Source organism: Ictidomys tridecemlineatus, chromosome 13, assembly GCF_052094955.1.
Source record: "Ictidomys tridecemlineatus isolate mIctTri1 chromosome 13, mIctTri1.hap1, whole genome shotgun sequence".
NCBI classification, from domain to species: Eukaryota; Metazoa; Chordata; class Mammalia; order Rodentia; family Sciuridae; genus Ictidomys; species Ictidomys tridecemlineatus.
The window spans coordinates 55,068,627-56,135,795 of NC_135489.1; the positions used below are offsets into that span (position 1 = coordinate 55,068,627).

At 38.4% G+C, this 1,067,169-nt stretch overlaps 2 protein-coding genes, 2 long non-coding RNA genes and 4 pseudogenes across 12 annotated transcripts; 2 read left to right on the forward strand and 6 right to left on the reverse strand.

Moving 5' to 3' along the window:
• Positions 1 to 98,026: 98,026 nt before the first annotated feature.
• Positions 98,027 to 905,932, forward strand: Ptprm (protein tyrosine phosphatase receptor type M). Of its 9 annotated transcripts, XM_021734384.2 has the most exons (35): positions 98,027 to 98,160; positions 271,908 to 272,030; positions 383,555 to 383,826; positions 399,227 to 399,305; positions 426,547 to 426,662; positions 457,008 to 457,182; positions 462,376 to 462,669; positions 582,266 to 582,574; positions 586,741 to 586,850; positions 595,922 to 596,123; positions 598,862 to 598,964; positions 624,282 to 624,555; positions 625,545 to 625,581; positions 632,441 to 632,515; positions 659,608 to 659,740; positions 738,831 to 738,982; positions 742,604 to 742,678; positions 742,912 to 742,938; positions 746,702 to 746,713; positions 747,445 to 747,632; positions 792,414 to 792,501; positions 814,353 to 814,429; positions 819,227 to 819,263; positions 842,916 to 843,013; positions 863,708 to 863,824; positions 864,549 to 864,599; positions 867,914 to 868,068; positions 868,303 to 868,438; positions 870,697 to 870,846; positions 871,685 to 871,858; positions 872,797 to 872,928; positions 876,191 to 876,316; positions 878,523 to 878,686; positions 884,322 to 884,457; positions 905,203 to 905,932. In XM_021734384.2, the coding sequence occupies exons 1-35, from the start codon at positions 98,088 to 98,090 to the stop codon at positions 905,254 to 905,256; spliced, it is 4,524 nt and encodes a 1,507-aa protein (XP_021590059.1). In that variant the 5' UTR covers positions 98,027 to 98,087; the 3' UTR covers positions 905,257 to 905,932. The 9 variants fall into 9 exon arrangements, with proteins under 9 accessions (XP_021590059.1, XP_077886494.1, XP_077886495.1 ...); XM_078030368.1 differs by lacking the exons at positions 742,912 to 742,938; positions 746,702 to 746,713; XM_078030369.1 differs by lacking the exons at positions 742,912 to 742,938; positions 746,702 to 746,713; positions 864,549 to 864,599.
• Positions 128,834 to 134,468, reverse strand: LOC144370131 (uncharacterized). The gene is made up of 2 exons (XR_013430072.1): positions 134,271 to 134,468; positions 128,834 to 129,047 (listed from the first exon to the last, which is right to left on the reverse strand). It is a non-coding gene; the product is annotated as an uncharacterized LOC144370131 (long non-coding RNA).
• Positions 494,761 to 496,737, reverse strand: LOC110599288 (sperm motility kinase 2B). The gene has a single exon (XM_021734389.3). The coding sequence runs from the start codon at positions 496,527 to 496,529 to the stop codon at positions 495,030 to 495,032; it is 1,500 nt and encodes a 499-aa protein (XP_021590064.1). The 5' UTR covers positions 496,530 to 496,737; the 3' UTR covers positions 494,761 to 495,029.
• On the reverse strand, positions 603,052 to 603,752 carry LOC106145251 (large ribosomal subunit protein uL30 pseudogene; annotated as a pseudogene).
• On the reverse strand, positions 733,533 to 736,380 carry LOC110599287 (actin-related protein 2/3 complex subunit 1A pseudogene; annotated as a pseudogene).
• Positions 905,933 to 968,287: 62,355 nt separating the features above from the next.
• Positions 968,288 to 969,389, forward strand: LOC144369872 (uncharacterized). The gene is made up of 3 exons (XR_013429706.1): positions 968,288 to 968,467; positions 968,651 to 968,815; positions 969,014 to 969,389. It is a non-coding gene; the product is annotated as an uncharacterized LOC144369872 (long non-coding RNA).
• Positions 969,390 to 994,786: 25,397 nt separating this feature from the next.
• Positions 994,787 to 996,565, reverse strand: LOC144369870 (large ribosomal subunit protein eL8 pseudogene; annotated as a pseudogene).
• A 48,659-nt stretch (positions 996,566 to 1,045,224) lies between these two features.
• On the reverse strand, positions 1,045,225 to 1,046,432 carry LOC101964602 (cytochrome b-c1 complex subunit 2, mitochondrial pseudogene; annotated as a pseudogene).
• Positions 1,046,433 to 1,067,169: the final 20,737 nt, after the last annotated feature.

Here is a 1,067,169-nt window from a genome sequence, read left to right on the forward strand (position 1 = left end):
AAGCTCTCAATTTAGCTTACTCTAAGGTCAATTAAAATGCTGAATTATCTATGCATGGCTATGTAGACTCTGACCCAGAGAAGTTATCAGTATTTCACTGCATTTGTGCAATTGTCAACAAATCCTGCAGAATTTCCCTCTCTTATATTTATAAAAAGAAAGCACAACATATGATTTATCCATAGATTCACATTGATCAAAGACAATATTTAAAAACAACCAGAAGATCGTGGCAGCATATGTAAAATTGCACACTGATTTTAAAAATAATTTGACTTCCAAGATTTTCTACTTAGTCCCCTTTAATCATATTTAGCAACATACATAGCCTCCCTCTACCTGCGGTTTTGCTTTCCATAGTTTCAGTTAACCTGCAATCAACTTTAATTCAAAAACATTAACTGGAAATTTTTAGAAAGAGACATCTCATAAGTTTTAAACTGCATCATTTGGAGTGGTTTGACACACTCTTGTACTGTCCAGTTCTATCCTTCCCAGGACATGAATCATTGCTCTGTCCCTGGATCCACACTGTATAGTCTACCTGTGTTCGTTAGTCACTTAGTAGCTGTCTCTGTTGACAGATCCACCGACCTGGCATCTCAGTGCTTGTGCTCATCCTTGTGTTTGTTATATAATGGCCCCGAAGCACAGGAATCATGATGATGGAAATTCATATTTACTAAAGCAAAACCATAAAGTGCTTCCTTTCAAGTGAAAAGATGAAAGTACAATGAGATATTTTCGAGAGAGAGAGACCACATTCTCATAACTTTTAGGACAATTTATGGTTTGTTATGGTTATTCTGTTTTATTAGTAGTTCTTGTTAATCTCTACTGTATCTGTTTTACAAGCTTTGTCATAAATATGTATGAATAGGGGAAAAAACAGAGTAGATTTGGGTTTGGTACTGTTGGCAGTTTCAGGAATCCCCTGATGAGGTCTATTAGACTATATCCCCTGGTGGATAAGGAGGGATTACTGTAATTACTCTTCTTACATCCATCTCTATTTACTGTTTATCCCAACTCCCAGAAGACCTACCTTCTCATGCGCAGGATGGAGAGTTTGGACGCAGGCCTGTGGGACCCCAGAGCAGAACTGATCTCTATTGTTCCACTGGGCTTGCTTCAGCCATGGCATCCCTTCTAAGCCCCAGCTGCCACCTGCTGATTCCTACCTGCTGGTGAGGCCATCCTCATCTTCCAGGACAAGATAAAACTCCCCCAAAATATATATAAACCCATCTTAGGAGCTACACCTTGATTATGCTCCTGCCAGGATGCTGTGGTTCTAATACTGAGGTCCACCTTTCTCAGGCCCCAGGGCTCTTCGTGCCACCCACTCTTACCCTTAGGTATCATAATCCTACTAAGGTCTCTCAACACCTCCAATTTCTGGAGCTTTGTTTTGTTCTCCCCTCCTTTTCCAGGGTCTGGGTCTCTGGCTCTTTCTTGAGTTCCAGCTTGATGGTGGGGACTGCACCCTCGTCACAGATCTGCCCAATGACACTGATTTTCCTGGCAGGTCTTCCTGAGCACCACCCATCCTGTACCCCCACTGCTGCTGTTCTTCTCGGATCTCTTGAGACTTTTTGCCATACCCCCCATGTCATCCTAAATCCACACTCCTCTCAACGGGAGCTCCACCTGCCTTGATTGCCAACAATGTTGCCACTACTTCTTGGATGCACACTAGCCTGCCTACTGTTTTTTTTTTTTTTTTTGGTAGCACCTAAAACTAAGTCTACCCTTTCAGTACCTGTCCTTGGCTTTCTCACTTGGCTTTAAATAACTCACTTTGCATTGTCCACTCCAGAGGGGTGATCCTATTGCTAATGGTATTTCCTTCTCTTGGAATGACCTCTCATGCCTCTTATACTCTTCTATCCTTCAAATCTCAGTTTAAAATCTATCACGTCTGGGAGTGTTCCTTGCTGACTTTTTTTTTTATTGGTTGTTCAAACATTACAAAGCTCTTGACATATCATATTTCAAACATTAGTTTCCAGTGAGTTATGAACTCCCATTTTTACCCCAAATACAGATTGCAGAATCACATCGGTTACACATACACATTTTTACATAATGCCATACTAGTAACTGTTGTATTCTGCTACCTTTCCTATCCTCTACTATCCCCCCTCCCCCCCTTCTCTTTCTATCCCATCTACTGTAATTCGTTTCTCTCCTTGTTTTTTTTTTCCAATCCCCCTCACAATCTCTTATATGTAGTTTTTTATAGCAATGAGGGTCTCTTTCCATTTCCATGCAATTCCCCTTTTCTATCCCTTTCCCTCCCACCTCGTGTCTCTGTTTAATGTTAATATTTTCTTCCTGCTCTTCCTCCCTGCTCTATTCTTAGTTGCTCTCATTATATCAAAGAAGACATTTGGTATTTGTTTTTTAGGGATTGGCTAGCTTCACTAAGCATAATCTGTTCTAGTGCCATCCATTTCCCTGTGAATTCCATGATTTTGTCATTTTTTAGTGCTGCATAATACTCCATGGTGTATAAATGCCACATTTTTTTAATCCATTCATCCATTGAAGGGCATCTGGGTTGGTTCCACAGTCTAGCTATTGTGAATTGTGCTGCTGTGAACATTGATGTGGCAGTATCCCTGTAGTACGCTCTCTTAAGGTCTTCAGGGAATAGTCTGAGAAGGGCAATAGCTGGGTCAAATGGTGGTTTCATTCCCAGCTTTCCCAGGAATCTCCATACTGCTTTCCAAATTGGCTGAACCAATTTGCAGTCCCACCAGCAATGTACAAGAGTACTCTTTTCCCCACATCCTCTCCAGCATTTGTTGTTGTTTGACTTCATAATGGCTGCCAATCTTACTGGAGTGAGATGGTATCTTAAGGTGGTTTTGATTTGCATTTCTCTGACTGCTAGAGATGGTGAGCATTTTTTCATGTATTTGTTGATTGATTGTATGTCCTCCTCTGAGAAGTGTCTGTTCAGGTCCTTGGCCCATTTGTTGATTGGGTTATTTGTTGTCTTATTGTCTAATTTTTTGAGTTCTTTGTATACTCTGGATATTAGGGCTCTATCTGAAGTGTGAGGGGTAAAAATTTGTTCCCATGATGTAGGCTCCCTATTTACTTCTCTTATTGTTTCTCTTGCTGTGAAAAAACTTTTTAGTTTAAGTAAGTCCCATTTGTTGATTCTTGCTATTAACTCTTGTGCTATGGGTGTCCTGTTAAGGAATTTGGAGCCCGACCCCACAATATGTAGATCAGAACCAACTTTTTCTTCTATCATATGCAGAGTCTCTGATTTGATATCCAGGCTAGCATCATTCTGAATGGAGAAAAATTGAAGGCATTCCCTCTAAAATCTGGAACAAGACAGGGATGCCCTCTATCACCACTTCTATTCAATATAGTTCTTGAAACTCTGGCCAGAGCAATTAGACAAACAAAAGAAATTAAAGGCATAAAAATTGGAAAAGAAGAGCTTAAATTATCACTATTTGCAGATGACATGATTATATACCTAGAAGACCCAAAAGGGTCTACAAAAAAACTACTAGAACTAATAAATGAATTCAGCAAAGTGGCAGGATATAAAATCAACACACACAAATCTAAGGCATTTCTATATATCAGCGACAAAACTTCTGAAACTGAAATAAGGAAAAACACTCCATTCACAATATCCTCAAAAAAAATAAAATACTTGGGAATCAACCTAACAAAAGAGGTGAAAGATTTATACAATGAAAACTATAGAACTCTAAAAAGAGAAGTAGAAGAAGATCTTAGAAGATGGAAAAATATACCCTGTTCATGGATAGGCAGAACTAACATCATCAAAATGGCGATATTACCAAAAGTTCTCTATAGGTTTAATGCAATGCCAATCAAAATCCCAATGGCATTGCTTGTAGAAATAGATAAAGCAATCATGAAATTCATACGGAAAAATAAAAGACCCAGAATAGCAAAAGCAATTCTAAGCAGGAAGTGTGAATCAGGTGGTATAGCAATACCAGATTTCAAACTATATTACAGAGCAATAGTAACAAAAACAGCATGGTACAGGTACCAAAACAGGCGGGTGGACCAATGGTACAGAATAGAGGACACAGAGACTAATCCACAAAGTTACAACTATCTTATATTTGATAAAGGGGCTAAAAGCATGCAATGGAGGAAGGATAGCATCTTCAACAAATGGTGTTGGGAAAACTGGAAATCCATATGCAACAAAATGAAACTGAACCCCCTCCTCTCACCATGCACAAAAGTTAACTCAAAATGGATCAAGGACCTGGATATCAAATCCTTGCTGACTTTTATCTTCACAACTTTCGATAGGACCTCAACAAACATTTGTTGAATAGATAAAACTTCAATACCAGGCGAAGAATAGCCAGGTTACACTGAAGACAGAGGAGGAGGTTGAGGCAGGTACATGAGTGCTATCTAGGGTAGCTGATAGGAGAGCTGTGTAGGTAGATGGGCAGGGAAAGTGGATATGGAGTATTGTGGGCACCCCAGAACCTCAAGAAGAGGACTGAAGTAACACATATAAAACTAAGGGCTCCAAGACTGGAAAGAAGGGTACAAAGCAGTGTTTATTCAGAACTTTAGAAAGAAACCAGGCACAGAAACCAAGATACCAGTCCAGAAAAGGAGTAACACCTCAACTAAATTAACTCTGAACTTCATGAATTTTTGACCAAGTTCTTATATCATCGGTAAGAAGCAGTACTTGTCCAAAGAACTTAGAAAATGGCCATGTGCTTGGTTTCTGCCCATGCAGAACTCTAAACTCATGAGCAGAACCTTCCTAAGAGGACACAGGAGTCCAAAACTAATTAATTGCATTATTCAAAGACTTTCAGGAATAGTGCCTGTTCAACAATGCCCAGCATTTGAGAGGATTCCTGCCTGATTCTGTTATTATCTGGTGGTTAGAAGAGATGCCACCTAAGGGCCTGTCAAAAATGAGGTTCCTTGGAGTCTGAGATTGAATGGTTTCTAGAATCTGGAATCTGGTTCCCGTTCCCGTTCATATCCTAGGTGTTCTCCAATGTCATATATTAATTTGTACTAAAAAAAAAAAAAGATGTGAAACCTAAAAGGTTTTGTTACTTTGCTTGATTTCCTATTTTACATGATAAATAATCTGTTTGAGAGAGTATCTATTGGCACAACCACTCTAGAGAGAAATTCAATAGCATCTAGTGAAGCTGAAAATTCCCATAACCTGATTTTATGTACTGAATTCTCTCTCTCTCTCTCTCTCTCTCTCTCTCTCTCTCTCTCTCTCTCTCTCTCTCTCTCTCTCACACACACACACACACACACACACACACACACACACACATACACACACACACACACATACACACACACACACACACACACACACACACACACACACCCACAAATTCACATTTAAAGCACTAAACTCCAACCTGCCTACATTTGGAGATAGGATCCTTAGGAGGTAATTAAGGTTAAATGAAGTCGTAGGGCGGGGCCCTAATGAGGCAGGTACGTGAGTGCTATCTAGGGTAGCTGATAGGAGATCTATGTAGGTAAACGGGCAGGGAAAGTGGATCTGGAGTATCATGGACAAAGGTCAGTAGCTTTATAAGAAGAGGGAAAGAAAGAGATATTTTCTCTCTCAACCCTGTGAGAACAGTCAGAAGGCAGCTGTCTATATGCCAGAATGAGAGTCCTCACCAGAATCCAACTTTGCTGGCACCCGATTTCTGACTTGCAGTCTCTAGAACTGTGAGAAAATAAATTTTAGTTGTTTAAACTACCACATCTATGGTACTTTTTAACAGAATTCTAAGCAGATTAAGACAACTATAATATAGAAATTCAACATTTAGACAAGAGAAACTTGGAACATGAATCCACAGAGTCATGAACAACAAAACTTGAAATCCATCTAACTACTCAAGAAGAGGGGCATAAAGAAACATTTGTACCGGGTGTGGCGGCTTATGCCTGTAATCCCAGTGGCTCCGGAGGCTGAGGCAGGAGGATTGTGAGTTCAGAGGGAGCCTCAATAATATGGAGGTGATAAGCAACTCAGTGACACCCTGTCTCTAAATTATATATATATATGGCGAGTGCTCTACCGCTGAGCCACAACCCCAGCCCCTATAATAATTTATAATGTAAAAAAAAAAGAACAGCCACAACCACAAAATCTATACCTAAATATCCATAGGTCAGCTTAAGAAATAAAATATTACAAACATTAGTGGAATTCCTAAATAGTCCTCTCTAATTATGTCCCCTTTCTCCCCATCAAAGGTAAACATAAGAATTCTGTGTTTGTCATTCCCAGGTATCTCTCTCTATTTTTAAATTATTTTATTTAATTTTAGTTTTACGTGGTGCTAAGGTTCGAACCCAGTGCTTCATATATGCCAGGTAAGCACTGTATAACTTAGCCACAACCCCAAATATATATATATTTTATATTTATTCTTGATTTCCCAAATATCATATAATTTTAGTATGTTTTAAATTTTTCTTATGGGTATCATATTAAGTGTAGCTTTCTATACCTTTATTTCACTACACAGTATGTTTGTGAAATTAGAATCTCTTTGATACCTATGACTCCAATCATTTTAACTGATATGCGGTATTTCAAGAACACTAAATAATTTACCCATTTCCTGTTGATACTTAATTTGTTTCTTTTGTTGTGGTTGTTCCAAACAATGTTATCTACTGTGAGCATATTTGAGGTATTTCCTTGTATGCACAGGGAAGAATTTATGTAGATATATATTATGTTGTGAGAAATCTGTTTTGAACAGAATGGGCATCTCCCAATTTTCCTGATACTGCCAAACCATTCTTCAAGATATTGTTTATCAATCTGTCATCCATCAGGAATGTGAAGACCCTAACCCTCCCTGTCCTTTCCAACACTTTATATTGTCTATCAACTTTACCAGTTGGATCTTATGTCTTTTTAAATCTTTTTAAAATCAGTCACATTGAACATCTTTTTCATGCTTATTGACTTCTAGTTTTCCTATTATATCTTCAGCCTATTTTCCGATTACATTTTTTCCTTCCTATTGATTTTTAGGGGGAAAATTTATATATTCTGGGTACTAATCATTGCTTGGTTTTATGGTGGTTTGTCCTTTCACTCCTTAAATTCTGGTTTTGAGGAATAGAATTTTTATTCTCGTGTGGTGAGATTTATAAATCTCCCCTGTGCTTTGCTTTTTATGTCTTATTTAAGAAACCTTGCCCACTTTGGCCTTTCAGCAACGTAAATCAGACCAACATCCATGTCCTATTCAAAATTCCCCAATGACCTTTGTCCTAAAAATAAAATCCAATTTCCTTTCTTGCCTTCCTTGCCTTGCTCTTTAGACGTCCACCTTCTCTTCACTCCTCCAACTCACTGAGATCATTCCCATCTCTCAGGGACTGGGTGCTCCTGCTGTCTTGATTGATCTCTGCATGATCAGGCACATGGCTGGTCGTCTCGGTCTCAGACAGACTTCTACTGACCCAAACATCTAAAGTGCCTCCCCCATCAGTTTCTAGAACATTACCCCCATTCTATAGTCTTCACAATACTGTTGCTATACGAAGTCATCTTTGTACATGTTTGTCTACATGAACTCTCCATCTCCACTAGGCATGATGTCTATGAAGCACAGACCCTCACTCCCCTGCTCCTTCTTCAACTGTGGAGCAGTGAAGAACTCTCAAAAAGCACTGAATCACTATCTGTTGAAGGAATAACTAGAGAACCCATTGTGGGGAATCTTACTAACCAAAATGACGAGAAAACAGCAGCCTACAAGGTGAGGGAAAGTGACAGAGATACTAACCAGGTGACCCAAGGCATGGCTGATTCTTGTTGCTAAAGAAAATATCTGAATAAACTAAACAAAATCAATCAGAATTGCATTCATAAACAATAAGTCTCTGAAGGAAAATTTAAAAAATAACTGCATCTTCTCTCTTTCTCTGTCTGTCTCTCTCTCTTTTACTGAAGATTGAACCCAGGGACACTTTACCACTGAGCTACATCTTCAGTCCCTTTTAGAAATCTTTTTGTTTCTTCAATTTTAAGACAGAGCCTCTCTAATTTGTGGAAAATCTTGCTAATTTGCTGAGGCTGTCCCCGAACTTGTGATCCTCCTGCCCCAGCCTCCTAAGTCACTCACTCCAGTGAGTGATAACAGCTGTCAGAATGTTCTTTTTACAGCACAAATCAGATTGGGACCCTCCTCCACTCACAATACTGCAATGGTTCCTGGTCACTTAAAGAGTCCCCACAGTGGTTTTAGGGACCTGCTGGTCTATCTTCCAGCACTGTGACTTTATCTCTTACTCCTCACACCTTCTCCTTCTGCCACACTCACATGTTTCCTCTCCACTTCTCCTCGGCTCTGAGTGCCCCTCAGTTTGGACCTCCATCCTCCAGGATGTCCACATGATTCCACCTTTGTCTTTTTCTATTTTGGGTTCAAATGTCACCTTCTGAGAGAGCCCTACCCAAACCACCTTACTGAAAATTGCAACCCACCTCTATCCTGAAAGATACCTATCTTTTTCCAAAGTATTATGTAATTTACTCTTTATATTGTGTTTTCTGACTATTTCCCTCCATGAGAACATACATTGGCACTCCATTTCCACAGATTTCATGTCCATGATTCAACCAACTGTGGATTAGAAACATTTTTCAAAAATGCATGTGGCGGGGCATGGTGGCACATACCTGTAATCCCAGCAGTTTGGGAGGCTGAAGCAGAAGGATCAAAAGTTCAAAATCAGCCTCAGCATTTAGTGAGGGCATAAGAAACTTGGTAAGAAATCTCTCAAAATAAAAAAATAAAAATAAAAAGGGCTGGGAATGTTGCTCAGTGGTTAAGCATCCCTGGGCTCAATCCCCACTATCAAAAAGAAAAAAAAATTGCATGTATAGGGAACATGACAACTCTTTTCCTGTCGTTATTCCCTGAACAATATAATAAAATTTATTTACACTCTATTAGTCATAATGCTATCCTAGAGTTGATTTTATGAAGAGAGGAGAATGTATATAAATTATATAAAATATAACTTCCTTTTGTATAAGGAACTTGATCATCACAGATTTTGGTATCCCGGGAGGATCTTGAACCCAGTACCCTTTGGATGTTGAGGGATAATTGTAATCTCCATAAAGAAAAAAGTCTTGGGCTGGGGTCGTTGCTCAGTGGTAGAGCACTTGCCTAGCATGTGTGAGGCATTGGGTTTGATTCTCAGCACCGCATATAAATAAATCAATAAAATAAAGGTCCATCAAAGTCTAAAAAAAATTAAAAAAAAAAAAAACGAAAAAAGTCTTGTCAGTTTTGCTCAGTGACATTAGGCCCAGTATACAGGTAAGTATTTGATATATATTTGCTGGATGATTTAGTTCATTTAATAAATCTGTATCCAGAAGAAAAATGATACAGAATGGTCAACACCAAGGCACCTTTTGGTAAATTTACAGAACCTCAATTTCAAAGAAAGAATCCTCTGGGGCTCCAGGCAGAGGAAAACAATACTTATAGAAAAAGGGGTGCAGAGGAGGGAGAAACCTGGCTCGCATGGGCTTTTCTTTGTCCCCTCCTCCAGGACCACAATATAGTGCAGTCAACCCTGTGGCATCCTGAAGGAGAGAAAATGTGGCACAGCATTATACAAGAAGCCAAATTATCCTTCAAGTAGGAAGATAAACAGACACCCTCAACCATGCAAGTACTCAAGGAAACTGGGACTACCTATTACATTCTGAACTAGGCTGTTGAGAATTGTGTGGAGTAAGAAGAGACCGTATTGCTTTCTGTGTACTGAATCTGTTTCCCCTGAGCAATCCTAACATAGTTTCAGCCCTAGATCACAGGGCTGTCATTTATGGAGTGATTGATCACTATGAACCAGGGCTTTCCTCTCCTATCTATCAAAAACCTCACACCCTCATTTATGATATAGATAACCAGCCCCATTTTGTGTGTGTGTGGTTCTGGGGATTGAACCCAGGGTCTTGTGTATGTGAGAAGGCAAGCACTCTACCAACTGAGCTATATCCCCAGCCCCCAGGCCCAGCCCCCAGCCCCATTTTATATGTAAGAAACCCAAGGCACAACAAACTTAACTTCCCAGAGTACACAGTGGAAGAACCAGTGTTCAAACCCAGATCTGTCTAGCACTAAGGCTGTACTTATAAAAATCAACCTGATACTTACCAAACAATGGGTAAAACCATCCCTGCCAGCCTCCTCACAGAGCTGAGACCTCCCAGTGCCTAAAACGATTTTCCAAATCTCTATTTCTCCAGTGTTCCAACTCCTCAAGAAACTGTCAGAGAGCAGAATAGCCACTCAGAATTAACACAAAAAGGATTAGAACGTTCACCAGGAAAGAAAATATAAATAAATAATTTAATAAATATGATCTTCCATATTATATTGTAAATATAGTGGATGTACTTTAAAACTGGAGAAGAAATAAGAAATGAGAGGAAGGACCCTTAACACTCTCTGAAAATCCCACTACCCAGAAGGGTGAGAATGGCAATATGTGTGGATAGATTTCTACTGTTTGGACATTGTTAGGAGTCTCCCACCATCAGAACCTGTTTCTCATGTGACATTATGAGAAGGAAAACTTGGAATCAGAAAGAACTGCATTTGAAGTTCCTCCACTTATTGAACAAGTGATTTAAACACTTGGAGGCTCCATTTATAACTATAAAATATATATGACTCACTGGACTGTTCTGAACAGCAAGTTGTCTTATAAGTAGATTCTTCACTATACCACGTGGTCCACTAGAAGAATCGTTCCTTTACTATTACTACCAATAATTATCCTGAGCTTCCTAAAGAGCTGTGGTAGACTTGGTCTAACTCAGTTGTTGGCAAATGATAAGGCCAAATTCAGCCAGCAGAGCCACTTTCATAAATGAGGTTTTATTGTCACACAGCCATGCCCATCAAAAAGATAATAATAAGAGCCTCCTGAAGCCCGAGGGAGCTCAGTGCTGGTGACAGGATGCCAGACAACATTGCCATTTCTTTGCATTTGTTCCTGTTACTCTCCTGTCATCCATCTCCACTTCTTTTTGATCCTTGCCTCTATTTGTCAGAAAGGAGGCAAAAATGTTCCTATCAATGTCCACATTAGCTTCCACTGGGACCAGGACCTACGGGATGATCATTTAACCTTCACTTACCTATAATCTTCCTCACTTCTGAGGGCTAAAATATAAGCATTTTGCTTTTTACTTTTTTTCATATTTTTTATTGGTGGATTTTAGTTGAACATAATGGAGGGATTTGTTGTTTCATGTTCATACATACACACAATATTGCCATGTTACTTGGGCAATATCATTCCCCTGACTTTTATTTTTATTTATTTATTTTATTTATTTTGGGGTATTGAGGATTGAATTCAAAGGTGGTTGACCACTGAGCTCTAACCCCATCCATTTTTTTTTTTTTTTTTGAGGCAGGGTCTTGGTAAGTTGCTTAGGGCCTTGCTAAGTTGCTGAGGCTGACCTCGAACTTTCGATCCTCCTGCTTCAGCCTCCTGAGTTGCCGTGATTAAAGTTGTGTGACACTGTGCCCGGCTCCCTGCCTTTTGCTTTTAAAGGATGAAGATATCATATCAATATGGTACACACATATGGGCCAGATATTCACAAGTAATTAAGTATGCTTAGTAGTCAAGTGATATTTAGTAGCCCATCTTTAGACTTACTGCAGAAACTCACTATTATAAGGGGGCTATCATTTGTTTCCCTCTATTCTTATAAGATGGAACAAGATGGTGTCTAAGATCCTCTGGCAAACATCTCCCCACAGACACATCAGGTTGAATGGCTATTCTCACACCAGAGGACATTCACAGAGCTGAGAAAATCAGGCAAGAGACACTAGTGCCAGCTTTTAGTATAACAAAATAAAAAGACACATTGAAGAAGGCAGGAAAGAAAAGAGTTGCCCTTGTCATTCCTCTGCTACTCCCAGCAGCCCAGTGTGTTAAGAGACACCCCCCACTTAGGGGAGGGAGGGTTAGGTCCAGGCTTCACCCTTGAACCCCAGTACCAACCAGCTGTGCAAGACTCAGTGCTGGCCAAAACCCCGTGACTCTCCCCAGACTAATACCTACCATCTGAGCTGCTGGAACTGCCTTAGGCCAGGCGATTCTCTGCAACCACCCGCTTCTCCAATCTCAGTTGGCAGAATAGGGGAGCAGAACACAAAAACTAACATATAGCCTTGTTGCAGAGCCCATGCCAGCCCTGCCATGGTAAGACCCCTAGGAACTGATAGCCCAGTGCACAGCCTAGAGTTCAGAGACAGAGCCTCTGGACTGGCCCCAGCATCAAGCAGAGACCTGAGCCCCAATGAGACAGAATTGAGTTTTGGCAGTATCAGTGCCAGCCTAAGAGTGGGCCTGGAGCACATTTGCCCTCCTGAGATTGTGCAGGTCCTTGTGGCTGTGAGATTCAGGTGCAACCCAGATTAGCTTCAGCTTGGGTAGCCAAGGGACAAAATTCATCATCACTACCCAACCTTGGGCAGCAGATCATGGTTCACAACCCCATCACTGCGGATAGGACAAAGTAGTAACCACAAGACTTTGCCCTGGGACTTAGTGCTGGGCTGGTGAAACCTAACACTGGACAGATCCTAGCAGTCTTTATCTCTAGGCCTGTTTATGGAGACTCTGGAACAGTCTACAAAACTCCAGCCAGCATCATCTATGGCTGGTGGAAGGGGTCTTGAGCCATGAGTCCACCTGGGCAATAGGTAGCCCATTGCAATGTGGGTCCTCCTGTGCTATTTTTAGCAGATGGTGGGCTCAAGAAATGACACACCTTGATGGCTACATTTGTGGCCAGAGGTATGACATCAAGGCCTGGGGCTGTCCATTCATGATGTCTCTGCCCAGAGAAGGGCAGAGCCCTGTAGTTGTCTTGTAAGTGTGGACAAGGCTTCCAAGTCAACTCCAGCCCCACGCAGAGGCTTCTGGAGAAAACTACTACAGTACTTTCCTGTTTCCTTCTGCACTATTCTTATGACTGGCTTCATTTAATTTGTAAGGAATTATTTATTTACATTGCTTCTGTTGCTACTTAATAAAGAAATATTGCCTTTTTAAAGAAATAGCTTAGAAGCTCAGACAATAAAACAAGTAGAAAAATAGCAGAAATGAAATAGAAGTAATTAGACTTGAATCTGACATCACTTTGTATAGCTAATGCACTATATTAGTGTAAAAAAGAGAATAATGGTTTTTCATTTACCTTAGTATTTACGATCATTATGAAAAATCACATTTAAGGAAGCCCTAGTGTAAGCCAATGTATGAGAGTATTTTACTTGAGCTATACTACACTGGCCCATTTCTGAGCAAGCAATTTTTTTTTTCTGAATGAGAAAACTATTTTTGAAAAAAATAATAAAATGTTTTATGTATTATTCCTCTTCATTTTAAAACTGCATATTTTCAGATAATGAGTGCAGTTTCTATTACTATTTCAAAGCATTCTCTTATTTCTGTGCCAGGAAAGAAAGTTCCTTTGGGGATTAAATTTTCAAAAATTACTAGAACAGAGTGGAACAACTTGTCACAATGTTACCTTTTACACATATTTTTTTTTCTTAAGAAAGACACTATTGAATCTGGCTTAAATTGACTTTCTTTAACTGTTCCTATACTGTGAAGTGAGGTTTATTTCTTATGGCCTCTTACTTTTATATTATTATTTAAATTTATTTTCTGATTACAAATTCATGAATTGTGTTATGTACAGCATAACAAAATGAGCTCCTGACATTTTCACAGAGGAACACTGTGGTTCTTCAGTTGGGGACTCTCAACACCTAATACCAGAGAAAGGATCTAGATACATTACTGAGCCTGAAGTTGTCACCAGAGCCACCCATGTTAACCCCAGCCAGATGGCTCCATCACCTGTTCCCAAGTGTGGCAAATAAAATGAGTTCAGAGACCTCTGCTCTCGGTGACCCTCAGGAGGGCATGTCACCCACATGCCTGGTCACCCCTGACTGAGGCCACTCCCAATTCATGCCCAGATGAATGCAATATTCGGATCTTCCTCTCTCTTCTCAGTCTGATCAGTAGAAACATTCCAACCATGCAGAGAACCCAGAATCAGAGTAGGATATGTTGAATCTTGAGTCCCACCCTATGGCGTCTCCAAGCTGCATCATCTGATAAAGCAGCCAACAGCCACACATGACCTTTTAAATTCAAGTTCATTATATATAAGTCAAATTCAAAGTGTGGTTCCTTTGTCTCATTATTTCAAATGCCCAACAGTCACATGTAGCTAGTGGCTACCATTCTGAACAGCACAGAGTATAGATCTCGTCACTGAAGAATGTGCTTATAGATAACACAGCCTTAGGAAGGAACCATGCATCTTGTACCTGATGACGATTGGGCTAGGAGCTCCACTGGGTGAGTCTGAATGGAAGGAAGTCCTGTCTTGTTCTGGTTTTCTCATTCACCTGCTCTAGCCTGGCATCAGTCATGTCTCCTCTCCAGGGCCTCATTTCTTACCTGTCAGGGCTTCCTGGAATTAGACGTTGACCCATGATGAAAGGAAGGCAGGACTATCATGGCCCATGGGCCCTACATTACTTGTCTTTGCTTTGGCCTTTTGTAAATTTGCCTTTATTTAAGTATGGCTTTGCATCATTTCTTCTCCCTATATAAGGACAATCATGTAAAATTCAGTGTTACATTCATTTTAAGAATCTAAAACCATATCACATCATTTTCTCTTAATGAGACCCAGTGAGAGAAATGTATCTCAAATCTTGGGCCCAGGACCTAATGTGATTCTATAGGCAGCTAGTGGGTATTTAGGTTTAAAAACAATGTGAATACTGTAACTGATCTCATTTTCCTCTGTTTTCCCTGTAAGGAGGCTCAGAGAACTAACATTAGAAGCAGTTAAACTGAATCATATGGTATTCATTTTTTTATTGTATCTCTAATAAAAGCTCTTTTGGAAGCCACCAAAATATTTCTGGGCAGAAATTAGAATTTGAACAAAGTATTTTATTAATTGAATGAAATACATTTGCAGAAACCCCAACCTTCAAACATATCATAAAACTTTATAAACTAAAATGCATTCTAAGGACTCCCATTTGTTGGGGAAATATCCTTACAAAGGTGTGTTTTCAAGGCTTGACCCTATACTTGGAAGTTGGTATCCACATATTCTGGAGCATCACATAATTCTAAAAAAAAAATATATATATATATACACACCTGAAGTTATATACACAAATATTCAAAAGACAGGAAAGTGAAAACCTACCACTTTGTTTTGGGGTACAGAATTTCAGTTGTTTTTGGTGTTCAAAAAATAGAAAATTTTAGCTGAGCACAGTGGCACATGCCTGTAATCCCAGTACCTCAAGAGACTGAGGCAGAAGGATCCCAAATTCAAGGCCAGCCCAGGCAACTTAGCAAAACCCTGCCTCAAAATTAAAAGAACAAGAAGAACTGGAGGTGTAGCTGAGAGGTAGAGCTCCCCTGGTTTCAATCCCCAGTACTACAAAAGAAAAATAAGTTCTCAGCATTGAGTTCTCAGCATTTCCACAGTAAGCATGATATTTATACCATTCCATGAAATAGATTAGTAAAAGTAAAATCATCTTACCCCTTAAAAACACTTTCATCCTTTGAAGAATTTCTTTTAGCATTGTTAAATGCTAAATTTTTTTTTTTTTTGCTTTGTCAGAGGGTATTTTTTAGGAAATTTAAAAATTTCCGAGGTATGACAACTTTCCACTCAGAATTATATCACCATGTTCTCAGACCAAATAAAGAAACAAAAATATTTTGGAATCCAAATTTGAAGCTGCAGACTAGAGTGGACTCACATGTAGCACATAAAAGCTATCTGAAAAGTACTAGATTTATGCTTGATTGAAGTCACAGAACCAAAAAGGAGTCTCCTACACAGAAGCAACTATGGAGATCTGTCACAAACACATGCTCTAGTAGTTACCATCTGGCTCACACTGAGTTCGCAAAGAAAACACTAGTCATACCTGCACTGAGACTCATAGGACAGCACATTGAGCACTCTTTTTATTAAACATCTGAGACTCTTCCCTTATATTTTTAACACAAAGACATGATCATTCACATATCTATACCTTCTCAATCATTCTGCCAAGCGAAGGTAGGGAGGATTATTTAAATAATAACAAGCAACATCTATTGAGAATTTAGTATGTGCTAGGTATTCTGACCAATATTCTAGATGGGTCCTCTTATCAGAAATTTAACAAAGTATGAGGTGGGTATTGTTTTTATTTTTATTATATAAGAGACAAAACTTGGAAGCTAAATTTTCCAGGGTCACTATGGTTTGGACGTTTGTCCCTCCCTCCAAAGGTTTATGCATTATGAACTTGACCCCAAGGTGGTGCTATTAGGAGGTTGGTGTGAAACCTTTAGGAGGTGGTACCTGGTGGGAGGGTCATAGTTCAGCTTGGGGCATACCCTCAAAAGGCAATAAAGTATTTCTTGTGGAACCCAGGTTAGTTTTTGGTAGAGGATTATTATGAAAATCTCCCACCCAGTTTCTTTCTGGCTTCCTGTTTCAAGGTGTGATCCTTTCTCACACATGAATTACCACACTATTACCATCTACCATGATGTGTCACAGCCAAGAGGGCCTCACCAGAGCTGAGTCAATGCCAGTGCTATGCTCTTGAACCTCCAAAGCGATGAGCTAAATAAACCTCTTTTCTTTTTGAATTATTCTGCCTTTGGTATTTTCTTACAGTGAGTAAAATACTCTGATAATAATAGAAGGGTCGGCAGTCACTCAGTGATAGTTGGGACTGTAGTCCAAGACAGAGTGCTTAATAGTACTCTGAAATGTTCTAAAGAAGATACACGTCTTGACCACAAGTTAGTCGTGGAGTTAAGAAAAACATCTACATAGATAGGCCCAGATATGACCAACCCTACCCTGAAAGAGCCCTTCCTTCTCCACTGCTTGGGATAAATGGGAGTAAACTATGTCATTAGAACAAATAGGTACATACACAGACTCAGATAGATGGCTACCTAAATAAGTGGGGGGAAAAAATTCTGGCTTGGCTTCTTATTATCTAATGTCAAACTTTTCCCCTTTTTTCTCCCTGAAGAAAGAATGAATGCATTTTCATTTATGCACAATTAATTTGCCCATAGCATACTTAATAACAATCATTCTAATTATCCTAGTGTTCTGACACCAGATAAGTGACCCTCAGCTCTCCTATCTTTCTGCTTCAAATTCCATTAAACAAGGGTGGATAAAAGGCTTTCTTATCAAAGTACCTTAGCATGTGATATGAGTGCCACAAACAAATACTAAGCTGCCTTTGAGTGTGGCTTGAAAGGCCAGGCATTTTCTCAGTGAAGCCTCTTTCCACTATTTAAGTCTTAATCCAAAGAGTTTCCTTGTAAAATAATTAGGAAATCACATTGGGGCCAACATTTTTATCATTCAAAATATAAGTACTAACAACAGGCTGACCATCTGCTAAATTGGTGCTCAGCCAGTTGGTTTGGATCAATGGCACCCCAAAGATCCGTATGGTCCCTAGACCACGATGTTACTGGGAAGTGGTAGAACCTTTAAGGGGTGGCGGGGTAAGTGAGAGATCTCCCAGTTATTGGGGATGTGCCCCTGAAGTGAATATTAGGACCCCCATCTCTTCCTTTATCTCTATTCCCCACACAGCTAGGAGGAGAATGAGCTTGGGCTTCAACCATGATGTGCCATCACAGGCCCAAGGCAAAGGTTCCAAATGGCAGGGACTGAAAACTTCAAAATTATGAGCCAAAATAAACCCTTTCTCTCTTTCTCCCCTTACCTGTACTGGGTATTGAGCCCAGGGGTATAGGGGCACTCTACCACTGAGTTATATCCCATAACTTATTTTTTGAGACAGGGTCTCTCTCACTAAGTTGCCCAGACGGGCCTTGAACTTGTGATCCTCCTGGCTCAGTATAGGATGTGTTGACCCCAGGTTCCTTTTCAGGTTGAGAAGTGGTTGGGGTAGAGGGAGCAAGAGACCTTTCCCAATACTTCAGTCTTTGGGAATGAGTACATCTCCGCCTGAAGGTTGGTGACCATGTGGGCTTCCCAGCCTGCCCCTCTATCCTGGGAACATGGCTAAAAAATGGGGCTGCCTCCTTGAGAAGGCGGAGCTGCATGGGCCTTTCCTATCCCTGGGTGTTAGAAGCTGCTTCCTAAAATAGGAAACCTCTTGCCAGCCTTGCAGGACCGCTGGGTAAGTAACCCCGAAGGAGCCATCAAGCATTTTAATGGTATTTTTTAGCTCTCTTGGGATACTTCCCCACAATATTGAGCCTTTAGCATTTGTGATTCATTCCGTGTGAAAGTAAGGGACTGCCTGGATTTGGGTCTAAGAAGGAAGTGGTTGTTTGTAAATTTCACTGATTTAGCATTGTTTGTTTTAAAAAAATAGCTTATTTAGATTTAGTTACCTGATGAATATTTGTTGATTCTCTTTACATTCAATACTCTAGAATTCCGTCTTGGAGCTGAAGGAAAATTGTATTCCTTCATATCTCCCTCTTTCCTTTGTTCTGGTCCAAGGGGAAAATAACTTGGCTCCATTTGACCAGCTAATGGCCAGTTGGGATTGCTGATAGAATTTCCCATTGTCTCACCAGATACCCCCTCCCACCTTTGCCCTCACCCAAGTCCAAAGGCCTGAGAACTGGGGGGAGGGACTGTAAGTCTCAGTTCAACCCTTCTCCTCTCTAAGGGCTGTAGAAGAGGGGTACCCCTGCTCACGCAGAGAGTGAATTTGCATTTCCTCTGCTTTTTTATTCTATTTGGGCCCTTGTGGATTTGATGGTGCCCTCCCACCTTGGTGAGGGCAGCCTTCATTATTTCAGCCTACTGATTCAAATGCTAATCTCTTTTGGAAATAGCCTCAAAGACACACCCAGAAATAATATTTTACCAGCTATCTGGGCCTCCCTTAGCCCAGTCAAGTCGACATATAAAATTAACATCACAACTGGTGTGAGGCCCAAGAGGGCCTCCTAAGAGGGTTTGCTGTAGAAGGGCCCTCAGCTGACTGCGATGGCTCTTTTTACTAAGCAAATAAGCAGATCAAAAGCAAAAAAAAAAAAAAAAAAAAAGATCAAACAGAGTCTTAACAAAGACTGCACCCCAGTGTGGTGATATGGTGAAGTGTGAATTGTGGAAGCTCTGTTTATGTACCGACTCCTTAGGGAGTCAGGTACAAAGGCAAATTTTATTGCAGTAATGAGAAAATCCATTGATTTACACAATTCTGGAAATGCATCTAGCCAGATGAAAGAACACAAAGGAAACAAGAATTAACATGATACTCCTACTATCTCCTCCCTCCTTCTCCCCTCATGAATGTGGATGTTGGGAGGAAATAAGATTTGTGGAGAAGGCAGACAGCAGGGAAGGTTTGGGGGTGCTGCTTGGTTCTAACCTATGGAATTGTCCTGCTGGTCATCCACATGGGCAGAGTGGCAGGAGGAAGCCCTCAGCCAACTCTAGCTGTCCCCATCCTGGACCCAGTCTACATTTTAAACAATGACTTGGATAAAGACATAATAGTATAGAGAATATAAATTCCTCCTCGGCCGGGAGTCTAAATCCCATTCATGTGTTTGGAGAATTGGTTACATAATAAGCTTTGATGCAAAGCAGAACTGATCTCAAAATATAGATTCTGAAAGCACCAGATCCTTACATTCCCAGGCTTCCTTGCAGCTAGGGTATAGGTACCTGACCTGCAGGCAGTGACTTAGAGTCATGCACCACCCCCATACACACTCTGAACAGGAAGACTAGAATTTAAGTGTCTGTGACAGATCTATTCAGGTGGCAGAGATGGGCAGAGGCAGCAGCTCCAGGATCCCAGGGAATCACTAGAGGGTCTGTGTCCATGGTCCAGGGCCAGACACTGGGCAGGCAGTGCCATCCGGAAGCAGTGATATCCTACACAGTGGGATTCTCTAGAATGGTTGGTGATGTCATTTTCCCTGCTACTCAGGACATCTTTTCCTGCCTCAGCCCAAGCTTCTGTGGCCTTCCCAGTGAACTTCTGAGCCACCCAAAATCTTCACAATCTTACTTCTCTGCTTATGTCAGCCAGAATTACTTTTGTTACTTGCTACTAAAAACATTAAGTGGTGGCAGGCTTTTCAAATCTGCAAAGGGCATGAAGCTGGGAGGGTCGCAATCTATTGGATGGCAGAGTCAAGATAAAACAAAAAGATTGTCAAGGGCTAGAAACGAAAGATACAAAACAGAGATAGAATGTGTGTACCCAAAAGTTGGGCTCAAAAGTCAACTCCATGGGGTCAGATTTGAGCAATATTATCTCCAATCTCAGTTGGAAAATCCACAGACCCCCCTCCCGGGTTGACTTAAAATATTTTTTATCACATTGCTTCTCAAATATAAACATAACATTAGGTATAAACTCCTTATGATCGAGGCTCATTTACAGTTATAAAACCAAAACAAATTTGCAAATTAATTACAAACAGAACTACAAAAGCAATAACATTCAAATTAACATCATTAATTTAATGTGAGAGATGATGATGTTTTGCTGAAATTGGATCATTGCTCACCACATGGCTCTGGCACCGACTGCTAAGGCGTAGGGGGTTTCTAAGAGGAGGACGGCATGCCTGCACCCCCTAAGCTAAGAATCCACTGAGCTCTGGGCAGCTTCCCATCTATCAGTTTCAGCTTCCCCTTCATTTTCTGAGTCTTCTCTCTAGATAGCTAGGCTTTGTCTCATTGCTCTAACTTGTATGAAAATTCTTTCTTCTGTATCAATCCCTCCTAAACTGAGATTTAATACCCTGGGAATGAATTCACTAGTCCCTCATGAATCTGACATTGACCCCTGGTCAAATCACCTGAGTCTAGGAAGGAAAATCAAATATATATATATATATATATATATATATATATTTTTGGTCAAGCTAGCATCCAGGATTATACCACTAAGTTATCTCCCCAGCCCAGAAGACCAAATCTTGCTCATATGCTTCTTCCACAGTTTACATATGGTTGGGGAGGGACAGTTGTTCATACTACAGTAATTCTAAACAGAGAGTAATAGGATATGGCTTAGCCATATTACTATGGTCCTAATGCCATGGAAATTCTTAGGCATTCCCAGCAGGGGACACAGGTGAGTATGTTCATAGAAGCATTGTTTGTAATGGCAAGATGCACCATAGTTTCCATCACTGGGAAAGGACTTCATGAAGGTATGCAAATAAAAAGATGCATATCAAATTTAAATGTTTTAAGTGTTTTCCTGTAGTAGTGAAGATAGGCAGTGAATATACAATAAAAGTGACTAATATAAAAACAAACTCAAACCCAGTACTGTGGCACATACCTGTAATCCCTGAAATTCAGGAGGCTGAGGCAGGAGGATCACAATTTCAAGGTTATCCTCAGCAATTTAACAAGTCCCTAATAAATTTAGAGAGACCCTGTCTCAAAATAAAACATAAAAAGGCTAGGGGATGTGGCTCAGTATTTCAGTACCTGGGGTTCAATCCTTGGTATCAAAAAAATTAAATAGTAAAAACAAACACTTGAACTAACAAACAAGAGGCAAACTTTATGTGAGCTAATGGTAATAATCTCCATGCTTATAAATACTTAAGCCAACCCTCTGTACTCAGTCGGAAAGGGGTAAAAAGGCTGAGGAGAGAAGAGGAAGAGGAAGAGGTGGGTGGGAGTGAGGGGGATAATACAGGTCTCTCCAAGACATGAAAATTATAAAGATTCTTTTTAAAATCTTACTTCACAGGATGAAATAAAGTATTTCAAAAGTTGCAATTTGAAAATCCCAGCTTTAAAAGGCAATAGGAATATTGTTTGGCACATAGTAAAGAATAGCAACAGGACTTCAGCAGTACCTGCTAAAAACCTGCCTTATGACCCAGAAATCTACATCTCAAAAAGGAACCCAGCCATTACCCCTAAGTTTGACTTATCCCAGTGCAAGCCTACCAAGCATGGTTGGAACATAATGAACAGGAAGCTATTCTTTGCTGCATAATAAGTTTGCGCACAGCTTTATCTTTTCGAGCCAGAATAGGCTGTACTATTTCAGTTACATTTGAGTGAAATACCCTAGTCATGATTCATGAAAACATTTCATTAACTGATTATAGATCTTGTTGCTTCAGCAGGGGGACTGAGGAGTGCACTTCTGACCTAAAAATCCTTCTGCAGAAATTGAGTGACATACCAAGTGTTACAATTTCCCATTCAATTGCCAACAAGAGAGGCTAAGAAAGTGACATTTCTTTCCAACCAGTCATCAGCCCTACATTAAATAAGGAGATGGTATCCAAAGTCATTTCGGGATATTTGAAAATCTTCTAAGATTTTGCAAATAAGTTTTTTAAATAGTGGATTTGTGTACACAAGAACCAACACTAGTTGATTCCTAACTTCAAGACATAGCAATAAACCTGTTAGAGTTTGGCCATTGAATTGAGGGTTCACCTTAAATTAAATCACAGGAGGGAGATGCTTATTGCCAGCATGCAAATACATTATATGTTGCCTCTCAGCTACATGTAACAGTCAGATGCTACCCTAAAGCTGATCCACTTTCCAATCCATCCTAAGTTGTATGGACCAATTTGTGAAAATACCTGTTGCATTATTGGTGATATAAATATTTTGCAGTTGGCTCTGTGCTCTTCCACTTCATAGCCCCATTACAGTTAGGTGGAATCATGTGTTTCTCAGGTCAAAATGCTAAAGGTGGGAGTGATGAGGATCACATCTAATCTAAATTGTTTAAAAGTGCTGGCGAGGATGCAGGGGAAAAAGGTACACTCATACATTGCTGGTGGGACTGCAAATTGGTGCAGCCAATTTGGAAAGCAGTATGGAGATTCCTTAGAAAGCTGGGAATGGAACCACCATTTGACCCAGCTATTCCTCTTCTCAGACTATATCCAAAAGACCTAAAAACAGCATACTACAGGGACATAGCCACATCAATGTTTATAGCAGCACAATTGACAATAGCTAGAAGGTGGAGCCAACCTAGATGCCCTTCAATGGAAGAATGGATAAAAAAAAATGTGGCATATATACACAATGGAATATTACTCAGCACTAAAAACAAATAAAATCATGGCATTTGCAGGGAAATGGATGGCATTAGAGCAGATTATGCTAAGTGAAGTTAGCCAATCCCAAAAAAACAAATGCTGAATGTCTTCTCTGATAAAAGGGGGTGACTCAAAATGGGGAAGAGAGGAAGAGCATGGGAAGAAGATTACCTCTACATAAGGAAGAGGGGTGGGAGGGAAAGGGAGGAAGAAAGGGAATTGCATGGATGGTGGAAGGAGACCCTCATTGTTATACAAAATACATGTATGAAGATGTGAGAAAAAAAAAAAGAATAGGTAGAGAGAAGTGATGGGAGGGGAAGGGAGGGGTTGGGGAGATAGGAAGGATAGTCGAATGAAACAGACATTATTATTACTGTGTGTATATATGTGACTGCATGACCAGTGTGATTCTGCAACCTGTACACTCACAAAAAATGAGAAATTATATCCCATCTGATTCAAATGTATGATATGTCAAGGTCATTGTACTGTCATGTATAACTAATTAAGACAAATAAAAAAAAAGAAAAGAAAAAAAAATAAATTGTTTAAGACCTGGAATTGATTCTCTACCCTCTTAACACCCCTCTACTGCAGTGACCATGGATCTCCTAAGTGAGATGATGAAGCATGTGTAGGCCTGAATCTCTGAGGAACTATGAAAGGGCAAGCTCCCCCCGCATCTGCATTTAGGTAAGTAGTCACATGAGAAAGAAATCTCTGCTCTATTAAGCCACTTGAGATCTGGGGGTTACTTGATTACTGTGCATAACCTAGTCTGCCCTGATAAATAGTGGTATTAAATGACTTAATTGCCAATAACTCAATTTATTGCATCCTGGGAGGACCAAAACTAAAACAAATGAAAAGATAACTAGCATTGTAAAAGTGAAGTAATAATTTTTGAACACAGTAGAAAAAAATTTCTTGAGCCTGTACCATGTGATTAGGTGAAAAACAAATCATACAAAGAGAAGGGGTCCAAGTTCAAGCAGTTATCCCTGAGCCGGGCTAAGCTTTATTAAAAACCCAAATTTGGAGAGGCTGGGGCAAGAATATAGGATTGTAATTTAAAGTGGGCCTCAAATAGTCCAGAGACAGAGGGAGGAAAGTTTCATTTAGGAAAATAATTGGAAATAAAATTTGAAAATATTTTAATACATAATGTAAGATCCACTGAAAATCAAGGGAAGGAGTTTGTACTTACATGAAAGGCAACTGGGAGTAACTTGGGCTTTTCAGAGTGATCCTATACAGAGTGATCCAGAACATTTTCCTATTTCAACTATAGGTGAAAGTGACTTTCAGAATATTAATGAACATCTGTGTTCAGGGTGGATTTGAAAGGTGGACCGAGTAGAAACAAGAGGTGGGAGATGTGTCTGTAGGTGGAAGGTTCATTGGGGTCATGGTCATGAGAATGCAAGGAAAGAAGGGGAGACATGGAAAGCAGTGTGAAGGACACACTATGTGCATCTCCAATCCACAACCCCAAACTCCAAAACCTTTCAGACTCCAACATGAGGCCACAAGACGAAAACTCTACACCTGACCTCAGACGACAGGTCAGTGAAAATGCAGATGCACTAAAAATATGTACAAAATGGTCTTCGGGCTTTGTATATATGAAACAGAAATAAAGTTGGTGTCTAGACTTGAGTCCTTTCCCATTATATATATATATATATATGCAAGTATTTCAAAATCTGAAAAAGTCTGAAATCTAAAATATTTCCGGTCCCAAGCTCTTCAAATAAGGAATGCCCAACCTGTAGTGATTGAATAGATGCAGAAAAGAGAAGGGTGATTATCAAGTGACTCATTCATCCATGCATTTATTCATGCACTCAGCAAATACACATTATGTACTCTCAACACAGCAGACACTATTCTTGTCTCCGGGAATGCTCTCCGGGAGTCCCTGCTCTCATGGTACTTTAAATGCCAGTATGGTGAGACAGATAAGAAGTAAATTAGATACGATAGATTACATCAGGTGAAGGAAAGAGAACTGGATAAGGGGGAGAAAGAGGGTGGCGGGTGGGGGGGGACAGGCACTGTCATTTTAGAGTGGACACAAGGCCACACTGAAGTTACGGTCTTCCTCCTACCATCTGCAGGAGAGCATTGAGGAAAGAGAGTGGAAACTACCAACACAGGAAGTGGGATGTGTGAAACACCCTCTCTCCCAGCAAGGAAACTACTGTCACTGGAAGAGAATGAGCAAGGGCGCTGGAATCAGAGCGGTGGAAAGGGGCCAAATCATAACGAATCCGTAAGGAAAATATTTAAAACCGTGGTATGAAATCCACTGAAAATCAAGTGAAAGAGTTTGTGCTTGTCAGGCTTAAATCCAAGTGAGATGAGGAGTCTGTGCGAGTTTTCCAAGAAAAGTTTTATGCTCTAACTGCTGTTTTTAAATAGTCATTCTAGGTCTCCTGTGAGGCATTAGATTGTAGAGGACAAATGATGGTAGTTTAGAAAGCAGAGAATTTTTTTTTTTTTTTTTTTTTTGAGGAGACTGGGCAAGAAATGACCCAGTTCTAGCTAGGAGGATAATAGAGGAGGTAGTGGGAATGGTCATATTGGGAGTACACTCTGGAGACAAGCCAGCAAGATTTATTAATGGATTTCATTTGGGACATGTTTTAGTTAACTTTTTCATCACCAAGACTGAAAGACCTGACAAAAGAAACATAGATGAAAAGTTTATTTTGGCACACATGGTTTTCAGAGGTTCAGTCCGGCCAACTCCATAGCTCTGGGCCCATAGGGAGGCAGAAAATCAGGGCCAAAGGGTGTGGCCAAAGAAAGCAGCCAGGGACATGATAGCCAGGAAGCAGAAAGAGCACCACGTCTAGGAACAAAACATAAATCCCAAAGGTATACCCCCCAATGACCTACTTCCTCCATCCACACCCTCTCTGACTATAATTATCACCTAGTTAACCCATGTCAGTGGATTAATCCACTGATTAGGGTATACCTGTCATACTCTAATCATTTCACTTCTGAAAATTCTTGTATCTTCTCACCCATGAGATTTTGGGGGACACCTCATATCTAAACCATAACAAAGTCTGAGAAGAAGAGAGGAGTCAGGAATAACAACAAGTTTTCTGAGAAAGTTGAAGGAATGAGTTGTAGAATCCTATGGAAAAGACAGGTGTGGACATGTGAAGTTTTTCTCCTCCTGTTTCCAAAAGGACTTGTCTGGGGCTGGGACTGTAGCTCAGTGGTAGAGCGCTTGCCCCGCAGGCATGAGGCCCTGAGTTCGATCCTAAGCACCACATAAAAATAAATAAATAAAAATAAAGATATTGTGTCCATCTACAACTAAAGAATATATTTAAAAAAAAAAAGACTTGTCTGTCTCACTTTATAAACAACCTACAATTACTTACATAGTCTTACGATCTTTTCTCTTCCTTCCTTTCATTTTGTTATTGTTGTTGTTGTTCCTGCTGGGATTAAATCCAGGACCTCACCCTGGCTAGGCCAGTGCTCCGCCACTGAGTTACCTCCCCCACCCTCGGTATTTTATTTGGAGTCAGGATCTCTGTCAGTTGCCCAGTCTGGCCTTGAACTTGTTATCCTCCTGCTTTAGCCTCCCACGTGGCTGGGGTTATTGGGGTGTGCTGCTGTATCCAGCTTCTTCTTTTTAAGTATCTTTAAAATATCAATTGCTAAGGCCCGTTGCTGCTGAGGAGCAGGATAGCATATAGATAGGAGCACAAGCTTCAGACCTAACTGCCCGAGTCCCCCCACTCACTCTGTGACCCCAGGCAGGTACTTAGTGTCTCTCCTTCTCTGTAAAGTCCTCACACTACTCCATCACAGGACTCCCCAGGTCCACCTGTGTGAGGGAAGGCTCACAGTGGTACTCTTGTGTTTACTACGATAAGATTATCTTCCACTTTTTTAAAAAATTTGATCATACTAGAAAAATAGGTTCACTTATGGAAAACATTATAAATATCAACTAAGCAAAAAAGAAAAAAAAGAAAAATTATCTCAATCTCTTTACCTAAAGATTAACTTCGTCTTGGTGCAGTATCACTATTGACTTGTACTTTTATCTTAGCTGGTTTTTTATATCATTGTTCTAATTTTTTTTCTTCCTCATTATAATTTTGTTTAGGTAATTAACTTTTTTTGAATAGGTATTAAAGGACCATGGTAGAAAAGGCAAAAGGGTATACAATGGAAATTGTCCCTCTCCAGCCACCATCTAGTCCCCCTCCCTGGAAGCAAGCGATATAAAAAAATGGATAAATGGATAAATGGTGCTATGGTCTGGAAAAGTATTCCTCAAAGGTCCATGTATTAAAGACTTGTTCACTACCATGTGGTGCTATTGGGAGGGCATAGAACCTCTAAGAGGTGGAGCCTGGCAGAGGAAGTTAAGTCATTAAGGCATGCCATTGAAGGGGATATTGAGTTCCCAACTTTTTCCTCTTCTCTTTGTTTCCTGGCTGCCATAAAGTGAGTACTTTCCTCTACCACATGTTCCCACCATGATGTACATATAGCCTCATCACAGGCCCAAATGTAAAGGGGGTCAATGGATCATGGACTGAAACCTCCAAAACTCTGAGCTTAAATAAACCTTTCCTTCTTTTAAGTTGATTATCTCAGGTATTTTGTCACAGAAATGGAAAACTGACTGACCGAGAACTGGTACTGGAGGTGAGGTCATTATTGTGACAATGAGGAGAAGGCTTTGGAGTTTGTTGATAGGAGGGATTTGGAGAAGTTTTAAAAAGTGAGCTAGAGAAAATATAGAATACTATCTGTAGAGCTTAATGGATGATCATTCTGGTGAGGACTTAGAAGACCAGAATGTGGATGAAAATACAGACAATAAAGGTTATGCTCATTTGGTTTCAGATGGGAATGAAGATGCTACCATGACTTGGACTAGAAGTCATCCTTGTCACATCTTGACAAATAATCCAAATGAATTTTACTCATTCCCTGAGATCATGGGAGTCCAAGTTTAAAGGTGATGATAGACTAGGTTATCTGGCAGACAAAATTTCAAGGCCACACAGCACTCAGGCAGTGGCTGGAGTATTACTGGTGGTTTTTAGCTAGATTTGTATAGTCAGAATCAGGGGCAAAAAAAAAAAATGGAAAGATTTAAAAAATTTGAGTTTGTCCAGAAAAGGAGAGTGTTAAATGTGTCACCAAGGAAGATGGGAGAGAGGTTAAGAAGATTAGGGCCATTAACAAGAAGCCAAGAAGTCTCCACCAGGAAAATAGGAAAGTTGGCTTGAGGGTATCTCAGGAATCTGCATGACCCCACCCATTGCAAACTCAAAGGTATAAAATTATAAATTCCTTCCAAAGATTTTCCTTTGAGAAGAGTGTCCCAGGGTAACCTGCACACACAGAGTCACCAGGGAATTATTTTCCCTGAATTTATTTCTCTGTGTTCAGCCATCAAGGTATTCAGAGACTGCTATAAACTCTGGATCAAGCAGGCCCGAGTACAGGGCACGCCAACAGCAGACTTTGGTGTAGTCCACAGAACACTGGTTTTGCAGGCATTCAGAATGCAAGAATAATAGAGGTTTCTATGGAAATTTCAACGACAAGCATGGTAGACCAGGTAAAATGTGACAAGATCAGAGTCCCTGAAAGAAACCCCTGACAGGGCAATGGATGAAGCTGTGAATGTGAAGCCAAAATTACAGTGAAGACTCCAGGAAGCTAGAGATAGACAGGAAGATGGAACATCAACCAAGAGAAGCTGCAGACACCATGCAAAGTTAATCCAACAAGAAGGCCATGCCATTTGGAGTTCATGTCACACCATTGTATGCCTTGGATACCGAAAATGGAACTGTAAGATTTAGTGTTTTCCCTTGCTTGGATTTTCATCTTGCTTTGGGCCAGTTACTTTTTATTTTATTTCTGTCCCTCCCTTTCGGATGAGAATATTCACCCTGTGCCATTGTGTTTGTAAGTATACACCTTGTTTTTCTGTTGTTGTTGTTGTTGTTGTTGTTTTTGTAGTTTTTTTATAGGGGATCCCAACTGAGTTTGCCTTGAATCTCAGAGAAAACTCTGGAATTTTGAGTAATGCTGGAATAAGTAAGACTTTGGAAACTCTTGGAGAAAGACTAACTGTATTTTGCTTTATGAGGTAGGCATGAAAATTTGGGGCCAGGAGCAGAATGCTATGTTCTGGTTAAGTGATCCCCAAATACCCATGTGTTAAGGGCCTGGTCACCAGCCTACGGTGATATTAGGAGATGGTGAAATCTTTAGGAGGTGGATCCTAATAGAAGAAAGTTTGGCCATTGGGGTCCCAGTCTCTTCCTTCCTGACTTTTACTTCCCACCCATTGTAAGGTGGTTAACAATTTCCTTCACCATATCCTCCCGCCATTCTGTACTGCTTTATCACAGGCCAAAAAGCAATGGGGGCCAAGCAACCACAAACTAAAACCTCTAGATATGTGAGCCAAAATCTCAGGTATTTTACCATAGTCATGGAAAGCTAATTAACACAGAAGGATACTCACAATTTTTTGTTTAAAATATTTTAAGGGAATTATTAAAAATGTTTACTCTTTTCCTTATATAAAAAAAAGAAACAAGAGAAAGAGGTTGGGAAGGAGGAAAAAGAAGGCAGTGGAGGTGGGAACAATATCTGACTAGTTCTTTCCTTTTACTGGTTCATGGAGTCTAAAAAGTGGGGGGAGGGGGGCGTGATCTTTGGCTTTCCAAAATATACCCTAAAAAAAAGATGAGAACATTCTTATTGAAAGCCTTCCAAGCCTGTTTGGTTACCTTGTGACTCGAGGATGATGCCTAGAAAAAATTCTCCTCCATATCTCTTCTGAATTTCCCTAACCTGAAAACATACTGAAAGTTCTGAATCAGTCACTCGTTTTAGCCCTTAACACAGACTTTACTTTCTTCTTATAAAAGTAGTAAATGCTGATTACTATGTTTTAAAAACCAGAAAGTATGTGAAAGTATAAAAGATAAGTGGAATTTTTAAATATTTGTAATCCTACCTTTTATATGATTGTTTAATCCTTAAATTACTAATATGGCTACCGAGCTCATCATTTAAGCTAAAGCAAATTAAACAGGGACGTTAATACCACACCTAAAAATTATAATAAAAAAAAAGAGAGAGAGGTTGAAGAGTATCTCAAATGAATACAGGATAATTTTAAATAATTCCTAACATTTCTTATGAAGCAAGATGTCAATATATTCATATTAGCGTAAATTTTCTTTTCCTGGCTTCCTGCCTCCCACCCCCCCACCCCCATCCTCGACTGGGATATGTAAGCATTTGGGAGTGATAAATATACTCCTCGAGGGATGAATTTTAAAGAACATCACCTATGCCAAATAATTGATCGTGTGTGAACACTAGTCTCAATATGTAATTGCTGGCATCTTGGGCTGCTGCTCTCTTTGCGTAAATTGTGCACAGAGTTAGCTCTCGTTCTTTCTTTGTCTTCACTTCTTTTTAATGTGGCAATCAGAAGCTAAGATTGTCACTTCACAGGAACAATGAAGACAGTAAGTAAAACCCCTGCAGTATAGATTCCTCTACTGGAAAAATGTGATTTAAGTACAGATAGGGACTGACTTAGCCTTCTTTCCCTGCCTAGTACAAATGAATAGCTTATGCAAAATAAAATGCTTGAAATATTCATAATAACAAGTTTGCCTCACATGTTTTTGGAGTCAGATAACTTTTATTATTTGTTCATCTAAAAACAATCATTTTTAAATTCTAACTTGCATTATGCATAATGTGTACCTCAAAATTTTTAAATCATTTAAAATAAAATACTTTTTGTTCTGTACTAGTCCAAAACAGTCAGATTTCGCTTGTAGCTATTGCATCTTTATTTTTTAATCACAAAAAATGTGTGTCCATTGTAGAAAATTGGAAAATACAGTTAAGTTTTTAAACCTGTAAAAAAGATGTGGAGCTCTGAACTTGAACCACAGGTGAGTAATAAAGTAGAAACATTTAAAAGAAATATTCCGATTAAATTTGAATTCATTTTCAGGATGCAGGTAGCCAGAACACACAGATTTATTGCTCCAAATTTATTGTATTTTAAAATGATTACGGGTTGAGCGTGACTATCAGAGTTGCTATTGCTTTTCTTCTCTAAAACCACATAGAAAAGATGTTGACTAATTCAACCCCCAAGGTGAACTATAACTAATTAGTCAGAAACAAGTGCTTTTTAATTCCATTTGTAAAATATCCAAGGGAGAAGAGTCCCAGTTTGCCTGAATAATCTGTTACTAAATTTCCTTCCTGCTCTTAATAGCTCTACCATAAAGAAGCTCTTCATTACAGTTAATTCAAATCTCGGAAGCCATAACTTAACCCCACGTCTTCTCTTGGGGCTGGTTGTGTGTGAATCTATTATTGCCTGTGACTTTCACTTTCCTCAAGGCACAAGCCTGGAGTTTGGGGCCTTTTGAACTTTTTCCTGTCTGATAACAATAATCCCTTGTCCTTGTTTGTTTGGGAGGGACAATTACTTGAGTTACATACATGCCACACGCCTTCATAAATTCCACTTGCCGACTCCATTTCTGTAATGATTACAACTAGTTGGGCTACATTTCTGGCAAAAAAAAAAAAAAAATGTGAAACCAAGGCTTCTGAATTCTAACAGTGGTAGAGCACTTACTGAGTATACATAAGTTCAATTCCCAGCACTGCAAAAAAAAAAAAAAAAAAAAGAAAAAGAAGAAGAAAGAGGAGGGAAAAGGAGGAGAAGATTGCTAAACCTTGAAAAAAATCACACAAAAAATGTTCAATGCCTTCTTAAGATAAAAAGATTTAAAAATAGAGACATACCTAGAATAAAACACTGAGGCGTCCTCTCAGGTCTCTCCCTACTATTTCACACCCAGCCCTGTTACTAGTCTTACCTAGCCTTTCGGTCAGCCTATTTTGAAAAAAATTTCCCCATTATTTGATACAGCCTTATTTCCTGTTTGTGTACTGCCAGAAGAAATGCAGCTCCATAGAATCAAATATAGAGCTGGCTCTCAGTAGAAAAAAAAAAAAAAATCTTGCATCTTCGGATGAAGCCTGGATACTCTGACCTAATAGCTGCTATTTGATCTGAGCTTTGTGTTCTCCTTAAAAGTTACATAAAAGCATGCAAAACAACAGGTGAGTCGTATTGCTGATCCATCGTACTGAGTCCAGCCTCTGTAACTGAGCCAGGACTCACTCATACCAAAAAATCTTGATGGCATCCTCAGCAGAACTCCACCTTCCCCCACAAAGCCTGATTTAGCTTCAATTGCCCTGTGTACCCTTGCTCCATTTAAATGATCCTTCGTGGCATTAAGGGACCCACTAACTGGCTGAGTGACCTTGGGAACATTATGTAACCTCGGGGGCCTCATTTTCATCTTGCATAAATCAGGCACTCAGATTAGGCCTTTTCTAAATTTTTTCCCTGCTTCTAAATTCGTTTATTCTTTATTTTCCTCAAGTGAGAAGCTGAAAATAAGACAATGATATTAGAAAGAAGATTCAAAAAAAAAAAACATAGAAGTATTTTCCCCTGGGGAACTTTGGGCCTCATTTTCCTATCTAAAATATTAATTGAGAGACCTTAAGATCATTGGAAATTTGACACTTGAAAGCAACAACCTAGGGGCTGGGATTGTGGCATGCGTGAGGCACTGGGTTCGATCCTCAGCCCTAAAATAAAATAAAAATATTGTGTCCACCTATAACTACAAAGGAAGCAACAACCTAAAATTGATTCCTATTCTGGGGCCAGAGAGGACCAAGGAATCTGAATTAAACTGTACATCCCCAGTTAGGGAGGGTAAGGGCCAAAGGAGAGGCTGGATCTTAACTAAGGAGAGAAGCAAAAATTCAAAGCTGAGAAAAAAAAATCTTAAATATCATGACCTGCAGGTAGGGCCAGGGTCTTAAGGGGGAAAGAAAACCACCCTTCAAAAGAACACCGGAAGCAAACTTGGTGTTGGAATGATAGTCCCATCTAACACACACACTTACCCATGGTTTCAGTTACCCTCAGTCAACCTCAGCCTGACTATATTAAATGGAAAATTCCAGAAATAAACAATTCATAAGCCTCAAATAATTTTTATTACAATATATTGTTATAATTTTTCTATATTATTATTAGTTATTGTTTATCTCTCATTGTCACAAGTTGTATGTATAAGAAAAATCATAGTACACACAGGGTTCAGTACTCTCCGCTAAAGGTCTTGGAATGTATCCCCAGAGATAAGGGGAGACTAATGGTGGACAAATCAGGACTTTTTGAGTTGTGTATTGTGTGTCTGTTGGTACATAAAAATTTACTACAAAATTAGCTCCCTGAAACAGTAAACATCTTTTTTGTTGTTGTTGTTAAATACACTTTCCAGTGGTCAGGGATCTGGGAGCATTGTAGCAGAATGGTGTAGCCCAAAAGTTTCTCCTGAAGTTATAGACAAGCTGCGGCCAGTCTCTAGATTACTGACTAGAGCTGAAGCTCCTCTTCCAAGTTCACTTACATGGTGTGGACAGCGGTCTTCCTCTGCACATGGGCTTCTCCACAGGATTGCTTAAAACATAGCTTTCTCAAGCCAAGCACCAAAACAATAGATCGCAGCAGAGTCTTTACAACACATCTCAGAAGTGATGCATAATCCCTTTCACCAAATTCTTCTGGTCACAGACACCAATCCTAGTGCAAGGTGAGAAGGCACCAGACAAGGTGAGAACATCAGGATCCCTGGGGCCAGCTTAAGGTTTGGCTCCACAAGTCCCACATTGCAGCCCATCTGTTTGACTGGCTTTATTGGCTTTAAAGAAAGGGAACTCCATGAGGTCTCATTCTATCAACAGTAACTTCGCAGAATGTTGGGAGCTGAGCTCAGGCTTAAAGGTAACTAAATGCTAGGTGCTGGCAAACAAGGGCAGGTGGAAGGGGTTATCTGTGTGAGGGGAAATGAGCAAAATAGAGCAGGAGTTGTCAAACTTCTAGGGAAGGCCAGACTGTAAATATTTCAGGCTTTTCAGGCCATATGGTCTTTGTCACAATGACTCAACTCTGTGACAGCAGTGTGAAAGCAGCCATAGACGATGTGTAAACAGATGAATGAGGCTATGTTCCAATAAAACTCTATTTAAGAACACTGAAATATGAATTTTACACGATTTTCATGTATCACAAAATAGTGCTTGTTGAGTTTTTAAAAAAAAACATATAAAGATGCAAAAATTGCTCTTTCTTTATGTGCTATGCAAAAATAGACTGGCCATGGGCCTGTCTGTGGCTTCCTGGGACTGAATGAATGGGGACGGTCAAGGCTAAGATCTAATTGAAAGAGGGGTGATAGAGCAAGGTGTTGTTTTTTAATTTAAGTTTTAATCATAATAGTATGATCAATGTGTCATGTTCCTCATCAAGTAAACAAACTTCAAAATATGTAAATCTTCTAGAAATGTTTCTAAGACACTTTAAACTCCTAAAGTTTGAATTAGAAGTGCTGAAGAAAATGGAACCAGTCTGGAGACAAGAGGGATCAGGGTTTAATCAAAAACTCATGTCACCTTTTTTATTGGTGCATTATAATTATTCATAATAGTGGGATTGTTATGTCATATCTGTTTATACACTTAACATAATTTAATCAATCCCATTCCCCGGTACCTTCCCTTATATTGTCTTTTAAAATAAAAAAATATAGAGGTTTTTTTAAAAAAATTATTATAAATGTCTCATATGATTATACCTATTTGATAAAAGGGATTATAAATAATCCGACATATAATTAGAAGATGGATGCAGTTTAAGGCAAAACAAGGAGAGCTCCAGAAATTTGAGATTAAGAATTGACCTTGAAAAGACTGAACTTCTGAGAACAGAGTGGATCCCCACAATAGAGACTTTGATCACAGGCATCAATCTCAACAAAAGTGTAGGTAACAAAATGCAGGATGATACATGGAGGATCTTTAAGGGAGTTAAGATGGCTTGGGGAGAAGATGGCTCTTTTGAATTTTACTTCATTCTTTGAAAAGGTAAGAACTCATTATGCACACTATTTGCATTTTCCAAACTGGAAAATAATTGAATCAGTCTGTTTCCTTTAACAATCATTGAGATTTGATTTCTAGAACACACTGAATACAGGTCCATTTAATACCATCCCAAGACAATAAGTAATCAGCGGGGTAATATCTCTCTAATTGCCAAGGGCCTCTTAAAATACAAAATCCTCCAAGTCATTCTCAGGGTATCTCGACTTAAGAGAAATGTTCCTGAATGGGCCAAATCACCCCACACTGTCCCACCTCATTTCCCAGCATCTTCCATTCCTTCCTTCCTTATTCTTCTACCCATTCAAGCATCTACTATTGAGTTTCTGTTATATTCCAGCCCTGGGCTCAGAAGATGCAATTTCTTAAGAGCTTATGAGTTTAAACAAGGAAATGAGACATAAATGCACGAACTGTTAAATAACAACACAAAATGGAAAATGATAAAGTGCCGGTCTGGATGCCAGGGACAGCAATTATTCAGAGACGGGGAGACTGATGAATAAAGATACCTGGATGTGGTTTTGAAGGTTGATGAAACCTGCACCAGGCTCGAAAGGGTGAACCAGCCCTAAGGCAAGTTCTGTGACTGGACTTGCCAGGACAGAGAGGGGAGGAGGAGTGCGGCCATGCCTGAGCCCTCCCTTCTCTTGGCACTTTTTGGTGTGATAACTTCCATCCAAGGCAGATAGAAGCCAGTCTCAGCAAGGGTACAGAGCTCCTCATTTCCTGCCCACACACACACACACACACATACACACCAAATGTAGACACAGATTATTTATATACCAGATATATAAAAATATGTTTCATTACCATAAAGGAAAAGGCAGCAATCGTTTTCTTTTTATTACCCCAATCAGGGTATGACACAACATAAGGGGGGGAAAAAGCTGAATTCTCTCCATAAATCTGTGCTCTTAAGGGGACATAAGGACTGTCTGAATATGAAACCTGATTCTGGTGTCACCTCTCCCATTCAGCCATCCTGCTGCATCTCAAAGACAGGAGATGAAGAGCTGAACGTGAATGGAAGAAGACCCTGGTCACAAAGTTGTGCCATGACCATGTCAGGGATTGTTTCATTTGGAGAGGTGATTGGAATGCCTTGGGGAAGAGCTTCTGACTCTTTATTGATTGCATTTTGATCAGGAGATACACTACTCTATAAACCACAGTTTCATTCTTACTATGAAACACAATTTGTTTGGAAAAAAAATTTCTTTTTTGAAAGGAAGATCATGAGAAGGAGACCTGTTTTCCTGGAGCTGTGTAATGCCTGAGAGAGCTAACAAGAGTTGGGATCTTCTGCGACAACTGAGCTGGGATGAAGCATGGCAAGATCAGTACCTTGTAGGTCATCTGTGTATATGAATTTCTCAATATTCCCACTCAAGCCTGGAGTCCATGAACTGAATGCGCTCCTTCTCTTTCCTCTTTCTGCCACATTCTGGCCTCTGGGAAATTAGATCTGTTAATACTTTAGGATATTTGTCAAAATGATTGATCTGAGTTGATCTAGATAAGAAAGGATGTACATAATTTGGAAACAAAATGTCTTCTCCATGTGATATGTTTATTCATAGTCCTACCTGAATGAACAGGAGGACAAGCCCTCGCCCTGAAGTAAAGACACAATTTCACCACTGGCATAAAAATTACAGAGAGTGAGCAGCGAACTGCATATCAAAAAAAAGACTGACACAAACTCATTCTCTTGTCTTAGGAGATGCCCATTCTGAGTAGAAATCATGTAAATTAAACAGTAACTTCCTTCTAAAAGCAATAAACCAAAGTATGAATATGCAGAGCCTTATTTACATCAAATTCAAGTCCAAAATGATTTATTAAAGATAGATATTATGAATAACAGCCTATCTGGGGTAGGATGAGGACGTTGGAGGTACTATTTCAATTCTAGTCAGGAGGAAGTCTTAAACTCTTCGAAATCAGTATAGATTTTTACTGAACTGCACACCTAAAACAAGAAGCTGTCATTCGAAATGACTGTCCATGAAAAGAGAGCCTAGAAATGAGGTGACCAGAACTTACTGAGGATGGGAGCCCTGTACTCTGCTATCAATGGAAGCTCAGCATGCCCTGAAGGGACTCCTCTGACCTGTTTTGCTGCCCCAGGTCACAAGCTCTCCCCACTTAGTACAGACTCACACAGGCTCCTTACCAGTCTGCTTCGCTCAGCTGGGCAGCCCAGTGAGTGCTGTCACACTGCTGGCCTGGGGAAGATGAGAAGGTGTCTTAGGCTGGATTTAGGTGCAGTAGTTTATAGGAGAGGTGACCCCCAGCAGCAGAGGCCAGAACAGGAATGTGTGAGGGAGGAAAGAGTAAAAGCCAATCTACTAAACTGGATGCGGTGGTGGCACACACCTATCATCCCAGGGGCTCAGAAAGCTGAGACAGGAGGATCACGAGTTCAAAGCCAGTCTCAGCAAAAGTGAGGCACTAAGCAACTCAGTGAGACTCTGTCTCTAAATAAAATACAGAATACGGCCAGGGATGTGGCTCATTGGAGAGTGCCCCTGAGTTCAATCCCTGACTAACCCACTCCCCTCCCCCACAAAAATAAGCCAATTTAGTGTATGTTACTGGATTGGTTGCTGCTGTAGGTACCTGTGACTTAGTTTGCATTGGAAACCCCCTGAGGGGGTTGGATGTGACTCCTTCATATGATCCCAAACCAAAAGATGAGAGCCAGGACATTCTCTACCAGGTCACATCACCTATTGCTCCAGGGCTGCTCCTGAAAGCATTAAATCCTATAAACTTATAGCTATGTGTCCTCAACTCAGTGAGCTACTGCAAATTCAGGGAAAGTTCTAAGAAAGAAAGTGCCAGAGGCACTTGAGGCCAGACACCCAGCACACACAGGAACTGTCCACCACCCTGCAGCTGAAACCAGAGGCAGCGGTGGAGTGCGCGGCGGGTGCTGGTCAGTCTCTTGCAGTTTCAGACACATTCCCCCTGTTGCACTGTAGCTCTTCATGGCAATCAGAATTGATTTCCCCTGACAATATAGGGACTTCCTGCCTGCAAGCCTCCCATATTGAAGAGACCAAATTGACCAGATTGCAGGCTTTTGTTAGCTTCCATGAAAGTCTTAGAGTACCCAAGTCAAAGAAATCATCTATGGGATCTAAAACTTTTAACAACTCGGAGCTTAGAGTTACAGAATAAATGAGTCAGTTGGAGCCATGGTAAAATGGCCAGTCCTATTTTGACCACCTTATTCCTGAAGTCATGACATCCAGCCAGAAGGGACACAGCACTCTGTACCAGCAGTTCAATACTTATTCCCCCATCCTGCAGAAATGCCTCCCTACACTCATGTCTTTTGGGAACTTTCCAGTAAGTCACTGTAGCATTCTCTCTGCTTCCAGGAATTGAGACATGTAGAACACACTGTGTCCCATGGCCATGTGCTCACTGTCCTATGACCGTTACCAAAAAATGGGTTCTTCTGTATCATATGATGTTATTCACGATTGATTCTGTGCCTATAAATGAAGCGCTCTGTCAACGTTCAGTAATGCCTGTGGATATGTTGCAGGTGTGCAATGTAAACCCACATCTGGAATAAGAGGCTGCTCACAGTTTAGAGGTTTTAGTCCATGTTTGCTTGGCACCATTTCTTTTGGGCCTGTGGCCATGCTGTACATCATGGTAGGAGTGTATGCTGGAGGAAACTACTCACCTCGAGGAGGGTAGGAAGCAAAAGAGAGGAAGGAACAGATCGAAGGCCCAATACCCCACTGGAGGGCAAACCTCCAATGGTCAACTTCCTTCCACTAGGCTCCACCATACCCTAGTAGCACCACAGGCTGGTGATCAGGCTTTTGACACATGGGCATGTTGGGGAAATGTATCCAAACCTTAGCAGTGTTGTTTTGAACCTTCCTGTTTATGGTAATGTGTGCAGCAATGAATAACTACTACAGTCCTGTTGCCTCTCGGATCATATCACCTCCACTTTCCTCTTTGTCCACTCTGCTTGAGCCCCTCAGGCCTCTGTGCTGTGTTTCAGGGAAGCCAGGCAGGTGTCCATAAAGGCCTTTGCACAGCTGTATTCCCCAAACTTTGGATGTTCTTCCTTCAGATGTATACAGGATTTTTGTCCTCACTAATTTCTTAGTTTTATTCAAAACCTATCATCTCAGCAGGCCTTCCCAGCCATAGTATATAAAATTTTACATCCCTCTCTTACTTCATTACTTCCTTCTCTGATTTATTTTATGCTTTCTTTAACATTTCTCATCCTTTAATTTATTATATATAAGATTATATGTTTAATTTATTACGTTTCAATTACTGCTCAATGGGTGTTTTTTTTCTCATTGGAACAGGGCTTTTTGTCTGTTTTATTTGTCATAGTACATTTTGTGCTGCTATAGCAGAATGGAACAGAGTGACTAATTTGGAAAGAATAGGAATTTATTTCTCACACTTATGGAGAGGGGGAAGTCCACAGTTGAAGGGCTAGAATCTTGTTAGGGCCTTCATCCCATGGCAGAAGGTGAAAGGGCAAGAGAAGGTGAGAGGGAGAGGGAGAAATGTAGTTCACAGCTTCAAGTTCTTTAATAAATGAGCATTAGTCCATTCCCGAGGGTGGAAGCCACAAGATCTACACTCCTCCCATTAGGCCCTACCTCCCAACTCTAATTTATTGGGGCTAAAGTCTCCAACACGTGCTTTTAGGGGGCCACATTCAAACCAAAGCAGATGTACTTTGAGCATAGCAAATCCAATCAGTGTGGCTGTGTGATTCTTTTCTCTATACTGAAAGGCTATGCATCAGGTAGAGATATAGAGGATATTTGGGCTTAGCCAGGATTAAAATACAGTGATGAATTAGAGGAGCAAGAGGACTTAGCATGCTTTCTGGGGAATAGTTCCAGTGTCAACTATCAAGTCCAGGGGGGAAACCACAGCATGAAGGGATTTGTGCATGGAAGAGGAGTCTGGTCATTGAATTATAAGTCTCATTAAATTCAGGGAACTCATGGGTTGGGCTTACTAGGTGTGCTGGAGGACCGAAGGTGATAGTTGGAGCAGAGATGTTTGCATTTATGGTGTTGGGCATGTGACTGGTGATATCAAGGTCTAGGGTATGGCTTTGTGAGTGCACGGCTGAGGTGAAGAATGAGATTATTAGCTCTAAAAAAGGGATCAGGTTGTTGGATGGAGCATTTATCAAATTCTGAAGTCTTTAGAGACATTCTTAGGAATGATAGCAGGGGTAAGAGTGAAATAGTTCATCAAAGAATAAGGAGAAATAATAGATTGGTAATTGACAGCTCTGATCTAGGAAAAACAATTTTCACCTGAACTCCACAGGAAGCATGATCCTCAAGGGAGTAACCTGGTTTCCATTGGAGCAAGGATCAGGAAATTACCACCCCTGAGCCAAGTCTGGCCTTTCCCCAGATTTTGTGAATAAGATTTTATTGGAGAACAGCCACGCTCATCTGTTTACCTATTTTCTTTCTTTTTTTTTTTTATATTTTTAACAGACGCTTTACTTTCCCTTTTTTAAAATAACTTTATTATTTATTTATTTTTCATTTTTTATGTGGTGCTGAGGATCCAACCCAGGGCCTTGAACATGCTAGGCGAGTGCTCTACCACTGAGCCATAACCCCAGCCCCTGTTTATGTATTTTCTATGGCTGCTTTTGCACTAGGAAGGCAACATTATATAGTTGTCACTGAGACCAGATGTCCCACAAAACAAAACCTAGGTTTTATGATCTAGAAAGAGCAAGGAGAGGAACAGAATGTTCAGCATGAGGTTGAAGATACACGGAGATTTTGCTGATGGACTATGAATTTCAAAGGGAAATGACTTTGGAGAATGGAGGAGGTGGGAGAATGACATTAGATTAAAGGGTATCAGCACAATCTAGTGATGATGAGACTGGGTCTTGGACTTACCAGGGCGAGGCAGGTAGGCTGGGAATCTTAATTTATACTGCTGTAACAAAATACCTGAGATTGGGTAATTTTTAGAAGAACAGAAATTTATTTCTCATGGTTCTGGAGGCTGTGAAGCCCAAGATCAAGGTGCTGATGAGAATCTTCTTGCTGTGTCCTCACATGGCAGAAGAGCAGAAGACTAAGCCAGCCTGGTGCTATGTTTCACAAAGCCATGTGGAGAAACCCTCATCAGGGCCCCATCTCTTTAATACTATCACATTGGAAAACCCTGAATTTAGGAGGGTCCACATTCAAACCATAGCATTGGAAGGTGGAAGGCATGATGCACAGGACCCTAGGACCCTCCAGGTGAGAGAATGCCACATGGGCAGAGTTGTTGAGGCAGCTGCAGGTACCTGAGAGTGGAGACCACGAGGAGGCCAATTTGTACCAGGCTGGTACCCAGGAACATGCAGCCATGAACAGGTCTGGGGCTGGTCCTGCCAGCATTGAGCCAGGCAGCCACTCCCTAAGCATGGGCACTACCTAGTTCCTAGGTGGGTAGTTCCTACCTAGACCCCTAGGTGGGTCTCTAGAGGGAGGGAAGTGAGAAGAAGAGGGAGAGAGAGAAGCTGGCAGCAAACGAGCAAGTGGAGTGGGTGGATAAGATGACAACTAAGTGTTTGCAGGTATTCGTTCTAGAACTTCATAAACCAGATAAAATCCTAACATGCTTTTCATAGTAAGAAGCCTCTTTATGACTTTAGACAAAAGAAAGAAATCCTGTGATTATTGCTGAAGCCTCTTTGGGGCCCTAACATACCTGTGGTTTGGGGGTGGCAAGAGATACAGGTATCTTATTCTCTCCCAGTGTGTCTTCCTATTCATGTACCCACAGACCTAAACATCGATTCAAGTGTGCCTTTAAAATGCACTAGCTTGGAGGGTAAATGAGTAACACTTGGCCCCTGGCTGCCTGCTGGAACTGCTCTCTCCACTGTTAACAATCTCTACCTGTTTCCTCCCCAGGCAACTGTCCCCACCTTCCTTCAGAATCTGGCAGCGAAGGTTTTTCTCTTCCTGTCTCTGCACTCTGCACGGAGGATCTAAGCTTCACTGCGGCACATCCTCCTCTTGTCTTGCGTCCCAAGAGGATGTTCAATTCTGTTATACCCCCAGAGAAACTTAACCCAAATTCCCAGTAGGTAACCGCCAGTTCTGGAATACTCCACCAGTTAATGACTGCATTTTAATACATTTCCTTTTTTAAAAGAGAACAGCCCCCTCCCTTCTCTGGGAGCTGCCTGCTGAATTTACATACCGTTAAGTATTTCTCAACTCAGATGCCTTTAGCAAAGGCTTTTTTTCCTTTATAAACTGTCTTAGTCCAAGTGGTCACCCCTCCCAGGAAAAATAAAAACAACACTCTGCAAAGAAGATTTAATAGCAACGCGGAACAGAGTGGATCTGGTTTCATCACAGCATCCCTGACATTCCACAGGGAGGAAGCCTAATTTAAGGGTGGAGAGTGAAGTAACACTGATAGCCAAAAGTTCTGAGAGCCAAAAATGACATCTAAAAATAATATTTGTAAATGTACCCAGAGGCTATAGCATGATGGGCACCCAAGGGAGCAGGGCCCTAGGCATCTGCCTATGCCTCAGGCTGCTTATGTTGACTGGCCAAAAATAGCAACAGCATTCTCCCACCTAAGGCCCTACCATCATCCTCCCCCAGCTATAAATGTAACAGCCAAGCTAAGGATCAGACTGATTTCTTCTACAAAGGATCTCTTCCATCTCTCTTATGGGCAAGTCTGCGTTTTCCTGTAGTCCACAGTCCATCCTCTTTGGAGCCAATGAATTCTGTAATCAGTCTTCATCTCTTCTGTCTTCTATCTCTTCCAGCTAAATACTTTCTTTATCTACGTTATTATATTTACTTCCTCATGTCTGCGTGCTTTCTCTACCTTTCCTGCCTCCATTTCTTCTGATTTCTTTGGGCTTTGGAAGCCCAGAGGAAACACTATTAATTCACACATGGAGCTCTTAGGAAAACCTCACATACAGGAAAAGGGAATTGTGTGGTCAAAATCACAGAGAGACCAATGGACTTGGTATGTTCTGGGACCCGTGAGCAGTTCATTATGGCTAAAGCAAAGCTTGAGTCAGACTGTGAACCTTTATCCTCAGAGCAGTGATCAGCCATGGAAGATTCTATACTAGTGACCCAGCTAGATCTATGCTATAGAATAATTAATCTTTCTATTATGGAAGTCTTTAACAGTTATCTATTGGTGCATAACAAATGATCCCAAGATCTAGAAACTGAAAATAACAAAAAAGTAGTTTCTGGGGATTAGGAATCGAGCGTGGCTTAGATATCTCTTCAAAGTCTCTCCCGTGGCTGCCAGGTATTACCCAGGACAGCAGGGTGAGGCTCTAGTTTCAATATAACTCAAATGGTTGTTAGCAGGATTCTGTTCTTGAAAAGCCTCTGCTCCCTCACTGGATGCTGTTTGGAGACCTACCTCTGTTCCCCAAAACTGGACACAGCAGTTCACAATGTGTCTACTAGCTCCATCAGAGTGTGCGAATGAGAGATCAAGGTCTTTTTGTAACCTACTCCCAGGAAGGACATCCTATTGGTTTGGGTGGATTCTGCTCATTAGAACCAAGTCAGTAGGTCCAACCCACACGCCAGGGGGTAGGGGCGGGGATAACACAAAGACTTGAAGACCAAGAGGTAGAAATCTCTGGAATGAGAGGGAAATAATCAAGAAGGTGTCTAGGAACCAAAAAGAAAAAAAAAAAAAAAGACTTTCAAGAAATGGAAAGTGTATGTGACATAGAAGTGTCCATGATTCTGATACGAGTATCTTGACAAATCTTGCACACGGAGAGGACCAAGAGGATAAAACTGCAATTGATACAGGAGCAGTCAGTAGGTGTTTGGTGTTGTGTGAGTGGCACAGTGACCTTGTTTTTGTCTGTTCTTAGTCAAGAAGATAAAGTGGCCTTGCTTTGACTCACTTCATCACAGTCTCAGGGTAGGTAGCCTTGTCAGAGGTTGGTATCTTGTGAGATTATTTATGTCCAACAGGAAAATAACACATCCTATCAGTGAGTGGTAGGCCAGGCTTCTGAATGTCAGCAGTGGCTCTTTTTTTTCACCTTTTTCTGTGGTCAAGAAAGACCATTGATTCTGCAAAAAAAAGACAAGCAGCCGTTAAGAATAAACACTGGAGACAAACAGCCTGGATTCAAATTCTGACTTTACCTCTTGCTTATCTTCTTTGTACCTGAGTTTTCTTGTATTCAAGTAGAGATCAAAATAACATTGAATTCATTAACTTGTCCCAGGACTCAGGATTTAAAATGCATGTAAAGTATTCAGAACTGCTAAAAAAAAAATTTTTAGATAAATTAAAATTTAACAGAATTGAGTTGATCAAAGAACCATTTACAAATCAGGTAGTTCTCATATTACCAAGAAGGGAAGTTCTACTGCTTGATGCTCCACTAAAGCTCAGGAGACAGGTTGGTGAAATAAAACAGGTTTATTCAAAGCTGGCCTTGAATAGGATAGAAGAGACTTTTACTGCCTCAAATCTGCATCTTCTGGTGAGGGTCTCGGGGGTGTTAACAGCTTATATAAGAGGAGGGGGATACAGTGGGGTAAAAGGCAAGCAATAGACATATCTGTGCTAGCCACAGAATATGTCAAAATTCATGTTTTTTCACCCTGGCTGGCCTTACCTAGGCTTTGGAAGCAGTTTCTCCGATTCCATTGAAATGGAGAAAATAATAACCAGGAAGTTGGGGGAGAAGACAATTTAGGCTCTTCCCTCCACAGAGGCTCTGTTACACTTAAAACAAGAGATTCAGAGGCTCTACTCTGCAAATTGGGCAGAAAGCATTGATGCATGGAAAATGGAACTGAGGTGCTTGTCTGTGATTGACTACAGCTCAGTTCCTTTGATTGGTGATTACAAAAATTTTCTCCTAAATTAGGCTTTCAGGAAGTCTATGTACCAACTTAGGTTGTGGTTCCTTATGTAGGAACTCAAAGTACAGAGGCATCCCCAGGTCCAAATTTAGTTTACCAGAACATAGCTGATAAATACTACATAAATGCTGGTTATCATTATCTCTGATTATTAAAGGAGAAAATTTGTTCCAGTGGTAGAAGGGAGAGGCCAGATTGCATCGACCAAAGATAAATAGCATCTGATGAAGTAAAATGAATGTTTGCTGAATATCCCTTCCAGAGGGAACTGCACAGAAAAATCTGGAAACCGTGCAGAAGGGAAAGGGAATTGATTTATCCAAGGTTGGCATAGAGCAGCATTTCTTAAAGTGGGTTAGAAATGCAATACCTCCAGCCTCGCTTGTATCATCAGAAACTCTGTGTTACAACAAACCCTCCAGGTGGGCACTTTTTTGATAGCTTTGTTGAAGTTTAAGTGACATATAGTAAATAGTACCTGTCTCAAATATACAGATTGTGGGGCTGGGGGTAGAGTTCAGTGGTAGAGCATGTGCTTAGCACACATGCAAAACCCTGTATGCAAACCCCAGCACCAAACCCAGACAACAATAAAACATGCAATTTGTCAGTTTTGACACATACGCACACCATAAAACCATCACCACAGTCAAAATAATGAACACATCCATCACCCCTTGGAAGTCCCTCCCTCCTGTCTCCCCACACCCGACATCCCTAGGTAATTCTGATGCTAATGTGTAAAAACCAAAATTAACTGTCATTAAGAAGACTCAAAGTCATAGCTCAAAAGTAGTAATAAAGATAAAATCCTAACTATGAGGAAAAGAAGGAAATGGGAGATTAGCAGCAAGATCAGCATCTGGGATAAGCAGGGGCAGCTATGAACAGGTTAATGAGAACCATCAGAACCAAGGCTGTGGGCCGTGTGTGCTTCTTTCCTGACACCAGGAGCCCCTTTCAAGGAGCACTGTGAGCCACCATCGCATACATGTGTCAGGGAAGGGATTCACCTGGCATCTCTGACCATGGCACTTCCCACCCCTAAAACCTTGAAGAGATTCCCTTTTCTGTTAGGTATAGTAAAAACTAATAAATGAGCAGCAACAAAGCAATCTCCTGGGCTGGGGTTGTGGCTCAGTGGTAGAGCATTCTCCTCACACACATGAAGACTGGATTCGATCCTTAAATAGATAAAACTAAATAAATAAAATAAAGGTATTATGTCCATCTACAACTAAAAAATAATATTTAAAAAAATTTTTTTAAAGAAAAGCAACCTCCTTAGCCTGCTTTTCCTACATCCTCTGACCTTGGCCACATTTGCTCTTCCCACTTCAGTTTGCTCTGATCCCCTCCAGATATGGTGGTTGGGGGATGGGTGGCCTCTTGTTCTACATAAGTGGCTCCACCTCTTCCTCCTCCTTCCAGTGCCTGACCTCAGTCCTCTCCTTGGCCCATTTAAAACCAGTCCATTTCAACATTGCCATTTCTTGAAGCTCTCTCTGATGGCACCTCTGAGAATAATCTTGCTTTGCTCTGGATCTTTTTTTTTTTTTTTTTTTTTAATTATATATGGTGGTGTTCTTGTGGAAAGTGGCATATTCTTTTTTTTTTTTTTTGTACCAGGGGTTGAACTTAGAGTCCTCAACCACTGAGCCACATCCCCAGCCCTATTTTATATTTTATTTATATACAGAGTCTCACTGAGTTGCTAAGCACCTTGCCATTGCTGAGGCTGGCTTTGAACTCATGATCCTCCTGCCTCAGCTTCCTGTGCTGCTGGAATTACAGGTGTGCATCACTGTGCCTGGCTGACAGTGGCATATTCTTAAAGGCAAAGATTATATGTGTCTCCCCAGGTGTGATAGCTCATGCCTGTAATCCCAGCAACTCAGAAGTCTGAAGCAGAAGGATCGAAAGTTCGAGGACAGCCTCAGCAACTTTGTGAGACTCAAAATTTTAAAAAGGGTTGGGGATATATGTAGCACCATGGCAAAGCTCTCCTGAGTTCAATATCTTAGTACCATAAAAAAAAATACGTGGGTCTCATCTTTGCATCTCAGTACCTCATACTTTGAACTTAGGAGATACTCTCAATGATTGCTGATAAATGAGTGGATGAACAAGTGAATTTGTCTGGAACCATTAGTCTTTCGTTTATATGACTGTGGGGTATACCAGGATTTGTCAGCTTTGGCATATTTAACATTTAAATCTGGACATTTCTTCCTTGAAGGGGGTTGTTCCGTGCATTGCTGAATGTTTCGTTGCAGCCCTGGCTTCTACACACTAGGCTCCAGGAGCAGCCCTACTCAGTGCAATCACCAGAAATCTCTCCAGATATCACCAAACATCACCTGTGGATGTGTCTTGCAAGAGAGGAGAAGAAGTGACAAAATATGCTTGATTGAGGAATTTGAACAATATCTTTCCAAATTTTCCTATAAAACATTCACTAAGAAAAGGATAATGGTGAAGATGAATTCAGGTTAAAGAAAGAAGAAAAAATAATAATACTTGGAAAATTTTTAAAAATTAAGAAAATTCTTGACATTTTTCTAAGTGGATTCCTCTCATTTGCCCTCTTTCTTCCTCTTCCCTGCTTCAGATTACTTTATTCTAGCCTGTGGATCAATTCTCAATAACAGCAAAGGAAAATATGTCAAGAATGAGAGTAGTAAAGCCTTCAGAAGGGAATGACTTCAAGTTCATTGGTATGTTGGATAGCTTTGTTAATGTAGCAAATCACCTTAGTTTATCAGCTTAAAAAGAGAAAAGGTTTATTTTGGCTTACAGTTCAGCAGGTTTCAGTCCATAGTCAGTTGGCCCTGTTGCTGTGTGCCTCTGACAAGACAGAACATCATGGGAGGGAGTGTGTGGTGGAGCCAACCTGCTTACCTCATGACAGTCAAGAGGAGAAAGAAAAGAGTTCAAATATCCCCTTTAAGTTTTGCATCACTCAACTGGAAGACTCCCAATTAGGCTCAATCTCTGAAAGGTTCCACCACCTCCCAGTAGAGCCATGAGTTGGGGACCAAGCCTTCAACCTATGGGCCTTGAGACTCTTATCTAAACCATAGCAGTTAGCTTTTGGAATAAAGTGCCCCTCAAATTCCTCAGACTGAGCTATGCAGGTACCTCCTCCTACATGTCCTCACAGTGCCTGCTGTGTGTGATGCATGCCATCTGTTCTCTGCGATTGAAGATGGTAAGTCACTTCCCCACAGTTGCATGAGATAAAATGTTCACCATCTTGACTTCGTGTGGACATGTCCTGAAAATGACAACGCCAGGAGACACAGATCCACGTGCCCTCTCTCTGAGCAATCTAGCCCTCTACAATCTTAAGTATTTCCTCCTTTGACTCACAGATCCAATCTTAAGTTTAACACATTCATTTTCTTCCTTATTACAAAATGATCTATGGTGTTCATTTTGCAAGTCTAATTCAATGAACTGTTTGCTCAATGGACTATTAAAATAAAATAGCAGCCTGTTTCCTTGAGCCGGGGCTGGATTGCTCTGTGTCTGCAGCATTCCTCCTGCCAGTACCACCCTCTTACTTCATGACTTCACCACCCTCTCCTGTAGGCAAATTGCTCCTCTCTCCCTTCCAGACTCTTCCTCTGCCCACTTCTCCCCTTTCTTCTATATTCTCCATCTATTTCCCACTAACATTTTCTATTTTGATCCTTTGATGCTTCATAGATCCTTTGTCTCTGTTTTCATCCACAGCTTCTGTCTGTGTTATGTGCTTCAATTCTGAACCACTGGGAACACACGCTGTATATCACTGTTTCCCTCCTGAAGTCACAAAAGCAGAGGGGGAAAAAATTTAAAAAAGGAAATCATCTTTCCGCCTGAGTGAAACCTTACTCATGCAGTCGGCCAGTGGGTACAATACCAGCTGGAGTGAATGCTAGTCGTGGTCATCTTAATGAGAGAATTTCTGATGCAAATGAAAAGCATATGCTTTGGAGAAATAGCCTGGAAAAAAATATGGTGAGATGCCCATAGGGAGGAAAATCAAACTTAAGAATGGTCTTAGTGTTTTCCTTGTCATAACAATACTTAGCTTTTCAGAGAGTAGCACGAAGATGTATCCTTGAAAGAATGACTTTGGGTTTATGTATTAATTCCTAGTGTGTCTCAAACAAATGGAAAATATTTTTGATTCCAGTCATTAACAAGCCGTGAGAGATTCAGCTAACTGCAGTCAGTGCAGTTCTTCAGTGAGATTGCCTCTAGAAACTTGGCCCCTATGGTGAAGAGGGCTGACATTCTATGTGGGGTCACTTGTGCCTAAATCCATCTGTTTCTTTCGTTGTCATGAGGGGTATCTATTGCTGTATAAGGCAAAACTAGACAATAGAATAAATGGACAATATAACTAAAAATATGAATATCAGGGTATAAGAGCAGTTTAATAAATCTTACAAACCAATTTGGAGAACATCCCTAAAAAGAGCTGGTAGCTCTTTCCCAGTGGTCTTCCATTCTGTGAACTCTTATGGACTTGTCACCTCCCCTGCTTGATTACAAATGCAGCCTGCAGAATCTGGAAGGAAAGATAGTCTGAGCTCTTACTCCCAACTACCAGAAGTCTTTTTAAGAGACACACACACAACACACACACACACACACACACACACACACACACACACACACACACATTTATTTATCTCTTCTAACCCCAGGGAAGCTGCGAGCTTGACAGACAAGCAAGTTTAGAAAGGCAAATGTGCTTCGCGGAGGACCAAAAGGTGATGGAAACTTTTGCAGATTTGAAATGAATTGCAGACGAAAGCTGATCAGAAAACCAGAGGTAAAATAGGGAGATTCTTTTTTTTTTTTTTTAAAGTAGTGCTAGTTTTTTAAAAAATATTTTTTTAGTTGTTAATAAACTTTTATGTTATTTATTTATATGCATTGCTGAGAATCGAATTCAGTGCCTCACACATGCTAGGTAAGCACTCCACCACTGAGCCACAACCCCAGCCCCAGTGAGATGTTTATAAACACCTCCTGAGTGGATCTTCACTACAGAGCCTCAGTATTGCACTCCATATAAATAGTAAATATACCCAAATGCATATGACAGTCCAAATTTTATTTTCCAAAGCCAAATATAGGATTAATCTCGAATATTCATAACTATATTATCTTTCAATAAAAATATTCTTCCTTGTCCTTTTATTAATCAGGACATTTTTTTAAACTAGATTTTTTTAATTTACAGTCTCACACTGTAATATAAAAAGGGATGTCTATCTGTAAAAGACACTTCGATTTTATTATGACATTGACATTTCTCTTCATAAAAGAGAAGCTAGATAATGCCAATACTATTTTAGCCTTTCTCCCTTATGAACTCAATGAATTCATAAAGATAAATGTCATAAACAGAGATCAGCAATCATGAGGTCTATATTAGAGGGAATTTCATTTTGATCTGGCAGGAGATATTGCTTTGCAATATTTTTTTAAATTATTATAAAATTTTAGAAGTTTTTTTTTATTTAATTTTACCTCTTCAGCTGATGTAGCACTTTCTCTCTATTCTCTTTAGAACTTTTCCTCTCTCTCCTTTTTCCTTCTCTGACTCACATTTGTTCTGCAGGACTGTATCTCTATCAGGTGTATCTAAATCTCCTGTTTTCTATGTTTTTCCCCTATCTGTGCTCATAATGGATCCTTGAATTGTAAACCTTTGGGGAACAAGATTCACCAGTTCATAAACTCAGGTAATCTTTATACTATATTGAAGTTGAAAAAAAAATCTGGTGAATTGCCCGAACTAAAATTGAGGAAGATAATATTCACCTAGCCCCAGTTTGGGTTCTTGAAGACTGAAGTGCGTGGTAGGAACGCAACGCAGAAGAATGGCACTGAGATCATTTTACATGTGCCATACTGTCATTCAGAACTCTGGCCGTGCACATAATAAGAGGTTTTTGCAGTTATGTGGAAAGCAGATATGAATACAAGAGCATGACCAGGACTTAGAATTATTAAGCCACAGTGCGGGAGACTTGATTCAGCAGTTTCAATACACCTAAGTATAACTCTGCAGTGTTGCTGTAAGGTCAGCAGAACCCTGGGTGGCAGGAAGGAGGTGTGCTAACTGCACTATTGTAAACAGATCCAACAGTAGTAGAGTAAGCAAAAGGTGCTTAGGAAAATTCATTGGTACACCGGGATTCTTGAGAATTGGCTGCTATAAATAAATAACTGACCAGCGTTGCTCTTGAGAGGACGCAGGAGCAGCGCTGAGAAATTATTTATTTAGAAATATCCTGAGGAGCTGGGTCCAATAGAAAGACTTAGAAGACTGCGTAGGTTCTGGATCATGGGAAAGGGAGGTTGTTAAACTCTCCTTCCTCGCTGTCTCTTAAAGTGTTCTGTGACTGTGCCTACTGTCCAGGAAGAAGATTGTCAGACTCAAGAGATTGTCAGACCCTGAGTACATTGGAAGAAAATAGGGTCTGATCAAAGATGTCTTTCTAGGGCAATGAATGATTATAAAACTCTAAAATAAAAATCATTGGCTACAAGAGACTAGAGATCCTATCAGCCTTTTGTGGGGGAATAGAAACACAGGGAAGTTTAATGAATATTTATTAAATACTTACTACTAAAAGATAACCATTTTAAAAGCCTCTGAAACTATTCCCTTTCCTTCACTCTGTTGCACCCCAAAACAATGGTATCCCCCCTTTCTCTCGCTCCCTCCCTTTCTCCCTCCCTCCCTCCTTCTCTCTCATTACAGTTCTTGGAGAAGAAGGATCTCAGCATTTCTCATCCTGCTGCTCCCAGCCACCTGTTGCTGAGGCTATCTGCCCTCCCCAACTCCTGGGACAAAGCTCCACCTCAGACAGCATGTTAGAACATTGGAGTGTTAATACAAATTGCCTTACTTCATATGGCAGTGGTTTTGAGATAGAAGAAGGAGGCCAAGAAGACCTCAGGCTGCTTTACCTTCACCCCAAAGTCTACCAAGCAGTGAGCTCCTAGAGCAGAGTGAACAGAGGTTGCCATTATCTCCACTCTCAGCTCCACAACACTGGTTTGGAGATTTTTCCTGGAAGAAGAAGCATACAATAAAACAGATAGCTGTTAATCTCCTAAAGGAACTGACTTATTTGCAGCTGACCATGGAGATGTTATGCCTGAAGGCCTGCTCAAGAGCAGTAGAGATTGTAATGATGCAATTGAGAGGAGATTCCAGATAGAGGCTAAACCACTATGCCCCAGGGCATTGTTGAAAACAAAAGGGAAAGAAAAGAAAGAAATAGAGCCCCAAACCACTATCATCTCAGTGCTATTTTATAAGTTGAGAGTATTTGTTTAACCTGAGAACAATCAATTTTTTTAAAAGGTCCAAAAACATATTGACAAAATCATTAAAGAAATTAAAGTACTACAGTTGAAAATATTTATTTATTACAGAAGGAAACAGTAATGGAGGAATAGAGAGGAGCCCATTTGTTTGGATGTGGTGTGTAGCTCAAGGGTTGATGTGTTGGAAACTTGTGACAATATTAAGAGGTGATGGAACCTTTAACAGATGGGTCCTACTGCAAAATGAATTGGGTCATTGGGGGCATGCTTTTAGAAGAGATTGATGGGGGGACTCATGGGATCTCGGTCACACTGGGGCTTCCTGTCCCACCATGGGATATCTTCCCCTCTCTATCACATACACACACCACTGTAATGTCATCAGCCAGGAGGCCTTATCAGAGCCAAATAGATGTTAGCACCCAGCCCCAAGCCTCTAGAAATCTGTGCTTAAATATCCTCTTTTATTTATAAAGTACTCAGCCTCTAGTATTTCATTATAGTAACAGGAAGCAAACTAACACAAAGAGCCAAAAAGGCATGAGATATGTCTAAAACAAAGAAAAATGGCAGACACAAATCCAACTCTATCAATAATAACATCAATTGTAAAGAGATTAAATGATCTGATCAAAAAGAAGAGATTGTCAGACTCAAAAAATGGCAAGCTCAAACTATGCTGTTTATGGGGGAAATTCTTAAAATCAAAGGAATAAATAGATTAAAATGAATTATTAAAAAGATGTATCATGCAAACAGCAATCACAAGCTCTACAGATATTAGTTGAAATCAACTTTAAAACAAAAATGTTGCTAGAGGTAAAAAGGACATTTTATTTTTTATGTGTGTATGTATGTATAAGGATGATATAACAATTATATACATTTATGTATTCAAAACAGAGACACAAAACACATGAAGCAACAATGTCATAATTGAAGAAAATAATTGACAACTCAAAAATAATTGTTGGAGACTTTAGTATCCCACTTTCAATAATGAATAGAACAACTACGAAGGATATCAATAAGGAAGTAGAAGACTTGAACAGTGGTATAAACTAACTAGACCTACAGACATCTATGGAACATATTACCCAATAGCGATAGAGCATACATTTTTCCCAAGGGCCAATTAGACATTGTTCCATGGTTGAAGTACATGCTAGTTTATAAAACAACACTCAGTAAACTTAAAAGTCTATTTAAAAAATAAAATAAAAAGTCTCTTCTCTAACCATAATTAAATGAAATTAGAAATTAATAGAAAGAAAAATGAAAAACTCAAAATGTGAAAATTAAACAACACATTCTTGACTAATTAATGAGTCAAAGAAAAAAATCATAAGGATAGTAAGAAAACACTTTGAAACTAACAAAAATGAACACATAACGTGTTGGTATTTCTAATGTGATGAAGCTAAAGCTGAGTTTAACAGGAAATTTATAGGTTAGATGCAACTATAACTGTACATTTATTGATGTAGAAAGAAAAGGGGGCTGGAGTTGTGACTCAGAGGTGGAGTGCTCGCCTAGTACATGGGAGGCACTGGGTTTGATCCTCAGCACCACATAAAAGTAAAATAAAGATATTGTGTCCACCTACAACTAAAAAATAAATATTAAAAAAAGAAGAAAGAAAGAAAAAAAAGTCTCAAATGAAGAGCCTAACCTTCCAATTTAATGACACTAGAAAAAGAATAGAAAACGAAATCTAAAGAAAGCAGAAGGAAAAATAATAAAGATTAGGTCAGAAATTAATAAAATACAGAAAATCAAAGTGTTCTTTGATAAAACTGACATATCTTCAGGTAGATGAACCAAGATAAAAAGGAAGAGGGGCTAAAAACTGGAACAAGACAAGGATGTCCTCTTTCACCACATCTACTCAACATCATTCCTGAAACTCTAGCCAGAGCAATTAGACAAAAGAAAGAAATTGAAGGGATACAATATAAATAGGTAAAAAAGAACTCAAACTATCACTATTTGCTGACCATATGATTCTATACGTAGAAGACCCAAAAATTTCACCAGAAAACTTCTAGAACTAATAAATGAATTCAGCAAAATAGCAGGATATAAAATCAACACCCATAAATCAAATCCATTCCTATACATCAGCGAAAGGGAAATTAGGAAAACTACTCCATTCACAATAGCCTCAAAAAAATAAAATAAAATAAAATAAAATCCCAGAGCCTCAGTAGACTGAGACATGAGGATTGCAAGTTCAAAGCCAGCCTCAGCAACTAAGCAAGACCTTAAGCAACTTAGCAAAACTGTCTCAAAATAAAATATAAAAAGGGCTAGGGATGTGCCTCAGTGGTTAAGCACCCCGGGGGTTCAGTCCCTGGTACAGGGTAAAAAAACTTAGGCACTAGAAGAAGAAAAAAATAGACCCAAATCTTCACCACATTGGCCTAGGATCTGACTTCTTTAACAACACTCCTAAAGCACAAAAAGTGAAATCAAGAATCAATAACTGGGATAGATTCAAATGAAAAAGCTTCTTCTCAGCAAAAGAAACAATAACATAAGGAGAGAACCTACAGATTGGGAGAAAATTTTTACCACATGCACCTCCAATAAAGCATTAATCTCTAGGATATATAAATAACTCAAAAAAATTAATGGGCTAAGGACAGACACTTCACAGAAGAATAAATATAATTGATCAACAAATATATGAAAAAGTGTACAACATCTCTAGCAATTAGAGAAATGCAAGTCAAAACTACTCTATCTCACTCCTGTCAGAATGGCAATCATCAAAAATTCAGGTAACAATAAATTTTGGTGAGGATGTGGTGAAAAGGTACATTCATACATTTCTGGTTGGACTGCAAATTGGTGCAACCACTATGGCAAGCAGTATGGAGATTCCTTAGAAAATTGGGAATGGAACCATCATTTGACCCAGTTATCCAACTCCTTGGTTTATACCCGAAGAACTTAAAATCAGTGTACTATAGTGACGCAGCCACATCAATGTTCAATTCACAATAGCTAGACTATGGAACCAACCTAGATGTCCCTCAATAGATGAATGGATAAAGAAAATGTGGTATATATACTCAATGGAATATTACTCAGCTTTAAAGAAGAATAAACTTATGGTATTTGCCAGTAAATGGTTAGAGTTAGAGAATATCATGCTAAGCAAAATAAGCCAATCCCACAAAACTAAAGGCCAAATGTTTTCTCTAGTATGCAGATGCTAACTCACAAAAAGGCGGCAAGGGGGCACTAGGGAAGAATAGCATTACCTTAGATTAGGTAGAGGGAAGTGATGGAAGAGGAGTTGAAGGGATGTGGGGGGATAGGAAAGAGAGTAGAATGAAACAGACATTATTACTGTATGTATATATGTGCCTACATGACCAATATGATTCTGTAACATGTACACTCAGAAAAATGAGAAATTATATCCCATCATTATATGATATATCAAAGTGCATAAATGCATTCTACTTTCATGTATAACTAATTAAAACAATTTTTTTAAAAAAGGAAGAGGGTTCAATTTATTAGAATCAGAAATAAAAGACATTACTACAGACCTTACAGAAATAGAAAGGGTCATAAAGTCATACTACAAACAAGTAGGTAAACTAGATGAAATGGATATATTTCTAGAAAGACACACCATTCAGTGTTCAAATTGACACAATAAGAAATAGACACTGAATAAACCTATAACAAGTGAAAGGATTGAATTAGTAATCAGAATCTATTCACAAAGAAAAGTCCAGGCCCAGATAACCCTTTATATTGAATAATAAACTTTAAATTTATAGTAACTTCACAAACTCAAACTCTTCCAAAAAATTATAAAATGAGGGAATATTTCTCAATTCATTTTACAAGACCAGTGTTACCATACCAAAACCCAACAAAGATATCATGAGACAGGAAAACTGTATGCTAATATTTCTTATGAATATGAGAAATATCCTCAACAAATATCCTCAACAAAAATATGGTAAATTGAATACAGGGCACAAAAATAATTATAAAGCATGACCAAGTGGGATTTATCCCAAGAATGCAAGGTTGTTGGTTCAACATTTAAAAAGTCAGTTAATAGAATTTATCATATCAATGGAATTTTTTTAATTGTGTGATCATTTCATTATGTACAGAAAAAGCACCTGACAAAATCTAATTCCCTTTCATGATAAAAATACTCAACTAGAAAGAAAAGAAAACATTCTCAACATTATAAAGATCATACATAAAAAGCTCACCATGAACACCATACTTAATGTTGAAAGCCTGGATAGTTTTCTCCAAGATCTGGAACAAACCCAGGACATTTGTTCTCCCAACTTCTATTCAACATTGTACTTGAGGATCTAACCAGGGAAATTAGGCAAGAAAAAGAAATAAAAGGCATCCATATTAGAAAGGCAGATGTAAAATCATCTTTACTAATAGATGAAATCATCTTGTATATAGAAAATCCTAAATAATCCACTACAAAAAATATTAAAAAAACACAAACAAATTTTTCATAATTGTTGGATATAGTATCAATTATTGTATAAATGTCTACTGTATTTCTGTACACTTGAACAATATGGAAATGAAATTAGGAAAACAATTTCACTTACTATAATATTATAAAGAATAAAATATTTAGGAATAAGTTTTAAAAACACATGCAAAATTTATATTATGAAAACTATAAAACCTATCTAAAAAAATTAACAAAGATTGAAATAATTCAGAAAATCCTTCTTTTGGGATAAGAAGACTTAAAATTTTTAAGATGGGGATACTCCCCAAACTGACATACAGATGCAGTATAACCCCAATCAGAATTCTGACATCTTTATAGAAATTGACAAGCTGATTCTAAAATTCACATAGAACTGTAAGGGACTCAAAATAGCAAAAACAACCTTGAAAAAGAAGAACAAAGTAGGAGGACTCACGCGACCTGATTTCAAATCTTACTAAAGAGCAACGTTAATCAAGCGAGAGTGTTCTGACACAAAGATAAACACACAGATCCCTGGAATAGAAACAAGAACTCAGAAATAAACACACTCATCTATTATCAACTGATTTTCTTTTTTATCCATTTAAGATATGTTTCTTTATTGTTTTCAATTACTATTTTAACTGCTTAGCTTCTACATGGCCAATTTTCTTTCTTTTTTTATTTGTTTTAATTAGTTACACATGACAGTACAATGATCTTGACATATCATACATTTGAATCAAATGGGGTATCAACTGATTTTCAAGGGTGTCAAGACCATCCAATAGAGAAAGAAGAGTCTTTTGAACAGCGCTGGGAAAATCGAATATTCACATGGAAAAGAATGAATTTGGGTTGTCACTTTATGCCATCTACAAAAATTAATTCAAAATGGGTCAATGTGCTAAGGTAAGAGCTAAGATGGTAAAACTGTTGGAAGGAAAAGTAGGGACAAATGTTTACGACTTTAGATTTGGTGAAGCATTCTCAGATATGACACCAAAGGCATGAGCAACAATGAAAAGAAACATCAATGGGACATCATCAAAAATAAAACATTTTTGCCTCAAAGGACATTATCAAGAAAGTGAAATTACAACCAACCAATGGAGTCAAACATTTGCAAAGTATATATGTGCATCCAGAACATATAAGGAACTTTGACAATTCAATAATAAAAAGACGAATAACCCAATTTTAAAATGGGCAAAGAATCTGAATAGATATTTCTTCAAGGAAAAAAAAAATCATGGCCAAAAAGCACATGGAAAGATGTTTAGCATCACTGTTCACCAGGAAAAAGCAAATCAAGATTATGAGATACCTACTTTGTACCCTCTAAGATGACTAGAAACAAAATGTCAGATAACCAACAGTGACACAGGTGTGCAGAAAGTGAGACCCTTGTGCACTGCTGGTGAGAGTGTAAAACAGTACAGCCACTTGGAAAATCAGTCTGGAAGCTTTAAACTGCTCAACATTATTATTTTTATTGATATTTAAAAAAAATAAGTGATAGCGGAATGAAAATTTTAAAAAAAACAAACTGTTCAACATTATTCTGTACAATCTAGTAAAATCATTCCAAATACAAACTTTTATAAAATGTTTATCTCAGCATTATTCATCATAACCCCAAAATGGAAACAACCCAAGTGTCCATCAACATTTGGATGGAAGCCTAGAATGAATACACACATTATGGCAAATCCACATACACTGGAATATTACTGGCCAAAAACCTGACGGAAGTACTGACATGCTATGGCACTGTGAGTAATGAAAGGACACACAGACACACAAAAATAAACACGTTATATGATTCCATTCATATGAAATGTTCAGAACATGGAAATCTATAGAGATGGAGAAATAGATCAGGGTTGCCTAGGACTGGGAGTTGGATACAGGGGGATAGAGGGCAGATAGCTGAAGAATACAGATTGTCTTTTTGAGGTAATCACAGTGTTCTAAAATTGACCATGTTGATGATTATACACATCTGTGAATATTCTAAAAACCATCAATTTGTATACATGGAACAAAGGAATTATGTAGAATATGAATTACATCTCTGCAGAGCCATATTAAAAAAGAAATCTACCATGAGCTAGCTTAACACCGCACTAAAAACTTTACAAGTCAGTATCTCATTTGCATACCCTCCTTTTGCAGATGAGGAAACTGAGGTTTACCGTGTTTAAGAAGCTATCCCAGGATCACACTGTGAGGCTGCAGCAGAGCTGGCACTAGAGGAGGAAAATGAATTCCCAACAATATAATAAATTTATATTTATTAGATTCTAATATATATTGAGCTGATGGGTTTTCCATATATTATGCCATTAATTCTTGAATTACTTAACTGGCTGTGTTGTAAACATTAGTTTCTGCCCTTCAGAAATAAGGAAACCGATATTCACAGAAACTGTGTAAACTGGCAAAATATCAAATGATTCTGTTCAATGAAAGTCCTGTGCTTATTCACCTCCACTCCAGCTAAAGGTCACCTGCTGCACAAAGGTTAGCAGATGTAGCTGAGACCCAAGCTCACAGGCACTTTGTGTATAATACATTAAATGGAAACTTAGCTACATGCAAAAGAAGCCTTTAAGCCTTTAAGCTTGGACAAAAACATACCTGCAAGTGAAACTATCTTCTCTATTACTTTTGTTTTGGGGTTTTTGTTTTTTTTCCCTGTACCAGGGATTGAACCCTGGGGTCCTTAACCACTGAGTGACATCCCCAGTCCTTTTTATGTTTTATTTTGAGACAGTTTTGCTAAATTGCTTAAGGCCTTGCTTAGTTGCTGAAGCTGGCTTTGAACTTGCAATCCTCCTGCCTCAGTTCTCCTGAGGCTCTGGGATTATAGGCATGTGCTGCCGCAGCCGGCTACTTCATTTTTAAAAGTTTCTTGGTCTCAGATTAGTAAGACCACACTATTGCTAAGACTACCTTCCTAAAAGCCACAATTTTCGAAGCACTAATTTGATTCCTGTCCAGAGTAATGTGTTTTGAGCCAGCATTTCTTCACCATTTATTTACTTAGCTGAATTGCAGATCAGCTTAAAAAGTCCACTCATGGTGAAATAACCTCTTTCAGAAGGGCAATCGTATAAATTGTGTCAGTACTTTTATAGAAGAATAAAGTGCTTAACAAGAAGATTTGCCTTTGGAGAGTTCTGATATTCAGGCCTATGGAGGCAGCACACATCTGCCCGCAGGGTCTACCTGGTCAGCTCCCTGGAAGATTTCTGGAAGTTTTCTTAAGAAAGATTCAAAGGGCAGTCAGCTAGCCCTGAGGCTAGGAGAAAAAGGAAGGAGTACAGGAAATAGGACACTGTTTTTCCTGAGTGGAGGAACCGATTCCCAAAGGGGTCCTCCCTCAGAGCCTGCTCTCTCCTCCCTCCCCATACTCGCAGAGAGTCCTCAAAAAGGAGGATAACAGAACCCAGATCTGTGAGCAGAGAGGCCGCAACTTGTATTTGGTTCTTCCTAACGTCAGTCCTCCATGAGAACTCCTGTTTCCCAGGCTGGTGTTCAAGATACAGAGCACGTATTTCTGTGTAAAAACAAAATGTCATTATGTGTTGGTATCTTTAATGACTACCTGTCAGAAAAATCTTTTTGTGAAACCATGGGTAACCTACAAGAGTAGATTTCATGGGAGCAGTTTTTCCTTGTATGCAAAAAATACTTTCTTACCTCATTGCCTCAGCAACATACATACTCTTTTTAAGATTCTTGTAAGGGCAATCTTCTGGGAGGGGGGGAGCAAAACCTGGGGAGAGCTGACCATACACCTGTGAGAGTGTTGTCAAGGAAGTCAAGAGTCACTTGGCATTTTCCCAGGAAAGCTAGTCCTCTAAACTGCTGTTTTGTCAGATTTCTAACCTTAGATTTTCCATGAATTCCGATTTATGCAAATTAAAAAAAAAAACCTTTAAGAATCTGAAAAAAATATTCACAGCCAGTTAAAGTTTACCAAAACACAAATGCCCAGGGTTTCTGCTACTCTTGGTGTGTTGGTAACCAAGCAGAGATTTTTTTGGTTTTTTTTCTAGAACAGACAGGGTAAATGCCTTCTCATGGGGGTCTGCTTTGTAGACCCCACACCGAATACCTTTTCTTAGTATGTCCTTTGTTGCTTTTAGCTTCATCCGAAATGTTGAATGACTTTGAGAGGAAAGAAAGGCCAGGAAACATTTCAGGTATCCATGACTCTGAGACTAGACAAGAACCAGTCTTGCGAGGAAAGGAATGCCTATGAATTCTAATAGCAAAAGAAGAAAGCTCCTTGGCTTGCTCCATCTCCCTCCCGGCTCTGTCTCAGATTTCTGGAAATGTTTTAACATAGCTTATCTAGACAGCAGCTGACACAGCCCAATGATTCACTTTGGGTTGACAAAGTGATCTCTTGAGGATAATAATCTCTTTAGTCTGTGGTAGTAGAATTGTTACTCACTCTTTCTCTGTTAAAATGGAAAAAAAAAAAAGAACCAACTTAGAAACAAATATATATTTGCAACTTGTCAGTAATAAGCTTCCAAGGCAGCCGGTTTCTTTTCTTCATAATCTGAGGTGGATAAACACAACTTGATGAGACAGTGACATGACTTCCAGCTAACTGCCATCATCTTCTCGGCTTGTCAAAGCTCTGGCTTCCCTCTTTTTGGGTTCGACGGTGATTAGTGTGAAGGTGAGATGAACTTTCTAGACCCTCTTTCCACCCATCCTGACCTTGTATTCCCTATAAGGGATTTCCTCCAAAGCCCCGGCCTCTTCTACCTCCAATGCCATCCCATTGTTTCCAAAGGGAAGGCTGTCCCATTTTCCTGGAGAGTTTGAGAGAAGGTTGAGCCTGCTCCAATCAGATCCTTCCGGGCATTACCTCGGGGTCTGCGGGTCCAGAGATAGCCCCACTCCACCCAGGCTTCCTGGATAATCTGCCTCCATAAGAGAGGCAGAGTGGATGGGAAGAATCTGTGATTGTCAAGTACTGGGGTCATTTTATTTCTAAAGTAGTATTTAGGTTACGAAGCTTATCTGGGCATATGTCTAAGCTTTGACCTTTCATCCAACAATTTTTTGTGTGTGTGACAATGCTGATTTTAAGAATATCTCCTTTCGACGTAGTTAAATTCACAGACACTGAAGAATAGTGGCTGACACAAAGTTATGGGGAAGGAACAATGCAAGTTATTTTTTAATGGGTATAAAGTTTCAGATTTGCACTATGAAAAGAGCTCTGGAAATACATGGCGGTGCTAGTTGCACAACAAAATAAATATATTTAATGCTGAGCCTACAGTTAAAAATGGCTCTGTGTGCTTGATGATAAGGTTTTTGAAATGCAGAAGATGATTCCCATCCCTATGTTCCCCAGGGTTGGTCAGCTTCTGTTTGATCATAAGATGAACCATTAGTTTCAATGACTTCAAAGTACCAAAGCTGGGGACATTATAAAGGAGATTTCTGACCTGGTCTCTGGTTCCCCGAGGGGACTTCCCCTCAGAATCAAGTTCCTGGCCTCTCTCTACTTTCTTACTCCTTCCCTGGAGGGGCAAGGTGACCTGCCCTGGAGCCAAACTCACTAGCTTTCTCCACACCAGCTTCCTATAGCAGGCGGCCACAGAGGAAGACTTTCCCCCTCCATGGAAGACGTTTGGGTGGTCAGGATCTTCCCAGAAGAGGATGGATTGCTTTAATTCTGAGTAAAGCATTGGGAAATCAATTTGACTTTGCATTACGTTATTCCATCTAATTTTACTCATTCATTCATCCAACAAAGATTTATCAAGTACCTGTTATGTTCCAGGTACTATTTTCTCAGGACAGAATAATGAAACTACTCTTTTATCTCAATCTGTCCAGTTACTGAGTTTTACTTCTTCACCGGGGAAGGAAAAAAGAAAAAGGTATTGTGTATTGACTCCCTAAACCTCTGCAGTTAACAATTTTTATTTGAATTAGCTCAATATGCACTCTGTATCAGATTCTCGCTATATCCCAGAGTGAAGTAAGCACTAGCTCGTCACCTCTCCTTTTAAATTCTGGTAAATGCCAAAATATGGAATTTTAGAAAGGAAAGCTAAAGAATAACAACAACAAAAAAGTATAACCTAAAATTAGGACAGTCAGCTATACCATGCTTAGAGGTTGGAGCTAACAGAAATCAACATAAAATGGGGAAGATTAGCCATCTGCAGAAATCATCCTGGGAAATAAGCCACACAAGAGATGATTCACTAGCATATTGCTAGCAATTTCAGGGTGCTTTCTAAGTCTCACTAAGGGGTCTAGTATGCTTCTCTAAAAGGGAAGTCATCAATTTGCGATGTAACTAGTGGAAGATTAGCAGTAATTTAAGAAATTGCAAACTGTCCTAAGGAAATGACAGAGGTTTTAGATGACACATAAAGAATATAGAAAATGAATAGTAGAGGAGAATTTGTCAGCATGTTCTTACTCTTTAGGTAAAGAGACACTCTGATTCTAAAGACTGCCACCGGATAACTTAAAAATAGTCCCAGGACCAAGAACAAATTATCTTTTTGTGTAGTTGGACAGGCCATAATTTCAGCTGAATCCATCTGTTCTTACTCTATGTTCCCTTATCAATCTTCTGATCAAACTCATGTCCAAGCATCAGTCCCCATCTGAATGGCCCTGTAGTCATGCTCAATGACCACTACAGTCAACCTGTTGGGTAAAATCCTCAGGATAAATTAATGAAGGGGATACTCATTTCCAGACCATCATTACTGAGTTGGATCAAGTGATGGAGCCTCTAGAGCTTGCTCACATGTCACTGATAAAGTAATGCACATTCTGCTACTTGTCATATTCCATGTGCTGCTCTCATCTAAGTTAAAGTATTTCAAGCCATAGGACATATGCAACTAGTTTGTATCTCTTTCTTATTCTTTTTTTAATCCCCTCAATGTAATTCATTTCCCATTACTCAGGCACAAAAATCTTAAAAAAAAAAATTCTTTGAATGCTTTATCTACATTGTATACTAATCCTCTGCCGTGGTTTGGAAACTTACTGTTCATGTGGTGGAAACTTAATCCCAAAGCAACAGTGTTGAATAGTTGGCCCTTCAAGAAGTAATTAGGTCATTAGGGCTCTGCCCTCACCAATGGATTAATGCCACTATTGCGGGTGTGTTCAGTTATAAAGGAGTTCAGCTTTCCCTCTGATGCAAGTGTTCTCTCTTGCCCTTCCACCTTAGGCCATGAGATACTCATCAACAAGGCCTCCAACAGATACTGGCCAACATGGACTTCCCAGCCTCTAGAACTGTGAGAAATAAATTTATTTTCATTATGAGTCACCCAATCTCAGATTTTCTGTTATAGTAGCACACAGTGGACCAAAATATACTTTAATCAAGTCCAACAGATGTTTCTTTCTTATCTCTCTTCTTCCTAAACCTATGCCCTGAGGACACCAAATGTGTGTGGTGACAAAGTATTCCAAGGTACTAATTCATATGATTACCCATGTCCACTCCTATGCTCACTTAAATCATTTCCTAAGCCTCCTTCTTTCCAGAGAGTAAGACAGGAGACATTCATAGAGGAACTTTATAGAACCAGGAAACAACAAAATCCTACAAAAGCAAGAAATTAATTAAAATTCTCCTAATCTTGGGATTATAATGAAAGATTCAGATCTATGAGCAAGACTCCTCAACTAGACTAGAATAAAATAATCCCCAAGCTGGAAATAAGGGAAATTAGGAGAGTGGTTGTCAGAGAAAAAGAAACAGAATTTAAATATTGAATGTGAAGATCTGGTGCCCTGCCTTCTGCCCCCTCAGGATGAGCCCAGCAGGAAGATATAATAGATCCCTTTTGTTTAAAATAAAGAAAAATCTTCTGATGGAACGAGGCTGGAAGATATCTGACAGCAAAGCCTGGAGACACACATGTATTCTCACACACACTCACACACCAACCGGCAGCATTCAGAAGAAGCTGCAGGTGAAAACTGGTGGGTGGCTCACATTCAAGTGGCAGCTAGAGACAATTCACCTAGTGTCCTGTGGGCTGGAGAGGTGAGAGGTGTGGGGAGTATCTGAAGGCTTCCATGGTCCTCCACTGGGGGACCAGCATTGTCTAAGAGAAGGGCCTTCCAGGACAGTCACCACAGGGAACATCTCATACGAGGATTTCATGTGGACAGCCTTGGCTCCTGGTGACCACTATCCCACAGGTACGTAAATGACAACATGAGGAGTATTCCTGGGCACAGTCTCCACCATGTGCAGAGAAAGGTAAAGCCAATGTGGCTCCCTTCTACCTTCCTTCTCCTCCACCCCATCTGAACTGATGGAATTCAAGACCCCGAGAAAACACAGAATTGGACTTATTTTACCTAGAAGTGACTAGAGCACATTTTCTGCTGGAAACTTAGTACCAGAAATTTAAATCAGTTCTAGGACAGTTATGGGTTCTGTCTGTGTGGTGGTGGTACACTTGAGTAGGGCCTTTAAAATTTGTACCTGCTGCTCTCATCTGACCAAAATATCTTTTAAATAAGCTCCCTGTGTCCATCTTACATATTGCTGCCAAATTAATCTTACTAGACGCCCTCTTTAACAAAGCATTGGATGGCTCCCCATTGCTCTCAGAATGAAATCCAAACTCCTCATCCCCGAGGCATGGTGGAAGGTCCTGCACCATCTGTTCCCCAACTAGTTTTGAACATTTTACCTTCTGCCATCTTCAATATGAGTCATCTGTTTCCAGAAATTTCCAGTCTGTATGCCTTTGTTCGTCTTCTCTAGTCATCTTCATCATATCTGAAATGTTCTTCTGCTTCTTTCTTTTACATAAATCGGAATCACCTGTCACTCAACAATTGTTTCTTAAGTCCATCCTTGCTCTTTTCTAAACAAACCTGTCCATTTCTGACAGGCACAGAGGCACAGGCCTACAATCCCAGAGACACAGGAGGCTGAAGATCACAAACTCCAAGGCCAGCCTCAGCAACTTTGTGAGACCCTGTCTCAGAGTAAGAAATTTAAAAGTCTGGGGATGTGGCTCAATGGTATAGTGCCTCTGGATTCAATTCCTAGTACCGTTACCCTCCACCCCCAGCAGAAAAAAATAAATGGGATTCCAAGGGAGCTTCCTGAAAAGTACACACATGTGCTGGGCTCTAAAGGTGGACAAGATTTAGGCACACAAAGAAGGGAGAAGGGAGGAGAGAAGGAGTCTACAAGAATGAGATAAAATTATGAGCAAAGAAATCCTCCACGTGTTTGGGATTGCTGAATGGTTGAAGAAGGCACAAGCTAAGTCCCCATTTTCTTAAATCCTAAATATTTTAAATTTTTTTTTATTTTCTGTACTTCTAACTTTTGAATGTGATTGACACCGTATCTATACCATATCATCTCTCTGTATGGAACCACTTTACGTAAGTCATCTATCAGCCTATCTATTGAAATGGCTCACATATATGACTTAAGTCTCCATAGAGAAAAATCTGACGTGAATGAAGGTGGCCAATGTTAAAAATCACAGGCAACTCCTGACATAGCTACAACACCTTTATTAAATGATACATGCAAAGTTGGGTTCTAGAGATGGGCACTGACTTCTTTGTGAAGTTAAGTGCCATTTATTTCCCAATTAGAAATTAAATATCTAAGGTAACAGATGTACAGAGTCAGCAATGACAACTACAGAATCAGGATATAATAAAAGCAACAAGAGAGAAGGTAATAAACATGGAAGAGAGAACAAGATGATCCAACATAGAGACAACTGGTATTCCTGCTACAGAAAACTGAAACAAAACCAAGAGAGGGTTCAATCACTTACTATTAAACACAGGCCTCACACACCATAGGCAGGCGCTGTATCACTGAGCTATCATCCCAGCCCTAAGAATTTTGTTGTTGTTGTTTTTTGTTTTTGGTTTTGATTTTGGTTTTTTATTTTGGTACTGGGGATTGAATCCAGGGGCCCTTAACCTGAGCCACATGCCCAGCACCTACCCCTTTTCTATTTTTTAATATTTTATTTAGTGACAAGGTCTTGTTGAATTACTTAGAGCCTTACTAAAAATTGCTGAAGATGGCTTTGAACATGCAGTCTTCCTGCCCCAGCCTCCCAAGTGGCTAGGATTTCAGGCATGCGCCCCTGCACCTAGCAGCCCTAAAATACTTTAAATACAGTTGCTAAGAGCCATAGCCAAGTAGGAATGACACATGGCATTTTTGGTTGAAAGGTGATGCCAACAAGCCATTGAGATGATAATGATTATGTTAAGATGTGCATTCAATTGGAGATTAGACCCCTGCTGTCCACCTCTGCCTGCTACATTGGAGCTCTCTACTTTGGAGCTCTAGCAGGGACTCCCGGAGAGTTCCCATTGGTTGGGGAAATGCAGGAGGAGGGATTTCCTGTTGGTATGGTGTGTCCCGGGAGAAGGCCGTGTCCATGGCATTCGCGGGAGTTTTGGAAATAAAGTTTGTTCCTGCTTGAGTGGCTCGTGATTTTGTGCCCAGCCAGACAATGGCATAAAGTTATTAAATTAAGTGACATTCTTAATATCACTGCTTCTTGGTAGGACATTGAGTTTCTAAACTTACAAGTTAGAAAACTGAGTCTTTTTTTCACAGAGACAAAATAAATAACATTTAAATACAGTTAAATTCTTTCAGGATTAGTCCAGGTAAATTTTGAGTTACACGAGGCTTGTTGGGCTGGATTAGGTAAAGAGTCAAGGTTTTAATGTTGTTTCTATATGGAAATATGCTCTGAGTGATAAACCCTAACTTGGAAGTAAACTTCTAGAGCATACATCAGCTTTTAATTCAGGAACTATTTGTATTTCTTTTGTAATAGCTTCAGAGCTTAGCAGAAAACTATACTCAGAGCAGCAGTGTAATAAATGAAAGAAAAAAAAAATTAATGCATGAAGGTTTTTATTTTTGAATTTTCTGGGTAAGAGCAGTGATAGTTTGTGTGCTGGATGGGAAATGCTCATGTTCTTCAAGTGATAATCACAAGTCTGAAACAGTTACTGCCGACTAAAACTGATAATAAATATTATCACCAAAGGGCAGAGAGGATGATTACATCATATAACTGATGGAAGTCACTGATGGGACAAAACTGAAACAAAGTAAAACAAAATATTCGAAGGACAACACTTTCTGCTCTGAAATGGTATTTTATTTATTTATTTATTTATCGGTTTACTTAAATTTGAGGGATTGTTTATTTATTTATTTATTTAGCCAATGAATTAATTTCCTAACACTACAGTAACTGATACAACAAATTTAGCAGTTTAAACAATACAAATGCATTATCTCTTTATGTTGTTCTAGCAACAGGTAGACATCAACATGGCAGCTGCCTGGGCTCTCACCTGGAGGCTCTGGAAAGAATCCACTTGGAAGTCCATTCAAGCTTAGTGGAATATGACTGATGTCCTCATTTCCTTTCTGGCAGCCAGATGGGCATGCCCTGAGCTCCTAGGTCCCAGTCCTTGCATAAGGCTTTCTAAGTAGAGGGGCCAAAAAAAAGAGCATTAATTCTTTGTGCATTGGGACTCTTTCTGACTTCCTGCTACCCAGATAATTCTTAGGTTAGATAATGTCTTAACCTAATCTATAATTAAGGTACCTAAATTTAATTATATCTATAAAGTCTCTTTTGCCATTTGATGTAACATATTCACAGGATCCAATTACCAGTGCATGGATTTCATTGGGGAGCCCTTCTGCCTACCAGTTAGTAATAGTTATTGTTGTTACAGAACTTCTTCTTCTTCTTTTTTTTTTTTTTTGAGAGAGAGAATTTTTTTAATATTTATTTTTTAGTTTTCAACGGATACAACATCTTTGTTTTTTGTATGTGGTGCTAAGGATCGAACCCAGGTTGCACACATGCCAGGCGAGCGCACTACAACTTGAGTCACATCCCCAGCCCCACAGAACTTTTTTTAAAAAATCTGTACTCAATGCATAGTATGAAAAAAAGCTGATCATTGACCTTGTTGAATGATCACCTGACAAGAGATGAACTTAGTCATATTTTTCATGAATAATCCCATTTTTAAACTTAAAAAACATCATTACAACCTTTAACTATATTATTGGTTCTTCATCAGTTATTTACAAATGATCAAAGCATATTTTTATTATGGAATCATTAGTAGTATATGAAATACACAACAAGGATATCACGTCTGCAACTAATTTATTGCTAAATCTTCTAGGTGCAAGGAAATGAGAATTCTGATGCACTTCTGGTGAGAGGTAAATAGTTATATTATGATTTAGCAACATATAGAAAAGCCTTAAAATATGCATATTGTTTGACACATAAATTTCCCTTCTATGAATTTCCCTTAAAGAAATATAGATCAGCATGAAGTTTTCATTACAAAGACATTCAAGATAGTATGACATAAAATAGTAAAAGATTAATGTCTTTTAAATATACAAAAGAATAGTTAAATAAATTATGGTTCCTTCAGCTAACAAAATAGAGTTTGTGAGGTTTGACCTCAAAGGGGAATCCCTGGCCCCAAAACAGAACCAAGCCTGGAGGAGCTAGAAAGGTCTCAGATTGTCTCCATGCAGGAACAGGAAATAACAACAACAAAACATTTGCATGAAAAATGCAGCCACAATCCCATTGGCCCAGCCACCATGGGGGAGCAATGTTTGCCCTGACCCTGAGTACAGCAGTTGTAGTAAGAAGTTCTGACAACTTCAGAGCAACACAGGTAACCTGTCCAAGGCTCCTGAGAGAGCGAGCTAGACCCATGGAGATTGTGTGGTCAGCATTCCTCATGGTTCAGAAACTGAGAACCTGGCAGATAGGAAAGAAAATCCATTTAAGCTCCCTGGAACTTTTAGATGCCAGGCCAGAGTAGGGGAAAATCATGCATTGAGAGATTTGTTTTTGCTACCAAGAGAAATAAAAATTAAGTTGAGTGATGAAAAATAAAATACATTTCTTGCATATTTGAGATTTCTGCATATAACATACGAATAGAGGGAGACATAGATAATAGTGACTATCTCTCTAGATGTTACATTACAAATGATCATAACTTTGTTCTTTGAGATTTCCTATTATTCCCATTCGTTAAAATAATGGAGTAGGTATAAGTTTCCTATGTGAGTGAAATATTATAAATCTGTATTTTCTGCTTCTTACCTTTATAGAGACTCCAAGCATCTGCCCTGTCCAGCATGTATTTATTCCTTAATCAGTAAGATGTGTGTGTGTGTGTGTGTGTGTGTGTACAGAGGATAATTAACAGGATAGTTACTATTATCATAAATTAGCCGTCCACACTGGTTCCCATCTATTGTCACTCACTCCATGGTCCCTTTGGCATATAGTGCTTCATATTATTCCCTTGTGATCATTTTTATTTCTGCAAGTAAAGTAGCAATAAACTCCATTTTAGTCCTAATTCTGGTGATTTGAAACTTCTCTTTCTCTTTAGACAAAGTTTTGCCAATTTTCACAAAACCAATTTCTCATTTTGCTGTTTTCTCGATTTTTTTCAATTCTCTGTTTCATTCATTTCTGCTCTAATATTTGTTATTTTCTTCCTCAAATTGCTTTGGGTTTCTTTTTTCTTTTTCTAGTTTCTTAGGGTAAACACTTAGGTTATTGATTTAAGATCTTTCTTTTGCTTAAAATGTACTTGTTCATAGAATACTTTTATTTAAGTACTATCTTAGCTGCAAATTGTAAGTTTTGGATGTTGTGGTTTAATTTTCCTTCAAATAAACGACGTTCTAATCTCTCATGAGATTTCTTCCTTGACACATTGATTATTTAGGAATATATACTTTAATTTTCACATATTTATAAATTTCCCATATTTCCTTCTACTGTTGATTTTGAATATAATTTCATTGTAATGGATGAACATATTATGTATGATTTCAGTCCTTTTAAATATATTGAAACTTATTTTATGGCCTAGTATATCATCTATCCTGGAGAATGTTTTGTGTGTATATAAGAAAAATATAAACCCCAGGTCCTATCAATGTCTTGTAAGCCTAGTTGATTTATAATATTGCTCAAGTCTTGTATTTCCTTGCGATTATTCAGTCTAATTATTCTATTATTTAAGTGCAATACTAAAGCTTCCAACTGTTATAATTGTATCATCTGCTTCACTCCTCACTTATGCCAGTTTTGCTTAAGGTATTTTGGTCTCTGTTTTAGCTATATATATATTTATAATTGTTATTGTTCCTGATACAATCATACTCTTATCATTATAAAACAAACTGTTTTTATCTGAAAGTTGTTCTGTGTGCTATCAGTATAGACGAACACTTTAAGAATCCTTCATTCCTGTTTGCCTGGGTTTTTATTCTTTTGCATTCAGCTTACTAATGACTTTGAACTCTGGATTGGTTGGTTTGCATATATACTGACAGGCCTGTTGTTGCTCTCTATCTCCAAGAATTGGCTGGTCCTGGGAGTCAGAAAGAAATCAAAATATCAACAATGTCGAATAAAACAGACATGGTCAGTACACTTTCTGCAATTTCCAAGTCACTTCCGAGAAGCAGAAGTCTGTGGCCATCTCTCCCTAAATGTACCATGTGGCTTCTCTGGGATCCTATTGCTTCCCCCAAGGAATCTACAGGAAATGGGAAGTGGGTCCTCTTTGCCCTGGGACCCTTGGGCCTGTTTCCTCCCCTAGTTAGAGGCTGCTCAGCCCTTTCCCCAGAACACAGGCTTTCCCCAGCCCTTCCTGGTCAGCTTTTGCCACATATTTGGTGGCTCATTATATCCAGAGCATGAGTCATTACAGTCCCTGAAACCAGCTACCCTTTCCTCAAGAGGCAAGGATTTAATCTGTCATGAGATGAGGAGGAATTTTTCCATTTCATTTTTATAGTGTAGGAAAAAAAAAAAAAAGGAAGAAAGAAACACAACAGTTTAGTTTTTATATTTAAAAACTTGCCATTTGTATTCTGGTACATATGTACATACGTTGTTGCGTACGTGTTTAATGTTAACATTAGATTGACACAAAGATATGTAGTAATTTAAATATCCCCCATCCATTTTAAGACCTACCTCAATTGCCAACTTTTGGTTTTCTTATTAATTCTGTCTTACCTCCACTAACTTTAATTTCTCCTTCTTTTTGCCAGTTATGTTCATCATGCTTCCTTTACATCATATTTCTTTCTGAATTAATGGTTATTTGTAAAAGCATTATCCTTGTGTCTTGTGCTAGAATGTTTATCTATATTCAAAACTCAATTATTTACACTTACAGCAAGAACTAAAAAGGAAGGATCAGGGCTGGGGTCGTAACTCAGTGGTGGAGCACTTCCCTAGCATGTGTGAGTACTGGGTTCAATCCTCAGCACCACATAAAAATAAATAAGTAAATAATGGTATTGTGTCCACCTGCATCTAAAAATATGAAAAAAAGAGAAAGGATTAAATGGATGTTATCATCTCCAAAAAGTCAAAACATTCCATAATATGATAATAAGAAACCCTTCTGATTTTGTCTTTTGGTTTATCTGAGGGTTTTGAAGTTTTATTAAAAATAAAGTCTGTCCTTTGGAAGCAATCACATGATTAATAAAAGAGAATGTGGGGGCTAGGGCTGGGGCGCAGTGGTACAGCGCTTGTCTAGCACAGGTGAGGCACTTGGTTCGATCCTCAGCACCACATGAAAACAAACAAATGAATAAATAAATAAAAAGGAAAGAAAAGAGAATATAATCACTTAATCACTTAGTAGGAGACGATCAGAAACACTCCCGGAAATGAGGTCTAAATCTAGTTATACTTACTATGTAAAAGCTTATTCAGAGTTACATGAAAGAAGGGAGAAAAAAGAAGAAAGTAAAGAATTGTGAATATCAAACTTGAGAAAAATTACAGGCAGGAAGAAGCTGACATATGAAGTGGCAGACTTTTCCCTGTTACCCACTCCTGACACAGGCCTTGAAGATGTATGTCCCTGTCCTTAAGGAGATATCAACCAATAGCTGGAGGTACCTGTAAGAGTTCTCAAATCTGTTCTCAGTAAGAGAAAAAGACCCTCTGAAAGGCCAATCCTATAATCCTGAGCCTATTTCAGTAACAAAAAAAAATGACTTAAAACCACAAAAAGATAACTTAGCACAGAAGTGTATCTTTTATAGACATAGTAGCTACGGAAGCTCAGTTTAATCTCTTTTAATATTTAAACTGAATAGAAGCTTCTTTCGGAACTATGGCCACACTTGGGAATTTTTCTTCATATTGCAATGAACTTGTGTCACATACGAGGTCTCCTGGCTTGTAGCTCTGATGGAGTGATAAGGAATAGATTCTGAGTTAAGGGGTAAAGGCTGCAAGAACAATGTAAAGAACAGCCAGGATGGGTTAAAATTCCAGTGCCATTCTCTTCAAGCCTGGGCCTTTTAGTTTTGATTAAAAAGATCACAGAGAATGAATTACTTAGATCCCTTCCTAAGGGGCTTGCTGGCTTAGAGACTGTGCTGATAAAACAAGAAAGATTAACTACACTCTGTTTCTGATATGTGGCCCTGACTCACTCTGGGTGAATGATGAGGCCTGGCTTTGGTGACACAGATCACTGATTAGATTTTTCAGGTGGGGACAACTAGAGAAAGACAAGAATACACTATGTGATGTATCTGATTTTGATCTTTCTTTATGCATATTATTCTATGAAAAAACTGGCATAAATATTTATGCCTATCTTGGATTTCTCGATGTAAAATGGCATAATATATGGGAAACATTTTTAAAATACTTATTACTAAAGCAAAGTTTATAATCACTTAACTGTGACTTCCATCCACACATTTAATATAACTTTAGTTTTACATCAGGGTGAAGTAGGAAATAAACATTCTGATAAGTATGAGCCCCCATTATGCTTGGTAACTTTTTGGTTCTGCTGGCTCAGTGTGCATAGTGTTTGAAGACTTCAGGAGATAGGGTATAAACATTTGTCACTTGGGTCTATTCTTCTGGCTTTAATTACCATGGGTAGGTCCTTAGCTGTGCTCTTCAATTAGCAGATCTGGTCCCTCCAGTCACAGTCCTGGATTCCCAGGGCACAGATTTCTTTCCAGGATCCTGGCAATCCTCTCCCACTAAGAGGACAACAACCCAAGGAAATCCTTCCATGGATCAATCACACAAGTGCATCATCCAATCGAGAGACCTGGACTTGACCATGGAAGAAGTGCTGTGCTTAATCCTGAGGTCACATATTTTGCCATAATTTGCAACACTTCACACATTTTCTACCCTAAGGAAGTTTTTCATTTTTAAAAAATACATTATTTAGAACCATAATTTTGTTATCCAGACTCAAGAGATAAAATTCTTCTTAATAGTCTACCCTCTCATGTTCACATGAGGTTGTGAATTCCAAACACTTCCGGCTATATTTTGAATGTTCTGACCTTCACAATAGAATTCCACATCATTTAAGGGACACTTGTATCTCAAGGTGGTCATTAGCAATGTCAGACTCTGAGAAGAGCCAAATGAACATGTAAATGTTCTTTTAATGAATATCATTGTTACTTCTCATTACATCCCTCCTATCTCTGCACTAGAATGCAACAATTCTTGGTGAAGACTAGGAATTGATTTAATATAAAATATTGTTGGCCAAATAATGAAAAAAAAATAGGTAATTGGGAAAATTGGCATCAATTTTTAAAATATTGTTTCCATAACTCCCCCACAAAATGCAAATGCCTATTAAATAAGGGGAAGTTGCATTTTACTATATGGATCTGAAACTTTAATAAAACAAGTTTCTGTTATTAGACATATTTTCTGGTTTAACTTAGAAATAATACTATGATACATATTCACAATTGTTGCTTCTTAACAGGTATTTCTTTCTAAAACATTAATCAAAATATTTCATATTATGTATAGGATATTTGTTAAACATTGAGTTTCTAGGAGATTTGCTTAAGAAAAAAGGAGAAATGAAAGATTGTTCATAATGCATCACTTTTGAAATTTGAGATTTTGGCACACAGAGTGTTCACGTAGCATCAGTGAGAACTTGTGATATTCGATGTAGTGTGAATTACAGATAAAAGATGGATAAAATTCTTCATTAAATAATAAACTGCTTTTATTTAAATTTTAGTAAATATGTAAATTACAACTGTAAACGTCATTTCTCTGTATTTCATCTAAGTCCCTGAAGTCTAATTAAAATTTATTTTAGATAGGGTTTATAATGTTTGGAATGACAACTGCCCTGAATAGAAGCAAATATTCCTTAAATAATAAAGGCTGGGAACCAAATGTTCATGAAGGCCCTGCAACTGAGTTCTAGAATTTTCTGGACAAAATGGAGTAATATAAACTCCACAAACCTGTCTAACTTGGTCACGGATTTCTCAAACATCTCAGGGGGACCCAGAGTTGTTGTGGCTTTCCCAAGTGATCCAAGGATTGCTCAGTGACAGAGGCTGGCTCACAGGAACTGCAGGCTCTGCCCATCATGAGGGGCTATCTTCCCTATAGAACAAATGATGCTTGCTTTCCTCTTCCCTTCAGCAAAATGTTTATAAAGGAAAATTATGATTGACTTATCTATTATAATTTTTGAGAGTAAATAATGAAAATACTAAGGGAAAACTAATACATCCAATTAATTTGAGCCTTTAAAATAAAATCCCAGGCAGATTAGAGCACAATTTCATCATACTACTCAAAATGACATGCTTTTCCACAAAGAAAAATGAGACATTTCAGGTTGGGGAGTGGGCTACATTATTTGATCCTATTAAAGAAATCTCATTAGCATCAAAACCAGTTTTGGAATAAACGAGCAGGCCTAGCCCTGCATTACAGACACTGATCTTATTTTAAATCAGACAAAGATTCAAGTAGGGGGAGAAAATGCTAAAACATCCCATGTGCACTTGCCATCAGGCTCCTCAGCAAATTGGAAAATACATGTAGATCTTTTGAAGCAAAAACACATCATTGGAAGAGCTGCAGTGTGTAAAAGAATACAAATGAAAGAATAATGAGGTAAACTGTGCTTATTGGATTATGGGTCCATAATAGAACATAATCAGCATCTTTGTGCTGATGTGCACTACTGATAGTTGCTTTCGCACCTTTTTGTAGATAATCCTCACATGGTGTGAAACTATTTGTCCTCATTTTGCATATGAAGCAAATGACATTTGAAAGGTTTAAGTAACTTACTCAAGGTCAGAGAGCCCATAAAAGGCAGAGGCATCCTTGAAAATAATCTTCATAGGCTATCCGGTCAGAATTCAAGAACAGGTACCAAAAATACTACAAAATCACTCTGGCCTAGTTCTTACTGCAGCAAACATTGTTAATGCAACTTTTTTAGACATAATTAGAACTATTAGGAAGTATATACCAACTATTATCCTCTCCTAAAACCAGTGTACATTTATATTTGGGTTAATATCTGTGATTGCAATACATTGCTATTCGTTGTCACCCATCTGTGAGGGATACATTTGTGATAGCAAACCTAGCACAAACATCTTTTTCCTTCTTCACAATTTCAGGAGTAAGAGATGGATTTTTATCAAAGAGCTTAACAATCTCAGCATGTGATTTTTTTTCTTTTATTGTTATTATTTTTAATATTCTTAGTTTTAGATGGACATAATACCTGTGTTTTATTTTTTTATTTTTTTATGTGGTGCTGAGAATTGAACCCAATGCTTCATGTGTGCCAGGCAAGTGCTCTTCCACTGAGCCACAACCTCAGCCCTCTTTTATTATTAAGTAGAAAACTTTTGTCCTTTTACTTACAGCCTGCACTTTATACCTTCTTTCTGGCATATCCAAATTGCCAGCATCACTACTCTTCCACATCAGGTCCATTTTTTAAGTAAACAATGGTCACTTGAACTCAAGAACTGCAATACCATGACAGGCTATCTGAAAATCAATATGGCTACTAGGTGACTAATGGGAGGGTAGCATATATAGTGCGGATACCTTGGACAAAGAGATGATTCACTAAAAGCAAATCTGCTCTTACCAAATGGTCTCTGTTTATCCTGAAGAGAATCTAACCCCAGGCAGGTTAGAGCCAGGTGGCACAATTTCATCATACTACTCAAAATGACATGCATTTGAAAAACCTATGTCTTGTTTATTTCCAGTAGCATCCATTTAATATTTTTGGACCATGGTTGTCTGTGGGTAACTAAAATCATAGAAAATGAAATCTCTGATAAATTGTGGATGGGACCACTGTAGACAATTTTCTGCACTAAAAGCAAATCTGCTCTTACCAAATGGTCTCTGTGTATCCCCAGTGTATTCTGATAATATGCTGCTTAACAACATGATCACAGTTACACAAAAAGCTCAAGTGCACTAATATTCTAATATACTTGCATAAAACTATTAACTTTACACCTATCTTCTTTGTTCTTCTGAAGAGAAAATGAATGTATGTAGGTGTTTTGCCCCTTCATCCCACCAGTTACTATTTCCAATTATGCTTCCTTCTCCTCCTATTATAACCCAAGCCCAGCTTGTTAGTGTATAATGATTGGTTCAGAGTTAACTATGTGACTCAGGTTTTGTCAAATCAGTGATCCACATTACCTGCTGTATTCATTTCCTGTGACTTGTAAGGAATTACCACAAACCCGAAGGCATGAAATGACAAATGAAACTTATTCTCTTGCAGTTCTGGAGGACAGAAGTCTCACTGAGCCAAAATCAAGGTGTCAGCAGGTCCACACTCCCTCCAGAGGTTCTAGGGGAGAATGCATTCCTTGCCTCTTCCAGAATCTGGTGGCCCATGGCTTTCCTTGGCATTGTCACTTTTGTCTCTACCTCAGTGGTCACACTGCCTCCTCTGGTGAAGTCTTTCTCTGCATCTCTTTTATAAGGACACTTGTGATTGTATTTAGGGCAACCTGCAATATCCTGGGTAATCTCCCACATCAAGATTCTTAAAGTAATTACATCTGCAAAGACCCTTTTTCCTTAGAAAGGTAGTATTTCCAGAGATTAGGATGGTATCTTGTGGTGACCATTTTTCAATTTTCCACACCTGGGCAGAATTAATAAAAGGAAACCTTGTTTCATTTTTTTCTGGACTTGAGCTCTGAATATCTGCAGAAATGTTGCCATGAATAGAATAGCTGGCTGAGAATGGGATCCTCGGAAGGAGAAAGAGTATCAAAATGACAGAAACAGGGTTACAATGACATTCATTTTAGGATTCAGCCAGGCCCAAAGTTAGGTCACTCTCTGGACTATAAATTATTTGTTAATAAATTCCCTTTTTACTTAAGCCATTTTTTTCAACAGAAAGAGTAGTATAAATTACTCTTCCTTCACTAGAAAATAATTTCTAGAAAAGCCTCTCATACTGGGTCCACACATGTTAGGGACTTTGGAAACTTTTTACTTAAATTCAATGCTCTGGAATACTCCTATGTACATTCTGAGAATTTACTTTGAGTGGAAGGTAAAGTCAAGTTGTTCCTGGGAATTCTTGTTCAGATTGTTTCCTTTTTCTATTATCCAGAGATGTTTCTTCGCCTGGCCTTTCATGTTGTTTTTCTTTCAGTGTCACCTGACTCCCACTCTATTTCTTTTTCTTTCTCACCTCAAAGGTCTCCTAATTGAAATGTGCCAAAGCAATTGAAATGTGGTATCTCCGTGAATTACTGTCAGACACTTCTGCCTCCGGATCAGCAAAAATATTGTCATGAAGGCGATGGTGTATGTTGGTGGAAGTTTTGATAAAAGAATCATGAGAAATTTCACCTTGGTAAAGATGTTTCTTGAGAAAATTTGAAAAAAAAAAGTGTTGAGGAATCCATCTATTTACAACTAAAGTTTTGATATAAAAAATTTTAAATATGTAAAATACATGTTGCAGTTACAGAGATTTGGCATGATGTGTAACAATGTAGGCTTTGAGATTTAATTTCAATAAATCAGCTTTTAAAGTATTTCTGGGGTTTCTATTAATGATCTGGACAGACCTGGGTTGAGCAGTTGGACACATGTGTGACCAGAGAAAAACTAGATTGAAGGGGGTGATAACCAATGTACATTCAGAAGGAGGTCTGGAGGAGATCTGCCCAGGGCTCTCTTTCATGTAATATGTTTATTAATAACTTCAATAAGGCCAGAAGTAGCTTGCTTATCAAATGTGTATGACATGAGCTGGGGGAGACAGATTAATACATTGATTGATAAAATCCAAAATGAACTTGACATCTTGGATCTTGAACTGAATCTAACAAGACCGGCCTTAAACAGCTTCTGTGCTAGGTCAACATTCAATTTCACAACTAAGTTGGGAAAACTATGATTTATTAGTGCTTTTTTTGGTGGGGGGAGTTCATCAATATGAGCAAAAATGTGAAAAAGAGTTGTCAAAAGAGTTCCCTGGATCTTGGCTCTCTGACTCACCAGCAGAGGCCAGAACCCAGGGAAGGGGAGACCCCCTTCAGCTCCAGACACACCTCTGTGCTTTCAGCAATAACCAGGAAAATAGTATGCTCAGAGGACAAGGGCCAGCTGATGAGTGACCAGAAATCATGTCCTATCAGGACCTCCTGGAAGAACAAATTCATTTAGGATGAAAAATGACAATTCCCACATAAGATCAAAGATGTGTTTTCAAAATTTTAAACCATGCTGAGTCCCAGGCCTGATCTCAGAGGTTTAGACTCCATAATTAAGGAGAAGAATTTAATTAATCTACCCCTTTTCAGACCTTCCAAGGTGATTATGATGATGAGACAGATTATTTTTTAAAGCCTAGATTATATGACTTCCAGAATAGCTTAAATGTTTCACTTTTCAAAGTGTATTTTGTGTGTATGTGTGTGTGTGTGTGTGTGTGTGTGTGTGTGTGTACAGTCATGCTGTGCCTAATGATCTTTTGCTCGCCAATGGACCACATAAATGACAGTGATCCCATCTGATTATATCACCTCGTGACATCAAAGCCATCTTAGTTTGCATAAATAATTACAATGTCCACTGACAACAAAATTGCTAAGGATGGGTGTCTTAGATTATGGTCTGTCTTTAAGTGACAAATGATTTATATTTAGGCACAAACACACACAGGCTTTTAAAAAAATATACTCTTTAAATTGATCCATCCTCAAGTATGTAGTCAAACCCTGAGTTAGATATTTTAGTGACTGCTACTCCTTCCCAACTACAGCCCAGCACCAGCCTCCAATTACACAAGGAACTCTAGGCAACACAGGCTGCTCTCCCAGCTTCAGAGGCTCAGTACGCATAGGGTGGGGCCTGGGAATATGACATTTCTAAACTGCTTCCATGATAAAATGCTTCCCAAGGTTGACAACCACTCTGATATAAGGAACAGTCTAGGGAGAGAAGAGGGATTCGGTCCTATCCTGCCACCAAGAAAAGCTTTGCTCATCACTGAGTTTGAGATAACTGCATTTATAAATTGACAGGCTTCACTGCAGGGACTAAGAGGGAAGAAAAGCTGCAGGTGGAAACAAAGGCTGGAAAGGGGAATTAAAGTTAATTGGCTACTGAGATAAAATTCTCCCTCTCCAGGTGTGGTGGGTGTCAGCTGACCCTCCACACATCTGCATGTGACTTCGGAGACTCTGACCCATTATTTATGCCCTTTAATCAGTTCTTGGACTTCACGTGTACCACCTCCATTAGTGCTAATGGGAGTTTTGTGCAGTCAGCTGGGGAAGAGAACCCCGATAATTGTGGGGTTCTGTGTTTACATAGTGAAGTCACATTTAATGCTCCACACTTTGGGGTAGGCTTCCTGGAAGCCTTGTTAATTTGCTCCTATTTTGGTAATCACTGTTCTTTTGTCCAAGTGGTTATTTTAAAATGGGAAAGGAACCTAAATTAGCATTGTACATTTTAAGGCATACATTTGCATCCATCATAAACTTTAATTTATACTTTGGCCAAATAATTTTAACAGTTGCTATAAAACCAGTTATTTAATAATAGTTTTTACGGCCATACTGAATGCAGCAGGAGACAGACTTAATAGCCTCATGTCCACAACAAATTTGCAGCTATTATTCAAACATCCCACATGCCTTTGACAATTCCACAGACCAGTCAAATTCCTACTGATTGCATTATTTGAATCTTGCTAACGACTAGTTCACTGCATGCACACGGTAGCTTTTTATTGAATACATCTGTTTTTCCAACTGCAATTTCTTTTGCTTTCTCAGATTTACATCATTACAAAAACTACTGTTATTTTCAATAGAATAATTTCCATACTCATATATGTGCCCCTTCATAGGACATCTGCAATCCAATTCTAAAGCACAAAGAGGAAAATGTGCAAAAATGAATACTTTTAACATTTATATTTGTAGTAGTAAACATAAGATTTCATGGGGGAGGAGGAAAAAATTTAGACATATACCATGATAGCTAAATAAGAAAATTTAAATTGAGCAATCTGAGAGACAATGTCAAATAAAAACGTATAAAAGGATAACTTGCTCTCACTTTATGGCAGCCCACTTTTTAATACCATGTTCATTTTCTTAAAACTATGAACAGTTTCGAGTTATCAAAAATTGGATAATGTTGACTATCTGAATTTCAAAAATTCAAAAAGTACTAAATCAGATTATCTTACTTATTTTTATATCTTCTGTAACACCCAATGCAGCACTTTGCGCATGGAAATAGAGTACAATATGTGAACAAATAAAATGATTTTTTTTTCCAGTGCTGGAAATGGAACCCAGGGCTTAGTGCATGCTAGGCAAAGCACTTTACCACCAAGCTACATCCCCAGCCGTTAAGAAATTATTAAGTCTTCTTGAGCTTGGATTGTTGGTTTAGCAAGCATTATTTCTTAACAAATAAAGTGGCCTTCAATCTTTGAAAATTTGCTCTGCCTCCAAATAGTGTGTGGAAATAAATTAAGATCAACCAAAGGAGAACAAGTAAAGAATACTTATTCAGAGCTTGTTATAGCAAGGAGGTCAACTACCATCACTACTGTTTGGCAGAGAATCAAAGGCAGGCAGGGGAGTGGCAGTGCTTTGTAGTGGAAAACAGGGGGGCTTCAGGTCTGTTCTGATTGGTGGCTGTTGCCATGGAGAAGCTGTAGGCAGACTAACTAGAAGCAGGGCATCCTTTGTGATTGGTGAAGGGGTATATCTGGCTTTCTCTGATTGGTCCTAAGTTGAAAACTCAGACAAAAATTAAGGAAGCTATCATTTATTATTCAAGTTCTGGCTTTGGGGGGCCAAATGTTGCAGGGATTATTGTTTGATTTCCTGGACTGGTTGCGAAAAAGAGTTGTCTCTTTTCCAACAAGCTAGACTTACAGCAGGTTGGCTTCCTGGGTGATGATGGTTTGGCTTCTTTGAATGGTTGCCATCACAAATCATGGATCATACTTACTTTCTCTCTCTCTCTCTCTCTCTCTCTCTCTCTCTCTCTCTCTCTCTCTGTACTGGGGATTGAACTCAAGGGCACTCAACCACTGAGCCACATCCCCAGCCCTATTTTGTATTTTATTTAGAGACAGGGTCTCACTGAGTTGCTTAGCACCTCACTTTTGCTGAGGCTGGTTTTGAACTAGTGATCCCCCTCTCAGCCTCCTGAGCTTCTGGGATTACAGGCGTGTGCCACTGTGCCTGGCCCATACTTCTCTGTTTTACATTTGTTCTTGTCTCTTTATTTAGTATCTCAAGTACATAGATATGGTGCCAGTTGTATATTCTAATTAACAAGGAAAACAAAATCGAGGTGAGAAAATTTAATTTTGTCCCTTGTGCCCAAAATATAGTTTGGCAATTTAGTTGACCTTTTAAGAAACCTAGTTTACACTTGCATTCAAGTTACATATGTACAAAATCTATCATAGTGAATGCACTATCGACAACCTGAACACACATGCACACACACACACACACATACACACACACAATTTCCCATTTCTAATCAACTCTGTTGGCCATTTCTTCTGATATAGACATTTGCTTCCTATCATATTTACACTAATAATCTAACATTTGCCATTGACTTCCACTTTGGAAAATCAGGACTCAGCTCTTTTTCTTACCACCCTCTGGCACCTGCACCCCACTCCACACAGCACAAACCCCCACACTTCTGTTCCTGGCCTCTTAATATAGTTCTATCACACTTTGGGGCAGATAACTACTGTTGATGTTATTATGACAATCAAATGCTCTTCACAGCTGACACATGATGTAAACTCTGATCATAATCCCTTTCCTTTACATATTTTCAGAGTTAATAATAGACTTGTGTTCTGTTGGATTAATTTTCTAATCATTTCTTTATCAATTTCTTCTAAATTCTACTTCTAAATATCTAACTCTCCTTTTGTATGTTTGAGCATATTAATTATTCAATCAACTTTGTCTTCGTGGAGACATCTCTCGTGGATTCCGCTTTCTCCCGGTCTTCTGTGCACCTGGCATCCTGGAATCTCTCCCTACTACAATTCTAGTATTTCTCTTTGTCTCTATTGTGTTGAATCCTTTACATTCCAAATTCTATGCCTTTTTAATTTTTGGTTTACTTCCCCATTTGGGTGGAGAATGTCTGTCAGCAGTTTCCTTAGAAGGGGTTTATTTTCGTAAAATTGTGCATATTGGAACATGTTTTTATGTTACCCTCACACTTTATTGTAACATGGCTGAGAATAAAATTCCAGATAGAAAAGCATTTTCTTTCAGAATTTTGAAAGCTTTACTTTATTGTTTTCCAGACTCATGATGCTATTGAGACGTTTGAAATTACTGTGCTTCATGATCCATTTTATGAAACATTTTTTTTTCTTTCCAGAAATCTGCAGTATCTTCTCTTTGTCCCACTGTTTTGAATGTCAAAACATCATGAGCTATGGTCTGGGGCTATTCTCATGTGTTCTGGGGGGCACTGAAAGGATCCTTTCAGTCTGGAGACCCCTGTCTTTCATTTCAGGGATGTTTTCTTGGTTTATGTTCTTGACAATTCCTTTCCCACTGTTTTTTCTTTTCTTTTCTGTTGGAATGACATTTTCTGGATGATAAATAATCCTAGCCTAATCTTCTAAATATCTCATCTTTTCATTTCTATTTTTTATCTATTTTTTTATTCTTCTTTGAGTAAAATCTATCAGTTTTATTTTCTATATTTTCTATTAAATCATCAACTTCTGCTACTGTATTTAAAAATTTTAAGAACTCATGTTTTTTCCCTAAGACTATTTCTTTTCTATATCATCCTGTCCTTATTTAAAGATGCTCAATATCATTACTCAGAGGATGGTACTTGTGGATTTTTTTTTTAAGTTTAAAGTCTCTGTTCCATAGCTAATGCTTTTTTTTCTGCTTACTACCTGCTTCCTGTTAGAGATTTTCCTCAGTTTTTGATGGTTGCTGGTTTTTTTATTCCTATTAAACAGAGGGCATTATTTTGTAGTTGTAAATTATGCCTTAATAGAATTCTAAACAAATAAAAGAGGGAAAGTAGGGCGTTGTAAAATGGATGGGAAGTTTTGAGGCTGTAAGTGGGCTTGTCAACTGTAGTCAGCTCCTGGATGGTTTTATTGGGGCAGCAGAAACGTCAGAATTGAATCCTTTTCTCTTGGACTGGAGAGAGTCCTTTGATTAGAATCGTACCATCTCCTGTCTAGAGTGTAAAAAAACCTGGTTGCCAGTGTACTGGGAGCTGCGGGGAGAAGAGGGCTAATTGTTTGAACATTCATTGTTCACACATTATTTACACTGCCATTTCAGCTCATTATCAAGGAGATATGCCCAACCTTAATGGTTTCTGGGTCACCAAGAGTGGAGACACTATTTTTTATAACTTTGCCAGGAATTCTAATCTCCAGCCAGAAGGGGTGGGAGGTCGTGGTTCACCTTAGCAAAGTAGAGAGAAGATGGTTTGGAGAGGGCTCAGTTCATTGCATTTTTTGTTTGTTTGTTTGTTTGTTTTTGGTACTGGAGATTGAAACTAGGGGCACTTAAGCACTGAGCCACATCCCCAGCCCTTTTTACTTTTATTTTGAGATAGGGTCTTGCTGAGTTCCTCAGGTCCTTGCTAAGTTGCTGTGGCTGGCTTTGAACTTTATCCTCTTACTTCAGCCTCCAGAGCTACTGGGATTACAAGCATGCACCACTGTGCCCAGACAGTTCACTGCAGTTTATATACACTTTTAACCAATCTTCCTGTCTGCAGCCTACTTTGACCCCCAATTCCTGAGGCCTCAGGGACTTTTGTGGTGCAGATCTAGGTGCTTCTGAATCTCTCAAACACCAGTTAAGGATTCATTCCTCCATGTTCTGTTGAGCAGTTTGCCATGTTCCACCACCCCCGATCCCAACCTCCACCCCCGGTTTTCTTCTTTCAAATTTTTCCTGCTAACAGTACTGGAAAACTGGATATCCATATATAAAAGAATGAAACTAGATCCCTATCTCTAACCTTGCACAAAAGTTAAACAAACAAAAGCCTGGCATGGTGGTGCCTCCCTGCAATCCTAGCAATCTGGGAGGCTGATGTGGCCAAAAAGAAGAATGAAATTACGTCATTTGCAAGAAAATGTATGGAATTTGAGAGCATATTATAAACCAAACTCAGAAAGTCAAGGGTTATAGGTTTTCTTCACATGTGGAAGATAGAAGAAAGGGAAAAAGGGTGGAAATCTCATGAAAATGGAAGGAAAATTAGTAGAGTAGAGGAAGGGGACCAGTGGGAAAAGAAGAGAAGAGCAAAAAAGAGAAGAGCAATTTCACTGGAGAATGAAATTGACCAAATTACGTTATGTGCATGTATGAATATGTAACAATGAAGCCCACTATTATGTATAATTATAATGTGCCAATTAAAAAATTGAAAAAAATCACGATATCTTATTGCTGTTGATTCTTTCCCATTCTTTTTTTTTTTTTTTGTGTGTGTGTGTGTGGCTTAACTCCATCCCCTGTCCCTGTCCCCATTTCTTTATTGTCCTTGTTTCAGCTTTGAGGAAGACAAAAGGTATAAGTGTAGATTCAATCTTCCATCTTTAGCTTGAAGCCCTGATAAGTTATCTGACCATTCTGTTTTCAATATCTTTTCCTGAAAGAAGGGAATGAAATATAGACTCATGATACTATTTGTAAGATAGAGTCATTTTCATCTATGTATCACTTTGCTGTACAGATTGAGCATCCATAATCCAAAAATCTGAACTCCCACATGCTCTAAAATCTGAAACTTTTTGTGCACTGATGTGAAGTTGATAAAGGTTCAGATTTCATATTTTGGATTTTCACAATAAGGATGCTTAACTGCTAAGTCTATATAAATATTTCCTAATATTAAAAAAACTGAAATCTCAAACATTGCTGGTCCCAAGCATCTCCAATAACCTGCATATAAAGTGTTTTCCATATATCTCCTCTCCTCCTGATGCTTGTACAAGTCAGCTAGTACAGGATTTGATAGTCCCTTTAATTTGAGTAGAAACTGAGGTTCAGAGAGGTTCCTGTGTGTTCCAAAGTCACACTGCCAGAGAGGGTTAAAATTGGGAGTACCATGCTTCTGTGAGCCACGTGGCCTAACAAAACTATAGAAACATGCAGAAAATAAGCAGATTAGCAGGGTACTAGGTGTGATTCTGATTACTGAATAAATATTCGTGTATTTTGACAAAAATAACAGTAATAGGTAGGATAGAAGAACCAAGTTTCTACTAAGCAAACAGGTATTTAGAAATACAGATTAATCTATTGGTAGAAAAACAGAATGAATCCTAGATATCTAATCAAGATTCTAAGACATCAAATTAGATTCCCTGGTAAAGATACATATGACACAAGTCATGATCTAAACACAAAACCCTATTTCTTAAGGTGAAATGATCTTTCTTTCTTTCTTTCTTTCTTTCTTTCTTTCTTTCTTTCTTTCTTTCTTTCTTTTTTTCTTTCTTTCTTTCTTTCTTTACTGGAAATTGAACCCAGGTGTGCTCAAACTCTGAGCTACATCTCCAGCCCTAATTTTGAAACTAGGCCTTGATAAATATTCTTCCATGCTAAAGAATAGCACTGGAACATAAGAGTGACCAGAAGTGCCCCCATCATGTCCTGAAGTCTCTCTTATCAGCTGAGCCATAAAGTCTATTCTGAAGAAAAATGCAGGTTACCTTGGGTCTTATAATCCTTTCCTTCTTCCTAATTGTGTCATTTTTATCTTCATCCCCTTTTTAAATCAATTAACAAGTACCATGGAGTGTCTCAATAAGAGACACTGAGGAGGGAATTCAAAGGAGGAAAAGGAGAGTCTCTGCATGGGAGAAATCATCCACTGAGGGAAGCAAAATGTCAGGTGTTAGCCATGTTGTAGTGAGGTTATAGCAACAAAAAGCTAGCACATGATGATGTAAAATGATGAAGTTTCCAGGCAGACAGAACCATATATGAGTGTCAAAAGCAGCACAGGTGATGTTGTCCATTAGAGAAAACCATAGATGGGATTTGGGTCCATTGGGCAATACTAGAAGTAAGTTCACTCAACACCCAGTTATAACCACATTCTCCCCAGCTTTCCTCCACCAAAGAGCCTGGAAAATAAAGAAATGAAATTCCCAACATCCCCTGAAGTGAGGCCCTGGTCATATGGCATCATTTTGGCTGATAAGTTGTAAAAGAAATCATTTAGGAAGACTTTTCTTAAAATAAAAGCCAAAATCCTCCAGAAGTCATCATGTCCCTTGCTGTGTTTAGTCAACTTTCAGTTGCTGTGACAAAATCCCTGAAATAAATCAATTTCAAGGAAGAAAGATTAACTTTGGCTCACAGTTTCAGAGGTATCAGACCATAGTCACTTCACCGAATTGCCTTTAGGTCCGTAGTGAGGCAGAAACCACGGTGGAAGTGTGTGGTGGAGGAGAGCTGCTCACCTCAGGATGACCAGGAAACAAAGAGAAAAAGAGAAACAGAAAGGGGCCAGGGTCCCAATATCCCCTTCAAAGGCACATTCCCAATAATGTACTTCCTTCCACTGGGCCCCACCTCCTGATGTACCCACCACTTCCCAATAGCTCCACAGGCTGGCTACCAAGCCTTGAACACGTGAAACTGTAGGGGACACTCCAGTTCCAAGCTGTAACACTGGCCTTCCCTCTTTCTGTCTGGGATGCAGAAGGAGGCACATTCTGCAAACCCTGAGAATGAAGTCGACATTCAGAAAAACGGCAGAGTGGAAGGAGAAGGAACCTCGTTTCTCAGTGGCATCCTGATGGGGCTGTACCACCTGCATTTTTTTTTTTTAAACAGGAGAAACTAAAACCCATTTATTTACTTAAATAATGAGAGCAAATGGTTTAAATACTTTCTAAGCAGTCTACATGAATTCACAGTTAATTCATGTAAGAACTCGAAGAAGTGAGTACCATATGGTCCTGCTGTTGTTATCCTAGTATTTGAAAGGAAGTTGAGGCGTGAAGAGCTTGATTAGTTCACCCAAGTCACTCACTGGTAAGTGGAGAAGCTGAACTTTAAACACACGTAGGTACTAGCAGATCCTATGCCCTTAATCCTACATATGACACAAGTCATGATCTAAACACAAGACCAAGGTGAAGATGGAAAATACAGCAGAGGGGGTTAAGAAAGGGCGCTCAGGAGAAAGAATATTTGCCTACAAATCACAGCTCTACCAGTTATTGCTCGCTTAGTGACTGTGGCCTAATAACACTGCATTATCTATGTCAATCTTGGGTTAAACATGTTTTCTCAACTCTAAAATGGGCATAATAACCACACATGTCCTTTAGAGTTTCAATGCCCTAGAAAAATGTTCTGTTCATAACAACAATTCAGTAAATGATAGCTTAAAAAACATACTGGGATAAGTTTGAATATTTTCCCCTGTGCCTGTCTCATATTGAAAATAATGTCTGCCTAGAAATGGTCGATTCCAACTACAACATTGGGAAACTTTAAAATATCAAAGATGAAGAGAAAGTGAAGATGATCTTGTCTTTGATGTTAGTATTGAAACTTGTTTTTTCATATTCTACTGGAAATCCAGCCTTATTACAGATCACAGGACTTAGGACACATTGTTGCAATAATTTAATCTGAAATAAGAATGACATTGTTAGCATAACGTTTCTTAATAGTATTAGTCAAGCTGAGCTTTAAGGAACATACCTATCGACTTCAAAGGATTTGTTCTAAAGAAAGTGAAATAAAAAGGAAATAAGCATCCATGGGAGCATGATAGAGAACCACAATTTCCATCCTGAATTCTGGAAAATCTGACTAACCTCCAAACTGTGTTCTGAGAAAAACAGTTGTCTCATGCAAAAGCACAAGAACTAATATGAAACGTTAGTTCAAAGCCTCTGGGCAAAATGAGGGACACAAAGACAGACACTCTCTCCTTTAATGAACCCCCACCTGGAAAGTCGCTGCTGCGTGGTGAGCTGGTGCCTGTGCCTTTGAACTTCCTGTGATTCAAACAGCGAAGTGTCATTTCTCACTCTTGGAGTGCACCAGCAGCTCTTGAAAAACTTCCCAGCTCCAAAAAGTTTGCAGAAATCGTTTTCTTCTAGGACTTCTGGGTGGTTTTAACAAAAGATGTAGAGTGACCATACAGTGATTGCCTGAGGGCTCTAATCAAATCTTCATAAACCAGATTTTCTTTTTTCCAGATTTTCACTTTTTCATTCCATATATCATTAACCAGCCTGAAAACTACTGTCGCTATGATTGTGTGCAGGTGGGTACAGTGTTCATGTTGTTGCCTCTGCTGCTGGTTGGTCATGTAGATGTGACCTGCTTCTGGGCAGGAAACAGCCTGGCCTGGTCTCTCTTGCTCCAGGGGGACAGGCAGACAGGCTATTCTGGTCAGAAGTGTGCTTTTGTGCAGGCAGTTGTTTCCCCTAGTCCAGGATGCAGGAGCAACAGGAAGGAAAGGGTACAGTGTGACCTGTTTTCACATAAGGACATAAGGCCCCTGGGCATCAGGGCAGCCCAATGTTTTGCCTGCACACAGAGCAGGAAGTCACTGGGGGATCCCAGTCATTCTCTCAAGAGCACACAGACCAGCCTTCAGAGGGAGTCAGGTGGGGCCAGCAACTCTCCAGCAGGTTCCTCTGTAAAGTACTGTTCCTAGGAACACAGGCTTGGACAGAGCGGCAACCATCACATTCTCTGGTATATGGAGACTGCCCTGTAGGATCCTCCTGCTGCTGATTCTATGACTATGTAGGGAATTTTTAAAGAATATCAACCTACCCAACTGTTATACTTAAAAATACAAAGAGATGAAAGTTCCAATCAGAAAAAAAAGATTTTTATTAAAATATGACCCATTTGCAAATTGTGAATTTTCAGCATCATCTAGTAAAATTAAATAGAAGAGCTTGCTTAGTCTGGTCTGTTACAATAAAATATCTGAGATCAGGTACTTTAAAAAGATAATGGGTTCATTTAGTTTGCAATTTCAGAGGTCCAAGAGCATGGTACTGTCATTAGCTTCTGGTGAGGGCCTTGTAGAGCATATCACATGGAAGGTGTATGAGAGTGAGAGATCACATGGTAACAAGAGACTGGGGTGGGCCTGGTTTACTCTTTCATAGCAATACACTCTGGTGGAAACTAATCCACTCCTGGGAGACCAGCATGAATCCTTTCATGTGAGTAGACATAATCCAAGTACCTCCCACAAGGCCCCACCTCTTAAAGGTGTCACTACCTTTCCACACCATTGTATTGGGTACCAAGCTTCCAGCACATGTACCAAACCAAAGCTGACCTACATCATATATTATTCTGCCACAGAATGATCTATGATCAAATATATATATATATATATATATATATATATATATATATATATATATATATATATATATCACTAATGATGAGCCAGGAACTGTTCTAAGCATTTACATTATTACCCCCATTCAATCCTCACAATTCTGTGAAATGGAGAAAATTATTATCTTCATTTGACAAATAAGGAAACTGAAGCACAGAAAGGTTCAGAGAATTGCCCACAGTTACACAGTCTAACAATGGGGGGATTAACATTTTTAAAAAGGATAGCCAGGCACAGTGGCTATCACACTTGTGATTCCAACTACTGAGGGAGGAGTAGCGTTAAGTTTGAGGTCAGTCTGGATAAGACCCTGTCTCAAAATAAAAATAAAAATAGACTGGGATGTATCTCAGTGATAGAGTGCTTGAATGCAATGTCCTGAGTCCAATCCCCACTACTGCAAAAAAGGAAAAAACAAAACAAAACAAAACAAAAACAAAAACTATACAAATGCTGTGTTACCTTAGTACCAGCTTTGTAGGAAATTAATTTATATTTTGAGTGTAATGTGGGCAAAGCAAAAAACTAGCTAAAATCTGTTACCTCTCTCCTGTTAATCAGGTCACGAGAAGGAATTCCTGGAACATCTAAGACTGCAACCTGGTGATTTAAGCCTTTATACAACTGTGGCTTTGAACTGTGCTTGGATGAGCTTTGCCTTTGTCAGTGACAGGTTCTGACCTTAGGCAGGATACGCACAGTCACAAAAAAGGGCACCTGCCCCCATTCTTTCTTCTGTTCAGGTAAAGCCGGGGCTTCACGGGTGGAAGGTTAGGTGACCTGCTTTCTTCTGGCCCCTGTGACAAACCAGTCCTGTGCTTTCATCTTCACCCCACCCTCCCTGGTTCCATGTACACACATTTGCTGTGGTTTGAATATGATCTGTCTCTGACACTGGGTTGATCCCCAGTGTGATGTTAAGAGGGGAGGAACTTAATTGGACTTGGTGCTTATAGGTGGGGCCTTTGGCAAGGGATTGAGTTTAGGCAAGGTCATGAGGGTGGTGATTTACAAGGGGACACCAGAGGAGACACACATGTACACATACACTTTGTCTCTTGCCATATGATACCCTATTCTACCTCAGGGCTCTGCCAGCAAGACCATCACCAGATGCAGCCTTGTGAACTTGAATCCAGAAGCATGAGCCAAAATAAATTCCTTTTCAACTTGACCAGTCGTGGTAGAGTGGTGCCAGGAAGAGGACCAAGACAACATTCAAAGGAGAGTGAAGCTGAGAAATGAAGTCCTGGATGGAAAGTTCTGTTTGCTCCTCTTCTATCTGATGTTAGGTGTTGGGGGTGGAGCTGAGTGCTAAAGCTGAGCGTTCATGAGACCCTGGGTCCACCCAGCACCACAAAAATATATAAATACCCCCAAATGTGTAAGGTGTGTGTTTGAGTCTGGGGATATGCATGTCACCCAGAGAAGGATCCCTCTGCTGTCCCACAGCTCACACAGGTCTCTAAAATAAAGAAAATTAGAAGCAGAGCAGGTGGGAGTGAGGGGCACTGCTCACTTAAAGCTTCGCTTAATCAGAGATCAACATAATAAATAATCACGTTTGCTCAGTGCCTGAGTTTACACAGAGCTTTCGCATCTAATACCTCTTCTACAAACCAGGAAGTGGAAATAAACTCATTTTACCCACACAGTTGAGATTCATATTGAATTGGATTTTGAATTCAAGTCCATCCGTCCTCCCTTCCTCCCTCCCCCCAAACATATTTTTCTTGATCAATAGAAAAGAATGCCTCATTGTGGAAACCTATACGGGGTGCTTATTTCCATTTTCCATTTATTATCTTAGAAAACATTTTCATGATCCCAACACACATCTAAAAATGGGAAGTCGTAATCTCAGCAAGGCCTAGATAAGAACACATGAGTAATGAAAACAATGACGATCTTTTCCGTTTCCACTGGATCACCACAGTGCCCATTAAGTGGTCTTGGAGGTATTTAAATAATCCTTTCCCTGTGTGCTCTCTGGCAGGTGAGGTGATATTTTCCATGGCTTAAGGAACTTCTCTGCATGTGGTTAACCTCCAAATTCAACATAACATTTAGGATATGAGGGATGGGTTTTGGTCAGATCAGTTTTCATTTTTTAATTTACTTATTTTAATGGTTTGAGATCAAAATCAGAAACAGCTACTGTTGCCAAAGGCTTTATCACTACATAGGCACAGACAACAGCTCTGCAAAAACTGGGCAAAAGGACCTCCTGCCGTGGCCTGGGCCTTGGAGAATCCAAGTATCACAAACCTGTAAAAATATTTATTTAGGAACATGTGGTTGCCTCAGTCACTAGGGGTCTGGTGCTTCATACTGAGAAATCATAAAATGTGACCCAAATATTGGCTCTGTTCAGGCCCCAGAAAATACTTCACCCCAACTTTGCCCCATGTCCTTGAAACAAAAGGCAGATGCACCCAACATCTGGCTTATAGGACATGATGCTGGTGGCAGGGAAGATGGCCACTCCTTTGTGCATGCATGACTTAATAGTGGAGGACATTAACTTGAAGTCAAGTCCTTCCTTTTGGATAGCAAGAAGATTTTAGTTTTAGGTAATGGGTGTTATTTCCCAGTAATACCAAACTTGAAGTCAAGTCCTTCCTTTTGGATAGCAAGAAGATTTTAGTTTTAGGTAATGGGTGTTATTTCCCAGTAATACCAAACACCCATTTCCTTGTTTCTTTTAATGATCCAATTTGTGGGTCTGGAGAAAATCACACATTAGTATATATTTGTGTTTAGTTGAATGTGGTCATTGAGGAGTATTTTATAAAGTTAAATAATGAACTCCACTGTTAAAATGGTAGCTATGTAGTAATAACAGAGGAAACAGGATACTGATTCCTTACATTGGCAGCTGGGTGGACTCAGTGGGAGCATTGCTGACAGGTTTACATTTTATTTAAATTTGAATAAGGTATAATTAAATTTTCAAATATGGAACAGTTTAAGGTTTTAATTTTTTTTTTTATTTAAAGTGGGCATGGTGGTGCATGCCTGTAATCCCAGCAACTCCAAATGCAGGAGGACCACAAATTCAAGATCAGTCTCAGGCACTTAGCAAGGCCTTAAGCAACTTAGTGAGACCCTGCCTAAAAATTAAAAAAAAAAAAAAAAATTAAAAAGGGCTGCAGATGTGGCTAAGTAGTTAAGTGTCCCTGGGTTCAATCCAAGTACTATATATATATATATATATATATATATATATATATATATATATATATATATATTTTATTATATATATTTTATTTTATATATTTATTTATTTAAATGTTGAAATTTAGTCATAATTTGTATTTTGATTGTGAATTTTAATAGATTACTCCAAATCATTTGAAGAAAGATAAATTTCAAATATATGAGGTAATTATAATTTTCTAATTTTAAAAAATTGACTTTTTTGAAAATACATGTTCAGATTTTGTATAATTTGAATACACTAATTTCTTAGATCACAGTTATGGTAATGAAAATGTTTTCTGCTAGACAGCCATTGGCCCATATACTTTTCCTGAGCACTGGAAATGTAGCTGGTGCCACTAGGTGACAAAACTGAAAGTGGCTAGGCGCTGCCATGTATAGATGCATAGCTTTAGATCCTTGTCATTAATAGAATGAATTATGAGAAAATCTTAATTATAACAACCTAATTGGTGATTTCACTAAAATAAAATTGAAATATACCAATTTTCTGGAATATACATGCCATAATATATGAATTATGTATGCATCACTGGTCTATATATCCAGACTGTTTCTTAACAGTAAATCTAGATATGCATAATAATGTATTTTGTTGTCTTCGATGTTTTGTTGACTTTCTGTGACATAAAAACTATAGTAAGGTCTGGGGGTACAGCTTCATGCTAGTCAGTTCTGAGCATGGTCAAGGCCCTGGGTTCAATTCCTAGCAACTCTTCTCCCTCAAGAATACCCCCCCAAAAAGAAAACTGTTTTTAAAATATCTTAAATTTTAATTCTTGCCAAAATATAAGAAGATATATAGTAGTTTACTATCTTGATAAAATTTAGACATATGGTCTTCCTTCCCTAACTCTTCCCCAAGCCACCCCAATATTAGGGGCTTCCTTGACAGCATCTCTAACTCTGGCCATCCACAGTCTAAATGTCACTATTGTCCTTATATGCCCTGGTATGACATGAAGTTAGACTGAAATGAGAAATCTCCTTGCTGAAAATACAAAGCAAATACCCATTGTGAGCATCCTACAGTAATCCTTCCTTAGGATCCATTAGTTTTCAATAGAGGTCTCTGATTGGTCTCAAAGGCTGCTTTGACCAGTTTGTAAGAGCGAGTTAAAAAAAAAAAATAGTAGTAGTCTGGAATTGTAAGGGAAGTTGTGGCTGGGTAAACTCCCCTTACCCTTTGAAATGTGAATGTGTGAATGGCAGGCTCCTAAGGGCAGTCAGCCTACCCTTGTCATGAAGAGCAGAGAACAAGGACAATTGACATTCAGACACTCAGTTGAGCTTTAAGAAACAGTAGGAAGGGACAGGATTTTCCTGAGGTTACTAGGGAAGTCTGTGGTAGCAGCAATGGAATTCCCAAACCCTGAAAATTCCCAGGGGATCAAGCCCAGTAGCCCTCGGCAGTAACCTGCTCATTTACAACCCCCATGTTGATTTGTTTTATTTCCCAGTTAATAAAAATCACTCCATCAATTTAAAAAATCACCTGTACTTAAATTCTAACCTTAAGGTTGGCTTCTGTGGGAGCTCAAGCTAAGACAACCTCTGGCACTTAACACAGTGCCTGGCAAACAGTATTGCCTTAATAGTTATTTACTGAAAGAATTAACATACTTTGCAAATGAAATCCTACCCTAACATTAACCTCTTCGCCCAGCTTAAAGAAGTTACACGGAAGCAACGTGACTAGACTGACTTTTATTTCCTATCTGGATCCTCACTAGTATACCACTCCATTGGAAAATCCACTACCATCTTTAAAAAGCAAATTTTGTGTTCTGGTATAGGCCACAATTTCACCAAAATGGAAAGCCCAGGTTGCAGACTGGATCATCCTGGCTTGTTGATCCTTTTTTGAAATATGAAACTTCCCTTCTTGTCAGACTTCAAAATTTCATTTCTTTCAATTGAAAATAAGGCTGAACATATTTGGCTAAAATAGCATGATGATGTAAGGTATATTAAGATGAAAATTATTAATATGGAGACAGCTTTTAAACAGCAGGTCTGATAAAGGCCTAGTAAGTGGAATTCAGGAAGAAAGTGCTGGATGCCATAGCAAAGGCAAACGTCATGGGATTTTTAAATTTACCCTGGGAGGATGACACCTGCAATGTATCCTTGTCTGCTGGTTCTGGGGCCCTCTGTAGAGCTGGTCAAGCATGAAAGAGGGTCAATATATTTATTTGGTCTTCAAAGTACCATAAAGCAGAAGAGGGTTGATTAGAGGACGCTTCTTGGAGGAAGCAGGCCAGGAGAGCTCCAGGCACCCTGGAGTCCACAAGGACTTGACTTCTTGCCAAGTTTGAACATTCTGATATTCAAACAGTTACTTTGATTTCCAATTTAACCTTTTCCCAAGCCCTCTTTGGCTGCAGTGGGTAGGCCAGGAGCCTACAGCTCTGTTGAGTTGGTTCAATGTGCTTTTTCTGAGGGATATGTGGATCATTAAAAATAAATAAATAACAAACAAAATACTTAAAATTTACCCTTTATTGAAGCAGTAGAAGTTAAAAAAAAATTCTCAGAGTCATCTCAGACTCAAAATGGCAAGTTAAAATATTTCAAGGCATTTTTCATTCACTCCCCAGCTTTCTTTCTCCTCTGTTGGCCAGCACTTTGCACCAGCTACAAAAATCACGGTTTATATTCAAACCCAGGGATCGCCGCCTTCCATGACAGCCCGCGGCTCCAACACGGGACGCCGAGACACCATGCAGCATAGAAGCGCACCCTGCTTCGCCGGTGCGGGGGGCTCGGGGAGCCGCGTTTGTGCCCCACAGGGCCGCCCGGGCGCAGGCTGGAGCGCGGCGGCTCCAGCACCTTTCCCTGGCCTCCGCCAACTTCTCTCCGCCAGCGGCACGGAGCAGCCCGCAGCCCTCCGTAACCTCCACGATCATCTCGCTCGCCTTTCCCGCAGACACCGGGGAGCGCGGGCCTTGCGACTCCGGGTGAAGCTGGTCCTGCTCCCGGACACTGCCGTCCGGCGTCAGGGACAGAACCGCCTTGGCCGCGCCCTCAGAGCTGCAGGCCGCTGGTCCCGCCCCGCGGCTCTCAAACTACTCGCAGCTCGTGACCCGGGACAAACTTCTGGCGAGGCGCAGCCCCTTCCACAGCCACCCTCCCGAAGCCAACCACCGAAATAGAAGACGCGGTCGGGCGAGGAGGGGCAGAGGGTAGCAACCCTGCGGCCGCTCCTCCCCGCGCGGGTGACGCCCGCACCCGCGGCGGCGGCCAAGGGGCCACCCCCTGCCGAGCTCCCGGAGGCGCCTTGGCCATCGAGCGCCTGGGCACCGGCCGGCGGGGTGCGGGCGCTCACGCCCTCTAGCGGGCCGCGGCGGTGCCGGGCGGCCGTGACGTGGGCGCTCCCTTCAGCCGGCCTGCGGGGCATCGCCAGTCAGTCGGGGAGCAAGAGCCCCGCGCGCAGCCGGCGCGGGCTCGGCCATCGGCGCGCCGCCGCCGGGGGCTGGCTTGGGGCTGCCAGCAGAGAGGCGGCGGGCAGGACGCGCGCGGCCACGGCCACGGCCGGCGCCGGCGGCTCGGGTCCGGAGTAGCGGAAGGCGAGCGGCGGCGGGCGCAGCTGCCGGAACCCAGGGAGGATTTTGGCTCCGCGGGCGCGCCCTCCGCTCCCTCTCACAGCAGTGCCAGACGCCGAGCAGGGCCAGGAGCAGGGCAAGACGACCCAGGACGCCGTCCCCGCGCCCCGGTAGCTGCTGGAGTTCGGACTTCTGCAACTATTGGCACTTTGGAGGTTTGGTTCAAGGCTTTGCTATTTACGCGTCTCTCCTCGCTGTGTGGAAGCCCCAGCTCCCGTCCCCCCTCCGCCTTCGCGTGCCCACCCTCGGCCGCCACCGCCGCGGAGCGGCCGGGCGTGCACCCAGCACCATGAGGAGACTTGGGACTTGCCTGGCGACTTTGGCTGGACTTTTGCTAACTGCTACAGGGGAGACGTTTTCAGGTAGGTACAGCCGCTCTTGGGGCGGAGGGGTCAGAACGAGGTGTCCCAGACGCTGAAATCTCCCGGGTAGGAGAGTTGGAGGAGGGCGTCGGGGCCGGCCAGGGGGCGCGGCAGGTCAGGCACCGTGTCTGCGGGTCAGCGGGGCACAAGGCGAGGGGCCTGAAGGGAGGGTTGCGCCGAGCACCCGGGCCAGTGGAGCTGGCCCGCTTCTAGGACCAGTCCTGGACCCTGGTCCCCCAGACTGGCCCCTCTCTTGGCGCCCTGGGCTAGTGCCTCGGTTTGGATGCCCGCCACTTGGAGTCCCTGGCCAGCTCCTAAAGGAACAACAGAAAACTTTGCCTGAAGTTCTCAGCAGCCGCCGCCGGGCGTAGGCGCTGCGCTGTCCCCTCCGACCCGGAGAAGCAGCCGGGCGGGGGCCACCAGTGTCCAGCTGCCCCCGCGTTGATCACCCTCATCTAACTGCAGATCCTGGGGCGATTTCCCGGTTCCCTGACCTCCCTGCCTACCCCTGCCGCGGTGGCCGGCGACCTCAGTAGATCCCCGTGGTCGCGCGGAGTCTTGGGAGAGCCCAGATGAGCGTTCCTTGTCGGTTCCAGAGAGGTGTCCGCGAAGGTAGAGGAAGTGTCAGCCACCCATGCCCGGGCTTCCGAGGCCCTGCGCTGCACCGGACACCCCCTCCTCATCCTCGGCCCCCTTGTGGAGAGCCGCGTCCAGTGGCAACTTGTTAACCCATCCGGGCTGCCGCTGGTGTCCCAGATGGAAGGAGGGGACTGGCAGTGTGCACAAGAGCAAGCATGTTCTTGCGGGCGCGCTGGGGCTTTAGGAGCACAGAAGAGCCCCTTAGTGGAGACAGGATCTTCAACCCGAGGTGGGGGTCAGGGGCGAGGCCAAACCTAGCACGGTGTTCTAGGGTTTACCTCCAAGATCCCCTTTTTGTACCTGGAGGACCCACGTGGCTGGACAAATGCTGGCAACATCTTTACTCTTTCCCATGCTTATTAAATGAGCTTCATTAAAGTCCGTGCACAGCGGTGGGGGCGGACTTTCTTCTTTTTCTTTTAATAATATCCACGTCCTCCCGCTATTTGGCCTTGCACTTGGTTTGCAGAATAGGTTTCTATGTTTATTCGGGAGGAATAAGTAAGTTGGACACTTTTTTTTCTTTTGATGGAAACTTTCATTAAAAGCGAAAGGCACATTTTAAACATTAAAGGCATTTGGCACTCTGGCGTGTGAAAACATCAATTTTTACTTTCCTAGAGTCCAAGACCCTTTGCTGTTAGTCCTCTGTTGTGTCTTGCATGTTGCTGAGCTGCAGGACCCCTGACCCTGACTAGGGGACAGAGATGGAGTGGAGCTTGTAGATAGCTGATTGCCCTGAGCTTTGAAAGAAACCCAAACAATTAACTTGAAGAGAAATACCCTTCCCCGTGTTTAATTTTTCCTTAGCTGATAATTGCACGTGCTGCAAAGATTTTAATGTAACAATACATGGCTATCTGATTGGATGTAGATTTTGGCCTGCGCTTTTACTAGTGAATAATGGATAGCACTTGCCAGTTTGGAAGTCTAGTAACTTAGCATTAGAAGCCAGTTTTGAGGGCCTTAGTGGTGTTTTCATTGTATTAACATCTGTAACTCTTTCCCTGTATTTGTTTAAATTGAAGCTGTGTTATATATCATTGGAATGAATTTTTAAATTGTATGCAAGGAGGTGGAAAGAATTTTTTAAAAATATTTATGTTTTAGTTGTAGTTGTACACAATACCTATATTTATTTATTTATTTATTTATTTATTTTTATGTCCTGCTGAGGATGGAACCGGGGCCTCCTACGTGCTTGGTGAGCACTCTGTCGCTGAGCCACAACCCCAGCTCTGGAAAGGAATAAGGCTCATTTAGACTTTGTGGCACTCTCCTATGTCCTTGTTAAGGCTAATTTAAATGATCAGTCAAGCCCAAATAGACTTACAAAATTTAGCCTGAGTTTTCTTTTGAAGGAAATGTATATTTTTATTTGTTTGAATTATACCATTAAAAGGAGTGTTACTTCTTTTTTTTATTTTGAAAATCAGTGTTATCATGGTATGTTAGTGCATAAAAGGGAAATGAAGGGGTATATCCAAGTGATTGCTTAGCAAAGTTTTAAAATTTAATTTAAAATTTGAATTTGGCAGATTTCATGTGTGCAAAGATCAGAGATATTGCAGATAATGAATTACACTTTTTCCCCTTCACTTTGCATTTTAGTTCGTACAGGTTCAAGGCACTTCATGCTTTGCAAAAGTTTAGTTTTATTATTTTGTATCTTTGGGAAAGTTAATTCTGATGCTCTGGGTAACATTGACACATTTCTTTTTTAGGATTCTTCTGGAAAGGGCAATAGTTGGCTACTTTTCATCTGATGTAGGAATAGATTTTGGAAGCAGAGGAGCCAAATTGAAAGCTCCTTGAGAGCAAAATCGATTTTTTTTTCTTTCTTGGTTCCCCATATCACACTTAATACAGGGCCTTAGCGCTCACAGGCACTCACTATTTAATACATTACTAATGTGAATCTGGATCATTTGCAAACTTTCAGTATGTGTGTAAATTGACTGGTATAAAAGGAAGGAGAGGAGTGATTGTTAAAAGTTACATTTGGCTTACATTTTCCCCGTGGGGCTTCTCTGGAGATCACCTAATAGACTAAACCATGAAGTTTATGTACTTGGGAGTTTCTTGTTTAACTGAGATTTATTCGTAAGTCACCTTGCTCTGCCCCTTCAGCAGTACTGTCCTGGCCTCCTCTGGGGTGGGTTTGAAATGAAGATTGCTAGTGAATCATTTCAAGAGGTGGACTAGACAGCTTTTGGATACCAGACATCAGAAACAGAGTGCTAAACTCATTGAAAGAGAAAAGAATTAAGATTTTGACCCAGGAGGACTTTATCAACTATAAACATTTATCTTAAAAATCTTTACAGTATTTAACTTGTTATGTAGACTATCCCAAGTTCACTTCGTGTCCAAGGCTTTGAATATTAATTAAACATAACTTATACAAAGTACATAAGACCTGAGCAAGAAAGTTAAGTCATTTTATTTTTGCTTAAACTTCTCTCTCCATGGTAAGAATACAGAGAGTTGGCAAATTATTTCATTTTGACCCATTTCTTAAAAGTCAAGTTGTAATATATGTTATATGATGAAGTGTTTAGTTCTACCTTGTAATGTGATTGTTGTTTTAAACAAGTTCTGTTAAGCATTTAGTTCATAGAAATAGAAATACAGACTTGGCCCTTTGTGTCACCTACCATATTTGGAATAGATTAAACCTTAAACCTTAGCATAACCTTGTGAATTTGGGTCTCTACTGGAGAAATATATATATATATATATATATATATATATATATATATATATATATATAAATTTATTTTTCCCTTTAGTGCTGGGGATGGAACCCAGGACCTCTTGCATGCTAGGCAAGTGCTCTACTACTAAGCTACATCCCAGTCCTTGAATAAAGTCTGTAGCTCAGTTAATAGCTTTGTATCTGTGCTGATGTCTTAGTTCTGGTAACTCTGCTGTGCTAATGTAAGATGTTAACACAGGAGAAGCTATGAAAAGGGTGTATTTGAACTCTTTGTACTGTTTTTGCAATTCTTTTATAAGCCTAAAATTATTGCATAACACAGACTTTCTAAAGAGTCCATTAAAAGAGTGGAGATAGATTTGTTTAGCATTCTGATTTAATTTTTCTTTTTCAGATAACTACAGTCATGACATTTTACATTTTTGTGGTGCGTGCACTAGATAATTGATAGGAAGCAAATACTTCAAGTTTAAATCAGCAAGCCTGAAAGAAATATGCCAGGAAATTACTGTGACATTCTTAGTGTTATGTGTTTGTAAAGAATTGCTGGAGCACAATAAATTGTTCTGATCTCGAAAATTATATGTTTTAGTATGGGATTATTTTACAGTTTTTCACATAGGAAGTTCCTGCATGTAATGATATATAGATAAGTGTGTATACAACTTGAACAATTCTAAACGAACTTTCCTCAAAAAACAAGTACTTTGAATCATGTCCTCAGATTATGTAAACCTTGAACAAATGAAGCATATATCTGGGAAATGTTCGTTTGGGAATTTGGGCATTTCTGGAACAATTCTATATAAGTCAGTGACTTTAAATTTTTCATAGAGCTTAATGCATTCTTGGAACTGTTAGACTAAGTATCTAATTTGATGAAGGAACTATGTTTTGGAGTAAGTATGGTTTCCTTTCAGTTTTTGTTGGAGATTTTATTAAGTTTCCTAGAATGAACATGGATTATCTAAGTATTCTGGAGCATAGTTCCCAGTTAGGAGGTCAAGCATTTTAATGACATTTTAATGTTTCCAACATTTCTCTAAATGTAAAGTTCTTGTCTTTAAGGGTGATGTCTATCATTTACGCTACTTTATTCTAAGATTCCAGTCTTTTAAAACCAATTTTTCTACAAACTTACTTATAGTTTCACATCTCAGTGTGCTTATACTTTAATGAATATAGCATAGAACACATCCACAGGCTTATTTTATAAATCAGGGATAGTTTAATTATGAATGTCTAACTCACTAATGAATTATTTTCAAAAGATCCAAAATACTATAAGCCTTTCTTTAGAAGGGGATGCAGTTTCTCAGGTTCCTAAAATATTTTGGTGGTTTGTAGTTTAGTCATCAGAAAGCCTTAGTTTACGCTGTAGCTATGAAAAACCTAGCAGAGAAAAATAAACAGGGCTGTGTTGGGTGGGGAGGAGGAAAGATTTAGTCACCCAGCTTCCTAGTCCATAATTCATCCCCCTTCCCCATGGGAGGGGGTGAGAGGGGGCAGCTGGCAAGGCCAGGGCATAATTAAGGGAATGGGTGTGTGAAAGAAGAGAAAAAAAGAAAACTGTGAGTAGCAAAGAACCGTATACTTTAGTGAGACAAGCTTTGCAGTTACTAGCAGGCAAGGGACTCAGCTCTTAAGCCCTCCTTGGAGACAATTTTATAAGTAGATCATGTACCTTGGCAGTTTTTGGTGGCTCTTAGGAAGGCCTGGGGTACTGGGCCAGTGTTGATGGGAAACTAGGTTTGCCCCTGTGCACCTCGAAACAGTGGGCACAAGGATCACCTGGAGTCCTCCTTACAGATGTTGCTGCCCAGGGCCAGGGACAGTGATTCTGATGTCCTGTCACCTTAGAGCAGGGACCAGTAGCATCCCCTTGGTTTGTGTCCATGCTTTGAAGAGCTGTTGTTCTAAAAGTCCGTTTGGGGCCAGCAACAGCAATATCGGTCAGGAGGCTGTGAAACCTGCAGATTCTCTGGTCTTGAGTCCAAAACTGTAGGTACAAGTCTTTGCATTCTGTTAAAACAATCACCTCCAGGTGATTCTGAGGTGCCTCGAAGTTTGAGAAGTCAGGGATAATTTAAGAAGTCAGGGATAGTTTATACTGTTGTATGAACCCTTAATTATCAGACTCCCTTCATCGGAGCCAAAGGAGGACAAGGGTAAAAAGAGAATGTGTGTTCATTCATTCACCGATTGCCCTCTTGACAAGCACTGACAGAATTCTGGAAGTGGCCATGTGATTGTGCTGTGACTTAGATGAGACCACTAGTATAGTACTTCGAACAATAGTCTTCCCTGAGGAAGATATTGATTCAACCAGTTGTGAAAACTATAATACAAAAAGTTTCCTGTAGTGAGTATAAAATTCTAATTAAAATTTGATGTAATATTTATTGGAAATTTCTCCACATTGATACTTGGTATAGAATTTTTTTTCCTTTTTGGTATCAGGGATTAAACCCACGGGTGCTTAATCACTGAGCCACATCCCTAGTTTTTCTTATTTTTTTAATTTTAAGACAGGGTGTTGCTAAGTTGCTGAGGCTGTCTTTGAACTTGTGATCCTTCTGTCTTAGCTCCTAGAGCCTTTGGTATTCCAGATGTGCTCCACTGTGCCCAGCTAGAAGATATTTTTTGAGTTGTTGTAATAATGGTGTAACCCAATGTGCTTATTAAAATAATGCCTTTATGGCTGGGGTTGTGGCTTAGTGGTAGAGTGCTTGCCTAGCATGTGTGAGGCATTGGGTTCTAGTTTCAGAACCACATAAAAATAAATAAAGGTCCACTAAGAACTAATAAAATATTTTTTAAAAGTAAAATAAAATGAAATAATGCCTTTATATCAAGTTCATATTTCTTTCTCAATTACTGTTTATAAATCCCATTAATGGTGTAGAAATAGGCAAAGATAAGGAAGACGTAATTGACACACTTTGAAAAGTTTCCCATCTATTAAGAATTTCTAGATCTACTCAAACGTAAAGAAACAGTGACATTTTTTAGGAAAGAATGGAAAAATTAATTTGTATAAGAGTTGGAGTTTTAACATGGAAATATGAAACTTTAGAAATATACTCTTCCAGATAAAAAAAAAATAAAGGATTTTCATTTCACGTCCGAAGTACTAACAATGTACAGCCTGAATTAGAACCCTGTTTTTCTGTTAGCCACAAAAGAGTGTTACGACATCTGTGTCACTTAACACTCTGGGTAAATATAATTGATTGTGTTGTTCATTTAATGAATTTACCTGAAATGCATTCAGCAAGACTGAGACTTTGAGAGAGAAATTGTTTCAGAGTGCTTGACACAGGCCGGCTAGCCTCCTGCTGCCTGTTCCTTCTGTTGTCATCCAAAGCTGATCACTAGGTGTAGCTGCATCCCTAAACCCACCTGCCTGAGCCAGGAAAGGTCTGGCCTTTTCCATAGAAGGCATTCTGAACTTGATTCATTTACAGCTAAAGAACGGGATGCCAGTGGACCTCAACTGTTTGTATGTGTATCTCTAACTCCTAATTGTATAATTAAATTCTTTAGTGAAAGCCGTAGTTCTGTTAGTAATAACTATGGTATAGTTTGTTGTAATTCAGCACTCACCCAAATACAACTTTAGACTCCTCTGCAATAATCTTACTCATTTTTTTCTTTTCTTTTTTGGCTGTATGATATGTTGCTGCTAGTCTACAAGACACGGGTAGAATTAGAATAGGTATTCTTTATTTGCTGACCAAGTAGGAGTTCATGTTCACCTCTGGGTTCTTCTTGTGGTAGACCAGCAAAAGCAGTGGAGTGAATGGCTCTGTGTAGGTGAATATTTAGGAAGCAGCTTATATATACTGTGTTGACATCTGTAAGAGATTACTTCTCTGACACTGAGGATTTAAGTATATAATTCAAGAAATCATTAGAATTTGCATGGAAATCTGATTCAGTAATTTTTTTTTTTCCTTCTTTAAACTCAGCAGACTAATGAGGTATTGAACTTTTTTGTGGAGCACCAATTTTGGGCCCTGGCTTGGAAACAAGGTTAGGTGGAGAACCCCATGGAAGCAGGCTGTGGTTTACCAGGACTGGGGCTCTGGGGAGGGAAATGGCATCCAAGGCTAAAAGACTGAAGATTCAGGACACATAGGAGCAATTGAAGAGAGTGGAGAATCTAGAGACTTGTCACAACTGCTAAGGTTTTAGAATCTCCCGAGAAGGAACAGGCTACTGTTTAACAATGATTTATCTCAACGTGCAACTGCCTAAGCTGAAGCAAAGCATTTACTTTTTATGGGCTGCAAAGCATAAAAGCTTATAGAGCATCAGTTTGTTTTCAGATGAGTGAATATTCATTTTAATCTTTTGCTCCTATTCAATATGCAGAAAGCAGATTTATTGCATACAATGAAAAGAATATGTTTTAGTCTGGGTTCCCCTGGAAGTCAGAGGCCTCCTGCATCTCCCTGCTTCCTGCTGTGGGATCACAATGGGTTCACAGGGCCTGAGACTGAGGGAAAAGGAAATCTCTTGTGATCTGAAAACTACACCCTCTGGAAAATATGTTTTATTGGAGCCTCATATTTGAACTTTCTTCTTGGTTTTGAGTAACTTGAAGAACTTTACCTCATGTAATAACCAAATACTTGAAATTGAAACCTCATATTCTGCCTAGATATAGAATTAAGTATTCCTTTAAGAAAAGTACTGATGATGTACAAAGTCAAATTGCTGACTAGCACGTAGTACTCAATAATATTTGTTGAATGAATGAGTATTAGTGAATAAAGTTCCCTTGGAGAGGAAAAATACCAAATTACTTAAGCTTACTGATTTTTTTTTTGTTTTCTCCTTTCTATCCATTGTGACTTTTAAAAAGCATTTTCAAAAACCTTAGCAATAAGAACCAGGTGTGGGCTTATTGTCCTGTGCATTTTGCAGTTTGTGGGTGAACAGCGACTCAGTCACTAAATTTAAAGGGAAAACTGTTATTAAATATGTAAGCCTGTAATTTCATCTCATATAAGAATTATAAGTCAGTTGTTGCTATAAAATAGAATTTTGATATAATACTGATGACTAAAAAATGAGTTTTAGTGTGCAGTAGATTTATCATGATTCTATTCTAGGAGGATTTGATTTAGTCATCAGGATATTAAAGGAACTGTGATATCACCACAAGCGGGTTCCATCACAGAGAATAATATATACTGTCTCTGCTGCCTTTTATTTCAGATATAGAATGAAATTAATTACACCTACATGGAGCTCAGATGGCAGCTTGATAACATTGGGCTCATCTTTATTGTAGCAGGCATGCTCTCCTTGCTTTTCATTCAGTGGGTACCTCCCAGGTGATAAAACTTAATAAAAAAAGACAACTTTGACAACAATCTCATAAACTGTGTTTTCTACTTCCTTGACTTTTGAAGCTTGACTGCTGAGTATGGTGTGAAATTTCCGCAGTGAGTCAGGGCATGGGTATCAGTTGGCATTATGTCATGTGTAGACTCCAGGGGCGGAAAGGTGTGGCACAGACGTCATGGAAGATACTTCCATAACAAAAGACATGTTAAGAGGAGAAGAGCATCACACATTTATTGACTTAAAGTTTGAGGGGACAAGAGAGCCTTTGGCAATGAAGACCCAGAGAAAACTGCCTGTTTTTTTTGCTGAGGAATGGATGTCTTGTAGAATTGCAGGTGGATGGGTGGTCTGATCTCATAGTAATGGACGGTGATGGGAAATGCAGCAGGACCTGTTGTCTGTTCAGATTCTTTTTGGCCTGTGTGGCATTCATTCCTGCAGTTATGTGGTAGGACCCCTCCAAATGATGGTGGAGAAGGAAGAGAGTGATCTTTGGGGAGAGATTTGGGGATTTGAGGAGATTTGCGGAGAGAGGTTCCAGTTTCTGTGGCCCACCTTGGGGAAGAGGAATTCTGGTTTCTCTGACTTGCTTTGAGGGAGAAAGGCAGGAAACAGAAGTGCAGAGAGACCTCACTTCTGAAATCTAGGTCCTCTATTGTCCTTTAGTTACGGTACTTACCAGACCAAAGCGCCAGACTTTGAGGGTATCCTGTTCTGAGCACAGACATTATGTTATGGAAGTTTTTTCTCTAGTCTCACTGTTAGTTGCCATTTAAATCTTATGTGGGTTTTTAAAGAGCCTCTCTTTCTTTCAAGCAATGCTCAGAGGGCAGAGAGCTGACTGTTGGGGATTCTTTGTTGTTGACCCTTAGGGGGTTGTGGGTGTGGCCTCTCCAGGGAGAAAGAGACAGGAATCTGTGGAGTTCCAGGCAGTATTGGGGGGCCCTGGGGCACAGACAGAAAGGCAGAATATCCTGGTCTGATCACCTTCTTGGTTTAGAATTGTTTCTACTTCTGAGTAACTGTGTGGCCTTGGTGCATTATTTCATTTCACTGAGCTTTGGTTGTCTTTTCTGGAAAAACAGAAGGTATAATGCAAATACTGAAGGTATAATGTAAATACTGAAGTGCATGGCAGGAGGGGGGGCTTCTTGAAGTGACTGGCTGTGTGTATTGTAACAGCCATTCCATGCAGGTTGCAGGTTTAGCTGCATGAACTCATTTTCTGTAAATTAAAAAAGGGTTGAATATTGGCAATATTTCATGTGGTTCAAACTCCTGGATCCCCTTCTCTAGGTCCAAGACTTTAATGGTTGTGGTTCTGGGAGGTTGTATAATGGACATATATGCATGCACGTGTAGTTATGTATGTATATCAGTTACAAGCATATGGCCAGTATTATGTTTTATAAGAAAACACTTGTAAACAACTCCCTCCAAATTAGCAAAATAATCAGATTGGCACCATGGAAAGCCAGTACTGCCCAGTGCTGTGGAAGGCAGTGTTGGACACTGGCATTGGATCCTTTTGAAGTGTTTGTTAAGAATGAAGAGTCCTGGCCCTCAGAGATCTACCAAGTGGGGAACTCTGGAGTGACCACTGCTAGAGAAGCACTCCAGGTGATGTTGCTGCTCATTCAAATGGAAGAGCTACTAAGGTGGGAGAATAGTAGTGACTCATAGGGACCCTGCCCTTGTGCAGGATTAACTAGTCTTCTCTGACTGGTGTTAAGAAAGCATGAGGGTCACTCATGAATTTTTACATACTGTTTGATTGACCTGAGAGTTTGAAGCAGACACTTTCTGATGTCAGAAAGAGAAAATTAATTATGAAAGAAAGTGTTTTATGTTTTATCTTCCAACTTGGTGACCTTTAGTAAGTGTGATATCAGTCTGGAATTTGGGGGTGGGGATATAATGAAAGAATAAGGACAGTTCAGGGTAATCAGAACACTGATGATTTTAGATCTCTAAATTTGCAGGTCTGAGCTGCATTTTGAGATGACTCATTCAGGGAAGATCATGAGACAAGATAATCAGCAAAGTATTTTGGGGAAGATTATTTTCTAGAACTTATTCCTTTATTTCATGTTCAGTGAAACATATGGACACTGTAGAATCATTTGCCTTAGGGGCTCTGTAAGCATAGATGTTTTGAGTTCCTAAAAGTCTCATAGACCTCAAAATGAATGTACCAGTCTGTAAGCACTTGAAATTTCCATTTCCTTATCATTTTGGTCAAGGAAGAATGGTGCTTGTCAAAATGTAGTCTCTGGGAAAGGTGGCTCATTAAGTATTCTTCTATATGACATCTCTAACAGGATGTCACTTTGATACATTGACTTCTTTGGATTCAGATTTCTCACTTGTAAAATGAAGACATTTGATTCAAAGATCTATAAGGGTCTCTCCAGTCACTTAAAGAGCATGAAGATTGTCAGGTATTTGCATCTTAGTTCAAATTAATTTGTCAAAATCACTGTTTAAGAGAATGGTCCCTGGATCCATGGGCCTTTTTTGCTGGGTGAGGATGGGAAAACTGTGTAGAACATGGGGAACTATCTGAGAGTGCACCTGACAGAACACAATGTGGCTTGCTAAGAAGAAGTGGGTGCTGAAAGGCTGTTTGTAGGACTTTTGATGCTTGGCACATTGACCGTAGGTTGGTCCTGCAAAGATGCCTGCAAGAGAAGTTTACTCTGCCTGTGCTTAACAAGGTAGTCACCATTCACAGAGCCACCAAAGGTTTTGCAGTAGTAGCTCTGTGGTTCTCTGCGTAAATTTTGACAACATAAGTAAGCCATGTTTCAAGGGCTTATAATTGATGGTAATAATTTTTTTATCAGATATTGAACACTAATTATGTGCTAGGTCCCATCCTGTGAAGATACGATATTCTCAAATTTATTACTGCTCTGTAGTTAATAAAAACTTGGCTAGAGGATCTATAGAGGCTTTGGGAGGCCAGGTTGCCTGCACTCCTGACCAATCCAGGTCATCTGAGCAGAGGGTACATGTACTGTTGTCATTTCTCCCTCTCCAGAAAGTCTCCCGTATACACACAGACTTTCCTTTGCTTAACTTATGCATTGCTGTGATACCTTCTGCCTGTATTAAGTGTGCTTTAAGGAAAGGCATTAAAAATGTAGTGTTGTTATTTGTTTTGCTGAGTGATGTTGTATTGCATAGTTTAAAATCTGTACGATGACCTTCTGAGAAGGTTTCTTTCTGGACCTTAGTTCAAGGAAAAGAGGTGATTTTCTTGGACAGTTTCTTTTCAGGAACACAGTGAATGTTACAACCCACCAAGTCTTCCTCTTTCTGTGGGCTTGTAGAAAGACAGTTTGAAATGTATGTTGTCATAGTTAGAACTATTTTTTAAACACTTTTATTTTATTTATTTATTTTTATGTGGTACTGAGGATTGAACTCAGCACCTTGTACATGCTAGTTGAGTGCTGTACCACTGAGCCACAACCTCAGCCCCAGAACTTTTTTTAAAATATGTTTTTATTTGTTTTAATTAGTTATGCATCAAAGTACAGTGCACTTTTTTATAGCTTTATTTATTTATTTATTTATTTATATGTGATGCTGAGGATTGAACCTATGCTAGGCAAGTGCTGTTCCACTGAACTACAGCCCCAGCCCAATGTACAACGGACTTTTAAATTGAGCAGCAAACTCAGACAAAGCAGGCCTACATCTGACAGAGAATGTGTTGGCTATTGTAAGAGAGAAGGTCGTGGGCTAGCAGGGCTGGTCCCAAGGGTTCAACACTGTCATCAGATTGCATCATCAGATTCTAAGTCTTCTTCTCTACTCATCTCTCCTGTCTCTGTGATATTTCTGAGGAGTTCCAGGCCAACTCATCCAAATCCAAGCCCAGTGGGAAGAGAGATTCCCTTCCCCAGTGGAACACATTGCTCCTGTGAATGAGCTCCAAGAAAAACTGGCTGCTCCCCCTGCAAGAGGGTGGGTATAGGCAAAAGGGCAACGAACCATTCCAGGCAGTCATCGCTCTATAGATCCTGGTTTCTGGGTTTTTTTTCCCTGCTTGATTCTTAGCCTCCTCTTCATTTCTCTCACCTCATTCTAATATATCTGCTGTATTTTATGCATCATTGTAAATGCACTAAATCTTTTTGGAACAGGGTGGAGGTGGCAGAAAATAAATGAGTTCCAAATCTTGCCATTTGAGTCGGTGTTCCCAATAGGACTTTGGGGTGTGTGCTTTTCTTTTACTTCTTAATAACACCGTGGAACACATTCATTGCTTGCTAAAGATTAGAACACTGGAGTGGGTACAGAGATTCTTAGACCCTTCTTGAGTAGTTCCCCAATTTATTGCTTAAAGTGTTAAAATCTTTGGGTTATGCCAAATTTTATGTAGGTAGAAAAAACATAAAGATCATTTGGATAAGCAGCATTTTATGTGAAGAAAGAAAAGACTCTCCAAGTCTTTGTAACTTCATAATCAATATAACTATGAACATGTTATATTAGCTAACAGACCATCCCCAAATCTATAGACTTAGAGCAATTTACTGCTTCTCATGTTCCATGGTGGTTCTGCTGATGTAAGTTGGGCTTGGTGTATGTTGTGTAGCGTCCACTCAGCTGATGTTGGCTGGGCTGTCATGAAGTTTTGGGGTTGCTTGACTGGGATGGCCTTGGCTGAGCCACCTGGGTATCCTTCCATGTGCCATATGATTCTCCACCTGGCAGAATTTCCAAAGAGAACAGGAGAAGTGCACCAGGGTTTCCTGGCTCATGCTTGAGAAGGGTACCTTGTGTCTACCCCTCATTCTGGCCAGAGACAGTCCCAAGGCTAGCCTAGAATCAAGAGTGCAGACAGATCTCACTCCTTGGTGTGGGAGATTGGAAAGCCACATGGTAAAGGGTGTAGGTACAAGGACAGGTGGAGTCTTGGGCCTTATACAAGGATCTGTTGGATCTAGTGCATATTATATGAGATGCTTCTGCCTTATAGAATACAGTTAGGAAATTGCTGGCAGCATGAAAAACAAGAATTTGGGCTCCAAAGACTTGCATTGAGGTTTCAACCTTGCCACTTACTGTCATCTGAAGAGGGAAGTTGTTGACCCCCAGTGAACTTGGTTGCTTGTTTGTAAATAGGGTCATCCAATGCCATGTGATTCATGGGTTTGCTCCAGAGACTCTTACAAACCTTGTGTCTCTGGGGCTTGGTGAAGGTGTGATAATAGCCCGATTAAATCTAGTTGTCATTGTAGATGTGCACATTTCCAGTTGTGAGTCACAGGGCCCCATTAGACTGTAGGCACAGTTGTTTATCTGTGAAATGGGAGCAATGCTTTCCTGGCCATCCTGTGAAAAACACAGTGCCTGCTGTAGCTTAACTGCAGTTACCACTACCAGAGCCCTGTGACCACAGAATAAACTTGAGCCATTCCCTTTCTGTCTGCAAGCCCCAGAGGGTATGGTTTTCCCTGGTCACAATGTTTCTTCTATTTGTAATTCTGATTCATAAACTTGCTATTTTTCCTCATATACCTGGAGCAAGGGAAAAGAAAATATGACAGTTGCATGCCGCCTAGGTGCTAGGTTCTTTATATATCACTTACTTACTCTCCCAAAACTATCCTGTAAGGAGACAATAGCATTGCAGGGTTTTATTGGCATTCTAAGGGTTTAAGGAACTGAACCTCTAACACATTTCAGGATGTTTTTCAGACAGTGGGCACAGCTGATTTTGGATCCCAAAGTATACTTCTCTTTATGGGTTGAGTTCCTGTCTCCACCTGTTGAACCCAAAAGCAGACGTTATAATTTGGAACCCTGGCTTTATATTTAGTACAATTTCTCATGTCGATGTTAAAAAAAATTGTAAAGTTGTCATAGTCCAGTAGTGCAATGTACTTAATACTATTTTACATCTCTCTGAAGTAGTTTATTAGAAGGAATAGTACTTAGTTTCTTAGGAACTTGAATAAAATTAATTGAATTGAGATTTATTCATGTTTTTCCTGAGCAGAGGAGGGCAGAATGTTACCTTCTTTGGTTTCAAATCCTCTAGATAAAATTAGATTTTTGTGATTTCTTGTGTTTTGCATCTGAATATCTGATTAAGGTAAAGGGTGTAAAATCTTGCATTAGTGATTATGGAGGAACAGTGCTTCTAAGGTCAGTGATAATTTATTTTAAGACCTTTCAAGTGGGGGTGAGTAGGCCCTGGGAGTTAACATTACCTTCTCTAGGACACATGGTCTTTTGAGGTTTAACGAAAGTAAAGAAGCATGTAAATCCATATTTGAAGGATTTAAAATAATCCATTGTTTACTATCTAGATGTATTCACCAGGAAAAAGAACTATTTGGTACATATAATAGTCCACAGTTATTTACTTTATTTAGATCATTTTTTTTGGCAGTATCACTGGGGAGAATTATGTCAAAATAAATTGTGCGTTAACAAAAGTGCAGGGCTGAGCCTGTGGCTCAGTGGTGAGGTGCTTGCCTGCCACCTATGAAGGCCCGGGTTTAACCACCAACATCACAAAACCCAAAAAAAGTAGAATAAATGACTATGAAGAGCATATTGGCATTTTTTTTCAGGGTGAGTTTTTAAAAATTTATGGATTTAGACTCTTTAAAAGTATTTGATCATCTTCAACAAATGCAGATTTATATATAATTACTTAGATTTGTGTCAAGAGTCTTAATTGTGTTCTTTTTTCTTTTTCTCTTTTTCTGCAGGACTAGGGATGGAAACCAGGGCCTCATACATGCTCTCCCGCTGAGCTATGCCCCAGCTTAATTGTGATTTTTGTCTTAGAAGAGCAAAGTAGATGGATATTATGATTTTAAGCACATGAAAAGTTTATGCAGATCATATGAAATAATTTGAAAAGTTACTTTCTCAGCTTTTGAGCACCGGCAAGGTGTGACCCACAGAGGCCACTGCACACTGTCCTGGGTCTGGCTGCTTAGGGTTTCAGCTTTGAGCCAGCACACGTGCCCCTCATTCTGCCCTTGGCTCTTCCTAAGCCTGTGTTAGTTCAGATACATAAACCAGGAGCCACCAGGTGCTTGTTCTCCATTTCTTTATAAATGGGAAATTGCTAATGAGTTGACATTTTTTTTCTTTTATTGGTTCTATCCTAGGCCATGCCTCCTACCCTTGAGGTTGTTCTTCCATACCTCAGTTTAATAATCCAAAACTGAACACAGTGGGAAGAAATCTTCAGTGATGGGAAGAATATTCAATATTTGTGGGCTGGGGGTGTGGCTCAGTGGCAGAGTGCTTGCCTGGCATATGCAAGGTGCTGGGTTTGATTCTCAGCACCACATATAAATAAATGAAATGAAGGTCCATGGACAGCTAAAAAAAAAATAAAATAAAATAAAGAACGAAAGAAAAAAAAAAGATTTGTTTGCAAGATATATTCTCTTCCAGAAATAATACTTGTCTAATGCTAAGAGCGAAATGAGATAGGAACACATCCTCCCACCCTAAGACGTGCCTGTGCCTTTTGCAGGCAAAGACTGGTTGATGAATCCTTTGTTGAGTTCCATACTCTGGGCCTTTGCTGGGTATTGAGGATGTAAGGCTGTCCCAAGATGACCCTGTAAGGAGCTCACAGAAAAATACATGTTAGGTTTGGGGTTGTAGCTCAGTGGCAGAGCATTTGCTTAGCACATGAGATATGCTGGGTTCAATCCTTAGCACTACATAAAACTAAATAAATAAAATAAAGGTATTGTGCCCATTTACAACTAAAAATATTTAAAGGAAAAAATGCCTAATGACATTAAAAAAAAACAGGTCAGCTGACCCTTCTATTCTTAAATAAAAATGGTATGGAAATTAAAGAGGGAGGGAGTGGCATCTCCCTTTCCAGGGCTGGCTTGAATAGGGAGCTTGAAGTCCAGTCTGGAGGAAGGAAGCCTCTAGAAAACTGTAGGGAGGGCCCTCCAGGGGTTAGCTACTGAGCCCAGAGGTTTTTAGCATGTGCTTGGGCACTAGGTGTTGCCCACGAGGCATGCAGCATTCTTTGGGTACTATTCAGAGAGAAGAGGCAGACCAAATCTTTAGATGTTCCTCTTAAATGTTTCGTTCTTAAAATGAGATGCTTTTGAAGTGGGTGAGTTTTTGAGAGTAGTGATTATTTGCTTACATAGATGTAGAATAGGTGGGCCTAGGAAACTGGAGGGAAGAGAAAATTTAAATAGTTTTCACTTAGTTTTTAAACTAGAAGATGGCATTGTTGGTGCCTTGGCTCCCTTTCCTTCTGTCCCCAGGCAGACATATTTTCTGCTACATTAAAAGATGACAGTGCACAGGATTGGAATTTGGCCAGAAGTTGGAAAACTGTGCATGGTTTTCTGAGGAGTTCCTGAGTTAAAAACTTGACTGTTCTTTTATTTCCAAGCCTGATATGAAGCTCCTGGGCTTTCATTTTCTCCTTTCTTCTCCTTCCTCCTTCTCTGTGTTCTGTAATAGTTGAGCTTTAAACAGGTGTGTTCGTCCCACTGAACCATTGCTGCTCCTCTTGTGGTGGAATTATCAGAAGACAGGCTGCTTGTCATCACCTTTCTCCTCTGCAGGATGTGGATGGCACAGTGAGTGCAGGTCCAGATGGAGTGAGCTGGTAATGAGAGACCTGCTCAGGCTCTGCTTTGGTTTTAGTCAGCACAGCAGTCCTTAAACATAGCAGTGCAATGTGACAGAAGAGCAACCGATCTTCTGAACATTTATTTCAACATTTCATTGCACTTTCAGTCAAAGTGACCAACATCAGGTATATGGTAGAAGGCAAAGCTGAGTTTTGAACTTCATTAACATGATCCTGAAGCCACTAAATGATGCAGCTGGTTGAGCATCTCAAATGCCAAAACCTGAAATCTGAAATGTTTCCAGATCCAAAACTTTTTGAGTCCTGACATGATGCCACAGTGCAAGATTTTACACCTGACCTCATTTGGCGGGTTGCAGTCAAGATAGGCATGTGGAAAATAGTGTAAAAAATTATCTTTAGGCAGCATGTTCAAGATGCACATGAAACAGAAGTGAATTTTGTGTTTACACTTTATTCCCATTCCCAAGATCTCTCATTCCATGTATGCAGATATTCCAAATTCTAAAAAAACTCAAAATGAACGCATTTTCAGGTTTCAAGCATTTTGGGTACAGGATACTCACCCTGAACGTAGTGCTTTGTTTGTATCAGACAGAGTTAGTATTATGATGTATACCCAGGGAGCTTAACCTGATCCTGTTTTGAGATCCTAGACCTTTTTGCATGCTTCTATTTTGACTGGTTAGGCAAGAGTCCAGTAAGGGTGGATGGATGGCTCAGCTGCAAAGAATATTGTCACCTGAATAGCAGACTAAGAACTGCAGGACACCAGCTCTCGGGATACTTATAAAGTTGGTCTCTTCAATTTGGAGGATGATTTTTCAAACAGAGTCAATGGATAGGTTTGCTCATTCTGGAGACTGTAGTGCATCCTAACAACATCAACAAAAATAACTGTGATTGTCAGTAGCAAAATGGAATAGCTACTGCTGTATGGAACCTTGCTGTATGGCATCTTGCAGGGAGCTGATGGCCAAGGCTAAGATCTGAGGTCTTTGGGCAGTGGTACTGGGTAGGCTTCTGACTTTCATGCTTCTGTATTCTGTAAAAGAATTTTTAAAAACTAGGTACTTCCTTGCACTTTGATAAGTTCACATCTGAAATTTTTATCCTGTTTTTTATAGTTCAGAGGAGAGAACATAAACTCTATGGTAAACATTGCATCTTAAAAGAAAACTTTTACAAAGATCTTTTAAAGATGTCTATCAGACAGAGAAGCTGGGTACCCAAGGACTTGATACCATCCATTGTCCATTTAAAAATTCATGGACAAGCTTTTATTTTTTATTTTACCTCCTTAATATTTCTCCTTGAACAGGTATTTTCCTTTTATTTCTTCATAGAACTGTATCATATTGTAACATGTTCAGGTTTGAAATCTTCTACTTATTATTTACCAAACTTCTCTTCAGCAAAAGTATATATAAAATGGAAATTTTAACTTCTTTGGTGCATAAAGCTTTACGTGCTAAATTTTATCCAGTTGAATGATCACTCCAATTATTAGTGTACAATTGAATCATTGTTAAACTGTATTGGAAAAGTACTTCAGAAATCAATTGGGCTTTGGAGAAATTAGTTCATATAACTGTGAATTGGTGTTATTTATTGCTAGAATTATACTGAATGAAGTGCCAATTCTGTTTCCATTGTTTATTTTTATAAATATGTGCTGAGCAACTTTGTTTATATAAATAGATAGGATTATAAGGATTTTTGCTGTGGCAATGTTACTTCTTAGGGTAGTTTTCAAATTGCATGCCAAAATTCACACTTGATTTAGCATCAAAAATTATTTATAAGTTGACATTTGATTAGGTTCATTCTCAAAATTATTGAAAGCAAAAAGCTGGAAACTAACTCGTCTCTAAAGAATTCCTTGTCCAGTCATGCACCATCTTATTTGCTGGGAAGCTCGCCAAGAGCTTTGCCAAGATTCATCAATTACTGTTAATTACACCTGTTATTTTTTTAACTTAAAAGCACCTTGTTTAACACAGGAATCTCTAGAAATGGTTGTGAAAACAAAAATAATGTTAATTTCCTTGTATGTTAGTCAATGTGTACTTTAAATATATGTATAAAACATGTATATTTATAATGCTATTATTTATATTGTTATAATGTATCCTATATGTAAAGAAAAATTCAGGCTAATCAGTGAGTGAGAAATATCTACCATACCATCTGATTAGCAAAGCAGTCTTCATCAAAGCTGTCAGTCAAACCAGCCTCACTTTCTATCAGAAAAAGTTGTTTTAAATTTCAAATAAGTTTAAATTTGCATTTTGAGGAAAAATTTTTTAAATGCTAAAACGAAATGACAGATTACTTAAAGTGGTTGAGCCAATTTAAAAATAATGTATATTTAAAAGAATTTTATATTTGTAATAAGTTATAAAACCATTACAAATTATTCTGATTCTCATTAATTTATCTTAATACAATAAAATGAACACCTAAACTTATGAGTTACTGTAGAGTGAAGATTAAATTAGAAGGCATCCTAGCTGGGTGTGATGGTGCACACCTGTAATACAGTGGCTCTAGAGGCTGAGGCAGGAAGATCATGAGTTTCAAGCCAACTTCAGCAATTTAGCGAAGACCTTAGCTTCTTGGATGGAAACATGGAAGAGGTGAGACGTTTTGAGAAACAGCACGTGGGAATAGAGAAACACTGGTGTCCCTTGACCTATCATTGCTGTGTACTCCTAAATTTTCCTGCACCCACACAGTGTGGCCCCATAGGGACTTTAGCACTTACCCTGGACACGAAGAGCAGGCCCTGTGGCTATGGGGACTGTAGCCTTGATCATTCTCGATGGAGACCATAGTGTTGGAAAGTGTGACCTCCAAGAAACAGAAGTCAAGGGGAACTCTTCTTCAGTTCCGGTCTTGGTCTATGACTTTAGCAAATATTTTATGCCTCTCTGCTTCAATTACCCCTTCCGAAATCAAGACAGGTAATTACAACTTAAAAAATAATTTAGATGTTAGACTTTGCTTATAAGTTAGCATAGTCATTTCTCAGTATCTGTAAGATATTGGTTGCAGGACCCCAGAGGATAACCAAAATTGGCACATCCTGAAGTATCTTGTGTGAAAGAGCCTACCTAGTATTTGCATATAACCCTATGCACATCCTCCCATATATTTTAAATCATCTCTAGATGACTTATAATGCCTAATAAAATGTAGTATGGTATAAATGTGGTATTTATAAGAGAATAGTGACAGTAAAAAAGAAACTGAGCATATTTTCTTTCCTGAATATTTTCAAACTGAGGTTGATTGTATCCATGGGTGCAGAACCCATAGATACCAAGGACTGACTATAATTAGATGAACTCTCAACAATGAGGTAAACTCTTCATTGGACAGGAAAGACTTCTGCAACACACAGAGTTTCTCATTATGTACGAAATCTTCTGGACAGTTGACAGGTTCATGTTGAATTCTCATTCTGTTCCAGGAAGCAGCATTCTGAGAGAACAAGACATACACAGAGCTCTACAGATACTTACAATGTCCCCAATGTCCTTGTGCCACCTATTATTTGAGATTCAGCTCTTTGTTTTGTGTGGTCTTTCTGCTGTTTATCTCTGGGATCTGGTGGTGGTGGTGTCTCATTTCTTGGACCTTGAACACTGGTTAAGTGGTGTCTGCAGGCCCTGAGGAAAGCCAGAGCTCAGGTTGCTGAGAGTTCTGAAGAGCAGTGGCAGAGCTTCTGTGGCACTGAGGGAGATGGGGAAGCACTGGGAAGGGTGCTGACCCTTCCTGCTAGTGTCAAGTCCAGTTAGTCAAGTTCAGTTGTCTTTCAGGAAATATAAAGGTAGCATCTAGTGAATATTTTAGTAATTTTTGTATGTAAGGATACTTTGATGTATTTTATAAACTGGTAGCTCATGGAGGGCAATCCAGTGATCAGTGGCTGTTTCCTGAGCAATGGATCATATAAAATAGAAGTCCTGAGAGCACACACACACCTGGAGTATGGAAAGATGCTCCATTAAGATGCATAAAGAACATAGTGGAGCCGGGCATGGTGGCACAGGCCTGTAATCCCAGTGGCTCAGGGAGCTGAGGCAGGAGGACTGTGAGTTCAAAGCCAGTCTCAGAAACATAGCAAGGCCCTAAGAAGCTTAGTGGAATTTTATCTAAATATGATAAATTTATCGAAAGAAAATAAGAGTAAACAGTGTTTGAAGAGTAACATGGGTGCATCTTCCTGAGGGCATTGTTTGGAGAAGTAAAAATATTGGAAGCAACCTAAACACCCAGCAGCAGGAAGGCATGAAATCAGGGCATGTCCATGTAAGACTGCCAGATGGTCACTAAGGATGGTGACAAAGCAAATGTGTAGGCAATCACAGTACAGTGGCTCAGGGTAGAACTTGTGATGGAAGCCATGAGCATAGAGTGATGCCAATCTTATAAAATGTTTATTGATGGATCTGTGGCAGTGCCTACAAAACAAATCAAAATACTAACAGTGCTTACTTCTTCACAGTGCATTTGTTGGTGTTTTTGCTTTCTTTTGACTTTTCTGTATTTATTAGAGTTCTTCAATGTGTTCATATATCCACCTTATGATGAAAGTTATTTAAAACAGTTTAATAAGCATTGAATCTATGAGTATTTAAACTCAATAAAGAGCTGTGAATGATTTTGCAAAATAAGCTGGCAGAGTGACATCCAGTTCCTACTTTCTGAAGCCGAACAGTAGCAGAGGGAGATTTCCTGATGTCACAATTTACCTCCATTTCTCTTTGCTCTGAAAGGTATAAAACACACAAAGGTGGGCGTGAAAGTGCGTCCCAGCGTGTGATTCTAAGCAGATTGTTCCCTTTGCGGGTTGTCTTCTCATCCTCCTCTGGCTGGCTCTTCCTCTGGAATTGTTTCTTTGCTGGAGTGTTAATGGATTGGTTAATTTGCGAGCAACACTCCTAATTGTATTAAATCTCTACAACCTTATTAAGCCTTGGTGCAGAATTAGATCCCAGAGCTCCGGGAAGCAGCGTGCCAGGGCACAGAGGGAGGGAGGATCTCAAGGCCAACAAGTGAGCTAGGCACTAATTAAGACCCCTGCTCCCTGCCCCCCAAAATTAGATAGCATGGATTGAAAACCCCAAGACCAGAAGCTCAGAAGTATCCTAAAGCACACACAAAGGCTTCCTTGCTGTATGTCTGAGTGCTGTTTGAGAACATGCAAGCCAGCCTGTGCTTTTTATTTAGATCTGTTAGGATTTACTTTTATTTGGGGGAAAAGAAATAAGCAAGAATTAACAAAATCGCAAGAGTTCTAGTTTTTAAAAATTTTTTTAAAAAATTCTGGCTGCTTGTGATTATATTTAGGCATCAGGCTGGAGGTATTCTGTGCATAAAGAAAGAGAGAAACAATTTCAGAAAATTTAATTGGACCATGTCTATTTTGAAAACTACAGATAATGGCCCAAAATATACTGATTTTTAAAAACCGTGGCTGACAGCTGCTTTCTTCCACAAGTAAGGAAGATGAATTCAGCATCTGAAAATCTTCACTGTGCCTTTGAGCAGAGGAGGCAGGGAGAATGGGGGAGGAGACATGAACACCACCCTGTGGGTGCTGTGCCTCTGTGTCCCAGTGCTCCTGTGTACGTCCCTCTGCCTGCTACCCCCACCCCTGTTTTTAAATTTTATTCTTAGCAGCGTCACAACAGCAATGGAACCCCAAGCTGAATGCTTAGCACCCTGCTTCTTGATGTGAACTTATTCGTTGTATTATGTATGTGTGTGTTTTTGAAGAAACACTGACGTACTGTTAAGGATGAAAACCTATTTGTACCCAGAAGGAGTTGACGTTTTACCTTCCCACTAGACCTTACTGAGAACATTTTCCTTATCATTGTTGTCTTAAATTGGATGGTCCCAGGGGTTTTCAGAGTCACCTGGAAAATAGAAAGACAAAGACTATAATTAATATTTGAAGACTTACATAATTCATGTGGCTACCGGTGACATGGGCTTTGGATATGGTTTGGGTGTCCCCTGAAGGTTCGTATCCTGGAAGCTTGGTTCCTAGTGTAGCCATATTGAGAGGTGGGGCCAGTAGAAGGTGATCATGTCATCCGGAGCATCTTCCTTGGAAAGGGTTAATGTAGTTCTAAAGGGACTTTGTAGCTCCTGTGAGAGTGGGTTACAAAAAGAGCAACCTGGCTTTGCAGTCTTTCTGTCTTCTTGTCTCTCCATATGACTATTCTGCTTACTGCTGTTTCTCTTCTAAATTCTCTGCCATGGTGTGAGGAATACAGGGCCCCCTGATTTTGGACTTAGACACTTCCAAACGGTGACCAGATACATCTCTTTTCTTTACAAAGTATCCAGCCTCAGATATTTTGTTATAGCTATACAAAATGGACTAATACAGAGAGTTAAAACAGGGAAAATGGAACAAAAAGGAAAGAGAGGAGTAGATGATATTGCCTTTCCAGTTCTCTGGGAGCTCCAGCTCATCATATATCTACCAATAGGGTCAGCAGTTGCATAGGAATGCCCTCACAGCTAAGGGTGTTTCCTCTGTTCTACCACATGGAGCCTATCGTTTCTTCTCCAGAAACATCTGCCCATTATTGCCATGTTGGCCCAGAAGCTGGGTGCCACTTTTATCTGGACTTTTCCTGATCTTGATCTGTCAAACTATGGCCTGCCTGCAAGTCTATGGTACAGAGCTTCATGATCCTGCCTCAGAGACAGTGGAGGAAGAGACTCCGTAGGTCACTGTTCCTTTGGTTTTAGGTTATTACTAGATTGATGTGACTTTCACAGGGTTTTTGAATTGGGGAGATAAAGATTAGAATCTATGTTATAAATAAAGGGTGGATATTGACAAAGTGTTCAAGAAAGAGCAGTGTTGCTAAGGTTTAACTGTGTATGTTAACTTAGCTGACATTAGTCAGCTCTCTGTGTGTATATTAGTCAGCTTCCTGTTACTATAACAGAATACTTGAGATGAAAAGAGGAAAAGTGATTTATTTTGGCCCACAGTTGCAAAGGTGTCAGTCCATGGTCAATTGGTCCCGTGGAGAGGCAGCACACCATGGTGGAGTGCATGGCAAAACATCTTCACCTAAGGGCCTGGATGTAGAAGAGAGGTGGGAAGGGCCTGGATTCCCACAGTCCCCTTCAAGGGTAGACCCTCAGTGACCTAAGACCTCCTGCTGTGCTCCACCTCTTAAAGTCTTCCCCACCTCCCTGTAGTGCCATGGGCTGGGGAGCAGGCCTTCAACAAGTGGACCTTTGGGGACCACTACCCAAAAACGTAGCAGTGGGAGTCCAAATGAGAAGATAAAGTGCCCTTTCTTGGGAGTCTTCTATAATGGGTTGGAGAAAGCCTCTGACGGCCTTGTTCTGTTGGTGAGAGGTGAGAAAGGTATTCCTGTGGCTTCCACCATAACCTGGACTTGAGAATTGTCTGGACCTGGACGGCAGTTTCCTTCTGTTCCTTTGAGATTTTCGAGGTCCCTGGGATGCTGTAAACACATTTCACATTGTTTCCCAGTCAGTCCAACCTATAGGATGTGTCCTCAAATAAAATCTGTGGCCAGGCAAGCGTGCAGGCCGGCTGCTTGGTTAATAATTGCTGGTGTGGAGCACTCTCTGACTTTGCTTTTTTCTCTTAATTGGTTGAGTATTAATAAACTCATGGTTTGTTTCAAGGGCACAGCTAGTTTTTAATGGTCTTACAAAAATTTCAGGAAGAAAGCTGAAGAATTAGCATAATAAATAATTATTGCTTGCAGGGTTTTTTGTTGTTCAGATAATAAAATGTTAAGAAGCAGCCACTTGAGCAGAAAGTAATTGCCCTGACAAGCGCCACACAGGCAGCATTCACAGTACGGCAGCCCTTCCCTCCGCGTCAGTTAGATTTGCGGCCCACATAAACGCTTCCTCACATTATGGAAATGTATTTTTCCTATCAACAGAGTAGAATGAAACTCCAGGCTTCTAATTAATCTTGGCTGACGTTTGATTTCAAACCCGAGTTAAAGGCAAGAGGCGGTGGAGCGTCCCCCTCCCCATGTCCATGACCACAGGCAAATCTCTCCATTAATGTCACATTGCATCTGTGTGTCTCATGGTGGCTGCCACATGTCAGTCATTAATGCATTAGCAATCACTTACGTCCACTTTCTACCCGCTGTTTCCCTGCTTGAGAAAATGGCATTGCAGGAATTTTACTTTGCAAGCCTTTAACCTTGAACCTCTGGATTAATGACATAAAGAGCTTATTCAGATATAATGCTTTACAGATTTTTTAACTGGTCTCTCTCCACTCTGCCTATCTTGGATCTCAACAGCTTGGTGGGAAAGGCCACACACCCAGTTTACCAAGGTGGAGACTGAGATGCAGAAAACCTCCGTGGCTTTGCAGGGAGTAAGTGTGTAGCTGGGATTTGAATTCAGAATTTCTTAGAGATTTGAATCCAGAAAATTTCGTAAGTGGATTAGAGTCTCTGAGGATAGAATTAAGTAACTGTTTCTCTCTACTCTCCCCCATCTTCTTCCCCAGTCTAGTTCCTACAGATGTTAGGGAAGCTGTAGATGCAATTGATTGGCCAAAGGGAAAAAAAAAAAACCCAAATTTATACAAGAAATAGTGTTTTAAGTTCCATTTAGCTTATTTGAAGTGGGTGATGAGACTATAAGAACATTACTAAAATCAGGCAAAAAAGAAAGGTGTATGTACCAATAGATGTTTGTTTTTAGCTCCCTGGCAATCCTGCAAAGAAGGAAATGCAGGAAATCTTTGCATGGGAAAATTTTCTGGTTGCTGCTCTGTGGTTTCCACCCAATGTTTTATGGAATGAATGATGTTCTTCTGGTTAGCAGTTTTGTGGTAGCAAAATGTGTGCAGCTTTTTTTTTTTGTTTTTGAACTTGACCTTCAGATTGAAGGAATAACTTGAAACAGTTCAGTCAAAGCAATTCTGTGAGAGGCAGAAATGATCGATAGCTGATTTGATTTAGGCACCAAAATGGGCATATCCATCTTTCTGAAATGATCACCATCCAGGACCACTTCTCTGCTCTGAATCTTGACAGTTGGGATAGTGGTGGTAAGTAATTGGGCATTGTGGAGTTCTAGGGTCTTTGCAGATAAGGGCGCTCAGAAGCACCATGATGCTTAATTGTTTCTCTGAATATCTCGTCATTGGCATCTGCTGGGCTGGATGTAGGCAGAAGCCAGGCTGTTCTAGGCTCAGACAGGGCTTGGTTTTGATCCCAGAGCTCCCCGCTGTTGATGATGACAGGCATGGTTTTTATCTGGAGTGTTTCAGAGCAGGTATTGCCCAGGGACCTACCACGCTTGTAGGAAACCTCAGGAATGCACAAAATTTAAGCCACCTTTCTTATGTGCCTCTGAGGAGGAATTGGTTGCAAAATGAACCTCTGGGTAATGAAACAGATTGACCCATGATTGGAATGGCTTTTTTTTTTATTGGCCTTTTAAGTGTAGGGGAATGTCCATCAGACGGTGATTTTATTCTGGCATAACTTTCACCTATTTGGGGAAGGAGCAATAATGAGGTGAGTTGTTTGGAAACATCTTGTGATAATGCTGTCCTAGGAGGCTTGGCATTGCAAGAGAGCCTCCACGTGTCGAATGCATGTTTTGCTGCAGTGAAGTCTCAGGTGGCTACATTAAAAGAAGAGCGTGGTGGCAAGAGACATCAATAGTAACATTATTACTCAATCTGAATTTTAATGTTTTCTGTGAATGATAGATAAAATCTTCATACTGATTATCTAATGAATACTTGGGGTCTCATTTTGGGGGTCTTTGCCCTATTTACCTGTGAATATCTGAATTTGTCAAGATAATAAGAAAACTTAACATTGTAGGGGGCTTTGTGTTTTTTTTCCCCCGGTCTTGTCTCAAAACATTTGGTCTTCAGAAAATAATCCCTTGAAGTTGGTAATGGCTTGCATATTTTATAGACAGAGACATGTACTGGGGCCTGGAGTGGCTGGTCAGTAGCAGAACCAGGGATGTGAACACTGACCAGCCTTCAGGGACCAGGCCCAGTATTCTTCCCATGGCACAGCAGTTCCTCCCCATCTGGAACAGAATATGCACTTTTGAATGTCATTTGCCCAGCTGGGCTGCAGCAATAAGAGCATTGTGTTTCTTTGAATGGAGCTAATCTAACTCATGAGAAAATTTGGAATCTTATGTTTTAATAAGCTGTAGGTCAGTCTTCTCACTCTGAGAACATCATGGCTTTTACTTACCTGGTATTTTTAGTTTGTAAGAACTACACATTGGGGTACAGGAGTGAGCCAAACAAGCAGGCCCTTGTCCTCCAGGGTTTGCATTTCAGGGAAGAAACACACAAATATATATGTAATGACACACCCAGAGTGGTGCTACTAAAAGGGCGATATCATGCCCTAAGAACAGGTAAAATTGGAAAACTCAAGCTAATGATGGAAGGCTTCCCAGAGGAAGTGACTTTGGGGCTAATATTTATTGGTTCCACAGCAGAATGTGTCAAAGAAAATCTCAGAGGAAGACAGCAGGGTGTTGTGTGCCTGTAATTTCATTTGATTCAAGAGGCTGAGGCAGGAGGATCATGACTTCAAAGCCAGCCAGCCTCAGCAAAAGCAAGGTGCTAAGCAACTCAGTGAGACCCTGTCTCTAAACAAAATACAAAAATAGGGCTGGGGATGTAGCTCAGTGGTTGAATGCCCCTGAGTTCAATTCCTAGACTGCCCCTCCACCAAAAAAAAAGAAAATCTTCGAGGAAAAGATCGCCCATATGTCTGTCTGATAAAAACTAGGAGAATAAATATTCAAGTCTTAAAATCAAATGTGACTTTATTTTTTTAAAGAATGAAATATATTGAAATCGAGATTCAAAAAAATGAATCAAGCATATTGAAATGTGATAAATCATTTTTAGTAACTTTTTTCCTAATTATATTTCCTTTTCACATTTCTGGTTGTTGAAAACTTTTCCATTAAATATGTAGCCAAACTGAAAGTAAAAATAAATTCTATATACAAGGTGGGCATGTTTGTAAAAAAGAAAAGAAGGAAATGACCGATAAAGTTTGCTCAGTAAAACTCATTTGCCATTTTTAGAAGGCAGCCTAATGTCTCTCTTATTTGGGGGTGAACACTTGTTTTTGTTTTGTTTTCTCTTTCCATCCACAGACTCTTTCTATAATGTTGCATCTCCTCTCCAACCCAGTAGAGATTTTTACATCATTCAGATATCTAGCTTGTCATTAGTTTTTAAAAATTAAAACTGATCACTTTGTGCCTAGTTTGTCAAGAACCGTGTGTGTACATACAAGGTACTTATTGCTTCAATAAGGGAATGAGCTTTGCAAATTAGAGCATTGAAGTAGCTCGCCTTTACCCTGAAAAGTCAGTAGCAAAAAATTCATCATATTCATAACTATTTTAAAAGGATTTTGTACAAATATTTCTAATTTATATTTCCTGGAAATGTTTTAGTAGAAACATTGCTTTATAGTTCGTTTGGTACTTTTTTTACATTATACAATTTCCCTTTAGCTCTTTTTTGATAAAAAATGTTTACATTTTGGTAGAGTAAATTGGGAATAGGTAAAAATATAAAGAAGAAAAAGTTTATAATCTTGTCACTTAATGCTATTACTAGTAGTTAAATTTCCTTCCAGTTGGCTTTTAATTTGTGTGTTTTAAAAAAGTTAGAGGGCTGGAGATGTAGCTGGTGGCAGAGCTTGTGCCTACAAAAATAGGGCTGGGGATGTGCTCAGGCTGTGCTCAATAATGCTCAGGACCCTGAGTTTGATCTGCAGTGTGCACACACACACAAGAATCATGCAGTTATCAATTTTTCTTTTCTTAATCTTAAATTGTGATCTTAACCTTCAATAATTGCAAGTTATACTTTTGTATGTTCTTAATATGTAGGAAGCCATTTGAGAACATGATTTCTGTGGCCACAGAAAGACTTTTTGCATAGAAGTGCATGCTTCTTTCATGCTGCTTTCTCTTAGGCTGGATATTGTTTCCAAGCTATGGCTATTATGCTAAATGCTACATTGTGATGTGATTAATGACTTTACCCACACATTACATTCCTGCACATTTCTTATTATTTACAGAGGAGAAATAACTATAAATAAATGTCTGAACAGTTGAACATCTCTAATTGAAAATCTCCAAATCCAAATCCAAAATGCTCCAGAACTTGAAACTCCGAGGGTTATGTAGGTGGCTCAGAAAGATTTAGATGTTCAGATTAGGAATGCTCAACTTGTCAAGTCTACACAAACATTCCAGAGTCCAAAAAATTCAAAAACCTGAAACACTCTGGTCCTAAGCATTTTGGATAAGGAATGTTCAACCTGCGGTGTATTTTTCCACAAACTGCCCTCTAGAAAAGTTGTATTCATTTATATCCAGATCTCAAAACAGACCAGAAATATTTCAGTTTGTGCCCAATTTGTCCATAAAATAGTTTTTCTTTAGAATCACAGTGAAAAAATCTTGGTAAGGTTTTTGGTCATTTGTGTTTGTTTATTGACCTGTCATTCACATTTTTTTTTCTACTGGAGTTATCATCCAATTTATGGTTTTGTTAAAACTATAATAATGTTACTAACTCCTTTCCTTCTTTCAAAGTATTTTCCCATACTTCCTTGGAAATATTTATCTTTTAACTCATGGCACCTTCTCGACAGAGGGAAGGTTATCTGTGGGTGGTGTGTGTGGAAGGGGATGAGGAACTGGTTCTGTGATCAGCGGAGGCCTTGAGAGCGGCTGAGGGAGAGGTCTAGTGTGGGCTGGAAGGCGCCTGCAGCTCTCTCCCTGCTCATTTTGCCTGTCTCAGCCCTGGGTGCTCATCATTTCTTTATCCATCCTATTAATGTTACATAAGTAGAAGAAATTCTTTCCTGCTCTCATTTGCAGGGACATTTCTGTATTTTTTTTTTTTACTTACATTTTCTTTTTTTTTTTTATTGGTTGTTCACAACATTACAAAGCTCTTGACATATCATATTTCATACATTAGATTGAAGTGGGTTATGAACTCCCAATTTTACCCCAAATGCAGATTGCAGAATCACTGTATTTTAAAGGGAAAATGTGGGTGGGGTGGAATTAAATACAGGTAACTTAGCGACGTGGCAACCTGAGCCAGCAATCCTTTTTTTTTTTTTCCAAAGTCATTTTTTGTACTAAAGTCTGTCCCCCTTCCCAAATCTGTCCCCTCAGCTGCATTGAGCTGGTTAGACAGGAAGGGAAGAGGAACCACAGGGTTGGGTATGGTCCCTCCAGTGAGCCAACATTGCCTTCAAGTACCCACAGCTTTTTTTTTTTTTTTTTTTTTTTTTTGCTGCTGTGACTAAAAGATCTCACCAGAACAATTGTAGAGGAGGAATAGTTTATTTGGAGGCTTAGGGTTTCAGAGGTCTCAATTCATAGAAGGCTGGCTCCATTCCTCAGGGCTGGAGGTGAGGCTGAACGTCGTCATGGCAGAAGAGTATTGAAGAGGTAAGCAACTCCCATGAGGATCTGGAGGAGAGAGAGAGGGAGAGACAGAGAGGGAGGGAGGGAGGGAGGGAGAGAGAGGGGTATCTCCACTTGCCAGATACAAATACCCCAAAGTCATGCCCCCAACGCCCTCCTCCTCCAGCCACAGTGTTATGGTTTGGATGGGAAGTGTCCCTCAAAAGCTCACGTGTGAGACAATGCAAGAAGGAGAAATGATGGGGTTATAGCCTTCGCTCAATCAAAAACTTGATCCCTGATGGGATTAACTGAATGATGGCTGGGGGCAGGTGGAGTGTGGCTGGACGAAGTGGTTCATTGGGGACGTGGCTGTGGGGTGTATATTTGTATCTGGTGATAGACTCTGCTTCTGATCAACATAGGAACTGCTTCCCTCTGCCACACACTCTAGCCGTGACGTTTAGCCTCAACTGGAGCCCGAGGAATGGGGCTGGCCTTCAGTGGACTGAGACCTCTGAAACCATGAGCCCTCAAGTGAACTTTTCCTTCTTTACAGTTGTTCTGGTGGGTGTTTTAGTCACAGTGGTGAAAAAGCTGATTCAAACATACACCCTACCACTTTAGTTACCAGTCACTTAATCCCCATCGGGGGATTAATTCACTTATTGGTTAAGACTCTCATGACCCAATCATTTTTCCTGTGTACCTTCTTGATTGTCTCACACATGAGCTTTTGGGGAATATCTCACATCCAAACTATAACACCTGTATTCCAGTTCTTATGTAAAGTGCTGATTTAGATGTTTGTAAGTATTAAACTTTCTGCAAAGATGTAAGAAGCCACACTATTTAAAAGAGAATGGGCTGGGCATGGTGATGTACCCCTGTAATCCCAGTGAATTGGGAGGCAGAGGCAGGAGGATCACAAATTCTAGACCAGCCTCATCAACGTATTGAGATCCTCTCTCCAAAGTAAACAAACAAAAAAAAAGTGTTGGGGATGTGATCCAGAGGTTAAGTGACCTGGGTTCAATCCCTGGTACTCCTCTGGGTCCTTAAAAAAAAAGAGAATGGGAATTTTTAAAGAGAATAAAAATGTAACTGATAGGTAAGAAGATTATTCCCTAACATTGTCCAGGTAGGAGCATTTTAATATCATGTACCAGAACATTTGTAAATAAGTCATCTTAGCATTAATAAACAGTGGAATTATTCCAGACCTGAAATAGTGCATTTAAAATAGCACTAATGAAGAGTGGAATTATTCCAGACCTGAAACTGTGCATTTAAAAAATGCATTACATTTCTAAAAATGGGATATTTTTCTTTTTCATAAAAGGCTGAGAGTCCTTTTAAATTATATTTTTAGGCATATTTTAGATCAGATTCTCGGAAAAAAAATGATCTGTGTTTTTTTAAAAATTCTTACTTAAGCTACAACAAAAGGAAATTCTTTTTATCTTAATCCAAATATGTATTGCTTGGTATTTTTTCTTTCAGAGCTAAGAATTACCAAGGAAATCTTTGGTTTCCCCAAACTTACAATGTTTATTGGCAACAGCCAAATATCTTTTAGTAAGCAGTGTGGCTCCAAATTATGATCCTGTGTTTATATAACTGAAATCTGAGCTAAAAGTGCTTATGGTTGTATTTGAAGTTATATATACTTCTGTAGGGATGAATACAAAGCATTCTGAAGTTAGGAGAAACATTGGTATCATTGAATTCTTCCTATTGCTCATGTCTAGAGGTGTTTTTTGATCATTATCATATATGCTCAATTCAGTGCTCATTTCTTTGTGGTGTGGGAGGGGGCAGAAGATAGGTACTCTGGGTGAATTTTCTAGAAGTAAGTAACATTATTTTTAAAATAGTGCTAATCTGATGTCCTTTTGTAATAGTGTTTCCAACAAGAGAGGAGCTTTGTTATATTAATAGTATTGTTGATGTCAGCAGTTTTCTTGGGGAAGTGTTTTGTGTTTATTCAACTTTTAACTCATGTCATATTTTTTTTTTCTGCTAAACAGTGCTGTTTTTCTTTTCTTTTTTTTTTCTTAGACTGGTTCTTTGGCCTGAGAATTTAGTTCACATACATATATATTTTTCTTTTAACATCATGGAGGACTAAGCAAGTATGTATGTGTCCCTTGGTACAGTAGCCAATTTAAGATGATTTACATCCACTGACTTAGCAGTAAAGTCTCATTTCTAAAGGATACCTTTGAATTGTTAGAGCTCCACAATTGGTAAAGCACTAATACAAGTTTTAGACTGGACAAAGATTGTAGTCTCATAATTTTTGCCATCTCCAAATACACTGTGGCTTTCCAGGATGTGAGCAATTTAATCAAGTATTTAGAATTTCTTGGTATCAGGCACATCAGAAGGGTTTAACCCAGTGCTTTCTGAGAAGAGGTAACTATAGGTCTGCAAGTACTGTTTCAAGCTGTTTATAAAAAAAGAACTCCGGGATGCCAGAGGAAAAAAAAAAAAAGCCAATACCTTGATTAGAATAGTTATGTATTCATTGTGCTTTACGTTTTGATATATAGTAAAATGATTACGAAGCAATTATCAAGATTTTATTTTCCTTTTTTTTCTTTTTAGGGTACTGGGAATTAACTCCAGGGATGCTTTACCACTCTACTGCATTCCCTGCTTTTTCAGTTTTTAATTTTGAGGCAGGGTCTTGCTAAGTTGACCAGGGTTGTTTTTTAACTTGCAATCCTCCTGTCTCAGCCTCCCCAATAGCTGAGATTACAGGTGTGTACCACCACCAGGCCTGGCTGCAAGCTTTAAATAAAAAATGACTCACTAATCATCAATGGGTTGAATTTGTAATTAATAGCTGAATTGCTATTGTTAGAACATGGACTATACTAATGTAGTCCACTTCTAATATTTAACATATTTTTAAACGTTTAATGCAAATCTAAATAGTGTCAAGTAAGCCTTCAATTTGCCTATACAATTTCAAGTTTAATAAAAAGTACTCCATGAAAATTCTACCATCCAATTGGGATACTCCCATCTTCTGCCTGGACCATTGCTGCAACCTGTAACTCATCTCCTGCAGCAGCCCCCATCATTTCAGTCTGTGAATGCTCTTCTTTATGGCAGCAGAGGTTCTCCACCTTTATGGTTCATAGTACCCTGAGTGGGTAGGAGTGGTGTAGAGGGGTGCTTGCTAAAGGACAGTAACACCCACAACAGTTTTGATTCAGGAGGCTGGCATGGGGCCAGGAACATCTGTGATTTATAAAAGCCATCCAAGTGAGGTAGAGCCCTCTTGAGAGAAAGCACAGGGCTTTTCATGGTCAAAAGCTGCTCTTGGCTCCTTTGCTTTGCATTTGCTGCTCTTAGAACACACTTGACCTGCACCCGTCACCTTTGTTCAGGTACTGTGGAGAGACCTCGCCCACCTGCTTCCTGGGATCTTCTTGTCTTTTGGTGTCCAGTGACTTATCACTATACTGTCCTCCTCTAATGCATCCTACTTTGTAATATAATTTGTTACTCTATCTACTCTCATAATGTTCAACCCAAATCTCTTTACCTCTTTTCACATCATCCCAGTGGCTAAGAGCAGGACTCTGGGGTCCAATCACCTGGCTTTAAAACCTAAGCTTTATGTAGCTATTTGACTAAAGATGAATTACTTAATCCATCTAGGCCTAAAATGTCTCCTGTGTAAAGTGGGAACAGCAATGATTACCTCTCAGTCTGTGGCAAGGGCCAAAAGAGATGATCAACATACAGGGCTCTCAGCCAGGCACAGTGGTATATGGCTGTAATCCTAGTGGCTCAGGAGGCTGAGGCAGGAGAATCTCGAGTTCAAAGCCAGACTCAGCAAAAGTGAGTCACTAAGCAACTCAGTGAGATCCTGACTCTAAATAAAATGCAAAATAGGGCTGGGGGTGTGGCTCAGTGATCAAGTGCCCCTAGGTTCAATTCCTGGTACCCCTCCGCCCTCCCCCAAAATATACAGTGCTCCCAGTGGTGACTCTTGGGCCATTGGCCTGCAACAGATTGGCATTGTCAAGGTCAGCATTGTTAACATTAGGATCCCTTCTTTTTCTTCTCCTTTTCCTTCTCCTTCTCCTTCTTCCAGTGGTGCCCTAGATCTGCTGGAGGGTGGCAGTCTTGCCTCCCCTTCCATTTCCAGGACCAAATACACCACTCACTCACTCTGCAGATTGCCCCACAGTTATTGGTTGAGTGTACTGGGTAATGATTTTACTTATAAATCTATTTTCTGATTCCATTGTCACCTCCCTGCAGGGAGCACTGCTACGTTCAAACGGAGCTTACCTCTGGAGAATCACAGAACCTTATCTGAATTTGGAGAAGACAAGTGTTCTCCAAAGACAGCAATCCTAAAAGGCCACCCCCACATGACCTCTGTTGGTTAGGGACTTGGTATTAGGGTTGTGTAAGCTGCTGGCCCAGTGGTGTGCATGGCTTTTCCAAAACAAATGGAACACATCCTGAAAGGGAACAAATGCCCACCTTTTATGAGACGGGAAACTGGTTGTAATGTCCAAATGACCGTTTTCCCAGACTCCACACTTTATAAACAATTTCACAGATCTTAAGTCCAAGTTAAATTCAATTTTTCCTCCCCTGTAGGAGTTTCTGCAAGAAGTACAAGTCCTAGCTGTGGAAATGTCTCCTCTCCCTTTTAATTTTTGCTCCATGAATCGCCACGACTCTTTCCTGGTGTATTGGTTTCCTGGGGTTGTTGTAACAAATTTTCACAAACTTCCTGACTTAAAAAAACAAGTTTATTCTCTCACAGTTCTGGCATGGCCTGGTCCATACCTATCTTCTAGTTTCATGGGGAAATGCAGGGATTCCTTGGTGTTGCTTGGCTTGTGTTTGCATCATTAGAGTCTGTGCTCCATCCCCTTGTTTCTCCTCTGTGTTCTTCTGACCTGTGTGTCTCTTAAAGATCCTCTCTTTAGATTTAGGCCTCCCTGGATAATCCAAGATTGCCTCCTCATCTCACCATCCTCAATCATGTCTGAACAGACCCTTTTCCCAAACACGGTAACATGTTCCGGGGATGAGGACTTGATATCTTTGGGTGACCGTTCTTCAGTCTGCTCCACCTGGGGAACAGTCATTGACTTGTCTCTCAGTTACATCAGACCAATTTTATAGCTAAACTTGTGTGGATCAACTTTGGTAATCTGACTGCTGCCAGAATACAGACAGAATCTAACAACCAAAGAAATAATTTTGAGCCTTTGCTATGCCAAGTACAGTTGACATCCAGCAGCTTACCTTGCCTCAGGAGAAAGGTGCCACCATTGTCTCATTTTACTGATGAGGTGACTGAGGCTCGGAGCTCTTTAATCACCTGCGAAGGTCTGCTGAGTTAGTTGGAAACAGCAATGAACTCTTGGTTGCCTGTATTCTTCAAGGCGATAAGACTGCAGAGTGGTGGCCTTAAGTCAGGAGTGGGCAGGGGATTTTGGTGACCTAATTTCTGCCACCAGATTGATGGAAAACCATGCAGAGTTATTCTACTTGTATGAATTTGACTTCGTCTAGCACAGTGAAAGGACTGTGGAGAGGGAATTAATAGGGAAAAATCGAAAGGCCAGTGAGAAGGTTTGAATGAAGATTCGGTTGGCTTTGATTGAGTTTAACATTGAAGTTTGGGTTATCTGGGAAATTCAATAGTGGCAATGCTTTTACAAACACCATTTTCACACAGTACAGTATACAAGTGTTAACTATACCATTATCCCATAGTCCTATTTTCTCTAGCACTGTGACCATGGAACTTTAAAAATGAACTTGTTGAAATTAAAAAAAAAAAAAACTTGCTAGTGTTTCACTGAGTTTATATTTCAATACTTCGCATTAAAAGTATTGTGAGAAAAAGAGAAGGTATTGTGAAATATCTAAGAACTATTTCTTTGGAATCATTTTTATAATCTTCCTTCATGTTGTCATTTAACTTTTTAATAAAGTAACAAATGGAGTTTCCCCTAATTGCAGAATTTGTTTTGTTGAGATTCATGGCAAAACCCCGAGAATGCCTACTTGCAACTCCATTTGAAGAGATTCATTTTATTTAAGTCTTTCTGAAGTGTGTTTGATTTGGATGTTAAGTGCATGTTTGCTTAGGGCTCCAGCCTGTTAACCTCTGCCAGGCCTCTGCTTGTCTGGCTTCTGCTCCTCTCTTGACCTGGGCTGGTGCCTGCAGAATCTGGGTGAGACCACTTGCTCTCCACAGGAGGGCCTCCCATTTTTTCCTTCCCTTTCTGCTTTGCTGTTAGGAGGATCTGTTTTTTGTTTTTTTTTTTTTTTCCCCCTGAGGCCCACTGATACTCTGTGTTCCTCCAACTTCATTTCTATAACTGCTGCTTGGTAGCTTCGGCTTTCAAATGGTCAAACCTGCTTTCTGCCTCAGAATTAGTGGTTTTTATCCTTTCAGGGCTCGTGCTGTGGCATACACAGTGGCCTGTGGAGTCTGCTTAGCGCAGGACTCACAATGGAGCATTGATCCCTGCTGCCATGTGGCACCCCAGCTTCTGCAGCAAACACGTGCTCCGGCCAGCATGTATTTCAGTGCGCTTTTAGATCTGACTCGCTGCCTTTAGCTTGTAGTTCTGGGGGTTTCCATCCTCCTAACCTCATTCTTCATGAAGGGGTGTTCAGCCACCTTATAGATTTTTGATACCCAGGTAATTATCATTCTTCTTACAAGGAATGATTTGCAGTTGATGTATTGATCAGTCTCATTACAAGGAATTATGCCTGACCCATTTATTCTTTTTTTTAATAGCATCTTTATTTTTATTTATTTATTTTTATGTGTGCGGAGCATTGAACCCAGGGCCTCATGCATGAAAGGCAAGTGCTCTCCTACTGGGCTACTACCCCAGCCCCCATTTATTCTTTTATTTGAGATTTACTAAAATCGCCCCTCTCTTTGGAGATGGGAAAATGATCCAGGTTTCGAATGAGTAGTTCCAATTCTTTTCATGCCAAAGCAAGGCTTCAGGCTAAATTTGGGACCTCAGGAGACAGATTTAGGATCCCGAGGGTTAGGAGTGAGACACAATGGCGGCTTGGCCACATGCCAGATGCAGGAGGTAAGACCTGGATATTCCTGATGGGGTTTGGACATGGCTGCTGCTCTGTTACAAAAAAAAAAAAAAAAAAAAAAAAAAAAGCAACAAAAACTTGATTTGTGTGGAATATGTGGTGCTGAAATGTAGGGGGGAAAAAAGATTCCCTGATGTGGAAAATCCGGGAGTTTCAGCATTTGTAATAGCTCCTTGAAATACTTATTTCAATTCCAGTGAATCTGAAGGGTGCCTTGTAGGGGCTGCATGGAGGAATTTGCAAGTGGTACTTGTTTTGGGGAATGTGAAGTGTGGTGATGCCAGTGTTATGAGCACAGAAGGAATGTGTGCACTCGGGAGGAGGAAGCAGACGGACTTGACCTTTTATTTCGACATTACCATCCTGTGAGATGCACAATTGGCAGAAACTGTACACAGAGGCCATAAAGGATTTGGTTCCTGAAGGACATACAGGAGCGCCCTGTTCACCTGGTGCCACCCTCACTTCTGTGGGAATTCAGAGAGGGTGTGGCAGGAAGCCAACAGGGACTTCAGCTGGTGGGACCAGACCATTTCTTCTAATCTATTTGGATGACATGGTACAGCAGTTCTCATGCTCACATTTTTCTCTTGTAGGACACATTGAGTTTCAATTTACATTAAAGTGTCATGATCTTCCAAAATAGAATTTGGGTTTTTTCTCTTTTGGGAGTGACACTTTGGTACCATTTGGAATGTTGAGGAAAAGTTCCAGTGGAACAGATAAATTTTCTTTTTAAAAAATTTTAAGCTGCAGATGGACACAATATCTTTACTTATTCATTTATTTTTTTACGTGGTGCTGAGGAGCGAACCCAGTGCCTTGTGTATGTGAGGCAAGCGCTCTACCACTGAGTCCCAACCCCAGTCCCAGATAAATTTTTTTTTAGTTGTTGATGGTCCTTTATTTTATTTGCTCATTTATATGTGGTGCTGGGAATCGAACACAGTGCCTCACATGTACAAGGCAAGCGCTCTACCACTGAGCTATTATTCCAGCCCCACCTTGCCCCCACCAAAAATTTTTAATGTGATCAACTTAAGTCAGTTTTATTCACTAGAATCTTAATATGTTTTTGTAATAGAAAGCTATACTTTGTGAATTTTGATGATAAAGTCTTAGAAATTAACTGTATTTATCACCCTGTCATTTTTTATTTTAGAAACCAGCAACAATGTCACACCCCTCCCCTCCCTTTTCATAGCATGCTTCCTTCCAAAGAGTTTTCAGAGAGAAAAAGATATTCATAATGAACTAACATTCTTTTTTCCAGTAGATGCATGAGAGAGGCCAGGTGAAAATGAGTAGGTCTTTTCCGGCCCTTGCAGTGGATCAAGCTGAGTCTTCTCAGTCATTTTAAGGATTAGTTCCTCAGTTACTATGCAATTTCAGTTGAATGAATGAGTTGACGAGTTGACGTGAACCATACACAGTTCACATGTGAAGTTACCCATTCAAGATAGCTTCAGTTCTGTCCAGGTGTGAGTCACGGGCCCTCTGACTGCAAAGCTGAGGCCGTAGTGCTGATTTGGGCAGGGGTCTCCTGTGTTGCTGCCTGGCTCTCCAAGGCAAATCTTCCTCCCCTACTTGGACACAGACTGTGAGATGACATGGGGTAGGTGGTGTGTGTGTGGGTCTGGTTCTCATGCTGGGACAAGTCTGTGCAGAGCAGATCAGACAGGAAGAGGCTGTGGTTCGGAACCAGGGAAGCATTTCTGGCTATGAGCTGGGCCTGGGAAAGGGGAGGCAGGAGGTTCTGGAGACCCCTCAAGAAGCCATTCCCTTTACCTGTTCTCCTGACCCACAGGGAGGGGAGGGGGAGTGGTCCTGAGCCTCTTCCCACAACTGAAGTGGGGGTTGGCTTCTATGCTCTTTGCCCCTGTCTTTATGGATTGATGACTGAGACCATCTCTAAAACTCGAGGATCAGGGCTGAGTGTGCAGCCTGCTTAGCATTCTTGAATCCCTGGGTTCATTTCCAGCACCTAAAAAAAAAACAAAGCAAAACAAAACAAAAAACAATAAACAAAAAGTCCTGGGGATCCAGTGGCCTATGTTTGAAGTTTATGGGGAAGATGACTCTGGCTGATGGTTTCAAGCTGGAGAATCAGGCAGTCACCACCATTCATTTCCTGGACACTGGTGGTTTAGGGGACATTTAGGGGTCTGGAAGGAAGAGGCTATGGTTGCTTCTGAGGGCTGTTGCCCTGGGAGGAGGGACTGATGCTTACTCAGTACTCTGTGTGTGCCAGGCTGTGGGCACACTGCTGCCAGTGTTACTTCATTAAACGTTCACACCAGCTCTTCAAGGGAGATGCTGGTGTCAGCAGTGTTTTGATGGTGCAGAAACTGAGATGTGGAGCTCTAAGGAATGGAAAGATTGTAAGCATCTTTACTACAGAAATTCTCACTGCAGACTGTTATTATCCCCCTTCACTCATTGCATGTGAAAAAGACTGTTCATAAGTGGTGTAAAGAACAACTGGCTGCTCTGTGTGCTGAACTGTCTTCTGCACACATCTTGAGGAGGGAGCCTGCCTCGATTCAGACCTGAGCTTACACCTAGGAGCCAGCTTTCTGGGTTCCAATCTTTTTTTTTTCTTTCTTTTTTAGACTGGGTCTTGTTTTGTTGCCCAGACAATTCTCAACTCCTGGCTCAGGCAGTCCTCCTGCCCCAGCCTCCCAAGTCGTACTTGGGATTGTAGGCAGGTTCCACTGCACCTGGATCTGGGTTCTAATCTGTGACTATTCCCCTTCTGTGTCACCCCCGTGAAATTACTTAACTTCTCTGTGCCTCACTGTTTATGATATTCTTTAAATAAATTAAGCATTGAGTACAATTCTAATCATCACTTACCCCCAAAGGAGTAAGGCCTTTTCCCCTGCCTGTGCCAGCCTGATCCGGTAGAGGCCAGGGTGGGTTGTCCCAACCTTCTCTAGGATAGCTGTAGGCTATTCAGTTTCAAGTTACAGTTGCCTGCTGAGTGCTAAGATGTCAGTTTCCTAAAATAAGAATCCTGGATGCCTTAGGTAAGCTGCTCTTGCCTTGCTCTGCCTTCCTCAGAGCTCTGATCATCCTCAGCATCTACCACAGCCCCTGGCACTGGACTCGATTTCGTTTCTGCCATGCATCTGCTATTTAAATCTCAGTGGTGAGGGGGTGAGGTTGAGGCCACTCACTAGCTACTTATTACAGTTCTCGCCTCACAGCTGCCCAGGGGATGGCCATTTAGGGACATGGAGTCCTGCTGCTGGACAGGGTCTTTCTCTCACCTGTTGCAGTAATGAGTGAGACCTTGACAGCTTCCACTCCCTAGTTACAGAAGACACTGGACAGGCAAGAGCTGCAGGGAGAGGCATCCCCTTGACTGATGGTCATGTGTTTTTAGAAACTGCAGGCTGAAGTACCATGAGAAGATGGAGGCAGCTTGGCAAGGGGAGGCACGGATAATCTGAAGACACAAAGAACAAAAATTTCATGTCAGGCAGACGTGCTTCTGCACACTCCTGACTTTACACTGATCGAAACCTAGCCTGTCCAGGACTAGAAGGTCCCTACTGCTTTTTTTAACATTACATCTTTATGAAGCTTTCGGCAGAGTTCCACGGAAAGGACAGTCTTGTTTCTCTGTGAGATTACAGTAAGAAACTCCTCTGTAGGTTACCTGATTTTAACTGTTTTGGAGCTTTTCACTGATCTCCGGAATTAATGTTAGTGAGCTTCCGAGGTCTCTGAAATGAGACTGGGAAGGACTGGTTCTCTTTGAACCCTGAGAAGTTGAGCGATGTTGGTGCATGGGTGTCATTTAGCCCTTGAGCCTTGGGATAAAGTGCTCATTTTTTTTTTTCCGGGTAGTGGCTCTTCCTGTTCTTGGGTCCCATGTTGGTACATGCTCATTGACGATGGACTGGCCCACTCACCTGCACCTGCCTGCAGGTGCACTGGGAGAGCTGAAGAACAGGAGTCCTACTGCTCTGAAACAGCTTGAAGAACTTTAAAAGAGCTCTGGGGAGCAGGGGTGGACATGCAGTGGGGGAAGATCTGATGAAAGGGCAGTTTCTCCCAGTTGGAACAGATGTAAGAAGGAGGAGAGCAACCTCAGAAACATCTGGAAAATCCTTCAAGTGCAGACTAGTCCCTGTGTGTCCCGAGGTCAGCTGATCAGAGATGATGGAGCAGATGTCATGGCTAGAATCTGGGATACCCTCATGACTCCTGTTTACTTCCCCAGGGCACGCTCATGCTATTATTAAATGATTACACACACTTGTGCATTCCTTCCTAGTGTACACTTTCCAGCTAATGTCGTTTAAAGCTAAAAATAATTCTCTTGTTCTTAATTAACATTTCTGAGATTTTTCTGCCCAGCCCTCTTCTGAGTTCTTGGTGTCCTGGCATCATAGTGAATTTTGCCCTCAAGTTCTTTCTTTGTGTTGCTGTACTTCATGGGAGGTTCTTAGTGCTGTCACAGAGTTCTCAGTGCACCAAACACCTGCCACCAGTGGTGATGGTCACATTGGTAACTCCTTGGATGTGCTGGCCTGGGGATCAGCCCAGGTATTCTGCTCCAGCTGCTGCCACTGGCTGCCTGGTGCCTTGGATTGTCACTTCCTATTTCATAGACTCAGAATTCTCTTAGGTAGAATTGAATCATGGAATAGCAGTACATCCAAAACCTGCCCCTTCTCATTATTTTTAAAGGGATACCCTATCATCAAATAATTTGATATGGAGCCTCAGTTTAGAAAATGTGCACACATACCACTGCCAGTTATTCCACGTATTGTCCCCTAGCCTCCTGTTGTGCCCCACAACCTGGGGATCATCTTCAGTTGAGGGAAAAACATCATTTGTGATCAACTAGAATTGTGGATCCCGGGCACCCTGGCAGCTCTTGGATTTCTGATTACTGCTGAAGTGTGGTCATTAGCCTTAAGTTAAGGAGAACATTTCCACAGAGGTGAAATAGTAGTTGCAGAGGATTTGGGGGTATTTTAGGGTCTCACCACGTGGTGAGAATTTTATCTGTGACTATAGCTGGAGGATGCCTGACTTCCCATGTTGATGGTGGTGAGGGTCATGGTAATTTTGTTTTCCTGGCAAAGTTGTAAGCAAATGAATTAGGCTTGTTAGTACTGACGATTGGGAGGCATTTTTATGAAACTAATAATTATATTACAAACATCAACAGGGCTTAACCTGATTTAAATATTATGCCGTGTATTCATGTATCTAAAGGCAACATGGTACCCCTTTAATATGTACAATTTTTATGTATCAGTTAATAAATTTAAAACATTTTAATAAATGGAAAACCAAAAAAAAATGAACAGGGAGACTGACTAGGTGTACAGTAGGAAAAATAGAAGACAGATTCTATTGGGCAGTTTTAAAACCCCACAAGGCAAATGATTATTTTAGAAAAGGTCTCATAAAAAGTCTAGCACTTAAAACATTTCTTACACTAACCTTGGAATTAGGCAAACCGTCAATGGCATCTTGTTTAATAGAAATTGCTGGGTTTTGCACAGTGTTTCTAGATGATTTTCTCACACATTGGATTTTATGACTTTTTTTCAGTAAACATCAGTTTTCTGTAATCTTTTTTCTCTTTTTTAATTTATACATAACAGCGGAATGCATTACAGTTCTTATTACATGTATAGAGCACAACTTTTCATATCTCTGGTTGAATACATAGTTTCCATCTGGATTCTTAAAGTGTGTGTGTCGGGGGTGGTTAGAGAGAGACAGTGTGTGTTTAAATTAGTTATAAGGTCTTTTTATTTATTGTTTTCTTTTATCCAGTCTTTTTCAAACCCAGGTGCCCAAGAATCCTTTAATGAAACTTTCTTAAGATTGTTTTGATTCTTTGTTTTGACACCAGGGACTGAACCCAGGGGTGCTCAATCCCTGAGCCACTTCCCCAACCCTTTTGTATTTTTTATTTTTGAAACAGAGTCTCTAAGATGCTCTGGCCTTGTTGAGTTGCTGAGGCTGGCCTTGAACTCACGATGCTGCAGCCTCAGCCTCCTGAGCTGCAGGATTACAGTCATGCTCCAATCACACCTGGCTTCGTTGGATCTTTGATAATTATTATTTTTCTTCACAAGGTTCTTGAACTTCATTCCAAGTTTGAGAACTATAGCATTAGAGATAGTTAAATGAGAACATAGATTATATGAATTTCTCTCATGGTTTGGAATAACGTGTTTCTTTACTTTGGTATCATTTTTGAAGAAGAGAAGAAAATCAAGTGAACTAATGTGACTATGTGTGTGCAGGTACATGTGCCTGGATGACATGTTATCATGCTCCAGTTGACTTTTGCTCTCTGTTCTGAGTAAAAGTCCAAATGTATAGGAAACCTCTTGCTAAGGTGCTGGTCATATCTTCAGGAGTACTTTTAAGGACAAATGATCCTTGCTGTTCTTGGAAACTCTTCACTGACTCCCTTTGAGCTGCATCAGATAATTTGTGTCTTGTTCCTGGGATTTCCTTAGGCTGATTTCTTCTTAGGCATTCATTCCACTGTTCTCTCAGTCTTTTCTAACTACCTTGGTCAGACCTGACTCTCAACTGCTCCTCAGATTCACTCTGATTCTAACTACCTGGGAACTTGGTTCATGTTAATCCCCATATTTCAAATTCCTTTTTCTCCATTTATCTAAATTCCAACTTACTGTTTGGACCAGGTGAATAGGGCAGAAACTAGAATGAAATATTAAATTCTAGCAAGGTATGAACTACTGTACACAATTTAACCCCTGGTTCTATTTTGTCTTAGTCACTTTTCCTACAGTAGACACCTGATAAATAATGCTTACACTGCTGCAGACCTATCTCCCTTGTTTCTATAAAGAAATTGAAAACATCCTTAGAGTTGAGACTGTGTTGTCCATGCAACTAATGATCAGTAAATAAATGCTTGGTTGATTCCAGTGCTGTGAAGAAGTGACCCTGTTGGATTAATCTCCTGGGATTAGCAGATGACTATTGTCAGCTCCAACAGGTCTATTTCATAATTTAAAAAATTTGAACAGGTAGATAAATTGTAATGTTGCTTAGATGGAAAAGTCCTGGTTGAGTGGAGATTTGTATTCCCCCTGGTAACATTTATTGCTTTTATTTGAATGGGCTGCGAGATAGTTATTGGAGAAGATGTTCGTGATTCAGTGGGTGATTGCTGATTTGGCTCATTTAGGCAGTGGGGTCTGCAGATGGTGAATACATTGTAGATAGGAAAATACTATTTCCTCTACCCTGTCTTGAATAGTTGAGGGTAGGAAGCAGAACCAGAAAACACATGTTACATAGAATTCAAATCAAGCCTACTAGTTGTGCAAATGATTTAAAGGACATTGTGGAAATTTTTGTAAACCACTAGTTTAGCATAAAACAGCACAAACACAGGCCAAACTGGTATTGCCATAGGAATAAAGCGAATAAAGCATTCACAGGGTGACGTGCCTGTGGTCCATGGGAGGCAGTAGTTAGGGGACTTCTGGAATACCAGCTCAAAGGCAGAAGATGCTGGGAGTTTGATTCTGTGTGATCAAAAGTCATTTAGAAGCCCAAGAACTGAAGGAATATTAAAGAACCCAGGAATGTTTGTGTTTGAGGTGATTAGAGTTTCCTGTAAGCTTAGAAGTAGGGAGTGAATGATAAATGATCATAAAAAGAACAAAATGGCTTGTTACTGAAGGGATGTCTTTTTCCTTTAGAGAAAATTGAATCACTTTTAGGCAATTGATCCAGTTAATAATCTGAGTGTTATCAGGCCCAGCCAAATCATGTGGATGGATTTTCTTAATTTCTCCTACCTAATGTGAAATGCTAATAAATAAAATTATTTTAAATTATACTTTTAATGTAATACAAGGTAGAATCTGGGAGTGAAAACAGTCACCTGTGAATCCTATTACTAATGAGAGCATTGTTATCATTAGTGTATATCTATTTTCTTTTTCTTTTTAATTTTTGGAGCCTGTCCTCTACCCCTCAGATTATTCTTAGTGTAGTGATCACACATTCAGCAGCGGGGTGTGAAGAGAGGAGAGATGGATCCCTGTCCCTGAGGATTATCTGGAATTACCCTTTACAGGTGGTGCGGGGTGGTCAGGACCTGGGGCTTGCCCAGGTGGAGATTATCATTTTGCATGGTAGATACCCTGGAAGATTATATATCCTGGGGCAATGATTTTTTCAGAAATTTCTGCTCTCATAAAATAATCTTGACTTAATTTTCACCGTGTGTCCAAAATGTTACCTGTCCATTGCTATTTGTTTTAGATGCATTTTTTTTCCATCACCTTGTAGCTGCAGGACCTAATTGACAAAGCTCATCCTCATCATCCAACCAAGTAGCCAAATCAGACTTAGCTTCTTTCAGCAGAGGTCTGCTGCCATTTTGCAAACCTAAGATACACGTTAATAGGTGTCCCCCCTGGCTGTGTGGGGTGGGGGTTGGGGAGACAGTGAGAGAAGGTGTGATCAGGTGACAGGGAGGGCTGAACTCAAGCTACAGGTGGCCACATTCATGTAAATTTTACTATATATATATCGTTAAAATAGTTTCATCATCATCATTATAATTAACAATTTTCTTACTATGCCTAATTTATAAAGTAAGATTTATTTTAGGTTAGGATGTTTAGGAAGAACTTAGTATGTACAGGATTTTGTACCATCTGATATCTACTGGGGTCTTGGAATGTCTCCCCTATGAATAGAGGGGGGATGCATGCACTTTGTGATCATGCGATCTTCCTAGATTTGGCCTTTATTCATGAAGCCTCATCCTTTATTTCACTAGAAATAAAAGAAATCAAAGAAAGACTTAGCCCACCAAAGTCATTGTCATGAAGATTCAGTGGTGTCCAGACAGATATTTCTATTTCAGTGATCAAAATCTTCCTTGACCTGGAAGTCCCAGGGGCTTAAATGTCCCCTCTTAAGCATCCCTGCTTCATTCCAACTGGAGCTAATATTGCTCTGCTTGAACATTTTGTGGTGTCCAGAATATTTTACCAGTATATGTTGCAGAATGTATTTGTTTAAACGACTTTCTCCTCTATTAGTCTATGCCATATAGTAGAGCACAAATTAAAAACCACTATCACCTCCATCAAAAGAAGAGGGATAGGATGGTCCACAAGAGTTTTAAAGAAAGTCATTCTAGAGGGGATGTCTCCACGTTTGGTGTGGCTTTTATAGGAACAGTTGACTCCTTATGGGAAGTAGAGAAGGGCCAGTTTGTGTCTTGTATATCAAGATATTTTGTTTTAGCACAGTCTGGTGGGATGGACTTGTTTTTCCTGGTTCACTCTGGGGCTTATAGATGTAGGTTTTGCAAGAGGAAAATGTTAGTTGTTGTTTTTAAAGATGTTTCTGTAATGTGGGTTTAGACGGAAGCCATAAGCAGGTTTCTTTATTGGAGGCCTTCAGGGTACTGAGTGTGCATCCAAGCCTCAGAGATTTTTGTCTTTGCAGAATATCTTCAATGAATTTATCCTGGCACCCAGTTTCCAAGGTAGCTCTTGGTGGCTGGTGTCCTTGCAATGAGAAGAGTAGCAGGGCCTGCCTCTGGCTTGGTGGAGTCTGCTGGGAAGGCTGGTGGGTGTGGTGGTTTGGGATGTGGGGGTGGGGGGTGGCCCTAGAGTTCTTTCCAAAATCTAAGTTGTATTTGAATAGAACCTGGAAACTAATGAAGAAATGTTGTGTGAAATCAAAAATGGCAAACTTTGGACCAGGGCCTAAAGTTGTGTTAGTAGTTGAATCTTACCTCCTCAGTGACCTTGACCTTGGGAAAAGTAGAGGCTCTTCTTTTGGCCCTAGGAGCCACCTGTGTCATACAAGAGGCCTTCATCTGTCATCTGTGGCACAGAAACAACAGGGAGGGAATGGGGCCATGCCTGTCTTTTTTGGGGTGCTCTTGAAGAATGCTCCTCTCCCTTCATGAAGGGATATCAGGAAACACCCTGTGTCTGCACATGTGCAGCAATGCTGTGCTCCAGATCTGCCCAGACAGAGCTGACTCAGAGTTACAGCCAGAGGCCTTGAGGTGACTTATTTCATTTTAGTTTTACTCTGTAGCCGAGTTTAGCTGCTGCTATGGTTTGGACGTGGTTTTATGGCGTTCCCCAGGGGTGTATGTGCTGGGAGCGTGGTACCCAGTGTGCTGGTGGTGGGGTGGTAGAACCTTTAAGTGGTGGGGCCCAGTGCAAGGTGATTAGGTCACAGGGCTGCCATCCTTGGAACAGATTAATGCTGGTCTCATGGAATGGATTGTCATAATGGATTGTCATCCATGTACTGGTCCCCTTCTGCTTCCCTTTCTGTTTCTCCGCCATGTTGTGATGCAGCCTGAGGGCCCTGGCTAGAATGCTAGAAAAATGCTCTTTGCATTTTGCCACCAAATTTGTAATCCCAATAAACCTCCTTACTTTATAAAACACCCAGCCTAGGTGCTTTCTTAGAGCAGCAGAAAACAGACCAATACAGCTGCCTTTGGTTTTAGTTCTCAGAAAACCTCTTTATGATTCTGCAGAGGCTAGGTCCATCCACTGGGTATCAGCCTGGCTACCCCTTATTCCATGGGCCCTGTTCCTCTTTGTGTTCTCTCCAAGGCTGGATTCCTGGAGAAATGCCTCAAGAGAGACAGCAGCTGATTTGTGCTTCTGAGGGAAGCATGGCCCTCAGAGTGTGTTCTCTGTGCCTGGAACTCCTGCCTTCCCCCCACAAGAACAGAGCTGGTACTGGCTTCTGGGGGAGACTTCACTGGTGGGAGGCCTGGAGAGATCCGCCTGTTCTCACTCACAAGGCCAAGTTGATCCTCCTGTGTTTCATTTGTCTGGCCTGCCTTCCTGGCCCGTGCCCAAGATAGAGTTTCTTAGTGTTTCCACATGTGAGTGGCTGGGCTATTTGACATTGTTCTCACTGTCAGCACCTCTTTGAACAAAACAAGGTCAGAGACGGAGGTTTGTATTCACAAAAACCAGGAGGGCATTAAAAAATAATATAGTTGAGTAAATACCTTAGAAGTAGACTTCACAGCTTAATGACCCCTTCAGTACAAAACATTTAGGGTTGTCTTGCATTGTGGGCTTGCAGGTTGGAAGGTACCCAACCTCAGTGTCCTTGGAAGTGCCAACTTCACTATTCAGAGCACAGGATCTTTGTCCAAGAGTCTTGGGAAGCTGAAGTGATGGGACAGATATTTCTATTTCAGTGATCAAAATCTTCCTTGACCTGGAAGTCCCAGGGGCTTAAATGTCCCCTCTTAAGCCTCCCTGCTTCATTCCAACTGGAGCTAATATCGCTCTGCTTGAACATTTTGTGGTGTCCAGAGTATTTGACCAGTATATGTTGCAGAATGTATTTGTTTAAATGACTTTCTCCTCTATTAATCTGTGAGCTGTTTGAAGGCATAACCTCCCTTTTTCCATTTTATTTTCCTGGAGCAAATACTGAATAGTCAATAAAGATTAATTGAATTGAATCAAAATATGTCAGACAATGTCTTTTCTCTCTCTCTCTCTGTTTTTGGGGAAAATGTTGTTTTAAAGTAAATTTACAAATTTACTGGGAATAAAAGGAGCCATATTCAAAAAGGTTAATTTTAATTCTAGATTCTATTATTTATGTATTTATTTTTGTGGTGTTGGGAATTGAACTCAGAGCTTTGCACCACTGAGCCAACATCTCCAGCCTCCAAAGCTTAACTTTACAGAGGGTCTGCGCCCATCTTGAAACCAAGGGTATGAGATACATCTGTATCTGTTTCCCCAGACCCAGTGTCAGCCTTTCCTGAGAAGTGAGTAGTTGTTAGTCACCGGAGTGTGGCAGAGCGTCTGGGAAGTGGGAGGTGGCAGAATGCCTCCTGGTTTCCATTTGGTTTACCTTCCCTTGGTCTGGAAGGCTGCCCTGGACTTTCAGTTCTGTGTGAATTGGCTCAGAGGAGGAGGAGGAGGAGGAGGAAGAGGAGGAGGAGGCATGCTCCAGTGGCTCTTGGAATTAGGAGCCTCAGAGCCGGGGCTCAAGAGAAGTAACTCTGCTGGAATCCCTTCTCTAAGATGTTGCCTTGAGTTTGAGCAGTGATGACAGCGTATATTGGAAATAGTCTTCCACTCTTGGGAAGGATGTTTTGCTTTCACATTCAGCCTCTTAAATATGTAGCCCAAAATCCTGAAAACCAAACCAAACCCTCCCTTCCCTGGAAAAACAAAATAAAACAAAAGCAAAACAACCAAACCAAACAACAACAACAAAAAAGCCCCTTCAGTGATCCTTTAATACTGTACTTTTCATAGACAGTTGAATAAAACACTCCAATAAAGAAAATGTCATTTCTTTCCTTCCCTAAGGGAAATGATATGGGTTAACTCACTCACAGGGATAAAGATATCACATTGCAGTTCAATAGGTAATCAGGCCTCTGGCTTCCCCTTCCCTCTTCTCATTATTTCCACTTCCTTTGTTCTGTACTGATTATCTATGCTTCTTAAATAATGTATCTTTAAAAAGTATTTATTTTCCTCGCCTTAACTTGGATTTATCAATTTTAGAATGTCTGTTTAATGTATTAATAAAATTACCTTCAGCAGGAGTAGTAAATTGGGGGTGTGACAGGTATATAAGTCAAAACAAAAAAACTCAAAAAACCCCAAATAAGCACCCAAGCTGTATGCCTCATTGCTACCATCTTTCAAAACAAAATAATAATAGTTTCCGTTCTGCAACAACTTTCCTCCTTCTTCTTTTTGTAGTTTTCTGCAACCTTTGTTTTGGGATGGTTTTTCTTCACCCTTCACCCTTCACCCCGGTGACATTTAAGATGTATGCCGCACTGGCTAACCAGCTCCAACACCCTAGTTAAGCTTTTTCCATTCTGTAGAGGCAGTAGCTCTGAAATACAGAAGTGATTGCATAAATCCTCGGCTGGCAATTTTGTGTGGGATTGGGTATTGAAATGCAGCAAAGCAAATAATGAAGGCATATGTTTACCTATAATTCTTTTTACCTTGGGAGAAGGATTAAATAGGAACAGTTTGGTTGTTGTCAAATTCTTAACAGTTGCTTTCAAGCATGAAACAGTCCCCGGGCTCTCGGAGGATTTACTTTGCAGTTTGAATAGAGAGGTCTTTACTGCTAATGGAACCGAGATGGCAGGCTTAAGCAATGGGGTGCTTTATAGCCTCTTTAGCCACTTGAGAAGATGTAACATCAAATCGCTGCAACCGTCCCGGCCTCCATCGGCGTTGGGGAAATCGTGAAAGGATTGGTGAATAAATAATTCAGGGTTGTACGAATGTCTGGATGCCACGAGTGTTGAGAGTATCTGAAAGCTGGCTTCACAGAGGGCTTCTTTCTGGGAGGAGCTCTGGAAGCCTCCGTGAGGTTGGCCCCAGGGAACATTTACAGAGGACGACATTTTCCAAGACAGAAAGAACCCACACTTGGGACTGGCTGTAAAGACGTGATCCTCTCAGGAGTCCAGTCCTGCAAAAGCGTGATTCATAAAACAAAGGGTATTTTACTCACAATATAGATGGTTGACAATTGCCACTTGTGTAGATATACGTGTGGTGTGTGTGTGTGTGTGTGTGTGTGTGTGTGTTTGTGTGTTTACGATTCAGGATGGTGATGATTACTTTGGTTCTTAGGTAACCATTTAAGCCCTGTACTATATTTAATGTTCAAGCTTTAAGAAAACTCTTGAAAACTTAGGAGGGATACAGTCACAATTTTCTAAAGGTAACCAGCTGAACCTTCTATCACCCTCTCTTGTCGTCTGTTTCCAACTTCATTTAGTAAAGATGTTTCTTGAAAGCTTTCTCTAAGAAACAGGTAGGTAAGCAGGTCTTGGAGACCTACCTGTTGAGTGCATGGATATTCGCAAATATTCTGGCTCTCCTTCTGGGCCATGAAGAAGATTGTACTTCTATGTTCACTTGAATACAGGTGCACGGCTGTGTGCATCGCTTTGGTCAATTAAAAAGAGGCAATAGGAGCCAGTGTTTGCTTTACCACATCTTGGGGTGATTTGGAAAAGAATCCCAGAATCTCAGCTGACAGAGGCAGTAGACATGGGACATGAGCAAGAAGTGGGTTTTTTTTTTTTTTTTTAAATATGTGGTGCTTGTTACTGCAGTGCATCTCAGTCTGCCCTGACTGATATAACCCATAAAATGCTATATTCCTTGTATGGAAAAGAAATATGCTTAGGGGGCCCATTGGCATTTCTTCACCTTGGGCTGAGTGGAGAAATTCTTGTCGAAATATGAGGAGCGGCAAGTTAGGAAGACTCACTGTAGGCTGCTGAAGAAGAACAGTCGACTAGAGGACTGGCTTTTCTCTTTAGTTTCTTTTTTTCTCTCTCATAGTTCACTCCAACATTTTTTATTTTCTTCCTTCTACCAATGAAGGACCAAAGCCCTAGAGAATCTGTTTTGATCCCTTGGATGGTTTCTTGGTAGGATTCTCAAGTTCACATTAACCCAAAGTGGAAAGCAACTTACCTCCTTCAGATACATGACCCTGAATGACTGGACCCCTGGCACCCTCCATCTTCCCTGCCACAGAGGAGGAAAAGTCTGTGTCCCAGAGCCTTCCTGGTCCCTGTCTGCCAAGCAAGGGAGAGTCATTGACATTCCCAGAGCCAGAGCGCAGGGTAGGTCGCTGCCAGGCCTGTTTCCATTTGCTACATCTCAGAGCTTTGTAAGTCTGCTTCTCACACGTTCTTCACCCCCTGTAGGACTCTAGGAGGTTGGTAGTCAAACAAGTATCTTGTCCGTGGGAACTTGAGGCTCAGAGAGGTTAGGTAATGTGTTCAGATTATCCATATGGCCATCACATGGCTCACCCAGCCCCAGAGCTCCTCTTCTTTCACAAAGGACATCTTTGTACTGCATTATCACGTGGTTTTTGAGTATTATTAAATAGACTTTGTTAAAAAAATGCAGAAATACTTCCATAAAAGGCACGTTTAAATGGATAATGACTATAATAAGACAGCAATAATAAGTAAATCTAGCAGCTAAAGCAACATATAAAGTGCTTACTGTATGCTAGCTATACTGTACTATAAACGTTTAAGTTTATTAATGCAATGTGTCTTCATAACACTGCAAGGAGGTGTCTCCTAGGATGAGGTAGTAGAGACACAGAGAAGTTAAGAAATTTTCTCAAGGTGACACAGCTAATCAGTGAACTGGGATTTGAACCAAGGTCCTAGAGAATCCATGCTTTAGAAGACCATTGTTTGAAACTCTTAAATGAAGACAAGAAGATTATTGCTTTGTGTTTTGTAACAATCATCTTTTAAGGGAAATTTCAGGTTCACAGCAAAAGTAAGAGGAAGGTGCAGGATTTCCACATGCTCCCTACTCCCTCATAAGCTCTGCTTCACTCATCAGCATCCCCTGCAATGTACAAGAAATGACCCTACATTGTTGCATTATCATCTCCCAGACCCCACAGTTCATCTTAGGGTTTCCACTCAGTGGTGTATGTTATGTTCTGTAGGTTTGGACAAATATCCAATAACATGGATCCACCAATACAGTGTCATGCAGAATAGCTTCATGGCCCTAAAAATCTTCAGACTTCCCCCATCCAATGTTCCTTCCCCCTAGTCTTTTGGCAACCACTTATCTTTTTACTGTCTCCACAGGTTTGCCTTTCCAGAATGTCAGATAGTTGTGATCCTTTTCAGATGGGCTTCTTTGACTTAGATACATTTAAATTTCTTCCACATCTTCTTGTGGCTCGACAGCTCCTTTCTTTTTAGACTTGAATGATATTCCATTACCTGGGTATGTCACAGTTTGTTGATCTGGTCCCTTGCTAAAGGACACCTTGCCTGCTTTCAAATTCTGGAAATTATGAATAAAGTTGCTGTAAGTATGTGAATGCAGGTTTTTGTGAACACAAAAGTTTTTAGCTCCCTGAGATAAACACCAAGGACTGTGATTGCTGAATCATCTGGTAACAGGATACCTGGGTTTGTCATGAACTTCCAAATTGGCTGTGCAATTTTTGCATCTCCACCAGCAGTGAGTGAGAGTTCCGATGTTCTCCATCCTCACCAGCATTTGCTGTTGTCCATTTATGGATTCTGGTCTTTCTAATAGGTGTGTGAGAAGAGTACTCTAAATTGAATTTTTATAAACAATACGTAGCCTGCATTTTCTGTAACATGGTCATTTTTGTTGTGGTTGTTGTTGTTTAAGAATACATGTTGTATATGTTTATCATTGCACTATGTTTCAAGCTTCTTGCCCCATCTCCCTCCTCCCTTGCCTCCCTTATCACTGTGGCCTACGGCTCATGGTAGGCGTTGGGCTTCTCATATGCAATTGATAATGGGCTCCCATGGGTCTGTCCTGGGCTGCCAGGGGTCAATACTGAGTTCCCTGTGGTTTGTGCCAGGCTCCCTAGTTGATCTCTTTTATTCTTTCAAAACAACTGTTTGCTGGGGTTGTTTTCTATAGGAAGAGAAGAGAGGGAAGACACTCTAATAAACTACCTGAGATTTGCCAGTCACTGAGGGGTTCTGGCTGTCACCTGGAACCTGATGAGCACACATGCAATTGCAGCAGACCTGAATGCCACTTTGGCTGTGGGTGGTGGTGTGGCTTGGCCCCAGGGGCATAGGATGGTTAGGAAAAGGCAAGCCCCAAGACTGACTAGTGGGGTCCTACTGGAATGGGAGCAGGGGCAGTGAGTGAAGGGGACACAAGAGAAGTGGCCTCACTGCCAGGTCCCTATCAGTATTAGGAGGCAGGAACATGAGGCCTTGGGGAAGCTAGACTGTTTTTTCTTTACTTTTTAAATCTGAGAGTCAAGGGTGAAGTTGTCGTTGGGCCTGGCACTGTGTGCCTGTGTGTCTGTGTTGAGGAGACGGAGAGAACAAAAATACTGGGCTGTTGAGCAAGCGAGGTCCAGCCAAGTTCTCATCTAAACCCCTGATCCCTCCAGGACTTTTTTTTTTTTCTTCTTCCAGGAGTAAGAGAAAAAATCATTTTCTAAAACTTTCCATTTCTGATTTTTCTGTGATTCTGGGCACTCAAACTTGTGTAAAGTTTTTATGATACTTTTTTAAAAAAAATTTATAAATCCTCAGTCTGTTAAACTCATATATTTTAATGCCATTTGAATTTTCAGAAATTCTCATATTTTTATTTTTCTTCTTGGTGTAAGGTAATCTATTGTTCGGGTGATAGTTTATAATTTAATTACTAAAAGTGATTTTGTTGTTAGTGTAAATCTTACTTTTATTTGAAAAATGTATATTTTTTTTTGTCAAATCACTTTGTTTTCGACCCTTATTCTGAGTATAAGAGTCCCATAATTTTTTTGTAGTAAAAAGTTGAAAATACAAAATAGTATCAAAAGGAAAATAGAACATAATCCAGTTATTCAAAGACTATTAACAATTTGTTGTGTTTTCCAGATTTCCATGCATACTTGTGTGTGTGTGTGTGTGTGTGTGTGTGTGTGTGTGAGAGAGAGAGAGAGAGAGAGAGAGAGAGAGAGAGAGAGAGAGAGAGAGAGAATGTGTGTGTGTGTATACATGATTTTCACATTGGGGTATAATTGAAAATATGGTATGTATGCACTTTTTATAGCCTAAATTTTTTCACTGTTCAAGATCATGCTTATTTTTCCAGGCTGGGAAATAATCTTGGAAAATGTGATTTTTTTTAAAAGCTGCATATGACTTTCATTCTATTCCACAATTTGTACATTCTGACTTTTTTGCATTTGGGGGCACTTAGTTTGCTAGTGGTCTTTCACTATTAATAAACGTTACATTGAGCATTTCTACTGCCAAGTGTTTATGAGGTTTAAGAGTTTAGGTGAGACGTGATTAAGATTTAGCGTCCTGGTCTGTTTTGTGCTGCTGTAAGAGAGTATCATATACTGGGTAATTTATAAACTGTAGAAGTTTATTTGGCTGATGGTTTTAGAGGCTGCCAAGGCTGAGATCAAGGGGTTACATTTGGTAAGACCCATCTTGCTGTGTTATAACACGGCAGAGGGCATCAAATGTTGAGAGAGCAAGGGTGGGCCAAACTCACTTTCATTACAAATCTTCTCTTGATAATAATTCTATCCTAGCAATAATGACCCTAATCCATTCATGAAGGCAGAACATTTTAAAGGTCACACCTATCGACACTGTTACATTTGAGATTAAGTTTCTTATACATGAACTTTGGGGGACACGTTCTAACCATAGTATTTAGAGTAGTAAAAATGACTCCTATTCACAACCCCCTCCCATGTGACATTTAAGAGAAACTTCACTTGGACCCAAAATAACCATGTGAGGTCGGCATGACCCTCTACAGCAAGTCCAACAAACCATAGAGGTACCTGTCTCTGGGGGGCCGTGGAGGTGGGATGTGAACATACAATCTGTAGACTGCACCCCAGCTCTTTACCCATCTCCCTGGCTCCAGCACATGTGGAAACCACATGATGAGAGGAGGGGCTGTTGCAAATCTTGTGGGAAAAGCTCTTGGATCAAGAACTTGCCAATCCTGGTGGATCTGAAACCAGGTGAGGCAGGCCTGGACTGGCAAAGGATCCTACAGACTCTTTTTACCCAACTTCTGGCATTTTTGATTTTGAAAAATAAAGCCTCCAGCAGCAAATTGATTTGCCCGAGACTATCTGATTATTTATACCTGAGAGCGGAGCCCTCACTCCAGCAATTGGTCTTCTGTGTTCTTTCCACTATACTTCTAGCTTCCTAAAGGATGAAGACTCCTTACTTTCAATTTACAAGGAAATCTGATTACATCTTTTTTAAAAAAATTGTAGTTGTAGATGGACAGAGTGCCTTTATTTTATTTGTTTATTTTTATGTGGTGCTAAGGATTGAACCCAGTGCCTCACACATGCTAGGAAAATGCTCTGCAACTTAGCTACAACCCCAGCCCCTGATGACATCTTTGAAAGGACTTCTCCCAAGTATTGTATTATGAAATCACTGGATATCTACTGAACTAGGGACTGGCTGAATTTGACTCTAGAGCTCCCTTTTCCTATGTGTATAGCCTGGGCAAGTTACTCTGTGCCTCAGTTTCCTCTTCTGTAAGGAGACAACAGTAGTACCTACCCCATGAGGTTGTTGTGAGAACCCCAGGAGCAAGCTCCTGCAGAGCCCTGCAACAGTGCAGGGCCTGTCCCCAGCACTGTGTACCCTGAGCTGCTGCTGTTTGAAGAACCAGGTATGATTCCTTCTCCAGCTCCCTCCATTAGCAACCATTTTCAAAGACCTTGAAGGATTCATTTTTACCTCGAGCAAAATGTACCAGAACTCTACAAGAGCTTGAAATGCACCTATAGCTGTCATTTGAGAGTATATATTTAGGGAGAGTAATAAGATAAAAGCTTTTGTGAAAAAAAGAAAAGCTTTTAGAAGTCTAAGAAAACTCCAAGTTCAAAGGTGTTTTTAAATAGGTACTGAAAAGTCGTCTCGAATATGTTTCCCTTGTTTCCTGATATGAAGTGATTAAAACAAAATGGCTTAATAGCTTATCAATAAGTCAGAAGTTTCCAGATTTCCTGATTTGGTTTCACTTATTTGTTATCTCCCGATTGTTAAGTTTAATATGAATGGATGTTTGTAAAAGGAGTTTCCCACACTATTTGATTAAATTTGCTATTTTTGGCCTAAGAATGAAGAAGGAATATGGACTAATCTTTGCCCTATGGTGAAATTATATTGTAGGTAAAAGAATAGAAAATAAAGCCTTTCATTATAATCCCTCCAGGGCTTCTTGAAGGAAGACACTGGGAGGTCGTAGGGGTTTGAGAATCAAGATGCACTTACTCCATGTTTATCAGGCATCAGAAAGATTGTACTGAGACCACTGATTGTGGTCAGTGCATGACAGTCACGGCCAGAAGCCTGGGTTTGAAACCCTGGTACCCAGCATGCAGCTGAAACAGGTCACTCACACCTCCCAGCTTGATTTTTTTTTCTGTAAAATAGAGATAATACTTCCTACTGTGAGGATTGAATGAGTTAACATCTGTGAAAGTCTCCAGTTCAGGGCTTTTATGATTTTAGCATCTTTTCCTTTGATGTTTATTGGGAAAGGCTGCATCCACCAATGCTCAGTGCTTAATGCTCCAAAGTAAGACTTTATTCTGGGTTTGTTTTTAGGTTATTTATTATACTGTCCAGTCAGTAATATGATTTAGGAAATGCCATACCCTTTGTGAGACTTGTCTTTGTCAAGTATATGTCTCACAAAGGGTATGGCATTCCTCACAACCAGTAGTGTTGTGAGCAGAGGCCAGGCTAGCAGAGAGGTGGTCGGGCATGCGGCTCTGTGCTCAGTAGCCAGGCCAGTCCTCTGGCTTCCATGCTGGAGTGGAGTTCTAGCTGTGGGGCGTCTGACATGCTTTTGTGTTGTATTCAGTTCTGTCGTCTCACTGGGGAGTTCAGTGTGTACTCAGTTGTCCCTCATTGGACACCAGACTCTACACCCCGTCACCCTGTGCTGCTGGCCTACTGTGCTCCCTCCATGCAAAGGGACTTCCTGATCCTGGTTTCTTTTCTCCTCTTGAGGTTCTGGGATGGCTCACAGCAAAATGTGGGTGGTGTTAAGATTTGGATGTGAGATGTCATCCAAAACGTCTCATGTGAGACAATGCAAGAAATTCAGAGAAATGATTGGGTTGTTAGAGTTTTAATGCAATCAGTGTATTAGTCCCCTGATAGGGATTAACTGAGTGGTAACTCAAGTGGTCGGGTGTGGCTGGAGGGAGGTAGGAATTGGGGCTGTGGCTTTGGTATATAATTTTGTATCTGGCAAGTGTTGACCCCTCTCTCTGCTTCCCGATCACCATGTGAGCTGCTTTCCTCTGCCACTCACTCTGCCACGATGTTCTGCCTCACCTGGAGCCCTGAGGAATGGAGCTGGCCTTCTGTGGACTAAGACCTCTAAAACTGTGAGCCCTCAAAAAAAAAATTTCCTCCTGTACAGTCGTTCCGGTTGGGTTTTTTTAAGTCCCAGCAATGAAAAAGCTGACTAAAACAGGTGGGATTAGGATTCCTTCTGGAAGTGGCTATTGCTGTTACCTTCCTGTCCCAACTGACCTGCATGACCAGCTGCTGTTATCACTGGGCAGGAAATTTTCCCTGTTCAGTTTTTGGTCATCAAACACTCTAATCCTTCTGAGCCTCAGATGTGGGCTTAGTCTCTTTCAGGGTTACATTTCCCTTTCTTGAGGGTCTGGTTAAGTCCAGAAGCTTACATGGGGCACTGGGATCCATCCCCAGAGCCACACACACATGCAAAGGAGCTCCGTTTAGATGGAAATACTGGTGGAGGCACCTCTACTTGCACCTCCATGTGAAAACACAAGAGCCACCATGCTTTTTCTAAAATAACATGAAGGATTTTCAGATAGCTACATAACAAATATACCAGGTCAATTAGGAATATAAACTGTATATGTTAGGATTCATTAAATGAGCCACTAATTTCTGTGTCCCAGACTGGATTTTTAGAGGTGTCTGAAGCATTCACTATTTTTTTTTCACTTTAATAACTAAGCATTAACATAATTCAGAAACAAAAAAATGATAAGTAGTTTAATGATTCTACTTAAAATTAATGCAACTAATTTAACGTATTTCTATTATCCCCCAGTGTACTATTGTTGCACAGCAGTTATTGTCTTTGAAATGAGAGCTTAGAAAGATGATATAACTTTCTGAAAATTGCAGTTATGGTACAAAGACTTGATTCTAAATCATACATGTCTCATGCTATTTTATTTAAAAGAATGAGATGTTTAAATCACTGTGTAATCTGTCAGACCCATTAGTTGGCATTTTAAGAGTCACTTAGAGAATATGCTTTAATTTGAAATAAAAGGAAAACCAAACTCAAGTTCCCATCTCTTTTTTTTTTTTTAAAAAAAAAAACAGCATTCAAAATTTTAAAATTTCTTAAATGCTTGTTTTGTCTGTGACACTTAAGAATGTGATCATTCAACAGATGATTGAGTGCCCACTGTGTCCTGATGTTCTGACAGGAAACAAAAGAGACAAGAAAGGAGCTCACATTGTCTTTAAAAGTGCTTCTGTGGAACAGGCACCAACCAGACTGTGCTTATCATGCAGGAAATATTTAAATCCTTGCATCCACCCACAGAGGTGGAGGAGCCGGGCACCATCACTGTCCCACCTTACCAAACGAGGAAGCTGAGGCTTTGTTAGGTTTGCAGTCTCAAGCCTCAGAAGTGGCTAACTAGGGTTTTAGCCCATCTCCATCTGCCCTGCTGGTGGTTTCATGACAACAGTGTAAATGATCTCTTTGGAGTCCTTTTGAACCATTGAGTTACCTTCAATGATGAATTTTTGTGGAACCCCTCAAATTTGGCATCAGAAACTATGCTTAAAAGTTGTGGTAGATGACTGGAAGCAGCCTCTAGTTAGCCGTCAGTAAATGGCGGGGTTACCAGTAACACCCAATGAGAGCAGTTATAAAGAATTATTGAACTGAGATCAATGGGCAGAAGGTTTGGGAGAGAGGTTTCAGGTCAATATAAGGAAGAGCTGTCTAACCCGTTCAGGAGAGGAATGGATTGCCTCATTGAATGCTGAGCTGTGACTGGTGGTCTGGGGCTTATGGATGTGGTGGAGAAAGTTGTTTATATCAGGTTCGCTGACCTTTCATCAGAATGATCCAGACACTTCTTGAAGGTTAGATTCTGGTTGCCCCGAGATGCTGCGATTCATTAAGTTTAGGATGGAGCCTGAACATTGGAAATTTTAATCACCTCAGTAGAGGACTCATTTGTCAGGGCAGTTGGGGGCTCAGGAAGCAAAGGTCGTAGATGTGCAAAAACTATATTTTGATGAGAGGGTACAGAATATTTTAGAAACTAAAAGACCACTTTGTGGCTGTACTTAAAAGAGTGAAGAGAGGGGCTGGGGATGTGGCTCAAGCGGTAGCATGCTCGCCTGGCATGCGTGCGGCCCGGGTTCAATCCCCAGCACCACATACCAACAAAGATGTTGTGTCCGCCGAGAACTAAAAAATATATATTAAAAATTCTCTCTCTCTCTCCTCTCTCCCTCCTCTCTCCCTCTCTCTTTAAAAAAAAAAAAGAGTGAAGAGAGAGTTGTATTAGGAGAAAAAAAAATGGAGATACCAGTGTGGACCAGAAATAAGAGATTCTGCTGAACCGTGTTAAAAATCATAATTCATTTGGAACCATTTTAGCCTGGAGTTGAATAGGGTGACAAGAAATTTGCAAAACCAGACTGACTGAAAAACCCTCTTTCCCTCAAGATTGAAGAATGGGCAAAGACAGGGGAAAATTCACTTTTTCCTGCAAATGTCCCATGTATGCCTAAAAAGTAGGATCAGAAACTTGGCATCTCTGCCTCCATTTGGCATCCATATTCTTTGCTCCCCTTGGATTCCAGGAACAAGTGCTGATCCAGTAAGTATCATCTGATGAGTCAAAGCTAATTCTCAGGCAGTAGCAACTTTCTTATCTGGAACAAGGCCTTTCTGACCAATCCTGAGATGATGATGGATAGACCACACCTGATCAAGATCACCTGCTTTGGCAGCTGTGAAAAGCCTCCAGCTCTGCAAACCCCCTAGTCCTTTCTCTCATTCCCCTTTCTATAAAGCCTCAAAGTCATGGCCGGTCAGTCCCTGGAAGATAGAGCTAAGGTCCTCTGGTCTTCCCAGTCTATGTTGATTAAAGTTCTTTTCATGCTTAAAAAAATCACTAGCATATGAAGAGGGGACATTTATAAATGTGTGTGGAGAGGCAGGGGTGGATGACAGCAGATGGTTGAAGTGTGCCAGGTGAACCACTGTGGAAGCTAACCTTGGCTGGACTTGATGGACTGGATAAATGGACAAAGGGAAGGGGGGCATGGAGGTGAACACATTCCCCATTGAGAGGACACTAGAGGCTGAGCAGGTTTGTGGGAACATTCTGAGTGTGTGGGCTTGGAGGTGCCTGTCACTACTCAGCCATCCTGGGATGTTGAATGGGTGGCGATGTGGAACTGGAGATTAGAATTGCAGTCAGGAGTTGAGGCCAAGGGGTGAATGGAATTGTCCAGGGAGCAAGAAGAGTGTTAAAAAGGATCTAGAGCTGGGCCCAAGCATGCCTGATGTTAAATGCCTGGTGATGGAGGAGGCAAGTAGGTGTCAAACCCAGAGAAGAGGGTGGGTTTCCAGATGGTGCATGGGCCCAGAGAGGAGGAAAGCAGGGACCTGAGAGGAATGGACCTCCACCCATCAGCTGGGAGGCTGCTGTGACTTCTCTGAGAGCTGTTGAGGTGTAGTGGTGAAGGTCTGGAGTGTTAAGGGGTGAGGATCAATGCAAGTGACCCTGAAAATCTAGTTATGAAGGGGGCAGAAAAGGAGGACAGAGACTTAGAGGGAGCGTGGAAGGAAGTTCTAAGATAATCATAAAATAAATTTTTAGTATTTTTATTAATTATTGTGGTGCTGACAATGGAACCCTGCCAGGGCCTTGTGCCTTTTAGGCAAGCATTCTGCTACTGAGGTGCACCTCCAGCCCTTAAAATACTTTATAAGGATGGAATAGACATTTGGTCTATTTTCTGACTTATTTGTTAATTTTAAGTGTGGAAACTAAAAAAAAAAAAAAATTGGAGGAGTGCTTTTAAAGTTTCATCTTTGTTATTTTAAAATGTTTTCTGTGATGGACTCTGAAGAAATCTTTGAGTGGATGATGGATTTACTTCAACAAGTCTGTTACACAAGGCAACCATCATGAAGTAGCTTTTCCCAAACTAAAGCTTTGTTTTTCTCTCCTGGAGATAAGATAAACACACCTACCATTAACATCACATTTTTCCTTGTTGCCTAAGAAGGGGGAAGGCTCCAGACAGATGTTGCAGCATCTAAGACCCAGCAGTGATTTGATACTTGGGGCCCCCTTAGGTCAGCTCCCTTTATGTGTGTCACCAGAGTGCAGCTGCCTGTGCCCAGGATCTGATTTTCCTTTTTAATTGAGCATCACATTAAATTCAGGTGCCGTGGGGACTACTGTCCAGAAACATGTTCCCTCATGGCTGATTTGCTTTTTCTGTTCTACAAATCTATGTCCTGCTTTATTTAAAACACATGTAAGTCCTTAATTAAGAAGGTTTTAAAGTCATGAGATTACAAAGTAATCTTGAATCCAATCCTCCAGAATTTCAGCCAAATCACCCAATATCTTTAAGCTCAAAGTGTCCTTTCAGTTTTAAATTGAAACTGAATCCCACTGAGAGAATATTACCCGGTCTTCTCAAAACCTGTGTTAATTTCTTTCTTTGTCTTTACCCTTGCTTTCTTAAAGAATCAATAGCTTTGGTTTTCTGTATTAGTAATTGTGGAAAGATATATTTGTTCCCACTATCTTTGCTTTAATGATGCATCTGTATGCAGAATGACAGAGAGTAAACAAATATAAGACTGGCTTTTTAATTTTATAATACACCAGAGGATTAATTGGGAGATGCTTCCTGAGGATTATAGGTCCGGGTTCCTGGGCTGGATAATGGTTTAGAGATACAGAGGGATTTTCCAGATAGATGGGTGGTACACATCTTCTCCTGAATCTGGGATATTTCTTAGTTATTTTAGCACTACAGATCCATCAGGGCACCATTGTAGTGCTAACTATGGATGTTGTGAAATTTGCTTGGCAATATATCCTGTGGTGAGTGATGCACTTAAGTTTAACAAAATCTCAGGGTGCAGATGAAAAAAAAAAAAGCCCAAATGCTAGCTTGTCACTTTACAGACAGAACTGTGTTACGGTGTTCTGTGCTGGGCAGGTAGTACTCAAATCTGAATAATCTAGGGGGACGTGAAGTTCAAGGATGGGTTGGTGGAGTGTGGGATCGGTATAGAGGGTTGGTTGGGTGAGGCCAGTGGCCAGTTGCCATCAGGCTGTTGCTGAGTGTGCACTGCAGTGAAACATCTGTGACACGAGCCAAACCACGGTGTTTTCTGAGTCAGCGGCTACGCTCTCTGTTTCCAGCAGTGCCCTACTATACATTCTATGTGCAAAGAAATGACATGATGTGCTCATTTTATGGATGGGGAATGTGAAGCTCAGAGACATTGTGTAATTGGCCTCCAAGTTACCCAGATGATAAGGGTCAACTGGAACTGGAGCTTGTGTTTAATTCCACAGCCTGTGCTTCTGCTCACGCACTTTACTGTTAGAATTTTGGTGTCCATGGGTCTTCTGTGATGTAAGCAACTTTAGAGAAACCTCTGTGCCCTGATGCTGTTTCAGTAAGCAGGGCTTCTGGTTCACTTTGCTGAGACACTGTCTGAGTTGAGGAGCCTGAGAAAGGCTCCCTGGGCTGGCCACATCTGTTCTCTTAGGGAAGTGTTAAATTCCAGTCATCAGCTCTGTCTGGTGTCTGGATAGACTGTAGGATGCTGTAGCTGGTAAATGATCTAAGCAAATTATCTGGATTTAGGGTTGGTTTGGGGAAGGAATTGCATTGCAGAGATGAAATGATGTAGAGTTATAATGGTCTCTCACCAAAGCTCTGTGCTGTTTACTGTAGGAATTAGCATGACTGATTAGTGCTCTGCTCTGAGAAGCTGTGAAAACATCTAAAAAAAAAAATTCAGCAATTGCCTCAGTGCCCTAAATAGTCTTATGTCAGCAATTAGCGGTAACAGTCTTTCATTAATCCATCAGATTTCTGATGCTGCACATCCTAACGCAGGAGATAATAGAGAATCCTCAGGATTAGCCACTGAGGCATCACGGTACAGTATGTCATTATAGCAGTGGTGTTGAGACAGCAGTTGAAACAGAAATACGGCAGAGCGATTAATTCTCTGTAGGCAGCAGTGTTTCTTTTCTTCATTCAGTTCCTATTGTCCCATAATGTGGGTACGTTACTGGCCATTACTTGGATCATGAGCTCTTCCACTCTTTGGAGGTGCATCAGTGGGCTTTTTAGTTATATTTCTGAGATGTTTTTGCAAATCTAATATATTCCAAGTGGGGAGGAAACGTTGCTGCTAAACTCAGAGGGGCTCAGATTGTGCATCCATTGCTTGATAAAATGGGCTCTCGTTGGTCATGTTACTTAATCTTAGCAGCAGGATTCATTTTCTTGTTGTTCCTCAAATTCATCTTTGGTTGATTCTGTATCAGAATCACTCAGCAAATATTCCACATTTTTTTTTTCCCGGTTTCCCTGAGTCCCTCCAGATGCTTCCCCGCCCCTTGGTTCCTGGCAGGGAGCCTCTCTTTCCATTTGACTTCTGTGTTCTTAGCTGTCAACTCTCCTACCTTCCCCTCACTCCTCATAAGGTCCCTTGTTGGGAAATTGGGTGGGTGTTAGAGTTTGACAGATCTAGATTTAAATCTGACCTCTCCCACACATCACCCTGGCAGGAACCTCTCCTTTGGAATCCTTGATTCTCCACCTTTGTTTCCAGTGCTCCTCTGCATCCTCTCCCTCTCAGGAAATGACTGTGCCTTTGGTCTTGTTCACAGCCTGAAAGACTCGGAGTCATCTTGCTTCCTCCATTTCCCTCAGACCCACATTCAGCCTGTTAGCAAATCCTGTTGACTCCAGCTTCAGAATATTTCCAAGCACCTTCCTGCTTTCATTCAGGTCTTCATTGGCACGATTCCCCTCTAGGATTATTGTGTTCCTAGCTGGCCTTCTTCCTTTCAGCACTGGCCCATGATAGTCTACCGTGATACTTTCAGAATATGAATCAGCTCACAGAACCTCCATCTCACTAGCAAAATAACAGAATCTACAGATCTACCAGACACTCCTCTGAGCTCACCTCCTGCAGCTCTTCCCTTAATTCCTCATTTTACTTTACGGCTTTTCTCTGAGTTTCTTCAGGTTAGATGTCACCCTTTATTAAATACGTACCTTGTATTAGTATAAATCAAGATTTTTTTTTTTTTTGCCATCTGTGTGTTCCATGGGAATGTTCCATAAAGAGCAGGATATTTGTTTTCCATTGTGTTCAGTGCCACATCTTTTCCCTTTATCGCCCCCTCTTTCTTCTCCTCTTTCAGTTTGAGAAATGCAAACTGAAGAAGTTTAAACTCCCTATCATGACATCTTGTCTTCTTCATAGTGTCCTGTTCCTTCTCTTTCAATCTTAACACTTTGTACTCTCAGAATCCTAGACACACCAGACTATGTATCTGACCTTAGGTGGACCTTGGCCTCACCTTTGTTTTTCCCATAGCTGTGAAGTTCTGTCCTTACCTGTATTTGATGAGGGTCTATATCTTATATATAATGCCCAACTGGATTGCTGATCAGAGAAAAATATCTTACATGCCTTCCCCCCAAAATGTATCCCTTTCTCCTCTGATATTCACTACTGTTTTTATAGCATTTGTCAAATTTGTCCTTACTATTCGTGAGCAAATTTCTTCTGTGTTATCCCTCTAAAATCCTTGAGGATGGATTCATTTCAGTTTGATCTATCCTTAGTTATCACCTTGTAAAACTGTGTTTACCCAACTTATTTACTGATAGGAACAGCTCAAAGTTCATATTTCAAGCAATCTCAATTAGTGTGGAAAGATTTTATTATTTTCTCTTGTATAAATTATTTATACGAACAAGAAAGAACATGCATATGATAACAAATTAGGATGTGTTATTTTCATATTAAATGTCCCTAAGATAATAAACAATGAATTATTAATGTAGCAGTCGGGCACACATTTTATTTCATTTTTTGGGGGGTTCTTTTAAATGGAAAAACTAAACTAAATTAGTCCAACAGAAAGCTTGCAGGGTGGGTGTTTTCAGGAAAATTAATTATCATTACTATTCTTGCAGTGCCAGTGATGAAATCCAGGGCTGTGCTCGTGCTAGGCAGGTGCTCTCCCACTGAGCCACACCCTCAGTCCCCAGGTGACTACTTTTACTTAAAAAGAAATCTCTAGTGACAAGGAAAAAAAAACTAATTTCTGTGGTGCCCTCAAAATTTATGCCATGAATTTGGAATGCATACTTTAAACTGTTTTTGAAACATTACAGAAAAATACAGAATAAGAATGGACTTTTTTTATTTTGAAGTCAACATTTATTTTATATTCCCATATTTAAAATACCTCCGCTTACAATGGCTAAGGCAGTTTTCTAATGCAGGCCCAGTGTCATCTCCTTCCTGTCTGTTCTCTTACCAGGTGAGCAGTACTCCATGATCTGTTGGGTTGATATTTTGTATAAAGGGCTTAGCACAGTACTGTATGCTTAATGTAGAGTGAACTTTCAATAAATGGTAGCTTTTATGATTTGGCAAGAAGTGTCCTCTTTTCAGAGTCACTTCTTGCCTTGTTTTATAGTTATTTTTTACATGTCTTTCCTAGCTAAGTATACTTTAAGGCTGTAGAGAATTTTGTACATTGTGAGGGATTAATAAATTATTTATCCGCTGAATAAATAATGAACTCGTGAACATTCTTTTAAAATTTAAGTAGCTTTGATTATCTGAAGTTCCATAATACTGAGCCCAAACATGGCAGGAACTTCTGAGTGTAGCCAAGTGAATGCCTGAAATAATCCCAGAAAAGCCACTGGAGACAGGAGGAGTCCCTGGGGACTAGCCAGAAGTCACATTTGCCTGTCGACGGCTTCCTTGCTGAGGCAGCTTTACTAAATTAACAGGGGATATATTACACTGTTCAAAGACCTCCAAGGCCCCGTAAAACCCATAGAATGCCCCGCTTCTACTAAATTTGATAGAGTTCCCCATTTGGTTAAGATTAGTTACTCCGGTTATTTATGGTTCATGACTCATTTGGTTTCTGTTTGTTGGAGAAAAGTAGGCAGAGTGATGGAAAGAATGTGAGACACTGTGCAGGGCAGATAACTGCTTCTGTTTCCTTACCGTGTAGGCCCAGGAGAGAAAGGTGGCCTTTCCGAAATCATTTATTTGCTTGGATGCCTCACGATGGAAGATGAAAGCTGTTAATCTCTGAGAGAGCCAGCACCTGGCTTGTTACATGTTCATTTTTGTCTACCTGGAACTCACCACCGTGCTTGAAATCTAGTGGGCATTCAGTGAATTCACGGATGGATGGATGAGAACCAGGGAGAGACACCATTCCAGGTAGAGGAGAGAAGCTCACTTTGCACAGATGGCTCCGTTCCAAGCTCCTCTGGTCCTCCCAAGGCTCAGTGTTTTGCGGGAAGGTTAAGTCATTTTCAGATCAATGAATGGAACCGATCATTACATCAGTATTGTACTATTGACTTCTAAGGAAAACCAGTCCTCCTTGTCATGATCATACTAATTTTGTTTATTCCCATAATGATTAAAAAATACTGTATCTGGGTTGCAAGGCCTTCCTCTGGGCTGTAAGTGGACCTAAAATGTAAACAAGGTGGGCCTCTCTGGCAGATGCTTGTGGTGTTGGAAGGAGATGAGACCTGCTTACATTTCTGTCTGTATGGAATAGAAGGGGTGTTACACACACTGAGGGACATAAGAGGAGAGAAATATTCTGTACAGTTTGGAGAAATCCAGAAGGCTTTAGAGAATAAAAGTTGCATTTTGAGCAAGCCCTTGAAAGAGATACTGGGTTTAAAGAAATGGGTTAGGAGCTGTGTATACAGCTTAGAGGTAGAGGGCTTGCCTAGCATCCTTGAGGCCATAGGTTTGATCCCCAGCACTGGGGGTGTGTGGGTAGGGAGGACTGGACTGGGTTGGGAATTTAAAGTAAGGGCATTAGAGGAAAGAAAGCAACAGTGTCTGGGGATGTAGCTGAGTGGTAGACTGCTTGCCTAACGTGCACAAGGCCTGGGTTCAAAAGAGAAAGAAAAAAAAAAGAAGAAAGAAAAGAGAAGTAAAGAAAGAAAGCAACAGGCATAGGAATTGGTAACTGTATGGTCATAGAAATGAATTTATGTTCATTAAAGGTTTAATTCATTTGCCCATGTGTATTTGTCTAAGTAAAAATTATGTAGTTATGTATCTTTTGGTACAGAATGTAATTCAGCACAAAATTCTGTTTTGCTCAGGTTTTTGTCCTTATACTATTTTACTTCTTTTAAGCATTGAAATTCTTCATAGTCAAGATAAAAAAAGGAAATCATAATTGTACATTGTGATTTCCTTTGAAGTTATATTGGGCAGTGTCCATGTAGAAAGTGGAAGTTTACGTGGTAAGGTGTGCAGGCCTGCCTCTTACCTACTGGCATTGGAGCCACCATATTTATTTGTTAAACAGATTTTTACTATACACTTACTATACAGCACTATCTACTGTCTTTAAATTGTGCTTGCATTCTTCATAGTATATTTTACATTTTTTCTTTCCCCTACTCTGTTAACATTTTTGGAGTATATAATATAGGTTCTTAATAATCATCCAGTGCATGCATATTGAGAAATCTCAGATGGGAATTCAGGCAGTGATGAACAAGATGGACTTATTGAAAATCTCTTTAGAGTTTTGGACTTGAGTGCAAATATTAAGTCTTTTGTTTCATAGGGCTCCATTAGAACAGAATGTGTTTACTACATTTGAAATTTTTGTGGTGCTTTATGTTCATTTAATAGATAATTCCACAGATTAATCAGGTCAGTGTTCAAGAACCTACCTTTGTGATGTGACTAACCTTACCATCTGATGGGGTTTTGATATAACTTTAAGCATGAGGGACTATTCTTGGCTTCTGCCAGGAAAACAGATTTTTAAAGTTCTTTATGTTTTTATCAATGCTAATGTTTCTGTAGGGCATTTTAGCTCTTACATGATTTGAGGGTGAGTAAAAACCCATGTAATCAACCCAAGAGAAGAACTAAATATTGAATAGTTTTTCCTTACAGAGGATATGATCTTTGTATCCTACCCCAAGCATGTAGTTAGTTACTCATACTTCTGGGAGACCCAGTAAAGTGAATTTGTCAAAAAAGGCTCAGAGTGAAATGTGTAATCTTTTGGAAGACAAAAATTTTAGATTCATAATTTTGACTTCATGTGATAAATGTAGTTTATTTCATTTTTAAATTTATGCTGTATAATATTTTGGCCTGGGGCTCAAGTTCTGGAGAAAAACAGTATATGAACAAGATGAAGGTTTCAAACATAGAAAAAGTCAATAGCATTTGATAGCAGCTATTGATAATTTTCTCCAGACCTATATTGTATCTTGTATTGTATAAACCTCTTTTGGAATCTTCTAAACATATTGACATAATGACATGTGCTTGAAAACATCACATTTTGTGTCTACTCTAGTCTTGCCATGATTTTAAGTTCATTTTTTAGGTTAAGAATGTTATGCAGAGCATCTTCTGAGGCAAACTCATGAAGCGCTACATTACCTCATTTAAATTAGGATTGTAATTTTAATGCATTTTTAATTGAGTATTATTAATTTGATTCTTATGTTAATTTTAGATTTATTAACAGATATGCTCAAGTCTTCCAATTATTAATTTTTGCTTGATTCACCAGTAATGTGTGTAGTTGAAAATGCAGGTGCTGTTTTTATGGGTCTTTAGAGAATGATTTTCTTTTGATTTAATCACTTGGTGCAAGACATATTTTAATACTCCTAAAAGTAATGGGATATTAAATTCTATGGTAAATAATAAATATAAACTCTTTTCTTCATGATGGAAAAAAATGATTATTTTACCTTGTAAGTTTCCTTCATTTCTGGGTGATGAATATGTTTTTAAATATTTTTTTTAGTTGTAGATGGTCATGCAATATCTTTGTTTATTAATTTGTTTTGTATGAGGTTCTGAGGATCATTGAACCAGTGCCTCACACATGCTAGGCAAGCGCTCTGCCACTGAGCTATAGCCCCAGCCCCTGGGTGATGAATTTTAACTAGGTATCTCATTTCCATTTTTTTTTTTTTTGCATTTTTCTCTGATATGATTGACTTCTACAATTCTACTTGTTTTTACGTCCTATATGTTGAGCAAGCAGATACTATCCTTATATTGTAACACATGCAATTTCTTGCAGTTTCCATTGGCTCATTTCCAATGAGCAAATAGAACAAATAGAAATAGTGTTTTTACATTAGTTTTCATTTCTAGTTAGAATGTATCTGTGTCTGAAAATTTACCTAAAAATCACTGCCACAGGGCTGGGGCTGGGGCTCAGTGGTACAGAGCTTTCCTAGCACTCATGAGGCACTGGATTTGATCCTCAGCACCACATAAAAATAAAATAAAGATATTGTGTCCACCTACAACTAAAAAAAAATACACTAAAAAAAAAGAATGCTGTCACATCATAACAAGTAGATTAGTAAGGTAATAGATGGCCTTACCATCAGACCTTATTTTACTTGCAGTGAATTGTAAATTCTTGTGTCATTCAAAAGAAGTGCATAGGGAAGAATTGTTCACAGGAAATTTGTTAGTAGTAGTGGGGGTAGAGAGGTTCTGTAATTAAAGAAAAATGGGAGAATGGAAAAATGATTGGAAGTGACAGATATTGACAAAAGAGGGGGAAATAATACTTAAAATAGGTTTCCTGTGTCTTAGAAAGTCAATACAAATACTATGCTTTATTATGCTGATGGTTAGCATTTGGGTTTCTGTCCAATACCAGTATAGGTTGTTAGTTAGAAAACAAGCACTCATTGCAGAAAGAAATTTCTACAGTCTAATTGTAAAGGAATTATTCAGTTACAGTTATCTATGCCATTTCAAATTATCTGACAGTTACATAGTTTGAAATGAATAATGGAAGGGGCTAAGGAGCCAATCTTCTTGTGAGCCAGTTTTGTGGTATTGAGGAAACTGAAGTCAAGGAACCTTTTAGTTTTCACAGCCATTGTGTGTTAGAATGCTTTCAGTTGCATGCAACAGAATCCCCAATTGAAACTAATTTAAGTAAACTTAAAAAAAAAGAAAAAAGAAAAAAGTACAGTTCCCCCTCTTCATAGGGATACATTCTAAATACCAGGTATGAATTTTGAAGCTCAAAGTATAATTTATGGATAAATTTCATTTTACCCTCTAGATTTGTCTTTTCATATTAAATATGTTCATAAGTATGTGTGTGTGTATATATATATATATATATATATATTTAATTTTGCTTTTAGTTTTCCTAACTATTCTTACTAAGTTGTTGTAAATGTGACCAAAGATACCCATAGTATCAGGAAAGAAAGAGAGACAGAAAAAGATTTAGTAAATCCAAAACTGTATAATGTATCAATATATGATTGCTCTCGCACCATATTAGGATGATTAAGTTCTCCCACTCAGTAAGAAACATACGTCTTCCAGATATTAGTAACACAAATGTGTGTACTTTAATTGCACCCCACAGAACAAGAGCAATGGCATGGATCCTAAGAAATGGGCAATTTACCTGAAGTTTTACTCCTGTCTCTGATGGATTACTCTAATCACCATCTTTATTATAGGATTTGATAAGATACTGAGAAAATAGTGATTAATCAAAGGAGCTTTTAAAACAAAAGACTTTCACTTATTGGCATTAATTTATTATGATCTAAGAATAGGGCAGTAAAACATAGGTGAGAAAAGGATTGCGTTTTTACTCTTGGTCCAGCGTGGTGCTTTATATTTGTTCTACTTTTCCCTTTCATCTGTGAGGTGAGGGGCATGCTGTGGCAAATTCCACTGTACAGAGGAAACCAAAGCTTGAGCAGGTCAAGTAAATGGGCTAAGGCAGATCTGGGTGTGACTCCACACTCTAGGGTACTAGGAGGGTGAGGAACAGTGTCCACATTGGGTCTGAGCTTTGAACGGTATGTGCTGCCTGCATCCATGGCAGATGCTACCCCAAATATTTCAGGATGGAAAACCAAGTGGCTATATTAGGTTATTAACACATGGTTCTGTGAAGAAAAATTGAGTATCTGTTTCTGAGAAATGTTGTACCAAAGTGGAGCAGGCCCTTAAATTGTAACTTTTGGAGGAGTGATTTTTTTAGGCAAGACAAGTTCCCAGTTTTTCCCAGGAAGTGCTCCACGGCACAGAGCCCTGGGAGGGATGGAATATACATTAACCTCCTTCCAGAGGACTGTTTGTTCTCTTTTGGAGACAAGATTTGCTCTTAAAAGTTGGGCAGACTTCACATCTAATTCTTCTGCTGTCGTTACAATTTCCTATCCTAATCCTAAACCCCATGGAGGTTTTATTACATTGGTTGGTGGCATTAGCCTGTCAACAGCTGGATAAGACAGAAGTTAGAAAATGGACTTTTCGAGGTCAGGAAGCTAAGCAACCAGAGGAACCAATTTGTCAACTTAAATCATCCTGGGAATGGAAAGAATTATTCCACAATGTGGGAAATACGACACTGCCTCTAGCCTATTTTTTTTTTTTCCTCCTGTCTTTTTCTAGTCTTTAGTTCCTTTTTCAGAGCAAGTTCCATGTACTGGGTGGCAGAAACGTTCAGTGCTGACTGTATTGATGGAGAGCTGTATAGTGTTGCTGTGGCTGTTAGGGGAACTTGTTTTAATGTTTATCATGAATATCGCCAGTGTTTTCCGCCCTCTGGTTTAATTACACGTGGGCTGGTGAACTGAGCACATTTGAAAGGTAAACGGGGCCCCAGACTTCAGTCCTCTCATTCCTTATTTTGTTGATTTTTTTCTCCCCTTTCAAACTTGAGATTTTGTAACATTTTTTTTTATCTTTTTAAATTGGAATGTTTATATATTTTCCATGTTTAGGGTGAAAATATTTGGAGTGAACCTTGGTTTTATAGAACTATTCCTTCCTAACATTTAGAAATATGTTTACATAGTATTTTATAAAATTTAAATTTCATCTTATTAGATTAAAATAGATATTATGATGCTCTGTGTCAAGAGCAAAGACCTAAGATTCTTTGGAAAAGCCATGAGATAAGGTGTTCATAATTGCAAATGTGTATCCTCATGGGAACTGATGGGCTGCTCCTTTTCAATGACTTTTGTTTGTTTTTCCCCAGAACACTATTTACAAAATAAAACTTTACATATACAAAAAAACCCTATCATTGGAAAACCCCTGTTTCTTAATAAGGCATAAACAGTTACATTTCCTTATTTTTAGTGTGGATCCATGTTTTTCTGGTTATTTCAACAGATTGTGAAATCCAGAATGACTGTTTCTTTAAATAGTAAAGCAAAAAAGTAATTTAAAATAACCTGGAATTTTTTTTTTGGGGGGGGGGAAAGGGGGTTGAATTCAGGGGAGCTTTGCCACTGAGCTGCATCCCCAGCCCTTTTTTAGTTTTTTAAAAAATTATTTATTTATTTTAATTAGGTATATATGACAGCAGAATGCATTTTGATTCATTACACACAATTGCAGCACAATTTTTCATTTCTCTAACTGTACATGATGTAGCATCACACCATATGTCATACATGTACCTAGGGTAATAATGTCTATCATATTCCACCATCTTTCCTGCCCCCTTACCCCCTTTCCTCCCCTCCACCCCCCTACCCAATAAAGTTTCTCTACTCTCCCCCCCCCATTATGGATCAGCATCCACTTATCAGAGAGAACATTTGGTCTTTAGATTTTGGGGGATTGGCTTACTTCACTCAGCATTATATTCTCCAGCTCTATCCATTTACCTGCAAATGCCATGATTTTATTTTTTAACGCTGAATAATATTCTATCGTGTTTATATACCACAGTTTCTTTATCCATTCATCTGTTGAAGGCATCTAAATTGATTCCACAGTTTTGCTATCGTGAATTGAACTGCTTAAACATTGATGTGGCTGCATTACTGTAGTTTGCTGATTTTAAGTCCTTTGAGTATAGACCAAGGAATGAGTAACTGAGTCAAATGGTGGTTCCATTCCAAGTCTTCTAAGGAATCTCCATACTGCTTTCCAGAGTGGTTGCACCTGTTTGCAGTCCCATCAGCAATGCATGAGTGTACTTTTCCCCCCACATCCTCGTCAACACTTATTGTTGTTTGTCTTCTTGATAATTGCCATTCTGACTGGTATGAGATGAAATCTTAGTGTAGTTTTGATTTGCATTTCTCTAATTATGAGAGATGATGAAAATTTTTTCATATATTGTTGATTGATTATATATCTTCTTCTGAGACGTGTCGTTCACCACCTTAGCCCATTTATTGATTGGGTTGTTTGTTTCTTTGGTGCTAAGTTTTTTCAGTTTTTTTTTTTTATATATTCTCTAGATTAGTGCTCTATTTGAAATGAGTGTGGCAAAAATTTGCTCCCAAATTTTAAGCTCTCTCGTCACCTCATTGTTTCTTTTCCTGAGAAAAATCTTTTTAGTTTGAATCCATCTTATTTATTAATTTTTGATTTTATTTTTTGTGTTTTAAGAGTCTTGTTAAGGAAATCGGGGCCTAATCCAACTTGATGAAGATTTGGGCCTACTTTTTCCTCTATTAGGCACAGGGTCTCTGGTCTAATTCCTAGGTCCTTGATCCACTTTGAGTTGAGTTTTGTGCATGGTGAGAGAGGCAGTTTAGTTTCATTTTGCTGCAAGAGATTTTTACAGTGAAAAACTTTTTTTACAGTGAAAAGATTTTTACAGTGAAAACTACAGAACACTAAATAAAGAAATTGAAGAAGATGTTAGGAGATGGAAAGATCTCCCATGCTCTTGGATAGGCAAAATTATTATTGTCAAAATCACCATACCACCCAAAATGCTGTAAAGATTCAATGCGATTCCAATTAAAATCCCAACGTCATTCCTTACAAAAATAGAAAAAGTAATCGTGAAATTCATTTGGAAAAGTAAGAGACCCTGAATAGCCAAAGCAATCCTTAGCAAGAAGAGTGAAGCAGGAGGCATCACAGTACCAGACCTTAATCTATATTAAAAAGCTATAGTAAGAAAAACAGCACAGTATTGGCACCAAAATAGAATGTAGACCAATGATACAGAATAGAAGACACAAAGACAAACCCACATAAATACAGTTATCTCATTCTAGACAAAGGAACTGAAAACATACATTGGAGAAAAGATAGTCTCTTATTTTTTTAAATTTTGAGACAGGGTCTTGCTAAGTTCCTGAGGTCAGCCTAGAACTTTTGATCCTCCTGCCCTACCCTAGTGTACACAATAGCTGGGACAACAGTCTGGCTAAACATTTTTTTTTAATAAAAGCAGTCTAAAGAAAAGTTGTTAATTTTTATTCATGTAATTCTTTTTCTTTTGTCCATTACATTTGTACCTGTAAATCATTATGATTTATGAATGATCTATGTATTAATTTCAAAACATTATATTATTAAAACAATCTAAATGTAATAAAACCAAGGGCTAAGGAGGAGAAAACTTAAAATAATCAGCCAGCACATATTTTTACCTAAGCTGGGTAGGATGTTTTCTTTTTCTTTCTTGTTTGTTCTAATTAGTTATACCTGACAGTAGAATGCATTTTGACACATTGTATACAAATGGAGCATAACTTCTAATTTCCCTGCCTATACATGGTACTGAGTCACACCAGTAGTGTAGTTATACATGTATATAGGGAAATAATGTCTCATTCTACCATCTTCCAATCTCTACAGCTCCACCCCTCCCCTCACTCCCCTATGGACAATCTAAAATTCCTTAACACCACCCCCCACCCACTACTCCCAACCCCACTATGGATCAGCATCCGCTTTTCAGAGAAAACATTCAGCCTTTGGGTTTTTGAGCTTGGCTTATCTCATTTAGCATGATATTCTCTAGTTCCATCCATTTACCTGAAAATGCCATAATTTTATTCTTCTTTAAGGCTGAGTAATATTCCATTGTGTATATGTACCACATTTTTTTTGAGAGAGAGAGAGAATGAGAATTTTAATATTTATTTTTTAGTTTTCCGCAGACACAACATCTTTGTTTGTATGTAGTGCTGAGGATCGAACCTGGGCCGCATGCATGCCAGGCGAGCGCACTATCGCTTGAGCCACATCCCCAGCCCTGTACCACATTTTTAAAATTCATTCATCTGTTGTAGGACATCTAGGTTGGTTCCATAGTTTAGCTATTGTGACATAAGAATGTTTTCTGATTTCAAACAAATTTCTTTGTATATTAGTACCACTTATAATGAGAATATTTTTCTCTTAAAAGTTGCATATGAATTGAAATGCCACGAATGGAATATTTTTATAATATTTTGAGGGTTTTTACCTAGGAAGGTGCTTTGAGATCAATTCTTTTGCAAAATGAGGAAGGAGTTTTCTTAATAAGCACCCTCTTCTTCGATTTAAAAATGTGGGTTGTTTTATATATGATATTACTTTATTTTAAGTGAAGGACACGTGTATGTGTTATAGTTTGGAACTTAAATGCCCCCCAGAGGTCCATATGCCAACGATTTGGCCTGTGGCACTATTGGGAGGTGTAGAACCTTTGGTGGGTGGGACCCTTGGAAGGAAGTGAGGCCACTGGAGTTGTGTGCTTGAAGGGGATATTGAGATCCCAGCCTTTCTTCCTGCTTGCTTTGCTCACACACTGTGATGGATATAAAAATTGTGTTCGCTTTGCATGCCTGTGACAAAAATTCATGAAATAATCAGATTAAAAGGAGAAAAGACTTGTTTTCACTCATGTTTTCAGATTTCAGCCCATGGTCACCTGCCTTTGTTGGTTTGGGGTCTGTTGCAAGGCAGATGATTATGGCAGGGAGCTTCTGGTGGAGCAAAGCTGCCCACTCAAGGTGGCCAGGAGTGAAAAGAACATAAAGGTGAGCTGCTCTTAAAGAAAAAAATGCTATTGCACTAGCCTAAGCAAGCCGGCTGAGAAAAAAAATTGAAAAAAGAACTAGAGGAAACCTAAGTTGAAACTCGGAGAAAGCCCTGGTTGAGGACTGAACATGACAGATGAGTGGCCACTGTAATTAGCACACCGGGAGAAAGGACATGGCCATACATTAGAAGATTAGAGAAAAAGTGAATGTCTGTCATTTAAGTTCAAATTAAGTTGTTTATTATTTTTCAGTTCCCATTTTGAAACATCTGTCCAGCTAACTAAACCACTATTCTTTCCTTAAGGTTGAATAGGATTCCTTTTACTATAATGATTATTATTGAATAATAAAATGCATGCTTCCTAGTTCTTATTTAATATGTCTCTATAAAGCTTTTGTCAGTGATTTCAGGCTGTTTTTTTTTTTTTTTTGTCTTCTGTGATATTAAAACAGTTAAACAGAAAAAGAGGCTGGGTGTAGTGGCTCACGTCTGTAATCCCAGCGGCTTGGGAGGCTGAGGCATGAGGATTGTGAGTTCAAAGCCAGCCTCAGCAACAGGGAGGCAGTAAGAAACTCAGAGAGACCCGGTCTCTAAATAAAATACAAAATAGAGCTGGGGATGTGGCTGAGTGGTTGTGTGCCCCTGAGTTTAATCCCCAATATAAATAAATAAATAAATAGAAAAAGAATTTTTCTCAAAAAGTCTACAAAAACTTTATGTGGAGTAGTTTTGCACAAATGTTTTTAAGTGTGACCCAGGAAATGTTTAAACATTAAATAATTAATTAAAATAAAAGCCAGTTCTTAATGGGATTATATAAAACTAATTTTACATGACCAACCTTATTTGACTTTATTATTATACTTCAGTATTAGGCACATTTTCACGCCTTTGATTTAGTCATTTTTTGATTCTACTTATGTAACCATTTCGACAATTGCGGTGAAATCCTTAGTTGTTAGAAATGAAACTGATGCTTGACCCACGAGTTTTGTCAGAATGGTAAGTTCTGGTTTTCTTTTGTCTGGATCACTTCTGTTAAGTAAGATTCTGTAAGAGGCCATGGATTTGAACTGAGCACCTGTGTTGGGTTCAAACCAACATAGAGTTTAATTCCCAACAGAGCTTTGGCTGATCACAGAAGGCACCGGATTCAGTGAGTTAAGTGATTAGGCCGTGAACCACTAGCCAGTTCAGTTGTAACTAGCTGACTAATGGGTGAACTGGGCTGTGGCACAGGTTGTTTTCTGTGCCTCAGATCTATTCCTGTAAAAGCTGTCTGATCACTTGGTTGGCCAAAATTCTCAAAACCTGCTTCAGTTCTGGGAGCTAAAGGATGTGTGAATAGTCTTTGTTTTGTTTACTTGGGCCAACAAACAAACTCTACTGAATTTAATTGATTTAAGGAAGTTTCCTTGTTAACACTTCTAATACTTAAAACAACGACAATAAAAAACCGACTTGAGAAGGTGCACAGAAATAAAATTTGTAAGACCATTTTAGTGGCAAAATGTCGAGACGCAGCTTGGGCCTTGCAAAGCATCCGAGGCACAAATGCTAATACAGACTCTGCAACGAATGTGTGAGCAGTCTCCTCTGCCGCTGTGGGTGCTGCTCACTTTGCCTGTCAGGCCAATAATAATTCAATATACAACACAGATAAAGACCGCTCAGGATGCTGTTCTCTTCTGAATTTTTAATACCTGCGGAAATGAAAAGAAATAGCCCATCTAGTGAGTGGCCGCGTGGAGGAACAAACCATTTTGCGGCTCAGATCCTCAGAGCATCTACAGAGAGCAGCTTTTCCTTAGGAATTTGCCTGAGTCTTAAGATCCAAAGTCTGTTTGTTGGTCTTTCGAAGAGGTAAGTGTCTAGGTTTGTCAGCCCATTGGCACTGGGCTACTCCTAAAGCAGAGATATTGGCATTTTATGAATTTATTTTTATTTTATTTTTTTGAGATGAGGTTTCACTGAGCCTAGGCTGGTCTCTGTCTTGTGGCTCAAGGGATCCTCCTGCCTCAGGATCATAGGCTTGTACCCCCCACACCTGGCTTTCTTAATTTATAATGAGAAAATAGGAAAGACTTAAAGGAACTGGCCACTCACAACATTAGTCGTGACCGTCTTTCTGGCAAACTGTGTGTGGGTCAGCCGTTATAACTGAGCTATTTTTGGTGAACCTGGAAGTAGGGAATGGAATGCCCTGGAAGAAGTCGAGCTCCTTCTGTGCCCTTGAAGGTGGGGATTAAAGTGGCTGTGTGAACATGAGCATTAGTGCAGTCTTGTTTCCTGCCTGTGTCCCGCCTGTCCTGTTGAGCAGAGTGGCACTACGGCTGTCTCCACAGAACTCTCATTCTAGAGGGCAGAGGCTTTTTTTCTTCTCCCAGGTTCTGTGAAGCATGTCGTCTGGGGGGTCCTTGGGGGATCTGACACCCTTTCGAGACCAGAAGAGGGAAGAGGGCTACTCAGGAGAAAGGAGGGAGGAGACATGGAAGGAAGGGAACCCAGTGTGCAGAGGCCTCACCGTGAGAAGTCTCTTTCTAAGGAAATAGAAAGAGTCAGTGACTCCCGGAAGCTGCAGGCAGGTGGGTGGGCTCGTGCCCAAAGCCCAGCCCCAGGTGTCCCTGTTTCCTGGCCTTCCTACCTGCAGCACACCCTGCAAGAGAAGGCGACTTTCTTCCTTTTGGTGCCACTCTTTATCAGAGAGGATATATGTCAGCAGTGTTGGCGGCCAGAGTTATTGATGACAGGGTCCTGATTTTCACCTTAGAAGCTTTTTCTCTGTCGAATTCCTTAATAAGGGGGAGATTGCACCAGAGGTTCCTCTAAGTGGCTCCACTGTGGGATTCTCTGTCCTTCTGGACCAGGGAGGTGCCGTTTCTATTTTGTCCTGGCTCCTCAGAAGATCCTCCCTTTTCACGCAGATGGGATTCTTGTGAGCTACCCTGCCAAGCCATGTTCAAATCTTATTCTTGGAGAGAGGTAGCATGGCTTAGGTGGCATCTGGAGTCCTTGTTAGGATGGCCTTGAGGCAGCTATTGCCAGAGTAGCATACACCTGTGTTCCCAGCTGGCCAGTCCAGCCCATGGGCAGGGTGTCCTCCTGGGCTTTGATGGATGTGGCTGCCATTTGTCTTCTAGGATCACAGTGGATTTATCCGTGTTTTAGCTTTTCTTTGCTGCTGTGATCTAAAGACCTGAGAAGAACAATTTTAGGAGGAAAAGTTTGCTTTGGGACTCATGGTTTCAAAGGTCTCAGACCATAGATAACCAGCTCCATTTCTCAGGGCCCAAAATAAGGCAGAACACCATCACTGCACAAGGGTGTGGTGGAAGGAAGCAGGTCAGGACATGGCCACCAAGAAGCAAAGAGAGAAAGAGAGAGAGAGAGAGAGAGAGAGAGAGAGAGAGAGAGAGAGAGAGAGAGAGAGAGAGAGAAAGAGACTGAGACTTCTCTTTCCAGGGGCAAAAGATATATCTCAAAGCCATGCCCCCAGAGACCCACCTCTTCCAGCCATATGCTACAGAACTCTCATTCTAGAGGGCAGGTGTCTTTATTTCTTCTTCCAGGGGATTTATTCCCTGATGGGGTTGAGGCTCTCATAACCTCATCAGTGAATGAAATCTCCAGCCAATCAAACCACTGATGAAATGCATCATTAGCCTCCTGTGGATGTAAGAAATCCACTAAAAAACTGAATATCACTGGGGAAATTCAGATTATTTTTCTCATATAGCAAAATAAAAGGTCAGCTTAGTTAAAAACAATGTATCAGTATTTGTTTGTCAATTGTGACAAATATACCATGCCAACACAAGATATCAATAGTAGGGGAAGGGAGGATGTGAGAAATGGTGGAGCAGGCATGGATCTTCCTATATTTTTGGCACAATGTTTCTAAAAGCCCAAATCTGCTCTAAAAAACTAAAGGTTAATTAAAAAGGATGAAAGGGATAGGGAGGGAGACCCACATGTGGCTGAAGAATCAAAGTCAGCACAATTGGGGGAGTGGAAATAACTGATATCCTAGGAATAGTCTGTCTAGAAATCAAGTATTTAAGGTTAACAAAACCATCAGTGTAAGAATAATTTTCAGCATTCTCACTTCCTCTTAACCACCTGTCCCCATCAGCACTCAGCACACACGTTGAACAATTCAGTGCAACATTGCACAGACGATGAAGGCATAGGCCAAGTGCTAAGTCATGCAATAGATGGCAGGAGCCTCTCTGGGGGTGAGCACCTTCATTCCAGAGGCCCATTTGGTTACCTGCAGCTTTCTTTTGAGGGGAAATAGACTGTGCTTCAGTATTCCCTTTTCCCTGAGAACTAGGAAAAGTATTTCATTGTTTCCCTTATTCATGGAAGGGATTCGTTTGTGCAAAGTTTTCTCTTCTCCCAAACCACAGAACTTCTCATCCCCTGAGGGTTGTGGCCAGTTTAGGGCTAGCAGTCACTTTTTCTAACAGAGTTGTTCTCTTGTTTTTATTGCCCTCCCCCCTTTTCCCTGTTGGAAGATGCTCATGGGGGTGTAACAAGCAGAACTAACTCCATTCTCCCTGTGTATTTCCTTTGAGATCTTCTATTGGTTCTTGGACCCTTTTTGCTAAAATTTGGACTCTTCATTATGCAAAAAAAAAAAAAAAAAATTGAGAGCAGATACTTGTATCCCTATCCACTAACTATTCTTTTTAAAAAAATATGCTTCACATCACCATCCTTACCCTCTGACTTTAGTGTTTGCCAAACTGTCAGCCGGGTTTGCAGGCCAGGAGGCCCTGCGTGTGCCTATTTCTGGATCTGCCACTGACAGCAGCCAGATTACAGTGAGGCCCATAAACTGACAGTTCAGGGCGAGCATGCTGTTGCCGGGGGCACTTGGAGCCAGGGCCTCTCCATCCTCCTGGCTTAGGACACTCATTCCTCCTGCGGTGGCTTGTCCTTTCTGATGATAGATTGAGGGAGACAAGCAGCACATGGGTAGACAAACACCTCGCCCAGGCAGTTGGTGCCATTTAACAGTTTCCTCCTGCAGTTGACATTTTCATTTCCCTCCTTCACCTCGCTCATCATGAACTGTTTGCATCTTATTTTCTGTACACAGCAGTAATGCAGAATGACAGAGTACACACATAAGCTCCATTACTCATTTCATATGCTATCTTCTAGTCAGATTACACAGTGGGGTTTACATGAACTGAGCCAATGAAGGGGGCACGCGATTTTAATTGTGCACTGGCCTTGGGCAGGGCCTCATTCGAGATGGACTGAAAATTTCATGAAGCATTGCCACTCAAAAAAAGAGGCAGTGAAATGGAAAAGGTGTTTCACTTGTGATCTGCTCAGGCCAGCATGGGCTCACCTTGTTTATCAGGAAGCCTCTTTCCCAGGGAAAAATGAGGATTTTTTTAGTCATATTTCCTATGGGAAGATTGCTGTTTTGTCACCTGTTCATTCTCTTCCCTCCCAGATTTATTGAGTTGTAATTGACAAATAAAAATGCTGTTTACTTAAGGTACACCATGTTTTGATACATATTTGCAACATCACTCATCACCTCACATGGTTACTTTGTTTTTTGTTGTTGTTTGTTTTTTTGGTGTAGTAAGTTACTTTTTTTTCCTCCTCCCAGTGTGGTAAGGACATTTAAGATCTATTCTCTAAGCAAATTGCAAGATGCATCACAGTATTATTGACTGCATCCACCATGATGATTAGGTCACCAGATTTTTTTTTTTAAATCCCATGTAACTGGAACTTTGTGTCTTCTTACAATATCTCCTGATTTTTTTCTTATATATATTTTTTTATTCTTAAATGTTCTTCTAGGCTACAGAGTAATTCAAATGAGTAACTACATAGAATTTGCCTTTTTTTTGTCACCATGATCCCTAGAAAGCCTGAGAATCTATTTAAAACTTAAAGCTTTTAAAAAATAACTATTCTTTAAAAAAGAGAAACAAGTTTAGTGCAGGAGGTAGCAGACTGTTCAGTGATTTCTACAGTTGTTAAGGATTTCAGCTTCAGACTTGGGTTGAAGCAACTGGTCTCTGGACTTCCTCATTTCCACTCTGTCCAGGCACCAGTTACGTTAGGGATTGCAGGACCGAGGCTGGCCGTTCCATTTTGAGTGCCTGCCTCCTCCTGCCTGTGGAGACTTTTTGTTGCTAGGATGGGAGGTTGGACCTAAAGCCTGTCATGACAGAGAGAAAGTATGACATGCAGTGTCTTCCTCACACTAAGTCCTCAGGTTAATATGATATTTGGTTGACTTAGTAAGCAGCCAAGAACTTGAGAATGGGGTGAAAAAAGACTCCAAAGAGGAATTCGGGGGGAAATGTAGTTACCTTTGCTTCCCACGTGTCCAGCTTGGCCTAATAGCAGTGAAAGGGGGAAAGAGCTGGGGAGAGACATGACTCTTCTTCATGGTTGCAAGGGCAGACGGAATCTTTCAGCAAATGCTATGTAGGATGTAACCTCCCCCAGATACAGGAGCTCAAGGAGAGAGAGCCTGCTGCTCCATCGTCCCCTCACCTGGAACTCACTGGCTTTCAGGGGTCTACCATAACCGCATTTTCTCACCTGCCAGAATTAGTTTAATGGCAGGATGAATCAGTCAAGACAACAAGAGAAATACAGAACTGGACTCTCTAGCAGAGGGCAAAGGAATGAGGAAGCAAGGTGAAAGATCTGTTCCAGAAACCATCGAAACAATTCATTTGTAACAGAAGTTAAAACATTTCGGGTCCTCAGTAGTGTCAGACACTCAGAATATTCATAAAACAAGCTCCTGTGGCATGTATGTGGCTGTTGAAACTCTCTTTACAGATGTGGTTAAATTTCTGAATTCCACCCAGAAGACCCGAGATCGGCAATTGTTTCTGCATCAGCTGCATCTGTGGACCATTTAAATGGCACTGGTGAGATTATTTCCAGGGAATTTGCTGTTCTCAAGATCTTACTCCTGACTTAAGTTCTTAGTAGGTAATGTTGGGAAGAGCCCTTGAAAAGACAGTGACGGTGAATGGGCCAGGAAGAGACAGAAAATAATCTCTTGCCAACTTCCAAGCTGGTTAGTGGAAATACAATCCCTGTTAGGTTGGAGGAGTATCTTCCACACACCCATTCACAAAAATGAGGTCATGGAGAAAAGCAACCTGGTGCTGTGGGAAGACCCAGTAATCTTGCAGAGTGTTGGTCATGTTCCACTGCAAACTTATAGCTCCTATTACATGGAAAACCATTGATACTGCCAACATATGCTATTCCTAATAGACTCCTGGTGTTTACATTCTTTGTGCTGGTTGGGTAGGTACAGAGTGAGAGGATGAGGAGCAACATGGTATTGTGAAACGAACACTGGAATAAACCCAAACAATGATTGCTGTTACCATTAGTGGTTTCATTTTTGAATGGAGATACAGCTTGTCAAGTGTGTTCACATACATAAATTTAATCAAAGGTATAATGCTAAGGACCATGATTTGCTTATACTTCTTTGTCTCTAATAAGGGATTCATCCGTGATGGTCATTGTACTCTGTGGGGTGAGGGACTACTTATGAAAGGGAGGGTGGTCCTGTGTACTATCTTAGTGTCCACTTCCTATAGATGGTCACAGATACTGTGTCATGAGGGTATGAAAATGATAAAGCAATTCAGTAGAAACTGAACTTCGAATTTTGAATTTGGATCTTTCCCTGGGCTGGTGATATGCAGAATGATCCTCTTCTGATGCTGCTGGGCAGCAGCAGTGAGCTGCAGTTCCAGGCAACACTGACATCACAATGGAGACAGCTGTCACTCTACAGGCACTATGCTATTCACCTGTGCTGATCACCAGGTTAAGATAAAGTCAGTGCGGTTTCTACTTACAATATTTTCAAGTTAATGATGGGTTTATCAGGACAGAACCCCGGCAGAAGTTGAGGAACATCAATATTTATTCATTTTAAACTATAAATTTTCCTATACTTATTTATAGCCAAGTTTCATCAAAATTGGCATCAGTTCATTGAACAAATACTTTTTGGGTGACTGTTGGTGTGAGCCAGTGTTCTAGGTATCAGGGATATGGAAAGACCTTCAAAAGCACTGCCTTTCTAGGGCTTTCAGAAAAACTTGACCATGTATGCATGTATTTGTTGGAGGAAATCAGAAAATCAGCAGCTGTTGAGTGTTCTGGTTACCTTCTGTTGTACAACAAGCCATCCCTAAACATACTAAATTAAAATAATAGTGACTTTTGGCTTACAAATCTGTAGTTTGGATGGGACTAATGGGGAAAGCTTGTCTTGGCTTTTAGTGTTGGAACTAAGAGCAGCGAGCAAGAAAGGAGAGGCCCCAAGGCCCAAGGTCAAAAAATCAGGGGTAAAGTGCTATTGAAAGGTACTGTTATGCAAAGCATTTTCCCTTCCTTCTGTCTTGTCATTTTTTATTTGTTCAGTAAGTACCCACTTGGGCATGCAGGTACTTGCTAGGCAGTATAGACTCTCTCAGGCATCTACAGCCCCTTCCTTAATACCTTCAGCCTACCAGCTGAGAGATCTCTCTCACCGGTACCAGGGCAGAGGGCACATTTCCTAGCTAGGGTTGAAACAATAAAACTGGATTCCTCTTCTTCCCTTGGGCCCATCATCCCGATGTACCCTGGATGGGTGACCCTTGAGGGATTGCAACTTTTGTGCAGGATCTGCTCAGTACCTGAATTGGGATTCCAGTCCTGTGACTTATCACAACTGCTGGGGTACTATTAGATGAGGGTGGGGTGGCCTCCACCATGCTGTACCCAGAACCACCACTGCACATGTTCCGAGCCCCTCCTTCTTCCTATGTTTGTATCTAGGCCTCTGCCAAGGGCAAAGGAGGCTGCAGTCACTTTTGAGGGACAGGGGCAGAGAAGGCCATGGAGCTGGAAACCAGGCAGCTGAAAACCTGTCCCAGAGAGGCAGGATCCTGCAGAAGCAGAAGGTTCCGAGTTGCCAACCCATGATTCATGGCCCCATTGGGCTTCATGTACAGAACACAAGATTCAAAGACAGTGTTAAGAATTTCAAGACCATGACCTCAGGCACAAGCCCTTGTGAGCAGAGGGCACTGGGACCTGCGGGTCCCCTATCCATGCCCTATGCTGGAGATTTTTTTTTTTCCATATGGGCTCTTTTTGCCTTCATTAACATACATTTCATTTAATAAAGGACATTTTCACTTAAAAAAAAAAAAACTTGTAAGCATTCCTTGCAGAATGTCCCAGGAGAGCCAGGCAGAAGCTGCTTTGAATTTATGGTCTAGTTATAGAAATCACAGAGTCACTTCCCATACACTGTGTTTGTTAAGAAATCACAAGGCCCGCCCAGGTTCAGGAGGAGAAGATATAGATGTCCAGATTTATTGTTGCAGCCATGTGTTTTTTAAGAAAATACAATCTGCTACTGTAAGATATAGTAGATAGTATGTGAGATGGAGATAAGTGTTACAGAAAGCAGAAAGGGGGCAGAAAAGGGGCATCGTGGGTGGGCTGGCTTGCAACATTGAGTAGTCGGGTCAGGTAATGCCTCCTTAACATTTGAAGAACATTAGAGATAGAGCTGTTAGATATCCGGGGAAAGAATGTTCCAGGCAGAGGGGAGCGCCTATGTGGAGTGGATTATAAGAACAGACAGGCAGAATCAAAGGATGAAAGTAAGAGAGGGGTTTGGAAAGGGACAGAGGGCCAATCATGTCCTGTCTGGAAAGACTCTGAGGCTTTTAGTGGTACATCGGAAAGCTTTAAAGGTTTTTGAGTTATTGACTCACTTTATAGGAAGATCATTCTGCCTGCTCTTTATAGAACAGTCTCTACAGGGACAAGGTGGAAGCCAGGTGACCCATTTAGGATAGTTGGAATAGTCAGTGTCAGGGGCCCCTAGTTGCTTGGACGAAGTAGTAACAATGGAGGTGATAAGGAGTGATTTTTGTCTCTGGATATATAAAAGGTGGAACCAGTAAGATTTGGTGACAGATTGAATTTGAATATTGAGAGGATAGATCAAGGGTGACTACGGTATTTTTTGATTGGTGGCATTATCCTTAATTTAGATGTGGAAATCTGTGAGAGATGTAATGGGGAAAATCAGAGTGGCCTGGAAATTTTAAGTTTGAGATGTCGCAGAGATCCCTGAGTGGAGATGTTAAAAGTGCAGTTGGACCTACAGACTGGTGTTTATGGAAGAGGCCTGAGATAGAGACAAAACTTTGAGAGTACTCACTTTGAGATCAAGAAGAAAAATGGGTGTATTTTCAGGAGGAATGAGTCCCCATAGGCTATGGAATGAATGAATTTGCTATTAAAGATGAGATAGTTCCCATACATTTAGACTGGTGATAAAACAGGTGTTGTTATCACATTTCCTCAACTTTCATATTTGGATAGAAATGATCAACCAAGAAATTTTTCCTTTAAAGTATAATATGTACATGTGTGCATGTATGTCTATGTATTGTATTTCAGATATCTCAGCCACGTTTCTTTCCTTTGTGATATGTATAGTTTATGGTTTTGTTTTAGATGGTCTGGATTTTTAAGATATTCAAATTTGCCTTGATGTAAATATTTTATAGGTATTTTCTTTATTAACATGTACACTTGTTAAACTTGTAAACTCAGTTTCCCCCTTAACTAGTGTTTCAAATACGAGGAGAACCAAACTGTTTCTCCCTCTATCTTCCCAGTGATCTGATTCTGTTTTGAAAGTATCACAAATTTTTTAAAAAATACATTTAAAATTAGGATATTCAGAGTTATTCTTTGGATTGGTATGCACACCCTACCTATACTTGAGTCAGGGTTTTAGAGAATAGATTTCTTTAGCTTTTGTTATTATTCTTTGAATCATAAGTGACAAAAATTCCATTAGGCTCACACAATGAGATAAATTGATTGATGGAAAAATGACAGGATGTGTTTACTCTTAGGGGAAAGACATACTATTATAAAATATTTTAAATGTATATCATTAACATACATTTTATTTAATAAAGGACTTTTTCATTAAAAAAAACTTGTTAGATGGCAAAGTTATTGAAAATTTTGGTTAAGAGGCATTTTACTCCTAAATTCAACATCCCCTTTTACTTGGGAAATTTTACTTGGGACTCTCTTCTCTTTCCAAGAAAGTTATCCCCCCTCCCCCCTCCCCCTTTTTTTAAGTACTAGGGATTAAACTCAGGGTTGCTTAACCATGGAACCATATCCCCAGCTCCTTTTTATTTATTTATTTTTATTTTGAGACAGAGTCTTTCTAAGTTGCTTAGGGACTTACTAAGTTGCTGAGGCTGGTTTTTATTTTGAACTTGGAATCCTCCTGCCTCAGCCTCCCTAGCTGCTGGATTATAAGTGTGTGCCACCATGTCCAACCGAACATTATCCCTTTTACTTTCCTATATGTTTCCTGCCTCCCTCCTTTTCTTCCCCTCCCACTTTCCCTTTCTTCTTTTCCTTCCTCTTTCCCTCCCTCTTCTTTTCTCTTCTTTTTCTCTTCCTTTGTCTTTTCTTCCCAGAACAAAGACCTAAATTCTTGCTTGCAAGCAGGAGATGGAAGAGCAAAGGAAGGGAAACAGAAATCCTTTGAATGACAGCGATCCTCTCTGTTACTCCCACCTTCCACTGTGACTGAACCTGAAGCGGGCAGAGGTGTCAGGGGGCTTTTGTGACATGAACACCGGGGTGACCTCATGCCCCTGTTAGAAGTCTTACTTTAGTTTAATTAAGGGAAGAGCTCAAATGCCTGAATAGTCCTCATAATATTGCGCTCCAACACTCAGGGCTGTACCCTTAGTCGTTCTAGACTGTCAGTTCTGGAAGCCCCACAGCTCATTCTGCCCTGGTCTTCCCACTTCTTCATCCCCTGGGTCAGGAATACAGTTTTCAGATGAAAACCCTGGCGTTTTTGGCAAAGCATTCTCATTTTTAAAGATTAAAAATAAGAATTTTTATTAAAATTAAATATTAAAAATAAGAACATTTCCCCCCGTTATTTTCAACATAAACATAAACACAAACCACCTCGTGTTTGGAGGTTCCAGGAATATGAGCTGACTTCTTGAGGGGACTGGGCATTGGGTAGGCAGATGGGAAGGTGCTAAGAGGAAGTCAAAAACAGGGATTGGTGGTTTTTTAGGGCCTACCTGGAAGGCCAGTGCTGGATATGAGTCTGCAGTTCAAGGTCATAGTTCAGCTCCATATTGATTGTTTTGTGTTGAAACACACATTTAGTAAATAACACTAGGAACCAGCTCTATTAATATGCCCAACTGAGAGGAAATTAAGTGCGGTTACTTTGACTGATAATGATGCCAAACATTTTCAGGTGTTAGAATTTCATTAAGACTGTGTTTTGTCTTTCACTGAACCCGTTTACATTTTGTGTCAGGTATTTCAAATTAATCATGAGCATAATTAATAGTTGTAGTAATTAGATTACCATTTTATGATGATCTACAATGTAGCAGAGAACGTGAAGAAGCAAGAAAAATGAGGAGGAACATTCAGGTCTATATAATCAGTGTTCTGTGCTCCATGAGACTTATCAAAACAGGTCAACTCTCGGGATTAATGTATTGACACTTCATTACATGTTGGCTTCTTCTTATAACAGCTAAAAATGGAGGCAGTCTTAATGGGAAGTGGATCTCTCTTAGGGCCAATAGATCCCAGAGAACCCACACTGAATTATTTTATGAGGATTATTTTGTTAACAGTGGTTCTTATGAAAGGGGAGGTAACTTTTAATAACTGTGAAGAAACCAGGAAGCAAATATATAGTTTTACATTCCTTAAAAGCTTAATTGAGTAAAGCACCAGTCTGTGTAATAAACCAAGGGGGAAAAAAAAGGGGAGTTTGGTACTTTAGGACTTTAATGAATTATTGAGCATATTTCAGAGAGAAGATTTTTAAACAGCATTTTGAACAGCTCTTGTTAACCTAAAGAGACACTCAGTCAACTATCCATAGGCTCCCAGGAAAAGGACATTTGCATGGAAGTCACTTTCCAGCCATGGTTTGCCCTGGAAATGATTTCAAATGATTGCATAATGAGGGCAAAAAGTTGCAAGGCTACATATAAACTGCATGCTACTTAATAAATTATTCATGTTAGCCCAAAGGTATAATTATTCAGTGAAATGAGAACTAAGAAAATTAGTTCTATATTAATGTTTATTTATACTGATTTTTTTTTCTTTATATACTCACATTTCCCTGCTAGTTATCTAAAGGCAGTGCACATACCTGCTCTGCTTCTTAACTAAATGTTGAAATAGGTTGGAAGTGCGAGGTTAATTGTGTTCACCACCTTTTTTTTTTCTCTTTTTGTTGCTATTGTTGTAATGTGTTTGCTTTTAGGGAAATAGTTTACTTCTTGAAACAGGGAAAAATCAAACTCTTGTTAACAAACTCCCCCTTCAAAAGACAGGTGCATTGCAGAATTGCGCCATGATCATATCCGTGGACACTGCAGGTCTTCCACACCTGCTCTTCCTGGATGAGTCACGGTGACACCGTTTCAGGTCCTGAAAATTGTGGGATTTTCCCATTCCTCGACTTTATTACCCACAGCCTTTCTTCTCTCAATCCTGATCAGAAATCCATACTCTTATCATTCTTTGTCTTGATTGTTATTATTTAACTTGCAGTTGCAACAGTATTTAACACATTTTTGTTGAATAGTCTGTGCTTCTATCCTTGACCTTAGAGTCCTTCTGCAGAACAATACACAGGGAGGTTCTTTCAGGAGGCAGAACAAAGTATTCCTCTGCTCAAAAGCTTCTAGTGGGTTCTCAGAGTAAAAACTGCAGTCTTTAGGATGGCCTCCAAGTCTTAACTATGTCTGGCCCTGTGACCTCTGTGACCGCCTGTCACTCTGCTCCTTACCCAGATGCCTCCTGCTACAGAGGCCTCTGCCCTGCATGGGGACTGTGCCAGCTGTGGCCTCTGCTGCCTTATGCTACCTCCCCTTGAGGCAGGCTTGGTTCACTTCCTCCCCCTCCTAGGTATCTTGGAAGATCTTATCCTCTCAGTGAGGCTTACCCCGGCCACTCTAGGGAACTGTTGCTCCTGCACTGAGAACCCAGAAACTTCCTTACCTGAGCTATTTTTATGTTTGCTTATCACTTACTACCTTCTAGAAGTGGTTTATACTTTTCCTGTATGTGTGACTATGACTTTGCTCAAACTTTTTTTTTTTTTTTTTTTTTTTTGTTCAGTGAAGTAGCCTTCAAATAATGCCTGGAACCTAGTAGGAATTCTATTTGTTGAAAGATTCAGCAGATACTTATCCTGCAACTATTCCCTGAGCATGCTAAATCTGCTAGTCCCCAGCTCAGCCAAGCTCCTTGTTGCAAACTCTCAGCCACCAACATGGGTTTCCAGGTACCACTGAAACTTGGGGAGGGAAGGGCAGGAAACAGCAGCAGCAGAGAGCTTTAGTAGGCTTAGGGCTAGAATCCAGCAGGAGAATCCTGTCATTCCCAGCACATACTCCATTCCACACCCCTTTGTGGTTTACCCATCTGTAGAAGATATGTCTCTGTTTTGTGATCATGATATATGGGGAGAACTCTTTTGGTGTTAACTGAGTGGCCAGATTTTTGTGTTGGTGCCCTAATTGTGTTTCACTTGAGAGGGTTTCATGAACTCTTACATGTATCTGGTCACTTGCATACCTGTTTGGGTACCCACCTTTTTTAGAGTGGCCGTGACTGCCATAGCAACGGCTGATTTATAAAGTGTGTGCCTATCTCCTGGGAGATTGGGGTCAGGGTTTGTTTAGAAACTGTTCACAACAGGAAGCAGTGGAGCAGAGGAAATTTTTGGAAGAAGTAAATGTCAGGGATAAGGCTGAAGGCAATGAGCTAAGTCTTTTTGTTTCAGTAACCTTCTTGATGGGAGTTTTGCTGTTCCCCTCCTCCTACAAGGCACACATGAGAGAGTTAGGGAGAGAATGAATGTGTACTGTTTTTTTACCTTAATTTTTTTTTTTTCATACTGAGGATTGAACCCAGAGATACTTAACCACTGAGCCACATTCCCAGTTCTTTTTATTTTTTATTTAGAGACTGGGTCTCACTAAGATGCTTAGGACCTTGCTAAGTTGCTGAGGTTGGCAATCCTCCTGCCTTAGCCTCCTGAGTTGTTAGGATTACTGGTGTGCACTAGGGCACCCAGCTGTTTTTTTATCTTAATTTTTAATCTAATGGATAGTTGAACTGCTTCATAGATTATCTTAGCTTTAGTCTCTAAAACTACACTGTCCTGGACTAGCAGTGTAGCTCAGTGACAGAGCATATGCGTGAGACCCTGGGTTCAATTCTCTGCACCAAAAAAAAAAAAAAAAAAAAGGAAAAAACCAATAAATACAATGTGGTAAGTCACAGTTACAAGTTAACATTTTCTATCACTGCACTTTTAAGAAGTTTTAATATATTTTAATAATACATTTTATCTGAATTAATCAATCCCAAATATTATTTCAGCCTATCATGAGGAATAAAATTTATTAATGAGATATTTTACTTTTATTTCAAAGTTTTCAAAATTTGGGGTGCATTTTGTATTTATAACTCAATTTGGACTGGCCATTTTTCCAAGCACTCAATAGCTACCTGTGGCTGGTAATAATGTATTGGACAAGACAGCTATAAATAGTTTGTGATAAGATTAAAAAAAAAACTCACTACATATAGGTTCTGTCTTTTTCTCTATCCTTGTTAAAAAGTTTGCTTAGGTTCAAAGTTATTTTCAGTTTCCACATTGTATTGTAGCATGTCTGGTGTTATAAATAAAGTCTATGGAATATAGAAAATTTTTATTATTCTTTATATGAACATAATGATTAGTTGAGCTTTCTGTTTTCCTCTTACTAATTGATGAATCAAGTAGTAAAGATAGTTCCAGTAGAAGCTAAGAAGTTGGAAATGGAGATCTATATAAAAATACATTAGCTGTCTGGCATATCTTTTTATTTTGCTATGTGATACTTTTCTTGGGGTTGCACTAGTGATTGAACCCAGGGATGCTCTACCACTGTGCTGTATCCCCAGTTTGTTTTTATTTTATTTCTATTTTGAGATAAGGTATTGCTGAGTTGCTATGGCTGGCCTTGAATTTGTGATCCTTTTGCCTTACCATCTCTGTGCCTGGCTACATGAGGCTTTATAAAGGTCTGGCTTAAGATTTCATATACTTTTTTCTTCTGTTTACTGCAGCAGTTTCCCATTTCAAAATGGGGCTAAAACTGGGTATGGAGTTGCATGCCTGTAATTCCCGCAACTTAAGAGGCTGAGGCAGGAGGATGGAAAGTTTGAGGCTAACCTAGGCAACACAATGAGACCCTGTCTCAAAAAATAAAGAGGGCTGGGGATATAGCTCAGAATACCTATGGTTTCCATCTTCAGCACCACCAAACAAACAAAAAAAAGGGCACGGGGTACTAAAATGTATGTGAAGCAGTTTTATGTTGAACTTGTAAGGAGTTTTAACTACTATATACCCTAAATGAGTCATGAAGATAAGCATCTAAGATTGCTTAGGTTGGTAAATGTAACTTGATTCACTCTGGAAGATGATTGTTGATTGCAGTGCATGGTGACAATCCCACATTGGTCTTTGAGATGACAAATAAGATGAAGGAGGTAGTCCTTGAAGAGTAAATAGCATTGCATTTTTGTTTTTAAACATCTGAGCAAAATAATGGTGACAACCTTCAAATTTAAAAAATATTGTTCCTTAAATATGTCAAAATAAAGCTTAAAAAAAATTGAGCATTGGAAGGAAGTTTCAGCTGCCTTGGATATCCAACCTTCTAGTTTATTTCTATCTTGAAACAATACACACTGTTCCTTTTGCTGTTTCCCACTCCCAATTCCGAGAGACAAGTAATTATATACACACCAGCTAAATGTCTGGTAGGATCTCCAGGCAAAACTGAGTTGACTTGTGTGGAACTGAATTTAAAAATACTTGATAGAATATCGCTCCAGTCTCTGGATACTTGTCAGGTTGCATTTATCGCAGGTGCTCTTTAACCAGGACGCTCTGTGGTCCTCAGAGACACAGTCTCTGCCTCTCTCCTTCCTTCTTCCTCCTGACTGTATAACTCAGCTTCTCGGGAATCAAAATTTAGCAGCTACTAATTTTTCCCCTCTCAACTAGGACAAAAAAAAAAAAAAAGCTTAACTGAAAATTTGATTTATTTTATACCTAGGCAACTCTTTTTCTGATGAAAATGTTTACATTAGGGGAATGTTTCATGAGTTGAAATATAATAATGTGGGATATATCACAATGATTATTTATAAATTATTTTCCCAAAAGAAAGTAATTATATTTAGAGGAAATTAGTCATTTATTTATAAGTCAATTAAATATATAATTAGCCGTTGCAGTTGATCGTGGTTTTGCATCTGAGGTTGTGATAATTCAGTGGGGAGAGGATGCCCCTAGAGAAGAGAGAAACAGACATTTTAAAGCCCGTAATGATTAGTTTTAATTTGTTCATTTATTTAAAACGAAGCAAATTAAATCACAAATGGAGACAAGATTTGAATTTTTTATGGCAACCTCTCATTTTTTTTTGGCTAGGTTACCAGTGTCTAAACTGAGCAAATGATAGGGTTTATAAAAGTGTTGTTCCTACTTGGCAAGGTTGAGTGAAGAAGGTGGTGATCTATAATAAATAATATTAACCTTTTCTTTTGTGCTGCTAGGGATGGAACCCAGGGCCTCACATGCCAGATGGTGCTCTCCCACCGAGCTATACTCTTGGCCCTAGAGTTAGCTTTTTTCTTTTGGTACTGGGAATTGAAGCCTAGGGGTGTTGACCACTGAGTTACCTCCCCAGCCTTTTTATTTTTTATCTTGAGACAGGGTCATGCTAAGTTGCCCAGAGCTGGTCTTGAAATTGGGGATCCCTCTGCCTCAGCCTCCCCAGTAATTGGGATTCCAAGTGTTGCGCACCACACCTGGCCCTAGTGTTAACTTTTAAATGTAATTTCTTGGGAAACAAGCTTTTCCCACAAAGTGGAAATTTATTGAATTTATTCTTGAATTTATTCTGGATTAAATTAAGTGAGAATCCCTGGCATTTTTAAAAAGTCATAATTTTCCAAGCATATCTTTCAACATTTTCTTCTTCTTTTTCTTTTATTTAATGAAGTTCACAAGTTCAACAAATGTTGGAATCCATAGCCTCTGAAATGGGTGAGGCACTTTTAATTAGTAAAAAGCAAAGTAACTACTTATGATTTGCATCTTAGTGAAATTTTGCAAAAAAATAATAATTTTGTCTTTTAGAAGTGATATCTGTCTTTAGAAATATTTTGAGTAGTAAATTGCCCATTAAGCATTTTTTCCATGTTTTAATTAATAAGATTTGGGGAATAGTTCATATTTGGTTGGCTTTTCTCAAAGGAAAAAAAAATGTTTCTTGGCTTTGCTTCAGACTATTTAAAAATTAAACAAAGACCTAGTTAAAGATGGTGGTGTAAAGCCATTTTTTTATTCCACTGTTCTTCCTGGAAGCCCACAAAAGGAAGAAAAAAAAAAGTAAAAAAACAAAGAAGAAATTGCTGTCTTTCATTAAATAGCTGCAGCCTCAGACCACAAGCTATAAAGAATATCTGCCAAATACTGTGAAGTTTGGACCAAGTGAGAAGGGGTGCTGTGAACTTGCACAGACCTCAAATTCTGGGCAGGATGTAGTTTTCTCAAATAGTTAGGCCTCTAAAAATTAAACGGCTTCACTAAGATAATCAAGTGGCACAGCCAGCACTTGCTGTGCAGCTTGGCCATGTCCTGCAGAAAGCTGGCGGATGGGGAACAGATGGAAGAGTCGAGCCACCGTGTGCAGTAGGGCAGGCTGTGAACTAAACAACTCCAGGGAGCCCATGTACATCAGAGTTGCAGTGAACTAAGATCCCTGGAGTCAGTATGCCCGCCTTCCCACCAGGGTGACCGTGTGCTACCTGCATGTCTAGCATAGGCTCCTAAATATTGGCAGTTCTTTAAGGTGGAGTGGGAAGATCAAGTTGGTGGTGGTCAAGACAGAGTCTACAACATAAGGGGCTGCTTGGGTTAAAGGGGGTTCACCCCAAAGACCTGAGCGTGAAATCCTCCCAGGGTACTGGGCTTGAAGGAGGTACAGACAGTGTTGGGGTCGGTGTTGCTAATTCCTCTTCCTGTGCTGATCATGGGCGCGTGACCAGCTGTGTCCTGTTGCAGTGGGAAGGCTTCTGCCTGTGCCAGGCCTGGGCCCAGGGAACACAAATACAAGGAAGGAAGGAACACAGAGGGCAATGAAGAACACAGATCCCAAGCCAATTCTCTCTCCCACAAGAAAAATTCAGACTCCTAGTCCTTCAAGGCCTTTATGGAATAATGATAACTGGATATTGTAAAAAGAGGGTTTAAAGAAAAGGCACATATGATGGAAAAAAAAAAGAGAAAATCAAAGGGATGACAAAGGAATTGATTCATCCCTGAAAAAAAAGGGGGAAAAAAAAACAGTAGAAAGATGGAAATCACATTAGAAGCGCTCAACTTTGGTAAATATAAATGAAAATGCAGGAACAAACAGACTTGAGAAAGTTCCACAAAACAAAGTGAAGATGTGAGAAGAAGGATCTCTCTGAAATTGCTATGTAGGAGAAACAAAGGGTCACCCATCACATCACGTCTTGACTTGTTTTTCTAAAGGAAGAGAATGAAGAGAGAGAACAGAAGTAAACCTTCCTGATGAAAAGCATGTATATGTGTAGGTCAGAAGGCCGCACTATCTAGAGTAAAAAACAACCAACCAAACAAAAAAAACCAAAAAACTACTTGGAAACAAGGAATGGAAAGAAATGTGCTGTTGAGAAGCCAAGGGCATCTGGAACAAGAGGACCAGGGAGTGTGCTGGGGTGAGCAGAGGACCCTCACAGCCTGCCCAAAGCACTTGCTACAGAACAGCTGTGAGGAGGGGTTGGTTTAAAACTGGTGGACAGAGAGGTGCAGGGAAGAGAATAGGTCGGTTTTTTTTGGTTTTGCTTTGTTTTGGAATGAGGATTGACCCAGAGGCTTTTTACCAAAGAGCCCTTTTTATTTATTTTGAGACCCGACCTTGCTAAGCTGCAGTCCTCCTGTTCTCAGCCACTAAACAGGTCTTTTGAGAAGTTTCATCTGAAAAAAATGAGAGAGAATGAATGTATTCAGAGGAAGACGTGAAATTGAGGGAGCCTGTGTGTGTGTGTGTGTGTGTGTGTGTGTGTGTGTGTGTGAATGTTGTGTATGTTTGTTTTCATTGACACATTATAATTTTACACATTTCTCAGAGTGTGATATTTCGATACATGCATGCTAAGTGCAGTGATAAAATCAGGGTAATTATCACATCCATCACCTCAAACATTTTTTTAATGTGTGTGTGTGTGTGTGTGTGTGTGTGCATGTGCATTGACAGCATTCAAAATCTCCTTGCTTCTGGCTGTTTTGATATATAGAGTAAATTATTATGAGCTGTAGTAACCCTCTTGTGTCACAGAACACTAGGCATTTTCCTCCCACCCAGCTATGTTTTTAGTATCTGTTATCCATCTTCTGATTTCCTTCTACTCTCTACTTCCATCAGATCAACTTTTCTTTAGAGCCTACGTGAGTGAGAACATGTGATATTTGTCATTCCGTGTCTGGCTTATTTCACTTACCATAATGTCCTCTAAGATCACCCATGTTGTCACAAATGATAGCATTGTGTTATTTTTTACAGTTGAATACTATTTCATTGTACATCTGTATCGCGTGTTCTTTGTCCACACAGCCATCGAGAGCACTTCATTTGTTTCCATATCTTGGCTATTGTGAATAATGCTTCAGTAAACACGGGTGAGCAGTTGTTTCTTCAGCATACTGATTTCTCTTCCTTTGTATATATTCCTGGAAGTGGGACAGCTGGTTACAAGGTAGTTTTGCTTTTAGTTATTTTGAGGAATCCCCATACTGTTTCTTTTAATGGCTTTACTAATTTACATTCCTTCCAGCAGTGTATGAAAGTTCTCCTTTATCCACATCCTCATCAGAATTTTCTTTCTTTCTTTCTTTCTTTCTTTCTTTCTTTCTTTCTTTCTTTCTTTCTTTCTTTCTTTCTTTCTTTCTTTCTTTCTTTCTTTCTTTCTTTCTTTTTGGAGGGGGGCTCTTTTTGAGAATAGGGAGGCTGTGTTTCTTAAGATGGGAGAAACCTGCAAATATTTAAATATCTTTGGAGAATGTGAAGATAGAGGAAATGGTTCTCACCCTTGGCTGTAAATTGCAGCCATTTGGAATTTTAAAAACAATATTGTTGCCATGCATGGTGGCAACACCGGTAATCCCAGTGACTTGGGAGATTGAGGCAGGAGAATTACAAGATTGAGGCCAGCCTTAGCAATTTAGTGAGGGCCTAAGCAACTTAGTGAGACCCTGTCTCAAAATAAAAATTAGAAAGGGCTGGGGATGTAGCTCAGTGCTTAAGCACCCTGGGTTCACTCTCTGGTATGAACAAAACAAAACTGGTGGTGGGACCAACTCACAGAGATTCCCATTTAATTGGTGTTGGACATGACTGGTGTTGAGATTTCCAAGGTGATTCTAAAAGATACTGAATTTAAAAACAATTCTCATAGAAGATGAAATGAAGCTTAGGGAAGATGAGAGGGAATTTGATCCTCAGCATTGATGGAGGGACTGTCTTAATTCATTTTGAGCTCCTATAGTAAAATGCCTGAGTCTGGAAACTTTATAGAGAAGTTTGCTTTGGTTCACAAGTATTTGGCAGTGCATTTTTTTTTCAACAGCATGATGCCAAATCTTCTTGGTTTCTGGTGAGGACCTCTGCCTTCTTAAATGGCAGAGAAGTGGGAGTGAAAGCAAGTGTGTTTAAAGAGGAGGAAAAAGTATAAGAAAGACCTCACCAAGGAGGCTGACATGATGTATTACTCTCAGCTCCCACAGTGACCCATCCAGTTGTCAAGCAAGATGGACAATAACCCCTTTCAAGGATATTGGCCTCATCTAATCATCTCCCATTAAAGGTCCCAGCACCCTCTCAATACATTATATTGGGGACCAAGCATCCAGCACAAGAACCTTTGGAGACAGACCATATCCTGAACACAGCAGGGACCATTCCAAAATAAGAGTAGGCCGTTCTCCTCTGTTGTAGCGAGAGGTAGTGGTGAAAGCACTTTTAGATAGAAATGCAGGTTTTTTAGCTGTAGGTTGAAGGACTCTCTGCTTGTTTTCTCTGGAAGGGCCAGGACCCAGAAAGCAGTTGGGAGGAAGTGGGGAAGGCCCCTGGAGCAAAGGAACAGATTCAGGGCAGACTAAGGGAGAATAATGAGACACGGTTAAAGGAGCGCAGAGTTGAGAGGGCTGTGTTTTAAGTTTGCAGTGGGGGAGTGGCTCTTCTTCGTTATATGTAAATGTGGAATATAGATGGAATAAGTAGTGCCTTTTCTAGCAGAGTTGAAAAGTCAGTTACTTGATTCTTTGATTTTGCACATAACACAGAGAATCAGACAGCAGTGGAAGTAAAATACATAAGTTCAAAAACGCATTTGGTTAAATTCTGTCCAGCCCTAGTTGGTAGATCCACAGCCACAAAGCCAAACACAATGGTTTTGCTTAGTTAAATGGCAAAGAAGTGTTGTAGTCTTATTGGCTCCAAACACCCATAGAGAGTCCAGCAGGCCCGACCTCTCCCTGAAGTGCCGCTTGTCTTCTGGACCTAGGGTGTGATTGAAGAGTGTGGTGCGAAGATGTGGTAGTAATTAAGTGTCCAGACTATGTGCTTACCCAGGCTGGATGTTGAAATACAATTTGAATCAACATGGAGGAAAACAAACTAAATCAGTTTTAATAAAATAATCCCGCACTTTGTAAATATTGCAGAGAGAATCTTATTCTTCTTTTGGATGTTGTTGGCAGGGTCCTTGTACCAGAGATTTGTGTTTTTATTAGGGTCTTTGTTCTTTTGTTGTCTTTGAGACCCTGTTTTCATTCGCAGGTAGTTTGTGTTTTAAATTATCTCACATAACTTGCTGGAACCTGAAAATGGGTGCTGAGGACATGGTGACATTTTAAGGGAAAACCGAGTGGCATCGGGTGTGTGAGAGCCCTCAGCCATAAGTGTACTAGAAGAGAGAACAGGGCCAGAATTCATGAAGAGCTCATTGAGAGCTCATGCATTTTGATGAAAACAAAATATGCATAAAAATCAGATCCAAAGTGGATAGCCTGAAACGTCTCAGGGAGTTTATTCATGTCACCAACCTCTTTTCATTGCTGTGGTGAGGGGAGAAGACACATTTTCAGAACAGTGTACTGGTCTCTTTGCACTTTGGTATCTACCGACTCTGTTTACCCTTCATGCTATCCTTCCCCACACAGGAAGCTTCATAGATATTCCTTATTGTAGTCAACTTGGCATTTGATGGGGAAAACTTTGCTTTATTCTTTCATTTCATTTTTTGTTTTTTGAATTGCTGTATCCGTGGTACTGTACTAAGCATCAACAGATGAAGCCATAATTCAGAGTTTGCTCTTGTTTTCTAGATGTGCATTCTGAGTTGGTTAGAAGCCCAGGGAAGCAAATACTTTTTTTTTTTTTGGCTGTTATAAAATAGAAACTTGTTACAATTGTTGGGAAAAGTCATTTATTTCTTGACTTAGTCCATTTTTTTTGTTGCTGTACCTGAGTACCACAAACTGGGTAAGTTATCAAAAAAAAAAAAAAAAAGGTCCAAGTTTGGAGGCCACTCTGGTGCCATCCTTGTTGCTGGTAGAGATTGTCTGGAGAGTCCTGAGGCAGCACAGTGCATCACATGGTGGGGCTGAGCATCCTAGCTCAGGGCTCTCTTATTAAGACACAGTCTGTTTGCATTAAGGTCCCACCCTGATGGCCTCATTTAACCTGAATTACTCCTAAAAGTTCCACTTCCAAATACCGTAGTTGGATGAAGTTTCCACCTTCTTAATGCCTTACAAAGGGACTGATGTCCTGGTTACCTTGGAGCCCTGGCATAAGGAAGGAAATGTTTGGTGGCTGGTGGTCCTTTCAGCTGTGGGGTATAACAGTTTCCTTTTCCAGTGTTTGGATGAGCTGTAACTTTCTCTCTTACCCTCACCCTTGGCCTGGCATATACTATAGCTAACTTGCAGAGACAGCTTTGAAGGGGTAACAGGAAACTGAAATAAATGGTACTGAGTTTTATGACCAAACTGCCATTTCCTCCATACCCCCAGCCCCAACCCTCACCAGAATTTCATGATTCAGCTACCTGTTCAAGGACCGATGGTTGTCTATTCGTGTGTGTGTGTGTGTGTGTGTGTGTGCATGCGCACACATGCGAGCATATGAAGTTGTCAAGTGTTTGAATACCCAAATCTATAAAGACTTAACTGCACAAATCTTATTAACAAGTTGTTTTACAGATTCAAATGTGCCAGGTTATTTAAAAATTAGAACACAAAAGATGACTTCAAGTCCTGAGAATATGAAAATATTTTTTTAAAGGAAGCACATTTTTAGTGCTTTGAGAGGCACTTAGCAGTCTCTAAACTAATATTATTTTTCTTCACTTTGCATACTTTTGCCAATGAAGTTACTGATAAACCATGTCTCAAGCCAGCTAAAGAAATTATTTGGGAATTTAGTTCATGATTTAAAGAGTGACATTTTCTCTTACTTTCTACACAGATTGAATTTAATATCCTGCTCGTTCCAAATTCCTTTCTCTTATTTTCATCTTAGAACAAAAAAAAATCTTTATTTCAAATCTGATAACATGTGAAGCCTATATATCATTTCTAGAATTGCTCTGGGGCAGCCAGTGAGACACATGTTTCTTATGGTTTATAAAAACCCTACCAGAGCCTTCTCTGAATGTGAGCTTTTGGGATTGTTTGGAGATTAATAAATGCATCCTATAAGGGGGTGGCTACTTTTATAGCAGTGATAATAGATGTTTGCAGTCAAAATAGATGAGTGATTGCTAGTTGAACAGTGTATGTTTCAGCAGATATACACAAAACACTCAGTTTCAGCTATCTCCCCAAAGTGGTGGCAGGCCACAGGAACTGAAGTTTATTTACCCCTTTTCCCTTGAGCAAGAGAAGCAGGAGAGCCACTGTCATGAGGAAGCGGATGAGTTTTCTCCTGTGGGTCAGTATCTTCCTGTCCCTCTTCCTCCATTTTCATGAAGGCTGCAGCTGCGGTCTCTGCTCCTGCTGTGGCTGAGTTCATGTATGCTTGACTTGGCTCTTTGCTCTGAGTAAACCCCAAGTCCTCCTCAGAGGGTCACTCCTTGAGGACCCTGCCTTCTTTGGAGCCCCAGTTCCTGCCATTCATTTCTCTTGCCTGAAACACTCTGCCCCTTCTCCTCACATCTTGGCATCAAAGCTGCTTCATCAGAGGACAGCCCTGTTTCCTTTGTCCCACATTCCTGATGCCCTCCACCTGTCTTCTTCTTAAGATTCTGTGGTATACAGCCACCTGTGGGATATCTGTGTGTACCTTTATCCTCTGCCTGCTCCAAGCACAGTGTTACACCCCTAGGGACCAGCTCTCTGATCTTCTGGGGCCCTAGTGTATGGCATTTCAACTATTTAGTGAAAGCCGGTGGTGGAGGAGGAGGTGCTCAGTGAGCATTCATGGGGTGAGGGAGGAAGGATTTGTATTTAAGGTAACTGTGTTTGAAAGGACTTGAGACACTGTGCTTTAGAAAATAGGTGGTGATTCTCTTGGATAAAGGCAGTCATTCCTCATCAATAAGGATGCTTGTGAGCAAGAGGGCAGTTATTATCTGGTCATGGTTCATTGCTTTCCTTTGGAATAAGCCTACTACATACCCATTTCCCCACCCTAATCTTTAACAACAGCCTCTTCTATTCTGGAAAGTTCACCAGTTTGGATGATAAAATGCAGGATCACCTGCATAAGGGATTTGATTGTATCCAGAGACGGAGATCTGTAAGCAGGGATCCCCCAGAGGAGCAACTTGGGGAACTCAAGCTCTCCACACTGGTGAGGACAGAGGAGGGATTGGGAGGCATTCCCTTAGGGAGGCCCTGAGCATATGCAGTTCTGGACAAGCAGATGCTATTAAAGCAACAACATAGGGGGTCCCTGGAGAAGTGGAACTCCACAGTGTCTGGAGAGCAGGAGTAGCATTAGGGGACTCTTGTCTGTCTGCTTGCCCTGTGCAAGCCTATTTCCCCTTTCACTCATTTACCCCACCCCATCCCATATGTTCCCACTAGCCTGCTTCAGCTCTTGGGTACTGGGACAATTTGGCGGGGTTGTAGACCTGCTTAAATTAGGAAGCTTGTGCTGTTCAATGAAACATTAATAGTGTATGACTTGGGAGCATATCCTGAGTCTGGGGAGCAGGTGACATCACTCAGGTCTTTTAGAACATCTCCTGTGCTGTTTTTACAGCCTGCAGATGATGGTAATAAGTTACAAATTGCGGCTCTATATGCCACCAGGTAATAAATGTATTATGCCGGTCTCCTCTTTTTCCTGTACTTTTTGTCTCTTCTTATTTTTATTAAAAACCTAATTTAAGTTGGCTTTTAGGAGATTTAAGTGTTTATTTTGGCACCAGGGAATGAACCAGGGTCTCTTAACCACTGAGTCACATACCCAGCACTTTTTATTTTTGAGACAGGGTCTCACGATGTTGCTTAGAGCCTTGCTTAGTTATTGAGGCTGGCCTCAAACTTTCAATTCTCCTGGCACCCGGCAAAGATTTAAGTATTTTTCCCCCTTTTAAGCTCACCTCTTTTTAGGTTTCTATTGTTAGCACTTTGTGTCTTTCTCCATATTTCTCTACTAGTGAAGGTAATTAAGTATAAATATGTATGCTTATATAAAGTATATCCCTACTATGCAGAAATGGTATTTGGTCATGCCTAATACTTACCAAAGCCTTATTTATTTATTTATTTATTATTTTATTTTACTTTTTTTAGTTTTAGGTGGACACAGTGACTTTATTTTATTTTTATGTGGTGCTGAGGATTGAACACAGTGCCTTACCCATGCTAGATGAGCACTCTACCTCTTGAGCCACAAACCCAGCCTTTTAAACTTAGTATTTTACATCTTTGCCAGTCAATAAATACCGATCTCCTTTACTTTTTCCAATTGCTGCATAATATTTTATAAATGAATATATCTGACATATTCATTCATAAACCTGTTGATGGACTTTCAAGCTCTTTCCAGTTTTTACTATTATACATACTTTTTTTTTAAACAAAAACATTTATACTTTTGTCCAAAGGATAGATGTACAAAAGAACACATGCAACGCCTTTATCCTTAAATGCCAAGGCCAGGAGTGGGATCTCTGAGTCAAAGGACATGTGTGCTTTTTATTTCAATAGTTATCACCAGAATGCTTTCCAAAGGGACCATTCATTCTCTCTGCAAAACCTTCAGGCCTGCTGATCCTCATATCTTAACTGGGAGTGGCTGCTCAAATCTTTATTTTTTTCCAATCTGTCAGATAAAAAATGAAATTATCTCCCACTTTTTTGAGTATTTATATATTCAATTTTTTTTAACATTCTACACCTACAAGACCTATAGGAGTTATTATTGCTGGCATTCACTAGACAAAATTTTGACTACTAGGAAGATGTACTGCTTCAATTTTTAAGAATTCATTTAAGAATCCATCTTCCTATGCCATGTTTTATCACTTACTTCACATATTAGATATTTCACCCATTTCCAGGTTTGATTTTTAAGTATGGTTAATAAGGAACTTTCAGATTAACATTTATAGGAATCACTTCATTTTCTCAGAGATCCGATTTTAAGATTTTTGAATTCAAAATTTTATGGGTGCTTATAATCTGCTCTGGGAGATTTTGTGTGTCTGGATCCATTAGTGTGTGAAATTTTGAACCTTGAAAATAGGCTTTCTTTAGTCACTTGTTGAAAAATAATTAATGGAAGCCAAAATGCTAAATATTTTGATTCCAAGAAAAGTGACATGTGATGAAGGGGACTGATTATGCGATGGCTGGCTGGCTTCTGTGTGATTCTGTGTGGTGTGAAAATGGCATCTCTGTCCCTTAAACCAGAGGTAACCGTTCGAGCCCCAATTTGCTTACAGCAGCATGCCATATTCATGGTGTCAGGTTTCTGTCTCCAGAGTCCTTAGTGTGTTGTGAAAACTTCCTGGATCGGTGTTGGAAACATTGCAACACAAAATAAAAATATACTGTTGTTGGGTAGTCGTGAAGGGAAAGGTGTCACTGGGCCTCCTGTCTGTGAGGGATGACATTTCTACCAACCCTGTTTCTATGCTCTAGAACTGTTTCATTCTTCTGCTGTACAACTGCACGTGGGCTGGGGACTGGTGTGTGTGGAAAATACTTCTTTACTGCTTTACCTGAGAAATCGATTATTTTTCTTAGAGAGAGTGAGCTGGGGCGGGGAGGGGGGCTGGGAGTGTGGCACAGATTTTTTTTTTCTTCTTCAGTTTTTTGTGTCAGTACTCTGAAAATAATGACATAGATAATTAGTTGATCCTCAAACCCTGCCCTGGCCACAGTCTCCTCTAAATGTTCACTTTGAAGCGGTGGCTGCCACTCTTCTTTCTCCCACCCTTTCCTGGGCTGCTGGCTCAGCATTTATGGAGGGATTTCAGCTAATGCATGATCAATCGTGAACCCACCCAGCTTCTGTGCAGCCATCATTTCCCAGGTTCTCTCCCAGTTGCAGACCTGTGTGGGTCTTGGAATAGAGTTTGGAATGCCGGGTAGTGCCAAGGGGACCTGTGGGTGGAGAGAGCACAGAGATAAGAGGAAGGGTTTGAGCCTGTGCTCTAGAAACCTTGGGCTTCATGAAGGTGGATGTCCCTGGAAACAAGTCCAGTGATTTGTCCGGAGGGTGCTTCCAACTCTGATATAGTATATTTTTAAATATGAATCCTGGGAATGCCTTAATAATAATATTTAATAATAATAATAAATAGGTACATTTAACGAACCTTCTTATCCACTGTTATGTCTTATTTAACCCTCAGAAGCCTGTGAGAAGGTACTCACTCATCCTTTTTGTTGTTGAAGGAATTAAGATTGTGTGACGTTGAAAGTCGCGTGTAAGGCTAAGCACTGCCAGAGAGCCGAGGGCCTGGCTGCCTGTATGGCCCCACTGACAGGACTTTGCCTAAAGTAGTTTTCTTAATGAGTAAATTCGTAATTGTTGGTTTATGGGCAAGTATTGCCTGATTAATGCCTGGGCTTCTGCACATGCCATCACCTTCTCTCCTTATGATTTTGTTTTTAGTGTCGGTTTGATGATGCCTATCTCTGCTCGGTACTCTCTGATTTCCTGTGTATGGGAATCAAAGTAGGGTTGCATTTCTTTAAAAAGATCCTTTTTTTTTGTTCAGAAATGCTGGATCATATGGTGGTTCTATTTTTAATTTTTTGAGGAATATCCCTGCTGTTTTCCATAAAGGCAGTACCAATTTATAGTCCCACCAGCAGTATACAAGAGTTCCAGTCAGAATCTCCCACTTTGCCGGTCAACTGTACTGTCTGACAACATGGCCGAGTCACGTCTTCACAATCATAATTGTGCTTATGATGATAGGCAGAATTATTATAATATTCACAAAGTGATACACCAAGAATTTCACAAGTTTTCTAGGGTGTGGACTCCAGGGGTGGGTGGGAGCATTTTTAGAATTTCATACACATCTAAGGTTGCCTCCAGGTGCCTCTGGCTCTGAACTCTGTTGGAACCATCCCAAACTTTCATTGTTATTTCCTCGCCTAACCAACATCCTATGTTAATAGGGATAGCTAATTTCATTTGATTTTAGGGAATTTATGGATGAATTTCAGCTAATGTATGATCATTGTTTCTTGATGCCCCATAAGGCATTAGATTCCTGAGAATGAGAATAATAAGCACATTAGAAAAGGAGCAAGTATTGCTCAAGGTTTGTAGATCTGTTTATATACAGACTCCTCATGTGTCTTACAGGTGAGACAAAGACATACTGTGGGCCAGTTCACTGCTCCTTATTGTGGGAATGAGTCTGTGAAACTGGGTCACTTGGGTTTTCTACGAATATAATTGAGATTATAGGTCACAAGTTAGAAGTTCCCTTATATAAGTGGACAAATGTAGCATTACTATGTTGATCAGTTACCAGGTCCTGGGGCGCCATAGCAACAGCAAAACCATTAGAAATAGTTCCTAAGGCTATTGATTTCTTTTTTTTGAGTTTGCCTCCAAAGGACTCCTCAGAGCTAGTAGGCAAGGTCAGGCAATAATTCATCTCTAGAAAGAGCACCTGATAGTTAGAATGGAGTCAGTGTTCATTACTTTATCATAGAGATAATCTCACAAAAGGGCACCTGTATCAGTTAGGGTTCTCTGGTTGCAAGCAATGAAATTGGACTGCAGTTCAGTTAAAGCAGAAAAGGAATTTATTGTAAGGACATCAGGAGGCTTGCAGAATGCAGTGACAGGCCAGAAAAGTGGGCACAGAATAAAGATCAAGAGAAGTCCAGGGTCATTCTAGGGCACTAGATCTACTACCTAACTACTGCCCTGTCATTTAGGGCATGCTGCAGGGATGGGATAGGATAGGACCCATTTTCTCTGTCCATGCATTACACTAACCAAGACCCAAAGCTCATCTGGGGAAAAAAATCCACAGGGCAGGAACACCAAGTGCACACCCTGATGGAGGGTGAATCTCTTAAAGGGACTTGGGATGCCATTATCAAGCAAGTTGGGAGTAGATGCTGGGGAGTAAAACCCTAGAACAAAACAAAAAACAAAAAAAAAAAAACCCTGATATTCAATATAGAATCCCTTGTTCCATCAAATTCTGTCTCAAATTAAAATGTGTATCAAATGGTAATTAAAAGTATATCTTCCTTAAACAAAAGAATAGTCTTTTATTGTTATACTGCTTGTCTCAAATCATAGAAACCTAAGTCTGCACCCGCCCCCCCCCAAGCTAGTTAAATTAAAATGTTCAGTGCATATTCTTATTTGCCTAATATCAATGAAATTCTCTGGCCAGTTGTGTGAAGAGGTTCCATTTAGCATTCAACAGTGAAAACCCATGTACCCCCATCTTGCCCCCAGAGCAAGCAAAGACACAGGAGCACCAAAAGCATTGTTTATGGTCCTGGAGTCATATTGACTGATTATTTATTTGTAAAGTGAGTATGAACTACAAAAATAATCCCCATTCTATTTATTGAATGATAATAGCTTTTAAAATGAACAACATTTGTGTCTAACATAAAAAAAAACAACCCTCTGTATCTGACAATTTATGGGTAAGTGATCGTGTTGTAATAGTATTGTATCAAAAGCTGCTTTTCTTTATAAACCCTTATATTTAATCCCTCCAACCAGCCAACCTGCTACAAGCTTCCTAGGGAATTAATTTAAGATTGAAGATAAAAAAAAAAAGAGGCCAAAGTTAATGACATCAAAGAGAAAGCTCCTGAAGGAAATAATAGTTTCAAAAAGATTTTGACTGTTTTAGAAAATGAATATAAGCTTTTGTAGAAAGAACTGGTATAAAATAAAGCTATTGCTTCTGACTTATTCAAAATGATTTTTTTTCTAGTTTATAACCTCAACGAATCTTGTAATAAACGTTTTAAAGTAAAAGTTTAATGTGTGCCTTGGGAGCTGCACTGACCAGTTTTACTATTAGATTGCAAAAGAAATGTTTAAAATATTTATAATGTAATTCTGACAAGAGCAAATCATTAGCACAGAATTTTTACACTTAAAATGTGTGATTTCTAAATGGATAAATAGGGAAAAGAGTTTTTGTGGTGAGAGAGCTAAACTTCTAAGATTTAATTGTGCTCTTGCAAGGAAATAAAATTGCATCAAATCACCAGGGAAACTAAAAAAAGTGACAATTTTGGTGAATATTCCCCCATTTTAAATAAAAAGTCTTCCATGTAATTACTTATACCTATAGTGGTATGGAAGCAATACATTATTTACACATTTAATCTTATTTTGATTTACTCTAATTTATCTGATATCAGCAGCCTGTTAGATGATAATTTAAAAATCTGCTGCTACTGTAATTGCTTTAGGAAACCTTCCTAATGATAATTTTATTCCCTGGAATAATTTAACTTTCCACTTAAACTGCACATCTCAACACTATAAAGTATGTGTTGGCAACAGAAGATGTTTATGTTCATGGAGAATGATGATTTCCTTAATGGACAGCCATGCTGGGCTTCATATTTTATGGTAATGGAGAAGGATAAAATTACTTTTTACTACGTGTACCCTGGATGTTTGTGTGTAGCAGGAGCAAGAATTTTTTAAGAGTTCAAAGAATTAAAAACATTTCCCAAAAGTACCTTCGTGGAGGCAAACTGTATGTTTTGTCAGCTTTCATACATGCACTGGTCTGAGCTACTTCCTAGCTCAGAGGCACTCTTGAAGACTTTTCCCTGGGCAGATGTAGGGCAGGACTGGTCTTGCTCTGACCCTGGAGCCCGAGGTTTCTCCTATCAGGGCTTTGGTTCTGCACAGGGAGCTGCATTCATTCTACCAAGCGGAATCCTCCAGGGATTGTTGCTAGAAGAAAGGAGATCTGTTCTGTGGGGGAACACAGAGGTAGTAAGTATTCTTCCCTGAAAGAACATCCAATCTCACAAGGCTGCTTTCTCTGAGTATTTTCTGCTGGTAGTTGGAGGATGGCAGCTGCCACTATCATCCCTTGTATCTGCAGGGGTTAGTTTCAAGAACCGCTGGGATACCGAAACCCACACATACCCAAGTCCTTTACAGGAAATGGTGTAGTGTGTACACGTAACCTTTGTACATCCTTCAGTGCACTTTCAGTCATCTCTAGATTACTCATAATACATCCTGTAAATGCTACACAAATATTTGTCACACTGTTTAGGGAATAAGGCTAAGGAAAGAAGTTTGTGTATGTTAATACAAATGGAATTTCTAGAAAGTTATTTTCATTCCATTGTTGGTTGAAGCTGTACCTCTGTTTCTTCTGCCAAGGTTGAAGATAGGGTAAGGTAGGGGAAAACTCTCAGGTGATGACATTTAGGGGCTGTCCCTGGTCATGTATGAAAAAGAAAGATGTTGTGGAGGAAGGTGGAGAAGACCTCATGCTTAGGAAAACACAATATTCAGTAAAAACACAAGAGCATAACAACGCTTGCTGAACAACAAACATTATTTTCTAAAGATTAGAATTATTAGATTAGTACTCATTGCAACTGTAATGAACATAGAGCCAGGGACATCCACTAGCAAGGAAAACTAACCAAATATCATTTGTTTATCTTCTGACATTGGTCCTGTACAATTTTTAGCAGATCATCATAAATTTCAAGTTTACATTTGCACGGCTGACTCGATTCCCTTGTGAAAAACAGTCACACTGGAGTGCTAGCTCTTCAAGCTCAGACCAAGTCAGTGCAAACAAGAGGCTGTGAGTGCACCCCTACCACAGATGGGGTTCCAATTCTAAAACCATTTTTAGGGTATTCCCTATGTGTGAGGAGACCAGTATCTTTCCTGCATGGGGAGAAAATCCAAAAGCTGCCTGAACATGAATTATGATTTGTCCTCTTCTTATGTACCTTTCAGGCAGCTTTTGGATTTTCTCCCCATGCAGGAAAGATACTGGTCTCCTCACACATAGGGAATACCCTAAAAATGGTTTTAGAATTGGAACCCCATCTGTGGTAGGGGTGCACTCACAGCCTATGGCCTCTTGTTTTGCACTGACTTGGTCTGAGCTTTGAAAGGAGCTAGCACTCCAGTGTGAACTGTTTTTCCACAAGGGAATCGAGTCAGCCGTGCAAATGTAAACTTGAAATTTATGATGATCTGCTAAAAATTGTACAGACCAATGTCAGAAGATAAACAAATGATATTTGGTTAGTTTTCCTTGCTAGTGGATGTCCCTGGCTCTATGTTCATTACAGTTGCAATGAGTACTAATCTAATAATTCTAATCTTTAGAAAATAATGTTGTTTTTTTGTTGTTGTTGTTCAGCAAGCGTTGTTATGCTCTTGTGTTTTTACTGAATATTGTGTTTTCCTAAGAAGGATTTTTCCCTGAAGGTTATGAATCCTTATCCTTTATCATTAATTGCATTGCAAGAGAGCAATTGAATAATTGTCTAATAGCTCTATTTGCATCATCTTTCACATTTAGGTCTCTTTATTATATGTACTGTATGAAAAATATTGTATGAACATTTGGTTTCTGATCAGCTATCTTCAGAAATCAAATGGAAGGAGCCTTTAGCCAAGTTAGGCCAAAATAAAACCTTTTATTTTATTTATTTTTTATGGTCCTGGGATAGAACCCAAGGCCTCCTGTGTACTAAGCAGGTGCTCTCTCACTGAGTTACATCCCTACCCCAAGACCTTTCATTAATAGTTGTAGAAATTAATCTCATTCAGCAGCAACCCTGAGTTGTGGGGTAGATGAACTCTGTTATGAGAAACCACAGGATGCCAGGCATCTGTTACTCTGCCTGTCTGGAAGAGCACCTGTAAATAGACACCAAGTCACAAAGGCCTTCCAGTCCCAGACGGTCCCCAGCATGGAGCAGAAGCTGCATTTCCAGAGGGTAATTTCTTAGTCCATTGTGTGGAATGGCATTTGTTTTAAAAAAAAAAAATCATTTTTTAAACAAATGTTTTGTTCCAAGATTGGCTCCTAAAGCATATATTTAAGTATTATGTATTCTTCCCTTGTTCTACCTTGTATGCTATTTGCCATTTATACTGTATTGTTTATATGTATTTATCCAACTCTCTCATTATAATTCTTGCTTTTATTCATTGATATTGCTTATTGAGCTGAGAGTTCCTTCTAAGTGTGGTAGGTTTGTCCTAGAAAGTGATCCTGTTCTTGGCACATATGTTTTATTAAGTATTTTTAAGTGAGTAAAAGCATACTATTTAATAGGTTTAGAAAGCAAAATATGTAATAAGTATTTTCAAGAGAGAAGTCTGTTCAGAATTTCAGTTCTGAAAATCAGGGAATACTTCTGGCATGTGCAAGCTAAAGAACAGTATTTTTGGAAAGGGCTGTAACCTAAACTCCATTAACTCTTACTGACTTGATAAAAATGCTTCAGGAAAAGTCTAACATTTCTTCAGTTGCAGAGTGATCAGAATTAAAGAGTCAGAACTGGGCCTTGGGACAGGCCTTTTGCAAGTCTATAATTCTTTTCTGATCTAAAAAGAAACAAAGTTATGATTTATATGTTGAGTTCTTTGTTTACTGGAATGTTAATGGAATGTGAACAATGCCATTACAATAGATCTCAAAGCTCAGTCCTATGACCCAGAAAAATATTTACTTTTTTTTTTTTTTACTTTTTACTTTGAGAACAATTATTTCTTATATGCCACATCTTGATTAAATACTTTTTTAAAAATTTTGAGATGTGGTCTTTCTATATGGTTCAGGCTGGTCTCAAACTCCTGAGCTCAAGCAGTCTTCCTGCCTCAGTCTCCAGAGGTCCTGGGACCACAGGCCCATACCGCCATACCTGGAAAAGTGATTTTTAAAAAAGAATTGTTCAGCAAATATTTTGACTCCATTTTTTTTTTTGTATTTTTAAGACCTCTGATCACTGTAGCCAACTTTGTTATAAGGCAAACTATGAACATCAGAGTGCTTTTGTGTTTGAAAATATTGGAAGCAAAGTTCTAAACTGTTTGTGTTGAACATATGGGGCCAGCTTGGGAATTCGTGAGCAGTGCTTTAAATAAAAGCTTGAATTGTGTTATGTCTATATTTTGAGATTTAAATCTGTTAGAATGATCCCCTTTCTGACGACAAGGCCCTTGAGGAGAGTCTGTGTCTTAATTTTGTTTTAATCCAACGTTATTGTTACAGAGCATGGCATAAAATAGAAAGTCTAGATATTTGTGAGATAAATGAATTTTGAAAAAATGACTCAGGCATGTTAAAGACCACATTAAATATTTGTGTGCCTTTTTTTTTTTCTGGGACTCTATCTCAAATAGTCCTAATTATATATTAAAATCCATGATGGTATCTTTGATTAAACCTGAAGATACTAAATAACTTTAAAACTTTGGAGTATAGATAGCAGAACATTTTAGTGGGAGCGTGAAATGTTTTGCTCTGGTGACCAACATTTTCATTTTCACTGTTTATATGAAACAGTTGAGGAACTAGAAACTTTTCAGTGATTATGAGGCCAACTGTATTTATTCTTGAGTTTCCTGGATGAGAACCACTACGGTCATCAAGTTCTGTCTTCCTCCATTTTCATTGGATTAAACCAATTACCTTTGTTTTTCCTTTTTTTTTTTTTGTGGTACTGCTGGGGATTGAATCCAGTGGCACTCTATCATTGAGCCACTGCCCTCCCAGCCTCACCCTTTTGAGGCAAGGTTATGTTAAATTTCCCCGGCTGTCCTTGAGCTTGTGATCCTCCTGCCTCCGCCTCTGGATTATCTGGAATCACAGGCCTGTGCCACTGCACCTGGCCTATCTTTGTTTTTCTAATGATACCAAAGATAATGCAATACCTTGTGTTCACCACAGATATGGGTTATGTGACGACCAGAGAGAAATATGGCAAGCCTCCAAAAGTGGCACTATAATATAGTATAGAGATTTTAAAATTTTCCAAATAGAAAGTGAGAATGAGAGAAGAAACTCTTGAAAATTTCAAAGGAATCTGGAAAATAAGATTTCTTGGGACTAAATAGTATTTTTGGGAGCGGGCGCCCCGAGTCTACACCAATATCTTAAATACGTCTTGCCTAGAACTAGTGTAAACATGATGAATGCTCACTCTCTGGAAATCAGATGGTGTGGCTGGTAGGCTGAAGTGCGTTGAAGACCAGCTTGCTTTGACATTTCTCATTTTATTCTTATGGGAAGGAAAAACAAATGTGTTTTTATGAAAAGTTTAACAGCTATCATTGGACATGTACTACTTGTTCAGCACTCCACATGTGTGATCTTTTTCCACTTCTTGCCAACTTCATGGAGGCTAGAACTGTTACCACTTGGTTTGCATATGTGTTGTAACTTGGCCACACTCTCACAGTTAATATGTGGCCAAACAGGATCAGAAGCCAGGCAGTTGAATCCCAAAGACCAAGCTTCTTTGTACTTTGTAAAATGACCTTGAGTTCCAAAATTATGAAAAGGCCCTTGAACAGACATGTATTATACATGGTATAATATATTATACCAACATGGTATAATGGTAGCCAGTAATATGTGCCTAAGAATCGAACACACTTATTGTAATTCATGCCTTCTGCCAAAAAGATGTAGTCACTATCTACCATGTAAAATAACTGCATGGATAATATATAAAATGAATATATAAAATGTGTACCAGATTGGCTGTTCAGGACTGAGCAAGGTATAATACAGACAATCTATATCATCAGTAAAGAACTCTTAGTAGGCACTAGAGTTGTGGCTCAGAGGTAGAGCGATTGCCTCGCATGCGTGGAACCCTGGATTCGATCCTCAGCACCACATAAACAAATAACATAAAGGTATTAGGTCCATCTATAACTAAATACAACAACAACACACACAAAAAAACAAACCTCTGGTACAAAGTGGAATATAGATGCTTTTTGAAGAAAAGCTAATTATACCTAAGGAAAATGTAGGAGTGCCTTGTGGATGCCGTGGCTTTTGCACAAGACCCTGGAAGACCAGGTGGCTGTCAGAGATGCAGACACAGGATGGAGGCTGGGGCAGTAGAGGATGGGAGCAGGCATAGGGAAAGGAGGAGATGAGACTAGTGTTTGACAAATGAGAAGTGCTGTGTGTAGGGAGAGATTTGGCAGTGCCTAGCTGCTCCTCAGTAGGCAGTGAGAATGGTCACAGGCAGTGACTCTGCTTTGCCAATTAAGTGATCCAGTGTGGCCCAGAAGTCTTGGTGGGTGGGAGTTTGCATTCTAGGGTTGTGATCTTCCTTTTGGCTTGTGATATCACCTCTATTCCTATTGCTTTTTCTGTGTGTTGTCCACTTCCTTTCAAAGTGAGGACACACCAGCCACAGAACAGAAGAGGGAGTGTGTGTTACAATCTTAATAAGTGCCACATGTCTCATGATTCTACAGTCATTTTCCATTCCGAGAAACTTTGTTGGAAATTACTGAGAGTGTCTAATGACGATTCTTGCTCATAAAGAGAAATACTTGTGAATGTGCTGCCTTTGAATTTGGTCAGGTGTAGACAGTTAACAGGGGCAAGCAGAGGAAGCAACTTTCCATATGGTTTTAAAATCTATAGGGAAGGCCTAAGCCATAAGAATGGGTGAATGTATTCATGCAGTGTTTCTAGATCTTTCAGACAAGTGTGAGAAGTTTATTGTAAAGTTCAGAATTAGTGTTTAAAATAGTATACAAATAATATAATATACAAACCTGAGGTTAAAAAATAAACTGAACCACCATTTAAAAAAAAAGATAAGCAGAAACAAATGTTTGTTGAAGGCTTACTGTGACCTGCTCTGTACTAAGTTTTTTCCAATTCTGACAGTAGTCCTGAGAGGGAGGGGTTGTCAATATTCCCATTTTGCAGATGAGGAAAGAGAGGCCTGGTGAGTGTGAATAAGTTGGCTGATGTGGAATAACTGATAAAGAGCAGCAGCAGAGTGGGGGTTTGACTCTGGTGGGCCTTACTCCCCCAGCCTCTGTTCTCTAAAATCCCCTATTAATAGAAAGTCAGCTCCTCATGTCAGTAAAATCACTTGTCAAAAACACATACAAACCAAAAAGGAACCATAGGTTCTTTGCATTTTTCTTGACACAAAAAGAAAGTTTTATGTGTCAGACTTGTTTTAATAACACTCTGCTCCTTTTTGGTCATTGCTTCTTTTTGTTACTTCAGAACCTGAAGCAAACAGGTTTGACAGGAATATGACGTGGCCCTCTTGATGATTTAAAGTCACACAGGTTAAAAAAAATGTTGCATAATTTTCTTAATGTAAAATTCGATCTTATTAAAGTTCCTTTCTCAGTGCTGCATGGGACACTGAGAGCATTATTTATATTTTCAGGGTTCTTATGTCAGCTCCCATGTGATGTCAGTCTAATCCTTGTAATGGTTGATGTTTGCATTTTGACCTGTCATTGAAAATAGTGCAAAGGCCTGTGGAGTGATGGTTCTCCGCCATGTGTATTCATTTTAAAGTGAAGAACAGGACCCCTTTGTACTACTGGGTCTGCCTTTTCAGGGTTCTGTTCTTTAAATCAGATTATTATAACTTATTGTCTTGATGCCAAGTAATAGATCTATTGTGACTTATTTTTTAATAGGATCCTAAACTTTCTTTGTAAATTATGCCTTTGGACAATGAGAACTGTCTCACGGTGTTGTGATTCTTACAACATATTTGAAAGTTTGGCACATGAAATCTAAATTTTAATTTCCTAAAATCATGTTCCCAGAGTATGTGTGTTTTCCTGTATGATTACCCAGCTGTATGGTATCTGCATCAGAAGTTGTTTGAATCAGATTTGCTATTTTTTTCTGGCATTTTTTGAAATCATTAGTTATAAAGGAACAAATGCCCTTTACCAGGATGGTTGGAAATCTTCTAATTACATAGTGTGTTTCTGTAGTTTTCCATTCTTGTCTATCATCCTATTGCTCATACCTGTTTATGCATATTTTTGTACAGCACCTGAACTTGGGGGTGTCTTTACTGTGTGGCCTGTATGTTTGCAGATGATCCATAGAAACACAAACAAGGAATTGTGACAGTCGTATTTCATTCCTAAAAGCTGAATGATGTCAGGCATAATTACTGAGACTAACATCTGGAGGGTTTTATTAAAGGGAAACCTGCCAAGATTGTTAGTGTATACCAAACAGCATTATCCATATGTGCCGTTTTATTACCACTGAATGTCGGGGTGTGTTAGTATGAAGGGAAATGAATAAAATGCAGGAGAGGATCACTACTCAAATGTTATAATCTCAGAGCTGTTTTTAGTTTAGCTGGATGAAGTAGTTTGGTAGAGATTTCAAAAATCATACCATCTGGGAAGTTTCTAGATACCCAGGTACCTGATACCTAGGTGCCTGTATTACTTGGTTATACCAGAATTAAAATATATTTCTCATAAAAGTGCTGAATTCTTTTTTTAAAAAATAATGTTCTCTGACTCCTAAAAGAGTTATTATTAGTAGTAAACAAACAAGATTAACAGATATTAATTGAGAGCCTGCTCTATTAAATCATGATGAAGATTACTTGAGTTTAGTAGGAATCCTGTTCAATAGGACAGTAAGAGGTCACTGTGGTGTGATTGGCCAATTCCTTTGAGTAGCATTGAATTGCTGTTCACTCTTTGTTCTTTGGAGAAAGCTCAGCAGTTAAACAGAGAGTCTTAAGCCAGTAAGGTGGTCCTTTTCAACTCTCTTGAATAGTGTGGTTCTCATACATTGCACTTCAGTACATTTACATGGTAACCTAAGTAGGACATCCCAACCTGGCATCGTGAAAATCATCCTCACTAGGCATGAACAGAGGTCGTCATGCCTGTCTACACAGGAATTGTGGCAGGATTTGTAGTTCTTTAAAAATTGTACTAAGAGGGTCTTTGATAAAATAGAGGGGAAAATAGTCCTCAGAAAATGCTCCTTATGTCAATCACTCTTATGTGCTGAAAGTTGAAAAGTGAATAAGAACATTGCCATCTTGTAGTTCTCTTGTAGTCAGAGTGACTGATGGTAACAAGAAATGTCCACAAATAGTTCATGTGTTGCATGGTTGAGGTATGTGCCAGGACAGTTCTTGTTGGACAAACCAGTTGTCCACAACAGTATGTCATTACCTCCCCCTGCAACATTAACAAACTTGCCCTTGAAGTAGGAGTAAGATTTGTCAGGGATGAACACTGATTAATATGCATTTGCCAGAAGGCAAACTTAAGCAGGTCCCTCACTTTTAAAAATGTGTTGTAGCAGAATAGACTTCTGCACACAGATTGAAAAGCAGGATGGGGTGACCCCTCCAGGGAGAGAGCCTGCTATGTTACAAGTCTTGGTTTTCAAACACATGTTGTTTTAAAAATCAGTTACACCGGTGTTGCTTGAGAGCTTTGTACCCATTCCTTGAATAGTTGACTTATTTGATCTCCAGACATTCTGATTTCTGAATTGCCATTTTGCTGTTTTAGAATGTGCCAGTCATCAAAGCCTTAGTGGTTCCTGTGAAATATATAAACACACACACACACACACACACACACACACACACACACACACACACACTACTCATTTTCCTGTTTCTAGAAGGTTGCTACCTGGTCCCACCCAGGTGTTTATTCTGAAAATGGAAGGACACCTTTAGTAACTGCACAGTTAGAGACACCCAGTCCAGGACCCATCCTGTGTGGAAGTAATGGGGCATTTGAAGTGGCTGTGGGCATTTTGCCTTACCCGACAGTAGGTGTATTTTCTGCCTTCCTTTTTTTGTTTCCTGCTATAATTCTTTCCCCTTCCCATTTGCTTATTTCACCCTGTATATAGTTTATTGCTTCCTGGTTACTTGACATTTGAAAAGGCTTGATTATGCATCACAATCCATACAGGAGGACTTAAGGAGTCTCAATTGTAGAATCTCCATGTCCATATAAAATGAATAGTTCTAGATTGTAGAGATATATCCAGAGAAACCAAGCACTGAATTTGATTGTCCACTGACTTTGGTTCTTGGTATAGGTTGGCAGAAGGGTGTTCTAAAGCTCAGGAAATAATGCCAAGTGTTAAAAAATGGGATGGCATCAAATCCAAAGCAATTTGCATTGCTTTGATTGACAAATTTGAACATCAGGTAAGCATGTTTAGTTTTAATTCCTTCTGTTTAACGTCTTTTGCCCATTCTTCTGTTTGACTGACTTGATTTTAGTAATATTTAGCAAGAGCTTTGGGATGCCTAACAAAAGAACTATTGGGTGTATTTGTAGTCACTACGAATAGCTTGTTGTATGAGGTGGCTGGGACAAAATCGTGACTGAGAAGATTGAAAATAAAATAAGAATCTTTGGCTTTTTTGAATTCCCTCCTTTGTTCATGTTTAGAGTCAACTTCAGGCTTGAGATGGAAAATATGGTCACATTCTACCTTTCCTGATATTGACTATAGTGCAAGTCCACCCTTATTCTTAAATGTTCCTAGAAGTAAAGTTTCCTTTATTTTTTTCTTTTTCTAACCTGTAATAGTTATTCAGAGAAAATCTTGGCTCACATTGCTGATCCCTTCCAAAGGGAAGGGAGAAAAAAAAAAATAACACCCTCCCCAGCCAAAAAAGTAAGTATTAGACTCTTTCTTGACATCTCTAGCACTATTGGGCCTATAACAGATGCCACCTTATTTGTCATTCTCACATGATCCAGACCCCTAAAATGTTTCTTGGTTGTGCATGAAGAATACAGTATACAAAAGGAAACATAGGGTTGACTGGGCATGGTGGTGCATGCCTGTAATCAATGGCTCGGGAGGCTGAGGTAGGAGGACTGCAAGTTCAAAGCTAGCCTCAGGAAAGCCCTGAGAAACTTAATGAGACCCTGTCTCTAAATGAAATATAAAACAAGGCTTGGGGGGGCGGCTGGGGTTATGGCTCAGCAGGGCAAGGCCCTGGGTTTGATCCTCAGCACCACCTAAAAATAAATAAATAAATAAATAAATAAATAAATAAATAAATAAATAAATAAAATGTATAGTGTCCAAATACAACTACAAAAAATAAATATTAAAAAAGGCTTGGGATGTGGCTCAGTGGTTAAGTGCACTGGATTCAATTCCCAGTACCAAAATAACAACAACAATAACAACCTCAATAACAAAACACAACAAAAAACAAAAAAATATGTCATAAGATCAACATTCCAGCATACAGACATAGGCAGTGACTTTCTCAATAGGACCTCTAAAGCTCAGGATATAATACCAAGTGTTAAAAAAAGGGATGGCATCAAATCCAAAAGCTGCGGCACAGCAAATGAAATAATCAAAGACTATAAAGAGAGAATCTACAGGATGAGAGAAAAATTTTGCTAGCTATTCTACTGATAGAGGATTAATATTCTACCCAGAATCTATAGAAAACTCAAAAAACTTAACACCAAACAAACAAACAAAAAAAAAACACAAAAAAACTTCACAAACAACCCAATTAATAAATGGAGAGGATGTGGATAAAAAGGAACACTTTTACACTGTTGGTAGGTTTGTAAATTAGCATAGTCACTACAGAAGTCAATATGGAAGTTCCTCAAAAGACTAGACAGGGAACCACCATATGACCTGGCTATCCCACTCCTCAATATTTATCCCAAAGAATTAAAGTCATTATACTATAGTGATACATTCATACCCATGTTTATAGCAGCACAATTCATAATAGCCCAAAACTATGGAACTAGCCTAGGTATCCATTAATAAATGAATGGATAAAGTAAGAGTGGTATATATACACTATGCAGTTTTATTCAGCTGTCAAGAAGAATGAAATTATGTAAGTTGCAGAAAAATGGATAAAACTTAAGAATATTCTGTTATAAAAAAGCTGAATTAGTCAAGAATTGTATGTCTTCTCTCATATGTGGAAACTAGAGAAGCAAAAGGAAAAACAAGCTATGGGGGATGAATCTCATAAAAATTGAAGGGAGATGAATAGAGTAGAAGATGATCTTGTCACATTGTGTTCAGGTATGAATAGGTAATAACGAATCTCACCATTATGTACAATTCTAATGCACTAATAAAATATAGAAACAAAGGACAGAAACCTCATGTTGGATAAACATAAAGAAACCATTGCAGGGCTGGGGTTGTGGCTCAGTGGTAGAGCACTTGCCTCACATGTGTGAGGATCTGGGTGGATCCTCAGCACCACATAAAAATAAACAAACAAAGGTGTTGTGTCCATCTACAATTAAAAATAAAGAAAAGAAACCATTGTGTTTCAATGTAGTGATTAATCCGAAGTGGCTTCCTAGCATTAGATTGGCAGAATCCGATGAGTTGTGTGTCTGATTCGGAGGCTTTTTTGATTTTTAAGGATTAAGATGAAATTGTGTTTATATTTTCAATTTCACTAAATAATTTTCATTGTTTCTTAAAGTTTCTTTAAACACTCAAACGACTGAAGAGCACTGTGTTGGTTTTATGTGTAATGAATTTATTTAATGATATTATCTTCTTTAGTAGTTCTCTTTGAATTCTCTACTTCTGTAAGACTTTTTCTTCATTGTTTTCTTTGCACAACCAAGAACTATTTCTTTGGGTCTGGATCATGTGAGAATGACTTACAGGGATCATCTGTTGGAGGCACCAGGGTGCCAGAGATGTCTAGAAAGAGAGTAATAGTTATTTTGAAGCTCTGTGTGTGGTGGGTGATTTTCTCCCTTCCCTCCCCTTTCCTTCCTTCTCTGTCCCCTTCTGTCCTCCTCTTTCTCTTTCAACAGTTCCCCTCTTTTTCTTACCCAGATTTAAAGGGGGGGGTATTTTTTTTACTACCTCTATAATGCCCAAAGATAGCTACTGCCTGTTATAAATTGGATGTGAGGTGTCCCCCAAAAGCTCATATGGGAGGCAACACAAGTAGTTTCAAAGAAGAAATGACTGAGTTATGAGAGCCTTGAACCCAATCAGTGCATTAATCCCCTGAGGGCATTAACTGAGTGGTAACAGGAGGCAGGTGGGGCGTGGCTGAAGGAGGTGGGCATTGGGGGCGTGGCTTTGGGATCTATGTTTGTGTCTGGCCAATAGCGTCTCTCTCTTTGCAGCCTGATCGAGGCGTGAGCCGCTTCCTTCCCCCACACTCTGCTGAGGTGATCTTCTCCCTCACCTCAAGCCTGAGCGTGGAGGCGCGGAACCCATTGTGTGTGCCCTGAGACCTCGGAAACCATGAGCCTCCAAGTAAACTTTTCCTCCTTAAAATTGTTCTCTTCAGGTCTTTTAGTCACAGCAACAAAAAAGCTGACTAAAACCCTGCCCATATTTAGACTTTTGAGATAATTAGAAAGGAGTTATGCTTCACAAAGTAAAATATTTATATATATATATAATATTTTAAACTTTATTATCTATCCTGCCCTTTTAACCTTTCTAGATTGTTTTCTTTTGAGGTTAGCCATTTCACAATGTTTTAAGATGGGGTATTGGTGAGGGTGGGGAGTGGAAGTGAAATATAAAAATGAACCTTTAAGGTGATAACTTTCAGAACATTGATATTTAGTGACTCTTGGTGCCTGACTTTCTGATGGAGACAATTATGGAATCGGTTTTAAAGACTTAACCTCATATATGAGAAAACTTAGGAATCTCTTTAAAGAAAAGTATAAAGCATTATTAATTACTTGAAGCTCTACCGTTTTAACTTCATATTATACGTGTCAAAAGTCATGGAGAGAAAAGTGCTTTATTACTCACCCCACAGACTCTTTTTAATTTGAGTTAAGGGGCATTTATCACAGGTAAATTAACAGACCAGTGACAACTACCTAAAAACACACTATAATTATTTAGAAGATGTGTCCCATGTACTCTGTGTTCACTGGTTTGGGGAAGAGAGCAGGTGACATGGCATTAATACTTGGTTGAGAAACCCCAAACAAGTTCTGTCTCTCTCTACCAGTAACTGTGTGACCTCGAAAAAGATTTGCCTTCCTGTGTTCATTTTTTTTTTCTCTCTATTATGTTAGAGGGTTGAATTTACCAGGTGATTTTCAGAGTCCTTGCTACCTCAATATTCATTTCTGTGTTCAAACACGATGGTCCTAAAAGTTGGTACCATGCCTATTGACTCTTTCCAGCATACAAGAATTGCTTGAGCATGAGAATATTGCAGAATCTGCTGTTTCAAAGTGTTCTTGATTATTTATAATCAACTGCTTCATTCAGCTCTTAAATTGGCTTTTAGAAAGCTTGCACTAAGATTTTAAACAAAGTGAGTATCTTGACTTATGGAAATATAAACTAAACAGAGGTTGGAGAATATATATTTTTGGTAGTGTATCCAACTCTTACAATACATAGCAAGAGCCTTAATTGTAACCAAATAATGTTTTCTAGTCTGTGTTTAACTATACATCAACTCTGTGGATGATTCATAAAGAGTATAATTGACAGCTAGTAAACTCCTTGCAAAAATGAATCAGCTTTTAACTTCATATTAAATTATCCTTTTCTAAACCACTGAGAACTATAATCACACTCTTTCTGTGTAATTTGCCATAGATTACTACTTTAGGAGAATAACATCCTTTGTTAAAAAGGCTTTTATGTTATTGGCTTACAGTGTCCCTTCCTCCCACTGAATTAAAGGCTTCACCCTGCTGTTCCATGCCCTGTGCTTTTCACCTGTCTTTTACAATGAGAGCATAATGAATGTTGAAACTGGTGTAGATTATTTAAAATAGTTTTAGATTAGCTCTTGGTTGCTGCTCTTGACCTCCAGGGAGAGAAAAGAAACAAGATTCATAGTACAGAGATGGAATTTTTATCAAGTGCTTTAAAGATTAAATTGTACAGGTGGAGTCTGTAACCTCCACAATTGGTTATTTCATTCCTTGAGTCTACCATCACATGAGCCAGTGTGAATACTTTGACAGTTGTCATGTGCCTCATATATATTATAAACAGTAGAAAATAACATTATATTATATATAACATAATTCATATATTATACTGAAGCATTTGGAGCTTAACAGTGCTCATTTAACTAATATTAAACTTCATATATTAGCATTCTATTGAAAAAAATCTTACCAAGATAGCTGTCTTCATGGAGATTATGGGATAATGATTATTATAATTCTATTTTAGGTAGTGAAAAGGCCTTTGACAAAGTTCAGCACTTATTCTTGACTTTAAAACAAGAAATAGTACTCTCATTAAAATAGTAATTGGTGAAAAGTACTTTAACATTAAAAATAATATATAGATTACAGAAATAAAATCAGCATCCTAATGGTAAACTGAGAAGCATTTCCAATAAGCCCCCAAATAAGAAAAGGATCACACTAATTTTGTTGCTTTTAACCTTATATTGGGGATAGTAGCCAATGAAATCAGACAAGGAAAAATAATTAGAGGCTTGAGAATTACACACAAGGAAGTAAAACTCTTTCTATACAGATGATATCTGAAAAATCCAAAGAATCAATGACAAAACTAATATGAACAATAACAGAATTCATTGACACACAAGAATAAAGTTACATATAAAACTCAAAGACTTCATATACGTAAACATTACCTGATCAGATGATAAAATGGAGAAGTCTTATTTATAGCAGCAACAATAACAACAAAATAAAATACTGACAAATAACATTATGTAAATACATTCACAATATTTAAATAAGGAAAATTCTAGACCTCTCCTGGAGCGCCCCAAAGTAGACTTGAACAAATGGGTAGTCATAATTGGATCTTGGATAGGATGATTTGTCATCATAAAGTTGTCACTTCTCTTCAAATTAATAATTTAATATAGTACCAATAAAAATGACAAGTTTTCAAGCATGACACTTCTATTCTAATATTCATACAGAAAGTAAATTTGCAGAAATATCTAGAAAAACCTGGAGAGAGGAGAGTAATGGAGAATTTTATTTTCTACTATCCATACTCTAGAGCTTCTGAAATTGTGAAGTAGGACAGTGCTAGCACACCAATGATCCTAGGGAAAAATCCAGAAATAGACCCAATAACACAGTAAATTCAATGTAATAAAAGTTGCTTCTAAAATCAATGAGAAAAGATAGAGGCTAAAAGTTAGTTTCACAGAGATAAAATACACATAATGTGAAATTTACCATCTTAACTATTTTTTAGGTATACAGTGCAGTGCAGCCATTTGCAAAATTATTTTCATCATGCTAAACTAACCATGTATCCATTATACAATAACTCACCACTCTCCTCCTTTCCCCAGCCCCTGGCTACCACCATTCTACATTTTTGTCCCTATGTATTTGACTGGTCTGAATATTAGAATATAAGTGGAATCATATAGTCTTTGTCTTTTTGTGACTGGCTTATTTCACTTAGCCTAATATCTTTAGGTTTGTACATATAGTTTATGTCAGAATTTCCTTTTTAAGGCCGAATAATATTCCACTGAATGTGAGAATCCTGTTTTGTTTGCCTATTAATTTACTGGAGGACAATGAGTTGCTTTACTCTTTGGCTATTATAAATAATGCTACAATGAACATAAATACATAAATATTTGTTTAAGGCCCTGCTTTCTACTCTTTTAGATATAAGTAGTGAAGTTGCTGTGTCATGTGGCAATTCTCTTTTGATTTAAAATTTTTTTTGTAGTTGTAGATGAACATCATGCCCTTATTTTATTTACTTATGTTTATGCAGTGCTAAGGATTGTACACAGTACCTCACACATGCTAGGCAATTGCTCTGCCCTCTTAATTTTTTTTGAAGAACTGCCTATACCACTTACCACAAAGCCTGTTCCATTTTGCACATCTGCCAATAAAATTAGAACTAGAGCCAGACATGGGTGGTAAATGCCTATAAATCCCAGTGGCTCAGGATGCTGAGGCATGAGGATCCCAAGTCCTAAAAAAACTCAGCAAGATTCTGTCTCAAAATACATAAAAAGGGCTTGGGATGTGTCTCAGTGGTAAAGCTCCTCTGTGTTCAATCCCTGCTACTCCCTTCCCCCAAACAAATTAGAAACAAAGTTTAAACTTTTCCAAATCATAAAATCATCATCAATACTTATTTTCCTTTTTTTTGATAGTAGCTATCCTAAAATGGTATCTTACTACTTTGGTTTTGATGTATGTTTCCCCAGTGCTTAGTAATGCTCAACATCTTTTTCATGTTTTTACTGGCTGTTAGTGTATCTTCTTTGGAGCAATGTGTATTGGGGTCTTTTGGCCATTTCATAATTGGATTGTTTGGGATTTTTTGGTTGAATTTTAGAACTTATTTTGATATTTTCTGGGTTAACACTTTATCAGAGAGATAATCAGCAAATTTTCTCTCATTCTGTGGGTTGCCCTTTTACCTTGTTGATATGGCCTTTGATGTGCAGAAGTTTTGAATTTTGATAAAATCCATTTTACTTAGTTTTTGTTGTTGTTGCCTCTACTTTTGGCAATAAGAGTTCCATTTTTTTCCACAATGATTCAGGTAATCATTGCCATATCCAATGTCATCAAGTTTTCCCTTAATTTTTTCTTTTAAGAGTGTTATTAATGTTAGCTCTTTCCCTTAGGTCTTTAATCCATTTGGAGTAAATTTTTGTATATATTATAAGGTGAGGATCTAGCTTCATTCTTTTGAATTGAATATGCAAATATTCAATTTATCTAGCACCATTTGTTTGTTGCAAGACTGTTCTTTTGTCATTCAATGCACTTGGCACCCTTTTCAGAAATCATTCAATCATATTTGTGAGAGTTTTTTCCTGGCCTGTCTATTCTATTGTTGTACACGTGTTAAGGCAATTGTTGCACTGTTTTGGTTTTATTTTATTTTATTTTATTTTTTTGCATTAAGCCTTATAGAAGAAACATTCAAAAGTACAGAGACTTCCCATATACTCCTCCCCATTAGTTTCCCCTATTTTTAAGTTTCTTGCATTTGTGTGTAACGTTACGTTTATTAAAGTTGATGAGCTGATATTAGTAAGATTACTTGTTTTTTTTTTTTTTTTTTTAATACCAGGGATTGAACTCAGGGATGCTTAACCATCTGAAGTTCATAGTTTACATGGGACTCACTCTTGCTATTTGCATATGTGACAGGTTTTGAAAAATGCATATTGACACGTGTACATCATTACAATATTTTTATAATTTTACTACTATAAAAATCCCTGTGCTTTTCCCGTTCATCCCTTGTTTCCCTCAACACCTGGAAACCTCTGTTCTTGGCTTTTCCTATATGTCATATTGTTGGAATAACAGTATGTGGACTTTTCAGATTGGCTTGCTTCACTTCGAGAAATAGGTTTGAGATTCTTCTGTGTCCTTTAGTGGCTTGATAGCTCATTTCATTTTATTAAAAAAGATAGACTTTGAATAAATTGTGTTGGGACAACTGGATAATTATGGTAAATATAAGATAGGATTCTTACCTCATACCATATACCATCATAAACTCCAAATGGGTCAGGGTTTTTTATTGTAGGAAAGGAAAAGTAAATGTGAGTGCAGGCTGAGCAGGTCATTGTGGAGAGAGATTTCAGTGTGGAATAGAATTGTCTCCCCTGACTCCTCTGCATCTAGTCACTGCCCTGTCATCCTTCATGGTGCTCTAGATCTTTCTCTGTGTGTGGTATTTAACCCAAACCTTGAAAGTTTACTGGCTCACCCTCACAGCAGGAGAGAAATGTCTGAGAATTAGCAGTCCTCAACCAGTGACTCTTGGGCGCTGCTGCCATTCCTCTGGCGGGTGGATGATCTTGAGCTGGTCTATGGCACTATGCCCAGTGCTGGCCTTCAGGAACACTTGCCCCTGTCCATTAAGGGACAGGCTCCATGGAGCGCCTTTCTTAGCTGCCTTTTAAAACTTTTTGCTTGCTTCCTCTCTTCCTGGTGCTCTCTGCACTTGCCAAATGAACAACTTGCACAACTTGTTCTGTTACAATTTATGCTTCAGAAGCTTCCTAACCAATATCTTCTGGTGTTTGAAATTGTGACTCAAGACTCTGCTCCCAATACCCTCCAAATGTGAACCTGCTTCTGAATTCCTAAGAATTTACCATGTTATGAAACCTCCTCGAATGTCTCTTCTGTGGATTCTAGTAAATTCTTTTCTATTTTTTTTTCTTTAATGTGTGATATAAACTGGAAGACAAAAAGCATGAGCCTTCAGGATTAGGCGTGTGTCTTGTACATACCTGTTGCCCAGTACTTACCTGGGAAATGGAGAATAGTAATGCCTTCTGATTTTCATCCTAAACTTTTTTTATACACTAATATGATTTTTTAAATAATAACTTTATTTTATTTATCTTTTATGTGGTGCTGAGGTGCCTCACATGTGCTAGGCAAGTGCTGCACTAATTGAGCCACAACACCAGCCCTTGTTGTGATATTTATAAAGCTTTTACTTACAAATTGTTTTCTGTTTAGGTCAACTATCATCTTAAGAATTGCTGATAGAAGGGCAATCATGACGATTTCTCTTGCTGAAAAGAATGACCTTAACCCATTTATCCCACTTTAAAGAGAGAGAGAGAGAGAGAGAGAGAGAGAGAGAGAGAGAGAGAGAGAGAGAGAGAGAGAATTTTTTTAATATTTATTTTTTAGTTTTCGGTGGACACAACATCTTTATTTTTAATTTTTTGTGGTGCTGAGGATCGAACCCAGCGCCCCGCGCATGCCAGGCGAGCGCGCTACCGCTTGAGCCACATTCCCAGCCCCCCATTTATCCCACTTCTAATTTTAAAATTAAAAAAAAATTACAGCAAGATGGAACCAGTGAAACCTGAAATTTAAATCCAGTAGACCATGCCTACAGGGAATCTGGCTTTTAACAGGAAGTGATGATCACCTCACCCATACCCTGACACACCTGTGGAGTACTGGTGTTCTGACATCATCCTACAGTGTTGGTTTTCCACAATTTCAGTTACTTGACCTTGCCTAAAAATATATTTCAGAATCTAGCCATGACCTGTTATTTCCATTTTAACCCCATTATGGGGTACATAGGATGTATGCAATTCCCCGTAGCCAGAGGATGTACACTTGAATAAATTTAGCAGGAAGATTAAAGACATTCAGTATAAGTCAGTGAGATTGGCAAAGGTTGTTTCTGGTCTATACATATATTCAAAATAAGCGTTAAAGGGCAATGGGATTCAGGTTCTTTTAAAATTTTTAAAATTAATATCACAGTCCTATTATTCTCTACATTGAAAACTTAAAGTGTTGAACTAAAATGTTCATGTTCTTTTTCTGCATACATTTATTAGTTATATAGACTAGTTATGTATGTATTTTTGTGGTGCTGAGCAAACATTCTACCACTGAGGTATATTCCCAACCCAAAGTAGTAGTATTTTAGGGTTGTATTTAATTCTAGAACTGAACAGATTGAAATAATTGATCTCAATTGTAGGCATTCCATCTCTGGTAGCTGATTCAGAAGTTTCTTCAGCTTCGGCCTGAACACATGGTGATCCAGGGTCTTCATTAGTGAGGCAGCTCATTTTCATTATTGGACACATCAAAACGATGGGCTGTCATGCTACCCATTTCTACTTCCTATCCTAAATCCTTGGCAAGTACTAACTTATTCCATCTCTGTAGATTTGCTTATTTTGTGCTTTCCCTATAGATGGAATCTTACATAACCCGTGGTCTTTTCTGATTGGCTTATTTCAGTTAGCTTAATATTTTTAATGTTTGTCCATGTCTTAGCACGTGTAAGTCTGTACTGCATTCCTTATTATATTATATTTCATTATGTGATTATGCCACATTTTATTTATCCATTTATCAGTTGATGGAGATCTATATTGTGTCCCCTTTTTGGTTTGTATGCAAGATTTTGTATGGATGCATGTTTTAATTTCTTTTGGTCATGCGCATAGGAGCAGAATTCCTGAGCTACATGGTAAATCTTTTTATTTTTCTGAAGAAATACCAGAAAGAAGTCAATGATGTATAAGGTTTCCCGTGTCTCCACATGCTTGTCAATGCTTGTTATCATCTGTCATTTTGATTCTAGCCATCCTCATGGGTGGGAAGTGGAACTTACAGATCTGAGTTACATTTCCCTTCTGATTGATGCTGCTGAGTATGAGCATCTTTTCATGGGCTTGTTTGTCTTTTGTATATCTTCCTTTAAGAAATGTCTTTTCAAATCCTTTTTTTGTTGTTGTTCATATTGAGTTTTAGATAGGATTTACGAATATTTTCTCTTATTCTACAGATTGTTGATCATATCATTTAATTTATAATTTTTTAGCTCTTAAAGCACTTAAAATGTAAAGATTATTAATCTGTGACCTGCACAGTGCTGGAACCTAGAAGGTGTTTAGTAGAAATTTATGAGAAAAAGAATTATGTATTTTTGTTTCCCTGATGAACCTAATAAACAACCTAAATATACTCAGGCCCTCATTGAGTCTCATATTTTTCAGTTACTTTTTTTTTTTTTTTTGGTACTGGGGCTACTATTGAGCCACATCCCCAGCCCTTTTTTTTGTTATTATTATTTTTAAATTTTAAGACAGGGTCTCTCGAAGTTACTGAGGCTGACTTTGAACTTACAATTCTCATGCTTCTGTCTCCCAAATCACTGGAATTACAGGCATGCACCACTGCACACAGTTGCCATCTCTGGGAATTGCCATTTTTTGGAAGTCAGCTGATTTGCTACTTTTTTTTTTTTTTAAAGAGTAGCACTCCAAATTGAATTCTTATGTGGCATCCTATTGTGTGTACACTGGGGGGAAGATCTCCATTGAACTCAGCATAATTTTTTATTCATTCAGCCTAAGATTTCATGACTTTAGAAGCAATTTATAATTATTTGTTTATTGCAAGTATAGGAGTTATTATGTTCTATGTTGGAATAGTTGGTCAAAGTCACACAAAGCTGTGCATTTAGTTTAAGAAGAATAAGTATACAAGTGAAGAATAGAGGGTATTGGCTTTGACAGTGCTTCTGTACAAAAAGACCTGCACTTTTTAGTCAATTGCTTATACATAATTCAATGGTAGGACAATTTTATTTTTTTTACTTTTAATTGATGTTTAGATTTTGTTGGTGGTTTTTTCTTTAGGGAAGAGTATCCTATTTTAACAGTAACTTAGACAGTGTTAGCTAAAAGCAGTGATTCTTAGGCCTGCAAATGTCTAAATGCTGAATAAAGCTTGGCATCCCTGCCTTTTTTTTTTTTTTTTTTTAGTTTTTTTTCCCTGTATTAAATTTATGTTAGGTTCTTGCTCTACTCTGTACATATGAATTCTAATCATTTAGGAGTGTTCATCTAAAAACTAGAAATGCAAGATTTACTAGCCCTAAAGTTGGCTAACCTATCTCTTCCCTCTTGGCAAGTACTAACTTACTCTGTCTCTGTAGATTTGCTTATTTTGTGCTTTCCCTATAGTTGGAGTCTTATATAACACGTGGTCTTTTCTGATTGGCTTATTTAGCTAACCTGTCTCTTCCCTCTTCAAAACTGAGTCAAAATTTGCAGCATTCTATTCCAGATCCCTAGAGTGGTGCCTAATTCTACAGTCATTGCCCTCTTCCAGGATCACAGGTCTGGTAGACGAACATCCTGAGCAGCAAGTGAAAATTGCCCCTTCAAGTGATAGGAATTCTTTAGAGGGAACTCCTTATAGAGTCAGAACTAAAATAATGGTCAACCATACCACACTCTGGCCAAGACTGCTTAATTAAACAGACCTCTTACCCCTGCCCCAATTCTTCCTCTATTTATACCTAAGACTTTTTTGGTACCCAGAGGATAGGGCTGAGGCACCGGATCTCACTTTGCCTTCCCAATAAAATCGTATTGATTAAAATTATTTTCCTGCTTTCACCATTACCTTTTCTGTTGGTGTTTGGAGTGAATGGCTGAGACCTTTCCCCACCTTTCTTAGCCTCTGACCTAAGATGCTGGTAACACTCCCAGAGCTGTGAAACAATGAATTGGATGATTTGAAGAGTAGTAACTTCCCTGTCATTGACAGGATGTAAGTAGAAGCTGGGGGAACCATCAGGGGTATCGGAGAAAGACCTGATGACTGCAAAAAACCATGACTAAGTAATTTAAGAATAGCTGTGTTTTCTTTTTGACCTCTAATCCTATTATATGCCATGTTACTTCAGAGAAAAGGCTTTGTGTATATGTGCAGTGAGATTATATTTTCAATTTATTTTTTAATCAATTGGATACTTATAACCGTGAAAGATTGCTTTTATTCTTAACTAAATTATTTTGGCTTGTAAGGAAAGTATCCCATCTTTAGTATTAATTATTAATAATATTTTCTTTTTTTTCGATGCTTCAAATTGAACCCAGGATGTCAGGCATGCTAAACAAGCACATCTCCAGCTCTCATTAATGATTTTAAATGTATACTTGGATAAATTTTCACATAGTTGTATATTCTCATCTTTTTTGTTGTTAAATTTCACAGCTGTCTTTGAGAGACATCCAAGTAACTAATTTTTTGTGGCAAGCCAATGGCATGTCAAATTTGAATTTATGTTGGAAACCTATTTTGCAGACACAGAAGGCCAAATAAACAGCCAAATTGTCATTTCTCCCCAATTTGAATATGGGAAAGTGAATATGTGCTTGATTTTAAAAAAATTAATTGTAGATGGACACAATTCCTTTATTTAATTTGTTTATTTTTATGTGGTGCCCAGGGATCGAACCTAGTGCCTCACACATGCTGGGTAAGTGCTCTACAACTGAGCTACATTCCCAACCCTAGCTATTAATATGTTTGAAAGTTATTTTCTCTCCAAATTTCTATATGAGATGTTCCTGAATGAAATACCCTTGTCTTCCTTGTACATTAGAGTAATAGAAAAAGAAATATTCCTCACTTAATGGCTTCTATTTTTTTTTTAACTGAGAACTTTACATAGATGATGACTATGTGTCCCTAATACAGCACTCACAGATCCCTCTTTGGTTGGGAAGTAGATGATGATCTCAGGATAGATTATACAGTCATGCTCCAGTCTAGTTCTTGAGTTGCATATTATCTCTTTCCCTTCCTATAGGGAGAACTATTGTACTTAAAAATTGCATTTATTTTATAGTAAGGTTGAAAGTAAAACAGGCAATACAAAGCACTTAAATTGACAAGGTAGACTTGATGTTAGAAGGAAATTAACATCAACAAATTAAGTAGGACAATTAAAAATGGACTTGGGACTCTTAGTTTTACTTACCACATTGCCAGTTCTAGAGGCACTATAGGTGTTTTTTTTTTTTTAATCATTCTAAAACACACATTTGAATTCATTACTTCAGTTATTATCCACATTAACTACTTTGATTTTTAAAATTCCTCAAACTTGAAGAATTAAAATAAAATCTTATAGAACCATCTAAAGCTCACTTAAATTTGAGTCCTGGTATCATTTTTACCATAGTGATTAAATACTAAATTAAGATCAATTTTTTGAACATTTCTGTATTGTTGAAGTAGTCTCAAGTATATTCCATGAATGAAAAATATATTCTACTTCAATGCTTACACAAAATTCCTTTCAAGTGTCAAATATTATAGAAAAAATTCTGCTTTCACCCTAAATCTTTGTTATGCCTGAAGCCTATGTCATCATTCTTAGGTTGTGTATATGTAGAAGGTCCAATTATTGCAAATATTTGGAGCTTAAGTAATAAAAGATAGTAAGGCCCAGAATGGACCCTGAGAAATAAAAGTGGACTCTCACCATTATGGTAAAACACATGGTAACTTGAAAGACTCTGCATTCTGGGTGTTGAAAAGATGTCACCGGAAGATATATGATTCTGAAAATGAGATGTCATTTTTATTTTTTCAATGTTGAACAATTTATTTGCTCATGAATTTGGTACATAAGTTTTGCTCAGTATTTAATAGCTTGTCATTTCTGTTACAAGGATCTCTTTCTGTGCTTTTAGGGTTCCTATCTTTCCTCCCCACCAAGTTATAAAGCAGCATTATAATGAGGCAGCAGAGAAGTCTCTACATTATTGCAAACTCAAAATATTGGAAACCTCAATGTGCTCAGTGCAGGTAGCACTTGGCAAACAACCAGGATTGTTAACTAAATGCTACATCCTTTCTCCTGGACTATGCAGTTTAGCTGGTGTGTATCACTCTTCACTCAATTTGGAATGACTAATTAAAAGTCATCTATCTGTGGCTATTGTATTACTCAGGAAATGTGGAACCTGAAGTGTGAAATTTCTGTATCAGTGCCTCATAGTAAATCCCTTCCCTGAAGGCAAGTAATTATGGAGCCAGAAATATTTTTTCTCCGCTGGAGAGAGGGTCACATAGAAAGCTTCCTTTAGTTTCCAAAATACTGCAAATTTGTTGAGACAGTCTTGCCTCCCTGACATGTTGATTGCACTTCACATCACACTGGGTACCAAGAGACTTATTTTGTAAGGTTTCTGGCCTTCTCCTTCATCATAATTGCAGAGTGTCAGTTTGGTCTGATGGAGATGGATGTGGAACAACTGTTGATTGGAAGCTCTTGATACAGACAAGGAGTTCAAACACAGACTCTGCCTGGAGATTCAGCAGTGAGCATCACTCATCAATCATAATTTTTCCAGTAGAAACGATCAAGACAACTTGCCATCCATCATATCTATTTAACCGTACTCTAGTGTGAATTAAATTGTATTTAACAACTTTTATCTTGCAAAATTTACTCACTCTAAAAGGGAATAGCACTTCTCCATCAAGTTGTTGTTTTCTTTATGGGTTCAGATTTTGACACTTGTTCCAAAACATTCGGTATCTAATAGATTCTTTTCAAAGTCTTCGTGGCCCTTGATTCCCCCTCCCTCCATGTTTTTTTTCTTTTTTTCTTTCTTTTTTTTTTTTTGAGAGAGAGAGAGAGAGAATTTTTTAATATTTATTTTTTAGTTCTTGGTGGACACAACATCTTTATTTTATTTTTATTTGGAGCTGAGGATCAAACCCAGCACCCAGCGCATGCCAGGCGAGCATGTTATCGCTGAGCCACATCCCCAATCCCCAAGTTTTTTCTTTTTTTTTTTTAAAGATAGAGAGGAGAGAGAGAGAGAGAGAGAGAGAGAGAGAGAGAGAGAGAGAGAGAGAGAGAATTTTAATATTTATTTTTTATTTTTTGGCTGACACAACATCTTTGTTTGTATGTGGTACTGAGGATTGAACCTGGGCCGCACGCATGCCAGGCGAGCGCTACTGCTTGAGCCACATCCCCAGCCCTCAAGTTTTTTTCTTAATGATAAAAATAATTTCAAATTTAGTAGAAGAGTAATGGAAATATATTGTGAGATATCATGGTACAAAAATAGTAGCTTATTCCTATGTATGTATGTTCTGAATTGAAACAAGCTTGATTGTTATTGCAAGTATCCATCTAGAGCCCTTCAGATACTTTAAGAGGTATTATTGTAGGACCATAGAATCCTTGAGTTGGATGAGTATCTAAAGATCTCATCCAGTGCTGTTCATTTACGGCTGAGAAAACTGGGCTCTAAGATGGGTGTATAAATGTCACAAGAAGGCAATCTAAATGTTCTGCAGAAAACAAGAATAAAAAATGCAGGTTTCCTAACTCAGGAATAGCTTTTATTTGATCTCACTATTTATCTTCACATACAAATTTTATATGGTGTCTTCTGTGAGCCTCCATTATCTTGGAGGATTTGAGGGAGAAGAGAAAGACTTGATCCATTGATTTTGAGTGATGAGAAGATTTATGTGAGGAAAACAAGGAAAAGGAGACCACACTCCATTCATGCTTCTCTCCAGCTCATGTAATATCAGATAGCTGCCAAAAAATTGATTTATGAACTGTGCTGAGAGAGTTGCTGTATGTTGTCATTCTGGTTAATTTATACATCTGCAGATGCAAAAATCACATAGTTCTGGATTTTTTTTTTTCTGGAACTAGAAAATCTAGTGAGAAGACATACTATAATGTCTTGATGAAAATTATTGGTATAAAACTATGTGTTAATCAGGATTAGATGCAGTCCAAGATGATGGAGAATACAAAATGAGAATGGTGTAGGCAAGTTGAATGTGGTTTTCTTTCAAGTAAAGAGAGTGTAGAAGTAAGCAGTCTAAATGTTCCTTCTCTCATGCTCTCCTCCTATCCTATGTTAGTCAGCTTTTTGTCACTGTGACAGAATACTTGAGACAAATGACTTTTAAAAAGGCTTACAGTTTCAAAGGTTCAGTTCATAGTTTCTTGGTCCTGTTGGTTTGGGCCCATAGTGGCATAGTATATCATGCTAGGAATATGTGAAAGAGTCCTGTTCATTTCATGGTGGATAGAAAGCCAAGAAAGAGGAAGGGGGTGCACCCCCCCATGACTTAACTTCCTCCCAATAGGCCCCACCTCCTATGTGTTCTACCACCTCTCAGTAGGACCACAGTCTTTTTGAATCCAAACCCCAGTATATCCCAGAGTGGCATCTGAGGGCCCAAGATGCCTGCTCAAGACCTAGATATCATGTCTTTATTTTAGCTGGCTTGGAGAAGTATGTGATGAAGGACAGAAGTGGGGAGAAGAGTATGGGGCAGTATGAACTGGAGTGTGATGTGGTGTCGGGAAGCAATCACATAATACTTCATTGCCATTGGCCAGAACTTAGTTATGGGAACACTTCTTATTTGGAGGAAGACTGAAAAATTCAGTCTGTATTCTAGGTAACTAGGCATCTAGCTTAAATTGGGAGACTATCACTATATTTAGTTTACATTTTTTTTGGCATGTGTTATAGTGCCCCATGAAGACTTTGTCATTTGTGTTGTATAGTACATTAAAGACTTGATGGCTGGCCAGTCTTCATCTCACATTCTCTCTGAAAAATCCATTTTTATCATCAGTGAATTCTCTTTACCAATTCTTTTTCCTATCATGGGCCAAAAGACTAAAAAGTACTTTGTAAATGCCCTAGGACCTTCTAACATGGCATTTCTTTTTAATACCTATATTTATTTCTCTGTTGCCTTTGATGGCCATTGCTTGAAGTGAATGGCACAGACTCTAAAGGATTTCTGGGGTCACATACTCCTGCATTGGTCACAGCCCCTCTCTAAATAAACCTCTGCACACAAGGCATAGGGCTATAAATAGAGAGGAGAGGGTCTCCTGGAGGCTTTGATATATTATACAGTATATATCTTCAGGCTTCCTTCTCCCCAACCAGATCCTTGGTTACTGGAGTCAAAGAGTAGACCTCTCCTCTGTGGAGCCACATGCTGCCTTCTGAGTGCTCCTTTGTCCTCCACCTTGGCTTTTAACCTGGTTGCATTGCTGACAGAGAAAGTTCAGTGGCTCAAACTCATAGGGGAGCGTTCCTTCTTGATACCCCTCAGTCTTCAGAAACTCCTGGGAACATGTTCACAGTGTGAGTTCTTGGACCCCTTATTTGAACTGTGGAATCAGAATATGTGGGTTTGCTGGGCAGCTTGTTTCTGGCAAGTTTTTCCAGGGCTACTTCAGTAGCTTGCTGTAGACTATGTAGGAATGACACCCCTTCCCCTCCAAAGAAAATGAAGAAAGCTATTCAAACTAAGCATATCACATCTGCCAAGAGCTTGAAACTCTCCAAGGCTAAATATGTTCTAGTCTGGTTTTGCATTACACTAAGCCCTTTCTGAGATCTGTGATCTCAGTGGGCCCAAAGGACAAATGTAGTTAATTCATATAAAACTAACAAAATAGAACACAGCCTGGGCATCCCAAATCATATATGACAGAGGCAGTAGAATTTGGGAAAAGGTCTAGAGGAGAAGAAGGAAATTGGTTTTTATTTGTGTCCAGAGCCAATGAGGCTACAGTGTATATGTAGTGCAATCACCTGTGCTCTGTAATATTTCTGCTTTAATTTTTTAAACTTTTATTTTATTTGTTTATTTTTATGTGTTGCAGAGGATTGAACCCAGTGCCTCACACATGCTAGGCAAGCGCTCTGCCACTGAGCCATAATCCCGGGCCTTCTGCTTTAAATTTGGTTTTGGCGTATCCAGTAAATCAGGGTTCTGCTTATAAAATTGTGATTTTGTTCATAATAAACTTAAGAGTTTAATTTTATAATTAAGTCCCTATTAGTGTCTTGAGTACCAAATCAGGATTATTATGTAATTGGGAACAGGGAAACATTTTGGGGAGAAGGCAGGCAAATTTGAATTCTAGTAGAAGTGATATTTAAAATTTATCACTGTCACAGTTTCTTAAGAAGTAAAGCAGACCTGCATCTATTGTATGCACTAATTAGAAAAGGGGAGAAATTGTATGGAATTTTACTGCATCTTGAACAAGCCCTGCTGGCATTAGTGTTCCAGGGGGCATTGTAACATTGCTAAGTTCAGTTAAAAATAGTCTGTGGTAGTCTCATTGGCATATTGGAGGAAAAAGTGAATTCTCTGAAGAGTGATTCTTTCAGTTCATTAGGACAAAAATTTCCTGTCTTCCTGTGGGTATTTATTTTTGCTTCAGTAGCTCCTGGCTTAGCTGCAGTGCCATTTTATAGCACAGATATATAAAGTCACAAACCCAGGTGACTTCAGGGGCAAGGGACACTGACATTAGCACTGACTGGGTATAAGAGGGGCTACTACTGCTCATCTCTCAGTGGGAATATGAATCAGGTTTTTCCAGATCTTAGGCATTTTTAGAAAAGTCCTATGTTGGGAATTTTTAAAACTGAAATGCTCTTATCTTTAGACATTGCCAGCTCATTCAAATAATGTCAGAATCATTGGTTGGTGGGAAGCATGTTTCTACCCTGCAGATTAGATAAGACTCTGGGCTTATATTGAACCCACATGAATGTGTCTGGTTATAAAATGTGAAAACATCACAGGCTGGTTTTTAAGTAGCCATTGCTTGGTGCCCGTGACCTTGCTGGGAGCTTTGTGAGACCAAGGTCCAGGCCTGGGCCAGTCCATCATGGCATTTTCTCTGTACTGGTTCTGTCCTCTGTTCTTTTTGCACTATTACAGGTCCAGACCTTGATGGGCATGTAGCTTTCTCAGGGCATGGGCATGAAACACACAAACACACATTGTCCAATAAGCCCCTTCTCCTTTTTGGCTGCCCTTTGGTATACTGCTGTGTTGCTCATGTGTGGCCAGTTCAGGGTACTGTAGTTTTCCCTTTGATTGGCAGATGCAACATTTATTAGATATTTTGGGTTGCACTCTGCCATCTTCAGTGCATACTTCTCCTAAGTGCTTTACCAGTGTATTTGCCCTTAACTTATAATGATGATCTTTCTTCATGGAAGTGTAGTTCTGTCATTTATTCTTTTTGATTGATGAGCACTTTGTTTTGATTACAGCTTATTTCCCTTTTGCTTTCTCACTCTTCAACTATGGGATTTGGTGGAGATGGACACTGTAAACACTATAACTTTCCTTATGTATTTCTTAGGGTTCTGCCCCCACCCCTACCCCTGTTTCTGTCTTATGGACTCACTACTATGTACTTACATATCTCTCTCTTGCCTTTACTTCCACTGTACTGCTCTCTCAGATTAGAGATTTTCTTATTCCCTCTCCTGTGTTGGTGGTGATTAAATCAACTTTGATTTTCTACAAGTGTAGGTAATTTCCTTTTCTTTGATTTTTTTTTTTTGTGTGTGTGTATGTGAGGTGGGGTTCAGGGATTGAACCCAGGGGCCCAGGAGCACTTAACTAATGGGATGCATCCTCAGCCCTTTTTATTTTTTATTTTGAGACATGGTCTCACTAAGTTACTTAGGGCCTCACTGAGTTTCTAAAGCTGACCTCAAAGTTTCTATCCTCTGGCCTCAGCCTCCATGTCCCTGGGATTACAGACATGTGCCACCATACCTGGAATCTTCTTTCATTTTCGAAGAATGAGGCCCTTTTTGTGTATATTAGAGTATTTACCACTGCATTTCCTGCCCTGTGTATATTAGTTTCTACTTCATCTCTTAAGGCTGCTATATCCCTTACAGCTGGCGTTAGCCACATTTTGTTCTTTAAACTAATATAAATAAATAAAACATTGGTTCCTTCAGTTGCATTAGCTTCACGTGGCTAGTGAGGACCCTATTAGACAACATGGGGCACTGCCATCATTAGAGAAGGTTATATTGGACTGGGCTGCTTTAAGGTCTCGAGGGCTTTGATTGTCCTTCCTACTTCTCCCCCTATCCCTCAACCCCAAACTGGAAGCATCTTGTCTGTGACCACCCTCATGTTCATTGGGCTTCATGGCAGAGAAAGCCAAGCCATGTGCAGTGGTGATTGTGTGTGTAGACTCATGGAGTTCAGTGGTCTGGCTTTGTGACTAGAACAAATTATGAGCCTCTGGTACCCTGAGGGGTCCCCCCGCCCCCATAGGTAAGTGGAATAGTCATACTGTATTTAACTCATTGTCCTGTTAAAAAAGAAAATGTGATACTTTCTAAAAAATTCTTAGTGTAAGAGTGGGCTTCAAGTAGGTGTTTAATAAATGTTGTCTGTGTGTATTGGGCACCAAGTGGGCATGCCTGAAATGCTTGCCTCCCTGCTGTGGCTGCACTTGAGTTGTGAAAGGATCATTTAAACATTGGCAAGAAAGAATTTATTTTCCCAAGCCCAGTTTCCTTTGATTTCTTTTTTTCACATGATATTGGGGATGCAACCTAGAGCTTTGCTTATGCTAGGCAAGCACTCTACCACAGAGCTATATCCCCAACCATTTTTAAATTTTTATTTTGACTTTTGTGTGTGTGTGTGTGTGTGTGTGTGTGTGCGTGTGTGTGCTTGGGATTGCCTTGTACATGCAAGGCAAGCACTCTACCACTGAGCTATATCCCCAGCCCTAAACTTTTATTTTGAGATAAGATCTTGCTCTTTTGTGATGTTTAATAAAACTTTGTATTTATTGGGCACCAATTTTTCCATTAGTGAAAACCCAGGAAGTGTACCTTGTATTCCTTAAGGCTTCTATGAATCACCAAAGGTGGTCATTTTGACAGAACTGTTACAGCTCTTAATAAATTGCTAACCTTTAAGGTTGGGGCAAGGAATCTTGAGGAGTTTCATCGCAGTAGATGTCTGTGCCTCTGATGAGGTAAGCTGTCTCTTTCAGGGTTCTATTGTGGAGGAAAATGCAAATTCCTTTGGTATAGATGAAACCTCTCCCTGGCTTCCCCTCAACAGATGCCTGGGAAGTCAGCTTGTGTATCCTGTAATTGCTTTCATCAGTTCAGGAAGGCAACTGCCAAATTATACATCCCAGGGGAGGAAGTTTTCCTGCAGGGAAGTTCCTGTTTATGGGAATGGCTATGCACCCATTTGTCAAGAGCTATTGTTATTCGAATGTGTCACCTTCAACTCCTCTAAGTTCTATTTTTTTTTAAGGTGATACCTAGAACCTAATTGCTTAAGTCATTAACACATTGCTCCCTACTGAAATTTCCTGGAGTTTAAGGGAAGACAGGATGTGGGCATGTGTGAAGCAGTAGGTGGATTATCTTCAATTGTATTTGAATATACCCAGGAAAAGGTGATATTAGACAGCACAGTGTAATGGAATTCTGTATATAATTTTCTTCTTCCCATCTTCAATGCATTTTATACATTTAAAACAGGATGATTTTTAAGTTACAGTGAGTGAAAAATAGTTGATGATTTCTAATAATTTTAAAAAGTAATCTCATGCAGAAGTTTGGATAAATGGGTACAAATAATGGGTTCTCAGTTCATTTTGCTATATAGTCACAGGCCTCTTGAGCAAAATGGTTGAGGCAATAGATTTTTCCTATCTATTCACTCATCCCTCCAGACATTCACCCAGCTATCTAGTTATCTTTTATAATTAAGGTATAATACCAGGAAATTACACAGATAACAAGATGTATATTTGAGAAATGCAGGTCTGTCTTTTGAAAGAACTCCTCTAGTGTGAAGAAGACTGAGATTCTGTGTAGCAAATCACAGTTCTGGCTCTGACCAAAGACATTGAAGTACACTTGAGTTTTAACCAGCTAAAAGTATGAGAAATTGCTGAAGATAGATTGTGGAAAGTGTAAATTTAAAAAAAATGTTGTGGCAGGGATTATGGCTCAGTGGTAGAGTGCTTGCCTAGCACGGGCGGGACCGGGTTTGATCCTCAGCACCACATAAAAATAAAGGCATTGTGTTGTGTCCATCTACACCTGAAAAATAAATGTTTAAAAAAATTGTTAATGATCTCCTAAAAGTAAACATATAACTTTAGAGTTGGAAATTATTTTGGATTGATTTACATAGAAGATATTTGCCCTTGGGCACTATATATGCTTTATCTGATTTAATTCTCAGAGCCAGGTGCACACTTATAGTCTCAACATCTTGGGAAGCTAAGGCAGGAGGATCACTTAGCCAGGAGTTTAAGGCCAGTTTAGGCCTGATGAGAAAAAGAGAGGGCCAAAGATATTAGGAAACTTGTATATTTGTCACGTAACCACTAAAGATTGGACTGTTGGTCTGAATTGAGTAGAATCCAGTGCTTAATTAAGCTTCAAGCTGTTCTGAACAGCCTAGGGGAAAAGGAAAAGGATCCAAGCATCCAGTTGCTACCTATGCCACTTGCTATCTTTGTGTTCACCAATTGTCATTAAACTTTTCTTTGCCTAATTTTTCTCAGCTACAACAATTGCAGTGCCTGTCTTACCAAATTTAATGCACTGTTATAAGGATGTAATGGGATAATCTGTGTGAAAATATTTGGTGCATTGTACTATGTTATATAAACGGAAGTTCACATACGCCACTGCAGTTTAAAGTAAAATCACAACAGTCTAAAAACCTCTTCTAGCTAATTTCGAAGAGTTATCTGTTTACCAGTTGATTATTGTGAAATACCCAAATGGTGGAAATAGAGACAGTTACATAACAAAATTTGAATAATACTGCATTCTGAAAATAAAAAGGGAGACTGGCTAAAACCTGGTATTTTAACACATTAGATAGCTGGAACTCTTACTTTATTTAATAAATTGACAAGGTATGTAGTTTTCAATGTCATTGTATTGTCTCTTGAATATTTTGGACACAAAACCAAAAAGGAGAAATGTATATATAGTGTAATCATTTCTTGCCTGCTTTGGTTTGTGGACTGGTTTATAGAGAAACCTATGATCCTCTTTTAAACTATAGACTAAGACCATCCATACAAACTATCAAAATTAATAATACTTGTATTTACATAAAAGTACGAATGCATTATTTAGCAGCTCTTATTCTGGGCTTAGTGTGCTCTTATCTAAGAGGCTTCATGAGTATTCTGAAAACTGCAAAATTCATCAAACAAATGGGAATGATTACCATGAAATCAGGCTTCTGACTTAGACTCTTCTGCAATTAGTGGGAAAGCATCACACTTGGATTTATGTTATTTAGATTGACTGGGGGAAATCCTTTTTAAAGCCTAAAGGAGACTGTACATTTTCAAGAATTACTCAATAGAGCTTCTTTAAAAGGTCTTGTGCAAAATAAATAAACTCAGGTTTGGGGAAAAAAAAATCAGACCTTACATTCTTGCAGATTTGAAGATCAAAAAGCCGAAAATCTATTGTAGAATACTGGATTCTGTTATAAAGGAATTAGTGTATTTGTTTGCCTCTAAGTCTTAAAGGCAAAATAGGTACTCAGAATAAACATTGAGTGCTAAAGGTTTTGTCCTAGGGCATTAAAAGATGATGAAATTTAGGAAACTGACTTTGCAGGTTAAAAAAAAAACCTTTCATTTATTCTGTAGAGAAGCATGTCTTCAAGAACAGTATGGGAGTGAGGTAGAGTAATTATCTGCCAAGTTTTTGATCTTACATAAAAATAAAATAGTGCAACTTCCCCACATTCCTAAGAGCTATTATAGGGCCCTGTATTCCTCCAGCCGCCAGCAGAATTTAAGAACCATATAATTGGCTTATTTGTTATGTTTATTATTTATTTTGTCTCACCTATTAAAATACGTTCTAAGTGTCCAGAACAAACAGTACTTGGCACATGTTAGGTAATAAATAAATATTCATTGAATAAATAAATGAATAAAAAACTAGGTTTTTCTGTCTTTGTGGCCCTATTTCTCTAAAAATTAGAACTGTACTAGACACTCCTTTTCCAGCAACTAAGAGTTAAATGAGTAGCTAGAGCTATTATGAAGATAATTTTGTTCAAAGACATTATTATCTTTCCATTCTCACCCATTCCCACCCCATTTTATTCTGGGAATTGAACTTGGGGCCTTGCGCATGCTAAGCTCACGCTCTATCATTGAGCCACACCTCTGTCCCTATTAGTCCATTTTCAGCTGAGCCTGGATGTACTCTCCAAAAGTCATTTTTTGAAGTTCAAATATATTTCCTCCCCTAGGAAATAAAACAAAGGCTAAATGTAGATCCCAAACTCTAGTTGAAAGACCATCAAGGTAATGGGATTCTGAAGTCAGCGTAGCGCTGAACCCCAGCATGCCATTTTCTTTCTTCCTTAGATTGTATAAAGGATCAAATCAGAGAAAGTTTTTTATCTCTATGGGTTAAAAGAAATTAAGCAATGAAGTTGTATTGACCTGGGCTCAAGTTATTTTAGGCCAACCATGTTGCTACGAACAATTAACTCTTCTTTATTCCCATGATGTTTTGTCTTCCACTAGAATCTCAGGCTGGTAGCTTTCTCTGACATTTTTTGATCCTAGAACAAACTCAGAATCCTTTGAAAGTTTTGCTTTTGTTCTTTAAATCTATCAATTAATTATTTTACTGGAACAATGGGAAACATGTAGGGAGTCAAAACACTCCTCCTAAACATTAATTGAAAGTATAAGGGTGTCCAGGATATTGATGTAGAATTCATCAGCTGCATTCTAGAGTGAATGGCAAGTGTGCCATTTGTGTGGGCTTTGGAGCAGGTATGGTGTAAACCCCCAGAGGGAGGAGGAAGAGAGGGAGCCATAAGTTCTTTTAGAGAAAAATGGATTTTACAAGTCAGCCATCTTCTGTGGCATATGAGTGTGTTAAGACTACTGTGACGAAATGCTACAGACTGGATGGCTTACAAAACAGAAATTGATTGCCTATTTTGGAGACTAGAAGTCCAAGATCAAAGTGTTGACAGGGTTAATTAACTCTGAAGCCTGTAAGGGAGGATCCTCTGTCCTGGCTTCTGTTGGTTTCCTGGCCATCTTTGCTGTCCCTTGGCTCATTGCTCTCTGCCTTCATGTTCATGTGACGTTCTCCTTGTGTGGGGCCTCTGTGTCAGCTTCCCCTTTGATTGAGAACATAAGCCACATTGGATTAAGGGTCCACCCAATTCCAGGGGGACTTCCTCTTAACTAATTATAGTTGCAATGACCCTCTTTCTAAATAGGACACATGAATTTTGTGGGGACACAATTGGCATTTCCGTGTGTGCTATTTTTATGTAAGGATTGCTTGAAAGTTTAAAAGTCTATCTGAAGATGGTCTCTTTGAATATAACACTTTGAAGCTTCCAGGAGAGACTGCAGTTCTCACTGTTTTCTTCCCTTCTTCTATATAGGAAGGGGTTATCTGATGTTGTTTGGGTCATGGTCTTCCACCATCAGGTCTGCATTTCCAAGTCCCTCTTGCAGTGGGTGTAGTACTTAAGCTCCACATCAGAACTGTCCAGTTGAGCTTCTGGACAGTTGGAATTGTCTAGCACAGTAACAAATCAGCATATGAGGTTGCTGAGCCCTTGGAATGTGGCTAGTGTCTTTAAGGAAGAAATGTTTAATTTTAGTTATATTTAATTACTTTCAGTTTAAATGTAAATATTGAATGTGGCTAGTAACCCTGTAGTGAACAGCATATCTATAACTGGGGTACACAGGGACATGCTGTTCAGAACACCTACCACAGGCCTGTCAAGGATGGAATGCACCCTTCTTTCTTCCCTCTCTGCCTCTGTCCTTTTGCATGGAGTGGGAGTATGCTGACTGGAGCCCCAGCTTGACAGTGAGGATGAGACCTGTGCTGTAAGGATCATGTAATCATGGACTCGAGGGCTTTAGGGATCTCCAGGGACATTGGGAAGTAGAGTCATATTATTCCCAGGCCACTTAGGCAAACATACTGTGGCTAGGAGAAGAAGATTCTGATAAAGTATCTTGTTTAACCCAGATACATTTGAGGTTTCTTGCCCTCTTTAATTAATCTAATCCAAAATAATTCAGGAGATCAAAGCCAGGTGTAAATCCCAGCATCATTAGTGAAGATGTTGGATTAATATTTGACATTGGCCAAAATCCTCATTCCCTCACTTTAAATGGATGACTTGAAAAACAGGAGGTAGAGTTATTGACATAGGAACCCACACCCTCCCTTTGCCATCGCTGGAGAGGGGCCCTTGAGGAGCCTCCCTGATAGTCTAACCACCAACTTCTGGGAAAAGTTAAGATCAATTTGCTGGTGTTTAACTCTAGGATAATTTTAGAATTCCTCTGTTGCTCTTTTCTGATTACAACTTAAAAGGCCTAAATTTACTTAGGATGAGACAGTCACATCTGAGAAGCATTTTCACTTATAAGTGACATGGTTTTAGGCCTCCTAGCTGCTTTGACAGTGGCCTTTGGAGTTCCTAGCCCAGAAAAGCACTCCTGCTCCCCGTGCAATGGCCTTATGAAGAACTGGTGGGCTGTGCAGCCACAGGATGGGATGTGGGCTAGCTGTAGCTGCTGGAGAGGGAGTTGGGAGGGATAGTCGTTCTTGCCCTTACCCCCATACAGCACCATTTTAGCTGGCAGAATTACCACCCACTGTTTTTGTTGGCAGCGCTACTGCAAGCTGTGTGTGTTAAAAACCACTATTTTTTTTGTCAAGCTGTTTTGACAGGGATTTGGTCTTTAAATAGTAATAGCTCATTAATTGCCTTTCTCTCTACCATCCAAAACCTTCTTGGTCTCCTTGTATACTTTGGAATATCAAAAGATATGAGCCAGTAATATTTTTATTTCCAGTGAGATTATGGGTGTGTGTGTGTGCACATGCGCATGTGTTTTAATTTCTTGAGCCTATGAAGGAAGTGTGTGTTTTGACTGCAGTAGGACTTGCAGCTCTGTTTCAGCACAGTTACCATCTGACCCCATTTTCTCCTAGCCTGTGTGTTGAGGTGGTGGACTGATTGTGCTCACGGGTTGTTTGCAGAAAGATGGGGCTTGCTGACAGACTCACTTATGTGAGTGAGTCTGAATCTAGTGCTTTTTGGATTATAAAGCATAGATAGGCATTCTCAATCCCCATGGTGGGGATATTAAAAACAAAACAACCTTTGCTGAAATCCCTATAGTTAAACAATTCTGCTTTTAAGTGAAATTGTTGCCTCCCAAGGCCAGACCTGTCTCTGCTTTGTCAAGCATTTAAAAAATTCATTTACAGCAAATCCAATAAAAGCCTGTGTTTTGCAGATGGCTTAAGAAATCTGCCATCTACCACTATAATGGCAGTTAATGTTGGTAACTGTTGCGTTTTGACTTTTTACCCAACGACTTTTTTCACTTTAGGCCTTAAGACCTGGTATCCTACTTGATAAGGATTTCTGTATAAATCCCCAAATACATGATGTTTTTCTAGGTTTTGCTGGGGAAATTAGAATTATAGGATAATTTTATGACTAAAGCATATTTTTCTTTGTTATAGCTCTGATAACACTAGAAGGAAATACTGTAGGGATAAGTTTAGTTCTGATAAGCTAAATTTAAATACAGATCTTTGGTTCACTTTTAAGTGTTTGTTGTATTGGTTTTTTTTTTTAAGAAAATATTCAAATGATTTCTAAGCTTCTTAGTAAAACAAGCTATTTTGTAACATCTTTTAAATTGCCAAATCTTCCTCCAAACTGCTTTGTGGAATTAACCTTTTTTCCTAAATTTGACACCACCTGTGTGCTCAGTGGCTGTCCCTGGCTTCTTTATTGTGATAGACACTTAAAATAGGGTAATATTCCTTATATCACCAGTCTCTCTATTGGCCATTACAGCTTGAAAGACTTTCTGTTTTGTATTTTAGATCTTCTAACCCCTGACATTGTTTTCTCCTCTTTGCTGTCTCCCCAATTTATCCTCCCTCCACCCCGTGTTGCTCAAGTTCAGCACAAATCTGGACAAAATATCGGCCACCTCATGGCTGCGGTTTATTTCACCTAATTTCTGTATTTTTGAATGAGCTCATGCCCACCTAGAATTCCTGCCTTTTCATTTTTGAAACAAAACTGAACTATGCCTTCAAACATTCATAGTCCAGTATTCAAGGCCAGAAAAGATACAATGAAGCAAGTCCTCTTGTGGCAGGAATGAAGATTATAACTTCTTAGTGCTATGGCAGAGCCTAGCTTGCTGGCTGTTATGCCCCAAATAGGTACCTTGCCTCCAGAAGGACAGAAACTTGACTTCATACCCACGGACCCAGAGAAATGTGCAGATTTGTGTTCTGTGTACATGTGCTATAGCGTGGGGAAGGCTGGGGAGCCCTGACTTAGAGGACTAAGAAATCTTTGCTTAATTAACACCAAAGGCCAGTACCTCTTTGTTCCCAGCTTACCTTTTCAACATGATCTACTGACTCCACAAATGTGGGCCTGTACATCTTGGATCAAACCTTTCTCTGCACCTTCAAGATAAATCTGACATTTCCAATCATCTGCCAGATGTGTTGCCTGTCATTTTCACCTGTGTTATCTCCTGATGTCTCTCACCATTGTCAGTTGTCTAAGTTGTTAGCATATCATGGGGATTTTCTTTATCCCATCACCTGTGTGTTTAGCTTGGTTGGGTTTTCATTCCAATGATCTTCAGTTCTGACTTCTCAGTATTGTTGCCAGTGCCACAGTTTGTCTTTATTGACCATGAGAATGCCACTTCAGGAAAGCAATTTCATGTCCTGGGTTCTGGATTTCCTCATCTGAAAATCAAGGGAGTTGGAATCACATTGTTTACATGTAATTTTGTAATTGAACTTGTATCTGGAAATCCAGTTACTTCATATACATGTCATATGACTTTAGGGAGAAAGTGTATTCTCTCCAAAACCCAGTTTTGTTTTATTTTTTCATTTGGGAAAGAATACAGTTTGTTCCTATAGGGTTCCTATGAGGATTAAGTGAGACCCATCTTTGCTGTGTGACCCACACAGTGCCAGATACCTAGTAGGCATCTGGTATACCCAACCTTTGGGAAAACCTCCATGCATTGCATTCTAGACTTTGGTTATTCCTCTGTGAACAATTTCCTGACAGCTTCCTCTGCATGTAGTAGTTATCTCTTTCTTAATTTTTGGTACTTCTTTGACACTGAATATATAATGACAAATATATTGAGTGCTGTCATGGTGGGGTGCAAGACTGCTATGGGAACAGGGAGGGACCTTATTTGGTTGGGGTGGGTTGGGATGGTCACAGAAGCCTTTGCTTAGGAAGTGATGCATGAGCTGAGATATGAGAGTCTCAGGAGCTTGCTCTATGATAAGAGGTTTCAAGGTTATTCCAGGAAGATGGATTAGAGAGGAAAGTGTGAGGCTCCAGAGTAACTACTATGACATAGTCTAAGGAAGTGAAGGGCCAGTACGGCTCTCTCCAGAGAGGGTGAGCCAAAGCAAGTGACAGTTTTCTGTTCCTTCTTGAATTTGGTATCTTTTATTATCCTTTGGCCAGAGCACAATCTCTCTGCTCTATCACTCCACCCCCAACCCCAAGAGATTGTACAACTCTCAGACACAGAACTATATGTGTGCTTACCTCCTTGGGAGCAGCTGTATCCTCTGTGGTCAGCACAAGGCCTTGCATACATACATTATTTAATATATTTGTTGACAAAATGACTTTTCTGTCTGGTATTTTCCAAATTTAGTAGCACTTAGAATTATTTTCTCCTCTCTCCTGTTCTTCCTCCAACTTTCACACACATATATAATCACTTTAATATTTTTTGGTTTCAGTTCTTATTGAGTACTTCATAAAGATTATCCAGATTTCCTTTTTGAATCAATAAATCAATTAATCTTAGAATGTTATAAATTTTGAGTTGTGATTCCAAACATCTCTTATGTTTGTTCTTTATGACATTCTAGAAAAGTACCTATCATAGGCCTTGAGTGTATTCTTTTTTTTTGTAAGGAGACTATTTCTGTAATTCCTGGAAGTAGGAAACACAGTAGTGCCTGGCTTTAGGTTTTATGAATGTTTGATATGAACTTGTGAATCATGGAAATAATACTCAAAAACTACCTACTCAGCTTAGAGGTCCTTTGCCTTCTTAGTTATAGTCACTTGGTGAAGAATATGTTTTCCATGCTTTTGGTAACTTTGATGGATACTCTTAGTTTAAAATCCATTTTGTTAATTTTTTATTAATTCTAACCCCTTTTGAAGGAAAACTTAATATTGGAGTTTAGTGCTTTGGAGGGGCAGATTCCAGAAATATGGTGATGAATAAGATATTGTGCAACAGTCTTATAGATTTTTTGCTTAGTAGAATACCAGAGGTAATTTGGAAGGGCTTATAGATATTTGTTTAGTCATAATATTTGATTGAAAATGTATTGGAAAATTTAGTAATTTTGTAAAACACCCCTTAAGAGTTAGTTAACCAATCACCTCTATCTAATACTTGTGGAAAAAAAGGTTGAAATGGATAAGTGTTCTTCTTTCATGTGAGTCCATATTATTTTGGAGGTATAAAACCAGGTGTTTCTTTTATACATTATAAGATGCACCATAAGTATGAAATAAACTTTGAAAACAGACACATCCTGAATTATTACTAGTTTCTTTCATTAACTTAAATAACCCTGAGAAACTTCTGTTACCTCCTCAAGTTTTAGTGTGCTCATCAATTAAATGAGTGCAGTACTTCCTGTATGAAAGGATTGCTGAGCATGAGTTTGAGAGAGGTTTGGTACCTGCTACATAAGAAGGTGATCAGTTTTCATTCTCTCTTCATAACATACAGAAGGTTTAAATCCACTGGATGAATTCATATATATCTGCAGATTAACTGCAGTACTCCCCTTAACAAATTTTAAATGGTTAAATTTGCTTCTCTTTAAAATGCCCCTTTAAAAAAATCTCAGTGCATATTATTTTGCTTTGGCTGTAGTTGCTAAAGTTTGTGGTAGAATAATAACATTCTCTGCTGGCTTCATTTATAATTCTATTTTCTTGTTGGCTGCATATATACTATTTCATTTGGGGACCCATTGCACTGTTGGATTTTTGGCTTCACTTACCTTTCCCCCCTCCTATTTTGGCCCATCTCCTTCTATTTTATTTTGGCATCACTGACACATATGCTGTGGGTCTGCCCTGTGCAGCTTTCCTGATGCAGCTTTCCTTTACTCTTTTTGTTTTTCAAAATGATAAGCTTATATTTTAGGTATGTGAAAATGCTTTAGAACTTCTGGTAAAATATAGATTTGTTGAAATTTTAGGTCTTAGCCTCTGTTATACAGTTGTTTGGTTTTCTGTTTCTTCTTTACCCTTGTTGTAATATACCTCATAGTTTTTTGTCCTCAATGAATGATTATTAAGAATCTTAAAATGCATGTCTCTGTGCTGAATCATGTACCAAGTAGTTTAAAGAGAACCTGTTCACTACCCATTATTTCCTGTGCTTATTATAGGCCATGTTTCATAGAATACAAGTTGTCACCTTCTAGGTACTTGAATGTAAAACAAATGTGGACCTAGAGTCCAAGCACATAGTTGAATAGTGTGTGAGTGTGTGAAACAGATATGAGCAAGGTCACCACAGGCCAACCTCCTGGCTCCCCAGATGTTACCTTTCATCCTGTCTGCAATCTCTGAAGATTTTTGAGATGTCAGCTTTCTTTCCATGTTGCCTAGAATAATTGCCAGGTGGTTGTGCCACTTGCAAAGCAGGTAGAGTCTTTGATTCAGTTGGCAGTAACACTACCTGTGATGGCCTCTTTGCAGTTTTGTTCTTTCAGTCTGTTCTCCTCAGCAATAAGCAAAAAGAAAGGGCAGGAATGTTTTGGGGGATCCCAGGACATGTAGGGGCAGAGTGCACTTTCCTTTGTGGAGGCCAAAGGGAGACATAGAAGACAAAGAAATGGCAGCTAGATGTGGACCTGTGACTTCTTGCAGCCAATGAGAAAAAATGCAGGTAATATGGGGTGACCAGGCTGCACAAGTGACAGTGGGAGTCCAGTGATACTGAACAAATTACTCCTGTGGCCTACTCCTATCTGTGTTCCCTTGTCAGACCCCTGCATGCTTCTGTGGTCTGCCACTTACTAATTTCCTGTTTGATGAAGTGCTCATCCATTTAAATGTACCAGGACATAGTTTGTGATATTTGGAACCAACAGTCTGAAGATGATAGATAATCTGACAAGATAATAATCAGCTCAGTGGTAGAGTACTTGTCTAGCATGCATGAGGTCCAGGGTTTGATCCCCAGATCTGGGGGGTTGAGGTGAGAAGGGGAGTGGGAAGGGGAGTAAAAACCAGACAGGTCAAACAACTAGTACTTGTGGGTAGACACAGGAAGAGGTAGGATTATTAATGAAAACACAGACAAACCAGAAATTTCCTTACAAAAAAGACTAGCCAGAAAGATTCAGTGTAGGCACTGTTAGAGGGGAGTATGAGAGATTAGGGTTGAAAGTTAGAGGACTTAATAAGAAAATAAACGTGGCTTTTGTTTTTGAATGGAAAAATTACATTAAGTTTATTTTAGTGGTAAATAAAATGCAAAAATTATACATGTAAATGGGGTACCCTGTGATATTTTGATACATGTGTAGATTGTGTAATCAGATAAAACATGTCTAAGTTCTCAAACATTTAGCACTTCTTTCTAGTGAAAATATTTAGAATTCTTTCTTGGGATTACATCAAACTAAAAAGCTTTTGCACAGTAAAGAAAATCATTACAGTAGAGAGACAATCTACAGAATGAGAGAAAATATTTGCAAACTATATATCTAGAACACAGCCAGGTGTGATAGTGCATACCTATAATCCCAGTGACTCAAGAGGCTGAGACAGGAGGATCCCAAGTTCAACAGCCTCAGTAAATTAGTGAGACCTTGTCTCAAAGTAAAAAATAAAAGGGCTGGGAATTGTAGCTCACTAGTTACACGCCCCTAGATTCAATCCTTGGTACAAAAAAAAAAAAAAAAAATCAATCCAGAATTTATAAGGAACTCCAAAAACTCAATGGCAAGAAAATCCCCTAGTAGTCCTATTTTTTTTTTAAAGAGAGAGTGAGAGGAGAGGAGAGAGAGAGAGAGAGAATTTCCAACATTTTTTATTTTTTAGTTCTCGGCGGACATAACATCTTTGTTGGTATGTGGTGCTGAGGATCGAACCCGGGCCGCACGCATGCCAGACGAGCGCGCTACCGCTTGAGCCACATCCCCAGCCCCCTCTAGTAGTCCTATTAAAAATGGGAAATGGGATATAGCTGGGAACGTGGCTCAGTGGCAGAATGCTATCCTTGTATGCTCAACACCCTGTGTTTGTTCCTCAGTGTGCGTGTGCACATATACACAAAGCAACAAAAACTAGGTTTTAGATCTAAATAGTCATTTCTCAAAAGAAGACATAGAAATGGCCAACAGGTATAAGAGAAGAAAAATGCTCAATATCATTGATCATCAGGGAAATACAAATCAATTCCATATTGAGACAGGATCTAACTCTAGAAAGAATGACCATTATCAAAAGGAAAAAAGGTGCTGGAAGGAAGTAGAGAAAAGGGAACCTTTGTACACTCTTGATGGGACTGGAAATTAGTATAGCCATATGGAAAATAGCATGCAGGGTCTTTAAAAACTAAAAATAGAACTACCCTATGATCCAGCAATCCCACAAGTGGATATATATCCAATGGAAGTGAAATCAGTATGTAAAAGAGACATCTGGAGTCCCATATTCATTTCAGCACTATTCACAATAACCAATAAATGGAAACAACATATGTCCATCAACTTGTGATTCAGACGTGGTACATATACTACATCAAACGCTATTCAGCCATGAGACTGTGGGAAGTTCTATCATTTGTAGCAACATGGATGGAACTGGAGATCATTGTGTGAAGTGAAATAAGCCGGTCCCAGACAAATTCCACCACCAGAGTTCGATCATACATAGAAGCTAAGAGTTGATCCCATAGAAGTTAAGAAGGGGTCCTTAGCAGAGACTGGGGAAGTCAGAGAGGAGAGAGATTGATTAACGGGTACCAATTATAGTTAGATAGAAACAACAATTTCTGATGAGCATAAAAATGTGACAATAGCAGGTATTTACTGTGTATCTCAAAAAAGCAGAAGAAAGGATTTTGAATGTTTTTGCTATATGAAGTTATAAATGTTTGAGCCTTCTCATTTTGAAGGTCCTTGAGGAGTTGATTTGTTGAATCAGCATGGTTTTGAATATACACAAAGAGGAATAAGGAAATGGTGGCCCAGCCTCTTGGGATGTGGACAGGGAAGGCCTTCCTGCTCCAGCAATGGACAAGGGCAGAATGGCCCACGTGGAGGAGTAGGTGCAGGCTGCGTAGCTCATTGAATATGGGTTCAAAGTGAAAACAGGATTTGAGGGCAGGTACAAGAAGTTAAATTTTGCTGTCTGTGTCACTTGGCTTTTAAACTGAGACACAATCTGCCTTATCTCCATTTATATTCATAAATAACATTGGCCCAAAGTGTGACCAAGTCTTTGTCTTCACAGAGTGTAGGTTACAATGAATCATATTTGTGCTCTTCTTCAGACTTTTAATTTGTGCAGGTTCCTCAATTTGTGCAGTGTCCTTGCGGTGCAGGAGGCTAGGGTAGGGATTTGAAGAATATGGAATGACAAGCCCAGGGGATCCTGTGGTCATACTGTGTTCAATATAGAACAGCTTCTCCTTCTAGTCTTTCCCTTGCCCAAGGATAATCTGCACAACTTTGTTCCACTTTGAATTCTTTGTAAGATTTGTCTTCATTTCCTCTGTTCTATCAGATTCCTGTGTTTCCTTGTACTGTTGGGCCAAACACCATTGTCTCCATCATACTGTGTTGGACAGAAGCTGCTGTTCCAGCTTTGATATTAATTTCCTTTCTAGCACAGCAGTTCTGAGCTGGGGTGCATTAGCATTTCTTTTCAATTTTGAAGAGAGATTTTGATCTCTGAGCACCCTTGCCATGTATCTGTGCTTGCTTTTTTTTTTTTTCTTTTACTTTCTTTTTTTTTTTTTTCCCTTGTCCTGCTTGGAATGAAACCCTGAGCCTTCTCTTGCTAGGCAAGCATTCTACCCTTGAGCTATTCCACATCTCTGTGAGCTTCTTTGATGGATCATGGTGATTGCATTCAATGTTAAGTTAGGTTTCTCTAGTTAAGCTTCTGATTCAAATTGAAAAAGCAAATAAGCAGTCAAGTCTGAGGCATCTGTAAACTTGCCTGGTGTAATCCATTGCCTCTCCAAGTGCTCTTGCTTAGCATGTTCCGATTGTTCAGGATTGATTCGTTTGGCAGAATTATTGATAGGAGTGAGTTTTCTGTGGTATCTATTTGAGTATATTTATCTCACTTTTTCATGCCTCTCTTTCTTTATTTTCTTTCGGTTACCACATTTTCCCTTAATAAGTTTATAAAGGCTCTTCAGTGGTGTTGAGATATTAGTGGTCTTTGGCTATTAACATTCAAAGATGCCATCTAATGTGTCTATTTTAATAAAGATTCAATTACCTTATGTAGTATATACATAAGGAGCATTTGTGGAATAGTCATCCTGGTGAGGTTTTATACAAATTATACCATGAGGAAAACATGCCTCTGTGGACTTAGTATACCAAGTGTTGTGTTTGACTTATGTCTTGTCTACCTCTGTGGATGGCAAGCCAGTCACTTCATTCCAAGTCCTGCTTTTGTCTGTAAGAGAGAATAATGTTTCTGCTCTCCTTTGTCATCAGGCTGTTGTGATGGCCATGTTGAATCATGTACATAAGAGTACCAGGGTGGACCCAAGCCTGGTGCAGCCACACTCCCTGCTACCCACAGCTCATCCACAGCCACTCTTTCATATTATTTGTCCTGAGATAAACTTTTATTTCATGCATATATAGTGGCCTCCTCAAAAATCTGTGCTTTTTGGAATATTTTATCTGTTCCTCAAAAGTCAACCTAGCTTCCCAGGATCAACTTAAGTGCCTTCTCCACTATAAATTCTCCCTCGTCTCTCCTCACCTGAAATAGCCTCAGCATGTTCTTGTCTAGTGTTGAATTCTATTTGGTCATGTATGTGTCTTGTATTTCTAAGTAAAGTCGAGGGTCAGGATGTTGTGTTTTGGTATCTCTTCCCACACTAACAATGCCCTGATATGCATCAGGAGAGACTGGTTGTTGACTCCCTTGCTTTGATAAGTCAAGTAAATCCCTAGGCCTTATTTTCCATATTTGCATAATACTTTGGGCTGTATCTAAGGTCCCTTTGAGCTTTGGCATTCAGGATGACATGGCTGTGTTCCTGTATAGATATGTGAGTGGGATATCCTTCAGTCTCAGTACAGACAGGTAACGTTTGACACCTTGTGCACCTGGTAGCAGGTGCTGCTTCTGTTGTGAGCCTTGTTGGGAAGCCAAATGCTGTACAGAAACGTGATAAGGACAGTCTCCTCTATATGAGAATTATGGGATTCAGTGAAGAGCTAATGACCTGGGAGGAGAGATGGAGCTAATACCTTCTATGGCAGTGGTCTCAGTTTTCTGGAAGTGCCTCCAGGTAAATGAACAGGAGAGTCCAAGAAGAGTCCAAGATCCTGATGTGCATGGAGTGGGGTTGCATGTGCAGGGTGTAGGTGTGTGGAGAGTTGGGGGGTTGTACAGTATACCAGTAGAGATGCCCACCAGTCATGCGGATATGGTAGAGTTTGGGCTGCTCAGAGAGTGGAGAGAGTACTGGGGCACTGATCTAGGAACCAGATGATGGCTGGAGAGGATAGGAAAAAGGAAAACAGAGGATCATCCTCCCTTCAGCCAGAACCTCAGCCCCACTCCCAGTAACTTTGGTTCCATAAATCTAGACTGGGTTTAGTATTTGTGTAATAATAAATGGTCCCAGCAATTCTGATGCAGGTGGCCAGTGAACTTCCATTTGAATAAATGCCACAATGTCCTTGAGAATGTTGTAACCCGAGGAATTGTAAGGTTTGCATAGATACACATCTGTGCTGGGGAGACAGATCATGGCCAGCTCTTTTTAGTTTCTCCAGGAGGTCTATCAGCTCTCCAAAATTTCAGAATCACTGAACTCAGAGAAAAGCATGCAACACAGAATGAAAATGAGGCCATGGCAGGACTATTGGAGGTCAGTAATCTTTAAGGAAACATGTGGTGAGAATAGGAAAAGGTATTTTCAGGGACTCTCCTGTAAACACATGAGGGAGGCAAGGGCTTACCACCCAATTTGTACATCAGGATTATGTTTGGGTTACTAGTTCAGTGTTTAGAGTTTATAGTATTTAGTGGATTTACTAATTTAACAGTTTATTTATAATAATTCCCCCCCCCAAGAAACAACTCAAGTCCACATTTATTTTTCTGACCTAATTAAATTTTCTGGTTTCCCTCTAGTTTTTTTTTTTTTAAATTCTGAAGTTAGCAATATCTAGAAGCAAAGTAGAATGAAGGTATTTATTGAGAATTATTAGTAATGGAGCCACATTTTTCTCTCCCGTGGTTAAGGTCATCTCTGCAATTCTGTGATAAACATCTCTGTGAAATCTATAGAGCATGCGGGAAGAAGCTGTGATGGATGCAACTTAGTTTTTACTCCTAACCCATGAATTTTATATCAGTCAAGGGTACCGCTGAAAAGTGGTACATGTTCCCTCATTTCTCCTAAACCCAGGGTAAAATGAGTGTGCTATTGATAGTGGAAGATTCACTCCTATAAATGGGATGCAGCGCCTCTAGCAGAGGGACTCTGTGGTGGGACATGTGTCTCTCAGCAGTAGCTGTGATGGAGCTCTTTGCTGGTTACACCAGCTGGGAATTGTGGCTTTGAAAGACCACATTTCATTATTGGTTTGAACATTTCAGAACTTGAGCTGGTCTATGAAGCTTCCTCTAGACAAATTTATGGTCTCATGAAAATTCAATGTTCTTTAAGACTGATCAACCTTATATGGATCTACAAAGATTTATTCTCTATACACAAGGGGCCTGCCCTAGGTTAGATACTGTTAAAGGTGAGAATCCAATGTGGCCAAGGCCAAACACAAGCTTAAAGAGCATTCCATAAGAAAGAAAGATCCAGGCCATGTATAATCAACTATAAAATTACACTGCAGCTGGCTGAGAAGTAGCTCAAGGGTGAAGTGCTTACTTAGCATGCATAAGGCTCTGGGTTCAATCCCTAGCAGTGCAGCAACAGCAACAAAAATTACAGTCAGACTATTAAAACTAATGGTGTAGAGGCCCTATGAGTCACTTATCTCAGTGACTGTAGCTTCTTATAGGTCAGCCATATAAAAAAATAAGGACGTTTCATGAGAAATGGAACTCCTCATATGCCAGGCTATCTGTTAAACATGTCCCAGTGAATTGTTTCTGGAAGCATATAGTACTCATCCCAAGTGGATCTCATCCCAGCAAGCTTAATATGAAGTAACTGATTTTTTTCTTTTCCTGCCCCTCATCTTCCCTGCTCCTCTACCCCTGCTCCTCCCTCTTTTTTATATTGGAAATTATTCTCCATCCATCTTTCATATGTCAAATGTTCTTAAGTAATTTTTGAAAATACAAAATACCTATTATCTAGTTATTTAAACTTATGGGTAGTTTTGTGGACCTGTGTACTATAGCTCTAAAGAAATACTTTTTGGAGTGGATGTGATTAGAGGACTGATAGTATGAATTCATTTATATACAGCATTTCATACCCTCAGACCCCTCAAATAACTTTAGATGTTAGTAGTGAGCTAGGAAGAATCCTACTGAAATCATATTAGGTGGGTTTTTTTTTTTTTTGTGTGTGTGTGTACTGGGGATTGAACTAGGAGGCACTTTACCACTGAGCTGCATCCAGATTCTGTAATTTTTAATTTTAAGAAGGGGTCACAATATGTAGCATAGGGCCTCAATATGTGAACTTGCAATCCTCCTGCCTCAGAAGGGATTACATCTTATACTGCCATGCCCACCTATATTAGGCAATCCTTTCAATATATATGATTTAATCATTTTAGATACTAGGATTGGATCAGTCAGCTCAGCTGGGTTTTAGACCACATAGGATTGAGGATACTGGATGTGGCTGCCTTGTTTTGTGACCTTATTTTGATCTTGGCTTTTTTATAGATCAGTAGCTTGACTGGCCCTTGCTGGTGTTTATATCAATAGGATACCTTCTGCCTCCTCCTAATCCTTGTCTTCTTGGTTGAACATTGAGCTCAGCCATCTTTTTTGCTTATATTATTTAACTTTATTCACTTTTTAAAATATTATAATCATCCCTCTCAGAAATATACTTGATACACAACAACACATTTTATTACTAATAAAGAATGATTAAGAGAGAAAGAAATGAATTTGTGATCTTAGGATAGAATTTTAAGATAATCTATACCCAAAGTTGTCAAATACTAACTTTTGTAGCCCAGTTTCTTTATAATCAGTGGAATCTTCCAACATGTAATGTAAATTGGCCAGGTTCAGTGATGGATGTCATAGTCCCAGCTGCTTAGAAGTCTGAGACAGGAGAATTCCTAAGCCCAGAAATTTCAGGCCAGCTTGGGCAACATAGGGAGACCCTGTATCAAAGAAAAAAAAAGTAAATGAAAATTGAATGTATCTGTGGAAGTAGGGTTTTTGAAGGGTTCGCAGTGGATAGATAATCTAAAAAGGGTCAGAGTGTTCTGACCATCACAGTTTAGGAAAACAATGATATAATACATCCATGCTATTTCATAGACAGAACACTGTGGACTAAAATAGGAACAAAAATGAACATTAGCCTATTTACTAGCTAGGTAGGTAAGTGGATTGGTAGGTAGGTAGGCACAGTATAAGATATATGTATACATAAACACATGCATGGGTGCAAAATCATTTAATTCTTATTCCTGAAGGTAGTTTATTCTCTAGATGAAAAGATGAGGAAAGCATTTTTTTTATTGTTGGTTGTTCAAAACATTACATAGTTCTTGATATATTTCACACTTTGATTCAAGTGGGTTATGAACTCCCATTTTTACCCCATATACAGATTGCAGAATCATATCAGTTACGCTTCCATTGATTTACATATTGCCATATTCGTGTCTGTTGTATTCTGCTGCCTTTCCTATCCTCTACTATCCCCCCCTCCCCTCCCCTCCCCTCCCCTCTTCTTTCTCTACCCCCTCTACTGTAATTTATTTCTCCCCCTTGTATTATTTTTCCCTTTCCCCTCACTTCCTCTTGTATGTAATTTTGTATAACCCTGAGGGTCTCCTTCCATTTCCATGCAATTTCCCTTCTCTCTCCCTTTCCCTCCCACCTCTCATCCCTGTTTAATGTTAATCTTCTTCTCATGCTCTTCGTCCCTACTCTGTTCTTAGTTACTCTCCTTATATCAAAGAAGACATTTGGCATTTGTTTTTTATGGATTGGCTAGCTTCACTTAGCATAATCTGCTCTAATGCCATCCATTTCCCTCCAAATTCTATGATTTTGTCATTTTTTAATGCAGAGTAATACTCCATTGTGTATAAATGCCACATTTTTTTTATCCATTCATCTATTGAAGAGCATCTAGGTTGCTTCCACAGTCTTGCTATAGTGAATTGTGCTGCTATGAACATCGATGTAGCAGTGTCCCTGTAGTATGCTCTTTTTTAGGTCTTTAGGGAACAGACCGAGAAGGGGAATAACTTAGACCGAGAAGGGGAATAGCTGGATCAAATGGTGGTTCCACCATTTGAGGAAAGCTTTTAAATCAGCAAGGTTGCGACTCACCTTGATCCTTTTTGGTGACAGAGTTATATCATTTTCATCACATTTCCTCTCTGGTGCCTGGTTGTCTTGCCATATGCAGGCAGGGACAGGTCTGGGACCCAGACTTCTCCTTCCTGGTCCTGGGCCTTTTTCTCAGATGGCTTGCTACTTTTAGACAGCGGTAAAATACCTGCTAAAAGGTAAAGAGAATATCAAATAAACACTCAATTAGAACAAGAAATATACTCCAACCATATTGACCTCTAGAAGAGTTAATGTCCTTAATTCTCTATATTTTAGCAACTAATTGATCATGTGAAATGACTGCTAGGAAAGCTGATTCATGTTAACTTTTGTGCCTTGTGAATATTGCTCTAGGCTTGGAGAATTTTGCATGGAATTCAGCTTTCTAATCTTAAAAATTATGGAACAAATTACTTTTCTTCAAAGCATCCTTTCTTTATGGTGAGTGGCTAAATTTGATATTGAGTAAGCATTAACTACTTTTATGTTTCATAAACTTGAAAGATGCATAATATGTAATCATTAACATTCTTTTCATGTTTAAAACCTAAAATCAAACACAACTGACTGAGACATTAAACCAGAGCTCCAGCAGGATACACACAAAATCTCTGAGCTTTTTGTTGACTTATGTTGAGGTCTGCCAAATACCAGCCTCATTATGCAGATTCTTAGAATAGCAGGCCATGGGTATCTAGTAGATTGTTACATCTAATGGCCGACTCTCTGGTTTACATTTTATCTGGACCATTTAGGAAAAGGAGACCTTCAGGAAATTATTTTTCTTTCTCTTGGCTCCTGTAGTAGTTTGAATTCCTTCCCTTTTTAACTATCTGTGTACCCTGAGTTATCTTCCTTGAGGACAAGGACTTCTTTTTTATCCTCTGTCTCTTCCCTCTAGTCCTCTTCCCTTTCCTCCCCAGTACCTTACCTAATGCCTGTCACCAAGTCCTTAGGAGCCCTAGGGCTGAGAAAGGGACGGGATTGCCATAGTCAGATAAACTCTAGAGTCAAGATTTCTTCTTCTATTGGTGTAGCCTGAGATTTGTTAAATCGAATAATTTGTTAAATTAGATGCTTTTTCTTCAGTGTTTCTTTCTAACAAAGAGACCAGTAAGCAGTTTTTTTTCTTACCTACATTACAAAAAACTTCACACAATTCTATTAAGTCTAGTAGGTATTTAATGATTTGCAAGTATTTTTCTAGGATTGGGGATAGGGATATGGAGATGAACAAAAAACCTTGTGCTGGTCTGTGGAGCTCACAGTGCAGTAGAGAAGGCAAACACGTCCAGTTCTGTGGCCCCACAGTAGAACTCTAAGAACATCAAGAAGACGGATATATTTTGCCATGGTGGTCCACAGGAAGGAGGATTGATTTTATCTGTGAAAAGGTCAGGTTTCTATGTGAGATGGCCTCTGAGCTGGGATTTAATTATTGTAATAGAGTTTTTAAGGTAGACTCTGGTCTCAGGGTGGGGAAAGCCTTGAGTAGGTGCAGGGACTGCATGAGCAGATGGTGGCATATGGCAGCACGGTCATTGGAGGTGAATGTAGGGATAGCTGGGAATTACTAGAGTGTAAAATTAAAGGGAAGCAGAAGTAAGAAAAGAAGATGAAAAGGTAAATTGGGTCAAATCAGAAAAACAACATATGTCACATGATAAAACTTGAGTGTTATCCCATGGGCAGTAAGGAGCTGATGAATAGATTTAAGTAGAGGGAGAGTATTTGTATTTAAAGCTATGCATTTATAAAATTCAGCATGCAGGGAATGTGTGGAATTGCTGGAGGGGGAAGACATGAGGGAATGATTCAAATCAAATGGGGACCTGAGCTGAAACTCAAATTGTCGGGGAGGATGGGAAACTGAGAAGAGAAACAATGAAGGGCATAAGATGTTGGGCAGAGAGTTAGGTGACCCAACCAATGCAGTGTGGATAAAGACATTTCTATTACTCTTTCTTCCTGTTTTGTATGATATGAACCAAACATAGCTGTGACTTTCTTTTACAGTCATCATCTTGTATAAATGACCCCACTTACACCAGCACCACCAAATTTAACCTTCCCAGTTTCCCAGGCAATAGATGATAGATGTTATGAAGGAATTATATTCTGTAGATCATAAATCTTCAGAGATTTGTCGATGGTCAGAATTGTCCCTAAAATCCTATTAGGGAAATTCTGCATTGAAGATTAACATACTGTTTCTCAGTAATTTCAACAGGACCACTCTAGGGTCCCCTTGGCATTGGAATATCTATTTTCTTGTTTGAGCACAGAATTAGGTGGTTTAGAGTTTGGACTGATGTTTAGTAAAACATTCAGATATTTAGACATGAGAATTACACTGACCCCAACAGGGTGCCATGCTAAGAAAGGCATGAAGGAATGGAGACCAACTGGGTGAGATTGAGGGAGCACCTGTTCAGTTCCAGCTTTTCTGGGACATATGACTATTAGGCTCCTGGACCAAGTACATTGACTTTTCTCTATCTCACACTCCTCCCTTTTCTTCACTGAAATCATCTAGATAAAGTGCATCTCCACTGTGAGGACTGCTCATCTTCTTGTTCAGGGAGCAAGAGACATATAACTGGTAGATCCAGGACTTACTATACCCCAGGTCCCTGATCCCCTTCAGCACAGTCAGCTGTACAAGTTACCTGATGTTAGTTGAGTAATTCTCCTAATGATAGCAAATTGGAATGAATGTTTTGTGAAGAGGATATATGAAATTATGTTTACTGTTTCCTAATATGTCAATTCTACTTAGTGATTGTAAATGGGTTAAAAAAAATGTTCATTGAGGATATTCATTTAGGTGAGCTTAGGTTAATCAGCGACCAGGGAACTAAACAATTGGATGGCTGTTTTAAACTGAACATAAACAATTGATTTGACTGCACTGCTCATTGGTGAATTCAGGACTTTATTTTATCAGCTGTTCCAAATAATGATTTTATGCTAATAAAATCATCAAGAGATAGATTTATAAATCATATTAAACTGGCAGGAGTGAATTAAATGAAATTCTGCTTTTCATTAATTTCCTGGGTACTTCTGACCAGTAACCAGGATCATTTTCCATGTAGGATATCTCTTCTTATTGAGTAGTTCCACTTAGAAAAATGACAGTTCAGGGCTTTCTTAGCAGAAAATTAGAGCAACACTTTGATCCAACTGTGCTATTTTGTTTTCCTAATTTATCTGAGAGAGATTTATGACTAAATTATTAAGTTATTCCAAGCACCAACCTCCAAAATGCTTTTCTTCCATGTCCCTTTTGAGCAATATAGTATAATCCACTGACAAATGAAAGAAAATGAAAGAAAAGTCTGAATCTCAACTTATATTTATATTTTCTAGAAATGCTTTAAAAAGTCAATTATATGCATACTTATCATAATCAGCATATTCAGAGTACTACATGCATACAATTTGTAGGTAAATTTAGAATGGTCATGGCTGTTTAAAAAAACAAATAATATGCTTTCTTTTTTAATTGATTTTATTTTTTTAAATACATGACAGTGGAATGCATTACAATTCTTATTACACATATAGACCACAATTTTCATATCTCTGTTTGTATATAAAGTATGTTGACACCCAATTTGTGTTTTCAATACATGTTCTTTGGATAATGATGTCCATCACATTCCACCATCCTTGCTAATTCCCTGCCTCCTCCCCTTCCTTCCCACCCCTCTTCTCTATCTAGAATTCATCTATTCCTCCCATGTTCCCCCTCCCTACCCCACTATGAGTCATCCTCCTTATATCAGAGAAAACATTTGGCATTTGTTTTTTGGGGATTGGCTAACTTCACTTAGCATTTTCTTCTCCAACTGCATCCATTTACCTGCAGATGCCATGATTTTATCCTCTTTTATTGCTGAGTAAAATTCCATTGTGTATATATGCTTAAACATGTTTAATCTAGAGCACCCTTTCTAAACTAGGTCAACTATTAGATTATTCTGGGTCCTTTTTTAAAAGGGTCTTTTAAAAAAATCTTCTGGGGTTGCTCCCAGAATATTCTGGTTAAATAGATTAGTCTAGAACTGTGGCTGTCAGGGTACCTCAGAATCCCTGGGAGGCATGTTAAAGCAGAGGGTACTTTACCAATCCCAGAGTTTCTGATTCAGTAATTTGGGGGAGGGACTTGAGAATCTTCTAATGAAGTTCAGGGATGCAGCAGGCCCAGAATCGTCCATGAGAATCACTGCTGCAATGTAGGGCTCAGGACACAAACCACTGCAGAGAGCAGATGGTAAATACTGATGTAGGTCTGAGTGTCTACTAAGACATTCTGGCAAATTGTCCATGGTTTTCTTTTCCTTTCCAAATCGATTACTAGGGAGGTAGACAACTGTTTCCTACTCTATAGTTTTCTATATTGTGGTGCAAGGAGTAAGAATACCTTAGTATTCTCAGGTAGTTTCATATTTACACAGGAAATTCATATAAGTGTTCTAATTAAATCCAGTAGCAGTTCTATGAAGTATTTATTTGCATATGGAAGAATGGAGACACTGAAGTTCCTAATAAATTGTACATCTATCTGTACAACATTTAGAAATAGAAAAAATACCATTACCCATTTAGTTTAACCAGATTTTATGATCAATAAGAAAAATATGTGGCTATTTGTTGCAATCCAGCATTTTTAAAAATTAGGAATCCATTGATTATGATAAAATGAAGTATGAGGTAAGTGTAATAAGCCATAGCAAGACAACTCACTTTCTTTGTATTATGTAAGATATATCCATGAGCAAATGAAGCTTTTTACAATAGAGCCACAGCATTAGCCATTTAAATACCTGTACAATGTGTAAAAGCTGCTTGCTAGATTAAATTATGTAGGAGAGCATTTATATAATGCTTAGTGTCTGATTCACTAAACATCTCCAGCACACTCAAAGTTTAAGAGGCATTATATACTTTTATTGTTTGGCAGGCAATTAAATGTAGATGTCAGTGTGATTTATAAGAAGAAAGCAAGGACTCTGGCATGTTGGTATAGGTTTTTTTCTTTAACTCTTAAAACAATTATGTCTATTATAGTTCATTTTCTGTTTATCCTTTGAATTGTGTAGTCACTTATCTAAAACAGTTTTAAAATCTGAAACAAGTGGATAGGACCACCTGAGATTGCATGTATTTTAGGAAAATAGAACATAGAACATTAATTCTTCTGGGGGGATACTTTAGTACTATTTTTTTTATCTGTGTTCTCTATGGAGAGAGCCATTTAATATTTTGTGCATTTGATAAAAGCTGCCTTAAATGGGGTCATTCTGTATTTAGAACAAATGAGAAAATGTTTCAGAAAACTCTTCAAGGAGTCTTATACTCTTTTTACAAAATAACTTTAAATGGACTATAATTACAACAATAGGAACGGTTGCCTAGAGTGTATAAGTCAATTTAACCTGTAAAAGGCAGAACAATTCAAAATGTGTGTTTATCTTAAAGGTTTATGAAATTAACATTTGATTGTCCTCCACTGCTTCTTAGAAGCAGCACTTCCAGGAGCTTATTTACAGTACAGTTCATTTATTAGTCAGTGTGTTGTTTACTTACTTGATAGATATAAGTGAAAATTCATAGACTTGAAAGAGCGTGCACTTTAGATGCAGACCTTGGTTGAATTACTAGCCCTGCACTGAAACTCTGGGATGTTTTGGGGAGCTATCTGACCACCTAAAACTGTCATTTGTAAAAATAGGAATGCATTGTTCAGGATTCAGTGAGGAGACAGAAACAGTACAGTAACTTGGATAGGGAAAATTTAATATAAAGAATAATGAACTTGCTAGACCTGGTGGTGTATACCTATAATCCCAGTGTCTTAAAAGGCTGAAGTAGGCCAGCCACATCAACTCAGCAAGATCTTTTTTTTTTTTTAAGAGAGAGAGAGAGAGAGAGAGAGAGAGAGAGAGAATTTTTTTAATATTTATGGTGCTGAGGATCGAACCCGGGCCGCATGCATGCCAGGCGAGCGAGCTATCGCTTGAGCCACATCCCCAGCCCCAACTCAGCAAGATCTTGTCTCAAAAAGTGACAAAGAACTGGAGATGAAGAAAGAAAAAAGGAAACAAAGAACGAAGGAATGAAGAGAGGGAGGGAGAAAGGGGAAAAGAAACAACTGTAATGGGGTACTGGAATAAGAGAGCTTGGGGTAGTACAGATGAATGAGTGCTCTACAGAATAAAGGAATAGTAGATGTATTGGAACAGCCTCTGTTCATACATCTTGGCAGATGTAGAGCCAAGCAGGAGACCCAGGGCAGGGCTGTGGCCAGTGGATGGAAGAGTAGTCACTATATGGCTGTACCTGCAAACTTTGGAGGGAATATGCCTTTTTGGAGAGGAAGCAGGGGGCAGAAAAAGCTGTGAATGGGAGGTATTCCACTGGAGCCTGCTGCTACAATCCCCAGAAGAGGTGCAGGGGCAAGTTGCTATCGCTGGAGGAGTCAGGCTCCAAGATGTCCCCTCCATGGTGTGCTGAGAATCCTGCCAGGGAGTTGAGTGAGGCCAACCCCTCCTTCATGCAGGGTCTCTCCCACACCCTCTACTGAGAATCTTATCTTCTGGCAGATTGGGCCTGACACATTTTTACAGAGCAAGTGATGAAAGGTGTGTATAGACTTGAGAGGTATAATATATGCTGATAACTGGTACACAGATAGTTCTTTAGGAAAATTAAATGAGATGATACATATACATACTTGCATGGTTTTGGTTTTGCAGTGAGTTCTTTGAATCAGACATCTTGAGATAAGTGTCTTTCTCTGGCTGTGAAGAATAAATAATAACCATATTGTCTCTTAGATAGCATGGAGATGATACCAGGTCCATATGAGGCAATAGTAGCTGTCAGTAGCAAAGAACTTTGTAGATCAGGGGTTTTTCTCTGAATATTGAGTATATTGAGTGTTGATTAATAACTTCAAGCTAAATAAACAGTCTTAAGTAGCGGCTCTCACTCTCAAATCTTACAGACTACAAGTAGCTACTTTGAAGGAATCCTGAAATCACTTTAGTAGATCTACAGCTGCCTATTGCAAAACCAGGTGGAACATAGTAAAAAATATTCACACATCTTGGTAGAGATACATTTGGTTAATGAAGAGTGCATGTAGAAGAGTTGGGTCAAGATGGCATGAATGGATCACAATCAAAACCAAATTTTAACAATATCTTTCAATGGTTGGCCCTAATCCTTGTCAGCTTGTCTTCCTTTGTCTTTTTTCCAAGCCTGGAGATTCAGTAGGACATAGAATGATTACATAAAAGATTTCATAGGGTTCCTTTTTGGGTAAAAGCAGGCCAGTTCTTCACACCTTATACCTTAAAGATTTCATACTATTGTTGTTGTCATTTCTGCTACTCCAAAGAAAGAAGAAAGTTAAATTTTGTTCAATATGCAAATGACAATATTTTATTTTCATAAATTAGGAGTGACCTTTATAGGCAACTAGCCTTGCCATCTAATTATTGCCAGGATAAAAAAAATGTTAAAGCCATAATTTGTGGAGACTTCATTAACATTTAACTGGCTTATAGTTTCAACCATAATAAAAATGAACATGTTCAGTGATTAGTCACCTTTTCCAGCTGTTTTATTTTGGGATACCCCCAGAAGAATTAGGCAAGGTATTTTGTGAGGCTGTATAAAGATTGTTTTTATCATTTTGATGGAAGTTACATTATACTTCTTTTAAAAATTTCCAGGCAAAAATTATTGCAGCTAGATCCTACATAGAATTTGGGGGAATTCATTGCCTCTTCTTTTAAAAAGTGTTCACTGGGTGCTTAGTAAGTAGCAGCTCTAGGGAATACCAAGGCAAGAAAGATATAGTTAGAAAATCAGTATTGCTTTTGAGCATAATTCCTACCCTGTCCATGGCCTTTCAGATACCATTTCTTAAAATCTACAGTTTTCATGAAAATATATCTGGGGGTTTGACTCTAAGAGAGTATATATTTTGCTGCTTTGCCTGCTGCCCTGAAAACCAAAACTTAATTGCTCTCTTTTTAATTGGTTGTTTTAATTCAGTTGTCAATTCCTTTAATCTTATTTAGCTGAAAAAAATCACCTTTGCTATCTTCATGGTCTCACCAATAAAGATTGTTGTGCATGGGGGTATATCCTAGGACCATTGGAAATTCTATGGTTGATTCTATTTTCAAGGGGTTAAATAACCAGACATGGGTCCAAAAAGACCTATATTATATTTTTATATTTCCTTTCAAGTGATAAAACAGCTTTGTAATGGTAAAGTTATATCCCCTCACAGGCCTTGTATTGGTCTACTGGGTTTGCTCTCAGCCACACATGCTATTGCCTTGCTATCTGGGTCCATCTTCAGTGCCAGGAGCCGTCTTGTAAACTAGATATTTAACCAGCCTTTGCTGTTTGGTGGATGTTTATAGTTATTTCTCTCTGTTTAAGATTTCATGAAAGGACTTCCACAGGAGTGCTTTTTCCATGAGGTCCCTTTATATCAAAATTTATGATTATTTCATTCTTTTGGACTATTTTTTCATGGCACTGCTGATGGGATTATCCCTTTAGTACTTGAAGCTATTCTCTGAATCAAAATTAGGGTTTGCAACTAAGGTGGGGGAAAATACCATTACTATTTTGTGCAATCTTTTATCATTTTTTATCCTAAATTGGAAAGTTGTTAGCATTAGGCACTCAATGAATTCTCTTTGCATCTGAACTTATTAAAATCCAGTAAGAGGGAAATACAAATGATTGATGGTTGTCAAGGTAAAACTTTTGAGTGCAGTGCTCTACCCTTTATAATGAGTTTTATGTTTCCAGATGAAGGTTTACTTGAGACTAGAAGTGTTAGAAGTGTTAGTGGAGTCATTGAGTCGATTTCACCCTCATGCCTGGAACTAATGACTTAAGAAAAGGCTAGAAAGCTGGGAGAGACCATTTAAAACAGTTCAAAGTTCCTGGACTCTGCCCTATGTAACATTTAACAGCACTTGGGAGGCAGACATTGAGAGCATGCCTATCACATTTGCAGACACAGACTGAGTATCCCTTGTCAGAAGTGCTTGGGATCAGAAATGTTTTACATTTGGAATTTTTTAAAATTACATATACATAGTGAGGTGCTATGGGGATGGGACCCAAGTCTGAACACAAAGTTCATTTATGTTTCACATACACCTTATATACATAGCCTGAAGCTAATTTTATGCAATATTTTTAGTGTACCTGAATTTTGAATGTGACCCATCACATGAGGTCAGGTGTGAAATTTTTCACTTTTGGCATCAAAATGATACTCAAGAAATTTTCAGATTTTTGGAGACTTTGGATTTTCGGGTTAGAGATGCTCAACCTACAATGTAAATTTAGGCAGGATGACTAGTACCTGAGCAACAGGATCAGTATTCTGAAGGCTCTCCACAGGCCACGATGATGCACTGAAAATGAGGTGGGGTTTAGGGAGAATGTCAGTCCTGTGTTTTAATTCAGAAAAATTAAAAGAGAAACAACTCTGGCAGTGATATGGAAAGGATGAGTGGTTATGAAGGCTCCCAGCAGCTCAGAAAGGACAAGTGCCTTATGTGGGCTGTTGAAAGAGCAGAGGTCAAGGGAAGCAGCCAGTTGAATTCTGGTGTTTTGGACTAGTGTTCAAAGAACAGCTGCCCATGCTACTAAAAGTCTGAAACCCATCTAGTAGGAGGAATTCAAGAGGGGGAAAAAAAAAAGCATGATTTGCTTAGAGAAATAAAGGCTTAGAACATCACAACTATTTTCAGATGATTGCATTTTCTGATATTTTTACATTTCTTCATGGATGGGACTAAGATAAATGAGTTTCCTTCTCAATAAGCAAATTTGGGCCTTTTTAAGTTTTGAGTGTCACACTTTTCAGAGACTGTCTCCATGGAATTGACTTGAGCATTTGCATGAAAGTTAGATCAGGTGATCCTCAACATCTGTTTTCTATTCGTTTTTTTTATTGGTTGTTCACAACATTACAAAGCTCTTGACATATCATATTTCATACATTAGATTGAAGTGGGTTATGAACTCCCAATTTTACCCCAAATGCAGATTGCAGAATCACGTCGGTTACACATCCACAATTTTCCATAATGCCCTATTAGTAATTGTTGTATTCTGCTACCTTTCCTATCCCCTACTATCCCCCCTCCCCTTCCCTCACATCTTCTCTCTCTACCCCATCTACTGTAATTCATTTCTCTCCTTGTTTATTTTCCCATTCCCCTCACAACCTCTTATATGTAATTTTGTATAGCAATGAGGGTCTCCCTTCATTTCCATGCAATTTCCCTTTTCTCTCCCTTTCCCTCCCATCTCATGTCTCTGTTTAATGTTAATCTTTTCTTCCTGCTCTTCCTCCTTGCTCTGTTCATAATTGCTCTCATTATATCAAAGAAGACATTTGGTATTTGTTTTTTAGGGATTGGATAGCTTCACTAAGCATAATCTGCTCTTGTGCCATCCATTTCCCTGCAAATTCCATGATTTTGTCATTTTTTAGTGCTGCGTAATATTCTATGGTATATAAATGCCACATTTTTTTTATCCATTCATCTATTGAAGGGCATCTGGGTTGGTTCCACAGTCTAGCTATTGTGAATCGTGCTGCTATGAACATCGATGTGGCAGTATCCCTCTAGTGCACTCTTTTAAGGTCTTCAGGGAATAGTCTGAGAAGGGCAATAGCTGGGTCAAATGGTGGTTCCATTCCCAGCTTTCCCAGGAATCTCCATACTGCTTTCCAAATTGGCCACACCAATTTGCAGTCCCACCAGCAATGTACAAGTGTACCCTTTTCCCCACATCCTCACCAGCAGTTGTTGTTTGACTTCATAATGGCTGCCAATCTTACTGGGGTGAGATGGTATCTTAGGGTGGTTTTGATTTGCATTTCTCTGATTGCTAGAGATGGTGAGCATTTTTTCATGTACTTGTTGATTGATTGTATATCCTCCTCTGAGAAGTGTCTGTTCAGGTCCTTGGCCCATTTTTTGTTTTCTATTCTATTTATCTTCTTGCCACCATGGATACATTACAAACATAGTGGATTAATATTCTTAAATTTATGTTTTCTTGAGCCAGATCTTTTTTTTTCTTTTTTTTTTTTTTGGTACCAGGGATTGAACTCAGGGGCACTCAACCACTGAGCCACACCCCAGCCCTATTTTATATTTTATTTAGAGACAGGGTCTCACTGAGTTGCTTAGCACCTCACTTTTGCTGAGGCTGGTTTTGAACTCGCAATCCTCCTGCCTCAGCCTCACTAGACTCTGGGATTACAGTTGTACGCCATTGTGCCTTGCTTGACCCAGATCTTAATTCTCATTGGCAAGTACTTATAATCAATATTTTAAATTAATATGTTATTATTGTTAAGCAATGGAATGATAATATTTATTATCCATTATATAGTGTATAGTAGAATTTTCATAGTCATTAATATGGTTGATATAATGACTCACACTCCCCATGTTAAACATTTGGATAAAGAGCTGATGCTATCTATAATAATTCAGAGTAATGGACGTTTAAGAGTTTATGAGGTGAAATCTACAATCATCAATGTGCTGAATGCTGTTGATGCTGAAACAGATGAACTGCTCTGCATATACTGCATTCTCTATTATTTTTTGTTTCTTTATTTAAATAGCTTTGTTCTTAATAGCAAAATTAAGCAGATGTTTACCACATGTTTATTCTTGAAATTATTTTTGCCTTATGTGGACTATAAAGTAAATTTATATTCTGTTTTAATTTTGAGACCCCTCCCCAGATCTAAAATATTAAAGTGAAAGCTGTTTCTATGTTAGATTTTAGAATAATCTTTTGAAAAATATTTTGTATTTTGTCCATAGTTTGTACTGCATCTTGTCTTCTACCATTGTGCCAGCGTTGTGGTTGAAAAAATTTCTCTATTTTTTGGGACAAATGATAAATTTTGTTGTTGTTGAAAACCCATTGAATGCTCAGGGAAGTTCTCTTAAAGTTTTGAATGCACAGTTAATTTTCTAAATTCCTGTACATCTGGAAAATGTGAATTTTAAAATTTCTTCCTTTTAATTTTCTTCTATAGATGTTAGATTCCTTTTAGAGAGAAACATAATATAGTGGTAAGGGCAAGGAATGGTTAATACTCAGCAATACTTAGCAAGCATACAGTAATGTTGAAATCTACTGATCCTGAGCAAAAAAGGCTAAATTAGATTCTGGCATCAAGTAGGTGTAATCATCACAGCTCATTTTAAGAGGTCTGGTTGTCACTTAACGTTCCTTTTCATTCTTTCACATGTTAGGTGGTTGCCTTTTTGATGAGCCATACAGCACATGTGGATATAGTCAAGCTGAAGATGATGACTTCAATTGGGAGCAAGTGAACACCTTGACCAAACCAACTTCTGATCCATGGATGCCATCAGGTGTGCTTTTAGTGTTAAGTTTCCTTTTTAAAGTCAAGGGAGCCCAAGAGTATTAATCAATGTTCACTGGATAGTGTTGAATGACGGAGGGTGTTTGCTTTGAATGTGGCAGTCAATGGCTGATTAGCTAGCGAGGGTGGCATAATTAAGAGGACTGATTACAAGAGTTTTAACTTTATATCTCCCTCCTTACGGTCTACTTATAGTTTATTTCCGTTATCTTTGGGTACACCTTAGCTAGATTAATGGGCTCACACAGTTGATCATTTTCCAAGCAGCAGATATAGGAAATGGATGTGTTTTCTGGAAAATGTGACTCATGAATGAAATTTTACTTGGAGAATCCAAATAACAGAGTCTCTGCTGTCACAGATAGGAGACTTTGGAGGTGACTTAACATTTCTCAACCTCAGGGGCTCAGTTTATACTTGGGAAGTCTCAGAAGATTGCAAGTGATCTTGAAAACATTCAGAAAATATAATGGCAATGAATGGATATGTACATAATTTTCCCAGTGTGGAAGTACTTAGTGAATTTTCTGCTGAAGGAAAGACATTTATTTCACTGAACACCAGCAAGAATTCAGCTTGTATTTTGGAAAGAAGAGTAGGAGATGGTGACTGATGAACTCTGGTCGTATTGCAGCCTGACCATTTTACTGGATCCCCTTTTCAGCCTGTGACCTTGAACATCTCTATAAAAGTTCAGATTTGCAGATTCTTTCTTCAGATGGAATGATGAGCATATCGCATTCAGGATTCAAACTAGTAAAACATATTATTCTGATTTGGATTTCAGATATAATTTTTGTACCTTTAATGAATTTAAGCTTTTCATTAATGCTCCTACATGCAGCAAACAATATATTTAGTAAGTTAATTTTGTAAATGTAGATTTGAAATATGAGGTAGAACCTAATGCTGTTCTTACTAAGCTTTAACAATTATGGTATCCACCACATTCCTGCCTGCCTTTCCTTTAACTCCTTATAATTTCAAAGAAAGGAGCACTGAGTTCTTTAGCACTGTGCCTTTGATAGGCTTCAGAACCTCTCCAGCTCTTGGCTAGTTTCCTGCAGGTCACATTCTCCCCTCTGTCTCCTGTTTTCTTGTATGTGTGTGTACTTTCGGATATGGCTTCGGTGGCATCTGTGATACACTTAAGTTGTTTTTCAAAATTCCGGTTCCTGCTTCCATTCTAGTCAAATGTCAGACACAACTGTGCTTCTCCTATTATCACCGAGTTTTCCAGGGCAGGTTTGCTGCCCTGGAGGCTTGGGTATTGACTTTCCCTCTTGTTGAGTGCCCAGCCTATGTTCAGAGAGGCTAGGACAGCTGAGGCTTGGGGAGGTGGAAGGATGCCAGATTTAGTCCTGGTTGATTTCTCCACAAAACACACTCACAGTTGCTTTGTTGTCTTCTCACTTGATCAAAATTTGTAATGGTTTCTTCTTTGCAGTGCTGAGATTGGAACCCAACCTGGCTAGGCAAGGGCTCTACCATTGAGCTACCCTCCCAGCCCCTGGATTTGTAATTTTTCACTGTAGGTAGTTGATTTTGTTATTGCACCCCTTTTAATTGAAGTTTTATTTGAAAATTAACTTTAAAAGAAGCCTAACCATTGAAGAAACTTTTGTAGCTGCTGCTGATTCTATTTTTGTCACAAGATGACAGACCTCCACTGATAAAAACACCTCAAGAAATCTTTTCTTGGTCCCCTTTTTCTACCTTTTGACATAACATACTGCCATCTCTCACTAAATAGTCCACTCAATTTTTTAATATATATATATATATATATATATATATATATATATATATTTGAGCATTTTTTTTGTTTTTTTTTATTGGTTGTTCACAACATTACAAAGCTCTTGACATGTCATATTTCATACATTAGAATCAAGTGGGTTATGAATTCCCATTTTTACCCCAAATACAGATTGCAGAATCACATCGGTTACACATCCACATTTTTACATACTGCCATATTAGTAACTGTTGTATTCTGCTACCTTTCCTATCCTCTACTATCCCCCCTCCCCTCCCCTCCCATCTTCTATCTCTACCCCATCTACTGTAATTCATTTCCCTCCATGTTTATTATCCCATTCCCCTCACAACCTCTTATATGTAATTTTGTATAACAATGAGGGTCTCCCTCCATTTCCATACAATTTCCCTTTTTTCTCCCTTTCCCACCCACCTCATGTCTCTGTTTAATGTTAATCTTTTCTTCCTGCTCTTCCTCCCTGCTCTGTTCTTAGTTGCTCTCATTATATCAAAGAAGACATTTGGTATTTGTTTTTTAGGGATTGGATAGCTTCACTAAGCATAATCTGCTCTAGTGCCATCCATTTCCCTGCAAATTCCATGATTTTGTCATTTTTTAGTGCTGCGTAATACTCCATGGTATATAAACACCACATTTTTTTTTTATCCATTCATCTATTGAAGGGCATCTGGGTTGATTCCACAGTCTAGCAATTGTGAATTGTGCTGCTATGAACATCGATGTGGCAGTATCCCTCTAGTGCACTCTTTTAAGGTCTTCAGGGAATAGTCTGAGAAGGGGAATAGCTGGGTCAAATGGTGGTTCCATTCCCAGCTTTCCCAGGAATCTCCATACTGCTTTCCAAATTGGCCACACCAATTTGCAGTCCCACCAGCAATGTACAAGTGTACCCTTTTCCCCACATCCTCGCCAGCAGTTGTTGTTGTTTGACTTCATAATGGCTGCCAATCTTACTGGGGTGAGATGGTATCTTAGGGTGGTTTTGATTTGCATTTCTCTGACTGCTAGAGATGATGAGCATTTTTTCATGTACTTGTTGATTGATTGTATGTCCTCCTCTGTGAAGTGTTTGTTCATTTCCTTGGCCTATTTGTTGATTGGGTTATTTGTTTTTTTATTGTCTAATTTTTTGAGTTCTTTGTATACTCTGGATATTAGGGCTCTATCTGAAGTGTGAGGAGTAAAAATTTGTTCCTAGGATGTAGGCTCCCTATTTACCTCTCTTATTGTTTCTCTTGCTGAGAAAAAACTTTTCAGTTTAAGAAAGTCCCATTTGTTGATTCTTGTTATTAACTCTTGTGCTATTGTGTCCTATTAAGGAATTTGGAGCCCGACCCCACAATATGTAGATCGTAGCCAACTTTTTCTTCTATCAGAAGCAGAGTCTCTGATTTGATATCTAGCTCCTTGATCCACTTTGAGTTAACTTTTGTGCATGGCGAGAGGAGGGGATTCAGTTTCATTTTGTTGCATATGGATTTCCAGTTTTCCCAACACCATTTGTTGAAGATGCTATCCTTTCTCCATTGCATGCTTTTAGCTCCTTTATCAAATATAAGATAGTTGTAGCTGTGTGGATTAGTCTCTGTGTCCTCTATTCTGTACCATTGGTCCACCCGCCTGTTTTGGTACCAGAACCATGCTGTTTTTGTTACTATTGCTCTGTAATATAGTTTGAAATCTGATATCACTATACGACCTGATTCACACTTCCTGCTAAGAATTGTTTTTGCTATTCTGGGTCTTTTATTTTTCCATATGAATTTCATGATTGCTTTATCTATTTCTGCAAGAAATGCCATTGGGATTTTGATTGGCATTGCATTAAACCTATAGAGAACTTTTGGTAATATCGCCATTTTGATAATGTTAGTTCTGCCTATCCATGAACGGGGTATATTTTTCCATCTTCTAAGATCTTCTTCTACTTCTCTTTTTAGGGTTCTGTAGTTTTCATTGTATAAATCTTTCACCTTTTTTGTTAGGTTGATTCCCAAGTATTTTATTTTTTTTTTGAGGATATTGTGAATGGAGTGTTTTTCCTCATTTCCGTTTCAGAAGTTTTGTCACTGATATACAGAAATGCCTTTGATTAATGTGTGTTGATTTTATATCCTGCCACTTTGCTGAATTTATTTACTAGTTCTAGTAGTTTTTTTTTAGACCCTTTTGGGTCTTCTAGGTATAGAATCATGTCAGCCGCGAATAGTGATAATTTAAGTTCTTCTTTTCCTATTTTTATGCCTTTAATTTCTTTTTTCTGTCTAATTGCTCTGGCCAGTTTTTCGAGAACTATATTGAATAGAAGTGGTGATAGGGGGCATCCCTGTCTTATTCCAGATTTTAGAGGGAATGCCTTCCATTTTTCTCCATTCAGAATGATGCTAGCCTGAGGCTTAGCATAGATAGCTTTTACAATGTCGAGGTAAGTTCCTGTTATCCCTAGTTTTTCTAATGTTTTGAACATAAAGGGATGCTGTACTTTGTCAAATGCTTTTTCTGCGTCTATCGAGATGATCATATGGTTCTTATCTTTAAGTCTATTGATGTGGTGAATAACATTTATTGATTTCCGTATATTGAACCATCCTTGCATCCCAGGGATGAATCCTACTTGATCATGGTGCACAATTTTTTTGATGTGCTTTAGTATCCGATTCACCAGAATTTTATTGAGGATTTTTGCATCTAGTTTCATCAGAGATATTGGTCTGTAGTTTTCTTTCTTTGAGGTGTCTTTATCTGGTTTCAGAATCAGGGTGATGTTGGCCTCATAGAATGAATTTGGTAGAGCTCCCTCTTTTTCTATTTTCTAAAATAACTTGAAAAGTATTGGTATTAATTCTTCTTTAAAGGTTTTGTAAAACTCTGCTGTGTACCCATCCGGTCCTGAGCTTTTCTTGGTTGGTAGTATTTTGATTGCTTCTTCTATTTCATCTATTGATATTGGTCTGTTTAAATTGTGTGTATCTTCCTGACTCAGTCTGGGCAAATCATATGACCTAAGAACTTTATCAATGTCTTCACTATCTTCTATTTTATTGGAATATAAGTTTTCAAAATAATTTCTAATTGTCTTTTGTATTTCTGTAGCATCTGTTGTGATATTGCCTTTTTCATCCCGTATGTTAGTAATTTGAGTTCTCTCTCTTCTTCTCTTCGTTAGCATGGCTAAGGGTCTGTCGATCTTATTTATTTTTTCAAAGAACCAACTTTTAGTTTTGTTAATTTTTTCAATAGTTTCTTTTGTTTCAGTTTCGTTGATTTCTGCTCTGATTTTAATTATTTCTTGCCTTCTGCTACATTTGCTGTTGTTTTGCTCTGCCTTTTCTAGGGCTTTGAGATGAAGTGTGAGCTCATTTAGTTGTTGTTTTTTCCTTTTTTTGAGGAATGACCTCCTGGCGATGAATTTTCCTCTTAAAACTGCTTTCACTGTGTCCCATAGATTCCGATATGTTGTGTCTGTATTTTCATTTATCTCTAAGAATTTTTTGATTTCTTCCTTTATGTCTTCTGTAACCCATTGATCATTCAGTAACATATTGTTCATTTTCCATGTGATGTAGGATTTTTCCTTCCTTCTTCTATCATTGATTTCCAGTTTCATTCCATTATGATCTGATAAAATGCATGGTATTATCTCCACCCCTTTATATTTACTGAGGGTTGCCCTATGGCATAATATATGGTCTATTTTTGAGAAGGATCCATGTGCTGCTGAGAAAAAAGTATATCCACTTGATGATGGTTGATATATTCTATATATGTCAGTTAAGTCTAGGTTATTGATTGTGATATTGAGTTCTATAGTTTTTTTATTCAACTTTTGTTTGGAGGATCTGTCTAGTGGTGAGAGAGGTGTGTTGAAGTCACCCATAATTATTGTGTTGTGGTCTATTTGATTCTTGAACTTGAGGAGAGTTTGTTTTATGAATGATACGCACCATTATTTGGTGCATAAATATTGATAATTGTTATGTCTTGTTGGTGAATGGTTCCTTGAAACAGTATATAATGTCCTTCCTTATCCCTTTTGATTAACTTAGTCTTCAAGTCGATTTTATTCGATATGAGAATGGCCACTCCTGCTTGCTTACGAGGACCGTGTGCGTAGTATATTTTTTCCCAGCCTTTCACCTTGAGTCTGTGTATGACTTTTCCAATCAGATGTGTCTCCTGGAGGCAGCATATTGTTGGATTTGTTTTTTTAATCCATGTTACCAGCCTATGTCGCTTTATTGGAGAGTTTAAGCCATTAACGTTTAGAGTTACTATTGATATATGGTTTGTACTTCCTGCCATGTTTGATTACTTACTTATCTCTTTTTTTTTTAATTTAGTTTGTTTCTCTATGATTAGCTTTCCCCCCGTCCTCTGTCTTTACCAAGGCACTTCCCACTGATGGTTTTGGTTATTGTTTTTCATTTCTTCCTCATGTAGTGTTTTGCTCAAGATGATTTGCAATGCTGGTTTTCTGGCTACAAATTCTTTTAGCTTTTGTTTATCATGAAAGATTTTTATTTCGTTGTCGTACCTGAAGCTTAATTTTGCTGGATACAGAATTCTTGGTTGGCATCCACTGTCTTTCAGTGTTTGAAATATGTTGTTCCAGGATCTTCTTGCTTTCAGCGTCTGTGATGAAAAATACGTTGTTAACCTTATTGGTTTACCCCTAAATGTAATCTGCCTCCTTTCTCTTGTAGCTTTTAATATTTTCTCTTTGTTCTGTATATTGGATATCTTCATAACAATGTGTCTTGGTGTTGGTCTACTGTGATTTTGTGTGCTTGGTGTCCTGTATGCATCTACAGTTTATATATCTGTTTCCTTTTTTATTTCTGGAAAGTTTTCTGTAATTATTTTATTCAGCAGGTTACTCATTCCCTTGGTATGAATCTCTGTACCTTCCTCTATCCCGATGACTCGTAAGTTTGTTTTTTTTATGTTATCCCAAGTCTCTTGGATGTTTTTCTCGTGATTTTTTACCAGCCTATCTGAGTTGGCTAGACTCTTTTCAAGATGATATATTTTGTCTTCATTATCTGACGTTCTGGCTTCTACTTGCTCCACTCTGTTAGTGATACTCTCGATTGAGTTTTTAATTTGGTTTATCGTTTCCTTCATTTCTAGAATTATTGTTTGATTTTTTTATAATCTCTATCTCCTGATAAAGATGCCTAACTTCTTCTTTTATCTGTTTATGTAATTCATTTTCAATGTGATCTTTAAGGTTCCTTTTCATCTGTCTAAGGTATTCCTTGAGTTCTTTATATGGCCATTTTTCTGAAGACTCTAGGTCCTCCTGAATATTTAGGCTGTCCTTCATTGTTTGTACTCCTTTTCTTCCTTGCTTTTTTATGCTCATGTTACTTCTTTTTCTGTTTGATTGCTGAGTTACTGTTTACTCTTATAAGTTTATTTGATACTTGGGAGGAGAGATATTAGAAGGGAAGGGAAGAAGTCACTAAAGAGAATGAGTGTAGGCAGGTAGAATTCAAGGAAGGGGGAATAAGAAAATTGAAAAGAAATGAAAAGACACAAGAAAAAAGTGAAAAGAAAGAAAGAAAAAACAAAAAAACAAAAATTTAAAACCAAAAAAAATTATAATGATAATAAAAAATGGAGATTAAAGTTTAAAAAATAATAGTAATAATAATAAAATAAAAAGAATTAAAAAAAATTGAAACCATTAATAAAAAAGTTAAAGAACAACAACAACATCAACAACAAAAAATGAAAATAAAATAAAAAATACTAATAATAATCATAAAAAAAAATAATAATAAATGCAGTCATAGAGCTCGATTAACTTCTCTTCCAGTAGGTGGAGCTATGCCCACTGGGCCAAGCTTCTCCTCTCAATAGGTGGGATTCAATCACTGTGCATCAGCTCTTCCTCCCAGACTGGGCGGGTCTCCAATCCTGAGTGCTTAGGGCCTTCTCTTGTGTTTCCTCTAACCAGGCCCCGCTCACCTGTGACACTCACCACAATACTGGCTACACTCCAGGTCTGCTGCTCCTGGGAGCCCTGTTTACATGAACGCCTGGGCACACCCTTTCTGTTTGCCTCCCTTAGACCCTACGTTTGTAGAGCTTGGGGCTGAGGACCCCCAGTGAATTTGTTTGCCCTCAGGTAGCAACTCCCCTGGTAACTGGTGCAAGGGACCTCTGTTGTCAGCACTGGTGGGAGTGGTAGCTGGGAGTTCTGAGCCGCTAGTCCCACGCTACTCCTGATTCCCTGGGTCTGGTTATTGTGCTCAGTTGGCTTTTACCTCTGTGAGTTCAGGTGGGCCGACTAGTTATTTCAGCAGGATCGTTAGTGCTGAGTCACGAGAAGCAGGCGAACCGGGCCTGGTGTGTTCTGAGAAAGCCTGACTGTTCGCCCCAGATCCACTTCAGCTCAACATTGCCTAATGGTCCTGAACAAACAGCATTTTGATAGTTTACTTCTTCCTATGCCCACGCAGCTGAAGGGGTTAGAGACTTGATCTCTCTGTGTCCGCCGCCATGTTGGATCACTTAGATTTTAAATTGTCACTCATCAGCTGTTCCATTTTACTCAGCAGGTAGGCGGCTCACTTGCATGGTGAAGAGTCTGCTCTAAGGTGCTCCACAGGAAGTGGCGGCCAGGAGGGGGTGCAGGCTGGGGGAGGGGAGGCAGCCCGCTCGGCCCGCTCGGGGTGACTGGGCACGCGAGAGAGCGGGAAGGGTGGGGGAAAGAAATTGAGATCTAGATTTAGGGAGTGAGCGTGGGAAGAGAGATGGCGGGGGAGAAGCAAAGCGGGAAGACGTAGTGGAGAAGGAAAAGGGGCCGAGAGAGCCGGGCAGCTCGGGGGCTGCAGCCTTACTGCTCGTGCTGGAATCGTGATGGACTCACTCCACCTTGGCTGGAGTCGTGACAGATTCACTCCACCTAGGCCCCTTTCTTGACACGGTGCTTAGTCTTTGTCGACAGATCTCCTTTAATGATCATTACTTTTTCTTTTAAGATGCGGCAACACATGCTACGGGCGCGGCAGCGCGGAGCACGGAGCATATATATATTTTTTAGTTGTTGATAGACCTTTATTTTATTTATTTACATGCAGTGCTAAGAATCGAACCCAGTGCCTCACACATGCTAGGCAAGCGCTTTGCCACTGAGCCACAACTCCAGCCCCAAATAGTCCACTCTTTAAATTTCAACAGAATGAGTTACCTGCAGTGGCCATTACAAATGGTAATAAATACCAAAAGCCAGGTGTGTTGTAAAACAATCAGGGAGAGAGTAGAAGGAACAACAGTCAAGCAACTTTACAGATATTTAATGTTGGATGGATTTTGTGCCTAGGAATGATAAAGTGGGGGCATTTAAGTGTTCTGTTTTATTTTATTTCTGTTGATTAGTAGATTAACTTCTGGTTAAATTAAGCCTTTGCAGCATGAGGTCTTTGTTTTCCATCTTCTAACACTTTCATCAATTCATCTGATTCCTGGTGGTTACAGAAAGTTTGTTCCAGACCCCAGCCCTTCCATGAGCCCCTATCCCCGGCCCCCCAACACACACAAGGTGCAGCTCATTGTTTGGATGTGTGGATGTTTGGATGTCAGAGTGTAAATGAAGACTAACACTAGCATTATCTATACCCCTGTGCTATGCTTTCAATGATGGGTGCAGATGCGATTTTGGATAATCAATAGAGGTTCTCTCAGACTACATTTGTGCCATAATACATGCTTGCAAACACTGGTATTTCTCTTTCTACTATTTCATTAAATAAACTTTAATTACTGTAATTTTGACCCCTAACATATGCTAAATATGGTGATAATTACTTTTAGAGATGGAGGATTGTAAGAAAGGACTCTTTCTCTCAATGAACTTTTACCTACTTGGGAAAAAGTTAGAAAACTACAATAACTACACAACCTAAGATTATACATAACTAGCTGTGAGACAGGTTGGAAGTGTTCTTAGAGCAGTTTTCTTAGTGTAAGCCCAGGGTATTATAACCGGATATGTAAGAAGTTAAATTCTCTAAGCAATGTTCTTAGAAATAAGAACATGTGATCTTATGAATTTACATACACAGGTTGAGCATTCCTAATCTAAAAACATGAAATATGAAACAATTCAAAATCTGAAACTTTTTGAGTACCCACATCACTCCACAATTGGAAAAATTGTCCACTTGCCCTCATATGATGGATTGTAGTCAAAGTACAGTTCCATAAATTGTATAAAATTACATTTGAACTATGTGTTAACAGGTATACAGGAAACATAAATGAATTCCATGTTTAGACTTGGGTCCCAACCCCGAGATATACTCCATCATGTCTACAAATATTTCAAAATACAAGAAAATCCCAAATCCCAAACACTTCTGGTTCAAAACATTTTGGATAAATATTCATCCTATACCATCTTAATGTATGATTTTAATACTGAGTTTCCATCATGTATATATAACTATAAGTTTTAAATACTATTTAATTTCAAGAGTTTTCTTTTCTTCTTCTTTTTTTTTTCTTCTCTTCCTCTTCTCCTTTTTCCATTAATGTGTGCAATGTAATTTATTCCTTTCAAAAGCAGATTCCAAAACTGGTCCTTTCATGCAAAACCAGAAGGCTAATTTTAAAAAGATTTCTCAGGGTAAAGCTGTGTCAAAATTGAATATAACGATAGAGTTCTTTAATTTTATTTAAATGTTCATTTAAAATATAGTTGGACTTTTTCCTGTGTGTGTGCAAGTGTGTATTTGGTCTCTCATGTGTGGGCTGGTTCTATAATGCTTTAGACCAAGAGTTGGCAAACTATGTCCTGCTGTGCAGATTCAGCCGGCTGCCAAATTTTTGTATGACTTACAAGCTGAGAATGGTACTTACGTTTATAAATGGTTGAAAAAAATTTAAAAAGAATAGTAATATTTTGTGACACATGAAATTTAAATTTCAGTGTCCATAAACAAAGTTTTGCTTATGCTAATTTGTTTAAATACATTTGTGGCTGATTTTAAGCTGTAAGAGCAAAAATGACTTATTAAGATAGAGACTGGTCCACAAAACCTATTATATTTAGTGTGGCCCTTTCTGAGAAATTCTGTGACCACTCTCTTAAATTGGTTAGATTAGCTTCAGCCTAGAATGTTTTTTTTAGAGTCTTGCTATATATTGTCATTATTTTCTGTATTCATACTGTAATCGTTATTATAATTGTTCACATACAGGCATTTCCTCACGTTTTCTTTCATGTTCAAATTGTAGGTTTTTCCAAACATTGGGCTATTAAAATCAAAGAAAATAAACAGGATTAAGGATTTTCTGTTTTTCCTCTTAAAATCCCGTGTATTGAAAATTATATTTTTTTATTGTTTAATGCCAAAATTTTTGTTCTACTACTGTGATTCTGATTAACAGTTAATCCATCAAGTTGAATTTAAAAGTGCTGGAGACTAAAATTTTTCTTCTTAATTTTTAGTTTTTTACTTTTTCTGTGTCCTTTCTGACATCAGTGCTCCAGTGTTTTAAGTCAAATGCTACAGGATTTGTTTCTCTGTATTTTAATGTGTGAAGTTATTATTAATCACATTTTAAACAACTTAAATACAATATAGAGCTTTCTAAAACCTGACTCAATAGTTTTCTAAGTCAGTAATGTTAGCTCTGGCAATACATATTTAGGGGAAGTGAATACCACATTTCATTTAAATATTTATATTTAAGGTCAACATGTATGTCATGGTAGATTATACTGAATCATAAAGGCTTTCTCGATGTGCAAACTATGCCAAACCTAGTTTCTCTTTTATTGATAAGAGTGAAGTTAATTTCATATCGATTGATACTCTGCATTAGCAATGGGGAACATTTTTTTAAAAAATATCTTTAGTTGTAGATGAACACAATACCTTTATTTTATTTATTTAATTTTATGTGGTGCTGACGATCCAACCCACTGACTCACACATGCTAGGCAAGCTCTCTACCACTGGGCTATAAACCCAACTCAAAAATTTTTAAAATTTATCATAAGAATTACTACTGTGAGCACAAGAACCTTGATTAAGAATCCAAATAATATCCTGATACATTTTGTAAGTACTGTTGAATTCTATCCCTCTTTACACTGTAGCACATTGTATAATAATCACATAGATTAAGTAATGACTAAGAAGTATTTTATGATGTTAAATCGCCTACTTGATTTGATAGTGGTTGATGTGTATTGTTACCATGGAATATTTGTACCTTACTACTCAAGTTTTGTAAAACTGATATTTGGAAAGATCTATATCTTCTGTATAGAAAATGTGATCCTCTTTTAAAAAACAGAAAAAAATTTAAACAATAAATTTACCAATAGTGTTAATGTAAAGGTAGCTCATAACCATAGCTATTTGATATTTTATAGAATGAATACTTATTTATGCTTTACATTGTCCCCTTACAATATTGAACCTCTAAAAAGTGAATTTGGATCCTAATTCTTGGAAAAGGCAATTCTTTTAATATTCTTCTAAGTGCTATGGCATGAAATTATAGCTAGTTCATTTTGCTTTCCAATACTTAGCTTTATATGTTAGGCATGATGAGATTGCTCATTTTCATGGGGATGCTATGATTAAGGATCAAATCATGTATGTAGGTGCCTATATGAAAGGCAGACAGAAAGGCTGGGATAGAGCAGTAGTATGTACTCTTAGTGTAATGACCCAGAAAATAGAAAAACGACTACATATATTTGTTTAGCATTAGCTTCACATTTGGGGAAAAATGATAGATTGACAGTCAAAGCAACTGAAGTTTTCTCTTTTGGTGCACATATATTATCAGGCACATATTTTCCTCATGCTAGGAAGGACTTCCCTATATATTCATGCTTCAGAACTTGTAGAGGGTTTAGTGAGTAATGAAGGAAAGACAACTATGAGCTTGAAAAGATTTCTTCCCCTTAAATTTCACTGCCTATCCAGTGAGAAATATTTTTTTGGCACTGAATATTCAGACAGTTGTCTAATTATCTCATTTTTTCTTCAATCAGTCAACACTCTACAAATATTTATTAAACACCTGCTATGTGCTAGGCATTGTTATTGATGCTTGGGATTCCTCACTGAATGAAGCAAATAAATATGCCTTTCCCAGAGCACGTGACCTTCTCAGTCTGATTAGAGTGTTCTTGGATGGGCAAACATGATCATATGCTGTAAACCATGTTTATCTTCATTTATTAATGAGGTAGTGAATATTTAAAAGGTAATCAAAAATTCAGTTCATCAGATGTAGCACATAAAATATCAGATTTAGCTTTCCTATATATGCTCTGTTCCTTAAAACAGTAAGAAGAAGAGCAAAGACAGAAAAAAGTCTGAAGTCACAGCATGTGGCAGCACAGGACTTTCAGATCAATCAGTCTTAGGAAACAAGGTAATCTTGTACACACAGATGACACTTAGCAGTTGACAAATTTGGCTTCTTTGCTTTATATCATTTGGTCCTTGATGGTCTTGAGAAACTGGGTGTCATTATCCTCATTTTATACCATACAAAACTGAAGTTCAAAGAAGTAAAATTTGACCCAGGCTTATTGGCGAGAAAAATAGCCTCCAGTTTTTGCTCTTCTGAGTGTCCTTGAGTGACCTTCCCATGTAAGTACATACATCTAGTGAAGGGCATAGTCTTTCATCCTGTCGCGTATGCTTGGATCTTCTCAAAATGAGCACTGAGGGGGCTATCTGCATGCCCCACCTTGGCCAGCTGCTGGCTCTACCTCTTTGTAGCAGTTGACCATGGGAAAGTTCTTAATAGTCTCAGTTTTAACTCTCCTTATGTGTAAAATATTAGTAATACAGTCTTCCTTCCATCTCTGGGTTCAACATCCATGGATTCAACCCACTGCAGAGTGAGATTATTTAAAATAAAATCTTTACTGAACTTGTACAGACTGTTTTCTTGTTATAATTTCCTAAACAATACAACAACTCTTTACAGAGCATTCACATTGCATTAGTTATTGTAAGTCATCTAGAGATGATTTAAAGTATATGAGATAATGTGCATAGTAAATACTATTCCATTTTATATAATGGACTTGAGCATCCATGGATTCTGGTGTCATTGTTCCCACAGGCAGCATGGGATAACTATGTATGTTTATGGAGATGACTGTGGACTGTAGGATCTGGGGTTACAGCAGATGAGTCTCTGTCTTCTCACCAGTTCTATCCCAGGAAGGAGGCAGGCAGTTGACCAATAAGCAGAGAGAATGTACAGTAATAGTGAGCTGTGCTAGGAGCCAGGAGGATAAGCTGCATCTGGATCAGAGCTTAGGGAGCCATGGAACCAGCAGACAGGTTCAGCTTTTCTGAGGAGGCAGTTTGTGGGCAGAGACCTGCAACAAGTCAGGGCCAGGTGGCTTTGTGATGCAGGCGAGTATAGGGCAGGAGCAAAGGGTAAGCTTTGCTGGTAATGGTAGGGATCAAATCAGGCAGGATCCTAGAAGACTTGGGATGATAATCAGAATTTGCCCCAGGGCTGTTGACCAGACAAGACCACACTATCCAAATCAGGAACTCATCCTCATCCCTGGCCCAGCAGAATATTTAAGGAATACAGTCCTTTTCTTCTTTTTAAGTCATTTTCAAAGGGCAATTTGGTGTGAATTCAGCTTAATTTTGACTTTCTGTGAAGTAGGCACTTTGTGCCAAAGGATTATTTTATCTTCTCAATACAGCAAATAAGAAACAGAATTTATAGGTCTTCATAAAATTTTTGAATAGATTACGAAAGTTGAAAGAATTCTCTTAAAATATTTATTGTTTTTATCAAGATGGTGGATTTGAGATAATTGCTCTATCATTTCCTTTAATGACCAGTCTGTCTTTACAATAAAAATTAACACTTAAAATGATTGAGTGGGGAGCACTGGATCTAGCATTATTTTAGTTGACTGTATGTTTTCAGTCCCGGAACCTGGGATATAGGAACTACTTATTTTTGACTCTTCATTCAAGGGCTGTGTACCTAGCCCCTGCCTGACATCCACATGTAATCTAGTCACTCTTCCTCCCAAATCTTACTCAGATCACCTTGGTGAGCCTTAGAGTGAATTTTCAGTTAGCTTTTAAATGGTAAGTGATGAGACATAGTGAAAGAAATTGGACTGGAGCTGTATTCTGTCAGGAGTTTCTAAGTTACAGAATTTAGAAAAATAACTTTAGATGATGAGAAAAAAAAAAATCATTTCAGGTCAGTCTTCTCTGGGGAGCTTTTAGTTCAACACCACCAGGCACACTGTGTCCTCATTTCTTCAAGGGTGTAAACAAGCGTGTTCCTTGCTGTTGTGCAGGGAGTGGGGTGTGCAAGGGCTCCTACTGGGCCAGGTCTCAGAGATGGGTCCGAGGTGATGGATCACATTTCACATTACCTCATTAAAAAAAAAGTCGATGTAAAATATACAAAGCACACATTTTACCATTTTAATCATTGTTAGGTGTATAGTTTACTGACATTAAGTACATTCACATTGTTACATATCTTGCACCACCATGCATCTCCTAAACGTGTACATCTTTGCAAACTGAAAATCTATACCCATTAAACAATAGTCCTCTTCCCTCAACCCCTAGCCACCACTGTTCTGCTTTCTGTCACTATGAATTCATGTAAGTAGAATCATACAGTAGTGTCTTTCCGAGTCTGGCTTATTTCACTAAACATAATATTTTTAGTGATTCTATTTTTATATGCCAAACTTTTCAGAGATAAAGACTAAAATGGTTTACAAAATTGTTTGATTTTTTTTTTTTTTTGGTACTAGGGATTGAATTTAGGGGCACTTAACCACTGAGCCATATCCCCAGCCCTTTTTATATTTTATTTAGAGACAGTGTCTCCCTATGTTGCTCAGGACCTCGCTATGTTGATGAGGTTTGCTTTGAACTTGTAATCCTCCTACTTCAGCCTCCTGAGCTGCTGGGATTATAGGCATGTACCATCACACCTGGATGCTCTGATTTTTAATATTTAACTGTTTCATGGAAGCCAATGTAAGCCATTGCATTATATATGATCATTTATTTTGTTAGTTTATGTCTAGTATTCAATGAATGTTTTCCTTTAAATTTCTTTTAAATTCTTGTGGTGGCAGATGGGAAACTCACAAAAAGTAAGAATAGTGGTGAGCTGTATATTAAATATTTGCTAAAATGTATACAGATTAGCCTATGTTTATAAATATGCATTTTAATAGTTTCATTTCTTGCTTGATTCCCTGTAAAATTGTATGAAATGACTTCATAAGAGTTATATGAGGCCAAGTATTAGAATAAACAGATGGGCCATTCATGACTGATGCTGTAAGTCTTATAGTTAGCATCTGAGTAGAGGAGGGTGGGACGGGTGAGGATCACAGTGATACGAAGTGGGACAGTTATTATCCATGGACCAAAACCAGCACACTACAGATGTGATTGGAACTCAGGTCCTGTGTGTTCTGCTTACTGGCCTTTGAGGTACAAGTGCTGGTGTTTGGCTTGGTTACTGGAATGGAAGAGCCCCCTTTGGCAATGAGTCAAGAAAAGGGACAGTGGGTTATGAGGGACAGTCCCTCAGTTTTCTGAGCACAGATTCCTAATAGAACTGCAGTGAGCCATGGGGGTTGGCATGGAGTGGGGATGGGGCTAATTAAAAAAAATTAATTCAAAGACTAGAAAGCCCAGGGGCTAAGAAACACTTGCCTCTTGGATTTAAGACAGTCCACAGAAGCTCTCTTTATGGGGAGGAGGCATCTTTGGGGTGGACCATGGTCATGCAGTTGGCACAGCCCACTGGCAGGTGAATGAATTCCAGCAGATGGCTTTCTAGCAGCCTCCTGCAGACAGCCAGGATGGAAAAGGCCTGGAAAATTCTGGGTAGCCTGAGGGCTCAGATTCGTTCCATTCTCATTCTGTCAGACCAAGCCATTGAAAGATTCCCCGGAAGTACCTTTGGGACTTTCTATCCAAAAAATTGAATAGCTAAATATGTGAAAATAAGAATTGTTAGGCTTGGATTGTTATGTTAACCTTCAAACTAGGACAAAATGAAATTATTTCCCGAGCACCTGTCATGTACAAGTCATAATTCTAGGCACTGGGTATTTAGGGATAAACCAGTACCCCATTTTCCAGGTCTTGGAGAAGGGGTGTGGCAAGGAAATGCTCTTGTGGCAACTGCATCCAGCTATTCTGAGCCTGCTACCCAGACAGAGGCCAGTGGGGCAAGGGCAAGCAGGGAGAGCTTCCAGGAGGAGGCAGCTTCAAAAGAGGGCACAAGGGCATGAGGAGTGAGGCTGGAGCAGGTTAGAAGAGTAGACAGAGGACCATCCTGTCTAAAGACCAGGAAGGGTGGGGATGCCCTGGGCTATTGCAGGTGACTCAGGGAGCTGTTAGCCACCTCGATGGAGAAGAGAAGAGAGGCCAGAGGAGAGACTTAAGACTGTGCTGAGCTTGTGAAAGATGTGAAGCAAGGAGAAGGGATTGCCATTTCTGTAGGAGAAAAGAACATATTCAACTATGTGAAGAGGAAAATTCAGAATTTCTGATAAAGATTATATTAGGAAAAGCTGTAGGAAGGAAATCTGATTAAAAAAATATGTACTATAAAACCACATGAATATGTTAGAGTATACCTTATCTTTAGAAAATTTCATACCAAAGTATGAAGGAATAAGTGTTTGGATGACTGTGGAGAAGCAATTGTGAGTGTCTAGAGAGAAAGAAGACATGTAAATGTTAAGATGTTAATAATTAAGTCTAGGTAAGAAGTAGATAAGTAATTATTATACTTTCTCATCTTTTTTGTACTTTTGCAGCCAAAGAAAACTTGCAGTGGAATGTGGGGAAACAGGCACTCTATTGAGGCATACCAATTTTGGGCCATGCCAGTGTGATTTTTTGCCAGTAATGCATTTTAGTCAAATGCTATTTCTATCAACTCGAATTGAAAATATTTATATTTCCAAAACCCAGGTTGCATCATGACTTCCCTTTCTGAGTATATCTTGATAATTCTTGGTCATTACTAGAGAGTGTTAGAGGAGCCAGCAGACTTATATAATTCTGATTTGGAGGGACTAAATGCAGGGATATATAATTTTAGGACTTTCTAAAATAGGACAAATACTTCATGCTGTGGTTTTATGCCTCAGTGGATATCTCAAGTATAAAGATCTTTATCCTATTGGTAGATATTTTGGTGGTTAGCTAAAACTTTGTAAGAAGGTGCATAAAGAATTATTAAATTTTATTTTTAGATACCTTTCTGCATGCATTTATATCCTGTCTATAATGTGGTTCTGAACACAGAAAAATTCATATGAAATTTCTTGGCAAACTGTAGTAAATGATTGTACAGATCATTATCTTAAATAAGTGGACTTTAATGCCTAGTTAAGCAATACTTTATTTAAGAGATTGTGACAAATTATATCTTAACACGATATTTCAAAGCTTAAGTGGTTGAAAGAGAAATAAATATGGCTATTTAATTAATTGTCTGCTGGACAATCATAATGCCTCTATCTGGTGGGTGGACAAATTGAAACAACTGATTATGTAGTTGTAAGTGTCTGAGTGAGGAATGTGGGATAGCATATTAATACAGTAGCACTTTTAAAAAGAGTATCAATGGAAATTTCTTTTTCAAATGGTCAGTCCTTATTTGTATGTTTTAAATTCTCTAATATAGGGTTGTTTCTTAATTATATCTCACCTAATTCATTCTAGGAAACTTGAAAGTGTAATTTTTCCAGTTTGTTATTTATAGAAAATGTTTAAGATACTGAAATCCTTACTATAAGATTTGGAAGACATACATGGGGTTCAGACCACCACATTTTAAGTAAATATTTTGAAATGGGGCTTTGAATGGTCATCTTGGGAAATTTTGAAATCCTTGTAAAGGATTTCATCCTGTTGAATGCACACCTTGTGAAAATGGCATTGCCTCTCTAATTGTCCTCTATAAATCAAACATCCCTTAGTTCCTATGATGGGCCTGGCTTACTGTGGAGTGACAGGCTGCAATTTGCCAGTAGGTCAACGACTGAGCTGATGACAAGTGACCTTTCTAGCACTGCAATCAATGCTTGTTATTTGGAAAACAAAATGATACAGTTTGTATTTTTCAGTCGGTAGGTCATTGGGCCTTTCCACCATTGACACATGAATTTGTACTTGGACCGGATGAGTCCATTCAGACAGGAATGTTAATTTACTTGAATTGATCAGGGTCCTGCTCTTATCAAATGGTGTGGGGCATTTGTTGATGGCAGAAATTATTATAAATAATTGGTTTTATGCACTGGCCAAACAGAGGCTCTTAAGAGTGCCCATTTTATACAACGTTATATACTAGTTTTGGCAAGCATGCACTATAATATATTTTGTTCACTGTGGATATTTCTCAGTAGTTAAGGGGGAAAATTTAAATAAAAAATATATATATTTTTAAATTATCACACATGCAATGCATAATTAAATAGTATCACTCTATGTATTTCCTGAAATGTGTGCTATGAAGCCTGTTAAGAGTCTTACAGGTGAATAACTTCTAGTAAATGCTGGGAAGAGATTAGTAACCTCAAAATGTAGCCCTCATGGGAGTTAGTAGCCCTCATGGGAGTAAGTAGCCCTCATGGGAGTTAGTGGTGTTGGATAGCTGCTTTCAGCCTTCACTTTCTAAATGTGGAAAGATTGTGTATCTGTGTTGTCTTTGATTTACACATGGAAACACCTGCTTTGGCTGGTGAAATGTGAGTGGAAGTGACATGTGTTACTTTCAGTTAGAAGCTTCTAGAACTAGGCTGAGATTCACAATGCTCTCTCTGCTTTTGTCCTGCATTGGCAATTGTGGAAGCACTGAGAAGTTTTTAGCCTGGATACCTGCTCTCATTAGAATGTCCCTGTTCATTTTTAATCCCTAGATGCATATGTAGATGCTATTTGGAGGTGGAGCCTTTAGGAGGAAATCAGGGTTTGATGAGATTATGCGGATAGTGCCCTGACATAGGATTAGTGCTTTTGTAAGAGAAGGAAGAGAGACTCAAACTGACATGCTCCTTTGTCTCTTCTTTTCATGCTGTGTTATGAAGGAGGTAGAAGGCTTCTCCGGATGCATGAGCCATATCTTTGGACTTCCCAGCTTTTAGCACTATAGGAGCTAAACTTTTTTTATAAGTTATATAGTCTGTGGTATTCTGTGATACAATAGACTAAAACAGTACTAAAGTGAGGAAGATGTGGAAATGATTTTCCTCTGCCCTCCACACTCACACGCATTCAATAGACGACAGTAGGTGGGTGAGAAATGAAATATATTGTATTGTGCCACTAGAGTGTGGTGTGGTTTGTGGAATGGTTTTTGGCCTTAAGACCTCTTTTGTGCCCTTAAAATGTTAAAACATCCAAAGAACCATATGGGTATTATCTATTGCTGTCTTCTGTTAATCCAGAAATCACAACCAAAGTGTTAAAAATGCAAGAATACATGAGCACCCATTCCATTGAGATCGGAGAAGTGCAGTATACTTGTGAGCAGTGGAAAATGAAATGGGAATAGTAAAATAAGATAATGTCTTATTATTATAAAAAATAGTTTTGATTTTATGACCTCCATAAAAGGACCTTAGGGATTTCAGAGGTCCCTGGCCCCTGACAATTGGAGAACCACTGGCAGGCGCCACCTTAAGTGAGGTGCCTACTTTGATATTTTACAGTTAAAGGCTCAGAGGAGTCAGGAAGGAAAATAAAGAAGGAAAAAAAAGATTTTGGAAACATTGCAAAAAGAATATTCCTGGATATTATAATTCACTTTTTCTTTTTGATTAAAGACAACATAAATAGTTCATTTCTTTTATTGAGAGGTAGTCCTTCATGCCAGCAAATGCCTATTCACTAGAGTATCAGATGAAATATACACACAAATTACTTTGTATAGAGCCACATAACTGCATATGAGTATTCTTAATCCTATGAAGGCTGAGTTTATGAAATCATTTGTTCTAGAAAAATTTGAAACTCAGATTAATATTCATATATTTGAATTGAGTATAGGATTTCTGAGCAGCAGCTGGTTGGACAAAGTGAATTATTTAAATTTATATATGAATGAACCTATCTAAATTCATTCAGTGGTGCTCCTTCTGAGAATCTTAACTGTGGAACTGTCATATATATTGTCATGATAAAATTATTTTAGTTCCTTTTATGAGGAAGTGTATAGTGACAAAATGATATAAAGATGACTAAATGCATTTCAGAGAGACTTAGAAATCATGCCTGATGGAAATTGCTTATGAATTGATAACAAATCCCACAGGTGGGATTTTTACAAGTCATGTGTCTCCCATCAATAGGCAGATTATGTCAGGTTACACATTTATTTCCAAAGATGAAGATATGATTTCTATCAGGATTTGCTAATATTTAAAATGCATGATAGATAAACACTGTCTATATTATCTTAATATAGCTATGGTAAGGTTCCCAGGGAATCTGGTGATCTATAAAAATTTATCCAGCAATTATAGATAGTTAATCTTTAAGCTTGAGGAAGAAGAAAGAAGCAGATGGCCTTTCTAGGTTTTTGATTCTCCTTTCAAAAATACATACTTAAAGAAGTATCTGCTATGGACAATCACTGTTTTTTGTTTCCTACAAGACTAGGAAATTCTTGGAGGAATTACATACAGTGTTCCCAGGACTTTGAAGAATCAAGTATTAAAATGGAATAATGCACTGACTGGAAGAAAAGAAAGTTAAATTTATGAAGTAGCATAGACTTGCTAAGGATTAATCATCTGCTAGTTGGCTGCCCGCTATGGTGGTTTTTGAAGTCTGGGACTCACTTCAGAATGAATATGTTATTTGGAGAGTCCCTAGCAGACTGAGAACACTTTAACAAGGACTTGCCTCAGAAGATTTGAGGGATGTAATTAAGAGAGCCAGAAGTTGACATCTGCCCAGTTGATGTAGCTGGCATCTGCAGAGGTTGCCACAACACTGAGGGTACATCCTTCTCCTTTCTCAAGTATAATTGAGGCATTGCCTTCACTGAGATAGAATATCTTCATTAAATGCCTTTATTTGATTTAAACATTGTTGATCCTGACACTGAAAAGAGAAATCACATGTTGTTCCATTTCAGTGTTTAAGTAGTAAAAATCATAATTGTGACTAGTATGAGCAGTCCCATTTTCTTATCCCTGAAGTGAGGTAGTATTTTCTTAATTTCTCTTTAATATGATTTTTGATAAGTCTCATGCAAAGCCATACCTTCTTATTTGGGTAATTCCTTAAGTCCCCCAGCAGATGGAGACCTGCAGTTCTTTGCTGTTTTATTGGGGCCACTATTCCCTGTTCTACATGTTGTGCTTGACTTCCAGTTAAGATGCAGGGTCAGGTGTTGCTAATGAACTAATGAAAATGCCCTTATGCACTTCTTTCCCTCCCCTCCTTTGGCCAGTTAGGAGTTATTTATTCTTGCATTGCATAAGGTCTTCATCATTAGTGACCTCCCCCAGTAGATAAGACAATATTTTCTTTAATGACATATTCACAGCAAAGCACAGAGCAGAGAATTCTCTGAACTCTAAGGGAATACATTGAAATCCCATGTGAGCCATTCACAGGCCATGTCCTGCCAATGTTTTGGTTCAGAGTAAATCCCAGAGGTCAGATCTTTTTTCAGTCAGCAAAGTAAACTTTGATCACAGATTTATGAGCTTAGTATAAGGGTGGAAAGAGGCTATCCTCATTTGCCTCTTTGCATGCCCACTAACACAAAGAGGAAGGAAATGTAAAATAGCTTTAGTTTCAAGCCATCTCCAGATTCAGGTGAGTTTTGTTTTCTTTTCTCCCTGATTACCTTATACTTAGTTCAAGTACATTAAAGGAATCTTTAAGACTTTCTCTTTGACAAACCCAGTAAAACCTTTCAAAGATGATAATTGTTGTAAGGCCCCTTAGAGACATGCCATTTGTTGTATTTATTGCCATTCTTACTATTATTACCCATTACCTGGGAAAAATTACTGGTTTTCATATTCTCAAACCCAATGCTTTCTGCTGTAATCAACTTTCCTCCAGTAAATTAAAAAGAAAATAAGAGTAATGTACTGAAGTCATTTATGGGAATAGCTGTGAACTCTTTAAGAATCAGACATGAATTTTGGCCACCAAAATAAGTTAGTGTGTACACACACACACACATATACACACACACAAAATGATAACTTACTAATGAAACAAAGAAGTAAAAAATGAATTGTGACCAAAATCAAGGGAGCTTGTAGTTTGTCATTTTAATTTTTATTTTTGGTTGCTATAAGACTTTCTCTGTAATTTGAAGACTCAATTTACAGATGTGTCGTGTTCCAAGCTGAGTCATGAATTACATTCATGCCAGCCATGTTCATTTTCCTCATAAGTTTTCCTAAGAGCAAATGAAATGATTATTTCATAAATGTCTATCTAGTTATTGAATGAGTTCTTAGAATAGAACACATCTGATTTCAGTAGGTCCTGTGGTCTAGATCCTTATTTTAAGATGAAAGGACTTTCTAAAGAAAACAAAACTGTTTTTATAAGAATTTATAGAATACAATAATGTTTGTGTCAGAGTAATGCTACATGCTGTGATAAATTACTGTTAAGTTGTCAGTGCCTTACCATTGTTGGCATTTATTTTCTATTCATATAGACATCCAGAATGGCTCCAAATGGGAGGTCTCTGGGTTGGGAGCCAGCCAAGTTGAACCCACTCTGTCATCTTCAACATATTCTCCAAGATTTCTCTGAAGGGGACATCTATGTGGCAGAGGAGAGAATCCACAGATGCTCATGTGGGAGGTTTCTGTGGGCCTGACTTGGGCATAGAAGGGCATAGTTTAAGGAGTATAGTTCAGTATAGGTGTCCAGGAGGAGGAATCAAAGAACATTTGTTGACCAGCTGGAGGGTTCTGTCACTGTTGGCCTTAGAGCCTGGTCATGGTGCTGGTCCTAGGAATTAGTATAGGAGAAAATTACTAAAAATGAGATATGATGATTACCTTTTAAAAAAACAGTAGCATCACCTTTAAAACAACCCAAAATGACTAAGCATGTTCAGTTGCCTTGCATGTGTGAGACACTGGGTTCAATTCTCAGCACAACATATAAACAAACAAACAAAAAACAAATAAATAAATAAAGGTCTATCAACAACTAAAAAATATTTTTTAAAAAATCTAGGAATACTTTTCAGTGTAACTACTGGATCTTAGACAACTAGATCCTTTTCTGAGCTCTATTTTATTAAACCAAACCCTAAGATTTCTATAAAATAGATATTCTTTTAACTCTGATAAGATAATTTCTCAGGTACAGCAAGATATATGAGCATATATTGCTACTTAATTCAGTAAAGCAAACATCATCGAATAAATGTCAGCTTTTCCAGAGAAATCATTGTATATAACCTCTCTGGATAATATATTTATAAAAAAATCAATACTGAAAGTAAACAGATTTTTAATACATCTGAAGGATCTTCCTAATAAACCAAAACACCAACCCATAATTTAAAGCAATTGATACCAATAGATATTTATAGATGACATCATTGTAATTTTTGTAGATCATTCTTCATAGTGGTCTTGTGTTCTACATCTAATTCAGTTTTAACCTTGTGCTTTGGAGAAGTGATTTATTATGAGGGTGTATAAAGAATACTTTGGCTTTTCTTTCCAGAGAGGAAACCATCAGAGATTTGAATCCTGTGGCTTTTCTATCGCCTTTCCTTCTGTTTTTCACTATTCAGTGCTGGGCAGTCTTGCTGCTCCTCTGTCTACCATCTCTCTGAAAATATATGTGTTTAAATTCCCATGACTCTCTTTATACAGGCCTGACATCTCTTTACATAGGCCTGTATTTCTCAAAGTATTTGTATCCAGTTACTATCACTGGCACATTTTTTTAAAGTCAATCACAATTTTATATAATTTTGAAAAGTTGTTTTTTCAGTTGCAAAACTAAAACAGTTTCCTGCCAATTAAATAATTAAAAATGTTTATTATCAAGTTATATGCATAAGGACCTTGATATTTCTTCCTACAGACTATAACAAGGATCCAATCAAGAAATAACCTACAACTGAAAATTAGACATTTGAATATTTCAACTTGCAGAAAATTAATAGATTCTCAGATCACAATTTGGTTGCATTTAGCTTTAGAAAATAATTTTTTTAGCTTTTATTCAAGTATTAAGATGTGATTTCTAATTAGGTTCCACAGCATGCCTAGTAAGAAGGTGGTCACTTGCATAGCTGTTAAGAGCTCCCTGATTTCAGCACCTCTTAACTAAAACCTTGTTCAAGTTACTTAACTTCTCTGAGCCTGAGTTTCTTATTAGTAAAATGGAGGAAACATGACTCATATCATAAAATTGTTATCAATGTTAAGAACATGGTACAGAGCTGAGCATAATGTCTGGTGTGGAGTCCAGTTAATCATTTTCTTCTTTTATGGATTATGCTTTGGAGGTTATAGGTCATGACCAGGAGCATTTTCTCCTAAAAGTTTTACATTCACTTTCCTTCTAAATGAAGCATACGTAGGTCTAGAACACAGATTGAGTTCATTGTTGCATATGGTGAAGTAGCAGCCTAAGTTCATTTACTTTGTTTTTCAAGTGGATAACAGACTCATTTGTAACTGTGTTTCCCCCACCTCTAAAATTCATATGCTAAAGTTGCAATCTCTATATTTAGAGATGGGATCATGAAAGATATGATTAAGTTAAAATGAATCCTTTAGGGTGGTAGACAATGTCCTTATAAGAGGAGGAAGAGACAGTAGGGATATGTGCACACAGAGAAGAGGCCATATGAGGACACCTTGATCTTGGACCTCCAGTATTTGGAACTGTGAGAAAATAAATTTCTGTTAAGTCTGTGGGTGTTTGTTTTATTGATTGATTGACTCATTGATTATGTGTGTATGGTGCTGGGCATGGAACACAGGGCCTCTCACATGCTAAGCAAGTGCTTTAACACTGAGATATACCCCCAGCCCCTGTGCTATTTTTTTTAATCACTATATAACAGACAATATACTCTCTTTCTTCCATTGAATTATCTTAACATCTATGTGGATTTATTTTTATCTCCCTGTTATAGAGTGGCAAGCCATCCACAATAGTAGAGTGTATTGCTGAAACATGCCATTGAGTTGGTTGCTTGAAGCCATAGAATGTCTCCTCCTGTGCCATCTGTTACTGGCCAGGGCATTCCATTATAGCAAAGCCATTTTCTCTTCTTCCTACATTTTTTTTTCCACTAGAAATGTGGTCATATGAAAACTTGGCCAAAATTTGGTTGCATTGCCATTAAATCAGGCTCTGAAGATTAGGATGTTAAATTCTATCCAGGGAGTGTTATGGGGTGTTATGGTTTGGAGATGAGATATCATTCAAAAGTTCTGTATTAAGGCAAGAATGTTCAGAGGTGAAATGATTGAATTGTGACAGCCATACTTAATCAATCCATTTTACTTTGAATGGACAGACTGGGTGGTAACTGTAGGCAGTGGAGCATGGCTGGAGGAAGTGGGTCACTAAGGGTGTACCCTGGAAGGCATTATCTGCCCTGTGGCCCCATTCCTGTCTCTGCTTCCTAGCTGCCATGAATGGAGCAGTGCTCCTCCATCATGCCTTTCTCCTATGATGTTCTGCTTTACCTTTGGACCAGAGCAATAGAGTTGGCTCACAATGGACTGAACCTCTGAAACTGTGAGCAAAAATAAACTTTTCCTCCCTTTAGTTGTTCTTGTCGGGTATTTTGGTTATAGTGACCAAAACTGTTTAATGTATGGGGTGAGGGTGGACCATAGGGCCCGATTCTCATATTTAGCTTTCAATGTTATCTTCAAGAGAGTATAAACTTCATAGCATAGAGGCATGTGAAAAAAGATTGACAATAAAATGTACTTCTCCTATGGCCAAATCTGTGTCACACTGCTGGATCATAACTGCTTACAGAAGATCATGAATTAATATTTTAATGTATTTTATTAACTAGTGAATAACACGATTATATTGCATTATCATTGTTTACTATTTAAAGTGTTAATATGTTCAAGCACTTAAAATAACACAATTTAAAATCATATCTTGTCAACTCTTCATATTTTTAATGTGGGAGAGACCTCAAAATAGCATTGGCAAAGGACTCTCTGACCCTGTGTTGCCCCATGACAACTGTTTCCTGGTAAGAAATGAGGGGGTAGAGTGGCAGCCAGGTGCAGCTCTGATCTCCATGGTGGAATTCTGGTCAAGGTTCCAGTAGGATTGACCTTGGAGGACTTTTCCCAGTCTATATCCTGGCTTACAAAGTGAGACTCAAACACATTTTTAAAATATTGCTCTGTCAAAAGACCTAAGTTGTATAGCAGTTCTCTCTTGTGACCTACAGATATACTAAGAGCGGATTCCCTGACTCTGTACACAGTGGGTTTCTGCTGGCAGGGATTGTGGATAGTAATTGTTCTCTGTTCAGTTCCTTTGACTTTCTATTGCTATTGTATTTTGGTGTTAGATAGGTGGTCAGCAGTGCCATTTGATGTTGAAATTTTTCCAGTAGACTCTTCTGCTTTCCCCCTGAGCACAACGTGGTTCATCAACTTTGCAGTGGGTTTAAGAGCTTCTCAGAGTGTGAATTTTACTTTTTTCTCCCCTTTGAGGATAACAGTTTTGAATGGTGTCTCTCTAATTTAGGGTTGGATTTTTTTCTTTCTTTTCTGACAATATTCATTAGGTATATTGAAGAAATTAATATGTTTGCTGTGGACAGTCCCCATTGGATTACTGAGATACCACTTTGAAACTTTTGTAAACTTTTTGTAATTTGCCATTGTTTTATAAAAGTTCGATGATAGCTTCCTAAGGAGTCAAGGCAGATTCACTGTGGTCCAAGTCAAATTTGATTTTCAGGTATTCATCTGTTTTCTTACTTGTACATTCTCTATTTTGGAAAAATTTATGAAGTCATCACTCTTTGTGGTAACTCTTTTACCAGCACATGCTAACTTATATTGAATATTTGCATTGTACCTTTTGTTCTATTAATAGTATGTTCAGTGTACTATTTTGAATTCTGTAGTTTGTTACTAATTTTGGCATTTACATTTTATTTTAATAAATCACTTTGGAAAAATGGATTCCATTTTTGTGAATTTGGGTCAAAATGCCGCAAATATGATAGAGTTAACAAGTGTGATTAGCAACAGGCAAATGATGTAAGTGCATTGATTAAATTATGGCTGTCAAAATTCAAACAGTGTGAACTTGGAACTTGGTGACCTAGTGAACTTGAAGAGATGAGCTGCGTTAGTTCTTGTGTATACTGAGTACCCCTTGTTCTCACTTTAGTCATGGGTGGGGTTGCACATCAGATTACAAATCCTTAATTTTTGAGTTTTGAGAATATACATACACATGTGTAACCTATAAGATTAAGCAGAACCAAAAAACCAAAAGCTTACATTGCTGTGTGGCCTCAGACCATGTGGTTCAGAAGGGGCAGGCAGGAGGGCATGGATATACCTGTTACCCTGCTTTTGCTTGAGTGAACTAATCCAGGACAGAGGTAGTCAGGGCTCTCTTCAGTCTTCCAGTAGAACCCAGTGGAGATAGGGTATCACGTTAATAGAGTGTCTGGATACCCAGGACTTTTCCCAGGAGTAGGGAGTAGGTCAGAGGCCATTGCCTCTTCCAAGGCTCAGTGGGTAGTTACTTTGATTTTAGTAGAACCCAGCAGTTCTGGATAGTATCATTAGCCTCCAGTCAAACCAAAGTATTCAAGTTCAGACCCACACAATTAGAGCCTAAGTTAATCAGTCATCTGGTGACCATCTCAAGGGATATTTGTCACATGTTGCAGTGTGCTGAGAATGCTGGCTCCAGGAGTAAGGGTGCATGTGTGTAGCACATGTATAACTTCTAGGAGCCAAAAGCAATTAGCATCCTAAGAGATGACTGTGGGTGTCGTCATTATTCCTATAATTCAAATCTGTAAAGTGCATATGAAATGCAGCAGCCACAGCCAGTCTTCTTTCCTCTGCTATTGCTGTATCACCTTTGTGGACTGCCCACTGGGGATTGCACTGAGTAGTAGGTTTCACATTCCTCTAAGCTGAGTGTTAAGAAATGTGTGTGGCCTTGTCCTTCTCTGACCCCAATCTCCTGAACTGCCTGGCTTTACCTGCTTTTAGTGCTTTTGCTGCCCAAGGTACACTTGCCTGTGGAGCCACCTCCTCTTCTCCTGGACCCACCAGATGTTGCCTCTTTGTCCTCTTTGCTCCCACTGCCTTCTGTGGTGATTTCTGTGGAAATACCTTTATTTCTGTTACATTTAATATTCCCACATCCAAACCCATCTCTCAGGTGCTCCTCCATTTCAGAGTGGCCTGATCTCTGGGCCCACAGTTTCTCATTGCATTGGTCTTCTGTAATTGGAGTTGACAGCATTGAAAAGAGTTAATTATGTGGGTTTGCCCACTGTGCTTACCAGCTAAGATGAGTTTTTAAGCTATAATCAAGTGCCTCTGAAAGTACTTAGTTAAGCATAATCATTACTTCCTCTGGCCTTCATATCTAGGAGAGCACCACGATAAAGAATGTCCTGTGATGTCAGAAGCAGTGGAGTCCCTGGGATTTTGAGCCCAGAGAAGCTTGCCTTTCCCTGGAAAATGCTTGGATGGCTATTGCAATATTATGGACAGTGATTTCTTTGACTTCTGTCTTAGGAGCACCTAACTTCAAATTTAGGGTCGACAGCTGTACCTGCTGCTGCTGGTACAGTGATGGCAAGTCCCCCGATCTGAGAGATACCCATTTTGCTATAGGGATTTAATTTTAACCTTGCTTTGACTTCTGATGCCCCTGTGCTACTTTTATTGAAGCAAGGGAGGACTCTCCCATGCAAGATAGATTCATGAATGCAGGTCCTAATGTCTGCTGTTTAAAGTTATCCTATGGTTAGACGTCCCTGCCCGAATCATAGAGATGATTGAGTGCTATCTCAGCACAAAAGGGGAAATACAAGACCAATAAAGTTGTAGTTAAAAAAAATCACAGAGATTGGTAGCACAACATTAAAAATATAGTTAATGCTGACGACCTGTACCAATGAAAATGGTTAATGTGTTACATTTTGTATTTGTGTTTTATAACAATTACAATTTCTTTGTAAAAAATTTTAAAATCATCTCAGATTTCTTCTAGACTTATTATAATAAATGTATTAGAATACAGAAACATATCTATCAATCTTTCAGTATGATAAAATGTTTCTCCAAATTCAGTCAATACACATTTTAAAAGTTCACTTTTGCTGGGTGAAGTGGCACACTCCTATAATCCCAGTTTTCAGGAGATTGAGGCAGGAGAATCCCAAGTTTGAGGCCAAACATGGTATTTTAGTAAGAATTAAAAAAAAAAAAAAGGCTGGGGCTATAGCTCAGTGGCATAGTGGCAGAGCACTTGTTTAGCATGTTGAGGACTAGTGTTCAATTGCTAGTATTGCAAAATAAAAGCCCATAAATAACAATAATAGCAATAATAATTTTTCTACTGTTTGCTTACAATAATCTTGATGTTTTATATTAGCTATGATTTATTAATTATAGTAATATTTTATAAATAAATTTTAGTTTTATTTTGTCTCAGTAATGCATCTGGCTTCTAGTGGTAAATATTTAATCTGTTTCTTTTTTCAATGACACTTATATTTTTAGTAACCTACACTAGACAGGTACTTCAAACTCAAGATGTTTAATACTGAATTTGTGTTTCTATCTTATATTTTCCAGCCTTTGATAAATTCATTGAAAGCACTTATAAAATGTCAGGACAACAATAGAATACAAAATTGATTATCTCAAGTATTTGTGTGTGTGTGTGTGTGTGTGTGTGTGTGTGTGTGTGTGTGTGTGTGTGGTGCCGGGGGCTGAACCTAGGGCTTTGAGCATATGAGGCAAGCCTTCTACCAACTGAGTTATATCTGCAGCCCTCATTTTGGTTTTGATTTATAAAATTAGAGGAAAGTGAGTGCACTAAAGAGCATTGGCAATATTTTCTTTTAATTATTGCTTTGTGAAAATTTGTTTTGAATTTCCTTTTTGCTTGTGCTTAAATTCTAGTATTAAGGTTTTTCTTTTTTGTTTTTGTTTTTAATTGTGGTCAAATAGAATCACAGTGTTGTGCAGCCCTTACCACCATTTATTTAGTTCCAGAATATTTTTACCACCCCAAAGGGAAACCTCAGACCCAATAAGCATTCACTTCCCGGACTCCTCCCTTACTCACCCCCTGGCAAACACTTTACTGTTTTATGTCTCTGTGGATTTGATTATTCTAAAAGTTTCTTAGAAATTCAGACTCTTACTTTTGAAATAAATTTTAATACAGTCTTCAGTTGAACCTGTTTTCTCTCTTTTCTGTAATTGTGATGGTTCAAAAAGTTTTAAAAAATAAAGGTAATATACAAACACAAATAAATTTTCAGCAATCTGGGGATTCTTAAATACTTTTTGACATGTTTCTCTGTTAGCATACTCTAGTTATTTTAGGTGAGATAACATCTAAATCAGTTTGTAGGACTAAAGTGGTCAAATGCTTGCCTAGCATGTGAAGCCCTGGGTTTGATTTCTAGACCCTCAAGAAAACAAAACAAAAAATTCAATTTACAACTAAGATCCATTGTGTATAGTTCTGTTAAAAACCAACCAACCAACAAACATAATCATTCACACATTTAGCACTATATAACCAATGTATTTTCAATGACAGTTGAAGTTTAATAATTTGAATTTTCTTTATGATCTTTTCCTTTATAAATTTTCTAACAGTCCCTACTTTTGGAACTGTGAGAACATTTTCTTAAATGAGAAATAATAGTTATAATAATTATTTTAGTGCTAATTAAGACAATAAATAAGATTTCGTGGTATTTTGAAATTCCAAGTCAAGTATGTAAATATTCTTTTAATAATCTTAGGCAAAAATTAATTGCCCAAACAACCTTGAAAATGAAAATATTGCGAGTGTGTTAGTGCTGAGCAACCTCAGTCTATCCTCATGGAATGCAGCTGTAGCAAAATTACTACTTGAATTTTTAAAAATGTTTTTGAAATTGATGTATAGATGAGCTCAAATAATGTAATTCCCAGAAAAAGTACGCAGCTCAACCAACCAGGAAAATAAAGAGTTGGGACTAGATTTTGTAAAGCAGTCTAATTCTGCAATTATGTGGCAGAGTGATTTCAGTGCTCATGTTCCCCCTTTTTTTTTTAACTGTAAAAATAGTATCTAAATATGTGATGTAAACTATAGTCATAAGTCTGGAAAAACGATTGAATTCAAAAGAAACATTATCATATGAGCCTATTAAATGGTCATTTTCTTGTCATGATGGAGAGTATAGCATCTCTTTAGATATTTCTTTTTAAAAATGAAGACATCTCTTTTAGTCTAGAACTTCTTGTATATATTGTTTGCCTTTAAGCTTAGAGTTTATCTCAGATCCTGTGGAACATCTTTCTATAAAACAAATACTGGCCATAGCTGTCTTTGAGTAATTTAAGTTGATAATATACTGAATTCAAATGTGAATATAATGTTTGGGAACAACAATGAGGTCAGACATATTTTCTGATTTCTGTGGCTTCACATTCTATTCCTCTGGTTTGCCTTTTAAGTACTTCAGTCACTTCTTGACCAGGCACTACCCACAAATCATACATGATGGTCACTCTTGTTGTTTTATGTATATTTTAATGACAGAATTTCTAGGAAAAGCCAAGGAAACAGTTCAGAATGTTCAAGGTGACTTGGTGGAGGATCTTCCATATTTATGTGGTCCTTTCGAGTTATGGTGCTCGTGAAGCATTTTTTTTTTTTAGATTGGAAATATAACGTACTTTCACAAAGTGAATAAATACCAATGTATACTGAATAGTTGTGAGGTTGGTTTCTGCTTAACTTTTCAGCCAGGTCAAGAAATAGAACATGGCTCGTATCTAAGAAGCCCCCCAAACACAACTTTCTTTCTCTCCCCAGAGGTAACCATCTCTTTACTTTTATATTAATAACTTTATTGCATTTCTAAGAATAGTTTTATTACCTATGTAGACAGTCATTCTATTTTAAGTTGAGTATACCAAATGGGGTTGTTTATGTCATGCTCAGCTGGACTCAAGAGGCCACAGGGAACATATGCTCATTCCAAACGCCTCTCAAACCCAGTCCAGAACTGCCAGAACTTAACCATGAAGCCAAGATTATGAGTCTTACCTGCAACTCGTCAATCAGAACTTTCCAGCTCTTGCCATCCACTGTCTGTGTTAATCAGCTTTCTTTCAAAATAACTTGTAACCTTCTCTTTTCCCCCAAAACCCTAACCTTTTCCTTTATTATCAAAATATACAGAGGCTAATCTGGTCTGTGTCTTCTTCATTGCAGTTCATAATATTTTCACTAAATCCTTTGCTTAGATATTCATCTCCTTTCTCTATCTTAATTTCAGGTTGGTACCTCCTTTTGAACTTTATACTTATATTAGCTTGTAACTTAGTCCTTTTTCTCAATATTGTTTAGGATTCTAGAATATTGTATGTGACTATAATTATTTTATTGACATTGCTTATTCATATTTCTTGTGTATATGTATGTGTATATGCATTGTGTGTGTATGTATTTACACACACACACACACACACACACACACACACACTTCTTTTTGTTAATATATTTTACTCTTGCTGGACATTTGGGTTTTTAGACTGCTGTGAAACAATACCGCTATGAATATTCTTTTATATTCATCCTAATGAACACAGTCATACAGAGATTGTAATTGAGTACAGAGGATGTGTAACTTTTGCTTTATTTTTGTTCTGACAAACTTTTTCTGTGATGATTGCACTAATTTATATTCCTAGTGACAATGTATAAGAGTTACTCTTGTCCCACATATTCCTAATGCTGGTTATCATTAACTTACCAAACTTAATGCAGTACAATTTCAGTATGGTTAAAAATTGTGTTTTTCTTATAAACAATTAAGTTGAGCACTTATGGCCATTAGGGGCTCCTATTTGATGAAACCCTTTTCTCATTGCTGAACTAATTCTTTACATATTCTTTCTAAGTCCTTTGTTAGTTTTGTGTTAAGTATCCTCTCTCATTCTGTGATTTGTTTTTAATTTCCTTCATGGTGTCTTTTAATGAATAGAAATCTTATTTTTTGTTGTTTTTCATTTCTGAGGATTCCAGGGCCTCTTGAATGTTAGGCAAGTGCTCTACTGTGAGCATCAACCTCAAGCCCTCAAAATCTTATGGGGTTGTGGCTCAGCGGTAGAGGGCTTGCCTAGCATGTGCAAGGCCCTGGGTTTGATCCTCAGCACCACATAAAAAATATATAAAATAAAGGTATTGTGTCCAACTACAATTAAAAAATAAAATATTTTAAAAATTTTTTATTTTGAGAGAGGGTCTCATTAAGTTGTCCAGGCTTACCTGGAACTTGCTATCCTCCTGCCTTAGCCTCCTGAGTAGCCAGGATTATAGGAATATCCTAGTATGCCTCTGTAGGTGCATTATGATTTTTCTTTCTTTCTTTCTTTCTTTCTTTTTTTTTTTTGGTGCTGGGGATAGAACTCAGGGGTACTTGACTACTGAGTCACATTCCCAGCCCTATTTTGTATTTTATTTAGAGACAGGGTCTCACTGAGTTGCTTAGTGCCTTGCTTTTGCTGAAGCTGGCTTTGAACTTGCAATCCTCCTGACTCAGCCTCCCAAGCTTCTGGGATTGCAGGCATGTGTCATCATAAAATAATAATATTTTATTTTATGATTAATAATTTTAGCATATTATTTAAGAAATCTTTCTACATGCCAAGGTTAAGAAGATATTATTCTATATTATCTTACATAATGTTTATATATTTTCCTGTGTATTTTGTTGTTTCATCTATTTAGATTTTTTTAATTAAAAAAAAATTTAGTTGTCTATGGAACCTTCATTTTATTCATTTATATGCGATGCTGAGAATCGAACCCAGTGCCTCACACATGCTAGGCAAGCACTCTGCCACTGAGCCACAACCCTAGTCCTATTTTTAGATTTTATTTTTGTGCATGATGTGAAATAAGGTCAGATTCTTTTCCCCCTGCCTCCCTTCTTTCTCCTGTTTTGTTTCCTTTCTCCTTTCTCTTCCTCTATTCTCTTCTAATTAGGGTTGTGCAAATCCACTTTCCTCAATACCATTGTTAAAAGACTATTCTTTCTTTTTTTTCTGCAGTGTCACCTTGACCATAAATGAACAGAAATATAAACTTATGCATATATGTAGTTAATGTATCCAGACTTGCTGTTCGGTTTCCATGGTCACATTGTTCATCTCCTCATGGATAATTATTCAGTCTTTACTATGGTCATATTCATCGTCATATTCAATGTTTTGATAGCTTCTAGAGCAAGTCCACCTTGTTCTTACTCATTTCTTTTAAGTGCAGTTTAGATGTTGTCTTAGGAAAATCATGCTGACGTAATAAAATACCGAAAACAAAGTAATTTATAAATAATAAAAAAATATTCCTTACAATTCTGGAGGTTGGGAAGCCCAAGATCATTGTGCCAATGAATTTGGTGTCTGGTGAGGGCTCGATATCTGCTTCCAAGATGGTGCCTTAGCTTTACTGCATCCTCACCTGGCACATGGCAGGATGGTAAGAGAGGCTGCAGCTCTCTGAGGTCTCTTTCCTCAGAGCTTAAATCTTGTGCCTATGAGCAGAGTTCTTATGGCCTAATCATCTCCAAAGAACTTGATTTCTTAATTCCATAAATTTTGTGATTAAGTTCTAATGCATGAATTTTGTGAGGGATACATTATGTTTTTATTATCACAGATATTATTGGCATTTCCAGACATAATCTTAAACTCACTTTGACAACCGAGATTTTGATTCTGTTTTGACTTTAATCTCTAGATAATTTCTGGGAAATTTAATGTCTTAAATACATCATGTTTTTTAATCAGTGAACACATCTCCATTTAGTTAGATCTTATTCGTTCTTGCTCAGTAAAGCAAGAATGTGTATTTTTTAGTGAACACACACACATGACACACATGCACCCTATGTAACTTATAAGAGTCTTTTAAACAGCTTTGATTAGACTTATTCTTGATATTTGCTATTTTAAATACTATTTTAAATGCTATCTTAAAAAATGTCACTTCTAACTATTGCTGGTACATAAAAATATATTCCTTATTCTACCTTGTTAAATTTACTTATGAGCTCTTAAAGTTTTTCTATAGGTTCTTTTGGATTTCCTATGTGTACATTATCCTTGTCTTACATGCAATATTAAAAGGAAAGATTAATGAAACATTTGTCATTCACTAAGTCAGTTAGTTCTGTTTATTTACTGAGACTGCCTTGTGAATGTCTTCATCTTTAATTGGGAAGCATGCCATGCAACAACTATGACTGTGAGTTGAAGCTATCCACTCCATTGAGTAAGTACTGTGGGGTATTTATTTAAGAGTATTTTACACATCTGGGTCTGGAAGTTCCATTCAATAGACAGAGGATCACAAAAGCATATAATAAACCTATTATACTGCTGCCCACTGGAAGTTTCTGTGATGGTGGGGATGTTTATATGAGTGCCATATATATTTTCATGTTGGAGAGTGAGTAGAGAAACCACATTTAGAAATATCCTATTTCTGCCCTTCTCCTTGGTCTGGCAGCTTTTAAATAGAAACATGTTCTTTCTCCCCCACATTTTTCTCTAAGGCTTTCTTTTACTTTTTCCACTTAAGGCAGCTCTTAGGTTTCCTTTGCTGTTTGCTTTTCCTGAGAATCTTCACCTTGGACAATCCATCTGGCTACCCATTTCCAATCTTGCTTGTTTTGGATCCTGCTGCTTAATATTGACATCTTTTGGGACAAGACTAAGTGTGCCATGTCTTTCCAAGAGGCCTCCGGGTAAGGCAATTGTCTTATTTAACCCAGGAAGAATTTCAGAGCTTTCAAAGTTAAGGTTATAGGGACAAATGAAGATGATGTCGTATTTTTTAGGTGATGTTATTTTAAATACAAAAGTTTGGAAGTGGTATTTATTACTTAGAATTGCCACTGAAATAAGGATGAATGAGTAACCTGGTGATAGATAACATCAGCATTTAAGGGAAATGTAGTTTGTTATTTCTGCTTTATTTTCCAACACTTCTATATAATAGTCTTATTACTAAAAATATACAGTATTTAGTCTGCATTTCAACTTGAAAAGACATATCATTGATGCCACTTTTGAAACCAACCTTCTAGTGAATTGGAGTTTGCTTTCAGTCAGTCTGCTTGAGTTATATAGAAAGTGACATCTTTATTGATTCATTGATTCTTTCATTGATTACATCATTTACTCAACAAATAATTATTGGAATTCTCTTGTGGATTAGGCATTCTTCTGGGTAGTACATATTCAATAATAAACAAACCCTTAGGGAAATTAACCTGTGTACATATAGAGACCATTCTGGTCACATAATGACAATTAGAGATATTGGAAACCAATGCTGAGCACAGAAGGGAATCTTCCATTGGGTGGTCATACAATGCTTCTGAGAAAAAGTGATGTCTAATCTGAGACCTCAGAGATAGTGAGGATTTATGATGAGAGAACGGAGAAATGAAGAACGTGGACAAATATATTATTATTGCTGCTGTAACAAATTACCACATTTATTGAGTTTAAAAAAGAAAAAAAATATATATTTTGTTACAGTTCTGGAGGTCAAGAGACCCTAGATGATTTTCACGAGGCTGAAACCAAGATGTCAGAAGGGCTGTTTTCTTTCTGGAGGTTCTTGAGAAGGATCAGTTTTCTTGTTTTTTCCAACTCCTAGAAGTTGCCTGCTTTTTTTTTTTTTTTTTTTTTTAACTTCTGGTTCCTTGTCCCATATTCAGATCTCATTCTGACTTCCTGCTTTCCTCTTCTACTTGCAAGGACTCTGGTGACGAGATTGGGGCCACATAGGTCATCTGCCCATCTTCAGGTCAGCTGATGAGCTACTTCAAACCTATGTGCAAGCATAATAAACCTTTTCATGTAATTCAAATGTACTCATGATTCTGGAGATAAAGTATAATTCATGGCCATGATTGGAGGTGGAGGGTATTATTCTGTATACCCCAGGAGAGAAAAGAATATGGCAGATGTGAGGAGCTGATAGAAATTCAACATGACTGAAAGCTTAGCCCACAGGAAGCAATGACAGGAAAGGGGGCTGAAGAAGGAAGCCATGAAAATGTGATTGAATTTTATTCTAAAGAAAATGAGGAACCATTAAGGAGTGAAATAATTAGATTTGAGTTATTGAAAACTTCCTCTACCTGCACTTGGAGGCTCTTAACTGATAATACATGCCTACTTCAGTGACTATAAATTGAAGCTAATTAACTGAAAATTATCAGAGATTAATCAAAAAAAAGAGACAGTAAGGAAAAAAGTGAATACGCATATATGTAGGCAGAACACCAAAAATGTAATTCTGAGAAGAATATGATTATGACAGGCTGTTCAAAATATTGATCAACATTTAGATTAGGACTTTTTCATCTGATGAATACCTGTTTCAGGTGGACCCAGACCCACACTAGGATTTATTGGTTTAGGAAACTGAAAATTGGTTTATGTAAGGGAAATGTCTTGGGAACAGCTGGGCCCAGAGGGTCAAATAAAGCCATTACTGATCTATGTATTGGTGTCATCATTGTTATTCTTCCCTTGCAGATACAGGATGTCCAGGCTTCAGCTGTCATCCAAGGGATCTGATACCCCATTGCCAGGGGCACTTGCAGAAGTATAAGCTCTAGGATTAAGCCTCAGGGGACCTCCCAGATTCCTATATTTAGTCCTAAACCATTCCTATGTTAAGTGTGTCCACAGAGATGTGATCTATGAGTTGGGCATCTCTCAGGAACAGTTGACTCCTCTGCTAGTCAGACAATTCTGAAACTTGATTCTGAAAGTGAAACATTCTCTGATGTCTTGAGAGCCGGGCTCTGAGCTTTGTTACCAAATTTCAATTAAAACCATGCAGATGGGGGCATTGTCTAAATCTCTTTGTCATATGTTATTGCTAGTATGAAAAGATATGATCTGAAATTTATCATATTATTGCTGTTCTCCAATTGTTCTCTACAGATAGGCCTGAGCTTGAAATCTTAAAAGATGTAAATGTCTATATTCTCCCAGTTTTTCATTTAGAATCAGCACAAAGACTTTTGGTAATGGATATCATTTGCGTGACTTTGAAAATAGAAATATTTAATTAAACTTCATATAGTAATGAAACAAAATCATGCCTGCCTTTTCAATCACTTTCTTCCCTTGAACAACTGTCTCTTTCAGTCTGTCAGCAGATTTAATCTCACTCCCATAAAATCCTTTTCAGTCAGATCATCTTCATCCAAATTCAGATGTTTGTGAGGATCTTTCTGTTATTTATATATTGAGCGTGTAATGACACTCTGCTTGTAGCATTTCCATCATTTGTGCCTTAACATTTGTCCACGGGGCATCTCTTCTTTTTTTCAAGGCACAATTTCAGACTGAGAAAATGGGAAATCTTTTCCACTGTGGTTGTTTTCTGATTGGCTTTATTTATGTTCAAAGAGGTACAAACACCTGAACTCACTCTCTGTCATGATTCTCTTCTGCTCTGCAGTGCTACTTGTCCCTCTTCGACCTTCACCAACATTTCCCTGCAGATGATTTGGAGAAACTCAGCTCCAGATCTGACACCCTTCTCTGCTTTCATGTTTCTAGCTTATTTTTTTCTTCTTCTTCTTTTTTAAGATCAATCTGCTGCTTACGCAGTTTTGCAAACTGAACATCTATAAACCAGCCTCACTGTTTTCAGTTTCTCTGCTCTCCTCACTTGTGTTCATACCACCATTACAGCTCATCATTTCTTCCCCCAGTTTCTACCATTTCTTTCCAAGATGATTGCTACCAACCATTCAGTTCCTTATAAGATTTCTGAACCTCTTCAATAACCTGCTGTGCTTCTGAGCATGAGCTCTTTCACTTCGATCTTTGTATGATTGAGAGAAAGACTTTCCAAAATACTTTTAAAGCCCAGAGAGTTTTGAGAATTTAGATTTATATTCCACTCCTTCTTTTGATAGAAAGTTGAGAAACATTTTTTTTTCTTTTCTGGACTTCTTAACCCTTGTTGATTGCTTAGTTCTTCCAAGTTCAACTTTAGTGTCTTTCTTTTTCTTTTTTTTTTTAAATAAGAACAGAAATAGTGACACAGAGTATTTTTTTTTAAAAGAGAGAGAGAGAGAGAATTTTAATATTTATTTCTTAGTTTTTTGGCGGACACATCATCTTTGTTTGTATGTGGTGCTGAGGATCGAACCCGGGCCGCATGCATGCCAGGCGAGCACGCTACCGCTTGAGCCACATCCCCAGCCCTGAAGTGTCTTTCTTAGACTGTACTAAGTTCTTGGAGGGTAGAAGGCATGGTTTTTAGTTTCTCCTATGTAAAGCGTACGCAGAACTGAATACCAATCATCACGAAAGATGATTTGGACGTTTGGTATGAAGATGAAAAAGGAGTTTTGAGGTTGGGTGTGAAGGTTGTTTTTCTTCACGATGGCAGAACCTGTTCAAATGGTCACCTGCCCTCCACATCTCAATGAAGGAAAGGCTAGAAAAATAGATCAAATTTTTAATATTGAAAATATTTTTCAAATGCCCACTCAAGCTCATACCTAAGAAAGGGAAATGTTTGGGAGTCAGAAACAAAGAAGGAGACCACAATCTTGAACTGCCAGGGGAATTACTTGAGAAGTCTGGGTGGTAATATCTAGACCTCTTAGCAGAGGCTACAAGCCCCAGGCCCTGGTACACACTTGGAAATGAGCTATGGCTTGGGCAGGACAGTCCCATTGGAAAAACCCTTACCTCAACCCACACTGGAAATTGGAGCCCTCATCTTTGATGAGCCACATTTTTGTGGTATCCTTAATCTCAGAAACTTGTGCAAAATTTGCTCTGTAAATGTGAACCTCATCAAACCTCATCAGGGATATCTCCATAATCCATGACAGTCACTGAGAACTCCAGGAAGATAAAATATTCTGAATTAGAATAAGCTCACACACAAATATTGAAGCATGTTTGAAGATGTAGTGGCATGAGATATGGTCAGCAGACACAACACAGCTTGAAACTCAACCAGTTACACCTCAGAGAAACTAAAGGGATAGGAGCTGCAAGGGGAATATTTAGCAATTAAAAATTTTAAATATGTTCAACAGATAGATTTAAGAGTGAGCCAAACATAGCAAAGGGAGAACTGTGGTACTGGCAGATGGAGGTGAGACCATGTTTAGAACTGATTTCTGCAGAGCTAGGCTGTGGCTGGAGACTAACTGCTCCATCCCTGTCCCCTTTACAAGGGCAAGGAGGCTTTTGATAGGCACAGGTTTACATACTTGTTTGCTTTCTTCCCCTTTTCCTTTAAATGTAGGCAGTGACCTTATTTTGTTTCCTGTGCACATGGCAGTGAAGTGAGAATCCTGTCCCTGGGGAGGGAGGTTGTGAATCATATAGGTGAAATGCTACAGACCCTAAGATTGTCCTGGTGATGGAAGGGAGCAAACCTGTGCACTAAACAAGGTTGCCTTCTAGAGGCAGGATTTTGTTTTATTTTTTCTTTTTCCCTGGCATCAAGATATTCTCTGCCAAGTTTTTAGGACCCTCCACCTCCTTCCTGCTTCACTTTAATGTAGCTACAGGTGGATCTAATTCTTCAGAGGCACCTGCAGAGTGTTCCTTTCAGAGTCTTGCTTTGGGCAGGTGTGTCCACCATGAGAGAAGCAATTTTCTAGTTCCCAGATTTCTCTTGTTTGTTAATACTGGGTCTGTTTCACAGTATTTCTATTTCTGCAGATTCCTGTACTCGATGTTGAAATTGTTGGTGATGCCATTACTTTTCTTAAAGTGCTGTTATGTTTCTATTAAAGCTAAATTTACTGAAATGTCTTTTCCTAATGATTATTTTCTTTTATACCCCTGATGGGACATTGGTAGCAAATATAGAAAACAGAAAAAGCAAATTGTTTTGGTACCGGGGATTGAACCCGGTGGTGGGGTATAACCACTATCTCCAACCCTTTTTATTTTTTTATTTTGAGACAGGGTCTTCTTGAGTTGCATAGGGCCTGGCTAAATTGCTGAGACTGTCCTTGAACTTGTGATCCTCCTTCTTCAGCCTCCTGAATCACTGGGATTACAGGCGTTTGCCACCATGCCTGGCAAAAAAAAAAAAAAGTAATTTTTATATTAATATGAATAAAGTTTATTAAAATACAGGTTGAGAATTCCTAATCCAAAAATCTGAAACCCCCAATGCTCCTAAACCCAAAACTTTTTGAGCACTGATATAATACCACAAGTGTAAAGTTCTACTCCTGTCTTCATGTTATGGATCATAGTTCCAATGCAGGTATATTGAGAGTATTATATAAAATTCCTTTTGTCTATGCATATAAGGCACATATGAAACACAAATGCATTTCATGTTTAGACTTGGCTCCTTTCCCCTAGAAATTCCATTATGTATTTACAAATACTCAGAATTTAAAAAAACACATTTCTGTTCTCAGGCATTTTGAATTAGGGACACTCAATACTCAGCCTGTAGGAATATTAAAACATTATTCAACACATTAATTGCCTTAAATTAAGAACAATGAAAACTGATACCTTGTATGTTTTTATAAAGCTTATTTTCTGTTCACCCATGTACCCATCTATTTATCCAATCCTCCCCTCCCCCATTTTATCTATCCAAGCATCAAGGATTTGTGGATGTCTAACTAAAGTTACTTAAATATTAAGTAATGGGGGAAGGGATTCATGTCTATAAAGTGATTTTGGTTGTGATCTAAGTTATGTTTGTGGTTTGAACACCCAAGAAGTCCCCGAGTAAATGTTGAGAAATAAAGGATAAGCATAGTGTCAGTCTAAGATTCTGATAGTAAATTGTTGTGTCAGTAGACTTTATGTGTATAAGGAAATAGATATAAATAGTATTTGAATGTATGTAAATTTTGACTTTATTGTTTTAATATTTGACAGTCCATGTACTTTTACCATTTGCTAAATGGTTATAGATTTTGTTTCATATAATTACTCTGGAGGTACTGACTTTAATGTTTTTCTTTAATAACTTTAATGTTTTTTTCTTAGATTCTTAATATTCTTTCCTATGTTAAGGATAATGTAGTAAATTTTTCCTGCTGTGCCAGGGAAGATGCATGTTCCTATGTCGCAGAGACTCATGCATATTCATAACATACTGAACTTCATTGGTTATGAGCAGTAGATGAAGCTTGAGTGAATGTATTAAAGGCAGTCCCCAAATGTCATATCTGCCAATATTTTGTTTTCTGTTTTCCTAAATCTGAACTAGAAACAATACTGACAGAGTAGAATTTAATTTACTTTCATATCTTCTCACACTCCCTTGGATAATCAAAGATGGGTGAAAGTGGCTCAGAAGTAGATGGCTGAAGGCAGGGGAGAAGTCAAGGGCGAATTTGCCAGCCCAGGAGGCCCCCATCCTTACCAAGAAAAGATAATATGGACTGGAGAGTAATAATGGGGAAAATAGATCTTTTTCATTAGCAATAGTGGGAAAAAAGAGATCTTCTTCATTGTAAAATTCTGGAGAGTGATTCCTGAAACAGACCCTGTGCCTACTTTATTTAAATGGTTGAAGCTAATCACATACAGAAGGCCTATCCTTCCTCTTTTGAATAAACTCTGCTTTTATGAGAAGTAAAGTGAAGAGTTGTCCTAGTTTTTAATTCTTCACTGGATTCAAGTAATAGAAAATTGGCTTGATTTTGGTGACATATTTTTTTAGACTTTTCTCTTGTCATGTTTAATTTTACTGTTTGGATTGAGGTTGACAAAGGATTGAGGTTGAATTGTTGAAATTACGTAAGCAGTACTACAAGATTTCAGCTAATCTTGGAGTTTTTGATGAGTTTGATAAGAAGTTGAACTCTGATGTGAGAAATTAGCAATTTCTCTGAATTGAGAACATTTTACAATTTTTTAGTATTATAACTATATTCTAAGTTTTCTTCAAAATATATCTTTACTGTTTTCTAATAATCAAAGTTAATGTACAGTGAGTTTAAAGATATTCACTTCCGATTTATAGTAGATTCCCTATTGGAAAAAATGTGAGCAGTACAAAGACTCCTCGATTTTCATAGTAGTCATAATGACCATAATAACAGATGACAATTATGGAGTATCTGCTCTGTTAGACTTCAAAAAGTTTTCAGGTATATTTAATCTTAGCAATTGTATTAGCTTTCTGCCATTATAACAAAATATCTGAAATAATCATCTTATAAATAGGAAAGGTTTCTTTTGATTCACAGTTTTGGAGGTTTCAGTTCATGACCAGGGGGACCCATTGCTTTGGGCCTATGGTGGATGATGGAGTAAAAGCTCTCACTTTGTGGCCAGGAAGTGAAAGAGGAAGAAGAAGGGGTTGGAGTCCCACAGTTCCCTTAGAGGGCACACTCCCAATGACCTAAAGGCCTCCCACTAGGCCCCACTTCTTAGGGATTCCTCTGCCGCTCAACTATACCATCCTGGGGACTAAACCTTTAACACATGGGCCTTAGGGAAACAGTTAACTTCAAACTTGAGTAGCATCATTATCCATATTTGACAGTTAAAGCCCCTGAGACTTAAAGAGGTCACGGAACTAATCTCAGTCTATGGATCTGATATATCTTCCACCAAAGCTTCTATCCTTGTTTTTTCTGACTTCAGCCTCTTGGATCACCAAGTGTTTCTGGGATGCCTGTAGGAGGAGGTAGGTAAGAGTGCGAACTCTCAATGATCTGAGTTCAAGTATCTACTTCAAGGATTTCACAAGTTTCTTTGCTTCTCTGTGCCCCCTTTTCCATCTGTAAATAATAGTGCCTAGGGTTCTAGTGAAATTAATCTTCACTGCACACTAAACAAGGTTCAGGTTTCCTGAAGCATTTAATCACAGTAGGATGGGGTTGTTTGGTGGGCAGTGCCACAGGGAATGCTGGGAAGGAAAGAACTGAGGCCTGTGTGGGAGACTGAGGACAGAAGGAGTGGTTCAGGGAAAAGCAGTGGCTGCAAGGAGGTTAGAGGATCTGCAGGGAGCCTTAGCCTGTGTCCTGCACTTTGCCCTGGAGACACCAATCCAGGAGAGCCAGACCCAGGGGAGGCAGTGGGGAGAAGAGCATATCCCAGCACGTGTTCACAGGAGGGAAGAAAAAGGGGATACCTATGCGAAAGGAACTTGCTGAGGGCTTCCTATGTGCTTGGTTACCTTTGAAATCACTCTTTCTGTACTAATTCATTTTATCCATTCCTTTCTTGCCCCCTCCCATCTCTTCTTGGCTTCATCCCCTGTTCCTCTGGGCCTTAGGAACTGCCCTTTGGCAATTCAGGGTTGAGGTACTCTTAGAGAGTGGTCCTCAAAATGCAAGATAAAACTGCATTTCCCCCTACTAGCACTGTAATCTGGTAGTTAAGTTCTGTAGCACACTTGTTACTGTGCTAACTGTGCTAGATACAGTGTGTTATGTTGATTCATTATGAATAGCCTGGGAATGCAAATTACTTGAAGTACATAGTTTCCATAAGAACATCTATTATGATTTCTAGATAGTCTGCTTACAAATGAATTTCTTGAGCAAAGCCTGTTATAAGTTGTGGATTGTATGCATTTGCATTTGATTCATGAAGCATTAGGATTGCAAGGAAAATAACAGGAGCCACATGCCTTAGTCTCTGGAGAGACCTCTACCTAGTAGTTAATATGTGGGTGTGAGAGAGAGAGGCAGAGAGAGAAAATGAGGGAGGGAAGAGCAGACAAAGATTTGACAAGAAATTTGGAAGTTGCCTTGGAATCTGATAGGGAACATTTAACCTGTGGGCCTATTGAAGCACATTGTTTCATGTACCTTTATAAAACACATCCTATTAGTTGAACAAGGCCTTAACTAGGTGGTTAATTTCCTTAGTGCCCACTCCCCCCCCCCCCTTTTGAAATATATAGATTTTTTTACCGAAACTCCTTGTTTAATGTTTCTCATGCTTTGTATATTTTAAATAAAGCTATTAATTTAGCTTCATTTTAAATTAATAAAATCAGCACATCTGTAGTTTACATTTTTCTCTTAAAAATTGCATGCTTGTTCTACTTTTTGTACAGTGATTTTCCCCCAAGCTATTTTCTGACCAATTGCCAGAATCATATTACAATATATGCAACCAGTATGCCTTCTGAAACAGTCCAGTAGGAAATAAAATATGCAAAAATTGACAAGGTTTCATGGAATGGTTTCTGCACATAGCAGAGGAAAGGCAAAAGTGTGACTCATAATGTCTCCACAGCCACAGCCTGTGACAGCAAGCCTTGAGCTGGTTTCCATCAGAATCACCCTCATAGCCAGTATAGAGATTCCCCAGAGCATCCTGTCCCCCATAGATAGAGTGATCTGCTGCAGTTGCAGATATTCGATGATCATCTGCATTGGCTTTGGGCAGGATACTTGAAAGGCTTGAAGTCAAGATGGGCTGCACTATGGCTCTAGCCAGGTCCAAGCTGAAATTTGTGGGCTGAGAACCAAGGAAGGGGTAATCCCTTGTCTGCTCTGTGGTGGTCCTAAGAGGGATACAAGAGGCCAAGTTCTCCAGGGCACTGCTCTATGAGGTATGCAGATATCTGAAAACTTAATGTCAAAAGTACAATCATAATCTATATTCTGAACACTTGAATATAAGAGTTAATATACCAGGGTATAGGGGTAATATTTGCACATATATAGCACTGTTTGTTCATGAGAGAACCTAGATAGATTCAGATTTTGGATTACTTTTTGAAAAATTAAGTTCTAGGATATTTCACCGGAGTGAGTTTGAACCCTGATTCTGGAAACTTTTCTATGATGGTTATGTTCATCAAGGCCCTTTCCCACTGATTCTTAATCAAGAAAAAAAAATGAATCCATTTTATTTTAATGTATTTCTCTGGTAATTGTGTTGGATGAATAGATATTATTGAGAGACTGGTACACCTCCAATCCTTAGTTCTTCTTGGCCACCATTTTCTTTCTTTAAGTCTTGCTCTCCCTCACGCCTAATTTCAGCTTTTCAGGTTGCCTTTGACATTTAAAAAATTGTTTCAATAAGGCTATAGGTTCTGTTAAATCCTTTGTGTGTGGTTTCTTCTTTTCCTTTTATCTCTCCCCTTCCCATAAGAAGGGGCATGTTCTGTAAGCTGCTTTTCTCCTTTTAGTCAAGGTACCTAGAAGCAGCTTGGTGAACATTTGTGGGACCTGAGGTAAATGATATTTTGCAGTGAGAAGTGAGCCTCTTAGATCTAAGCTCCCTGGATTTAGCCCAGGACAGACATGATCCTCCCCAGGAATCTCCTGCAGCTATTTATAAAAAGGTGGCCTCTTTCTTTTCCCTTAGGGTACAAAGTATGACTGATTGTCACAATACTGTATGAAAATAAAGTCCCACAGAGCAGCCTGGGAGAGCTGTGTCATCAATCTGGAATTTAAAATATCTAGTTGCCAAATTTACCACTGAATGTTGAAAACCAAGACATAATGTTGTTATTATTTTTTAACAGCAGTATTTGTTGGAAATGCACTTGCTCATGAAGGAGAAATTGGATCTAAGTAGTTGAGCTCTTTAAAGAGTGAACACTAAGTACCACTACCCCATGTGCGAATGGGGTGTGAAAAGACAGACCAAAACAGCAGGAGCTCAGAGCCATTTGGTAGAGCTTGTCAGTCCAAGATTGGACTGAAACTGAAAAAAATGGTATTTCTAAAATCTTGTGTAGCTTACATGTGCCATTCATGTAGAAGGCAGCTAACAGTGTCTCAGCCACCTCTCTCTGAGATTTTATGCTGGCAGGGCACTCCCTGTGGTTGATGAATGTCTGCACATCATGCCCACTTGGATGAGGGTTCCCTTTACGTTTTTCCCCAAAGATAAACATATGTCAAGGTCAGCTTCCCATTTTTTTTCCTAACATAGAAATGAAAGTAGTAGGAGGTAACAAGTGGGAGGAGGGGCAGAGAAAGACAATGAATATGAACATTAAGATACAGTAGATGCACTTCAGCATGCTGTAAACTCTCCAGAGGAATTTTGCAACAGAAGCTTATTCTGCTGGGATTGGCAAAGATCAAAAGCTTGCTTTCAGTAGCCAAGCAGACTGTTTCTCAAAGTGAGAGAGAGCCTGCCATTCATTTTAGAGCTCTCCTTCCATGCTGCAGTTTGGGAATTGAATACTTTTGAAATGCAGTGCTTGTGGGGCCATGTGAGAGGTTCTCAGGTGTTTAAGAGAGAAGACTCCAGGGTTTTTTCTGGAGTCTCCATGGGGCTTCTTATCAGGTGTGGGCCATCTTTGCCTTGGTCCAATTGGAACTTCCTCAGTCCTCTGGATTGAGGATGTGGGCCTTCAGCTCTGTACATTTTTCTTTTGTTATTTATTTGGTCTTCTCTGTTACTTTCTTCTTTTATATTAGACATGTTAAAATGTATGGGTCTTTTCTTAACTTTTCTTTCATATATTTTGTTTTCTCTCTTTTTATGGGAGGCACTTGACTTACAGGATAATTCTTTGGCTCTGCCTTCCAAATTAGTAATTTCTTCTTTGACTTTCCTCTTTCCCCTATATAGACCTAGGATAGTTTCTCATTTAAAAACCTTTTAAAATAACTTAGAATCAACTTTCTCATTAAAAAAAGAAAACACTAACATGGTAGTCTTTTTCTATTCAGAGACAATTTTAAATATCTTCTTTGCTTTAATACCTATTGCTAATGTGTTATTTACACCATTTATTGTATTTGCTGCTTCTCTTTATGTTCATTTTCTTCCAATGATTAGGAATTTGTGTGCATATCTCTATAGTTGAGGTTTATTACCCAACATGAGGCTGTATGTGTTTTTAGCACTTTTCTCAGGAGATTGTGGGAACTGGATGCTGAATGGGTTGTCAGTGACTTACCTGGTAATCCCTGTTTTTCCAGGAGCTCAGAGGCCTCCTATAGCAAACCTGCTCCGGTCTGCTGTGTGCACGTTGTGCCAGGCAGGTTTACCTCGTTGAACATAAAGGCAATAAAATAATTGCCATGTTTAGATTAGGATTTCATGGGAGTTCAAAAAAGCATTGATTACTTGGACTAGAGTGGAATAAGGAAAGCTCTCTTGAGGATTCTGATATGGCTTGGAAGCATGGATGTTATTTCAGCAGGAGGGCAAGAGCAATTTAAGTGCTGGCAGTTGAGTGGAGAAAAGGATGGATGGGATGGAAAAGAGTGTCTGGAAATCCTGCATTGTATAGTTCACTCGAAAGGGACAATAATAATGCTAAATAGAAAATGAAATCAATTGGGCACCTCCTTTTATCTATCCACCCATCCACCCATCTGTCTGTCTGCCCATCCATCCATCCATCCATCCATCCATCCATCCATCCATCCAGTTGCTTTAAGCCAGGAATCAAGGAGTGACAGCAGCTTTTTCCGCTTTCCCCTCATCCTATCAGTTAGCAGTCCTGTGTTTTCTTCTTCCTAAATGCCCCTCAAATTTATTTTCCTCTAATGTCTTATCTGCCATGTTTCTCTCAGTCCTTAGCAAAATATACACTAATTTATACTTTCACTCTGTGAATTCATAAAAATTGATTGTGGGGGAAAATGATACATTATTTTGGGGCATGTTTCTATCTTACAGTTTTCCTCCATGATGGCTAGCATACAGTTAGAAATACAGGCCTCATTTTAAAGGAAAAGGTCAGGGTGAGAGCAGAAGATTTGGAAGAGATTACAGGTGCTTCTTATGATGGGACTCCATCCTGATAAATCCTTTGAAAGGTGAAAATTCTGTTAAGTTGAAAATGTGCGTAATACATCTAACCTGCTAGCCTCCTAGTTTAGAGCACAGCATTAGAGTGTCAGTGGTTTCCCCCTGGTACTGAGCCTATGACTGGGAAATGTGACTTGCGGCTGCTGCTGCCCACTGCAAGAGCGAATAGTACTAAATATCACTAGCCTGGAAAAAGATCACAACTCCAAGCAGGATTTCTGTGGAGTGAATATCACTTTCACACCATTTTAAAGTTCAGAAATCTTCAAACTGTCACAGGTCAGGGACTGTCTGTATAGTTTAAAATAGGGGAATAGATTTAATATCTGCCGGGGAAGTCAATACAAACAGGCAAAATGAAATTGTAGTACAAAACTAACAAACTTCTAAATGTAAGACAATGGCCATCCCTGTGTGATAAGCAAAATGATACACTGTTTGAAGGACATTAGTGCATGTTATGTCCCCTTCTTCTGAAGAGATTCCAATTTAATAGGTGAAATCAGGCATGACTGAGTGAAAAATTCAGCAATACTGACAAGTATATCATTGAGTGCCAAGTGAGTGATAAGTGGTTTGGGGTCACAAGTTATGTTCTGCTAGATTTAATAGCATTCTCAAAGCCAAAGGATTAAAAAGTAAGTTTGGTGGTTCCTTTACTCTGGGACTTGCCTAAGTTCACACACCTGCTTGTATGTATAGTTCCTCTCAGCTCCCAAGGACTGCCTTAATGGTGTCCCACAAATTTTGATACATGTGTTTTAATTTTCAATCAGCTCAAAATATTTTAGAATTTCTTCTTTGTCTCCTGGGTGACATTGAAGTATGCTAGTTTTCTGATATTTGGAGATATTTCCAGATATCTTTGTTACTGATTTCTAATTGAACATCTGTGGTAGTTAGAAAACATACTTTAGTGTGACTTGAAATTTTTAAAATTTATGCAGATTTACTTGTGGTTGCAAAAGTGTTTGTTCCATCTTGGCAAATGTCCTGTGTGCTCTTGAATGTGTATTCTGCTGTAATTGGGTGTGGTGTCCTATAAATGTCAGTCAGGTCCAGTTGGTTAAGGGTGAATTCCAAGTCTTGCTCATCACTACTGCTTTTCTGTCTGCTTGTTTTATCAGTTACTGAAGAAGGAGTGCTGAAATTCTTGATAATAATTGTAGATTTGTTTATTTTTCCTTGTAGTTCTATCCATTTTTGCTTGGTACATTTTGAAATTCAATTATCAGGTGCATAAACTTTAAGGAGCATTATATTCACTTGCTGAGTTGACCATTATGAAATGGCCTCCTGTATCCTTGGAAATATTTTATAATTTGAAATCTTTGTCTTATAGTTGCTTCAGCTTCCTTTTGGTTAGTATTAAATCTATTTTCTCATTTGTTTTTAACCTGCAGTATTATATATTTGAAATTTGACAATTTTTCTTTCAGTATTTTGAAGGTATTGTTTTCTTTCTTTTATCTTGTATTTGATGAGAAATTAACTTTTTAATCCTTGTTTATGTTCTCTGTATGTAACATGACACCCCTAAGCTACTTTTATGATTTTTTTTCTGTTTATCAGTGGTTTGAAAGATTGTGATTATAAGGTACATCAGTGCCTTGATATAGTTTTCTTCAAGTTTCTAATGATTAATGTTCATGAGTTTCTTGAATCTGTTGGTTTATAGTTTTCATAAAATGTAGAAAATTTAGAAAATTTTGGCCATTAGTTTTCCAAATAATTTTATTGTCTGGCCCTCTTTCTATACTTCCTTGATAACTTGAAGTTGTTTCATAGACAACTTATACTCTATTTATTTTTTAAAAATTTATTTTCCCAGTGTTTTGTTTTGGATAATTTCTTTCTTTCTTTTTGGTTTGTGTTAAGGTTTTATTTAATTAATGAATGAAGGAAAAGTAAGACGGTAAATCTTGCTTAAAGAAGAATTGGAAGTAGTCACTGGAAGGAAGAATCTTGGAATTAGATACAAAATGGTTTATGTTCCTGTAGGCCATAAAATGTTAACTTTGAGGCTATCTTTTCTACTTGGCAGAAATCATTTGCATATCTAGTGGACAAAAACAATTGTAATTTTTTAATCTTCTCAAGTTAACATAGCTTTACAGCATGTGGTCTGTATAGCAAATAGAAGGTCAGACTAAGATTATATCCTATAGATCTTTGTATCTGCCAAGTATAGTCTCTCTTTCTTTCTTTCTGCTTCCTGATCATGTGAGCCGCTTCTCACTCCCACACTCTTCCCTCTGAAACATTGAGCTCTCAAATAACCTTTTTCTCCTTAAAATTGTTCTTGTCAGGTCTTTTAGTCACAGCAGTGAAAAAGGTGACTAAAACCCTTGGTAACTCTCTGTTGAATGCCAGATGTTGTGAATGCCAGACTTTGTACTATTTAGGATCAATATATTTCTTTTTTTATAAACATTCCTGAACATTTTTCTAGTGTCTTGTTTGGAACTCCCTGAATCCATTTTCATCTTCCTTTAAAGGTTTTTTAGGTAGCACTCACACCTGGAGCAGTTTGGAGCCTAGAATTCATTATTTCCAATTGCTATGGGTGAGACCATCCAAATCCACATGCTCCGTCAACTCTGTGGTTCTGCAGTCTGGCTGGTGTAAATGTATATTGTTCCTGGCTCAATGTGGATGCTACTAGTACTAGACACTGTGAGTGAGTCTTTCTGTAGGCTTTCGTAGTTTCCTTTTGTACTGGCAGTGATTAGCACTCCCCTGAATGTTCTAGGGGATGCTTTGCAGGTGTCTGAAAATATATATGTCCAGCTATCTTTTCTGTGGTACTCTGATATGGTGAACTCCAACCCCTGTGTCCTCTCCATACTGTCTATATGGAGAAAATTTAGAAAATTTTGGCCATTATTTTTCCAAATAATTTCTCTTTCTTTACTTCCTTGTAACTCCTATTATGTTTACAGACTGATTCTATAACTTTGCTGTTGTGACTTGTGCCATGGTAAACATATATATGTAGGTGTCTCTTTTATAACCGACTTTGATTATTTTGGGTATACCTAAGAGTAGGACAGCTGGATCATACAGTAGTGATAGTTATATTTTTAGTTTTTTGAGGAATACTGTACTAATTTACATTATCTGCACTAAACAACATAAACAATGCAGGGGATTTCCTGGGCTCTTCCTGAATGCTCCTGTCTGGGATACAGCCTGGAGACTCTCCCATGGGATTAACCTGGGTGATTATAGGGTTTACCACATTGGTTTCCTATTTTTCAAGGATCATTGTCCTTCAGTGCCTGAAATTCAGTATCTTATAAATTGTAGTTTTGCGTATTTGGTCTGGATTGTATTTGTTTCATCTGGCTCCAGTTTGTTACATGTAGAGTTAACCTTTGTAGTATTTCTCAGGTTTTGAAGATGGAGCTTTTTTACCAGAGTATCCAGCTGGACTAGTGTTGCCCTTGGAAAGGACAACTGGAAAGTTTGTGTTCTGCTAGTTAAGGAATATTTCTCTGATGTGGCAGCTCTTAGAAACTGGAGCCTCAGTTTTGGCATGGAGAGACAGTAGACAGTTGGCATAGAGATCTTCTAACTAGTTTCCAAACTTTTTCCTTGTATATTGCCTAGAATAATTTATTCTACTTAATTTATTTATTTGTTGTGCTGAGAATTAAACCCAGGACCTGTTGCCAGCTAGGCAAGCACTCTACCACTGAGCTATACCCAAGCTCCTAGAAGAAACTGACTTGTAAGATGACATGCAGTATTTTAAAAATTGTAAGTTTCAATATGAGTAAAGGATGTCATTTCCAGTAAATTATAAATATCGACATGTTAAAATAATATGCCATTAGGTAAAAATGTGAGTATGTAACAGATGTGATTCTGCTATCTGTATTTGGGGTAGAAATGGGAGTTCAAAACCCAATGGAGTCAAATGTATGAAAGATGATTTATCAAGAGCTCTGTAATGTTTGGAACAATCAATAAAAAAAATTAAAAAAATAAAAATAAAAAAATAAAATGTATCTACATATATCTTCTGTAATACAAATACCATAGCAGTTTAAAAACTGTTAGTTTCATTTTAACTCATGAACAAGTTCTTTTACATTTAGAAATTTTGCATTATTCTTTTCTCTTCTTGGAGTCATATTTTTATTCTGATTCCCCACTAGATTTATATCTATTATCATAGTGTTTGCTTTTTTAACACTTTCTGTGGACCACTCTACAGTCTTATCTACATTTAAAACGAACACATAAGAATAATAATTTTAAAATTTCTCATGACCATGGAGTTCTGTTTTTTAAAAAATTTCTTCCGGATTTAGTTGTCATCACAATTATTGTTAGCAAAAAATTGGACCCCAAAACATTATGTACGTATTTAATTCATTAGCACATATTGTACAAATTAATGGGACATTGGGACATTGCCATATATGCATGTAACATGCTTTGATCATATCTACCTTCTCTATTACTCTCTCATCCCCCTCCTCTCCCCTTTGTCCCCTTCTGCTTCCTTAATAGGCCCCCTTCTTCTTTTGTGCCATTTTTTTTAAATTAAAAAAATTGTTTTACTAGATTTCACAGGAGAAATGTGGTGCTTCTCTTTCTGAGACTGACTGAATTCACTAAACATGGTGATCTCCAGTTCTCTCTATTTCCTGCAAAGATTATTTTTTGTTCTTTATAACTGAATCTTACTCCACTGCGTATTATAATTTTTAATCCATTTATACATTGATGGACATCTGCTGATTCTGTAACTTTTTTAACTGACTTTGATTATTTTGGGTATACCCAAGAGTGGGACAGCTGGATCATACAGTAGTGGTAGTTATATTTTTAGTTTTTTGAAGAATACTGTACTAATTTACCTTACCTGCACTAAACAACATAAACATATGACAGATTGACAAAAAATAATTAAGCATAATGACTGAATGTTCATTTGAAATGCATCTCATTGAGAAGAGAGACTCTTTTATTCCCTTTGTTATCTTATTTGCCTATGGGTGATATTTTTTTGCTAGAATAAGACCAGGTCTAGTTGATCATGTTGGCAATCCAGAGTAAATGTGACTTTAAGGAAACACACAGCAGTAATTCCTAAAATATTTATGTATTGTGTGAGATACATTTTAAAATAGACATGTAGACTAATGGTACAGAATAGAAGACACAGAGACAAACCAACATAAATTAAGTTATCTCATACTAGACAAAGGCACCAAAAACATACATTGGAGAAAAGATAGCCTCTTCAACAAATTGTGCTGGAAAAACTGGAAATCCTTATGCAGCAAGATGAAACTAAACTCCTGTCACCATGCACAAAACTCAACTCAAAGTGGATCAAGGACTTATGAATTAGACCAGAGACCTTGCGCCTAACAGAGGAAAAAGTAGGCCCAAATCTTCATTATGTTGGATTAGGCCCTGACTTCCTTAATAAGACTCCTAAAGCACAAGAAATAAAATCAAGAATTAATATATAAGATGGATTCAAACTAAAAAGCTTCTTCTCAGGAAAAGAAACTATCATTTGGGTAGGGAGAGAGCCTACATTTTGTGAGCAAATTTTTGCCACACACACATCAGGATATATAAAGAACTCAAAAAACTTACCCCCCAAACCAAATAGCCCAATCAATAAATGGGCTAAGGAGCTGAACAGACATTTCTCAGAAGAAGATACACAATTGATCTACAAATATATGAAAAAATGTTCAACATCTCTAGTAATTAGAGAAATTAAAATCAAAACTACACTAAGATTTCATCTCACACCAGTCAGAATGGCAGTTATCAAGAATATAAACAACAGTAAGTGTTGGTGAAGATGTGAGGAGAAAGCACACTCATACGTTGCTGGTGGGACAGCAAATTGGTGCAACCACTCTGGAAAGCAGTATGGAGATTCCTTAGAAAATTTGGAATGGAACCACCATTTAACCCAGCTATCCCAATCCTTGGTCTATACCCAAAGGACTTAAAATTAGCATACTATAGTAAGGCAGCCACATCAATGTTTATATCAGCTCAATTTACCATAGCTAAACTGTAGAACGAACCTAGATGCCTTTCAATAGATAAACAGATAAAGAAACTGTGACATATATACACGATAGAATATTACTCAGCATTAAAAGAGAATAAAATTATGGCATTTGCAGGTAAATGGATAGAGTTGGAGAATATCATGCTAAGCATGTTCTCTCTGATAAGTGGATGCTGATCCATGATGGGGGTGGGATGGGAAAAATGGAGTAACTTTGATTGGGCAGTAGGGAGAGGGGATGGGGGCAGGAAAGATGGTGGAGTGAGATGGACTTCATTATCCTTGGTGCATGTACGACTGCACATATGGTGTGATGCTATATCATGTACAGATAAATGAAAAGTTGTGCTGCAATTGTGTACAATAATTAGAATGTGTTCTGCTGTCATATAGAACTCATTAGAATGATTAAAAAATAAAATATACAGATAAAAAAGAAATACAAAATATTAGATACCATTTGAAGGTTATTTTTGTGTTGTTCCTGCTCTTTTTGTCACTGCTTTGTAGTTGTATACGTGTTCGTGTCTGTGTACATGCATGCCTAACACATACACATTCCCAGCCATGTTGTTTTGCTGCTGGGGATGTTTTCAATGAGCTTTTTCCCTGTATTGACTGAAGGATCTGACTAGAACAACTATAGAGGAGGAAAAGTTTATTTGAGGGCTCATGGTTTCAGAGGTCTTAATACATAGAAGCCTGGGTCCATTTCTCATGGTTTGAGATGAGGCTGAACATCATGGCAGAGTGTATGGCAGAGAGAAACAGCTCACATCATGGTGATCAAGAAGCAGAGAGACTCCACTCTCAGATATAAATATCTACCCCATAGTCATGCCCCAGTTCCCCCACCTCCAGCCACTACTTCAATTAATCCCATTAGGGATTAATTCACTGATTGGGTTAATACAACCCAATCATTTCTCCTCTGAACCGTCTTGCATTGTCTCACATGTGAGTTTTGGGGGGACACCTCACATGCAAACCATAATAGGATGGAGCTGGGAGACTTGTGTATGTTAAGCATGTGTTCTACCTCTGAGCTATACCTCAAGCCCCTTTTCTAATAATTTTTGGCTATTATACACTTACACAAAACTATTCAGCTTTTATTATTATAAAGAGATCTCCAGCTTTGCAGGATCTTAAATGATTCAATTTATGAAATGATGTCTATGCTCTTTCTCCTATCAATCCCATGAAATAATGGGTTCCTGTACAGGGATGCACTTTGGCTGTTCTGTTTTTTCTAAAACAGCATGATAGATTGCACTATCTCTGGTAGGATAATTGGGGTCAAGTTGTAAAATTGAACTTGTGTTTGCACCATGTCATTCTTAAGTCTTGGCATTTGGGTGTGGATACAGAGCAGCCTGTCCTACTCCTGTGCACAGCATGGTCTCACTGCTGGTCTGCACTCTGAGTAAGGCATCTAGAATCCAGTGGGGACTGAGTCAACTGACCTCTTTAACTGCATTGTTAAGGATGAAACATGTTTTATGCCAGAAAGGAAAGCCTCTGGCAGGCTGATAGTGCACCTGGACCATGGTATTGCCCATAACCTCACACTCTTGGGTCAGATCTGCCTAGGGATTTTCCAGGTCAGTCACCTCCCTACCTCAGAATGAAATTAGTTTCCTTTTATCTTGGCTAAATACCTTCTTTGCAGAAAACCTTTAGCTGAAAATGTTAGGGAAAGAATGTCACTTAATTTCTAGGGAATATGATTCTATTCAGTAGTGCTGTATCTTTTAAATTCATTTTGAATTTTTTTCCCCAGAAAAAGATTTAAAGTGAAAAGTAGTTTAAGATTGAATGAAACTATTTAAGACTTTCCTTGGCTTGATCTAAGTATTATTGCTTCTCCATGAGAGGTGCAAATTTTATTTAGACATATTCACTTCCTTTACTTTGATCAGTCTTTCAAGAACCATTTAAAAGGTTCCCTCCAAGGTAAGACTAACCTCTCCTTCTTTGTGCCTCCTAATATCTGGTACAGACCAACCCCAAGCACCCATATCAGTTAATTGCTCCCTTACATATTTCACATCCTCCTATTGGGCTCCATGTCACATTTGTCTTTTGGCAAACCCCTGAATCTGGTACACAGTGGATTTCAGCCTAGGCATTTGAACAGGATTGGATCCTTCCCTGAACTTTGTAGCTGTGATATCTTGGGGAAGCTACATACCTCTTAGGGTTTACTCTTTGCATTTCCAAAGTGGAAATAATGATAACATCACAGTTGTGATCAAAGTGTAATGTGTATAAAGCACTCATTCTGAGCCTGGTACCTATGAAATGCTTACTGCATGTGAAGCACCATTGTAATCAATTGTTATCATTACTGAGGAAGTGAATACAGGAAAGAGTGGGTGTATATTTATGATTCCATGTGGGGTAGAATGAGGGTAGTGAGTGAGCTCAGCTCCTTCATGCTGGAGATTCACATTCCAATAAATGAAGATTTGGGGAAATGCATGATAGAGTAGATTACATAAGGAACCTAAGAAGACTCAGGAGGGAGAAGTCTAATTCTTCAGAAGGTTAGGTTTGGAGAAGCTTCCTGGAAGAGGCAAGGCTGAGAAGTGATTTGAGGAAGGAATATCAAAAGTTCTGCAGGTGGCCAGTAGGGTGAAGTTGTGGGAATTAGTTTGCAGGGCTTTAGATGGCAGCAACCCTTCTTTGTGAACTCCATTTTTAATTTATACTTACTGCTTTATCTGAAATAGGTGAAACCATGCAGGCTCTTCCAAGAACAGACATATATGAGGTGGCTTAAAATCTCCTTGGTGTGCCTGCCTGCTCTCCCAAGCCCTTCTCATGAGCTGTCCACGCTTATCCAGACTCTGTGCTGAGCAGTAAACAACAGGAAGCTTTCTCCTCTGCTAAAGCTTTCCTTGGAGCCACCATGGCAGAAATGAGTCTTCAGAAGTCCTCTGCCTCCTACCTGCTGCACCTCTGGGGAACTAGCTGCTGAGTGCCTGCTGTGTATGGAGGGCAAGTTAAATAATGGGGTTCAAGCTGCCCTAGCTCATTCTGGTCAATGGGGGTCTACAAACAAATTAATGTGGCCTCTCTGCTTCAGAGGATAATCCCCAGTCTATGCACTTCACACCAACCTGCTTTGCCTTTGGTGTGTGTGTGTGTGTGTGTGTGTGTGTGTGTGTGTGTGTGTGTGTGTGTGTGTGTGCGAGAGAAAGAGAGAGAGAGAGAGAGAGAGAGAGAGAGAGAGAGAGAGAGAGAGAGAGAGAGAGAGAGAGAGAAAATCCTGAGGAAAGAACATTTAGATCTGTAGACAACCAACACTGATCTCACATGTGGAGGGAATTATGCTGACAGAGCTTCAATATGTTTTGTGCCTAAACTGGCCCCTTGCAGACAACAAAGACTGCAGACTCCCAGACCTGAGCCTCTGTTCCTGGGGAGCCTTTTTTCTGGCTCCCTCACAGGAATTCTGGCTTCTTATGTTGCCAGGCTACTCTTCTGTGGGTACAGCCCCCTCCAGAGGGTGACTTCTGCATCCAGGAGCACTGGGGCCTAGGGCAGAGGGTAAGTACTTTGTCTTTGGCTGTCCTGTCTCTTGTGCCAGCTGGGCCCTTCCCCTTGACTCTGCAGCACAGAGATAAGACTGCTGTTTACAACCTAGCTTTGCCAGAGGTTCAGTGACAGCAGAGGAACAGGTAGTGTGAAAATAATGCAGAGGTCGAGACCAGTCATGGGGTCTGTGCTTGCACCTCCTTTCTCCTGACATTACAGAACAAGGGACTGACTCTAGAAGGAAAAGGAATGTTTTGTAGCCCTAGTCCAAATCTCTCTTCTCCATTCTCTGCTGGTATCAGCGCAGGGGAGAAGATCCATTGATGGGGACTCACTGCCACCCCAGGATGCTGGCAATTCCATGACAGTCTAACATGAGCGCACTTCCCACAGTCTGGATTCCTTGAGTTGAACTAGAAGGTGTCATTTAGATGAACATTCTAGTATAAGGTGGGCAGTGCCGAGTAGGGACATTTCCTTTTTAGTCTTTTTCCCTCTAGAATTTAGAAAAGTGTTTTGGTGAAATGCAAAAACAAAACCAAAAAACAACCATTAAAAAATCCTATTTTTCTTTCTTTTTGAAAATGTTTGATATAGTATCTTGCTATATTGCCCAGGCTGGTCTTGAACTCTTGGGTTTATAGGTCCTCTTGCCTCCACCTCCCAAAACCAGGACTGGCCATGGTACTCAGCAATGTAACCTTCTTGATACCTAATAGGTTAATGTGTTAAAAGAGCCTGTGTAGAATAGCCCTCTTCTTCTTTATGGGATAAATTGATAGAGATGGCATAGAATAGTCCCATTTTGTAAACATATATGTTCAAGATGAGATTCTAATCACAATTATGTTTTCCTTTTTCGTTTGTTTCTTTTGCATTTACTGAAAGCACCCTTGGCAACATTAGAGATATGATTCATTAACTTTTGTTTGACTTTACAGTTTCTGTTGTATTTGGTACTTTGTATATTAGATAAGATGATGTTTTAATTTTGCCCATTTTGAGATTAGCTACATTTTGTTGCATATAAAACAAAGGTAGGCCCAGAGTATTTCCAGGTGTGGCTTGAGTAGCTCAAGTTGTTTGTTTGATGTGGCAGTAGCGGTAGGGTGAGGGCAGAAGCTGTTACTCTACTTGTTTTTTATTATCATTCTTTTAAATGAACAAAGTCTTCATGGGCTATTCTTGTTTTTGTTGCCAAACTTACATTGAAGATTTTCATGGTTGCCTTGAACCTTGAACTCAAATCCAATTTCCTCTGATTCCCGTTGGGTTTAAGAAGGATATAAATAAATTAATGGCCAAATTCAATTCAGTCTTCTCTTAGTTTTCAGCTTCTGCCTATAAAGATTCTGAGTCTCCTGGACTGCCCTGATGTCACACACTGATAACCATTTCTTGGCCCCCTCTCGTGTCCTCACACTGCCTCTCATGCTTCCTTTCCTGCAGCCACTCTGTGCTGTGGCCCAGGCTTCCTAGACAGGCATGTTAGCCAGGTAGCATCTCTGAGGTCCTGTGCAAGGGAGTCTAACATCAAGTGTCCCTTGTCCTTCCCCCTGGACAATGTGTGGCCTTCATCTCCACTCCAGCATCCTATCCACTGTCACCTCTCAAATAAATCCTATCGCTAGCTGGGCCTCAAGGTGCTTGCTGTTTTGCTTCCACCGGTGTCATGGTGTCATAGGAGGAAAGAGATCACTAAAGAAAGGTATCAGCAGTTCCCAGAGAAAAGGGAGAATTCTGCTCAGGATCAGCAGGTTTCTTGGCATACGTGAAAGAATTTCAACACTCGACAGTTAAAAGAATAGACGGAGGTTTATTTAGGAAAAGTAGATACACATCCAAGGGAGAATGGGGGCCATCTCAAGAGAGAGCTGCCTTAGGTGTAGAGCCAGTAATATGCATTTAAGGGAGAATGTGAGCTGTTTTCAGAGCAAGAGACAGCAACCTCTTGCTGTGTAGTGTTAATATTTGTAGAGGGCCCCTGCTAGGGCTGGAGGAGAGGTGGAGGTAGGGTGGACTACACAATTTTGTCCCAGTTCTTTCTTGGGTATATTCCTCATTTTACAGGAACATGTTGGTCAAGACATGGTTATGTTGTCTGCATTGCACTGGCCAATGGGTGTTTACTTTAAGACTTGGTATATCTCTCTCTTTATCCTAAATCCCTATCTTAAGGGCATCATTGTCCTTCTCTGAGCATTACCCTGAACCTGCTGTCCTGTGCAGCACATGTTTGTGACATCATTTTTAGGAAAAAGTTTCTGGAAAAGGTAAGGTTTGCCCCCATTCCTCAGGGTAACCTTAGTCTGAGCAGTTGCTTCTCAGTCACAGCAGGTGATGACATGTGAATGTCCATGGTATCTTCACCTTGGTGTCTTAAGTCAGTGTCCCCAGCCAGCCCAAGATCAGTTGGAGGTGGCTGTCTGTATTTGTGTGGTTGGTAATATTTATTTGTTTAATTAAATTTTTTTCTTTAATTATAGATGGACATAATACCTTTATTGTGTTTGTTTATTTTTATGTGGTACTAAGGATCAAACCCAGTGCCTCACATGTGCTAGGCAAGCGCTCTACCACTGAACCACAGCCCCAGACCCTGATAGTGGTTTTGTTTTGACTTTTGCTCAATAACTTTCTCTTTTTTTGTGAGAGGAAATGCTTTAGTATTTTTTAAAAGCCTCTCATTTATTGCTCATTTTGTCTCAATGACTAAGAGTTTCTTTTTTTCGTCTCTTTTAATTTTACTTTCCCTTATTGTAACTAGTAGACTTTTCCTGTTGGCAAGGTGCATTTTTAATACAGTAGTATTTTCTGTTTTCCTGACCTATTAAGGTTGAAAGCTTTTGCCTTATATTTTTAATAAAACAAGACACCATCTAAACTGTGCTTGAGATATGGTTTTCTCTCCTGGGATATGGTGAGGAGAAAGCCTGCACTGCCCCAGTGTGCTTGGCCTAAGCACACTTGTGACTGTGCTGTCAAGGCTGTCAGATGGGTGACTCTAGCTAAGGGAATCTCTCTGGGGAGGGACTTCTCAGGCTGCTGCCTGGAGCTCTGGGATGAATGGAGTCACTGTGAAATGTTTCTAGACTCTTCTTTGTCTCCATGGACCTTTAAACACTCAAAAAGTGTCTGTACGCTTATTTTTAGGATTTGGAGTTTTGGATTTTTTTCTTGTTCTGGTTGGTGTGAGGCATGGCACATGTTATGTGCAGTGGCTGTTAGTTCTATTGGGACCTGAGTTTCTGTCCAGCTGTTTAGGGAGGAAGTTGGCTAAGAAGAAGTGGTGGGGAGCCAGGAGGCCGAACTAAAGTGCATTCCAAATTTAGTGGCAGTTGTCCTGAAGAGAAGAGAGGGAATGCCAAGGCTCTGGTTCCTCAACTGTGTGCCAAGGTTCCCTGGAGACCTGGAATAAATTCCATAGGTGCTGTGAGAGGCTAACATTTTTGAGAGAAACACAGCACCCTCAGGTGGGCACATGCAAAGGGCAGCTGTTATGTTGTTCAGACTTAGTTATTTAATAAAGAGAGTGGCTAGGTATTTAATTGCACCTGGGGCACCATGCAAAAAATCTCCACGAAGGAGAACATTGGGAAACATTTGCTCTAAGGAAATCATTCAGGTTCTTTAAAAGCCAAGGGTACATCCAGGTGTTAGTAAATGATAGAAGACAGGTACAAAAAAGGTATCAGAGAGGAAAGAAATCGCAGATCTGGAATGTGGATAATTGGGCCAACATGACTCTAATATATAAGGTTTAGAGATTGACAGGTGGTCACTGGTCTCTACAGTGCTAGAAACTGGCAGTGGCTCCAAAGCTCCTCATTCCTACCTGTAAATCTACCCCAACCCTCAGGCCTGACATTTGTCTCTCTGAGCTGACCCCAGTATTTATTCATCACAACAGATTTACTGGATACCACCACATGCTAGGAGCTATTTCTGGAATAATATCCAGAGTGTATTATCAGTAGTAAATGTCAGGCATTGTTCTAAAATCACTGCATGTATTAGCCTATTTAGTTTGTATAACATTTATTCCATTAGGATAATTATTGCCATTTTATTTTAATTAATTAATGTATAACCATGCTGGGCATTTAACCCAAGGGCATTTTGCCACTGAGGTACACTCCCCAGCTCTTTGTATTTTATTTCAAGGCAGGGTACTGCCAAGTTGCTGAGGCCGGCTTCAAACTTGTGATCCTTCTGCCTCACCAGGATTCTAGGTAGGTACCACCATGCCTGGCTATTATTACCATTCTATATGTATATGGTGTAATGGCAACTTGCAGACCACCTATTGCTCTTTCTCACTGGATCACATTCTACTCAAACTGGCATCACCAGAGAGCTCTGTACAACAACAGCATTTACAGCCTGTAATGGGTCCCTGTGTGAGGCTCCACCAGCGGTGTGAACCTGCCCCACATTATCTCACCAAACTACACACTTCGCAAGGTCTGAAAAAAGTCTTGGCCTAGCACATTTTTATCTCCACGTGTGAGATTTGTATTTCATAAAATATAGATTTTATGGAGAATTTATATTTAATGGAATCCACAGTAGCAAAATGTTAAGCCTTACTTTGGAATGTTCCCCACTGATGTGCTTACTAGGGCTTGCTCATATAAATACCTAGGTGGGTGTCATACCACCCACAAATGCTTCTGATCATAGTAAAGGGTGGCTTACTCATTAGTTGTGCCATCCAGTTATGCTAGGCATTGTTGCTTTGAAAATGTGAGCTGTATCTAGTAAAACGGTTTCTTTCCATTTGTTGCATGGCTCGATTATTTCCTTGAAAAGCAGAAAGTAAGAAGGTAATGATGTTGGCTATTGGATGGTTATATGAAATGAAATTTTCACAGAAAAGTTCATGATCTTGTCTTTAGCAATAATTCAAGCAATACTTATTCATCCTGGAAAATAGAGAACATTACAAAACAAAATCAAAGGAACTCCAATCATGTCATAGAAAGAAAATAATTCCTTACTTCTGGCATATTTTCTTTTACTCTTTGTCTTTACATAGATAGATATGCTTTAATTTCTTTAATGAAAAACTTACTATGAATCAAATTCATGCATTGAAGGCACTGAAGTTGCACTTTGGAACAAAATAGAATAGACATATATTCCCTGTTAATTTGGGTATGAAGAAAAGCAAATGATTATTTGGCTTTTTTTTTTTTTTTTTGCATTGTTGGAGCTGGAACCCGGGGCATCCCATATGCTAGGCAAACACTCTACCCCTAAGCTACATCCCTATTCCCCAAATGATTATCTTATAATCTTTCAAACAAACAAACAAACCCAACACTTACCTTCAACAGCCTGTTGTTTCTCCCATCTGATATTTACTCCTTTTTCTTTCAAAGCCTTATATGGTTTCCTTGAGGAGAGCTGTGACCACTAAAGGGTAGAGGCTATAGAAAATGAGCAGCATCCCACCCCTCTGCCTCGTGCTTCCTATGCTGCACTCTGCCCTACAAACCTCTTTCCTTTCTCTTGAGAGGAAATTATTTGAGGTGAGGGACTATGGCTTATTTGTTCCCTGAAAAAATGTTGAGTGTTCAGTAAGTGTTTGTATTTCCCTCTGTGAGTACATCAGTGCTCTTGGTTGAGCGTGATCGCTGAACACTAAGAATTTCCTTAGTTTATACAGCAGACTCCCATGAAGGAGTCTTGACTGTACACTGAACTTTGGGGGACTCTTGTCTGCTTCATTGGCAAGGCAAGTTGGCATAGTTCCATTGGTGTAGTTCTCATTCCCACATAAACACAAGTTTCCACATCTGTGTTAACCTATCTGCATCGGACACCTGTCCCCTGATTGTCAGCAGTCAGGAAGCATGGTTTCCTTCAGTGCCTATAAAAAGGTCAGGAGTCATTCTATTTGCATGCACAAGGCCTTTTATCAAGTGCTTAGGGGTTTTAGAGAAGAGATGGATAGAATCAGGGCCACATGCAGTTTATAATTGGATCAGTGTGACAATAACCAATCATCAAAATCATTTGAATTTTTTAAAATTGTGTTTGCTTGTATAAACATGTACACACATGTCTGATGTTTTTATTTGGGCTCACCTCATATTTACTAAAATTAAACAGTGCAGGGATCGGGAATGTGAAAGATTCCCATGTGGTTCTGGTGAGTAACCAGGCTTAGGAACCAACAAGTCTGTCAGAGGGGGAAAGTGAAACCTGGACATGACAAGACTGGACGGCCCTTCCATCAGGGCTGTGTTTGATGCCTATGCCTAATTGCACATGTGGTGTCTGGCCAAGTGTTATGCTCGAATTTGGGACCCCCAAAGACCACCAGAAACCCAAGATCGATGTAAGCAGCAAAGAGGTGTTTATTGCGAGCTAGCTCGGTCCTCCGCGCACACACACAGCAACTGGTGATGCTGAGAGGCCCTGAGCCCAGGGTTTGCAGCATTTTTATACATTTTTTGGAGAGGGCAGGGACTTCACATACATCATAGTCTCTTTTAGTAAATCATCACACACCGCGGGAAAATCAAATAACAACTCTAAAACATGATTAGCACATTCACTGGCGGGAACAAGTTGAGTAGGGGTGATTGATTGGTACAAAAGGGATATTCATTTGAACTGATTGGTTTGAGCCAAGAGGGATGTACATGCTGAACTACATGGTTTCCCAACTTGTTATCAACCACCATAAACTACTGGGAGGGTCATCTGGCATCCCAGGTATTTCCCTGTCTCATGCTAATTGGTGGCTGCTAGGGGGCTGCTATGGATCCCCACCTAGCCTGACTGAGTCAGGGACATCTGGCTCAGCAGATCTCTCCTGTTATTTGTAGATAAACAACTTAGCAGGGTGGGAATGTGCTTAGGAGTGCTCTGTGGGTTTTTCCAAGGACGAAGGCCATGTCCCTTCCTTGGACAGGCTTTGCTCTGAGATAGAGGCTGGTTTTTCACAAGTTCCTACCTCCATTGCATTCCAATACTCAGGAGGCTCTTCTTTCATGAATGATGTTGAACTTGGAAGAGAGTGATAGAAATTCATGGTGCCTACATCTGTTCAGAAGGCTACTTTATTTTTATAGTCTGGAATTAGTAGTAGTATTCAATAACAACCCAGGATTTCACAGTATATGAAAACTAGCCCCAAAGTGCTGTGAGACTAAGAAAATGACAGATTTAGGATTACACAGAGTGCATTTTTTTGACTTACTGACAGAAGGTAGGTTCTGGGTAGTGGCAAGACCTGGTGAAGTCCTACAATTTGGGTCACAAGTAGAGATGTGGATAATGATTTAGACAAACATGACTCCATCCAAGTGAGAATTATCTAGTTTATCTCAGGTTAGTATGAAAGACTTCAGACACATTCCTGGCACTAAAAGCACCAAATCCTTTCATAAAGCTCCACACATCTCTACAGTGGTTGTATTTGTAGCCTGTAGGGAAATGGGAAATCGACCAGGGTTACTGGGGGCAATCATGGCAATTAGGACTTTGGATGGCTTCGGTCTTATCAAGCTGAATCCATACAATTAGGAGAGAACCACTGTGAACAGGATTATTCCAGGTTCCAAGGGGAACAATATTACTGGAAGATATCCATGAAAATTGGACTGGCGAACCAGACCCCCTGGTTCTATAACTGTTGGAATACCTGTGCTGCTTGTGTTTAGCATTCTTGAAAAGATAAACAAGGGAATAAGTATGAAGGGTATTTTTAAAAGTAAAATTGGTTATACAAGTAAGTGATGGCATTATGTAAGTAATAAAAAACCACTTTTATTCTCAATTTTTTTAGTCTGGCCTACAGTGAGTTCCATTAGTTTATATTCAATGCTGTTGATTCTTACAAGATCAAAGATATGCATTTACTGTAAATACCAAATCATATTTTGAAATAAAAATGAAACGATTTTCGGATTATCTGCTGTTTGGATTATCTGTGTCATTTTTATTGTAAATAATGGAAACCTGAATCTAAATGATGATAATAGTGATATCTTTGTGTCAGCATTTGTATGGTTCAAAGCACTTCTATATTGAGAGGAACAAGCAAAATAATGTGCATAAATGTTAGAGACATTTTTGTGCATAATATTTTCAGGAAACCTGTATCTGTGCACATAATAATTGCTTATTTGATGTCTCAGAATTCAAGATGACACTATCTTCACACTCAGGATAAAAACAGAGGCACATTTTGGGCTGGGGATGTGGCTCAAGCAGTTGCACGCTTGCCTGGCATGTGTGCGGCCCGGGTTCGATCCTCAGCACCACAGACAAACAAAGATGTTGTGTCCACCGAGAACTAAAAAATAAATATTAAAAAAAAATTCTCTCTCTCTCTCTCTCTCTCTCTCTCTCTCTCTCTTTAAGAAAAACAAAACAAAACAGAGGCACATTTTATATCCAGGAAAATACTAATAGAGTCTATCCCAGCTAATCAAAGTATCTGTGCTCCAGAAATGGGTGACCAAAATTTGACAGCAAATTAAAGTGGCCTTCTTTAAAAAATCTTACATATATAGATATGTAGAATAAGAATTGAAATATGTAGAAGTAAACAAAATACAGGTTTGTGTTGTATTATTGATGTTTTAAAATCTGAGAAGAATCTTTTCTTTTTAAAGAATCTCAAAGATAACTTAAGTCTACATGACATACATGTAAATCTCAGAGTATGCTAAAGGATCTACAAGATCATTTCCAACATCATTTGATGAGAGAAATTGTGAATCAGGAAGAGAAAATTATTCATTTGGTAATAATAAAGATTTTCATGTGATAACCTGTAAAACATTTCTGGTTTTAGCAGAATGATAGACATTTTGAAAAAGAATTTCCTAATCAGAGTCCTCCTCCCTTGAGAACTTCCTTTCTGTCTCCCCTCCCTTTCTTCTACTACTTCTATTCCTCCTTTCCTTTTTTCTTTTCTCACCTACTTCCTTCTTCATTGATTTACTTTTGCAAGTCATTTCCTCATTTTTTTATGTTCACTTGGTAATTAAATCATTTGATAAATATTGTCTTGTATTTTATGGAGAAGTTAATGTTCTGGTTAACTTGGAGCTAAATGGGTATCGATACCTCCTTTCTTTTTTCATTTTAATTGATTTTTTAAAAATACACAACAGCAGAATGCATTACAATTCTTATTACACATATAGACCACAGTTTTTCATCTCTCTCTATATAAAGTAGGTTGACACTCAATTTGTGTCTTTATACATGTCCTTTGATAATGATGTCCATCACATTCCACCATCCTTGCTAATCCCTTCCCTCCTCCTTTTCCCTCCCACCCCTCTACCCTATCTAGAGTTCATCTATTCCTTCCATGCTCCCCCTCCCTACCCCATTATGAGTGAGCTTCCTTATAACAGAGAAAACATTTGGCATTTGATTTTGGGGATTGGCTAACTTCACTTAGCATTATCTTCTCCAGTGCCATCCATTTACCTGCAAATGCCATGATTTTATTCTCTTTTATTGCCAAGTAAAATTCCATTGTGTATATATGCCACATTTTTTAATCCATTCACCCATTGAAGGGCATCTAGGTTGGCTCCACAGTGTAGCTATTGTGAATTGTGCTGCTATAAACATTGATGTGGCTGTGTCCCTATAGTATGCTGTTTTTAAGTCCTTTGGGTATAGTCCGAAGAGAGGGATAACTGGGTCAAATGGTGATTCCATTCCCAGATTTTCAAGGAATCTCCACACTGCTTTCAATATTGGCTACACCAATTTGCAGTCCCACCAGCAATGTATGAGGGGATACCTCTTGTGAGTCACTGGGCCAGGAGTTAGCTCAGTGGTAGTACGTATAGCCTAGTGTATACAAAGTCTTGGGTTTAATCCCCAGAACTTAAAAAAAAAGAAGAAAGAAAAGGAAAATCATATTAACATAGTTTAGTGCAATGTATTGTTTTGTTAAATTTAATATAACAATATAGTAATGCTGTGTATTGCTTCCCCATATTCTTTCCTTCCTTTTAGTCCCAAAACCCACATTTCATTTGGTTCCTACTCCTCTGCAGACTTTGTACTTCAGGTGGAGTCCCACTCCTAGGTGTAGGAGTGGCTCTGTGTCATTCAGGTCTGGCCATTCAGAGCCTCAGTCTCCCTCAGCCATAATAGTTGGTTGAGAGGTGGGAATCTGACTTAGATGTTGCAAATTCATAGAATTAACTCATTTCCTTGTGGTCACAATTACTTATTTAAAATTTAATGTATTCAATCAGAGAGAACATGGGCCTTATATCACAGTTACAGTTGCTAGGAAATACTGGAGTATTTCCCAAGGGCCTTGAAGAAGTAGGATATAAGTGAATTGCAGCTTTCAATCATCCTGTCTAAACAGAAGGCAGCTAGTGGAGGGTAGAGGGATAGAGATTTGAGTTGGGCAAATTTAAGTCCCTCCTTCACCATACCTCTGGAAGCATATTTATAGCTCTTAGATATATATATATATATATATATATATATATATATATATATATATCTAAGTATACACACACACACATACTTCCTCTCTGCCTCTGTCTCTCATGAGAGACAGAGGCAGAGAGGAAGTATGTGTGTGTGTGTATGTGTGTGTGTGTTTTCTTCTGGTTTGATATGAACTTTTTCATTACTGGAATATAATAGAAACTATATTTAGTTTGTGTATGAGGTAAGTATGGAGTTTATTCTGAATCTTTTATTTCACTACTTAAAATTTGGGGTGCCTGATAAGATTTGTGAGAGATTAATTGGATTGAATGTATTCTTTAATGTTCCAGAACAGTGTATAGGCACAGTTTTGCTATCAGGTGGGCACAATTTAAGTTTCTTCAAATTTCTGGGCAATCACAATCTTACTGTGTTGATTTTTGAGGAGAATACATGCTCTTTTTTATTTTCAACAAGGGGTAGATCACAGTTGGCAACTATTGATTATCTGTACTGAGAAGTGGAGCAATGGTCTTAAATATTGCCAAAGGTTATTTATATTTTACTTTGAAATATAGCCCTTGAGGAGCAACTCTAACTTCCTCATCATGTCAGTCTGCACCAAGGCAGGAATATATTTATTTTCAGAATATCCCAATTAACATTCCAGGAAGGATCACTGACTGGCAGAGGAAGACTTCCTGAGTTTTAAATTTTATTCTAGATAATCTACAAAGAAAAAATGTACACACAGGGCTAGGGATGTAAGCTCAGTGCAAGACCCCGAGTTCAATCCTGAGCACCACAATAAGTACATTTAAATATATTGATAGTTAATACATTAAATATATAACTATTATATGTAATTAACAAATCATATATATAACTATTATATATTTAATTATAATAATCATAAATGTGTGTTTAAATATATGTTATAATATATATGTAATGATATATATTACATATAGAATATATATTATTTAAACACACACAAATATATGATTAGTTAAGAGATAAATTACTTATTAGCGGACACAAACATGCAGTGATTGGGCAAATTCTTACTCTGAGGGTATCATATCTTGGTGCTGTGGAAAAAATCCCTGGGTGTTATGAGAATCACTCTACAGGTCTACCTCCAAAAACTCACAGTATACATTATCCAGATTTTTTACTTTCCTTTCCAGAAAATCCGATGGGAATGGGACTATCATTTTCAGGCAAGATTCTGCTTTATGTTTAGACTTCAGAGCTTGCTCTTGCAAGAAATTGACAAACGGTCAGAAATGTGCCTTCAGTCACTAGGCTCTGTGATGTTGTGTTTTGTTTAAATGATGAATTTGCTTTATGTAGAATAAAAGCCATTAGAAACATATGGTACAACAGTTGGCTGCAGAGTTTGTTTGTTTTGTTGTAACTTCAGAAGCTGCTGCTATTTGGCTTTGACATGCCCTTGAAAATCTAGGATTCTTTGGTCGATGATGTGTTTGTTGGATTAAAACTAATGTAAATTTTTGTGGGACTTTGCTAAGAAGACAGGTTCACTTCTGTGTATATGTGTATGTTCTTAATTGGTCTGAAATTAAAAGAAAGTACTACAATGAAAGTCATTGGAGAAGCTGTGTGGAAAATCAGGCTCATTATTTTATAGCCCCATAGCATTGTTTTAAGTTAGTTGAGCTGTAAAGCAGATATTATAGAAGGACGTGGTGGCAACACTGAGCTCATGGTGAATGGTGAGTGATTATCAGATAACCCAAAATTGAGCTATTCAGAAAGGACCATACTGGAATTCCTCTCAGACATATGCTTCTTTACATATAGTAGTTGCATTTCAAACTTCAGGTGAGACAGATTTGGGCATTTTAGGTTCAAATCATTGCTTAGTGTGAAGATGGTTAGCACTTGATTATTTAGAGGATTTGCATATGGTACCATAGTTATTTAAAACACCCTGATATGAGCATAATCATGAAAATAGCCAGTTAGCTAAAAACAAAATCACATGTGCTTTTGAAACTGTCCTTGCTAAATTGAGCATTCTAGATGAAGCCAAATTGACTCATGTGTTGTGAAAGTTTACAAGATAAATCCCTTTGCTTGATATGGGGCCTACAGAAGGAGTAGAACAATAACAAAATTCCTTCAGTTTATACTTTGAACAGTTATGCTGTTTCTGAAATCCAGAGAGAGAGAGAGAAAGAGAGAGAGAGAGAATATGAATAACAGTTAAACTTTCTAGATCCTGAGAAAGGGGTCACTACAATAAACATTTGAACACAATAAGTGCCAATTTTTATTTGGGGTAGGAGAAGGGTCTTGTTCTGTTATCTGACCTTTAACTTGTGATCCTTCTGACTCGGCCTCCTATTAGCTGGGACTTCAGGAGTGCACTCCAACAGCAGCAGTGCTAACGTTTTGAATTTAGCTTTGGTTTTAGGGCAATTTTGTTTCTGAAATGAATGATATACTCCGGTGCTCAAGAGAGAGAGATGTTGATCATTTGGCTTGTTTGGATTCATAGCCCAGGGACTCTATTACTGTCATGGTGTGTACTGCAGTGAGGCCACCCAGAACTGGAAAGGAAGGAGGCTAAAGACCAGCTTCCTCAGGAACATCCCACCTGCCTGCTTCCTTTTTTCTTTTACAGCCACTTTCACCTAAAGGTGGGAAGAAACATAAGGCTGAATGATCTTCTGATTTGCAAGATTAATTTGTAAAAAGTACCTGAATGACATGAAAGTATTATGAATTATTATGCAAGAACAGTAGGTAGAAGTCAATAGGTAGTACTCAGGACAAAATGATGGCTTGATGGTAGTAATGAACATGCTTTGAGCATTTCCTCCTTACCTGGCATTTTGTGAAGACCCTCTGAGCATTATCTAACTTAATCTATACATCCTCCCAATGAGGTATAGGTACTACTTTTTGTCCTTATGATGGTTAATGTTGTGAGTACAGTTGGGTAGCAGTGGTTCTCAGTTACTTGGTCAAAGTCCAGTCTAGATATTGCTTTAAAGGTATTTTTAGATGTGATTAATATTTAAATGTGTGGACTCTGAGTAAAGATTAGTATTTGAGGAAGTGGATTTTTAATTAATTTTTTAATTTATATATGATAGTAGAATGCATTACAATTCATATTACACATATAGAGCACAAATTTTTCACGTCTCTGGTTGTATACAAAGTATATTCACACCAATTCGTGTCTTTATACATATACTTTGGATAATGATGTCCATCACATTTCACCATCATTTCTAGCCCCATGCCCCCTCCCTTACCATCTTACCCTTCTGCCCTATCTAGAGTTCATCTATTCCTCCCATGCTCCCCCTCCCTACCCCACTATGAATCAACATCCTTATATCAGAGAAAACATTCAGCATTTGTTTTTTTGGGATTGGTTAACTTCACTTCTCTGACTCCATCCATTTACCTGCAAATGCCATGATTTTATTCTCTTTTATTGCCAAGTAATATTTCATTGTGTATATATGCCACATTTTTTATATTTTATATATACTACATCTTCTCAGAAGATGATATACAATCAATCAACAAATATATGAAAAAATGTTCATCACCGCTAACAATTAGAGAAATGCAAATCAAAACTACTCTAAGATATCATCTCACTCCAGTCAGAATGGCAGGTATTATAAATACAAACAACAGTAAGTGTTGGCGAGGATGTGGGGAAAAAGGTACACTCATACACTGCTGGTGGGACTGCAAATTTGTGCAGCCAATATGGAAGGCAGTGTGGAGATTCCTTGAAAAACTAGGAATTTGACACAGTTATCCCTCTCCTAGTATATACCCAAAGTACTTAAAATCAGCACACTACAGGGACACAGCCACATCAATGTTTATAGCAACACAATTCACAATAGCTAAACTGTGGAACCAACCTAATGCTCTTCAGTAGATGAATGGTGGATTTTAAATAAAAGTAAAAAATATGAATAAGTGGATTTTAAATAAAGCAAATTATCTATTACAATATAGGTGAGTCACAGCCAAGAAATCAAAGGTCTTAAAAGAAAATACTGAGATTTTTTTGAAGAAATTCTATAAACTCAATAGGAAGACCTGCTCAGATTCTGCCTACTGGCCTGAGGAATTTGAACTTGCTATCTGGAGTTGCATGAGATAGTGCCTTAAAATTTCACCCACCCAGCCAATTTCTTTCTCACACATTGTGCATAGTGTGTGTGTGTGACCCTAATTCATATAGATCCCATTTTACAGATGAAATGAAGGCACAGAGAGTTTAATTAACTCAGTTGAGTCATCCAGCTTTAACTAACATGAGATTTGAGCCTAGATTTTTTAGACTGTACAGCTCAAGCTCTTTACTAGTAAGCTATATTCCCTCTTAAAAACAAAAATGAAAAAGCATCACTGATAGTTGTAGTCCCTGAACCCCTCATCAATGGTGGGAATATAGGACCAGGACAGAGGTGTTAACATCACCTTTAAGGAAGTACTTGTGGAGTACATGAAAAAATGCTCACCATCTCTAGCAGTCAGAGAAATGCAAATCAAACCACCCTAAGATACCATCTCACTCCAGTAAGATTGGCAGCCATTATGAAGTCAAACAACAACAAGTGCTGGCAAGGATGTGGGGAAAAGGGTACACTTGTACATTGCTGGTGGGACTGCAAACTGGTGCGGCCAATTTGGAAAGCAGTATGGAGATTCCTGGGAAAGCTGGGAATGGAACCACCATTTGACCCAGCTATTGCCCTTCTCGGACTATTCCCTGAAGACCTTAAAAAAGAGCATACTATAGGAATACTGCCACATCAGTGTTCATAGCAGCACAATTCACAATAGCTAGACTGTGGAACCAACCCATATGCCCTTCAATAGATGAATGGATAAAAAAAAAAATGTGGCATTTATACACGATGGAGTACTACGCAGCATTAAAAATGACAAAATCATGGAATTTGCAGGGAAATGGATGGCATTAGAGCAGATTATGCTAAGCGAAGCTAGCTAATCCCTAAAAAACAAATGCCAAATGTCTTCTTTGATATAATGAGAGCAACTAAGAACAGAGCAGGGAGGAAAAGCAGGAAAAAAAGATTAACATTAAACAGAGACACGAGGTGGGAGGGAAAGGGAGAGAAAAGGGAAATTGCATGGAAATGGAAGGAGACCCTCAATGTTATATAAAATTACATATAAGAGGTTGTGAGGGGAATGGGAAAAAAAAAACAAGGAGAGAAATGAATTATAGTAGATGTGGTAGAGAGAGAAGATGGGAGGGGAGGGGAGAGAGGATAGTAGAGGATAGGAAAGATAGCAGAATACAACAGGTACTAATATGGCATTATGTAAAAATGTGGATGTGTAACCGATGTGATTCTGCAATCTTTGTAATGTTTTGAACAACCAATAAAAAATAAATTAAATTTTAAAAAAAGGAAGTACTTGTGGGACAGGTTGTGCATTGGCATGGCTAGCACTAGAAAATTTAATCTGCCCAGTGTCTTCTGATCACTAGAATTCATTTTCTGTTCCTCCTATGTGTAAAATACACTCATCCCCCTCTTCCAAGATCTGTAGGTCTCATTGTTATGCTCAAATTTGGGACCCCCAAAAGACCACCAGAGACCAAGATGAATGTAAGCAGCAAAGTGGTGTTTATTGCGAGCTAGCTGGGTCCTCAGCACGCATACAGCAACTGGTGATGCTGAGAGGCCCCGAGCCAAGGGTTTGCAGCAGTTTTATACATTCCCTTTGGAGAAGGCAGGGACCCCCACATACAGCATAGCATCTCTTAGCAAATCATCACACTGCGGGAAAATCAAATAACAACTCTAAAGCATGATTAGCACATTCACTGGCGGGAACAAGTTGGGTAGGGGTGATTGGTTACTACAAGAGGGAGATTCATTTGAACTGATTGGTTTAAGCCAAGAGGGGAGTAGTGCTGAACTACATGGTTTCCCAACACCATAAAGTACTGGGAGGGTCATTTGGCATCCCAGGTATTTCCCTGTTTCATGCTGATTGGTTGCTGCGGGGATTGCTATGTGGCCCCACCTAGCTTGACTGAGTCAGGGACACCTGGCACAGCAGATCCCTCCTGTTATTTGTAGATAAACCACTTAGCAGGGTGGGAATGTGCCTAGGAGTGCTCTGTGGGTCTTTCCAAGGATAAAGGTCATGTCCCTCCCTTGGACAGGCTTTGCTCTGAGGTAGAGGCTGGTTTTTCAACATCTTATGAGGACATCAGGTCCAAGTCTAGGGTCTTAGCTCAAAGTCAAGTTGACATACAGAAGAGATGCTGTTATGATTTAGACCTGGAATATTTCCCCAAAGTCATGTGTTGAAGTCTTGTTCCACAATGCAGCAGTGTCCAGAGGTGGAGCTTTTAGTAATTTATTGGATGGTGAATGAATCAGTGGATTAATGGATTGACAGCTGAGTGAACCGCTGGGAGGAGGTGGAAGCTGAAGTCAGGTAGGGAAGGGATAGAGAATCTGGGTCAGTGGGGATGCTGTCTTGTTCCAACACTGCCACACCCTACCTCACTCCACTTCCTGGCTGCCATGAGTTGACAGCTTTCTTTCCTACACCTTCCACCAGGATGTTCTTCCTCATCTCATGCCCAAAGCAATGGGGCCAGTTGACCATTGAATCCATGAGCCAAAATAAATTTTTCTTCCTCTAAGTTGTTCTTGTTAGGTGTTTGTCACAGAGAAGAAAATCTGATTAACCCAGATGCCTTTGTGTGGTTTTGTAGGTCTCCTCATATATAGCCCTTTTTAGTCTGAAGACCTATGAGCCAGTGAAGGGCCACTGCCCTACCACCCTCTGACATACTGCAGTGGGACTGGCAGCAGGAAACTGCCAGGTTGGGTCCCCATCCAGAAAGGGCAGAAGCAGAAGGGCTCACTGGTTCCTAGGGATTCTTATTAATCTTGTCTAATTTGCCTAACAAAGCATGTGGTACCGTTCCTTGGTAAGACAGTCCTGCTTGCCTAAGAAGAATTCTCCATAACTCTTGGTTCCATCTGAGCCATTTTTCCTCTTCTGAAAGAAACAGCCACTGCTCAGCCTGATTTCTGCCTGTAGAGATCAGGACATCAAACAGCCTCTTTGCATTAGAGCTGTGTCTATTCATCTTAGTCTAAAGCATCCTGGTGTCTGTCAGAATAATCCTCTTAAAAATGTTGTGGGTCTCCTGTTATTAAGATGCACTTTATTAGATGAAAGCCACACCCATCAATCTCTTTAATATAAGCCCAGGGGCTTTCTCTGAAAGGTGACCCCTTGCAATTTTAGAGTCATTGCTGCGTAATAGACAGGCTCTGTGAGACTTGGTCTTTAGGCCTTTAGCTTCTGTCTGACTGAACTGTTCCCTGAGGCGCTAACTTAAAATCTTTCTGGGATTTTATGAAAGGATTTGATGGTGTACCCTCAGCTTCATCAGTGACAGTTATTTTGTGGGTGGAATTCAGCTTATTTATTATTTCCTGTGGTGCAGGGTTTCAAACCCAGAGCCTTGCACATACTAGTAAATACTCTGCATTCCCAGCCCCTTCTGGATTGAATTCATGACTGTTGGTAATAGAAGAGCATGAAACTAGAAAAGTTTGTGGTCCCGAGATTACTTTGTTCTAAAACAACAATTAGAATAATATGTCCAGTGGGTTCAAAATTGTATTTTGTGATCTTGTATTTGGTAAGTCCCTATTTAATGCATGACACCTTCAAAAACTTTATGAAGACTTGGAAAAAGTCCAGACTTGTATGCTCTTCCTAAGTTATGTGGTATTGAAACTTTTTCATGAAGTGATGTCACCAGTCTCATGCAAAAGGCTTTTTACCTTCTCACGACTACGCAGGTCCTACAGAGTTTTCTTAGGGTCTCCACTTTTATTTGCAGGAAATTTTTTCTATATATAAGAGTCTTAGAGAGCCTGTATGTGGTAAATTAAGCAGTCTGATTAGCAACGTTTTTCCATGCTATTGACTTCTTTATATTTTTACAAATAAAATTACCTTTTATTCCAAGTTTGCAATGCCTTTTTATTTTTTCCCTTTGTTTTTCAGTATAGGAAACTTAGCAGCAAGAGTTCCTTTTTTCCCTTTCTAGAATCCCTGTTGTGGTCCTTTACATCTATAGGCACAGATTTCCCCAGGAAGCCACCTCTAAGGTACGAATTAGATGTGATGTCTTTGGAGGTTGCTCTTGGGATCCCTGTACACAAAAGGGAAGAGAAGGAAGCAGCCCTCTTCTCCCTCCATCTGCTCCTAAAGTCTCATCAAAGTCCTTGGAATACTCTGTTTGAAACGCCACAAGCTTTGATGTGCCTTCAGAGTTGCCCTGAGTCACAGTGAGGTGGCTGTCTTTATACTTAGCATGGACCACTCACTGGAAGTGGATTACCTAGGGCAAGATGGCAACTCTGTTCTTTCAAGGCAGTGCTGGAAGCTCATGGCTGATGACAAGTGGTATTCCCTGTAGCACCTTCCAGGGTCCATGACACACACCTGAAACAACAATTGGGCCAGGCAGGACAAGTTTTTCATGTGTGGTGTCTACACCTGTTATTAGAAACAGCACATGGTCTTTGTGGCTGATTCATTTCTTTTTCTTTCTAAGTTCAGGAAAAGCATAAAATTTTAGACAGTGAATGACTTCTGAAACAATGACTTCCTTTCCATTCATAGTTTTAAACACTTTTGTCTGTTTTCCTATGATTCCAGCCACGGATACACTCTGTTTTTCTCTGGGATATCAAGGTATCATGGCAACAGCTGAATTCCTATGTGTGCTCATGATGTGTCCTTGTCTGTCAGCTTGTGTGTGGGCAGTTCCTTTCTGTACTTCTAGAGCAGAAACCTGTGTCTGCATAATTAATTGTCCTTACAACACTGTTGTTGTCATTTTGCTGTGTCCCACAGTGCACTGAAAGCTGGGCCATGTCTTATTAATCTTGTCTCATTTGCCTAACAAAGTGCCCAGCACTGGAAGATTTTCATCAAATGCCTTGTTACCTGACTCCTGCCTGCCTTCCCTTTCTTAAATTCTTGTTTTTCTCCTTGTCTTTGGAATTCCATTCAGGTAATATGAGTAGCTGCTGCCTGCTGTACTCCTAATTCTAATATCAAGGTTTCTGGATCTGTTGCTGATTTTGGTTCCTCTTACATGTACTTGCTTTTTTGTATTATATTCTATCCTTATCTTTGGGACTTCTTGGGAATGAAGGGATACTTTGGTTTTAGGTGCAGCTGGACTCAGGGCCTGAAACAATGCTAAATAGTCTTTGCATCCAATTCCAGAGCTCAGCTTGCTTTTCCTTAGATGCTATGGTTTCATTCTCAGGCAGAATTTCTCTCTATGGTATGAGTGAATGATGTTTTCAGGTTTATTTCTCTACAACTAAAGATTGAAAGGAGGAGGGACCATCATTCTTCCTTTCAGCATTCATATTATATGTCTTGTGGAAAGGGTTACATACCAAAACTCAAATATTACTCACTGTTTCCAGAGCATGGAAAATTCTCATTTGCCAGCTTAATGCACATGCTCACCATGATTGACTAGCCAGACCAAAGTCTGTACTATTGGAGAGTCCCCTCAAAGGAGTAGGTAAATAGCAGGTGTCCTGTCATCGAAGAGGGAGAATGAGCACTTATGCATAGCTAGCTATTTCAGTGGAGAAATGGACAAAGCAGAAACAGATGAAAGCTTCGTATCATAGTTCCATCCGCTTGATGAGCCAGAATTTACACCCACATACATTACACACGTCAACATAGGGTTGCTCCCAGTCACCTTGTATTTGCTTCCCTTCACCTGGGTTGATCTTCCCCTTCACTACCCTCCCTGTGACTGTGCATTGCTATTGCTGGGCACCATGCTCAGCCTGTCAGAGGCATTGCAAGTGATGTACTAGAGTAAATGAGAACGAGAAGGTCAAGGTCTTTATTTTCATTCTTAATCAACATATTTGAGTTGAGATTGTCCAGGCAGCTCCACAAGATTTCACATTCCTCTGGTCAGATGAAACAATATGAAAAATGCTTGATTTGGTTTAACCATGCTGGCCATCCCGCTGTTAACAAACCTTTTCATGCACAAATAGGCAGGCATCCATATTCCACCTGGAAAAAAAAATGTGACTTACTGTCATATAATGCCTACATTAAATTCTGAGTTACAAGTAATTGCTTAAATATAAAATTTGCTTTGAAATACGCTCCTACTTTACACAGTGAGATAAGCCCACTTTTTAGAAAATGAAATCTTTTCATTTTCTTTTAACACTTTGGTAATTTTTATATAAAATAACATATTAACTTTGGGAAGTTAAATGGCTTTCTCTGAGAATGTGTAAATTTCCTTATAAATAAACTATCAATCATGTAGCCTTGATTCCAGTACAGGTATTTGAGAGTTCTCTGTTCTTTTCCTCTCCCCTGTCACGGGGGAGTATGTGGCTGATTGGGCTTGATCCGCGACAGCATCTGCCTCATTAATATTTTTTGGTAGAATATATTGCACCCGGAATAATCTGACTTTCCTTCTTACCTAAAAAACCAATTTTCCTCCAGTGGCCAGCTGCAATTTGCTCATTTCACTTTGGTTTAAATCCATATGTCAATGAAGGCAGGGGAAAGGTCTCACAGATTCCAGTGAGGAATCAGAACATTCCAGGTCGTCAAGAAAATGCTCTTCTCCTGGAGACATCTGGTGTGTGTTTTAATGACATTCTCCCCAGGCCACCCTCCTTCCTCCCACACTCACTCCCTGCCCTGGCAACCAGAAAGGAAGCCTGATTGGTCTCTTTGAAGAGATTTAGACATAGAGAAGTAAAATTGAAATGTTAAGATTCAGACAGATCTCTAGGAAATACATGGAACTCTAGCCCCAGTTCTTAAGTGGAAAGTGGAAAAGATATTGATGCATCCTTTTAAGTATATGGGGCATGAACGGTAGATGTCTTGGGGCTTCCAGTTTACATGAAATGAGTGGAATTAGGTTGTGTGTTAATGTAATGCTTTGTAACAATGATATGTAGACTTTTGGGAAATGTCTTAAAATAATGAGGTGCTAGTTAGAAATGTGGGGAAATAATTGCAAAGAACATTCCAGTCATGATTTGAAAATTAGTGATCAGATGTGGTTACTCCATGAAAATTGAGAACAAAGTGTGGTAACGAGAGGCAAAGCTGCTCAAACTGACAAACTTGAAATGTTCACTAAAAATGGTGGAGGCTGTCTTTGGCATGGTATGATATTTTCTTATCTATTTTTCATGGTACTGGGTGTTGATCCCCAAGGCCTTATACCTGCTGAGCAAGTGTTCTACCACTGCACTACATCTCTAGCCCTTTTTATTTTGAGACAGGGTTTCCTAAGTTGCTGGACTTGTGATCCTCTTGCTTCAGTCTCCTGAGTAACTGGGATTACGTGTAGGCAAAGCTGTACCCAGCTAATATTTATTTTAATAAGATTAGTCATAATTTGCTAATACTTATTTGCTAATGTAGTTTTTGGTACATAAAGTAGTATGCACTTTCATAAACCAGTTTTATGGATTTTATTTATGTCTTTATGATTACCTAGGCAGTGCTTTAGTCAGCTTTTTCACTGCTGTGACCCAGAGACCTGACAAGAACATTACAGAGGAGGAAAAGTTTAATTTGGGGCTCACAGTTTCACAGTTTGAGAGGTCTCAACACACCTCCATTCCTCAGGGCTTGGGGCAAAGTAGAACATTATGGTATGTTCTTCCAAAGAGGAGGAACGTTGTCCTGGGACCCCCAAAGGTTACACTGTATAAGTGAATGGACCTGAAAACCATCAGTTCCCACAGAGAGTAATACCCAGATTCTGCCTCCTCAAAGACTGGAATAAAAGAATTTGTTCCTAATCTGTCTCTCTACTAGAAGCAAAATAAATCCTTCCTGGAGGAAATTAACATTAACTTGAGCCTCACATTTTCTCTATAGCTTTTTATTTATAGTGCTATTTAATTAAAAATAGTAAGGATGTAAACCCAAGCATGATAATTGCAAAGAAATTTAGCTGAACTTTTGTCTAAGTGCTAGAAACCAAAGACAAGAGAAAGTCTAAAAGAAAGCCAGAGGAAGAAAAACATCTTAATCTAAGGAAATATCCTCCAGACCAAGTGCCAAGCAGATGATGCCAGGTCTAGCTCATCATCCCACCTTGACAGGAACAGTAAGAAGAATAACGTCAGTCCCTCCGCACCAATAACATTAGGAAGTTGTAAGTCAGTGGGCTTAGATCTGCAGATTACTAAAGAATATTCCACTTTACAATGCTAAGAAGTTCAGTATAACAGGAAACTATAATCCATATAAATCTTAATAGCATAACCTAAAAATATGTGAAAGAACATTACCTAATATTCTATCAACTTGCCTGTATAGAACAGAATTTGCTGAAGGCAGAATAGATAATCTTCAGGGCACTGGAAAAATAATGATAATAATAATGTGCAGCTTTCAAATTCAGATCATGCCATTACCTTTTCCATAATCCATCCATCTGTCCGTCCGTCCCTCCCTCCCTCTCTTCCTTCCTTCCTTCCTTCCTTCCTTCCTTCCTTCCTTCCTTCCTTCCTTCCTTCCTTTCTTCCTTCCTTCCCCACAGTCCCTTTTAAAAGAGATTGGTGTCTTTTGATATCTCAGTTGTGTAGTTGAGGAAATAGAACTATAGGGAGAAGAAACTTGGCCTGTCTTTTGCAGGTGGAAGACATTATCATCCAGGTAGGAGCTTTGGGTAAGGGAAAGAGTTGGTAGTAAGGCCATTTGCTTATTTGTCCTAACTGCGAGCCTTGCTAGAATCCATTAGCTTCAGAGGTAGCCTGGAAAAGTGAGAGTATGCCAAGAAAGTGAGAATTCCGCCTGCCTTCATGTTTGGGATTTCACTATAAACTTAAAAAAATGTGGGTGTTGGGTTGGGGATGAAGCTCTGTGGTAGAGGCCTTGCTTTACTTGCATGAGACTCTGACTTCTGTCCCCAATGTATACTACCACCCCCACCAATTGAGTGACAAGAAAGTTCCAGTGGGTTTCCAAGTCTTCTCTTCCTGTTGTTTCCTGTATACCAGTTCCTCCTTGACTAATAAGGGCACATCCATTGGTTAGAACTGATGGAGATGACCATGTGCCTTTGGAGGGATAAATAGAATTTGGGGGAAAAGAAAGTAGCCTTGAAAGAGCTTAGAATAATCTCCTACACTGTGCTGATTCTCCTTGGAACTGCTGTTGTCCACCAAGATAAACAGCTTCAATCAAGGAGCAGTTTTTTTCTAATCAGGTTATAGCTTTGAACTTCAATGAGAACTGATTTTGTAAATTGTTAGTCAGTGGAATTACGTTTTCAGTATGGTTGTCTTTTCATTCAAAGAAGCCTAGCTAATGAGAGCAGGTGTTAGAGAGAAAATGAGCCATAAAATTATCTTTCCCTCTCTGTTGGACCTAGACTGCTGAATTGAGAGTTGCTGAATTGGCCATTTGTTAGGATGCATTTCAGGATTTCCCCCCAAAGTTTCAGAAAACAGAAAATTTGAACAGCAATATTAGTTTTTTTGTACCATAAGAGAATGAAAAAAAATAATTCCTTTAGCTAAAGGAAATGATGGATGTAGTTGCTTTTAAAGAAATCGTCATGTACCAGTTTCTAGTAATTGTCATTCTTATTTTACTGTGTGACTGCCCATTTTTATTGCTGAGGTATGGGAAAAATAAGGACATATTAGGAAGAAAATTCTATGAAATTCCAATTTTGGTCTCATGCTGCTTTTTCTTCTCTTGGCTAGAGTAGAAATAATGAGAATCTAGTATGCTATGCCTTTACATTTTGGCAAAGGTTCTTAACTTTTGTAAGAATCAAATGACTTTCCTATGTAAAATCTTGACAGGTTCTATAAAAAAATTTAGTGCAAAAATGTAATAAAGCCTAATTACATTTTCTTGAAACTCCATTGTGGAATGAGAGTTTGTAGTATAAGATACTGGCAACTCCTTGAAAATGCAGGTACCAGAACAGAAATATTCTTTGACTTGCTCCCTAACCTTAAAATACCATTTAAAGATGAATCTAATATCTGGAAGCGCACATACCAGATTGTTAGCAGTTGGTCACCTCTGAGGCATGAAATTAAAGGTTGAGAGGGTGGGAGACTTTTAATCTTTACTCTAAACTTCTGAAGTGTTAGGATTTTTTACTATGACATGTCATTTTTAAGAAGGGAATTTTTTTCATGGCATGGAAGTTTCCTGTATAAACGGGTTATTACATACTCAGAATTTCATTTCTTATTGCTTCATCTAGGAGATCTGACTTTTAATCTTTGATAGATTTGCTTCCAAGGAAATAATTTCAAAGAAGTAACCATTGTATGTCTCTCTCTCTCCTTGGTGTTTAGATGACATTATCTCCTACCTTCAGGCATAAGAATGCCAACCAACTGCCCTAGGCAAATGAGTATTTTGTATTTAAACATTTCCAGAGGAGAGTTTTCAACTTTATTTACTATAATAAAAGGATATTCTTGAATACTGTTGTTCTGTGTTATCTGCTGGAATTCCCAAACCCCTCCCCTGTAGGTACAAATGTCTGTGGATGCTCAGGCCGTCAAGTTAAAGAATGTAGAATTGTCATGTGACCTACACACATTTTTCCTATATACTTTTTAGCACCTCCAGATGACTTATAATCCCTAATATAATATAAATGCTATGTGAGTAGTTGGTATACTCTATGATTTACAGAATAATGATGAAAAACAAGTTAGTACCTGTGCAGTTTTTTTTTGTTTGTTTTGTTTTTTACTGAATATTTTTGATCCATGGTTGGTTGAAATCCCATGATGTAGAACTCATAGATATGAAGGGCCAACTGTATATGCATTTTGAATGACTCATGGTACAATATAAGCACGTATTTCTCTTGAGTGGAGAAAAACAGCTGGTCACTAGCCCTTGGTATATGTACCCTCTGTGCATCACGGTCTTTAAGTAAAGTTCAGTTATACTTGAACAATGTCTCTGGCATTATGTCTGTGGTTAACAAGGCTTGGTCTCATGGAGAGATGCCAGCAAGGGGCAAGCAACTTAGAAGGCCTATGGCTTTGGAAATGCTGTCTCATCCATACTCTGTTTTATCAGGGGTGGGTGTTCCACTCTCATGAAGTTTCTCTTTTCTTTTGTTCCTTCAAAATGGGACCTCCCTGGGAAGGAAGAAAACTTTGGGACAATACTAGTGTCAACTGAGTCAGAAACTTATCTGCCTTCGGATCCCATCTCTACTCCCTTGTGGTTGAATTATCTTTGGGATTTACTTCCTTCTCTCTAAAATCTTATTTTTTTTTCCATTTGTAAAATGGAAACAGTAGAACTGAATTCACCTTGTAATTTGTTAGAACTAAATGAGCTTTTTGTCAGCATAAGGAGAATGGATCAGCTTCTTGGTCACTAATTTCCCAAAAGACTTACAGGAAGCTAAATTCCAGTTTCTTATTTTGTAGTGGAAAAATGTAGCCATGAGTCAGGGAGGACATTACTTTGTCCGGCTAGCACCTGAACTGTCTGAAGTACCTTAGTACTCTCTGTGAATCTTAATGAAGACAATAAGGAGAATTAATGGCATAATTCAGATGCATAATATTATCAACAAATGTGACAGAAAGTAGCACGCTAGTATTGGGTGAGCCACAGTGGAAAAAGCAGACCTGGGAATTTCAAGTCCCTGGGTCTGGATGCTACTAGCCTAGGTAAGTTAGGGTAAAGTTACTTTGTTTTCAATTTTGCAGCATGTGTTTATAATGCTTGTTGGCTTGGTATGATTAACAAATTGCTCAATGTGAAAAGGCCTTAAATGAACAAAGTTTCCTCACTCCACCTTTAGAGTATTAAGCCATAGCTATAGTGTAATATTCCAGAATTCTGGATTCCTGTCTGTTTTCCACAGGAATAGAAGTTTTCTGCTCTCTGCCCTGCTCTTAACCATGTTTGTTGATATGCTGTCTGTGAAAATGAGTTAACTGGATGGCAGGGATTTATAAAGAAGACATAATGCTGTTTTAGACATATCTACTTACAGACATGCATTGCAATTACAGTAGTACTTCTAAAAGGAAATTTAAAATATTTTGCACCATGTCCATAAGCACTTGACCTGTTGAAAAGGTCCTTAGTGTGTGCCTGCTTTGAAGGTTACTATAGTCATTAAGGCAGTTGGTACCTGTTCCGGGGAGAAGCAGTAATATCTGTATTCTCTGTTTTTGCAGAGGCAATCCTCATCTCAGAAACATTCAACTTACAAATAATTCACAGATAGGAGCGTTTTCTCCTGGCAGACTTCTCTTGTCAATGCTCCTTGAACTAGTTTTCAGGAAACCTATAGATTTGCAATAACTTCCCACTCCTTCTCCATATAATTTTCCTATCATCTTTGCAGTTCAGATGCTATCTCTTCTGGGAAGTTTTTCCTGACTCTTACAGAATTAGTTGCTGGCTTCTTTCTGCTGTGGGAAATCAGTGGACAGTGTCTGTGCCTGGGGAGTGTGAGACAGGCACACGGCTGGCAGGTTGACAGATGGTTATACTTAATAGGTGGGTTGAGCTTGATTTGAAGGGTCCTATGTGTCATGCTGAAGATGCTGGGCTGTATCTCATAAGCAACTAGGAAACTAGATTTTTAAACTGCAAAATGCAGTAACAAAATTAAAAATTTTAAAATAATTGTAAAATAAGCAACCTGGAATCTATCAATGACCTAATCCCAGGATAACAGGTAGCTTTACTCTGCAGTTGGGATGCCATGCCAGCTTTGGGAATTCTGCATGAAAGAAATCTTGATGGAGACCCTAAAAATTACAGGAAAAAAATATTACAACAAATACATGATGAATTTGTTAAGAAAAAAAATAATGACAGCATTCCTATGTTTACCTTTCAGTTTGGGGTTTCTATGACTGTGAAAATGGGCCTTTGGCAAGGTAATGCAGTCTTCCTTTCAATTTGTTCTTCCTTTGGGCACCTAAGGGAAGTAAGAAGGTCACACTTTCAGGACCATTCATTCTTCCTGCAACTCTGGACTCTGTCACAGGTTCTTATAGCCATTACCTTTCCTATAATAGACCCATTGCTTGGCTAATTTGTATGTTTCTACAGTCATTTTTTTGTGTATCAATTCAGCACAAGAAAACAAGATTCTTGAATATAGAAATTAGAGATGTGGGCAGGAATTACATCATAGGATTACATCATAATATTCCTTTCAAACAAATATGAGGTGTTTGTCACTTTCATATTACTATAACAAAGTGCCAGAGATAATCAAGGTTTATGTTGACTCATGGTTTCAGAGGTTCTAGTCTGTTCTTGGTTATCCCATTGCTTTTGGGCCTGTGGCAACAGTGTGTCAAGTCAGGAGAACATGGTAGAAGTACCTGCTCATCTTGTGGTGACTGGAAAGTACAAGATAGAGACAGGAAGGAGCTGTGGTCCCTACAATCCCATTCAAGGACATGACCGCAAAGACTAAATTCCTCTCACTAGGCCCCACCTATTAAAGATTCTACCACCTCCAATAGCACCACCAGTTGGAAACCAACTCTTCAACACATGATTCTTTGGGGACACTTACCCAAAATATAGCGGTTCCTTAGAACAGCTGACGAAGGTAAAGAAGCAGGAGGTGGTACCCTTCCAAATGAAGAATGGAGAAAAGAAAGGGCTCACGTATTTTCATTGCTTTCTCCCACCATTTAACTGTCAATCATAAACGTAGAGGGGACAAATCTTCCATTTGAATCTTTTCAATTTTTGAATTCTAAGTCTTCTTTGGCTTGGCCATAGGTACAGCATCCAGCAGTTAAATCAAAGCCCAGTACGCTTGGGTGCATCTCAGAGCTTACTAAGGATTTAAATCTTGTGCAGACTGTATTTTTTGTATCAGATAAGGTAAATAAAGGTGATTTACAGAGTGCAGTCACATTTGGGAGAGGAAGGGATTACTGCATCAGAGCTGATTTGAAATGTGGTTCTGGGAAAATTGCAAAGTTAGCTTTTTGTCTATTAAAACAAGTTTTGGGAGCAAACTCTGTTTTTACTATTGTAATGGGAGTTACCAGTATTAATTAATATAATTTTAATTAAAATCTTAATATTTGTCAAATACAGAACCTGGTAATGTTTGGAACGTAATCTTGAAATAAGAGTAAGAGGTAAGTTGGGCGTGGTGGCTCACACCTGAAATCCCAGCAGCCTGAGAGTCTGAGGCAGGAAGATGGTAGGCTAGAAGCCAGCCTCAGAAACTTAGTAAGGCTATAAGCAGCTTAGTGAGACCCTGTCTCAAAACAAAATCTAAAAAGAGCTGGGGATGATTAAGCATCCTTGAATTCAATTCACGGCACTAACTAGATAGATAGATAGATAAATAGATAAAATAAGAAGTAGAGCTATTAGAATGGGGAATTCCTTGGTCCCATGAACTAGCTCTGGGCTTTCTAAATACAAGACAAAAATATGAGAAATTATCTACTGAGCACTTACTAATTGCCACGTACCATGTAACGTTGAAGATATCCATAAAGTGACCTCCTAAGACTGACATTCTAGTGGTCCATTGTCCAACCAGTCTTCTCTATAAAACAAATTCAGTTTACTTTTTACTCCAATAATATGCCTATTTTTTTTTTAAAGAGAGTGTGAGAGAGGAGAGAGAGAGAGAGACAATTTTTAATATTTATTTATTTTTTTTTAGTTCTCGGCGGACACAATATCTTTGTTGGTATGTGGTGCTGAGGATCGAACCCGGGCCGCACGCATGCCAGGCAAGCGTGCTACCACTTGAGCCACATCCCCAGCCCCTAATATGCCTATTTTCAAAAATCCTGTTTCTTTCAGTTGCAGAAGAGAGTCCATGAGGCAGGTAGTGAAGTCTGAAGTCTTGCCCCAAAGTGTAGGAAATGTGAAATCCAAAGTATATAGAGGAAATGTGAGCAGTTTCATTTATTCTCTCTGCTATCATGGGATATGTAATACGTATATTAACATCGTGCTGATGTTCGTCCAGCGAGATTCCCTGATGCCAATCATGTTCTTTAGATACAGAAGTTAGGCTTCTACCCTTTCATGGTACCTCTGCTGGACTGGCCAGGTGCATTATTATGTCCCCAATTCTGATGTTGATTGTGGTCTAGAACCAGCAAAGCAGCATTCTCATCTGGCTCCCTAGGGTTTATTTGAGCTTCTGAGATTCAGTACCTCTTTACCCACTTGGCCCAAGTGTGCCCCCCCCCCCATCTTTGAATCCCCTGGCCTACCCAGCATAATGCCACTCCTTTGGGGGACTCATGTTTCTAGGTTGGCCTCCAGAGGGATCAGGTACGGATGAGAAATAAGATACTGGTGCTTTACAAGGGAAATGACCGTTAGAGAGAGAGAGCTTGTGAATAATAATCTCTTCCCCCAATGTAGAATGTTTCTGCAAACAATGTTTCAGGAGTTTTATAACTATTTCAGCACCTCCTTATTTGTGACTTTACTTTCTCTGGTTTCTGTTACTCCCAGTTAACTCAGGTCTGAAAAGAAAATATCATAAATAAGTAGTTCATTTCAGAAGTAAGTAAATTGCAAGTTTTAAATAGCTTGTATTGTGGTATATTATTATAATTTTTCCATTTTATTATTGTTAATATTTTGCTGTATATAATTTATAAATTAAACTTTATCATAGGTATGCATGCATAGGGGAAGATATAGTACATTTTGGAGTTGGTACTGCTATAGTTTGTCTCCCAAAGCTTCATATGCTACAAGCTTGGTCCCTAGAGTGGCGATATTGAGGTTTAGAACCTTTAAGAAGTGTGGTCTAGCAGAAGGTGGTAAGGTCATTTAGGGTGCTGCCCTCAGAAGGAGTTAATGTAGTTGTCACAGAACCCTCATTAGCTCCTATGATATAGTGAGTAAAAAGAGCAAGCTGGTTCCTGAATCCCTTTTGTTTGCTGTCTTGCCATCTATGATCTGCTCTTCTTAGACATGCTCCCATAATTTGCCATCTGCCATGTTGTGGTATAGCCAGAAAGCCCAAACTATAGCTGGCACCATGCACTCGTATCTCCAGAACTGCAAGCTGATAGATCATTTTTCTTTATAAAGTATAAATCCTCCGGTTTTAGGTTATGACAACAGAAAATAAACTAAAACAGATATTGTTTGAGATTTCAGGCGTTTATTCTAGGTATTAGTATGTATTTCTCCTGAGAATAACAGGGGACTACTGTGCTTCCATTGGCCATACTTATAAAAATTGTGACCAGGTCAGTAACTAACCCACTTCTATTTACCCTCCCACTTTGTCTCACAACCCTGTGCCCCTTATTCTTGCCTTCTAATTTCCATTCACGTGTAAGCCAGGAAGTCTTTTCTGTGGCCTCCCTTACCATGGAACTCAGGGAAAATTGCAGCTGGAGAGCTAGTAGATTTGGGATTCCCATTTGAGTGAATTCATGGAGAATTTTCTGATACTTATTGAATTGTGTTCCTATAAGATTTCTTTGTTTTCATTTTTTTTAGTTGGGGGGAGAAAAAATTGATTCATGTACATAGAGAGATTTATATGCTCAGTGAGGGCAGAGTGGGGACCTGTTGTATTCACTCTCACATCACAAGAAAAGTACCTGCTGGCGAGTGATACTTGGGAACCCAACTGCTACAGTCCTAGAGCTGACTTATTAGCCTTTCCAGCCTGGGGTATCATCTTTTCGGCCTTTCCACACCATTTTTTCTTGTACATCTTGTCCCTCTGAAATATTTGTATTTGGCAAAAACACTGTAAGAAAGACTTAATCAATATGCAAGGAAATTATCTTAGATGTATACAACAGATATACAATGTTGTCACACACAGGATGTGTGGTTTGTAGCAACCACAGGGATGTGAAGTTCTGGAGCTTGGTGGAGGCCCACTCAGTATGCTGCCTCACCTTCCAGTCTTTCTTTTCCAGGCTTTCTTCTACCTTTTTCTTTCTGCCCTTCCTATTTCAAAGCCAGTTATTTTGGTGGCTTCCTATTTGGACCCTTATTCCAGTTATTCTGAGGCATGAGTGACAATGCATCTTTTAAATACTTTCCCTCTAAGAAATAAGCCATTTCTGCTGTGATCCCTCCTGCACCTTTCCTTCACAGCCCCCTCTTTTGTGTTCCTGCTGTGCATCCTACTGTCCAGCTGTGTTCTTACTTGTAGGTTAAACAAGGCTATTGTCCTGTTGGATGAGCCTGTGAGCTCCTTGAAGCCCTCCTCTGTGTCCTCTTCATCTTTGAATTCTGGCCCCTGGGCTCCTAGCTCAGTGTCTAGACCATTAATAAATGTGTTCTGCATGACTGAATGTATGATTTCTCAGTGTCTCTTGTATGCCCTGGAAGTTTGTTTTCTTTATTCCTAAACTGGAGCTTTGCAGTTCTCTAAATCCTCTAAAAATTATGCTTTGTGCTTCTAAGTTTCTGCTTGTAAAGTAAACAGAATAATGATTAAAATGAAACATACTCAGTATTTATAGTAATATGAAAACTAAGTGAGGCCAACAATTACTCACTGCGGATTTTCGCGTATTTAATATTTGAATGCATCTGGCTTATTGCAGCAGGGTTTTGCAAGTGACAGTGTAATATTTTAAAATATTTATACTTGTACCTAATCAGAATTTTATACAGCTTATTTTGGGTAAATTGAAATGAGCCTAAAAACTACCAAATATACCCAAAACACATCTGAAAACTGTCAGACTTTGAAGGCTTCAGAAAACCTCACTCAAATGTTGACATTTAAGTTGATTCTCCTCCTGAGGATCCAGTCTGGGTAGAGTGATGACATAGCTAGGCATCAAGATCTACAGACAATCTTAATGGTAAAGCTGTCTATCTTTTATAATCTTGCACAACTTTCTTGATTAGGGGAGATAGTCAGATAAAGATTTTTTTGATGTAGGTGTGTGTGAGAAAATGAGTATCTTAATAAAGACAGGAACATCTGAGAGCTAAGGGCCCTGATGTCATCCCTTGGGCTACAGATTGGGCCTTGTGAAATTTAATTTTGGAGACTTTATCAGGTAATGAAACTGAAACTGAAGTTGTATTATTGTTACCGCTGTTGACCGGTGAGGAGTTCTTGCTTCCCCGATGTTGAAGAATAACACCAAAGAAGCACGCCGAGGCAAGGTCAGAGTAGAAATTAGAAGTTTATTAAAGCACAGCAGAAAAGACTTCTCCTGGAGGAAGAAGGGGACCCAGGAGGTGGAATCCGTGGAAGTGCGGTTGTTTCCCCTTTTTATAGTTTTGGTGATGGAATGTAGGTCGGAAGGCCGGAGGGGTGGGACACAGGTGGGCCAAAGAAGTAGTCTGAGCAGGAAGGACTTCATTATCACTTCTTTGTGATGGGCTATCTTCAAATCTGCTGGGGGCTATTCATTAATACTTCTTCCAGGTGGACTTTGGCCTAGGGCCTCTTTGGGACTACATTAACATTCCATGAGTTGTCCTGTGTTTTCCCTGAGTCATTCCCAGCATGGCCTCCATTTTAGATTTCACTCGGTATTAGACCCGATTTACCTAACTATGCTGACTACCTAACTTTAAATCTGGCTTCATTATTGTAAGGGTCCGGCGAAGCGTCGGAGAAAGAGACCACACACAAGAGACTGACTTCATGCAATTGGCAAAAGGGAGTTTATTGGACCAGCATGCTGGGGCTCAAGGCTCACTCAGGAAGGGAGAGCAGCCCAGAGCCCAGAGCAGAGGTCAAGAGGAGCTTAAGTACACTTTTTGGAGGGGGGGGGGCTTTGCATACATCAGAACAAATCATCATGAGGCGCGGGAAAATTGAACAACATCTCTGAGTCAGAATTAGTACATACATTGGCGGGAACAATCTGGGCAGGGGTGATTGGTCATTTCTAAGCGGGGTACAAATTTAAACTGATTGGTTTTGGAGCCTAGAGGCTTACGTGCCATGTTACCTGGAGCCCTTAGCTATTAAGCAACCAGAGAATCAATGGAGATATTTACTGGGCAGTTCCAGCATTGTCCTAACAGCTACAGAGATTACAGGTTCCGGGGGTAGCAGAAGAATTTTAACAATACCTAGTCTTTACTTTTTAGCCCAGGCCTTGCCATTTAGAAGCTTTACAATGCCCAATCTTTTACACTTTAACTCAAGCTTTTGCAGCTTAGAATCAGCTTAGAAATTTTACCTTTACATTATCATGTGACTGTCTTAGTTTGGGGCAGATGAAGTATTTCTAGGGAGCAGAATTTTCAAGGTGGTAAACAGTTGGTCACTCTTTGGCACCTGGACTTATTTTCCTGCCTATAGGTGACAGGTATTCTAAACCCTTTCAGGCACCTCCTGGTCTCACTGAGTATAAATTAAGCTGTCTGCAGTACATTAATGGTTTCACTGAGATCACAAAGGCTCTGCAGACCTGCCACTTGCTCATGTTCTTGTTACCACTGTTTACCCGTGACGAATCCTTGCTTCCCAGATGCTGAAGTATAACACCAGAGAAGCACACCCAGGCAAGTTTAGAGTAGAAAGTAGAAGCTTTATTAAGGACAGCAGAAAAGACTTCTCCCCGAGGAAGAAGGGGACCCAAGAGGTAGAATCCATAGAAGGGCAAGATCTTCCCTCTTTTATTACTAAGGTCTTCTTTCACCTTTTCCGCATTCCTGTCCTTGGTTCTGTTATCTTGCAGTGATGGAATGTAGGTGGGAAGTCCCAAAGGGTGGGGGACAGGTGGACTGAAGGAGTAATCTGGGCAGGGAAGGCTTTTGGATTAGCATCTCCTTGTTTGCTGGAGCAGGTTCATTAACATTACCTTGGGATGGGCTCTGGGCCTTGGGGACATTTTCAATTTCCCCTTTCCTAGACTCCATTTTTATTGTGGCCTTCATTCTTGATTTTACTCAATTACCTAACTACACCAACTACCTGTCTTTAAATCTGCCTTCATTCATGGCTTCCATGGGGCTGCATGTACATGTACTACCTGTGGCTGTTTAGCGTATTTCCTGGTGTCTTCCCTCAGTTTTCTCACTGCATTAGCAGTTTTTTCCTTTCTTGTGAATTTCTGAAGATGCAAAAGCCAGACAACATGACTTTTGTGCCTGTGATTGAGTTCAAGCCCAGAGTCCCCTGAATAAATGCTTGGATTTGATGATATCTGTTTTATCTGAAGTTTACTCTCCAGGACTTTGAAGCTGATAGATAATTAATTTTCAGTCAATAATACCCTATCCTTCCCTCTCTTCATTACTTAGCAATCAATATAATATCTGATAGATCATTTTAAATATGAAACCAACAGAATCCTTTTTTTTTATTCAGAATATTATAAAACCATTTAAGGGTTTTATTTTTTCTGAGCAGCTTGTACATATTCCTGGCCTTTGGCTCACTTTTGTCCCCTGAGCCTTGTATAGACTTCTGTGGAAGCAATTCTGCCTAATGAAAAGCTCTAAAGATGCTTTCTAAAATGCTCTTACAAACACCTGGTCTCTGGCAGAGCAACTCCCACAGGAGTAAAGTAGCTTTCAAGCCCCTCACAGTAATGGGGAGCTTGAAGTATTTGACCTGTTTGTGTGAAGGCAGGAGTTCCACTCCCTGAAATACCACTTAAAGCAGCAACGGCACTCATGAAAGTTTTTTTTTTTTTTAAAAAAAAAAAAAAAACAAAAACCAGAGCATTGAGCTATAAAGAACAAAGTGTTTTAATGTGAACTGCTATTACTTTTGGAAAAGCCCAGTTGCTTTCCTGGAAAACCATACTGTGCTTCCTGAAACAACTGTGGCAATGCTACCCACCTGTGGCTCACTCACATCTTGATTTTGGCTCTTGTGTGCTGGGTCAACCCTCCTGCAGTTTGCACAGCCAATAAAATGAATCTCAATCATCCTTCCAGCCTCCCAGAAAATGAGGATCATTATTTATATCTGTGTGTACTTTAAACCTTTTCAGTGTGGTCCAGATTAGTTTTTAATTTACCCTGACAATAATCCTAAAATTGCATTAGCCACCCTTTTCTCTCTCCCAACCTAGGGCTCTGCATCTGTCTGTACCAGAACACTTAAAACTTTGTGTGGTAATTATTGGATTATGTGATTCCTTACTCTGTTACACTGGTAGCATCTGAAGAGCCATGGATATTTCTTCCTCATGTCAGTATCAATGTCTGTTTACCTGTCAGGGCCTCACAAATGTTTGTAGAAAAGAACAAAGGCTGAGTCCTCAGTCCATTCTGCTTCTGCCTCTGACTATGCATGAGACTCAGGGATGCCTTCCCCTGAGGATCCATCATGGCACCCCACCTCCTGGACTACCTTTGGTGCCCCTGTGCTGTGGGCATGGTGCTGTCCCTGCTCCTTCCATTGCCTACCATCATCTCCCTGCTCCACTTGGTTTAAGAATAGGGCTGGAGGCATCCTCAGCTTTGAAAGCAGGGTGCATTCCACAGTGCCGAGCACACAGTGATTGCTAAAGCCCTGGGTGTATATTTAAGGAGTGAATGAAGATGAGGTTGCAGTTGTCATCTGGTAAGACCTTGGAAGGCTTGCAATGTATTGTAGAGGAACTTGTGAAACGTGTGAAGTTTGTTCTTCTTTCTACTGTAGTTAAAGAATGATAAAGGAAAATAATTAAAGTTTCTACTAGCAAGATACATAATGCGATTTTAAAACCCATCAATTGTTATTTCTTGTTCATAATGAATTATGGAAGTTAATTCAACAACTAATTGAGTGCATGCTGTATCCCAGATAACACGGAAGCCTGAAGACAGAGAAATGTAATTTATAAGTTTGCTTTCTGTCAGAAAATTTATTTCTTGCCATAATATGAAATCCCCATTCTTCTTTATCATTTGGGCCAAGAATCATTTGGGGTGCAATTAGCTCTCCATCCTCAGATCTAAAATCCATTGATTATAACTCAAAATATCTCATTTATCCTTCCCCACGTCACCAGTGTTATTGACGTAAATTTAATTCTACTATTCCAGTCGTTTATTTTTCCTGTACGTTAACAGGAAAGTATGATCCTATTGAGCATGTTTACTCATATTGCTTTGCAGTTTATGTGTATATGGTCTGATTCTCCACTTGGATTAAAAGCAATTCCTTGTATGAATTATTCACAAACATATTGGTTAAATGAAAGAGAAATTAAGCTAAGTATCCACGATCATCAATATTTTTAATTCATGCATGTTTCTTCCCATTTCATTATCAGCTACAAAGAGAGTGTAGTTTGTATAATGATTAACCTTGGGGATGACCCCCCACCCAACCAGGGATTGAACCTAGGGGTGCTTAACCACTGAGCCACATCCCCAACCCCCCCCCCCTTTTTAATTTTGAGACAGGTTCTCACTAAGTTGTTTAGGGTCTCACTAAGTTGCTGAGGCTAGCTTTGAATTTGCAATCTGCCTGCCTCAGCCTCCCAAGTCTCTGGGATTACAGACGTGACCACCATGTCCAGCCTCCTCCTGACTCTTGACAAACCTGTGAGTGGAGGACTCTTGTAAGGTAGAAGGTGGAGTGTGCTTGGCATCTAATGCTTCTGTGACTCATCACAAATAAATTCGGATCCTTACACTTTTTTAGCTCTTAATAGATAATGTTTGTCTTCACCAGGGTTGTGTAAGCCAAGGGAATTGGACATCTGTTTTGAATAATTTAACCTTAAGTACATTTTTAACTAAAGCCATATGATTGTTATGGTGTCATTTTATTTCTTTAGGAAACAACAAGAATGAACACTATCCTCTGGGCTTCTGAAGAGACCCAGGAACAATTTAATTGTTTACTGTATTAAATGTCTTATATTAAATTTATGTTTTTTAGTGAACCTTGGTAGTTTTTAAAGAAATAGATTTTATTCTCATCTTTTCATCTTGCATTCTGTCATTAGTCTTTTTGTTTACTTGAGAGAGAATAGAACAAATTTTGGCTTCATACTGTCATTGTAAACATAGTAGGTTTTAATTTTTTTTTAAATAAAAGAATAGCCCATGTGATCTGAAAATCCACTAGTTTTACTTCTGGGTGTTCTAATGCAAAAACTGAAGATGACCCTAATCGTTTCTAGTGCATTGTTTTGTTTTTCCATTTTCAATTTTCTCCAGAAAACATATGCCACAAATATTTGTTCATCTGACTCTGAAATGCACTATGAAATCTTGATTATATATGTTGGGTTAAAACATCAGCCCTAGAAGCACAGCAACTACATTGAAATCCTGGTTTTCTGTTTGACCTTGGGGAATATTTTTTTCAATCCTTTTGAATATAAAATGATAATAATGCTCCTCTGAATGGGTTATTGAAAGGAATGAATGAAAGAATAGATGTAAAGTGCTTCTTAGAGTGAATGGTTCATAGTGAAGCCTGAATCAATGCTACCCAACAACAGCATCAACTATTTTGACAATGAGAGTCAAGATGCTTTCTCAGAATAGAGAAAGCCAGTAGACAGTTGCTTTTGGGCTCAGACCCTGCACCCTGGGCCCCTTCTGTTCTCTGAAGTATTGGGAACATTGTGTAATAAACCACTGATTGTGTCATTAATAAGCTAGAAATTGCTATTTTTATGTCTGGAGCAATTGTTTATCAAATAATAAACAATCAAATAAAAACATCATAAAATTAAGATTATATATAATTGATGGGCATTGTGAAGCATTCCTATAATCCCAGTTGCTTGGGAGGTTGAGATAGGAGGAACACAGTTCAAAGCCAGCTTCAGCAATTTAGTGAAGCAGTGAGGCTCTAAACAACTTAGGAGACCCTATCTCAAAATTAAACATAAAAAAATGACTGGTGAAGTGGCTCAGTAGTTGAGTGTCCCTGAGTTTAATCCATAGTACCATCAAAAATTTAAAAAAAAATTTAAAAATCTGTGTGTTACTGAGTGTGCCTATTAACCAGAAACCTGACTTATAGGACTCTATTGTATAGAAATAAAAACATCAGTATGTTCATATGGATATTTATTGAAGTATACTTTGTAGTAGAGGTATTAAAAATGTCCAGTTAAATTTGTGTGTTCATGTTGGCTTGAGGAATTTTCCATGACATATTATTGTTAAAGGGACAAAACAAGCTGCAGAGGAATATACCAACTTATTATTCTTTTTAAAAAATAGGAAAAGGCTTGGGCTGGGGTTGTAACCTCAGTGGTTGAGTGCTTGCCTCACATATATGAAGTACTGGGTTCGATCCTCAGCACCACATAAAAAATAAATAAATAAAACAAAGGTATAAAAAAAATAAGAAAAGGCTTTAAAAAAAAGGAGGTAAACTTTCCTTCCAACTATGTAAAGGGAAAGAAATGTCACCATCACCATTAATTATTATAACATAGACTTCCTCTATGTGACTGTAGGTTTATATATATAGGGAAGGGTTTCCAAGAAAGACTACTGCCTTGGGTGGAATAAGATTGTAGGCCTTTGAGTGACAAGAAGTGGCTGTTTTTCTTTGAAATATTTTATTGTTTGATATTTTACAATAGCAAATGGCATTTTGATATTTTTTTTAATGAAGGAAACAGTTAAACACAGGAAAAGAATGAATTGGACCTATTTGTGAATAGAAAACAATTTTCAAAGATGTCTAATATTTGGCTATCTAGTTCTTTGCTGTAGTAATAGAGCTAGAATATAGAATTTTCCAAGCATAGTTATTTCCTTTGTAAGTGGATCAGTTCATCATAAGTGAGCACACTTTGAAGGAAAAGTAATAAAAGTGAATATTTAAAGTGGTTAAAATGTATGCTATGTGAAATTTACCTAAAATAAAATAAAATATTCCAGAGACAGGGTGAAAAACCCAATTCTTTAGGACTCTGAGAAAAATGAATTTTAAAACCTTAGCTTTGATTAGAAATGTAAGAAATTATCCTGAGTTCTGAGGGGGGAAAAACCTAAAATCTAGTGAAACTCAGGAAAGTTGAAGGTAAACTTTCTTTCCAACCAAGCTTAGGTAAAGGGAAAGAAATGTCACCGTCACCATTAATTATTATAACATTTGACTATTTATACCTAAATGTGTTTGTGTCATACATCAAGATGGATAAAAATCAAGAAACAGTTAATTAAACCATTTTAATTAACCTATACCGTCTACAGGTTGAAAACATTAGGAGAAAGAGGAAACCAAAAGCTTCCTTGAGAATTTCCTCACAAATAAGTAAAATATCTAACAATGCATAAATGATCAAATATGTTATGGTATATCCCAGGATACTGTAGGTACTAATGAATGTGCACCATTTTTGCCAAAAATACTGCAAGGTTTACCATAATTACTTTTTTTTCAGTAAATTTATTTGCACGATTTAGTCTTTCTCTCTCCCTCTTCCTTTTTAAAATTTCTCTTTTTTTTTTTGTAATTAAATAGAGTGTGTGCATGCATGTGAGTGAGCATGTGTGTGTGTGTAATTCGTGTAGTATGTATAGATAGAAAATCACTATGAAGTGATTTTAAAAACATCAACTTATATCAAATGAAATTCCCAAATATTTGATTGTTTTTGAATTACACATCCAATTGAATGATGTAGAGAAGACTTTTTAATTTCCTATAATGTACTTTCAGTGATATTATGTGATCCACAATTCAGATGTTAGCTTTTTATAAAAACTTTTTTATTATCATTTAAAACTTTGTTAAAAGTTTCAGAATACACGTGGGAAGAGCATGTGGTTCTGTGAACCTCATAAACTTACAATCTAGATCTATCCCCAGCTTGGCATTTTATAACAACCCCCATACTTGACAATTCTAGCCATCAGCTGTTGGGGCTGGGGGTCACATGACTAATCTTGACTGGGTTCACTTATGTACTGGCAGCTAGCTGTCAGATCACTAGGGTCCTGGCTGGGGAGACTCATTTCTACTCCAAAAGATTTCCTATCCTTCAAACTCTCATGGTAGGGAGCATGCTCATGTGTTTTCCTTTCTTAGTTACCTTAGGTTCATTTATCATAAATATGCTTTGTTTATGAATTTACTCAAGAGGATCTGGTGTTCTTCCCAAGTTTGTTTAACTAGTGGGTTGCTCTTGATCTTAATCTGAGAGCAGACTGTATCATGCTTCAGAGAACAGACTTTAGTGTAGACAGTCTCCCAAGGTTCATATTCCAGCTGTACCCCTTATTACATGAACGATCTTGATCAAGTGACTTAACTCTCTATTTCTTAAGAGTTCAAGTCTGTAAGGATTAAAAAAGCTCATATATATTAAATGCTTAGAAGAATGCTTTTCAGGTATCAAAAATTCATATAATTTTTAGCTATTATTGCTTTTTATTAATAGTTAATGTATTCACTATTAACCTATTGCACCGTTTGAAAGTTATTAATAAATAGTTCTTTAAATAAAACTAAAAATGTCACAATCACCATTAATTATTATAACACTTGACTATTGTAATAAAAATACATTTAAAAGCCAACAGAGTTGGTAATATTTCATCATTTAAATCACATTAGATTTTTTTCATTCCATGTTTATATCTAGAGTGATTATACTTGAAAAATAATATTTAGCTATTAAAGGTAAGTCCAACTAGCATACCTGGTTTGTATTTCTGACTTTGCTAGACTGAATAAATATGGATGACAGTAACTAATATAATCACATGATCATTGATACCTGTCAGTTCAAGGACGCCAGCTATTACCTTTAAATAGACATTCAGCTATGCCATCTTCCTAGGCAAAATTCACATACATTTGAATAAAATCCAGGACCAAGGGCAAAGTTTAGTATATCTCTGCTTTGTTCCAGGCACTGTTTTCAAGAAACATTTTACAGAAATTATCTCATTTGATTTACTAAACACCCTCTTTGAAATGGATACAATCTTTTCCCCATGTCATATATAGGAAAAGGAGACATAGAGAAGCGACTTAACTTCTAGGGAACATGGTGAGTGACTGAGTCAAGGTCCAAATACAGATGATTTAGCTACAGAGTCCAGTTTTATCACCAAACTCAGGGACCCTTCCCAGTCTTATGCACCATGGTGATGGATGTTTTGCTTGCCTTACTCCATGTCTTTCCAAGTGTGCACTTCTCTTTTCTGATTTTATAGAGGAGTTGACTCAGGTTGAGAGTGATTTTCATAACATCACAGAGCTATTAAGTTTTGTAGGTGAGTTTTGTCTTTGTGGACTGTACTTTTAGAATGCTGCATTAAATTACATTTTATTTGACCTTCCTTCTTCCAAGAAGGAGCTATATCAGAACCTCACAAGCATTGATATTGAAATTTTTACATGTTTAAAAATGTATTCAGATGAAAATTATATCAGGCATTTGTTTGATTTAGATATCTTGGTTTAATGGTGAAAAGAAATATTTTACCAGGCATCTCAGCACTAATTGTATTTCTGCTAATGCAGATTGCTCTTTCATATAATTTGCTAATTATTTATTGGTGTCTTTTTATTATAATTATTAGCACAAATTAGTTATATGAAATAATGAGTTTTATTGAGAAATTTTCATACATATATACCTTTCAATTAATTAATCTAACAAATTCCTTAAGTTCCAGATGGTTTGGGTAACATCCATTTGATTTTGTACCTTCAGTTTCCTGTGGAGATCAGTTTGATTTCCTCGCTGACTAACCTTAGTAAGTTTAGACAATTTCTTTTTTCCATCATCTGATCAAGTAGTTGAAGTCCCTGCATTCTGACCTCAGCTGAGCTAATGAAATGTCCTTTGGTTTCCTGTTCAGGAATATGGGGAGCTTTCAATCAGGGATGTTAATAGAACCCTTAGAGTCCTTTGGAGAACTGTTTTATGTGACAAAGGAAGATTTAGCTCTTTTTGAATGCCACTAGCAGGCATTTATTAGGCTGAGAATGTCAAAGATGATGCACTTTTAAAATATTTAAGTTTGGTCTGCATTTTGTATAGAAGCTTTCTGCATAATTTCTCCTTAAAGCAAGTCATAGTTTAGCTGATCGATTATTGCTAGATATACATGTGGGGAAAAATGATCTCTGAATCAACAGTAATTTGGGGAAGAAATAAGTGGAAGCTTATATTGTGATGGCTTGTGTCATTCTGAGATTTAGAACAAAAACGAACTCATTTGTAAAGATGTCAATCAATATAAAGCGTGAAGTATGGGAAATTAACCAGTCTCTTAAGAATATTTTAAATAGCCTACCTGTCACTCTTGGATTGTTGTACTTGTGGCTCATTTCCTAAGATATAGTCATTAGCGTCATCAGATAGTTAAAAGGTTGTGTTTGCTTTACTCTGTTTGTTTTTTTTACTTATAAATTATAAAGCACACACCTAGTATTTTCCAGCTAAGTTACTGAAGCCATTTGTTTGAATGACACGCTATAATACAATTTAGTTCTCATTAAAGCTTTGCTTCTCTTATAAAAGGAGAGCATAGTACTTCTCTAAGTGGAATTCCCAGGGGTTCTTCCCTTTCCCATGAGTCTCCTTAGAAGCTTCTTTGTCTCTTCAGATAACTCTGTCTCAAAACTCCTTTCAAAGATCAGTTGACAACCCAGAATCCACAAATTTTATAGCTACTTTATCATGTTTATATGTAAATTTCAGCAACCTTGGTGCATATGATTTGTTAATTCTGTGATTTTTAAAATTTTCTTGGTGTTGAATAGAAAACATTTAAAGGTTTATAACTAAGCTGTGAAGTCCTTGCTGGAGGAATAGGCTCAAGTTTTGTTTATAATTCTCAAAATGCCTAGTACAAACTGGGTGCTTAGATGAATCCTGTCAAAGTTAAAAGTGATTGGGTAAGGGGAAAGATATTTCTGTCAGCTCAGTACTTTTATGAATAATAATAAATAGGCATTCAGTTGTGCTGTGAATCTGACAATTGAATATGTTTTGAGTATTTAATATAAATGTCTTTTAGCAAGTGTTGCATGTACATTTGAGGTGTATAAGCCATGCTATTTATTTGAGAATACTGTGCTAGTCAGCTTTCATTACTATGATAAATACCTGAGACAATCAACTTCTAAAGATGACAGATTTATTTATTTATTTGGTATACTGGGGATTAAATCCAGGGGCTCTTTGTCACTGAGCTACTTTCCCCAGTCCTTTTTTTTTTTTTTTTCTTGGTAGACAGGGTCTTGCTATGTTGCTGAAGTTGGCCTTCATCTTGCAATCCTTCTACCTCAGCCTCCTGAGTTGCTAGGATTACAGTGGTGTGCTACTGTTCAGCTGACTCACAGTTTTGGATGTTTCTGTCCGTAATCTGTTGGCCCAATTGCCTTCGGTACATCATGGTGGGGAGCATGTGACTACGCTGAACTTCTTGCCCCATGGCCCAAAGAGAAAGAGAGTAAGAGACTCATTCTCACATCTCCTTTGTGACCATTGCCCCAAAGACCTAAGTACCTCTTTCTAGGTTCTACCTCAAGTTTTCATACTTCCAAATATCCCCAAGCTGGGGACCAAGCCATTAAATCATGGGCCTTCTGGAGTGATTTCAGATCCAAACATACTAAGCACATAGATTGCTGTGGAATTCCCTCAAGGAGAGTAGAATACTGTATATTAACCGGCATGACTTATAAGCATCTCCCTGCCAGGATGTGCCTGTCAGATCTTTCCCAGTGAGTGTACAAACTGGACTCTTTAGGTGTGAGAATGTTGTGCAGTGGGTTAGAATTTTCCATGGGCTTCTGTTTGCTGTCTTACTGTAGTTTCACCACCATATCGGGAATGTGGCAAGAAGAGAGGGCAAGTTGAAAAGGAGACATATCATTTGGGAGAAGAAAGAATTGTTTTTCTTCACATTTTATTTCCTAGTGTCTGTGAATAAGTATTTCATGTTTGCAGGAGGGTGGATTTTTGAAAAGGGCACAGAAGCAGCAATAGCTTAAGAAGGATGCATGACATCTGGTCTGCAGGACATCACTATGGCTGTGGAGATGGCTTCAGCTGCTGGCATGGGTGTTAATAAGTGTTTGTAAAGCGATGGGGGCACTCCCCACAGAGGCTTTGCTCCCTTTGAGCTTTATTCCCTGAGTTAGTTTCCTAGTTTCATGAAGTCTCTCATCCGAGGAGACATGTTCTTTGGAGCCTTGCCAGCTCTGGCAGACGGAGTGGGAGGAGGAATACAACTTGGTAGTTTGACTCTTGGGGGATGGGATCAAATTTTAAAGGACAAATAATAAAAAGCTTTCTTTCTGAGGAAGCAGAGCACAGTGTATTTCTCTTTGGTTTGGTTGTTGGGGAGGAATTGCAGTCAGTTCTAAAACATTCATGGAGTGTGAAGTCAATTATGGGTTATAGCCAGCATCAATTTATTTATTTATCTTGAAAAATGAAATAGAGGAGAATAGAAAATGTGAGTGTAGTGCACAAACACACATGGTCAAAAACAGTGATACCCGTTTTGCTGTAAGTTTTGTGTTTGCATGTGTGTGGGCATAAATACATATAGAAACATGATATTCCACTTACACACTGGGTCACTATGTACAATACATTTTGTACTACGAGTTGCAGTCAAATATTTGAGAAAATATTGGGTTTAAAGCATTGCCTTTGGAACTTGAAGGGAAAAGCTTTGAATTCCCCTGGCTCTGTTATTAAATATTTCTCTGGACTCCTTTGCTAAATTTACTCTGTTCCTTTCTGTCTTCAATTGTAGTAAAGATTTATTGAGGCCAAATATATAGGACACTTGCTCTAGGCACTAGGTAGCACATTTCTTCTCTTAAATATTTTTTTTTGAGGTGTCCTCACTGTGTGCCCAGGCTATCCTAGAACTCCTGGGCTCCAACCTTCTTCCTGCATCAGCCTCCCGGTAGCTTGGACTACAGGTGCACACCACTGAGCATGGCTTCCAGCTCTGCTGATATATGTGGCAGTTCCTTAGGCTGTGGCCTGCTGCAAGCTCTGCATCTCCTCCTGGCCTTGAAGCCAGTTCTTTTCTGTTCACAGAGTCTAATGAGACCTTTTCAATCACCATGATCATATCTGTCTTGTCTTTGTTCACTTGATTTCCTGACAGCCTCCTACTTTTCTTGTAGAACTTTCTTTCATATTCAAAGGGTTTTTCTTTTAATTACCTTTATGTTAAGAAACTGCAGATCCCCTCCCCCATTTTCGCATTAAATTTCACTCATCTACCGTTGAAGAAAAATGTATGTAGTTGGCCCTCTGTAGACCACTCCATATCCAGAGAATCAAGGTATTTGAAAATATTTGAAAAACATAACACCTGTACTAAGCATATACAGACATTTTTTTTCTTGTCACTATGCCTGAACCCTACAGGATAATGGCTATTTACATTTGCATTGCATTAGGTATTTTAAGTAATCTAGACATGCTGTAAAGTATACAGGAGTGTGGGCTTAGGTTATATGCAAATACTATGCCATTCTGTATAAGGGACTTGAGCATCCAGAATTTTAGTATATGTGAAGCATATTCAAGCCAATACAAGGGAGCTAAGAGGGACAATGTATGTGAGTACCAGGGTTCTCTCTGCTTACTGTTTTGCTCTGATAGAAGCCAATGTTATACTGTTGTGTACAGGTCAAAGCTGACCCATGGGTTGTTTGTTCTTGCTCTGTGACCAGTATTGAAATGAACAGCAAATCCTTAGAAAATGTTCATAGGAATTTGAGAGTAATTTTCTGTTCATTTCACTGAATCAAAACAAATTTGGGGCTTATGTCTTGTGTGTTTTTATTTCATTTTTTTTTTTAAAGCAATTCATGGTTTGTGGCATTTTGCTTAAATCTGTTCTGAGATGCACTGGATATTTGTCTAAAAAACTGCCCCATCATATATGGTTTGAGAAGCACAGCTCTAGTGAACTAAATTGTTATAACTGGTTGTTTCTGAATAGGTCAGAAGAAGCCCAGATGGCCCCATCAATAGAGTCGAGGTGTATGTTAACACTGATGGAACTTGTAAACATTTTATGGAGCTTTTGGATCCTAAATCCACATATTCAAAGGCATTATTATAAAGGATAAAATGAAGGCAAAATGGCCAAAGGGAAGGAAAGACCAATGATCAGTGTGCTTTTGCTAGAACTAAGAAGCTTTTAAAAGTAGATTTTGTAATGGCTTTAAAGTTTACAATATGGTGCTTCTCCATCAGCGCAAGTATTAAATAACTCACGCTGTAGAACAGAAAATGCTTCCTCTTTCGTTTGCATAGTTCTCAAACATAGGCTGAGAAATCATGCAGTTTCCTCAGCTTCCAAATCTAGAGCTTCTACCACACCATTGCAAATTTTAATGATGGGGTAGAAAGGAATAACTAATCGTATGTAGTTATTACTGCTGTCACAAACAATGATGGAAGATAGTCTAATCAAAAGCATTTGCCAATGGATATGATTAAGCTAAATTTAATTCACCCAAAGATTGGAGAATTTGAGCATTGCATGTTCTCAGAAGAGAGTTTTCCTCTTTGGGGGGAACCAAAATAATTATTCTTAAAAACCTTCTAAGTCTGCATCTAAAGACTGCCCCCTTTGAAGCTGGCTTCATCAACTGGAGCTCATTTCATTTGCCTGCAATGTTATATCCTCTACTTATGTACTAGTGACTTAAGGGTGTTTTGTTATCTGAACACAAACAGAATTTCAATGCTAATTTGAATTATGATTGCTTTTATTTTTTTGCCCAGTTGGAGTGCTTTTGGTAGGGGGAGAAAATTAAGGTAAGGAAATAACTACAGAGGGAGACCCAATTACTCTTTGAAAATGCATCTCCTTGTAGTCAAAATATTGAAATAGAAGATGAAAATTAAACATTCAGCCATATAGGGATATTGTTTAAAAACCACACTTAATGGTTTAAAATTGAATATCAGTGTTTTGAATTCTTTAGTTCTTTAAACATTTGTTGGTGAGTTAACTTTACTTTCATAGCAGATCAGTAATAAATTCACACTACTAAACAGTCCCTCTCCCTCCCTCCTGCAATTCCTTTCTACACAACTGTGACTTTCCTGCAGGGTCTGGGCTGCTAGACTTTGCTAAACATAAATGTTCACACTTGCTTTTGTAAACTCAGTGGATGATAGCAGCAAGTACTATCAGGATATACTCATGGGTGTGGAAATGTCACTTTCTGTATTTTAAAGCTATGAATTAAGTCCTGATAGCTGCAAACTACAATAAGATCATCCTTTTCCCCCAAATTCAAGGGCAAGATGAAACTAAAGGTTTTGTAATATTGCAATGCTAGTATTCCTGTTATAAAGAAAGGAAATTTAAAAACTACCACTTCCATGAACTAGGATAGGAACAGGTGAGTTGGGAGGTGGACAGGGAGAAACAGAGAAATAGATGACAAAGAATTGCAGATGATGGAGAGAAGCCTGTGTTTAGAAGGTTTGAGGAACCAACATCAACATAATGATGATCATCAGCATTTGTTGAACTTCTGTCCTGTGGGAAACTTTATCCTAAGGACTGTATCTACATTTATCCTTAATAGTGGAGTCTGCAAAGCAAAAAGAATATCATTCAGGGAGCAAACCCCAAGGAAAAGTGCTCTGAAAGGAGACTTTTCCCTAAAAACTTCTGTGTGTTGAGATCACAGTACTGGCCAGTTTGCAGACTATTTGGGAGAATGATACCTTTGCTAGGACCATAGAGAACAGTGTTGCATCCTGAGGGTCAGAACAAGTGGAAGAGGAACAGTGCACAGAGAATTTGTGTTTCTACCAATGCCACACATGTGTACTTAGAAAACCTCCTGCTAATTTCACAGAATCACACATTACAGAACAGGAGGAAACCTGAATTGGGGTTGATAACTCAAAACCTAAGCAGCTTTGTAGATAGAGAAATAAAAAAAAATAGGGATATCTCTAATTACAGTGCTGGCTCATCTGCGCAGAATCCCAGGGACCTTGTTCTTGGCCCTAAACTATAGTCTGCAGATCCTTCCTTCTGTCTGTTGAGGGTCTTAAATTCTTTTCCTTCAAATGGAGACTATATTCTGCCAAACTTAAAGATATGATCCAAAGTTTTTCTTAATCCTTAATCATTTTTCTCTTTTTTCCAAACTGAAGAAGGGAGTGAGTGAAGGCTTTAGTTTCCTTATCTGTTCTGCCTGTTTCCTGGGCAGCTTCACTGAGGAACTTTACTTGTCACTCTTGGTCTAAGAGAAGGGAAGGCACATCTTCAGGATATCTTAGCAGTGTTTAAATGCCATCATGGATTAATAAAGATTTCCCTTTATTGGAGACAAAATATGCCCCAGAGACTTTACATTTTCAAAAAATTGCACATGAACTCAAGGGACTTGTGTGTTCTAGGGAAGCCATTCCTGTTTGCTAATCTGCAGTACAGAAGCATACCTTTTTGTAAAACAGATTGCATTCTGACTCAAACAGTGATAAAAAAGGAGAAATGTCTGTATAAATTAAGGTCACTTAAGTAGTTACCCTTTTAGGTCAGGGGCATGTTCTAAGGACCCACAGTGGATAGTGGTGACATCTTGGATAGCACCAAACCCTAGAAACACTTTGATAGTTCAGTAGTCCCTTTGGTAACCTAGATGGCTCTAAATGACTAATGGGCAAGTAGCATGTACAGTATGTATACATTGCACAAGTGGATGCTGCATGTCCTGGGTGGAAAGGAGCCAGACAGCATGAAATTCCATCAAGCTACTTGGAATGGTGCACAGTTTAAAACTTTTGAATTATTTATATTTTTGAAATCTTTTCTTTAATTTTGTGGATCATAGTTGACCACTGGTAACTGAAACATGGAAAACAAAAATGGCAGATGAGAAAGGACTGCTATAATTATAACTTGGATTTTACCTGAATTTCACTTTGACTTCAAACATAAAGTTCTCTGTCTACTTTGGATAACTCAAAAAGCTGACTAGAAGGGAATGTTATGGTAGAATGGAGCACAGTGGCTTTAGCATTTTAAGACAGGCTGTGAAACTAGGAAAACAGTACTTTTGGACACCCAGGTAATTTCATGAAGAGCATATGGCAGCATGAGAACAGAATTTTCCCATCCTGAATTTTATCTGAGCCTCTTTCCCTGAATATGGGCAGTGCATATTTTTGCCATCCTATGCAGCTTGCCACGATTGTCTCCCAGAGTTGCCAAAGTTTAATTGATGGAAGCATACTCTTGATGGAGTGGCAGTACTATAGGTTTTGATGATTCAGAGGTGGCCTCAAGGTCCTGTTGTGCCACAACCCCAACAGTAGGAAAACACATGGTAACTACCTCACAAATCACAGAGCCCCAGATGACAGATTGTGCAATAAATCAGCTCACATTTTACCAAGAGCAGTAAAATATAATCTTTAACTCATGTTAAACACCAAAGACCTGCTTTGGATTTGTGATGGGGATAGCCAGCCCTGTATTTTTCAAAGATTTTCTTCTCCTTCTTTTAAATTCTTTTAAATTGTAAATTGTAACAGCCAAACCATTTCAGTGACTCTCTTTCTCTTTTCTTCCATTTATCCATCTGTCCTTTTCCTGGATGTCACTGTGTTGCTCAGGCTGACCTTGAACACCTAGACCCCAGTAATCCTCCTGCCTCATCCTCCTGTGTAGCAAGGACTACAGGCTCTTAATCATTTCTTAAATGTCTTTTTAAAGTTCTTCCTTATTACTGAAATACACATTCCATACATAACCCTTCCCTTTGAGCTGTGTTCTAATGGGCCTGACGTTCATTTTGGAATCATTGTCCCATTTTTAAAAAGCTACTATAATTATCCTTCACTGTTGTGAAGAGGTTCTTTTTTAAAATGTATGTTTAAATGGCACGTGAGGTTACTGAAGTGTGGTAGAGTGAGGAATGGGATGGAACCTCAGAGATTCAAAGTCATGGTTTTGCCGATAACTCACCTTAAAATCATCTGGAAAAATGCTTCCTAATCTCTCTGTGACCTCATACCTATGTATGTAAATGGCATTAAAACTAGCTCACCCCAGTGCAATGATAACAGCTATACAGCCTTAACAATGGCATTATAGTACATTTGTTTAAGGCCTATGAATAACTAAAGAATATCACCTATTTTTTTTTTTGGTCCTTATAATAATTTTTCTGGGAAAGGTAATCTTGTGTTGCTATTAGGGAAATCACTGCAGGTGAATAAGCCAAAAATTCCACACACTTTTTCTAGTGTGGTTATGTTATATTGTGTATAGCTATGTGGAAGTATGCACTAACACAAATATACACACAAACATACTTACACACACCACCTTGACCACTGTGACTCACAATGAGGTAGTTGTAAAAATAATATTCAGTTGGGACAGCAGCCTGCTTGTCCAGTAGATATTTGGAGTCCATCAACACCTGGGTGGTGTTTTTGTTTTTTCTTTAATTTTTATGCTCCAAGTGTAGAGGTCCTCCTTAGACTATTATTATTTTGCCTTACTGCTAAAAGGAAATAGGACTTATGACCTATTTTCTTTTATTTTAAGAATAATTTGCTTTTATACATTTTAAATGGTTTATAAAGCTCGTGTTTTAAAAGCACCACTCCTGATGAAGCAAGATATAGGGAACGCTCAAGTGCCAGGGTATATAGAAAGCATAGGTCCATCTGGAAACTGTTAAGAACTCATTGGCAGGTTAGTGCTGTGAGTGTCAAAGTACATGAGATTATGGAGATTTCTGGGAATGGTCATCTTCTGGGGGTGGCCATTATGCATCAGTGTGGTCAGTTCTACACCTTGTTGGGCAAATGCCCCCACTGTCAAAAAGTTACCTGTTACAGTAGTGACAGAGGGGTGGTGGTGTTGAACTGCAGAAGGATCATATTACATGAATCTTAGGGAGAATCATAGTGCCAATAAAGTAGGATGCCACAGACTATACTAATTTTTCTTTTTCTTTTTGTTTTTACTGGGATTGAGCTCAGGGATGCTTTACCACTAAGCTAAATTCCCAAACCTTTTAATTGTGAGATAGGGTCTCTAATTTGTGATCTTCTATCCTCAGTCTCTGGAGTAGCTGTGATTAGAGGTGTATGCCACTGCACCTGACCTGTTGTCTCTTTCTAAGTCATCTCAGGATATTAAAATTACCAAATGGTGGTACAGTTATAGAATAGTGCTATTCATAGAAAATTCTAAGAAGATGAGGATTTTTTATATCTGTGGTGCTGCCCAACCTGGTAGGATGTATTCACAGGTGGCCATAGAATATATAAAATGGTTGGAGTAACTGAGACCCTGAATTTTAATGGTATGAAATTTAATTTTAGTTGGTATAAATGTGGTCAGTGACTACCAGGTTGATCAAAGCAAGTCTACCGACATTATGCTGCATGCATATCTGTTATTTACAAGACTATCTGCAGTAACATCCTGAGTATTTTCCATTCACTGACCTTGAGAACACATTGGTAGTAGGAAAGAGCATATGGTGTATAAAAAAAGGTATGAAAGAAACTGGGGCTTTAAGCTTAAGTAAGATACATGGAATTTCAGTATCCACCCATGTAAATGGTGACAGATTCTCAGAGGTGATCATAAAGTAGTGTTTCAGATTGTAAGTCTCCCTTGATCTTGTTTCTGCAGGCTCTTTCATGCTGGTGAATGCATCTGGGAGACCTGAGGGGCAGAGAGCTCACCTGCTCTTACCTCAGCTTAAGGAAAATGATACCCACTGCATTGACTTTCACTATTTTGTATCCAGCAAGAGTAATTCTGCTCCTGGGTTACTCAATGTCTATGTGAAAGTCAATAACGGACCTTTGGGAAATCCTATCTGGAATATATCTGGAGACCCAACACGTACATGGAACAGGGCAGAACTGGCCATTAGTACATTCTGGCCTAACTTTTATCAGGTATGTGTTTTCTTTCCATTTCGTGTTTTGAAGCATCCTCTAATTTCTAAGAATATGAATTGTTTTTATATTAATATAATTAGAATGTAAAATAAATAATGGGTTCCTTTTAAAATATCACTGTAATTATTACCCATGCTATTTGATGACAAATGTCTTATGACTTTTTGAAATGAATAAAAATCCAATTCACATTTGTTTATGCACAACCAAAGCAATATCCCTCAGTAGGGCAAGCAGTGCTATGTGCAGGGATAGTTTACTTTCTATCTTGAGTTAGCCATGTTGACCCCTGGAGACAGTGCTTGATTCTTAAGGAAGATGGCTCTCCTGTGAATGGGTCTCAGGAGTGGATGAGTCATGAAGAAGTGAGCCCTTGTTGGGGTCAGCCTGTGAAGTGTGGGTTCCTTCTTTCACCCCTGGAAGCAGTGGGAACAAAATGCCATGTGGAGACCAAGTCCTTGTCACAGAGGGCTGCTGCCAAGTTCTGTTATTTTGGAGATTTTTTTTTTTTAGTTGTAGATGACACAATATCTTTATTTATTTATTTCAAATGGTGCTGAGGATTGAACCCAGTGCCTCACATGTGCTAGGCGAGCACTCTACCACTGAGCCACAACCACAGCCCTTGGAGACTCTTTTGAGAACCATGTTGCCCACTTTGAGTGAATTGCCCTTTAAAGTAAGACAAGCAGGAAGTCCAGGGCAGTTAAGAGCAGTGATCTAAGGTCACATCCCTCTGTCAGGGATGCTGCCACACAAGAGCATCCTGCTGTGTAACTAAAGGCAAAAAATAAGTGACAGTGGGCATTTGAGTTGCTTTTACTTTTTATCCATGACATCTTTTACAAATAGCTTGGTATCAAGAATACACAATTGATTTCCAGCTAAGAGGCAGCCTGAAGAGGATTGTGGTATTTTGCTGTTCTCTTTCTTAATTCCTTTGGCTCACTCAGGAGTCAGCTGGAACATACGTCTCAGATCATTTCTCATGTTCAATTAAGGTGCTTGGCTAGACTCAGAGACAGGAAACTAGATTTTTCAAGGGCTCCTTGTCTTCAGAATGGGCATGAAATGCACCCAGTAATACATCCTACAGATTTGGTGTTGATCAGTAACGATCTATCAATTCCAGATCCTTACCTGGGGGTTGATAATGGGAATAAGTGGGCTGTAAATTTCTTGCTTAGTTTATCTTTGTTTCCCTTTACTTATAGCAATTTTTAGTATTTATTAAATTACAATTAAATGTTTCTTCAGTAGAAGTGAAGACATAATGAAAACTCTGTTATTACACAAGCAAATTGTTAAAATCTTTTTTAAGTGCACATTGGCAATAAGTTTTAGAGTGTTAAAAAATTAGATATTTCTTAATTTAGGAATCTACATTAGAAATTTATCCTGAAAAAATAATAAAGAGTGATTGCAAATAATTAACTACAAGGATATTCTTAGCAGTTTATTTATAATAATGAAAAACAGAAACAGTATCATTTTCAATAATATTTGTTAATATGTGCTCTCTCAATACAAAAATTCATTTTTCAAACACTAAGAATAATTTTAGGGAAAAGCATTTAATAATGTATTTAGGCCTGTGTTTAAATGGATAAAACAGATACAAAGCAACATATTAAACTGTTACTCTTAAGTTTTTAAAAAAATATGTGATAAAGATCAAAATATGTCCTGAGGGCTGGGGTTGTAGCTTTTTGGTAAATACTTGCCTTGCATGCATGAGGCATTGGGTTCGATCCTCAGCACCACATAAAAATAAAATAAAGATGTTATGTCCACCGAAAACTAAAAAATAAATATTAAAAAATTCTCTCTCTCTCTAAAAAATAAATAAATAAATAAATAAATAAAATAAAGATATTGTGTTCATCTATAACTAAAAAAATATTTTTAAAAATATATATTCTGAAATCAATACATACAAACATGACTTCTCCCTAATTAGAGAAAAAACTGTGGTTTGATTCTTTTCCTTTGTGTCATCTGTCATATAAATTTCTCCAGTGTGCATGTACTGTTTTTATTCATGCAACAAAAAAGAGAAAAATATATTTCTTCCATAAGAATGAAAATATTCTATTTAATGAATACCTTCCTCTGATAAGAAATGTACTAGTAACCAATTGGTAATACAATTAACAAAGATAGTCTCTGGGACAAAGCTTCCTCCTTCATATGGTTAAAAAGCAAGCAGAGGCAAGAGGGGTTGGCCGTGTGAGTCTTTAGCAGGTTTCCCATGTTGGGTCAGGCTCAGAGGCTGAGTGTGATTATAAGGTTCATCTGGAGGAAACTTCTCATACCACTCTGGGATGTTCTCTCTGCCTTCTGAAACAGGTTACAGGTTGTTCCTCACCTCAGGCAGCGGCTGAATTGAGTCCAGTGGGACACATTGGTAGATAAGATCAGAAAGTATGTCCTTGCTGAATTGAGTCCAGTGGGACACATTGGTAGATAAGATCAGAAAGTATGTCCTTGCTAGAATTTGTTTCCCCTTTTTGCACCCCTACTGAGCCAATATTGTTAAAGAATGAGGATCTTTGGAAAACTCCTGTTCATTTAATCCTAAGTGTTCCATCATGTGCCCACCTTTGAAGTTTTAAAGGCATGGTGAGAGCAATAATTCCCACATATTTTCCTTTGTCTGTTGGGCACAAGTAAAAAATCCAAGTCATTACCCTAGTAACATCATCAGCCACTAGGCAAATGACACATTGTAGATAATAGCAGGAAACTTAGCACTGAGCTGTAGACCTTCAAACTGACATATAAGACCTGAACGATGTTTTCCAGTTGGGATGAATTGGACAAGCTGTATTAAAAGAGATGAAGTTAAAGGAAACCACCATCTAAAACCTGTATCCATCCCTAACCAGAAGTGTCAGATTAAGTAGAGAGGCTGAGATGAAAAGTCAGAACAATGAACTGTCAGGTTTGTGGGTGAGGTGTATGGGTGGGTGAAGAGCTTCCCTGGGCAGCTGACTCAGTTCTCATCCCGTGGGGTCAGCATACCCTGACAAAAGAGATAGCTTTTGTCACCTGATGTTTTTTAAAATGTGAGTTATACAAGAACCTATCGGCTATGGTATAATTTTTCACATAGATTTCTCTATAAGGAGTTTTGTACTAGCTTGAAGAAGTGAATTTGATTAGAGACTATTATATTTCTAATTTCAAAATATAAAAATAATTTTGGGTATTATGCATGTACACATACATGTGCGTAACATTTTCTTTGGGGCATAAAAACCAGGATCCAAATAAAGCATTCTTAGGATACTGATTGGCTTTTCTGGTCCTGAAAGCTGAAGATAATAGGACTTTGGTATCTGAAGACGGTCCTCTTGAGTAACCCACTCTGGGCACAGGGAGTCAGCTTGCCTTTGACAACCTCCACATTATTACATCAGTGTACGTTATAGAGAGTGCAAAAATTTAATATAAGGTTCATATGCACTTAAATGTTAGTATATTAAAATATATTTATGTAGTACTTGTTTCTACAGTACTAGTTTTCACACTAGTAAGGAGTGAGAGTTTGTTTTTTGTAATTGTCTGTTTCTCTGTGTGACTGGAGGTTGAACCCAGTTGAGACATGCTAAACATGTGTTCTATCACTGTATACCAGCTATTCACAACCCATAGTAAGTAGATTTGTTATGAGTTAAAATGGATATACAAACTGTTTTAAAGGCATCCCGCAGTATAATACTGTTAAGGGCAGCATCACAGCATAGTAAAAGAAGATACACTTTGGATGGACAGAAACAGATTTGGATAAGTCTTGCTGACTTACGAGGCTGACTTACTTTATGAGTCTCCCTTTCCTAATTATGGATTAAGTATAATGACCATGTAAAGTGTGAAGATGAAAGGAAAAATGCGTTTGTGATATGCTGGCCTTTCAATAAATGATGGCAGTTTGTTGAGCCACAGGCAAGATTTGTGGGACAGGCAGGATGATTCTGAGTTCAAAGCCAGCCTCAGCAATTTAGGGAGTCACTTAGCAATTCAGGGAGACCATATCTCTAAATAAAATATTTTAAAAGGGCTGGGGATGTGGTTCAGTATTTAAACTTGGATTCAATCCCTGGTACCACCCCCCACCCCCACCCCCGCTTCGATATTCTAGAACTGCTGTCCTACAAAATTGCAAAGTTAGGTTTCATGAGGGTTCTTGGAATTCTACCTTCCTGGACCTGTTGGGCCATATCCTGAAGAGCCAGTGCTGTAGGGGCACATTTGGGGACAGCTGTGTTTGTCATTTCCATCTACCTCCTGGGCTTCTGTCAGGAATGTCCACATCTCACTCAAGGATTGACCATGAAATGTGAAGTCCTTTTTCATCTTGGTCAGAATCTGAGCATTATAGTTGTTAGATTGGGGAAAGTTTTTGATCAAATCAGACACAGCTGTTCCAAGTTCTTTTGTTGAAGACTGTAGGTCTTCATGGGCATTTCTTGTTTTCATAGTCTTTCCTTCAATGTGATCTTTGTTAAAGACTTACAGAGCTTTGAAACATTTCTTGGCTGTGACCAAAGCTTTCTTGCACTGCAGTCATTTTATGTACCTCTTAACTCTTTCTGGTAGAACAGTATTCGGCAGGTACAGAGCACAGTGATAACCTGCATGAATACAGCTAATTACTGTTTCTTAAAACATAAATCGTCAAGTATGTGGTGCTTAAAACATATTTAATTCCTTAATTAATGTTTGTCCTAAGAGCTACTCCTTAGATCAGCCCTTCTGGGGATCAGTGGTAGTGGGATATCCATCCTTGGATATCCACATTGATTTCCTGTCATTTAAAGAATATTTTCGTTTCACATTCACCCTCTTGTTTTATTGTACTGATAAAAAAGCATAGTTCCCAATTTTGATTCTGCTTCCCTTTCTCCTCTCTCTTGTGTTCATATGTTTCAGGTGCCCCTGAAGCAAAAAGAGTCACCCATCGATTACTCTGGGTTCTCTCTAATCATGTATGCACCCACAGAAGCCTCCTGAATTTCACCCCTGCAGTCTCTCTCTCTGCTCCTGATTCCCAGCTTAGTTAGAGGCTCAGAAGGCAGGAGTCTTTTAATATAAATAGTGGCTCTGTACAGAAAAAAATGCATACAGGGCTCCAGGAACCCCTTAGTCAGGCCTCTCAGTGTAGGTAGAGGGCTGGCAATGAGGAACATGAGGATAAAGTCATCAAATGGGCGAGTCTTGGTTCAATAGAGCCTCCTTGTTAAAACAAACTCCTTAGATTTACTGAAGAGTCCTGGGAGAAGATTTGGCATGGATTCCAGCTGGGCCCTGCTCTAAATTCTTTGTGCAGCCAGGACACAAAGGAGTCTGCCTGTTGCAGGGAGGCTAAACCAAGATTTACCCTTTACCAGCTGACAGTTTTGCTGGTAAATGAGGAGTTGAGGGAATAGGAATGACAGGATCTTACCCATCCCTTCACATTTAGCTCCAGCTTTTATTCCCCACACAGCTGCCTGGTTTCTTTGCTGTATTTGCCTTCAGTCCCTTATTTCACTAGGAACCAGGTAAGGCCACGATAAGTGGCAGCAGGCCCACATCCATTTGCTGCTTAGAGATCATGTTTTAGAACTGAATAAATGAGTGTTTTCTAGTTGTGCTTTTCAAATCTAAGGAATTGGGAAGTATTAATTGGCCAAATGGAAAGAGACACTAGTCATTTGTCAATTTAGACAAAGTTGAACAGTCTTATTTTGCAGTCAGTTTCGGAGCTTAGGTGCATATCTGAATATCCAGGAGGGACACATGGTAGGTGCCCAGCTGGAGTCTGTACATTGATTTGGGCTTTTGCAGAGGCTAGTGTCCCCTAATGTCCACTTGGGAAATACTGATATGTCCCAGTTGAAAAACAACACATGCCTTGACTCCATAAATTCCCTTGTTAGGGCCTTTATTCTAAGTGCAGGACAATTGCATTGCTTACTACAGGACAAAGAGGGGAATTTGATAAGTAACTCTCGCTCTCTCAAGCAAGAAAGTGAAAGTGATTCTAAGCAATTGCACCTGAACTTTGCATTTTGTGCTTAGAAAAGATGAGCATTATATTTTAAAGACCACTGGGAGCACAGAGGTTGTCACTTTATTATTGACTCAGAACTGTACCTGGGAAAGTGTGATAGTCTATTCATCCTCAAAGACCATGTTTTATTTATTCATTTTAAAAAACTTCCCACATCTCTAAATTTCATTTTCAGCTTGTACTTCCTATTTGATGATCAAGGATGAGTATGCCTTCTATTTAGTCTCATACCTGTGTGAACAGCTACTTCCTGCTTATCAGAACTGTCACTTTAAACTTTCTCTACTTTTTCCTCTACTGTAATTTTCTTGTGAATTCCGTTTTATTGAATGAGTAGATGAGCTATGATAATAGCACTTTCTAAAGGGAAAGGGCACACAAGTGAGGAAAGTCATGCTTAATTGTAGCAAAACCAGAAAATCATTTAAGAGAATGCATGGAGGCTGGAGGTGTGGCTCAGTGGTAGTGATTTTGCCTACCTTATGTGAAGACCTGGATTTTATACCCATCATGGTGCCTGCCCACACATGTATACACATACACAAAAAGGAAAAAAAAAATAGGCATGATAAAGCATCAGTAATTAGCTCCATTGCAAATTTTGTTGTCCTTTGAGGGTCTTTACCTTTTTAAAACTGGATTTTATATTTTCAGTTGATACATCAATATAAATAGAAGCTTGAATGTTTGTTCCTGATTTCTTTTTTCTTTAAAGCTTTTTTAAAATACCTTTTTTTTTAGTTGTAGATGAACATAGTACTTTTATTTTATTTATTTATCTTATGTGGGGCTGAGGATTGAACCCATTGCCTCACATGTGCAAGACAAGCACTTCACTACTGAGTCACAATCCCAGCCCTTGTTCCTGATTTCTTAATGTGAGGAATCTTGTGGTTTTTGCTTTGGCTCTTTAATATTACAGAAACTGAGAGAGAGAGAGAGAGAGAGAGAGAGAGAGAGAGAGAGAGAGAGAGAGAATTTTTTAATATTTATTTTTTAGTTTTTGGCAGACACAACATCTTTGTTGGTATGTGGTGCTGAGGATCGAACCCGGGCCGCACGCATGCCAGGTGAGCGAGCTACCGCTTGAGCCACATCCTCAGGCCCCACAGAAACTTTTTTATAGTCCATATTTCTTTTTATTTTTCTTTTAATTTCTTTAACACAAACAACATAACATTTTAAAAAATGTGTAGGCCCCACATTTGCTTTTTACTTAAAACTGGAAAGGATCTAGCAGGTAATCTGCGTGAGGATAGACACATACCCCTTAATCCCCTGTGTTCTAGAGAATTGACAAATGACTTCCACTTGCACATTTTCCTTGGTGAGCATTGGTATTGGAAAGCAAATCCCTTTTCTTTGCTCACACCTAGAAGGGAAAGTGCAGCATGGAAAGCTAATTTTGCTCTTCACTGAAGCAGGGAGGATCGGGGGTCTGCAGTGTTGAACTGCTCCCCCCTTCACCTTTGGCAGGCATCTGAGGGAAGGCTGATGTCAGCCCTCTCTCAGGCCAACATTTCATGAGCAAAGGAGAGCACTAGTCAGTAGTTTAACCAGTTGTTTCCTATCTGACAGTAAATGACTTCCCCCAAAGTCTCTAAAGGCTATAGGATGCAGAATCTCCCCTCCTGAGACATTATTAGTTGAAGGATTGAATGAATGTTGATTGTCTATTCCACATGGAGCGGCTACAGATAATATCAGAGAGCCATCAGGAAAACAAAACAAAACAAAACAAAAAAGGAGAAATGGAGATCTGGAGTGAACCAAACCACACTAATAACATAGATTCTCAGTATTTACTGTAGTTATGTATGATAGTCAAAACAATGAGTGCACAGAATTAGTACACAGAGTTATGTATTGGTATCCACAGGGGATTGGTTCTAGGATCCCTCTGCATATGAAATCTGTGGATGCTCAAGACCCTTATGTAAAATGGCATTGTATTTGCATATAACCGATACATATCCTCTTATAAAATTTAAATTCTTTCTAGGTTATTTGTAACCCCTAATATAATGTCAGTGCCATATAAATAGTTATATGGTATCATTTAGGGAAGTATATAGTATTGGCAAGGAAAAAAGTCTGTACCTGTTCAGTATAGACCCAGTTTGGTTTTTGTTTTCTGTTTTTTTTTTTCCCCCCAAATACATTTGATCCATACCTGGTTGAATCTGTGGATACCGAACAGAAATATGAAGGGCTGGCTCTACTGAACTATTGCTTCTATGCAAAATATGAATCGGGTTCCTGTGAGGCTCTAGACAAAAAGTTTTTGTCAGTCGATCAATACATAGTCATGTTTATGTTTATCTCTGTGTAAAGATATCTTCTCTAATTTATGTTGTTAATTCATTAACATTGAACCCATAGGCAACAGTACTGTAACTCATACTTGAATTACAGGTAAATTGTCTCCATAACACACCTCACAGCCTCTTGCCCTTAAGAACACTGGACGCTACTTTAAAAATGCAACATCACCAATAAAAAGCATAAAAATATGAAAAACAGAGTTAGGTAGACCATAACACAGATGATTTTTTACAACATGAAGCTAAAACAAGGAGATAGAGTACTGCCTTGCTTGGCCTTGCCAGGAGCCTGAGCAACTCAGATTTTTTTGTTGCTCTGTGCATGTCTATAAATGACATTTAAAGTTTTAAAAATATTGATTTGGGGGTTACAAATAAATTGTAGGCAGATCACAAATATGAAATACATTAAAATGAGGATTAACTGTATTTATTTTAAGCAAATTTAAAAAAAGGAATAATCTAAAATTAAATACTGAATTGTGACAAAATTATTCCAGATCAGCATGGCTCTGTGATTCTGTTATACTGATTTATAGCATTTCAAATAATCAACCAAATCTTGGTTGGGCCAGAGGACAAATGTCTTACTTAAAACAAAAATTTTAAGTGTTTATTTTGGTCAAATCAAACAAGCAAAACATTTAGTCCAAATGTAACCAATTTGGGGAACTATAGTATAAAATTACACCTGAGGATTAGGTTTTAATATTAAAGTGTTTAAAATTCTCAGCACTTCATTATTTTCCCCTTTGGATAAATTCTATTTCCAAATGAGTTGGGTTTTATTTTATTTTATTTTTATAGTATTTTGGGGTCTAAAGAAAGTAGTTTATGGTTTTGTTTTGGTATGTGGTAATTATCTCTTATTTTAAAAAATTGGTAATGATATTATAAGACTAATTGGGCATTTAAAATATCACACAGATTAAAGAACTGAAAGGCAGTAAAACCAGGGACAGGGTGTTCTTCCTGCCATTATTGGAATAGGAGGCTTCTACATGTAGTGCCAGCTATATTGTATTTGGCTGTGACAAAAGTATTACTTTGGATATGTGCTTCCTTGTAAACCAGAGTAATGATCGTGTGTGGGAGAGCCAAGGAGGAAGTCTCTCCACAAACAGGAGGCTGCATAGTAAATATTTCAAACTTTACAGGCCAGACAGTCTCTGTGGCAACTGGTCAGCACTTGCTCTTGTTGTCTGAAAACAGCCGGAGCCAAAGCCTAATGAATGAGCATGGCCATCTTCCAATAAAACCTTATTCAGGGTCATGGAGATTTGAATTTCATATTGTTCTCATGTATCAAGAAATATTATTATTTTTTATTTGCTTCTACCATTGAAAACTATGTAAAGTATCTTTAGCTTGGGAGCAATAGAAAACAGGCGGGAGGACAGATTTGGCCCTAGGGCAGTAGTTTGACAGACCTTATTCTAAAATTTATGTGGTTAAAACTATGTCTATAATTTTTTCTTGAATCTGTTTCCAAGTCAAACACATGACTACTATATCCCTTACTTACTTATATCTGAAAGTAAAAACTTTTACAGCATATGTATCTATGCATGAAAGAACATACATGTAGGTATACACAGTTATTTGTTTTGTGTGTATGTGTGTGTGTGTGTGTGTGTGTGTGTGTGTGTGTGTTTGTATTTATGCATGTGTGGGAATGTGTGAGTTTGTTTTCTATTATAGTTTCACACTTGCTACTTAAGGCAGTTCAGTAACGTAAAAAGGAGTTCAGGTATGAAAATAAAATAGACTCAAGATTATATTCTGACTCTGTAACTACTTGTGTGACCTCAGAAAAATTATTTAACCTTTCTGAATCAGAGTTCTCATCCCTGAAAGGGAGTTCTTATGCCCCACCTCATATTGGTTCACTGAAGAAAAGTAGGTAATATATACAACAGACACCTAGGATGTAGAAGTACATACACAAGAAAATCAATGTGTTTTGAATGACTGAATCACGTTTTTCTTTTTCTTAAGACTTGGTGTGGCTTCCTGAAGAAACCAAAGGGTTACTTCTATGGAAGATTTTCTGGATAAAAACAAACAGAACATCCCCAGATCAATTTCTTGCACCTTCCTGATTTCCTTTTGCAGTGGTACCATTGGCGTCCTCATGTTGTTGTTTTATCTGACCTCAATCTTTTTTGGACCTGGTTGCCCACACTTTGTCCTGTGACTTTGCCTGGGCTCCTCATACACTTGTTATACCTCTCTAGAGCAGTACTTGCACTTTCAGTAGGAGAGTCCCTTATGACAGAAAGAGACAAACATACTCCTTTTCTTTTTAAGCTTTCCTGGTGGGGGCACTGGTTAGAGAGGAGCACAGAATGGAAAACTTTTTTTTTTTTGTTTGTTTGTTTTCTTTTTCTTTTTTCTTGTTTTTATTGGTTGTTCAAAACATTACAAAGCTCCTGACATATCATATTTCATACATTAGATTCAAGTGGGTTATGAACTCCCATTTTTACCCCAAATATAGATTACAGAATCACATCTGTTACACATCCACAATTTTACATAATGCCCTATTAGTAATTGTTGTATTCTGCTACCTTTCCTATCCTCTACTATCCTCCCTCCCCTCCCCTCCCATCTTCTCTACCCCATCTACTGTAATTCATTTCTCTCCTTGTTTATTTCCCATTCCCCTCACAACCTCTTATATGTAATTTTGTATAACAATGAGGGTCTCCTTCCATTTCCACGCAATTTCCCTTTTCTCTCCCTTTCCCTCCCACCTCATGTCTCTGTTTAATGTTAATCTTTTCTTCCTGCTCTTCCTCCCTGCTCTGTTCTTAGTTGCTCTCATTATATCAAAGAAGACATTTGTTATTTGTTTTTTAGGGATTGGCTAGCTTCACTAAGCATAATCTGCTCTAGTGCCATCCATTTCCCTGTAAATTCCATGATTTTGTCATTTTTTAGTGCTGCGTAATACTCCATGGTGTATAAATGCCACATTTTTTTTATCCATTCATCTATTGAAAGGCATCTGGGTTGGTTCCACAGTCTAGCTATTGTGAATTGTGCTGCTATGAACATTGATGTGGCAGTATCCCTGTAGTGCGCTCTTTTAAGGTCTTCAGGGATAGTTCGAGAAGGGCAATAGCTGGGTCAAATGGTGGTTCCATTCCCAGCTTTCCCAGGAATCTCCATACTGCTTTCCAAATTGGCTGCACCAGTTTGCAGTCCCACCAGCAATGTACAAGAGTACCCTTTTCCCCACATCCTTGCCAGCACTTGTTGTTGTTTGACTTCCTAATGGCTGCCACTCTTACTGGAGTGAGATGGTATCTTAGGGTGTTTTTGATTTGCATTTCTCTGACTGCTAGAGATGGTGAGCATTTTTTCATGTACTTGTTGATTGATTGTATGTCCTTCTCTGAGAAGTGTCTATTCAGGTCCTTGGCCAATTTGTTGATTGGGTTGTTATCTTATTGTCTAATTTTTTGACTTCTTTGTATACTCTGGATATTAGGGCTCTATCTGAAGTGTGAGGAGTAAAAATTTGTTCCCATGATGTAGGCTCCCTATTTACCTCTCTTATTGTTTCTCTTGCTGAGAAAAAACTTTTCAGTTTAAGTAACTCCCATTTGTTGATTCTTGTTATTAACTCTTGTGCTATGGGTGTCCTATTAAGGAATTTGGAGCCCGACCCCACAATATGTAGATCGGAGCCAATTTTTTCTTCTATCAGAAGCAGAGTCTCTGATTTGATATCAGCTCCTTGATCCACTTTGAGTTAACTTTTGTGCATGGCGAGAGGAGGGGATTCAGTTTCATTTTGTTGCAGATGGATTTCCAGTTTTCCCAACACCATTTGTTGAAGATGCTATCCTTCCTCCATTGCATGCTTTTAGCTCCTTTATCAAATATAAGATAGTGTAGTACCATTGGTCCACCCGCCTGTTTTGGTACCAGTACCATGCTGTTTTTGTTACTATTGCTCTGTAATATAGTTTGAAATCTGGTATCGCTATACCGCCTGATTCACACTTCCTGCTTAGAATTGTTTTTGCTATTCTGGGTCTTTTATTTTTCCATATGAATTTCATGATTGCTTTATCTATTTCTACAAGAAATGCCGTTGGGATTTTGATTGGCATTGCATTAAACCTATAGAGAGCTTTTGGTGATATCGCCATTTTGATGATGTTTGTTCTGCCTATCCATGAACAGGGTATATTTTTCCATTTTCTAAGAATGGAAAACTTGCCAGATAGGGAGAGTTCATGGCAATCACACATTTTATGGTATTCTCAAATCTGTTTCTAAGAAACCTCTTTTAGATGGGTCTCATCTTTGAGCTGCATATTTTGACTCCCTTGACTATAAGAAGCAGCAGAACTAATCTCTCAAGTGTCAGGCATTTACAGTCAGTCAGTGTAAGACTGCTATGCATCCTCTAAATGTAGGATCTTTATTTAATCATATGTATTTTAAAATAGCATTTTTCAGTACAAATCAAACTTACTTTATAATTGTGGTATGTATTAAAGTTATATAGTGTACTGTAACCTTGATGAAGTGACTAATAAAATTTGTACTAATAAATCCCTTAACATAAATCCCTTACCAAGAGCTGCCAAATGCTCTTTTTAAAAACATACTTTTGTTTTTTAAGAAATATTGAATTTATTGCTTTAGCTTATAATATAATTATCTTATGTATAAACATCTAAGTGTATAATATCAAGATATATTTATATATATATATATATAAATGATATATTCTTATATATAAACTGTGACTTTCTTTATGTGTGTGTGTGTGTCTGTGTAGATATATACACATAAAATCAACACTGTATTTTACCTTTTTGTCTCTGCATTTAGCTTTAAGTAAATCAGCACTGAATGTGCCATATTAAGAAGTTTACTTTCAAAAGTTTCCAGTGAACTGGAAGGGGTGGGCCAGTTTATAATATGATGCTGTCTTTCTGTGTATCTTTTTGGAAAAGTCGCTGGAGCAAGTGAAGTTGCAGAAATATCCATATACTTCATTGTTTCATTGTGGCCTCATGACAGTCATGCTGGGAATTCAGAGTCCATTGTTTTGTCGATAAATTCTCCCTTACCCCTTGTCTAGTAGAGATAAAGAGAAACAGCCACTGGGACACCTGTGGGCTCACACTGGCAGGCTAAGGGTGACATCGAAGGTAGTGCTGGCTGTGTCACAGGCTTCCTGAAGTGTTTGGTGAGAAGGAGATACAGTCCTGAGGTTGGAAGGATCACACTGCTATGACCTCCTGGTTTGAATCTGTCATTTGGTCATTATTATCTTTTTCTGTTCTTTCATTGGATTCCTTATTTTCTCTAATTAAAGCTCACATTTCATGAAAGTGTCTAATTTTTTTGGATCCTGCAGAGTATGTACTAAATATTTTATAAATATTTAAACTAAAAGACTTACTATTTTTTAGCATAAAACTTCTGAGGGCCATCATTCTTTGACAGGATAGATGAAAAAACAGTTCACAGACATTAAGGGGACTTTTCTAAGTCTCCAATCTCCTTTTTTCCTTCCTCTTCATTCCATGGTTTTGAATTGGTTTAAACAAAATATTATGAATTAAATTTACACAGGCAGCTCAGGTTATAGAATGAATTCACATGAACATGTTTTGTATGTATACTACAGTCTAAGAGCTAATGCATCCCTTTGAAGAATAAGGATAATTCTGCTTTCTCTAGATACGTCAGCCCTCTTAGATGATAAAGTAAAATGCAATTTATAGGAAGAAGGACGACTTTAATAAGAAAATGGCCCTTTATCTGTTCTGTTCCTCATATATTCCAAGTGCTTATCACAGTTCCTGGAAGAGAGAGGATGCTCAGGAGAGCACTGAGTTGAGTGGTTGAGTTAGTGAATGAATGCGTGAGTGAGTGGCAGGGAGGGGAGAAGGAAGGGAGAAGGAGAGGATTGATGGGATGACCTAAGGTCTCATGATCATTTCTGAGTTTGGCTTTCAGAATCTGTTTTTGTGGCCAGTGTGTCAGTGTACTTGGATAGCTTCTGGCTGTGGCATCTGCAGCCCTGGCTGTTCCTGGGGCTGCCATTATACTAGAGCAGGTCTCAGGACCCTGCAGAGCCTACTCTGGCAGTTGTACTCTGAGGGCCACTAGAATTCTTCCTCCTATCCTTGTTCTCATCTTTTTGTCCCTTCAGTTATCTTTGAGTATACGATAGGAGAAATAAATTAGCATAGTCCCATTGTAATGATCCCTGCATTGCTCTACCACTGAAATACATCCCAACTTATTTTTATTTTTTAGTTTGAGACAGAGTCTTATTGGCCTTGAACTGATGATCCTCCTATTTCAGCCTCCCTCACTGCTGGGATTATAGAAATGTTCCACAACACCCAGCTAAAATGTAGTATATATTTACTTATTTTTTTTTGCTATAAGGGATTAAATTCAGGGATATCTTACAACTTAGCTACATTTACAGTGCCTTTTTATAATTTTTCTTTTTTTGAGACAGAGTTTTGTTAAATTGCCCAGGCTGGACTCAAACTGCCTTGATCTTCCTGCCTCTGCCTCCCAAGTTGCTGGGATTTGTTTGTGTGACTGTACCTGGCCAGTATTATTTTTATTTGATCATTTGCTTTCTATATGCCTTCTCTAGAATTTAAGTTCTCAAGGACTTGATGATTTGCTCCCCACTGTATGTTCAGCCCCTTAAAAATGACTCCAAGTTTCTCTTTTCCAAATTTCTTTTCTTAATCAAGGAACCCTTTCCCCAAGCCAGGTAAGTCTTTGTTACAAGGTGTTTGCTGCCCCACCTGTTACTCTTTACCCTTCCTGAAGATGGGGTTGAGGTCTTATTTATCTTTATAGTCTAGAACCTGGAACATCAACTGAGAAGATGTTAAGTACTCATTCTATTATATCTACTGGCAACGAAAATAAATGAAAGACTTAAACTGTGTCTTATTTATAGAAGATATGACAAAATGAGTGAATAACTTAGATCTTTCTTAATTTACAGGTGATTTTTGAAGTGATAACCTCTGGACATCAAGGCTACCTTGCTATTGATGAAGTGAAGGTGTTAGGACATCCATGTAGTAAGTTGCCTCTACTATTAAATCTTGGGGTACATCACAGGGGCATATTTGTGCTGCGGATTTAGTGAAGGAACTAAAACCCAGGTAGAAGATGACTGTCAAGAGAGTTCATTGGCAAGTCTCCAGGTTCATTTTCTACCCCAGAAGTCCAAAAGCATGTATTTCATGAATAAATGTCATGGCTTATAGTATCCAAGTATCTTTTAAAATGAAAATCAGATATGGAGTAGAAAGGAATTCTTTCATACACTTGAACATTCTGGTAGAGGATCTGCTTATTTGTTGCCATGATCCTTGGATTTCCCTTTCAATATTGGCACAGGATTAAGTGATAAGAATTGGTACATTTAAGTCTTAAGTATGTTTCAGCCATTTTTTTCTTAGTTTTGTCCTATAATTTTAAAAATTATAGCCCCCAACACACTATATAAGAAACCTACCTAAGTCACTTGGGGACCCCAGAAGTGGCTTGTTCCTCACCTTTTACAAATTAGTACTTTTGAAAAGTATAATATGTGAGGCCCAGTACAGTGGTGCATGCCTATAATCCCAGCAAGTCAGGAGTCTGACATAGGAGGATCACAAGTTTGAGGTAGCCTCAGCAACTTAGCAAGCACTTGTCTGGTGGGAGAAAAATGCATTTGATGTAACTCAGTAGTAGAGGGCTCCTGGGTTCAATCCTTAGTTCCTTGAAAGAAAAAGAAAAAGAATAAAGTATAATGGATGATAAACACATATGCATTTTAAAAAAAATCTGATATGAACAACTGAACTATTTATATAAAACAGTGCAGATAGCCTCATTTCTCCCACTTCCCCAGGGCCACCATGGTGGTGAGCTGCTCACTGCTCATTGCACCTCTCTGTCTATATAGTTTCTTGTTTGCTTTAAGCAAAAAAAGCTTTAATTCAAATTGGAATTGGGTGGCAAGTGGAATCCCTATAGCATCACTAGCTCACAGAGTGAGTAGACCTCAAACTTGAGACTCTTTAGGAAGACCACAAGCACTACCATGGCAAAGGAGCTGCTGCCATGCCTGTTCCCTGACACATGGAAGGTGACCCTTGTCTCCTGTAGCTGAAAGTCATCCATTGCTATGGACCTTGGCATCCTTGGCCTTAAGTGTAAGGCCCAGAGTGTGACTGTCAGGTTGATTATGCTAGATCACATGCCTGTTTCCTCTTGCAAACAGCACAATCAAGGGGAACAGGGTTTTCTACTTTCTTATAAGAGCTAGGCCTTGCCTTTTACTAAAAAATATATCCTGCTGGGCAATCAAACACTCTGTGTGTGTGTGTGTGTGTGTGTGTGTGTGTGTGTGTGTGTGTGGTGTGTGGTGTATGGTGTGTGGTGTTTCCCTTAATCAAAAAGTATTCATACATAGCAAACTTGTAAGCCTTGTCTTCTGAACATCTAATGAATGATATCCAACCTTACAAATTTTTCTGTGCAGCTATATCCACTGACAATTGTTTCCAAGTTTCCCCTGCAGATACCAAAATCTGTTGATGCTCTAAAGAAATGGTGTAGTGTTTAAGTATAATCTATATTCATCTTACCATATACTTTAAATCATCTTTAGATTACTTTTAATTCCTAGCATAATATAAATGCTTTATAGATAGATGTATAAGGGATGTTGTTGTTCAAAGTTGTTTTTTATAAGTTGTTTAGGGGATGGTTACAAAATAAGATGTTGGTATGTGTTTGGTACAGACACAATTATTTTTTAAAATATTTTCCTTCCACATTTGGTTGAATCCACAAATGTAGAACTTGCAGATATGACTGTACTCTTTGATTTTTTTCCCCTTTTACTTAGCATTTGCATTTTTTAGGTCAATCCACAGTGCTCTGTCACAGGAATATACTGCATTTTATTCTTTTTTGAACATTTAGTGTCTCCTCTAACCATGGTTTTCTCGCTTAAACACATTATTGCAGGGAACATCTGTGGCTGGGTGTCCTGATGCAATTTGGAGAGCTTCTGTGTGGTAGATATATTCTTAGAAGCCCAGTTTCTGGGATATAGAAAAGACACATTTTAGTTTTATTAGATGCTGCCAAATTGGTATGAAAAGTGTCTGGACCAGTTTATATCCCCACCAGCAGTGCATGGAAGTTTTATTTCCCCTATATCCTTGCCCAAAATTGATATTGTCAGACTTTAAATTTTTAGCCATCTGAGTGATGGCCACCTGCTTTATTTTTGGAATCCCTGGCATTAAGAGAAGCTGGCTAGTTCATACATTTTATGGATCTCTGCTGATGGCTCCTATCCAAATCACCAGAGAATGGTTATATCCAGAAAATTAAAAATATAGATGCTTATAAGAATGTCTCAGCTTTTTAAAAAATATTATTATTTTTTTAGTTCATGGACTTGAATAGTTCATTATATCACTCTTTGCTGTAGTTATAGACAAGGTCTGTGTGGCTATTATCTAATGAGGGTATCATGATGCAGTTGTCTGATTCCATCCAAAGGGGTTTGCTCTCTCTTTGAAATCTTTATTTGGTGCTCTGAAGCTTGCTATAGCTTGCAAGTTAACATACAGTAGTCACACCATTTATTGCTAAAGCAGCCATTACTTTTGTAATGTGTCACATTTACCTTTTCATCTGTGTCAGCAAGACTAGGAGTTAGAGAAAAATCCCCCCCACCTTTTTTCCTGAAAAGGCAGGAAAATGAACAAGGCTGCACCTAATTGAAACAGCAGGGGAAATTTAGGAAGCAGAATATATACCTGAGTTGGAACTCAGCCAAATCCTCAGAGTAATACCCTCAGGCTTGGAAAAGTGCCCCGGGATCTTCTGATACACACAAATGTTCATGGCCTCTGATTCACTACTTACAAGGAGGTAGAAAAATAAGAGCCAGTAGTACTGTGCCCCTACTAAGTGCTAATTGCACAGATGATATATGTGGTCACCCTGTTTCTTAAAGAGTAAATCTGTCAGCAAAATAGATGCTGCTGCTACTACACTGGATGCAGGTGCACAGAGTGTGGCCAAGGTTGCCTAGGGCTTCCCAAATTTGTAACCTGAATTCCATCTTATACATCTGGCCTCTGGCTACTGGCTAATGTCCGAGCTTCAGAAGTATAGTTCCTTCCATCCACTGGATTTCATTCATTCTGTTTAGCAAAAACAGACTGCTTATCCTTCTATCAGTACTTTCTTGAAACATTATCTGTTGCTGTTTTATACATTTCTTAGGAACCAGCCTCCCATGGCTATAGAAAAGGTGTTTATGTCTCATTGCTTTGGAGAATCCCTGTGCTAATGCTTAATTGGCTTTGTGGACTGCTGTTAGGAGACACAGAATTGCAAAACAGTCTCAGTGCTGAAGTATAACAGCATTTTGAACTGTAAGCTTTAAATGGTTTTGATGATAGCCCTTCTGTAGTTATTTTTTCTTGAATCTCCAAGTTTATGGGGAAGACATGTAAAAAAAGAAATTAAGGATTAAAGTATTAGTTTGATCTTAAAATGGAAAGCTTTACACATAATATTTTAAGAGATTTCCTATAAAGATTTCTAAATAATCAATTATTTTGAAATTTTGATGCTCATTATATTCATATACCAGCGGAGCATAAGTATTTCATGTTCCAAACTGTGCTTTCCAAATGGATGCAGAATTGCTGAATCTTATTTATTTCACTGTAAAGCCTTCTGTTTCAACTCATATAGGTTTATGAGTAGGCATTACAACATTTTTTAAATAGTAGCTGTTCTCATACAAGTATGTAGTTGCTCATAAAATCAATTTTAATGTAGTGACAATAAGATGCAGGATCAGCTTGAAATGTGGAGATGGCTGTGCAGAATCAGCAGCTCTCTGGCTTAAAACCACTTCTAATAAACAAAGATAATTCTTGCATTTGGTATGAACGCTAAAAATATATTTTGAGTTTGGTTCAGTGAAACTGGTAGGAAAAACTGAAAAAGCATTTTGTCTATTTCATGATGTTGTCTTCTGTTTTAAAGGTATTTATGAGATCTTCATCTATTGACATTTCTGTTATTATCTTGTGATTCATACACACACACACACACACACACACACACACACACACACACACACACACACTTTAGTCAGCTATGTCACTGATGTGGCTGAAAGATCTCACCAGAACAACTGTAGAGGAGGAAAAGTTTATTTAGGGGCTCATGGTTTCAGAGGTCTCAGTCTATAGAGGGTTGACTCTAACCTCTTGGCTCAGATGAGGGCTAAACATCAAGGAGAATTTGGCAGAGGGAAGCAGCTCACATCGTTATGAGAGAGAGAGAGAGAGAGAGAGAGAGAGAGAGAGAGAGAGAGAGAGAGAGAGAGAGAGACACAGAGAGACACAGAGAGAGAGAGAGACAGATCTCTATTTGCCAGATACAAATATATACCCCAGAGTCACGCCCCCAATTCCCACCTTCTCCAGCCACACCCTATCACTTCAGTTACCTCTTGTTAGTCTCTGTCAGGGGATTAATTCACAGATTTGGTTAAGACTCTCACAACCCAATCATTTCTTCTCTGAACCTTCTTGCATTGTCTCATGTATAAGCTTTTGGGGAACTCCAGATCTAAACCATAACTATATACATGTACATATACGAGTACATATACATATATATACAAACACACATACACACTCACATATGTATATGTGTATATATACACATACATATATAGAGAAATTTAGAAGTTTTAGTGAGACATAATTTGCATATCATCCAATTTACGCATTTAAATTATTGAATTCAGTAATGTTGTTTGTATATTCGGAGCTCCCTAATCAATTTTAAAACACTTTCATCCCTCTCCCTAAATTAGTCAATCCTTATTCCTCTGCTCCAGCCCTTAGCAACTCTTAATCTACATCCTGTCTACTTACATTGCATTTAAATTAAATCAGATAACATGTGCTCCTTTGTGTCCTGCTTCTTTCTCTTGGCATAATAGTTCAAGGATCATTTACATTGCAGCATGTATCAATATTTTATGCCCTTTTTAAGCCAAATAATATTTCATTGTATGGTTATAATACATTTTATTGAATCATTCATAAGCTGAGGAGTATTCAAGTTGTTTCCACCTTTTGGTAATTGTCAAAAATGCTGGTATGAACATTTGTGCACAAGTTTATTCATGAACATTTGTCTTCATTTCTCCAAAGTATATACTTAGGAGTGGAATTGCTGGGTCACAAGGTAACACTGATTAGCATTTTAAAGAATGGTGAAATTGTTTTTCAAATTGGCTGGACCGTTGCACAGAGCAGAGTATAAAGGGTCCAATTTCTGCATATTCTGAACAACACTTGTCTATTTTTATCATGGCCATATTAGGGATTTGAAGGTGTATCTGTTTGTGGTTTGGATTAAATAATGGCTAATGATAATGTTGAACATTTTTCCATACAGTTATTGGCTATTTGTATCTCTTTTAGGGTGAAATTTTTATTCAGATCCTCTCCCCATTCTTTTTCTTTCTTTCTTTTTACTTAGTGCCACTGAATTTTTTACTTAAAAGTATTGAAATGGTAAATTTTATGTGTGTAAGTGTGTGTGTGTATATATATATATGTGTGTGTGTGTGTATATGTATGTGTATATACACACACATACACACAATACACATATACATTTTTATTTGTTTATTTTTATTTTTATTTTTTTTGGTATTGGGGATTGAGCCTAGGGCCTCTTAAACACTGAGCAACATCCCCAGCCCTTTATTTTTTTATTTTGAGATAGGGTCTTCTGAGTTGCTTAGGGCCTAAGTTACTGAGGCTGACTTTGAACTTGACATTATCCTGCCTCACCCTCCTAAGTGGCTGGGATTACAGGAATGTGCTAGCATGCCCAGCCCTTTCCCCATTTGTAATTAAATTACTTATTTTTTTTATTATTTATTTATAATAATTTCATATGTCTAGATGAAAATCTCTTATCAGATACATGATTTAAAACTGTCTCCTCCCCATCTGTACATTGTCTTTTCATTTTCTAGATGGAGAAATTTGTAGCACAAGTTTTTAATGTTGATGAAGTTTAATTTTTTGTTACTTCTCTTGTCACGTGTGCTACTTAGATCATTTGATGTTATGTCTAAGAAGATTTTCCCTAATCCAAGGTCACAAAGGTTTATTCTGTGTTTTCTCCTAAGAGTTTTATAGGGTCCATTCTTAGATATAGGTCTAGGAGCTATTTTAAGTTAATTTGGGTAGAGTATAAGGTAGATGTGCAGCCTTGTTCTTTTTGTCCGTGGATATCCAGTTATTTGAGAATTGTTTGTTTTGTTTTGTTCTCTTCTGTTCTCTATTGAATTGCCTTGGTACACTTGTTGAAAATCAGTTGACTGTAAATAGAAAGATTTCATTCTGGAAATTAGAACCTGTGAATCCTCCAACTTTCTTCATCTTTTTTCCTCCAATATTATATTGGCTTTTCTGAGTCACTTAGAATTTGTTTTTGAATGAATTTGAGGATCAGCTTGTCAATTTAGCCCTCCCAAAATCAGTTGTGTTGTCAAGTAGGAAGTGTGTTGAATGTGTAGATTGCTCTGGGTGAGAAAATATCTTCATGTTAATGGTATTAGGTTTTAATGATCCATGAACATGGGATAACTTAGCTTTTATTGAAATCTTATAATTTCTTTCAATTGTGTAGTTTTCAGAGTAGTACAACTATTGTAATTCTGCTATAAAACTTATTTGTAGGTATTTTATTCTGATGCTATTGTAAATGAAATTATTTTATTTTTCAATGGTTCATTGCTAGTTTATAGAAATGTAATTTTTTTGGTATATTATATCTTATATCCTGAGATCTGTTGAACTTGCTTATTCTAAAATTTTTGTGTGGGTTCTTCAGCATTTTTTTTCTATTAATTTTTAACATATGTTAATTTCACAAATTATTGGACTTTTCTGTGCTATTTCCATACATGCTTACATTGGCCATGTCCATCATCTGTACTCACCAACCCTCCATGCACACTTTCCAGTGTCTAGTAGTCACTTCAACTTTAAGGTCATTTTGTTGTTGTTATTGTTCCCAAATTTTCGGATTTGTGAGAGAGTACTTGCAATACCTCTCTTTCTTGTATCTAGATAATTTCCCTTAACATGATATTCTCCATTTCCATCCATTTTTGCTGAAAATGACAGGATTTCATTTTTTAATGGATGAACAATACTCCATTGTGTATTTATACACCACATTTTCTTTATACATTTATCTGTTGACAGGGACCTAAGCTGATTTCATATCTTAGTGATTTTGAGCAGTGCCTCAATAAACATGGACATGCAAGTATTGCTTTTGTATGCTGATTTCATTTCATTCATATATATATATACCCAGAAATGGAACAGCTTGACCATATGGTAGTTCTATGTTTAGTTTTTCAAGGGACTACCATGCATTTTTCTTAGTGGCTGTACTAATTTACATTTCTACCATCTGTATATAAGGGTTCCATTTTCTACATATCCTCACCAATATTTGTTATTTTTTTATAATTTTGATAATAGTCATTATTGGGGTGAGATAGTATCTCATTGTAATTTTAATTTACATTTTCTGATGGCTAATGATATTGAGATTTCTGTCATATATTTATTGGCCATTTGTATTTCTTCTTCTCAGAAGTATGTATTCAGATAATTTGCTTATTTAATAAATTAGTTAATTTTTTGTTTTTAAACTTTTGTAGTTCTTTATGTGTTCTGAATATTAACCCTCTGTCAGATGAATAACTGGTAAATAATTTCTCCCATTCTGTAGGTTGTTTCTTCACTCTGCTGACTGTTTCCTTTGTTGTGCAAAGTATTTTAATTTTATATAATCCATTTGTCAGGTTTTGCTTTTGTTTTCTGTACTGTGGAGTCCTGTCCAGAAATTATTGCCTGCTCCATTATCTTGAAGTGTTTCCTATATGTTTTCCTCCAGTAGTTTTAGCATTTCAGATCTTATATTAAGGTCTTTGATGCATTTTGATTGTTATACAGGGTGAAAGATAGGGATCAAGAAATCTCCATACTGCTTTCCAAATTGGCTGCACCAATTTGCAGTCCCACCAGCAATGAACAAGAGTGCCCTTTTCTCCGCATCCTCTCCAGCACTTATTGTTGTTTGACTTCCTAATGGCTGCCAATCTTACTGGAGTGAGATGGTATCTTCTTGGTCTATTCCCTAAAGACTTAAAAAGAGCATGCTACAGGGACACTGCTGCATCGATGTTCATAGCAGCACAATTCACACGATAGCAAGATTGTGGAACCAACCTAGATGCCCTTCAATAGATGAATGGATAAAAAAATGTGGCATTTATACACAATGGAGTATTACTCTGCATTAAGGAACGACAAAATCATAGAATTTGGAGGGAAATGGATGGCATTAGAGCAGATTATGCTAAGTGAAGCTAGTCAATCGTTAAAAAACAAATACCAAATGACCCCTTTGATATAAGGGGAGTAAACAAGGACAGGGTAAGGACGAAGAGCTTGAGAAGAAGATTTACATTAAACAGGGATGAGAGGTGGGAGGGAAAGGGAGTGAGAATGATATATAAGAGGAAAGGAGGGGTAAGACAAGATAATACAAATGGAAGAAATGATTTACAGTAGAAGGGGTAGAGAGAGAAAAGGGGAGGGGAGGGGAAGGGAGGGGTGATAGTAGAGAATAGGACTGACAGCAGAATACATCAGACACTAGAAAAGCAATATGTCAATCAATGGAAGGGTAACTGATGTGATACAGCAATCTGTATACGGGGTAAAGTTGGGAGTTCATAACCCACTTGAATCAAACTGTGAAAGATGATGTATTAAGAACTGTGTAATGTTTTGAACGACCAACAATAAAAAAAAATTAAAAAAAATAAAAAAAATAAAAAATAAAAAAAAATAAAAACACCTAGGGAATGGAGATGTGTCTGAGATAATTTTTAGAGAAAAATACAAAATAAACAATACAAGAGATACACACACACACACACACAAAAAAGATAGGGATCAAGTTTCAGTTTTCTGCATATGGATATCCAGTTTTCCCAGCACCATGTGTTAAAAAAACTGTCTTTTCTCCAATGTATGCTTTTGGCATTTTTGTCTAAACTCACTTGTCCCTAGATATGTAGATTTATTTGCGGATCTTTTATTCTTTTCCATTGTTTTTTGTGTTTATTTTTATACAGACACCATGCTGTTTTTTCTTTTTTAAACTGTGGCTCTCAAAAGTAGGTATCATATTGCCTTTAGGTTTACTTTTTTTTCCTCTTCTCAATATTGTTTTGTGTATATGAGGCCTTTTGTGCTTCCATGTGATTTTGGGGGGGGCTGTTTGTCTAGTTTTCTGAAGAATCATTTTAACAATATTAATTCTTTCAATTCATGAATATGGGAAGTATTTCTACCTTTTAGTGTTTTTTCAATTCATTTTACTTCAGTGTTTTACAATTTTCATTATAATGGTCTTTCACTTAGTAAGCTTGTTTGTACGTGTTTTATTTTTGATGGCTGTTGTGAGCAAGATTTATTTCATTTCTTTCTTAGTAAGTTTATTATTGGAGTAGAGAAAACCTACTGATTTTTGTATGTCAATTTTGTGTCCTGCTACTTTACTGAACTCATTTATCAATCCTAATAGTCTTTTCATGGAGTCTTTCTGAAAACAGGAATAATTTGACTTCCTTCTTTCCTTATTTGTATGCCTTTTGTTTCTTTATTTTGCCTAATTGCTCTGACTAAAATTTCTAGCAATATATTGAATAATTGTCTTATTCCTGATCTTAGAGGAAATAGTTTTAGCTTATTCTATCCATTTAACCATTCAATATGGTATTGACTGAAGATGGTGTTTTAGGTTCAAAATTATTCATATTTTTTTAAAAAATTAATTTTCCCCCAATTTATTTTCATAACCATACATTGCTTGCCTATTTCCAAATTGAGATTTTTTTTTTAAATGAAGGCTAGTTAAGCAGTGGAAATAAAATAAGAATGACAGTGACAAAGCACAAACTAGAATTGTTTTCAAAATTGTATTCTGTTGAATAAAGACAGATCCCTTTGCTTTAGTTGAGAAGGGAACAGGACTCAAAATTGACATTTCATTTCATTTTTATTTTTGTGAGTTGTGTGTACTGGAGATTGAACCGAGGTCTCATACATGCCAGGTGCATACTTTATCACTTTTAAAAAATTTATCCCTTCACCTGTATTAAATTTTTTTAAGGAATTATTTTAGTTATATATAACATTAGAATTCATTTTGATAAAATTACAAAAACACCTAACTCTCTTAGGTGCATATATGAATATGCCACAGTACATTTTTAAATTTTGAGACAGGGTCTTGCCCAATTTAGCCTCAAGCTTTTGATCATCTATCTCAGTCTTCCAAGTAGCTGGAATTATAGGCACGTGCCTATAATTTTTGACATTTCATTTTGAAGATGGGGGAAATTACCTTACATTTTTTCCAAAGGAAAATCATTCTTCTTCAAGATACAGTTGATTTCTAAAAGTTATTTATATTTAGTGCCTGACTTATTTTTCTCAGATAAGAATGTTGACCTATTCTTAACTTTTAAAGAAAAAAATAAATTGTTGTTTGAAGCATGTTAAGACCAATCAAGGACTCAGTTGGTTGAGGTATATAAAATATTTAGAACTGTGCTTAGCACATTCTAAGAACTTAATAGATATAAGCTATTATTTACTATGATTATTACACATTGACCATCCCCAATATGAATATCCAAAATATAAAATCCTCTAAAGTGAAAAAATCTTTTAGTGTCAACCTGATGTCACAAATGGAAAATTCTATACCTGATATCAAGTGACAAAAGGCAAGTTCACCAAAGTATTGTATAAAATCACCTTCAGGCTGTGTATATAAGGTATATGTGAAACATGAATTTCATGTTTAGACTTGGGTCCCGTCCCTAGGATATCTCATTATGCATCTGCAAATATTCCAAAGTCTGAAAAAAATTGAATTAAAATACTTTTGTTTTTATGCATTTTGGATAAGGGATGCTCATGCTATTATGATGCTGCTGCTGCTGCTGCTGCTTCTTCGGATTGACCCATTGTGTTTTATATGCTTTTCTTAGACATGTTTTCTATTACTTTGCCCAAACTTTATTGTTTTTATATTAAGTGCTATATGTTGGTAGACACACTAGAATCAATTAGTTGTAAATAGTAAACCTAATGAGCTGTATTGATTGATTTCTTAGGTGGAGGAATTTAGTTGGTTTCATTTTAAAACTGAAAAATATATTGTTTCTCAGTGTTGTAGTGGGTACTCTCTTGCTCTTCTTCTTGGCTGTATTACCCAGGCCTTCCTTGCTTGTAATGATGATAATGATGATGATGATTGATGATACACACACACACACACACACACACACACACACACTCTACACAAATAAGGAGAAGCACTAACTGGCAGTTGGGCGTACTTCCAGTTCATTTTAAACCATGCCATTACATTAAAATGTAAATTAAAATAAAGGGAAGTTAAGACATATTCCTCTTTTTTCCCCGTTTCAGTTTATACTTTGATCCTGCAAATTATTCTTCTCTGATTTTGGTGCTAGTCTTCTGATGCAGGCTTTGAAGAATCAATAATAACGAAGCATTTACAAGCAGATTTGCATCTTGGTCAATGATAATCCTTGCCCTGGGGATCAGAGGCTGATTTGAGATCAATCAATACCTGAAAACTTCCTTTCTTTGTGATAGGCAACAGAATATGGCAGGGATAAGAGAGAGGAGTTATACCAAAACCTGTTTGTTATTCATGGAAGATATTTAGTCTGTAGAACTCCTTCAGATCTTAGAAGAAAGCTGGCATAGCATTTTGAAAGGGTATCCAGGGAGATGAATGGGCCTATAAATTTGGAGAGAGTGAGGGCAGGGGGTAGGGAGAGAGGCAGAGAGAATGTCTCATTTTGAATTTGAGATAGATAATTTCCCATTCTAAAGGTGCTTGCAATACCTGGTGTTACAATTAAATTAGTTTGGCATGGTTTAGGGTGTATAGCACAACTGTAAACTTTTCTGGCTGTAGAAATCTTTTTCTTGGGCTTTTTTCCAGTTTCCAGTGAAAGGTATGAAAACAAAACAGTAAAGAAAAATTTCAAGTGCTAAGTAAGAGGCAAATAGGATGCCTTGCCCACGTTTTCCAATTTAAACTTTATTCCAGCCCTATGAAACAGGTATTGAAAAAAATTCCCTATTTTGGGCTGGAGGTGTAGCTCAGTGGTGGAGCACTTGCCTTGCACCTGCAAGGCACTGGGTTCAATTCTCAGCACCACATAAAATAAATAAATAAAATAAAGGTATTGTGTTCATCTACAACTAAATTTTTAAAAAAATTTCCTATTTTATAAATTTAAAAAATTTCAGTAATACTTACAGTTAGGAACTTTTGCATGTATTCAGATCTAGCAAAGGGCTGAAGTTGTGATGTTTGAACACAAATGTCCTGAAATCCAAATCATAAAATACTATGATTGAACTGCCTAAGCTGCTTGCCAAATGAAAATGGTTCTAGGGTTTATAGCATTAGGGAGAATTCATGCATCTTAAAACTTTGGAAAATTATATAAACCTGATGTTTACTGAAAGAAACTTATACATATCATTAGCAAAAAGTTTGATCTTAATGTTTTACAATTGAATAGAATTCCACAGTCTTTTCTTATTTACCCTGGCGGGTTAGTCACTGTTTTCCATTTCTGTCAATTGTCTTTCATTTAAAATGGATAATTGGCTTATAAAGATGATATGCTTACTAGGTTTGTATGTCTTCATCTGGTTTCCATTAAAGGCGTGGCTTTATTATCTTAGCCAGATGATTGTTTTTTTCTGGCAATCTGCTTCTTAACTCCACAACAGTATTTCCCAGGCTAAAGCCAGTCAGTGGATTCCACTGGAGGTTCTCTAACACAATACAGTTAGTTTGAGTGGAGGCATAAAATGTTTTAGATCCTTGACATTCCCATGCAAGTATGTGCACTAAAAGTCTTTGAGTAGGCTACAATAATTCTAATGGGAAAGTGATGGCTTTCATCCCATGCATCATGTCTTAATTAAGTATGGGGGTAACAAAAAAGACCCAAATATTACAAACCTTATTTTTGGCCCCCAAATTCGAAATTTAAGGTGTGTTCTAAGAGACAACCCTCTGGAAACAGTATTGGTAGTATAGTGATTCATGAGCTTCATGGATTCTCTTTAGTTCATTGAAAGTGTACTAAAAAGAGTACTCTCATGCCTTGTTTTGGACATGTAAATTGGGATAAGCTTTATGGAAAACAGTTTGACAATTGTGTCAGAAGTCTTTTAAAAATGTGAATGGTTTTGGCCTCAGTAATTCAGTTTCTAAAAATTTGATGAAAGGAAAAATAAAAACTGCACATAAGTATTTAATTATGAGCACTTTTGCCTTGGCATTAGATATAATGAAAGAAAGCCATGTGTTCAGAGCAACAGATTGTGTCCCTACCTGTGTTCCCATGTACGTATGTCAGAGTTTCTCAACTGTGACTACTGTTGACATTTTTGGCTGGGTACTTCTTTTTTACAGGTGCTATCTTACACATTTTAGGATGTTTAGCATCCCTAGCCCTTACCCACTAGATGCCAGAAGCACCATCACCATAGCAGGTGTGACAAGACAGAAATGTCTCCAGACATTGTCATATGTCCTATGGCAAGTGTGGGGATGGGGGTTGGTTCAGTACTAGAGCACTTGCTTAACATTCATGAGGCCTTGAGTTCGATCACCAGCCCTGGAAAAAATATAGGAAAACAAAACAAAACAAAACAAAAAAATCCCCCATGGAACTATATTACCCTTGGTTCAGAACCAATGATACATGGTCAGGAAATTTTCCAGTAGTTTTAAGTGAACATTTGATAAGGAAAAATGCTGACAGTATTTTGTGAAATTCAAAAAAAAAAAAGTGCATTTTTTTTTTTTTTTCTGAAAAAGGCAGAAGGATAATGGTAGTTAAGGGGTTAGAGGATATAGACTTTCTACAATGGCAAAGAGTTGTTCAGGGAGTGCTGTGTAACACCAGAAATCCTTCCAGTTTCCAGGTCTCCCGGAGCAGCCATGGGTAATATAACTACCTATACCAAGGCAGTAGGAGGGCAGCTTCTACCAGGTGCTGCTGGCCTTCTGTTTGGGCTCAGTAGGGGTTTCTTTGACATTTATCCACACCATCTACCCACCATTCCCTCCCCATTTTCTGCTGTTCTCAAGATTTAGCTTCCCATCTGCCTCTTCACCTAATGCAAATAGATAATCTCTGTGAATCCCCTCCCTCACCTTGAGCCTGTATGAATCTAAATTTTACTCCCCAGCCAAGCTTGAGGACACAATGCCATGTGTGTCCTCCACAGCTTGCAGAATGCTTTCCGTTTAAGAAAAAAACAAAATTGAGTGCAACAATGCATACACATTTCAGAAGTTACATCTTAGAAATAATGAACATATGATTAACAATTATTTCTCCATTTTAAGTCTTCTTACTAAAATACTAAATGTATTATTAATTATTATTATTATTATTATTATATTATAATAAAATACTAAATACTTTTTTAAAAAATAATCACAATTCTTAGGGAAAAAATAAAAATGATTTCAAATATTTTGAATTCCTTTTAAACATATTCATCTTAAGGGAAGGAGGAATATGTAACACTAAGTCAGTGTCCATGAATTATATAGGAGGCTATTTCATATTTGGGGGAAAATAAATGATTTTTCAGATAGTTTAGAAACATGATATTTTTAAGAGGAAAACATTATGGGTAGCCCACCCTTGATTTTTCAAAATAACTCCTTAAATGCTTAATGCAGAATGAACTTAAAGTTTTTGAGATTTGAAATTCATTTGAAATTTATTTTAATCAATGGTAAGCTTGTTTATGATGCTCTAGACTAAATCAGTTTTGGGTTTCCTTTTGTGTTACTCTGATAGCATGGAAACCTTTGAAGGGCTGCAGATCTCATTCTGATGATTGTAGTAGGGAAGGAAAAGTTCCTAACATCAGGAAAACCTTTGCATTTCTGCATTGTAGACAAGGAGGCAGGCATGCAGAGCTCTTTCCTTTTTACCTGTATCCTGGGCCTTTCTGGTTGAGAAAAGTGAAAAGAACTCAGTTATCCTGCATATAATGAACAAGACGGATTTTGATATTCTTAGCAAGGGGAAGAGATTAGAGAGATGAGATAGAGAAGAAAAAGGAGTGTTTAGATATGAGGTGACTCACCCACAAAAGCTCATGTGTGAGACAAGGCAAGAAAGTTTAGAGGTGGAATGATCCCGTCATCACAGTTTTAACCTAATCAGTGCATTAATCCAGTGACAGGGATTAACTGGGTGGTAGCTGTTGGCAGGTAGGGTGTGGCTGGAGGAGGAAGGTCATTGGAGGTGTGCCTCTGGGATACATATATTTTGTCCCTGATGAGCCAAGCTTAGTCTCTCTCTACTTTTTGGTACCATGTCCTGGGCTGCTTTTCTCTGCCATGCCCCTCCACTACGATGTTCTGCCTCACCTCAGGCCCAAAACAATGCAATTAACTGTTTATGGGCTGAGACCTTTGAATCCTTGAGCCCCAAAATAAACTCTTCCTCCTGTAATTGTTCTTGTAAGGTTTTTTTGGTTATAATGGTGAAAAAAAATAATACAAGGAGGAAGAAGAGAAGGAACAGGAATAAGAGAAATACTTGAAGAGGGAGAGGAAGAAGGAAAGGAGGAAGATGAGGAACAGGAAGGGAGAGGGAGAAGCACAGTTAAACTAGGGCACAGGTAGAAGGGACACACAGGTGGGTTCAAGGTAAGAAGTCAAGGCCTAGAGCACATAGGATTTTGCAGGGGATGTTTAGGGGAGACTTGATAAAATTTAAAACCCCTTTGATATGACAGAAATTATATTCAAATCGTTAAACAATCCTTCACCACAGGCTCGGAACTGCCCTGGTCTTAACCAACGGAAGACTAACATCCCCAAGTGTAGCACCCTGTTGACTAGTGTTTTAGTCTTTTTATTGTTGTTATAATGAAACCCTCAAGGAAGGCCAATTTTATAAAATAAAAGAATTTTATTGAGTTCACTGTTGAGAGATGAAAGTCCCCAAATCAGGTGGCCTCATTACTCTGTCCTGTGGTAAGGGCCTAATGGCATCATAGAGGGAGCACATGGAAGATCAAGACATAGCATGACCTAATGGGAAACCAGGGAGTAATTCAGGGATTAAGCTTGCTCTTTTGTCAACTCACTTTTTTGAGAGTCAGGGGTCCCCCAAGAGCTACCTTCATCACTTCAGAGGGTAGCTCCCCTAGTGATCTACCCTTAAGCCCCACCTCTAAGTATTCCATACCCTCTCTCAACACTGCCCCCCAGAGACCAAGCTCCTAACATATGTTCAAGCCATAGATTATCATGAAAAATGGGTCCATAGTGAAACACTTGGTGTTAGAGACCCAACTTGATATAGAGGCCTGCTGTGAGAGGAGAACAGAACTAGGGGTCTTACACATAGGTGAGGGCAGCCTTGTGAGGCAATGTGCTATTCTGAATGTGCAGGATTAGCTCAGCCTTTAATGATCCATAGGGATACTAAAGGAGAGATTAGATTCCACATACAATCCTCATATGGAATGAGGCATAAACATACCTATTTAGATACTATGACAAGGAAAACTTTTCCTCTTCTAACTGTGAGGTTAAGTGCTTGGTGGCCTGCAAACCAACTGACAAAGAGATTCATTAATGGAAGAAAAAGCAAAGTTACTTCCCCCATGCATGGGCAAGAAGCCCCTAATAATGACAAACTTGCTAAATAGAGGTAAATATTTATATACTAAATTTAACAAAAAAGAGAGTTATAATCAAGTAATCCAACAGAATCTTCCATACACTGGGAAAGGGTAGAAGGCTCTTTTGGATTATTTGATATTAATGGGAATGGGCAGTCTATCTCCATGGCAGCTTAATTAGCAGGAAATACCTGATGAGGGGCTTAGTGGCCACTGTAGTTTTGGGCTAGCTTTGCTTTAGTCAAACAAGGGACATCAAGAGAAGATTTCTTTCTTTATCTTCTTTAGCTCAAATGTTTTAACTTTAAAATAACTTTTATACCAACTCTGGGGGTCTGAGTGGGTTCCTACATTTTCTCTATCTGAAATTTTTCTGGAAGTTTCACCAAATAAAAGTAGCAACAGCAGCTGGGTTATTGCTGTGGAGAGCCATTAGAATTAAAAATAGCAAGGAAATAGATCTGTAAAAAAAGAGAGAAGAATTTATACTAGAAGGAGTAAACAAAAAGTAAAGGTTAATGGATGGAGCAGACTGGACAGTTCCTGAGTGCAGAGGGCAGCTAGTTGAGAAAACTGCCAGTTGCTGGGTTTGAAGGATCTTTGGTGATGGTGGCAAGTGCAGTGTCCTAGTCATGATTCTCTCCTGGAGCACAGCGTGGAGGAAACAGGTATTCCAGTGAACTTTCTAATTGTACATCCTGTTCTAATGATGGATCCTTTGAAGTTCTGTTGAGTTGTCCAGCTTCTGCTCACAGGGTTTTGGAAAAATGAAAGTTTTAATTGTCAGTTATCCCAAATCAGTAAGGTGTGAGGAAAATTGGAAATGTTACTGACAAAATGCCCAAGATAGAAAGAACCAGTCTAAAAATAGGTGAGAAATATCTCAAAGACAATGAATAGTACTGGAATCTGAGAACCCACAGTGGTGAGTTGTTTTCCATTGAAATTTCTCACCACAGTCACTTCATTTCTGATCATACAAAATAAGTCAAGTCCAATTAAATTTAACTGAATAAAACATATAAATGCAGCAAGATAATTCTCCACATGGACCTTCTAAAATTTGCTTCGTTGGGACTTTTTACAAGAAATCTCAGATGGTATTCGTTTTAGTTTTTTTAAATTGATTCATTATAATTACGTGTAATAGTGGTATTCATTATGACATATTTGTACACACACATAATTTGGCCAATTTTATTCCCCAATACCTTTCCCTTCCCTTCATTCCTCCCTCCCTCTGGTCCCTTTCCTCTATTCTACTCATCTCTGTTCCAATTTTCATAAGATTCCCCTTCCCAACTCTTTTTTTTCCTTTTTCCTTTCTATCTTCTTTATATGAGATAAAACATACAACCCTTATCTTCTGAACCTGGTTTATTTCATTTAACATAATGTATTTGAGTTCCATCCATTTTCCTGCAAATGACATAATTTCATTTTTTTATGGCTAGATAAAACTTCATCATGTATGTGTATCACATTTCTTTATCCATTCATATGTTGACTGACACCTAGGCCTTTTGTACAACTTGGCTATTGGGAATTTTGCTGCTATAAACATGGGTAAGCACGTATCACTATAATATGCTGACTTAAGTTGTTTGGATCAGACTGGATGTTTAAAAACTTGCCTAATCTAGGAAACCATATGAAAGACTTAGCACCAAACTTCCCTTGAAATGCCTGTGTCCTGTTTCCTGGACTTGCCAGGACGTGACCTTCCTTACTCGTCTATAATGAGGTTCATTTTCCCAAGAGGGCTTTATTAACATTGGTCAAATAAAATCAACCTTTGTTTCCTAAAACTCATCACATCTGATTCTATGCACACTATTTTCAGATAAGACATTCCAAAGTACTGATTATGTAAGCAATGTTTTCAATGTGTCTTACTATAAAGAGGACTGATTCTCATTGAACCTAGGTAAATAATTATATGGACCCAAAATCTAAGAATATTCAATATTAGTTTCTGAAATTTTGAAGGTTTTAGGCAAGGAAGAAAAGATACTTCATTTCTGCTTACAAATTAATAATCGTATCAACTAGGAGAAAAAGAGAAAAGTGTTCCTTGACTTCCAGAAATAGAACATTAATGGAATTCCATTAATAGCAATGTTTAAAACAAAAAGAGCATAAAAACTGTCATCATCATCCATTAGTTTATTCAGTCCCATTCAGTTAATTCTGGTTCTGTTTGATTTTGGGTAAACAGTTTTATGAACACACCAGCTTCTTAACTAGAGTTCTGGAAATCCTTATTCAGTTCAGTGACTATCATGAAATCATCAGTGCCAACAAAGCTGGTACTCCAAAGCACCTGGCAGAGTCGTCTTCATGGATCTCAGAAAAACTGCAATTTGGTTTTTATTTTAGGATGAAGTTCTCTGTCTTGGTATCTTGCACGTATTTGCTAAAACAGGATCACATCACTGTAAGACAATTAATATCTATGAATGATAAAAGACTTAAAGGGACATGGTTGAAGATCTAATGACAGTATTATACAAATAGTGCATTATTAGTAGTATTTTTAAAATAATAGTATTATAAACAAGTTTCATTGACTTAAAACCTTTTATATAATAACTAGAATTATGAATAATAACTTTATACCATTGTTGTCTGCTATCAGCCAGGGCAGAATGAGAACATATGTATAGCTAGAATATTGGGTGATTTCTAGGCATTTACATAACTCCTGAAATATTTACATTAATGACATTAACCCATGAAAATATAACCCAGGGGAGGAGATTAAACTTTTCTTATTTGATAATGCTTCTCATGCAAGTCAACATATCAAATATACCTAATTGTCATTGTTATTTTCATCTTCTCTTTTTGTAAGGTGGAAGAACAAACCTTTTAAAATTTCTCAGGGACCCTCTGAGGAATTTCCAAATCAGTTTAAGATCAATATTGTATTTCATATTTGATTTTAGGAAGTACAAATATCAGAAGTTGTCAAAAATATAAAAAAGAACTTTGAATTGTTGATGAAATAGGATCTTGGGTCTCTAGGAAACAGTACATAGTTGTTATATATTTAACCAAAGTGGCAATATATAAGACTTTCAAATGTGAGAGGTAACTTGATTGAGAGAATCAAAAACCCTTAGCCCTGAGGCTGGAGTTGTGACTCAGCAGTAGAGAGTGCTTACCTAGCACATGCAGGGTGCTGGGTTTGATCCTCAGCACCACATAGATTAAAAAATTAAATACAGATATTGTGTTCAACTACAACTAAAAAAAAATTAAAAAATAAAAAAACTTAGCCCTTTTAATATTGAGAAAATTTGGTTCCCTTAAATGTTCCAGTAAAGACAACCCAAGAAGTTTATTTGACCAAAGAGTCTCTTTTCTTGGTTATCACTAAAAAGGTAAAGGAAACCAATAATCCAAGAGACAAAAGCGAGGGTCAGTGGCAATGCCTATAATCCCAGCGGCTTGGGAGACTGAGACAGGAACATCTAGAGTTCAAAGCCAGCCTCATCAATGGCAAGGTACTAAGCAGCACAGTGAGACCCTGTCTCAAAATAAAATACAAAATAGGGCTGGGGATGTGGCTCTGTGGTCAAGTGTCCCTGAGTTCAATTCCTGGTACCCCCCTCCCCACCCCCCATCCCCCCAAAAAGAAGGAAAAGAAGAGAGGGAATCACATTCATTTTACATCCATGTACTGGCAAGATTATAGCTTATTTTTAAAAGAACTTTTAAAATAAGTTCACTCAGATTTCAGCCAGCGGGACCATATAATATATGATCACTTTTCCCTACACCTATTGTAAATTTCTGTATTCATTTGGGTTTTTCCTATTCCCTGTCTCTTCTCACCTAACCTTTAAAAAAATCAAAATTCTATTTTCTGACAAATTTATTTATATTTCTTTAACAAAACATGTCCTTCATTCTGTGTATATTTTTCATTCAAAATAGTTTCCCATTGCTCTTTATTTTTCTAGTACTTTTACTTACATACATTGATTATAATTTTACCATTAGTAATCTGTGGTGTCCACAATGCCTGGGATCCTGAATTCTCAGGAGACTGAGGCAGGAGGATTGAAAGTTCCAGGCCAGCCTGTCCAAACACCACAACAAAACAACCCTTATCAACCTTTATTTTACAAAGCAAATCAGAAAGGAGACAACTGTGAAGCATTTTCACATTCCAGCATTCTGTACATATGAGGAAATTTTATGAATATACGTCACACATAATCTTATGAATATATCTTCACATCCCCTTAGAGCTACATGCTTGTTCATAGTTTAAAAAAACAAAGTTTAATGTGGCCAAAGAACATGCTTATTATATAGGGCCAAATATATTTAGTCTTTTTGCAAGGATAAGAAGCCAAAAATATATTTAAAAATTGTAAATACTTCAATATTTTACTTAGAAATAAACAAGATACTTAATGATTATCTTTGGCTTAACTTTCACGTTGAAAGTTAACAAAATAATTTTCAGAAATATTTTTAGGAAATGATTGTTGAAATAAAGGTTCTCGGCAGAATGACTTAATTTGATTAAAATCAAGTTCATTGGTTTTATAATCATAAAGTCTTGTAAATATTGCTCTAGCTTATTTAACTAGTAAACTTAAGTTGCTGGTAATTCAGAAGATGGATGTTTCTTTTAATTAAACCAACAGTTTTAAACTAGTCAACCAAAGATTTGGGACCTGGGTTTGATCCTCAGTACTGCACAAAAATTAAAAAAAAAATAGTCACAACACCCAGAAGTAGGAAAATATCACATACACATAATATTCATAGATATTTATGTGCCTTACGTGCACACAGATGCAAATAGAGTTCTGCAGCTTTTATTCTAAAATTTTAGCCATAAGTCGGGCATTAACACAGTTGCTTCTTGTCTTGCCTCACTTATATTTTTATCTAAATTGTGCTTCTGGTAGATGAAATAAATTGTTACTTGCTCAATATGAGGGCCAAAGCTTTTACCAATTTTTGTGGAGGATACTTTTGTGATTTTCTCTTATCCTGACATGTAATTTCATCAAGGCTGTGGACTACATTTTATTTTCCATTAGAGTTTTTTCCAGCTTCAGTTGGTTGCTGTTTGGGTTCCTGAGTCCCTTAAGAACCCCTGAAGTGGAACAAGGGAGACTGTGATGACCAGTAGAGTGTTGAAGGGCTGGATGAGGAGAGAGAAGACTAGGGGATCCAGCTTGGAAGGTTTTAGTTATCTTGTCTAAGCACCAAAGTTTTGAATTTCTAAAGTTCTAAGTATGCTGGAGCTGGTTATAATGAAGAGGCATACAGTAAGCAGGAATTTAAAGGAAGGGGGGATTGCTTAGTCAACTGAGAGTTCACCTGCGAATAACATGATCAAGCAAGCAGAGTATAGAGTCCTGGAAATCAAAGCCTAGACTAGGAACTCCCAGTCCAAGAAGTTCTTTTTTTTTTTTTTTTTTTTTTTTTTTTTTTAGAGAATTTCCAACATTTTTAATTTTTTTTTTAGTTCTCGGTGGACACAACATCTTTGTTGGTATGTGGTGCTGAGGATCGAACCCGGGCCGCACACATGCCAGACGAGCGCGCTACCGCTTGAGCCACATCCCTAGCCCCCCAAGAAGTTCTTGACACATTAAGAAGCCTGGGATTCTAACCCAGCTACACAGAGTATACCCATTCAAAGGTCTTAAACCATAGGTCTTTCTGTGGCTTACCCATGGCTGCAAAAGGTGACCCCAGAGGTGCTCAAGATACAGCCCTATACCTGTAGATAGCCCAGAGGGAAGATAGCAGGCACTCCTATTGCCAGAGGCAGAATACACAAAGGCAATTGGGAAAAAGACAATGTGGGACTTTCTAAGTTGAGATTCTTTATCTTTACTTGGATGAACCCTGTGACAGTGGCCATGTTTAGTAGGATGCCAGCTAAAAATGGGGTGTTCGGGCCATCCACATTTCTGCCCTGCAACTATGACTTCTTTCTCTAGTCAATGGCTATCTCACTGGCCAGCTCATACAATGGTGTTTAAAACTGTGTTCATCTTTAGAAATACACACCTGCATGTTATTTCAAGTTGTCCTTCTCACAAGCTTATGGCCAGTTATCATTCTCCACTGCTTGTATTCTTCCCATGTGCCTGTTTATCCTTCATGACACTGAAAGTTCTTCTTTGAAAAACAAACAAAAAACCCAAACAAGAACACCCAGTTTTTCATGTGACAATCATTCCCCATTGTATTTATCATCCTCTGTCACACTGAGCTTTTCAGCTTTCATCTTGATGTCACTTTTGCATAGAATTTGGGCCCCAAGGGAGAGCTGCCTGATAAGAGGGACAGTAGCTACTGCTTCCTTTGATGTGCATGCTTCCCTTCCAGTAATGTAGCAGGATGTCAAGGTTGACTTTGAAGGGGGCTGCAGGACCCTATCTGGAGGTAGACTGTTGATGGAAGCATCTCCTTCCTTAGGGTCAATGACCCACCTCATGGCTGGCTGGAGGATAGTCCAGTGTAGGCTTTTATAGATTCTCTATGTCTAAGCACCTCAGAAATAAGATTTTTGTTTTTGTTGCTTCTTTTAATTTTAGGAATAAAGTTGTGGGTTGTTGACTTTATGGTGGCATAAGACAGCTACTAAGAGGTTTTGTTCTCTGAAAAGTGAAATGGCCAAGTCCTAATCCAAGGTCTTCAACATTAGGGGAGACTTAGTAAGAAGGATGAAAAGAAAAGGGAAAAGGCCACAGAAAATTGACTTTGAAAGGAAAATGTTCAAAGTGTTTTTGGAAGTTTTTTTTTTTTAAGATCTGTATGGCTAGAAGCATCTATTCTTATTGGGAGGTGAGTTTGGAAGAGGAAGGATACAAGGCATATGAGGCCAGTTTGCAGTTTTTGGTGATCTGAGGACAGCTGTTTTCTTAGCAATTTGGGGGCAGAAGCCTTCTGCCTGAGAAGATGAGTGATTTGGAGGACTTGTTATGGGGACTTCTGATTTCTGGAACTGTAGACAGAGAGTAGATCTAATAGTCCCTCAGCTGTCAGGAAGTGCATCTGACAGTTCCTTAGGAAGTGGATCTAGCAGCCCCTCAGTCAACAGGAAGTGGACCTAGCAGGTCCTCAGCCTTCAGGAAGTACATCTGATAGTTCCTTAGGAAGTGGATCTGGAAGTTCCTCAATCAACAGGAAGTGGACCTAACAATCTATCCACCTACAGGAAGTGCATCTAATAATTCCTCAGGAAGTGGATCTAGCAATCCTTCAGTCAACAGAAAGTAGACCTAGCAGTCCCTCATCCTATAAGAAGGGCATTCGACAGTTCCTCAGGAAGTGGATCTAGCATTCTCTCAGCTCACAGGAAGTGCACCTGACAGTTCCTCAGGAAGTAGATCTGTCAGTCCCCTACTTGACAGGAAGTGAATCTAGCAGTTCTTCAGGAGTATGTACTATTCTTTGTGTGATTGCAGGGTACCTTATCTGCTGGGACCAGACATGCACAATTTACATAAAAGTGTTAAAAATCTGTTGGTGTACAAATACACTGACAAATAGAGGAGTTTCACTGCCATCATTTTTCTCTTTTTCTAAGGATCATCATGTAGGTTGATGTCCACATGGCTAGGATGGTATGCTTAGATTAATTTTATGAAAATTTGAGCAAATTTCAAATTAATGACCCATGTACTGAAATAGTTGTATTCATTGAGTGTCCCTTATCCAAAATACTTGGACTTATGGATTTTTTAGATTTTGGAATATTTTCATATTTATAATGAGATCTCTTGGGGATCAGATGCAAGCCTGAACATGGGATTCATTTATGTCTTATAATAAATCTTATACATATAGCCTGAAAGTAATTTTTGTACAATACATTTTTTTATCATGTATATGTTGTGAAATATGATCACATAAGGTGTACAATTTTCTACCTGTGTTGTCATGTCTGCTTTCAGAAATATTTAGATTTTCAAATCAGGGTGTTCAACCTGTGTATATTTATGTTTAATTAGAAGAGGAGCAGTATTCACTTTTGCTTAGATTTTCTTGATAAGAAAAAAAACAGCCTTTTGACTTCCAATGCAGTCCTTTTAGTTTAGTCAAATTGCAGAATTTTTTCCAGATGTTTATGAACTTCAGGAATGTCTAAAATGATTGTTCTTTGTCCAGTAAAATTTTTTATACAGTAAAAGTTTGTTTCAGAGGTGAGGTAGGAAGGTAGAGTAGTATGATTCTGCTGCAGAAGTTAAAATCTCAAGTGAATAGTCTTTAAGGTTATGTGTTCACATTTTTATTAATTTTAAATTAATAATTTTAAAATAGATTAAATTTAATGATGCCAAGAAGTATCAGTTCTGTGTGAGGCATTAACATCAGGTGCTGTTACAAGGAGTGCCCTTGCTATTGTGATAGGAGAATGATGAACATCAAAATGAGAGAATTCATAGAAGCCTCATGGAAGAAATAGCACTGAGGAATCATCTTGGAAGAAGCTAAAATTACAACAGAGGAGGTACCCCCAGTGAGCAGAAGATCAATAGGGAAGGCAGAGGTGATGAGAAGACCTAGAGAGGCCTGGCTTAGTGGCCTATACCTGGGCTTTGAACTGGCCAACCTTTTGCATTCTCCTTTTATCACTCTTTATCCACCATCCCACCAGTCCTCCCACCCATGGAATGGAGAAAACACCTCTCACCCTCAGAACATTTGTGAGTATTCAATGGAAAGATGTGTGGCATGTATGTACTCAATAAATGTTATTTTCCTCCATTTTCTAAAATCAGTGTGTTTTCTAGTTTCTTAGAAATGATGAGAATTGAATCAGTGAAATAGTTTATAGAGTTTAGCATTATATATTAACATTAAGAAAAAAAGAGACCGGGGCTGGGGATGTGGCTCAAGCGGTAATGCCTGGCATGCATGGGGTGCTGGGTTAGATCCTCAGCACCATATAAAATAAAATAAAAATGTTGTGTCTGCTGAAAACTGAAAAATAAATATTAAAAAATTCTCTCTCTCTCTTCTCTCTATGAAAAAAAAAAGAGAGAGAGAGAGACCATAGTTTTGTCAGAAGCTATGCAGAACATTTTGAATGCTAAACATCAGGAATACATTAAATTATTAGTGGCCTCCAAATTAGTAATGGGATTTTATTGTGCTTCATTGACATTAAAATGAATTTTTACTTGTTCTTTGTTTGTAACCCACTTCCATTTCTAATTATATTCTTCTCAGGCTCACCTAAGTGTGAGTTTATAATCATTGGATACCAATAATAGGGCACAATTCCTTGAAAGTATTAGGATATGGCCTGAAGACCATTAGCAATGAAGACTAAGGTATTTATACTAGTTTTGTGTGTGTGTGTGTGTGTGTGTGTTTTGTTGTTGTTTTGCTTTTGAGCATAAAACAGTAGGATTTATTCAAGTGAGAAGAAAAGATATAGAGCTTCTTCAAGGTGAAAGGGAACCCAACAAGGGTTGCCTTTATACTAGTTTTTATTGAGTTGTATCCCTCCTTCCCCCAGAAAATCATGACATCTTCTTGTACTCCTTTTCTTTCCCTCTACCTGACTTGCTACTCTTTTACTCTACTAATTGTTGTGATAAGAAAATATTTTCCTAAAAGGAATTGCACAACATCTGTCATTCTAGCTTGTTTTCAGGTGATGCAGAAATTGGCCTGTGCTTCCCAGTCAAATAAAATTGCCCTGTATTTAAACAGCTGTTCCATAGGCACAATGTACATCATGAAACAATGTTGTTTAGCATTTGAAATCATTGTTACTTCTTGAATTAGAAATATGAATCAGCAGAAATTACTACACTATGGCAGTCACAGAATCATTCACAAAGTGTGTCTATAGGGATATTATTTGTGGTAGCTGGAAAATATTACATGAGTAATGTCGCATTCCAATTAGTTGTATTAAAATATATATTATGCACAGCTCTGTATTTGGGTTTAAAAGTTTCCTTGACAACATCATTTAACTTCTTACTGTTCTTTTCATGTTGCTAGTATAAATATCTAATATGTTTTTGTTCAAAACATCAATTAGGCTTCAGCATAATCTTTATTAATACAGATCTGTTATTACAAGATGACTACTGAGCTATGATAATTTGCACAGCAGGAACAATAAAATATCTTCGTTTTTTGGTTCTATCCCAGATTGCATGGCTTTTTTAGTCTTTTACAAAGCGTACACCCAGAAGGTTCCATATTATCTTGCACAATTACAGTGAAATCTTTAAAGCTCTTGTAAGCAAAAGCATTATTTTCTCCCAAGGTGAAGAAAATGGAAAGGCCCCAAATTACAGATAGATTGAAAAAGATCATAGTAGTTGCAGAACTCCACTTTTAATGTATCTATTTCTTTCTTTTCATGTAGCCAGAACTCCCCATTTTCTGCGGATTCAGAATGTAGAAGTGAACGCTGGCCAGTTTGCCACCTTCCAGTGCAGTGCCATTGGCAGGACCGTGGCTGGTGACAAGCTCTGGTTGCAGGTATAGTAACCACAATTTTAGCTGTCTGGTGAAGTTCTATCAGGGAGAAAGTATTTGCCCTGGAGGGAGGAATCAGTGGAAAAGCCTCTGTCTGGACACTTGTTTCAGGACTTTCGTCTTTATCAATAAGTGGCCAGGTTTCTAGGTGTTCTGCATAAACTAGGTATTTTTCTTTTCACACATCCTTTATGAATTTCTGTTTCCCCCCTTTGCTTTTGCTTAGTTGTCTCATTTGGAAGATCATATTGTCAAATTATTTCAGAACACTGTGAAGATGTTCAAAATACAGCACTTTCTCTGATTCATCCTCCTGAGCAAAATCTAGAGAATTTCATACAAACTTATACACAAGCATGTGCGTACACCAGCACCCATACTCACAAGCACGTGCATACAAAAAGAGTTTTTAGGCTTTTGTAATTTGAATTTTCTAGCAATTTCCCCAAACATAGAAATTAATGACATATATTTTGCTTTCAAACATGTAAAATACATATAACTCATATCTGTGTATGTGTGTATGCACACACACACACATATTAACATAATTTGTGTGACTTTGTTTACAATTTTTCAAGTTCCATCTCTCATATTTTGCCTTGCAAGTAGTTTTTACGTGTCTATGCCAGGTCTTAGAAATTCTGGCAGAATGAATAGATTAAAATGACTGGTTCCCTTCTATCAGAATGTTACCCCCTTCTTAAGTTCTAGATTTTATGAGGGGTTTCCTCTACCCAGTGCCTTCCAATTACATGTTTTTTTAAATTTGTTTTTCCCTTTTAAGCATTAATCTGTGGTGTGCTCATTTCTCATCTTGACTGAACCCTTCCCCCATTTTTCTTTCCTTGGTTTGTTTTTTGTGGGACTTTTACTTTTATTTGTCTGTTTTCATGGTGCTGGAGCCTTGTTCATGGTCAGCACAATCGCTTACACTGAGCCACACCTCCAATCCATTTATTTATTTTTATTTAAATTTTGAGTTGGCTACTAAGATGAACTTTCACATTTTAAAAAAAATTTTTTTGTAGATGTAGATGTAAAGAATTCCTTTATTTTATTTATTTTTACAAGGTGCTAAGCATTGAACCCAGTGCCTCAAACATGCTAGGCAAGCGCTCTGCCTCAGAGCCACAGAGCTAGCTTCATAACCTTCAGATTTAAACACTCTTTACCTCCATTTCTTGCCATGTCAGCTTCCAGATCTTGTGCTGACGTTTTTCTGTAAGGATCACCTGTCTACCTCCTATCTTACTTCTCCTTTCTGCTGAGACATAATGATTGTGATGTAATACGTTTGTGTGACACTATTATTTTAAAATACCTTATCCCTTTTAATCATTGTAATATTCATAAATGGTTGTTTTTGTTTCTCCTTTCCTTGAGGAAATGGGAGAATGGGCCCTCCCAATGTTAGCCTGCAAAGGGTTGCCAGGTTTAATACATTGGGGGAGAGGGCCTCTGCCCACAGTGCCTCCCCTTTCTCCCTGATGTCACTGTTTATTCACATCCTGTCCCTGTTAAGGACTTGCCTAGCCAGGAAAGAGGACTGTATGAAGACAGCTGAAATTGTATGTTTCAAATTCCTCTTTAGTTTTTTCCCTCTTTCTAAAAGTTTTATAATCACTGCTTTAAAAGCTTTTTGCAGTGTGTGATTCAACTTTTCTTCTTATCTCACTTCTCAGATATTTTAAATTCTTGATGTTGGGATTGAGAATAATTTTCTCTGTTAGTAGTGTTTTGTACTAAGTGCTCTCCAGATTGACAATCTGTAGTGACCAGTGATGAGATAGACATCTTTTATTGATGTTTTACACAAAGCCTTAACCACCTTTGAAAAGTGAAGCTCTTCATTTAATCTCTGATTTATTGCTAGAACTCTTAATGTTTCTTGAAAAAACAGTAAGTTTAAAAAATACATATATATAGATATATAGATAGATATAGATATCGATGTTAATGTTTTCTGAGAGATCACAGTGTGAAGTATAATTCTTGGTCTTCATGGAGTCATCTTAGCTTTTGCCAAAATTTTACTGACAAGTTGAGAGACAACAGTTTGCTTTTTTTGTTTTAATAAATGTCCTGGGCTTGGGAAGCTCTTGTTTAACCTTGAGCATTTATTTGTGGCTACGAGTTTTTAATTATTTGCTGTTACAGTGGCAGTGGTTCTTCATTTCTAAATGCTGACTTAATTGGTCTGAATTGTTGTTCAGCATTCAAACCCAAGATTGAAAATTCACTAGTCGGAAGAAAAATGTCACATGTGTTTCAAATTGGAAAAAAAAAGATGTAAAGTACAACTGGTGCCTGTATGCCTCTACATTTCCTTGGTATCACTGGGGACTGGTTTCAGGACCCATGGTTAGGCCAACCCTCAGGTGCTCAAGTCCCATGTATACAGTAGTGTAGTGTTTACATAAAACTAGATACATCTATCTCTAGATGACATATAATACCTAATACAATGCACACATATTACATTCAAATAAGTGTTATACTGTATTGCTTTGGCAATAATGACAAGAGAAAAACAGTGTGTATATGTTCAGTTCAGGCATTTTTGTTTCCCAAATGTTTTTGATTTTTGAATGGTTGAATCTTTGGGTGCACAACATGCAGAAATGGAGGACTGCCTGAATTTGGGAGTCTCAAAGACAATTTCTTGTTGAGGATCCCAACTACTAGGTCTGTGTCTCTTTGTTCTGTTAGATTTGGACTATAGCTGTGTTGAATTATTTCCCTCTTGACCTGCTAGCATCTTTCTTTTTCTACTGCCCAGTCATGTCCTTCTTGTCATCAGTGACTGTGTAGTCCCTGTAGCTTTCCACGCACGTAGCCTGGTCAAGACAGGGGATGATAGGGATTGAATTTATATGACTTTGGATTTTTTAAATGAAACTTAGTTTGTCCTGGATTCAGAATACTATTTGGTCTGTGAATCTTTGTGATGTTACGATAATTTTACTGTTAAATAATTTATGTCTCCTGGTATTTTGTGGGGAGATGTTTACTTTATTAATAGCTTGTGAAAGAAGACCAGTGCCCTTCACTTACAAGGTGGTTTCTGTTAATCTGTATTTGTACTAAATGATTTCTGGTAGGGATGAAGATTTAAAGTAGAGGAAGGTTTCCCAGTGCCACTCCTGCCCTTTGGCCTGCTACTTCTAGCCCTTTGACTCAGACCATTCCTTAGGGGTGGTGGAAAAAAGAAATCTACAATCATGGTCCAGGTGTCTCTAATCTAGAGGTACAAGATCTAATCTAATCTAACATCCAAAATGCTCCTGAACCTCAAACTTTTTGAGTGCTGACCCTATACCTGGAGTGGAAAGTTTCATACAATGAAACTGAGTTTGATACACACAAGTATTTATTTACTTAATTAGTGGTGCTGGGGCTCAGACCCAAGGGCATTGAGCATGTTAGCCAAGGAATCTACACTGAAACACACTTCAGCCCAATATCTATCTATCTCTCTCTCTCTCTCTCTCTTTCTCTCTCTCTCTCTCTCTGTTTATGTGTGTGTGTGTGTATTTTGTATGTGGTGCTATTGATTGAACCCAGGACCTCATACATGGTAGGCAAGTGCTCTACCACTGTACTGTACACAAAATCATTTAAAATATTATATAAAATTACCTTAGGCTATATGAATGAGGTATGTATGAAATATAAATGTATTTCATTTTTAGATTTAATTTCCATTTCCAATAACTCATTATGAATATATGCAAATATTCCAAAATCCAAACTAATCTGAAATTTGAGACACTTCTTGTTGGAAGCATTTTTGTGAGGGATATTCAGCCTATAATACTCTTATGCTGTAACAGCTTTAAAAATGCTTGTCTGTATGTAGACTCACTTGGGACCTTAAAATAATTATGAAATCCAGGAAGAAAACTGAATGAGAAGAAATATTTTTATATTTTTTTGTGATTTGAGTCTCCATATATAAGGCAAGATTTAAAAATTCATAATACTTCCTTTATTTGAGGGACATCAATATTTTTGATTTTAGTAATTTGCAATAATTTTTATTACATACATCACCATCCTTTAAGCCCCAGTGTAGACATTTTGCATCAAGTGTCATGGATTCTCCCCATGGTGTTTTATCTATTTTATAGATGAGGAGTTTGAGATTCACAATTTTCCAGGGTCACAGAAGTAAATGATACTGTACATCCAACTCCTTGTCTCTATTTTTGCTTATCTCTGATTAATTACACTATATTTCACTGTCTTTTCCTGTCCTGAAGGTAGATGAATGGGCAATGTGCATTTAACACTTTGCTAGAAGAAGTTAGCTATGACCAGCTTACATGATTGACATCAAGGAGCCAACCTGACCATAGAAGAAATGTTCATATGTATTACATGTACTGATTGATCCAACCTGTTTTTGGTTTGGATATTAGTTGTCCCTATCAAACTCCTGTTAATGTAAGAAAATTCAGAAATTAAATGATTAGATTTATGAAAACTATACTTTAATCCATGTATCCTAGTTTGAATGGACTGACTGGTTTCTAACTATAGGATATGCCTTTGAAGGGTTCATCTTCCCTGTGCCCCCTGACCCCACTTCCTTGTTGCCAGCAGGGAAGCAACTTACCTTTGCTTCACCCTTCCCGCATGATGTGCCATCTCACCTTGGGCCCAGAGCAATGGAGTACACAGACCCTGAACTGAGATTCTGGTTCTATGAGCCAAAATAAAGTTTTCCTCCTCTAAGTTGTTCTTTTTAGGTGTTTTGGTCACAGAAGCACAAAAACTAACTAAAACCCTCCTATGGAAAATGATCAAGGATTTGATTGTTTGAAGTATAATTTCCAGAGTCTTCACAAAATCATAAGACAAATAAATTTGGTGATGGCACCAATGGAGTTCATGACTAACAGATATGTCCTATCTGCTTATATTTTATCCATTTCATTTGTGGGCCACACAGGTTAGTGTCAATGTGGGAGTGGTTTGTATAGAATACAGAACAAGAAAATAAACTTAGTGTGTGTGCATCTAGCATTATACCTGAAAAGTATTTAAAAACACTTTTCAGATAATTTATGGTAAAAAATACAGCATTTGTAGGACTGTTTTCATGTAGTACAAAACTTATAGGCAATGAAGTTCTATAGATCCCAACTATATGTTTTCAGATATGGCAATCTATATAGTTAAATATGGGCTCTCACCATGTGATATATCAGTTAAATGAATGTTTTAAACTCAAATAAATTCCCCAAATGTGACCACATTTCTTGTTGTTATTAATCTTCTGATCACTGGAGCCTACATTTTGGAATATCTTATAGTATGTATGTGTATTTTTACACACACAGACACACACACACACACACACACACACACAAAGAGAGGGTAAAAGGAATTTTAGATTTTCTTCTTTCTATTCTTTTTGTATGCTTTAGTACTTTTAAAAATAGCTTTGTAAGCTCATGGGCAACATCTTATTTGCTTATTCTTTATGAGTTATTGACCTTTAAACCATGTATGGTTGTGTTAAAATTATTATTTCTTCAATATTTCAAATTTTACTTTTCTAAATTCATTAACTTCTCTTGAGAATTCATATATATAACATCTATTTCAGCTTTTCAGTAATAGAAGAAGATACCCAAAACTATCTACTCTAGACATTTGTACTCTGCTGATGACTTGGGCTCACTCAGTTCTAGTTCACATGGCCTATAGGCCACCCTGCCCTCCTCTTCACCTACATCTGCCCCATTTGGGTATTTTGTGACTTCTGGACTTTGATTCATTTTTGATCATGTGGAGTCTCCTTCATTCCTTACTTATCTTTTTTAGCTACCACATGTCTCTTAGAGTGGATGGAATATGAAATGGTTCATATTCCTGGACACATGGCAGAAGGCTCAGAGGCAGTAGAGATGTCTTCTGGACAGTGGATGAGTGGGAACTTTGACAGATGTGTACATGTTAACTGAAAAATCGTTGGCAGAGGAGGCCTGGAGGAGAACCATTTCCTACTTACTAAGTTTAAGTGGCTTACATTTTAACCTTATACAATTATATAACTTCTGAATTTGGAACAACCTTTAACTTTTGGAGTGGGTGGATACTGGGGATTTAATTTAGGGGCACTTTACCACTGCACCACGTTGCCAGCTGTTTTTTTTATTTTTTATTTTGAATCTTGGATCTTGCTATGTTGCTTAGACTGACTTTGAACTCACAATCCTCCTGCCTCAGCCTCCCAAGTCAATGGGATTAGAGGAATGTGCCACCACACCTGGCTGTCATGATCTTAAGATTCAATATCAATTTTATTAATACAAAAGTGTGATCCCATAAAAATTAGGAAATTTTAACACAGTCATAATCCAATTCATGAAAGTTAGTGATATGTACATGCTACATTTATGTGTATATCTATTTTTATTGATTAAAAAATAAATAAATGACAGCAGAATGCATTACATGTATAAAGCACAATTTTTCATATCTCTGGTTGTATATAAAATATATTGATACCAATTTGTGTCTTCATACATGTACTTTGGATGATGATGTTTATCATATTCCGCCATCCTTGCTAATCCACTGCCCCCTCCTTTTCCCTCCTACCCCTCTATAGTTGTGTATAAATATATTTTGATTTTTTACAAATTAGTAAATTTTGTTGTTTGTACATTTTTCTTCCAAGTATGTTTGAAACAATATTAATCTTTAACAGATATTCTCAGATTGACAGTGAAAATATGTTTTAGCTTCAGAACTTTAGAGTCCATCATAACAAAATGTAATTGATAGCTTTTCTTTTTTGCAGACAGAGCTTAATGTTTATCAGAAATAATATTCCAGAATAATGGTTTTATAATATGCATCAGTTTTTACAAGGAGAAAAGGAATTCAGGTGATATTACTGTGAAATACTCTTGTTACAAACACTAGTAGAACCCAGTACCTGAAGCAGTACCTGTGTGTGGCAAAGGCTCTATTAATACCTGCTAAAACCCAGCCCTTGTTGAGGCCTGCACAGATCATGTGTCTCCTCCAGGTGAGCTTCAAAGGGAGGGTTATGGCTGAAGCAGGAGGATAGGCACAGAGAATGTCACATTGTCTCCCTGGTGGATTGCTGTAGGTGCCCAGCTCCTATCTAGTGGTATACAGAACCTAGTGGTATCTCTTAGGTTGCTTCATAATGTACACCAGTTATTACAAACCAATTATTACAAACCAGTTATTACAAAGAGTTGCAAGGTCTAGCAAAAACAGACATATGTCAGAGTAATTTTAGAAGAAAATATGGTCAAAATATAATTTTTCTCTAAATCTTCATTTCTTGTCCTCTTTCTCTAGGTTTTTTTTTTATTCTGTTGTAAAACTACCCCCCCCAACTTCTCTTATTAAAAAATTTATTGATAAAACAGGAATTCCAAGATGGTGGGCCAGAGGGAGGCAGCATTCTCCGTTGCTCTGTGATGGAGATCTCACCTAGTTGAAATACTACATCTCATTATAGTGTAAGAGGATCCCTATTACAGCTAACTTCCACAGAAATCACCAGTGCTGCGACCCCTGCGCAGGACTCAGAGCCTCAGTGTTTGAGTAGTACTCCTAGCTCCCTAAACCCAAAGTCTGCAGTTCTAACCCACACACAGCTTGCAAGTGCCTTAGTAGAATCACCTATTAGCACCTCTGCAGGACTCCAGACTGCACTCTGCTTCCACACAAGTCACTCAGCTACTACCTACCCACAGCACAATGCCATTATCTGGCTCCCCCCACCTCACCAGATACCCTGGTGCAAGAAGCAGATCACCACCATCTTGGATAACCATTCTTGCCATATTTGGTGGGGGCAACTCTCAGATCAGATATCCATCTGGCCAGGAGGGATCTTGGAACCCTAAAAGATTGTTTTTACAAACCTATAGGGTAAAAACAATAACACTCCAGACCCACAGAGCTGGAAAGGAAGACACATGAGCAACATGAAAAGACAAGGGAATAAAGTACCTCAAACAAATCAAGACACCACATTATTAGAATCATTGGCAGCCACAGCAGGAAAAATGACAGAGAAAGAGTTCAGGATAGTTCTGTGAACTCAAGGAAGATATAAGCGAGCAATATAAGCAGTGAAAGATCACTGCGACAAGGAGCTACATAAACAAATCCAGGAAGCAAAATATGACCTCAATAGGGAAATAGAGGTTCTTAAAAAACAAACAAACAAAAAACTCCCAGAAATCCTTGAAATGAAAGAAATGATAATACAGTAATACAATAATACAATCAAAAACTTAGACTTCACTGATATATATAGAATATTTCAACCTGCATCAAGTGGATACACTTTCTTCTCAGCAGCACATGGATCCTTCTCTAAAATAGACCATATATTATGCCACAAAGCAACTCTTAGCAAATACAAAAAAGTAGAGATATTACCATGCATTTTATCAGATCATAATGGATTGAAATTGAAAATCAGTGACACAATAAAAAATAAAAATTTCTCCAACACCTGGAGACTAATCAATATGCTACTGAATGAACAGTTGGTTGCAGAAGACATCAAAGAGGATATTTAAACATTCTTAGAGGTAAATTAGAACATAGACACAACAATATCAAAATCTCTGGGACACTGTGAAAGCAATACTAAGAGGAAATTTCATTGAATGGAGTTTATTCCTTAAAAGATGAAAAAGTCAACAAATAAATGACCTCACATTCCACTCAAAGCCCTAGAAAAAGAAGAACAAATCAACAGCAAATACAGTAGAAGGCAAGAAATAATTAAAATTAGAGCTGAAATCAATGAAATTGCAACAAAAGAAACAATTGAAAATATTCACAATACAAAAAGTTGGTTCTTTTAAAAAATAAATAAAATTGGCAGATTCATAGCTACGCTAACGAAGAGAAGGAGAGAGAAAACTCAAATTATCAACATTTGTGATAAAAAAGGTGATATCACAACAGACACTACAGAAATACAAAGGATATTAGAAATTATTTGGAAACTTGCACTCCAGTAAAATAGAAGACATTGAAGGCAATGACAAATTAATTAAGTCATACAATTTACCCAGGTTGAATCAGGAAGAGATACACAATTTAAACAGACCAATATCAAGTGGTGAAATAGAAGACACCATCAGAAGCTTACCAACCAAGAAAAGCCCAGGACCAGATGGATACAGAGCCAAGTTCTATAAGACCTTTAAGGAAGAACTCATACCAATATTCTTCAATTTATTTCAGGAAATAGAAAAAGAGGCAGCACTTCCAAACTCATTCTATGAGGCCAATATCACCCTGATCCCCAAACCAGGCAGACACATCAAAGAAAGAAAACTTTATACCAATATCTCTAATGAATATAGATGCAAAAATTCTCAATAAAATTCTGGAAAATAGAATACATAAACATCAAAAAGATTGTGCACCATGATCAAGTGGGATTCATCCCAGGGATGCAGGGTTGGTTCAACATATGGAATCAGAAATGTAATTTATCACATCAATAGACTCAAAGATAAGAATATGATCATCTCAATAGATACAAAAAAGGCATTTGACAAAATACAGCACCTTTACATGTTCAAAACACTAGAAAAAGTGGGGATAACAGGAACACATCTCAACATTGTAAAGGCTATCTATGCTAAGCCTCAGTCCAACATCATTCTAAATGGAGAAAAATTAATGGCATTCCCTCTAAAAACTGGAACAAGACAGGGATTCCCTCTTTCACCACTTCTATTCAACATAGTTCTTGAAACACTGGCCAGAGCAATTAGACAGATGAAAGAAATTAAAGAGATATGCATAGGAAAGAAGAATTTAAATTAGCACTATTTGTTGACCATATGATTCTATACCCAGAAGACCCAAAAAGCTCCACCAGAAAACTTGTAGAACTTGTAAATGAATTCAGCAAAGTAGCAGGATATAAAATCAACACCCATAAATCAAAGGCATTTCTGTATATTAGTGACAAATCTGCTGGGAAGGAAATGAGGAAAACTACCCCATTTACAATAACCTAAAAAAAAATACTTGGGAATCAACTTAATGAAAGAGGTGAAAGATCTATACAATGAAAACTATAGAACCCTAAAGAGAGAAATGATGGGAAAATCTACCTTGCTCTTGGATAGGCAGAATTAATATTATCAAAATGACTATACTACCAAAAGCACTATTCAGATTTAATGCAATTCCAATCAAAATCCCAATGGCATTCCTCATAGAAATAGAAAAAGCAATCATGAAATTCATCTGGAAAAATGAGACGCAGAATAGCTAAAGCAATTCTTAGCAGGAAGAGTGAAGCAGGTGATATCGCTATACCAGATTTTAATCTATACTATAGAGCAATAGTAACAAAAACAGCATGGTATTGGCACCCCCTAAAACCCTGGTAGACCAATAGTACAGAATAGAGGACACAGAGACTAACCCACAAAATTACGATTACCTTATATTAGACAAAGGTGCCAAAATCATGCATTGGAGAAAAGATAGCCTCTTCAACAAATGGTGCTGGGAAAACTGGAAATCTATATACAACAAAATGCAATTAAATCCCTATCTCCCACCATGCAAAAAACTCAACTCAAAAGTGGATCAGGGGACCTGAACAGACACTTCTCAGAGGAGGACATACAATCTATCAATAAGTACATGAAAAAATGCTCACCATCGCTAGCAGTCAGAGAAATGCAAATCAAAACCACCCTAAGATACCATCTCTCTCCAGTAAGATTGGCAGCCATCATGAAGTCCAACAACAACAAGTGCTGGAGAGGATGCGGGGAAAAGGGTACACTTGTTCATTGTTGGTGGGACTGCAAATTGGTGCAGCCAATTTGGAAAACAGTATGGAGATTTCTTGGAAAGCTGAGAATGGAACCACCATTTGACCCAGCTATTCCCCTTCTTGGTCTATTCCCTAAAGACCTAATAAGAGCATGCTACAGGGACACTGCTACATCGATGTTCATAGCAGCACAATTCATGATTTCAAGATTGTGGAACCAACCTAGATGCCCTTCAATAGATGAATGGATAAAAAAAATGTGGCATTTATACACAATGGAGTATTACTCTGCATTAAAAAATGACAAAATCATAGAATTTGGAGGGAAATGGATGGCATTAGAGCAGATTATGCTAAGTGAAGCTAGCCAATCTTTAAAAAACAAATGCCAAATGACTCCTTTGATATAAGGGGAGTAACCAAGGACAGGGTAGGGACGAAGAGCTTGAGAAGAAGATTAACGTTAAACAGGGATGAGATGTGGGAGGGAAAGGGAGTAAGAAGGGAAATCACATGGAAATGGAAGGTGATCCTCAGGGTTATACAAAATTACATATAAGAGGAAAGGAGGGGTAAAACAAGATAATACAAGTGGAAGAAATGATTTACAGTAGAGGGGGTAGAGAGAGAAAGGGGAGGGGAGGGGAGGGGAGGTGAGCGGGGATAGTAGAGAATAGGACTGACAGCAGAATACATCAGTCACTAGAATGGCAATATGTAAATCAATGGGAGGGTAACTGATGTGATATAGCAATCTGTATACGGGGTAAAATTGGGAGTTCATAACCCACTTGAATCAAATTGTGAAATATGATATGTTAAGAACTATGTAATGTTTTGAACGACCAACAATAAAAAAAAATACACGACAAAAAAAAAAAAAGTGGATCAGGGACCTAGGAATTAAGCTAGAGACTCTGTGTCTAATAGAAGAAAAAGTAGGCCCTAATCTTCATCATGTGGGATTAGTCCCCAACTTCCTTAATAAGATTCCTATAGCACAACAATTAAAACCAAGAATCAATAAATGGGATGGAGTCAAACTAAAAAATTTCTTCTCATCAAAAGATACAATCTGTGAGGTGAACAAAGAGCCTACATCCTGGGAGTAAATTTTTACCCCTCACACATCTTATAGAGTACTAATCTCTAGTGTATATAAAGAACTCAAAAAACTAAGCACCAAAAAAAAAAAAACAAATAACCCAATCAATAAATGGGCCAGACACTTCTCAGAAGAGGATATACGATCAATCAACAAATATATGAAAAAATATTCATCATCTCTAACAATTAGAAGAATGCAAATTAAAACTACTCTAAGATATCATCTCACTCCAGTCAGAATGGCAGCTACTATGAAGACAAACAACAATAAGTGTTGGCGAGGATGTGCGGAAAAAGGTACACTCATACATTGCTGGTGGGACTGCAAACTGGTGCAGCCAATATGGAAAGCAGTAAGGAGATTCCTTAGAAGACTTGGAATGGAACCACCATTTGACCCAGCTATAGCTCTCCTTGGTCTATACCCAAAGGACTTAAAAATCAGCATACTACAGGGACACAGCCACATCAATGTTTATAGCAGCACAATTCACAATAGCTAAACTATGGAGCCAACTTAGATGACATTCAGTAGAGATAAATGGATTTAAAAAATGTGGCATATATACACAATGAAATTTTACTCAGCAATAAAAGAGAATAAAATCATGGCACTTATAGATAAATGGATGGCATTGGAGAAGATAATGCTAAGTGAAGTTAGCCAATCCCCACCCCCCCAAAAAATGCCAAATGTTTAGGTAGATAGGGCAGAGGGATGGAGGGAAAGGGAGTGGGGAGGGGGTTAGCAAGGCTGGTGGAATGTGATAGACATCATTATCCAAAGTACATGTATGAAGACACGAATTGGTGTCAACATACTTTATATATAACCAGAAATATGAAAAATTGTGCTGTATATGTATAATGCATTCTGCTGTCATTTAGTTTTTAAAAAATCAATAACAAATTTATTGCCATAGCATCTCTGTTAAGCAATAGAGCCGATCACAGTGATGCACACCTGTAATCTCAGTGGCTCAGGAGGCTGAGACAAGAGAATCTGGAGTTCAAAGCCAGCCTCAGCAACTTCAAGGCACTAAGTAATTTAGTGAGACCTTGTTTCTAAATAAAATACAAAATAGGGCTGGGGGTGTGCCTCAGTGGTATAGTGCCCCTGAGTTCAATCGCTGGTACCAAAGAAAAGTAATAGAAAAGTATTTCTAGTAAGAATATTCCATTTGAGCTTGCCCCATAGCAATACCTGTGTCATAGTAACAGACAAATAAAACCTACACTTTCCATATTTTGTAAGAAATGTAATTCAAAATAGACTGTTAATTTGGGGAGTATAAATTTCTTTTTTAAAAAAAGAAACACTTTACTGTTTTAGCTATTTAATGCTGTTTTAGCTATTGGCCTAGAGATAGATTTCTTTTCTTTTGAGTTTTTGATATATAATTCCATCTAACTGATTATGAGCTGCTCAATTATGAAAAAAAAACCTTTTTCAACTATTCCAATAAATTTCTCATGATCTTTTTCTAAGCTCAGATAATTTTAGACCATTTTATTGAGAGAAAAAAGGAAAAAATTAAAGATTTTTGTGACCTAAAATTATTCTTATAAGAACAGCTGTTTTTAAAAAAGATATATATATTTTTTATTGTGCTAGATGGACACAATGTCTTTATTTATTTATTTTTGTGGAGTACTGAGGATCAAACCCAGTGCCTCACACATGTGAGCAGGCGCTCTACCACTGAGCTACAACCCCAGCCCAAGAATAGCCTTTTTGATGGACTATATAATTGGACTTGTAGATGAACAAACTATAAACTGTAATGAATAGTATTTACATTATTGATTTAACAGATGTGCTTGAAATAAAATAATTACAATGACATTTACTGAGCACAGCTCTGTGCTAAAGGATGTTTAGCTACTTTATTGATCTTTGCAAGAACTTTATCATATGCCCATCTATAGAAGAAGAAACTTGGAAGAGGCTCAGGATCTTTTTTTTTCTAATGTCAATTGGTTGGAACAATTGGGATTTGAATGCAGGTCATCTCTATCTAGAATATATGTCCTAAACCATGATGCCCCCTGTGTAAGCACAGAAGAAAACTCAAGACAGTTTTTATGAATTTATAAACATCATGTAGTAATGTACATGATCACTTGTATCATAATATTAAATAAAAATTACATTTGTGTGTGTGCAGTGTTCCCTTTTAAGGAAGGCATCCCTGTGGTCAGCCTGTCTGGGTGGCTCTTATCTTCATTTATAGATTATGAGGGAAAAAATTCATAACTATCTATCAGAACACTTTTGTTGTATAAGCCCCAAACTGATCTATAAAGAAATAAAATTATGACTCCCTTGGCAAATACTCACGTGTTTTATATCATATATATTAAAGCATAAATTTAACATCAGTTTACCACCAGAAAATATGAGGACAACATAAAGATGCCTTTTTTCAGTTGCTATAGGAACCATTTACTGTCTAAAATTTTGAGTGGTTGAAATCACATCCATTGTTGTTTTAGTCAGTTGTCTATCTGTAGCTGCATCTATATTATATAACCTCAAACGTTCAGACTGAGACCAATTATACTTTTTAACTTAGTATGATTTGGGATTACTTCAAATTAAAGGTAAATATTTATTTTATGTTGGTGAGATGGCATATCATATTTAGGGAGATTTTGGAAAAAAATTCATGAAGTTTCCTTTGAAACATTATCTAACTCAGTGGAATAAAATTAGGTTAAAAAAAATGAGCTTGTGCTTCATGTGGGATGCAGTAAGAAAAATTAGGGTGGTGGTAGGTGGAGAGCTTTCTTTTCTACAGTGATTTCAAGGTCTCCTGGCCAGGAGTAGAGTTTGGACCACTTGGAAGATAGTTCCATCTAGAGGGCAGAATAGAAAGGTATCAGCGCTGATCTTAAGGGCATTCCTTTGGAACTCATGGGCTATAAATCCAGGGAAAGCCTCTGTTCTGTTTCTTTTATCAGCTTCCAAGTATCTGAGGCTATACTATGGGAAGAGAAGACAGAGATGGTCCTCTGAATTCTTAATAGAGTTATGGATACTGACTTGTGTTCACTTGTCTCCTTTAAGCATTATGGGTCTTGGAGTAAGGATGTTAGGGTATTTATTAAAAATCTCAACTTTTTCATCTTTCTTTGTTTTGGAAGTGAATGGATAAAATGGAAAGCGTTTTAGCTGGAAGCCTTACATATCTGTTCTAGGAGGCCCTTATAGTCCTAGAAGAGTTTTTAGTGTGGTAATTCGGAATTACCATCATCCCTAAATGTCACAAAGTGTCATTCTTTCTTTTTTTTCAGTTAGTTCACTTATTGAGTCATACCATATCCATAGGTACCCCCACAGATAAGGAAACCCATGGATGCTCAAAACCCATTTATAAAATGATATACATTTGCATATAACCTCTGCATATCTTGCTAAATCATCTCTGGTTATGTATAATACTTAATACAATATAAATCCTATGTGAATAGTTTCTATACTGAATTACTTAGAAATTATGACAAGAACAAACAGACTTTATATGTTCAGAATAGGAATAATTTCTTTTCAAATATTTTTGATCCATGGTCAGTTGACTCCACCAATGCAGAACTTGATACAAAGAGTAGACTGTACCTGGACAAGAGAGGAAGATTTGCTTAGTTAGGGTTTTCTTTCATTGGAAAGAGAATTGACAACTCTTGATGGGTTCTAATTTCTAAACTGTCTTGAGGACCAGGGAAGTAGGATGGGGACAGCCCATGTTGTCCTGATATATGACACACAGTCTGGGACAATTTTGTCTGGCATATGGTAGCAGCCAGGTAATTCTAATAGAGGATGAACTTTGAAATCATAGATCAGATCAGTATTCTCTTTTGCATCTCATATTTTTACATTGCTATGCTTTGTTCAAAGTTATTACTTTTATTTAAGAGGTTTGTGTTACACACTTTGGTTGATTAATTGTTTTTGCAGTTCTAGGTATTGAACTGAGGGCCTTATACATGCTAGGCAAGCTTTCTGCCACTGAACTAACACACTTTCTGTGTCTAGGTAAATTATACTAATTAAGTAAATGTAGCCTCGGGATAGAGATACTGTCACTTGGGTGTGTTTTCACTTCGCCAAACTTAAGTTTCTTTTCTCTTGTGCTGGTGTCTTTGTCTGCAAAAGAACCAGGAATTTGAATAGCACCTAGATGAAACAGCTCTTTCATTTATGTAGTATTGGGCTGTGAATAAGTCAGAAGCAAAGTTGTTTTCCTTAGAAAAGAATCATAATTAATCAGATAATCATTTTTAAAGAAATTATCCACTTAATTATAGTATAATGAACTCACTAAACTTCTAGCTTCAGCAACTAACAACATGTGGTCAAACACCCCATATGTATCATGCTTCACCTATTCTGAATCTGATGATTTTTGAAGCAGTCTCAATCATCCTGCAAGTGCTTCTCTGAAAAAAAGATTGGAAATTTTTTTATGTAAAAAGTCAGGTAGTAAATTTTGCAGACTGCACATTCCCTATTACCCAGTCCTGCCCTTGCAGCACCAGACAGTAAAAGACAGAGTGTAAGTGAATGAGTATGGCTGTGTTCAATGCAACTTTATTGATGGACATTGAAATTTGAATTTCATAGAATTTTCATTGTCATGAAATATTTTTCTTATGATTATTTTCAATTACTTAAAAGTGTCAACATCCTTCTTAGCTTTTGAGCTAGAATTCAGCATTAGCCTTACAACAATGATTCCCTTTACTTATTTTAATATATATAATGGATTGTTGTAGACTCTACTTACCTTACTGTGCTATGGAACACTAGAACTAATTCCTCCTGTCTCACTGAATTTTGGTGCCATTAATCAACTTCACTGCTCAGAGATTTCTAACATAAAAAAAATGGTAAATGTTTGAGTAGATAGAAATACTAATTGCCTTGATTTGGTTATTATATATTATAATGTGAATCAAATTTTATACTCTATCCTGTAGATATATATAAATAGTGTATCAATTGAAAAAAGAATTACATCAATAGTGAGGATGATTTCATGGTGTTCATCTATGCCCAAACTCATCAAATTGTGCATATTAAATATGTGAACCTTTTTGTATATCAATTATACCTCAATAAAGCTGTTTAAAAGAGAAAATGGTAAGAGCCCTCAAAAAATAAATCTCTCTGTAAGCCCTAGAAAATTAATGAGTGCTCAAATTTTCTTGCCTTATAACTTAATTTTGTTTATCTTTTAACTTAATTTTGATCATGAGGCTCTTAAGTCCATTTCATCTTTATGATTCTCCATCCATCCTGTCCTCTGTTTCATGGTCAATGTTATTGTTGTTGAAACTGTTCGTACTATAGATCCTCATGTTTTGAGTTTTGCCTTCCTGTTATGTCATTAAGTAAGGTTTTCTGCTCCCTAGGAAATTCTTTCTCATTTTTTGGTATCAGTTCTTGATGATCACTGCTTATCTTCGTTAATTAATTAGGGCTTGCAGAATGGTCCAATTCTATTGGTCCTGTGTGTACTAGCTGGAGTGCTTCTAAAAAGAAGTTTTTCTATATCAACTATTTGGTTACCCTGATATATATAAGTATTGATGATGAGAAGCTGGTGTTGATGCTTACCTTTGACTTCTTTTAAATGAGTGTTCAAAATAATGAGGTGGTTTGCTATTATCAGCTCAAAAAGTGACCAAGGTGGTTGTTAATATATTTTATTTTAGTGTGATGGTATTTAAGTTTTATTTATTTATTTATTTATTTATTTATTTATTTTATTATTAGTTGTTCAAAACATTACAAAGCTCTTGACATATCATATTTCATACATTTGATTCAAGCGGATTATGAACTCCCATTTATCATGGTTGTCATTGTCTTCACCAACTTGGAAATTTAAACACATGTGATGTGTTTCAACTCATAACACCTATTATCTTTATTGTTCCTCAAGTCCTCCTCACCCCTTTTACCATGGGGCTTACTCAGGGCGTGTAACTCTATCCCTTACCATCTCTACTGACTGCTGATGCAACAGACTCTAGGCATGTATTTTCAATCATTGTCCGCCTGAAAACTGGAATTCACCATTTCCTCAAGCAATTCTGGTTCTTTTTCAGTGGGAAATAGTAATTAGAAATTACATTCTGAGCACAGAGTACTCATACTTCTGTTGGTTGTTCTGGGATCCACCCACAGGACAAAATGGCATATATAAACAGAAACATTTAAAGATATATGCCCTGCACTAAGTTGGATTCAAATTCAGAACTACAGGGATTTTAATCTTGGTTACATTATAATTTTATCTTCTACCAACTGTGTTTTCAGAAACAGTTGTGTATTTTAAAGCATATTGATTGATTAAGGAAATGCAGGGCTCTTAGCTGTCATGTTAATGATGACCCTAGACCTTTAGATCCTGTGTGATGGACAGCACTGCTGTCCTCCCCACATTAAGTACAACTGTGAAGAAATGGGCTTTGCAAAGTTCTAGCCTTGCAAAACAAACCATTAACCTAATAAAAACATTAGTGTTGAGTTCCATATTTTGATTTGTGAAGTTAATCTACTTAACTATTGAGAATTTGATCTTAAAACTGAAGAGCTAGTGTCACTGTTATTTTTGAATCCAGAAAAGTTCTGGTTCTGTAACTGCTCAGTAAAACCAGTAACTGAAGAGACAGAGTGATAGGGAAGGAGCAGGCTCTATTGGCATCAAGCCAACAGATGGAAGATGGGGACTCTTGTCCATTAACCAAAAAAAATTTTTTTTTTGCTTAGGGGTCACAGGCACAAGCTTATATAGGGATTTGAGAGAAGTATGTTTTTACTTCAGGATAAGTGGGCAGCATTCTTCAGTGGTTATAAATTTTGGGCTTTTCTGCTACTATCTGAATGTCACCAAATATTCTGGGTTCTGCCACTCTGAAGAAAAGTTACTGATTAAAAAGTTGTCTTTTTTTTTAAGGAATATCTAACTTTATAGTTTCAGATACAGAACAGGTGATGGGATCAGAAAGCAGCTTTTGCTGGAGAACACTAGGCAGTTCAATCAGAGGTGTCAGCTACAGCAAAGCTAGTGGGAGACTAACATGTTGCTCAGCTGTGTGTCTTCCAAAATTGATAATTTTAAGTCACTTAAGCAGGTGAAGCTAAAGGGCTTATTTAGGTTATCTAATTATTTGTTTTCTTTCTAATTATTGCATTTATTATACATATATTTTGTTCCTTGGGTGATCTTCTAAATAAAATTTGAACATAAGTTTATTAAATAATATTATTTAGTCATCTCTAATATATAATGAAATGAACTATGTCTAACTGTGAGATTTTAAATTTCCATAAAAATAAAATGTGATTGTATACAATATTCCCTTAGTGTGGTAATACTTAGGGTATCTGTTTATTATATTGGTATCTGTATAGATATTAACCAATTAAAGTATACTTGCCATAGAAATCAATGGTATATGGTGACAGAAACTAGAACTTCAGTTTCTTTTGTCTCACCTCCATATATACTTGGTTATCTTAGCTGTGGTGTAAACATCAAAGGTCAATGTAGTAATTAATCTCTTAATTATGAAAATAAAAATATGGACCATAGAAAAATTGTGGAATTAATTAATACTGGATTTAAATTACATATGATGTTCCAAACAAAATTACTCCAGACTCTGCTGATGCTATTAGTGATCTCAGCAATAAGAATTTCAATCAGCGTGTTACAAATGGGCATATTTGAAAGTGGGTTAGTACAGACTATTTTTACTGTTGAAGAAGGGCAAATGCAGTTTAATCCCCACCTGTGCAAAGGAGGAAGGGGCCTGGCTCATCTCTCCTCTGAGCTTGTGCACTCAGAGAAACTCCAAAAAGCCTGAGATTGATTAATTTGCTGCAAGTGCTGCTAACTTCCCAGAACTCAATTTCTCTCAATCATTGCTCTGATTATTGCGAAACTATTCCTGAAAGACTTAATATGTATCTTTTTTTTGCTAGTAAATTGCTGCTCATTTAGAAGTCCTCAAGTTAGTCCAATGCATAAAGAAGGTTGTAAGTCTAATTTAAATAACTATCAGTACTTTTTCCCAGCTTGCTCACATTGAAATACATGCACTTTTAAAGATACTCTTGCCTTCATAATGACCTAATAACCAGTAAGATCATTTCCTCTCAGGCATCTTCATTATGTTTCTTTCATTAAGTTCACAAAAGATGGGACAGCAATTTCATTAACAACCCTGGACATGCAGTTGCCATGCTTCTTATGAAATTTAAGGTTTTTATTCCCCAAAATTGAAGTCTTCCATGGTGAATTCTTTATATTATAAAGAAAAATCTGGATGACCACTCTTGGTTGCGGCTCATTGTGCACTCTTGGTCCCTGCTCATTTTCCTAGCACACTTATAAGAAGATGGAGAGCCAGTGCTTGGTGGAGCTACCTCTTCCTAACATTGGAATTTGGAAGAAATATTGATAGTCTTGCCATCTCTACTCAGTGTACATCTCCAGATTTTCCTGGGAGTGTCACTCAATAAGCTAGAATAATAAAAAAAGATTCTCCAAAGGCTCCTAGATGCACAGTAATTCCTGAGGTTCAGAACATATTGCCCTCTCTGGTTATTGGTGACATAAAAAGAGGCTAAAAGGGAGAAGGGCCCATGTGTCTCTGCACCTCCCCAGCATCAAGGGAATAGGACTGGCTTCATTCCTCGCATTTCCCAGTTTAATTCTAGTTGAAGGAAGGAATTCTGGGAACCAGGTCTTCTTAAAATGAACTCATGTAATCACCCATTTATGCCTTAAATGTCTTTTAATATAACCACTAAGCCTCCTTAAGATGTGTGTTAAGGTTTGTATATGACGTGTCCCCCCTACTCAAAGCTCCTGTGTTAATTCATGAATCTTCAGAGGTGATGTAATTGGATTTTAAGAGTCTCACCATTCAATCCATCCTAGTGTGAATGGACTAAGTGGATGGTAACTGTAGGCAGGTGGGGTATGGCTAGATGAGGCAAGTCCTGGAAGGGTTCATCTGCCCTGTGGTCCCTTCCCTCTGTTTCTTGGCTGCCATGAGTTAGCTGCAGTCCTTCACCAAGCCCTTCCACCATGATACTCTGTCTCTCCTCCTGCCCAGAGCACTGACGTTGGCAAACCATGGACTAAAGTTCTAAAACTGTGAGCCAAAATTAATTTTTCTTCTCTAAGTTGTTCTTGTTGGGTATTTTGGTCACAATGATGGAAAGTTAACTAACATGGTATGCCAGGTGTGGTTTCTGTGCTAGAGATAACAGTAAAACCCTGGAAAAATCCTTGCCTTCCTGGAACTTATATCCTGAAAGGGGAAGGAGAGGATAACAATAGTAAGTAAGTAATTTAGGCACTACATCAAAGAGCTGTCACTACCATCCCAAAAGGAAAACCTGAGCAGTGCCATGCAGAAGCATGTGTCAGTTTTCAGTCTAGGATGAGGTTGAGCAGTGACTGGGAGTAAATGGACATATTAGCCATGGGGCTTCGTGGGGAGAACATTCCAGGAGGAGGAAGGTGTGGAGCCTGCCTGGGTGAGAAGGATCATTGAATAAGTTCAGTGTGGCTGGACTTTCAGCTGACACTGCAGTGATGGGGACCAAAGCAGAGAGGTTTGGGGGACTGTGTACATTCTTGGAGGTCATTCTGTGTACCTTTGCCTTCATTCTGAAAATCAAAAAAATGAACGTTTTCACTTACTAGTGAAGCCTGCCCATTTTAAAAATTCATTTGGTGACACAACCTGACCTAATAGGAAGTGAACAAGCTATTTAATAGGGTCTCTATTTTTTCCTCCTTAGAGTCAGTATTCTTAAGTTTTGATGCAGAAATATCAAAGGGCCTGTTTGTGAGGTGCTTCCCAGATTTTCTTGGGAGTGTCACTCAATAAGCAGTATATACCTTTCTAAATATTTTTAAAATGTGATTTTTGAACCTTGTTGTGCCCAGTGGTTTCAGATAAATGCTAATGGCCTGTCCCATGGCCATGGCATTTGAGTCCAGGATCTAATTTACATACCTGTTCCTTCAGCACTAGGGAGGTGAGGAGCTGCCTCCTCTCTTCTGAAGGATGCTGTTTTCATACTCTTATCTCCGTTTCTGGATCCTAGCTGTGGACCAGATGAGTTCTTCTGTGTCCTGCTCACATTTCTCTGAAGGAAGCCACTTCTTACTTTCTATGCAGAAATCAGGATGTCTTGGATGGAATGTCCTCTGCTGGGCTTCCTTCCAGAATAGGAGAAGAGGGACTTCCTCCCTAGACCCTTCATTTCTATTAATACAACTTTAAATTGAATTAGATTTTTAAAAATTTCTACTCCACAATCATTACCTACATTTCAATGATACAAACATCCCTAAGTCAGGTCCCTAGGTAGCTATTTATTTATTCTAATATTTATTTTTTTGTTTTAGGTGGACACGATATCTTTATTTTATATAAATGTGGTTCTGAGGGTTGAACCCAGTGCCTCATGCATGCTAGGCGAGCACTCTACCACTGAGCCACAATCCCAGCCCCTAGGTAGCTATTTATTAAGTCAGTGTTTACAAGCAAGTATGAGGTCTACATTTGTTTTGGTTGATGTTTATCTTGATAGTTTAAATTCACTGTTTGACTTCACAGATATTTTTCTCTATCATTTTTTTCTTTTTCCTTTTTCATACATGTGCTCACTTGACCAGCACATCCACGACTTTATCAGAGGGGATAATGTTGGGCAATGTCAGGGATGGGGAAATAGCATTGGTGCTGACTTCAGCACTGATGTTCATGTTAGCCATGGATTCTGGTTGTTGAAGGTGTCAAGTCCACCTTACATTCACTGTCATCATCTCACTTTGCACTCACTGTGTCATGGGAGCTAGTCTAGGCAGTTCTGGCTGATGTTTTACCATTGACTTTGTTTTTATTTATTTATTTATTTTTTACGTTTTTTTTTTTTTTTGTACCAGAGATTGAACTCGTGGCCCTTAACCACTGATCTATTGCCCTAGTTCTTTTCTGTACTTTATTTAGAGACAGGGTCTCACTGAGTTGCTTAGCACCTCACTTTTACTAAGGCTGTCTTTGAACTCATGATCCTCCTGCTTCAGCCACTCAAGCTACTGGGATTACAGGTGTGTGCCACTGGGCTAGACTCTATCAGTTACTTTAAATGATGTATCTTCCTTATTTCCTAAGGGCCCAAGAAATAGGGTTTGGCACCATAGGGGGAAAAAAGTACAATCTTTTCCTTAACCTATCATAAGGTTCAAATACAGATTAATAAGATTCAAACAAAGAACTAAAAAGTATATATGTTTTATGTGACACAGAAACCTTCAGAAAATGAATACTCAAGGACCCAGAGAAGATCATGATTTTATGGACTTTCCTCCAGAAATATGATTGGAGGACAAAAGGTGGATGGTTTAACAGTTACAAACTAGGGGACATAGCCAGTTTTCAGATTCTTCTTGACTCCTTTGTGTGGCCATTGCTTCTTTCTGGTATGGGGCATGATTCCTGTCAGAGGAGGAGGGAGGGAGGCCTGAGAGAGACCTTCCTAGGTGTTGAGGCCTATTCAGGGGAAGTGGACTAGGGTAATTTCAGTTTCTGTAGCTTGCTTCAGGAGGTATGGGCAGTGGGAGAAGGTCAGAGAGGCTTCCCTACTTCTGCACTTTTCTCAGTTGCTTTCAGCATAAAATACCCAACATGCCAAGGGGACATGCTTTGGGGGAACATTTTCTCTGCATCACTTCAGAACTAACAAAGTGATAGACACGGTGGGTGTCTCCCCCTCCTTCCATATCCTCTCCTGAACTTTGAGGACAATTCCTCATTTCTACTCCTTTGAACCCAGGTGTGGATGACTCCTGAAGCATGATATCCCATAGGGAGCTAATAACCTAAAAGTTATTGTGGATTGGACCAACTTTTCATCATGAGGAAGCAAGGTTGCTTTTATTAATGTATACCTGTCAAGATTTCAGAGCAAAAGAAGAAATGATGTCATCCAAGGAGCAGTTCATTTTCCCATGTGAATGAACACCTTTAGACTTGGGGTTTGTGTATTTTTCTGCTTTCTCTGTTCTCTCACCTATTGCTTTGCCCACCCAACTCTTTTCCTTTTCTTTCACTGGTTATTTCCTTCATCTTTCCTGCTGTGCAAGACTCATTTTGGATCAGTCTCTCCTGTCCTTTCCATCCTTGTTGGTTTGTTCTCTGCTCATTTCATTTACCTTGTGTGGCACCTCAATGCTTGCCCATCCTCAGACAGGTGTTCTAGCTCATATTTCCAAAGTGAGCTTTCAGCTTGTGTGGAAGTACATCCCACATTTCAATGGCATGCCTCCTTCTGGGTGATGAATATTCTAGATATTCAAATATTGCCATGCATCCCTAATTTTAAATATACATTTTAGTCATGGTATAAGCTCTTCTCTTAAATTATCTCCAGCACACTTTAATCTTACTTAGTTTGGTTTGTATATTCTGAGAAATATCCTCTTATGGCTATTTAACATGTGGATTTCAGGGAATATCCTTGTCCTGTAGAAAGAGGTCAGCATAGTCTGCATCTTAGAATGTGATAGTGGATTCATCATTTTTGAAAATAATAAGTATGATATTTATTTTAATTTTAAAATGCTATCTAGTAAGAAGATTATTTTGTTCTGAAAACACTGTGATATCACAAAAATAAATAGAAATATTTGTCAAAACATAGTTATCTCATTTAAAGATAGGTTTCATATTATTTATATATATATATATATACATATATATATGAACATATATATATGAACATATATATATGAACAATTTTTATTCATCAGGGTCCTAAGAATATTTAATAATATGAAAAATTCCACAGATATCATAAACAAAAATAGAAAGTATTATTTATATTTTGAACCATCATTTTAACCTTTATTAACATTCATATAATCTCTAATAGAAAAAGTAGTCTGTGGTATACTAAAATGATGATATTTACCTCAAATGAGTACTGAGATTATATGGTTTTAAAAATATAACTTTACTCTGGTTAGTAAAAAAAAAGTTTCTATAGTAAACATTTGAATCTAAAGGTCATTCCTCTTTTTTTTTTTTTTTTTGGTCCTTAGTAATATACTATGTGCAGGTGTACATCAGTGCACTTATATCTCATAGATTATTATGTTCTGCTATTTAGATTCTAGGTTTTTTCCACCTCACCTGGCTAAATAAAGTCTTTCTTCTCTCTTGTGTTCCTGCTTGGATAAAGCAAGTTTACTTGTGACTCTCTTTCCAAACTTTTCAGCTCACCAGCACTTTTTACCTACCAATAATCTTTTGGAGACAGGATCTTCCTCTGTTGCCCAAGATGGCCTCAAACTTCTGAGCTGAAGCCACCCTCCTATCTGAGCTACCCAAGTAGCTAGGACTGTAGATAGGCCACCATACCTGGCTTAATTGCAAACACTTTTATTTTTTGCTTTGTTCTTTTTAGTTATATGAGAAAAGAATGTATTTTGACATATCATACATACATGGAATATGACTTCCCATTTTTGTAGTTGTCTGTGATATGGATGAAGTTACATTGGCTGAATATAGGAAAGTCTGATTCATTCTACAGTCTTTCCCATTCCCTTTCCCCATCACTTCCCACACTCCACCCTGTCCAATCAGATAAATTGCCTCCACCCCCAAGTATTGTGAGTCAGCATTCACATATCAGAGAGGCCTTTGGTTTGGAAGATAGGGTTTTTTTCACTTAGCATGGTAGCCTCCAGTTCCATCCATTTGCCAGAAAATTTCATTCTTCTTTATGGCTCAGTATATTCTATTATGTATATATACTACATTTTCTTTATCTATTCATCTGTTGAAGGGCACCTAGGTTGGTTCCATAGCTTAGCTATTGTGAATTGAGCAGCTATAAACATTGATGTGGCCACATCACATAGTATGCTGATTTTATGTCCTTTGGATATATACAGAGGAGTGGCATAACTGGGTCAAAAGGTGGTTTTATTCCTATTTTTTGAGGAATCGCCATATTGCATACCAGAGTTGTTGCACCAATTGGAAGTCCCATCAGCAGCATATGAGTATACCTTTCCCCCTGCATCCTTGCCAACATTTATTGTTACTTGTATTCTTGATAATTGCCATTCTGATTGGAGTGAGATGAAATCTTAATGTAGTTTTAACTTACATTTTTCTAATTGCTCATGATGTTGAACATTTTTTCATCTAGCTGTTGACTGATTGCATTTCTCCTATGAACTGTCTGTTCAGTTCCTTTGCCTGTTTATTGATTGGATTTTTTAAATTATTGTTATTGTTAAGTTTTTTGAGTTCTTTATATATCCTGGAGATAATTGCTGTGTCTAAGGTGCAGATAACAAAGATTTTCTCCCAATTTTTAGGCTCTCTCTTCACATTATTGATTTGTTTCCTTTGCTGTGAGGGTGTGGTCTCTATTTTGCTTCACTGTAGCCTTTTATGTTTCCCCTCCAGTTCCTTGTATTCCCTAGGCTCCTCCTGTTGCAGAGCCCCCCTCTCTGCTGGCTCCATTTCTTCTCCTTCCCTGCCTAGGACTCTGCTTTGCATCCTCAAGGCTGGGCTCTGGCTCCACTTCCTAGAAGCCTGCACTGCTCTCAAAGATTGCTGAGTTAGGCCCTAAGTGTGCCATGGGAGGTGTTCTTTGCTCTGCATCATTAATATTAACTCACAAGTTCATTTCACTAACAATACTGTAAATTCATTTAGGCAAAGGATTATTCTATTGACTTTCTGCTCCCTTAGATGATGGAGTGTGTGCCTCATAAAGATGTTCACTGGGCTTCGGTTGAATGAATGCTTGGATCTGTGCATGCATGAATTATGTAAGATAAAATGACCTGCAGATTTGAGCAAGACATGCTATTTGGTATTCCTGTGTGGATCCCTAGCTAAAATTATGCTAGTTAGTACATGGGTTCCCTCCCTATTTATTATTTTTCCTAAAGAAGCTGAATCTAATTATCTGTGTGGTTAAGCACATGAGATTTGTTTTTAAAAGGCTTCTCATGAGAGACCATGCCATGTGTTAGAGTTGTGTAGAGTTGCCAGTCTGAGGCTGTTTATTTTACAGGGTAAGGCTGTGACTTGAAGACATAGTAATCCTGAGTGATGCTCCTACAACATATGTATAAGTTTAAAAGAGAGGTTTTCATACCCTGTGGTCTCTCAGTACTGCCTTGAGTAGTCCTTAGATCATTAAGTACATACACTAAAATTCTTTGAAAAAGACTAGAGGTTTCACTCAGTTATAGATAGAGCATTTACCTAGCATGCATAAGACCTGGAATCAATCCCCAGCACTGCTAATAAGGAAACAAAAATTTGAATAAACATCCTTTTTAGATGTACTTCTTTTAGTAAAAAATATATAGGATTACTATAAAAGTATAAGCCAGTAGAGTTCATGCCAAAAGTAAGCAAATAAATGACTATATAGTCCCTTTCCTTTTTATTCTTTTCAGAAAGTATATAGTTGTTAAAAATCTGCCTTTCTTTAGGGCTTAATTATTTTCCCTAAAAACCAGAGGTAAATATTTTATTCTGTTTGAAAAAAAGTAGAGTAGTCAGTCTCATGTTACTCTGGTGATAGATTTGATTATTTATTTGGAGGGATAGCAGAGACTGAATGTATGAAGTACAGAGAGGAACCATTTCTCTGTTTTAGTAATATTAAGTTTTTAACTTTGTAGTGCTCTTTGTCAGATCAGATTTAGTTCATTTAATAAAATACACGTATACATAAGTTATATATCCAATTTTATATTCTAATTTATGACATTTTAATCCACAAACAAGGCTGTTTTTATAGCTGATACTAAAGATAATGTTGGTAGAACCCTTTTTCTCCACTATTGATGTTTCCTTGTATGTGCAGGAGCTCTACTAGTGCAGCACTCCTGACTACCTTCTCACTTCCCAAGCAGGAGCTGGCTGAGAAGAAGCACAGGGTATGCTTAGCTCAGTCCCTTCTTTCGGGATCTAAGTGCCTATGGGAACCTCATTTCTTCATTCTGTGAGTTATACAGCAGCACCCAACATATGGAAGGCCTTGTGGTTTTCTAATGCTGCCTGTGACTGGGTGGGTGAGTCTGTTTAATTCTGTCCTTTAGTATTAGCAAGCACATTATTCAAACCTATACCAGATGTTGCAGCTGCAGTTTTATCAGTAAGAAAGGTGGAATTTTAACAGCCAGCCTGCCTTTCTCTTTAAATTTGTTGCTCATTTGTTCCAAAATTCAGGTGGGGATTTGTGGTATCCATCATCATGCCACTGTTATTGCATATAGGTTTTATTTCCCACAACACACTTCAAAATGAGTTGCTTTCAGATAAGGAAGATGGGGTCCTGTGAGAGTAAATCACTTTGAGTGATCAAGTTTGATTTGGCACCCTGGTCAGGCTAACTCACAAACTCATGTCCATTAAGACATATTGCCAATGAAAATATCACTGTTAAAAGCTTTTAAAGGACTTTACATAATATAAATCACTGAATAATACAAATGAGCATTTTTATGCTCATTTTTTGTAGACTTGCATTTTTATGGCTATAAATTAAAAAAAAAAAAACCAAAAGAACACATTTTAATATCGTCTGCAAGTCCTTAAATGAATAGGGCCTTATCTACCTCCCTTGGTTCCACTTGCTGCCTTAATTTTTTTAAATATTTATTTTTTGGTTGTAATTGAACACAATATCTTTATTTTATTTATTTATTTTTATGTGGTGCTGAGGATCAAACCCAGGGCCTCCCACGTGCTAGGTGAGCAGTCTACTACTTAGTCATAATCCTAGCCCCATTGCTGCCTTAATTTTAAGCAGCTTTTTCTAACCATCTTGGGCTTCCTATGCTATTTATTATGACTAGAATACTATTTCTTTCCATTCTCCTTCTTTGCTTGGTTAACTTCTGCTTACTCTTCAGATCTCGGTTCATGTGTCATTTCCTTGTACTGGCCTCCTGTGTTCACAATATCTACAGTTGGTCCACATTGTGATTTCTGGCAGCTATTTGTTCTTTTCCTTTATCACCCTGGCCATCATTAGTTCTTAAGTATTCATTTCAAACTTACACTCCCCAATAAATTGAAGCCCCATAAACATAACAACCCCTTGTTTTTTGTTTACCATTGTGGGCCTAGTGTCTTGCCACAATGATTGTACAGTTTGGCACACAAAGAATGCTTGCTGGGTGAAAAATGGACATAGTTTTTGACATCGTGAATTAGTCTTAAAATCTTAGACTATCCTTTTCTACTAATACTTACAAATAACATGCAAAAGATAGCTCCCCCCATGATTACAAAAAATAAAAATTATAGAACTGAAATCTCTACCCTTGTTTTGGGACTTTAAACTATTTGGAAGCATAGAGTGAATTTACAAGTGAGCCTACTGAAAGGTTAAATGTATAGGGATAATAAAAGACTAAATTGCACCAGCAATGCAACCTGCTTTATATGGTCCTGAGATATGGGATATTGTTATATTTAAGTATGAAAGTAATATTTATTAGGCATCTACTTCTCTTTGGTTTTTTCAATATCTAGAAAGAACATCATAAAGTCTGGATTAGTCCCCTAGGCATGTTCATTGGGAATATACCTAATGTACACTTTAATATCATTCTTGAAACATTATTTTTGTTGATACATAAAATGAGATCAGTGATATGGTAGTTAGCAAGTTAATTTTTGTTTCCTAACCAAGTCTAAAAATATCATATAAAATGTCAGAAAGAGTTGAAATTCTGGTTTCCATATTGGCTGTACCAATTTGAAGTTCCACAAGCAATGTATGAGTATGCCTTTTCCCCCACATCCTTGCCAACACTTATTGTTGTTGTCTTCATAATAGCTGCCATTTTGGTTGAAGTGAGATGATATTTTAGAGTAGTTTTGATTTGCATTTCTCTAATTGCTAGAGATATGAAAAATTGTGCTCTATATGTGTAATAAGAATTGTAATGCATTCTGCCGACATATATTTAAATAAAATCAATTTTAAAAAAGAGTTGAAATATTCCTAAGGAGCAAAGTTAAGAATTTTTCTATGTGCTTTTCTCCCTCTCCCTGTTGGGCTAATTTAACATACTTTATAGCTTGCGGTAAAATCATGACATTTATGCACATTTTATTTTGTATCCCTCAATCTTCAAAGTGTTGATCAATCCAGAATTTCAGTTTTCTGGGCAGCTATTCCCCTTGAAAAATTGCCCATGGATTATAAACCACTGAACCAAGATCTGCATGAAAATGACATCGATCATATTCTATCAGGTCTTACTGTTTTGATGTGACAGCTGACATTGCTTCTTTTTGTCCCCTCCCTACTTCTGCTATTATAGGGCATTGATGTACGAGATGCTCCGCTGAAGGAAACAAAGGTGACTAGTTCCAGAAGATTCATAGCTTCCTTTAATGTTGTGAATACCACCAAACGAGATGCTGGAAAGTACCGCTGCATGATTCGCACTGAAGGAGGTGTTGGGATATCAAACTATGCAGAACTGGTAGTTAAAGGTATTTAATGTGTTTTTATATCCTGCATTTAAGTCTTTTGAAATAGATATGTTAGATGGACTTTTTTTCATTATTTGCTTAAACTCGAACTTGTCTTATTTTTGAACAGTAGTTTGGTGACAGGTTATATTGACAGATTACATTTTAAGTACAAATTTTATACATGAGCAATATTTTTGAAAAATGCATATTATTTATGTTCATTTTGTTACATACAAAGCATTAAATGTGCTCTTGGCAAAGTCTTTTGCCAACTCTGTACATACAGATTACAACTATAATTTTTTTAAGGAATTAAAATTTTTTACTGATATAAAATCACATAAAATGCAAATATTCACCAGCCAGGGTGTTTATAATAACAGAGTGGTTAATAAAATGAAACAGTGTCAGTATAAAAATGCTCCATCGTATCACATGAGCCATATTGATAATACTGTGTTAACATTCATAACGTTCCAGTTAGACTCTATTACTATATTTTGTGTGCCATGAAAATTGAGTCATTATATTCAAGAGGGTTGGGAATGAGGGGAGAAAAAAAGAGAGGGAAAATAAGTTTTCTTTAGCTTATTTAGTGCTGTTTTGTGGTCTGAGGAGTTTATAGTATTAAGCTGTAAAGGCAATTTTGGTCCCCAGACAATAAATGGACTTATAGATGTGCCGTGTGGCATTTTTTAGGAAACTGTAGCAGGTCAGTGCTGGTTTTTCTAGGAGAACAAGATGACACCTTATTTAATTTTATTTGTTCGGTGATGGGGATGTAACCTAGGACTTCATGCATACTAAGCCTGTGCTCACTAAGGTATGCTTCCAGCCCTGGGCCTTTATTTTAAACTTTTGCTTTGCATTTCTTAAATATGAAATATAAAATTGATCTTCTAAGGAGAAGCCATTTCTTTGATCAGCAAATTCCTCTTTTAAGACAGAACTAGCTATGTGTATACAGGTCAAGGGTTTTCCCTCTCTGAGTATCTGTTTCCTTATATATAGATAGCTATTGTAATGTCACCTATCTTATAGGAGGATGAACTTCTAAAAGTATATTCCAGCACTTAGAACAGTGCACAAATCTGGCACATGTAGGGCTGTGATGAGGAGGAGAAGTTCAGGGGTGTTCTTTCTGTCTGAACCAGTAGATCAGTTGTTGTCATCTGGGAATGCATACCAGAACTCCCTTTCCACATTCAAAAAGGTATAATGCCTGCCCACCTCTCCTCTTGGGTCTCCTCCTGCCACACCCAGAAACAGAATCTCTTGGAGTATAATTTCTATTATAAAGCCTGCAGGTAGTTTGTATATGAGTTTCGTTGGGAGATCAGTGTTTTGTGTAGTCATCATACATGGCTTAGAAGACAGAACTGGCCATATCAGAGCCTGTCACTTGAGAATTACCAGCAATGAAGGATATTCAGTAGAAGGAAGCACATGCCAAAACATCTACCTGAAGCCTAGCATGGTGGTGCACGCCTATAATCCCAGTGGCTCAGAAGGCTGAGGTAGGAAGATGGTGAATTTATAGCCAGCCTCAGCAATGGCAAGATGCTAAGCAACTCTCCCAGTGAGACCCTGTCTCTAATAAAATACAAAATAGGACTAGGGATGTGGCTCAATGGTTGAGTGCCCCTGAGTTCAATCCCCATTACTCCTCCACGACCCCATAAATCTACCTGAATCATATATGTTGCCACACCAGATTCTAAGTGTTTTGATTTGTAGTGAAACTTTAACTAGCCTTCCTGGGAAAACTTTTGGATTTAGGTTTAATATTTATAAAATTTATAATTTTTTAATAAAATATTTATAAAATTTATAAATTTATAAAATTCATCATTGCTGTACACACCCTAACCTTCTGAAGATTCTCTGGTGAGGGGTCACAATATAGAAAGTGGGTAAATTTTACTGATAATTGCTGTAGAATGGCCTAAGTCTTCTCATCATCACTGTTGTTATTTAACTTTGATCTTGGTTCAATTCTTTGTTATTAGTTTCACTTTTTGATTAATAGTTGCTCTCACATTTCACTGTGGTCCATGCTGTGTGGTTGATGCACCAATGGCAAATATGGTAGCCTCTTTAAAAATTGCCTCTGTGGAAAAGTTAATTAGTTGGGAGGTAAAAATAAATCAGAAATTTTTAGACTGCTAGAACAAACCTAGACATAAGGAATGTACACATTTGTGCTCCATGCTTTCCTATGGTAGCATTGCAGCTCATTGATAAAAATGTACTGGCACCAACTCCCATCTCTTCATGCTTCCTATGCCAGTGATGATAGGTTGGCATTCAGGTGGCACTCAAATCTGAATTTGTCTTTTCTCCCATTTATAATTTTATTGACAAATTCTGTATATACTTCATAATAAAAATGAAATTATATGCCATTTTCTACTAGTTTAATGAAGTTATTTTTTTTGTGAGACAATTACTTTAAAATACATAATAGCATTGTTAGGGCACTTACTTATAACACTTTTTGTATGTTATATAGAATTTGGAATGCTAACGTTCTACACATAGGAAGAACTACAGTCTCAAGAGTTTATCATTTTCTTAAGATCACAGTCTGAGTTTGATGACAGTCACCCAAATAAAGCCCAGACTCTTTTACTATAACTCTAGTATTTATTCATGTCTACCACTGCTTTTGGTAATCAAATACATAAAAATATTTCATATAATCTCCATAATGCATGCATATATGCACATATCAATATAAAGTTTAATTATATGATCTTTATATTTCTATACGATTTATAGATCTCACATAATTAAATATTTTATTGACATATGCATCAGACATTCATTTATATCAATTAGGTATATGTATGTGTGTGCTTATGTGAGTACATTCTCTCATTACTGGTTTGATTTAGAATTAATTGTTTGGTGTCCTTTCTCTTGAATTAAACATTTAGCCAGGGGAAGTGGTGCATGCCTGCAGTCTTTGGTACTTAGGAGGCTGAAGCTGTAGGATCACGAGTTTGTTCCCAGCCTGGGATACATAGTGAGACCTTACCTTGGGGGAGAAGAAGAAGAAGCCTAAGAAGGTGGAGGAGGAGGAAGGGAGGAGGAGGAGGGAGAAGGAGAAGGGAGGAGGAGATATTTTAAATTGTTTCTTATTAATGCCTATAGACTGAAACCTATTCTTCCTCCCTCATTCTCTTCCTTCATCTTTTTTCTTTTCTATGAAACTTTGTTCATAATTTAAATGGTTGTTGACTAATTCTTATGTTGATTCTTCCAGAAACCAAAAGTCCTTTTGAATGTCTGTCCTAGTTGTTTCCAGGTTATAGTAGAGTGTTTCATTTGACTTAGCATGTGAGTTACTTTTCTCTGGACAAAAACACATTAAAGCCGTGTCAATTTTAGGATACTAGTAACAATATCCTAAATGAGTGGTACTACCTACATCTCTTTGTGACCTTATCCCTGGGTTGTATTTTGACTAGCAGTACAACAGTCCTTGAATATAATTAGCTCTTTCTGCTTGGCTATATGAATGCCTTAGGATGTATTATAAAAGGCCCATTTTATGTTTTGGTTCAAGGAATGGCCTAATGATATAAATTAATGTTAATTTTTTAAAATTAAGTTAGAACTGTTTGAAGCTCAAACTTTCAGTGTATAATCTATAGGAACAATGTTTTAGTACACTGACCTCATAATTATAAAGAAAATTCACTGAAAATTTGATGTCTTTCTCTTTTTTAGTCATTCTAGTGAGCTACTTTATATTTATTTGATTTGGTGACAGCCACACAAATAAACCATAAAAATATTTCATAATATACACAAGAACAAGGACTTCCCACCCCAATAAAAGGAACAGAGTTCTTAGTGCAAGCCTCAGAGGTACTTGTTGCTCTGAGATCTTGTTCATAAGGAAACAAGACTATGATCAACTAGTGATGTCTGCTGTGTGAGAGGGCAGGAGAAATTTCAGCAAGCAACAGCATGTGCCAGTTACAGCCTGGAACATGTTTTATTTCACACACATTATATGACCAAAATGAGGATTTAAGTTCAAACACACACCAAAAAAGCACAGATCACCTGTGGGAATGATCTTGAGAACACTCACTAGATCTCATGTTTTTCTGAGATGATAACTCATAGAAGTAAAAATGTATTATTTTGTATAATGATCTTGCTCATCACATATGTCACTACTCACAGTGACATTCACTTACAGAATATCTTCATTTGGGTCCATTCACTTAGCATCTGCCTAATAAGCTGGGGAAATTATTTAGGGTAAGATTGCTCATCTTTCTTCTCAGACAATGATGTAGGAAAACACAGCAGTCTCTGGTTATAAACAACAGAATAGACTTTCTCAGGTTGTATAGAGCATCTGCTATTGACTTCTTTTATCAAGCTAGGTATAGCTTGTTCTTTGATTCAGAGATTTCCTTTCTATTCATTGCTTTAATAAGACTCATTACTAGAAATTCCTTGATAGTAGCAGCAGTGGACTTTATTATCCAGAATGCTCAATTCTCTGATAGCTAAATGAATCCACCGTGATTTTTTTTGGGGGGGGGGGAATGAGTCATCCTAGAGATATGTTTATGATGAAATAAACTATACTTTCATTTTGTTTTTAAAATGATGCTATCTTGGGTGTATTAATGTAGGAAGACTCAATGATGTAGAGAACTCTAGTACTCTCAGTGATTTAAAAATGATTCTCAATAAGGAAGTTCAGAGAGTTTTTACCTTCACCGTGATGTATGTGTAGCTGTTTGAGCAAAATGAGTTGTGTGTTTAGAACGATTAGGGGCATATCTACTTGAACAAGTTAGGTTTGTTTTGTTTCATTTTTAGACAGGGTATCCCTATGTTGCCCAGGCTGGTCTTGAACTCCTTGGCTCAAGTGATTCTTCCACCTCAGCCTGCCAAGTAGCTTCTACAAGTATGAGCCACCACACCCAGTTCAAGTTAGGTTTTATAGATGGTTTTTTTTTTCTTTTTTTGTTTTTTTGTTTTGTTTTGTTTTTTGCAACTGGGAGCCTTATGGAAACATTTGTTAATATACTTTTTCTCATTAACCTGAACAAAACTCTTCTCATCAGTTCATTCCTGAAATGTTGATGTCTTGTGTATTTTAATCATTGTGGCATGATGTTGTCTTTAAATACAAAAGACAGAAGCATCTGAAAGATGGCTCTCTGGTTTACCTTCCAGAACCTCCTGTTCCTATTGCCCCACCCCAGCTGGCCTCCGTGGGAGCAACCTACCTGTGGATACAGCTCAATGCCAACTCTATCAATGGGGATGGGCCCATTGTGGCCCGTGAGGTGGAGTATTGCACAGCCAGTGGGAGCTGGAATGATCGGCAGCCAGTGGATTCCACAAGTTATAAAATTGGGCACCTTGATCCAGATACAGAATATGAGATTAGTGTCCTCCTCACCAGGCCTGGGGAGGGTGGCACTGGATCTCCTGGGCCGGCTCTTCGGACAAGAACAAAGTGTGCTGGTGAGTATTAAGGAAATCTGCAATTAGTCATCTTGGTCTTTCTGTCTGCTAATGTTAGGGTTCATTGGGTGGCTCTTCTGCTTCCCTAGATATATCAGCAACTTTGTATGTGAATAAAATGTTTCTTCAGTCTAGAGTACAGCAAGTTAACATCTTGTGAACTTGTGGGTTGATATCTTTCAGCTTTCCTCCATCTCTTCTTCCTATTTTCAGTGTACACCTTGTTCTGAGTACCATCCAATTCATACTAGAATGGTCCCTAAGGACACAAAAACTGTCTACTTCAATGATGTCTGCTAATGGGTCAGACCCTCTTTTTGTGGTTCCTTTGTTTTGTGTTCATGGCTAATGTGCTTTTAACCTGTGGGGTCTTAGTAATAATATAGATTCCATTGTAGATAAGAAAAGCTGTGGGTTTATTTTAAGAATTTTTTTTCACAGTTTAGGGTAAGATTGCTTGTCTTTCTTCTCAGACAATGATTTAGGAAAACAGCAGTACTTTTATTCTATTTATTTTTATGTGGTGCCGAGGATGAAATCCAGAGCCTCACACATGCTAGGCATGTGCTTTACTGCTGAGCTACAGCCCATGGAAAGCTATATTTTATTAATGGATATCTGATAGAGGGCATCTGGCCAGTGACTGGCAACCCATATGTACCATGAGCAGGAATGGTTTGTGGGTTTCATGCAGTTTTTGAGTTCTTTGAATGTAGAGTCCTAATTATATAAACCTATCCTGCAACTTAAACAAAAGTAGGATTAATGAAGAGGGAATGTAATGTGTTATAGAAATTGGAACCTAAAGGACACTCCCGTTAGATAGAGATTACAAGGGCTATTTCTGTATGGTGACTCTTTGGTAGGAAGATAAATAACATGTTGGGTTCCTACAGTGCACTTGTATGGTGGACATGAAGAGTCCTTGTATTGATGTGTCTGAGAGGAGGAAATTTCATGAAGTTTTATGGAGTTAGTTAATTCTGCACATAGCATTAATTAAAAAGTTAAGTAAGTTTTGTTATTAAATTTAAAAGTACAGTTGGCCCTGTGCATCCATAGGTTCTACATCCATGAATTCAACTACCATTGGTTTGAAAGTATTCAGAAAAAATAAATTGTGTATATACTGAACATTTATAAACTTTTTCTCTTATCAGTATTCCCTAAATAATAAAGCATAAATTATTATTTTGTGACATTTACATTATATTATAAGTAATTGAGAGATAATGTTATGGATATGGGAGGCTTTGAGTAGGTTATATGCAGATAACATTTTATATTAACAATTCTGGCATTGGAGGATTTTGTTGTATTTGGAGATCCTGGAATCTTTAACAGTCCTAGCTGTTACATTATTTTCTATGTAATTTGGATTATGACATTTCTATAAATTTAATACTTATGGGGAAAATTCTTTTTTGTGAGAAAGATTTGTGTTAGAAGAGGGAACAGGTACTTTGTCCTTCCAGGGAGTCATGACCTTTTCTAGAAACTTCTGTATTGGGCTGTTTATACCACTTGCCTCTGTTCCTTGATTCTGTGTTCTCATAGTATCATCCACACTGGGATATTAAATGCTCTGAGATTCCATCTCCAGTGAGAATGGCAGTTATCAAGAATGTAAGCAACAATAAATGTTGGTGAAGATGGGGGTGGGGGAAAGGTACACTTACACATTTCTGGTGGGGCTGCAAATTGATACAACCACTATAGAAGGCACTATGGAAATTCCTCAAAAAAACTAGGAATGGGACCACCATTGGGCCCAGTTATGCCACTCCCCAGTACCTATCCAAAGGATTTAAAATCAGTATACTATGGTGACACAGCCACTTCAATGTTTATAGCAGCTCAATTCACAATAGCTAAACTATGGAACCAACCTAGGTGCCCTTCAGCAGATGAGTGGATAAAGAAAATGTAGTATATACACAATGGATTATTACTCACACATAAAGAAGACTGACTTTATGACTTTGCCAGCAAATGGATGGCACTGGAGACTATTAGGCCATGTGAAATAAGCCAGTCCCGATAACCCAAAGGTTGAATGTTTTCTCTGATACGTGGAAGCTAACCTACAATAAATGGGGAATGAGGTGAAGAATAAAGTTCAGTAGATTAGACAATGGGGAATGGAAGGAAAGAAGAGGGGATAGGAAAAGAAGAGACAGTGGAATGAATCCAACGTAATTCTCCCATGTATGTATATGAAAATAACACAGTGAATCCCACCATCATGTATATCTGCAATAATGGGATCCTAACTAGATTAAGATATATTCCATAATTGTATAATTATATCAAAATGGATTCTGCTATAATGTGTAAGTAAAAAGAACCAATTAAATAAAAGCATAGCACAGACACACAAAATAACTACTCTTCTGGATTGTTGCTTTCCAGAGCTATGTTTAGTGGTTCTAAAGGGGAGGGAGTTTTTTTTTTCTTTTTCTTTTTTTTTGTACATGACTTGCTTTATTAATTTGTATATTCTTTTATTTTTAGTTCTTGTGTAATTTATTAAAAAAGATTATGTTTTTAAAATTTTTGTTGTGTATTAATTATAAAGAATAGTTGGTTGCTTTATGACTTATTCATTCATACATAGAAACACAATTTTTATCATGCAATGAACTCTATGAATTGGGGACTAGCACATCAATAAATGAAATAGCAATTGAAAATATATGTGCAGAATGATTTTCTTATAGCAGTGCATGAATTTGTTTAGAAAAGTATTGAAGAAAATATCAAAATATACTGGCTTAAGATGTACTGATTTTTATTTTCATCAAAACTTTCGGTACTTTCTTCCATAAATCAAGAACAAATTGCATTTTCAATCACTTCTTCACTTCTTCCTTTGGGTGAATTTATAGTTGGTCAGCTGTGGTGCCTTCTTTGTGGCCCTAGAAACTACTGGGAAAGGAGTTTTCTAATTCTTTCCTGGGTGGGCCTCCTCCCGCCCCCCAAAACCTTGTCATCTCATTTCTCTCTCACTTAGTTGAGGAAATTTCTTCAAATTTGTGAAATATTTGTGTCTTAATCTGTTATAATACAAACAATATCTTACATAATATTGCTTTATGATTTTACAATATACAAATTGCTTTCAAATTGTTATTTATTTTGCATTTGCCTCATGAGATCTTCATGGCAGATACGTGAGTCCCCCATCATAACTGAAGAAATTGAAGTTCTTGTAGACTCCTGTGCACCTCAGTATGCTCCAGGAGAAATACCTTTATTATTGATTTAAGGAACACGGCAGTATATGATTTCTCTTTCTCTCTAAAAGAAGTTATAATTTCATTGTCTAGATTGGAGAAAGAATAATTCATCTCTTTTTAGTCACTGGCAGCCCCACTACTTAATGCGTCTAGTTCTGCCCTTTCTTCCATGTTTTTGTCTTCTCTCTAGATTGTGAACATTTAACTACAGACACATTGTCATATATATATTTCCCCTGATTATAAGTCCTATGATGCAGCTGCATGATGTGTAAATATATAGCTCTCAAAGAGACAGAGTTCCTTTTGTAATAGATTGGCAGTCTCCCTTTGAAGAAATGGAAGCCAATTTTGAATTGGTATCTGCCCGCTAACATTGTGCCTTAAAGGATTCAACCTCACCTAAGTGAGAAAACCTAATGACAAAGCACCCTTCTAATGTTCACAACCTGCACTTGACACTATTCGTGCTGCATGTCCCTAAGTGTCAAGCACTGACATAGGATATTTTTGAAAAAACTGCAATCGAGCAAGCGAACCTTAAAAAACAGAGGAAAGTATTCTAGGTGAAAGTGTCACAGTTAGAAATAAGTCGGGGAGGCAAGTTAGGTGGGTTCAGAAACTGAAGTCAAATGAGACTTCTTACTGCTAGAAGAAAGACAATGCAACCTTTCTTAACCTGAGACTTTTAAGAAAATTTGCAGATTGGTGATTGCTATTGGTGATCCTTGTGGACTTGTAGAAAGCAGGACTAAGAGGAAAGAAGACAGATGCTATAAACTAGAAACTTTGATATTCATCCCAAACTGTTGCTCAGATGGTTCGTGAGCATTTATAGGGTTTATACAGAGCAACTCAGGGATCCTCATAACCCTGAGAGATTACAAGGCTTTCACAGTAGTAGATAGAAACTCTGTTGACCAGGCTCTAACAGTGGATGAATCTAATAGATGAGAAGCAGAAGGAATAGTATAAATTTATCCTGCATGGTTTGAACAGCCAAATTGGTGCAGAATTAAACTAATATAATTTATGATCAGCATATCTGAAGAAGACATTGAAGATTTGGCTTAAATGCATATGAATCTTTAATGTAATTCATATTAAATTAATCACTATACAATGCTATTCCCCCCACCCCAAAAAAACCACTAGAATCTTAGGTTGCATTAGGTTGCAAAATTCCCATTTTGAAGGAGGTGACCCAGTTGGATGGGCTCCCATAATTATAGTATTTATTTCTGGTCCCTGCACTTGTAGACACACAGAACAAAAGAACTTGTGCTAGGGGAACACAACTGAATTCAGTAAGATGTTGTGGAATATTATTCAACCAATGAGAGATGGTGGATAGAACTAAGAAAAGGGATGTAGGAGGTGGGGATAGGGATGAGTCATAAAATAGTGAGTTTTTTGGGGGCTTATTTGTTTAGTCTGAAGAAAGTGATGTCTGCAGTCAAAAGAATTGAACTGGTTAACCTGGATGACCTCTTCAGAATGAATCTTCTGTGATTCATTCATTGTCCTCTTTCTCATGAACTGATCAATTACATATTTCCACTCTCAAAGTCTTTCAGTTTCCCTTCAGTTTTCTCCTTGTCCAGATGCACCCTAATCATGCTTATCAAGTACTTCTTTGTAGGCTGTGGAGGTCTCTGATGATCTTTCCAGAAATCTGAGCAGAGGGGGAGAAATGGTTAATTTTTTTATGGCTGCATAGCTTACATTTGGAGGTCTGACTGGGACTCTTTTGAGATTTGCTGCCTGATTTTCATGTGGAATACCACTTCATTGATGAAACACCTTTAGTGGGAACTAAAGCATGTCATATATCCATAGTTTGACTGTGAAGCCTTAACTAGCCAGGGCATATCAGGAGCCTAGACCAGAGCCTTAAATATAGTGAGTGGTCAAGTAACATGAACTTCCAATTAAAATTTTAGTTATCTTTTAATATTTTCATTCAAAGGAATTTGACATTAACAATTCTTATTTGATTACCCCTAGTCTTTTAGAAATATTACTTATCTTGGCAATGTATAAATTTGAGAACCACTGTCTTTGTATTTTTGAGCTCATAGAATAATGGAGCATTGTGTTCTTGATAGACATCATCTTTCATCTCCTAAACCTGTTTGTTTTAACCAAGCTGTTTGCTTTCATTTCTGTGCTGCATCAGTAAGACCTGTACTATCATGTCTTTTGTGACACCTGTGAAACTGTTTAGCTTCTTGTATGAAAAATAGCAAGATCACCATTTATTACCTGCCCTGGGTTGCTGTTATTGATTTTTCTGTGTGGCTTATAGATGCAATCTCATTACCTGGTTAGCTTTCTGCAAGAATTGTATTGTGGCACACTTCCAGAGTGCTTGCTGTTTATGCTTCTGAAAATGATTTCCAAATACATACCCAGCCTCTTCCTGCCAGAGCTTGATCCCATCATTTAGCTTCTCTGATTCCAAATCTGTATCTCTAAAATAGGGGTAGAAGCACCTCTGTATCAGAGGTGTTTTTGAAGATCAGGTTAGATCTTAACTGTAAAGGAATTTTAAAAATACTAAAATGCTCTGCTTGTGTGGGTTATGTTAGAAAATAATTATAGTCGGGAGCTAGCTTCATGATTTATATATACATTCAGTTATTTCCCAGCTGTGGAGCTCAGCTATAGTTGGGTAACTTCAGAGAGTTCAACATCCAGTTAAGCAAAATGCAATTTAGTTTGTGATTTCTATTATATCTTATATTCTTATAATTATACACAGCCTGTATATCCTAAGCCATTAAGTAGTTGCTCCTTAAAATAGAAAAATGGATAATATAGTTAGATTCATTTTCACAATGCATTTTTATGTGTTTTATTTTGGGATATTACTTTTTATGAATCCTAGTGATTAGTTAAGTGTGGTTAAGCGACCTGCTAATAATTAGTCCCAGAAGTTATAGAAGATTATTGATAACTAATGATAAAAGAGTTAAGATTGGTAAGAGTGGGGAAAAAACAACTCAAAAATTTTCCTTAGAATTAATATAACTAAACATCTTAGCAGAAAAAATGATTATACCTTTTTCTAGAAAATATTCATAAGATATTTATTTGAGTTCTAGGCACAGTTCCAAGCCCTCAGGCTAGAATGACAGGACAAGATTTCTGCCTTCAGGGCTGGGGATGTTGCTCAGTGGTAGAACACTTGCCTAGCATGCACAAGGCCCTGGGTTTGATTCCCAGAAAAAAGAGATTTCTGCCTTTCAGAGCTTATATATTTGGAGGTATTAGAAGAAAGGAGGTAATAGGCAATATTTAAATAGGTAGATACCTATACACATGTAACTACACATGCACACATGAATAAACAAGGTAAAGTGAAAGGTAGTGATGATAAATGCAATGAAGAAAAATAAAGGAATAGAGTATTTTTTTCTCTTGTGGTAAAATGCACATAACATAAACTTACCATCGTGTCCAGTTATAAGTGTATAGTTCAGTTATGTTGAATTCCTTGAATCAAGTTCCCAAACTTTTTCATCTTTCTAAACTGAAACTATACCCATTAAAATGAACCCTCTCCTCCCTACTCACAGTCCCTGGCAGCCACCAGTCTACTTCTTTTCCCTCTGAATTTGACTCCTTTAGATACCTCATGCAAATGGGATCAGAGTTTGGTGTTCTAGGTTCATCCTCCACATAGTATATGTAACTTCACTTTTTGGTTCCTGTGATCATGGTACTATGTGTACCTATTTCACATAATTTTCTGGAAATTCTTTTTGGGATATTAAGTACTGCCTTAGGATTTTAATTAAACTAATTATTCATAAATTTAAAAGATACAGCTTTATGACTTGGGGAAATTTTTACTATTAATTTTGTACCATGGTGCTTGTAAGGTGTCAAAACAGTGATAAGTAGCCCAAAAGTGCTGAGTCAAAGGGCATGGTGCAGAAGTGGCATCCATGTCCAGCCTACTGTGCATCAAGAAGGGTCATGTAGAAAAGGCGAGAGTATTGTTATAAATTATCAGGCTTTTATACTAATAGGGTGGGTACTTTTTTTACTCTAATTTGTTATATATGGCAGAAGAATGCATTACAATTCATATTACACATACAGAGTACAATTTTTCATATCTCTGGTTGTACACAAAGTAGAGTCACACCATTTGTGTCTTCATGCATGTACTTAGGGTAATGATGTCCATCTTATTCCACCATCTTTCCTAAACCCATGCCTCCCCTTTACAATTCACAATAGCTAAATTGTGGAACCATCCTAGATTCTCATCAGTTGATGACTGGATAAAGAAAATGTGGTATATATATATACACAATGGAATACTATTCAGCATTAAAAGAGAATAAAATGCTAAGTGAAGTTAGCCAATCCCCCCAAACCAAATGCCAAATTTTTTCTCTGATATAAGGATGCTGATTCATAATGGGGTTGGGGGCATGGAAAATGGGAGGATTAGACGAACTCTAGATAGAGGGTGGATACATTTTTATATCCATATATACCTAGTTATAGCCTTCTATGTAATTTCCATGATATCTTTGAATATGTATTACATTAAAATTCCTCTTTTCATTACATGAAATGGTAGCTATATCTTCTCTGCAGTGTTATTAGTGACACAAAATATTAGACCTATTTTTCACTATTTACGGTCATTTCAGCTTTCAGTGTTGTTTGTTCTCTGGAAGTCTGCATAACCCACAGTGTACATTTTCATGTATCTGCTCTTTTTGAAGACAACTTGAACACATGTACTTGGGTGCCTATCTTGTGACCTTGGCATGTCCTTTGATCAGTAAGCATACATGAGCAAGGGATCAGAGGCCCTTCAGGGTAGGACCCAGCCTTCTGACTGTGGGAAGTTTTTACTAATCACAAGTTCAAAGTCCTATGATTTCTTTAAGATCTACTTTGAGATCATTGCAGTGTGATTTATGTAGTGGCACACTCTGTCATACCAGGACTTTGGGTTAAATTGATTTGAAATATCAATTAACTGTGTTTTCCTAACTATAACACCAGACCAACTCATTTTAAATATATCTAAATGAAATTCTCATATGGGAAGTGAGTAGTAATGGGATTCATGGCAAAGGGATGTTAGGTGAAGACCTACCTGAATTATATCAGAATTTGACTAAAGACTGATCTCTGCTTCTGTTTCTTAGTTCCTTCTTATGGGGGCAAAATGAATATTCTGGTTGGAATGAGCCTGATCTTCACTGAAGCCCTGCCAGGGATTACTTTTTCTAAAAGGATAGCCAAATCTGTTTTTTTCTACACCATATTGTCACCAACATCAAGAATTTGGACCTACATTACTGATCCCTGGGAACCCAGGGGCAGGTGGAAGCTGATCTAATAATGACTGTTATTCTGAATGAACAAAGACCAATGAACTACTTGAATTGAACATAATTTACTTTTAATTTAAGTTTATTTACAAGGGGAAAAAATTAAAAGTATTCTAATTCTCAAATAGCTCTGCCAAAGGGCAGCATATTTTTAATGCATTTCTAACACATTAAACCATTAAGAACCTTTTAAAATTATCAACATTAAAAGGGCATTAAAAATATCTTTCCTATATTTACTGCCATTGTAAACACTTTGCTTTGGATTACATTGCATGGTGGATAAGACAGGAATGTTTTATACATGCAGTACCATTTTTGTTAAAAATACATCTTGCCCTTCCTTATGGGTCTTCATGCCTCAGAGGTATTATAACTATTCCTAAATCTCCAGTCCTGCTGCTTTTTAGCATTGATTTAGCACCCTCTCTGCATCTGAACACCAGGGCAATGCAGTGCAGGAATAGAATGGAACTACATGAGCAGTTCTTTAGAAGAGGTTTGGAAGGCCCTTGAAAAAGTGTGGACAGATGGAATTGGTTGTTCTTGGAGTTATCCTGCAGAGATTCTTAAAGCGCTATGATAGTTCTCTGGAAGGCATCAAGCAGGCCCCTTGGCTGTGAAAAATGAGCATACTAACTGTTCCTCTTAGCTTCCTCTAAGCTTGTGTTTGAACTCTTTGTAGAGAGCTTCCTGTGTAGCTTTGAATAAACTGAAGAGGTAGAGAAAACTAAGAGCCAAAGCTGGGGATTGCCAGTTGGTGGCCTGGGGCCAATCCCAGCTCTCTCTCTCTTTCTGATGGGCCATCTGAGACAGAGAAAACTCAGGAAACCCTTCCAGACCACATTTTATGCATCTGTCAGGGGTTTGACCAGATTCCTTGTTCCAGTGTTGTGATTCCATCAACCTGTGGGAAATCACCATTGTTACTAGTACTGGACCCTTACTGAGCACCAGTTTACAGCATGTGGCCCTAAGGTCACTGGAGTGTTTGAGGATCCCTCTACTTCCTATAACAGTATCTTCTAGAAAAAGGAAGACACTTAATCTTCTTTAGAGACCCTGGGCCACCTAAATCTTTGCAAAACTGTCTTACAGATTTAGCAGGGAAAAAAGCATTGATAATTGAATGACTAATTTTTTTATTAGAACAAATGCCTTAGTTCTTTATTCCATTTATGATGCAGTGGTATTGTATTTTATGGTCTCTGTGTTAGCATTTATAATACACAAGGGTCGCATGCGTAATCAATCTGTACTGCATATTTTTGTTGTCCTATAGGACTTGGAGAATTTTAACTTATCACCAAGGCTGATAATTTTCTCACTGCCTTTATGAACATTCGGAAAGAGTGAGTGTTCCATTAACTTCTTTATCTTTATAGTCTTGGCTGACTCTGGCAAGTGATGCATCTGACACTGACAGCTAAAAATTCTCAACATATTACTGAGCCATCCTGAACTTACATTTCCCAATACGTTTAGTCAGCTTCCTGCCAATACCAGCATCTTCCCTCCTAAAATGCTGGAAAATCAGATCTGCTAATGTGTGAAAACTGGTTTACAGAGTATCTTGATCAACTGGTACCTTCTAAATCCCATGAAAACTTGTTGTCAAACTCCAATAGGTTAATAAAATTAATTTTTCTTACAATTGGGGATATATACTGCTCTGGTAAAATTTTCTATTAGGACTTTTAAGTCCAATGGGTTGATTTCACTTGACACACCCACTTCAAGTTGCAGTTCACTTGAAGAGAAACAAAACAAAACAAAGAACCTATATGAACTCAAGCTAGTTCCAAAAAATGATCACACATTCACTGGATCCTGAGAGAACTTTTTGCTTTTGTTCTTTCCAGTATTGTCAGGCTTGAAAACAGCATAATGACCCAGTGTCACTTTGCAGGATGACAGAGAAAATAGAATAACTGTGAAGGCTTTATTCACAGGTGAGATGTTGTCATGGTAGTGTATATGCTGCAGTTATTAGTGATGCCATGAGTATTGGTGCACTTTAAACCCTTTGGAGGGCACTCGCCCAATCTTAAATACTTCTAAGTTCACATAGAACAAACAAACCTGGGTAAGGACAATTTAGTTTAAAGCATTATGGCTGAGGAGTCCTGTAGGCCTGTTTTCCCTTTTGCTCATTTATGCGCAGGTCTCAGAAAGTAGAGAATCCTTGCTAAGTGAGGATGGAGACTCAGTCCTGATGCCACAGATCTAAGACACTGAAGCACACAATAAAATCTCAGAAGGAGGGCTGATTCTCAGCCACATCTATCTGCGTCTTGTGCCCCTGACCCAAGAGCAGAAAGAACTCCTCTCAGAATATCTTAGTCTTCTGAACCCTGTAGTCTTCTGTTCACTCATTCTTCACTTCCCAGGCATGTTATGTGCTGTGCTTGATCTCTAGAATGGAGGAGTACTGCCAAAACCAGTGTTACGCATGGGGAAATGAGTTTTGCCTGTGACCGAGTATGTCGCATGCTCTGTTCATTCTCCCTGTAGCACACCTAACTTCACTCTCTTCTTATCAAATCAACTCTGAGCTTCATGTGGGTGCAAAAACCATTTGAACATTTTTTGTGTGGCATTCGGCTCACCTGCTTCATCTTTTAAAAACCGAAGGACAATGCTGCTTGGGATTTTAAAAATTAAATTAATGAAAAGAAAAATAAATGAAAGCTAAAACCGGTACAGCAATAACAAGAGATTATAAAAGCTTGATGACATGTCAAAATTGTAGTTTATGAGGGTTAACAATGTTTCTTTTGTTTGTGCAACTTTTTTTTATAAATCAATTTCAAGAATATAAAGAATTGGTAATTACGTTACCTATTAGAATAAATTAGAAGTGAAGAGAAAGCTTTAAAATGAATAATGCATATAAATGAAATTAAAGCTACAAATACAAGAAATTTTATTAGAAAATATGGTTATACCAGTTATTAAAATAAGAAAGATAATAGAACTCTTTGATACCAAAATTGCTGGTCTTCCATCCATGTTATTACCATTGTAGAATGAGTAATACAAGTAATATAACTATTCAAGTGATATATTCTATTGACCAAATGGCAACATTTCTTTCTTATAGATCTAGACCAGTAGCTGTAGACACATATTTATAGTAGACATTGAAAATCACTTCTAGCATGAATTATTATTAGAACAGATGTGTCAAAATATATTTCTGTTATACATTTTGTATTTCTATTCACAACTCTTCAGCTAGACTGTATTCTTCTAAGTTCATGAATCCATCATCAATAACATTCTATTTGTTAATGTTTATTTCTTCTTTGTAGTCTACTTTAATTACTGAAGTCATAGATGCCATATAAAATGCAAAAATTAAACAAATATAGGATGAAGAAACTAATCAAGTACTTTATTTTCCTTTTGGCTCCTTATCAGGGGTAATTATTGTCTGTACTTGTATTGTTCAGCTTTTCATCACTGAAACAAAAGCCTGAGACAAACAACTTATTAGGAGAAAAGGTTTAATTTGAGTCATTGTTTTGAAGGTTTTAGCCCATGATCAAGTGGCCCCATCATGTTTTGCATATGGTAAAGCAGCTCATCATGGAAGGGGCACATCCTAGAGTAGAACCATTCACCTCACATCCAGGGCCAAGACAAACAAACAAACAGATGAATAAGGGATATCACTATTCCCAATTAAGGCACATTCCCAATGACTAGAAGACCTTGTGCTAGTCCCTACCTCTTAAAGATTCCACCACCTCCCAATAGTGCCAAGCTGAGGACCAAACCTTTAATATACAGGCATTTGGAGAACATTCCAGAAATTATGACAGCTCTCCCTATGCCCATTTAGACATATAGATATCAATATATGTCTCTGGTCCCTTCCCTACTGATCTGATTCTAACAAAATAGGACCATACTGTATATGTCATCTGCATCTTGCTTTCATGTCTTTCAGTATTCTCTGAATGTGTCTCTGTTTATAGGAGTTTAATGCAATATATGTATGTAGATTTAGCTCAGTTTTACTAGTAATTTATGAAATGTGAATACCTTCGTTTACTCACTCCTTTTTAAAAAATATTTATTTTTTAGTTGTAGTTGGGCACAATACTTTATTTTATATATTTATCTTATGTGGTGCTAAGGATCGAACCCAGGGCCTCAGATGTGCTAGGCAAGCTACTCTACCACTGAGCTACAACCCCAGCCCCTACTCAGTCCTTTTTTGATGGATAGTCAGATGATTGATGTTCACTATTAAAAGGAATATTTCAATAAATACCCATAAATATAGCTTTTTACTTTCAATTATTTTTATTTTGGTAGATTATGGTTTTATGATAGAATTGCTGGATCAAGGATACATGCATTTAGGAGTTTAGTAGATGCTACAAGATTATATTCTGGAAGGTTCTATCAAGTTTTACTCTGCTAGCATGATGTGAGTGTGTTAGTTTTCAAGCATGATTTTTGGCCATCGACTCTTAAGCTTTTAAAATATTTTTTTATCAGATTATTGGTGTGAAGATGGTATGTCGTTGTTTTAATTTGAACTTCACTATTTTCATGCATGTTATTCTCCATCAGTTTGCCCATTTCTATACTGGTGGTGCTGTTCTAATTTTTTTGTTTCTTTCCACTTGGTAGGGTGATTTATATAGGAAGATTATGAACCATTCATCTGTCTTGTTTTCTAACTAGTTTCCTTATTCTACCATTTGCTTTTGATTCTACTTATGTTTTACTTTGTCATTACAGAATAATCTTTGTACTTTATATACTTAAATCTGTCAATCCTAACCTTAAGAGTGTGTGTGAGTGTGAGTGTGTGTGTGTGTGTGTGTGTGTGTGTGTGTGTATGAAAAAGTATCATGGACATTTAAAATCATCTAAACATGAAATTCGTCTACATAAATTTCCAAATATGCAGTTTGTTAAGTAAACCATTTTTTTCCTAATGTCTTTTCACTTCTTAGTCTTATTTTTGGAGTTATTTTTCTAATTTTAATTGGACTTATTTTGAACTCTACTTTTATACTTGGATATTAAATGAAAGAAATTCTGATCAAAAAGATCCAAAGGAGGACTATGAGGCTTGGGGCTTTCTAGGAAAGCTTTTATTTTGTCTTAATGATGTTCAAGGACAATGGTCCCTTCTCACCTCTGGATGTTGTATGATGCAGTATGTAGGGATGCACCAGGTAACCAGCTGAAGTGACAGCTCCTGTGGAAGCAGAGAAGACGTGTATGAGTGCAGATGCCCTCCATGCCTTATTTGGTTTGCTTCATTTTTTTATTGCTCTAGTCAACAATTTTTGTTGAGAATCTTATTTGACAGGTGGTTTCCTAGGCTTTGAGGATGCAGTGGTAGATAAAACACATGAGTTTCCCACCCTCATGGACATAGCTTTTGAAATCATCCAGTTCTCCATTGATTTGCAGTGTGTACACATGTTTACATGAGGCAAAGCTCACAGGGATTCCCAGATGAGTTGTGGGGAGTAAGGCCTAATAAACATTAGGGCAGCCTGGAACTTTACAAATAATTATTTTTAATCAGTATGTTTGGGTTGCAGGTAATGTGTACTCAGCTCAAATAGACTAATGAGAAAGGAATTGTATTAACTTGTATTGACAGGAAACCCACTTAGACTATGCCTCACTTCAGGGATTGTTCATTTTGTGTTTCAGGAATATGACTAGGGGACATGGGTTCTCTCAAGATCTCTGCTCCACTGCTTTCCTCACAGGGCTCTTCTTGTCACCTCTTCATGGTGACAATGTAACCTTCATAAGCAACTAGGGAACTGTGTTTTGTTTACATCAAGTAGAAAGGAGATAAAAATGTTTCCCCCAATGTGGAGTATAATTTTCCTTTTTAGCATTATAAGCCAATGCAAGACTAATAATAATAACAAGAAAATTACATAAACTTTTTGACCTAGTGTACTTATTGTCAAACATTAATATACTTTAGTAATGTTAATATACGTCAAGATCACATTAAAATATAGATTGAAGGATGTTTCCCCAGACTTTATGATTCAGTGGGCTTAGGTACAGTACAGACTCAAATTAACATTTTTAACAAATTTCTCAGTAATGATCATGTTGCTTGTTGAGAACTACTGATTTGTAGTAATGAAAGTATACCACAATTATTAGAATAAGAAGCAAAAACCAGAACACCTCTACCAAGTGCAAGTGAGGATGTTGGTACAGCCACTTTAGAGGGTATTTTGGCTCTTACCAAATAACTTGACAGTCATGCTAGTTGGCATTTACCCAAAGGATAAACTTATGAAAACTTATGTCCACATAGAGTTTCATCCTAGTTTTTTTTTTTTTTTAATAATTACCAACACTTGGAAGCATCATATTTGGCCTTCAGTAGTGAATGGGGTTAACAAGGGTGTATTCAGAAACTAGCATTATTCAGCATTGAAAAGAAGTGAGTGAGCAAGTCATGAAAAGGGATGGAGGAAACTTAAATGTACAATACTAAGGAAAAAATTCCAACCTGAAAGCACTTTCTATTGTGTGATTCCAGATATTTGACATTCTGGAAAAGGGAGAGAGTCAAAATTTCAGTGGTTATCAGGTACTAGGCAACAGGGAAAGATGAATGGGGAGGCACAGAGAAGTTTCAGAGCAGTGAAACATTTGGAGGTTACTATAATAGGGAATTCATATTCTTATACATTGTCACAAGTCATAGAAGTACAACACCAATAGTGAGCCCTAAATTGTGGAATTTGGGTCATGATAACAAATTGATGTAGATTTTTTGTCTGTAGAAATGTGTTTTAGGATAATTATAATGGAGGAGGCTGTGGGGCAGGAGATATGGGAAGACTGTTTTTAGCTCAGTTTTTCTATAAAACAACTGCTCTAAAACTAAAGGGTATTAGAAAAAGATTCCCCCTTGGGTCTAGGTTTAGTATCATCTCTGAGCCAAAGGTATGAAGGACTAAATAGTTGGGTATTTGGGAGCTAGGAATGTGGCTCAGTGGTAGGGTACTTGCCTAGCAGGCACAGGGCTCTGTGTTGGTCCCCAGCACTGAAAAAAAATTGGGGAGCTGTTTGGAAGGGGAAAGGTAGATGAATGTTAGGAAAGCAACTGACATGCTTCAGTATACAAGGTGATGTGAATTTTGCAGTATTTGTAGTCAAATGCCCATTTCTGATCTTGACTAAATGTGTTTGAGCTTATTAAGTACTGTCATTGAATCAGAATTGGGATCTGCAAGGAATCTTGCTTTTCATTAAATAAAAAAGCTTCATATTAGCAGGGATACTATACCATTTGTCTATGAGGAGCAATTAGAAACCCATTCTTCATAATAAGTGTGGCTCTAACCTTGAGTGTAGTTACAATGAGAAGGATTTATAATATCTTAATCATTGAGAGGATGTTGGGTCTCTACTTAGATCTCTTGCCTTGTACATCTCGTAAGCAGAGATACTGATGGCCTTTGTTCTAGACCATCTCTTCAAGGATGTTTCTGTGAAGAACCAACTTGGGAAATAAACATAGTCTCTCCCTGAGGCAGAGGACAGACAATGTTTTTTTTTTTTTTTTTTGCTGTCCATGATAAGAATATCTATCTCTATAGCAAAGGGCAGGCAGGTTTGCTCTCTGTCCAAAACAAATGATCTGGGTTTTCAAAACTCAAGGTTCTTCAGCACTGACTCAAATTGGTTTTGTATGTATTGTTTACTTAGACTTCTCCATCTGTCCCCTATGGGCTTTTAGGAGGAAGTCACTGATAAGAACAACATTAAGCTCATGCTCCTTGCTGCCTTGTCAGTAAGGAAACCTCTGTTTCTGACCCAGGAGTATCATTTCTTCTGCCAGAACCCATGAAACTATGTCAGATTTCCTTATTAGCTTGAAAGTTGATTAAATTCTTAGACCCTTCACAGTTTTTAACAATATTCTTGAAAGAAAAAAAATGAACTTCTTTATAACTTCCCTAACTCCTACATTTTGTTGACTGGGAAATCAGGATCTGGATGACTGAAGTGATTTACTCAAGTGCACAGTGATTCTGTTTGTACAAGAGAACAATAAGTCCATTTCTGCAGAGGATTTGTCAGAACCAGCACTTCTGACTCTGCACCTTGCTTCTTGTCTCACCAAGAACAAAAGCTTACAACCCTGGCTTAGAGTTGATTCAAGGATCTGATCAAACCATAAGTACCTCTCATTTCAAGCCAGAACCAGATGAAATTGACAAAAACTAAATGGGGTGTTTAGTTGTATGCATCATACAGATATAACCAGACAGGGATCCACAACACTGTATGATATTTGTCTGCCAGAGTCATTTAGCTGTAACTCTTCTGAGAACTGGAATTGAATGTCAGTGGACCTTCTCCATTGTTTTTTGATATGCTTGTTTGTTGCTGAAATTCAGTGAGGGTGGTTAACAATTTAAATTATAAATTGGAAGTCTATTTGACCACTAGGTCTTAAATATGCCTCCTGGTGGAAGAATATGTGAACTTAGTAAGGTGATCACATTGAATATTTTGTATGCATTTAACCTCTCCCATTAGTGGGACTAACCTGCTAACTCATGAGATGTGCCATGACGATACTTTTTCCTGTGTTGACATGTTAGCATCTGTCTTTTTCTCTTTAAATAGAATTTGTTGTTGTTGTACTGTGAAATCCTGACTCTTATTCTGTAGTCCATTAGTATTATGTGTAACTCTAAAAGGGATTAATCTCAGCTTCAATAATTTAAAAAAATTATATCATTATAATGGAATTAGTATACCAACATTATGTAGGTTCTCTGAGCATGTGGCAAAATATCCTTTCATATAAATCCCATTATAGTCTCTTGATTTTTTTTTCCTGAAAACATAGAAACATCTTTCCACTTTCAGAATTACCTATAGAGACATTAAAAAATAATGCTTCACCTGGAAGCTGGCAGAACATGGCTGTGGGCCCTCCACCTGTGTTTCTACTGAGCTATAGGACTGTGGCAAAGAAAATTGAATGTTTCCCAGATGACCTTATCTATAAACTGACCTTATCTTTCATTTCATTGCTGCCATGTTGAAGCTGTAACAGTTGCCAAAGTGTCTGAAAGCAAAAGTGATAGCAGAGTTGATTTCTGCAGATGTACTGGCTCTGTCCAACAAAGGAAATCACCGACCCGCTATTGTGATTTCCTGTGTTCTGTCCACCTTGGCAACACACAAAGTTCCATTCCAGGAGAAAATCCTGGAATTTCTAAGAGTGACTCTTAAAGAGATCAGCAATATAGGTTAATGTATACATAAAATTATTGGGGATTTGTGATGCAGAAATTTAATATTTGTCAACTTATAATTCTTTCTGATAAGTTCATCAGTGGGATACCTTTGGAAATTTTTTTTCTTATTTTATCTTTTTGTGTATTGTTTCCTTCTGGCCCTATATCTCACATAGAAAATATTTGTGTCCCCTTAAGATACGATTCTTCCGAGGGCTGGCCTAGTTGTTGAATGCCACCTAACAGAAGGGACTTCTATTTCCTTTTAGGCAGGGGCCCAGCTGAAAAACAGAGTTGACTTTTTTTAGAGTGGGGCTCCAGCTGCCCTTCTTCCTGGACCCTCCCCCACTGATTGTCAACAATCAGTGGGACCAATTTTTTTTTTTTAATTTAATTTACTTTTTGGTAGTTCTAATAAGTTGTACATGACAGCAGAAAGCTTGTTGATCCATTGTACACAAAGGGAGCACTACTTTAAATTTCTCTGGTTGTACACGATGTAGAGTCGCACCATATGTGCAGCATACATGTACCTAGGGTAATGATGTTCATGCATTCCACCATCGTTCCTATCCCCATACCTCATCCCCTTCCTTTCCTTCCCTTGGCCCAATCAGAGTTCCTCCATTCTCCCCACATCCCTCTCTCCCCATTATGAATTAGCATCCAATTATCAGAGAGAACATTCAGCCTTTGGTGTTTGGGGATTGGCTGGCTTTGCTTAGCGTGATATTCTCCAACTCCATCCATTTACCTACAAATGCCATAATTTTATTCTCATTTAATGCTGAGTAATATTCCATTGTGTACATATACCACAGTTTCTTTTTCCATTCATTATTGAAGGATATCTAGGTTGTTTTCTCAGTTTAGATATGGTGAATTGTGCTACTATAAACATTGAGGTGGCTTTGACACTTGAAGTATGCTGTTTTTAATTCCTTTGGGATAGACCAAGGAGAAGGATAGCTGGACCAAATGTTGGCTCCATTCCAAATTTTCTAAGCAATCTCCATACAGCTTTTCAAACTGATTGCACCAATTTGCAATTCCACCAGCAATGCATGAGTGTACCTTTTCCCCCACATCCTCAGCAACACTTATTGTTGTTTGTATTGTTGATAACTGCCATTCTGACTGGTGTGAGATGAAATCTTAGAGTAGTGTTTATCTACATTTCTCTAATTGCTAGAGATGTTGAACATTTTTTCATATATGTGTGATTGAATGTGTGTCTTCTTCGTAGAAGTGTCTGTTCAGCTCCTTAGCCCATTGATTGATTGAGTTGTTTGTTTTTTTTTGGTGTTAAGTTTTTTGAGTTCTTTGTATATTTTGGAGATTAGTGCTCTATCTGATGTGAGTGTGGCAAAAATTTGCTCCCAGGATGTAGGCTCTCTGTTCACCTCATTGATTGTTTCTTTTCCCGAGAAGAAGTTTTTTTAGTTGGAATCCATTCCATCTATTGATTTTTGATTGTATTTCTTGTGCTTTAGGAGTCTTGTTAAGGAAATTGGGGGACCTAATCTTATGTGATGAAGATTTGGGCCTACTTTTTCCTCTATTAGGCATGGTGCCTCTAGTCTAATTCCTATGTCCTTGATCTACTTTGAGTTGAGTCTTATGCGTGGTAAGAGATAGGGGCTTAATTTCATTTTGCTGCATATGGATCTCCAGTTTTCCCAGCACCATTTGCTGAAAAGATTATCTTTTTTCCAGTGTGGGTTTTTGGCTCCTTTGTCTAGTAGGAGATAACTGTATTTATGTGGTTTGTCTCTGTGTCTTCTATTCTGTACCATTGGTCTACATGTCTATTTTGGTGCCAATACCATGCTGGTTTTGTTACTATAGCTTTGTAGCATACTTTAAGGTGTGGTATTGTGATGCCTTCTGCTTCACTCTTTTTGCTAAGGGTTGCTTTGGCTCTTCTGGGTCTCTTACTTTTCCAAATGAATTTCATGGTTGCTTTTCTATTTCTATAAGAAATGATGTTGGGATTTTAATTAGAATCACATTGAATCTGTATAGCACTTTGGGTACTATGGCCATTTTAACAATATTAATTCTGCCTATCCAAGAGCATGAGAGATCTTTCCATCTTCTAAGATCTGCTTCTATTTCTTTCTTCAGTGTTCTGTAGTTTTTTATTGGAGGTCTTTCACCTCTTTTGTTTAATTGATTCCCAAGTATTTTATTTTTTTGAGGCTATTATATTATTATTATTTCTTTTTCAGAGGATTGATCACTGATATATAAAAATAAATTTGATATATGGATATTGATTTTATATCCTGCCACTTTGCTGAATTCATTTATTAATTCTATAAGTTTTCCTGTGGAATTTTTTGGATGCTCTAAGTATAGAATCATATCATTGGCAAATTATGATAGTTTGAGTTCTTCTTTTCCTATTTGTATCCCTTTAATTTCTTTCATCTAACTGCTCTGGCTAGAGTTTCAAGGACTGTGTTGAATAGATATGGTGAAAGAGGGCAGCCCTGTCTTGTTCCAATTTTTAGAGGAAATGCTTCCAATGTTTTTCCACTTAGAATGATGTTTCTTCCCAAGAAACATTTTAATAATGGATTTAGAAAGTTTGATCTAAATTATTCTTTTAGACACATTCTGAATCTCAGGTGTTTCCTTTGAGAAGAATAGTTAACATATGTCATATTAGCCCAAATGTAAAATATTTGTTTAAGTTAAACCTTCTTTTTCCAAAGATAGTGTAGAAGCCCATCAAATGTGTTTGCATTACTTATCTTTTCCCAGCAGTTTATTCTCAGAAAATGACATCATTTTGAATAAGTAATGATAGAAATGAAATACAAAGTCAGAAATGAGAATTGAAAATCGCAGGCTTCTACATCTTGGTGTTATGTTGAGTATTCCCTTGTCACCTGCTGCACTAGAAGTGTGGAGAGGACACAAGGAAGGGTGCACTAGAAGTGTGAAAGGGATACAAGGAAGGCTTTTACCTGGCAGCTGCTTTTCCCCACTGAGAAGGGATAGGGACTGTGAAGCAAGGGGTTCATCTAACCAGTCAGTGTGTTTGATTCCTCCCAGGGCTGCCCGCTCTTCCTGGTTCTGAGCTTGGCCTGGCTGTATCTCCTGCCTCCAGGTGTGCTGTCTGTCAGATACCTGCATGTGGATTTCCAGGGCATCTCTAACTCTGCATCCCTGAGATGTAACTCAACATCTTCTTCCTCCCTGTAACATTATGTTCTTCCCTAGGAACACCCCATCCAACCAATCAATCAATCAATAAATAAATATACATACACATATAGTTACACATAAATATATACACACACACACACACACATACATATGTATATTTTTCCCCTGCCTGTATCCCTTACTTCCTTAAATAATTCTGTAAACTACCCATGCAGTTTGCCAGAAACCTCCAACTGACCCTTGACTCTTTGCTACTTCTCCTTCTATACCAAATTTATCACTGAGTCCTATCTGTTTTCCTTCCTGAATGTCTCTGGGTTTAGGGAGATTCTGCAGTGCCACTGGCCCAGCCTCAATCCCCGTCATTCCTCTCTGTGACACCCTTGTAGCTCACCATTCAAGTCCCTTTTGCTTTCCAACAGAGTTTCCCTATATGATAGTCGTAGATTGTTTTAAAATGAAATTCAGCCATTGTATTCTTATGCAAAAGTGGACAGCCAGTGACTTACCAACTTCCTCCTGTGCAGCTGGCCCCACTCCCCAGGTCTCTTTCCAGCTTCCATTTTTTCCATAACTCTCCTCCAGTGGGACATCTAGATGATGAGTTTGTATGCCAATCTCTTTATACTAGAGTATATATAAGCTGTGGATGCACAGGGATTCTGTCTAGTTTGCAGCACCTAAGCCATGGAAGGCCTTTAAGGAATAGCTGAATGATTGACCTCTGGTCCCTATTTTGTCTGGCTCTGGCCTTCTCCCCAGAAACTCCTCTCATTGTCTCCTGAGTTCTCTCAGCTTCAACTTTGTTGCATTTCATTCCTGTTCTTGAAATTGGATTGCTCTTCCCTGCTTTGTAAGATGAAGGTGTCATAGAAGATGAAGGTGTCATCCTTTTGCCCACCATTAAGTACTGTCCCACCCCTGTTCTCTGTCCCTCACTTCACTGTCTGCTTAAATACCCCTTGCTCAGGGCACTTTTCCCTAAGCAATCTCTGAACAAAGAATCCATGCATTCTCTTGTAGGTCTTATTATTTTAAAATTATTATGATGATTATTTGATGATGACAGAGATCAAATCGAGGTCCTTGCACATTCTGGACAAATGCTTTACCACTTTGCCAAGGCCTCTATTTTATAGTTATTTTTGAATTGTCTGATCTATCTACTGTTATGGAAACCTCAAGTCTTCATGACCATGTCTGTCTTGTCATTGATGACACACAGTATCTAAACCAGTGTGAATGCTCAACAAATATTCAGAGGAATAAATAGTTGTTGTTCAGAAAGTGGATTAGCATCTAACAAGTATAGTTAAGGGTCATTTTTCTCCTGATAGAACCAGTTTTATCAGTGGAAGCACCGTTGTCATGGATTAGATATTTGGAGTCCCCCAAAAGCTCATGTATTAGACAATGCAAGAGAGTGTAGAGGTGAGGTGATCTGGTCATGAAAGCCTTAACCTAATCAGCTCATTGATCCACTTGAATGGATTAAGTAGGTGGTGACTCTAGGAAGGTAGGGTGTGGCTGGAGGAGTTAGGTTGCTGCGGGCATGCCTTTAAAGTTTATATTTTGTTCCTGATGATAAGAACCCATTCTCTGCTTCCTGGTTTTCATGTTTGAGCTGCTTTCATCCTCCACACCTTTTTGCCATGATGTTCTTCCTCACCTTAGGCCCAAAGCAAGGCCCTTGGCCATATTTGGACTGATACCTCTGAAACCATAAGCCCCACATAAGCTTTTTCTCCTTTAAAATTGTTCTTGTCAGTTCTTTTAGTCCCAGCAACAAAAATGCAGACTCAAATAATCTTCGTGAGATGGACGTAGTGGCACATGCCTGTAATCCCAGTTCCTTGGGAGGCTGAGGCAGGAGGATTGGGAATTCAAAGCCAGCCTCAGCTACTTAGACCTTAAGCAACTCAGCAAGGCCCTGTCCCTAAATGAAATATAAATAGGGCTAGGAATGTGGCTCAGTGGTTAAGTGACCCTGGGTTCAATACTCATTATCACCACCACCACCAACTACAACAACAAAAAACAACTACCAATCTTTCTATACATAGCCTACCAAATTTAGATTGTGATTGGGAGCTGGGAGTTTCTGGGCTCATATTGTTCCTGAAGAATAGCTATCACATAACAGGTCTTAGAACATATGAGTTTTAAGTGTATATAGTTCTCTGAGGGTTGTTAAAAGTTAGGAGGCTTCTTTAAGGCCTTTGAAGCTAGCACTTCAATGACTCAGAGCCCCTCACTGTGGCCTCCCCATACCTTCTATTTCAGTTGGTTGGAACCTGCTAGGAATCTTTCCTAGCACATTATCCCGATATATTCTTTTATATCTTTGTGCTTTGTCACATGCTGTTCCTGTCTCAGAGGATGCCTTTCCATCCTCTTTTCTATTTGTCAACACTTCCACATCCTTGGTAGAAAGGAAATGGGATGCCTTATCTTATTCACCAGACAAAATTCTATGCCCCTTTTTCTGCCCTGCTATTGAACTGAAAACAGGGACTTGTCTCTTATACTCTAAATGTATTTTCTGTCTCTAGCTCCATCATTAGTCTCTATAAGGCTAAAGATTTTATTTCTTCTTATCTCTTGTGTTCCAAACCTAGCACACATTAGGAGCCTGGGAAACATTTTGAGCATTTAAATCACTGCTCCTTGTTCTGTCTAGGTGAAGCTACTTTCTACTTGCAATATATTTGCCCATCTTCCTTGCCACTAACCTTCCTTGAGAAAATAATCTGTGAAAGGTCATTATCAAGTTATCTCAGCACTTATTTAATGTGTGTTTAGCTGCTTTACTGTCACATAAAAACGTGTGGTAGTAAAATAAAGTAATAAAGCTGCCAATAAAAGCTCCACTTCCACTCAATATTTAATGCTAAAGAGCAAGAGACATTTGAGATTTTCATCATAATAGTAAATTGACATTATCAAGCTTGCTAGACTATCAATTTGCGTTGAACATATTGTTGACTTGATCAATAAAAATGTAAATTGTTTGAATATGGTGTATTCTGGAAAGCAGTGTATTTTGATATTCCTTATGAAATATCCTCCAAATAAAAGCAGGATATGAAGTAGCCTCATGCTATGATGCCATCCTGGTGCTTTTAAACAAAGCAAGAATAGTGTTGACTGCTTATTAGCAACAGAGTCATTGACGAATAAAAGAAATGCCACCACCCATACTTTCTTTAGAACACAATTGTTTATAAGACACAGTCACATCCATTTTCTTACTTAGTCTCTGTAATGATTACAATGAAGATAGCAGTATCATCACTGTCCAAATCAGGATAAGATCAGAGAGTTTAAGTGACATTCAGAGGTCACATAAAACTTCAATATATTTCCAAATGTGTCTGACTCCAAATAGGGTTCCTTCTGTTACAGCATAGTTAATCCATTGTGAGGGAAATCAACATTTCAAATTGACACAAATGAATAAAATATTTAGAAAATTTACCATCGTGATTAATATTCAAAGAGTAAACCTCACGTAGTGTCCCAGAGATAAGAGACCCCAGGATTATTGTACAGTTGAGTATATACAATATCTTTCTCCCTTTTAATATTCCCAGCCACCTGCTAAGGGGGAGGATGTGCAATGCAAATGAAAGTTCTTTCAGAATCTGATGCATTTCTAGAAACTTCAACCCATTGTCACTGACAGTATCAAACTTTCAGAATTCCACAGGAAAGTAAACCTTTATTTCAAAATTACACTTTGAAGTTTGAAGATAAAAGGAGAGCTGTCTAAGGCCCAGTGCTCAAATAGATGGACTAAAAACATTTTTTAAAAAATTCTGGTGAGCTTATCAGAATTCAAAATGAATGTGAACAACAGATCTCCCATAGTTCCAAGTCCTCAGTACTGTGAAACAGGGTTTAAAGCAGCTTAGCTAAGCCGAACACATACAGGAATCAAAGCCCTTTGTAGGGTTTTGAAAATGTGTTTCATTTTCTTAGGAAAGAGAAAAGCAGATTCCTTACTTTTATGTACCTGGTCACCTAGGAATATTTTCTATTCTGTGGTTCTGGTCCACTCTTGGAGCAGCACAATGGAACTTATTCAAATCTGTGATTGCCAGCTGTTACCTGGACAGTACTTCCCATCACCTGCCAGAAAGAGGCGGCATTGTTGTGGTGGGGCTTGGAAACTCCTGCCTAACATCTGGAATAGTGGGTACACGTCTTTGCCAAGGCTAGTGAATGAAGGTATCAGGAATTATTAGAGATCAGCAGCCGGGGCTGGGCCTGCAGTTATTCAGTATCAGGAAGCAGCTGTGGGGTGAGATTGCAAAAAGAGATGATCCAAATGTACCAACCATTTTAAAACTTGGCAAATGTCTTCATACACAATAATTTATCGTGTGTTGAGTTGTTATTGTAGGTTGAGTTGTATTCCCCCAAAATTTACATTAAAGTGCCAGGCTCTGGTACCAAGATTGTGACTGTGTTTCAAAGTGAGAGTCTTTAAATGGATAATTAAGCTAAAGTGTAATCTATAGTGACTGGTGTTCTTTTAAGGAGAGAGATGAGGATACAGATACTGTACAGAGGGAAGACCACTTTGATTGCCTCCAGAACTGTGAAATAATAGGTCCATCATTGAAGCCCCCAGTCCATGGCGCTTTGTTTATATAGAAGAAGTGACCTAATAATACCATTGATAACCTCCTCTCAGAGACAGTTTAACACAGCTCTTCCAAGCTCTAACTTGGCTCTAAAATTTACCTTTATTTTTTACTACCCACAGTGTGCTTCTTGAGAAACATATGCAGGTGGTCTTCCATTCATGATAAGGTTATTTCATCCATCATAGGTTGAAAAATACCCTAAGTCAAAAAGGGACTTAATACACCTGTCCTATATATTAACATGACTTAGTCTAGCTTACCTAAAAGTTGCTGCAAACACTTCAGTTAGCCTATAGTGCATCAAAATCATCTAATACAAAGCCTGATTTGTGATGAAGAGTTGAGTAGCTTATGCAGCTTATTGAATACAATACCAAAAGTGAAAAACAGCAATTACATACTATGCTTTTATACCGTTGCAACATCAAAAAATTGTTATTCAGACCACCCAAAGTTGGGTTCTTATGTCTAAAAATGTAGGCCAATATTCTTCATTATTTTGACATATGGTTTTTAAAGGATTATTCTTAAAACCAGAGGGAAGTTGATTGGGTTGTGATTAAGCTAGTCATTGGAAATTGTCAAAGCCACTGGTAAAGAACAACTGGACAAATGTTTGCTTTATTTAATTATTTGTAAATTATTAATTACATAAACTCACTTTAAAATGATATATTGTAGATGTAAGAATCAGTGATTGGGGAAGATTGGTCACGAGTGTCTCATGGCAAGCCCCTTGTCACTCTACTAGGTAACTGATTGGTGGTGAGTTGGGGGGTAGACCAACAGCAGGTGTGTCTATATTGATGATTTTCAGGGGAACAGGGGAAGGGAAATGGGGATCACAGGACTTCATGACAAAACTGAGCAGATATGGAAATTGACCTGGACAATATTTTGATTTTATTTCAGTTTCAGAAAACTCGTGAAGATACAATTGATTTAACACTTACATGAATAACATGTTATCTAATTTTCAAAACAGACCATCAAGATTAAAAAAAATATTTCCCAGAGTCAACATCATTTTTGTTCACTATTCTTAGTGAATTTTAAGTAAGCCAAAACATTGCATTCATTATTGGTGTCTTTAAAAACAAGTATGCATTTGAAAATAAAAATGATTTAAACACACTTTCAATCATCTGAAATCATTGGTAAACATTTCATTAGTTTATGATTTGAAGAGAATTAATAGATTCTTTCTAATTTTGATTTTAAAAAATAAAAAAGGCTTTTATAATTTTTATTGTGGTAAAATATACATGATGATATTTATCATTTCAGCCATTTCTAAGTATACAAATCAGGGACACTAAATACATTCATAAGCCATGTAATTATCTATTCCCCAAACATGTTCATCATTCTGCAATTAACCTCTGTACCTTTTAAACAAAAGGTACAAAACCTCACTTCTCTCTCCTCCAGATCCTGGCAACCTTTATTTTATTTTCTATGAATTTGCTATCAGTAAGTATCACATCTAAACATCTGTATATTTTACTTCTGGTGTAATTCACTAAGCATGGTATTTTCAAGATCAATTCATATTGTAGCATATATCAAAATCCATTCCTTTTTGTGGTTGAATTATTTCCATTAATATATAGACTGATTTTATCTATTCATCAATTGATGGAAACTTGGGTTATTTACACATTTCTTCTTTTGTAAAGACTGCTGCTATGAATGTTCATGCACAAGTATCTATTCAAGTTTTAAGGGCTTTTGATCCTAATTGGGTTCAACTCCTAGTACATTGCACATTGGAGATCAAGTTCAATATAAGCATGAGGAACTCATCTAGAGAGTTATTATTGCTCAGAGAAAATGTCACCTTTATTAGGTGTTTATCCATACTTTGCCCATTATGTTTGTATATATATATTCAGTTAATATTTGTTTGATTTAATTAAGCTGAAAGTTCTCTCTGTTTTTACATTTTTTTGTATGGTTTACTATTATATTTTCCATTAACATAAATCCAAGAAAACCATGTTTATGAGTGTGGCTGATTTATACTAATTAAAAGCAAAATTAACAGGAAAAAAAGAAATGCCATCTAGTAACTGGCGTTGTTATACCAACCATGGCAGTTTGCCAGGGCTAGTAGGTTCAGAATCAAAATCTGTACTCATCTTGCTTATTATATATTACTATTATTATCCCTAAGCCTTCCTCTTTCCTCAGTTCATCGTAACACAATACAGATTTTACAGTACATATCAATCTTCAGTGCTTATGGGAATTAAAGCTTAGCTGTGACTCCACATGTGGGACTTCGAGGGACAGTGAGCAGCACTTTCACATCTCCTTACTTCTAAGCAAGAGGTTTTAGGTTTCCTAGCCACTCACCATGTGCATAGTATGTTGGTACTGCACCCCACTGGCTAACCTTTTTTCCTTTTGATTACTTCAATTTTTCTATTATCTCTACTTCATTCTTCTTGATCTGCATTTTTACTTTTGAATACATTCATTTCTACAAACTTTTGTAAAGTTATAGCTTTTGCCCAGCAAATGAGAACTGCTTGCCTACATTATTCACTGTCTTGCCCCTGCATATCCTCCCCTGGGTCCCTCTCTCTCTTTTCCTGAAGATATTCAGAACTTTATCAAGTTGGTGCTTTCTCCCGTCTTCCCTGTTCTAACACTAATGATTATTAAAAATGTACCAGGACCTTTTCAGTTGTGCAGTATGAAGACCTTGGATAGTGTTGAACAATTTCCCATGTAGTAAATGGTTTTACTGATGGTATTTTTGAGGAAAGCTACTTAGTCATCCTTTAGTATCCTTAAGGAATTGGTATGAGGACATCATCCTTCAGTAACTTCAGGGGATTGATATGAGAACATCCTCTTGGACTCAAAAATTCTCTGATGATCTTGACCCTTCCATAAAATGATGTGCCTATGCATAAAAATATTCTGTTCCCCGTAGAGCATAGTATTCATACCTTTGCTGTTGAGAGGGAGGAAAGGCTTATCCTAGATCCCCATAAGATCTTTATCAGATTTCTCATTAGAAACTCTGGAATGCAATGTATCAAGTGGGTTGATACATTCAAAACAATAAAGGACAAAACATGTAATCCAAGAATGCTGGTTTTAACCAGTAAAAGTGTCCTTCCCATGGGGACAAGAAATGGAGGTGTTCTCAAGCTGCTGTGACAGAATACCTTTAACTGGGTAATTTATTGACAGAAATTAATTTATCACATTTCTGTACACTGGCAAATTCAAGGTCAAAGCATTGTGTTGGTGTATCCTGACAGGATGGAAGAGGCAGAAGGTTGAAACTAATTCCCTTAAGCACTTTTTGTTTTTACTTAAATGTTCTGTTGATTGAATGCAGGGCCTTGCAAATATTAGGCTTTTGCTCTATCACAGAAGTACATCTCCAGCCTTTGTATTTTCAGACAAGATCTTGCTAATGTGCTCAGGCTAGTTTCTATCCTCAGTGTCCCAAGTAGATTGGCTTTCCTCACACCCACACAAGCTCCTATCTTATTATAGGAAAATTCAAAGGTAAAATGATTAGATTATGAGAGCCCTAAAATAAGCCAACCTTCCTAGTTTCAGTGCATTGACAGAGTGGGAACTGGAGACAGGTGGAATACGAGAGGAGTTGGGTGACAGGGGTCTAGGCTAGGAAAGGCAGTTCTTCCCTGCAGTCCCTCCCCCTGTCTCTGCTTTCTTCCTGCCCCAAGGTAAGAAGCTTTCCTAGGCTGAGCTCTTGGCACATGATCAGTTGCCTCATCTGGAGCCCAGAGGAATGGATTTGGCCATCTGTGGACTGAGGCCACTGAAATCATTAGCCCTGGACAAATTTCATTCTCAAATTTCATTCTTGTTGGCCAGAGTAGATGTTAGTTACAGTGAGGGAAAAAAAGCTAACTGAAACAGATTTGGTTTTGAGAACTTGATGATATTTTGCCCACATCCCAAGACTCTGTGTGAAGCTGAATTTAAAAGTGATGGATTAATTAATGTGGTGGAGGAAATTTCAAGAGATCACAGCATTCCATCCCCATCATGGATACAACTAGCGGCCTTTAGTCTGATTAATGGTGAGAATGGGGAGTAGAATATACACCTAAAAATTTTTGCAAAGTCGCAATTTCCTCTATTTCAGATTTCTCATGCTGACTTTCCCCATCTTTATCCAATTGGTGTAATCATATTTAAAGTATAGCATATGTAGAGACCATATAATTATTGTTTGCTTTTTACACGTTGAACATTATATATTTTAATTATAGTATCTAGTTCATTTATGTTTAAACTAATTATCGATATTGTTGAAAAAAAAAACCCACCTGACATGAAGACAGTGGAAAATTGGGTGAATGATAGGTTTGATGACAGAATATTTATGGAAAACAGGTTGAATAGTGCTGCTTTCAAGCTCAGAGAGAAGATTGTTGGAATGCTTTTGTTGGAATTGTTCATTCTCTCATTTGTCATATGGGATACAGTAACAGATTAATTTTATTGTTTGATAGCACTTTTTATTTTACAAATAAAAAATAATAAAAGTTTTTATTTGTAAAATAAAAAGAAATAAAAGTTTTGTCATCAGTTTAAAAAAAGAGAGAGAGCTCAAGGAGAGTGGCAGTGGTGGGGAAGGGGTGACAGACTGTATCATCAGATGATCTGAGAGTCATAAGTAGGTGTTTTAGGAGAGAAGGGAGGTGAGAAAGTTTGGAAAGGGAAGGAAGGCACCCTGCTCTCATCCAGGCAGGAGGTCCCACAGTCCTGAGTTCAGAGGTTTCTAGGGGGACCAAGATCCTCCAGTTAGTGCTTGGCTCTACCTTTCTTTGGATTTCACAAGTCTTTCCATAGATGTCGTCTTTCTGCTCCAGGATTCAACCCAGGGAACTACATTTGATACTTTATCTCATCTCACCAGTTGTCTTTGTCCTACAACAGCTTCTCAGTCTTGTTCTTCATGCCTTTAGCAGTTTGAAGGAAAGCCAACCAGGCATCCTGAAAGAATTTTGCCCAATCTGGCCTTGTCTGATGTTCCTCTTAGGATAAGACTAGAGTTATAAGATTTGGGAAAGAATAGTACAGAGGCAAAGCATGTTCTTATCACATAATCCAATTATTATTTAAATCATCAGATTTTGCCTAGATAAGCTTTAAGTTCCTTTTGACTTTTAAAATGCTATGATCATATATTTATAGGGCCACTATATTTTTTATGTAAATATTTCAGTATTTTGAAATTTTAACCTATATTTTCACTCAAATGATAAAAGCAGGTAGGGAAAGCCCACACAATCAACTGCCACAGATTAATTTCATGTTTCCTGCATATACTCTTCACAGAGCTCCATCATTTACAGATTTTTTTTAACCAATCTATTAAATATCCCCGTGGCTCAGCTAAACCTACCCCATCAGTAAGTCAATAATTTACTATAATAGAAGGAAACAAATGAAAAATCTAATTTTCAGAAAGGATGGGAGAGTATTCAATTTTAAGGAAATCAAGAAAGATGCTTCCAGTTCTGGAAACACATGATTCCTTGAGTGAGAACAGGAAGTTTGAGAGGAAGCAAAGGTGAGCAGTGAGAAGAGAGGTAAAAGAAGAAACCCTGGGTCATCAGGCAAACCATCTTATTAAAAAATTCTGTAGTTGTCTTATTTTCTTTTATGCCCACTTAATTTTATATTTGCAATGTAGTTGGGACTTATTCATTGGTAATTAATATTGGAATGTTTTCATCATGAATGCAGTATTGAATACACCCGACAACTATACCGTAAACCAGCATTACATTTGTTTTGCATTTATGGTGCTTACATATTCATAGTATAATTTCTTAATTGCAACAATCCCATACATTTTCATTTTGAAAGGGAAGAATTGGAGGGACAGGTAAATTGTTGCAGTATTTTTAATCCTGAAGCTTTTCCATTTGGCCTACATACTTATTTTACAGATGTAAAGACAGAAACATAGAGATATCAAAACTAGCACTCAGAGGTAGTTGGTGGCAGAGCATGGAAATAAACTCCGATTCTCTAGTCCTTTCAGCCTGCTTGCTGAATTACTTAGAGTAATAATAAATCAGAGAGTAAATGCTTACATGGTACTCAACATGGGTTAGGATTAGTGATGCTTAAGCATTTCATGTGTATGAATTCATTTATCTTCAAAATACCCTATGAGGTAGGTATCCCTAATAACCAGTGATGAAAGTGAAATACATAGAAATTTAACTATTTGCCAGATATTAAACATCTAGTATGTTAGTCAGCTGTCTGTTACTATAAGAAAATTCCTGAGACAGTCAACTTTTAAAAAATCTTTGAACATCAATTTTATTATACAAAAGCAAGAAACCATTTTTTTTTTAAGAAACATCCCTGCCATGCCAGAAGCATGGGAAAACAGACAGAACAGGGCAGGGGGATGTGTCCCAGGAAAAACAGTCTCTGATGTCTCTCACAAGTGGGAGCAGAAGAGTCCAGGTGGATCCAGAGGTGCCCCTAGATGGATTGGTGCAGAGAAGCCTGAGCCATATCCCTACCTGGATCCTGCAGCTGTTTAGAGTCCCTGTGCCTGATGCCTACCCCATGATGTCAGAATCCACAGAGCATAGGATCCAATGGCTGGCTGTCTATTCATTTTGTCTGCATTTACATTGGTACTACTCTGTTTTTGAATCTCCCACGTTTTGACCCTTCTTGGATGGGAGCCACTGTTCTGCTGACACAGGGCATGCAACAACACAGTTGTTGAAAGCAGGCAGCGATCCTCCTGGTCACCCTCTTCCATGCTTTGTTGTTGTCCTGGGGTTGCCCTCTGGAGGTATCTTGGGAGAAATTGCTGCCATCTGCTGTTGAGACATCCCTAATGAAGATTTTACTGGAGTTGGGCATGTGGGACCCAGAGTCATGCTGGGAGGCACATAGGTAGTGGAGATCAGTGAGAGTCAGGCTGAATCTTCTGATGCCCTTGTTTCCTGGCTGCTTGGCGTCCTCAGGCAGCTGATGCTCACAGGACAAGGGGAAGATGTGGAGTACAGGCTCACTAGAACACTTCTTGGGAAGGTCAGGGAAATTGGAATGATCCGTGGGTTGTAGGTGAGGCCAAACCCTCTGACACCCAGGCTTCACCTGGATCTTGAAGCCCTGGCTCACCTGGTGCTGGAGAATCAGGTATGTGGCCATGGAATCATCAAACTTTCTATTGGCTAGGGACACCCAGATTCTGTATGGGTTATAACCCATGTCAAACAGGATTGTCATTAGTGCTGGGTCTGGGTGTTTGGGTTGTGGCTCACTAAATTGATGGGCAGAATACTCTTCACCTTCCTTCAGCCATGGGTGCTGAAGGATCTCCTCTACTGAGGGCCGATGTGCAGGGTTCTTGTTCAGCATTTTACGGATGAGTCTTCTTGCTTGGGTGGGAACATGATCAGGAATGTGGTACCTTGCCTCCACAATCTGCCTTGCCAGGTCCCAGGGGAAGATCTTCCTAAATGGGCGTCTCCCTGACAACATATAAAACAGAATGACACCTAGGCTCCAGGCATCCACCAGGGGGCCCTCATATTCTTGCCGCTGGATGATTTCGGGGGCAACATAAGGGAGAGTGCCTTGGAACCCACTGAGTTTCTGCCCAGGTCTGAATTTCATGCTTATGCCAAAGTCAAGGAGTTTGATGTTGCCTCTGGCATCCAGCATGATGTTCTCAACCTTCAGGTCTCGGTGTGCGATGTCTTTCTTGTGGCAATGGCCCACCGCACACACAATCTGCCTGAATAGTCTTCGAGCCTCTTCTTCCTGCATGCCACCTGACTTTATGTAGTCATGTAGCTGTCCCCCATCTGCATGCTCCATCACAATGTAAATATGTTGACCAGTTTCAATAACCTGAAATAGCTGGATCACATTGGGATGTTCCAGGTCCATCATGACATTTGCTTCAGCGTGTCCCGAGAAGTTCTCTTTTTTCTTTGAAAGGACTTTCACCGCCACCTCCACCCCAGTGAGGAGATGGCGGGCTAGTTTTACCTGGGAAAACCCACCATGTCCAATGGCCCTCAGAACTTCATAACGGTCTGTGAAGGCCGTCTCATCAGAGGAGCTGGACCCCTGCAACACTATATTAGTCTGACTCCTCTTGCTACACATCCTAATCAGGAACCCCAACTAAAGATGCTAGCTAAAAAGAAATACATAAAAAAGTAAATGAATAAATAAAGACAAGCCAAAACAATTGATCAAAATCAAAAAGGAACCAGTATCCAAAGACCACAGCCACCAACCGCCAAACGCCCACAACCAAACGCACTATCTTGGAGTCCAACAGGTCACCATGAAGAGCTTCCTGTACTTATGGACTAAAACTAAGCCCCAGTATTTGAAATTCCCTTATAATGGCTTTTTGTGAGGTCAGAACAAGAAATAGTGCAGTCAGGCCTAGACATAACCCCCAGCAGTCATCTCCAGCTGGGACATTTTTCACTTTCAGAGTGAGAATGAAAAAGGACCCCGGAAGCTTTTGCTTTAGTGGATTATGATTGGAAATTAAAATTTGTACAATATTTCAATGGACTTTTCATTTTAATTAGAAAACTCTTAACAATTTTAGGCTTTGAAAGACCTCAACATACCTCTACTCCAGATATTCAATTCCTTTTTTTCCAGTGCCAAATACCTGGTGTCAAGGATGGTAGTACCTCACTCATATCATGATGCTCCAGAATACTTTAAATTATCTCTAGATTACTTCTAATGCCTAGTGCAATAGAAATGCTATGCAGATAGTTGTTTCACAGTATTGTTCAGGAAATAGCAACCAGAAAATGTCTGTTTACATTTAGTAGATATGCAACTCTTTTTTAAAACATATTTTCTATACATGTTGGTTGAATTTAAAATGTGGAACCCATGGATAAACAGTAAAAATATGAAATAAAAATCTTATGTAGCAAAAGTATTTTAAGGTTAATAGTTCACCTGGATTATTTTTAGGAGTCAAGGTATTTTTCCCAGAAGGATGGCAGTCCTGGTTGGTACTGATTCATGAAGATGATGAATTTAGCTTTCTATCCTTGAGGGATAAACCTAGAGCTCACAGGTACACAGTTGCTCCTGGTCACCTAAATAGAGGAGGCTCTTCTTCCTCCAAGCTGCATTTTTATAAATTCTTCTTCTCCGTAGAATATATTCTGTGTTCATATCAACCTTGTTTCCTATGTATGAATGATTGTGGGTCTCTGGAAGCAGGAGATGGGTAGGTTGCAGAAAATGTCTCTCAATGTGCCAGGCTTTGCAGGTGACAGTGAGTCAAATGGTTTCTTACATGAATGACTGTTACAGCTAATGGAGGCCTTATGAAAATGATTCTGATTAGAGCTCTGGTTTGCTCAAAGCTTATTGACCCACTGTAATAGAGTTTAATTCAGTGGAATCAGTGAATTTATATCCTTATAGTTAATATCATCAGTTATGTTCTCGAGAACGAAGAAACCATGAATAAGTTTCCTATTTTTCTTTCTTTCTTTCTTTTCCTTTTTTTTTGCTTATTCCCTGACCTCAGAGAGAATTTTTATGAAGGCATTGAAGAAATTAAAAAGAAAAAAATCCAGTTTTAGAAATCCATGTTACCTACTCCCTATTAAACACCATGTCGGTTGGTAACTATTCTGTAAGTGAAGAATAATGCAAAATAAGGGCAGTAGAGGTTGTTTTATTCACAGGACACAATGCTTTTAACCACTTGAGGATTGTGATGGCTGTAACAGTAATGTGAACAGAATTACTATTCTTGTGACTGGAAAGTGGCTCAAACTAGGAAGGGAGGGAGAAAGAGAAAGTGGAAAAGAATAGAGGCAAATCTAAGGCAATCTTCTGAAGCAGTTATTAAAGTAAAACAGACATATTTGTTTGCAAGAACTTAGTATTCAACAGAATCCCAGGGTCTAATTTCATTAGCATCCTTCCAACAAAACCTTTTCCTGAAAAGAACAAACTGCACAAAACAGATTTATATTTTTTTAGTAGCAACACAGTCTAGCAATTTATTTGAATATTTTTGCTTCTGTTTAGTTTTAAACTAAAAAAAAATGTTAGACCACTGGCCTGGGAGAGCTTATTACCATTAGGGCTTTTTTGATGGTTCATGTGGTTTCTGATTCACAGAAAAAGATGCAGTAAATATTTTAAAGGCTTAAGACTTAGGAGGTATACACTGGAAGCCCATAACTTCCTGGAACTATGTAGGGAAGGACCAATAATGAGATATATGGGTGATGCTTCAGACTTGTGGGTTAACAAGCCCTTTTTAAAAGTATTTTTCTAATGAGATGTTGTGGGTGGGCAAAAGACCCCCCCACACCACCAACAACTTTGGTTGCCCTCCAGTAAAAGGAAAAATATAAAGAAAAGAAGATCAGACAAAAGGAGGAAAGATATTTAGCTCCTTTAAGGGAAGTGAGATCTTTTACTAAAATCTGATGCGCATTTTACTCAGTCGCTTGGTAGACAGGAAGGAGAGAAGTTCCTCTGACCCTGTGCCTGCTATACCCAGAATAGCTGCACTAAATATGATCTTGCTTAACAAAATATTGTGACTACAAAAGTATAATTTGTTTCTTGAATAACTACCCTAAATTGCTCAGTTAATCAAGCATGGAAGCAAGGGGAAAACTTCTTACAGCAATAGTTGCTTTACTAGAGGAGATTTATCAACAGATGTTGATGAGATGATGTGTCAGAGCAATATTGTTTAACTCAGTGCTTCTTTACACTGCAGAGTACCTCCCTTCTGTAGTTAAATCACAAAAGTCCAACTTTGCATTTGCAGGTACCTTTTAACACCTGTCTTTTCTTTATCTTCAGTAATTACTGATAGGATGGTGTATTAGTCAGCTTTTCATCACTGTGACAAAATACCTGATAAAAACAACTTAATGGTGGAAATACTTATTTTGGCTCATTATTTCAAAGGTTTAAGTCCCATGGTCACTTGGCTGCATTATTTCTGGCCTTGAGTGAAGGCAGAGTATCATGGCAGGGAGGGTGTTGGTGGTACAAAGCCGCTTACCTCGTGGCTGCCTGAAAGTAGAGAAAGAAAAAGAAAAAGAGGTCAGGGATAAAATAAACACTTCAAAGGCACTCACCCATGACTTACTTCTTCTGTGTAGGCCTCATCTCCTAAAGGTTCCCTCACCTTCCAGTAGCAGCCACCATCTGGAGACCAAGCCTTCAACACAAGGACCTTTGGGGGACATTTCAGATACAAACTATAACAGATGGGTACTAGGTCCCACAGACATGGGGAATACAGACTCCCATGCAAATTTTCACTAGCTTGTACATGAAAACCATATTTCTTGCATATATATTTTGTCAGTTCTTAGGAGAGCCCTATCTCAATTCATATTTTTAATGCAACAATCATTGCTGATGTGGTCTGGAGCTTTAGTTAAACAAAGAAATAGCCATCCTGTATAATAAGGTTGGAAATAGGACTCTTAGGAATAAATATTCCTATTCATGGACACAATCTAAAATATGACCTTGAGGCCTACCTTGTAGATCAAGTTTGATAGAAATAGGTGTGTCTCTCAGTGTCTATTTAATGTTGTACACCACATGCCATAAAGCCACAAGGAGAAGAGGAAAAAAGTTGGGGATCATCTCTTTGCTCTTGTGTTGGAGGTCACCAAAGTAGTTGGCTTTCATAGTTGCTCACATTTCTTCTCCAAAGAAAAGTGGTGACAGGCACTTGAATGAACTGCTCAATTTGGAGCACAGTAAATGACTTTGGGGAGCATCAAGGTGGGGGGGGTCTTACATTTGTGAAATGTGAGCATCTAGGAAAGAGATCACCATTCCAAAATATGACTGAAAAATGGCATTTTCAAGGAAACTGAACTTGACTCAGGAGGCAGTAGAATGAGCAACTGATAAAGCTTCAGAAGAGAATATAGAAAGGAGCTGGACTGAAATAATGAGCCTGAGGCTGCAGGTTTCTCTCTGCCTGTGACCATGATTTATTTGGTGAGGGAGCCTATCACTCCAAGTCTCTGCTGAGTAGGCTGATCCTTTTCATTCCAGTGTGCTCTGCTAGGGACCTCTGGGGCAAAGCAGGGTTGAGCCAGGGTTGTGTCTATAGGCACAGGGCTTTGCTGCCTCAACTACTGGAGAGTGACCGCTACCTGTTTAGTATGACATGGCATGAAACAATGGCCAGGTATGAGAAGTGAAATTTGACATGTGTTGGGCTGATGTATGTGTAACTGGCCCAGAAGATTTCCTGAAAGTTTGACCTACTGCTCAGGCTAAAGTTTTTCTGGTTCTGGAGGATTGAATGAAAGGTATGACTTTTGTTTTGCCCCTCCACCAGCCTGCATATATACACTGCTTTTTATGACTTCTAAGGCTATCTGTAGATATATATTCTATAATTAGGAAAAATCATGAAATTCTATGAACCCATAGTCAAATGTGCATGGCTCAAAGATCCAGTGCCCCTTGTTCTGCACTAGTATTCTCAATGCCAATCCAGGCAGTGTCCTTGTTGATCACCTTTTTTTGCTGTACCCCAGTAGCAGTGATTAACTTCAGTTAGCAACTGCAAGCATTTTCATAACCTCCAGGCAGAAGGCTAACAGACTGGACTTACTGAACAAATAATACTCTACTAATGTTAAGACATAGATTTATGGTTTCTAGCACAAACTTCATTGACAGTCCCTGCTGTGTGTTATAATTGACATTTTCCTTTGGTGTTCTTAAATGGTTCTGCCTCAGTTAATGTCATTAAGTTCCAGAATTTAAAAAGAGTTACTTACTGTTAAATGTTGAAAATTGCTTTTGATTATTTTGGCCATTAAAGTACCATGTGAGATGAGATCATAGGAAATTTCAGGTAATCCATCCACTTATGTTCACACTGGATTTAGATTTATAAAGCCCTGCCCAAAGCAGAAGAAACATACTTCCTGGAAAGAATTGCTAGCAGATATTTCTGTGTCTGAATGCTGAGTGCAATGTGTACATGTATAGTTTCCATCCTCTTTTCTTACTTGAGTTTGGTTTCTAAATACCTCTATAACACTGAAAATAAGCATTCAGGAAGAATTGACTGTCCTGCTATAAGGGTGATACATTCTTTAATTCTTTAAAGGTCTGAGCAACCCTGAACATATATGTTAATTTTTTAGTACCAAGCCAGTACCACTATAGGACTGAATTGAGCAAGACCCAGAACAAGATAAAAGGCAGAACCAGTGGCTGCAAAGACAAGTATCAAGTCATTAGATGCCTAGAGTGTAGGTGAAAAATACTGGTAAGAGAGATCAGTGAGCCTGGGAGAAGCTCAGTCTACTTGTTTCTCCTTGTGGGAACCATTTCTGCATGTTCTTTGTCTGTATTTCTCTTAAGGTGGCCCCTGGACCAGCCAGCTTCAGCATTCTCTGAGATGTTGCAAGAAATGCAAAATCCCAGGCCCCAGCTCAGATATATTGAGTCAGAAACTCTGGGCAATCTTGTTTTAACAAGTCTTCTGGTTCTTTGCATGTGTTCTAAAGTTTGAGTACCAGTAAGGGGCATCCCCCAACAGAAGAGAGGTTATGGTGATTTCATGGACCATTTTTTTCATGATCACAATCCTCAGCCTAAGATTAGAATAAGAGATGACCACATATTTTTACCCACCAATTTGAAAGCCATTTAAGGGATTAATAGGTTTGGGGAGTAGATTTTATAATTCCAAAATTTTCTATTAAAATCTGAAATGTCAAAGGATCATCTGGAATTTTCCTATGAGGACCAAAATGAAAATGAAATATACAAAACAGTCTGGCATTTGCTTTTGTACTCTGTCACCCAGAGTGTTTCTTATCTTGCCACAAAAGAGAAAGTTTGCAAATGTGGGCATCCCATTTCTAGTGTAGACGACAGGACCAGTGTTCTCTAGGTGAGACACACACACACACGCACACACACACACACACACACACACACACACACACACAGAGAGAGAGAGAGAGAGAGAGAGAGAGAGAGAGAGAGAGAGAGAGAGATGTTGCTGGGCCAGAACATCTAGTTTCTGTACTGGCAAAAGTTGGTCTCAGGCCCTGTCACATTCACATATGAATGAATTACAGATCATTCCCTTTTCACATACCTTCTGGACTACTAGGCAAAGCAAGAATTTTAACTTATGCAAAAAAGTAATAGTGCTGCCTCAAATCCCTGAACTAAATTCTAGAGGTTAAGGCTATTATATATGTTCATTAAAACTTTTAAGAGATTGTGTATGTTTTTGCATCTGTATAATTTTGGCCATTAGTTCAACAGCTTTGTTTAATACACGTTTGAGAGCCTGCTGCAAACAAGGGTGCTCTATTTGTGCTACTTCTTGGTCCTTTGCCTCTGTCTATTTAAAGAAACTTAAGGAAGAAGGAAAAAAAATATTCAGATTCCTTTTCTTCCTATAGGAGAACCAAGTTCAGTCACTCATTTCCTGCCAGATGCTCTGGGAATATAGTGATGGTTCTGGAAAATGGAAGCTGAGTGCATTCTTCCAGCCTTGGAGAACACTTACATGAACTCTTCTGATGGCCAAGTGTTGACTGTGCAGAGAACACATGCCTCTCAAAAGAAATAGAAATTCTTTTTTTGTAAATTGCCCTATTAACCTTCTCGAGCCTGATATAGCCTGAAAGAATATGACAGAAGAGAAATCTCAGCTGTGCACTGAAATTTCCAGAATCCAAATCACTTCCTGTGATTTGAGAGTGAATTGAGGATTGTTTTCAGGGCTAACAGTGATTTGGGTTTTAAATTGAAAGCAGCCACTTATTTAGAGTGAGGATCAAGAGGTTTCATTTGGCTAAGTCCCTTATTTTAAAATAATGAAAGAGGTCCCTAGAATCACTGTAATTTTGCAGTTCATGGATTTTGCTTATGCTTTTATGTCAATTGTGTATGTGTGTGTGTATGTGTGTATGCATGTATTCATGCCATGTCTTATAGGAAATTGGGTAGAAAAATTGCTCAGGAAATTCATACTGGTAATGTTTGGCACAAGATAGCATATATTGATTGGCTATTTGCCTGCCTATCTACTAGGAAAGAAAGAAAATGAATGAAAAGGAAGGAAGGAAGGATGGAAGGAAGGAAGGAAGTGTGGGAGGAATGGAAGAAAGTGTGGGAGGAATGGAAGAAAGGGAAGAGAAAGAAAGAAAAAGAGAGTAAGCAAAAGTTCTAATGGGTTTGGAACTGAGATTGCAAAGATAGGGTGGGTCTGAGTCAGTATTCCTTGCAGCCCCCAGTAATTCAGCACAGAAGATGACTGGCTCCTGGCATAGGGAAGAAAGAAAGAATGAAGAAAAGCCCATAATTCTAGGAGGAGAGGGCTTCCATAGCACCTTGCCATAGATTGTGCAAAGTTGGATGGAATCCCAAGGAGAGCCCAGAGAACCACATGGCTCAGGCCAAAAGTCAAAACTAACACAGAGTGATATAAAGAAAATTGGCCCCCACACAAATGGCTTACTTTTGCAGAAAATTTGATTTTGTCTTTATTTGCTTATGGTTTGAATTTGTTACAAACTCTTTTCCCTCAAATAGTTGCCCTTTACCCTTGCATTTCAGTGAAGAATATTTTTTTTCATTGTATTAAAGCAATGACAGAATTTGCATTTCTGTAGAATCCAGCTGTCTGGTTATGTAAATGATGAGCATAGAGTATATTGTGTTTTCCAGAAGCATGTTTGAAGCTTGTATAGCTAAGTGTTAAATTGGTTTTAGAGCCAGTTTAAAGAATGGCCCTTTGGCCGGGTCCTGCCTGGAGAATGGTTGCATGGAAATACACTGAAAGGTAGGACAGTAACACTGCAGATTAGTCTTAGCTAATGGGTGCCCTTTAGTAATCAGGTCATCTGTTACAATCATACAGAATCATTCATCAGCCCTCTCAAATAGAGCCATCTGACTTTATACCTTCAGAACCAAAATGTCTTCACATCTTTTATCCCATTAAAAACAAGCAGGTCCATTTCATATAAAGTCACCTCTCTGGGAAGTTTTTATTTTCTGGCCCTACCCTTCTGATGCAAAAATATTGCTTCATTTGGATGCATGCCTTTTTCCTTTTCAAAATGTGTTTACATAAATAGCCCCATTTAATTCTCAGAGCAATGGCTGAGGTTGACAGTACCCGTTTTACAGGTGGGTAAATTGTGGTTCGGCACAATGCATACTCTTCTTGAATTTTACAGCAAGCAAATAGCAGGGCACAGATTCAGACTCCTGTCCTGGACTAGTTCACTTGGCATAACTATAGGGGAAAAAAACTGAGGTAATCAACTTAAAAATAGAAAAGGTTTAGTTTTGGTTCATTGTTCTGCTGGTTAGTCCAGGGTTGGGGAAAGAGGAAGCTGTTCACTTCACAGAGAATGGGAAGCCAGAATAGAAGGGTTTCAATATTCTCTTCAAAGGCACACCCCCGCATGATCTGAAGACACCCAACTAGGCCGACTTCTTAAAGGTCCTACCACATCCCCATAGCACCGTGGGCTAAGGAACAAGCCTTTCACACGTGGCTCTTTGGGGTCGTTTCTTCAGAATATATTATGTCCCCACCAGCAGTATTTTTATTGGGTAACAGTGCCTTTTTGTCACTTCAGGGGTGACCTCTCCCCCATCAGGTGCCTAGTGCTCTCCAGAGCTACTCACTTTCCTCCCCTCCTCTGATTATAGTTCTCCATAGTTATGCTATTATTATTATACAGCTGAAATTCATTTATACTTAAGCAGTATCTCAATCTATATTTTGTATTTAAAGCCTTTTAATTTCTAATTATGGAATAAGTGGTCTTTCTTCCTTAATAAAGGTAATTTCAGGAGCCCTATCGGAGATGGGGAACATCCTTCACAAAGTCCCCTGGATCACTCTGGCTTTTTGATTAGTGAGAACCTAATTTATTTGGTTTTAGGGCAACTTAAAGGTAAAAGAAGGATTCTTGATTTCTTCCTCTTTCGATGGCTGCCTGTGGCTGCTGGAGCTCCCAGGAGGGTTTGTTGGAACAGATGAACTTGGGCTCTTCCAAGCCAGCTCCTGTTAGATCTGCTGCTTACCAAGACACTCTGCTGTGTTTTTGATTACTAATTAGGGAAAATCTGATTCTGCATGGCCACTAGCTTCTGCACTGGGAATGACTAGCTCATGTCCTTTGTCCTGAATAAGCATTTCTAAATTTTTGAAAACATTTCTAAATACTTCTTCAATGATTTAAATTTCTTTATAAGACTTCACTTTAAGAAAAACAAGCATGCACATTGTGCAAGAAAAAATCAGGGCCATGGTAACTGTTCTGTCTATGGGATGCACCTTTGTCACCATTTTTTTGTTGGCACAATGAATATTTAGCAGTAAGTATTTGCATATTACATCATGAAGCTTCCTTCCTGGCCTCACCAAGTTTTTTGGAAAGTATGTGCATCTAAAACATACTGTAAGTAGAGAGCCAAAGAGCTCCTAGTGGAGGCAGGCTCACCTTCAGCTTGCCTCTGTCTGCTCTTGGCTCTTCCCAGTTCTGGAAACTGGCATGTTCTGTTCCTGTTTCTGGCAGATCAGTGCTAGAACTCAGAGGATCTTCTATTGCTAAAACCATGGCAACCTCACTCAGATTGGAGATTTTAGAAGCAGCAGGCCTCCTGGGTCACAGTTTCATGTGTTTCTTGATCTTCCCTCATGTCATCCAGAGCATTCCTACAGCTCCTTAAAGGGCAGACAAGCAAAGGTGCCTTTGTATAAGTACTTGCACTTTAGTGTGGATTTTAATGTGGATATTATCTGAGTTATATAACTATTTGACACTCTCTCAAATCTTATGTTAGGAAATTTACCTTAGTTAGATAACAAATAATGATTTGATTATTCTCACAATGTTTAAGAGTTTACTTTCCATTTCTCTTCTCTTATTTACTAAAGCCATTTGCAGTTTACCAAGTATTGTGAGTTATTTTGTGAGTTTATCTCTTTTTCAATTAAAATTTAAACACCTCAAATTCAAGTGACTTGCATAAAGCCAGTAAATGGGAACTGGGGCTGTATCTATTGCTCAGTGGTAGAGTGGTAAGACCTTAGGTTTAATCCCCAGCACCAAAGCAAAATAATAAACAAGAATTGATCAAATAAGTGTCTGAGAGATAATGAGTGAGATCTATTGTTTTAAAGAATGAAGATAACAAACCACATGTAGTAGTATTGTGGGTTCTACTGCTCGAGATTCAATACTAAATCTGCCACTGACCACTGAGGGTCTAATTCTAAAAACTGAAATTGTAACATGAGAGAGAACTGTATTTTAAATTATTTCACACATTGTGATTGTTTCTGCTGGTGGAGTCCTGTCTCATGGTCTAAGATGTTAGGAGAGGAATCAATCCTTTTTATTCATTTGAGTTCCCCTTGGTAACTGCCTTGTTGTGCCTGGGCTGTGAGGGGACTTCTGCTTGTGTTGTCATCTTCCATTTTTAAGGGAACAGTCCATCTTTACCTCTACATTAGAGTCCATTTAAGACCTGAGAATATTTCTATGGGAACTATTTTTAATATAGCTATGAACTATTTGTTGCTTGGAGATCAATCAACTGAGGTGGCTGGTAGAGACACAGAGTCCACCTGATCCTGTACAAATGTCACTGTCTTGCTATAAGCCTATGTGAGGTCCTCTTCCTCCCTTTCCCATAAAATGCAGAAGATGCGATGCCTTGGGTAGGAGACCAGCAGTTCAGTTCTGCATAATACAGAATAAAGCCCAGAAACCAACAGCAGCAGCTGACAAGACTAACGAGGGGAAAATTAAAGGCTGACGAAGAAGGTTGGTGAAAGGTTTGATCTTCTGGCTTAAACATTTCAAAAGAAAAAGACTTTTTTGTTTTATATTCAAAAATAAAAGTTCTTATTGTTTTTGGAAATAGATAATTGAAGAATGAGAGAAAAACGTGGCTAATATTGGTTCCAAACTTAAATAACTAGCAATGTTATTTCTTTGTATTTTAGAGTTTAATAATGTGGTTGGTTGACAGAGAAAACATAATGAATTGTTCTCTTTGACTTCCTGTAGCTTTGGCAGGGAATGTTGTTTTTCCTTTACTCCAGAGTTTTTCAGGCTTTCTGGAAGAGGGCATTGCTGCTGGAAGCCATGTCTCCTTAGTGCTTGATTTCATGGCATTGCTTCTGCACCTAGAGAGCCACACTGACTTTACGCCCTTCAGCAGGCAGCATTTTGATGCAGATATTGCTCAATAGACAATGGAGATATGAAAATATACAAGACCTAAATCCTGCCCACTGGAATTTAGAGTCTGGGAGGAGAAACCAAGAACAAATATGAAATGCTTAGTGATGAAAGAAGGAGGCTTGAAGTTTAGGGATGGATGATCAGGTCAGGCAAGCAAGTTATGCTAAAGTTACTTGGTGGGGACACTTTGGTTACTAGTGGCTACCAGAGAAACCTTCTCAGATGGATGGAAACTTAACACGAACTTTTTGAAGCAAGCAATGTTTAGATAAATAGAGAGGAAACAGCAAAGACATTTCATACCAAGGTGTGTCTAGTACAGTTTTCTTCATGCATAAATTGGTCTTGTGTGCTGGTTGAGAATTGGTGAGGAAATATGCACATCATAGAGCATGATACCTGGCACACAAAGTGTTTAGTACCTTTCAGCTGTCACTTGGGAGCATATGCTTGAGAGATGAGGCCTCACAAGAAAATGAATGAACCAGTTATGTTTCCCTGGTTTCTGTAACTTTTTAAATTTTTTCAAAATCCTATAGCCTCAAGGAGCCAATTACTTACTTAAGTTAGAGTCTTGGCTTATTCACCAAGTAGCTAAGAAGATAAATAAATCACCTTTTGCTTTATATCTTATTTTTCTTCCATGTAAATGTGCCAGTTGAACTAAAAGATACCTCAAATACTTTCCATTTTGAAATACAGACAATCTCCTTTCCTATAATAGTGAAGAAAACTAGGACTGGAGACAGTAGTGTTAAATGCTGATATTTTCCCTAAGTTTATATATAGACACACACACACACACACACACACACACACACACGTACATTTAAAACTTTGCTGTATACTCACTTCATATTCTGACTAATAATAAAACACTAGTTAATTATTTGGGACTTAAATTTTTTGTAGGTAAGAGTTGAATGGGCATTTCTTTATATGAGAAACTTCCATCCTGAAATCCAGAAGGTAGGAAGTCATGGAATATCTATTTTTGAAAGTGTTTTATAGTAGATGTGGTACCTGTAATGGTGTAGTATGCAGAGAATATTCTAGACTAAATGACTTCTTAGGATCATTCATGATTTGTTAGAGTCTGTAAACACGTCAAAATAACACCTGGTATTTTGCCAGAGAAATGTTAGAGTTCGTAAACAAGTCTGGACCGGTGCCTGGCAAAATGCCAGAGGGAGTGGTTTGAGAAGTAACAAAAGTGAGCCATTAAGTGTGGAGATTCTTATTGGTTGACTGATGTATCTAGTTTATGCTAATTAAGATAAGCTGTGAAAAATGTATAAATACCTCTATTGTCCTACAATAAACGGCTCCCATTCCTGCTGTATCAACGTACACAAGTTATTCATCACCCCCCGGTTATTTTGCTGCAGCCAGGCTGCGGCAGTGATTTAAAAGGTGACTCCTATTATCTCTCTTTTTCTTGATTACCAATTAATTTTCCTAAAAAATCTCTTTGATCGGGTTATTTTCCTGCTCCAAAGCTGTCAGTGCTTACTTTTGGGCAAATATAAAAATATTCATCATTCTTGTGTGAGTTCTTCACCTTTTCAGTGTCACCTCTTACTGTTTTTCTTTATGAACTTTTTAATCTCTACTGGCCTGGGTGACTTACAGACCTATTTTCTCCCAACATTCTGTTTTTTTATGATATTTTATTTTATTATTTTGGTCATTTGTTCCACAGCTTAGTCATATCCTCTCCATCATGAAAAATGCAGCACAAGAAAGAGTAATCAGCATGTTGGAAAGAGCAAGAGTTGAGAAATGCATACAATAATTCTGACATTATGATTCTGCCTAAGCTGGGTGGCCATGAGCTAACACAGTGGGCAGATGAGGAGGGTTAAACAGCTTAGACTCCGTGAAGATGGAGGGAGCAGGAAAGCATGTTGAATATAGGAGGTGGAAATTAGCCAGGGTTAGAGGTATACTTAAGATGCTGGAGGCTGCAAACTTTGAGGTTAAAGGCATCTTTAAAAGTGAAGGGCTTGGGATTCTTTTTTTTTTTAAAGAGAGAGTGAGAGAGGAGAGAGAGTGACAGAGAGAGAGAGAGAGAGAATTTTTAATATTTATTTTTTAGTTCTCGGCGGACACAACATCTTTGTTGGTATGTGGTGCTGAGGATTGAACCCGGGCCGCACTCATGCCAGGCGAGCGCGCTACCGCTTGAGCCACATCCCCAGCCCGGGCTTGGGATTCTTTGAAGCCAGATTCATTTTTAATGTGGCTCCTAGAAAGACAAAAGTCTGTAGAGTATATATGAAAGATGTGAATGAGGAGTGAGACACAGTGGGAAGATGTTTGGATGTCATGGAGATAGCCTGGCAGACAGCATCTTGAATGCAAAGAAAGTGGTCAAAAAGCAAAAAAGCCAAAAAGGCTTGGAAGAGGCCTTGAAGAGCACAAGCCAAGATCCTTTCCTATAGCTCAGGATATTTCCAAGGAGGATGGTATTTTGATATAGGAAAGTCCAGCTGGAAATAAAAGGAGTGTCTGCTTCCAACACAATAGCGTTTCTAGAAAGGGACAGGGAATGAATATTTGGACCAGAGTGGGAAAGTATTTGATTTGTTTAAAGAAAATTAGAAAAGAGTAAATCTTATGTGGCTCAGGTTGGTAGGCAGATTGGAGACTTGTGTCTGCAGTGGAAAACTACAGCTAAAATATTGACATCCCGAATCTCTGGAGCAGGGCCTGTCTGCCAGGAGCAGGAAGGCTAGGCAGGGAATCTCTCTGTGAAGGAAGGACTGATTGGGGCATATCTGACAGTTCTTCAAGGCCATTCATCCCTAGCGTTTTGTACTAGTTGGAAACATTTTCATATTTTCACTCCACTTCTATAAGTTTCTTTTCACCGCTTTTTAGAGTCATTTAAAGATGTCTCTAAAAATACTTTCTTTGAGACACTGTTTGCCCAAAGAAAACTATTGTAACCTGGAAAAAGCTTTTGCACAAATAGAAAATTTGTTTTCATGATTCCCTGCTCTTGTCTTTTCATATTAATTTTCCAGTAGAAAGGTAAGCTTTAGAATTACACCCATTATAGCTATTAGTAAGTAATTGCTCAAGAAAGTAACCTCAGGTGAAGTGCAGGATTTGTGGTGGCTAATTAACTCAAATACAATGGTAAGGACAAAGTTTGAAGTGGCATGTTTGGAACCCAGCTCACAACCATGTGATATTCACTGTTTAGAAATAGGCATTAATCAGTACTTATACCCATAGTAACCAACTTATGTAGGTATAAAGAATGGTATAAAATGAAATGTGCCATGTACCTTTTCTCTTTTTTCATCCCTCTGTCTCTTAGAGAAGAACATCAGTATCTGGTGTTGCTGCCTGCCTTTTCTATATTTCTGGATCCCCCTCTGTATGGGCACAGCTCACATGATGAGAGGACCCTGCCCTGTGATGATATTGCCTTGTGCTTTCTGAGCACTTCAATGAATTCTTTTTAAAAAATTCTTTTTAAGATGTACATGAACACAATATCTTTATTTTGTTTATTTATTTTTATTTAGTGCTAAGGATCGAATACAGCGCCCCACATGTGTGAGGCAAGTGTGCCACCACTAAGCCATAACCCCAGCCCCACTTCAGTGAATTTTTACCTCTTTTGAAATAGTAGTTAGGCCTCTGGTAGTTTGTTTTTAGATACATAGTTTCCTGTATTGATTTCATACAACTCTGGGAAATAGTACATCTGCTGTGATTTCAAAGAGTTATTTTAGAAATGCCTTTTTGTTTGTTTGTTTTTGGAGACTCTAAAGGACAGGCATGTCTTTGATAGATGGAGGAGCTGTGGAGTTTTTCTCTAGAATGGTAACTTTGCTTCTCCCAGGACCTCCCGCTGGCATTCTACAGCCTTCTAATTGTGTCATTTTTGTTCTTTGCATGAGCACCACTGTCGTTTTGAAATGTTCTCTCTTAACCAAGGGAATAATGATTCATTGGATGTTGCATCTCTCAAATGAACTGTGTTTTTTGTTTTTCCCAGAGTACAGACTAGTGGGAAACACAAAAGAGCTGGAAAATTCAGGGGTGGGTAGTGGATGCCTCCAGTTGCTCCTGGAGTGGGGTGGAAAAGTATTTGCCAAAGGCTATTCATGACCCTTCCTTGGAGGAACCCACTTGAGAGTTTCAGTGGGAAAATACCCTATCTTGTTGTAAACACTATTCTCAATATATTCATGTGTGTAAAGACTGGTTCAGTTTTTAAAAGCATAAAAATCTTTAAAAGGCATTATGAAAATAGTATTAAGTGACATTTGGTTTTTTTTTTTTTTTTTTTTTAGTTTGTAGCAACCCAAGTCCTAGATTTCAGTCTCTTTTACTTGAGAAAATACTGACTCCCTCCACACTGCTTTGGGCCACTGTGAAGGAGGATGCCATTAGTTTAAGGACAATAGGAACTAGTTGAAATGGTCACTCTTCATTTTAGGGAGAAAAATCTACTTGAGCTTTCTGAAAGTTTCTCTATAGTTTCAGAAATACCCAACTGTAGTAGATGCACCATTCTACTTACACAGATTATGTTTTTTAGTATTTAAAATTTAGACCTTACAAAAGAAATGTATGAATATATGTTTTAGGTACAGATTTCTTTTACCATCCATTAGTGAAAACTGTATCCTAAATATATCATCCTGAAGTTCAAGATTTTGTCATAAACAACAAATGCAAGTTTAAAAACAAACAAACAAACAAACAAACAGGTTTTTAGTAGGAGTTCCAGTTTTCCCTTGTCTTTAACATGGGAATGTGGAAAAAAATAAGGTCTTATTTTAATTTAGATTATTTAGTTAAGTTTTGTTGTTGTTGTTCTCTTTTTTGGTGCCAGTGATTGAACCCAGGGCCTTGCCACATGCTAGGCAAGTATTGTCCCACTGAGCCACAACCCAGCCCTATGTAAATGGATTTGGAAGAAATTAGGTAACATTTTCCTTGACTTTTAATATAAAGGAAATTAATATTAAGCCATTTTTTGGAAGAAAATGTTGCCCAACAGCAAGGATTTAAGCAATGAAACAACAACAACAAAAAAAAAACCGTTAAAGTTGACACTGAAATGTGTGTGTGTGTGTGTGTGTGTGTGTGTGTAAAGTTAGAAAACACTTTTAAACCAGTGATTTGTTTTGTTTTGTTTTGTGGCAGCCTTTTGCCTGGAAAATTTTTTTATCTTATTTTCTCAATTTTGTTGTTGTTGTTGTTGTTGTTTGAGTTTGAGGAAATAACATTTTCCTGGCTTAGTGAATTGCTTTAAAAAAAAGTGTTGTTGTTGTTTTTTTTTGTCTACATTTTTTTTCTCTTTTGAAGAAGGCAAACATTTGTGTACCCACACACTAAAGGAGAAATGTGAAAGTGTTACAAGATAATTAGAGCTGTTAGAATAATTGCCTTTTATGGATACATTATGCTTCAGTTGTTTACTGCTAAATGAAATGCAAACATGTATAATAAACTAAGGAATAAGGCATAAAACAGATCTAATATACACAAGAGAAATTGTACTGTCTAGAAGTCTAAAGAACACACACACACACACACACATATGGATACACACACACACACACATACATAAATACATGTGTATATGTGCATCACACACAAGCACATATATACCATATACACTAAAACAAGTCTATACTAAGCATTAAGTATTTATGGTGAAAAACAAATGGGATTCATCCTTCATAACAGTTCCTTCATCAAGTTGCAGCAGATAATGCATCACTCTGCATCCACAGGAGGTTGTCAGAGAATCTTTTTCCATGCTGCACTGCCTACCTGGAGCTGGACAAAAGAGCTTTGCTGACCTCTACACCTCACTTTCTATGTCTGAGAGTGTTGTCTGTGTGTATCAGAACTCATTCTGATAGGCTCACTGCTTTCTGAAATCACCTCCTTTCAACACATGCAAATCTGTGCTCCTGGCTTAGTGAGTCAGCCAGACTTAGCCAGAGCAGCACTGACATCACACTTCTACTGGGCCACAAAGCTGAACCTAACCTCTGACCTAACACAAAGGTCCTCTCCAGCAAACAGCCAGAAGGCAAAATGAAAAAAATCACTGCTCATGGTAATTCTGTAGTTGTTTTCTCTTTCACCTTCCAAATTATATTATTTAGAAGTATGTATCTAATTTCTAAATGATTGTGGATTTTCCAAGCAATTTGTTACTGATCTCTTAATTACAATATCAGAGAAATTATAATCATTGTAAATAAATTGTGAGGTTCTGAAAAAAAAGAAAAAAAAAGAAAAGGACAAAAACTTCTTCAATCATTGACATTTTCATATTAAAAGAAATCACTTTCTCATTTAAAGATGTTTATTTTATTTTATTGCAAAGCCTTATACATTGAAACTGTTTTTACGTCCTTCAAAATATGGAGCATAGCTTCAAGCCCAATAAAGGGAAATGTCTCTGAGTCTTTGAACAATAGTATGGGCCTGGCAGGCTGGCCACTCTAACAGATTGCTTAGAATTTACTTGACTTAGTATGTTAATTTTGAACTTAATTTAGAGGAAAACTTTTCCAAGGGATCTGTAACAAGAATGAAACTTTATATGAATATTCCTTAACTTTGAAAGAGGGTTATTACTAATCATTTGCAAGGTAAGGGTAGAAGTGATCATTTGTCATTTTTAGAGTCTTTATAATTAGAATTATAATTGAAAATTCCACCCCCCAAAAAAGTAAATAAAATTAAAATTTTCTAGGTGCCTTGTGATAATGGAAAAAATAGTCTTTGTATAAGAGATAGTACCTAAAATGTTTTCTGACATTTAACTAGGATCCTTTATTTTGTGTAAATACTAGAATGATGTTTTGGAGTAAATTTGAGATGGTTCTATGATACTGTGTTACTAAAAAAAGATATAACTGTTGGAAGAGGTGGCTACATAGACCAAGAAAGAACAGTGAGCTAGAACTATTGCTGGCTGATGGGGGAAAAAAAAGATGATATCATATGTATATTTTAGCTTTTTTTGGACCATCCTGATTTCCTTAACCTATAAGAATCATAATAAAAATATTATTTTTATTATCAAATTACTTATATAGACCCATTTATCATCAATTCCTTATATAGACCCATTCTTTCTGGTACATCCCAAAGGAACTGATGTCTGTATTCAGATACTTACAGGAACAAACAGAAACATGTGGACAGGGAAGCTAGGGGATAAAGAGAGAGCTGCCCACAGGGCTACTTAGAACAAGCAGAATATAATGTATGTGGCACTTTATGCTGTTCAATCACTAGAAATGCAGCTCTCATTTTTAATAGAACATCTCTGTGCATATGAAAAATCTGAAGATGATCACATGTTTTTAAACAAAGAGCATAATTGAGGGCTCTGGGTAACAGTTCTGATTCTCTTTATTTTCTTACACTGTGTTGCTGGCCTATGTTCACTCACGGATGCCTTTAGGTTTCTCCTCTGTTCCCCATGTTTATGTGGTACCTTTCTAGTTATGGTAAAATGTTTAAATGCTAAGTATATAAATGAATAGCATAGATTTTCTCCATGATCATCTATTAATGAAATACGAGAACTACCTCTTGCAGGTTTCTGAAAGTATTCTTTTAACCATGTTTTTTATTGAAGTATATCAAAATATAATATATATACCAAACACTTGTTATTTTAAGTATTTTACATTTTATCTTTCAAAAATACACATACATAAAGTATTTTGTTAAGAGTATATGAAAGTATATAAAGTATGTAGGGCCAGTGGTGAGTTAGTGCATCATGGCAGGGAACATGTGGTAGAACAAAGCTGCTCATATCATGCTGGTAGGAAAGCAGAGAGAGAGAGAGAGAAAAGATGTGACAGGCATTGCATAAGTCCCTTTGAGCCCACACCCACTAACCTAAGACCACCCACTAGGCCACACCCCTTAAAGACTTCACCACTTTCCAATTGTGATATGAGCTAGAGACCAAGCCTTTCACACTTGAGCATTTGTCCAAAAACCATAGTAATACCTTATACTTGTATATAAAAAAAAACAATTTCTAAAACATTTTTTATAATGCTTTGGGGTTTATAGGTTCCCAGAAGAAGGTACTATCAGTCCTTTTTATACCTGAGGCATTCCCTACACAAGGCATTGGTACATTGCATGGATTCAAGAACTTTATAGTTCAAGGGATCTCTATACTATATTTGCCCAATGTTAATGGCAAACCTATCTGAAACAGGAGTATGAAAATGTGCTAGAAGAGTATAGAGATTAAGCAAGCTTGGTCCCACCTTTCAAGGAGCTCCAAGCCTTTGAAAGAATGGGAATAGATAAGATTAGGTAGCAAACAGAAAGTACTTGCTTAATTTTAACCACAAATATTGCATGATCCAATGGGCACTGGGGCCGGGGCACATTGGATGTCAGTAAAAGCTAAACTGAAGATGCATATTTCTGCCAGGCCTAGAAGGGTAACTGGATTGGGCCTTTCACAACGGAGAAAAGTAAGAGAATATTCTAGGTTGAAGGAATGGTGTTTAGTGAGACACAGAGGAGGTAAAAGCAGTGTTTTTTAATTATTATTTTTTAAGAAGTATAATTTTAAGCCATCCAGGTACATGTGTCATGTTTTTAAGGGTTGTAGCTTGACCTTTACATTATGTTGTTTTTCTAGCCTCATTTTAATTTTTGCCAATGGACTACCTAACAGATAATTTTTTGCATGTGATCTTAGTAAATAAGAATCTGATTTTATTGTTTATTTTGTCAGTTCTTTGAATTGAATCCAGAAATTTAATCTACCACCGAGCTACATCCCCAATGCTTCTTTGTTTGTTTGTTTATCATTTTGAGACAGGTCTTGCTAAGTTGCCCAGGCTGGCCTTGAACACATGGTCTTTATGCCTTCAGAGTCACTGGGATTGCAGGCATGTACCACTGGGCCCAGCTACTAGTCTGATTATTAATGATGTTATGGGTTTGGGGAAAATATGTAGGAACCTTTTTAAATGGCAGCTTTTATATTTGCTGTGTGTCGTAAAAAGAAGAAACAGCCTGGAGAACCCAGTTTGAGCAGAGTCAAATTGCGTTATGGTCGATTGTTATACTCCCTTGTTGTCACAGAGCATTAAACTCATCCTCTGGCAGAAGGAGGCATCTGCCACTGATGGATAGAAAACCGGACATTTATCAGAATGACATCATTATTTTAAAGAATTCTTTATGAAAAGGAAAAATCATCAATCTACAATAACACAGGATCAACTCCCGAAAGCCAGGGAAAATATGCTAGTCTAAATTGATGGGGAAATCAATTTTCCTTTCTCATGTAAAATTGTTGTGACATGTTAAAAATAATTTATGTAATTATAGGAAGGAAATTGGATTTTGTTTCAACCTTTACATATGAATGTGTGGTCTTAAGATTGAATATATACTGAATATTATCCTAGAATCTGAGTGATGATTCTGAATAGTATAGCTGACATTTGGTTTCATTAAAGATTAATAGCAGCATGGTCTTATGTGCTTTACCATATCACAAAAAGCAAGATTTAGTGGCTGGGGCTCTGGATTATGTATTAGGTGGCAAGACTTCTAGCCCCTGCTGCCACTCACTGGCTGACATTTGTGTTCACCAATGCTCATGTTAGTTTTTTTCATCCATAATAACAGTGGTAGTAACATCCCAAACTGGTGTATACAGATAAATGGTAAAATTAATAAGGTAATATATGACAGTCTTTGGACTTCTTAGGAAAGTGGTGAATAAGAGAAGCAAGAGAAAAGGCTGCTAGAGAATATAGCATCAGTTTTCTTTATACTTCATAAAAGGACCCCATTGAAACTCTATAGTCTTAAATACCTCTCCTTAATGGTAGATCAGCAGAAGAGAAAAAGGATAGCACAGTGCATTGCCCTGGGAGTGACTGTTACTCATTATTTAAATGGCTCTGGACAAGTTACTCAATTTGACTAAGTCTGGTTCTTTATCGTACTGATAACTTGTAAGAATTAAGTGAAGGTATGTAAATTTATTCATACCTCAGTTTCTCTTTTGGTTTTGGCACATGCAAATATATGAAAAAAAAAACCCGAGACACTTCTGAGAAGATGATATACAATCAACAAATATATGAAAAAGTGTTCAACATCTCTAGACATTAGAAAATGCAAATCAAAACTACTCTAAAATTTCATCTCACTCTAGTCAGAATGGCAGGTATTAAGAATACAAACAACAATAAGTGCTGGCAAGGATGTGGGGACAAAAGACACACTCATACATTGCTGGTGGGACTGAAAATTGGTGCAGCCAATATGGAAAGCAGTATGGAGATTCCTTGGGAAACTGGGAATGGACCCACCATCTGACCCAGCCATACCACTGTTTGGTCTGTACCCAAAGGTCTTAAAAACAGCATACTACAGGGACACAGCCACCTCAATGTTCATAGCAGCACAATTCACAATAGCTAAACTGTGGAACCAACCTAGATGCCATTCAATAGATGAATGGATAAAGAAACTATGGTATATATACACAATGGAATATTACTAAGCAATGGAGAATAAAATCATGACATTTGCAGATAAATGAGTGGAGTTGGAGAATATAATACTAAGTGAAGGTAGCCAATCCCCCCAAAACAAATGCTGAATGTTTTCTCTGATATAAGGATGCTGATTCATAGTGAGGTTTGGAAGGGGAACATGGGAAGATTAGACAAACTCTAGATAGGGCAAAGGGGTAGGAGGAGAAGAGGGGCCACGGGGGGAGAAAAGATGGTGGAATAAGATGGAAATCATTAAGTACATGTATGAAGACATGAATGGTGTGAATATACTTTGTATACAATCAGAGATATGAAAAATTATTCTCTATATGTAATATGAATTGTAATGCAATCTTCTGTCATATAACAAATTTGAGTAAAAAATAGAATTCCAAAAAAAGAAAAAAGAGTTAATAAAATATGTAAAAACATTTTTATGTATAAATATTTATATATTAATATGTAAAATATACAAGGACATAAAGATATGTATAAAGCACTAAAATTGTGTGACAGAACATAGGACTAGTTGGTCATATTTCTAATTTGGTCATTATTTCCAATATTTCCACCAACGTTCTAGTCCACGTGCAGAATTTTTTTTCAGGGGGCGGGGCGATTTACCAAGGTTTGAACTCAGGGGCACTTGACCACTAAGCCACATCCCCAACCCTATTTTGCGTTTTATTCAAAGACAGGGTTTCACTGAATTGCTTAGCACTGTGCTTTGGCCATGGCTGGCTTTGAACTCATGATCCTCCTGCCTCAGCATTCCAAACCACTGGGATTATAAGAGTGCATCACTGTGACGGAATACGTGTAGTATTTTTGAAGTCTGCAATGACTGAAAAAAAAAAAAACACCTTTTATTCTCCTTTGCTATCACAGAATTAAAGAAGGATGATTAGAGGTAATGCTTTACTTCTCTTTCAAGGACTTGGAAGTTCATTATATATAAATGTTGCCATGTGTCCCTGATTCCCTTGAGGCAAATTCCTGCCAACCCAAAGCAACTGAGGAAAATATCCTGCTGATAAACTTGATTATTACTTAAAAGGATTTGGATGGACACTGTTACTTTTTTCCCAGTTAACCAGGGTAACAAGAATTGACACTTTTGAGGACAAGTTTTAACATACATGAATCATTTATAATTAACTGTTGGCATTAACCTTCATTAGCTATTCTTATTAAAGTAGCTGTGGTTAAAAAAACCTGAAGTTTCTATGCTTATTAATCTCCACCCATGCTTTTCTTTTTTTTAAAGCATATGGCTGAGGTTAAAAGTCATCCCCATTACTTGGTCCAAAACCATTCCTTTCATTTGACTCACATTGGTAGAATTTTTAGTGTTTATTGGTTTATACAAGTTTATGAAACAAAGGAAATTCAGGACAGAGTCTTTTTCAGCTGTGTTGTAAATCTTGGGTCTGAGATATAATACACGTGAATTATGGTAGTTTTCCCACATCCCTGAATATTCAAAACTTATGTGGGGAGATAGATCTAAGACTTCTGAAGTGCTCCATGTTTTGTTATTGTTTTTCCTATGAGGTTTTAAACAAGGTGAAAACAATTTTCAAAAATTTTATGGCTCATGAGAATTTTTAAAATGTTTTTGAACCTGATGTATTGTCTGTGTTTCTGCAATCTTTGCTTATCTTTGCTTAATCAGCAGAATCACCCCTTGCTCTCTTAGTACTTATTTGGTACATTTACAGCCCAATTATGGTATATTTATATTGGCCTGCATACCATTATTTCAGTGTTTTTCTTCCACCTCTGTTTGATTGTTTTGTTCCTGGGTGGTATTTGGTGGCAATCATTCAACACAGTAAACCTATGTGTACAGTGCATATTGTTTATATATGTTCTGCAAAGCACCATTTGGGACAGTTGAGTGGAGAAATATGATTTTTAAAGTTCTGGTATTTGTGATTCTAGAAGCTTCCCAGGCACAGGTCTAGTGGCATTCTTAGAGCCTTTTGTTTTCACTGCAGTAGTGAGACTTGGTTACAACCAGAAAAACTGGTGACAGACACTGGGGATCCTGTCTGAAAACACCTCTTAGGAGGGCTTCGAGAAAAGTCCTTAGGGTCTGGGAATCCTCAGAGTAACAATACCTAGTGACTGTCATGCCACATGCCATTTTTGAAAGTTGTATTAGAAATTACTTTGTGTGGTGACACTTAAGCATTTCTAACATCAGCCTGTGTTGAGCTGAAGTGGCTGCTTGAAGCAGTCCTACAAGAGCTGTTGTTATATTAGTTAATGATCTTTGGTTCCAAGAAACAGAGACCAAGTGATATGAAGTTAAGTATGACAGGCATGTAGAAAATACGATACAGGTCCAACTTATAGGCAGGACTGACACAGGTTGGTGATAAGTAATGAGCATTTAGGACATTCTGTGCAGAGAAAGCAAGGAATATTAGGAAGTACTTTTATTTATTTATTTATTTTTTGTTTCTCTTAATGTTTCCTCCTTACTCTCCAGATATAACTCTTATTTCACACAGATTCCTGTCTGGAACTTAATCCAGTCTTCTCTGTCTTGCATCTCTGCCTCCTCTCTCTTCTGTCTGTTTCTCTCTCTCTCTCTCTCTCTCTCTCTCTCTCTCTCTCTCTCTCTCTCTCTCTCTCTCTTCATATCTCCTATTCTCTGGTTCTCATGGGAGGCTGTCTACAGCTCTGAACTTGGATATCTAGGAACAGAGACATAATAAATTAAATTCTTATTTCTGTGATTTACATAACCAGTTCAAAAGATTAATTTTCTTGGTCTATTTTGTGTTGCTTAATCAAAATATCTAGTATAGGGTAATGTATAAAGGAAAGAGATTTACCTAGATCATCATTTTGGTGGCTGGAAAGTTCAACCAGCATGGTGCCACCATCTGGATACATCACATCATGGTCGAGAAGGGAAAAGGGTCTGATCATGTGCCCAAGGGGCATTTATCAAGAAAATGAGTCTGGGGAGGGTCCAGTCTTGCATTTTAATAACACTAAATTGGACTAGGTAATATGAGGAGAACCTTAAAAAATGAAATGAAAAAGTTCAGTGTTAGGCAATTTTTGAAAAGCTCATTATTTTTAATTAGAGGGAAAATTTTTTCAATTATTGAAGCTGATTGGAATTGAACATTTTAAAGATGGCTTCAAATAATACAAAATATGAATAATTAATGAGGAAAATTATCAGAATACATAGATACACACATACACATCCCCTCAAGTGAACCATTTTCTTGCTTTGAGTTTATCTGTCTTTAATGAAAGCATTTTTCTAATCTGTGCTTCATTCGATAGAAGGAATGCTAAGTCAGTAACCAAAATGACTTATGGTGTCCTTATTGATCACATGCTGAATGCATGCCTTTATCTTAGCCCTGGGGCCTCTTAGGGGAGCCAGACATGGCCTATACTTGCCCTTGGAAATCCTTCTTTGGTTTATACATTATGAGGACAGTAATTTTTCTTATCTGGTATGAGATGAGCTCCATGTATTTGTTTTACTTTGTTTATATTTCTGCCTCTTTGGAGCACTGTTGGTTGACTTTTCCATTTATTTCAAATAACTGGTTATTTAGATGTCAAATTTCTGACATTGTTTATCATCCTATTTATCTTCATACATTAGTTTCTCCTGGAGTCTGATGGGTTGTTCATAACTTGGGCTGTTGTTACACTTCATGACTGTGGACATTTCTGGCAATGAGGACTGTGAATTGACAATATCTTGGCAGTTAGGTGGCTTGTGGCAATATAATTTGCCATCCAAATCAGTGTACTTAGGGCTATTCACAGTGACTCCAGGACAACACATTTGAACCCATTGCAAACCAGGACATATGGTAACATTTTGCAATTCCAAGTTTTAAATTGCCCATTACTAAATCACTCTTACATAATATTGCATTTTTGAAGCAAGCAAATCTGGATATTAAATTCATATGCAAAACTATAGAGTAGAAGTGGCACCTTCCTAGTATAGAAGTTTTAACCAGTGATAAATACTAGACAAACTTTTCTTATGCAACACGACCCAAAGTCAGCATAGTTTTAAGATAAAATTTGGGCTCTTCAGAGAAACATTATCTTTACAGCAAGTTGCTTAATATAGCATCCCTATGCCTCTGTTCTCTCTGGTCTGTTGCTGGTGGTGCTTTTGTCTAAATGTTTGAAAAGAACTGACTTAAGTGACCTAAAATTTGAAGACAAGCAAAGCTAATTATCTCCATTCTGAAAACATTGGAATCCAGCTGATGCTTTTCCTGCCTTTCTTAGAGACTAAAGGTTGTGACTGGATGAAGAGGAAAAATTTCCTCCCCTCAAATTACTCTTGAAAATCTTCCTGAGCTGGTGCCACCTGAGGTTTCTGCTTTGTATTTATCACTGTTTTGTTTGTAAAACTTCTTGAAAGAGGGAAATATACTCAAGAAAAGTAGTCATTGATTCATTTAACAAACCTTTTTGATGTGATTGTTTGCTCTATGTCTGTGTTTCATACCATATAATATGTTACAATAGCAAAAATATAAGAAATGAATTATTTCAATAGTTGGCATCAGATTAGGAAAGGAGCTCTACTTCTGGGAAAACACCTTGGTAAACTGCTTTGTATTGAACAGAACCCAAGACCACACACAGGTTTACAGGTGACAAGAAAACAAAGAGAGCTTCCCTTTTCTAGGTGAAAACAGGGATTTGAAGGTGGAAGGAGTGAGGAAGCAGGGCCGAGCTTGATGACGAAGGATGGTTAGGGGATTTCTTCTTAATATTTAGTCTTGGCCAACATGGGTCTGTTCAGAAGTCCTTCTGGTCCACTCCATGAGAACTTCCTTAAGGTCTGTTGCATTTGTAAATGACTGCATGGGAGGGTTTCAAGGCAGAGAGGTGTTTTTCAGTAACGCCCATGATGCCATAGTGCACTTGAGCACTCATTATATTTATCAGCACAATTAAGCAAGTGCTAATAGCTGGAAGAAAGAGAAAATATATTCCCACACATTAAAAAATCCTTAGACAAATGGCTGAGCAGAGGCTAGACAGCTTTGTACTCCATTGCAGGCTTGAAGACAGTTTCTTTGGTATTGCTGATGCAGGATGTCTTAGCTCACCTTCAGGTTCCAAGTTTATAAGAATGTTTTTCTCCCTGGATGTCTGAGAATGCCTTGGTCACATAGGAAAAACTTAGATAAGGGGATGCAAATAATAGCAAAGACCAATTTTTTTTTTTGCATATGGAGATATATATATATATATATATATATATATATATATATATATTACCATCTAGGGGTACTGAGTTCATTGTCTCTGTTCAGCAAAGAATTGAAGAACAGGCAGAGATAGCAAGCAAGCAGCATTTTTTTTTAAACCAACAGAGACATACTTCTCTGAAGATAAGGGGCTCCAGAACTGGGAGTCTGGTGAGAATTTTTGGCTTGTTCTCTTTATGGTCTCTGGAATTTCCTCCTTTCCTCACCTTCTCCCCTGTCCACTTGCTCTTCACTATTATTGATTGGTGCCCCTCTGTCTATGTGTCTGTTTTAGTTTTTCTATTAGATTCCACAGGAAGGAGCATGAGTAGAAAGTGTCTGTTTGGTTGGGTCCCCTGCTTGTGTCGCTGAGCACTTTCATCAACCAAGATGTTGACCTCATTAAAAGACCCTTTCCATGGCCCTGACCCCAACCTCCTCACTGGCCATCTTTCCCTGGCTGCCTAAGCCCTTCTACATCTCCCTCACAAGGTCATGGTTCCTTTAATGTGGACCAGAAGTTCTAGGTTGAATGGTATGGAGGAATTGAAGTGATACTTTTTAGTATAATATAGCAAAATATCAATACAATTTTCCCTTAGTAAAACCAACAATTGGTTCCAGGTGCCCAAATCTAGGGATGTTCAAGTCTCCTACATAAACTACACACATTAAATTATGTCTAGATTACTTATAATACCCAATTCAATGCAAATGCTATGCAAATGGTCATTATATAGTATTTTAAGGGAATAATGACAACACAGGATCTGTACATGTTCAGTTTAGCACATTTTTTCCCAGATATTTTTAGTCTGAGGTTGGTGGAATCTGAGGATGTAGAATCCTTGGATAAGAAGGGCTGACTGTATTTGAAGTATAAAAGAATGGAACTCAAAACCATAAGAGTATGAGGAGGCTGAAGAAGGTACAGTTATTTTCTAACGTTATGCTGGTTTCTTAATATGTGGTCTGTTGCTTCACAGTACTTCAATGTTATATTTCAAAATACTGGTATGCTTAAAATAGATCACACTATGTCAGTTTGACTTATGTGATACTCACTATATTATACTACAGGACACTAATTTCTGGAACTGGTAGTATACAGATTCTCAAATTACTGATATTTATTAGTACACAAATAGATATTTATTGGTACCAGTTTATCCCTTACAAACTATATATATATATAAAATAAAGAACATTGGCCTGAATTTGGTAATACTCATTTCTTCAATAAAAATTTAGCTTTAAAAAAGCATAAAATCATGTTTAAGTAAATTGTCTTGATCTGTACATTTAAGGATTAGTGTTCCAGAATTTGATTGACAGATAATTCAGTCTTTTTTATCATTTTAATATAAATAAATTAGAAAAAACACAATTATTTTGTGTTCCTCATTGCATTCAAGTTTGAGAGGGATGCCCTAATAATTAGTTCTTTCTAATTCTAGAATGAGAAACTTTTCCATTAAGAAAACTGAAGTCCTTACAGCTTTGGCATATGAAAGTTATTAACATTTTACTTTTCCTCTGGAATCTGTTTTGTATGTAAATATGTACACTGGTGAGTTAATAACCTTCATAATTCATGTTAAGTTTTATGTTTAACCATATATTGCCCATTTCCTCAAACATAGTTCATTGCCAAATCTATACATGTATAAAACTATCTGTTTATCCATCACACATTAAATAAGACTTCTCACATAGCAAAAGTCAAAAATAAAAAAAGCAAAACAACATAAAACCAGAAGGAACTTAGCATGTGGAAATTAACATAGTTTCTGATTTAGTAAGGAAGAGAAGACAAAGTGTAACCAAGTGAAAGGCAATAGAGTTACTACAATTCTAGAAAAATGATTGTTTATATCATTTAGATGTAAAATTTAGATGAGTCTTATATATTTTTTAATTACAAATAGAAAAATAGAATTTATTTTTGCTTCCTTTTCCATCTACCCATGACTTCCTCTCTCTCTGGCCCTGCCCCTCTCCTCCTACTCTCTCCCCTTCCCCATCCCTCCTTCATTCCATCTCAGTTTTATCCTGCTACTGTCTCTTGGTTGTGTATCTTTTCACACATGACCACTCTTTCTCTAGACACCTTGCAGGCTGATTATCAATCCTGATGATTCTTTCTAATCTGATAACTGATTTTTCTTCTTAAAAAATGAATGGATCCTAGTACCATGCTTGGTCCTTAGTATTGCTCTATGAAAATCTATTCAATAATAGATATATGTATGGTTTTATATTTAGAGTATCTTTAGCATCTTTTACATTCATGGGCAGGATCAATAAGAACTAGTTCTGAAAAGATTGAAGAAATCTCATGTTTTATAATTCCAGCCATCCCAGGACATGAACCATCCTTTTGTCCAGTATATATGCTACCTGCATAATCATCACTTAGTAACTGCCTTGGTTATCAGATGGTAGTATCACACTGCTTATGTTCATTTAACCCTTTTTTAAACTTAATAATGATCCCTAAAGAACAAGAATAGTGATGCAAAGAAGGCACCAGGACATAAAGTATGGAAGGACAGATTAACCAGGTTAACTCTGAATGACTTGGCAATGCTCCAAGTCATTCAGAGAAAAACATAGTATATATAGGGTTCAATACTATCCGATGATAAAGTCTCTATGGATAAGGGAGGTCTACTGTATATGTTAGTCTTTCCCAATAATATGAGCTTCATTAGAGGAGGAAATATATTTTATTTACTTACTACTTTCCATATCTTCCGCCTCAATATAATACCTGGCACACAATGAAGCCAGTAAATATTTGTTGAATGGGATGTTTTCTTCCTACATTTTCTACTATGGAAACTTTCCTATTGCCCAGTCAAACTCAGATATGGGAGAGCTGGCCTGTCTATATGACCTCAGCATTCTGACTCAGAGGCATTAATTTCACACCAGGATTTTTTAGGTGATGCTGTCCTTGCCATAATGAGCAATGCAGAATATTCATAGTTTGAATGGACTGAGGTGGTAACTGTAGGCAAATGAGGTATGGCTGGAAGAAATGGGTCACTAGGGGTATGACCTGGAAGGATGCATCTTCTCTCTGGCTCTTTCTGGGATCTTGGCCTTTACTTCCTGGCCTCAGCATGAACTGAGAAGCTTTCCTCTTCTGGGCCCTTCCATCATGATACACTGCCTCATACACATGAAATGGGTCAGAGAAATTAAGTCAGCCATCCATGGACTGAGATCTCTGAAACCATTAATCCCCTCGTAAATTTTCCCTCCTTAAGTTGTTCTTGCTTGGTATTTTGGCAACAGGAATCCTAAAGCAGACTAAAGCAGACCAATCCCTTCCATCAAGAGCCCAGATGCCACTGTGTTCATAAACTTTACAGGCCCATCCCAGCCTGTGCTGCATCTCCTCTCTTAAGAACTGTCCAAGAAGAGATACTATATGCTTTGCACAGTGCAGTATTGACATTGTATACCACTTCACTTACATATTGTCTGTATAGTGGACTTTTATCCATTCAAAAAAAGAGTTTTTGAGCGTAAGATTTATACTTTAAAGTTCTTTTGTATTTCCAGCAGCACTGAATACAGTATGGACCTTATGTTTAGGTAACAAGTGCTATAGGTAGGATAGATTGGAAGGTGATTTGGGACTTAGACCTTGACATCCTGGTGTCTCAGGGGTAACTTCAAGTAAGTGTCTAGTAGCTATTCCCTTGCCATGTTCCTGTAGAGTGAGAGAAAGAATTAGGTACAAATACCTGTATGAGTAGTATTTCTCTGGTACATATTCCTATAGTAACAGGATAGCAGGCTGACCCTGGGATTATTTTGAAATTTGTCCACTCAATATAATAACATTTGAAATATTAACTCTTTTCAGTTCCATTATTGAAAACATTCTCTATCTAAGGTATTCTCTCTCAAAAGTTATGGAAAATACTGTATAGACCTTACAAATATGAGGATAACATATCTAAGGATATCTAAGGTGTTCTATCTCAAAAGGTATGGAAAATATTGTATAGACTTTCCAAATATGAAGTCAACATGAGATGACTCAAATGAAATTCTTTTTTTTTTTTGCAGGGGTGGGGCTACTGGGAATTGAACTCAGGGGGACTCAGTCACTGAACCACATCCCAAACCCTATTTTGTATTTTTTATTTAGAGACGCACACAGTCTCAATGAATTGTTCAGCACCTCGTTTTTGCTGAGGCTGGCTTTGAACTCATGATCCTCCTGCCTCAGCTTCCCAAACTGCTGGGATTACAGGTGTATGCCACTGTGCAACTTTAAATTAAATTCTTAATATAGTGACTAACACATTAGTAGGCTCTTAATATGTTATTGTTGATGATCAAATGAGATAATGAAAACTCAGTGAGATCCTATATGTTTCACAAATAAAATGGTAACTTCTATGTCTGAACGTTTTGCAAAAGACACGTTCTACTCTCTCTCTTTCTCTTCTTTACTTTTTTCTTTTAGACAGGGTCCTTGCCATTATTGGCTACCACTTTCTACTCTTTCTAGTAGAATAAATTACCTCTATACTACCTCATCTTTTTCTTTCTAAATTGCAAAATGAAAACTTTCATTTTTTTTCTACTTTGGATCTCTTTTCTTTTTTTTGAAAGTGTATATGCTTTGTGTGAATTTGGACTGTCTACTTGGAAAAGAACTGGTCATTTATCTGAATATTGGGAAACTTTACTAATTACGTAATGTTTATTCCAATATTTTTAATTTTGTTATAAGTTGTAGGTCATATAGGCTTCTCAGTAGCAAACATTGTAGTTAGCACATGTTGATCACACGTGTAAATCTTTGCCCACTTGAAGATAACTGGTGTAACCTACTGGAAATTAAGGCTGTAAATTTTCAGGTAGGGATTTCAGTGTTCTTGCAATCAATACTTTGCAGATAGTGCTAACAGGTTTTTCTATGAATTATGTTGGCTAGTGGGTGGAAAAATCAATGCTTGGGAATGAAAAACAGGTGTCAAGTTTGATAGGGACATCATGCATTTGATGTTTGGAGGCCAGAGGGTCCTGTCAACAAACAGCAGTAATTCTGTCAGATGCAATATGCACAGAATTAATGAAAATGCCAGAAACAAACTGTTGAGACAGCAAGCCAATTCTGCAAAAAACACAGGGCAAAAATGTGTCTTCCAATTCTGTGCTAAGTGAAGATCTTCAAGAAATTCAGTGTAGTATAGTTAAAGCACTTTCCAGTCTGACAGGAAGAGAAAATATAGGCAGAAGATGAAGGTTAGCTTTGTCTTCTTGCTCAAAAGGATTCCACAAATGTGTGGCCACTGTGTGGAGTTTTGGAGAGGGGCATCCTAATGCTGTGGCTGAACTTGGAAATTCCTGAGTCCAAGGAAATCTGCAGTGTTTCCTAGGCCAGTCTCAAGCAAGACTATTCAAAAGAGGGGAGAACATGACCAAGGCCTAAGTTAGGCAAGAGGATGAAAGAAACATGAGAAAGATGAATAATGACATGTACAAGCATGTAAAACACTTAACCAGATACAAAAATGAGCAAAGTCCCAAAGTGTAGATTAAACAGTATTCGGTATTAGGAAACTATTTACCAACTCAATAAATTAGGAGAAAAATAAAGTATAGTAGAGGGTGGAAAAAATCATCAGTCATTTTTGATCATGTATTCTCTTCCTGGAAAATGTGAAAGAATCCACTGGAAAATTGTTAAAGCTAATATGACTTTCCAGGGAAAAATGTAGCTACTGACTACTGAGTTAAGTGTATAAAAGTCAAGAATTCTGGAGCCATCCCTGCCTGGATTCTGATTCTGGCTCTACCACCTGTCAGTTTTGTGAACTTGGGAAGCTTCCTTGGCATTTGTTCCTCAGTTTCCTTTTTGGTATTAATGGATATTAATAAATTATATCTGTAAAGCTTTCCAACAGCTCCCACTACATCGTTAGTGTAGTGTAGGCATTTGATCTCAGTTGTTTGTATTGCTGTGCCTTGCCTTCCTAGAATATTTATATAAACTATAATTAAGAAGAATCCATGTACAATAATAATCAAAGTATATACAGAGCCTCAGACAAAACCTAACAAGGACTATTATGATACATGGAGATCTTCATATTTCAAAAATGTATCTATGAATGTAAAATAATTTCAGTTATCAATAAGAACTAAATATTTTAAAGTTTATTTAGATGATTATAAGATTGAAAAACTAACAAAAATTGAAACAGAAACATTTGGAAGAGGATGACTTGCCTTACCATGTATTTAAACATGTTATAGTAACTATAACAAAAACTTTATAATTCAGTGCAATAAAATAGAAAATACAAGTATGTGAAATTTATAAAGGCACCATTGCAAATACAGGTGAAAAAAATGTGTCATATAATAAATGTTTTAGAGACAGTAGAATTATCATCTGGAAAAAAATACTATTACATGTTTGTTTAACTTCTTATGATGAGAAATTTAAGAAAGACTAAGGTATAATCAAGAAAGATAAAGACTTGAAAGAGTGAAAAAAAACTAAATAAAATAGGCAAATATATTTGTAGTACTGGACATGGATCAATATGAAATTTTTCTCAGCATGATCTCAAAACTCCAAACCATTAAAGAAAAGATTGTTAGATTTGAGTATTTTTATGTCTATAAATGAAAAAAAAACATAAAAAACAGAAGACAAATTAGAGCCTGATTAAAACTGGAAATAAAGAATAAAAAAAGAGAGAGAGAATGGGGGCTGGGGTATTTTTCAGTGGTAGAATTCTTGCCTACCATGGACAAGGCTCTGTGTTCCTTTCCCAGCCTTACACTAAAAAATGATGAATGTATTATTATGCACTCTTAAAAATCAATAAGAAAAAAATAATATTATAATATTAAAACAAATGCAAGATGGAATTTATGAAAAAATTTATATTAATATAGCACTCAGAATATTAAGCATTTTAAAAGTCAGCAACAGCTTTAAATAGAAAAAAAATGGATTCAAATGATACATTTTTTTAGCATTAATGAAGTTAGAAAGTTTACTTTAAAAAAATGATAGTACCTACATTGGGGGATGGTAACTTGGTAGTAATTATCATAACAAATTACCACAGATTAATTTTAAAACAGTAGATATATGTTCTTTTACAATCTGAAGGCCAAAAATCTGAAAGCAAGATGGAAACCTTTGGAAGCTTCAGGGGAACTCCTTGTATCTTCCAGCTCTGATGGTTGTCTGCCTTGCTTGGCTTGGGGCTGCATCACTTGAATCTCTGCCTCCATCTTTATGATCCTTATCTTCTGTTTGTTAAGATTCCCCTGTGTGAATCCTAAGAAGACACAGCTTTTGGTTTTAGGGCCTAACCATGTAATCTAAGATGATCTTTTCATCTCTAGTTCTTTAAATGTATTACATTGTAAACTTTTTTTTTCCAAATTAGATTATATTTATAGATGTCTACCTCTCAACCCACATAATCTATCCTTATACCCATCCTATGCACCCTATTCCCATCCTATGCACCCTATTCCAAAAGCCTCAATCTGTAACAGCATTAGATCTAAATTCAAAATCTCAACTGAATGTTACTGACTCAAAAGTTCAAAGCTTCATCGTTGTAATCATCTAAATTATTACTGAGACTCTGGGATGGTGTGTGCTGGGGCAAAATCCCTCTCTATCCGTACTCCTATGAAACTAAAAAATGTTATCTCCCTCTAGAATACAGTCATGAGACAGGCATAGGATAGTCATTCTCATTTCAAAAAGGAATACTGGGGCCCCAAGTTCCAGGCAAGTTTGAAATCCAGCAGGGTAAATTCTAATACCTTTCAAGACCTGAGAACAATGACCAAGTCTGGCCCTCAGTTCTGTCAGCCTCTGCCTCAGGGCCCAAGGTATTGCCTTAGGGATTGTTTTCCTTTTCTTTCAAGGATATCACATGTTCTCAGTGGAGTTGCTTTACTAGCCTGTTTTCTATCTGTAAAGTTCCAGAAGTCTGAGGACCTTTCTTCAACTCATTTTGTCTCTGTCCCCATTCTGTCCAAGCTAGCAGTGTTTCTGTTGATGCAACATTTTCAAATAAAAAACAAAACAAAACAAAAACCCCAAAACTTTTGGATCTCCTGTGTGTGTCACAGGATCCAGGGTCCTTCTTGGGTTTTTTGTTGTTAACCTATCTGTCTTTCTATCTTCTGCTGAGATGGTTGATTGGACCCATGAGTCACATATAATCTCATCAGAAAAGGTTGGGCATCCATTTCTTCCCTGACCCTCTCTCCAGAACACCTTTCCCAACAGTGAAAACAGTGAATACCAATTTTAGCATCCTTTGTAATCTGGACAGGCTGAGAATTTTGCAAATAATAAGTACCAGTTCCTTTGACTTAACAGGATTCCCCCCCACACCCACTCAATTTGTCTCAATTCCTCTTGCATTTCATTACAAGCAGCCAAGGAGAAACCAGACTTCATCTTCAACATTTGTCTTGGAAATCTCAGTTAAATTCCTTGCTTATCACTTAAAAATTCTGCTTTGTACATAACCTGTAGATCCAAATTCCATTGTGTTTTCTACCCTTATATAATAGATTGCCTTTCCTCCAGTTTGCAATAACATCTTCCTTATTTACTTCTATGGCCTCACCAGTAACACCTTCAATATCCTCATTCCTACCAACAGTCTTTTCAGAGCAGTCTAAGTTTGGTTATTTTTTGTTTGTTTGTTTTAATACCATGTACCCCCAATATTATTCAGCCAATATCTGCTACCCAATTCCACAGCTAGGTCTGCATTTTTAGATATTTATCACAGCACATGATGTTTTTGCATGACTTCTATGATAAATGACCCCAAACTCACAGGCATAGAATGACAGTTCTGCAGGCCCAATCATAATTTTATAAAGGACGTTAAGTGGACAGATAAAGTGGTTCAAAGTCATGATGTTGCCAGAGCCATACTCCTTGCAGAGACTAGGGGAGATTCTGTTTACTTCTGCTGCTTGCAGGCATTGCTTAGCTTATGACTCCATTATTTCTTTTCTGCTGAGATCTTCCCATGGTCCTTTCCTTTTCTGTCTGGCAAATCTCCTCTATAAGAATCCTTATCACTAGATTTATGACCCACATACATGATCCAGGATGTTTTCTTCATCTAAAGATTTACATCTGCAAAGATACTAAATTAGATCACATTTCCAAGTTCTAGAACATGGACATATCTTGTGTCGGGGGACAAAATATTCAATCCAGTATTGTATCTAATATTAGAGAAAATAAGTTCTCAGACATTGTTTTTCTAAGTGTAATGTAGACAAGTTTTCTAAAGGACAGTTTTTAGTTGTAAGTAGACAATATACCTCTATTTTCTTTATTTATTTTTATGTGGTGTTGAGGATTGAACTCAGTGCCTCATAAATGCTAGGCAAGTGCTCTACCACTGAGCTACAACTTCAGCCCTGCTAGTGAAATTTTAAGAAATATGGACTGTCTTTTGAGCCATCATTTCTATTCCTAGAAATAGCAATGAAAAGATGGGAAGGAGAGAATAATGCATGCTGGCAAGATGAGTTGCAAGAATATTTGTTATAATGAATTCTACATTAAAATTTGTAATACCCTCAGAGCCCACCCAAAGGGAATTGGTTTAATAGATTGTGATATATATAATTAGTAGAGTATTGTGTATCTTTTTAAAAGAACATTTTTAAAAATTATTGGTGTCAGAAGGTTCTCTGTTATAAATACAATAAGTAGCCATTATAGGTGACTTTGAATGATTCCAATTTTGTATAATAATATACATACCCACACAGAATATGAATAGATTCTATACTCCAAAACATTGAGCTCAGTTATCTGAGAGCAATAAGAATATAGATGGTTTAGGCTTCTTTCTTTTTTGTTTTTATATTTGCATTTCAAAATTTTAAACAATTACATTTATGATGTTTTTCTAACAATATTATGGATAAAATCTGGAAGTTCCTTTAAAAACTACAAAAAGATATAACTTTATAGTTATAATCCAAATATCCACTACTGGGTATATATCCAAAGGAAATGAAATCAATGTATCAGATACTTGCATTCATATTCACAATAGACAAGATACAGCATTTACTGAGGTGTTCATAGTGGGTGAGTGAATTTAAAAAATGTGTTATTGTATACACACTCGAGAATTATCTGGAGCCAAGAAAAATGAAATCCTGTCATTTGTGGCAATAGGGATAGAACTGGGAGACATTACATGAAAAGTAAGCCAGGCACAGGAATATATATAGTACATGTTCTCACTCATATGTGGAAGGTAAGAAAGTTGATCTATCTCATAGAGGCAGAGTGTAGAATAGTGGTCACTAGAGGCTGGGAAAGAAGGCAGCAGGGAGGGGATTACCAAGATTTGGGGTAATAAATGCAAAAATACAATCAAATAGAAGGAATCTGTTCTAATGTTATGCAGCCCAGCATGATGAATATAATTTACAATAATTTGTTGTATATATAAAAATTTGAATATAGGTGTTCCAAGTCTCCTGATATGAAGAAGTGATAAAGTTTAAGGAAATGGAACTGCTGATTCCCCTGTTGATCATCCAATGTATAAATATGTTGAATTCTCATTTTTTACAATTATGTGTCCCTTAAAACTAAAAAAAAAGTTATAGCTATCTAAAAATAAGAATAGCATAATATATGCTGGGTACTGTACTCATGTTAAGTGTCCTTGCCACACATAAGCCAAAGAAATAAAAAACAGAGGATTACAAGTAAGCTTTTGACTATGAAGAATGTGTTTCTTACCATGATGGTAGTGAGTGGGTGTATGCATAATCCAAACTCATCAAATTTTATGCATTAAATATGTGCATTTTTGTATCTTAGTTATACTTCATCTGACCTGTTAATAATAGAAAGAAATCAAGGTTCAAGATAAAGAAAATAAATATTCTACTTAAAAGGATTTTAGAACTTTGGTGAAATATCTATTATACCTTAGTGTATTCCTTTTGGGTATCTTTGAGAAAGCATCTAGGGCTTGGAAGGAATGAGGTGTCAAATGGAATAAATAACCAATTATTATTGAAATACAGTAAAAAAATAATAGTTTCAAGTTGGCTAGCTATATCATGCTGAAGTTTGAATCTACCCAGTTGAGTTTAGCTGTGAGGAAGGAAGAGTTGAGGGGTTGAGAGTACCTCCTAACATGTCAAGATGCCTATGAAAGACAGGATAAACATTATTTAGTTTGGCTTCAAAGGAAAAGTGGATTTATTCAGTGAGGCTATTCTGACACAATAGAAAGAATGTTCTATCCTTAGATTTCCCACCAAACAAACTGGCTGCCCAAAGCAGTGCAGACTGAGAAAGAAGGCAAAGTAACCTGCTAGAGATGTTTTAGGGAGATGTATACATTGATTAGAAAGTTGTAATAAATTGTCCTTAATTCCCTTCTAAATACTAAACAGTGGACTCAGGCCCCAAGTTGAAGACTTACTTTTCTATTTAGTTTCTCTACTATATTAACAAGAATTGACTAAAATACAAAAACTGGAACATACAGAAAACCTGATTATTTTGAGTGCAATTTAAGTTCTGTTTAAGAACATTAAGATGGAAGAATGGTATCCTAAGTAGAATAAGTCATACTCCACATATGTATAATATGTCAAAATACACTGCACTGCCATGTATATCTAAAAAGAACAAATTAAAAAAATCCCAGTATCAAGGGACTAATGAATGCAAGTTCCTTGTATGGTTAGGATAAAATGTGAATTATATATTCATAATTTTCTCATCCAATATAAACTATTATGTGAATATATATTAAATGGTATATTGATTTTTACTATATTTTCACCATAATCATGAATATAATATCTGAATATAAAATCAAAGTATTTTTTAAAAATAAGATTATTAAGACTAGTTCACACTGAAGATTTTAGGCATCTTCTAACTTCTTATTTCTTCCACTGTTAGCTGAGTTCCAATAATATTGGAGAATATATATATATATATATATATATATATATATATATATATATATATATATACCTTACTTGACTTGACATTTGATAAGAATATATCTAAACTGGATATGTGCTGTGGTGATTCAAAGATGGCCACCTATACTGCCGCAGTCTGGCTGGGCACAATTCAGGAGCCACTTGTCAAAAGAAACTAACTTTATTTTTAGAACTACAAACACCAAGCAAAACAGCTCCTCAGGAAAAAACCCTCGGAGCCCAACTGCCACCATCGGCTTCCACAAGCCTCTCACCCACACAAGCCTCACCACCTCCCACAATCCTCCTGCTCTTGAGGCCGATTGGCTGGGTCGTGTGGGCAGAACCAAAGAAGTCCCCCAATGAGCAGCTCCATGGAGGAATCAATCAGCTAGATGTTGCTGGGGCCGCTGTGAGCCAATCATCAGCTGGCAGTCTGAAGGGCAGGGAAACAGCCCAATGAACATCACCGCAGAGGAACCAATCAGCTAGATGTTGCTGGGGCTGCTGTGAGCCAATCATCAGCCGGCAGCTGGAAGTTTGCTGGCAGCTGGGAGTTTGCTGGGGCCCCTTTGGCTGTGGCTCTCAACACTACACAACTGGTAATGTAAACATAATCATACACATGTCTGCAGTGATTTAACTTCAGACTACAAAGAAGTTGCCTTTACTGGATACTTATCAATCCTAGGGTTTTTGTGCTGAGCAATTTTCTGTTTATAAACCAGGTTTATGGGTTTCTTGCTTTATGAAAGACATTGTGCCTTAAAGAGAATGAGTCTTTCAGCCAGAAATGAATGATCTGAACAAAATATGAAAATTGCATATAAGTAATATATGAAGTTGAATAAAATATCTAGGTTAAGTAGGCAGTCTCATTCTGGGGCCTGTCTTCTCAGCATAGATAAAGGGTTTTTCAAAGTTTGTGGGTTCTTTCTTGTAATATCTTTGTACCCCTCTCACACTTAATACCTTCATTAGTGGGAATTATCACATCCCTATCTCATCTACTTAAGAGGAAGTAAATTTCTTACATCTTCACTAATTTCTCAGACTGTAAGAAGTGTACTTATCAGGAAAAATATATTATGCCTCAGATAATGGCTTCTTTAGATGTTTGAAAAGTTCCCCTTTACTTTATAGACATGATTTTGCTATTTAATTTCTGAGGCAGCAAACTGTCATTTTTCTATCACTGATTCAACATCTTAAGTGTAAGAAGCCTATATTTAGTTAACTGCAATTATTGAAAAAAATACCCATTTCCTTTGAGGTACTAAATTTCTCATTTTGAGAAATAAGTTAAGTGTATAAGGGAATAAAATGGTCTGTATTCTCTACCTGCTGTCATAGTTTCACAAATAATTAAGGTTCTAATTCTCTGATTATCCTCTTTCTTTTTTAAACTCAGCCAATTCAAATTTGTAAAACATTTAAATGGGTTGATATGTTAGCTTCCTGATGCTGAGATGAACATGAGATAACAACTTAAAAGAAAGAAGGGTTCATTTTGGCCCACAGTGTCACAGGTTTTAGTCTGTGGTCACTTGGTCTATTCCTCTGGGTCTGTGACATGGTGGGAGCACAGAAGAGCAAAGCTGCTCACCTCATGGCAGCTTGGAAATAAAGGGATAAGAAGGGGCCAGGATCCCTAGGTCCCCTTCAAGATCATGCCCTCCATTGGCCTAACTACTCCCACTAGACCCACATTCTAAAGGTGCTGTCGCCTCTCAGGAGTGCCCCAGACTGGTACCCAAGAATGTAATACATGAGCCTTTGAGGGACATTTCAAATTCAAACCATAGCAGTTGGCTTTCTCAAGTTTGGGGGCTGTGTTCTTTTTATTTTTCATAATTAGTTATACATGCCAACAGAATACATCTCACCTCATTATACACAGATGGAGCAGTACAATGTCTCTGTCTCATTTTTATGGCTGTACACAATGCAGTCACACTGTTTGTGCATATACATAGGGTAATAATGTCCTTCTCATTCCACCATCCTTCCCAATCCCACACCCCGCAACTCTGCTCTCTCCTCTCTGTCCAATCCAAAGTTCCTCCATTTTTCTGTAAACACCTTCCCTCCCCCCCTTATAGATCAGCATCCACATATCAGAGAAAACATTTGGCCTTTGATTTTTGGGGATTGGCTTATTTCTTTTAGCATGATATTCTCCAACTCCATTCATTTACCTGCAAATGCTATAATATCATTTTTCTTTAAGGCTGAGTAGTATTCCATTGTGTGTATATATATATACACACACCACATTTCCATTATCCATTCATCTGTTTAAAACAGGGCATCTAGTTTGGTTCCATAGTTAGCTATTGTGAATTGAGCTGCTATAATCATCAATGTGGCTGTGTCACTGTAGTACGCTGATTTTAAGTCTTTTGGGTATAAACCAAGGAGTGAGATAGCTGGGTCAAATGGTTGTTCCATTCCAAGTTTTCTAAGTAATCTCCATACTGGTTTCCAGAGTGGTTGCACCAATTTGCAGTCCCATCAATAATGTATGAGCATACCTTTCCTCCCACATCCTTGACAACACCTATTGTTGCTTGTATTCTTGATAATTGACATTCTGACTGGAATGAGATGAAATCTTAGTTTTGATTTGCATTTCTCTAATTGCTAAAGATGCTGAACATTTTTTCATATATTTGTTGCTCAATTTTATATCTTCTTCTGTGAAGTGTATATTCAGCTTCTTACCCCATTTATTGATTGGATTATTTCTTGATTTTTGGTCGTATGTTTTTTTGAGTTTTTTATATATCCTAGAGATTAGTGCTCTATCTGATATGTGTGTGGTAAAGATTTTGTCCCATTCTGTGGGCTGTCTCTGGGCTGTCGTTAAAGGCTGTCTTTAGGGCTAGGGATGTGGCTCAAGCGGTAGCACGCTTGCCTGGCATGCGTGTGGCCCGGGTTCGATCCTCAGCACCACATACAAACAAAGATGTTGTGTCCGCCAAGAACTAAAAAATAAATATTAAAAAATTCTCTCTCTCTCTCTCTCTCTCTCTCTCTCTCTCTCTCTCTCTCTCTCTGTCTCTCCCTCCCTCCCCCCACTCTCTCTTAAAAAAAGGCTGTCTTTAAAGAGTGAATTGTAAGTCAATGCTCTTCGAGTCTGAGAATGAGGTCTGTGATAGTGATGGAACAGTAGAGAAACCTGCACACCAGCAAATGACTGGAGCTCCATGTTGCTGTCATTGACCTGTTAATACTTGTATCCTCCCTCCTTTTTATATGTCCTCACTTGACCTTGAACATAGTTCTACTTTTGAAATTTTTTTCACACTTTTATTGGTGAAATTATTTTTTAAATTTTCACATTATAATTATACATAATAGTAGAATTTATTGTTGTAAATTTATATATGCACACAATGCACACAAATTTAGTCAATTTCATTCCCCAGTACCTACCCTTTCCCCTCCTTCCTCCTCAGTCTCTTTTCTCTACTCTATTTGCTCCCTTTTCTTTTTTATGAGACTCGGATCCCGTTGTCCCGTTTTCTTTCTAGCTTTCACATATGAGAGAAAACATGGAACTGTTGACTTTCTGAGTTTGATTTATTTTGCTTAGTATAATGCTTTTCAAGTTCCATTCATTTTCCTGCAAACAACATAATTTCATTCTTGTGGTTCATAAAATTCCATTGTATATATGTGTGTGTGAGTCTGTGTGTGTGTGTGTGTGTGTGTGTGAGATGAAATCATGTTTTCTTTATCCATTCACCTATTGATGGACACATAGGCTTATTCCATAATTTGGCTATTGTAAATTGTGCTGCTATAAACATGGGTATACATGTATTCCTATGGTATGCTGACTTTAATTCTTTAGGACAAATACGGAGGCATGGTATAATTGGGTCATATGATGGTTCCATTTCTGGTCCTTTGAGTACCCGAAGACCTGATAATGGTTGTATTGATTTACAATCCTACCAACAGTGTATAAATGCCCTGGCCCACATCCTTGTCAGCATATATTATTAAGCATATATTATTATTTATATGCTCAATGGATTCCATTCTAACTGGAGTGAGATGAAATCTCAGTGTGTTTTTGATTTGTATCTCTCTTATTTCTAAAGAATTTGAATTTTTTTTATATATTTGTTGGCTGTTTTTACTTCTTTTGAGAAGTATCTGTTTAGTTAATTTGCCCACTTATTGATAGAGTTATTTATTTTTTGGTGACAAGATTTATATATATATATATTTTTTTCTAGACATTAATCCTCTGTTGGATATTAATATCTAGATATTGATCTTCCATGTTGCTGTCATTGACCTGTTAATACTTGTATCTTCCCTCCTTTTTTATGACCTCACTTGACCTTGAACATGGTTCTATTTTTGAATTTTTTTCACACTTTTATTGGTGAAATTATTTTTTAAATTTTCTCATTATAATTATACATAATAGTGGGATTTATTGTTGCAAATTCATATACACACAATGCACACAACAAAATTTGGTCAATTTCATTCCCCAGTACCTGCTCTTTCCTCTCCCTTATTTCTGAAAAATTTGAATATTAAGGAGAGAAATAAAATAATTTGTAAAAGTTCCCAGAACTTCTGGGATTTTCTACCATTCTGTAGGCTCCCTGTTAACATTCTTGTCTCCTTTGTTATGCAGAACCTTTTTAATTTGATGCCATACCGTTTATTAATTCTTGGCATTATTTCATGAGTTTTAGGGATCTGTTGAGGAACTCATAGCCTGTGCTTATATGCTTTTTCACTTTTTACTTTGAGACATTTTTCACTAAGTTACCAAGGCTGGCCTCAAATTTGTGATCCCTCTGCCTCTGCCTCCCGAGAAGCTGGATTTACTCATATGCGCCACTGTGCTTGGCTTCTGCTTCTGATAACTATAGTATATTGGAATTATTTATGTGGGACTGATGTAATAGACTCTGAGTTCCTTGTCCTTTTTATATTGATATCCCCTCTTAATTCATGACATATGTGCAGTTATTGTTCATTGAGTGCCTCAAGATTTCTTCCCAGATTCTACTTGTGAATTTCTTGGGATAGAAGACAGTCATAGCTACCTCTATCTTCTACTGAAGTTTGATATTGTGTTGGCTATGCTATATCCATGACATCTTTACATGCACCCCTAAAACGGATTGCATTTATGGAATTTTAGAATGAACATAATGGTCATATGAATCCGTTTTGTTTGTTTCAGCAGGAGACAAACAGCTAAAAGGATAAGATGAGGAAAAGAGTACTCAGGTTTTAAGAATTGACGCTTACTTTCTAACTTTTTTTCCCCTATTAGCTTTTTGAGTTTTAGAAGGCAGCTATATTTTGATTTATAGAGAGTGTTAATAGTATTACCAGTAGCCTTTTGGCCAGTATTTAGACTTTTATTTATGTAACTCCCTCCCTTCTTCTCCCCGCCCCCACCAGCTTTACCTTTAAGTTCAGGGAAACTGCAAAATGATTGAAGTTACACACATAGGAGAAATTAAGATATATGGTAGAGTTAAGTTCCAGGAAGATATCCATGGAAGAACATGTCTTTGTGACATCTTGAACTAGTTTTCATATTAGTAAATAACTGGAATTATTTTTAAGCTTATATTTTTGCCAGAATTGTATTAGAGAAAACCTGATACATTTTATGATTTTGTGCAACTCAAAAGTAATTACCAGATTCATAATTCTGTGAGTCGTAGATTTTTAGCTCCTACATTATTAGAATCCACTAGATTTATTGTCTAGAAAACAGCCTTTGAAGTTAATAAAATGCAGTTGTCAGTGTTGCAAATACCCATTAAATCTTGTATATTATTTTGTATGCATATAAACCACACATGTGGAAATAAAGCCTCATAAGAAGTTCTGGGAACTTTTGCAAATTATTTTATTTCTCTCCTTAATAATATGGTACTGGTTCGGTTCTGTTTTCTCATTTAAAGGAGGTTTGCCTCACTGGTAAAGTGGTAGAACATTCTGAGGCCCAGGTTTAATCCCAAGCACAACCAAAATGAAACTAGTTAATTAATTAATTAATTAAAGGAGTTTTATCTTAATTTTAGATTTTACAATAATTCCTTTTATATTTGTAAATAGTTTTGCTTCAGAAAACGTTGTGTGTGTGTAACCTGCTTAGAATACTGCTTTGATACATGAATATTCAAAAATGAGTATTTGTTACAATTTACCTTGTTTCAGTTTATCACTTGTTACAGTTTACCTTACTATTATTTTTAATGAGTATTTGATATATAGTTTTGCAGTTTTATTTATATTTAATTTAATTTAATTTTAGTACTGGGTATTGAAACTATGGGCACTTTACCACTGAATTATATCCCCAAACCTTTTTTTTAAATTTTGAGACAGAGTCTCACTTAGTTGTGAAACTGGTCTCTGTCTTGAGATCCTCCTATATCAGCCTCCCAAGTAACTGGGGTTACAGGTAGGCACCATCACACCTCATATTTTTTTAAACTGACAAAAATTGTATATATTTATGGTCTATAATATGATGTCTTGAAATGTATACACACTGTAGGTTGGCTAAATCAAGCTCAGTAATAATAATACTTCACATACCTTTTGTGTTTTGGTGAGAATATTTAGAAACTATTCTCATAGTGATTTTCAATTATACAATGCATGGCAGTTATCTGGTCACCATGTTGTACACTAGATCTCTAAAGCTTATTCCTCAAGTCTCATTAAATTATAGATCCATGTTTATTGTATCCAAAGAAAGAAGATTTTTAGAGGACAAGTAATTTAGATGAGACTACTGAAGTTCTTTTTTTAATTATAAATTTTTTTTTAGTTGTAGATGGACACAATACCTTTATTTTGTTATTCATTTTTATTTGGTGCTGAGGACTGAACCCAATGCCTCACATGTGCTAGGCAAGCACTCTACCTCTAAGCGACAACCCCAGCCCCAGACTACTGAAATTCTTGAGTCTTTGAGATTACTAAAAAGGCCTTTGCATAGTATGGATCCCTAGTTCCTGGTCAAAAATAATAATAAAAACTCCTATTTAAAATAAACATCTGAAGCTAGGAGTGGTGCATGGGCCTGTAGTCCCAGCTAATCTGGAGACTAAGGCAACAGAATCATTTTAGTCCATGAGTTCAAAACCAGTCTGAGCAAAATAATGAGACCTGTCTCAAAACAAAATTTGAGCTGGGGTCATGGCTTAGTGGTAGAAAGCATACCTAGCATGTGAAAGGCCCTACAACACACAGACACACACACACACACACACACACACACACACACACACACACAAATTTTTTCCATTCTTGGTTTTACTGAAGTAATAATTTTTTTATGAAAGCATTGGATTATTTCCCCATAAGCAGAGGATGGGTTACATACAGTGTGGGGTCCTCCTTCAGCTCTGGCCTCTGTCACTTCTCCCCACTTAGTTCACCTTCCTCTTGCTATGAGAGCCCTAATCAATGATGGTGTGGTGTCTTTGCTACTAACTACTGTCAATTATTTCAGTCTCTTGAGTGATCTATCCCAAGCTTCCGCATTTGAACCTTGGCTCTGGAATCCCTGTGTGAGATGTGTCTCAGCATATGGAGGGCAAGGGGATTCCATCTAGCTATCTTGCTTTGTCTGATTGGCACAACATGTTTTGCTACTTTTATTTATTTATTTGTTAGTTTAGTTTTGCAATGTTGGGGGTGAAACCCAGGGCCTCATACATTCTACTCAAGCACTCTACCACTAAACCCCATCCCCAGTCCGGTACTGCATGTTTTGATATGTGGCAGGAAAACATGAATCTCACTGTCTTTGGATCTAAGTATTCTTCCCATTCAGAATTATTTTCATATGTGAATTATAACCCAAGATTCAGTGCCAGCTAATCCTTCATCCTTCCTCTTGGAGCAAGAGGAAGTTCAGATACAATGAAGTATAAGGTTTCATTGGACTAGTAGTATGTCTAGTATTATTAAAATTATGTGGCAAGACCAACAAAAGTTCACTTGAAGTGAAAGAGATATAGTTAAAGATGTAGTTCAAGTGGTAGGATTTAAAGAACAGAATCAGATTGTTTGAGAACAGTGATACATATACTCATGTTGGGATTTAAAACAAGATGATTCCACCAGAATTCAAATGTGAATTTCCACTTGTTATCTTTTAATCTCAGGTTTTTTCAGTTTTTACATCTGTGTTCTTTTCTGTCTTGTTTCCAGATGTTTAAAACAGTTAAAACATAATTGCCTGGTGAAAGAGCTATTTCTGTGCATTCTGTACTTGAATGTAATGAGCAGTTCAAAGTTTATACCACCAGTTGATCTGGAGAATATTGTTCACTTATCAGTTCTTGCATTTCGGAGTTAACTTGCCAAAATTGATTTTATTCAGTATTCTTTCATTCAGGCTGATTATACTTATCAGAATCTAACCATTTAGAATAAAATTAACTTTGCTATTTAGTCATATAGCATCCGATGATAACATTTCTTTAGCATAGATTGATATGAGCATGCAGTCTTATCATTTTGGTCCAGTAAAGTCTTGTCTCACAATTTATCTAAGTTTGCTGATGATGATTTGGGATTAATGCTATTTGTCAGCGAGATAGACAGCAATGATAACAAGAATGGTCCTGCTCCATCTTCTTCAAACTGATGTATCATATAGCATACCCCATTTATTTTTGCACAACATTATAAACAACATCTGTGCCTCTGCTTTTCTGGCAAGGATGTAACTGCTAAAATCTGCAAAGATTTATGCTATGGTTTATCATTTTACCAGGTGATTTTCATGGCAATCTTAAAAGCTTAAATTAAGAGCATAAAGCATTGCTCAGGTGTGGATCATGGATTGGATTCAATAATGCCTTGAAAGCCATTTTGCTCTTTCAGTTCTTCAGTGCCAAATGGACTCACACTTGACACTTGGTAGGGTTTTGAATTCAATTAGATGCATCATTAAAGGCATGACCTTGAGTTAGTCTGCACTGAAATACACTTTGGAGACAGAAGGGAAAAAAAAGGCCAAGCATATTTGTCATTTCTTGTATAGTATGGTTACATTGTTTGCCCTATGAAATGTGGATGCAGTGTTTGACATTATGTTCAGGCTGCGTTTAAACCCAGAAGTTTTGATGGAAAAGTGGCCATCATTCTGGGAACATCTCCACATGTGGTTGGGATTCTAAGGCCTTGAGTAGGTCTAAGGAGGAATTGTCTAGACTAGTTACTTTTTATTAACTTTACTATGTACCATGTCACTTGGGGTGCAGCTAGGGCAAACTGTCACTGACATAGGGTGAAGTGAAAAATATATGCCTGTATTCTTTTATCTTTCATTTATCAGCTAGACACATGTTTCCTTCATGCAAAGGAAAGAAAATCACAAGGACCTGTGCTTGTCTCTCTTTAGAACTCTCTAGAATTAGCTTGTCATGAAATGTAAAACTAATGTGCAGTTGTAAAAACTGCTGCCAGCTTTTCCTCACTGCTGCCTGATGGCTAAGTAGATTTGGAAATGAAAGGGGTTATTATAAAGTGATTACTGAATAGCTAGGTATGTCATTTTAAACAAGCAGCTAAAATCTCTCTGTTAGACATTCAGTCTGTAGTCTTGTTTTGTATCATTCATATTTAAGACATGATTTTGATTGTGGAGGAGTAATCAAGCACTAGGGGTAATTTAAGAAAAAAATACTGGGTGATATTTTCTTTCATTCCTTATTAAAATACATTAGAATTTAAATGAGACATTCTCTAAAGTGTGTAACTATTAAGTACATACTAAATATAAAAATCTGAATACCAGTTGGCTTAAGTTCAGAGGTGAAAATCTTGCACTTGACTAAAAACTTATAGATCTTTTTATAAAAATTCAAACACTACCTATTGTAAAATAATATATTAAAAGTGGCATGTATCAAAGAATGAATGGTTTAAAAATTATAACTCTTTAATATCTTATTACTGTCAGTTTCATGTGACAGGAGAGATGCCTTGAAGAATCTTGAGAGGGGAAAAAAAATAAATGAACTATGGCTAAGGTATTTTTTCACATATTTTCTTCTCCTTTTAAATGTTTTAAATGTTTTTCCTGGGAATCATCCTGTTGGTTGGTGGCTTGAACAATTACATAACCTTCTAATCTTCTGCTCCAACTGAGTACAGAACTATCCTGAGTGACATGTTGGTGTCCTGACAAGGATATCTGACTGAGAGCCATCTCAGCTAAACCCCACCTCCCAACCTTGTTCCCTGTCTTGACAACACTGTCTTCAATGTAAGTTGGGTTTTTGTTGATCTTTTTTCTTTCCCTCAACCTGAATTCCACCCTTACCCCTGCTCAACTACTTGACCACATCCTGTGGTTTGTTCCCAAGATGTTTATCATGTTGCCATTCTCCTAGTCCAGTCTGTTTACCCACTGCTAATATAGTCCTTCCTTGAAGTCTCCAGCCTTCCTTCTTTCCTGCAAGCTTTCTCCATCTAGTCCACCTCACTGCCTAAACTGTTCACCATGTCTGCATACTAAGCTCATCAGACTTCTCATGGCTGTAGCCACTTACTCCCATATGCAAACTTAAAAATGTACTGTCCTCAGGCCCTACACTGACTTGACTAACAGGAGTGAGTGGCCTAGTACCTAGTTAACTGACATCTGGATTTCTTTTAACTTGTTTTATCCCAGTAATAATGATCAGCTCTAATCCCAATTTATACTTGTACCAAGCAACCATGTGCTCATCTATTTCAATACCTGACACTCTTCCTTAATATACCTAAGATCTTCCCTGGATTCCATTTCATGCCTACACTTTCCTTATGACAACCTCATATTGTAACAGTATGTGACTGAGCAACACTGAGAGCTACCTCAGCTAAACCCTGCCTCCCAATCTCGTTCCCTGTCTTGGCAGCACTGCCTTCAGTGTAAATTATCCTCTGAACAGACGTGCTACAGCATCATTTATCTTCATTACCATTTATCTTCCTCTCTCTATTATTGGTTCATGGTAATATCTTTATAATATATGCTTGATATTTATTGAGTTGATATTAGAAATAAGTATTTTTTTTTAAATTTTATTTATTTATTTATTTATTTTTTGTTGTTGTTAAAACATAGAGCCAGAAGTTTAGAAATACATCCATATTATATTCTGGCCAGTAAATGAAGGATGTCAAAACCATTCTATGGGGAAAGAGTATTCTTTTCAAATGAACACTCATGAAGACAACTGGATATTCACATGCTAATAAATGATTTGAGCCCTGATATCACACCATTTTCAAAAATTAACTCAGAATGGGTCAGAGACCAAATGTAGAAACTAAAATTATAAAACTCACAGAAGAAACTATAGGGATAAATCCTTATGAGCTTGGATCTATATTGGACATCAAAGCACAAGTGACAAAAGTAAAAATACTTTCAACATACTTAATTTAAAATGTTTGTGGTTCGAAAGATACCATAAAAAATTAAGAGACAATCCAAAAAATGGAAGACACCCTTTTAAAAACATCTCTGGAAAGGACTGGTATGTACAGTATATAAAGAATCTCTTACAACTCAATAATAAAAAAATAATATGGATAAATAATGGACCAAGGATTTGAATAGATATTTTTCTATACAAATGTCTATACATGTACATAGACTTATACAAATGTATAGCAAGTGTGAGAAAAGATGGTTAACATCATTAGCCTTTAGAAAACTGTATAGTCCAGTCTGTTTACCCACTGCTAATATAGTCCTTCCTTGAAGTCTCCAGCCTTCCCTCTTTCCTGCAGGCTTTCTCCATCTAGTCCACCTCACTGCCTAAACTGTTCACCATGTCTGCATACTAAGCTTGTCAGACTTCTCATGGCTGTAGCCACTTACTCCCATATGCAAACTTAAAAATGTACTGTCCTCAGGCCCTACACTGACTTGACTCACAGGAGTGAGTGGCCTAGAACCCAGTTATACAAATGCCCAGCAAGTGTGAGAAAAGATGTTTAACATTATTAGCCTTTAAAAAACTGAAAACCAAAGTAAAAATAAGGTGCCACTTTATATAGTAGGATATCCAGTGCCACTTTACCCAGTAGGATAGTGTAAAAAAAAAAAAAAAAGAAAAAACACACAAAATACAAATAATGGCAAACATGGAAAAATTTGATCACTTGTACATTGCTGATGAGAATGTAAAATATCATGGTAACTTTGGAAAGCAGTTGTACACTTCTTCAAATAGTTAAACATAGAGTAAACACATAATCCAAAAGTTTCACTGATACATCCCTAATACATAAGAAAAGCACACAGCCACACAAAATTTGTACCTGAATGTTTATGGCAGTGCTATTTATATGGCCAAAAGGTGTCAAAACACAGTTAACATCAACTGATTAATATATTAAAAATATCATGTGTATTAAAAAAAATCATGTGACATTTCTATCCAATGGCATGTTATCTGGCAATAAAAAGGATTCAAGTCTGATACTGCCTACAGCCTGTATAAACTTTGGGAATAGTGTGCCAAGGAAAAAGTTGTAACAGACCACATGTTGTGTAATCCCAGTTTTACGAAATGTCTAAAATATTGTGAAAACATCTATAGAGAACAGGACTATATTAGTGGTTGCTAAAGGCTAGTGGGAATGGGTTGCCAATGAGAAACGACTGGTAAATGGAGTCTCTTTTTTATTTTCTCTCTGCTTCTTCTCCATCACAGAAGATATTGTTTCTGGATCTGGTGTCTCCCAGTGTTCACAGTGTGGTCAGATTGATTTTGTCCAGTCACAGGTGTACATAGCAGAGATCTATGACTCTACAGAATCCATATTTCTCCACATCCAAGTCAAAGCTCACACCACTACCTTTTCATGCCTGTTTAGGTTTGTTCCGTACTACATCCAACCTGCCATGTGCTGTAGTCACAAGTATTAATAAGGGGGAAGACTGGAAACTCAAATGAGCACTAGTCCAGAGAGAGATTATGTTCAGTTTTGTATGACTATTTACTAAGATGCTAAAAATGCTTTTAAAAGTTTTTAAAAAAATGTTTATTATATTACTGGTCCATTAGAATTATTATTTGTGAATTCTCAGGAAAAATTTAGTTAACTTTCTCATGCCATGAATCGTGGCTATTATTATCTAAACTGAACACTAGATGGCAAGTGAATACGCCACTATATTAAGGTGACTCAATACATTGCCTAGTCTTAAGCCACTTTTAACCAATATGCAAGGAAACATACTTCTCAGTAATAAAAAGAAGTTTCTCTGGCAAATGAAAAAAAATTGCACATTGGTAAACTGCAATTCACTTCAAAAATACAGTGAGCAATCAGATGTATAATATCTCTGTTTTGTAATAGCTTCATTATTACTTTACTCAAAAAGTGATACCTAGAAAATATAGCAAGGTTTTTAAAAGAAAAAGGGTAGCCCCAAACCACCCAAAAATCAAAGTGTGCTGTACTGAATCAGTCACACAGAGCAGCTTCTGTGGGTATTAAATGAGTATTGTGTGTGTGTATATGTTTGCTGTTGAGGGATTGACTCCTTTCCAGATGGTTTCTGAATCACCTCGGGAGCTTCACAAAGTGCCATGTTACCCTGAACCCTAACAGTCCCCCATCCTCTTTCCAGAGGAATTGAATGTCAGAATCAAGGGAGAGTGGAATAAGTGGCTGTGTGGGTGACATGGTAAGGGATTCTGGGGGTGAGGACAGCACCATCCACACCTTCCTCATGTTTTTGGACTCTGGAAATAGATAACTGCAGGAATTTTTTTTTCCATTGGGCTATAAAATCAAGAGATAAAAGTTCATTTGAAGGAGACGTTGGGCAACCATTTGTAAATAAATGTAATAGACTATTCTCAAAGGGACTTGGAACGGATGACAGGAGTCCAAGAGTGCTGGAATAAATGATTGCATATCAGTACATGTTCAATAAATAATGGATTTCCTGACTTCCAAGAAAACAATGAAAAAAAAATCCACATTGCCTTTCCGTTTTTTAAATCAGGAAATTGAACTTTCTCATATTACCTTAGGCTTAATATTTGCAAGGGTTAGAAAAGTAACATTGCAAACTCTTCTGACTTTGGTGGGAAAATAGAGTTGATCCTGAACAAAAACTGCTTTTAAGAAGAAACTCTCAAATAGCACTAATGTGGTAATAAACTGTGGATTCCATTCAGCATTGAGGCACACTTTTATGAACAAGGAAGTAATTTCAAGTCAGAACCTTGGTTTTCTTCTCATCTTTTCAAATCTAAAAACCTGGTTCATTTATTCCCTGGCCATACCTTTTCCCATTCTCCTGGTGACAGTCCTAAGTGGAACACTGGATATATTCTCTCTTGCTAGAACTACTTTTCTTCTCTTTCTTTCACCCTCTCTTCTTAGCTTCCCAAGAGGAACAAGATGGAAAATCTAGGACTTGGGACTCTTGTTTGTTTTTATGCAGGGTATAGAATCCTGGGCCTCAAATGAATATGCTAAGTGCACCAATTTACCACTGAGCTCCCAATCCAGCTCCCAAACCTAGGTTTTAAATAAGAACTTTGTTGATAAAACAGAGAGGAATAACTATAACATAACCATAAATCCAGCAGAGTTGAGCGTGGCCTTTTGTGAAACCATTTGCCCAGATCCGTAAACAACTTCAAAGAGGAAATTGTATGATCATAAAAAGGTTGCAAATGCCAACATAGGAAGCTGTTAATGTACAAAAATATTTTAAATAACATTTATCTGCTTAATATTAGCTAGAGCACAGTTACCTGTTGATAAAAGTAAAATTGTCTTTGATTGGCTTTTTTCTATCACTAATAACATTACTTCTATAAGAAAGAGTGAATAGTTTGTATCCTCTTTTGCCTTGGATAAAATATCAGTTCCAAACTTCTAAGGCTTTTTTTGTGGGTATCATAGCTTTATGAGGGTTAGAAAAGGTCAAAATCCATTCCAAACCAATTTTTGACAGTTCTGAAAAATTCTGTGAAAATCATTTTGCCTCCTCCTGTTTTATATAGTCTGAAATAAATACCAAGGAAGTCTTTTACTGCAGACTCATTTTTTATTTCATACAACAGTTTTCTTGTAAAGTTCATCTATAGGATGAATTGCAGTTTGTTCCTTCCAGTGCATTGAAACAATTCAAGATTCTAATTTTGAGTAAAGCAGCAGTGTTCATTCTGTAGTGATGAACTTTACACTTTGGAAATGTCACCAAGGAGTGCAGGCAAAGTCAGAGCTATTCTGGTGGTTAGTGAAAACCATGTGTATGGTGCCTGGGTGACTTCTTCAAAGCAATAAAGGAAAACAGAGATGAGTGTCGAAACACAGAAACTGGAAAAGGCTGTTCACAGAAAATAGGCACATACTCTACTTCATTCATTTGCTGCCAAATGACGGGATTTTATTCTTTCTAGTGGCTAAATACTATTCCAATGTGTATATATGCTACATTTTTTGGTCCACCCATCCATGTTGGATACCTCAGGCAATTCCACATCTTGGCTATTGTGAATTGTTTTGCAGTGAACTACCAATGTGTCTTTGAGATACTGATTTTACTTATTTTGCTTGTGTTTCCAGTAGTTTGTTTGCTGGATCAGTTATTACTTCTGTTTTCAGTTTTTTGAGAAACTGAATGTTCTTTCCCTTATGTGGAAGCTAAAAACGTTAGAGCAGAAAAATTGTCATAAGAGGTTGGGAAGGGGAAAAGCGGAAAGGGAGATTGGATAGCAGGTAGGAGGAGGCAGTTAAAAGGAGTAACTTTTGTGTTCTTGGTCAAAATTGGATGATTATAATTTATTATATATTTTATAAAGAACTAAAAAAGAGAAATTCAAAGACTTCTAACACAAAGAAATGACAAATTTTTAAGGAGATAGAAACACTAATTACTCAGGTCTAATCATTAAACATTGTATCCATGTATGCAGTTATCACACTGTACCCCATAAATATGTTCAAGTCATTATACATCAAATAAAAATTTATAAAATAAACAGCATAGATAAATAATGGAGAAAAAGAAATGTTTCCTGAATGAACTTATGAGAACCAAAGTACTGAGCAAAATCTTATTGCTTATTATTCTGTGTTAATGCTCTTTTAACATTTATTGACAGTTATAGACATTTTCCAGGATTAAGATTCATATAGATACAGGGTGAGATATGTAACTTGATTGCTACAAAAATGATAAAGACATGGTCAACAAATGAAATTGGGGATTTTGATCATCTTGGGTCTTCAAATACCTGATTTTTATTGCAATTAAGAATAAACAGGAGTTTGATTTTGAACCATGATGGAAAAGAATTGAAGGCGCCTGTGATACTGGGCGGCTAGAGACCGCCTGCCTGCCGCGACTGGGAGCTGAAATCAAACAGAGACAGTGCAGTCACACCACCTCATCAGGACACCCAGGCAAGGAACTGGGGCCAGTCATAGCAAAGTAGTGTCGTCACTGGAGCTGGGACGTCGGATCTTCCTTCACAGTGGAATCCACGTCAGCAGGCATAGTTTAACAACACTAAGGAGAGGCATCAGAGTAAAACAGAACCAAAACAAATCTATAGAAGAGAACAGAAACACGACAATCAAATAGAGCTGGAAAGCAACGGGGACAGCATGAGAAAACAAGGGAAAAAAGGAGTACAAACAATGCAAGACAACTTAATTCTACAAGAGGACATAGAAACATCAGAAGCAGGGATAGGGAAAGAACTCAAGGCATTCCTAACTCAAATGGAAAGGAATATTAGAGAAGACATGAGACAGCAAGTCCAAGCAATAAAAATATATTTTGAAAATGAATTAAACAAACAAATTCAAATGGCAAAGAACGAGCTCTACCAGGAGATAGAGATCTTAAAAAAGAATCAAACTATAATCCTAGAATTGCAGGAAACTATAAACCAAATTAAAAACTCAAACGAGAATATTACAAATAGACTTGATCAAGTAGAAGTCAGAACATCAGATAATGAAGACAAGGTTTATCAACTTGAAAAGAGTATAGTCAACACAGAAAAGATGCTTAAATCCCATGAGCAATCTATTCAAGAGATATGGGATGTCATTAAAAAACCAAATTTGAGAGTCATCGGGATAGAAGAAGGCACAGAGATTCAAACCAAAGGAATGGACAGCATATTAAATGAAATAATTGTAGAAAACTTCCCAGAGATGAAAGATGGAATGGATTGCCAAATCCTGGAAGCCTACAGGACCCCAAACATTCAAAACTATAATAGACCAACTCCAAGACACATAATTATGAAGATAGCCAACATACAGGACAAGGAGAGAATATTAAAAGCTACCAGAGAAAAGAGACAGATTACATTCAGGGGTAAACCAATTAGGTTAACGACTGATTTCTCAGCACAGACTTTGAAAGCGAGAAGATCCTGGAACAATGTATTTCAAACGCTGAAAAATAATGGATTTCAACCAAGAATACTGTATCCAGCAAAATTGAGCTTCAGATTTGACAACGAAATTAAAATCTTTCACGATAAACAAAAGCTAAAAGAATTTGCAGCAAGAAAACCAGCACTGCAAAGCATTCTGAGCAATATACTACAAGAAGAGGAATTGAAAAATAGTGCCCAAAACTAACAACAAGAGGTATCTCAGTAAAGGAGGAGGAAAATAACCAAAAAAAGTAAAACTAGCCAAACTAAAATAAATAAATAAAGAAGCATGACTGGAAGTACAAATCATATCTCAATTGTGACTTTAAATGTTAATGGCCTAAACTCACCAATCAAGAGACATAGGCTAGCAACCTGGATCAAAAAAACAAATCCAACAATATGCTGCCTTCAGGAGACTCATATGATAGGAAAAGACATACACAGGCTGAAGGTAAAAGGTTGGGAAAAATCATACCACTCACATGGCCCTCGGAAGCAAGCAGGAGTGGCCATACTCATATCAAATAAAATCAACTTCAAACCTAAGTTAATTAAGAAGGATAAAGAAGGACACTATATACTGTTAAAAGGGACCATCCACCAACAAGACATAACAATTATCAATTTGTATGCACCAAACAATGGAGCTGCAATCTACATAAAACAAACGCTCCTCAAGTTCAAGAGTCAAATAGACCATAACACAATAATTACGGGTGACTTCAACACACCGCTCTCGCCATTAGACAGATCCTCTAGACAAAAACTGAATAAAGAAACTATAGAACTCAACAGCACAATCAATAACCTAGACCTAACTGACATATATAGAATATACCAACCATCATCAAGTGGATACACGTTCTTCTCAGCAGCACATGGATCCTACTCAAAAATAGACCATATATTATGCCATAAGGCAAATCTTAGTAAATATAAAAGTGTGGAGATAATACCATGCACCATATCTGACCATAATGGAATGAAATTGGAAATCAATGATAAAAAAAGGAAGGAGAAATCCTACACCACATGGAAAATGAACAATATGTTATTGAATGATCAATGGGTTACAGAAGACATAAAGGAAGAGATAAAAAAATTCTTAGAGTCAAATGATAATACAGACACAACATACCGGAATCTATGGGACACAATGAAAGCAGTTTTAAGAGGGAAATTCATATCCTGGAGTTCTTTCATCAAAAAAAGAAAAAACCAACAAATAAATGAACTCACACTACACCTCAAAAACCTAGAAAAGGAAGAACAAAACAACAGCAATTGTAGTAGAAGACAAGAAATAATTAAAATTAGAGCAGAAATAAACGAAATTGAAACAAAAAAAACCATTGAAAAAATTGATAAAACTAAAAGTTGGTTCTTTGAAAAAATAAAAAAGATAGACAAGCCCTTAGCTATGCTAACAAAAAGAAGAAGAGAGAGAACTCAAATTACTAATATACGGGATGAAAAAGGCAATATCACAACAGACACTACAGAAATACAGAAGATAATTAGAAAGTATTTTGAAACCCTATATTCTAATAAAATAGAAGATAGCGAGGATATCGATAAATTTCTTAAGGCATATGATTTGCCCAGATTGAGACAGGAAGACACACACAGTTTAAACAGACCAATAACAAAGGAAGAAATAGAAGAAGCCATCAAAAGACTACCAACCAAGAAAAGCCCTGGACCTGATGGGTATACAGCGGAGTTCTACAAAACCTTCAAAGAAGAACTAATACCAATACTTTTCAAACTATTTCAAGAAATAGAAAAAGAAGGAGCTCTTCCAAATTCATTCTATGAGGCCAACATCACCCTGATCCCAAAACCAGACAAAGACACTTCAAAGAAAGAAAACTACAGACCAATATCTCTAATGAACTTGGATGCAAAAATTCTCAATAAAATTCTGGCGAATCGAATACAAAAACATATCAGAAAACTTGTGCACCATGATCAAGTAGGATTCATCCCTGGGATGCAAGGCTGGTTCAATATACGGAAATCAATACATGCTATTCACCACATCAATAGGCTTAAAGACAAGAACCATATGATCATCTCGATAGATGCAGAAAAAGCATTTGACAAAATACAACATCCCTTTATGTTCAAAACATTAGAAAAACTAGGGATATCAGGAACTTACCTCAACATTGTAAAAGCTATATATGCTAAACCTCAGGCTAGCATCATCCTAAACGGAGAAAAACTGAAGGCATTCCCTCTAAAATCTGGAACAAGACAGGGATGTCCTCTATCACCACTTCTATTCAATTTAGTTCTCGAAGTACTAGCCAGAGCAATTAGACAGACAAAAGAAATTAAAGGCATAAAAATAGGAAAAGAAGAAATTAAATTATCGCTATTTGCAGATGACATGATAATCTACTTAACAGACCCAAAAGGATCTACAAAGAAGCTACTAGAGTTAATAAATGAATTCAGCAAAGTGGCAGGATATAAAATCAACACGCACAAATCAAAGGCATTCCTGTATATCAGCAACAAAACCTCTGAAATGGAAATAAGGAAAACCACTCCATTCACAATATCCTCAAAGAAAATAAGATACTTGGGAATCAACCTAACAAAAGAGGTGAAAGATTTATACAATGAAAACTACAGAACCTTAAAGAGAGAGATAGAAGAAGATCTCAGAAGATGGAAAAATGTACCCTGTTCATGGATAGGCAGAACTAACATCATCAAAATGGCGATATTACCCAAAGTTCTCTACAGGTTTAATGCGATGCCAATCAGAATCCCAAAGACATTTCTTGTAGAAATAGATAAAGCAATCATGAAATTCATATGGAAAAACAAAAGACCCAGAATAGCAAAAGCAATTCTAAGCAGGAAGTGTGAATCTGGAGGTATAGCGATACCAGAGCTCAAACTGTACTACAAAGCAATAGTAACAAAAACAGCATGGTACTGGTACCAAAACAGGCAGGTGGACCAATGGTACAGAATAGAGGACACAGAGACTAATCCACAAAGTTACAACTATCTTATATTTGATAAAGGGGCTAAAAACATGCAATGGAGGAAGGATAGCATCTTCAACAAATGGTGCTGGGAAAATTGGAAATCCATATGCAACAAAATGAAATTGAATCCCTTTCTCTCGCCAGCCACAAAAGTTAACTCAAAATGGATCAAGGAGCTAGATATAAAAACAGAGACACTGCGTCTGATAGAAGGAAAAGTTGGCTACGATCTACATATTGTGGGGGCGGGCTCCAAATTCCTTAATAGAACGCCCGTAGCCCAAGAGTTAATGACAAGAATAAATAAATGGGACCTACTTAAACTAAAAAGTTTTTTCTCAGCAAGAGAAACAGTAAAAGAGGTAAATAGAGAGCCTACATCCTGGGAACAAATTTTTACCCCTCACACCTCAGATAGAGCCCTAATATCCAGAATGTACAAAGAACTCAAAAAATTAAACAATAAGATAACAAATAATCCAATCAACAAATGGGCCAAGGACCTGAACAGACACTTCTCAGAGGAGGACATACAATCAATCCACAAGCACATGAGAAAATGCTCACCATCTCTAGCAATCAGAGAAATGCAAATCAAAACCACCCTAAGATACCATTTCACTCCTGTAAGATTGGCAGCCATTATGAAGTCAAACAACAATAAGTGTTGGCGAGGATGTGGGGAAAAGGGCACACTTGTTCACTGCTGGTGGGACTGCAAAATGGTGAGGCCAATCTGGAAAGCAGTATGGAGATTCCTGGGAAAGCTGGGAATGGATCCACCATTTGACCCAGCTATTGCCCTTCTTGGACTATTCCCTGAGGACCTTAAAAGAGCACACTATACGGATACGGCCACATCAATGATTATAGCAGCACAATTCACAATAGCTAGACTGTGGAACCAACCTAGATGCCCTTCAATAGATGAGTGGATAAAAAAATTGTGGCAGCTATACACAATGGAGTATTATGCAGCACTAAGAAACGACAAAATCATAGAATTTGCAGGGAAATGGATGGCATTAGAGCAGATTATGCTAAGTGAAGCTAGCCAAGCCCTAAAAAACAAATGTCAAATGTCTTCTTTGATATAAAGAGAGCCACTAAGAATAGAACAGGAAGGAAGAGCATGAGGAAAAGACTAACAGTAAACTAAGACGAATGGGGGGAGAGAAAGCAAGAGAGAAGGGAAAACATATGGAAATGGTAGGAGACCTTCAGTGATACACAAAATTATAAGAGGTTATGAGGGGCAAGGGGGTGGGGGGAAAAAAAAAAAAGGGGGAAAGAATTGAACAACAGCAGAGGAGGTAGAGAGGGAAGATGGGAGGGGAGGGGAGGGGAGGGGGGATAGTAGGGGATAGGAAAGGTAGCAGAATACAACAGTCACTAATAAGCCATTATGTAAAAATGTGAGTATGTAACAGAAGTGAGTCTGTATTATGTATTTGGGGAGTACAAAACCCAATTGAGTCAAATGTATGAAAGATGATATGTCTTGAGCTCTGTAATGTTTTGAACAATCAATAAAAAAAAAAAAAAATAAAAATAAAATGGGATTTGGAGATAAAAAAAAAAAAAAAAAAAGAAAATAGGGGAGATCCTGGGCCATGTGACACTGCTGAAGTGTTCAGGATTGAAGTCTATCAAAGATCATACTTTGTTGTCTACATTTGGAATGCAATGCTTTAAATTAAAAACAATAAATCTTAAACTCCAAAAAAAAAAAAAAAAAAAAAAAAAAAAAAAAAAAAAAAAAAGAATTGAAGGCTACTTGTTGACATATGAGAAGGTACCTATCAATCCATGTGTATGTATCCATCCAAGCAGAGAAATTCATTTTCCAGGAAGAACCGTATTTGAAGGGCAGCAGATAGATTCGCCTGGCCAGTATGGAAAGTGATAGGGTTATGTGATCAGTTTGATAGTTGTGACTTTCTAATGGAAACATTTTTATTTGGTTTAGAAGATAAGACAGCCCAAATTAAAAGTCCTTCAATTGATACAGATGAACTGTCACATCAGGAAGGCATTCTGATGGTGGCATGAAGAACCGATAAGATTAGAAAGGAATAGCTAGAATTAGAATCTTTGGAAAATGTATTTTAAGTACTTCATGGCACATGTGAATAATAAAGTCTGGTAAATAAGTATGAGTATTAATTTCATGGGAAAATAATACGTTTCTGTCAACATGCATAACTCACCATATTCACTTCTGCAGTCCTAATTTGTCATAAGCTTTGAAATTGTTATTTACAAATGTACTCTCTGAGGGCTTTTAGTATATGTAACATATACTATATAGCATGTATATTAATGAATACAGGTTATACAGCATATGTTATTTGGTTACCTATATAAAAAGAATATACATTTAAAGCATATACAATATATGTGAGTCTATATCACATACACTACAAATCCTTAGCATATTTGTCAAAATGCATATTTTTTCCTCACATAATTTGCACATTTTGGATAGCACTCAAACATTCATGTTACACACTGATTCAAACAGAGCCCCTGTGCAGAGTTGTGTAGATTTTATATGCCATAATCATAATAAATTTGGAGTGCCCATTCAAAGGACTTGTAGATTTGTATCTTTTTTTGTGGAAATTTTCTCACAGATGACTCCCAACAGAGACTTGAAAAACAGATTCTCTTCCTTTCTTCCTTCCTTTTTTTTTTTCATTTTTTTGAACAGGAGAAAACTCTTCTTCATATTGGCAAAAGGTACCATCAAGGTCAGCTATGACCTTGAACAAATCCTTGCCTGATATTCTCTCTCTCCTAATGTGAATTCCTGAGTTCCATGTTGAATTCAGTCATATGTATCCTAGAATGAAAGCATGAAATGGTCCTTTGATGTCCCCTAAGTGTTATATCCAGATTAAACCTAGGTCTGAGGGCTAGGGATGACAGCGTTAAGGTATCCTATGGGTGCTTCCCAGAACATCTTCAATGGCATATGATCTTGCTTCCTAAAGTTGGCCTGGTAAATGCCATTATACCTCTCTTATAAGAAACAAACATGGAAATTTTGGGGGATGGGGGAGGACTGGGGATTGAACTTGAACATTGAGCCACATCTCTAGGCCTATTTTATATTTTATAGGACAGGGTCTCACAGAGTTGCTTAGTGCCTGGCTTTTGCTGAGGCTGGCTTTGTTTGAACTTGTGATCCTCCTGCCTCAGCCTCCCAAGCTGCTAAGATTACAGGCTTGCACCACCACACCCAGCCAAACATGGATATTTGTCCAAGAACCCACAATGTTTCTGGAGTAGTCATGCTTTTCCTGAAATAATCTTCTTTTGAAATAATTATGTAATAATTGACATATAAAAGATTGTATGTTTCAAAGCATATCAACAATTGACTCCCTAGCTTAAAAACAGGATAGCCCAAGATCTTTTGTGTGGAACTGCAGAGGTAACCAATATCCTGAGTTCTTATATATACTTTTCTTTTCCCTTCTTTCTTTGTTATTCAAATAGTTTTATCATATATATATGAATCAAACAATTCCTGTTTGCATGTTTTTTAGTCTTGTAAAATTGCCCATTAGTAGTCTTCGATGATTTACATTTTCTACTCAGTACTGGGTGTTTTTAGGTCCTTTATTGCTTTAACTGCTGTTCATTCAACTTCACTATAGTATAATTTTCCTCTGCATGGGTGTTTGTTTTCTATTCAGCAGATTATTTACATGCTTAACTTTCTTGTTATTTTGACAACAGTACTGCTGAGGATATTTCTTTGCTTATCTCCTGGCATCTACTAGTAAGAATTTATCTAGAATTGTCAAATTCTTTTAAGGCAACATGAAGTGTATTTTGCATTGTGACCTAGTTATTATTCTGTGCAATCCTCACCTTTTGACCTAAAATATTTTGATGTTTCTTTTTCCACTCCTTCTTTAAAACAAATGATACTGTCAGCAAATGATCTGGGGATCCAGTCTGCACTATGGAAATATTCCTCTAAGTCAGAGCTTCTCAGCTTTGCTGTATAAAGGAAGGTTCAGCTTCAAGAAGCTGGGAGGCTTGTTTCTGCACTTCTGATACACTTCCGGGTGCTAGTGCGGTGCTGGTATGAGAACCCTACTTAATAAAAAAAAAAAAAAAACTTTTTTTAGATACACATGACAGTAGAGTGTGTTTTGACATATTGTACATACATGGAGTATAACATTATAATTAGAATCCCATTCTTGCAGTTGTACATGACATGAAGTTTCACTGGTTGTGTATTCATATATGAACACAGGAACGTTATGTCTGATTCATTCTACTTTCTTTGCTATTCTCAACCCCATTCCCTTTCTTTCATTCCCTTTTGTCTAATTCAATGAACTTCTATTCTTCCAGCACCCCATTGTGTTTCAGCATCCACATATCAGAGAGAACATTTGGCCTTTGATTTTTGGGGATTGGCTTATTTCACATAGCATGATAGTCTCCAGTTCCATCCATTTACCTGTAAATGTTATAATTTCTTCTTCTTATGGCTGAGTAATTTTCCACAGTGTGTAAATACTACATTTTCTTCATCCATTCATTTGTTGAAGGGTACCTTGGTTGGTTCCATAGTTAACTATTGTGAATTGAGTTGCTATAAACTTTGATGTGGCTGCATCACTATAGTATGCTCATTTTAAGTCCTTTGGGTATAAACCAAGGAATGAGATAGCTGGGTCAAATGGTGGTTTCATTCCAAATTTTCTAAGAAATCTCCAGACTGCTTTCCACAGTGGTTGCCCCAATTTGCATTCCTACCAACAATATATGAGTGAACCTTTTTCTTCACATCCTTGCCAATGTTTATTGTTACTTGTATTCTTGATAATTAAATCTCAGTGTAGTTTTAATTTGCATTTCTCTAATTGCTAGTGATGTTGAACACTTTTTCATATATTTGTTACCCATTCATATTTCTTCTTCTGTCAAGTGCCTGTTCAGTTCCTCATTAATCGATTGGGTTATTTGAGTTTTTGGTGTTAAGCATTTGGGTTTTTTTATATATCCTGGAGATTAATATGCTATCTGAGGTGAGATTTGTTGCCCATTTTGAGCTGTTTATTCATATTTTTTTATTGTTTCCTTTGCTGTAAAGAAGCTTTTCAGTTTGATACCATTTCATTTATGGATTCTTATTTTAATTTTGCTCTTTTGGAATCTTGTTGAGGAACTCGATTTCTAAGCCAACATGATATAGAGTTGGGCCTACATTTTCTTCTAGTATGCACAGGATCTCTGGTCTGCTGCCTAATTCCTTGATCCCTTTTGAGTTGAGCTTTGTGTAGGGTGAGAGATAGAGGCTAAAGTTTATTCTACTCCATATGGATTTCCAGTTTTCCAACAATCATTTGTTGAAGAGGTTATCTTTTCTCCAACGTATGTTTTATGGTGCCTTTATCTAGTATGAGATAACTGTATTGATGTGGATTTCTCTGTGTCTTCTATTCTGTGACATTGGTATTCATGCCTGTTTTGTGTCAGTACCATTCCAATTTTGTTACTATAGCCCTGTAGAATAATTTAAGGTCTGGTATTGTTGATGCTTCCTGCTTCACATTTCTCACTACAGATTGCTTTGGTTACTCAGGGCCTCTTATTTTTCCAAATGAATTTAATGACTGCTTTTTATTTTTATTAAGAATATCATTGGAATTTTAATTAGGAATTGCATTAAATCTAAAAGTATAATACTTTTGATAGTATGACCATTTTGACAATATTAATTTTGCCTATCCAAGAACATGGGAGATCTTTCCATCTTCTAAGGTCTTCAATTTCTTTCGTTAGTGGAGAAACTTACTTTGAGTAGCAGTATATAGGCTATTTCTTCAACTTCTTTGATGATAAGAATAGCCTGGATTGCTTCTTTAAGATTCAAATTCTGAGGCTTCATTATAGCTTCAGTGAAAGTGAATCTCTGGGGATGAGACCCAGAAAACTTTATATGTAAAAAGTATGCATGTTGTTGTTCTCATCAGAGAAGTTTAAAAGGACTGTTCTAGGACATAGAAGAATATAGCTGCTGGTTCTATGGAGTTCTATTGTTTGTGGCCAAGACAACATCACATTGCCACCCATAGTTGGTTACTGGTTCCATAAGCTGTGTGTTTGACTCTTTGCTGGGTTTTCATCCTACCCACAGATCATGTTGGCAAACTTTCTTTAGAGTTGTTATCTTTTTCTTGTGATAGGTAGACACTCTGTATATAATATTCATACCTTTTCCTTGTTAAGTTATTGCTTCCATCTTCTATATGGCTTACTTTTATTTGATGCCTATTGTGTCTTTTGCCCTTTTTAGTTGTTTCCTTTTCCTTAGATGAGTAAAGTTTGTTTAGATTTTCACATTATTTACAGTATGTTTTGAAAAATGTAACTTTTTGATTTTATACACACACACACACACACACACACACACACACCTCTTTTTTTAGCTTTACATTAACAGTTTGTTCCAATAATTGGAATTGAAATGAAGGATGCTTTACCTCTGAGCTACATCCCCAAATATTTTAAATTTTCATTTTGAGACTAAGGTACTTAGAGCCACGCAAAGTTGCTGAAGCTGGCCTCAAACTTGTGATACTCCTGCCTAGGCCTCAAGAGTCAATGGGATTACAGACATGCACCACTGCACCTGGCTTTTTTTTAATCTTAAATATTTCCTTATCCTACAATTGGATAAATAATGTCCCACTTTTTGTAAAAAAAAACAAACAAAATTAACTTGAGTTTTAACAGACTTCATTTACTTGGAATTGATTTTTGTTTATGGTATAGGGTAGGAATCTAGTTCCATTTTCTTCCTGTATCATCACCTGAAATCAGAAATGCCACTTTTAATCATATATTAAGTTTTCTGATCTAACTCTGTTTATTCTTTTAGCCATCCCTGTTTAATTATCATAGTTTTTAGTAACTTGCTGTCTCATAGGACAAATTTTCCTACTTCATTTTCTTTCAGGACTGTAGGGAGACTTTACTTTTCTTTCTTCCCTTTCTTCCTTTGCATCCTTCCTCTGTTTTTGTGGTGCTGGATGAGACCCAGGTTCTTGTACAAATTAAATTTGTGCTTAATCACTATACGGTATCCACAGCCCTACTTATATTTTAATAAACTTTCAAGTTCCTCAAATCTCCAGATTTGTATAGAAATTGCATTGACTCCTAGATTAACATGGGAAAAAAACTAAAAGTTTTACAATATTGATTCTTCCCATTCAAAAATAGAGGATTGTTATTTAATTATTTTGAGCTTCACTAATGCTTTTCAATAAAGTTTCAGACATTTATCCACTACTGTGCTCTTTTATGATTTATACCTGAGTATTTTTATATTTTGGTCCTGAGTAAATGAAAAAAATTAACTTAGTGCTTCTTTTTGTGTTCAATGTATAGAAATACAGAGAATTTCAATATTTATCTCATATTCAGCCACCATACTAAACATTTGCTACTTTTTATAATTTACCTATCCTATTTGTGTGTGTGTGCATGCACATGCTAAAACATTCACATTGTATACAATTAAAGTTTTGTTTCTTCCTTTTACTCTTTTCTCCTGAATAGAACTTCTCAGAAAATATTGTATATAAGCAGGGATAGTGTGCATCTTGTATTATACCTTAATATCTTAAAAATGAAGTTTGCTAATTAGAGTCGTGAAATTTTATTTTTTTTAATATGTATTTTTTAGTTGGACACAATATCTTTATTTTATTTATTCATTTTTATGTGGTGCTGAGGATTGAACCCAGGGCCTCACATGTACAAGGAGAGTGCTCTACGGCTGAGCCATAACCTAGCCCTTGTTTTGTTTTAATCTGCTAAAAATGTTATTATAAATGGATATTTCACCAAGTTCTCTTTCTAAATTAATTGAAATGTTCATATGTTTTTCTTCTTTTTATAAGAAATATTTTTAGTTGTAGATGGGCACAATACCTCTATTTTAATTATTTATTTTTATGTGGTACTGAGGATTGAACCTGGTGCCTCACACATATGAGGCAAGTGCTCTACCACTGAGCCACAACGCCATTCTTGTTTTTCTTATTTAATTGGGTAATGTGATGAATTATATTAATAGATTTTTTTAAAAATACTAAATCATTATAATTAATCCAACTTGGTCACATAGTGTTTTACAAGTATGAGGATGGATTTGAATATTTTCCTTAGACTTTCATGCCCATCCTCATGAATGAAGTACATCGCTCACTCCACCCTTTTTCTATGTTAAGACTACCAATTGCTTCATATAATTTAAAGCCATATTAGAGTGCATAAAAATCTAGAGTTGTTATATCTTGTTGATGAAGTGATGCTTTTATCATTATGTAGTGATTTTCTGTGTCCTTTAATGCAACTACTGTTTCTTTTGGTTAATATTTGCAGCCATCATTTTGCATTTGTTTACTTTCAACTTTCTGTGTACATGTGGCTTACATTTAAATAGAATATGGAATACAGTAGGATATTGATTTTACACCTCTGTCTTTTATTAATTAGCAAGATTTCATTTACATGTATATTCTTTTTTTTAATTGATTGTTCAAAACATTACAGAGCTCATGATATATCATCTTTCATACATTTGACTCAATTGGGTTTTGAACTCCCATTTCTACCCCAAATACAGATTGCAGAATCACATCTGTTACATACTCACATTTTTACATAATGGCATATTAGTGACTTATGTATTCTGCTACCTTTCCTATCCCCTACTATCCCCCCTCCCCTCCCCTCCCATCTTCCCTCTCTACCTCCTCTGCTGTTGTTCAATTCTCTCCCTTTTTTCCCCCTCCCCCTTGCCCCTCATAACCTCTTATAATTTTGTGTATCATTTAAGGTCTCCTACCATTTCCATATGCTTTCCCTTCTCTCTCCCTTTCTCACCCCCCATTCGTCTTTGTTTACTGTTAGACTTTTCCTCATGCTCTTCCTTCCTGTTCTGTTCTTGGTTGCTCTCTTTATATCAAAGAAGACATTTGGCATTTGTTTTTTAGAGCTTGACTAGCTTCACTTAGCATAATCTGCTCTAATGCCATCCATTTCCCTGCAAATTCTATGATTTTGTCATTTCTTAGTGCTGCGTAATACTCCATTGTATATAGATGCCACATTTTTTTTATCCATTCATCTATTGAAGGGCATCAAGGTTGGTTCCACAGTCTAGCTATTGTGAATTGTGCCGCTATAATCATTGATGTGGCCATATCCCTATAGTGCGCTCTTTTAAGATCCTCAGGGAATAGTCTGAGAAGGTCGATAGCTGAGTCAAATGGTGGATACATTCCCAGCTTTCCCAGGAATCTCCATACTGCTTTCCAAATTGGCCTCACCATTTTGCAGTCCCACCAGCAGTGTACAAGTGTACCCTTTTCCCCACATCCTCGCCAACACTTATTGTTGTTTGAGTTCATAATGGCTGCCAATCTTACTGGAGTGAGGTGGTATCTTAGGGTGGTTTTGATTTGCATTTCTCTGATTGCTAGAGATGGTGAGCATTTTTTCATGTACTTGTTGATTGATTGTATGTTCTCCTCTGAGAAATGTCTGTTCAGGTCCTTGGCCCATTTGTTGGTTGGATTATTTGTTATCTTATTGTTTAATTTTTTGAGTTCTTTGTACATTCTGGATATTAGGGCTCTATCTGAGGTGTGAGGGGTAAAAATTTGTTCCCAGGATGTAGGCTCTCTATTTACCTCTTTTATTGTTTCTCTTACTTTTATTGTTTTTCTTCTCTTTTTTTAAGTAAGTCCCATTTGTTTATTCTTGTTGTTAACTCTTGGGCTATGGGCGTCCTATTAAGGAATTTGGAGCCCGACCCCACAATATGTAGATCGTAGCCAACTTTTTCTTCTATCAGATGCAGTGTCTCTGATTTGATATCTAGCTCCTTGATCCATTTTGAGTTAACTTTTGTGGCTGGCGAGAGAAAGGGATTCAATTTCATTTTGTTGCACATGGATTTCCAGTTTTCCCAGCACCAGTTGTTGAAGATGCTATCCTTCCTCCATTGCATGTTTTTAGCCCCTTATCAAATATAAGACAGTTGTAACTTTGTGGATTAGTCTCTGTGTCCTCTATTCTGTACCATTGGTCCACCCGCCTGTTTTGGTACCAGTACAATGCTGTTTATGTTACTATTGCTTTGTAGTACAGTTTGAACTCTGGTATCGCTATACCTCCAGATTCACACTTCCTGCTTAGAATTGCTTTTGATATTCTGGGTCTTTTGTTTTTCCATATGAATTTCATGATTGATTTATCTCTTTCTACAAGGAAATGCCATTGGGATTTTGATTGGCATCGCATTAAACCTGTAGAGAACTTTGGGTAATATAGCCATTTTGATGATGTTAGTTCTGCCTATCCATGAACAGGGTACATTTTTCCATCTTCTGAGATCTTCTTCTATCTCTCTCTTTAGGGTTCTATAGTTTTCATTGTATAAATCTTTCACCTCTTTTGTTAGGTTGATTCCCAAGTATCTTATTTTCTTTGAGGATGTTGTGAATGGAGTGGTTTTCCTTATTTCCATTTCAGAGGTTTTGTTGCTGATATACAGGAATGCCTTTGATTTATGAGTGTTGATTTTATAACCTGCCACTTTGCTGAATTCATTTATTAACTCTAGCAGCTTCTTTGTAGACTCTTTGGGTCTGTTAAGTATATTATCATGTCATCCGCAAATAGCGATAATTTAATTTCTTCTTTTCCTATTTTTATGCCTTTAATTTCTTTTGTCTGTCTTATTGCTCTGGCTAGTACTTCCAGAACTAAATTGAATAGAAGTGGTGATAGAGGGCATCCCTGTCTTGTTCCAGATTTTAGAGGGAATGCCTTCAGTTTTTCTCCATTTAGGATGATGCTAGCCTGAGGTTTAGCATATATAGCTTTTACAATGTTGAGGTAAGTTCCTGTTATCCCTAGTTTTTCTAGTGTTTTGAACATAAAGGGATGCTATACTTTGTCAAATGCTTTTTCTGCATCTATCGAGATGATCATATGGTTCCTGTCTTTTAAGTCTATTGATGTGGTGAATAGCATTTATTGATTTCCGTATATTGAACCAGCCTTGCATCCCAGGGATGAATCCTACTTGATCATGGTGCACAAGTTTTCTGATATGTTTTTGTATTCGATTTGCCATAATTTTATTGAGAATTTTTGCATCCAAGTTCATTAGAGATATTGGTCTGTAGTTTTCTTTCTTTGAAGTATCTTTGTCTGGTTTTGGGATCAGAGTGATGTTGGCCTCATAGAATGAATTTGGAAGAGCTCCTTCTTTTTCTATTTCTTGAAATAGCTTGAAAAGTATTGGTATTAATTCTTCTTTGAAGGTTTTGTAAAACTCCACTGTATACCCATCCGGGCCAGGGCTTTTCTTGGTTGGTAGTCTTTTGATGGCTTCTTCTATTTCTTCCTTTGTTATTGGTCTGTTTAAATTTTGTGTGTCTTCCTGTCTCAATCTGGGCAAATCATATGCCTTAAGAAATTTATCGATATCTTCACTATTGTCTATTTTATTGGAATATAGGGTTTCACAATACTTTCTAATTGTCTTCTGTATTTCTGTAGTGTCTGTTGTGATATTGCCTTTTTCATCCCGTATGTTAGTAATTTGAGTTCTCTCTCTTCTTCTTTTTGTTAGCATGGCTAAGGACTTGTCTATCTTATTTATTTTTGCAAAGAACCAACTTTTAGTTTTATCAATTTTTTCAATGTTTTTTTGTTTCAATTTCGTGATTTCTGCTCTAATTTTAATTATTTCTTGTCTTCTACTACTTTTGCTGTTGGTTTGCTCTTCCTTTTCTAGATTTTTGAGGCTTAGTGTGAGTTCATTTATTTGTTGGTTTTTTCTTTTTTTGAGGAATGAACTCCAGGAAATGAATTTCCCTCTTAAAACTGCTTTCATTGTGTCCCATAGATTCCGGTATGTTGTGTCTGTATTATCATTTGACTCTAAGAATTTTTTCATCTCCTCCTTTATGTCTTCTGTAACCCATTGATCATTCAATAACATATTGTTCATTTTCCATGTGGTGTAGGGTTTTTCCTTCCTTCTTTTATCATTAATTTCCAATTTCATTCCATTATGGTCAGATATGGTGCATGGTATTATCTCCACGCCTTTATATTTACTAAGAGTTGCCTTATGGCATAATATATGGTCTATCTTTGAGTAAGATCCATGTGCTGCTGAGAAGAACGTGTATCCACTTGATGATGGTTGATATATTCGATATATGTCGGTTAAGTCTAGGTTATTGATTGTCCTGTTGAGTTCTATAGTTTCTTTATTCAGTTTTTGTCTAGAGGATCTGTGTAACGGCGAGAGCGGTGTGTTGAAGTCACCCATAATTATTGTGTTGTGGTCTATTTGACTCTTGAACTTGAGGAGAGTTTGTTTTATGAACATTGCAGCTCCATTGTTTGGTGTATACAAATTGATAATTGTTATGTCTTGTTGGTGGATGGTTCCTTTTAACAGTATATAGTGCCCTTCTTTATCCTTCTTGATTAATTTAGGTTTGAAGTTGATTTTATTCAATATGAGTATGGGCACTCCTGCTTGCTTCCGAGGGCCATGTGAGTGGTATGATTTTTCCCAACCTTTTACCTTCAGCCTGTGAATGTCTTTTCCTATCATATGAGTCTCCTGAAGGCAGCATGTTGTTGGATTTGTTTTTTTGATCCAGGTTACTAGCCTATGTTTCTTGATTGGTGAGTTTAGGCCATTAACATTTAAGGTTACAATTGAGATATGATTTGTACTCCCAGTCATGCTTCTTTATTTATTTATTTTAGTTTGGCTAGTTTTACTTTTTGGTTATTTTCCTCCCCCTTTACTGAGATACCTCCTGCTATTAATTTTGGGCACTATTTTTCAATTCCTCTTCTTGTAGTATTTTGCTCAAAATGCTTTGCAGTGCTGGTTTTCTTGCTGCGAATTCTTTTAGCTTTTGTTTATCATGAAAGATTTTAATTTTGTTGTCAAATCTGAAGCTCAGCTTTGCTGGGTACAGTATTCTTGGTTGGAATCCATTATTTTTCAGCGTTTGAAATACATTGTTCCAGGATCTTTTCGCTTTCAAAGTCTGTGATGAGAAATCAGTCGTTAACCTAATTGGTTTACCCCTGAATGTAATCTGCCTCTTTTCTCTCATAGCTTTTAATATTCTCTCCTTGTCCTGTATGTTGGCTATCTTCATTATTATGTGACTTGGAGTTGGTCTATTATGGTTTTGAATGTTTGGGGTCCTGTAGGCTTCCAGGATTTCGCAATCCATTCTATCTTTCATCTCTGGGAAGTTTTCTACAATTATTTCATTTAATATGCTGTCCATTCCTTTGGTTTAAATCTCTGTGCCTTCTTGTATCCTGATGACTCTCAAATTTGGTTTTTTTATGACATCCCATATCTCTTGAATAGATTGCTCGTGGGATTTAAGCATCTTTTTTGTGTTGACTATACTCTTTTCAAGTTGATAAACCTTGTCTTCATTATCTGATGTTCTGACTTCTACTTGATCAAGTCTATTTGTCATATTCTCATTTGAGTTTTTAATTTGGTTTATAGTTTCCTGCAATTCTAGGATTATTGTTTGATTTTTTTTAAGATCTCTATCACCTGGTAGAGCTCGTTCTTTGCCATTTGAATTTGTTTGTTTGATTCATTTTCGAAATATACTTTTATTTCTTGGACTTGCTGTCTCATATCTTCTCTAATATTCCTTTCCATTTGAGTTAGGTATGCCTTGAGTTCTTTCCCTATCCCTGCTTCTGATGTTTCTATGTCCTCCTGTAGAATTAAGTTGTCTTGCATTGTTTGTACTCCTTTTTTCCCTTGTTTTCTCATGTTGTCCATGTTACTTTCCAGCTCTATTTGATTGCTGTGTTTCTGCTCTCTTCTATAGCTTTGTTTTGTTTCTGTATTACTCTCATGTCTCTCCTTTGTGTTGTTAAACTATGCCTGCTAACATGGATTCCACTGGGAAGGAATTCCGACGTCCGAGCTCCAGTGACGACACTACTCTGCTATGACGGGCCCCACGACCCTTGCCGGGGTGTCTTAATGGGGGGGGGGTGTGACTGGACTGTCTCTGTTTGGTTTCAGCTCCCGGTCGTGGCAGGTGGGCGGTCTCCAGCCGCCCAATATCACAGGCCACGGGCGGGTGATCGGTCGCCTGCGGGCGGGCGTTCTCCTACTGCCCAGTTACATGGGAAGTGGGTGAACTGTCGCCAGCAGGCCTGTGGTTTCCAGCCGCCCAGTCGCAAGGGCCTTGCCTCTAGTCTCCTGGTTTCTCCTGCTAGTCTTGGTTTCTCCTGCTAGACCAGATTTCCCCTGAGTCATGGTTCTCGGCAGTTCAAACTGCACTCTGGGACTGCCATTTGTTGGGTGTGGAGGGTGACTATTGGGAACCCCGGCACTCTATTGTTTTGTTTCTGTTGTGGGGGATAGAACTGTACCGCTTCCTTCCCCCTCTGAAATCCCATACTCAGCCCGGGGGGTCAGTGCTGGCTTGGCTTGCAGGATTCCACCTAATCGCAGTCACTAATCTCCCTGCTTGCTAATTAATCACTTCTCTGCGGCGCCACGCCTTCTGTAACCGCGGGGCAGGCCACGCGAATCAGTCGGCCTGTATCTCTGGGGTCCCACTGTTGGCTATTAGGATCCCCAGCACTCTATCACTTTGATTTTTTCTGCTTGCCCCTCCCCCAGCGCTGGCTAGACAGGTTTCGTTTTGGCTGCTGATGGGAGGAGGGGTTGAAGGTCAGGTGTCTCTAGTTTTCCCCTAGTCTTTATGCAAGCTCACTCTGATACTCTCTCCCCCAGAAAGCCTAGGAGAGATTTTATGCGAATTCCCCGATGTCTGGGGTGACACATACCTGTTTTGTTGTTGCAATCTGTCGGAGAGTGGCGGTGGATACTTCAGCTTTCTAAGATGGTGGCAGCTGACTGCCTCGGAGGAGTGTCCACTGTGGGGGATGGGACTGTACCGCTTCTTTCCCCATCTGAAATCCCGTACTCAGCCCAGGGGTCAGTGTGGGCTTGGCTGGTGGGATTCCACCTAATCACAGTCACTAATCTCCCTGCTTGCTAATTAATCGCTTCTCTATGGCGCCACGCCTTCTGTAGCCGCGGGGCAGGCCGCACGAATCAGTCGGCCTGGACCTCCGGGGTCCCACTGTTGGCTAATGGGATCCCCGGCACTCTATCGCTTTTACATGTATATTCTTTACTAACACATTTTAATCACTTTTCAGTGTTTTCCCTTGTATTCTATGTCCCTCCGCCTTCTTGCCCTTTTTGTCCCCCTATACACAATTGACTTATAATATTTTTTTCTCTTTAGATGGATTACCTTTTATAATCATTTTTTATTTATTTGTTTTAGTTATACATGACAGTAAAGTATGTTTTGACATATTTATACAAACCTAGAGTATATCTTATTCTAATTAGGATCCCAGTTTTGGTTGTACATGATGTACAGATTCACTATGGTGAATCCATTAAAATACATAGAAAAGTTATGTTGGAATTGTTCCACTGTCTTTCCTATTCCTGTCCCCCTCCCTTCCCTTCATTCCCCTTTGTCTAATCTAGTGAACTTATACTTTTTTATTTTTGTTAGTTTTTTGTGGTTGTTGTTTTTCCTATTGCTAAAGATATCACTATACTGCTATCCTTACAGTGATTTTCTAGAAAATTTGCTGTGTGTACTTAAAGTCTGTGCCTGAGGTAGTAAACCTCCCTCCTCATTATGTAAGGATCTTATAACATTGGAGCTGAGTGCTACCCCACTGCTTACATGTTCATGTTATCAGTAGTTTAGTTCTGCATTGTTTGAAATCCTTCAAATCAGACATTATTGTATGCACATAAGTTTAAAAGTTTCTTTGCTTACCATATCTCCTAGTATCTCAAACCTTCCTTGGAATATCACTTTTATCCTTTAGTAAGCTTGCAAAGTTATAAGTCTTTGAAGGCATCTTTATTTCATTATGATCCTTGAAAGACAGTTTTGGTAGGAACATAATTCTGAGTTGGTATGTTTCCTCTCAGCTCTTTGAATATATCATCCCCTTGTGCTCAGCGTTCCCCTGGGTCAGCTGATAACTCTTTGTCCATCTAATTGCAGATACTTTTTGTAAATGATTGTACCTTTTCTAAAAATCTAGACACTACTAAGATCTTCTCATTGATTTTTTCTGTAGTTTGACTAAGAGTATCTAAATATGGATTTAATTTTATTTTTCTTCTTTTTTAAATTTTATACTTTTTGTGTATTTTGATTGAGGTCAACCCTGGACAATATATGACTCCTGTCTGTTCTCTGAGTTCTACTTTTAGATGTCCAGTTATACACAGGTAAACCCTCTAACTCTATCTTTGTCTTTGTTTTCTATTATTACTCTATTTTTGTTTCTAATGTTCCATGCTACCTCCTGTGTATTTTCACCACTTTATCTTTAGTTTACTTAATTTCTTAATCTCTGTTAGTCTTACTGTTTAATCCATCCCCAGTCCTTTTTATTTTTTATTTTGAAACAGGGTCTCATTAAGTTCCTGAGGATCTCTAAGTTGCTGAGGCTAATCTCAAGACTTGTGGTCCACTTGCCTCAGCCTACAGAATTGATGAGATCCATTGAGTTTTCATTTTGTTTCAATAGTTTATATCTTTCTTGAAGTTTTATTAGTTTGTTTTTTTTTAATTTCTGGTCATAGTGACCTATTGCGTGTTCATTTTTGTGATTACATTTTTAAACTTTAAAGTGTTATTAATTTTATATTCTGTATCCGATAATTTAGGTGTTATACATCTGTTCTTTTGTATTTCTACTCTCTCTCATGGCATTTTTGTCTTTGGGTATTTTGGATGATCTTTACTAGGAAGCCCATAGTTATTTGGACTATGAAAACGTGGAGCCTCATTTAAGATTGTTTCATGTGTAGAATATTCGTGTTTGTGTCAGCTGGGATCCAGGAGAACAGCATTAACTGTGGATGCTTTAGCCACTATAATTATGTGAAATAAGCCCAGGACCATCATGTTTAGTTTCCCTTATGCTGTCACTGGCCCGGGGTTCAATTTTGAGATTCAGAGCTGATGCAACTTCCATTTGAATTTTCACTTCTCTTATATGAGGGGCCCAGTGTTAAGATATCACTGGAGGCAGCCACAGACTATGCAGTAAGAGAATTATGCCCTGCATTCACACCCACATGTAATCCCAGTGAGTTTGGAACCTGAGGCAGGGGGATTACAAGTTTAAAGCCAGTCTCAGCAATTTAGTGAAACCCTTAGAAACTTAGTGAGACCCTGACTCAAAATAAAAAAAAAAGGACTGGGGCTATATCTCAGAGGTAAAGCACCCCTGGCTTCAATTCCCTGTACTAACCCCTAGAAAAAAAATCATAAGGGAAAATTGTTTTATGGATGAGAGAGTCTTTTAGAGTAAATGATGTGGTATTTTATTTTAATTAGAAATCTTAATCATTTTAGGGACACCTATCAGCTTATTAAACTTAATCTCTGATGAGTTTGAATATTTTATTTCCTTTCACACAAATGCAACATAATGGTATCATATGATAAATGGTTTGTAGGGGAGATTTTTTAGCTTCTTTTAAGCAGAAAAGTCTATCAATAAAGAAAGAAGTCTGTGAATTATAAATTTCTTTCCAAGTGTTATTTCAAAGAAATGTTACAATTCATAAGACAATCTCATATTAGATTTTGTTTATTTACATTTAACTGAAACCAGCCCCAATTGGCCAAGAACTGTCCTCAACAACTGATATTAACTCATCATCTTGAAAAATAATATTTTTTAAGAAAATGGGACATTTGAACATTGGTGATTTTTTAGGGGTGGTTGGTTGGTTGGTTTTGTTTGTTTTGTTTCTCTCTCTATTTGGAAAACAATTGAGCAATCTGACTGATTTAAGTACACTTTAGGATTTGCAAAGCCAACAAGCCAATGGTCCCACTTGTTATGTTGACCCAAAGGGAGGCTGTGGCCAAGAGGACACATATACAAGGATACCCATTGCAGCATTTGTACTAGTAAAAGAATAGACACAGCCACCTGTCCCTCAATAGGAACATGAATAAGTAAACTGTAGTTTCTTAATTTAATGGAATTCTATATACTCGTTAAAAAGATAACTAAACCCATATGCTTTAACTTGGCTATGTTGAATGAAACCTCAAGTTGCAAAGAATGGTAGCATTTGTACAAATATTTATGTATATATAGTAATACATAAATACTAAATATATAAATAATTTATATATAATACATAAATGTTATTGATATATTACTATATAAAAATATAGATATGTACATACATATAGATGCATATATAAATATAGACATACATATACTATGTATAAGTAATATTTCATATACTATGTATACAGTAATATACATATACTATGTATATAAAATATGTCTGATAATAAAACATAAAATTAACCTTAGGACAGAAATCAGGAAGGTAGAAGGAATTTATATTGTCAATATTTTATTTCTTTAATGAAATGACTAAGGCAAAACAGAAAATGTCAACATTTGATGTTAGTGGGTATGAGTGATTATTTTCTTTTGTACTTTGCAGTGTTTTAAAGATATAATTTAAGATTTCCAAAACCTTAAACCCCAGTCAGAAAAGAATACTTTATGTTTAAAAGTAAAACATCTTTCATTCCTTGTGTGACTTCTAATGTTATTTTGTACCATTAATCAATTCAGGTAGAATATGACAAATGTCATTGTCATCAAATACTTCATTGATATTCAGATTTCTTTGTTTTTCAAAGCCATCAATAGTAAATTTTTACCCCATTTCCAGTCTTTATCTATCAGACTTTTCACTTAGAAAGGTAAAAAACTTTAATTCTCTAAAAAATTTACTCTGAAAGATTTTTAAGTTATCCTGAAATTAGACACCTTGAGTGAGTAACCTAGGTTAAGGTGTATTCTTTTACTTTATTTTATAAATCTACAAACCAAGCCAGGAATTAAACAAAGTGTTTGTCTACACTACTCTTAATACTGCTGGAGAAGCTATAGAAAGACCCTTCTTGCCATCCAGGGGACCTATGTTCAGCCTGTTGTCTGAGAGGACTTGTGTTCCTTAAGTGTATGTCCTACTTATTTTTTTAGGTAAGATATTCCTGTATGCTTTTCATGAAATGTGAAGAGAAACTTCAGCTGTTTAATGTGATTCAAATTTAAATGATCGATGATATTGATACATAAATAGTGCATTTCCCATAGATGTGGGTTAGTAGGTTGCTTATCTTTACAAAGTAGGCTAAGTTCAAATCATCCCTTGGAGAACTTGAGAGACATTTGTGAATATGTCTATTCCAAGCCAAGAAATAGATTGGAATGTGACTTGACATTGCCACACCTTCATTTATTCATTCAGGAAGACTGTTTTTTCAATATCTTATATTACTATTGTTTTTTAATTTAACTTTTGTTTAGGAAATGAAATTATTCTTCCTTTGTGTAGGATTTTCTGATATATTTGAGAAAAACAGATTATTTTCAAGGACTTTTAATTCTACTGATGCCAAACTATTAAAAATAGTAATATATGTGAAAAAAATTCTGATGGAGGAGTTTTCAAATTATATAATTCTTATGAGAGGTTTTAATTCATTCAGTCATGTCACAGGCATATAGATGCCTTAGGATAGTGTAATTAAAGGTAACATATTTCAAAAATTTCCACTTGACTGACAAAAATGCCCTTTAAACTTTGGAAAGCAGTGAGTCATTCAAAACCTATAGCCATACCACTCACAAACAATGTCAAACAATGTACCTGGAATTGTAACTGCTTAGGAAAACTGAATTATTATTTAAGCCAATATAATATTAATCATGTCTTTACTCTGATATAAGTGAATAGTAAAGTAAATAAAACAGTGGCCTAATTATTTTTCTCTCTTTTGTGTGACTGGTGAGGCAGAAATGTAAGAACTGAAGATGCTGATATTAATATGTAGATATATTGATATGTAGATGGTTCATTTCCCATATACATGGGTTAGTAGGTTGCTTATCTTTACAAAGCAGGCTAAGTTCAAATCATCCCTTGGAAAACATGAAAGGCATTATGTGAATATGTCTACCTTGAGATATGCTGTTCAGGTGTTACAGCCCTTATTGTAATAGACTTCTGTATGGTTCATGAAGAGGTAGAAAAGAGAAACCTGTTAGCAGGAGCATTGGTTGTAATCTATGCTTTTGATTATCAATGACAGGATCCTAAAATTACACCCAAATATCTCTCACAGGTCCTGAAATTGAGTTTCTGAAAAAGCACTGTAGGAGTAATAGAAGGTAAAGTGCAGAGTTACAGAGAAATGAGCTGTGAATTGAACCTACAATGGAAATTGATCCTATCAGTCCCTTTCTGCCCTGATTCAGAGAAAAAAAAAATGGAACTGAATGTAGAAGGAGCCAGGATCACTGATTAAATAGGATACCAAAGTGCTGGAGGCTAGAACTGGGCTTGCTAGTCCCTGAGGTCAGGACTGCAACTGTCAGACTTCTCTGCTTGAAACCTGGCTCAAACTGGCAAAAAGAGAACAAAATGAGAAATGCTGTAGGCTCCAGCGAGGGAATGGGGAGGGACTCCCAACTAAGCTTCCGGCATGACAGCCATCCTGTATCATAGGGAGGCCATTCTAGTCTCCTATCATGAGTCAGAGGGCCCAGATTGTATCAGCTGGCCTCACAATTTATGCCAACAGGGCCTGTCATCATACCCAGTCCAGGGAAGAGGAGATATGTCAGTGTGACCCCAGGATGTGAGAGTGTAGAGAAATGACATTGAAATTGATTCCTGTTCTCAGTAGCATCTGTAGGATTATGAGGAAAAGGAGCAAATATCCTAAAATTTGTGGGCCTATTAATATAATTTATTGCCCTATTATCTAACTGTAAAATATTTATGTTGTGCAAATAAAATGGTAGTAATGGAATGCCAAGCATTATTTTGTTTCGTTTTTGGCAATATTTGTGCTCTGCTTGTAGAAATGTAATGTAAGTTGCAATTAACCTACTGAAATTACACATTTCTGTTATGAAGATGCCATATATTTCCTATCATGTAAAATATTTCTGCAGTGATGCCCTTGAAAGTATTCAGTGATCATCAGTATAGCTCACTATTGAAAATGTCCCTATGGAATGGCTCATTCCCAGTGAGAAGCACTTTAATAGAAATGGTTCCACAGAAACATTGAAAATAAAGCTTCTGTAAAATGCTAACTTCACATGCAATTGTTATAAATCTTTTGCTGTATGGAACTAAATTTTTGCAGAATGGCAGAAGCAAAGAAAAATAATGGATGCTTAGGGTGAGTTGATAGGACTGTCACTTGACTCAGCCAGTCAACCTTGTCATTAAAGGAGTGCTACACAGGTACATGATAATAGCACATAGGTTCCATTTGTGTTCTTGGATGTACCTGTTTTATTTATGGATTTATGGATTTATTTGGGTGCTGGGGATTGTATTCCAGGGCTCATGCATATATTTTACCAGTGAGCTATACTTCCAATCTGTGTATCTCTTTTCAATTAGCCATTTCCTCTACTCACTTGATTTTGCCTTTGTGTCCTGGCAAGGGAAATTAGCAGTACTCACCTGAGGTGGACATATCACCTGTACCATGTGTTGATTTGTGTTTTCTCAAGCTTTTGACAAGTGGGGTAAGTGTTTAGGAATCAAAGTGGTCCTCACCCCTACAGCCTGCTGGTGTGATTCATTCTTGTTTCTGTTGATACTGACTCTACCCTGTATACTTCTCTACTTATGATAGAGTTATATCCTCTGAAACTCATCGTAAGTTGAAAATATCTAAGTAAAAATTGCATTAATCACCCTAAGCTGCAAAGCATTGCCATTTAGCCATGCAGAGCACCACAGAGTGCCATTTTCTTTTTCCTCTTAATCACAGGGGTAATGGGGAGCTGTGGCTTGCTGCTGCTGCCCTGGATCTTTTTTTTTTTATTGGTTGTTCAAAACATTACCAAGCTCCCTGGATCTTAGGAGAAAATGTCACTAAATGTTGGAAGCCTGGGGAAAGTTTGAAATTCAAAATTCGAAGTACAGTTTCTTTTTCACACTGTTGTAAAGTTGAAAAATCATGAATTAATCCATCTTAGATTGGAAACAATCTGTACTGTGCAAATGCATCTACAGGATTATTTTGTTTGGGCTAATCTGGAACTTGCATATGCCTGTGAGTAAGTGTAACTCAAACTAGGATTTAGACCTCAGACGTCCACTGTCCCTAGTCTGTTAATTACCACTGATGACAATAGTGACATGGAAGACTTGGTCATGGAGATGATTTTTTTGTGTGTGCTAGGCTATGCTACTTGACAAGTGTAGGAAAGCTCAAGATTTATTTTTATTGTGGTGGAATTTTAAAAGATACTAAGAAAAGCTGGGTGCAGTGATGCACACCCATGTCCCACCTTCTTGGGAGGCTGAGGCAGGAGGATCAAGAGATCAAAGCCAGTCTCAGCAAATCTGCAAAGCACTGTCTCTAAATAAACTATCAAAAAGGGCTGGGGATGTAGCTCAATGGTAAAGCACCCCTAGGTTTAATCTTGACTACCAAAAAAAAAAAAAAAACAACAAACAACCCGAAGATACTAACAAAGCGTTTCAAGTAAACTTGACTAAGTAGATAGACCATTTCTTTTTAATCTAGGGGTGTAATTTAAGTGTGTATTTTCTGGGCCAAGGAATGCTGAACTTATGCAGACTAATTTATGAAGTGGGAAGTTGTTTTCTACTGAAATTAAGTTAGAACTTCACTGCTTGTTTAAGCTAATATCTGAAGCTTTTAGTCATTTTATTAAGTAAGTAAAATTGATGAAAACCTTGGGGAAATGCTTTAGAACAGTTCTTGTGGAGACCAGTGATTAATAAGGGAAAGGGCAAAGAGACACATGTTAATCTGTTTATGTATAAGGGATCTGGAGCTTATTAAAAGTTTTTGTAAACATTCAGCTAATGAAGCATTAAATAAAACTAGACATTTCTTTTAAACCATAAGAACTCACTAATCTGGAAGAAATCTTCAGTGTTGTTTCTAAATAACTTATTTATGATATTTTCCTTAACACTGGTAATTTAATTATAAAAAATTAATTTGGTAATATCGAACATTTCATAAGACTGTCACTCAAGATTTCTTGGAGCAATTTTCATCTCTCTTGTCCTTGGTCCCTAAAGTTATTAGGCAAGAGCAGCATGAATGATCAGTATTAACCTCATTTCATGTTTTGAGCAGATATCTGGCAGATAAATCCCAATTCTCATATATTAAATCAAAATATTATTTCATTTTCAACATTTTCATGGATTGGAGGTGCTAGGTGAAAGGATGTTTTTGAGTTCTCTCAAGGTCCTAAACAGAACAGACACCCAAGGGATAGGCACAAATGGAGATTAGAGGTGAACCTCAGTAATATTCAGACACATTTCTAGTGCTCTGCAGTACAAGCAGAGTTGCCTGGTATAGCTGAGCTGGGTACTATGGTTATGACCTCCTCTTCTGTGAAATGAGGGGAAGGAGAATTCTTCCTAGCACTTTTGTGTCAAAATTAAATGCATTGAATCTTGATCACGTTTTATATTCTTTGGTTATGTTTAGGTATCTTTGATATCCTAATTTCTTGTGTGTGTGTGTATGTGTGTGTGTGTGTGTATGTGTGTGTTTGTGTGTGTGTGTGTGTGTGTGTGTGTGTGAGAGAGAGAGAGAGAGAGAGAGAGAGAGAGAGAGAGAGAGAGAGAGAGAGATGGGGTTTTCTTTAGTAGAGATTCAACAGTAGAGAGGAAGCAGCACAATGTTTTAATTACAAAACAAAATCTGAGTACCACAGTTCCTTGACCCTGCTCAAGTTATTGAGCCCACCTTGGCCACAAGTTTTGCATCAGTATATTGGGCATAAAAGTATTCAATCTACTGGAATGTTTTGAGAGAATAAAAATATGTATATGAAAAGCAACTCACATATAGTAGATTCACAGGAAATGGTAATTATGATTTTTCAAATTTCTATGTATAGTTCCCTTGCTAATTATTAATTTCTTTACATTCATAAATAGTGACCATACTTCAGAAAAAACTAAAATTATCAAATGTATAATGCCAAAGCAGAACATTCTAAATTAGGCATTCCCCAAACCCCCGAATGGTGAACTTTCTGGAGCAGTGCATTGGACAAAGTGCTCAATAAATGTCCTGTATTTAGTCTTACTGTATTTTATCATCATTTCATAAACATGCTTAAGATTTCTCTATGTATATTGTAATTTGAACTGTTCAAAATGTGCATATTTCTTGCTTTTTATTTAGATTTCTAAGGTTGAAACTGTACTTAGATCTTTGTTTAATGAAGAATATCGAGACATTGTCATGAGTAATCAGGAACTACCTTAGCTTGATTATATGGACTTCTGTGCAAATCAAATGCAGAAAGCCCTGGAATTCTGCCCAGAAATCTCAGAAATCTGTTCTCTCATCATTATTTTACTTCATGCAGTATTCTAAAGCTTTTACTCTTATATTTGTAATTATACAAGTTAACTTTTTTATGCTTGTTATTATTTTTTTAATTTTTTAATTTGTTCTAATTAGATATATATGACAGTAGAATGTATTTTGACACATTACACACAAATGGAGTGCAGCTTCTCATTCCTCTGGCTGTACATGCTGCAGAGTCACACAAGTAGTGCAGTCACACCAGTAGCATAATCATACACATATATAGGGTAATAATGTCTGTCTCAATCTACTGTCTTTCCCATCCCCATAGCCCCACCTCTCCCCTTACTCCCCTCTGCCCAGTCCAGAGTTCCTTTGTTCTTCACTACCCACCCACCCCCACTATGGATCAGTATGTGTTTATTCAGCCTTTGTTTTTTGGGGGGGATTGGCTTAGTTAGCTTAGCATGATATTTTCTAATTCCATCCATTTACTTGCAAATGACATAATTTCATTCTTCTTTAAGGCTGAGTAATATTCCATTGCATATATGTACCACATTTTCCTCATCCATTCATCTGTTGAAGGGCATCTAGGTTGGTTCCATTGGTTAGCTATTGTGAATTGAACTGCTATAAACTTTCATGTGACTGAACCACTGTAGTATGCTGATTTTAAGTTCTTTGGGTATAAACCAAGAAGGGGAATGAATGGGCTGAATGGTGGTTTCATCCAGGTTTTCTGAGGATTCTTCATACTTCTTTCCATAGTGATTGCCCCAACTTCCATTCCCACCAGCAATGAATGAGTGTACCTTTTCCCCCACATCCTTAGCAACACTTATTATTGCTTGTATTCTTGATAATTACCTTTCTGACTGGAGTAAGATGGAATCTTAGAGTGGTTTTGATTTGCATTTCTCTAATTGCCAGAGATGATGAACATTTTTTCAAATGTTTATCAAAGGATTGTATTTCTTCTCTGTGAGGTGTCCATTCAGTTCCTTAGCCCATTTACTTATTGTATTATTTGTGTTTTGTTGTTGTTGTTTGTTTATTTGTTTTTGGTGTTAAGTTTTTTGAGTTCTTTATATATCCCGGAGATTAGTGCTCTATTGTGTAATTGTATCTGTGTCAATTACGTAAGTTTACATAAGACATTGTGTTTATCAGTTAGTATTAAGATTTTTTGTTTTCTGTTAGAAACCCAGAGGAAAAGAGGCTTAAGTAAGATAACATCTAATTTTTCCTAATGAAAAATTTGGAATTAGTTAATTTAAGGCTGATACAACAGCTAAGTAATTACAGGTCCCTGAATCCTGCTTTATCATTGCTAAGATTCTTTATATTAAAATACTCCATGGTCTGTGATGGCTGCATGAGATCCAAACATCGTATCCTTAATCTAGCTAGGATGAAGGAAAACAGAACAAAAATGGTGAGTCCCTTCCTTTTAAGAATACCTCCCAGAAATATTTGTTTATGTTTCATTTTACATGCCATCATCAGAAATTAGGCACATGGCCGCATTCCACTGCAGAGGAGAGTGGAAATTGTAGTCTTTATTCTGGGTAGCCTTATCCCCAGGGAAGATTTAGGGATTTTATTATACAGGAACTAGAGGAGACCAGGTGTTTTGGACAAGTACATATATCTGGGGTATATGGGATCCACTAGATCTTTTATAATACTTTTCCCTTATGTTTTCTTCCTTTTTTTAAAAAAAATAGATCCCATGCGTGGCCCAAGGAAACTGGAAGTAGTAGAGGTCAAATCTCGGCAAATCACCATCCGATGGGAGCCATTTGGGTATAATGTAACTCGTTGCCATAGTTACAATCTCACAGTCCACTACTGTTACCAAGTGGGAGGACAAGAACAAGTACGAGAAGAAGTAAGCTGGGATACTGATAATTCACACCCCCAGCATACAATCACTAACCTGTCACCATACACCAATGTGAGTGTGAAGCTCATTCTCATGAACCCCGAGGGGAGGAAGGAGAGTCAAGAACTCATAGTACAAACAGATGAAGACCGTGAGTACTTTTAAATGATGTTTGTATGAAATATGTTACTTCAAAACAACTTATTTTTCTTTTATGTTGAGAATCTTGAGAATCTTAATCATGAAAAGAACTTTCTTGAATAATACAAATGTGTATCTATGCTTAAGCACTGAGGAAATAAAAGGAATAAAGATATAGATATTTGTCTTAATTCTTTATTAGTCATATAGTACTATTCTCTATATGGTAATTCTGTATTGTTCTAATTAGTTCCCCAATCAAATTTTATTATCATATTGGGCCAAAAAATTGTTTCAGGTATTAGAATTGCTATATGAAGTGCTTATTTTAAATATATGTAAACAGCATTCTGAAACATTTTTTATTGTTTCATTAAAAACTTAGCGCAAAATAGAGGCTTCTCTGGATTTCCAACACAGTACTGAGAATTGTTGATGTTTGTGAAATTAATCATTTTTCCCACAGGAACAATGTTGTAATTGGATATTGCTTTAATAACCAATGACTTAACAAATAAGCCATATATGTCACCAGAACACATCCAAAAATCAAAGCAAATGCACAGTTGTAATAAACCTCTGCACTGTTTTAAAATATTATGCTTTAAACCCTATAGCAAAATATAAATGGGATTTTACATTGATTATGTGGGGAATGTTGGTGTAGAATAACATGATCATATAGTATATAAAACATAAAGATAGTGTGTCACTTATTTGGCCAGACATTCATTTGTCAAGCATGAAAATAAAGAACTTGGGAAGCTCATTAAATGACCAAATTTATTCTGTGGGAAAGAATAGATGTTTAACTTTATTTCTTCAGACAACCAGTTGTATAATTTTGATCATTAAGTAATGAATGAACTGTTTATAATGAAACTTTGTTTCCTTTGAACAACTAGCAAAGTACATTTAGTGTTTATTTTTCCCACCACTGAAAAATACAGAAACAGCTGGCACAAATAAGATGCTCACTTCACATCCTTCTCTCTTGTCCTTTGTTGCCCCTTATATCCTGCTTGTGTTGATTACTCTTAGAGTAAGTTTATTGGTTATTTGGGGTCTTAGCTCTATCAGGTTGCTCCATTAAGGCTGAGACAGGGGCCCTGTCTCCTGTTTCTCCTAGCTCTCCATTGTTTCTCAGGAAGGAAGGAAGATGGCATCAACATTGTCAGCAGCCATTATTGGCCCTTCTTCTCTGAATTTCTGAGTTACTATGGTCCAAACTTTTTTTTGTCTCTTCCACAGTGTCACATTGTTCACTTCTCTTAGCTTCCAACACTTATATTCAGACCCTAATAATCTTATGTTAAAATTTCCATTCTCATCTCTCACCCTTATTGTAGTTTCAGCTTCCTCCCATCACTAATCGTCAGACTGGTAGACCAATGATACAGAATAGAGGACACAGAGACTAACCCACAAAATTACAATTATCTTATATTAGACAAAGGTGCTCAAAACATGACTGGATAAAAGATAGCTTTTTCAACAAATGGTGCTAGGAAAACTGGAAATCCATATGCAACAAAATGAAATTAAACCTCTATCTGTCACCATGCACAAAACTCAATGGATCAAGGACCTAGGAATAAAACCAGAGACCCTGCGTCTAATAGAAGAAAAAATAGGTCCTAATCTCCATCATGTGGGATTAGGCCCCAAACTTCCTTAATAAGACTTCTTTGGCACAAGAATTAAAATCAAGAATTAATAAATGGGATGGATTCAAACTAAAAAGTTTCTTCTCAGCAAAAGAAACAATCTGTGAAGTGAATAGAGAGCCTATATCTTAGGAGCAAATCTTTACCCCTCACACATCAGATAGAGCACTAAACTTCCATGGTTCTTCATCTCTCATTCCAAAGCCTTAAGTCCTGAGCTCCTCTGTATTCTTGATCCATCTTCCCAAGGTAATAATTTTCCTTCATTGCAGCTCATTCTGCAAAGGTGTCACCTCAGAGGAGGTCCTGTCTGCCACGCTCCTCACTTCCTGGGCTTCTGCCCTCCCCAGCTCTTCTTGGCCAATATCTTTTCTATCTAATATTTCTCAAGTCTATCTCTTCTCTACCCTTTAAAGTTCTCTCATTTCAAGTCTGGCATGAAACTTTCTCTAGCCCTCCCACCCATATTACTCTCATACTTCTGACCTTATTTTCCCTTAATAAGATTCTCATATCATCACAATCTTACCAACACTTGTTTTCATCTTTCTTGTGATTACAGCAATCCTAGTAGGTGCGAGGTGATGTTTCATTGTGGTTTTAATATTCCATTTCCTACTGGATAAAGATGTTGCATAACTTTTCACAGGATGATTGGCTATCTGTATACCTTTGGAGAACTTTATATTGAGAAATGGGGAGTTCCATTTCTAATTAGGTTATTTTCTTACTATTAGGTTTTAAAGGTCTTTATAATACTGCAGATACAAGTCTGTTATCAGATATATGATTTGCAAAAACTCCCACTCTCTGTTGTATTTTCACTTGAGTATTGCACTTTGAAGCATGAAAAAATTTCCATTTTAATGATGTATATTTTATTAATATTTTATGTCATTGCTTCTGCTCTGGGTGTCCTATCTAATCCTTGCCTAATGCAAAGATCATGTAGATTTACACCAATGGGTTTTTTCCTGAGAGTATTTGTTTGTTTGTTTGTTTTTAGTTCCTGTATTTAGCTTGTTAATTAGTTTTATTTATTTTTTATGAATAGTATGAGAGAAGAATCCAACCTCATTTTTTGTATGTAGTGATCCATTGGTGCCAGCACATTTGTTAAAAAGATCATTTTCTTCTCATCAAATTTTGTGGTGCTCTTATTAAAAGCAGTTGACTGTAAACATAATGGCTTGTTTCTGAAATTCTCAGTTATATTCCTTTAATTTGTATATCTGCCCTTATTCCAAAACCATACTGTTTTGATTAATGTAGATTTGCTGTAAATTTCGACTTCCCTCTAGCCACTTTTGAATAACTTTCTCCATCATCCAACAATTTAATCATGCACCCCCAAATATATGTATATTTGTAAATGGTATAGACAGCCTGTTAGCAGGATGAACATACCAGTACACTAATTGCATATGAAAGAAAGTATATTCAGAGGCTGAATGTAAAAGGATGATGAGAAATAATACTTTAAAATAATAATACTAAATCTTATTTTAAAGAGAATTGCCAAGAAATATTTCATCTTCCTTATGTCAATTATATTTCCTTGCAAAAATGTTTTATATTTTAGATTTTTAAAAAATAGGATCAAATTTTCTCACATAGTAGAAATTAAATAATTTTTAAAACCTCTATTGTTATTTAATCAGCTTCCATTTTGTGTGTATTTATATATTTCAGTAGTTCATATATATCCCTTTTAACGTGGTTTTTCTCACTCAATATTAAGAGATATCTGTGATGATGTAGATAAGTCATTTACTTTCAATCTTTTTAGCTTTTTATCATATAACTAAACACAGTTTATTAAGCCATTTGGTTTGTTTTCAGTTTATTTTTGTTATTATTATTTTTTTTATTATTATACTTATTAAAAGGCACTGCTATGTTAGTGTCTTTTGCAAATATCTCCTGATAAATATGTACAAGAATTTTACCAGAGAATATACCCAGAAGTTGGATTTTTGGGTCATTATGGTCTGGTCTTTGCATCTTTAATTTTACTAACCATTACTTATTTTCCAAACTGACTATACCAAGTTATATACTGACTCCCACAAGCAGTATATACTGACTTTCATTGTTCCATATCTTCATTTGTATTGGAAGAATGAAAAACAAAATGTTTACTTAAAAGATAATGAGATTTATATATTTTATATTTATATATTTTAGTCCTAGTTGAACACAATACCTTTAGTTTTTTAATTTATTTTTATGTGTTGCTGAGGATTGAACTCAGCACCTTGCACGTGCTAGGTGAGTGTTCTACCACTGAGCCACAACCCCAGTAAGTCAAACTTTAATGAAAAAATGATAATTTTTTTGTAAAGGCAGTGTAGATTAAAATGGCTTTAGATTTTAGATGTTGAGAATAAATATGACTGTATATATAGACCATTAAAATTAATGTCTCAATAAAGGGTTAAACCCTACTCTGGGTGAGGGTGGGGGCTAATTTATTGCCACATATTAATTTCTCCCCACTCTCCTTTAGTCCCTGGTGCTGTTCCTACTGAATCCATCCAAGGAAGTACCTTTGAAGAGAAGATATTTCTTCAATGGAGAGAACCAACTCAAACTTATGGTGTTATCACTTTATATGAGGTATATATATATATTTGTTGGTAATATAATTTTTCAGTATTATTTCTTATAACCTACTATTTAAAATATACATGTAATTGCACAATGCCTTTGGAGAAATTCAGTGCTTTCTATAGTTATTATAATTATTATATAAAAGCCAAAAAAGTTTAATAAGTTTTTTAATTATGGCAGTTTAAAAATGCATATTGAAAATAAGTTGGATATTTTGGGATTGTATGTTACTATAGAAAGACAACTTATTATTAGAAAGTCATTTGTATTATAAACCAAAGTATTTTGAAACATACACTGATTATAAGGCAAACACTAAATTCTGTTCTTGCTTAGCTGTGAAATATTTTTCTACTCAATTATAGAAGAACACTGATTGTCCAATTAGCAAAGTCAATAAAGAATTGTATCAGGAGTAACCATAGAATAATGTCATTTGGTTTCTTAATATTAGTAAAACATTTGTTAGATTTCACTGACACAGTTTTGTCTACTGAGGCATATCAAATGGTTGAGTGATAGATAGCAGAGAAGAATTTAATGAATTCAAGGGAAAAAATCACAGCAATAATGGGGTGACATTCCTCATCACATCTTTCGAGCATCATTTCACTGTGCCTATTGTCATAGAAACAAGCAGGTACAGTTTTTTAAAGCTAGCATTTATTTGAATGCAAATTCAACAAAATTATATGTTGTGAGGTTTCTAAAAATCACGGCAGATTCTCCTATGGAACCTCTGCCTGAATACCTTTCAGAACTTCTGACAAAAGCCTGTGCAGATGAGCTGTCAGACAGTCATCACCAGTAAACCTCTTCTCTGACCCTACTAGCCTCAAATTTATGTTTCCTTATGTTTTTTGAAAATTGGTGTTGAAATGCAAAATAAATAAATAATTGAAAACAAAATGAAGAAAGATAAAAGAAAAGAAGTGATTTTATGCTGTTAATGTTGATGTTTGTTCATTGGCTGCTTTATTTTAAAAGAATTCAGTGTTATGAAAAATTCATGGCTCAGCTTTTATGGAGCTAAGTTTTATAATCACATCAAACAACTTTGAATTTTTTTCTTAGAGAAAAGATTTCTCTAGTCCATATCTGTGACCCTATGACCATTTTTAGGCCTCAGTTCTGAGGATTCTCACCTAAGAAGTGCAGGTTTGTATTTTTTTTTAAACTGGCAAAGGCACCTTATTTGAAATGCATTTTAAGATCCAAGCAGTAAGTTCACCTGTTCTAAAAGCCACATGTTGCTATCTATACTGTCAGAAAGTAATAGCAAGATTCTTTCTTTCAAATCCCACTGGACATTTGTCTTTGTGTGATAAGTAACTTTACCATGAAAACAGCAGGAATAATAATAATTCAAAGGAAAAGACCATTAATCTCTCTGACTCAGCAGCCAGGATCTCCCAGTTGAACACTGATCTAAATGCTGGTACAATGGGGATGCATGAATGTGTCATAAATCAAGGTTTTTTAAATCAGATATTTTTAAGTAGAGCAGCTTGGCTCATTTTTAAGGGAACCAAAGGGGGAAATGTCAATTGTATAAATCAGGCTTAAGAGATTAAATGTAAGTTTTCTGGACACCAAATCTTTCTGTCTCCCCTCCACCCCATTTCTAGAAGTAGGAAAGAAGGAAACTTCCAGACTCTTTGTGGTGGGCCTTAGGTGGGCTCCTTCTGTAATAGAGAGGCACCTGTATACTGTAATTCCCTCAGCCTATGCTAGAAGCTGCAAAATACATAGCATCCTGCTGGAGCTGGAGATTGGTATGGATCCAAACTGGTCCCATCTCTGGAGGATCTTAGTCTTCAGGGACAGACATCATGTCAAGAAATCCAAACAGTTGCCTTAAAAGATGTAGGGAGTAGTAGCAGTGGATTCTATCATGGAATCCCATTTTAATATAAGAGGGGAAGGAAAAATAAATCATTATGATTGAAAAATATTTTGTTATAATTAGCACAAGTGTCTCTTTAAAGCAGGCAATGCACTTGGATGATTTAAAGTGAGAAGTTAAAACAGATTGGTTGTTATAGATATAAATGAATATGTTATATTTAGATTATACCTGGATTCTTTTTGTGCATCTTATGAAGGACATACCAAAGGATTGATGATAGAAAAATGCTAACAGCATTGTTTTCTCCAAAAGTTATGGCCATGTACAATGTTTTTCCAGTTTTATTCTTTGACCTCTCTTTTATATTTTAACTTCTATTCTTGTTTTTCACCAAACTAGCCGTGTTTCTGTCCTAGTGATCATCCTGGCTCTAGCTCTTCTCATACTTGACTTCCTACTTCAGCTATTGAGTTTTATAAAATTTATCTTCCTAAAAACTGGATCTAGTGTTTACATCCTTCCCCAATAAAATCAAAGTCTCTCATTTTGTCAAGTTATAAATGTAATACTGTTATCTGAAAGAATGTTTTAAATAAGAATTATTCGAAACAAAATATTCTTGCTTCTCAGTTTTACTTTTAACAAGTAACTACTCTTAATAGCTAGGTACAAGTCTTCCAAAAATTTTAAAAGGAAGAAACTATAGTGAAACTTTATTTATAAATAGAGGTGAATATAAATTAATAAATATTAGTAAACCTAGCATTTAATTACAAAATAATATGCCATATATGAACCCTATCTAACATTATGCAAAAATAAATACTACATAGATTCATGAACTAAACACAAAAGTTTAACTTATAAGAACATGATAAGAAAAATATGGAGGACATTTTTGTAACATGTCTTTCAAAGCTTGACATAGAGCCCTAGAAGCCATTTTTAAAAAAATCAACAGATTGGTTACATAAGATTTTAAACTACTAAATGATGAATGTATAAGGAAGAAAAGTCTAAATACAAAAAGAAGACTTAGAGAAATTATATTCAACACTTTGTGTCAACAGTCCAGCAGCTGTAAAATGTAGAGAGTCAATACTGATTTATTAGTGAAAGAAAAAATTAGAAAATAACAAAGAACAAGAGAGGGCAACTAAAAAAAAATCTAGCAGGCATGCATGTATATGGTAATATGCCTATCCAACCTTACTAATTATTAAACAGTGAAGTAAAACAAGTATACAGAAAATTTAATTTTGTATAATATCAAGTCTTAGTGACATGATAAATGTGTACATGCATGTATTTTGCAATCTCTTTTGTAGGCAAGTTGAGAGTATCTATGAAAATTTGAACATTATGTATCAAGCCTATTTTTAGAAGTTTATAAGTCATTAATACTTCCAAATGTACAAGGATATATGTCCAGGTATTTGCATTATGCCTCATGACCTTATTATGTATATCTCTTGATTGCCTAATTAGTAAATTCTGCACTACTGGTCAACATGTTGTGGGTGTGTGTTTTTAATATTTCAAATGTGTAAGATACAGGAAGAGACAAAAATAGAAAAGATATTGTCCTTTCTCTACTAGAAGTAACTTTCCTATAAGCAACTTACTAGAGAAAGAATTAAATAAGTTTTAAAGTTAGGTGCTCTTTTCACAAATGAATAGCATCTAAAGTGCAGTTTTGCTCAGGCACATGGTAAAGGAGGGTGGATTAGTCTGAAATTGTCAGTTGATTGGGACTGATTGATCCTGGAGGTAAGGGAACAGGGCTAATTTAATCATCATGGACTGGAATAGGTAATAATGTAAAAGTAATGATAATTTAGGGGCCATTTAAAAAAAATTTCTTTCAATATTCAATGCCTCCCATGATCTAATTCCACTTTATATTTATTACTTCATCTTCAATTGTTTTTTCCTGAAATTTAGTGAGTCATGTGTATAAAAATTTCCTTTCTCCTAGAACCTTCTGAATTCTCACACCACTCTTCTTTTGATATGTTCTGTCATCCTATGCCACCCCTCCACTCTCCTCCAATGGTACATCTGCTGATCTTTCAGTATGTCCTTCAAATACTATACTTTCCTTCGAAGTGTTATAAGTACTTTCCTTCACTGAAATCAGATTTAATTATTCATTTCTTTGTGTTCACAGAAAAATTGCTCAGGCCTTAATGAAAAGTCTATATTTTATACTGGCTGCAATTACTATCATCTCACGCTCTGGATGATTTTAATTCCCTAAAACATCCTTACATTCCGTTCTCTATGAAACTCTTTGGTTAAAATTTGAGACTTTAAGGAGAGAAGGAGAAAATAATTTGGTAAAATATCAGGCATTTACCTGCAAATGAGAAATCATCCAAAAATAAACAACAGATCATTCCACCTCACCTAAATTTAAATCTCCCCTCCCTCCACCATGTTGTGTATGTATCAGGACTTTCATCTTGGTATGTCCCATAACATTGGATGCAACATGGGACCATCAGGATTCTTTAAAGAGGCTTCATTAAAATTTTCTCCATCCTTAGACAGGAGCTTGGTGCAGGTGTAAAAACTTTCCTACACCTTCCTTATGTGAGACTTCCGCTGCTGTTTCCAGTGCCTGGTACTTAATAGGCACTTAATAAACAGTTATTGAATGAAAAAGTGAAGAAACAAATTCTAGCAGAATGTGACGCATATGGGTTTGACAGTGGGGGTATATCTTGGTGCCTTGAAAATTGCTGCCCAGGCCTTAGCTGTTCACTGACTTATCTCTATGGCAGGAAGTAGAATTGGTTGTTCTTTTCCTAAAGATCTGTTTTTCATTCTTGGAATTTGGACTCCCAGACTCTGTAAAGGGGTTTTGGAGAGGGGGATCCATGGGCTTTCTGAAATTTTATGTGTACAAATATGTACAACACACTTGTTTGTTAGGGGTGAGGAAGAAGATTTGTAATTTCAGGAGGGCATGAATTATTCTACATATTGCAAGGACAGGGAAAGAGGATCTACATGTAAGGGCCATGACTAAAAATGAAGATCCACCAGTGTAGCACATCCTGCTATTCTGTGCCAACTGGTGGGTACAAACCCCCATTCCCCAAGCAGCAGTGATCCCCTTAGTAAAGCATTTGCTTATAGTCTTTGCTGGTACAGTGAGGACCTGCTTGTACTAGTGTGTTTTTAGGAGCAAATGTGCACACACACACCTGCACATCCCAGGAGTCTTTTTAGGAAAATATATACTGAGTGCCAAATATTTACTGATCACAGTGGAATCAGAAACGGGGATAAAACATGTCACTCCTCAGAAAGGAGATAAATTTACATGAAACGTTCTGATCCCTTGACAGTTAGCTCCTGATTTAAGGCTGGAAACAAAATATTTTTACAGCACTCCATGACTCATTGCCAAATGAAGTTTAGGAACACAACTTCAGTAGTGGGTGGGTGTTTGATGGATGATTGGTAGGCTACACTTAGGATGGCTTTACAGATAAGGAATATTGGGACTCTGGTAAGAGATGTGGACGCGCTCTTTGTTGTCCCAGTCTTGCCTGATTCCCAGAAACAGCTTTAAAAGTATTTCCTTCTTGAAACACTTTGTCTCTTTTTTTTAAAGAGAGGAGAGAGAGAGAGAGAGAGAGAGAGAGAGAGAGAGAGAGAGAGAGAGAGAGAGAGAGAATCCGCACGCATGCCAAGCTAGTGCGCTACTGCTTGAGCCACATCTCCAGCCCTCTTTTAAATTTTTTTTAACAAGAATGCACTCATGCTCATGCTCGCCTGCCCCCCTCTCTTCTGTCTTCCTTCTCTTTCCTCTCTCCTCTCTGTCATTTCACTTTCTTCTGGCTTCTCTGTCTCTTTGCCTGCATGGGCATGGTTCTGGGTCTCCTTTTTTTTCCTCTGAACTCCCTGTGATTGCACCCATTTCTAAACCATCCCAGCATTATTGCAATCCTGAGCACCTCTAGGTCTCTATTTCCATCCCACCTAGTCCTCTCTCAAATTGTATCTTCATGTCATGCACATATGTCCACTTGACTGTCAAAGGCATTTCAAACTTGACATGTCCACATGCATCTGTAAATTCCTTCTTGTTCATTCCATCTCATTTCAAAAAATGGGTTCACCTTTCTGCTTAGGCCTGAAACATAGTTACCTACTCTTGATTCTTCCCTCTTTTGTGCATATCCAGTCCTTCATTGAATTCTATTTTGTCTCTGAAATATGCCAACACTACTAATTTCTTGCTTTCTCCACCCCACCATAGTAGAAGCCACAATATCCTCTCTCCTGTATTCTTAAAAGCTACTCCCAATCATAGTTCCTAGTGGTCTCCCTCTACTTTTATTGTCACCTTCAATAAAATAAAACTTTCATCCAAGGTTATATTAAATATATGTGTGTGTGCGTGTGTGTGTGTGTGTGTACATACACATATATGTGTATATGAATAATATATATCCAAGGTGATAAAAGAAAGGCAGATTATTTTATTGCCAATTTAAATGCATTCAAAGGATTCTAGGCACGGTGGCACAATGCCTGTAATCCCAGAAGCTTGGTAGGCTGGTGTAGGAGGATTACAAGTTTGAGGCCAGCCTCAACAACTTAGTGAGACCCTGTCTCAAAATAAAAAAAGATCTGGGGACGTGGCTCAGTGGCTAAGTGGTTCAATCCCTGTTACAAATATATATGTATATATTTCAAAGGTTGCCCATTGTATGTATCCAAACTTTTAATCTTGGGGAACAAAACTAGGCATGGGATAGCCCCTGTGTACTCCTTTAGCCCCCAAAGACCACACAGGCTTTCTGTCTGATCATTACCTGAGGCAAGCACAATCCTGCTGTATGGACTTCATCCATGCTATTATTCTCCAAATTCACAAACTAACTGATCCTGCATAAAGTTCAGATCTCGGTGTCACTGACACCAGTTTCACCAGCCAGTCTAAATGGCTGTGTATGGACCCTTTTCTTCCAACAAAGTCTTTTATCTTACCACCCTGTTTGCTGCTCCTATTCTTTGTATTATAGAATTATTAATTTACTTATTGTAGGTCTCCCCAGCTCCCCCACACATTATCCAGATACTTAGCTTCTTAAAGTAGGTCTGGCCTACACACAGGCCACTATGCTTGCAGAGTCCCTCTACGCAATCAGTGTGTGAGTGGAATCAGTGAAACTGAATAGGTAAATCTTACGGAGGTGACTGTTCCCTCCCTCAGGCAGGTAAAAGTATATGAGCAAAAGCAGTATCAGAAAAGCCCCCTAAGTGTGTTGGAGGCTCATCTCCTTAAAAATCAGAGGGTAACATAATGCGGCAGTATCATGGATTTAGAAATGAGTTTGGAGAAGCACATGAAAGCAAGTTTGAAATACCAAGCAAAGGAGTTTGGACTTTGTTCTGTGTGCATAGTGTCCCATTCAAGTTTCTAGTCAAGGTGATTAAATGAAGGAGAAGACTTACATAGCCCTGAAGGATAGTGCTAGTCCTTGTTTTACTCTTCCTGCATACTAGCTAATGGATTACCTTAGCCTTCCCTTCACCAGATGTTTACTCCCTCCAGGGAAGGTACAGTGTATGAGTCACCATACAGTTCACCAGGACTCAGAACACAGTGCTTGGCATGTAGGCCACACGATAAACACATTCTGAATGTGTGAATGAATGCATAAATTGACTTTGGGCAGCAATTATTCTATCATTGTTGAGATCTGCCTCCCTGAGCTGCCCCCTTCTCTGGGAATTCGAGAACAAAGTACTACTCAAGCAAGCAAGCAAGCACGTACACACACACACACACACACACACACACACACACACACACACACAGGATATGGTACTGAGGTTCCTTCATTAGCAGCTATGTGGTAGATAGAGTCTTGTTTCTTCCTGACTTCCTTAAACTCCTGAGGGATATTTTTTAGAGGATTAACAACACATCTTCTGCCTGACTCTGAGAGATTTATACTTTGCAGTGATTAATATATACAGTAAACATTTCCTTGCCAAAGCTCACTTGATTCAATCTAAATATTCTTTCTGAGAGGTCTTCTTAATTATAATGACATGGTATAAATATAAGAAGAAAGAATGTCAATTATCACTTCGTATAATAACAGTGTTAGTGTTCATGCACATAAATTATAAGTAAGTTTACCTAAGCACATGAGAAAAGTGCTCAGTTTTGCAATTTAAAACTTTTGAATATGCCACATTTGAAAATTATGTCATTACAACCAGTAGAAGTTAGTAATCACCACTAAAGTACTTGTTCTTGAATAGTTGATGAACTACTCATGCTGAAATTCTTTTTAAAAAATAACTTGAAAGGGCAAAATTTAAAGGTACCTATGTTATATTTATTTTCCAACATTCCAGACTCATCCAGCATGATATCTGTTATGTAGCAAACATGAAAAAATTGCACTCTCCAGTATGGCAGCTAGCATTCAGTTGTGGCAATTTAAAACTGAAATTTGAGTTTGTTAAATTAAATAAAATGGATTTTTCATTTCCTCAGACACAATAGCCACATTTCAAGTGCTCAGTAGCCAATGTGGCATGGCCACCACATTGAACAGGGCATATTAGAACATTTCTATAGTGGCCGAAAGTTATTTTGGACAATATTTCTTTGAAAAAACAAATAAATGAGTATAGCCCATAATGAGCACTCCATTTGCAGCATCAGCAACTCCTGGCATGCATTTAGGATTTATTTTTGGAGTAGATCTCTGTTCCTACATTGATGAAAACACTTAAATGTGTCCTTGTTCCCAGTAGACAATAATCCTATTCAGTGCTAAATCAAATCATGGCCACTAGATTAGAGATGAGGCCTTATGCTTGTCAGAGCCTTGTCTGTTTGAGCTAGTTGTCTCTTTTGTTATTTGGTTCTAAACCAGCTGTTATGAAGCTCTACAAAAATGACATTTTGAAAGCAAATAACTTCAAGGTATCAGCTTAAACATGAATCCATCCTTTACATTCTAATCTACTGGCTCTGAGTTCCTCTGTCTATAAAGGTAATAACTCATAACAGTTTTGGCTGAGTTCCTGCATCCCTTCACTGCATTCAGGATTTGAAGAGTCTAGTGAAGAGGAGAGCTTATCATAAAGGGTCTGACAGTGCATACATCAGAAGGGCTTATTGGATAAAGTTGCAATCTGGGTCCATCTGCTCCAGATATTTTATCACATTCTTCTTCTTTTGCAGATCACTTACAAAGCAGTCAGTTCCTTTGACCCAGAAATAGATTTATCCAATCAAAGTGGAAGAGTTTCAAAACTGGGAAATGAAACCCATTTTCTGTTTTTCGGACTATACCCGGGGACCACGTACTCCTTCACCATTCGAGCAAGCACAGCTAAGGGTTTTGGGCCTCCAGCAACAAACCAGTTTACCACCAAAATATCAGGTATTTTGCATTCATGAGTTATGCCTGTTGTCAGAAGTAACATTATTATACTTCTCTATTCCAATTGTCAAGTATGCAGAGCTCACACAGACTAATACATTTTATTTGTGTGAAACCCAGGCACATGGAATTAAATGAAATGCTATCAGTATTTATCATTGGGGAGCTTAAAGTCCTCATGAGGTAAGAAGTGGCTGCTATTTTAGTAGTGTGCCTGAGAGGACTTGAATATGAGGCACAAGTTTCTATCTCATCCATCCCTTGCCCATCGCAAGTCACCAACCAGAGAAGCCTTGCTGGTGAAATCTCTTTCCTGAGAGTTGAGTGGGAAAGCAGTGTCATTTGGAATCTGCTTCCAAAGGGATCAGCCTCCCTCAGGACCTTCACCTTTAATAGGTTTACATCCTAAAGAGGCAACAACTAAGATGGCATGAGGCTCTTAGGGCCTCCAGGTTTTTTGGAGACTCAGCTACCCCATCCAACCAAAGTCATAATTTGAGAAATATTTCTGAGCATGTTCAACTGTGCAGAAAATGTCTAGAGGAAATGAAATTGCCATCTGGTATGGGATATGTAACCACAATAAAACTAAATTCCATGGACATTTTCTTTCATTTTGTTAACTCCTTTGGGTATGTATGGGGAAGTATTTGAGTTTTGACTTTAACTGTCTTTTGACGGGGTAGATGAGATAGAGATGGGGGAGGGAAATCACTCTTTAAATCAGCCAGGGTTAGATCAACAATATTTAGTCTAATTTCTACATTTATTTCTAACTCAGTGAAAGTTTGTATTTGGAATAGAAGGAAGTGAATACCACAATTAGAGTACTGTAAAGTGTTATGTTGGGTTCTGAGGCCAAGGTTTAGAATTTTGTTTTGAAGCAGTTATAACTTAAGGGAAACTTTTTTTATTACATAAGCAAACTTGAGTTGAAATTTAATGCACATTTGATTTCTATTAGAATATAGGACCAATACAGCGTTGGAAAAGACGTCCACCTTAGTGGTTCAAAAATAACACAGGTTATGCAAATGATCAAGTAGACCATTGGACTTGGTTGGAATCAGGAAATTTGGGTTTTAGTTATGATGTTTGTATAGACTTCCTTTCTGACCTAGATTAAGTGAATTTACCCTTACATATGAATTAAGATAATATTATCTAGTCCATCAATTTATTGGCATTTATATGCCCATATGAAAAATTCCAAGTAATTTTAAATATTTTTCCTAGTGTAAACCATTTTTCAAAGATTATTATCTTAAAGAGGATATCCTTTTAGAAAAAAAATTTACTTTCCCTATATTTATTAACTAAAAATTATGAGTTTTACCACTGTTGATATACCAAGTTCAAAAAGTTCATAAGTCCAAAAGCAAAAAATACACACACACACACACACACACACACACACACACACACACACAAGGAAAAGAAAAACCTTGATATGTGGGCTCATTAAGAATACTATTTGTTTTTTATTAAATTAAAATGCTGGTTTATGGGCCCTATTTTCTATTTTCATGGACCTCAGAAAACCACTTATATACAAAATGTAATTCTGTGATGTGGATTGGAGTTAATTTTTAATGGAATTGGTGTCAAATTTGAATGTTAAGAAAATGTGATAGATGAAACTGAGAAATAACTTGTGTCTGTTATGTAAAAGCTTTTTTATATTAAAGATGAATTTTAAAACTGCATTTGTAAGAAACAGCCTCCCACTACCTTATCAGACATATCTACCTGTGGGTAGTAGAAAGCTGTGTCCTTCCATGTCACAGCTCCATGCAATGATTTGTCTTGTCCAGGATGGGGGCATAATTACCAAAAAGTGTTGTTGCTATCTTATTGTAGTGAGACTTAGCAACCTAGAGTAAAAAGAATGCCAGAAAATGGCCCTGGAAATAGGATTAACATTGGGAAGAGAGCTAACATTTGTAGAATTATGTTTGCCTGGTGTGCTCTCTTGTTGTCTCTTTGAACAGAGGGTCATTTCCCCTACTTTCAAAGATACATAATAAACTGAAGCTTCAGAGGTGATTAATGTGCATAAGCTTTGGTTAAAACAAAACATAGCAAAAAGTCAAACCCAAACCTTTCTTTCTTCAGTTTCCATGTCTTCCCCTTATCTACTTTAACCCATTATGTCCCATCTTCATATATATAAGACACCCATATAACAGAACATCTTGCTTGATTTGAGTTTTTATTCATGTGTCACATATAAGACAGTGGGACATAATGGGTTAAGTCCCCTCCCCATGGGTCCTTGGTACATGGGAAACTTTTACTTAAATGAAAGACCTGTGAAGTTCAGTTTTATGATCCTAGTGCTTATTTCAAAACTTAACTATGCCTTTTAAGTAAATGGTTTATGGAAGACAACATTTTTTACAAAATAGCATGTAAATTCTAAGTATACAGTTTGATGAGTATTCAAAAGCATACTATACCCATTTAGTCAGAAACCAAATGAAGAAGCAAAACGTCACCATCACCAACACTCACAACCCCCTCAGATCCTCTCCCAACTTCCACTCAGGATCAGAGGGGTCAGTCAATATGAGCTTGTTAATAGTCAGTTGATAGCTGCAATTTAAATGAGATGCCCTGTGCTTCTTATTTATTTATTTATTTTTTTGCTGTTGTTGTTGTTGTAAAAGAAAGTAAGAAGTTCACTGAGGCAACCAACCAGAAATAATGAGTCTTCCCTCTTATGCCCTTTTCCCCAGCACCATCTATGCCAGCCTATGAACTTGAGACACCTTTGAACCAAACTGACAATACAGTGACAGTCATGCTGAAACCTGCACAGAGCAGAGGTGCACCTGTCAGGTACGGAGCAGAAGGAGGGTAGGCTGGCTCTAGAGAGAAGAAAACTAAAATCCTGTTGATTCATTTCCCCAATATCTTCTGTAGAACTTTGCTGTCCTTAGTCAGCATGTAAACCTATATTTTTATTTGCTCTAATTAAAAGAAACAAGTGAGGAAAATGAAACGTCTTCACTGTAAGGTGGTCAAGTATTGTTTGAAGGGATTTATTCTGAAACAAGTGTGTTGTTCTTTTGAAGATAAGGAACAAAGTCCCAGTCTTTTTTGGAGGTAGCTTTACTTCCAGAAGGTAACTGCTTACTGAAATATGTTTACCCAAGGGCGAGTGACATCTTTGTCCAGAACTCTATTTTTAAGTAAAATGTTTATGTTTTCATTTGGGTTTTATATCATTTAATTTTCAGTCAGTTGGCTTCTTTCTCAATTGAATATTCAATGTATAATTTTTTTAAAGGAAACAGATAATTGGAAAGAACATTCTAAAGTCCTTATTTGAACAGATTTAAGTTTATTACCAACATCTAGGCCCAATTTTTCATTGCATTATGATTTATATAGCCAAGAAATTACAAAGTATAACTTTTACAGTGAATGAATAAAATAAATTTATTCTTCCTAGGAAGGAGCAAAGAAATGCTATGATAACTCTCAAGTGTGGACCTGTCATAAGCTCATTAATCTATATAAATGAAATTTCTACTTGCTTCAAAGGGGTTTAGATATTTTACAGTTGTCTTATCAGAATAGACTCCATTCAAAGTTATCTATTATTCTCAAGAGCATACTCCAAGGAAACTTTTACATTCACAAGTCAGGCTGTGTATGGTTTCTTTCTGGATTCTTTTGTGAACCCAGATTTCATGAGCTTTTTAAAACCTGGGTGTATTAGATGAAATTTTTACTGCAGTGTCATAGTGCAAACAGTTGGACATCTTTGTATTTGATAAAATAATCTCAAGTTTATACATAAAGTCAAAATAAAAACAGTAGTATTAGTTGATAGTGAAGTCATGTTAGGATAGAATTATGCAAAGTTTTATTTGAAAAAAATTCTTACCCTTTGTTCACTTAACATGCTGAATTTTCATTAAATGAACATTTATATTCTGAACATAGCCTTGGGGATTTCATTTTTTCTCTGACCAACCTAATGGTTGCCCAGCATTAGAAATAACAGGTCATTAGTACAGGAGTTGGAATCACAACAAATGAAAGGTTAGAGGTCTCTCAGATTCAACGCCTCCAAACTGAAAGACACAGAAATCCTAACCATCTCTCAAGAACAGGTGCTTATTTCCTGCTATATTTTATTCTTATACAGAACCCTCCTAAACATTTTCTATTCTTGCTGCACTTACCTTCAAACTCTTTCACTCAGATTTCTATCAATGTCTTTGCATAGATCTTTCCAACTCTAAGTTTTGAAGTAATTTCTCTTCCGGCAGTCTGTGTTACCCTCTTCCCACCCCTCCTCTATCTTTTGAAAGCATCGGGTGCCTTCCAAACTGGTATTCAATTTTTGTCTTATAAACATTGCTAAGACATTATTTTGTTGTTTACTTTTGTACATTTCTGGTTGCTTTTGGAGTCTTTGGGACCTTACTAGTTAGCTGTAGATGTCCTCAGGCTTTCTGTTTTTATGCCTATTAAAAAAAAAAAAAGATTCAAGTGCTTGTCAGAGTTCAGATTGCATGACTTTCACTGCAGATACGTAATCATTTCACCAGGCCCACCTCTCTAAATTCTGCCACAATTTGGGTTTATAGTGTCACACTATTTTCTATAGTTAGTCCGACACCTTCGTTTCCAAGCTCATCGGTGTTCTGCCTCAATTAAGCATTATCTTCTTACTGACTCTTGGAATTTCTCAAGGTCACTTTGCTTTATGCATTCATATTACCTTCTTCCACAGCATTAGCATCTTGAGATAATAAATGTGTTATTTGTCTTTATCATCCAGATTTGTAATACTGGGATCAAGATCAATTCTTGTGGGACACTATTCAGTAAGTTTTATAGGAAAACACACTACAGGGATTGCCTTTATGGAAGGATGCCTATATTTGGTAGGTAAATTAACTTGGCTCAAATTTGAGAGATGAAATTATCTCAACTTAACCTGTTAAGGTGTTTTTTTTATTTTGTTTTGTTTTGTTCACAGATAAGTGAGTGTTCTCATCAAGGAATTCATTATATAGTGCAACATAATAGGCCTGATTATCTATTGAAAAGATGGCAGATCAGGATATCTAGAAAGACTAGTTTGGAAAAAAAAATCCACAATCCCCTCTACTTGAATGGGGTATATTAAAATCCTCAATTTCATTTAATGTTTAGAGACATAAGAACTCTGATTAGAGAATCATATGGACCTAAAATATAAAGCCATAATGTGGATGAAAACATTTGAACACATCTGGAAATGTGCAAAATGCACATGTAATCAAACTGCAATACAAGAAAGCATTTTCCAAATGATAAGATAAATAAATACTAGAAGAAAGAGGGGAAATGGAAGCGAACATCTGTTTGCTTTCCTGGAAAGTGCACGGTATTATGTGTTCAAGAATAGCATCATTGTGCGATTTCCAAAACCCATTCTTTCAATTGATTTGATTTTTCTTTGATCCATATTCATTGGTGTTGAAAATTCAGTCGTACTTCATTTACCCATTTCACTAGGTAAGGTGGTTGTTCATCGATTCCACTGCAAATGCTCAGCTTGGTTATGGCAGATTCTTAAAATTGCACTCAACTCTCAGTGTAAATGATTGTTGTCTTTTTATTGATTAACACATCACCTCTGTCACATAAAATTATTTAAATCCTGAGATGGCCAGGAAGAACACAAATTCTATCATTCCAGCCAGTAAACTATGCACCAAGGAGAGAATTTTAAATCTGTTTGTGGATTTAATTTTTTTTTCTTTAATGAGACAGGGAAAAGCTTATTTTTCTTTTACTCATTTAGAATCACCTTATTTCTCTCTTCTGCATTCCACTGTTCATTATGTGTAGACACAGTCCAACAGAGAAAACTCTTATAATTTGGCAATAAGAAAGAAATTCTTAATAAAGGATACATTTTACATAAATTGTTGTGCTTTTCTTCTCCCAACAAAAATCTGCTGTTTTGCTCTCATGAAAACACATATACAAGCACATGCACACAATGCATAATCCACTGTGAGGAGCATCCATTAATGATGTTTTCTACCTTCTGATACTCTCCAGCCTGAGACTCATTCATGTTTTTGTACCTCATATGATAAAGTTTTCAAATGACTGGTGTTTTCATTCTTTAGGCATTGTTGCTTTAATATGTTCATAAATATTTTGGAGCTACATGTCTTCTTAGTTAACATTCCGTGCTTGAATATGCTAATTAAATCTTCTGGCATTCATTTCAGTGAAATTTTAAAGGATTAAAATTTTAAGTATGTACTTGCTCTGTTTCATTTTTTCAGGAGAAACTATGTAGGGGAGGAATGTCTTCTACAGTGATCTGTCCTTGGGGATGGGGAGGTGAGCAGGAACCACACCAACAGCCATAGCTTTAAAACTGATTTGTAATATGTTGGTGTTATTTTAGTGGGTATGACCCCTTTGTCTTTCAAATTGACAGCTTCAACTATTTTAATACCGTGCTTAAATTATTGTCACTGGTAACTTCCCTAGTATTATTGTTATTATAATTGAATGCTTCCTTAATATATTCAAAGAGCAATTTGTGAATCATTTCTGTTGCTGAGAATTATTAAAGCTAATAAGAACTTCATTATATTATGAATAGGGAAAAGCTGAGGGTATTAGGAATGAGAAAAATATTTTGGCTTTCTTTTTTTTATAAGGATGTGTCCTAGGTAAGATTTCAGGTGAAATAGCAAATATTTCGTTGGGGAAAGCATAAATGTTTTCTCCAGATAAAATCCTTCTAATTAAAAATGTTCAATACAAAATGACTTTAGTTTTGTATAAAAATCAGGAATTTATTTTATATAATATGTCCAAATTTTATGAAATTATATTTCTTTGATTGTATTACCATAGTTGGCAATAAAAATGTGTACTATTTTCTTTTTTTTTCATATTGAGAGCAGGTACTGTTTTATTAACTGACCAGATTACAAAAATACCATGCTAGATTCCTTAGTTCATCCTTCTAATAAGCCTGTTGATCTGGACTTCCCTGTTGCCACCATCTCAACCTCCTATAAAAATGTGTGATCTTTGTCTTCATTCCAACTCTTGGAGAAGATAATTTGAAGGGCCACAGGAAGTTATTTGCTTCTTTGAAGTGTTTTCCAACAGTGTAGATCTCATGAATCAGATCATCTATGTAGATGATGCCATATTTATCAACACATGGAATAATCAAAGTGTTATCTATCAAGGCAATTTGTTTCTTATTGATTTTGCCATATCCACGCTTGTAGATTAGTTCATTCACTGATTTCAGGTTTGGGTACCCCCATTCCATATGTGGTTCCAAATTCCTCAGCATGTTAATTGAGGCCTCCTTGAGTTTAATGAAGGTGCCATTAAGATCTGGCCAAGGCAAAGAAGTTGTAATACCTTACAAACCTTTGGGCTCACACCATTGGTACCTCTGATCCCAATGACAAATGCCAACTTGGATTCTGTAGTACATAGAAATTGCCAGCTTTTTTTTGCCATCCTAATCATTCGAATCCCTATTCAGTACATCTGCCTATATTCCTAGTGGTAATGCTTGATTCTTTCATAGATAAGCTTCCTCCTTGCCTTTTTATGCATCTTTTGGGCAAACTTCTTCCTCAGGCACTTTACCTTCAACTCTGCATGATTCCTTCACTTTTTCTTAAGAGTTTCTGGCACAGCAGGAACCTTCTCTTCTCTTTCATGGTTCCAGCCAGAAAAAGAGCTGTACTTATTTTATTTACTCTTCTATCAGTATCTTTTTCTTATGCTGCTTTACAAAAAACATGTACAGATATTAAAACTCCATTGTTAACTTTAATATTTCCTCATTTACTCCAGCTTCTTACCAGATATTCTTTTATAACCATTTAGACAGAAATTAAAACTGGATTAAGCATGGTATTTTTTTTTTTTTACCAGCATGTTGTTTTTCAAAAAATCCATGCCAAGTTCTTAGAACAATATGAAGAACAGGTTTTCATTCTTTGAGGAAAAGTAGACAGTAAAGCAATTGTATTTATTTTCAGAAAATGTGTTATACTTTCTAGAAATTTTTTATTTGATTCTGGGGCTACATAAGAAATGAGAGTTTCTCCTGTAGGCATCAGCCTTCTGCATGTTCCCAGCTGCTTATCAGACAGCCATTTCTCTTAAGGGAATTCAGCACAAGAGTGTCTGTGTATCTGAGTCACCTCAGATTGGAGACAAAAACAGGAGTACCATTGTTATTATTAATGAAAGACAGGATATAATCATACATTCTGTTTTTAAAAACTTCCTATATTAGAAATTATAGTTGTTGGCATATAGTTGATTATGACTTTTAACTTAGAGTTAAAAGTATGAAGTATGAATGAAATATTTAAATAAAAATATTTTAAAGCAGTTGTAAAATATTTTTATTTTTCTTGTCTCACTGATTGTACTTCCAAGAAAAGAAACTTTGATTTAATTAAAACCACCTTCTTGAACATTCTGTTCTTTTCTTCATGCAAAGAGTCTTTGAGCATACCAAGAACATGGGCTATTTTGATGATTAAATGAGCAAATATATTTTAAAACACTTCACACTTTATACATACTAAAATGACCCTCCTCCCACTGTGTCACTATTGTTTGTGCTGTTTCTTTTCATAAGAGCAACCCTGGTTCTTTAGCTTTTCCTGTGTATGTCTCAATTATTCAGATCTGAGATCATGAAAAATCTAATTTTACATGAAAATGAATTATGGATTTGACAATTGCTTCTAACAGCAAAACAATAAGTAGATTTCCTGTAAATTCTGATTTCTTTATGTATTTTGAAATCAGATTACATGTGGCTACAGTTTATTTCTGCACTTGTGATTTTTTTTCCAGAAATTGATTTTACAAACAAGGAGTAAACTTTTCCCAGCTCTGTATTAGGTGTGCCACTAGTGATCTCTGAATCATTACCGAGTTATAGTTCTCTAACTATTGATTGATTGATTCATTCATTCATACATTCATTCATTCATTCATTAGGTGGTGCTGGGGTTGGAGCCCAGGGCCTCATGCATTCTGAGTAGTCACCCTATTGCAGAGATAAAGCCCAAATTCCCCTAATTATACTTTTTATGAGCCCAGCTGAAATAAACTTAGCCATAAAACAAAGAAAACTGATCTTCTGTTTATATCCACTCTAAAAGACCAGTGGGCAGCACAGTAAAATTCACAAGTGTGATGTACCTAAGAAGAGCCAGTGGTTCATTTCGCTTGACTGACTCAAGGAAATCTAATGCTTTACTCACCCTTCATGAATCTGGTTCCTCAGCTTAGGTGTCCATCAGCAGATGAATGAGTAAAGAAAATATGGTATAGATAAACCATGGAGCTCTATTCGGCCATAAAGAGAAATGAAATTATGTTATTTGCAGGAAAATTAATGGAACTTGAGAACAGTTAAGCAAATATGCCAAAATTAGAAGGTCAAGTGTTTTCTCTCAGCTATAGAAGCCAGAAAGGGCAAAGGAAAAGAAAGGTGGGGAGGGGGGTGTTTCATGAAAATTGATGGGAGATAGGAGAGTAGAGGAAAGGAGCCAGGGAGGAAAGGGAAAGGGAATATAATGGGGATTGCCAAATTTATTGTGATATTCTGTGCATGTAAGAATATGTAATAACAAATCCTTTCATTATATACAGCTAAATTGAACCAATAAAAAATATGAGGGATAAATATGGTTCCTCTTCTACTTTCTTAAGAGAAAAATATTTGTGACTCAGTCACATTTTATGACCATTCAATCTTTATAACTGAGTTTGAATTTACTACTGAAATTATAGATTTTGTCTCTTCTAATAAAAATGGTTTTGGTTCAAGAGTTTGAACTGACTTAAAGGAGCCAATTAAATAGTGATTTAAAAATATGGTTTTTTTTGGTTATTTACTCACATTGAAGTTCATACCTCTATAATATTTTCCTTTTGTAATGACAATATTATTTTGAAAAATGGAAATCTTTAGTCAGACCTCAAAGTATACTTTAATATCTAAAGACTCAACCCAACTACTATGTATAACTATTAAGCTCTAATTAAAAAAATAAATAAAGATTCTGTGATACAAATTTGAGAGTGGCTTCACTTTTAATCAGCCTACTGTGAATTGGCATATGATTTCCAGGTCTAAGCAATATTTTTTTCTCTAAATTAATTAGAAGCTACTAAATCTATCAATAATAATAAAGATCTTCACAGTCTAAAACACATGATAATGTGAGGTGTCACCCCCAGCCTTGTCAACAGGCAGAATCTGTCTCCTCCTTCAGCATATTCTAGGAAGAAAATTTCTAATATTAAAATAATTACTCAGCTTTATACATTACATATGTTCTTGAACCTAACTTTTCAGATAAACCTCATAACAGGGAATTTAGTTTTAAATTCAAGCTTTGTCACTAAGTAGTTATGTGACCATCACAAATTTACTATCTCTGAGTTATGGCTTTTTCCTCTTTCCAAACCCAGGATATGGTTTACTTAATCTCTTAAAGTTGTGTCAGTATCATGTGTATTTTTTACTCACTGGGGACCCACAGTCAGCAATTATTGGCTCTCTTCTCTAGGGGCTAGCAGTTTAGGTGGGAGACAGATCAAGGTGTGATCTGGTCTCCTCTAATAGGGATGAGGGCCAGGACCAGTGAGAGAGCAGGGGTGGTCAATACAGAGGAAGGTCAGCTTAGGCTTGTAGAGGAGGTAATTCAGCCAAAAAGCTGAATCTCACAGATGGATGTTGTTCAGGGAATGCATGTGATATGGAGTGTGTGTGATTTGTGGTCAGGGAGGTTAGTTATGTGACAGGGAATTAAAAAGGAGAGAGACAGATGTTCCAAGAGGGCAGCTGAGGACTGCGCAGGTGACCCTGACCTGGGAACGAGAAATGTTGTATAATCAGAGAGGAGAGGATGGAAGGAGAGGATGGAAGGAGAGGCAAGAGAGACTGAGCTAGTCTGGATGGCCTTGCACTTCATACTGAGGATTGGCCTCAAGGGTGGGGATTTGGTAATGAACAAGTGATGAAGGACTGCAGTTGCTCAGAAGAGCTTGAGAGGGCCTGGGGCACTGGGAAAGCAAATGGGAGAGTGGCAGGAGGATAGGCCTAAGGAAAAGGTTCTCTTCCTTGGGCTCAATTAAGACATTTCTAACCTTCAGGGCATGAAGGGAGGGGGTCTTGTACTTGCCATGTTTCAATTTTCATTAGAAATAGGATTTAGAGAAATCAAAAATACTTAATCCTTTGTAGAAGAAGGAAAGAGTCTATAGTGACTAATCAAAGCAATTAATGACAATAACACTGTTTAAAGTCTCATTAAAGGAAATACTAAAACACTAGAAATGAAAAATGAGCTTAGCAGGGAATCTGATCATTTATTAGAAATATCTAATTATATGATGTTAAATCTGTTTTTATAAGCCCTACAAATGTGTGACTTTATTAGTCCTTCTTCAGAAGAACCATCTGGATCTTTCTCTTGTGCTTCTCTCTGCCTTCCTGGCACTATGTCACTCTCACCCCTTCACCCAGAGCCTGTGCTGGCCACTTGTGAGATTATTATATAATTGGGGGTGTCTGCAATGCCTGCTGAATGAGGATAAGTCTTTGTTTACTGAAAGCCAGAGTATGAAATGCTTCTCTGAGCTTGGAAAGGAAGGCCAGCAGTCTGCTTAGCTGATGACTTGGGCTATTTCTTGCCTGGAGCCAGGGAAGACCCAAGTTTTAATCATACTGCTTAAAGTTCCTGCTGTCCCCAATGGAACCCATGTTCATCACTAAAAAGATGTATGTCCAAGGTTGGATCTACAGATTACATGAATAAGTAACATTTATAGTCGAAGTTATAAATTACCCATGGCCGCCTTCCTAAAGGGAGGGTAGAGTCAGGTTCTCCATTCCCCTCAGTCTGACCCAACTGCCCAGAAGCCATTCCTCAGGGTGGAGGGAAGGAGAAATAAGTTGGTCACATTTTCCATTGGCAGTTCAGGAGGTTATAGGCTGGTTCTCCCCCCATGTATCTGGACCTTTTCTAAATGTTAACAATGAAAGAAATTAGAAATAGCTTCAATTATAAACCTTGAGCACCTGGACAGTATATTGTCTCAGTTATGAATCTTATAACCTAATACTATTGGCTCTTGGGAACTGCTGGATCTTAATCATGACTGTTGCTTTCAAGAAGTTGAAGGGAGGTATTTCTAGGAGTGTTTCAATAAGACTGAGAGCTTTTGGGAGAAAATTATCTTGATAATTTTGACAAAGACTAAAGGACTTGACTATAGTTGCTTCACTTTCACTTTTTTAAAGAGTCAGAATCTTTACTCATATATACATGTATATATGAGTGAAGATTCCAAGTTTGTAGAGTCTGATAAGATCATAGGGAAGAGATAGTGACAGCTAGTGTGATAGGCTTAGAGTCCTAGACTTGCAGAGCTGGAGTGACCCATGGGCACACCCTGCTTTCCACTTCTCATGGCCTTTCTGGATCCTGATTTTATTTTAGGGGAGGGGGCAAGCTATGTAATGAACTCTGCTTTTTATCATTAGCAAAGCATTTGGTCAACCACCTCTTATAAATATGCACAATGTGATCATTTCTTTTTTAAATTTTTTTTTGTAGTTGTGGACAATTTTTGTTTTTGTGTGGTGCTGAGGATTGAACCCAGTGCCTCACATATGCAAGGCAAGCACTTTGCCATTGAGCTACAGCCCTAGACCCAGTAATCATTTCTTATGAGCACACTAAAGTATACCAAAATATGCCTTCACAGTTTCATCCCCAGCTATGTTATATGTTATGCTTGCAATGCTTACTGCATTGGATTTTGAGCTACTTCATTAAATTAATATTCAGTTCTTCCACCTGTTGGATAATACAGAGACTAAGAAGAGGTGTTTATTTTTCCTTATATCTTCATGATCCTTTTGTGTTGTCCTTAGATATATGTCCCGTTCTTACATTTCTCTATTTATACCTACTGAGTGTTGCCCTGTCCAGTAATAGCAAATTTTCTCCTCAGTAAGACTTGGTAAGACCTCTTTCTGATTACCAGTGTCTACGTTAAATCCTTGCCCTTAACAACATTGGAAAGTGTTACAGGAAAATTTAGGGTTGACCGTTGGCTTTTATTCACTTATTTATTTATCATTCATTCACCAATTGTCTGTAGATCACTATTATGTTAAAATCATTTTGCTAGGACTATGATAAATGTTGTCTAGAAATGTCCAGGCTACTTCACAACCTGTGCCAGAAGGAGGGACTCTCTGCAAGGGATCCAAGAGTATCTTCCTAAGAATGTGATACAAGAAACTGAGACTGATGGGGAAGTCAGAAGTGACAGGCAAGGGGCCCACGGGTTCGTTAATGAATTGAAAGGTGCCGTAGATTCATTAGGTAGAAGAGCAACTTACAGAAAAATCTAAAGATACATAAGTAGTGGTCATCCTAGTTAATAAGATTGAAAACTCTCACAGGAGGTTTGGCCAGCACTGAGGAGCATTAATTAGATTTATGGACTTAATGTTCAGGGTGACTATTTTCCTAGGCTAAACAGTTCAGAAAATGTATGTAAATATAATAGGAAATGCAGAAGGATTATACTATGAGTTTTATAATTTTGTTTCTGAATATTATTCAGTACCTCCAGCCTAATTAAGTGTGCAATGGATGTTTATTGAATTGAACCTCAACCTTTTTCACCTGAAAAGTTTTACAGGACAAGAAGACACCCAAGACCTGTGTTTAACTAGTTCAACTGTCAGGAACAGAATTTTGAACTTATATTCTTATGCCTAGATAAAAGTTAAATGTCATGACCCTACCATAGATTTCAGAAGCATAAAAGAATACCCTGACATTACCCTAGAATCAACCAATTATTTATTTATTGTAATAAGAAAAGAAATTCAGAAAGATTGCTTCAAATAAGACGTGGCCATACTTCAGACTCCATTGGGAAGGTCACCGTGATGCCTCCTTTGAATACTTTTCTAGCTTTTTATCTCTTAGGATCGGCAAGAACAGCTCCCCACATCCTTTTCATTCCATCTCCACCCTCAGTCATTGCGTTGGTCCATACTAATATTTTTCTTAGATCTCCTAGCCATGCCCCACATTGGCTATAGGAGCTTTTATTTTCCTGATTTACAACCCATCCCAGCCTTGTTGCCCTTAACATAAATCTAGATTTCCTTTAACATGCAAGGTCTCCAACTTTAAGCACTTTGGGGGGCAGCCCCCTACAAGCCAACCTCCAGCTTGAAACTATATAAATAGTTTTATCCTACCTTAGCCTATAAGGTTATGTTCCAAGCCTGCCATGGATGCCTGAGACCACGTATAACATTGAATGCTATGTAATTTTTTTCCCTATACATACATGTCTGTGGTATAATTTAATTTATAAATGAAGTACAGTAATAGATTAATAACAGGTAATAAAGTGGACCAATTACAACAATATACCTTAATAAAATTGCCAGCATTACTACTGTTGTACATGGGAGGCCTTATTAGTGTTTCTTGGTCATAAGCTCTGAGATACTACAACAGTCAATCTGATAACTAGGACAGTTTCTGAGTGACTAAGGGTTGGGTAGCATATATAATATGGACACACTGACAAAGGATGGTTCACATGCTGAGTAATGTGCAACATTTCATTTTACTACTCAGAACAACATGTAATTTGAAACTTACAAATTGTTTATTTCTGGAATTTTCCATTTAATATTTTCATATTGCTGGTAAATGAAATCACAGAAAGTGAAACTGCACATGTGGGGGACTACTATGTACATTTAGTAATAAGAATATTCTGGAACCAGTTGTGACACATGCCTGAAATCACATCGTATTGGAAAAATGAGGCAGGAGGATCCCAAATTTGAGGTCAGCCTTGGAAACTGAGGGAGAGCTTGTCTCAAAATGAAAAAATAAAAAGAGCTGGTATAGCTCAGTGGTAGAGCACCCCTGGGATGAATTGTCAGTATTGAAAAAAAAATGCTAGGTTTCTCTAAACCATTTTGATTATTCTGAACTGGAATCCTCCCTTTTCTCTCTCCTCTGCTGCCTCCTGCCCCCAACACACACACGTTACACTCTCCCTCCTCTGTCTGTCTCTCTCTCACTCATTCACTTCTACTACACTCATGTTTTGGCCCAGATGACTGCTTTCTTGGGCCTTCCCTGGCCTCCTAGCCTGTCCATGTTCTCCTTTCTCCCAGTCCAACTCATCCTAGACTTGGATGGGATGTTGGTCAGGGATGTTGGCCCTGCTGAGCCAGCTCCTTCAGGACAAGGACTTCCCTCTGCGATTTTATTTCTGTATTTCCAATCCTGGTTCTCTGCCAAGACCTCAATAGTGCTTTTTGTTTGTTTTATTTTTTTAAATAAAACTCTAGAAGGCTATTTAATGGGGAAAAATAGGACTTGATTTGCATATGGGACAGATCACTGAGGCAGAGACTCAGTAAATGGGCCTCTGTGGCTTCCAGATGTATAGTGGGTTGTTTTCAAATGGATACTTCCCATCTTATTCCAAGTCAGGGGCTTTGGGTGGGAGGTAGCTGACTGTGATCAAGAGTATTGTCCCTTGAGTTCTCTACAAATGATCCCAGTTTCATTTACAGTAAGTGAAGTCCAGTCTCTCAGATGAAGCAGTTCATTCAACTTAATGTCTTAGAAATGTGGCATCACACCTTCAAAGAACACTTTGGGCTTGTTCCTCACTATGTCTTTACTAATTGTGTGCCCTGGGTCACCCTGAAAACTCTCTTGAGTCTGATTGTGTATTTGTAAAATTTTGCATCAAATATATATCCTTCTCCAATCACAGCATGGTAAGGAGGATTAATGTAGGTGGAAATTCTTTGCAATATGATGTTGTAAGAGAGTTGAACTGTAATATCATGATTTGCCTTCAAAACATGTTGACTAGATTACTAATCAGTGTCTATTTCTTCCTTTTATTAATATGCTTAGAATTTCTAAGCATTGCCTGTTGCCATTAATATTATTCATTCATTCTGTGAAATCATCAGATTTGTAGAAGACCTGTTGTTCCATCCAAATATCCTGGCCATAAGAGGAGCATTATTAGTTGGAGAAGTTACAAACTACAGCTCTTTTCAGCAAAGGAAGATGCAAAGATCTTAAGAACCTTTAAAAAAAAATGCAACCATAGCACAGAGTTGGACAATCCTGGCTTCAAATCTTGTCTCTTATTGCCTGTGAACTTGGGGCTGTTTGTGCAACTTTTCAAGATTCATTATCCTCATTAATTAGAGGCAAGGAATAATAATGTGTACAGGAAAGGGCAGCAGGAGAATCATTGACATGTATCCAGCCAGGACAGCCTCTAATACAGCTGGAGTCTGTTCAGTCTTTTTTTTAAAAAAAAAAAAAGAGAGAGAGAGAATTTTTTAATATTTATTTTTTAGTTTTCAGCAGACACAACATCTTTGTTTGTATGTGGTGCTGAGGATCGAACCCGGGCCGCACGAATGCCAGGCAAGCGCCATACCACTTGAGCCACATCCCTAGCCCGCTTGTTCAGTCTTAGTGTGAATGCTATCCTGTCTAGTAATGATAAGTGTAATGTGTAGATAAAATGGTAACCCCTTTAGCTTGCCCGTGTCTTGGGACACCTTCTGGGTTCTAGTTTAATTTTTCCTGAATCTCAATTATGTTCTTCTTAGCAGTTTTTGATAGATAAGTAATAATTATGATAATACAAAATGAATCATAATTGTTACTTAGGGTGGGGAGCTAGGGCATGACAGGCCTCTGCTTGCTCCTTTATATAGTGATTTTTAGTCATCCAGAGTAGCCTTCCTCTTTATATGCCAGCAGAAGAACTTAGGCAATTAAAGGAACTGAGGTTAGGAAGTTAAGAGATTGGCCCACTCTTACCCCAAAGCCAGGAGCTTTCTGAGAAACACTGAGTCCTGTACTCAGATCCACAAGCCTCATAACTCCCAGGACCCTGCCTCCTCCTCCAAAATGGATCCTTCTCTTCTCTGGTTCTGTTGTCTACACTACCCTTTCTTGGTCAGGAGACCTCTTCCCTGCTGATTCTTTGGAACCAATATGGTCTCAACTTCTTTAGAAAAGAAGGACTTTACTGTGAGTTAATATCTTTCCTATCTTTTCTAATATTTAGAAACCACATTGGACCTTTGCTTCTAGATTATGATCATTGGAATTCTTAGGGTTTATCCTTGTGGTTTAATTCTTAGCAGCATCAGAGTTTCTTCATTGTTATATTTAAGCTGTTTTTTTGTTTTGTTTTGTTTTTGGTGGTGGTGTTTGTCCCCCTCCTCCCCCTCCTCCTCCCCTCCTCTTCCTCCCCCCTCCCCCTCCTCCCCTCCCCCTCCCCCTCTCACCCTTCCTCCTCCTCCTCCTCCTCCTCAGTGCCAACACAACTTCCTAAGTATTTAGGCACTAATTGTGAGACAAAATTGATTTTTTTTGGGGGGGGGATTGGATTATTTTAATCAAACTTTTCAGTCCTTCATTGTTGGTATTGATTTTCTTTTTTCCTTTAACCATTTTTAATTGTCTTCAGAAGATCAAGAAAGAAAATACCAGTTCTTTTGAGATGCTTTAAAGTAACTTTTTAATTAGTGCTTTTTAGTTATTGAAGAAATTTGCACCATATGAGCATCTTAAACAATTTGGGCTAAATGCTCTTCTGTCCCACTTCTGAATCCTTATAGAAAGGTTTCAACCTTTGCTAAAATTGTTTCAGGAAAGTAACTCTAATTTCTAACCTAAAAATTTTCTTTTTGCATTAGGGTATACTTAGTCAGAAAGATTAAAATGACACTCAGTGGTAAAACTTTAGTTTTTATATCTGGCATTACCTTGTTTCATTATTACTGTGGCTGACTTGCCCCAGTATGTTAACAGAAAGTGCCAAACCCCCCTGACATCTTCATCTTCCTCCACCTCTTTTAGGTAAGTTTTATGTTTAAAAAAGTAAGACTCTGGATTTTTTACTGCCAAGAAACAAAGTTCATTTTTATTAATGTTGCTTCTTGGATGACAGTGTCAGTCATCTCTGAAAATTCATTTTGGAAATGAAGTTTGTTCCTCAAGCACCCTTAGAAAGGAGCTGTAAAAATGGCAGGGGAAAGATAATAATAATAATAGAGTAGAGATATTAGAGCATTTATACAAGGCAACTTAATTTAACTTCCCTCAAACTCCATTTCAAACTTGCTTTTGTGCATGAAAATATGCTGCATAACTTTCCTTCCCCTATTTCTCTCTCTCTCTCTCTTTTTTTCACAGTCTCCTCTGAAGGGTTCTGTGCATTAGATCAGAGCTCCAGTTCTATAACCAGGGCTTCCTGACCAGGTGCACTGTGAGCCCAGGCCCCATATTGGGGTCAGCAGCCCAGGGCTCCTGTCGGGAAGGTGGGAAGACAGGCCACGTGGAAGCTCCATATTAATCTTGGGGCCAAATTCTTGCATGGCCCCTCCAGTCCCAAATCAGTGAAATATTAATATAATATTTTGATGTGTCCTTAGTGATGAAAATGGATATGCAATTAAATATCAAAATTGAGGAATTACAGATCTTGTAATGTGAGGAGGGATTATAGAGGTAGAAAGAGTAGTTATAAATTGTCCTTCAACTATTTAGAGAAGGGATCTGACATAAAGATCATCCAAAACCGTCAAGTTTATTTCCCTACCCACCCCAAATACCTCGATGCCTGTATTTCACCTCAGGCTCGTGGGTGGGTTTGGGATGCAAAACTGTTCTTTGAGGAGCTGGACAGTATGGATATTGAGGGAAGAAAACTCTTAAATTCTTAGAGTTACTCAGGGTAAGTCAGAGTGGGAAACTCTTGGGGAATGCCACCAGCTGGACTCAGCCATTACCTTCCATTAGCTGTGTTACTGACAAAGGGCTCTTGAAAGTGATTTAAGTGAAGGGACATATGCTAGGAATCTGAAGTCACTAACTATTTTGTTCATTGCTATGGTGTTTGGGGTTTTTGTTCCTGGAGACAGAGTCTTGCTATGATTGCCCCAGCTGGTCTTGAACTCTTGGGCTCAAACAATCCTCCTGCTACAGCCTCCTGCATTGCTAGGAATGCACCTGTGCTTCATGGTGCTATGCTGTGTTCTGTTATGTTTTCAATTTGAGGAGAACACTGGTGATGTGGGCAGTACAGAATCAGCTTCCAGGTGTCATCAGCATGTGACAGTGATTGGGTACTAGGTCCCAGCCAGATGCTCCAAGTGTAGTAGATGCTAAAGAAATTTTTATGTAGATTGTCACTCCCTGTGGGTCCTGTAACTTTGTGCTTTGTACAAACCCTTCCTGGCTCCTTGTCACAATAGTTCTCCATTGGTGTGAGGTATTTCTAACATTCTTCGAATGGGCTTCTCAAGAACAGAGGCAGGCTGTGCCTGATACCTCTTTTTATTTTTCCCCTGTGCCTGGCACAAGGCCTGATATGTGGTGGGTACCTTGGAAAGACAGGATGGAGAAAACAAGATCATTTTATTCTAATTTATTGATGTCACAATTTGTTCCATCTTATGCTGAGAGTCATACAGCATAAGAGCTTGACAGACCCAGACTCTCCATGGCAGCTGATGATTTATTGGCACCTCTGGCAACTGGCATCTGTGGATGGTGGATCTCACTTCAGTGCTCCCTCAGTGGCGTTCCTGTTGGGTGCACCTATTCTTTTGATGGTCACATCTGTTTTCTAGCTCACCTGACCTGTAACAGTAAAGCTTTTTCTGCAATGGATAGAAAGCAAGCATACAGGAGCAAAGATACAAGTTGATACATACCAAGGAGTGGGATAACTGGGTCAAATGGTTATTGAGGGTGGTTCTATTCCTACTTTTTTAAGGGCTTTCCAGAGTAGTTGCACCAACTTGCAATCCTACCAGCAATGTACGAGTGTACCCTATTCCCCACATCCTTGACAACATTTATTGTTACTTATATTCTTGATAATTACCATTCTGACTGGAATAAAGAATAATCAGACAAAGGAAAATGAAGGGAAGGAAGAGGGGTTAGGAAAAAGAAAGAGTGGAATGAATCCCAAATAATTTTCCTATGTACGTATTTAAGTACACCATAGTGAATTTTATCATCATTGTAGAATGAACTCCTAACTAGACAAACATATTCTGTGCTTGTACAATTATATCAAAATGAAATCTGTTGTCATGTATAACTAAAAGGAACCCAAAAAAGATACAAGTTGAACATCCCATATCCAAAATATTTAGCACCCTAATATTTCAGATTTTGGATTTTGTTACATTTAGGAATATTTATATAGACGTTGTTAGTTGAGCATCTCTAATCCAATAATCCAAAATATTCTACAGTCTAGAACTTTCTGAAAGGATTCTTATATTAAGGATGTCCTTAATCTTTATTTGGTATGGTTTTGATTTTATTGATTTTATTCTATTTCTATTTTCATTCCAATCATTAGGGCTAATAATGGGAAATACTTTTATATTAGTAACTGACCTTAAACTATAATTTTCATAAACATATGTTTGTTATGAAATTATATGGCTAAATTATGATAAACAGGTGAAATAGGAAGTGCAGAGGATAATGTCTTCATTGTTCAAAGCAGGAGAAATCCTTCTTAAAGATGTTCTATCTAGGACTAATTTACTCAAAATGTAGTGCGTGTTGTGAAGATTAATGACAGGCAGTGGCCTTTTGCAGAGCTTCTCAGCCTGAGTCTAATGTGCTAGTTTCCCCACCACTACCTCAAACCTCTATAACTATAGGATTTTTTTTCCTGCCCTTTGTTCACAATATGGGACTGTAATTGAGTTCATATTTCTCACCCAACCTTTCAGCTGTAATTAATATTTTATTATAGCAGATTTTATCACTAACTAGCAGAGCAGCAGGGTATTAAACTGCATGCTTGCATGTGCACATGTGCACACGTACACACATCCAGAACAGTAGCGAGTTACTGATGCCAGAAAAGCTCCTTGTTATGAGTTATGGCTGAGAGAACATAAAATATGCTTGTGGTGGTCTGAAACCCTTCCACAGCAATTTATGGCCAGCCTTAGGATCACAGCAGGACAAAGAGAAATTAAAGTTGCTCATATAAACTCTTCAACCCCACAGGTCTGTTCAAGCTGGCAATGTGTTACCAAAGTCTGTGTAACACTAGTTACCAGTTTTCATTCATAATTTAATGACCAGGGCATTGTTAGGTCAACTGCTCTCAGCACCAGTGCTTCATGCAGAACTCTAAGGGATCCTAGCCATGATGACAGCATATTAAATTCTTATCTGATTTTAAACTAGTGACATACTTCTTAAAACTTAGTTAAATATTGCCAGGTTGTTTGGTGTATTTGAGTACCATTTCAGTAAGTGTTGACAGATTTAGGAAAGGGCTACATCTGAACAATAAACAGCAAGCAGAAATTCTGTGTGGTTACATGGTGAGACACTTTAGTTATATGTTTAGTTTGCGTGTAATTAATATTTTGATTTTCTCATGTCTCCTACAAATTAGTCTTCAGAAAGATTATCAGCACTCATTTCTATGGATTGATTCAAAAAATTGCAAAATAAAACATAAGTCATTTTTAGTCCCCACGAAATGAGCAATATTAAAAGTCCCTGAAATGTGTTGGGGTTGTGGCTCAGCAGTAGCCTACTCACCTAGCACATGCCAGGCCCTGGGTTCAATCCTCAGCACTACATAAAAATAAATTAAATAAATGTATTGTGTCAACTACAACTAAAAAATAAGTATTTTTTTTAAATCCTGAAATGATGATAAGTGAATATTGTAAATGAATAGCAAAAGCAGCAATGGAAGAATCATTACATTTCTCCTTTTCTCCTTGTCCCTTCTTCTGTTAATCAGTTTGGTAATCCTCTAATATTTTATGTTAATAAGAAATAGAATAAATGGATAAGAAATATGAACTTAACTAATGTTTTTATCTTGCAAGGAATTAGAAAAATATCTTAATAATTTCAGTTCTACTTCCTCTCAAAGAGGCTTCCTCTCAAAGACCTCAAAGTCAGGAAAAAACTGAAAACATTTTATCACATTTGAACTTTCAAGTTTAAAAAAGTACATGAAAGATGTTCAGATGTTCTTTTCTAGGTTATACTTCATGTGCTATTCTATATAAATGCAGATTTCTTATTCTCCTTGTAAAGGCCTTAGAGTTTTGTTGTAGAAAAGCCTAGCATAAATTAAATTTTAAATTAAATTTCATTCCATTGGCAAGTTCTGATAGAAGTAATGTTACATTTTTGGCAGATTCATCTTTACTAAGGGTTGTACTTTAATATTGCAAAAGCAGTGGGAAGATATTATGTTACTTTAAATTCCAGAATATTGTTAGACCAGCATTAGAAATGGTGCAATTTTAATAAACAAAAGGAGCCTTAGTAATATATTAAAGGGATAATAGAATTTTAATTCAGCTCACTAAGCTAGAAACTTCTGATCAGTTTTCTATCTTGAGAATTTGCTTTTTTAAATATTTTTAGAAAAACCAGACAGTAAGATTTTCAAAGCTAGTTTTGAGATTGTGATTGTGATGGGAAGATTTTATGAAATTGATTAGTGTAATGGTGTAATTATTTGTACAGATGAAAAACACACTAGTCATACAGTTCAGTCAAGGTACCATTGACCTGGGTGCTAATAACATGCTAATTTCCATCAGGGAGACAGCAATGTATGGCAGTTGGGCAGCAGAGAGGATTTAGCTATTTTTCATTAGCACTTGGACTTTGATAAAGGGGAATAGAAAAGAGCTGCTTGACCTTTCAGTGCTTAAATTATTAAAGAGCAAATAGATTTGAGGTCTGGATGCTTGCAAATCTAATTTGTCTTGTGGAGCAAGGATGAAAAGACATTTGGGGTTTGAAATTGCTCCAGTCAACCTAGTTCTTTCTTTAATATATCTGGAGATGAGTAGATGGTAACCATTTAAAAAGTAATATGTCTGGAGTAGAGTGTATAATATAACTAATACCAGCTGGAAAAAAGGGAGGCCCATTAAATGATCATTTCATTCTCTGATTGTCACCTAATCCTCATCAAATTGCTTCTGAGGAAAAAAAAAAAAACTTCTTCATCCATATTCTCTTAAATGGTACATAAGTTACAGAAGAAAATTTTGTTTCATAAAGAAATGTCTCATTAGGGAACAACAGATTGTATAGTTTGAATTACATTCAGGCATTACCTGGCATTGATTAGGCACTCAAAAATATTTATTAAATTAATAAGTAAGTGAACACACACATAGTAGCAAGATTGGAGAAGAGAGGAATGAGAAGTGAGAGATGGAGTTGAGAGAAGGGGTAGAGGAGGGAGAGATGCAGCCTTTGATTTCCATTTGTTGTGGGTCATTCAGGACAAAGTTAAATTCTGACCGGCACCCTCTTATCTCAAAACTTTGTTCTTTTAGCTCTTGTATTCAGGAAATAACTAAAGAATAGATTTAATGTTAAATTTTAGTAATGCAAACATACTTGAAAAAAGCAGTTGGCTTCCCCCTTACCAGCACATATAATGTGTAATGTACCCCAAAAACAAAATAGACATGACTTTTGGATTATATTATGATTTCAAATATATGCGCTTCATGGCTCACTTCATTCCAAGAATCACGAGAAACAAAAATAAATAAATCATTACCCAAAGTACATGTATGAAGGTACAAATTGGGTGTCAACCTACTTTATATAAAAACAGAGATATGAAAAATTGTGGGATATATGTGTAGTAAGAATTATAATGCAAAAAAACAAGTTATGAATAAAGACATGAATTGGTGTGAAGATACTTTATACAAAGATATGAAAAATTGTGGTCTATATGTGTAATAAGAATTGTAATACATTCTTCTGTAGTGTATTTAAAAAAATAAAATCAATTTAAAAAATCAAAAAAAAAGAAAAAATGAATAAATCATAGCCCTCGTCCCCTAGATGCTTACAAGACTTTTGAAAATAATTATAAAATGATACCAATGTCTATCAGTCTTCACCAAAAAAAAAAAAACCACGTTTTTGTGAATTTGGAACGGAGTAAGAACATCTCAAAGCGAGGAAATGATTGGAAGCCACTGGAAGAGGGGTCAAGGAGGGTCTCTGCATTTTATGAGAGTGGTTTCCTGCTGAGATTGTCCAAGTGTCCATCTTTCTGGGGAGAACAGCATTTCAAAAGCACACTTGAGCCCAGCCAAAAGGGAAGAAGAAAGATGCAGAGGTTTGTGTCCAAATTCTGGGGCTTGAAAAGTCCAAAAGTAGCTGTGTTGATTTTTAGAATCAGAGGGTGCCCTTGCATGGTGGGAAAAGTGAAGAGATTCCAGAAGGTGCAGTCACTGGCACTCTAGAAATATCTCCTTCCCTGAAAGTGATTTATACCACAGATGCATATCGCAGAAGGGAATGAGGTCAAAGGTAACATTACCATCTATAGCTCCCTTGAAATCATAAAAGTGAAAGACTCTTTACACAAAACTTAAAATGAAGTGATTATGGAAAGTAGAGATCAGCTTATATATCGGTTGCATCTGCAAGGCAGACGGCTCACATCAGTGCCTTAAATAGTACTTGTGAAGAAGGAAAGCATCACTTGGCCCAGTTATTTAGAACATGATGTCAACTGGGCTTCCCTTCCATTTCAGTAGAATAGCACTTCACCTCAGGACGTTGGTCTTCACCTCAGTAAATTGGAAAAAAATAAAAGTTACATGTACATGGCCTGGTGCTAGACAGAATAATTTCTGATTTTTTTTGTCTTCATGTTATCTTTATTTTTCTGCATTGTCTTGCATAGGAGTATCTGAAAAGTTGTTTTTAAATAGAAATTTTGAAAATCATGTAGCAAATGAATGGAGAAACTGAGTCTTTGAAGGAAGCTATTGTTAAAAATTATTTTATCAAATTGGAAATTTCTTTGCAAAGCAAGTAATTATTCTTATGGGTTATTCAGTTTGTGAGAGCAATTCTTATACAGTGAATACAAATTTTGGATTTATAAAATGCACATTAGAGAGCCAACCAGTATTCTCATTTTGTAGGAAAAAATAAGAAATCTCAAAAATCAATTAAAAACCCCGGGTGTTTGCAGAATTAGAGTTAGTGCCTGGACCCATGCACTGACTCATTCATACAAAAGCCATTTCAAGAAAATGTTCATGCTTCTCGGTGCTGTTTTAATGACATTTTGAGTAAATTCCTTCCATAACTGTCATCTGTGATTGTACTACTAAGCAGGTGACATTCTGTTTGTTACTTTGACCTCAACCCTTACTCCTGCTATTATTTTGAGACCTAAAATGCAGATTTGTACTATAGCCTCTCCCCCTTCTGCAGCAGATACAATCCAAGACCCCATATGGATGCCTGAAGTCACAGTTAGTACCAAACCCTATATGCACTGTTGTTTTTATACACACATATTTATATAAAGGTAAATTTATAAATTGGGCACACTAAGAGATTAAGAGCAATAACTAATAAGCATATAGAACAATTATAACAGTAAACCATAGTAATTAAATGAACGAAGTCTCTATTTTGGTTTTTTGTGATTTATTTTAATTAGGTATATATGACAGAAAAATGTATTTTGATTCATTGTCTCTTTTTTGTATGCTAATAAAACTTTACTTATAGACATTGAAATTTTAATTTCATATGATTTAATGCATCACAAAGTACCATTCTGATTTTTTTCTTTTATTAAAAGTGTTTTGTTTATTTTTTAAAGGTCTGTCACTCTTGAAACAATCAAGACAAATATTAGTATTTTTGGATTGTGGTTGAGTGAAACCACGGAAGGCAAAAAAATTTAATATTTTGGGGTTGAGGGTAACCGAAACCACAGAAAGCAAAACCACAGATAAGGGAGGACTATTTACTGTTTTTGCTGCTGTATCAAACTACCCTAAATTTAGCAGCTCAAAACAAACTTTTTATCTTGCCATGATGGTGTGGGCCAGCAGAAAGTTGGCTGGACAGCTTCTGCTCAGGGTCTCTCAGCACTTCAGTCATCTGCTGGCTTGGCTGGTGACCTTCTGAGGCCACTCACACACATGGCTTCCAGATATGCTTCCTGTGAGCTTGGAGTCCTTGGGACTGCCAAGCAGTGTCCCCCCCTCCAGCTTGGCAGATTCATGCTGTGGGACCATTTACTTGATTGGCTTCTTCAAGGCAGGCTCCCAAAGGAACTAAGGTGAAGATGCATTATATGTATAGTGACCCTTCTGCCACATTCTGTTGGCTACATGTGAGTCATTAAATATAGTGTAGCCCACCTCTTGAAGGAGATATGTCAAGGTCTTTGTAAATAAATCTTTAAATTACCACATCCAAGTATTTGTAGATGTAAGAAGTCAAGAAGGATGAGAGAAATCAAAGTCTGCCTTACCTCTTTATGAATCCTTTGTCCTCTATCTGGGAAGAAGCTCTCTAAATACTTTCTTTCATGTTGAGTCTCTTATGCAGGGAAGAATCTACCAGATTTGGTGGAGTCTCTTACATAACTAAGCCCAGTAGCAAATCCCTTTTTTCCTTCTTTCCTTCCTTCACTGGTTGAAATGTCAAAATTCACTTTTTTCTCACACTGTAAACCTGTTGGACTACCTGTGCGCTGAGAAACCACTGTGATGTTGAATTGTAGTTAGAATTATAAATTGAATGGCAAAACTCACTTTTTGATTCATTTTGCACTAAGTGGTTGTACTCAAAAGAGTAAATGTTTGCCTGAATGCAGATTCTGAGTTCACATTAACGAGAGCCATGAAGAGGCCTTCCCCAGGGAGGTGGGGATGGGCTCCCACTCCTAAGCTTCTCTTTTATCATTAATGGTCAGCTGTGCTCAGAAACTTTTGAATGGCACCATTGTTGTAGGGAACCAGTGTAGGAACCAGGGTTCTACTCTTCAGGGGGCACATCATCTTTGCAGTTATTGCTGAATGGCACTTTCTCATCCCTTCTTTATATGTGATTCAAGTAGCTTCTTTCATGGTTTTCTCTTCTGTGGGAATCCTCCCATGAATTGTGCATGGACCAGATTGGCATTGAAGCCTTTGAGTGGGAAGATCTAGTATCTCGAAACTCACAACAGCTCTTCTGCTGGTGAGATGGCCCCATACATGAGAGCTCTTACGTAGCCAAAAGGTCCATCCAACACTGGTCCTATGCCCACCTATATCCTGTTATTCTTTGTGAAGAAGCAAGGACCTAGGAGACAAGACTCCTGCCACTGAAACCTTATACCTACCAATCCTCTTTGAACTGTATGGATATAAATAAAGCAGGCATGGGCTCGGTCTTTGTTAGAGGCTACACCTGACTGGTCAGCTTATCCCTTCACTGCTCCCAGTCTGAAACTGTATTTCTGTGTCCTGTGGTTATTTTGTAGTACTATTTTCTTAGCTTTGATTTCTCAGCCAGCCCATCCCTCTGGAGGGAAACCCTTTCTCTCAACAGGCAGGATGTGTGTGAGACTCTTTCAAGTCACACGGAAGTACAAAGATTGGCTTTTCAAATTTCAGTCCCTCATCTCCGTTTTTCTCATATCATTGCTTTCCACTGACTGAATATGGTCAAAGGCAAAGGGATGTAAGAAAAGATGGGAGCCATAAACATTAATTAAGATAAATCACTGCACGTTTCTTTTGTGACTTGTTAAAACTTCACCTGTGGTCATACTGATGCCACTGAAGAGAATAATGCATTGCCTTTCTTACAAACCTACTGTTAATATAATTTCATTATCAAGAAGATTACAAATTATCTTCAGGTCTTTTTGAGAAAAGGATTATGTTAGTCTTCTGCTTACAAACAGCAGTTTCTAAATGTTTTAAATTGTGGTAAGTTTTGTTTCTCTCGGTAAATTATTTAGGAATATTTTGGGTGAGAGAATTTTGAGGGAGAGTATAAACACTCTCCTTCTCTCTTTTGATGAGCAAGCATCAAGTGAGTGGCCCTCCTGTACCAAGCACTTGACTGTGTTCACTGTGTTCCTTATTTTAGATCTTCTGTGTGGTTCCCTGCAGTTGAAGGCAGAGGGGATCACTTATGATTCTTCCTTTTTTTCCTCTAGTGTCTATCAAATAGTTGTTGAGGAAGAACGTCCTCGAAGAACTAAAAAGACAACAGAGGTCTTGAAGTGCTACCCAGTGCCAATTCACTTCCAGAATGCTTCTATCCTGAACTCACAATACTACTTTGCTGCAGAATTTCCGGCAGATAGCCTCCAAGCTGCTCAGCCTTTTACTATTGGTGACAACAAGACATACAATGGATACTGGAACACTCCCCTCCTCCCCCATAAAAGCTACCGAATTTATTTCCAAGCTGCTAGTAGAGCCAATGGGGTAAGTTTTATAGATGATTGTTCAACAGTGCTATTTTGGGTTATTAATGTGAACATAGCTTAATTAAGATAGTAGTAAATAGGTGAAGTCATGCATTTGTGTGCTTCTACTTGTTAACAATTTTTCTCCTTTAAAGTTATTTTCATCTAGAGAAATTTATGGCAAGAAATGAATATATTCATATATTCATCTTTTTTTGGTTTGGAAAGTCAACAATGATAGTTTTTACTTTCAGATTTTCTTATTACCAAAAGTTGGCTAGACATTTTGCTTAGCTTACTATTTTACAGGAAAACAGTACAGCTACAACACATACATCCAGCTCATTTAAAGTTTTTCGAGTTCTACAACATCTGTCTTTTCAGCATATTCTGAAAATCTGTCCCATTTCTTTAATTCCACAAGACTTTATGCTTCCTATTAGCTATGGCTAAATTAAATGTTTTCTTTTTTTTTTCTCTAAGAGAAAACAGATTTAGGAAGACGAGATGGAACAAAATGAAAACTATCATTGAGTCTCACATCTGAATTGTCCCGTTTCTTGTTCAGACCAACCTGAGCTCTGATAAAATCTTTAAGTCTCATTACACAAAAGGGAACATTTTCCAGATTCTTCCATCAATTCCATCTCTCATGGCACAGGTCTGGGTATCACTGGACACTGAATTTTTGCCAGTGAACGAAAAAATCTGGGATGTAGAATCCTTCCATTGCTCTTTGCACAGGGAACAAGGATGGGTTTGGGGAAACATTCAGCATCCACCAGGTAGAGATCATTTATGTTTAACTCCTCCTTCCTCATGGGGTACAGCATTCCCCAAGACCATCTACACTGGAGCCAGAAAACGTACATGAACATTGTTCAGAGAGTGAACTAAGTGGAACAATGAAATCTTTCTTTATCAGTGTTATTCAACTCAAATTATAGATAATTCTGTTGTTTTAAATAAAATATAAATAATAATTTCACCCCTCTTTATTTAATACAGGAAACTAAAATTGACTGTGTCCGAGTGGCCACAAAAGGTAGGTTGAAATTGTGGGAATATCTTCTGGCTTATGTCTCTTAAAATTTACTTTGGACTATCTTTCAAAGATTTTTGAAATATAACTTCATTTATATAAGTATGTGCATGTCTCTGGGTGTATGTATCATATCTATATGCATGCATGCATGTATATATATATATATATATATATATATATATATATATATATAGGTGTTGAAGTATTGATGGCAGTTAACACTATTTTATGTACATACTTTTTACAATTACAATTCATACTGCCATGTTCCAAGCAGTTTTCAATGCTTATCTTTGTAAAAATTGTTCTAAAATATTAATTTTATATGATGTCTATACACATCATACCTGTTTAGATCATTGTTCACCCTACCTAGTAAAACTATATTTTGAGAGTCTTCATATACAAGAGAGTAAAATATTTATGCCCTTCTTTGATGAGATGAGGTCTTGCTGTGTTGCCTAGTCTGGCCCCAAACTCCTGAGTCCAAGTGATCTTTATTCCTCACCTCCCAAATAGCTGGGATGACAGGTGTGTGCCATCAGGGCACACCTGCTATTTTCAGCAGAGATCTAACTATAATAGCCCTAGAAAATCAAGTCTATATGAGCTTTTTTCACTGATGATGCTTGAGTCCCAGTAGCCAGGTGGTCTTATTACAGAACTTCTATTTCCCAGGCCTGGTTAAAATTCTGAGAAATGTGATCAAGGATGAGCTATAGATAGGGTGAGTCACCATGTACTGCCCATGCAACACTTCCTAAAGAAGGCGCAGATGTGAGTTCTTGGATATGAGCAGTAATCTCTTATCATTTCATATGATAAACATTACATATAGAAGTGCATAAGAAAATGCTTTGGGAAATATAAAATGCCTTATTAAAATGAATCACTATAAATTAACCATTATAGTTCAATATACTCTTTCAGACCATCAGGGTATTCATGAGGTCCTGTGTGATTTAACAAAGAAATATTGAGAAGAAGGCATCACTGAGTCTGTGGCATTATATTACACCAGTTCATGCTGGATAAGTGTTATTGGATAAAATTATCATTTTATTATTGTTTAAATGTCAGGAAAGAGTTTGAATATGCCATGGATAGGCATGTACATCAAAATCTTCATTGCATTTTTGCTCCATGAAGATACATGACTTTTGCATTTAGTATTAACAAATGTTTATCCTTTGCATGTTATGTGCAAGCTACTGAACTCATTTATAACTTATTGTTATGGGGCTTTTAGGTCTACTTTTGAGAATCTTTTTTTTTTGCTTTTAAAACCTTCTGTGTATTATATTGAACCTAATGAATACCTTTATTTATAGGAGTAAGTTAGTAGAAAATGAAATTATAGTTAATATGTTTTATAGGCTGCTTTCAGTTATAATAGTATTACAAAGCCCTTGAACCAGGTATCCATCCAGGATCTTAGATCTGCAGCCCATTGCCTGTGCTTGAGAACAGGACTTGTGAAATATTGCATTATTGCATTCCACTTACCCTTACGGTCTGAAAAAGTAAATCTAGTCCCAAGGTGCTTAATTTATAATGCTTTGTGTTTAACATTATAGTGGAAAATTTTAAAATCACTTTCATACATGTGTTCTCATTTATTTCTTTACCACCAGTATAAAAAAGGAGACAAGTAGTTCGACTCTTATTTTTAAGATGAAGACAATGTGTGTATTTGGAGATGAGTGGACTTACTAGGGTCACTCAGCTAATAATCTGTGGGTCACAGCTCGATCTCAAGCATTATGGCTCCTACCCCAGTGTTTCTTTCACTTTGTCTCATGGTTTTTCACACAGCAGAAACTCTGGCCAATTATACTTGTGTAGTTTAAGCTTCTGACCTCCCCTTTATCAGAATTGAGTCACTGCCCAATCTGCTGTGAAAACAATGAACTATTTCTCATCAGGCTGATTCACATAGTTAAATAATTATATAAATGACACACTAGTAAATATGGAAACCTGACAAGTTTGCTGTTTCCACAATAGATTGAATTAGATGGTGATTTGGATCATTTTCTTCCATCAGCTAGATTTCATCAATATTGTAATTTGTTTTTCAATTCACCAAAGGATGATTAGGCAGTCAGATGACCTGACTGACTAAGTATTCCCAACTCATATTTTATGAGTCATTTGCAAACATTTACACAGCAACAGACTCTATCCAAATAACCTCTTTGGGGAAAATAGGGAAACATACTTTAATATTCACTGCCTAACATTGTCATTCCTATTTCATAAAATCATAGTATAGTAGGAAACCTTGGGGGATAATCTCCCTCCAGGCAAAAAAAAAACACCGTTTTGTGCTATTTTATAAAGTTCTAAAGGATATATTCTGTAGTTCTCCCTTTACAGCACAGCATAATGTTTCACCACTTTTATAATGAGATATTTTCCCCTTCTTTATACTAAAAATTCTTTTTGCAGTACAGGAGGCCATTCCATCTAAACACTGAAAAGATTTAATAACTTTATTAGTAGTGTGCAATAAAAATGTTTGAAATTTAAAAATTCACACATCCAGTGTGTTTTGCCACATATTGCTGACAGTGTGATAGCTTAATTGCGTTTTCAGATATTGAACCACTTTCCTAAGCAACATCTTAAGTGCAGAAATATTTCAGTGTTTTCCTGAAACAACTGTTGAAAAAACCTTTATAGAGAAAGTATAGAGGTGGATTTGTTTACAAAAGAAATAGTTTATAATTTCAGGTAAGGGTGTGTCAAAAATATATCTCATGCTATTTATAAATTTAAAGTTGTGGTTATTTTAATCATATTCCAAAGATATATTTTGACACTCATCATTTCAAATATAGTCTCATGGAAAACCTAAGGTGTGTTATTACATATTTTCATGTCTGGAAGATTGCCTATATTTTTTATGTATCCTCCTTTAATTTGTATATCTAGATGAGATGCCCATAGATATCTGACTTCAGTTTGTTGACTATAGACAAACTCATTACAGAACATTCTCTTTTGAGTTAAAAGATGAAGGCACTATATAGTAGGGTATGAGTGACATTTGGGTGTGATCCTTCCGATTTAATCAGTACCCTGGAGCAAATGTAAAAGTTTTTAACTGTACTTAGATTTTCCAAAATTTTTAAAAATTAAACTCACATTTTTACAGCTGAAGTCTTTTAATGACCATTTGGTCCAACTCTTTCTTAGTAATTAGTGTATTATTTTCCTTAACTTTTGTATACAGTTTGGCTACCTTATAATAACTGTTTGAGTAGAAACACTTTAGAATTTTGAAGGCTTTATGGATGATCAACTCTAAACTGACAGGGTATGCTTAAAAATTAAAATCTGTCTTATTAGTAAATTAGATCTTTTATATTGTGAGGTATATTCATTCTAATTATGATGACAATTTAAACTATATACATTACATTAATCTTTTATAAGATTATTTTCCATAATATGATGTCACCTATGTCTCTCCTTGACAGTGTAACCATTGATGCTTTCCTCTTATCCACTTATTTTTTAAATTATTCAAATGGCTACTATTTGTTAGTCATAGACTAATCTGTAGAATTTAAAGTACAGATAGATAAATATATCAACCTTTGAAAATTTTGAGTTCATTAAATTTAGGGGGTTGTTTGTTTATTTGTTTGTTTTATATTCAAGGGCAGGGGTTTCTATCTTTAATTTTTTCTTTTCTTGCTATGATTTGACTAACAGCAGTATAGAAAAATGTCAGAAGAAAATCTATGTGCAAACACATGCTAAATTCTTTTCAAAAAATACTAGATATGTCAGGTTACAAAAACCTTACCATGAAAACAAACTACTTTTTCCATGTAATAATTTGGTTTAAGACGAATTTTTTATGAAAAAAAAATGCTTCATTGTAAGATCAGTATTTTATTGAACTCAATTTGTACTGAATGGGAATATGCTTTGCTGGAAGACCTTGAGAAAACTTTGAAGGATTTCTGTTGTTCTGATAAAATTTCTAACCATATTCAGAAATCTGAATACTTCTTTTTTTTTAATCACTAGTGTCTTGGAGAAGTTTCTCCAGACTGTTTTTCTTTTCACACTTTTGTTCTAAAAACATTATTTCTAGGCCATAGTGCTACCAAATGAAACTATACTGATAAAAGAACCAAAAAGGATGTTTAGATGTAAAACTTAATTAAGATTCCTTTTAATTACTTGTATTCAATATCTGAGAAAACAAATTATATAGTAAGGCAACTCGTATATGCTAATCTCCTATTATTTAGGCTGTAAATTTAGATACAGGAACATGCAGTATTCAGAATTTCATGGAGAATATATTTTTGTTTTCTTAAAAAAGTCTGCACAATGTACATCAGGAATATATTAAGACCCCTCCCCCTTAGAGGTTCCTGAAAAGAAGAAATCTAAACAGTTCTATGCCACCCACATTTATTTCACCCAAAATTGTTTTTGAAGAATACCAGATCATGCAAAACAGAGTTTGGTAAATGCCAATTCAGTTAATTCCAAAAGATTCCCCTACATGCAACTGAAATGGCACTTTAGATATGTATGATCTATTCAACACATTATTTACTCTTCCATGCGCAGCTCCATACCTAAAGAGGCCCTAGTTTTATCACCATCAGATGTTGTCTTCTAAGAATAGGATTAAAATTTCTGGCTTTATTTTGCCAAATTTAGTGCTGCTCACTTTTATATAAATTCTTATTGATATTTCAAGGCAGAAATTAGCAAACTTCTGTGTCAAAGACCAGATAATAAATATTATGGACTAGGGAATGTATGACACCTTGGGTTCAATAACCAGTACAGCAAGAATAATAATAACAATAAATTTGTATTTATTTATTTATTTTAGCCTTTGTGAACTATATGTCACAACTACTGAGCTCTGCCTTGCTAGACAAGGCAGTCATAGGCAACACCTAAATAATTGACTGTGGACAAGTTTCATCAGTTCTTTTGTCCTCCAGACTGGTGATCAAGCTCACGGGCACTCTACCATAGGGCTATGTCCATAGCTCTTTTTATTTTTATTTTGAGATAGGGTCTTGCTGTTTGTTCTCAGGAAACTTGAGATCCTATTGCCTCAGCCTTCCAAGTCACTGGAATTTATAGGCAATTATCACTGCACCTGGCCCAATAAAACTTTATTTGTAAAATTAAGAGGTGAGTCTACTGACTCATTTTAAAGTAATTTGTAATGCAATCAAGCATTTTGGTTGAACTAAAAAGAATATTCACAAATAAACACTTTATAAAGAGGAACATAGACATTACATAAATATCCTTCCTGACACACATTGCAATGCTTAGCCTTGGATTGTGGTTTGAGTTCTTTATAGTTTGTGAATGCCTGGCTGATCACCCATAGTGATTTTCAAATAACTTTTAGTTCAGACCATTTACCCTTTTTGAATGTTAGAAAAGAGCCCTGTTTTTCAATAAAATATCATTTTTCTCAAAAGTAGAGTAGGTCAGATCTTCCTGTAATACACAACAATGTAAAGAATGAGTTGAACAACAATAATCTATGACCAAGAAAAAATATAATGTATGTAGACCTTGGAATTGCTCCTAACTTTGTAACAAGTCTTAGAAATATCATTTTCCATGTGCAAAGTATATCCATATGCAAAATTGCAGAATATGTCATCTCTAGAAAATTGTCTTGGTGTAATGCATTGGAACTCTCTATTCTCTGACCACACAGTTTGTTCATCTCACTTAGCAAAACTAGAATGGATTCATTAATAATGTGTGAAAGACTGTCTCACCATTTTAAACTCAGTTGCTACAGTTTTGTAGTTATAAGAAGCAACATTGTTTGAATGGTGCAGAGGGATATTTCAAAATATTATGCAGTAGCAGTTTTGGGTTTAATTGTCTGCAGATGGTAGATGATCTATTTTCCTTACTCGCTGCCACATTTCTAATAGTGCCCAGGCTGTTCCATGTAAATTAGTAATCTTTCATGTAAGCCTGTCCTTAATTTTCCAATATTTTTTCTTTGCATCATTTTCCAGCTGTATCATGTTAGAACTGATGTTTTAATTTCCTTTTTTTTCAATATCTGTGTGTCATAAATGTTAACCACTTACACACAACTGTAGAGGTGTGCAGGCAAATCAAGAAAGCAGCCCAGTTCACTTGGAGAATCTTAATCATTTCTTCAGTCACATGTTAACCATGACAGTTATAGCAAAGGCAATTAGTAGTTTCCATTATGTTTTTAACTAATACTTTGAGACACAATTTTTATTCTCTTAATGTGAAAAAACAGCGGTTCCTAAATGGAAATCTGCATGCAATGTAGTTATCAGAGGAATTGTTCTACATAAAAACATTTTTAGTGAAAGAGGATAATATTCTTCACATAGATGATTTTAGCAAGAAGAGAAGATACTTAAGCAATGCATTTTAAATAACCTCATAAATTAAAAACCTGAAGTTTGGATCATCAGAATTAGCAACTAATCTTTCTACATCACACTGGATTGCAATTGGAAACAGTTTAGTCTTCAGCTTAACATAGTACTAACTTTTTGTTTTATTTTATTTTTTCTTCAGTTGATCTATCCAAGATCCCAGCCAAAACTTGCAACTGTGTCAGAGTTAGAAATCTTACTGCCTGACTAGCCCTTGTTTAAGAGAAAAGAGTTCATAAAATTCAACACCTTGCTATGGGTTTTTCCTTGCCTTTTTTTTTTTCCTTTTCTTTTTATTGTTGTTGGAACAAAGTTGAGACGATTTGATATACTGATGGGGATTCTTCTTGCTAGCCTAGCTTCAGTCTGGCTTTTTTTTCCCTCATGCATGCTGACCTGGAAATCCTCCTTTGCCTTAGCTGCGATAATCGTGACTCAGCTTACAACACCTTACATTCGCATCGCCCCTGCTGCAGGCGACGGCCAACTAACAGGTCAGATGTTCAAGTATAGATGAGTCATCTTGCCCATTTCCTGCTCATTTTTCTCAGCTTTGTTTCCCCTCTACATTTCCTCCTTTGCTTAAGGCCTGTTTACAATGTTTCAGACCTTTGGTACAGACCTGTGCTCGTATTAAATTAAGTGATATGCTTGGCCTCTTCCGTGTGCACATTTATATCCATGCATTAAGTACAATTCCACTGCATGTTTTCATTGTGTGTTTGGTCTGTTGATATGTACCTTTCTAGCCTAATGTGATATAGAATGAAATGTGCTGGACTTGCAATAGCAATTATATTAATTGACAGGATTTCAAAATTCATAAGGATGTATTTCCAGTTTTCCAAATTAATCTAAAAAGGCATTGAGAGTTGAGAGTGAGAAAGGTTTATTTTTCATACTACAGTATCTAGCTTGCATAATTATTAGCAGTGCACGATGCTGTCTGCCAGTATTATCAAATAAAGCCACCCTGAAACTATTTAGAGTGATGCTGTACAAACTGCTTTTTATATATGTACAATTGTTGCAGAGCTTATAGATTCTTTTTTCAAAGTAAAGAACTTATATAGAGCAATAATATCTATTCACATCAAATACACTGATTAGTTAGGAAAGTTTAGTAAAGTCAAATGGCTTAAAGTTATGGAGCTGAATTTGTTGCTTCTATATTCCAAGAGATTAGCTTGTTCACTCTTACTACCTCTGAAGTTGTATGGACATCTGTGTAAATTTATGTAGGAGAGGAGTCCAGTAAATTATCCTAAATCCCAGGTGAGTAGAGAGTGAACTCCAAATTTTTTTCCTGCAATTAAAGCAAGTCATCACCAATATTTCTAATCTAATCACATGGGAAGGACTCGAAATTCCACTTTCAGAAGAATTGTGATAGTGTAGGCTATTGCATGTAGTTAGGCATGATTAAAGCCAAGTAGAAAATACATAACTGCTTTACATATAATTTTTCACTCCAGCATTTTTTTTGTGTGTGTGTATAAGAAACTGGGCAAAAATCCCCTAACATTTAAGCAAATGGTGAAACTTAGGATAAGAAATCATAAACATTTAGATCATTCTGTGAGCTCAATATTTTGTAAAATAAAGCAGCTGAGACTGAGGAAAAGTACACACTGATTGATAAGGTAAAGAACTGTAGAATAGTTCTACTTCCTTCTCCACCTAAATTCTATACATATTTTTAATTCTCTATTTCAGGGCCTAAGAGCTCTCAGTTTTCTGATATGTGTTTCTCTTATTTTCCAGTTTGTGTTATGCATATTTCATGTAATGAATGAAGTTCTCCTTGTTAGAGACTCTTCATTATCCTAAACTTCTGATATGTTCCTCCCACCATGAATAGTACCTAAAGCTTGGTTTCTGTCCTTAATGGAAATCCTTCCCTCTACAACCCTGACATTTAAAGATTGGTTCATGGCACTGTATATAGGCTTTTTGAGATGGCTCAGGGGTTTTTTAAGATCCTTTAGCAACTCTTACTCTTTCCTTCCCCATTATATCTGAGCTGTCATCAGTCTTGCCAGAATATCTTTAAAAATGATTGGCCCACATCATAAAAAGGAGTACATACGAGAAACAGGCTATTCCTAAAATCCTGTCATCAAACGAAGCATGGTGTTTCCTAGGTATGAAGCAAGTAAAGCTTTGAATATTGTATAATGAAGACACCTCAGAAAACAAACATGCTTTCAGGACTTTCAGACCCAACACAAGTTGTTATTTGGAACCAATTTGTGAAGGGTACTCATTGTCGCCACAGTGTACAGCTGCCTTCTCTCTAAAGGTTGCATGTGTTCTGCATCATCCACTTTGTTTTATTAGAGATTAAAATGATGAAAGGCCAGAATAAGCCTCAAAAACCAGTGGAAAAACGACTCCTGTTCTTGCTTCTTTATGGGTGCTGGTTTTCATGATGGCTCATCTTACCAGGAGAGAAGCAATATCTCTTTTGCATTTTCCATATGTACCAGCCATCAACTTCAGTAGCAGTAATACTGTCTTTTTAAATAGATTTATTCCTTAGTCTAGAATGCAAACCTGAGACACAATTCATTCAATCATTTTTGACAGTCTTTGAGCATCTTCTGTATGTAAAGTATGGATCAACAACTCTAACAGTGTAGTTGCCCAGACATCTTTGTATCAGGTTTCTTAGCATCAGTAAACTTCTGTATACACATACTATTATGAATGAAAAAAATCACATCCTACTTTTCACTTAACAAAACTAAGAAGAGACAGCAATTTTATAACTGTTGGGGGTAAACTTGATGTTTTAAAACCTTTCCCATCGTGTTGAACAACTTAGGAAATGGTTAGTAAGTCAGTTGTGAACTTTCACATTGGTGACACCTTGAACAGTTGTAGTTTTGTTTACTAGAACAGTCCTTCCCTTTCTGGAAGCCAATAAGAGATATTGAAGGGATGCCTTTAGTTTTTTTGTTATGTTTTTCATTTTAACTGTGCTGACATCTTGCCCCTCAAATCCTTTTCAACTTTGCCCTTCCATTAGGAAGCTTCCATGAGATTGCAACTCCTTGATATCATGGCTCTTCTTGTACTAGCAGGCACTGCATGGTGGTTAGGCTTGCCTTGCTGTGCATGGCACATCCCTTGCTTGCCAAAGAAAATAAGCACCCTGGTGATCTGGTGCCAACATCCAGAACTTGCCCACCACAATAAAAGTACTATGTGATTGAATTTTTTGAGTGAATGGCCCAGATGCCAAGAGGGCTCCAAAGAAGGAGCACCAGGTATAAAATGTAATTGTGTTTCATAGGAGGTTCTGCTGTTGCACTGGAGATTGTTCTTAAAATGTTGTTCTTGGTCAAAAGTGAGAAATACATCATGATGCAATATAAACACATAGATACAGGTGCAGGTTTAACTGAAACAAAGCTTTACTGACCCTTCTTCCAGCACTACCCCTGTCTGAGATACACTCTGATGTTTCCTCTTCTGTTGTATCACACTATTTCATTTTATTAACAAATTCTTCCTAACTACTAAATTGATTTTGTTTCCCTAATGATTGTAATCCATGGTTTTTAAAAATATTTGTTGCCAAAGCAATAGACTTAGGGGATAGTGAAAAGGAACAGAATGTCTGACTGGAGTGACGTCTCTTTTTCCCATTGTGGGGCGTTGTGTGTGTGTGTGTGTGTGTGTGTGTGTGTGTGTGTGTGTAGAGGCACTCAAAACTGCTAATCTGGAGAGAATGTACTACATTCTAGCAGCAGGAAATGCATCTAGTCTCTGTTTTGTTCTCTTTATATTGTGATTCACTGTTGCATGATCTAGAACTGCCTGGGGAATAAAATGGAAAGTTGAATAGACTAGAACATTTTCTTAAGATTTGTCTAATTAATGTTATAAATATGTTTTGGCCATTTATATTAAGGTGTTTCTATTAATTAACCCAGCCAATTCTGAGATGCTGTGGAGGATGATTTCCTTAAACAATTTTTATGATCCATTTGTTTGATATATATAATACAATAAGATCTATAGCCTAGAATGTTTATAAATATTTACAAAAATACTTATAAAGTGATTCTAGGGTTCACATGTGAGAGTGATATATCAGAACATGTAGAGCTTCTTGCTAGATAAAAAAACTCAGAACTAGACAACTATTATTCCTACATATCGGTATTGTCAAAGATGAAACATAGACAGACAATAGAGGAGTGAAAATAGATTTTATTCATCAATCGCTGACAGTAGGTGAAGGAGCCAAGTTCCATTTTGATTTGTAAGGAGGTAACCAGGCCCTTTAAAGGGACAATGCAACAGTAGGGAGAAGGGTGAGTGGAGGCTCAGTAAGGAAGTGAAACATTACAAAAAGCCAGAAGGTTGGTCCAGGAGAAACCCTTCTGTGTTTGTTGACTGGTGCTTAAGGAAGTCACGCTTCTGCACTCACTCTGAGGCTGGAGACAGGGGCCTCGTCCTGAGGTACTGGCAGCTTTGAGATTTCTCAGGCAAGCCTTTTACAGCAGGCTAGGATTATTCTAGCAGTAGGGCTAGAGCAGTTGGAAACCCTGTTAGGGCTGTTGAACTCTTCAGAGGCCATAGCTGAGGCCTTGTAGAAAAGAGCGGCCAGCAGGAAAAGAACTTTGTCAGGATAGAGGCAAATATATCATGAAATAAATCCTAAGGAATTTACTTGTATCCCTACTGTGGCTTTTAAAAAAAGATTGGGATTTCCTTAAAAATATAAAAGTGTGTGTGTGTGTGTGTGTGTGTGTGTGTGTGTGTGTGTGTGTGTGTACGTATGTGTGTGTGTATATATATATAAATTCATGTCAGGGCAGCCACTGAACTAGGTCCCCAGAGAGGAAGGAATGCAACAGTATAGCTGGAGCCTTCCTCAAGCATTATTTTCTAACACTTCACCGTAGCCCCAAGGGGAGAAATATCCTTACATCTTGCCACTGGGCAAAGGAAGCTCAAAGCTCAATAGCATGACATTCACCAGTATGGGACCCAGAAGTCCCATATTAAGTCAAGACTGGGGAGTTAGTTGGATCCCAGGCTTTCCGATTGGAGCCCTGGGTTCTTCCCACCACAGCATGTGTTTGTTGCCTGTCTGGAAACCCTCAGCTTCTCCTGAACCCTCCAGGCCTCACTAGGGTTTCTACCATTACCCCAGTCTCTTGGGCTCCTGGCCACCTTGCCTTCTGCAACACCTTATGTTTATGCCCAGCCCTGAGGAAATCCCTTTACCTGCTTTCTCTGCCACTTTTCCATCCTTCCAAGTGTGGCTGGAGAAATGACAGATGGGTGCTGTGGATCTTCTCCCATGAATGTTTCCTTCTAATCCCCAAATGTCCCTGCCTCTGTAGGAGTGAGTGTTCTTCTGCCCTCCACCCCACACAGGCTCCTCTCTCAGGCATATCTGTCAGTGCCCTAAGGGGACTTGGTCAGGATTTCCCTTCCTTATTTTCTTCTGAGATACCCTCTCTCTGGTGTCCTGGGTTAGACTTGGCATAGTATCCTTTCTAAAGCCTCTTTTGGTGGAAGCGATTGGGTCACAGAGAAGGAAAACTTTTCCTAAGGAACAAAAATCATGATTGAAGTCCAACAGCAATAGCCTGATGAAATTTCTGGGACTCTCACCAGTGCAATGTCCTTATCAAATATAACATTTTCACTGTGTCCTGAAGCCTGTACATAATACAATGTAAGTTTGTCCTGCCATCTTTACAAAGGATGAAGCAGAGTACCAGGTTCAATATGTTTATGGGTTATAGCCCTAGGAAAGAGCTAAAATTAGGCATGGAGTCCCAAGAAGGACCTTTAAATTTGGTGATGACTTTAAATTTGGTTTGTGTAGTGAGGGGATTTGATATGTTGGGGAAAGCAAGAATCTCAAATCCTTCATTCCACAAATACCATCATCAGTTACTAGATTAAAGCCCATCATCAGTTACTAGATTAAAGCCCATCTGGCAACCCTATAAAGTGCCTGGTCCAGTAGTTGTCAAACTGTATTCTTTGGGGTCCTGAGACAATACCTCAGAAGTTGCCTTGTCGCAGGGCTCTGTTCTGAGCAGTACCTCCCATAGGTTCTGAGGTGGTCAGAGCGTAGGCTCTAGAACTAAGCTACCTGAATTCAAATCACAGCTCTTTCACCAGCATACTGACCTTGGGCAAGTTACTACCATCCCCATAACTTACCAGTTTATTCAGCTGTGAAGTGGGAATTATGGTGGTTTCTACTCATAAAGTTGTTTTCAGGTGTCTTTCTACCTTAATATATTCTTTTAATTATGGGAAGAATGCAGACTCTTTCAATTCCTTCAATGAGCACCTATTTCCGAGTGCCTAGTGCATGGTAGATACTATGTGAGGCTCTTGGGAAATTTCAGTGAACAAAGTATCTACAACTCAAGTGTACTGGAAAAGCTTATAACTTTCTACAATAAACTTATCCCCAGTTCCGATATTAGTTAACAACTTTGGAAATTCCACACCTTTCTGTGTGTGAAAACATACAAACATACACCATTTTTTTGACTATCATATATAAACAGTACACTGTCACTTGAATTTTGAACTTAACATGTCACACATTTACCTTTAAGTCACCATGTACCAATCCAGTGCACTCTTTTTAATATTTGATATTATTCCTCTGTCAGGATATATTACAGTCTATTCACCAAGACTATGGCTAATGGACAGTCAGATTTTCCCCACGTTATTTCTTTCTGTTAAATAACAATTACAAAAGCTAGAATAAATAACCATTGGCCATTTACATTTCTTTGTATTGGTTCATATATCTTCTTCCTTGTTGATCACTATTCTTTTGACTTTGTTTATTGTGTCATTTAACATAAAGAAGATCCCATTTTTAAATAATGAAATGTTTTTCATTTTTCAATGCTTCTCCAAGGCTTATCTTTTGCTCAAGATCCTCTCAAGTCTCAGGATATATGCCACCATGAATTTTCTTATAATATTTTCATAGTATCCTCTAATTTAGCTCTTGAATTCACCTAAAATTACTATTAATACAATATGATGTATTGCTGGGAAACAGATCTAACTTCTCTCCAGACAAATATCCAGTTAGACCAGCACTCTTTATTACATAAAGTTATTCTCTCATAGAATCGATCTGCCTCATTGTCATATATGAATTTTTCATATATACCTGGAATTCCCAGATTAGATTCTGTTACGATCTTCTTCATCTTTTTCTATACTTTTATGATTATCTTTGAGTACAGAGGCTTCTTAAAGACATTTTGTTATATGATAAAACTAGAATTCTCTACTTATTCTTTGTCAAAAGTTATACCACTTATCTTCCAATATCTATACTCTCATCCGTACAATGTTATGTCAACAAGGTCTTACCTAAACTGGCCCCTAATGCTTTTTTAACTCTTTTTGTCTTCATCTTACTTCATTACACACCACTCCTGTTTTTCTCTCATGGTTACTTGAACATATGTTAGTCAGCTCTCAGTTACTATAACAAAATACTTGAGATAACACACTTATAAAGAGGAAAGGTTTATTTGGCTCATGGTTTCTGATGGTTTAGTCCATGGACGCTTGGCCCTGTTCCTTCAGACCTTGTCAACACAATACATAAAAGAAAGATTGAATGGCAGAGGAGATATGTTCACCTCTTGGTAACCAGAAAATAGGATATTAGGAAATATCCCCTTCAAGGACATACCCCCAGTGACCTATCTTCTGCCAGGCCCTACCTCCTAAAGTTTCCACCACCTCCCAGTAATACCTCAAGCTGGTGATCAAGCCTTTACTACATGGGCCTTTAGGGGGCACATTAAAAAATAAAATCAGACATACTTTCATCTTTGAGTTTTGGCTCTAGCTTTTCCCTTGCTTGGGAATCCTCTTCCCCAGATAACCCCTTGGCTAACCTTTCACCATCTCCTTACCTTTTCAACAAAGGATCATAACAATCCCACTTCTCAGAGAAGTCTGCTTGATTGCTGCTGGTCCTTCTTAATGCCACCCCTGCTACAGAACTGCATCCCCAACTCGTCTGCATTTCTCTCTGCTGCTTTCCCCTTTTTTGTAGTGCCTTTTATACTTGTTGGTCCTCTTTGCTACTGTCTCCCTTGCCCCCATTAGAATGTAAGCTCCTGAGGGTAGGATTCTTTGTTTACTGTGTTCTGATCTCAGAAACAGGCAGTCATTTAAAAAATCATGCCACTGAAATTCCCTTAGATTCTTACTGTGGAAAAAAAATGGTAATTTTCTCCTTTAATCACCTCTCATTATAAGACTCTTCATTTAAATTTGGAGTATTCTATAGAACCAGTTTTTCCAGGTCTCTTTCCAAGTTATATTACAGATTCAAGACCTTTCACCATTTCCCAGCCACCCCTAGACCACTGCCCCAAAACTTTAACCATCTCTAGTCACACTCATGTGTCCCCTTTAATGCACTTACCACAGAGCAGGTGGACTCTTTCTAATGGAAATCTGGTCCTATCCCAACTTATCTGAGAGCCTGAGATAGCCACCTCCTCTGCACTTCCATATCACAGCATAAAAGGCCTCATCGCTTGGCTATGGGCCCCATGTACCCCCATCTCTTCTTCTCTTTCCCACTCAGTGCCAGTGTTCTTTCTGTTTCTCCAGAACAACAGTCAGTATTAGGTGTTGTCTGTGTGCCCTTGATTTTCCGTCAGACCTCATCTTGCGGGGTGAGTATCCCTTATTTGAAATGATTGATATCTTCAGGTTTTAGGTTTCAGATTTTTTTTAGATTTTTAGGTTATTTGCATGTATACCATGATATTTCTTGGTGTGGGACCCAAGTCTAAACACAATATTATGTTTTACATATACCTTATACACATACCTTGAAAGTAATTTTACATAACATTTTTAATGATTTTGTGCATAAAACTGTTTTATGGTGTGGAATTTCCCACCTGTGATGTCATGGTATTCAAAGAGTTTTCAGTTTTGGAGCATTTTGGATTGGGAAGGATCAAGTTTTATCATCTCCTCAACATCTGAGAGCCAGTGTCTTGTCATTCTCTTAAAGAAGACTTTCTGAACAACTGTCCCAAAGTGGAATGTCCTGCTGGCCCTTAGTCACTGTCCCGTGCTCTCTTGATGCCTTTGTCTCCCTCTAAGAGTGAGTCTTCAGGAAACAAAATCCTTCTGGCTTGTTCTCAGTGTAGCTTGCAGACACCCAGAGGGTATTCCAAATGATTTTCTGAATAACAATGAGTAACTCTGATGACCTTTCTTATTTAATGCATTCTCAAGTTTGCTTATACCTTTCATCACTTTGGTGAGTGCATTTTCAGCAGATTTTTATTAAGGGGGAAAATATTTTTAAATCGGTTTATTTTCTCTACTTCGGACCAATTTTATGTTACTCAAATCCAAAACACCCCTTCTTTGTGCTATATATATTTTCTAATTCAGTAGACCTTTCTATTGCAAATAACGCAAACTAATGGTTTTTTAATTCACTTATGAAAACACAATTTTTAATCAGCCATTTCTTTTGACTGGAGTTATAAAAAGGTTTATTGATTGATTGATTGATTGATTGATTGAAAGAATAGCCAGCTCACTTGCACCAGAATTATTTATTTCACAGCCACTCCCCAGATCCTATATAATTTTCTATTTTCACCTATCAGGCCAGCCAGGGATCCTTGGTACTAGTTATGAGCCGTAAGCGTGACAGGGCAGTTATACAAGTAAATGACGTTTTTCTTTCTGTGGACCCATGGTTATGTATTTATAAGATAAATATACAACTGAAATTGGATCTTAGCCATGTTGAATAGCTGGCAGATGGAGTGTGGCTTAAAGATGGGGGGATTGTTCCCTGAACTTTAGCTCAGTCAGTGACAAGGAACAGCAAATGCAAAAGGACTGTGATGTGGAGAAGCATGGCCAAACATGAAGAATTGCAAAAAGTCATTGTGGGTAAGAGCAGAAAGCAAGGATGTGTGGGCTGAGCATCAGGGCTGTATGTGTAGCCAAGGGCAACTGTGCCCTTGTGTGCTACATTAAGGACTTTGGTCTGGAGTCTAGGGACATTAGCTAGCAGTTGAAATGTTTTCATGAGGCACAGACAGGATCAGTTTACCCCGTACATCCCATTTACACTAGAAACTGTCAAGTAGAGATGAGCAAGGCCAAAAAATGGAAAGTAACATTCTAAGAAACTGAATGCCATTCAACAACCTAAAATAAAAGAACAGAGTGATTGTATGTGACTAGAAGAGCTAAATGTGAAGAAATTATTACAGTGAGTGCTGGCCATGAGTGAGTGATAGTCTGTAGTGAGCCTGAAAGTAAGAAGTTAAGGAACAGGGTCAGGTATATTAAAAGAACTTTGAGTCCCTTCTACAGGGAATGGTTTCTTAAGCCCACTGCCTAGATGATCCACTTCAATTGATATTCACTTCTGTGTGAATCAAAACTGATTAAGGATAATAAAACTCAGCTGTATGTTTGAATATACTGGCATCAAAATAATATTTCACCTCCTTTAGCTGCAGACAGTTATGTTCTGACCTCTCAGGAGTTTAGTCTTTAGACCCAGGAAGAGTTGTGTCACAGGAGATTTTTGATTGCATTTATATTAATATTTATACAAATATATAGACACATTTGTATCTGATATTAGAGGGGCCATATTCTACTGTCATTCAGTGTTTAGCACCTGAAGGACACTTAAAGACTCACTATTATTTTCTGACAGAGTGAAGTCATTCGTAAATGATAAAATTCCCTTGAAGGCTTGAACTCATTTCCAAGCTACTTAAATAAATAAATAAATAAATAAATAAATAAATAAATAAATAAATAAATAAATAAATAACATCCCTGCCACAGAAGAGCTTTCAACTATGATTGTAGTCAAAATGTGTGGTGTTTCAGAAAGTGCACTGGACCAAGGGTTAGGTAGACCACCTCTGTTCAGGTTCCTTTAGACAGATTTATGAAGTGCATGCCATTTAGGCCTGACAGATGTCAAGGTTGAACCTTTCAGTACCTGAAATATATAACTGTATGTAACTATACTGTGAGTACTGTTTTCTGCATTATTAGGGAATTTGATTAATTCCTTAATTCTTTACATTGATGAACTTCTCATCCTCTTAGAGAACTTGCAGTATAACTAGCTCTACAAAAAACATGTGTTCTTTACTCTCAAGGAACTTATATTTGTGACCTTTCATGTTAACTTCACCAAATTCACTAATATCTTGTAATAATGATTAGTAGGTAACAAAGTAAGCTAATATCTATTCAGTTGTGCTCAAAACCATAATAATATCTATACTATACTGGAGTCATTTTTTTATACCAGATGCATCAAAGAAACTGTGGGTAAGAATTGAGGAAAGACAATACCTCCTTTAGGCTTCCTTTATAAATAAAAATTGCCAAACTCTTCTTCACATTGATAATCAGCAGATTGGAATAGTGAGTGAATTAAAAGTACCATTTTTTAACTATCTAGGTATCTTATTTTTTGTCCAAAGCAATATCATATAAATATGGATGATTAATATCCTTGTAAGCCCTCCTGGGCATTTCAGATTAAATGGCATAAGGGATATTTGCCATGTGTGTTTTTGCTGTGGAAACCAGGGCAGAAAGGAGAGTATGGAGAGAATTTGGTTGGCATTTTAACAGCTCATACAAGGTTTGCTTGAGGAGTCTGAGATTTTCTTTCCAGCCACAAAGAATGTAAAGTGAGGGGGAAATTTAATTCTTTCTGCAATACCAGCTGACTGCATTTTAATGGGCTGTAGTGTCACTGTTGATTTATTGCCCTTTTTTGTTCTTTTATGTGTTATATTTGTCATTTTGCTATGACAGTTTCATCTATAAAACAGTATAGTTACAAGAAAACGGTGAGAGGATCCGGCAATGCCATGGAGGCTCTGTTCCTTTTTCTTTTCATTTTTGGGAATGAAATACTGAGTCAAATGTCAAGTATTTGATTTTAGAGATAATATTTTTTAAAAGCTGTAAATTGCACTGAAAAAGAACATTGCTTTCCATTTTTATTACATAAACTTAAGAATTTCTATGTAAAAGACTTCCAATAGAGACAGACAATTCAATTTTTCAATATCATTTGTGTTTTTCCTTTCTATCAGCAGTTTGATAAAGAAAAAGTAAACAATACATTTAACATTTATTTGCTTAATGCATAGAGTTTTCGGGCTTGACAGAATATATTGAAATTTTGTATTTTGGGAAACCTACCTTTTCATTTTGATATTAATCTGGTGAGTTGTACACATCCAAAAGATACTGAAAGTGAAATTTTGAGCTCAGTGTAAGCCAAGTTTAGTCAAAGATGAAAAAATGTGTATTAAAGAAAGTATCTGCAGTTTAAAAATTAGTTGAAGATTTTCCATGCAAGATTTTGTATTGATAGCTGGTCACAGTGGTGCACACCTGTAATCCCAGCAGCTCTGGAGGCTGAGGCAGGAGGACCATGAGTTCAAAGCCAGCCTCAACAAAAGCGAGGCACTAAACAACTAAGAGACACCGTCTCTAAATAAAATACAAAAATAGGGCTGAGGATGTGACTCAGTGGTTGTGAAATGAAATTTGGATTTTGTACTGATAGTTAAATTATTCTTTGCCTTCTCTAAAAAGAAATATATTATTTCCAACATAGTAAAATTAAATGAATGCATCCTTGATAGTGGTACAAAATGGGAAAGGCCAGGGATATTTTAAAAATATTGATAAGAGCTGAATGATGGGCTGAGGATGTGGCTCAGTGGTAGAGTGCTTGCCTCACATGCATGAAGTTGTGGGTTCAATCCCCAGAACCAAATAATAACAACAACAACTGAGTGACAATATTAGTTTCTTTTGTTCTGTCCCTTTCTTTCAGTGGCTAACATGTCTGCCACTCATTAATTGCTATCAATAGTTATCAATTGTCTTAACTTTGATTTTCACCCCTATAGATACCTTAGAAAAACATTTACTGTGTTTTAAAATATAAGACTTTAGCATTAATTCTGGCATTTTTATACATAAGAATCTCAGTGAATTTCTCTCAGAATTTATAGGCAGAGGGACATGTTGTACTGCTGTATGATTTAACTTTTTAGTTGACTTCAGACTAGTCTGTTTTGTAAATAAATATCTTTAAATTATTGTAAAGTGACTAGTGTTTGTGATGGTTCTTTGGAAATATTTTTGGGGCATAATTCAATATATTTATTCCAAATTGAAAGCAAGTCAGAATTTCCTTCATCGTCCTAAGAGGAGGCAACAAATCAAGAAAATATCAAGGATGAATCTAGAAAAAATAATACTTGTTTTTGAAGAAAAAAATCTTATTTAAAATGTCTTACTAACCTTGTAACAAGTCAGGGGAGAAGCTAGACCTGGTGAACGAAAAGGGGATAAGTTTAGTCCTTTTAGAAGACTTCATTTGCCCTTTCAACACTTAGTGTGAAAATATGTTCATTGGTATCTCCGGGGGGTAAAGACCCAAAATCTTTTAAGATTTGACTCACACCATCAGTTGTGTGAAAAGCATCTCTCCGCTCAGTCTGCAGCACACACTCTACTTCTTTACTTTTATAATTGTCAAGGTTGTTTTTAGTGGAAGAGGATGTCGTGTTTGATTCCTTCTCAAGCCATGGATTTTCTTGCATAGTTACCGTATATTCTTTATCAAATCACCTTTCATTGTCTGCAAGGTTGTCCTACAGGAAAGGGGAGGAAAGAAGTCTCTCTCCACTTGAACTGTACCATTTGTTCAGCCCCTGGCCCATCTCAAATGCTCTGTGAGCCGGAAAGCCAGGGCTTCATGGCATTGCAGGATCAAGCATGGTGCAGTTTCTGGGAGCATCGCTTTCTGTGATGATAAATAATGTAAAACATTAGTTTTATTAAAAATTGATACATTATGGAATAAAGATGTAACTTTGACATCCTTTATTTAAAAAGATAAAACCACAAATTTCAAAGGAATATCAAGCTTGGAATGGGTCACTTAGCATACACCTGAGCTTCCCACAGGCTTTTATTGTTTTCCGTCCCCCTCCTGGTATAAGCAAAGGTTAAAGTGGAAACTCCTTGCCTCCCTTCAGCCAGATCAGTAAGGAACAATGAAGGTCCTCAGTGGTAGAATCCAGATCATTTTCAATCCCACATTGCACATTTCCTCTGGCAGGTTTCAGACCATCAGATAGGTATCTGGACCTAACCTTTCTGTCCCTGATTTTAATTCAGTAGTTCACATGGACAGTCTAGATCCCAGTGCACATAATTTACAAAGCTTGTACTTTATACAGAAAGTAGTGTATACAAGTTCAGGCTTCTGAGCAAATCTCTTACTCTCTTGAAATCATACCTTCCAAATCTGTGATACAGGGAGAATACTGTTTTTTAACCTCATTATTTCTTAATTTACATACTGAACACCATAATGGGCATAAAGTTGATCACACAACTGACTCAGAGTAAAGGCCTAGGAAATGGCAGGTGCTGCTATTGTGGCTTTGTTGTTATTCTAATATAGTATTGCTTTATGGCCTTTGAAGCTTTCAAGAGAATTAGGTAATTAATCCAGGCCACTGCCAGTCACAGAAGTTCAAAATTGAACTTCCCAGGAAATGAATGGATTTCTCAATGGTTTATAGGGTGTTATTTACCTGAACACCATGTGAATGCTGTGGTTTCCAGGAGCGCTCAAGCATGCGAGGAACATTATTATTCTATCATATGTCAAGACCTGTAATGAGTCCCCCACGGATGATACTTTTCATTTGCTGGTCTTTGGGTTATAAACAGCATCAGCATGACCCAGGCTACTATTTTTCTGCTGGCAATGATGGTGATGATGATCATGATGAGAACAGGTACATCATTTTCAAATACAGCTACTTTATTTGAAGCAGTAATGGCCCACAGCAGTGTACAACCCATTCTGTACTTTTCCACAGCCAGCATACTGAATAAAGCCTCAGGCCTCCTTTGCTTTCCTTGCCATTGGGGTCCCATTGTCCCTGGTGTCCTGGGTTTCTTTGTCCTTCAGTAACATCAGTTCTCAAGAGAGCATGAGAGGGTGCACTTTTATAAAATAGCATTAAGATGGATCATAGGTGATCTCATTTAGTAATTTTTCAGTCACCAAATATGAAGTTGGAAAAATATAAAGCAGTTTGTGAGGGAATGGCAAATGTTACTTAGAAGTAGAGTGCCACTACCCCTTGTCTTCAATATGTTGTTTTGATTTTTAGAACAGTAAATAACTATCTCTGAGAAACGATAATTGAAAATAAGCCTGGCACCTGCCTTGGAGTTAATAAATGACATCTGCGCAGCACATCTATCAGTATCTCTGATGAGCTTTCCCATTGAGTCTAGTAAATAAATATCCGAGCAAAACATCACTCAGCCAATGTAATTGATGTTCACTTACTATGTATAGTTTCCTTCTTGGGATTGCTGATGATACAATTATTAATTATGGTTTCTTTATTAATTATATTTTATTCAAGTTGGAGCTCTTGGTGAAAACACACATTGGTATACCAACTTTTATCTGTGACTTGGTGTAGGTGTTTTCCTCACAGGGATGTAAATGTCTTCTTTTTGCGTGACTATTTATACATAGCTTCACAGTAAACATGATGAAAAATGAAGTTATTTTGTTGAATTATCAATATGGTGGATTGCCCTTATATGTCTGAATAATCACTTTAGTTATCAGTGTATGTCCAGGAACAAATGCAACACATGCACACAGGGAAAGAATTTATCAGAGTGATTTACATGTGTCCATTAGCCAATGTAAGGGCCTACTAAAGGGAATTATTCATATTTCTGCCTTCTTCTTCCATGAATAATAAAGGAGTTAGAAAATGCTCCCTTGGCAGATCATAGGAATGAGAAAACCACTTAATGAAATAAAATTGTTCTTACTTGTGTGAATCTAATTAGCATTATCTTATTAGGTATTTCAAGGATTTTTTTTCTTTCCAAAAGACCCCACATTATTCTAATTACTCTTTGGAAGAAATTTTAGCTAGTTTAAAGACATCAAAAACAAATTCCATATATGAGCATGAAAAGTGGTCTGTATACACTTAATCATTATAAGTTTTGAGCTCATAGTACTTTATTCTTGATAGATACTCACTTTTTGTCTGTCTTAGCACCTTGATGGATATATATATTTCACTGCTTGGCAGCTGGAAATATAACATTTTGCCACTGGCATGTATTTCCATGCTCTTTCTGTCTTTTAATCTCATTTTATCATTGATAGTAAATTTCCTGGTAAGGACATTCATCTTTCCTCAGTGTACTAAGAAGATCCCTTCTTCTCTGGCCACCCTGGGCATCCTCAGTGGAGTTCTTAGTTGGACATTGTCCATCTCTCTTGGCATGTACTGATGCCTGTTGAACATGATCCCATGCTACCTGTATATGCTCCCCCTCTCTTGTAGTTGTAGATGAACACAATACCTTTATTTTATTTATCCACCCTTATGTGGTGCTGAGGATCGAACCCAGGGCCCCGCATGTGCTAGATGAGCTGTCTACTGCTGAGTCCACAACCCCAGCTCATGCCTCTCTTCTTAATCACTACTGGGGATCTCTGCAGGAAGACAAGGGAATAGGACTGGTTATTGCCTTTACTATCCACTTCTACATATTCTTCCTTCCTGTTTTCTTTCATGCCTATTGCCCAAAATCTGAAGACTTCAAGTAGAAAAAAATAATAGGTATGCCATGAAAAGAATGCAAGTGAGGGAGACAGGAAGATTAAGTGAGGTTTACTATGAGAAAGTTTTGATTCAGCAAACATGTCCTTGAATGTAAGATAAGGGATCAGGCAAAATGAAGAGCACAGAGATGAGTGTTACCAGTTTTGTCCTAAAGATTTTATGGTTTCATATATGATATAAAGAATTTACCAAAATAACTGAACCAAAGCTTAAAAATAGTACATTCTATGCAGGAGAAGTGAAGCAATGTGTAACAGAAGTTCCACAGGAGAATGGCTGCTTCCTACACGGCCACTGGGGCAATGTGGTCTTTGAAGAATGGGTAGGATTTGAACCAAGAAAAAATGAATAGGGGAATTTTCCTGAAGATGTAATGGCAGGAATAAATACCCTGAGAAGAGAAGATGTTAGGTATACAGGGAAAATTTTCTTTTTGTTGGTACGTAAGGTGAAAGAACAAAGAAATAGAGGAGAGGCATAAAGTTAAGAGATTGGAGCCAGCTCAGGGGAGTTCTTGATTGCTTGTTTATTGTGTTGGTACCAGGAATTGAACTCAGGGGCACACAACCACTGAGCCACACCCCAGCCCTATTTTGTATTTTATTTAGAGACAGGGTCTCACTGAGTTGCTTAGCACTTTGCCATTGCTGAGGCTGGCTTTGAACTCCTGATTCTTCTGTCTCAGCCTCCCAAGCTACTGGGATCACAGATGTGTGCCACCATGCACAGATTGATTGCCTTTCGAAATAAGCATTACTCTTGTTTTTGGTTTTCATTTTTAAATGAAAGAGTGACTGGTTAGAGTTATTTAGGAAACCAAATAGAACTTGCAGTCTATAAAAGAGATTAGAAAGGACATCTGCTTGGGAGTCAAGAGCAAAAGTGCAGAAAAGAGATAAATCAGGATGAGGGGAGTAGAAAAGAGGAAACAGTGAAGAAAGAAAAATATAGCATTCTTAGGCTTATTAGAGATTGAGCATGATATTGGAAAATGACCTAGTGCCAAGTGATTATTCTTCAACTCAAGGTTAGAATATATATCTTTTATAATTTGTTTCACTCTTATGTGCTGATGGTCAAAATAACATTTATATACAATCAAAATCATTTATTTGCTTTGACTTTTATTGGGTACCTACTAAATTCTAGGCAGAAAGAAGGAGAAGCCTGTCTCAGTCTTTCTCTGTAAGAACTGGAACTCCTGCTCTTACACCTTTGTGTTCAAAGTATTTTTCTGGACTAGGAGTGTGGCTCAATGGTAGAGTGCTTGCCAAGGATACATAAGGCCCTGGTTTCCATCCCCAGCACCATAAAAAATAAAAAAAGTATTTTTTATAGCTATACACAGACCACATGGGGGTTCCATTATTCTCTTTATAAATGTCTTCTATGTAGTTTATGACATTTGTTCAGCAAGGACTTGTCAAGTGATCAGTACATTAAAAACATCATATGGCTCTCGAGGAGTCAAAGGTGGTAAGAAATGTCCTTACTCTTGGAAAACTCCAATGGGAGACAATGTCACTACACCTGTTCATTGTCTCCTTGGGTGGAAAAATGACCCTAATTCCTTTCTCCTTCTTCACAGTCCTTCCTTTCTACCCTGACAATCATTCCTATTTCTTTTCTTTGATTCCTTTTCAGGATCTCTACTCTATCTCTGTTTTCTGTCTCTCTACTCTGCAGCACCTTGACCTCTGGAAGAATTCCATACCTTCCATTCCATACGTACACAGTGGAATCAAATTAGATTGACTCTATTACCAGATTGTTGTTTTCTGTCCTTTGACAGCAAAATTCTCAAATATTCATCCTATTTTTGTTTCAGGATTTTTCTTTTCTTATTGCATTATTCTGCCATTTTTATTTTTCATTCTTGTGTGAGGCTCTACACTGCGTTATAATGAAACTAGAGTGGGCTTTGGTTTCATTGTCAGACCAGTGGGATGCAGATTGTAGCCCCATTACTTTGCTTCCCAACAATTTAGGATGAGCTTTGGACCCTGACAGCTTCTGACTTTAGTTGCCTCATTTGTAAAGCAGTATTAATATGCCTCATGGTGTATTAAACAAAAGTTCCATAAGATTCCTAGCACATAATAGGTCTTCAAAAAGCCTAGCCTTCTTCTTTCCTAAGTAAGCAATTGGAAAATTTATCAGCACAATTTAAATGCTCTTATCATTGAGATTATCATCCAATCATTGCATACTGAGTATGGTCATAAGCTAGTCTTTGATTCCACCAGGTTTGCCTCTTAAATGTGAAGAAGAGTCTTGAAATGGTAGACATTACTTAACTGGCAAAGCAAAATCTTAGTATATCAAGAGATCTTTTAAAAATAATGGCTCAGTAAATTTTCCTCCTTCTATTTTTGCCATAGTCTGAAAAACTTTATCACAGATATAGGAGCAATGTCTCTGTGTTGGGGTTTCTCTTCATGTGAGTAGGGAATCACCTAAAATGAATTCCTCAATCCTAATCCAGATCTTTGATCTGGAATCTTTAGGGAACCTAGCCATGTGCGTGTTTCAAAACCTCTGCAAATTATCCTTAAACTCCCTTTAATCAGAGGCTCTATATCCCAGAATCGATTAAACAGAATGTCACAATTAATATAAGCTTTATTTATTAAAACACTTCATTGAGGAAAAATTGTAAATCTACTAAATGAGAACCTGAGGATGTGAGGATCTCTACTGCCCCTTAAGCCCCCTCCCCCAGTCATCATTACATTTCAAGGATCATATGTGTGTAGTTCTTAGGCCACATGAACATCCCGTCCCATATCCACATGCAGCTTGCCAGACTCTTTGCACATTGTTGGAGCCTTAGAAATATTGACGCTTTTAGCAAGCAAGTGAAATTTATTATGTATTCTCACTTTTTAATAGGAGAATGGATGGCAAATTTGAGGGCATCGAAAAGGCTCTAAGGAGATTTTCAAGCAGTTAGTACTTTTTTCAGGAAGTTATCTTATCCTTTCTCCCACACAATTACTTTTTAGAAGCTAAACATGAACTAGACTGTGACCTAAAGCACAAAGCCTGGAAGAAAATTCAAGGGACAGTAGATGGTGATTTTAATGCTTCAAAACTTAGTTTCAGACAAATTATTGGAAACTTCCACTCTTAACTAAGTCATTCTCAAAAATCATCAATTTCAGAAGTGCCACTCAGATCCCTTTTACTAATTATTCACTTTATATGAAAGGTGCACACAGTTGATAACTTAGCATTGACAAGTTATTTCCTCATTTTATTGCTTGACCATGATTTGAGAAATTCAAATAGAAAAATATTTCATCAGCATAGTAATAGCACTAATAATTCTCTTGGAACTTTTAATGTCCAGATAGCAGGTGATAAGCCTTTGATAGATCATTTTATTCACAGGGTGTCAGCCACATCAATAAATGAGAACAATGACTGTCATTAAATTAGAACACAAATAAAAAAGTAGATTAATTTTTAGAGAGGATATGTATATATATATATATATATATATATATATCAAACAATTCGGTCTTTCAGTGTTATATGAGAAGCAATATTTCTGATAATTACTTATAAGCCATACATGGTTCTCTATGCCCTACAGTGGAAATGAGGGACAAAGGAAGAGTTATAAATTCAAAAAAATAATCAGGTTACAGATAACATATAAAGTGTGAATATAGATTATTTCAGGAGTAGTGATTGACTTAGCATTCCAAGGAAGAAAAAGAATGATGTGTAATTTAAATGAAAAATCTTGGAGATGGTTTATGATTATGTGTAATGTTAATGTACAGCTGAAAGAAACCTAAATAACACTAAGGAATTTCATTTCTCTGAGTAACAAGATGTGAATGAACTATTTCATCATAATCTCTAAAATCAAAAGGCAGCTATTTTTAATATAAAGAACAGAAAGACCTCTGCAAAGGTAAAAGGGTAAAAAAATATGAAAATGAATTAAAATAGATCACCAGCCCCATAAATTCATAAAAATGCTGCTACAAAGTGGCTGAGGTTTGCTCATTTGAAATTTAAAGAGTATCTTTGGGGGCCAGTGCTGTTTGAAACACATTTGTAGACACAGTTTTTTCTGTATGTCCACAGCTTCCCTTTTTATTCTCTGCTTTCATCTCTTCCTGCATCCTCTCGTCTTTCTCAGTATCAAGCTTTTTTTTTTTCAGTAGTTCCCTTTATTCCTGCCCCAACTCCTCTTTCTTTCCCTCTCCATCAAGCACCAGGAGTGGCATCATGATACCTGGTTTGCCCGTCCTTGGGTTTGATTCAAACACTGAAGCCAAACACACTTCTTCCCAGGAGGCGGCCAGGCACCTGGTCCCACAAACTGCACTACCTTTCCCCCAGTCACACTGTGAGACCCAGGCACCATCTGTGAGTGTCACCACCTATGTGTATCTGGTTATTTGCCCAGGGAGTTCCTTGTGTCCTTTTAGTCCCAGGAACCCTCTCACCTTAAAAGTTGGAGGCTCCGGGGCTGGGGCTGAGGCTCAGTGGTAAGGCACTTGTCTAGCACATGTGAAGCACTGGGTTTATCCTCAGCATCCCATAAATAAATAAAATAAAGGTATTGTGTCCATCTACAACTAAAACAATATATTAAAACAAAACAAAACAAAACAAAAACAAAGTTAGAGCCTCCTGGCCTGACAGGGCAGTTCACTTTCCATTACTTCCCCAGTTCCCTTCTTACCCTTCCACAAGGCCTAACCCCATTATTATTTGTGGTTCCTCATTTATTAAATATAATATAGGATGTTCTATCCAGTGAGCAAAGCTCATAATGCCATTAAGCCCAAGTTCCAATTCCACTCCTCCACTACTCCCAGACCTGTACCCAAGCTCCAGAAGGCAAAGCTAGTATGTGACTTAAAGACTTCTCTGTCTGGTCTTGTGGGACATCCTTTCCACAATTCATCAGAAATCCTTCAAGTCTGTTCCTTATTGCAACCTCTGACAAAAAGCCTTTCCAAATTCTCTCTCATGCTTCCTCAGTCTGGTTCTGTAGCTCACCTCTGGCACTCGCATGGCTTCTTATATTATGTTTGGTACCAGCTCCCTGCATGATGAAGGCACAGTCTTCTTCCTGCCTAATTGCCTAGCATAGCCTAGTTATGATACCTTGAGCCTGCAAGGAACTTAATAAGGATGTTCCTTTGAAGGCTGTGTCTTATGAAGAGGATTGTTCTGCATAAGTCCAGTGCTGTGATCATTGTATGTAGGTGGTAATGGGTAACATCTGGATACCACTGATATGGCCACTGGTCAATCCCTCCCACCACTGGAATACAACTCCAAGTAGGTTTCACACTCTGCCTTTTTTTTCCCTCCTTGTCTTCCCCTTCACCCTGGTTATGAGGCATGAATACAGGTCAAAGAATTTCCTGAATGAGCCAAAGCCCCTGTCCCCAAACCTCATATCTCCCTGTCACTGTCAACTTTGAAGACATTAAGACAGACTTCATTGAGCCTTTTTCTCAAGAGCTAGTAGCTCAGCTCTCATTTTCTTACATTTGTCTATTCCCTTACCACCTGTAAACCTCTACTCCTTTCTCTGTCCTTCTCTCAAAACCTTCTTCTATGTCCTCTGTACTCCAGGTCAGCCACCTGCAATTCCACACATCCCAACCTCCAGGCTTGCACATTCACCTCTGGCTGTTCCAGACCACTCTTCCAACATGTCTCCTCCCCCCTTGAATTTCCTTTACCTCTTCACCTCATCCTTTTGCTGCTTTTTACACTAGGACAATGAGGCCATCACAAGGGACCAACAGAATGTTCTGTCCCCAGACCACTGTGTCAACCTGCCTGCAAGCCTTTGTGCCTGTGAGTTGTTCTTGCTGCTGTTCATCTCCCTAAGGCATCTGCCCCAACCCAGGCCATTTCCTCTGCTTGTGTGCGTCCTGGAGCCCACCTTCCTGCCCCTTCTAGGACTTTGCCCCTATGCACATCTCCTTTTTTCTCCTGTATGGTCAACCTTTCCCTCTCTGATGAACCATTAGCATTGACACTCAAAGATGCTGTAACTCCCCCCATCTTCATTAAAAAAAAAAACTCAATTGATTTCCCTGTGTGCCTCCTGATTGCTATACCAGGAGGGCCCTTCTTTGTCTATGTTCAGCCCCTCCTCCTCCTATCCAATTTCCCTCCTCCCTTAGCTGGCTAGTCCCTCCTTGTGAGTCACCTTCTCTTTTCTGTGTTCACTTCCCAAGTGTCCTCATGCAAGCTCATGGCTTTATATACCATCTTCTATTATTATGAAAGTTCAAAATTTGTTCTAAACTGAGATCTCTCTCCTGTATATCCAACTGCCTGTTTAATATCTCCTTTGGATGTCAGTACTTCAAACCTGAGTGGACGAAAAACTAAATTCATGTTTTCCCACCCAATCTCCAAACTTGTTCCTCTAACACTCACTACTCTCTTCAGTAAATGACACCTTTATCTCTCATGCAACTTCTACCAAGTGCAAGTGGATGTTACTCTGAAGCACTGTACATCTAATTCACTGACCAGTAGCCCGGCCATCAAAATATATGTCAAGTTGGACCTCATATCCCCAACTCTACTTCTACCATTACGTTCTAGCCATCCTAGATTTATGCTTGAGTTACTGTGATAGCCTTAAAATTAATGTCCATATTACTATCATGGACCCCCTACAGTCTGCTATGCCACCTGCTGCCAGGATGAGCCTTTTAAATATAAGCCAAATCACCTCTCTCCTGTACTGAGAATCCTCCTGTAGTTCCCATCTGAAACAGAGAAAAAGCAGAATTCTGCAACATCATGTCCCCACTTTCCCAGATCTCTCCACCCCAGTCCCTCTTAGTGTTTCAACCTCATCTTGCACTTCAGAACTATTCCTTACCATTGCCTTGGAGGCTTCACCTCATGTCACCCTTTTTCTCTCTCAGGTCTCAGCCCAGTGCCATTTTCTCAGTGATTACTTCTGATTCCCACCTTACTAACCAACCCATCCCATTCTGCTGAATGCCTCTCCGCACTCAAGGAGAGTGCAGAGCATCTGTTCACATACAGTCTACGCTATTTGTTTACATTTGTCTTTCTCCATAAGAACATAAGTTCCAAGAGGACAGAGGGCTTTGCCTTGTGCATTTGCTCATTGCCATATATACCCAATATAGTGCATGGCACATTATTAGGTCCTCAGGAAACACTTGTTGAATAAATGAACATCATTGTTGATGTTTTCTTCCACATTCAAGGTCAGCCTGGCATTAATCAGTGTTTTGCAAGGGCTCCCATTGGTGTGCTGATGCCAGGCTGTCCTCTGAGAATGTGTCTGCTCTTTCCAGGTAAGGCCACTCAGAGTACAGTCAGTAGTTCCAGGCATCAGTTATGGCCTTTGTGGCCTTCTAGGTTTGTCCCCTTCAGACTTTTGGGAGAATTTGTGCAGCCAGTTCAGTAGTCAACATCAGATCTAGACTTCAAGCCAGTGGCTGAGTACATCTTGTTCTAGGCCCAGCTTGCTGCTGTTATTTAATTTAACATTGAGCACTGGGCCAAAACTGACTTGTCTCCAGCCAAGTTGAAAACCAACCAAATACCACATTGGATAATCATTCCCTTTCTTCTGAACTTTTCTTATTCATACTAGATGTCATAATTGAAACTTTAAATAATGGAGTTGGACTGGAATATCACCCTTTTTTATTTGCTTGGTCATTAAAACAAAGTTCCCAGAGCTGGCACTATGAGTCAAGATTGGGCATCTGCAAGGAGTGTGTGCTATATTTCAGTAGCCTCATCTCTAGTCTCTATAATATTTTTGCATATTCATTATCTTTGTTAATATGGTCAAGCTTATTAGCTGATGCCCACTCTCAAATGAAACAAAATATACCGTATTCTCTAAACAAAATGCACACAAGATAAAAAAAATGCCTTTATACAAAAAATTAGAATTTATACAGAAAAAAGTATAAAAGTTTATACTCCATTGGAAAACTGACAAGAAAATAACAAGGCAGAGGGGGAAATATTACAAAAACAACTCTTTGCCAAGCAGTTTGTAAATTGTGCTGTTAGATTCATAGATGCCGGTGAGGAAAGACAAAAATAATGTTTTTTTAAAAAAAAACAACTATCAGTTGCAATCATAATCTGTCACAGATTGTCCAAAGGTGATTGATAGCTCCTAACCACGGGCACATGTTTCCAAAGAAATGAAAGCAGGGAAAAGAGCATCCTAAGAGATGTGGTTCTAGACATGTCCATTTTAGGAAGGGCAAGAGGGACAGAGCACACATGAGAAAGGCAGACACCGCCTGCACCCACAGAGCGCCCAGAGCCAAGGACATGCTCATCAGATTGTCTGAGGCATGTGTCTTATTTCATCTCCACTTTGTGGTTGTGTCACTGCTTTATCAGAGAAACCTAAACGCAGATAAACACCTGAACCCATCAGAAGGTTGATCATGGGTCACTGTTCCCATTTTTTTTGAGTCACTGTGCCATTTTGCAAATGGCTGCTATCATAATCATGTTGCAACTGTGTCACACAGAAAGAGAACATTTCATTTTCTTGACCTGCAAAGGGAAATCAGTTGAAAGTAAGTCCTAAAGAATGATAATATGGAGCTTACAATGGCTGCATAATGATATACTTGCCTGTGTTCCAACAGGGAACAAAAAGCTAAGGGTGACTACCTGTCTTTGTCCCAAAGCAGAAGAGTCATGAACAGTTCTTAATGATCCCAGGTAAAATGCTGAATAAAGATAGCCAGTTATTCACTCAACAGAAGCAAATATGACTATTAACGAGACTTACTCATCTGTTACTGAGTATTTATGATATACAGGTTGTATCTTACTACATTTTATGTTTAATTTTTTTTAACTAAAGTTTTTCTAAACATTTTCCCCAAACTCTTGCATTTACTAACATGATTTAGTTACCAAAAATGAAATTAAAAAATCTTAAATCATTTATGTATTTAGAAACTATATTTGGAGAACTGGTAAATGCTAACTTAATGAGATAAATGGAATGACTTACAATATGTGAGCATTTGGAAGAGTAAAATCCACATTATTATATATATATATATATATATATATATATATATATGACATAAAATCAAATTTACAAAACATTGGAATTTTTCAGTTTCTGAATTTGAAGTGCTGTTTCTTTTTGCATGATTTTTTTTAATTTTAATTTTAATTTTTATAACATACCCATTTCACTTTTAGGTTTTTCTTAACAATTTATTTAACATAAGAGTTTCTTTCAAGATGACCATCTGGTTGTATATTCCAGTGGTTTGTTGGATATTTCAGGTGTATAATGTCCATTAAAATAATTAACATTAATACTTTCAACATCTAACTAGACAACCAGTATAAGGGACATTCATTCAAACAAAATAGCAGAACATCTCTTGACCTTGTCATAAATAAAAGTGGCCTGTAAAGCTTTATCCAGAAGGGTTTTTGCTTAAGGTATGCTCTCATTGTGACTATTCCTTCTTTTAAGTGTGCCTCTGTGGTAGAATCTCAGATAAACATGGCCTTGGATCTTTTACTTCAAATCTCTCACCTGATCTTGACCAACTTTGTCAGGTCAGGTCACAGCCATGTTCAGGATACAAGGTTTCTTGGAAAAAAATCTTGATATCAAGAAGAAATGAGATTCACATGTTCCTACACCCCCTATTTCTCAGCCATGACTTACATTAGAATTTGTCTAGTTTTCTGTGCACAAAGGCACAGATGTGGTGAGAGTTCAGTTGTCAGGAATTGAGGATTACTAAGTAGAAACACCAACAGAAGGAGAGGAAAAGCTAATTCAATTTTAATTACATTTTTACCAACAAAAGCACAAAGAAAAGTCTAAGGTGAGAAGTTTGGGCATGAAATAACCTTTGTCTACCAAGTATGGGTTGCACGGTAGCTCAAACACCAAGCACCATCCCTTCCTGGTATGCCATGGAGAAGCTCTGAAAAAAAATAATTTCTGTTTAGTGAATTGAACATTGCATTCCTAATATTTTTCATCGTGAACTCATTTAGCAGAGGAAATGGATGTTTCATCAAACATGGATTTGACATTCCATCACATTATATCGTAAACAGGACAAACGGTGTGTTGGAAATGGGAAGCCAGGAGAGCTGAGACGTGGCCGCCTCTTTAAGTCCCTGGTTATCTCATTTAAACAGATATTAAATGTGGGTGCCAGTGGTGTGATCACCAGCTGCTTCCCACTTTGTGAATAAATTGCTTAGAAGGAGTCTTTTGCCTACCAGATGTGACCTAGATTTTGATTTCCAAAGGCAAGGGGAAAAAACTCTATTGTGTTAAAAAACAATTGCTAGTAAAATGCATGGTAAATGAGCTTATCTTACTTTTCCAGGTGTTTGGGCTAATATGTTATGGAATTATTGCTTCATTTATGAAAAATAATTGAGGAAAATGTTCCAGCAAATCAAATTTGGATAAAGGCTTAGGGATAGCTATTGTGTTGTTAGCAAGTTTTAAAATGGTAGAAAGAGCAGGAGCCAAGAGAGATAATAAAAATATTTTAAAACTGTATTTGAGAAGAGTCTCTTATAAAGGGGTCAGACGTGGGTGTGCTGTGGTTTAGTAAAATATTGAAGAACAACGTGAACAATTATAGTCCTTTCAGTGCATATGAAAGCTGTTTAAAAAAAATCAAAGCTCCTCTGTCTGCTGGCTCTGATAAGTCTTATTACTCTGTTAAACGCAGAAAAAAAATTTAAATGTAACATCTTTATTCTCTTACCCACTCTCTCTCTCCTGTTTCATTTCCTTTCATCTTCAGGAGCTGCCACTCCAAAACCAGTCCCAGAACCTGAGAAACAAACAGACCACACGGTTAAAATTGCTGGAGTCATTGCCGGCATCTTGCTCTTCGTTATTATATTTCTTGGAGTTGTGTTGGTAATGAAGAAAAGGTGAGTCCCCAGCTGTTGCCAAAAATTTAGTTATCTCCCATTGTTTGCCAGGTTGCTTCATGTGTAAAATTATTTAGTTACTGTGTTGGCGCTGATGACCAAGACACATCTGTGACTCTGTGATTGCTAACATTTTTCATCATGTAGCATTCAACGTTATGGGACAGAAATTTGGAGTAAATGGCTGTGTTTTGTATGAATATACAAAACATATTATGCCAGAATAGTACAAGAATTTTGTGCCTTATAACGCATAAAGCTCTGAAAATCTTAGAAGCTGGTTCCCTGCAAGGGAATTTATAGTAATTATTGCTAACATGCTAGTATATCTGGGATTCTCAAGGATATTAGAAAGCACTTTTCCTTTTTTTTTTTTTATAAGGAAGATGAGCCCATGTTATGTGCAGGTACCATGCTAGGGTGTTTGCTTAATCAGCACTACCCCTTGAGAAAGTGAATTTCAAAGAACAGCCCCACAGAAAAATAGCAGAGCATCATCACGTATAAGGACAAGTTATACTGTGAGTTAAATGTTATAATATGGCCCTGTCTAGCTAAAGGGTCATCTGGGGGAAGAGATAAATAAAATATATCTAGCTATAGTAAGCAATTCTTACCTTTCATACTTGAAAATTTTTGCTCTGTAAATATAAGTAAAACCATACTTAGCAGTGAAATCTTCAATCTATATAAATGGCCAACTTAAAAATATAGATGGTGGGCTGGGGATGTGGCTCAAGCAGTAACACACTCGCCTGGCATGTGCGGGGCACTAGGTTAGATCCTCAGCACCACATAAAAATAAAATAAAGATGTTGTGTCCACTGAAAACTAAAAAATAAATATTAAAAAATTCTCTCTCTCTTTAAAAAAAAATACAGATGGTACAAAACTCCAAAATGGAAGAAATGCATGGGTCTTGTTACTTTTCTCTGTGGTAAACAATTATTTTAATGGAGTGGGAGGAGTGAGGTCATAGATATTAGGCAGCAAAGGAGGAGAGGTTTCCAAGTAAGGTCTTGAAAGTTGTGCCTTGTCATGAAAGGTGGCTGGACTGGGTCCTGAAGTCTGCTGATGGCCTTTAGCAGGTAGGAACATGATCCAAATTTTATCATAGGAAGTTGAGCTGACTGAGGAAGGGAAGTCCTCTAGTCACAAAGACCAGTAGAGTGAAGAGAGGGGAAATCTGAGAAATATTTGAGGGGAAAATTTTAGTAGCCATATGGAGGAAGAACAAACAATACAGAGAGAACCTGGCTCCTGGTTAAGACAAGTTAGTGGAGATAGCACCATTTACCAAAATGTGGAGTGGAGGAGGAATTAGAACATATGTGAGGAATAAAGATGGAGAATTCAGCTGTCCACATGCTAGGCTTAGGGTTCCATTAGGGGAGATGTCCCATGTAGGTGGGTATGTTCTTGTGGAGGAATCTTAATTTCCATAGCCTAAAAGCCTTCAACATTTCTGGAGCTGAAGCCGTGGGATTGAATGAGTCCTCTGAAAGTTATTGTAGAGTGAGAAGAAACATCATCAAAAACGAAGATAAAACCTGGGTTGGTAGCAATAAAGAAGGGGTGAATCTATACCCAAATATTGCACATATGCTGCTTTTCTTCTTCCTCTATTGTGTGTTTTCTTCCAGTTCAGCTCCAGAATGAAGTATGGCCCATTCATAGCCTTGTACACCACAGGTTTGGGGTCCTCATGATATCATGTTCTTTATCCCTTGTCATATGCTGTTTATCCTTTTTTTCCTTTTCTTCACCCTTCATTTAATTGCTCCTATAACTTTGAATGCTTTTTCCTTCATTCTAGTTCTCTATACCTCTCTTAACTTTTCTTGTGCTACTTTGTTTCTTTTTTCCTCCATATTTCTTACATTTTAATTTTTTTCTCTCTATCCTCTTCCTTACCTCTCACCTCTCATAATTGTTTTCCCCTAGATGTTATTCATCTTGATGTTTATCTGAATACCTGAATACCTGCACCAATGATACCTCTCTCTCTCTCTCTCTCTCTCTCTCTCTCTCTCTCTCTCTCTCTCTCTCTCTCTCTCTTTCTTAGTACTAGTGGTAATAGTATAACTCAATTAAAACAGAAACCTAAGCAACAATAAACTCTCCTGTGCTTGGATATTCAAACTGAAGATTTCAGAGTGATTTATTGTAAATTCTGGGAATGTATTGGATCTTTATGTCATATAGCAAGCCCTCTGTGAGGAATCATTTGAAACTAGTAATCCAGTTGCCCTTGTGACTTTAGCTAAATGTTAACTAATCCTCTAAGGGTCTATTTCTGATGGATTAATTCATCTCTCTACCTAAGTCTCTCAGGTAGTCACAGAGGTGATGTTATAAATTATGCATTTGAAGAGATTGCCTACGGTAACATATGGCCTTGATACAACTTTAGGCTAAATACTCCTAAGTCCTGTCAAATATTACATGATTATTTACTGCACAATATTCTTTAAAGGGCTGTCTTCACAGCATGCACCATGTTTGTCTTTGCTTCTTTTGAAATTTTCCATAAGGCAAATTAGCCAATGCCTTATTCTTAGAATAGGTAAGACCTATGAAACTTAGGCCAGAGCAATAATGTGATACAAACTGTCATATTTAACACAAATTCTTAAAAACTTCTAATAGTTCAGGGCTTCTCACCCAAATTCAAGTCTAAATTCTAAAAGTAGTGCTTTTAAACAGAATAGTTAAAACATGCTATTAATCATAGATAAGTTGCTGGAGTGTTATTGATGTGTAACAAGCATGTTTCATTATTTAAGCCTACCCAGTAGGTCTGCCAAATGTTCTCTTTGTTCAGTCACTTCAGGCCCAGAAATGTTCGCTGGTGAGTAGTTGATCTTTCAGCCACGTCTCTCCCTGTCCCATAGGAGGCCCTCAATTAAAAAGGAGAAGCAGCGGGGAAGTGAAAAAAGGGAATGAGAGAGAAAAAGGCAAGCACAGCCTCAGGTGTGGATTTCTAGACATAATTAGTCATTTTTGCTGGTAGAACCTAATTCTACCAAACTTCGAGCTCATTCCTGTGTGGGCTAGTTAGCCTGCTTTTTCTTTACCCACAGCATTCTGAGTCAGCCAACTCAAATATATGCATTGGTCATAAAGACCACCTATGCCCAAGAGAGGGAGTGGCCTTCTTTAAAAATAGTTGGAGAAGGTGGAAAAGTAAAATCTGTTCAACTCAATACTAACTCGTGAAATTCTTTTGCATATACGTAATAATGACTAAAAACTGACATGACATTCTGTCTTAATGTCCTATAAACCTCTCATAAATCAATGAGTTTTTTTGTTTGTGAGTCCTAAGTCATTTGGCCCTTGTCTGGACTAATATAATATGAAAATCTCTTTTCTTTAAAAACCTGAACATTTATTTTACTTTGTTCTATAAGCAAAGCAATCTCTTTTTATTTTTTCCTATCCAAAAGTATGTGTTCTTTTGAGGATGCAACATTTTTTATATAGCAACTGTTAAGGTAAGATGGGAGATAAAGATCTATAAAATTAAAGTTTCATGCAGAGCCACATGGTAATATACTCTCAAAATTAAAGTATATTAACATGAATAGTAGATATTTCTTTCCATATTTCACCATGGATAATTAAGTTTATTTATGTAAATGAAAATACCTGCATTTTCAACATTTTTCAAAGGAACAATTTATCTCAATTACATGTTAGACAGAATTTAGTATATAAGCACCATCAAATTTACCATGATTAATTATATTTACTATTGTTTCTAAAATTGGTGTAAATCTTTCATAAGTTTGAGAAAATTTGTATTAATTACAATAATATTCATGTCTCAGCCCCTGAGATACATTGAAATTGCAGAAGTTGTGACTATTGGGAAATAATTAAAGAGAAATAAATTACTGGGCAAAATAGCAAATGGTAGCTGTTCTATTACATAAACACTGGTTACAGGAAAATATAACTGTTTTAATCTTGAAACATTATGTTCCTGTCTTCTTTCCATAACTCATTTTAACTGATTGATATACATTTTACAAATGAAGCATAAATTGTTAAATATTTAGTGCCCATTCTATTATATTTAAACAATACTAGTATTGCCAAGATGAAAATTGCAATAAAAATGAGAAATATTTCTGAAGTTATCATGAAACAAAAAAGATAAGAGAGAAAATTTGATGAAAGGTCTATTTTCAAAGAGATGCCTGAGGTGTGTTGCTGGAGGCAAGTTGACATTAGCTCTAGTTCCCCTCCTCTGCCTGTTTACATAGGATATAGGATTTCCCCCACTATTGCTAAGTGTGACTCGTTTGCAGAAAACATCTTAAGTTCTGAATGCTTAATTCAAACTCCTATTTCAGAATCACAGTTCTTGAAACTACAAGAAGGAAATCATGAAGATATTTCTTCCTGAATAGCTTTTTTAAAATATGAATTTAGGATGGAGTCATATATAAGAATCAGATCCTGAGACCTCTCTACCCTTGCACATGCTCTGGCATACTTGAAACAGTACATATGTGCACACAGATGTATAATGGGCATGTCATTTCCACCTCTCAGTTAACTCCTGTCCTTCATGTTTCTACATGAAAATTGAATAGGTTGGTAGTTAAGGGTAAGTTGAACAAATAGACCTGTATAAAGGCCTCTCCTAACCTAGACTTTATGTGATTACTCTAGCTCCTGTACTAATCCCCATTTCTGAACTCAACCTAATAGTTTATTTAACTATGGCTTATTCAGAATTCTTTCGGAATTCTTTATAAAAATGATTTTATTTTAAAAGGAGGGTAAGGAATGTAAGTACCAACCTTCCACCTGATGGAGGAAACTGTCAGAGAATGCTAAGGAGCATGCCTTTAGAATCTCGCCTTCCAGCTTTCAAATTCGAAGAAGTATGAATTTAAATAAGGTTTCACCTCTATGCACTAATTTGTGTCTATGAAATATGATGATGTGGTTGAAGTGTATTTTATGGAGAGGCAGTGAGGATTAAAGTAGCTTATGTATGTACATAGTTTGTGCTTGATAAATATAATAGCTTAAGGATTCAGAAGTTCAGGAACTGGTCCCAGGGCACATATGTAGTAGGTGGCAGAGGCTGGATTAAACACAAATGTGTCTGAGTCCTTATCACCCTGCTGCAGTGACTCCTGGGAGTAAAATTCACAGGTGCCCCTTGTTCTGTAAAATGAAGGATCCTTCTGTACTCATTGGCTAAAAGCATGGTACCATCATCAGCTTGTCACAGTTTACCATTATTTTAAGACTACAGATATTTGAAATGCTGCCAGCATGCCATAGTCTTTTTGAATCATCAATAGAGAATATTTTCAGATATCTTTTATTTATAAAAATATTTTTATTTATAAAATCCATTTCTACTTCCTCTTTTATAGAGGTGTTTTTGAAATCCTTTTGAATATGTGTAATTTTTGTCAATTCATTAGTTTCTTCTGATGGCACAATAATGAAGATGCTTTCCTGTGGCTCAGTGAATGAAAGAAATTTGTTAAGTTTTATAGTAAATCCTGAGGCAAAGGCATATTAGCCACACCCCTTCCTCCTCAGAGGCTCAGGAAGTCTGGGAGTTGTGGAGGTGGGAGCCAGGGCCCTGGAGACTGCTGCCTGGGCTTGTGTCTGAGGCTCCCTGCCTGTGTGAACCACCTAGTTTTGTGTTCCTCAGTTTCCCCCAGCTGTACCAAGGACATAATAATAGAATCTATCTCAGAAAGTGTTAGGAGAAAAAAATAAGTCAATCCTTTCAAATGCTGGCTCCTGCAAATATCAACTATATTAACAATGAACATAATCTGCTATAGAGAAGCTCTCAGTGCCTCTCTCTCGTCAATGTCCCTTGTGTGTATGCCTCAAAGTCTTTGTTTTCAGACATAGGATAAGAGCAGGGACAGGAACTGTCTATGCTTTAGAGGGAAACCTCCCCTACTTTGCCTGTGGGGAGCATCTCTCCTTTGCATCCAAGGACACACACTGGATGGATCTTTAATTATGGAGATAGCTAGTGACTCAGCCACCTGGAATGAGACAGCTCACTGGCCTCTTTCCTAAAGGCCAGGCCTTGGTGAAAGTGCTGTGGCTGAAAGCATCAAGCAAAACCCTTCTTTTTGCTAACTCACTAGGATTCTTTATGTAGAGGCCATCGCTGAGTCAAGGAACAGGTTAGATTATGGGGGAAAGATCAATGTTCTCTGCAGAGAAGAAAACCACAAGTGGTTGGAAAAGCCCTCAGAAACCCAGAAGCTTCTGAGTAGATATGGCCTTGGAATTAACCACAAATATATGGAGGTTCAAAAACTGCCAAACTAAACCTGGCAAAGTAACAACTGATTCACTTCCTGGGGTAAGGACACAAGGTAGTTTGGCCCTGCTCAGGGTGCTAAAAACCTCTTCGTGCACCTGCATGGACCCTGAACCTGTCTTCAGTTCTGCTCCTGCAGCTATCACTATTCTAGAAGGTCAGGCAGGCTCCTGAACCACCTGGATTATGGGCTCTTATGCAGCCTTGTGACCAGGATCTGTCCCTGGGCTTGTACTACACTCATCAGGGAAAATTCTCAGAGCCATCTTAGGGAACAGTTGTCCAGCAGATTCTTAATTTTAATGCTTGGATACTTATGAGCACAACTTATTTGATACTTACCCTTTAGCATAGCTTTTGAAAACTGTATCTTTTTGTAAACCTGACCTCTGAAGCTCCAGCCGTAGATTTCATCTAAGGATATAAAGAGAGGGTTGTATATTAACTACTACAACTGACCATTTGTCACATGGCTGTTCCCAGATGGTATCAACATTGACTGACCTATCCCAACCTATGGTCTGGCATTCTCTAGAAAGTGTATCTGTCTATATTCCTGCTGACAGGAGTTTACTCTAAGGTTTGTAGAGTGGGAAATATCATGAACATTAAAACTGGATGTATCCAGATTGGAATGATTGTTCAAATCATTTTGGTGAGTCCAGGGATTCAAACTTCATAATATCACTTCTTCAATTTTTTTTCTGATTTTGTTTTGTATTAATAATGAAAATAGCCATGAAAATATGTACAGTAAAAGTAAAAACTATATACCTTAAGAAATAAATAAGCTGATTTCTAATCTGAGTTCTTTGTGCTAGATACATGATCCCTCTTCTAGCATAAATCTAAATTTCTTTTTAACAGGGAAAGAAGTTATAAATGGGATCACTCATTTAGACCCATTTATAGAAAATTGAATAAAACTAAAATTTATAAAGAATAAATAAGAACTGTTGTGTTAGAAGGATAAGGGTTTTCTGATTTGGGGTTTTTTGGACAATGTTAGTGTTGCAAGTTGTAAAACTATGTTAAATAACATATTTACTTAAATAAGACAGGCATGTTTTTGCCCAGTGTTTTTACAGACTTTTTAAAGTGAATGATGCTTCACTAGATCCACTAAAAGAAGTTTTTGGCTTTGTTATTTTCATATATCCTGTTTCCTTTTTGGCACTACCATATGGAAATAAAGCAAAGCTATTTTTATGAGGTTTACTGCACCAAGTAAAAATGGAATCATTTATTGAGTTCTAACATACTTCTACTTCTCTGTAAAAATAAGACAAGGAAGAAAATTGGCAAAAATTTTGATGTTATTCATCTAAGAATGGCCCATTTTATCTCTCCTAAGTACTCACCAGCATGGTCACAAATTTCCAACATTAATTGAGTTCCTGTGATGATGGATGCAGCCTCTGCCTAAGAGCCCCAATTCCAGTTTGGACACCTGAAATTTGGCGCTCCTCTAATTTCAGTGGCAACAGTCTAGCCTCCTGACATTCACACTCTGGGCAATTTAGGTGCCATTTTTCCTATTAGATTATAGCATGACATATGGGATGATCCTTCTTAGTCATCTTCAACACCCCATTCTGACATCTAGTGCAGTGCTTTGCCCATTCTAGAAATGTAACATACCTCATCAATAACAAAGAGAAACACTTGTCTACACAAGTCATAGGGATGTGTATCTCAGTGGTAGAGCACTTGCCTAGCAAGCAGGAGGCCCTCCTAAATAAATAAAGACTTAAATGTAACACAAGACTTTGAATTGCTTTGACCTTAAAAAAAATCTGATATATAAGTTTTATAATATATTTTATATTTCTGTAGTATAAATATAACAGTGAAAAGATTCTCTACGTAGAATATATAATTTTTAAAAAATGCAAATAGTAATTCTTTGAAATTTTAATTTAATATTTTAAAATAGCTGAAAGAATAGGTATATAAATCTGATACAGTTTAATTAAAAGAAAAAAGGTCTCATACTCTAATTATATTTAAATTACCATTATTTTATTTATTCATTTTTTAATATTTTTGAATTGACAGTAATTACATATATTTATGGGATGCAGGCTGTCATTTCAACATGGATACAATATGTAGGGAATCAGATAATGGTAACTAACATATGTCACTGTCACCAAAGACATAACTATGATTTTTTTTAAACATACAAATCCTCTTTATGTTAAATTAATTATAGTCAATCATAGCTTCCTATAGAATATTAGAAGTTGTTCTTTCTATTCTATTGTACCCCTGTACCCATTAACCATTCCATCTCCATTCCTCCCTTCCCTAAGTATAACAACCCAAAGTTGCTATTTTGAAACTTTGTATGATAAATAATATACTATTTCTGAAACTATAAATAATATACTCCATTGCATTTTTCACAAGCAACATGAATTTAGATTAAAAAAGTGATATTCAAAAATGAAAAATCAGGGACTGTGGTTGTAGCTCATTAGTGGAGCGCTTGCCTAACTTATGTGAGGCTCTGGGTTTGACCCTCAGCAACATATAAAAATGAATAAGTAAATAAATAGATAGATAAAATAAAGATATTGTGTCCATCTACAGCTATTTTTTAAAAAATTTTAAAAGTGAATGAACAGCCTCCACATGAATTTTCCTTATACTATGGGCACGGGTCCTAATCAGTCAAAACATCCAGTTTTTCAGGTCTTGCATTCAGGGTGTTACAGTAGAAGTCTCTAGACCTTCGTCTTTGGTAGCTATGTCTGATGTCTCAGGTTCATGGTGGGGTGGCCTTCTCATTTCCAGAAAAGCTGCTCTGCAGCTAATAGCCCTCCCACTGTGTCATTGCATGGCACTGTTCCTTCTGGCATGGTTGATATGAATTTGTGATGTACGTTTGCTCATTGTCCCTGTGTCAGAAAGAAAATATTAATAGGAATAAATTCAGGGGAAAGCCATTTGCTGAAATGGTTCTTGTGAGTGCATAGTTATTGGGAGCTATCAAAAATGTCCTTTATCCTTTTACTTGATTTGTCTTAAAAGCCTGAGTTGGGGTTTGGAGTCAGCATGGTCAGTAGTTGAGGAAATTGGCCACTCCTTAAAAAAAAATTGGTCAATTACCAATTCATCATTCCTAGGTATGGCTTTAACCTTTACTGAAAAGGAAGAAAAGAAACTCTCAGAGATCCATTAAGATCCTCAAAATGAAGTTGTGACATAGTATTCACTGAAAATCTTGACTAGTAGCCATCATCCAGGAGTGGTATTGTTCCTTAGAGGAAGCTTAGAAATGCCTGCTGGTGTCCTCACTGAGAATTATTTCATCGTTGTGGCATCTGTTGGTTGCTCAGTATTATAGTCACAGCTGTCAGCATGTTTCTTTTATGATTTGTTAAGTGAGGGTTGGCTCAAGAGTTCTGGTCCTAAAGGTCTCAGAAGGTGTGGTTAAGCATCACAGTTATAATTGCCCACATGGGGTCCCTATGGATGACCTAGGTGAGTACAGGTGAGGTCCTGGCACACAGCATTTTGAGAAATAATTCCTTACCCAGCTTCAGTCACATACAGCAATGTCACATATCTTCCTGTCCCCATTAGAAAGAGGGAAGAAATCTTGATTTCTTTGATTAAGTCTTCTAATTTTATTTGTTGGAAATTTATCAATGTTTAATACTGTGTTGGCCAAATATATTCAGTCACTACTTTGTGATCCTAATTCTCTTTTAAGATAAGCTGAGTCAAGACATAAGTGATCACATTTTAAAAATCTCTTTTTGCCTAGTTTTCTGGCCATAGGTGGTGTCTTAAACCAGAAGAATGTCGTAGGCCCTTTCCTTGGTCATATTTCCTCCTTATCACAGAGTTGCTAGTGTTCTGTAAAGCCCTCAGGTAGCTCAACCAGTCTGCAACCTACTTTGTGAATAAGTGGTTTCAACTTGGAACCACAGGGATATTTAAGCTTCAGTTATCTTGTAGGTTTTGTGGCCAAGTGGTCATGAATGATCATGCCTCCCATTTACCGTCAGAGTTCAATCCCACATTCTGCACTTCAAATTGCTATTGGCTCCTGAATCTCTCTCAGATCCAAGCTGGAATTTTTTGGACACTTGAGCCTCAGAGAATCTTATTAGGTCACTTTCTCTCTGAAGGTTAAATCTTAAATCTTTTCATGTGAATCATCTTTCTAGTCTTTAAAAACAACCCCCAAGTGAAAGACAGGGTGATTGGCTGTCCCTTGTGGTACTGGTTTCCGTGGATGGTTCCAGGAGGCAAGCCACCCATCCAGTCTTTCCTTCCTGAGGGATTACTCAGAGACTCCAGTGCTTAGGGCCATGTGTGCCTCCAGCCCATGTGAGAAGGCAGGAAATCTAGGACTCATGCAAGGGCAGGGCTCTTTCTAACACGTGGGTATGAATTTCTTTGTGTACTCTTTACTTGCTACCTTTAAAAAGGAATAAGATTTATCAAGCTGAGACAAACGCAATACTCTGTTTCCTTTTGTAGTCACCTCTCCATTTCCACAGGTTCCAAATCTATGAATTCAACCAATTGAAGACCAAAAACATTAGGGAAAAGATTGCATCTGTCCTAAATATGTCCAGACCTTATCATTTTCCCTAAACAATACAATATAGCAACCAGTAACACAGCCTTTGCATTGTGTTAGGTGTTCTAAGCCATCTGAGATTATTTAAAATATATAGGAAAATGTATGTTATGTGCAAGTACTATGTCATTTTACATAAAGGACTTGAACATGCACAGAGACTACTGGAACCAACCCCCATAAGTACCAAGGGAAAACTGTCCAGCCCCATCTTTATGACCTGACTTTAAAGAAGATAATTTAAATAATATCGAGGACTTTGAAATTTCTGAGTAGTCCAGTGTCTGTCCAGTCCACAGCCTTGTGACCCTACTTGGTCCTTTGCTGCTTTTGGCTGAAGCAAACCAGGGCCATCACAGCACATCTAACACACAAAATACCACAGCCCTGCCACCTTCCCTCAGACAGATGCAGTATCTTCCAGGCCTCCTATGTGCTGCCACAGCCCACTCCTAAGCCTAGGCCAACACACAACACACGCCTTCTTGGGAGCCTAAGGTATACAGGTTTAGCTTCAGGATGTCCTAATTGCTTGCAGGCACTTAGACTTCACTGACCTTCTTTATTTGAATTTTCAAACAACATCTAACCCTTGTCCCACAACTTCTGCCTAAAATTAAAAATTATTTTTTCCTATCCTGAAGTGTCAGGATATAGGCCTGGATTAAGGCCTGGGCTAGATTAAGTCGAGTTTGTTGATGTCTACTGGAGGAAGAACATTCACTAGATCTGAGCTTGCCAGGTTCTTCCAAACTGCAATTAGTGTCCTCTACCCTTCATAGGCATGGTACTATACCCTCAAGGAAATTCTGCCAAGTGTAGACAGTATTTTACCAAAGGAATGTAACCTAAATAAACAGTACTTATAATGTGCATGTTTTTATTTTATAGTTGACAGTTGACATGAAGAACAGCAGCAGCACCCAAATTTAAATGAAGTTAAACATATCTAAGTAAAAGTATAATAAATTATGTGGAGGAAGAAACTCACTCTGGGAAAAGTGTAGTTGATTAATGAGCACCATTAAAAAGTTCACAGTTTCAAAGGTCAAAATTATAGATCTGATTATGTACAGTGTAACACTGTTCATTGATTTTCAGGTCCTTTTCCTAACACAAGACATAAAAGACATTGATCATGATTTTTAAAATGCCACGTGCTCTATGATTTACAAAATTTCAGATTCTCAAAAACATCTTTAATTACTGACCACTGCATTGGCTTTGGCATTTTTTTAGTATAATCGAGGTCACTCAGCAATCATTTCTCTTTCAGATGTTGTACTGCTAATTTTAGGGATAATATGTGAAGAACTTACAACAATTTAACTGGAGCTCTGAACAAATAACAAATCAAATTAAGCTAAGGTAAATGAATTAGCCCTAATGAAATATCCATAAATTAAGAAAGAAACTAAGCAGAATATAGAAAAACAAAATAGATTTTTGGATTCTAAAATGTTGTTTTCCGTCATGAATTGAGGACTCCAGTGGTTGAGGACATTAGCCAAGAAATCTCTTACTTAGTTAATTTTGTGATTTGGCAAACATAGTCTGTTGAACTTATTTCTCTGGCAGCATGAAATCCCGGTTTTAGGTGTGCACATGATGAGAACGATACTACACTAGAGCTTACCAATGCAGTCCTACTGTTTTTAATTACAAAGATGTCTTCCTAGATATATGTCTAAAAGAACTGAAAACAAGGTCTTAAAGAGCTATTTGTACACACATGTTTATAGCCACATTAATCACAACAGCCAAAACATAGAAAGGTGTCCTTTAACAGATGAACTGATGAACAAAATATGGTGTGCACCCAATGGAATAGTTCCAGTCTTAAAAGGAAGGATATTCTGACACTTGCTATGGTATAGATTAACCTTGAGAACATTATAACTGAAATAAAGCAGTCACAAAAAGTCAAATATGGTATGATTCCACTTATATAAGGCACGTGGAGTGTTCAGATTCATAGTGTTTGCCAGGCTTGGGCTGGAAGCAATGAGGAGTTAGTGTTCAATGGGTACAGAATTAGAATGGGTGCAGTTTAGAATGATGAAAATTTCTGGAGATAGAAGTTGGTGATATTCTATGATTATTTGTATACACATAGTGCCACTGCATTTTATACTTAAAATGGTTGAGATGGTAGATTTTAATTGTGTGTGTGTATTTTGTTTATTCATTTATGTATTTATTTGCCAGAGATTGATCCCAGGGGTGCTTAGCCACTGAGCCACATCTGCAGCCCTTTCTGAAAGTTTGAGACAGTTTCTCACTAAGTTGCTCAGGGCCTTACTAACTTTCTGAGGCTGGCTTTGAACTTGTGATCTTCTTGCCTCAGCCTCTTGAGCCACTGAGATCATAGGCATGCACCATGGTCCCCAGCATTGCATTTATTTTCTCACAGTAAAAAATAAGTATTTGTGGGCAGAAGATATCTGGACAGGTTTTGAACTCTTGGCACTGCCCTTTCTGATGTATTAGCAGTGGGCCCCAGAGCACTGAACCACTCTGTGGTTACTGAACACAGAGCTTGTCTTCAAGTATTTTCTCAAAGGACTGATAAGCCTGGTATGGCTAGGAGAGTTATGTTGTTCAGCTGACAGGAAGAGAATATTTATGCAGTTGGTACCTGTTTACCTGAGGCCATGGGAATGCATGAAGCTGCATTTGAGTCATGCCACCTGGAGTCTTGTAGCATTGCTGCTGACAGTTGTGACAGTGAGAAACCAAACTGCCTTGGAAAAACACCTCCTGTATTGTTACCATCATACCCCAGAGCTAGGCAGGATGGCCATCGACCTGGAACCGGCCAGAACATGTGCTCAGATCATGGTGATGATGCCCTGATTATTGTAATCTCAAGTGAAGAAAACAGTATGTTCTGCTGCATTGTTTTTCAACTCCACAGAATGAAATATAGGTAATGTTAAACTGATGACTTCTACAGCTGTCAACTTTTTGTGTTCTTTACTAGCAACAGTGACAATGGCACACATCATCAACAAGCAGAATTTCAATGTGTCCAGCATTCTAAAGGCTCACAATGCTTGAAGTCAAATCCCCAGAGCTCCTCACAGGCAGGCTCCAGCCTTGTGCAGTTTCAGTTTTATGGGTTTGAGTGAAAGAAAGAAAATGAATTCAATACATGCTGCAGTTCCTCTAAGTTGAAGCACTTGTTATCTCAGGTTATTCTCTAGTTGTCCTGTTTCTGATCTCCTTTCTCTACAGAATAGACTTGGTGACTCTCAGTTGATAGAAACTCTGTGAGGACAGGACCTATGGCTTAATCATCTTTGTCTCTTCCATTCCTAACCCAGACTGGACACTTGATAAACATTTAATCTATTGTATTAAAGAGTGAACCAGCCGGTGCTCATGTTGTTCTGCCTGTTGAGAGGTTCCTCATCCCATTTCCACAAAGAGGCTTGACTGACTCTGACCTATTTGCTTCATCTCATTAATGAGGCAAGTAATAAGACCTATTTGTGTGGGTTTTCTTTTTTATGTGTGTGTATTTGTGTTTGTGTGCTGCTTGGGACTGAACCCAGGGCCTTGCATAAGCTGTGTATGTTAGGCCAGCACTCTAACACAAATATATGCCTAGCTCACAATTCCAATTCTTGCTTCCCCTCTCTACTTCATGAAATCCCCTTTCCCTAGATTTAAGTCTTCTGTGAAGAAAACAAAGTCCTGTGATAAGATTTCTTCTGCTTCCCCTATTGTGGGACACTATGTGATGGTATATAGTATGTATGACACCAGAACAAATCGTTTTACACAGCCCGTCCCCTTTTCAAACAACTGTATTAAGCAGATCATCACCAAAAGGATTAAAGCAAGATTTACCTTGGATATCTTAGTTACTAATAACACATCTATGAATGAACACAAATAGACTCTAATTTTAAATAGTCTTGTCATTTCTATTATTTATTACTTATTAGATGATGATGATAACAATGGCAGCAGCCAGTATGTATTGTGTTAAGTGTCTGCCTCATCCTGGGCAGAACTGTTAAATTCTTTACAGAGTACTTTTTAATTCGGGCCTGAAACAACTCTGTGACATATGACCAGTTACTCTGTTTTAATTCCAAGGAAGCCAAGAAAGAGAAGGGAATAGTTTAAAGTCACATGGTCAGTAAGTGACAGAACCAAAAATTAAATTTGGGCCCCCTGTCTCCATAGCCTCCATTCTGAGCCATTGTGGTCCTTTAGTTGAAATGGAATAGCCATAGAAAAAGGTAGATGCAATATCTGTCTAACAATATCTGAATATCAATGCAATATCTGAACTGGAAAAAATAATTAAATAACACCAAAAAAGCCCATGACCAGTATTATGACCAATACTCCATGTTTGTCACCTTAGGCATTTAGAGAAAGAATAAAATTGTACCCTGGATCCTGGTGCACAGTCTTGATGGTGGCCCTGTTCAAGGGCCCTGCTCACTTAAAATCAGAACACAGAGAGGGTGCCTGGGTATCTCTGTCTCCTTTAAAAGCCTAGGACACATCAGGCCTATAAGTAGGCTGGAAATATGCCACAAATTAATGGAAAGAAGGACACACTTGGAGTTTGCAGTCCTAGTCTTTTATTTTTAAAACACATAAATAGTTTTCATGTCCCATGATGTTCACACTATAAATTCCAAATTGGTACAGAAACCTCTCTTAGCCAATGTAACAACTCCTGGGTACCTGGAAATCCCTCCTCCTGCTTTCCAGTACCATATGGGATTAGTCCAGAGACTCCTCAAACAAAGCCTGTTCTTTCTATGGGTGCACTGCATTGTTCAAGGGGACCTGGATTGATGCTTCCCAGCATTGCCCTTACCAGCCAGGCTCACCTCGTTGATTTAGAACAGTCTTGGACTGGAAGCTCCCACTGTCTTCTCTTATTCCCTACAAGCTCATTTGGTGGATTCTGAGAGGAAAAGGGAAACATTGCCAGTCTCAGTGTGGAGTCAACTCCAGCTCTGCTTCCATCACCACTTCGCCTCCACAGACTAATGAGGAGGAGTTGCCCACCTGTGTGGATGGCAGCATCTGTGGTCCAGAGGCGAGAATTCTCCTGATTGGAGTGAAAAGATATCATGCAGGGTGAAGGCTGAACTTTAGCAAGCTAGATACAGGTTCCTAAGGTGGCCTTGTGAGCCCTGCCTGCAGAGACACAGACAGTAGTTTGTGGCTCTGTTATGTGAAAAGCCAGATGAGCTGAAAATGGTACAGCAGCTCTTAGGTTTTTGCCCCTGATGACATAGTCTGGCATCTGATAACAATGATACTATTATCTTACAGTGATGTTGGAAATGGCATGTTATAAGCCTTTGCAGTGAATTGCACTTCTCCATTTTGGCTGCTGCTAGGTCTCTGCACTGATTTCCATGCCAGCTACCTGCTCTTGCTTGTTTATTCCCAGTTATAAGTATTTTCCATTAGTATTATCTTCTGCCAAGAAGAAAATGTTCTCTGCTTCTCAAGTCTGGACAACCCAGAATACATTTCTCACACTCAGTTAAACATTTTACTGGCATTAATATGTTTTTGCCATGTATTTGAACAGTATATTACAGTAGTAGTATTAGTTGGATAGGTGTATCCTGAGAGTTATTAAATATTTTAAATAACTTTGACAAGGACATACTTTTATATTTGATCACAATTGATCACACTTTTGTGGTAAACCATTTGGTTTTCAAATTAAACCTTGCAACCCCTGGCCACAAAAACTAAGTAATAGGAAAACTATCATAAGGTATTTATAATATCTTTTATAGTTCTTACAAAATGTACTTTGAAGTATCATCATAAATATTAAGTTAAACTACTAAAAATAAATGTATAGACTACATTTAGTGCCTAAATACTGTTTGCTCTTAACTTCTTCTCTTTTCCCCTAATAAATTTACTAAATTTGGTAGTTTGCATACGGTTTCTTCTTCATTAGTGAAAAAATAATAATCTGTTCCATATTAATTTTTCTTAAAGTGACTATTTTCTAAAGTCTCTTTATAAGTAGAATCAACACTTAATTATTTGTGTTACTGAAGAGAGAAAAGAACCAGGTAAAAGATAATTACAAATTATTTATGTGGTGGAAGAGTGTTAAATTTTGTAGAACAAAGCTCATTTATGGACTCTCTTGCCATTACTGAATTTTATGGAGCAGGATTTAATAGTGAAGATCTATGTAGTTATGGATATCCCTGCAACCAAGTTCTCCTCACTGGTTCTTACCATTTTGCATCCAAGCCCTCACATGTAGCACAGATTGACCATCATGATAGATCATTTTTAAAGAGGAACATTTGCTCACCCATAATCCAGATTTGCTATAATATCATGCATGAAAGTTCTGCCTAGACTCAGTGGAAGAAGTTAAATAAAATATATTGCCTTCCTGTTGACTTTGGAATTAAATTTCTCTATAAATATCCTATCAATCTTCTAAGAGATAGTTTCCTTAGATAAAGAAATATTGTGAATATATGGAAGGAAAATGAAGATGGAAAAGGGTAAATGTCATCCACATAGTAAGTGAGAAATACCACTCCTAGGAGGAAGAAACAGGAGTCCCATTTTCTCCTGCCATCACATATTCATTTTCTTCCCCATCCCCCCAAAAAGTGAATTTAGGAAGTTTTATTTCAGTATATTACAGACACATGTTATCAAAGGCTGCCCAAAATGTTACATGTTCAAGAACATATTTAATCAGCCAAAAAATCACACAGCAAATTAATATGACAAACATTTTTGTTTCTTTTGGGGTTGGAGGAAAATAAAAATAATAGGACTAATTAAAACTACTTCTTCATTGCTAAGTGCCTTCTCTGAACACTTCCTAAAGGAGACCACCCTGCAACTTTTTCAATAATAGTGATTTATAACAACATTTTCAACAAGGAAGAAGAAACCTAAGTTCTGTATTTATAGCTATCATGAGATTCCAGATAATTCCTAGAATTGGAAAGAATTTTTACACAAGGCAGGAGCTTATCATGGTATATATGTGTACTTTTATTAGTGTTCAGGAATCACATTGTTTGACTCTAATGTGACTTTTTTTCCCCATCCAAACATATGTATATATATTTTTTTCATATAGGCTGAATGCATACTGGTTTCCTAACTTGTGACTTTTGTTTTTTATTTGGTTCATTTTTTTTTCTTCTAAGCGCTTATTCCTGAAACAAAAGTGTGAGTAATTTAGAAACATGATTTAGTATGCAAGTATTCACTTTCCATTCCTATCTCATTGAATGCATTTGATGCACAAGATTGTTCAAACTAAATAGTGCACAGAATTTCAAGAGCTGGGAAGAATCTTAGAGATCATCTCTTCTTAACCTCTCATTTTAAAGATAAAAAAGAAAATCCCAGATAAGTTAAAATGCTTCTTGGGGGAGGGGGCCTCACAGCTGTGAATCCTAATTTACAGTTTCTGCATAGATTGCTTTCATGTGACTTTTCTGATGGCTGCTAAACTGAGTGATGTCAGCTCTGCTAATTTCATGCCATGTCAGTGGCAATTCATAGGCCACACAATTAATTCAAGAATGTTGTATTTTTGTAGTGCAGCTAGGTGATCTCCTCTAAGCAAAAAGTCTTCAACAATGACAGGCCCCAGATGCCTGGAGAATGTGCTAGGTCCAGAAAAGGCCTGTGTCATGGATTGTCATGCCAGTAACACTATTACAGTCAGTTACAGTCAGCTTCATCAAACTACCAAGCAGTAAATTTGTAAATGAGCTGAGCATTTGTTGTTATTAAAGCTTCATTTTATTATTTTCTCTTCAACAAACATTTAACATTGTCACTCAAGGAAGAAGAAAATAAAAGCAGCCTTCGAGTTACCTATAGGTAATATACATAAAGCTAATCTCTTTGGGGCCCTTAACAAATAATATACAAATATTTGCCTATCTTTCTGTTTATAATTACAAATATAAGGTTAGATTTACATATTGGAGGAGGAGAAAATTACTCATTAAAGGAGCAAATTATGGGGAGATTCTTAAAGAATCAGTCTCTGTGAGTTATCCAGGTGGTTTAATTGTGCCTGACAATATAATTGTAACCAAATAGAAGACCCTCCCCTCCTGATTGCTGTCAAAGGTGTCTAGCTTTGAGAACAACTATATTTGATGGTGGGGTGACTGACCACCAGTGGTCAAAACTGGTCCAGAATGAACTGTTCATCCATATTTATTCTGCCATTTAACTCACAGGTGCCCTACAGCAAAAATGAATTAGCTCTAAATTTCCTGTTGAGCAAGGTCTTCAATGGGACTGTCTTACAGATGTTCTTCCATTATTTGCTGAGGGTCAAGAACAGAGAGGAAGGTCCTCAGGCAAAAGGAGCAGCTAAACACAAAAATATTCACCCCAAAAGAGTCTAGATTAAATTCATGAATAATTGAAGCAAACCACAGAAGTCATTCATTCTAGACCTAAACAAACTTTTCTTGTAAGGAACTTGAAAAAAAATTTTTTTTCAATGTTTACTGTCTGAAAGAGGCTTATAAAGGTTACACTTCTTGCATCCAGAATGTGTTGAAACTCTACAGCTATAAATGTCTCGACAGCAAATGGGCTGTGTGGCATGCTACAATCACAGCCGGCTAGGTAATTTATGTTGCTCAGGGACTGTAGTTTTCTAATAGATTGAACTGTTAGTTTTCAGGAGGATTTAATGAAATATTGAACCAGATGCCGCTGGTCTGCCATGGATGTGGAACCATGAAAAATGAGGAAATGTTGCTTTCTAAACAGCTCAGACCTCTGTGAATGGGGGAAAAATTGGGGCCTAGTGAAATAGAATCAGAACTGAGAGAAAATATGGCAGGTTTGCTGTAAATGTATTTGCTCCTAAGTCCCATACTCAGTTAAAATGGGAGACTAGGTTTAGCCTGGAGCACTTTTTATTACCTAGAAAAATTGTCTAAATCTGGAGTTACTACATAAGTGAGGCTGAGGTTTGTTTGAGCCCAGTGTTAATCCTCTGGATATTACTAATTCCAATATTACTAATTCCATAATTTGCTTTTGCTGTATTCCCAGGTCCAACAATATCATTAGGAAAAATGGCATCAGGATTGATCTATGAGATTTTCAAATTCTCTTTGGAGTGAAATTCTTATAAATCATTTTGTGAGCCCTGACAATAAGTCTATTTCTCTAATATTTAAGGGCTAGTTCTAAAAAGAAAAATTAACTTAGGAGTTTATATTTTAATTTTTTTTTCTATTAGGAAAGAGACTTTTAGAGAGGTACCTCCTCTTCTTTGTAAGTAGTTATTCCAACTTATTTTTAGCATCACCCTGTTTTTTTAAATGTTTACTTTTTAAATATACCTCTAGTTGCCTTTCTTAAAAAAGCCTCTTGTTTCTTCAGTCCTGACCAGTACCCAAGAGCACTCCAAAGAGGATCACATGCCAGAAGCATGGCAGGGTTCTTTGCTTTATGTGCTTTATTTCTGCACATAAAGCAAAACTTGTGAGTATAAAGTTTGGTATATAAGGATTCATATCCGTGAAAAGATTCTCTGTCTAGCTAACTGAATCTCTGGTGTCCCTGGGATTAGCTCTTAACTATGTAAAACTGAAAGTTGTTAGTTTTCTCAAAGTACTTTTGGGTAGAAGTTGACAACCTTTCATTCAATACAACAGCTGAAAGCCTTGCTTATATAATCCCATCTGGTTCTGGGCCCATTCTTCACAGCTCTTCATAGGGGGGGAAAAAAGGGTTGAAAACCAAAGCAAAGGAGATAGCTCCTCTTATTAAATTCCCAGTGAAAATCCCAGTGACTGCTCTGTACATTTTTATTTGCACCCATTTTATAGAACAAAAGTTAACTGCAAGAGAATACTGGTGGAAGAAGAATGTTAAGATGATTTTGAAAGAAATATTAAGCTTATCCTAGATTGGGAGAACAGGCCTTGGGCTAAGTCCAGGGACCTTGGGTTGTCTTCAGCAGGACCACTGAGTCAGTCTTTGGCAAGTCCCTGGGCAGTCATGACTGATCAGTTCAAAGACCACTTTAAGTACCTTAGCATTACTAATTTATGATTTAGTCATCACCAGCTCTGATCTTTACAACAAATGACTAAGTTAGATAAACTAATGCTTGGATTCCTTCTGTGAGAATTCTTGTTCAATTATTTGATTTGTTTACTTCTATGACATGCACCCCAGCTGGTCAAATAGGTATTCTTAAATTAATAAAATTTATTTTTTCTTACATTATATTGTACATGATGGCTACACATACAATTTGAAATCTATTAATTGTATTCTCTAAGGCATCTGATATGGAAGGCATCTAATGTGGCCCTCAGCTACTCCCTTTGCAGTAATAAGGACTTAATATTGCCCCTATATCATGTACATCATTTCATCACCTTAAAGGAAAATCATTAGTTTATAAACAAAAGATTGACCAATATATTTTCAGATACTTGCCCTATTGTCACTAAGATTTATATGATGGATGAAAGATGACAAGTGGTACAAATTAACCTGGCTTTTGACGTATTAGCCTTGTGGACTAACACACTCTCTGCAACACATTGAAAATGTGGATTATTCCAGCTTTATTTTGTGGTCGTGCTGCTATTCATAGCCCATTAATAGTTAGGTATCCAGTGCACTAGGAAATTCAACTTTATGCAGGACAGAGCTGTTCCAAGACACAGCAGTATGTTTCTCATAGTGTTCTGGGACTCTCTTTAAAATCACCTGGAGTGCTTACCTCCAGGCACAGAGGATTGACACCATACCACAAGTTCCCTGTGTAATTGTGGTCCTTACAGATATTTAAGAACCACTGTCCAGAGTGTTGGGCCAGCCTCAGACATTCCCATTTACTTCAGGATCCTAGCTGGGGGGAAGCTTCTGAATCATAGAATGTTGACTTCAACACAAGAACAAAAATATTTCTACTTCATCTTGGGAGAACATATCTAAAGCAGAAGAAAGATTTCAAGGGAACATAATTCTTTCATGCTGATTTATTTCCATTAGTGCTCTGGGACTATCACATAGCACACACCTTTTGGTATAGTCTTAAATGGATGGCAGATGAACTAACTAATCCAGCACTGTTATTAATTGTAGCAGACTGTAATGATGCATAACACCAAGCTTGGCATGCCTATGTGTGCACTTATTTATGTATTCACACACACAACTTTTTTTCTTCATTTGTGAGATATTTATGTTTTTATCCTTTTTAATAAAGGTCTTTGTTCAGGTCGAAGATTAGGAATGGTAGAGAGAAACATTGTTCATTCAGTGAATATCTGAAATACTTAATTCTTCAAAGCACTAAGCTCTGTGCTTCAGGGATGATAAATATCAGACCAAATCTAAAAAGTATTATAGTGTAGCAGGACACAAGCATGTCCATAAAGATAATCTGAGGGTGAAAATGATAAAACATTGTAAGATGTACAGGTAAAGTCTCTGCCAACTCAGAAGGAAAACTTGCTTTTAGCTGCAAGAATCAGGAACACAAGGAGGAAGTGGCAGTTGTGCTGAAATTCTCAATATGAAAAATGCAACATAGATGATAATGATATATATGCTATTCAAGTAAATATCATTATTATAGTTAATATTTTCATGACATTTCATTTCAATTAAAATAAACAGAGCTCCTAGCTTTGTTCATTTCCTATAGTGCCTGTGCTGAGTGATACATTCAGGCCTGGTCAGAAAAGTACTATTTTCAAACAAAAGATATTAGTCCATTTTATAAAGCAAATAAAGAGATTTAAGTATCATTTTGGAAGTAAACCTAAAGACCAATCCAAAAACAGATGGATTGGGGATTTACAACATAAGAATAGATAAGAGCCTGGCATGGTGGTATACACCTGTAATTTCAAGGACTCAGGAGAGAGGCAGGAGGATTACAAGTTTGAGGTCAGCCTCAGCAATTTAGGAAGACCTTATTTCAAAAAATAAGAAGAGCTGGGAATGAAGCTCAGTGGTAGCGCACCCCTGGGTTTAAACCGCAGTGCCACACACCAAAAAAAGAAGAATTGATCTGATATTAATTTGATGAAGAAATTATAAACTAAGTAATATAAGCACAATATAACAGAGCGTAGAAAAGTATTTGTCTCAGAAATCATAATGCAATAAGCAGAGAGAAGAAATACCTCCAGAGAAAGTGCAATTTGCTGTCTCTTATTAAAATAAAAAATGACTTGCTACCTGAGTAAGAATGAGCATACTTTCTTATTAAAAATATCTCTGTCTTATGATTGCCTGATACTGTTTGAATCATACCTTCTACTGCTGCTTTCATTCAAAAGAAGCCATTAAAATCGCATCCTTCCTGAATGCGCCCAGTGTGTGAAAGCTTTAATTAAATCTACAAGTACAGCCTTAAAAGAACAAGAATCAAATTAATTGCAACATGGGCCACGCATTTGTTTCTCTGACAGTCCCTGTGCTTTGGAGAAAAGGCAATCTGTGCACCCTTATCTGAATTAGTAAACTCAATATCACTTTCCATTAGCATGGCCGGTTGGCTCCATGTGTCTTCTCTCTGACACTGTTTACATGCTAATGCCCTCACAAATAGACTCTGTTCCAACTGGTTTGCTATAGGACTCCAGAGCAGTAAATCCAGGCAGTGGAAGGCACTGTCTTCTGCTTTCTGCCTCACTGCCTTTTGTGAGTTCTCTAGATTGAGCTCCATAATTAGACTGCAGGGTAATTAAGGAAAATTCAGCACATGCAAATAGAGCAAAAGGATTTGCTGCTAATTATGGTTGTTATACCATAGTCAAGAAAATTAATTTGTAATATTATTATTCAACTTTTCACTGACCCACAAGAGTCTAAAGAAGTGATATTTGTGCTTCAAAAAAAGCTTCTCCAACTAGAGTTAATCAATATTCTTCTACAACTGGAAGAAATTCAAGATAAAAGCTGTATATTTGAAGATTTAGAGGAAAAGTGGGGAGGGGACTGTCAAATTCGTATAAAAACTTTAGTGTGTAATAACTCTTTTTATTTTTGTTTTGTTTCCAGAAGGTACAGATGTTTAACACACCATTGCTATAGTATAATCACGCTGGAAATCTACAAATACCCACTTCTCAGCTTCCAGCATTTACAACAAGGAGTTTAAATAGACAATATATAATTTCCATGTTTTAAGGTTTTTACCTATAAATGTCTTAGGCAAAGTGCTTAGCACTGTGAATTCGAACTGGTAATATTTAGTTCCTATGATTTATTTAAATCCATGTAGATTTGGCTAATAATATCCTTCACTGTGGCTTAAAAGCCTTATTGACAGTTTCAGTCATACTTATATATGGATCAGATGTTTTAAGGTTTTTACCTATAAATGTCTTAGGCAAAGTGCTTAGCACTGTGAATTCGAACTGGTAATATTTAGTTCCTATTGTTAAGAGTTTCCTGAGGGGAAATCCATTCAGGAAAGTAGCCTAACTTTGCATCCTGAGTCAAGTGAGGATCTCAAAGGTAATTTTGTTGGTTGCACATAGTTTAGAATTAGAATTGCAAAGATTTCTACTTTGAAACAGTAAAGGTTTTAGTAGGGAGACTGTCTCTCTGGCAGAGAATTGGATCTTCTTACTGAAGATGGTAAACAGACTTATTTGTGAGTGCTCCATACCTTTCTCCTCTGTTTTCTTACTTGTTTCTCATTCCTTAGTTGCTGAAAACTAGAAGACAAGCAAGCATTCCTATGACTATAAGGCAGGGGGTGCATTTTATACATTAAGAGCTTTGCATGTTAATTAAAAGAAGCAATATTCACTAAATATTAAAAATTAAAGATTTAATCCATCCAGGGTCAAATTGGGAAATTTAAAAATTCATGAGTTTATATTGTTAAGAGTTTCCTGAGGGGAAATCCATTCAGTATTTTGAGCAACTAATAATTGCTTATTATGCGGAAGTATAATGAAGAGAGAGAGACATAATCTAGACATAATCTAGAATTTCTTTTTGGAAACAACCTAACAATGAAGCCTGTGTATTCTCTGTCTGTTGCAGTCTCTAAAAATAGGTTGAATAAGCATCTATCTTCAGTGATTTCAGAGTGATGTGCCTGGAGGCAGGGAGTTGGATCTGGTACTTCTGAAGTTCTTTCCACTTCTTTAATTCCCATAATTATTCATGCAGTAAACACAGACTACATGATTTTTCTTTATTCAGATGTTCACTGTTTGAAAAAAAAATATATGTATCTAGGATTCAGTACTCCCATTATGTAGAACATTGCTATTGATCATTAACTTTACTCCAAAAAGCTCTGTGTTAAAATAGGGAACCAACAGGATGATAATTTGTGACATGTTTTGAATGTCCAAATGACTGATGAAAGAAAGGTCATGTGAATATTTGCTTCAGCATACCCAGTGGTTACATGAAGGATTTTGCTCTGATTAACAAAGCACCAAAAGTCAGGGAAAAAAGATCAAGGTCAGTCACCTTCTGAAACGGAAGTCAGCCTTAGTAATGAACAATTACTGCAATAGGCTACAGTTCTCTCTGAGTCCTTTAAATCCATGTAGATTTGGCTAATAATATCCTTCACTGTGGCTTGAAAGCCTTATTGACAGTTTCAGTCATACTTATATATGGATCAGATTAACAAACACATCTGCTTCTTTTCCATTTTCACATTTTTTTAATTTGTATTAGTCACCTTTTCATCACTGTGATAAAATACTTAAGAAAATGGACTTAGAGAAAAGGTTTTTTGGCTTACAGTTCCAGGGATTTCAGTTCATGGCTGCTTGGCCTCACGGTGTGAGTATATGCCAGAGAAAGTCTGGTCACCTTATGGCAACCAGGAAGCAAAGACAGAAAGATGTCAAGGTCCCAATATCCCCTATAAGGGTACAACTCAGATGACCTAATTTTCTTCCCTGTGATCCACATCATAAAGATGCTACCACCTACCAATAGCACTAAACTAGAATCCAAACCTTTAACATGTGTGCCTTCAGGGAACATTCAAGATACAAACTATATGACCCTTTCTTTTTTTCCTGCCCTTCAATGATATCTTAATTTTTCTTTAGTTATGTTTATACTTTTTTTAAAATCAACCCTGTTTTCTCTTGCCTTTCTGAAGGATGGGTTTTATTGTTACTCGTTCAAATAACATACTCTGGAAATCAAGCTCAGGAAGCATTTCTTAGACTCTCGTGGTATACTTTCTCAGCCTATCATTCAACCAAAAGAATAAAAAAGTGCCATGAAATATCTCTTTACAGAGTTGTCTGTGCTTTTTGGTTTATTCATTCATCCAACTTATTTTTGAGATCCTACTACCAAAATAATTTTAGACAAATTAAATTGAGCAAAGATTCACTGAGCAAAGGTTTACAATTTGTGAATCAGGCAACCTTCAGAACCAGCAGAATTTCAGAGAGCTCTGCCCCACAATGTGGACAGGCAGCATTTATAGATGGAATATAGAAGTGAGATAGAGAAATAACTTGATTGGTTACAGCTCAGCTTGCATTATTTGAACACAGTTTAATCTATTGGGTTGCCTATGATTGGCTGAAGCTCAGCTCCTGTGATTGAGACTTAGCTATTTGTTAAGTATACTCCTAAGATGTTCAGAGAGGCTCCTTGCTTGAACTACAGAAGTGAGAACAAGAGTACAGGAGCAGGACTGAGCCTCACTGGAAGACGTTTGGGCCTTGAAAAGTACAGCAACTGACCACTCGGAGACCATGGGGATAAGAGTGAGCTGGACACCATGGAGATGACCAATGACTGAGGACCCAAAAGGGGCATGCCTCAGGTAGCTGTACCTCTGTGTCATTAGCATTCTCTGCTTCTTGCATTTTAGATTCTCTGCATCTTATAAATACTGTGCCATGAAATATCTCCATTCACAGTATCTCATGACACTCCTGAATCAGACACATTGAACATCTTTTGAGGAAGGATGTTCCTGCATCTGGTTTTTGCTGGGTTACTAGTTCAGAATCCACTTTGTTCATGAATACTGGCATCAATACAAAAATAGTTCTCTGCTGAGACATCTTAAAAATATTCAGCTTTTTAATGCTCTTAAAAAGGAAAAACTGGAACTTAGAGGAAGCCTGTTTGTTAAATGCCTTGGTACAATTTTCAAATGAGGATGAGTAGCATTTGTTTGGGGATTTTAATTTCACTAAGCCTCTGGCTTACCTCTGGAGCTGCTTTTGATATTTTCAGCTCTTATTCTAATTTAGCTATTTTTTTCCTGTGCCATTATTATGTTGTGAAAGGAAGTCCCCCTCAAAACCCCATTACATTGTTCACCGTGGAGCAAAATTGAACAGGAATGTGAATGTACTTAGAGTTGCTGAGCATATTAAAGAATTTCATGTATCTCAATTTTTAAATAGTCAAGATATTCTTCAGTTAAACTTTAGTGCATTTAAAATATCTTCAAATTCAAGTGTATTACTCATCCTCTGTCACTGTGACAGAATACAGACGACAATCAACTTTTAAGCAGAAGAGGGTTTTTTTTGTTTGTTTTTTTGCTCACAGCTTTAAAGGTTTCACTCCATGGTTAGTTGGCTCCATTTCTTTGGGCAGTGGGAAAGCAGTGCATCATGGTGCAAGTACTTGGTAGAGCAAGCTGCTCACCTCATGGAGGCCAGGATGAAAAGACAAAGGTGAGGAGTGGGTCCCAATATCCTCTTCAGTGACAAGCTCCCAATGACCTAACTCTCTTCCTCAAGGGCACATCTCTTAAGGATTTCACCACCTTCCAATAGCACCTTGGACTTGGTGTCAGACCTTCAGCATGTGGGAAGCTGAGAGACATTCATCAGCATGAAGTAGCCTGTTTTGGGTGTTGTACCAGTTATAGGACCTTTTCCTCTTGAACTTCCTCATTGCCAAACTTGTTTCCAAGTCAAGATTTCGAGATGTTTGTCCCTCACTTTAAATTGATCCAAATAGAAAATTTTCCCTCAGAGGGCTCAAATCCAAGACCTTAATATATAATCTACCATGGAGCTATACTTCTAGTTTTATAAAGCAGTATAATTCTTATTTGAGAACTCTTATACTCAAAAGTACATGCAATAGCTGAGAAGTCATTTTGACTAAATGATAGCTTTGATAGCTTTCTTGCCTTTGGAAAGCTCATACATGTGTATTACAACATCTTCAATCAGCAGAAAGATGAAAAAAGCAAAATGGCCTAATGTCGTCCCCTGCCCCCTAGTTCCGTGCCTATTCTGGTGACCATCATTTCAGGCATTGCCAAGTGAGTGTATTCGTGTGTCAGTCTGTCTACATGTCCTTTGTAAAGGACAATTCTTTTTCAATGGATACTCTATGTGTAACTCTATGAATAATACTCTTTGAACATCTTGCCACACCCATGGTTCATATTCACAGTGCAATATTGATAAATAATCTCTTAATTTTTATCAGAAAATCTAATTATTTATCAACTTTATCAGGAAGTTGAGCTTTGCTATCACACAATCTCTTGAATGAAATAAGTTTGTCCTTCTTTCAAAAAGCTCATTTTTTTTTCAGAGATATGCAGAGACAAAACTAACACAGAGTAGACTCCTGCTCATGGAGTCCAATTAGGTTATGATTTGACCTAAATTGTTTAAATCATTGAAAGTCTTTTGGAATGAGAAGCCTCTTGATAGTAATTTTTTAAATTCAACAAGTCCTTTAAGTATGACTAAATTATGATATGGCTCTAAAGTTAATTTTTAATATTATTTCTAAAGAATGTGGCATTGTGATTTTCTTATCAGAATTGTTGTTGCTCATAGTCAATTATGAGAGGTAAAAAAGAAGGGAAGAAATTGCTCAGTTATGGTGGCGTAAAAGAAAATAAGTAAGCATCTTGGATTACTTGACCTAAAATTGTGTTGTTTATTTTCTTTTTAACTTCACTTTTATTTGGTAGGGGTATGGGTTACTGGGGATTGAACTTGAGGGCACTTGACCACTGAGCCACATCCCCAGCCCTATTTCATATTTTATTTAGAGATAGGGTCACACTGAGTTGCTTAGTGCCTCAGTTTTGTAATTTTACTAACCTTTAATCAAGGTTTCCTGGTTGCTTTTTCCTTCTTTGTTTGCCCCTCTGTTGCCATCATTCCTCCTGCAGCACCTCTACAGAGGCTCTCATTCAGCCATTTGGTAGGAATATGTGTACTGACTGCCACAGTCCAGGCACTGTGCTCAGCAACGGGAAGAATAAAATGGACAAGATTATCATCCTCACGGAGCTCTCAGTTTGGGAAGACTGAGAATCAAGAAGTAAACAAAGTGTATTATGTCTTTTTTGCACCCTCATCTCAGAAGTGATTTGTTCCAGGTCCACACCTGAACTCCAGGCCATCCCCAATTCAGATCTAAAGAGGAGAACCAAGGGCTAGAAGCCATTGGACTCCATGCGCAGGAGTCTATTCTGTGTCAGTTTGGTTTCTGCATGTCTCTGAAGGATAAGTCAAACCTCTGTTTTCTATCTCTATTTTCTTCCTGTCTCCCAAGATATTCTAGATGAAAAAAAAAGATTTGACCTGTAATGCCCTGTACCATCTTCCTCATCCCACAGTGTATCCACACAATATATGACACAACTATGTCACTTACCAGCTGTCTTGATTATCTTGATTAACTATCACAGTCTTCCAATACTTGTGTTCAAGTGACCCTTGCTTAGAAGCCTAATATTAGGTCAAAATGCCATGTTATTCACCTAACTACATTTCATTACACTGGCATTGTGTCATCTCACATCATCACAAGAAGAATGTTAAGTGCATAGTACAATGAGATATTTCAAGAGATACCACATTCACATAACTATTATTACAATATGTTATAATTGTTCTATTTTAATAGTAGTTATCTCTTAGTATTCTAATGTATAAATTAAATTTTATCATAGATAATATTATAGGAAAAACAGTATTTATGGGGTTCTGTAGTATCTATGATTTGGAGAATCCTCTGGGAATCTTGGAATGTATGCGTTGTGAATAAGAGGGAAATACTGTATTGGTTTTAAGTAAGGGCATTAAAAGGTCAGGTATGTGTCTTCAGAGTGTTTTCCAGTGACAGTGAAGAAAGCATTTTGGAGTGGGGACAGTGTGACCTGTGGGGAGACAATTGAGATAGAAGAGGTGATCCCAGAGGCAGCAAATGGAGATGGAGAAAAGTGTACATAATTAAGAGGTGAAACTTACAGGACTTGGGTACTAGACAGTTGAAGCAAGGCAGCTGTGCAAGAGAATTGACAGTGACAGGGTCTATATATATGCACAGCACTGAGAAATCTCCTCCAGTACCAGAGTAGAGTCTTTGCCTACCTGTAGAGTGCATAGACTTCAGATCAGCTGCCACGATGCGCACCTACTTTGAGCTGCCTTATCCTAGAAGAGCAACGCTACTGTGTACATTAGGTGATACATCATGATTTATAGCATATTACTTTTTGGAGATGTGTTCGTGATTAGCAATTTTAAATGCTTGCATTTAAATCACTTTCCCCCTTTTTCTTTCCAATTATTCTTCTTTATTCAGGGGTTAGAGATACCAGGGATTGAACTTAGGGGCACTCAACCACTAAGTCACATTCCCAACCCTATTTTGTATTTTATTCAGATACAGGGTCTCACTGAGTTGCTTAGCACCTTGGTTTTTCTGAGGCTGGCTTTGAACTTGTAATCCTCCTGCCTCAGCCTCCCACGCTGCTGTAATTATAGGCTTGCTCCACGGTGCCTGGATTTCCGTCCATTCTTAAAAACACACAACCATTTCTTTTCCTGAACTAAAAATAGGAAAACAGAAGAAACTCTGTCAGAAATTGTATGTTCCTAAATTGGAAAAATAAATTAAACTTGCTTACATTAATTATTTCTCAGATATTTAGGAAGAGGTAGGTAGGAAATGTTTAGTGGGGTGTCTCATTTTGTAAAGGTAAAACAAAATTTTAAAAAATCTAAAGGCCTGTAATTCAGCGTAAGGCTAACCATGGTTCTGCATAAAATTTGAATGCCCTGTAGTCAGAGAGGAGGGTCTTCCCACACTTTATACAAAGGATGTGCACAGCTGGAATTGTTCTTTCTATATTGTAGCAGCAATCTACATTCTTCTGCATTCTATAACACTGAACCAACCCATAATTTTGAAGCCAACTCTGTAGGAAAGATTTAAATGAATAATGCTTCTATAATGAAGCAGGTGCCACAGGCTTCCTGTGTAAAACAAGCAGCATATTACCATAATAGTAAAGATGTCAATCTTAAATACTAGCCTCATGCCACAATGGATTCCATACAGTTTATGTTCAACCATGGCAAGACAATAACTAAATAATATTCTCTTTAATTTAAATTCGGTAAGCAGCAGATGATTTCACAGTAAATACCAATAAGCTGATGGTAATTAATGTGAAATTATCTTATTTCCACTATAACAAGTTTAATGGATGAAATATAATTTTCTTACAATGAGGAGGTATGCATCAGAAGTTCCCGGAAAGCTATTTTGGTTTTGGTTTTGCTTTGACATTCAGACTTTACTTCAGTCCTATCCAGAATCTCCAGGGATGACATACAAACATGACTATTCTATAAGTTTATAACATGCATAAAAGTTGCACCACTTCCAGTTAAAATCCACTGATTTAATAAGGCAACATTTAGTGGCCATATTCAGCCACTTTTTCAGGAAATGCCTTTCTAAAGCTTGCTGAGTATAAATTATTTCTGTGTGATACTTATTCAAAGATCTCAAGGTTGAAAGGCAAATGGAGAAAACATTCCATATTGGAGAACTCAGCAAAGGGGGCTGCCATAATTTCTGAGTGGTCAAGGAAGGGACCTGCTGAGACTCCTCCTCTGTTTGCTGTGCTTGTCTATGGACACAAGCACCATCACCCATTGCTTCTTACAAAAGCAAAAAATGTTCCTGCTGCTAATTAAACCTACTTTCTCTTTTTTTCCTTGGATCAAAGTGATATAAATGATCATGGAAGTTTTTAAGAACTTTTTATCTGTGCCTATGAGGTTACTTATTTCTTGGAGTGGGACAGACAAGACCTGCATGAAGAGGTTGAGGGTTGTTGCTGCCTATAGGCCCTCCACCTCAACTGGTCTGGTGCATCCAGGGAAAGTTAGTACCAGGGATGCCTGACTTGAGGGACCACTAGGTTACTCACTTGTCGACCAGACTATAACAAATCATTCTTTAAGTTGCAACAAGATTGTTAGTAATTTTTTTTGTATATATATTTGTTCTATCTTAAATTCTTAGAGATTATCAATCTTCCCTTGCAATTTTTTATTTTCAGTTATTTACTTAAAAAATAAAATCATGCTAGCATGTATGAGATTCTGGGTTCAATCTCAAAAAAATAATAAGAAGAACAAAACAAATAATTAGGGGAGGAACCACAAACTTGTACTGTCACATAGTCACCATGTTTACCTGGCAAGATATGGGCAGATGTATGTGATCCATGAGGTAAGTTAAGATCACACTAAGAGTCAAACCCTTAGGTTCTGGTCCAGGTTCTGTCACATAACTTATTTTTCACATATCATTTATAAAGAATAATCCAAAATGATCTCTTATATTCCTCTCAGTTCTGTTTCTAGTACTCTTTTCACACATGAAGAATAACATCATTTAAAGTTCTTTATTTTCTGCTTGTCTTTTTGAGCTATAAATTTAGCAATACTTTCAATGTGAGTTAATCATATGACTAATGCAAACATTTACTACTTCTAGCCTGGCAAGAACCATTTCTGTTCTTGAGAAAAATTTGTATATGTGCTTTTACAAGTTCAAATTAAAATTTGCTTTCTTTGGTCAAAAAAAAGTAAAATTAAGTTAAAAGTATAAAATTTAAATACATATTCAATACCGACTCTTAAAAAAGTAAGATTGTGTTTTCTTTCATTTTATTTGTAGATAAAATACTTTTGAATTTTTTAAATGACAAAAAATTAATATATTTATTGTATACAATATGATTTTATGAAATATGCCCACATTGTGGGATGGCTAAGTCAAGCTAATTCACATATCCATTGCCTCAAATATTTATTTGTGGTCAGAACTTAACACTTACTCTCAGTAAATTTCAGATGTACAATATATTGTTAGCTTTAGTCACCATATTGTACCAAAGATCTCTTGAATTTCTTCAGCCTAACTAAAAATTTTGACCTTTTGACCAATACCTCACCATGCTTCTCCCCACAGAGCCTCAGTAGTCTTGGTACTTTCTGCTTCTGTGAGTTGGACTTTTTAGGATTCTGCATACAAGTGAGACTGTATGATATTTGTCTTTCTGAGTCTAGCTTTTTTCACTTAATGTCCTCCAGATTCATTCATATTGTTGCAAATGAATGGGATTTCCTTCTCTTTATTCCATATTTCTCAATGGACAGCTGTTACAGCTGCCAACATGATTTTTCTAGTGGGTGTCTTAGTCTTATTTGACTTTCAGAAAGACAGAAATAATACAGCGTGTTTAAGAGTCAGTAACAGATTTTTTTCAAATATATTATTTTTGTTCCACCCTGTTTGAAAATAATAAGCCCATGCTGTCCTGCTTATTTATAGAATTTTCATATGAAAGAGTTAATTTAATAGATAAATTAGATTTCAAATACATAGATGTTAAAAGTAATATGCAAGATCATTGCTTTATTGAGCAAAGATAGTTGTAATTCACAGAATATATGTGAGAAAATATAGAAAACTATTTTGTCATGGCATACTTGAAAAATAATAAAATTTTTATAAAATAGTTTGTCTCTTGAAAAATATTGAATAGCAGTGTCTCATTGGATAGGCTTTATCTTTACGGTTCTAGGCACTAATTAATTAGTATTTTATTAGCTAGAAGTCTGCCAAGGGAAAAGTTAGGAAATTGGGTATACCTTGGGTAATTTCTCTGTTTGCTCAAGAATGAGAGAGCATGTCTGCTGTATGCCTTAGAAGCCTAGAGAATGTTCTGGATGGGGGACTGGGGATATAGCTCAGTTGGTAGAGTGCTTGCTTCACATGCACAAAGTGGTAGGAGGAGAGTTAGGGGAGTGGGTTTGGAAGAAGGGTAGAGTAGGAGAGGGCAATGGAAGATTAGCAGGATTAGTGACAGGCCACATTCAAAAGAAGCCTGTTTTACATATTTGCCTGGCTGGCCCTGGATATCCACCCTGAGTTCACCTGCACTCTTGCCTGTGTTAGGTTGCTAACTCTCAACATAGGCTACATCATTTGATAATTAGTGAGCATAAGAGGCATCTCAAATGCCCCTTCTGTTGGAAGGCCTTCAGAGCTATGGAACTCACTGTAGATAGAGCACAGCTTCAAAAGAGATGGAAACAGACTTCTCAGAGAAGAAGTGGGATGATTTCTAGAGAGAAGAATAGGCAGAAGAACATCTCTTTTTTATAGAAGGATGCCAGCTAATTAATGTGAATGGAACACTGGGACTTAGAAACCACCATTTTGAAAAGGCTATTGAGATATAAGGTAGAAATGGCTATATATTATGTAAGGCCTTTTGCAAAAGAAAGGGAAGATAAGTAAATAATTTGTGCATGCATGCGTGCGTGCACACACACACACACACACAAATTACTTTTACAAAGAGAACCCAAGAAAAATAAATCCCAAACACCAAAAATGGTCACCTATGAAAATGGGTGATGGAGGGGAATGTAGTAGAAGGAACAAAAACAAGAGATGAACAAGAGACTTCTCTGACCATACTGTTTAATTTACAGTAGTGTTGACTTTTAAACTGTGTAAATGTTTTACATATCAAAAAAATAAATTAAAAATACAAATCGATTCATAATTACATTATAATAATATATAATAACAACATATAATAATAAATAATAATAGCAACCTACTCCAAGAATGGATTTAGATGGAAACAGAAGAAATCAAACTATGTAACAAATTGATAATGTTACCACCCAGAAAATGTTTGAGGTGATGGATATGCCAGTTACCCTGATCTGATTGTTATACACTTTTCACATATACTGAAATGTCAGATTTTATCAAATAATAATAAATATATATATATATATATATATAGTTACATGTCAATTCAAAAATATATTTAAAAATTACCACCTAGAGAAAAAAATTATCTCAGCTACTTTTGAACACAGTTCTCTATGCATTCTTAGTGGGATATAGACTGAAAACAAAAGAATTACAGTGAAATCTTAAAATTTAGTATGTTTATTGTTAGAGCTAGTAATCTTTATCTAAAGTTATTTTACATATATTACAGTAGTCTTTATCTAAAATTATTTTATGCATATTACAGTAAAACAAGCCAATTATTAATGTAATTAGGAATCAAAATTTTCACTATAGGCACAGAGATATAAACATGCTACAGAAATTGTAATTTTAAATTTCATTTAGAAATAGCAGTACAAAGTCATAACCATGTAAAGTCATGATTTAAATATATATGTGTAAAATTTCCTAAGCTCTATTCATTGAAATGAATAGTTTCATGGGAAACCATGAAACTTCAGTTACAATGAGCACACATTACACATGTGTCAAACTTTCTAAATACCACTCCTTGATATCAGAAATCAGGGCTTCTGGGAGAAATGACTAATTAATTCCAGAACTAGAGCAGAGATGGAAACAGAAGAAATAAAAAATCAAACCACATGAACCTATAGCATCATAGGTCAAAAAGCAAGGCTGTACTTGACTAGGATAGAAGAGCCAGCCGAGAAGGTCTCCCACACAGGCCAGATTTGGGATAATTTGATTATCCAAAGTATAATGACAGTAATTGATTATACCATACTGAATTTTTAAAAATTCATTTACTCCTACCTCATAAAATATGTTTAGTTGTTTTGTGTTGATTCAAAATAAAGCTACATTTAAAAAGTACCACCAAACAGAATAAGTAATTTTGACTAGCTTCTGAACATAATTCAGAATATATTCACAATATGTTCTAAATGGGATATGTGGAATAGGTAAATTTTTACAAATCTAAAATATTTTTTAAAATACATAGAAGGCAAAGTAATGGTTTCCTTTACAGAATAATATCAGGAAATAAATGTAGAAATGGTAGGATTAGAAAATCATTTCACAAAGTCCAAAATAAAAGATAATGACAAGAATTATTACTGTTTGCCAAAAAAGTAGGTGAGTCTGACCTTAATGTGTCACTGACAAATTACTTAATTATCTTCTTACTAAGGAAAACTAAGCTTTGCACTGAAAAGATCTGGTGATCAATAACTTATCAAATTTGTCAAAGCCAGTAGGGGTACAGTCCAACATCTTTTCCCTTCTAATGTGATGCAGTTGGAAGGGTATGGAATCATGTGAGTGGTATTTGATACCTAAATGCTTAATCTGGAAACAATCAGAAATTTTTGGACTATAAGATATTTTCTAACACAGCTGGCCTAGACTCTTAAAACAAAATCATGGTCATTAAAGAAATATAAGGAAGGTGCATTATTCTAGATTGGAGGAGGTTTAGAGCTGGACTTGGTGGCCCATGCCTGTAATCCCAGCTGATTGGAATGCTGGGGCAGGAGGAACTAAAGTTTAAGGCTGGGCTTAACTTTAGTTATTTTTTGAGACCTTGTCTCAAAATAAAAAATAAAAAGGGCTGGAGTTGTAGCTCAGTGGCAGAGAGTGCCTAAGTTTATAACCCAAAGCCACCAGAAAAATAATCAAATTTGAATGTTTGAACCTGGATACAGAAAATAAAAAGCAGATTAAAAAAGAATTATATGATCAACTAGTTATATTAAATACAGATTTTATATTAAATGGTATTATAGAATCATTATTTTTCTTATTTGTGATAACATCACAGGCTGAATATCTTTGTTTGAAACCCTTGGAATAAGAAGAGGATTTTGGTTTTGGTGGGAGTGGGGAGATATTTGCATAGACTTTACTGGTTGAATATTTCTAAACTCCACATCCATAGTCATGAGTGCTCCAAAAATCTAAAAATTATTGAGTATCAGGTAAGCTGTCAGAAAGTTTCAGAGTTTGAAGCATTTCAGATTTGAGGTATTTGTTTGGGACTGCTCAAGCTGTATTTTGGTTATATAGAAGATACATGCTGTATTTAGAAATAGAAAAAAAATATCTAAACCTAACTTTCAAATAATTCAGGGAAAAATAAACTGTATAAGAGATAGATACTGAAGAAAAGCCAGAAAAAGAAGACATTAATAATGACTGATTTTAGGTGAAGGAAATTCAGATGGATGTGCCTTTTGCTTTCACCATAAAGCTGAGTCTTTAAGATTAAAAAGTTATAGGGAAGAAAGTATTCAAGGAATTCAGTGGCACAGCTGTATCATCTTCAGCTGCTTATAAGTTGCATTTGTATTGTTTTATTCTTCTTTACAGTTGTACTTTCTAAGATATGAGTCAAGTCAACAAAATATCTACACCCCACCCCAAAGGCCTTTAAAACATATGATTAAATGGCAGCTAAGGATTTTCTTCCACCCAGGGAGTATGGTCAGCTGGAATAAGCAAAAATCCTTCCTGCAGCCCCTGGCCAGATGCTCTCCCCAAGGAGTCAGCTGGTGCAGACTCAGAGTGCTCTCACTGTTGGGGGCTACCATGTGGGGTGCAGAGAGGCCTAGAATAACAGCTAGTGAGCAGCTGGCAGCCTCCTGCTTTGATTCAGATGTAGAATGGTGTTGAGAAATCCAGAAGTTCCTGGGGGAGAGACCACCAGCTGGCCATGTAGAGGACACCAGTAGAGGCAGGGGGCTCCCTGTCTTCTATTTTTTTTTTTTTTATTTAGAGAAAGGGTCTCACTAAGTTGCCAAGGCTGGGCTCAAATGCAATCTTCTTGTCTCTGATACTCAGTTTTTCAATTTTGAGTTCTCATGGATGCCCTATTGAGAGAAGCACCAGGTCATGTTAATCCAATATAATGGGTTTTGTTGACATTGAATATGTTGTTAGTGATGCTCTGTTAAGTCACACTCTCATGAAAATCCTCCCCATATGAAGGTGGCCCTGAAAACCCATTTAAAACCAACTTTTATTTCCAAGCATCTCTCTGTCTCTCTCTATATATATATCTCTTCCCCTGCCCCCATTTATTATACATGTTTGAACACCATGGTTCACATTTTGTTTGGAATCTTTGATTTGATACTAAAACCTCTGGTCTGTGTTCTCTTCCTAGTGCTTCTATCCTCATCCCATCATTTGCTCTGCAAGTTTCTCTCTTTCAAAACCTAGTTGTAAAGCTACTGGTAGGGTGGCACAGTCCTGTAATCCCAGCTGCTCACAAGGAAATTTTAAAAAAGCTGGGGTTGGAGCTTAGTGGCCGAATGCTTGCCTGACTCATGCAAGGCCCAGGGTTTGGTCCCCAGTACCATAAAAATAAAGCTAGCTCTATGCTTGATGGTAGCATAGTAAATGTGATCATCTGTTGAGCATGCCACTTGTTTTAGCCTAGCAAAGTTTAAGATTAGCAGAGCAATTATGAGAAATGTGTGGAACACAAGAATCTTAAAATAGCATTATTCTGTCTATCTCTAGATGGTTCTACATATTGAAAGTTATCCACTGATAACTGTGCTCAGGGCCCAGTATGAGAAACTCAAAGAACATGCTGAACTCCAGCCTGGCAACAGATTGACTCCTTTAAAAATAGTAGCTTTCTGCCCCAACACTGATAGCTGTGGATATTCATTCATAAGGCTTTATTTATTTCTTGTGATTGCAGGACCACAGTGATTTATGGCATGGGCAATCTAGAAGTTACATGAACAGGAAACAGTGCAGCCACAGCTGTATTCATCCAACACACCCAGTCTGTTCAAAGGAAATGTAGAAATCCACTTCTCAATGACATTTTTGTGCTGCTTTTTTATTTTTCTTGCTTTTGAAATACTGCGTTGTTTGGTATACTCCTATTTGGGAATTCCATACACTTAGGGTGATAGAGTGTTCATCAGCCTGAGACTGGGGCCGTTTTTTTTTTCTGTTTTGTCAGATCTGAGCTGCAAGAGCCCTTTTTATTAGTGTAAGGATTGAGCATACAAATCTTCCATCTCAGGAGTCAAAGAAGAATCTCTTGAGAAAATGCCTCTCGGCACACCTGAGAGCCCCACCATACCAAGGGCAGGACTCCACATTTGAGCAGATTGCCTCTTGACAAGGATATTTCTGCACAAAAACCTTTCAAGAGCTGCAGTATTGTTATCTACACTTTGGCCAGGGGTATGGGGGAGTAGCTAGGGTGGAATTGAGTCAAAATTCTCAACTTGTAGAATTTCATTCCTCTTTGTGTTCTGGGAGAGCCAATTTCAGAGGCTTTTCACATGGACTCCATGAGCCAGTTCTGACCTCTGGCTCAAATATATATTTGCTTTGTGGTTCCATCACATGAAATTGGTATCAGGTTATTACAGTGATGGCTGCCTTTTTAAAAGCTTAGCAGCTGTTGGAATGTGGACAGACTCAGTCAGTACGCAGTGGTCAGCTATTTGGAATGGGCAAAAGAACAGTAAAAAAGAAATATAAAATCAATCCTGACATCATGTGAGGGGGGAAAAAATGAAAAGGACACAATTGAATCCTCACCTAAGCATGGATGACATTCTTGCAACTGTAGGCTGAGCATCCCCTATCCCAAATCCATGGAACTAGGACTGTTTCTGATTTCAGATTTTTTTTCAGACTTTAAATTATTTACATATACAAAATGAGATATCTTGGGGATAGGGCCCTAGAGTAAATGTAAAATCCATTCAAATGTACCTTATACACATAGTCTGAAGGCAATTTTGTACAATATTTTTCATACCTGGATATGGCTATGGCCTGTCACATGAGGTCAGGTGTGGAATTTTCCACCCTTGAGGCATCATATCAGCACTCAAAAATTTTTGAATTTTGGAGTGCATTTTGGATTTGGGATTTTCTGGTTCAGAATGTTCAACATGTATTTGCTTCATGTTCACCATCTGAGTGCTATGGCCAATTGATGGCAATCTTTTAGAAAGGTTTTCAAGAACCAGCACTGCTGAGCACCTGCTCTGTTGAATTGGCCATCCACCAGAGTGTGAGCTGTACTTCAGGTTGGCTATAGACAGGAGCCTTGGAGTTGTATGGGCTTCTTTGACTGTCTGCATGTCTTAACTCTGGGATTAGACCCTATAGTATTAGTCCAGCCTGCAGTGTGACTGTAAGCCTTGGGATACCTTCAGACAATCAAAGGTTTTTACTACATTTTTAACCAGAGATGTCAGATGCCTTCTGTCTTTTTCCAGTGAAATCTTATTTTCCTATTACTTACTACTGTTACTGAAATTAGCTGTGCATGATAGGGAGTGGAATGGGCATTACTTTACTTTCTTGAAGAAAAGTAGTATGTCAGTACAAGAACAGGTACAAGATGCATCCATCTACTGGGTTCTACCAAACTCAGAAAACTGTGGTGTCTTCATAAAGCATTTGCCTAGAATGTTCAGCTCTTTTAAGGATTAGTGTTTAATAGAGGGGTTGGCAGGAAAAGTCTCACTTTGGTTCTCTTTCAAATTAGTTTTCACATTGGATGGCAGCTGTGTTTAAGACCACTAGGTGATATCAAAAAGTAATTTGGAGACATGATAACCAATTGGAGGGACCACAGCACTGATGGTCCTAAATCATATGTGATGTTTACATGTTCTCATACTATCAGGAAATAATTCTCACCTCCCTTGTCATGAACTTGGGTTAGAAGCTGCATTCTGAATCATCGTGTCACTCCAGGGCAGTCTAGGGCACTCAGAAACTCCAAATCACAAGAAGTATGTGGTGGGATGAAAGTAGTCACAGCAAGTTGTTATTATACTTTGGGCAAATACCTGCCCTGGGGTTATAGGAACAGGCACCCCAGAGAGCCACTACCAACTCAGTTTTGATTGCCTTTAAGTAGTCAACTGGGAGCATATTATGTAGAAAGACAAATAAATGCCAAGTACTTTGAGGTAAGATTAATATTTGATTCTGGTTTGTTTTGAGAGAATAGATAGTTTGTGTGCATACTAGTGTTCAGAAATATTTGTTGACTATTTGAACAGCAAGTCATTAAATAACTACAGGTCATGGTCTCCTTTATGACCTTTAGGCCAATGTTCTTTGTAATAAGGTAAATAATTAAGATTCTTATCATGTTTTATTTTAGGTAATAAAAATATTTACTCAGTATATATTTTGAGTAAAATAGTGCATCATACAGATGTCAGTAAACTAAACATCTGTGAAACAGTTGGTCACTCAGTTGACTGTTAGCTATAAATTTATATTACATGTAAATTTTAATGTGTTCCTCAACACTTAAGTTGTTGGAAGGACCTATTCAAAGTGAAATATTGACCAGGTGCAGTGGTGCACATCTACATTCCCAGCAGCTCAGGAGGCTGTGACAGGAGGATCAAAGCCAGCCTCAGCAAAAGTAAGGTGCTAAGCAATTTAATAAAATTAAGTAAAAATACAAAATAGGGCTGAGGATGTGGCTTAGTGGTTGAGTGCCCCTGAGTTCAAACCCCAGTACTCCAAATAAATAAATAAATAAATAAATAAATAAATAAATAAATAAGAAACAAATAAGAAACAATGGAAAAACTAAGAAGTAATGTGACTCTATTATAGGATTTTATGAGTCACACTTTGGAAATTGAGTTTCTGTTCATAGGATAAAGTTAGGAGAAATAGAATCAAGAAGTTGCTTAGGAAGAAGCTTTTCTGTTTATTGGGAGTCAGTATTATACATTCATAAATTTATAAACTGCATTATGTTCCAGCGATATGTTAATGCTGAGTTCATAAGATTAACCAGGCCACATGCTGTCCTGTGGCTTCACTAATATAGTTCTCAGTAACATCAGCATTTTCCTTCTCAGGCCTCACACAAAACCTCTTACAGAGCTGTGTGTAAGCAATCCTAACAGGCAAATGTTCAGACGTAGTGAAAGATGAAGTTTAGCTTTTCTATTCTGGTTAGTGAACAAGGTAATGTCCTTTAACTGTATGATAGGAAAATAGAGCTGAGGCATTTGGTTGCCAAACATGTTCTCATTAGAACTCCACATGTGACTTCACCAATCACAGGAAACTCATTCCAATAATTCCAGCCTCCATGAGACCACTGAAGAGCCTGGGAGAAAAAACATTCCGAGCCCGATGGATGGAAACTGCCCTCCCTATTCTTTACCCATGTTTTTCTAAGGGTGCACTCTGCTTCTGAAATTATTATTGACTGGATATCTGCTGGAAGATCTGTTCCCTAGGTTAGATTCTGAACTGGAAAGATTTGTGCCTTCATTTCACTACACTAAAATTTTGCCATTGATGGTTAGAAATGAATTATAACTTTACAACTGAAGTTATGTCTTTTTTAATGAAAGGCATGACTCCATATTTATAAAAAATAACTCAGGTAAGGTAATCACTCCTAAAAGTATTGACTGAGCAACTCCTTGTGCTTGGCTGTCTGCTTAGTGCTGGTTCTGAGTGAAGAGGAAGTAGAAAAAGGAAGTAAATAAATAAGCATGAAGGTGCTACGTTTAATTAATCCACATTACCAATTATTAGTCATCCAAATTTGTGTAGTGATGGTGACAAAGGAAGATCCAGAGCACATTCTCTCCCTAGGTGCTTGGAGGAGTAGGAGACAGTCCCCCAATTCCTTCAGCTGAAGAGAGGTCAGATCCTGCCTTGTCCAGTTCAAGGGAGCTCATCTCCTTCCTTTCCCACCTGCTTACACTTCTCCTTTGTTTTATATAATAATAATAACAACACTAAAATTCCTGGAGTGCTGACATTGTTCTCTAGGTGAACTACTTGTGCCAGTATATGCCTTAACTTATTTGATCCTCACCACAACTGAGTAAGGGAGACACTTCTTACAAGTTGAGTATTCCATATCCAAAAATATAGAATCTGATGTGCTCCAAAATCCAAAACATTTTGTCTGCCATCCTCATACCACAAGTGGAAAATTTTGTAGCATGAAACTTTGTATCATGTTCAAACTGTTTAAATATGTTATATTAAAATTATCTTCCAGCTGTCTGTATATGGTGTACATAAAACATAAATGGTTTTCATTCAGACTTGAGTTCTGTCCCCCAAGATTATTTCTTTGGGTATATGCAAATACTTAAAAATCAAAGATCCAAACCATTTGTGATGCCAAGGGATACTGAAACTGCATCATCTTTATATTTCAGCAGAGAGTTTAAGTAGTTTGCCTAAGATCACAGAAGTAAGGAGCAGAGTTTCCAAAACTTAAAGCCAGACAGTTTGACACCACTTATAACTCATATCCTAATTCAGGTATCACACATATATGTGAAGAAGAAGAGGTAGACTCACCTGAAGGAAAATGCAAAGGGCAGTGGTCTGTGCATGTCTGCCAGGAGTATTCGGATGATATCAGTAAATTTCCAAGCAAGAGTATATGACTAAGATCAGTGTGCTTTGTAACAAAATATAGGTAATGTTCTAGATATCATCCAGAAAAACAACAGCATGGATTTCTGTTTTGCCTTACAACTCTGGCAAAACAGCTCTGGAAGATTCATTCATTATTTACGTAAGTAATACATCACAGAGACAAGATTCATTGAAGTGAAAGTATTTCATTTCCAACTGTCCTACAGGGTAACAATGAGCCAAAATAAATCCTACACATTCTCTGTGGTGAGGGAGTAGTGATTGATGGATTCATTTATGCATTTGACAAATGCAGAGATAATCAAAAATAGCATTTTGTTCCCTGTATGACCTGTGGTTCTCTTACCTGGGATTCATTCAGACTTTTGCCCCTGTGTCATTAAATAATATTAAAAGGACAAGTGCACTATATCCTAATTGCCTGAGTCAAAAACCTGAGTCCAAACAAGCCAAAAATCCTACTATATGTTGAATAATCTATGTGTCCCGTGTGATAAATATTGCTGGTGATGACCCAAAAGAGATTTGACAGCTCTTCCTCTATTCAATGAGTGACTGGTCTGCAGGCATATTTAGCAGGCTTTTCTTGACAGGGTGGAAGTTGGAGCCCCTTCACTGGGACCTAAGAGTAGCCTAGCTTGGAGGGAAGCCCATGCCCCAAACAAAGATCAACAAGCACCCACTTTCACTACTTCAGGTGTTCAAAAACATTAGCATGTATAACCTATAAATTGTAATCTATCATTTTTACTTTAACTTTTTATTTTCAAATAATTCCAAACCCACAAAAGATTGTAAAATAGTACAAAAAAAACCCCATGCACATTTTACTTAGATTCTCCAGTTTTTAAAATATTTCATTTGTTTGTTTATGTGTGAGAAAATCACAAATACAATGCCACTTTACTCTAGAGTACTTCAGGGGATAATTCCTTAAAGGTAAAATACATTCATTTATATAACCATAATACATAATTTATCATTTTAATAATTCAATAGGGTACAGTGGTAAAATAAGATTTTTTATTAAGTGGTAAAATAAGATTTTTTTCTTCTGTTAATTTTTTTCAGTAATATACTATGGCATAGAGATCAGAAAAATCCAGATTTAAACAAAAACATAATAATTTATTTTATTTACATACTGATTTACTCACTCTTTTTAAGGTGACCATTTCTTAAAATCTATGAATGGCCCCTGTCATTGCTTGTCCATTTAAAATTCATATATGAATCTCACACCAAAATGAGTTTGTAATGCTCTTACTTTACTCTGCCCTTGATTAGCCTGCTCAAACTGCCAGAGCAAAGTACCACAGTCTGGGCAACTTAAATGGAGACATGAATTCCTCACGATTCTGAAGCTTTGAAGTATAATATTCTGGTACTGGCCAGTTTACTTCCTGTGAGGGCCTCTTTCTGGCTGCAGATGGCCACCTTCTCACTGTGCCCTCACATGATAGAGAGAGAGAGCTTTCTCCTTCTTTTAAGGGCACCAGTTCTCTGGGATTAGGATCTACCCTATGACATCATTGAACTTTACTTACCTTCTAGAGGCCCCATCTCAAAATATAGCACACATTTGTCATAACATTTCAACATGTGAGTTGAGAGGGACGTTACTCAGCCCACTGCACCCATACTATTTTGTTATATAGATGGGGAACACCCTCAAATGTATGGTACCTCTTTCAACATGTTTTGCTATTAAAAGGTGGTAACCACTTGAATGAAACTGTAAACCAATTCTTTTCTTCTTTGCACATTTTACCACATCTTGCTTTTCAGATATCTCTCCTCCCTACACACCTTAAACCAGCACCACTTTGGGAAAAGTAATCTGAATATTCAATCACATATTTACGTTTTATCCAAGTGGTTAATTTCTCAGCAGGGAACATCATGGGCTGCTGTTGAGGTATTCAGACTTGCAGAGCATTGAGTCCCTCATACTAGATTACTATTAGAAGATATCTTGCCACTGTTATTTTGAAGGCATAGAGTGAGACATGTAGATAAGCCAGAAGTCAGATCCCATTTTTTCAGTAATCCCATATCAACGCCTCATGCCCACATGTTAAAATATGATACAAACCTGTTTTACCATAAGTAAGTTCTGAAAATGGAAAGAAACTGGCAGGGTTTTCACTAAAAACATCTAGCATGTTGCAGATATTTCATGAACATTTTCTTCCATTTTATTTCTTTGCTTTATTTTATTTCTTTGCTTTTTATTTCACTATCAGGACTATCATCTTATTACATGTTTTCCTCCTTAGCTCTTTCTCAGTTGCACTAGTCTCCCTCCTCCCAGACAATTGCCTTATCTTCATAGAATACACTTAAAACTAACACAATCCAGCAGGTCTTCCTTCCCACCTGGAAGCCTACAGCCTCCCAGACTGGTTGATCTCCTACAGTGCCCAGGTGCCCACAGGTTTTTTGGGAAGGGAAGCACCAGCAGATCTCAGCTCAAATAGCTCATGACTATGGTTACATCTCCATTCATCACCCCGAACAATAAATTTTCATGTTAGTTTGCAAGTATAGAATATATGTGCTAGTTTACAGTGAATGAAGCTGAATGTGTATTTGTTTAGTTGCTGTTGGTTCAGATTATCCTTAGGAAATGCAGAAGGAGGTCCCATCTGGGTCAGTTTTGTGGTATAGCTCCTAGGAGAGCACCATTCTTAGACTTCAGGGGCAACAGATGTAACTACTGTTGTACAGTAACATTGCCAGAGTTCTTGGCTCTTTAAAACAACTGGAAGTCAGAAGAGCATGGTTCTAACTACTGTGGAGTGAATTTCTGGATATACATCACAGTCAAATAACAAATGGCTGTATTCTTAAAAAAAAAAAAAAAAGCCAATGCCATGAAAAGGAAATGAAGGGGACTTCATTTCCAGATTATGGAGACTAAAAGAACATATCAACTAAATGATTTATTGATTGATTCTTGAGCAATAACAAGAAGGAAGGTAAAAAGGAAGGAAGAAGAGAGAACTTATGTTTGTGCCTATATATATGAATGTATATTATATATGATTATTTGTATGTATATTATAGACTATATGTAATCAGTAATATAGGGTCACATTGGATAATTTTTGGAATGATATGTTTGAATCAGTGTTATATTACTTGATAGTTATAATACTATAATTATATAGGAGAATTCCTTATTCTTACATGATATATGCTTAAGTATTAGGAGAAAATATTCACATCTTTGTCTCTGAAATGGCTTGGCAAAATAAGTGTTTCTGTATTTGTGTGTGTTAAACATGTATAGTAACATACCACATAAACAAGTTTACCTCAACATTGGACCACATATGTGACAGTGATTTCAAAAGATTCAATGGAACTAAAAAACTCCTATTGCATGGTGATATTGTAGCAATCATGACATCATAATACAATGTGTTACTCATGTTCAGGTATAAAAAAAATTGCTGCTATAAAAAAAATTACTGTGCCACATTGCTGATAAGAGTATAGGACATTCAGTTAGATATAGTATGTAATACTTGAAGATGATGATAAATGACTGTCACTAAGTTATGCATTTACTATACTATGTTTTGTTAGTTTACTTTTTAAAAAGCTGACTACAGCCAGCATATTCCCTTGGCACACATTTGTAATCCTAGCTATTCAGGAGGCTGAGACAGGAGGATCACAAGTTCAAAGCCAGCCTGGGGAACTTAGTGAGATCCTATCTCAAAATAAAAAATAAGAAGAGCTGCAGATGTAACTCAATGGTAACACATCCCTGGGTTTAATCCCTAATACTGCAAAACAAAAACAAAACAAAAAATTGACTGTAAAACAGTGTGCCCTGTTATACTGGCAATAGTCTTATATATCTCCCCCTTACTGCCTGTCTTGATTACATCAAGAGGTGACATGGAGTGATTGACCACTACTACCTAGGTGTGACTTAAGTATACACTACGATGTTCATACAAATAGAATTGTCATACATTGTATTTCTCAGAACATGTCCCTGTCATCATTTCATGACAGTACATGCATATATTCATTCTTGCCATTCTGTATTTCTCCTAAGTAAATAAAAGACAGGTTTCTGAATTAGTTTCCCTACTGATAGTTTCCTATGCCTTCCTTTCCTACAGAAAAGCTTTTGTTATACTCCATCAGGAAAACTAAAAGGGAGTGGGAAATGGGGTGGGTCCTTCCCTATCAAGGTGTGGGTGCAATATCTACCCCAGTGTTGTTCCCCAGCATCCTCCACAAGCACTTGTTCCGTACATGATGAAATAAACAAAACTTCATGCCAATAAGAGGGTTTTCTCTACTATTTCTTGGAAAAATAAACCCAAGAGCTGTAAATCACTTGATGTTGACAGATCTAAAAAGTATTGCCCACTTTGGCAATGAGTGGAATGAGATAGAGAAGGGGCAAACTGCAGCTATTTTCATGTAGTTCTTACTTGTTGCAGTTTCATCCATAGCAACCCAGCCACCCCAACCTCCCTGATATGACATTTTTTTTTTAATCACCAGTTACCATACCTTGGAATTCTTTCATCCTCTTCTTTATATGTCTGTTGAATTGTATGGGAGGTGAATTGAGTCTTGACACCTTAAGTAAAATGGACCCCCATTTTCTTTTGAAATCTCTCTAGTACTTTAGTAAAATGTTTTAGTTTTATTTAATTGAAATATAAATAGAGGGAAAACTGATCTTGAAAGCACAATGCTGTCTTAGAAGATACAAAAAAACAAAAAAGGGAAAAGAAGAAAAATTAGGACTTTACCCTGATGTTATTCAGAGTTTTAAGGAAGGACACTGATTTGAAAATGAAGGGAATGGCTCACAACCTTGGAGCTGACCCCACCAGGGGCACCATTTGCTGTGAGAATGGAGGTTGTGTGCTAGCAGGGTCGTTTTTCCTGTGTTTTGCTTCACTTAAGAGTTGTCAAAAACTGCATTGAGACTTACTACAAAAAATGACTGCACTGAGAGCTTCTCTTCATAAGTAATCCTTACATAGTAACAACAACAAAATATTAATATACTAATACATGCCAGCATAAAATGAAATTTTTTGGAGGATTTAAATCTTGGTGTGCTTTTTGAAGTATATAGATATTTGTGATTCTTCTGGTCAGAGTGTGGAAAGAGTTTAGGTTATCAGTATGTGCCATATTCTATTTTTTTCATGTGCATTTGCAAACATAAAATGACATTTTACTGTTTAAGTTGTTTCTATATACCTAGGTGTTCTTTATAGAGTCTCTCTTATACTTTAACAAAAATATTGTGTGGCTAAATGATTTTAGTTTCTGTATTTGGCTGGACAATTAGCCATTTTAGCCTTAAGGACAAAATATAATCATGATAAAGTTAAGAATGTGACCTAAATTTCAAAACTGAAATATTAAGCCATTTAGTAGGTAGGATGCTTTAAGAACTATTCCAATTAATATGCAAAGAAACAGTCATTCCTAGATGCTATAAATTGTTTCTGACTGTAGATGGAACATATAGCAAATTTAACCATTTGATACCCCATCCCACAAAATCCATTAGGCCACCTTGTGGGTCTCTAAGCAAACATCCCTATATTCTCTGTATGCATGTATGACCTTGAGGTTATGTTTATATGATTTTGTTTTTGTAAATGTGTATCAAACATGCATCTCATTTCTGTTAGTAACAATAAGCTACTCTAAGCTCTTTGGGTTTGCTTTTTTGGTTTCTTTATTGTATGTTTCATTGATCATGCAATTTGTAACTTTCAATATTTTGGCATTTTAGAGCACAGCAATATGTTGAATTGCTGTGATCTATATATATTTATATTTGGAATGATATGTTATGCTTGAGTTAGAAAAATAATTTGACACATCCACTACCGATAACACATGTTCAGTGCATATCATGTCTGCCAAAAATATTTTCATTTACACACTGCTAGCTTTCATATATAATTACTTACTTGTTCATCTCAGGACATAATGTCAGCATATACTCTGCAATATGAAATAATCTCATCTAGATGCATAATGAATTGCTATTATCTAAGAGTTATCTATATTTATTAGCATTTTCATTCTTAGAGAAAATGTATTTCAGAGAAGGAAATACTCAAAGCTTTTTGAAGTCAATGTTAATTTTCTGGCTTTATAGTGTATTTGGAGTGCCCAGTGATTGCTTGTGGGCTTTGTGCTAGGTTTGTGAAGTACCAGAAATAGTTTCTTAGTCCGTGGATCTCATATATGTTGAAATGTAACTCACTGAAAAGACAGGACGAGGTGATGATAATTGCTTTGGAGTTTAGAGAAAAGTGAGGGTATGATGGATCAAAAGAGAGATGAATGTGAGGGAACTGAGACTTGAAGGATGAGCAAGAATAAGTTCTTGTAGTGGAAGCAGAAAGCAAACAGACTGAAATGAATGGAGAAAGCAGGCAGAGGCACAAAAGGACAAATCCAGGCTGATCACTTTAATAAGTAACAAATGGCTAACATCGTTTAATTCACCAGTTGAAATCCATGAGTGGTACACAAAGATTTCAGTAGAAAAATGGGCAAAGGACATGAGCAGTCAATTTATAGGATAGGAAATGCAAATGATCAGCATATGTGTTTAATGCTGTTCAACTTCACTAATGAGCAACGAGATGCAAATTTTAAAAGTAAAATAGCGTTTATTTTTCAAACCAAATTGATAGTACTTTTAAAACCCAGTCAGGGTAAAGTGAAAAGGGCATCTTTATATATTTTCTGGTGAGTAGAAGATGGTGTATAGTTTGGGGGGAAAACTATTTATAGTGTGCATGATTACTTTTTAATATATACATAGCAATTTATCAATACTACTTAGAATTTTTCTAAAGGAATTTTTAGTTGCAGTAAAGATTTATAGGTAAGCATGATTGCCACAGAATTATATGACAGTGAAAAATTTAGATGCTAAATAATTACTAAAAGTGTGACATGAATAAATGATGGTACTTTGATTTTTGTTTAGTCATTTGATTAAGTATTAGTAATTAAAACCTAAGTTTTCAGACAAATCTTAATGACAGGGAGAAACTATGAAATAATTGGTATACTCAAGTTCAAATTTTGTTTAAAATAAATATACATAAAAATACTGGCTACAAGTGTTCTAAAGTGTTAGCAAGTATTATTCTGAGGGGTGAAATCATGAATGGCTTATATTTTATTTGATCTCTAATTTTAGAAGATTTTTATACAATGAAAATGAGTTATTCTGAGAAGTCTCAAAGAGAGGATTTTATATATATATCAATATAAAATGGCTAATGAAATGAAGTTGTTAAATTGAAAGGTTATGTATGTGTGTGTATGCATGTGTGTTGGGGATGCAAATCAAGTCAAGATGGCGCCTGGCACTTTGCCAGGAGGAGTGGTTTGTGAAGCAACGCCAGCGAGCCATTAAGATGATGAGGATTCCTTATTGGCTGACTGCTGTATCTAGATGATGTTAATTGAGTCAAGCTGTGTGTAATTAGTTAAGTATATATACCTCTGCTGTCTGGCAGAGAAGCAGCTCCCGCTACCTTGGATGCCCGCTACTTTGAGTTCTCACTCAGTTCCCGCTGAGTTCACTTGCAATAAAGTAGTTCCCCATTTCAACCTTCAAGTTGCTTGTCACCTCCCAGTTATTTGCCCAGCCGGACTGCGGCACATATGCACATACGTATGTTGGTATGTCATAAAGCTATGAAAATAATTTGGCTGTTTGAGAAAAATGCATTTTATCAACAAGTTTTCAGAAATTAAATATTATATATTTTTAAAAATCATCCTCTAATTGTCTACAGTACAAGAAATAGGATCTGCCAAGTTCAAGAAAGTAAGCAAAAAGTGTTTAGAACATAGGATAACAAAAAATGATAGGAACAGTCAACAGCAAAGCGCTAAGCTGAGGTCTGCTCATACCCAGGGGTGTGTACTGACGAAGACACTTCATCTAGCATACAGTGCATTTCACTGCAGATGAGTTATTTAAATCCTACAATAAACCTTGTTACTTTGAATAGTACATATGTAAATGCTAAATATGTATTTCTGCATTCCTTTAACAAATACCAAATGAGCAGCTCTTACAACCGAGGCCAAGTATTCTGGAGAACAAAATTTCTTCTCTTCTAGAGCTTGTTTTGTAATGGGAGGAGATAGGCCATAATGAAATCAAGTACTGTAGAGGAAAATAAGCTGGGAAGATAGGGAGTGAGGGAAGAAACTGGACTTGTAGATAGAGTGGCCAGAGAAGGCCTTACTATTGAGGACATGATTTAAGGGGGAAGAGAGAGCCTATAGAATGGGAGAAAATCTTTGTTCCCTATATCTCAAATAGAGCATAAATTTCCAGGCTATATAAAGAACTCAAAAAACTTAACACCAAAAAAAAAAAAAACCATCAATAAATGTGCGAAGAAACTGAACAGACTGAACAGACACTTCTCAGAAGAAGAAATATGAATGGTCAACAAATACATAAGAAAATGTTCAATATCTCTTAGCAATTAGAAAAATGTAAAATAAAACTACACTGAGATTTTCATCTCACTCCAGTTAGAATGGCAAGTATCAAAATAGAAGCAACAATAAATGTTGGTAAGGATGTGTAGGAAAACGTACACTCATACCTTGCTGGTGGGACTGCAAATCAGTTCAACCATGAGATTCTTTCAAAAAATTAGCAATGGAACTACCATTTGACCCAGTTATACCACTCCTAAGTATATATCCAAAGGAGTTAAAATCAGCATATTATAGTGATGCAGACACATCAATGTTTATATCAGCTCAATTCACAGTAGCTAAGCTGTGGAACCAACCTAGGTGCCCTTCAACAAATGAATGGATAAAGAAAATGTGGTACATATACATACTGGAATATTACTCAGATATTAAAAAGAATGACTTTATGACATTTGCTGGTAAATGGAAGGATCTGGAGACTATCATGTTAAGTGAAATAATCCAATCCCAAAAAAAGCAAAGATCGAATGTTCTCTCTGATATGTGGATGCTAACATACAACAAGGGGCAGAAGGCAGAGAATAGAAGTCCAGTGGATTAGACAAAGGGGAATGAAGGAAAGGGTAGATAGAATAGGAAAAAGTGGAATAAATCAGACATAACTTTCCTATGTTTATATATGAATACAGCACCAATGAAACTCCAGATCATATACAATCACAAGGATGGAGTAAGTTATACTTCATATATGTATAATATGTCAAAATATACTGTACTGCCACGTATATCTATAAAAAAACAAATAGTAAAAAAAAGTTAAAAATAAGTTAGAAATAAAAAAAAGTTAGAAATGAGCCGTGAAGATAAGGGGAAAAGACTGCAGACAAAGGGAGCAGCAAGCAGAGAGCCTGCAGCCACTGTGACTGAGCAGAATGAGCAAGGGACAGAGTGCTGGGAAGTGCATGGCAGCTAACGTGAAAGCTGGTGAGAACAGATAGGGCAAAGTAGCTATTGTAAGGACTCCAACTTTTCTCCTGGGTGAAGTGGACACCCACTGGAAGATTCTAAGAAAAACAATGACATCGTCTCATGTCTGTTTTAGAGCAGAAGAACTTCCTGCACTTGTCTCAAATTCCTTTTCAGAGACTAAATATCACTGCTGTGTTAAGAGTAGATTATAAGATGGCTAATAAGGAGACAGTTGCAGCAATACAGGCAAGAGATAGTAATGACGGTTGGTCCAGAGTGGTAGCATGAGTGACACCTGGTCAGAGATCAGCTATATGTTGAAGGCTGGAACCAACAAGATTTGCTTATAAATCAGAGTGTGAGAGAAAGCGAAGAATCAAAGATATCAAGTTTTTCAGCCTTAAGAACTACAAGTACAGATTGGCCATTTTCTGAGAAGCCTATAGAAGAATGAGATCTGGAAAGGAGAAAAAAGAAGTTAAGAATGAGGAATTTGAGGGTCATAAATTTGAAATCTCTGTTTGGCATCTGTCATGGATTTAATTGTGCCCTTCAAAAAAGATGTTAAAATCCTAACCCTTACTATCTTAGCATATGACCTTATTTGAGAATAGGGTCTTTATGGAAGAAATCAAGTTAAAATGAGGTTATTGGGGTGGGTTCTAATCCAGTAGGATTGATAATCTATAGAAAGGGAAAATTTGGGCTCAGACACATAGAGAAGACGGTGTGAAGACATACAGAGGAGTGGCAGTGTGAGGTAGATACAGAGACCGGAGTGATACTACAACAAGGAATATCTGGGCCACCAACAGCTGGAAGAGACAAGGAAGGATCTTTCATCTACAGACTTCAGAGGGAGTGTGGCTCTGTCAACACTGGGATTTGGGACTTTAAGTCTCCAGATCTGGGAAACAATATGTATCTGATATTCTAAGCTACCAAATTCACATCCCATAGGAAACCTGGGATGTGAGCTGAACAAGAATAAAGGTGAACACCAGGCAGATATAAAGACCATTTCTGAATGAATGGGCAAAGATTAAAAAGAGAAGGGGAAAGAAATCATCATCTCAAGCAATTTATGAATAGTGCAGAAAAGAGCCTTATGAACAAAGCAGTCAGAGCTGAAGCAGCACCTATCCTGAGGGCAGGAGGCAGGGTGGTGAATTCAGAACAATTTCAGAGAGAAAGTCTTAAAAAATGAATGGAAATTGGGGAGATAAGAATATGAGGAAAGGGCAAATAGGAGGAGAGAATGTCATATTCGAAAGCAAATCTGAAGATGACAGTGAATGTGTGGTCAACTATTGGTGCATTGGTGAGCAGACCTGGAAACTACTCCCTTCACCATCTAGGATCATTTATAGTAATTACCATTTTTTTTTACCCATTTAATATTTCTTAGTCACTCTTCAATACATGTGTATAATTATGCACACATAAATTATATAACAAATTATATGTTTATATATGTAAAAATCTTTATAAAACACATATTAAAATTTGCTAACTGACATGTACATTTTTAAATATAGAACAAAAGCACATTGCTTTTCTTCCCCCTCTGCCTGCTTCTATTCAAACTTCCTTCTTCTAACTATTAGAACATCTCCCTGGTCACTTTTAGGTCAATCCCTCATCTCTGAACTTCATGCAATTTTGTCACAAGTATTTCAGCAGGCCAACTTGAAAATATGAAACTCATGCTCTAACATGTTTCATTTGTGTCTGTGGCAAATATATACCACTATGAAGAATGGTATGATGAGCTTCATAAGACTTGGCATCCTGTCCTCTTGGCTGTGTATTATAAATATTTCAACATGGGGTTTAGAGTTTTTTTTTGTTTGTTATGGATATTGTATCACAAAGATAAGTTACCTATATTGAGTATATTCTGCAAGGTAATTTTTATACACAGATTTTTCTTAAGTGCTTTAAGCAACCATGTCATGGCTTAATATGATAAGACCTCAGAGTCATGCAGCTCAGCAAGCTTCAGAATATTATCAATATATGAGCAAGTGCTCTGGATCTATGATGTCTGTAATACAGTGCTATGAAAGCCTACAACCACATCAGTAAGGGACACTGGACACAATCAATACCATGCTAACTAATTATGACCCTAAAGAAATCCCACATATCCAAAGTTCTATGAACCAGAGAAGATTTTTATTGGAAAAGGGAACTGAACACACCTCCCTGAGGCAGAAGCTTATTTAGGAGCAACAAAGAGAACTGATGCTTTCTTGGGATGTCTTCTCCAACAGTGGCATGTTTGCAGAAGTTATTTAAAAGAATTTGTTATATGACAGTTGTCATTGATATGATGAAAAGAATAGAGAAATCACAGTGAGAAAGAAGGTTGTCAGTGTGACATCTGATTCTTGACTTATTCAACTGATGCATACCTGTCCTAGGGGCTAGGGTTATCATAGTGAGTGAACAGGATGGGTAGACTTCCATCCTAGGGAGGGCAAACAACCTAAAAGAAATAAATATATAAAAGGAAGGTAAAATAGTAGCGTGTGCTATGCAGAAAATTAAAGAGGGATGGTTGATGGTTGCTTTTGGCCAGGTAACAGGGGAGGCTTCATGGAGACACTGGGGTTTAAACAAGATCTGAGTGATGAGAAGGAACCAGCTCATGAAGCTGCAGAGAACAGTAAAAAAAATACAAAGAATGGAATAAACTTATGATTAAGGAAAAAACAAAAGCCAGTGTATCTTGAGCATGGGAGGTGTGCAAAGAAGCAGTAGGGACAGGTCCCAAAGGGTTAGATTACAGGGCTTTATAAGCGAAGAATTTATGTTTCACTCTAAGAAGTAAAGCTCTGGCAGCAGGAGAGCAACCCAAAATGGTTTACAATCCTCAAAGATTCTCTTGACTTTTGTGGACAGGATATGTGGCCTGTGTATCCCCAAAAATTATAAGTAAAGTTAAAATACAAGTAAAGACGTTATCATTTTGGGATAAGATGGATTTGTGTATTGAGAGACAGGTTCCATTAGAAACCACATGAGTGTCCAGTCAAGAGGGAAGGAGAGCTTGAATTTATAGGGGGAAAGCAGGAGCAAGGGGTGGAATGAAGTAAATTGAATTTTTGGTGGCCCTGTTGGTTACACAAGTTGTTTTGAGCAGTTTTTAGATTGTGGCATGTTCATATGGTAACTATACCTGGTGAGTTGCTGGGGGCTCTTCCAAGGGACTTACTTGGAAGCAGTTAGTCTCTTGGTGCAATCAGGAAGTCAGCAGAAGTCCCACAGTTGGAAATTATCATAATGGGATCTTCTAAGTTCATTCTTCCCAAACACTATCCTTTATCTGGAAAGTAAAGACTGAGTAACTATGTCCTTGAGGTAAACTGCAGCCCATCAAATGTAATTTCTGAAGCTCACAGATAAGTTTTGCTTTCTTGACCAAATTGCTGCAATCTTTATATTTTATTTCCCCAAGAGGTAGGTAGGTATCTTCCTGTGGTGAGGCTGTTGCAATTGGACCAGGTGGGAGAGGGCAACAGGGTATTAGTGGTGGTGGAGATGGAACAGAGTAGGGAATTCCGGGTTGTTTGGAACATAGATCAGAACCTTAGGGCTGACTTCAGTGTACCATGTGGTGAAAGAAAGAGTACTGGAACCAGAAGTCTCCTCCCACATCAGGCAATACAGAAAGCTCTGCTCTGTAACTCCAGGTATTAAGCCTGGCTGTGTACTGTCTGGGGTGAGGTATCAAAATTACTTTGGGAATTGATTGCAATTATATTTCCCTATAAGAATCTGAATGCTCCAAAAGGTTTATTTACCTTCAATTAACAATCACTGCCATTATGTCTGTTTTGGCTAAATGTCCAGGCAGCAGGAAGAAAAAAAAAGCATAAATAAAGTGATACTGTTGCCATAGATGGTAGTTTTAGGTAACATCCCAGCACCCCCAAATCTAGTAAGTATTACGCCCCTTCTGAGAGTTGGTACCCCCAAGGTACCCTGAAAAGACAAGCCTTAATCATTATGGGGCCATGATAAATGTGAAATTTTAGGACAATCAGATCCATGTTCCTCTTATAGTTTCATCTCCATTCCATAACTTAGAAAGGGTAAAACTCCATATAAACAGCCCATCAATAGCATATCTTAAAATAGTATTTTAAATAGTTTTTGAAATATTTAAAATAATATTTTAAAATATTTTAAATTGTAGTAACAAATAATGTGTCATATTTTTCATTTACCATTGTTTATGTGGTAGAAACTTTTCAAGATCTTCCATTCCCAAAATTTCATGTAGATGCTTATGAATGCATTTTCCCTATAGCCTGGCCCATTGAGAGTCATTTTCCCATATATCTAGCATGAGAGACAATTGTTCAAAGTGTTTCTGGGGTTCTTCAACTGTTTTTGTTGTTGTTTTTCACTAAAAGCCCAAATCTCTTATATGGTTCTTCTTTTCCAAAATTTGTTGTTTTTCTTTTAAATTTCTTTATTGGTTCATTTTAATCATAAATACTAGTGGGATTAATTGTTATATATTTATACATGCACACAGAATAATTTGGAAATTCTTGGTTTTTAAAATAACATATACATTTTGATTTCATTGTTTGTCTAACTGGTTTACAGTCCACCTCCAAGGCATATGTGACCTGTTATTTCCAGGGTGTGTGTCTTAGCATTTTATGGGATATTAGACATTTCATAAAAATGGGTGATTTTTTGGCAGAGATTTTCATAGTAAATGCTGTTAACTGACACACTTTTAATGCTCATCTAGAGTGACTCCTCCAGTGGAGCAGAGATAAGATGTTGGGGAATAGAAGACTGTCCCCTCTGGAGAATCTCTCAGGGGGGTTCTTGCTCACACACTGGATGAAAGGAAACAAATATATTTCCCCCAGAACTGTGTTTCTTTTGGAAACAACATGGCATAATGTTTGACTCTTTGTCCATGTTTAAACTTTCTGCCTTAAAAATACATATCTCTTTCATTTAACCATGGCAAGGTTAATAATATTTACACATACCTTCTTCCACATTGTGAGACATAAATATAAGCTGGGACATGCCAGCTTGTTGTTTTCTAAATAGAATCAGTTTGTCTTCGGTTTAGCTGAAATTGCTGCAGAGTACACTTCCTCCTGGGATCTGAATGCAAAATAACTGAAGCAGATTGAAGTTGGCAGTGACTAATGAAGTCTTGGGCAGAAGTCAGCAAGTCAGTGCATTTTTCCTTATTAGGAGAAAGAGGAGGAACCAGAGCCTCTTAAGATCCAGGCATTTCTTCTTCCCCACTGGGAGAGGGGATTCAAACACAAATATTCTTCCTACATTCTTTCCAAAGACATCAAATTCATAGTATACAAATTTGTTACATTACTGATAATTCCCAGCCAGCTTCCTTGTTTAATGAGCCATTTGAGTTGCCTAAAGGTATTCTACATAACAATAATTTTACTCAGTCACATAAAATTTATGAAGGGGGGGGGGAAATTAACATGAATTAGAGTCCTGGTAGTTTCTTTGATAACTCCTTCTGTAAGCTGACCACCTTGTCCCACCTGTGGTGCCCTGGAAAGGTCTGCCTGAGACTATCTAGCCTTGCTCTTTACTGAGTCTTAATACATGCTAGTGTGGCTTCACTTTGGGATCAGTATTCATATATTTCCATACATCACTTATATATCTACACCTTTATGTCAGGAAATACCAGAGTGATTTGTTTCTCTCCCGATATGTTTTATTTTTGTACCTATTTTTTTGTAACCTTTTAAAAGGTTTCAGGGATCTGTAGTATCACATGGCACTTAATGGATTATGCATACATAGTTTGTTTGCTACATCTCAAAATCTGTTTTGAAAGAAATCAGTGTACTCTTCTCTGCCTTCGCTTCGGTGCTCTCAGCCCATGCCCACACAGAGAGCAGCAAGATTTGTGTTTTCCACCTCATTAAACTGACAGCAGAAATTAGTTGTGGTATTAAAAACTAAAAAGTTAAATTACAGCTACACGTGTCCTCTATGCAATGGGGCGTGTGGAAGATGTTTGATTTTAATGTTTGCTATAATGGAGAATTTAAATTACAATGTTTGTCAAATCTCTAATCTTTGTTACAGAGCAGAATATTAATTACGCTTTTAACTATGAGAGGTAAATAAAATGAGCATCCACTGCAAGCCCAGGGGTAAATTGCAGATTACTGACAATGTGACATAATGCTCTAAATGTCAGTTTTGTCAAACAAATTTAGAGGAACGGTTAAACTATTAGCTTCCTGTTGTTCCAGGGCCTTTCTTACAGCAAGTGACTGTTTTGAGCAGCAGGGATACTGTGCCTTATGGAAGACTAAGCGAGTTAAATTGAATAAGCAAGATGGATGAGGAGACAAGGCCGCAGACTCGCTCAATTAGTTTATAACTGTCTATTAACTTCTGCAGGTCATTTTGAATAATCAACAGATTAACTCTTGCACTTTTGTGGGGGAAATAGGGAGTCTTAGGAAAGGAGGGTGATGTGGTGCTTAGTGGATGAAAACTACTCTGGTTCTCATTTTTCTCTGTCTTCTTCTACTTTGCTGGGTCTATGTGTGAAGCTTTGGTGATGGTTGAAGAGCTGTTCAGGTTTAAAGGAGAAGAATGAGGAGTAACATACCCCTGAGATTGCTCCTAGTGGTTCTTGCACAAACAATACCTGCCTGTCTCCAAGGAATAAGTTCAATTTCAGTTGCTGTGGCTTTTTCAGAACCTGTACTTGGGAAGAATAGTGACTCTGGGTTCTTCGGACTCAAGACTAAAAATTCTTCCTAAATGACCATAGCCAGGGTTTTCTCCCTTTGACAGCATGAAAGGACCCTTAGAGAGTTGTTGTTTCACACAACATGACACAGAACCTCACAGCAAGTAGAATTCACTCTTGCTTCCATGAAAGATTGTTCTTATTCTCAGTATTTATGAAAATTCTAATCTGCTAATGCTCACCTTGTGAAGTCACTGAGGAAGTGTAACATGGTATGACCAGTTGATTATTACCAGGAAGAACAGCAACATTCAGTATGAAATCATTAAAGAAACATAGTGAGAATTAAAGGGGATCAAAGGACATAAAGAATAGAGGGGGAATGAAAAATAAGTGCAGAAAAATGCAGAGAGTGTGAATGATTATTTCAGAGACTTTACTGTCTTTTCTGAATTTAACGTCCTTAACTTGTACACCAACATGCAGACATGACGTAATGCCAGCCACTCATCAGAATTCTTTTGTGTATCTCAGAGCAGTTATTAGATACTCTTGCTTTTCAACACACACACACACACCTCACAAAGGGAATCATTTATCTTTTGCTGTTTTGAAAGACTAAGAAATTTAAGCTTGATCCTCCTATTGGCAGGTTGGAACATTCCCCTTGTGGAACTATTCATTTAGAACCAGTTGTCAAGAGAGAATCAAGAAAAAATAACATATATAGTATATGGGGTTCCTAAATGAGCATTATGATCTTTTTAGTTCAGAAAGATATAGTTACTTCTGAATAAGTCTTCGTTGAGAGAAAGAGCCAAGTCTTGATCTAACTGTTAGATGTCTGTTTTGACATGTGTCTGTAATTGCTGATTCACTCTTTAATTAGGGTTTTTCCTTCGATTATCCCTTGAATTACCTATTCCAAGATCATTAATTTCTTCATTGTCTAATGTTTCGCTGGACTAAATGTAAGCATTTCTGTGCTGATAGATGTTATTAAATACTGCATCTCTTTTATAATTATCAGCGAGAACCATCAGATTGAGGGCATTTCATTTCTTCATCAGCCCACTTGATGAAGCCCTCAGGAGGTAAGATCCCAATGAGCAAAGTGAGAATAAACAGGTAAAATAAGAGTCCAGTGATTGCCCTTTCAAAACAAGGCATTTGGCATATCTTAAACTTGAAATCTTGTTCTGCTTTTCCTCCACTGAGCTAATTGCAGACATTACCAAGTGTTTATTTTGCAAACTACAATTGGAGGACTTTGCCATGGAAGAGTAGGCAAGGAATGGAGGAAAAGTTTATCCCAATTATAGCCCAGAGTTTATTCACTCACTTTTGTCTATTCCCTGGCACTTTACACTACCAGTAGCATAGCCTGCTTTCTTGTTGCTATGGTTGTTGCTGTGGTCATTTTCACTCACCCTCTCTGTCCTAAGGTTTGAGCTTCTCAGGGGTAAGGACTAGCATCCTCACCCTGTATCCCAAGCACTTGGTGTAATGCTGGGTTCCTGGGGTTTTTTTAGGGAAAATGATAATATCTGGATGAATACATACTGGAAAACATTAAAGGACAGTTTTGTGGATATCCAGGCTCCTGGATAACAAAAAGCAGTGTTGTTTCAAATGATATTAAGCTGTTAGAAAAGGCATCTATACCATCTTTCTTCCAATTGAGCCCCTATCAAATATCTGTGCTTTGCCTGTTTCCCACTAATCCTCATAATCACAAAGTAGATTATATGTTATTCACAATGTTCATATGAGGAAACCAAGTCTTAAAAAGTTTCAGTGCCTTTTATACAGAAAGCCAGAACTAGCCAAGTTATGGGGTAGGGTCTCTCCTATTTGCTCAGTGAAATAAGTTTTCATCTGAGAGGGGACAAGGAGGTGCTAAGAGAGGTCAGAGAATGTAAGAGAAAATGAAATATTAGTGATATTATTCTCCTGCTCAGTTGACTTCCTATTCAAGAATATATATATATACAAACATCTCAGCTTCACTGCCAAGGCCTGACACAAAATGACCGCAGAGTTTCACTCTAGACAGTTCATACCTTATTTGTTTTTCTAAAAGAGTAGTTGGCTAATTAGGAATGTAATATAAAAGCATATGACAGTCTTTTAAGAGTTAGTTCTTTTATCTTGTCAAAATGAAATATAAGGAGACCTCCAGTCTGTAGCTTAGAATTGGATATTTTAGCAAAGGTTTTCCATCCTCTTAGTATAAATCAGTCTCACATATTTCAGGTATTGTTCAAAGAACTCTCATTGTTGTTCCAGACATCATAAGCAGAATGAAATGCTGAGCATTCTCTTCATCATGCTGGGCAGACAGACCCTTCCACAGCACAACATCCCTTTGCCCAGCCATCAGCGCATTCCAAAGTTCCATGATAGAAAAAAAAAAAATGAATCGGACTAAAAATGACTTGGGCTTATTTTTGCTGTACTGTCCCCACAGGAGTCTTACCTGTTCAAACTGCTAAAACAACACTTCATACCCTTCAGGGATTATGATTTATATTGAATACCACTGTCTGTCTGCTGTCGTGTCATTAACCATGGGGAGGGCACGCATTTTAGCAAAATCATAAATCTCCTCTTGGTATATATAGTAAATGTAAGGAAAGCTTTCAGATTCTTTCTACCAGCATTTGTTCTCCCTTAACTCTGATGTGAGTGAAGAGCGCCATCACATGACACAGAAGAGGTCATTATATTTGAATTCCTTGGGTTGGGGACAGGGTGGCTTTGTCTTTGCATCAGAAATCAAAAGAAAGTGCAGTACTGCTGGGGACACACATCCCCTGAAAGGTGCCAGCACTGTTTCCAGACAGCTCCCAGATAAGCAGATGGCTTTTAAATGATGAAACCTAATTTTTATAAAATGCTAATGAGTTAGAGAAAGATAATTTGAAAGTCTGCCATATATCACAGGAAATGTCTTTTGTGTCTGTATCCTTTGCTCCTAAGAATCACGTACCTATCACCTGGGTGAGCTCAGTGTTTCTCTCTCATTTAAACCACGTGACCACAAGAAAAAGGGAAAAGGAGAACCCTCATTCATGATGAAACAATTAAAAAGAAATTTATATTAATATATTTAAAAATCAGCCTTACGTCTGCCTTTTGAGCTATGCATTTCAAACCTTTCACCAGTGACTTCCTGTGGTGTGACTCTCAACTCATTTCTTTATGAATTTTCACTGAAACTCAGAAAATTCAGATTGCCCATTTAAAAGTTGTTTCTGACTGTGAGCTTGTCACGTCTGGGGTGCTAGAAAAAAACTAATGAAAATAGTGGCAAACTGCATTTTGTCTCTAGATTCATGCCTGATGTATTTGTGACTCAGGGCAAGTCACCTAACCTTTTATGTATGATTTTGTGTTTGTAATGTGGAATAGTATGGCCCATCCTTGGCCTGTTTGTTGAAGAAACCATTCAAGCTGTAGAATTTCACATTCTAATCTTGGTTGATATATTCTCATAATGTCATTTAACATATCCTTTTGTTATCTGTATTTCCAGTGAACTGGTTCTAGAACTATATATGTAATCAGATTCCAGTTTTGTGTTTGGATGGAAACTTTCATAGGTGGTTTTTGGAACTTCCTATTACTTTGCATCAGGAAGCACATAATGCCGAGATCGATTAGTGGATTGTGGTTTTGCCAACCTCGTCCATCTATTATGAAGTTCCACATCAGCCTTTCACTTAATAGGTTTTTAAGCTGCTGCCGATGATTACCTAAATCCATTATTTTATTAAAGGTTTCAAAATGATGACATCTTAATTCTATCATCCATTCTGCATTTATGAAGTACTATTCTCTACTCAACTAGTCCCCCTCAAATGCAGTTCATATAGGATAAATTTCTGAAATTCTTTCCCCACATTAAACCAGTTTAATAATAAATCAGTACCATAGGACTTTATAAGATTTCCAATAGTGTCATGATGAACTCAGGGATTCAAGTGTATGGGACATGTTTTCATATTTAACAGTAATTAGTGTTTGGATGTTTAGAGTATTGCTTCTTCAGCCAACCGGAGCCCCTTTAAACTATTGTCTGTGTTTTGAATGACTGAATTTTAAAAATATCTTATTTATTTTATGTGGTGCTAAGGATTGAACTTAGTATGTCACATGTGCGGAGGCAAGTGCCCTACCATTAAGCTATGTATGGCACCAGCCCTTGAATAATGGAATTTTTGAGAGGCTCTGAGGCTACAGGATGTCTTTTTAATTCATCTTGTGCATTGTCTGCCCATATTTGAAATTGGCTATTTTTTCAAGAATCCTTGGTTTCTTAAAGGGAAAAATGATGTTTAGAAACCACAGTCTGACTGTAAGGGGTGATCATTGAGCCCAGATGGCTATTGCTTTTAGACCTACACCAGCCACTTTTACAATCTTTAACCCCAGCAGTGTCTGCTTAAACATCTGATGCCAACTTCTAACTTATCCTCTTTATCTGTTCACGAGGAAGAGAAAGGCTATTATATATAGTGAAATCTAAGAAAGTATCTTCATGCCCTCTGGGGAAGGGAAGCCTTCAAACACAAAGAATTGATAAATTTGTATACTTCAAAATTAAAAACTTTTGTATATGAAAAGACACTATCAACAAAGTTTAAAACAAGTAAATATTAGAAGGTATTATTTCTAATACTCTATTCCAAAGTACTAATAGCCTAAATATAAAGAATATGTTGATATCAATAAGACAACACAATCCAAAAGACAAATGAATATAAAATAGGAAACTATAAAATAGCATTCACTTAGGATAAGTCAGCAAGAAAATGTGTCTGTGTTGGGAAGAGCTGTTGATATGTAAATATGCATTTTAGAAATGCCAATTGATCATGGAATGCCCATAAATGATACAGTATTAAAATTTTGAATATCCCTGTTATACCATTGCTGCTTTAACAAGTTACTACAATATAATGCTGAAAATAACACAGTTATAGTTGTGGAGGTCAGAATTCTGACACAGTTATCACTGGAATAAAATCAAGGCGTCAGCAGGGCTCTATTCCTTTCTGGGAAGCTGCAGAAGAGAATCCATTCCTTGCCTTTTCCCACTTCCAGGAACCACCTATATTCCTTAGCATGAGGCCCCTTCCACATCTTCAGAGCCAGCAAGGGTGGGCTGAGAGCTTCGCACCCATTGCACTGACCTATTGCTGTTCTTCCTCTTAAAATGTTATGCTGACATATCAGCCAGATAATTTAGGATGGACTCCCTATCTTAAGCTTAGTTCATTACAACCTCCATTCTAACTGCACCCTTAATTCCATGTTGCCATGTAACATACAGTCATAGGTTCCAAGGTTAGGAGGTGAATGTTTTCAAGGAGTCATTCTGCCCAGCAAATGAGGTCTGACTCCAACACAAAAGGACATTTCTTCCTAAAAGGCTAAAGTTTGCATATCTGCCAGTTATTAGGGCCCCTTAAGAAGTAGATTCTATTTGCTTCTGCTAAATTAACCAGGAGTTTTGTTTTTAATTCAGAATATAGTCTTAAAAACAGTTTCAACCTATATGTTTATGAGATTCTTGTTTACTTAATCTTGTACATCCAAGGGTTTGCCTGGATTTCATAATAATGCCAGTGCTTCAATTAGGGTCCAGAATATGCAGTTTTACTGAATCCCTATTGGCCAATTTTATGAGGCAGAGGCATTCCTAGGTTTTCTAGTAAGCTTAACAGACATCATCAAGAGGGAAATGGGAGTACCATTCCAATGTGACATGCATTAAAAATCCCTCTTATTCTCACTAGTATTTATAGTCTGATACAGGATCAACCATATACCAATTTAGTCTTGCTGCAGAGTGACATTTTTGAAACCATTAAATTTCAAGATAATGTGCACACATGGAATTTAGCAGCATAAGCTGACTGTGAGCAGGGAACTGCTATCACTAATGTCACTGTATTCTCAGTTCTGCTCTACTGTGGATTATACCAGTTTCATATTTCTTTTGCCATTACTGATTCCAGTCCCTCTGGATTCATATTGCCCTGATGTGAGAAATAAAACTAAACAAAATATTACTAAGGATGACAGATACTGCATCTATTATTTTTATGGCTGGGTTTTTTAGTGTTTAAAAAGCTTCAGTTGGTTTGGGAAATTACATTTTGATACTCACAGGAGCCATGAGGGACTCCCAAATGGAAGGTGTTTTTGTCAGGTGGGATCTATATGCAGGTGGATCTTGGAGGGCAGACTGTGTATGTGTTTATATGTCCTACTGCAGCATGTGTTCAGAAGAGCCTAGATTCAAACCCAGTCAAACTGTTATAGAATGGGAGCTCAGCCTCCTGGTACAGAGCCAGATATAGACTCAGGTGGAGGTGAGGCTATACTGGACATCAAGGAAATTTTCCTGGGAATGAAAGATAACTGAGAGAAAGAGGTAAATGCCCAGAAACATGATGGGGGGTGGAAATGATGACGAAATGTAAATTGGGATTGACCCAAAGTTCTTACATAAATAATGTTATATTCAAGTTATAAAAGGTGTGTGTGTGTGTGTGTGTGTGTGTGTGTGTGTGTGTGAGTAATTCATCTTCATTATTTCATCATATTCCTGGTACATTTCCTGCTGCTATAACAAAATACCATAATAATCCAGGCATTTTATAAAGATAATACATTTATTTCTCACATCAGTTCAGTATCAAGGTGGTAACATGTGTCAAGGGACTTCTAAGTGTATGATAACATTCTGATGGCATCACAAGATAAGGCAGAGCAAGCCAGCTTACTTAGATATCTCTTTGTTTTCTAATAAAACCTCTAATGGCATCATGGACCCCACCTTCATGACCTTGTCTACTCCTTTTAACTGCCAAGGGCCCACTCCAAGTACCATTAACATGAATTCAGAGACTCATCTTCTAACACATGAACTTTTGGAAAACACATTCAAACCATAGCAATCACTTAGAAAAGTTCAAATATCCATGACATACCCATGGGTATGTCATGACATACCCATGACATGATTCTGTGTTTTCAACTACCTAAGTCACATTCTTTCAACAGCTTGAAAACTGGTAGAGTGTGGGTCTATGCCAGGTATGCTCATCACCAAGTCCTAAACCAGGAGCCCTCAGAGCCATCGACTATGCATCAGTCATTGTCTCTCCATCTGACTGCTGCTGTGCCTTCTCCTCACACACAATGCCATTCATCACATATTTTTTATAAAATAAAAATATTATGACCAATTATGCAATCAATAATAAGAACAAACAAATATTTGGTGAGTACTCACCAGGTGCCAGGTACTGTTTTAGGACAGGGGATGAACACTAAGCAGAAGAATTAAATAGCACTGTCTTTACACTGCTGGCTATTAATGTGTGCCTACAGGCTTAGTAAGATACCTGTTGACTGAGAACAAAACAGTGTCTCCCAACCTAAGATGAGAGATGCTTAGTAATCAGAGATCCCATTGAAATTTAAGGGTAAGAAATTTTTCTTTTTAATTGATCAAAAAGTCTACTACTATTAGAAAATTTTAGGGAGTCCTGATCCTTCCAGAATATAATAGGCTTTCTTCTTAATATTTTAGTTCAAAAAGTAAAGTTGTTTAATATATTAAGGTTATTAAACTTTTTTTATTCTCACATGTCAATTTAACTTAGGATTCCATGAATTTTACTGTAATAAATAGCAATATTGGTCTCCTTTTATTGTAGCTCATGATAATGATGGCCATTTCAGAGGCTCATATTTGTTTCATGATTTGGGAGTGATCATAGGTTGCAACCCATGTAATTTCAACTTGTTTTAGACTACTTAACTACTAAGGTCTACTTCTTAGGCCTGAGGACCTAGGACAACTTAATGTGATTGCATTAGTTTCCTTCTAAGAGAGAGATAATAATAGTAATTTCCTCACTGGGCTGTTAATAAGAATTAAAAAGCTAATGAATTTAAAATGCCTGGCTTATCCAAATCCTGTGAATTTTTGCTAATTATTTTCAAATTGTCTTTTTATCACCTGTTGTAGTGCACATTCAAATTGAAATAATTAGAGGTCCAAGTGTTTTTTCCTTAAAATTTTAACTTTTAAAAGCATATGGTAATTCACACAGATCTATCTTTATGGTGACAGCCGCTTAATCATTTAGGTTTATTCAGCTGAATCTTGGCAACTGAATATAATGTACGCATTGTTTGACTCAACCAATAACTATTTCATTCCTACTGTGAGAGAAATTAAATACATTTTGGTTCCAGCTCCTATCCCATAGCTTAATTAAGTCTAAGCACACACTTAATTACAAAAGTCAGGACCAGAAAGTCATTTGTCTTTCATTCTTTTGTCTGTATGTAATTTTCATATCTGTAAGTTTTGCTATCTTTATAATATTTAAGTGAAAGGTTCTTTTTAAATGAAAATGCCGTTTCTTTGAAGCACTTGAACTTCAGTTCAGTGCTACAAAGCCATTGCTCAGGCACAGCTCCTTGCAGCAGAGCCTACAGGGACAGGGATAGTTGTGCTCTGGGGTGAACTGTGTCCTACAACCCTGAGTGGCAGTGAACCAGGTGTGCAAGCAGCATCCACACTGAGGATGACCCTTGATATCTCTCCCCTGGAATCCACTGGTAATGGTGGCAGATGTGCCTTCTCACCCTGCTCCTCCTACATGGCCACCCACTTCTGCTGGAGAGAGGAAAATTGGAGGAGGAGTTGTTTCCTTCCTCCATGCCTCCAGATTGCCTTCTTTCACTTATTAATATGCATTTAAGTTTCTTCTATGTCAAGTCATGGCTTTATAATTCATTTTTTAGGATACTGAAGTTTGAACCCAGGGGTGCCTTACTACTGATCTACATTTTTCAGTCCATTTTACTTTATTGTATATTTGAGACATAGCCTTGATAAGTAAGGTCCTTTGGACCTCACTAAGTTGATGTGGTTGGCCTTAAACTTGGGATCCTCCTGTCTCAACCTCCTGAGTCACTGGGATTACAGGCATGTGCCAACTATAGCCAGATTTAATTAATTTTTTTAATGTCGAATAACATTCCATTGTTTGGATGTCCACATTTTTTTTTTATCTATTCTCCTACTGAAGGATATCTTGTTGTGTTTAGATTTTAGCAAGCAGGAATGAAGCTACTATAAACATCTGTGTGTAGATTTTTGAGTGGATTAAAGTTTTTAGTTCATTTAGATAGATACCAAGAAGATTGGTATTTACTAGAACATTGCTGAATCTTATGGAGTGAATACATTGGTTTTTTAAGAAGCTGCCAAATTGTCTTCCAAAGTGAGTGTTATTTTGCATTTCCACCTGCAATGAGACTTCCTGTTGCTTCACATCCTCACCAGGATTTAATGTTGTCAATGTTCAGATTTTAGGCCATTCTGATAGATGTGTAGTGGTATCTCATTGTTTTAATGTGCATTTATCTTGTGGCACATAATGTGGAGCTTATTTGCCATCCATATGCCTCCTTTGGTGATGTATCTGTTAAGGACTTTGACCAAATTTTTAAATTCTGTTATTTATATTCTTATTATTGTGCTTTAAGAGTTCTTTGTATATTGTGAATACTAGTTATTTATCAGATATGTATTTTGCAAATATTTTCTCCCAGCATGTTGTTTATCTTGCCTTGAATGTGTCTTTCACAGAGAAGTAGTTTTTAATTTTAATGAAGTCCACCTCATCAGTTCTTTCTTTCATAGATCATGGCTTTGATGTTTTATCTAAAAAGCCATTGCCATCTTAATTTTCTCCTATGTTCTCTGCTCTGAATTGTGTAGTTTTATATTTTACCTTTTGGTCTGTGATCCATTTGTTTTTATTTTTTATTTTTTGTTATTGGGGATTAAACTCAGAGGCACTCAACCACTGAGCCACATCCCCAGCTCTATTTTGTATTTTATTTAGAGACAGAGTCTCACTGAATTGCTTAGTGCCTCACTTTTTGCTGAGGCTGGCTTTGAACTTTCAATCCTCCTGCCTCTGCCTCTCAAACCACCCACCTGCTCTGTGATCCATTTTGAGATAATTTTGGTAAGAGAGTATAAGGTCTCTATCCAAAAATGTATTTTTGGCTGGTTGTTACACCACCATTTTTTGAAAAGATTGTTTTTGCTTTGTTTGTATTACCTTTGCTCCTTTCTCAGAGATGAGTTGGCTATATTTATGTAGGTCTCTCATTCTCTGAGCTCTCTCTGTTCTGCCAAAAAATGTATGTATTATTTTGCTCATACCACAGTGGCTTTATTACCATAGCTTTATAGTAAGTTTGGAAGTTGGATAGTGTTTGTTAATTCTCTGACTTTGTTGTTCTTCAATATTGTGTTAGCTATTCTGGGCCTCTCTATAGTTACTGTAGAATCCATCTGTTGTTGTCAACAAAATAAATTGCTAAGATTTTAATTGAGATTCTATTGAATCAATAGATCAGTTTGGGAAGAACTATATCCTAACAACACTTCTTCCATTTATTAATTCTTTGATTTCTTTCATTGGAGGTTTTTAGTTTTCTTCTAAATATTGTACATTCTTGTTAGATTTATAATAATAATTTCAGTTTTGTGAGTGCTAATGTGAATGGGATTTTTGTGTTGACTTTTAAATTCCAATTGTTCATTACTGGGATAGAGAAAATAGGTTGACTTTAGTCTATTAACCTCATATCCTAAAACCTTGCTTATTAGTTTGATGAGCATTTTGGTTGACTACATTATCTACATAAATAATCCTGTTACTGGTAAACACAAAGAATTTTATTCCTTCCCTCCTATTATGTTTTATTTCATTTTCTTATCTTATTGAATCAGCTAAAACTTTCAATAAATATTGAATAGAATTAGAGAGAGGGGATGTCCTTGTTTGCTTCTGATCTTTTTGAGAAAGTTTTTAGTTTCTCAACACAATTATATCAACTACAGGATTTTAGTAGATGTTCTTTGTGAATTGAAGAAGTTTCTCTCTAGTCTAGGTTTCTGACTAATAACCATTGTTGTTATAAAACAATGGTTTTATAATAACTGGATGTTGGATTTTGACAAGTTTTTTTACTGTGTTTATTAATATGATCATGTAGTTTTTCCTTCATAGCTATTTGATGTAATGGGTTACATTCATTGAGTTTCAAATGTTGAACCAACCTTGAATAGATGAAATAAATTCCATTTGGTCATAATGTATAATTTAAAAAAAAAGAATCCTTGGATTCAATATACTAATATTTTATTGAAGATTTTTTTCTTGTATGTGTATGACAGGTATTGGTTCCAATTTTCTTTTCTTATAATGTATAATTTTGCTATTAGGATAATGCTGACCTCATAGAATAAGTTAGAATATACCTTCTACTTCCATTTTCTGGGAGAGATTATGGAGAATTGGAACAATTTCTTCCTTAAGTATTTGGTAGTATTCAGCAGTGAACCCATCTGAACCTATAGCTATCTAATTTGGAAGATCATTAATGGGAGAGGGTACTAGACATTTAATGCAGGTGTAATTTACCACAGAACTACACTCCAGCCCTTTTTATTTTATTTTATTTTTTTGAGGAAGGGTTTCATTAGTTTTCTTAGGTCCTCACTAATTTGGTGAAGCTGGCCTTGAACTTGCAATGCTCCTGTCTCAGCCTCCCAACCTGCCAGTATTACAGGCATGTACCTCCAACCCCCATGCATGGTGGAATATTATTAATTATTGATCCAGTGTCTTGAATAGATACAGATCTAGTCAAGATTGTATATTTCTTTTTGTTTTGAGTATTTTCATATTATGACCCTCAAGTTCTTAGCCCATTTCGTCTAAGTTCTCAAGTAGGCATGGAAATGTTCATAATATTTCTTATCATTCTTTTAATGTCTGTGTGATCTGTAATGATGTACCCTCTTTCATTTCCAATTTTCATAATTTGTATATTCTCTATTTTTCACTTTCCTGGAAGCTTATTAATTTTATTGATCATTTCAAAGAACCACATTTTGGTGGGTTTTTTTTCCTATTAATTTCCTCTTTTCCATTTCATTGATTTTTACACTAATTTTTATTTTTTTCTTTTCTTGTGCTTCCTTCAGCTTTTCTTTTCTTTTTCTTCTTATTTGAAAGCTTAGATTATTTAATTTATGTTTTTCTTTATGAATACATGTATTCAATGTTATAAATTTCACTCTATGTACTACTTTTGATGCACCCCACAAAATTTGATGCTGTATTTTTATTTTCATTTGGTTTTAAAAAATTTAAATTTTTTTTGAGATTTGTTCTTTGATCTGTTGTTTTTATTCAGATGTTTTGAGATTTTTGGCGATCTTTTTTGAATTTTAGTTTAATTCCATTTTTATCTGAGAGCATACATTACATGATTTCTATTCTTTTAAAATTTTTAAGGTATGTTTTATGGAACAAAATGTGTTCTGTTCTTCTGAATGTTCCCTGTGAGCTTGAGAATAATGTGTGTTCTGCTGTTGTTCGATGAAATAATCTAAAGGTGTCAGTTATATCCAATTGATTGATGGTGCTGTTGAGTTCAGCTGTGTCCTTACTGATTTTCTGCCTGCTGGATTTGTCCTTTACTGACAGAGGGATGTTAAAGTTTCCAACTATAATAGTGGATTCATCTATATCTCCTTGTACTTCTATCACTTTCTTCTTATATATATATTGATGCATTGTTAGAGGTTCATATCACTAAGGATTTTTAAGTATTCTTGGAGACTTAACCCTTTTGTTATATTAAATGTCTCTCTTTATCCCTGATAATTTTCCTTGCTCTGAAGTTTTTTGCTAATTTTAAAATAGCTTTTTCTAATTTTCTCTTGATTATTATTTACATAATGATACATTCCCCATCTTTTTTGCATTTTTTTAGTTGTTGATGGACTTTTATTTTATTTATTCATTTTTATGTGGTACTGAGGATCAAACCCATTGCCTCACACATGCTAGGCATGTGTTCTTACCACTGAGCCAAAATCCCAGCCCCCACCCTTTTGTTTTTTTAATCTATACGAGTCTTTATAATTATGGTAAGTTTCTTTTAGATAATATATAGTCGGAGCTTGTTTTCTGATCTACCCTGTCCGTCTCTGTTCTCTACTTGATATGTGCAGAGTGTTGATATTTATTGATCTGTTAATAACCTAACATGTTTTGGGGGGGCAGGTTATTGTTTGTTGACCATGTTCTCTTTGTTGCCCTGTTCTTTGTTCCTATTTTAGTCTCCCACTCTTTTTCTGTCTTAATTGAACATTAAATCCTATTCCATTTTCTCTACATTCTTAGCTTTTTTTTCTCTTTTAACTTTTCATTGGTTGCCCTGGAGTTTGTAGCTGTCATTTACAATTAATGCAAACCTAACTTCAAATAACAGCATACTATTTCACAGTTAGTGCATGTTATTTTAATAGCAAAGTATTCTTTTTTCCTCTCTTCTGTTCCTTACATCATTGCTGATTTTATTTTACTTATTAAAAATCCATAGTCATCAAATACTTTGTTGCTATTATTATTTTGAGTAAATTTTTATCTGCTACATCAACTAGATATATATCTTTACTTATTCCTTTTCTAAAACTCTTCCTTTCCTTATGTACATCCAGGTTTCTGTTTTATATCATTTTCTTTCTTCCTGGGAACTTCTATATTTTTTATATTCAGGATTTTTATTTAATTTTATAGTGAACAATGAAAATACATCCTTTAGCATTTCCTTTAATTTAGTGTGGCAATTTTTCATAATAAACTATTCAAAGAGATACTTTGGTCAAGACAAGTGAACTACAAAAAAGAAATGCTACTATAAAACCAACACTGTCACAAATTTATATTAAAACAAAACACAATATTTGCATGATGTTGTTTCCAGTGTTTCCTTGGGACTGGCCTCAACATCATGAAATGGCAGAGCAGCAAACAGCAGAGACAAAAAGCAGCAAATACCAGTTTGTCATTTGGGATATAAAGACATGGCTGCATTGATGCCAATAATGCAAATTTTCAATAGTCTTGCTTGTTCTACTTAAAAGTAGACACGTAAGAAGTGCTATTCTAGGGCAGCATCTCCAAGGTTGTATTAAGGTCCTTGATCTGTGTTGCAGAAGAATTCCATGGCAGACATATTGTGCTGGATGCCACAGTCAATTGTAGTTAAAGGGTGTTTGGCAGCTGTCATGACCAACAACTACAACACTATTCTTTGAAATAAATAATACATTCAGGAGTGGATGAGCTTAGATTTCAGAACTGAGACCTGTACTTTTTGAGGCATCAGAATGGAACCGGTACTTTCATGACTGACCCAGGCCAGGCAACTCTAACTGGCAGAGCAGATGACCTAGTAGGCTCAGTTACTGGTGCCTCTGCCACCAGAATCTGACATAGCTGACCAAAAGGCCACTTTTCATCCACTTCTTTATTGTAAGCATAAAGCACTGCTTTTGAAGTTGCAGAATCCTGCTGCCAACAAAACCTTAGTGAGATGCCAATCCCACTTGAGGATCATGTATTATATCTGCTTTGAAATATGCTTGTTTACCCACTAGTCATTTTCAGATTCAAAGTAACAAACAAAAATGAGTGCTTATGAGCTCAGTCAATTCCTGTGATGTGTCTGTTGTGGTCCTTGAGTTCATAAAGTTTCACCCACTGGCTCTCATTTTGCTCATAGGTGTGTATTTTGTCATCATTTCTCCCGTTCCAGGTATAATAGGTGATTGGCAGTCAACTACCAACAAATTTCCTCAATTTTTATTTGTCTGAAAGAATCCATATCTTCACTTTTGAAGGACAGTTTCATAGGATACAATATTCTAGCCAAGTGTGGTGACACATACCTGTAATCCCAGCAGCTCAGGAAGCTGAGGCAGGAGGATTGCAGGTTCTAAGTTCACCTCAGCGACTTAGTGAGGCTATGAGCAATTTAGTGAGGCCCTGTCTCACTAATAAAATAAAATAAAAAGCTAGTAATGTGGCTCAGTGATTAAGCACCCTTGGGTTCAAACCCTCTTACCAAAAAAAAAAAAAAAAAGAATATTACATTATTACATTCTGGGTTGATGGCTTTAAAAAAAAACACTGAATATTTCACTCACTCTCTTCTTGCTGGTGTGATTTCTGAAAAGTTCAATGTAACTCTTAACTTTTTCCCTATAAGAAGGGGTTTTGTCCATCTGGTTCTGTCAGGAATTTTTTTTTTTCATCTTTGACTTTCTGCAGTTTGATGTGATACGCCAAGATGTAGATATTTTTTGGCTTTTATCTTATTTGGTGTTCTCTGAGCATCTGACATGAATTTTATGAAATAGTCATCAATTCTTCATATGTTTCTTCTATCCCATTATTCTCCTTCTGGCACTCCAGTATACATATATGTTACACCTTTGTAGTTGTCCCACAGTTTTGTAATTTTTTTTTTTTTTTTTTGGTTGGTTGGTTGGTTTTTTCAGTCATTTTCCTTTGCTTTTCAGTTTTGGAAGTTCCTATTGTCATGTCCTCAAGCTCAGAAATTCATTATCAGCAGTACTATATCAACTAATAAGCTTATTAATGGCATTTTGCATTGCCATTACAGTGTTATTTTGTTTGTTTGTTTATTTGGGGGGAGTACTGGAGATTAAACTCCGGAGCACTTGACCACTGAGCCACATTCCTAACCTATTTTGTGATTTATTTATTTTTTTTATTTTTTTTTTAGAGACAGGGTCTCTGCCGCAGCCTGGCTGGCTGCAGCAAAATAATTGGGGGGTGACGAATAACTTGTGAACGTTGATACAGCAGGAGTAGGAGCCCTTTATTGTAGGACAACAGAGCTATTTATACATTCCACACAGCTTATCTTAATTAGCATAAACTAGATACATCAGTCAACTAATAAGGAATCTCCACACTTAATGGCTTGCTTTTGTTACTTCTCAAACCACTCCCTCTGGCATTTTGCCAGGCACCATCCAGACTTGTTTACGAACTCTAACATTCCCCTGGCAAAATACCAGGTGTTATTTTGACTTGTTTACAGACCTTAACAGGTCTCACTGAATTGCTTATTAGCACATCTATTTTACTGAGGCTGGCTTTGAACTCGGGATCCTCCTGCCTCAGCCTGAGTCACTGGGATTACGGGCATGCGCCCCTGTGCCCAGCTACAATGCTTTTTATCGCTAGCATTTCTTCTCTGTTCTTTCTTAAAATTTCCATCTCTTTGCTTATGTTGCCCAATCTGTTCTTGCATGCTGTCTACTTGACCTATTAGAGCCCTTAACATATTAAGGTTGTTAACATTAAAATATTATGGTTACTTTAAATTCTCAAAATCTCTACCATATTATAGTCTGGTTGTGATGTTTGCTCTGAGTCTTCAAACTCTAATTTTGTCTTTTAGCATACGTTGTAGTTCTTCCTTGATAAATAAACATGATATATCGGATAAAAAGTACCTCAGTAAGTAGACCTTTAAATATAACAAGGGGACAGGGGAGGTGTTCTAAAGTGCTGATTTTTTCTCAGACTTTTAGTGAGCATGCTGTTGGACAATGAACTCACAGATTTTCTCAGGTCTCCCCACCTTCACCCTTAGATGGGACACAATAGTTAACATGATGTGGATTTTGGTATTTCCCTTCCTCCTTATTAGTTAGGTACTAATAAAATTTCAGCAGGGTAGCTCTGGTAAAATATTTTCCTTAAGGGAAAGCCTTGTGTAAAAGCTTAGTCAGCTTTTTGTCACTGTGACCAAAATTCCTGACAAGAACAACTTAATGGAGCAAAAATTCATTTTATGCTTATGATTTCAGAGATTTAGTTAATGATCAGCTGACTCCATTGTTTTTGTCTCAAGGTGAGGCTGACTCCATTGTTTTTGTCTCATGGTGGAATTGTGTAGTGGAGGAGCATTGCTCACCTCATGGTGGCCTGGAAGCAGAGTGAGGTGTCGTAGGGAAGATGAGCCTTTCCACAGAACACCCCAAAAAACTCACCTCTTCCATCCATGCACCACCTGCCTATAGTTGCCATGCAATTAGTCCATTCAAATTAGGATGGACTGGTTAGGTTATAGTTCTCATAAACTAAATCATTTCATCTGTTTAATTAATAGGATCTTTGGGAGGACAGCTCATATCCAAACCGTATACCAATGCGCTGGCATATTTCAAAATGGCCACTTTCCATTTCATCCTGCTAAAAGCATGAGGGGATTTGCTTCTGATCATCACTGTGAGAACATGGTGAAAGCTCGTGGAGGTTTAACTCTCAAAAGTGTGGAGACCCCTTAAGTTTAGTCATCCTCCCCCCACCTTCCCCTCCTGTCCCTGGCATTTCTCACTCTAAGCCTGGGCCACAGAGCACCTCCAGCACTTTGTTGATGATGGTTTAGGTCATCCTGACCCTGTAGTGGTTCTTTCTTTTCTTCATGGACTTTTACTTCCATAAGTTGTAATTGTATTTACTTTGGATCTTTCCAATTTGGGAGGCAGTTGTTGCTCTGTGACCTCAAGTCTCTGACAGATGTAAGAAGAGTTGCTGATTTTTAATTTGTCCAGCTTTTACTTGTTAGAATGGGGTGATGACTTCCAAGCTCTCTTTGTGCCAGACTGTAAGCTGCAAGTCCTTTCTCAAGTGGTTTTATAATCTATTTATAGATGTTGATACAAACTATTTTTTTCCTTTTGTTTTCTTCTTCTCTTTTTAATTACTAATACCCTTTCTGATTCATGGAGTACAAGTTTGGAGATTGCAGATTAAAATATCTCAGATAAACCAGTTTTTGAAATTAAAAACAGGAATAAATTTATTGAATGTTTAGATATGATTACAAAGATAAGTTCTCAAAAGTTTTTCTAGTAGGTTTCAGGGTTTTCAACTTAAAAGAATAATACAAGGTTCAATGAGGAGGGGGGAGTGGGAGGAACCTCCAGTTGATCCATAGTCATAACCCAGCTTCAGTTCTAAATTTAACCTTCCTTAACTATCTGTAATTATGCATGAGAACTTTGAGCTGCATATAAGAACAAATAATATTCCCAAATAATAAAATTCCAAGAACAGGCAAGCGCAGACTTGACTCCACACCAGCATGGCTGAAAGAGGAGAAGATTATCTTCCATGGGGAAGGTGATCTGGAGGTGTCAAGAGAAGGGTGCCAGTCACCCTACCTGACCTTTCAAAATCTTTATAACATCACCCTTGAACATACGATGTTTCAATTTACTGTCAGAGACATTATAGGTGACTTCCATTTATCTGTTTAAAAATGATCTCTTTTCCCATCCTATTTGCAATTAAAAGGGCAACTTATTAATGAAAGCCTTTTGCCTTCAAAGTATGAAATTAAAAGATGATTATAACTACAGGCAAGAAAGCATTTGGATTATGTATCATTTGGAAATGATAATAAAGATTATCCATATGGTCTAATGTTGTGATTCCTTCCATTCCATTTGCAATCACCTTATATGGGTACAATTTTGATTACATGGCCTGTTTTTAATTCTGTTATGTCCTAGGTCAACCAGTGTCAAGATGATTTACTGGAAATAGCTTCTATTGCTTTTTTTCTTTGTAAATGCTGCTAAGATCTTCGTCAGAATTTGAAGATTTTCAGCTATAGGGACTTTGTTATGTTGGAGTTGTGGTCTTCTTAAACCTCACTTTATCCCTCCTCCTCTAGCAACTTGAATTCCATTCTTGTCTGTCTTGGGTACATAAAAAAAAAGCCTCTGGTAGTAGTGAGACCTGTAAAAAATGGGTTTATCTGTTTATTTATGTTAAGTTTTCCTTAGATTTTTGTGGCTTTTATATAGGTAGCTATAATTTTAGATTATGAGATTCAGCTGGTCAGTGAGCAGGATGCAGGGAATACTGTCCTGGGCTTTTTTGCATGATCTTCCACTGATAGAGGGAGCAACATGATTAACCATGCTAAATGTTCCTGCTGTGATGTTCATTAGTTGAGTGTATTCAGTGCATTTTGAACATATAACCTCTTTAGTTTACTGGGATGTAACCCCAACGTAAGCCAAGGGCACCTGTATTTCAAATCTGTCTACAAATATTTATTAGAATCTTCTCTTCAAAACTGTATATGGCAATATCAATAATAATTCAGTAATAAGTTAATATCTCTAAGAGAAGATCAATAAACAATGATGACCCCATAGTACAAGTATTATTGGTCATTTTAATTTAGTTTATAGTAGGAAATGCACAATGTTTTAGGTTGGATTTTTTCTTTTTAATTTTTTGAGGACAGGCAGTGCATGTTTTTCATTTGTATATGTGCAGCCTGGCAGAGTACCTGACACAAGGCACATAAATCAATGAATCATGAATGTGTAAAATTGTTTCAGTATAGGTTATTCCTGAACATTGTTCAATGTGCCACTAGATCTCCAGTTTCCATTCACATGCATGTCTACATAATTGAATTCTTTGTCCTTAAGGAAACTAGCCAAGAAGCGGAAGGAGACTATGAGCAGCACCCGGCAGGAGATGACTGTGATGGTGAACTCGATGGACAAGAGTTATGCAGAGCAAGGCACAAGCTGCGATGAAGCCTTCTCCTTCATGGACACACACAATCTAAATGGGAGATGTAAGTGCACCCAATGGCTTTTTAAGATTCTAGGTAGCATTGAGGGATTAAAAAACAAACCAAAAAAAAAAAAAGACTTTTCTTTTAACCTAAAAGAATTGTTATGCCATATTGCTTTCTCCACTCACTTTACCTGGTCTGGAAACATGACATCTCATGATTTCCCTAACAAAAATTTTCTAAGGGTGATAGGACCAGGTCAGAGACCACAGGAAACCACTGTCTGTAAATTGTTCCAGAGCAGTGACAGCAAGGCTTCTTCCAGTTGAGGAGGAGGCACCTGTTTCTCATCATGCTTTTCTTTGTTTAGGTCCCATTTGTAAGCAAGCCAGGTGTGGAACTGCACAAGGGAAGCCTGTTGTAAAACAGTTTGCTAAATGGCAGTAACAAGTTAATTGTTTATTTGTTTAGCTGACAGGTTCTGCCTTCATTATAGGGCTATGAGTGGTAATTAATAAATTAAACCGCATTTCAACTGCACAAGTCTTAAACCTCACACCAGGTGGGTAAACTGAGCTAGGCTAATACCTTCCTTTGCTTCCACCTGTGATCCAGGTACACGGCATTATTTCAGGAAACTAACAATTAGATTGATTATATGATATAAAAAAGGAACAGTTGTTTTGTCCCCTTATGATCTCAGATACCACAGGTAAATCACAAGGCCATGGCTGGTTTTATAGGCCACAGCACAAGTTCATCAAGATTAAGTTCAAGGGTTTCTTTATCCTGTTGTGTGAAATCCATCCCTGCAGACTGCTACTGATCCCGGCTGCATAATCAGGTCATTGATGAGCATGGAGATGGAGAGTGCAGCATTGCTGTTGCCTAAGTAATGCACATAAAGGCTGGTGGAGCAGAGGAGCAGAGAGAGTGTCTGGGAGAGTATGGACAGTGCGAGCTGGTGTCCTGGTGTCCTGAGTGCACACTGGGCAGCCTGTTCAGGTGCTGTGGCTCTCCATCCACTCCTCTCTCAATCACAGCATGGTCAATACCTGTGCCTGCTCCCAGCCTCACATTGCTCCCACAGTCTTTGAGACTTCATAGAATTCATTCTCTTACTTTTTATGTACATAGTGGCTATAGTCATCCCACATTTTCCTCCCGCATTTATGTGCTCTCCACACACACCTGGTCTTACATTGAGCAGGTGCTTCTCGGTTCGCATCTTTGGTGGCCTTTCTTTGCCCTTCAGTGTCATTTTGCTGATAGATATAGAAGCTGTGGTTTTTCACTATACCACAAACTGCATCCCATTTTATCATTGGATTCTCTCTGCTTCTTTATAGCAGATATTACATTTTTCTTTTAAAAGCACATATATAATACATTTAATGGCTATAATATATATAGCCTATATTGCACTTGTTGGGGGCTTGGGTTAGAGAAAATCTTTGAGCAGCATACCAGGTTGACATTTTTGTAGCAGCAGCTATTTCTTGAGCATCTGGAGGTGTGGAACACAGGAGCTAGGAATGTTGTTCCTTGTTAGAACATTTGTGTAGCACATTTGAATCTGTGGTTCCATCCCTAGCACCACACACACATGCACAAAACAAAGAGTGAGAAAGAAGAAAGGAACCATGCAGATGCAATATATGGTCTCACTTCTGACCCACTAAGGTTACAAACTTAATTTCATAGTGAAAGTCCTCATGAATAAATTTGCTTGAAATGACCTGCCCCAAGAGTAAGAACCTATGTTAGTAGCTTCAAGGCATTTGAGGTTGGAACCACAGAGATATTCATCTCTGGACAGGAAGTACTTTTATAAAAGACAGTGGATCTGTGGAAATCCAAAAATCAGGGAAAGAAGGCTGTAGAAGCTGGCATCCCTCTGCCTCTGTTGATCTATTTGGCATTGTTTGATGCCTCAAAGCCAGCCAAGAAATGCCACAGGAGTCTTCCTGTTTGTCACTCACTCTTTTAGCAGTCAGTGGGTCTCGTCCCTGATGGTAAACTTTTTCATCATATTCTATTAACGTCCTTAAAATTAGATCTAAAGTACCGGGGCAGGAACTTTAAGGAAGAGCATTTATTAGACCACTGGCTGCCAACCTCATCCCCATTACAAATCTGCAAAGTGCAATATCTTTTGAGGCTGGGAGAAAGTCTAGAAGCTAAGTTAAGTTGCTTTTAGAAATGAGACAGTGAGAAAAATGTGATTGGAGAATTTCAAAGTAAGCATGAACACATTTACAAAAAGTATGGAATAATCTGTCCCCCAAAGCAAGTATGAGTTGTGCTTATATAATACAGTATAATATATACTACAAAAGGAGAACATACTTGGAAATGGGTTTAACTTGTATAATAAAAGACAAATGTATTTTATGTTCTCTTGTTTTAACAAAAAGGCAAAAATAAACAGTTTTTTCATATATGCTTTGCACATTTTTGCCAACCACGTAAAATTCTCTGCTCATATTAAAGAGGTATTACTCTCACTAACCCTGATACAAGTACTCAGTTATTTTGGTTCTTGTTTTCATCAGTTATTATCTTTTCTAGGTAAAACATACATTATATATATTATCATCCTGTACTTTGGAAAAATATCATATAAATGACAGACAGCCTGGATTCTGGTCTTTGTTCCATCACTTACTAATTTAGCCCTTTAAAAATATAAACACAGGTAAAGGCACTGTCACTGGAACTGCTCCTGAAAGCTGAAATATGTTAACATGTCATCAGAATAGTTATACAGTGTCCACAGGGACACTTCCTTTAAATATAATGGTGTAATTGAGTATCAGTGTTTTGATCCAGCACTTGGCATCAAATAAATCATGTGAGTACATCAGAGGAGTATATATACATGTTACTTATATTTAACCACCTTATCATATTTAAGTTGTTAGACATTTATGAAATTTATATGCTGTTATCATGAATCAGTGAAGATATTGAAGACAATTGAATACTACCTTAAAAATTAGGAATTGGACATTTTTACTGGAATTGGATAAATCAGATTGGATTGACCTTCTCTTTTAAAAACATAAGGAGAAAGTGTGATAGCATTGAATGTTTTAGAGGAATATTTTGAAGGAATATATAAGCATTTTTATAAGGATTTAATATGAGACATGCAGCTTTCACCTTAAATATCAGCTTTATTTTTCATAAGTCAAATCATATCAGTATGGAAAGTTTTCTCCATTTTCAAAATGTGAAGAAGGACAGGAATTTGCAACCTGCAAAACCCTGGCATCCCCAGTATTCTTCAGAAACCTTGAATGTCAGCATCATATAATGGCAGACTTACTGCAAGAAAAGGTAGAAGTTAGATAGAGGTGTGTTGCATTTATCTACTGGCTGTTGAGTAAGAAAGTCTTTAAGTGACGATGCACTGTTTGTTCTCTAAGAAGACAAGTAACTACCCAGAGACACCTGGGGATGATGGCATTTGCCATGTGGCCCTCAGTGAATCTGGGAGGTTTCTTCCTGTCACTTGCTTGGAGTGACCAAGGTGATTTCAGACCAAGGTGATTTCAGACAAAGGTGATTTCAGACAAAGGTGATTTCAGAACAAGGTGATTTCAGGTGAAGTCTCAGGACTCTACAGCTTCTGACCAACCTTTTTATTTTTGTTTTTGGTTTTTCCTTTATCAACAGCTGTGTCATCACCATCATCCTTTACAATGAAAACAAACACACTGAGCACATCGGTGCCTACTTCCTATTACCCAGGTAACAGATCCTTCCATCCTCTCATCTCTTCATGGCCCCTTGGCAGCCAGAACCCATCAGCCTCCCACAGTGCCATGCGCCATGCGGTGCTTTAGGAGCTCACTCTGTTGGATGTGCTGTACCCAAGGCTTTCTGTGGCTTTCATGGGGGATGATGGGGGACCTTTCATCAATCATTTACTGTTCTTTCTCTTTTTACTTTCTCTGCATTGACCTGCTTACGATGTATGACAGACCCATTTGTGCCAACTGCAATTTTAGGTGAGAATATTTCCCTTTACCACAGTATATTGCAGGAGTAATTGAGAAAGTTAGTGGCCACTCTGGAGGAGACTGAAGTTTTAATTCTGTATGGTACAGTGATTAGAAGAAGGATATAGGATGGGGTGGGGGTGGGTTAGATGATAAAAAGACTTGATCTAATCAGTCTGCATTGATGAGGAGGGTTTGCTGCATGTGTGTTGGGGATGATTTCAAAAGGTTTAAATGAACAGTCCCAGTTCCCTTTCTGTGTTCAGAATTTAACTTTAGTTGTGATTCTAGGGGAAAAAACAATGTGTCATCACTCAGCTGTGTACTTCCAAGAGCTCAATCCTGTCCAATGCAATAGTCATCATAAAAGTGAAAATAGCTCCTCATTATTTTCAGTTATCACTCAGCACTAAAAATGTCAATTGCAAAAAATAGCATTTTTCTAATTATGCCCAGTGGTATGCAGAACAATGATCACAGTAGAGTCTGGGCCCCCTACCCATCTGCCCAGGGCACCCCCAGCATCCCAAAGTGTCTGTCACACAGCAGAATTTCAAAGGAGCTAATGTTCTGAACTTGGAAATGACAGGATGGCACTTTATAATCAAGTGGTTTATTATGTGTCAGATGTCACTAAAAATGAACTCAAATGTTAGCCCAGTGGGGCAGAATGCATTTAAAGTATGAAATATTCCCAGCAGGGGGTTACAGAAAAAAAAGTCCTGTTTGTGCAGTGTAAGAAGGGTGAGGAGAAATGGCATTCCCTGGCTGTGATAACCAAACACGCATGGGCTGCTGTTGCCTTTGAGACGCATAAATAACCCGAGTGTGTCCCGGCTGTGTTCTCTTTCTACTACTAACCTTACCGGAAAGGAGCACAACAAAAACGGCTTCCAGGTATATAACAATTCATTGTAGCAAGAGTTCCATTCTCAGTTGTCCAACTTTCTCTTCCTAATTCTCTTTATATCTTTGCAACATAATTTTCCCCCCTGTGCTTCTCTTTACTCTAAGTTTTTATGATTTCTGGATAGAGGGTAATTTTATTTTCCTTATGGTGTTCTCTGGGCTTAAGAAAGTTTGTTGCCTGGGGAAAAAGTGAACTAAGGCATATGTAAGAATAAAACAGAATTTTTTAGTTTTGTATCATTTGAGAGTTGATAATGCCCACAACTCCTCCTCCCCCACATATACATTTTAATACCAAGTGTAAGGAGAAAAAGTCTTCATTTTTATTCTTTTCACAAGTGAGAGGCACCAACTAATCTTTGGCACCCAGAACAATGTAATCTACATGCAAATGACATTTGCAAAATCATTGGATAGGCGAAGATTTGTGATTTCTTTGTGTGCAGTGGCATTCATTCCCAAGTTCCTCCAGTAGATGTTCTGACCCTGGGGGAGCTTTGAGTGGGGAGGGTTGAGACAGGCATTGTCAGAAGGAAGAAAGTGTTCAGATTTCACAGCAGGATTAAGATAAGCTTATTAAACAAATATCATTTTTCTAAAGTCACTGCTTTGTTGTTATGAACACTAATGACATCTTTTAAAGTTGGTTAGGCTTCTTTCCCAAGAATCACGTGAACAGACAATTCAAGTCACACAAAAATATGCACATCCTGAAAAATAAGTCAGCTACATCAACAAATCAATGTCCACAGTACAGCTCATGGAGGTACCAGAGTCACAAATGACAATATTTGGGAACCATATTCATTAGTCTTGTTTACCTGATGCAGTTGTGAATCTATATATTGTTTAAAAGAATTGGTGAGGTTATCACTTGGAACCCTAATGCAGAGTTAAATTATGTCTCTACCTCATTTGTTTGCAAATATATATATATAGATAGATAGATAGATTAACAGATGATAGATAGAACCTTCCCCATCTCAAAAATGTAGTATTCATTTCAGATTGATATTTTCATCTGATTTTCTAAATCTTCAAAATAATTTATTCAAGAATACAGGTAGAATTACTTTTCAGTTCTTAGCCTTCAGAACTGTTAATGAGAAGTTTTATTTCAGTTTCTTCCTATAAGACATTATTTTTTATTTAAAAGATTATTGTGGCAATTTTTAACAAAGGAAATTAGTGACAATTGATACTTTTATCAGTAATAATAAATTATTTAAAAGAGGAAACTGACTAGTCACTCATTTTAGTGGAGTAAATAATTTCTAATTGGAGAGATGACCTGGTTTCCCATCAAATCCATCACAAGAAAACTTCTCTTTCATCTTCAATCTGTACATTCACAATGATAGTGTTCTTTTCCAAGAAGGGGTTGCGGTGGTGTTTAAATGCTTTAAAACTTGTTCTACACTAGTAATGAGGCCAAGGTGTCATCATCTAGCACAGGATGATTATGTACAGTGGTGATAGTGCCTGTAGCTCTGGGGATTCTAAACTTCAAGAATACCTGGGCCTTGGGTCAGAGCATTGCTAGGTTGCTGGAACATCCACTTGAAAGGCCTGAGTCATTTAGGTGACGTTTAGAAGTTGAACCTACAGTGAAGGATGAATTAATTATGTTCATCCCATAAGGTACAAAACTAAGAGAACAAGAGTGGCACAGAGGGGAAACTAATTAATGTTCCATTTATTTTAGTATAACATACAGAACTTCCTGCTGGAGAAAATAAAAGCTCAATGGATTCAGTACTTCAGCAGGCATCCTGTATCCCAGTTGATACAGTTTGGCAGTTGCCAACAAGCATAATCCCATGTGGAAATTTCCAGGTGTATTTGTGACTGTTAAAGTGGGAACAAATGCATTGCTAAATTTGAAAGCAAATCTGAATGAAAAAAAATCATAAAATCAATGTACCACCCTTTTTTATTTTGTCTTTGTGTCTTTAGCCACCTTGTAGTGATCCAGGTGCCATTTCAGCAAAAGCAACATAGCTACACACTTGTGTGCCACTTCCATGCCATGCATACCCAGGTGCTTTGCAATGCAGATACAAGTGAGGTTTCAGCAAAGGTTGAGCTCCCCAAGTGCCCAAGGGCTACATTTCCATTGGAGCCCAACTTCTCCATTCAAAAAATGAAAATAAATTAAAAATGACTTAGCTGAATTCCCTATTGATAAATAATCTGGTAATTTTCAAACATTGAACGTAACTTCTCTTATATATGTTTTATTGCTTTATACCTGATGTAAGTTTGATGTAATGTTATTTTTGTACATGACCATAGCATAATACATTGATAAGAACCATCTTCAATCATATAACAGCTAAAGGGATTCAGCATCATAATGAGTTAACCTGTGGAATATGAAATTCTTAATCAAGCAGTACTTTCCTGCCTCAGACATTTTTAATAGCCACCATTTCTACAGTTCATTAATCTAATTTACTAGTAGTTGTCCATTAAAACAGAGCCTCTTTAGGCTTATTTAACCAAATTTTGACATTAATTTTGTGGTACAATTTGGTTGACTTGCTCAAAAAATTTAAGTGAGAAAATGTGTTGAATCCACATAAACCTTAACAAGTCATTACTTGGTTTATGGGGGATGGAAAGCAATTATGATACTAATTTTAACCTCCTTTCTGTTATTGACTGCTTAAATTAAACACCTCCATCCTAACATGGTGGGAGAACTGAGGCTTTGCCCTCTGACCACCTCTGAATAGAAAACCTAACTGGAAAATTAAAGCACAAAATAAAAACTACCTGTAATTATTCACACAGTATTATCGCTTATGCCCTGTTTCCTTTTTCTCCTCCTCTTTTCTCCTGATATGTATCTTCTTAAAAGTGCCAATCAATGGTAAGTTCCCCCATTTGTCCCATGGAAAAGTTGCGGAGGGAGTGGGAGTGTGTGTCTTACTGTAGATCTGATCAAGCCAGCTGTGCTACCCTGCACTGGCCTGCATGTGTGCTATTGTAGAACATTCCATGTGTGATGTGTTGGACCACAGTATTTTGTCAAGCTTTCTGATACTGGAGCATGCAAAGTGACTCATCTAAATGTTATACCCAAATCAGGTTCCCTTTTTCTTTTTTTCACTCTTCCTTGATTTTATGCATTAAGCTCCCCATTCCCATTGCTAGCTTTCCAAGCCAAACCATTTTGTGCACTTTTATTTTGCTCATAGAACATTTGTACAGAGTTTATTTACTTCATCATTCAAACTAGGTGACTAATGTTTGAAAAAACTACAAGACTGGTTTTACACCAGGTCTTGCTGAAGTTTCAGATCCAAACTTCCATACACTTTAGCACCAAAAGGCCAAAAAGTCTCTTATTATGAGCCGTGTAGACGCAATATATCGTTTGGACTGCTTTGTAAAAGCAAAGACTTCTGCCTCATTCCTATTAGTATTGCCAACACCATTTAAATTTCTTAACATTTAACTTTTCTTTTATGGCTGAGCCATCCTAGGGATTATTGCAACCATAGGTTGAGGGGATGTCAGCAGCCAGCTTCGTAGCATTCTCAGTGATCCTGACTTAGCCTGCTTGTTTGCCCTCATTTCTCCCTGACCTGCTTTTCCTAGATGAAACCCACACGATGGCCAGCGATACCAGCAGCCTGGTGCAGTCACACACTTACAAGAAGCGTGAGACAGCCGATGTGCCCTACCAGACGGGGCAGCTTCACCCTGCCATCCGGGTGGCAGACCTCCTTCAACACATCACCCAGATGAAGTGTGCTGAGGGCTATGGCTTCAAGGAGGAATACGAGGTGAGCATGACCTAGGTCCTGTTCTTCCAGAGCATCCAGCAAGGCACAGCACCCCTGTGAAAGATGATGCAGAGGGAGCAGGTAGTTTATCTGGGATCCTTTTCCAATTGGCTGTGAGACTGGTTAGCAAGTTCAAGTGCATTCAATAGAAAAGGAAAAACACTTCACCCTTTACCTTCTTCCCCATAAACAAGCAGTGAAAACAGGCTTACCAGGCTCTCTTCCCCTCCCTTTTCTTGTTCACCTTCCTTGGATTTTCCTGTAATTAAGTATGATGTTAAATACTAATTTTATTGAAGTTATCTCAGGAAGAAACTGTCCACTTAAAGCAATTATCTACCAACCAATGATGTTAGTTGTGGAGATTAGCCAGCCGTAAAGGAACTGGCTATTGTCACGCCATGACAACTGTTATTGTCCTGCCAGCCCAAAGAGCATGCTGCCTTCCAGAACTCTGGTGTGGACAGCTGTCAGGACGTTTCTGGGAACAGTGATTTCTCTTACTATGTATAAGATGCAGGGCTCACACCTTTCATAGCCTTTGCCACTTGCAAATTCAGTTGGAAAGACATTCAAGAACTGAACAGAATTAATGAACTTCAATTCTGAATCAAAGAAGCATTCCATAGCTTGAGTGGGTGTGTGGGGAAAGCAGGGCAGGAAAATTGGTTTCCTTCCTTTATATTAAAATTCATTTATAGTCATTGATGAAGATGAAATAGTATGCTTACTTGTAAAAAGATAGGATCATATAAATTTGTGCCATTTTATATCTTAGAATATGTTTCTGGTCCCCAGTCTCCTAACTAGCTCACAGTTAGGAAACATCTTACCTGTGATTAGAGTTTTTTTTTTTTTTCTTGATTCCTTTCTCTCCACTAAGGGCTTTTATCATAAAATACTTTTAATTTTACCCAAACTTTGGGTAGTGATACATCTAGTATAAATACAATGATGATGGCCAATTTTAGTTTTTGAAAAGTTCATATTCATTTTAAATTGCTATGACTGTGTATTTTTATTGTAAGCCTATTTAAAGTCTACTTTGAATTAAAAATTCCTGTACAGAGATACAGTTACTGACTTGAAAAAGTATATGAGGGACACAATATATATAACTCCACAGCAACATAGAAGATAGACTTAGTTCAGAAATATGATACATACTTGAATCAAATGAACAAGGATAGGGAAGAAACTATTTCAACTTCTTTGATACTATATATGCACACAGGCTGGGAGTTTGATGACGATAATGGAATCAATAGCTGACAAGTATAAACATCATGTGCTATGCCTTGTGCTAGGAGCTTGTGACTCAGTAAATCAGACTGTAAGCTTCAAATTCTGCTTCTGTCTCCTTTTATGGGTACACTCATGATTTTTCATGGCATGCCCCAGATTCTACCTTGCCTTGGATTGAGCTCTTTCCAAGCTTGCTTATCAAAGCTCCATTACACATGGCCCCAGTGCTAGCGAGCCACTTCTCTTCTAAGAGTAGGTCTATGGTCCAAAGCAAACAAATAGACACATTTTTGTCAACTATATTGTGCATTCTGGCATGTTGCCAGTGACCTCAGGAGACCAAAGAGCAAAAACAAAACAAACAAACAAACAAACAAAAAAACCCCACTTAATCCAATCATGCTCTAGGGTTTGGTTTCAGTCCAGAATATATTTTTTCTGGTAAATTTCTGCATTTTAGCAATCCTGAATTCTTAGATTTACCTTTAGCAGTTCAATGTATAATTCAGTGAAATTGACTGCTTTTGCATATCGCCTCATGCACTTTTAAAGGCTAGCTTAGGAATTAATAGGATTAAGAGTAAGACTTCCATAAGCATTAATATCTTATGAAAGACAAAATTAGGTTATTGAGAAAATATAAGCCTAATGAATAGAGATGATGTCTTAGTTTTATCCAATATTCTGAATGCAGATATTGCTCAAATGTTTATTAAAGATGTTAATGTGAAAGGGATTAGTTTCAGGATCAAATAACAATTCATAAAAGAGCCTGAGTCCAATTTTTCATGGACTATTTAAAAATAGCTATTTTGCAGCTTCTATAACAAACTTCACACAATGCATATTTCAGTGTATGCAAAAAAAACTATTTCCCATTCAGAGCTCCTGAAGACATTTGGTTCATAAGTGCAAACTGAAGAATCATACGCTCATGAGGATATTATGACTGTAAATTCATTAAAGGTTGTTATACCCCAAAATTAAATGTCATATTAGTAATTACATTTAAAAAATAATAACTCTCATCCTCCCAATTCAGTGACTGGAGAGGAAAGTTAATGGTAAACAGTCTTAACTATAAATTCATTGTCATTTTAAAAAATAAAAAGAAGGGGCTGGGGATGTGGCTCAAGTGTTAGCGCAGTCGCCTGGCATGCGCTGGGCGCTGGGTTCAATCCTCAGCACCACATAAAAATAAAATAAAGATGTTGTAGCCACCGAAAACTAAAAAATAAATATTAAAAAATTCTCTCTCTCTCTCTCTCTCTCTCTCTCTCTCTCTCTCTCTCTCTTAAAAAAAATAAATAAAAAGAAGGAAAGAAAACAGAAGGGTTAGAATTAACATATACTAGAGAAGGAATCAGGAACCAAATAAGAGGTCTGCTTTGAGGAGAATACAAAATGGAAAATTCTGTTAAGAATAAGCTCTGTCTCCTGTCCCCAAAACTGCCCTCCTATGGGATGCTCTTGGTGGGAGGACTGCAGAATACATGGGAGCAAGGAGCAAAGTCAGTCGTTAGGGAAACCCAGGCAGTGGCTGCAGGGAGACGGGAACAACTCTTAAGTAACATCTGTCACAACCAAAACCTTGGCCCTCACCAGCTTCATCTGCGTGTATTACTGAACTACATAAGATTTGTGCCCAGATCTTTATGGAGGCAAAGCTAAGCTTTGGGGAATTGACATTGCATAAAAGGTCCCATTCTGTAATTACTCTTACTGTATTTTCTCTACCTCAGGTACTTTTTATTCTAGTGTGAATCTGAAAAAAAAAAAGTATTTTTTTAAGTTCAGTTAGATTTTTAGACCTCTAACAAAACAGGCCTCTTTTAGTCATGCTATAAAGTATGCATTCTTTTTTTTTTTTAAGAAACAGAGAGAGAGACAGAGAGAGAGAGAGACAGAGAGAGAGAGGTTTTTTAAAATATTTATTTTTTAGTTTTTGGTGGACACAACATCTTTATTTTATTTTTATGTGCTGCTGAGGATCGAACCCAGTGCCCCCCGCATGCCAGGCGAGCACGTTACCACTTGAGCCACCTCCCCAGCCCTAAGTATGCATTCTTTCCATGAATGCAGCCCAAAGTCAGGAGCAGTGGGTGCCAATTTGGCCAAGTGGGATTCTGCCTTTCAATGGGTCATCTCACAGATGACATATGAAGGGCTTTGTTCACAAATTCTGGTACAACACTACTGTGTCAAATTTGACTGTCCTTAGATGTGTGACCTTGGTCAAGTTATCCAGCCTCTCTAGGCCTCAGTTTCTTCAGTCTGTAAAATGGAATGATTATATTATCTACCTCATAAGTTGTCTGTGAAGATTAAATCACATAATGTGTCAAAAGTACTAGAACTGTATCCAGCATATAGTAAGCATTCATTTGAAATTTTAGCTAGTGCAGAAAAAATGCTAGACTTATAATGAGATCTAAGAGAGGAAATTCACAGCCTGTTATTTATAGGGAAATTATATTATATTAAGTTTCAGTTCATCTTTGTCACCTCTAGCATATAATAGCCTGAGGATAGCTTGAGCTGCTCACTCTTCATTTGCTCTATCTGTAGGATTCATTTCCTTACCTTGTATCATATATCACTAAAAGTTCACATTAAAAGTAACTTAAAAATAAAAAAAAAGTAGGTTTGATTTTATGGGTCAAGAATTTAAAACTTGAGAACATAAGTATTTTAAAATAAAAACTCTTCCCCTTTATTGCTAAAATAGTGTTTTCTAAGTTAGGGAAGTCCTAAGGAATAATGTAACTATAGACAGCAAAATCTCCTTCTTTAAAAAAATGATTGTATTGGTGTCTGTGGCAAAGTAGGATTTAATGTAATAAATTGTGCATTGCACTCAGTACCAGAGAATTAGGGAAGAGCTGTACCTCTCTGCCCTCAGGAAGCTTACAGCATAGGGGAAGCAGCCAGGTACCGCAGTGCATCTGGTCAAAACCCACCCACTCCCACACCCACACATGTTCCAGGGGATCTTAAAGGCCGGCGGGGGATACCTGCTCCAGCCTGGAGAAAAGATGACTTTTCCTTGAAGGATAAATGGAAGTCCTTCTGGAGAAGGTGCAAGAGGGCAGTATTCCACATAGATGCAAAACAGGAAAACAGGGTGCTCTCTGGGAAAGACTACAGTTCTGTATGCCTGAGTCACAGGAAGAGGTGGGAGACTACGACAGTCTAGGATCCCATCCTGAGGGGCCTATATGTCACCCACATGAAGTTTAAATGTCATACTGGAAGCAGTGAAAGGAAAGGAGAGACTCAGCATGAATCTAACTCATGCTTGTGGGTGGAGATCTATTTAATATAAGCAGCTCAATTCACAAATATCATTTATACAGGGCACATAGGAATTGCTTGAAAAGTCTTGACCAATATCCAAAAATGTAAAAGGGAGAAGGAAGATATATTTATTGAAAAGGAATAACGGGAATTATATTGCTTTATCTCTGTTCAGAAATGTTCAGGAATGCTTGGCCTACAGACTTGAAGCAATGGTTGACTTTAGCACTGAAGTATCTCTGATGATGAAAGATTAAGAATGGCTTGAGTCTCTGTTATGACTAGTATAATGACCCATTTGGTCTTTCCACATTTCTTCAATCCATGTATATTGGGAAAAACCAGCTAGCCAGTTGGTATAATACTTAGAAATAGTGACTTTCTCTCTGTTGACCTTGTTCCAACCAATTTTCTTTATCTTTTCCAAGACAGCAGTGACTGAAAATTGGCCTAAACACTGGAAAGCTTCATTACTGATCAAGTAGCCGACAGAAGTTTATCCAAACAAGAGGGAAACATGTGGTGGGGATGAGATGGAGCTGCCCTCAATGAAAATTTTTTATTTGATTTTGTTCTAACAAGATAGTCATATAGCACATCTCACCAGGGAGATGCAGTAATTTGATTCAAAAGAAACTCAGACATGAATCACAATAAAGAAGTAAACATGCTGAATCGAACAGAAAATGGCATGTTGTTGGCAGAGAGTGGTTCAGAAATCTCAGGAGAAAGACCCAGTGGAAAGGGCAGATTTGTTTATGTTGTTGCAAGAGAGGAGCAGGTTCTTTCTCCTGACAAGCAAAGGGCAGCCATGCTAACCCCCTGGGGGCAGGTCTCCAGTAATGAAAAAAGGACATAGCTGCACTCCAGGGTACAGGTCTTAGCCAACCTGCCCTGCAGACTTCTTGGCCTGTTATGGCCTGGAGTTGAAAAGGGTGATTTGCCACAACCTTGCAACTCTGTCCTGAACCTATAGCCCCTGTGCTAGACATGCGTGTACTGGGTCCCTTTCTGTCCTTCTTACTTCAGAAGCATGAGAGCTACAAATTGTTCCACGTGGTGTCAGGGACAAGGCAATGGTAACTGTGTGGTTGGAGAATGAATTGCTTCCCCTCTGTGGTCCCCAGAGGGCCTTGTTTACTCCTTTTTTAACTGATCATAAGTCCTTTTGGGGATCAAAGCAGAAAGACATCAACTTTAATTAGGCAAAGAGCCATGCTATTCACAAAGAACTTGAGTTGCTCTGTCAAGTTAACATAAAGGGAGATAGCAACTGAAAACTCCTTCAAGATAGAATGTCCTAAAAAAACACAGGCATGTCTGTTTCATTAGCTAATAATCAGTATCATTGTGGGGCATGAAAACTTATTTGCCCATTATTAGAGTTGAAACACATTGGAAACCAAAATAACTTTACATCCAGCTCTTCTAAAACATGTGTGTTTGTACCTGTCTATCTAAATGTGTTTAGAAAAGCAATATTCATAGTTCATCTACTTTTCTTGTGGGGCTGTCCAGGGCGCGAACACTAGTAATTAATTTTATAATTAAGCGCTGTTTTTTTTCACTCAGTTTCAACTGGGGAATTGAAGATATTATGTCAGAATCTTCAGGCTTCAGTACAGCATATGAGTTTTTCTAAGGAACCTGAATTCTCTTTAAATATATTATCTCCTTGTAGGTCTTTTATAAATATGTGGGTTATATATTTCTACCCCACTCTTGTCTTTGCCATTTTCTAAATAAAATAGCTGAATTTGTTAAATGAAGCACACTGTTTTACGTGATGCCTTTGCCTACATTGGACAAAGTTCTGGCAACCCCAGAAAGGATTATCATTAAAAATGTCACATCTGCCATCCAACATCTGTTTTTGTTTGCCTCCCACCTCAAAGAGGCAGCATATCCTACCAAATAAATAAATAAACACTGGTCTGCTCTCTGCAGAGTTCTGGCTCCTACCTTCGGATACCCTTGGATGGGACAGGTCCTTAGTTAGGGAAGAAGGTCATGGATCCTTGGACAGCCAGTACCAAGCGCCTGTCTCTCTCTGGCAGAGGGCTGGCCAATAGACAGAAAGAATTGCCCATACTTCTAGATAAGTTTTAGGAAGAGTGCACTACAGACTCTTTGTGGGGTTTTTGAAAACAGATACAATGGCAGGTGGAATAAAAAGCACTTGGTGAGACTCAGATAGAACCAAAGCCCACATGGCTCACCAGGTGGTTTTCACATCATCACCAGTGGGAGGCACCAGGCCCCTCACCTCCAGCCCACACACTTCTCAAATGTGCCTTTCAGTTTCCATTTCATATTCCAAGGCACCAGCTGAGTCCATCACTTATCAGTGCAGGTTATTTTCTATCCCATAGGATACAAAGCATGCAAAACAAAGCCATTGAAAGCTAAGGATGGGAGTGAGGGGCAAGGGAGGCTTTGGCAGGCACTGGAAATGCATTAAGAATCACAGCAGCTGCGCCTCTGATGGCTGAGCTAGCCAAGTGATGTTTTCCCATCTTTTTTCCTTTAATTATTATGGTGATGGTGAGCCAGATCCATGAGAAAATGATAAAATTTTCTCTGAAATTTTGAGATTGCTTCAGGCTCTTTGGGCAAGTTCAGGTGTGTGTGTTTATGGATACTTTCTTAATAGATAGAAGTTACTGCATGTTTTTAAATAATGCAATGGAGAGAAATGGCTTGACCATGAATCTTTGGTTTATTTTTTCTAAAGTACCAATCTAAAAGTGTCTGTTTTAGTCACCTGCTCCACTTTGTATTGCTGCCTTTTGTCGCCTCTACCATACTCCCTGATTTTTCATCCTGTCTCCTTTTGTCCTTGTCTCCGATGACATCATGCACAAGCTCAGACTTTAGAGAATTAGGTTACAGATTGTTATTTCCAGTAGCTCTCTGTCCTCCCTCTGATGACAGTCTATGGCAATTGGCTTCTTCTGATTTGTTTGAAGCACTTTTAGGTAACTGTCTGGTTTCTGTTTTGAAGCTAGTTATTAGAATTTTCTTTTTCTAACCTGTGAGAAGTTAAGCAATTTTCCCACTTGTCATCATGCTTTTAGTGTCAGATGCCATTAACCACAAGTGCTTTTGCAGAGAACCTGGCCCCAAAGAGACTGCCTATGTCCCAGCATTTCAGGACCTTATGTGTCCCCACCACCTATCATGCCTTTGATTAATTTAGTGGTGTTTCCACCCACGAACAAGGTTGAGTTATGTTTTTCACAGTTCACAACTGCCCCTCCCTGTTCCTCACCTTCATATCAGCAGGTCACAAGTGCTAACTACTTTCTCTCCCCACCATGTTTCACTCCCTTCCCTTCATCTCCCTTGCCACTTACCTGAACCATTGCAGGAGTCCCTGCACTATTCCTTCCTCTCAGACCTGTCCCCCATCCTACAACCAGACATGGATGTTATCACATTTGACAAATGCTCAAAAACCTCCTGAAGATTCTTTCACAAAATGAGAAACTCTGCACAGTGTACTTGACCCTTCATGATACAACTGCAGCTTGTGTTTCAGGCTTGCTTTTAAAGGAAACTACTTTCCATTATGTGCTCTGGGATCAAGCTGTACTCAGAGACTTTCCATCTCCCATACTCCAAGCACCTCCTCACTCTAGGCTGTGCTGCCTAGAGTGGTGGCATCTGCACACAGTCACTTCTGCCTCCTTTTTCACTTGCCAGATTTCTTCAGACCCAACTCAGATGTGATCTACCCCCAAAGTTGTCCCCATTGGAAACAACTATTCCCTTCTCTATGTTTCAGTACTGTAGTAGACAATATGGTAATTGATGATACAGCAGGAAATTTGTTAAGAGATTTAGTAAATATGTGACAAACACTGATAAATATAAGGTATTTTGTATTTGCTGAATTGGTTTCTGAAAAAACAAATACCTCTAGACGGATAGAATTGTCAATCAATCCACACTTAATGCACAAGTAAAAGGGACATTTTGGAGGTCTTAAGAATTGCATTTCAAGAGAGATTTAGATAGCTCTGAGTCACTGTTCCAGCCAAGGCAGTGAAAGTGGGAGTTTCTGTGAGCTATTGAATGTTGAGAAGGGATAGGGGCTGTATTCCAATACAAAACAACAAAAGGAAGTATAAACAGAATGGAAATGTTCATAAAACAAGAGTCTCATAACCTCTTGATATGCATCTTGAGCCTCTGGGAGCAGAATAATAGCCTTATTCTGGTTGTTCCAGACACCTGCAGTCAAAGGATAGAGGTGACCAAAGTTCCCATTGCAGGCAGCAGCTAGAGGTCTATAGACATCTTCCTGCCTTAATAGCCTCCCAACATTATTTGAAAAGTTCTTCCAGTGTTGCTTCTGTCACAAGCAAATTTCCTTTTATTTTATTAAAAAATTCAGCTTGGTGCAAAGGTACCCAACTCTGTTCCTAGCAACTCAGGAACCTAAGGCAGGAGTATCATAAGTTCAAAGCCAGTCTCAGCAACTTAGTGAGGCCATAAGCAACTTAGAGAGACCCTGTCTCAAAAGGTGGGCTGGGGTGGGTAGGAACATGACTCAGTGGTTAAGCAACTCTGGGTTCAATTCCTGGTAACAAAAAATATAAAAATACAAGGCGCTGGTGGTTTAGCTCAGTGGTAGAATGTATGCCTAGCATACACCAAGCCCTGAGCTGGATCTTCAGAGCCAAAAAAAAAAAAAAAAGTTTTAAACAAGCTCCAAATGGTACAAATCATCACAGAGTATCAAGGAATTCACAGCATCCAGTCAGAAAATCTATAAAACTGTGCTGTCCAACTTGAAACATAACCAATATCACTTATAAAAGATAAGAATGGACATGATTGATTTGCCAGCCATATGTTTTTAAAATATTAGGATAAATACTTTTAATCCACATTTGCTTTAAATTTCTTACTTATCTCTGTAGTGTGTAATATGAAATACATTAGAGCTCCAGAAACCCCTGTGATTTCCTGAGTAAACAGGGTACCTGTTATTTATAATGAGCCTCTTTTCATAAAACCTTAATTTATGTTAATGAGGTGACTTAGGGATGGGTCCTTAGCCTCTGGATGAGGCCATTCTCCAGAAAGATGAAGGACTGGTTGGAACTTACCCCCATACCCACCAACCTCCACCAAATGAGTGGGAGGCATGTAGAGATTAAGCTATATAAAATTCCTGAGCAATAAAATTTGATGAGCTTCTGGATTAGTGAACACCTGAAGGTGCTGTGGGGTTGCTGAGCCCAGAGAGTGCCTCAGAACCCTTTACCCCCTGCACCCCATTGCCCTGTGCATCTCCCTGTACATTCATTTATTTCTAACATCCTTTTTGAGCCATCCTAGCAGATGAATCAAATATAAAGAGGGGGTCATGAGAATCACACTTGATAGCTAATTCAAAGTATAGATGGTAACCTACTATTTGCAGTTGATGTCAGAAGGTAGAGGCAGTCTTATGGGAATGACACAGTCTGTGTCATTAACTTCAGATAGATAGTGTAAGAACTGAATTAAATTATAGGACACTTAGTTGGTGTCCACTAGAGAACTGTTGTTCTTAAAAAATCCCATACATCTTGTCACCAGAGAAGGTCTGAGGAAGTCTCTCCAAAGGGGTGAAGGGGACCTCAGCTCAGCCTGGGTATGCTCTTGATATTCACTGCAGAAAAGGATTTCAGGATGCATCAGAAAGTAAAGTACCAACAGAGACCTATTCAGTAAAAAAGGAATAGAGTAGTATGCACACTTTCAGAGGAAAGAGTTCAGCATTTGAGAGTGAGACATGCTTTGGGGGTCTCAGGCTCTTCTTTCAAAGGAAACTTGGTGAGGGGTGCACAAGGAACAGTATGTGGGAATGAGCTCAGTTTGATGAACTGGTTTTTGGTCATGGATCACAAGACATTTATGGTGATCTGGTCTTCTCCAGGATCTTCAGGATGCCATTGGTCCTCTAATGGATGTTTGGAACGTACCCTTATTATAGCATTCTTAAAATATATTTCCCTTTGTTTTATCTAACCTGAGAATACATTGTGTAGTATAGCAGTGCACTTAGGCTTTAATCAAAACATGGCAACTTTCAGAGATGAGTAAATTCACAGTATCTCTAAGATTTGTAGATTTTTCAGGATTTGGAGTGACATCTCTGAAGGAGAAATAGGTCTGGGGAGTAAAAGTGATCAAGGGGTTTTTTGATTTACAGCTACATTCTCTTTGTCCTGCCCTTGTGTTTCCTTTCTACCTATCTTTAGCTCTTCTGTCTTACCTAAATCTGGTCACACATGAAAGTATTCAGTGACATGTTGAGTATGGGAGAGGAAGGAAAAACAGCCTAGATTTTCCTATCTCTTTCAAATCCCTAATAGAAACAATATAGCATTATTTATGTGCAAGTTCAGTGCATTCCATAACCTTATTATTCTAAGAGGGAACCTATCATCATACCTAATTTTATAATTCATAAATACAGTTTGTGTTACTATAGAAGTAATACAAGAGCATATGAGGTTTTGAGGGTGGACCTTTCATGGGCCTTGTTTGGCTCCTCTCACCATGACAATGAGGTTGATGGGATCTGCCTTTGTACAATACCTACTGTATCAGCATTGTCCACAGAGCATCTTTATCATACCTGTTTTCCAGGTTAGGAAATGACTGCAAATTTCAGTAACTTGCCCCAGGCCATCCCTCTATGGAGTTGTCAGAGTCATCCTGTCATCTTGGCCTCTAAGGCCTGCGTTCTTTCCACAGTGCCATGTAAATTCTGTTTAAGCTTTTCATCACTGGCACCAGAATAGATGACAGGAAAACAACTCAGATGAGGAAAAGTTTATTATGGCTCACTGTTTCAAAGATTCAGTCCATGGTCGACTGATCCCATTGCTCTGGGCCTAAGCTAAAGCAGGACATCATGGAAGAAGGGTGTGATAGAGGAATACTGTTGCATTCATGGTGACCAGGAAACAGAGAGGGAAAGGGGAAGGAATCAGGGGAAGCCATACCCTTCCATGTCACATCCCCAGTGACCAACCTCCTCCAGCCACACACCACCTGCTTATAGTTACCACCCAAACAATCCAGGCAGACTAGGATGGATTGATTAAATTTCAACTCTCATAATGCAATAATTTACCTCTTGCATTGGGGGACATTTCATATCTACACTGTAACAACTTCCTTATTCACTGCCATGGAGGTACAGACCAATGGAAATCACCCATGTTTTATTGATTTGACTTGTGGCTTCATGGCAGGAGTGTTATTTTTCCTCTATGCTGCTTTGTTTGCTTTGAACACCATTCTGTCCTTTGGCAGAGGACCCATACAGCTCAGGAGCTCCATTGACAGTGCCAGCCCTGGTGCATTTCAATATCTCAGTGGCAGCAGATGCTGCCCATTAATCTCGCTCAGTGTCTCAGCTCTGTGATGCAAGGTCACTCCAGCATTGCTCCTCCCTGTTCCAGTTTTTCATTGTCTGAGTAATGCAAGAAATCATTCTGATGATTTGAGCTAGTCTGGTTTATCTGAAATGAGACCAGTTATGAGCCAAACTCAAGCTACAACTCCAGAGTCTTATTCTATATACTGCCTCCCTGGATTATTGCATTACTGCCAGCCAACTCTATAAAGGAAACAAAGGAGAAGGTAAACTTGTAAACTGGAGTTGTGTATAAAAGTCCAATGTTGTCTAAAAGATCTTCTCTGAAAGTTGTTGAGTCTTTTGGTGGAATAATGTAACAGTGACAATCCTGTTAAATGAATCTCTGACCTCAGTGCACACAACCAAGATAACCCTTAAGCTTTGATAACATGATACAGAAAATAACCAGTTCAAAAGTCAATTCTTTTTTCAACAATGCTGTATAATAGCAAGAACAGTGGATTAGGAATCAGAAGCTGTGGGTTCCAGATTCTCACTGCTAACTCTCTAACTCTGGAACTTTGAGACTATCACTTAGCTTCCATGAAGTAACTGCTATCACTGAAGACCAAGTGCTCATTGAACATCTGGGATATTCTCCGTAGTACTGTTGCCTTGATGATTTGATGCCAGCCTTCCAGGGTGGTTGATGTGTTCTCAGGGATGGAAGGTTTTGCAATGAGCAATGCTGGCTAGCTGCTGAACACCCTGTGAGGATGTGGTTGTGGCATCAGTGCTATGTGGACTACTATCTCTTAGGATCCATGGGTGCTTCTTTGGTTGTCTAGGATCATTTTTTTTCAGAGTTAAAGAGATGGTTCCCATCCTGATGTGCTCTTTCTTTTTTTTCTCCTCTTCCATTACCCCATTTCACCCTCTTCCCACTTTCACTTGTGATCCCTACCCCCAAAACACCGTGAATTGTGTGACTTGAGGTAAAATGCTAATGGTATTAGAATATTTTTTGGTTGAGCCCTTATGATATCTAACATGGTGATGATCATAGTTCTGTTATGTCTCTAATCCCTGTTGTCCACATTTTTAAGGATATGATGAGTATTAAGGAAAGGAGGAACATGGATTAAATGTTTCAAATTACTTAATTTTTTTCACATATTATACTGTATAAATCTATATTATCGCCACGTGTTATTCAGACCAAAATAAAACTGAATTAGAATCTGTATATTTTTGACCTGTCATTTCACAGAAAAGAAAGAGAACGTGCTGACTTATCCAGTTTTTTTACAACATGTTCTGAAATAAAGTTCTTGAAATGCAATAATGTTTAGAATTCATCATATTCTTCATTATCCTATAGCTTTTAAAGACTTCTTCACTCCCCTTACCTTCTACCATTGCCCTGCAGGGAGACATGGAAAGCCTTTTATCTGTTTGCTTCAGGGAACTTATACAAGATACTGAATAACTATAATGTATTCAGTGTTAATTATAAATGTGCGGCATATGTTTTTATATGTATTGTATTTATGTGTTTTAGGTAATTATGCGTTTGAGTTCCTTGCCAATTTTATGGCCAAAATATTTTACTTGGCTGATTACTAAATGTATTTTAAACTTACTTCTTGAAATATGAAGAGAATATACTATAAATCCAATTAACATGATTTATCTGCCTAAAGAGAAAGCTTGCTTTTATTTTTACCCTTTATTTTAATGATGAAAAACAGTTGTAAGGATACAGAGTAACTTAATTTGTTTTTAAAGCTTTCTGAGCTCAGTTTTATTGTTATTTTCTGTTACAAGCAAAACATAATTTTTGAAAGATAATTGGAAATTTTAAAGAAAGCATATAGACAAAAAGGGACAATAAAAATCACCCATAAACTCACTATAAATTTTCATAAAGTTTCTGTCTAATATTTTAATGCATTAGAATCTTAATATAAACATTTCCCTACTTAATTGTATTTTAAATGTTTTCTGTATTTTTTTTTCTTGTAGTGGGGATTAAACCCAGGAATGCTCTACCACTAAACTGTATCCCCAGGCATTTTTTTTTTATTTTGAGACAGGTTCTCACTCTGTTTCTGAGAGTCTCACTAAATTGTTGACACTGACCTCAAACTTGCTGTCCTCCTTACTCAGCCTCCTGAGTCCCTAGAATTACTAGGCACATGCCACCTCACCCAACTGTTTCCTGTATCTTTACCATGACCTCTACTATAAATAATTCTTTGGATTTAACTACCATTATTTCAAATGGTATATTTCAAGAGAGGAAATCACTTGTTCAAGGTTTACAAAATGCTTTAGGTTTTTACATATATTGACAACTTGCTTTCATGAAAAAGTATAGCAATTCATATTTCCATCAGCACTCTGTAAGAACACTTACCTCAATTCAGTTTCACTAAAACAAGCCCTAACCTTTTTTGTTTAATTTTTCTAGTTTGATGGGTATATATATATATATATATAATTTTCTTAGTGTTCCATTTGAAACAACACATCTTCATATGTATGTTTATCAGTCATGTGAAAATTTTTCTTCTGTATTTTTTTTTCTTATCCTTTGCTTCCTTTTCTCCTGGGTGTTAGTTGTCTCTTGGTGACTTGTGTGGACCTAATTCCTTACAATACTTGGCAATACTTAGTTTTTGTATGCCAACATACTGGATAACCTAGAGAAAATGAGTAAATTCCTTGAAGTGTAAAATGTACCTAGACTGAAGTGGGAATAATTGGGAATAAGCAGAAAATATGAACAGACCAATAATAAGTAAGAAGGTTAAATCAACAAACTTCCCACCCTTGAGTGATGTTACACACCTATAATCCCAGCTACTGGAGAATCTGAGGTAGGAGAATCCCAAGTTCAAGGCCAGCCTCAGCAATTTAGCAAGACCTTGTCTCAAAATTTAAAAATAATAAAAATGTCTGAGGATACATAGCTCAGTGTAGAGCATCCCTGAGTTTAGTCCCTAGTGTCTTCTCTCTCCTTTTTCTCACATACACACACACACACACACACACACACACACACACAAAATTCCAAATAAAACCCAGGAGAGACGGCAGACTTCACTGAAGTCTCCCCTTTTATGTTGCTTTTGATTTGTTTTTTTTTTCCTTTTTTTTTTTTTTTGTTGTTGTTTGTTTTTTGTGGCACTGGGGATTGAACTCAGGGCTTCATGTATAGCAGGCAAATGCTTTACCATTGAACCATATCCTCAGCCCATCTCCCCCAAATTTAGAAGACTTAATTGCAATTTTTCTTAAATTCTTCCAAAATAATGAAGAAGCAGAACACTTTGAAACTCATTTTATAAGACCAGCACTACCCTGTCCCAAAGTGAGATAAGAATATAAGAAAACAATTTTGCAGACCAATGTCCTTGATAAACAAATACAAAAATTCTCAACAAATTACTAACTAACCAAGTTCAACAGCATATTTAAAGAATAAAGTGGGATTTACCCTATATTACAACAGTTTTTCAACATTGTGAATTAGTACATGTGACAGAATAGGATCAGGAAAAAAATTAACAAAGTCCAACATACTCTCATGGTAAAATATTCTTAACAAATTGGATTATTTAACATAGTGAAGATCATATATGAAAAGCTCAAAGCTAACACCATACTCAGTGGTGAAAAACTAAATGCTTCTCCTGTTAAATCAGTAATAGGACAAAGGTGCCTACTCTTACCACTTCTATTTACCATAGTAATACAAGTTTCAGTCAGAGCAATTAGGCAAGACAAGAAATAAAAGGCATCTGAATTTTAAAGGAAGAAGTAAAATTGTCTTATGTTTGCAGAGGCCATGACCTTATGTGTATCAAGCCCTAAAGATTTCACCTCAAAACTGTCAAAACTAGCAAAATTATTCAGTACAGTTACAGGGTACAAAATCAGCATACAAAAATCAGTTGTGTTTCTGTATACTAACAACATACTATCTGAAAAAGAAATAAAGAAAAAAGTCTGATTTCCAATAGCATCAAAAAGAATAAAATGCTAGAAATAAATTTAATCAAGGAGGTGAAATATCTGTACATTATAAACTTGAAGACATTGAGAAAACAAATTGAAGATGATAAAAATAAACACATGTGGTCCTCAATTTAGAATGTCTTAACTTTTTTTAAAAAAATCTGTTTGTTTTTACTACAATGGTGCACAAGAAATATATATTCGAAGATTAGGTATATTAAGTGATTTCAGGGGTATTTTGGATATTTTCAACTCATGACGATTTTATCAGGTTGTGAACACCATTGTAATTTCATGAATATTTATAGAAAGATATTCCATGTTCATGGATAGAGGACTTAATATTGTTAAAAGGACCATACTGCCCAAAGAAATCTGTAGATTTAGTGTAATTCCTATCAAAATTCCAATGGTCTTTTGGAAAAACTGGAAATTCTTATGTAAAGTAATGAAATCAAGTCTCTGTTTTATACCACACACAAAAACTAACTTGAACTGATTTGAATGTAAGACCCCAAGTGGTAAAATTCCTTTAAGAAGTTCGTTAAAAAAAGTGTTATGCCACCAAAAGCATGAGCAACAAAAATAAGAACAGGCTGTATCAAACTATAAGGCTTCTGTACAGCAAAAGAAAAAAACATCAAGAAGAAAAAGGCAACTATGGAATTAGAAAATATTTGCAAACTATATATTACAGTAGGTTAATATCCAAAATATTGAAGGAATTTCTACAACTCAATCACAAGTAATAGTAATAATAATTATAATAATAATTATTATTATTATTCAATTGAAAATGAGCAAAGGGCCAGAACAGATATCTTTTCTAATTACAAATGGCCAACAAGTAAATTAAAAGATGCTCAAGATCACTAGTCACCAAGAAAATGCTAATCAAAACCATAACGAACTATCATCTCACACCTTTTTTTGTTTTTTTTTTAACCTCCTTTTTGATGACTATTATAAAAAAGACAAAATATAACAAATGTTGGCAAGAATGTGGAGAAAAAGGAACTCTTGTGTGCCACTGATGATAAAGTAAATTGGCACAGCCAGTATAAAAACAGTATGAAGTTCCTTAAAACAACAAAAATATAACTATGATATGATCTAGTAATCCCTCTTCTAAATATTTATCTAAAGGAAGTGAGATCAGTAGCTTAAAGCAGTATGGGCCCTCTCATGCTTATTGAAGCATTGTTCACAAGCATTATTCCTAGCCAAGACATGAGAACAACCTGTTTTGTTAGTCAACAGATGAAAGGCTAAAAAGATTTGTGCTTTATATATACAACAGAATATTATTCAACCATGAAAAGGTTATCCTGCCATTTGAAACAACATGGATTAACCTTGAAGACAGAATTTAAGTGAAATAATTCTTGCAGAGAAAGACTAATACTATATTATCTCATCTATATGTCAAATGCAAGAAAAGTCCAGCTCATTGTCTAGGGCTGCGTATAGGTGGAATGAGGAGTTGTTGGCTGAAGACTATAAATTTACAGTTAAAAGATAAATATGTTCTAGAGATCTACAGTACAGGATAGTTCAGAATGATGACTAGTTAATATTGTATTTTAAGCTTGAAATTTGCTGAGACAAGAGGAGACCTTAAATTATGCACCTCCCAAAATTATAACTACAGTGACATATGTGTTAGCCAACTAGACTGTGGTGATGATTTCATGCATGTATATGCATTAATATGCATGAAATAAAATCCTGATGGTATATATCAGGGGTAAAGTGCATGCTTAATACATTTAAGATCTTGGGTTACATCCCCAACTCCAAAGCCCTCCCCAAATACTTACGTTGACAAGCACCCTTGTGTAGGTCCTGATTTTAAAGAAGAAAAGCCTTTAGTTAATTAACAGTTATGATTAAAGTAATTACCTTCTATTCCTGGTTTATTCTTATTTTTCATCATGGATGGGTATTGTGTTTCATAGAATTTTTTCTCCACATTAATTGAGATTCAAAATAATTATTTGATTTTTTCTTCTTTAATATGTTAGCAAGGTAAGTTAGTTATTAAGATAGATATAGAGACAGACGGACAGACAGACAGACAGACAGACAGATAGATAGATAGATAGATCCATCAGAACACCAATCCTTCCTTGCCAGGATACATATAACTGGTTCATGATCTATATAAAACATTACTGAATTGCAATTCACCAGTGATTTTTGCATTCAAGTTTATTTTTGAGTCTAGTTTGTTCATTTTGTTTTAGTCAACATTTCCACTGCTGCAACCAAAAGACCACACAAAAAAACTTCTAAAGGAGAAAAAGTTTTTTGGAGGGTTTACAGTTTCAGAGGTCTCAGTCTATATACAGGCAGCTCCATTCCTCAATGCTCATGGTAGAAGAGTACGGTGGAGAGAAGCAGCTCATATGATGATCAGAAAGCAGAGAGAGACTAAGCTCAGCTTAACAAATATATACCCCAAAGGTGGGTCCCCAGTGACCCACCTCCTCCAGCCACACCCCATCTGCCTATAGTTATCACCCAGTTAATCCCCATTGGGGGATTAATTCACTGATTGGGTTAAGGTTCTCATAACCCAATCATTTCACCTCTCCACTTTCTTGCATTATCTCACACATGAGCCTTTCCATGACACCGAATATTTAAACCATAACAATTATTAATCTTGTATGTTCATTTTCTAGTTTTAGAATAAAAATATTTGCTTCTTAAAATGAAAAGAATAGCATTCTAGATTCTTTTCTATTAAAAGAATTTATACAAGAGTCAATTTATCTTTCTCTTAAATGTTTAGAGGTCACTTATAAAACTACATGAGGCATTTTCCTCTTCCTAAAATACTGAATTATTAATTTTCTTAGTACTTGTAGAACTATTATTGGTTTCTAGTTTTTCTTGTTTGTAGTTAATATTTTCATGGGAATGTGAACACTTTTTCTTTTTTATTTAGAAGCATGGATTTGTTAATAATTTTCTGGTCTTAATTTTCTGTTCTCATGTTCCATTTTTCCTTTTTCATCATTTGCTGAGGGCCATTACCAAGTAGGAATGACGCATCGAAATTTCCTTGCCAAGCGTACCCCATGCTGCTTAGAGGACATTCGATGGGACATTGCATGCATGCTTTAATAAGGTGACCTTGCTCAAGGACCAAGGCGGATCCGGGTTTAGAGCTGATCAGGTTTGAGGAAGTAACTGGCTCCTTGAGTTTAAGGCATTGCTAGTTTAAGATAATGGGTTTTAGGGAAGTTAGAGATTGAAGATTATTGCTGGGATTAGGGTGTTCCTGCTGCTTGTTCCCGTTGAGTTCTCGTGAGATTAAAATGGGATTTGGAGAGAGCCTCGTAGAGTAGGTGAATTGTGCGGGAGACGGTAGAACGCGATTGCCCCTGGACCTGTGTGGAGGCGGTGTGAGCGGGAATAAAGAATTGCTGTTTGAACCTACAAAGCTGTGTGGTGGCTCGTGATTCTGGTGCCAAGCCGAGACCTTGGCCTTGGCAATCATTAATACTTGTGCCTTCTTTTTCCTTAACTATTCCTGTTGACAGTTTATCAGTTTTATTAGTCATTGCCTTTGTTGGCCTTTAATATTATATTTTTTAAAATTTCTTTATTTCTGCTCTTTATTAATTTCCTTTTACTTTCTTTAAGTTTGTTCTGTTCCTACATTTAAATGTAGTACTAAACACTAATTTTCAGTCATTTTTAATAATATATTTATGAGTGTCAATTTTTTCTTCTAAGCAGCAGTTGTCCTACTACACTCATTAAGGTTTGATAAATAGTATTTCTATTACTATTAAATAGACTAAAATTTTTATTGTGATCTCTTCTTTGACTCATGGATGATTTAGAAGGTTTCTTATTATCTTTTTGTCTATCATTTCCAATTAGATTTAATTATAATAATAGAAAATTCATTGAAATATGTGGACACTATTTAAAACTACCTACGTGGTCAGTTTTCTTAAATATTTTATGTAAATTTTCTGTGTAATTACTGACTTTTTATCTGTTTAATCTACCAGTTATGGAAAGAGCTATGTAAAAAGAAATACATTTTGAATCTAACATCAGGTAAATACAAGTTTAGAGTTGTTATTTTTTCTGATTGAATTGAATAATCCATCATGGAATATGCCATCTTTAGTAATGTTTTTCTTTTTTTAATTTTGTCTAATTTCAATATAACTTTTTCAGTTTCCTTCTAATTATTATTTCCCTGGATTGTATTTTCAACCTAGCTATAATTTGATTCTCTTATAAAGAGCATATAGAGTAGTCCCTCCTTATCGATGTAACAGTTCTCAGAACCCTAGGGAATGCCTGAAACAACAGAGAGTACCTAACCCTATGCATAACTGCTTTTTCTATACATACACACTTATGTATAGAATTTTATAAATTAGATACAGTAAAGGATTAATAATAATAAAATAATAAAGTAGAACAATTGTAACAATTTCCTGTAATAAAATTTAGGTGAGTGTGATCTCTTTCTGTAATTTTCCATTTAATATTTCCAGACTCCAGATGACTTCTGGTAAAAGAGACTGCAGAAAGGAAAACCACAGAAAGGGGTCAGGGGGCTGCTGTAGCTGGACTGGTATTTCAGAGGAGTCTTACAGCTCAGTTTGTGGTGATTACTGATATATTTGAATGCATTTCCATCACCCTATTATATGTTGTGTTTGCTCCATTTTTCATTTGCTTCTCCTTCCACCTAGCCAACTACTGGTTGAGTTTTGTTTTTTCTCATTCTGTTTTTCACTCTACTGACAAATCAGTAGCGACAAATCTCCAAAGAGATTATATACTCCATTTTCTTTTACTAGTCACTATAGAAATGTTACCATCTATATGTAAGTTTAAAAATCTAGAATTAATTCAATTTAATTCTAGGATTTGAAAGGTCAAAAAATGTTGGTCTCCATCCCCCGACCACTCCTCTCATTTTCTGTCACAGAAGAATTAGGAACCCACAAGAAATAGTGTGTCTTTTTTACATCCCCAAACTATGTCTTCTACCTGGTTGCCACACAGCTCCAAGAGTGCAGGCTAATACCAGTGATGCCCTTGTTTCTCTTGGAACACAGCCCTCTGCTGCTCTGTGCCTTTGGTTACTAATAACAGTAGTTACACACAGGCACCGTCACCTGTTGCTACCATTATCAGAGAGGCTTTCTAGCAGTAGTGGTAGTTGTATTTCTCTCATCTGATGGCAGGCCCCTTTCTCTGTGTTTGTCTTCCAGTTTTGCTGCCTGGCTGATGGATATATAAAATGGAGTGGATCTCTCTAGAATGTGATCATTTTTGTGAGCCTCTGGCCAGCTAGGTTTTCCTCTATGAATTGCAATGGTTCTGAAAGACAGGGTTCTATATTTCACTCCCTCTGCTCAGTTACCTCCTCTTTTCCTCTCTCTTTTGCCACTACTTACAGCCTGGCCTTCAGCCAGGCCTACACATCTCCCTCTGCAGCTGCTCTTTCTTCTCTTTCTTTCACTGCAGAACATTTGAAACTTCATAACTTTGTCTCAAACCTGTAACTTATAAACAAGATAATCCCCATGGAAACATCTTCCTAGTCATCAGAGGTTGGGGGAATTCATTAGGTACAGTAGGGATCCTTGGCATGTATGTGTCTTTTACTCTAAGATATCATCTCACTCCAGCCAGAATGGCAGTTATCAAGAATACAAGCAATAATAAGTGTTGGCTAGGGTGTGAGGGGGAAAGGAACACTCATATGTTGCTGGTGGGACTGCAAATTGTGTAACCACCATGAAAAGCAGTATGGAGATTTCTCAGAAAACTTGGAATAGAACCTCCATTTGACCCAGATATCCCACTTCTAGGTTTATACCCAAAGGAATTTAAATCAACATTCTACAGTGATGCAGCCACATTAATGTTTATAGAAGCTTAATTCACAATAGCTAAACTATTAGGGTGCCCTTCAATAGAAGAATGGATAAATAAAATGTGATTTTATATATATATTTGATAGAATATTACTCAGCTTGAAAGAAGAATGAAATTATGGCATTTGCTGGTAAATGAGTGGATTTGTATAATATTATGCTAAGTGAAACAAGCCAATCCCCCCCAAAAACAAAGGCCAAACGTTTTCTGTGATATGCTGCTTTTAATTCACAATAAGGGGGAAGGGTATTAGAGAAGAACAGAGTTACTTTAGGTGGAGAGGAGTGAAGGGAAAGGACAGAAAATGGGGATAAAAGTAAAAGTATAGTTGAATGAAATAGACATTATTATCTTATGTTCATATATGACTGCATGAATGATGTGATTCTACAACGTGTACAATTAAAAAATGAGAAATTATACTCCATCTTTATGTGATATATCAACATGCATAAATTCATTCTTCTGTCATGTTAACTAATTAAAACAAAATTTTAAAATTTATAAAGTAAAACATAAAGTTATATTTGCAATTCCAGGCAGCCAGTATTTAGAAGCAATACAAATTGCCCTATAAGTCTGATGAGCAGAAAGTAAAAGACAAGTATAATTTTGTGTGTTAGTTTCTGTGTCCTCTATTCTGTATCATTGGTTCTACCCATCTGTTTTGGTGCCAATACCGTGCTGTTTTTGTTACTATTGCTCTGTGGTATAGTTCAAGGTCTGGTCTAGTGATGCCACTTACTTTATTCTTCCTGCTAAGGATTGCTTTATCTATTCTGGGACTCTTATTTTTCCAGATGAATTTCATGACTGCTTTACATGAAATAGATTCTATGAGGAATGTCATTTTGATTTTGATTTGCATTAAATCTGTATAGTGCTTTTGGAAGTATGGTCATTTTGATAATATTAATTCTGCCTATCCAAGAGCAAGGTAGATCTTTCCTTCTTCTAAGGTCTTCTTTGACTTCTTTCTTTAGGGTTCTGTAATTTTCATTATATAGATGTTTCACCTTTCATTAAGTTGATTCCCAAGTGTTTTATTTGTTTGTTATTCTTGTTGTTGTTGTTTTGTTTTTTGACTCTATTGAAAATACAGTGGCTTTCTCATTTCTCTTTCTGAGGATTTGTCACTGATATACAGAAATGCCTTTGATTTATGGGTGTTGATTTTATATCCTGCTACTTTGCTGAATTCATTTACTAGTTCTAGAAGTTTTCTGGTGGAACTTTTAGGGTCTTCTAGGTATGGAATCATATCATCAGCAAATAGTGCCAAATTGAGTTCTTTTTTTCCTTTGTGCATTTAGTTTCTTTTGTCTATATAATTGCTCTGGCCAGTGTTTTAAGAACCACGTTAAATAGAAGTGGTGAAAGAGGGCATCCCTGTCTTGTTCCAGTTTTTAGAGGGAATGTCTTCAATTTTTTGTCCATTTAAAATGATGTTGGCCTGAGGCTTAGCATAGATAGCCTTTATGATGCTGAGATATGTTCCTGTTATCCCTAATATTTCTAGTGTTTTGAACATAAAGGAGTGCTGTATTTTGTCAAATGCTTTTTCTGTGTCTATTGAAACGATCATATGATTCTTATCTTTAAGTCTATTGATGTGGTGAATTACATTTATTGATTTCCGTATATTGAGCCAACCTTGCATCCTGGGATGAATCCCACTTGATTGAGATGCCCAGTCTTTTTGATATGTTTTTGTATTCGATTAGACAAAGGTACCAAAAATATGCATTGGAGAAAAGATGGCCACTTCAACAAATGGTGCTGGGAAAACTGGAAATCCATATCTCTCACCATGCAAAAACTCAACTCAAAATGGATCAAGGACTTAGGAATACAACCAGAGACCCTGCATCCAATATAGAAGAAAAAGTAAGCCCCAATCTCCATCATGTCAGATTAGGCCCCAACTTCCTTAATAAGACTCCTGTGGCACAAGAATTAAAATCAAGAATAAATAAATGGAATGGATTCAAACTAAAATGTTAATTGAAAAAAAAAGAAAGTAAGAGACAATGAATCTGGACAGATAATCTGAAGCTAATGGAATAGTTCTTTGCCAAAAAGTACCATGGAATTTGCTCATTTTTCCTATAAATGGTAGTGTTGGCTGTCCGTGGCAGGCTAATAATGTTTTTGTCTCCATCCTGCAGCTCTTCTGCAGAGGGTGGCAGCTGACTGCCACCAGAGCAGTCTCCATATGCTCAAAACCATTGTTACTATGCTCAGGAACAATGAAGTGGGTTTGGTGCTTATGCCTGTACATAGAACTGACTTCCCTAGCTTTGTCATGCTGTTCCATACTTTGTTGCTGAAGAGTAAATATTTCATGTAGTTCTCAGTGGCTCTTGCTTTGTTTAGAATCTTGATGTTCAATTTCCATAGTAGGGTTTTGTTTATAAGTTGGCACAGATATCATTATTATTATTGACCTCCTAACCATTTTAAAGAGTTCTGGGTAGGCTGATGAACATGGAATTGGACTCATTTTGCACCAGATACAAATTTTTATATTTATGTGTTTGGGTTCTTGCTATGATTACTACATTGGTCTGATAACTTTAATGCTTTTTTTTAAAAAATGCCAATATTTGACATCAGTGTTCCCATAAAATAAATAAATGATTCTTCATAATTGCTTTTCCAATGCTTTTCCCATGTGACTCTTTCCAATAGTTTTCCCTCCCAAATTGTTTGAGTAGTAGCTGTCATGATTCTTGTGAATTGGCAATTATGTCAGAACAATTTAATCAGTGCCTGAGCTGTGCTGGCATTGCTCTTAGAAGACCATTTTTCAGACTGACATCCCCCTAAGCATTTGTTAAATAATTAGACCTCTAAATTGTTTTCCCACAAGGACTCTCAAAAGTACTATTAGATATTCAGAGCTTCAGAGACATAGCCCAGGCACTACTACTATAAGTACCAGAACCCTGTTAAGCAAAGCTCAAAATCTTTGAATGAGGGTGGATGACAGTCAGAGTTTTCTGTCCTCAGGAAATGTTCCTCCATTGTCATTGTCAAGAGCTTGCATACATAATTAATCAAGGAGGAACTCAATGGGATTTTGATTGACATCAGATGCCATTCCAGCATTACAGGCTACAGTATCACTAGGAGGGTGCCACTTAATTTATGGGACATATGTGATCCTCCTTCATCCCAAAGTCATGGTACAAAATGTGTTTCTTCTGCATTTGGTGATGGGAGGTTTAATAAAAAAGTGCATAAAAAATGAGTACTAGATTTTAAAATGTTGATTAAATAGATAATAAAAATTAAAGCATCCTTCTTTCAGATATGTCTACTTGAGTTATAAGGAGGATAATAATGGAAATGTTAAAACTTCAGTGGTTCCATGAGCCTCTTCTTTGTGCAGAACTTGGCAGATAAGTAAAAGAATTGTTCTGTTGTACAAGTGAGGCATGAATGAGATCAAAAAGTCCCAACATCTCAAGACATTTCCAGGAGAGCTCATTCTGCTGATTGCCTTTGGTTTCCCTTACCCAGCTTGTATACATCTCCAAACCTCAAATTCCTTGTTTAGGAAAGGGAATTCATGTGCACTCCATGGGGCCATTGTGAGAATGACATTATATATATGCACATAGCTGTGTGTATACATAAAGATAAACATAGATCTTTTCACTGTGGTCCAGAGCTGGTCCTTTCATTCTAGAATCACCTCCAGAGGAATTGCACCACCATCTGATTCATTCAATTTTTATACCACCAACATTTTGGAGTCTCATTGAAATAGTATTCTCTCTTATGTTTCAGAGCCCACAATGCCTAAAGCACTGGATGTTTATGGCTTCTGATTGGTGAGCTCTGTCCTATTTCTCCTTGGATCCCCCTTTTCTTTGATGAACAATCTCTCACTCTGGTCAGACAACTCCTTACTTTCTCTCATTTACATGCTCCTGTCTTTGTTGCTGGAATCACCTGCCTCTGCATGGAGCCCTTTTATTTTCCCTTTTATCTTTCCTAGTACTTCTCCTCAATTCTACTAAGACCAGCACAAGTCCTTCCTATTCCTTGAACCCTTGACCACCCAATCCATCAGGCCCTCCATGATATCTTCTTTCTCCAAATCTCTGCAGCAAATCAGAGTTCCTGTGGTGGAATCTAGCCTCTATTTATGTGCTTCTCTGTGACATTTGCTACCTTTCTCTTGAGTATTATGAATGGGCTACATCTTCTCCAAGTAGATTTGGATTCTTTGGTGTGGAATTCTTTGGTGTGGACTCCACAGTGTCTATCCCTATACTCAACATCAGTAGGCATTGGGAGTTGACCATTTTGGATGGGGAGCTCCTTGTTGAACCTTCTTTGATATGTTAATATAAAGTAGTGATGCAAAAGTTTAACAACCAGTTATCATCTCTTGATTTTGAAAAAATTTGATACAATGTAGTAGATTATTTTTATAGTGGTAGTGATGGTAACCAACATTTTTTATCATCCTAGCAACTAGCATTTGTTGATCATCAGGCATGGTTCAGGCAGTGGGTTGAGCTGATTCATGTATTTAGTTTCTAAGTCTTTAAGCCCTTGATGTATGATGGGACTTAAATTCACTTCAGCTAACTTCAAGTCTAATGCCATACTTTGGGTACAGCCTAAAAGTACAATCTTCTTCCTCATCTTCCTTGAACTTTGGGCTTATAAAACCTCTATGGTTGGAGGAAATGGGAAAATGGCAAGAGCCAAGACTCCATGTATTTCAGATATCAGGAAGAAGCATGACATTTTTCTCCTAATTGTGAGTAACAGAAATAGGAAACATAATGTTTAGATATTTGTCAAGATATAATCCTTTTAATTCTTACTTTCCCCCCAAATACAAAGAAATGGTAAAAATGTTGGAAATTAAGAAAATTCACTATAGGACATTAATATGAGAATTTTTATCGTGTTCATCAATCTAGTTTAGTTTGTTTTGTTTGTATGACATTCACTTTATTTGAAAACATTGAATGTCAGACTTCAGCATAGATTTGTTCCATTTGGCAAGGAATAAGCACTGTGGAGGTAGGCCACATAATATCAAAGTACATTTTCCCTGTGGTGTTGGCATCAAACAAAAGCCTATTGCATTTGAATCATTGTAATACTTTATTTACATTAAGCAACATATATGTGCTCAGGTCAAGGAACAGTGGAGATGAAGTGCTGCAATTTCTTGTCAATGTTTAATATGTAGAAATGAAGATATTTCATGAAGTTAAAAACTCAATCTCCTGAGTATACAAACTTTAAGAATCAAATTTGAATCTTCTAGGGTAAAGGAAAAGTTTAAAGTGGTCAAGGTTTTTTAAAACTTGTTATTTTCTGTGCATGTGTATTTCTTTGTGTCTTTAGAGTCCTCTTGGCAACATGAAAAGTATTACACCAATTGTTGTAGGTATGCTACTAAAAGAACCACCCATTAGAATGGGCTGGAGTTGTAGCTCAGTGGTAGAGAGCTTGCCTCACATGTATGAGGCACTGAGTTTGATCCTCAGCACTACATAAAAATAAAAAAATAAAGATATTGTATCTATCTACAACCAAAAAAAATATTTTTTAAAAAGAACCACCCTTTAAAAATATTCTTTGGTGCTCACTTCAGTAGCAAATATTTTTTTCAGTAAAAAAATATTTTTTTTTGTTTCTAGCATAGTTCAGTACTTTGAAAGACTTGAGTAACAATGATTTAACAGAAAAGCCAATACACTCATGCCTCCATGAGATTTTGAGGGAGAAGTAGGATGGAGGGATATGGGTATAGATATGAGCACATCTACAAAATAGGGTTTTGAGGTTTTTGGTAAATAATATTGCTTCATTTTAGCATTCTGAATGGGTGGCACAGTTTCTTCAGCTCTATTTTGGCCAACCCCAAAAGCTGTTTCTTAGTACCTACCCCACTAATCTAAGAAACCTAAATGAATCTCAAGTGGATCTAATGAAAAATTGTTGCTTGCCTTCTTTATAAAGACAACATGTATACAACAACCAAGGTTTCCTAAAAGTTTTTATTTGGGGAACAGTGCAACCTACAAAAGCATCTGCTGCCTCCCAGGACGAACTTTTATAATATTTTACAACAGCTAGTTTAACTTAAGTACACAGTTCTAATGAAAGAAGTTGTAGGGTGAAAGGGAGAGCTGAAATGGGTATAAACCCTAGGTGTCCTTATAGACCTGATAAACTGCCATACTTTCCTAAGCTCATGCAAAATAGGAAGTGAAGAAGCATATTGCAGAAAACTAAATTATACATAAATTCATTAAACCTCACCCTTCACTTCTGATTGAAAGATTGCTGCTGTCATCAGTGAGGGCAGAGGCAAAATGAAAAAATAAATTAATGAAAGACCCAATCACATTATACATTTTGGTTGAAATGTAATTGCTTAGCAGTTCGTTTGAAGTTCTTGGGGATGTGTAAAATGGCATGCAGCTGCTGAAAATAAGAAATGGCCATGACACATAGCATCCTTGTGAATTGGAATCTAACCCTTGCATGTGTAGGTACAGGACCTAGAAGGGGGTCACCACTGATGCCAAGGTATTAATCTGAATATCCCCATCATCCCCAACTCTCCTGTTGAAATATTTACTTTTCTTCTTGACCTGTTTTTCTTCCCAGAGATGTTATCTATGGACATAACCATGGTTTTTACTTTTTTTTCAAAGTGTTTTTTTAACTACCTCTTTGAAAGTGTGTTTGACTTGGCAGACTCTTCATCAGGGTTGCAAAATCCCCCTTTTCCAAGATCATATATCCTAGAAAATGTTCTCATCTGTCAAGAGTGATCTGAATGTGAGAACATTGGGAAAGGATAGAGATGCAGTGATGACTTCTCTTAAGGTCCCCTTCTACAGCTAGGAATGGCAAATGGAAAGGGAAGTCAGCGTCTGTGTAAGAATTCACAGCTCTAAGGCCGGCTGTCGCAGGCTAGGTTGGAGAAGGAAGCACCCTTTTCTGACCCTTAATTAACTGCCAGGACTCTGCAGATTGCTGTTGGCTCGTTAGTATTCCTTATTTAATTCGAGTACCCCAAGACACCCACCCTGGGTCATTACAAAATAAATCCTGCCTGAGAAAGAGGTCAGTAGCCATTTTGCCCCCATGCACTGTTCTCTCTCACTGGATCCTGTGCATCCAAAGCCATGGTGGAGGGCTGAGCCTGTCTCTGGGAGTGTCACTTTTAATCACATCATAGGACTGTAGCATGGAAGACAGTGTCTCCCTGCTGCATGAACTGGGGCTTCACTAAGAAATCAGTAATAATGACACCTCCTGAAAAATAAAGGATATGAATGTCCATTATGGAAACAATGTTCTAAAAGACAGAAATTCTGTGTACCCCACACTGACTCACCTGCAGTGGGAGAACCACACCTACCCCAGCCGGTCTATTTCCTGTACTTTGCTGACATCCCCTAAAACAGTTCTGCCTCACTTGCTCTAAGTAAGTGTTTGCTAAACAACCTCAGCTTAATGATCTGACTTCCTAAGTAGTGCCGTTTCCTAGGCCACAGTGGACAGTTCCCCCTTTTTAAATTAGTACATTGGCATTCCGGGTTCCACATTAGAGTTGCCTCAATTTAATGTGTATGGATTCACCACGAGGAAAGAGTCATCTCTAATAGAGATCATTGTTTTCATTTGCTTGGGTTGCCAAAACAAAATACCAGTTCCTGTGTGACTTAAACAACAAGAACTTATCTTCTTACCATATGGAGGCTGGAAGTCCAAGATCAAGGTGTGGCAGGATTGGTTTCCTCCCTTGCCACCTTGACTTGTAGGTGGTTTTCCTTCATGTATGCCATCCCTAGCATCTTTGTGTCCTAATCCCCTGTTATTATGAGGACACTAGTCATGTTGGACTAGGGCCCATACCCATATGTCTTCAGTTTAACTTAATTACCTCTGAAAGACTTTGTCTTCCAATTCAGTCTCATTCTGAGGTACCTGTGGGTCAGGACCTCAACATATGAATTTTGGGGAGACACATTTCATCCCATAACACTAAGAAAATCATATTTCTCACTCGGAAAGCCTGGGATATCTTGCAGTTTGCAATCTAACCAAGGAATCTTCACTGAAAAGTTTAAATTAGATACTCCATCAGCTCTACTGGATGGTTCCCTGTAAATCATAACTTGAGCTATCCAAAATGGTAGCCTACTAGTACATGTGGCTATTTAAATCCAAGTTACATTCAAAATTACATTCCTCAATCACCCTAGCCTCATTTCAAGTGTTTAATAGCCACAAGTGGCCATCATATTGGATAATGCAAAAGTAGAATATTTCTATCAACATAGAAACACCTTTATCTTTCACATTATGCAGGGGCCATGCCCAATGGCTTTGTGAGTGAAAGTAACTCTGCAGCAAATATCCTGCAGCACCTGCTTTGTGCCCAGCTCTGTGCTGTGGAATTTTAAAGTTATGGGTCGTCTTGTCAGGCATCACATAATCTATGATGATAAAAAGAAAATCTTGCATGTCAGAGATATTGAGAAAACTTAAGTGGCACATGCTAATGGCTACAGTAGAACTTGGGAGGGGAAAAACAGCTCATGCAGACTAGAGAAGAAAATGCATGCAAGAAGCAAGCAAGGGAAATGAAGAGAAGGGTCCCCTGCTGGGGGCATATGCCACAGAAGTTGGAACATGACCAGCAAAGAAGGCAGCCCTTCTCATGCCCTTTACTTGGACATTGAGTGACGCTGATACTTTCCTTCTCTCTTCTCACCTTTTTTGCTCTTTTGCAGCTTTTCTTTTTCATTTGTCAGTACAGCCTTGCACCCTGGCACATCCTGGAAGAAGCAAAAAGCTTTCTTTCATTCTCAAGTCTTCCTCTGGAACTGTTTAGTTCCTGCTCTCTTCTCCTCTACCTACACTAGAATGCTTGCTGTAGAGATTACCATGCTAATGGCTGCCCTGGCCCCTGAGCAGCGATTTTTCTACAGTGACATGACTGTACCATCCAGTATTACAGCACCAGCCATGTGTGGCATTTAAGTGTTAAGAGTCTATGATGAGGGAGTCTGAGCAGCAAGGCTGACACTCCCCTGGGCTGTCTCAGGAACTTGGCTGAGCAATAAATTGAGAATCAGTAATGTCTTTGGCTTCAGCCTTTTCAGCAGCTCCATTCTTTCTCCAGAGATGCAGGAAGCATTCAGAAACCTGGAAAATGGGTATCACATTCAGTTAGAGGAGGAGTCATTCATCTAGGAGAGTTTGTCTGAGTGATGTTCACAGTTATGTTTAAGGAAGTTTCCTAGCATACTAAGTATTGATACAGACAATGCCATTACTCATTGAATGTTGAATATTCAATGTTAATTACTATTGAATTTAGTAACCTCATTATCAGGCATTACAGAATTTTTTAGTGTTTTTAATCAAGTAAAAATTATTCTTTTGGAATCTAAGGCATGGGGAATCGTAGACATCTCACCAAACCACACCATTAAAAAAAATGAAGAAATTGGAATAAAAAAATTTAAAATTTTTGCACTGTGAAAGATAGCATTAAAAATGAAAAAATAAGCTGTATGTTGGGGGAAAAATGGCAACCCACATGTCTAACAAAAAACTTGTATCCTGAAAATAAAAAGAACTCACAGAATTTTATGAAAAATATCAATCCAATTAGAAATAAGCAAAGATATGAAAGATGCTTCAACAAAAAGGATGTATGGGTAGAAAGTAAATTAAATAAATACATGAAAAGATCATCAATATGATACATCATTGTGAAAACACCAATTAGTGAGATATCATAGAATACATATCAGAATAAATAAAATAAAAAACAAGGCAAATACCAAATGCTGATGAGGATGTGGAAAAACTGCATCAGTCACAAACTAATGGTGGAAAAGTGAAATGGTACAATCACTCTGGAAAACAAAACAGTTTGGCAGTTCTAAAAAATTAAATGTAGATTTACATGTAACCCTGCAATAGCACTCTTGGGCATTTATCCCAGAGAAATGAAAACTTATATCCCCAAAAAGTCTTATAAATGAATATCCATAATAGCTTTCTTTGTAATAGCCCAAACCTGGAAACAGTACAATTGTTCTTCAGTATGGGAATGGGTAAACAAACTGGTATATCCATAACATTACTCATCCATGAAAAGGAATGAACTATTGATACATGCAATAACTTGGATAAATGTAAAGGTCACTGTGCTAATACTTCATGATTCCATTTAGAGAACATTCTAGAAATGTTATAGAAATTGTAGAGATGAAGAGTAGACTTGTGTGTGCTGAGAATTAAGAGTGGTTAGGTGACTTTGAAGAGATTCCACAAGGGGTTTCTTTGTGGTAATGGACTAATTCTGTACTTATTTGGGGTGGTAGTTACACAAACTTACACATGGCATAAAACAGCATAGAGGTTATACACAGAGGCTGTGCCAGTTTCAGTTTCCTGATTTTGATATTGTACTTTGTTGAGGAGGACATGAGACCTCTCTAAATTGTCTTTATAGCTTCCTATGAATCTGTATTAACTTAAAAATGAAAAGTTATTATATCTTATAATTTAAATTTTTTAAAGTTGTTAGTTACCAACATGGTGGCTTAACTCACAGATAGTAATAGTTATTCATTAAAATTAATTTAAAAATATGCTGGGGTCTCTTTTCTAGCATAAGATATAGCTCTAATGGAAAAGAGAGTAAAGGATTCTTGTCAGTGAAGCTGACCTCTCTGAGATAGTTTAGGTAAAGCACTTATCACTGTATTTGGAACACAGTAAGTGGGCTGCTCTTGTGATATTATTAATGTTACCTGTTGTTTTTATTAACACCACTGAATTAATAGTTTATTATGATTATACTGAAATAATTCTTAAGTAATCAAAATCTTTAGAGCTAAAGTATTTTACTTATTATCCTTCTTGGCAAAAACCCAAATTCCCTTTCAGAATTTTTTTTTCTGAAGCAAAGATTTACGTATAGTGTGAAAGTTTCTTCTGTTTTAGGATGGAGCTAGTAGTAGAGGTTCTCCAAGGGCACTAGGTCTTTATTGTTTGCATTTCAAAACTGACCCTTGACATTTGACTCTGTTGCCTTCTCTAAAATGTTCTAAGACTGAACTTATAATAGCATGAAGCATCTTGGTTTTAGTTTAATTCCAAACCTTATAGTTTTAAATAAAAAATTGAACCCTCTGCCCCCAATATTTTAATCTAATATCTAGAAACTTGAATTAGGGCCAACTCTTCATTTTTTAAAAAACATCAGCAGATTCTAAATACAACTTTGGCTATTTCCTTTTAGCATCTGACCTTGGTTCACTTAAACTAATTGTTATCCTTTTAGCAAATTGTGATTATGAAGTGGAAAGAAAAAAAACTGTGCTATATAATATAGGAGGAATTTTTAAAATTCTGAGTACAATGACATCCCTGTCAAAAGTACCTTTCATTATTATTCTGTCAAACATGATAGTAATTTATTTAAAATTAGATGAGAGTATATAATTTTTAAATTTTTTCTTTAGAAGTAGGTTCAAAAATATTAAGTTAAAAGCACTGATGTATGAATCTTCTGATATGTATATATATATATATATATTATATAAATATATAAATATATAGGATATATATATATATCACCTATATAAGTCCCAATTATTTATTCACTTATAGTGACAATTGTCCCCCATATGATCAGGTTGATTCCAGGCGCTAAGGGTGCTATGTGCAGAGAGGTCAAGCTCCTCCCCTTTTATAGCTTATAGTCTAGGAAGGATGTGAATATTTGGGACTAACTGTGCATCTCCATGGACATTCTACAAGCTGAACATGTTATACTACTGTAATAACATGACAATTCTCTGTCAATATGTACTAACTACAGGTACTTTTCACTGACATTTATTCATTGGGTTTAATTCAGAAAGCATTCCTGTTGGATCACATAATTATTACAGATCCTATCATAAAAATTGAAATGCAAATGCAGTAACTTCCCTGTGGCCACAGTTATAAATTTATCAGAGCTGAGACTTAAATTCAAGTCTTCTGGCCATAGGTCCCTTCTGCCCACTGTGTCATGAGCAGAGGTGGATGGGGGATTCAGTTTTCCCCAAAAGTGAGGTGAAACAACTGATGATTTACACAGCAGGTGATGAAAGGTAGAAGATTCTCTCGCAAGGCATGGGCAGCACTCACCTGTAGAGTGAAAAAAATTCCCTCCCCAATTATCTTACAACCCTTTGATTCATCAATGAGCTATGCTTGGTACTGTCACCTTTTCCATCTCTTTCATCCTATATAACCAAACAGTACAGCCAGGCTGGAATTTGATACTGCTATTTTGTTTTTATTAAATCTACTTTTTTCTGATGTCATTGTCTCATGTAGTTGTGGCTACCTTTCCATTTATTGTAATGACATAAATTTTCTTTTGAAAGTAAATGTAGTAAATGTAGTTTAAATTCAATGTACAATAGTTGTATTTAAATCATAAAATAAATCAGAGCAAAGTGGCAGGGGCTAAATTCAGAAAGACCTTGTGAATTGCACTGGACTCCTCCTATCATAATGTCTTGCCTCCAGAGATTCCTGTTTCCTTGGTCCCTACGGCTACCTGCAGCTCCCAATCCCATTGCACATTAATAAGATAAATTGTAGTTTCTAGAGAGTGTGTTCAATTGACTGAGGCATTCCACCCAAAGTCTACAGGAAGGTGATATATCTGTCTTGAGTGGGAAGTTTATTCTGTGTTCCTGAGGCAAGCTGTCCCTTTCTCTATCTCTGTGGATGGGTGATCATGTCATGGATACTTCTGCTGTGTCAGAACTCTGCTGTGTCCCTGCTACAGCCTGGTTTTGGCTTAGTTTAGAATCTTCTCTTTATACATATTGACTGTGGCTGAATAACAAGGCTGAATGCTAAGACTTTCCTGTTAAGCAGTCTGCATAACTGAAGTGGTGGTAGCCTCTATCTTTAATATGAAAGGACATTTGGGATAAAAATTAGTCATGAAAGAAGAACCTCTGTGACTCCCCAAATACCATTTAGAAATTTTTCAATAAAACTGTTTGCTTTTATTAATAAACATTGAACTGGTATGTAGCTTAGCAGTGAAGCAATTGTCTAACACACCTGTGCCCTTGTTTTAATCCCTAGCACCAGGAAAAAATAAAATAAGATGAAAATGAAAAATAAGAGAAGACATTGGACTTTCTGACAGAGTAAATTGAGATATAATTATTTTTTATTAAACTGTTTGAAAAGATATTTCTGACTTTGTTTTCTAAATTTTAAAATAATTCTCTATTATAAAATTTAACCTTTTCTCATTACCACTTGGGTATTGTAAGAAGACTCTGGGAATTGTACTGAGAGATTTTATAAATTAATACATGTCAAAAATAGATTCACAAATTGCATATTAAAATTCCTTTTTCTGACACACTATTCGTATCCAAGACTGTCATCTCCAAAAATGTATCCTTAGCCTTTCAATCACATTTGATAAAGCTTATGTGCTCTGATCCTTTAAAACTCACAGCTCTCCAAGGAGCACCACCAAAGGAAGATGCTTGCTTTTTTTTTTTTTTTTTTGTAATTAGAGGAGCAAAAATAAGACATACCACAGGGGTGGGGGCTTAGCTTAGTGATGGAGTACATGCTTAGCATATGCAAGTCTTTGGATTCAATCTCTGACACCAAAAAAACAACTCCCCCCCAGTTCTAAAAGAATACAGTAGGCAAATGTGTCTTATCATCATAGTCTCAGGCTTCAGCATTAGAATCAGATCCATCAGTAGCAGCCTTTATTATGCACTTACGCATCCTAGTGCATTGCATAGGCTGGGTCTCACAGTCCTTCTAATGGCAGTCACACAGTGATCTGTAAGGAGACTCACTAGGTTTTCAAGTAGAAAAGTGACAGGGGACCTGGTGTGCATTAAGGAGCTCACTGAGACAAGCATATAACTGAAGAGTGGTAGAGGGAACTGTTAGAAAGCTACTGCGATGATGCAGGCAAGAGAGAAGTAAGAACTCAACTTTTCTGGCTGCTCTCAGGAGGAAAAGAGAGGCTGGATTTTCTGCAGAAACCTCCATTTTCCTCTAGCTGTTTTCAGGTTGGTTTTCCCCAGGATGTGCTCTTCCTTGTCTCTGAAAACCTGGGTACCTCTAATGCCAGCTCACTAACAAATCAGTTTCAAGTCAGATGCAGAGGTGGAGGAAATTACAGTTCTCTAGCAGTGCTGGCATTCCAAACTCTGGCAGTATCTGCATCAGAGAGGAAATGAAAATTGCTATCACTGAAATGTGGGTGGCATTTCTGAAGAGAGGACCTCACCCCCCATGACTTGTGGAAATTACAAAGCAATTGAATCAGGTACTTTCAACTAGCTTTAAAACGGAGTAGTCTCTTTTTTTTTAAGTACTTGTGACAGATCACTCATTAATGTTACTGTTTTGATGCCCCATCTGATTACTTTGGCTTTATGATTTCTAGGATAATGCAGTGAGAACAGGGACAGATTCAAGTTCCAGAATCTTTCAAAGATTGATTCATTTCATTGATCTACAGGATAATCAAGAAATAGGCAAGACCCAACTCAAGCAGAAATCAAAAAAGTAAACTTTGACTAAGTTTTAACTGAAAACTAAAAACGGCTATAAAGCCCTTGCTGTCCAGCCCTCACTACCTGTTCTCATTCAATAATAAGCAGCAAAGACCCCTTGAGGAAAGAATAAGTCTGAAAATTTGAATTTCAAGTTGATGAAAATCCTCTTTAAGATGAGCCCTTGAAACCCCACATTTGGGTCAAATTCTAGGTAACCAGGGACTCCCCAAAACTACTCTGAGAACTTCATCACGTGTATAGGAAGCCAGAGGCCACCAGACCTAAGAAGGCATCCCAACTAACAGGGAGCCCCAGGCACTGCTGAGGATGTTGGTCTTTGCTATTCAGTTGTCCTTGAGGATGCAAATGTAAGAGAAAGGCAGGTCAGGAAAGAGCTAAGTAGTTCCTACCAGCTATCCTGTACTTCTTAAAATTAATGCTCCATTGAAGCTTACCCTCACCCCAATTATATAGAAAGCATCCCCTTTTTAAAGCATCAGACTCTGTAATTCCACTGAATATTGGCCTTTTCCATAGAATGTTCTGCATCCAAGATTGTTTCACAGTTACTATTTTCACCACTTTTTCCTCCATCGCTCAACTGAAGGGCTGGTGTGCATTCATGCCTGCCCCACCCTACCCCCAATATTTCATCTGTGGTTCTCAGTTTTTTTCTGCTTCAGTACCCTTGAAGGATATATCACATTATTTCTAGAAGTTGACTTCTGCAAGGATTCTGAAGGTAGGAAAAGAGGTGCTCTTGAAATTGAGCAAATGCAAAGAGAAAGAAAACTAAGTAGATTAAGGGTCCCTCCAGAGTATACATACTCCCTGTTACCCCCAGAAGAATCACTGAGCATATGGTGGCAGGACTCTGTTACTGAACTTGCTTATTTCTTAAACAGTGGTAACCAGAAGTGCTTGGTGCTGTGTGAACTGTGACCATGGTGACTTCAGATTGCTAGTGTATGGTGCAATGCAGCAGACACTAGGCCCCAAGCTCTCAGCCAGCTTTGTAGCCTAATGGCAGGAGCACTGAGCTCAAAGTGGGGAGTTCTATCTAGCTCTGGGACCCAGCTCTTTTACTTATTAGCTGCCAGATTCCAGAAGAGCCTAAATTTCCTTATTTATGCAACAGAATTAAAAATGCTCAAAATGGGGCTGGAGTGTAGCTTAAGTGGTAGAGCACTTGCCTAGCATGCACAAGGCCCTGGGTTCCATCCCCAGCACTGGGGGTGGTGGTGGGGAAGAGTGCTCATCAAATAGAGCTTCAAAAACCACACAAGTAAATATTAATCAACAGGAAGTACATGACTTTGCTGTGAAAAGTCACTTATAAAATCCTTCATTCAGTGTAATATTCCAAAGAATAAGAAACATGTTCTAAAGCTTAGCTAAACATCAAGAGGCCTGTTCTGGGTACTAAAACACCACAGACTTTTTTTTTAAAGCTGCAACCCTCTACTCCGAAGAGAAACATTTGGTAAAGGAGGGTAGTCAGGGGGAAAGTGTTGCTGAGATCACCACCCGCTTGAATCTGGCAAAAGAAAAAAGCTTCTGAAAAGTTTCAAATTGGATTAAGTTTCAATAAAAAAATGGCCATTTGAAGTGTGGAGATATTAGCAACTTCTTTAAAAGAATCAATGCTCATCCACATTTAGATTTCAGTTTGCTTAGAAATAACAAAGTCTAGATACTAGTTTTCACCCAGTCCCAACCTCCTTTGCCTTTAAAGCATCACTTATTCCCTTTGAGTGCCTTTGTCTTGGAAATCAGAGAATGACAGTGACCTGTGACCACTGCAGCCACTAGGCCTGAACTTCAGGAGCCCCCTCCCCATCAGCAGGTCCATCAAGCAAAGTTAGGAGTCTTCAGTTGCTTTAGTGCTGTAGCAATAAATAGTTTATATGGACCTCATAAAATGAACACTTAGAAGAACGAGAAGTATGGGCGGAAAACAAAGAAAGTTCAGAGACTCTGCATGCCCCGGTGAGTTCATCTCCTTTTTTTCAGGGTGATGACTTTAGTCATTTTACGTGCACAATTTTATTCATAAGAGGAAGGGAGGAAAAATTCAATTTCAGAAGCTTCTGAAACACTTGACCCTGTGCTGTCTGAAAATGTACTGCACATTATGTCCAGCCTTGACCTGCAATCCCTTTCTTTCAGAAGATTTTCTGGAAAAAAGGATTCATATTCTCCCCCCCCCTCTCTTTCTCTCTCAATATCTGGGAGCTGTGGCATATTTAACAGACTGAATCATTTTAGAGTAATACTCTCCAGAGGTGGGCAACTGAGGTATAGAATTATATCCTGTGGAAAATGATGGTGGTTTGAGGGGTGGGGGAGGAGGTTATTGAATCACAAAAACATGTTTCTTATTTGGAAAAAAAAATGACAGTGTGCAGGATGTTCAATTTCCTTCTGCACTGTGCCCATGGAGAGTGCCGCATCTTAAAGCAGAGAGTCATTGGTATTCACCGGAGCTTGCCTGGTTTCATTTTTATTGTTTCAGAGACTTATTACTCTTTCAAAGTGGCTCCCAGGTTTGCTACCTTTTCTCAGTATATATGAGCTAAGGTAGTCAGAGGAAACACTTTAATTACATTTTAAGTAGAATAAAAGCATAAGTATATTTATGAAAATTCTAACAGAAGGTGCAGTGAGACCATTAACTTAAATCCCCAAAATACATAAAGTGGTTTTCTCATAATAAAAAAATTCATAGTTGGTGCATTAAATTGTACCTGCATATTAAAAATCTGCCCTAAACACTAAATATCGCCTAAATGTGCACATCATATTCAAAATTCCTCCTATAAAAAGAGTGTTGGGAACATGGGCAATCGTCATCTGTCTCCCAGGCTTGTCCTTAAGTTGTTGTTCCTTGGATAGCAAGTCTGTGGTCACCAAATGATGATTTTTGCTTTCGTTCTCCTGCTGTTGCTTCTGTTCTTTCTCATTGGGCCTCTTCTTCAAATCATCTGTGCTTTGCTTAAATTTGATTTTAGTGAACCTGCTCATGATTTTGACAAGCAAAAACCATGAGATGAAAGAAAGAGGAGGAATTGTAGGCTATACTTAAAGTGGAACATAATAGAAAAATTTAAGGAGCAAATAAGCAGAATTTTCCATGAGCCACCAGAGCTGGTCATTGACAAATGTTCAGAAAACTCTGACTCCTTCAAGAAACAAAGTTCTTTTTATCTCAGAACCAGGAGGATTCAAAATCTTTTTTATTTTTGGTACCAGGGATTGAACTCAAGGTCTGGCCATTGAACCACATCCCAGCCCTACTTTGAATTTTAATTTAGAGGAAGGGCCTCATTTTGTTGCTGATTGCCTCACTTTTGCTGAGGCTGGCTTTGAACTTGGGATCCTCCTACCTCAGCCTCCCGAGCTGCTGGGGTAACAGGCATGCACCACCATGCTCAGCTATTTCACTGTATTGTTAATAAATTGATAGAAACCATGCCTCTCTAGATACAACATAGATTATGTGGTGATTACTGTTTTCCCAATAATATTGGTTCAAAGTAGAATGCTAATCCAAGAATTTAGTAATTCGATTTATGTAATTTTAAGGAACTTGTGTGAGATTTGACCTCTTACAAAGATAGCTAAAGAAGCTTTTGTTCTTTAGAACAAAGAAAAATACCCAGAAAAAAATTTATGTGTTTTGATTTTGCTTAATTTATTAAAAGATGTTTACAAAAACAAAAACTGTGTGAAAAATAACGGAATTATTGAAAAAGCAGAATTGCAGATGACCCCAAATGATCTTCCACAGGCATATTTTGCTGATGAGTTTATTAGTGACTCTCTGTCCATCTCATGGTTTGAAAAAAAATAAAATAAAACACACACAAAAGAGGTGGAATGACAGCAGCTTCATAGAAGCCTTAGTATTCTGGGGGAAGAGAAATGAAAGAAGGATGTGACCTCCTACATTGGGGACCTCACATCTGTGCCAGGCCTGGTTGTGGACTTGTTGTGTATTCTATGGCACTGATGAGCTGTGTTCTTTCCCCAGTGACTATTTTTGCTCTGAGAATTTCTAAACTAGAAAGACAACGAGGGACTTAGCTTGTAAAAGACCCCTGAACATATAATGAATTCTCTGAGTACCTTATTATAGATAAAGTTTTATTTTCTCACTAGAAACTTAAACAGTTGACATTTATCCTTATTTAGGCATAAGAGACAGTCTAAAGGCAAATTGTTTTCTCTGGTATTTTGAAAGTATATACTCATGAAAAGCTGCAACATTTCAAACTGAGTCTAAGAAAAAAATTAAATCTACATTTAAAAAAGGAAACAGAAGAGGACAAGCCAATCTAGAAAGCCCCTGATTTCTACTCTTTGGGCTCCTCCTAGGTGTATTATTTCTTTTCCAGGCCAAGCATAAGAACAGCTGGTCTAATGATGCTGATGTAACTGGAAGCAGAACTATTGCTGAAAATGCAAACATGAGTCACCATATCCACAGGGAGCCAGTAGACAGTGGCTTGCTTCTATGGATGCAATAGTCATCTGGAGTTTTTCTCAGAGCACCTCTTTTTTTGTTTTGTTAAATTTCTTTTTTGGCCATTCAAGTGATTCACACAATTTCTAGGTAGGAAATTGGGAGGCTCACAGCAAGAACTCCCTCCTTCTCTTGCCACTGCTTCCCTGCAATGAACACACATCATTTAAGAAAAAAAATTGCAATTTTATTTAAAAAAATCAACATTTAGACAAAGTTTACTTGGTGTCTTTTATATTCTCTTACTGTAAGCCTTCATTTAGAGACCAGGAAGTATGATCTAAGTTTGCAGAGCAATTGTTGGCTGCATGTATATAAGTAGACTTAATACTGTTTTCCCCTTCAATGTCATTGTCAGGGCAGGAGCAGTGGGTTAAGAGTAAGAATTCACTGAGGTCTGTCTCAATCTCATGTCCCTCAGCTGGAGAGCTGGGAGGCCATCTCCCCTGTGCCTCGCTTTAGCCCAGGGATGGCCACTTGAGCTGACGGACTCACTCATCTACAGACATTTGTTGATGCACAGATGCTTTTATATATGTGTGTGTGTGTGTGTGTGTGTGTGTGTGTGTGTGTGTGTGTGTGTGTACACTTGACTGCTTAGGCCCCAATCATTTTTTTTTTTTGGTGGGGGATGTGGTACCAGGGATTGAACTCAGGGGCACTTGACCACTAAGCCACATCTCCAACCCTATTTTGTATTTCGTTTAGAGATGGTCTCACTGAGTTGCTTAGCACCACTTCGGCTGGCTTTGAACTCACCATCCTCCTGCTTCAGCCTCCTGACCACACCTGGCACTGGGCCCCATCCTTCTGAAAACTATAGTGCTCAATTGGAATGAGACTGGATCTTTTTCCATTTGTTGATTTGTGTCTATTTTCTGGTCATCAATTAAATGAAAACAGTGAAATTATAATAACATTTTTTAAAAATAAGGATTTTTGGTAATCCTATGATTACCACAAATGCTAAAGAAACACAGCTTCGATGTGCTTGCCAGACTCCTTGAGAGAACCTCTGTCAGGAGCAGGAGGGGATTTGTGGGGCACAGGTGTGGGCTGTGCCTCAGGGACCTGGGAGCATTTCCCTTTGGGTTGAAGCTGTGGATTTACTGGAAGACTTCAGAGTCTCCTTCAAAGTCAGTTAGTTATCTTCTTCTGTCTTCCTACAAAAAAAAAAGAAATATTAGAGAACTTTATAGACGGGGAGAAAAGGCAGGGGGAAGTGAAATTGTTAATTAAATCATGACAAACTCAAAGTAGAATTACATTGTTGGAAGTCAAATAATAGTTATTACTCAACTGTAAGAATAATTGTCATTCATTGGGTAACAAAGACACTATTCAAAGCAAGAGTATCTGACTTTAAAATCCCTAGAGCTATTTTTAAATGCACATTATAGAGCAAAATAGAAGTTAAAGTTTTTTAGCCTGCTACCTGTTTATGTTCTGATTATATAATGGTCTTGTTCTAGATGGGATTAAGTAGTGATTTTTCTTTTACTGCTAGTATTATTATTTGTTTATTAGTAACGCCATTTGTGTGTATGTGTATGTGTGTGTGTGTGTGTGTGTGTGTGTGTATGTATGTATGTATTTCTCCTACATTCTTCGGAATTTCATCCTTCAACTAGTAATGTATGGTGTGGCTCTATTAATAGAGCTATTAGCATATACTACAGTAATGCAAAAACTGTTATGTTAATGGTTCATCAGTTGTGTGCATACCTGAGGGAATTTAAGGCCATGCATTTAAAACTCTGCCCTTGTTGTCTTTTTGCTCTTTAATATTATAAATCAGCGTCTGCTCCTGCTGTTCCATAGCATAGACATACCAATGACCAGATCTTCAAGCTTGACAGTAAGACACACCTGGGATTAGGCTCTTTTCCAGCCAGTCTCTTAGGAGAGCTGAGATATATGACAATAGCAGCATCAGAATCCAGCAGGACAATAAAAGTAGGATTTTACAATCCGTGGCCAAAAGAAATCTACAAACTATGGAACAAACACAGACAGCGCTATGGGTTGAATGTGATTTGTCCCCCCAGGGTTCATGTGTTGGGCCTGGTGAGAGGTCCTAGTTTGATTAGAGGTATGCCCTCAGGAAGAACTGTGAAAACCTCTCTGACTTCCTATCTGGAGATGTGATCACTCCCCTTCCCACCTGCACCTGCCGGGATAGTACACACCATTAGACCCTCACTAGAAGCCAACATGTAGGGTCACCTGATCTTGTACTTTCAGCCTCTGAAACTATGAGCTAAATAAACCTCTTTTCTTCAAAAGTAGCATGCCTCAGGTATTTTATTATAATAATGAAGAGTGGACCAAGAGAGATAGGTTTTCCAAGTCTTAGAATCTCCTCACACATTTAAGCTATAGATATAAATCTTTAAAATTAAAGCCAAGACATACTGTAACCAAATAATGTAGTTTCTCATTCATGCCATAACTCATTACTGAATTCCTACTATGAGACATGGGCTCTCAGTAAATAACAATGATAAGCATGCAGTCCTTGCTCTCAGGGAATCCACAGCTTGGTGGCAGAAATAGATATGGAAACTGCAGAATATGCCAAGCACTGCCCCCTAATTACATGGTCCGAGTGCCATGTGATATGCAGGTAGCGGGAGCAGAGAATACCTGGAGTCTGTGAGTAGTTGTGTCCTATTGTGGCAGGACTGGAGAGCAAATTGTCTAGTAAGAGAAAACAGAACCCAGAAAAAGGAATAATTAATGTTCACTTGAACCACAGACTATCACCATCTGTTGGCAAGGGTTGGAAGGGGCCATGATGATAGAATGGAGATTAGGGAGTAAGGAAGAGTTTCCATCTTGAAGAATTTTTTGAAAGCCATCTTGGGGTCCATGATGGCCCTCAAACATTTCAGAATAAGGCACTGTCTCATCTCTACCTTTATTTTTCCTTCCTTCCCCAAATCTTCTACTTTCCTAAATGGGATCAAAAAAGTGTAAGGGTAGCTTTGGCAATGACAAGAAATCAGTTCTACTAAATATTTCTTCCTACTGTTCTTCCCATAACCTCAGTATAGTTGACTTAACAAAAAGAAGATGTCACATGAACTAAAGTGGAAATAAAAGTCCCATTTTTTTCCTTTGTCCACTGATGGCAGAAGACATTTCATTATAACTGGAATTGAAAGAAAATCTAATAACATGAAGATTAAAGACCGAGGGCATAATAATGCCAAATCCTTAAATAAATGGACATCTAAGCTCCATTAAAAATGAAGAGAAAACTCCAACAGAGTATATTACTGGATTTTAGCCTTAAAGTCATAAAGTCTTAGCTTACCTACTTTCACCATTTTAACCAAAAATAAACTTCCTTCAGTCAGCAATTATTGAGGGGAAAAAAAGGTATCTTCCTGTCTCCTATAAGAATATTGATAAGTTGTAATATGATGAAGAAATTGTGAAAAATTTATTGTTTTCTGTATTATTCAGGTAAGATAGGTATGACCATGTGACCATTTTTACTGTATTACACAAATAAATTGTGGATTCATTCTTCAAATTTTATCCCTGTGTTTGTGAGATATTAACTATAGGGGAAAAAAGTTTAGGAAAAGCCAAATGAAATGTTTCAAATATAATGCAGCTTAATAATCAATACTTTACCTCATCCCCATGGGCATTCTTTCCTGCTTGGCCCTTGATCCACATTTCTAAGGACCCCTCCCTGCTTAAGACCCCTCTGTTTACTGCACCAAATTGTAATGCTTAGTGTCACTTCCTCTTTCTTCCAGAGTTTCTTTGAAGGGCAGTCTGCACCATGGGATTCTGCTAAGAAAGATGAGAACAGAATGAAGAACAGATATGGGAATATCATTGCATGTGAGTGCTGACAGTGTAATTGTGCTGTTGTAGAACTTTCTTTCCACACCTGATAAGATTGACCACCAGGCTCATGCAGTGAGAATTTACAGTGCAATTACTGCTTTCATCCTGCTGCAAGGGGCTGGTGTTATGTTCATACTAAGGGAAGGAAAAATGATCTGAATACTGCCACTACATCAGTGTGCTCTCCCTGTAGGCCCAGTTTTACTTTTAGATTTAAGGTTCTAGGAACATAGGTAATGTTAAAATGTGTAAAAGGAAGATGCAATTTTAGGAGTAACACCCCAGTCCTAATGTTTCCCAGCTGTTTCATGAGAATGAATAGAAATCATGATGCACAGCCTGCCTTCATGCAAGGAGCTTGGCGTTCCCTGCGAATATTAACTCATGAATCCTCTGGACTCTGGGTTAGGTAGGTCAGAAATAGCACCATTCTAAGGGCAGGAAAGCGAAACTCAGAAGTTAAATGATAGTCCCCATATCACAATACTCATTAGCAAAAGATCTAGGATTATATCTCAGAAATTCCCAGTGCTGGTGAAACTAAATGTTGCCAATCCGTAATGCCTCAGACGGGTTTTAAATTGAGCCCAACCTCATTAATGTTCCATAATGATGCTGAGACACATGGTAGATTGATGAGCCTCCTTCTCTCCAGGCTCAAGCTATCCATCCCCTGCATTAAACTGCTGTGAGTCACACATAACTGCATCACAGTAGTGACAGGCTCACTGTAGTAACTTAACAGAATTAGCAGTATTTATATAGACACATAAACTAAACAGCAAGGCTGAGAGAACATCTAGCTCATTGTGCCTTATCACGTGTAAGAGAACAAATTTGGAAGGTTTGGATATTCCAGGGGAGTAGTGTTAGCTTTATTGATTGTAAAAGTGCAGTTGAATTCTGTTTGCCTGAGTTAACATTTCTTGAGTTGATACCACAGCGTCTATGGCAGTACTGCCCCAAAGAAATTTCTATTCAAACCCAGGAGATTGCTGAACACTTGGCATGTGACTGGGATAAATGAGAAACTGACTTTTAAGGTTTTATTTTTTTATTATTGTTTGAATTTAAACAGTACACAGACTCTTGGTCAGTGCAGATCCAAAGGGTTGGGGCTTCAGTATAATATGAAACTTCCCAACCGAGCATTTTTTGTTTTCCCTTTGGCCATGAATAGAGCCAAACCACCAGCTTTGTTCTGCAGGTTTTGTTAAAGCATGCCGTATTTATTTGGTGCTTCAGTGATGTTGTCAAGGTCCTTTGTAGATGGAAGATGCTGCCTCACAGTCCACAGTTTGATTGCCACTCAGTGAATTCATTTGGCACCTGTGGGACACTTTGTCAGAGACTGGGGATATAAAGATTATCAAGATGAGATGTTGCCCCTTCCCATGGGACAAAACAGACCAGGCAGAGGACAGATCCCCATGGCTGTAGTCCTGCAGTTGACAGCTATGTATACAGTGCCATAATGATTCAGAGAAGGAAAACATTACTTCTTAGCCCATCTAGACTCTTCTAAGTTCTTTCATATTCTCTGGGAGCCTGAGAAGGTCTTTCACTAGTAGAACAATTCAGATTTCTCCCAATGGCTTCTGTTCCAAGAAACCCTTCATCTCTGCACTAAACTCTGAGGAGATTCACAGAGCTACCATGGACACTTCCCTTCACATGCAATGTGGAAGGGGATGTTGATGAGTCATTGTCCTATAGTTGTTATAATATTGCCCATCTGGGCCTTATCTGAGAATAAAGCATACAGAAGGCCATATCAAGGGGTGTCACATTAGGTATGCTGAGAGAGTCAACTGAGCTTTGTGCAGTATAACTTTGAGTCCACTTCTTCCTGATATATAATTTTATACCTGCATTTGGGAAACTCTTTTGAGAAATATTTCTGAATAATTAATAGGAAAAAATTTAGAGGTTTTTGCATCCCTAATCTGAAAATCTGAGATCCACATTGTTCCAAAATTCAAGATTTTTGAACACTGACATACATGTGAAAAATTCTATATCATAAAACTTTGTTTCATACACAAAATTACTGAAAAAGTTTTATATATATCATACTCACTCCTCCACTTAATTCTCCTCACAGATGGACACAGAGTGTGTGAATATATTTCTTCTTTCAACAAGAACTTATTGATCATTTACTTTTTGCTAGACACCACTGTAAAAAGATAATGAAAAATTTCCTTTAATCTGTGCATATAAGGTGCATATGAAACATAAATATTTCATGTTTAGACTTGGGTCCCATCCCCAAGATATATCATTATGTATATGCAATATCCTAAAATCAAAAAAATTAAAGCACTTCTTGTCCTATGCATTTTTGGATAAGGGATTTTCAACCATAAAAATTTAGTGTTTACTGAGTATTTACTTTTGCTAGTCACCACTCTGTGCACTTTGCGTTTACTCCCAAATGCAACACTATTAAATAGGTAATATTATTTTGTCTGTTTTATAGGTGAGAAAATTGAGGGCAAAGGAGGGTGAAAGGACTACACAGTTAATAACACGTGGAGGCAGGACTCCAACCTGGGAGCTGCTGTCTCTCCTACCTGATGTGCACTTTGAGGGTTGTTCCCATTGGTGTAGTTTAGCCTTTAGCATCACATTCTTCACAGGCCAGTCTCAGTGACAAGGCAGCTGAAGGAGACTCTAGCCTTCCTTTCCCATCCTTCAACTCTCCATGCCATCCCACCCCTAATAAATATACAAAAGAACTAAAAACTATACTTAAAAGTGGCTTCAAGATAAGTCCTCTGTTTCTTAGACTGACCCTTGAGGCCCTCTGTCAAGAAACTCTTACTATCTCTGCCTTCTGCAGAAGTTCTGTATGATGGCTTCATGTCTGTCATCTAAGAAGGACAATGGGGACAATTTAGTAATTGTTAACCCATTTTCAATCATTGTCACCTAGCTCTGAATGGGCACAGAGAGGGCAGGCTTTCAGAGGACTTTTTAGGAATGGGCCAGATGTAAGGAAGAACAGTAGCCAGCAGGGCTGCCCTGCCTGTGACCTGCCTGGGAAAGCAGGATGCCCAGCTGGAGGGCACTGGGCAGCGTCCTGATCCTAGGGTGGCAGGAAGGCAAAAGAAAGTCACACGTGGCCCCACCTACTTCCCAGCTTATTATTACACAAACGTATACTGACTTTTTCATGAAGATATTTAAAAACCACAAATGCTGCACAAATATAAAATAGTTTCATGTAACTCAGTGAAGTCCTTATCTTCAAGTTGATGTATGGAGAAGGGAAGTCACTTGTCTGTGATCTAGTACGTAGGTAGTTGTTCTTTTGTGATATAAAACAATGAAGGTCTAGTTAATTTATTAGGAAAGTTTATTTTTATAGACTTGGGAAGAGGCATGGCCCCTCCAGGCCAGCCTGACAATGGTCCTATACCAACTGTCTCCTTTAATAAAAAGTTTCCAAGCTTCAGGCTCCATTCCAAGTACAGTCCTCCTGTGTTGTTCTTAATCAGCATCCTCTCTCCCCACCACCTGGAGGTTCTGCCCACCTTATCTTGACTTGACCCTCTGTATATCTCGTGTGCACCTGTTTGTCACAGAAATATCCTACTCACTCCTCTGCTTAGTTCTCCTCACATATGGACAAAGAGTGTGTGAACCCATTTCTTCTTTCAACAAGCACTTATTGATCATTTACTATTTGCTAGAAATCACTATAAAAAGATGATGAAAAATAAATCAGTACTGCCCTCATGGCAATTATAATCTGGTGCAGGGTTTGGCAAATGCTTTTTTATAAATGATCCAGTAGTAAATATTTTAGCCTTTACAGGTAACTTAGTCCAATCCTCTGATATAACAAAATATCACACACTGGGTAACTTGTAAGTAATAGAAATATACTTCTCATGGTTTTAAAAACTGTAAATTCCAAGCTCAAGATCAAGGTGCTACTTTACAGATTCAATGCAATTCCCATCAAAATCCCAATGACATTCCTTGCAGAAATAGAAAAAGCAATCATGAAATTCATCTGGAAAAATAAGAGACCCAGAATAGCTAAAGTAATTCTAAGCAGGAAGAGTGAAACTGGTGGTATCGTGCTTCCTGATTTTAAACTATACTATAGAGCAATAGTAACAAAACCAGCATGGTACTGGCACCAAAACAAGGCTGGTAGACCAATGGTACAGAATAGAGAACACAGACAAATCCACAAAATTACAACTACCTTATATTAGACAAAGGTGCTAAAAACATGCAATGGAGAAAGGATAGTATCTTCAACAAATGGTGCTGGGAGAACTGGAAATCCATATGCAACAAAATGAAATTGAATCCGTTTCTCTCACCATGCACAAAAGTCAACTCAAAATGGATCAAGGAGCTAGGAATCAGACCAGAGACTTTGCATCTAATAGAAGATAAAGTTGGCCTTAATCTTCATCACGTGGGGGCAAGCCCCAAATTCCTTAATAAGACACCTATAGCACAAGAGTTAAAACCAAGAATCAACAAATGGGACGAATTCAAACTAAAAAGTTTTTTCTCAGCAAGAGAAATAATATGTGAGGTGAATAGGGAGCCTACATCCTGGGAACGAATTTTTACCCCTCAAACATCAAATAGAGCTCTAATCTCTAGAGTATACAAAGAACTCAAAAAGTTAAACAACAACAAAAAAAAGTAAATACCCAATCAACAAATGGGCCAAGGACTTGAACAGAAACTTCTCAGAAGTTATACAATCAATCAACAAATACATGAAAAAATGCTCACCATCTCTAACAATCAGAGAAATGCAATTAAAACTACTCTAAGATACTATCTCCCTCCAATAAGAATGGCAGCCATTATGAAGTCAAACAACAATAAGTGCTGATGAGGATGTGGGGAAAAAGGTACACTCATACATTGCTGGTGGGACTGGAAATTGGTGCAGCCAATTTGGAAAGCAGTATGGAGATTCCTTGGAAAGCTGGGAATGGAACCATCATTTGACCCAGCTATTCCTCTTCTTGGACTATACCCAAAAGACCTAAAAAGAGCATACTACAGGGACACAGCCACATCAATGTTTATAGCAGCACAATTCACAATAGCTAGAGTGTAGAACCAACCTAGATGCCCTTCAATAGATGAATAGATTAAAAATGTGGCATTTATACACAATGGAATATTACTCAGCACTAAAATATAACAAGATCATGGCATTTTCTGGGAAATGGATGGCATTATAGCAGATTATGCTAAGTGAAGTTAGCCAATCCCTAAAAAACAAATGCCAAATGTCTTCTCTGATATAAGGGGGGTGACTCAAAATGGGATAGGGAGGAAGAGCATGAGAAGAAGACTACCACTAATTAGGGAAGAGAGGTGGGAGGGAAAAGGAGGGAGAAGGGGAGTTGCATGGAAGATGGAAGGAGAACCTCATTGTAATACAGAATACATGTATGATGTTGTGATGAGAAACAGAAAAAAAAGTGTGTCACATTAGATTGGATAGAGAGAAATGATGGGAGAGGAGGGGAGGAGAAGGGGGGATAGGAAGGGCAACAGAATAGAATAGACAATATGATTGATGTATGTATATAGGTGACTCTATGACCAGTGTGATTCTGCAATCTGTACAATTAGAAAAATGAGAAATTATACCCCAATGATACAAATGTATGAATTGCCAAGATCATTGCAATGTCATGTGTAGCTAATAAAAAATTTTTAAAAAAGATCAAGGTGCTAGCAGGATAGGTTTCTGGTGAGGGCTACTTTCTGCTTCATAGTTGTCATCTTGTTGCAATGTCCTCCAGCAGAGGGAACAAACCCTGTGTCATCCCATGATGGAAGGGTAGAAGCATAAAAGGGCCTAGCTAGATCCCTCAGCCATTTTAGAAGACACTAATCCATTCTATGAAGGTAGAACCTTCATGGCCTAATCACTTTCTACAGATCCCACCCCCTAACACTGTTTTGTTGGAGATTAAGTTTCAACATTAATTTTGGACCATAGCAACAAAGCAGCTAGTCTCAGTACAGATATTTAGCTGCTTCAAAAGCAGCCAGACAAGACAGAAACCCAGTGGACCTGTGACCAATAAACCTTCATTGCAAAGCCAGGCATTGGACTTCAGCCTGCAGGCCATTATAGGCAGAGGTAAAGCATATTTAAATCTACCTGCCACCCCTATGACTTTATAGTCTGTCGCCCAAGCAAGGCCAAGGCATCATAAAACAATCAATCTCTGGTCCCAAAATAATAGAAAGCTATGTTGTTGTAACACTGTTGGGGACTGGTAAGACAAGGGTGAATGAGGGAAGAGTGGAAGGTCAGGGAGGACCTATTGGGGAAAAGAAAAGAGCATAGTATGTGGAGTTAAAAAGTACAGTTTGGAGTCCTTGTTCCACTGCATGTTAGCTGGTGGTCTTGGGTAAGTCATTAGCCTTATCAATATCATAAATTCCTGAGAACCCTCGCCTGTTATAGAAATGAACTGAAATGTCACATAAAAACAATATTGACTATTGTCACTTGAAAGAAAAACCACATTTTCTTCACTATTCTTTCTTCTGCTAAGTAGACTCAGTCATTTAAAATGAAAATAGGCTGGCATCAGTGGCTCACACCTGTCATCTCAGTGGCTTGGGAGGCTGAGGCAGGAAGATCGAGAGTTCAAAGCCAGCCTCAGCAAAAGCAAGGCACTAAGCAACTCAGTGAAACCCTGTCTCTAAGTAAAATACAAAATAGGGCTGGGGATATGTCTCAGTGATCAAGTGCCCCTGAGTTCAATACTTGGTACTCCCCAAAATAAAATAAATAAAATAAAATGAAAATCAGCATTTCGAAGTCTCGGGTTCCAAATGAATACTTAGTACATAGTTACCAGTGCCATCTTGCTCTGTAGCCTTAGCCCCACTGTGGATGGTGTCCCAGCTCTTCCCAGACTTGGCTTTGGCTTGTGTTTCTGAGTGGTTTGCACTGGATGTGGCCTTTCACCTTGATTTCTGGGCTGCATTTTCTAGCATCCCCCTGCCCTCCATCCCACTCCCCACCCACCCCTTAGTGTTTCTGTATTGGATTGCATTGTTTTTGTACCTGTCCAGGGACAGTGATATGAAGAGACTTCTCTGCTCCAGCCTTTCTGTCCAGTCCTCTTCCTTCTCCCCTTCCGTAGTACCCTAAAGCCTTTCCTTGTGCTCCTGTGTTCTGTTTTCATCAAATTGGCTATCATTTTCTAAAATCCCTCTAGAATTTTATGTTATTGATAATTGGCTTACATAAATATATGATTTTATGTGAATATATAGTATATGTGTGTATACATATATATGTATATGTATATATACACACATACACAGGTTATTTATATAATTCTCTCTAAGGCTCCATCGCGGTATATCCTAAGATATCAATCACTTAAGCCACCTGCAAAGTTATTAATGCTTCTTAAATAGAGGATCCAAATCCCAGACAGATCTGTTAATCCACTCCAGCAAATTAGAGTGAATTTGATACCAGGTAGGGGATGAAGGAAAGCCACTGCCTTAGGCTTCAGTAGCACAACTGCCCAGGCACCAGCACCAGCCTGCGTCTGGGTCAGACCCTGAGATCTGAGCCGTGTGTCAGTGGGGAGGACGCCCATTTCAGCCTGAATTTCCTGCAGTGCTTTGTGCCACTCTTTTATCATCACCATTTGGCAGCTGCTTCACTTAGGCTGTCTGTCTGTCTTTACAGCAGTGACAGTAAATCTTGGCTATTGTTAAAGTTGTACGAGGATTTAAGGAATGAAAGAAAACAAGGATACTTCCTTAATCGTGATTATGTATATGCCCATAGATGCTTAATGGCTGTTTCTTTATAGGCTTAGAGATTAGTATTATCATCTCCCTTTCCATAAACATGCATGTATTTGCACAAAGGTCAGTGTCACTCACTGGGAAGTCTGCCTCACAGAGTCAAGGCCCTAGGGACACACTACTTACCTCCTGTGAGGAATTGGGGATTCCATCAACCTATCTTCAAGATGCTTGTTAGTGCTTTTTAAAGAACATTAAAAAGTGCTTGTAATGATCTCATTCACTGTATTCCAGCAGTGTTCGAATATAAAATGGCGTTAATGGCACTTAAAATCTGTTTATTGGCTTTTGCTCCTAAGTAAGTTAAACTTTTCCGTTATTTACACTGTAGATTTGCTGAGCTAGCCCTTTCCCAGTAGAAACTAACACTCTGTCTGCTGTTACCACCACACACACAGACACAGGTCCTATTACTCTCCACAGTTCCTAGCTATAATTAACTCCAAGTTGAAGGCATACACCAAATCTCCAGCTAACGAGGCAGCCTTCTTGCAGCTGGCTCTGAGTTCTGGAGGGCTGACTGCTGAAAAGAATGAGCCAGAATCTGCAGGAGCATTCCAGGCAGATTCCAGCCTCCTCTTTACTGTCATTCATTCAACAGATACATATTGATCTGCCATGTGTCAGGCACTGTGCCAAAATGAAGTCATTCTTTCCACTGATATTTATTGAGTGCCTATTTCAGACTAGACACAATCCTACGTGTCAGAGACAGAGCAGGGAACAAAATAGCAGACGACTTTGTGGGTATGGTGCTTAACGTTCTTGCAGAGGGGACAGAAAAGTAATCACTTAGTGCATGGTAAAATATGTGTATCACAAAGTGACTCATGCAAAAAGCAAAATTAAAACAGGGGATGGAGATAGTCTGAGGTGTCAGTTGCAGTTCCCCAGTTCCCCGAGGGAGGGGACACAATGCCAGTCAGGACTAGAAGCAGGAGAGCAAGTGGCGATTCCAGACACAAGCTTTGAGGCATAAGAAGTGTGATCAGGATGGCAAGGAGGCCAGTGTTAGCAGAGCAAAGGGAATGAACAGGAAAGTTGTAGGGTGGGGGGACACTGGGGTGAGCACACTAACAACAGCCAACAGAGTCCTTAGCCTCATGAGCTTGATAGGGTTAGGAGAACTAGTAGGATGAATTAAATGATCCCATGTGATTGCACAAATAAATCAAATTGAAGTTAAGGGCAGAAAAAGAAGTGCATGGTATCATGAGAACTCAAAATGAGGGGGTTGATTTATTCAGGAGGTATGGAAAGATGACCCTTAAGATGTGACATGGAAGACAACTGAATTAAGAGGATAAAATAAGCTGAATGCAGTTGTACATGCCTTTTTTAATCCCTGTAGTTTGGGAGGTTGAATCAGGAGGATCACAAATTCAACTCCAGTTTCAGCAACTTAGTGAGGCCCTAAGCCATGTAGCCAGACCCTACCTCAAAATAAAAAATAAGAAGTGCTGGGGATGTTGTACCTCAGGGTCCAATCCCTGGTACCAAAAGAAAAAAAAAGGATAAGAACCTGTCACATGAAGAAACCCCTTAAATCTGAAGAACTGGACAGAAACCAGGGTGTTCAGAGCTGGGAGCGATTGGAGGTGGAAGTTAGGCAAGGGAAGGAAGGGATCAGGTGAATCCAGACCACAGAGCCTTTTAGGGCACATTAAGGATTTTAATCTTTATTATAATTATAATTACAAGGGAGACCTCATTAATAAATTTTTTGGGGGAGGGTAGGGGTAGTGTTAATTAAATTTACATTGAAACTTTTTGGTCAGAGGAAAAGAAAATGGATCAGAAAAGAACACTAGTTAGGAGATCCTGGGTAGCCCAGGTGAGAAACAATAGTGTTGTGTCTAGAGAAAAGTTATGTTATAGATTCAAGAGAAGTAATTGACCAAACTGAAAGATGGATAGGATATGTAGTAAGACAGAGGAAGCAGTGATGACTCAGACTTCCAATTTGCAGAAAGATGATGGATGGACATTTGGATAGATAGCAGATGGAGGGATGGGCCATTTACTTAGATGGGCAACACTAGAAGGAAGCAGTTTTGAAGAGGAGCTCAGAGGTGAGCTTCAAGTTAGCAGTAGCATGGAAAGCTTCTGGGTTTAAGTGGGGAACATTTTGAAACATTTGAATGGGCTGCCAATAGATGGTTGTATAAATTGCTGTGGGACTTATAAGAGAGGGATCTTGTCCTGGATATGTGACTGACTCAAGGGGCATACAGGTGGCTGGAGAAGCCTTTGGCATGATGATATTGTCTGTGAAGAAGTGTAGAAGACATGGAGAGCCCAGGACCAACCCAAAGGGCTGTAACAATAGATAATATGGAGATGAAACTGCTCAGCCTAGACACAGGAACATTGTGTCCTGCAGACATGGGGGGTGTTCATGGCGTCCTGTTGGTATACCTAGGAATGTCAAGACTGAGGTAGTGGCAAGGACAGAACCAAGTGTGGCATTAGCTAGGAAGGGGAGAGAGGGCCCCTTCTGAATTTGGATGTCATCTTCACTGGGAAACTCCAGGCATCCCCATGTAAATTTCTAATAATGAGAAAATTAAGAGGGCTCTGAAAACTTTCCACCTAATCTGTCCCTCCAGCTTCTTTTAATCTGTCGACCAATCTTGACGGCTTGCATTGAAGACTTCACTTTTTTTGTATTGGATTTTGTTTTGTAGCAAAGTTCTCTCTGCTAAGTGACTCCTACAGTGCCTCCTCCCCCTTTTCCTTCCTCTTCTCCTCCCCCTCCCTCTTCCTTTCTCCTTTCTCTTCCCCAACCCCCTCCTCTGGAATCCATAATTGTCATGATCTCACTTAGCTGTAAAAGCCAGAGCAGTGGGAAGGGAGAGAACAAGAATTTAGTTAGAGGACGCAGAGTTGGTGGAGAGAGCTTTGGCATTAAATTCGGGTGGTCAAGAGCAAGGGAGAAATAGATTGACACAATTCATTTAGGAATGCATAGAGTAAAGTCTGGGATCTCTTCCAGGATTCTGAAGAGTGAAGAGTGCAAGTCTCTTAACAGAGGGACTAGGTAAACAAGGAGCCAGAAACAACACAAGACACACAAGAAACCAGCAGAAAGTGATTCCTCTTTAGTGCCACCTACCATCAAATGCAGGAGTCCTATCTTTGCTCCTTGCTCAGAGCCTGTGTGGCTGGATTGTAAGGCCCCAGGGGGAAACCAGCAAGTTCAACACCAAGGGGTAGGATGCCAAGCACTTCCTACTGGTGATGGTCACCTGGCTCTTCTGCATCTTGTACCTTAAAACAGGTGCAGCAGCATCCTTGGTGATAATAACTATAAAAGAAGCAAAGCCATTCTTGGCAGAATCAGTGGTAATTAAATTAATGTTAAGTCTTCCCTCAGAGGCCAAATGTTACTTAGATCATTGTGATTCCAATTTACCTTAAGTATGTCATCAATATTTGGCAGAGAGAGAAAACTGGCTAGAGGTAAAAGATTATCAGTGATGTACTTCATTTCTGCCCCGATGGGTGTATCTAATTACTTGCAAGTTAAAATTGTAAGACCATTACCAATATCATTATGTTTAGTATGAAAGTGTGAAAACATTTGAAGCTTCTTAGAGGTATTTTTAAATAATTACTTGATGAAAGCGTGTAAGTACCACATTTTAGAGACTTAGGACAGAGAATTTTTTTTTCTTAATTGCCCAGCAGTTTTCTGAAGTATTTTTCTTTGTCACTGATAATAATTGTACATATTTGTTGGAGGGGTATAATGTGATAACTCAACACTTACAATGTATAATGGTCAGATGAAAGTTATTAGCATTTCCCTCTCCTTAAACATTGATCATTTCTTTGTGTTGGAAAAGTTCAAGCTCCTCTCTTCTAGTTCTTTATAAAAGATATATTAGGGGGCTGGGGTTATGGCTCAGTTGTAGAGTGCTCACCTCACATGTGTAGGGCCCTGGATTCAATCCTCAGCACTACACAAAAATAAATAAACAAAATAGAGGTATTGTGTCCAACTACAACTAAAAAAATAAATAAATATTTTAAAAAGCTATAATAGATTGTTGTGAAGTATAGTCATCCTACTTTGCTATAGAATGTTAAAACTTACTTTTCCTGTCTGGTACCTGTCATGTATCCTCCCTTTGACCCCTCGCCCTCTCCTTCCTAGATCATAGTCACCTGCTTTACTCCTCCATGACCTGCCTCCAGTGTATTGTGCCTGTATACATGCATTAACATATACATGCATACCTATGTGTTCAAAAACCTCAGCACATGAGAATTTTTCAAAAGTGATGATTTGTTATGATTAGTTTTTTATGTGTCAGTTTCCTACCTGCAAAATATCAGGTTTTTCCCCCTTTTTCATCTAGTAAAATCTTTTAAAAAGATATGAGAGGAATAGCATGTAGTCCTTTGTGCAGATTGAGTTTCTCAAAAAGGCAGAGTTTGTTATATTTTATGATGGGGTAACCCTGAGTTGTGATTATGTTATAAATATTACTTGGATTTTTATCATATCCCAGTCATTCATGGCAAATAGGCTTTTTTTTCTCTCCAATTATAAAATAAGTTCATACACATTAAAGAAAACATGTACTGTAAAAAAAATGTTGGGGGAAATTACCCAGACCCTTAAAGACAGACTAAACTACATAAACAGTTGAAGTAGTACATAAAATCATAAAGGTAAAAAAGAAAACCACTCCAAAATTTACTCCCAGCAGAAACCCATCATTCCTTCCAGTTATTCCACTGTGTGTAGTTATGCACATAGAATCATCATTCAGTATCTGGGGTACTGGTGCTAGGTCACCACCCTGTCAGGTACCAAAATATAAAGATGCTCAAACCCCTTATATAACATGGTATAAGGTTGGCATATAAACTACACATATCAACCTGTATACTTTAAATCTGGATTACTTATAACATCTAGTACAATGTAAATGCTATATAAATAGTTGTCATACTTATTCTTTAGGGAATAATGTCAGGAAAAACTCTGTACATGTTCAGTACAATTATATCTCAAATACTTTCAATTCACAGTTGCTTGATTCTGTAGATGTGGAACCCACAGACAAGGAGAGCCAGCTATATACTCTTTATTTATTTATTTTTTATTGGTTGTTCAAAACATTACAAAGCTCTTGACATATCATATTTCATACATTTGATTCAAGTGAGTTGTGAACTCCCATTTTTACCCCGTATACAGATTGCAGAATCACATCGGTTACACATCCACATTTTTACATAATGCCATACTAGTGATTGTTGTATTCTGCTACCTTTCCTAGGAAAGGCAGATATATACTCATGCATGTGATTACTTCATGTAAATGGACTCTAATTAGATATGTTGCTTTGTGGCCTGCTCTTCTTCCCTTTATAATATGTCACTGTGACCTTTCTTCATTATTAAATTAAAGCAAAAGTAATCCCTTTTAATGATTGTATTACAGTCTTTTGTTTATATGACCACCATGGATCAGTTTCCAATTGATATCATTGAAAGGTTTAAACAAGATGCTAAAAGAAAAAAAATGTATTCATAAAAGCATCTCTCAGCCTAGATCACCAGAGAGGGAAGAGTCTAGAAGAAAAAATGAAGTAGTCCAGGTGAAAATTTATCAAGTCTTGAATTAAGTCATTGTCAGTAATGAGACTACTGGTTACTAACTTTTTAATTTATTTCTTATCATGTGCCAGACATTTACTAATGTATCATACACAAACAATAAAATGTTAGCTTGAGTATTATTCCCATTTACAGTGGGGCAAACTGAAGTGCTAATTAAATAACATGTTCAAGATCACATAACCAGAAAGTGACAGGACTGTGATTCAAACAGGAGTGCTGGCTCCAGAGGAGGGATCATAAGCTCTATACTACACTGCGAAGAAATAGGTATCGAAAAGGGAAGTTATTGCATAGATGCCAGGGAATTGAAATCTACGAGTTGTTAAGCAGGATTCAGCCTTTTTCCTATCTCCCTGTAAAAGCAGCTCACATTCCTTTAAGGGGCTGCTGGAGTTTTTAGTTCTGCCCTTCTCTGCTTTTCCCAAGCAAGCATTTTTGGCTCTGATGATCATGTTGTGAAACTTGTACAAGGATGTTGTTTTTTTTTTTTTTTGTACTGGGGATTGAACTCAGGGGCACCACTGAGCCACATCCCCAGCCCTATTTTATATTTTTTATTTTAGATACAGGGTCTTTTAGTTACTTAGTGTCTCACCATTACTGAGGCTGGCTTTGAACTCACTATCCTCCTGTCTCAGCCTCCCTAGTCACTGGGATTATAGGCATGCACCACCGTACTCAGCTAGGATGTTGCTTTTGTTCATGTAAGGGGTGAACTATGTTCTATACACTTGATATGTGTGATCTCTTTTGATCTTCCCAAGATCTTCTTTCAAGACTCCTATGAAAGTAGAAGAAGCTCATCAAGCTTCAAAGGTGTGTAAGTTCACCAATCGTGGGAATTGTAGAACTAGCATCAGGGTCTGTAGACTCACAAGGCCCTGTTACTATCATTTAATACCAAATATGAGTGTTAAATAGCTTTGGAATAACCAAGAAAAAATTCTGGGAGAGAAACTTCAGATGGGAGCTAGTAACTCTAAAGCTCAGATCTTCTCAAACTTCCTGGGCTGTGTCCTCCAAAAGTCGTAAGTCCTCAGAGTTTTGACCCCATGGTTTTCACGTTTAATAATTTACCTGTTGTCCACCACAATCCAATTAGATTCCCAAATTTTGTACCTGAGCTATTGAGTTCTCCAAACTTCTTCCTCCTTTCAACCTGAAAGTTTAGTCACTGGTCCTAAGAGAGGCCCATCTATGGCCTCTACAGCAGACTGGAGGGCAGAGGCTCTGTTGATGGACACTTGGCATTTCTTTGGGCACTTTGCCTGAGTTACTCTCATATATGCCACATGTTGGAAATGTCCTTTATGTATTTCCTCATAGAAACTGGGTATGACTTAGCCTCAGTAGTGCTTCATGAGAATAATTGAGTTTACCTAAAAGAATGATTTATCTTCTTAATTGGCATCTAATTCAAGGTAAATGAGATTACAAGAAAATATGGTGATGGGGATTCACACACCAATTTATTGGACCCCAACAATCTGTATTTATTGTTTCTGTTGTTTTGTTTAGTGAAACTGGGGTTTGAACCCAGAATCTTATACATGCTAAGCAAACACTTTACCACTAAGCTATATCCATAACTCTTTTTAGATTTCATTTTGAAACAGGATCTCACTAAGTTGCTGAAGCTAGCCTCAAACTTGTAATTCTCCTGTCTGTCTTAACCTCCTGAGTTGCTGAGATTACAGGTGTGTGCCAACATTCCTAGCTTCTATCATTGTGTTGATTTGTTTTCCAGTGCTAGGGTGAAATGCTAGGCAAGAGGTCTACCACCAAGCCACACCCCCAGTTCATGTATATATTGTTTTGTTTTATTTTGGTTTTTTGACAGTCTATTTTTTTCAGTTTTATTGATTTTTTTAAAGACACAACAGAGAAATGCATTACAGGTCTTATTACACATATAGAGTTCAGTTTTTCATATCTTTGTATATAGAGTATGTTCATACCAATTCATGCCTTTATACATGTACTTTGGGGTTTTTTGCATTATAAATTTTTTGCATTACAATTGTTATTACACATATTTACCACATTTTTTTCATATCTGTTTGTATATAAAGTATGTTGACACCCAATTCAAGTCGTATGCTGTTTTTAAGTGTTTTGGGTATAGACTGAAGAGAGGGATAGCTGGGTCAAATGGTGGTACCATTTCCAGATTTTCAAGGAATCTTCATACTGCTTTCCATATTGGCTATACCAATTTGCTGTCCTACCAGCAATGTATGAGTGTACCTTTTTCCCCACATCCTCTCCAACACTTATTGTTTTTTGTCTACATAATAGCTGCCATTCTGACTGGAGTGAGATGATATCTTAGAGTAGTTTTGATTTGCATTTCTCTGATTGCTAGAGATAATGAACATTTTTTTTCATATATTTGTTGATTTATTGTATGTCTTCTTCTGAAAAGTGTCTGTTAACGTCTTTGGCCCATTTGTACATATTGCTTTGATAACCAACTTAGCACTTGACTTCAAAGAGGAAACCTTAGAATCCAGGTCATTTTTAGTTGTTCAAGTATCAGTTTAGCCTAGGCTCCATGGCTGGAAGAAACATTCTTTTGGCTTCTATTGCTTTTTACTTCTTTCATGGACTCATTATTTGTGAGGGTGATACTTTCCTATTGTATCCTGTTTAGGAAGCCTGATTTCACTATCTTCCACCTGAAGGAAGGCAGGCAGATTAACTTAGTAGTGCTGATACATGATAGCCAAGAAATGCAATATGTAGTGACCAATCTGCTTTTCATGGGAAAAATACATGTCCAGTGTTCTCCTCTAGAGCTGGATGTTAGCCCACTCTTCACCACTAGCCTACACAGTTGGCCTCCATAGTCATAGTTTCCACATCCATGGATTCACCAACCTCAGATTGAACATATTTGAAAAAAACGTTGCATTTCTACTAAATTTTTCCTTGTCATTATTTCCTAAACAATACAATATGGCAACTATTTACATAGCACTTACATTGTACTAGGTATTATAAGTAATTTAGGGATGATTTAGAGTATATGGGGGGATATGCATAGATTATATGCACATACTAGACCACTTTCAGTTAGAGAATTGATAGACTTTCATTTCCACACAGGGTCCTAGAACAGTCTCTCAGAAACCAAGGACACCTGTGTCTCCTTGGATAAGACATATTCACTTCTTACTATATACACTCATCTTTCCACTAAAAGAAAGAATACTTTATGAACTTCAATTTCCTAATTCTTAAACATATCTACTGAGTTCACATTAATAATATAGACTGCTGTCCTTCACTAGAAGCCACAGAGTCACTTTCACCGCTGTCCTTACTTCATCAGGGAAAGGGAATGAGCCCATCTCAAGGATCTGCCTGGCTAGGAATGCCCTGGGCTTCAAGACCCCAAGATCATGAATGCCCTTCCCATCCTGGAAAATGCTACTTCTAGGGTGTCTGGGGCTGGAGGGGAACATGGGGAGCGTATATAAGAGAGGGAAGGAAGATTTACTCTCTTATTTTCTTTCATTTGTGGTAAACGTAACATAAAATTTATTGTTTTAACTACTTTTTCAAAGTATAGTTTAGTGGCATTAAATACACTCAAATTGTTGAGTAGCCATTACCACCATCCATCTCCAGAATTCTCTTCATCTTGCAAAACTGAAACTGTACCCATTAAACAACACGCCATTCCTCCCTCAACCCAGTCCTTAATAACTACCATTCTTTTTCTTCCTCAATGAATCTGAACATTCTAGATACCACACAAGCCAATCTCTGTAGTATTTATCCTTTTGATGGAGCATAATGTCTTCAAGGTGTACTCTTTAACAGATTTCAAGTCCACAACTAGACTACTGTCAGCACCCCAGAAAGCCCCCTTTGTTTCTTGACTTGATCACAGCTTGCCCTTTCTTCCATTGAAACAGTGACTATCAAGACTCATACCAGGTGGCACACACCTGTAATCCCAGCACCTCGGGAGGTTGAGGCAGGAAGATCATAAGTTCAAGGCCAGCCTCAGTAACTCAGTGAGGCTCTCAGCAACTTAACAAAGACTGTCTCAAAATAAAAAATAAAAAAAAATGGAAAGGGCTGGGAATGTGACTCAGTGGCTAAAGGTCCCACTCCACTGCCCCGGGTTTGATCCTTAGTACCAAAAGAAAAAAAGACTCTTGCACAATTTTTATTCTCATCTTTCCTGTTTCTCATATGCTCTAGCAGCATATTGCAAGAGAAATAGAATGTGTACAACAAATGCAAGCTGCCGCAGTCTGGCTGGGCACAAAATCATGAGCAACTCAAGCAGGAACAAACTTTATTTCCAAAACTCCACCAAACAGGAAATCCCTCCTCCGAAAATCCCTCCTACCGCACTTCCCCAACCAATAGGAACTCTCCAGGAGTCCTGGGAGAGCTCCAAAGTAGCAGGTGGACAGCAGGGGTCTAATATCCAATTGAATTCAGATCTTAACATAATCATTATCATCTCAATGGCTTGCTAGGGTCACCTTTCAACCAAAAATGCCTTGCATCATTTCTACTTGGCTATGGCTCTCAGCAGCAAGCCACATATCTGATTTTAAATTTTTTAATAGCCACACTAAAAAACAAAAATAAAAAGTGAAATGTATGTAAATATATTAATTTAAAAATTATATTTACCCCAATATATCCTAAATATTAACAGTTCTACAATTTTAATAAATGTAATAATTGTAAAGGAAACATTTTATTTTCTGTTTGACCTCAATATGGTAGCTGCTAGCTAAATGTAGTTAGTTAAATTTAAATTCATTAAAATAAAGTTTAAAATCCAGTTCCTTCATCATTCTGGGCACATTTCATGTACTCAGTAACTGCATTTGGCTATTGACTGTTGACCTGGAGAGCACACAGACCATTTCCATCAACACAGAAAGTTCTACCAGAGGGCATTAGCATGTACTCTTTGGTGTATGGTATTTTTAAAATATTTTTGGTTCAACTTTATCTGATCCCTGTTTTTGTACATAGTTATATTTGTTATTTCCATTAGCAAATAGCAACCCACTTTATATTAAAACTAAAATTTAAAAAGATACATGGGCAAGACCAGACATCTTGGATGATCTCAGACCAATGGCCATTCATCAACATAGCAAAGAGTTAAATACCTTTAAATAACCTTACTTGCTGTGTGTTAGGCAGGTCACTGCATGTAGCCCTACAAAGTGCTATGAATGGAATCCCTAAGATTTGACAGTGTGGCTTTGTAGAAAAATTTCCTTCAGATAATCAAGATTTATATGACCTGGTCTTTGGCTATAAGACATTATAATGTAGTAGAATTATTTTTTAAGAAAAAAATACTGTAATACATATAAAGACATAAACAATCTCAATTTACTTAAAAAATATGCTATACATCTGTAATTTTTTTAAAGAGAGAGAGAGAATTTTTTTAATATTTATTTTTCAGTTTTTCGGTGGACACAACATCTTTGTTTCTATGTGGTGCTGAGGATCGAACCCGGGGCGCACGCATGCCAGGGGAGCGCACTACCACTTGAGCCACATCCCCAGCCCTACACATCTGTGATTTAGGTCTCTCCATCATGAGAGTTGTTAAGAGCAATCTAATTTAGAGAACTGGCAGCCATGTGAAACCTAAGGATGGAGGGGTAAATTGAATTGTAGGATATAATAGAAGAACTACTTCATTCAAAGGCTTTGTGTATACAAGATGAGAATTCAAACTTTTCAAAGTCTGAAGTTTCTAAATTGAAGGTTCTAGAACAACTTGAGAAGCCCAAAGGTGGTACATCACAGAGAATGTGTAGCATTTGTCCTGAGCTTCTAAAAGAAGTTCTGACAGGAGAATGCAGTATATCCTTAACACAGGCCTTCTAAAGACTGGAAGGCTCTAATATATTGCCTGCCTGTAAAACAAACAAACAAAAAAGTTGGCTGGGGTTTTGGCTCAGTGGTAGAGTAGTTGCCCGGCATATGAGAGGCACTGGGTTCGATCCTCAGCAACATTATAAATAAATAAAATAAAGGTGCTGTGGAGGGAAAGTTCAGGCGTACAGGAAGATATAACAAATCTGAAGGAGTTGACTAAATGTCCAATATGTCCATGATTCAGTTCTATTTTTTTTGTAGTTGTAGATGGACAGCATGCTTTTATTTTATTTGTTTATTTTCATGTGGTGCTGAGGATGGAACCCAGTGCCTAACACATGTGAGGCAAGTGCTCTGCCACCGAGCACAGCCCCAGCCCGATTCAGTTCTATTGCAACATCTTTGATTCAGAAAACTCCAGTGGCTTCACCAGGGGATTGCTTAGAGCCCCACTCTAAAATACTTGTCGGTCTAGCTCTTCCAATATGTACAAAGGCCAGAATAACCCACGTGTCTAGTGCACCAGTAACTCAACTCCCTCACCACTGACATGGGCAAAAACATAAAGGGAGCTACAGGTTTTAAGTAAAATACGTCCTAGGAAACGAGTTCCTAAAGTAGGTCTCCATGAGGAAACATGCTGACTGCATGACCCATTCCTGGGGCTTCTTGTCATCTCCTTTGGATATCAACTGTCAGCATAAGGAAGGTGTGGGAGTCTATTGCATAGCAGACAGTAACACCTGACATTCATCCATCACTTACTGTATACCAGGCTTTTTTTCCCCTAATCTCTTCATGTGTATTATTTTAACCATAATTCCATGAAGTGGAAACTATTTTTTTCCCATTTCCAGAGATGGAAGTTGAAGCACAGAGCAATGAAGTAACTTGCCCAAAATCACATGTGAGAGAATCTTACCCCTTAGCAGGGATTCCAACCCACCCAGCTGATCTCAGAGATCACATGTATCACATTCTCCTTTAAAAAGAACAGAAAGACATGACTTCCTCTAGGTCCCTCCTGTAGATTGTCTGGTCCAGTTTCTAACCATATTCCAGATAAATTGATAAAACCTAACTCAATATGAGGCTCTGTTGTGACATAAAATGAAAAGCTCAATCAAGAAAGGAAACTTAGAAAATCAACACAGATTTCCTTCTTCCTACATCGTTGACAACAAACAAAACATCCAACAGAAAAATCAAACTTCAGGAACCAACAAAAAATTGTGACTTTGACCCATTAGCGTGTTATACCGAGAAGAGGTCCTGGTCACCACTTGGCCCAGGGTAGGGGGCAAAATAGGCCAGCATCTGCAGCTCTCCTGGCTCTTACCTCAGACTCTGAACTTCCCTTCTCACCCATTAACTCAAATGAACTGTTGGGTTAACGTAGCATCAGAAAAAAAGCAGTAACAGTTTGGTAGCAGGATCCCTCACCGCTCTAGCAACACTGGAAATGCCCTTATCAGGCCACCTCTCTTCTCAGAAACCATAGGAGTTTCCTTTTCAAGAGAGCTAGTAGCTCTGATCTAAATACTGAGGTCTCATTTATACTTAAATACAAGGAAGGGTTCCTCTACTAAAAAGAGCATTAATTTAGCGAGAAAATTTTTGTTGGTTGTGTTTGTTTTTGGTTTTGTTTTTGTCAGTGCTAGGGATTGAACCCAGGGCCCGCACATGCCAGGCCACCTCTTTAACACTAGATTATATATCCCCATTCCAAGGAAAATACTTTTTAAAAGTTTGTATTTTTTTCAAAAAAAGAAAAGTTTACTTATTCAAAAAAATATTTAAGGGGAAAAACCTGCTATGTTCTAGATAGGTCCTAATCTAGTGCAAAAAAGGAAAATACATGCCTTTACAGAGCGTTTAATACTTTCCTTTTCAAAATATTTTCAATGAAATAACTGACTGGATAGTATTTGTACAATTACAGCACTTATACAGTACTTTTTCTGTTTGTCAGATATCATATTTGGCAAATTATGTTTTTATTTAATCCTTGAAACAGGTCAATTTCAGGCAGATTTTGCTAACCCTTTCTCCAAGATGGCCAATAGCAAAGTAGGAAATTTAGAATGTGTGCAGTTTTTCTTTATCTTTCTGTCAGTTTTTCATTCCTGTAACAAAATGCATGAAATAAATACACTTAAAAAGAGGAAAGGTTTATATTGGCCCAGTTTAAGAGGTTCTAGTCCATAATTGAGCATATAATGGAAGAAGGTGTGCAGTAGATAAAACTGCTGAACTTGTGGTGACCAGGAAGTGGCTCAGTGGTAGAGCACTTGCCTAATATGTATGAGGCACTGGGTTTGATCCCCAGTACTGCAAAAAAGAAATCAAACACAAACTGTGGCAATCCTGAAGGCAGCATATATATACATGGATGATCTCTATGTCATAGGAGTATATTCCAAGTCTTGGAAAAGCCTAACCATTTGCTTTGATTAATGGATTTTTTTTTCTTTTTCCTTGGCAGATGATCATTCCCGGGTGAGGCTACAGACAATAGAAGGAGACACCAACTCAGACTATATCAATGGAAATTATATTGATGTATGTATTTTTAAACTCATTGAATTCAGCCATCCTATCACATACCAGATTGCATATCTGCTATGAGATGGGCAGACACACCTCAGAAAGAAACTAAAAACAAATGTATTAATGTTGCCCCATGCCCCATAGAACTTCACAGTAACTACACAGTCACTCCTTTTTTCAAGTCAGGCTGTACCTTGGTGAATTTCTCTGATGTTCTCTATTTCTCTGATGACTGTCCCATGCTTATGTGGACTAAGATTTTTTTCCCTCTTATTTATTTATTTTTTCAACTTGTAATTATTCGACACTTTTTAAAAAATCTGTTTGCATATTAATGGAACAAATCTCTCTAATTCCTAATGCAGTGATTTGCAATCTCTTGTCATCAGTGCACTTTTAAGTTGCCTTCAAAGTAGTCTGCAGCTGTTCACCAGGACTTCCAAGGAAAGAAAGATGTGTCATTAAATATGTAGGCTGTTTAATTATTGAAGATAGCTTCTTTGTTCATTCTGCATCGTGTTAACTTAATGTTTTACATTAGGATAAATTCTTTAGGAGACAGCCTGTTTTCAGTTGAAATGAATGAAATCAAAAGTAGCCTGAAAAAAATCAAGTGAAGGTTGGGATTCTCTCCAAGGCCCAAGTCCACATTAAACATATTTCAGCTTCTTTGTAGTTCCCAAGATATACTCCATGCCTGGCCATCACCTTATTTTTTAGGCTAGCAACATTTCCAGGGACAAGTTTTATCCATCATATGCAGGATGCACATCTTTAATCCCCAAATCCAAAACACTCCAAAATTTGCTGTCTTTGAGCACTGATACAAGTCCAGAGTGGAAAGTTTCACATCTGACCTTGTGTGACAGGTAATAGCCAAAAACAGGCACACAGAACACAGTTTATTCAGAATCTCCAAGGGGGAAAAAAGTGTCTTCTGGTCCCTTCAATTTTGATGCACAGACTTCACTTCTTGAAAACAAAAAGGTGTTTAAAATATTGAGTAAATACCTTCAGGCTATATGTATAACATATACAGGGAAAAAATGCATTTCATGTTTAGATTTGGGTCCCCTCCCCAGATATCTCTTTATGTATAAGCAAATATGCCAAAATCTGAAGTCTCAACATTCTAGGTAAGGGATGTTTAACCTTTATATGGATTCTTGTTTTTCTGGGGTTAAATAGGCCTTGGGTGCTACGAAAAGTAACTAGCACCATAATCTCTAGTAGTTACCTAAAAATAATTTATGAATGATATTTTTAGTGCTAATTAGAAAAATTTTGCTATTTAGTTATAGCTTGACAGTTTTATAGATTTGTGGGTGGAGATTCAGGATTATTATTGAAAGAATAATTCATATCTCATTCATCAAACAACCTTATACCATTTTGATAGTGGCCAAAATAATACCCACTCCCAGTTTGACTTGTTTAAATCAGGATTTCTTCCTAAGTTACATTGCACTTATTTCACTATTCATGGTAGTAAAAAGAGATGACCAAATCATGTCAATCCTTACAGCCTCACAAGGTAGAAGCTGAAATATGAAATGTCTTCTCTAATTGCCCTCACCCTGAGGTCAGCTATAGAATAGCTTCCTCTAGGGGCTTCCAGTGAACATTGTTCACCTTCTAGTCCCAGCTCCAATGGTCTCTGCTGGGTCCTTGAGCATAGAGCACAGTTTCCTAGTCACCTGGAATATGCCTGAAATATGTCACCTGGAATATACCTGAAATATATTAAACACTTAAATGCTTGATGAATCAGTGACTAAAGGAGTCTGTAGGATCCTAGTAGGCATCTAGAAGAGGTCACTTGAACTGAGTTTGAAACAGTGGATGGGTAGACATACAGAGGAGAGAAGACCTTATAGCTCAAGGAAATAATATGAGCATGACTTTAAAATACCTGATGGACAAGTGTTAATTTTGACACAGAGAAGAGTAATTACTCAACGACCAGACCACTTTACTCACTTGATTAGTCAAATCTTACTGAGCACCAGTGTTGGAGTTATACCTGTGAAAAATTCAGATTAAAAACAAAACCAGTTGAATGAGGTGACACATATCTATAATCCCAGTTATTCAAGAGGCTGAGTCTGGAGGATCACAAGTTCAAGGCCAGCCTCATCAACCTAACAAAGCCCTGTCTCAAGATAAAGAATAAAAAGTACTGGGGATATAGCTAAGTGGTAGAATGCTACTAGATTCAATCCTCAGTACCAAAAAAGCAAAACAACAACAACAAAAATAAACTGTTGTACATGGCAATGCTCAGGCTGAAATCCCAGTGGTTCAGGAGGCTTAGCAAGGACCTAAGCAACTTAGTGAGACCCTGTATCTACACAGAAAAATAAAATAAAAAGGGCTTAGAATGTGGATTCGTGGTAAAGCACCACAGGTTCAATCCCTAGTACCAAAATAATAATAATAATAATAATAATAATAACAACAACAACAACAACAATATCAACAACAATAACAACGATAAGTAATAATAATAATAACCTTCTTATCTAATGAGGCTGAAGTAATGACAATAAGTAAAACGAGTTAATTCTGTGTGGTATGTTAGAAGGTAGTGTGTACTACGGGGAAACTAAAGCCATTAGGAGACGTAGGAGTGTTAGGCTTGGAGGTGAACTGCCGTCAGTGTGAAGGTGACATTGGAGCAAAGAAGATGAGGGATGGATCCATGTAGATATCTGGGAAAATCAACCTGAGCAAAGGGCTTGTTATAGAGCTTACCTAACTCATCTGAAGTAAAACGAGCAGCAGGTGTTGATGGAGTGGTGTGTGGGGCGACTGGGGAATAAGGAGGAAATGAAGTGAGAGGCCATGGAGCCAAGTAATAGAAATGATAGCAAGACCTCTGGCTTTAAGTGTGCAAGATGGGAGTGATTTGATGGATCTGAGCAGAGGTCTGACTGCAGAGAGGAGAACAAACTGTAGGTGAGTAGGAGCCGGAGCAAGGAGACCTGCTAGATGACTGTGGAAGTAATGCAAAGGGAGTGGATAGGGAGAAATGGGATCCTGGGTCTATATTGAGGGCTGAGCCCATGAGATTTGCTGGCATATTGGCCAAGGGTGTGGGAGGTAGAAAGGGGTTAGGAATCCATTTAAGAGATGGGATTGCTGGTTTCTCAGAAGTCTGTGTGTGGAGCAGGTTTGGGTGAGAAGAAATGAGTTCAATTTTACACATGTAAAAAAGTAATATATATTAGACATCCAGTGGAGTGTTAATCAGGAAATTGACCCACATCCAGATTTCAAGGGAAAGGTTGGGGTTAGAAATAAGAATATAGGATTTGGGACTGGGGTTGTAGCTTAGTGGTTGAACTCTTGCCTCACATTGCATGAGGCACTGTGTCTGATCCTTAGCACTACATAAAATAAATAAATAAAACAAAGGTATGTTTTTAAAAAGACTATAGGGACTCCTCAGGATGTGGATGGTATTGAAGGCCATGGGACTGGATCAGATGACCAGGAGAGTGAGGGTAGACAAAGGAAAACCCAAGAATTAGGCATTCCAACATCAAGGGGAAAGGAAGAACCTACCAGCAAAAGAGAAGGCAAGTGGCCAGGGAGGGAGAGAGGGAGGAGAACCAGCAGAGTCCTGTCCTGGAAGCAACTGGAAGAAGTATTTTAAGGGGATCCTTAGTATTCATGCAACTGATGGGTCAAGTAGATGAGGACTGGGAAATGACTATGAAGTTTAGCAACATAGTTCGTTCCTATATGGTGCATGACTATAGTTTATCAGATGTGTCTTTCCTATCTGCTGGACACCTTGCTAGGCAATGGACATAGAGAATGAATAAGTCAGACAGAGTACTTGTCTGAACTTTGTCAGCTTCTGGGAAATGAGTGTCTATTTTATATAGGTCATGATTCTATAATTTGAAATCTACAACCTGTCAGATGTATAAAAAGAACTTGTTTGCTTTTGTTTTTCATTTTATACTTGTTTTTAAGAACAAAACTAATTTTACAGATACATCTTTAAGATATCTGAGATTTGTATATTCTTATATAGAGATTTGTATATTCTTTCCAAGTTTCTTTTTTGTGTGTTCCAGCTAACTTAGGCACAATGTTTTGGGTCATTTCAGAGGACTGAAATGGAAAGCATTAGGCCCATGAAGATATGTTACTGGATATAATTTCTGACTTGGCTTTGTCTTTCCCAGATACTTATCCTACAATTTCTTTGCCACCTGCTTTTTTTGTCCCAATTTTCATCTTACTTGTTTCTTATATGGTCCTGATAAAAGGAAGGGTTCTGGCAGAATTTTTGTTTCTTGAGATTCCTGACCCTTGGGTACAGCATCATGTCATGGTGTTTAATAGTGTTTTAATAATGGTTTTGAGTATTACTATTGATGGAACTATCTACTCCACCAAAACAGAATATGTGTAAGCCCTTGGCACATTGCCAATAACATCCCAAACATAAATGAAATTCTATTGCACACTCCCATTCTGTTTGCATCTTAATAAGAGTGATGGTCATTTTGTTTTTCAGGAGATCCATACGTTGTTAGTGTTTATTGCTCATATATCATCTCATAGCCAATATACAATTAAGTTACTCATACCTCCTGTGCAACCATCAAAACAGTTATATTTGATGCACCTTCACTTATTAAGAGAAACTCAGTGGTCCTAGGCCTGGCCAATTTAACTTTCAAGTGAAGCAGCTGTTGGTGTTTGTATGTGCAAATCATTTCCACAGATTTAGTATATGACTTCTGTGCTATTTATTGATTTTATCAAATATTCTTTCTCATTTATTTTTAGGGCTATCATCGACCCAATCATTATATTGCTACCCAAGGTAAGTTTATTTCAGCTTGACATCTTTCTTTGGTTGCTCATTTACCATTCTCTAACATTGTATACCTACTCTACCCTCCCTCAAGGAGATATGGCACATGCAATTTATTAAACAGTTCTAGTCATCGAAACGTACAGTCTTATTTTCTCATCAGAAGTTCTGGCAATGTAACCATTTAGTTATAACTTCATGTTGAGATCATTAAAAGAAATGTGTTCATCAATTCATTATTGAATTCAATCTGTCTACCTTAGGAATTAGTGTGACATTTACAAAAATAGATTTATAGATATCCATTTAACAAATATGTACTGACTGCTCTCTGTGCAAAGAAAAATACTTGTTGCTGCTGGAGAGCCAAGCTCAATCTTCCTAGCATCCGCTTCTCCAAATGTTTGTGTTTATGAGGGAAGATGTGGGTGCCCTGTGTATACTGGGGTATGTGCAATTCCATCTTATCTGTAAAAGGCACAGATAAGATGCAGGGAAGTTTGGAGCAGAAAGAATTGCTTTCAGGAGAGATGATCCAATAGCAGCAGAAGTGCAGTTTGGAGAGGGAAGAATTGCAAATGAGGAGATATCACACACAAAGATCTGGAAGCAGCAAATTCATATTCCCAGGTGAAAAGCAATTGATGAGTCCCTTTGGCTAAAGGAAACCAAAATAAAATTAGAGGAAAGGTCAAAGAAGCTCATGGCAACAGTATCTTCTCTACTAGGTCAGATCATATTGAAGAGTGAGGGTCCCAAGAGTGTTGAGGTTTTAGAGAAGAAGGCATCATATTGGATGAGTTACTAAGTTGATATAAGATAAACTAAAGAATTGCTGAGGAGCAGAGAAGACCTAGTTAAGGTTGACTAGCATTATTATAATTTCTGCATCCTTCCCAGTAATAGAATCCAGAATCTGGAGCAGGGAGAGCAAAAGGATGTTGCCTGCCAAAGAGTAGAAATTAGCAGGAGTTGGTACACAACAGAAAGACAGGAGGAAAGGAATCAAGGATATGAAGAAAATCCTGGTGGGAAAGTGGAGGTTTGGAGGCAGGGAGATCAGAAGGATCTAGTGGACCCTAAAGAGAGGGAATAGTTAATGGATCGAGGCCAATTTTGGTAGATGAGTCACAGAGTAAGAGAAGAACCAGAGAGCAGAATTTCAAGCATTAGGGCAGCAGTAGAGCTTATTAGAATTTTCTGCTGTGGTGGGATTGTTTTATAGCTACACTGTCCAGTATGATAACTGTTAGTCACATGTGGCTACCAAGTACAGTTGTCCCTCTGTACCTGTGGGTTCTGTGTGCACAGATCCAACCAAAGTGGATCAGAAATATTCAGGAAAAAATGTTGTCTGTACCGTACATAATTTTTTTTCTTTTCATTGTTCCCTAAACCACATGGTATCACAACTATTCACATAGCATTTATATTGTGTTAGGAACTATAAGTAATCTAGAGGTTATTGAAAGTATACAGGCAGATGTATGTAGGTTATATGAAAATACTACATCATTTTATATAAAATACATGAGTTTTCTGAGACTTTGGCTTCCACAGAGGGTCCCCAGCACCAATTCCCTAGGAATAATGAGGAAATGACTGTTCTAAAAGTAGCTACTGTGAATGAGGAACTGAATTTTAAATGTTTTTACCCATATGAATAGCTGTATTTTTCTGTTTCCCTGTAGTGTTGGCCAGCAAACCTTAGCATGGAAAAACTGGGTAGCACCAGAAGGTCCTCTGCTTAGTCTCCAAGTGTCTTTCTTCCTTTGTGCCATGAAGTCAGTAATGGCTCCTGCCAAAGGGGCTTTGCTGACCAAGTGCAAGCTGTCCTGTAGGCTGCCCAGTGTGTCCTGGCACATGGCAGACCCACATAAGGAGTTGCCAGAATCTTAGAAAGTGCACACCTGGCTCAGGCTCAAGTGCTTGAATCTGGGATTAAACAAGGACCTCTGAGTTCAGTCCTAGATGCTTTCTGGACCTGAACTAAATTAATGAGTGCCTTTAGAGGAACCCATTGTTAGTTCTTTGAAATTCATTCTCATGGCTTTCAGAGTGTTCTAAGGTAGGCATCATAACATTTGATGTAATAAATTTGATGAAAATTTTGAATTAGTGTTTTTATAAATACATATGAAAATTCAATTGTAAAGTACACAAAAAGCTCCTGAGCTACTTATCTTGGTTAGAAATTCATGTCTTTATAAGTAGTATGAAAATAAAAGTTAAACCTCATTTGAATTTTCAAAACCAAGGACTTGTAGATTAATGTGACTCAGCAGTCACCTAGAGATTGAAACCCCCAAATCTATGTATGGCCCCTCACTTGGCTTCCCTTAGTTGATTCTCTCCCTAAGGGAGATTATTCTTTGAATAAAAGTACCATTAGAGAAGTCACTTTCTGCAGAATTAATTTGAATGATACTTAATGGTCAGTGGCCCTCTTCAGTGGTATCAACCTGTCAGGTGTTAATGAGCAAACACATTTTAGGCAACTATGGAACAGCAAATGCAATCCATTTGCAGGGCTACTTATCTGCCCTTAATGGAGAAGGTCATGCCTAATGCCCTGTTTACCAGACCATGGTGGCCTCCCTTTAGTGCAGACTGGGCTACAGATCAGAATTCTCAAACATCATTCTTATTGGTTCATGGAGAAGTAAAAAATGAATATTTTTATTCTAACATTCATTCAAGGCTATATGCTGCAAATATTCAGACCACCATGCTCAGATTAGAAAGCTAGATTCTCTTTTCTAACATATGCCACAAGCATAATACATTTAATGGCCTCAGATGGCCAGTCAAAACGATAGCCAATAACCTACAGTGATCGGTGTGGAGAGGTAAAATTTGTTCATGGATCACCTTCATTTAAAAAAAAAAACACAATCATCTCATTCTAAGAAGTCAACTAAATAGATGATAAGGATTAATAGGAAATGCCATTTTTATTTTATGTGTTCTTTTTAGTTATACATGATAATAGAGTATATTTTGACATATATACATGGAGTACGTCTGATTCCAATTAGGATCGCAACCTTGTGGTTGTACATGATGTTGAGATCACTGTGGTGTATTCATATATGTACATAGGAAAGTTATGGTAGAATCATCCCACTGTCATTCCTGTCCCCTTCCCTTCCCTCCATTTCCCTTTGTCTAATCCACTGAACTTCTATTCTCCCTGCCTCTTGAGTGTTAGCATCCACATAAGGAAGATGACATTTTAAACACTGTCCTCGCTCTTTTATCCCTCTGTTTTGTTCTGAGATAATTCTTTAAAATCTATTCAAGCCAGAACCTGTGAAACTACATGAATGGTCCAATTTGCTCACAACCAGTTTTATTCCCAAGAGATAATAATACACAGATTTCCCTTTCATACAGAGGCCACATTATAAATTTATGTATTGAGTCTCTTCTGCCCAGCTCCCTCAAATTCATTGACTTTTCTACCAGTACCTGATTTGGACCTTTGATGATAAAGGTAATGTTCCTGCAAATTAAAGGGATCGTATTCAAGCCAGATATGTTACTTTTTTCAGTATTTTCTTCCTATCTCTCTTCTGTTTAATTATTTTCATGTGGCAGCTAATATATTGATGGCCTAATATGAACTTCATCATGTATGATTGACTGGACATTAATGCCATTGTAACATTCAAGATTTAGGATTAGCAAAACAAGTTATCAAAGGAGAAGAAGTGGTGTCTATTGCCATATGCTTAGAACCAGGACAGAGCTAGAATTTCAAAACCAGGGCTCACAGTGAGGGCCAGAAGAGTATGCAGGTGGGTATTCTAGCCCAGAACTGATCATAGTTCACAATCAAAATACAACCCACAGAGACAGTGTGGGATGCAAGCTGGATGAAGAACATTAAGAAGCACTTCTCCACACTGATTGCAGAGAGCACCTGCTGGCCTCGTGGTGGGCAGCCAAGTGGGCCTGGAGAAGTGTTCATTTTAGTGTCTTATTTCATTTATTAAACTAACTTCAATAGAGTTTTGCTTTAGATAACTCAGAAAAGGCAGTTGTGAAAGAAGATGTTGCAGGTCTCTGGCACATGTGACTGTGTGGGTTACACATGTGGAGTCCTTCTTCACTTCTACTTACATGTTTTCCTTGGCATCAGTATTTTTTATTTATTTTACTTTTTAATTTTTTAAATGTTATCATTTTTAGTTTACACAGAATAATTGTAAACATTTGTGGGAGGTACAGTATGACCCTTTAATACATGCAAACAGTGTGTAATGATCAGTTCAGGGTAAAATGGCACATGTGTCGCCTCAGACATGCATCATTTCTTTATGTTGGGAACATTTAAAATCCTTCCACTAGCTATTTTGAAATACTCAATTGTTGTCAACCATAGTTATCCTACTGTGATATGGGACATTAAAAGTTATTCCTCTGGGCTGGGGTCACAGGTCAGTATTAGAGTGCTTTTTGCATGAGACCCTGGGTTCCACCCCAGCAGCAACACCACACATACACAAAAAAATGTTATTCTTCTAATTCAACCACACCCATCAGCAAGGCTTTTCCAGAATCATGTATGCACTAAAAATCCCCTTAAAAAGAGTATCATGCCTAACACTCCCAGTCCTGTCTACTACAAGCTGACCCCTCAAAATCACATGCTGAGTTTCTAATAAAATGGATCTAGGATCATCCCCTTCCAAGTTATAAAAACTTCCACTACAACATTAAAATAGAAAATTTTCTTTCATATAGCCCTATCATAAAATGTGTTTTAGCCACTAAGCCACTTCCCTGCAGTGTACCCCCTTTTATTAGAGCTTTATGGTTATACATAGTAATTATATTCATCCCAACAAACACATACAGGCATAGAAATCAATATCAGTTCATGATCCCTCCTATTTCCCATCTCCCCCCTTCCCCTTCTTCTTTACACTACTAGATTTCCTTTCACTGGTCTATTAATTTTATTTGATTGGACCCTTATGTAATCTTATCCTCCACTCTACCTTTCCTTTATTTTACTCTAGCTTCTGCCTATGAGAAAAAAAAAATTCAACCTTTGTGTTTCTGAGTTTGACTAGTTTCACTTAGCTGGATATTCTCTGTTTCCATCTATTTACTGGCAAATGCCATAATTTCATTCTTTTAATGGCTGAGTAGAATTCCATTGTGTGTATGTATACACATAATGTGTGTGTGTGTGTGTGTGTGTGTGTGCATGTATACACACATATACTACAATTTCTTAACCCATTCATCTATTGACAAGCATCTGGGTTGATTCCATAATATAGCTAATGAAATGTATTGCTATATATTGATATGGCCATGTCACTGTAGTATGCCAATTTTAGGTCTTTTAGAAAAATACCCAGGAGTGGATAGCTGGGTCATGTGGTGGTTCCATCCTTGTTTTTTGAGAAATCTCCAAACTGCTTTCCAGAGGGTTGTACTAGTCTCTCATCCCACCAACAATGTATAAGTGTTCCTTTCTCCCCACAATCTCGCCAGCATTTATTGTTGTTTGTATTCTTGATCATTGCCATTCTGACTGGAGTGAGATGAAATCTTAGTGTAGTTTTAATTTACATGTCTCTGATTGCTAGAGTTGTTGAACATTTTCTTCTTATATATATTGGCCTTTTGTGTTTCTTCTATTGAGAAGTTTCTCTTTAGTTCTTTTGCTCAATTATTGATTGGTTTATTTGGATTTTTGGTGTTAAGTTTTTGAGATCTTTGTACATTATGGATATTAATCCCTTACTGGATGAATTGCTGCCCAAGATTTTCTCCCATTCTATAGGCTTTCTCTTTGCTCTCTTAATCATTTCCTTAGCTCTGAAGATGCTTTTTAGTTTGACAGCATCCCACTTATTGATTGTTGGTTTTATTTCTTGTGCTTGGGGTCTTATTAAAGAAATCTGTGCCAGCACCTATATGATAGAGTACTGACCCTATGTTTTTTTCTACTAGTTATGAGATTTCTGATCTAATACCTAAGTTTTTGATCCATTTTGATTTGAGTTTTGTTCAGGGTGAAAGATAGGGTTCCAGTTTCACTTTTCTACAAGTAGCTCTCCACTTTTCCCAGCACCATTGTTTCAAAGGTTGTCTTTTCTCCAAGATATAACTTTGGCACCCTTGTCCAACATCAGACAGTTTTAGGTTTGTCGGCCTGACACTTTTAAACTATTTTTATATTAAGGCTGAATCTTGCTAAGCTGCTTAGGGCCTCACTAAGTTACTGAGGCTGGCTTTGAACTTGTGATCCTCTTGCCTCAGCCTTTCCAGCTGCTGGGATTACAAGTGTGCACCACCACACCCAGTGTAAAATGCCTCTTTTAATTAAAATAATTTTAGAAGTCCTAACGGAAACTACAGACTGTTAATATCCCTACCTTTGACTCTTCCTGAGTACAGGTATGATACCCACTTCATCATTTCTTTTTTTTTTTTCTAAATTGTGCTAATTTGACAGGATTAGTCAGTCAGTTGGGATTCCGATCTTAACCTGGCTCTTGATATGTGAAGTCTCTTGTCTCCTTCAGGAGTTTGCTCTGTGCAGGACCCTTGGGCAACCCTGGAAACAGGTGTGAGAACAGGGAGATCCCTATACCTAATGCTTTCTATAAGACTGCCTCATGCTTTCTATAGGACTGCCCAGCCTTGAGTGCTCTCATGGTTCCTCACCTTAGGAGACCCAGAACTTCTTTGAGTAGCTGGTGTGATGTAAGATTTTCTCCTCACAAAGAAAATTTCACATATACACTTATTCACAGCATTTTAATTTGAGATGATTCATGGACATCACCCCCATAACCTATTCATGAATTATCTCCATGAAATTCAGTTTACAAACTTCACTTAAATCAAAAACTTAAAGCCATTTTGGAGTAGGACAGGAAACCCAAACTTAATTAACTTAAAAAAAAAAAGATACTTCTCAGGTGCTAAAAAAAAAAAGTCATAGATTTCTTACAACTGTATAGCTCTTCTTAGAAATACATTTCTGAGAGCTTCAAATTTTTATTAAATTTAAAAAGTTGTAACTAAAATGTTTAATAACCTGATTCCTTATTGAAAGACCATGGAAGAGAGTTGTTTGTAATCTTCAGTATTTTGAACCACTGTCTGTAAAGGTCTGTGTGTACATTGTGTACATATTTGTCTCAGGATTTTTTTTGGGGGGCATATATGTTATTCTTTTACATTTGTTCCCCAAAAGTTTAGCATTTATATTAAAAATGCAATTTTAGCATTTAGAAATTATTCCCTTTTGGTGACAGAAAACAGAACCCATGGCCTACTTTTATTTCTTAAAAGCAAAATGTTCTAGAAGTACCACAGTCAGAAGGCCTGGGCCCAGATTTTTTTGCTGCCTCAGAGAAGTTACTAAACTTCTTAAATTTATTTAATATAGAGTCCTAGAATCAGTTTTGCCCATGATTCTACTTTGTCCATAACAATGACCAGGATAGTGCTTCCTGTGTGCCAGACAACGCTCTACACATTTATTTATAAAGTAACTCATTTCATCTTCACCCTGAATATTGAGGATAGGAAATATTGTTGTCCCCAACTTATAGATGAGTAAACTAAAGCAGAGAGATTTGAATTTGCTTAGTCACAGACATAGGAAGTAGAAGACCCATGTTCATATGCAGACTATTGAACGCTAGCATCAACATTAATATTTACCTCACTGTACTGCCTCCTAGAGGCCACTGTGGAGATTAAATGTATTCACATATATAAATACATAGAGGTACCTGATGCAGAATAAATGCCATGAAGATGTAAGCTCTTGTTAATGAGAGACAGTATAACTTCATGATTAGGAACAAGGCTTCTGAAGCTATGGTGCCAAGATTCAGACCCTGACTCCTCCTTTATAACCTGTATGACATTGACAATTACTTAATATCACGATGCTCATCATAAATGAAGATGATAATAGTTGATCTTGCAGAGTTGTCATAGAGATGAAGTGAATTAATATTTCTAAAGCACTTAGAGAAGTGTCAAATACCTAGTAGTTGCTACACAAATTTTGATAAAATAACATTCTCCTTCACTTACCTTAAAAATGCACTAAAAACAAAGAATAGGCTTATTAATTAGGTATGTTCACATTTCCAAGTGTAGTAGTCTTGTGTAAAATTCCTAACTAGCTAGTGACATGGTATTGATTTCTCCCGAGTGAATAACCCTGGGCTGAACATTTTTAGAAGACTTAGAACAGTTTCTAGATATTGTGGCCTGTGGAGAATTGACCATCCATACAGGTCCTGTGTCATGTGCCATTGGCCTTCTCACCACCTGTCTTTTATGCTCAGAGACTCTGATGCTCAGTGTCATATTTCAGGATGCTAAGTCAGATGGCAGACACCACAGGAATGGAGATAGAAAACCTGATACCAGGTCATCGTTTACAGAGAGAAATGTAACTATCCATCAGACAGAACTGTTCACAACCTGGTGGGGCCATTCTGTGTCTGCAGCTAAAGAGGAAGATGCCACGGGTGCTTCAGGACCAGGACATCAGAAAAGGGGTTTCATTCATTCATTCATTGGGTGGTAACAACCACCTGGAAGATAGCCAGCTTGACACAGATACTCAGTAAGACTATGAGAATGGGTGCATGAGTGCATAAAGGAGTTAGCATACACCAATCAGATGATGGAATATTTCAGCCAGGCAGGAAGGATGTCTCATGTTGGTCTGACCAAGCATATGCTTCCAGGAAATACCTTGATGTCATTATCTCTGACATCTCTGGCTATTTGTTTCTTCAGTTAAGAGCTGATCACCTTCTATTTTTAGAAATACTTTCTCTTCACATGTGTGAGTAACTCCAGGCACTTTCTTTGGATATAGTCCATCTTGTGAGACTAACTTTGCTTATCTTTGCACTAATCTTATTTGTACACCCCAACAAACACCTTATAGAGTCAGTTTTGCCCATGATTCTACTTTGTCCATAATTTGAAAAAGATAAACCAAAAAAAAGGTTCCTCTAAACATTTACAGAGAGAATCAAGCTTTACTATGAAAATAATAAAAAGGCAGAGTAAAGGTTTATGTAGACATATTTACAGATCCTCAACCCCTGCACAACAGTGGAAGTTGCTCTAGTGCTTTCTTTCTGTTTGCTTTTTATCTGTCTCTCATGCATTTCTTCCATGGGGTGTAATTTTAATAAAGATTTTCAAAAACACAAATATGGTTCATATTTTCCCAACTCAAAATCCCCCTCCAGGTTTTTGGAGCAGTTCATACTGGTTCACTTTGCTTTCCTGGGCAAGTCATTCTTGAAACAGAATATTCTCAGGACTTCCATGAAAGTCTATGGCTCTGTAAATAAGATTTTGTAATGTGACATTCTGTCTTCCAAATGGAGATGAACACTTGAAATTATTTCTAAGTACAATCAAAAGAACTTTATTTTTTAAATCAAGAGCTTAGCCTTTAGTAAACAACTTTTGTTTTTATTCTTTCAAACATCATGGAGGTTTGTACTTGAAGCACAAATTCTATAAGAGCTGACATTGGCTAAGGTGTTCCTACATTGTCAGTGGGTTATTGATTATGTTTTGGGTTCATTTGTTATATCCTTTTGGAGATTGATTTAAAAGTAGTAGTACATAGTGAAATGTAGTATTGTCTAGTTTCCAATATTAAGTAGGGAAGTTTTGAAAGAGTGTAATTTATACACAAGCAAAAGTGACCCTCTCCCAATGAGGCTAAGGATTCCAGCCACTCAGATGCACAATGTGTGGACTCCGCATGCATCTTATACCTATCTGTGGTTTTCCCAGAGAGATGAACAATTGCAATCAACAGCTTATCTAGAAACTTCCTTACATTTATCTTCTTCAGATTAATTTCCAAAGATACTGGCTAATTAACCAAATGACCCGTTTCATAGATGTCTGAGCCTGTGCTCTTAATAAACTTGCTCTTTGGCAGTGAGAACATTTAAAGATAGGTTGTAAATGAAAAGATGAAGGTAAAAGTCAATCTTGTTAAATCACTAGCTTGTTATGGATGTCATGAACAGAAATGGATCCTTTGAAAAATAAAACCTAAATTGAAGAAGAGTAATTTGAAGACAAATGATGCCCTATTGTTAAGAAGGTGCCCAGTTCTAGGTTGTCTCAACAAATGCTTTTTAAAAACACTTTTATTTTATTAAATTTTATTTTATTTTGATGTTTATGGGCTACAGAGTATTTCAATGTATGTACTCATTATGAAAAGATTACATCAAATGCTTATCTGTCACCTCAAATGCTTATCAAACCTTTGTGGTGAGAACATTTAAAATCCTATCTTTTTGTTATTTTGAAAATAGCCAAGCGTTCATTAATGCATGAAAGGGTTTTTTAAATGTGCTATATGTACCCAATGGATACTATTCAGCCTTAAAAAAAAATTAACAGGAAATCTTGTCATTTGCAACAACATGGGTGAACTTAGAGGATGTTATGTGCTTAGAGGATGTTATGTTAAGTGAAGTAAACCAGACACAGACAAATACCATATGCTTTTACTTATATGTATTTTATAAAAAAACTGGAACAAATGCTTTTTAAATCTTTAAGATAATTTTAGGTGTATGCCTCATTTAAAGTAGAAAATTGTAGATTCTTTTAGAGCTGGTAGAAACTTTAAAAGTCTCACAGTACAGCTTCCTTGTTTGGTAGTTGAAATAGTTGGAATTGAAAGCAGAAATTGATTTAAGTGTTCTTTATTTTTATAAGTGGAAATGAGTCCTGTATGCAAAAGTATATATATTCATGGTCACAATTGGATCTTTGAATTTTGGCCCTAAAATTCCTTCTATCTATAAACATGTTCTCTCTCTATATATATATATAGATGATATAGATATAGATATAGATATAGATAGATATATAGATATATAGATATAGATATAGATATAGATATATAGAGAGAATGCATATATACTTGTGTGTATGTGTGTGTGTAAATATATATATATATATATATATATATAGTGTATGTACGTGTGTGTATTACTAAGTTCAGCCCTTTAGCCCTTCAAATTATGGAGTTTTCACAGTGCTGGCATCACCTTGCCATCAGTGCCTTGACCCTTACAAAGTAAGGGTTCCATTCCTTTACAGACTGTTTCATCAAAAACTGAACAACCATTTCTGTGCTCCTACCACATTCAGGCTCAGCACAAGGTCAGGTATGTACCAGGGCCTTAGAATTATACAGTGCATTATAAAATGTCAGCACATTATCACTAGTTTGTGATTTTGTTGTAACAGCAGATTCAGGGACTTCTTTAGACTGTTTTCTTCCCCATTTGGCAAATAAAAAAGTGAGATGCAATGCAGACCTTGAGCCACTTTTTCTGACTCTATTCCCTTTTCACCATGGACATAGTTTTGGAAAGCTTGTCAAGGCAGGAAACAGTTTAGGAAGTTTCTGTCCCTTGCAGGTTACTTCTGTTTTTTTTTCTTCTCACTCAGAAGTTTGCTGTTGGAAGTTTCCTGATCCTCTGCCCTGCACTGCCATTGAACATTTGAGATCGCTTGCACTGAGCTATGTCTAGGGAGCCAATTTATTTCTATTTTATTCATTTATTAGATTTATTCTTTCTTTTCTTAAATAAAAGAGTATCCCACTTGTATAATGAAAAAAAATGCTTAATTAAAGAAGATAGAGACAAAAGAAAGCCTTTATTTCTCTGGCAGTAGCCAGAGAATATGTGAATATAGGTTTTTCCCCTCCATTTTACTTCTTTTTGACAGAAGGCAGCCAGGTCCTTTGGGTCACCAAACCCCTCCATTCTGAAAACTGCCATTCCTCTTTATTTTTTCTCCTTGATTGCCTTCTCTGTATTCCCCTCTTTACACCATGCACAAGTACCCAGGCTCAGCTTCTGAGAGTTCTCTTTGGAGACCAACACTGATGAATGCTCTGTGCCTCAGCCAAAAGGAGGCTCTTGTACTATGGACATCTGTCACATTCCTGTCTTCCTAGTGTCTGTGCCCACTTCCAGCTCCCCCTGCACATTGCCATACAGCCTGTCTCAGGGATCAGGGACCAAAGGTCCCTGCAGAAGTAGTGAGTCTCTATTGTAAAAACAATTGTCAACATGTACTACCCCCACCTCTTTTATTCTTTCCTGTGTGCATGTTTATCACTGGAGGCCTAATCTTTACCCCCATTATTCAAATCTGATTTTTGTACCTTCACAACCTGCTTTCTATGTCAAGAATAATAGAAGCCTTTGCATTCCCAGTCACAGTGGTCCCAATGCACGCAAAAATATTTCTATAACTGCTGGGGGTAGGGGTTCTAGAATAGGACTAAGTATAATCCAAAAAGAACAAAATACACATAGTAACTCATCTAGGTAGATGCAGCTTCCAGAAATGCTTTAGAATATTTCAATTCCAAATGCGACTCATATTAGGAGTTAACCCCATTATTGTTTTTACTCACAAGCATTCTCTGCTTATGAAAGTAGCATGGTCACAACTGGATCTTTGAATTTTGGCCCTAAAATTCCTTCTATCTATAAACATGTTCTATATCAGTAACTGGAATGATACGACCCCAAAAGATAATAGAGAAGAATGGTTATTTAAGGCATCAACTCTATAGTTGGGTTGCCCGGACTCAGATACCTATTCTGCAAGCAGCTCATCAATCAGTATTACCTACATTCTTATTGTTCACTGAATCCTAAAGATTCCAAAATACACAGCTTGATAGCAGAGAGAGTGTTCAGACTATAGCCCAAGTGTATACTCATATGATTTCATAAAAGTCAATACATTATGCCTGCTAACATATCAAAGGGAAAACTTAGGTTTTTACCAGCATCCTGTGTTCCCCTCCAAACTACAGATTACATCATTGTAAACTTCTAAACAAAAGGTACATATGGGTTGGAAAGACAATAAACTCTATCATAAGTTGGGAGAAGCACATTTTCCTGTAGTTTTTGATGACTAGAAGAAATTTACCAGTTCTAATAGCAGCAAAGGACATTGCTTCATGCTTGGGTATCCTAAACGATAGGTGGACTACATGTAAGGGAAGAGAGCATAGTTTCAGACACCAGCACAGTTTATTCTGGTTTTATCTAGCTTTATTAAAAGCAATTTCTTGGATAGGAATTACACAGGAATATTTTAGAGAGGAGTCTGAGAGAGCACTGGAGGACACCATAAGGCTGAGATGTGTTTTTTGGGGGGAAAGAGAATAAAACAATGGAAGATGAACAGATGGAGAAATTAAAGTGAAGCAGAAGGAAACGTGTGTCCCCTGGGCCTGCTCCTGCAGCCTGTGTGTGTTGAGTGGGTGAATAACCAGGCTCTGTCTTCTGCTTGGCTAGAGGTTTACCAGATGTCTGGAAGTAGCCAGTCTTGATTTATGTCAAGAGGCAGGAAATGGATGTAGTGCTGAGCTGCAGGTGTTCCTCCAAGCCACTTCTAAGGTCCACTTCACATGGGAGATGTATCTGCAGTTTATAGAAGGGCCATAGAGTCTGTAGTAATTGGTATTTGATGATTTCTAAGGAATTACTATTCCTTTCCTAAAGTGATACAGTGGTATCATATAATTGTGTTCTTAAAAACATACACTGATTTGATTGATTGATTGACTCCTGCAAGAGTGAAATGTAGATATACCCTAGTGAGTAATTATGCCCATGGCTTCAAGTACTTGCACCCTGACCCAAAATCAGCATCTTGCTACTTACACAGAAAAAAGCAAAATGGACATTTAAACTTTTCAGTAATCATTTATTAATGTTTCCAAAACAAGTGTCCTAGTGACAAAATCAGACCATTCATATTCTACTTCTATTTTACGAACAGAAAATGTTTTTTCTAAGTTTCCTTGATATTTGTATCACTTTAAAGGACTCTTAGGAGTTTGCTCTCTATCATTTTTATTGATAATATTTTTTTAATAAGACCATGATTGTGGTTTAAATCATCATGTGTCATGTGTGGCATGAGAGCAATCAAAGTTATTTTTCAAATTACTTTTATTTTTAAAAAAATCTTCATCTGAGATTTTATTAACACATATATCTGTCTAAATTATTAGAAGTATTTTTGTGTATGTATCAGAGACCTTTTTTTTCAGGCTTTAAAGATGACCTTGTAAATTTTTATTTTAATTTATTTTCTTTTTTAAAGATCTTGGAGTTCTTTGTAGAGGAAAGTAAGAAAGAATTCATAATGCTTGAGTCATTTTGTTTTCAGTTTACTTAAAAAGTTCTTCTTTATCTGTTTTTGCTGCAACTTGAGACATAGTTAATGATAATGTGGAACTGCATGAACTTTATTCTAGTAAATACAGTTCAGTAAAACCAAAATAAAAATCTTCAAAGGTTTGTTTTTAAAAGTATAAAGAAAAAAGAAATTAAAATAATGATAAATCCAGGTGGAATAAGCCTGTATTAAAATTAAGATACTAGATAATAATAATTTGAAGAATAGAAAGTTAAATATTTGAATTAAAATGAAGGCTATTGATTAAATTTTTCCTTAAGAAAAAATAATATACACCATGTAATTGCATATCCTTTTTATCTTTCAACATAATTATTCTTAGTTGAATAAGTGAATAAGCGAAAGTCAGATTATTAACTAAAAAAGAGAATGATTGAAGGATTCTAAATGAAATTACAGACAGGGAATCCCAGGCTAGTTTAGTGTTTATGTGCAGCCTGTCCGCTAATGTTTGGATTATACCAATTTTCTCCTAATTAAATTTGACATAACCTTTTGGTGTCCAAAAGGGTTTCATTGTTTTAGTAATACACCTAGAAACAAACAACCTACAAAACTAATTATGTAGAAAAAGCCAAGAACATTTGCACAGTAAATGTTGACATCCCCTTTATTTCAGTCTAAAAGGAGGATTTTGTGGGAGAGTGTAGATGAAATGTGAACATCACCATGTGGTCTAGAGGAAAAGCGGCTCCTGGGGACAGCAGGAAGGCTATGCCTAATTTTAGTATAAAATGAGGAATAAAAACTATGAAGGAGTGAAGTCAATCTAGAAGAAACACAGCAAACAGCAAGTACCTGCCAATCAGAGTGAGGTAAAGGACACTAATTTGTATAGCAGGAAAACTTATTCCAGCCTAAAAAGGGATTTGTCATCCTATAGGAGTCCCTGAAATTTATTAACAGAAAACACTACTTAATGTCATCATTTAGGGCATCACTTTTGACACTCCTTCTAAAAAGGTGTCTTTTATTGTAGCTGCAGTGCCAATTTTCTCTTCTTTTACTGTCACCAATTAAAATTCCAGCGGACTGGGGAACTTTCCTAACCCTGTAATTCTGCCATAGTGCTTCGCCTGAGAGCTATCCTTAGAAAATGCTGTTTTAACAGGCTGCCAGTTCTATTTTTGAATTTAGGCTAAATAAAATATTCCCAAGTTTTCACCATTACAGAACAATTCTTAGTGTGTTTACTTGTCATTCATTAGTTGATTCTGATTGTTCTTTTAAATGGTAATTTTCTTGAAATATTCTTACCAGTTGAGAAAAATGAACAGATCACATCCCATGTACCTGGCCATCTCAATTGCATTTTTCTTTCTCTGCAGCTGAAACCAAAAATTATTCATAAAAATTCTACAATTCTAACATAAGTAGCCTCAGGGGAGAGCAAATGCATCTATCAAATAAGTGATGTTAAGGATTATTAATGCAGAAGCCAACTGTTTTCAGTGTCACCATTAGAGCTTCAGTCTGTAAAACGCAGTGGCAGATCTTACCTTTTACATTTCACTTCTGCAAAAATGAAAAGATACTAAATGTGAAATTATGGACATAAGTGTTATGGCAGTATCATATTGAAAAATCACATGAAGTTTTGTAATAAAAACTTACTCAGTAACCACTGAAGGGATGTCCAATTCTCTGACTGTTGAATAACTGACTTTATAATGCTTATTATAGATTATCACCAGCAACAACAGTAGTAATAATGGATCAAAAATTTAGGGCCGCTTTTATAGATGTAGCAAGAGCTTTCAAATTAATGCATAAATCTGAGGCTTCTCTTTTTCCACATTCACGTTGCACCTCCAGTGTCTCCAGTTCTGATGGAGTGAACTGGAGAAGGAAGAAACATGATAGTGAAGCCCAGTATCTGGCTTTTCTACAGCTGGGCCATCCTGGGGCCACTCCTCTTCCCTCTGTCCTTCTGCCACTGACTGTGAGCCTGCCACTCCCTCTGCTCCCAGCTTCCCTGTAGTCCTATCAGAGCATTTCAGGACTGACATGCACAGAGGGCACCCCTGATCTAGAGCTGTTCAGCTGCTTCACCATCTGGTCCTCATTCTGTCCTAAGACCCTTGGCTTACTTATTTGCATAAAGCACTAGGGACAATAGGTGTCCTCCTGGATTTCAGAACTGTCCTGCAAGAGCAGCTCTGGTCTTCCCTATTCATATTCAGATGGAAGCCTTGCTAGTTTCCAGGCCAGGATGGCCTTGGCCTCAATGGGCATTGGGACTCTGTCTCTGCTGTAAGGAGCTGTAGATCCCACCATGCCAACTGAGCAAGGGCAGCTTGGGGCCTCCCTGGACCCCAGGACTATTCCTTCCTGTCTTATGCTGACCTTCCTGTCCCTAAGCTTATGTGCTGTTCATCTGGAAACACCACCTTGAGCCACACTGCTGCTGTCTTTGAAGACAAACTTAGTCCTTCCTGGACTTCTGGTCTCCTCACATCAGCCATTTCATGTCTGGACAGTCATCCTTGGTTTAATATGTCTTTCAATGTTTTTAAAGGTTCTCTCTCTTTTATCAATATGACACACAATCTTTTTGTTTACTGTTCTTTACTTTTCGAATTCATTATTCATGAATCCCAGTGTGATCCCAAATACCTGCTAGGTACCATGGCACACATCTATAATCCCAGCAGCTTGGGAGGCTGAGCAGGAGGACCACAAGTTAAAAGCCAGCCTCAGCAACTCATCAAGGCACTAAGCAACTCAGTGAAGAAATAAGTAATGCAGCGAGACCCTGTCTCTAAATAAAATAGAAAAAAGGGCTGGGGATGTGACTCAGTGATTAAGCAGCCCTGGGTTCAATCCTTGGTACCAAAAAAAAAAATATATATATACACACACACACACACACACACACACACACACACACACACACATACACACACACATACACACACATATATACACAAACACACCATATATATATATATATATATATATATATATATATATATATATATATATATATATTCTAGCCTTCCCCCTTGTCTTATAACATATAGGTTTTTATACCTGAGCAGTGCCCCAGTCACATTTGAAATAAACAAAGATTTTATCAAATGCAAGAGAGAATTGTGCAAGGAGGTTCCCATTTGGGAAGAAGAGTTTTAGCAGAATCCACATAGAAGTTAAGCACTGGGGAATTAGTACTTTGAAACTAGTTATATCCCCTTTGGAAAATCTTCACATTGTTCAGGGCTATGCATATCTAAATTGGTAGTTTCAGTGTCTTAGGACAGTAGCCTTACTATTCTTTTTTTTTAAGGTTTTTTTTTTAATTACTTTTTTCACTTGTTTATTTATTTGTTTTTTTATGTGGTGCTAAGGATCGAACCCAGGGTCTCCCACATGCTAGGCGAGTGCTCTACTGCTGAGCCACAACCCCAGCCCCCTAGCCTTACTATTCTTGATATGAAAAGGTAACCTTAGCTATAGCTTAGAAAATGACAAGCTTAGGTGGGCACAGTGGCACACACCTATGATCCCAATAACTTGGAGGCTGAAGCAGGAGGATCACAACTTCAAGACCAGCCTCAGTAACTTAGCATGACACTAAGGAACTTAATAAGACCCTCCCTGAAAATAAAATAAAAATTTAAAAGGGGGCTGGGGATGTGGCTCAAGCGGTAGTGTGCTTGCCTAGCATGCGTGCGGCGTGGGTTCGATCCTCAGCACCACATACAAACAAAGATGTTGTGTCTGCCGATAACTAAAAAATAAATATTAAAAAAATTCTCTCTCTCTCTCTCTCTCTCTCTCTCTCTCTCTCTCTCTCTCTCTCTCTCTCAAAAAAAATTAAAAAGGGCTGGATATGTGGGTCAATGGTTAAGTACCCTAGGTTCAATCACTGGTACCAGAAAAACAGAAAATGACAAGCTTCTGGAAAGTGGGAAATGTATTTATCCTATTCACCTTTGTCTCCCTTACATATCACTCTGTATTCCTGGCACAGGATGCTTAGCATCTAATGACAAACTGAGTGTGAGCTGGTGAATGTAGAGATTACAATTCACTCCACTTGAGGTCATGAAGGCAGAATGAATGAGGGAAGCAAAGGGTGCCAGGTTCCAAGAACCAGGAAGAAACATGCAGTAAAAACCAATAACTCTACAAGTGATACTAAATGTCATGAAAACAGAGGGTCTTAACTCAGGCCTTAGAATAGTGGCCCCACTCAAAAATCTCAATCAAAAAAAATCAGGTTGTATGCTGTCCTTCTTGGAATATATTAAGCAGGAAAAATGCCATGTCATCGTTGCATTTTTCAGACATGAGCTCTGACTGAGGGGTAGGGAATGGATGGGAGGGAAGTGTGGATTCCAGGAGTGTGTAGCTACTTTTGGCATTTCAGGTGGGCTGTGAAGCCACTGGAGCTAGAGTGGGAACAGGATTGGAGGGGAGAAAGGCCAGAAGGGCCATGTTCTGGAAATACTTTCCCTACCTCAGCAGAGAGGTTGGGGTAGGTGGAGAGGCTTGGGAGCTGGCTGTGCTCATGAAGTTGGATTTTATTCTGTAGCAGCAGGAGGCCATTGGGGATGTTAAAGGAGGGAAGTGACCTGATGTAAAACCACTTTTAAAGAGGTTGTTTCTGTGTGGTTGACATGGTTTATCTTCTGGCTTACTCTTGTGGGGATTGTGGTGACTGCAGGGTACGCTCCTGTCTTGTTGAGCCCTTCTAAATTGTTTTTGACATTCAGAAGAAGGCCCTGGTATAAAATGGAGGCAAACCACTGGATTTAAAACAGCCTCACAGCTCACTAGCTGTGTGACCTTGGGCAACTTACTTGACTTTTCTATGTCTTAGCCTCTTTTCATAAAATAGAGACAATTGGACACAGGATGGTGATTTTTAAGGCTAATGATATAATATAAAGTACTTCAAACAGTACCTGGGAAGTAAAACTTAACTCAAAAGATGTTAGATTTTATTGTGTTTATGATGGAAAAGCAATTGGTATTTGTGCTTTGCTTTAAAAATTTTTTTTTAATATGCCACTGTGAGCTTTTAAAGAACCTTGACTTCTCAGCAGCTTTTGTTAACAACAACAACAAAAAAATACTGTATAGAAATTCGAATGTGAAAAGAAGGGGTACAAGTCATCTATCAAGGTTTGAAATTCTAATTTTTAATCTCTTTCTCTCCCCATGAACTAGAGAACTCCTCTTGTACAATAGAACCCATCCTTGAATGTCTTTTACTTCTGCTTTTATTGTGTTTCAACCTTGTTCTTGTATTCTGATTCTTTCTGCCCTTTTCTTTTGTTCTTCTGGTGCTTGGTGGAGGTGAATGTCCCCTATACACATTTCCTCCTCAGCAGAGGACTGCCTGTGCCAACTACTATGGAGGAGATGGAATGTATTATTGTCCTCATAATATTGAAATTTCTAGACTTGATCTTTCAAATTCTTGAGTCCCTTGGGTAGACAACTGCCAAGAATAACCTTGCTAATTGTGGAAACCTCTGTAAATGTACCTCCACAGCAATTAGAATGGTTCCCACCCAGCTGCAAACCATGGAAATTACATGCAAGGCTATCAATTGCACTTTTTCATACCTTGGGAGAGAAAGTTTTTCAGAGTCCTTGACCTACTATTTTGGATTCCTTGTTTTAGGAATTTCGTTGGTTGTTTACTCTAGGAGCAATCCCCAGGTAACCTTGAGAGAAGAAAGTCATGGGCAGATGAATGCTGACTTCCCATGGCGTTCCTCCCTGCATTTTAGTCCATGATGGCCGGGCACCTGGGTACATACCTGCAGACCCAGAATGTTGGCGCAGGATGCTTGCCACCCCTCAGACCCCACTAGGAACTGTTAAAGTCACATGGAATAGCTCTGGAGGTATTCAGTTAAGCCTCTTCCTAGCCTCCAGTACACTTTTTGATTTTGTCAAGAGACAAGTCTGTGAGTAATAATTTATTCAGATCTCAGGAAATCATTTTACATATGTTAAAAAGAAAAATGAGATTGGTGAGTTTTGTATCATAAACCTTAAACTTGGATGCCTTCATTCCTCCATTCCCTCCCCCCAAAAAATTAAATTTCAAAACAAACAAGATTTGAATGAAGATTCAAGAAACTGTCTTGAATCATCAGCCAAGAATCTCTAATGCCCACCTCTGAGGAATTTTATTGTTGAACTGCCATGTGACAAGAGAGAAGGTCACACATCAAATGCTGATGGATTTGGTGTCACAGAAATAAAGGAGGGCAGAGACAAGGAAGAGGAGGCAGAACTGAACCACAAGGAGAGGTGGTACCCTCTACTTGTATTTTTTTTTTTCCCTTTCAGGGATCAACTAAGAATAGTCTTTGTGTTCAGTTTTGTTTTTAAATTTCACACCAAATTCTTTTATTTCTTCTGGACCCCTAAACCTAAAGTTAGCCTTGGAAAAAAACCTAACCTAATTCATTTTTCTATCCTCATTTTCTTTTCTGGTCCAGGTCAATGGGTAAGAAAATCATAAAGACTAAAGTACATGTTATCAGCCATCTGAGCACTAATGCTTATAAGTACCCTTTATTTCAAACATAATGCAAAGTTACTCACATAAACCCCAAGCAGCCTTAACTGATCCTCAGCCCAGTGGTGAGGTGGCCTGGCCATGTTCCAGATGACATTTAACAGTGTATTTCCTTCTCAATCAGAGAGAAATGGGATTCGTTTTGATTCACAAAATAGGTAGACAGGTTTGGACTAGTCAATAGATTCAAAACAAACAAATCCTTTGTGTTTCCCAATGACAACTCCATAGCACACCAGGTGACACTGTAGTTAGAAGGCAGAGCAGATGCCCTTGATGCTGTAGAGCAGGAGAGATTTGAAAACATACCCAGAACAATTAAATCAGAACAGCAGCATCTTTTTAAAGCTTCACTAATTTACTTCTGTGGTCACAGGTAAGAACCAGTGCTTCCAATATAGAACAGTGACTGGGCAGGTAGGATTGAACTCTGGCTACCCAAGCAATCAATTGAGCTAAGTTTCCAAGCAAAGCCTTGGGCAGGGAGACTTAGAAGAGAGATCTGCTTAGTGATTGCCTGCAGTTGTTCAATGTCATTGCGCCCCGACAATGCTCTGAGGAGAGAGTGATAGTCACATTCATTCTGAAGAAACCATTGCAAAAGATGCCCTCCTTTCCATGAACTGAAAGGGAATAAAAGGGCTGCATTTTTCAAGCATCTGCAGATAATCTTAATGTTATTCAATACTTAGCATATGATGAATATAACATTTAAATAAAGACGATTTGTACACATGCATACAGACTCATTCATTCATTCATCTATTTGTGGAGCTTCTTTGTGTCAGGTGTTCCAGAAGGATACCAAGGGAGTAGAAGAAGCCAAGGGTGCCCTATTTCCCTCCAGGGGGAACTTGAACTCAGTAATCACAGGGTGTTGCTTAAAAAGAAAGGATAAGCAAAGCAGCACTTTGGAATCACAGAACAGGGCCCCTAGCATAGAATGTCTTTGGTACAAAACGATGTCTCCTGTTGGAAAAAGAGAAGAAAGGTGGCTTCTTTTTCCTGCAGGTACATACTCCAGGATAAAAGACCATCTGACTCATCCACTACAGCCACTGCCATCAGAGCTGTTTCTGATAAAGGTGGCACAGGCCTGTGTACCTAATGAAGGCCACCCCCTTGCTTCAGGGGTCACATTGGGAAGATTGTTTATGTCTGCACAAAGATGGACTCAATGCCTTTTTATCCTCGTGAATAAGTAACAACCTATTAAGTATACAGTGAACGTAGCTCTGTGCAAGCTAAAACTGTGGTGATTGATGGAATCCGATGTTTACTTGTCCCCTCTGTAACCTTAGATTAAAGTCACTAAAATCTTCAGCCTAGACTTCAGGAGAATGGCACGCACATACCAAGGGAATGGGCTGAGATGGATGATGTGGCTTCACAGGAGGTGGCGTGCATGGTCCCTTCCCCAAAGGGATTAGATACAGAGACATCAGGAAACTCAGCAAGCCATTGAGGGAGGATAGGAGTGTACTCAGAAGCAGCAGAAAGGAATACTCAGAGTGCATGTTCTGGAGGAGGCCTGGGCAGCGGGGAGAGGGAAGAAGAATTGAACAAGAACAAATTGGTGATTATTCCAAAGAATGCAAGGGTGATTGAAAGGACTTTGGGGTGTGCCATTATTGCTCAGTGTTCAGACCTCAGCACAGGAATGATCATTAATAAATACCTTAAATGCACCTTGTTGTCCTTTTATTGCTTTGCCATTTATAAAATTCTCACGTGTGTGTTAATTCTATAGTTGCTTCACATAGCCTTGAGAAGACACCGAGGCTCACAGTGATTCAGTGACTTGCCCCAAATAACATGGCCAGGTAAAAGGCAGAAGCAATCTCAAATTCAAATATTCGAGCTCCAGATCCAGTAAACTGTAATGTCCAGATCCTGCAGTACAAGGGGGTCCCGGCTCTGAATGTGTCTGATTATTTGTAAAATTCTTCATATATCATATGACTCTCCAAGCCTTTGAAGTTGCATTTCCTCACATTTCTGCTTGTCATTTCAAGATTTATACTGTTACATACCCTCAAGTATGCATGGGCATCAAATAGAATTTGGGAATTTTTTAAAAATATGGATTAAAGAAGTTTTTAACTCCAACATTCTGCACCAGATGATATCAGTAGTCCAGAAATTTTGAAATATACACAAACTCCCCCCTCAACACCACCTCTATTTTTCCTCAAGCCACAGGGAAAAGTTTTCAAATGCTCCACCAAGAACTAAGAAATTTGAAGCCTGACCATTTTTGTGCCAGGAATCTTTGTGTTCAGTGAGAAGTACAGCTGCTTAAAACTCTTAACTTCTCTCTCACTTTAGAAAGTCAGACAGAAAACAATGGAGTAATTTGACAGATGACACCAAATAAGAAAAATATTAGAAACAAGAAAAGGCCATTTTCCTATAGAAGCTCATTTCTTTCTCTATACCACTTCCCTGGGATATCTGCCAATTGTTCACAAAAAGAGTAATGTTATCAATTTTTTTAAAATTTCACTCTGGAGTATTATGGAGATAAATAGCTGAATGATGGAGAAATAACTTACTTTCACAGTAGTAGTTTAGGAGGGGTAAAAAGAGCTCAAATGCAGATAACATTTGATGACATGAGCAATTTCAACCATGAATGAAGAAGTTGATATTTCTATGGGTGCATTTTAGAAAGATCACCTTTTTGCAGCAACACTACAGAGTTCTGTCCACCTATGAAAATGAGAGATCTGTTTGGGTATTAATAGATTTATTTGCAAGTCCAGAAATTCTACAGTTGAAAACCTAACTAAGAAAAATAAAATCTCTCTTCCATTTTGCTTCAGGGCCAATGCAGGAGACCATTTATGACTTCTGGAGGATGGTGTGGCATGAAAACACAGCGAGCATAATCATGGTGACCAACCTTGTTGAAGTGGGAAGGGTAAGCTGGTATCCACTACACATGGCCATTTTGTTCTTTGCTTAGTTGGTAATAGAAAGTAAGGCATGAGCCAAGCTCTTGAAGTATTATGTATACTCTGAAAAATATTAAGTGCTCCACCTCCTCCTATTGCTTGCTGCACTTGCTTATAAATTATCAGTAAACATAGCCCGAATTGCTTTCATTTGTTGCGATAGCAACAGACAGGAAAAGCACTCAAGATTTAAAAGCCGTTGTTATCTGGCTATATTGAGCACACAAAAATACCTCTAAGCATGAATGCTGGTTGTTGGGTGTCAGAACACTATGGGTGTTGCATTAGACATGACTGCATTCCCTAACTCAGGAAAATTGACTCTAAAAACAGCATAGAGTCCAGATTTACTCTTTAGATTAGAACTCCAGCATCTTCTCTTCATAGATTTGCCTTTTCTGAGACTCAGTTTCCTAACCTGTAAAATGGAAATTGCAATTCACCTCAAAGGTCTTTTATTAGTTTCTCTGTAGAAACACTTTTTGAGTGCTATTTTTGTTTAGCCAGGAAACTCTTAAGTGGCTGTAATTTCAGCAGTGGTATGCCACAGGATTATTGCAAAGTGAAATTTTAAAATGAGAAAATATATAGGATGTCATTGCCTGATTTATAATAGTTATAATTCTGTAGTTAGGCTCAAGAGAAGAACCAAGTCACTTCTTAGAGAAGATGGTATAACACGATTTACACTTTACAAATGCAGCCTACAAATTAGCCTAGAATTGAATTTTTTTCAATGCTGGAGATGGAACCCAGGGCCTCTCATATGCTAGGCAAAGTACCTTACCTCTAAGTTGAAATATTGGGTTAAAAAACAGAGAGGTATTGTCTTTTAAGATTCTCAGAAGGCATCAGGAGGCAGAAACCAGGAAGAAGAGAAGCATTGCAATTCTCTTATAACAAGATAATCAGTAAGTAGGAAATCCTTAAATTTCTAGCAACAGTGATAGACTAAATAGCCTGAAATATACTAGAAACATCTAGAAGTTCTAGATAAAAATATAAACATGTATTTTCATACATTTATCTAATTGTGTGTGTGTGTGTGTGTGTGTGTGTGTGTGTGTAGTTATATGGAAAATGTGTGGCTTAACATTCAAGAGAATAAAGAAAACTACCAGGTCCCAGAAGTACAGTGAGGACTAGTGATCAGAGGGAGAATGAACATTGCAGCTGCCCTTGGGAGACTGGTAGTGATGCTGTGTTTACCCTGGTGAGAGGTAGGTAGCTACAGTGTGCCTGATTTTGGATCTTGAGTTTTAAAGCCCACCAAGGGTAGAAAATATCATCGTGGACCTGTTTAATGCTAATTTAACACTAAAACCCACAAAAGGTGGAAACTCAGGTAAAGGACAGACTAGGCCAATAGGAAGGTAGGATGGGGAAGGAAGAGAACACCAGCCATCTCAGGAAATGACAGGGAAGTGAATCCTGAGTTTTCATTTAGGATCCTGATGAAAATTGCTTTACTTTGAACCAACCTAATTCTTGAATCAAAGTAAAACAACTAATACAAATCAGAAAATACTTAGGGTTGTGCACCATAAAGTATCATGTACAGTCTGCCCTCATGTACAGTTACACACTCATGGATTCAACCCACTGTGGATTGAAAATATTTGGGAGGCTGGGGTCATAGCTCAGTGGTAGAGTGCCTACCTCGCATGTGTGAGGCCCTGGGTTCGATCCTTAGCACCACATAAAAATAAATAAATAAAGATATTGTGTCCATCTACAACTAAACAAAAATTTTTTAAAAGAAAATATTTAGAAAAAATCGCATCTATACTCAACATGTACATATTTTTCCTTGTCTTTATTCCCTAAATAGTATAACAGCTATTCATACAGCATTTACATTGTATGAGTTATTATAAGCATCTAGAGATGAATTCGAAGTATATGGAAGGGAGGTTGGGCCTTAGTTATATGCAAATACTGTGACTTTTTTATATAAGGGACTTGATTTTTATATCTACAGGAGGGTCTTGAAACAGATTATCCCACAGATACTGAGACGTGTGTATTAATCTTGTAGGATGCAATTTAAAACAGTATCTAAACATCCTTAAATGCTACTATTAGAAAAGAAGAAATGTCAAACATTTAATCTAGAAGATAGAAGAACAGAGTAAAACAAAAAAGAAAAAAAGAAGATAATGAATATAAGAGCATAAACTTATGAAATAAAAAGCAAAGAAGCAATAATAAGTATCAACAAAACACAAACCTGGTTTGTGAAAAAGCTAATGAAGTATACAAACCTCTGCTAATAGATCAGAAATAAAAGGAAGACGCCCACATATAGCGAATTCAAGAAGTAGACTAGTGCTTTGTATCAGAATAATATCAATAACAAATTTAATAAATTAAGTACTTTTCTAAAAAAATATGATTTTCCAGGGCTGGGATTGTGGTTAAGTGGTGGAGCGCTCTCCTCACACATTCGAGGACCTGGGTTCAATCCTCAGCACCACATAAAAACAAATAAATAAAATAAGGGTACTGTGTCCAACTTCAACTAAAAAAATAATATTAGTTTAAAAATATGATTTTCCAAGTTGTAACTAAACACTAATTACTTAAAAATTGAAGTACAATTTAAAACTAACTTAGAGAAATGTGCCATACCCAAATGTATTTATAGGTCCTACATATTCAATAAATAGATCATTCAAATTTTATAAACGATATGAATATGTGAAATTTCATAAATTTTATAAATGTATAAAATATAGGTACATGTTATAAATGTTATAAAAATTATTCTAAGGGAATTGAAGATGAAAGATTGCTCCACTGTTTTATTTTATGAGACTAGGACAAACTTGAAATCAATACAGACAAAGACTACAGGATAAGGGAAAATTATAGGTGTCATAAATTGATAGGAAGAGCTAAATGGACCAATATGTCAAAACAGAGAACCTAGATGTCAACTGCAGGTATAAGTAGAAAGATATATAATTAGTAGGGAAAGCTAAGCTTTTCAATCAAGTGAGCTGAGACTTTTGGTTACCCATGTGAACCAAAAATAAGTCCCTCCTTCATAAAATGCCACTGAATGTATAACAAATAAAGACCAAAATATAGGAAGTAAAGCTTTAAAACTTTTAGGGAAAAATGCAGAAGAAATAGTTTAAGGCTTTTGGTTTCTTCTTTCTTTCAAGTTCATTTCATAGAAATCAAAAGAACAATACATTAAGAAAAGGATTGGAAATTTGACTCTATTAACAGGTAATATTTTCTGTACAATAAAGGCTATATTAAGTACTATGACAAGAGGGGAGATACCATTATGTAAATTATAAAAACATACAAAGCAATATTTAAAGTTCCAAAAGTATAAAACTGTTTCTTTTCTTTCGATTTTGTTTCTACTAGGAAGCTGGTTGGGAGCTGGCTCACAGCCTGGTGCAGCAGGTGCTTGCCATGTTGCCAGCCTAGAAAAGGTCTCTCCTACCACTTCTAGGAAGTGGATGTATGATGGTACCTGAGAATCTGCCAGCTCAGGTTGCCATAACAAAGTACCCACAGGCTGGAAGGCTTAACCCCAGGAGTTTATTTTCTTGCAGTTATGGAGCTTGGAAGTCCAGATATATTGACAGGAATGGGTGTCTGGGGAAGGCTACCTCCCTGGCTCTTAGTAGCTGCCTTCTTTTGTGACTTTACATGTGGCCTGAGGGAAAGAGGAGCTCTCTGGCGTCTTTTCTTATAATGACATTGGTTCTATTAGATCAGAGTACCACCTTTATGACCTCATTTAATTTAAATTACTACTATGTAGGCCTTTTTTCCAGATATAGCCCCACTGGGGGTTAAGGCTTCAACATTTGAATTTGGAGGGTGCACACATCTTCAGTCCATAAAACCTTCTCCATGAGGTTCTTGTAAAGATTAAATTAGCTTCTACATGTCAAGCAGTTGAAGAACATCTACATATTATCAGGACTTAGTAAATGTAGACATTAGCTTAAACTTTACATTTCCATCAACAAACCTAATACTTGCAGTGATGTATATAATTACTCCTCACCCCAGCACAAAATCTAAGTATTTTTGCTATGACAGTAACAAATTACTGTTGGAGGCAAAACATGTAAATGCCACCAAAATGCAAGCTCCTTTGAGGGAAGAGATAGCCTTACTCAAAGATCTCTCCTTACTCACAGTCATCCTGGCTCTCAGTGAATGCCCACAAAGTGAATCCATGATAATACTTTCAACATAAATGTCACAAAGCAATTACCATGGGATAGGTTAATTAATACAGCCAAGCAAAATATTTTCCTCATCTTCACATACTATGTTTCTTCTGCCAAAATGTGCACTCAATTCTGAATCCTTCATTCAGTTCATAAATATTTGTTGACGTTCATATCTTATGGGGAGAAGGAGGTACCTGGAGATGACTCTCTCAGTGTTTCTTGTACTTCACAGTAACTGAATTCCCCAAAAGTAATTTACTACCTCAAATTCTAGATATTTGCATCAGAGCCCACTTTCAAGAAAATTATAAGGTAAATTATTTTGAAAAGTAGATAATTATTGAAATTACAACTACTACTAAATTTTTTAAAATAAAGGCCCACTTTTTTTTTTTAGTTGAAATTCCATTGTATGCTGTATCTAGACTCAGTAGCTTAAGAGGTTAAGTTATTTTTATAGGATAAATTCCTTTTACTTTAATGAAAGATAAAGACAGTATTGTGTTTGAATAGTCGAAATAAGATTTTTGTGCTATAAAAAGACTACAGTAAAAAGTAATAATAACAATATTGAAGCACACTGTCTTTGGACAGAACACATTTTACAAGAAGCCAGTTTTCATTTCAAGCAAACTGGCTTTGGAAAAATCAGAACTAAAAAGGTCATACAGTGGAGGCACCATTCCTTCACTCAGGTACATGGACCGACCCCACCAATATGGTCATGGTTTATTTTTATGGTAGCCACTCTTTCTGGCAAATCACCATGGAAACTCTATCCAACAGCGTATAGCTGAAAGAGGGCAGGTGGTAACTAAGTTTCTGGTTTACTGATGAATCTATGTCCATATGCTTAAATTACTCAATAATTTTAGGTCTGGTAAGCTTATGAAAAAAGAAAAAAATCTTCCAGATTCTTACCAGGTTGGTGAGGATGTAGGTAAGCTCTGAAGAGGCGTCACCTCAATGCCTTCAGCTCCTTGGATGGATTTGTCTTCAATTAGTAATGACATTAATGGAAATGTCTGGCATGATTTGGGGGTTTTGACAAGAGTCATACTCCTTTCAGAAAAAGAGGCTCACCTTATTCCATGCTGTTTCCCATTGTTAATCCTGCATGTTTGTTTAGGAACATTGCCTCTATTTTCCATGCATAAAAACAACAACAAGTCATCCAAGAAATCAAAATGACATGGTTTTTAAGGGCAACTGCTACCTACTTAACATGTGTTCTGCACATGGTGCGTCCTTCATGAATTAAGCATGAGCCAGGCAGATGTGTGTTTGTTTACACAGACTTGCTGCTGATTCATTAAGTCAGAGCTGGGGACCTGCTTCCCCCCACTCTTGCCCTGAAGCACTCTGCATTAGGTGGCTTTAATTGCTAGTGTTCAAGCCACTGGGAGGCCTTCCCTGTCACAGCACCTGGTACAAGAGACAAAGATGCTACACTTTCCTTCAGCAGGGTCCCCGGTACATCTGCCAGGACTTATCATTATCTAAAACATCCTTGTCACCACCGTGTATCCCCTTTCAGCCTCTGTGTTCTGCGAAAGGACCCTTGTCAGTTTTCCTGGCACCTGCCAACAGCTGTACACCTGGCATGTAAATGGCACTGGAATGTGCTGTGATTGTTTCCCTCTTTAATGAACCCACCTGAGGGGCATTAAGCTTTTTCTCCAGTAGCCTGGTTCCCAGGCATTCCCAGTTATTCTGCTAGTGTGGAGATCCAAAAACTCTGCCATCACAATGAACTAATCCATCTGCCAGACGTCTCATAACCAAATCTGCAGGACTCCCAAAGGAGATTTTTGCACCGGTAATTTAAGCTAATGATTTCTAAACATATTTAGTCAGTTTTATGAAGACCTCATTAGAATGTGACTGTTTATTAAAAATCCAAATGAGGTCTCACAGTCATTTAGGAAAATTATTGTTGAGTCACCATGAATAGTTCTGATAAAAGATGATAAAATGTTTTATAATTAAGAGAATTAGGGACCAGAAATGTTAACCTCTGTCACAGTTGAGGAGGGAGTGGATGCTTCAAAGAATATTATCTGCCCAAGGAAGCTAACCTAAAATTGCTTTAACAATATTTCTCACTAAAAGAATAACAAAAGAAACAAGCTAGACATAACACTAGACATGAAAGTCATCTTTCTAAATCACACACAGGGAAGATATTCTAAGATTCCAGGTGTCCCTATTACATGCAACAAAGAACATCTGATTTCTGCAATAGCCTCCAAATCTAGAACCAACCAATGAGAGATGCAAGAGAGCAAGGTTGCCCTCTTATAAAATGTGGAAATATTACTTAACCATGATAATTACTTAGGTCATGCCTACCAGTACAAAAATGCATTAATACTTTTTAACTACAAAATATCTTTACTTGTTCCAAGACATCACACTTATCTATGAGAGGGAAGGGCCTAATTGAATCTGTAGACATTGTTGAAATTTTCCTTACACTCCCACTAGTCCCTTTTATAGATATTTTTAAATGAGCTGAATATTTAAGATTCATACTTTGTAACTTGAGTAATTATAGTAAGACTTGATTCATTTATGTTCATGCAGCCCTCTACTTTGTGTCTATCTACTGCACCCATTTCAACTACCATAAGAATGAAGCTGGTTGCAGCCTTTTCTCCCTCCTGTGCTTCACACTTGAATTTTTCCCTGCTCAGTGGCCATCTCTAGTTGTGTGTTTCATGAATGGCACAAATAAAGCACCTCAGAAATGGAACTTGTCATTCCTTCCCAGACTCCTACTCCCCACTACCTCTTATTATCATCCATGATGGAAAATGAATTTATTTTATACTCAACACAATATACTTCCAAGCCTTGTAAATACCATTTGAATGTGCATCTCTACCCCCTGCTTTCATGGCTCCTCCTTGGTAGCTCAATTTTACTCAGACTTTTAAATCAGCAGCAACATACTTTTTGGTTAGTATGTCCATTCTATATCTCATCACTACATTATTTTTTATAAACATTGGCTTTTGACTTGCCATGTATATGCTCAGAATCCCTCAGTTATTCTTGTTGAATTAAGAATACAGTCCAAATCTCAGTATCTAGTTAGTCTTTGCCCTTCACATTATGGTGTTAGTCTCACACACCGAGAGCTTATTCCCTAACATTCTCTTACAAATAATAAAGATGTCATGCAAACCAAGTGCTGTGGTTTAGATGTAGAATGTCCACCAAAGGCACATGTATTAGAGGCTTAAACCTCAGAGTAGCACTGATGGGAGGTAATAGAAATTTTAAGATGTGGGGCCTACTGGGTTGTCTTCCAGCCATTGGGGAATGTGCCCTTGGATGAAATATTAGGACCCCAAATCTCTCTTCTGCTTTCCTAACATGAAGAGAATGGGCTTCCTCTGTCACATATTCCCATCATGATGTGCTACCTCGTCACAGGCTACAAAACAACCGAGCCAACCGACCATGGACTAACACCTCCAAAACTATGGTCCAGAAGAAAATATTCATGTTTTAAGGTGATTATATCCAGTGTTTTGTTATAGAAACAGAAAACTGACTGACACACCAAGTATCTGACATTTTCTAAAAAGCATGCCCCACACTGTGTTTCTCTTGCCTTCAGTGCAGTCTGCTTGTATACAGCAGAGCTAACCAAGAGAACCTACCACAATAATGGGAGTGTTCTGTGTTGGCACCGTCCTATCTAGAGCCCCCAGCCATAGGGGGATACTGGGCATTTGAAATGTGGTTATTGTGATGGCAAAATTGAATTCTTAGGTTCATATAGTATTTTTAAATTTAGATTTCCATAGCCACATGTGACTAGTGGCTTTTGTCTTGGTCTGTACAAAGACCTGACCTTCTTTCCTCTGCCTATGTAAATGTAATCCTTCTTATAATACTAATTTAAAGTACTGCTCTTTCTAAGGAAGAAACCTTTCTTGATTCTTCCCATCCCATAGAAAAGAACAGCACATTTAAGGAAAAGGCACCATGATTCATTGTGGCCATGTGCTGAGTAAGGAACAAATGTGAGCTTTCCAGAAAGCTCAGGAGAGAGATGTGAGCTGAAGACAGAAATAAACTGTAAACCTGGAGATTCCCTTTTTATTTTCTGTTCTGTGCTAGGCTTTGCACAAAATGGGGCTGGGTATCAAGATGAAAAAAAAATGAGGCACAATCCAAGAAACAGACCAAGAAAGATTATAGAGCCAGTGAGAGCCAGTGAGAGCCAGAGCCACCTTGAGAATGTTACAGTAAGATTAGGTACCATTGAGACAACAAAGGACTCAAGACAAGGAGAGCAGTAAGAATGTCATCTGGGGCCAATCAGGGCAGAGGGAAAGAATGGGGTCTGGATTCTAAGCAGAGGAGTGAGTGGGTTACAGATACCAGGCACATAGAGGGAAAGAGAAGATGGTACATGATAAAAAATGTTCATCCAGGCCTCCCACAAATGCTTTCACGAGCTTTATTTCTCTTAGCTCAACTACCCTAAGTCCATATTAAAGATTTCTGTTTATAAAATAGAGATACTGAGGCTTATTAATCTAAAATCATCTGGCCCAGAGCATAGAGCTAGAACTTAGATCTGTCTGGCTTCAGAGTCCAGGCTCTCTTCACAAGTCCACAGTGCCTCTCTACTAGGTTTCTGGCACTTACTGGATTTCCTTTGTGTGACAGAACCAGAACCCAATGGCAGTGGAAGAGTGGTGAAATATGTAGTAAAGACATAATCATAGATTCATGTTAGAGAGGTAAATCAAAGATAAACAGAGCAACACCTAGAAGGGGAAGCTGGGTCAAGACAGTGATTATGGTGCTCAGGGTGTGTGTGTGTGTGTGTGTGTGTGTTTAGTGATCTAGTAGTATGTTGGTCATTTTTTTTCATTACGATAAGGAAATACATGAGGAAGGCTACTTTTTAAAGAAAAGAAGTTAATTTAGCTCACAGTTTTGGAGGCTGGAAGTTGAAACAGCATTATGCAGGCTTTTGTAAGGGTCCCTATTAGAGACATCACATCATGGGAACACCTGAGTATCTCTGTGTCCACCTTTTTCCTTCTCTTTATAAAGCCACTTGGAATTCAATCTGGAGCCTCTATCCTAATCATCTAATCTATTGTAATCACTTTCCAAACCACTAAACTCTATAATGGGATTAAGTTTCCACCTTCTTAATACCATTAATATAAAACATTGGAGATTGAATTCTTGTGTCATTTCAGGGGGGAGTTTGTCCATGTGAACCATATTCATACCATAGCAGGAAGATATAAACATAACTGGGGGGCTGAAAAGACATAGTAACTGCAATCAGAAATTAAAATAACAAGGGGAGAAGTGGCAGAGGAAAATCACAGACAAGATAGGAGGAGATTCTCCATTGGTGAACAAGCATATATATTTCCCAGTCAGGGTGGATACTCAAAAAACACTGTGGCTGCAAGCAAAAATGAAGCTGAAGCATGTGCTAGTGCACAGGAATGGGGAGCCAGACAAAGTGATTGAATGCTGTGATAAAGGTTTTGCAGAGTGCTGTGGTGGTTCATAAAAGAGGTGTGTCATCTAGACCTGGAGTTGAGGCTGAGGGGTTTTCCAGTTTATGTTCCCAGCAAACATAGTGGCTGGGACAGCAGGTAGCCAAATATCAGGATATCTGTGAGGTGGAAGACTTCTGAAAACATGTTAAAGGAAAGAATTAGGAGAGAGGGAAAGATTGGAAATCTTGGAAAGTATACAGTTGATGCAGACTGTCTGCAAGGAGGCAGGAGGGAGCGAGCCAGAGCATGGATCAGTTCATCTTTACAGGGGATAGCATCTCCTCCTCTGAGCCCACAGAGAGGCAGTTGCAGATGCACTTCTGTAAATGGAACGAAAACATAAATGACAAATGTGGGATGGCACACACTCCTGAGAACATCAGTTTTTCCAGGTGAAAAAAGGAGCAAGGCCATGACTGAGACCCTGGAGGAACTGAGGAAAGACCTGTTGTAGGGAGAGTCAGGGACTCCGGGCAAGGAGCTAGCCTTCTCTTCTCTTGGGGAGAGGATGAAGAAGGGAAAAATCTAAACAGACTGATGTTGCTGACAGCAGGATCTGGTGGACTGGAAACCTGTGGCAGGTGACGACCAAAGCCCTCATGGAACTGGGGAGGGACAGGCTGTGACTCTTTGAATCAGGATTCTGAGAATGTCCAGATGAATGTGAACCATCCAGTTCTTACCTCTGAACTTTAATTTCACATCCTTGAAGGCAAACTCACTAAAGGAACTCTAAAGTTTCATGTTATATGAAGAATAGTTCTTTTTTCTTTTTTTCATTCTGGTTAAGAGATCCATTTGACTAACAGATACATCTGCCTCCAAATGTGCATTAATCCACATGGCTTCCAGAACCCCACAGTGCTCACTGTGTTCGTCTGAGAAGCAGCAATAGAAGACAAATAGGGAGTCTGGATTTTTAAAAGGAAATGATTCAGTACAAAGATGTAGGCAATGTCACTGCCTTGGGAAGGGCCATCCATTTCTGCTTCTGCTAAAAGTGAATTTTGTAGAAAACCTGGAAGAGAATGTTACAGTAAGATTAGGTACCATTGAGACAAGTTCTGTCAGTGATTGACCTAAATTTTAATTTATGCAGACCGTAAAAGATGTTCTATCTCTTCTTTAAGAATTTATAGATCTTCTTTTGAAAACAATCTAATCTGACAAAAGTAAATTGATTTTGAGAGAATACATTCTTTCCAGATGTTCTCCATATTGCTCATATCAAGCCACTGATTTATCAACTGGCACAATAAATTAACCTTACCTCCCAAGCACATTTCCATTCCTTTACCCAAGAATCAGCAGTACTGTGTGTTTTTCCTGCATATGGTAGGAAAGGAGTCCTGGGAGAGTATGTGGCTCCTTTGGAGAACTCTTGCAATCATTTAATAAAGATATTATGTACATCTTGTTGTTTCCTGTGGATCTGCAAGTGAGAGCTTTGCATCTAGGGAGATCTCCTAGATGATCTCCCTGCTCCCAGAAATAGTTACTTTTCCTAAAAGATTTAATCCTTAGAGAATGGTCACTTCATGTCCATTGATCCAATTTGCTTATCAGATGTGCTTACTTTTGATAGGCAAAACTTTATAGGAAATGTAGGAACAAATACAGTTGCAAAACAAATTGTCTGGTGAGTTTGAAAAATGTGAGACTAAAGGGAAATAGACAATCCCAGAGTAAAGCAAGGAGAAAACCACATGGTTTTATTCTTCATTGTTATCAAAAGTTTAGTAAGTATTTTAAAACGAATACTACTACATTTTATAACTTGAAGCAATGAGGTTTCCTATATTAAACTTCATACTGTAATGTTTTGGCCAACTTCTGTCAACTTTGCTCTGATGATACTCTTGAAAATAAATGTATACATAAATATAGTTACATATTTACATTTTTTGTTTGAAGCTAGCTCTTCCCCTCCCTCATATTTGTTTATGGGGAAACCAGAACAGATCTCTTTTGCAACTTTCACATTCCCAGGAGCTGATAAAAGATTCTTTCTAAATGTGTGCATAAGACACACCTACATACACACACACACACACACACACACACACACACACACACTCCTGTCCTCACACAGCCTTACCTTAGCTTCAGAAATGCCCTTTACCGTATTGGGAACAGCAAACTGCTGTCTACTCCAAGTGCAAACTTCTATTTGTCTTTCTGAATTCAGTATGAGTGGTCACAGTGAATTAAATTTCCAGTTGGGAAGACAGGATTGGTCTCATATCTTTTCCTCACACCTCCCATGTCTATTGTTGTCAGTGTTAGAAACCCAAAACCCATGGGGTCTTTGTTCATCTCTCCTGCTGGGTCTTCTCCCTGGCATGCATGCAGCCAGTTAACATGCTGGTGCAGTTGTGTACCTCAACAACAATGTTTCAGACCTAGGAAACTGCATTCCTCCCATAAGATTATAATGGATCTGGAAAATTCCTATCACCAAGTATTTTTGCTATTCTTTTTCTATATTCAGATGTGTTTAAAGACACAAGTAGTTATCATTTTGGTACAATTGTCTAAAGCAGTTACAGACTTGTAGCCTAGGAGCATAGGCTCCATGATAGAGCCTAGGCATGCAGCAGCCTCTGCCATCCCAGTGTGTGCTGATGCACTCCAGGATGTTCACGCAATGATGAAATCTTCTAAGCATTTCTCAGAATGTATCCCCGTAAGCAACATATGGCTCTGTTATGTGACCTGTCAACTGCTTTAGTCAGAAAACAGAAGAGAAGCACTTTCATGACATTTACAATCTGATTATGGACCAGTTTTACCTGAGAAGGAGCAAGACACCTTTGGCCCCCCCCTGTCTGACCACAGGCTTCTGTGAACAGGGGCCAGGTGAGTTCCTTCATGAATTCCAAAAGGCTGGACACATCAAAAACACTCAGTGAATATTTGGAGAGAAGTGGAAAAATAATTACAAGGGAACATGTAAGCTGGTTTAATATAACTTATTTCATAGAAGGGAAATTTCCATTTGGTACTCCCTTTCCCTTGATTTCTTCTTTCTGGGATAAACTAACTTTAATGTATATAACTATACATTTAATAGATTCATTATAATGTGACAGAAATTTCTATTTGACAGAAATATACCTACATTTAATCTACCCTTTTGTACAACATTATTGATAATGCAGCCTAATCCATAGGTCCCTTTAAAAAAGAAAAATGGCAAAATTCATATTTTTTCAAATATTGATGAATTCCAAATCAGACTTTGGAGATGATTCTTGATGTGCTATAATTCATCTGACACATTTGTGCCAGCTATCTCTCATATTGCCACAGTGATGGGATATTATAGGATCAAAGCAAATTTGCAGGTCAGCTGGCCAATCCTGGAAAATCCTGATTTCCATCTGGGTCTGGTTTCTTGTCTATTTGCAGTTTGGCCAGACTGAACTTTGGTCCTCTATCTCTTTACTCTGCCACCTTGACTTTTATCTCCCATAGTCTTGGGGATGCATGTAGGCAGCCACCTGCCTATGTGTCTGTTAAGTGCCTAAGGAGGGGGGACTGTGTGGTGGCAGATGGACACATCACCTGGGATAAATTCATCGCAACCTGAGAGTGTTTATAGCACCAGCCACACTCCTACCTGCTCAGGCAACGCACAGCTGTAGTTTCTTGGCACCATCATTGGTCACAATATGGAATGGTCTCAGAGCTGCAATAGCCCTTCTCTGTTCTGCTCACAGGAGCACATGAAAGTCAGTCTGCCCCCCCACCCCCGCTTTGCACACTGCAGTGTATAGCCTATTCTTAGCAGTAAATGTCCTTGAATTTAGGACATTTTTTTCCCATTTCCTCTCATTTTGCCTTGAATTAGGTTTTATGTTTACACATCTCTCTTCAGGAATGTGAGAACTGTATCTCATTTTTCCGCATCCCCAGCAGTCCCTAGATGGGGTTCTGCTTGTCGAGGGCTTTTGGGTTGTCTAAATGACTGGTAGGATAATCTAGAGACCTGAGATACAAGCTTTGCCAAACTTCAGCCACAGTGCTGAAATCTTCATCTTCTCTCTTCAGTCTCTCCCAGTTTTGAGTTAAATATATGTAAAAAAAGGATAATAATTTGCCACAGAGTTTGAATGAGGGGGCATGTAGTCCAATAATTTTAGGAGCCAGAATCATTACACCCAATATGTGATTCACAATCTTTGGCATATAAGAAAAGAGAGCCAGAATAATCCTGGGACTTGCACAAGGTCATAGATTTAAACTATGGCCCTGAGACATGTGAAGACTGACAATGAGAGAAAAGAAGTACTATATACTCCAAGAAGTAGTGTCCCTTCAGATGTATCTTGGGACCCATATTTGTATTGTAATAATGATATCATTGCTCAGAAGATTTCTAAAACACTTATTTCAAGAATAATCTTTAGAGTACATGACATTCTTTTTGCTGCACCTGATGATGGCAAACCATCTTTTGCCAAGAGGCCTTATATTTGGGGAATGGATAAATGCCAAAGCCAAATTTCTTGAATAGGTGGGGATCAAACAGACTGAATAAGTATGTCTCTAAAAGTCTAGCTGCCGTTTCAGTGTTCTCCTTTCTGGATAAGTTTCCATCCAAATGAGCTACAAGAAAAAAGGAACAAGACACATTTCTTATGTGGTTTGTAAGATAATGCTTAAAAGTCTTCAAAGTGCCCAAAGGACCCCCAACCCCAGCCAAATGAAGTAAGCCTGGAAGGAAGAAACTGTGAACACTACAATAAAGCCAGGCCCTTACACAACAACTTTGTATAGACATAATCTCATTTAATCATCACCCCTCCCTAGCAAAGCAATGATCTTATCCCCCATGACACTTGAGGAAACAGAAGCTCAGAGGGTGCATATCACTTGCTTAAATATAAGTGCTATAGTTTGGAATACTAAATGCCCTTCAAAGTCCCATTATTAAAGTTGTGGTCACCAGTCCATGGTGCTTTGGGGAGGTGAGGTAGGGCCTAGTGGAAGGAAGTTGGGTTAGTAGGGGCTGGCCCTAGAAGGAGATACCAGGACCCCAACATCTTCCTCCAACTTTGCTTCCTGACCCACAGGACCCCTCCTCTATCATGCATACACTCTTGCCGTGGTATGCTGTGCCTCGCCTCTACAGGGACAAGCAACCTAAAGAGAACTAAAACCTCTAAAAACAAGCTGAAATAATAAACCTTTCCTCTTTATAAGTTAGTTGTTACAGTGACAGAAATCTGGCTAAAATAGCAAGTGACACAAACAAAAGCAAACCCACTATCCATCTTACTCCCATCACACAAGACTGAAGCAATCTGTATTTGGGGATATTTAGATAACAAATTCTTTTATTCCTATAAAACTTTTATTTAAAAAAAAGAAAGACAATGAACCTGTTCTTTGGAAACAGAGCTGGCAGTTGCTCTTGGCTGGGGCTATTTGGTAATGTGCTTCATAGCAGTGATTTTGCTCCATCCAATATCTCCATCAAAGCTGCACTCTGTAGGCTGAATACACTATTAATAGAAATGTAGTCACTCTCTCTTTGGATGCCTCTTTCAAAGACAAAAAAAAGTCTGTTGAAAACTCTTGACAAATCAAAACTTATAACAGGCTTTCTTTTCTCTCCCTTCTCTCCTTTTAAATTTGTTTTTAGTCAAATCACACTATGGTGTCCCCAACTTAAGAGCTAACTATTATTAAGCCTTTTTAATCATGGGTTTCTTAGCAAAATAAGTCCTTGTGCCCATGCACAGTGCACATGAACAGACCTTCAGTTCTGCCTCAGGCTCTGTAGGACCATAACTAGAAGTTAGCAGCTTGCAATCAGGGACAAAACTTAAAAATTTCAAAGTATGTACCCTGTTCCTCCCAACCCACCCAATCCATTCCACACTTCTTACTTGGTATCTGTTTTTGAAGCCAAAACCGCCTAACAAGACCAAAGAAAGCATTTTAGGCCTTGAGTTCCAGCCTCCCACATAGTCCTGAAGCTGGGGTCAGACCTGGCTTCCACCTCTGCTCTGTCACTGTACAGTTTATTACCCTGAGTAAGGCCACACGTGTGAGAATGCAGCCATTTAGTGCATCTAACTCAAAGCAGGAGAGGCTCTGTGCATGGGAGTTGCAATGACCTTGAAAATGAGGGTCTGGAAACTGTCTCTATGATTCTAGCTGTTTGGTTTGAATCTCCTCAAACACAGACACTACTTCCTAATTTCTTTGAGGAGTTGATCAAACCACATTAATAGGAGAATGTACATGCCAATGTCTCTCCTGAGTCTGATTTCTGTGGAGTAAGGTTTGCAGAAAAGAGGAATAACAGAAGCATGGGATTTTCCTTTGCTCCCCTCCCTCATCATAAACCCCACACAATTGCCAGTGCTCAGCACTTCCCTTCTCTTCACTTATCCAGGCTCTCAGTGGGCTCTGTGCTCCCTGATCGCCTGCAGTCGGCTAGGGTCCAGATCACAAAACTATCATTTAAGAATTAACATTTTTCTGAGCACTTATGGTGAACCAGGCATTTGATCAAATGTTTTCATTGGACTGGATCACTTAATCCAGTCCCCAAACTCATCTGGGGAGCTTTAGGATATGAAGATGCCTCTGTCCCACCCCAGATATTGAGATTTAATTGGCCTGGTGTGTGGCCTGGGCTTTGGAATTTTAGACACTCCCATACACTCCCCCCCCCAATTATTCTAATGTATAGGCAAATTAGTGAAGTGCTTTATTTGAAGAACACTCCTGAATAGGAACCATAATCTTGCCTGCCTGCCATATGGAGCACCTGAGATTGTGTAAACTCCAGTGACCCCCAGGTCCCAACAACATTGCACCCAGGCCCAGCCAGATTCTGCAGTCCAATGATGTTGTCTAAATCTTCACTGCTCAATATGGGCCACAGACCAGAGCATAGCTTGGGAGCTTGTTCAAAATGTAAATTTTTAGGCCCCACAAATTCAGGCCTACTGGATTGTGGAGAATCCCTCCAAGAGATTCTGAGGCCTACTGAAGTTTAGAACCACAGCTGTAGTGATGTCAAAATACGATGAAGGTCGAGAGGATGTGCTGCCAGCCTGGGGAGCTTCAGCTCTGCTCACTACAGCTCTCCCACTTTAACATACATAGGGATTATCTATGGGCTGCTGGTTAAAAATTACTTTCCTGGAAAAAAAAATTTTTTTTCAGTAAGTTTGAAATCCTGGGGCTATACTGCTTTCTGTACTGTTTCATGTTTATGAATTTTAAAGCCAAAACGATCACCCCGTTGGAGCAGGGACCACATCATCTCCTGCAGCCCTCAGTGTGGTAATGAGCAGGCAGCAGGGCTCAGTACTGTTTGCTTGATTGATGGCCTGATGGAACCAGCACTAGGGCACCAAGGTAATTAGAGGATCCTGATCAGGGCCTCGCTTTCCGGGCTGAAGGCTGTTGCCTTATATGATTAGGATGCGTGGGAGGCAGAGCCTCTGCTTAGAAGCTGTGCAGGTAGCGACAGTCTGCAGGAGGCAGCTGGGCCTGGCACAGAATCAGAGAGAGGAGCATCCAGTTCTGCGGTTCCTGGGCTCCAATAAGCCCTCAAAAGCAATGGTTTCAGTGTCTCTGTATGCAGACTCAGGACAGGAGGGGAGGCAACTGCAAGCCCTAGATTCTCCAGACATTTTCACCCAGAGAGAAAAGCATATTTTCTCTTCCTTTTAATTTTTTTTTCTAGAAAAATAACTTGACACAAGTCCAAGCAGTTAAAAAGATACCAAAAGGAACCCAATTTAGAAGGGTTTTTAGTAGGCTGAAAACAGATGTGGCAAACCATTTCAGGATATTCTGGGAGATGAGATGGGAAGGACCAGATCCGAAATGGCTCATCCACCTGTTCTGAGCCCGCCCCACCAGGTGCCCCCACACTTCCTTTCCCCTAATTAACTCCTCATCGAAGCATCCGGGCAGTGCCAAGAGGTTCAGGGCAGACTGCGTGTTCACGGTTCTGCCACTTCACTTTGGAGGCTGCACCTGCCCATCCCAGTAGCGCTCCAGTAGGAAGCCCTCTGCCACCCACAACAACTTGTGGTTCAGCGCTCCTTGCCTTTGGGGAATTACAGGGGCGCCAGCTGCATCTGGTCAGAGCCTGGGCTCCTGCAGACGCAGGTGGCAGGGTCAGATTTCAGATGGATCCCAAATTTGCCCAAAGGAATTTGGAGCTGTCGCTGGGGAAGAACATATCCCAAAGGGAAACTCTGGTCCTTAGGACTCATAGGTGGCTTTTAGTTTCCCTGATTGCAAGGAATTGAAGCCACCCTCTGCCCCCATGCTCATATTTATTGAAAATCTGAGGGCAGTCTAACAGAAGAACAGATAACCACACAAAATATCTTAGGTCTGTTGCATCCTGTAGTTAGTAAACTCACTGATTAGAAGATAAACCTAGATGGTGGCATTTTTATTAGGTGAGTTAGCTGTGTTACAATGTAGGTGGCAGGTGTGAGTGTGATTTTGTTCAATTTCCAGAGAAATATATTAAAAAAATATGTGTACCATTGAGTTATTTATTTTTAAAAGTGCACACATGAACTGTATTTTTAGTTCTGTCCACTTACATAATTGAAGTCACAAAAGTGTAAAAGTAATTCTAACACAGCAGAGAATATAGTGTGTACATATAAGCATATCTGTTCATTCTCATTCTAAAAGTATAGTGCTAGAAATTCTATAGATGAAATCATGACTGCTGTCAACTTATACATCTCCACACATACCCAATCATACATTTTTTACAGGAAAATAAATGGGTCCTTCTTGCTCTGGGATATTTTAGATACTGTGTAATATGTGAATTCTGAGACACTATAGATAAGTCATTTAGAAAGTCATAGGTAATGTTCCCAATAACAAGAAGGAAAAAAAAAAAACTTCCAAATTGAAAACTCTCATCTTTGTCTTGTGCTCCACTTATCTCTAACTTCTAGCATATCTGATTTGTACCTGGCCAACTAGAGGTAGTAAGAATAACCTAGAACTGCCAGAAAGTCTCCTAAGGAAGCAGCTAGAACAATGACTGTCACCATGTCATATTGGGAACATTATTAGTGCACTACAGGTGTTCAGCTTTCTGGGAAAGCTCTTTGTCCTTTGTGTCTACTTTCCCAGGAATTTCCCACATTGATCCACTGACTTTCTCCATGAAATTCAGCTCTATGTGTCTACTGCATATTCAGTATGTACAGGACACATTGACCAGGTGTTGCAGGGTTTGCAGAAATAAGCAAGCAACACTTTTTGTCTGTTGACTGGTAATAAGTAAGTATCAAATCTTTCAAGACAGTGTCATCCTAACTTCAAAAAAGCTCATTTCATGAAGGAATCAAAGAGAGTCCACTTCTATGGAGAAAAGACTTTAGAGCGGGTAACATTTGAGATCACTTTCAAGAATGAAAAAAAAAATCTTCAACTGGAAAGAACTGGGTGGGAGGTGAACATTTTAAAAGAGAGGAATGGGCTTGAGTCAGAGTTTGGATTGTGGAGCATGTTTGGAATTTAGGGCAAACCACTTGTCTTTGAACATAAAACATAAATAGGAGAGTAGTAGAAGATAAGGCTGAGAATACAAATTGTGGCCAAATTCTAAAAGTTCCATATTTGCCATACTGAAGAATTATGTTAAGAATTAATTAGCTTCACAGAAGTTGGCAATAGGAGATCCTTGAGCAGCCTAATTCCGAGAGTGGATTCTTCTTGCCAAGGGTTTTTTTGGTGCTAGTTTGTATAGCATATTCATGCAGGAAGACTCCAGCGCCTGAACTGGGAATGGCAGAGGAAATAAAAAGTTGAAAACCATATCTGGGAGGTATTTCAAAGATATTACTAGACTTGGCAACTCACCTAGACTTGGGTTTTGGAGAAGGAATTGGCCAAGTTTGGGTAATGGAAGAAATTATAATAGCATGAACATAGAAGTCAGCAAGAGAGCCATGACTGTGGGACAAAGAGTTCTGTTTTAGACATTTTGCCTTTGAGTTGCTGGCAGGACCTCCAAGGGAAGAGGCTCACAAAGTAAGTGAAAAGCCCAGTTGAGCACTTGGAGGAATAGAGTTGGAGTTACAGGAAAAAAAAAAATTCATCCATGGATGGAAGTGGATGGAACTTCCAGGAATTCAGAGAGGCCCAAAAGGTCAAGGATAGAACCTAACAGAGGCTACTTATCCCTGCTTAGCTCATCCTAAACTCTTGCTGATGAAACTCAAGAACAAATTCTAGGAGGGGCCAAATCTAACAAATTTCTTCCACCTGAAAAATCCCCGGTTAGAGGTTTCAGATAGCTTTGTAATGTTGTGAACAACCAATAAAAAAAAAAAAAGAAATAATAATAAAAAAAACCCAGATAACATGGAAAGACTGTGTGTGTGGAGGGGTGTGTTTGCTTATGTTAAAATCAATCTGTAGTTCTAACTAGGGAAAACCGCAGTGCTTCTTTCTTCTTCAGAAAAAAGAAAACTCTAGTCTTGAGTGTTAATTCTGATTTTCTGCTCACTCTTCCTTAAAAAAATGTTAATCACTTTCTGAAACCTAAAGAAATTTCAGATGCAGAGAAGCTAAAATATTGCCAACTTCCCATTAAGGTTTATTTTTTCAAGCCCAGCCCAGAAAGGAATGGTTTCTATAACCAGGATATTTGTAGTATATACAGTTTGTTAAATTTATACCATTTTCCTAAATCTCACTCCTCCTATGATTCAATTTTTTTTTCTGGAAAGAGGAAAAAAGAAAAAAACAGACTTTTCTCTTGAGTATATGATTAAGTTTTATTTTTGTGTGCAAATTTTATTGTATAAATCATAGCATGATCCATCACTGGTGGAACTGAAAATAACAAACAAATAAACCCATAATTTTCTTGTGTTTTCTGAAGGTCAAATGCTGCAAATACTGGCCAGATGACACAGAGATATATAAAGACATTAAAGTTACCCTAATAGAAACAGAACTACTGGCAGAATATGTGATCAGAACATTTGCTGTTGAAAAGGTAAGTCTAAAAGCTCTGGTGGTGCTACACTAGCCTCATTACCTTATCTAGCATCATTTATACAAGTTCATACCTGAATGCAGGTAGGCTCTGTCTGTTTTTTTTTTCTCAAGGATTCATCTTGCCCTCTGATTCTATAATAGCTCACTTCCACCTTTAAAGTAAATCATTACCATTTCATAACAATCTATATTTTGCAACTAAACCAAAAGATAACATTTTTGGTCTATTTTCTTTTTAACCTGGTTAATATTCTTCTGCTCATCTCTGTTTGTTAACAGAGCAGTTTGTGAGATTTTGATGAATGTCCTTCAGGTTTGATAAATTTCCTCCATGTGAGTGTCCATTTGGGTTTCCCAGTAGTGAGTTAGTATCAGTGGTAAGACACAGGTCCTAACTCCTCCTGCAATCCCTTAGGATTCCATATGGCTCTTTTAGGCCCATGGTTCCACAGGGACTAATGATTTCCCAGGGAGAATCAACCTACCTGGAAAACTAAATGACCAATGTCCTTTGGACCCAGGACACTCTTGCATGAACCAGTGCATTCATTCATGCTCACTGTCATACTGAGTCTAGCCTTTCGTAGTTGCTGGTGTTGGTGAATGCTGTGCTTTGGTTCTACCCTGCCTCATCCCATGTGCATGGATGGGGCTTCTTCTCTGGGAAGCACTGTAGGGCGTAACAGGGAATTTCCTTATTCCCCCTCTTTTTGCTGACATAGGGAGGGGCCGGAGGTGAAGCAAACTGCAGTCCATCCAGAGAAGTGTCACAGGTAGGCTGTGGGGAAGGTGGAGGTGATGTGACTGAGAAACACTCTGCCTTCCAGAGGCCCACAGACTTCGATCAAGAGCTCCTTCTCCATCAACGAGCCATGCACAGCTGCACCAGATGCAGCAACTTTGTCATGAATTTATTCTGCTTACACTCATTTAATAGTAGCAGGTCCCCTTGAAGGACAGGGTTATAAGCAGACTGCTGGGCATTTGGCTCTTGACCTTCCTTTCTACTCTGTATTTTCATTGCATCTAAATACATTTTTTTTAGATCAGCAAGACCAGTTCTAGAAAATTCAAGGAAATAGTAGCACCTGCTTATTGGATAATTTACACTGATAATTTGAACTATCATTCCTGGTTTGCAAATCCAAACTTGTCAGACAATCACAAGGCTGAGAAGACTAGTTTATTTTAATATGTTTCTTATACTATTTAGCATTTTTTCCATAGCCTGTCTTTTTTAATAAGCAGGCAAGAGCTTGGAGACTTCAAAGAATGTGAAGTTCTGGTTGACTCAGTTCTTCAAGTTCTGAACCTCACACTTTGATGTCGAATTTTTCCTTCTTAGGCAGGATTGGGGGGGAATAAAAGAAGTGGAGGATTTTTGTATGGCTCTTGGCAAGAGCACTCATGAATAACTGCATTAAAATAGCGATAAAAGACCCTCAATATTTTTTTCTTAAGCCATTGCTTAAACATGGAATTCTTTGAACAATAGACAGCTCTCTAATAAGCTGAAAATGCATCTCTGTTGCTAAAGGAAGGGTTTGTTTGTTTCTTTGCTCCTTTTTTTTTAACCTCTTATTGTACTCTGCTGCATTCACAGCCACATAGAAATATTTCTGAAAACCCAGTTATTTTAGTCATCAGACAGCTAGAAAAGAGGTGGTGCATGGAAGCAGGGCTTGTGAATGCATTTGGGGAAATCAAAATGACATGTTAGTGATTTTCTGACTGGGCAATTGGAATCTTTAAGGAAAACAAATCACTGGACTTCTGTAGAATATTTCTTGTAGGTTGGAAACTTTGTCATTAAAAGAGAGAAAACAAATGGTTAGGGATGTACTTCTAGCTTCCTGCAATTCTCATTCTATTTTGAGAGTGCATTACAACAAGGGACCTAAAGGTGAAAAATGGATTTGGACTCCACTCTGCAAAACAAGCAGATTGTTATATCTGCTTATTAGCTTATTCTTCAGTTTGAAACTGAAGAATTTCTGTTTTGCATCTGATGGCTGCTTTTTCTTTCTCATATTAAGGGAATCATTCGGCAGTGTGAATATGATGCCCCATCTCAAAAACAGAACATGCAATCAGTGATTTGAGTCATTCTTCAAATGTTTGTTAAGCATCCACTTTGGTCTAGGCATTTTTGTATGTCAAGGGTTCTCCCTTCCCATTTATATTACATGGAAGAATTAAATGACTTTTTATACAGCATTAATGCTTTTGTAATGAAGACTAAAGGAAAAATGTAATTAGCATCCAGCTGGGAAATATTTAGACTGTGATCACTGGTTGCATCTATGATTTTCTTCCTCAATTGTATTACAAAACAGCAAAAGGAAAAACTTATGTCCATGAACAAGAATGAAAGTTGGATCAGAAGCAATTTCCTTTGCTAATGTTGGCAGTAATGAACATATTAGAGGGTAGAGATCTATTCTGGGAACAGTTTTTCTGCATTTCAGAAACTGACATTTACCTTGCTCAGATCATGAGCCCTTTTCATGATGGGTGGGGTGCAGACCTTGGTAATGTACAGGCCGAAATCTTCTGTTTATTACCTTTGGAATAAATAAGATTTTATCACTGGTAAGCTTTCTCAGTTTATGGGATGCTCATTCTGCATTTGGGAGCAACTCTGCCCAAGTCATTCTTAAAGCCAGCAAAGCTCTCTAGGGCTTTGGAAGGTGACAGAGGCTCAACTGCATGTCTCTGATGGATTCTTTGAGGATAGCCAAATGTTATGACTTTTTCCCGGATAAGAAATTTGAGCTCCTAACCACCTAGTAATATCACTCTGGTATTACTGCACCTATTTAATAGATGACAATGTTGATTTGCATTGTGAATCCTTGACTGTTTAACTCCTAACTGCTTAAATTCTACTAAAAAATATCTTCACAGAAAAGTAAAGCTTCAGCATTTGTGGATTATTAGCCATATTATCACATTGGTGTTAAAAAAGTCTTATCTTAAAATGTGTATTTGTTTGCCTCTCCATGTCTTCCCAAGCACATAAAATTTTGAACTTATTATTTATTCCCTACAATTGCTTGATGGAGAGTGTGGTAAGGTCAGCATGTGTTTACCTTTAAGGTACAATAAAACTAAAATGCAGAGATGGTACTTAGTGGTTATCCAGTGAGAAGACAGAGAAAGTTAAGTTTGATCCCAGATTTATATGTAACCTTGGTGTGAAGAGTAATTTTTATTTTCAAAATACACTTTTGCCTTAAAACATAGTCTTAAAATGTCAAGTCATAGTTAGAAAACAAAACTAATAATCAGCTTAATTACTCTCAAGAGCAAATTTAAAAGCAAAACAAGAGTAAAGTATCTTTCCTTCAGTTTCCTTCAGTTCAGTAGCAGGCAGTGCCCCCTTCAATTTACTGATACAAAAGCACCTCTTGATTCCCATGGGCTCATTTGCTGACATGCCTGCTTCCTTCAGACTGGGACCATCACTTGAAAACAGGAGACAGCGTCTTCATATCTCTACAGTCTAATGCCTTGAATAATACTTGGAGCACTGTAATTACAAAATTGTCAGTGATTTGAGGACTGGGTTAAATGTTGACCTGAATTAAAAAGAGAAAAACAGAGTTGCAAATAAAAATGAGTTCCCCAGTTCCTCTGGTTGGAAAGTAGATTCATTGTGCCAGCAAAAACATTTTCTGAGCATGTACAGTGTATGTGCACTGTTTGAGCACCTGGTACAAAGAGGTACCAGGATACAGATGATCCAGAACAAAGGTCTTGCATTTCAGTAACTAGTATTGAGCAGCTTTTAACATAGTCTATATTTTATTAAGGAATTTCAAAGAACCAGAGATCCATTCATTTAGAGTTGCTTGTGTATAAATTAGCATGACCCCCAAACACCACCTCCCTTTTCCACCCACATCTTCCTAAGTGTGATTAACCTGTGTTGAATGTAAGAATGACCTTCTTCCACAGCAACTCATTGTTAATCTGCCCCTAGGCTTGCTACCTAGGGGTGGGTTGTGCTCCCCTGGTTGCTCTTGAAGTTTATCATTTATTTTCCTTTGTTCTCTTCTGTGTTGTGGCTGACTGGGAAATGCAGAGAGGCGTTCATGAAATCCGAGAGATCAGACAGTTTCACTTCACTGGCTGGCCGGATCATGGGGTCCCCTACCATGCCACCGGCCTGCTGGGATTTGTCAGACAGGTCAAATCCAAGAGCCCACCCAATGCAGGCCCATTGGTGGTGCACTGCAGGTAAGCAGAGCTCCCAGTGCCTCTTAAAGAAGTATACCATGGGTTGTGGGTGGGAGAAGCGGGGTGGTATGTTTTGGAGTGGGATAGTGGCAGCAGTTGGACAACAATTTAAATGTGCTAAGTGCTTTAATGGTGAATTTTTTATGTGAATTTCACCTTAACAAAAAATGTTTTAATGTAGAAGCAGCTCAATGGTCCTTTTGCCTCCATTGATGAACCCCTCTTTTTGTGCAGTGCTGGCGCAGGAAGGACAGGCTGCTTCATCGTCATAGACATCATGTTGGACATGGCCGAAAGGGAAGGGGTGGTAGACATCTATAATTGTGTCAGGGAGCTGCGGTCACGGAGGGTGAACATGGTGCAAACAGAGGTACTGCAACCTGCCCTCCATCCTGCAGCCTGGTCCCTGGTGTCTCCCCTGCATCCTCACCTCCCACATCGAAGGACAAAAGAAAGCCTGCCAACTCTTTCTTCTAAATGCTCTAGGGATAAAGCAATATACCTGGCAATCCCTGTTTCCTTCTTCCCCCCACTCTCTGCCCTTTTCCCTCCCTGCCTTCTTTCCTCTGTTTTGTTGTTCTTCTTTTAAACAAACAAAAAAAGGAGCTTTCAAGTCAGATTCTGCTACCAGGACTTTCCTGCTACCAGGACTTTTCCTGGCAGCAGAATCTATAGCCATGAGCTAAAATTTACACATTTTTCTGTGTCAAGGGACCCAGTAGAGTTTCTACATCAAGCACGCAAGGTTTCAATACCATTTCTTTTTATTCTATCTTTTAAACTAGCTGGGAACTAGAGCAAGACCACTCATGAGATTAGCTAGGCATCTACCAAGTGGCTTTAGGGTAATCTCTGTACATTTTATTCTTCTCCAGGGATACTAGGAAGAAGAGTGGCCTCTTGTCCCTGAAAATTCTTTCTAGTAGCCTGGCATCATGGGAATTTGCCTATTTTGTAGATGCACTCTGTACCAACTAGGAACTCTCTAAATTGAAATGCAAAGTATATCAGGAATTTACATTTTTGAGAAGAATTACAACTTGTTCTTAGGACATTCCTATTTTTATTAAGATTTGATTATTTTAAGTAGGCCTTACAACCCGTCACCTAGAAAGTGATTCGTGGAGCAGAATGAAAAATAAATAAGAATCCCTTTTGTTTAAATTATGCATTATAGTTTATAGTAACCACTGGGAAACCTAATCCCATTTTTTAGTTAACATAAAAATAACAGAATATATCACAGATTTTTTATATATTATACTCTTTTTTCTTTAGACTATGGATACTTTGTTTTAAAGACAATAATGGGGGCTGGGGATATGGCTCAAGTGGTAGCGCGCTCACCTGGCATGCTTGCGGCCCGGGTTCGATCCTCAGCACCACATGCAAACAAAGATGTTGTGTCCACCAAAAACTAAAAAATAAATATTAAAAAGTTCTCTCTCTCTCTCTCTCTCTCTCTCTCTCTCTCTCTCTCTCTCTTTCTCTCTCTCTCTCTCTCCTTAAAAATAGTAAAGATAATAATGATTAAAACTTATTTTTGATATTATTTACAGTCTAGCACATGTTACCATACCATGTCCTCACTCTTCATTCCTTTTTTAATTAATAGGAGTAAGCTATTTTTCAGAATTCAAATCTTACGTATTTAATGGTAATAAGAGGCTTTTTAACATTTCATATAATTAAAGATCAATAATAAATATGGTAAAGATGAACTGGTTAATTGTAGAGAAAGTCAACTATGGGACGCATTTTAATGCTTATTTGTTTTTTTGCAGTTTTTGTTATGTTTTGTTTTGTTTGCAGGCCTAGGGATCAAACCCAGGGCCTCACACTTGCTAAACAAGCACTGGGCTACACCCTAGAGGACTCATTTTTAAACTGTAGGTTTATTGTACACATATCAAGAGCTATGGACTTGTAAGAGTTTTCATAGTTATCACATTATTAAATGTTTTCAAAGAAGTAGTTTCCAGTGTTCAGAACTGTCTTCAGAGCAATGTCAGTTTTCCCTGGACCTTTCTCATTTATTTGGTTAGAAAAATCTCTTTTCAACGCAGATAGATAAAATTCTACTTGCCAGGTATGGTTATGCATGCCTGTAATCCCAGTGGCTCTGGAGGCTGAGGCAGGAGGATAGCAGGTTCAAAGCTAGCCCCATCAAAAGTAAGGCACTAAGCAACTCAATGAGACTATGTCTCTAAATAAAATAGGGCTGGGGATATAGTTCAGTGATTGAGTGCCCCTGAGTTCAATCCCCAGTACCAAAAAAAAAAAATTCTCATTCCAAATTTAGGACATCAGAATTACAAAGGTATCTTAGTCACCATTATATACCAACACAGTGCCTTCTGTAGTCTGCACCAGTGTCTTATTGATTTATGTAATATCCTGCATGAAGCTCCAGTTTTTCTCTCCTTCCCATGGTCAATTAGGTAGAATGCCACATAGTGTTCGTGAAATCCAGTGTCCTGTCAGACAGACTTAGAGCTTGTTTCTGTTGAGAATGTGTTTTACCCATTACCTTGATGATGTAGACCTAAAACTGTTAGTGTCTTCCCTCCTGTAGCTCTTGTTTACCTTGATTTCTCCATTACTAACTAGTTTTGTCTGCTTCTTCAGGAGCAATATGTATTTATTCACGATGCTATCCTAGAAGCCTGTCTGTGTGGAGACACCTCTGTCCCTGCTTCCCAAGTTAGGTCTCTATATTATGATATGAACAAACTGGACCCACAGACAAATTCAAGCCAAATTAAAGAGGAATTCCGGGTAAGTTATGCTAAAGGGAGAGGTGGTTGACTCTGACCTTGCTTTTTCAGAAGTATCTCAAAGTCAGCTCCTGATCCCTTGAACCAACACAGGCTTCCTCTGTCTTAGCACTACTGACATTTGAGATTGGGTGATTTTTTGCTGTGGTGTTGTCCTGTAGGGTATTTAGGAGCACCCCTGGGTTCTACCCTCTAGATGACTCTGACATGAGCACCATGCCAAACATGCCAAACATATGTGCAGGCATCACCAAATGTTCCCAGGGGAGGGGACCAAAGTTAGTCTTATAGAACCATTACCTTTCTAAGCAGACACCAAGCAGTTCCCAGCACCTAAACTGTGTCCCTTATGCCTCTGCCGCTGGTCCCTATGTCTGAAAAGCAGTCTACGGACCAAAGCAGAGTGCAGGAAAGAACTGAATCTAATGGGCTATTTAGGGTTATTGAAGAAGTCGTCTTGCTGTCAACCTAAGGAAACTTAATGACCATGAGAAACACCTACTGTGGAACTGTTCTCTTCCTCGTGTGCCCTTTTAAAAAAATTAATATCTTATTTAACCTATTCCAGTAATCCCCCCTTATTTGAGGTGTTGCTTTCTGTGGTTTCAGTTATGTTTTGAGAATATTAAATGGAAAATCATAGACATACAATTCATAAGTTGGTTTTTAAGTTGTATTATGTTTTTTGACACATTGCTAATCATACATATTTGTGGGGTACAGTGTGATGTTTTCCCTGCATGAATTCATACTATCAAGCCATAAAAATGCATAAAATCCTGCCATTGGTGGCAATGTGGCTGAACCTGGAGGTCATGCGTCTTTCTTTTGTCCCACAGACTCTAAACATGGTGACACCAACATTGCGTGTAGAAGACTGCAGCATCGCACTCTTGCCTCGGAACCACGAGAAGAACCGGTGTATGGACATCCTGCCCCCAGACCGTTGCCTGCCCTTCCTTATCACCATTGACGGGGAGAGCAGCAACTACATCAATGCCGCCCTGATGGACGTAAGCAATTCTCTTTCTGGGAAGGTCATAGGAGGTGTTCTCAACAGGGATAGCCACTGGGAAGGTCAGGGCAAGCACTTCAGAGGTCTTTCCTTGTGCTCCTCTGTCCCTCCCACCCTTTTTCAAGATGCAAACTCTTTTCAACAAAACATAGATTTCAGATTCTATGTGTTTTTGTGTAGCTGGATATTCTTGCGCTCTCAGTGGCCATGGGTCCAGAAGGAGTGATAAAAGAAGCATGTTGCCGTTACTCTCTGGCCAAAGAGCAAGAAACAGCTGTTAAGTCCCCATGGCAAGGAAATGGAGTAATGTGGAAGCAGCGTTATCTCATTTCCCTTTCCTCCTAATTTAGGCAGTAATTAACATAGGAAGAAAACACAACTCATTACTTACTGTTTGTCAATTTACTTCTTGCAGTTCAATTGATGGGAAGAGTAAATGGATATTTTCAGTGCTAATGTGGAAATTTTAATTGTATTGGTGTGATGTTGTAAAAGGGCACTTACACTTGTTCAAAGCTCTCCAGAGCTGAAAAAAGTATGTGTGTTCTTTATGGCAGGAATAAGTAACACCAAAACTTGTAAGTGACAAACAAATAAGCTTTAAGAAAAACAGAATGATTTTAATTATTCATAATTTTAAACTGAATTTTCTCCATTATAATGATTACAAATGGAGTCAATGTTGCCTATCAGAAATAGAGAAAAACTGGTAAGAGATAGTTAAGTTTTCCTTATATCAAAGTGAGATTACTTTTTCATTGTTGTTCCACAGATAAATTTACATTTAGTTTATTTTGGTGTTGACAACAGTGGTAGGATTTAACAGTCACTAAATACATTCAGTGTTTTGTGGCACACATTTCCATGTGCACTAAATAGATTCCTCCTTTCACATTTTCCTGGGTATATTTGGATCTTTCTTGTTTGTGTTTGCAGAGCTATAAACAGCCTTCAGCTTTTATAGTCACCCAGCATCCTTTGCCAAACACAGTCAAAGACTTTTGGAGACTGGTCCTGGATTATCACTGCACATCAGTGGTTATGTTAAATGATGTGGATCCTGCCCAGGTGAGACTCGGGAATTCTTGAAGGCAGAGCTCGTGCTCCTAGGGCAAGTTTGTGAGTGCTTTGTTTGCACATCACAGGCCCTCAGGCCAGGGCTCAAATGCCAGTTGATGATTGAGAATTAGGGATGCTGATCTAGAGCAGAAGGTTGGTAGAAACCAAGCACAGGCCAAAGTCATAGACAGCGGAAGTAACATGGCAAGACAGGGTTAAAAATTAACCTGCTCCAAAGGATAAAAATACCCCCTAGGGATATATAAAGATATAGATGAACAGGAATTCAAACATCACAGAGCCAAAAGTAGAGCAAGTAAACCAGAGGACAGAGGAGAAAGGACACCAGCCCTGGCTTCCATCCCTGGGCATCCAGTTGGCATAGCTCGCCTGGAGCCTGCAGGTGGAAATCCTCATGGGTGTGTAGACAGTGGGAACAAGCAAGCGAGTTTAAGGGATGGCAATTAGTTTCTCAACTCTTTGGTAAAGATATTAAAAAGAAATAAAACTGGCACCTGGAGATAAGAGAAGCTCTGAATGATAAATAGAGTTTTTGCATAGCTCTTCCTAAACAGGAAAAAAAATAAAAGACTTGGACACGGATAACTCAAGATTAGTAATGGAGGTAGAAGTTTCTTAGAAGGAGCTGTCAGGAGACCGTTAGCACCAAGGCCCTTTGGGAGCTGAATTTATTCCAATCACAGATTTCACTACCATGACCAAGGTCATTATGGAAAGTTCGAACTTAGCATGTTTTAAGAATAAACTTATTCTGGAACGGAATTAATTTCTTGCTAATAGAGACTTTTTTTTTCCTTTTTTTTTTTTTTTTGAAGAAAAGATCTGAAGTATTTCATTCTCCAAACTGGACAAGATATCTCCTTTCTAAAATCTGTTTTGTTGCCCATCAATCTGCCATATCTGGAAAGGACATTCAGTTCTTTAAGATTTTTAATTATGTTTGAAGCACTACATTATATTGTTAAGGCCCTTGCCTGAAAGCTAGTTAATGAAATAATAATGATAATCCTTGTTCTCATCTAGTCATTTTGGCTTAAGAAGCTTAAATATTTTAGATCACTTCCTGTAGAAGCTCTCAGAGAGGCAGACTGGAACCATTTATAAAGACACACACAATTTGAAACAGAAACAAGGATCCTGACTTTCCAACTTGCAGAGCCACACTAACTCACGAACAGTCACAGTCAGGGTTATAGGACTTGTTCCCTGTTCAGAATTATGCTGCTAAAGTGAATCCTGAAAAGTGGCAGTATACACTGTGAACATATCAGTGATTCTAGCTTGTTCTTAATGAACAACAGCATTTGAATTCTAAAGCTACATTCTGAACCCAAAATGTCTGGACTCCAACCAAGCCTTGGCTGACTGGTGATAGGAGAAACAAAAAGACTCCAATTCTATTCAGCAGACAGAGCTGATTTTCAGAGTGAGAGAAAAGAGGCTCGGGGGATTCAGTCTTTTAGCGAACACTAAACTGAGCATTGAACTCAAAGCCTTTGCAACCGTACAAGACTAGCACTCAACTATTTTAAGTATTTATAGGTCCAGTTCATGGACGTGTTATGCACCATTTAAGCCATTTTCTACATGGTTTCCTTGGGCAGAGTGTAGGATGCAGTGCGCCAAGAGCCCCGTGTAGTCCAGGCCATTCATATTTCTTCATTGTAAGTGACAAGCTTTGTCAGATGCTTGAACTGAGAGGACAAGCAGAAAGTAAAGCTAGCTCAGTCAGTAGAAAAATGGGTACAACAGTTGAATGTGTATGTTATGGCTTTTATTACCATCTTGACTTCCCATCATCATGCCTGTTAATTTTAACAGTGGGTATCCTTGGGTATCAAAAAGAAAATAAACAGTAGCATGCTATTGTTTGACAAGGCAATTTAATAACTTGTCACCAGGAAGTGCTGTTGAGTGAAGAAGGAAAAATTTCAGGGAAGCAATTGTTTAAAAATAAATGCAATTTCTAAAATATAATAGACTTAGCTACCTTAAAAACTATGCTTAGTTATCCTACTTTCATTTTTAATCAAAAGAAAAAAAAAGGTTTAACCTTTAACTTCTTTCTAATGGAGACAGATGCTGTTTCTCTTGGCCCACTGTTAACTGAGAACTTGTCATGCAATCTTGGATATAAATCAACCTTTGCAACATTCGACAGTGAAATTTTTAGATCCTTTGGAAAATAAAAGTTATCAAAAGGAAAAATAAAAGGAAGTTTAACCAGTGGATTCTCCTTTTGTGGTATATCATTTTGCTTAAAATGAGATAATAGGGTTTTCACCTGCTCTTCATCCCATAGCAACAGGTTTAAAAAATAATGAAGTAGTGCCCCTCTTGCTTCACCATGAGCCATCTGTCCTTCAGGTAAATCAGAAAGATAAAAGTTAAACACAATTCCACAAGTCACTGGAACACCAAGTCCAGAAAGAAGTTTGAATACCTATTAAGGCTTCATGGATTGAAGAAATGAAAAGATCTTATGGGTTCTTCCCACCTGACCATCTTTAAGTTTAGGAGGATGGTAGGGTGGTGGCAAATGCAAGGACCCCTTTCCTAAACTCCCATGTCCTAAACACTCCTGTCTGCTGAGTTGTGATTCCATTTGTGCAAATATTCTAGTTATCTTATAGCATCAATACCTGGGTTTTGAGCTTCTTGAAAACTGTGTTTTTAATCAAAGTGGCCTCCAGGTAAAAAAAGCAGAGCAGTTACTCTCACAACCCAGGTTACCTAGATTTTGCTTTGGGAGAGCTTGTACCAGAATATGAAAATGCACCCAGCCCTTACTGTTTGTCACAAAATAGCCTGATTTCCAAAAGTCCAGCAGGAGAGGATAAAAACCTGTGTTAACAGGTACATGTGCCAGTTTAAATGTCTTCAGTTTCACAGTGGCAGCTAGTGGCATTTCCCCTAGGGCCTAACTAAGTATACATTTCAGCAGCCAGGAGACCTAGGAAGGGATGTATGGAAGAGATGCTCATGCCTTCCCTGGAAAGCAGAATTAGTCATGGCTCCAGGTGCTTCCTGAGACAATGAAGAAAAGAGTCACAGGAGAAGGACAGGTGAGGAATCAGCAGACAAGGAAGTTCTTGAGTCAACTTGCTGAAAGGAAAAGATGGAAAGAAAAGAAAAGGAAGGGAATCAAGGAAGTCTTGAGATTTAGTGAATGTCTGATACTGACTTTATCCAAACTGTTAGTAGTAAATGTATTATAATTAACCTTTGTGTTTCTATGTGTTAAATTCAGTTGTGTCCTCAGTACTGGCCAGAAAATGGAGTACACAGGCATGGCCCCATCCAGGTGGAATTTGTGTCTGCCGACCTAGAAGAGGACATCATCAGCAGGATATTCCGTATTTATAATGCAGCCAGAGTAAGAGCCAGGGACAGTATTGCTTTGTACTGTGGTCTGTCATATTCTTGTCCACTGATTTCTAACACATCACTCTACATCAGGCACTGTTCTAGGATTTTGGAGTGTGTCAGAGAGCCCTGACCTTATGGAGCTTATATTCTATCAGGAACAATGTCAAAGAAAAAGTTATTCAGTGACACTTTCGGAAAGGAAGGCCATTATGACAGGGACAGGGGGCCACAACAGTGGGGTCATGCAGCAGGGGAGAGAGATGGGCTCACCTCTGAATGCACCTCTGAGGGCAAATGAGAATTGATGGCCAAGGAGAAGTGGGGGCCCAGTGGGTTTAAAGTTCCCAAGGAGAAGAAGTATCAGGGTAAGGGGGATTCTTTCTGAAGAAAGGCCACAGTGGTCAGGCATCACCTGGGGATGGTAGAGGCTGAGGAACCTGATCAAATGATAAGAATGGCCAGACACGGGGAGAGGGTGCTCTTGTAAAACTGATTTAGCAAGGGTTGTTAAAACTGCTTTTTATAAGGAAGTTCACAGGTGGGCTTAGGAGAAGGTTCAGATCCTGACTTAAGTTTGGTCAAGCAAAGGCTCTTTATCAGAAGGCAGAAAACAGAATAGATAGAATAATGGATTTAGTTTATTAGAAAGTGATATTTTATAAGACCAAGAAATGATGTAGAGAGCAAGTCTCTGTTTTAAATAACTGTGTCATGTAAGCAGAGCCGTGAGGAATAGCCACTGGGCTCCCTAGGGACATAATATTTTAGGCAGAAGTCACAGCAAGTGCAGAGGTCCTGAGGAAGAGCTGTGCCTGGTGACCGCAGGTCCAGCGGGAAGCTGGTGTGGCCGTGACACTCACAAAGGCAGGAGGAGCTGGTGAAGTCATGCACCTGGAAGGAGACTGGCAGAGGTGGGAGGAGAGGTGTCCTGAGAGCCTCACAGGCCTTACTAGCTTTGAGCTTTTGCTTGTAAGGAAATAAGGAGCCAGTATAGGGTTTTTGCTAGAAACCTTAAGATATAACTTACATTTTTAAAGGAGTGCTCTGACTTCCTGTGTTGAGAGAGACCCATCAGGAGGCTGTGAGAAGGACCCAAGTGTAAATGACAGTGGTAGGACAGAATTGGTAGCAGTTAGAGCAATAGAAAGACTTAAATATATTCTGAAGGTAGACCAGTAGGATTCCAGGGACTCCAGGGTGACTTGAAAGTTTTTTGTCCTGTGAACCAGAACAATGGAGTTGGCCATTCACTGAGAAGGAAAGGCTGTATGTGTAACAGGTTATTTGAGCAAGGGGCATATGTGCAGAGAAGTTCAGTTCTAGACATAAGAGGTTTGAGATGACTCTTTGAGCCCTATGTGGGAATATTAGGTAGGACTTTCAGGACTCTCAGGAGAGGTATGAACTGGAGATGTAGACTTAGGACTTACTGTTAATGTTTTACACCATGAGAATGAATGGGATCATGAGGTGAGAGAGAAACCCCAGGACTGATCCTGGAGGCTTCCATCAGCAAGAAGTCTGGGAGAAAGGGAGGCTGAAGCAGGGAGGCAGAGGAGGAGAGAGGGATAAGGAGAAAGAAGAACCAGTGAAGAAAGTGTACTGAGAAGTGAGTACTCAACAGGCCATAGAGGGTTCAGTCCAAGTGATTTAGCCATAACAGATTAAGCTTCTGTGGCTTTTCTAACATAAACTCCAACACTTTTGTGAATCCTGTAATAACACTTAATTAAGAGTAAAGATTAAGATTCACACCAATAAGCAAAACTCTGTTATAGTCATGGGAAACATGGTGTAATCTACATCACATTGCACTCACAAACGTCTCCAAGTTATAATTTGCTCTTCACCTTGAGTTCTGTGTAATCAAAGTAAAACCATTTTCCCACATAATGCATGATGCCCTCAGTCCTCATACGGTTATTTTTTACTTGGCTTTGGCAAAATGGTTAAGTGTTTTGCTTCACTCTTATTTGTCTGTGGCCTATCATGGAAAACACCTGTTTTTGTTTTTTTTAATAACTGCTTGAAATTAAAAATCATAACTCTTAGGCCTGTAGGAGCTGCCTTGTTATTTTTTGGCCAGACTCTCATTTCATAATGCTCTGCTTTGATGTGAAGATCAAGTAGGTGGAAACAGCCCACTGGCGTCCAAGGAAGTAAATAATGCCTGTTCTTTCTCTACTCCCTGATTGTTGCCTGATGGTCTGTAGCCCCAAGATGGATATCGAATGGTACAGCAATTCCAGTTCCTGGGCTGGCCGATGTACAGGGACACACCAGTGTCCAAGCGTTCCTTCTTGAAGCTCATCCGCCAGGTGGACAAGTGGCAGGAGGAGTACAACGGTGGGGAAGGTCGCACAGTTGTGCACTGCTTGTAAGTATTGATGGAGCTCTTCCTCTCTAGGTCCCACACTCAGCTGTCTCCTCCTACATACTGTCTTTTGTCTCACTCTAAACGGAAAAGAAATAAGAATCTCTGGGTAAAGGGGGATGATCAGTATGCTCACTTAATGCTCAGTTGGCTTTTCAGGAAAAGGAAAACAATAATTTTAGATAAGATCGTAGTCTGTTTTCTGTTACATTAATAAGTGACTAAGTAATTTATAAATAACTGAGATTTATTTATCTCATTGTTTTGTATTGGCATCTATTGAGGGCCTCCTCGTTATGTCATAACCTGGTGGAGGAGGCCATTACATGGTGAGACAGAGCAAGTGTTCTAGCTTGAGCCTGTCTTCTTCTTCTTATAAAGCTACTAATGCTACCATGAGGGCCCCACTCTCATGACTTGTATAATCCCAATCCACCCCCCAAATACCTCACCCCAACTATCATTAATATATGTCTTTGGGAATTAAATTTCCAATACAAGAACTTTGGGGAACACATTCAAGCTATACAGAGAGTGTGTCACAATTATAAAAAGCATTGATCCTATGACTAGGGCTTCCCCAGCCACCCAAAAATCCAAAAAACATGTGGATGGATTTAGTGAGGTCCTATCTCTTGAGAGTCCATTGTCTAAGAATTTTCTGAGCTGGTTATTAAAATGCTGATAACTTATCTGCATTGGAAGTATTTATACCATAGAATTGGCAAATGCTATAAATCAGGGCCCACCCCGCCAAAATCAGTTTGCCATCATATTATAGTACTTGATAATTCTATTGGAAATCATGTCAGAGGTTTCAAAGGAACTCTTTCTCTTCCTGGTTTTTAGGAGAGATTTTTGCCAGAGATTTATGTATATTAGAATTTGGTGCTATAATTTGGATCTTAAATGTCCTACGAAGGTCCATGTAGCAAAGGCATGGTCCCCAGCCTGATGCTATCATGAGGTGGTTAAACTTTTAAGAGATGGGCCTAGTTGGAGGTCTTTAGGTCATTTTGGGTGTGACTCAGAGGTGACCATGGTCTCCAGTCTCTTTATTCCTTGGCCATGAGTTGAGCAGTTTTGCTCTGCCACATGTGCCTATCATAATGTGCTACCTTGTCACAGACCCAAAAGTAATAGGATTAATCATGGACTGGAACCTCAAAATTTTTGAGCCCAAATAAACACTTTCTCTTAATAAGTTGATTTTCTTGGGTATTTGTTATGGGGATGGAAAACTGGCTAACAGAGAACCAATGTCCTCAAAAGGTGACCTCCCCCAATTTAGCAGGTGCCAAAATGTGAGAACCTCTGCACAGAAGGATCCCAACTTTACCTGTACACTGAGTAACACTTGGGGAGCTTAGGGAGTGGGGAACCCTATCCTCAAGCCACACCCACACCAGTGAAGTCACAGTCTCTGCATATGAACCACAGACATCAGTGTTTAAAAAAAAAACTCCTAGTGAGTTCCATGTGCAGCCAAGGTTGAGAGCTATGAATAGAGAATGCCATGCTTTTCAAAGTACTTTTACCTGCATTTTCTCATTGGCAATGATAGGTAGCTAATCATCCAGCTGGAATTGGCTTGATGGAACAGGCAATTAAAAAGTCATGGCAGTTAGGGAAGATGTTTAGAGAAATTTGTGGAAATTCAAAGTATAAGCATATGTTGCTTTCCAGAGAAATGTCATTAGAAGTACATAATGCAATCACTCCAAAATTGAAAGTAAACTCAAGTTTTACTCAGTACAGACTAACCTGAATTAAAGTGGCAGACTTGGCTAAGGGTGTGGGTTTCTCTACACTCAGTGCCATGTGTCAGGCTATGCCAAGGTCCTTTCTTGGAGCTCTGAACTTTGCCCTGCCTCTTGCCAAATAAAATATGCTAATGCCTCATCCTCCAGGAAAGGTATGAAGGAGGAACTGTGAAGACCTCTTAAATCATTGTGTTCTCCAGACTAAATAATTACATCACCACGCCATGTTGTTCCTGTCTCCCTACTTACCTGACATCCCTTCCCCTTTTGGTGAGGGTTCCTTGATTTTTTATTGAGAATCACCCACTACCCACACCCACATACCTGCTAACTCTCCAAGGTTCCCCTGGGACTGCCTCTTGCCCTTCTGGCATCAGATTGGGCAGGACACTTCTGGAAAGGAGATTTATTTTAAGATTTATAAATCTGTGCCTTTTTTTTTAACTATACAAGAAACAAAGTTAAATTGGTATCTTCTAGTATTGGTCAGGAAAGAAGACTTTGGAAGCACCACACTGTGCCTCTCTGTAATAATGGCGCCATCTTCAGCATATTGTAGCGCCACCTATTGGCCATAAAGAGAGATTCCTATATGAGACAGCTCTCCAGGCACTGTGAATGTAATGGTTCCTTGGGCCACAGACACTTGAAGTACTGAAATAGGGATTTTTTTTCTTGATATGTGTCTTCTAACTACTGAAATCAGAAACAAAAAAATAGAATTAAGGTATTACCATTTAGAAACTCTGGATATAGACAGTGGTCATCAACAACTGTCAATAGCATCAGGTAAAAAGATGGTGGGGGAAAAGCAGTGTAATATTAGTGCAAGAATAGCAAACACACTCATGAGAAGGTCCAGGAACTGCACATCTGTGTCATCTGACTCACAGCAAGATCTCCTACAGCACACACCTGTAGGCCATCAGGGAAGACTCACACTATAGCAAAGAGTCCTGCCCAGAAAGATTGTAGATCAAAATGTCAAAGTAAAACAACAAAGCTACTAGAAGAAGACATGCCAGAAACTCCTCATGATCATGGGATAATCAAAGACTGGTCAAGAAAGGACACATAACACTAGTCATAAAGAAAAATAGAGATATATTGGGTCTCATTAAAATGAAGCACTTTTGTTCATCAAAAGATATTAATAAGTGAGTAAGAAAGCAGTAGGAGGAGAATTTTGTTTCATATATACATGTGAGTGTCTGTGTCTGTGTGTGTCTGTGTGTCTGTGTGTGTGTGTGTGTGTATCTCCCCAATGGCTCAGAGCCAGAATGTCTAAGAATTACTGCAAGTCCTTAGAATAAGATAGATGGCCCCAGTTCTTTAAAGGGGGGGGGGGATCTACAAGTGCTTCATTTGAAAAAATTAAGCTATCCAGACAGCAGTGAGCACAGAGAAAGTATTCAGCATCATTAGCTTTTAGGAAATACACATTAAAACCTGGATCACATGCCCACTGCATATCCACCTGAATGACTGGAATTTTAAAGACAAATGATGATCCCCCAAGTGGTTGTGAAGCTGTGGAGTCACTAGAACTCTCAGGCTCTACTGCTAGGAAGTAACTATCATACAACCATTTTGGAACTGTTTGGCAGCATCTATCAAAGCTAGGTACTCATATACTCTGAGCCCTTCCATTCCTAGATACATGACTATAGAAATAAGTTTTATGATACAGGATATGTTTATAGCAGGTGGATTCATAATACCTAAAATCTGGAAGGAGCTATGGGACAGGTAAGTTATACAGTAGAGTACTCACTCAGTGGAATTTTTCTTGTCAATATTAAAGAAGAAACTACTGACAGTCAACAACAGGAAGAGTCTATGATAATATTGAGTGAAATAAGCTAGACTCAAAGGAGTATATGCTGTATGATTCCATATATCCATTTAGGCAAAAAAATGTAACAGTAGAAGTGAGAACAGATATTGTTTTGGGTGGTCCTGAGGGTATTGATGAGGAGGCAGTTTGAGAGAGGCTGACTGGGGACTGCCATGGTCTCTGTCTAGACCTGATGTGGTTACATAATGTGTGCATTAGTAAAAAGTAACATATCTTTTTACCATTTGTGAATTTTATTATAGGTATAAGATAGAGCAAAGAGATTAAAATAAATTTGCAAGGCATGCCAACTAAATGCAATGTGTGGCCTTTTCTTAGATGTGATTTTTTTTAAATCAACTATAAGAAACCATCTGGGAAATCTGAACACTGACTAAAATTTTGATTATATTAAAACAGAAGGGTGAGAGGTGGGTGTGATTTAAGGGTAGAACACTTGCCTACCACTCATAAGGCCAGCACTTCCCAGAACTGTAAAACATCAACAGTAATGTTTCTTTATTTTAGGTATGATAGGGATATTGAGTTTAAAATAGAGATATAAAAGGTCCCTTAGCTCCATGAAAATAGATATATTCCAGATCTGTTGCAGAGAAAATACAGGATAAGTTGGGAACATCTATGGTTCCAGAAGATGAGAAAATCTTCACAAAAGTATAGGACCTATCACAAAAACTATGTGGAACTCCTAATGGCCAAAAATGAACAATTTGAGCAACAAGATAAATAGTGATGTTATTGGGTTTTAGCTCATGGAATAAAATTGATATTCAGGCTATGCCTCCACTGATATAAACAACAAAATAAAAATAAGCAAATACATGTTTAAATGAGGGAAAGGGGAAACCTCTTTCCTATGTTAGGCAACTACCACAATCATCATTAATTAGTGCAGAAGTGAGCCACCAATGGATGCAAAAATAAGTGTGCAAACCTTTGTGGAGAATCAAGATATTTGCACAGTCCAAAGTATGTCCCCCATTATATGTCTTAACTAGAAACAGAAAGATTTTGACAGTGAGAAACCTGGTAGACATTATCTCAACTCAGGAGCAAGGTCAACATCACCAGGAATAAGATGGCTCAATGTATTAGTCCTTATTCCTCAATTCTTGTCCTTTTCAAGAATGCAATTCCTTCTGCAGTTTTCTTGGCAAAAACGCATGGCTTCATTTAGAATCACAGTCTATGTTTTGTACTTTGTGATGACTTCTCAAAGTGTGGCTGAGACCCATGAGTACTTCCCCCATCTACATTCTCTATTTCACATTTATATTCTGAAAAATAACTGATCTAACAAAAGCCAGGTCAAGAAATTCAGGGAAAGACAGGAACACAATGAAGGGAGGCTAAGTGGACATGACAATTAAATGTAATATGGGATCTTGGACTAGAAAAAGGACATCAGTGGAGAAACCAGTGAAATTTGAGGCCCATACTTTTAATAGTATTGTAGCAGTGTTACTGTCCTGGTTTTGATGACATACTGTGGTTATATAAGATGTTCATGCCAGGGAAGTTGGATATACAAGGGAATTCTTTATGCTATTTTTGCAGTGATTCTGCACATCTAAAATTAGTTCAAAATAAAAAGTTTTATTTAAAAAGAGCCTTTATGTTTTATAGATAAATGATGGGCATTTTTAAAAGCCAAATGTGTCTCTGAACCTTTTCCACACTTATTATCAATTTTCTTGGCAGACATCAGATGAGATGTGTAATCATTGAAAAATTGTCCAGTGAGCCCTTTCTATAAAAATCAATAAGGTGCCAAAGCAGATAACATAATGGAGGCCGAGTTCAATTATGTGCTCTGCCTCCATGAACTATGGGTCAAACACTTGGCTAGCTTTTCCCTTTGGTAGAGAACTTGTCTTAGCTAAGGTAGAGTGCTCAGAGACCTCCAGAGCTCTCATCATGACTGGCACGGTAGAGTGTAGAAAACATGTCTCCACAGATTGTGTGTAAGATGCAACAGGTGGGTAAATGTCCAATCATCTGATTTCTTCTATGACAGGAATGGGGGAGGCCGAAGTGGCACATTCTGTGCCATCAGCATTGTCTGTGAGATGCTCAGGCACCAGAGGACCGTGGACGTCTTCCATGCTGTCAAGACGCTGAGGAACAACAAACCCAACATGGTGGACCTTCTGGTAGGACATGCCCTCCTCCCTGCCCAGTGGGGCATCCCACCTTAGCATAGGACTCCGAGACCCACCGCCCCAGCTCCCAAATTTTCAATGACACTGATTCAGAGAGGAAAAGACTCATTTTCAAAAGCATAACATATCACTTTGCTTATAGGAATTTTCTTTCTTTTTCTCCCTTTTTCTTCTCTCTTTTTTTCAAGGAAACTGTCTCAACTCGTTTGAAATGTGGAAATAGTTGAAACTCACAAGTGAACATCCTTATTAATTTCCCTTCCTGGCAATGCCTTCCACGCAGCTAAGCACTTAATCTTCATGGAGAAGAAATAATCATAGCACATGAAATGCCAGATTTTCAAATTATATATTTTATAAATAGCTTAATCGCCTAATATTTATCAAAGCTGTGAATTTTAGTTTGACATCCAGAATATTGCATTTAATTATGGTGGCCATATCTGAGAAAAGGATTAAAGGAGTTGAGAAACAAAGGATGAGGTGCAATTATTTTCTTAGAGTATTTCATGAAATTTCTTTTATATGGAGCTGTTGAAATGCCAACCATGGTGAGTCAAGAATAAGAGAACAGCTTAAAAGAAGAAGCTTTTCCATTAGGTTATTGTGCTGCTCTGTGAGTGGAGAAAGGATTTCAAGGGTGATTCTAATCCAGAGTTAAGAAAGTGGCCTGGGGCAAGGGAGGGGGAGGAAGAGATGGTCAATGCTGACAAATTCTGAAGGCCAGTGTTCCTGGTTCCACAACATTGTCTTGGAAGGCTTGAGGTTAAAAAAAAAAAAAAAAAAGACCCCAGACACAGTAGTGCACACCCATAATCCCAGCAGCTCCAGAGGCTGAGGCAGGAAGATCACAGGTTCAAAGCCAGACTCAGCCATTTAATGAGGCCCTACACAACTTAGTAAGACTTTATTAAAATTAAAAAATAAAAAGGGCTGGGGATATGGCTCAGTGGCTAAGCACCACTGGGTTCAATCCATGCTACCAAAATATATATTAATAAACAAACAAATAAAAGGATTAAAGAGAAATTCAAGATTCAAGTTGAAGATGATTAATTAGTCCCCATCTGCAACTTGAAAAGTCCCTACAGCAGTGCCCAGCATGGATCCCAGTGACCAAGACAATTCCTAAAGCATAAGTTTTCTCCTAGGCCTCTACTCAGTACACAGCACTCTTCAGGGGCGTCAGCTATCCTCAGATATGTGCCCTGTGCTTGATAGTTACTCTATTTCCAAGCCAGGGAATTTGGTAGAAGAACATGTTTGGCCATTCGCATATTCTCAAAACCATCAGCAGTTATCAAATGCAGCTTCTGTGGCAAAAAGATTTGTTCCTCAAACTGCTGCCAGCTCTTCTCTGCCCTGTCAGAAGCGCCTATGAAAACCCAGATTCCAGTTTCAGCTCTGCCACTAATTCAAGTTCAGTGACCTCAGATACATTATCTTTTCAAATTTAGTTGTCCTTGCACAATTCACTTCTTTAAACTTTAAAATTAAAAATTTTTAATTTAAATTTAGAAACTAGGGATAGTAGTAGCATATTGAGGTGATTCAATGTGCAGATGTATTTGAAAGTGTTGTGGAAATTGCAAAGAGGACAGAGGTGGTTATTGATAGTGTAAGTGTCTGCTGGATGTGATGCCCTATCAGCCTGTGGGAGATGGTTATGCATAAGTGGAGGAAGAAGAAGATGCCTCCAGTGAGCATTTATGTGATGCTTAATATCTGCTGGGCACAGCTCTCAGCACCCTTCACATAGTAATAGATTTTGTGTGGGTGGCCAAAAGGCCAACTCTTGTGTTCTATGAGTGGACTTCACTAGAACCCGCTAAGAACTCTCCCTCCCTGAGATCCCACATGAATGATGAAGGTGTCAACCACCATGGATTTCCCACTCTTCTGGGATGATGACAGTTGAGAGAAGAGAGTCCTGTGATCAGTGGTGTCCTAAACTGGAGTAAATAAGAAGGGTAGCAGAGAATGGGATTAAAATGCTCTGACTGGCCTCATTATGTCCTTAACCTCACCATCTCAAGGATAGATGTTCAGCTTCTAGATTTTGATTGGTGCTTGGGAAAACTGACCTTGATAAAAATGTTATCTGTCTCTCACTGCAGCCTCAATTAAGCAGATGATTAGAAGAGACCCTTCTAGGCCTTCCCTCTAATGGCTCTGGCTGCAGCTTTCATCACTCAGGAATTTTTATGGTCAGAAATGATTGGGCTTTGTTCAAAGCAGTGGCACAGACTATTGGACTGGGGCAATTCTTCATGGAATGAGTGGAAATTTTATGTGGTTGTACCAGAAGAGAGCTTGTGGTCACAGGCCATCTTTCTATAACTTAGAAGAGTTTCTGTAGTATGGGTAATTCTATTTCTTTTTCGAGATAAAAGAGTAATCTATTTTTCAAACACTATGTTTTTATTTTTCATTGACATATAGTAATTGTATGTACATGGAATACAGTGTGACATTTCAATACATGTATACAACATCCAGGGATCAGATCAGGGTAATTGGCATATCTGTCACCTCAGACATGCATAATTTCCTTGTATTGGGGACACTCTAGATCCTCTTTTATGGGCTATTTTGAAATGTTTAGTTAACCATTGTTAATCATCATTACCCAAATTGAGCTGTAAAACATTGGGAGTTCATCCTCCTATTCAACCCTATAAAGTTATGGGTAGTTTTAAAGGAAAAAAGGGGATCCCTGGAATTCCAAACCTTACAAGGTCAGTACCAGTTTTAGGACAATGTCACTGGCTGAGAAATGTAGGAAAGTTGTCCAATTTCCTGAGAAAACTGTCTTCTAAACCTGTCACAGTGACTGTTAGCAGGATAACAGATAATATCTGGTGATCAGAGGAAAATGTCACAGTGCTCTTTTTAGTGTGTTTGAAGCTTCCAGAATTGAGTAGGCGCTCTTGTCATTTGTTTGCTTGTGTCTATTTGAGAGTAGGATTCTGTTTAGTTTGATATCCATGCGTGAGTATGTTGACTGAAGGAATTAACTAATTTAGGTCAGGGTGATAAAATCTGGTATGATTTCACTGGGCATAAGAGGCCATCTGAGACCTTAATGCCAACTGTTGGACAGCAACTGGAAGGAGCAGTATACTGTGTCTTGTGAGCAGCATCTTCAGAAAATGACTGGTGTGTTCCAGAGAGCCCTAGGGCACACTTCTGAGCTGGCCAGCCAGGGAGGCAGGGCAGGATTGAGTCAGGAACCCAGCCTGGGCCCTGCTGGGCCTCCTCATTCAACACATAGAGAGGCTGAACCCCACTATATCCCTCTGCATTCAAAACATGACAAAGGGAGGCTGCAGCCTCCCTGCTGGGTGGGAAGAGTGGGAAGAGGTCTGCAGGTCTCCCCATCTCCCTTTGCAGCTCTGAAGTTTCTAAATTGCTCTTGACTTTGAAAATTCATTCATTAGTTTTGAAGCCTGGCACTCCTGAGGGAGATCTAGAAGGCCCTAAAGGTTGATTCCTTCTAATTTTTAGTTTTGGGGAGCTCCAGAGAAAAGTCAGTAGATTGCCAGGAGGCAAAATAATTTAGAACTCTGTTTTTTAATTTTTTTTTTAAACCCAGACAGGGCAGCTGCATTTGTTTCTGACCCCTTTTTCAGCCCAGCTTCTACACTGCCCATCTCTTCAACCAGTCTCCATCAAAGTACTGAGTCCCTAGAGGGTAGGCAAGGACAGCATGGCCTAGTTCAGTTCAGATGGAATCCCTGCCTGCACTGCTTTGAGGCTCTCACAGCTGCAGGAAAACGGCTGCTTCCCTGACAGTTCCCTTCTCACTTTGTCTTCCTCCCTTGGCTTTTGTGGTTTCTAGGGCTCTTTCTCAAGAGACACACAGCTTCTGGGGAACAGATCTTGCCTAAAGAAGCATGTGTCCCCTAGGATAGGTGGAAGACTTTGGAAGACTCCCCTCTGCCACCTTAGTGCCTGGCCCAGAAATGAACAAGTGGCCTGCGTTCACTGCTCTGCCAAATGCCCTTTGCAGGTTCAACAAAGCTGCTTCTTCAGGAAAATACACAGCATATATAATCACCTGATTTTGAACTGTGGGTCAGCTGTGGCCTCCTGATTATTAAAGTCTGAAGAAGATTGGACCAAACCCCCAGGATAGAAGTCTCAGATCCTCTTTAGTGTTTTCACCAATGGCTTGAGGGCTCAGTCTCAAGGTCATCACTGACTCCTAAAACTACTCTGTTAAAACCCATATCTGAGAGTCATGCCTTCCTCTGCATCCATCAGATAAAAGGGTCACCACCCACTCAGAACACTTGTTAATATAGGATGCAGTCTGCAAACTAGGGCACACTTGAAATAGGTCATCATCATCATCACATTGCAGGGTGATTTTCTCAACCTTCAACCATATCTACCCTCCGCCTTTTCGATGCAGCTCCCTTCTGCTCCTCAATTTCTTGTCCAGACTTCCCCCCTTACCACGCCTACCCTTTGTCTTCCTGGGTCTTCCTTCTCCAGAGTAGAACACATATCTGCTAAGTAAACATACCCTTGGGTATCTTTGCTTCTCTCAAAGCCCATTTATACTGGTATTTTCTCAAATAAAGACCATTTCCCATCAAAGACAATCTGGTCTGTCTGCTAAGAGAGTAAAATCATACCTGCTGTCACTGGGCATAATCAACCAGTGTCTTATCTCAGCTCTATTCCATTTCACTTTGTTTCTCAGCTTCTGTTCTGTGTTAATTATCTTGCTGATTGGCAGTGGATGCAAAAGAAATAGAAGACATGGTCCAGATCTAAAACCCAAGACCTTCTTGAACTTCAGTTTTTCTCATCTGTAAAATAGGGATAAGAGCAGTGTATGACTCCATGGATATTAAACGTTCAGAATAGGAAAATCCATAGAGACCAAGTAAGATAGTACTAGCCAGGGACTGGAGGACAGAGGAATGAAGCAATTGCTGATAGGCATGGTGTTTCTTTGGGGTTCTGGAAATGCTCTAAATTTAGATTTTGTGCATCTCTATAAATATACTGAAAACCATTGATTTGTGTCAAAATACAAAATTACAATAAATGTATAGATCTAATTGGCTCTTATAGGAGCTGGGGTTGTGGCTCAGTAGTAGGGCACTTGCCTAGCATGTGTGAGGCACTGGGTTCATTTCTCAGCACTGGATATAAATTAATAATATAAAGGTCCATTGTCACCTAAAAATATTAAAATAAAAACAGAATGGATGTTCTGATGAGTTCAGCTAGTTGGCTTTATAGGTAGAAAAGGGCAGGAAACACAGAAATGAGAAAAGAGCCATTGATCAGTTCAAAGTTACTTTCCTCACATGGTTGAAGCAGAGAGGACTTCTTTATCACATCAGTGCTGATAAACCAGGTCCTATATGATTGGTTGCTGTGAATCTTCTGGATTTTTAAACTTTGTTTCTGAATTTTTAAACTGGCTTTTTTCAAAATTCAGTTTAATTATATAGTACTTAACTCCACTCTGGTTTGGGTCTAGTGCAGGAACATAGTCTAAAACAATAGCCTCCCATGAATTTTATTTAAAATAAGTAGCTTTTTGAAGGGTCACCTTAAGGTATATGAATTATATCTCAATAAAGCCAAGTTTTAAAAAGTAACATTTAGAAAACAAAGAATACCAATCCTAGATATTTACAGGGCTTTTCTGTTTATAAAGCATGGTCCCTTGTTCTCTTGTTGTCCTCAGACATCTTCACATAGGAAATGAGGAAGTATTTGCTCTTGAGCCCCCATCCTCTGCTCATAAGTAAACTGGTATAGAATTCTACAACTAGTGCAAGTCAAATTCATATCTGAACCCTGATTCCCAGCTCCAGGCCCACTGATTTTAGACTCTGCCACAAGGATTACCCTTGTAGAACTGTCTTCTCTGCTTAGAAGGTAAACTTACATGTGGCTCATAGTATTCATCATGGATAGAAAAGAAGAGTAGAAAAATCAGTAACATACACAAAACCATTAGATGAAAATCCCAAGTAGACTATAGCCAGATATATCACAAAATGTATGGAAGTCTTAAGGGAAGGGACCCATATGAAAGTGATGGTCATGAATCCTTGGGGCGTTGGCTTATTGTTGGTTGCCTGGCAAGAGCACTGAGTTGCCAAGAGAAATCAATAAGGGTCATAAACCAGCATGTCCTCTCAGGCCGGGAGACAGAAAGAACAGATTAAGGTTCAGGACCTGTGGAGCAGAGCAGAACCCAATCCAAGTGTGTGTAAGCTTAATCTCAGACAAGGTGGACTGAGAAAACCCTATCCCACCACCATGTCCTTTGTAAGGTGGAGAGAACAGTGTCTGTCTCAAACCTGGCTACACATTGATGTGACCTGGGAACTTTAAAAAATTCTGGGGCCTGGCTTTAGCAGTGGAACATTTTGTTTCATTTTGCTTTTTTAGCTTTATTTCTAATTGACAATTAAAGTACATATTCATGAGATAAGCAGTGATATTTTAATACATGTGTACATTGTGGAACGATCAGAGTAATTAAGTTCAAATGTGCAGCCAAGGTTAGGAATTTAGTAATCTAGAACTGCCTCAGCCCAGGTTGCACATGGAGGATCCTCCAGGGAGCTTTCAAAACTACTGCTGCCCAGGCCATGCTAGACCAGTCCAGTAGAAGCCCTTTGAGGTGAGGCTGAAGGACTCAGTGTGCATCCCATCCCACTACCAGCACCAGCAGAGCACCTGGCTCCCAGCAGATGTCCAGTAAGTATTTACTGGATGCCTAGATATTTCTTCTGTGCAGCCAGACCCCAGTCTGGCTTGAGCTGCCCGCTGTTGCTGTGACTATAATTTAGATGAACAGGGAATTGGGCATAGATTTCACAGGAGGTTTTGGCAAAGAAATTTTTTTAAAGATGCAGATGAAAGTCAGGACCTGTTCCATCTTCATTGTCACAGTTGTGCAGCCATCTGTAGAGTGGCGATGAGAATTTATTGGCCTCCCTGGCACGGAGTGACTGGTCACCTGTGACCTGCTGGGAACACTGAACCCAATGTTCCCACCCTTGGTTATTAACACATGGGGACTGCTTCACCTTTCTGACAGGACATCAGTCAGGAAGACTTTTGCAGCCTGAAGGACCTGTCAGAACATGATCCCGCAGACATTATGAAACTTGTCTTAATTTCAAACAGTAGGTACAATGGGAAGGAAAGCTTTGCCCCAGGTGAGCTGCGTGGGCTATTCTCTTTGAATCTTCTTAGGCAGATGTCGGGTGTTTGAAGTGCCCGGACTGACTGTGGCTCCAGAGCTCCCAAGATATAGCCTGAGCTTACAAAGGCAGAACTCTGGCCCTTCACAGGAGGCCTGAGCCACCTGCTGGAGCTTTGGCCTTGGGACTCCCCCACTGAGCCAGACGGGACTTCTAAAGAACAACCTCAGCTTTTGGCTCCAGTTCAGATTTCATGTTCTCCCTCTCCACAGGGACCAGAAGCAGGGTCCAGAGTGAGGTCAAGTGTCAGGGGTTATGGATATGAATAGTGAGGCACCCTAGTGAAGGTCCTATATAGTGCTGTGAGGGGCACTGGGCTGAGCACTTCTCTGTGCCTGTAGCCAACTAATGTGGCCCAAATTGGGAGAACTCAGGACCAAGGCATAAATGTTCTTTTTCCCCTGAAGCACAGGAATAGCTCATGTGGCTTAATTATACCATTCAAAAGCAAGTGAGCTGACAGAGGAAACTGCAGAAGACAGGCCTATACCTGGTGATCAAGTGTAATCAGTTTCCAATGTAGGAAGATTTCAGGCATTTACCCAGGTGCTTGGAGGAGGGGACGTAGCAATTTATGGTCTTTCTTCTACTTCCCCTTATTTTTCTGATTCAGAAACCAGTCATCACAAAATCTATGGGGATGGGCAGCTTGCTTAGGGGGGATAGAATGGGAGAGCAGGAATTCATTTTGAAAATTATAGTCATGACTGAGACAGGGCAACTTCTGAGACTTCCAGGCAGTAGTGAAGCTGAAAATCCCTTCTGAGCTTCTACCCTGCGCTGCCCAATGCCAGCATCCAGTGCACCCCAACTGTATCTGAGTATGCTAAAAAGATGGTTCATAGTAGTCACTGAAATTAACTGCACAAAGTGTGAACGTCACTTATACAGCAAGGGATGAAATTTCTTAGATTTCTAGGAAAAATACTTTGTCCCTGTGAGTCACAAAAACAGGAGAAATGATTGAACTAATTCGTGGTCAGTTTTTCAGCCTGATTATCTGACAACATGGCCTTTTAGTATTTTGAAATTCAATTTAATTCTTATAAATATTCTGAAAATGAAAGTATCCAATCCTGAAATAATAAATACTGGAATGTGAATCAGAAATATCACTTTTCCTAGGACAAGTAATAGTTTTTCCAGTTTGAGTTTTTTCAAAAAGAAAATTTCTGTCTGTGGACATGCCCTTTTCTATGGAGAGAGAAAGCTTGTTAAAAGAGATGATAGGACGGTCATTAGATACTTGTTATTTACAAGATAAGAGAAAGTACTTTAATCTAGCTCATGTCATTAGACTTGATGTAAAAGCAAACCAAGTTCTAAATTCATAGAATTCTAGGTTGACAAAACTAGAAGGTGACCTTAGATTGCCCCATTTTTTTTTTTTTTTAAACAGAAGGGAACTATATGGGCAGTGTCTCAGGGCTAGTCAACAGGACACTAAGATCCCAGTCAGTGCGCAGCACTCAGACCCCTGACTCCTCAAAAAGCAAATGCAATCAAGAACCACTGGATCTGTGTTTCTCATTCACCTGCACCCTTGATTGACAGAAGAGGTAGGATTCACAGCATGGAAAAAAAGTATTGTTCTACTGGTGATTCTTTATATAACACCTTTATTGAGATATAACTCACATACTATAAAACTTCCACTGTTAAAGTTTAGTGGTTTTCAGTATATTCACAAATATGCAATTTATGATATTTTCATCACCACCAAAAGAAACTCCACACGTTAGCAGTCACCCCCACTTCAGTCCCTGGCAACCATCAAGCTACTTTCAGTCCTTATACATTTTCCTATTTTAGACATTTTATGTAAATGGAATCATACAATATATCATCCTTTGTGTCTGATTTTTTTCACTCACCATGATTTCTTTTTTTTTTCTTCTGAATTCTTTTTTTTCCTGAGTCTTCATACACGTACTTTGGATAATGATATCCATCACATTCCACCATCCATGCTAATCCCCTGCTCCCTCCCTTTCCTCCCCCTGCCCTCCCCCCACCCTCTGCCCTGCCTAGAATCCATCTAATCCTCTCATGCCCGCCCCTCCCTACCCCACTATGAGTCAGCTTCCTTATATCAGAGAAAACTTTAGGCATTTGTTTTTTGGGGGGATTGGCTAACTTCACTTAGCAATATCTTCTCTAGCACCATCCATTTACCTGCAAATGCCATGATTTTATTCTCTTTTAATGCTGAGTAATATTCCATTGTGTATATATGCCACATTTTTTTATCCATTCACCCACTGAAGGGCATCTAGGTTGGCTCCACAGTTTAGCTATTATGAATTGTGCTGCTATAAACATTGATGTGGCTGTGTCCTTGTAGTATGTTGTTTTTAAGTCTGAGGAGAGGGATAGCTGGGTCAAATGGTGGATCCATTCCCAGATTTCCAAGGGATCTCCATACTGCTTTCCATATTGGCTGCACCAATTTGCAGTCCCACCAGCAATGTATGAGTGTACCTTTTCCCCCACATCCTCGCCAACACTTATTTTTGTTTGTCTTCATAATAGCTACCATTCTTAATGGAGTGAGATGATATATTAGAGTAGTTTTGATTTGCATTTCTCTGATTGTTAGAGATGATGAGCATTTTTTCATAAATTTGTTAATTGATTGTTTATCATCTTCTGAGTAGTGCCTGTTCAGGTCCTTGGCCCTTTTGTTGATTTATTTGTTTTTTCAGTGCTTAGCTTTTTGAGTTCTTTATATACTCTAGAGATTAGTGCTCTGTCTGATGTGTGAGGAGTATGTTGTAGCAGGTATTATTATCGCAAATGAACATCGATTGTGTGGTTAAACTACCTTTTATCTACTGTCTATTGATGAGCACTTGTGTCATGTAGCCTTTTCAGTTATTATGAATAACATACTATATTATCTGTTTACAAGTTTTTGTGCACACACGAGTCTTCAGTTCTCTTGGTGTGTTGTTTGTAGTGGAATGGCTGAACCAAGTGGTAACTCTGTGTTTAACCTTCCAGGAACTGCCAGTCTTTTCGCTAAAGTAGCTGCATCATTTCACCTCACTAACACTTGTCATGTCACTGTTGTTTTGTCTTCGCTTTCTAATGAGTGTTACTGTTAATGACTTTTGATCTTGTGGCGCCTTCAATATATTGAAATGATCTGTTTTGTCTTCACCTCTAGTTTGTAAGCTCCCAGAAAACTGAGATGGTATCTTAGAATGCCCACTTTCAACCCTTAAATGTCTGAGTTGAACCCATTCTTGCTACATCCATGGTTTGCTATTATTTCTATATGCAGCCAGCATTTCCCTCTAACTACATGTCAAGTTCTGTGCCAGATACTGGTGTATTACCCAGAGATAAACTGTGGCCCTTGTCTTAAAATTAATAGATTGGACTATTTGAGTATTTAGAGAACAAAATGAGGGTGACAAAAAAGAAATTTCAGTGACAAATTTAGGAGGCATGTAAATTGTGGAAATTGTAGTTAATTAGGCAGAACCCAAAATCAAAAATATAGTTCCTTGGTTGTGGCTATTATGGTGGGTAAGAAACAGTAGTACTGAATCTCATAGGTTATAAAAGCTTGTCCCTTACAGAAGGAAGAAAAGAACCTTGCAGTTGCTAAGCACTTGACCCAGGACTGGCAGATCAATCGAGGCATCTGAAAGCCTCATGTCCCTTTGCTTGGTTCACATGCCACACCAGGCTTGGTTCCCTCAGTACAGTGCGCACGCACACACACACACACATACACACACACAGTTCAGAAGGCTCTCCTCTGCCTTACTGACCACACCTAGGCCAGGAACTCTTTTAGGACTTACTCAGTCAAGCTATATAATCCAGGAAATCTGTGTTCAAGACAAATGAATTCAGTGATCCAAGATGGTAGAATAGAGATGGTCTTCACTCACTTCCACCTCCTCCAAAGTAACAAGTACATCGCTGCAAATTGAGATGAATAACTATAAAATAAGTCCAGTAAAGAGCAAGAAAGAAAGTGGAACCATGGAAGACTCAGAAACCTGGAACAATAGCATAGAAAGACAAAAAAAATATCCCTAGCATCTACCACCCTGACTCAGCACCTGGTGTGGGGGCTACCCATTTGTAGGGGGAAGGGTAAAACAGAGAACTCCATAAAACTATTAGCATTGATGCTGGCAATCCTAACTACTGGAAAATTCCATAGTCCTTACAGGCTAGTAGCTCATTAAGTAACCTAAAACCTGTACAGTAGCCCTGCTCTAGCAAGGAATCTCACATCATCTTCCAGTAAATACCCATGGTGCTATTGCTAGAAAACATGGTGAGAACTGAGCTATTATTTGAGTTTGTACCATTATAGGGGTCAGAAGCCCCTTCATATTTCCATCTCTAAGATTCTACAGACATTATGCTGTACAGGCTTAGAGGGTAGCTGCCCAGCAGAGTGACACAACCTAAGCCTGCTGAGTGTCCTGCACTGTAAGGGACAGGCATTACAACACAGAGGAGAATGGAGGGCAATGCCCTGAAGAACCAGGAGATTAGGGTGCTTGTCCTCTGAGACCAAAGGGTTGACCAAAGGATTGGCCAGCCACATGTGAATTTCCACCAGTGCATCCTGGAAGCAGGTACCCATGTGGTTCCCACCACCCTCTCCCCTGTGCTGCACTCAGACTCCCATTACTCACAGAGCAGGGAGAGAATGCTGAGTTTCTGCTTCTGCTCATCCCTCTGGCATGCTGAGGGGGCCTTGAGTAACTCTGTGGCTCCAGGTGTTGTCCCACCCCAGGACATTCACTACAGCTGGAGGAGATGGGTGGAAGAAAATCCCTAGCTCCAGCCATCTCTATACATCAGCATGTATAAGACCAAAGAGGGCTAAGGAGAACCTGCCTTCTGCCACAGTCTTGCTTCTGAGCATACATGGCCAATGTTCCCACCAATCCACACACCACACACTGCGGTGAGGACTGGGTGTGAGCACCAGAGGGGTGCTACTGCTTCCACTATTGCCTCTCCCTGTGCAGCCTCTGAACTCTCTACTGTTAGAGAGAGTTAAAGAACAAGTACTGGTTAAAGAACAAGTACTTCAGGTCCCTCAACCACTATGAGTGCTGCCAGTGCCAGGGGCCCTTGCTAAAAGCAGACATGAAACTCACAGTGCCCAAGCAAATCCCCATGGCTTGTTAAGTACCACCATTGCCATTTAGAAATAGCCACACAGTGAGCACCCCACACCCATTGCTGTCAGCACCACACTCTTGTGTGGCCTACAGAGACAGTGAATCTCTCTGACTCTGCCACAGTATGCACTATGCCCAAAAACATTAATCACAGCCAGAGAAGCTATAGAAAGACTACACGATGATGACCAGCATTGCATAACAAATGAAAATCCATCTTCAAGAGCACTGACTAAGATAACCATCTCAAAAATGGTATAGATCCCTGATCCACTGGCAAATCTCAATGTAGTAGCATTAGAAATGGGGTGGGGGTGGTATAATGTTTCTAAAAGATAATAACTTTCTAGCAACAGGTAGAAATAAAAAATGGATAAAATGCCTGATAAAGAATTTAAAAGAACGATCAGAAAAACCTGAGTAAGATCCAAGAGAATACATATAAATAGTCAAATGAAATTAGGAAAACAATGGAGAATATGAATGAGAAATTCAATGAGAGATTTTCAAAAATAATCAAACAAATCTTGCAATTAAAAAGCTCAATAACTCAAAAAAGCAAAAGTCTTAATGTACTAGATCAAGTGGAAGGTTGAAGAGAGCATTTCAGAACAATGGGACACCATTAAACAAACAGGAATACCTGAAGGCAAGGAGAATAAAGTTAATGGAATAGAATACCTCTTCAATGAAATAATAGTAGAAAACTTCCTTAATCATGGCAAAAAAAAAATAGACATCCATGTATAGGAACCCTATAAAACCCCCAAAGAGACATGACCCAAAAAGTTCTTCACCAGAGCACATTATAAAACCTGCAAGAGAAAATTACCCAGTCTCGTTTAAAGGTATCCCCATAGACTAATACACTTCTCAGTAAAAATGGTACAGGCTAGTGGGAAATAAAATGATGTATTCAGAGTCCTGAAGCAAAAGCTGCTAACCAAGAATACCATAATCAGCAAAGCTATACTTCAGAAATGAAGAAGAAGTAAGGCTTTCCAAGAGAAGCAAAAGAGAAATTTATAACAACCAGAATAGGCTTACAAAAGATGCTTAAGAGACTCCTACACCCCAAAGTGAAAGATAGATATCCACCATCATGAAAGTAGGTGAAAGCTTACATCTATTACAAGAGCAGCTACACAAGAGACAACTAGAAAAGAAACAAACACCACTGATACAGTAAACCAACACACAATAAAGATGAACAAGAGAAGAAGGAGAAATTTCAAAACAATAGAACAAAATAAAAGTGACAGGAATAATTTCTCACTTATCAATTACAGCCTAGAATATAATCAGAATATACTCTACAGTTAAAAAATACAGACTAGCTGAATGGATTAAAAAAACCAATCTTCCTTCTAGAAACTCACTTCACCAGTAAAGACATGCATAGACTGAAATTAAAAGGAGGATGCTATTTCAAACAAATGGAAACCTAAAGCAAACCAGAATGCCTATACTTATTTCTCACAAAATACACCTTATAACAAAAACTGTAAGAGGAGACAGAGAAGGTCACTATATAAATTGTCAAGGGATCAATTCAAGAAGAATTAAATCATAAATTTACATAAACTTAATGTCAGAGCAAAACAAATGCTATTAGACAAAAAGGGAGAGATAGGCTCTAGTATAATAAAAGTGAGGGAGACTTCAACTCTACACTGTTTTTTTCATCCAGGGGAGAAAAAAACAACAAAGGATCATCAGAGTTAAACTATACTCACAGATAAAATGGATGTTTACAGGACATTCTATCCAACATTTACAAAACACACAAGTGTGTGTGTGTATGTGTATGTTTCTTTTTTTTTTTTAATTTTGTGGGGGTGATTACTAGGTACTTACCCCAGGGGCAATTTACAACTGAGCTATATCTCCAGCCGTCTTTATTTACTCATTTATTCATTCATTCATTTATTTTGAGACAAGTTCTCAATAAGTTGCTAAAGGCCTCAACTAACTTGCTGAGGCTGGCCTTGAACATGTGATCCTCCTGCCTCAGCCTCCCAAGCTGCTAAGATTATAGACACCATGCCTAAGCAAAATACATATTCTTTTCACCAATGCTTGGAACTGTCTCCAGAATAGAACTGTTAGACCACAAAACAAAAGTCTTAATGAATTAAAAAAATTTGAAATCATATCTATTTTATAGCAATGGAATAAAACTAGAAATAAACAACATAATAAATTTTATAAATTATTCAAATGAATTAATACAACATACTTTTCAGAGAATCTCTGAAGAGATTCAAAGGGAAATTTTTAAATATTTCAAAGACAATGAAAATGGAAACACAACATGCCAAGCTATGGGCTACAGCAAAAGCAGCACTAAGAAGGATATTTCTAGCAATAAGTGCCTACCCATAAAAAGGAAAAAGTTTCAAATAAACAGCATAATAATAAATATCAAGGATATTTAGAATCAACCAATCCAAAAATTTAGTAGAAGAAAATAAATTAAAAAGGTCAGATCAGAAATAAACAAAAAGACTGAAGAAATAATACAAAAGGTCAGAGTTGTTCTTTGAAAACAGACCTAGACTCAGTGAGAAAAACAGGCAGAACTGAATAAAATTAGAAATAAAATTGGAGACATTTCAGCAGAAATTACAAAAATATAAAGGATCATTAGGAATTATAATGAAAAATGGACAGAATTCTGGATACAGATTATCTTCAAAAACTGAACCATGAGGATATTAAAAAAACTGAATAAACAAATAATAATTAGTGGGATTGAAATCAGTAATACAAAGTCTACCAACATCGAAATCCCAGGACAAGATTGCTTCACTTCTAAATTTTACCACTTTTGAAGAACTACTACCAATTCACTCAAACTATTCCTAAGCATTGAAAGGTGAAGGAACCCTTCCTAACTCATTCTATGAGGCCAACACTGTCCTGTTTCCAAAACCAGACAAGGACAGAACAAGAAAACTATAGACCAGTATCCTGGATGAACACAGATGAGAATATTCTCAACAAAATACTAGCAAATCAAATTCAATAGCACATAAAAAGAACATTTATCATGACCAAGTCTCCTTCCAGAAATACAAGATGACTCAACACATGCAAATAAATAAATGTAATACATCCCATCAACAGAGAGAAGGATTTCAAATATGTAATTATTCTCAAAAGATGCAGAAAAAGCATTTGATAAAATTCAGCATCCACTCATGATAAGAAAACTTTCCAACAAATTAGGTGTAGAAGAAATATAACTCAACAATAAAGGCTGTATATGGTAAACCCATACCCAATATCATATTGAAAGGGGAAAAGCTGAAAACATTTCCTCTAAGATCAGGAACAAGACAAGGCTATCAATTCTCACTGTCCGTATTTAATATAATATTAGAAGTTGTATCCAGAATAATAGGCAAAGAAAGCGTGGAAATGGAATGGGAGGAAGTCAAACTATCCTTGCTTACAGATGATAAGATTCTATTTACAGAAAGACCAAAAACTCAACAAAAGACTGTTAAAGGTGATTTTTTAAAAGTCAGCAAAGTAGCAGAATGCAAAATCAACATACAAAAGCAGTAGCTTTTGTACTCACCAATAACCAATTTGTTGAAAATGAAATCATGAAAGTATTCCCATTCACAGCATCTACAAAAAATAAAAAATAAAATAAATACCTATGAATAAACTTAACCAAGGAAGTGAAAGACCTCTACAGTAAAAATTACAAAACACTGGTGAAAAAAATTAAAGACATGAAATAGGTCAAAGGGTCTCCAATATTCATGGGTAGGAAGAATTAATATTGTTGAAATTCCCATGTTATCCAAAGCAATCTACAGATTCAGTGCAATTCCCTCAAAAGATCATTATATTTTTCATAGAACCTGACAAAACAATTGTGATAGACAAATGAAGCACAGAAGACCCTGAATATCCACAGTGGATTTGAACAAAAATAACAAGATTGGAGACACCAAAACAACTGATTTCAAGACATAGTACAGAGCCACAAAACAGCATGGTAATGACATAGAAACAGAGAACAGTGAAACAGAATAAACATGCCAGAAATAAACCTACCGTCTCCAGCCAACTGGTTTCTCAACAAAGGCACCAATAACATACACTGGAGAAAGGCCGGCCTGTTTAATAAATGATGCTGGGAAATGATACCAATGTTTAGAAAACAATCTTGACCGCTATCTCTCACCCTGGACAAAAATCAACTCAAGATGGATCAAAGACTTCAGTGGAAGACCTGAAACTCTGCAACTACTAGAAGACAACAGAGTAGAAACCTTCAGAACATTGGAAACGGCAATGATTTCCTGGATCCGAAAGCACGGGAAATAAAAGCAAAAGTTGACAAATGTGATTTTGTCAAACTAAAAAGCACAGCAAAAGAAATAATTTGCAGAATTAGAAATAATATTTGCCAACTATTGATCTGACAGAGGACTTGTTGTGGTTTATATGTGAGGTGTCCCCCAAAAGCTCATGTGTGAGACAATGTAAGAGGGTTTAGAGGGGAAGAGCCTTAACCTAATAAGTACATTAGTTTGCTGTGGACTGGAGGAGAAGGGCATTTGGGGGTGTGCTTTTGGAATATGTATTTTGTTCTTTTTGAGAAGAGCTCTCATTGTCTGCTTCCTGGTGGCCATGTCCTGAGCTGTTTTCCTCCACCACACCCTTCCACCATCATGTTCTGCCTTGCCTTGGGCTCAGAGCAATGGAGTCAGCTGTCTGTGTACTGAGACCACTGAAATCATGAGCCCCAAATAAACTTTTCCTCCTCTGATTGTTCTTGTCAGTCTTTTGGTGATGACAGGAGAATAGCTGACTAAAACAGGGCTAATATCTAAAATAACAAGAAAACTTTAAAAACTTAATCAAAAAAGTTTCCCCATTAAAATGGACAGATGATCTGAAGACCAATAAGTATATGAAAATATATACCAATGGCCATCATGGAAATACAAATCAAAACTGCAATGAGAGACAGTCTCACCCCAGTTGGAATAGCCATTATCAAAAATAAAAGCTGGCAAGAATGTATAGAAAAAGAACTCTGGTACACCGTTGATGGGAATATAAATTAATATAGCCATTATGGACAACATGAGCATTCCACAGAAAACTAAAAACAAATCGACCATATAGTCCAGCTATCCCACTTCTCAGTATATATCCAAAGGAAATTAAATTGGCAATGAAACTTATACCTGAACTCCTGTTTATTGTGGTACTATCCACAATAGCCAAGATACAGATTTAATCTAGGTCCTCATCAACAGATGAATGGACAAAAAAAATGTAGAATGTATACACTATAGCATACTATTCAGCATAAAGAATGGATTACTGTCAGTAGATAAAACAATAAACCCACCTTCTACAGAATACTGGACAAAACTATAGGACCTTATGTTACAGGTACCAAGCCAGGCACTGACAGATATGTACCACCTGTTCTCATATATGGAAGCTAAAAAATGTCAGCATGAAAGTACACTAGAGATTACTAGAGTTTGGGAAGGGTAGGAGAAGGATAGGGGAGACTGAGATTGGATTTGTGCATTGCACACTATATACCTGTAATGGAAAGAGCATACTGAACCATATGAATATGTACAAGACGTATTAATTATTTTACTTATTCATTCAAGATATATGTGAAATGACAGTAGAGTGTATTTTGACATATTATACATACATGGAATATGACTTATTCTAATTAGAATCCCATTCTTGGGGTTATACATGACATGGAATTACATGGCTTGTATATTTGCATATGAACATAGGAATGTTACCTCTGTGCAATCTGCTGTCTTTTCTATTCCCATCCCCCCTCCCTTCATTCCCTTTTGTCTGATCCTATAAACTTCTGTTCTCCCCCTTGCCACCCCTTATTGTGTGTTAGCATCTAACATTCAGCCTTTGATTTGGGGGGGATTGGCTTATTTCACTTTGCATGATAGTCTTCAGTTTTAACCATTTATCCACAAATGCTATAATTTCATTCTTCTTTTGGCTGAGTAATATTCTATTGTATATATATACCACATTTTCTTTATCCATTCATCTGTTGAAGGGTACTTAGGTTGGTTCCAGAGCTTAGCTATTATGAATTCAGCTGCTATAAACATTGATATGGCTGCATCACTGTAGTATGCTGATTTTAAGTCCTTTGGGTATACACCAAAGAGTGGGATAACTAGGTCAAATTGGTGGTTCCATTCCAAGTTTTTTGAGGAATCTCCATACTGCTTTCCAGAGTGGTTGCACCAATTTGCAGTCCCACCAGCAGTGTATGAGTGTACCTTTTCCCCCACATCCTTGCCAATATATGTTGTTACTTGTGTTCTTGATAATTGCCATTCTGACTAGAATGAGATGGAATCTCAGTGTAGCTTTAATTTACATTTCTCTAATTGCTAGAAATGTTGAACACTTTTTTCATATATTTCTTCTTCTGTGAACTGCCTGTTCAGTTCAGCCCATTTAACTATTGATTTATTTGTTTTGGGGGTGTAAAGTTTTTTGAGTTCTTTATATATCCTGGAGATTAATGCTCTATCTTAGGTGCAGGTTGTATTCTGTAGGCTCTCTCTTCACGTTCTTGGTTGTTTCCTTTGCTGTGAAGAAGCTTTTTAGTTTGATACTATCCTACTTATTGATTCTTGATTTTACTTCTTGTGCTTTAGGAGTCTTGTTTGAGTAAGTCTGTTCTTAAGCCAACAAGATGAGAGAGTTGGGCCTACATTTTCCTACTACTAGGTCTAATGCCTAGGTCCTTGATCCACTTTGAGTTTTGTGAAAGATAGGGGTTAAATTCAATGTGTTAATTTTTAAAACAAAACAAAATGATACTGTGCTTCCAGAGAATTTCAGACATTCCCCTTGTATATATGAATTCCTCCTTTTCCTATACCTGGGTTGCCTGCTTTATTCCAATTAGAAATGCATGTAATTTGTCATCCAAATGGGACACTTGACACTGTAAGAAGATGCTAGTAGTAATCATACCAGGACAAGAGGGAGACGACAGGACTATTTGAAGTAAACCAAGGCATTTCCTTCTCCTCCAGGGAATTTGCCGCCCACCCCATCCCACTATCCTCCCCAAGAAGGCCTACACTGTGCCCTCAGTGCACCTGTGGTCTGGGTTACCTGCCTCATCCTCACTGCATTGTAGGCTTCCCAAGAGCAGAGGCCAGGTCAAGGGGCATGGTATTGCAGAGGTGGTTAGTAAATTCTCATGAAATTGAGGAAATCCTTCTGACTGATCGCTAAACTGGGCCATGACAGAAGCTTCATTTTGAGGTTTGCAAGAGCCAGTGGTATGCAGTGGGGAGATTCACTGTGGTGTATTCATATATGCCCACCCACAAGAACTTAATTGAAAAATAAATACAAATAACTATGGGTAAATGGCAGACAGATCAAGGGAACAGGAGGTAGGGAAAGGGAAGGGGAAGGAGAGGAACTAGAATCTAATTAGAATAAGATATATTCCAAACTTGTATAATCATATCAAAATTGATTCAACTGCATGTATAAATCAAAAGAACCAATAAAATAAAGTTGAAAAAATGAACCAGCAGTTGAAGCCTTTCTTCAAGCCTCATGGTTTCTTCTTCTACCTCTTGATTTTCCTTTACAAAGCTCAGGATTGTGATGTGTAGGTAGACATGTGTTAGTGCAAATATGCAATCATCCCTTTGTATTCAGGGGACATTTGTTGTAAGACCTCCTCTGGATATCAAAACGCTCAGATGTTCAAGTTATATGTAAAATCCCGCAGCATCTGCATATAACCAAAGTACACCCTCCCGTGTTCTTTCAACCGTCTCCAGATTCCTTTCACTACCCCATACAATGTAAATGCTATATAAATAGTTGTTCTATTATCTTGTTTAGGGAATAATGACAAGAAAAAGCTTAAAGGCTCAGTATACAATTATTTTTCAAATATATTTAATCTGAGGTTGGTTGAATCCAAGCATTGGAACCCATGGACAGGAACAGCTGACTGCATGCATCTTTCCGTAGTCCTGGACTTTCCAGAATTCTGATGAGGATAGATATCAGAATAATATAAGTGTCTCTGTGTGTGTGTATATATATATATATATATATATATATATTTTTTTTTTTTTTAATAAGGCTTTGCAGGGGAGCAGCTACAAACAGTTAATGTATTTGTGGTTCAGAACCATGACCCTCTGATTCTAATTCAAATCCTTATCAGTTTGATTTCTTCCAATTTCCTTGATAGAAGCAGGGCTTAGGCGTTACAGAGCTGACATTGTCCCCCTTCTGTTTTCCAGGATCAGTACAAGTTCTGCTACGAGGTGGCCCTGGAATACTTGAATTCTGGCTGATGGCGGAAACAGCTCTGCCGACAAACCCGTTCCTACCACAAAGCCAAGATGTTCATGGTGTTTGTGTAGATGAGATGAAGACTTCTCAATATGCTTATTTTGCTTTGCATAATTGGCTCTTTTTAAGAGCCCAAGAAAGTGTTTATGAAACTGCTTGCACTGCCCAATTCCCAGTAATGCTGCTGCCTGACAGAAACACACAGCCTACAGTCTTCAGATACTGTACACCTCGTCACCGGCTTGTTAGAGCGGCGTAGACATCCGGTCGATTGAAGAGCACAATTATATTCTTATGAAGGAATTTGTACCTTTGGGGTATATTTTTTGTGGCCCGTGATCCTCTGTCATTGTATGTTTTTGTTCTGTGGAGAATGCTCCCTGGCATTATGATAATATATTATTTTAGTTAATATTTGTATTTTAACATGTCACATAATACAAGCTTATGTAGCTTTCCAGGACTAACAGATCAATGTGTAATGAACAAAGAGATGTTCTATGAGTTGTTGTTTCTATCAGATTTGTATCATTTCCAAGGGAAAAGCTTGGGGAGGACTCACTTCAAAAATGCAACATGGTCAGATTCACAGATCCAAAGCTTTTCCATTTGTTTATATTGTAAATATTTTTGATTTCATCAAATTATTTATTCATTAAAAGAAATTTTTGTGAAGCACAGTGGGTGACAATCATTTTTATTAAGCCCTGGAAATGACTTACTGTATGATGTTACCTTATGTGAATTCTCAACTCAATAAATGATGACCCGTAACCAGGCGTGGTGTATTCCTGGTGTCCCAGTGCACGGGCAGTGGAGGCCACACCCGTCACACAGGACCACTAGGGGAGTAATTGCACCTGGGACCTTGTCTTAGTCGCTTTGTGCTTCTATAGCAAAATACCACAGACCGGGTGATGCATAAAGTAACTTATTTCTCAAATTGACAAGACTGAGGGGTAGCATGTGGTGAGGCATCATGCTGCATTATAAAATGGTTGAAGAGCAGGTGAGCATACAAGAGACAGGGCAGGAGCAAGAGAAAGCTGAGGACACTTTCGTAAAAGGCCATACAACAACTCATCTACTCCCTCAATCATGGCCTTAGTCCAATAGAGGTATTTTTTAAAGGTTCTGCCTCCTGACACCATCATAATGGTGATTATAAATGTCAATATGAATTTTTTAGGGGACATCCAAATTATTGCAGTCCTATTTGACTAGTGCAGGTAGGACTAGGGTTTTAGAGAAGGAACTTTTGTCAATTAAAGCTCTAAGTCCATGATGGTAGCCTACCCAGTGCTCAGGAAACATGCTGTGGGCTCACTGTGGGGCATGGATTCGGACCTAGCTGGGCAGGCTGAACAAATTGCCAGGGCAGGGACTTTTGGGCTGGGCCAACCACTTTTTTCACTTCACCTCACTCAATGGAGGATGATATATCCTTTTTCACACCTTATTCAAATCTTAAAAATATGCAGAATAATTTTTAAAGGGTTATAAGATCAGATGTTTCAGAAGGAAACATCATGGCCAAGGAACCTACTCAATGCTACCTGAGGACTTTGACCCCTAAAGCAGAAGGCGAGTATGCTGTGAATGGAAGATTTACATTGGAACTGAATTTCAGGATGTTCAATGGTGTCCAATAGCTAGCTAATGGATACCAACCTTTATTGAACACCAATTCTCTGCCAGGCACTTTCTGATGTGGTAGCAGTTTCTTTCCATAATATAGTCCAGGTATAATTGTGAATCTCACCCAATAGATGGAGAAACTCAGAAAAGATTAAGTCATTTGTCTAAAATCAAAACTAGTGGGCACCGAATGCCTCCAGAGTCCAAAGGAGGTACAGTGACAGCAGTGGCATCATCCCCGATATCCAAAGTCCATGTGTGCTTCAACAGATTGGAGACTGTGGGAAACTAGCAAACACTAGTCTCACATTGAAGACAATAATTTCCTCTACACTTAAATCTCTGGATTTTTATCCTCCTTCCATTTTTTTTATATTTTAGAAGAAATGGAAGGGAAGAGGCATTCTGTGGCTTTGTCTGATTTCCCATAAGCCTTTTCAGAAAGGTTGAGTTCTGTTATTTCATGTACATGAAGTCTTTGCCCCTTGCAAACAATGGAAGCCAGCCTCGTGCCTGCTTATCCTCCTCTCTTTCTCAATCCTCTGGGTTTCCATCTGTATAGTATCCTGACCCTCCTAGACACTTCATACCTATGGCTTCTGTGGAAGTCAATAACCCTGCCCTGACCCTCTGACATAGTCCTTGTATTAGACAGGGTTCTCTAGAGGAACAGATATATATATATCATAATAATTATAAAAAGGGGATTTATTAGGTTGGCTTACACAACCAGAATCAGGATAGTCCACAATGGCCTTCTGCAGGCTGGAGAGCTGGAAGAACCAGTAGCTGCACAGTCCAAGCGGCTGAAGCCCCAGAACAAGAGGGATCAACAGTGCTGCCCTAGTCCAAAACCAAAGGCTTCTGGAGAATCACTGGCAGAGTCAACTTTGGAAAACTGAAGAAGCAAGAGTGTGATATCCTCGGACCTTTGCTGCAGCCATCCAGAACCAGGTCAAGAAGAATAGAGCTTGCATCTCCTGCTGCTACTTCCTTGTTCTTCCAATTTTTATTCCATCCAAGCCATCCTCCCATGGTTGGTGTTGCCCAGGCTTAGGAAGGGTCTCAATTTCAGTTGGCTACCTACATGCCAGTCATTCCCAAACACACCCTCATTGACACACCAGTAACCCCCTTAATCCTTGCATCTCTTAATCTAATTAAGTTTGAGAATTCAAATTAACCAATGGAGTTCTCCTCATGGGCAAGTTGGTAACAGTTATTCCATGGTCTTTGCATGGCAGCATGACTAGGCTAACCTGCATTTCCCAGATTGCCAAGGTGATATATTTCTAGTTAGGGTTAGCCCCAGAAATCACTGGATGCAAGATATGGAGGACAGAAGTTAAGCAGCAGCTGTATTTTTTAAAGAAACTTTATTCTATTTATTTTTATGTGCTGCTGAGGATTGAACCCAGTGCTTTACACATCCTAGGCAAGTACTCTACCACTGAGCCACCACCCCAGCCCAGCTGTATTGTTTTTATACCCAGAGAGCCATTGATCTGTACTCCAAGGTGAACCAGTGGGTCCGTAACAACATGCTTCAGGCCCTATCAGCACTCTCCTCAGAGGCCTTCCAGAATCTTCTCACCAGATCCATCCCAGGCCTATGTTTTTAGGTTTTGTTAAGGCAAAATGTGTGTAGTTATCTACTGCTAAATAGTAAGTCTCCCTAAAATTTAGATGCTTAAAACAATAAACCTTGCTATCTCATGCAGCTTCTGCAGGTCTAAAACTTATGACTGGTTTTAGCTAATTGATTCTGGCACAAAGGTCACCCTCAGGTGGCCATCTAAATGTTAGTTCAGAGCTATCAAATTTTCTGTCTTAGGCTATTTTCTGTTGCTAAACTGAATGCTACAAACTGAGAATGTATATAAAAATAGTCTGAGGAGCTATCCCACTCCTCGGTTTATACCCAAAGGACTTAAAAACAGCATACTACAGGGACACAACTACATCAATGTTTATAGCAGCGTAATTCACAATAGCTAAATTGTGGAACCAACCTAGATGTCCTTCAGTAGATGAATGAATAGGGAAAAATTGGTATATATACACAATGGAATATTACTCAGCATTAAAAGAGAATAAAATCATGATATTTGCAGGTAAATGGATAGAGTTGGAGAATATAATGCTAAGTGAAGCAAGCCAATCCTCTCCCAAAAAAAACAAAGGCCAAATGTTTTCTTTGATATGAGGATGATGACTCATAATGGTGATGGGGGCGGAGCATGAGAGGAATGGAGGAACTTTAGATAGGGCAAAGGGGAGGGAGGGGAAGGAAGGGGACAAGGAGTAGGAATGATGGTGGAATGAGGCATCATTTCCCTAAGTACATGTATGAAGACACAAATAGTGTGAAAATACTTTGAGTACAATCAGTGACTTGAAAATTGCACTCTATGTGTGTAATATGAAATGAGTTGCATTCTGCCATCATGTATAACAAATTAGAATAAATAAATAATTTAATAAAAAATAAAATAAGATGGATAACGTAGGTTCTTAGATATTTTGTAATGTTTATGTTACCACTGTACAGATCTAAGTTTTAAAATTTTAATTGTATAACAGACTTAGATTTACAGAACATTTGCAAATATGGTCGAATGTTGCCATATACCCAGACCCAGTTTCTCCTATTATTAATATCTCAAGTCATTATGATACATTTGTTATAATTAATGAAGCAATATTCATAGATTATTATTAAAGAAAAGTAAATACTTAAACAAATGGGCTGGGGATATAGTTCAGTGGTAGACCACTTGCCTAGCATTCATGAAACCCTGAATTCAATCCCTACCACCAATAAGAAGAGAAAGAGATAACAAGAAACATGAAGACCCTAAGGTAAGTCATAATCAAATTGCTTAAAACCAATGATAAAGAGAAAAGTGTATGAGCTGAAATGTTATGTGCAGAAATCAGAATTACAACAGGCTTCTTTTGAGACATATTGTAAGCTAGAAGATAGACCAAAGTTTATTCAGCTCCTGGTTCTGCCAAGGACAAGAGCTTTCTTGAAAATCCTGACATGGTGTAGGCATCACACGGCAGGCATCATCTGAGAGCTTGGCTAAGGCTGAGAGACACATTTCTAAGGTTCATTCACACATCCAGCAAGCTGGCACTTGCTGTTTGCAGAAGATCTTAGTTTCTCTCCATGTGGGCCTTTTTATAAGCTGCGTAAGTATCCTCATCCAGTGATCCCCTAAAGAGCAAGCCAGAAGCTGCCATTTCTTTGATATCCTAGTGTGGAAGTCAAACTTTGTCACTGCCACATTATCCCAATGGCTATAAAAGTCAGCTGTATTCAGTGTGGGAAAGTACTACACAAGGGTACAAATACCAAGAAAAGAGGGTGATTGGAGAGATCTGGCAGGTTGCCTACCACTCACTGGCCAGCTTCAGACCTCCCACATCAGCTGGCACTTCGACTTCTGCAGGCTGGCTAGCAGGCCTGAGAGAATCCTATCCCAAAGGGCTTGGCCTGTAAGGCTTCTTCTTATAGTGCCCTTTCCATACTGATATGCATTTTTGTCCTACCATCTTTGACTTCTAACAATACTCCCACTTTTAGTATGCCCCAAGGAAACTTTATCCAATTATAAACTACCTCAAAGCTTCGATTGACATGAGGCTCTCTTGTCCTGAACCCTAACGAAATGGCTTCCTCCAAAACTCTTAAGCAGGATTAACTCATTCTTTCGCACCTCAGAAACTTCTTCACTTCTCTTCCTGCTATCCTTAAGCTAACTGATGCCCACATCCCATAGCTTGTCACCTTGAGCCACTTCACCTCTGTATTCTTAAACACACCAAATGCTGACCCATTTCCCTCCAATGCTAGCTTTCTCTTGCTTTATTCCTGCATCCTTGTTCCTTGATCATATGAAAACCTCCAATATATCCTCTGAATACTGGCCTCCTTACCTTTATCCCAGAACAACCCAAGCCCCATGATGTATTGCTTCAACCACAGTTCTGCCAACACTTTCTCTTTTTTTTTAAATTTTATTATTGGTTGTTCAAAACATCACAAAGCTCTTGACATATCATATTTCATACATTTGATTCAAGTGGGTTATGAACTCCCATTTTTACCCCAAATACAGATTGCAGAATCACATGGGTTACACATCCACGTTTTTACATACTGCCATACTAGTGATTGTTGTATTCTGCTGCCTTTCCTATCCTCTACTATCCCCTTCCCCTCCCCTCCCCTCCCCTCCCCTCCCCTCCCCTCCCCTCCCCTCCCCTCCCCTCCCCTCCCCTCCCCTCCCCTCTTCTCTCTCTACCCCATCTACTGTAATTCATTTTTTCCCTTTCCCCTCACTTCCTCTTGTATGTAATTTTGTATAACAATGAGGGTCTCATTCCTTTTCCATGCAATTTCCCTTCTCTCTCCCTTTCCCTCCCACCTCTCATCCCTGTTTAATGTTCATCTTCTTCTCATGCTCTTCCTCCCTGCTCTGTTCTTAGTTGTTCTCCTAGCACTTTCAATGCCTTTGACATGTTATTAGTTCTGTTATATCCACCACTCAAATGGTTGGTTTTAGAGAAATTCATCTGGAACAAAGACCAGATTTACTTTACTAAATGAAGCAACTAAAAAAAAAAAAAACCTGGGAAAAAAAACATTAAAAAAAAAGTTCATAAAAACATCAGGCAAAGGAGGACATTGATCTCCAAGACAATGGGAAATGCATTAGGTGATGCCTTGAATAGCCCCAGCAAAAGGCTTGGAGAGAATTTCCAGACATTGGATTCAGGAAGAAGGAATACAGATAGAGCTCAGAGGTCTCTTATTTGAGAAAATGAGGCTAAAAGTCCAAAAAGACCCAGGTGGTTAGTGTTTTCAGGGCAGAGAATCAGAAGAGAAAGCTGCATAGAGATCATTGTTCTAAAGATCTGGAGAGGGTCCCGCCCACTGTCCCATGCCAGCGGTGGGAATGGGGATTCCTCTGTGATTAGGGCTGGCTGAGAAATAAAAGCTAAGGGAAATAAAATGGCGGAAAAAACAACAAAAACACAGAACACAGAAAGTATCTTCAAAAATGGTGGCACGATGGGCAAGCTCATCACACGGATCAAGCTTCTAGACAAAATGGAACCTGCGCCTGCTTTATTTATATCAGGAAACATCAAAGAGATTCTATAGAATGTTCTCAAAAAAAGGTTAAAAGTGCTCTATTCAGTTCCTAATGGATTATCTCTGGAGCTACTATGAGGAACCTTCCTAGCAGAGAGGAGGGAAAGGTCATGTGCACTGAGCAATCTATTGCAGTGAGAGAGCCACTCAAAGTTCCCAATGCCAGACCTCTCGCTCCTTGGCTACCATGCTGAGAGAAGGCCCTCATGTATCTATGTCAGGGATGGCTTACGGCAGCTAGGTACTAATTAAGATAAGCAAATAAGGTTACTTTAGGCCAAAGAAAGAACCACCCCATAAATCAGAGGGAACAATAGAATTCACACAAGCTAGATGAATTTGTTTCCATTGATTAGAGAACTCAGAAGTCTTTTGTCTCCCTAAGTGGGGCAAAATTATCTCTAGGCCAAGCACAGCTGTGGTCCAGTCTAACAAAGCCGTAACTGAGGATCCAACTATTTCCAAGTAACTTCAGCACAGAACAAAATTTGAGAATATTTATAGAAATAAGTAATATCCATTACTTAAGAAAGTAAAATTCTTAATATCTAGCACCCAATCCAAAATTTACCAAGCACACAAAGAAGCAGGAAACTATGATTTATAATGAGGAGAAAAAAATCAATTAAAATTGACCCAGAAATAATGCACGTATTAGATTGGTAGACAAGCACATTAAAGCAGTTTTGTTATAACTGTATTACAGATGAGGAAAGTGTTAGAGGAAAGATTTAGCATGGAAGATATGAAAGGGATCCCGATAAAACTTGAAGAGATGAAAACTGCAGATCGTGAGATAACAAAATACACTCCATCTAACATAAGATTAAACTTTATGGAAGAAAAAAATTAGTGAACTTGAAGACACCACTAGAAACTATTCAAAATAAAATGGAGATGGGGCTGGGGTTGTAGTAGTTCAGTGGTCAAGTGCTTGCCTAGCACACTTGAGGCACTGGGTTCGATCCTCAGTGCCACATAAAAATAAATAAATAAACAAAACAAAAGCATTGTGTCCATCTACAACTAAAAATATTTTTAAAAATCAAATAGAAGGATGGAGAAAAATGAACAAAGTATGAATAAACTGTTGCAATCTCCCTGAAGTGGGGAATAAAGAAGACAAAAACTATATAAAGAAACAAGAGCTAAAATTTTCCAAACTGGATGGAAATTATAAACTAAACCAAGTAATTCAATAAACCTCAAACACAAGAAACAAGAAGACGGCAAGGTACATCAAAATCAAATTGCTTAAAAACAATGACAAAGAAAAAAAATAGAATAAGCCACCAGAGAAAAGACACATTGTGTTCAGAAAAAGATGAGAATTACAGTGAACTTCTTTGGGGATACATTATAAGCCGCAAGATAGAATAATAATTCAAAGTACTGACTGAAATAAGAACTATCAACCTGGAATTCTATACCCAGCAAAAATGCTTTCTAAAAGGATAGTAAAAATCAAGATATTTTCCAACACACAGAAATTGAAAGAATGAAGAAAATGATCTCAGATGAAAATCTGCTTATGCACAAAAGAATTAAGGGCACTGGAAAGATTTATTACATGGATACATATAAAGAACTTTGTCTTAAATATCTTTAAAAGATAACTCACTGTCTAAATAAAAATCAATAACGTGGTTTTTATTATATGTAGGGAAATAGTCTGAAAATAGCAGAGAGGAAAGAAATGGGAGTATTCTGCCATTCGATTCTTCTATTATGCAAGAGGTGGTAAAAAATATCACTATAGGGTGACTGTGATAATTTAAAGACTACAGTATAAACCCTAGAGCAATCACTAAAATAACTCAAGAGTTATGGTTACTAAGCTGACAGAGGAGGTAAAATGGAAACATAAAAAGAGATTCAATTTCCAAAAGGAAGAAAATGGAACAAGGAACAGATGGGACAATAGTAGATTTAAACTCAACTATATCAATAATCACATTAAGATGTAAATGGCCTAAAAACCCCAATTAACAGTCAAAGATTGTCAGATTGGAGGGAATAAAAGCAAAACCCAACTATACGCTGCCTACAAGAAACCCACTTAAACACAGAGGGACAAATAAAACACCTCACCCATCTGCTTTCTTTAACACACCCAAGCTGCTGAGAGCTACTGGGGAAAGATCACACAAATGGGTGCATTATTGCTGCTACAAATTCATGGCTTCATCTTTCCTTTTCCCCTCCCCACCACAAAACCTGAGAGTTCTTCAAACTCAGGCGGCTTACACCACGACAATAACTGTTTCCTTCTTCAGGGGAAAAGTCAAGTGTCCACACTCCTGCCTGGGCATGTGTCTGCTGGTGGCCCATCCTCTCCCCTTTGTGACCACATTCAGAGAAACAATAACCTCTTTCCCCCTTTATAACACAGGTCCTAAAGACAGGGACTACCTCCAAAATCCCAGTGCTCAGGCCCCCATGGGGAAGGGAGGGTAGATGAGCTTTCTCTCTCTCCCCCTGTGAGGTCCTTCTCCCTGCCTCAGAACTTGGACACCCTGTTTTCCCAGTTGTTTGGTCAGGACCCTGGGGGCATCGATAGACGCTTTCTGCATACCTCTCAGATCCACCCTCATTTATGTATTTCCACTGAGACACCCTGACAAAGGCCATTTCTCTACATGGCAGGAGAAGTGTTCTCCCTAGCCTTGGCTCATGCCCCTCCCAACCCATCCTCTCTCTCATTATCACACAGAAAGCCAGATGTGACACCATCACTCCTACCCACTCCACTCCTCCCTGCCTTCTCATTGCCATTGAGATAAAGCCCTTCCTCTTCCGTTAACCTTGTGTGACAGGTTCTCTTTCCCACCCCTCCAGCCACCAGGGCTCCTTCAAGCCCGCCCATGTCTCCATCTCTTCCTCATGAGCCCACCACTTGCTCCCCCTTCATCCTTGAGAGCAATTCCACGTGTGTCCCCTTCCTCCTGATGCCCACCCTTCAGCTCTCAGCCGTTGACCTCTCTCTCTCTGTGCAGTAGGACGGCTCAGATGCAAGAAGCCTCATTTCCTTGTTTTCAACTTATGTCAGACTCTAGCCCCTCTCGTGACAGCACAGAGAGAAACCAGATCCCCATCTTTCCTTAGGCTTTTTTACACCTCCCTAACCTGGAAATTGCACGGAATCCATGTGTCTTGTACACAGGAGTCCTCGCAGTCCGGTGGGTATCCATCATGTGCTTCTGTGTGTGACAACCAGGAAATTCCTGTCCTGTGTACAGCGTCCTCAGACCTGCAGGCTCCAATGCTTCCTTAAAGCTGACCGAACCACAGATGCTTGGGAAGTGCTATAGTTTAAATGTGTCCCCTCCAAATACAAATATTACTGGTACATGGAGGAAGGGTCTTTGGGAAATAATTAGGACTAGATGAGGTCATGAGGATTTGGCCCCCATGTTGGCTTTAGTGTCTTTACAAGAAGAGGAAGAGACCAGAGCTAGCATACCTGCTGTTTCACCCCATGACATCCTCTGCCATGTTACAACACAGCAGGAGGCCCTCACACATGCCAGCACCATGCTCTCAGACTTTCTTAGAACCATGAGCTAAATAAACTTCTGTTCTTAATAAATTAGCCAGTCTGTGATATCCAGGTATAGCAATAGAAAATAGACTTAACTGGAAGACTGGGCATCCAGAAGAGTGGGGTCTTGGGCTCTGGATGTGCCACACAGCAAATCAGTCTGGGAGCTTGCTCCCCTCCTAGGGTTGCTACTACAGAGCTGTGCCTAGGTCCCCCCATTGTCTCCAGGGATCCATAGTTCCCTCTCTCCCCCAAGTCCTGAGACATTGCTTCTCTTTTGGGCTGTTTCTCCCAATCTCTCCCTTTCCCCCTTAAGGACCTATAACAACCACTTCCATAGGCGGGTCTTACAGAGAACTTCCGATCTCTCTACCCACAAAGATCCTGGAAGCTCAGAAACCCTCACCTCAAAAGAGTCTCCTCCTCATTCAAGAATGCCTTCCCTAGACTAGCTTGGCCTTGGAACCCTGCCCTCTAACATTCAGTGCCCCCGTATCTCATGTGCAATGTCTGTGTCACCACAAGACAGGAGGGCCCACAGTGCCAGTTGCCCACACAGTCCCTGCCACATCGTGCTTAGCACTGGTAGAATAAGGGACTCAAGGCCGGAGTTAACAACCGAGTTGTCCGGCTCTTTTGCACATGTGGACAAGTCACATACACTTGGAGAATCTGTTCTAGGTGTTGGCAACCTCTGAAAACATCCAGGTGGGGGGGAAGTTTGTTCTTACTTGAGGAACTGCTATAAGGCTCAGGCTGGGGGATGGTGGGGAAGAATCAGATGTTGGTTTTAGTTCTGACAGAAAAAAAAATTAAAAAGCTAAAAGAAGTGTACCTGTTTGAAAGGAGCAGAAGTTAAAATGCAGGCAATTCGCAGACAGAGTGTTGTTTTCAGTCTGCTTTTATGCCAGCTAGTGGTGCTCCAATGGTGATGCAGTGTCTCGGCCCTGGGTGATGCGCTCTTTAAAAGGAAATCTGAAGGGAGGGAGTGACAGCTGCAGCTGATTGTCTTCCACCTTCGGAATGACAGCCCTGGCTTGGTCACCAGCACTCATGCTCAGGGGAGCGGTGGTGGTTGTAAAATAGGTCCACAGATTCTCTGAGATGCCTCCCTGAAGGAGGTAGGGCCTAACTGCCCTCTTCTCCAGGCTGGGCAGGACTGAGAAACTCTTCTAACAAAAAGAATGAGGAGGAATGACTTTGAGCATCCCCAGAGACAAGGTCATGAAGAGGCCCCGCAGCAGCCTGCCCACCATGGACGGCTCACTTTGGAGAAGCCAGCAGCTCATGAACACCCCTGGGAGAGGCCCAAGTAACGAGAATCCACGGCCTCTAACCCTCAGCTGGTGTGAAACTGAGGTGCTATAATTCACATAAGGGTCCCCTCTAAGGCCCTTGATGTAGGGGTTTGTTCTCCAAAATACAGTATTATTGGAATGTGGTACAACCTTTAGATGTGGGACCTAGAGGGAAATCACTGGGAATGTGTCCTTAAAGGGGATATGGAGACACTAGCTCCTTCCTCTTCCTCTCTTTCTTTCACTTTCCTGCCTGAGGTAAGTGGCTTTGCTCCACCATGACTGCCTTGCTATAGGCCTGAAAGCAACAAAGTCAACGGACAGTGGACTGAAATCTCCAAAACTCTGAGCTGAAGTAAACCTTTCCTCTTTTTTAAGTTGATGATGATTAGCTTTCTGTTACTATAACCAAAATATTTGAGAGAATCAACTTAAAAAGAGGAAAGGTTTATTTGAGCTCAAGGTTTCAGTGCATGGACACTTGGCCTCATATTGCCCTTAGGCATGGAGCATGCTGCAATCAGGGCAGGGCCAGATAGAAGCCATGAAGCAAAAAGAGAGAGAGAGAGAGGAAGAGGCTGGAATCCCAATATCTCCTTCAAGGATATGCCCTCAAAGACCTAACTTCCTCTCACTAGGCCCCACCTACTAAGGTTCCACCATCTCTATATAGTGTCAGTCTAGAAACCAAGCCTTTAACACATGGGACTTTGGGAAACATTCCAGACCCAAACACATAGCCATTGATCCTTGGGTACTTGTTTCAGTAACACAAGGTTCATCAACATGCAAGGTCTCTGTGTCAACAGTCACTAGATCAAACTGAAAAGGACATGTTCCAGCTTCTGGGCCAACTTCAAATGGCCACAGCCCCAGTGCTCACCTTGACTAGGATGTCATGGCAGATGCTGAGCCAGAGCCACCCACCTGAGCTCCTCCCTGATTCCCACTCCTAAGAAAACCCTGCGATAATAAATGCTTGTCAGTTTAACGCACTAGGTTTGACGGAATAATTCTGTACCTCTGACTTAGGCTCCAATTCTGATATTCATTAGAAGCTTCCAGAGAGAGCTACTACCGGCCTAGAAATTTAGAAATGTAGGTCAAAGTGCCTCATATTCTAGGTTCTAGAAACTCCTGCCCAGAAGGGGACATTCCCAAGGCAAAAGGTGATTGTAACTGGGACAAAGAAAATAATTTATTTTTATAACATCTCTGAATTTATTTCACTATATATTAGAAAAGCACAGTCTTTCCATTTTCAGTGCTGATGGATTTTAGTGCCTGCGGGGAATCTGCATGCAGAAGAATACACCTCACTAACTATAATTTAGGAAATGTCCCAATTATTAATCTTAAGAATTTATTAGATAATTAGAATTCCTCTAAATATTAAATAGTCAATGTTATCCTAAATATTTACAATTATTTACAAGTAGTAAGTAAAAAAGCTATAGATTTAACAAAATAAATTTCCCAATTGATATAAACCTCAATAACAAACTTAACCCAGCACTTTTAGACATTTAATTAAAATCTCAATTCTAACCTAATTAATTCCCTTCAGCGTTCTAAGATCCTTCAAATGCAAATGATCCCACAAAAAAAATTTACAAAATTGACTGACGCCCTTAAATAAAAAGTTGTTACAATGATATTGATACCAAGACTTTAATTTGTTTCTTTTTGTGATCCTTGCTCTTATTCTTACACAAGCAGAATGTTAAATTCTTCATATTGTCCTAGGATTTCAATACTATGTTCCACAGTTGGTAGTCTATACCTTTCTGAAATTTTAGAAATTTTACCAGATCCCAAAGTAAGAGAATATTGCCTTGACCCTCACTGAGAGATCTAAGATCTTAGGTTGATAATTTATTGATTTGGGGTGGGAACAGAGTTATATAGACCAAATTGATTCAAACCTGAGCCACTGGTCCTAAGGGGAGTCTATTCATTACAAGGAAACTGCATTTGTTACACCCTAGGAGTTTTGTGTTTTTAATCTTCCTTAGTGATGTTCACTTTTGAGACTTGGTGTCTTTCCCATGAATTAAGTACTCTTGAAATTTTGTATGTGGCCTCTATTTATTGTCCAAGAATGATGATTCGTTATTCTGGCCTATTCTATAATTGAAAGCCCGTGGGTTTATTAGTTTGCTGTTATGGTTAATAGAGTTAATCAGAGGTTTCATTTTTTTTTTTCCAGAAAAGAAATCAGTCAAAGGTTAGCTCTTTCTTCTTCTGTGGACATTCGTCTAATTTACTAAGAACTTATGTGAATTTGACTTAACTGGTACTTTGTGAAATCAGCACATCTTTATCGTGTCCATGGTGCTTTCTTGTTCATGATGAAGTTTCTTTTTAACTCAGAGATTAAGTTCACACACTAAGTCACTCCTCCATGCTTACACTAAGAGTTCGTATGTATATTCGATAAATAGACAATGTTTACCAATGAAATGACATATAACAATATTTTTCCATTATTAAAAATGTCAAGATGAGACATATTCTATTAAATTCACTTTCTTTGATTAACTATTTTTATAATTATTATTACCTGTCCTGACAATTTTGTTCTTCTCCCAAATAATGCACCAAAGCCCAACAAAGTCTTTCCTTTTATTCATTGGAGGATGGCGTTAGTCACCAAAATCTGGGCCCCAGAGTTGTGCATGGGCTCCAATATTGAAAAATTGTTGTTTATGTTGTTGATGTCAGGTATTTTTTTAAAGAGAGATGCCAATGATCTTCTAAGATCATGTATTGACACAGTGTATATTATCACATTACCCAATCTCTCTAATAACATATGACTACATCATCCACAAACATATTCTCTCTGGGATCAATAGATTGTAGGAATATACAGCTTCCTTTTAAAATATTAAATAACATTAAAAGGTGAGACAAATAGAAAACAAATTGTAAGTGAAAACGTAGGTAGTACTGGAATATGACAAACACCTTGACCATGAACTTTGAATCAGCTCCAGAGCAAGCCCTGAACATGCTTGCTCTCACCCTAGAGGCTGTCCCATGCAAACAGGTGGATTTGGTCCCTGGAGCTGCCTTAACAAAGCACCTCAGACTGAGGTGAAACCATGAGCCAAAACAAACCTTTCTTCCTTCTAAATTGTTTTATCTAAGGTATTTGTTATAGCAACAGAAAGTTAAAGGGTGGGAAAATTTGGCTCCATGTGGGTCTAAGGTTCATCCAATAGTCCTGACACCTGTTTTCACTGAGCTCCACAACAGGAAATGTGACTTTCTCCTTTTGATCTTCTAGGCAGAATCTTAAGCAGAAGGGTGCGTGGGTGGCCAGCATTAAAGAGAGTAGAAAATTAGTTTGGAAAGAGAAAGAATCATCTACTTCTAACTTAGAGTTTCCTCAACTATAAAATGAGGGCTTTGGGCTAATTCTGAGATTTTCCAATTTTATTCATACATGGGAAGATAAGAACCACAACAGTTATATTTTTCCATCTTTCACCATTCTTGAAGCTGTCTGCTTTGTACCAAAAAATCCATGTTGGCTTCTATGTGCATATGTATTAGCACTAATATTTATAAGCCCAAAAGTTCATATCCTCCTCGTTTTTCAGACCTAGATAGAATATTTTTTGTTGAGATCACCTGAATATCACCTATCAGATTTATTTAATCACCATTGGATGTTTCTATGTTTTATTTGACCAATATGCACTAAAACTTGACTCTGTGTTAGGCACTGGGGACATAGGAATGAGCAAAATTATTTCACTTCCTAGGGAGAAATTTTAAAATCTCAGAATGAATACATTTCAAATCATGGAGAATGCTCAATACATGGATCATTAATCAAATTCAATTAGGAATGTAGGAACACATATATGAAAAAAAATAAAAACCAAGGTAAAATAACACTTCTAAAGAATGTAATAACTCTCCAGTAACAGAACCTAAATGAAAAAAGAGTCAATAAGTTACTTGAAAAAAAAATTCAAAATAATTATTTTAAGGAAACTTGATGATATACAAGAGAATTTAGGCAAAGAATTTAATGAATTTAGGAAAAACATGACACAAGAAATTCAGCAAAGATTAAGTTCATTAAAAAGAAGCAAATCAGTCTTGTAGATAAAGAACTCAATAATAAAGTAAAAAAAAATATAGTCAAGAGTCTAAACAGTGAATACATCAGGTAGAAGAAAGGATTTCTAAGTTTGGAGATGGATCGTTTGAAATAACCCACTCAAGAGAGTGAGAAGATGAGAAAATAATAAAGAAAAAAGAAAGTCTTAAGGGACACAATCAAACAACATTTTTAGGTTATGGTTCATCTAAAAAGAGAAGAGGCAAGGTACAGAAAACTTCTTCAAATAAATAATTGCCAAAAACTTTCCAAATCTTGGGGAAAATAAAAATATCTAAATCCAAGAAGTTCAAAGGACCCCTAATAGAGTCAACCAAAATAGATCCCCTCTGAGGCACATTATGGACATACTGTCAAAAATACAAGACAAAGAAAGGATCCTAGACATGGTAAGAGAAAAGTGTTAAGTCATTCCTCAAGGAGTACCCATTAAGCCAACAGAAGACTTCTCCCAAAAGTCTTAGAGACCAGGAGAGAATGAGATGATATATTCAAAATTCTAAAAGAGAAAAATAGCCAATCAAAAACTATATCCAGCAAATGTGTCCTGGAAATAATTCTTTCCAAGATAAGCAAACACTGAGGGAAATAATCACCACAAGATCGGCCCTACGAGAAAAGCTTAAGAGAGTATACGCTACAAGTCAAAGTAGAAGAACTACCATTTTTATGTTTTGGACAAGTGCTCCCCGACAGCCCATGCATAATGGCTTGGTCCCCCAGGGGGCTATTGGGATGTGGTGAAGCCTTTAGGAGCTGGGACCTAGAAGAAGGCATTTAGGTTATTAGGGGCATGCCCTTGTGGGACTCCTGTCCCTGGCCCTTTCTCTTTCACTTCCTGGCCATGAGAAGTGGTTTTGTTCTATCACAAACTCCCCCAAATTTTAGGCCTTGCACTGGCCTACAAGCAACAGAAGCAACAAATCACAGATTGGAACTCCAGGACTGTGAGTCAAAATAAACCATTTCAATCTTGTAAGTTCATTATCAATAGTTGTAGAATATAAAAACTAAAAAGGTAACTAAAACAAACCTTTAAAACCACAAGCCAAAATAGACCTTTCTTCCTTTCTCTCAGGTATTTTGTTACAGTGATGAAAATTAGCTAATACCACCATGCTCATGGATTGGAAGAATATTGTGAAAGTGTCCATAGTAACTGACGCTGTCTACAGATTAAATGTCATTCCTATAAAATATCAGTGACGGGCTGGGGATGTGGCTCAAGCAGTAGTGTGCTCACCTGGCATGCATGTGGCCCGGGTTCGATCCTCAGCACCACATACCAACAAAGATGTTGTGTCTGCTGAAAACTAAAAAATAAATATTAAAATTCTCCAAAAATATATCAGTGACATTCTTCACAGAAACAGGGAAAAAAAACCTAAAATGTGTATGGAAGCACAACAGACCCTGAATATCCAAAATAGGTCTGAGAAAAATGAACAAAGTTGAAGGCGGTATAGTCCCTGAATTCAAAACATACCACAAAGCTACAGTATCCAAAGAATCATGGAACTGGCATAAAGCCAGGCACATAGAAATCATTGGTACAGTATAGTAAGCCCAGAAATAAATCCACATATTGCCAGCCAACTAATTTTCAGCATAGGCATAAAGCAGTCATTGGAGAAAGGAAATTCTCTTCAATGAATGTAACTGGGAAGAGGATATCTATGTGAAGAAAGCAAATAAACCCCTATCTCTCACAATATACAAAAATCAACTCAAACGAATCAAAGATTTAAATGTAAGACACAACACTTTGAAACCACCAGTAGAAAACATAAGGGGAACACATTAGGACACTGGTCCAGGCCAAGATTTTTTTGGATAGGATCCCGAAACCATAGGTAACAAAAGCAAAAATTGACAGATGTAATTGCTTCAAACTAAAAGCAGCAAAGAAACAAAGGAGTGAAAAGACCTATAGAATTGAGAAAGTACTTCAAACTATTCATGTGACAAGGAATTAATTTCCAGAACATACAAGGGATTCAACAGCAAAAGGACAAAAATAAAATGATAACAAAAGAAAAAAGTGAAAAAAAAGAAGAAAAGAAAACAATTTAAAACTGGCTGAATTACCTTAACAGACCTTTCTCAGAATAAGTGAATAGCCAATAAGTATGAAAATATGCTTATCATTAATCATCGGGAAAATGCAAATCAAACCACAATAAGATATCACTTTTTTTTTTATCGCCTCAATCCAGTTAGAATGGCTATTATCGAAAGGAAGAAAATAGCAAATGTTGACAAAGATTCAGAGAAAAGGGAAATTGCATACACTGTCAGTGGGAATGTAAAACAGTACAGCTATTATGCAAAACAGTATAGAGTTTCCTTAAGAAAACTAGAAATAGAACTACCATATGATCCAATAGTCCCAATACTGGGTATATATACAAGGAACTGAAATCAGTATGTTGGAGAGACATCTGCACTCACATGCTTATTGCAGCACTGTTCACGATAGCTAAGATACAGAACCAACCAAAGTGTCCATCAATTCATGGATGGGTAAATAAAACCTACTACGTATACCCAGCAGAATATTAATCAGTCACATAAAAGAATGAAATTCTGTCATTTGCAGCAACATAGGTGTAACTTGAGAGCATTTTGTTAAATGAAACAAGTCAGGCAAAGGAAGACAAATACCACATGTTCTCACTTATATATAGAAGCTAACAAATTGATCTCAGAATGAAGAGAAGAGTGGTAACCAGATTTAGGAAGGATGTGGGGAAGGAAGAGATGGAGAGAGGATGGCGAACAGGTACTGCAGTACAGTTGAATAGGAGAACTTCTAATGTTCTATAGCACAGAGTGATAACAATAATTGATAATAATAAATTGAATTTTTCACAACTGCTAGTAGAGACGATTTTGTTCCCAACCCAAAGAAATAATGAATGTCTGAAGTGATAGATCCCAACTACCCTGATTTGATACTTATACGTTGTATATTGTATAAGTATATTGAAATGTCACAATATATTCCCGAATATGTACAATTATTATGTCAATTAAAAATAAGAACATATTTAAAATAAAATAAAAATTTAGAAAATGTACTAAAAAATGAGGTCTCCTTGAGCTTTATTGTCCAGAGTTTTAGTGAGGTTACATTATGTAGGCATGATTGATTAGATTGTTGGCCAAAGGAGTAAACTCTTATCTCCAGTTCCTGTCCTTCACCAGAGGTCAGGAGATGAAGTTGGTACAAAGTTCCAACTTTCTCTACATGTGGTTTGTCTTTCTGATAACCAGCCCCCATCCTGAAGCTCTCGAAGGGTCTGCCAGGAGTTACTACATTAGCATAAACTCAAGAGTGATCCATAAGGCTCATGAATTATAAAGATGCTTCTCCCTGGAAATGCTCACATTTTTAGACGTTTCACACCAGGAATCTGAGACAAAGCCCTAACTGTTATACAACATTGTCCAACGGCTCACTCTTCCTGTCCTTCTCACAGAAGATGTGCCACGGTCCATGTATGACTGCCGAAGAGCTTATTGTTCATGTCCTCAGCCCTGCCACAGACCACTCACGGAGACCTCTCTTCACAATTTATTCTCCTCACAGTGCGGTAGGGTGGGGCTTATGCACCTTGGTGATGTCTTACAGGGCTCAAAAGCCACTGGAGAATCCATATGTCATCAGTCACTATGTTAGTCAGCTTTATCACTGCTGTGACTAAAGGACCCAACCAGCAGAAGTGTAGAGGAGCAAAGGTTTATTTAAGGGCTCAAGTTTCAAATGTCCTAGTCCATAGAAGCCTGGCTCTATTCCTAGGGGCTCAAGGTGAGGCTGAGCATCCTGGCAGGAGTGTGTGGAAGAGGGAAGCAGCTCATATCCAGATCAGGTAGTAGAGAGAGATCTCCACTCACCAGATATAAAATGTATATGCCATGCCTCAGTTCCCACTTCCTCCAGCCACACTCTACCACTTCCTTTACCACCTAGTTAATCTCACTGATTGGATTAAGGATCTCCCAGCCTTTCCCCTCTGCACCCTCTTGCATTGTCTCACATGTGAGCCTTTGAGGGACACCTCACATCTAAACTGTTAAGTCACAAAGCACCCACCAAGTGCTAACATCATGCATCGACTTTCAGCAATCCACAAAAGAAGGCTGGGAGGTGAAGGGCATGTACTCTGGAGTCGGACCCAAGTTGAGGTCTCAGCATCCTTCTTCACTAGCCATGTACCATTGAGCTCAACCTGACCCAGTTCCTCTATAAAATGGAATTGCTGTGAAGCCTAAAGGAAATACAGTTTAGCATACAGAAAGTAGTAAGAGCTCATGACTGCTGACTGTCATCATTGCTATTAATATCAGGCAATACCAAATATGGATTTTTATATGTCTGCAAAATTCCCAGTGATGGTAGTTATGCCTCCCTTCTTCAACTTTTCTCTCTACTCAACCCAACCCAAACAGCCATGCTATTCATGGGGAGAAGGAGGAGGGACCTGCAGGAACTCCTAAGGAACCCAGTAGGTCCAAAGTGCAGGAGTCCATTTCAGTGGGAAAAACAGAGGCCCGGAAAGCTGTTTTTTCACTGATGCTCCCAATGTCAGCCTTTTAAATGCTTTCCTCCTCCAAGCCACAAGGAGACATCACCTCACACTCATTCCGATGGCTATTATTTAAAGCTAAACAAAACTAAAAACAACATCTATTTATGGGGATTTAGAGAAACTAGATGTCCTTTCTATGTTGACAGTGGGTGACCGGGTGGCCAGCACCCTGACAGAGCAGGGTCCTGCTCAGGAGGTGTGAACAGCCTAAGAAAATAAAAAATCTGAAATATTCCATAAGAAATAAGACAAAGCCAAAAATTAGATTTAAAGTGAAGCTCTTGATGGGTCTTTCAGTCCTGATATGAACTGGAACTGAAATAACTAGAAAAGGGCCCAATTCTTTGTTTAAGGGGGAGCACATCAAAGGCAGGGATATGCTTTCAGTGGGAGGAGACTTGTTTCCATACTTGCGTCTCTGTGTGGCGGGGGTCTTGCAGTAAAAAGGTTGATTGGTGTTTGGCAAGCTACATCTATCTCCTGGAGGCTGTTTGGCTCCGGCAGGTTACTCCTCTCCAGTGATGTGTTCGAACTTCAGCAGTGAGTTAGAACAGGGCGCCATTTGGGCATTCTCAGACCAGTGGGTTCCGCCTGGGTATCCCCCAAACCAGGCTTCCCTGCCTAAAGGCTTGGACACTCCTCAGTTTACACAGGGCTCATAGATGGTTTTGGGCATGTGGAAATGTAAAATGGTATACTGACCTGGGAACAGGGTGGAAAAATGAAACATAGTATTTAAAGAACAGAGGTTCCCAGCACTTACCTCCTCCCCCAAAAAGAAGAAACAAAGCAAAAAGTACATAACTGCATTTTGAGGTGCCTTTAGCATGGGAGGACTGGAAATCAACAAGAGGGAGACTGGGATGCTGTAAAATTAGACCTAGGACAACAGTGTGAAAAGAGAAACGAAATACGGCAGAATCTGCTATTCGGGCTCTACAGGCAGGTAGAACGCGCCCCTTTGCAGGAGGAAGGGTGAAAGAGGATCCTAGCAAACTATTAGCACAGATGACAGCAATCATAGCTCCTGGAAAGTTTCACAAAACTCACAGGTTTACATCCTGCTTAAATACGTAACCTGAAATCTGCACTGTAGCCTTGATGTGGAAAAAGATCTTACGTCATCTCCCAGAAAATAGCCAGGGTCCTGCAGTCAGGAGTTATCTTGGAGAACGGAGCTATTTTTCTGAGTTTGGATTGCTCTAGGGACCAAACCCCCTGCCTATTCCTATCTCTTGGACTCCACTGACATTCCAGTGCAGTGGAGTGGGTATTAGCTGCTTCACAAACCCAGCTTGGTCCAGCAGGGTGGGTGCAGGAAAAGCACGGGATGCCCCTGCACTGTGGGGTTTGGGTGTAGCAACATGGAGAACAGAGAGCACCATCCTTGATAAGCAGAAGATCAGGATGCTTGCTGTCTGAGACCAAGGGTGTGGCCAGCCCTGCTGGTGACGGGGCTGAGGGAAGGTGCCCATGCAGTTCTGTCTCCCCCTCCTCCCATTACAGGTTAAGGCACCTGTTACTGAATAGGCAGGGAGGGAAACTTGAGTTCCTGCTGCTGCCCCACATGGAAGCAAGGGATTCTTGCACAACTCCATGGTCTAGCTGTTCCCTAACCCTGAGCACATGCTACAACTGCAGAGGTTGATGAAGAGAAGCCTCAGATCCAACCATTGTCTTACCCCCAGGCAACCACGACTGAAGAAATCCAGGAAGATTGCCTGGTGCCCGTGGTACTGATGCTGTCAGCAGAAAGCAACATCATGATCCCTGCTTCCACACAAGCTGTATGGTTTGTGTACACATCACCATCCAACCTGGATGTAAGTTCAAGAGGGGAGCTGCATTTCCCACTGTGGACTCTCCTGGTGAAGCGTCTGGGCCATACCATTGACTGATCAGAGAACAAGCCTCTTAAAAATGTGAGATCAGGCCCTTCACCACCGCTGAGGCCTCCAAAGTAGAGGAACTTGCTAGGAACAAAATTAGCATCCTCAGTTCAGAGGAAACCCCATTGTAAAAGTATCACAAAGTTAGCCCTCATACCTACCTCTGTCTGTGTAACACCTGCCTAAACTGCTAAAGTGTCCCCAAATCTTGAATAGTTCACAGAAATATTGGGTTTGAGTTCTCCATTGTATTCACAGTCAAAGAAACTACAGGGGACAACACTATGGTGCCCAAATATAAATGAAGCCCAAACTCTGAAAACAAAACAACACCCCAAGGCACACCTTCAGGAGAAAGCTGCTTCTGAAGAAGGCCACCATATAAAAGTATTGTGGGGTAACTGATCCATCAGACATCAATGTAGGAGAGGTATGGAGAACAGAGGGAGAAAAGGTAATATGACAAACCCAAGAAAACATAACAATTCTCTAAAAACAGATCCCCAAGAAATTGAAAGGGATGAAATGCCAGATAAAAAATTAAAAATAATGAGGCAGGCACGGTGGCACATGCCCCTGATCCTAGTAATTTGGGAGGCTGAGGCAGAAGGATTGCATGTTTGAGGAAAGCCTCATAAATTTAGTGAGACCCTATTTCAAAAGAAGATAAATAAATAAATAAATAGGGCAGTAGCTCAGTGTAAAGTGTCCATGGGTTCAATCCCCAGTACTGCCAAAAAGAAAGAGAGAGAGAGAGAGAGAGAGAGAGAGAGAGAGAGAAAGAAAAAGAAAAAACAATTTAAAAAATAATTATTAAAACACTCAATGAGAACCAAAAGAATACAGGAACAGGTAAATGAAATTCAAAACACAATACAGATTATGAATGAGAAATTTAGTATGCAGACTGATTTTGAAAAAGAACCAAGGAAAAAATCTTGGAAATGAAGAGAGAGCTCAATAAGTCAAATAAAAATACAGTTGAGCCAGGCACAGTGCCACACACCTGTAATCCCAGTGACTTGGGAGGCTGAGACAGGAGGATCAAAAGTTCAAATCCAACCTTAGCAATTTAGCAAGGTGCTAAGCAACTCAGTGAGACTCTGTCTCTAAATAAAATACAAAAAAGAAAGGGCTGGGGGTATGGCTCAGTGGTTAAGTGCCCCTAGGTTTAATCTCTTATATATATATATATATAAAAAATACAGTCAATAGCTTTAACCACAGACCAGATGAAGCAGAGAAGAAGACTATCTGAACCTGAACACTGGTCTTTTGAAATAGCTCAGTCAGACAAAAGAGAAATGAAAAGTAGGTAAGAATGAAGAGAGCATGAACAACCTATCAGACACCATTTTTAAAAATCCACATTTTAAGAATAACTGAAGGCAAATAGAATAAATTAAGGTCATAGAAAACCTATTCCAAGAAATAATATCATAAAATTCCCTACTCCTGGAAAAGTTATGGACATCTATGTACAGGAGACTTATAGGAACCCAAATGGACAAGACATTACCAAAGAAAATCTTCACTGTGGCGCATAATAGTCAAAAGTTTAAGACAAAGAAAAATTTCATAAATCTTCAAGAGAAAAGTGCCAAGTCACATTTAAGGATATCCCCATTAGACTATCAGAAGATTTCTTAGAAGAAACCCTTCAGGTCGGGAGGGAATGGAATGACATATTCCAACAAAATAATTGCCAGTAATAATAATATACTCAACAAGGCTACCCTTCAGAAATGGAGGAATAACATCCTTGTAATACAAGCAAAAACTGAAGGAATTCATGAATTCCAGAACCTTACAAAAGATACTTAAGGAAGTCCTATATCCACAAGTGAAAGATTGATAACTACTCTCATGAAAACATGTGAATGTATAACATTCCATTACAAGATTAGATACCCAAGAGAAACTAAATAAGAATCAAACATTGTCAAATAGTAAACCATAAAACCACATAGATGAATAAGGAAGAAAAGAACTAAGAATGTTCAAAACAACTAGAAGAAAATAAAAATGACAGGAATAAGTTTTAACCTATCAATTATACCTGAATGTAAGTAGAATAAACTCTCTAATTAAAAAATACAAACTGTTTTAATGGATTAAAAAAAAAAACAATTCCCCAACAAGAAAGGAAAAATTTCAGGAAAATGGAAAACAAAAGAAAACAGGAGTGCTAATACTCATAGGTCACAAAATAGATTTTAGGATAAAAATTGTAAGAAAAGACAAATAAGGTCAAGGAATCAATTTAAAAAGTCCATATACAAAAATCTAAAGCCAATAACCAACTTGCTGAGAAAGGAATTATGAAAGCAATCCCATTCACAATAGCACAAAAAAATAAATAAATGAAACATCTAGGAAAAAAATTAACCAGGTAAGAGAAAGACCTATACAATGGAAAATCACACAATTCTGATAAAAATCATTGAAGATGCAAACATAGAAAGAGGATGCAGGGGCTGGGGTTGTGGCTCAGTGGTGGAGCACTCGCCTAGCATGTGCGAGGCCCTGGGTGTGATCCTCAGCACCGCATAAAAAACAAATAAACAAAATAAAGGTATTGTGTCCAACTACAACTAAAACCTAAATATAAAAAAAGAAAGATGATGCAAAGAAACCCATGTTCATGCATTGAAAGAATATTGTTAACATGTCCATACTACCCAAAGCAATCTACAAACTCAAGGCTGTCCCACTAAAATACCAATGATATTCTTTGCAGAACTAGAAAAATATTCTGAAATTTATATGAAAGCAGAAAAAAAAACCCAGTTTTAGCCAGTTTTCCATGGGTGTGATAAAATACCTGAGATAAACAACTTAAAAGGAGGAAAGGTTTATTTTGGCTCTTGTTTTCAGAGCAGTCTGGGCACTTGGTCCTGTTGCTTTGGATTGTGACACAATACGTCATGTTGGGAGCACATGGTTGAGGTAGACTGTTCACTTCATGGTGGCTGGGAAGCAAAAAGAAAGCAAGTAGCCAGGTTCCCACTATCCCCTTCAAGGACATGCCTCCAGGGATCTCACTTCTGTCCACCAGGGTCCATCTACTAAAGGTTTCACCACCTCCCAGTATCACCACAGGCTTGCCACTAAGGTTTTAGCATATTGTCAATTGGGGAACACTTCAAATGTAAACCATAACACTAAATGAAAAAGAAATCTTAAGCAAAAAGAACAAAGCTAGAGGCACCGCAATACTGCAGAGCCATAGTAAGCAAGACAACGTGGTGTTGGCATAAGAACACACACAAAGACCAGGGAAACAGAGTAAGCATGTCAGAAATAAGCCCACCATCTACTGTCGACTGATTTCTGACAAAGGTACCAATAAAATGCATTGGAGAAAGGATAGCCTCTTTAATAAATGGTACTGGGAAACCTGGATATCCACATGCAGAAAACTGAACCTTGATCTCTACCTCTTGCTCTGCACAAAAATCAACTCAAAACGGATCAAAGGCCTAAATACAAGATCTGAAACTTCTAGAAGAAAACATAGTGGAAACCTTTAAAGGAACACTTAGATGATTGGGGGTGCGGGAATGGGACAGGAAATAAAGGCAAAAATTAACAAATGGGATGACATCAAACTAAAAAGGTTCTGCATAGCAAAGGAGACAATCAACATAGTGAAAAGTCAACCTAAAGAATAGGAGAAAACATTTGCCAACTATTAATCTGACAGAGGGTTAATTTCCAGAATACGTAAGGCACTCAAAAGCCTTTCAAAAATATAAGCAATCCAGTTAAAAATGTGAAAATGATCTCAATACACACTTCTCAAAAGAAGAAATACAAATGGCCAAAAAAACCACATGATAAAAATGCTCAATATCATCAGCCATTAGGCAAATGTGAATCAAAACTGTAAAAGAGATACCATCTCAGCCCAGTTAGAATAAATAGGAACAAAAGCAAAAAAAAAATATATACTAATTACAACATGGAGAAAAAGAAACTCTTACATTATGTTGGTGGGAATGTAAATTAGCAAAGCGTTATGGAGAACATTTTGGAGATTCCTTGAAAACTAAAAATAGATCTGCCATATGATCCATCAGTCCCACTTCTGGGTATATATCCAATGGAAATGAAACCAACATACCAAAGAGACACCTCACACTCGTGTTTATTACAATACTCTTCACAATAGCTGAGATACAGAATCAGCCTATGTGTTCATTAACACAAGGATGAAGAAATTGTGGTGTATATGAAGTGTTATTTAGCCACAGAGAATGAAATCCTGTCATTTTCGGTGAAATAGATGGAACGTAGGAAATTATCTAAGTGAAATAAGCCAGATATTGAAAGACAAGTTCGGCACATGTCCTCTCTCACATGCGGAAACTAAAAAGAGTCCATCTGAAAGTCTAACAGTGATTATTAGAGACTGGGAAGGGTGTGGGGGAAGAGGGTAGAAAAAAGAGGTCGATTTGATCAATGTGTGCTATAAGCATGTATGAAAATACCCACTGAAGCTCATTAATATGGACAATCAATATATGCTAATATATTTCTCTAAACAGCAGCCTTGTATTGCCTAATGTCACATGCATCATGTGATTTCGTTTTTGTGCAAACATCACAGAATGAACTTACTTAAACTAGGATAGCTAGAATGTCATGTGATAGATATGTGACCCTACCACTGCATACGTGGTCCATTACATACTGAATCATTGCATGTGGCACAGCACTGAACACCTTGAAAAACGGAAGACAGGGACTCATGTATCTATTCACCTGTGTTCACTGCAGCGTTATTCAGAATAGCTCAGAAGCCAAAACTACCCAAATGACCTCCATCAGATGAATGCATAAACAGAATGTGGTGTATCTGTATAATGGAATCTTATCCATCCTTAAAAAGGAAGGAAATTCTGACCCATGCTGCACAAAAGGAATGAGTCTCAACGATGCTATACCAAATGTGCCAGTTGCAAAGGGACAAATAGCGTGTTTCCACTCCTGCGAAGTTCCTGGAGTAGTCCAATTCATGAAGATAGATTGGAAATAGAATGGTGGTTGCCAGGGGCTGGGGACCGAGGGGATTTGGAGGTTAGTGTTTTAAGGTTAGAGTTTCAGTTTGGGGTGAGGAAAAAGTTCTGGGATTGGGTAGTGGTGGTGATGGTAGCATAAAAATATGAACATAATGCCAACGAACTGCACACCTAAAAATGATCACAGTGGTAAATTTTATGTCGTGTATATTTTATCACAATAAGACAAAACACTGCCTTCTCTCTGTTTCTGGTGAAGTTGGCTCTCCCTGCCACAGCAGGCTGGAGACTCACAGCATGGTGCTCCTCCTGAGCCCCACTCCTCTGTCTGCAGTCCCAGTTCCAGTCTCAGCCTTGGCCTTTGCAGGGGTCCCGGGCTCTGGGAATGTGTTTGAAACCCCCTGGCCTTAGAGTTTCAGCCCTGCCTGTGTAGGATTTGCAGTGGGAACCAGAGGGTTAATTTTTTTTTTCTTAGCAGCATGAAGAGAAAGGCAGATGACTCATAGGACCAAGGTTCACACCAGCAAATGTTCCACTGCATTTCCTTCTGACCAGTTCTGGATCTTTCCAGCTCACTTCAGCCCACAGTGTCTCAGGGCCCTCCCTGCCTCCCAGCAGGGTCTCATCCTTCAGGAAACATCTGGGTCAGCAGCACAGGGGAGCCTCGGCCTCAAATAGCCTGGATAATGGCTCTTATGTCAAATCCCTCCCAGCCACAGGGCCTAATCTTCCATTTCCTTCTTGTTAGTAAGGGCAGGGGCGACTTCCTTAAGGACGTGGGCCAGTGAGATCCCCGTCTCTGATCCTGCCTTGAACTTCCAGCTCATTTTTTTACTGTGCGAGTGCGGAGCTGGAACCCACTAAATAGAAGATCTGACTTGACTGAGACACTTTAATGTGACTGTCCTATGTGCTTGTTGGAAGGGTGGGGGAAAACCACTGAACCCCAACTTTTTTTCTATAAGAGAAATGGTACCAGCTGGGCTCAGTGGCATGCACCTGTAATCCCAGCGGCTCTGGAGGCTGAAGCAGGAGGATTACAAGTTCAAAGCCAGCCTCAGCAATTTAGCAAGGCCCTAAGCAACGTGATGAAATCCTGTCTTAAAGAGAGAGAGAGAGAGAGAGAGAGAGAGAGAGAGAGAGAGAGAGAGAGAGAAGTAGTGCCAGTCCCTGGGCCTTTTCTAGGTGTATCACTATAAACACACCATGGAATATTCCTAAGGAACTCAATCACACTGGGCACTTACTTATCAAGTGTGGCTGGAAAAAGAAAAAGAGTGATTCATGCCACTGTCTCTTCCTGTATACCAAAGGCCCCTCCACTCAAACAGAAACGAAATTATTCTTCCCTGCCTCAGTTTCCTCACCTGTCTCAGGGGAGAGCTCTTTATTTCTCCCACAAGAATATGGCTAGCATGGGACAAAATGAGGTAAGGATGGGTGGTGAAAGTTAAGAGCCACCTGAATGCAAAATACAGCTGCTACAGGTATCAGAGGTTCTTACCTAAAGATCTCTGCATGGACGAAGTACAAACTGCAATGTAGGAAATATTAATATAACTGCCCACAAAGGGCAGGTGTCAGAAGAAACTGGTTGCTCTTTGTTGCTGCCTCTGGGCAGAGATGCCAGCACAGCCTCCTGGCCCTCCAGCCATTTGTGGAGGAGGAGGCCCCCAGACCCTCAGATGCCAAGAACAGGCAGCTGGGCCCCACAAACAAAGCTAAAGCCACAACCAGGGCTCCAGCGCTGTGCTTGGCGATCCACGGAGGTTTTCTCTTGGTTCATTAAAGCCACATTAAGATGCCCTCTATCTCTGTGTGTTATTATAAGTAATAGAGGGAAAGTGTAATTACCACAGCTGCCTCAATTAGGAGCATTTCTAAAAGCTGCCCTTGTTCCTACTGTAGAAAAACTGGATTTGGAGCCACTTGTCTTAACCAGTCCATCCAGTGGTAGATGGACCACTTACTTCCTCCATGCAAACCTAGAAGGCTGATTTTATCTGCTTCAGTTTACCCGGAAGAACCAGATCTTGCTTGAGTGAGTGGCTTCCCCTAAGGCCACACCCCTGCCAGGGGCCACAGCAGAACTTGAACTCAGGCTTTGCCACGTTCTTCCCAGGCTTACAAGGATGGATTCAGTCTCCAGAACCAGCTTTCTAGATCCCAGCAGCTGCCACTTGGCTCTTTGTCTGTTTGGTCTTGGACAGTTGATTTCAGCTCTTTTAATCTCTGTATCTGATCCACTCCAATAGGTGCTTCCTGACACACTCCATATTTCAAAGGAATATGCAGGTTCTGTTCTTCCCTGTTGTTCTCCCCCTTGTCGAGGGTGAAACACTGACCTGACCTTGGCAATCTTACCCCAGGACATGTCCACAAAGGAGTGCCCCTTCAGTACTCCAGAATGGAGCAGATCTGCAGCTCATTCATAGATTGAAGGAAAACACAGTGCAGATTAGTGAGGCTGGGGATGAACAATGAACACCCTGGTTGGGAAGGGGTTACCTGAATGCCACAGGCACCCAGCCCTGCAACCTCAGAGAGTGCTCTTGAAATCAGACCAGCCCCCAAACTGCATGAAAGGCATTCCTGGTCTGGAATAAGGATGCCTGTTACCACTCAAAGACTCAGACACCCTGCAATACTCCTGACCATTCAGACTCTTTTATACCTCATGGGTACAAGAGTTGCCCTGCATGTTCCTGTACCCCGACACCAGTGGTCATACTTTACTCAGTCACTCAGCCATTGCTTCTGAGGACTCCACATCAGTATAGAGGCCTCCTTGGGCTTGATAGAGCACCTGACCCCAGCTCCTCTCTGAGCTTGGGGACTGATGGAGAAGCAGCAGTCCTGCCAGGAGGGCTAGGAAAGGAAGAGTGACGGCAGCCTGCCCCCACCAACTGAGCTCAGGATCGGGAGACAGCAATGCTCCCTGGAAACAACAGGTTGGCCCTACTCCCCACAGGTCAGCAGAATGCAGCTTCTTTGAGGTGGGGGCAATCCTGCCCTGGCCATGGCCATAGCCGCTGGAGATAGGTTCTATGACATTGCTGACCCCAGGCACCCTCTGAGTAAGGAGCAGAGGCCCAGCCTGGAGGTGGGGGTGAGGGGACCATCTTCTAGGTGGAGATCCAAGAGATGTGCTGGGTTTCTGTTCCGAGACTAAAAGGCTCAGGGGTTACTCCAGAGAAACTGGGCTGACAAGAGACACAAATACCTTTTTCTTTGGGGTCACTATGAGGGTTTCTCTGACCTGAAGGGTTCGCAGGAAGAGAGAGTGCAAGAGAGCATGCGCTGACCCCTTTTATTGAGGAGAAGCTATTCAATCAAATGAGGCAAGGGGTCAGGTTTCAGGGGGCTGAGTCTTCAGGATGTCCACTGTCAGCAGGTTGACTGACTCCTGGGTAGGCCACACCCAAGGGCACAGTAAGAGAAGGGGACACACACAAGGCACTTCCATGGAAGATTCTATCCTAAACAGGGCAAGGGGTTATATTACAAAGGAACAGGTGAGTGTAGCTTCACCCATGGGGCTGTAGGAAGACACACCCATGCACGAGACACCGTCCCTCGAACCCAAGAAGGGTGGGGAAAGTCTAGCTAGCAGATTGCTGCCCAACGCCCCAGCACCCAGCCGGGGAGTGCGAGGTTGGTCTCCCACAGAGGCCTTTCCAGAATGCAGCTGGCACGAGAGAACACCCTGACCTTTACTCATCCTGATGAGAGTCAGCATTAGTCCATTTAGGGAAGGTAGAACAAAATCCCTGAAGCTGGTTCTTTATGAAGAGGCTCATTTGTCTCATCATTCTAGTGGTTGGAGGCTCCAAACAACATGGCACCAGCATCCTGGTGAGAACCCCCTGACTGTATCACAACTGGGCAGAGAAATGGAAAGGAAGACAGCCGAATGCAGAAGAGACCAATAGGGGGTGGCCTCACTTTATAATAGTGCTCTCTCTCTCCCTCTCTCTCTCTCTCTCTCTCTCTCTCTCTCTCTCTCTCTCTCCCTCTCTCTCACTGCATGAGACCAGCATTGATCCCTTCCAAGGATAGTATCCCAAACAATCTAATTCTTTCCCAGTAGGCTGCACCTCTTAAAGGCTCTACCGCCTCAGCACTGCCACAGTGGGGATAAAGCTTCTAGTGCACAAACTCTGGAGGACACACTGAAACTGTGTCCAAACCACAGTGAGACCTCCTTGGGAGAGCAGACGTGTGATGCACCAGTAGGGCACTTCAGGCCCACCTGCCACCTATAGGAAGGATGAGCTGGTAACGTTAGAAATCAGCCCAGAGCTCCCCCGTCCACCTGACCCCAGCAGGTTCCAAACACAGCCACCCAGGCAGGGGAGAATTGGCACCCTCCAGGTACCTCACGATGGAGTCAAGCCACTCTGGAATTCCAGCCAGTGGGGACAGCTTGCTGGCTTTCCTGGGGAGCTGCTCTAATCTGCCTGGCAAGAGAATGTGCCATTCAGGGGAACACACGTGGATGGCTGCACCCTTCCAGGGTGCCTATCAGACCTAAAAGCTCCTGGCTCATTAGCAAAGCCTTCCCCAGCTCAAAGAGATTTTCTCGATGCTGGAAAACTATTGGATTTGGGGTATGCATGAGCGACCTGAGTCAAGAGGCTTGTCTTTCTGCTCCTGTGATGACTTAATGAGGGGTCTGTATCCAAGTGCCCATCTCCTGCTCTTCTGCCTGCTGACTCAATGTCTTTATTTCATAAAATACCAATTTATCGGTCATTACCCTCATTTTAAAGTATGTATATCAGTTAAACATAATTTACCTCTCCTTCCGATCCTACTAGCTGATGAAAGCATTAGCAAATTGTCACCCATTGAAATGACTGTGTAATAGGTATTCGTTTTAATTGTCGGTACTTAAGTGGCCATTATAAGAAAGTGTTTCACTTCAAAAGTCAAATAAGTCCCTCATTCTTGAAGGAAAAATGTTTCAGATTTGGCTGCTATAAAGCTTAGAGACAAGTTTATAACTCATTGATTACAGATGAGACTCTAGTATTTTGACATTGGCCTCAGGAGTCTTTTTTATTAGGGTAAGATATACTGAACATAAAAATTTTCCATTTTAACCTTTTTAAATGTATAATTCAGTGGCATTGGGTACCTCCACACTGTTTTGCATAACCATCACCACCACCCAGAACTTTTTCATCTTCCCCAACTGAAACTGTGCACCCTTTAAATACTGACTCCCCCCATCCTGCACCCCAGGCCCAGTTAACCAGCCTTTCACTCTGTCTCTATGAATTTGACTATTCTAGGTTTCTAAAATAAGTGGAATATTTGTCCTTTTGTGGATAGCTTCACTCAGCATAATGTCCTCAAGTTTCATCCATATTAGAGCATATGTCAGAATTTCCTCCCATTTCAAGGCTGTGTAATATTCCATCACATGTACATATGGCATTTTCTTTATCCATTCATCTACCGCTGAGCACTTATGTTGTTCCCACCTTTTAGCTATTGTAAATAATGCTGCTATTGGCCTCAAGATTTTGTTTTTATATTGCAATCCTTATGCTTCTATTTTTCATTCTCATCTATATCTAATTTTTGCTTCTTGGTGACTGACATTAGATTCCACTGTGATCCCTGAGTACATTTTGCTAAACTATCTAAGCAAGACAAGATCTAAAGTCAATGTGAAAGACAAAATTCTAAGATCAAATGAGGTTTCCTACATATATAAAAGGGCTGGATTTTTTGGAGGAGGGGTCACCAACCCATTTGAGAATCCAAAGTTTTCTCATTTAAAAACATATACAGGGCTGGGGCTAGGGCTGTAGCTCAGTAGCAGAGCATTTGCCTAGCATGTATGAGACACTGTGTTTGGTCCTCAGCATCACATATAAATTAACAAATAAAATAAAGGCATTCTGTCCCCAAATACAACTACAAAAAAATTTAAAAACATTTACATGCACTCAAACATGATATTTATCATTCATATGAAAACCCCTGAGGCTCATCTTTAGACCACATATACATCAGTTCTAGATAATTCCTTTCTTCCCCAAAGTTGAAAATCAAAACTTTCCACATCAGAGAAGGGTTTATTTTTTTTAAAGAGGGGGGGGATTTATATATATATATTTAGTTTTTGGCGGACACAACATCTTTGTTTGTATGTGGTGCTGAGGATCGTACCCGGGTTGCCATGCCAGGTGAGTGCGCTACCGCTTGAGCCACATCCCCAGCCCCAGAGAAGGGTTTAAACATCTGTGTATGTGATTGCTATGGATGTGACAATGCCATCACTCTACATGTCTGGTTTTGGAACTTTCCTAAAACAAAGCGTGACAGCAGGAAGATAATTCTGTGTGTTCACACAGTGTCTCCAAAGGACGTGGGAAGTAGCAGCACCATGGTGCTCCTTTTGGACACAGAGTGGATTAGGAACAGCTGACTATGCTGAGGAAAGCTTGAAGCTTTCAAGGGATTCAAGGCAAGAAGCAGAAAATCTTCCTTCCACTGGAGAGACCCTCCCCAGTGCCTGCCTCTTGCTTCTGATCCCTGGCAGCTTTAGCCACAAGCCCCCACACACACTCCAACTTTCCCAGAAGGGGGCCTCAAGGAAGCAGCAGACCCTAGTTTCCAATTGAACTTGTCTGCACACCAATGAGGCAGGAGGGGTTCCTGGGCAAGTGGATGCTGACCTCGTCCTCAGAGCAATTCCAGTTGCAGTGGAAGCTGTTATCAGCGATGGTTTGCCGCAGGAGCACCAGGATCCACCATTGTTGTCCACTGATGATGAGAAGTGTTGCTACAAATTTACCTTAAGCCGGAAGTCTAGGTCAGATTGCATGTAACCTCGAACTGGTGCTGAACCTCAGTTGAGAGGCTCATGAGTGCCTCGTGGGGTGCTGAAGGATCGGGACCTGATATCCAGACATCTTTATCCAGGGGCTGTTGGCCTGGGAGAAGCATATGTGCAGACACAGCCACACAGGAAGAGGAGAATAGATAAGAAAGGCACAGCATCTGAAGAATAGTCCTTCTGGAGGGTGGGATTCCAGAACATGGCCCTCTTTTCCTGGAGCCTCTGCAACACAGAGACACCTGTGTCACTTCCCTAGGTCCCCCACACAGCAGGGGATCGGGAGAGTCTCCCCTCTCCTGTGGGCAGGAGATTCAGAGTGGCTAGAGCCTGGGGATCCCCTGGTGGTTTTGCCACAGGAAATCCCTGGTAGGAGGCACTTTCTTCTAAGAAACTCAAGGCCAACTGACCCCAGACCCCTGGTGGCATATTACAAATCAGCTGAGGATCATTTAAAATATTAAAATACTATGATGCAGCAAAACCCATTCCAGACTTACAATAATCTATGGGAATGTGTCCTGAGCCTTTAAAATCAGCTGATTCTAATGGGCAGACTGGTCCCACCAACAATCTCTTCCTTGTACCCCTACGTGGCCCCTCTCCCATTTTTTGTTAATAGATGTTTATGTGTCAGGCAGATAACTGCCACATTGAGTCAACTCTAAAATGCACATTTTAGGACTCCGATAGGGATGTTTCTTACAATCATTGTCAGGCAGGTGACATGTATAACAACCTGCCATAGATGTTAACTACGCATGTGCTTACTCGGACAAAATATTTTATATGGTTGTCACTTTAATGGGAACTACTGGTACCATGCACAATGAGTTTAATTGATATTTTTAAATGTCCTTTAAAATGTTACACTATGATTCAGCCTTGAAATGAAAAAATAAAATTGTATGAAATGATCATGGACACAGCAGTCGGGTATAAGGTTGATGCTAGCATGTGTTTCTAACCCCACTTTCATGGTTTTTTGTTGTTGATTAGGTTTGTTTTTTGCAAAGCAACAGCCAAATACTATGTAGGACTTAAAAGAAGCCACCACAGAGCAATGATAAGAACTGCCCATCCCATGCCTAGAAAGACAACCCAAAGTCCAAGAAATCCCCAAATCCTGGATATACTTGTTAGGAGGAAAATTCCTTAAACCAATTAAGTATAGTGGGGCTTATTTCAGTAAAGCAAATTGAAATGATCCACGAATTGGCAGCTCCCAGAACAGAGCAGGTCCGGAGAACTCCAGAGAATGTGATCAGAAAGCATGTACAGGAAAACAAAAGTGAGGCTTGGAAAATCTAATTGGCCACAGTTCAGTGACCAACCCACCAGTTACAGCCCAACTAGTTAGTTGTTCACAGCCTCATTAGATAACAGGCTACCGGGTCTTATACAACCAGTCAAAACTCAAATGGGGTTGGGTTTTGTTCAGTTAGGTCTGTTGGGCCCAGTGAAGTGTGTCCAGTCCAAATCCATGGCCTCCTACAACTTTTAACGATTCCCCTTTGCTTTGGTCACTCTTCACTGAATGAGAATTTGGCCAACACTTAGGACCTCAGCGCCATTCTTAGTTATACAAATCGTCCCGAGTTTCTATTCCTGATCTGTCATCCATAGGCTATGGTCTTCTCAAGATCATGCATTTCTTTGAGTTCTTATCATTCCAGTCAAAGAGAGATTATGTAACATTCATCAGATTGTAAGGGACCAGCGAAACGTCAGAGGAAGAGACCACCAAGAGACTGTCTTATGCAACAGCAAAAGGGTTTATTTGGGGACCAGCATGCTAGGGCTCAGAGCTCACTAGAGCAAAGAGATAGAGCCCTGAGAACAGCTTAAGCAGAGCTTATATATTTTCCTTGGAGAGGGCAGGGAGGGAAGTTCATTGACAGATCAAGGCGAGTGGGCAGTTTGCCTGCAACCGAGTGAGGGAGTGCATCCTGCAGTTTGGCAGTTGGGGACAGCACATTCTGGGAACAAGATTAGCAAACAGTTCTCAGGATTTCAACAGTGTTTTGTTAAGCATACAGAAAAACGGAGTGACAAGTACCTATTTTATTAACCTTTCAAGATGACTGCACATAGATATTTAAGCTCAGGAAAATAGTTCACTATAGAGACTTGTTGGGAGCCGCCCCGGCTCCAAAGACTAACTTCCTCATCCCCCAAGAAGAGCCATCCAATGGTGAGCCCTGCTGGCTCACATGGTCCTTACCCACAATCAGACTAGCCCTGCTGGCTCACATGATCCTTATCCACCAATCAGAAAGCACCCCATGCCAACTGTCAAACCCTTCAACCATTAAGCTGTCATAACTGTCAAACCATCCCCGGCTCTATAAATATGCAGAGCTGTTCCTCAATAAATGGGCATTTTCTCCGACGGCAAGCCTTGATAGTTCTTTCAAGACTTATGATTATTAGTGAGATAATACCAAGAATTGGGAACATGTTCCTTAGCCAGGGTTCTCAAACCAAACCAACTAAAACTCAGATGAATGAAGAACATTACAGTCTAACCAAATACCTGTTACTTTCCTTGTAACTGAGTCTAAGTACCAAATGTATTGACTCAACAAAATTGTTTTCATCTTCAGATTTGTTGTTATTCAGATAAAACAAGGTTAAATTAAACCAGGAGTGAGAACAAGTATCTACACTAATCCTGTTAAGTGCAAAAGGTGAACACAAGGAAAAATTAAGACAGGTGAGATTTTTATTTTCTGACACCTTGAACAAAGCTTTCCCCATCCTAATATGTCCTCTGCTTCCAGGGAAGCTTTTCTCCAGTCAGCTTTACCTTACTATCTGCATAGGTATATGGCACCAAGCATGAGGCCCTGATGCTTTACTGCAGTTGGGTGGTGTTCAAGAGCAGTCCACTCTCTAAACAGTCACCACGCCAATACTTTTCCTGATTTGTATTCTTTTGTCTACCCCATGATGAGTTACAGGGTACAGAATGATAGAGGACACACACAAAAGAAGGAAAGCTATCCTATGTTCATGGACTGGATTAGTATTAAGATGACTGTACCATAGATTCAATGTCATCCCCATCAACATACCAGACTTTCTTCACAGAAATAGAAAAGACAGTCCTACAATTCACATGGAGCCAGAGAAGCCCCAGAATAACTGAGGCAATCCTGAGGTAGGAGAGTGAGGAAGAGAACATCAAAAAATCCCAAACCATAAGGCTGTAGGTTTCACAATATTTGACTCAAATGTACTAAAAGCTATAGTAAATAGAACAGCGTGGCCCTGGCATAAAAACAGATCAATGGAACAGAACAGAGAGCCAAAAATGGATTTGCATACCTACAGCCAAATGATTTGACAAAGGTACCAAGAACTTATATTGGAAAAAGGATAGCCCCTTCAACAAAGAGTGCATACTGGTAAAACTGGAAATGCAAAAGAATGAAACAAGAGTCACATCCTCCCACTACACACACCCACACCCACACACCCACACACACACACCCCTCAAAGATAGATCAAAGTCCTTAATGTAAGAACTATGGGACTGTGAAGTTGCATTAAAAAAAAGAATAAATACTTTAAGACATCAGTGTAGGTAAATAATCTTTTGATAGTATTCCAAAAGCATAGGCAACAAAAGTAGAAATAGAAAGAGTAAACTACATTGAACAAAAGATCTTTCTACAGCAAAGGAAATAAACAGACCACCTACCAAATGAGAAAAAAAGTACTTTGTAAGCTATCTATCCAACAAGAGACTTACCTAAATATATAAGGAACTCAAAATGATCTAATTGAAAAGGAGTTAAGAGTTTGAATAAATATTTCTTGGACATACAAATGGTCAACCAGTGTGTGAAAAAATGCTGAATATCACTATCAGAGAATTGCAAATCAAAACCAGGAGATATCACATCACCCCAGTTAGAACGGCTATTATGAAACAAAACAAAATGAATGCTGGGGAGGGTGTGGAGAAAGTGGAGATGTCAGTTAGTACATTGCAGTCACTATGGAAAACAGTATGGAGATTCCTTTCAGAGAAATAGAGATACCACATGATTCAACAAACTCCTCTACTGGTTATATATCCAAAAGTATTTGCATCAAAGAGGTATCTGCTCCCATGGTTATTGCTGCACTATTCATAATAGCCAAGGTATCTATCAACAGATTAATAGCTTAGGTGTCCATCAATAGTTTAAAGGATAAGAAAATGTGGTCTATACTTGCCCACATACGTGATGGAATATTATGTGACCATAAAATGGATGAAATCCCGTCATTTGCAGGAACATGGTTGCAAGTAAAGGACCATTACATTAAGTGCAATAAGCCATACACCAAAAGACAAATGCATATTCTCATATATTTGTAGAAACTAAAATGTCAACCTCATAGATTAACAAAATAAAATAGTGGTCACTAGAGACTAGGAAAGGCAGGGGGAAGAGAAAATTTAGATAAGAGAGATAAGGAACACCAAAATGGGAAGAATTTGTTCTGGTTTTTCTATAGTATAGTCTAGTAGCTATTTTCTATCACAATGATGTACTTCAGGAGAACTAGAAAAGAGTATAAAAGTTCCCAACACACAGAAGGGATTGATGCTCAAGATTGAAATGTTTATTACCTTGATTTGATCATTACATGTTGCACGTGTTGAATTATCATATTGTTCTCATAACTGCGTAAGAGTATTATGTCTCAAAAACACACAAAGAACTTGGTAATGGATGCTTTGAAGATTCAAGAAAGATCAGGCAGCTTTCCAAGCCCTCTCTGACTCCACACTTAACACTGAGCTTACCTCCTCTCTAATACCAGTTTTGTTTCTCCAACTCAGGTGTATAATTCTGTCCATTCAACAGGCCACCATATGCAATTTAATCGTATCAATTTTAAAGAGTTTATTCAAACCACACATCTCAGCAATCTTGGTATTGGCTATCCCAGAGCATTTCCAAGGGGATTCAACCACTTCCTCCTCTGGTAATGCTGGATTGAAAAGCTTGAGATCAGTCTGTCTATTAAAATTCTAGATGATATGGATTCCACTAGACTGGACTCCATTGGAGTTCAATGATGTGATCTCAAAGTTATCAAAACTCTGCACTTCCCAGGAGTCTCCTTGAAGACTGAACACTTCAGGACTAGGAAACGATTAACCATCTGTGAAAATGACTTGAAATGGCCATGACTAAAGATCTATTGAGATTTCATTACAATAAAGATGCAGTTGAAGTGGGACACAGCACACACCTGTAATCCCAACAGCTCAGGAGGCTGAGGCAGGAGGATCTTGAGTTCAAAGCCAACCTGAGCAATGGCGAGGTGCTAAGCAACTCGGTGAGACCCTGTCTCTAAATAAGTACAAAATAGGGCTGGGGGTGTGGCTCAGTGGTCAAGTGCCCCATGAGTTCAATCCCTAGTACCTCCCCACAAAAAAAGATGCAGATGACAAGGAAACTTGATCATTTCCTCCCAACATTGAAACAGTAACTAGAACTGTAACCAAAGTCGTTATCCCAGGACTATTAGAATTTCATGAATTTTCACAATTTTGGACTCATTAATACATACATAGAAACACAACAAAGATCCAGAGTCACTTGTTTGATAAGCTTCCCACACAATTTAACATTTTAAACAGGCTTCACTCAGTATCTCTCCTTCAGATGCTCTAGGGACTCTTCTGGAATATCCCAAAGTTAGTTCAAGGTCAAACAAACTTAGAATTATTATTTTTTTATTCTTTAAAAAAATTTTGCATTTGCTCTTTTATGTTATACATGATATCAGAATATATTTTGACATATTATATATACATGGGGTATAACTTCCCATTTGTGTGGTTGTACATGATGTGGAGTTATACTGGTTGTGCATTCATATGTGAACATGGGCAGGTTGTGACCCATTGATTCTACATTTTTCCCCATTCCCATCCCCCCTCCCTTGCCCCCACTCCACCCTGCCCAATCCAGTGAATCTCCTCTACTCCCTCCCCCAACACTATTGTGAGTCAGCATCTGCACATCAAAGAAAACACTGAGGCTTTGGTTTTGGGGGGATTGGCTTATTTCACTTAGCATTATAGTCTCCAGTTCCATCCATTTACTGGAAAATACCATGATTTCATTCTTCCTTAAGGCAGAGTAATATTCCATTGTGTACATGTATCACATTTTCTTTATCCATTCTTCTATGAAATGGCACCTAGGTTGGTCCCATAGTTTAGCTATTGTGAATTGAGCTGCTAGAAACATTGATGTGGCTGTGTCCCTATAGTATGATGATTTTAAGTCCTTTGGGTTTATACTGAGTAGTAGGATAACTGGGTCAAATGGTGATTCCATTCCAAGTTTAGAATTTGATTTTAGAAAACTTGTCAGAAATAAAGCTTCAAAATTCTTGATCAAAATAAGAACTTGGGGTTTGGGGTTTATCTCAGTGGCATATCACTTGCCTAGCATGTATAAGATCCTAAGTTTGATTAAATAAATAAATTCCTTTCTCATTTTTAGTGAGCTTGACAAAATTCCTCAAAAAAGTATTTATCTTTCATGAACTTTCTACAATCGTCTTATAATCCTCCAGTTATTTGTCCTATATTTGTTCTCTTCTTGTTTTTAATAACTATTCTACTTTAAGTCAAAACATATTTTTTCTTAAACACATTTTTCATACTTTATAGTTTCACCCACCAAAAACACATCTTTTTTCTTTGTAAAAAGAGGTGTTGTTTCTGGTGTTAATAACCATTGAGACTTAAAATAACTCTTAGTAATCTTAATTCCTAATGAAGCCTTAGAAAGCAATTTTGAACTGTTTTGTATCACAGTTTTGTCGATTAGCTCCCATTTGTTTTCTTTAGAAATAGACTTTTTAAAATATATAATACAATCCTTTTCAACTCTATGAACACACCCAAACACACAGAGCTTCCCTACATGTGAAAACAAAATGTTTCACGAGCAGAATTTCTTACCTGAAATTAAACTATAGGACCAGCATTATTTTTGGTACTAAAGTCAACAAAATAAGGAATTCTCACAAAGAGTTCAACTCAACCATTCATCTATTTGCAAGCGAGTGGACAATTCTTTTTTCCTCATCATGTTTGACATTACTAATTTTTTTTGTATTTCTTACATGTACCCTGAGTGAGTCAGTTCCTTATATCACACTCCGTGAGGGAAGGAACTGCATCTACCTTGTTTGCCCTTATATCCTTTGTTTGTCCTTGTAGAAAGGAAACACACATGGCTACGTGTCGGTTGGATGGATGTGTCTTGCTACTGAGTGTTAAGAAGCCCCATATCTCTCAATGAAAGCAGCCAATGACTGTTTTCTCTTCAGAACAACATCTAGCAGCCTACCCCAATCAACAGAGGTAACCAAGAAATGCTCCGCAGTTAGAATCAAGTTTATCCTGACTTCAAAATCTCCTCCTCCAACACATTAAAGTCAGAATGGTGGAGGAACAAATTTTAGTTTTCAGCTTACTTGGCAATGACTTGTACTTCGTAAACACCTGCCACTTAATTCACTCCAACACAACGACAGGCCTTCGAGCGACTGAATTAGTTGTGAAATTATGACTAGTTCATCCACAAACTTCCATCCCACTTACAGTTACCCAGTTTACTCATTCTTACAATTATGCTTAAATTGTTCTCTAAACAAAGACAGTCATTGAAAGAGTCCAGAAAATACTACCCCCAGAGTCTATTGCTTTAGTATGTTACTTTAAGTTGAAGGGACTTGGTAAACACTAATATGCAAGATGTATCAGAATTCCTGTCATTTAAAGACAGATCCTCCATCCTCTGCAGATTAACCCATCAGGGGAGAGATTCCCCCATACCCAGACGGACCTGTCACAAACCATTGCCTGTTCTTTGAAAGGCCTGTTCATTTCTCTTATTAACCATTTACTCTGAGGATATTTACTTCATTTTACACATTTCAGCAAGGGGTTGATGTCTAGGACCCTGACTTTTTTCTTCACTGAGCTGCCTGATTATTAACCTAAATGATTGTTGGCTAGGATGCTCACTGTAACCAGATTTCAAGCCTAAATATCATCATCTGTTGAGATGAAGAAAAGAAAAACTAAGTAGGTTAGGCTACCCTGTGTCTGTGTGTCCTTGGGAAAGTTACTGTCCCGAGGTCTGGTTTGCACAACTATAAAAAGGGAAACTACAACTAAATGATGTCCATCCTACTAAGGTGGACAGTAACCTTAAGTTGCAATCTCAGTAACAATTAATGGGAACCTCACGCCTGTCAGGAGAAGGAACACAGTAGGAATTAACAAAGACCGAGAGGAGAGCTGAGACCAGCAGCTGTCTTCCTAAGAACAGAGTTGGCCCTGGGGTCATACCCACCTGGGTATGAGGGGCCCTGGGAAAACACATTTTGGAGGCCCCTGTCCATATAAATAATTTTATTAAATGTGGAGGTTCTTTGTGGGGTCTAGGCACAATTTCTCTGTGCTCTTTATTGACAAGGGCACATTCCTGGGTAAGGTCTCATCTCTGCATGAGAAAAAAATGAGCAGTTCCATCAGTAGTCACAATGCCAAGGCTCTTGGGAACCTGTTTGCACTGAGACAATATAGATCCTGAACCATTTATGTAGTTGTGGCTGAACGACACTCCTGAGTACAGCATCCACCTGTTGCCCACGTATTATGGGTTGGATCACACACGCCATCCCGTTGTGTTGGAGTCCTAAGCCTTAGTACCAAAGAATGTAGCCTTACTTGGAAATGCAGCCTTTCCAAGTTAAAAGTTAGTGTGGGTCCTAATCTGGTACCACTGGTGTCCTTATAAAAAGGGGAAAGTTGGAAGCAGACTGACATATAGGGAGAACTCCAGATGGACACAGGATGCTCTACTGAGCTTTGTGACCTTGAGTCAATTACTCTTTCTGAACTTCAGTTCCCTAATGTAGAAAAGCAAGAGAAATAATCATACCACTTAATACAGGGCCTAAGAGTAAACCGTGTCACCTCAGTGCCTGAGTCTGGACTCTGTCCTCACTGGCTGTCTGTGAAATCTTGGTACTTTATCTAGACTGTCTCGGTGGTTTCCTCATCTATAAAGTGAGGATGACAATAGCATCAATGTAATATGGTTTGTAGGGGCTTGATAGTACAATAAAGAATCCAACATAGCACATAGTAAGCACTCACTTAAAAAGTGTGAATGATACTTTATTGTTATGTTGGACAGGATTGTGGGATTGTAGACTCCACACAGGAACTCTACACAGTACCTGGCACATACTAGACATGCAAAGGTTAGCCAGAGAGAGTCTCTCAACCTACTTCTTGCTCCAACCCAGTTTATCTACACAATAGGCTGGAGAGGAAGATCGGGCCAGATTGTCCTATCAGTTTAGCATGGACCAAATAGGAGACTGTGGATTGGCCACATGACATCTGGTTTCCCACACGGCTGAATGAAGATTCTGAGACCCCTTCCGGTGTTTAGTCCATTTTTGATGCCATATCAAAATACCTGAGGCTATATGTTATATAAAGAAAAGGGGTTTATTTAGCTTACAGAGTTTTGGAGGCTGAGAGTCCCAGATTGGGCAGTTCCTCCTGCTTGACCTCTGGTGAGGACTCCATGGTAGAAGGCATCACAATGATGGGGACACATGCAGAAGAAATCACCTGGAGAGACAGGGGACAAGAGGGATTCTCAGGCCAGGCTCGCTCTTTCTGAAACAGCTGTTGGAGGAATTAACTGGGAGCTCTTTTTAAAATAACTCACTCTTGCAGGAACTAACTTGGGCCCCACAAGAGCTACATTAATCCTTTGAAAGGGGGGGAGACTCCAATAACCTAATTACCTTCCATGAGGCCCCGCCTCTTAAAGGTCCCACCACCTCAACGTAGCCACAATGGGGACTCAACTTCTGGCACACAAACCTCTGGGAGACGTACTCGAATCACATTCAAACCATATCACCCTGACAATCCCCATTTCATTCTATTCCCTCCTCCTCTCATGAATACAAAAAGCCAAACCTGGATACACAACCCTTCAAAAACTAACAGCTCTCAAAGTGAGCTTCACAGGGAAGATAATCAGACAAGACAAAATAAGTGAGAGGAAAGTAATCGGAGAGCAGAAGGAAATGTCAGAAATGACAGCAAGGAGGGAAAAGCATCCATGATGTGCTAGAGAAGGTAACGGGATGAGAGGGGATGAGGATGAAGACGGGGGAAACCCGCCAGACAGCCCGACAGAGGGAGTGGAAATGGGAAGGATAACGAGAAGTGAGCAGCACGTGGCCTGCAGACGGAGGAAGGGGCAGTAGGATCCAGAAGCCCTGGCATCTCCAACCTTGGTCTGCTTGTCCTGTCCTGCCCAGGAGACCCCGTCAAGCCCCCTGCCCTGGTGACCCCCCAAGGTCCCAGAGACAGGTCATGAAAGCTCTTGGCACTTGAGAGGAAACCTGTGAGACAGGCCTGGGCTCAGCCACACAGAAGGAAAGGAAGATGCGAATCCACACCTGCACATGGGGAAACTGAGGCTCTGCTTCCCCAAGAGGTACACAAGGGAGAAGAAGTCTGGAAACAGGGATGGGTGTGGTTCTTGACACCCAGACCTACCCCTGAAAAAGTCTCTCCGCGCTTCTCTCTTTTTCTAACACTGAGAATAAATAATATGAGCAAATACAAAATGCCAGGCATGGTTCCAAAGACACGTCAACATATTGATGCATGGAATCCTCCCCACAGCCCTGTGAAATAGATGACGAACATCTTCATTCCAGGGAGCAGAGAGTGGAGATAGAGATGAAGTCACTGCCTAAGGTCACTCAGCCTGTGCCAGGCTGCTCCCAGAGCCCCAGTCTACTTCAGTGATCTTTCCCTGGGGACACAGCCCTTTTGCTTGATTATTGTTGTTTTTTTTTAAGTATTGTATTAGCAGTTAATTTATTTTATACCATCATAAACAGCTACTCCTTGCAGGATAGGGAAACAGGATTCTGTGCCTCTGTCATTTAGGACATTTACTTGATGGAGATTTAATGAGCAGAAATTTAGAAAAAAAAATGCTTTTAGTGTCTATACATTATCAGGTAATATATATTCAAAACAGGATACTCAAAAGTCAAACATCTGCTAAGATACATTAATTTGTGTGGGGAATGTTATTGCTGGTTCTGACATAAATTTACTGACAAAAATCCATCATTCCATATTTACAAATTGGTTTGACATTCTATGCAAGAGCCACCCCCCCCATCCCCTGAATTGATGGAAAGTATTATGCGGTATCAGTGGGCTAAAACACCATTAACACAAGGCAGCTATGAATTGTAGCAGAGCCCTGGGTACAATGATAATGTCTTCAGAGCAGTTTCTGCTTGTTGATGGAAGAATTTATATTGGCAACCTGTTGTCCTTCATGATTGCCTCCTGCTCTGCCAGCTGAGGACCCCTTTGTTCCCACCCCCATCAGCTCCAACTTGCTTCTCCCTTATGAGGAATGGGATTTCAAATCACACCAGTGACACTGGGACAACTGTGTCTACGCTGTAATCAGTCCCTCAAAACAGGCAAGTTCATGACAAGTGGAGGCCACCCTCAAATCACCTCCAAATGGCAGGGCCAGGCCAGGAGGAGACGGCTCCCACTCTTCCAGTGCATGCCCTGTGCCCTGAAGGGACACAGCCGTATGTCTTGGACCAGACACATGCTGCAGCTTTGGTCTGGCTTTGTGGTCTGCAGCTTGTCTCAACATCCCCGCAGAGAGTGCCAGGCAGCCCGTGGAGTGTCAAAGAGGAAGCCCATGCCTGTTCTCGCCTTCCTACACACAGAGATGAATGGATTTCTGACGAGGAAGGCTCAGGGAGTAGGTCCTGAGCCTCCGCTTTCTCGAATCCTCACTTTGCCGGGAAGATTGAAGAGGCCTGACATTTTCTCCCTGTAGAACATAAGGCCCAGGCTGCTGTGCACACAGCAGGGCACTTGGTGGCCATTTTGGAGTCTGCAAGGAGCCTGGGAATTGTTGGCTCTGGGGAGGAGCAGCAGACTTCCTAATTCTGCCAACTTAATTAATTAAGGGAACAAAGGGAAATATGTTGTTTGGGATCAAGTTTTTTTATATTATTAACAGGATTTGTCTTGAATTACTTACTCCAGATATGGAAATGTCAATGCTTTGGTTGGTACAGTGGAGACATGGTGATGATTCTAGAACAGGGCACAGAGCAACATAGGTGGCTATAGAAATGGTTCTCTTTGAGTAGCTGTCATTTTCTGCCAGAAACGTTAGGAGATGAGTACAAGAGACAGGGAAAGAGGGAGGGGGACCTCACACTCATTTCCATTATAATATTTAAACAGTACAGTTGACAACAACCACTTCCATGTGTTAAGTACTTATTGAATGTTTTTCATCCTGGATCAGTTAGAATGTTTTAGGTTGCAAACAACAGGTGGGTTAGGCTGCCCGTGTCATCATAACTATGACCTGATATTGCTAAACACAGCTCTATAGTCTTTACTCTGCCAGTACTAACTCTCTCCCATCTCAGGAACAATTACCAGAAATATACAACTTCCCTTTCCAAATTAGGACTGACTTTGGGTACAACATAGAGTGCCACTCACAATAAGAGCCCTGTGAATAAATCCCCTGGAGTTACTGGGTTCTTGGGCCTTGATCCTTATTGGTGTTGGTCCTGGAGGAAAGTGGAAAGAAAATGTGCTTCTACCTTTCTCATAACCTCATTTTTCTTGACTTAAGGGAATTCTATTAAATTAGTCATGCTGGTTTTGATTTATTTCCTCTCAGTTCCAAACAGTTTCATTGCCTGCTCTGGAAAAAAAAAAAATGTGGTAGGGCCCTGTAAATATTCTTCCTTTGCCAACTAGCACAGTGTTACTCCTTGCCAAGAGAAGATACTGGAATATTGTTGGCAGGAATTTTCTGTCTCTGGGCTGGATCTCTTCTGAGGCTCCCATAACATATCATCTTTCCAACACTAGCCTCTGTCCTATCCAATGACCAACAGGAGTAGTTCTCACCTGCAAGTTCTAAGACTTATCTCCTCTTTGTGGATGACTTCTTCACGCTCAGAGGGCAGACTTCCATCACCTTCTCCTGCGGTAGCCTATGCTCCTTTTTCTGTCCACCGGTGAGTCACTACCCTTCACTCTCCCATGAGGTCCAGATCTTGAGCAGTGACCAGCCACTTCCTGAGTTGTTCTGCCGCAGCCCTTGGGTGGTAGCTGCTTCCTGTGTATGATTCCTGAGATCTTCAGAGTTCTCTTTACGTCTTACTTGCTAGTTGCTCATGATGCCAATTCCCTATATTAGTTAATAAGTCTTTATATTAAATTTTCAAATCCCTCTATGTGGTACCTACTTTTCACGGGAGTCCTTTGTTCTGAAGCCAAGAACCCTTTGTGCCTAGCCTTCTAAAGTTAACTGTCAGCTGAACTGGTTTGAAAGTAACCCTGCCTGGGCGCTGGGCTTACCAGCCTAGTGTGACAGCAATACTTTAGAGCAATTAAAAACTGATGCCTGGACTGGGGTTGTGGCTCAGTGGTAGAGCACTTGCCTAGCATGTGTGCGGCACTGGGTTCAATTCTCAGCACCAAATATAAATAAATAAGAGAAAATAAGGGTCCTCAACACTAAAAAATATTACCAAAAAAAAAAAAAAAGAATTGATGCCTACATGCTAATAATATCTGTTGACCATATGGCCCATATATGACATGTGTTTATATAAATTCAGTCAGAAAAATGGTTATATTAAAAACACATGAATGGGCTTTATAGAGCTAGATTTAGAGATTAAACTCAGCATTAAATCTATCAAGAGTCCTCAATCTTTCTGAAACATATTTTGGCCTCAGCAGTTGGTCATTTAAAACCAGAATGAATAAATCATACATCTGTGACTGGGGGAGACCTCAGAAATCCACCATCAGAACTTTGGGTTTGGGATCACCATTCTTCCTTAGGCCACGAAAATTTATCTGTTTGCTCAAAAAAAAAAAAAGGAATAAAGAAATATTTTATAAATGGGCAAGGAGTTGAGGATGGCCACACCAGAAACAGACCCAAATTCACATCAGAAACAGACTTGGTAACCAATTAAGATGTAGAGGACAGGATCTGACACTTTGGCCAAGCACAGAAATCTCCAGTGTTTAAAGGTCAAAAAAGCTTTTAGCCTTTTAATTTTACTCCTCCACCTGTTTAGTAGGTGAGAGAACTGAGGCCTGAGAATCTGAAGGCCTGTGAGTGAACCCCACCCCAAATTCTGCAGAGTTCATACAAGTTGGGGGCCTGGTCTTGCTCACGGGAGCTGAAGAGACCCTTAACAATGTCCTTGATGCAGGTTAACCTATGACCTTTGGACAATCATAAGATGTATGCACCTCTGCCATGTTCTAGAGAATATATTACCCTAACCCAATTTTGAATACATAAAAATTAAAATAATATGTAAAAAATGTAAAAGCCACAGTTTAGTTGGCAGATATAGAGCCCCAGAGACTTAGAATGGCCTCAGGTTTGAGTAGCCCCACTTTCAAGGCTGCCTCCCCTGCTCCTCTGCTCCTCTGCCATGCAGGCCATGCACATAGGGACATCGGGAATATTTTTCTGACCAACTGGTAAAGTAGTGTTGGATTCGTAATCTTGATAGGAAGAGCTGAGAAAGTGGGCTTAGTGTGGGTCTACAGACTGAAAAGTGGCAGCTTGGAGATCTCACAGGGGGTACAGGAGTTCTCCGTGTTTTCACATCATAACAACATTCATAGTTAATATCTGATGAGCCCTCACTCCCAGTCCAGCACTATCCTAACTACCCTTCAGATATGAGGGGGGAGCAACAGGATTGCTTGCTGGATCCTGCGCCAGCACATTTGTTTTGTTTTGTTTTGTTTTCCTCCTATTGCTGCTATAATAAATTACCACGAACTTAGTAACTTCAAACAACCCCCGTTTTTTGTTTACAGTTCCTGTGGTTGCCAAATGCAGACCCAGTGTGGTTCAGCTGGTTCTCTGCTTAGGGCCTCCCGAGGCCAAAATCAAGGTATCAGCAGGGCCTTCACCTTACCTGGGAGGCTCTAAGGAAGAAACCATTTTCAGAATAGTTGGGGCTGTTAACTAGTTCGGTTCTGTGTGGTAGCAGAGCTGTTTCTTTGCTGTCTCTTGGCAAGGAAAGGATTGTTCTTAGAGTCTAGAGGTCATTTGCCTTGCCTGGCCTCAGGTCTTTCAAAGCCAGCATCTGCAAATCAAAACCTGTCAACCTTTCTGATCCAGATCTCAACCTTCTCTCTTCTTTCTTCTTTCACCAATTCTCTCTTGACTCCAACCAGAGAACTCTCTCTACTTTTAAAGACCCAAGTGATCAGATTGGGCCCATCTGAAAAATCCAGGAAAACCTCCCTATTTTAAAGTCAACTGATGAGTCATTTAATTCCATCCTAGCATTCCATTAGAGCAGAACCTACATTCATTCTTGATTGGATAACCAGAGATGGGAATCTCGAGGGTCATCTTTCAAATCAGGTTGACCTAACCTGGCAAAGGGCTAACTGGAGAAAGAGGCCACTATTCAAGGTCTCCGTTCACTACAAGGTCTCAGGGGCCATTAGAACTGGTGGTAGCCCCCTTAGGCAGCTCATCCACCATCCTCCTCTCTGCCACATGCTCCCACCATGATGTGCTGCCTCACCACAGACCCAAATGCAGTGGGGCCAACTAATCAGGATGAAACCCTCCATACTGAGCCAAAATAAACCTTTCCTCTTTTTAAATTTGTTTATCTCAGGCATTTGTTGCTATAATGGAAAACTGACAAATACAACTCTTAATCTCTATTCCCCTGAAGTTAACATTTGCCTGTCACTTTATTTTCAATCTCTCTTTCTTTCCCTCTCAAGCCCAAGTTTGTGCCTTTCAAGAGTTTTTAGATCTTCTTCTTAGGTCTACTCGGAGGTATTTTATCTTTGTTTTTATTGCAAATAGTCTTATCTGCCATATTCCTTCTAACTAGTTAATGAAGACTTTACCTCTGTATGTTAGTTTCATATTCTACTACTTTAAGGAGCTTTTGTTAATCATTTGATTATTGTTAATATTGATTCTCTAAGGTTTTTTAGGAATTTTATGTATTATCTGAAAATAGAGATAACTTTACTTCTGTTTCAGTTCATCTGCTTTTCATTTATTTCCCTTGTGTAGTAGTATGGGCTAATAGGTCCACTTCATTGTTGAAGAGTAATATATATAGTGAGCTTCCTTGAAATATTCTTTCTGTTGGTGGAAATTTCTCTAATTTTCCTTCATGTAAAATACTAACTTTAGGATTAAGAACACAATTTGGTGTGTGTGTGTGTGTGTGTTAAAAAAATAAATCAAGAATAGATATTGATTTTGCAGCATCTATAATTGTTATATGGATTTTCTCCTTAAATTTATTAGCATGTATATTCCATTAATGGATTTTTTAATATGGAATCAAACTTGCTTTCCTGAAATAAACCCCATTTCATCTCACTTGTTTAAATATGGTACATGATTTGGAATGATAGTTTACCTAGAAAATGTGCAACAACATTTTTAAATGATATCTTTTATTTTCTCACTTTTGAATGTTTAAAATGTCAATGTTACACTTGTTTCATAAAGTGAATTAGGAAGTCGTCCTTTTTTATTGCTCTCAGGCATTTGTTAAGACAATTAAGAAAATTTGGGAATATTCAGCCTTTGAAGATTTGGCAGAATGGTCCTAGGGAGCCATACAGGTCTGATTCCTTCTTTTCTGTCTTTCTTTCCCCTCCCCCCATTATTTATTTATTTATTTGTTTTTGTGCAACAGTTCCTGGACAGCTTTCTCTCTTTCTGCTACAGAACTCAGTCTGTTTCTGTATTTTCTAATAGGATCAACTTTTGTAAATTGTGTTTCTTTAGAAAATTATCCATTCAACTAACTTTTCAAATATAATTGCGGAGAAGCCTGGAATCTCATGGTATTTTAGTTTCTTCTGTGTCAGGTTATTTCCCATTTACCTTTTCTTAGTTTATGTATTTGTGCTTTCTATGCCTCTCATTTTATCTTTCCTTTCTAGGTTAGCTAGTGATTTCTCTATTTTGTTCCTCTTAAAATAGATATTGATTTATTGATCATTAATTATCTTATCAGTTTCTGATGGCTCCTGTCACAGAGTACTACAAGCTGGGTAATTAAAACAATGGGAACTCATTCTCTCATAGTTCTTAGAAGCCGGAAATTTGGTATCAACTATTACGTATTATTTTGTGAAAAACACCACGTTATGTTGATACTGATTTCTTTTTTCACATGTTTCCTTTACTGTGTGGTTTATAATTTTCTTTTGGTTCTCAGGAAAGTTTAAATTTCTGTTTTAGTGATTATCTTTGTTAATTTTGATCTTTTATCTGTGGGCTGTTAGTTTTTAATTGTATCTTTTATCCCCTCATTTAGGCACCAAATTGTAATTTACCTACATCCTGGCATTAATCTTAAAGAAAAGAAGGTTTGAAACTGACCAAGGGTAGGGAAACACTGTGTTACTTCTTCAACTGTTTTTCTCCACATCCCTAAAAAGCATCCTTTCTACCTATAAATGGGCCCAAATAAGCACACATGCACACACACACACACACACACACACACACACACACACACACACACACAAGCTTAAACTATGCTTTTATTCTCCTGAGATCTCCCTTAACTTCCTTTCTAGAGCAAGGATCACTAGTAAATTCTGCGTCTCTGTCCACATGGAGCATGTGGAGATGTGCCAGGGATTGGAGCTCGAACCATGGCCACCAAGGCTGGTCTCCACAGGTGTGAGCACCACTGGAGGACACAGTCAACCTTCCCCAGAGGCGCCTGGATCATTGTCCTTATTAGAGAATATGATTCCTCACAGAGTCTACCTGAGCTGATGGATGGATGAAGTATGAGACGGAATATGAGGCTCTGTAAACATGTCATTTGGGGAACCAAAATGGTAACCATTAGGTACAAAGTTCAGTGTGTGTAGATCACCATGAGGGGCACCTCCTTTGTCCTGCGTGTGACGCGGGCTTCTCTGCCTCCTCTCCCATTTCCTCCAAGAAAACTGCAAAGTGTAGGATTGCCAGGGGAGGGAGAAAAGGAAATCTGCAATATGGAAGCTCTTTTCTCTCTCCTCTGCAGTTTTTCTGTGGCTCTGAAGATTTCTTTTGTGCAAAAAAACAAAAAGGAAAAAAAAAAGGCTTTCATCTGCCAAGATTTTTACTTATCACATATGAAAGGGTATAGTCTTCTCCAGATTTTGAAATGCCTTAAATCGGGTATCAAAGAGTCCAAGGCCCATTAATCTAAATTGCTTTAACACTTCGAGAAGAATAAAAGGCACTTTCTAAAATCTGCAAATGAGAGTAACCTACAAAATTACAGATTAAATGCTGGGAGAAAAAAAAAAACACCTTAAGTTCTCACTTGAAACAAGCATCTTTAAAGGAAAAGCGATATTACTTCAATATTTTAAAATCATGTTTTGAAATAGATGAGAAAAAGACAGATATGTACTTACACCCAATGGAGAGGGACGGGGGAGAAATCTACTTCAGCTAAAAACTAGTTCTCATTAAATTTCATTCAATAAAACTTACCAAGGAGGGATCAGGTCTGTAAAGAGGTTATTCTTACAACCTTTGCAGAAGCCCTTATACATGAATCTAAGTCATTTTTTTTCCTCTTGGAAAAAGATCCACAGTTCTCAGAGTGTAGAGCTGAATTTTCGTTACAATTGGTAGAAAAGAGGTCATCTTATGTCTCAGTCTCTCCCATTTAAATTTATTCACCAGTACTCAGTAAAAATAGAATACGAGATCTGTAATATTTGATAGTCTTGATTTTGCCGCCCAACCAAGATGGCAAAACCCATAATAATGTAATAACACCTTAAATTTATATCCCATATATCTCTAAGGAACTAATAGAATTTTTCCAGGCAATTTTGAAATCTGATTAATTCCATCATCATCCTTCACAGGCAGGCATTGAAGAGATAGGGTCTTGGCACAAGCCCTTTCTGCTAACCAGAGATCATGTCTCCAGAACTGGAAGCTTCCCATGAGACCTTCTTTCCTCTCTAACTTAATTCTGCACTGAGCTGTGGTTCTCTGACCCCCCTGGAGGGTCAGGCTTTCTCCTGGAGATAATCTTTTATTTTTTCTCCCTAACTTCCTTATATTATGCAGGTAAAAGGGGCTAATGTAGAAAACCAGGATATTTAAAAAACCATTATATTATGGGTTATAGAAAACAACACATAATACCATGACCAAGACTGAATGCTAAATGCTGTTATCATTTTAGTACCCATCCATCCAATCAGGCTGCTTTTCATGTGTAGAGACATAAAAATAGATGGAATCCTACTATATTTACATTTTACACACACACACACACACACACACACACACACACACACACTCACATGGAGCTGTTTCCTTAGTATCCTCAGGGAATTGGTTCTTGGACACACCTGCAATACTAAACTCTGTGGATGCCCCAGTCTCAAATAAAATGGCAGAGTATTTGCATATGAACTACACACATTCTTTTGTATACTTTCCATCATCTCTAGATTACTTATAGTACCTAATACAGTGTAAGTGCTATGTAAATAAATAGATGCCATACTGTATCATTTAGGAATAATGATAAAAAATTGTAGATATTCACTATAGATGCATTTTTCCCAAATATATTTGATCTACAGTTGGTTGAATCCACAGAATAGAAAGCCAAAGTTTCAGAGGCAAACTGTATAACACACACACATATATATACATGTACCTTTATCAACATACATACTTCAACACTTACCAATAACTTCAGAGATTTTCATTTTTTACAGTATCAAACTTCTTCAGCTGAAAATTATTTTCAAATATTTGTCATTATAAAGTGTTAATGAAATATATATATATATATATATATATATATATATATATATATATATAAACTTATATTCTTTTAAAGTTCTTTTTAAAATATTTTTACACCCCAAGCCCTTCTTTTATTTTTTATTTTTTTACTTTGAGGCAGGTTTTCATTAAAATTACTAAGTCTGGCCTTTAACTTAGAATCCTCCTGTGTTAGCCTCCCAGATAGTTGGAAATAAGGCATGTGTCACCATGGCTGGCCACAGTTATAATTTTTAAAGACTTTAATTAAATTTTACTTTTAATTGTTTAATTTTTTTTTGTTTTCTCTTCTCCTTCAATGTTCCCTCTGTACCTCCAATATAATCAAAATTATTGTCTTGATTTCTGTCTTTCTACACACTTCTCTATGTGCAGGAAAACACATACGCCTGTACAAAGTGAAGATCACAAGTTAAGAGCATCAATAATAGAATTAAATGGGATATGCTTGGCCAAAAGCAACAGAGATCCCAATGAACAGTTAGTTCAAGAGGAATGTTTGGTGAGAGAGAATTCATAAAGATGACAAGTAATTATAATTCTTTTTTTAAAAAAACACCAGGACACATATGAAAAAGAAGATTGGAAACAAAGCTCTGGGGTGGGCTCCACAGCCCTAAGGTGTCATGGGGACTTGGGGCTTTTTCTGTCTCTTGGCTGTAATTTTAGTTTCTTTTTGTCTTCATGAGTGTTGCCTTGTGTTCATGGAAGACAACTCTAGCCCAGGCACGTGAAAGGTGGGAGGAAGGAGCGGCCCTTGGAATAGAACACCATCACAGACTTCCCCTTGGTTTCATCGACCAGAAGGAGGACCATTCGCAGTGCCAAAGTACATACATTGGCATTTTCTGCCTTCACTGAGCAAAAGTGGCCCTGGAAAAACAAACAGGAAATGGCCATGATGTTAGGTTACCATGATTTCTGTGAGAACAACAAACCAGAGTGTACAAAATGGGGTTTAAAAAACAATATAAAATAAAAAATAGGGCTGGGTTGTGGCTCACTGGTAGAGCATTTGCCTTGCATGTGCAAGGCCTTGGGTTTGATCCTCAGCACCACGTAAAAACAAACAAATAAACAAATAAAATAAAGGTATTGTGTCCAACTACAACTAATATATATATATAATCAAAAACAATCATATATAAATATTTTTTAAATAAAAAACAATTCCCTCTCTGGAATGATACTGGCTTTGAGGCCCCAAAATTCATTTTTCCTACTCCAAGGTTCCAGAGAGACTGTGAGAGTGACTGTCTTCAGACTTTCTTCAGGTGTTTGAACAATCCAGTCTCTTTGTGTAAAACCTCTGGGATTTGGAATGAAATTTGGCCCAAATGCAAATGCACATCACATCTGATGTGATAACTTGCCTCTGGATGTCTTGTCCCCAAGTTCCTTTGTTCTTCCTGCAATAAGTATTTCTCTATTGCATAGGTGAAATTTGTCCACTTGTCACTTAAAAAGTCGAGGTGAACTTTTGGTCTTTTTAAATCCCTTTTATCAATTGTTATAAATAGACATAGGGTTGCTGCCGTCATGAAAGACATAACATACAGTGTTAGGGTTTTCCCTGCCTTCCTTTCTCTATCTGCTGTTTGCCATGGTTATCTCCAGTCAGAGTCCCTCTGGACCATCCTGTTATGGATGATTTTGGACTGGCCCTCTATGGATGGGGCTGCAGTCAGTTTGATTTCTCAGCTAGGGCTCTCTGCTTTTCATGAAAGGCCATACACCTCCTTCATGCAGAATACTTTTTGAAGATGGTGGTTTCCATGACTTGATAATCTACAAATATTTTATCTTTGTTTATATTACTATTATTCTAATATAATTCTGTGTTAAGTATCACTGTTTAGTGGGAGAGAATTCATAAAGATGACAAATAATTATAATTCTTTTTCTTAAAACACCAGGACACTAAAACTTTATTAATAATCCAAATGTAAAAACAAACATTTGATTCAAGAAAATGGTCAATTCATTTTATTCTCTGGAAAATCTGTAGAATGAATTATCAAGTTGACTTTTTTGTTTGTTTTTTACCTCTGAGCTACATTTAAAAATTTTTTTATTATTCTAATTTGTTATATATGACAGCAGAATGCATTACAATTCATATTACACATATAGAGCACCATTTTTCATATCTCTGGTTGTACACAAAGTATATTCACACCATTCGTGTCTTCATACATGTACTTTGGATAATGATGTCCGTCAAGCATGAATTTGACAATATGTGACACACAAAGAAGATGACCTTCTCTGATCTGTGTTGGAAAATTGTATAAAGACAAAACCATAACTGTAGGGAAACTCTTTTTCTTTATACTGTAAGATGGTTTCTGCAGGAAATCTATATCTGCAAAAATCCTTTTCTGGTTTGCTTTAGCCAATGTTACAGTTTGGGTGTGAGATGTCCTCTCAAAGCTGTTGTGTTCGTGCAGGAATGATCAGAGAAAAGGTGACTGGACTGTAAGAGCTACAACCCAGGAAGCCCACCCTAATCTGAATGGACTGAATGGTAACTGGCTGGAAGAGACAGATCAACGGGGATGTGCCCTGAAAGGATTTATTTGCCCTGTGGCCCCTTTTTCTCTTTCTCTTTCTCTCTCCCCAGCTGTCATGAGGTGAGCAGCTCTCCTCCATCACGCCCACCATGGATGAAACCTCTGAAACTCTGAGCCCCAAGTAGACTCTTTTTTCCCCTAAGTTGCTCATGTTGGGTATTTTGATCACAATGACCCAAAGCTAACTTACCCAGCCACTAAGAGGGCTCAAAGTTCACTCTTATTAGTTCATTCAAATCTTTTTAAAATTAAAAAAAAATATAGTTGTAGATGGACAGAATGCCCTTATTTTATTTGTTTATCCTTATGTGATGATGAACGTCGAACCCAGGCCCCGTGTCAGGCAAGCACTCCACCACTAAGCCATAGCCTCAGCCTCACGAATCTTTTTTATTTTGATGAAAAGTTGCTTTCTGTGAAGAAAGAAATTTGCGTGCAGTGACCAAAACAATCTGCCCAGTAACCCAACCTACTTTCCATTAAGAGTTTCTTTGTTTTATTTTTAGATGGTGTCCACAAGTGGGATGGTTCTGAACATCTTATTTGGACTTATTTGTCTTTCATGTCTGTGGCTGCGAAAGGGAGCTGTTTATGTTTGCTGTTGAAGAAGTTTGTGTAGAGCCTTCTGATATGATTATAAATGCAGACATCTGGTGTCCTTTTGGGAACAGAGAACAAAGCAAACACTCAACTGGATAAAGGTAATCAAGTGCTCTGCTGCCCCTAGAAAGCTTTGCCTCCATGTATCCTTCATAAAAGTCCAGAAGCCCCACCTTGTTTTAGTTTGAATCTATCCTCTTAGATTCATGTTGAAACTTAATCCTAAAATTTATATGTTGATGATATATGGAGGTGGAGCCACTGGGAGTCAATCCAGATTAGATTAAATCATGAGGGCAGGGCCCTGGTGAAGGTATTAGTGTTTTCAGAAGAAGAAGAAGAAGGAGAAGGAGAAGGAGACTTGAGCTAGCATGCTTACTGTTTTATCATGTGATATCCACTGCCAGATTAGAATACCAGTGCCATGTTCTTTGACTTCCCAGGCTCCAGAACCGTTACCTAAATCTACTTCTGTTCTTTCTAAATTACCTGTCTTTGGGCACGTTATTATAGCAACAGAAAGGGGACTAAGACATCCCCTCTGCCCCTGGGCATGTATAGAGAAGACTGAAGACTAATGAGGTTGCTGCTGATGTATGTATGATGATGCTCTTCCTGGTGTAGCGGCAGCCAATAGACCTCACCACCATTAGATCCTGGTGGTCTCAGACGAATGCCTCGCAGGACTTGCAATACCAGCTGTCATTTCTACTTATTTCTAATGATCTTTCACACCAGGAAGAGGCTCTGCTATTGAGTTCCTCTCCTAGGTGACGGTTAGACAGGATGACCCGTGACTTCTCCATCTTTCCAGTTGTTACTCTCAGACAAGTAGATTCTCTTCCTCAATTGTTCATTATCCTAAGCCAGCTTCCCTATCCCATACTCCTTGTCCTCCTCAGGCCCAAAGCAGAGACCTGTACAAGTCATCTTGTGACAGCTGCTTATTTGCTAAGAGAGAGGTAGGCGAGGGCCAGCCCTGAGGACCCAAGCAACAGTCAAAGGGAGGGAGGGAACGTCGACATTTAGAGACAAGGACAAACAGAAGATCTAAAAATATAGTTTTAGAATAAGTTATCAATCAGCTAGATAATAATCTTGTGTAACATGAATGTAAAACGAGTTTCCATCATGGTGACCTCCTATTTCAATAGAAATTAAGAGAAAAATATCAAGTCGTGCAGCTCCATGCCCTCTTCCAAGGGTAGAAATCATTGAAATGTAAAGATCAGAGGAAAGGATTCCTCTAGAGAAATGTTACTGGCATCAGGGGAGAGAGAAGGAAATTCTTCCCTCTCTCAAATTTAGTGAGAGGTTTCATGAAGAACCAACAGAGAGAACTTGGTCCCTGGGGATGCTCATAGACTTGGGCAGGTGGGTGCTACCTGAGGTCATGTAACCAACAGATAAGTGGGCTGAGGTCAAGTCCTTTCTCCTTCCAAGGTTTCCTCACCCTGTTAGGAGGCTGTACTTCTAGGAAGAAAGACATCTTGCACACGCTGGTACACACCCATGCACACAATTTATGGGATTATTATAAATCCTTCTGACACTAAATGTAAGTGAGCAGTGAGTTGGACTGGGGTATTAATTGCCTGTGACCAGGGGTCAGATCTAGATGTGGGCCTGGTTCAGGAGAGTGATGGCCTGGGATGAGCTTAGGCTGCCCAAGGGCATGCTCTGGAGGGCTGAGGCATCCTGCAGGACCATGGCCACTGCATGCACAGAGGCAGAGGAGCAGGCTTGGGAAAAAAAAAAGTCACATTGTCTTGGAACATGTAACTCTCACAAGTTTCATTCCTACACAAATGAATAGCTACACAAATGAACAGATGTGCATCACCACATAAAGCAACAAAGGAAAAACACAACATACCATTTTTCATCACATTAGCAAATATCTGAAAACAGTAGTTCTCAAAGCTAGTGAGGGCCAGGGGGAACTTGATATATAAGTGAGAGTTCCTACTATCTAAAACTTTTTGAAAAGCCATTTGGCAATAGATAACAAAAGCCTTACAAATATTAAAATCATTTAGCCCAGTAATTACTGTAATTACAGTTGTAGGAGTCTATCCAAAGGAAATAAGAAATGAATATAAAGATGTGTCTTGCATGTATAGAAAGAAAATTTTAAATGACCCAGTGTCTAACATTAGTACAAAAAAAATGTTTATTAGGGTCTACTATTTAAGGAATTAAAATTATGTTTATGCAGTGTTTTTAAAACCTAAAACAAGATCAAATGGGGGAAAAAAGTGTAATTCCAACAATGCATAAGAGAAAAGACTAGAATAAAATATACCAAAATATAAATAGTGGTTCTCTCTTAGAGGTGGAATTATGAGGGAACTGTTCTTTTCTCCTTTACACCTTAATTTCCCCCAAAATATATATGTTACTTTTCTAATCAAGTAAAAAAGAAAAAATGTCAGAGCAAAGGGCCAGATGAGCTGAATGCTGATGTTGATGAAAGCTGTGGTGGGGGGGTTTGTGGGCCAGCAGGTGGGCCTCTGGGATTTAACTTTACGGGATGGTGGTGGATGGCTCTAAGCAGTCCAGATGCAGGCGGATCCCCTCAGGTATGCTATCCATCCCTTAAATGTGCAGAGTTATCATCACTCTTCTGGAACAGTCTTCTACAGCAGTGCTTCTCAGACTTTAATGCAGACCAATCACCTGGTGATCTTGTTAAAAGGCAGATTTAGGTTCAGAATATCTGGGGTAGATCCTGGAGACTCTGCATGCCCCTCAAGCTAGTAGATGAGAAAGATGCTTCTGGGGACACAGCTTGGTGGGCCCCACTTGTGGAGATTCTGATTGGCTAGATCTGGGTGCAGTTTGCTAATTTGCATTCTAACCAGCAACTGGGTGATGCCAATGATTGAGGGTCACACATTGGGTAGTGCCTTGCAGGATTCAAGTCTCTAGTATTTGTCCAAGAGCAACAGCATCAGTGTCATCCAGAAACCTACAGATGATTAAACCCAGCCCCAGACCTATAGAATTAGAGTCTGCATTTTAACAAGATCCTTGGGTGATTTTATGCACATTAGCATTTGGTAAACTTTGATCTGGAAGATACTCCAAAAGAGGTGAGCAAGAACATTTTCCAGATGATCAGGAGGTGTCCTGCTCCTCCCAAACCTCAATCACTGGACGAATGAGCTCTCATCCTAAGCATGCTGAGCTGCTGCTTCCTCCTTCTTCCTGTCATGGTCAGGGTTATGCTCCCACAGCCAACAAGGAATGTCCTTTGCTCTCAGTTCACTTCTCAGAGTGATTGACCATGTTGCTCAGGAGAAAAACATTTCAGTCACCATGCAACAAACTTGGGATTCTTAGATCAATTCCTTAGATCAGAACCCCTTGCCTGGACAAGTGGAGGTGACAAATGGAAACTATTTTTTCAGGCAGGAAATATGGAACCTGGTTGCAACAAGGAATTCTGGAAGCCACTAGGAAAGTTGTCAACTCCAGGAAAAAAAAATGTGCATTGTTTAGGATTCCTGGTTGTAGCAACTTTAGAAATGGGAGTGTAGAAGGGAATCTTATTCTTCTAAACTATCTGAAAGCAATACTGTACTATGAAGAATTGAGTGTCATTTCACTGTAATGTTTTCCCTTAAAAAAATCCCCTCCTTATATCTTTTTAACATACCATAACTTTAGTAGAAAAAAAAATCCCTTCCCCAAGATCTTAGCTTATTGGAAAAGAAAGAGAAAATGTTCTGTTTATTGATGACATTTTTATTTGCAAAGGTATTTTCCTTAGCCCTGGGCAGAATGAAATACACAACCTCAAGATTCTCTTGGCTTGACTTTAAATGCAGTGTATGTTGTCATATTTCCTGCTAGTTGAAGTTGTGTGTGTGTGTGTGTTTTTTTTTTTTAATTTGACAGGAGAATGGGGAAGGAGGCTATTCACCAATGGCTATTTAAAGTTTAGTGAATGCCTAGAAAGGGAAAAAATGCTATTTTTCAGCAGTGAATATTTTTCACTCTGCTAAGAAATTACTGCAATTTGACACATGAAATCTGAAGCATAGATAAGTGTGATCTTGAAAAATTGTCTTTTGTTGGCTTGATAACAGGGGAAAAAAAAAGCTGTCAAGGCTATAGGCATTTCCCCCTGGTTGGTGGGAATTTGGTCCATGCAGCAGAAAGCCATCTAGCACTTTCTCTGCATTGTTACAACAGGAGAAATGGGGCTGACAGCTAGAATGGCGCTCCCATTGTTGGTCATTGGCCATGGTCATTCTGCCCACAGAATGAGGCAAATATATGATTATTAGTTCTTGAAAGAAATAATTTTGAATCATTTTAAATTTAAGATGAATTATGCATTCTGACCTACTTAAAATTACGTTTCTTTTTAAAAGACCAAAAATTACCCAATTAGTGGTCTTTCAGTTTTCATTCTTGAAAAGACTTCATTTGTCCTCTATGTCATATTTAACAAATTTGAACAATTCTATTTTGCTTAAAGTTTTTGTTTACCAGTACAAATACCGTGTACAAATCTCTGAATGCATCTTCAGGCTTTGATAACTTTTCCAGGCAATTTGCTATCTTTTGAGAATACTAAAAAATCCATTATTCTCTAAAGGGGATATCCTAACAATTGTTGACCTTACACCCTATCTCAGAGCAGAAGTAAATAATTGTGAGAGGGACCTGGGATGGTCAAGATAACTCTTGGACATGAAGGAACAGTGCACATTGTCTCATTTAATTTAGTTTTTTTTTTCCTTAGTTGTAGATGGACACGATATCTTTATTTCATTTACTTATTTATTTTTACCTGGTGCTGAGGATCAAAACCAGGGCCTCACATGTGAGAGGCAAGTGATCTCTCTACCATTGAACTGCAACTCCAGCCTCTCATTTAGTTTTTAAAAACCATGACAGAATATAAGTCTATGTGTGACTGGGGGAGAGAGTAATTTTTGTCTAGTTTTGCCTGCAGGAGTCATGAAACGGATTCAAAGTGCCAGCTGGAACCTGGCTGAGTGGGAAACAATGAAGAAATAGGCATTTTCCAGGGACTCGGCCCAGGAAAGCAGACGGCTCAACCCTGTACCTGCTCCTTGAAGAAGTGCTCTAAACTCTTAAAGGTGTTTAAATATCAGCATGCAAACCCCTCACAAATGCCTGCATCACCAACACTGTGCCTTCTGGAGATAATAATGTCTGAGACAATCGGAAGCCTCTCCCTCCTATTTTTGATGTAATCAATAAATGTTCCTAGGTACACCCAGCAGCTGACTTTATAAAGCTACTGGCTCCTTGTGGGAAGCTCTATCCAGGGACCCAGATAATGGGCAAGGTAACTGACGTCTCTGTCTCTATTGTTGTTGTTGTTGTTGTTTTTGAGATAGAGGAATAAAAATCCTCTTTCATCTTTTGTAACTGAAGAAAAGCATATGAAATAAAACAAAGTTTAAAGGAATTTCCTATCTATGTTAGGATGGGTTAAGAGGGAAAAAAATTGACAATGGGAGGGAGAAATAAAGAGGGAAGACAAAAGAGAGAAAGAGCCAGCAGGGAGCCGAGGGACCCACAAATGCAGTCCAAGAGAAAGGAAGACAGACTCGTACATTAGAGGGATTGTCGGGATTTATTGTTTAAAAAAAAACCAAAAAAACAGTTTCAATGTAGGCTCTAAAGCTCAGAGCACAGATGGTATGAAAGTCTTATCTCCATCACGGAAAGATAGAAATGATTCTGACAGAGCCTTTGCAGAGCCGCAGCATCACTGTGAAAGCCTTTTCCAAGGCCCAGCTTGTTTGCAACACCCAGGATAACTGCGGCTGGTCCTAGAAGGAATCTCAGTGTCCCTCTGGAACCAAGTGAGGAGATGCACTGGGTGGGGGACGGTTAGCGCCACAGTGTATAAGGTACAAAATGTTGAGCAAATGATCAAAAGGACATTTTTAAAGCCTTTTCATTGATAAAATATCAGCATGCTTGGCTATTGAGACTGTGCCACTAAATAGTACCACTAGATGGATGTCAAGAAAATTGTATGAGAGTAAGATCCTTCCTTCTTTCAAGTGACTTCTATATTCTTCTAAAAATAGATCCAGAGGTTCCAATTTCTGGATACAGAGGAAGAAGCTGCATATTTTCCACCTTTTCAAGAACTGAAGTGAAGACTTTTAGGAGAGCATCCCCTGGAGAAGAAAGACAAGGACTGAACAGCTCATTTTGATGGTTCATTGACCCCACTATAATTTGGATATGAGGTATGCCCCCAAAATCTCGTGGGTTAAGAGATGTTCAGAAGTGGAGTGATTGGATTTCCAGGGCTGTAACACAATCAGTCCATCCTACTTTGAATGGATTAACTGGGAAGTAACTGTAGGGGGTTGGGGGGTGTGTTGCTGAAGGAGGTGGGTCACTGGGGGTGTGCCCTGTGATGTGATGGTTCCTATGTCCTGCAGCCTCTTCTCTCTGCTTCCTGGCCACTGTGAATGAAGCCACACTACAACTTCTCCCTCCTGCCATGATATTCTGCCCCACCTTGAGCCCAGAGCAACGGAGTCAGCTGACATGGACTGAACCTCTGAAGCAGTCATCCAAAGTAAACTTGACCTCCTCTACGTTGTTCTTATCAGCTATGTTGGTCACAAAAAGCACACTAATATGTGCCCAGAGTGTTTTGAAGTTCTGGAAAAGTATTACTAGGATCAGGGTCAGCCTAGGAAGCTGAAGGCTCCTGCAATGTTCCCTAGGGCTAAGGTCCCTCTGGTCCTGCCTATTTACCAGCCCAAGCAGTCAGTCAGTCTGTTCTTCCATTTTCTTTCCTTTCTTTTCTTATTTTTTATTTTCTTTTTTTTTTTTTTTAGTACTGGGGAATGAACCCAGGGGCACTCAACCACTGGGCCATATCTCCAGCCCTATTTTTTTGTATTTCATTTAGAGACAGGGTCTCACTGAGTTGCTTAGCACCTCACTTTTGTTAAGGCTGGCTTTGAACTCTTGATCCTCCTGCCTCAGGCTCCGGAGATGCTGGGATTATAAACATGCACCATCACAGCCGCTGTTCTTCCATTTTCAAAGGTCAAAGGACCCATTTCCAGATGGATGTTCTGGAACATTCTAATTGAGAGTCGTATTCCTTTAGTGAAAGTCTTGGATGGGAGTGCTAAGTACACTATCAGTTTCAGGTGAAAAAAAAAAAGCTCTGAGACCAGGCTTTCTGAGGGAATTCAGAAAGCAGGTGGGAAGGCACCTGGGCAGCAGGTCCCTGGGGACACATTTTGCCTGCTTCCCCACTTCTTGGCAGTTGTGTACTTTGGCCCAGTCTTCACAGGGAACAGGGACAGAGTGACTCGTTTCCAAGCAGGAACATCAACAGTCAGAAGGATGTGGCTCCTATCTCCATCCCCAGGACTCTGCTACCCAGACTTTAAGGCTTGCTGCTGTAATAGAGAAGAAACTGGGAACCCAAATGAGACTTCAGAGGTTGAACAGAAGCAGTGGTGGCTTTCTTCATAGGCCCAGGTCTGATAGTTGGGACTAGGGAGAGTGCAATAGTGAGGGACCAGGGAACCCCAGAATAAGGAGGAAGAAGTAAACAGAGCAAATCAGCAGGGGAGGCTGCCCTGGAGTGCTCTCAGTAGTCCATGTGAGAGATGCAGATGGAGTGTGGGATTGGGAGGGACACATTTATTTCTATTATTGCCTCTAGCCTGCTAACTGGTTAGGGACGTTACTAACCTCTCAATGTCTCTGCCTAGTAATCTGTAAAATGGGGATAATGATCCAACCTCTTAGCCAACTCACTGAGCCACCAAGGGTCACGCAGTGCTTTCAAATTGCCAAGAGCAATGTTCAAAGTAACAGCCAGGATGTTTCTCTCATGGTAATAGCTCCAAGAGAGAAGCAGATTTTGAAGACAAAGAGATGTTTCCAATGTGACAGAGGCATGTTTCAGGTTATACTGCAAAAGACAGTGTCAGGAGAGCAGAGTGCATCACTAGGGAAGACCAGACAGAGCTGGACACCTGGCACATTACATCTCTGCATTTATTTCCTAATTCACATTCTAATGTACCTCTCTGCTAATGGTGGCCCAGAGGGTCAGATTAATCAAAGTGGAAAACATCCCTCCTTCAGTTGCAATTACAACCATTATTTATGTTATTGAAATTAATCAATCACCATTGACTACTTTTACTATTTTTATATCGCTTTGGGGAATGGGAGAACAAATCTCCAACCCCTACCAGGGTAGGGAGCTCATACTGGGAGGCAGGAATATTTTCCTCACAGCAATGTGGAAGAAGAAAGGATGGCTGGTTGTGTGGTTGATATTAAAGTTTAACAGGCAATTTCTGCATAAAGCAACATGTGATTTATGTTCTTATATTTTCTTGGCTCAGAACTGGCACTTTTTAATAGTCCTGTGTCTCAGACATGGGTCACCCACATCAGCACACGTTTTGAGGTGGGTTAAAGGACATTTCCTAGTATGATGTGACCATTCTGCTATTAGAACTGTGGGACAGAACACTGTGCTCAATCCAGCGGCCCACAGATTGGAAATGCATTCACACTGTTCTCTGGCTAGTTTCAATGTGTAGTATTTTTTTTCCTTAGCACAACAGAAAATGGTTAAGTTTAGCAAGATGGTTAAAATCATAACTATATTTTGAACAACACAAAAGTCTCTGATATGGAGCTTTGAATACCTTCCAACATATAAGACTTTCTAAATAGAGTCATCCTTCAATGCCAGAACCCCCCCATACAAATAGCTCCAGAAGCTGCAGACTCCTCTATAAAATGGTGTAATGTTTGCATATAATCTAAACACATTCTTTGTGTACTTTCAATACATCATATCCAGATTCCTTCCAATATCAACAGACGTGGTGGTGCATGCCTGTAATCTAGAGGCTGAGGCAGGAGGATCACAAGTTCAAAGCCAGCCTCAGCAACTTAGCAGGGCTCTAAACAACTTAGTGAGACCCTGTCTCTAAATAAAATATAAGAAGGGCTGGGGATGTGGTTCAGTAGTTGAGGATATATATATATATATATATATAAAATCTTACAATACCAAATACAATGTAAATAGTTTAGGGAATAATGATAGTCTAAAAAAGTCTGTACCATTTCAGTACAGATCCAATTTTTTTTTTCAAATGTTTTTGCCGTAGGTTGTTTGAATCTGCTGATGTGGAATCTGTGCTGTGGAACTATAGACCTGGAGGCCCAGCAGTATTTCTTTCTTTTCATTCTTATTGCTTTGAGAGCTTGGCCAGACAGTTATTAGGAAGCTGCATAGTGTAGTAAAAACAAACAAACAAATAAGTAATTCAAAGGCAGTGGGTGGGGCGGCTGGGCATCAGAAAGTCATGCTCTTGAACATTAGGGCTGCCATTGTCTCAGCTTACAAAGACAAGGGGGCTGTTTTAGTCAGCTTTTTGGCTCTTGTGACTAAAGAATCTGACCAGCACCACTGTAGGGGAGGAATAGTTTATCTGAGGGCTCATGGTTTCAGAGGTCTTAGTCCAGAGAAGGCCGGCTCCATTCCTTGGGGCTTGAGGTGAGGCAGAACATCATGGCGGAAGAGTGGGGCAGAGGGAAGCAGCTCATATCATGGTGAGCATGAAGCAGAGAGACTCCAGTTCCAGAAACAAAATATATGCCCCCTAGCCATGCCCCCAATTAACTACTTCCTCTAGCTGCACCCCACTCGCCTCAGTTAATACCATTAGGGATGAATTCACTGGTTGGGTTAAGACTCTCACGATCTAATCATTTCTCCTCTGAATCTTCTTGCATTGCCTCATACGTGAGCTTTTGGGGGACACCTCAGATCCAAACCATAACAGTGGCAGTCAAGTCCACTTACTAATAGGGATTCTGGGGGTAGAGTGACCAACCCATCCCAGTGTGGGGAAGGGAAGTGCTTTCCTGGGTTCAGCACTGAAGTCCCCTTGCCCAGGCACCACTCCCAGGCCAGAGGAGGCGGGGATGGTGGGTTACCCTGCGAGTGCTGAGCAAGGATGGGATTCCAGGAAGAGCAGTGAATGAACCCCATCCCCAGCCTTGGAGGGTGGGGAGACCCCGGAGGAAGAATGGAGGCAAGTGATGCTACAGAGAAGGGGACAGATTATGAAGAGTTGGGGTCAACAGGCCAGCCTACACTTCCGTGGGGTGGGCAGGTGAGAGAATGGCAGAATGAGAGTTGGAGGTCATGGTGTTTCAGCCCCTCCTCCAGGCTGGTGTGGAGGCTGCGCAGGGACAGCAAGCTGGTGCAGTGGGGCAGGTAGGTTGGCTCTGTGGTGTGACCATTCATGAAGCTCCAGCAGGCTCAGCATGGGGTGGGGATCTGGGGGGTGATTTTCCTTAGGATACTTTGTGGGCAGGAAACAGAAAGCCCACGAAATCAGGAAAACCTGCACCAGGAAAACCTATGACTGGTTTAGCTCTGGCTTTGCCCCACCCTCTGTGGTTCCCTTGGCTCTGCCTCCCCTTGCCTATGCGCGGCTGGGCACTTTCTGGACCCAACACGATTTCATGATGTCGTCCCGGGAGGATGAGCATCTGTTCCTGTGGCTCAGTTTTCTTTTCTAGATATACACAAAACAAACAGACAAAAAATGGTGCATACTGCATGAATACAATTTGATGAGTTTGGACATATTCATACACCTGTGAAACTGTCACCATAATGTACATTATAAATAGATCTGTCACCGCTGAAATTTTGTCCCTTTGCCCCTCATCCCTTGGGTCTTTCTTTCTTTCTTTCTTTTCTGTTTTTTTTTTTCCCGTAAGAACAGTTAACACATGATCTACCCTCTAACAATTTTTTAAGTGGCCCATACCAGAGTGGTAACTATGGACACTACGTGGTACAGTGGATCTCTACAATTTATTCACCTTGTGAAACAGAAACTTTTTACCCATTGAATGACTAAGTTCCCCTCCCCTTTACAGCTCCTGGCAACCACCATTCTGCTCTCTGCTTCTGTGATCTTGACGATTTTCCAGGCCTTGTGCAAGTGTAATCATGCAGTATTTGTCCTTGTGTGCCTGGATAGTTCACTTAGCATAGAACTGCCACAGTATCCAGTAATCCCACTTTGGAGAATTTACCAAAAAGAAATGAAATCAGGACCTAAAGACATATCTGCATCTCCTGTTCATAGCAGTATTATTCACAATAGCCAAGACATGGAAACAACCTAAAGGGTCTGAATGATGTAGATAAAGAAAATATGGAATATACATATGAAGGACTATTATTACTCAACCTTTTAAAAGAAGGAAATCCTGCCATATGTAACATGATGAATAAGTCCATTGCTTACCTAAGACAAAGACAATTCTCTTCTTCAAATGCCCTGGAAAATATGTCCTTGAGTCTTAGTGGTCCTTCTTGAACCAATATCCACAGCCAGATAGATGATGCTCTGTAACAGTGAGCTTGGGCCTGGGTTCCTGGTTGGTCATGTTTAGCAGGCAAGTGCTGGCCCTCAGGTGGATGAGGCCAGCTATCTTTGGAGCATGTGGCCTGCTAGGCAGAGGAGTAAAACCTGAACCAAACTTAGACAAAGGGAAGAATGGAGGATTCTCAATGATCAGCTGCAATTGGAGACTGGGGGAGAGGGACACACACACACACACACACACACACACACAAAATAGGCCTCCAGGATTTGTGTCTATCTCTGACAGTTAAGATGTCCGTTTTTGCCATGTGCAACAAGTGAAGCATGGACCCAAGCCCTTCCCTTAAGCCCTCCTCCTCCCTGGATAAGGAGGGAGGAATCACACCCAAGGAGTAATTCTGCCAGAATTCCACCCTGAGGAAAGGTAAAAGGAAGCTATCTTGGCACTGAAGCAGGTGAGGAAGTGCATCCTCAGCACCCAGGTTCTCAGACCCTACCCTGCAGTCATACATCAGGCCCCACTGAGGCCCTGCATAAGTTACAAAAGCTCAGAGGCAAAAGCTTTCTAACCCATTACATGGAGTCCTTGGGGTTTTAAAGTGTTTACTTGTATCCTCAGAGTCAGAAGTTCTACCCAGGAAGAAGACGGGCTCATTGGAGCACAGTTGGTGTCTTATCCTGACTATTGGTTTTTCCGTGTCTTTTAATAGTTACCATCCCTTCCAGCAGTTTCCCCCCACCCAGAACTTTGCTGCCCAGTGCCAGGCCCCAAATCTCAAAAGTTGCTTGAAGTTCACTTCCAGAGGCCTTTGTGCCCAGCTCCACTGCACTGGGCTAAGCGTCGGGTGTGTGATCTGCTACCAGTAGGAGAGGTCATAGCCCTCCAGAGAATGGCCTTCCCAGCCCATATCCAGGAGCCTTGGAGAATAAAGACTCATTTCACCCCAGAGTCTCTCCCTTACCCCAGGCCAGAATTAGGGCTGATGGAGTCCTCTGTGCATGTCACCATCATCTTTCTCACTAAACTGAAATGATGTGTTTAAATGACCATCTATTCTTGCCTCCATCCACCCTTAAGCCAGGAAGTTTCAAGGACCAATCTCATACCTAGCATAGAGACTGAAATTTAGCAGACTCTCTATATGTGGAGCTCAACCCAGGATTTCACAGAAATCAATCACTGGGTTCATGAACATGAAATCTGACTGTCACCTACCCATTTGGCTCCTTAGCTTTCTTCCAATTAAGAAAATGAATGATCCACTGAAAATTGAATGAATGTAGGATCAATAATAACCTTGTGAAGCAATTTATCTCTTACCCATCCACATGTGCCCGGACACTGTGAACATTTCAACATCTTAGTCTCAGACCCTGTTTGTTAACTTTACAGATAAAAAGATTTCTCAGCTCTCAAATCCTATTTGACTTTTAAAGCCCCTACTAGGATTCAGAGCAGAGCCAAATATATTTTCTGCTTATTCCTAGAGTATGTTATGTTTTTGCTGTTAAGCTAAGAGAAGAGCTTCTTTGAGTCTGTTGATGATCTAAGACTGACACCTGGGAGCATTTCTCAGCTTCAGAACAAAGGAGCGAGAACCAAAGCCTGGGAGCCAGATAAACCCACGTGCTGGCCCTGCGATAGCACTACTTTAAAATGCCACAGTTCACAGAACAGCATTGTCTAAAGTCTCAGAAATCTAGTGCATCTCCCATCACAACTGCAAGCAATTCTGCCCTGATTGCTGTAACCTAGATGACCATGCATTTCGGTGTACCCGGAGAAACTAATGAGATGGAGCTTTCTTGGATGGGAACCTGCTGGCCCACTGCCTAATGCACCATGCCGGGGACCTCTGGGAGCCCACCTCCTGGATTGCCGATGTGCCTGGTTGCAGCGGAACGTGCTGATGTATCTGTCAGTGCCATAGGCTGTAAGTGGACTGGAAAATAGAACAGCAGGTGAAGGGAGACCCTGCAGGGAAGCAACTAAACGGTTCCTCCCAGAACACTAGATATCAGCATTAGCGCCAGAATAGCCACTTCTCCCATAACAGGGCAGTTATTTGCCCGGAGCGCACATTAGGAACGCAGCCATGGAACCAGTGGGGGGATAGACACAGCACTAGTCTGACATGCAGCAGCTTCAGGACTAGAAATCTATGTCAGGGAACAGACAGTTATGCTTTATTTTTAGTCATGATAAGTCCTTCAGCAGCTGGCAGCTTTGTCATTAATGTTATTAAGGGGAATCTGGACTGGTGGGGAGAGCTGGTGACATGTTCCACACTGAACTTAGTCTTTTGAGTTAAAAGGGGAGGAAATAAAATAGACTGAAAATAAGACACTGATGATCTCTTTTTCTTTGCGATTCAAAGGCTGCCCAAAGGATCAATGGGATACCAAGAGCTTAGGCAGAACCTCATGGGAGCCTCCGGAAAGGACTAGAAGCTTCCAGAAGCAAACACCTACCTGGGGTCCCATGCACCTTGTTGACCTCCCTGAAAGAAGCAGGCCTTGATAGAGGGTCCTGCCCATGACAAATAACTCAGTCCCAGCTGTGTTGGCTTCGTGCCTGATTTGGCACCATTCTTCATCCACCCTGGCTTCTACTGGGATCAGGGTCAGCTGACAACATTAAACAGAGCAAATAGGAGAAAAGAACTGCTCTGCTTTGACAGAACCACTAACCCTTTCTGGAGGAAGTATCAGCCACACTCTTGTTCCATTCTATTTGCTAAATTCCCGGAAGACTCGATATGAAAGACACTTCTAATACCTGCCATTCTCATGTTTCTGACTGCTGAATTATAAAGCAAATAAAGAGCTTGGGGGTTGGGGCAGTAAGTATGGCCAGAGCTATGGCCAGGTTCCATCTGGATGTGCTGTCACTCTCACCTGACAGTAGAGTTCCCATGGTATGTAGGCTTCAGCCTTTGGTTTCTGTAAGCTCAGTTCTGCACCTTTGGACTCTACTGTGGATACCGTCACCAGAAAAGTGTGGGCTCAGCAGTGTCATTTGAGCAAGAGAAGGGCTGTGATCTCTTTGTAGGACAAGATATGATATAGATTGACTCCCAATACCCAACCAACCGGGCTCTTCTCTAGAAACAGGCTCACTAGGGCTTGTGTCTGTATTGGGCATCGTGGTTTCACCTACCCTGCCCTTTGCCCACGCTCTCTTCTGAAACCAGCACAGCTTCCCCATGAGCTCTACGGAGACCAGCTGCAAGCTCTTACATTTCACAGCAGTCTCCCCTCTCTATCAAGCTCATAAGATTTAGTGGTTGACAGAGGATCTAGAGTTCTGCTCTTCTCCCAGCTTTTCCTGTCCTTATTTTACCAATCTACTTCCAAGTCCCAGAACTGCTTCCTGCTTTTACAGCGAGAAATACTTTAACTCTCATCTACCGATGTGAGGTAGTTGTCAGGAATGGATATCTTGACCCCAGGGTCAGCCTGGGCAAGGGAATTGGAAACACTACGTCTACCCAACTCTCTTAAGGCCAGGATTGCCTCCATAGGCTTTGACCTGCCTCTAATTACAATAAAGAGACATTTTTTTCTGTGTATGGTACTTCTTAGCTGGAAACTCAGACCATTGGGGTGCTATCAAAATCAGAAGTGTGTTTGTTGAAAAGAGTATGTATACTTTGATGAGCCTCTGATGAGTGTACGTATATTGCTTTGTGAGCCTGTACTTCATGCCGGGTGCTGAACTGGGGCTCCGAAGATTGATTCTGAGTCTTCTTTGACGAATTTGTGATCATCTAAAGACACTGGGAGATAACACTAAGAGGGTGTGGTAGAAAAGAGGGGAAGGCAGGACGGTAGGTGGGAAAGGCAGATGTGAGGAGAAAGCTCTTCTTAGGGATCAGCTCTGCTCCTGTGCCTAGCAGACATCTGATCATAGGATGCTATCCATGAGGCAGGGAAATTCATCACTCTCCCATTAGACAAAATCCTTTCTTAAGAGATAAAATCCCATTGGCCCTAGTTCTCAGGTGAGCAGAATATGTATTTGTTGTGTGAACTGATGAATCTAAGCCTTCACCAGCAGAGAACTCCTCTAAATACTTACTTTGCCCTCACTGAACTTAACTTTTCTGTAAAAGGAAATAGGGTATGGACCAGTGCTTATTCAGAAGTGCCTTCATGTCCCAGCCAGGGCCATCCTAGAACTGGCTGTGTCAGCCTGTGAAAGCAAATGGTTAAATATGCATGAATTTTGTGATCCTGTCATGAGCCCTTGGTACCACTGGACCAGCCAGGAAGAAAGGAGTTCACAATGAAAATTCTCCCACCTGCTCTTCAGAGTTATATTCTTTTATGTGCCAGTTTACCAACACTGGTAAATTGAAGTGGTTTGGCCCCTTTAATTTTCAAGGCCTCAGTTTCCCCATCTGTTCATCTAGATAATGCTAATAGTTTCCCAGGCTGATTGGGAGGAGTAAGTGAGAAAATGCATGGCAAGAGTGGGGTACATTGGCCTGCCCATGAGAAGTTCTCACTAAATGAGATGACTCTTGGTCTGTGCTTATAAAGGGAAACACCCTTTCCCATGGTCTAAAGAAGTTTAATTCAAAGCTAAATGATTTTCAATAGCCCCATTATTTCCAAAAGGAAAAATACCCCATTCTAATGGATCTCTGCCATCTCCTAGGAGTTGCCAAGCTCAAAAACTTGAAAACACTGGTCTTCCCATATAAGAAAACCACATAGATAATTCCCATGACTGGAGCTGGCATCCTGATAGTTCCCACCAGTAGGACTGAAGGATCCAAAGAGGCACAGCCACTTTGAAGGCCCAGGAAGTTTAGTCATGACTGAGAGCCTGACTGGTCAACAGGAGAAACCTGTAATGTGCCTTTTGATATAACATTGGCCTGGTTTCTCCTCAGCTGATGCCCTCCTCAGACAAGCTGCTTGTGTGTGTGTGCCCACCCGTCTCTACTTCTTGGCTTCAGTGCAGCTTTGCCGGTACAAAACTGCCACAGTTCCATCTAGTGCTGCTAGTTGACCAAAATTGTGATCAAATTTTAAGCTTCTTGGAGGGGATAATCAGCTTTCTTTTTGAAGTCATGTGTACTAGACTGTTCTTATAAACAGTTAGTTAGCCTTCTGTTAATCTTTATGCTAAAATTTGCCTTTTTTCCTCATCACTATTGACAATGATCAAGATGTAGAAGCCACTTAAGTGTCCATCAATCAACAAATGCATAGAGAAAAAGTAGTACATTTATGTGATGGAATACTGTATAGCCTTAGAAGGGGAATTCTGTCATTTGCAACTGAAGAACAATACACTAAGTGAAATAAACAAGGAACAGAAAGACAAATAGTACATGATCTCACGTATGTGTAGAATCTAAAAAAGTTGAACTCATAAAAGTAGAGATCAGGAAGGTGGCTACCAGAGGCTGAAGGGGAGGTAGAAGGAAGAGCAAAGACGAGAATGTTGATCAAAGAATGCAAAGTTCCAGTTGGACTGGAGAAATACATTTTAGTGATCTATTTAACTGCATGGTGACCACAGGTAATAATGATGTCTTATGTATTTCAGAATTGCTAAAATAGATTTTTAAAGTTTTTTTTATCTCTCAATCAAAAAAGACAAATTAGTGAGGTGATAGATATGTTTATTATCTTGCTTGAATCTTTTCTATAACATATATGTTATAGAAAAAAATTATATAAAAGAAATGTTATGTTGTACTCCATAATTACACAATTATTATTTATCAACCAGAATATCTTCTTTTTCCTAATTACAAAAGCCATAGTTCTCTATAGAAATTTAGGAAACAGGCCTCCATTTTAAATGATATTTATACTTCAGGTTTGTTCAAATATGTCCACTTAGGTCTATTTCAGTGATGGGACAAGTAGGAAAGAGACCTAGGCCTGTTAAGTCCTGATCAGGAGCCTTTCCAGGAGGGGCAGGAATGAGCTGGAAATGAGCTGTATTTTGATACAATTGTCCTTTTCAGCCAAGGGAAGTGAGCACTTCTTTTGAGGTTAGGGCTGTGTGTTGAATTTTTTCTAGAGTTGATTGATGGAAAAAAGTGGTGTCAGGCCATTTAAACCACTTTCCTCCATCAGTGAATTCTTATATTGGACTCAGCCTTGCTCCACAGGCACCTCACTTCCAGAGGTAATGCAAACCTGACACTTCTTTACACTCAGGAATACATTTTCCTTCAGAGTCATCAGAAGACTAGATTCATTAAACTAATCAGAGACGGGAGGCTGTGCCATTATATCTTCAAATATGCAAGTTAGTCAGCTAAGGTAGCCTCGTTTTGATTATTTGCATCTTCAAACCCACAGTCATCATCTTGGAAAACCAGGTTGAGTCTTTTGAGGGCAAGAGTCATAACAGCTAAGGTTAAAAAAAAAAAAAAAAGGAAAAAGGACCCAAGCAAAACATACATCTGAATTTACCCAGGATAGGCCATGAGTTTGAACTTGGTTTAGTAGCTAATGCCTGCAGGACAGAACTCGAGAATGTTAACAGATGGAATGAAAAACAAATGGAAAGTGAATGCTTTTCTGGACTGACCCTCAAACCTAGACAGCATGTTCCTTGTTGGGGAGTGTTGCTAATGATAGCACCACCCTAAGATGTCCCAGTCTCCACTCATGTGACTCACCTAATGGGGCCAAATCCTGGGTAGGGGGTCTGGCTGTAGCCAAACACACTAGCTGATCTGGGCTGTACTTGCAGCCTGCATGCCACAACAGAGCGTTGCCTAAACTCCCCTTCCTTCCCCTTCACTTCCTTGCATCTCCATGCCACCTGCATAAGTCACTCTGGTCCATTTACTCCCAAGTGCCATCTTTCTTTCCTTATCAGTGAGCATGGACCTGATGACCTGAAGAGGAAGCCACGATCATGACCAATGCTCCTCTGATGAATCCACAGATGCTAAGGAGTTAGAAACGGTATGTTACTCTTTTACTGTGTACTGGCAATGAAAAAAGAATGGATAGTCCCAGTCACATCTAAGAAAACTTGAGGGGTTTTTACTGGTAAGGGTGAGCCCTCTAACTTCTTAAATCTTGCCTTCTATATGAGATAAGACAGCCACCCTATGGAAGCCTGGGCATGGCTCTATCTGGGGTCCAACCACATAGAGGAGGTAACAAATTTTTATCTATTTTGATACAATTGTCCTTTTAAGCAAAGGGAAGTGGGTGCATTATATCTTCAGTAATCTCAGTATTATGGGCCCAAACTAACAGGCAAGGCCTGTTGAAAGATAGTATAGCAAACCTAAGGGAAAAAAATACTTCTATTTCTTATAGTTGGATGCTGTTAGACTGAGAAATAATTTGCAAAAATGTTCATTATATGAAATAAAATAACTTACACATACCCTTATCTGTGATCTATTTTATAACCAAGTTATATGTAATGACTTCTTTTAATTTGCTCTAATATATGACTGTTTCCATTTATTTTTATTATTGTTCACTATATTTTAGAGTTATCCTGTCATCTAGGACAGCCAGAGGGGAAATAATTAAAAATGTATTTTATAAATTCAATAAGATGCATAGTTTGAGGCTTATATGGCTGGCTCATGATAATATCATCATAATGCTTTATCCTTACCTAATACCTTTCAGAAAGAGGTTGGAAAAAATCTTTAAAACCATAATTTAATTCTTGTAAATTAAATTAAATTAAATTAATTCTTAAAAGAGGCACTATAATCCCTGATTTATAAATGAGGAATCTAGATTTAAAGCAGATAAATAACAAGCCATATCCTTTTACAGATTCATGCTCAAATTTCTGATACCAAAAAAGCCTAGAGGACAAACTATGCCATTTTTTACACTTATACACACACACACACACACACACACACACACACACACACACATCAACCACACAACTTTGGGAAGAAGAAATTGGAGTTTCTCCTTTTCTTGATTATAAAAGAAGTTATTCATCCATTTTCCCTTATCTCTTATTTTACTCAGTTTTCAGTTACTGTGACAAAATATCTGTTGTGCTAACTGAAAAGGTAAAAAGGTTTATTTTGGCTCATGGTTTCAGAAGTTTCAGGCAATGATTGTGTGCCCCTGTTTCTCTGGGCCTGTGGTTCCATGGTACATCATGGTAGGAGCCCATGGTGGAGGAGGCTGCTAACCATAACCACATGGGAAGTGAAAAGAGACAGACAGGAAGGGATCAGAGTCCCAATATCCCCTTCAAGGGCACACCCCACACGACCCAGCTTCTTCCCACTAGGCCCCATCTTCTGAAGGTTCAACCCACTGCAAGATCCCCATAGACTGGGAACCAAGCCTTTATCACATGAGCCTTCAGGAACGTTCACGATCCAAGCCATAACATCTCTTCCTCGTCCTTTCCTCTCCCTCTGCTTCCCCTGGGTCCTCGACTCAATCAACAGAGTGACTCATTTCTCTCCTTCCTTGTCATGCCTTTATCAACAGACCCTTACAGATAATAGACTACAGCTTGGCAACACTACTTACCGAGTGCCAGCCACTCGTTAATACTGGACAAGGACTAATGCATTGGAAATTAACATCCCATTTTATGGGTACAGAAATGATGAACTGCTAAGTCGAAGAGCCAGGGTCATGCACTACTCCCATCTGGACTTCAGTCTCTTGAGTGCAGCCTATACACTGGTGAGACCAAGAGATGGTTGAGCACCTGCCTAGTACTAAGCTCTGTGGCCACTGGGGATGTAGAATCGCCAAAAACAAAGATCTCAAGGAACTCTAAGGGGAGAGAGGGAGTGTGTGATGCCATGGGAACTGCTAGCTATGATACAATGCTTCAACTAATATGTACATCCATACACCTTGGTGTTACTGGAATACTAAGGGGGCACCCAACCCCGTCTAGGGAAGTTCCAAAAAGGAACAGAAGCCAGCAGAGTCTCCAGGATGCTAGAGGAAGGACAGGCTGGGCAAAACAAATCCCCTGAGCACAGCCTGATGGCCTCAAAGATCTTGACCTGTGGGTGAACCCCAGGGGCTCCTCTTACCTGATATAAAGTATATATGGGGGCAGCTGAAGAATGAGGCCAGATGGAGGGTGAGATGGCAGGTGATGAAGAACTCCAGCTCCCACCCTACACTGAAGTGGGTGATGGGGCACCCTAAACTGTTTTGTTTCCTATTGTGAGTGGGGACTGAAGATGGCAAGCGTTGGACTCTGGCTAACTTTAAGACCCTCAGGCAGAGTGGTCCCCATCAGCAGGATGGGTGAGCCTTAGAGCAGATTATGGGGTTCCCATCAGGTATCAGGCTATGGAAAAGGCTGAGCGTATGTAAGGAAAGGTTGGAGAGTTGGAGGAGCAGAGGACAGACACTCCTCTGGGGACACCTGAATTTAAGCAAGAGGAAAAGATCTTCCAAATGGCCTGAGGAGGAGTGGTCAAGCAGTTTTTAAAAGGAAAGTCAGAAAATAAATTGAGTAGTCTTTTTCAAGAAAATGGGTTTGGACAACGGTGCCAAGTGAGGTCCAATTTAGCTATGATTTGGCCTTGGGGAGAAGTTTTGGCTGAGTGACTAGAGCCTCAAGTAGCATGCAGATATGAAAGAAGGGAGGTGAGGAGGTGGAGGGGGAAAGTGTATACAGCAGGTGCATTTAGCCACACCATGAGGGGAAGAGAGGGACATCCTGTTAAAGGAGTCATTGTTGTTGTTGTCTTTCCTATTAAGGAAATTATCTACTTATCAATCTGCTGTAGAGAGACTGCAGAAAGGGAGAGCATGAAGATGAATTTGGGAGAAAGAATGATTGATAGAGCTTTGCCCCTCAGGAAGTAAGAGGGGATGGAATCCAGGGCACAAAGGGAAAATTAGCCTTAGAGGGGATAACAGGAAATGCAAAATCTATAGATTCTGAAAAAAAAAACAACAACAAAAAACAATCACAACTGTGTGTTCCTAGCCACCATGTTTGGAACCAACAGAAGTAAGAAGCCAGCAACGGAGCAATCTCATGGAGGATGAGAAGGTGGTGCCAGAGCAGGGGTCATCTAAGGGCAGGGTCTTTTCTCACTCTCTTCTCCCTATCCATTCCCTCCCTGAATCCAACACTGAATTCCCCCACCAGATAAAGGACCAGCTGCAAATCACAGCTTCCTGTCCCAGAGAAAACCCACTTCCTGTGTGCACACATGGGTGGGTGTGTATATTTTAGCTTCCTAGGGACCAGAACTGCAAAGAGACTTGGACTGAGCTGTGTTCTCTTTCTTCTTCCCAGACTCACCAGCTGGTGGGAGTTAGGGAGGAGAAGGAGAGGATTACAAATTTTAAGGGTTTAAAATTTCAGCTAGAAAAGAGGAATAAATACAAGAGACCTATCTTATGGTAACTATATGAGAGCCCCTTTTGTCCCTTGGTGATATGTTCCAAGAGGCCCTAAAATGTCCCATGGATTCTTGACACTGAAGTTCGTACTGAACACTATATATACTTTGTTTCTTCCTATGCAAACAACCCCACGATAAAGTTTAATTTGCAAATTAGGCACAGTAAAAGATTAACAACAATAACTAATAATAAAGTACAACAATATATATATTATAATAGAATTGCCAGCATCACTGTTATTGTGCATAGGGTCCATTAATAAGTAAAACAAGTAATGAATACAGGCATGGCCATACCATGATGTTGATCTGATAACTGAGATGGCTACTAAGTGACTAAAGGTCAGGTCGCATATACAGTGCAGATACACTGGATAAAGGGATAACTCACATCCTTGGTGGGACAGAGCGGGATATTAAGAGATTTCATCATGTTACTTCTAATGCTGTGAATTCAAAATTGATTCATTGCTTATTTCTGGAATTTTCTATTTAATATTTTTGGACCACCATTGATGAAAGGTAACTGAAACTGCAGAAAGTAAAACCTCTGAACTACTTTAGTTAATAACTTATACTTGAAAACTGCTAAGAGCAGATTTTGAATGTTCTTACCACAAAATTATAGTATGTAAGGTGATGCATGTGTAATAAACAGCTTCATTCAGCTGTTCCAAGATGGATACATAAAATATGTATATAAAATTTTTATTTACAGATTGAACAATTAGAAAGAATAATAACAAAACAAAACAAACAAAAAGCAGTAAGACCAGAAATGAGTTTCTTCTGTGCCTGGCACTGCACTGGGCACTTAACACATCCAGTGGTCTCTCACCCTTACAGACCAGGATCACCGTGACTCAGCAGCTCTGTTCCCTTGGCATGAGCCAAGGCTCTCCTGTATCTGCAGGGAAGGCTGCATGTTGCTGAATAGGAACCATCAAAGGGCTGCTGAGCACCGTGAAATACCCAGCAGAGACTTAAAATGCTATACTTGTAATGGTCCAAATCCACAGGATTGTGATTTCAGCAGCTCAGGGTTAGCAGTGAAAACAGCAGAACGCTGGATTGGAACTTTTGTAGGCAAAGAAAGGAAGTTTAAAGTATTTGGTGAGATCTATGAAAAAGAGGTGTGAAGATCCTTAGGGCACTAGATCCCATCTGTCCAGGCTTTGGGTTAGAATCCCTGGGGAGCTTTCCAAATGTAGAAATGCCTGGATCTGGAGTTTCTATTAATTAGTCTGAGGTGGAGCTGGGGGATCCATCTGGCTTCTAAAACTTCCCAGGTGGTTGGAATAAGTAGTCATGGCTGAGCACCCACTCAAAGCAGTGCTTCTCAACTGTGGCCCCATGGTAGCCGCAGCATTCCTGGGTATCTCTAGAAATATGCATTCATGGGCCCTAACTCATACCTGACAGGTAAGAATACATGCATGTTTGCACACATCCTCTTAAATGTTCCAATACACTCTAAGGTTTGAGAACCACTGGCTTAAAGGATGTGAGAGGGAACAGCAGAGTTCCCTCCTGGGAGTTAGAAGGGATCAGGGTGATGTAGGCAGCTGACAGGTCTCTGGAGTTTGTGGCCCAGGAAGCTGTGGAACTGAAGAGCTATTTTGTCACTGTCAGTGGTAAGTGAACTCAGGTGCCATAGGCCAGGGACATAAGCCTTGCAGAGATGCATGGGAGGGAGGGGAGTTGCCAAAGGGGTAGGAAAACTGGATGGCGGGTGCTGTGAGCAGAGAATGTTGAGTGAGGAAGCTAGGGTTCCTAAGATACAGATGTGAGGAACAGGAGAAGCTGGCCCTGCTGCTGAGCCCTGGGATTTGGGGGTGACTTCTTTTAGAGAACTGCAAAGGAAAGAAGATGCTCAGCAAGAGTCAGTTCCAGGTGTCGCCAGCAGGTGGGGAGAGTGGTCTAGGAAGGCCTTTGAGGAGGCTAAGCATATGCTACAAAGTAAATGCTCCAGATGGAAATGGAAAGGCTTCAGAGAGAGTGAACCGAGGTCAAGCAGCATGATGAGGTACCCGAGGCCACATTCCAACTCTACTCTCACTGCGAGGCCTTGGGAGAATTATTTAACTTCCCTGGACCCCAGTTTTTTCATCTCTAAAATAGGATGATGTCACTAAGACCTAAGAGTGGGTAGGAAGCATGGAAGGTGCTCACCAGTGGTCTCCAGGATCCAATTAGTTGCTCCTGTGGCCGTACATCCCCAACCACAGGTTGGTGGAACCTGGAACCCTTTGCCAGTGCCATTCTCAGTTGCTTCCAATCTATTTTCCAGGCGATTTCTGACGATTTCATCTTGGGCTTGCTGCCCCTACAACGTACAATTCTCACCATTTTCTTTATTTCCTGTGTGACAGTGGACAAAGCAGATAATCATTATGACAATGGTATCTTTATCAGTAGTGGATGGGTAACCCCTTGCAGGAGGGTGATGAGATTAAGCAAAATAGCATAAACACAGACACCTGGCCCAGGACAGAGTCCAGCTACTGGCTTTGCGTCTGTCCCTCCTGTGCACCACATTCAGTGATTCATACTGAAATGAACTTGCCCTGCCTCTAATGACCCAGCCACTAATACAAATCCCCTACCAAATTGTGGCCTTTCAGAGGGTCTAAAGTGCTATAGGACAGTTTGTCAAATAATTGCTAAATATGCCAAATCAAGGGAAGAGGAGTGACAGGTGTGTCTTTTATTCTAGCATCTTCTCTCCTGTTAGCTCACTGTTTTAGTCAGATTTTTTTTTCTCCTTTGACTAAGGGACTCAACCAGCACAACTGTGGAGGAAGAAGAGTTTATTTGAAGGCTCACAGTTTCAGAGGTCTAAGTCCATAGAAGGCTGGCTCCACTTCCCCGGGAGGGAGGCAAGCCTGAATGTGGTAGAAAAGTGTGGCAGAGAGAACTAGCTGACAACCCGGTGATCAGGAGGCAGAAAAACTCCACTCTCCATATACAAACATATGCCCAAAGCCATGCCCCAGTTCCCACCTCCTCCAGCCACACCCTACCATTTAGTTAATCTCACAAGGGATGAACTCACTCTATATCCCAATCATTTCTCCTCTGTACCTCTTTACATTTTCTGATGAGAGCTTTTGGGGGACACCTCAGGTCCCCAAAGCATAACACTCCTCAACCCAATGGTTCCTTACCCCCTTTGGATACTATAATCACCTCTGGGAAGTTTGCAAACATATCCCTGTTCATATCCAGTTTATACCACAAATCTATAAATCAGAAGTGCTTTCTATGTCTCTAATGTGTGCCCAGATGCCTTCTGGTGCCAGGATAGGGTGGTGGGAAAGGAAAGGCAGGTCCAGGCTTTGCAGAATTTCTGCTGCCCCACTTACATGGAGAGGTGACCACCAGCTCCAATCCCCATCTGGAAGGTCCCTGGAAGCCTGCTTCATCCTCTGCATTCTGCTGGGTTTCTCCAGGACCAAGTGACCTTGTGCTAGACCTCAGTGTGGTGACAGGGGCAAAAAGTATCTTTGCCAAAAATAATCCAGACGATGCACACCCGAACATTGCTACTTATGTTACCACAGCGCTGTACTAAGTTTGTTCAGGAAAATTCTGTTTTCCACCAGTGAAAAAAGTTCTGCCTAAATACCCCTAAATTACCTTCACCCTTGAGATCTTGAATTAAGTGCTTTTCAATTGAATCAGGCTATAAAGAACCATGGGTTTCCTGCCTGTTAATGGGACAAACCAAACCATTTTGAAAAGTGTAGTGAGAAATATCTTCATGAGGATTTATAGAAAAAAAAATTGTTCAATGATTTAAAGCACAGCTTATTTCCCTCCATTTAAACAATGTTTATAAGGAAAAATGTTTCCCAGAACAACTATGTAAAAACTACCTGTTTGCAGATGTACTCTTCTATAGTGTTTGTGTCCTATTTGTTAACACATTAAAGTTGCCTAGTAATAAATTAAGAACCTATTTTTTAAATAGCATGGAATCAGGAGGGAGGGCTGTCATTTCTATCAACAGCGCCTTACAGGGGCCTTGGTGAGTCATTCCCACCAATCCACAGTCCCTAACATCCATGGAATTTAACCACCTTTGCTGTAGCTAAAGTGCCATCTTGTGGTTCTGGACAGTATTAGTTACCAGAAATTGAACTGCTCTGAGCCTTTCTCAGAATATCAGCATACAAAATCCTTTTTGGTAATCATTGAAATCCCTGCGTTCACAAGGCATGGTATAAGTGTTTTAGAACTCTTCTGCATAGGTGGGAGTAAAAAATGCATAAATAACATGTGAAGAGGAGGTCAGGTTTAAGAACTGATGAGAACTTTGGGAAATCTCTGTGGCTTAAGGAAGAACATGTTCAATATTTTCTTGGTCCTACACAACCAATTAAATGGGTAGGCCAGGATAAAAAGCCATCTAGCCTTTTCTATGTGACAAGAAAACAGTAGCAATAGATATGAGACCTTTCAGAATTTCAATGATGCTCGAGGCCTGAAGCTTGGTTACCTCTGGGGAAAAGAAATTTCAGTAGGATATGTCAGATCGCTCTGTGTTTTAATGTTTCTGTCAGACAGTGTGGGTCAATGTCAGTGTTCCAGGATGCAATATTTATAGGTCTCCCTCTTGCCTGTCATTATCTTGCTTTCAGGGAGACATGCATAGGACTGTCTGTGAACATGCTCTGTGGCCTTTGGGTTTGATGTATTCTGGTTTGAATGACAGCTGGGTTCATTAATTATGACTTCTATGTACCTTGGAGGAAATCTAATAAAAATCTTTATCAAATCACTTAAAAGAAATGGTATAGTGAGTTCTTGAAATACTTGGAATAAGTTGAAACCTCTAACAGAGCATGCATAGTCGAGACCTGCAATCACTCTGTAGGTAGATGTGCTGATCATTAAATTTTATTAAATCTTAAAGAAATTCAATATTTGATATAGGCACTTGGAAACAAAAGTAGCAAGAAGTGTTAGAAGGAACTTAGAATTCTGGGATAACTTTAAAGAAGTTGTATATTCCTGGTCTGATTTTAAAGGTTCAGATCTATTGATGCTATAGAAGTTTTCCTTGAAAGCATTTATTTTATCTTCAATTAAAAAGCAATATATGTCCATTACATAAAATTGGGACAATATAGATATAAAAAGATGATAAATTACTTGTATTCCTAATGCTGTTAATATTTCATGTATTGATTTCAGTTTTCCTTTTTGTCACCTTATGTACTGTGGTCCTCCCTTAGCCTAGATTGCGGTTTTTACAATTACCTGCAGCCAACCCGTGGTCCAAAACTATTAAATGGAAAGTTCCAGAAATAATCAATTCATAATTTTTAAATTGCATGCCATCTGAACAGTGTGATGAACTCTTGCTCCAGCTGCTCCATCCCTGCCCAGGGCACAAATCATCCTTTGTCCAGAATATCCACGCTACCTGCCTGTTACTCACTTAGAAGTTATATGGATGACCAGGTCAAATGTCATAGCATCAATGTGTATGTTCACATAACCTGTTTTGCTGTCATGGCCCCAAGTGCAAGAGTAGAGATACTAACTATTTAGATATGCTAAAGAGAAGCCTTAAGTGTGTCCTTTAAGTGAAAAGGTAAAATTTTTTTTTTAAAAAAGATGTTTTGGAGGAGAGATTATATTCAAGTACCATTTATTACAGTATGTTATAATTGTTTTATTTTCTTATTAGTTACTGTTCTAATTTGGATTTTGAATGTCTTCCAAGGGCCACGTGTTGCAGGCTTAGTCACCGTGGTGACACTATTTGGGAGGTGATAGTACCTTTAGGAGGTGGGGTCAAGGGGAAAGAAGTTTGATCATGGGAGTGTGCCCTTGAAGGGAATATTGGGAGCCTGACCTCCCCCTGCCCCTTTACTTCCCAGCTGCTGTGAAGTGAGCAGCCTTCTCTGCCATGCATTCCCACCATGGCGTGCTGCCTTGCCAAGGCCTAAAAGCAGCAGACCCTTGACCATGGACTAAAAGCCCCCAAACTGTGAACCAAAATAAATATTTCCTCTTTTTAAGTTGATTATCTCTGGTATTTTTTTTTACAGGAATACAAAGTTGATTGATACAGTTACTGTTTTCAGCCATCCACTGGCAGTCTCAGGACCTGTCTTCCATAGATAAGGAGGAAGGGCTGTAGTTTTTAAAATGTAGGTTGTGATGATAACAGGTAAAGTTTTATTTTTCCACTAACATCATAATATAATATCTCCATGTTACCCATTCTTTATAAATAGTTTAATACTGTATAACTTTTCTATTATGCAGAGATATATATTTATACTTATACTGTTATGAAAAATACCCACAAGAAGGGAAGCAAATATGTAAACCAGTGTTTTTTCTTATTCCTTCACATCACAAATAATACTTCCATGGGAAAATCTACCTATATTTCAAATTTATTGCTTCAAGATACAGTATCAGGAGTGAAAAAACTACATCAAAGGTGTAAACTGGCTCAGTCACTACATTACTTTCCATGAGGGGGACCCATCAACACTTCCACAAACAACATCGGAGCTCACTTCTCATATCCTGGTCCTTTGTACAGGATGCAAGATTCACCCAGGACTCAGAATTATCCTCAGGCAGGGTTCCATGTTGGAGCTGGTGTTCTCAGTTTAAATGTCCAGCTCTTTCATGATAGGTACTCACCACCCCAAAACTAATAAACACAGGACAGGGTTTTCATCTTTATTCCTGTTTACACCCCATTTCTTCCCTGGTCAGGACAGGTGCTTCCCAAGCTCATGGTCAGATTCATTGTTTCAATATTCTCCACAGCAGACTCAGAGTCTCTAGGGATCTGTAGGTTAACAAAGCAATCCCCCCACCCTGCCCCACCTTCCCCTCCCTTTTGCAGTGCTGGGATTTAACCTGGGGCCTTGCACATTCCAGGTAAGCACTCCACTACTGAGCTATATCCCCAGCTCCAAGAAAGCAGCGTTCACTGTGCTCTTCTCTCACTTTCTCTTCTCCAGCTAGCCAGCCTCTTTGCCTTCTTCTGCTTGTGGCTTGGAATGGTGGCTAATCTCCCCAGATTATGTGGCTCCACACATAGCCCCCATTTCCTCATTGCAGGGCCTGGCTCAGTTCTGTGGGTTAAAGTGTAAATGGTGTTTCTCCCCACGTTTTAAAATGTGAATGCTCCTGGGAAAGGGAATTCACTAAACTGTTATGGATCGTAATTAGCTTAATAGGAACTAATTTATCAGGTCCCTCTCTCTCCTTCTCCTCGTCCCCTTTTCTCTCTGTATTAGGGTCCATTAGAGGAACAGGAACTTAGGAAATATATATAAAAATAGGTTTATTATTGACTTGCATGGTCCAAGGCTGATTCGTCCCACAGTGTCCATCTGTAGGCAGGGAGCCAGAGAAATGAGCAGTTGCTCAGACCAAGCCTTAGAACAAGAGAGACAAAGGTGCAGCCTCAGTCTGACGCTGAAGGCCTTCCTAGAAGCTCCCTGGAGAGTTGTTCATATAAGTCCACATTGAGAATTTGAAGAAGCTGGGGTCTGATGCACCTGCTTACGAAGAATCAAGCTTGTGCACGATGGCAGGCTTCCCCTTCTGCTTTTTATGCCATCTGGGTCCCCAGCCTATTGGTAAGGGCTGCCCACATTCAGGGCGGGTCTTCCTCTCAGTTGCTGACGCACATGCAAATTGTCTCTGGAGACACCCTTACAGGCACGCCCAGAAGAGTGCTCTCCTAATCGTCTGAATCCAGTTAAATTGACAACCAAGATTATCTGCCATAGCCTCTCTTCCTCCTTTTTTCCTGCTTTTCCTCTCTTCCATTCTGTTTTATGTATGTAAATACTTTTAAAAGCTGGATGTTGTATAAGGCTTATGGCAAAACGTGGTGAATCTTGTGCAAAGGGTCAGGGTGTGAGAAGAAGGCTCCACCCTCATGACCTAACCACCTTCCAGAAGCCTCAGCTCCTAACACTTCACCTTGGGGCTGAAGGACACCCTAGGAATTGGGGGGAACACAATGCTTAAACTAGATGATAGAATTTACATTGGGGATTATTTTCCTTCTCAATTTTAAAGGTCTACAACATTGCTTTTGTAACATCTATTGTTGCTATTCTGATTTTGTATCCTTTTTCTGTTACCTGTTTTTATTTAGAGGATTTAAGAATCTATTCTTGAGTTTGGGGTGTAGCTCAGTAATGGAGCATTTACAGATATGCAATCCCTGGATTCATCCCCAGCACTGCAAAACAAAACACCTATTATTTCTTGTTTTCTGAAAGTTTATGTTCATGTGCCTTCCCAGAGCATTTTTTTTCACACATTGGATTGAATACTGAATGAGCCCTTCCAAACTGGAAGCTCCTTTCAGTCCTGATAAATCTTGAATTGTCTGATCATTTTCTTCCCTACATTTTCTCTATTCTGAACTGCTGAAATGCCTATTATTTGCTTGTTAGACCCTCTGGAATAATCATTGAATTTTCTTACTATTTTTCTCCTACATCTTTTGTCATTCTTCTACATTCTGGGATATCATCACTTTATTATCTGACTTCCATTCTTCTTTTTATTTTGGTTTCAACTTTAATATCTCCTGGTGAAAGACAAATGTAGAGTGTTCTTGTCTCATGAGATGCAAAAGATATGATTTAAAAAAAATGTTTAATTAATTAATTTATTTTTATGTGATTCTGAGGATCGAACCCAGGGCCTCACCCATGCTAGGAGAGCACTCTACCCATTGAGCCACAACCCCAGCCCTAATGATATGATTTTTAAAAACTTGTATTCTGACTCCTGTCTCTTCTGATTCCCTAAATTTATTCATCTGGTTTCTGTCTTGCAAGTTAAGGCAGCTTTCCTCAAGTGTCTGGTGGTCCTTGGCTACCTTTGTTAAGGGTGAGTCATTAACAGAGTTCTTCAGGAGCTCTGTGTGTGCAGGTGTGTGTCATGTCCTGGGCAGCAGGTTTCACTTTGCTGTGAGTTAGGTTGGCCACTTCACTTCTTCAGCTGACTGACTCATGGACCTCCCAGCAATGCAGGGGAAGAGTTCTAGCCCTTGAAGCTGGTGAGCTAGGGGCCAGTTCAATTAGGTCCACTTTGGAAGTAGTCACCAAGCAGCTGGCCATTTCTGTGCTCTCCCAACCTGCCTTCCCCTGGTTTGCTGGTTAAAACCATAGTTAATAAAGTGCCCCTGGGTTCAATCTCTGGCACCAAAACAAAACAAAACTTGTTGACAGAGTCAAAAAACCACACAAAGAACAGGAAAAATATTTGCAAATCAGACATGTGATCAAAGGATTAATATGCAGAAAATATATAGAACTCCTAAGCCTCAACAACACAAAACCAAGTAATCCAATTTAAAAATGGACAAAGAACTAGAACACAGATGGCAAATAAGCACATGAAAGATGTTCAACATTACTAATCATTAGGAAATTGCAAATTAGAAGTATGAGGAGAAGCCACCTCATACCCATTAGGATGGCCACCATCTAAAAATTTAAAATTTAAAAATTTAAAAAGGACTGAGGTTCAGTGGTGGAGCACTTGTATAGCATGCACAATGCCGCAACCCCTCGCCAGCAAGGAGGACACGACACAGGATTCTTCTCTCAGCAGTTTATTCAGGCCTTTAATTATGTGTCTCTGGAAGCTTCTTTTATTACTACTACTACTACTACTACTACTACTACTTCTACTGCTACTTCTACCTCTACCTCTGCTTCTTCACCCGAGCGCCCCAGCCTTGATAAAGCACATCAAGCCCCAATGCACAACTGCCACGTGGATCTTTCTCATAGGGTGTTTTACAGCTACATGCCAACTTTCCCAAAACAAGGAGTTGTTTATCACAGGCCACGGCGCTTATCAGCGCCATCTTGTAATGGTGGCCACAGTTCACAGAAACGGCTCACCACAGCACAAGTGGAACTCAGGGCTCCATCCACAGACCCCAGACCCCCTCCCAACCAAAAAATAAAGACAGGGGTTGTTGAGGAAGCAGAAGAAAGAGGAAAATCCCTGCAAACTGTTGGTTGGAGTGGAAAGTGGCACAGCCACTGTGAAATAAATGTATGTTGGTTTCTGAAAATGTTACAAATAATTATCCAGCAATTCTATTCCTAGGTATATGCCTCCCCCCGCCCCCACAAAATTCAAAACAGTATTGCAAAGAGATATTTGTACATTCGTGTTCAAAATATCTTAATTCACATTAGCTAAAATGTAGATGCAACCCTAATGTCTACCAAAGATGAGCAAAATGTACAACATCCACACCATGGAATATTATTCAGCATGTAAAAGGAAGGAAATTCTACCTTATGCCACATTATGGATAAACCATGAGAACATAATGCTAAACAAAATAAGCCAAATACTTTTAATTCCAATAGTATAAGGTTTTTGTAATAGTGAAAATCATAGAGATAGAAAGTGGAATGAAGGGTGATTGCCAGGGACTGGGGGAGATGGGAATGGGGAATTAGCTTTTAATGAGTTTGATTTACAATCAAAGAGAAATGGGCAGTAGTAATGGTTGCATGTCAGGAATGTATTTAATGACACTGAACTCTATGCTTACAAACAGTTATGATGATAAATTACATGTTACTTGTATTTTAGCACAATAAGGAAATCCTAGAATAAGTAAATAAATAAACTTGCCCTGTCACTAAGTCCCTCAAGTTCTAAAAAAGAGACCAGGATAGGTAAAATATCCAGAACATTCTAGAACCAGAGCCTCAGATGAAAGAAAACAATACTCTAAAACCACAAAGAACATACAAGATCACTTCCTGTTCTAAATAATTAACCTACAGTGATGTGGCAATAAATGTTCAGTCCACCATCGCTTTACAAGCTGATTTCTAAAAATCAGTGCCTGCACAAGAGAAGTTGTTTTGAGTATGTCAAATAAGCAAATTACAGTGCAATTATTCGATTATAAAAAGTGTCTCATTATGAGTTATCATAGATGTTATCCTATTGGAACAAAAGCTCCTGTAGAATAACCACATTGTGTCACTATTCCTTAAGTCACAAAATAAAACAAAACTGCTTGCCACAATTCCAAATAGTTTGCCTCACTGATTTCTTCCCTAGAAAAAGAAGTGGCAGGAAAATAGGTGAACTGGATGGAGGAGTCAGCAACATTATGCCTGGCTGGGGATCCTTTTTTTAAAAACTAACTAATTAATTAATTTTTTTATTCCAGAGCCTGACTTTATTGGATCTTGTATTTTCAGTATAAATAAAAGCTTTATAGACTCACATTTATCATTACTTTAAATAAGGCAGTGACTGATCAATCACAAAATCCTGGCTTGGTTTCCAAGTATTTTGCAGTAAATGCAAGTTACACAATGAGTCTCTAGAGCTCGCACACTATGGGGTATGTGCTTGCTACTGTCCCAAACAAGTTTACTGCCTTCAGCCCAAGACACTGGATGAAGGCCAATTATTCTTATGTACAGAAGCCCAATAGTGGACATTTATTCCAGTTTAGTGGAGAGTTCTTTAGTCTTTGCCTTTTCCAGCTTGGCAATGGGAGCCACGGATTTTGGACCCAGGACACTGCCTCCCCAGTGGCGATGAATCTCAGCATATCTGTCATTGTAGTTGGTTCCAAGAGCTTCCACCAACTTAGCCAGAGCTCCTTTGTCTTCCAAGTTAACCTGTGTGAGGGCAACAGTGCATGTCTTCCTGTGGACCAGATGTCTCACCCTGGCCTTCTCCTTGATGATGCAAGTAAGAAACTCCCATCTTGCGACACAGGGTAGGCAGGATGGGATACACATCATGTCCAGTCACCCCCAGCTTAGCCTTCCTGTTCTCCACTAAGGTGGTGACAGTATTGCCCCTGCTCAAAGGATCTGTGTTCTGTTCGTAGGGACAACCCCTTTGCCAGCAGCCTTCTTCTGAGCCCTAGCCAATGGCCTCTGGTTCCTCTCCTGCTTGGTCTCTGGTCTGTTCTTCAGCCTCTTCCTGAATGTAGGATTCACCCCCTTCTTGGCTCCCTGCTTCTTGACCGTGGCTGGGGCTTGGGCCACCTTCTTCCCCTTGACCTTCTTTCCTTTCACCATTTCAGATACCTGGAGGAGAGATGGATCATTTTATCATTTATTATTTTAATTTTATTTCACAGAAAGGCCCTTTCCACCTCCTACTATGGGCCATCTGGTCAGAGGTGGTGACTTTCTCTTGTGCAGACAAAGGTCCCAAGAGGCCATGGTGTGAGAAGTGGAAGGTAACTCACTGGCCAGAGGCACCTGTGTAGCCCATGTACTCAGGTAAACAGACCTTTACATTATAAGCATTTGAAATTGCCACTAAAATCAAACAGAAATTTTTTACTGAAGCTTTGCACTATTAGTGTCCTTGGGAGCCAGAGCTGGAGAATTATGTGGGAAGTAAAGCCCTGATACAAGGAAGGCTTCTGTTAGGATTTAGATGTGAGGTGTCCCCCAAAAAAACTCATGATATACAATGCAGGAATGTTTAGAGGGTTAATGATTAGAATAGAAGAGGTATAACCTCACCCGTTGATTAATAATTTGAAAGGATTGCTCTACTGGGTGGTAACTGTAGGCAGGTAGGGTGTGGTGGAGGAATTAGGTCACGGGGGAATGTATTTAGAGCTTATATTTCGTTTATTCTCTGGTCCCTGGCTGCCATGAGCTAAGGCACTTTTCTCTGCTACACCCTTCTACCATACTGTGCCCCTTTACCTTGGGCCCAGAGTAATGGAGTCAGCAGACCAGGGACTGAAACCTCTGAAACAATGAGGCAAAGTAAACTTTTTCTCCTCTGAGGTGTTCTTGTTGGGTATTTGGGTCACCATGACGAAAAGCTAATGAACACATTTCCCCACCATTTACATGAGTTCTCCACCTTGCATGGGGTGTGGGAGGAGCCCACAATACCTGAACCACCTTCTCCCATGACTGTGAATTTGTGCTCACTTATAAGATGATGCTGAAGGGAAGGAAACGCCACTCAAAACCTCCTCTCTGACTCTGTCCTCCACATCACCGCCTCTCATCTCTGATGAGCTCTCGACTGCGGATAGTGTCTGAATAGAAATAACTCATCTTCCCTGTTTACTTAGGGATCTAAGATTTCAACCTCCACTACTTACAATTAGCCCATCATTTTATGGGATGCCAAAGCAAACATAAAGGGGAAGGACCCCAGGTAATAGTGGATTCTCTCCCACCCAGTGAGGGAAGATTCATTTACAGATGAAACCCAAGCAAACACCAAGTGACCAGCATGACTGATTATGCTTGCCCAACACAATCAAAGCACACCTGAAAGAAAAATGTTAAATTCAGTTATTAGTTCTTTTATAATAGCCAGGTATATCACCCAATAGGCTGTAATACATGACTAGCTCCAAAGCCATGTACACTTCACAATTTAAATTTCAATTATCTGAAAACATCTCACCTTTTTTTATTGGCACATGATATTATATATAAAATTGGTATTCATTGTTAACCACGTATCCATGCATATAATATAACAACACAATTTGGTCAATTTTGTTCCCTAGTATCTCCTCTTGCCCTCCCTGACCTTCCCCTGATGCCCTTCCTCTACTCCAGTGGTCTCCCCTCTATTTTTCTGAGATTTCAACCCCCCCTCCCCTCTCCACTCTTTCCCTCTCTAGCTTCCACATATGAGAGAAAACATATGACCCTCCATTTTCTGAGTCTGGCTTATTTCACTCAATATAATGCTCTCAAGTTCCATCCATTTCCCTGCAAATGCCATAATTTTGTTCTTTATGGCTGAATAAAGCTCCATTGTGTATATATACCCCGTATTTTCTTCATCCACTCATTTGTTGATGGACACCTAGGCTGGTTCCATAACTTGGCTATTGTGAATTGTGGTGCTATAAATGTGGGTATGCATGTACTGCTATAGAAATTTTAATTCACTGGGGTAAATACCGAGAAGTGGCTGGGGCTCACTGGTTTTTAACACTCTCAAATTTCAATTTACTGTGATAATATGTTAGATGTAAGTGGATCAATTATGAGATTAATATCAGATTGATACTTTGAGTTAATTCAGGTATTATATTACTCACTATGTATTGTAACGCCATGAATCTCAGGTAGTGAACTTAGATCCACAAGCCATCTCAATTATGAGTTATCCAGGAAGCCTTGGAAGGCTCCTGCAGTCATCTAATGAGCACTGCCCAGGGATGTGGTCAGCTGCATCACCTGGGTGGTGGTTGTAGCACACATGGTGAGTCCATCTGCATTTTCTTCTGTCCTCAGTGAGAGGAGGGTGTGAAAGCCAGAGGACCACTTTCTTTCTCTACTAGCACTTTGTCCAGGTCACTTTGAGAACTCTCAGGCACAGAGCTCAGAACCAAAAATGTGGGCTCTTCCCACTGCGGGCACTGAGAGCTCCTATGGGGCTGGGCCTTCCCTGTCACCAGGCTTTCTTTCTTTACTAGCACAGAGCCTGCCCTTGGTAAATGCTAAATAAGTGTTTGGCTTAGTAGATCTGGATATTTTTGTTTCTTCCACAGAGCCTGGAGAATTGTGCTTTGCTCATAATAAGCTCTCAGTAGACATTTGTTGATCAAGTAAACAACCTATAAAACTTGATGCCAGTTCAAACTTATCACTCACCCTTCTATACTGACATTGCTCAAACATTCTTCACCCGATATTCTGAGAATAAAAGTACTTTAAAACATATAGTACTTGTCATGGACAGTAATATTTATAGTTAATTAAAATCAGAACAAGTTTAATTAGAATTCTACAACTAGGAGAACTGTCTTTCATCTTTTCAGGAAAATACACAACTTTTAATATACTTTATAAGGCAAAGTCACCTAAGCAAAGGTTGTCCAAATTACAATCATAAATGGGATGGACTCAAACTAAAAAGTTTCTTCTCAGCAAAAGAAACAATCTGTAAGGTGAATAGAGAGCCTACATCTTGGGAGCAAATCTTTACCCCTCACACATCAGATTGAACACTAATCTCTAGGGTATATAAAGCTAAACACCAAAAAAAAAAAATAGCCCAATCAATAAATAGGCCAAGGACCTGAAGAGACACTTCTCAGAAGATGATATACAATTAATCAACAAATACATGAAAAAAGTTCATCATCACTAGCAATTAGAGAGATGCAAATCAAAACCACTCCAAGATTTCATCTCACTCCAGTCAGAATGGCAGCTATTATACATACTAACAACAATAAGTGTTGGCAAGGATCTGGGGGAAAAGGTGCACTCACACATTGCTGGTGTGACTGCAAATTGGTGCAGCCAATATGGAAAGCAGCAGGGAGATTCCTTGGAAAACTGGGAATGGAACCACCATTTGACCCAGCTGTCCCTCTCCTTGGTCTATACCCAAAGGACTTAAAAACAGCATACTACAGGGACACAGCCACATCAGTGTTTATAGCAGCACAATTCACAATAGCTGAACTGTGGAACCAAACTCCATGCCCTTCAATAGATGAATGGATTTAAAAAATGTGGCATATATACACAAAGGAATATTTCTCAGCAATAAAAGAGAATAAAATCATGGCATTTGCAAGTAAATGGATGGTGTTGGAGAAGATAATGCTAAGTGAAGTTAGCCAATCCCAATAAACCAATGCTGAATGTTTTCTTTGATATAAGGAGGCTGATTCATAGTGGGATAGGGAGCGGGAGCATGGGAGGAATAGATGAACTCTAGATAAGGCAGAAGGGTTGGAGAGGAAGGGAGAGGGCATGAGGTTATTAATGATGGTGGAATGTGATGATCATTATTATCCAAAGTACAGGTATGAAGACACAAATTAGTGTGAATGTACTATGTATACAAGCAGAGATATGAAAAATTGTGCCCAATGTATGCAATAAGAATTGTAATGCATTCTGCTGTCATATATAAATAAAAAGTAAATTTAAAAAAGAAAGATATGGCAAGGCTGGGCATGTGATACACGCTTGTAATCCTAGCAGCTCGGGAAGCTGAGGCTGGTGAACTCCAAGTTCAAAGTCAGCCTCAGCAAAAGCAAGGCACTAAACAACTCCTTGAGACTCTGTTTCTAAAGAAAATACAATATAGGTTGGGGATGTGGTTTAGTGGTTGAGTGCCCGAGTTCAATTCCTGGTACTCACCCGCCAAAAACAGATCTAGTTACTGTCTTTTTGAGAGCAGTACAAGAGAGAAAACATGAGTGACATTTCTAAAGCCTGTCACTGTGAGAAGCTCACACTAATGGTCCTCTGTGTGTGTGTGTGTGTGAGTGTGTATGTGTGTGTGTGTAGTGACAACAGATATGGAAAGGATCAGTCAACTCACTTCAGTGTCCACTGACTGCCTGCTGTGTACAGAAGCCATGACATGTGCTAGGTCCAGAGAAGCAGATAGTGTGACAGATTCCACAGCTACACACTAAGCCCACTTCCTGCCAGGCACCGTGCTGATATTTGCAGAACTCACTATGCAGGGGGGAAACAGACACGGACACTCAACCACCTGAGTAAGGAGCCTGTGGGACATCAAAGAGTGCCACCAACAGCTGAAACAGCCTCCTCCAGCGGCTGGCTGTACCCTCACATGCTCAGTTGCTGTGCACTCACTTTCCAACACTGTCCCTGGCACACAGGAAGTGGACACACAAAGGTGATTTAAGACCAATCTGCCCATATGGAGCCCACAGAGTAGCCAGCAAGACGATGAGTCATGTGACTGGATCTTAGAGAATAAGGGTGGGATGCAAAACTTTTCTAGATGGAGTCAAAGAGGCACTTGGGGTCTCAAGAACAGGGTCTAAAAGGGCAATGAGTGGCAAAAGACTGCGAGAAATGTCCCTGTTAAAGGAGGTGACAGCAGAGATTTGGTGAACACAGCCTGGAGCAGACGAGTTTGAGAATCACCTCTGAAGCAGTAGCAAGGCGGCCACAAGAAGACGGCGGAGGGTTCCAACATGGCAGGTTCCGCATCCCTGACCCACCAAGGGAGCTGAGGCATGGCTAGACTGCAGCCGCAGGGGTGCAGGGGCTGTGCCCTTGTTGTTCACCTGAGCTCAGCACTGAGCCTAGCACAAGCAAGCATTCACTGACTGGACAAACCCCGGAGGTGAAGCAGTTCATAGAGAGTGGACAGGGGCCTGTGGAAGTCCAAAGGTGGTGTAGAGAAACAGGCCTGGCTCTCACAGTGCTGCCTTGGCGCTCCTCTCTGAGTAGCACACTGTGTTTTCAGAGCAGACAGCACTGCAGTTTGGTATGCAACCCAAAGCAAAGTCAAGATTGGGTTTCCTATGCAGAATATCAGTCCTAGTGGAGATGAAAAAATTTATGTCTTTATGTCATTTATGTCTTCCTAACAACTCTCTAAGGAAGGAGGCTCCCACGTGCACATCCCTTGGTCCCACAGTTCCGCCTGTGACCTGCTTAGTGGCAAGGACATTTCACAGCCTTCTTGTGAGGGTGGTCGTTCTAGTGTTGGCCCACTGACTGTTGGTGTTAGCTAACATTTCTCAAAAAGAGTTAAACTACTTATCTAGTTCCTTTGTTCATGTCTTCCTTCTTTTCCTAGCCCTCCCCACAAAGGATTTGAAGAGACCTGAGCCATATAATCTGGTTACATGGGATGGGCCCTAACTTACCTCATTGTTTCTCTTATGATTTGTTCCAGGAACACTGGAGCCAGAAAGAAGATGCAGGCCAAGCTGCAGGAGGACAGGTTCCTGGGGGAAGGCAGCCCAGCAGTGAGGAAGAGGACGGTTTTCCCATGAAGTGGGTCAGGTCGGTGTTCACAGGGCCTTTCTGAACCTTTATCATCTATCACCACAGGTTGTGAGTGGGTTTCCTCCAGGCCTGCCCCAGTGCCAGGGGCCTTAGCCACGGGCCCCACCCCACTCTTAGTGACATAAAAAGAAAAACCTGGAAGCTATTGCAAAGGCCCCTATTGAACAAGAAACCTGAGGTTGCCAGGGAAGGCCAGGCCAGGTGGAGAGAGGCCTTGCATGTGCTGGACTTAGGCCTGGCAGCAGAAGCAGGGTGGCAGAGGCAGCCCTGTCATCTGCCTACAGGGACCTCAGAAGATCTACCTGTGGCAGAGCCAGATGGCTGCCTGGGTCACTAGGCCAGCATGCAGTTTGGCAGGGAGAAGGGGCTGGGAGAGGGATGATGAAATATCTCCCTGGTGCCCTGGTGGAGCTCTTTTCAGAAGAAAGCCCAGAACTCACTGACACTCCCCTTAGCATCAGCTGAGGGGCTCTGGGGACCCCCAAGGAGGGTTGGTGGCAGCAATGATTCAATACAGTGACAATGAAAGATGGAAGAAGGAGGAGCCAAGAGGACTTTGTGGTCCAGCATGGAGACTGTGGGAAGGACATCTAAAGATGGCAGATGGTGCCTGACTCTGGCCCAGGTCTCCCTCATAATGATGATAGTGATTGCCTTCTGAGCATCTGTGCACTTGTCTCTTGCCCTAACCCTCCAACTGGTAAGACAGCCATCTCTCCTCTCTGGGGAAACTGAGACCCAGAGTGTTGGCAGACAAAAGGGGTTGGGTGTGCCATGAGGAGACAGTGCCTTATTGGGGTGGCCGTAAGAAAGGACCTCTCAGAGTAGAGATTATTTCTCCCAGCTTCCAAGCATTCCAGCCTCTTTCCCACTGCTCTTCATCCTGCTATGGAGGGCAACAAAAGAGGCCTGCCCTCAAGATCTACATCTTAACCCAGGTTTTTTTTCTCATGGAGCCTTGTGTGAATCACTGAAGCTCTTGAGAGTTTTTACATTTGCTTCATTTTCTGAAAACTGGGACAGCTCTAGCCTGCCCCATGGCTGTCAGAACAGAGGAGCTCAGAGGGCCTGGGCTAGCCATCCATAAGGCCTGGCCTAAGTTGGAACTTCAGTATCACCACAAAGTTCAAGGTGCCTGTAGGGGCCTGGCAGCCACTCTGGAACCTGCCTCTGCCTGGTCCCACCTCATCCCTCTCTGCAGTGTGGTGCTGGTGGAGGTGGAAGCTACTGTCCACCTTAGACAGCAGATGATCTGCTGATGGGTTCCACTGCTTCTCAGAAACCAGGAGAGCAGGGGACCCACCACCCTCAGACAAGGAGACTGAACAACAAAATTTGGCCTCTTCTCCAGTTGAGTGGAAGAGAAGAGACATTTGGCAGTTTTTTGCTAAATCTTCAGCATAAGGACAAGGATTTCTGCCAATAAGTTGTCATGACAGAATCATGGGTCCACTTTCCAAGCAAGACATGGAAGTCACTGCAAACACTGAGAAAGATGCACAGCTTGCTGATGGCAACAGAACAGCACAATGTCCAAGCAGAAGATAAAGTCTTTCCCTGTGCCCTCCCCTCTGCCTGCCCATAGCACTCACTGTAGCTCTGCTGTACCTGCTTCCTGATGTGCAAGGCTCTCAGAGGGACCAGTGTAAAAGTTTAAAGAGATCTTTAAAATATAAAGCCACTATAAAATCCTGGTTTTAATGTCTAGATGGGGAACTTGATTGATTTCATTCAAACCTAAGACCCTGAATAGATCCCTCTGGGGCCCAGTCCCTGCTGTCACAGGATGCTGTTGCCTTACTGTGACATTTCTTTTATCAGAGCCTGTAGAATGAATGTTACCACTCCATTTTTATGGACACTTGTTCCAGGGATTGACACCCCCATAGGAATATCCATTGTAGGACACCAAATTTACAGAGGTCTTAGATACAGGAAACACTAGGGTATCTGTTATTTGATAATTCGAAAAAATCAAAGTAGATGATCTAAAGAAAAATATTTTTTTTCTGCAACATTGCTTGGCCTTTGTATGCACTTAATGGCCATGAGGGATGGCCTCTTGGTTTGAATACCATTTACAACTAGATCTCTACTGCAAAAGACAAAGAAAATGGACAGAAATCCCTTACATGCAGGCCTTTATGGCCCTCAGTCAGAATACAAAAAAAGACTACAAAAATATGCAAGTTAGACTCCTATGGCCACACTGGCAATGGAATACTCTGATTGTCACCACTTGGGAAGGCAATGTTCTCACTGGAAAATAATTCCTTCATGAAATAACAGGATCCAAATGCCAATAGGGATCCAGGAACCCAGATTGTTATCACATCGAAGAAGCCATGAGTCACATTTGACACAGCAGATGATTGACATGCCTACTTTAAAGCATTTATTTTAAACAGTTTAAAAATGGTCCTCAACTTACAATTACAGGGATCACCTACAGGTTTTTGGTGACTCTCTCTCTTCTGAATCTCTGCTTGTACTAAAAATAAAGGTATTTCCAAATTGTCAGCACACATTTTTGCCTGGGTGGCTGGCCAGTGAAAGCTGTATTTATCTTTGTTGGATGTTTGAGGAATGCAATGGTTATTGTTTTCTGTATTTTAGATAACTCTTAGTGTTTTCTCTGACAATAAGGCAACTTGAAATGACTAATATCTTGATTTTCATGGGTAATCTACATCTAACTATTAAAAATGCATTAAATGTAAGTAACATAAATATTTGTAAAAACACCATAGTTTAAATTCTGAAAACTGTATGACAGAGGTAAAACAGCTGAGTCATCTGTAAGTTAAAATGTTGAAACATCAATTAGTTGGGGCTGGGGATGTGGCTCAAGCGGTAGCACGCTTGCCTGGCATGCGTGCGGCCGGGGTTTGATCCTCAGCACCACATACAGATAAAGATGTTGTGTCCACCGGAAACTAAAATAAATAAATAAATATTAAAAAATTCTCTCTCTCTCTCTCTCTCTCTCTCTCTCTCTCTCTCTCTCTCTAAAAAAAAAAAAAATTCAGTCCCTCCTATGAGACACTCCTGGCATCAAACATTTGCAGATATGTCAAACTTCAAATCTAGCTACCCTATTCCCAGACTTGGCCCCTTAAAAAGACCAATGTGTGGAGATTATTGAACAAACTTTATAGCCAGCTAAACCCAATAGATATGCCTCTTGATAACCCTGTGGCTAAATGATTCACAGGTGGAAGCAGTTTTATTTTAAAAAGGTACCATAAAGCAGGGACTTTGTAAGAGTCAGTTTCTATATACCATAGAAGCAAATGCTCTCCCCACTCACACTTCTGCCCCAAAGCAAAACTCATCATTTTTATTCATACCTTATAGTTAAAATAAGAAAAAAAAAACTTGAAACATCCACAGAGATTCCACATATGGGTTTCTAGTACTTCATGCTTCTATCTAGAAGGAAAGGAAGATATCAATAACTAAACAGACCCTAATAGTATATATTGATCCTCAGGGTCTTCTGTCACCAAATTGCTCCTTACTTCCCAGAATCCTGCAGGGTTTTAATTCTGAAATCAATGAACATATCTTCCCTAGAGCTTTAGCTGGATATGTAGGTCTCTTCCAGATTCCTCCCAGATACATAAGATACATAGACAGGGCTTTCATATGGGTCTTAAATTTGGTATGCAGTAATAACCCACTCTTTGGAAGGGACTGGTTTCTTTTTTGACTTGTAGTCCTTGCTGAGGGCCATTGCCAAGTAGGAATGACGCATCGAAATTTCCTTGCCAGGGTACCCCATGTTAAATGGACTTGCCTTGGAAATTTGCTGTGACATTGCATGTGTGTTTGAGAAAGGTGACCCTACTCAAGGACGAGGGTGGATCCAGGTTTAGGGTGTATCCTGCAGGTTTTAGGAAGTATCCCGGTTTAGGATAATTTGGGTTTAAGGCGTTCCTGGTTTAAGACAATCTGGGTTTAAGGCAGTTCCAGGTTGAAGGTTATTCCTGCTGGGAATAGGGCATTCCTGCTGCCTGAGTTCCCGTTGGAACTGAAAAGTATTTGGGACGGGCAGACCTTGGATTTCCCCAGAACGTGTTTGTAGACGGCCGGTGTGAGTTCGAGAATAAAGAATTGCTGTTTGAATCTACAAGGTGTGGTGGCTCGTGATTCTGTGCCCAGCCAAGACTGCGGCAGTCCTGGCATAAATGACAATCTATAAGAAAACAAGGGCCTCAGGACATACTGGCATAAGCATGCTGGAGGACAAATTCTTGTAGGAGTCATAGGGGCAGTCACATCTCTTGTTCCCTGGAACAGTGTTATAGTTAGATTTCCCATCACTGTGACCAAACAAGCCGACAAGAACAATTTTAGAGGAAGAAGCGTTTATTTGGCACTGATGGTTTTATAGGTCTCAGCCCATAGACAGTCTCCTGTATTAAGTCAGAGCCCGAGAAGAGGCAGAATATCAGGGTGGAAGGGTGTGATGGAGGAAAGCATCTCAGGACATGACAAGCAGGAAGAAGAGACAGCTCCATTTGTCAAGGACAAAATATGTACTCCCAAGGCACACCCCCAGTGAACCACCTCCTCCAGCCATAACCTACCTGCTTACAGTTAGTCCTAGTTAATCCTAGCAAGGAAATAATTCACTGATTATGTCAAAACTCTCATAACTCAATCATGTCAACTGGAACCTCTTGCATTGTCTCACACATGAACTTTTGGGGGATACCTGATATCTAAACCATAACAAACAGCTTCACCTACCTGTTATAAAGGTAACAACATTAATATTGTGAAAATAGAAAGGCATTAGATTTCTTATTTGTTGAGTAGGGAGGAGTTTTGCACACTTAAACTCCACTAGTTGTACTGGGGTCAACCCCTCAAGATACGTAGTGGTTAATATTAACCCATTATGTCAGCTGTCCTGTGTATTAGTTTTTGGAGGTGTCCTATACATTAAACTGAGCAATAAATGGACCACTTATGGTTAACTTTGAAGTAAATTATTTTTCTTAGAGTGGTATTCTTTTGAGAAAGGTCATTGGTGAATGATGAGATCATTTGAAATATTTAAAAGTTCATTGTGAAAATAGCAGAAACTTTACTGCAAAAGTTACTTTTACTAAATGTTCAGTGGAACACTACTATGTACCTAATTGGTATAAGAAATGCATTCGTGAAAGTATTTTCTAGAAGTAGGTTGCCATTTTATTTTAAGTAATGTTCTATATTTTAAGTTACTGATGTTTGAAAACAACTGTCCTATAAACAGAATACAGGACCATGTATGTTGCTTAGTAATGTGCAGCGTGTCCCACTGCTGCCTGGCAAACTCTAATGTGTTGCTCCTTGTGTTGGATTATGGGAAAAGTTCTCAAGAAAGATCTAACCATAATCTTCAGTGTGGGAGTAAGGCAGTTCTCCAAATGCTTGAGGTAGCAGAGAATCCACTATTCACCAGTTATGACATGTTGACACCCCTTCAGGAGACTGGATTCCAACCCACTGGCTGGAAAAGGCAAAACAGGCCAAACGAGTATTATCTGAAATGACAACAGTGATGAAAAAACAAGGTCATGTGATTAGATTTGATAACAATAATGAAATTCTCTTTGTAAAATAGTAAGATAATAAATGCTTCATCATTTCAACAAACTATGATACAATGGAACCACCTGGAAAAGTTCAATGATGAAAAAATAAAAGAAAGAGTAGAACTAATGAGCTTCAACCAGAAGTAGTGGGTTCCTGCAATAATTTCAATGGTGCTATGGGTAAATGTGATTGGTTGGTTTCCAAAGGGTATTTGCCTTTGTTCACTCATATAACTGACATGTGTATTGTAAATGCATGGATTGTTCACAGACTTGTGAACAAAGGCAAATATCTCAAATTTGTTGGATTTCAAAAGAGACACCTATTTAGCCTACTTAGAACAATGCAATGAGAAACCATCGCTCGGGAGGAAGATAGTGTAATACACCTGAACTCATACTGTCCAAGATGATATCAGATTTTTTTTTTTGGTGGTGCTGGGAATGGAATGCAGGGCTTTGTGCATGCTAGGTAGGCACTCTACCAACTGAGCTATATCCCCAGCCCCATGATACCAGATTTGGCATGAGAAATCATACTGTTCTCAAACAGCAAGAAAGATGAAGGTGTCAAAATAAGCCATGTCATGCAAAACTGACAACATGTTGTCAAAAATGTAATGTAACCCTTTGAAATGTTTTGCTCCTTTCCACCAAAAAATAATTGTTAACAAGTCATGAAGGTCACTTCTTTGTATATTGTGCAGTGCATGAAAGGATGTTGTATTTGTCCTATGTATAAGACATCTTTTTTTTCATTTGTAAATGTTAATTTATTCAGATCATTCATACATGAAGTTAGACCCAACATCAATAATGCTTCCTTTGAAAATAGGGAAAAAAATTTTTGAAATCTGTGTCACAATTGCAATTTTGATATACTATATCAAGAAAGGTTATTAAAATCATGTCCAAAATACTTTCAAAAGAAGGGACACTAGATGAATTACATCAGGATGACATTTTTATATTAAATGTAATTCTTTTTTTATTGTTGGTTGTTCAAAACATTACATAGTTCTTGATATATCATATTTCACACTTTGATTCAAGTGGGTTATGAACTCCCATTTTCACCCCATATACAGATTGCAGAATCACATCAGTTACACTTCCATTGATTTACATATTGCCATACTCATGTCTGTTGTATTCTGCTGCCTTTCCTATCCTCTACTATCCCCCCTCCCCTCCCCTCCCCTCCCCTCTTCTCTCTCTACCCCCTCTACTGTAATTCATTTCTCCCCCTTGTATTATTTTTCCCTTTCCCCTCACTTCCTCTTGTATGTAATTTTGTATAACCCTGAGGGTCTCCTTCCATTTCCATGCAATTTCCCTTCTCTCTCCCTTTCCCTCCCACCTCTCATCCCTGTTTAATGTTAGTCTTCTTCTCATGCTCTTCTTCCCTACTCTGTTCTTATTTACTCTCCTTATATCAAAGAAGACATTTGGCATTTGTTTTTTAGGGATTGGCTAGCTTCACTTAGCATAATCTGCTCTAATGCCATCCATTTCCCTCCAAATTCTATGATTTTCAGACATCTTATAAAAATTCCCAGAATTGAAAAACTTGGGAGTTAATGGGTTAAGGATATATACAAAGAAGCCAAATATCTACAAAAATATAACCAAAAGGGATCCATGGAAGGTATATGACAAATGCTATATGGTCCCGCCTGGCCTTTACCACTTTCAGGGCTGTTAATCATCATTATCTTACTTCTTATTTGGGGGTCTTGCATATTTAACATAATGATAAGATTTGTGTCTTCCAAACTTCACTAACTCCAGGACAAGCTTATTTTTTTCAACTCTCTCAAACCAAAAACCAATCTTGCCCCCTTTGCAATCAGGCAGGGAGGGATTTCATAACAACCATATATCATTCAGAGTCCTCCACCTCTTTCCTCTTAGTAATGATGAGAATAAAATCTCTCAGGGGTAAATGCGACTATAAGAGACCAGAACGGGGGAAACATGGCAGATAAACTCTCAAGTCTTAATTCATAATGTTATTATAATCATTTCCTACTCTTCTACCATAACAATGCATGGAATATGCCTTTTCCCACCCTCCTGTTCTTAAATCAGATCAACCATAAACAGGTGTTCATAAACCGGGCATAGGGTGGCCCAGGAGATATCCCAAGAGTCTTCCACAAGAAAGACACTCCTTTAAAAGGATACCATAAAATTTCCATCCCTTCCCAACCCAGCCACTTACTAGAAGCCTGGCTCATTCTGTTTCTCCCATTCAGGGCTGTTCCCTTTCTCATCAATGTAAAGACCCCCCATTAAAGCTTTGCCTGTATGTTCATGCTCATCTGAGTCAACCCATTTTACCTGAATGAGGTAATATGTCTGCTGAATCAGAAATTCTCATCTTCAGTATCACCAGTGGCATGCAGCCTGCCTATCACTAATGCACAAAAGGTCCCCAAGCCAACCAGGTCCTCCCTACTTGCCCTGGGGTCCCAGTTGAAAAATACCCTTTGTTGCTAGCTCATGAGTCTCCTTGCTTTTATTTCCAACAAGAACATACAAGTCAGTGAAACAGAGCTTCTCCAGGTATCCCATGCCAGGTACTAAGCAGAAAATGAAGCAGGGAGGTAGACACACTTTATTTCATTGGACATTAAGGATTTCTGTTGAGAACCTGACACCATGGACAGTTGACAGACTGCGAATACTGTCTCCCAGTTGACTGGGTCTAAAACCCACAAACAACCAAAATTGGGACTCTCCTAGTAAGTCCTATATATCCACAGGAGAAAGACAGGTCCCTGAAAGAGGCTCAGCAAAGAACATGAGGACTTAGGTAGGTCTTTGTCTCCAGAGACTGGCAAACACTGGAGAGTAGGAAGTGCCTAGTGTGGAGGCACAGGTGAACAAATAGATCTCACTGTAAGGAGTGGTGGAAAATCAAAGACAAACTTCCACCAACAACCAGGTGGCAGTTAGGTCATTAAGCCCACACATGCCCTATGACCAGCTAGTAATTTTGCTGCAGACTTATATCCCCACAGACATGTTATCTTGTGTCCCAGGGCAGGCAGGGGACTACTCCCTGGGGAGAGTATGTTTCACTGTGTGGCCCAGTAATGCTGTGGTACAAAGATATGAGGGTCCCTGTGGACACTTTGCAAGCCAAACAAAAACGGGAGGGCATGCAACATCATGTGGGTAAATAACAAAGGCTTGCTTGTTAAACAGGGATGCAGTTTACAAGAACACATACCAATAAGAGTCATAATATTAGAATCAGGGAGGGGAGTAGGTATGAACAGGAGGCAGAGAGTGAGAGAGAGGGAGTTGGCTCTGCCATGTTCTCTCTTCCAGAATTTGGAGGCCAACTAGTTGTCTCTCCTATGGGGTAGGTTGCACCCCATTTATTCCAGACCACCAAGGCTCTACCCCTTCAGAGGGCCTGGTAGGCAGGGAGAACTTTTCTGTACCCTATGTGAAATCCTCCTCACTCTCCCATCTGGGAGCCAATGGGCCCTTCCAAAAACAGCTCCCAGAGTCACAGCATTCTTTAAAGCTATTTCAAACCCTCTGGGCTCCTCTCATCAGCCACATCATGATAGAGCTCTTCTGAGTTTTGCCAGGTGGGGTGCCTACAGCTCTACCTGTGTCACCCCATATCATATGATGACAATCCCAGCCAGTGAGTAACATGAGTGTCTCTGTTTGCAGAAAAGGAAACAGGTTTAAAAAGGTACAGAGACAGAGCCCACCTGCAGTGGCCCCCTGAGGCTGAGATCAGAGAGGATGCAGAGATACAAAACAGTGCCCAGGCTCCATTTCTCTTTCCACCATATGCTGACCAGGTCCATCCTGGGAATCCCAGACCTGCACACTATTGGGACCACTCAACATGATGCCCTGGATTTTGCCCTGAGAATGGTGAGGACATTTACCCTTGACCCTGAAGGCCCCACACCTGCCCCATTACACCCTCCTGAAAAAGGTTCAGAGTGAGCCTGCCATGCCACATCAGCCAGCAGAAGAAGTGGTTCCTGGCAGTGTCCCTCCTGGAAAGCCCACAGATTCAATCGAATATTTTATCCAAAGCTGGTAAAGGATGCCAAGAAGTTCCAGGACCTGCTCTATCAGCTTGGAAGACAAGGATGAAAGATGACCCTTTTGAGATGCCTTAATTACAGTCCTGCAGATGCAACAAAATGGGCTAAATGAGATTCTGATATCTCCTTCAAACCCGTGGGCCACCCCAGCCCTCCTTAATGAAGCTGCCAACCACTAGCGTTTGCAAAGGGAGCTGCACAGAAATGGCCCTGAACCAAATATGTGGGACCTTGTACAACTCTCTTGTCTGCACATTTCTCTCCCTTCTGCTGTAAGGTGAAGGCCAAAACTGAGCACGTAAAAGTCACATGCACTGGTATGGTGGGCTTGCAGTGTAGACAGGGCCTCTTCCCCATCAGCAGGGGACCCTTTCTAGGTGTACCGAGGATCCACTGTGAAAGGCAGCCAGGCTGCCATCAATTGACAAGATGCTGTCTCTTTCTTCATCTTTTCCATGCAGAGACAGAAGGAGAAAGGCTTAGATGAACCTTCAAAGGTTCTTTACAGTTCCAGGATCTAAAACTGAGCAAGATCTGTCAGTCTGCCAGCTGGCCTGCTCCCCACTGAAGGTTTCCTAACTCTTCACTTCTGAGGGTCCAGCAACACGCTCCTTCCACTCATGCAGATTTAATAAACACCTGCTGTGTACCAAGGATGTGAGGCACAGGGATGTAATGTGCACAAACTGTTACTCCCCTCATGGGACTTATGACCAGGTAAGTAATACACTTATCTGGAGCTCAGACCCCCAAGCTCCATACAGTGCCTCCCCTCTGTGAGGTCTTCCCCTGCAGTCCATCCCACTCTGGTCACCTTGAGTGGACTCTGCTGCCAGACAATAAAATGTTCTAAAATAATAGGTTTTGAGGCTGAGAATTGCACCTTGATTCTTCACCATTCTCCATCCCAGCACACACAGGGAAGTTCATCACATCTACCCAGAGCCCAGGTGTGCTGGGAGCTAGGATTCCCAATCCACATGAAGAAGAGGGGACTGAGGAGTTGCTGAGAGCTCAGAGGCATAGACAATGAAATAAATTGTCTTTATTTTTCAAGTTTTCAATCCAGTGAGTCACATGAACTCTTCCCACAAATCATTCAAAAGAATCAACTCTTGGTGTACCCTCATAGTGGCTCCATGGCCTTCCATCACATGACTGGTGGAGTAGCCTAAGCACAGACCATCAGGACCTGGTTGTCCCCTAGCTGCAGCCTACAAAACTTCTGGTGAAGTTCAGGCTTGAGTTAGTTTATCCCCAAGGCTACCCATGTCCCAGACGGGCCAAAAGGGCTCAGGACTGAGTCTCTTCTCCCCAGAATGAAACACGCAGCCTCGCTACCTCTCACAATGGATCCTCCGTACACCTGGAAAGTGTCCCCTGCCACAGGGCCCCCATCACAGGCAAACTTCTAACCACCCATCCCAACCCCTGTTCTAAATCTTCCTTTCCAAATAGGGTGACAACTGATCTTGGGGTTGTGAAACTTGTCATGTTGTCATGTGTGCTTAAAGACACCAGAACATAATGGGCCCCTAGAGGGTTGGAGGTGGGCAGTCCTGACCCAGGCCTTCTGCTGCCACCGTTTTACTGACAGCCTCAGTGTCTAGCCCACTGGAATGGATCTGCAGGCCTTGGGCCAGACCAACCCTGCACGACACCTGACACTTCTCAGGGCCTCACTCAGCTTCCAGCTATAGTTGCTCAGGTCCTACGCCACAGTGACTGCCCCCATTCTCTGTTCCTGAGTCTGATGTTGCTCAAGCAGGAAGGGGAAAGAAAATGGGGCTCCCTGCCCTACAAAGGCATCCCTTGCTCTTTGATAGTATAATAGCACAAATTCCAGATTCAACAGCTTCAAAGATCAATTGTCAATTATCAATCAAAATGTTCGAAATGTTAAACTAAAAAATGAATGAAACAGAAACCCAGTGTTATGGTTTGGATGTAAGGCATCCCCTAAAAGCTCATGTGTGAGACAATGCAAGAAGGTTCAGAGGAGAAATGATTGGGTTATGAGAGTCTTAACCCAGTCAGTGAATTAATCCCCTGATAGGGATAACTGAAGTGGAAGGGTGTGGCTGGAAGAGATGCAAATTGGCAGTGTGGCTTTGGGGTATATATTTGTATCTGACAAATGGAGACCTCTCTCTCTCTCTCTGCTTGCTGATCATCATGTGAGCTGCTTCCTTCTGCCACACTCTTTGGCTGTGATGTTCAGCTTCATCTTGAGCCCCAAGGAATGGAGTCAGCCTTCTATGGACCGAGACCTCTGAAACTGTAAGCCCTCAAATAAACTGTTCCTCTTCTGCAACTGTTCATGTTAGATCCTTAAGCAAAAGTAACCAAAAAACTGACTAAAACACCCAGAAATGTCCTTTTTTTGGATTCTAATTCCAAAGGAAATACATGAAATACACGATGTACAGAGGAAGGATGTGCTTAAACAGACCTGTTTTTGAACTGACCTTCCCTGAGGCCATAGGCAAGGTTTGTTGAGCTCAGTGCAGGCTTGTGTGCTATAAGCTGAGAAAGGCCCAGCAATGCCCCACATGGATGGATGCTCATGGTGACATTATAGACCAGGCCAGCATGCACTGCCCTGAGATTCCTCCAGGAGCACCAGGTCAGAAGTGCAAACCTTGTGCATCCTGTGGCTGACTACCCAGCATCTGGTAGGAGCTTGGTCCAGGGCTGCTACGAGGGTCAGGTCCTTCCCTCATCACTGTCCTGTTCTTCAGGGAGGAATCTGATGAACAGCAGGCTCCTTGCTGAAACAGGGATGGCGAGATCCTCTTCCCAAGGTTCATAAATGCTCACTGAAGACCAGCAGCTCTCAGCAGCCACCCAGCAGCATCCCCTGAGTAAGAGCAAAAGGAGGAAGGGACATATCAAGGGACATCCTAAATCACATCAGCCCCTCAGGTACAAAGCCAAAATGACCTGGTGTGGGATCACCAGCTGGGAGAAGAGGAGTTGCAGTTTTTCCAGGAATCCCCACCCCTTTATTTTCCCAAGGACTTGGCCATGAACTCGCTTTACCTCTACCCTGTCCTGAACCCCTGCAATAGAACCCCTGTTTGATTTCTGACTCCCATTGCCATTTCTCCAGCCCTGCAGAATCATACACAGCACCTCAGTCTACCCCCACCTGCTGGTCCAAACCAAACAAGTCCCATGGAGCCAGGTTGCCAGTCTCACTACATCCTTTACTAAGCAGAAAGGAAAATGTGTCTTCAATAGCATGCCACTAGCAGGCAGATATCACCTCCTGCTCATCATTCTGGCACAGGATAGCTGGTGACTTGCTTGGCAATAACTGCACGCCATCAGCTCCTTGTTGTCTGTTCTCTGCCACCTTAGGGTCCCTTTGGCTCTGCCAACTCACCATCACTTATGCTATTCTGTGTCTTAAAGGTATTGTAAACTTAGGTCTTTGGGGGTTTCCAAGTTACATTCTAAGGTGGTCACTGTCTTAGAGTTTTTTTTGTTACAATTACAAAATACTTCAGACTGGGTAATATGTAAAGAATTGAGGCTTATTTATCTCACAGTTCTAGAGACTTGGAAGTCCAGAACATGGCACCAGCATCTGGTGAAGGTCTTTTTGCTGTACCATAGCACAACAGAGGGCATCACATGGTGAGACAGAGCAAGCATGTTCACTCTAGTCTCTCTTCCTCTTTTCATAAAATTGTTAATGCTATTATGGGGGTTCCCACCTTATGACCCTATCTAATACTAGTTACTTCCCAAAAGTCCCACCTCTAAATGCCATTAGCATTCAATTTGGGGGTTAAGTTTTCTATTCATAACATGTGGGAGACACATCCAAACCATAACCATTAGTATTGCAGGTTTTTTCGTGAAAAATTTGGGGCAAGGTGAGACACGTGGCCTAACCAGTTGATGATAGTGGCTTGGACAAGGTAGAGAGGGTGGCCACTGAGAGAAGTGGACAAACTTAAGACATACTTTAGAAAGAGAACTGGAAGGACTTGCTGAGAAATTTACTAATGAAACTGATAAATCAAGTCTGATTTCCTACTTCCTGGCTTACATGGGGAAATCATGGTGCCATTTAATGACAAAGGAGAGAACTGGTTGGGGAGAAACTGAAGAAATGTTGGGGACATGTTAATTTTGCAGTGTTTCTGACAAATGTAACTGATGGTGGACTGAAAAATACCAAGCAGACATAATCCCTGAACCACTATAGGTCTCAGACTCCTCCTCTGTGAAATGAAAAAGAATTGGGGAAAAAAAATTCAGTGACCCATCATTGTCCATATCAGCCTTCCTTCCAACTGTTGTGGATTGGAAGTGAGGTGTCCCCCAAAAGCTCATGTGTGAGACAATTCAAGAAGGCTCAGAGGATGGGATTAATTTAGTGGTAGCCTAAGGCTGCTAGGGTGTGGATGGAGGAGGTTGGTCATTGGGGGTTTGCCTTGGAGTATACATTTGGTATCTGGTGAGTGGAGTCTCTGTGTGTGTGTGTGCTTTCTGATCATCATATGAACTGCTTCCCTGCAGTACACTTTTCTGCCATGATGTTCTACCCTCTCCTCAAGTCCTGAGAGATGGAGCTGGCTATCTATGGATTGATACCTCTGAAATTGTGAGCCTCCAAATAACCTTTTTCTCCTTTATTTTTATTTATTTAATTTTTTGTTTGATTTTATTTTTTAAATAGATGACAGCAGATATGCATTGCAATTCTTATTACACATATAGATCATAATTTTTCATATCTCTGTTTACATATAAAGTGTGTTCATATTAATTCGTGTCTTCATACATGTACTTTGGATAATGATGTCCATCACATTTCACCATCATTGCTAACCCCTTGTCCCCTCCCTGGCCCTCCCACCTCTCTGCCCTATCTAGAGTTCGTCTATTCCTCCCATGTTCCCTCTCCCTACCCCACTATGAGTCAGTCACCTTATATCAGAGAAAACATTCCGCATTTGTTTTTTGTGATTGGCTGACTTCACTTAACATTATCTTCTTCAATGCCATCCATTTACCTGCAAATGCCATGAGTTCATTCTCTATTATTGCTGAGCAATATGCCACATTTGTTTTATCCATTCCTCTATTGAAGGGCTTCTAAGTTGGTTCCACAGTTTAGCTATTGTGAATTGTGCTGCTATAAACATTGATGTGGCTGTGTCCCTGTAGTATGCTGTTTTTAAGTCCTTTGAGTATAGACCGAGAAGCATAGCTGGATCAAATGGTGGTTCCATTCCCAGTCTTCCAAGAAAACTCCATTCTGCTTTCCATATTGGCTGCACAAATTTGGAGTCCCACCAGCAATGTATGAATGTACCTTTTCCCCCACATCCTTGCCAACACTTATTGTTGTTTGTCTTCATAATAGCTGCCATTCTGACTGGAGTGAGATGATATCTTAGAGTGGTTTTGATTTGCATTTCTCTAATTACTAGAGATGATGAACATTTTTCTTATATTTGCTGATTGATTGTATATCCTCTTCTGATAGTTCAGGTTCTGTTCAGGTTCTTGGCACAGTTATTGATTGGGTTATTTGTTTAAATTGTTCTTGTCAGGTTTTTTTTTTTTTTTGTCATGGCTGCAAAAGAAACTTGACTAAAACACCAACAACCAGCACACACTAGGATGGATCTATAGAACTTGGACCTGTTGATTTATTTCTCAGTGGAAAGATCTCAGTAAAATCATGCCTTTGGGAGACAGAAGCATAAAGATAGTCCTTTAGGAGAACTTGGGCAATCATCTGGGAAGAAGACATGGGAAGAAAAGAGAAGATGATTTCAGACGGCCTGAACTTTGAGGAGCTTCAACATGAACTGGTTGGGGAGAGAAGAATGACGCTAATCTATTCTGTCCTTTTAGCACTTCCCACAAATGATGGGCACAGCAACAGGAAACCTGTTAAATCTTAAAAGATTCAAGTTTTCCCTCCAGTTGTGAAGTATATCTGCTAGGGAAAAAAAAAGACGGCAAATATTAGCTAAAAGCCAGTCTGAATTCAACCTGGAAATTATTCTGTGAGTGCTGCAACCCTGTTACATCCAGAGAGTAACTCGAAAGCCAAAGGAAAGAATTTTCTAAAGAAAGAGACTCTCTATTTACTAGAGGTTGGGAAATGGTGGGGTGAGTGAAGGGAGGCTGAATTTGACCATTGCCTGTGCATACATGTATTGAATTATCCTACTGTATCCCATTAATATGTATAATTAAAACATGTCAATCAAAAATATTTTAAATTTAAAAAAAAACCTTTGGAAATAAAGATATGATTTCCTCTAGTTTGAAGGTTGTTTCCATGGCACAGTGTATTCAAATAGTTCAATGATGGAAAACATAATTGTTTTGAAGGAAGAAATTAGAGGAGGCTACTTGAGGCTTCATAACTCTTCAGGTATTCTGAACACAAACTCACGTCAAGTTTGCCCACATAAATCTAAAAGTCTGAATTGTAGATCAACGCAGTGAACTCCCAAAACAGGGCACAACAAATAGAAATTAAGTAACTCATACAAGAAGCAATTTGTTGTCATTTTTTAAAATATAAAATTGTATAGTTTCCCCAACTCTTTTATCTCATCAAGACAAGTAAGTTTTCTGCCCCATTGGGTGTCAGACTAATATTCAGCTTCTTTGTATATTAAAAGTAAATTTAGAAGCTACAATCAGATTAAAAAGAAGACATGCTGCTTACTCATATGCTTTCATCTTAATCTATTTAATTTCCAAAACTGCTACCTAAACAAAAATGAACAGGGTCATTTTAATTTTCAAATTAAATGTTTCTAAAAAAACACAGCCCATTAACTTCCAGCCCAGGAAAGTTATTTGACTATGAGATTTAGCTAATCATTTGTGAGTGTGAGAAATGAAGCATTAAAATTAAGACTGTATTCAGATTCTACTAAATTCTGCTCTTATTCATTGTTCAAAAATAAGCTGGGAGGGGGAATCCAAGATGGTGGGTTAGAGGGAGGCTGCATTCTGTGTTGCTCTGTGACCTTGGATTCTAGTAGTGGGAAAACTGTTTCTCTGAGAGTTATTAGAGGACCCCCAACAGCTGCTTTCATGCAGGAATCCCGGCCACCAGGCCTGCTCAGGTCTCCAGAACTCAAAGTCAGTGCTCGCCCACAGAGGGCCACCAGCATCAGCACTGGCTGGGGACCCCTGACCACCCACCTGTGTTGTAATCACAGCCTCTGTTCCCACAAAAGATACTCAGCCGCTACCCACAGGCAGGGCATCTGGCCGCCACCCCCATCTACCAATGTGGGACTCCCCCTGTCGCCTCCATCTTGGGACACTGCAACCACTGCATAGTCCCCTACACGCAGTAGCCTGCACCTGGGGACACAGGACAGGGTCTGGAGAAAGCCACCAGTCACAACACTGCATGCCACTGAGCTGCATCTCTGAGCACACTGCCCAATGCCACCACCCAGCCCAACCTGACCTGACACCCATCTGTGAAAGCAGCCTCCTCTATCATGGGACACTTTTATTGCCATCTTTAGTTGGGCAACTCCCAGCCTGGGACACCTGCTGGGGCCTAGAAGCAATATCAAGGTACCGATAGTCCCCAATCCCTCCTCTCCCCCACAGCCACTAACCTGGTGCAGTGCTTGCAGCTACACAGCAGGTCTGTAGCTCACAAAGCCTAGCCCTAAACAGCTCATTACAAAGCAGCTCTCCGTGGCAGGTGCGCACGCAGCTCACAGAGTGCAGCCCATAAGACCTCTGGACAGAGAGGTTCCTGATTGGGAAGTAGAAAGGGAGAGCGGGAGTGAGTTACAGTTTAGAAAACTAAATTAGAGAAAAGGAATTATAAGGTCTACAGGTGATGTAAGGAGATAAGACCAGGTACCCACATCACAGGAGTGGGCCCCAAAAGAGATCCTTGGAGTACAGTCTCCCATTAGGGATTGGCAAGTGCCAATAGAAAAGAACAAAACAAACAAACAAAAGAAAAGAAAAAATATCTCAAAGAAAAATACAAGGGTTGATTTGGCTGGAGTTCAGTATCTTTCCTGCTTCCCTTCTCATCCAATAGGTGGGGTTGTCTATTATTTGTTGGTGTCTCTACCCTAAGGATGGTGAAGGTTATTAGGGTAGGGGTGTTGGTCTTGTGGGCAGAACTCCTCTACAATAAAAACTACAGAACACTAAAGAAAGAAATTAATGCAGACCTCAGAAGATGAAAAGATCTCTGTTCTTGGATAGGCAGAATTAGTATTGTCAAAATGACCACACTACCAAAAGCACTATAAAGATTTAATGCAATTCCATTTAAAAATCCCAATGACATTCTGCATAGTAATAGAAAAAGCAATCGTGAAATTCAACTGGAAAAATGAGACCCAGAGTAGCCAAAGCAATCCTTATCAAGAAGAGTAAAGCAGGTGGCATCACTATACCAGAACTTAAAGTATATTACACAGCAATAGTAACAAAAATGGCATGGTATTGGCACCAAAACAGACTTATAGACCAATGATACAGAATAGAGGATGCAGAGACAAACCCACATAAATACAGTTATCTCATACTAGACACAGGCACCAAAAACATATATTGGAGGAAAGATAGTCTCTTCAAGAAATGGTGCTGGGAAAAATATAAATACATATGTAGCAGAACAAAATTTAACCCATATTCTCACCCTACACAAAACTCAACTAAAGTGAATCAAGGACCTAGGCATTAGATCAGAGACCTTGTCTGTACCAGAAAAAAATGTGGACCCAATTCTCCATCATATTGAGTTCTTCAACAAGACTCCTAAAGAACAAGACATAAAATCAAGAATCAATAAATGGGATGGATTCAAACCAGAAAGCTTCTTCTTGGCAATCAAAACAATTAATAACATGAAAAGAGAACCTACAGAATGGGAGAAAATCTTTACCACATGCACATCAGATAGAGCACTACTCTCCAGGATATATAAAGAACTCAAAAAACTTAATACCAAAAATAAATAATAAATAAATAACTGAATCAATAAATAGGCCAAGGAAATGAACAGACACTTCTAAGAAGATGATATACAATCAATCAATAAATATATGAAAAAATGTTCAACATCTCTAAGAATTAGAGAAATGTAAATCAAAACTACTCTAAGATTTCATCTCACTTCAGTCAGAATAGCAGCTATTAAGAATACAAACAACAATAAGTGTTGGTGAGGATGTGGGGAAAAAGGCACGCTCATACATTGCCGGTAGGACTGCAAATTGGTGCAACCAATTTGGAAAGCAGTATGGAGATTCCTTGGAAAAGTTGGAATGGAACCACCATTTGACCCAGCTATCCCACTCCTTGGTTTATACCCAAAGGACTTAAAATGAGCACACTAAAATGATGCAGCCACATCAATATTTATAGCAACATAATTCAATAGCTAAAAGTGTGGAAGCAACCTATATCCCCTTCGGTAAATGAATGGATAAAGAAACTGTAAGATATATATGTACAATGGAATATTACTCAGCATTAAAAGAGAATTAAATCATGGCATTTGCAGGTAAATGGATGGAGTTGGAGAATATCACGCTAAAAAGAGGTAATCCAATCCCCAAAAACCAAAGGCCAAATGTTTTCTCTGATATGTGGATACTGATTCATAATGGGGGTGGCAGGTAGCATGGGAGGAATGGAGGAACTTTAGATAGGGCAAAGGGGAGGGAGGGGAATGGAGAGGGCATGTGGGAAGGAAAGATGGTGGAATAACACAGACATCATTACCCTAAGTATATATATGAAGACACAAATGGTGTAACTCTACTTTGTGTACAACCAGAGACATGAAAAATTTTTTCTCTATATGTGTACAATGAATTGAAATGCATTCTGCTATCATGTATTAGAATAAATTAGAATAAACAAATTAGAATAAATAAATAAATTAGAATAAACAAATTAGAATAAATAAATAATTTAAAAAAAAATTCCTTAAGCCTTTGGACAAAACCCAGAAAGGAAGCGAGATGGGACTTCTGAGGCTCTGCAATGGCAAGTTATTGGAAGAATCTGGAGAGAGGAGTTTATGAATGGATCAGAAGGGAGACTCTCTGGATCTTGCTAAGCTGCTTAGGGCTGGCTAACTTGCTGAGGCTGATTTTGGATTCATGATCCTTTTGCCTCAACTTCTCGAGTCTCTGGGATCACAAAATTACACCACCACACGCAGCATGGAAATATTTCTTTACTGAAGAGGAATTCTTTGATACTTCTCAATATTCCAAGGGGTTTAAAAGAGCTGACATCTTATAAGAAATCACTGGACTCCTTGATTGAGAATGGCCTGAAGAAGGGCATTGTATCTTTACACTGGAACACACTATCACCCAGCAAGTGGAAGGTCCTTCTGAAATTTCCTCCTGACACCTGGGCAGCAGCTCTCTGGAATTTTATGGCAGCCCCACCCACCACAATTTTGGGGAGTGGTTGCAATACCCAAGGATTTATTTTCATGTCACAGAAGCAAATTGGCCCTCCCTTCCAGAGTCCTATCCCAGTCATTATTACACACTCTGGTTCACCAAACAATTAAACTGTAATAACATTTTAAAGGGTATAGACTATGCATCCTGAGAAATGTGCACTTTACCTGCCTGGTCAGCACGGGACCTCTGGACACATTTCCTTGTTGCATGACATTGCCAAACAGAAGTCTGCACAGATTGATTCACATTTCACAGAACTTCTTAGGCAGGTGTGATTTTACCTAAGATAGGTTGTGACTATAGTAACAGGTAAGAATGCTTCTTCTTCACTTTTTGCTAACCAACTTCCTGTTTTATGTTTAATATTTCTCACATGTTTAACATTAAAAGTTATGAGATGTAAAAACAAACGCCTACTAACCTTGGTTGCATTATGTCCATCAGAATGATACATAGTCTTCATCTCCAGAATGAGGCTTATCAGACCTTCCAATAATCTATTAGAAACATGTATACATTACAGTGTACTTTTCATGCAAATACTTGAGATTTTGAAAAGATTACATTCAATTTTCATTATATAGATTTTTTTTCTAGCATTACCCTATTGCAAATTAGAATATCATGTTATTCAAAAATTATTAATCTAATAGAAGTACTTCAGATAGATTTATTGATTGGAGGGGAAGATATGTTACATGCTCATTGTATAATGACATTTGGGCAATATGGAAATGTACAAAAAGATGAACTCTTGATAGGGCAGAGGAGTGAGAGGGGAGGGGAGGGGGCATGGGGTAATTAATGATGGTTGAATGCGATGATCACTATTATCCAAAGTACATGTATAAGGATACAAATTGGTGTGAATATACTATGTATACAACCAGAGATACGAAAAATTGAGCTCTATATATGTAATAAGAGTTGTAATGCATTCTTCTGTTATATAAATAAAAAAGAAATATATAGTAAAAAAGAAATATATTAAAAAACATGTGTAATTGTGTCATTAGATAGGGACAGCATGGTTAATGTTTCATATCATACTCCTGGTCTTTTTCTCTGCAGAGGCTCACGTCCTCCATGCCACCTGCACACTGCATCCCAGACACACAAATTGAGATTATATTGTACTGCTTTGCGATCTTTTTGTCCTTAATATATCATAAACAACTTCTTTTATGATTTCACAATCTGCTCATGATTATCAAAGTCTGCACAGAACTCCATCCATCACACAGCCATTCTAACACTCAACATTCTCAAACTATTGAACACCAAATCTATACTAATCCAGTTATAAATAGGGTATTGTGAACAATATGCACAACATTCCACATTATCAACCTCCCAAAGCAAAGCAGCACATTAGTTTCAATCAGTGAACCTACAATGACATCTCATTATTATCCAAAGTCCACAGTTCACATCAGGGTTCACATTTGTGGATGCTGTGGGTTTGAACAGACAAGAAATGACATGTGTCCACTACACCATGCAAGTATCATTCAGGGAAGCTTCACTTCCTAAAAATCCTGAGTTACACACATTTTTAAAGGCAAGTTAAATATTACCAAAGAGTGAACCAATTCATTTTTTACCAGTATGTATAAAAGTGTCTGTGTCTAAATTCTCATAACATTAAAAATTACAAGAATTGGGGCTCAGAGGTAGAGCTCTTGCCTTGCATATGTGAGGCACTGGATTTGATCCTCAGCACCACATAAAAATAAATAAAATAAAAAAGTAAAGATATTGTGTCCATCTTTAAAAAATCTTTTAAAAAAAAGAATTGGCAGAAAGAAATCCTTTCCTATTTGATAGCTGAAGGGTGAAATCACATTCCAATTTTTTTAGTGAGTCATATAGTTGTTGGTTATTTGAATCCTAGAATATGCCTGTTCATGCCCTTTGCCTATTTTAAAATTGAGTATTTATCATTTTTTTAAATTTATGTGAACTATTTATATCATTTTTTTTCAGGTATGTTACACTCACTTTTTCCCAGTTTAGAGATGGTCTTTTATCTTTTCATATTTAATGGCAATATTTTTTAGCTTTTGACATATAGATGTTTTGCTCCTTATATAGTTAAATTCATACAAAATCAGTTTATTCTGATTATTTGAAACTAGAATTTCTTAATGGTGATTTTTAATGAAGATCACCAACACACATCAAAAATGCATACCCTCACAACCAAAGAAATATAATATAAAATAATAATATGACATTTTAATCTATTATACTTAGTAAATATTAAAAGGCATAATATGACTTATTGAGGAAAACAAATACTCTTACACACCATAGAGAGATGTAGAATCAACAACTTCCTTGAAGAACAATTTGTTGATGCTCATTCTTACTGTCACAACAATTTCTGTTAGTCATATAACATGTATGTATTCTGGTAGAAATGCCCAATGATGTGACAGTCTTATGACAACATTACTTTTGATAGAAGAAAGGTTGAATCCAATCTCTGTTTTATTTATTTATTTGACAGAGAGTTGCTGTAGTGCTTAGTGTGTGCTAAACACCATCCTAAGCATTTTACAACTATAAATGGATTAAATCCTCCTAACAACCTCTATCTATTAGTATGCAGAAGATTCAGAAACTGTATTTACAATAAACTTTAAAAAGAAAGTTTTTTGTAATTGCAAGTCCAGAGGATGGAAACCCAGATGTAGCATGAGAAACAAATCAAAGATGTCATTCAGGATCTAGGTCTTTCCTCACTCCGCTCTGCCAATTTCTTGTTTTCTCACAGTTGCAAGATGACTACAATGTTCCTTGAGCCTGTCCAGAAGGAAAATGAAAAGAGAAGGCAGAATTTAGCTCTCCTCCACCAAGCATGAACTCCATGCCCCAACCTCCAATCTGATGGATGAGCTTAGGTTATGTGTATATTCCTGACCAACACCATCACCAGGATAAAGCCATGTTCTGATGGGCTTATATGAATCAATATCCCCTTCTGGAACCAGGGGAGAAGGCATAAATAATGAACAGAATTGTAATTAGGTTAAGATGAAAGGGAAGAAATTATGTTAAGAAGGCAACAAACAGTGTCCACCAAACTGAATATCTACCAATAAGAGATTAGCCAAATGCATTCACAGTGAATTCTTGAAGTGAAAACTTGTGTATCATCAAAAGAAACAAAACAATATGGTGACAAGGAAAAATATCTAAGATATCTCTTTTAGAAAAAGATATCATATGGAATCACTTAATAGAAATAGATAAATTGATTATCCTTACATATGAACTGGAAGAACACATTTAAAGAGTGAGATTAAATGGAAAATAAATAGGAAGATAATTATACATAAATTCTGATTTAAGAACACATTTATGTTTTTTGTTTTTGTTTTTGTTTCTGTGGTGCTGGGTTTTTGAACTCAGGACCTTACACACACTACGCATGCCAATGAGCTACATTCCCAAACCCTAAGAAAGCATTTTGGATTTCATAAAAGGCTTTCTTTATAGCTGTGGTAGGCAGAATAATGACCTAAGATATCCAGTACTAATCCCTGGACCTTTGAATATATTAACTTTCATGGCAAGAGGGATTTATAAATGTGATTAAATTAAGAATCTTGAGATAGGGAGATTATCCTGTATAACACAGGTGGATCCAATATAATCATAGGGGATCCTCATAAAAAGGAAGGAAGAGCAGAGTGAGAAAAGAGGTGACAAGGAAAGCAGGGGTCAGAGTCAGAAAGAAAGCCTGGAAGATGCTACACTGTTGGCTTTGAAGATGGAGGAAGGGGCCTCAAGCCTCAGAAAGGTGGTGTTCTCTAAAAGCAGGAAGAAATAAGGAAATGATCACATTACCTTGATTTTATACCAATAAAACCTATTCTAGATTTCTAACCTCAAAACTTTAGAGTTATTTTAAACTACTACATTTGTGGTAATTTGTCAGCATCAATAAGAAACTGATATAAAAGGAAATTTTCCATTCTCACTCTATTAAAATAATTTTAAGATAAAGGACTTGAGAAAATACATTACTTGCCTCTGAATTCCTGTTACCAAATACACATAAACACTTTTAATAGTGACATAGAATACATTAACTCGCATTTCCTTGTCTTCTGTGTGTACAATAATGGTTGTTGAAAAGTAAGGGCTTTGGAGTTAGACAAGGTTCCCATCCTAAGTTCAGCACTTAGTGTCTCTGTGACCCTTGGAGAATTACTTATCCTCATTTAGGAAGATGGACAGAATAAAGCTTCCTTTGCAAGACTGCTGTAAGAGTTTAATAAATTTTTGTTTAATTTAGGTATTGTAAGGCCAACAGATCAGAAGACTGTCATTGAAAAGATGATTTTATTAGATTTCTAAGAGGAAGGGGCACAGCATGCCATGGAGGGACACAACAGGAAGCACCAGGGTCAGTTTCAGGCAGGGACAATGAACAAGGGAACAGCTGGGAATACTTGATTGGGGTTTTCTTAGGAAGGAATGTGTATGGGAGCATGGAAAGAGTGCTGCCTATGTTAGGACTGGCTAGTTTGACTAATCCTAGTAGGCTCTGGAGTCTACGGGGTTGCCCCTGCTTGTATGATGTCTAGCCTTGGGATGATTAGGGGAGAAGGTGAGGGTGAACTAGTGGATCACAAAAGTAATAGCCTGATAAAGCAGGTGGGCAGGGGATATGGGCTCTGATTAGCTGGTTTGTATATTAAAGACATGCTCTTGGGCACAATTTTCGATTGTTTCTAGGAATTGGTTAAAGTGGGAGGGGCAGACTCTCCCATTATCAATGCCACAGACCTCAAAACATCAGATAGAAGCTGGGCATGATGGTGCATGCCTGTAATCCCAGCACCTCAGGAGGCTGAGGCAGGAGGATTGCAAATTCAAAGACAGTCTCAGCAACTTAGCAAAACCCTATGCAACTTAGTGAGGGCCAGTGGTTAAGCACCTCTGGATTCAATCCTTGATGCAAAAACAAACAAATAAACAACAACAACAAAAACAACAACAAACAAACAAAAAAACAGGTATAGAAATTAGAAAACGTGGTTAATACACATATAAAAATATATCTAGTACTTTTGCAGAACATAGCAAATGTGTTTTTCCTACCACCATGTGCCATCAACCAATTATATTTTTAGCATATGTAAAATAATATTTATAATCTACCTGTAAAATTTGAATCATGCAGTGTGTATTTAACATATAATAATAACGCCCTATTTATCAATTGCCTGCCATATATAAAAACTATATAGTCATTCCTTCATTTCTCTAAATTCCAAACACAAAGATTTAGCCAACCAAGGATTAAGAATATTTAGAATAAAAATTGCGCCTACTGTAAACACTTTATAGACATTTTTCTTATTTTTTCTAGAGGACTCAAGATTATTAGTTTATTCAAGATAAACCTGAATCAGATATCAAGATATTGGATATCAAGATTGTTAGATTATTCAAAGGAGAAATCATTTCCCAGGGACTTTGAGAACACCCATGCTTCAAAAGGAAAAGGAAGAAGAGGTGTCATCTTGGGCTGATTCTCTAAGAAGCAGAGCATAAGGGTCATGTAGTGGGCATTCTCAGGAGCAAATAGTAAGGGAGTCTGGGCAGGCAAGGATCCACATAAGAATGTGATTTAAAAAGAAGACTGACTTCAGCTTGATCCTGAGGGAGCTATGGAGAGTGAATCCCAACAGAAGCTCCAGGCAAGTGATTGGACCTTTTAGTTGTGAACTATGGACTCATTGGGGGCAGAAGTGATAGCAGTGTAACTCTCAATGCAGTATAACTCATAACCAAGAGAGGTAGATTTGACTGCTCAGGGGCAAGCCTTGGGAAAGGTCGTGAGTGCAAACAGCACCCAAAACAGTTGGGAGGGGACATGAATCAGCCTGGTAAAAGGACCCCAGAGCATCTGGCAGAGCACAACAGTTTCTGATACAAGCCTTGTCCCCACCCAGACCTCTTGCTTTTCATCCTAGATTCCTTCCATCCACCACAACTCTAGGATGCTAGTTGCTTTCAGACTCTGGAAACTGAAAAGATGTGAAGTAGCGGCAAGCTAGGATCCGCTGTGGTGCAATTGGTCCTAAGGTTATCACGGACAGTCATCCTAGCTAACTTCTACTGCCCATTTTAGACTCCCCTTGTCTACTGCCCTCATGACCATTAGTGACTCATAATCTCTAATATCTTTTCCTGGCATTAACCTTGTTCCACAGAGGAAAGACCTCACTGAACTTCTCAACAGCAACAACTGTTTCCTCCCCAGCACTGTCAGTATTCTATTGTCCCACAAGGGACCACAAACTTCAGAGCTTGCAACAACAACACACATTTTACTATCTCAGAGTTTCTCCAGGTCAGAAATTTTAAAACATGGTGAAATTCTCTGCTCAGGGTCTCACCAGCATAAAATCAATGTGTCAGCTGGGATGAGCACTCATCTGCCACTTGAGATCCTCTTCTGAGTACCCTGAATGTTGGGAAGAATTCAGGTCCTTGTGGTTGCAGGACTGAGGTCCTTCTTTCCTGCTAGCTGTGAGCTGCTACTAAGATTTTGGTACTGGGAAAGGGGATGCTGTTATAACAGATACCTAACAATGTGAAAGTGGCTTTGGAATTGGGGAATTGGTAGAAGCTGGAAGAATTCTGAAGTACATGGTACAAAAGGCCTAGATTCCCCTGAAGGGGCTGATGGTAGAAAAATGGTTGTTGAAATTGCTTCTGGTGAGGGCTCAGATAGAAATGAGGAACACATTATTGAACACTTGAATAAAGGTGATCTTAGATACATAGTTACAGAGAATAGGAGCCAAGGCACCCCAGAAGCCACATACTCCATACTATGTCACCTACTACAAGGGGTTGGTCTTTACTACCACATGGCTGGTGAATGACTGCTATAAGCATTGATGTGGCTGTGTCACTGTTGTATGCTCATTTTAAGTCCTTTGGGTTTAAACCAAGGAGTGGGATAACTGGGTCAAATGATGGCTTCATTCCAAGTTTTCCAAGGAATCTCCATACTGCTTTCCAGATGGGTTGCACCAATTTGCAATCCCTAATGAATGAAAGTATCTTCCCCCCCACATCCTCTTCAACACTTATTGTTTATTGTATTCTTGATAATTGACACTCTGACTGGATTGAGATGAAATCTTACTGATTTCCATTTCTCTAACTGCTAGAGATGTTGATCAATTTGTATCTCTTCTGTGAAATATCTGTTCAGTTCCTTAACCCGTATATTCATTGGGTTATTTGTGTTTTTTTTTCTTTGTGTGTGTGTATGTGTGTTGTTTTTTTAGTTCTTCATATACTTTGGAAAGTAGTGCTCTATCTAATGTGCATGTGGTAAAGATTTTCTCCCATTCTGTAGTTTTTCTCTTCATGTTACTGATTGTTTTTGTTGCTGAGAAAAAGCTTTTTGGCTTGAAGCCATCCCATTTGTTGATTCTTGATTTTATTTCTTGTTCTTTAGGAGTTTTGTTGAGGAAGTTGTTTCCTAAGGTGACATGATGGAGAGTTGAGCCTACATTTTCTTCTTTTTTTTTTTATTTTGAAAGTATTCATTAATTTATTTTTTTTTTATTGTTGGTCGTTCAAAACATTACATAGTTCTTAATACATCATATTTCACAGTTTGATTCAAGCGGGTTATGAACTCCCAACTTTACCCCGTATACAGATTGCTGTATCCCATCAGTTACCCTTCCATTGATTGACATATTGCCTTTCTAGTGTCTGATGTATTCTGCTGTCTGTCCTATTCTCTACTATCCCCCCTCCCCTCCCCTCCCCTCCCCTCCCCTTTTCTCTCTCTACCCCTTCTCTTCTAGTAGGCACAGACAGCGTTTCTGATCTAATGCATAAGTCCTTGATCTGTTTGAGTTGAGTTTTGTGCAGGAAGAGAAATATGTTTTTTTTTTCAAAGAGAGAGAGAGAGAGAGAGAGAGAGAATTTTTAATATTTATTTTTTAGTTCTCGGAGGACACAACATCTTTGTTGGTATGTGGTGCTGAGGATCGAACCTGGGCCACACGCATGCCAGGCGAGCGCGTTACCCCTTGAGCCATATCCCCAGCCCCGAGAAATGTTTTAAATTTCATTCTGCTACATATGGATTTCCAGTTTTCCCAGCACTACTTGTTGAAAAGGCTATCATTTCTCCAAAGTATGTTGTTATGAATATTCTTAAGTTTAATCCAATCATCCCACTACCAAAATGATATCTTATGGTAAAAACAGGAAATTAAGGCAAGTATGTTCAATTTAGTGGTCATTAATTATGAAAAATTTAAGCCAACCAAAATGTTTAGTTATCAAATTTCCATGTTCAGTAGCCAAATATTTTATTATTTATACCTTATTTTATTCCAAAAATTGCATAACTGAATTCTAGTAATTTATTGGTATCTTAAATGATAATGGAAATTACATGATCCCATTATAATGCACAGAAGTGTACTGCCTTAGTCAGCTTTCCATCACTATAACAAACATCTGAGACTTATAAAGAGGAAAGTTTATTTTGGTTCAGAGTTTCAGAGTTTCAGTCTATGACTGGCCCATTTCTTCTAGAATTATGGAAAGGCAGCATGTCATGGCAGGGAACACGTGGTACAACTGTTCCTCTTGTGTTCTGGAAAAGAAAGAGAGGAATAAGGGGCTGGGGTCTCAATATCCCTTTAAGGACACACCTGATGACCAGAATACCTTCTACCTGCCCCCACCTCTAAAGGTTCCACCACCTCCCAATGACACCATGGGCTGGGGACCATTGAGCTTTCAAAGACACTTGTCCAAAGCATAGTAAGAACTTATCCACAAACTGTGGAGGTCACATGGAGGTTTGAGATGTCCGTTTCCTATATCCTTAAGTGAAATTACATCCAAACCCAGGCTTCATCTCCCAGGTTTAGTAGGAAATTTCATCCCAGACGTTATCAATTTCTCCCTCAGTTTTTCTCAGCTCAGTAAATTACAAATCCACCCACACAGTTACTTAGATCTATACCCAAGCTCTATTCCTTGATCCCTATCTCTTCTCCACCCTCCCACATTACATCCAGGATCATCCAGGGCAAGCCCCCCAGACCCACCACAAAGTGGTCCAGGCCCCACATCCCTAGGTGACCTGTGTATTCAGGCCCCACATCCCTAAGTGACCTGTTATTTTCATCACCCTGGACCACTGGCCTCCTTATTCCATTTGCTGTCCCCCTATCCCCTGCAAAGCCTTCACAGAGTATCCAGGGAATTTTCAGAGTAAGACAGGTTGTGCCCCATTCCTGTGAGAACCCCTCCATGACTTCCCATAACCATGGGATGACTAGTCTGTTACCCCCAGTTTACCCTGGCTCTGGCCCTGTCACCTCTTAGCCTCCCATCACTGACCTCTCCATGGGGTCCTTCTTTTTGTCCACCAAGCTTGGGGACATCCAAGTTTGCCATCCTAAGGCTTGTTCCCAGGTGTCCCTCTGCCTGGGATGGTCTCCCTCAGGGTCATCCCCTGGCCAGCACTTGAGCATGAGAGTCATTTCTGCCAAGGCCATGCCTGTCCCTTCATCTGATTTTCATTCTTGGCAGAAGAAACGCTGTCAGAGCATTGGATTATAAGCTTGATGAATAAAGGGACCTTGTCCCTATTGTTTACCACTGAATTTCTCACACGTGCTGCCATGAACTGCTTCTTGAATAAATGTTTCCCTGCAGTGTGCTCAGGATCCCAGCCTGCTTGGTCCCTTCTGGCCCAACCTCTATGCCACTTTTGGGGCTCCGAAGGCCCAGAGGAAGCAGGAAGTCCTCTAACCATCCTGGGTGGAAAGACTTGTTCCCTGCAGTCCCATCATCTTCTCAGGAATTGCAACTGAGCAGGATGGGGCCCCCCTCTCCCCACCTCAGCTCTAGTGGAGCCTGACCCTTCAGACTGAGCAGGGTTAGGGACTGATCAGGCCCCAGGTGGGAGAGTTGGAGCCCTGCTCAGTCTTCCCTGCCTCCTGAGCATTCCCAGTGCTCAGCTGAAGCTCCTCAAAAGTGTCCAGAGGGAGGGGTTATTTGTTGGTTTAGAATACCCATCGCATTTAAGTAGCTTTCTTTTTTCCTCTGGGAAAATCTTTCAGGTTGAGAGTAGGAATACACAAATAATGAGGGAAAATATTGAGCCAACATGAATTATCCTGCCAAGAAATGCTAAGTGAAAACTCCTGAACACAGAATTATATAAAGTGGTCCATTATGCTTTTTAATACACAGACAAAACACTGGAAGAAAGTGAAATATTATCAATGGTTGTTTCAGAAGAGATGTCTCGACGTGTAATCACAACTCTTTTGACTTTTACATATTTTCTACATTTCAGGCAATGAGAGTATGTTGCTTTTATAATTTTTAAAGCTTTTAAAATTGTACCTTTTAAAGTGCTTTGCAGATTGGATTTCTACACCTGGTAATTTATCATTTGAAATATTCAAATGTGCATGTAAATTTTATTATAAGAATTTTCATTAAATAATTTTCCATAATAGTGAAAAAGAACAAATAAAATAAACATAAAGTAATCCAGGGGATCATCAATAATGATGAATTATAGACAGACCTTAGAAATCATGGCTTTGAAGAGTACCTCATATTATAGGCAAAGGTTCACTATGTAGATAGCTTGAAAAAATTTAAAAACAAAACGTGAACATGTTTTTCAGTTCTATAAAAACACAGCCAGGCACAGTGGTGCAGGCCTGTAGTCCCAGTGGCTCGGGAGGCTGAGGCAGGAGAATCGCAAGTTCAAAGCCAGTCTCAAAAGCAAGGTACTAAGCAACTCAGTGAGAACCTTTTTCTAAATAAAATACAAAATAAGCCTGGGGATGTGGCTCAGTCATCGAGTGCCCCTGAGTTCAATCCCTAGTACCCCCCCCCCAAAAAAAGATGGCTTTCTGGTTTCAAGTGTTATTTTTTTGTTAGCCTTAATTATTTCTTTGGTGTAACAGGAAAAATTATATTTTTTTCTTTGTACCTAACTTTATTTTAAAAATAGATATTATGTATTACTTTTCCTGTAAAAAAAAAAATTCAGTATGGATATTGAAGGACAGTTGTACCATGTACCTGGAGCTGTAAGTGGGTTTTAGACAGAAAAGACACTGAAGAAGAGGTCCCACTCACAGGACATGGTAAGCCAGCTAGGAGTGGCTGGACCTCACACAGGCCAAGCACTTCTGTGTCAAGATAAATGCCAGCACAGAAGGAGAAAGCCAGGTAGACAGGTCCCAAGAGAGGGAGAACTGCCTTCTCATCTTCATATTTGGGTCTTGTGCCAACATGGAGACAAAGTAAAACCCATGCTTTTACTCTGTCCTGTCTAGGAAGGGTTCAGAGTCCAGGTTTTGCAGAGGGAGACTGGAGTCAGCTACCCCTCAGCTCTGAGACTCAGCCATGTTGCTTGATCTCTGTGTGTTCTCAATTTCCAGGGAGCCAGGACTTCCGCTTCAGACCTGTTTCTGTTAACTGAGTAGCTCCTGGGATGTGTTAGTGGCTCTATTATTTATGGAGGGTCACAGGACAATGATAATGGCATGATCCTCTGGAGACATCCCCAGGGACCCTGTCCCAGCACAGGTCTATGACTGAGCAGGAGCCACAGTGGTTCTCAGCCAGCTACCTCCACCAGCTGGAGACAGGAAGACAATTTCTCCCTGGGTCTCTAAGGTCACCTGGATTGTGGCCTCCTGGGGGGAGAGCAGAAAATGTCTCAATAAAGTTGCAGGGCAGCTGGATTAGCCAGGGGACAGAGCAGGAAGCCCCATTTTCCCCAGGCCTGGCTGAAGCACTGCTGGCCTGTGTACGTGACATGCTGACATCAGTCTGTGCTGCAATCCATTCAGGCATTCTAGGTTTGTGACAGTAGGAGCAAATGTGACTCCATTTTGTTTTATGACTTCATCCTGTAAAACAACCATGCCAAGTAGAAGAGTCATGACTGGAGCAAGATGTTCTTTTCCTTTTGCTATAGAAACCTTTAAGAACACGGAACTATCTAATTGGGCATTGTTTCTGTAACTAGGGTAATGGGGCTCTGTTTCTGTAACTGGGGTGACTGGGCTAACTGTGATTGGTTAGGCTTCCTTCCGCTTGACTGCACTGTCCCCCTTCTGTAACCTGGCTTGCTTGCATTGGCTAGACCCCCCGAACATCCCTTTTGCAGTTTTCAGGCTTATAAGGAGTGCCCTTGCAATTGTTCGGGGCTGATCAGGGGAACACCTTTATGTTCTGGTCAGCCGCCACCGGTGTGCTTCAATAAAGGCTTGATTCGATTATACGTGAGTGGTCTGGAAGTCAGTTTATGAAACCCTGGGACAAAGCTTTAACTATAACAGGTTCTTCTGTGAATTATAGCCTTCTGAGTTGCTGAGCCCCAGAGATAAGACCAGCAGTTGCCTCAGCCTCTCCCCAGCTCACTGTGGAGAACTTCCCTGGCTCAAACATATACCTGGCTTGGAGGCCAGCTGCTATCTCATGTGCTCTGCCTTTGTCCTTGCTTTGTGTCTCAGGCTACTGACCCCTGGTCACAGTCTGCAGTGTGCAGTGGAGATGTGGTTGTTAATATAATTCGTATATTACCTGGGAGGTTCTGCCAAATGGTGCCCTATGGATACCACCTGGGGCACCTCATTTTCCTCTAGACATAATTTCTCAGGCTACATTCACCAGATTTTCAATGTGTGGTGTCATGGAAAAAGAACATAGGCTGTGGGAAAGTCAAACACAGATTTGAACTTGCACTTTGCTGTGTGACCCAAGGTGACAAGCACATTGCTTACTTCACTTCAGGGTCTCACATTCCCCACCTTCAAAGGAGCAAAATGTCACCTGCCACATGAGAGAAGTAAATGAGATGATAGGAACTCATGTAGGGTGGTGGCTGGCATTAGTGGGTGTTGGAAAATGCTTTTTACTTCCCAAAGAGCTTTGAAAGACCCATTAGAAGTCATTATCTAGGATTTTACCTTGGACCAACCAATCTGTCAAGAAAACTTGTCTTTTCCTAATAAGAGCTTTAATGTAACTGAAAGAGAAATGAGTGGTGGAGCAGGGCAGTGCCTGGGGGTACCCGGGGCTAAGACAGTGTCCTGCTTTCCACACCTCCCTGTGGAGGGATCAGAGTGACTCACTCCTGTTCCAGGTAATCCTGGCTTTATGGTGCAGACAAACACCATCTGGTGTGGCATTGGGGCCTTCTTTGCACTTTCTGAGCTGAGTAATCCCCTCTGGTGACATAAATGACAACAGCAAGTAAACAACTTTAGAGATCCAGAAAAAAACAACTTAAAAGATCCTATGCAGCTGCCTGCCCACTGAAGTGAATTCCACAGAACTTCCAGTTAGCATTCACTAAAGCATGTTCTATGGAGCCTGAGTTCAGAGGGATGTGAGTAACAACTGTGTGAAGGGGGGAAGGATGCCTCTTAAATGCACTGGGTGGAGTGGACAGAAGGTTAAACTGAGCACCTTTCTTGACCACCTGTCTTTTCAGACCTAGATGTTCTCCTGTGGCTGGTCAGTCCCCCTGTGGGAGATGGATGGACAGTGTTTCCCAAACACACTTGACCCTACAGCTCCTCCTTTGAGGAATTCCTATTAACATTCTAGAAGCAGGATTCTTCTGAAAAATATTTCTAGATATACTGTTGGTTTTTTTTACAACTTTATTGAAGCATATTTTGCATATCATTTCCAGCTGTGTGATTATTAACATAAATAATTTTAGGACTTTCCATTCACCCCATGAAATAAATCTTCCTTCCTATTAACTGTTAACCGCTGTTCCCACCCCATCTAGGCAAAATCACTAATTTATTTTCTGTTTCTATAGATTTTCCTTGAGAAACATTGTTATTTGGGGGAGGGTGGTAAAATATACATAACATTAAATTTACCATTTTAGCCATTTCAAGTGTACAATTCAGTGGTGTTAAGTTCACACTGTTGTACAAACACCACGACCGTCATTCTCAATTTGTTCAATATCCCAAACTAAAACTATATTCATTAAAAAACAATTTCTCCTCCCCTGAGGCATTGGTAACTTTTGTTCTAATGTTTGTCTCCATAAATTAGACTATTCTGTTTACTTCATATAAGTACAATCATGCAGTATTTGTCCATTTGTTGTCTGGCATATTCCCTGAAAGTTCATTTATATTATAGCATGTATCAGAATTGCATTCCTTTTAAGGCTAAATAATTATATTCCATTGTATATGTATATTACATTTTGTTTATCCATTCTTCTGATGATGTATACCAGATTGCTTCCACCTCTTGGCTATGGTGAATAATGCTGCCATAAATCTTGATGTACAGATGTCTTTTTGAGTCTCTGCTTTCAACTTTTTGAGGTATATCCTTCCAGTAGAATTTCTGGGTCACACGGTAATTTTATGTTTCACTTTTGGAAGACCCACCATATTGTTTTCCATAGTAGCTGTGTTGTTTTATGTCCTCATCAGCAATACACAAGGGTTCCAACTCATCATCAATACTTGGTATTTACTATTTAATTTTTGGTTTTGTCTATCTGTTTATGATTGCCAATTTAAGGAGTATGGAGTAGTATCTGATTTTGGCTTGAATTTGCATTTCCCTAATGACTGATGATTTGGAGCATCTTTTCATGTGCTTATTGGCCACCTGTTTATCTATGGAGACAACTATGTACCTGAATCCTTGGCCTGTCTCATTATCAGGTAGATTTGTTGCTGTGGTTAAGCCATGGGTATTCCTTTGTGTATTCTATTCATCCCTTATCACTTAAATGATTTGCAAATATTTTCTCCCATTCTGTTGGTTTTCACTTTCTGGATAGTGTTCTTGGACTTCATTTTGGTGAAGCCCAATTTGTATATATTTTTTTTCTTTTGTTGTCTGTGCTTTTGGTGGGATAACCACTGCTTTTAGGTTTTAAAAGATCAAAGAGAAAGAGAATCTGCCCTTGAAAAGTAAAAAAGAAAATCAAAATTGCCTGCTATCCTAACAGGTATTTTTATTATTCCTTTAGAAATAATAATTCATTTTTTCACATAATATCCCCCAAAATAGTCAACTCTGAACTGTGTTTCTTGGCATATGTTTAAACAGCAATTGTTGTTCTTATTGAATATTCATTATGCACATGTCAGACTATCAGAGACCGAAATATCAGCCATTGTCAGTTCCAGAGCTGTCTGCCCTGAGTTGAGAGGCATATTTATTAGTAAAGACTCAGTTGCAAGTGACAGGGAACCAATTTGAAATGGCTTAGATAGAAAGGCGAATTTACTGGCTCATGCAGCTAAAATGTCAAGGAGAAGTATAGTGGTTTAACTAGGTCTAGAGGCTATATTTCAAATATTTCTCTTTTATTCTTCCCTCTTTCCTTTTCTCTCTCTATCCTTGATGTGGCAAGGCATTACATGAAGACTCAGTCCCCTTGTCCCAGAGCACCTTAGTGATCATCTAGTTTTTCACCCCTATTTCTCAATGATGGTCTTCTTGGAAAGTGAGCAAGGCAAAATGGTTTGGAAGGTGTATTAGTCTTTTTTTTTTCCCTATTGCTATAACAAAATACTTGAGGCTGGAAAACTTATAAAGGAAAAAAGTGTATTTATCTCACAGTCTTAGAGTCTGAACGTCACACAGCATGGCACCATTGTGGTAAGGACTTAGTGGGAGAGGGCATCATGACAGGGTTCATGCAAGAAAGATCAGCTGGAAATTCAGGAAGCTAGGGCAGGGCATTGTCCCATTCCTCATGAATAAAACACTCAGGGTCACTCCAGGGGAACTGGGATGCATGAAATAATCACACAAGAGACAGAGATACCTTTTTCTTTGTGGTCCTGTGGCGGCTCCTCAGATCCTTAAGGGTCCACAGAAAGAGTGAGCAAGCACATGCTGGACCCTTTTATTGAGGAGAAGCCATTTGAATGAGGCAAGGGGTCAGGTTTCAGGGGGCTGAGTCTAGCTTCCTGATGTCTGCTGTCAGCAGGTTGAGTGACATCTAAGAAGGCCACACTCAAAGGCAGAGCAAGAAAAAGGGACATATGAAGGGCATTTCCATGGAACATTCTATCCCAAACAGAGTAAAGGGGTAATATCACAAAGGAACAGGTAAGTGCAGCTGGAGTCATAGGGCAACATGCCTACATCTGAAGACCTGTTCTCAAACTTCCAGGACCACAGCAATGTCCAGGTCACTACAAGATGTAGTAATGGTCAAAACCTCTCTGGCTCAGGGATGGAGAATGTGAATCATTCAGACTGGCTGCCCACAGGGCATACTCTTGCTCTTTTATTACACTCTCAGAAGAACTATTTATGATTCCAGGAGAATGACTGAATCTCTGAGGTTCCTTCCTTTAGGGCAGGAACCCCAGTGACCTAAAGGCCTCCCACTAGACCCCACCTCTTAAAGTTCCCACCACCCCTTAATGTCAACAACTAGGGAACTGGCTTCCAACACATGTACCCGAGGGGACAATAGCAAACCATATCCAAACTAAAGGCAGAGCAGGCAAGGACACTGTCCTCCAGCAGACATGGAAGGGTTTGTGCTGCAAAACCTTTAATCAACATCCAGCTCTGTTCCCAGCGACTTTCCAGGCACAAAGGTTTGCAGATTGATGGGCTGATGGGCTAAGGTTCCCCAGAAGTGGGGCAGAGATTCCATTTCACTGACTTCACATCTTGATTTAAGAAGAGCTATTAGATGTCAAAAACAAATTCCAAACACACCCTTTTTGAAGATTGTGATTTATTCTATTATTTTAAAAAATCCAGTCCATCTCATTATATATTTTTATCATTCATTATATTTAAACACATTCCTTTAGTAGACTTAGAATGCTTTAATTTGATTCCCTTGATAAATATTCATTTCAAGGTGACAGCCAGATGGGCAGTAGGCAGGAAAAAAACAGTTTATCCTTTGAGCAAATTTCTTATTGGTGCATTTCCTTGTATGTTGTCATAAAGGCTAATCCCTCACCACACATTAATTTTATGACTTTGTGAATGCCAAACTCCAATGCACTTTTCAATCTACTCATGGACCGAATCATCTTATTTTTCCTTTGCATAAAAGAAATATCATCTTATATTAGGCATGAATTTATAGCAGGCTTAATATTTAGCTTTTTGGAAGCTTTCTTTCAGGAGGCAAAGTTTGTAAAAGATTAATTCAGCCTTGTGACAGAACATGAAAATTCATATTTCCAACCAATGGGTTTCCAATAGAAGCCTTGCTTTGATTTGTTACGCTGTGTCTTTGTTTATCGGCTGTGTTCAGACTAACTATAATACCAAGTGTCCCATAATCCTCACGCCAGCTTGTCTCCATAGCTCATGTCCATTTTTCATTCTCATTCTGTTCCATCTTTTGAGTAATGATGACAACGGTGATGAATGTAATAGAAGTGATCAGTCAGTGGCACCACAGTCCCAAGGGGACCTCCGGGTGAGTAATGGATCACCCTCCTGTGTACAGATGCTTTGTATGCATCATTGACTCCAGAAGCAGCTCTCAGAGCAGGGGTGTGTGGGTCTAACATTGAATGTTATTTTTTCTTCCTACTCTAATCATGAGGAACGTTTCTTTTGTTTATTGTCCAGCTTCTGGTGCTTACATCATGTGGGCTTCAATAATCTGAACTAAGACACATGAATAGTATTTATTATTAAAAATATGATGCTACCAGGTGCAGTGGCACATACCTGCAGTCCCAGCTGTCTATGAGGCTGAAGCAGGAAGACTGCTTGTGCCCGGGGATTTGGATCTGCCTGAGACACATAGCAAAACCCTTTCCAAAATTATTTTTAAAATGTGATGCTAGGCTAATGACATTGACAAGCACAGCATACCATTGTCCTTAACCTGGCATTTTAAGACTTAGATTAAGTTATGTTATTTTCCATTGAGGCTCAGTGAGCGAGCACACGAACCAGGCCATGGTTTAGACACATCTGAGCAAGGGGGGAGACACAGAAAGACCAAGTTTGACGAAGATCCATACAAGGTTCTTATTAAGGACTTTGAAAGGGACTTATCCTGGTATTATCATTAGAGAAGACTTGACCAGACCAACATAGATTCCTGAGCCACAAATCCAGCATTAAAAATTAAAAATCTATTGATTTTCTCAATACCCTGGTGCAGTCAATATTATCCTTATTTACTGGATTAGGAAAATTGAGATCAGAAAGGTGTAGTGATTTACGTTACAACTCTGATAAGGGATACAGTCTAAATTGGTTTATAAATGTTGTAGCTGTCAAATAGTTACTTTGTTAGGAATTAAAACTGAGAAAATAAAAAATACTCTCTCATGCATTTTAAGATAACAATAATAAATGTATTTCGTCTTAAAAAATACTGGCACCATATTTGAGAGGCCATCTAAAACTTTAGTCCACAAAACTAAAGCACAGGACAGTTTGTTCTTTCAGTATTTCACCTGAACCTCCTCTGATCAATGGCAGCTTGCCTTTAGGGGTTGCTGCTCCTGTTCAATTTCAGAAAGAAGGAGATAGGTACAGAGCCATGTGTACCCCAAGCTCCCGCCCTCATAGCACTCAAACACCCAAATCAGGCTGTTTCCTGAGTATGAGGGTAAAGTACAAGTATGGGTGAAGAGGGTGAACCAGGGGCTGGGGTTGTGGCTCAGTGGTAGAGCACTGGCCTCACACGTGTGAGACCCTGAGTTGGATCCTCAACACCACATAAAAATAAGTGAATAAAATAAAGGTATTGTGTCCAACTACAACTAAAAAACAAATATTAAAAAAAGAGGGTGATCCAGTCTGGAGTTAAAGAGGATTTACATCAGGAAGTAAAATGAGAATGAAAAGATGTAAGAAGGGATGGGAAGAGAACCACCTGAGCCAGTCATAGGCTGATCTCTGGAACAGCTTCTGTTTGAGAGCTGAAGATGGATGAGGCTAAAATGACAAAAAGAGTGGGATTCCCCTGGTGGTGGCCCAGGTCTCGGCAGGCTGCGGTCTCAGTGGACTTCAGGTAATGATTCTCTCTGGTGAAGAAGGGATGGACGTGACACTTAGTCACCAGTCAAGGTCAGGTGGGGGATATAGTTATGAGAAGCAGATTGGCTGGGTTATTGGTCCAGGAAGCAGGGGGGGCTATAGCTGGAAAGGCAGCTAGGGCTGAGTGAACCAGGTCCACCAGCATGGAGCCGTGCTGGGGGCTTAGCCTGCTTGGCTACATCTACTGTGAAGTGTCCATCCAGAATCCTTACTCTGGCCCCCACCAGACGTGTCTATATTTCTTTCCAGGGATCCTGGCCCTACCTCTTCTGCATAAAAACAGCTTCTCTAGGGTATAGAAGCTGCTTAATCAGGAAATGGAGTTGGTGAAACTGTTGTAGCCACCAATGTGACATCTTCAAACTGGTCATTAATAGACGGTAAGCCTAAGCTTATTTTCAAGTTAAGAACAAGGTGTTAGATGCCAAAAACATATTCCTGAGCCACATATGGTCATAGCAAAGCTTTCATGCACCCTTGGAAGTGCACCCAGTTCTGTAAGCACTCAGGTAATTAGGGATTTCAGATTTGCAATGCATGTTTTGACATCTTCTCAGGAAAACGTTTGGAGTTGAGCATAAATAATATCTTAGTTTTGTAAACCTAAACAATTTACATATAACACTCTTACATCATGACTTCATTTGACATTCACAATTATTAATGAAGTAAACACAAATATTCTCATTTCATAGATAAGAACAAACTGGGTTAATCAAATGTCTTGCCTGAGACTTTACAGCTAGGATGTGGCAGGTCAGATCTTTAGAACTCACCCACTGTATTCTCCCTCCCTGGAGATTTTGGTCTCCTTAGGTTAGTGTTTCTTCCCAGAGTATCTCTTCAACCTCAAATTTCATATTTTTGTGTCAATGACTCAATCATGAGATCATGGATCTAAATAGTAGCCCATGTCTTTTATTTTCCCTCATTTTTAAAGTGAAGTGCTTGGCTTAAGTTGTCATTCTTTGAAGCTTCTCTCTCTGTTTTGTTTCACTTTTTTGAGGCATGGTCTCATTATGTTGCCGAGGTTGGTGTCCCATTCATGGGCTCAAGTGATCCTCCTGCCTCAGCCTTCCCAATAGCTGGAAATAAAGGCATGCATTGTCATGGCTCTTTGAGTTTTATTAAGGAAATTCTCACTTCTCCCCTTCATATGGAATCCAGATGACCGTGTCCAGATTCTCTTAAAACCATGGACAGTGAGCAATAGCTGATGTGGGTCTAACAATTGCTTCAAAGTCATTTGTAGCACATGCTCATATATAAGAATTCCTCAAAAATGAATGTGCCTTTGTTTTGGTTTGGGGGGATCAGTCAGACATAGTCAGATTCCCAATATCTTGCTACCTAATATCAGATATTAGATATCCCAATCTTACCAATATCTCTAGCCTGTGACATCATCACTCACACCCACCCCACCTCCAGCTTGTTTTTCTAGTACTCCAAGCTCCAGCCACAAAGCAATTCCCAAGCATCCAGCATGGCTTTGAAGCCAAGGACACACTATGACTATGACCAGGAATGTTCTTTCTTTCCACCTTCTCAGAGGTAACTTGTGCTCGTTCTTCAGCTCTCCCCATAGACAGAAACCCTTCAGGACACCATCTCTGAATCACAAGTCTAGCTTAGTCTCTCTTTTGCATGCTATAGAGCATGTGGGCAAGCACAGATGTTCTGCAGTTAAAAGAACCATGATTGGACTCTCCACACTGGCAAACATAACGTCTCTGGAATTTGATGTCTTTCCTGTAAAATTTGGGTAATATCCATTTCTTTATAATTACTGTTTTAAGAATTGAAGGTGAGAATCTATAAGCACAGAGAACAACTGCCTATAGCATAAGTAGGGGCATAGTGGATACATCTCAATGAGCATTTTTTTTCTTTTTTAGCCTTTGTTGCCAGGAATAGGAGGCTGGATTAGTTATCTGAGTTTCTTCTGTTGGGAATTCATGGCTGTATCTTTGCTCATGTTGACTTCCTACTGTGAAGTGCCCCTTTTCCCCTACTCTACCCACCTCAGGGTCCTGTTTGACATATCCCTACTTCTCCCGTGATGATATTGGCCCCCATTGTGAGTTTTTACCTATTATTCATCTATTAATAACAGTGGGAATCTTCAATTATTAGGCCTACTATGTGCCCCACACTATAATACATGATGAGCATCTGATAGCTATTTAACCCTCCACTGGTCCCAGAAGGGATGAGCTCTGACTATCTCCTCATCCCTAAATAAATGAGGCTTGGGTAAAGTTTCCTTGTCACAAATGAGACAGCTGAGATTTGAATCCTTCCTGACCCCGTGGCACAACCTGCCATCCTTCCTGGTTATCAGGTGCACCATCCTTGTGGGTAAACTCTCTTCTTTCCCCCAAAGAGTAAAAGCACTGTGGTGCTAGAGAAGGACAATCTTATTCTCTAAAGTATAGTGAATGTGAAGCCAGGAGCTCTGGATGCTGTCTAGATGTGACAGATCCAGGGAGATGGAGCAAGAGGAAGGTGACGACTGTGATGGAGGGCCAGGTTCTAGGGGCTATTGCTAGAGTTTCCCTGCTTAAAACTTCTACTGTCTCTATAACTTTGGGGGAAGGGGAAACTGGAAATTCCATTTACCAGTCTAATAACAAAAGATGGATCTGCAAGGGCTTTGAGGTCAAAGTTTATTTGGAAGGGGATTCCAGAGGAATAGATGAGTAAGCCAGGGAAGGGAAGAGAGCCAATCAAAGGCTCTAATGAGCAGATTACTGCTGCAGGCAACCAGGGCTGATCTCATTAGGGATCCTGGGAAACCATTTAGACTGGGGTCAGAAAATTACAGCTGAATCCAGCCTGTTAGTTTTTTTTTTTATTATGACTCTAAAGCAAAAATGCTTTTATATTTTTAAATGATAGAAAAATAATTAAATATTTTATGACATGAAAGTTCTTGAGATTCAAATTTTAGTAGTGATAATGTTTTCTTGTTATAAATCCTTGTCCATTTATTTACATTTCATCTATGCTATCTCTGCTTGTACCCTAAAACTGCTGAACTGAGTAGTTGTGGTGGAGACCAGATGATCCACAATGATTAAAATATTTACTAGGAGGGTGGTGGAAGGAGAGGGTCATCATTATACAAAATACATGTATGAAGATGTGAATTTGGTGTCAACATACCTTATATACAAACAGATATGATAAATGGTGGTATAAACGTGTATTAAGAATTGTATGCAAAAAAATAAGAGAGCTCATATATAATGGCATAATTTGGTGTGAACATACTTTATATACAGAGTTACAAAAATTGTGCTGTGAATGGATAATTATGAACGTAATGCACTCTACTATTGTCATGTATGTAAGATATAAATTTTAATAAGAAAGAAAAAATATATTTACTAGGGGCTAGGGTTGTGGCACAGTGGTAGAGTGCTTGTCTAGCATGTGTGAGGTACTGGGTTCAAGTCTCAGCACCAGATATAAATAAATAAATAAAGATCCATCAAAAACTAATAAAAATATTTTTAAAAAATATTTAGTAACTGGTTCCTCATAGGAAAGATTTAAAATCATGGTTTAGGTCATGTTGCCACATTGTCTCTCCCAAAGGATCCTCTTGAATCATTGCTACAGGGATATTCCCAAAGGCTTTAATTTCCCAATACTTGTAGCCCACTTCTTGTCCAAGCAATCTACAAATACTCTCCAAAAGAGTTCCAAGTCTTTTATTATAGCAGGAAGCAGATTGTATATTTGGAAACCAATAGGATCCAAGGTGATCTATGTAAGGTACAGAGAGCTCTTGATACAGGAGCAATTTCTTCAAATTGGAGAATTCCCACAGCCCATTTTTTATTGGCTGTCAACCATAGTACATTGAGCAATTAGCCTCATGTAAAGACACAGGAAGGAACAAACATCCAAAGACAGTTTGTCTATAAAGAAACCGTCTTGTCAAGATGCTAGTGGCATTTCTGTCCCTCTTGACATGTGGTCCAGCAGCAAGGACATGCTGAAAAACAGTGAATGCATGAGCTTCTGCATTTCCTATAGCAGCACTTTCTGCTACAACAGCAGAATGGACAATATTGTCTCCATTTTGTTCTCAAATTTCACCTCCACCATGTGTGGCCTTTGCACCAGGTAAAAATCAAGCCCACCCTTCTTGTTGAGGAAGTGTTCATCAACCTGCTTTAAAACAGGATGACTCACAGCAAACCCAATCAAAGTCATTCTTGTGCTTGTAAAATGGTTCTGAACAAAGTGATATAACTCTTTTGATGTCACTTTTCCAATTCTATAGTCAGGACAATACAATGAATTAGCTAAGGCATTCTGGTAAACAGCAGCATGCAAATTTTCAATGAGAAGAGCCTGTGGATTCTGAAAAGCCACAGCTTTTTCAATCCTTAGCTGAGACTGAAGGGCAGCTGCTTCCCAACAATAAAATTTTGGTGCTGTGGTGGCATTGAGCAGGAATTCCATTAAAATGTCACCATCATCCTGCAGGCACTCCATTTCCCAGTCACACTTAGTTTACCATCACTTGCTTCAATTCCTTGGGTTATCTTGAAAGATGAAGCACCCTTTGTAGTTAAACTGGATGCAAGACACAGCAAATGAGAGGTTCCTAAATTGTTGGAGCCCTAATATCTACTGCCTGCTTTAATGCACAAACCAATTCTTGATGCAGGAGCATAGTTTACCAGAGAAGCAATTACCAAACCATTTGGTAATTTGGTAAACTCACGGTCCTGAGGATGTAGAGTAACTCCTGCAGGGGCAGTTGTACCTTTAATTTGGGGGACAACTTTGAAGGAATAAAATCTTGAGAAGGACGTGGCTCTAGTCAGTAGCTTCATGGCTCAAGAGTGCTCTGACTCACTGTCAGTGTGGTTTAAAGACAAGCAAGATGGTACCAGGCTGTTTCCAAAGGAAAGCACCAGACATTCAATGTTTCTGCTTTCAATGCTAATTACTCGGATTCTGGGCTCTTTGGAATTTACACTATCTCCCAGGCTGTAATTGCTGTAGATGTGATCAAGGCTGCCTATAATCAAGTAAAAACAATTGCCCAAGGAAACCTTTCCAATGCAGATGTCCAGGCTGCCTAAAAGAAGCTGAAAGCTGGATACCTAATGTCACTGGAGTCTTTTGAAGGTTTCCTAAATGAAGTTGGATCCCAGACTCTAGCTGCTGGTTCTTACACACCACCATTCACACTCCTTCAGCAAATTGACTCAGTGGCCAACACTGATGTCATAAATGATGTGAAGCAATTTGTTTCTGCCCAGAAGTCAACGGCAGCAAGCAGAAACTTGGGGCATACACCTTTTGTTGATGAGTTGTAACACTGAAGCACATGCTGCAGGGGAGAGGGTGGAAAATTTTCTTAGCCCAGAGCAGCAGACATGTGAAAGTCAAAAGTCTATAATTTATCTTGTTCTTTCTCAATCAACTAAAATATCATAAAACATATATGCGGGGACTGGCATTGTAGGTGACACCGAGGTATTACTCTATGGGTTTAGGGACTGGGATAGAATTTCAGTCAGAAATTTCTAATGGGATAGAATTCAGTCAGAAAAAGACAGTCCAGTAGAACAAGACAAAATGAGCAAAGTAGAGAAAACATAAAATCAAAGAAAATGAAATAAGAATGAGCAATACAAATAACGTACACCTTAACTAGGAGTAGTTCTGTCCATAGATTTCTATTAATAGGGAGAAGCATTAGATCAGAGCCTGGTTCACTGTTTTCATCAAGAAGATATTTTCTATAGTTCTGGAGAGAGCAGAAAAATGTTCTTCCTATTTTTCGACACAGGTGGAGAGAGGGAGGAAGCTGTTGGAAGGATAGTTGTAATCTGAATTGCCCTTTCTTAAAAAGGATATTTTTCTTTCCAGGGAGCTCTTGAAGTGCTTTTCTAGATAAGGAATGTGGAGGTTGAAGTGGGGGTGCATGTTTGCTTTTAGTTGCTGTGACAGATACATGAGGAAAAAAAGTTAGAGAAGGAAAGATTCATTCTGTCTTATGGTTTCAGAGGTTTCAGTCCATGGTCAGCTGACTTCAAGATAAAACACTTTAGCAGAAAGACATGGCAGAAGAAAATTGCTCACTTCATGGCAGCCAGGAAGTGGTGGGGGGTGGGGGGCAGGATCAGGGACAAATATAGTCCCAAAGGGTACACCCCAAGTGACCTACTTTCTCCAACCCTGCCACACCTCCTCCCTGTAGTCCATTTTAAGTCTTTTGGGGACATTCCAGATACAAACCATAACATGGTGGGATGTTCATATTGGACTGGGGAAGTGGTTCTATGAACCAGATTTGAAATAGCATTGATATATTGCAACCAATGTTTTATCAAAAGAGTTTGAGCCTTAAAATTCTAGTTAAGTAGTAGATTAGCAGCCAAAGAAATATGCCATCTTCATAATCATAAGAGGGCCTAGAGCCAGTTTCCTTTCCTGTGCAAGCCAGCCCCATGGAATTTTAAAGACAATGTTCCTATTAGGGGTAAAGTGGATTGGGTGCCTCTTCTCTGAAGAAGATCCCAAGCTGACCTTGAGTACCCTGTGGGCACTCTGGAAGTGGTGTAAGATATCTATCTAGTCTCTCCAAACCTGATTCAGAGATAACGACTCTGGGTCTTCAGGAAGGTTGCTTAAGAGATGATCTTTATTCCATCTAATTTTGTTCAAGTAGGTTCTGAGAGCTGGACCTTTTGTATTATATTTCTGTATCCTTTGGGTACAGCATATTTTGCCCATTTGAATGGCTCTTTCTGTGAGCCTCTTGAAGCCCTAGTAGACTCTAATAGGTAACAGGGTGACCTTCTGCTCTTAACTGGGTCCCTGTCCTCTAAGGAGCCAGAGCATGTACATGATCACCAGAAAGCTTTGTTACTCATTTGACTGAAAACAAGAGCCTCATGTGAACATGTATGAAAGAGATGCAGTTGAGATTTGTGAAATGGTTTTTATGTCCCCATCACTTAGACTAGGGGAGCTGACTCTTTCCAGTCAATCATATCTGAACTGTCTAGCTATATAAAGCAAAAAGCTCATACAGCATTTGCTTTTGTAAATAAACATGTTTTAGATAAGGTGGAGCATATTTAAAACTTCTGATATGACAAAATATACCCCCAAAAAATGGAAAGACACATGCCAAACTGGGAAAATTTTTTGTAACAGTTATGACAGAAAAGTATTAATACTGAGAATATTGTAAAGAGCTCCTGGTCAACTGGAAAGAGACAAAAACTTAGTAGGAAAAAATGAACAAGGGGAACAAAAAGGAAAATTAGAGAAGATAAAATGGAAGTGGCCAATAAATATATTAAATAATGCTCATCTTCACTAGGAACCATGGAAATAAAAATATTTTAAAACATGATATCATTTTTACCCAATGTAATGACAAAAAAAATATTTAAACACTTTACATTAATGCTCCAGTGGAGGAAAGGGAAAAGCTCTTCTCAATGTTGCTGGTGGGAGTGTAAATGTACATGACAACATTAGAGGATAATCCGGCAGTATCACAATTAAAATGAGCCTGTCCTCATGGTCAACTATTCTGCTCTAGGTATTTACATCAGAGAAATACTTATGGGGGCAGAGGCTGCCAGTTACCACCACATCTGTTCCTCATTTCTTGTGTTGTAATAAGATCTCCAGATAACCACCAAGGAACTACATTTCCCAGCTTCCCTTAAGGGGAAATGTGAACAAATTTCAGCCAATGAGATGTAATAAGAGACTGCGATTTTTAAAAAAGTTTCCTTATGGGAAAGAATATAAATTTTCTTCCTTTTGTCTTTTTTATCAATGGCCAGTAGAAGAGAAAGGTGATAAGAGAGACATGCATGAGGCGTAGACATGTGAGGGTGGAGAAGATATTAGAGAGATGCATTTACAAGTCAAAGAATCCTGAGAGCCAGCAGAAGCTGGAAGAAGTAAGGATGTCTCCTAGAGGCTTCAGAGAGAGTGCAGCCCTGCCAAGGCTTTGATTTTGGACTCTGTATGAGAATACTTCCATTGTTTTAATATTTCCTTCCAGGAATATGAATATACCATGATGTACTCATTTCATAGGATATTTTTCAGAAGTTGGAAAGGATATGCTCCATTTATATGGGAAGATATTGGCATGGAAAGATCTTGAAGATAATGGTGCTTGATTAAAGCATGTGACAGTTAATATCCATAAAAATACCATTTACACTTATGGAAACCATAAACAAGGCTATGCTTTTTATAGTAATAAATAAATGTATGTAAACATAGAGACACATCTTTTGTGGATCAAGTGAAGAACAATGTTGACCTTTTGGAGGATGGAGAAATAAGAGAATCAGGATTGGGGGAAGTAATCAGAAGAATTAGCTTTTTCACAAGATGAATATTTACATATGAATTGTGTAATAAATGATATAAATACCAACATGGCACTCCAGATCTGGGAGACCAGTGGCAGAGAAGATCTTTGTTTGGGCCTCTGGCTCCAAGGTCTTGGAATATCTTTTGGAGTTACTCACTGCCCTGTCCCACCTGACTCCCCCCAATATGTGCATGTTCTTATCCCAGAAACTGTGACTGTTACCTTGTACAGCAAGAGGGACATTGCAGATGTGATGAAGGATTCTGAGATTTGAATATTATCCTAGATTATCTGGGTGTGTTTGATGATAGGGTTCTATAAGAGAGGGCATGGTCAGGGGAGAAGGTACGTGCCAATGGAAGCAGAGGCTACAGTGATGCACTCTGGAAATGGATGAAAGGGACCAGCTAAAGAATCCAGGTGACCAGGAAGCACTGCAAAAGTCAAGAAAACAGATACTCCCTAAGGACCTCCTGAAGGAACCAGCATTCCACACCTTGAATTTAGGCCAATGAAACAGATTTCAGACTTCTGACATCAAAAGTATAAGAGAATAAAGCTGTGTTGTTTTAAGCCAGTGTGTTTGTTGTAATTTGTTATAGCAGTAACAAGAAATGAACACACTTCTCTGTCCTTACTATCAATGCCTGCTAAACACAGCAAACCTTTGTGAAGAAAGTTCTAAAACTTAGGGGCATATATTTTAAATTAATACGTACTTATCTGTGCTGCTAGAACAAAATAGCACAGAATGGATAATTTGTAAATAATAGAAATTTGTTTCTCATAGTTCCAGGGGCTGGGAGTTCATAATCAAAGCTCAAACAGGTGAGGCTCCATCTCTGATTCCAAGATGATGTCTTGTTGCTGTGTCTTCTGGGAGGGAAGAACATTGTGTCCCTCATGGAAGATCACAAAAGGGTCCAACTAGTTCCCTCTAGTCCTTATATAAGGTTACTCATCACCACCTGAAATCTCTACTTATTACTGTACCCTGTGGATTCAGTTTCAACCTGTACATTCTGGATGGAGGCATCCATTCAAACCATAGTAGTATTTGTCTGAACTTCTGAGTTGCAACATGCTTGCTTCCAATACTGACCTTATTAGAGACAGGCTGGCGTACACAACCAGGTTTAATCATCACTTAACTAGCCTGTGTAAGAAAAACAGGACTCTTCTCTGTTTCCCCTGACACTATCTATCTACACTAAAAACTTCTTAAAAGACAAGATGATACCCATGTAGGATAAGAAAGTTTCTGAATTTCAAAATTTTGCCTGATAAGTCTTGAGATATTACAGAGAGAATGAAGACTTTCCTTCTTCTAAATTTGAATTCTAAGTGTGCTCAGCTATTTGAGTTTTGTTCTGGAAACCACAGCAAGCTAAGGATAAAACTGATATCGTCCATATTACTCCTTGTGATATGCCAGCCAAATAAGAAATTATACAGCCCAGCAATGATTTCCAGATGAATGATTGTTTTAAAACTCAGTCACAAATGTCTAAGGAACTCTCTTCTTATAAACCGAAACTCCATTCTATGTATGGCCTCCCTCATTACCAGAAAATTCCACTGGATGTGAATTCTCATTGGGGAAAAGCTGATATCTCCCTGCAGACTGACCCTGATGTGCTGGGTAAATAGTGGCTGGCCAAGGGCTGTCCACTCATGAAAACTGTCAACACTACTCCCAGAAAATAGAAGAGAAGGAGATGTGTACTGCAGAAGCAGGAGGAATATTTTTGTCTTTACAAAGCATTATCTTAACCCTAAAAAAAAAACAGTTTTCCACAGAAGAGACAGGTGGACAATCTGAAACAAACTCTCTTATTTGAAGTTCTTGAAACTCCTTGTGCAGGAATTCTTTGGATTTATCCATCGGATGACCTGCTGGTGGTGACAAATAGGGATACAGTAACATTATCACTCCATACACCATTTTTCCTCTAAGAATGTGTGGAAAGAAGTGATTTCCAGAGCAAAACTCCTACAGAACATGAATGTGATGAATCATTTTCAGAATGTTTTGGATCATTGAAACAGTCAACTTTTAAGCACAAAGTACAAATTAACTTTATGCCTGCACAAAGGAAGAATCCAGAAGAAAAATCAAAGCTTCCAGATGAACTTACAGAGGAATAATGTGCTTCAGTGGACCACCTCCTGGGGCCAGTTCTCCCTCTGAGATGTTGACCATTTTGAATATAGAGGATTCTCTCAGGTCCACCTTTACACATAGGTTGCCTTTTGGTCAGAGAAAAGAAGGTCATCTTGAAGGCAGAGGGTGTTTTGGTCAACTTCTGTTGCTCTGAGTCCACCCTCAACACATGGAATCCCTGGGGAGATGTGGCTTCTCAAGGTCCAGACTGAAAACCTATTGCTGCACACCCTGAAGATCGGGACACCAGCCCCATCACCCATGGGACTCATCCCGTCATTGGACAGGATTCAATCTGGGAATCATTCCTGATGGGGGAACTCACAGCATTTCTCCATGTGCCTATCCACAACTCTCATTTCCTGATGGGTAGAAGGACTCAGCTCTGGAAGATGAGGACGTGTTAATCAGCTTTCCACTGCTTTAACAAATACCTGAAATACTCATAACTAAGAAAGAGGAAGGCTTACTTTGACTAACTTTTGTAGATTTCAGTTCATGTTTGGTCTTTGGGTCTGTGACAAGGCAGTGCATCATGGTGGGAGCAAACAACAGAGGAAACAGGTCACCTCCTAGAAACCAAGAATCAAAGAGAGAGGAAGGGACCAGGGTCCCAGTACCCCTTTCTCGGGCATGTATCTAATGATCTAACTTCCTCTAGTTAGGCCCGCCTCTTATAGCCTTCACCACCTCCCAGTTGTGCCACATGCTGGGGACCACACCCTGAACACATGGCCTTTGGGGGACATTTCAGTTCCAAACCACAATAATAGAAGAGAAGGTCCAGTGTTGTCTGGTCTTTGAAGAAAAACTGACAAAGTGGAGAACATATCAACCCTCCTCTGACTGACTCCTCTTGTCCTTTAGGTTGAATAAGTCCACCACCATTACCATTAAAGTTAGATCCAGTTGTAGATTAAAGTGATTATGTTAGGAACGACTTGTCTTCCAGACTCCTCCTTATCTATTTGGTTTCCCCAACCACATTTCCTTCCCTTTCCCTCTCACCCTGGTCATAATGAGCAGCTTTGCCTCCAGGAGGAGGAAGCACTGAGTCAGATAGCTCTAGAATGAGGCAAATATCCAAGAGGTAGGAACTTCCATTTTTCTAGACTGTTCCAAATATTACACAAATATGTGTGTGCTCACCTGTATGAAGACTGTGTACACACATGACTGCTATTGTTTGGATGTTGGATGTCTCCCAAAGGCTCACATGTTAAAGCCTTGTTCCTTCAAGTGGTACTATTTGGAACTGGTGGAGCCTATAGGAGGAGCCCAGTGGAAAGTCTTTAGGACATTGTGGGTGTGCCCTTAAAAGGGTTAGTGGAACCCTAGTCCCTTCGTCATTCATTTTTTGCCCCCTGAGATGAGCAGTTTTGCTCTGACACATTTTCTAACCATGATATGCTGCTTTGCCAGAGCCCAAAGCAATGGGGCCAGTTAATCATGAACTGGAATCTCTAAAACTGTGAGCCAAAATAAACCTTTTCTCTTTGAAAGTTAAAGGCTTCAGGTATTTTATTATAGTGATGGAAAGGTAACACAATACCCATGCATATTTTAATCATACCTATATCTGCAAATTGGCATATGTGTCTATATGAGCCCCACCACAATCACTTCTAAAAGCAAAAACAACACAACTAGTAAGCAGGTATACAAATATACCTTCAGGGAGATCAGAGATGAATGAGGAGGGAACAAATTTGACTTTGCCAAACCCATTCTCTGTTTTAATATGCCAAAGCATACACATGTACTGTATTAACATGTACCTGTGCATAATGTATACGTGACACTGTCATCTGGGACAAGTATGTTTCGAATGATGTATCTAAAAGTGGAAGTGGTCTACCTCAGCTGCCATCCAGTGTCAGTGTAAAGTGAGTGATTTCGCTTTTGTACTTGGAAGTTGTGTATCAAGTGTTCTCAGTAGCTCCAAAATGTCTTGTGAGAGAGGTTCAAAGGCAAGTGGAAGAAAAGTCTGTGGCTAAAATAAGTTTAGGAGAGCATATTGTTCTTGGCCACTTCAACAGTATATATCCCAAGCCTCAGTAGTGTGGTCTGTCTCTACCAGCGAGATGGTAGAGGAGAGTGGTAGAGGAGAGTGTGGCCGTGGAGTAGCTCATCAAGACCTCTGGAGACCAAGCAGGAAGCAGGTCAGATTTTATTGTGCAGTTACCATGTACATGTACTTGGGCAGTAGCTAGGCAGACTATAGGCAGCCACCAACACAATTTCTTGCTAACTGTCCTTGCAGCGACCAGTCGAGCAGGGACTGCAACATATGGCCTCACACCCAGGGCTGTGCCTATGGGGTAGGCAGCCTGCTGCTCATGTACCTAGAACAAGGGGAATGGCCTGCCACTCAGATGCCCTTACAGGTGCCCTTAACATATGCCATGCATGCAGTACTCCATGCACCTGTCCCCACACAGTAAGTCTTGTTGTGTCTCTTTGTCAAGTTTATCACTTCTCTGGGATGCTGCCAAATGTATCTGAAAGAGATCTCATACCTTGCTGAACATCATTCACTGATGAGCAGATGTAATACCACATGTAGGTTTTTAGCACCTTCCTTTCTCCACACACGAGGAGACTTTGGGGTTTTGAATGGCAAGTCAGTGTCTTCTCAAGACCAGGCCTTGTTTGGTCTGTGCCCATGAGGGAGATAAGTCCCTGGGATTCCTGGCTCTTCTCAGAGCACAGTGTGTGACAATCTCCTCTATGTAGAAGACAGGAAGGGTGTTGGTGTTTGGTCTTTGAAAGTAATAAGATGAGGACTCAAGAAAACTGGTCGTCTTTTTGTATGTCTGTGTGGTACTGGGGATTGAACCCAGGGCCTCGCAGATAGTATGCAAGCTCTTAACCTCTGAGTTACATCCCCACCTCTCACCCATATTTTTGAGTCATCCTTTTTGAACATTCTCTTGGCTGAAGAGAGCATTGCACTTCTCATCTGAAGTGATTTCTCTAGTATGTATCTCTATTCTTTCAGTGTGCCTCAGTCACTTATTTTATTGAAACCAAGTGTGGTATTTTAAAAAAGAAGATAACTATGTTTTGGTAATAATTTTCTTGAAATGTTAAAGTTTGTTTGATTTTTGGCATTTTTGGTTTGTTTGATTTTTAAAGTTTTTTATTTTAAATTTTCAAAGTAATAATATAATAAAGTTACCCAAAGCTTTTAGAGTTTTCTCTTTTTTATTTAAAATTTCCAAAGTAATAATACAATAAAGTCCCCCCAAATTCATCAACTGCTGGTCCCTTGCCATGTTCTGTCTCCTCTCTCTGTACACACCTCCTTCTTACAGAATCATGGGTAAGTGGGCCCAGGTGCCAGGACAGTCCCTTGGATACAGCCCCAAAGCCCCTATACCCAGGAGCAAGTCAATATTCCAGAATTCCAGAATAGATCTTTTTTCCCTTTTAGTTCAGAATGGAGTTGAAAGTCCACACATTTGCATTTGACTCTTACATTTTGGCCTTGTCCCCTCCTGTGGAATACTCCAGTCATGTCACTGTTCTTCATGACAACAAGTTCTTTGAAGAGTTCCTGCAAAAACATCCTACATTCTTTTCTCATGATTTAAACATTCCCAGGAAGAACACTCTTTGCACAATAGATATTACTCAGCCTTAAAAAAGAATGAAATTATGGCATTTGCAAGTAAATGGATGGAGGTGGAGAATATTATGCTAAGCAAAATAAGCCAATCCCCAAAAACAAAAGGCAAAATGTTTTCTCTTATATGCAGATGGTGATCCATAATGGGGAGGTGGGACTAGAGAAGAATGGAGAAAATTTGGATTGGGCACTGGGGAGTGAGGGGAGAGGAGGAGCTCTGGGAATGGGAAGGATGGTGGATTGAGACTGACATTATTACCCTATGTGCATATATGACTGCACAAATGGTGTGACTCTGTATTGTGTGCAGCCAGAGGAATGAGAATTTGTGTTCCATTTATGTACAATAAGTTGAAATTCATTCTGCTGTCATGCATAACTAATTAGAACAATTTTTTTTTTAAAAAATTAAAAAACAAAGAAAATAGAAACTGGTGGATTTGTGAATTTCTCACTACTTCACAACAGGAACACAGGAAACAGTAGGTGTTTAAAGTCAGAGTAACAAATCAGTAATGCAGGATTCTTCTGCAACTTCCCCCATGCTATTTTCCACAGAGATAATTCTGCAGCCACAATATAAATAGATAGTTGGCCCTCCATACCTTTTGGAGTCCACATTGCAAATTCAACCAACCATGGATAAAAAATATTCAGAAAAAAATTGCATCTGTACTGAACTTGTACACACATTTTTCTTGTCTTTATTCCTTGAAACAATAGATTTTTTCCTAAAAACTATTTACATAGACTTTACATTGTACTAGATATTATAAATAATCTAAAAATCATGGAAAGCATATGGGAAGAGATACAGAGCTTCTATGTAAATACCATGCCATTTTACATAAGGGACTTGAGCATCCAAGGATTCTGATGGGGGATGACTGTATTTACTCATGTGTTCTAATCTATAATCCACATACAAAGTTTTAGTTTTAAAGTATTAGTACCACTAAAAAGAACATATCCAATACCAAAGTTAAGATTCCTTTACCCTTTGTTGTATGTGTCCTTGGAATATATTCCAATAGAGTGTGCTCTCACAGGCTTAATTTTCAGGTTACTTTATGTAATTATTTATTTTATGTTCACATTGGACACTATGGATAATGTTAAAGAACTGTAAATAATTAGTATATTATTAACATTACTCTCTTAAGATAAGTGTAAAAATATTGTGATTAACTCTACTTCCTAGAGAAATAAGGCAGAGGAATAAGAAAACTGGAAATACACACAGAGCCAAGCAATTTCAACAGGTTCTTAGAAGAGAAGTGGTAACTGATTTGGAGAAGAAGAAGCCACAACTCCAAGTGTGTGTCCCAGAATTACAAGTTACAAAAGGAAGTAGCCCACACTCCCTTCCCTGGACATGAGAGGCTCTGGGGCCACAGGTGCAGTGGAGAACAGGCTGAGGCGTGGGGAGAACACAGGGGTCGGGAGCAGATGAAAGTCTTCATATAGAACAGTTGGCCTCACAGCTCCCCCTATTTGCAGATGCCCCAGAAGGCTCTCAGAGCAGCCTCCTTGGGGACCCTACACTGTCCCCTAGCTAAAGACACCTGGCCTGGATCTTTTCTCCTGAACCCTTCAGGAACTATTCTTGATCCTTCTCTTCTATGTTCTGTGTTCCAGGAGGTAAGTTATACACACACAGTGTCCCTTGGGAATTCTCCTTCTGGCTTCTGGGTAGGTTCTGCTGGATTGGCAATGCATTGGGTGATGATCCCAGACTGCAGCAGACAGAGGCTGTCATATTTATTGTCCCTTTTCTTCATGCCAGACTGTAGTTTGGCAATGGCTTCATTCCCCTGCGATGGCAATGGTTCCTGTTAAGGAGCCCCTCTCCCAGGGCTGGGAGCTTTTAGGAGAGTCCCAAACTTTGGACTCTTTTATTTTCATACTTCATGTGGTAGTGGCTCCCAGCTGTTGCCAGTCTCACCTGAGCACTCACCCTCTACTGTTAGTCTTTATAGGACAGGGACAGGCCGTTATATGAAGAGGCTGTGGGAGAGTCTGAGCATGACATCTATTTCCTGCATGGACAGAGGTGCACACAGCCTCCAAAGACCAATAATGGTCAGTGCCCTGGCAAACTCAGTTCCACACTCAAAAAATAAAAGATTCATCTTTCCCTGGTCATTGAACCATAAGCAAAAGTATCACACAGGCAGACATCAACGTGTGGCTGACCATATGCTCAATTTTTTCCTGTCTTAAATTTGAATGGACAACTGAGGATACAACTGAGGAAGACCACCATATATAGACAAAAATAAACAAACAAAAAAGTGAGGAATAAGGGGAAACAGAAACTATTGATGTAAAACTTCAAAATAAAAAACAATATTCTCAGAGATGTTCAAAATGATACTGAATCCATAAATCAAACATAACAACATAATCTTGTTCTTTTAATTTTTGATATGAAGTCAAATGTATTATTCTTCAAAAAATATTCACTGCCTCTTGTTGAGGGAACATTGTATTTGCCTACAGACTTGCTCATGTGTCTTGGTTTGGCCACTGAACTGTGAGCACAAGTATCAGACTAGGCTGACATCGATGCGTGGTTGGCCATGTGCTCATTTTTTTTTCCCTTGCAGGAGACCAGCAATGTTCCACGTATGGATTATGCAATCAACCTGGGTCTCTGTGTGACAATATGCAGAGCAGAGCCACAGTTGACCTGTAATAGATGTATAGTTTGAACTGGCAGAAAAAAATCTTTGCTGTTTCAAGTCACTGAGATTTCAGTGTTGTGACCAAAATATATATTAGCCTATGCTGAATGATACAATATTCAACATTTCAAAATTTTAAAAATGCATTAAAAGATCTGAGAGAGAAAGAAAAAATTCAACAAAACCTCTTGGAAAGTTGAATAGATAAGTTAAAAAACAGACAAGAGAAAAAAAAGAAATTCAACCAAAATAAAAATACCAACATCCTAATAATATGTTTTAGAAGTGAGAGAACATAGAAAATTATTGGGAAAAATTATTCAAGAAAAACAAAACATGAACCTCAATTGAAGGATGTAGGGTTCTAGAATTAACATCCATTATCAGCCAAGCACCATCAAAAAATGTCTAACACCAAAGCACATTCTCAAGGAATTTCTTATTACCCAGTTCTGAACAGTTCTATAAGATTATGTAGGGGGAAAATGGTTACACTAAAAAGGAACAAAAATTCACTGAAAAGAATGGTATCAGGAATTTCAATGATAACAGAATAAAGGTCTTCAGAATTCTAAGAGAGATTGATAGCCAAACTATCAATAACATATGAGAAGAATAGGATATTTTCACTCATGCAAAAGCCTATAATATTATTTTTTGAAATGTCTTTCCAATAAAAGTCTTTGAGAATGCTCTCCCATAAAATGAAGTTATAAACCAAGAAAGATAAAAGACATTGAACAGAAAACAATGTATCTAACCTAAGACAGCACTGAAGACAAGACACAGAATGCTGTCTCTACTCATCTGTGTAGCAACCAGTCCACACTGGAGTAGAGATTTGAAGGGCTGAAGGGTGCAATCATGACTATTGCTAAATGTATACTAAATGATATACACTCATGCACTGCATATGTTTCACTGAATGACAAACCACTTATCACAGTAGTCCCATAAGATTATATTACCTTGTGACATCATAGGTGACATCTTAGTCTGTGTACATATGTTATGATGTTCACACTGTGATAGTAGGAGCAAATGTGACTCCATTTTGTTTTATGACTTCATCCTGTAAAACAACCATGCCAAGTAGAAGAGTCATGACTGGAGCAAGATGTTCTTTTCCTTTTGCTATAGAAACCTTTAAGAACACGGAACTACCTAATGGGGTATTGTTTTTGTAACTAGGGTAACAGGGCTCTGTTTCTGTGACTGGGGTGACTGGGCTAACTGTGATTGGTCAGGCTTCCCTCTGCTTAACTGCACTGTCCTGCTTCTGTAACCTGGCTTGCTTGCATTGGCTAGACCCCCTGAACATCCCTTTTTCGGTTTTCAGGCTTATAAGGAGTGCCCTTGCAATTGTTCAGGGCTGATCAGGGGAACAGTTTTATGTTCTGGTCAGCCGCCACCGGTGTGCTTCAATAAAGGCTTGATTCGATTATATGTGAGTGGTCTGGAAGTCAGTTTATAAAACCCTGGGACGAAGCTTTAACTATAACAACACAATGATGAAATCACCTATTGATGCATTTCTCAGAATGTCCCATCATGAATAACACATGACTTTAGTATAAAAGCCCCCTGTGCATTTCCATCTTGATAGGATGGCATGACAAAGGTTTAAATCTGCCCCAGGAAAGACAACACAGAAATGTCCATATATACAGAAAATATCATATTTGAAGTAGGGCCATCAGATAAAATTTAAGATGCCCAGTTAAATTTGAATATTGAATAAACAATGAATATTATATTCAATGCAATATTTGGGAAAAATAACTAATTATTTATATCTGAAATTCAAATTTAACTAACAACATGCATTTATATTTGTTAAATCTTGCAACCCTACTTGGAGGTGACAAAGTATGTGAAAATTAGTGGTTTTTTTTGCAAAAATTTACATGATGGCCTGAGCACACACAGAAAAGGAAAGCAACAGCCCCTCCAAGCTCATATTTCATAGTTTGCATGGTGTGCCCTGCTGTAGTGAGATGTGGCACCTGGTTAAATTACTAGGAGGCACTGATGCTGGTGAAGGTGGCTTATCACCCAAGGAAGTCACTGGCAGAGAGCAGCCTGTGTCTGCCCTTCAGGCACCAATGGAGCTGAGGGCAACTCCAGACCATATGTACAGTTCAGATACTTCAACAATTTTATCCTAACACCAAATATCCACCATCACTCTGTTTCTTCCTGTGCCACACTCTCCCTAGCCCCACCCCAAGGCAACACTGTTCTAACTCCGAGGTAGAATTCATGTTTATAATTATTTTAGCAAATGGATCTGAAAATATTACAGTATTTTGATTTAAGGGATTTAAAAACTTCATTCCATTCCCTCTGCAGCCAACTATGCTGTGATTTTGTTGAACACATTTAAAGAGCTCCCACTCACCACTGAGTAAATGTTAGTGACACATTTCTCTGGGGCACAGAAATAAGTTTTCCTCCCCCTCCTACAGAGTGAAAGGAACACTTCCTTGGGTGCAAAGACAGGTGAATTCTCCTTCTTACCCTTTTTCAAAAATCTCTGCTCAAACCCAGCAGACTTCTCTTTCCCACCACCAACTGTGACTGCTAAAAAGTAAGCTTTCCAGTGTCATTTATTCAACAAGAATTTATCAAGTGCCTATGTTGTGCCAGGCTCTGGAGACTCCAGTATGTCTTGGGGCTGCCAGGGACATGGTGAGATGCTGAGCCCTGCCAAAGCAAGCAGTCTCAGCTGAGGGGACTCAGCAGACTGTCCCACTCCAGCCCTTATTGTTGAAGAGACTGCTGTTCAGAGACCCCAGAAAGCCTGCTCAAGGCCTGACGCTGGCTGGCAGCTAAACCAGGACTGACCCTCTGTGTATTAGACCTGAACCTTGGCATTTCTGGATTTCTTACATTGCTTTCTTCTTTCTCTCCTGGGCCACTCCAGCCCCACCACTGGCTTGCCTTTTCCTTTCAGACTTTAACAAAATGCTACACATCAAGAGGACTGAATTTCTGAGTAGGCACTGAGGAGCCTGCTGCTGTCCCCCATGGAATGTATCTTGGTAACATGAGTTAGGAAGTATTCAGTAATGGGGCTCTACCCTAATGACATTTTCTAACCCTCATCACCTCCCAAAGGCCCCAACTCTACACACTGCAGTCTGTTTCCAGCCTCTTACTACCACAAAATGGGAATTCAACTCATGAATCCATGCAAGACACACTCCAGCCACTTCCCAACCAGAGCTCTCCCAGAGACCAGTGTGTGGCCTGTGAGCTGTGTCTCCTTGTGAGTCACAGTGAGCATCATCCAACACAGCAAGCCTTCTCCTCATGTCACATGGTTCCTCTTGAATCTCCCAAGTAAATATTCTCCCTTCAATTACTGGAAGCAGCTCTTCTTTTCAGAGGATCCAGTTGAGAGATCACTACTATCAGATCTCAAAACCCAGTTTGCCAGTGTCTCAGGGCACACCCTTCATGCCTCTCTTGCCCATGAATTTAGTTAGTAATTTTTTAAAAATTATTGAGCACTTATAACCCTCCAATTCTCCTTCCCTGCCTTATTTTCTACATGGCACTTATTACCATATAAATTATTTTGTTCATTCTCCCCATACCCCACCCCATATCCTGCCAGCTAATGTAAGCTTCTGGGTTTTGTTCAATGCTATTTCCTCAGCACAGTGAGCAGTGCCTGCCACAGAGTGGGAACACTGCTTGGTGAATGAATAAATGCTACACACTAAAAATGAGAAGAATCAACAAAACAGACTGTCTTCCTTCAGCAGAAGATCTGGCTGCCTCATGCCATGTCCTCTACCCTGCAGATCCCTTCTGCATCTGGCCCTGGGTCTGCTCATTCTAAATAGATTCATTCCAGTATGTTCTTCTCATGGCATCTGCTTGCACCAAGGATGGACTTTCCTTGCCCTATAGCTCTCTTTAAATATGAACCTCTCCTCCAGCCCATGTTTGCTCCTGACTTGTCAGAAATGTATCTATTTCCTTCTGGAATCTAAGATCAGGTGTTTCTAATCCTACTTCTGGTCAGAATATTTCCTACTTGAGCCCTGTGGATGAGACTGTTGTTTGTCTCTCCATCATTGCATTCTACCATCACTATGGTAGAACAAAACAAATAATATTTACAGTCCAGTGATCCACAAAGAATTTTGTCAGGAATTTTGTAAATCATTGTTAACCACTGGCAGCCTGAAATTGACCTCAGTAGTAGTATTTATACCACACAAAATAGCAAATGCTACAATTGGGACTCCTTCCTTCCCTCTTTCCTTCCCATCCCCTCTTTCTCGCTGGGTTGTGAGGTGGGATGGATAAGGCTGGTTTAGCACACCAGGGTGAATATGCTGGACTACATTTACCAGTGTCCTTTGCACTAAGAAATGGCTAAGGAGTCAATGAGATTTAAGAGAAATGTTAGTGGGACTTCCAGAAGATTCTCTTAGAAAAGAGAATTCCCATATCTCAATATTGATGCCTGAAATATGAATACAATGATTGGAATCCCAGCTGTCATTTTTGATCATAAAGTCAAGGAGAACTGGATGGAGCTTGGCCCCTAATGATTTACAAAGTCCTTAATTCCCAGGCTGAGGATATAGCTCAGTTGGTAGAGTGCTTGCCTCACATGTACAAGGCCCTGCGTTCAATCCAAGCACCACAAAAAAAAAGAAAAAAAAGAAAGGCCTTAGTTCCCTAACTCCAGTGCACAAATAAACTACCCTTTCGAAGTAATTTTTTTTTTAATTTGGGAGTTTTCTATTAAGAAGTGGCATCTAATCCTAACCGATACAGGTCCCTGCTGAATTTATCACCAAGCAATACCAGTTTCCCGTGCAATATTATTAATGTCCCCTGGGCAACATGGCTCACAAACATTATTGCTCATGCTCTTAATCTGTGGCCTACAGTTGCCAACTTCCTTACCTTCTCTTGAAGCAGCCACTAGTGTTCTCTTTCTTAATTTTGACATTTGGCATATGATAAAGTCTACCTCATGCCCTGCATCCTCTTAGAAATGTCTCTTTCAGTTCAGCCTCTTTTAGTTTTCACCTGCTACAGCAACTGGCTGGTGCCTTCTGCCATTGTTATTTTCATGGTGGAAACTGAGCTAAGACTGTTCTCCAGGAGTAGGAGGGAAGATTTGGCAGGGGCGATCAGCTCCACCTAAAGATGACCAGGAATGGACAATGTATTTGTTAAAGAGAGAAAATGATCATGTCAGTGATCACCATTTCCTATGGAAATTAACAGCCTGTACTATTTGGGGACCAGATCACACACTGTGTGTTCCTACTTTTAAATGATGTTTTAGCGTAAGAGAAATTTAATCTATTTATAAGGTGATTCAGAGATTGATTTGTTTTTCCAGAAGTAACTTAATTAACCAGCTGTTAGGCATCATCTGTGTAATCTCTAAATTAACAAAATAAGTCCTATGAAAAAAAAATTGCCAATTTCATTACTGAATAATCACTTATTTCATGCCCAAAGACTTACGGAGCGTGACAATGTGTCACTCCTGGAAAGTGGTTTCTGAAAATCCATATTTAATGCCTTTTTATTACTTATTATTCTTAGAGAAATAACAGAGACACATGGCTCTTTTGTTCTTGTTGATTAGGGTAATTTAATCTTCTGGTCAGTTATACATTTTTTAATATTTTAATGAAATGAAAATGAAGATGATCTATCTGTGTGAGTCTAAGCAGAAATGGCAGTATTTTGTTTCAAATGTAGCATATCAAAAACTATGCATTTAAAACCAGAGTGGAGGCTTACAGTCAAAAAGATAATTAGCTCTACTTTGGCAGATTTTGTAAGCAACTGAAGTGTCTTTTAGGTACTGCTCAACTACATTCACTCCTTTTAGATGCTGCTTGATTATGTTCATCTTATTCATGCCTTGCTATGATGTACCTGGCTGTGTAACATGTAGTTTAATTAAGGTCATTTCTCTTTCTCAGGGCAAGTAAATCTCCAAGAAACTGCCAAGTTCATAAATCACCACTCCCTTCTACTCTCCAACACTATAATATAATCTCCTGAGCTAAAATTGAGATGCCTTTGTAAAAAGAAGTGAACAAATATATGTTTTGAAGAAAAAAACTGTTTTTCTATTTCTAGTTTTACCTCTTTAGCAGAATTTTGCATAGAAATAATTTTTATTTTTAAACTTTCTTCTAGAGATAATAATATCTGCTTATAAATCATTATTTGGGCCCTGAAGTTATTTTTTAAGTAACTAGCATCTAAAACTGTATTTTTAGAACTAAAATTACAAATTTCTAGTGTTCAGTTTTTTCCATTTTTATGAATTCTTTCACTTACACTTAAGATTTTAAAAGTTCTATGAACATTGAGTTTAATATAAAAGTATAATGGAAAAACATTTTTAGAAATGTAATGAAAATAAAGTAGCAGTTAAGGCTATAACTTACTCATACTCGACAAAATTGAAATTTTGGCTTAGTGGATTCACTCACTATAATGAGCAGCAACTGTTTAGCAAGATATGTTTTAGTATCACTATTTTCTCCAAACCAAACAGATTCTCACTTTATCTTTGTGGGTAATGATTCTGCTGAGGGCCACATGGCCCTGTTGTGGGGATCAAATGAGCTCCTTGGAGAAGTTCAAAACAGAATTTCCAGATTTTTTTTTTTAGTTAAACCTTATTTTAAATAAGCAACTGATCCAAGAGGCTATAATCATGTGTCAGCTTGTTTACTTGATGAACATTAAGAGGATAAAAAGTTGTAGATACACGTGATTCTGAGAAAGCAAAGTCTACAATACCCATTGCCTTTTATTTTAAAATAAGGAAAAGGTTAGGAAGGATTCACAAGCAAGTTACCAAAAAATACAATTAAATCTATATGAATATTTTTATCTTGTCAACAAAATGTTGAGTTTCTTACTTAAAAGCATAAAGAGCTTTCCTGTCTTATTGAAATATCTGAAGTTATAACTAGGACTACTGGTTAGAACCTTGAGCCTAGGGTATTTGTAGAGAGAACAATGATAGAGAAGAATGTGCTTACCTACAGGAAGGTGAGTGTGTTTAGTAAATGGTGCTGCCCTGCTCATTAGAGTAGATAATAGAAATAGAAAAACACACTCACAGATCATGCCAGGATTAATAATACAACAATAGTAAATGATCTTGCAGATTGTCTTAAACTCAGGAGCATATCTGATGCCCTTCAAGATGTATTTTTTCAAGTGAAAATAAAAGGAAGACTGTATTAATATTAAAAGGTAAAACAGAAGTTCAACTTTCCACAACATGTACTTATGACTAACTGGCCATGAAAATTCCTGAGATAACTAACTTATAAAGACAAACTTAAAGATAAAATAATAACTCACTTATAAAAACTTATAAAAATAAAAGTGGTGATTTTTGGCTCAGAGTTTTGGAAGTTCTGGTCTATGATCAATTGGCCCCATTATTTTGGGCCTGGGATGAGGGAGTACATCATGGTAAGAGCACGTGGTAGAGCAAAATCAGTTATATCACAAGCCAGGAAGCAAAGAGAAGGAGGAAGGAGTTGAGTGCTATAATCCCCTTCAGAGGAACACCCCCATGACCTGAGGACCTCCAACTAGGCTCCTCCTACTAAAGACTCACAGCGCCTCCCAATTGTACCTTCCTGGGGACCAAGCCTTTAACACATGGGCCTTGGGGAATTTTCCAGTTCCAAACCATAGCAATATGCCAAATTTAAAAACTTTAAAAAGTATAAAAAATGTATAAGTGGAAGCTATAACTTTTAAAAAATAGGTAGGAAAAAAGATATTTTAAATAAAAGTGGCAAATGTTAATGCAAAAAGACAAATATTTTAAGATGATCTTGATGCCTTTTCCTGTAAGGTACTGCATAGATATCAATGAATGTCACATTATTGGAGGAATATCATTAATCTTCAAGTCCACTGGTTGTCCCTTTTAGACCTACCCTATCCTTTTCCCCTGATGTCACCCTTCCTCTCTCCTGTTTCATCCCTATTTCTCCTCTTCTCCACATTCCAGGGTCACCAGACCCTACCATCCAGGAAGAAACTGAAATTATCTGGTTCTATAATCTAGCTTTTTAACTCAATTACCTTCTCCCAGGCACACACACACACACACACACACACACACACACACACACACACACACACCAAGCAACCTGTGATCAGTGGGCCAACCTCCTCACTGCCAGTGCTACAAGAACAAAGAGGGTGGTCTGGCCTGTGTGTTTTCTGTAATTTGGTGGCTTGCATTAATGGATGGTCTACTATGGCTTCTTACATTTTGGTTAGCCAAATGACAAAACTTTGAGAGCCCTCCCTGGACACTGCTAAGGCTGATCTGGTCATAAGCAGGGCCATAAAGACCATTCAGAGGTGGAGCAGGGCACAGTGCCATTTAGTGTGACTGTGTTATCAGTTGTGTGCCTTTCAGTAAGTGCTACTTGGAGAAGAGAAGGCCCTCTGCCAGTGCTAGATGGCACTGGAGCAAGGGCCTTCACAATGGATCTCCCTCTGACAGATCTAACAACAGTCTCCAAATCAGCTCTGTGCAGTTCAGGCAGGATGAACATACACGCAGAAGATAATATGAATCTGTCTGAAGATGTGTAGAGCAGGCTCTTTGAGTGGGAATGCCCAAGTCATAGTACACATCAGAGCAAATTAGAGTGAGACCTGAGGGAAGGATATCAGAAATACTGTACAAGTACATATGGAAAACTCATGTACATGAGTACCTACTGTATGCAAGGGCTAACTCTTTCTATAATATTTGATAGCTCTCAGAAAAGAAGGAAATGTGGGTTCATATATCATAATCTAAATATTTGAATGTTCTAAATCAAGTGAATAGCTAGAAAATAAAACATGCTGTGTCCCTCCACTTTTATGAATATTCTTTCCTAACAACC

Excerpts from the sequence above, each read along its gene's own strand:
- LOC110599288 (XM_021734389.3), bottom strand. The coding sequence starts at position 496,529 with ATGTGTAGCAAGAGGAGTCAGACTAATATAGTGTTGCAGGGGTCCAGC.
- Ptprm (XM_021734384.2), top strand. The coding sequence starts at position 98,088 with ATGAGGAGACTTGGGACTTGCCTGGCGACTTTGGCTGGACTTTTGCTA. Across the intron at positions 426,663-457,007 it reads GTGACAAGCTCTGGTTGCAG|GGCATTGATGTACGAGATGC; the intron begins GTATAGTAACCA and ends CTGCTATTATAG. Across the intron at positions 872,929-876,190 it reads ATGATGTGGATCCTGCCCAG|TTGTGTCCTCAGTACTGGCC; the intron begins GTGAGACTCGGG and ends TGTTAAATTCAG.